Source organism: Manis javanica, chromosome 7, assembly GCF_040802235.1.
Source record: "Manis javanica isolate MJ-LG chromosome 7, MJ_LKY, whole genome shotgun sequence".
In the NCBI taxonomy this organism is placed as follows: domain Eukaryota; kingdom Metazoa; phylum Chordata; class Mammalia; order Pholidota; family Manidae; genus Manis; species Manis javanica.
This window is the reverse complement of record NC_133162.1, coordinates 137,068,701-138,222,133: the sequence shown is the minus strand read 5'-3', so window position 1 is coordinate 138,222,133 and position 1,153,433 is coordinate 137,068,701. Positions and strand designations below refer to the sequence as shown.

At 45.1% G+C, this 1,153,433-nt stretch overlaps 1 protein-coding gene and 5 long non-coding RNA genes across 11 annotated transcripts; 4 read left to right on the top strand and 2 right to left on the bottom strand.

The window, feature by feature from the left end:
* Positions 1-205,232: 205,232 nt before the first annotated feature.
* On the top strand, positions 205,233-802,807 carry CNTNAP5 (contactin associated protein family member 5). 4 transcript variants are annotated; one of them, XM_036995938.2, is made up of 24 exons: positions 205,233-205,527; positions 351,716-351,820; positions 369,645-369,838; positions 490,521-490,668; positions 498,094-498,297; positions 502,779-502,963; positions 520,663-520,806; positions 542,781-543,045; positions 554,269-554,418; positions 557,187-557,358; positions 584,418-584,524; positions 614,424-614,543; positions 632,926-633,126; positions 684,217-684,373; positions 696,059-696,186; positions 696,365-696,535; positions 704,935-705,153; positions 717,404-717,643; positions 724,998-725,219; positions 762,118-762,248; positions 766,322-766,409; positions 791,660-791,878; positions 793,496-793,567; positions 796,002-802,807. In XM_036995938.2, the coding sequence occupies exons 1-24, from the start codon at positions 205,446-205,448 to the stop codon at positions 796,193-796,195; spliced, it is 3,918 nt and encodes a 1,305-aa protein (XP_036851833.2). In that variant the 5' UTR covers positions 205,233-205,445; the 3' UTR covers positions 796,196-802,807. The 4 variants fall into 4 exon arrangements, with proteins under 4 accessions (XP_036851833.2, XP_073097753.1, XP_073097754.1 ...); XM_073241652.1 differs by lacking the exon at positions 520,663-520,806; XM_073241653.1 differs by lacking the exon at positions 632,926-633,126.
* On the bottom strand, positions 733,541-736,530 carry LOC140850517 (uncharacterized). Its single transcript, XR_012133465.1, has 3 exons — positions 736,490-736,530; positions 735,179-735,362; positions 733,541-733,854 (listed from the first exon to the last, which is right to left on the bottom strand). It is a non-coding gene; the product is annotated as an uncharacterized lncRNA (long non-coding RNA).
* Positions 802,535-808,707, bottom strand: LOC140850515 (uncharacterized). Of its 2 annotated transcripts, none has more exons than XR_012133461.1 (6): positions 808,572-808,707; positions 807,520-807,690; positions 805,377-805,549; positions 805,093-805,268; positions 804,133-804,297; positions 802,535-802,669 (listed from the first exon to the last, which is right to left on the bottom strand). It is a non-coding gene; the product is annotated as an uncharacterized lncRNA (long non-coding RNA). The 2 variants fall into 2 exon arrangements; XR_012133460.1 differs by having other exon boundaries at positions 805,143-805,268.
* A 145-nt stretch (positions 808,708-808,852) lies between these two features.
* LOC140850516 (uncharacterized) lies at positions 808,853-830,674 on the top strand. Of its 2 annotated transcripts, XR_012133464.1 has the most exons (4): positions 808,853-808,962; positions 809,511-809,608; positions 828,670-828,755; positions 829,080-830,674. It is a non-coding gene; the product is annotated as an uncharacterized lncRNA (long non-coding RNA). The 2 variants fall into 2 exon arrangements; XR_012133463.1 differs by lacking the exon at positions 809,511-809,608 and having other exon boundaries at positions 808,860-808,962.
* A 390-nt stretch (positions 830,675-831,064) lies between these two features.
* Positions 831,065-869,896, top strand: LOC140850637 (uncharacterized). Its single transcript, XR_012133588.1, has 5 exons — positions 831,065-831,188; positions 832,127-832,331; positions 837,333-837,433; positions 844,756-844,908; positions 866,824-869,896. It is a non-coding gene; the product is annotated as an uncharacterized lncRNA (long non-coding RNA).
* Positions 869,897-1,053,486: 183,590 nt separating this feature from the next.
* On the top strand, positions 1,053,487-1,054,535 carry LOC140850636 (uncharacterized). Its single transcript, XR_012133587.1, has 3 exons — positions 1,053,487-1,053,574; positions 1,053,935-1,054,125; positions 1,054,480-1,054,535. It is a non-coding gene; the product is annotated as an uncharacterized lncRNA (long non-coding RNA).
* The last annotated feature ends 98,898 nt before the right edge of the window (positions 1,054,536-1,153,433 follow it).

The window sequence follows — 1,153,433 nt, the reverse complement described above, 5'->3', positions numbered from 1 at the left end:
TGAGCATTGACCACCCTATACAACATTTTATTTTTGTTAACAACCATTTGATCAATAAATATGAGAGATGCCCTCTCAAAAAAAAATTAATTAATTAATTAATTAATTAATTTTAAAAAAGTGATCTCAAGTTTAATCCAATCTCTGTTAATACCCCAATACCCCAATAGCATTTTTTACAGAAATAGAAAAATTTAAATTCAGATGGAATATCAAGGGTCCCCAAGTAGTCAAAAAAATGCTGAAAAAGAAGAATGCTGGATTCTAACACTTTCTGAATTCAAAGCTTACCTCAAAGCTACAGTAATAAACACAAAGCAGTGCTGTCATAAAGGTATGCATAGAAACCAGTGGAATAGTATAGACCGCCAAGAAATAAACCTTTCATGTAGGGTCATTTTTCAACAATGGAGCCCAACCATTCAAAGAGGAAAGGATGGTCTTTTTAACAAACGGTGTTGGGAAACTGAAATTTTTTAAAAAAAAGAAGTCAGATGCTTATCTTGTACTATATGCAAAAATTAAATCAGAATTGAGTCAAAGAGCCTAAGACAAGAACTAAAGCTGTAATAGTCTTAAAAGCAAACATACGCAAAAGATTCACCAATTAGATTTGGCAGTGATTTCTTGGATATGACACCAGAAGCATAGGCAACAAAAATAAAATATGATAAGTTGAATTACATGAAAATTTAAAATTTTGTGCTTCAGAAAACACTGTCAACAAGAATTCCTATGACACAGAAACCAAAGACAAACAACCTAATTAAAAAACAGGCAAAGGACTGGAGTAGTGTTTCTCAAAAAAATATATACAAATAGCCAAAGAAAACACAAGAAGATGTTTAACATCACTGATTGTTATGGGAAAGAGATAAAAACCATACTGAAATACTACTTTATATCCATTAGGATCACTGTTACCAAAAAAGAAGAAAACAGAAAAAAAGCAAGTGTTGGTGAGGTTGTGTAAAAGTTGGAACCTTTGTGCACTGCTGCTAGGAACATAAAGTGGTGAAGCATCTATGGAAATACTATGGCCTTCCTCCAAATAATTAGAAATATAGAATTACCATATGATCCAGCAATTGCAATTCTGAGCATATACTGAAAGAAATGAAAGCAGGACTCGCATGGGTATCTGTGCACCCATGTTTATAACAGCAGGATTACTCACAACAGCCAGAAGTTGGAGGCAATTCAAAAATCCATCAGCAGATGAACAATTAAACAAAATATGGTGAATACACACAATGGAACATTATTCAGTCTTAAAAAGGAAAGAAACTGACAAATGCTATAACATGGATAAGGATGGAAGACATGTTGATGAAATATAATCACAAAAGGACAAACACTGTGTGATTCCACTTACATGACTGCCTAGAGTTGCCAAATTCAGAGACAAAGTAGAGTCATGGCTCCCAGGGGCCGAGTGAAGGTGAGAGTGGGGCTGTGTTTCATGGGTGATGAGTCTCAGCTTGAGAGGATGACACGTATTCAGGAGATGGACGGTGGGGGTGGCTGCATGACAATGTGAATGTCCTTAGTTACACCCTTAAAGATATTTACAGTGGCCAGCTTAATGTTATGTGTATTTTACTACAATTTTTTAAAAAGCCAGCAAGATCCCACTTCAATGGTTGTGAGCTGTCTGTGTTTTCTGCCTAGAGCACTCTTGCACCAATTTATCTACATGATTAATTCTCTTAGCTCTTCTGGCCTTGACTCAAATATAGTTTATCAATGAATCTAACCCTGAGCACCCATTTAAAATGACAGCACCCTACTCAGAAGTGCCCAAACTACCCGAACCCAAACTTTTTTTAAAATAATACTTATCACATTACACTGAACTAATTATTTATGTATTCCATCTGCTGTCTTTGTCTAGTTCTCCTCTCGAAGGTAGCCTTCATGAAACTGGGGATTCTTCCCTGTTTTCTTACACATGTATCTCCAGCATTTATGACAACACCTAGCCCATTGTAGATGCTTCATAAACCTTAATGCTGAGTGTTGAATTTGCTGCCTGGTTAACTACACATGTGACATCATGCTGGGCCGCTGGGCACTGAGACACGCCAACTCTAATTATGAGCTGCCATCAAAAGGTCTACTATGATCTCAGCTGATACTTTGGGGAGATAAGCAAACAATATCCATGGAAACTTGGAAATAGTAGAGAAAAAAACAGTATCGGACAGGAAGTTCAGTACAGGAACTTGTAGATGTGACCACGATAAAGCAAAATGCATTTCCAAGAGGAAATCTATCAGTGCAGAGAGATGGTCAAGGTGCACACAAAGGTCTCCCCGTCTCGGGGGTGTGTCTGAAGTGTCTGGTGTTGTGGAACCTCGTAGAAAACTGGTTTCCAGAAGTCAAAAAGGATGGACTCCCCAAGCCACAGTGCTTTAGAATATTGCCAGAAATACTCCCTCACATTCTGGTGAAGGGCAAGGTGGTCCACTTAGTCCATGATGACGCTACTGTAAGGTATTAATGTAGTTTAACTTTATAAATAGAAAAGATTGAGCCCAGAAATCCCCTTCAGCTTTCTTATGTTGAACTCTCATCGATCAGATTCAACATAAAACCCTCCAATAAACAAAAGAATGGCTGCTTCCATTTTTAACCATTTTTAATTTTCAAAGAGAGCACAACATTTAGTTCTTGAATTTAATTTTAAGGGGGCCAAGAATTAAAGAGGAAATTATGGGATTAATCACAACTTTCCTGGTGAATTAGTTTATATACTCTTCTGTACTGTGAATGCAAATGTTGTAACGAAACAGTTAAGAAAAGAAAAAATATATGTAAAAATATGCAAAGATATAAAAAAGACATAGAAAGCAGGTAACATAGTTCATGAGTTATATGTTTCAAATTATGAAATATTTTAATGAGCACCTTCTGAATGCAGTGAAGTAATTTTTTTAAAGCATTTCCCTTTGAAATTGCAATAAAATGCTGGTGATAACTTCAACAAAATATTTATGTCTGTTGTGGAATGCAATGCATCTGGGTATAACTTAATGGTTTACATATTAATTTTCTCATCTCACTCTGATGAGGAGAAAAATGCTTTAATATAAATGCAGTTAAGTTTGTCAATTTGTGTCTCCTCAGCATAGTTCCCCAAATTTATTATTGGTATCATCAAATTGTTCTTAGCCATTTCAAAGCATTAGGGAAAGGAAAATGTATCAAGTTGAAGAGGAAATAAAACTTTTCTCAACATAATTAATGTCCATTTTTATCTTTATTGTCTGATCAATTATTTTAAAAGATTGAAAGATAATGCAGTCAAATTTTGATTGATACACATAGCCAAGATCTTAGCACTTCAGGAGGTAAAATAAATTTCAATAAAAGCAATTATAATAAATTCTACCAGAAAGGGGAAAAGAACTAGTTCCACTGAGGTTTCTCCCTGGGCTTAAAAAGCTATGAAATTAAGGGCAGAGTGAAAAGTGTTAGAATCTACGGCTACAGGAGGCCCCTGATGTGAGTGATTTACTCTGTTTCAGGACAGATTTTCAAGGTGACTACTTCTCCTTGTGCCACCAAAAATCATTTTATGGGAGGGTTTCTGTTGATCGTTCTAAATGGCTGTATGGAAATGTGTCTCTTCTGCCTGAAGGCTCACCCTGGACTCCTGTGTGGAAACCATTGCCTTATATTAACTTAATGCTAATTCTACTACTTGTTTGTAGTTCTGCTCTAGAATCAGGACATTGCTGTCTCATCTGAGACCTGGGCCTTCCTAGATGCAGTCATTTTTTAAAATCCTGAGTTGTTTTAAACCATTAGATGTGTAGACACATATATATATACATACTCCAAGTAAATATCCCTCACAGTCAACCAAACCGGATTTGAGTAGTAAAAGGATTTCTGTTTTAAAACTTTTTAAACAACAACTACATACCATCAATTACAAAAAAATAATAAATAAATAGTTCCTGAATACTTTAGGCCCTTTTCTGGTCTCTGCAAATGGAAACGCCATCTCTGATATCAAGCTGCGATAACTAGGGGTGTCAGCAAAGTTTCCTATGGGGTCAGCCTTACATATTAAAGGGGCAATTGGAGTTAATTGGCAAAGGGCAGGGTTACAGGGCAGTGGGTATGATTTCCCAGCAAAGCCGTCAAGAGGAGAAATGGTACAGGAGAAAGTATACACAAGGAACTACTAGTTAAGTGGTTTTGAGTTGCTCACCAATAAAATGTGAGGCAGGAGATGTTCAGACAGGAAATGTAGGAAGGAACCAGAGAATCAGACCTACAGAGAAAGACTGAATCATATCCCGTGGGTGATGCAGACCATGAAAGGCGCTAACCAGGGAAGTTACATCATTGGACATAAAGAATTAATTGATTAGATGAAGCAAAACTATACCTAAGGACCAAAGCTTCCTAAAATGGCCAGTAGAAATATCAGGGACATGTTTTATACCTTCACTTTATAATTCTTTGGATTTTTTCCTTCATGTACCTTTTGTTCAGATCATATGAATAGATTTTATAGCTGTCAACCAAATCCGCTCAGAATCAGGAGAAGCTCTGTGCAGTAGGCAAGATCTCAGCTGTACCTTAAAATATGCATGGGATAAAAAGGAAGCCTGCCACGCAGTTCACCTGAGTACATTCCTTCAGCTACTCGTTTCAAACTCCCATGAATCCTTCCACCCACATACCTACCGTCTGTCCATTGCTGAGTTCACCTAGATGCCCAGCTCCTCCCATTGCCCTGCCTTCAGCACACTTCTCCTGCCATCACGTTGACAGGCACCGTCATTTTGAGGCATAAAGAGCATTGCGTGCTCATCCAGTACATTTCTTGCTCCAGACCTGGAACTGGCCATTTATCTGGAGGTCTTGGGAGAATGTATGTTATCTGGGTGCAAAGGATGCTCATTGCTACTGACTTCTCCCTCTGTTCAGGCCTTGTAAGTGGCAGAGCTAATCAATATCTAGTACTTTTAGAGACAAAAATACATTATAAGTCCTTCATGATATTTAAAAATGTAAATATACATGCAGCATGACTACATTTATATAAAACTCAAGAACTTGCAAAACTAAGGAGTTTCATTTGTGGGGCCTCTTCCGGCAGTAAGCCTTTAAAAGAAAACAAAGAGGGGTTTCCATTGCAGGCAGGATAGGGTCACCCCCAGAGGACAGGAGTCAAGACCCAGAAGGGGTTCCCAAGGCATCTGCGGGCACTGATGATGCTCCTTCCCATGCTGGAGGGGTTACATGGAGGTGTCTGTTCATGTATGTCACTTGCCATGTCACACATGCGTTCATACAATTTTCTGTATGTGTCTAAGTTCACAGTATGAAGTTGACTTGAGAGAGTTGCTGTGACCTGCTCTTCCCAACTTTCCTTAAGCACCTTAGATTTTACTCTCCCCAAAAATTTCTTTTCCGAGCTGCTTCCGCACGGTGTTTGAATATTCCACACTCTAAACATACAGAATCTGCAGCATGTTGGAAAGTTGGCACCAAGCACTCCAAATAAACAAATATGCATTGGCTTCTTAGATTAGCTGGGCTAGGACTTTTATTTTTGTTTTTTGTTTGTTTTCTGTCTGGCACCATTGGTCTACACATGGGCAATAAACAGTTCCATTTTCTTTCATTAACTGAATGATCAAAGTCTGCTTTCCTGGCTCTATGTGTTCGTGTGCAATTTATTTTAAACCAACAATATTTGCTGTGTATTTCACAGGTGCCCAGACTGCACCTCACACCTGAGCGGCACCACCCCATCCTTGAGGACATGACTATGTTGATGAAATATATTGGGAAGTTGCATTATTGACCCTTTTTGCTCTCAAAGCCTACAGCCAGCTAAAAGGCCAATGCTCTCTTCTTTTTATTCTCATTTGAAATGATATGGAATGAATCTGGTTGGATATATGCCTCATTTATAATAGGTACTTGGCACTGGAAAGTAAAGGTAATTATTTTTTATCCACATAAAAAACTCAGGGGAGGAGATCTCTTTTATGTGTTTGTTTCTTGTTTGTTTTGTTGTTGTTTAGAAATGACTGGTAAGCAGTGGAGTCAGGACTTGAACCCAGGACATGGGTCTGTTATTTAAACCCATTAATTCCAGGATTTCATTCTACCTTCCTCCGTCAGCCATGCCTGATGTACCAGCCCTGCTCATAGCACAAACACAACCCAGCCCTGTCTGCAAGCCTAGCTTTCCTGGGCATTTGCTGCCTCAGAACCTTGTGAGCACACAGCCCTGGGCAGGAGCCACGTGCAGAGGCAGGGAACGTCACTTATCTAGAAGAACGGGCGGCTCTGACAGGGGATTCTATCACCACAGAAGGCAGGAGAGATGCTCAGTTCAACAGTTCATGAGGCAGTACAGAGTAGCAGAAAGAATCTTCATTCAAAGGTTGGAAGGTAGGGCTCTGAGTCTCGGTGCTGTCTACGTGGGTCATAAGGGGGCCGATGAGCTCTGACGCTTCCATGGTCCTCGTGTCTGGAGTGTCTGCACGCCGGGTCTCGCCTAGCTTCCCAGGCTGTCCCGTCTTTCCTGTCTAACCAGTTCAGAATTTATCCTTTCTGTGCAGTGCACACGTGCACACACACACAAATACTGACAGAAACTTCTAAAACTGTAAAGCAAGAGAAAAAAAGATTGAAGAAACAGAAACATCATCAACCGAGGGCCAACTACAAAAGGTGTAATATGTACGTGATGGAAATACCAGAAGAAAAAGAATGGCAAACGGAAGTGATGGGAATCTGCTGTAGGTAGACCAACCTTGCATAAAATGTTAAAAATCAGTTCTTCAGAGAGAAAGAGATTAATATAGGTCAGAAACTTGGAACTACATAAAGAAATGGAGAGCATGGAGAGGGAATATGTCATTTTCTTAATCTGACATATAATAATTTGAAGCAATAATAGAAACAATGTATTTGTTTATATATGCTTAAGTGTATGTTTACTTACATGGCATACAACATACATACAGGTGTAGATATTTGTACATATTTACATAAGTGCAAAGTAAATGAATGGCAACAATGATAGAAGGGATGGAAAAGAAAAATGAGGGCTATTTTGTTATTACAAGGTGCCTGAACTGCCCATGTTGGTATCGTGTTACCTGGAAGTGCGTGACGAGGCAGAGCGCAGAGGACTTTTAGGACAGAGAAGTTATTCTGCACGATGGTGGGAGGTGTTGATATGGTGAGAGTGGGGAAGGCCGTGCCTGTGGGGGGGGGGTGCAGGGGGTAAGTGGGGACTCTGTAGTTTCTTCTCAAGTTAGCTCAGAACCTAAAACTGTCCTAAAGATGTCCTGCAGCTGCCACCAGACATTTGGCTGGGAGCTAATCTGATTTGAGCTGCTCTAATCACAGGGGCTGTAATCAGTGCTGACACTTTAAGTTTAGACTATTTAGTTAGTCTCTTTCACAGTAAGAACAGTGACAAATATCAGTCCCACCAGGGCCCCTGAGGAGGGTGCGCAAAGGGCAGGGCTGCAGCAGGAGGACCCCCTGAGCCCAGGCCCAGCAAGGAGGCCTTGCAGTCACATTTAACAATTTGTGAGGCAGGGTCGCACCCCCCACCCCCATTGTGGAGATGCTGTTAGGCTTCCTGGCCACAAACCAGACCCCAAAAAGCTATGGAGATCTTTGAATAAGGTCTGTGCCCTGCTTATTGCCGCAGCCATCCCTGCAGAGACCGCAGTGCTGAGGACAGGAAATAGCCTGGAAAACGTGAGCGCCTGGGAAGTTCTCCCGGGGACTGCGGCCCAGGGGAAAGCTGGCTCTGTGGGATGGACACTGCTACTGACAAGTGGGACGTGGAAAAGAGCGGTTGCTGAAAGGTCCAAGGGATGCACTTCAGGAGTTGGAAATGAAGGAGAATGACCAAGAAAATCGGGAAGCCTCTACATCTCTGACCACAGACAACTCAGAGAACTCACAGAGCTGGAAAGACCTCACTAAGGGTCTCACAGTCATTGGACAGGAGATGAGAACAGAGATGCACTGAGTTCCACCTGCATATTTGTATTCCTCAGAGCACGAATATTTCTACAGACACATTCAGACACCCCCAGCTTCTGCTAATCCCCACCAGATGTCTGTGGGCCGTCCCAGACCCCCATGGGAGGACCACCAGTCAGCTGACACACGACCACCTTCCGGGCAGACTGGGGCTCATGTGAGCATGACACTTGGGTAAACCCCAGAAGAAAGGGTCTGCAGGTGAGGGCAGGGAGCACACCTCTCCCCGCAGGGAGATCTGCAGGACACCAGGGGTAATTGCAAGTCCTCTGCTTTGATTGGCAAGGACTGAGACCCGTGGTCTCCAAAGAGGAAAACCAAAGGCTACTCCCAGTGGACAGGGCAAAGGAGAAACCGCCTCTCGTGATGTCAAGAAAGAGAAGAAATAGGAGGCGGTAGCATCAAGCTTTCCCCACCTCGGAGGTGGCTTCAGACAACCACCTGAAAAGCCAAGCAAATCCAGAGATCGTGGACGCAGGGAAGGGGGCAGGAGAGCTGCTGTCTGGGGAGAAAAAGGTTTCTAACAGCATGAAGACTCCAGACAGAAACTTAAAGTGTCTACTTTGGATAAAAAGTCAGTGGGACCCGCCTCTGCAGTTGAGGAAGCAGATACGGACGACGGATTCAAGCCACTCACAGGGTCTTTTGAGTCACGCCTCGGCAGGACCAGCCCTAGAAGAAAACTAGACAGTGAAAACGTTCGTCACTGCACTCAGAGAAAAAACACCCCCCAAAAAGATTATAAAACAACTAGTGAAAACATGGACTCCAATCAGAAATTGCCTGCAGGGAAGGACGACAAGTCAGGGAAGCTACGTCCAACGGGAGCCATTTCTGCCACGCTGGGCAGTCTCCCCTGGCACACGTGCAGTTGCTGACCTTTCCCGCCCCAGATTAGAGGTCGACTACCATCTACATTCTGCCCTCAACTGATGTCCCCCTTCCAGCTCAGGTAAAAGGCAACCTCTTAGCCCCAGGAAGCAGCAGCCAGACACACTGGACTCCGAGTGGATTCTAAGACACAGGGTGCTCTGGACCCAGGGGGCACTCATCTCCCCAAAGTACGTAATAGCTGAAAATGGAAATGAAGTTGAATTCAGCAGCTGCATAAAGAAAGCTATACTCCTGTGTATCTGAATTAGAGAAATAAGATTTATGCCAGTCACAAATAGCTGTGGGTGACCTTTCTGTGTCCTCCGTGACAGCCAGAGAGTCAACCTTTATGGGGCTCTCGTTTTTAATGAACATGGTATTGGCACCTCCAAAATGAAATGCCACATTTCCTTCAAACCTGGGAATCTATTCAGGAAGATGGCTTACATGCTAACGAAAAAACTTAACAAGTGTGATTCTTCAGTCATAACTTTTCAAAGATATTTTGGAAAAAGTACTTTTGGGTCCAAATTTACTTTTAATTAACAATTTTCTTTAACACCATTACTTTAAATGACATTTCCCACACATCACTTTGAGCTTCAGCAGCACATATAGGAAATGAGCAGTAAGTGTTCTTGAATTATTTTAAGGTCATATCCCATGTGTTTTCCATTTAAGGAATCCTAGATATTTTTTTGCTTAGTTATAAAGAACAGAGGTTCTAAAATTTCTAAAGCTTCAAAACATTTATTTAGACAAAAAGTCAAAGTAGTTTGATCAAACCCAGATAAGAATAAAAATGTTAAGAATATCCACACTTACGACTGATAGCCCACCTGAGTTTGGAAACAGTCTGAAAATAATACACATTATAATAAGCTTTGAAAAAAATAGGTTTGAAAAGTGGTTTTTGAAAGAAAAAATGAATATGTATTAATAAAAATGGTTAATATCAGGAAATGTGTTTGAGAATTGAAGTGTTGTGAGATTTAATAAATGGACTTTCCTCAGAATCAGTATTAGGAAAATGCAAATAACTCCCTACTTGCTAGTGGTGGCACACATGGTTTCCTCAAGCCTGATATTTGAATATATATTAAAATAAAAACTGGAGAAAACAGGATAGAAGAAAAGACATGAAAAAGTTATATATGGGGAGTATAGAAAAGTATGTGGCACATAACAGGTATTTTATGTTCTAGTTATTATTATTGTTACTGCTCCTAATACTATAAATAATTCTAAATCTTCAGATATAATAAAAATGTGGAATACCAACAGCTTAAAATTGGAAGTGCTAAAACTTACTTGGAGTGTTTATTTCCATGTGACATGACTATCCGAAGAATCTACAGAAATGTTACTGGGCAAGAATAGCGGGTTGCGGTATGCAAGGGGAGTGCACAGAATTCAATTACTTTGCTGTATACCAGCAATTAATTCCGGGATTTTGAATGGAATTTTTAAAAATTACTACTTACAATGGTACCAAACATTGGAGAACATTGCAAAATATGTACAGAATCTCCATGCTGAAAACTACAAGACACTGATAGGAGATCAAAGATTTAAAGAAACGGGAACATTTTGTTCTCAGAGAGAGAAAGAGTCTGTATGACTGACTCTTCCAAATTCCAGTAGAGGGATGGGCTAAAAAATGCCTGACCATTACTGCTCAGAACTACTCCTCAGGAACAGGTGTGAGAGCCTGTCAGGGCTGGGAGGAGTCCGCGGGGCCAGGGCGGGTGAGCGGGGCGGTGTGCCGTACAGAGCGGGGTCCTGGGGAGGACAGGGCGGCGGGTGCCCACCGTGTGAGCCTGGCAGAAGCACAGACTCGCTAATAAAGAGTCAATATAGGTCATCACCTGTCACACATCTACTGCAGTGATGAAAGATAATAACTGGGTTATATGGGAACTCTCTTCACATCTCCTAAAAATCTAAAGTACTCTAAAAAACCAAAAAGAGTTTACAACAACAACAACAAAATACTAGAAACTGGGCTAAGTCATTTTGTGTAAATGGCCAATTCATGCACAAATATAAAAGCAGGAAAGAAAAGAAGGAAACTGAGCATTGCGGACTCTCAGTACATGCGAGGCTGGGCGCCTGGTGTGTGCAGTGTGACTTATGTGCTTCATGTCTCATGATCACACAGAAGGAGAACATTGTTTCCAATTTTTAAATGAATAAACTAAGAGAAGGTCAGTGACCTGTCTAATATCAAAGCTGAAACAATGAATATCAAGAGTTCAAATCCAGGCTTGTTTATTTATTTAAATTTTTATTGTGATATATCTATATATCTATATAAATCACAATAAAATACATATTTTTGTCTTAGTCTATGAGATCCCACATGATAAGATGATGAACTCCTAAGGGAATTCCTGTGTGTTCCTATTTTGCTAAAAGTAATTATCAAGGAAGTATATGTGTGCACATATGTGTGTGTATACATGTGTGTGTGTGTGTGTGGGTGCATATGATGTCAGTGCATCCTGACTTGATCTATAGATTCAATGTGATCCCAATGAATGAGCTGCTGCTGAGGATGAGTGTCGAGAGTAACTGTCATTCTTTGCTGGTGAACGTGCAGGATGCATAGCCCCTTCAAATAAACTTTTGAAGTTTCTTACAAGGTGAACCATAGTCTTACCATATGAACCAGCAATCATGCTCCCGGGCACATACCCAAATTGTCTGAAAATGCCTGTCCATATAAAAACCTACACGCAAAATTTTATAACACTATTATTCATAATAGCCAAAACCTGGAAGCAATGAAGATGTCATTCAATAGTTGAATATGTAACCAAACGGTCATATCTACACAAGAGAATAATATTCAGCAATAAAAATGAATATCAATTAAGTCATACAAATACATGGATGACTTTTAAATGCATATTTTTAAATATCAATATATTTACATGAATATAACCTTCCAGTCCAACCTCATGAAACCAGTCTCCCACCATCTCTCATGCATTTACCTTAAATGTAATTTCTGACGAAGGACTTATTACTCCATTGAAAATTTTGTAATATGTTTTTTCCTGTGGATAAGATTTTTGTCTCTCTTATTTACTCCAGTACTACTTTGTTTTATGCTTTTATTTCTTTTAGGAACCCTTTGGTTCCCCTCTCACAGAGCCCCCACATAGTTTTAAGATCTTCTCTATGGTTGTCATGGGGTTATGCTTAATATCTTTAATTTATAACAGTCTAGTTCAATTTGGTATCAATTTTACTTCTGCAGCATACAAATCTCTGCTCCCATACCTCTCTGCCCTCCACTAAAAATACTGTTGTCACAAATTACAACTTTAAATATTGTGTGCCCAATACATATTTAAAATTATTTTTATGCATTTGACTTTTAAGTCCTGTAGGAAATAAAAAGTGTAGTTATGACCCAAAAATGCAATACTGGCTTTCATGTTTGACCATGTTTTTGCCTTTCCTGGAGACATTTATTCTTCCTATGACTCTGAATTACTATCTAGGATCACTCATTTTGATCTAAAGGACTTTTAATTTATAAGGCAAATGTAGGGGTAACTAATTCCCTTATCTTTTGTTCATATGTGAATATCTTAACTTCTCACTCATTTTTGAAGATAGTTTTTGCAGGATATAGACTTCTTGGTTGCTTGTTTTTCCCTGTAGTGCTTTACATATTTGATGCCACTCACATGTACCTTCCTTGGTCTCTGATGAGAAATCAGGTGTTCGTCCCATCAAGGATCCTTTGTGCCTGATGAGTTTCTTCTCTTTGCTGCTTTCAAAGATTTCTGCAAAATCCCCAAATATTGGAAACTAAATAATATATTTCTAAATTACCCATAGGACAAACAAAAATCTAAAGGGATGTTAGAATATGTTTTGAATAATTGAATCAAAATGAAAATTCATGATCTCAAAAATTGTGAGCCACGGTCGAAGCAATTCATAGGAGAACTTCACATCATTAAATGACAACATATAAAGGAAGAAAGTAGAATCAGTGTGCAGTTCATAGTGCTAAGTATACTGACGTTGTTACGGGACCAACCTCCAGAACTTTGTTATTGTACAAAATTGAAATGCTGTAAAACGACTCCTGGATCCCTGCTCCCCTCAGCCTCTGGCAACCACGATCAGCCTTTTGTCTCTATTGAGTTCGGCACCTCCAGACACCCCATATAAATGGAATTCTGTAGCATTTGTCTTTCTGCAGCTGACTTATTCACTGAGCATAATGTCCTCAAGTTTCATCCACACCATAGCATGTATCAGAATTCCCTTCTTTTTTATTACTGAATAATATTCCATTATATGTATATCCCACATTATTTTATCCATTCAGTGTTAGATGGACAATTGGGTTGCTTTGGTCTCTTGGGTATTGTGAATAGTGCTGCTATGAACATGGTCATGCAAATACCCCTTTGAGGTCCTGCTTCGTTTCTTCTGGCTCTGTGTATCATCAGAAGTGGAATTACTATGTCGTATTGTAGTCCCATTTTTAATTTTTTGAGTAATATCCACACTGTTTTCCAGAGCAGCTGCACCACTTACATCCCTCCAACAGAGAACGAGTGTTCCAATTTCTCCACATTCTCACCAACACTTGTTATTTTTTTTTTGAAAGTAGCCTCCCTAATGCTTCTTGAGTTTTTATTTTCTTAAGCATTGAGGAGTGGTTTTTGTTTGTTTTTGTATAACACAATCTTAAGTAAATATTCAGCCTAAAACAACTGTAGTCATTGATAGAAAATTATACTGGTGGAAAAACATCTCCCATTGCTGAAAATAATTTCTACAAAAATATTGAAACACATAATGTAAAATTTGAAAGGACATTCTCCTCTTTATATAAACATATTGGGAGTTCCATGCAGGACCATAATTTTATATCATCTACATATGACCAGGGAACTATGGAGAAACCTCTCTGATGCATTATTCATCCATTATGGATGGATTCTTGCTTTTCTTTGCTGATCCATAAACGCATGAGTCTTTAATTTAATCTGACATCACTCCCCAGAGGCAGGGCAGAGCCCTACCATTCCTGCTGTCACAGTTAAGGGGGGGGAGGTGGCATCCACAAGGGATGCATGAACACGAGATATATTTATGACTCAGACACAATTACCATGGTGTAGTCAAATTAATATTAAATTTATAAAAGCTATGTTCCCTAAATAAACTGTTTATTATTAAAGGCATCCCTGGGTTCTCTCAAGCCAGGAGTGCCGCTGTGGCAGGGCTGAGACATGCCAGGAAGAGAAAGCAGGCAAATTGTTCAGTGAGGTTTAAATTTTTATGCGTGTTTTATACATAAGTAAATTGGAACATGGAGATTAGATCACACTCCAGCTGTTTCCTTTAAAACTGTTCGGTCCCTGTCACGCTCCTTGGAGATAATAGTGTGCATTTTCTTCTCTCTGGGGTTACACACGGACAGAGCACGGAGGGCATCGCAGACATTGCCCAGGCCTCCTGCAGGCAATGGTCACCACAAATGCTTCCCTTTGCTGGTGCTGTCAAATGTCCTTTGGGTTTTCATGGAGACTTTATAAATGGGAGCATGACTGAGGGTGAACCAACCACCAAAGTCACCCATGCGGTGGCATGTGAGGTGACACTGGGTCACCAAACAAGCATTTTATTCTCCTCTGCTCTTAACTAGGCCATGGTAAATGTAGTCAAAAAGGTTTTTCTCCTGGAAAAATCTTTATTTTAGTTCATTAACACAGAGCCTGTCTCTTCCATGCACTTTCTGCAGATGAAATACATACTGAAAGAGATGGACATAAAAATGTATCAGTCTCACTACAGTAACTTTTTACATATTATTTCTGGAGACTGATTTATACAGGCTAAACAAACTAAATCATGTGCCAGGTGATCATTCATTGATGATTTGCTAAGGCACTTGTTTGGGCAATCCTGGAGATTAAAAATATTAAGCAAATGAATGGTTTCTGGGCGGAAGGAACATATGGTTAGAGTGAGAAGACATAAAACAGCCCACATCCTCCACACACGTGAGCATCCTGTGTGAAATGTGCCTCCTTGAATATACTGTCCTTTCGAGGACCCCTAAGAGCGTGCCTGGCTCGTCTTAGCTCCTGATTTCTTCTGCTTCCTGTACGTCAGCTCTGAACATGCACCCCGTTCTCACAGTGGGGGCCAGCCCAGAGAAGACGGATTGGTGCCTGACGCCGGGTGTGGGGGGGGTTCCATGTGATGCAAAACATGCAGACTATCTCAGCTGCAGAGAGCCAGAGAGATGCAGGAACTGGAAGAGCGCTGAACCGAGCTCCAGGGATGGATGGGATTCGGGGTGTTTTGACATGTTATCAAAACCCAGTGAAGTGACTGTTATAGGAATAATGTAGAACATTTGCATAATTTACGACTGCTCATTAGGAGACTAATGATCGCACCCCTTACGTGAGTGAGGCAGCCGCTTAAATCCGTTCCTTCAATTTCCCTGGCATGCGCAATAGTAGGCTGGCATCTGTAGGGCATTTTTCCTCTTGAAGTATTAATAGATATCTGTGTCCCATACTTACTAAGGCGCTTAGTTACAGCGCCTTTAATAAAGCTGCTCTATAAATAAAAGGTCACGCTTTTCTCTCTTTGCAAATGCTGCTCACCCCGCTCCCCACCCCCAGCACCCTACCTGGTGCTTCTCACTCTGTGATCTTAATTTGCGAGGGGTTCCCTCTTTGAGTATCAGGTAATATTTGGGATATATATCCTTAAGAAATTGACATTATTACTACACATACACTAAATTAGATATTTATCCAATACTTCTGTCCAAAGGTATATGGAATACTCTGAAAAATGTTAGTTTTTACCTTTCAAATTGGACTTGATAAGGAGTAAAATACCTTTGAATTATTCTTACCCTCATCCAGAAATCTTTACACAAAGTTGTTTAATTTGTGTGTGAACATTACATAGAAATAAAACATTTTCCATCATCTTTAAGTCTCTGTTACTTTAGTGGGAGAATCAAACTACTTAAGTCACTTAGAAAAAAACTACAAGTAGTAATAACACTAAACAAATAACTAATAAATGTTATAGGAAGTTCAGATTAAAGTAAGATTATTTTATATAAATATAAAATAAATTATGTTTATAAGTAATAAAAACATGTAAACCAATTATTTTACACAAACAGCTGGCTTATGTCACACTTAAATAATAAAGTAGTTAATTTTACCAAAATTAATTACTAGGAAGCTTTCCATAATCTGGTAAGCAGTGTGCAATGTGACGGCAATAAAATGATGGCCAGAGTCAGCTCTGACGTCAAACTGTTCAGTAGAGGTAACTGACCTACCAACAAGTAATATCAAACTTGGTAAAAAGTTAAAACTAAGACATGACTCAAACATGAGGTGATCAAAGGAGAGATTGATTAAGATTTGTCTGTGACAGTCGGGACGCAGAAATGTGTGCTATTGGCTGCATTGACTAGGACCATGTCGGGAAGGACCCCCAAGTAATAGGGTTGCATAAACTGCCCAAATAAGGCAAATTAGTTTGCTATTAGTGCTGTAACAATTACCACAACTTTAGTGGCTTCCAACAACAGTGATTTATTGTCTGGCCTCCCAGGAGAAGGACAACACCGGTGCTGGGCTAATGCCAGAGTGTGGTCAGGACTATATTCCTTTCTGGACGTTTTGGAAAACTTTGGATTTTCTTGCTGATTCCAGCTCCTGGAAGCCGCCTGGCCTCCTCGGCTCACAGTGACATCCATCCTCCATCTTCAAAGCCACCAAAGATTTCATTTTTTTCTGTCCTCAGCCAGGGGAAGTTCCCTACTTTCAAGGATTGGAGTGATTAAGTTGATTCACTCTGATCTCTTCATCTCAAGGTCCTAATTTTAATTACATTTGCCAAATCCCTTTTGCCATGTAAGGTAAAATATTCACAGATTCCTGGTCATCTTTGGAGAACCAGCATCGTGCTTACCAGAGAAAATTACATGCGTGCAGAAATTTTGTTTTCTTTCTTTTATTTTGTCAATCAATGTTTTCCTATTGATCATTATGTGAAAAGCTTTTTTTTAAAAAAAAATATCTATTTTAAAGGATAGACAAGTAGATAAACATACAAATGCAGGAAGAAACATAATCACGGATATAGCAATGGTACAAAAGTGTGTAGGTAATTTACATATGCAGATGACCCTGAACATGAGGGTCAGGGTCATTAACCCTACCATGCAGTTGAAAATCCATGTATACATTTTGACTCCCCAAAAACCTACTAATAGCTTACTGTTGACTGGAAGCCTAACTGATAACATGAACAGTTGATTAATGCATATTTTATATGTTCTATGTATTATATATGCATTCTTACAATAAAGAAGCTAGTGAAGCGAAAATGCAATTAAGAAAATCATAAGGAAGAGAAAATACTTTTACAGTAGTGTATAGTATTTATTGAACAGTATCCATGTATAAGTGGGTCCATGAGCTCAAGCCCATGCTGTTCAAGAGTCAAGTGCACATATAATCTTTACGCATATCTCCTTCCGCATTTCCTACAGTGTTTAAAACAGGGCCGTGCAAAAAAGAGATATTTGGCAAATATCTACTGATGAATAAAATGGCAGTTTCCTCTTGTTTTGCTGCTTATATTTTTTGAACTCCTAAAACTTTAGAAAGTGGCCACCGTGGGTGCCCAGGCCTATAATGAAGCGCCGGGACCGTCCTGTTTCACTGGTAGAATCAGACGGGCCCAAAGCCACCGCTGGTCCCATTACTTGTCCTTCCCTCCGGCCCGGGGCGCAGGTGGCTCCATCTGCTCTTCCTGGCTGCTCGCGGGGCTGCCCCCGAGCGAGGACGTTCTCCCGGCGCACCAAGGACCGCAACGGCCTGTGTCCCACCCCGACGCGGTGTGTGCATGTAGACACACGTGCTCACGTCCTCGCGTCTGTAACCGCTTGGACAGCCAGTGGTTTGGGCAGTGACCCTCCCAGGCAAGAGCCCGTGGAAAAGGGGGTGGCTCTGAGTGAGCAGCGTGCCCGAGGGCCACCGAGGGCACCAGACCCTTCGGAGGATAACTGGCAGAACAGGTGGCAGCGGGCGGGACAGAAGGCGTGATGGTCACTCAAGTCCCTCCCACTGCGGACTTACTCTCTGGAACTGTCCACAGGACGTAAAATGATCAGAGGAAGTCTGGGGACAAGTCACCAAGCTGCACTGGGTTCAGGGTCCTTCCAGTGTGCAGACCCTCGGGGCAGTCACAGCGCCAAGCCCCGTGAGCCCAACATCAGGCGAGACGTCAGGTGGGAATGTCCACGGAGGGCGGTGGCCCAGGCAGCGCTGGGACACAGAGGCGCGCAGCTCACCAGCATGTGGACGGGGCGTCAAGAGGGCGACAAGGAGACCCACACCCGGGGCTCTGAGAGGCCCCACGAACACGAAGGACGGGCTTCACAGGTGACTCATCAGATCCTATATATCTTCACCGTTTGTCTCCCTTTGTTGTTGTCTCAAGACCCCATTTATATACTCTCTAAGTTTTATTAAGGATCCTGAAGGGTGTTTATGGGAATTATAGCCATCGATATTATTATTATAAATTAAAAATTAAAAATTTAAATGCTTATTTAACTCATTTGAAAGTAACAGCTAACATATATATTATTAATATTTTCAGGAAAAACAGGTATGTTTTTTTTAAAGAAAGGAACCATGTATTAACGAGTGCATCATTGCCTTACATTTTTATATCTCTTTAATGTTTGGTGTAAAAGAAGAAGGTATACTGCATATATGCATTCCGTCAATGCAATATGTTCTTTTGTTTAAGTATCTGAAGGAAATGATAAATATGTAGTTGGCTAATTTGACTAGGCCTCAGGTCATTGTGGATTACCTTCTTTGATACTAATTAGAACTCAACAAATGTTACTTTCTTAAGATTAGTTACAATGTACTGTTTGAAAATACTTGGAAGAACTTTTGAACTGTTACACTGAAATTAATTGGTCTGTCCTGTATTTTGAATAAATCTTTTATCCATGCATAATTTTGTTACACTGTGATGTGGGCTATTTTATATCTTCTTCTCATAACCAGTAAATATGTTTTTTCTGCACAGAGACCATGCATTTGCTTAATATTTCTAATCTCTGGGATTGCTTAAACACTCCCTTAGGTATAGCGAATAATCAATGAATGATTACCTGTCACATAACTTAGTTCGTTTAGCCTATATAAATGAATCTACAGAAATAATCCTTAAAAAGTTGTAGTGAGACTCCTGGGGAAGATGCTGTGAAGCCTGTTGAAAGGGCCACAGAAGATTCAGGATATTCCATAAACCTAGCTGATGAAGCAGGGGCGGGTCTGAGAGGACAGACCCCAAACTGGAAGCAAGTTCTGTGGGTGAAATGCTATCAAACAGCATCGCAAGCTGCAGAGAAATCACTCATGCCAGGAAGTCAGCCAAGGCAGTGGATTTCACTGTTGTCTTATTTAGGAAATTACCGCAGCCACCCAGCCTTCCGTCAACAGCAGTCACACGGAGCAACACCCTCCACCAGCAAAAATATTACCACTCACTCAAAGCTCAGGTGATGGTGAGCATTTTCTAGCAATAGTCTTTTCATTTTTCAGTTAAGGTATGTACATTGTTTTTTAGACATAATGCCAATGCACACTTAAGAGACTATAGTTATAATGTACACAAGCTTAGCATGGGAAATGTTTCAAATGTCCCCAAGGGAAATGTTAATTTTGGGAAACCAAAAAACCCATTTGACTCTTGTTATTGCAATACCATATTTTGTGGTGGTCTGGAACTGAACCCGGGCACCTCCACCACGGGCCTGCCCCATGACCGCACGTACAGAAGCCTGTGTCGGCAGCTCACGGGTCCTCACTGCCTTCCTGCAGCCCATGTTCCTCTGACTTTTACCCCAGTGTTGCAGAATGGCTGGTGTTTAGTGGGAGCCCTTCCTGTGTGCCACATGCTGTTCCTCAACTAGCCACACGAGAAGGCTGAGCTTTCAGTGACATGCTTCCGTTAAGGTTGAAAACGTCCTTAAACTCCTTGAATGATGTCAGTCAGAGAACATGAATGCACTATTCTCTTTATTTTAGTCAAACCTTATTTTGACCCTGCATGATACACCTCAGCTGATGGTTTCCCATATCTCGCAGGCTTGTCCCCTGGGGCTGAGGCTGGAATGAAGAGATTTGCCAGAGCAATGAATCTGTCCGATCTGATGAAACATCCAGAATAGCTTCCCGCACGTGGATATTTTAAAAATTGGCCACACTCCTGAAGTCAGTGGCTTTCAAATACACACTTCCTTGGATTAGTGAAAAATATTGATTTCATGTCTCAGGATTGGTTAGAAAGGCATGTGGTTTATTTAGCATAGTTTCCCTCCAAACTGCTGAAAGAGCAGGTGGCCAGCGACCAGAACACGTAACTTAAATGCTAGCTAACATTTCACTGTTTTAACATATGCTCAGTGGTATCTCTGATTCTGAAAAGAAAGTGTGTGTAACTTTATTCTCCCTGCTTCGCAACTGTCCAGGTCAAGCTGATGTTGTGTCTTCCCAGCCTCAGCCCTTGTTTTGACGTGAAGAGCATCAGGAGAGGAGAATTAAACCAGAATGTACTGTGCGTCTACGCCAACCAAGCACTATGCTTCTGGCATTCAGGCCACGTGCCAATACTCACGAAAGCATTTGAAGATTTGCACGAACATTACCATTTCATGTCCCCTCCCCATCGATTACCCATTGCTAACTGGCAGTTGGGAGTAGTTCTGAGGACATTACTGATATGCTTTGACTTTTCTGAGTACAAGCACCGCTGGTTTCGTACCAGATGGAAGAAATGACCTTGATAACTGCAGGTGATTTTTCACATGGACTGAATATCTACCTTGGTATCGCTGCAGCAAAGCCCTGCAAGGAGAAAACCACTGCCATTATCATATAAGCCATACCCTCTCCAAGGGAACTAGTATCTTTGGAGAAGCCCTAAAGTAGCGTCAGAGAAAAGTGGTGAGTTAATGTCAGGTTGCTGAGGATAAACAAGGGAGCAAGCAGGTGAGGGTGCAGGCAGGGGGTCTCTCTGAGGCCACACTAGGGGGCCACACAGAAGGATTATGACAGGACAACTCGTGAATCCAGAATCTTAGTCAGCCAAGCTTCTCACAAAGGCAGGCAAGCTCAGGACGCTCGACTTGCACAATATCTCCATAATTGAGTCAATTTTCATTTGTGAAATATGAATAAATGTTCCAATATAACACCTTAAAGTAACAGAGAGGAATAAAATGGGTTTTTTTTCTCCAAACATTGTAGAGTCACTAAGTATCATTTTAGAGCACAGCAAATCACTTGTATATTAATCACTACTTCAGGATTTTTTAAAATTGCAATTATTAGAAAAATGGAATTTTGCATTTGTAAAAAGGTATCTTTTGACCTTTGCAAATCTTCATTCTTTAGTTAACTAATTGTATGCAAATGAAAAATCAGCGTGATATTTAAATGTAAATTTTACATCTTTTACCATTTTACAATGTCCTGTCATTTAGCTCTAGCTCTTTCCTCGGTTTTGTGCCAAGAGATCAAGAAGGTGGTTTATTTATGTTTCTATTTCTGCCCGTGTGCCTAAGATGTGAAAACAGTTTGGGACATCATTAAAAAGTCATTTTAACAAATGACCGAGAAAGCCTCCCCGCATCCACTGCCCTCCCTTCTCTCTCCGAAGGAGCCAGAGGCACCTGAGTTCACACCCCCATGGAGGCCGAGTGCTAACAGCCTAGTCTTTATCATGCCACCATGGCAGAAAAAACTGTGTAAGCCCCCCTCCTGCTGACAGCGTGAGCTCAGCCGGTTTCCATGAGAGTCAAGCAGCGCTGGGGGACGTCGGTTACTGGGCTGATGCCACATGGTGGGCACAGAGGGCCTCTGGGAGAAGAAAATAAGGACAATGCCCACTGAACAAGGGCTCTGTGCCCTCACACTGTGACGGCCTTTTCCTCTCCCATGTCATTAAATACTCACGACCCTGCAGAGTAAGCCGCACTGTACTCGTTTCCCAGTGACAAGTATTAGCGTCAAATTGGAAAAAAATATAGCCTGAGATCAAACAACTAGAGTTAGAGTTAAATCTAGGCTTTTTCTGAGTCCAAACTCCTTGAGGTTCTATGAGTTAGTTTGTTCTGTTGCATATTTGTCTCCACTTGCTCCATGTCCCCTCGTCTCTCCAAACACAGACACATGCAGCGGACCTGGAAGTTGGCTCGGCTGCCTCTTCTCCGACCTCAGGAATCACCGCTCTGGCTGTGGCGGAAGCTGAGGCTCTTACCAAGTACCAAGCCACCGAGGTGCCTCTTCACGACTCTGAGATTCGGCCGTCTGACATTGGAGGAGTAGAGGTGTCAGCCCTCTAACCGCCCCCTCTGTCAGTCATTCCTTGGAGGCATTTGCAGGACGGTGGCTGTATGTCCTGTTCTAATGATAATCCTGAGCTGAATGAACAAGAGGCGTTGTGTGTGAATCACTGGACCAGACTGGTGACCTGACTTCCAATGTCACACCCAAGCTAGAAGGTGGGCGCAGACACACAGGGACCTGTCTCTCAGCAGGATGCAGAGGGCTGTCGGCCGCACAGAGCCCCTCATCCACACGTCCCTCCCTGGTCGCCTCTAGCCCTGCAGAGCTATGAGCCTCCTCACCTGGCCCAGGCCTTCCCCCGGTGGGGGAACAGAGGCACGGAGTCGTGGAAAGACTGACCTGTTCCCTTCATCATTCCAAGATTCCACAAACCTGTCAATTAAGAGAAATAATACTCACCTTGGAGTGTTGTGACAATTACATAGAAAATACTTCTCTTAGAGCTCAGGGTGCATTCATGCAGTTCAGGCACTATATGGCCGTTAGGGAGCAGATTCCACTCCACTCTTACAACCTGGCCCCCCCCAGGGCTAGTAAACATCCATCGAATTCCTCAGATAATGAAGGACAGTCCCCAGGCACACGGACAGACGTCTAAGGGTTTCGGTGGTGCTTCCCACGTAGAAACCACTTTATATATACACACATATTTTTAAATAAACAGTCTACCAAAGTATCTAATTATTTACCTGTAATCTATCCATTAGACTATTTTCTGTCTCTTTATACATTTATCTGTGTGGAGAGAAAAAAGAGCAAACCTATTCTGTATGAGGTAGTTGTGAGTGACCATCAAGGAAAAAGCAAACGGGTTCATGAATACGAATAAGAACTGATATTAAAATCGATGTATACGAAAGGTTCAACAAATACTCAAGGGAAGAAAAAGAGAGACAGAACAAAATTTGTGATGCTTTTGAAACATGTTCCTTGTGCCCAGAAAAGGGAGAATTTCTGGGGAGGGACATCAGAATGCAGTTGGAATATGAACTTGGAAGATAAATAAGGGTGACTGAGGCTGTTAGTCGGGCACTAAAGGCAGCTGTGGGTATTTGTAGAACTTCTCTCCGTTTTCCTAGCACTGTAAGGTGGATATTATGCTGTCACTGCAAAGAGGAGGAATGTAAGGTGAAGGTCACACAGCTAGTATGAAACACCAGGTTTGGCTTTTTTTTATAATCCTTTAATCTTCATGAAAGACTGCCTCTTCAAAGAAGAAAGGAGTCCTGGGCTATTTCAGATGGAGGGAAGGATGGACCCAAGACATGGTCCACAGGACAGGGCCAAGAAGAAGACATTTTATTAAAGTAAAAAGAAAGTTAAAGGATGCTGGGTTTTTTAAATGCATATTTCAAAATAAAGGAAGAAAAGAAACAATACAATCCTTATAGACTGTAGCACAATTCAGCATTCTTTGAAGTATTTTGTACATAAGTTTTTGCTAAAACACAAATCTGATTGGCCTGGTATTTTTCCTGGTTCAACTGCATCTGTGACTCACCAGCATGTGGAAGCTGTGGCCCCCACTCCTAAACGGCATCACAAATGGGCCACGAAACACACAACACATGCACACCTGCCGTGTCTGGGCCTCTGTGGCCTCATCCATTCAGTTTTCCTGCGCTGTCCCTGGTTCTCCAGCAGACGGTAGGAAGCTTGGAGGGTCTTCCTCTTAGAGTCTCTGTCCGCACCTGTGTTCTCACACCCAAGGTTTGCCCATCCCCCTCTCTCTCAATATGTACAGAGACCTGAAAATGAATCCTCTTCTCTCTCTGCAAGTCCTGCTCAGTGCCCGTTCCTTCCGCAAAGTACCCTCTGGCCCCTGTAGCTCCAGGCACGCACCCCGAGTCACTCTGGAAGCTCTCCTCCTGGCTCTTTGGTGCCTGCTTTTGTCCCAGCACTTTTGCTGCAATGTTACAATAATCTATTTCTGTAGCTTTGCTCCATCTAAGCCGTGGATGTCTGGAAGGTAAAAACCATGTGTTTTACTCATCTCTGTGTTTCCAATACGTGTCAGCAGGCTGGTCAAGAAAAGCCTTTGAAGGAGTTAATAAAAAATTCATACCTTTCAGATTACTAGGATTTCAAAAGCCAGAGCATTTTCCAGTGCTTCTCTTTGAAAGGGACACCGCTGGGGGCTGGCAGCTTCGGACGCGGCTCCCGATGGCCCTCTGTTCTTCGTGCCCTGGGGCGTCCTCCTCTCTGCGGCCCAAGGAGCAAGGCCATGGCGACACGGCGTCCAACCGAGGTCAGAGCTGTCCGAGTCCCTCCGGCCTCCTGGCTCACCGGTGCTCACGGACTTGGCCACCCCAGGAGGGGCCCGTGTGGCCAGGTTCCGAGGGCGCCCTTCAGCTCCAGCCAGACAAACGGGCCTCCGCCCTTGAGCTCACGAACCCGGGCCTCCCGGCCGTCACCACCTGAGCAGGCCTGGACGCGGTCCTTGCCGAGCACCCGGGGATGGAAGCAGCCAGGAGGCCTCCGGGTCGCAGCCTGGGAGACCTTGGAATGGAGAGTCCCGGCGCGGCTGCACTGGGCCCCGACGCACAGGAACTGCAGCAGGAAACGCTGGCCTCAAACCCCCGCGTTGTGGGAAATTGTAGCCGTACAGGGATGACTAAGACATCGCAGCAGGGGCATAGGCTAGACTGAGCTTGCATCGCAGATGTGCACGCACAGCGCACACACACATAGAACACACGCACACGCGCACACACACACACGAACACACACCCCCCCTTAGCAGCCTCAACACTTTTCGTGGGTTGGCAGACCCAGTCCAGTCTAGGTACATCCTGCTGAAATAAGACGTCCTTCATTGTTAAAATGAGCTGAATACTCTCAGGAATTAGAATGGAGCATGGATTTAAAGTAACCCTCATTTCTCACCTGCATCAGAGACAGATGTTCATGAAATTATAATTCTCACTAGAGAGAGAACTCCTGAAAATCAGACAAATAACTATTTTTTTAAGGCGTCAGTTGGCATTTAACCAGGGACGCTGTGACCCTGTGCAGTAGCCGGTCTCGCGTCCAGACAGGGACCCTGTCAGGGTCGCCTGGTCTCAGCACCAGAAGCAAGGGGGCTTCTGAGGACAGAACGAGGCACAGCCCTGATGTCTTTTAATGACAGCAACGCAGGCCTGGTCCATTTATCCCAGAGGGATCTGCAGGTAGTTACTCTGACTGTCCCCACCCACGGGGCACAGGGTTGTCCTGTTTTCCTCTCAGAATGCCTGGGGAAAACATTCATTCTCTTCAATGAAGGATATTCGAGAATCACCAACTTGGCATTACTGAAAAGATATAAAAAGTAAGAAAAGAAACAATAGAAAATAGTCACGCAAGACAAAGGAAGGTCAAGTGTCAGGGAAACTTCCCAACACAATATGCTGCAAACACGTTTATTTTAGCAGCCCTGACTGTTACCTCTGGTTCAAGGTCCTGAGTCGAAGAGCTGAGAAAGGGACCTTGAAATCTTATAAAATATGGTTATTGAGCCAAATACTTCAACCCGCTGATTTCTTTCCAGGCCATGAAGCAGAGCCGGCGACAAGGTACCAGGTGAGCTGCCCCCGTCGCACAGCGATAGTAGGGCCACCACACAGGGATTCCTCGCCAAAGGACAAAGGAGATGAACTTGCCAAAGCCAGGCCAGTACCTTGGAGGCATCTATCAAAAAACAGCACATCTTCTTTGAATTTATCGGCTGCTTATCGGCACAGACCAAAGTGCATCCTTCGCTCGGCTCTCAGCAAATGTAAGAAGAGGCCGTCCCCCGACGCGAGCAGTAGCACCGGGGGCGTGGGAGCAAACACGGCGGGGAGAGACCATGACGGCAGTGCCGGAGTGCGTGTGCGTGTGTGTGCATGTGTGTGTGCACGCGTGTGTGTGCGTGTGTGCACGCGTGTGTGTGCATGTGTATGCACACGTGTGTGTGCATGCAAGCAGCGGGCTGCCGCTTTCCCTTCGGAGGGAACCACAAACACACGGCGGTGAGGCCAAAAGGGCTTCAGGAGCTCTGAGTGGAAGGAAAGGAGGGGATGCGAACCCTAGGGTCCCCGCAGGCTTACGGATAAACCTGGTGGGACCCCTGTTCCGCAAGCAGAGCAGAGAAGGCGTCCCTTACAGGCTGAGAGGCTTTTCATGGCCAGGAATTTTTTGGGCTTTTGAGGGGAGGGGACAGGGAGAAGGTGGGCCTGTGGCCCGCGGACGTGTCCTCTGGAGGATGCTTGTAGCCTAGGGAAGATGACACCGGGTCTCTCCGAGGTGGCGGCTGGGCTTATCCAAACGGCGGTATCCCGTCCGGGTTGTATCACTGGGCATCCCTCCCTAAAGGCCCTGCGGCGGCAGGAGGTGGGGAAGCGCCAGGCCCCAGGCTCACAGAGGCGGGTGCCATTCCCAGCACAGCCGTTCGGATGAAGTGAGCGCGGCCTGAGGGAGAGGCGGAGGCAGACAGCGTGTGCCCCCAGCTGGCCTGGCCACCCTTTGCTGCAAGGGGCTTCTGTTACCAGATCTCCTCACTTTCAAGGGAAGCTGGAAAGCTAGTTAATGTGAGTTTCCCTGATTTTTATGTTGGGAGTTAATTCAAATGTAAAATCCTTTTACAAACTAAAATTCTCAAGGAAAACAAAACCCATCTGTGGGCCAGGTTCAGCCAGGAAGGACTGGGTCAGTCATTCATCCCAGTGGCCACCCAACAGGCTCGGCTGGAAACAGGCTGCGGGACAAGCATGCACGCAGGAGCGCCAGGTGCAACGCTGAGAGCCCGTCAGGGACACGCATGTGGGAAATGAACGTGGGGGCAGGGCAGGAATAAACAACACCGAAGGGTGTGGCCAAGGCCAGGAAAGTGAGATTGGAGAGATGCCAAAGCAAACAGTTGGTGTGAAGGGGAAGAATGACAAAACAGAGAACTCAAGGGTAAGGAAGGTCACAAAATATGAAATTAACCTTTAAACAGGGCAGGGTGCCCTTATCCAGGCCTCCTGAGAAAGACTCTTGGACCGAGTAACTCACACACTCAGATCTGCTGTTTGGACAGAAGTCCTGTGAAATCACTTTAGAATCCCTTGTTTGTGAATGACAGTTTTTCCAAAAGGATGAATATTGTATGAGATGAAACAAACTTGTTAAAATGATTCTATCGTTTCTGCTTCATATGTGTATCACCTATTAGTGGAACAGTTAGTGAGGGAGAGCAAAGAGAAATATTTTTAGTTAAATATTTTTTCAATTAATTTTAATTTAATTCAAATAGTGATTTGAATCATGTACACTACAAAATGCTCGCAGGGATAAGACTCGTTATCATCTGTCCCCATACGAAGTTTTCACAGGATTACTGAGCACATCCCCTGTGCTGTGTCCTTCACCCATGACTTATTTATTTAATGACTGGAGGCTCGTACCTGTTTATCCCTCACCTCTTCCGCCCATCTCCCCACGCCCTTCCCCTCGGGCAACCACCAGTTTCCTTACTGCATTTACCAGTCTACTTCTGTGTTGTTTATTTGCTCATTTGTTTTCTTTCTAAAGAGAAAGATTTTAATCTCTCCCAAACATCTGCTACAAATGCCATTGAGATTTCGATAGGGATTGCATGGAATCCATAGCTGGCTTTGATAGTGCTGTCACTTTAGCAATAGTAAATCTTCCGATCCATGAACATGAACTGCTTCCCCAATTATTTATGTCTTCTTCAATTTCTATTAGCAAGATTTCTTTTTTTCTTTTTTTTTTTTTTTTTTGTAGTTTTCAGTGTGCAAGTCTTTCACCTGCTTGGCCAAGTTTGTTTCTGAGTATTTGATTTTCATTATTCTATTTTACAAGTATTGCTCTCTTACCCTCCGTTTTGGTTTGTTCATTTGTAGTGTGTAGAAATCCAGTGACTTTTTCTGTGTTGATTTTGTGTCTTGCAAGTTTGCTGAACACATTTAATAGTTCTAAGAGTTTTTCTCTTCTTTGTTCACTTTGATATGGAATCTTCAGGGTCTTCTGCGTGTAAGATCACTGCCTGCGAACAGGGTCACTGTTACTTCTTTCTCTCCCACTTGCCATACAGCTCTGGCCAGCCCTTCCAGTCCTAGAACAGAGGTCGGAGAAGCAGGGGACAGTGGCCATCAGCAGCCACCACTGAAGTCACAGCGCCAGGACGGGGGCAGGGCCCAGGCGAGTGAAAATGCCACAAAACTTCCTGTTTTGAAAAGGCTTTTACTTGATTGGGCATTTGCTTGGATGCTGTAAGCCTCAATTTTCCAGATATTGAACAAAGTGGGTTCACATGGCTTCTGCTTGTTCCTTTAATGTTTCTGCTGGGGAACAAGAGCGTGGAGTTTTTTAGTGTCCCATTTTGCTGACACCATTCCCCATTGCATCCATTTTTAAATCTATTATTTTTCAAAATGCTTGATTTTATTAGTGGATTATTAGTTTTTGATTGCCAGGGACCCTCCACATGTTGCATAACTTTATCAAGGAGGTATAGTTTCCATTTTATAAGTATTTTTAATTGGATTTGCCACTTTATATACTGAAAATTTTCTATTAAATTTGGATATGTCTTACAGGGTAAAAATATGAGTCATTCTTATTATGTTTTCTTTTATTGTCTTAAATTTTCATGAGAGAGTGGTTTTATTGTCTGAAATTTATGCTATGGAATTTATGATTAATAGCTGATGAGAACATCACAGAAATTTGTTATCCTTAGAGTCTTTATTTTTAGGCAACAGGCTCAGACTATAATATATAGATTTTCAAGTTTTCTTTCCTCCTAGAGAATATTACACTTACTCTTATCTCTGTTTCTATTTCCTCCATTCTTCTATGGAATAAGTACACAAATCTATTTTTAAGAGTGGGAGTGCATTTGCATGTTTATTGTTTTTTTTGTCTCCTTTCCCTGCAAGCAGATGTGTGACTGCAGCAGCCTCCCACCAGGGCTGGGAACTCACGCCGCTCGGAGGATTGTTCTGCGCCTGTCTGGCTGCCTACGAGACTCACCTGATGGGACTACCCTTCCTGACCTCCTGACCTGTTGTGTTAGGGAATGTTGAAACTTCAACCCCCAAACATTAATGCATTCAGATAATGCTTGCGTGATTCTACATGAACTCCTAATGAGCTCATTCCTACTGCTATTTGGATAAGCAAAGGACATTTTGAGGATCCTTAGAAATTTTAAATTATTTACAATTTCAAAATCTTTGTGAATACGATTTGGGAAAGAAGGAGGAAAGAAGCATCAGAATACTTTTACCCAGTCAGTGCTGCACAGATGCAGCGCCCACAGAGACGGAAGGCTCGGCGAGAGGGGACAGCAGAGGGGCTGGGGTGCTCCGGCGCTCTGGCGGCGGCCTCCGCGTGTTCCTGCAATTGTCTTATTTCAATGAACGTTTGCCCACTTACACTTTATTCATTCTCTGTGTCTATGAGAAGGTCTCTCACTGTCACCAATGTACCCTTCTACGTAATCTACTCCCCAAGACCTATATTTTAAACAACTTCAACAAAAATGGTCTCTTCTCTCACCTACTGGAGAGACTGTAACACTAGAAATTGAACTTGTGTTCCATAAATAATAATTTTTGAATTGAAATACAGATGGGTGTGAACAGATGGGCTACTAAGGCTTATGGTAGACTTCTTCAACAATGCTGTACTAGTAATTACATCCACGTGTTAAAATAATTTTCAGTTCACAACACATTTTAATATATATCATTTTCATCTGCATAATAGTCCTGTGGAATAGATGCTGCTAATGTTTCTGTTGTCATTCTCACTTACGACTAGGATCTGTGAATTCAGGGGTTTGATCAAGATTTAGAGGCAGACCTCAAACCATACCTTCTAACTCTGAAGCTGGATTTTCTTTCTTCAAAGCAGCATAAGTGCCTGACAGAAGACAGGAATGACACAGACAATCTGAGATGGGAAATAAATTGTGGCTACGATAATCAACGATTTCTATAAAAATTCCTGTTCTATGTCCCCGCCATCCTTTGATGGGTTTTGAGTAGCAAAGCTTTTTGCCACAAGCAAAAATAGGGGAGGGCAGTGAGCTGGATAAATTAAAGAAAAATTGAACTCTACTGTTCTGATTAAAATTTTCATAACCAGGATGTGTGTCATTTCTGATAATATATGGAAATGTACTTTGTAATGAGGTAAAAGACATGTAGGATAAAACTGATGCCTACGTGGAGGTGGCAGTAGATTTTGTGACCTAGCTTGGAAAGTGACAAATTTCTTCTAACAGCATATTCTCTGTAAATGACAAGAGTGCATAAACACACAGGAAAAACAGTGTTTAAAAAGCCAGAGTAAAATATTTGTCAGATACAGTTCACTGCAATCAATAAAATATTTATATGCAGAATGTATTTTACTATTTGACCCTTAAGTACATATTTGTAGTGTGTATTATTTTAAATGCTCTTATTTCCTTTATTACAATTTAGGACATGCTATGCTGTTCAAAATGGCAATGTTGTGTTCTCGAATTTTTCTCTTCATCATCACTTCAAAAAATAAAATATAGAGTTTCTGATATGATATCCCTCAGGCCTTCATTTATAAATTTTCCTTAAGGAAAGAAAAGAAAAAAAAAATGGAGTCAAATTTTCCAGAAGTGTGTACTTTTTTCACCCTAAAACCTAATTGAACAATACCGGCAATATGTGTATATGAGATAACTTCTGATCTCTTAAGATGCCGTTATTCACACACTTGTTTACTGTTTAAGTAGATTTGTTATTCTGATTTCCAACTCCTAAAACTTGCAGATCCCTCACAGTTATATCTAACACCTTTCCGTTTAGATGCTAGCACATGTTAAGAATATTTATTCATTCTGGATTAAATAAAAACCTGTTAAGATATGATAACTCATGTCAAACCTCCCACTTTCCATCTCCACAAGATCACAAACCTCAACCGACACGTTTAAAGGTTAATCATAGACATTCCTTCTACCTTCAAACAAAATTGAATGTTACAATACAAATGATTTGCATAAAAATAAGAATATTTCACACACATATTTTATCCTTTTTTCAAATGATTGTGTATCTATCTAATTCAACTCCACAATCCACTGTCTAGGAACTAAGGAATTATCTCAATTCCTATTGACATGTATGGAGACAGAGGCTCTACAGGGAAGGGAGCCAGGTTCATGGCAAAGCAGGTGGCATGACCCTGGTATCACGTGTGATCTATGACAATTAGCTCATGTATGACCTGCTAGATTGGAGAAAAAGAAGGAAGAGGAGGGAAATACTGATAGTGCCAAAGGCTGGAATGGATGAAATGGTGACAATTAGTTGGAACCCTCATAAGTTACTGATGAGAAAGTCAAGCATTATAACTACTGGAAAACAGATGCCCATTCACATAATGTGTGACCGGTAGCTGACGAGGACTTAGCAAACCCACTCGGTATTTACCAGGAGAAATGACCACTCACGTTCACACAAAAACTTGTTGAATGAATGCTCAGAGCAGCTCTAGTCATAATCATCCTGAGGTAGAAAAAAACCTAACAGGATTTCCATGGTTCAGAAGATAAACTATGCATCTAAGCAATGGGGCACTGCCAAGGGGTAGCGTAAGAACGAACGACTGATCATACAACTTAGTTGAATCTTAAAGACATGCTGAGTGATGTCAGTTTCAAAATGTTACATATTGTATGTTTTTAATGCTCTTATTTCCTTGATTACAATTTAGAACATGCTCTGCCAGTTCAAAATGGCAGCGTTGTGTCCTTGAATTTTTCTCTTCCGCATATTCACCTCAGAAAGACACCACCAGTGGGACAGAGACCAGACCAGTAGTCATCAGGTCACGAGTGGGGGGGCGGGGGACACTGAGGCATTTGGGGATGCCGTGGAGATTTTTGAGGTGATGAAAATAGGTTGTTTCTTGATTGTGTGGTTAGCTGTTAAGGTAGGTGTACTGACAGTTAAGATAGGTGTATTGACACTTATCAAAGTATACAAAATAATTCAGTTTTACCCTAAGATAATTTTAAAGCTAAAATTGTAAAATAAATACACTTTAAAAAGCTATGTAGAGGTCATATAGGTCAAGGCAAATTTAATTGACTTGCTAGTAGCCTTTACCAGAGTAAAATAACATCTATAATATACTAACAAAAAAATTTAAGATTTTTGTCACATTTGGATTTTTTAAAAATGGTAAAAGATTACCTGAACGGCACACTCACGGGAGCACTGTATTCAATCACAGCCAGTATTTCCCAATATCTTACATGACTCCAAAGGTGTCTTTTTCACTTAGATAGCTGTCAAAACAGGCGTTCCACATTCAAAATATCCCACATTTGGAGGAACTATGTCTTTCACCTTTTGAAAATCCATAGCTGACCAGTTTTAAGGGAATTTTATATTGTCATTGATGCCAGGGGACAAACTAGAAATGATATTCTTGAAGAAGCTGATTCAAAATAATAGTAGAAATGCCTTGAAAGATCAGGGACCGATTAAAGAGGAATTCTGTTCTCCCCTCTAGGATTCTGAAATTTGCAGCAGGTGCCCATAAATATTGAAGACAGATTCATGAATTCCTCAGGGGCTTCCCTTCACAGTCCTGTATTATTTCTGATTAACATGCTAATGAAGAGTGATCTAATTCAATAGTAATATGTTAACATTCAGAAAGCAAGCTGATAGTATTCTGGGGATAAATTCAGACTTCATTTACACCATTTCCTTTCTATCAGATTATTTTGGGTCAACAATTTCAGTAGAAGTTCTTTCATTTGTGGCTTTTAAATAATAGTTTTTAAATGCACAAATAATTGGAGTGAAGAAAACCTACACAATAATATTGGGGATTCAACAAGATAGGTGTTTAATGGATAGATTTACTAATGAATGCTAGAAAGGCGTTCTCCACCAAAGAGAAAACCTCTGTGGATTTAACAGTTTTATTAAAATGTAATTTATATGCCATGCAATTTACCTGTTTTAAGTGTACAATGGATCTTCGTATATTTAGGACCACTGCTGGGGACTAACTTTAGGACATTTTCAATACTGGTGTCACGCTGTTTTGCAGTTAAGGTCCAGTCCCCACTCCAACCCCCACCTGGAGGCAATAATCAATTTACTTTCTCTTCAGAGTTGCCTCTTTTGGACATTTCTCAGAAATGACTCATACAGTGTGTGGCCTTTCGCAAGTGCTTCTCTTGATCATCACAGCGTATTTGAAGCTCAGCCATGTTGCAGAATGTGTCAGTGCCCCACTCCTGCTTAGCGCTCAATAATATAACATTTGGGTGTCTCCACCTTTTGGCTGCATGGAATAGGGCTGCAGTGAACTCATATGCACATGAGTCCTCTGTGAACATTTGCTTTCATCCCAGTAGGTGGATACTTAGGAGTGGAATCGCTGGGTCATATTCTAACTCCACGTTTAACATTTTAGGAAAATATCAAAGTGCTTTTCAATGTACCATTGAAAACGGTAACATCTTACCTATCTATCAGCAAATTCAGAGAATAATATTGGTGTGCATCCTGTCAACACTTACTTTTTTCTTTTTCTTTTTTTTTTAAGTTTATAGCCATCCTAGTGGGTACAAGGTGGCATCTCATTGTGGGTTTGATTTGCATTTCTCTGATAACTAGTCATGTTGAATATCATTTCATGTACTTTTTGGCCATTCGTTTTTGAAGTCCTTTGTCCACTTTTAAATTGTTTCCATGTTTTCATATTATTAAGTTGTAAGCATTCTGTATGTGTTCTGGATATAAGTCCCTTGTCAGATACATGAGGTCCAATTATTTCCTCCCAGTCTGTGGACAGACTTTTTACTTTCTTGTGGTGTACTTTGGAGCACAAAAGTTTTGAATTTTTATGATCAGGAAACTTAAGATGTACACAAAAGTGCACATTTTCAGGTCAAGGGAATCTGGTAGTTACTGTAAGTTCATGTGAGATTGAGTTGCAGCCACAGGCCTCTTCCGTAGCGTGAGCTGTGTGCCAAGCATGGGAATGACCGGGGTTTAGCCCAGCTTGTGACACCTGTGATTGCATCAGCCCGTCCCACGGCGACTCCTGAGATCAGGGCAGGGAGGAGAACGGGTGTGGAAATGTTTGCAGCCCCTCCACCAGCCCAGGCTCGCCCTCCCCGGCACATGGCAAGAACTGGCTCTCTCGTCCTCTTGAGGTTTGCCCATGCCCTGTGAGCAGAAGTGACCGCAGCATTTCAACTGTTTGTAGGGGGTAACTGTCATTTCCTTTTCCTTTAGGCACCAAGCTGGTGATGTTCCAAAGAGGGACTGCCCCAGGGGACTGGGTTCCGGGAAGAAGGAGACGTGGAGCCGAGCCCAGCTCACTCTCTGGGGATGACACACGGGAAAATGACACACGGGGAACACACGGCCCCTGGTTATTTCAAGAAGCTGAGGTTCCGTAGTTGCAAGTTTCTGCAGCAGAACCACGCCTTCCTGACTTGGCAATTGCAAAATGTCGAAGCATGTATCTCCTACGGCCATGGATCACAGGTTGTCTTACTGTGAAATCGGCATTTCATCTCTATTTTTCCAAATAAGAAAACTGACATCCTATAGGTACAATAACTTGGGAGCTTCAGTAAATTTTCTTATGCCTCAGAATTGGGATCCAGACCCATTTCTGTCTGAATGCAAAGCTCACACTTACTCCACAAAACTCTGCTTCCCAGACTCATGAGAACTCGTGAAAAAAAGCAAGAATTATCAGAATTGCAAATTCAAGTGATATTACTAGATTTTGTTTTATCTATTTCTATCTCCTAAAATAGAACCTCTCTTACAAATTATGTAATTGACTTAGATCTAGAAGGAAAGAAAACGATCTCACAAACAATATACTGGCGTTATGATGCTCTATTCAGAAAACAAAGCAACCGAGTGAAACAGAAATTGTATCTTGCTAACTCTTAATGAGAAATATTAGTTTTAAACTCCAAAACACGAGGGCAAGAAGCTGAATATTCGTCACACTTCTGTCTCAAACACATTTTTTGAAAAAACAGATTCAGAAGTCAGAGGCTCCCCCAAGGAATCAGAGACATGGAGCTTCGTAGGTGGTAGGAAGCAAAGCAGAGAAGGAAATCCTGTGCACGGGGGGCCCCGGAGGCAAAACCTGAGACAAGTCGCAGGAGGTTGATTGCAGGGCCTCTGGCAGCCGTGCGGTCATGCCTGTGGTGGGAGGGAGGCAGGTGTATCGTCAGGGTGATTGTGTTACCTGGGCCATGACACTTTACTGCATCAAGAAACAATTGAAAGACTTGTGTTCCTTGTGTGTTTTTGCTTCTTCATTTTACATTAATTGGAAGGAGGAACTGTGTGGCTCAGATAATTATAAATTAAATGCTCATGCCGTGCGGGAGAAAAGGAAAGCACATGTATGCATACATGCGTGTGTGTGTGTGTGTGTATTAGACGTACTTCTGCATGCAGAGAGTGAGCATGTAAATCAGCAACTACTTTTTAAGGTTGAGGGGCAGGACAGATGTGGGAAGTTTGGTGGGAGCAGCATGGAGTGCGGAGGAACACGGGTCTGGGAATCCCACTTCCTCATTTCCAATACTTTGTTTTTTTTAAAAAAAAATTCACTGGCAAAGTATTTAACCTCCTTTGCAAGATCGTTGTGCAAATTCAGGATCCCTCTTGTAAGATGCCTAGAGTGAGGCCTGCAGGGCACCTGGGCCACAGAGGTTGTTCTTGGAGGTAAGAGGTCAGCCGAACTCCAAGCTTGATTTCCACCTGTAGAATAGTGGTAGAAATAGGCTGGTTGTAATGAGTACTTCGACTAATGCTTGTGAAGTCGCAGAGAGTTAATTTCTTGTTAGGAGAGCGTGCGCGCGCGCGCGCACACACACACACACACACACACACACACACACACACACACAAAGTGGTTTGTGTTTTTTCACATAGCTTGATAATTGAATTTATGCTTATCTCACTGATAGCCGCAAAGGTTTCTCATCCAATTTATGTAAAACAAATGTTTCTTTCCTAAAACAAGGAAAACTCATTTCCAAGGGTCATATTAAAATTAACATTAGAGGAAAATAAAGTTAGGACTTTTCTTGGTTTATTGTTAAATTCAAAACTACTGGCAAAAACAAAACAACACAAAAACTGTGTGCCTTCTTAGAAAAATCCTGGCACGGAGGTTTTTATTCGAATTCAGCCTTCACACTGTAGTCCCCTCACTGCACGCCGACCTCTGCCCTGAACCTTGATCCCGGGGGTGTGTCTCTCTGCCCGTTGGGTGTGAACTGCACGCTGGGCCCCTGGGGACAAGACCTCCTGTGCCACCGTCTGCGGTCGGGAGGCTCTCGCGTGTCTGGGGCGTGTTGGGCAACACCACCTCATCCCCCTGCAGATGGGGCACCAGCGTCGGTGCGGACCCAGCCCATGTGCCCTCAAGGAACACGACAGGGCGGCTGGCGTGACCTGTGTGGCACAGGCCGGCTTGGGGGTAACTCAGTTGCACTTCTGGGTGGGATTCCTACAGAAGGGAAAGAACAAGAAACTGGTAATCAGGGAACCCGACCTGAGCCCTGACTCTGTCTTGTATCAGATGCGGGAGTGAAGAGACGTGTGCAAGCCCCGTGCGCCCATCTGTAAGATGGGTACTGGTGTGCGGCTCTGCAGGCTGTTACACGATTAAACCGTGATGTTTTAAAGCGCCTTCTATGGAAACTGCCGCTCAGTGATTCCGATTTTACATCCCAGATGAAGGAACAAGGCCAGAGTCACGCTCACCATCCCCAGACGCAGGAGGGACACCAGACCTCGCTGACCAGGGTGCATCTGGCTCCAAAGCTCTCTTCTTGTGAAAGCCAATCTATTTTGTGCTGCAGATTCAATTTTTTATAGTCCGACCTAAAAAGCCCTTATTTTAAGGTGGTTACTTACATATTCCAATCATAATATTTAATTAACAGCATAAGCGCCAGAATCTGTGTCTGGGATTCCGCCTCATTGCCGCAGGGCGGCCTTGAACCCGCGGCCCAAAGCAGGGCAGTTCTCACAGTGAAAGGCGGCGGCACCAACGGCGAGAAGCCAGGAAGCAGGACACGTGTGAGATGGAACCGTCCCCAGAAGGGCACATCGCTACCCTGCTCGCAGAATAAAGACCCGAGGGAGGCGCCTGCCTCTGGTGGTTTACCCTGGCTTAAAGCGATGTGCATGGAAGATGTGAGAAAGAGAGACCACATGGGGGTCATTAATTAGCAGCTAAGATGATTATTCTGGGACTTGTGAAATTTCCTAACTAAAATATTTGAAAACATGGACGATTATTACAGAACAATGTGTCAGTTTCTCCGGAACACACGGGCAAGCTGCCTCTTCCCAATGCGCACGCGAGTCCTGCGATGTCACAAGCTCGTCGGGTGAATTGTCTGACGTCAGTGTCGGGAGCCTGTGTCTGGGGCTTTGATAGGTCAGCAGAAAACTCACCTTTGTCTCTGATTATCTTCCCTTTTCCAAATCTTACAATGTGCTTATAAAATAACCCAATCTCTCATTATTTTTCTTTCATTAAAAGAAAAGCAGATCCATGCCTCTCATTGTTTGGCTTTTACAGGGCAGATGTGCCACCGGGATCCACATCACGGGCACACCAATTTGGTGTGAGAGTGAGTTTTCTGGCCCTTTCAGGGATAGTATGTGGCTATTACTGACTTTGCAAAGGCTCCACACACAAAATTTTAAGTCCAATAATCAATTCAGATTTAAATCTTTGAGATTTAAAAGCTCCAAGCCTGTGCATAGTAAATTCAGGATTAATCAGGGTGAACTAAAATTCTATTAATAAGTTTAATTAACTACTACACTCACATCCACCATTGTGTGTCTTCTATCTTTTCATAGAGATTAAGTGCATGTAGATTTCTGCCTGTGTTTCCAATGAGGACCGGCCCAAAGTCTATCATTCACTGTTACCTGAGGCCTTGAGTCTTGAGGACACTTATGTGTTTGTGGAATGTGTGAAGAATGAATAAAAGAGTGAGTGAAATACACAGAGATGCACTCGGAATGGCTCAACTGCAATCCCGTTCCCCCCCCTGTACTCACCGCCTGAAGGGGGCCCTTCTCTGTGTCAGGCCTGACGGTGTACTCACTGTCTGAAAAACCCACTAAACACAGGTTTTTATTCTCTTGAATGAGTTTTACCCTGACTGTAACTATTCCCTGGCTTCTCCAGCATGATCTTCTACAGTTGGTACTGGTAACTAAGCAAAAGTACATACATACATACATGTGTGTGTGTGTAATCTGCATTCTAGATGTATTTAACTGTTCATTGTTCAAGGGAAGGAGAAAAAAAGGACAAAGCATTTTATGACAGTAGCTCTGTGTGTGTTATTTCATGTAATCCTCACAAAATATTGTATACTCTTATAATCCTATTTCTATATTAAATATTAATATAAACTATGTGTAATAAAATAGTATTAAAATATTTTAACTGTCTTTATATTACACATGAGAAAACAGGGACTCAGAAATGGCAAGTGATTTGCCTAACAAGGTTACATATGTAGTTACATTCATCTCATTGGAAGTTTATGCTTCTTTCACAACACCACTATTTTTTAGGAAAAGCTAGTTGTGGATTCAAAGTGCTGGAAACTTTGAAAAGCAGATGTTACACTGAAACAGCTGAAGAGCAGTATAGATTCACTGATCTGGGCCACCTGATTCCTTACCTTGTCCCTGACAGCACAAAACTGGGAAGGTCTAAGCAAGACCACACGAAACAATGAACAAAAACAGACACCCACCTCTGATTCTGGAAAGCAGTCTTTTTGGTTCTGTTTCACACACATGCTTTGACAAGGTGTTTGTAGCTTCAACAGCTGCAGTAATTCTAAACTTTCACAAGTTTTGTTCCTTGGAAGAGTCCATTCCTTTTTGCCTTTATTGCCGTGATATTATTTGCTAGATCACCTTTTAATTAGGATATTTTGGTTAAAAATCTCTATTCTGTACAATTCTTTTAAAACAGAGTCGTTGCAAGAAAGAAAGAAGAGAAAGAAAAGAAACGAAGAGAGAGAGAGGGAGGGAAGGAGGAAAAGAGAATGTTTTTCCTGACATTCTGTGGTTTTTTTCCAGAGCTCAAAAGTATTTCTTTTTAGCATCTCATGAAAGATCTATATTCTTTATTTGTAAAGTGTCTAAGAACATTTGCTTATATAGAGGGTGACTTAAAGTATTAGATATTAAATATTTGCCTGGTTTAGAGAAACATGGATCTTTTACGATAAGTAGATATGCCAACAGCAAAAAACATATTGAATAATAAAATGTTCATGGGGCCTAGTATTTTTTTGTAACTCTAAATTTATTTATAGATTTTGGCTTTCTAATAGTAGTCGGTGTATCTCTGTTTTATGGCATGCAGAGGCACCCGGAGGGAGAATTCATTCTAATCATATTTAGCATCTCAGACATAACCACCCAAACAATTCAGCCAGCCCCTCGCATTGTGAGCACTGGCAGACAGGGGATTACATTGCTGAGCTACTTTACCTTGAAAACAATTCTCACTGGTTGAAATGTTGATTTCTTTCCTATAAACTGCATTTCTTTCAGTGTAGAGTAAATTTTAAGAATCTACTAACTTTGAGACAAAGTTTAAATACCTTTCTGTACTTTTCACATTATTGAGTAACCTATACAATTTGTCCGAAGAAAGAACCAGAGATCTTACAATATAATTTCAGGTAAATCCAGAAAATAATACTGCAAGTAAAAATAAAAAAAAATAATAAGGGAGTAGAGAAGAAAATTACACATGTATACATATATATACATATGTACTATGAATGTATATACTGTGGATATATAATAAATATAATGAAAATTATATATAATGTGAATAAATATACACACTTATATTTGCATATATTTGGATATATGTGTTTGTGTGTGTATACATACATTCTTACATATTTTCCACATCAAAAAAGAAACCAGGGGACTACATTGCTCTGTATTAAAAAGCAGATAAGCTGATGAGGAGTCTACAAATGGAAACCCTCACCATCTTCTCTATTTCAACATCATTTTTTATTTTGTTTTCCAAACACCTGTATTGCAATCTTATGTAGAATACCCAAAATTCATCATCTATTTTTTTTTTGCCTTTCTGCTCATAGATACTGTTCCCTTACCTTCCTGCTTGTCCTGAAACTTCCCACCACCTATTTATAAATAACTAATGTTCCTCTACGATTTATTACCTCCTATGGTAATAAACACTTGCATGTGTAAACAGTTCATGACAAATGTGGAATTGAAGACCACAAACACACACAAAAATAGGGCAAACTTTATTTTTAGTGGTGTTAGGACATTGGATATAATGTAAAAACTAATGAACTTGAGTCCTACCTCACACAGTTCCCTGAAATCAATTTTACATGCACTGTAGATCTAAATAAAAAGGCCAAACAATAAAATTTTCTTGAACATGACTCATAAAGAAAAAGGAAGATAGTATATTTATTAACTTATGTATGTGTTTCTACTACCCCAGGTAAGGCTGAGGCTATGACCTTTTTATACGCTATTGTTATCACACTGCCAGTAAAGTTTCTTGAAGCGTGGAAACTATTATGAACCAACCCTGGAGAAGGAAATTACAGGAGAGAACTGTCTCATATAATTAGAAACTGAGGCCATAAGTAGGGTAAAGGTAAATCATGAAAACCTACCAAAGAGGAAGACAGTGAAATAAATAGCCCACCTTCACTCCGCACCCGGATTCTTGCTGGCTTTGCCTACGGGTAATTAAACCTAGCGAGAAGCGGGATGGCATGGACGCTTCGGCTGCAGACCGTGGACATCAGCTCTCCAGGGTACAGAGCAGCGCGACCGAGGGTGGAGGCTGGGCCTGGCACAAGATGAAAATGCAAAGTTGCAAGAATAGTCAAAACATTCACCAAGAATATCTAAGTGAAAATAGTTGTCCTATCACATATAAAGCTACAGTAATAAGACAGAATGACATTGGTATAAGTTGGCAATTAGGCAGTTGAACAGAATGAAGAGATTAAAAACAGATCCATGAATATGTAGACAAATTAAAATGAAGGTGGCTTTTCAGAGCAGAAAAAGAGCATAATCTTTTCAACAAATGGTGTTGGGATCATTGAATATAATATGGTGGAAATGGAAAGTTTATCATTACCTCACACTGTTCCCTCATGTTGAGTTGGGTATTAGATTCACCTTATAAAGGCAAAACAAGAAAAGTTTTGAAAATAAGATACCAAAAACATGAATCATAAAACAGAAACCATATAATTTTTTATATCAAATTTTTTTACATCAAACTTCTGTTTATCCAAAAATACCATTTAGTGAAGTTCAATGCATAGTGTGAAAGGCCAGAAAGGCTGAAAAAATATTCATACTCATGTAAAGAACATCTATATATCAATATTTTTTCTTTTTTATTCAAGTGAATTGCATTAAATGTATTTGCTGTCTAAAAACAGACTCACATTCTTAAGAAGACCTCAAATACTTAATATTAAACCAATTTTAGTAATGTTTAAAATTGTTGACTAAAAAACAATTTAGTGATGTCAGCAAGATGGTGGAGTGGGAACTCTAAGAGCCGGTCCCACCACAAAGGCAGAGAATAAATCAGCAAAAGCTGTCAGAATTAACTTTATCAGAACCCTGCAAACTCATAAACAAATCTTACCAAACAAGCAAATGTCTACTCAAGAAAAACTGAAACTTGGTAAGAGATCTCTGTGGCTTTCTGATTAGCCCCAGTCCGTGGCCAGCTCCGCGTGCCGGCAGAGACCCTGCAGACAGCGGCCTGCATCGCCAGCACAGGTTTCAGGAGTAGATGTCACAGAAGGCACTCTAGCCTCAGGACTCTGGCCGGTCGTCCTGACGTGTGCAGTGGCTCATGGAAGGATCCGTCACAGAGCTCGCACCGATTGCACCGAACTCACAGATGACCCAGAGAAGAGGCAGCTTCCCGTGTGGTTTCTGACAGAACCACTTGAAATCAGATATGTTGGTAGCTGCTATTTGGGCAGAAGACAACTGTTGGCACATGCGGTAAACAAACTGAAATATTGGGAAGAAAAACTGGATGATAAGATAGCTTAGGAAGTAAGGAATCTGAAAAGCTCAGCCACACCTACAGCAACCTGAAAGGATACGTGCATGTCCAGGGCTGCGAATGTGTCTGACGGTCCCTCACCTCTGGCTGACCCTCTGACTCTGCACATGCAGGCAGTGAAGGCTGATTTGAAATCGTAGAGCCTGGAGGAGTGTGGCAGGCACATCTCAGTGCAAACACCTGAGCTCCAAAGACTGGGGGGTTATTCTCCCTCCCTCCCTCCCTCCCTTCCTTCCTTCCTTCCTTTACTGACCTAAGATTTTAAGGACATCTCTATCAATTTCACTGGCTCACCACTTACCAATGTTACAGAGACTTCACTGGTCACACATGACAAAGATTATGGACTTTACTGAACTGGTTCACAGTCAACAACTACAACTAAAACAAGTAGCAACGATAAACCTTGAAGAGTTACAAGAATCTTATTTCCAGAGCTGTATGTTATAATATTTAAAGTGTACAGTTTTCAACAGCATATTGAGGGACATGCAAAGGAACAAGGGATTATGGCCCATAAAATGGGGAAAAATAGAAACTAACAGAAACCATCCTATAGTGAACTCTGACTTTAGACCTAACTAGACAAAGGTTTTAAGCTGTTTAAAATTTGCTCAAAGAACTCGAGAAAACGAAGTACAAATAACTAAAGGAAACTATGAAAATGATGTCTCACCAAATAAAGAAAAACAAAGGGAAATAGAAATCATAAAAAAGAACCAAACAGTAATTCTGCTGTTGAAAAGTATAACTGAAATGAAAAACGATCACCGGAATGGTTCAACATCCGATTTGGGCAAGCAGAAGAATCAATGAGTTTAAAGAGATATCACTTGAGGGTAAGAAAGAAAAAAAAATGGAGAAAGAACAACAGAACCTAAAAGATCAATAGGACACCATCAAGCATACAAAATTCACATAAATTGGAGTCTCAGAAGAAAAAAAGCAGAAGGATTTTTGAAAAAAAGTATAGCAAAAAGCTTATCACATGAAAAACATGAATCTAAATATCCAAGAAACTCAGTGAATCCTGTAAGAGTAACTTAAAGAGACACACATTGCAATACTCTGTAAAATCTTAAAAACACTGGAGAAAGAGAAAATTCAACAATAACAGCAGAGACTTCAATACTGTATTTCCAATAATGTATAGAACAATTAGACAAAAAATAAGAAAAAGAACACTTGAACAACACTATAAATCAATTTGACTATAGATCAATAGACTACAGAAAACTTCAACCTATAAAAAATGAAGAAAACACTATCATTTACAATAACAGCAAAATAAAAAACAATTAGGATTGAACTTAACTAAGGAAGTGAAAGATTTGTACAGTGCAAATGTCAAAACATTATCGAAATAAGTCAAGGATGACCTAAATAAGTGGAAAGACACTTCATGAGAAGTCCAGGGGTCAGAACGCGTTAGATATTGTCATGATGACAAAACCACTCAAATTGATCTACAGATTCAGTAAAGTTCTTATAAAATGATAATGGACATTTCATAGAAATGGACAAGTTCTTCCTAAAATTCAAATGAAATTTAGTGGTGAATATTAGAAAAAAATCTTTAAAAAGAAAAGCAGAGTTGGAGGACTCACACTTCTCAATTTCAAAACTTTCCAGAAAGCAACGGCGATCACAAAGGAGTGTGCTGGCCTGAGGACAGATACGGGAACACAGGGCACGGAAGTGACTGTCCGTAGACAAGCCCACACACCTATGCGCAACTGATCTCAACAAGTGTGCCAAGTTCATCCAATGGGGAATAAACAGCCTTTTCAACGAATCTGCTGGTATAACTGCGTGATTCGCATGAAAAGAACCAACACCACCATCTTTTTCCAAAATGAACTTGGACCATTGCCTTATACTATATACAACAATTAACTCAAAACATACTAATGTCCTAAATATAAGTTCTAAAACTATAAAATCCGAGAAGAAAACATGTGGTGATTGTACAACATTGTAAATGTACTAAAAGCCACAAATTTGTGCAATTTTAAATAGCTAAAATTTTGGGATAAAATATTGTATGAACAGTACCTCAATAAAAAGTCATCTTTTCTACATAATACCCTTATTTATTTGTTATATGTGTTTCTTACTTTGCATAATATTTTTGTATATGCAATTATAAATAAGATTTGCTTTTCACTATTCCTATAGAATTTTGGTATTAAGATTATGCTAGTCTCATTGTATGAGCTGATGAATGGTCTTTCATTTTTCTACTCTCTGATCTCTGATTGGAATTATTTTTTCCTTGAATATTACATGGAATTGGCCATGGCAGTCATTTGATCAAGGAGGTTGTTTGTCTAGAAATTTCTGACTATGGAATAAGGATATTTAATGGTTATGAGAAAGTTAATTTATCATAATTTTTTTGTCTAATTTGATAGCTTTCATTGTTATGATTAGATCTATTTTATCTGTATTTTCAAATCAAGTTATAAATACTTATAATACATTCTTTTTGATATTCAAGCATCTTTGTCTATGTCTTTTTTTAAATTTCTGGCATTGCTTATTTCTGCTTTATTTCTTCTTTATTGAACAATCTTGCAATCAATGTCCCTTTTAAATATTTTTACTCTTGGCTTTGTTGATTCACTCCATTGTAGTATATTTGCTTTCTATATCATTAATTTATGTTTTTAAATTTATTAATCTCTTTGGTATAGTTTGTATTTATATCACAATTCTTTTTATAACTTCTAGAAATGGATATTTAGTTCATTAATTTCCTTATTTCTTTTACCAATAAATACATTTGAGGCTATTTTCTTTAATTATTTTTAGCTGTAACCCATAAGTTTCATTCATAATATTTTTCTTATTATTCACTTGAAAATACTTCCAAAACATGCTTGATGCATCATTTATTTTAAATTATGTTCTAAAATTTCCATATATATGAATCTTACTTGTTATCTTTTAGGTTTTTTATTTCTGTGTTAATCATATTGTGACCAAACAACATGTCCTTTATGATTTAAATTAGTTGAAATTTACTAAGACTTGCTTTATGACCCAATATAATAATCAATTTTTATAAATGTTTAGTATATGCTTGAAAATAATGTGTTTTCTACACATTTTTGAACTAACAGGGCCAGTGAGAAAGCATTTAGGCCCAGCAGCAGCAAAGTGCAAATATGCAGAGTTCTCTGTTACCCACCAAACTCTGGGGCCAGTTCACAGGGATTGAGTCAGATTCCAGGAAAGGAAATGCATAGTTTGTGGAGCTTTTAAGTGTTGCAGCTGATGAAGAATCAAGGCAGGGGGTCCAAAGTAACAGACCTTCAGCGTAAGACAGCTAACTTTGTCCACCAATTGTGTGCCACCATGTGAGCGTGCACATTCATGATCTCTCACAGGGTCAGCAGGGTGGAGGTAAAGTCATGCTTCTGTATTGCTTTGATGTGTCGAACCACTGGCTCAAAACTCTACCGGGACTGATCGCTTTAGCATTTCAGCTCTAAGTGATTTGCTTGGAGTCTGGGAAGATTAAGTACATCTCCGGAAGGCCAGCCTAAAGGGCTCAGGTTTGAAGAGTCTCACCCACACGGATGCACGTACAGTGGGTCAAATTCAAACTTGTCTTCTATGTTGATTTCCATGTACTGCAAGCTGATATTTTGTCCGCGTGTTCTGTGTGTTGCCCAAGGGAGTTTAACGAACTCCATTATGATAAAAGATTTGTCTGTTTCTCCTTTCAGTTTTGTTAAGTATTAGATTAAAATTTCCTCACTACGTTATTAAGTACACACATACTGATATTATTTTTTATTGCTTTATCCACTCAATATTCATTAAGATTTCATCATAAGTTTAGTTCTTTCCCAAACCATTATTTATTTTTCTATCATGTGGGCTGCATTTAGGATTGTATCATATTCCTTCTGCCTAAAGGGTCTTCTTGAGCATTTCCTTCAGTGAAGGCCTGCTGTTCTCAGACTCTCTAGGTATCTTGGTTTGAAATTGTCTTCAATTCATCACTTCCCCTAAGGACGATTTCCCCTGGAAATCCTATGTTGGCCATTCTCGGTAAGACAGTACAGGACTTTTTCTACCATTTTCTAGCTCCTGTCCAGCTGAAATTCCATGATTACCTTGAAATGCATGTGTCTTTTTATCTCCAGCTCCTTTAAGGTTTTCTCTCTCCTTACTGCTGTATCTTTCTTATTGTTCTATTTTTGTTTCCTAGATGTTCCTCATCTGCTTTTCCTCAAATTTTTCATGGTTGGAGCATGCCATTATAACTGAAGCTCTAGACTGATTTCCTCTGTTACTTCTAGAAACTTCCACCCATTGCACCTTCAGGTATTGCTCCTCCTATTCTTTCTCTGCTTCGGTCATTGTCACTTTCTCTTCCATATTCCTTCTTCCTCCCAATGTTTTATTTTCTCTCCTGCATTCTGGAGGAATTAGTCCTGTAACTCATCCTCGAAACTCTCTCAAGCATTATTCATTCTGCTCTGTAACCCATCTATTGAGTTTTTAATATTCGCTCTTGTATTCTTCAGAAGATCAATTGGAATTTTTTGTTTTTTGAGTCTACCTGGTCACTTTTATAGTTTCCAGGGCCTTGAGGACATTTTCAAACTAGATTTCTATTTTTTTCTTCTCTTCTTTAAACACAGTAGGCATAGCTGGCATACAACTTGTGTCTCCGCAACATCCCTTCTACCGTCTGTATGGGAGCAGCGACTGGTTGTCATTCTCTCTCATAGGACCTTTCCTTTGTCTGCTTAGAATTTCCCCCCATGTGTGTCCTTATCACTGAAGGATCTTTTGTGTGGGCCAAGGCCTAGGATGAAAGTCCTTTCCTCTAAAAATTATCTATAATCTTTAAAATACCTGAGGATCCTGAAACTAGATTCAATATCTGAGTTTTCGTCTCACCAGCACCTGGTGGAACGCCCACATGGAATATTTTTTTTTGTGTGTGAGGGCATCTCGCATATTTATTGATCAAATGGTTGTTAACAACAATAAAATTCTGTATAGGGGACTCAATGCACAATCATTAATCAACCCCAAGCCTAATTCTCAACAGTGTCCAATCTTCTGAAGCATAACAAACAAATTCTTACATAGTGAACAAGTTCTTACATAGTGAATAAGTTCTTACATGGTGAACAGTGCAAGGGCAGTCATATCACAGAAACTTTCAGTTTTGGTCACGCATTATGAACTATAAACAATCAGGTCAAATATGATTATTCGTTTGATTTTTATACTTGATTTAAATGTGAATCCCACATTTCTCCCTTTATTATTATTATTATTATTATTTTTTTTTTTTAATAAAATGTTGAAGTGGTAGGTAGATGCAAGATAAAGGTAGAAAACATAATTTAGTGCTGTAAGAGGGCAAATGTAGATGATCAGGTCTGTGCCTATAGACTAAGTATTAATCACATGGAATATTTTTAAATAAATTCGTGGCTGAGTTTGTTCTTTGGCTTTGGATTGTTTTGTTGTTTCTGGAGCACATGGGGTCAGGCTGGTCATGAGCCCAGGGTCTCTGCCTCCCTTCTGCTCAGCCCCGGCCTCAGTGTTCACACTTCCCAGTCCTCGCGGGGCGGCGCCGGGAGGCTTCCTCCTTCTCCTCCGCGCCCGGGTACCACCGTCTGCGGTGCCCTCAGCCCACGTGGGAGGGTCTCCCCCGCCTACCTTCCTCGGGGCGGCCCGAGGTCTTTGACTTCTGGTTTTGTAAGTTTTCTGACAATCAGAAACAAATTCAGTTTGTGAAAAATGCCCTCAAAGCAGCAGTTACCCAGGATTCTTTCTCACTCCGGATTCCACCCTATTTGTCTCCGGGCAAATCACCTAAACTATCTTTTAATCCTTTGGTGCTTTGAGTATAAATTTAAAAAATATATCATTTAGAAAAGTTTAGCTGCTTTTTGCCTGAAGGGTCGGTGCACATAGCCTGGCCTGCGTCACTTCAAGGAGATCATCCACACGGCTCATCGTGTTCACGGATCGATACCACGACGGCAATTTCACATCAGAACCGCTGTGTCTTGCTTCTTCGTTCTCGTAAAGGGATGTAGTGCATTATTTGGATTATCATAGCGTATTTAATAGGTGGAGTGGCCATGGCCAAAAACCCCAGCTATTTGAAAAAGGTGCACAAAAAGAAATTCAAAGTAATTTATTTTAAGCAAACAGGAAATTAAAACCACAAACACAGAATATGTAGAACCTAAATTAAAGCATTACATATTAAGAGTCATGGAAACATCTTTCCTTAAGCAGTGAGCCAGCCCCCCAAAAACACTGTTAGTTAAGAAAAAGGGGGGGCAGGATTTCCACTTTTGGGAAGATAGGATAGATGTACTTTTCTCTATTCCTACCCTTAAGTAACATAATCCCTTGGCTTTATAAATACATATTTAAAAAATAGGTGGAGGGAGGGCCAATTATCTAGGGATCCTGGGAGCTAAGTGACAGTATAAGGTGAGTTCCCTGGTTCTTTCCTCAGCCCGATGTACGGCAGGCAGGGCTCTGGAGACGACGGGACCCAGAGACACAGAGGAAAAACAAATCCCCCCAAAGTCTGCTCTTTGCGGCCAAAGGACCAGGAGAAATGGAAGGACGGCAGGACAGAGAGCCTTCAGGCCATGACCACTCCACCCTGAGCGCTCACACTCACTCACTCACACTCATTCACACTCACTCACACTCACTCACACTCACTCACACTCACACTCACTCACTCACACTCACACTCACACTCACTCACACACTCACTCTCACTCACACTCACACTCATTCACACTCACTCACACTCACTCACACTCACACTCACTCACACTCACACTCACACTCACTCACACTCATTCACACTCCACACACACACACACACACACACACACACACACACACACACACAGTGTGGCCTCCACTCCCACCCACACTGCCGGACACAGGCAGGGAGCCCAGCCTCCCCTGGTCCCCTGCCGGCCTCCTGCTGCGTGTCGGGAGCCCCGTGGGGAGTCTGACACTGATGCTGATGAGAAGCACCCCCACATCCCCGTGAGGCCAGCCCAGCGCAGGCCTCAGGGACACCCAAGCCTCCATGGCCACTCAGTGAGACCGACCCGCCGTGCTGCCAGGAGAGGCCGGGGGAGCCCCGTGCGTCCACATCCAGCCGCAGCAGCGAGACGGCCACGCTCCCCCACCAGGGGTGTGAGAGGGCCTGGCGGGAAGTGAGGACTTGTGCCCCTGCCTGGTCTCAAGGCTGCCCACAAACAAAGTCAGTGAGAGTCGGGGGCGCAGCAGCAGGACACGGAGCCCCCGCCCCCCTGAGCAGGACAGGAGCCCGCGGGAGCCGGACTCCTGCTCTGATGAGTGACGATAAGGGGCCCACCTCCTGCTGCCAGCAGGGCTGACGGGGGAGCCCGGGTTTCCACCCTCCCATGGGAATGCCACGGTGACGTTCCAAACTCGCCAGGACGCTGTTGGAGGACACCTGCTGACACATGTGATTTGTAAAGGTGCAGCCTCAAACAATAATTCCAGAACTGTCCAGCTTCCAATAAACTACCACATCATGCAGAGAACCAGGAAGATCTTACTCTGAAGAAAAAAGAGAATCTGAAATTCCGTCACGGATGCATAGACATGAGGATTATCTGACAATATGTTAAACCAGCCACTGTGAAGTGTTACAGTGAGACATTCCAATCATGCAGGAAACAAATGAAAAACTAGGAAGTGTCAGCAAGTAAATAGAATGTTTTGGGAAATAAATAGAACATATAAAGAAAACCACACGGACAATTGATCATCAAAAAGTAAAATGAGCAAAATATAGTTAAATAGATAAGCTCCACAGCAAGTTGGAGAAGGAAAACGAAAGAGTCAGTGAAGTTGAGGATAATACTATAGAAAAGTACCAATCCAAAATAAAAAAGGGACTGAAAAACAAAATAAACGAAGCCTCAGGGACTGTGAGCCTACAAGCAAAGAGCTCCCACCTCAGTCCTCAGAGTGCCAGAAGCGGAGGATCAAGAAGGGACGCTGCACGAGAACTTGAAGACATAATGTCTGAAAACTTCCCAAATTTGGCAAGAGATATAAACCTACAAATACAAGATGCTGAGAAAACTCTAAACATGATAAGCTCAAATAAATATACACTAAGACACTTCATAGTCAAATTTTTGAAAACTAAAGGTGAAAATAAAAATTTGAAAGTAGTCACATAAACAACACATTACCCACAGGAAAAGCAATTTCAGTGACAGCAGCTTTTTACCAGAAACCATGGAGGCGAGGCTGAAGTGGCATATTTTTTAATTGATGAAAGAAGAGAGCTGTCAACCCTAAATTCTGTATTCAGTGAAAATATTCCAAGGAATGTAGAAAAAATCAAGATACCTTCAAAATGAAGGAAAGCTAAGAGAATTTGTCACCTAAGTCACCCTAAAATAATGGCAAGAAGAAATTATCTAAACAGAAAGGCAACGACAGAATGAAAAATCAGAAAGAAAAAAGAGCATGGGCAAAACCGTAGGTAAATACAGTAGACTTTTCTTCTCCTATTGAGTATTATAAATCATATTTGATGATTTAAGCAAGAATTATAGCACTCTCTAATATGGTTGTCAAAAGTGTAAAGGAAATAAGACAATTGTATTATGACAAGGGGAGGGCAGATGGTCAAGTGTCAAGATTTATTATAAATCCATTCTAGGTTGAAAAATGACCCCTTCCCCACAAATATATCCATGTCCTAATTCTTGGAAATCTGTCAATTTTAGCTTAATTGGAAAAAGGTTCTTTTCAGATGTGATTAAAGGAAGGATCTTGAGAAGAGGAGATTATTCTGGATCATCTAATGGCTGGTAAATACCCCACATGTATCCTTACAAGGCTCAGGCAAAGGCAGAAATAATGTAATTCTGTAGCAGTGTATGGAAACAGTGTTTCGGGGTGAAGCTACAAGCCAAGGCATGCTGGTGGCCACCAGAAGGTAGGGGAGGCAAGGAGCAGATTCTCCCCTAGAACTTCTGAAGGGAGAGTAACTTGCCTAACCTTGAGTTCAACCCAGAGATACGGACTTCGAGCCCAGAGCTGTGAGAGAATAAACTTCCGTTACTTTAAGCCATGAAGTGTGTAGTGATTTGTTACAGCAGCTGCAGAAAAGTGATTCAAAAGCTGTAGTGATCAAGATCGTGGTCTTGGCAGAGGACAGACACACAGATCAACGCAACAGAAGAAAACGACTCAAAAAGAGACTCACACAAATACACCCAACAAGTTGTTGACAAAAGCGCCAAAGCAAAATGTGATATAATGAGACATAAGAAATACATATTTGATCGTTCAGATGACCAAATATGTATTTCCCAGGTCCATTCGGTCTGTACCCACAGTTCCTGAAAACACTGCAGAGTCTGAAAGATGAAATAGGTGTTTTGTCATGTTGATGAGAGACTTCTGGACCCCATCCAAGGATGGGGGGCTGGAGGAGGATCAGCCGATGACCGGCGATTCAGTCCATCACGACCATGAAACGAAGCCTTCACAAAACCTGCGGTACTTGACACATTTTAAGGATTATTCTGGATCATGTGCAGAGAGAAAAATAGAAGCTCAGGTCATCATGCTCTCAATTCAAGTCACAGAGAATGAGAATTCCAAGGAAACCTTAAATTGTCTTTTTTTGTTTTTGTTGCCACAGAGATGATATTTCTGAAAATCAAAACCAAAATTTAATTAATTCTATGTGGGTTATAGAATTACATTGTTCTCTGACTTTGCATCCTTCCCAGTCTTTCATGGAGAAGTAAAGTATGCTTACAATTTGGAAAAGTCACTTACAGTACGATTCAGATAAAACAAAGAATCTGGGCACACAAGTCACTCTGAGCTTCCACTGCACATAGGAGTGACTTTCCTGCCAAGTCTGAAAATATTAATTGTTCTTTTCTTTTCTATAAGACCCTATAGTCAGTTTATCTGGGGCAGCTGGGTTATAGAGTTCTCAGTTATCACCAAGATCGCCCTCAACCCCCCGGAGTTGCTGCTGGGCCCTCACCTGTGGTCAGGCATCAGCACGCTACAGGGGTCAAGCACGAAGTCTGATCCACTAGAGGTAATTTACAAATAGCCAATGTCCTGCCAGGCTGTATTAATTTAACAGAAACCTGAGGAATATGTGCATTCATATCCAGAGGATGTTAGACCAGGGACAGAATACAACACTGGATCAGGGGCGTTTTTCTCATCATTTGTTGTGGATATGGGCACCCTTACTGGAATCTGGAAAAGGCTCCTCCATTTTATTTTGTTAGTTGATTGAACTTGAGCTTATCAATGACTATTAATTACTTAGGTTGAGATGTCAGAACTTGTTTTTGCAAACAGAGGGGAAGATATCCCACAGCTTTTGTAGAGGATTTATCACAGGCTTTCCTCACCCCCCAGGACAGCCCAGCACTGCTTTTCTGTGAGGTGCTGAGAAATCTGTGAGGGAGACAGGGACGCTATGTGGCCGGCATGAGGACGGCCAAGGCCTACGTTAACCTTCCTAATTTCAGTGGGAATGGTAGGATCCCAGAGTAGCAGAGGCCAAATAACAGTGTTTAATTATTAAACAAGAGGCATGTTGTTAAACAGTCAGCAGGGACTAAATGTTTTTGGAACTTCAGGGTCTTGATCAGTAGCTCACTCATGACAGTGCGCTCAGGAATGACACAGATGGATGTGTCCTTCTGTGACAGTGAAACGCCTATCTGATGGCCTGAAACATGAGCTGATCTTCACGATGGAGAGTCACACCTTCTCAGACTCTTCTCAAATTTAAGCCAATCTGCAGATGGGAGCGTTTTGATGGATGGAAAGGTGGAGTTCCCTTGAACAAAAAGTCTGCATTTCTGTCACTGTGAATCATCATCCACCAAGCTTTGGTCTAAGAACACGTGACCAATCACTTGAGTAATATTTAGATTTTTCAGAGTTGCTAGGTGCTGGTCCTATGTCGCTAATCCCTGGGTCCCAAGTCCTGGCCACTGTGCAGGTAAAAATGGGGCTTATGGTGTGGTTTTGATCCAAACTTAAATAAGAGCATGGCTCGTAGGCTGGTGGGCTCACCTACCCTCCTGTGATTATTTCCCCACTTAGTGTACGTGTACTCAGAAAGGCCATTCGGAGAAGATGGCAGAATGCTCCCGTTTAATCACAAGATTTTCACACTGGGCTCATGTTCTCTTTGATAATCTATTTCCCTTAGGAGCAATATAAGCTTCTGATCTATTTGCATCCAATCTGTTCAAAGTCCCAGGAACCTCATTAAAAGTTTACCACTCAGACCTGAACAAAGTTCCCAGAGCCCCTGGCTTTATGGAGCTTAATTAACTTAATAGGTGCTATCAGAGGGTCATCTAAAAGAAGCAGGCTTTAATGAGAAAGCAGTATCCTTAATATAATCTGCCTTCCCAGTTATAATAGGCAAATATTTTACCAAATAATTTGCCTGTTTATTATAACAGGCCTGTAACCTTGACATACGTAATGCTTTTCTCCCTGAGGAGAGGGTCTGAGAAGCACTGACTTTGGGACGCAACGCTTCCATTACCTCGGGCTCCTGGCTATGCTGTCACTGCCTGGGTCAAGAGAAGAAAACATGTAGTTTCCCAAAGCCAGAGAAAGCTGTGGCCTGCAGGAACTTCGGACTGAAGAGGGGTGTGCAGGGCAGAAAGAAGTGTGCTCCGCCGCAGCCGTGTGTGTGAGAGTCACGAAGAGGAATCCCCTCCCTCTTCCAGCTTCTCTCTGCTTTCTGCCCCATGGCTCGACACCGTGCCACCAGCAGAGGGAAATCCCTGCAGAGCCCAGCCTGGTCAGCACCCAGCAGACACACGTATGAGTTTATAGGTAACGTTTGCAAAACCTAGTCACGTGGCAGCACTCTGATAGGAAGGTGCCAGGAAAATGTCATTCCTGGGTGGACGTCCAGCTCTCAGTAAACACCATGTCATGGGCCTGAGAAATGGAATTTTGGTGGAAGAAACCATTTCTGCTACAGCTCAAGTTATCCACATATTCATTGACTTGTTTGGGAATTGAGAGGGCTCCGAGGTGTGGAGGTCTTTGTTTCCCTTCAGTCTCCTGCAATATGGTGGAGCAGACGTGGGTCAGCTTTTCTGACATGAAAGAGCATCAGAACCCCCTGGTATGGATGCCTGCCTGTGGTGTGAGCCAGTCATGTTGGTGAGAAGGTGAGTGAGGAAAATTCAGACTCGCCTGCCTTTCTGGCTTGAGGAGAGCATGTGTTATCCACATGCAGTAACTGTTTCTGCAGACTGAGTTGTGAATGGAGACAAAGTGGGGTTCTCACTGACAGTGGAGCACACTGGATGGAGTTGGGGGCATTAGGGAGATGGGTTTGTGTGTGTCCCGTTATGTGAACTGGACGTGCTGGAAAGAACATTTACCTTTGTCTTTTGTCGAACCATAAACATCCTGGCAAACACCTGCTCCTGTGACACAGTGGACTTCTTGGTAAATTGCCATAGCAACCCATTATCTTTGGCTAGATGTGGGTTACGGTACCTTTGGGCAACTGTAACTTTTTCAAAACAAACTCATCTAAGTTCCCTGGCGTTCACCATTTTTGCCTTTAAAACTTAGGGTTCTCTCCCGTCTTTGGAGCATTCATTTCCATTTTCTCCCAAATCTCCCAAATGTCTTGATTCCTAGATTGCAATCATTAAGACCCTAAAAAAAATATTTATTTTTTTTCAAAACAAGAATTATGATAGTGTCCTTTTAATGGAACAATCACCAGTGCCACAGCACATCTTTAATGTCCACATGCTTGAGCTGATGTGGGCTTCGTGATACACTTTGTGCCCAGTATCAATCTGAACACCTGGTGTCAGAATTTTCTATCATGTGACAGTGCAGTCCTATATCTCAGAGAGCCCCCATCTGCCGCCTTATTTGGGGAATCATTCATATCTGTCCTCTCATGTGCTCACTGGTATTTTTATTCCTCTCTGAGAAGTAACCAGGAAAATCAAACTTGTACTTCTGACACTGGGTGTTACTTAACTTGTTCCCTTACATGTAAGAACTTTCTGACATTTATGTAGATGCCAACGCTTCCTTTATAAAACCCTATGTAAGAACAGAACTCGCTGTGTCCTGAAAACACATAGGATACATGGCAACCACACTGAGCTTTGTAAGCACTTATTTGCCAAGTACTTGGCAGAAATGATGAATCCAAGTATTAAAATAACCTTGAAACAGTACTAATTCAGGTATTACGGATGCTGCCTTCACACAGATGCCAACGCCCAGTGGCCACAGGATAGCATAGGAACTGCCAGCATCTTTCTCCACCCCTGGGTCAGCTCCCGTGCCTGTTGTTTCACTCATTAGGAATATCTCTTGTAACCTTAGCAATTTCAGTGAGGGAATATCACCTTCTTTGGGTAGTACTGTCACCCCAGTAAAACAAAACAACACACAAAAAAAGTCTTAAAATTGTGTCAGTGGCTGGGTGGGCCGCCTGTGGGTTTCTCCAGGCTTGCTCCTGCAGCTACCTAAGGGGAAGTCTGGAAAGATGACCTCACTTGATACCCGAAAGTCAGCATGGCTGTTGACCGGGAAGTCTTCGATTCTCCTTCGTGGGGCAGGAGAGTCTGTGGCCTTTCATCCTCAACAGGCTAGACTGGCTTCTGTTTGTGGGCCTCCTAGCACAGCTTTCCAAAAAACTGAGAACAGAAGATGCTTGCAAGGCCACCTAAGTCCAAGAAGTTGTGTGATATCACTTCTGCTTTGGTTCAGTAAATCAAAATGAGACACAAGCAGCCCACACCCAAGGAATGGGGAGCTCGCTCCACCTCTGGAGTGGGGGGGAGGCAGTGTGAGAACTGTCGTTCAGACCTCATTGGAAGGAATCCTGGCCGTATTTGAAATCTACCTCAAACCCTCTCTGGTAACAATTATTCTTATTCCTCCTTCATTATAAACTCACTCACCCACTGGCAAGTCCCAAAGAGTTAGACTCAGTCACAGCATCAGGCTCACAATCCAGTGATCTCCTGGTCGGAATCTGGGTCCTGTCCAGAAGATGCTTCCCAGGTGTGGCTCCTCTTGACCCAGAGACTTATAACTTAGAAAATCAAGTCACCTACCCCCGTCCCCCTCCCCAGCACACAGCTGTGGGAAGGGTGCAAGATAATCAGTAGACACTAGGATTAAAAAAGGGGAGGAGCATAAGAACATAGTAAACACCGGTTTGTAGCAATTCTGAAATCCCGCCAGGAGCGTGTTGCCACTTCCCCTGTGGGAGCAGGGTGTGGTCCTTTATAAATAGCTGATTTTTTGCTCTCTTTGAGTGCTTTTCTAATGCAGTTTTCAGAATAGCTCTTGGCTCTTTCTTCTTGCATCTTGGCTATACCTTTAAGACAGACTTTTTTTTTTGAACGTGAAAAAATAGCCTAAGTTAATCATTGCATTGTTCTCTCAGCCCACTATCTGACTATATAAATTTGGTAAGAAGAGGTCTCTTTTTATAGTGAACTATCTCTGTTTCTTTTAATCTAAATTCACACTGTTTTCACTAATGCATCTCTGCTTTGAAGCGAGTAGGTTTCCTAGGAATCTGATTATAGTTTCCTCATGCCTAAGTAGATACATCCATAACTGTGTTGGAAGGAATCATCTGTCAATCATGCATGATGTTGCTATGGGGTGAAACGGTGTTTCCATTATTCTATTATTATAAGCATTCCTTAATTTTAATTTTTTTTAACTGTAAAGTCATACTAGGAATTTCTTAAATCTTTCAGTGGTCTTAACAACAGCTTTTTGCTTTTTAAAATTTGCCTCAGGGACTAATTCTTTGAGAATCTCTCCTGGGCTGACTGGAGATGAAAAAGTTTTATTTCCAATTGAAACATAGGCTAGATCTTCTTGATTTCTTTTCTACATTCTGCTTGAAAACTAAACATTTCCATCATAAGTTTGTTTCTGTTTGACATGCCTTATAATAGACATCCAAGAAAGCCAACTGCCACATTCAGTCATCTGCCTGGAAACCTCTTTAGCTAGCTTCACATGTTCATTAAATACATGTCGATCTTGCAGTTTCTACCAATTTTCTTCCAGCCTTCCACTGCAGGAGATAATTTGCCAATTATTCTGCTGCTATTACACCCCAGTTGCCCTTTTTTCAGCCTCAGGTAAGTTTCTTACCATCCTCTAGCCTCTCTCACCTCCTGGTCCCAACATAAACCCTTAACATTTTAGGTTTGTTAAGACAGCACCCATCTCCAGATACCAAGTACTGGGACAGTGTTTAAAAATGCCTCAAAACTCCATGGCATAAAACTACAGCTGCCATCTACCTCTTCACAATTTCCCATTCAGACTCAGGCTTGGCTGGGGGTTTGACCCACCCATTAGGCCCACTCACACATTTCATTTCGAGGAGCGGCTGGAGCATCGTGGTGGCACTGCTCACGTCCCACTCCCTCTGCCGGGAAGACCGGCACGGTCAGCACCGGGCTGCTCCTGTCTCTGCTCTGCGTCCGTCCACCCTGCAGGGCCTCCCTCCGCACGTGGCCCCCCATCCTCAGTGAGACCCCCTTCGGTGGAATCTCAGAGCAAGAGACAGAAGCAGGAGCTGCCGCCCCTCTTCGTGCTGAGGCTTGGAGTCCTCATAATGACATGGTTACTTTCTACTGTCCTGGAACGTCAGGGGTCAGCCCCTCTTCACTGTGACGGGGCGGCACTAGGCGGTGAATTCAGCAAGATGTGAGCCACTGATGGCAGTTTTATAACAATCCATCACATCGCCCCAGAGCAAGGGACGTTGTATGGCTCTTTAGGAAATACACAGCTTTAAATAGCTTTCTGGAGATTATTAGGAAATAAATAGCTTTACATCTTTCCAGAGATGACATAAATAGCGATGATGTCATTATAACCAATTTCCATGTACTTGGTTAAGAATGTTAACAAGTGATCAAGTGTTTGTGGAGAAGCACAGCGCAGCAGTTACAGTGACAGGCTTTAGGGACAGAAGACCAGGGTCCACACCCTGGGTTGGCTGCTTATCTGCTACACGATTATGGGTATTGCTCTTTGAGTCTGATATTTTTATCTGCACATTGGCTGGGGGAGCTAATATGGAAACCTGTCTCATAGATTAAGTGAACATGCTTGTAAAGTAGTTTCTGGCACATGGTAACCTTTGGTAGTTGTATGTGTGCAGTTGTATGAATGAAACTGGAGGTAGACTGGAAAGAGTGAAAACACAGTTATAACTGAATATTTAAGTATTTAGATAAAGGCATTTTCAACTTCTGGGTAAGCCCAGAAATAGGACATGCAAACAGGACTGAGACGACGAGAAATACCAGTAACCGGCGGAGAAGTGGTACCACGGAATCATGGAGAAAGCCAGGCCTGTGGAAAGATACGACGGGAGATGCTGAAGGGAGGCCGGGTCCAGCTGCAGGGCAGGACGTGAGGCGAAGCCGAGGGCCCACGGGGTCCTGTGCTCCGGATGAGGTGCTGGCCCCCATCTGGATTTATGGACGTATTTTATGTGGTTGTTCCACGCACAGATTTGTTTCCGAGAGCGCTGTCAGCGGAGCGGCGGCAGTTTTAAAAGACGTTCAGAGACAGAATCACTATAACCTGGGCCTGGTTGCATGGTGGTGTTTGCAAGAGGGAAGAAGGAGTTGACGTTTTAATGTGTAAGAAAATATTTTTATATACATACTATTTCTTAGTAACACGGCTGCTGCATAAAATGAGGTGTGTGTGCATCATGAATACGAGAGAGTTTTCCGAGTGGCAATACAGGCCTACAACCGTCTATACAAAACTCTGAAATCCGTACAGCTCAGAAAACAACTTTTTGTTTATTTGTTTATTTGTTTGGTTTACAGATGGACACCCTACTTGGACTCATTTGTGAGAAAACTGACTGGAACTGAATGAAGTATTTATTAAGTCTTCCCACTTAGGCAATATTTGTATTTTTTGTGATTTGGTTTTTAAAACAGGGTGGATATATTATGAAATGTATCATTTATACACTGTATTACCATTCTACAACACTGTATAACTATATACAACTGTGTATATATGAATTCTGAAATACTCTGGTCCCAGAAGTTTCAGATAAAAGATTATGTCTCTGTGGTATATAATTATAGGAATTTAATAGCATTATTATCCAAGTCAGAGCAAGGAAAGCAGTCAAAATATCTAATTAAATGCATTTCAAATGAAGAAAAGGAATTATTTCTATACACCTTATATCATGTAGAGCCAGATACTGTTAACTTCCAGTCTGGCTGACGACACCCAGTTCTGCCTAACCTTGTTACACTCAATCACGACTCTGATGAAGCAGTTTGAATACACAAGTTTGTTGTGACTGTCGTGTCTTGTTAAAAGGAGATAAAAGCAGCGAGCTGGGGGAGACCACCACACACGGTCAGGAGGCTGTGCAAGCCGACGCTCCAGCCGTCTGCTGACTGACCGGCCCTCCGGGGGCTCACAAGCTCTGGACCACAGGGATTTGGAAAGAGCCCTGTGGATTTTCATATAATTTAAAACATTAAACGTCATTAATACAGGAAAGCATTAGCCACGATTATAAGCAGAAGGTCTCAGGAGAATGGACCAGAGCTGCCTTTAACTTATTTTATATTTTCCATGGCCTCCAGGACAGTATGATTTGCAGCTTGGCGTCAGCAAACCTCTGTGTGGTGCGTTAATCCTGAGGCCTTCCTTCTCCTAGGTCTTCTATTGATGGTTAAAGTCACATGTCAGTCGACTATGAATGACATATGCTGCTCACTGTCTTCATCCCTCAGTCAGCCCCGTCCCTGTGCACCCACTGTTGTCCAGTTTTCCTTGGTCCACGAGGAACATGAGGCCCATGGGTCCCTCTTGTGAGGCGCTGGAACTCCCCCACCATCACCACCACCACAGCATAGACCGAGTCCCACCGCATCTGTGATTTCATCCAGGTACATGAAGTCTCTCTTTGGTTGTCTGGAAGAAGCTGTTCATATCTTTCACAGAGATCATTCAAACCCAAAAATCTCCTCATGCGACTTTGTCATACGAATGACTTCTCTATGTATAACATTTTTGAGACATATCACTTTCCTCTCAAAATTTATAGATGGAATCATTGCTTTCCTGGAAATGATGCTGTAGAGAAGTTTAATATCACTGTGCTATTTTCCTGTCTCTGTTTTTTGTGACTGATGTTTAGAGAACCCATGAGAGTTACTCTCAGAGTCCATGGTTTGTACCAGGATATGTGTTGTAGCATCGGGGGATGTGTGCAGTGCAACAATACTCCCAAAAGATGTATTTGAAAAAAGTTGCCATGGCCCAATAATTTGGTAACATTATGTGTCACCATTCCTGATGGACCAGAGTGGCCACAGGTGTGATGAGGCTCTGAGAAGCCCCGAAGTCAAGCCACTCCCAGTGCTCTCCAGGCTCATTCACATATTCAAATACTTATTTTTCTATCACTCTACCCACCTCCACGGCCAAACCATTCTTCCAGGAGATGTTTTATAAGTATTGATACCTTTTAAGTATTTTTTATGGCATCTTTTTCAATATATAAATTCCCATATTATGTTTCATTAGAAAAGCTTTGTTACATTGTGTCATCCATTACTGCTTCTATTTTGTTTTTTGTCTCTTCAGAAACATGATATCCATTTCCTTTCCTGTGCTTCTGACATCATTTCCTCTTTGTATGTTGCTGTAAATTTCTGAAGACGTCAATCCATCAATACCACGAATTAGTCAAATGTTTTGATTTTAGACAACAAACTTTTACACAGTTCTGCAGAAAAGACATTTGTAGAAAGCATATTCAGATACTCACAATGGGAACCGCTGCCAGTGGACGCTCCTGGTGTCCTCTGGGGCTCTGTTCTCCAGGCCTCTCACCACCAGGATGCTAGATGCTGGATCTGGCAGAAATCTCTCCAAAACTCCCTGACTTTTCTGTGGAACAGCATCTCCCCCGTATCTCTGAGCTGTGTGTGCTCCCTAGTGGGCCAGCTTCAGCCATCTGACCCTAGTACATGTCAGAGAGACAAAGGGTTCGTCTGGACCCTTCCTCAAGAGGAAGACGGCTTTGCCTCCCCCTTTTTGAGATATCCCCAAATGTAAAGGGCGCTTTCTGGCTCCACAACCAAATGCACACACTCAAATACCCATTGTATCACTAATTGGCTTTTTTGAATTATCCTTTTTCCTCGTGTTTAATGTATATTGTTTATAATTATGTTGGTGCATATTGGCTTTTACAGCATTCTTTTTTATATTATCTAGCTTCTTTGTTTTAAATTTCTGCTTGCCTTTCAATTAACTTTTCACCTCACACTGTTATCTTCTCTCTCATGTTATAGAATCCATGCTCCATAAATTTGACTAAGATAACAGCACAGGCTGTTTAAAGTTTACTTCTCTTCCCTACAGTGAATCTGTTGAAAAATATGTGCTTCTGCCTTTTATTGTTGTGTTTTGTTTCTTTGACATAATAGAAGATTTCCTTGGGTTGAATATTATTGTTTCTCATCTTAGTTTATACTTTGAAATGATATAATTGTAGATTTAGTGTCAGTTCCTAAAACAAAGTAAGAATCATCATCTTTGATACCTCGTATTTACCGTTTGGATGTGTCTTCTTGGATCTGTGGCTGGAGAGCTGAGCCAGCGTCCCAGGACGCGTGAGAAGGGCCAGGGTCACAGAGAACTGTGCAGGGGGAGCTCACGGACCCTGCCAGACGCCAAATCTCGTGAGGCTTATGTGCTTCTTTCTACTGTCACCTCAGTGTCGGGGACTAACCTGCCGCCTTCATGAAGAAGCTCCTGTCATTTCTCCACCCGCCCTGCCATCACATTTGTTTGGCAGCTTCCACCCTCTGCTCAGCAAGGAGGAGCCCTGTTGTGCCTACCCAGCCGCACGGCGGCCACTCTGCGGCACAGCCTTACTGGGTCCTGGATTTCCTGGGTCATCCCGCCATGTTTTCCCAGTCCTGCTCCTGATACTTCCCCCGACACGCAAGGGACGAGTACATTTCACTTCCTCTTTATCAAGAACCATAGCTGATACTTTCCTTTCAGGTGTAGCCCATTCTTGGAACTCCAAGGTACAATCCCCCTCAAATCTGATTGGCTTTGGTCCACACCCCACTGTCTGATCACCAGGGCAGCTCATTTCTGCTGTGGGGAAAATGCCCCCCTTGCTGTCACCACCCACCACTCCCGTGGCTACTTCATGCACTGGACCCAAGCAGCAGCCTCTCCAGATATCTCAGCTGCCTCTGCCCTCTCCAGACTGGACAGAACCCAGGAAACCCAGAATTTCTTTCAGTTACTTTCTGCCTTTGTAGAGAGGGAATTCCTGTCCTACCCTTCCTCAAAGGCAGTGGCGCCTGAGCATCCCCCTCCCTAGATGCCAGGGGTGAGCAGGACTTTGCTGGCACTGCAGAGACAGAAGGAAAGGGAGCCATCGGCTCCCAGCCAAGCTCTCCCCAAGTCTGGGTCTCCATGAACTTCTCTGTGTTTTCTTTGGATCTCATGACACTCTATTTCCTGACTTGTAAATTAATTGCAACTTTCAGACCTTTGCTTCTTGACTTTACCTGTTTTATACACTTAAGAGAAATGTATTTGTTGATTTCTACTCCAATTTTATACCAAAGCAAATAATTACTTTCTCATTGTTGGACTTAATTATGATTCAAAGTACTTCATTGAGTTGACTTAGCTCAATCTTAAAGCTGTTGTGATATTTTTCACTCTTTATTTTGATTGCACTGATACTTGTATAAAAACCTTCCCCCTGTGTTTTGCTCTTCAGACTTTCTGTACATCCTTCTAGATTTTTGATGAAAGTGTAAACTGTATGAAACTGACAAAGTGCAGATTATGTCAGAGCCTTTGTCCTGTCACTACATCTCCACTCATCATGGTTGCTGCCTTTCCTCACCGTATTTCTAAGGTTAATTTGTGAAGTGATAGGTTTTGGTTTTTAATAACTCAGGTTAAAGTGTGATAGGATTTTCCAAAAATCTTCCTAATCTAAATAAAGAATTTTCTCATAAAGGAAAAATTTTGATGTATCTATTGTTTTCTTTTGTTAGTGTGTATAAAATTCAATGTGATCTTCTCACTTTGATCATGTTTTCTTAAAAGATAGCTCTATAATACACTCATTTCCTTCTGCTGGAATGTTATTTGAAGTAACGTGGTACAAAAATGAGTTCATACATTGAACCTGTTGCAATATGCTGTCTAGACTTTGGTTGGTTTTAATTGAACAAAACCTGCTAGAGATTGGTTAGTTTTAATAGAACAAAATCTTCCCTGAACAAAAATTTCTTCACCTAGAAATAAACATTTTTTCCCAAGAACACGATAATGATGATGAGAAGTAAGTTCAGTAGTTGCTTTTCATGGCAAAATGGGGTAAATTCCAATGATTCCATATTTTAGGCTGATCACTCTGCACATACTTATATAATCAGAGATCAGTTTTTGACATTTTAGAAAATGTACAAGATGTTCTTATTCTAATAACCTTTTGTCCTTGAGACCCAAGGCACCATTTTTATTTGGGCAGAAAGCTTCTCCCATTTTAAGTAGATGCATTCTAAAGAAATGAGCCTTTGAAAAAACTTAGTTCATTCTAGGTCACACTGGGAAGAAGGTAAAGAAATACGAGGACTGGAGAAGGCAGGTTAAGAATGGCATCATTTTTGCATAAGGAAAAATAAGCTTATACATTTGCTCATGTGGTTGATTATTCCTGCTCATTTTAAGTTGTCCGGGTAAATTATTATGAGGTTTGTTATGAACCACAGGAAAACTTCATTAAACTTTGGGAGTATTCATTTTGGAAAATTATTTTTCATTGTATTTTCAGTGGAAGAGAGCCTGGAAATAGGCATGGCCACCAGAGGCAGGGGCCTAACATCAGACACCTCTGGTGCGACTTAAGGGCAGTCTGTGCTTGTCCTGCTCTCTGCGATGTCCTGAATGAAGATTGTGTTGTCTCACTGTACACAAAAGTGAGGCCTATCTCACCTTCTCATTCTTATAGAAAATTGAACATTTTAACCTATTTTGGAAAATGCGTGAGCTCTTCTAGGTTACTAGATCCGTTTTCAGGTAGATGATAAATACAATTCTATGTTCTTGACCCTATACACGAAAGGGACCTAGCATGTCAGTAACAAAAACTCAAGTATCTAAATAAAATGCTTAAAATGTAAAATGTGGAAAACAATTATGAAATGCAGACCATCCGTCAAACTGTGGCTAAACTACTGACCACCAAATAATCAAACCTGAAAACATCTTTGGGGTCAACCTTAGTCATTAAGTGAAACATATTACTGGAAACACAGCTATGGGTTTGAAGTGAGAAAGGGAGAGGATGCCACTCATCTACGAGAGTGGGCTTCCCTTACAGAGGGGGCAGGGGTGTGGAGGGAATAACGCAGGGCAAGAAAATGATTTTGAAGAGAGCAGAGTCCTAGCTCCAGACAGAAGGAGTCTACAACCTAGGTCAACACGTCCCCAGAAAAGGATGATTTGATTATGCTGTGTTCATGCACATAAATATATATTTACTCGGATCAACAAATATGTATTTAAGTTTTATAAAAAAATCTTGCAAATGTCAACAATATTTTTGGTGATAGCACAAAATTAGAAATAAGCTAAATATCTAGTAACAATAAATGACAGCATAGACACACAATGAACTATTAGGCTGTTGATTCAAGTGACCGCTCACACAGGATAATAACAACATGTGGAAGTAGTTATGATGTATGATTATAAAAGTAAAGTGATTGTCATTGGATGTCAAACTATTACTATCTTTCCTGTTTTTTTGAGGGCATTTATCCAATTATTTAAAAAATATTTAGTAAGGTGTATAAGAGCAATAAGAACAACATAACATATTAAGTGTACATCACTAAGTGAAAGAAGTGAGTCTGAAAGGTTGCCCACTGCATGATTCCCAGCATAGGATGTTCTGGAAAAGGCTCAGCTATGGAGACTGTCAGAGGTCAGTAGGTGTCAGGGACTCGGGGCTGGTGGGAAAGGAAGGGCGAGGAGTCGGAGCACAGAGAAGTTTGAGGGCAGAGAAAGCCCTGTACGATACCATGATAAACCCATGCCACAGTGGGTTTGCCCAAACCCGCAGATTGTGCAACACCAAGAGGGAGCTGTGATGTGGTCGCTTTGGGTGATTCCGATGTGCCAGTGCGTAGGTTCGTCAGGCGTATCAGGTGAACCTCTCTGGTGGGCAACATTGATAACGTGAGACTCTGAGCATGTGAGAAGGCAGAGCATAGTGGGAGATCATTGCACCCCGCTCCCCATTTTACTGTGAACCTAAAACTTCTCTAAAAGAAGTGAAGTTTTAATTTAAAAACACAGCAAACGTTAATAAGGGTTTCATTAAAGCACGTTAAAGAAATAACTACAGGTGCTGTTCAAATAAGCCCCAAGCCCTAAGGTTTTAATATGGTAGAACTTTGTAGCAATTTCAGACTTTATTGCAATAAATAACATCATTTATAAGACTGGTAGCACTCAACTCCATCATGTACTTAGAGCCCAACATATTACAAATACTTTATATACTCTACCTCCAGTTTCAGAAATGCATGCAGATGGATATACATCATTACATGTTCTTTGCAAATGTGGAGGCTAAGGGTTGGAAAAATTAAGTAACTTCCCTGAAATCACACTGTAACTAAGTTGCAAAGCCTGGAATTAAATCTGATCTGTGTGACTTCAGGGCCACTTCCCTCTCCCCCTGGCAGCCCTGGTTCACTGTCCACCCATCCGTGAGCCATGGTCACCACGGTAACCACGGTCACCACAGTAACCACAAGGGGATGCAAAGCCACATTGCTCAAGGTTTCATCCGTGAGGCTTTAGAAGGAAGACCATCCGTCTTCACTTGGGCCAGTGCTGGGAACTGTTTTCACAGAAGTTTAAGACCCTGCTGTGGGTAGGCCTCCATCTGATTAGCCATCACCATCCTTGATTTACAACGGCCATTAGTTGGAGCTGGGCACTTTCACGGGCTCCCATGTTCCAGGGAAGTGATTGTCCATGGCCATATATAATTATAGTCCAGTTGGTTCAAGCAGGGACCAGCCAATTGCTCAGATATTTGTTTTATTATCAGCCTTGATTTGAGCTTTAATTAAATAATAATTTATTCAGGACCTCCTTCAAAGAAGCTTGCTGCGATTAATACCCACACATCACTTCAAGCGCCTATACATCCGCGGAAGCTCAATAAATGGTGCTGACTAACTTCATGCCTGGCAGGAAGAGAAATATAGTTGAGGCAGACGAGGCAGAGACTAAGCTGGGGTGGGCGGCGTGAGATGGGGCCAACTTATCCCCCTCTGGTTGATGCTGGGCATCAGATGAGAGACGGAAGTTCAAAGCCTGTGACTTCAGAAGCAGCTGCATATCCTCAACTGTTGTGCCCACTGGCTTATGCCTCTGGTCATTTGAAAGATCAGCCATGACATTCTCACGAACACACTGGCCCTGGCGGGGCAGTCTCCCCCAGGGGTCAGTCGTGCAGGGACCCTGGGCTGAAGCCCCCACAGCCGCTCCCAGTAGCATTTCTTCCCCTGAACCCTGGGCTGCATGCAGGAAAGGGCAAGTGTGTGCTGCTGTCACGAGGAACACGGGCTGTTCGTTTCTAGGGAGAAGATGCATCTGCACGGACGGCGAGCACTAGCTCAGTGCACACCATCTGCATCCCACAGATAAGAATATAAACACCCAGTTATAAATAAAACGTAAATAAAACAAATGAGGTGGTCAGATCGCAAGCACACCGTGCATACGAAGGCACAAAGCATTAGCCATTATAATTGAGAAGTCTAAACGGCCATGAATATTTAAGAAGGGACTAACCTATATCACTGGGTCAGATAGACAAAGAGCCTGTGATTTATCACCAGCATTATTCTTAGGTAAATATAAAACACATAGGGTTGTATTAAAACTCTTGGGAATGGGTCATGTGCACTTTTGAATCCTTCACTTCCTGGGGACGCTGGGGTGTTTCTGCCCCTCACTCTCCATTCCCAAGCCTGTGGATTCCTCTGCCTGGGGACACATGTCTCACATGCCTCCTACTCAGGTGAGCTCCCAGCCTTCTGTAGTCACAGAGCTCTGTGAACCTGAGCGGCTAAGCAAGGACAGGGGTGGCCGGGAGCACCATCGGGTTCCTTTCTTGGGTGAGGCTAGAGATCCCTGGAAAATCAGGGACTCCAGGGCCTCAGCTGTGTCCTGGGTTGTCTGTTTCCACAACCTTCTCTGTGAGGATTGCCAACCATATTCCGTTCAGGATCTGCCTGGTTTCAAGTTTATCCCAAAGCCTCTGCCTGGCCAACAGTCCTGGTCACCTGCGGTCACAGCTCGCTGGCACTCGCGTCCCGCCAGGTGTCTGTGTCTGGCCTGCATAGATAGTCGCATCTCATGGCCCAGCTGCATACAGGGCCTCCTCGGGACTTACATCGGCACCTCGTAAGAGACAGAAAGGTCACCCATGCTAGTCACTTGGCACAGCTTCATGATCATGTGCTCTCTTCTGGACTGAACATATTCATAGATAGGTGTGTGCAGTAGTTTTTCCAGAAAAGGATCCAGGTCCTGCTCACTTACCAGCTTTTACAAGGCTCACCAGGAAGCATAAACATGACACACCCTGCCCCTTGCTCTGCCGTTTACACAGGAGCTGGGATGAGCACCAGGAGATGGCACTGCAGTTGGGGGATCTCTGTACATTCTCCTTTACCAGTGTTCCCCGATCTGGTAAAGGACAACTGTTTTTTACCCGTTGTACCAACTCACAAGCCTGGAGCCCCTTGGGTTCCTTTCCTTCTTTCGCCCTGTACATCAAAACTGCAGCAAGTCCTGCCAGCTTTACGGGCACACCGTGTCTGTCTGAGGGCTCTGCCCTGTCTCCTTGGCTACCAGCCTGATCAGAGCCTGTCATCCTTCCCTGGACTGTTGGCAATAACATTTGAATTTACCCCTGTGCCCAGCACAGCGCCCTATACTCTTTTCTCGAATGTCACCTAGCACTGTTCTCTTAACTACGACTTACCATGTGGTCCATTTGCTTAAGACCCTTTGAGAACTTACGCAGACACGAGGGCCGTGGGATGGTCTAACAGACCCTGACAGAGCCGCCCTGCCCTCCTCTCTGATGGCACTCAGGGCACTCACTCCTCCACGCCGTCCTGCTCACACTGGCCTCCTGTCCCAGGCACGGTCTCACCCCCGGGCCTTTTTGAATTTTATTTTCTCTATCTGGAGCTTTTCTGCAAGGGAGGTCGACACACTCACCATGCTGTGCAGCCCTCACTGCTGTTCCCAGTACGACCACCTCCAGGGGACGCCCTGCACTGGTTAAGCAGTGCCATCCCACCCCCTCCCCCAGGACCGCATAACATCCACTCTGCTTCCTGTCTGTGAACTTACCTCTTCTAGGAATGCCATATACCTATCCATCCTTTTCTGTCTAGCTTTTTTCACTTAGCAAATGTTTCCTAGTTCATATATGTTATTGCATGTATCAGAATCATACTCCTTTCTAAGGCTGAATACTGTCCACTTTGTGGATAGACACATTTTGTCTGTACATTCATCTGTCGATGGACGTTTGGTTGTATCCGACCTTTGTCTTCGGTGAACAGCAGCAGACGGGCATCTCACCACATGCCCGCTTCAAGTCCCTCTGGGTAAAGGCCTACGAGTGGAGCTGTGAGTCATGTAGTCATTTGACGTTTAACTTTTTGAGGAGCATCTAACCTGCAACTGAACAGAGGTGCCAATTTCTTAACATGTGCACTAGCACTTCGATTAGTTTGTGTTTTGTTGACAACAGTCGTCCTGATGGTTATCACAGGGTACCGTGTTGTGACTTTCATTTGGATTTCCCTAATGATCGGTGAAGTCAAGCTTTCTTTGGAGAAATGCCTGTTTAATTTCTTTGCCCATTTTTAATTTGGGTTCTTTGTTTTTTGTTGCTGAGTTTTAGGAGTTTTTGTAAAGTGTGGATAATAACCTTTATCATATATTGTCCCGTTCTGCGGATGTCTTTTCCCAATATCACCACGTCTCGGATGCACCAGAGTCTTACGTGTTGGTGAGCGCTTGTCTTCTGCTGTGGCTGTTGCTTGTGCTTTTGGTGTCACACCAAGTCCAGTTCCAGGAACACTTTCCTCTAAGTTTGTGCAAAAGTCTTTTATACTTTTAGCTCTTCAGCTTGATCTGGGTTAGGGTGTACTGCGTTTCATTTTCATTTGTTTCCAGGTGTATTCCAATTTTTGCTGTGATTTCCTCTTTGACCAATTGGTTGTTTAAGGTGTGCTGTTTAATTTCCACACACTTGTGAATCATGCAGTTTCCTTCTGTTACGGAGTCGTACTTTCATTCCATTGTGATCACAAAAGATACCTTGTAATTTTTAAGTATTTAAAAAATTTTTGAGACTTGTTTTCTGGCTAACATACCATCTGTCTGGAGAATGTTTAATGTACACTTGAAAAAAAATGTATTCTGTTGTTGGATGGAATGTTCTAGATGCATCTGCTAGGGTTACTTTGCTCATAGCTTGTTCAGTTCCCTGTTTTCTTATTGGTTGTCTGCCTGGATGTCTTGTCCATTATTCAAATTGCTGTATTAAAATTTCTGCTATTGCTGTAGAACTGCCTATTTTTATCTTCTGCCAGTTTTGGCTTCATAGGTTTTGGGGCTTCAATGTCTAATGCATATAGGCTCAAAATTGCTGTATCTCCTTGGTGAATCGACCCTTTTTTCAAAACATGATGCTTTTTTTGTCTCTTAAAAATATATGATGTAAGGTTTACTTTGTCTGATTTTAAAATAACCATCACAACTGTTTTTTATGGTTACTGTGGGCATGGAATATCTTTTTATCTTTTTTCACTTTTAGTTCATTTGACCTAGTCTAATCTATTTTTACCTATGTAGATCTAAAGAAGTTGCTTGCGCGCAGCATGTATTTAGATTATGAGTGTTTATCTTTTCTACCAATCTTTGCATTTTCATTGCAAAAATTACATTTCATTTTCAAGTAGTTACTGATATGGAATAGCTTGTTATTTTGCTGTTTGTTTTGTGTGCCTTTTATAGTTTCTACCCTTCATCTGCTCCATCATGATTCCTCACATCGAGTTTTTTTTAATATTGACACACTTCGATTCTGTTCTCATTTCATTCTAAGGATATTCTATAGATTTATTTCTTTTCTGGCTACTAAGGGGATTATATATAATGTTCTAATCTACTTGGATTTTTTTGTTTTTTTTATTGGAATATAGTTGATATACAAAGTATATTGGTATCAGGTGTACAACAGTGATTCAAACAATTATGTGCATTTATGATTCAAACAATTATGTACATTACTAAATGCTCATCACAGTAATTGTAGTTACCCTCTGTCACTATACCAAGATATTATACTATTATTGGCTATGTTCCCTATGATGTACTTCATTCTTCGAATTTATTGTGTAATTTTAAGTTTTTACTTTTTTACACCTTCCTCCTATTTCACCTGTCTCCCCAATCCCCCCCATGTGGCAACCACCACACCAGTTTGTTCTCTGTTTATGAGTCTGTTCCTGTTGCGTTTGATTGTTCTATTTTTTTCTTAGATGGCACATGTAAATTAAATCAAATGGTATTTGTCTTTCTCTGTCTGACTTATTTCATTTCACATACCCTCTAGGTCCATCCATGTTGTCACAAATGGCAAGATTTTATTCTTTTTTAGGGCTGAGTAATATTGTGCCTGTACACCATATCTGTTTTATTCATTCTTCTATCAATGGACACTTAGGTCGCTTCCTTATCTGACTATTTTAAATAATGCTGCAATCAACAGAGAGGTAATACATCATTTTGAATTAGGGATTTTGTTTTCTTGGGCTAAATTCCCAGAAGTAGGATTGCTGGGCCATACGGTATTTCTGTCTTTAGTGTTTTTAGGCACCTCCATGCTGCTTCCCACAGCGGCTGCACCAGCTCACGTCCCACAACAGCACAGGAGGGGTGCCATTTCTCTCCACATCCTCGCCAGCACTTGTTATTTCTTGTCTTGTTGATATTAGCCACATAACAATCTATTTTGAATTGATGCCAACTTTATTGCATACGAAAACTACTATTAATTCAACTATACCCTCCAAGTCTTTGCGCTGTTGGAATCACAAATTACATTTTTTATATGTGAGAGCCCAGTAACAGATATATAATTTTTTGCCTGTTTGTGTTTAAAATTCTATTGTAAATAAAAAGTGGAGTTATAAAATTGCAATAATATTCACATTTTTAATTTGCTCATGTATTTATTTTTACCATAGATCTTAATTTCTTCCTATAGGTTTGACTAATTGTCTAGCATCTTCTCATTTTAAGCTAAAGGACTCCCTTTAGCATTTTGATGGGGAAGGTTAGTGGCAATTAAATCACTCAACTTATGTTTACCTGGAATCATCTTAATTTCTCCTTCAGTTTTGAAGGGCAGTTTTGCTCTATATAGAATTCTCCGTGACAGCTTTTTTTTCTTTTAGCACTTCCAATATTTCATCCCATTTCCTTCTTGCTTCCAAAGTTTTTGGTGAGAATTGACTGGAAAAAAATATTGACAATCCCACTTATGTGAGTCACTTTTCTCTTGGTGTTTTTAAGATTCTCTTTGTGTTTGACAGTTGGGTTGTAGCATGTCTTGGTGTGGGTATCTATGAGTTTGTTCTACTTTTAGTTTGTTGAGTGTGTTGAATTTATAGAATTGCATCTTTTATAAAATTTCGGAAGTTTTCAGCATTATTTTTTTGCGTATTCCTCTGCCACTTTCTCTCTCTTCTTCTCCCGGGAGTCCCAGAGTGGGTATGTTGGTTGGCTTTGTAAGGTTCCTCTAGTCCCTTAGACTCGCTTCCCTTCTCATCATTCTTTTTTTCTTTCTGTTCCTCAGCTTTTGTGGTCCCAGTTGCCGTCCTGCCTTCACACTCGCCGGTCTGGTCTCTTTTCCTCGCCAGTCCCTTCTCCTCCCGGCTCCGGCCTCTCTGCAACTCCTCTCACACACCTTCTGTCACAGTCATTGTATTTTTCAGCTCCAGAATTACCTTGTGGCTCCTTTTTTAAATTTCTCTTCATTGACATCACCATTTTGTCGATACAGCCGTCTGTCTTTGCCTGTGTCTTCCTTTAGTTCTTTGATGATCTCTGCAAAAGCCACTTTGAAGTCTGTGTTGAGTAAGTCCAATATCTCAGTTTCTTCAGGCACATTTTCTGTGGATTTATTCTGCTCCCTTGAATGAACCAAACTTCATTGTTTCTTTGGCTGCATAATGATTTTACATTGAAAAGTGGACCTTTGAATCTTACACTGTGGTAACTCTATAAATCAGATTCTGTTCCCAAGGGTTTACTGTTAGTTGATTGTTGTAAGGATGAGTCTCAGGTAAAAGCTGAAGGTCCTCACAGGGTTTTTCTGAAGCTGTATCTTTTCCTTGTCATTTTCAGCGCCTCTCTGAAACCCCTACATACATGACTGTCATGTTTGAATGTCCACTAAAGCAGGTCTGGCTCCTTGAAATCTCCTGGAAGCCACGTGGTTGGTGTGGGTTGGCGCAGTGGCAGCCAGCCTCTGTCCCTGCACCTTCATGATCAGAGGCAGGAATCTGCAGTCCGAACATGGAACTCCAATATTTAGAGGGCAACATCCCTATTGCTCACACTGGCTCCAGCAAGCCATAAAGAGACATGAGGTCCGTCCCCACAGCTCCTGCCAAAAGGCTGTGGAAAAAGCGCTGGAGAACTGCTACCCGCTGGAGATGGAAATTCACCAATATCAATCACAATTCCCCATGGAAGATTTTCTCTCAGAGGCTGCAAGTGTTCAAATAAACTCCTGAGTTTCAAAAGTGTCACTTCGGAAAATCTCAGGTGGTACATTGATATTTTCTCATTGTTTCTGTGTGAGATGAAAACTTGGAGATTTCTGGTCTGCCATTCTGCTCTTTGCTCACTCCTGAGGCCATTCAGATCTCTGCTGTAACCCCATCTCGCCAGGTACATCTCCGAGAGTCCCCCTGCAGTGCCACGTGCCCTCCTTGACAGGCACACTCGGGCCGACTCTCCCTGGGCCCTTAGGGAGATTCACTGAATAAATTTCGGGGTTTACATGTGACACATACCCTTGCCTTTTTAAAATATTTATTTTTTAACTGCATCTGCTCAGATGAAATAAGTGATTTCCTCTTCTCTTCCCCCATTTGTTAGGCAGCATATTTCACTCTTTCTTTGTCAACTGGCTCACCTATACATTGATAGGTAAGCTCAATTTGAGGGTATTGGAGGCAGAGTTTAAGCTGCTTTTTAAAATATTGCTTGTGGGAGTTATCAGCTGTTTGCTAATAAGTGAGTTAAGTTGTCATTGTAAATCTTATTTGGCTTCACAAAACTTATTCTGAAACACACTAAATTTATACTAAACCATTAGAAACCCAAGGAAAAGATAAGGAAGATATTAAGATAGAAATACAATATTGTTTGGCAGTACTAGTCAAAATAATTACAGAAAAGGGAAATGAGGTTTGAATGTTGTAAGGGGAGGCTATCAGAATGAATAGCCATCTATACATATTCAGGACAATAAACTTTAAGCTACTTGACCTAATGACTACTTACTAAATTACATGGAAATAAATCTTATGAAAATCCAAAGCTCTCTACTGAAGAAATCAATAATTTTTAACTTCAAAAATTACAATTTATTGTAAATTTAAAATTAGCAAATGTTAACAAATGTTGCAAATTGCCTATGAATAAAATTGAAAAAGAAAATGTAAGAAACTACTAAATATTATAAAGACAAAAATGGAAAAATAATCATGTTTGTATATGAAAACACTCAACATTAGAATATGTTAAATATCCCCAAATAATCCATGTTTATGCAATTCACATTAAAATCATTGTGTTCATTTATGAAAATTGCATGATTATTTATGAAAGAAAATCCAAGTTTTCTTAGTAGAAGAAAAATAAAGAGACTTGCTCTTCCAAATATTACCACACAGTATAAAGTTACATAAATTAGAATTGTGGGATATGGCTCAAATATTGATGCATGTATCATTAAAACAGTTTAAATCATCTAAAATATGTAGAATTAGTTACATGGTAATGGTGACATTACTAATCAATGGAAAACAGATGTATTTAGAAAAATAATTTTAATTCCTACTTATACTGAGAATAAAGGATGGATGTATTAAAAATATAATACAAAAAACAGAATCATAATAGCATTGAGAAAAAATTTAGTAAATTCTGTTGAGCTTCTGAATGACGAAGGCTTAGAAAACAGGATGAAAACTCAGAAGATGCACAGAGAAGATGATGATATTTGACTATAGAAAAACTATAAAATCTGAAAAGCAAAAAGTGCCATAAGTAAAATAAAAAGACAAGCCACAGACTAGAAGAAAATTATTCAGCTAACAGATATTACACTTAGTACCTAAATTCATAGCAGAGTTCTGCAAATAAAAAGAGAAGACAGACAACCCAAAAGATAAACCAAAAAGGATAAAAACTGACAATTCACAAAAGAAGACACACATGGACCCAAAGATGTGAAGAGGCCCAACTTTACTAGCAACTGAAGCAAAGCAAACTGAAATAATAAAGTCTATTCAGATCAGTAGAATTTTTCAGAGTTTGGGAGTACTGAGGCCTGTCGTGGGAATGTGGAGATAGGGTGGCTATTTTCATAAATTATAGATGCAGAATAAAAATTAGTTCAGCCACTACGGATTTTAAATATGCATAGCCTCTAACTTGGAAATTGCATTTTTCAGAATTCACATTAGGGAAATACATATGCAGGGAACATGAGTATATGTGTATGTCGAATCACTGTTTGTTAAGAGTGAAATTGGAAATAATTTGAGTGAGAATTAACTGAGCATAGTAAATTAAATTATAGCTATTGTTAGGCGTGATGCAAACTCATTAAAAAGAAGGCATTAAGTCTGTATATGTTAACACAGAACGTGAGGTAAGCTTTATGCTAAAGGAAAAGCAGAAGGGTGGGGTAGTGCCGTACAAACACCTCCATCCCACACCCGCCTGGAACAAAAACACTTGGGAAGATGCAGTGCTTTTACAATGAAAAAGCTCAATGACTGTAACTATATTACCCGATGACAGGCATGTACTGAGTATTAGGAAAGGACAGAAAGAATTTTAAGCCAGCAGGGAGGAAGGTCCCAGAAAAGCTGGTTTTGAGCTAAAGAGCAGAGGGAAACCTTTGTGGACGGTCTGTGTTCAGCAGTCTTAGGTCACTTTTCTATTACTGTGGTTACAAAATATACCCGGCGCAGTGTACCCTAAGCTCCTGCTCGCCTGTATCCTCACATTTTACCAGAAATTTCTGTGTGACAATCAGAATTTGTCTCTGGCAGTGTATATGTGTGTGTTCATGAATTTAAGAATTAAAGACTTAGGAAGATGCATCGCTTATCCACTGGGTGTTGTCTTAAGTCACTGATTGGGCAGAACCTGAAAGTATTCCCTCTTACCCCGTGCCTCTCCCCCTTACTATTGCCTGCGGCCTAGTGACACTTATTTGCAACCTGAATTGTGGCTACAAAACAACAAAGGAATGATGTTGTCCCTAGATACGTAGCAATCAAAAAGGCAGCTTTTTATCATTTTGCAGAAACTGAAATTTTTCAGCCACTATTAGGTGTGTACTTTTTCTCCTCGAAGGCCTTTTACTATGTGGTTGTAAGATTGACTACCAGTAACTCTCCCCAGGTGAATTTATTGCATTTAGTAGTTTTATTTTGTTGCCAGAAATGTTGTCATTGTGAAGAACGGTGAGAGATAATCAAATAGAAGCAGCCTGACCCTGTCACTCCTGGGAATGTTTCTCATGGGCCTTAAATTTGGATCCTGGCTCCATTTGGGTCTGCCCAGTGTTGATGGAACGATGAAATGCAGACCTTACTGGCCAAAGAAAACACGACCTGAGCCATCAGTAGGTGTGTGGCAGGTGGCCATATAGGAATTTAAACTCAGTAAATCTAAAAGTGCATGTAAACAGCGAGGCAGGCATCCGCAGGACACCATTGCCTCAGACAGCATCTGTTCATCTTACCCACCCTCCGAAGTCAGGTTCAGAGCCCCGCTGCTCTCGAGATAGTGAATACACAAGATTTTTCATTTATATCAAATAGATCTGGCACTGAAGGGCTATTTGTCTCTTAAACTCAGTTTCTAACCAAAACTGCTGCTCTGTGGTTGGAAAAGTAATTGGTTATAGTGACTCTTTGCAGCTAAATATTTCTCAGAGTGCTAGCCTATCACAGCAGTGTGGTGTCTGGAAAGATCAAGAATTTGTCTTCTTCCCCTTGGGGATGGGGACCCTCAGCACACAGCACACAGCACGGCTCAGGCTTCGAGGCCCGAGCTGGGACGCCCCCGGGGCGCGCGGTCTCACAGTCCAGGCCATTTTTGGAACCACACGAGGTGCCGCGATAAAGTGCCATCCAGACACAAGTGGTAAATGGGGAGGAAGTAGGTTTTATACGAAAGGAAGGATTGAGAGCAACTCAGAGGAAAAAACAAAACCAAATCGAATACATCCACCATCAGATGCCATTAAATTAATGGATAGAATAAAAAGCTCAGGCACCATTCTGCGATCCACAATTCACCCCAGAGGCTGGACTGAGGGCCTACCTTGGTGGGTACGAGAGATTCCAAAGAAGACACAAAACGGTAAGAGCGAGACACAGGCCACCCAGCACAAAAGACAGCGATTTTCTGCCAAATCCAGGTCATCAGGCCTTTCCAAAAGATTCAACCTAGTTTTTGTCATATTAAAAACTAAAAAGAAAGCAGAGAGAGAGAGGGAGAAATACAAAAGGAAAGAAGGACCTCTGCTTCTTATTGCACCTCTTTGAAATTAGTTTGTGGAATGTTAATTTAAATCATGTAAAACACAAGCCCTCTGGAAGCAAGCGCATTCAGCAGAAGGAGGTGCACCAGGCGAGCAGGAGCAGGAGACCCCCGGGTCCCATCGGCCTCCACGTGTAAGGCTTACGGGGTGTGGATTAATTGGGGGCATTATTAAGTGGAAGTCAGCTCAGAGAGCCGCTACTGTAAATGACCAATAACAATACGCTAGCTTCTGGAACTGTTTTGGAAATGAATTTAGCCGGGAAGAATTCTCCCAAGTGATATAAAACAACAGATCTAGAAGCCTCTCTGTATGCCAACCGTGGAGAAGCCCTGAGTCCAGAGAGGATGATTTTCTCCTTCAGATAAGACTCCTGAGGGGGCACCATCTCCACCAGCTGTCAGGTAGTTCTGGCATCGTCGGCGCACAGCTAGGGCTGCTGGCTCTGAGAACGGCAGGCTGCCGACGATCTCTCTGAGACTCAGCTAAGCTGCCCGTGAGTCCGTCCAAGCTTAAGGCAAAGTAGCTTAGTCAGATGCAAGATAAGTTGTCCAAAATTATTTGAATCATGGTCATTCTTGGTGGTAGGAAACAGTTTCGATAGAAATTAGTGAAGAGTTTCTGAAAAAGCAGGTGAAAACCAGCATTTTTCAGAAGGTGATTATCATAGCTAAATACAAATGCATCTGTGTCCACACCCATATGTGTGCACATGTGGGTGGGTGGACACCATGTCTTGATAAAATCCCACTGTGTAACATTCCACAAAAGCTAAGCAGTAATTAGGGAAATACACATTTTACAAAAATATCTGTTAAATATTTGCTGAAATAAAATGCTCCATATGTATACTTGCCGTTTAATCGGAACATAGCTTTCTAGGACATTAGTTTAAATAATTTGGGATTAATGCCCACCATTAATCTTGCCTAGCCAACCACAGAGAACATCATTGAAGGACAATAAAGCTGACAAGGACACAGCTCTATACAAGCATTGGCCTGGGACCCTTCCAATTTCGCTTCTAATATTTTTTCTCCTCTGATCAGTCCCCTTGCCAGGTTTGAATGGATCATTCAACTATCAATCACTGAATTCCTACTATGTGTCAAATCCTCTATTGAGTACTTGAACAACACATGTGCTTTTTAAATTTTAAAGTATTTTTGAGACACACCTCATTTTCTAGATGAGAGAGAAAACAACTTCACTGGAAACACGACAAACATGGCTGGAACCGACATTTACTGACTCCAGAATCCACGGTTTCCAGACTGGTCGTCCAGGGACTTGGGATTTCATTCATTATTTATTTTCCCTACTGTAGATGCATATGAGTAACTTAGCTTAGTGCCAGTGTTCTGGGAAAGAAAAGCCTGAGTCTGTCTATCTTTCTTGATCTAAAACGCCCCATCCCTGCAGAACTAGGTGGTGATGTACAGAAGATACCTGCAATTTAAAAAAAACGACAGCACTGTGCACGTTCTGAGATTTCCTTAAATTCTCCACTTTTGGTGACCTTACTGTATGTAGGAATGTGGCTTTGAAAGGCCACATCACACTGCTTGCTTGGAACAGAAGTTGCTGAGGGCCGTGCACTGGAAGGAACACCTCAGTGGCAATTTCACTGAATTGCTGGAGGCTGAGTGTGGGTTCATCTGAGAGTGAGAAACCCCTGGGGGATCCGTCTTAGGGGTTTCTACATTTTACATGTTCCCCTAGACGTCCCACCGTGTCTCATAGTGAACAGCTAAAGATACCATCCTCACTGGGGGAGCGGGGCAGGGAAGCCATCCCAAAACACACACACACACAACCTTCACCCCCAAAACACATGCTCTTCACTTGGAAAAGACACTGTCAGAGCCTTAGGACTCAGGTGAAGACCACTCCCCATAACCACCAGCCCTTGTAGTCTTCCTGTCTTACCTAGAAGAGTCAGGGGGGATGCTATCAGCAGGGGTTTGAGATTTAAGAGCCTAGACTGGAGCTGCTGCAGCAGGTAAGGGAGTACAGGGCTGGGGAGAAATACTTTAACTCGGGGAAAAACGTGCAGCTTGTATGGCCCTGAGACACAAGCCCACTGAAAGACTAGGATTTAGTTCTAGCTGGACAGAGGCCTTCTCCTCCTCCAAACAACAGCCCCTAGAACCCCAGTAAAACAACCATGGTGCAAACTGCCAAGGGAAAGTGCTTAGGGAGACCAGTAAAGAGGGGAGATGCAATGAAGGGCGTTATAGGGAGTGAAGCCGAGGGCCCCTGTGAGCGTGGCAACAGCCCAGCCTAGCTTCTCGCCCATCAGCACATTGTCACCCTAAGGGCCTCAGCTCACTTCTCTTGAGATCACATGTCTGGCTTTTAACAAGAAATTGCAAGTCCTAGAGAAAGACAAGACAAATGCAGTGCAAAAAGAAGCCTGAGCATGGCAGCCGCATCATCAGACAGGATCCCAGGTGACTGACCAGTGTGCTGAGGGCTGTGCCGGTGAGAAACAGAGACAGGTGGGCGATGGACGCAGAGAGGTGGGGGCTCTAAGGGAGGGACAGAAAGAAGCTTGGGAATCAGAGCATTGCCATAGAGATAAAGATGCCCTTGAGGGGGTTAGCAGGCCAAGGAAGGTCTCAGCAAACTTAGAGATGGGCCAGCAGAAACTTCCCAAACTCAAATGGAAACAAATAAGCAGAAAGAGAACAGAATAAAACAAGACAACATCTAAGACCTCCGACAACCTCAAAAAGTGCGATAAGTGCTTAATTGGATACCAGAAAGGTAGGGAAGAGGAAAAATAGAATAAATACTTAAAGTGATATTAGAGGAAAATTTTCCAAAATTAATGACAAACACCAAACCACTGGATCCAGAAATCTCTGAGAAAAAGACACAGAAAATCCTGAAAGAAGCTGGTGGGGGACAGCAAGCACCTTACCTCCAGGAACATTGGTAAGGATTGCAGCAGGCTTTTCACCAAAAATACGGAAACTAGAAGAAAGGGAAGCAGGGGGCGGGGGGGCATGGAATGTGGAGATAGTGAAGAAAAGCAACAATGTAACAACCTAGTATATTCTACATCCAGCAAAATAATGGAGGAGAAATGCATCCCCACTGTCTCTCTTCCTCTCACACATACACACACTCCCAAGGAAGTAATTCGTCAGCACGAGACCTTCCTTTCAAAATGGTAATAGGTTTTTTTCAGTCAGAGATGTTATACGGATCAGAAATTTGAATCTATATAAAGAAGAGCATCAAAGAAGAAATAAAGGGAAAAGAAATCTTTTACTTTTCATATTTTTTAATTGATGCCAAAAAATTAGAAATAATAATAATGAAAATAAACCAAATGATTACAGCTATCATTGACATGGGACTCCTTTCCCAGGGCCGCCGCCACACAACCCCACAGACTGACTGGCTGACCAGAGGCCTGAGATCAGGGTGTCAAGGTGAGTCCCTCTGAGGCCTCCCTGGCTGGCCCCCCACGTCCTCAGGAGCCCCCCGCTGTGGGTGTGCATGCCCGATATCTCTCTGTGCCCCCAAGTTACCTATTTCCATTTCTTATGAAGGACACCAGTGGGATTGGATGATGGCCCATTCTAACCACCTCATTTTAAGTCACTTACCCGTTTTACAGAACTCTCTCCAAATAGACTCACCTTCTGAGCAGTACCGAGGGTGAAGCATGGAACATATGAATTTGGGGAAATATAAGTCAGTCCATGGCAGATGTGTAGGGTAAATGAAATCGATAACAGGAATAAAAGGGGTAGGTGGGAGCAACTGAGAATACTCCATTATAAGATACTTCCACTGCATGTGAAATGATTTAGTGTTGTTTGAAGACATGTTAGAGCAACAGGTAAATGTGAGCAGGTGGGGGAGGGGAGGGGGTGGGCCACCCAGTCTCCCCCAGGGCTGCCCTGGGCCCCTCAGACCCTCCCCTTTTGTGGTTCAGTGCAAACTAATAAGCAAAAGACACGGGTCCCCGGGACGGTCCCAGTTTGGGGCCTGCATGCTTAAGAGAAAGCTTACCGCTAATGACCTTGAGGCCATTGTAATGTCACTGTCATAGTGTCCACACTGGGGGTCGGCCCCAGCCTGGGTGCACCAAGAGGTCAAAGGGCAGGAACCGAGGTGGACCCTAGGGGCGAGGTAAGGATGACAAGGTCGGGGGGAGCCAGACCAACCCACGTGAAGACGCACTGCGACCCCAGGGCAGCTGCCCGCCCTTGGGGTCACCCGATGCTCCGTGTCTGTGGTGGTTTCCTCCCGCTTTGCTCAACTAAAAACCCTCTGCGGCTTCGACTCCACTGCGCCTCCCGACTCTTCCCCTGGAGACGGGCACCGAGCGCGTTCCGTCCCACTTTGTGGGTTTCCATGTGAGAAGGACACGCAGAAGGTGGGAGGGAGTGGGGGAGGGAGAGGCCGTCCTGCCGTTCGGTGAGCCGGGGAGGAGTCGCAGCAGGGCGGCCAGGTGCAGCAGGTCCGAGGCATGACGGCCCAGAACGGGCAGGCCCCGCGGGGCAGAGCCGGGCCCGCATCCGGGCGGATCCGGGGGGTCGGTGTCCGCAGGGCTCGGGTTTGGTGGCTGTGGGTCACGGACCCGGCTCCGGGGGGAAGGGAGCAGCAGGAGAGCCAAGCACCCAGCCTGAGAGCCAAGCACCCAGCCTGACAGCCAAGCACCCAGCCTGAGAGCCAAGCACCCAGCCTGACAGCCAAGCACCCAGCCTGAGAGCCAAGCACCCAGCCTGACAGCCAAGCACCCAGCCTCAGAGCCAAGCACCCAGCCTGATAGCCAAGCACCCAGCCTCAGAGCCAAGCACCCAGCCTGAGAGCCAAGCAACCAGCCTCAGAGTCAAGCACCCAGCCTAACAGCCAAGCATCCAGCCTGAGAGCCAAGCACCCAACCTGACAGCCAAGCACCCAGCCTCAGAGCCAAGCACCCAGCCTGACAGCCAAGCACCCAGCCTGATGAAGTTCACAGTCTATCTGAACGAGGACGTGAGAGCTGACCAGGCGCCCTCCCGAGCGGTCCGGACGCGCCTTGCCGAGGGGGCAGCACTGACCGACGTCCTGCACAAAGGGAGTGGGTGTGGGTGAGCCGCGCGGGGGTCCGAGGGCAAGTGACCACTGCGGTGCCGCTGCTACCAGCTCTACAGGCAAAGGGCACGTGGTCCGGTCCATTCAAGGAACGGCACACATTCTAGTGCATCTAAAATAGAGAGAAAGTGGGAGAAGGTGAGATCTCTGGGCGGGCAGATCATGCGGCACACTGCGGGCCCTGGTGAGGTTTTTGGTGTAAGTCTGGGAGGAGTGGATAACTGTGCCTGAGCTCTACAGGATGTAGCAGGAGGTCGGCGGGGAGAGCGGAGGCTGGGGGGTCAGGTAGAGCCTGCCCAGCAAAGGCCAAGCAGCTGGTAGTTACTCTGAATGTACACGGAAACCTCTGCATGGTATGATTTAGTCTCAGAAATGTCATACGGAAGGCATATGGGAGCAAGTGGGTCAGCCAGCAAGATACATGTATGTTCTATCTCTACAGACATATAGGTGTATAATCATATCGGTATCTATACATATATATACATATATGTAAATAGAGTTTTGGCCTCCAAAATCTCTGAGCATTCCAAAACTCTCTCTTATCAAGACAATAATGGTGGTGTTGCTACATAATTTAGCTTCAAAGCAAATATCTAGCTGCACCATCTGACTAGATGTCCACCCACTAAACTCCCCTTGGACAGAAGTCCATGGGCTGGCATTGTCCTCCTGTGATTCTGAGAAATGCCACTGGCTTCAAACACAGAGCAGTGTGGATATTCCATTGTCAGCCGGGCATAGATGTGGGGGACCTGCTGAGGGGCGCCAAAGAAATGAGGCTTCTGTCATGAGAACATCTGGGAAGAGATGCCATCTTGATTTGGATTAGTCTTACTTCTATATATTTGGATATTTGGGGTGGGCGGGCAATGCGGGGGAGGAGAGCAGGGCACCAGTCTTTCTGGCTCCCGTAGCATCTATAGTTCTTCCACTGGTCCGACGGGACGTGGAGGTACAGACTTGAGTGATGACACAAAGTGGACAAGACCCGTGTTTGAAATAAAGTGTCTTGAAGAGCAGAAGGCAAAGGAGCACATTCCTCAGCATGCCAGGCGGAAGGAAGAGGGAACGCCTGCTGGACCAGAAAGAGGGGTCCACCCAAGGCGGTGGGCTCAGCCGATGTCCCTGCCAGTGTCAGGATTGCTCAGGAGAATACTAAAAGCGTGTCTGAAGAAAACATTTAAAATCACGTTCCCATTCGTTCGAGACCTGCCGAATAAAACAGAGTTATTTGTCTTTATCTCCTACTGCTGAGGCGTCTCCGAGCTTCGGATCTGCTCACTGTCTGACCAGCAGGCTGGCTGAGGCATCTCCGGAGAACGTGGCCGTTGTCCTGTTCTCCCCCATCACTTCCCCTGATGGTCGTTTGTTTTTTGTGTGTAAGAACATCTAAGCTGCTGCTCCCTCAGCAAACCTCGTTTATTATATGGCTTTGTAATGAAAATGATATGGCTTAAGTGAGTTTTCATTCCCTAAAATATATAAAGAAGGGATCAATGGACCTGGAGTGTTTTTCCTGCCCTTAGAAGGGCCAGCCACCAATAAAAGAAAAAAGAAAGAAAAGAAAACTGGTCAAGAGCCACTGATTCACACCTGCCGCATGTGAGGCTGTAAGTCTGGGTCGTTCCCAAAACTGAGGAAGCTTTTTCCCAACTGTACCGCCTGAAACAGCCTCACTGGTTTCTTCTGTCCCATCTATGTTTTTACCCCCCTTTTTTTCTTCAAAGCATGTGTCAGTGCCTGAAATTTGCTTATTTGGTTTTTAAACTATTTTATTTACTCATTTATCAGCTGTTATTTCCCTTAAGAAGGTAAACTCTGTAAGGACAGGGATGTCTGCTCTTGTTGACCACTAACTTCCCAGTGTCTGAGACAGGGGGTGAGACGGAGCAGAAAACAATGAGGGACTGACGAGCTAGTCAGAGAGCTGGTAGATGAGAACAGTGACAGATGGATGACAGACAGACAGGGAGACAGGTACATAGATACATAGATACATAGATACATAGATACATAGATACATAGAGAGATAGAGAGATAGGTGATAGATGGATGACAGACAAATAGGGAGATATAGACAGATGATGATGATAGATAGATAGATAGATGATAGATGGTAGATAGGTGATAGATAGCTAGATAGATAGATAGACAGATAGATAGATAGATAGATAGATAGATAGATAGATAGATAGATAGATAGACAGATAGATGATAGTTAGATAGGTGATAAATAGACAGATAGATAGATAGATAGGGAGATTGAGATAGATGATGGATAAATGTTAGATAGACAAATAGATAGTTGATAGATATAGATACATAGATGATTGACATCAGGAAGGAGGAAAGAAAGGAAAAAAGAAGAAAGAAGGAAAAGTGAGAGAAAGACAAGGAGGGAAATTAGAAGGAAGGAAGGATAGAAGGAAGTGAAGGAGAGACTGAAGGGAGACAGGGACAGACATCGAAGGAGAGAAGGAAGGACAGCCGCAATCTGAGTGCCTTTTCTCCTGCACACCTGCCGCTTTCTAACTTGGTGTTTAGCGCAGGACTTTTCGTATCGAGGCCAATGACCTGAAGACAGTATGAAAGCAAGTCCTCAGGGCGGTGCCCATCCGGCTCTCCTGCATCCTGTATTCATTACGTGCCAGGCCTCCAGGGCCGCCAGCCCTGTGATGTCTCTGCCCTCCACCCCACTGTCACCTTCCCCAGCCCTGTTTGCACGGGGCCAGCCCTAGAGAAACAGGCTTCTAACGAGCATCCCTTCTTTGTCGAATTCCTGTCAGACCGATCTTCCTAAGCACAGGCCAATTTATGCCCACTCAAAACAATTAAAAGTCTTCAATTACATATAGAACAAGTTTGAATATTCTTATCCTCACTTTCAAATGGATTGTCACATAAAACTGCCCACCAGTTTTCTGCTTGTTTTCTTACCAAAACCATGTGGGGTTTGAATACAGACCAAAATAGTCCTACTCTGAGGCCATGTGGTTTGGGGAAAGTTAATTAGGTTGCCTCAACTTTCATATAGTAGAAATTTGAATAAGAGTGCCTGTTACAGAGGTGTTCCAATAATTATATGCCATGAGGTGCCTGCCTCTGTGGGTTCAGATGCCAGCCTTCCCTTGTTTATTTTGGCCAGTCGTTGAGCATCTCTGTGCCTTAAGTTTTCAAATGCAAAATGAAGATACTACCTATTTCACAGTAGTCCTATTAGAATTAAATGAGTTAAAAGGTTTTCAGACTCCTAGCGCACACAAAAATGTTCATGTATGCATTTCATAATACCCTTATGCTCTTAGCCCAATTCCCCCTTTTGAAAGAGAGTTTCTTCTGGACTCTTCCTTCACTGGCAATTTTTTTTAAACTGAGGACCTCCTTGAAACTCGGCCAGGAAATCCTTCGCTCTTCAAGGCTCCTCCCTGAAACCTCCTCTGGTCCCTTATTAACGTCCTGACCTACTTACCACTCCTAATTCCTCTATTCTTTAGAACTTCAGCAACGTATCGCTTTCTCACAGTATTGCTCTTCATTCACTGACCTATTTAAAAATTGTTGCTAATTAATTGAGACCTACTTTTTGCAGGTACTATACTTTACTATATAGGTAAATAATTTTTTAAAAATGTAGTTACAGTGGGATATCAGCAAGGTGGTACATTCAGAAGCGCCAGGCACTCAACCCCCAGAGGAAACATAAAAACAAACAAATAACAACAAAAATGCTGAAGACTGCCTCAGATAACTTCACAGTGACTCTGAAATCGGTCACACTTTACAGCCATACAGATGCTCCTTGGTAGGGCACTTTGTGACACTGCTTTTCTCTTAAACCACAAGCTGTCTGTGACGTGACATGATACAGAGCAAACCGCACAGTCTCTGGTTCCCTCCCTTGCAAAGGTGCCACTGTTGCTATGACCCCCTTCACGGTACATGTAGAAATAAAGATCACAGAGCTGGAAGGTGAATCTGCAGCTGCCAGGCCCCTGAGGAAGGAGGAGTGGGTTCTCATGCTCTGTGGCAGCAGAGCTGCAGCTGGCAAAGCTGAAGAAGCTCTGGAGACGGATGGTGCTGACGTTGCTCAACGCTGTGAGTGTTCTTAATGCCCCCGAACAGTACATTTAAAAACTGCAAACGGGGTACACGTAACATCATAACCCAAATGTGTGACTACCGTAAAAGAGTTTACTTTCTATTGGGAGGTGCCACCCACACGCCTTGGTCAGGGACCCGGTGATGGAAGGCAATGGGATAGTAAGGGTCACGTTATACATGAGCAGTGGGTTCCTCGCCTACGAGCCCTCACACTGAAGCCAGCAAACACAGGAGCAGTCAAACAAAATAAGTCAGTGGGCTTGATTTAACTCACAAGTCTTAAATCTAAGCCCCCTAGTTCATGCTTACATTTTTAAAAAAGGCAGAAAGGAAAAGAGGTGTGAAAAATGTGTTTGTGATTAGTAACAGAAGAAAAACCATGACAAGAAAAATGGAATGCATTCAGAGGAGGGAAGGGGGCCCCCTGCAGGCTGGGCACCACCACCGGGTCCTGCTGGGCAGCCCTTCTGGCACTGAGCCCCACACAACGCACAGCAGTCTTCAGCTGGGGGACTGGCGACAGGCACTGGGTCGTCATACCAGGTCCCATCTGTGCAGTCACTTCTTGGCATCCATGCCCGATTCAGTTCCTTGACAGATCATCCTGCTTCTCAACAGCTAAACACCTAAGCTCTAAACTGACAATTCCCCAAATCATTCTGAAATCCTTTAATGTGAACAGCTCAACATAAACCCTGTTCTCTCTTGCAGCATTCTGGACTCACATGGGCAGCTCTGTGGGGTTAATAATATAACATAAAGACACATTTTTTCCCCGTGTTTAGAGTTTAAAGGGTCATTGTGTAAAAGCAGAAAAATTAAACTCATAGGGGTAAAGCTCAGGCATGAACGGAGTCGTACCATTGTTCATTCAGTCCTACCATCCTTTAAGCAAAGATTTTAGACATACATTCTGCCTATTTCTTTGTCTGTTAATAAAGGAAATTACAGAACTCCCTCTACAGTTGAAACTTCACAATAATGACCTGTGAAATGTGCCGATCAGGCCACTGTGGGAGGGGCCTTAGCAGTCCTGCCTCCCATCTGCTTCTGGAAAAAGTCAAGGCCACCGAGAGGGCTGCTCGCAGTGATCTCCACGAGGTATACACAACAGTTTTCTGTTTCTTGCTCTTATTTATTTTCAGTTTAGAAATAACTTTTAGAGAAGCAGGATGCCCCCTATCCTTCCCACCCCATTTTCCCCACCAGAATTAATATAAATGCATGTTTTATTAGCTCTACACCTGTCTGGGCTCTTTTGTGTAAACTGTCGCTGTAGAAAAAGTCCTTCTTCCTCACCTCTGTGCTCCCCCGCTTCCCCCCTTCCATCTCACGTGCCGAAACTGGGACATAAGCGGATGGCGGTTTGAGCCTGTCCACACTGCTGCGTTTGCCCCGAGACCTTCGGCAGGTTTTACAGTATCATTTGTCATCTTTCCTGCACTCTCGAGATCTAATTTGCTGATTCAGAGAAATACAGGTCTTTCCAATATGATCATATTTTAAGAAGAGAAAAGGTATAGGAAATACAATCACTGAGTGTTTATGATTAAAGGCAGCATAGATTTGAAGGGGCTGAAAAGCCTTAACAAAGAAACTCTTTCCCAAAAGAGTCAACACGGCTTGAGTATTAGTTCTGGAGTCAGACTCTTTGGGATCAACTCCCCGAGTCAACATTTCCAGTCGGGAAGTCGTTTGCTTTCTCTCTCCCTTATTTTCCTCATCTATAAACGAGGCTCATAATAATAGTAATTAGACCCAATGAATCGTTACAAGAGGCAAATGAGTAATTGACATAAAATACTTAAAAGGTGTTTGATGGAAAAGCACTAAGAAAATGTCTAAGAGCAGTAATTATACTTACTTTGGAATCAGGCAGACATGCTTCAAATCCCAAGTCCACCTCCTACCTTCCTCTTGGTTGAAGCCCACAAAGCCTTCGTCTCCTCACCTGTGAAACACAGACACAAGTTCACGTAAGGAGCCATGAGACAACACCCGTGAGCATCTTATTCCCATGGTGGGTGTCCACACTGAGGAGCTTTTGATAAACATGATGGTCATGCGTTTAAAATGACAGGTTGATACAGTCATTTTTGAATAAATGTTCATTTTCTCTCTCTAATATTCTAACCTGCAACTCTGCAAATATCTTCAGACTGTGTAAAAGATGTTTTAGAAAACAAAAGAAGGAAAAACAAATCACTTGACCCAGAACAGCTAAAATCTTGAACTTCCAGATCAGCCCATGGTGCTAATTAATAATAATACAGTCCCCATTACCTGATCATCATCTAAGTTCTTCACACACCCACTTGGTGCTCCCTGGGGCACTTAAACTCCGTATTCCATAATAATTGTCAGTCCTGTTGTCCTGAGGGATAAACTAAGGCTCAAACAATGAACCAACCTACGCGCAGACAGTATAGCTACATGCATGGCAGAAACTGGCTTTGAAATACAAGTGTCCAAACTCTTTATTGGAGTCCTGCTTCAGAACAAAAGTAAATGGCCTCTGACATTGATTTAAGGTTTTATAAATTCAGTGTTTGTTTCCAGGCCCCACAGCCTCTTTCTATGAATTGTTCCCTATGTTAAAAATAAAAATAGAGACCAATTCCCTCCTGAAATACAAGCAGAATATCTAGGAAGCAGATGAGCCAGTTTAATGAAATGGCGACAGAGAAAAGATCACATAAGCACCCGGGCTGGTGATAGTGTCTGGAACAGCCAGCTTCCTTTAACCCAAAGACTGGCTGGAGATTATAAAATGATGGCCAGCTTGAAGAAAATCACACCTGTTGAACAGTTAAAAGAAACCCTTTGTCAGCTCCTGTGACGGTCTGAAATGTCTGAGGGACTGGAGGAAATAGCAGTGTGTATGTAGCATCCTTGTCTTTCAATACTGAGATCTAATGATGGAGTGAGTCATGCACAAATTGCCGACAACCCTCCGTCATACGCTAAGAAGGGCTAGGCTGTGAAATTTTTAAAGTCACAAAGGATACCTGGAAACATCTGTAATCTTTTATTAAAAGTAAATTCAAAGAAAATTGAAAAACAACAGCAAAAACCAGCTTTGAGGAACGGAGTGTAGCCTGCATTTAAATAAGCTTCACAATGGTCCTTTGAATAGAAGTGCCAGAAGAGATCAAGTGCTGGGTGTTCACACCTGGTTAAATCAAAAGGAATTTAATTCCTTTTATCACAACTGCCCTTTACATTTGATCACTTGGCCAGTTGTACCCAATGCCAATATAATTCACTTCAACCACCATTCAGTGCCTGGTGAATGCCACCCTTCCTGGCAGTGGGGATTCTGCAGCACCCAAGGGAGGAGACAGCCTATCGGATGTAGACAGCCTGGTCTGGCAGTCTCCAGTCAGAGCTGAGGTGACCTACAATTTCATATTGTATTAATAATATTCTTTTTCTTCTAGTGCTACGGTTTTGAGACACTTGGCAGGGTGACAGGCAACTAAAGAACTTAATTCGTCTGATAAGCATTTCAATTCATTATAGAATTTATGGAACATATTGTTAAGGTTAGAGTGAAACAGGGTAAATCTGATGTCAAATCAATGTAGTCAACAGAACATCATTCCTACTACTGTCCCATTCCCTGTAATATGTTCCTAATTTGTACATGTTCCCAGCAATGTTATGTTTCCACTTTCATCCAGGTTACAGCTTATTATTTTTTCTGCTGGACCCACAACTGTGTGTCAGTGCAAGGTCATATGCCCCATGGCCCTTTCCAATCAGCCCTGCTTTGGGACTGTTTTTCTTGATTGTCACCAAACTCTACTATGTATCGGGGTATCTGGAAAGACTATATTGCAGCAATGCAAACAACTTTGAGTTTAATATTAGACATTTCTACAGTTGAAAATTCAATCTTGGAGGTGTTATGAGATGGCAGCAGAGGAAGATGCTGAACTCATCTCCTTCCACAGACACAAAAATTATACAGCTACTTATGAAACAAACAAAAACCTCTGAGAACTAGCTGAGTACCTGTTTCACAACAAAAGAAAGAAGGACCTAAGATAACTAGGAGAGGTGGAGAGAGAGACGCCTGCCAGAATCCCAATCCTGGTGTGTCAACCCATGATCAGGTGGAATCTCAAGAGCAAAACAAGATGCAGCATGTAAGGGGGGCCTCTCCCTCGGGGACAAGGGGTGCACCCCACACCAGGCACCCTGACCCTCGGAAAACCAATGGGGATTATATTCAGGGAAAATATATGAAAGAAAAGTCTCATTGGTAAAGACAAATATATAGTAAAGACAGCAGATCAATCACCTATAAAGTACTTTGAAGATTAAAAGGCAAAAGTAGTAAAACCAACTATAACTCAAATAATTAGGTGAGAGATACACAAAATAAAAAGATGTAAAGTAGGATGTCAAAAACAAAACATTGGGCCAGGCGGAGCCAAGATGGCGGCGTGAGTAGAGCAGTGGAAATCTCCTCCCAAAAACACATAGAGCTATGAAAATATAACAAAGAAAAATCTTCCTAAAATAGAGACCACAGGACACAGGACAACATCCAGACCACATCCACACCTGCAAGAACCCAGCGCCTTGTGAAGGGGGTAAGATACAAGCCCCAGCCCGGCCGGACCCGAGCGCCCCTCCCCCCGGCTCCCGGCGGGTGGAGAGAAACCGGAGCAGTTTTTTTTTTTTTTTTTGGCGAGCGCTTTTTGGAAGCCTTAGAGGGACGGGCCCCCGTTGCTGGGGAGGCACGGTGGCGGGACCGGTGAGGAGGTGCCTGGGAACGGCGCCGGAGGACAAAGAATATCCCTCGTTTCTCCCTGCGGGACCGGCGGGCGGGTGCCTGAGACCGGTGCCTGAGGACGGAGGAGGTCGCGCGTTTTTCCCCTTTTTTTTTTTTTTTTTCTCTTTTTGGCGAGCGCTTTTTGGAAGCCTTGAAGGGACGGGGACCCCAGTGCTAGGGAGGCACGGTGGCGGGACTGGTGAGCGGGTGGCTGGGACCAGCGCCCGAGGACAAAGAATATCCCCCGTTTTTCCCTGCGGGACCGGTGGGCGGGTGCCTGAGACCGGCACTTGAGGACAGAGGAAATCGCGCGTTTTTCCCCTTTTTTTTTTCTCTTTTCTGCGAGTGCTTTTTGGAAGCCTAAAAGGGACAGGGACCCCGGTGCTAGGGAGGCAGGGCGGCGGGACTGGTGAGCGGGTGCCTGGGACCGGCACCTGAGGACAAAGAATATCCCGCATTTTTCCCTGTGAGACCGGTGGGTGGGTGCCTGAGACCAGCACCTGAGGACGGAAGAAATCGCGCGTTTTTCCCCTTTTTTTTCTCTCTTTTTGCCGAGTGCTTTTTGGAAGCCTTGAAGGGACAGGGACCCCGGTGCTAGGGAGGCAGGGCGGCGGGACTGGTGAGCGGGTGCGTGGGACCAGTGCCTGAGGACAAAGAATATTGAGCGTTCCTTCCCTGCGGGACCGGTGGGTGGGTGCTTTTTGGAAGCCTTGAAAGGACAGGGACCCTGGTGCTACGGAGACAGGGCAGCGGGACCAGTGAACGGGTGCCTGGGACTGGCACCTGAGGACAAAAAAAAAAAAAAATCGCTTGTTTTTTCCTTTTTTTTCCTTTTTTTTTTCTCTTTATTTCTGTTCCCTCTCTCATTGTTGCTGCTGTTGTTTTGGTTTGGAGAGTGCTTTTTGGAAATCTTAAAGGGACAGGACAGGTCACTTAGACCAGAAGCAGGGAATCTGGGGATCTCTGGGCACTCTAACCCCCTGGGCAGCAGGAAGCACAGAGGCCCCTTACGGAGATAAATAGTCTCCTGGCTGCTCCCCCTCCAACGGGGCTCCACCATTTTGGAGGAACAGCCCCAGCCAGGCCAAGCCCACAGCAACAGCGGAGATAAACCCCAAAGCAACTGGGCAGGAAGCAGAAGCCCTGTCTGTGCACAGCTGCCCAGCACAAGCCACTAGAGGTTGCTATTCTCCCAGGAAAAGGCTACAAACCAACAAGAAGGGAAGCTCTTCCAGCGGTCACTTGTACCAGCTCTGCAAACTATCTCTATCACCATGAAAAGGCAAAACTACAGGCAGACAAAGATCACAGAGACAACACCTGAGAAGGAGACAGACCTAACTAGTCTTCCTGAAAAAGAATTCAAAATAAAAATCATGAACATGCTGACAGAGATGCAGAAAAAAATGCAAGAGCAATGGGATGAGATGCAGAGAAAAATGCAAGAGCAGTGGGATGAAGTCCGGAAGGAGATCACAGATGTCAGGAAAGAGATCACAGAAGTGAAACAATCCCTGGAAGGATTTATAAGCAGAATGGATAAGATGCAAGAGGCCATTGAAGGAATAGAAGCCAGAGAACAGGAACGTATAGAAGCTGACATAGAGAGAGATAAAAGGATCTCCAGGAATGAAACAACACTAAGAGAAATATGTGACCAATACAAAAGGAAAAACATTCGTATTATAGGGATACCAGAAGAGGAAGAAAGAGGAAAAGGGATAGAAAGTGTCTTTGAAGAAATAATTGCTGAAAACTTCCCCAAACTGGGGGAGGAAATAATCGAACAGACCATGGAATTATACAGAACCCCCAACAGAAAGGATCCAAGGAGGACAACACCAAGACACATAATAATTAAAATGGCAAGGATCAAGGACAAGGAAAGAGTTTTAAAGGCAGCTAGAGAGAAAAAGGTCACCTATAAAGGAAAACCAATCAGGCTAACATCAGACTTCTCAACAGAAACCCTACAGGCCAGAAGAGAATGGCATGATATACTTAATGCAATGAAACAGAAGGGCCTTGAACCAAGGATACTGTATCCAGCACGACTATCATTTAAATATGATGGTGGGATCAAACAATTCCCAGACAAGCAAAAGCTGAGGAAATTTGCTTCCCACAAACCACCTCTACAGGGCATCCTACAGGGACTGCTCTAGATGGGAGCACCCCTAAAAAGAGCACAGAACAAAACACACAACATATGAAGAATGGAGGAGGAGGAATAAGAAGGGAGAGAAGAAAAGACTCTCCAGACAGTGTATATAACAGCTCAATAAGCGAGCTAAGTTAGGCAGTAAGATACTAAAGAAGCTAACCTTGAACCTTTGGTAACCACGAATTTAAAGCCTGCAATGGCAATAAGTACATATCTTTCAATAGTCACCCTAAATGTAAATGGACTTAATGCACCAATCAAAAGACATAGAGTAATAGAATGGATAAAAAAGCAAGACCCATCTATATGCTGCTTACAAGAAACTCACCTTAAACCCAAAGATAAGCATAGACTAAAAGTCAAGGGATGGAAAAACATATTTCAGGCAAACAACAGTGAGAAGAAAGCAGGGGTTGCAGTACTAATATCAGACAAAATAGACTTCAAAACAAAGAAAGTAACAAGAGATAAAGAAGGCCACTACATAATGATAAAGGGCTTAGTCCAACAAGAGGATATAACCATTCTAAATATATATGCACCCAATACAGGAGCACCAGCATATGTGAAGCAAATACTAACAGAACTAAAGAGGGAAATAGACTGCAATGCATTCATTGTAGGAGACTTCAACACACCACTCACCCCAAAGGATAGATCCACCGGGCAGAAAATAAGTAAAGACACACAGGCACTGAACAACACACTAGAACAGATGGACCTAATAGACATCTATAGAACTTTACATCCAAAAGCAACAGGATATACATTCTTCTCAAGTGCACATGGAACATTCTCCAGAATAGACCACATACTAGCTCACAAAAAGAGCCTCAGTAAATTCCACAATATTGAAATTCTACCAACCAATTTTTCAGACCACAAAGGTATGAAAGTAGAAATAAATTCTACAAAGAAAACAAAAAGGCTCACAAACACATGGAGGCTTAACAACATGCTACTAAATAATCAATGGATCAATGAACAAATCAAAATAGAGATCAAGGAATATATAGAAACAAATGACAACAACAACACTAAGCCCCAACTTCTGTGGGATGCAGCGAAAGCAGTCTTAAGAGGAAAGTATATAGCAATCCAGGCACACTTGAAGAAGGAAGAACAATCTCAAATGAAGAGTCTAACATCACAACTATTAAAACTGGAAAAAGAAGAACAAATGAGGCCTAAAGTCAGCAGAAGGAGGGACATTATAAAGATCAGAGAAGAAATAAACAAAATTGAGAAGAATAAAACAATAGCAAAAATCAACGAAACCAAGAGCTGGTTCTTTGAGAAAATAAACAAAATAGATAAGCCTCTAGCCCAACTTATTAAGAGAAAAAGAGAGTCAACACAAATCAACATAATCAGAAATGAGAATGGAAAAATCACGACAGACTCCACAGAAATACAAAGAATTATTAAAGACTACTATGAAAACCTATATGCCAACAAGCTGGAAAACCTAGAAGAAATGGACAACTTCCTAGAAAAATACAACCTCCCAAGACTGACCAAGGAAGAAACACAAAAGTTAAACAAACCAATTACAAGCAAAGAAATTGAAACAGTAATCAAAAAACTACCCAAGAACAAAACCCCGGGGCCGGACGGATTTACCTCGGAATTTTATCAGACACACAGAGAAGACATAATACCCATTCTCCTTAAAGTGTTCCACAAAATAGAAGAAGAGGGAATACTCCCAAACTCATTCTATGAAGCCAACATCACCCTAATACCAAAACCAGGAAAAGACCCCACCAAAAAAGAAAATTACAGACCAATATCCCTGATGAATGTAGATGCAAAAATACTCAATAAAATATTAGCAAACAGAATTCAACAGTACATCAAAAGGATCATACACCATGACCAAGTGGGGTTCATCCCAGGGATGCAAGGATGGTACAACATTCGAAAATCCATCAACATCATCCACCACATCAACAAAAAGAAAGACAAAAACCACATGATCATCTCCATAGATGCTGAAAAAGCATTTGACAAAATTCAACATTCATTCATGATAAAAACTCTCAGCAAAATGGGAATAGAGGGCAAGTACCTCAACATAATAAAGGCCATATATGATAAACCCACAGCCAGCATTATACTGAACAGCGAGAAGCTGAAAGCATTTCCACTGAGATTGGGAACCAGACAGGGATGCCCACTCTCCCCACTGTTATTTAACATAGTACTGGAGGTCCTAGCCACGGCAATCAGACAAAACAAAGAAATACAAGGAATCCAGATTGGTAAAGAAGAAGTTAAACTGTCACTATTTGCAGATGATATGATACTGTACATAAAAAACCCTAAAGACTCCACTCCAAAACTACTAGAACTGATATCAGAATACAGCAAAGTTGCAGGATACAAAATCAACACACAGAAATCTGTAGCTTTCCTATACACTAACAACGAATCAATAGAAAGAGAAATCAGGAAAACAATTCCATTCACCATTGCATCAAAAAGAATAAAATACCTAGGAATAAACCTAACCAAGGAAGTGAAAGACTTATACTCTGAAAACTACAAGTCACTCTTAAGAGAAATTAAAGGGGACACTAATAAATGGAAACTCATCCCATGCTCATGGCTAGGAAGAATTAATATCGTCAAAATGGCCATCCTGCCGAAAGCAATATACAAATTTGATGCAATCCCTCTCAAATTACCAGCAACATTCTTCAATGAATTGGAACAAATAATTCAAAAATTCATATGGAAACACCAAAGACCCCGAATAGCCAAAGCAATCCTAAAAAAGAAGAATAAAGTAGGGGGGATCTCACTCCCCAACTTCAAGCTCTACTACAAAGCCATAGTAATCAAGACAATTTGGTACTGGCACAAGAACAGAGCCACAGACCAGTGGAACAGATTAGAGACCCCAGAAATTAACCCAAACATATATGGTCAATTAATATTTGATAAAGGAGCCATGGACATACAATGGCAAAATGACAGTCTCTTCAACAGATGGTGCTGGCAAAACTGGACAGCTACATGTAGGAGAATGAAACTGGACCATTGTCTAACCCCATATACAAAGGTAAACTCAAAATGGATCAAAGACCTGAATGTAAGTCACGAAACCATTAAACTCTTGGAAAAAAACATAGGCAAAAACCTCTTAGATATAAACATGAGTGATCTCTTCTTGAACATATCTCCCCGGGCAAGGAAAACAACAGCAAAAATGAGCAAGTGGGACTACATTAAGCTGAAAAGCTTCTGTACAGCGAAAGACACCATCAATAGAACAAAAAGGAACCCTACAGTATGGGAGAATATATTTGAAAATGACAGATCTGATAAAGGCTTGACGTCCAGAATATATAAAGAGCTCACACGCCTCAACAAACAAAAAAAAAATAACCCAATTAAAAAATGGGCAGAGGAACTGAACAGACAGTTCTCCAAAAAAGAAATACAGATGGCCAAGAGACACATGAAAAGATGCTCCACATCGCTAATTATCAGAGAAATGCAAATTAAAACTACAATGAGGTATCACCTCACACCAGTAAGGATAGCTGCCATCCAAAAGACAAACAACAACAAATGTTGGCGAGGCTGTGGAGAAAGGGGAACCCTCCTACACTGCTGGTGGGAATGTAAATTAGTTCAACCATTGTGGAAAGCAGTATGGAGGTGCATCAAAATGCTCAAAACAGACCTACCATTTGACCCAGGAATTCCACTCCTAGGAATTTACCCTAAGAACGCAGCAATCAAGTTTGAGAAAGACAGATGCACTCCTATGTTTATCGCAGCACTATTTACAATAGCCAAGAATTGGAAGCAACCTAAATGTCCATCTGTAGATGAATGGATAAAGAAGATGTGGTACATATACACAATGGAATACTACTCAGCCATAAGAAGTGGAAAAATCCAACCATTTGCAGCAACATGGATGGAGCTGGAGAGTATTATGCTCAGTGAAATAAGCCAAGCGGAGAAAGAGAAATACCAAATGATTTCACTCATCTGAGGAGTATAGGAACAAAGGAAAAACTGAAGGAACAAAACAGCAGCAGAATTACAGAACCCAAAAATGGACTAACAGGTACCAAAGGGAAAGGAACTGGGGAGGATGGGTGGGCAGGGAGGGATAAGGGGGGGGAAGAAGAAGGGGGGTATTAAGATTAGCATGGATGGGGGGGAGGGAGAAAGGGGAGGGTGGGCTGCACAACACAGAGAGGACAAGTAGTGACTCTACCACATTTTGCTAAGCTGATGGACAGTAACCGTAATGTGGTTGTTAGGGGGGACCTGATATAGGGGAGAGCATAGTAAACATAGTATTCTTCAGGTAAGTGTAGATTAAAAATTTAAAAAAAAAAAAAAGAAAGAAAGAAAGAAAAGGGGGATTACTCCTTAACAGGATAAAACTATTGGTAAATCAAAGATCAACGCATGCTTTAAATATCCTTAATGTTGATCACTTAAAGGGTGTCAGATGATCAGCTATGGAGGTACTCTTTTCTGATAATATTCCTTTCTCTTAATTAAAAAAAAAAAAAAAAAGCAGTTACTGTGTGCTGACCTCCAATGAGTTCTGCACAGTGGTATAGAGGGCATGTCAAAGTGTGGGCAAAGGGTCTGTTTGTTTCTACGCAGAAGATCAAGGCCTAGCTTGGATACCCAGAAAATGAACTAAGATACGATATGAGGAGGAGCTTCCGGCATCAGCACTCTCTGGAGGACTCGTGCCGGGGGATGATCATCAAAAAGCCTCCACAGGGATCCGGACGATGCTGCGGTTGTGGCTGCATCCAGCCCACCGTCTCCTGGACTTGCCATAAGAAGGAGGAGGGAGATGTCTAGGCTGGCATGTGCATACAGTGAGACAACGAATTTGACCGGATCTGTACTGTTGGAACTCAACCAGGAGTTGGGAGGGGTGCAAGTTGTAGCACCCCAAAATCTCATGACTATAGACTATCTATGGTTAAAAGAACATATGGGATGTGAACAGATCCCAGAAATGGGCTGCTTTAATTTGTCTGATGGTTCAAGTACAGTTGGACAATATCCATCATATCATAGATAAATTTTCACAAATGCCTAGGGTGCCTAAATGGTTTTCTTGGCTTCACTGGAGATGGCTGGTAATTATAGATTTGCTTTGTTTATGTCACCGTATTCCTATTATGTTAATATGTGTGTGCAAATTAGTTAGTAGTTTAAAACCTATACATACTTAAGGTACTATACAAGAAGATATGTCAAAGAAATAATCAATCCTCCCAAGTTTCCTTCATATGCTACATCTATAGCTTTTCTTCTTCCTTCCTAATTACAAACCTTAAATAGAATTCGTGCCTCATATCAAATTTACCGAGTATCATAATTCCTCCAGGTGGTAAAGATACCTCGAGACAAGTGCTGGGCATAGAAGCCACAGGGCATAAATCTGCAAAGAAGTAAAAAGCTAACCTTTGCAAACAATATGGCTTCTCTCTCACTTACCAACTTTACATTTCCCTGTATGGCCCCGGAAGATGACTGGTTAGCCAGAGACGGGTAAGATTCCTCAAGGGAGGAACAACCTAAGACAGGCACAGTTGCAGGGGAGCCATCAGGTGAGAATTTGGGGATCAACAGAGGTGAGGCTCAGAACCTCACCCCCCCTGCTTTGAGAGAAATCTTCTGCATCCGTGGATGTCTTGCTGCCCTTGTCTAGCCTGGATTAATACTTAGTCCATAGGCACACACCTGATCATCTGATCATCTATATTTGCCTTCTTACAGCACTAAACTATGTTTTCTACCTTTATCTTGCATCTACCTACCACTTCAGCATTTTATTAAAAATAAAAATAATAATAATAATAGGAGAAATGTGGGATCAACATATAAATCAAGTACAAAAATCAAATGAATATTCATATTTGACCTGATGGTTTATAGGTCATATTGCATGATCAAAACCGAAAGTTTCTGTGATGACTGCCCTTGTACTGTTCACCATGTAAGAATTTATTCACTCTGTAAGAATTTGTTCACCATGTAAGAACTTGTTCGTTATGCTTCAGAAGATTGGAGACTGACGAGAATTAGGCTTGAGATGGATTAATGATTGTACATTGAGCATTGACCCCCCTATACTGAATTTTATTGTTGTTAACAACCATTTGATCAATAAATATGAGAGATGCCCTCTCAAAAAAAAAAAAAAAAAAGAAAAAAACATTGGCAGGGGAAGTAAAAATATAATGCTTTTAGAATGTGGACAACTTGAGTATCAAGTTAAAATTGAACTGCTATATACAGTTTATTATATACGAACCTCATGGTACTGACATGGTACAAACAAAAAACCTATAATAGACACACACACAAAAGAGAAAGAGATTTAAACATAACACTAGAGAAAGCCATCAAACCAGAAAAGAACAAGAGGAGAAAGGAATAGGGAAGAACTACAACACAAACAGAACTCAATTAAAAAATGGCAAAAAATATTTACCTATCAATAATTAATTTAATGCACTAAACCCTCCAATCAAAAGACATAGGGTGGTTGAATGAATTAAAAAGCAAGATGCATTCACATGCTGCCTATGAGAGATTCATTTCAGATCTAAAGACACACACACACTGACAGTGAGGGGGTGGGTGAAGATGTTCCATGCAAAGGAAACTGTACCCATTTTTTAATTGGATTCTTTGTCTTTTTGGTGTTGAGTTGTATGAGTTCTTTATATATTTTGGATATTACCTCATGTTGGATATGTCATTGCAAATATATTCTCCTATCAGTAGGTTGTGTTTTCACTTGATTGATGGTTTTCTTTGATGCGAAGAAACTTTTTAATTTGATATAATTCTATTTGTTTATTTTCATTTTGTTTCCCTTTATTGGGGAGACATATCTAGAAAAAAATTACTGATGTTGGTGTTTAAGAATTAACTGTCTATGTTTTCTTCTATCCAGGAATAAACTTAACCAAGGAGTTAAAAGACATGTACTCTGAAAATTGTATTTCATTGATGGAAGAAACTGAACACAAATAAATAGAAGGATACATTATGCTCGTGGTCAGAAGAACTGACATTGTTAAAATGTTCATACTATCCAATGTCCATAAAGTGTTCATACTTAATGGATGCAATCCCTGTCAAAATGCCAATGGCATTTCTCACAGATTCAGAATTAAAAAGAAAAATCCTAAAATTTGTATGGAACCCCAAAAGACATCAAATGGCCAAAGCAATCTTGAGAAAGATAAGCAAAGCTGGGGGTATCATGCTCCCTGAGCTCAAAGTACACTGCAAAGATACAGTAATAAGAATAATATGGTACTGGCACAAAAACAGACACAGAGACCAGTGCAAATGAATAGAGAGCCCAGAAACAGATCCCCACATATGTTATCAGTTAATCTGTAACAAAGGAGGCATATGCAATGGGGAAGATGCAGTCTCTTCAATAAAAAATGTTGGGAAAATTGGACAGCTGCATGCAAATGAATGAAACTGGACCACTATCTTATACAATATGCAAAAATTAGCTCAAAATGGATTAAGGATTTGAATGTAAGACCTGAAACCATGAAATTTTGGGAAGAAAATATAGGTGGTAATCTCTTTAACATCAGTCTAAGTCATGTTTTTTTTAGACTGAAGTCCACAAGAAAGAGCAACAAAAGCAAAAATAAACAAGTGGGACTGTGTCAAACTAAAAAGCTTTTTAAAAGCAAAGAAAACTACAACAAATTGAAAAAGCAACTTACTGAATGATGGAATATACTTTCAAATAATATATCTAAGGGGCTAATATATAAAAATATAAAAAGAACTCATATAACTCAATAGCATAAAAACAAACTTTCTGACTTAAAAATTGGCAGAAGATCTGAATAGACATTTTGCCAAAGAGGACAAAGACGGATGACAGACACATGTAAAGGTGCTCAGCGTCACCAATCATCAGGGAAATGCACACCAAGCCGCGACGAGCTATCACCTCACACCTGCCAGAGCGGCTGATCCAAAACACAACATAAAGTGAACAGTGTTGGTGAGAATGTGGAGGAAAGGGGGCCCTTGTGCACCGTTGGTGGGAAGGCAAATTAGAGCAGCTGCTGCAGAAAACAGTATGGAGGTTCCTCAGAATTTTAAAATAAAACTACCGTACAATCCAGCAATTCCACTTCAGGGTATTTTTCCAAAGAAGAAAACACTAACTTAGAAAATATATGAGCCCCTCTGCTTATTGCAGAATTATTTTCAATAGCCAAGATATGGAGACAACCTGGGTATTCACCACTAGTTGAATGGATAAAAAGATGTGTTATATATACACCACACACACACACACATCTGTATACAAACACCTATATATGAATTAGACGAAATATTGCCATTTGTGACAACATCCATCTTAGGGGATATTAGGCTGAGTGAAATAAGTCAAACAGAAAAAGGCAAATACCATATGATTTCACTGACATGTGGAATCTTAAAGTCAAAACATATAAATAAACAAAACAAAACAAACCCAGACTCATAGATACAGAGAACAGACTTGGTTGCCAGAGGAAAGAGGGGTTGGGGGACAGGCAAAATGCGTGAAAGAGGTCAAGATGTACGAACTCCAAGTTATGAAGTGAGTCTTGGGGATGTAATGTCCAGCAGGGGGGTGTAGACAGTAACAGTGTGTTCACTTTGCAGGTGGTAGAAGGAACTAGACTTATCGTGGTGATCATTCTGTGATGATATAAATATTGAATCACCACGCTGAACACTTGAAGTGAATATAATATTGTGTGCACACTACACTTCAGTGAGAAATAATCACTCATACTTCCCAGATTCAGACTATACATCCTCTTCTTTACTTCCACATTTTAATCTTCTCTCTTAAAGCCCATGTCTCAGTATCTGTTCATTTCTAATGCACATGATTTATTCTTCTATTCATCTTGTTTGTTCTTTTGTCTAGACCAGGAATAATTTAGTCTCCTGGAGTTGCACCCCCTCCCAAGCACCATTTAATGATATTTCTAAAAGAAAGAAAAATTCTGTGTACTAATTTCAAAATGATATATGGTTTTATTCTTCTACAGTATGTGAATAAACAGATAATTTAACAATAAATGTCACATGTATACCTCGTCTACCAGATGGACTCTACATTCTTCCTGATTGAGATTCATATTTTAAACTCCTTGGAATCCTCTCTTTCAGTTAATACAGCTCTCTGAACACACTGCTCATGGAAGGCAGAGGAAGTTCTGCATGCTAAGAGAGCATATGGTGCCCTTTGTCACGACAGCAGGATGTAGGAGGAAGAACGCCAGGGGAAAGGACTGCGCAGCGAGGCTCTATTGACTGCTTGCTCTGTGAATTCGGGGTAATTCACTTATCTGTTCTTAGCTTCAGTGTCTTCATTTGCCAAATTGATTTCATATGTCACAGAAATGTGAGAATTAAATAAGGTAAGAAATCAAAGCACAATTGTTTCTTTCTTCTCTTCCTGGTACATAGTTTTCTGGAAAAAAAAAACGCTGCCCTCGTGTAGCCCGTGGTCAGTAAATACTTGAACAAAAATGAGCCAACTTTCCTGGTGGCCTCTCTTCATCACTGTACTATAACAGGCACTTCACGAACATGACTTCATTTAATGTTTGAAGGGTTTTGTGGCATTGTTTTATTGTTAAGGAAAATTTGAGACTCTAAGTGATTTGTCTACACTTGCCACTGAAATTACCTGTGACCTCTGGCCTCTGAAGCATATGCTCTTATTACTAAAACACATTCCAGATCTATAAAACCAGAATTTCTTATTTCGAGCCCTAAGACCTTGAATTCTTAACAAGGATATATGATGGCCCTAATATACCCTAAAATTGTAGAATCACTATTTCAAAGCATAACTGGCTAGTTGCAAAGGAATAAGGGGTGGAGTAGGCAGGTCCCCCATGGTCACCCCTGCCCTCCATCACTGTCGTGGTCCTGACCGTTATTTTATTTGTATTTCAAATACTTGGTTGTGGTCGTGTCTATAGAACATATCTTCATATTGCTCATTACCTCACCACTAAAGAGTTGTGTCAATATAGGTAAGTCACAATCATTCTCTGAATAAGAAAAATTATATATTCTAGATTTATTAAGATAATTATATGCAAAGTCCCCAAACACCTCTATGTATAGGTTGGTAAAAATAATTGACTTAACAAATGATATATTCATTTTGGAGGAAAAACACTTAAGCGTACAAGTCATGTCTGGTTTTGATATCCTTCCATAATAAACAGTATTGGAGGAAAATAATATTCTGACTAATTTCAATCCAAGAATAAGAATATATTTTCATTTTAAAAAATATTAGAATTAAGGATTAACTTATAGAGAAACAAGTTCTTTTTTTTGATGATGAGAAACAGAAGGTAATTATTACTTAAAATAGAGGAAATATATTTAGTGTTTTTATTCAAACTGCTTTGTTAATCGCTGCCTGTCTAGCACCCACTTTGCTGACTCACTGTTCGAACTAGAAAACCACAGACCTATCGTGGCTTTAGATTTCTCTCAGCAAACAATCCAGATAGTTTTGATAAAGTTAAGAACTTAATGAATGTCCTATTATTACGGCCACTGATGGCAGCCCAGTATTGGGGGACTGAGTGCAGTTTGTACCCGGAACCTATTCTTTTAGGGTCAGTTCAAGCCTGATAAATGATCTAAGTCCTTCCCTGCACCTACAGTTCCCACTGAGCTGGACCTTCGTTTATGTACTGAAGCGGACTTGCCTGATCTGTGTTTTCAGGGACACTAGTTCCAGATAATGCCCTGAAGTCAAAATAATATAGGAAATATGTTTTCTCCCAGAGCACACCTCACACTTTAGTCTGAGACACCCTGCAGTTCAACCCGATGTCACCGAACTCATTATATCATGGAACCATTTTTCACCCAACACCGCTGTGAAGCCGAGTATCATGAAACCCCTATGGAAAACACTGGTGCTCTGAGCGCAGTTTGTGCGCAGCTCTGACCGTCAGTGTCAGCAGTGTTGCCTGAGGACACACAGCTGCCATATTGCTTCACAATTCCAGGCATGTCCTGATATTTGTTCCCGAGATTATCTTCACCTGCGTGTACTCACTGAGCCCGCTGGGTTCCAGCCACGTCGGTGGTCGGCCCTTGGGATGCAGGGCATCTCTGAGCACCTCCCTGCACTGGGGGCTGAGCAGACATTAACAACCAAAGATCGGCCGTGGCACAGCTCCAGGGTCACCTTCTCCCTCTGTCCCCGGGATTGGGACGTGGCCCTGTGGGGAGGCGAGCGACGGAGGCCGAGCGTGGGCCTTGCTGGAGCTCAGTACCCGCTTTCAGAAGTCTCTCTGGAAAATAAGCAGAAAAGAGCTCAAGCCCAGCGGTGGGCAGCGTGGGCTCCGGAGCATGGATATGGGCATGCAGATTCAGCCCCCCAGAGGGTGGGAAGGGAGCCCTGTGGTCCCCACCCTCCACCCCCAGCATTAGAGAAATGAGATGGCCAGTCAAGGAAATTAGTAACTGAAAACAGATAAGTAATTTTGTTAAAATACAGCCATGTCCATGGGCTTAAGAACCATTCACTGAAGCAGGAGAAGATGTTCCGCCTGGGTATGACCTGCCACTTTCTGAGGACAGGACTCCAAGCAGGGGGCCGAAGGGGCCCAGAAGTCCCCAGGTCTCTTTCCCCAAGGCAGTCCTTCTGATACTGATTTGCTAGGCGTGTCTGTGGCTCCGAGATCCATGTCTGTCTGGAAGAAAAAGAAAGTCAATCTGAGCCCAGAGCTTTTAGACTCTAAGCCTGACGTGGGGGTGGTGAAGGTTGTGGAGGAGTCAGGAATAAAAGCAGATGTTGTGGCCCCAGGACAGCTGCTTGGGGCTGGTCTCTGCTCTCTCTGCCTGAACTTTCTAGGAATACAGACACAGACATACACACACACAGACACATACACACACATGCTTATGCACACAAACACACAGACATATGAACACACACACATGCTTACACACACAGAGACACGGACACACACAGTCGAACACACATATCCCAAGACAAGCCTTGGAGTGGCCTGCCCCAAGCTTCCCTACAAGCAGTGTCCCACATTCGTGACCTAGTCGTGTGAAGAATCAATAGATTTTTGGCAAATTGTGTGCCTTCCACCAGAACAGGGGACCAGGCACCTCTCGATTTTCTTTTCTTCAGGACATGTTTCTCTATCACCCAAAAGTGACCAGTAGAGAACTCTGCTAGGTTGGCGAAATAATGGGATTTGACCCTGATGCATTTCTATGATTTACTTGTCTGGCTGCTATATCCCCAGTTCAGCTTGAGGGTGTACCTAGCTACCCCCAGCTCCCTAAATCCATCTGCTTTGCTGGTCTACTCAGGCATCTTATTTTTACTGATGTGTCTGTTTTAAAAATTCTCTTCTCTTTTTCCTCTGTCTCAAATGTTCATTTCTTTGGTAAGGTGCTCTAAAGAAATACGGCTGATTAAACTAGTTTGTGTTAAGATGTGAATGACTCATAACTCATTTGATGCACCAATGGCTATTGCATCTTAATGAACACCATTCTGGCAATGATAATGAAAGTAAAGAACTTCATATGAAAATACCTGCGTAGAATTTTCTAAGTGTATTAATGAACTCTATTATTTTAAAAAAGTGTTCATCTTTACTGCAGGTCTTTACAGCTGATATGAAATTTGAAGTAACTTTAAAGGAAAAAGAGTGAGCGTAGGAAGGAAAAGAGAGAGAGGAATTTGAGTTCAGGGTGATCTATGTACTTGCTTCAATTCTGTTTTATTGGCACTCTCATGGCTGGGTTTACCAAGAAAAACTTCTGCAAGAAGCAAAAATTAACAGTTCCAACAGAGCAGTGGGACTCTAAGAAGTACCGCTGATGGGGAAGCCACACAGGAGGGATGAGCTGTGAGTCTCTGTCCTTGTCAAGCCAATACTGCATCCTCATGACAGAAACACTAATCGACTTGAGAACATCCGATTAATTTCCAATTTTTTCCTTAAGTAACCAAATTAGTCACCCATATGATACTAAATCTCTTGTTCATTATCCATACAATGTTTTGCTCTATTTTGGGATAGAAGTTGCTGAAATTACACAGAAAGTGACACATCAAGCTCTAACTAGTTTTCCTGTAAATGGGTGTCTTCGCAGGGCAGGTACTTTCCCTTTCTTAAATGCAGCTGGTCTCACGCACATCATAATTCCTGCAGCAAATTCAATTTTGGTACTGAAAACAGTAACATTCCTGAAAATTTTATTGTTTCAGATCATCCAGTATAATTATCTATCTTGCTGAAGGTTCAGTTGCTCTGCTAAAAAAGGGGCCAACTGAACTGTTGATCCTCTCAGCATAAGCGTGAGTGCGCGCGTGGTGCTGGATATGTGACGGAAGGTCGGGGTTGGGGCGGGTGCGAGTCAGGCCCGTGCATCCTCATCGCTGGAGCTGAATCAGGATGTAAGTCTTTGGGCTGTTGCTGAGCAGACCAGAGATGAAGGGAAGGAAGCACAGCGGATAGCAGAGCAGGAAACCAGGTTCTTGTAGTGCAGGCTTGGGATGGATGAGGGGAGTTTGTAAGTCAACCTGTGCTGTGAGCAGAGAGCGGGACGCAGACCCTGTCAGGGCAGGGATGCGGTGAAGGGAGGGCACCTGCTCTGCACCCTCGTGCCCTGGGGAGCCGTCCTGGAAGGAGGAGAGGCCAGGTATGCATGCGTGGCAGGTGGCAGGACTGAATTGCTGCCGAGTCTATGCTTCACGTTCGCTTGTGAGTGATACAAGCTGAAGAATGATACGCATGCGCACTGCATACCTCTGACGAGTTTCTTCAGGTAGTTGTAAGGAGAATTTCATACAGTTCGTGTTGTCCCAGGTCCCGCCACACCTGCTGTAGACTGGGATGCTCACACCGGCCGTGTTCAGCTCTCTCTGGCTCAGTATGAGACGTGCTGCTCTTGGCTTGGTTTTAATGTTTCATGCCCCTACCAGATACGTCTTCCTTCAGTTATTTCAGGGCACCATTTAAGCTCCAGCCACATAGCTGTTTCTGCCTTTCAGGGAAGGCTCCGACTTCCTAGGTACTAGGGATTTACCCTGGGGCGATGGTGACACCATTTCCTTTACCTCCAAGAGCTTGGAAAGCACCTGCATCCATCCCCAAATGTGGCCTCCAGTGGCCCGAAGCCTCTAGTTTCTAAACAAATTGCAGACGCTCAGATTCCCAGCACCGTCAGAGCTGCCAAATCCAGGCACAGACTAGAGGGTGGACCGCTTTCTGGGCACCCAGGTGGAACAAAGGTTGCCAGCCGCTGCCCACTGATGACGTTAGGCTCTCACTTGGCAGCCCCTGTGCCAGGGTCGTCGCCGTGAACAGCTCACAGAGAACCTCAGGCTGTCAGGTTGTGCGAGAATATGTGCCCACAACTGGGCACCGCAGGACTGCACCAGCTGCGGCTGGCCCGCCATGCTTCGTGCCCTCTGGTCATCTCCAGGCGACCTCTCACGGTGCTTCTGCCAAGGGTGGCGACCCTCCCCGCCGAGACCCTCTCAGCCCCAGCGCCTCCCTGAGGCTGCCCGGGCCTTCCTGCGTCACCTCCTACTGGGACCCTTCGTCTTCCCCACCTCACCCTTCCTCCAGTCATTGCTTCCTTTCCCACCCTCTGCTCTCCTCCACTGTGTTCTAACAGAGAGAGATTTTAAACTTTATTGAAAAACCTTACAAACCTTTATTTTTTCCCTTTATTTTGTTTTATGTTTTAATATGGAATTATTAATTTTTTTGCTCCCTTCCACTTTAGTTTAAATTTAGTAAGCACCTACTCTGTGCTTATTAATCCAGGGATTTATGATCTAATGCACATTTGCTCTGAGAGGAAAATGCTCCTTGTCCCTGCAGTGAGGCTTAGGGACACAGATCTGGTGTGATTTCCCCCGGGAAGTGTTCCCTGAACTCTCTAGGCTGGAACTGGGATCTCCCTCCCTGTGTGGCGGGCGGTGGGGGGGTGGGGGGGTGGCAATCTCAGCCGGCCTCTCCCCCTGGAGCCACGCCTGCATCCGGCTGGCTCTCCGTGGCCTCTTGGAGGCCACTGTCTCTGCTCGGTCTACGCATCTCATGGCATCAGGCCCAAAGGAAGTTCTCAACAAATATTTGTCAGATCACTAAACGCACACATAGACAAAAAACATGCATTTTTGATCCGCCTCTGTGCTTGTTCATGAACAATCATACCCTGCCTTGGCCTTAAATGCCATGTCCTCCTGCCATCTTTTTCCTTCCAGCTTACACATGTTTAATCTTCCCCTGTGAAAAAATACTTCCTTGGCCTTCCTGAAAACTCGAAATGTTCTTCCTTTCTTGGGGGAATAATTTGTATTTGTTGTCTCCAATTGATGACCTCTAAGTCACCATTCTACTCCTGTGGTTCCTCAAACACCAGTGGCCCCCCCCAGGAACCTGCTGTACATGCAAACTCCTGGCCTCCATCTCTGAAACACTGGATCAGAAGCCCGAGGCGGCGCCCGCCCGGGGGTGTTCAGTAGGTCCCCGCTCTGGTCCCAGTGCTGCTCACGTCCGAGAGCCACCGCTCTTGAACTGTCTGCCCGTGAGATGAGACTTGGTTGCCACATTAAAGCCACTTCCTAGTTGTCCTCCTCACAGGTATTTAGAAAATATTCCTGGAGCTCCTTAGGAAGGAACATGCTGCAATGATTATGATACACAGATAAAAGAGTGCTCAGAAAAAAATGTATATCATTAATTGAAATTATTAAAAGAAAGACTGATTTTTACTTTTCTCCAGAAGTATTTAGAGTGACTTTGAGTTTCTAAAGAGTTGAAGAAAGTTTAATCATTGTGATCAGAAACAAGGTATGTACAGTATTGATTCTACGTCATTTTTTATATTTTCTCTGTGACCTTGAACATAATCATTGTTCCTTTTGTGCTTGAAAAATGTGTCTCTGTAATTGTTGGCCTCTGTGCTGTGCAAGCTCGATGGCAGAGTTGTTCAAATCTTCTGTAGCCTCACTAGTGTGTTGTCATTTGGAAATTAATATTACTGAAAATAATATTAATTTTGCATTTGTTCCTTTCTATTTCAAATTCTTTCAGTCTTTGCTTTGTATGTTTTGATATTATATTATTCTGTATATGCAAGTTTAGAATGTTTATGTTATTTGGCACATGTGTTTTCATTATGTAGTCCCCCCCTTTATCTGTCATACATCTTGCCTTGCTATGTTGTTGATGTGGCTATACTGTGATCTTGGTTATTACTGGCCTGCTATACATTTGTTCATCGTTATTTGTGTGTGTGCTTTGAAAGAAATTTTAGCAACATGAATTCAGTAAACAAGTTTTTTAACATCAAAAAAATTGCATACTAAGTTTAAAAAAAGGCAGTTTCTTTTTGGTGAAGGTGATAGAGGAAAATGAGCGTTATTATTTCGGGAAAAATAAAAGTGAAAAAACGTAAAGGAAGAAACGTGCTAAAAATGGAAATGCTGAAATAGAAGAGGCTTGAGATGATGAAAGTAAACGCAGAGGAAACGGCACAGAGATCAATGGTAACAGGGCTCCATGGTAACAGGGCGCTGGCAGAGGGCAGGGAAGGGCCCGGACTCAGCATCCCAGCATCTGCCCTTCAACACAGTGAACGGGGAAAATACCCGGCGGGGCGTCGGGGTCTGAGCTGCTCCTCTGGAGGAGGGGGTGGAGGCGGCCCTGAGGGCGGCCGTCCTGGGAGAGCAAGAACGATGGAGACGACCTTAATGAAATGCTGACCTTGCCAAATAGTGAAAAAAAGGTTCAAGTCATTCAGCCGTAGAAGTCAGGTCACTTACAGGGAAAACACAAAGATGTTGGTCAGAAGAAAGTGAGGTGGCAAAGAAGAGAGATCATGGTGGGCAAATAATGCTCCCAAGCTTCTACCAATGATAAAGGACATGAAAGATACAACCAAGGTCTAAGGACTTGGAAGCACAGGCTATATGCATTCCACCTTCCTAAAACAAACTTACAAAATCCAACCCACCCACATGGTTGTGCTGAAAAATGCTGTCTGAACCCCAAAAGATGTGGAGCCTTCTCTCCAAGTACCCGTGCCATTTTAAGTGACCCCAAAAGTTGTATTTAGCCAAGGTTCCTTTTTATATGGAAACAGCCTATAGACAATCCCCACAACACGGGAGCCCAGAACACCCTGGATATGACCTGTTCTTGTAAGAGCCGAATCATGCTGGCCCGGGAAACCTGCGCACCAGCGAGAGAGACTGAGGGGGGGAAGGCCTGTGCGGGCAACCCCACGGTGAGTTCTTCCTTCTCTGAGGCACTGAAATAAGATTAGAAGCATCTGGCAGTCATACTTTGGAAAAGAATGTACATGGGCTGAATTCTAACAGAGGAACTTTTTTAATAAAAAATTGCAGATATCAGAGGGTCGGGAAAGATGAGAAATCTCATGGTGGCAAATTCTCCAAGTTGTGAAGTAAGGAGAAACTTGCTATATGTAAAAGTGAAATGCATAGTTAACATAAAAGCGTTGTGAATGCAAAATAGTAATGTTTTTCATAATAATTTTCTTGAATTGAAGGGATATTTTAGAAAGCTGTAGTTCTTGTTTTGATTAATATTTATGTTATGTTTATCAATTTTTGGAATTTCACCTTTATTTTCTTCTATTATTTTTAAGTTAGAATAAATGTGATTTATTTGAAGTAATATAATTTTATTGTCTTATAAAATTTTTTCTAAATATCTAGTAAGCTATTTATATGTATTTATAAGTTTCTTTCAGTATATACCCAAAAAAGGTTTTGGAGTGTCATTAGTGATTTATATTAGATAATGAGGATTTTTTTTCCTCTCTTTTTTCGTACTTTTCAATACTGTTGAGTTCTTTTGTTGTTAATAAGAAGCAGAAGTCACTTTAATAAAATTAGTCTCTTAATTAAGAAAATAATACATGTATTAAATGATAAAATTTGAAAACACAAGCAAAAGAGTGGAGGCCTATTGTAGTCGGCCCAGCCGGTCCCTGATGGATGGATGCCCTGAGCAGTCTCAGCTCCCACCCACCATCCTCAGCGCGGAGCTAAGGTGACCCTCCAGGTGAAAGCAGGGCTGGCGGCCCACCTCATCTCTCCTGATACTGAAACGTGTCAATCTGCAGTAAGGTGGTAAAAGCACAATGTATTTATTCATGTGCATGCATAGCTGCATTGCTCTCTCCCACAAAGTGGGGACTTCCCTGCCGTAAGACAGTCGGGAGTGGAGCTCACCGTGGCAGAGAGGAAAGAAGGATGACGTAGTTTCTGGTGCAGCGACGCTGAAGTAGTGCTAGGGAAGTAAGGGTGTCGTGCAGGCAGTGGAAATGCAGGACTGTGTGGGAGTTCCGGGCTGGCCCTGTAAATTGAAGACTGTGAGAGCAATGGACTCTCCAAAGGTGTCCAAGGGGTGTGGGGTCCACAGGGGTGGGAGGAGCCCCCAAAGGTTTCCAGGATGGGCCGGTATCACAGGTGCTATTTCCTGTCAGGAGCTTCTGCCCACTGCCCTGCGAGGGCTGCACCATAGGTGTGTGCTTGCAAAGGTCTGACCAAGGCTGTGATCCACAGTCTTTTGTGCAACACGGATGATGAGGGAGAAATCAAATGCACTGTGTAGTTACCACCTATTAGTAAACAACAGTGGGAAACAGTTGTATTTTTACAGAAATTTTAACATTAGAGCATTCATTTCTGTTTTGTAAGGTATATGTACAATGGTTAAATATTTCAAGTTTTGTGGATCTGTGTCAGGACAGTCAAAAGAAAAAGAATGGATTTCTTTCCAGTAAATACGCATATGGGAGTTTGAGGCATTCCTGGGTGTTGACCGTAAGTTTGTGTTTCCTGCAACATCAGAATGATGGAATGAGAATCTGCAGTGCGAGTTTCCCAGATGATGCGCTTATGGATGGGAATGCCACTAAAAACAAGGAATAGAATAAAGCACTGGTGTTGTTCGCACATCTTCTTTTATCAGTCCAACTTGACAGTTTGCTAAACTTATGGGGTTTGGTAATTTGGACCTCAAAATAAATGCAGCAAATGGCAATACCATCGGTGGAGCAAACATGGACTTTGCGGGGTGTATGGGGTTTCAATTCCTCACCTAAAGGCTGCATGTCGAGCCGCAAACTCACCTTTTGTGTTACAGTTTCCTGTACAGTAGAACGGGGGTCGTGCCCACCCGCAGTGTGAGGACGGCGTGGCACAATGCAAGCAAAGAGCCCAGACACGTGGGCTGGGTGAGCAGCAGCTCCGGTGCAAACCCACAGAAGACGACACTTGCAAAGTTTGCCTCCATAAGGGGTGCATAGTTTGACATTCCAAAATCCTTACAAATTTCAATATTTTTTAAATTAGCATCCTCATTTCATTAGCAAATGAACTGTTCCTGGCATATGCTGCTCTTTCTCAGGGAGGAACACTTGCTCCAGCTTACTTGGCTGGCATTCTCTGCCACGTCCCACCTGTGCTCTCACGTTCTGTCCCTGGAGCACCAAGCACTCAAAAGCACACTCATTTATTTTTTATTTTTTTGCATGAAACTGACACAAATATGATGGCAGAGTTGTTGATGACATACAATGGCCATCAATATGGTTCGCTGATGTAACCCAAAGAAGTCACGAGGGCAGGATCAGACCCCACTAGGCACATCTCCCTCTCATGCCCGAAGCCCTCACAGAGTGGTGATAGAGAACACGGCCCGGGTGGGACCATGTCCCCTGCTTGCAGTTTTCCCCCAGTTTAACTCAGTTGACACCCGGGCACGGATGCGTCCATCCCATGATATTTTAAAAAATTTATACACAGCTGTGCGTGAGGCACTGGTTACATGATTTATATGCATTAGCCTATTCAATCCTCAAAATATTGAAGGGTTGGTGTAAGTGTGTCTACTTATAATGAGAAAATGGAGGCTCAAAATGTTTATGTAATTTGTTAGATGTTGCAAGGCTGGAGGCCAGCAGAGCTGGACCTTAAGGTCAGGCCTTCCTCCCTCGCAGACCCCGAGGTTCCATGGCACGAAGAGCAGGACGATTACAGTTCCTACGTTGCGGTTTCTTTTCCCACATCTCTTCCCCATCAAACGCCCTTCACCGACTCCCCGCTGCTTACTGAGGAAAGGTCACATACTGAGGTCGCTAATGACCGTGACTCGCACTCTGGCTCAGCTCACCTGCCTGCCTCTGAGCCTGCCTGTCTCCTGCCCCTGCTCCAGAGGGAAGCCCTTGTGTCAGATGCGTCCCAGCCAGGATGACTCAGATGGTCTCCCGAGGAAAAGGGAAGTGCGGCGGAGAGGACACGGGGAGGCTGACAAGAAGACGACCTTAGAACACCCATCCTCCTTTGCCTCAGGTGCCCGCCAATGTGCTTTACATCTGCAGCAGGTGGAATACCTTCTTGATAAGGAACATGATAGAGTACAGAAAGCAAGATCTTTAGGCCTTCTTAGTTTTGATTCATTTCAAATTTTGGCAAATTGCACAGGGTAGAAGCCTGCCCACTCTGGCAGTGTGGGTGGGGGCATAAAATATTCCCTTCTGCTGTGTTTAAATGGCACGGCAATGCCACCACTCAGAAACACAAGCTCTTCTCTCCTTTCTCAAGCATGACCCACCCTGCTCAGTGTTAGATGCTGCGCTGAGCGACTGTGAGAGGAGGGGACACTGACCATCTGAAAGGCGGACTGGCCATGCAGATGTGGGCTCACTTCCCGTCACCCACTGGTGGGGCCCTATTTCCAGCAATGGGCTTCAATCTTATGATTTCATGAACTGACTTTGTCAGATCAACTTGTGCTTGGATCCAACTGTGTTTCCGTGACCCAAATTTGCTAGGTTCTGCTTTGTAAATGGCACATGAGGGACCCTTATGACTGGGGCTGTTCCTTTCCTATGACTGAAATATCTGTCTCCGTATTAAGGCCCTTCGCTTTTGAGGTCAGGGACCCTGGAAATCGAGTTCACAAGCAAAATGCTGGACAAACTTCATGTATTGGTCACTGAATTTCAGGTAGGCTTTGGTGGGAAGCCCGCCCCACTACAGGATATGCCACCACAGGGATCGGAAGCACCAGGTCAGAGCTGTCCCCCCTTTACTCTTAGACATCATGACCTGTGTAACGGTTACGCTACTTGAGAAATGTTTTATCATTTGCTTGTCATTAACATTCTTCCAAAACTTGGTTTTGAGAGCCAGATCTTGAGGGTTTGGGCCTTTCTTTCCAGATAACTTCTGCAGCTGACTGGCTCGACCCCTGTGATAGACATGTGGACGCACAAGGTGTGGGCCAACGTGGTGCCATGCCATGCAGCCGAGACTGCCCCCAGCCTCCCCCAGGGGGCACCCAGGTAGTTCTGCCTCAGTCTCTTCCCTTTCTCCCGTCTCCGAGGTAGCTCCCTCTCCCTCAAATTGACTTTAGACCTTTTGCAGTGGAGAACAGAGTGAAAATGCAGAAAGAAGCAGGTCTGTGAGGGGCACCAGAGCTGGGCTGGGAGCTCTACATGGACTTGGAGGAAAGCAGCCCAGGTGAAAGTGTATCACCTGTGCAAGCTGCTTCCTTGGCGTTTAGTATGGTTCAGATTGATGCTCAGAGGAAAGTAGTTGGAGTTTTAAAAGCTGACAAAAGAGGGTCTGGGGTGGTCATGAAAGTATGCATCTTTTCTACGAAGAAATATATTAGAACACATAACTTTGAAGTTGCATTTTATTGCATAGAATGCAGCAAAACTGGAGATTAATCCTCTGTTACCTTTTACCCAAAATGGCATTACCACTGCACTCCCCCACTACAGCCTACTTTTTCAGTATGTTTAATATATATTTTGGTTTTTATGTATCGTTGCAAAATGTATACCTTGCTTGCAAACATTTTAATGCATATAAATAGTATATCGATATATAGAACACTTTTTCTTAGATGGTTTTATTAATCACTTGGATTTTAAGGTGCATCCTCATTCCCACGTGTATGCCTAATGTAATGCTTTCGCCACTCCGTGCTGATGAAATGCTGCACCAGTCTCCCCGCTGGCCACACAGGTTGTCCCTAGTTGTCAGCCTCTGTACATAATACTGAGATTAATATTTTTGTATAGATTCCTTTATGGACCTGTGTGAAAATGTATCTGAGGTATGTATGTGTATATATACATACATCATATATATACACAGGGATATATTTGGGATACATACCCAGGAATGGAATTGCTAAGTCAAAATACGTGCATATATTTAACATGACCAGCGGCACTTCCAGCTCGCAGGCCCTGCAGCCGTGCAGGAGGGTTTCTGGATCTCCCACCGCTGGAAACACCGCTTTACCCATATTTCTAGCTTTGTCAGATTAACAGGTGGAACTTAGTGTTTCAGTAGGTATTTTAATTCTAGGTGCTGTACTTTAACTGTCTTATTATTTTTTAACTTAATTATGCTGGCTTTAGCTTTATATGTACTACAAACCTATACTTCCCATTTAGAGTAAAACAAAGACTGTACCAGTCAAGGGGAGAATAGAAGTCTGCACTTAGCTCGCTTTGATCTGGAAGATGAAAAGAAGGTAAAACTCAAAGAACTCACGCAGGCTGGGCAGCCCCCTGATGACTCTCGACCTGTAATGACCAACATACCATTTTTGTGTAAATGTTTCATAATTCCCCTTTATTATTTGAAATGGAATTAACAGATAATATAACTTATCAGCACAGTATTATTTTTTTAAATGTATTTCTCTAAGACTAATATAAAGGAGAAATGAAAGGAATGTATAGTGAAACGATATGCATTTCAATGTTCAAGTGACCTGGAGGGTCTGGTGAAGAAGACGTAAAGCATGAATGCTTGTGTCTGTCATAGAATCGTGACGGGAGCCGCCTGCAGAGGATGTGTTTTATCATCAGTTCAAACATTACCGCATTGTTGCTCATGAAGCGCTTTTCCAAGACAGTGAACAATTCTGGGCAGCATTAGTAACAAAAAAAGTAAAAATCTTGCCTCAATTTATAAGTTAGATGCACTCCTGGAAAATTTAGTGATATTAAAACCATGAAAAAAAACCAAGTTTTTAAAATGTGAAATGGAGTTAGATTCCAGGCTCAAAAATTTTAAACAAGTTTGTCCCCCTGTGTTAATGTCTATTAAGATATTTGAAAGTGATGCAGAAGGCAGGGCAATTCATTTGGGGGCCCTGACTGGCTCTAATGTCTGCCTCTGCCCAGGAGACACCAGGAACACCCTAGAAGAACCCTAATATTTCCTGGATGTGCAAAACTGCTGTCTGGCTGCACGACTCTCGAAACCAAATTAAACATGCTATCGCCGTTGTAAGTGTAGCAGAACCTCCTTAACCTAGTAAGCCTCTAACCAGTTACTGGTCAAGCTGAGCAAATACCAGTGTCTAAGTGCTCAGTTTAATTAAATCACACACATGAAAGAATGATGGGCATACAGGAGAAACACTAAATCTGGTGAGTTTGGGGTCACTATCTCTCTCATTATTTGTGGTAGAAGTAGCCACCAAGCATAGAGAATTCAGGTTTTTAATCTAGTCAGGCTTGGGTTCTAATCCTGATTCTCTTGCTGGGACATAAGCTCAATCAAGTCACTGTCCTCCCTGACTGGCTGACCCAGCTTAGAAGTCAGGGCTGCTGATAGTTGCCACAGAGAATTTGCCTGTTTAGTATAAACCAAACAATGTGGGCACCGCAAACACAAGATAGACCATCTGTGAAGTCAGTGTCCTCCAACAGAACCTCTACAACCTCCCGTCATAGACCAGAGAACTGTGTTTGCATGGCTTCATCTCAATTCATGCACAGTAAGTTCTGTGCATTGATCAACTTCTAACTACAGACCAACAGAATCATCCAAAGTAAAATCTGCTGCAGAATCTTAAGCTTGTGCAGAAACACACAAGAGACAAAGAGTGGTGAGAGGAAATATTTAGCCTGATGAAACTTTCTGGTCTTTGCTCCCTGATTCTCTGCAGCATTTCTTCACCTGCAGAAGGCAGAGCCCCTGGAATTTCACCCTGGATGCTTAACACTCCTGACTCACCTCACGAAAAGGATCCTTGGAGTTGTTCTTCAGCCTCTGAAATGTCCAATGTGTGTGTGTGTGTGTGTGTGTGTGTGTGTGTGTGTAGGGGGGTGGATATGTTTAAAGTGCATCTCTCTATTCATTAGGATGAGCTTTAGATTCTTAATGTACTCAGGTCTATGACTCCCTAATGTAGATTCTGTCATGGTGCGCTATCTTAGAATTGATTTTTTAAATAAATCACTCTATCGGTCATATATCATTTATCATGGAGAGTTGGTCCTAAAGTTAATTTTCCAAATTCATTCTGAGAGACCACTTTTGCACAGAAATGACATTTTAATATTTACTGGGGATGCCCTTTATCAATTAGTTCCTTTTGGAGAAGCAGGAGCCGCTCTGGGAGGCACGTGGGCTCTTTAAATGAACCTGCCGCCCAGCGGGGCTGGTGAGATGCAGTATCAGGGAGAGAGTGCCTTGCGCTCAGTTTCCCCTCTGGGAACGAAGGACAACAGCGAGTTTTGTAAAGCGTTTGTGTGGGGGTGAAGATGCCCAGATGGCACGTGCAGCAGGTGAGCGAGGCATTATAAATGGAGCACACTGGCTTTTATCTCTTTTAAGTGCGGTCTGGCCTTGGCCTTTTGCATCTCTCCAGCAGGCACGAGGGGACAGAGGAGGGCACGAGGTCACAGAAGAGGGCACGGGGCACAAACATGGGCAAGGGAGGCGGGCACGGAGAGAGGAAAGGACAGGGGGCTCAAAAGCTTCCTCCCAAAGTAAGAAACCGGAGGCCCAATGCCAGCGGACACAGTTTGGAATAGATTTGATGCGCATTTATCTTGCTATTGCTTTTCAACAGTTGAAAGTGTTTGGGGGCAGATGCAGCTGTCTGCATCGAGACCGTCTGTTTGTTTGCACAGAGATCTGCATTCAGAGCCTGCCCAGTAGCAAGAGTTCAGGTGATCCTCCGCCTTCACCTGGAGCAGAAAACAAGGCATCTCACGCCACCAGGGCTGCCACAGCATGTGACTGATTGTGGCTGAGAGCTCTGAGGAGAGGTCACACATCACTCACCATGCAGAGACATGGTATTAAGAGCCTGGAAGCAGGATAAAGATGCCAAGCTGCCAAAAAAATGGACTGCAGCAGGGTCAGATGGGTCGCGGGGTGAAGAATAAAAAGGGAATGGGGTTTTAGACTGGAAAAGGGGAATGTCAAATATTTAGAGGAATCCAGGTGGGCACACCTTGGACAAGGAAGTTTCCACGGATCTATTCAAATAATAAGCACCATAAGCATCAGTCACACAAGGAAAGAAGAGAGAGAATCACACCCGGACTCCCTGTGGACGGCTCCAACCTCTGCTAGACTCTCTGTGTTCACCAGCAGGTGGTTCTCAGACTCCGGTCCCTGGACAGGCCACATCAGCAGGGCTTGGGGCCCTGGGGGAAGCACCCTCTCTCCTAATCTTTCTGGGGATCCAGTCCGCACACAGACTCAGAACCCCTGGAGGGGGCCTGGAAATCCTGAGCTTCAGCAGCCCCCCTGGAGTTCTGATGGGTCGCTGGACTTGAGAACCGCAGTCTGAAGGTGTGCGATCCCCTCAAGCACATCTCTGCAAGCTGGATATTGTTTAGGTTGACTTTTAAGATAAGGAAGCAACCCAGTGAATTAGGGAACTTGGGAAATGTAAACAGCAAGGGTCTCCTCAACCAAAAGCCCTCTGACTTCAGAACCTGCTTGTCTGATTTTTCTACTTTCCCAATAGTAAGGAACTATTGTAACAGTAGCCAACTGGTATGAGGTAAAGGGAGGACAGGCCTTGTATATATGATCGGCCAAGGCGTGGGTCTGGGGATAGGCAGCAGGAAAGCACAGGGTTAGAAAGGTCAGGGCTGCAAGGATTTTAGATCCTGAAGACAGGTTCAGCTGGAATTGGTTACCGATAGCAAACAGCTCGATACTGAGCCCAAGGCGGGACCAGGTCACCCACAGCAAACAGCTGCACATTGAACCAAAAGCCCTTCTCTGGCTGGAGATACGGCTTTTAAGTGTGCCCTGGGCCACAGAGTCACTTAGAAACTTCTTATAAATGCAAATTCTGGTCCCAAGAATCAGAAACTCTAGTGGGGCCAGCAACCTTTCTTTCTGCAAACTCCCCAGGTGACTGAGATGCGCACTACAGCTAAACCACTGGCTAAAAGCAAAACTGGCCTGAGTGAGGTCATGATGGGAAGTTAGTAAGTAGCTGGCCTTAGCGTGGGCTGCAAGGCTGCGTGTACCTCAGAGCTGCAGTAAAGAACAAGAACACAGAACAGCAAGAGAGGCCCGGGGAAGATGGTCGGAAGCAGATGAGTGTTTTATTCTAGATATTTCTGCTTGATCAGTGCAATCTGTGCCCAGGGGTGATTCATTCGCTGCTAGTGAAGCAGGTAACAGTCAGTGGAATTTTACTCCACATAAAATATCATACACTTATTATTTCGTGCATTTAACAGAGCTTGAAATTACCAAGGCAGCAAACACAGAGGCTGGTGCCCCCCCAGCGCAGGGGGCGTGTCTCCCGCGGACGGAGTAGCCTATGTGCTTCCTCCGGGGTGAGACTCCCAGGCGAGCTGTGAGGTTCCTGGAGCCGCGACCACGTCCGCTCTCAGGGCTTATCGCCAAGGGGCGCAGTGATCGTGCTTCGCCAGATGGGTCCATTTTGCTGGTTCATGAGGTAGTTTCAGGAAAGTGTCCATGTGCCTGGCCCATCCTGCAGTGAAATGAGGTTAGAGCCCCACCTGGGAAACTTTTCTGCCTTGCACCCAGGCCACTCCCCCCACAGGCCCTGGGCACACTCTTCTGCCAGGGGAGGAGACGTGAAATGTAAGGCCAGGGATGTGGCATCAGACACAGGTCGTCAGCCCACTTGGGAACCAGACGCCCTGCAAAGCTTCTGGAGCCCATGAGTCTTTCTTTCTCATATGCAGGCTGGGAGCCCTAATGCAGCCTCTACCTGCGGAGTCAAGCCAGGTCAGCATGAAGAGCTCCCCATGAGCACCTGCTCCACATGGTACACACTCACTCATGGCATCCCCTCTGCTTTACCCTACAGCTTCTCCAACGTTACCACTGTACCAGCTTTAAGACTGGAGAGGAATAAATGACGCCACAACACTGCAGAGCCCAGTGTGGCCCTCAGATAGCACTGTTGGTATGAATGCATGTATTTGTTAGTTTTTATGTGAGTTCTAAATGTAACTCTGGACTTCATTACATTTGCTTCTTCTTCTTGAGATGTTTATTTTCAATCACTTAATTCAAGTAAATAAGGAATCAGAGCTGTGCTACCTTTGTGCCATGGGTTCCATAATCACACAGTTCAAGCTAAATGCCAGCTGGGAGCTAAGCGGGTCTTCCCTGCCAGGATCGGCTCACTGCTTCATTTACATTATCCCGTCCAGCGGTCACCGTGGTCTCATGCAGGAAGTCCTGTTATTATTTCCACTTGCTAGTTAAAAGCCACTGCTAAGAGGTTAAGTAAACTTCTCAAGATTGTAGACATGACAGAGGTTAGAATTTGAACACAGGGTGTCTGCCTGCAGCCTCAAGCTCTACTTTATGTCTCAGTGGAGTTTTCTGCTCTTTTGGTTTCTTTCCCCTCCCACATATGAGTTTTTCTCACTTGACTTCTAAGGAGTTTTTTTTTTTTTTTTTTTTTTTTTTTATTTATTTATTTATTTATTTTTTTTTTTGAGAGGGCATCTCTCATATTTATTGATCAAATGGTTGTTAACAACAATAAAATTCAGTATAGGGGGGTCAATGCTCAATGTACAATCATTAATCCATCTCAAGCCTAATTCTCGTCAGTCTCCAATCTTCTGAAGCATAACGAACAAGTTCTTACATGGTGAACGAATTCTTACAGAGTGAATAAATTCTTACATGGTGAACAGTACAAGGGCAGTCATCACAGAAACTTTCGGTTTTGATCATGCAATATGACCTATAAACCATCAGGTCAAATATGAATATTCATTTGATTTTTGTACTTGATTTATATGTTGATCCCACATTTCTCCTATTATTATTATTATTTTTATTTTTAATAAAATGCTGAAGTGGTAGGTAGATGCAAGATAAAGGTAGAAAACATAGTTTAGTGCTGTAAGAAGGCAAATGTAGATGATCAGATGATCAGGTGTGTGCCTATGGACTAAGTATTAATCCAGGCTAGACAAGGGCAGCAAAACATCCACGGATGCAGAAGATTTCTCTCAAAGCAGGGGGGGTGAGGTTCTGAGCCTCACCTCTGTTGATCCCCAAATTCTCACCTGATGGCCCCCCTGCGACTGTGCCTGTCTTAGGTTGTTCCTCCCTTGAGGAATCTTACCCGTCTCTGGCTAACCAGTCATCTTCCGGGGCCATACAGGGAAATGTAAAGTTGGTAAGTGAGAGAGAAGCCATATTGTTTGCAAAGGTTAGCTTTTTACTTCTTTGCAGATTTATGCCCTGTGGCTTCTATGCCCAGCACTTGTCTCGAGGTATCTTTACCACCTGGAGGAATTATGATACTCGGTAAATTCGATATGAGGCACGAATTCTATTTAAAGTTTGTAATTAGGAAGGAAGAAGAAAAGCTATAGATGTAGCATATGAAGGAAACTTGGGAGGATTGATTATTTCTTTGACATATCTTCTTGTATAGTACCTTAAGTATGTATAGGTTTTAAACTACTAACTAATTTGCACACACATATTGACATAATAGGAATACGGTGACATAAACAAAGCAAATCTATAATTACCAACCATCTCCAGTGAAGCCAAGAAAACCATTTAGGCACCCTAGGCATTTGTGAAAATTTATCTATGATATGATGGATATTTTCCAACTGTACTTGAACCATCAGACAAATTAAAGCAGCCCATTTCTGGGATCTGTTCACATCCCATATGTTCTTTTAACCATAGATAGTCTATAGTCATGAGATTTTGGGGTGCTACAACTTGCACCCCTCCCAACTCCTGGTTGAGTTCCAACAGTACAGATCCAGTCAAATTCGTTGTCTCACTGCATGCACATGCCAGCCTAGACATCTCCCTCCTCCTTCTCATGGCAAGTCCAGGAGATGGTGGGCTGGATGCAGCCACAACCGCAGCATCGTCCGGATCCCTGTGGAGGCTTTTTGATGATCATCCCCCGGCACGAGTCCTCCAGAGAGTGCTGATGCCGGAAGCTCCTCCTCATATCGTATCTTAGTTCATTTTCTGGTTATCCAAGCTAGGCCTTGATCTTCTGCGTAGAAACAAACAGACCCTTTGCCCACACTTTGACATGCCCTCTATACCACTGTGCAGAACTCATTGGAGGTCAGCACACAGTAACTGCTTTTTTTTTTTTTTTTAATTAAGAGAAAGGAATATTATCAGAAAAGAGTACCTCCATAGCTGATCATCTGACACCCTTTAAGTGATCAACATTAAGGATATTTAAAGCATGCGTTGATCTTTGATTTACCAATAGTTTTATCCTGTTAAGGAGTAATCCCCCTTTTCTTTCTTTCTTTCTTTTTTTTTTTTTTTTAAATTTTTAATCTACACTTACCTGAAGAATACTATGTTTACTATGCTCTCCCCTATATCAGGTCCCCCCTAACAACCACATTACGGTTACTGTCCATCAGCTTAGCAAAATGTTGTAGAGTCACTACTTGTCCTCTCTGTGTTGTGCAGCCCACCCTCCCCTTTCTCCCTCCCCCCCATGCATGCTAATCTTAATACCCCCCTTCTTCTTCCCCCCCCTTATCCCTCCCTGCCCACCCATCCTCCCCAGTTCCTTTCCCTTTGGTACCTGTTAGTCCATTTTTGGGTTCTGTAATTCTGCTGCTGTTTTGTTCCTTCAGTTTTTCCTTTGTTCCTATACTCCTCAGATGAGTGAAATCATTTGGTATTTCTCTTTCTCCGCTTGGCTTATTTCACTGAGCATAATACTCTCCAGCTCCATCCATGTTGCTGCAAATGGTTGGATTTTTCCACTTCTTATGGCTGAGTAGTATTCCATTGTGTATATGTACCACATCTTCTTTATCCATTCATCTACAGATGGACATTTAGGTTGCTTCCAATTCTTGGCTATTGTAAATAGTGCTGCGATAAACATAGGAGTGCATCTGTCTTTCTCAAACTTGATTGCTGCGTTCTTAGGGTAAATTCCTAGGAGTGGAATTCCTGGGTCAAATGGTAGGTCTGTTTTGAGCATTTTGATGCACCTCCATACTGCTTTCCACAATGGTTGAACTAATTTACATTCCCACCAGCAGTGTAGGAGGGTTCCCCTTTCTCCACAGCCTCGCCAACATTTGTTGTTGTTTGTCTTTTGGATGGCAGCTATCCTTACTGGTGTGAGGTGATACCTCATTGTAGTTTTAATTTGCATTTCTCTGATAATTAGCGATGTGGAGCATCTTTTCATGTGTCTCTTGGCCATCTGTATTTCTTTTTTGGAGAACTGTCTGTTCAGTTCCTCTGCCCATTTTTTAATTGGGTTATTTGTTTTTTGTTTGTTGAGGCGTGTGAGCTCTTTATATATTCTGGACGTCAAGCCTTTATCAGATCTGTCATTTTCAAATATATTCTCCCATACTGTAGGGTTCCTTTTTGTTCTATTGATGGTGTCTTTCGCTGTACAGAAGCTTTTCAGCTTAATGTAGTCCCACTTGCTCATTTTTGCTGTTGTTTTCCTTGCCCGGGGAGATATGTTCAAGAAGAGATCACTCATGTTTATGTCTAAGAGGTTTTTGCCTATGTTTTTTTCCAAGAGTTTAATGGTTTCGTGACTTACATTCAGGTCTTTGATCCATTTTGAGTTTACCTTTGTATATGGGGTTAGACAATGGTCCAGTTTCATTCTCCTACATGTAGCTGTCCAGTTTTGCCAGCACCATCTGTTGAAGAGACTGTCATTTTGCCATTGTATGTCCATGGCTCCTTTATCAAATATTAATTGACCATATATGTTTGGGTTAATTTCTGGGGTCTCTAATCTGTTCCACTGGTCTGTGGCTCTGTTCTTGTGCCAGTACCAAATTGTCTTGATTACTATGGCTTTGTAGTAGAGCTTGAAGTTGGGGAGTGAGATCCCCCCTACTTTATTCTTCTTTTTCAGGATTGCTTTGGCTATTCGGGGTCTTTGGTGTTTCCATATGAATTTTTGAATTATTTGTTCCAATTCATTGAAGAATGTTGCTGGTAATTTGAGAGGGATTGCATCAAATTTGTATATTGCTTTCGGCAGGATGGCCATTTTGACGATATTAATTCTTCCTAGCCATGAGCATGGGATGAGTTTCCATTTATTAGTGTCCCCTTTAATTTCTCTTAAGAGTGACTTGTAGTTTTCAGAGTATAAGTCTTTCACTTCCTTGGTTAGGTTTATTCCTAGGTATTTTATTCTTTTTGATGCAATGGTGAATGGAATTGTTTTCCTGATTTCTCTTTCTATTGATTCGTTGTTAGTGTATAGGAAAGCTACAGATTTCTGTGTGTTGATTTTGTATCCTGCAACTTTGCTGTATTCTGATATCAGTTCTAGTAGTTTTGGAGTGGAGTCTTTAGGGTTTTTTATGTACAGTATCATATCATCTGCAAATAGTGACAGTTTAACTTCTTCTTTACCAATCTGGATTCCTTGTATTTCTTTGTTTTGTCTGATTGCCGTGGCTAGGACCTCCAGTACTATGTTAAATAACAGTGGGGAGAGTGGGCATCCCTGTCTGGTTCCCGATCTCAGTGGAAATGCTTTCAGCTTCTCGCTGTTCAGTATAATGCTGGCTGTGGGTTTATCATATATGGCCTTTATTATGTTGAGGTACTTGCCCTCTATTCCCATTTTGCTGAGAGTTTTTATCATGAATGGATGTTGAATTTTGTCAAATGCTTTTTCAGCATCTATGGAGATGATCATGTGGTTTTTGTCTTTCTTTTTGTTGATGTGGTGGATCATGTTGATGGATTTTCGAATGTTGTACCATCCTTGCATCCCTGGGATGAACCCCACTTGGTCATGGTGTATGATCCTTTTGATATACTGTTGAATTCTGTTTGCTAATATTTTATTGAGTATTTTTGCATCTACGTTCATCAGGGATATTGGTCTGTAATTTTCTTTTTTGGTGGGGTCTTTGCCTGGTTTTGGTATTAGGGTGATGTTGGCTTCATAGAATGAGTTTGGGAGTATTCCCTCTTCTTCTATTTTGTGGAACACTTTAAGGAGAATGGGTATTATGTCTTCTCTGTGTGTCTGATAAAATTCCGAGGTAAATCCGTCCGGCCCCGGGGTTTTGTTCTTGGGTAGTTTTTTGATTACTGTTTCAATTTCTTTGCTTGTAATTGGTTTGTTTAACTTTTGTGTTTCTTCCTTGGTCAGTCTTGGGAGGTTGTATTTTTCTAGGAAGTTGTCCATTTCTTCTAGGTTTTCCAGCTTGTTGGCATATAGGTTTTCATAGTAGTCTTTAATAATTCTTTGTATTTCTGTGGAGTCTGTCGTGATTTTTCCATTCTCATTTCTGATTATGTTGATTTGTGTTGACTCTCTTTTTCTCTTAATAAGTTGGGCTAGAGGCTTATCTATTTTGTTTATTTTCTCAAAGAACCAGCTCTTGGTTTCGTTGATTTTTGCTATTGTTTTATTCTTCTCAATTTTGTTTATTTCTTCTCTGATCTTTATTATGTCCCTCCTTCTGCTGACTTTAGGCCTCATTTGTTCTTCTTTTTCCAGTTTTAATAATTGTGATGTTAGACTATTCATTTGGGATTGTTCTTCCTTCTTCAAGTGTGCCTGGATTGCTATATACTTTCCTCTTAAGACTGCTTTCGCTGCATCCCACAGAAGTTGGGGCTTAGTGTTGTTGTTGTCATTTGTTTCTATATATTCCTTGATCTCTATTTTGATTTGTTCATTGATCCATTGATTATTTAGTAGCATGTTGTTAAGCCTCCATGTGTTTGTGAGCCTTTTTGTTTTCTTTGTAGAATTTATTTCTACTTTCATACCTTTGTGGTCTGAAAAATTGGTTGGTAGAATTTCAATATTGTGGAATTTACTGAGGCTCTTTTTGTGAGCTAGTATGTGGTCTATTCTAGAGAATGTTCCATGTGCACTTGAGAAGAATGTATATCCTGTTGCTTTTGGATGTAAAGTTCTATAGATGTCTATTAGGTCCATCTGTTCTAGTGTGTTGTTCAGTGCCTGTGTGTCTTTACTTATTTTCTGCCCGGTGGATCTATCCTTTGGGGTGAGTGGTGTGTTGAAGTCTCCTACAATGAATGCATTGCAGTCTATTTCCCTCTTTAGTTCTGTTAGTATTTGCTTCACATATGCTGGTGCTCCTGTATTGGGTGCATATATATTTAGAATGGTTATATCCTCTTGTTGGACTAAGCCCTTTATCATTATGTAGTGGCCTTCTTTATCTCTTGTTACTTTCTTTGTTTTGAAGTCTATTTTGTCTGATATTAGTACTGCAACCCCTGCTTTCTTCTCACTGTTGTTTGCCTGAAATATGTTTTTCCATCCCTTGACTTTTAGTCTATGCTTATCTTTGGGTTTAAGGTGAGTTTCTTGTAAGCAGCATATAGATGGGTCTTGCTTTTTTATCCATTCTATTACTCTATGTCTTTTGATTGGTGCATTAAGTCCATTTACATTTAGGGTGACTATTGAAAGATATGTACTTATTGCCATTGCAGGCTTTAGATTCGTGGTTACCAAAGGTTCAAGGTTAGCTTCTTTAGTATCTTACTGCCTAACTTAGCTCGCTTATTGAGCTGTTATATACACTGTCTGGAGAGTCTTTTCTTCTCTCCCTTCTTATTCCTCCTCCTCCCTTCTTCATATGTTGTGTGTTTTGTTCTGTGCTCTTTTTAGGGGTGCTCCCATCTAGAGCAGTCCCTGTAGGATGCCCTGTAGAGGTGGTTTGTGGGAAGCAAATTCCCTCAGCTTTTGCTTGTCTGGGAATTGTTTGATCCCACCATCATATTTAAATGATAGTCGTGCTGGATACAGTATCCTTGGTTCAAGGCCCTTCTGTTTCATTGCATTAAGTATATCATGCCATTCTCTTCTGGCCTGTAGGGTTTCTGTTGAGAAGTCTGATGTTAGCCTGATTGGTTTTCCTTTATAGGTGACCTTTTTCTCTCTAGCTGCCTTTAAAACTCTTTCCTTGTCCTTGATCCTTGCCATTTTAATTATTATGTGTCTTGGTGTTGTCCTCCTTGGATCCTTTCTGTTGGGGGTTCTGTATAATTCCATGGTCTGTTCGATTATTTCCTCCCCCAGTTTGGGGAAGTTTTCAGCAATTATTTCTTCAAAGACCCTTTCTATCCCTTTTCCTCTTTCTTCCTCTTCTGGTATCCCTATAATACGAATGTTTTTCCTTTTGTATTGGTCACATATTTCTCTTAGTGTTGTTTCATTCCTGGAGATCCTTTTATCTCTCTCTATGTCAGCTTCTATACGTTCCTGTTCTCTGGCTTCTATTCCTTCAATGGCCTCTTGCATCTTATCCATTCTGCTTATAAATCCTTCCAGGGATTGTTTCACTTCTGTGATCTCTTTCCTGACATCTGTGATCTCCTTCCGGACTTCATCCCACTGCTCTTGCATTTTTCTCTGCATCTCATCCCACTGCTCTTGCATTTTTCTCTGCATCTCATCCCATTGCTCTTGCATTTTTTTCTGCATCTCTGTCAGCATGTTCATGATTTTTATTTTGAATTCTTTTTCAGGAGGACTAGTTAGGTCTGTCTCCTTCTCAGGTGTTGTCTCTGTGATCTTTGTCTGCCTGTAGTTTTGCCTTTTCATGGTGATAGAGATAGTCTGCAGAGCTGGTACAAGTGACCGCTGGAAGAGCTTCCCTTCTTGTTGGTTTGTAGCCTTTTCCTGGGAGAATAGCGACCTCTAGTGGCTTGTGCTGGGCAGCTGTGCGCAGACAGGGCTTCTGCTTCCTGCCCAGTTGCTTTGGGGTTTATCTCCGCTGTTGCTGTGGGCTTGGCCTGGCTGGGGCTGTTCCTCCAAAATGGTGGAGCCCCGTTAGAGGGGGAGCAGCCAGGAGACTATTTATCTCCGTAAGGGGCCTCTGTGCTCCCTGCTGCCCAGGGGGTTAGAGTGCCCAGAGATCCCCAGATTCCCTGCTTCTGGTCTAAGTGACCTGTCCTGCCCCTTTAAGATTTCCAAAAAGCACTCTCCAAACCAAAACAACAACAGCAACAATGAGAGAGGGAACAGAAAGGAAAAAAAAAAGAAAAAACACGCGATTTTTTTTTTTTTTTTTTTTTTTTTTTCCTCAGGTGCCGGTCCCAGGCACCCGCGCACTGGTCCTGCTGCCCTGTCTCCCTAGCACCAGGGTCCCTGTCCTTTCAAGGCTTCCAAAAAGCACCCACCCACCGGTCCCGCAGGGAAGGAACGCTCAATATTCTTTGTCCTCAGGCACTGGTCCCACGCACCCGCTCACCAGTCCTGCCGCCCTGCCTCCCTAGCACCGGGGTCCCTGTCCCTTCAAGGCTTCCAAAAAGCACTTGGTAAAAAGAGAGAAAAAAAAGGGGAAAAACGCGCGATTTCTTCCGTCCTCAGGTGCTGGTCTCAGGCACCCACCCACCGGTCCCACAGGGAAAAATGCGGGATATTCTTTGTCCTCAGGTGCCGGTCCCAGGCACCCGCTCACCAGTCCCGCCGCCCTGCCTCCCTAGCACCGGGGTCCCTGTCCCTTTTAGGCTTCCAAAAAGCACTCGCAGAAAAGAGAAAAAAAAAAGGGGAAAAACGCGCGATTTCCTCTGTCCTCAAGTGCCGGTCTCAGGCACCCGCCCACCGGTCCCGCAGGGAAAAACGGGGGATATTCTTTGTCCTCAGGCGCCGGTCCCAGCCACCCGCTCACCAGTCCCGCCACCGTGCCTCCCTAGCACTGGGGTCCCCGTCCCTTCAAGGCTTCCAAAAAGCGCTTGCCATAAAGAGAAAAAAAAAAGGGGAAAAACGCGCGACCTCCTCCGTCCTCAGGCACCGGTCTCAGGCACCCGCCCCCAGGTCTCGCAGGGAGAAACGCGGGATATTCTTTGTCCTCCGGCGCTGTTCCCAGGCACCTCCTCACCGGTCCCGCCACCCTGCCTCCCCAGCAACGGGGGCCCGTCCCTCTAAGGCTTCCAAAAAGCGCTCGCCAAAAAAAAAAACTGCTCCGGTTTCTCTCCACCCGCCGGGAGCCGGGGGGAGGGGCGCTCGGGTCCCGCCGGGCTGGGGCTTGTATCTTACCCCCTTCACAAGGCGCTGGGTTCTTGCAGGTGTGGATGTGGTCTGGATGTTGTCCTGTGTCCTGTGGTCTCTATTTTAGGAAGATTTTTCTTTGTTATATTTTCATAGCTCTATGTGTTTTTGGGAGGAGATTTCCACTGCTCTACTCACGCCGCCATCTTGGCTCCCCCCCTAAGTAGTTTTTCAAGTCTCTGTTTCATTTATTTCTGTGCCATCTTGCTATTCCCTTTCTTCTGCTATCATTGAGCTTAGTTTGTTTATTTTTTGTAGTTCTTTGAGGTTTAAAGTTGGGTCACTTATTTGAGATCTTTCTTATCTCTTAATAGAGGTGTTTATATAAACAAACTTCTCTCTGAGAATTGCTTTGTTGCATTTTTCATATGAATTCTGATATGTTATGATATGTTATGTTTCCATTTTCATTTGTCTTAAGATTTTATTTAATTTCAAAGACCACATTGTTTAGCTTCCACATATTTGTGCATTTTCTGATTTTTGCAAAGTTAAAGAAAATTGACAAACTCTTAGCTACACTAAGAAAAAAAGGACTCAAATAAATAAAATTATAAGTGAATAATAGACATTACAACTGATATCACAGAAATACAAAAGGTGATAAGAGATTACTGTGAGCAATTTCACACCACAAATTGTATAATCTAGAGAAAAGATACTTTCCTGGAAACACACAACCTACCAAGATGAAACCATAAAGAAATAGAGAATCTGAAACACCAATAACAAGTGAGATTATCAAACAAAGAAGAGCCAAGGACCTGATAGCTTTCCTGGTGAATTCTAAGAAACATTTTGAAAGAATGAACACCAATCCTTCTCAAATTACTACCAAAAAATGGGCAGGGAATACTTCCAAACTCATTTTTTGAGCCCAGAATTACCCTCATAACAAACACAGATAAGGACATAGCCCGAGGACTACGTGTCAATATCTCTGGTGAATATAAGTGCAGAAGTCCTCAAAAAAAGTCCTTGCGAGCTGAACTGAACCCATTACTGTGATCATACACTATGAACCAGGGGATTTATCCCTGGGATGCAAAGATGATACAACACGCACAAATAAATGTGATATGCTACGTTAACAGAATGAGGGATGAAAACTACATGATCATCTCAATAGATGCAGAAAAAAAATGTTTTGATAAAATTCAATACCCTTTCATGATAAAAACTCTCAAACTAGTAGGTACAGGAACAATGCACCTCAACATGATAAAGGCCATATATGACAACTATAACTAACATTGTAGACAGAAGTGAAAAGCTCAGAGACTTTCCTGTAAGATCAGGAACAAGCCAAGGGTGCTCAGCAACACTGCTTCTATTCAGTATAGTCCTGGAAGTCCCAGCCAGAGCAATTAGGCAATAAAAATAAATAAAGGGCATCCAAACTGGAAAGGAAGTAAAACTGTTATTGCTTGTAGATGACATAATCTTATATATAGAAAACCCTAAAGACTCTACCAAGAACTCTTAGCACTAATGAACAATTCTGGTAGTTGCAGAGTACAAAATCAACATGCAAAAGTCAGTTGCATTTCTGTATACCAACAAGAAAGTATCCAAATAAGAAATGTGGGAAATATTCCCATTTATAACAACATCAAAAATAATAAAACTAGGAATAAATTTAACCAAGGAGGTGAAAAATCTGTGCACCAAAACTATCAAACATTGATGGAAGAAACTGAAGATACAAATACATGGAGAGACACCTGCGTTCATGTAATGGAATAGTTAATACTATCAGAATGTCTACTACCGAGCAGTATTTACAAACTCAGAGCAATCCACATCAAAATTCTAATGGTATTTTTTACAAAAATAGAGAAATTAAACAAATTAATGTGAAACTATAAAAGATGTGGAATAACCAAAGCAAATTCAAACAAAAAGAACAAAATTTGAGGCATCAGGCTACCTGATTTCAAAATATACCACAAAGCCATAGTAATCAAAACAGCACAATACTGTTGTGGAAGAACATAGGCCAACAGACAGAAGGGAGAACCCAGAAACTATTTTCATACTTTTATAGTCGACTAATCTTTGGTAAACATGCCAAGAACACCCAATGGGGGAATAACAGCCTCTTCAATAAACGGTGCTGGGAAAACTGGACAGCCACAAAGAGCAGAATGAAATTGACCCTTATCTCACACCCTATACACAAATCAACTCAAAATGGATTAAAGACTTAAAATGTAAAGACCTGAAATTTAAAATTATTAGAAGAAAACATGGGGGAAAAGCTTCATGACATTGGTCTGGGCAATGATTTTATGGTTATTACCTCAAAAGCATGGACAAAGAAAGCAAAAATAGACAAATGATGGCATTAAACTAAAATGCTTCTGCACAGCCAAGAAAACAATAAACAGTGTGAAGAGACAACCTGTGGAATGTGGGAAATATTTGCAAACTGTGCATCTGATAAGAAGTTAATACCCAAAATATATAAGGGACTCAGGCAACTCAACAGTCATAAAACAATCCAAATGAGCAAAGAACCAGAAAAGGTATTTCTCAAAGAAGACGTGCAAATGGCCAACAGGCATGTGAAAAAGTCTTCAACATCATTAAGTCTCAGGGAAATGCAAGTTGAAACCACAATAAGATATCGCCTCATATACAGCATGATGGCTATAGTTTAATAACGCTACTTCGTGTACTAAGAATTTGCAAAGAGAGTAGATCTTATATGTTCTCACCACACACAAAAATCACTGTGAAGTGGCAGATATATTAATTAGCTTGATTGTGGTAATCATTTCATAATGTATACATATATCAAAATATCACGTTTTACACAGTAAATATAATTTTTGTCAGTTATATGTAAATAAAGCTAATAGAAAATAAACAGTTTTTCAAAACCTTTCCCTATTCTCCATTGCACCATCCCAGCTCTGGTCTGGAATATTTTTACTATGCAATGAATTACAAGTAAGCATGCCATTGTTATAAAGTCATTATTTCTATAATTGAAGAAGGTAGAATTTGCCCTTGAATTAATAACAAATAACTTGATAAGTAATAAATTGTACAATCCAGCACCAAGATAAACACTTGATGCATACAAAAATCTCCAATATATGTTTGTTGAATTTAATAAAAGCTTGTAAGGAAAGAAAGTTAGTAAACTGATGTAGTCATCTTAGCAGAATCTACTGATAGAATTTTTGTGGTAACTTACTATAATCCAAATATATTTTTTAAGATAAGACCCTAAAGTGCCTTAAATTCTTCTACTTTAATTTAAGTGCCCATTTACTTCATTCGTTCATTCATTCAACAAACATTTGTCTTGTGCTGACACTGACAGAGACCATGCCAGGTCCAGAAAATATAAAGAAAAATCAAACATCATCATTGCCTTTCAGGTACCATAACTTGGTCAGATTGCCAATATGTTCACTTGATGCTTGTATTGTTTGAAATTAATGAAACTGCTTATCTTTACAATTGCTCCACACAAAGTTTCTACCAATTCAGATTGGCCAATGACCAGGTCAGTTAAATAGGCAGGATTCGATGTAGTGTTGCCAGATGCAGCAAATAAAAACAAACATACAATTAAATTTGAATTTACATAAATGATGACTTTTTTTTAGTGTAAGTATGCTGCATGGGATACTTGGGATCTACTTACTTATGAAATATTATTTTACATTTATCTGGAATTCAAAAGTATCTGTGCATCCTGTATTTTATTGGTGACCCTAGTCTGGGGGCTCTTAGAAGTCCGTCCCTCTCGTAGCTTGCATGGAGCTTTAACAGTGAGAAGGCACAGCCTCTGGGGCCCCCTGCCCACGGGGTTCACACCACAGAGCCTCAGCACCTTAAATAAAACTAATGAGGATTCGAGACCCTTGCATGACAGGCATTTTTCTCAAGAGAAATTATATACCGCATCAGATGTACTTTCCACTCAGAGCAATGGTTTCCTCATTTAAGTCTGCCTGTTGGGGTATATTTCCAGGGAAATGATAGTTTAACATCATATTTCACTCGAGGATTTCAAAGCACTTAAGAAATAATTGCATTATTACTGCCTTTGTGACCCCCATGAAGTAGGCAGGGGCATGTATTACTTATCATCACATTACAGGTGGGGAAACTGAGATAAAGGGTGAGCTATTTGGTGCAGGTCACAGAGTGAATCACCAGTGAAGTTGGTGAGCTGCACGGGTGTGTGCACAGGGGCGTGGGGGGCTTCACGAGGCATGAACCCGGAGGCGGCTGTGCCACAGAGGGGACATGATCGCCATACGCTGGAGTTGTCCTTGCCGTCTTTTCCCGCCCTGCTCATCTCTCCTGCCCACTCCTTGGGCAGCGCCATGTGGGCAGGACAGCTGACTTAGGGACGAAGCACCACTGCAGGTCATGGCGTGATCTGTGCTCTGGTCCTGACTCTACTCAGATGGGGCATAAATTAGAACCAGACGAAGTCACCCCAGCCCTGGGCTTGCCCTGCACTAGGTGTGCGACCTGAGCGAGCCACGCAGTCCCCACCCCAGGCTCCTGACCTCTGTGATGATATTTCTGTCAGTCTCACCATGTGGGACCACAAATGCTATTCCTAAAAGACTCAGCCAATGTCAGAAAGCATTTTGACGCAACAAGTTACTGTCTGATATTCTGTGTAATTTATTCTTTTCTCTGGTTCTCGGTTTCATCAGCAGGACAAACGATGGGATTAGGATGAGATGACCTCAGGGTGTTCTCGGGCTGTAAGGAGACATGATTTTACGGACTGAGAGCTCGGAGGCAATCACTGGAGCCCTAACGCAGTGCCAGGCCCATAGGCGTCTGAAGCAGCCTGCAGTTCATTCTGTGTTTGCTCGGTGTTGTGCTGCTGATGCGCTCGCAGGGCGCGGGTGACGCTCTCACACGCAAGCGCCTCGGAGAGCTGAACAGGACGTTTCTCCTCTGTCTCAGAAGCCCTCTAGTTACGGTGTTTACCTTCCATCCGTGGCGGTCAGAAGCAGGGCATCTCTGCCTACCGCCAATTTCTCTGCACGCTGGGTAACAGGCACAGCCCCGGACTTGGGAGTGAGACATGTATCCGACCTTGGGCAAGACAGTGAAATTCTCTGGCTTCTCTCAGTCACTTTACATATGGAATACATGCAGTAAAGTTAAAATGATAAGTTTATATAGGAACAAAATGACACAGTAAAAAGTGTCCTCTTAGGTGACTTTCCAGCTTATTTTCCAACAGGTTAAGAATGCAAAGTCTCATCATGTGCCCCCTTCTCACAGACACGTCTTTTCAGGGCACTCCACAATAAAACAAATAGAGAAGCATATTTTTAAAAAATTCATTCATTCATTCATTCATTCATTCACTCATTCACTCATTTATAAGAATGCTTTCCCTTTCATTTAAAAACAATAGCAAATTGTTACAAAAGAGGACGTGATTCTCTATTCTTAACAATTCAGCATTTGAAAACATACTTATAAGATAAAGTGTCCTTTACCTTCAGATACTGAAGAATCATCAGTCCACTAATCTTCCTCCCCAAATTAGAAATATCTGCTCAACATATAGCAATATGCCAAGTGGAAAAAGACAAAATGTATAAAACTGTACAAAACTGGCAGCAAGTTTGCACACACACTCACATGCTCACACACTCATACACACACACCTGACACACTCCCCATTAAGAAGAAACATTCTTCTGAGTAATGGCTTCCTGGTGCCCGAGGAACGCCTCACCATCCGCATCCCGTGTCTATGACCCGACTGGGCCTTTGGTCATCGTCATGTTATCCCCCCACCGCCTGCTCACGTGGAGCTCTGGCCTCTGGGGAGGAAGCCCTGCAGTCCACAGGGGCCACAGACGGTGTCCTTGTGCAGCACGTGGTCCCCGGCCCACGCTGCTTCCCGTCCCCACCCCGCACTCTGCCCTGCCAGCTCCCTGGCTCCGACGCCCAGGTCCGCCCACCAGTGCAGCGCCATCTGACCCCCTCCCCGCCTCACCCCTTCTGCTGCCCTCCTTCCCCACGCGTGGCCCGTCACCTGCCAGCACTGCTGTCTGTTCAGGGCCCTGCTCAGCCTTCCGTGGCCCCTCCAGGCTGGCCTGATGCAGCTTCGCCTATGGCCTGTGGCCCGTGGCCTGTGGCCTGTGGCGCTTCCATCGGTCAGAGCACCTGTCCTCACACTCACTGCCTCTGAGCTCAAGACCACCATGGCTGTCAGGGACCGATTTTTAATTTCTGAACTCCCACTGCCTGGAAGGTGAAAGACAAATATACGGGAAATGAGTGAAAAATGGGTAAATGAAAGAGCATATTCACAGATGTCTCCCACAGAGACCTCTGCTGCCGATCTTCAGGACGAGCGGGGCTTGTGAAGAGGACCCGCATGAAGGCCGTGGCCCAAGAAGAAAAGCCAACAAAAGGGTCCTGTTTAAATGAATCAAAAGCCTCCTGGGAGTCTGACTGTGAGATGCACAGAGAAATCAAGTATTTAGTGTTGGAAGCAGAAGCCAGAAAAAAAGGAATGTGGAGAAAAAGCAAATGTGTGTCACGGCTTATGAGAAATCATCTGTGGTGCGGATATGATAGATTGTTGCAAAAAATTAGGTGCATATAAAGCACTCAGGATGGTGCCTGCTCCAGAGACCAGGCCGAGGATGCTGATAACTGCAATCATTATATTTTCTACTTAGAGTGACGGAGAATGCAGTGTCCCCCGAGCACGACCTGACTTTGTGTCTGAGCTTCAGGGTGCTCTGTGACCCCCCTCCTGTGTCCTTCATTAGTGACTTCCTGGTCTAGTCATTAAGGAAACCGATTTGCCACGTGCATATTGGGGCCCGTGATATTCCGAGCACCCTTACGGCATCTATTTCAGCCTCAGGGGAGTAAGCTTCCGGTGACTGCACTTTTTAACCTCTCTAGTCTCAGGATATGAGAGCAAGTAGGGAACATTCATCACAATTAACACATTTTTTTTCATCACATATACAGACATTTTAGCTTACATAAGGCTCAGGTTCCTTATGAGATTCTCTGTCACTAAGGCTTCTGACACCCCCGGGTTCCTCTCTAAGAGGGAATCCAAACTTTCCCCTGCGGAGACTCAGGATCAAACTGGGTCAGAGGTGTGTGGCCTTTCTTGAATATTAATTCACAAAACTTGTATTTGTAAGTGTCTATACTTTCCCATTCCCAGGCATTTCCTAGGCAGAAGGGGTGAAAAGATAAGTAAGAAAGAATCCCAGGCTTTCAGAGATTCAGTTACAAACATCGGTCATGGCAAAACAATTTGGAAATGACCCCCGCACAGCGAAGCCCGAGCTGTGAGAGAAGGGGCAGGGCTCCCGAGGCAGGGCACATCCCCAGGGGCCAGAAGGAATTTTGAAAAAGAGCATTAATGAGAGTAAGAGAGAAGCTACAGGGAAAAGAATAGTGCTCTGAAAACAGGAGACAGGAATCAGCAAAAGGCACCCAGCGGGTCACACGTGCCTATTTCCAACATGTCTAACAGAGTGCGTGGCATGATGAGCTACATCCATCCACACACTTCATACGACTCCATCTACAAGAGGTGAACGTCAGAAGAGCACGTTGTGGTGCATGGAGCCCAGATTCATTCCTCGACGAAGCACGTGGCCTTTTGTGACTTGACTCTGCCACCCTCTCTAGCTTCCTAGTTGCTCTTCCCTGTTGCTAGTCTCTGATTTAGTGTTGGGATATTTTTTCCATTAAGGGCCAGGTAGAAAATCTATAAAAACCTACTGTGTTTTTCCTAACATCTTTTAAAAATACACTCTGTTTCTCATTTCAAATTACAGGTCAGCTGTAAATAACAGCCTTGCAAGAACCCCGTGAGACAGGAAGGGATCCAGGCCTGCGGCCTGCAGGCGGGAAAGCTTCTGTGCAGCGTTTTCACCAGGAACACCGCTTCCTTTGGTGATACGGTATCTTGGACCCCGACGTGGTTCCAAATGAATAATGGAAATTGGTTTCTAGAAGTCAGCTTTATCTGTGGCAGTCGTGATTAATAGCCTCATGGACAGCCTTGCTTATCAAAAGAGAGAAAACTTGTGAGGACAATTTTGTATCTGAGTGAGATGAATCCAAATTTTGCAAATAGGATTAAAGTCAACAGAAGTAGATGCCATTGAGTTTTGAGCTGTTCTTTATTGTGCCCTACATGAGAAAGAGTGTGGGCACTGGAGTCTGAACATCTTGGGTTAGAAACCAGGTTCCAAAATAGGCCTTTTTTTGTGGTCTCTGTCCAAGCACCTAACTAACAGCTCTGAGCCTTCACTTCACCTCCTTGAAGTGAGCTGGGGACTTGGACAAACACCCCTCACTTGGCACGCACAGCGTCCAGAACGTGGTGACGGTACACAGCATTCTATCATGTATTTAGTAGAATTATTTCTGTAATGATGTCTGTGGGGGAGTGTAGGTTTGCATGTGTGTGTTAGAACACCCCTAAACCCAACCCCATCCAAAAAGCTCTCATGCTTCCAAATTAGTTCTTGATTGGTGTCTAATTACCTCCGTCTCCCTGCAGCAGATTTTTTCCTTCATTTTTTACCTTGCTTAACTTCCAAGCACTACCCATTATTTAAAAAATTCTCCTCCCTTGGCCTCTTGAACACCACAATTTTTTGTGTCATTCGTACCTCTCTGATGCCTTCTTTCTCTTCTTTTTTCCTTCAATAAAAGGACATTAAATGTTGGACCTTTTAGGTCTCAGTCCTAAGGTCTTATTTTCTTTTACTTTATGTTCTGACCCTATGATAAATTATTTGTGCTCCTAATTTCAAATATCACATAGTTTCAGGTGACTCAAAACATATGTCTGTAATCAGAATTCCCCTTTGTGCTCCCAAGCTAACTAACCCAGGTGATCACATGACACCTCTGCTTAGATGCCTAATCCGGCAGTTTATCCCTCAAATCAGTACTTTTCCTGTGTCCCCCATATCCAGTCTTTTCTGTGATACAATATTCCTGACACCTGATCTCTCGTCCATCATGCCCCATCCACCATCAATTGTTGAGCAGCTTTCCTCCTGGAATATTTCTTTACACCAGGGTTTCTCGACCTTGACACCATTGGCCCTTAGGGCCGGATAGTCCTCATTCAGGAGGAAGGCGCTGTCCTGTGACTGCAGGATGCCTAGCCTCCCCCTGGGCTCTGCTCACCAGACGCCAGCTGCCTGGCACCCTCCTCCCAAATTCTGACAGCCAAAAATTATTCCAGACATGGCCATATATCCTGGAGTGGGTGATAGAGAAAAATCACCCCAGTTGGAAACCATAGTCCATCCTTTCTGTCCATCTCACTTCGATCACATAGACCAAGCTGGCATCTCCTTCCTTCAGATGGGGAATAGCCTCTCCTACCGATCATCTGCCTCTCTCAGCGTCTCTCTCCCTCCTACACTGTGGGGACAGTGTTTGCTGGGGGCCAACAGTGTGAGTGCTGGGGGCAGACAGCTGGGGGCAGACAGCTGGGGTCTGCTTTGCCCCAGAGATGCTGTGTGACCTTGGGCGAGGAGCTGGCTCCTTTCCAGTGTCCACCCTCCTGCAGGAGGGAGGCAATGCCAACCTCACAGGGCTGTTGGGAGCACCAGGGGGGCATGGGCACTGTGCTCAGAACTGGACCTGACACAGGATAAGCTCCACAGATATTTGCTGTGGTCATTGGACATTGGAATGCCTTTTGGAAAGAGAAATACGATAATGCCCACTTTTTGCCAAAAAATGTGCTTTAATCGATGTCATGACTCTTGAAATAAGGAGAAGAGGTTACTAGCATCGCCCGCAGGATCGCCCTCATTGTCGCTGCCCGTCTCCCCAGTCTCTGATTGCAGAAGGCTCCCCCTGAGACCCTGCGGCAGAAACTTTGCTTTTGCTCAGTCCTTGGCTGATGGTGAGATGCGTCTCAAGGATGCTTCCACCCAGATGTCTTAGCACCTGTTGTTTTCTGGACTTACTTTCTTCCCTAACCCTCTACTCGTTGGCTGCAAAACGTCCTCTCTTCTCAGGACTCTGTCCCATCACCACTTTTCCAGAGAAACCTCCCCTGATCTCTATGACTAGACCTGTTGTCTTCATTTCACCAGTCTATAGCCCCTATACTTGTTTTTAGCATTTCATTCATACATTCTGTGTGGCCCTTTCTCCCTCAGGCTCTGCGGCCCCGCAAAGCAGAAGTGTCACAGCTTTGTTGTCCGGTTTGCACACTACCCGACCCACACCTTGCATAATTCCGGACTTACAATAGGGCATTCTCTAAATATTTCTTGTTGAATGGAGGTATACTGATCATTTTATAGTGTGCTAAATGACTTTGTAAATATGAAATGAACGTGCGTTGCTTTGCAATAAGATAGATGCCTTAGCTGAGTTCCCTGAAGGAACAAAGACAGACAACAGGGCTTATGTGCAGGGTGCTTATCCAAGGATATGTTACCCCGCTGATCGGCACTGGGGTGACTGTGGCAGGATCCCACTGGGGAACAAGGAAGAGGCGTCTGTAGAGAATGAAGCTCAGAATCACCTGCCCAATTAAAGGAAAAGGGTGGACCGTTTATCCACCAGTTCTGGCTCTTCGTGTTTGAGTGTCCACTGCATGGGTACCAACCTCTTTATTCTCCGCTTCTCACAGGCAGCAGACGCTGAGGGATGCCTGCAGTTTTGCCACATAGCAAAATCAAAGAACCCGCAGACAGGAAGCGAAAGACCTTAAGAGCACATACTCATGTCTCACCACTGTCATTTGTGTTTCCAGGACTTCTAGTGAGGTGAGTCATATTCTCATAGGTTATTGGCTATTTTCTTGTTCATATAATGTGCCCACTTTTCCCACTAAGTCACTGGTCTTGTTTATTCATGACTTTAAGGGATCTTTCACAGGGCAATAAGTAATATGTCTCTCATCTTGTTTTAATACAATCATGTCTGTGCTTTATACTCTTTGGTACCTCATCTTGTTCCCTGATTCCAAAGGAACAAAATAATTAGAATTGTTCTAGTAACTTTATACAAGACTAGGTCTTGCATAAGGTTTTTCCCAGTCTATCCTTTTCCAAGATTGTTTTAGTTACTCTAGTGACTTTCCATACGTATTTTAGAATGAACTTTTTTTGTCTACAAAAGAAAAACATCTTTTTGGGATTTTAGTATGAATTGTATTACAGATAATGCTGGGGAGAATTGTCATCTTCACTATGTGGAGTCTTTCAGTCCATGAACCTTGATTTGTCTTCTTTTATTTCTTTCATCAGCATTTCATAATGTTCAGCACACAAATTCTATACACGTTCTGTTAAGCATATACCTAACTATTCAATTTCCTTTGTAATAATTGTGTTCTTATTTTTGATTTCCACAGTTTATTTTTTGTGTATAGAAATGTGACTGGTTTTTTTTTTTTTTTTTTTTGTTTCAAATTTGCCTTTTTTTTTTTTTTTTTTTTTTTTTAGAGGGCATCTCTCATATTTATTGATCAAATGGTTGTTAACAACAATAAAATTCAGTATAGGGGGGTCAACGCTCAATGTACAATCATTAATCCATCTCAAGCCTAATTCTCGTCAGTCTCCAATCTTCTGAAGCATAACGAACAAGTTCTTACATGGTGAACGAATTCTTACATAGTGAATAAATTCTTACATGGTGAACAGTACAAGGGCAGTCATCACAGAAACTTTCGGTTTTGATCATGCAATATGACCTATAAACAATCAGGTCAAATATGAATATTCGTTTGATTTTTGTACTTGATCTATATGTTGATCCCCCATTTCTCCTACTATTATTATTATTATTATTTTTAATAAAATGCTGAAGTGGTAGGTAGATGCAAGATAAAGGTAGAAAACATAGTTTAGTGCTGTAAGAAGGCAAATGTAGATGATCAGATGATCAGGTGTGTGCCTATGGACTAAGTATTAATCCAGGCTAGACAAGGGCATCAAGACATCCACGGATGCAGAAGATTTCTCTCAAAGCAGGGGGGGTGAGGTTCTGAGCCTCACCTCTGTTGATCCCCAAATTCTCACCTGATGGCCCCCCTGCGACTGTGCCTGTCTTAGGTTGTTCCTCCCTTGAGGAATCTTACCCGAATGTGACTGGTTTTTATGTGTACTTAGATGCTGTGACCGAACCACCTCATGCATTAATTTTAAGAGTTTATGTTTGTTTCATAGATTCTTTTGGATTCTCCTTGTGGACACTTATGTCATCTGTAAATAGAGGCCATTTGACCTCTTTCTTTCTGAAGCATATGCTTTTATTTTTTACCTTAATGCAGTGCCAAGAAACGCCAGAACCATCTCGAGTAAAAGCGATGAAAGCTGACCTCCTGCCTTTGTTCCCAGTCCCAGAGGAAAATTATATTCAGTCTTTTGCAATTAAGTAGGATATTAAGAATTTTTGCAGAAACTCTTCAGAAAGTTGAGGTAATTCCTCTCTGTTCCTAATTTGTAGAGAGTTTTTAATGATAAGTAGGTTTTGGACTTTGTCAAATGCTTTTTCTGCATGAATTGATATGATCATATGAGTTTTCATCTTTGACTTGAAAATTAGTTTACTAGGCTTTTGTCTGTCATAAAAATGACTTTTTATCACCTTAATTTATTTTTTATTTTTTATTTATTTTATTTTATAATATATTTTTTAAAATTTTATTTTGGTATCATTAATCTACAATTACATGAAGGACATTATGTTTACTAGGCTCCCCCCTTCTCCAAGTCCCCCCACATCCCCACATCACTGTCCATCAACATAGTAAGATGCTGTAAAATCACTACTTGTCTTCTCTGTGTTGCACAGCCCTCCCCGTGCCCCCCACACTATACATGTTAATTGTAATGCCCCCTTTCTTTTTTTCCTGCCCTTATCCATCCCTTCCCACCCATCCTCCCCAGTCCCTTTCCCTTTGGTAACTATTAGTCCATTCTTGGGTTCTCTGCTTTTGCTACTGTTTTGGTCCTTCAGTATTTTCTTTGTTCTTATGCTCCACAGATGAGTGAAATCATTTGGTACTTGTCTTTCTCCGCCTGGCTTATTTCACTGAGCATAATACCCTCTAGCTCCATCCATGTTGTTGCAAATGGTAGGACTTGTTTTCTTCTTATGGCTGAATAATATTCCATTGTGTATATGTACCACCCCTTCTTTATCCAATCATCTACTGATGGACACTTAGGTTGCTTCCATTTCTTGGCTATTGTAAATAGTGCAGCGATAAACACAGGGGTGCATCTGTCTTTTTCAAACTGGGCTGCTGCATTCTTGGGGTAAATTCCTAGAAGTGGAATTCCTGGGTCAAATGGTAAGTCTATTTTGAGCATTTTGAGGAACCTCCATACTGCTTTCCACAATGGTTGAACTAATTCACATTCCCACCAGCAGTGCAGGAGGGTTCCCCTTTCTCCACAGCCTCGCCAACATTTGTTGTTTGTCTTTTGGATGGTGGCCATCCTGACTGGTGTGAGGTGATATCTCATTGTGGTTTTAATTTGCATTTCTCTGATGACAAGCGATGTATCACCTTAATTTTTGAAAGATATTCTCATGGGCTGCAAAAGTATTCATTGACTGATTTTTTCCTCAAGTAAAAATTCCATCCCTTTGCGTTTGGCTTCCACTGTTTCTAATTAGTAGTCAGACATCTTTATTTGTATTCTCCTGAATGTAATGTGTCCAGCTGGTTTTTAGATTTTACTTATATCTTTGAGTTTTGGAATTCATCTCCAATGTGCCTCAGAGCAGCTTTAATTCTCTATGTCTTATTTAGAGTTTGTTGTGGCTCTTGGATCTATGGATTTACTTCCTTCATAAAAAACATTGTCTACCTTTATCCCTTTCACATCTCCTACTGAGACTCCAATTACATGTGTGTTAGACAATTTAACATTCTCCCCCAAGTCTTAGATGACCTCCAGTTTTCTGTTAGTTATGTCTTTGCATGCCAGTTATCTGATCCTTCTTTTTGCAACCAGTCCACTGCGAAGTCTGTCAAATAACTGCTTCTTTTTGCAGTTTCCCCTATGTTCCTGAAATTCCCCATTGATGATATATATCACTTCCTTTGCATTTCTACTTAGTTCCCCTACATATTTGCCGTGGTTATTTTTAAATTCTTTGTCAGGCTATTACCTGCTTACCCCCAAGGCTTTGCTGTTCTGCTGCCCAGTAACAAAGGCCCACGGAAAAGAAAATGCTGATGGATTTGGACTCACTCCGTGATCGGGGAGCCTGGGGGCTGATTCCTCATGCCGGGCCTCCCATGATCTGTAGGTTTGACTTGAGTTGTGCCTTTTTCCTGCGTCCTCTCTTATGATTGCTCCTTCTAGCTCTGGACTCAGCGGCAAAAGCATGCCCGCATCTCCAGACTCCTAGCAACGGCCATTCCTCTCAGGAACTGAGCTCATGTACGTTTCTCCGTGTCTTTTGCTTTCTGATTAGGTCTCTTTCTGTTATTATAAGTGCACCAGTCTTTTGAAACTTCCTTCAAAGTAATTAGAAGAAAGGTCAAGAAGTTCTTTTTAAACAAAAGGCTTATCACTGTTCTCCTCGAAGTCTCCTATTGGTTTATCTCCCCTAAGCCAAAGCCAAAATAGAACAGCCTGGAAGAGCTGACCTGGTAACCTGGAGCCGTTTGCCCCGGTCTCCCCCCCACTCACTCATTCTGCCCCTGGCGTTAGGCACCTTCCCACCTGTGCACCTGCTGTCACTCCACTGAGAGCTGTTCCTTCCCAAGTTCAGCACAGATCACTTCTTAGCCTCCCCTTGATGTCACAAACAGGCAAAACAAACAAACAACACCAACAATAAAAAAGCAAGAGCCATTCCAATCACGCTACTTAAAACCGTGCGTCTCCTCCTCAGTATAAACTTGCTCCCCTCCTTCCCTGCCTTCATTTTCTCCATCGCATGTGTCACCTCCACAGCTGAGGTGGTGCATGTGCGTGTGCGTGTGTGTAATTTACTAGTCTGCCATCTTGCCCCCAATAGAAAGTAAGCTACACACGTGCAGGGATTGTTGCCAATTTTCTCCACTGTTTGATCTGCAACACGTGCAATCATGTTCCATGTTTGATAAACACTGTGAAATGAGTAATTAAGTAACACAAAGCTTGAAAACATGACAGTCTCTTCCATGTCCACCCTTCTCATGATAATCTGTGTAATGGTTAGTCATTTATGGCCACTGCAGGCCTGAGTCTTAGATAAGGTGTTGTGATCAAAGAAATGCCTTTGTCGACCTCACAAATCTTTTAGTAATACCACTGTTACTGAATCCATATACCTGATTTATATGTACAGCCAAATGCTGCCTTAGAGATTCTAAAAGTACTAAGGAGATTAATGAGGTAGAGTATGGGGTATTTTATTTTCTCTTAAGAAAATGTGCCATGTGTATGTCTGTGCAACCTCACATAGCAAATACTGTAACCACGTAAGCAAGCCCCATGTGGTCAGAGGCATACCGTTGATTCATGGGGAGAATGTAAACAGACATTTTTAAAAATCTGAGTAGGTAAACAGGAAAATAATCTTTCATAGTTTTTCCCCCACTTCACATTAAATCTATGGGACAACACGAACTTTTTGGGTTCAGTAGTAGAAACACCTGCCTCCACGTGTTGCTGGCTTCAATTCAATCGGCTCTGCCTCAGCTACCCGGCCTCCCAGGCCCTCCGTGTGAGACAGGGGAGAGCTGCCCTTGATTCCAGAACTCCGTGGCTGCAGGGGGTGCTCAGAGGCAGGCTGACAGGAAGTCCCGGCTCATGACCCAAGGTCCACGCGCTACCCGAGGAGCTTCCTCAAGCCTCGGCTGCCTTATCTGAAAGTGAGATTGCTGATGTCATATGACTAATTCAAGGACTAGACGTAGCAGGTGTAAAGCTTGTGCACATAACAGGGGCTCCACTGAAGGCAGAAAATGTGCTGAGTGCCCCCTAGGAAGACATGTGCTCGGACTTTGTCTCAGAGTGGTCTGTGGAGGCTGAATGTGCAAAGACTGGCTGCAAAACTTCAACTTTTGACGGACCTCTGAGCCATGGGGGCATGCCAGAGAGACTATCAAGGGCAGAAGAACAAGTACCTCATGTGTATTTGTTAAACAATTAAAATATGAGCTAACAACATGGGCAGAGATAATACACTTTCACTGAGCATCTACCAGAACCCTGGACATGGTGCCCTTTGATGATACCTTGGGAAGGGCGACTTGAGGTCATTCTCAAATCAGGACCCAAGGGCGATGCCGGGAAATTTCCTCCTACGGGAAGATGCAGCATACTGATTAGCTTTGTGGCACCGGGTGATGCCTTCACTAACTTCAGACTTCCCTTGGCACGGTTTCTGACATAGCCTTGATGAACATACCGCTTTTTTGTGTGTTTCTTTTTTCCCAACATTGGTCGAACTAAGGAGCTTTAACTTGCATACTTTTGGTGTTATGGTAAAATATTTCCCATTAAGTAAACCAGCTCCAGGCATTTATCAAAAAGAAGTTTCCAGAAAAGATGCCAAATTAAAGCTTTACTCTTTGACATGTTTTAAGATTTCCAGTTGAAATTTTACAGGAGTAAACTTGAGCTCAAAGATAAGTAGGCTTATTTTCTAATGTGAAACAAGTGGGGTGTAGAACCCTTTATCTACACATATGCCCCAGTTCCTTCCAAAGATTTTTAGGCAACTTACCAAAAATACAGATAATTAAGATAAAATAAACTTTAAAAATCGAGGAAAAATCAAGATAAAGTATTAAGATGAGATGACAGTTAAAGTAAGCACATAGAAGGGCATGTGGCAGGGATGTGGATAATTCTTAAAGATGGGCTATTGGTTTAGCTCAGAACTGCTTAGAATCTAATGCCACAGGAGAAAAAATTAGAGGTCACAAGTGTCATAGTATGCAAAGGAAGCGCTGTCTGGTGTTGACAAGCACAAAGGTGTCTTTGGTGATGGTGGGTGAAATAAACACAGTGCAAGCACGGTCCTGCCTCACACTCGCGTGGCTGGGGCTCCCGCGTGCGCTCTTCTAGTGTCATAAACATGTCTGGCAGCTTGGATGCGTCCTCACTACTAATACCCTAGAGATGAGGTTTTCAGAACGGCTGTTTCTAATAATGTCAGTCAAAGAAGGCAAGTCTACTTCTGGTCATCATGGTTTTTCAGGGTTTCATGTCTTCAGCATGAGCCCCCTGACCTTGTGTTAGTTGCCCAAATAAATGCACTCAGCATAGACACTGCCAGAAAAATGCTTCTGATTTGGAGGAAAATAAATGATTGGATTTTAAACATCATTATCTGCATTTAAGGGCATTCTTAGGTGACTGTGCTGCTTGGTATGCTCTTTATTACCCTTGCTCAGTGGGGATAATAAATGCACTTTCTCCACTCCCCGTTTTAGGAGGTAATCAATCCGTAGGAGAAGGGATATTCCACCTGCTGGCCTTGGGCCTGACCTTCACTGCTGCCATCACAGGAGGCCGACCTGTGTGGCAAGGACAATGGTGTCTGTTTGGTATATGTAGTGATAACTAACACTGAATGACTTTATCCATTTAAGAAATATTCACTGGATGGTTATGATCCCAGTTACCAGCCCAGCTACCAAACTCGAAACGGGAAAAGCACAGTAATTATCTAGTGAAAATGAACATGAAACCTGAGAAGTAGCTTTTAAATGTTATTTATGCTGTCATTGTTCATGGACAATGCTTACATTTTAACCAGAAAAGGAATATAGAAGATACTAGGTCTGAGTATGAGTAAGAATTATGGTGCTCACTAGAGTAATGTAGCCTCATCTTCCCAACTCTGCTTATCTGCTCACTGATGTTTGGAAGACTACAAAGCAGAGTCTTGGCTGCTACCGTTTGCTTGAAATGTAGGAATCTGTGTCAGGAACACCTCAGAGATTTCATTTCTTGGTAAGATATATCTGAATAGTGCATGTATATTCGTAAAAAATTCGTGTGGCACTGTGCTAGGTGATCTGATGTATACAAAAATCTACCAAACATAATCCCTATCCTAATTTGACAGAACAGAAAGAACCCCTTAAAATGCTAATAATAAAGAATCATCAAATCATTCATTGATCAGAGCACTGTGTGGAACACAAGAGGCACACATTCTGGGAAGACTGTAATTGCGATGTGACTTCCTCTATGGAAGGAGACTTTAAAAAAAAGGCCGTCCCACCCTCTGGGCAGATGCAGCTTTGTGCCAGTGCACACAGCCCGGGGAGCCAGCAGGTGCCGGATGCCAGCCCCACTCAGCCTTATGGCTGGGCAGCTTCGGGCCGGCCCCAAACAGGCGAGTATGCGTGATCCTGAGTCAGTACCACCAGAATGAATGCTGAAGTAGTGAAACATTAATTACAAAATTAGTTAAGCACTATTGTCCTTAAGAGATTCAAAGAAGAAAGGCTCCCTTAGGCTATTTTCTCCCGCTGGAAAGCACTAGGAAAGTTGAAGAAAGAGTCATTGCATTTTGAAGAATAGTCAGGGTTTGCATAGGCAGAAAAAGTCATAGAGGCACCTTCACGGGGGCACCTGAAACAGACTGAAGAAAAGTGCAGAATGGGGGGGACAGTTCGTGGGAACAGCTGGGGAAAGCGTCTGGCTGGAACTGATGTCCTGAGATGGAGAATTAGGACAGAAGAGTGGAAATGTAGGTTGGTTCTGGCTGATTGAGGGCTTTGAATATTAGAATAAGGAATTCAAACTCTGTCCTTTAGGCAACAGCAAATTGTTGAAGCATTTTAAGAAAATGATTGATATAGTTAAAAGGAATCATTTTAGAAGCCACTAGTATAATGCACAGGAATTCTATTTCCATTTAAAAGGAATCCAAGTACTACCTGGCTGTTACAGAGTCAGGCAAAATTGCAGATAAGGTAAATAAAATCACCTCTAATTCAACTACAGAGCAGTAATGGTTACTAATGCTTTTGTATAATTAAATCTAGATTCATTATATGCATATAAGTGACTTTGCACTTCCACAATATATGTGTCTATTACGGAACCTTGTCACACTTGCATAGTATTTTTAAATATTTTGTCATTTAACATGATATTGATTTAGAATTAATATGGAGAAGTAGGCTTAAGCTTTAACACATACCTTCTGTTCCAACTCCATAGAAATTATATACTCAAAAATGCATGTGTTCGTGCTCAATTTAAACATAAATAATATAAACATAAACTGTTATTTGGGCCCAAGAGAGGCGTGCAAGGCAGAAAGCGAGTCACAGACTCAGGCCAACGTCTCTCAGGACTGATAAAAGAAAGAAGGTAAATTAACTCCCCCAAAATAGTGTGTTTAAACAATTGAAAATAATCATGGGTATAACTGATATTTAAAAATCAAAAGAAGAAATTATAAAAAACTTCAGATCAATACATAAGTAAAAAGATGAAAGGGACAGTTTCTATCAATATGTAAGCTAACTTCACACACAAAAAAAGATAAAATCTGGATATATTTTAAAAAATCAAAGACATTAGGTCAGCAAATATAAGTTAACACAAAATGTTATCAGTTCAAGATGTTATATAAGTAAGTATTAGAAAACCTTCAAGGAAGAAATGTCCTACATTATATAATTCTTTTTTCAGAGAACCAAAGTATGAATATTCATTTAATAAAATAAGGGAAATAGCTAATAAACTTTATAAAGTTAGAATAAGGTTGAAACCAAATAGAATAAGAAATCAAATTACAAACTTCCTGAAAAAATAATATTAGTAATAATGAATTATAATAACAGCAAATAGAGAACATTTCATCTACATTAATTTATTTCATTTTTAAAAATCCACTAAGAATTAGAGGCCATTATTTTACATTTTATAAAGGAGAGACCTGAGTCACAAGATTATATACTTCTGTTCATAGTTCAATCTATGTGTGACAGAATCAGGTAGTTTAGTCAAAAGTATCTGTTCTCTTACTCATTCCATTATAATTAACCTCCACATTGAATAAAATATTGTGAATCAAACACAGTAGTATATTTTAAAAAAATATTCTGTGACCATATAGGATCTATTCCAAGTGTATGATGTTTGTCAAGAAAAGATAATCTCTTCATGTAACACATATTATTAATAAATTAGAGGAAAATTTAACTGTATCAACACATGGAGATAAGCCACGTTAAAACCCAAAGCTAACACCATGCTTAATGGTGAAAGACTAAAAGTTTTCTCACTAAAGTAAAAAACAACACCAAGGTGGCCACTCTGGCCTCTCCTATTAATATTTTACTGAAGTGCCTGGTTAATGCAGTCATTCAACAAAAGGAAAAAAATATATATTGAAATTGGAAAGGAAGAAATAAAACTATCTCTATTTTCATATTTCATGATCTTATGTATAGAAAATTCTCAGAAACATGCAGAAATATATATGAAGATTTAGAGCTAATAAATAATTAGCTCAATATACAAAAATCAATTTTAATTCCATACACTAGCATTGAATAATCTGAAAATGAAATTAAGAAAACAATTTAATTTATAATGGAAAAAAATACATAGAAATAAACTTAAAAGAAGTCCATGACTGTACAATGAAAGTACAATGAAAACTACAAAACATCATTGAAAGAAATAAAGGAAAGATTAAGTAAATGGAAAGATATACCATATTCATGGAATAGAAGATTTAATAATGTTAAAATGGCAATTCTGTCCAAACTAATCTACAGATACAATGCAATTTCTATCAAAATCAGCTGGACTTTTCTTTTAGAAATTGACAAGCTAGTCCTAAATTTATACAGAAATGCAAGGAATCTACAATAGCCAAAAATATAATGAAGAAGAACAAAATTGGAAGACTCATACCTCCTGAACTCAAAATGTTGATCATAGTGCTACAAAAATAAATTCTGCCTGCTATTGGAATAAGAATAGACAAATATGTTAATGAGATAGAACTGAGTGCTCTGAAATAAAACCGTTCATAAATGGGAAATTTATTTCTGACAAGATTGCCGAAACAGTTCAATAGAAGCAAGAAGAGCTTTTTCAGCAACTTGTGCTGGACAACCGGTGTCCTCATGCCAAAGAATGAAGGTGGACTGCTGTCAAAATCCACACCACATACAAAAATTAACTCAAAAAGTATAAAAACCTGTAAGAGCTAAAACTATAAAACTCTTGGCTTAAAATAAGTGTAAATATTTGTGACTTTGAATTAGATAATGATTTATTAGCTATGACTCCTAAAGTCCAAGCATACAAAGAAAAAAATAGATAAATCAGATTTCTATTTGCTACTATGGAGCAGAAATAATATATTGCTATAAAGGACATTATTGAGACAACTGGAAAAACTTGAATAAAACCTGTACTTCAGATAATAGTATTTGATCAACACTAAATTTGTTTTGCAATAATGTGGAGAGTGGCTTTCAAGTACCTAATGGGAAGGAGGTTCAGTCCTTGCTGCTTGTCTTTGACTATTCAGAGGGAAAAATTAACTAAATGTGGCAAAATGTCAGCAATCACTGAATCTAGGTGAAATGAGTGAAGGAATTTGTATTATTTTCTTGTCATTTTTATGTAAGTTTAAGATGGTTTAAAAATTAAAATGCCTACTGTAAAGTCAATAAACAAAACAAACAGACAGAAATAAAGAAAGAAAAGAAATCCCAGTCTATCCGGCAACCTATTGACATGGTCCTTTCTAAAGAGGAGACATTAAATTCAAGAGGTCTTTGAGATTGCTGGAAGCTTCTCAGCCTGCCAATGACAGTCAGTTTATAATACATCATACTAGCTATTGGGAAAAAATTCCCACTGTCCTGTAAGGGAAAAGAAAAGCAACACATTGACATTTATACGATGGAGTTACAAAATTAATTTTACTCTCAATATTTGAATTTATTTATTTACATTAATGAAATTTATAAAAGAGGGATGATGACTTTGTGATTCTGATGAACTTCAATCAAAATGCAAGATGAATTATGATAAATATAAAATATTATGATTAAATATTAATACAAAGATTATGTTTACATTTCCTGACCTTGTTTCATTTTACCTATTATTAGTGGTGTCTCTACATTACCAGACATTAATATTTTATTTTCAAATCTCAGGTTTTGTTTTTACTTTCCTACCTCTATGATTTATTGGATGATTGTTGACATCACTTTACATTCGAATTGTTCACTGCTAAATTATAGTAGCTGTCCTGATGGTGAACTTGTATTAAGGCCAAGAAAGAAAAAGGTACAATGATTAAAATAATTCATTTTCATGCATCCTCAGACAAAAATAAGACCTGATCATCATTTCTCGCCATTGGTTACACCAGTGTCTCTTCCTGCTGAGCAGTGTATCAACACTAAGATGTGGGCGACTGGCATTGGTCAGCCTGCCTGGCACTTGTAAGTCCAGACCTACACTTTCTGGGTATCTGGTGCCTCAGCGCGAGGCCTCTGTGACCTCACCTGTCACAGCTTCAACCTGCGCCGTGCACCCCGCCTTCCTTAAACCCCACCTCCCCCATTTCTGTGCCTGTCCTTCTTGCTCCTGCATTTGTTTCTCACTGAAGGCCTTAGGGCACCGTAACTGCCAACCCTCTGTGTTGCAATAGGCCGGACAGTGAGGTAAGCATTGCATCATCGATCCTCACAAATAGCATCTTGTTTTACTCTCACCAAAAAATGGTGAAGCAGGTGGGTTTCCCGTTCTTTGAGGAGGAGTAGCCACATTGCTCACAGATGTCCCCACACACAGCTGAAAGGTCTGAACGTAAACAACACGCAGAGGGAGTCCCTGTCCCCGAAGGGCGGGACAGGGAGGCTCCGCACGTGGACCCAGGCACTTGAGGAAGGACAGGGCGGCAGGGCCCTGGGCGTCTTTATTCCCTGTCAGGGTCGCACAGAAGCTGCCAATCCTGAGCCACCAACGCACAAACCAGGGAAGCTGCAAGAATGTCTGTTACCCACAGACAGACTCACCTGAGACACAGCAACGTGAGGGAACCACAGAAGGAAAACCAGAAGAAACAATCAAAGGCAAATGATAACAGGCCGAATTAAGCCCTAATATGTCAATAATTACCTTTAAATACACACACACACCCTCCAAAGACATAGGTTGGTAGAGGATTTTTAAAAAATACAAAAATACACTCTCTATAAAAGACTAACTTCAAATAGAGATGTTAGATCAAAAGTAAAAGAATGGCGAATGATATACCACAAAAACTTGGATTTAAAAGAAGCAGAAATGCTGTATTTTAATTCCAGATACAGCAGACTTTAGAACAAGGAAAATTATTACAAAGAGAGACATTACATAATGATAACATTCTCAACTCACCAGGAAGACATAAAAATCGTAAATACTCACCAAAATCGCTCCCAAGCCTCAAAGTACATTCAGTGAAAATTGAAAGATCTGAAAAGTCTAGACAAATTGACAATTATATTTGGACTTTAGTTTCTCAGTCTCAACAACTGATAAACTACGAGATAGGAAATTAGGAATGTATAGAAGAAGCAAGCAATATAATAAAACAATACTATCTGAGACACGTATACACATCATTCCACCCAAAAACAACAGGATACTCTTTTTTTTAAGGTCTTATGGAACAGTAACCAAGATAAAACATATCCCAGGCCATAAAATGGACCTTAACAATTTAAATTAATAGAAATTATACAGAATATGATATCTGGCTTACATGGAACCAAACTGGAAATGAATATGAAACCCAGCAGAAAAACCTCTAAACATGAAAATTGGGCAATGCATTTCTAAATAACCCATTTATCAAAGAGGAAGTCAGTCTCAAAGCAATGCAAAATACATAGCATTGAATGTCAAATGAAAATACAATTTATCAAAATATGTTGGATTAGCTAGAAAGCAGTAAGAGAAAATTTTATAACAATAAAAAAATCACACTAGGAGATAAAACATTCTCAAATCAATAATCTAAGTTCCTACTGCAAGAAAGTAGAAAAAGAATAGAAAAACTAACCTACAGCAGTCAGAAACAAAGTAATAAAGGTAAGAACAGAAATCAGTGAAAATTGTTCAGAAGAAATTCACTAAAAATAAACCTTTAGAAAAACTGAGAAAAGAAAACATAAATCACCAATATCAAGAATGAATTAGGGGATATCACTACAGATCTTTCAGTCACTAAAAGGAGAATAACAGAATATTATGAACAACATGCTCATAAATTCAACAACTGAGAGAAATGAACCAATTCTACAAAAACCTCAAACAACCAAAATATGACTGATACCCTGAATGGTCCTAGACACATTTGAGGAATTGATCTGTAATTTAAAGTTACCAAAAAAGAAATCTTTAGGCCCAGATTCTTTCTCTAGAGAATTTTACCAAACATTTAAATAAGAATGAATGCCTGCACATTTTACACAATCTCTTCCAGGAAATAGAAGAGGAGGAAACCCATTTTATGAAGGTGGTATTAGTTTGATAACAAAACCAGACTAAGACAGTACAGAAAGCAAAGGAGAACTAAACAGCCTGCAGATGGTATCTCACAAGTGCAAATCAAAGGAGGAGAGGCTTTTCGATCAATGGTGCTGGAGTAGTTGGACACGCAAATGCAAATTTTTTCAAAGAATCTCAACCAAAACGTATACTATATTGCACATAAATTAGCTCAACATGGAGCCTGAATTTAAAAGTGACTCATAAAGGTAAAAAACTCTTTTTAGAAAACTAGAAAGGTATCTTAGGATGCAAAGTCTAGGCAAAGACCTCTTAGACTCAACACCAACAGCATGATCTATTACAGTGAATATTGATCAATCATACTTCATCGAATTAAAACCATCCATTCTGTGGATGACCCTATTGACAGAAAAAGAGACAAGCTAGAGCGTGGAACAAACTATTTGAAAATCACACGTCTAACAAAGGGATTGTGCCTAAAGCACATAAAAAATTTTCAAGACTCACAATATTGAAACAAACAATCCACTTAGAAATTGGAACACGGGAATAGACATTTCACCAAAGAAGTCACACAGACATAAAATAAGCACATGAATACATTCAACATCATTATCACTCATGGAAATGTAAGTGAAAATCACAGCGAATTCTCACTACATGCTTATTAGCATGGCTGAAATTAAAATTGTCAGAGTGACAAATTGGTGGGGATGAAGGGAACGAGGATTTGTTCATTCACTGTTGGTGGGATTATGCAAGGGGACAGCCTTTCTGGAAAACAGTTTGTCTCTTATAAAATGAGTCATGCATACGCCAATTGCACACTCAGGGATTTATCCCCAAGAAATAAAAACTTATGTCACAAAAGCCTGTGCAAAACTATTCATAGATTTATTCAGAACTGCCAAACACTGGAAAAACTACTGGCATTCTTTAATGGGCTCAACCCACGGGCTGCAGCCCTGGGAGTGTCAGGGGTGGACTGTCGGTGCACAAGGCAATGTGGACGCATTTCCATGTAGGCACTCTGAGTGGATGCCAGTCCCAAAAGGTTATCTACCACATGATTCATGTCTAGGACACTCTTGAAATGATAAAAGAGTAGGAATGGAGAACAGGTCAGCGGTCGCACATCTGCCACCAGACCCTGGCTGAAGCACGGGCTCGTCCTGCATCTGGACCTGAGCCTTCAGCCTGGAACTGTATTGTCTGCTCTCCTAGGCCTCCAGCTTGCCGATAAGTCCTGCAGGTCTGGGGACTTATCAGCCTTTATGATTCTGAGTCAAATTCTTATAAGAAATCTATACCACACATACACACATGCTCACGTTCCATGGGCTCTGTTTGTCTAAGGGACTCTGACTACTTCAGTAGCTATCATATTCCCTCCAACCTGGAAGACCCATGTTCGCACCCCGAGTCTTTGTGGTCACCCCGTCTCACCTAAGCACGCCTGGGAACTCCAGTTCTGTATGGCTCCCATGCATTGGCTGACAGGAAGTTTCTGCTGCTCTGAGGCGTCTGGGCTCCTCAGGCCCACTGTCCTCTTGGCCTGGGCATCGTTTGGGCTAAAAAGCAGAACTGCCCCCACTGTCGGGCAATATCTTTGCTGCCTCCTGGATTGTCCCACTTGCTGGCTGGAATGATCGTTACTGGAAATGGGTGGTTGCAGTGGAATTCCCCCCAGTCAGAGCCTCGTTTGAATGAAGTCCCCTGAGAGGAGAGAGACAGTGAGCAGGTTCATGCTGCATCATCAGCGCCTAGAACAGAGTCCAGCAGGCGTTTAGAGGTTATTGACTAGATAGATGATAGATAGGTAGATTAGATGATAGATAGATAGATAGATAGATAGACAGATAGATACATGATAAATAGACAGGTAATGGATACATACATACATACACATCTTGGACAAGTGAATAAATGTTTTTGCTTTTATAAGAAAACTCATTTCTGGAATGAGCTCATGAGTCGAATCAAACCTTGTCTAGAAGTAGATCTACTTCTAGTTCGGGAAGTATACTAGCTATGAAAATAGGGCAATTCTGGTGGCATGGGCACAGCCACCTTGGTACTTGATGGACACTCTCCTTCCTTAGAGATTGTTCAGGCTGACCTTTCCAGAAGTGAGCTGCCAGTATCAGCAGGCCTACGAGGAATGAGTCAGAGGCAGGGGTAGGGCCTGTGCTGGCTTCACACCCCAAAACCAAGCCCCCTGTGGGGACACACGTGTGACAGTGGGGACAGCACACACGGCCTCCCATGGTGGCTTTGGGTCATATTCCCAAGGGAGCCCCTCAATCGCCATGAGCATGTTCACATCACGCTTATGACCTTCCCCGACAAGGAGACCCACGGGCTTGCCTGCCCCAAGTTGCCACTAACTCTTTGTCGTCCAAGCCCTGGGGCAGAACAGCCCAGCTCTCGGGGCTGAAGGAACTGCTCGCTTTGATACCCATCTAAGAGACCCAGTCAGCAATACCGTTCAGGAATCTCCTGAGGCAGACAGGCAGCCTGTCATTGATGCTTTGCTTTCCCTTAGTGATCAGAACAGCCATCATTCAAGAATTCCTTGCAACAGGGTGAGCAAATCAATATTATTGTTGCTACAGTGTCACTCCATTATTAATAATCACGTGCTGGGCACTGGGTGTGGCCAAGCATGAAGTCAATAAGCTGTTGTGACAGGGACACAAAATGAGGGTGGGCTGAGGAGATCGTCATTTGCCTAGGAAGGGTGACTGCACGGTGGGGTCCTGAATATAGATTAGGGGCACAGGTCAGGATGCGGAACGGGGAGCTGTCAGGCTGTGGGAAGTGCTGGCCATTCTCGCGGGGAGGAAGTGTGGGGAGACGCTGCGTCTTCATTCCTCCTTCTGTCGAGAACGGTCAACTCCTGCAATGGCCTCCTACTCAGTTTCTGCTCTTTAAATCTCATTGTCTCAGCCTGTAAACCTAGTGTGACCTCTGCCCTCCCTGATACGGTGGCTTCCTTTAAAAAAATGTAATTAGCAAATTAGTTCAGACTCACTATTGCAGGAAGTATTCACACAGGCACATGTCAGGCAGGTGTAACACATATTTGCATTTAGTGATCTTCGCCTGGGGTTCTACTTTTAAAGAACCCTTGAAAGTCTCTTCCCAGTGCTCTGAATTGATGCTTTCCTATGTTGTCTACACCTAGCTTCTGACGTTGGTGTTGGCATTTCTCTGCATGCTTGACAGTTTTACTCCGTACACAAGTTTTCATAGTCAGTGTCATATTGTTTGGTGCATTTTGAAACTTACAGTAGTCAGAACTTTCAGTACATGTCCATTTGTCTCTTCCTTTATTTTTATAGGTGTTTACATTTTCATTTTTCTAAAATGCTAGCCCTTTTCATGTAAATCCCTGGAGAAATGTTCTTGATTGTCTCCTTTCTCTCAACATAAAAATAAGTCTCTCTAACATGACGTAAAATGCAAGGACAGAAATTACATAATTTATATCTACATCCTTGGTGCAGGCCTCAGAAAGTGTCAAAAGACATTGTGTACATGGATAAATGGTCTTCTGTATCCAGTTTACATGGTGAAGTCAAAGAGCACATGAAGCAAGGGAAATTGAACTGCTTCGAAAGGCACAGAGTTCAGTGTAGACAGGGGGTCACTCTCGTATCATCAGTGGCCAAATCAATGATATTGCCTGTTAGTATTGCAGCCAAGCCATCCATGGTGCTACAGAAGTGCCTCCAGGATGAGTGGCACGTCCACGATGATGGTACATAGCCGAACTGCGGCGTCTCATTCACTCTCTGCCCTTGAGGGGATCCCTGGTACAGTCAGCACTGTTTTCTTGTAGTTTAAGTTAATAAAAGTGCTAGACATCATGTAATACTTTCTAGGTACAAATATATAGAACGAAGGTCCAATATTGCTTCTCACTCTGACCGGTTACAATCCTGTGATATTCCCGTAATACTCTCATTCACTACAAAAAACAGAGAAAGAGGAAAAGCTCTTAGAGTCACAAGCTACAAACCTACCTCTGGTTATGGGCTCGTGAGAGAGCCCACACTTGCTCCATCTAATTTTATAGCTGAACCATGCTTTGAGTGCTGGCAGCTTGGAAACAATCCCCTTGCAGACAACCCCTCTCCTTCGGCAGACACACCTTATTTTCCCAAAGCTTACTTTTCATTTCGTACGGTTTCATTTCCTTTGTTAATGATGACGGCTTTGAAGTGTGTGTTTCCTGGCCACTGCAGCCCTTTTTCAGAGACCAGGCTGCACTTTGAATCGCTGCTTCTTTGCCCATTGGCACCTCTCCTCCAGCTCAGCCATGAAAAGGCGCTGTGCCGGCGGTTGAGCTCTTGTCTCTCAGGGTTAAACCTGCGCTTTTATCCTCTGCTGTGTGATGAGGCAGCTGAGACCCCAAACCGCACGTCCACTCTGCTCAGGGAGATCGCAGGGGAGCCGGCCAGGCTGGCGCACAGGAGGACGTGCCCCTTCCGTCTGCCTCCCCCTCCTGTGGGGGTCACACCGGCCCTGCTTCTTCACCTGGGAGGCTGCAGTTCACGCTGGGAATGGTAGTTTAACTCAGTGTTCAGGTTTTCCAACATTTGTCCGTCTAGTGTCAAAGACGTCCCCCCTCAGAGGATTCAGCCCCCCGGGAAGCTCCAGACACCAGTCCAGCCTTGCCCATTCCTTAGAAATCTGAGTTTCAGCCCCACAGAGCTCCACTCGGTTTAAGTTCAAATAATTCCAGCGTCACTCACTTTGTTTAGCCAGTCCTGGAGGTGCAACAACTTATTGATTCTTTATACCTAGTTAATTCTTTATGTTCATTTTTTTTCTCTGCTGAAATATCCAATATTCTGTCTCCTGCCTAGACCCTACTTCACAGAGAAACTGGTAACAGGAGTTGTTTCCAGTGACAGATCCACAACAATGAAGTTCAGGTTTAATGCAGACCTAGGTAAACTATTTCTGTAAAAAGCCAGATAGTAAATTTTTTTAGCCTCATCAGTCATAAAGCCAGTGTCACAATGACTCAATTCTTTCATTATCTCATGGAAAAGGTACAACACAATATGGAAACTTCTCCACAGACTGTCATTGGGAAAACTTTGCTTAAAGGAAAAAGGTACAGGGTGGATTCTGGACACAGTGGTCCTGGACCTGGGGGTTCTGAGTATGGAGAAGTTACACAGGGTCCCTTACCTCAAGCTCTTCTCACAGACCCTTAGGGTCAGATACCTTAAAGCTCTTCTCTGTCTCTGCATCACCATGAATCTATGAATCATTCATGTGCCTTAATTATGTATCCATGAGCAAAATTTGGCACAAAGAATAGCTGTGGTAATTGACTTGCAGAATGACAGCATGAGGTGCTCCATGGACCTGCTCCCCAGGAAAACTGGAGAAAAGCATTGAACATCTCTGGAAACGGTCCTAAGGGCACACGGAAAGTGAAAAGCATATCTTTTCAAGCAAACCTACTAAAATTCAGTAAGAAGAGCAAGAGTTCTGTGGTATTTGAGCCAAGACTATAAGGGCAAATTTGAGAAACTCGTAAATCGGTGGAAACTGAAAAACACACTCCTAAGTAGCCATGTAATTTGAAGCCTCCCGCCCAACGTACGCATTTATAATGAACATTTACTCTGGACCTCCGTGAGGCAGGCAGGCAAGAGAAAAAAGAAGCCCCCTTCTAGGCCAGTTTACTCACTGCATGGAAGTGGTTCTCAGTCAGCCCCTCCTCAGGCTAAACGGCCACACGTGCGAGCGTCTGCTGCTAACGAAGAGAGGTACTCCGGGCAGACCTCATTCAGGTGATTTCACACTCACTAGGATGGCCACAGAGTCATGAGATAACCTTCAAACTGGCAAGGATGTGGGGGAATCAAAACCCTCGCCCACGGCTGGTGGAGATGTGAAATGATGTAGCCTTTTGTAAGTCCTTGTCATCTCCCCAAATAATTAAACATAGAGTTACCCTATGACCGAGTGACTCCACTCCCAGAGAACTCTACTCCCAAAAGAAATGTCTGCACAACAACTTTTAGACAAACAGTTATAGCATCATGATGAATAATATCCAAAAGATGGAAACAATCAAAATGTCTGCTAATTAATGAATGGATTCTTAAAGTGTGGTGTATCCACATGAAGGAATATTATTCAGTCAGAAAAAGGAGTGGAGTGTTGATGGGCGTCATGGCATCGATGGACCTTGAAAACATCGTGCTGAGTGGAAGAAGTCAGTCACAAAAGACCATTAATGTGTGATTCCATTTATAGGAAAAGCCCAGAATAGGAAAATCCTCAAAGAAAGTACATTAGTGGTTATTTAGGACTAGGGTTTGGTGAGGTGAGGGAGGCGAACAGCTGAAGGGTAGGGCTTCATTCTGAGGTGATGAAAAGCTTCTAAAATTGACTCTGGTGATAGCCGAACATCTCTGTGAAAAAAATAAAAATCAATGAATTGCATACTTTTAATGTGTGAATTTTATGACATGTGAATTACATCTTGATAAAGCTGTGAAAATGTAGCTGTGATGGGAATCTGGGCAGAGGCCTAGGCAGATGGAGTAACTGTAAATCCCTGCACGTCAGCTGGTGCTTGTGGCTGGTGCAGTGTGCACGCAGATGGCGTCTGCAGCTCAGGAGAGCCCAGGGGAGAAGGCTGAGGGTGTCTAGAGGTGCCATTTCTATCTGCTTCGTGGTATTTGATATTCTTGGGGAATGACACAGGCAGAGGTTGGGGATGGGCAAACGGTCTTCTTAACCTTAGAAGAGCTGATGGCAAGGGCTTCTCAAACTCTGCTGTGGAAATGAGGAACCCGTGGCCCATCCGCGTGGGTCCCACTGAGACGCAGGATCAGGGCCTCTTCCCAGGGGCCTGAACTCGAGGCTCTCGGAACTGGCAGAGGGCAAGCTGGCTGCTGCCCTTTGGCTTTTCTTTGTATTCAGAAAACCTCCCGCCGCCTCTTCCTGGAGTTACCTCCTGTCAGGTTTTAATAGGCTGCAGTATTTGTGTGGGCTTGTGAATTGAGTCTTATTTCTCCCCAAGAGTTAAATAAACAGACTGTCCACTTGGCTTCCTCCCTGTTTGTGTCTCCACTGCACCAGACATTTCCATTAGCTTTGACTCACAAGACATCACCTGCTTTGCTCCAGGCTTACATCTTCCTCTGATCAGTAATGTTGGGCAGCAGCTCTTCACGGAACCGTAGCTGGTGCATCAGATATGCTCTGAGATGCATTAACCAGAGCAGCCTGTGAGGGGGGCCAACGGGGACAGGGACTTAGCCTTAATGGTCGGCTCTGCCTCATGGCAGGGTTTGCTGAGTATCCAAGGAGCAGAACTGAGGTGGTATCAAGAACCTGACACAAAATGTGGGACCGCTGCTTATCTGTGCGGCAGGCATGGCCAGAGAAGGCAGGATGCTCAGGGCCATGTCCCACCTCTGTCCCTGCATCACTGCCTGTGGTGTCCCTGGGTGTGAGTACAGAACAACTTCCAGGCTAAACTGTCTGCTGTGTTAATTTTTTTTCTCAATGTTGCTTTATCTGTAACTGCAGGAATCTGTACATGAGACATTTTACTTTGTGTTATTCCTGAGCATTAATTTCTTTTCCTGTTGTGGAGTCTTGGATCACATAGCTACAGGCATTCTGAAAAATCAATCCATCAATGAATAAAAATGCTGACGTGTTTTTTTTTTTTTCACCAAAATTGCTTTTATAATTAAAGGATGTGTGTTTGTCTCAAGTGTTTGCAAACTAAGGAAATAGCCTGTGGGGTAAATGGGGACATGGATTGCTTTTTCTTTACCAAATAAATGAGTATAAATGAGAAATTGATAAAGTGATTCATTAAGATTCAACTCTAAAAGTCCAAATTTCCTTGGTCTATGAATCCAAATGCTCACAGCCTATTTTCTCAGCTCAAATTCAGGCAGGGTGATTAAATTACCTCCTCTAAGCTCTGGCCCTCCAGGTCTTATGATCGTGGCTGGACAGGCAGGGCTATTGAGTGGCAAAGAGTGCCCACTCTGCAATCTGACACACTTTCAGTGAAGTCCTGGCTACACTATGCTATTTATTTGTCAAGGGAACTTGAGAAGTTACCTAACTTTTCTGGATCTCAGCACCTTAGCCTGTCATGCAGGAAGGATGAATAGAATCCTGGGTATAAGGCGACTATGTGAATGAAACAGAGAACAAACGTAAACCACTTAGCACAAGCCCCAGCACATGTAAAGTGTTCATTAAACATTGGCTGCCATCATTATCGTTCCCTGGAAAATGTCATAAAGGGTCCTCTACTTAGCGCATAAGCTGTCATCATATGACTATTGTGAGAAGTGGGGCCAGAAGAGGCCAGGTCACCTGGTCGCCCTTACTTTGGTTTTAAATACAAATTTTGATTCTGAAATATATTAATTTCTCATTAAATTGCTGAATACACAAATGCAGAAGGAAATATATAAATAAAATTTTTAAAGATTTAACCACACAATTTGAAGATTGTCACTGTTGCCGTTTTGCTATGTAACTCCTATAAGCCTTTCTCTATGTGTTTTGTTTCGGCTTAATTTAAGCCGTAATTATTTTAGAGTGGTTTCGGATTGAGAACAGCATTGAGAGGATGGTACGGAGGCTTCCCAAAGAGCCCGCTCCCCCACACAGGCCTCTTCCATTACCAACATTCCCCACCAGAACGGCACTGTCGTTGTGATCGGCGAGCCTGCACTGACGCACCGTCATCACCCAACATCCAGGGTTTACATTAAGGGTCATTCTTGGCGCTTTGCACCCCATGGGTCTGGAAAAACGTATAGTGGTGCATAGCCATTATCCAAAATCATAGAGTAAATACACTCTGTGCTGTTAGTCACCCTTCCCACCCACTTCCAACCCCCAGCAGCCACTGATCCTTTTACAATTTTGATAGTTTTATTTTTACAGAACATCATACAGTTGGAATCATACAGTATGTAGCCTTTTCAAATTAGCTTCTTTTACCTAATAATAGGCATTTTAGGTTCCTCCATGTCTTTTCACAGCTTGACAGCTCATTTGCTTTTAGCCCTGAACGAACAGCATTCCATTGTCTGGGTGAAGCACCTGTTCACCTACCACAGGGTATCTTGGCTGCTTCCCAGTTTGGGCAATTATAAATAAAGTTACTATAAACATCATTTGCAGGTTTTTGTGTGGACATAAGTTTTCAGCTCTGTTGGGCAAGTAACAAGAAGTGTGATTGATAGATTGTGCCATAAGGGGATGTTTAATTTTGCAACAAACCGCAAAAGTGTCTTCCAAAGCGGCGGTGCCGTTTTGCATCCCCACGGCCACGAACGACAGTTTCTGGTGCCCCGCACTGCTGTGGTGTTTGCCCTTGTCCGGGTTTTGGATTTCAGCCATTCTAAGTAGGTGTGGAGTGGTATTTCACCTTTGCTCTGATTTGCGTTTTCCTGATGACATATGACGTGGATATTTTAAAGTTTTGTTCTATGTTCTATGTTATTTTTTTATCCTGCATTTTCCACTTGGTTTCTCAGGATTTTTGCAAACTCTTCCCTAACGTTGTCTTTGAGAACAGCTTGTGATTAGAATGGTGGGAGGCCACCGACCATTGTGACAACACTGTGATCAGGCTGCTGGCTTGAGAACCAGGCAAGCCTGAGGCCACACCCTGGCTCTGAAACTTCCAGGGAACAAAGATGTGTTACTGTTCATTTCTCTTACCAGTCTCCTCAGGTTAAAATTGAGCAGTATGTGATTCTAAGTTTTCAGGATTCATGGGAAAGTCCGATGAAAGTGTGCATTTCAAGCTTGTGGCACAATGTCTGATTCATAGCATGTTTCCAATAAATAGCAGTCATTAAAATTATTACAGTAATTTAAAGATCTGAGCCCTGCCTCCACATCCATCACCTCCTCCTCTCTTCCTGAGGCTTCTGCATTCTTGGATTAGCAAAGACCAGACACATAAGTGGTTTTATTCTCGGGGCCAGTGTGACACACAGAAATGGTAAGATAGAGTCTAGAACCTGGGCCTCCAGTCTTCTATTTCTTAGCTTTTTCCACTAAACTCATTCTGTGTACCCCTTGCAGAAGGACAGTCATTTTTCCCCCCTTCTTGTATGATTCATAACAGCCAAAGTAATTCATTTTGGGGAGAATGTATTCACACATGCACACAAATATCTCACACCCACATCGAAGAGTGAATAATGTGAACACTTGCCAGCTCCATTCAGAGTAAAAACACCATAATGTTGAGATTTTAGGGAGAATTCAGTACTAATGCTGAGCTGCCCTTCCTGGTCTTGGTCATGAGAATGCAAGTCCCTGGCTTTGTTTTGTTAGAGGCCCAGTAACAGCAGAGAACAAAACCGAAGGCAAGTCAGTGAGGAAGAGAGGGTTTCACGCTGAGAGAGAGAAGACGGCGGGAAGAGCCAGGCCTCAGAGTCTGGCCACTGGATGGGTTTTTACATTCCTAGGTCAACAACTGTTCCGCTTAGTGAAAGAACAAGTCAATTCATCTAGATTTATGACAGAAATGGTTTGTTCTTGTTTGCTAAGCAGGCAGATTGGCAGCGTGTAGTTAGAAGAGTCCCCTAAGGTGCTGGTAAGTCCCAAGGACCAGAGATGCAGAGTCATGGGGAGGAATCCCCTGCAAAGAAACCAGGTCCTGGAACACAGACCCTACCCTGCGGGCACTGGCCAATGCTGGACATTTATCTAACTTCTCAGTGATGAAGGCTCTGCATAGGCCACGTCTGATGAGCTGGTTATTTCTTCTGGAAGAGAAGCCAACCTGGAAAACTAAAGCTCATAATTTCAAGTTCAGTCGAGCTAAGCTGTTAATCCTGTTTAAAGTGGAATTCTTATCAGAATGGCCATGAGACCCGTGCTGCTCCAACAGCTTCAACACTCAGCCTGGAGACGGGGTGGGGCAGAGACGGGCTGGACTGTGGTGTGGAGAAGACGGCTGGTGCCCTCCCGCTGAATGGGCATTCGTTCTGTTGACCAATAAATGAGAAACACGATCACCCCCTCCCAAAGGCTGCGAAAGTTAAACAGCATGCAATATATAGGCATTCCTGATGTGCAGTGTATTTTTACAAATACTGAAGTGCGAAGTAAATTCCTTTCAGGAAATAAAGCAAAAAATGTTTTTTTGAAATTTCTGTAAGATAATTGTTTTTATACCATGGAGGCAAATTGATTTGATTTAAAACTATATTAGTAATAATAGTAATGAAATTTTTGAAGACATACTAGGTGCTTGGCACTGCCTTGAGGGTTTTACATGTATTAACACAGTTACTGTTCACAACAATCCCAAGAGGCAGATATTTTCCTCAACGTCACTTTTCATATGAGAAAGTCACCAATGTAAATTGGTGGAAAACAATATGGAGGTTCCTCAAAAAACTAAAAATAGGAAAACCATATGACCCAGCAATTCCACTCCTGGGAATTTACCCAAAGAAAACAAAATCACTGATATGAAAAGATATATGCACCCTATGTTCACTGCAGCATTGTTTACAATCTAGCCAAGATCTGGAAGCGACCTGAGTGTCCGTCGACGGGTGAGCGGGTAAAGGAGCGGCCTGCACACGAATGGGATCGTACTCAGCCATAGAAGGAATGGAATCTTGCCATTTGCAACGACATGGATGGACCTAGAGGCTGTGATGCTAAGCAAAATAAGTCAGATGAAGACAAACACCATATGATTTCACTTATATTTGGACTCTAAACAAAAACAAAAGCTAAAAATCTAAACGAAATGACCCATAAATACTGACAACACACTTGATTACCATGGGGGGTGGAAATGGGTGAAAGAGATGAAGTGGAGAAAGAGGTACAAATTTCAAATCAAAAAATAAATTAGCCATAGGAATGGAAGTACAACACAGAGAATACAGTCAATTTCTTTTACTATTTTAGTGTGGTTTCGGGAGCTACAGTTACTGTGATGAGCATTTAGTAATGTATGTAATTCCTGACTCACTAGCTGTACCTCTGAAACCAATGTAATACTGCGTGTCAGCTATGGCCCCATAAAAACTAAGGCCTCCCAGAAGTGACCAGTACTCACATTCACTGGCCAAATCAAGCCACATGGCTATCCCGACTTCAAAGCAGTGGCAAATGCAAATTAACCGTGCCTGTGGAGGAGGGTAACTAGGCTTCCGTCACACAGCACACAGACCGGGTGGCTTAAACAGCAGACAGCTATTCCTCACTGCTCGGACACCTGAAGTCAAAGATCAAGGGGTCACGTGTTTGGCTTCTCCTGGGGCTCCTCTGTGTGGCCAGCTGCCTCCCTGCTACGTCCTCACATGGCCTTTTCTCTGGCAAACATCCCTGTGGGCTTTCCCACTTCTGGGAAGGACACCTGTCCTCTCAGACGAGGGTCCCACCCTCATGGCCTCACTGACCCTTACGCACCTCCTCAGAGGCCCTGCTCCAAATGCGGTTAAGCAAGTGCATCTTAGAGGCGACACGATCGCATTTACACCCTGTCACCTGTCACTCCACAAGACACAGGCATGTCCTACACGCCTGCCGGAAGCACATGGGAAAATGAAGAGTCTGTACATTATGGCCCATCAGAAAATGACACCATCTTGTTTTCATTGGATGTTTGGTTTGGGTTTTGTTTTCTGCACTGAGAACAGAGCTCATGAAAAACAAACACTTACAACCAAATCTGAGACATCTAGACATTGGGTTCTTGGAAATTTCTCAGCCGCTCTTACCAGTGTGAGTTCTTGCTGGTCATCTCGGCGTGCCTGGCCCTGACTGCCGCCATGTCCCCTGCTCCCTTTTCTTCTCCCCCCTCCCAGTCTAGCTGTCGGTCTCCTACCTGCCTCTGTCCCTTGGTAAGCCCTGTATCTGAAGAGGAAAAACGGGGCTTCATCTTGACGTCAGCGTCTCCATCCAGGCCATATGCTGATGAATCTCCATCTTCCATTCACTACACAGTTTCTCATTTTCCTAAACACAGAACCAAATTCTTGGGAAAAAGAATTGGCTGCTGCCCTAGCAGAGAAGAGTATAGTCAGTTTTGATTTTATATAGACTTTAAATAGATAAATTAGTGATTGAAGATAAAACAACTGAGGCTTAGGGCACTGTTTTATAAAAAATTTAGAAAGTCAGAAATGGAGGAATGTATCATGTTGTGTAGAAGTAAAACAGAAGTTTAGTTCTTAAAGCATGTGGTGAACTCTGATATATTCTATTATGTTGCACAAGTTGCTATGAACATTAAATTGATTTCACAACCAATTTGCGACCTGCAGTTTGGAAAGCACTGGCTTAAGGAGGTTGAATTAACTAACCAAAATCCAAGAGCAACTTGGTGCTGGAAACAGAATTCTAACACTAACTTTCCAAACCGAAAGCTTCCACAGGCACTATTAAAGCTGTGAGAAGTTTACGTTTCTCCTGGGAACAAACATATTCATGAGTCTGCAGGAGCTCTCGGAGGAAGCCGTTCACAGGGAAGGAGAGGGCGGGCTTCAGCCTTCCCCCAGAATGGCCCCTGCCCGCCTGTGCCGAGACTGGAAATGCAGGCTCTGGTAGGCAGCCAGATTTGAGGATGTTATCACAGCTGCTGCCTAAAGCATTCTTATGCACCTCAACACTGTCATTAGAACTGAGATCCATGCACAGTGGTGTGATGGCAGCTCATTAGGGCCGTGCAAATTTTACAAAGAGGGGAAGAGCCGTGGGGCACGCCTGGCACAGCACGTTGATGCCAGGGCACACATGTGGAGTAGGCCTTTTCTTTCTATCAGAACTGCACCAATCTCGCACTAAGTACACACAGGAAACTGCCACACAGCCCATGAAATATAAAGAAATTTTATCTCCATTATCCAAAAGCCAAATGTGAAGTAGGTGAGACAATTCAGCGCTGCGAGAGAAAGCAGGCAGAGGCGCAGTGGGCAGAGCGTCCGGGAGGAGAGCAGCGAACGGAAGGCGGAGGGGGCTCCTGGTCGCATCCATGCCATCAGGCCGGGGGTGGCTTCCCGGGCGCTTCCCTCCCTGGCTGAGGAGGTGCCCACCCATGGAGGTAAACAGGCAGGAGGGCACCGCCTCCCCCGACTCCCACAGCCGTGTCACCGGCGCTGGAGGACCGCCTGCCCCACCTCCCATCCTGGGTTAGACCCTGACGTGGGGTGAGATGGTGCTGAGGCCCCGGGGGGCTCCAGGAGGCACGGACACTATGGCAAGAATGGGGTAACAGATGGCATAGGTGGGGGGCATGAAGAAAAACATAGATATATAAATATTTAATACATATTTATCATGCATGATTTAATATACATTAATGTGTGTTGTAGATAATATAGAATGACACAATTTAGTATATTATAATAAAAATGTTATATCATATTTCACATATATATATTTGTAATATTTCCAAGGTCAAGAATAGACTTTTCTGTTTTCTCCTTCCTCTTCAGCAGGTCATCCCACACGACCCCTACAGCGACGTTTGGATTTATTCCACCATATTATCCCAAAGCAACCATCACACCGTGAGTGGGAAGGGACCCCAGCTGCTGAGAGAAGATGACTTCTGACCCTTGTGGATGGACGCTTGTGTAAAACGGAGCAGCAGGGACGATGCGTTCATTTCAATTTCTAAGAAGCATCCACACATTCGCCTCCCCTCCTGGGCTGGTCTCACCTTGGACGGGACATGCAAGGTCACTGGCCCCACCACTGCCGGAGGCCTGCAGCGGCCCGAGGTTTAGAGACGAGAAGGGAAGGGCTGCAGAAGGGAGGGTCCGGAGCGGACTGCAGGGAAGAACAGGGACCGGCCACGGGTACCCGGACGAGAGAGGCCGTTCTGAGGGGAGCGAGCAGCTGACCGAGCCCGTGCAGAGATGGGTCAGTTCTCAGAGAACCGCAGGCGGTCTGGCGCGGGCAGGAGCTCCAAGTCCCCCCTCTTTCCCATCTGTCTCTCCGCACTTCTGCTCGCTGGTCCTGCTTCTATCTGTGGGGACCAAGTGTCAGGGACCTTAGCACCCCTACTGGCTGAGAGAGGGGAACAGAGAGGGCGGGAGGGCGGGAGGGCGGCAGGCATCGCAAATCGAATTCCCTCTAACAAGCAGAGGCCATTGCTTCAGATCTCCCACAACATGCGCTGTTCTCCAGCCCGGAGCCCCCAGCCAGCCTCTCCTTGGTCTGACCCCACGGTGATGGGGCTCATGGAATGCGTGCTTCTCGGGTCCCTGAGATGCCGTGGCTGCTAATCAGGAAAGGGTGAATGGTGGGAGGATCAGGGCCGACCGGGGCCCACACGCCTCGCGGAATGTTCTAGCCCTTCTGACAAGGGGCAGGATTGCTAATATTTGAAGTGTTCTTTGTATTCCTTAGGGTTAAACAGACACAATTTCCTTAAACGTGCCCCACATTTCAGGTTCATTCACTATCCTGGCAACAAAATCTGGGGAGAGAGAGAAACCTAAATATTTCATTGAAGGAAATGAGAGGCGAAAATTCCTCAGGCTCTTCCCAGTTGCTATTACAATCAAGTTCAGAAGGTCCCAAGTGACCCCAGAAGCCTCACTGGAAGAGCCCCTGCCCCCAGGCCCAGGCTTCCTCTGTGCCCAGAACGACCAGCTGCGCTGACCTCCCCGTCCCTCACCTGCCTGGGCCTTCGCACGAGTCTTTCTCAGCTTGCAGCGCCCCTTCATCTGCCCTGGCCCTGACGTCCCCACCCAGCTCGTCCTTGAGGTCCTGGAGTCATCAGCAGAGTCATCAGCAGAGGGCCTCTCTCCAGTGTCGCTCAAGTCCTCCAGCGCCGTCCTGTCCTTCCTGGGGTCCTGTCACGGAGTGGTCGGTGGGCCTGGGACTGTGTGATGGCCGTGCTGTCTTCCTTCCTCACCGGAGCGACAGGTGTGACAACAGGGAGTGGGTCTGTTCTGTCTTTCTGGGCATATGCGATGTTTCCACATATTAGGTGTTGTTTAATGAATATTCGTGTGTTAGCCTGTGAATTATTCTGCTGATATTAATAACAGGAAGAACTCGCCGAGTACCTACTATGCGATGTTTAGAAACTCCTAGGAAAGGAGAGCTTGGGTGACTTGTCCAAGTGGACGTGCCTGGGAAGCGGCAGAGCTGGGGGTTGAGTCTTGACCCGCGGCCGAGCCCCCCTCGGACCCTTGGCGAGTCACTGCAGGGAGTCCCAGGCGGACAGACGCTGTCAGAGACCCAGAGCTCTGTCCTTCCGCCCAGCCGGGGGTGCATCCGCCCCCCACTCTGCTCCAATGCGCTTCGATCTCCCAGAGCTTTTGCCGAGAGGGGAAGGGGGTTTGCATCCGAAGCTGGAAGCCTCTGTCCTGGACATCTTGGTGGGGATTCCCTGTGCAAGCAGCGGAGTCCACAGCCGCCTAGAGCCAGAGCCTTACGTCGGTGATGGAGCCCGTGAGAAAGGCCGGCTCTGTGCCAGTCTGCGGGCAGGGAGGGCAGCGGGGGCGAGGCCTGCAATGTCTGGGCTGAGAGTGCAGAACCCTAAGCGTCTCATGAGGGGGAGGGGAGGGGTGGGAGGGGGCGGGGGCGGGGGGGGGGAGGAACAATTCCTTTAATGTTAGTGACATTAGCCAAGAATGCTATGCTGCCACCCTCTATTCATTTTAACACAGAAAGATTTCTGAAATATTCAGATTATTGCGTTATTTCTTTTTAATTTGACAGTTTGAAGCCTATCTAACTTCTGTTTTAATAGGCTTTGATTGTTGTGTTAAAGGGGAACAAGGTTAGAAGAACTGAGTCTGGTGCGGATGCTCATGTGGCGGCCCAGGCGGCAGCTGCTGGTGGCCCGGGGTGGAGGGAAGCCGTGGGCATGGAGCCCGGGCGTGGGATCTGGGTTCACCGTGAAGACCGCGTCGCAGGGTGTGTGAGGGTGGGTGTGGCGCTAAGGACAGGGATGCTGGCCGAGCGGAGAGGAGCCCCGCTCACAGCTGTCCCCAGCTTCTCTCCTTGGGGGCTCCCGGGCCTGAGCCTTTGCTAGCCAAGGAGCCAGATCTACGAGGCACAGAGATCACAGAACATCACAAACAGGCCTGTAGGGATGACTTGCGCCCTTTGGCTTTAGAGATATGGCAGCTGAGGCCCAGAGAGGCCCACCCGCTCCGGGGTCCCTCCTGCCCCTTCCTCCCCATCTGCACAGGTGTGGGCTCAAGCCGGGAGGACCGACACACAGTGGGCCTGGGCAGCAGGTGGCATCCCCACCTGCACCCGCTCCTGTCCCAGCACCAGACCAGGATGTCCCCTCAGCCTGCTCCCAGTGACTGTCTTCCGTCGGGAGTAATGACCAACCTCACCAGTCTCCTAAAACCATGGCTTTGGCCTGACTTTTCAACTTGAATAAAATCACGTGGTATATATTTTCATTCAACATTATTTCGTAAGATTCATGTGTGAAGTATGATTGTAGTTTACTTGTTCTCATTGTAACAGGTCTCCCCATAAATACCAAATGTATTAATCTGGTCTGCTGTGAACAGACGCTAGCACTGCTTCCCTCCCTCCCCCCTACCCCCTCTCTCCCCCCACCCCTCTCTCTCTCTCTCTCTCTCTCTGTCTCTCTCTCTCTCTCTGCTATTCTGCCCACTGCTGCTGTAAACAGCTTTGCATATGTTTGGTGAACTATTTCATCCTCACCTGGAGTTTTAGGACATTACCAATTACAGCTTCATCTCTCTCTTTTGGTAGCACATGGCTTCTGAAATCCATTATTATTTGATGATTTGGCTTTAGCATATGATTCCCCAGAAAAATTATCAGCTACATTTCATGAAAACAAAAGTTTGTGTCCTTCTCAAAGATGTGACTTCTGCCAACGCTGTTCTTACAGATGCTGTGAAAGGTGGCAGATTGTTGTTCTTACAGAAGGGTGATTGGCCGCTGAAGAGCAACAAGAAAGATCTGAGTCTCATAACGAGTGATTTAGCTGCTCAGGCTTGGCTACAAATTAAAGACCATGAAAGAGTGGATACTATTATTCTGAAGGGAGATGCTGTTAGAAATAACAGGGATAATGTGATGATAAAAAACAACATAATAATAAAAATAATGCAAGCTATAATTTATTGAAGTAACTAGCATAACATACTGGTTAAAAGAATGGGATCTGGACCCAAACTGCTTGGTTAGAATCTCAACTTTGTCACTTTCTAGCTACCTGAGTGCATCTGCCTCAGTTCTGTCACCTGTCAAGTAGGAAGAACGATAGCACCTGTTTCAGAAGGTGTTGCGTGAATGTGGTGGTGTGTGTCAAGGGCCGGAAGCTATGATTGAATTACAGTAAATATTCAGGTATTAAGAGTTAATATTGTCATCATTTTGAGCATGTATACACATTATTTCTAATTTTTACAACCTCTCAAGATAGCAATAACCATTTCTAAACCTACATGAAGTGCTTTCTTCTGATGTCATATTTAATTTTCTAGTCTTCTGTGCTTTATGTGGTTTCTTAAGTGTGTATATTGCATTATATGTCATGAACTCGGCTTTTCTGAGTATCTCTCTTTCCTGGGCACTTGCCACCTGTCTTGTCTCAGTGAATCAAGGGCAGACCCAGGTGGGATATTCTCTGGCCCATTTTACAGATCTGGTTGTGAAGGCACATGCATGTCACACAACTTACCCAAGGTTCTGCAGCTTAGTAAGCAGCCAAATTGGTGTCCTCTTTTCTGCAAGCCCTGAGGCTTAATGGAAAAATTAAGTTTTCAGTGGGTTTGGCTATGCTGAGTTCTAACACTCAATGGGACACCAGGGTCCTCGATCACCATGTCTGGATTGCATCAATGATAAGGCTTTCCCAAACTGTCCGACCAAAGTTTGGTATCTCACCTTAGTGATCTGGAAATCCCATAACTTGTAGAGGAAAAAGAAAAACCGAAACAAAACAAAAGGGATGCATGTAATGACATGAGTATTTCTGTCTTTTCTTAAAGGAGCTTTAGCTATATTGAAGCTTATTTCATTTGTAACTTCAAAATATCTAATAATAAATGAAGAGGCTCCAGTGCCAGCAAAGGCCGAGTAAATGAGATGCCAGTGTGTCTCCACTAGATGCAACCAAAAACCTCATCAGAATGCACTGAGAAATGCTCTGAGGACTCCGGAAGCAGGTGACAGCAGAAAGATTGGGATTGCAAATGAGATTGTTGAGCTACTACTGGACTGGCAGCAAGTTTCCTTTTTCCTTTGGTATTTCCTAGCCTGGAATCAAAGACAGCATGAGGCTTTGAGTGTGCACAGACTGCGGGCAGAAAGAACTGTAAAAAAAGTCTGTTTTTGGTACAAGCAAAGGGACGGAAGGCCCTTGTGGGGCTGAGAAAGTAGGAGAAAGCCACTCATTTGCTGTCGTCACTTCTGTTCTCTCCTAACCTGGACCCCGTTTCACAGGTGCACAGATGCATCAGTGACTGGGAAGACACCTGCAATTCCTAGGACAGAACGCCTGGGGTCTCCAGAGTGTGAGGGGATCCCTATGACTTTCTTTTCCCTCTTACCTTCTTGTTTCTTAGTCCTGCAGACAGATAGAGTCATGACAGGAAGTTCATGACGGAATGGAGAGAGTAAGTCCTGGTTGTGATGTCAGAGGCTCAGAATGAGGACCCCCTGATCGTGAAAGTTTCAGGCAACCATAGAAGGGAGAGGTCCAAGAAAACAATCTTACAAAGCTGTATATTAACTTCTGAGCTCATGGAAAACCTGCACAAACATCAGTGTACACAACGTACCAAACACTTTGAGAATTGAAGCATTGACAATTACTTAGGTCCTTGCCTGGCCGCCAAGTGGAGCACATGGCAAAGGTCTGGACAGAAGTGCAGGGGTTCTGAAAGAAGACTTGAGGCTGGACCTGGAGTCACTGGGGGGTGTAGGACTTTGGCAGCCGAATATGGCATGTCAATTATCTGTTAAAGCACGGAGATCAACAATGTCCATAGGACGAGACTCACAATGTGATATCCAAACTTGCAGTTATAACCCATAACTTCTCATATTATGGAGCAGGAAATCTTGACAGTTTGCAAAGAGAATATGTCAATTGATCTCAACTGTGAGATGGCATAGATGTTGGAATTATCAGATAAAGCTTTGGAAGTAGCTACTATTAACATGATCCAATAAGCAAGGTTGAATACTTAAAAACCACTGAAAAGATGAAGGTCTCAGAGGAGTAGTTAGAAAATATAAAAAGAAAGATAATGGAAAATATACAAATGAAAAACATAAAATAATAGCAATTTTTTTAAAATCACCAGATGGACTCAATAGCAAATGAAGATAACAGAGTAAAGAACCATAAATTTGAAGATACATCAATAGGAATTATCAAATATGAAAAGCAAAAGGGGAAAAGAATAAAATAATAAACAGAGCCTCAGGGACCTGTGAGATAAAACCAAAGATCTGACATCAATGTCCTTAACCTCCTAGAGGCAGGGTAGAAAAAGCAGGGGGCTTTGGTGGCTGATGCGAAAATGCTAAGAGCACAGACACTGCTATTTCTGGGAGATGGAGATTGTCTTTTATCTCTGACCAATATTTTTGGGGGTGTTATCAACATCTATGGAATTTTAGGAGGCTACCTGTTAGCTTGTAAGAAGAATAAAGTCTCAGATACCCATGGATCTTGATGTGAAGTGGCTACATCAGTGTTAAACAAAGTATGCTTCAGAACAAAAAAAATTATGGGTAAACAGCATAGTACATAATCACAAAGGTGCGATTCACCAAGAAGACATTCCAGTTCTAAATGGCTAGGCTCCAAATAACAGAGTCACAAAACACATAAACAAAAACTGATAAAACTTACAGGGAAAATAGGCAGATAATGCAAATATAGTAGGAGACATCAATATTCTTCTATAATTAATAGAACAGTAGATAAAATATTAGAAAGGATATATAAGAACTGAAAAACACTATCAATCAGATGGAACTTAATTGACATTCATAGAATACTCCATAAAACAATGGCAACACCAATTATTTTCAAGTGTACATGGAACCTTCATAAAGGTAAACTGTATCCTAGGCTATAAGTTATCCTTAATACAATCAGAAGACTTAAAATCATATTTCCAGTAGATTGTCTGATTATAATAAGTAAAATTTTTTAAAAACTACGCTAGAAATTAGTAACAAAATGAAAATATGGATATTCTCCAAACATTTGGAAATGGAACAACACACTTCTGAATAATCCATCAGCCTAAAGGGCAGAGTTGGGGAAGGATGTGCCTAGAACCACACAGTCAAAAACATAAGTTTTGGTGTATAGAAATTTTAAAATGTACATTGAGAAGCTTAAAGAATGCAAATGTAAATTATCATAAACAAAGAGGCAAAAATACCTGCATTGTTGACAAATTTAGTTTTTGCTAGTAGCTGTACCGTCTTGTGTGAGATTTTGCATCTCTGGAGCCCAGTATAAAGATACCAACGTCTGGGAGGTGGCCTCAGGGGCACTTCTCTGAGGGCTGGGGTGCAGCATCAGCTGATAGAAGGGCCTGAGGCCTTAGGGAAATTGAAAAGCACAATGCTAATCATAAAAATGTTGGTCCACTGAAGCTCTTATGAAAGCTCCCAGAATTCGCACTGCAAAGACCTTGTTTATGTATAGAATAAATAGACCAGAGACTGGAGAAAAGGGAACCCACTGCTTCCTAGCTTATGATCCTGAACTGTTACACAAAACCCCCAAACCTTAGTAACTCTTTCATGGAGTTGTGCAGAAGAGGACATTATCTAAGTAAAGTGCTTAGAACAGTGCCTGGAACATAGGAAGAACTCAACACCCGTTAGCTGTTATGGTGAGATGAATGATGGCCCCTCAAATACGACCACATTCTTACCTGTGGTTCCTAGGGATATGCTACCTTGCAGGGCAAAAGGGACTCTGCACATGTGGTTAAGATAAGGACCCTGAGATTGTCCTACATGACCAGACTGGCCCAACAGAGGGGCTACGGTCCCTCCAGATAAATACAGTCAGGTGCAAGGGGTTGGGGAGTTTGAAGGTGCTATGCTTGGCTTGAGGATAAAGCCCTCAGGTGGCCTTTCTCTGCAGGAAATGGCAAGGAAATGGAATTGCCCACCACCTCCAGAAGGCACACAGCCCAGCTGACACCTTGACCTGAGACCGTTGAGACCCATTTCAGCCTTATGAATGGCAGACTGTGAAATAATAAAAACTTGTGCTTGTTTTAAGCCCCTGTTTGTGGAAATTTGTTGCAGCATCACCAGGAGATTCATACAATCATTTAAAGCAAATAAGGCTCTTTCTAGTTATATTTCACTTTATGAAATTGCTCCTTTACCCCTTTCCAAATACTTTCAAATTCTCTATTATTTTTGTTATAGAAAACAGATGTTTAGAGATCATCACAGGTGCATTCTATGTGGTGGACGGAAACTCATATGTGGAGCTGGTCAAATCCAGATTCAAACCCCGACTCCAATGTGCCCCAGCCCCGCGATGGAGACACATGGCCTGTGTGCCTGTTTCCCCATAACCAGAACAGGGGTGACACGCTTGCCTGCCCATAGGGGTGTTGTGGAAAGTAAGCAAAATACCGTCATGAATCATTTGGCAGAACCTGGCTCTTAGTGAGTGGTCGTTAACGGGAATTATCGACATTAGTGGTTATCCAACCTCCTCTCTTCCTAGATGAGAAAACAGAAGCCCAGAGAGGCAGGGGGCTGACCAAGTCACACAGCCGATGCCTCGCACATGCAGGACTGGGTCTCACATCTTTTCGTTTGACGACCCCTGCAACCTGGTGGGGCTGACTCGGGGCGTGTCTTCTTCCTGCTCTCTCCTTTAGGACATGCTGAAGATAAGCAGCGAGGAGGCGGCTATGCCTGTTCTCAACATCTTCTCGTGAAAGTCATGGGAAGTCTCATGGATACTCACACTTCCCCCTTTCAATCTCCTTTACTAAGTGACAAAGCATTCCTTTCAAATCCCCTTTCAAATCTCAGAGACCAGCTCCGAGAAAAGCTGCTTCCTTCACACTCGTGAGAATAAAGCCGCTCTCTTTCATTCCCTTCAACTGTCTTCCTCAATGAAATGAGTCCCGTGGCAAATGACAGGCTCATAACCCCCCGGAATGGAGTGGCGCTGCCCTAGACCTTTCTCAGGAAAGAGGCAATAATAGCGTGACAGCTCCGGCCGAGTGCACTCGGATTCTCTGCTGTTTGCCACCTGGTGGATATTTGCTTTCACTGCAAATCATGTCAAATCCCTGCTCTGAGAGGCGTCTGACTGATAACCTCAGCTCCCTGGCCGTGCTTCCTGCCAGGGAGCAGAGATCTACTGACAGGAGGGCGGCGATAAGTGTACCGCGTTATCCTCACTCTGGAAGAAAAAAGATCTCTGTTCCCAGCAGTTACACGTGTCACGGGTTGTCAGACAGGCCCAGAGACCCCCCGGCACCGCTGTGTTGAAACCTGCCTTTCTCAGGGCTTCAGTGGAAATGCTACCGCTCGTCATTTCTTTCAAAAACTGCTTCACATCCTCCAGTGGTTCCACCGCCTTCAGGGTGTTTGTATTTATTTCCTCAGACAGACGCAAACAAGCCCCCTGACCTCTGCCCTGCCCTCATCTTTGACCACCTGTCATACCCCAGCACACGCACCCTCCACCCTAGCCGCGGACACAACCCGGACTCACCTGCTCTGGACTGAGGCTTACAATCCCCCCAAATGCATATGCTGAAGCTCAGGCCCTGGTAGGGGGGCCCTGGGAGGTACGCAGGGCGCTGGTGACGGACTTGCACCCTGGGAACAGCTGTAGGGGTCCCTCTGTGCTCAGCCTTGCGGGGTCCAGCAGCTTGCCCACCTGCAAACCAGGACAGAGGCCTCCGGAACCTAACTGCCGGCTCCGATACGGGCCTTCCCGGTGCCCAGAGTGGTGAGAAGGAGATTTCCCTCACTTCAGGCCGGGGGCAGCAGCCCCAGATGCCTGAGACGGTGCCTGCACGTGCCACGCTCTCCCCCTTCCTTCCTTGGCACGACCCGCTTCCTTTTCACGGGGGGACCTTCCCATCTGTCTTCAATGTCATCCTCTGTTTAGCTCAGTATGTCCTTCACACGTAATCACTAGACTGAAAAAAAAAGTGGGGCGGGGAAAAACTTTCCATTTGCTTTTTCAGACTAAGTTTTCAAAATTCAATGTGCATTTTATACTTACAACCTTTTTTGACTCAATTAAAATGTAGTTTCTTAGTCATCTGAGCCACATTTCAAATGCTCCATAGCTGCCCGTGGCAGAAGGCTCCCACATGGGACAGCAGCTCTGTAGGACCCTGGGCAGGGTCCCTGGCACAGTGGGACAAGGATGGTGTTTTGTTGTCCTAAAGCGATTGGCAGTTATCGGTCTCAGGGTCACCAGAATGATCACATCAGTTGAACATTTACTGGGCATTTTGGCGGACGGATAGGCCCCCCCCCGTCTGTGCTGAGCGGCCTGTTGCCCGGCAGCTTTCCCCACCCGAGGCCCCGTCCGGGCTTCCCGTCTCTGTGTCTCCAGAGCCCCGGCCATTCCCGGCACAGTCGTGCTGATTCCCGTAAGTGAATGGGTATGAGTCCCTCTTAATAGGTCTACATAGGTAACGGCTGGAAAAGTGTCCAACTGAATGTGATTTGAGTTCGAATCACTGGGGAGAAAATAATTCTGCCTTGCCCTATCTGAAACTCTACCTCAGTCCATTTATCCACATTTATTGTAAATACACTTTTGGAACTTTATTTTCTAATATACTTTTCAAGACATGTGTTGTTTCTCCAGGTGCTTATGGATGGGAACAAACAGCTGGAGGTCAGGTGCTTTGGGATTAGAACATGGAGAGGAGGGACCCAGATATCTTGGAAAGGACAGGACACGCAAAGACAAGCAGCAGTAGGAAAGCAGGGAAAAATAAGTGTTTCTAACATCACGGCTTTGCCCGTCAATAGATCTTCCTCCTGCTCAAGAATGCGGAAAGTCTGTTTTGTCAAAATACAGACATTGAGTCCATTAGATCTGAATTCAAATCCAACTTAGTGTATTTCTCAAATCTGTGACTGAGGGAAAGTTATTTATTCTGTCTGAGTATCAATTTGCATAACAGAAGGTCGACACAATGTGTATCTCGTAGAGGTACCCATGACATACTGCACGTGTGGCGCATGCCTTACGTGACACTGAAGTCACAGCAGGAGCTCATCGAATGATACAGTATAAACCCTTCTGTCTATGCTCAAGGCTGTCCATGGTGTGTCGGCATCTGTCCAGTATTTTGTCCAACTTCCTGCCGACAGTAGAGTCCAGCAACCATTCTTACATGAGCTCCATGCATTGGCCGCTGTAACTTTCCACACATGCCACGTCCAGGTCAACAGCATTGTGCAGATCTGTCCCAAGCTTCCCAACTAACATGGGACTGGATGGATTTTAGCAAAAGCATGTACTTTGGGGTGTTCATTGAATTTTGGGGTGAAGAAACAGGACATTTCCTTATCGACTGGATTTGGGGAACCATTTACTCTGCCGGCTAAAATGTCTGCCTAAATACATTCACAAGAAGGTAGGCGTGTTTCACACTGACTGGGTCTTCTCTATACTAGGCTCAGAGTTGCTCCATCATCTTCAACAATTCAAGGAGGGAAGCTGGTTAAAATTTATGCTATGTTTCTGATAATAACTTTCAACGTCACCCAATTCAAGCTCTGAATGCACTTGGTAGGTGCAACCTCAGCACGGGGTCTATCTGCTGCCTGAAAGACGCAGACTGCACTCTGTGGAACTCGGACATCAACTTGCAGGAAGAAAATGTCTCAGAGCTTGAATTACAGCTGCCGGATGTAAGGCCGAAACATGGGGACCCTGCAGGCCAGGCTTTTTTATTAAGAAATCTGCTGGTGGGGTTTGGCTTGGCCTGAGCTTGAGCTCAGGGCTCATAATATCCTGTTCCACCTCAAAATCAAATACAAGTCAATCAAAACTTATTTCGGGCCTGTGCTGTGCGCAACTGCTAGGCAGGCACAAGGGGATGCAGTTAAGTGTAATAACGTGTCTGCCAGGCCGCCTCCGTCTCCACTGCACAGCTGGGAAGACGGCTCCACGCGCGGCGTCTCTCTAGCCCCATGCGGGGCACTTGCCTCCTCGGGGTTGTGCACCCCAGCCGTCATCTTGGGGACACCGCCATGTGAAATGAGGCTCTTTATTTCCCACCTAAATCAATAGTCCACTAGCAACACCGGTTTCCTAACTTGCATAGGATTTTGGCTACTACTGTCATTAGAAAAATACATTTTCAGGATTTACTGAAAGAATTTTCTAGCTTCTGATTTAATATTTCAGTGCCTTTAAGGACATCTTACAAATAGAAAATTAAACAGATGAGGAAATAATCAACTGGGTTACACAATCTCTCTCAAAGTGTCCTGAGTTCACACAAAGAGATACCTACTCCCCAAACTTGAGCACATACATGTAAACACAACACACACACACACACTCACACATTCAGAGAAATGTATGTAGAAACCCTACATGTAAGACAGTGTGGCAATACCAGATTCATCTCTAGAAAGCGTCCTGTGTCTCCTAAGTGAGCTGTTTTTATGCCAGTGCTTTCTTGGTATTCTATCCTTGGTCTGTCAAAAACATCCCATTTAATATATTATTTGTTTTAGTGTAAATCTACAGAAACTCTCGGTTTTTGAGAACATGGTTGTGTGTTATTCAGCTGAAGTTTCCCTCAGCACCTCATCCAGTATTTGGCATATAGGTTGTGCTCAAGAAATATAAGTAAAAACATAAATTTAAAAAACTAAGGTTGAATAGATATTAGAGACATTAATCGCTCACAAAATTTTGAACATGAGAGAATAGCTGTGGAGTAATGTTAGAAAGGTTTCCAGAAGCCCATGACAATAGTTTAGCTATTTGATATTGGTGAGGGATTATATTTATCCATTTTCAGTTTCAATGGCATCCGAGCTCTGTTTTTAAGTCCTAATTCATCCATTCACTCAAACTCATATGGTCTGTTCCATAGCCCATCTCACAGTGAATCCTGGGGTTACATACAGTAAATCTTTAAGGAATGTGCAATGTAACAATTCTATCTGCTAGACAAAGACCTGCTAATATAAGTGAATTCCTATAAAAGGCAAAGAATAAAAGGTGTTCTCTTCAGTTGGTAGGTGAACACATAAGGCTCAGGGATTTTAAGTAAGAAGTCATGTATCTGAAGGTCAATCTGGCATTCACACCCAAGAATGTCCCACCCACCAGGAAGCTCTTTGTTTTTTCTCTGCACCATAGTCTTCAGAAACAGGGAGTCTTAGGCAGGTGCAGGGCGGGGGCTGTGTGTGGGAACATGCCCTTCCCGTGAGGAGGTGCATGAGTGCAAGCCCCGGCATGGGCTCAGGTGCCATGCACCAGGAATCTACTTATTGACCACTGTGGGCAGCTCCCCATCTGAGCAGCCAATTTAGGCGCCAAGGCAGTTAAAAATAGGCTCTCTAGACATTTTCCTTTGCTCTTGCTCCAGGAGCTGACCACATTACCTTGCCTCACCCCCAATTAGTTTTTGATTCAAAAGCACTTTGGCCATCAGCCTATTTCTAGAACTCGGGAATCAAACTTCAGACCTGGCCAGAGCCAATTCCAGAAGCAGCAGCCTAGGGGAAGTGATGAGGCGTGGAGGGCCTGCAGGAGGGAGAGGGGCCATCTGAGGCATCCTGCTCAGCCGTCTGCATTAGTATGGAGGCCGCCTGCCTTCCCGGGGGGGCCTGCTCTGGCCTGCCTGTGGAGAGGCGCTCTCTGGGGATGGGGTGCCCCTCCTCCCCGCCGGGGGAGGCCTCTGCAGAGGCATCTCTGGACCTGAAGGGCAGCGTCTCCCAGCAGGACCCTGCAGAGCTCCAACCCCCACTCACACGGAAGAGCCCGGCCTCCTGGCCCTCTCCTCTTCCGAATTCCTCATTAATGAGGGCATTTAATCTGTCAGCCTAGTTCTGTTCTGTTTTCCATTAAAACACTCCCTTTATTAGAGGCACAAGCAATTGATTTAATTAAAAGGTTAACACCAGAGCAATCTAATCTTTACTCCCCACCCTTCCCCTCTGATTTATCTGAGGTTGTAGCATATATTAGAACTCAGAAGGCGAGGAAAAGGGGAAAAGCATCAGGCTGGCTTTATAACAAGATAAATCAAAGGACAGCTGGGGAGGGCTGAGCGCAGTGAAAACATGCTGCATTTTGAATTGAGATGTTCAGATTTTTAACTCAGCAAGACCCTCATCACTAGATTATTTGGGGCAAGTCCTTTCCATTTTCTAGGGCATTTCTTCTGTTCTTGTCAATGACTGGGGTTTCCCAGATTTGCCTAATTACACGAGATTCTTGTCAAAAATACAGGCTTCCAGGACCCACTCCAGGTGAACCAAACCTGCATCTTCAAAGATGAAGAGGTCACCAGGTGTTGCTTATGGCTGGACAAATTCAGAACTCTGAGCAAGTTGGCTGTGCAGTCCTGTCCAGCTCTGACCCAATACCCACATCTGGATTCTAAGGCTTCATTATCTTTGGGTTATAAATAGAAATAAAGTTATGGGATCAGGATTTTCCCAAAACCCCTTTGAAGGCGCTGAGAGAGTGAGGATGCTCACCCAGGTCAGAGCAGCCCTAGGAGGATTCAGAAGCCAGAAAAGCCTATTTTCTCTCTTGTTCAAATTGTCCTTTGGACAGAGAAGAGCAGGGACTCTGTCTCCGATTCTCTCCCCTTTCCTGGGATATGGCTGGCCCGGCGCCGGACCCTGTCTCGTGCAGACAGACTGCTCGTCACGTCTGCTCAAAGCACGGGTGCCCTGTTCTCCCAGGCACCTCTCCTGTTCTGTTCCCTACATGACTATTCTCAACTCTGTCTCACTGGACAGTGCCTGAGAGCCAATCAATAGGAATGTGTTAATAACCGATTTGAACATAAATGTATTTCCTCAGGCAAAGTATTTGCATTTTAACTACAGATACCACGTAAACTTGAAAGAACTACTCTCTTTTGGAATTTTGAACAACATGCACAGTCTAGTACAGAGATGTTTGGGGATGCTAGGTTGCTTCTGACCCACTAAATCATATCAGACCAAGGGGAAGAAAGTGCATCAATGGGCTTTATTTTTCAACACTTCGATGTGTATAGAAGATTTACCTAACTGGCTAAAAATCTCTCTGCTTCAATCACAGGAAAAGGAAATTTGAAAATTTAATCAAAAATCCATTTAGCCCTTTCTGATGTTACCAATCAAGTCATTCATTTCCCCAGTTAGGAGCACCCTTGCATCTCAGCTTTTACCGACAATGAGGCCTGATTTCCCCCAGTGCAAATCTAAGAGTAAATTAGAACCTTACAAAATACTTGCATCCTTGAAAGGTTTGGGAAGGAAATATGATTGTAAGTGTCAAAACCACAGGAAACCACGTTTGAAAATAATGCAGCACACCTCTTTTCTATAAAGCTAAGTGGACACACTTGATTTTTAAAATAATGTTTGCAACATTAAAACCAAATGCCTGAGGATTTCTCTGAGTGCAGAACAAACAAAAACTGGAGGATAATGTTACTGGAAGAAAAACACTGAAAGGGAAATATTTCCATCAGTAATTCAGCTTACTCAGTGCAAATAAACCTGAATGGGAAGGCCAAGCGGTTTTGGGGTAGGGTCTCTGGTTCTGTGAAGAGACGCAGGAAGGCCAGCGCCCAGGGTCCCCACGCGGACTTCCAGGCCGGTGGTGGTGGTCCTGCCCCTTTCAGTTCTGAGTCTTTGGGCAAGTGGATTAATCCCCTGTGCCTTAGTTTCTCCAAGTAAAAGTACTGAAATTTTACCTACTGAAGAGGTTTCTGTGAAAAGCACTTGAGATCGTGAATACAAGCTTAGAATGGTGCCCTGGCATCCAGTTTTCACGTAATGTTAGTGGTAAGTGTCGTAATTGTTACCCGAAAGGGTTCTTACCCAGAAGGCTTGTTAACTGCAGACAATCTGCAACTACAAGTTCTTACTTCTCACCACTGTGGTCCAGATCATAGCCAACTTCCTTATAAGTTGCTGAATAGTAAAGGCGACCTCAGCCCCCCTTTCCACCCTAAGCATCAGACCCGCCAGAGGCTTGTCCCGAGCCACCTGCTCCAGGCTTCTCCTTGCCTCAGCCTCCATCCAAGCTGGCAGGACACTTCCTGAGCCTCCTGCACCATCGCCCTGCAAGGTGAGGGGAGGCACCCCACAGTGGGCAAGGAGTCCCTGGCTCCTCACCCACCACACCTGCTCTCAGTGAGATGGACAGATACTTTCATCTGTGGTACAAGTGTGACTTTCCCTCTCCATGTGTACATTTTAATTAATTCCCTATTGCTTCTAATGTGAGCAAACTACTGTGTCCCTTGATAAGTCAATAACTATTTATTGAGAGCCAGCTTTATGGCGAGCACCACCCTGGGGGCTGGAGACACACTGAGGAGAAAGATAAATGGGGTTCTTGCTCATGTAGCCCTTATGGTCTTGATATATATATATTACAATTGATTAAACAATTAAAATTATAAATACCATGGAAGGAAAGTAGTAGGAAAGGAGGCTGGGAAAGGATGTATAAATGGGACACATGGAACATGAGTGGCAGTTAAATTAATAGAAAGGAAAGGCACTCCATTCAGAAGAGAGGACCCCTGAGAAGGAGGGTGAACAAGCAGAAGCACGGTGGGTGGGGGAGCACGGGGTGGGCAGACAGATCGCGAACAGCAGCAGGGCCAGCTGCCTTATAGACTGGGGACTGGGTTCAAGGTTTGAATATTTTATGAAAGCAATGGAAAATCATTGAAAAGTTTTTACTGGAGTAATTAAAAGTTCAGAATTATTTTTAAGAGGTCACTTTGGTGCAATGTAAAGAAGTGTCTGGCAAGACGACAAATAGATGCAAGTGAGTTTCCAGGAGGCTACTTAAGCAGAACATGTAAAATATCACGGTGGGTCAGGCTAAGCAGTATAGGAGATGAAAAAGTAGTCTCTGAAAATATACAGGGATTAGAACTGATGAGATGTGTGTGAGGAAGTGACAGGGAAGGTGGCGTTCCCTGCAGTGGACAGCCTCAGAGCGGATCGCTGGGGCACGCGGAGCTGCAGGGCTCGCTGGGGCATCTCAGAGGAGGTGCCGGGAAGGCAGCCGGCTGCATGGACCTGGAGCTCAGGGCCGTCGTCTTGGCTTAGCATATAATTTTCAGCATTGAAACCATGGGAGTTAAGAGTTCATGTAGGGAAAGATCATACAGTGAAAAAATAAAACAAGCTAAGACTGAACCTTGAGGAATCCCAAACTCGAAGACTCAACAGAAGAAAGTATACTCTATACACATGCTGTCAGTGAGGCAGAAGACAGTGGATAAGCTATAGAAGCTGAGAAGGATGAATGCTTCGAAGTGAGGAGATGGTACCGTGGGAGGTGCTCCCGAGAGGCCACGTGTGCCGAGCGACGGCCTCGCCGAATGGTTCTCCCAAGTGGGATCACTGGTGACCACGCCCAGAGCCACTGTGGTGGCTGACGCCACGGGCCGGGGACTGGGAGGTGGAGAGACCTAGATGGTAAAGGCAGGGGGTTTTTTGCATTCTCTGAAGAAGAGAACAAGTGTGACAGTTCGATGGAGAATCGAGGTCAAGATAATGCATGTGTAAGACTGACCGTTTATAAGATGAAGGAGAAGTTCTAGAATAAAGGGAAAGGAAAGAGGTTAATTTGTATCTCAGAAACCCTGGGGAAGTTTAATGAACTGGAGAAGTGGATGCATTAGCTTTAAACTGGGGAGAGAGATATCCTCACCATCCCCAGGTTCCCCACTCTCAGTTCCACTACCGTAGTTGAGGGAGCGTGCAGCACATGGCTGTGTATCCTCCTCCTTGGCCTCTGACATGTGATAACCTGTCTAGAACCAGCAAAGAGACAGTGCATGTCTGAGACCCCAGAGTCTGACCCTGGTGCTCTGGCTGGGTGTGTTCTGTGTTGTTTCACTTCATGGAGAATCGAGTGTGTTCTCTTCTGGAAAAGAGCAGCAAGGGAAAGAGTTTCTGAAAGCAACACCCCCTATTTCCCAATCCTTGTGCCAAGAATTCTCTGTAACATTCAGAATGGGCTAGGTTTATGTTACAAAAACAGACAACCCCCAAAGTTTATTTCTTGCTTTTGGCATGTGTCTACTTCAGGTTGTCAGTGAGAAAGAAGTCCCAGGAATGACCTGCTGTTTTAGAGCTACACCATCTTAAGCCACAGCCCCTTCATCTATGGGGCAGGGGAGAGATAAGGCTGAAACGGTTGTATGTCGGCTGTGCGTGCTTCCATCCAGAAGGGAAACCTGCTATTCCCCCCCACAGCGGAGGTGGTCACAGCACGGTGTTTCCCTGCCTAACGAGAGGTCAGCTGGGGCAGATGGGGACCCCGGAAACCCTGCTGAGCAACACTGCGGGCCCCACACTCCTCTCCCTTGGCTACTGAACATTTCTTTCTCTTTTTCCCACACAGGTAACATGTTCTGTTCCTCAGCGAGTGGGACAACCCACCGTGTCATCCATCCAGGATATCAAGTTCAAAGTCTGAGATCCGGGGATGATGTTCTGCAGGGTTTGTTTTGTTTTTTACTGGTTCCAAAGATAACTTAATTTAGACTGCAGACCTAAGAATCAAAAAGACAAATCCCATCCACCAACCAAGCTCAAATCATAATGTGGACCAGAGACAGGATGGCCCCAGTCAGCACTCATCCCATTCAGAAAAGGAGCAAATGAGACAGGCCGCAGACCGGGACCCGTGGGCACCTGAGCCCTCACTGGGCGAACACTGGGAAGGCTTCCTGCTCTGGGCCAGAGAGCATTTGTGGACAAAACCTGATACTGTGTCCAGAACTCTGGGCCCCTAGTTCAACCCTCTGGAGTGTTCTTGCTCTTCCATTATCCTTCTTGGACACATCTGAAGTTGGTATAGAAACCTTTCTCGGGAGCTATGTAGCTCTGAGAGAAAATTGAAAGTCCTAAAAGTCTCCAAAAGTCTATGATTTAGCTCAGGTTCTTTGCAATGCAATTCTCTCAATAAATGAGTAGGTTTCTTGTCTATCTAATATCAACCAGTTTAAAGTCAGGGTCAATACTTGCTTTCTTTTCTTCCTCCCCCATTTCCACCTGAAGAGGATATCCTGAGACTAAAGATGGTCCATTGAGAAGCTGAAGCTCTGACCATCCTGGCCAGCCAGCTAATCAATGGGAAGAGTGTGCTGTGGGACACTCCCCCTCAGCATTGTCCTGCAGGACCTTTCTCACTTGAGGAGTCTGACAGCAGCTGTGAATGCCATACCTGTCTGATACTTGCTGAAAAGTTGAGTCCAAATTATTTCTTTCAAAGATATCTCAATTTAATTTCCTGGTCTTTACTATCTCAAAGACATCTGCTCTTCCAGATACTTCTGGAATCCTCTATTCTCTTTCCTTCCTGCTGTTACCTGACCAAAGTTTTCCTGAGCTTTTGTCTTCCTTGTAACACCTTTCCAGATGCGCTCTGTAAATGAGTTCCCTCTGGTGTTTACTAGCTCATAGAACAATCATTAAAAAGGCCTCTTAACTTTTCTCCTAGCAAAAATCCCTACTATTGTAATGCAGCTTCTATTTCCCTCCAGGCACAATTCTGATCCCAATTACTTTTTTAAAAAAGTATCTTCATATATAACAGGAAGATGATTTGCGTCTGGGTACCCACTCTATGCCAGACACATTTTCATGAGTTATCCCATGTAATTCTTGCAGCAAAAAAATCCATAATCACCCCATGCCATGAACACTTGGTGAAGGTAAGCAACTTTTTTCCCCATCAGGTGGTTTTAATTGGCAGAGCTAACCTCTTGGCTGTGGACGGCCTTGATTGCACACCGTTACATCTCATTCCCTCCCACTCTAACCCATGAAGGAGTTCAAATGATGGATGCAATCTGTAAACTAAGCAATTACACCAGCCTGAGACCTGTGAATGGCTCAGATTTTGCACGCCACAGATAACGTCTGCAGAATTAAAATGTCTGAGTCCCAGGCACCTTGATGTCCTTAAGAAGTCACTGCAATTTAACACATCTTCTAGATATATTTAGAATGTCAAATTGCAGCTTTTTTTTTTCCACTAACATTTTTTTCATTTTCTCCTTAATAGAAATCTGGCAAGGATAAGTGTGGGTGAAATGAGGGGAACCTCTTTTGAGTGCAAAAATGACAAGGACACCTCGTCTCCAGCTTGGGGACCACTTTATCAAAAGACTTAATTTAAGGACCTGGTAGAAAGAGCACTTGGATTTTTTTTTTTTAATACAGCAATTTTGTCTCACTCCTTTTCTCATTTCTTAATTCACACTGTGATACTTTCAGATTTTTTTTTTAACAGGCAGTGCTGTTGTTTGGAAGTTCAGTTCACACTCTCTCTTTTCCAGTTCTTTTACACTTCCAGAAAAACATTGCTTAGAACTGTCATTATATGCCTTAGTTCTTACTGGGCTCCATCTTGTCTTCTGAATTTTAACTCCTTACTAGCTAACTTTCTTAAGAAGGAATAGTCTTAAATAAAAATAAAAATCTATCCATTAAACTGTGCTTACAGTGTCTTAAATATAGGAGGCACGTGTGATGTTTATAAATAGAACAAATGAAATGATATGAGCTCATTATTTTAGTGATCATACCATTCAACCATTCAGTGTTTTTTTTTTCTGCAACTAGTGACACTTGGTCTTTTCAGATTTTTAAAAAATTATTTTCCAGTTTAAAAATAATACATAATTATAGACAATGGGGAAAATTCAGAAAACTAGAAAATCCCATCACCAGAAGATAAATATTTTCTTATTTTTCTCAAGTTCATATATTACATACAGCTAGCTGTTCACATATACTGTGCATATAAAGTATCTTGATTTTCTTAACAATACAAAGGCATTTCTAATATCTTTGTAAGTATTATAAATAAATACTGTGTTCCAATCTATCAGGCCTAAATTTATTTAATCAATCTGCTGTGGTGAAGCATTTCTCTGCCTTTTATATTCTTTGGGGACAAATACAACTCTGCCATGGACATCTTTCTAGTGCTATTTTCTTGCGGGGTCAAAGTTCAGTGAAGTTTTCAAGGCTCCAAATACACCTTATGAGGTTGTTTTCCAAAATGATCGTACAATTTTTGAATTTCAACAGCAAATGACTGGTGATCATCTCCCTCCAAAAATGACAGGATTGATTAGAGCAAAGAACATCTCTCACTGATAATGAGTTTATATTAAGCATCGCTTTATGTATTTAGCGCTTCATTAACGCTGGTATTTTTAAGTGTTTACAGGTACAATATTTCATTCAGGAAGCCTTGCAAAAAAGATGGGATAGCTATTACTAAATTCTTTTACAGGTGGAGCATTTGAGGCCAATGACTGTCAAATAAATTGTGCAAGGTCATCAGCGGAGGAGCTGAGACTCTAGGTCACATCCTGCTCCCCTCAGCCGGTCTTGTTCTTCTGTGCTTGTCCCACTTAGGCTTGTCTAAACGGTGGACTCCTCTGTACACTCGTGCAGACAGATTGGTGCCCCTACGGCACCGACACAGGCCCAGGTCCCTGTTAAGCTGCATGTCTTCTGGAAAACCCCCACTGTGATGGGTCCTGCTAAATCCTTTCAGAATATGACTAGAGCCACATTGAGGTAAGTATTGCTAAAAGCTGAGATAACCCTTTAAATGAAGGTGTCATCCCTTCATTTTATAGAAGAAGAAAACTGAGGCAGGGATATGGGACAGATTCACGGTCCCCAGTAAAGTGGTTCATGCACATCACAGCTGTTAAGACAGGGAGTGTGTGAAGGCAGAATCGCTCAGGCCCTCAGGTGTGCCTGCCTGGCTCTCAGCGGAAAGCCAGTCCTATCGGTTGTCTCGGTTTTCCTCCCTCCCCTCTGTCTCCCTTGGCCACGCACTGTTAGGGTGAGATTCTTCATCAGAAACGCATAATGAAATCTCATTCCAGCTCTCACTTCTCACAAGAGTTTATCTAATTTTCAGATTGATTTTATGTCATTAATAATGTTAATTAGAATGCTAACACTTTAATTAATTTAGTCATCAGTGGTTTTCTTCTGTTCTCCAATGTCCATTGCTACATTTTGAAATTATCTGCTTAAACCATCAGTGGATGTAACAACACTAAAGAAAATGTTCTAAAAGGCAAGTCCCGCAGCGTTTTCATTCTATCGTATCTGTTTAAATGTTTGCATATTCCATTATATGATTTGTCCATATCTAGATAGAATACACAGATGTTCATTAAATTTTGAATACACATCGCATGCTAATTTCCCCTTAGTATGCTATGCAATTTTTAGGTGCACATTTTTTAAGTATGATTTGTTGAGCAAGATTTCATTGTACATACATACAAAGTTTATTTGCCAACCTATCATGCTGAATAGGCGGACTATATGTTTTCACTCTTAAAAAGAAAGCTGCAGCGAGCATCCTTGTGTGTTTTCATGATTCCATGTTTGGGAAAACTTTCTTATAAAAACTTCTACACTAGAGAATCTTCCAGTGGTCCTGCCATAGGAATGACATTACATGGTAACAAAAAATAAGCATTTGGCAGTCCTAAAGCATGTGTTACAATCACCTTCCCAGAGGATGAGTTATTTCCACAGATTCTCAGAGAGATGGCTGGAGGTGGGGACCAGGTTAATCCACTTTATTGTATTTTAAAGTTGTGAGCTTCCTAGCATCAGAGTAATGTCAATTGAGCTCTGACCAACACCCAAACCCAGAAGTGGTTTGGGGGAATCAGGACAGTGTGCGTTTGTTCTCCTCAGGAGGTTCTTAAGGAGGGCAGGTGAGCCAATATTCCGTCTCCTTTTTCCAGGTGTAGATGCCAAAGTGGGAAAGGATTAGAGTAGACCAGAGCTATCAGTCTATGCCCAGCCTCACAGATGTCCCTGGTTCTCTCCCGTCCCCACTCACCCTAGACTTTCTCCAAGCTGGTTGTGACTCAGAGGAGAAAGCTGTTTCCAACAGTGTGTTTCCCTAACCTCTCATGTTCTGAGCAAAATGGGAGGAGAGGATGCCTGATAAGCATGTGACTGTCTTCTGAAACCATAGACACCCTCTTTAAAACGATGCTAGGAGCCGGAGCCGACCTCAGATCTTGCCAGTTTGTTCAGGGCTGTGCACACGCCGCTGTTCGCTGCCCACCATTCCCTGCAGTCGGTGGTGAAGGAGACCTCCTGTGGATAGTGTCCCACTCACAAGACCCTTTAACATTTCTCTATCCAGTCTCTTTACAATTCAATGAATGTGTTAAGTCTCACAGGGCTTTAGGGACAGGAAGTGTTTTATGAGTTCTTATATTAAAGATCATGTGCTGAGTCACTTATGGTCAAAAGAATGTTTTATGTAGATGTAAACAAAGTGAAAAGATCTGTACATTATTCTTTCATTAGAGTTTAAAATCTCATCAAAATAGTGACTTGGTTGTTGGCAGAATTGTTCTCATCTTTGGCCAGTATTTCTACCTCTGATGCTTTAGGACTTTAAGAAGTTGGGGGAAACATGGTTGGGATTAGCTTGTTTTCTGGGTAACTTGCTCATTAGGTCAGCAGCTCTTTTCTTTTCTCAGCTAAAACATCCATAAGCATGTTTGAAAGGGAAGAAACCAAAAATTTAATTGCACATAATTAGATGTTAGGGTATTTTTCTTCCATTTCTGTAAAAAAGGCCACTGGAATTGGATAGGGATTGACTTGAATTTGTAGATTGCTTTGAGTAGTGCCTGAAAAGGGGTTAATTTCCAAAATATATAGGGAATTCCTACACTCCATAGCAAAAAAATCTAATAGCCCAGCTTTTAAAACAAGCTAAAGACCTGCTAGACATTTCTCTAAGGAAGACATACAAATGGCCAACGTGTACACGAAAAACTGCTCAGTGTCACTAATCATGAGGGAAGAGAAAATCTAAACAACAATGAGACGTCGTATCACACCTGTAGGGGGGCTGTTTTCATAAAGAACCCCAAAGACAGTGAGTGTTGATGAGGACATAAACTGGGACCCTTGTGCAGTGTTTGTGGAAATGTCAAGTGGTGAAGCCTCTATGGAAATCAGTATGGAGATTCCTCAAAAAACTAAACATAGAACTACCCTATGATCTAGCAACCCCACTTCTGGGTATTTATCCCAAAGGATTTAAATTGAAATCTTGAAGAAATACTAGCACTCCCATGTTCATTGAGGTACTATTCACAATAGCCAAGATGTGGAAATAATGTAAATGTCCATGTATGGATGAATGGATAAAGAAAATGAGATATATTCATACAAGGGGATATTATTCAGCCTGAAAAAAAGCAAGAACCTTGCAAGATGTGACAATATGGATGAACCTCACAGGACACCCTTAGAGGACATTATAAGTAAAATGAGCCAGTCACACAAGGACAGTGCTACATGACTGAACTTCTATGAGGCACTCAAAATGAACTCCAAGAATGAGACAGTGGATGACAGGGCTGGGAGGGGGGGTAGGTGGGGAGTTGTTGCTCGGTTGTCACTGGTTGTCACACAAAAGACGAATAATTTCTGGAGATCTGCTGTCCAACACTGTGCCTGTGTTTAACACTAGGCTGTATTTTGCTGTGACTACAGATCTTCAAAGTGTTGTTAAAACAGCAGACCTCATGTTGAATGTTCTTACCACAATAATGTAAAAGAAAATTTTATAATTTAAAAGTACTGTCATATCTTATACTCCTGCATTCTAATAGTAATATTTATACTCTTTTCTAAACTTAAACATGAAAATGGTACTTTGGCTGACATTTTGTCGTCTGCGGACAGTCTCCTTTCTGACTGACCTGAAATGCGGACTGTACTGACCCATTCGCTGTTCTTCTTGACGGGACTGTATGCAGTCCAGGAGGGTGACGGTCATTCTAGGGCACTGCAGCAGTTCAAGTGTCCCCAGCACGTGGCACACAGACTCCCTCCTTGGAGCCTCTGCCTCCTCCTGGAAGTCCCTCTTACTTCCATAACAGATGATGAACCTCTCCACTCTGGGTTAAAAAATCTAGTCCTGCTGAGATCCGAGACGGCCGAGTCCATTTGTTTCTGCTCCCGTGTCCTTACTTCATCCATCTTCACATGTTCAGTGGATTCGGTGTCTTCCTTACCGTCTACATGTGAAAACATTATGAAGACAGGGAGAATATAGCTGGTGTAACTGTCATGGGGCCTGGCACCTGGTAGGTGTTCAAAACGTTTGCTTAATCATAAGCTCCAAACTGTCTGACTCCTCTTATCCACAGACTAAACCCCACGGAAAAGGCTGTAGAATTGAAAGAGTCCAGAAAGGAAATGTGTGTGATGCTCTATCGGTCTCTCCACGATGTGCTGTTGTTCAGAATTAACCCACATGGGCAGAGAAGGCTGTAATTTCATGCCATGATTATAAGTCTTGAACACAGTAGCCACATAACCTGCATTACTTAGCTAATCTAAGTAGGGGAATGTGATCTTTTGTGAATTAAACGAAAGTTACTAAAGTCTTTAATTTTCTTCTCAGTTACAACACATTATTATGTAATGTTATTATCTTCGCTTGTTTCCCTCTAACACATCTGGTCTGATTTTGCTTTATTTTCTCTTTAAGAGCAGAACAAATGTCATATGGAGTTATGCAAATTGTTCAAAGACAGTGAGCTGAAATAATTAAAATTTCCCATATGAAAAGCTTGATCAAGATTAAAGTGTTTACACACTTTATTCATGTTCAGTTCTTCCCAAAAATCTAATTGAATTTTCCTCATTCTTATAAATCTAAAATCTCATACTGGTAATTCATAGGCTCAGGCTGAATCTAGTTCTCTTCTTCATCCCATGAAAAATTGCTAGAAAATCGAGATGTGGATTTTGAAATCCACTAATCAGGTTTTCTGATAAATAAGGAAAAACATGGAAATAGTTTTATATAGAATTTCAAGAATTTGGCAAGAACATTCCTAAGGAATGACTGGAAGTTTCTCCTTTCTCAGTACTGCTATGGAAAATTGCTTTTCTTATAAAAGTGGGCATGTCTCTTCCCTAAACTAGGAAATAGCATCTCACCAAATCAGGAGACTTGTGCACTGGGAGGTATGGGTAGAGTCCGTGAATTCTGAACATTGGAATTTCCTAGAGAAGCATTTGTCTAGTAAATTAAGCACCAAACTTTCAAATTTCAGCACCTACAAATCTGGTCTTCCCCAGTTTCTAATGTTTTTGACCATAATCACTGAGCTACAATTCTTTGCTTTTACTCAAAAGGCTTCTTTAGATAAATTGCATTCTATCTGCCTTTTTCCTGTTATAAATTTTTTAGACAGGCTTTATTATGCCAATTCCTTTTGGCTGTAGTGGAAGCAAATTCTCTTTGGGGGTGAGGTATCATCATTCAGATTCTGAAACTGCTATTAATGCTTCAGAAATTAAGTCATTGCCCACAGAAAACAAATCACCAAACAAATGTCAAATACCTAGAAAATCTGCATCGGCCACATTCTGCAGCCTCATTTCCCCAGGGAAACAGGATTATCTCTGATAATGACACTAGCTGTGATCTTACTGCCCTGTGAAGATTTGCTGTGGCAAACACAGCATATAGTCAGAAACAGGACTCACTGGAAGTTGAAGTGTCAGCTTTAATGACACCCAATTATGAATATCAATAACCATTTAATGGGTGTTCAAGCACTAAGCACTGCATTTCATTTGCTTCACCTCTGATCCTCACAACCATCTTGCTATTTGGGACCGTCCCATTTTGCAGATAAAATAATTTAAGTCATTTACCCTCTGTGCCATATTCCTGAAGTGAGATGACAATGTAATATGTGCCCAATAGCCTGAACGCCGAATCTCAAATCCATAAACTGATAATTATCTGAGTGAGGTGTCAGGGACACCTGCCAGTGAAGGGAAGCGTGCCTGCCATCTCGTGACTGCGATGCGTCGAGCAGGAATGAGCCGACGATGCATGCAGCTGTGACAGGGACGCACTTGTCAGTCCCCTCAAAAAAGTAAGAAGTCCCTGTCATGCCTTTTGCTTTCTCCTAAAATAAGTATCAAACATAAAAGTTGTTCTACAATCTAACTCTCAGCTAAATCACCTTCCCACTGGGGGCCACTACGTCGGCATCCCCTTGGCTACAGTTCCTTCATTCCGGCCGTTCTGTGCCCCCCACCCATGCTCCGGGAACAGCCCATCCTCCCCCCCATCTCTCTTGGCTCACCACGGAGGTACTTGCCCCGGGAACACATCCCAGCCCCAAGAGGAGCTCAAGTCCTCTTCCAGGAGTGCGTCTCCAGTGCCTCGGATTTGTTTTTCCTGACATGGAACACAGTTGTAAACAGTTGTAGGATGGGGACAAAGCAAGCTTTTTCAACTTAGGGTGGGGTTATGTCCCCGTAAACCGCAAGTTGAAAGTGTCATGAATATATTTCATATCCCTAACCCACCTTATCAGAGCTCAGCCTAGCCCACCTTACACGTGCTCAGAACACTTACATCAGCCTACAGTCGGGCAAAATCACACAAAGCCAATTTTATAATAAAGTGTTGACTTTCTCATGCAATTTATTGAATCCTGTGCTGAAAGTGAAAAGCAGAACTGCCACATGGGTGCCGGATGGAGGACGATGTACTAGGTGTCTGTCCTGGTGACCACGTGGCTGACTGGGAGCGGCGCTCACTGCCCTGCCCAGCCTTAGAAGAAAGGGTGATAACACATATAACTGGCCCAGAAAAAGATCAAAATTAAAAAATTCCAAAATACGGTTACTACTAAATATGTATCACTTTGCTACCATCATAAGGTAAAGAAACCAAATCAAACTTGGTGAGTTGGGACGTGTGGGCATCATATCTGAGTGTTCAAGGGCCCCGCGGGCTGCTCTTCTCCGCCTGCCCGCTTCTGGACCTTGGTTTACATTGATCCAGGCATCAGGTGAGTCAGAGAACTCAGGAACTGCGGGGTGGTCTGGCCAAAGAGAGGGATCCGTGAGAGGGGGGGATTAAATCAGTAAGCTGGTCAAATGTGAAAGAAATGCCAAAAGTAAAAGGTATACAGGAGTCTTTTACGCTACATTTGCAATTTTTTTCTGTAAGTTTGAGTGTTTACCGCAACAAATATTAAAATGTGAGGATCATGAAAAGTGCAGTCAATAAACAGGAGTTGGTTGGAAGGCAATCAGAATTGTTCAACAACATTCAAAGATCGAACAAATCAGAACTATTCAATGATATTTTATGTTTTCAGGGGTAGTGAAACGTGTAATAATGCGAAGACCCAAACTCAGCTCATCTAGCGTCCTTGATGTTAACCGTTCTGATTAGCAGCAGTGAATCTACATATCCAGTCTGTGCCTTCCAAGACTGGAGAGATTATTTAGGAAATTAACGTATCCCATGGATTCTAGCATATCGAAGGTCTTAATAAAAACACTGAGAGGGTGAATGGGCCGTGCTGTGTCCTGTTACTGCTCCTGTGCCTCTAGTCTGCGTCCGTGCAGCAGGTAGCAGGGGGTCAGTGAGGGGCTATCCAGTAGATAGTCTAGGCTTTGCAGTTCCCACAGCTCCTGTGGGAACTTCTCAGCTCCACAGCTCTGATGCACGGGCAGCCATAGACACCATGTATGCAAATTAGCATGGCTGCATCAAAAAATAGCAAGGAGAACTGTATGGACACTGACATTTGAATTTCATGTAATTTGCATGTATCACCATATATCAGTCTTTGATTCTTTTCAGCAATTAAAGAAGGTAGAAAACATTCATAGCTGTGTACTCCTCACACACAACAGCAGACTTGATTCAACCTATTGGCCATGGTTTTCCAACCTCTTGTCTGTATTATTATTGTTTGCTCTTTTATATCAATCGTCTTTCTTAAAGTTGTAAGATGATCCAGAGCAGGTGTAGCATCTAGTTACTCATTAGCTGACTCATCGCAGGTCCCGAATAGAGATCTCGCGTGAACGGCACCAGAACACATCCCACCTAATGAGCTCACATAACTAGCTCTTACTGTGAACTTTTCTATTTTAAAATTTTTGAATATAAATTTTCTTGTCATATTTACATATTATTTTGACTTCATAATGTTTCTTTTATGCTGAAACAAAGGGAAAAGTGTATTTATCATAGAGAAAACTTCCCTGACATTCAAAGGCATTTCATCTTCAGCACTATCTCACCATCTTCTTTAAAATCACAGATTAGTCCTAACTGAGCTGGTACCTATTGGCAGTGACCCGCACAGGGCTAGCACAGAGAAGGTACTTACTAGATAGTGACTGAAGTGACTTATAAAGACAATGGAAATGAAGATGGAGCTGTAAAGAAAAAGTATAGAGTCAAAATGTCTCTATCATGCTATAAAAAAAACCTGAAAATATTTTTATCTAAATCGTACAGCTTCAAAGTATTAAAAACACTAAGTTTTCCACTGGAATAGGTTGGTGGCACATTTAATTTTTAATAAAAATGGAAACAAAATAATGGATTTGATTCATATGTTGGATTATGAACTTTCGTTATTCTGGTCTAGCATGATTTCTTACTAGACACAATGTCAGGGATGTAAGGAAGAATTCAAAGTAAGTTATCAACAGATTTGTTTTTCTGTTTTGTCACCTTCTTTCACTTCTTCCCTCCACTTTCCCCCAAATGAACAATAACTCAGCCCCCGAGCAAGGCTCCCACACTGCTGCTTCGGGTCCGTTCCATTTCTCCCCTTCCTGCTAGTCACACACCCCCTGCTGGCTCTAGGCTAACACTCGTTCCATCTTATTAAAAATGCAAATAAAAAGCAAATCATAGATTTTTGTCCCTGTGTTTTCTGTGCCGATTTAAGGCAGAAGGGTAAAAGGACATAAATGCTAAGGGTTAGGTACGTAATGAAATAATCCTTTGAAATCAACTCTTCCTCCTTACAAGTAGTTTATCTCTTGAAAAACACACATTTGGCAAATGTTAGTATTTTGTGTAAGAGTTTTCACGGTAGTGGTTGTCACACACCTTCCGTCTCAAGGTCAGCCTTACTGACTCCGAGGTCAGCGGTGCACCCGGAGCTGCTGGCACCCAGAGACCCCTGGCACTGGTCATGAGTTCTCTTTCAGAAGCCCACTAATAGCAGGGTGACCTCAGAGGCCACTCTTCCCCGAGAGACAGAGCGGGATCACAGTGACCCCGCAGAGGTTCTTCCTCCCAGTGGGAATCCCATCGGGGTCGGTCACGTTTGAGCTCAAACGAGCAGGTAAACTTGCCCACGAGTTAGTGGGTTTATCTCACACCTGGGCCTGTGGGTGCCCAGCAGCGGCGCCACGAACCGCGAGTCCAGCGTCAGAGCCTCTGCTCTTCCATGGAACACCGTGGGCTTTGAGCCCCGTCACTCACATTCCACGAGTCTCAGCGTCCTTGGCTGCCAAATGCAGCTAACAATCCTTCCCTCGGAATTGCGCTATGAATTCTGAAAGAGAAAACCAAGTCAAATTGCTACTGCAGTTGATATTTAAAACATGTTCCATTTTCCTCCAGAGAGCCTGCCCAGCCATGGCTTAAACAACACGGACAGCCATTGCCCTGGAGTAGAAGTGACTTGGTATCATAAGCCCCACGAAGTGTGTCTCTTTGCTTTTCGCCATCCCCTTTGTCCCCCAGTCGGCTATGGCAAAGGTGAACTTCATGCCCCCGTGGGACGCTGCCCCGGCTGTGGGGAAATCTGTGGGGGCAACAGGACCTTACCCACACTCTTCTCCCTTTTCCCAGAGAAGAAAGTCTCTCTTGTGCCTGAGTCTATACTGGTGGGAGCTGGGCCACACGGCCAGCACCAGGAGCCATCCTCGCAGGAAGTGGACCATGGAGACAGGCCAGCCACGCTGTGACTCCTCGGTTTCACAGTCAGGAAGAAGCTGGAGACGCTGTGGATCGAGAGACCAAGAATGGTGGCCAGTGTCTTGGGTATCACAGGATTGGTTGTTTCCCACACACACTCACCACCTGTGTCATGCATGCTCTGTCCGCACCTGCAGGCGGTGGGGAGTGTAAGAACCTTGACCCCAGGAGCAGGTCATCTCATCAATGGACCTATTTAACCAAAAGTAAATGGTGGGAATCCCGGCACATGAGTGTTGGTCAATAAATTAATGTTGGTTGGTTGAATTACTGTGGTACTTTTCAGTAATGAATTGTGCATATTTCCCATAGAATCGGTAATCTCTTTAGGTATTTGCATGTATTTTTACTCCAGGGATGAATTGGCAAGTGAAATATATGAGAATTCCAGGGGATAGGGGCCAAATAAATTTTCTTCTTTGGGCCAGGATGTAGTATTTATAACTATGTCTGTATAACAAAAATATTTTTACATGTATAATTCTATTCACTAGGTAAAAATACCTAAGCCAGGAATTATCACAATTCATAAATTTACAGGTGTGGAAACTGAATCTCAAAGACACCAAATTCTATACCCAAGGTCTGATACCTAGTAAGCTCAGAAATCCTTTCATTAAACCTCTCCAAACAGGCTTCTTCTGACACATGGCGTATATCACAAATGACTTCTCAGGGGTTGTAGGCAGTACTTCCTTCAGAGAGCCAGAAATAAGTGGAGAAGAATGATCCTTTTTTGACATGTTTCTGGATGTAGCATGGCTGGATTTATGCTAATATAATTATATGGATACTCTGTGGGTGGACTTGCAAAAAATACAGCCACATATTTGAGAAATATGAGGCTAGAAGAATGAACTATCAAGATGTTATCCTAAATTGTATTCCCATGGATTTTCCATCTAATTAACATCTAGATTTCCAAGGTAAATAAGGGTAAATACTCCCAAATGGACCTTTTCATATGTAACATTATTCATTCATCAAACATTTCTTGAAAGCTTCCATGTATGCTGAAGACTCAGAGATGCACACTAACTGATAAATTCCTCTTGAGAATCTACTCAGAGTTAGGAAAATGTATGTGAACAGAAACGTTACACAGTTAACAATGAAGACTGCCAGACAGCAGTGCTGGCTGATTGGACTTGAATGGCAAGTGAAAAGCAGCCGAATGAAAAGCAGCTGTGTACAAGGAAGGACGAGGAGCAGGTGTAAATAGCACGGCAGAGTAGCAGCTAAGAAACACACATTTCACACAGAGGTACTCCAAGGTTGCCCTGTTGGCGGGAGGGGGATGATAGAAGATAACATGTTTGGTTGCCAAGGATCACTATTGTGGTGGACAAGTTCGATGCTGAGGCATAACGAGGGGGGGGGGAGGTAGTGGGAGAGGTGCAAGGGAGTTTTTCTGGACGTTTAGCTGAAGTCCATGTGCCTAAATAAAAACGCCCACTCTGTTGCAGGAGTAGAATTCTGCCTTCATTATTTATCCTAAGATTTGGCTTTCCTGTGAAGGCGAGTACACCTGACCAAACCTGACTTGAATAACAAGCTTCATGGCCCAGGGTGACTCAGATCCCTTCACCCCCAGAGACAACTTCGAGTTTTCCTTCCCAGAGGAAGCAATCTTTGCCCACTTAAAAACTCCTGTCGCACTTATTATCTAAGCCATTTGGCACTTGGTCACATGCCAACTTGTTATCTTAACTTTTTAATGTGTTTCCATCATATTTTCCCAAATCATTTTTAGTTCCATGAGGGCATGATTTCCCCGCCCCCCCATCTCCTACACCTACAGGTGTAGCATATCTGGCCATAAACTGGAAGGAGGGGAAGCAAAAAGAAAATAAAAACATTTTAAACAAGAAATATAAAAAAAAGAAAACAAACTTTCTGATACGTCAATATTTTTAAGAACTGTTTTGAAGATATGATAGAAGTTTACATCCTTCAGTCATTACGACAAATTATGATATGTGAAATCGAAATGAGCCGAAAGAACTGAGACACAAAACAGAGCAGCCTCCGCGGGCCCCGTAGACTTTGCTCCGATACGTCCCGAGGGCCCGTGTGTCTCAGTGACCGACTGGCTTTCTAAAGGCAAAGGTAACAGAAAGGAAGGTGTTCATTTCCAGGGGGCCACTCTCTCTGCAGATACTGTCAAAATCTGTCTCCCCTTCGGCTCCCACGCCTCTGCACGCCTCCCAGGACGATCGCTAAAACCAACGGGATGCTTGTTGACTACTGGAGGGTTGAGACTCCAGCTGATGAATGATTTTCTCCCTCGGGCTCATCAAAGGGAAGGACTTGGGAGACTTCAGGGGAGATGAAAGACACCTGAAACTCAGCACTGTGCGCCTCATTCCTTTTTTAAGATCTCAGACACAACGCTGTCTAGAGCAGATGTTCAGATCCATCATGTCAACATGTAGACATTCGAGGATTTCAATCACTCCTTTCCCCTCCGCACTGTCCGTGCATCGTTTCTAAGCCTCTTCAAAGCAAGTGCTCTGGGGATATGAGTTACTTTCACTATCAAGTGAGATGGTGGGGCGGGCGGAGGGGGGGGGGTGACTCAGCCTCTCCTTCAGCATTCCAAAGGTGGATTTATCAAACTGAAAGGTTTACTGAAGGATCTCAATAGGTAAATATCAGTCTGGCTAAAAACCATTTTAATAGTGATTAATATTCTACAGCTAATAAAAACTTGAGGGCAAACATGCCCCAGAAGATGGCATTGTTTACACTGTTCTCTAAGAGGAACAGCTGTTTACCCCTCGCTACATTCAGAGCAGCCATATTCTTACTGAAATGTTAGCAAATCTTAGACAAATGTCTGCTCTTTAAGGCTCAAAGTTGCTGAGAACAGGTGTGTTGGAGAGAGAATAAAAAGCTACAACTGTAAATAGGACTTTAAATTAGGTGCAATTTATATACCATACCCTAGGTCTGCATACAGGACATCTAAATGCAGAGTCCCAATGTTTACTAATAACTTGAAGATCATTCACAGTTCGGGGGCTTCATGTAACACATTTCCCTGATTGCCTTTCAAGATATATTCCAAGCACATCTTACTGACACGGATACATTCATTTTAAGTCATTCTGCCAGAAAATGAAGCCAACATCTTCCATAATTTTTGAAATACTCTATGTAAATATCTCTGGAGCAGTGTAGGTGGAATGAAGCAGTGGAGCTGCGACCTCCGTGAACAAGGCCTGTGTTCTCAGGGAGCCGTTTTCCTGTTTGTAGCAAAAGCCATCTAGGACTGTTGGGAAGGATGAGGGGCGAGGCAGCAGGATTTTACAGCGGGATTGGCTATAAATACCTCCTAGAGCTGAAGATAAGCATTTCCTACCATCAATAATTCTCCTCCTAAGTACATATTTGAGAAAAACTAGGACAGGTACATGATTGTACAGTTTATACTGAGGAAAAATAAACCTGGAAATAATCTATAGATCCATAAAGGGAAGAATTAATGAATACATTGTGGCATATTCATAAGGTGAAATATAATGCAGCAGCTAAAAGGAGAGTCAGGACTAAAGTATTCAAATGCATAAATTCAAAACATTGAATGCTGAATAAATCGAAAGTGTAACCCCTTATATATTGGTTAAAGACAATCTAAGCAATTCTATATATTGTTTGGGGATGTATATATGTGTGGCAAAAGTATAAAAATATATATATGGATGAAAAGTGTTTACTTGTAAGTATGGTGACAGATGAACAGGTAAGCATGCAAAAGGGACTTCAACTATATTTCTTTCTTTGAAGAATGTCTAAGTGTTAAAGAATACACAATGCTGGATAATGGTTTCTATTTTTTCCAAAAGCTCTAGGATGACTTGAACTGGCCACACTGGTGCTTTTTAAAGTTGGGCTCCTTGAAGCCCACAGCAGGCAGACGCCCCTCATGTGCCCGTCAGCACAGCAGCTTTGGTATTTTGTGATTCTCCACCTCCTGGGCGTGGCCTTTCTCTTCCATGCATTGGGTTGCACGACCATCTGGTAACTAACGATGATTTTTCAGTTAGAAGCTTAGAAACAAGAGGGCCATTTATTTACAAGTGAGAGGACCCTCAGAATCCTTTCCTTTCCAGTAAAATAATGGTGTCACTGGTCCACTTGCCATTCAACAGTTGGGATCCCAAAGACGTGAGCCCAGGGCAACCGACCCCCGAGGGGAACCTCAGGATTCACGCGGAAGCTTTCTGAGCGGCAGCTCGGCCTGAGGACCAGGGCGCGTCAGGACCTGTAGTGCAAAGTGGGTCTGCCTGTTGGCCGCCTCGGGGAAGCAGGGAGGGAAAGGGGGGCACAGCTCCCTCCGAGGTGGCTCTACCCCCACTGTAAGCTTCCCCGGAGAGAGACCAGCAGGCCCTTCGTTTCGTTAGGTTAAGGTTTGGCATCTTTCTGACGGCTTTCCAATAAAAACAGAGGAAACTGATTTACTGCAAAGCAGGGGAGCCCCCAGATGTGAACGAGTAGCCAAGGACAGAAGCGGGGTTTCCAGCAGAGCGCCCCCCCGAGGAAACCCGACTTACTCTTCCCTCCCTTTGCAACTGAATTCTTCCTGCGGAGCCCTCAGATTTCCAATTCTAGAAGCACCGGCACCTGCCCGGCCTCTCATTCCCACCAGGCCCAGTTTGTGGGTCTCTCGCTCCGGCGCCGGGGACCCTCCTGGGCTCCGCAGCTGGAGCGCGGAACGCCTGACCGGCCCTGCCGGCAGCCGCGAGCCCGCAGCCGGGAGGGAGGCGCGGGCGTGGGGCCGGGCCTGTGCGCACGGGGAGCAGGGGAGCGGGCAGAACGGGGCCGCTCAGTCGGAAGCCCCCGTCCCACACTGGGGGGCAGGCGCGGGCGGCGCGATGCCCTCATTCAGGAATTCGTGCCCCGTGTCTTCTCCCCCAGCGCGCTGCAAGGCGCCCCCCCGCGAATTCCTTCAGCCAGCGCGTGGTCGCCCGACTCCGGTTAGCAGCCCCCCGGCGGCGCTCTCGGCACCTCCGCGGTGCCTGTCGGTATCTCCTCCGGTCCCCCAAAGGAGGGTGACGGGGGGGGGAACGGAGGGGGCCTCCCGGCCCCAGGTGCCCGGCGCGGCGCTGCGCTGGAGGTAGACGCCCGCCAGCAGGACCCGCCCAGGCCGCTAACCGAGGAGGCCGGGGGAGGCGGGCACGGGGAGGTGAGTGCGGGGTGGAGGGAGCGCGGGGGGGAAGGGGGCACGGGGAGGGGGAGGGGAGCGCGCGGGGGGCGTGGCCGCGAGGCCAGGCGGGCGCGGGGAGAAGCGTGCGGGCGGCGGGCGTGGGGAGGCCCGGCCGGGGGAGGAGCGCGGGGCGGGCCTGGCCGGGGGCGGTGCCGCGCGCCCGCCGCCTATAAGGAGCCGCCCGCCGCCCGGAGTCGCGTCCAGCTCCGGCGTCCGACGCGGAGGGAGGCTCCCGCCGAGCCCGGCGCCCGCGGCCGCAGCAGCCGGGTCGGCTTCGCACCTGGGGAGGCGCGCGGGGACGGCGGGCGCGGCTGCGGGGACTGAGGCTCCGGGCGGGACCGGCCGCGGCGCGGGATGGAGTGAGGCGGCGGCGGGCGCCTGCGGAGTCGGCCTTCCGCCGGGGGGACCGCGTCCTCGGGGGCCATGGGTCCCGGGGCGCGGCCGGCCAGCGTCCTCGCCCTGCTGCTCTCCGGCCTGTGGCACCTGGCGCTCGCCGCGACGAGCTGTGAGTACCGGGGACGGGGACGGGGTCCGCGCTGGGCACCGCGGGGCAGCCCGTGCGCGTCCCAGAAGTTAGCGGGGCCCTGCCGAGCCGGCGCGCCGGGTGTCCGCCCGCCCGCGGCCCCGGAGCTCGGCCGGGTGTTTGCCCCGCTGGCCCCGCCGGCTCCGGAGCGCCCGACCGGGTGTTTGTCCGGGGGCCGAGCGCGCAGGGAGGGTCCGGCCTCCGCGGCGGGGGCCGCGCTGGTCCGGACGCGGCTGCCGGCTTGTGCGGCGCGCCGGAGCCTGGGGCGCGCGGCCTTCCCGCTCCCGCGGCGGACGGCTCCCGTGGGGGTGTCTCGTAGCCGGTGGGTGTCGGTTCATAGGGTTGCGAGTTTCTGGCCCGAGCGCCGTGGCCCAGGGTGGCCCAGCCACGAGATCCACGGCTGCCCGTGTTTCGGGAGGACGCTCCGATGCGCACCCCCACCCCCCAAATCCGCCTGCCGAGACGCACGGGGGATGTGCCTCTGCCCGGGCGTCCAAGCCCTGGGCTCGGCACGGGCAGGGCATTTAATTTAGAGGCAGGAAGGAAGGGGTCCGCCACCTGCCCTGGGTTTTGAAGAGTCCGGTTCGTCAAACTTGAATCCATCGCAGGAGCCACCCGAGCTTCAGGCTCAGCTGCTCGGCTGCCTCTCTAGGCAGGGAAATGGAAGTTTTTTCCAGCCCTGGAAACTCCCAGATGAGAAAGGATGCCATTAAGCCATCTGTGTTGTTTCCAGAGATGGTTTGTCCGGGTTCCCCAAGCCCCCGGGGTCGCCGCCCTGCCGTGTCGTGTGTGCCTTTGCCCCATCCTGCACCTGCCGGGTCCGAGGGGACCCCGAGGGAGGGAGGCGCGAGCAGGGCGAAGTCACTCAGGCAGACGGTATTTCCTGAACACGGTGCGTGGCCAGTGTTGCCGGGATGGGAGTTTGGGGATCCGGACTTACAGCTGGCGGCACGGCCTTGCCAGGATCCCCGTGTTCTGAAGGAGGCGGGGAGGGCAGCCTCTCTGAGGCCGCAGCCGAGGACCCCGGTGTGGAGGTCTTTCAGAGGCGAGGTACGGACAGCTTTGAACCCACTGTTCCTCTCCCCCCTCCCGCTCCCCTCCTCCTCTTTCGGAAGTGAAATCGCTCCCACGGTGCTTTAGAAAAACACCTCGGTGGTTTGGGTTGAGGGAAGTTAGGCTCGGGCTGCGCTCGGCTGTTCCCGGCCGCTAGAGGTCAGTGTTGCCCAGTGATGCGCGGGTAGCTGGGGCCGAGCCCTCCTTGTCATTTAGCACATTTACCTCTGAAAGAAGTGAATATTTTTGAAGACCCACCGGGGTGAAAGAGGGAATAAGGATGAAATAGAGTAGGATTTGGGCTTCCTTATGTAGCGCCTTTTCTTAAGAGCAAGGAAAAAATATAAATTGTAGAATGGCATTTTCTGTAAATTACTTGAATTATGGTTGATATGTTATAATGTTCCTCATAAAATGTAAATGGCATGGATTTAAGGCTCACGCTTACCATTACTGATGCAGCAAAAAAGCTAATTCTGAACACTGAAAATAAAACTTTGTGATAATGAGGTTTACTATTTCATCAGGGACAGTTGAATGTCCCTGTTTCCAGTCACCGTTTCAATGGTAGGGGCACTGCTTGCTGAATAATTTGGGGTCAATGGTCTTAAAGAATAACGGGGAATGTTTTTATTATGCTGAATAAAATGTGTTAATTCATTGAACAATAGACTAGCTGCAGAGATTACTTCTGTACTAGGTGCATCTTGCTGGGCTTCAGACCTGTGAGAAGAGCCTCTAAGGAAAAAAAACCATTAATGTTGCACAATTCCCCCAGCTTTCCATTTTCTGCACACTTTATTCATTAAATGTAGGGCTGTGGTTTATCATTTATCTACCATACATTAGCATTTATATGCATGTGTAGAGAAAGAGAAACCTCCTTTCCCGTAACAAAGTTGCTTAAGTTTCTGGATTATCTGGAGAGTTTCCTTTTGCGATTGTTCTTGCTGTGTTTTGAAATAAGATTTCATGTCATTTGAGACTGTGGCCTTGAACATGGATTATTTACCAGCGATGCTCCGTGGTATTCAGTATGTATATATATATATATATATATATCACATGTATACCTATGAACGTGGTCAAGGAAAAACAATTATTTCCATTTTTCTAATACTTGGTTGCTGTTGTGTGTATGGTGTGTGTGTGTATGTAAATTTTCTCATGATCTGATCAACATGGGAACGAGAAAAAATGAATGCTTATCCAATTACAGGTTTTAAAATTTGTAATTAAAATTGAAGTCAGGTTAGAAGGCCAGCTACATACAGCATAGATATTATGAATCTGTGCAGAGAACGTGATTAGCCACCAGTAATAAAAACTCTGCAAATCCCCACATTCCAGATTTTCAGGATATTAAACAGCTACACTTACTTTGGGTTTATGCTGAGGGGGTTAGTTAATTTCAAATGTAGATATGATAGGCCAGTGTTAAATGAAAAACCCGTTTTACATGTAATATCAACTCCTTTGACACGAGGAGAACACGTGACTTGATAGTTGGTTAAAGTGAAGCCAGGAGTTTGCAGTGCTCGGGACACTGGCCTAGATAGGCTACAGCTGGAGAGTCAGATGCCTGTCAAGCTGTGCAGCCTTCAGGGCCGCAGGTGGGGGGCTCACGCCGCCGGCGGTGAGGTCTGTGTCTGCTCCCAAACAGATCAGCCCCCACCCCCACCCCATAGGTTACCAAAGGGCATCTTTAAGTACTAGCTGTGGTGGAAGACTATTATAGTTGCAGAACTTGCATTCAGAAGAAAGAGGGATGCCTGGGATACTAATGGGTCACAATGCATTATTTTTAACAATAATCAGGTGTTACTTGATCATGAAGAGCCTTTATTTTGACAAGTCACTTTGAATGGTCTCCAAGCTTCTTATCTGATTTTTGCTTCATGTTAGGTTCTAACAGCAGCCTTGGGGGAGAAATCAAAGACTCCTTTTTCTGGTCCCTCATTAGAGGCAGAACTTCCCCTAAAATATACGAGCATGCCAATCATATTCATAAAAATGGTCACATAATGAGATGCAATATACCTTGCCGTACCTAAGCTTGTGCACAAACCAGTCAATAGGCAGCATTATAAATACAGATGGGCTGGCTTCCCAGCCGGGCCGTATTCGTGGGACACTGCATTACAGCTGCGGGGGGTGTTCGCACAGCTGGGTGGGTTTCTCAGGGACAGTCCCAATGACCTCCCTTCCCTTACTCTTCATATAGACGCCGTGTACAAGCCAGATTCGTTATGTCCACACCTGGAAAATGTAAATGAAAACTGAGATGAACAATTTCCAACACAGGGTACAGAATTGAGAAAATTGGGTTTCATAAGCGTGACCTCACCCCCATTCTAAACTGAAGTTTTCTTGTTTTGCTGATCCTCTTCCCAAACCCTTTTCCTCCTTAGTGGTACTCTGTTTTCTTTCACCACATTGCTCTATTACTTCAGTGCCCGTTTGTTACAAAACAAAGTAATGTGACGTCGTTTGAGGTGGTCTTAGATAAACCTTCAGTTGGTGGTTGGTTAGCTTATATGCCAGAAATCAGCTGAAGCATGGCCATGTGTCTTTGCCGGTGGGAGGGAAGGGAGAGGGCCGCATTACTTGACAGGCCAGAATGCAAGAGTCATTCATGCAACAGGGTTTTACATTTGGGGCCAATGATGACCTTTTTAATTCAAAAGGAAAGCTGTCCTCATTCATCAAAACTGATGCGTCTGGCCGGGGCTCTTGGGAAGGTTGTTGATGCACTGTGACGATCTCGGTGTCTGAAATGAAGGAGTCGGATCAAACAACTGTTAAGTCCTACCAGTCCTAATGCATGTTTGCCTTTTGCTGCACATGTTGCCTGCGGGTCCCTCTATTCGGATACTTTCGAGGGAGGATGGCTCAAAATTGTTAAGCAATTCTATTTAGAATAACAGTGTAACGGGGCTTTAATTCCTCCTAAGTGTTCCGCACTTTGTCTGCCTTACTTCACATGCTATGTTTGCACACTCTGGTGAGGCCGCACAGCCAGGGAGACATTACTAAGACCAGTTTACACATGAGCAAATTTAAGGTTAATAGAAGTTAATAATTTCCCCAGGATCATAAAGCTAAGCAATGAGAAAATCAGGATCTGGACCTGGTCTACGTGTCTCCCGAAGTCAGTCTTTGCAGTGCATAAAAATTAGTTCTCCTGAAATCAGGTCGGGCCTATGTGTGAGCATCTGTGGAAAGCTGCCTGGGGATCCCCATCGTTAGCCTCTCTATAGCAAAGGCTGTGGATATAGCAGCTTCTGCCAGAGCCACCTCCTGGGCCATACCTTAAAAAACCACTGAACATTTGAAATCTAGATTGGGTGCAAGATGCAAGTTATCACAATGGTCAGAGTTGAGAGGCCTCATGTCTGGATGATTACCAGGTGCTTTAAATGTTCTCTTTCACATGTGTGTTAGAAAACTTGGTAAGGGTAGGATATAGGCTTGATGAGGACTGTGATCCTCCACCCCACCCCACCCCCCGACCCCTCTGTTGGCATGATGTCTCGGAAGTCTGTAGATGTCAGATCAAATGTACATTAAATGGCAGGTTGGAGCTCCTTTCCCCAGCACAGGCCTAACCCTCTAGATCCTAACTCCATCACACCTCCCACGTTCTCTGACTTCTGACTTGGGGAGCTCCACATTCCACGAACAAGCTGTGCTGACTCACATCTCCCTGCATGGATCTGCGTGCACTGTGTGCCTGGTCTAGAGGACCCACTATCAGTTTTATTTTCCTGACTGTGTCCTCCCCCACTCTCCCCCCCCACTATTCCCCACCCCTCTACCACGTCTAGATTCAATATCTAAAACCCTGGGCTCATGTTGGATGAGAAAGTAAATCAGTGGGTTCCAGCTAAGAATTTTTATTTCTAAATTAAAATCCTTTTATGCTAGAGTTTTATTTTATTTATTGGTTTTATATTTATTTTTTTAAGCTAACAAGTATTAGTATTGTTTTGGAAAAGCCAGGAAGATGCTTCCTTGGGGGGGCTGGTCACCTGATTGAATTTGGCAGTGCAGGGTGGGCCCCTGTGGGTACTCAGGCCTGCACATTTTCATGACTTCATTGGTGACATTGTATTCATGTGTCAAATGCCATTTGTTCTTGAGGGAGAAAGCCTCTTCATCTTTCTGACCTCAGTACCAAGTTGGAGCTAATTTTATGAAACTGCTTTTGCAATTTTAATGAGTGCTTCCTATACAGTCATATCTATACAAATACATCGTTATGGAATCCTTCAGAGCTTGGTTCAGTACCAAAAGGGGAGGTGTGCATGCTGTTTGATGGGGTTTTAGTAGTAAGTTACTAGAAAGGTCTTATTTTATGGCACCTAACAGCATTGCCTTGGTAACTTCACCCTGACTCTCCGATGTTATCTTTTTGACCTGTGATTAGGACAAGACTTAAGTATAAATAGTCTCTGTATGTTACTCATTTGAAAAACTTTTTGAAGAAATGAGTCGCAACTGAAGGTTCTCTTTCCCAACCTCAAGTTTTTCTGTGAAGCTGGGGAAGTAAAGATGAATACAAAGATACAGTGCATGACTTCATGAAGCTTTGAACATGGACAGCCAGAAAAATAAATCTTTAGTCTTGTCAAAGTAATAAAGGCTGTAATGAAGCTAAGCACAAGGTGTAACATAAGGCCTAAGAGGAGCATCTCGAACTGGCTGGGGCTGCTGAGACCGGAGCAGTCGGACTCCCACTGGAGACATGCAGGGAGGGTGCACGGTGGGAATGGGTTGGCGCTGCCCACTTAGACGATGCTAGTAGGTAAGCATGCGAGCCTTCTGTTCTTAATGCTAATGCAGTAGAGCGTCATTGAAGGGTTTTATATGTATAATTAGAAAATATGTAATCAGGTGTTTGTTTAAAAAAAACTCACTGATGGACAGACTAGAGTGGGTCAAGATTAGTAGTAGGGAAGCCAGTGAAGAGATGTTTACAGAAGCTCAGGTGATGATTAATAAGGGCCTTAAGAAGGAAGTTTCAGAGTCTGCAAAGGTTTCATACAATCAGAAAATGAGGGTCAAGTCAATTCAAAACAAATATAGGAACCTGTGAATGCAAAGAAGGTACCGATTTGTGGTTAAAATGTATTCTATAGCTGCTCCCATTGTTTCTGACAAATGAGTGCCATAGATGCTGGGAAAGGCACTCGGTGCTCAGAAATGAGGCTCTTCCCTGGGAATGCCAGACAACTGAGCTCCCGGTGGAGCGTATTTCATGTCGGTGTGACAGCACAGAGCACATGCTGCCTGTACCCATCATCCCAACGATCTCCTAGTCTGTAAATCATGCTGGATTTTGTCAGCAGAGTAAGGACTAGTGATTATGGAAGGTGTAATTAAACCTCAGCACCCCGTTCTCAGCCCCTCTGGTGGGGGTGAACCCGGGGTCCCCCTGCTGTCGTGGTCCTCAGTGGGAAGGGGAACCCCGGGAGGCTGGGTGCACATTGACCCGCCCTCATCGGCAGCTGATAGCTGGTATATCCCACGCCCCTACGTGCCTAACTGCTGTTGTGCGTGTTGCTGGGGGTTGATAAATGCCATCTGTTCACTGGTGAGTGTCAGAGGATGGCAGGAATGTTGAAGACAGGAAAGCAGGGAAGGAAATGCCAGAGCACCGCTCATGGTGTGGGTTATTTTTAACCAACTACCTTTGGAAGTGGAACTGCTCCTGTGGAGACAGTCCAAGGCAGACAGTCTGCAGGCACGTGCCTGAGAGACGCCTGTAGGTGTCGGTCCACCTGTTGCTGGAGGTGTTTGCGGGGCTCTCCCCGACCCTCTGACCTGTGGCTGGGTGTGTCAGGTCTGGCCATTGGCTTTTCCCAGAGCTCATGACTGTGAAGATGTGAGAGGTGGGAGAGACAAGCCGGCTGGACTCCAGGGCTGCACGGACCTGTTGTCCCAGTGTGAAGCCCCCCACGTGGCCTGTCCCCAGGGCAGGCCCGACAGGGCTCCGCCATCCCAGGGCACTCGGCAAAGCCCACTGGACGCCAGCACCCCCACCCACAGCTCTTCAGCTCTCTCAGTCGCCGACTCTGCCAATATGGGGAAAATGTATCAATTCCAACACAGCCTCACTGGGGGGAGCAAAGGGCAGAATGTCGGTCTGTCCTGAATGTTGCTGGGCTGAGAGACACCGGCCTTTTCCGGAGGAAGAAGCGTTTATGGAGGAGGCAGAGCCTGCTCGGGGGAGGGGAACAGGATGTTCTGAGCTGGGCAAGGGCAGAGAACAGGGGTGTTCAGGGTGTCCAGGATGAGGGCCGTCTGCATCCTGGTTTGCCAGGCTGGCCCTCCTGACCTTAGAGGGCAGAGGGCACGAGGCCGAGGATGGTGGGAAGGCTGCGTGTCACATGGTTCCAGGTGGATCAATCCTCCCTCCCTCAGCAATTGTTTCCTATGGATGCCAACTGGGACCTTATTGGGTCAGTGTAAGAGTAACACGAGTTACCCTGTAGAAAACACGTGGATGTGGGGGTCCAGTGATTACATCTGTTACTGTAATTATATGAACCTCCACCTGGATCCTTAACATCAGTTGCAATACAAATTATGATGACCACTCTCTCCATTCGGAGGCGAAGATGGCTCAGAGAAGGCTCACGCTCCCCTGTGGGTGCAGAGAGCTGAGAGATACAGCCCAGGCGAATAGAAGCTTGTTCCCGCTTTGACTCTGATGTCTAAGGGACTGTGGGCAGAGCTGGTCTCCACCTGGATTCCTCCCAGGATTCCTGGGCCCCGGCAGGGTCTGACTGCTGCTTCCGGGCCTTGGCCGGGGAGCTGCTGGGAAGCGCACACAGGGAGCCTCATAACAGTGGAAAGGGGCTCCGTCTGGAATAGTGGGCATGTCCCCTCCAAAAGCCAGGCAGGCCTTGGCATTGTGGAGGGAGCGTTCTTGGACATGCCTGGAGGACATCAGTGAGCCTGGACGGGGGTGTGTACAAGGTGCCCGTGTGGGCGGGGTCCTCAGGAGGGCTGGGTGGGAGGTTGGGAGAACTCCTTCCTCCTGGGCGCCCCCAGGCTGGCCGTCAGGGTGTGGGACGCTCTGTGCTCCACTCTTCTTGTCCATGTCGGGCCGGCAGTCAGATGTTGGGCAGTGATTGATGAGTCACAGATGCAGTTCCACCGCCTGGTGCATCAGACATTTGTTCAAAGACATTTACGGCGTGTGCACTGTGCGTCCACGTGTCTGTCCAGTCGTGGAGCCCGCTGTTCCTTGAAAATCAGCGATGAGCTGAGGGAACAGGAGAGCCGTGCATGGGACGCTGGGAGCAGCGACAGGGCTGCCGGCCTCTCTCCACAGGAAGCCTGGCCCTGGGGCCCTCGTCCATTTTCACCCCGCTGGTCGGGCCCCTCTTTTCCACCTGCCCCGTCCTGTCCTCAGCGCTTGTTCTCGCTGTTCCGAGTCCCCCGCCTTTTCTGCCCCGCCCTCCCTCCCCCTGCTCTCACTCTCTCCCTCTGCTGTCTCCCCCTGTCTCCTTTCCATCTCCCCTGTGCCCCCTCTGTCACTCTGCCTGTTTCAATCAACATTTACTTAATGACTTGTTTTCCTGTTTATGGCCAAAGCTGAAACTTTGCAAACTTTCCCTTTGAAGCTCTGCTCTCGGGGAACCAGAGTCCCTGAGAGCCCAGGGGAGTCCTGATTCAGCTTCTAGTGGCCGCCGAAGCGTGTAATTTCTTGAATTTTGTCTTAAACTCACAGGCGCGTTTGCATTCTGCTCCATATTATGTCTTCGTTTATATAACGATAGCAAACATTTTCCCCAAATCTCCAATTAAAAGTTGATGAGCAAAGTTGATTCACTTAAGCCATGGCAGGAGGTCACCTGCACCCAGGGGACAGGCGCTTGTGCCCTACAGCGCCCTGTAGGGTCTGTGCATGGAGAACAGCCTCCCCGTCTGTCCGTCTGTCCAATGGCCCTGGAACAACAGGGGTGTCGTCTCCTGCCAGCTGGGATTGGCTGTGGCTGCCCCTGATGACCATCAGTGATGGCGGGTGCCAGGGCTGCTCAGTTTGAGGGGGGAAGGGAGCCCGCAGCCCCCCACTCCCGATGAGCAGAAACAAGCCTGGGAGGGCCTGTGGGTGGGAAGCCGCCCAGCACCCAGCGTGCCCACCTGGCAGCTCACTGCCGCCTGCGTGAGGTTTTCCGCGGAGGGAGTGAGCTCCTCCCAGGATGGGATTGAGGTCAGCCAGGGCCGATTCCCTCTGATTGGAGACAGGCTGAGCTCACCAGGATATTAAAAGGGAGATTAATGCCTCACATTCTACGACAATCAGAAACCTCTTGACACAGTCAGAAGAAATGAAACCACCAGCCGGGAAGCTGGAACATTAGGGATCAGAGATAGTCAGGTCCCGTGTTTTTCCTAGGTGGGGCTTCCCGACCCACGCCCGGGTCTGGGGTGGCACCGCGGGGTCCCCGCCTGCCCTACCGCAGGCCCCAAGGGACAGCTGTTCCCTCCCCGTTCTGCAGTGAGGGCGAGCCGATCCACCCAGGATCAAAGGGCCCATAGGTGGTCACACTGGGATTAAAATTCACATTTGACTCTTTGACTCCAAAGTCTTTTCTTTCGTCCTTTGACTTGCTGTTTGCTCAAAACCAAAGCTAAGACTGAGCTTAAACTAGAGACGCTCAGAGCCCTCTCTGACCCAGACCCAGAAACCCTCCTCAGTCTAGACCTGCAGACCCCACTCTGGGCGCCGGTCACCCTATTCTGACCTAGTAGGCAGTCCTTCCCGCATCCCTGGCTCCTGGTGGCAGACAGACCCTGCAGGCCTAGCCACGTGTGCACATCGGTGGGATGGCTCCGTGAAGCACGTGCCGCCTGCTGTCCGGCCAGCTCTGCACCTTGGGGCCCCTGCTCAGTGTCCCCTGTTGTTGTGTCTGCTTGTTTCATGCCCTTCAGAAACTGCCCCACTTAGTACAGTGTTCTCATCATGACATCATACTGCGTCACCCCTAGACTTTGTTAGATGGATGTCCTTTATTTTTTTTAAGGTTTACACTGATAAGAAAAACCCTATTTGTGGTATTTAGATGGTAAGTTCAAAGAGACTGAGGATTGATGGCGTTTAGATCTGCTCTCTGTCTTTAGACTACAGAGTCTATACCACGCCCAGCTGGTAGCCTCCCTGTGCCCAGTGGGGGTAGGCTGGAGGGCGGGCATAGGGGGCACACACCCACCACCCTCAGCCTTCACTGCAGACCGGTGCATTGAGCTCCTGTCCTGCCAGCTCGGGGCCTCTGGTAGAGGCAGACCGGCTGCCTGCAGACTCCCTGGCATCGCAAGCCACTGCAGCCGGGCCGTGGAAGTCAGCCACAGTCCCCAACTGCCTGGTCCTTGTCCTTCAGCTTCGTCATGAGGTGGGCCATTCTGTCTCCTGTGTTGTCAGCCGAGCTCCTGTCCCTGGAGGACAGCTGGCTTCCCTTAGGGGATGGGGTGCTGACGCCGCCCACTCAGGGCTGCCTCTCCCGGGCCCTGCCCACAGCACAGAGGGGTCCCGGGAGGTGCACAGGGAGGCAGCCAAGTGCTGGGTTGGCTCCCGAAGAGCTGGTGTTTCCAGGAACACAGCCATAGGCATTAAAACTCATTTGAGCAGAGTTTTGGCTTCCAAAATGGAACCTTGCAAAGACTTTGTAGATAAGACGAATCACAAACCCCTGCCTCTGGGACCATGGGGAGACGAGGGTCAGAATCCCACCCCTCGGCCTGCACGCGACTGTCTGATCTGTGCGGAGGGACCATGCGAAGACTTCTGCCATATCCGTAACTGCAGGAATCTCCACGGTGGACCCTCACCAGTGCTTGGTTTGATGCATCAGCCAGGCCATCCCCGTGCCCTCCACCTGGGTCTGTGTCAGCCAAGACCTGCCGCTGGGTTTATTGACTATCACCTCTGACCCAGTGGTGCCTACTTTAACACTTTGAAAACTGTTTTTTGTTTCTCTTTTATGTGAATCTCATTGTGCTGAATGATTCTATAAGAGAGTGGCTTGTCAACGTCTCTTCATTTCAATCTCCTTAGTTAAGACAACAGCTATTCTTACTCTAAAGGAAAAGGATCCACTTCTACCCTGGCTGGTCCCTTGGGGCCTCCTGAGACACGGGGATTTCATGTCAGCCACACAGTGCATGACATAATCGGTGCTTGATCAGCCGAGTTCACACTGACGGGTCAGGTGCAGCCAAGGTGCAGGCAGAAAGCCTGGCCCAGGGACGCAGCAGGGACCTGGAATGCCTGCCACGGGACTCAGGCCTCTAGCTGCTGGCCTCTGAGAGATCCATGGACCTTTGGCCCCGTCAGTGAGGCGCTGTGAGTGCCCCCCGCTGGTGCTAGGCGCTGTGCCCAGATGTGGAGGTGTGCACATGAAACAGGACCTGCACATCTGGGTGCAGCCTTGGTTTCTGAGTCTGGTGGGGCTGCTCATTGTCATTGCAAGCTTGCTTGTTTGCTTATAGCGCCATCCGTCGGGACACTGGCCGCCCTAGTGGATTCAGATGCACCTGCCTGTGTTCTTAAATGAATTTATTATAACCAATAAGTTTATCCACACACATGTATGTACACACATGCACACATGTATACATTCTACTTTTGAGTTACTAGTTTACTTTCATGGCTTAATATACCAGGTAGAATTTTACACATGTATATACTCTATGCAAATGGCTTCTTCCTGTGAATGTCAAGATTTATTATCCCCCAAGGTCAGTATTGACTTGGGTGTCAACTTTGTGAATATTTACCTCTCCAGATAATGAATTGAGATGGGCATTTGGATGGAAATTAATATCTGTTTATTTTCTGAAATCGAATGTGTTTTGCCAGGATGATGGATAAACACCAGTGGGAGGGGCATGCGTCCCTCTGGGGCCCGTGTGTTGGGGTGGCCATCAGCAAGCACGCTTCATGTTCTCAGTGACTGTGGTCGTTTGTTTATGGCTCTTTTACCTGATGGACAAAATGACGGCTTGGAATCTGTTCAGCTTGACATTTCAGGGACCTAAGCAGGAGGTAATGGCCATGGAGCAGGTGGACAGGGTTACGTGGGGTCAAACTTAGGAGACTGTACAGTGAATGCCTGGCCTGGAATTTAGTCGGGCCAACATACTGTTACCTGAGAAGCACAAGTTCCTTCTACAATGATCCAGTTAAACGAGGAATATAGGGAGACACATAAAAATTACAAAGTGGACTCTTTGGCTTTGAGGTATTGATTTTTGTCTTGAAGTGATCTCTATGGCCTGCTGTGTGTTTTGGGGACGTGGTGTGGTGTCTGCGCGAGCCTGTGTGTGCCTGTGTGTATGTAGTAGTAATAGAGCACACTTCCTCATTAACAGAAGTTAACACCTCATTTTGGTCATCTTTTAATATATCTAGCCAGGTTGAACTCCTTTCTAAAATTGTGAATCTATTGTAGAAATATTTCCTGTTCTATTTGTTGCTGTTTGATCATTTTTGAATACTAAGTTTAGACACACACACACACGGACTCTCTCTAAATCTGTATATATATATATATAGAGAGAGAGGGAGAATGCTGCACCTTAAAAAGAACTGGTAAGACTGAAGAGATGTTTAAGTGACGGTGCAGTTGTGATGGGTGCTGTGTGCCGGGATGTGCGCATGTAACGTGGATATGCTTTTCCATATCAGTATTCACACACCCCACGTTCTTGGTTTTGTCCTTTGTAAACAAGGATTGCTTTAGCTGTCATGTCAGCAGATCTTTTCCAGCCGTTAGTGGTCTGATGGAAGAGCCGGTCTTGGGAACGAATGTCATAATTAAGCAGACTGTGGCTTAGTACTCAGGGGAATAAACCATTGTGAGACGTCATTAGCGAAGTTAATCCAAGAAACATCTGAGTGGCTGAAACAAAATCAATTCAAGGGGAGGATGTATAGCTCTACTGATGTTCTCACCCCTTGTGGAAACGTTGGGGTGAAGATTTCTACGTCTTCTACGTGAACATCTGTTTTTGGGAAATTCCATTTGGCTCAGAGGGTTCCGGTAGCTAAGTGTTCTCTGTGTCCCTCAGGGAAAGGGTGTCTGGGGATGTGGGAATACCTCACGTGATGGCCAGTGTCTTGTTGACACAGCGGCTGAGTCTCGGCCCAGGTCAGAAACCAAGGACAAGGTGCCGCCTCTGTGCAGGAGAGCTCGGTCCCCAGAAGCCATGGTTCTGGGAGGATTCCAGGCCCTCGAGTAACACATGCCTGCACACAGCACACACGTGTGCTCTGTCAGTGAATTTGGTTGGTGCCTCTCTTTTAGGAGGTACTGACCCTGGAGGAGCTCTGCCAGTAGTTCTCAGCTGCCAGCGATTTTGCCCTGGAGGAAGTTGGCAATCACTGGAGACATTTTCAGTTGTCACAACTGGGGGCTTGCTCCTAGCATGTAGTGGGTGGGGGCCAGAATGTTAGCCAGCAACCAGAAATGCACAGGGACGCACCCAACGGGTGAGTATCTGGCCCAAAATGTCAAGATTGCCGAAGCTTGAGAAACTGTTTAGATCTGTCAGTCATTTGTGGATAATCATGTGTTACTTGGAAATACAAAACAAGCACCAAAACACCAAAAGGGCCTTTCTTCCAACATCCAGTCCTGTGGAAATATCCTTAGAATGAAGAAACCAAGTCTGGTCCTGATTTTGCCACATTTCCCCCAATAAAGGTATTGATGTCTGCGCTGACTGTCTACTATTGTGAGTAATCAGTGAGAGAGAGAGAGAGGGTCCCGGGGAAGCAGAGCCTTTTGATGAGGTCGCAGATGGTGTGATTTTTACTATTTGGGGGAGTAACGGCCTGGCTATAGTGTCCTCATGACTTTAGATAGACAAGGGACAACGGGTGCCGCAGGCACAGTCTGACTAGGGCCAAGGAGACATGTCTCGGACTGGGATCGGCCAAGGTGTGTTTCACACCATTGTTCAGTTCTTCTAGGCACCTTGTGTTCAGTGTTCCATCTGGGACATCATCCGGCAGGCCCCCTTGGGCAGACGCCACGTGCTGTCAGGCAGTATGTAAAGTCTTTTGTAGTAAAGCATTTCCTAACTTTTTGTCCCCTTTTTATAAGCCCCCCTCTGCTGTGCATGTATGTTTGAGAAGTTCTGAGTATTTGAGAAGCTACGGGTGCCACAGAGGCCTGTGACTGCTTGCCGGCGTTCAGGAAAGGCCAGGGACCAGTACATTTCATGCCTCATTAGGAGCTCTGAGATGGAGAAAAGGACCCTGGCTTTAACTGCTTATCTGCTCCAACACAATCTTCCATTTTTAAATCCAGTTAATGCAGCAATGCAGTCTTTATTTTGTCTTTTAGGTGGAAATGGAATGGCAGGCCTTACTGGGTTTCTGCTTTTTGCAAAAGGCAGGCTACTACGAAAGTCAGAGGCTGAAGGATTGGCAAAAGGTTTGAAATCTGGCGGTCCAACCATAACCGACCGGCATAACCCATGTGGTCCTCCGCTTTCCCCACAAGCATCCCCGACAGCTGGCTGCTCTAGCCTGCTTCTTACAAGTGGAGACATGTGACTTCATAGGACATGTCACTTTCCTCCAGAACAATTGTAGTGGGAGGTCATCCTTGTGCCCAGGTCTGTGTCCAGGTCCCACCACCCACCGCCCTTAGCTCTGCCCCCTCCATCCTCATCATGACTTCGCTACAGGTACCTAATCCTACTGCAGACAGCAACCCCATTTCTTGGGGCTTTTATGTCTTCTTTTTCTTTAATTATCCTACTACGTGTTCTTCCCTGTGCTTGCCACCATGGTGTTCCCTGATATTATACGTATTCTGCTTCGTCAAAGCTGTGTTTAGAATAGAATGTTCAGAACACGAGGCGATCACTCCTCCGGGCATGTCTTTCCTGGTCTGAGGGGCCACGGCTGGTGGCCATAGGAAGCCAGGGCTGTAGGGGGGATTCAAGAAGGTTTTACAACATCATCAACCTTCACGTGTAAAGTGAGTCCAGCTGCAAAGCGCTGACGCTGCCTTGTCTGAAGGCCACTGTTGTCTCTTTTGCATGCACTGTTTGCACATAACTGTGCTCCACTGATACCAGCCGTTCTCCTCTGCCCACGACAGCTCACAGAATTCTGCGTTGCAGTTTCTCCTAACTGGACTGGGCTGGGCCCTTGCGTCTCACCGCTGTCTACACAGACCCACCCATGGTCCAGTTCTAGTGGGCTCTTCTCTGGGCTTGATCACTTCTGCTTTCCTCTGAACCCACAAAGCCTGTGTAATGAATGTATCTATTATATCTTTAAACTCTTAATTACATGTGACATTCATTAGCCTCTATTTTTCCTTTCATTCAGGATTTGCTGGGTTGCAATTCAGTGTGAGGAGTTATATTTTACATAGTCTCTGTTCCTAGTAGCTGCCTGCTGTGTGCCAACCTCCTCCTTAATATGCACCCATCAACCTGCCCATCCCTGGGTGGGTCTATGTTTGTCAGGAAACATAGCTTTAGAGAGGCTAAGAAATCCCCCCAAGCCCATCCAACCATTAGCTCTTGACCTGAAACCCAGTGCTGGGCTCTGATTCCAAGCACTGTGTTCTTCCCACCGAGGAGAGGATTCTAGATGCTGGTGGAGGTGAGCTGACAGGTTCTCAGGACATCATTCTGGTTGCTTGGAGGGAACCAGGTACTTCACACATGTTTTTGGGGTACAGTTCCAAGCTAGGGACTGATTTTAGCATTTGATAAGGAAACACATTGAACTTCTGAGTATGAAGTGTGGTCACCTTCATCCTGGGAAATGGGGGGTCCCAGCATCTGGGGCCCCATTCTCAGGGCTGATCTCGGAGGGGATGGTGTATCTTGGCCCCTAGGGAGCAGTTCCCTCTGTGTTTTTGCTCTTATGTTTTCCACAAAGCCCCAGTGTTATTCATGGCTCCTCAGCTGTCCTTTGGGTGTTCTGACACATCACAGCCGCTGGGGACACAGATTCAGGTGGCCATAGACAGGGAAGTGACTGGCGGTCACCAACAGGGATGGCGAAACAGGTGAGGGGGATGAAGAGGAGCAAAATCTCAATCATAATATAAATTAGTCACGGGGAAGAGAGTACAGCATAGAGTATGTGGTCAGTACTTCTGTAACATCTTTCTGTGCTGACAGTAGCTGCACTAGTTGGGGCGAGGATTTAATAGCGTAGCTAACTGTTGAATCACTATGTTATATACTTGGAACCAGTATAATATTGTATGTCAACTGTACTTCAATAAAAAAAAAACTACTTCAATAAAAAAAAATCCTGAAAGTGAATGAAAATTTTGAAAAGTAAAATCTGCTACACATCTGTAGTGCTTGAATTTTTACAAAAACATGTTTATTTTGCTGTTGGGTTAGGGGAGGAGTATTTTAAATAAAGTAAGCTACCAAAAAAAACTAATTAATGAAAGACAAGGACAGAATAGGGGCTTGGGGAATCTCAATCAGCAGCGGCCATATATGCAACCCCAGCTGGGGTCAGTGTGGACGGCACTGTCATCAAGGAGAATAGAGATTTAAATAGAAATGTTCAGAGCTTGTCCTTTGTCCTCCTAACACTTACCGGGGCCTCAGATTCACAAAAGAAGAAAAGATAAGAAGAGCTTAATATCTAAAATTTGCAAGTCTCTGAATAACCACCTGGAAATGGCACCCCCCACTGAGAACCCCTGAACCTGAATCACTCCCCATTCTTCAGGAGAGAGGTGGCAGAGGAGGTGTCTCTTTGTTCCTTCACATGTCAGGGGCCTGCAGCAATTAACGGATCACACCCCTGCCAGTCCAGGTCCAGGTGAGGGGCAGGACAATCGCGTCTTAGGGGGCTTTGCAGACAGATGGAAAGGATTTCTCAGAGGCAGAGGCCCCACCACAGTGCCTTGTCACCCTGAGCCTCTGCGCCCTTTGTAGATAGAGGGAGCCGGGACAGGAAGGGGGGCTGGCTGGAGTTGGGTGCCTCTGGCCCTGGGCTCACACCTGCTGTTAACTTAATACTGCAGTGAATGGCCTTCAAGTCTGACGGGAGATTTCTCTGGTGCTCAAGTCTCAAAAATCCCTAAGACTGGGCTGGGAGGGCAGCTGCGTCCAACACCCCTCCTCACCGTCTGCTGTGGTCTGAGAATCCAGGGTGACAGTGTGACAATGCTGATAAATATGCGCAGGCACAATGACGGGGAAGACCTGACGCTGTGGACGCTCACTAGAGCAGGGGCAGTTCCGTCACCACATTGGTCGGCACCCTGACTGCCCACAGCTGTCCTGTTCCCCCAGCGGAGGTGGACCTGTTTCAGATGCCGCCATGCGTGCCCAGGCAGGCAGGCAGCCGCGAGCCATCGGGTGAGAAAGCCGGGCTCCGTCCTCAGAGCGTGCTGTCTCCACACGCCAGCCCGTCCCCGCGTGCGCTGGGTGTGTTTATTCAGGGCCTGTTGTGGGCAGTCGGCATGTACTAGTGGCAAAGAGCCATCCTTGCCTTAGGACCCTGAAAGGGGAGGAAAAATAATTTCCCTGTACCCTTCTCGGTTCCTGGCTTAGACTCCCCTGAAATAAAAGACTAATGGGAGAAACACAACAATTAACATGTCTACTTATGTATACGGGGGAGACCCAGGAAAACTTAGCACCTCCTCGAAGACCTAAGCCTTCACCACAAATACTTTCTTCAGCTAAAGACAGAAGGCAGGGGCTGCGGTGAGGAGGCCGGTCCTGGAGGCCAGCAGGAGGGGCGCAGTGAACAGGAGAAGGTTGCCGTGGGGGTGAGTGTGCCCCTCTGTGCGGGTCACAGTCCCCAGGGTCAGTCACCCTCCTCTTCCCGACAGGTGGGAGGCGCCCTCACAAGTGGAGATTTCCCTTGTACCTGTGAATGCCGCCTTCGGGAGGTGGGGGGCGGCCACTCCCGTCAGTTTTCTGAGCTGCTCCTGTGTCTGCAGTTCATAAATTAACTAGCTCAAGATTACCCTTATGCCAAAGATTTTGAGGTGGCTAATTCCCCCCTTCAACACGGAGAGGCCGGGCTGTGGAGCCATTTCTGGTGCTCTCAGGGATTGTCACTGTTCCCTCCAGGGCCCAGGACTTCTGCACTCCGTCAGCTGTGCTCCAGCCTGCGCCTGAGCCCTCGTTCCTCTGGCACACTGGGCAGTTCCTCTGGCACACAGGGCAGTTCCTCTGGCACGAATGTGCTCTTGGGTCTGATTACTGGTTTCTCTCGGGCATGTTTTTAATCCTCCCCAGTAGACCATTCCTTGAAGCTAGAGCCACTTACTCATCATAGTATCTAGTGGTGGTAATTTGTTCCCCTTAAACTGGCGACATGATGGTATGAAGGCATATTTGAGTCAGAACTGGGGTGTGCTCCTACCCCTGCCCCAGAAATGCAGCCTCCCACAGCCTGTTCTCCAGGAAAATGAGAATTCTTTTTTTTTTTAACCCTTTTATTTATTGAGCACATTCCTGCCAGATACAAACTCATACATAATTTAATAGTTGTCTTTTTCTCCATATCTAGTAAGTGCTTAATAATGTTTTATTGTTTTTTCCTGAGATATTAAGTGAGAGTTAGAGTCATAATACTGTTTAGGGGCTTGTTAGCTAGGTTGGAGGAGAGGGGTCCGTGGGCATCTGGGGATAACTGTATAATTCCTCAAATAATTTGCAAAATTACCTGTGTGTCCTATTGCATTCACCATACTTTCAAATGAAAGTTAAAAAATGGCAAGGTTAATAAGCTTTATCAGTTTTGTTTATAAAGAAATAAAGTTTCTTTCTAGGCCCCGTTCTATTTCCCTTTAACCCGATTCGCTTAGACACAAGTGTTGGCAGAGAGAAGCCCCAGCCGGGAGGCGACGGGGTGCAGAGCCATGGTTGTCAAGGACCCCCGACAGTCTGAGCCGGTCAGAATGGCCCAGTGAGCCTACAGCTAAGACTGAACACAGTGTTCTTAGAGCACGTCACTAAGGCAGATGTTTATGTGTATTTATTGTGTTAACCTTAAAATCAGAATGGTCATCTAACCAGCTAAAAGGAGGTTTATTTGGGAGCAGCATAGACTTGCAACCTGGGATGTGCAAGGGACAGCGGATCTTATCCCGGGAACAAAGAAGGGGGACACTCTTCCAGGGACGAGCCTGAGCAGGGGGCTGTTTCTGGGCAGAAAGTCCACTGGGGGAAACAGGGGTCCCACGTGTCGTGGCTGCTCGCGGGCTGGGCTCTGGGGCAGGCGGCCACTGAGTGGGGAAGGAGCTAAAACTGGGTGAGCTGCAAAGCATCTTCTGCCACGGGACTGGGGTTCACAGAGGGGTGGGGCAACCTTCTCCTGTTCACTGCGCCCCTCCTGCTGGCCTCCAGGACCGGCCTCCTCGCCGCAGCCCCTGCCTTCTGTCTTTAGCTGAAGAAAGTATTTGTGGTGAAGGCTTAGGTCTTCGAGGAGGTACTAAGTTTTCCTGGGTCTCCCCCATGTATACGGAAGTAGACATGTTAATAAATTGTTGTGTTTCTCCCATTAGTCTTTTATTTCAGGGGAGTCTAAGCCAGGAACTGAGAAGGGTACAGGGAAATAATTTTTCCTCCCCTTTCAGGGTCCTAAGGCAAGGATGGCCGTGCCTGTGAGGCTGCGCATCATTACTTGTCACCCTTGTGAAGGGTGTTTTGCAAGGTGTTGGGTTACATCAAATAAAAGCATGGTTGTTTTTCTGTAATAGGGCTTCTCCAGGTCTTGATATGCTGACATGCCAGGGAGAATCTCTAAACAGAGGCAGGCCAGCTCTGCGCCCGCGTGCTCAGCCATGTGCCCCGTTTACTGGACTGCTGCTCTGCAGGGGCCGCTGGGGGACATGGTGTGAGGGCTCCCCGATCACCACTGTCCCCGCGATCACCTTTCCCTGGTGCCCCCACAGGCCTCTGGGCTCTGTCTTCTTGCTCCCTTTGAATGACCCGCAGTGACACAGATGGGCACATGATGGAACACTCATGACACTCAGGGGACCCTCATCCTTTGCTCTTTGGGGACAAGGCCCAGGGGTCAAGAAGGTCAGATGTTCATTCACATGTTCGCCCTCAAGCTGGTATCCTTGGGAAGAACAGCTCTGGTGTTTAGTCTCAACCTGAGCAGTAAGACAGAACTTCGGGGTGTCACTTCACTTTTCAGCATACAGACCTATAGTTTTTGAGGCAGAATAAAACTTTCCAGCCTGCTGTACTTTAAATTATAAAAAATACCAGCTGAGGGAAGAAGTACATCTGTTCAAATGCAGGCTCTGTCTCTCTCAGCCTGGGACCTGCCTGAACTTCAGTTTCCTCCTCTGTAAGATGCCAGGACTGACATCTGTGCCTGTGGTTAAGGAGAACGCTCAAGGGCATGGCTTTTAGGTTGTGGCTGAAGTATATTGACAGCCAGCTGCTGCACCCTCATGAGGTATTCTGGCCTCCAGTCTGTGGGCTTGACCAGCCGCCTGCACTGCCTTGTGTGGTAGACACTCCTAACATCCCAACAGCACCCTCCCCACACGTGTGGCGCCCCATCTGCCCCTGACCAGGGTGTTGCTCTTCCCCGAAGGGGCTTCAGATGCTCTGCTGAGGATGTGGGGCCATTTCAGGCTGCAGGTTCCCTGGATTTCAGGGCACAGCCTTGCTCTGGGATGGAGGCCACGTCTGGCTGAATTGCGGTTTCTCTGAAATACCCACCTCCCAGGTCGTCCGCTATGGGGCAGGGGCAGGTGCTGAAATCCCACCGTGGGAGGGACCCACTCAGATGCAGCCCTCTTACAGGTGTGTGCTTTCTGAATGATGGGCATGGGGAGAGTGCCAGGACCATCTTGGGCAGGTGGCAGGTCTCCTGGACTGTAGCATGTCAGACGCCCGCAGCTGAAACCTGAGAGCAAATGCACGCACCTGTGTGTCAGTCCAGCAGCCCAGGTCATCTGTGTGCCATCGGGGTAGATAAAATACATGTGACAAAATGCTTCCTGGTGATGCGGTGGCCTAGATGCATGTCCACAGGGCCACGAGGCCTTAGCAATTACAAAACCTTACTATCTCTGGCTTCTTCCAAACACACACACACAAACACCATTCTCATAGGTAAAAACAAAATGTGCCAAAAGACATGGAGAGGTGGTCTGAAGTTGAACTGTTTCTGGATAAAGATACGGTGTAAAGACCCTCCCTTTGGAAGCCCCAGCCTGCTTCTGAGAGGCCTTTGCCTGCCCTTCCAGAGGCGTGTGACCTCCATGGAAGCATGGGCCTTCATCTGCAGGGGTGACAGTAGCGAGGCAGGTGAGGGGCCTTTCTTACTTCCTGTGTGATCCAGGCTGTGTAAGGTAACATCTGCAGCCAGTTACCCAGAATCTGTTGGAAATCTTCCGCCTCTCCTGCCATGCTGTGGGCTAGGGACCCTTAAAGTGGCACGTCACGTGGCCCTGGTCTTGATGCATGCTCTGTCCCTTGAAGAAGCTAAGCCTGGTTTCAGCAATAAGTTTACATGCTTTGTGCCGGGAGCAAAGCGGTATTGGAAAGGGGTTGATTCGGGGATGACACAGGTTTGAGGTGGAGTTCCACCCTGTGTGATCTGCATACACAGCCCCAGCTCTGGCTTTCCTGTCTGCAAAATGACTGTAATAATGTCCATCTCACAGAGCTGTGGGGAAGGTTGGGTGAGACACCCAGTCCACCAGCCTGATGTAGGGCCGTGACTGCCGTGCGGGGCTGTTTGTTTTGTTTCCATGTGGCATTCATTTTGCCACGCAGAGTAGAACAGGGTGCCTCACGTGGTCTGCGAGGAAGGACCAGCCCCACCCCCGCACCGTCACACACCCCTCTCCCTGGCCCCATCCATCACAGGCTAATGCTTTTATGAGACACAGCCGAAAGCACTTGGAGAAAAGCAGAATGAAGAAAATACCAGAGATACAGAAAACACCAGCTGCAGTTCTGCAGTGATTCCCTGCAGATAAAACTGCAGCCGCGTCGCTGTGGTTTCTAAGTGTTCACTCCCAAGTCCTGCCCCACGCTGCCCTGGCTGGTGACTGGGGCCCCCCGGGCCGTGCCTGGGCCGTGGGGGAGTGGCCCGCACCCAGAGACAGCATGTGGCCATGAGAGTTCGTGCGATCAAGGGTAGAAATCACCTTTCCTCTGTGGGAAGCCTTTACTTCTTGACAGTATCTACGGAGAGACCAACCTTCCTTTGCAGGTGATAATAAAAACACGTGGCCCAAGGAAGTGATCACGTGCATGTGGTGTTAAGGTCCCTAGGAGTCAGCGAGGCCCAGCATGAGGGAGGCAGGAACGAAAGGCAGATTGGACCCCCACCTTCCTCCCCTTCCAACAAGGTCCTGGGGTTCATAGTAAAGAGGAAGCGCAAATTCACCCATTTTGCACTATAGAACTTCAAGTGTTTATTGTAGATTTCCACTCCAAAGCTTTCATTCAGTACTGATAATCCTTTGTTTTCTTGAGGGGATCACTGGGCTGTGGTGAGCTCCCACCTCCTGCCCTCTCTGGGGTGCCCTACATGTTAATTCCATTGTGTCTACATCGTGCACACCTGCCTGGTCACTTCCACGCAGTGCCGCTCCAAGACTGACTGCCTGGTGCTGGCCAATGTCCGAGCTCAGCTCCTCTTCCCAGCTCTGCAGTTCATGTCCTGATTGCTCTGAACTCCTGCCAGCTCCTGCCTGCACCTCACCTTGCATCCTTCGTGCCCCTTGTTCACGTGTTTCCCTCCCAGCCCAGCGCCTGCCCTCCTTGCCTGGCTGACTTCTGGTTGTCCTTCCAGAAAGTCCTCCCCGCGTCCGCCTTCCCCGCGTGGGTTAGCAGGCCCTGCTTTGGTGCGCCATGCTTTCCTCTGCTGACCTGCACTGTCTGGACCGCTGCACCGACCTGTGCTATTCTGAAACCATCTGCTTGTCTCATTTCTTATTTATTAGCAAATGCACAATAAATGTTTGAGAGGTGACCATAACTGAGGTGGCTGTCACAGCCTCGTGGAGAGGCGCTGGAGGACAGACCTGCATACCCATAAGCAAAAATATAACAATTATCGCACAAATTTGGCCGAGGCAAAGCTGAACCAAAGATCATCAGATTCACCCATCAGTTAAACAAGAGCTATATAATCATGCAGTCTCTGTATGCAGCCCTTCTGTGTCTCTGCCCTGGTTCTCCTTTGATATAAACTAAATACAAGGCCAATCCATCGAGCACCACCAGCCACCAGGACAAAAGTCTCCACTTTGGGGAGGTGGAGAGCCTGAGAGTCTCAAGGGCTGGTCTAGAGCCATGGACTGAGCCCCTGGTTTTGACTGAATCGTGGTCTTGACTCTTACGAGTTCAACAAGGTGTCGACCTTTCTGAATCTGTTTCCCCAACTGATAATAAAACATGGTAATGACTCATGCCATAGGATTATTGTGAGGGTTAAAAGGCACGATTTACATAAATACCTGGTGCAGTGTCAGGCAAAGTAGATGGTAGCTCTTACGATTAGAAGAAGCTATTTATATTCTGTGTAAAAGCTCGCTGTGTGTCACTCTGCTCTGTAATTTCTCACAGACTAATGTTGCCTTACCTGCAAGTTAAATCTGGGGCATAAATTCTAAGCCCACCACATGAACATACCTTTACTCATTTTAAAACTTCCATAGAAATTGTAACAAACATCTAATCTATGGATTTCCCACTTTCCCCTTTCATGATGTGGGCAGATCTGAGATTTTCCAAACTGTGGGACCCCCCGGAACGATCGGCTAGAGGGAGGTGACTTCACACGGGCCTCAGAAGAGAGTGTCCATTAGATAGGGACCCACTCGCTGGTCACAGACACACGACTCGCTGGCTTGGAGGAGGCCCTGGAGGCCAGGGGGAGGGCCAGCAGGACTCCCTGTGAGCACAAGGAGGCCTGGCCCTGAGCTGCCGGAGAAGCGGTGCATTTGGCTTTTTGTCGTGGTGTGGGTCTGTGTAAGCTCTGTGCCCGGGCGAGGAGGGGCGGGCATTTGGGCATTTCCCGCTGCCTTTGGCAGGGGAAGTTGCTTTGGGTCTTGGCAGGTATCATGGGGAAGAATATCAACTGGTGTCAGAAACATGAAGAACCCACTGTAGCTGATGCGCTCGGGCTCGGTGCCCAGACCCCGTGCTCCTGCCCCAGTGAAAGAGAACCCAGACCATGCTTGGGGGGAGCAAGACCTGAAGGGACCTGCCCACCTAGAGCAGCACCTGTCACCCCTCCACCTGCAGAGCCTGGTGGGAGGCTGCTGGCTACCGGACTTGGGGAAAGGGAGGGGCAGAAAGCGCGAGGGGGCAAGGATGTAGGATGGACGTGGGGCGCCGTGGGATTGCATTGCTGCTCAAGCCCAGATTCCCTGAAGCAGGTCCTGCCCGGGTGTTTTGGCCCCTTGCAGCCCCAGGGCCATGCAGGCAGCAGATGCACAGCCTTGTACCCAGCCTTTGTCTGCCCCTGATGACACAAATGCTTGATTTGTCCACTTTTCTCCCTGCCACTCCCTCACAACTTCTCCCTTTGTTTCCAAAAGTCATTCCTGCCATCAGGCCAGGCAGCTCTTCCTGTGTGGGCAGAAGGGCTGTCGTTAGGAAATGAACATCCACGTGGTCCCCTGGTTGTGTACCTAGTTTGTGGACTGGAGCTCTCTGCTTCCCACCTGTGTGGCCTTGGCCAACATGGGCATAATCGCTGCCACATGGAGATGGGAAACGGTGTATGGCAAGTGCCTTTCCTGCTCAGGGAGGGAGCCGACCAGCCTTTGACCCTTTCCCCTGCCATCTGAGATGCGGCTGAGTATGAGCATCTGTGACCCCGAGGAAGGTCGCTCAGTGAGCCAGTGGTGGCTTTCTGCTCTGAAAACACTTGACAAAGGATGAAGTCCACCTTCCTCAGCTAGAGGGGAGAACTTTCCAGAAACTAAGCCTCATCTGCTTCCACCTCTGACGTCTTCCAGGTGTCCCTCTCCTCCTCCAGGCAGCCCTCGGGAATGCTCTGCCTTGCTTTCTGTTGCTCGTTCCTCCTGGACCATCTTCTCTCCTCCACCCACACTCTGCTCAGCTCCTGCAGCTCGTCTCCCACCTCACGTCTTTCAAGGACCCTCCCCGGGATGTTCTAATGCCGCTGGGCCCAGCCAGTGGCGCGTGACCCTCCTGGGGTCATGGGCTGTCTCAAGTGGACATTGGGCTTCTCTAAGTTTCTGGCGGTTCCCTGGCCCTGGGGATTGAGGCATCTCGGTCCTTTGTCCCCAGCCTCCACCGGACCGTGTAAAGTGGCCGTTTCCACAGGTCCCGGTGACCCACCCCCGCTAGGGCTACTCCAGCTTCGTCTTACGGTGTTCAAGCCCCTGCTCTTACCCTCATATCTACTATTTCTGCAAATGTCTCCCATGTCAGTGAGAAAATAGGAAAACAGAGGCCACCTGCCCAAGGACCGCCCTGAGCCTTCCTCTCGCCGGCGGCAGCCGCCTCCTCTGCCCCTCGCGTGTCTGTGGCCCTGGCTGTGGGGTCATCCCTGTGGCTGTGGAAAGCCCCGCACGCCTGTGTCCTCTGCACTCAGTCTTGTTCCCTCTCTGAGCTCTTTAACTTGAATCATGCTTTTTTTCTTTCTCCATTTCACGCCACCTCCTCTCGTGTCAACTTCCCTGTTTTCAGCTGTGGGGTGTGTCAGGCCGGTATGCCTCCAGCCCGGCTCTGGGTGCTCGCCTTTCCTGGGCAAGAGCCGCTGGAACCCTCGTTCTCTCCAGCTCCTGGGGGGCAGCATGTGAGGGAGGAAGGGGTGTCCGGGCTGGGGGGCAGTGGGTCTCCTTCGTGTCTCAGCGTCTTCTGTGGAGCACAAGCACCTGCCGCGTGGTCGTGACAGTGCAAATGACAGCGGCAGGAGGGTCACGGGCCACTGGCCCTTGGAGCCCTTGGGCACCTGGCGTCCCAGTAGGAGTTCCACGCGCGGGCCAGTCTCTGTCTTAGAATCCATCACGCCTCACCTCGGGGCAAGTCTCCGGGCTTCCTCCTGTCTTCTTGCTGCCCCTGCCTTTTCCAGCGTCTGTCTGCTCCCCAGTGCTGAGCTCTCCGGACGCCGCGGCTGCCTTTGTGTCCTTGTCTTTCTGCTCCTGACTCACCCACGTTCTGGCCGTGGCTGGCCCTGACGGCTGTGAGAACTCAGTCCCCGTGTCCAGTGCCGGGCTCCTGACGTGCTGTGTGACCGACACTGGTTTGGAGGGGGCCCATGTTGGCCGCTCGGAGCTCTCCTGCCCGATTGAGCCCCCGTAGTGCCCCGTCTCCCCACACTGCCCAGCTGTACCAGTTCCTGGGACTCTCCCTTGATCCTTTCCTCATCCTGCTGTGTCTGGGGAATCCGCAAGCTCAGCTTTAATTCATGCATGTGTCCTCTGTTACCTGGGTCACCCCAATAACACAGCGAACAGTCCCTCTGCCTCCTGCGTGCTTTATACTTTGGGTTGTTGAGTACCCAGCCTAATCAATCTATTTACCAGAGTAACTTTACAGGGACAGACACGGCCATCTCTCCCAGTTAAACCTTTCAGCAGGGCCTGCTCACCAGCGTCTGTTAGGATTGTGACCCTGGAGTAGCCAGAGCACGGGAGGAAAAATAGCCCAGAGAGTGTGTCAAAGGCTGATTCCGAGATGTCAGCTCAACCTCTGAATCTCATCTCCTGGCTGGGTGATGTGTATGCACACTCAGATTTGAGAACGATTGACTCCAGAATAAAGACCAAATTCCGTAGATTGTGGAATAATCCTTGCAAAATGTGTCTTCTGACTGCCTCTCCAACCTCACAGTCGGCCGTCCTGCCATGTGACTCACAGGCCCCCCTTCCTGGTCTGACCCTTCCTACCGCTGTGTCTGCGCCTGGCTCACCCCCTGCTCACTCTTCTGAGACGAGTTCACACCAGTCCCGTCTCCCTTAGGGAGGCTTCCCAGACCCGCTTCTTCCACCACTCGTTCATCTGAGGTAACTGTCCCATGTTTCTGTAAGTCCAGGGGCACCCTTAACTCATAATTCTCCTCCGTGTGCTATCTGAGAGTCAGCTATTTTTTGTGTGTATCTCACTGTAATTGTTTATTTTCCTGTAAGCTTTCTGGCACTTAGAAAAGATGTATCGGTGTTAAAATATTATGTCAATTGGAGAATATTAGCTCTTTAAATCACCATGTCTGCCAGCTATCTCCTGCCAGTCCTACGGGCTCAAGCCTGCCATTCGGCGGCCTTTTGAAATGCAAGTAGCGGCCTCCTATGGGCCTCATCCTGTCCTCTGTCCGGTCCTGCTACTTCTAAGCGAGTGGTTTTGCAGTCTGCTCCGTGCTGTTGCAGTCTGCCAGGGGTATTCAATTGCCTCATGCCTATTCCCCCAGTATCGTATAAGGCAAGTTATGGCCCCACCTATTCTGGTGGTGGAATTACTTCTTACTCTGCAGGGTTTTTTTTAAAGTTATGTAAGTCACATTGTTATCAATAGTAGTATTGCCAACAATGCTATTGAAATATTAGCTGCTATTGTATTTATTGCTCCTTATTTATGTTGTAAGTTATGGAAATAAAGTGCATTTTCAATAACACTGGAGCATTTTTTATTTCTTCTTTGCTCCTACCTTAAGCAGTAAAAGTGGCTCTTAGCAGTGTTATTAAAATTTTCAAAAACTAATGAACTCATTGGATTTGTTTGTATTTTAAAGCCATACCTGTAAAATGGATTCACTGCTTACTGAGGGTGTGTGCCCATCGCCTTTGTGTGAGCAGTGGGGGACACACTGAATGCCTCGCATCACGTGAACGTCCCCAGGAAACGGCTTTTGCTTTCTCTCTGCAGAGGAAGCCCTGTGCGCTCGCGTCATGCCGAGCGGGTCGGTCCCGCTGTGTGGGCATCAGTGCCGTCCTCAGGGCACCTGGGATGAGTGGCGGTAGGGAGGGGAACTCTGGGATGAGGTGGTGGACATAGAAATAACCTGGGATGCCTGCTTTGATACCTGGCATGTATTAGGCGCTCAGTTAATATGCTCATATAGAGAATAATACAGTTCTCTATCAATGCAGGAAATAGATTTGTTTCCCATAGAGCCGTTAAGGAGTTGAGAGACCCCTGTTCTCACATCTCTGCATTTCTGTCAGCCTTGATTATCTTCCGTCTGGCGTCACCGTAAAGTTATTCAGAATGCGTGTGACGTTGGGCTCCCAACAGGACAGCGAGGACCTGAAGGATGAGGCCATGGAGGCCAGCACGTCACTATGCTCAGGGAGAGAAAGATTCGGTGGCTGACATGCAGGCAGGGCATGTGTGAGGCAAGCAACATGCTGCCTGGAAAAGTAATTCTCGCGAACATGGCTTCCCTAAAATAAGGGAGTTATAAATGCAATGCTTCGCCTCTTTCTAGTGGCCAGGGAGTTGTGAGGTTTTTCTGAGGTTGAGTGATGGACATCTAAGACACAACATGTTGGAGCTGAATAAGCCTTGTACGTTATTGCACGTGGTGGCCCCTTTCCCTTTTGAACTTGGGCACAAAGTGGCGTTGAGGGCTGAGAGATGCCATACCCACGTGCTGTGCCAGAATCCCCCCACCATGCAGACGTCTGTCACATTGATGGGGCTGAGCTTTTGTCATGTGGAAAGCATGAGTGAGTTTATGCGGCTGAGAAGGCCTGCACTGATGCCATTAATTTGGGGGGCAGCTGGAGGTGGCTGTTTACCAGACAAAAATAGTTGGGGGACCCAGGAAATTGTTCAGATGCTCATGGGCGTCTCCTCCTGTAGGACACAGGGAAGCCGAGGCTTACATCTGAGAGGCAGAGTTGCAGAGAAGTCCTGTCGGGAGCTGAAACCTCCGGTGGTCCCAAATGTGGGGACTACAGTTGAGGCCACTCCTGTGTGCAGGCCTACCCCGGGGCCCTACATGGGGGTGGAGAGCCTGCCGGGGTGGGTGAAGCGGGCAGTTGGCATGGGGCAGAATCCCTCTCTGCCAGTTCCTGGCTGTGTGAGCTGCTGCGAGTCTGCAGTTTGAAGATCTGCGTCTGTGAAACAGGAATGCGAAGCCGTTCTGGAGGTGCCGTCAGGACAGAGACCAGGTTCTCCCACATGTTGTCGCTGAAAAGAAAAGTCTTCACCCTACTGACTCCTATTTCTCAGTTCTTAATTTAATACACACTGAGAAGTTCTTTACAGAGTTATGTCCCCCATAATCTTACAAAGTCCCAGAAGTTTTCACCAGGATCGTTTTGTTCTTATAGTTAAAATAAGGAAACTCCTGTTACATGAACACTCCCCACAGAGGAGGGATGGCCTCAGGTGTCATCACGGACATTACAGTCAGATAAGCATTTTGGGGCACCTTATACATGCCACCTGCTGTGTTTCTGTAAAAGGGCCTCCAGACACCCAGTGAGCTCCTCAGAGGCCGGACCTCAGAAGGCGAGTCTGGTGATGGGGACATAGAGGCACATGGAGGCCCCAGACCCCAGAGCCACTCACCCTCGAGGCAGTGGGCACTGTGATACTGGTCTCGGCCTCACCCAGAGCTCCCAGGGTGTGTCAGAGTCAACTCTCTACTCCAAATCCTAAGTTCATCAAGAAAACACATTTCCTCTGTGCCTTGGTATTGCCAGTGCCCGGAAGAGGACCTGACATTAAGTTCTCAGTAAATATTTGTTTAATTTGGTCAGAGTGAGACTGAACCCAGCAGAGACCCCAGGACCTTTACCCCAGGAAATGTAAACCACTGCTGAGCACAGCAGTCCTAAGAGGTCACAGCTACAGCTTCCCAAGCAGAAATGGTGGACTTTTTCTGGTCCCTTCATAGTCTGGCTTTCTCTCATATTATTGTCACAGGGCTTCCTAATGCCTGGGGCTTAAGGTCCAAATTTTGTTCCTTGAGACTCAAGACCTTTAAATCTTCCATCCCCCACCCCGCTTGGGCAGCTCTACCTGCAGACTTTGCTCTCCTCACCCTCGTGTTCCCAGGGTGCCCAGAACGGCCTTCTGCCCCCACCCTGCCCCACCTGAGCCAGCTCCTCCCCTCTGGCCGTAGCGCAGCTCAGTCCCTGCGGGGAGCAGCCGCCTGGCCCCGCTGCTCCTGACTGAGCCGGCCTCAGGCCCCCTCGCATCTCCGCAGCTGCTGTGGAGCCCCACAGACCCTTCAGAGCCCCACAGTGTACCCCAGCTGCTGCTTATAAAATTCAGGTTTCAGACCTCTTACCTCCCGGGTCATTCTCTCCTCGGTGTTTACTGTATACACAGCTTTTTCATCTCAATCAGATAGCAATTTTTTTCCTAAATATAAGCAATTATTACATTGTCCAGGAGTGAATATGGCACTATAGTAATTCCTGACTGGTCACAGTTAATGAGCACAATGACCATTAGCACAGACTTGGGAGCTTGGATCAGTACAAATTCATTTTCTTTCAGTTCTGCTGTTCAGGAGCCCGAAATGGGCCTCTCAGGGCTAAAACCAGGTGTCTGGAGGCCTGGGGTCTGTTAGGAGGCAGCAGCAGAGACTCTGCCTCCTCTGGAGGCCGACCGCTGTCCTTTGCTCCTGGCTGTTTGCCCCAGTGTCCAGGCCAGCAACACCAGGCCGGTCATCTGACTCCTGCTGTCCCTCGGTTCTCTCTCCTCCTGTGTAAAAGGCTCAGCACAGCGCTTAGTAAATGAGTACTTAATAAATATAGCTTTATTATCAAGGTGATTTTATTTCATTGGTCAGCTTCAGCATTACAAGCAGATGTGCAGGATGCCCCCTCCTGCAATCTGCAGCGTGCATGGTGCTCACTGAGTGTGAATTGGGACAGAGGTCAGCTGGAGCTGGAGCATGCACAGTCGTCACTGAGGTCCACTGGGTGGTTTTCATGATCTAGGGACTGTTTGGAGCACCACATATTTGTTAACTGTTCCAATCCCCTCTATAATCTATGATGTAGGAAATGTTGGTATTGTCAGTGAGCAGGTGAGAAAGCGTGGCACAGGGAGGCTAAGTAATTGACCCCAAGTTTCACACCTGATTTCCACGCAGTGCAGGTTGTCTCTTAAATACAACTGGATGGACGCGTGTGCTCATAAATGAAAGAGTGAGTGGGTGCAGGCATAAATGAAGGCACGGAAGGAGCTGTGTGCCAGGGGGCAGCCCCCGAAGTAACTTGGTGTCTTCCCGGGATGAGTGATGATTAGGACCAGGCCCGGACGCTGCCAGGCACATATGCATAACAAGCTAAACAGGCATGTCTTACAAAATAAAAAGTCCGAGCTGCAGATTCAGAAATAGTCTTCAGATAAAATGGGACTTTCCAGTCAAACCCCTCAAGTGACGCTGGGAGTCCATGAGGCTCTCAGAGCCGTGATTTCTCACCTGACTCCGTTTCATCTACATCCTCAAGTTAGGCTCAGAAGTGTTTGCTTCACGCGTCTGTCTCTGTGTCTGATCCACGAGTGAACTGTGTGGCGCTCTCCTGTGATTCCCTGGAACTGTCTTCTGTGTGAGTCCCTGTTAAACCGTCACCTTGCTGAAATCTGGGACTCTGTTTTATTCATTATTTTTCACTTGTGGTCTTATCAGGAGCTCCAGCACATAGTAGATGCCCAGTAAATGCTTTCTGGGTACAATTAGAAGACATCTCACGGTGTATCATATGACCAAGGGCAGGGTGGCCACAAGTTTAGAGTTAGAGGTGGAGAAACCTCAGGTTGTCTCTGTGGGGAAATTCTATTGCTTAATTAGGGCCTAGTCAAGTAGGAAACAAAAATGTGGAGGCCCTTTTCTTCTCAGAGATTTTGGTTTTGCTTTTTTTAAGAAAGACACCAAACCGAAGATTCTTCTGGCATTTTTCCATGGGGAGCCTGCATTCATTTATATCTCTGCCTTGTCAGAAAGGTCTCTGGGGGGATGTGTCACATTTATCCACTTGCGAATTCATCTAATTAATGACCAAAAGTACTCTAATCTTAGTGATAGAAGATGTAGGTTGTTACTGGGGATTTTTTCTTACTGTGCTTTCTTTTTCTAAGTGCTAATGATTTTCTCTTGGTGACTGTCTCATTGTAGCAAAATGATCGAGGGAAACATGGGGTCAGTACGATTGTCTTTTAAATTCCACATACTACCCACAGAAATGATAGAGCCAAATTATGCTCAGAAGTGCAAATTTATGAACTGGGAGAAATCACAACACATAGTCATTTAACGCTGACTTGAAGTTTGAAGATCAGGCTATGTTGTTTGGCTCCATGACGTTCAGTCTCATCACCTTAGCCTCCTTGGTGCTCACTCATCTCCCAGGGTGACTTCCTGCTTCCATAAAATAGGACTATTTATTTAGATAACTTCTGAGATTCTTTACAACTTTGGTATCCCGTGTGTCTAAGCCGACTTAAGTGTTCCCAGAGGCACTTACTGGAAGTCCGTGAAGCGCGAGAAGCAGTCAGGGAGAATCATGAAAGCACTTAGATTCTGTGTGACATAGAGCGCTCGACACATTTCTTACCTTCAGAAAACCCGTTTTAAGCCCTTTTGTATGCCAGGCACTGCAATTAAATGCCTGGAAAACAAGGAAAAGGCAAAATCCTCCCCGAGAGCTTAGGAGGGCAAGCAGTGACTTACCCAAGTAATTGCTAATTTCAATTTAAGCCATTTAAGTATATAATATTCATATAGTGTAAGGACCTCATAGGATTATAAAGAAGTAGGCTTTCAGAGTTGTACCCTATTTATGCTATAGACAGGATGGCTGCCCTTCAGAAAGATGAACTAAAAATTGCCAAAGTCATCAATTTATAACCTGTATACCATTGACCGGCAGTTGGTCTGATGGTCCCTTATAGCTCTAACGAGTATAGGAAGGGTAGACTTTAGTCAATAAGCCATTAGCCCAGATGGAGCTTGGAAGGAATCTGTTAGAGGGCTGGGCGGTCAGTCGTCTGACCGACACAGAATGCAGAGCTCGGGGGCCCCAGGATTGAAGCAGTGAGTGACTCTGGCAGTTCTTTGCCTCATGGGTTGGTTGTGGGCAGAGGTGGGAGATGTGCCGAGGGGTGAGTCGGAGGACAGTGTGCTAGTTTGGCCACCCCCAAACCATCAAGCTGAGAGATGAGGGCCTTTGCTGGTATGAAGGAGATTAGGTTAGAGAGCAAGGTCAAGATGCAGATTCTGCTCCAGGAAGGAGACTGAGTGGACCCAAAGAGGTTGGGCTAGGAAGGTGTGGGGGAGCCTTCATTTTCAGACTCAGTAATGGACGTGGAGCCGGAGCAAGGCTCAGGTGATGGACAGGGAGCCTGAGTAAGGCTGGCAAAGCAGTGGGTACTTCCAGGCATGGGACGTCCCACTTGGATGGGTGGTTTCAGGCAAGCATAGTATTTCTACACAAAGTGCTAGAGATTTGCTCAGGGGTGGGTAGACCTATGCCCCTTTAGACCAAAGAGACACAAAGCAACGTCTGCCATGTCTTCTGGGAAGGAGAAGCCAGATGCCTCCTCCTGTTGGAGATAAGAGCCTGTGCAGCCCCACTGCTGCAGAAAACTCCTGTGAACACCTGCAGAACCAGACTGAGCAGAAGCTGATGTTTATACAAGGAACCACCCAACAGTTGAACCAGTCAGCCTTGGGACTGTTGCCCCTTCCGACGTCAGGCACCTTGTGTGGGTGCATCTGAGTTGGGGGTATACCTGCTTAGGGCTGGAAGAAGATGGCTAATGCTGTGATGGGCCCCTACTTGATATTAACGGTCAAGAATGAAGTTGTAGGATCACTGTAACGTGTTTCCCAGGATGCAGGCAGGGATGCACAGGCCTCGCCGTCCCTCACAAACCCCACAGCCCTGGTGCCTTTCTGAGCCTGCCAGTGACGCCGCCCCCGAGCTAGCTGCCATCTGTACAGACCAGGGTCTTGCCCGGCCAGGCTTCCTGCAGTCTCCGACCTCCGTTCGCTTTGCTCCTCTATCTTGTTCTTTACTGTGTGATCTGATGCTGTTCATTTGGCTTCAGGAACATTTTCAGTGGTCCTTGATACAATCAAACTGATAAAATCAAAGCTATCAAAACAGCCTATGCAGTTGTCGATACTCAGGCCCCTGTGCACCCCTCCTTCTCCTCTCCGTGCCCAGATGCTGCGTTCCAGCCATTCTGATTCTCCTCCTAGTGGAGTAGAGCTGATATGCAACATCATACTCGTTTCAGGTGGACAACGTAGGGATTTAACAACACGCGCACTGTGAAATGCTCACTGTAAGGTGTGGGGGGCCTTGGTGGATGTAGCCTGGACATGGGCAGAAGGTCCTGTGGTAGTCTGGAGAGAAAGGTTTTCCTTAGAAAATGCACGGCAAGAGCCCGTGGCGAGTGGGAGGAGCGGGGATGAGGGCGTCGGGTGTGCCATTTGTTAACTCGGGCCATCTGGACTCCAAACATAAAATATTAGAAGATGTAGGGAAAAATAAAGAAAATGCCAAACAGAACCCAGAATTCTCCCCTTGAGAGGGCAGCTGTTCTTCGAGTCGTGGTACATAGCCCTCGTCTTCTATTTCCTTAGGACGATGCCCCCTTCTTCCTGCAGGCGAGAAGCTCACAGGCAGGCTCAGGGTCGTCCGCGGGAGCCACAGCCGGTTATTTTTGTTCACCAGTATTGTGTGGACACATTTTCTGTATCTGTAAACATATTTTTATGAGGTTATCACAGTTACTGTACACAGGCACCATGATTTTATTTGTACACATCCTTCATTATACCCTTCAGATGAACTCCTAGAAAAAAATGGTTGAGTTAAATTCTACAAAATTATTCTAAGCAGCAACTGGTTATGGACTGGCCTGGGTTTGAATTTCAGTCCTCCCACTTGCTAGCAGTATGACATTGGTTGTTAATTTCAAATTATTTTTGGCCCAAACACATGGCTTTCCCCCAGAAGATTGTGAGAATGTTCACCTAGGAGTACTTAATAATTTTTGATCATCTCTTATATGCCAGACATCCCACTAATGACAGAATATACTCTGTCACTCAATCCTCAAAACCACTATTAAATCCATTTTGTTTTAGTTCATGTTACTCTGATGGCAGAGACTGAGACAAGGGGTGAGTTTATTTATAATGTAGTTTATTTGTGAGGTGATCCCAGGGAATAGGACTGAAGGACTGGGGAGAGTGAAACGGAGAAGGGGGTGTCGGTGAAAAGGGCCTGGTGGCTCTGCAGGCCACTGGAACTCAGCTCTGTGGGGTCTCTGGGAAGAAGAGAGAATAGCTTCCCATTTGCTCCAAGGACAGGAAGTCGGGGATCTTCTCACTGTTGAGGGCCGTCTCCTCGAGCCTTCATTCCTCCAAACAGGTGAGGCGCCCAGAGACCCCAGAAACGACTCGAGGCTGGGCCTGGAAACGGGATTCCCGTGCTAAGAATCTGAGCTGATGAGCCTGGACCAACCAGCAGGGTAAAGGTGTGAGATTTTCAGCAGCAAGAACACCCGCTACGTTTTCCACTACAACAAACGACTTGTTATCTCAGAGGCGCTGGTTAATTGCCTGAGGTCCCTGGACAGTGACTGGCAGCAGGCTCCGGTGTGTGGGACTCCTGCCCTGGCACACGTGTTCTTACCCTTGCACCACATCGCCTCCAGGAGGGACAAGCACTTGATGCTTGTGTGGAAGCCCTGGTGCTCTGCTCGCTGGCTTCGGACCTACCAGAGGGGTGCCTTCCTGGCCCCCAGCCAGCCTCGGAGTCCTCTGCACCCGCCGTGCTCGCACACTTCTGCAGCCTCTCTTGCTGATGCACCCCCTGCTCCCCTTAGTGAAGATTGCACATGTGAACGTCTTGTTTCAGACAGTGGATTGCAGTATATTGGTGGTTGCAAAATCAGTTTATGGCTCTTGATTAGAATTTTAAAAATGAAGTAGATGAGAAAGATACTGAACATGCACAGCTTCTGTAATCTCAGAAGTGCTTGTTTCTCGTGTGTATGTGTGTTGAGCATCTATGAGGTGCCTATTTTATGTAATTGGTCTTGGATAAGAAACTTTAAAAGTCACCTACTTAAGTGTTCAGTAATGTTCAAAATGCCTGGGGACAAATTCCCAATTCCACGGCCTATTAGCCAGACCTTAGTCCTCCTGTCCACAAATATTCCTGCCCCCAAGGGCTGTTGAAAAGAAGAAATAGATTACTGTGTATCAACTGTTGAGAACCGTATCTGGCACATGAACATTTAATAACTGTTAATCACTATTCTTGCAAATGTTTAATCAACCCATGAAGTATAAAGCTTATATGTAATTTTTGTTCACTAGGAGATGAAAATCACCAACATTTTCAAGTGCTCAGAAAGACTTATCTTGGGACGGAGTTAAAATAAAAATGTCCCGCAATTTTCTTTGTGTTCTCACCCAACTGCTCCTCATTAGCAAATATAGCCCTATATATGCAGCATATATTCATTTAAAATGAAGGTTTAGGAAAATTAATGTAAACATTTTACATTAGTAAGGTAAACTCCATTCAAAATATGCATTTGTCCAATGTCTTGGAGGGTATATGATTTACTTAATATGGTCTGGACCATAAATAGTCCTGCCTTCCAACCAAATGACCCTTAAATGGCCATAAACCCAAACAGAATTTTTGTACTTTTAGCTCAGAGAGAACACTGGAATGTGGGCTTTGTGACTCTGGCAGTGCCCTTGAAACGGGCTGACTGTGTGTGTGTCCTGCCTCTGTGATCTTGAGTAGCTGTTCCTGAATAAAGTGCAAGCCCGACCTATCTGGGGGGATGTTGGAAGCTGCTTTCCAATCCTGATGGACCAGTTGCATAGGAGACCCTGGGAAGTGCCCCCAGATCCATTCTGTGAAATGGAAAGTGACAGTGGGTCCAGAGCTAAGCAGTTCTAGATTGAATGTGCTGACTGCTCCTTCTTTCTTGGAAATAATGTCATTACAGTTATTTTCAGTACCTCTGCAACAATTACATGACAGTTGATTTCCACCGCTTCTCCAGAACCAAGCTCAGAAACAGCCAGAGACTCTTAAGCATGTCAGGAAGGCTTCTAAAAGCTCACTTTCCCAGAATGTCCACTGTGAGAAGAACCCTTCTCCAGCACCTTTGATGCATTTTGTTGGATCGGACTGAAGACTTTTAGAGAGAAGCAGGCATTCGTCTCCTGAACACCCCCGTTGCATTCCTGTACGGGCTTCAGAGTCAGTGTGGTGCTCCTCCAGTGTTCTTCAAAAGCTAGCTGTCTTTTAAAAATTAAGCATATTTTTAATAGACAATGTGCTTATCTACTCTAAGTGAAAACTTTGTCTAACTAGATGTACTATTTTTATTTTTCTAATGAGAGTGTAACATTTAACACAAAATGTGTTCTATGCTACCTAAGATCGTCCGTGTGAACCATGCTTCAGGAAACACTCTTTATGAGTAACAGGAAATCAGCACCATTTTGTCTCACTTACCAGCCTTTCTAGTCCATGTACCTGCGGGTATTTGTCTTCTCCAGCCTCTATTTCCATAACTTAACTACTCCTTGTGTGAAATGATTTCCTGACTGCTCTCCAACCTAGAAACTTTATATTAGATGCTCTCTGCTTTGTCAAAGTAGCTTTTAAAATGTGGAAGCTTCTCTAAGGTGTTAATTTATGATGTGTCTCTGGGAAGTGTAAGCATTCCACTACAGCTTTTTATCTTGATCCACAAACCTAAGGGACTCTTTCTAGAAAGTATAAACGAATCAGCGATAGAATGGGGAATTTCTTACAATGAGTTAAAGGTCTCTGCAGTTCTTTGATAGGGGACTGGGGACTGAGAATTTGTCTTTATGTGAGGACACTGGGCAAAATTTCAAACACACTTTTTTTCAAGGAGAACTAGCAGAAGACAAATGTACCAGTCACCCCCATTTTAATTAAACTTTTTATTTTGAGAGATCATAGATTCACAAACAGTTGTAAGAAATAGCACAGAGATCCTATAAACCTTTTGCAGGTTCCCCTAATGGTAGCATCTTGCTAAATGACACTAAACATCACAACCAGAATTATGACATTAATACAGTCAAAATACAGAAAATTTTTCTCACCAGAAGGATTCCTCTAATAATGTCCTTTTATAGTCAGATTCCTCCCAAGCTCAATTACTCCTTGATCCCAGGCAACCACTGAGATGTTCTCCATTCCCATAACTTTTGCTGTATCAAGAACGTTGTATAAGTGGGATCTATGCATACAACATGGCAGGGCTGGCCTTTGTCAGTCACTGTGATTCTCTGGAGATTCATCCAGGTTGTTCCATGTATGAATAATTCCTTCCTTTTATTGCTGAGGAGACTTCCATGGTAGATACATACCTGACAGCTGCACCCTGACAATCTCTTAATTGGTACATTTAAGCCATTCCTATTTTATTTTAACATTGACATATTAGGGCTCAACATTTAGTATTTTGTTTTCTGTGTGTAAGCTCTGTTTTTCACTTGCTTCCCTTTGTCTTGTTTTCCTGTGGTTACTTGAACACTTTCTAGAATTCCATTTTGATTTATCTCCAGTACTTGGAGTGCATTTCTTTGTATGCCTGTTAGTGCATCTTCTGGGTATCACATCATCTCTAAGTAATTTATCTTATTTCACTGCTGGTCTCTTTCCGGTTGCAGGGAAGTAGGAAAGCCTACTTCCTCTTAAGCCCCTTTGTCCTCCCACAGTTATAACACTGTTGTCCTGAATATTCCCTCTGCAAACATCTAGAGCCGCATCAGCCATGTCCTGCTTTTTGTCTCGACTCTCCGAGATGATTCAGAAAACTCAGCAGAAGGGAAGCTGATTGAATTGACTCGCATTTTTGCTGGCCGAGTTCTCGTCTGCATGATGTTCTCTGTGACTCTCTCCATTCTTTTCTTTGTGTTTAGACACATAATCTAGCCATTCTTTCAGGGCAGGTCTGCTGGTGACAAATACTGGTTTTCTTTTATTTCTTCCCTCTCTGTTCTTGAATGATATTTTGCTGGGTAAAGGATTGTGGTTGACAGTACTTTTCTTAAGCATGTGAAAAATACTGTGCTACTTGTTTCTGGCCTCTGGTTTCTGTTGAGAAAAACACTATCACTCAAATTGTGTGTGTGTGTGTTTTCCCTTAATGGCTAAGGTGCCATTTTTCTCTGGATGCTCTCAATAACTTCCCCTTTGCCCTTAGCTTTCAGACATTTAGTTATGATGTGTCCGGGCGTGATTCTCTGGCTCTGTCCTACCTGTGGTGTACCAGCTTCTGGAATCTGTACATTTACGGCTCATTGAATGTGTGAATTTTTCATCCATTATTTTTTTGAGTCCTTTTTCAGCCCAACCACGTCCTCCCCTTCTGAGACTCCGATTACACAAATGTTATATATTTTTTAATAGACTTTAGACCCTCAAGCTCTGTTCATTTTTTTTCAGTTTTTTCTCATCTGTTTTTTGGATTGGGTAATTTTTACTGTCCTATCTTTCAGTTTTCTGATCCTGTCTTCTCTCTCTTCCTTTTTGCTTTTCAAAGCTATCCACATAGATTTTTATTCCAGTTATTGTATTTTTATATTTGCAATCTCTTCTTCTATGTCTTCTACTTACTTTTTGATCCATGTTTCTTTGCTGAGGCTCCCTCGTTTTTCATTTGTTTTAAGAGTTTTGTGATCATTGAAGGACTTTTATCAGAGCTGTTTTTACATTTTTGTCAGATGATTCTGATATATCTCATCTGGACATTGGCATTTATTAATTTTTTAAAATTTATTTTGTGTCATTCAACTTAAGATCTTGGTATGGCAAGTGGTTTTCAATTCAAACTTGGATGTTTTCATGCTATGTTATGAGACTCTGGGTCTTATTTAACTATTCTGTTTGGACTGGCTTTCTGCAACTGTTCTGCCAGTCAGAGGGAAGAGAACCACCTCATGAGGATGTGGGAACCAAGATTCCCTGCCCAGCTTCCTGTGGCCCCTGCCTTGAGGACCCCTGTGGCTGCTGGGCAGGGGTGAGGATCACTCCCTGTGTGCCTTGGGTGGGGGGCTCAGTGCTGCCAGGGGCTCCCTGCTTGGTCGTTTCTGATACCACCCCAGCTCCTCATTATAGTCTCATGAAGGTGGGAGAATAGGTTCTGCCCCAGCCATTGCATAGGTAGAAATGGGGCCACAATTTTTTCTGCAGTGTTTGGCATGAATAAAGCAGTTGTCTATAACTTTTCTGACTTGCTAAGTTGCTCTTTTCCTGGTCTTTTGCCGAGAGAGAACAGGCTTCCCATAGGGGTATCGTTGTGTCTGTCCCCAGGGACATGTCCAGGTCGCCGGCTTCTTTAGCTCTGAGATACATGAGGCAAAGAGAAAGCTCTGGTCCTGAGCCCCCCAGCCTGTCTACCTTTCTGTCCAACCTGCAGAGTCTTCCCAGGCTGTTTTCAGTTATCATGTCCTGGGTTTTCAGTTCTGCTTAGTGGGAGATGTGAAAACGTATGTCTGCCCCCTCACCTGGGAAGCTTAAGACCCCCAGACTATTTTCAAGTACAAGGGGAGAAAGCAAGCCCCTTGCTGGGTCACCCAGCCCCAGGCGTTTCACCGGCGGCTTCTCATTCCACCTTTCCCCTCTCTCCTCATGTTTTCCCAGTTCCACATGTGAAGTGTTCAGGTTCCAGAAAGCTAAAGAATCTTGCTCTGGGTCGCACAGATGGAACGTGAAATAGCTGGAATTCGGGGCCCTCATGCGGCTGACGCAACAGCCCGTCCCTTGTCCACTGCGTTTGGTGCCCTCCTTCAATGCTCTCTTAATATTTTCAGAGCAGCAAAGTTTTGCAAAGCAGTTGAACACAAATTGTTCTCAGATGTTGACACAACTGTATGAAGTCAGTTATAGGAGGACGTATTTATAAAAATTATGAAATTTGAGAATAAAAAACGCAAAAGGTCATCTGATTTGCAGTTTGGGTTCATTGTTTAGGCTCAAAATGTAAGTCTCCTAGTCCAGATCTCCCCGCTTTACGGCACAGCTTCTGCTCCGGTGAAGGGCGGCGCATTAATACGTTTATTACTGAGTCGAATACAGCCTAGCTGAGCACAGTCTAAGGAGACAGCAGTGTTTGCGAGGGCCTGGGTTCCTTGCGTGGCCTGGGCCCTCCATTATCACAGCCTTGCTAGTCTTCTTGGTCATTCGTCAAACCTCAGCCTCCAGCCACAGAGCCTTCTCAGAGCTGGCCTGGCACGTACGCCTTAGGAAGGTGACCTCATACCGCTGTGGCTTCTCTGTGAGCCTGTCCTCCTGACGGTGGAGTTGATGACAGAGAGACCTACATCTTTCATCTTTACAATCCGGGCACCTGTATGTCCATTACAATATAGGGCTGCAGGGAACACCATCGAGATGGACAAGGAAAGTGGAATCCGCCAGATCATATTTTATTTGCAAAAAGGTACTTGCTGATCAAGTAGAGCTTCATTTAGTGTCATTCAACTTAAGATCTCCGATTTAGTGAAGGATGGACTTTCTACTTGAAAAAGAACTGGAGCTTGTTATGAAATTACAAAAATCATCAGTCCAATCATGCTCTAAATCTTATTGGGTCTTTCTAAAAGAAAAACCAAACCAAAACAAAAAAACAGCCAATTACTTTTTGTGAGTGTATTTGTTTTCTTCCAATAAAAATATGAGTAAGAAAACCTCCTCAGGGGACTGTATTGATTATCTTACCTTGGGAAGGTAAAGCCAGATTTCCTCCATTATCTAGGAGGCCCTACGTAATCAATATTGAATATTTATTGATTGGTTCCTTTGTGTTCAACAGACTCCTAATGATTGAGGTGACTGAGGAAGAAATACAACGTGTGGCCCTTTCTCTTACATGATTCACACTGTGATTGAAAGAATGAGAAAACTATTAGACAGTGGAAATCAGCACTGGTGTGTCGGGCAAATATATAAACACGATGGCAGCTCACAAAGGGAAAAAAGGCTAAAATGCATTAACTGCCTACTCTGTATTAGCTGTCATCCACGATGCTCATATGTAACCCCTCAGAAAAACCCTTCCAAGTTGATGTTATCAGGGTCCTTTTATACATAGGAGAAATCTGAGGTTTTTGGAGGCTGAATTCCATAATGCTGAACATTATATGAAAGAACTAGGATTAAATTAAGTTTGAGCTAAAATGTGCCCTCTGTAAAATGCATCAGCCCATTGAGCTGAATAACCGGTAAGAGTTTAATGAATAGTATGTGTTTTAGGAATTAGGAGCAAGTGGACAAGTGGAGATTAAGGCCGTATGGGGTTTGGAAGCATGGAGAAAGGATGTGGGGCCTCTCTGGGGGCACCAAGAGGCTCCCGGCAGGGAAGGGAGGGCCAGGCCTGTGAGCACACAGATGCGGTCAGGGGTGAAGGGCCCACACTGCAGGGCGAGGTGGTGAACAGAGTTGGACCTGATGCGAGAGGAGTTACGAGACCATGAGGGACTTTGCATGGAAGAGCCGTGTAGTGCCCTGTGACTCGGAGGCCCCCTGCAGCTGGGCGGGAGCCTCAGCATAAAAGCAGTTTCTGTTAAGCAGAGCCATGGGGCGGGGGAGTGTGTCCAGGCCTGGGTGCCATGAGGCTAGTGCAGTGCAGCTCAAATCATGCCATTGAGGGGGCACTGGATGCCCTGTGGTGGAGAAGCCTGCACCTCCCAGGAGTCTGTGATCTGGGCATGTTATGCTACCACTCTGAACCTCAGTCTTTATCAGTTCTTCATCATTAAAGTGGGAATGTAAGACCCATTCCAGGGTGCTAGAAAAATAAAATAAAATATGTAAAGCACCTGGCCCCTAACATGCTCTTCACAACTGCATGACCCACTCCTCACCCCTCTGCTCTGTGCCCCAGCCTGTCCCGCCTTCCCTCGTCATCAGCCACACGGCTTTGTGTGCCAGGCCGTGCCCACCAGCTCCCCAGGAGGAAGGGGGAGGGTAAACCTGGGCGGAGGAGGGGCCTTCCGCAGCACAGTCCTGCCACTGGCAGAGGCCACCCACCAGCCTGTCAGTCCACTTACCAAAGCTCCTTGTACACCAGCGATTGGGTTCTCACCGGCTCTGCCCTGATGCGTGTCACTGCCCACTTTGGCTGAGGGTCTCCGACATTTTAAGACACTTATTGAAGAGCTGAATTGGGAAAAGTCTTTCCTTCAGAGGATATTCAGTGAGCACCCTTGGGGTTCTGGGAAGAAAGCAGCCATCAAGCAGGAACAACGGCCTCTTCCCATCATGGAGGCCCCATGCCCTGAGGTCCCCGGGGACCCGTGTGTGCAGGCACCCACCCTCCCGCCTAGTGACAAGGTGGGAATGTGACCCTCACTCACCACTTCACCAGTCTGCTCGCCCCTCTTTGTAGGCGAGACCCCTCTGTTCCCATTAAACACCTGCTCGTCCAGCAGCCTGCTATTGTCCTCCAGGGACAGGTGCCTGCAGCTTGGTGCCCCCTCACAGCATGGAAGGCAGCATCTCTGGCTGAGCGAATCCTTGTCAGCAAGGGGGGCCAGGACGAGGGAAACAGTGCCTCAGCTCAGCTCAAGTCTGGCTTATCCAGTGGCTGGATTTCACAAAGGCTTCTTCATTTTATTCATCTCTTTTATTTCATAATTATTGTCACATAAGAGGCTAAGATTTTCTACTGCCGGACCACTGCCTGGGGAACCAGGCAAGCCTGTGTTGGAACCTGGCTATGTGTCTCTGGCAAGTTCTGTGACCTTTCTGACCCTCGTGGCCTTATGGGCAGAATGGGAAGCAGGGGCAGCTACCTGAGGGCTTGTGGAGAGAAGCAGTAAGAGTATGGATGCCTCCAGGCAGGGCTGGCATTGACCAGTGTTCAGTAAATGGCACCTGTTATGATTGTCTCCTTAGACTCCGACTTGCCTTTTGAAGAAGTGATGATTATTTAAGCCTCAGCAGCTCAGGGCTGCTTTGGCCTCAGATGGACCGTGGTGGTTCCCTGTAGATGCCTGAGTGTGAATGGTTAGACACTAGGTGTTTCAGGTGAGTGTCGGAGATGACGGGCCTTTTCTTTTGGGGTGGATGTGTGCCCACCTCCCCACTAAATGTTGAAGGACAGTCGTCATTGTGCATGCAGAGCCCAGCAGGCCACGGCTGACATTCACCGTGCAAATAGCCAGTGTGAGCTTCTTGTGTCCACACTCGGGTGTAAGGCGGGAAAACGATCATGGGATTGGGTGACAATGATAAGCGCATGGCATTTGCACATCAGCCTAATGGGGGTGGACATAGACGCTTATTGCAACTGAACAGTGTTGTCAGCATGACGTGTGCCACCTGCCGCTGTGTGAGAACCACTCACCAGTGGGGGTGCCTCTGGGTTATGGGAAAAGCAAGTCACGAGGCACATTGCCTTTGATGGAGAAGTTTGCTCCTTCAGGCACCTTGGGCTCATAGCTAAAGGGTGGCAAATGCGGCTTGAAGTGGATACTCGTTGAATAATGAGTTTGAAGCACAGACTAGAGTCTGGGAAGGAAGGGAAGCCTGAAGGACCAGGAGGGCTTCAGCACAGCAAGCCAGAGAGCCCTGGGGAGGCATTGAGGGAGCGATCTGATGGTGGACACTCATGTCCCTCTGCGGCGAGTGGCAGGAGCGGCCCTGGGGGGAGCGGCACTGACAGCCCAGAGACCAGGGACCTCGAGTCAGGCCTGCATGAGTTTAACGGCTGCTACACTGTTTCCCCGCCTGCCTCACAGCTCCTCCAGGGGATACGCCTCTACCTTTATCAGTAGACCTGGTGTCCAGCTCAGTGCCTGGCACACAGTGGCAAATTATGCCCACATTAGACCATATTTAATATTATTGTCAGGAGGTGAGACACCACATGGGGGATGACAGCAAAGTCTCGTTTCTGTTGTTTTTAGTTGCAGGAAGCCCTCGCGAATGTCTGGGGTGCAAGGCCACATTCAAGCTGAAAGTCAGAAGAGACAGGGCTGTGTGTGTTTCCTCTGGTAGAGAAAGGGAAGCTACAATTTTACCATCATCAACCCTAGAAGATGAGAAAAAAATTTATATATACTCATTTGCTCCTTTATTCTCTCTAAAACTTGTTGCATAGATTCAAACTCATGAAATTGTACACATTAAGTATGTGCAGTTTTTGTGTGTCAATCACACCTTGATAATGCTGTTTAAAAAATAAAGGAAATCAGAAAGCTCTGGTTTGTATAGAAAAACCCATTAATTGCTTTGAAAAATGGAAGTAAAATTTTCTCCTTCACCCAAAGAGATTTATAAACATGGAGGAGAAAGGAGAGGTTTGTGTAAATAGGACAGTACGTGGCGTGGAAAGGGCCCTAAGTTGAATGCAGGGAGCGACAGGTGTCTCCACTGAGCAGTATTAGCAGATGTGGAAATTGGGGGAGGCGTGTGTGGACCGGCTTTCAGCAGGGGGACCGACATCCACATGCAGAAATTGGAAAGATGGGTGTGTGTGTGAGACTCCGTGCACGGGCCACAGAGTGAGAGGCGCGTACATGTGAGGAAGCAGGTGGGTGTCTCTGGACAGGTGGGGTGGAGGGTCCGTGGGACACTGACATCCGGCCAGATGAAGAGGTGGCCTGGGCTGCAGGTGGCCTTGGACTACATGGGGTGCATGCGGCCGGAGGACCTGGAATGCCAAGGTTGTGCTGTGCACAGTGGCTGATGTGGAGAATTCTGTGCACACGTCTGCAGGTGTACAAGGGACGGCTCTGGGGGAGTGGTGGGAGGCTGGCTGGCCACGTGCCTCTTTGCGGGCTCTCAGCTGTGATGACTCTGCATCAGCCTCCCCACCCGGCAGGAGGACTGCACTCTCCTGGCTGGGTTCCGGGAACTGGCGTCCAGGTGGCCCTGGGAGTAGCCGGTTGCCCATTACCTTCTCATTACACATAGTTGTTTATCATACTGGTGGCTTCATTTTGGTGGGAGCAGGGTTACTGTTGGCCTTAGTCTTATTTATTTTTAGGAAATTAATGCAATCACATAATGCACAGATAGAAACATACATGAAGATATGCTGATAGAGCCTCCTGACATACGTGTCTCCTAGGAAACCAGGTCCACTCCCTGGGCAGAATCGGTCTCCTGTCCTCTGGGTGTTTGTCAGGCATTCGTCATGTACACAAGCACATGGAGGCATTTCCTCCCTTGCAGTGCACATGTGCTGACGCACGGACTGTTCTGCACCTTGTTCTCCCACCCGCATCCCTCAGTGACCCCTCAAACCAGCTCACAGAGATTTTCATTCTTTTGAGATGCACCACATACGCTGCTGGGTGGATCATAACTCCTTAACTCATCATCTTCCACAACTGGGCATTTAGATGGTGGCTTATCACTGCCCTGATAGGCAGCGTCGCAGTGAAAAACCGTGCCTGCTCAACTGTTTGAGAATGTTTAAGTATGCATGTTGAGAAAGTCTAGACTGGAATTTCTGAGCCAAGACATAAAACACATTGTTTTTAGAGATAGTGTCAAACTCTCCCTGGAGAATTTGTACCAATGTGTGTTCCACTCAGCATTTGGAAGTGGCTTTTTCCAAACTCTTCTCATGAAAATTGTTTAATTTTTCTGAGCTATTTAAGTCTAATTAATGAAAAATGGTACTGGTTAATTAGCATTTTCTATCAGCTTTGCTTTATCTGGATCCTTTAAAATTGAATTTGTTTTGTGTACATCATTGTCAGTTTCTGGATATTCTATTTTTTTGGTGTTATTTTTCTTTCAGGAGTCTTTACATGCTGTAGCTGTCTTCCCTTGTTATTTAATTTCTCAGTGGAAGAGTCAATTGATTTTCTGGCTTTCAACTAATTCTAGGTGCCCCATTGTGATCAGGTAATACTGTCTGCATCATTTCTGTGTTTGAGAGCACGCTAATACTTGTCTAGGTCCTTTATTTAGAATGCTTTAGAGGCCATCTGATGCATGTTCACTCATGGTTACCAGGCTGCAGATCTAGGCCATCTACTTTCTAATTACATTGCTTAAGCAACCGACACACTGCCTTTATCCACTTGATCTTCATGGGCCAGAAGAGATTTACACTATATCATTTGTTTCTGTGCATTTGCCCACACAACCTCTTTTTTTTTATTTTATGCATCTTACCATTACAGGAATTAGGCCTACACAGGGTGGGTGGGGTGGGAGGTGAGGCTTGGAAGGGGGAGCGTCGGAAGGTTGGGCCGTGTTCCCAGTGGTCCCGAGCCCCCTGTGCGGTGCACATGGGGACCTGGAGACCCTCCCGGGAGCCAGTGCAGCACCTGGGCCACTGACGGGGGCTGTGCTGCGGGAGGTCCTGGAGCCTGGGATCGGGAGCTCGCGTGTGTCCAGCACCTCGAGTCCAGGCTCTGGTCGTGGGCTGGGGCCCCTGAGGGTGAGGAGGAAGGGCCGGATGTGGGCAGGAGGAGCCCACGGAGCCACGGCATCTGTCTTCATGTCTGACCGTGCCCACCTTCCAGGGAAGTCTGGGCCACCCAGGTCTGCCTCAGGACCCTTTTGCCCCTCGGAGCACAGAGCAAGGGGAGGCTGAAGACAGACTTGCCGGCCTCGCAGCAGCTGCAGGGCAGCCGCTTGCCTCTGCTCGCAGTGTCGCTGCCGACACTGTACGCAGTTGTTCCCGGCACGTCTGTCTGACACCCTGTGCAGCTGGCTTGACTCTTGCCCATCAGTCTTGGAATATATTTTTTTTGTAATAAGTGAGTCCAGCTACATAGATTTTTGAGTGGCAGAGATGTTTTTTCTTAGTTCTCCAAATATTTTGTTATAATTTTGTTTTTCGTGGCTTTATGAAAGTGATTCTCCAAGAAATCTGTATTTTCTTGGTTTTGTTCTAGTGGTGCGTGTCTGGTATTTTGAACAACCTGGAAGGCTGAGATCTTTACCCTGCTAGCTAACGTTAGACCTGTGGCTTCACATAATGCCTTTAACCCTGTTTCCATTATGGAGAGAGCGCCGATCATGACCTCCGGTCACCTCAGTGATCATGCTGGATTTCCTCTAACCTGCACTTACTGTCACCGCCTGGTCTTAATTTACTGTGTTCTCGCTCGGCTTGCTTTCCTGACACTAAATACTTCTTGCCTTAAATGTTAATGTCAATGGCTGTCAATAGAGGGTGGGAGGTAACTCCTTCCCACCTGCTTTCCCCTTGGCTACTCCCCCCTCCTGTGGCCTCCCCCTTTGACATCATCTCTGTAAGGTAGGGATGGCCGGAAAGTCTGCATTTCTTATACTGTCCTTTCTGCACTTTTGTGCCATTTCTCAGAAAGGAAGGGAAAATACCTACTTGACTCTGTCATATGCACATTTGAAATAACATGGATGATTTCAATATGCTCAGAATACATGATCCCCAGTTTAATCCCTTAGAGGATGTTAAAATGGCTAAGTTGTCACATAGCATGATGCATTTACTCCCGTGGCAACATAATAGTAATTTCTTTAATATGTTTATAAACCAAAACATAATCAGCTGTTTTCTCCAAGTTGAGATCATAAAGGGCATGCACGCACCTCACAGATGTAGTCACTCACTGAGCCTGTGTCTTCTTCCCATACTCACGTCTAACAGATCTGTTACCAAGCCACCATCACATTCAAAGTACAAAATCAGAATTTCTAGGAGAAGTATTAGGTAATAGCTTATATCCTGGCAGCAGCAAGGAGACCCCAGAACACAGAGTGATATAAGGTCATCAGGGTCAAAACCTTCACGTGGGCCCCATGCTCAGGGGGTCTCTGCTTAGACACCCTTGAAATTTCTAGTTACTTTTGAGTGTGTACTTTGTACTCACCATGGACTCTAATGGGACAGAACACATGCAGGCTGCTTACAGCCCCAGCTCTCACATGGGCTTGAGGCCTCCAGTTTCCCCATCTGCTGCTGCCCAGGCTCCCCGTCCAGGCACCCACTGAGGACAGTGCCCCCCAGCACTCATGGCAGCAACCTGGACAAGCACGGGAGCCCTGGGGTGAATGCCCTCCACGGCATCTTGGGTTGGGATATGATAGAGCTGTGCTGGCTGCAGGCACGTGACACCAGGGAGGTGACTCGGAGACCCGCCTCTTGCCCACTCTGTGCAGACACCAAGCATGTCCTGGAACAGGTGTTGTGACCCTTAGGGGTGGCCCATACTCTACAGGCGTGGTGCAGGCCCCTGTAAGAGGAGGCTGACTTCCTACAGGTGCCTGGGCCTGGGGCATCTGTCGGGCAGCTGACAGGCGGTAAACTGACAGCTGTGAGCCAGTTGGTCCACTGGCCAAGTCATAGGGCGGGCGTGTGAGCCTCTGAGAGTCCATGCTCCCACAGGTGTTCCCTTCTCTGTCACAGCGGGACACGGGGCAAAATCACTGCCAGGCCAGACGCACTGGGAAGCCAGGGAAGTAGGTGGGTGTTCAGGTTCGCGCTTCTCACGGAACTTTGTTCTGTTAGATTTTTAAGTAGGGGCCCAGGTGTTCCCTTGACAATGGCTTCATGCAGTTCACCCCCGTGAGCACTTTCAAGTGCAAGACAGATGGCCCTCCCAGTGGCCTGGCACTGAGGGTATGACCTTAGACTTAGAGCAGTGTGCACGTACCGCGGCGGGCCTACACCCTGTGTGCCGGGCCCGTGCAGGGCCGGGATCCATCTGCGTGATCTGCGTGGTGTCTGTGGCCTCCACAGGGCAGTCAGTGCCTCCTGCTCCGGGTTCTGACTGCTGTCAGCTGCACCCTGATGCAGAGCACAGTGGGTACAGAGGCGTGGCTGCCTCCCTCACCCTGAGTGCAGGGCTCCTCTGAGGGTGGGGAGAACAGGAAGAGCTGAGTCAAGTGCCAGGAAGAGATTCCATGTTTCCCTGTGGACCTTTGCAGTCGCTGCATTGAGCACGTGTGTGTTGCACTGTGTTGCCAAACAGCAAAGAAGTTCGTCATGTTTCAGGGGCTGAGAATCAGAAGGGCAGCTAAGCGCATGTGCACATTAAAGGAAACAATGGACAAGTGGTCGTAACGGTCACGATGCTGCCATGCGAACAACGCCATCAAGAGGCCACCAGAAGGGCCGTGCTGGAGGCCTGCAGGCGGGCACACTGTCGGTGTTTTACGAATGCGGCTTTGTTTCTTCCTTCCACCCATCCTGAGGGACGGCTGCAGGCACCCTCATTCTGCAGACGTGAGCCTGGGGCTCCCGAAGCTCTGGCGGCCCCAGGTCACTCCATGGGCAGCATTCCCAGGCAGGTCGAGGTGACCCAGCATTCTACTTCCAGGGGGTGCATCCCAGGGACAGCCGTTTCTGCTCATTCAGTACATCTCCATTCACAGAGCTTCCACTCCATTGCCTTACGGGGCCTTCACGAAGCCCCGGACAGGGAGCTCACTGCCAGAAAGGGGAGCTGAGGATGCGGGGGCACCAGAGCCCACGCCCATCACCCATTCGCGTGTGGGGCCTCTCTGATCAACCAAGATCTTCACTTGTCTGCTGATGAATGGACTGAAAAATAACTTTCTGAGCACAGTGCGATCTGTCCAGGGTGGTGCTGTATGAATAATTCAGCATAAATACCACCAAACTAAACCCGTGACCAGATGCCTGTCATTATCTGGCTGGCAGACAATCAGAAAAGGAAATGAAATGGGGGCGAAATTCCGCACACATGTGGGAAAAGCCACAGAAAGAGAAGGGCGAGCTCCTGGAGAGGGGGGCTGTCCAGAGTTTGGGTGAGCTGGGCCCAGGACACCCGGAGAACCGCTGGGATGGGTGGTAAAGGCTGCTGAGTGGCCGTGGTTCCTGGTGACCCAGCCGTCCCCCCGATGGCCGCGGTGGGTGTGCTGCACATTCAGCCGTTGCCACCAGCTCAGACACTGCAGGGGGCTCAGCACTGCTGTTTGGGGTCAGCACGAGTCTGTCCCAGCATGTTTGAGAATTGGTGGAACGTAAGTTGTCAGTGTCTCCTTGCAGCTCAGACCATGGTGCCCTCACCTCTGGCCCCATGACCGATGCAGTGACTGGAAACCTTCCTCTCAGACACACTGGAGGGTGGCGGGGACACCCCCGAGGGGCGGTACCATGCCGGGTGCCAAGGGGCCGGCGACACAGGGCGCCACTGGGTCTCCATGGCGCACGGCCTTCTACCCCGGCCCCCCTCGCCCCGGGATAGCAGCTCTCACCTCCAGCTTCACAGTCTCTCCAGACCCGGAGCCCTGAGTGACCAGGCTGCCTATTCAGGCTCTCACTGCCACATGCCCGGGGCTGCCCGGCTCCCTCCCACAGCCATCCTGTCCCCAGGGACATCCCCAGTTTGCCCCGGCGCCTACAGTGCTGTGTCCCTCATGGGACACGAGTCTGCTGGGGGTGTCACTGGAATCTTGTGCTACTGGGGTTCCAGCTAGAGTGTCCGAGGTGTCTTCCCAAGGAAATTGCGGACTTTCTGAAGGCTCACAGAGGGCATTTCTTTCCCACTCAGGCTTTTGTACCCAAACCAGGCTTGTCCCATTGTCAAGGTAAGCGAACAAATTTAGGCTGTCCCTGGCTGGCTTCTTTAATATTTACAAGGGTCACCTGCCATCCACTCATTTTGATTTGCCGTTCCTGGATGCGATTTTCTGTGGTTTCGAAGACCTGGGTCCTGCTCCCTGCCGAGCGTCCCCAGGAGTTGACAGTTTGGGCGTGGGTGTTCAGCTTGGGCCCAGGGCTCCGTCTCAGACGAGGGCCACTGTTCCCTTCTGACCACAAGCCTGATGATGTTATCTAAGACGTGTTCCGACCACCTGCCTTGCTCAGAGGACCTGTGCCAGCTGTCACTCCACCTTAGAGAGGCGGATTTGGACTAGATACAGTAGTCCAGTTAGATACCATCCTCTTCCACAAAACGAAAAGGCTTGGTATGATGAGGTATTACATGGCCATCACCCTGTGGGCACCATTCCTGTCAAGACAAAAACATTGCCACACCCGTAAGCCCCTGACGGGGCCCCCAGGCCCTCCACCTCTCTCCCTGTAGACAACAGCCGCCTCCCTCTCTATCTCGGTGATCGTTTTCATGCTTTCCATTGCAGGTTCACCTCTTCAGCAAGCAGTCCCAAACACCATGTATTTTTAGCACTATATGTACAATTGTGCTTGGCTCTTTTTTTTTTTTTTTTTACTTTATTTCCTTTGAGATTCTTTCAACTAACTTATTGTTTGTGACTAGTTCATTAGTTTCCAGTTGCACTTAGGAAAACACAAATTAAACAAGACTCCATACAGAACTGACAGCATGTGTAACATTTTAAAATACTGACAGTATCACGACCAATCCTGTCACTCTGGTGTCAGCGGGCAGCTGATGCACTGTTGTTGGGAATGTAAATATATATACAGACACTTTGGGAGCCAGTTTGTTATCTGCTAAAGTTTAAGATGTACACATGTCCTCTGACCCAGCAGTTCTAACTCATATGTGCAGAAAGGTAAGTACAATTTATGCTCAGAGGCACGTACAGGAATGATCATAGCAGCATTATTCATAGTATCCAAAAGCTAGAGACACGACAGTTGAATATGAACAGTAAAAAGATAAATTATTACATTCTTACAATGAATTATAATGTGTGAGAGACCTTTGAGTTTTACTTTTTTGTTGGCATTTTTCTGTACATGTGTTAAATTTCTCGCTCAAAGAAAAAGGTTGAGAAGACCTTTATGTAACAAATTTAAATAGAAGAATATGGTACACCCCCCTGCTGGGAGAATTAGCTTTTTGTTAGGTTGGTTCAAATCCTCAGCCTGTTTTTCTCTGGATTCCAGACCTTTTTTTTTTATTTGTAGAAATTCTTCTCACGCTCTAGACTGGAGCCTTGGTTTATCATGTGCACCAAATACCCCCTCCTGTCCTGTTTGTTCACTCTCCTAATTAAGTTCAAGCTGAAGTGCTTAATTTTAATGCTTTAATTTGGCAACGTTCGTCTTTATAGCATCTTGCATCTTGTTTAAGAAATCGTAAAATATTCTATTATCTAGAGGCATTATTGTTTTATCTTTCACTTCCTATCTATAATCCTCCTGGAATTTATTTCTGTAGATGATGTGAATGAAGTAAGGTCACAGTTTATTTCTTCCGGTCATCCTGGTGCCACTTGAAAGGTCGTCATGTCCCCACTGCTGTTCAGCGTCATCTTGTGAATGAAGTGTCTGTCTCTGTCTGTCTCTCTCATATTTGGGTCTATTCCAGATTTCCGATTCTGTACCATTGACCTACTTGCCTAACCTTTAACCAAAATCACATGGTCCTAATTTCTGTAGTTACAATAATTCTTGATGAGAGAAAGAGTTCCCCTTTATTTAAGAGTACGATTAGCTCTTGCTGCCTTTTGTTTTAAATTTCCATATAGATCTTAGAATGAGCTTGTCAAGCTTCAAGAGAACCGTTCTGGGACGCTGGTCAGGACCACGCTGACTCAGACCAGCCTGGGAGCCATGGCACCGTGTGGCGCTGAGTCGTCATCAGTGGACCTGGTCTCTCCCTCTCTCCATTTGTTTAAGTCTTACTGTGTATTTCTCTCAACAGTATTTCAGTTTTCCGCATAGAAGACTGTATTTCTTCTGTTAAATTCATTCTTATCTATTTTAAATTTTGAGACTGTTAGAAATTTTACCTAATTTTCAAATATAAAGTCTTAAATCTTTGCCAGTATGTAAAAGTGAATTAGTAAATTTATATTACAACGGTGATCCTGAGTCTAGCAGGCCTGCTAACAACTTCATTAATCCTAGTAGTTTATCTATGGATTCCTTCAGATTTCCTGTGTATGTAATCAGAGCATCCGTGATTGATGGCAGCTGCATTTGCCCCTTTCTGGCCCTAATGTTCAAATCCTCTTCTGCCTTCCCACATGGCACTGGCAGGCCCTTTAGTGTGGCCTTCAGGGGAATTGAGGGTAATGGGCATCCATTCCTGACCTCAGATAATATCTTTCAAAACTTCATCAGTAGATATGGCATCTGTTTAGATATGTTTGTAGATACCTTTTATTAGATAAGTTCCCTTCTTATATGTAGTGATCACTCTTTTGCTCTGTATCAACTGATTTTTCTACATCTATTTTTATTTTGCTCATATAATTATACTGATTAATATTCAAATATTAAACCAACCTTGCATTTTAAAATCCAAATTGTTCATTTTATGAATACATATTTTATTTTTATAATTTATATCACATATATATGTAAATGGCATGTATATGTAGGAATAGCATATATATAGCATATGTATATAATGAAATAACATGTCAGTAGTATATGATTATCATGGTATTATCATGTCATGACATAAAATCAAAGATTCTGTGTATTTGATATATTGCTAGATTCAGTTTTTAATATCTTTTAATGCTATATCGAAGCATGTCAAATATACAGAGAGATGTGAAAATCATAGGTGTACAACTCAGTGGGTGATCAGAGCACAGACACTCCTTGCAGCTCAGGGTGCTCACGCTTACGCCATGGGCACGTTAAGACTTAAGTAATTTTCAAAAATCACCACACTTACAAATTTTAAAGCCAGAAGGTTAGGAGTAAAGATCATTGTCATAAAGATAATCTTTCTGACATTCCAACCAGTTAAGAGTGAGCAGGCCCTTAGCCTTTGCATGGAATTGAAAAGGGCAGTGACATTTCGGAAACAAAATGCGCTAATCCTGGCCGACCCATGGGCGACACTTCCGGAAGGAAAAGCCGAAAGGCTGACGCAGGCAAGCCTGGGACGATCGTGGCACTGCTATGATTTACTAACTAAGTCACCCACTTGGACACTTTATTTACCTCTCTGAAGCTCAGATTCCTCATCCATCAAAGAAATACAATGCCACCTTCCTTGCAAGTCTTCAGCGACCACCCTGTGTGGTCTGTAAGGCCCAGTGCTGGGTGCAGATGGATGCGGCTGGTCACTCCCTCCCTCTGTGTTGCCCTCCATTGACAGAACCCTAAACAAGACCAAACGGGAAAGGATTTAGAGGGCCAGGGTGTCATTAGGTTTAAACACCAGGGCATTCAGTTCAGTGTGGGATGGAAGGGCACCGGGTTCAAACTGGCCCACGCAGGGTGGCAGGTGGGGGCTCATGGGGGTGAGTCCTGCCCCTCAGGTCACCGAGCGGGAGCAGAGGACCTGCCCCTTTCCAAGGGGACAGTGGATGAGGGTCTCCTCTGCTCAACTGTCGACACGAAGGCATAAGGAGGGGACGGTGCCTGGGGCAGCGCTGTGGCTGGGCGTCAGCTCGTGCTGTCGTGTCCGTGTGCTCATCGGCCTGGCTCAGTGCCCACGTGGGGCACCAGCGCCTGGGGCCGTCTCCTGCTGATGCAGTCTTGGAGAGGGCAGGCTCCTTTGCTACACATGCTTGAATGTGCAGCCCAGAACTACATGTCTTGGGTTGTTTCTGTGAAGAATTTTGTATGTATTAGTGACCTCCAAATTACCTACAAAAGGATGCCCTTCATGGCCAGTGCCCTCCGCGACTTCCTTCCTGCGTAGCCTTCATAGTCTCGTACTTCAGGGAGGCCTAGTTTCACTGCCAGCCCTGGCCCTTCACTCCAGAATGGGTGACTGCCATTGAATGGGGCCGAGGTGGAATAAGACAAGCCAGGACTTTTAAGAAAATAAAACGTAGTTACAGTTTTACATGCAAGTCTGTGGCGTGTTTTGCAGTGTTCATTTTATTGCCCTTTAAACTTGAAGAGCCCTTGAATTACCTCCCCACTAGCTTTCCCCCAAAGAGCGCTGCCAATGAATAGTGTCCACGTAATTTTCAAAGTGCTATTTCAGCTCAAATTTTCCTTATTTCCATTTGATTTTCTGGTTTGGGTTTCAGAGGAGGCGCAGCAAATCAACAATTTCAGTCTTCCTCGGGCAGAAATCTGAGATTTGCTCTGGCAGCCTTATCTAAACCTTCCTCTCTGCTCGGGACTTCCTCTTTGCACTTTCCCACTTGATGTTTTCCTATCGATATTTAATGCACTGCATATGTTATTTAATTGACTTGTCTCTTACTGGTCTTGCTCCCAGAATATTAACTCCCTGGAGGCAGAGAATCAACTGGGTGTGTTCCCAGCACCTGGGAGATTGCATGTACTCAGTGAAGCTTTGTCGAAATCATTACCTCAGTTTATAAAATAATGAATTGAATTCTAGATTATCCAGGCCAGTCTGGGATAAGGGATTAGGGTGGAGGGTGAGGGAAAGGAATATCGAAACACTCAGAACCTAAGCACACTAATGCGGTGGACACCTGACACGACCCTTCTGCTCATCACGCCACCTTCGCATCCAGACGGGGCGCGTTCTGCAGCAGTAACCTTGCTCTCTAATAGCTGTTCCTCCACAAGCCCTTCCTGTTCTGCTTTCAAGCACAAAACTGAGTCCCTCACAGCTGCGCTTCTCGAATGCAAATTCCAAGGCCCCACACACGGCAGGTGAATCGGAAACTGGAGCGGGGTGTGACAGCGTGGGTTGTGACAAGTTCTCCAAGGGATTTTGAGGTATAGCCAAGTTTGGGCCGAGTTTGGGAACCACCGGTCTATGTCCTCTTTAAAAAAAAGAGACCATGGTTTTATCTTAAAATCACTCTTTTTCAGTTGGGAAGAAAATGAAGATCGTGATGAGGCAACAATTCAAAACCTCTCTCCCTCTCTGTATAAATACACACACATATGTGGGTGTGTAAACTGCGCATATGTGAAGCGCATGTGCATACACATGTGTACACACGCACTTTGAAGCCAGTGCGTATCCTTCAATGTTTTGGTCGCCAAGGAGCCTTGAAAGCCGTAGTATCTGCCTCAGGTTGTCTTTTGGCGTAAGCTCCACGTCTGGCATTCAGCTTAGAACACGTGTCTCTCTGAGGCTTGTCCCTTCAGGGGAACCTCTGTCCCTGGGTTGACTGAGGGATAGTGAAGGGGATGCAGAGATAAGAGACGTGTTTCCAGTGAGGAAGTGACGTGACAGGAAGCCGTTCGCTGCTTAAACCAGCATGATGACCCGCTCTGCCCGTGGGAAGTCCGCTTTACAGGGAACGTGGAAGAGTGTTTGGGGAGGAATAAAGCTAGAGGGAGGTCAGGAAAAATGGCCGTGAGGGCAGCTCATGACTCATGGTGACCAGGCATGTGCCACTCAGGGAGACTGTGAGGTGGGGAGAGCCGCCATCTGTGGGGAGCCTGCAGTGGGCTGGGGTTTTGCACACGGGGCACACTTGTTCTTCATCACACCCAACATCCTGAAATTGCATCCCTGATTTAGAAAAGGGAATTGAACTTCGGAGAGAGGCCGTGTTATTTGTCCAGGACTGTGTGTCAGGTGTGTGGGGGGTCATTTGTTAACAGTTACTGGGTGCTTAGTGCTGGGTGCTCTAAGGCAGAGGGTTCTCATACTTGGAGCCCCCTGGGGATCCCGAACACTCATGGCTGGGGTCCACCCCAGGGTTTCTGATTCAATCCTCCTGCAGAGGGCGTGGTGCTGGGGTACAGAAAGGCTCCGCGGTCACAGGCTAGGGAATCTGCTCTGGAGCAGAGCACCAGCCTTAGTGGGTGTCAGCGTCTGGGGAAAGTGACCCATGCAGGGATTGTGGTTCAGGGCAAGAAGTGCCGTCTGATAACGTGGTGTGGGTGCACCGCAGGAGCTCTGAAGGGTGCTCCTCGGCCGAGCTGCTGGCCACTCCCAGAACCCACGCAGAGCCGCAAAGAACAGAGGCAAATGAGGGAGAGGACATTTGAGGAGCAGCAGAGAATGGGACAGAGGTGAGCTGCAAAGACCTGGGCTGCATCCTTGGAGTGTGAGGGGGACAGGCGAGGGAGAGGAGGAGTTTCCGCACCTGCACAAGTGTCCTTGGGCGTGAGACATGAGCTGCTTAGCAGACGGACAGACAAGGAGTGAGAGAGGGTGGGTAGGGAGAAATGGAGTCGTCAGCCTGGGAATCATCTGGACTGCCGGGCTAATTTTGCAGAGGCGGGTATTGAGGTGCAGAAGGGTTGCTCAGTCTGCCCCAAACCAGTAACCAGAGTGTGTCAGGGGTGGGTCTGGTCTGCAGTAGAGGCGTGGAAACTCCCAGACGCCTTCATCCATTGACGTGCATTGGCAGAAGTCACGTTAACAGAAGCAAAATGAGCCTTGCATGTTTGAAAGTGTCAGAATACTGGGCTGACATGAGAGCAGAGCAGACACCAAATGAATGGAGATGAATGTCCCCCCATTCATCTTGTTACATGACCTTGAATAGTGCCTGAGCATGCAGTCACCCACATTCAGTCTTGTTCCTAACTTTGCACATCCTCTAAGCCAGGTGTATGTGGGTAGGAGGTTATGTGTCAGATCTGCTTGCTGTTAAGTGAGTCCATTCTGGAGTGAGAAATGCATGGGAATCTGTCACAGTGCCACCGTGGATCTGGGCCGTTCAGGCCATCCACTGTGTCCTAGTCTTGGTCACCCCCATTGCACCAGCATCATTTCTTTACCTGGGCAGTATGGCCACTTTCAGTGTTGATGCTCCTGTCACCCCCCACCACACACACACACACACGTGTGCACACCCGTCGGGGGCCTTTGCTTTGGACTAAGGGTTAAAACCTTCCTTGAGCTCCTGTGATGGTATCGTCTCAGTCCGCGTGAGGCACAGGCTGACCATCTAAATCACGTTTCATCCATGCAAACCGCTGATGGAGAAGCATAACACTTCCTGCCCAGCTGGCCCTCTAGCACATGTTTTTACACTTCCTTCCCTGCTTTCCATATTATTTCCTTTCCTGAAATATCTCAGAGCCTTTCTCTATGCTCTGATTTTGGCTCCACAGAGCCGACACTGTTATTATTTATGTCTGGCTTCCAAGATGTTTATCATCCAGGAGAGATGCAAAACTGAAGGAAAGTGCATGCCTCTGTGGTCACTGCTGCGTTCGCTTGCGAAGATGGGCAGCTGGGAATTTGGGCATATTTTGAATTGTGGGATGAACCATGGGAGACGAGCTGAGAAAGTCCTTGCTGCCGCCCCCCACGCCTCCGAGTTGCCCAGCGCGCCCACTGTCCCAGCCCCGCCAGGACCTGGAGCCTTCCTACCATGCAAGCCATTGATCTTTCCCTTCTGTGAACATCAGCTGGGTTTATAGTGTGTACCAAACAATTTAGCACTTAGCGCTAATTAAATGAGGTTAAATAAAATCACTTCCACAGAAGTGCCTGCTCTGAACTGTAGGAGACAGATGCACGGCACCATTACCACCATTAATTAGATTAATTGGCTTTTGTATGCTCACTTTTTTCTCCTCAACTCTTTTGTAAGCTTTCTACTGGAGGTTCCATATCAGCTGCTTCCCGATGGGCAGGGAGGAGATGCTAAACAGCTTGGATTTATTAAAGGTGGAGTTGCTCCAGCCTGACACACAGTCCTGGCATGTCTTCTGCCGCCATTTTCTCCTTGAGATTTCTCACCCATCCCTGCAAAAGGAACACTTGCAGAATGCCATCCAGCTATATTTAGACAGCCAAGAGAGAAATAACTGTAACGTGATTGATAACCTTAAGTTCAGGGAAATGATATTACTAATTAAATCGTGAAACATTAGGCAGACTGTCAAGCAGGGATATATTTAAAGTCGTAACAGCTCATGCTTGTTTTTAAAGTATTTGCATATTGAATGATTCTGGTAAAATTGTTCCTATTTATCAGACCAGGTATAAAGTGCTCACTCGCCTCCACAGGACCTGCAAACCAAACAGCCATTCAAGATGAATCCAGGTCCGAGAGCGCAGCGTCTCCCCATCTCCTGTTCTCTCTCCCTCTGTGCTCCTTAGAGGGCACCTGAGCCTCACCTGGTTTTGGAAGTACTGTATTTAAAACTTTACAACCTCCAGAAGCTAAAGTGTGTGGCGAGGTAACAGTGGAAGGAAAAGACAAAGTAATGGCTACGGTCCACTGAACCCCTGTTTCGTGTCCGATTCATCTGTGGATTCCTAACCTTGCTGGTCCCGTTTCACAGATGAGGAAACCAAAACTCAGAGATGTGGAACAGGACCAGCCTTCCCCTGAAGGGCCCAGCTAACAAGGCGCGGACCCTCTTCTCAGCCGAGGGCCCAGGCCCACCGAGGCCGGGGTCCTGCCCTTCAAGGGCCAGTCCCCTTCTTCTAGGCCGCCTTTCCCCTGTGCTTTCTACCTTTGTATCTATCAAAAGCCTCAAGTCAGCTGATAAGGCTAAGAAAACACTCGCACGTTAAGTAGAAGGAGGTGTGGTTCTTTGGAGTGCGCACGTTCACAAGCTAAACACTGTCACAGGAAAGTCTCTAAAGCCAGAGAAGAGCCCAGAGAACCCAGTGGGCTTCGGGGGTCCCACAGATCTTTTGTTCCCCTGGCAGGTCAGACAGAGAGCTGTGAGGCCAGGAGCAGGCCACTCCTCAGCTCTAGGTGCCGCCTCTGCAGGGGACCTTGATGCCCACTTGGACTTGTCGAAGATTAAATGGAGGCAATTGTAAGATATCTACAAGAAGACAGAGGGAAGGGGAGGAGGGGGCAGCGGGACCTCCCAGTATTCCCAGAACTGCATTCATGCGGTGTTTGCTTCATCTCTGAAGATGGTCTCACACACTGCATGGTGCACACATTCTGGCAAACATAAGAGGCACCTCCTGCTCCAGCCCAAGGCATTAGACTGATGTAATGAAATTGTGGTTTAAGATGAAAGGCCTAAAAACCATGTCAAATAGGACAAAGAAGCCTTAATTGAAGCTCCAGAATGATTGCTTTAAAATCTCCTTATCTTGGTTTGTTATTTCCCTATCTGATTGCACAGGGAAGGATGCCCCCAGCTGACCTATCTTACATTCCAAAAGGCTTTCTGCCCCTGCTGCAAATGAGGGGACCGATGCTGACCCCCATCCCCAGTGGACTGTGGGATCGTGGTCAGTTATACGCACTGGGGTCACAGGGTCTCTGGTCTTAGGTCTCAGTCCAGGGCCTCGTCTCCAATCCGTGCAGATTGTCAACTTGCCAAATTCAAGGTGACAAGCTACTGTTATAATTAGAATTTAAAAACCTTTCTCTGATTTCTGTATTTCCATGACAAGGATCTGCTACTTAAAATTATAAATTGCGAATATATTGCCTGGGTCTATATCCGATCATCTTTCATTTCCTCCCTAAGCTCCGAGAAATTGCTTTTGTTTTCGGCGCTGACCTCGGGTGGCCTCAGACGGCAGCTTTGGTGCGCGCAGACACGCGAGGGAAGAGGAACCGAGCACACACGGTGCTGTCCTTCGGCAGCCAGGGTGGCCCCCGCTCAGCAGCGCCATGCCGCCAGCTCCCCACGCCCACCGGACACCAGCCGCGCCCCACAGCCCTGCCCTCGGGCCTCCCACTCAGCCACCTGTCCCCTCCTTCCATCCAAGCTGATGCTTTCAGTGAGATGACTGCCCTTTGGCCTGTCTAGGGAGTGACCACATAGCTTTGGGGAGTGAAAGGGATGCAATTAATTAATTATTATTCCCGGAAAAGAAGCAAAATGAGGCCTACGTGAGCCTAGCAGGTCATCTGGTCCCTACCTCTGCAAGCCCCCCCATCCGTACTCTCTAAGCAATTCCAGCAATAATATGAGCCCCAGATTCTTTTTTTGATATTTAATCCTTGTCATTTTGAGTGGTCCTATTTCTGTGTACTTTGAATCTGTGCTTCCAGCCCCAGCACAGAGATGCCTGTGCTTCTGCCCCGAGTGGTGCGCTCTGGGGTGGGTGGGGTCGGCAGACTCCGTACCACCCCGGAATGTACATCCCTTATGGTTTATGTGGCTGGCTGTTGCCCTTTCGTAAATGGGAAAGAAGAAAGAGGATGTTGTTATAACTGTAGCAATCTCCAGAAGTATACATATTCTAAGGATAATATTCCCATAAACGTTAGAAGCTACAGCTGCTTTTGAAGTTCGATTTCTTGAGAAAACCCAAAATGTAGGATACCATTTCGGTTCAGATGAGTGGGGTGTTTCGGTGAAAGGGGTGTCCGCCCAAGAGCGTCAGGTGGCGAGGCCACAGTCCTGGCCCCGGCAGGAGAGCTGTGTGGTCTTAAGCACGTTGCCTCCAGTCGATGAGGCCCTGCTTCCCTGATCTGTGTGTTGGGTTAAAAAAGCAGATTTGTCTGTGACTCACACTGTGACAGCACGTTTGGTCCCATGACCTCGTTAGAATCCCATCACGTGGGGGGCTCTGCTGTCCGTCCTGCAGAGGAGAGCTGGGAGTGCTTCCTGCATGGGCAGCTGGGTCCTCAGCAGTGTCCTGCTGTTAGGGGCCAGCACCTGCACCGGCAGTGGATGTGGCGATGAACAGGCCCACTCAGTGGGCAAGTTCCCACCTGTCAGAGCAAGGAGCCCATCTAAGGGTCACTGACTCGGTGACCAGGAAACGGGTGGTGGTGTTGCTGGGCCGATTCTGCGAGGTCGTGCTGGGCAGGGGACTGTGAGGCGGAAGGTCGGGCATTGATCTGGGCATCTCCTGGCTGGGGCTCCATGCAGACCCAGGGCATGTGTGGCTTGCTGGTGCCTCTGTAGGACAGTGGTGTGTTTCTCCACTGAGGAGAGCAGGCGGTTCCTATGCGGGAGCCAATGAAAGGTGTGTGTGTGCAGCCCTGTGTTCACGTGCATATGTGCAGATGTGTGCATTCGTATGTGTGTGGGTATGTACACCCCATAGGTATGTTATAAGCATTCCCTTGCCTGCTTTTTCCTCCCATGACGTAAGTTCTGGAAGGAAATAGACCCCTCCTCTTAGGAACCTCTCTGATTAGCAAGGACAGAACAGTGTCTGGCTTCCGTGCTAGCGCTGCACCTCCCACGTAAGCACGCTGAGGCTGCGTGTACGGAAGGAAGGTCACAGGTCTGGCTGTGTCTGGGTTGGGCCATCACAGAGGCATAAGCAGAATTGTTCTTAAATATCTGTTTAGCCTACTGGATGTGGCACGTTGTGTTCAGAAGAAAGAAGGACGCAGAGATGGTCTGTGTTACCTTGGCGGGATGCAGGAGAATATCTAAATGTGCTGTACAGGCAGTGCCGTTAGTGTAAACGGAGCCGGTTTTCAGATCACACCGGAGCGGGAACGATGATGCACAGCGCAGGGCACTTGGCTCTCCTGTGGCTGCTGCGGGGAAGATGCTGCCAGAGGGCTGAGGCCCAAGAGAAGACACCACCCGGCGGGTGAAGCTAAGGGACGCAGAGCAGCGGGGGTCTGACGGAAGGACCTGGGAACTGTCCATGATCGACCCTCAGACCCGGGAAGTATCAGTGGTAGACCATCAGGACTGAAGGAGGAGGCGGGCAGCCTAACTGGAGGAGCCCACAGACTGAACCTCAAGTGTGCCTTCTGTCAGACTGCTTCGCAGTCACCCCGCGCCTTGGTGGGAGGGCCTGGAGGGCTGAGCAGAGCCCGCTGTTTCTCTGCAGCTTGCTGACTGGAGAAGCCCCCACGTCTCAGGCAGTGTCCACAGCAGGAGCCGGCATGGCCATTCCCAGGACATCCTTCTGCTGGCTTCGGGACACTCGGAGTCCTTGGCTTGTTTTAACATAGTCACATGTGTGAGCAGATTTTCCTGCGCAGATAAGCACCCCCCACCCCCCGCCACTGCCTTCACTGTGGCTTTTGTTTGTCTAGTTGTTTTACATAATATACTTCCCAGCAGGTCACCTGACTTTACCATTAGAATAATTCTGAGAGGTAAATACAATCAACCGTTTAGTCCTATTTTATAGAGGATGAACTTGGTTAATTATTGCTCAAATACTCAACCTGTGTGAACATCAGGTCATTGTGATTGTGATAAGGTGGTCATAATGGGACGGTGACAGTGGCAGCAGTAACTAATGTCTGATAAGCATTCATTATGTGCTAGGCACGCAGCCCAACCTCATCTCAGGTTCTCACCTGTAAATTGGAGATACGGTGACTGGCTGGCCAGTCCTGGGGTCAGTGAGGAGTGGGGGGCACTGACACGTGGCCAGGACTCTGGTGTGTTAACACTGTTTGGTGGAAGTGCCTGTGTGCCAGCTGCCCACCGTGTCCACAGATGCCCGTGTGCAGCTCAGGGACCGGCCAGCCTGGTGCCCCGTCCTGTTGTTTTGCAGGCAGCCCTACTCTCAGGTCTCTGCTTCATTCCTTAAAAACAATGCCCGTAACAAGTGGTGACAGCAGTACACGTCCCCCGTTGCCCAGGCCTGGAGCGTCCAGAGCGCTCAGTCCCCAGACTCCCCTTGGAGAGGCTGGACGCACACTGTCATCTCCTTTCTCAGGGGAGTAGCCGGGATTCAGCTCAACCCAGCAGCGGAGTGACTCAGCCGCGAGGCCGTCTCTCTCCTGTCCAGCTGTCCACCTCCGGGCGTGGGTCTCTCCGCCTCCTGAGCTCGGGACTTCCTCAAAGGTGCCCTAGTGCTGGGAGAGGGTGCCCTCCGCAGGGACCTCGTGGAAGCCTGGTCCTCGCCCTCCCCACCATGGCTCGCTGTGTCTTTCTGGTGCCCGGCACCCACTGTCAGTGGAGCCCCGATGCCGCCTGCCCCCAAGGCCTTCCTCTGCCCCACCCCGTTGCCGGGGGTCCTGCAGAGCTGGGACCATCCCTGGCCGGCTGTGGGTCCTGTTCCAGCACCCCACAGGCTCACCCTTCCCTTCCAAATGGATAAATTGGGAAAGAATCACAAGAATAAAGAAATAAAACCCATTGCCTGGTTGGAGGGCAGAGCTCCCGTCGTCCCTGGAGGGCAGCTGTGCTCTGAGGGGCAGAGCGGCCTCGTTGCTGCCTGTCTGCAGCATCACCAGGTCTCATGCTGCCGCCTCCTCCTGCCCCGACAAATTCTCTGCTGCACTTGGGCCCCGATTGCAGCTCCCCTCACTTGTCAAGGCTGGAGCCGAGGTGTCTGGGAAGCGCCACCTCGTGACAGCTCCTTAGGGTTCATCTCGCGGGGCCTTAGTCACCTGGTCCTCACCCTCATGTTCCTCCTGGAGTGAAAAGAAGGACATGACAGGGACAGGAAGCGTCTCCCCTGGAGGAAAGAGGGCTGGGGCGATTGAATGGTTCCCAGGCTTATTAGCCCTGGAAAAGAGAAAAGCATGGGTAAGCCTTGGTTGGCATTTGTGTTAATGCACCTGGGCTCCAGACAGAAACCAAGGGGTCTATTAGTAAGAATTCATTTAGAACAACACAGCGGTGCTTTTACAGGACGATCTCTGCTTCAGAGATGCTCTCAGTGAAGTGCCCCCCTGCCCCCACCCCCGCAAGGGCCTGGCATAGCGCTGTTTCTACCTCAAAAATCCATACTGTCTACTTCTAGTTAATAAAACTCAATGGCACGTGCTCCTGCGACCCGGAAATCATGCGGGTGATGGAAAGGAAAGCCGCAGACACAAATAACTGGCTGCGGTCAGCTGGCCTAAGCCCTGCTCCTCAGCCGCTGCCCCTCAGTGCCCCCCCGGGCCTGGCCCCACCCCCAAACACCGTTACCCTGGAAGAAGGGTCTGCTTGCAGCGACACCTGTGAGTTTGTGATCTCACACACGAGGCCTCAGATTATGACTCCTCCCGGTGGTGCGAGCTGGGGTTTTACGCCAGCATTTCAGATTCCTCGTTTGTGTAATGGGGATCAAGGTGTCTGCTGTGCAGATTATCAGGAGAAGGAAATTACAGGACCGGGACCCCCCCAAAACCCCATGAACCCCACTCACTTGCCTCTGAAGCAGTGAGGTCCACAGCAGAAAGGTAGGAGAGACAAGAGGGCAGAGCCTGAAAACCCAGAACTTGTATAATTGTTTTCTGCACAAGCAAATGCACAGCCGAGTTTTTAGCCTCTCCTGAAGGCTTATCATTGCAGGTTCTGGGAATTCACATCTGCTGGAGAGCAGGGAATTCTCCAGGCAGCTCCAGGTGAATGCGGACGTGAGCGCCGGGGGCTGGGGACTCGGCTTCCCCCCAAGGCTCAGCCACAGGGAAGCTGAGGAACCTCTGGGCCTCAGCGTTCCCACCTGTCCACAGAGGATGCCTGTGTGGTGCCCCACTTCCTGTGTCTGTTACACCTGGACGACTGGACTAGTTGAGGGGCTTGAAGAGAGAAGACAAACTGGGCAACTCAAATGCCCACAAGAACTTGGGTCTATCAGAGCGATGTCTGACTCCCGCTGAGGCCTCAAATGCTGTTTCCCCTTGTGGAGACCACGTGTGTCTCACTGTGGGGCTGCTTCTGCTCCCCTGCCCTGCCGGGCACCAATGCAAGCGCCCGGATCCACGTCGCCTCTTCCCCGGACCAGAGATTCAGTGCAAGGACCTAGGTTTGGCTTGGTCACTTTTTGTTTATTTTTAGGCTGTTTACAGAGGCCAGGTGTCTTGCCAGTGGGTTTCAGCCCCGGGCAAGTTCAGTGTGGATTCAGTGAGACTGAGGAATGACAATGGAACATTCTTGGGGTGAAAGGGTTTATTACTTGGCTTGTTCTCCCGGCGATAGGTTGAGCACTAGAATTATGTCTGCAGGTGGGTAATCCTCCTTTGTCCCTGCCTCTGGGCCCGTCCACCCCTGCAGCCGTCTCAGTCTCTGTCCTTGGCGCTGCCACCACTCCAGTCTCTGCCCTCCTGCAGCCTTGCTCCTCTGCCCTGTGTCACCCAGAACCCCAGGCGGACCTCTTTATATAGAGTGAATAGCAATGTATTGCCCACGTGTGTAGTGAGCAAGCTGACCAGGGCCAGGTGAGAATCCTGGCCCAGGAACCTTCACTTTATCCACACCGTGACTCCTGTGTACGTTTCATCACCCATGCTCTTTGCCGCTGAGCTGTGTGGATGCCCGTTTCACCCTCTGACGCTGGGAAGCCTGGTGATGGCCTGGACCCTTGCTGTGCAGGTAGCCCTCTGAGCTGCCTAAGCTGTGGCAGCAGGGGACCCCACATCTGTAGGAACTTCCAGCCTCAGATGAGCAGTGTTGAGATGGTGCCCTCTGTGCAATCTAGGGTGTGTGTCTTCACACCTGAAGACTGGGACGCCCATGGTCACTTACACGCAGCCGGCCAGTGTTTCTAAGGGAATAGCATTGTTTTGCCATCCTCCGGGCTCCCAAGATGGAGCCATGGCTGTCACAGAGCGTGCCAGAGCTGCGGCCGAATCAGAGAGGCTCAGAAAATGACCCCAAGGCTTATTTTGAGCTTTCCTGTCACTGCAGCCATAGAGGGACTAGAATGGGGAGAGGGAGTAGCAATCAAAGAAAAGTGAGCCGGCCAGTACCGCCCATAGGATGAAGACGTGTGTGTGTGTGCACAGCACATGAAGGCCAGTGTGCATGGAACTGGCTGGCAGGGAGCAGTGGACCCCTTTGCACACGTTGCTTAGATTGTCCTGTCCTGTCGGAAGTGTCCCTTCGTCAGGAGAGCTCTGGCTGTTGTACACAGTGTGCTCCCCTTGGAACCTGCTGGATGCCCCCTTGCCATTGTGTGTGCAGTTTGACCTTTTGGGGGTGCCTGTTCCAACTTTTTTAGGGCCTTAGGTATGATGTCCTCCTAGCAGGGTGGCCCTGGAAATGCAGGCTGAGGCGTCCTCCCCAGGCCTCCCGGCCATCACTACTGCCTTGCACCTGACTCGTGTCGTGTTGTGTTCTGTGTACACAGCTGTCTTTCCCGGCCCTGAGTTCCTCCAGGAATCCATTGCCGCCCTTGCTGTCCGTTCACTCCCCTGCCCAGTAGTGGCTGTGACTCAGTGCTGGGATTCCTTGGTACTGTTTGAATGTGGGGCCAAAGGGATGAATATGGGGGTAAGTCAAGCTGCATGTGACGCTGACATGTCGTTACTTTTCCTTTGTATTTTCAAATGCTCACACATTTATTTTAACCAGATTTTACTTGTATATAAATGAAAAAGGAAAGGGAAGACAGAAAAAGCTCGATCGAGCTGGACGCACACAAAGCAGGTGCACAGAAGGCCCCAGAGAACCTCCAGTCGTGGTGTGGTGGCCTAACAAACGGAGCCCTTTCGCTGATCATGTAGCTTTAATATCTTAGAACCAAAGCCCATGAGTGAAGTCCAGTTCCAGAGAAATTTTCCATCCCTCAGGCTCACACCTTCCATGCACACAGGCATTGCTCTTAAGTCAGCTAGTGGAGAATGGAGGGTGGGGTCAGAGCTGGTGTCTGACTTTTGGGGGCTTGTGTTCTCGCGAGGGCAGTGTGTGTGCGAGTAACTCCCATTGGCTGGTGGGGACAGTGTGGGGGCGGCACAGTGGGGCGAGCTTGCACTTACTTGCCTTGGAGAGATGGCAGGTCGCGGTGAACAGTGGGTTCTAGCCTGGGGACTAATGTTGCTGTGGAAATAAATAGCATGTGGAGGGGGATCCTGCCCCACAAGCTGGAAGGTGAGCTGAGGGGATGCCCCGCCTGGCCGCCTGTACCCCATTTTATCTGCAGAGTTTATCTGGGTAGTTTGATTTTGCTGGATTCCACAGAAAACTTCTGCAGTGAACAGAGATTTTGTCTTGCCAGTAGTTTCAGCCTTGGGCAAGTTCGCTATGGATTCACTGTGACCAAAGTAGAACATTATTGGGGTGAAAGGTTTATACCCAACTTTATTTCCACAGTGGCAGGTCAGTTACTAAAATCCCGTTCACTCAGAGCGAGTCTGCAGGCAGCAAGCCGGTGTCTGCCTCTGGGCCCCTCTATACACAGCCGTCCTCCAGGCCTCTCTGCACAGTTGTCCCGCACAGCTGTCCTCTGGGCCTCTGTCCTCGGTGCTGCCACCGCTCCAGCCTCTGCTCTGCTCTCCTGCAGCCTTGCAGCCCTGCCACCGTGTTGCCCAGAGCACTGGGCGGAGCTCTTTATACAGAGTCAGTAGCAATGCATTGCCCACAGGTGTGTAGTGAGCTAGCCGACTAGGGCCAGGTGAGAATCCTGGCCACAGGAACCTTCATTTTTATCCACAGATTTTCTCTCTGAAAAATGAAGAATTCAAATGTGATAAATCAAAGAAAAAGCTAGAAGTTGTTCATTACAGATGAGGAAGATTAGGGTAAAACCCTGGGCAGTGGAGGTGCCCCCCCTCCCGCCCCTGACCCTGTGTCAGCCCAGGGTGGTCGTGATCCATGGTGGGGAAACCACGGCCTGACGACACCTCATCCCCTCGTCCCACCCCTGCCTCTGCCTGCATCCTGTCCTGTACACACAGGCAAGCAGCCTGCACACGCCTGGCCGGCTGGTCACACGGGGCCGCCTTCCACCCGTGGCTTCACCCAGGGCCCCCGTTGTTCCCCCGCCTCCTGCCCACAGGCCCCGCAGCCCTCAAGGGGACAGGCTGGAATGAGGCCTAAGTCAGACGCTGTGGGATGACTGCTCAGGGAGGAGCTCAGGGGCCTCTTCATAAAGACCTTCCTCTTCTTCACCTGCGGATTTCTCCAGGATTCGTGCTCTATTCCTCAGCTGCCAGATGCTGATGCTGCCAGGGTGCCGGCCTTGCCATCGTGTCTGGAGCCAGTGGGGAAGCTGTACTCTGCTCTCAAAACCCAATTGAAGAATTAGTCCCTGCGGTTGAAGAAAACCTATTTAACCTGATTATTGACAGAGAATAAGTGGATCTATTTCTCCTCTGTGGTCTCTTTGATAGGGCGTGGAAGCACCCACGTGATCTGTGCTCCTGGCTGCCTCCCTCCAGCCTCCCTCTCTCCCCATCTCTGCCTCCGTCTTTCTCCTGTGTGCATACACACATGCACGTGCATGTGCGTGCACAGAGCTGCGTGTCAGCCCTCAGCATCACAGGCACTCTAGCAGCTCTGCTCTGTGCACCCACTGCTTCTCTCTGCAGCACATTTTCCGTGACTGACTAGCCCTTTAGCACTTGCTGCATATGGTGTCCTGAGACCAGAATGGGCTTCCTTCCACTTACTCTACAGCTGCTCAGATTTCCTTTCATCCTGGAAATGAACCTCTCATGGTGATTATCCACTTACTTGCTGTATTTTGTTTTCTTTTCCCATAAGACTCTGAGCCACTTAGGCAAAGGCCATGATTTTTATCTTTAGTCAAGAAGTCCTAGTGTATTTTAATATAATAACTATATAGAATATTTAATGCAAAAGGTCCCTATTTGCAGATACTGCACCACCCGTGTGTACGCATACACACAGCTCCAAGAGCTGCAAACATCATCCAAATGCCATTTGCTCACCTTTATGCCATTGAGTAAAGAGTGATGCCCGTTTGAAAGATACCAAAGATAAGGGCTGCAGTGCCCGTGCATCTCCTAAGGTCGGCAGCAGGGGGCTGGTCTGCACGTGACACTGACCTGCTTTGGGCAGCCTCTCACCACCCTCCACCTCCTCAGAGGAAAGAGACGGAACCTCCGAGTTAACACTTGCGACACGTGCACACTTGTGCATTTTGGAGTCTTCCATTTGCTCATGTTCACTGTCCTCCCGAGAGTGGCAGAGGGGACTCTGGTCTGTAATTATCTGCACCCTTTGGCTTCTCGTCAGTATCTTGCTGAATAGAGACAAGTCTTTTTTTGAGAGTTCTGGGCCCAATCATGGCTATTAATTATAGGGGGAACTTGATGTTTAAAGTATACTTAATAGGATTTTGAGCTTTGAATTTCATGGGAAGAATTGTAATGGATACGTGTCAATTGAGACTGTAAACAGTAGCCAGCTGGTGCACAGGCCATTGCTGGTTGTGGAATTAGTGACACCTTGCAGTTCTAGGCAGTTCTCACTGCAAAGGCCTTTCATGAGCAATACTTAACCTTCAGACCAGCCCATTCGAAGCAGGTGGGGCAGAGGCCACCATGCCCATTAATAAAGGGGCAGGGAAGTTGAGGTGCAGAGAGTAATGGGCCGATGCTGGGAGGCTGGTGCCAGCTCTTCTGAGATCTGACCAGGTGTCTTTTACCCTGGAAACTGCCATTTCATTTCGGTTCCCAGGTACTAAATGCCCAGATTTCTGACATGCCAAAATCACTCCAATTACAAAGTTTTGTTCCAGAATGGGACACAGGAACGCTAGACATTTTCAAGTCAAATTCAGTTTACTTCCTTTGCATTGCTGAGGACTTGCACATCCTTGCCCTGCCCCTGGGGCTCTCCTCCCAGACGTTTGCTCAGTGCAGACATGGATGCTCAGCACAGAACCCGGGAAGTAGAGATCTGAAGATGAACTCTAACGTTAGGATACTTAAATAATTTATATTGTATCCACATACTAGGCTCTTATAAGCTTTTAAATTCCATATGTGCAAAGGGTATTTTACAGGATGGGGAATGCTTGCAACTTAACCTTAAGTAAATAATAAATACGAATAAAAAAGGAGAAGCCTTTCTGTTCCTTCCTGGCAGCTCCACCGCCTTGGGGCACCTGATCTTTCTCTCTACCCTCTCTCTCCTCATTCTTGGATCAACAAGCAGCCTGTGGGCACATTGGCAACCTGAAAAAAGAAAAGAAAAAAGAATAACAGGATAGATCAAACTGTTTGGCATCATGTATCATAGACTGATGGATGATCTTATTTTTTTCTTTGTTAGTTGTAAGATTCAAAATGGACTTGAATAATAAGAAAAAACATTTTCATTTCTATTTGTAAAAAACAAGAAAAAAACGAATGAATTCTCACCCAGTGTGACGTGTGGCTCTCCTCTCATGGCTTGACACTCTCCTAAGGGCTGGGATACCCCCACCCCTGTCCGGGGAGGTCACATTTGGGAGAGTGGAAGACTGGGTATAAGATAGGTAATCAACACTCAACACCAAGCATCACATAAATGACACAGCATTCCTTTAAGAGACATGCTGTCTTGCTCTGTGTCAGTTGCTACTCTTAAATGAGATGAAAAGGGGGGAAAACGGTACCAGATACAGAGCCTGGAGGGGGAGGGAGAGTCGTGATTTTAAGATGATGGGAGTGGGGCCCGCGGCCTGGAGGGGCGTCTGAGCAGAGCCACGGAGGAGACCGCGGCCTTCACCAAAACACAGCCCCTTATGCAAATCCTTGCGGTCAGGTTTGTTTCCGGAATTTTTCAAAATTTAGAGGAGAATTCCATGCATGTACCACTTCTTAGCACCCCGGCGAGGTCTGAGCGAGGACTTCTCATTGAACACATTAATATTTCTGCAGGGAAACATGGATATTCACACAAAGTGGAATAAATAAAGAGCATATGAGCCCACGTTAGTGCAGGTTGGGTTTCCCACCAAGTGAGTCTTGGGAGAAAAAGCTGTTTACTTTCAGCTGTTTTTGGATTTCAGAATCGCAGATGGGATTGTAAAACGGTAAAAAGGTACCCACCTGGCTGCTGACACCCTCTGACAGCAGAGCGGCCCTCGAGTAGGCTTCCGACATTTCAGATGACAGTGCAGGGGGTGGGCTGCATGCAGCCTGTGTGGGTGAGCTCCCTACCAATAGAGGACTGGAGTCCAGGTTTTCCATGGGAGGGAACCCCTGCTCTGCAAAGAGGCCTGGCCTGGCATACCCCTGAGGTCTCCTCCACTTTAAGATGGTGGCAGTCCATAAAGATACACATGTTGCATCATCACCTGGTGGCCGTCTTAATGAGTGACTATTCCAATGGGAGGGACTATAGCACAGATACACTGAGAGGTGTTGGGTCAGACTACCTGTTTGCATTTGTGGCCGTAACTGGCAGGTGTGACGGGGTTGACGAGTAGGACCTGAAGGAATGTGTGAATCAGTGCAGGCGCCGTGCTGTGCCCCGCTTACCCCCGTTGCCCATGTCCTGCCCTGCTCCAGGGTCCCCCAGATAAGCTGTCTCATATTTCCAAGGGTTATAAGCTACTATTCTCATTTAGTGGCATACATGTCCCAAAAGCTAGTTCAGAAAGTATTCACCATAGAAATGCCAGACTTCCATGAAGGCAGGGACTTGTGTTTCATATGTATTTATGTACACATATAATTGTGTGTGTGTGTTTACTAATAAATGGATATTAGTTTTTCTTAAACATTGAATTCCTATATAGTTGAGGTCAAATATGCCTTTTTAAGTTTTTGTATTCCAGGTTAATCATACATATTATGTGTTTCCTTATTCCCTTTTAAGGCTGTAAGCATTTTGTTGAATTTTCTTGAATTCCAGCTGGACCCCCCAAAGCCCCTCCACTCAGTCTGCTCGGGTCTCCCTCCCCACTCCACCACTCCCCTGGTCACTACATTATTTGGGGTTCTTATGTATTCCACTTAATCTTGATAAATGAAGAAAGAACATGGCCTGTTTAGACATTTAGTCTTGATACTTGTCCTTACAAAGAACTGAACGCAGCAAAGAGATGAACTGGAAACTCACCATGTGATCCTAGTGCCTGTCCCAGAGGAAATGAGCCCAGAAAATGATGGACTCGATTCCTATGGCAGTGAAAATGGAGGTTCATGTCCCAAACAAGCTGGTGTTATGGTTGCATTATTTGGGTTCAGAGCTCTCTACAACAGGGCAAATAGCATGATTTTCTGCATTCCTTCTCCTTGGCTAAAACATTTTCTTCAAACAGAAGGAAATAGAAACAAAGAAACCGAACCCATTTTAAGGGCCGTTGTGAGTTCCGGGAGCAGGTACGGCATGAGCGGTGAGGGTCCATGGGAGAGGGTGGTGTCCAGGCTGCCGGCCCTCCTTCCCCTCCTGTGCCCTGACTGTAAAATAAAATCCTAGAGCTTTTACGGAGCCAGCAAACACCTGGCAGCAGACAACTGGCCAGGCCACCTGGGCCTCTCCACTGCTGCCTGGACTCCCAGACCAGTTGCCCTGGTGACTTAGGGTCCTGGCTCCTGGCCTTCGGGCAGGTTCTGCCAGTGCTCAGTACCTTCAGTCCCAGCAGGTGGAAGGCTAAGCTCCGTCCCTCAGGATTCCTGTGTATTGCTTTAGGAAATCTTGGGAAGAACAGAGTGCAGAAGAAAATCCTTGATTCTGTCTACCTAAAAAAAAATATGATGGAAGCAAAGGATGGAAGCGCCAGTTAGAATATCTTCTGTTTTTCCATACAAGGGCTTATTTCAATAAAATTTATTTCTGAGGAAAAAAGAACAAAATTAGAAAGCATATGCCTGCTGTTCTATCAAAACTTTACAAGTTTTTGGCCTTTATTATATTTAAGTCAGTGTGTTAAACTGAGATTTGAAATGCAGTGACACGTAATTCCACACATGCCAGAATGTACTTCAGCTTCCGGTTATTAATCTTACGCCTTCAGTAGCTCGTGTACTCAATGGAGACATAGTCACAGTTCTGCAGGGCACTCATTCCCTGGCCCGAGGTATAGATCGTGGGGTCAGGTGATCAGGAGACCCTGGGTAAGGGGCAGCTATGACCCGGGGCCCCTTCCCTGCTCTGTGCAGCCCTCCGTCCCTTTGATACGTCCAGACCTATTCAGTCACTTCTTGAAACCCATGTGACACACCCACATGCACTACTGAGCCCTGTGCTGGGAATACACGTGTGGTGACAGAAACTGGGCTGCAGGGGGTGTCCCGGCGCAGCGCCCAGGGTGGTCTGAGGAGGGGAGCTCCTCACAGTGACCGTCCCCCCACCTGCTCTCCCTGCAGTGACCATCCCCCACCCGGCCTCCCTCCCACACCTCCTTTCAGGACTCGGTCAGCACGGCTCACCTTAACAGGAGGACCTGGAAGTGTGCTGAGCCTGGTCTGGAACTCCACTCAGGGGCCGTGTGATCTCAGACTTTGAGTCCCATGTGCTTCCTCACTTGGACCCCCTAATGGGCCACTCGTTAAGTCTGGTTTCAATACCTTAAAAGTGTTCTCCTCTGTTGTCCTTGTCATACGAAATTCAACAAAACACCCTCACCTGCTGGCCTTGGGCCCTGAAGTGGATTGGTAAGAGGAACTTAAAGTATTTAAATACGTGTACATGCATTTCGAGAGGGCTGTGTCCTCGCCCTCTGAAGGAGCCTGTGCAGAAGACAGTGCACCTTCACCATCTCGGTCTGAGCGATGGAGGTCCATCTCCTTCTGGGGGCAAGGATGCCAGCCCCAGGGACCAGCAGCAGCCACTCTTGGTTTCACCTGAGTGTGTGCACGTGTGTTTGCACTGATGCATGTGTTCCCTCAGTCATCTAACAACGATGAATCACCTGCTGAACAGCAGACCTGTACTGTTACTAAGGTCATGACACCTCCTGTGGGGAGGGGTGAGAGGATGCGCAGGGCTGGGGGTAAAGGTACCGGGCACAGTGGTTCCATGCAGTGATTCATTAAGCCAAATGTGACTGAAGCTGTCAGGGGGATCAAATGCTTCTTACAGATGACGCAGCGCCCAGGGGGAGCGTGGCCGCTTGGCGAACGGGCTCAGCTCGCGTGTGCCAGCGCGCATTCAGATGGCTGTGAAAGGGCCCGGACTGTGCCAGCCCTGCTTCTAATGTGGGTCCCCCCAGGATGCGACTGGCCGCAAATGTCGCTGGCTCGGCCACTCCTTCCTGGGTCCGCGCTACATGCCGGCACCGTGCTGTGTGTGTTATGGCTGTTTCCCCGAGGAATCCCCTACGAAGTGTGTGTGCAGTTTCTGTTATGTGGATTTTGCAGGTGAAAACCTCAGACTCTGGTGGGTGGACAAGCGGCCCAGGGCCTCAGCAAACAGGTGGCCGAGGTGATCACAGGCCTGCCCCTCACCAACACCTTTGTTCCCGACCATTCCCTGTGTGCATGATAATCACATGCATTGTGTGAACTTAAACACTGATACATCAGTCAGAGCTGATACGAGTCGATGAGGATGGAGGGAGGTGTTTTGGAGGGATGGGGACAGCAGACAGGAGACGGGCAGCTGGAGAGAATCCAGAAGGTAGGGAGGAAACCGTCTGCACTCCTCACAAGGGACAGAGTGGGTCAGAGTGCTGGACAGGAGTGTGATGGATTTGAGGGACCTTGGTGAGAACAGACAAGGGAATCTGAACTTCAGTTCTGAAGAAGATAGGTGGCAATCCTGTCCTCTTTGAGCACAAACCCCTCTGCTTGGAAATCATATTTCTCCTCTAGTTTCCTATTCAGAGAAGGTTGTGACTCAAAGACAAGCAAACAAATGTCACCCACATTCATCAACTTGGTTTGCTGTGGAAACCATTGATGGGGCTTTGTGTGGAATCCTGGAGTCCAGGTCACTTAGGCCATCCCTGGGGTTAATTCTGCTCAGAATATTCCAGAAGTGTTTAGCCAACCTCAAGCTACCCTTAGGCTAAGGCTGGAAGTTGAGCTCAGGATTTTTGACAGATTTATAAAAACTTAACCTTTCATAAAATAATGGCACAATGTAGATAATTCATGTCACTCATTGATTTTCTGAAGAGGGGAGCAAGGATACTGACACTGATCCCAAAATAGAACAACCATAGAGATAAAATGTGTGGAGGCTATGGACAGTAAATGATGCTTAATAAATACTTAAAATGCTGGTCCCTGGGGAGCACTTAGGGTGCTGGCTGGGAGTGCGACCCGGGCAGGAGTCTGTGCAGATCCCAGCTTGGCTTCCTGACACCTGAGTGCAGTGGGGCAGATACACAAACTCTGACCTTCCAACCCATCTGAATGTTTGGGGTACGGTCCCCTCATTACAAGCTTTGCTGTCTTGCTGCTTTCCTCATTTCGGTGTGGACCCTAAGTGTGAATGAGCCAGTTACACTATCGGCTGCATTTGGATTTCCCGGGACCAGACTGAGATGACTGTTCAACAGCAGGAAGTTTGTCTTGAGATAAAGGGAACAGCGGGAGGAGCTGGAGCGTGAGATGCGGTACCCGGGACAGGTGTCGTCAGCTAATGGGGGTGGCCAAGGTGGGACTGGCGTCTAATTCCACTGGAGAAGCTCTGGGCCAGCGTAGAGCATGCGCACCAGGTGTGGGTCTTACAGAGCCAGTGAGAGCCACCCATCCTGGGGGAGGGACACTTCCAGGGAGCAGGGGCACTCCTGTCCTGCTGTGTGATGGGCAGAGGGGCTTCCCAGGCAGCAGAACGCCCTGCTGCTGCCGTAGCAAGTTTGGTGTGTTGGTGTTAGAGGTGAGCGGATGTGGAGTTGGCGCCGCGGGCTCCTGCCCTGCGCTCCGTCGCTCGCAGCCGAGGATCCGGCTCCCGGAATCTGCTCCGTAAATATCTGTCAAAAAGAAGCCCTGCAGGATGAGAGCATCTTCTAGCCCTGTGTCTCCTTCCGCGTTTGCCCATGAGAATCGGGTGGGGAGCCTTCAGACACCCTGATGTCCACTTGAGGATCCAGTGCAGACCAGTTGCATCGGAATCTCTGGGGTGGGGCCCGAGGAGGATCAGAACTTCTGAAACACAGGACTGAGAACCACTGCGCTTGGTCAACTACTGTGTGGCTTCCTCCGTTAGAGTCCTGGACAGATGGCCGTGCGAGCCTCCTTCTGGGACCCTCCATGGAGAGGGACCTTGGTATTCTCAGAAGCAAACCGTTTGCTTTCTTGACAGCACTAGTTGTTCCAGTTTTTTGTCCTTATATTGAGCCAAGCGTCTCTGTACCTTCCATCAGTCCTCCTAGCTCTGTTCTTTGGAACAATACAGAGTGAGTGTATTCCATTTTCTGCATGAGTGCCCTTTAGATATTCAAAGGCGGAGATGGCACCCCAAGTTGACCTTCCTTCTTACACTCTGAACAGTCTCACTGTTTCAACAACTGCCGTTCAACCTCCACTAATCATATTTGAGTTTGCCAAGTACTGCTTTTATGCTGTGGAATTCTCAGCTGAACCCACGGGCAGCATGCGCGCAGGGGTGTCTGAGGAGGACCATGTTTTAAATGATGTGTGTGTGAGCAGATCCTTGTGAGTGATTGGCCCCCCTAAAGCATATCCACTGTAATTGGCTTATTAGGAAAAACAGGACTTTTACTCATTCTTTTCCATCTCCCAGAATGTGTCTCTTCTGATCATGTTAATTCTTCTCTCTTGCTTACATTGTTCGAATATGTCCATTCTCAGACTGCTTTTCAAGACAATGCAGAAGTTTCACCCTGCATACCACGGGGTGGGCGGGGCCCATCGAGGCTTATTACCGGTCTGTTTCACAAGCACAGCACCACACGACTCGACTCAGGGGCTCAAAACCAAACAATAAAAGGGATACACTCGCTTTTGAGAGAAGAGGGAGCACGTAGCTGCAGCCCCACAGGGAGGCTGTCTGTGGTGCTGAGCCGGGCCCGCCACAGACCCCGGGACGGAGCAGCGGCCTCCCACCAGGGCAGCGGGCCCATCGCTGATGAGAGAGCAGCACGCCTGGCCGCCCAGCCCGGCACAGGGCCTCGTGTGTAGCCGGCTCTGTACATGCCTCTGGAAGAAGGTCGGGAGAAGGTAGATTTGTACCAGTTAATGTAACGAGCTCGGAAAAAGCAGATGAGCAGAACTGGCAGGTGGCTGTGATCGAACATCTTGATCTAGAAATGGGACGAAGACTTTAAGACTCATGCTCAAGTCTGAGGAAACCTTAAGGGGATAGTTGTTGAGTAAATTGGTGAGGTTGGGGGCAGGCTGACAGGAGGGACAGCAAAGGTGGCTTGAGGCCTGGAGGAGAGACTGAATCAGAGAGGCACTGTGACCCCAGGCCCACCACGGGGCGTCCCAGTAACCTTCTCAACATTGCTTTGCAAGCAAGCCTCGGTTTATGTATTTCTGAAAAGAAGGCAAATCGTGATCCTCATCAGGCCCAATGACTGCTGTGGGAGCGGCTCTGACTGATGTGCGCGTCAGGCCTGGAGCGTGGACCCCGTGGACAAGGGCGTGTGCCCAGAGCGTGGAGCCAGGAGGTCCGGGTCACAGCAGTGTGACCCAGGGATGTCCCGCACTATCTCTGTGCCTCTGCTACCTCTTCTGTGAGATGGAATAAGAGCAGACGCCTTGTGGGGTCATTGTAAGAACGGAGAGAGGGATACATGTACGCCAAGCCGCGGGAACAGGGCCTAGTGCAGGACCACGCAGGAGAGTTACCTGTTTAGGAATCTGTCCCCGGCTATTTTCCTTTAGTTCCAAAACCTTTGATGCTCCGTGTCCTCAAGGGCGGAGCAGACGGCGGCATTAGAGCCAGCCACGGCCCTGGCCCTGGTCTCGGGGCTCCCCAGGCCCTGCAGCAGCCTGCGCATCTGGTTGCGGGCCTGCCTCCCTCCGAGCCGTCCTCTTCCGCAGAGCAGAGCCTGGATGGTATTCAGGTCGTGCTTCTGAATGAGTGAATGAAGAGCTGTGTGTGAAGGTCCATCCACACCTGTACTTGTGTCCCTGGGGCTGGGCTGCCCACTGCTCTGTGGAGGCCGCTGGGTCCAGCACCATGAGTCAGAGCGAGGGGCCAATTCCAGCTTTTCCATTTCTTAGTTTTCCGTCTTTGTGGTCCTGTTGCTGAAGTCTCCCGACTTCCATTTATCTCATTACACTGCAGGTAGAATTCTTACCTATGACAATTCCTTTTAGAAGGTTTTATGGTTTTTAGTAAGTTATCTTACTTCCCTGAGCCATCATGTGTTTCGTAAATGGAATCCGTAGGAGGTGCTCTCAGCAAACTGTGCAAAAGTCCCTTCCTATCCCTCTGCCTGCCTGACCCCTGGTTGTGTTCAGGCATCTGCCCTCCACAGCTGAGTGCTGTGGGGAGACAGCCCGAACCCCAACCCCAGGCTCCAAGGTCTAGGATGATTGTGGAGGTCTCCTAGCTCAACCTCGTGGTGCCTGTGGCAGGGGAAGGTGACAAAATTCCAGCAGAGTGAGATTTCTTTTCCCTAAAAAGGGGTCCTTGGAAAGAACTCATTTTCTTTCATTACTTTGCTCTAAGTACGTTAGTTTTGGCAGCTTTGAAAATGAAGATGATGATGCCCTGAGGATGGCTGATGGGAGGTGAGCAAGGAGTAGGGGTTCCCAATGCCATTGCTGAGCCTCCGAGTTAATCCTGGGGCAGCTCTCCCTTTTCCTGTTGCGTGAAATGGCGAATTTCCCTGTTGGCCTAAGCCAATCAATTTGGCCTTTTCTGTTACTCGGCCACACACCCCATGGAGAGCATCACCTGTGCCATGGGGTAGATAAGGCATCCCTCTGCCAGTGTACCAGACTTGGCACTCACGTGTGATGCCACGTACATTAGCATGGTAAGCCAAGGCTGACGCCTTTGACAGCTGTAGGTTTTCAGCTCTAAAAGGATGTCTCAGTTATTTCTGGCCTGGTTCATAGTTACATGCCTGTTCTAGACAGAGGTTTCTTGCTTTTTAGCTACCAGGAAGCCACATGAATTTCATCTCCACAGGGCATCCTAAGCAGGGTAGGCACCTGGTATTTCTGTTGGCAGGTGAACCCGAGGTGCCTTGGCAGGTGTGGGGCACGTGTCCTGGAGGTATTCTTGAGGCCAGCAGATGGCTCGTATGTTGAGAAATGAATCCGCGGGCCACCTTGAGGACTGCACAGTCCCAGCAGGGCTCCACTGGGTGAGGCTCCTGCATGGTCAGGGAAGACCTGGGGGAGGAAGCGTGTGTGGACCCTTGTGTTTCCTGGGTTCCCCACCTGCTCTCTGTGGTCATGTGCCCTGACAGGAGCAGTTCCCTGTAACGTGGACACTGCCTCTGTGACAGCATGGATCTCTTGGGATATAAAAGTCAGCTTGAGGATAAAACACGAAACAGTGTTAGCTGGCTGTTCTTTTTTTTATGACTTTTTTTTTTTTTGAGAGGGCATCTCTCATATTTATTGATCAAATGGTTGTTAACAACAATAAAATTCTGTATAGGGAGTCAATGCTCAATGCACAATCATTAATCCACCCCAAGCCTAGTTCTCGTCAGTCTCCAATCTTCTGAAGCATAACGAGTAAGTTCTTACATGGAGAACAAATTCTTACATAGTGAATAAGTTCTTACATGGTGAACAGAACAAGGGCAGTCCTCACAGAAACTTTGTTTTGATCACACATCATGAACTATAAACAATCAGGTCAAATATGAATATCCGTTTGATTTTTATACTTGATTTATATGTGGATCCCACATTTCTCCCTTTATTATTATTATTATTATTTTTAATTAAATGCTGAGGTGGTAGGTAGATGCAAGATAAAGGTAGAAAACATAGTTTAGTGTTGTAAGAGAGCAATTGTAGATGATCAGGTGTGTGCCTGTAGACTATGTGTTAATCCAAGCTAGACAAGGGCAGCAAAACATCCACGGATGCAGAAGATTTCTCTCAAAATGGGGGGGGGGTGAGGTTGTAAGCCTCACCTCTGTTGATCCCCAATTTCTCACCTGATGGCCCCCCTGCGACTGTGCCTGTCTTAGGTTGTTCCTCCCTTGAGGAATCTTACCCGTCTCTGGCTAACCAGTCATCTTCCGGGGCCATACAGGGAAATGTAAAGTTGGTAAGTGAGAGAGAAGACATATTGTTTGCAAAGGTTAGCTTTTTACTTCTTTGCAGATTTATGCCCTGTGGCTTCTATGCCCAGCATTTGTCTTGAGGTATCTTTACCACTTGGAGGAATTATGATACTCGGTAAATTTGATATGAGGCACGAATTCTATTTAAGGGTTGTAATAAGGAAGGAAGAAGAAAAGCTAAGAAGAAAAGCTATAGAGGTAGCAGATGGAAGAAAACATGGGAGGACTGATTATTTCTTTGACATATCTTCTTGTAGAGTACCTTAAGCATGTATAGGTTTTAAGCTACGAATTAAATTGTGCACACAGATTAACATAATAGGAATACGGTGACATAACCAAAGCAGATCTATAATTACCAGCCATCTCCAGTGAAACCAAGAAAACCATTTAGGCAGCCTAGGCATTTGTGAAAATTTATCTGTGATATGATGGATATTGTCCAACTGTACTTGAACAGTCTGAGAGAAATCAGACAAATTAAAACAACCCATTCCTGGGAACTGTTCACATCTCATATGTTCTTTTAACAATAGAGAGTCTGTAGTTGTAAGATTTTGGAGCACTACAACTTGCACTTCTCCTAATTCTTGGTTGAGTTCCAACAGTATAGATCCAGTCAAATTTGTTGTTTTACTGTATGCACAGGCCAGCTTAGATATCTCCTTCTTCATTCCAATGGTGGGATGAATGCAGCTACAGCTGTAGCAGTGCCTGGATCTTTGTAGAGGTTTTTTGGTGATCATATTCTGGTATGAGTCTCTCAGAGAGTATTGATGTTGGAAGTTCTTCTTCATATTGTATCTTAGTTCGTTTTCTGTGTAGCCAAATTAGGCTTTGATCCTCTGTATAAACACAAACAGACCCTTTGCCCACACTTTGATATGCCCTTTATACCATTGTGTAGAACTCATTGCAGGTCACCACACAGGAACTGCTTTTTTTTTTTTTAAGAGAAAGGAATATTATCAGAAAAACGTACCTCCATAGCCGATCATCTGACACCCTTAAGTGGTCAAAATTAAGGATATTTAAAGCATGCATTAATCGTTGATTTACAGTTAGTTTTATCCTATCAGGGAGTAATCCACCTTTTCTTTCCTTTTTTTTTATCATTAATCTACACTTACATGAAGAATATTATGTTTACTAGGCTCTCCCCTATATCAGGTCCCCCCTATAAACTCCATTACAGTCACTGTCTATCAGCATAGTAAGATGTTATAGAATCACTACTTGTCTTCTCTGTGTTGTACAGCCCTCCCCTTTCTCCCATCTCCCCCATGCATGCTAATCTTAATACCCCTCTTCTTCTTTTCCCCCCCTTATCCCTCCCTACCCACCCATCCTCTCCAGTCCCTTTCCCTTTAGTAACTGTTAATCCATTCTTGGGTTCTGTGATTCTGCTGCTGTTTTGTTCCTTCAGTTTTTCCTTTGTTCTTATACTCCAAAGATGAGTGAAATCATTTGGTATTTCTCTTTCTCCACCTGGCTTATTTCACTGAGCATAATCCCCTCCAGCTCCATCCATGTTGCTGCAAATGGTTGGGTTTTTCCACTTCTTATGGCTGAGTAGTATTCCATTGTGTATATGTACCACATCTTCTTTATCCATTCATCTACCGATGGACATTTAGGTTGCTTCCAATTCTTGGCTATTGTAAATAGTGCTGCGATAAACATAGGGGTGCATCTGTCTTTCTCAAACTTGATTGCTGCGTTCTTAGGGTAAATTCCTAGGAGTGGAATTCCTGGGTCAAATGGTAAGTCTGTTTTGAGCATTTTAATGAACCTCCATACTGCTTTCCACAATGGTTGAACTAATTTACATTCCCACCAGCAGTGTAGGAGGGTTCCCCTTTCTCCACAGCCTCGCCAAAATTTTTTTTGTCTTTTGGATGGCAGCCATCCTTATTGGTGTGAGGTGATACCTCATTGTAGTTTTAATTTGCATTTCTCTGATAATTAGCGATGTGGAGCATCTTTTCATGTGTCTTTTGGCCATCTGAATTTCTTTTTTTGAGAACTGTCTGTTCAGTTCCTCTGCCCATTTTTTAAGTGGATTGTTTTTTGTTTGTTCAGGCGGGTGAGCTCTTTATATATTTTGGACATCAAGCCTTTATCGGATCTGTCATTTTCAAATATATTTTCCCATACTGTAGGGTTCCTTTTTGTTCTATTGATGGTGTCTTTTGCTGTACAGAAGCTTTTCAGCTTGATATAGTCCCACTTGTTCATTTTTGCTTTTTTTTCCCTTGCCCGGGGAGACATATTCAAGAAGAGGTCACTCATGTTTATGTCTAAGAGGTTTTTGCCTATGTTTTTGTCCAAGAGCTTAATGGTTTCATGACTTACATTCAGGTCTTTGATCCATTTTGAGTTTACTTTTGTATATGGGGTTAGACAATGGTCCAGTTTCATTCTCCTACATGTAGCTGTCCAGTTTTGCCAGCACCATCTGTTGAAGAGACTGTCATTTTGCCATTGTATGTCCATGGCTCTTTTATCAAATATTAATTGACCATATATGTCTGGGTTAATGTCTGGAGTCTCTATTCTGTTCCACTGGTCTGTGGCTCTGTTCTTGTGCCAGTAACAAATTGTCTTGATTACTATGGCTTTATAGTAGAGCTTGAAGTTGGGGAGTTAGATCCCCCTACTTTATTCTTCTTTTTCAGGATTGCTTTGGCTATTCGGGGTCTTTGGCATTTCCATATGAATTTTTGAATTATTTGTTCCAGTTCATTGAGGAATGTTGCTGGTAGTTTGATAGGGATTGCATCAAATCTGTATATTACTTTGGGCAGGATGGCCATTTTGATGATATTAATTCTTCCTAGCCACGAGCATGGGATGAGTTCCCATTTGTTAGTATCCCCTTTAATTTCTCTCAAGTAGTTTTCAGAGTATAAGTCTTTCACTTCTTTGGTTACGTTTATTCCTAGGTATTTTATTCTTTTTGAGACAATTGTGAATGAAGTTGTTTTCCTGAGTTGTCTTTCTGTTGGTTCATTGTTAGTGTATAGGAAAGCCACATATTTCTGTGTGTTAATTTTGTATCCTGCATCTTTTCTGTATTCCGATATCAGTTCTAGTAGTTTTGGGGTGGAGTCTTTAGGTTTTTTTATGTACAATATCATGTCATCTTCAAATAGTGACAGTTTAACTTCTTCTTTACCAATCTGGATTCCTTGTATTTCTTTGTTTTGTCTGATTGCCGTGGCTAGGACCTCCAGTACTATGTTAAATAACAGTGGGGAGAGTGGGCATCCCTGTCTGGTTCCCGATCTTAGAGGAAATGCTTTCAGCTTCTCGCTGTTCAGTATAATGTTGGCTGTAGGTTTATCATAAATGGCCTTTATTATGTTGAGGTAATTGCCCTCTATTCCGATTTTTTTGAGAGTTTTTATCATGAATGGATGTTGAATTTTGTCAAATGCTTTTTCAGCATCTATGGAGAGGATTGTGTGGTTTTTGTCTTTCTTTTTGTTGATGTGGTGGATGATGTTGATGGATTTTCGAATGTTGTACCATCCTTGCATCCCTGGGATGAATCCCACTTGGTCATGGTTTACGATCCTTTTGATGTATTTTTGAATTCAGTTTGCTAATATTTTGTTGAGTATTTTTGCATCTACGTTCATCAGGGATATTGTTCTGTAATTTTCTTTTTTGGTGGGGTCTTTGCCTGGTTTTGGTATTAAGGTGATGTTGGCTTTATAGAATGAGTTTGGGAGTATTCCCTCCTCTTCTATTTTTTGGAAAACTTTAAGGACAGTGGGTATTATGTCTTCCCTGTAGGTCTGATAAAATTCCGAGGTGAATCCATCTGGCCTGGGGGTTTTGTTCTTGGGTAGTTTTTTGATTACCGCTTCAATTTTGTTACTGGTAATTAGTCTGTTGATTTTCTGTTTCTTTCTGGGTCAGTCTTGGAAGTTTGTATTTTTCTAGGAAGTTGTCCATTTCTCCTAGATTTCCCAGCTTCTTAGCATATAGGTTTTCATAGTACTCTCTAATAATTCTTTGTATTTTTGTGGGGTCCGTCATGTTTTTTCCTTTCTCTTTTCTGATTCTGTTGATGTGTGTTGACTCTCTTTTCCTCTTAATATGTCTGGCTAGGCTTATCTATTTTGTTTATTTTCTCGAAAAACCAGCTCTTGGTTTCATTGATTTTTGCTATTGTTTTATTCTTCTCAATTTTATTTATTTCTTCTCTGATCTTTATTATGTCTCTCCTTCTGCTGACCTTAGGCCTCATTTGTTCTTCTTTTTCCAATTTCGATAATTGTGACATTAGACCATTCATTTGGGATTGTTCTTCCTTCTTCAAGTGTGTCTGGATCACTATATACTTTCCTCTTAAGACTGCTTTTGCTGTATCCCACAGTAGTTGGGGCTTTGTGTTGTTGTTGTCACTTGTTTCCATATATTGCTGGATCTCCATTTTGATTTTGTCATTGATCCATTGATTATTTAGGAGCGTGTTGTTAAGCCTCCATGTGTTGTGAGCCTTTTTGCTTTCTTTGTACAGTTTATTTCTAGCTTTATGCCTTTGTGGTCTGAAAAGTTGGTAGGATTTCAATCTTTTGGAATTTACTGAGGCTCTTTGGTGGCCTAGTATGTGGTCTATTCTGGAGAATGTTCCATGTGCACTTAAGAAGAATGTGTATCCTGTTGCTTTTGGATGTAGAGTTCTGTAGATATCTGTTAGGTCCATCTGTTCTAGTGTGTTGTTCAGTGCCTGTGTGTCCTTACTTATTTTCTGTCTGGTGGATCTGTCCTTTGGGGTGAGTGGTGTGTTGAAGTCTCCTAAAATGAATGCATTACATTCTATTTCCTCCTTTACTTCTGTTAGCATTTATTTCAGATATGTAGGTGCTCCTGTATTGATGCATATATATTTAGAATGGTTTTATCCTCTTGTTGGACTAAGCCTTTTATCATTATGTAATGTCCTTCTTTATCTTTTGTTACTTTCTTTATTTTGAAGTCTGTTTTGTCTGATACTAGAATTGCAACACCTGCTTTTTTCACTCTGTTATTTCCATGAAATATCTTTTTCCATCCCTTGACTTTAAGTCTGTGCATGTCTTTGGGTTTGAGGTGAGTCTCTTGTAAGCAGCATATGGATGGACCTTGCTTTTTTATCCATTCTATTACTCTGTGTCTTTTGATTGGTGCATTCAGTCCATTTACATTTAGGGTGATTATTGAGAGATATGTACTTAATGCCATTGCAGGCTTTAAGTTTGTGGTTACCAAAGGTTCAAGGTTAGCTTCTTTACTATCTTACTGTCTAACTTAGCTCGCTTATTGAGCTGTTATATACACTGTCTGGAGATTCTTTTCTTCTCTCCCTTCTTATTCCTTCTCCTCCCTTCTTCATATGTTGGGTGTTTTGTTCTGTGCTCTTTTTAGGGGTGCTCCCATCTACAGCAGTCTCTGTAAGATGCCCTGTAGAGGTGGTTTGTGGGAGGCAAATTCCCTCAACTTTTGCTTGTCTGGGAATTGTTTAATCCCTCCTTCATATTTAAATGATAATCATGCTGGATACAGTATCCTTGGTTCAAGGCCCTTCTGTTTCATTGCATTGAATGTATCATGCCATTCTCTTCTTGCCTGTAGGGTTTCTGCTGAGAAGTCTGATGATAGCCTGATGGGTTTTCCTTTGTAGGTGACCTTTTTTTTTCTCTCTGGCTGCCTTTAATACTTTGTCCTTGTCTTTGCTCTTTGCCATTTTAATTATTATGTGTCTTGGTGTTGCCCTCCTTGGATCCCTTGTCATGGGAGTTCTGTGTACCTCTGTGGTCTAAGAGGCCATTTCCTCCCCTAGTTTGGGGAAGTTTTCAGCAATTATTTCTTCAAAGACACTTTCTATCCCTTTTTCTCTCTCTTCTTCTTCTGGTACCCCTATAATGCGGATATTGTTCCATTTCGATTGGTCCACAGTTCTCTTAGAATTCTTTCATTCCTGGAGATCCTTTTATCTCTCTCTGCATCAGCTTCTCTGCATTCCTGTTCTCTGTTTTCTAGTCCATTAATGGTCTCTTGCATGTCGTCCATTCTGTTTTGAAGTCCTTCAGAGCTTGTTTTATTTCTCTATTCTCCTTCCTTAGTTCTTGCATATTTCTCTGCAAGTCCATCAGCATGGTTATGACTTTTGTTTTGAATTCTTTTTCAGGAAGACTGGCTAAATCTATCTCCCCGGGTTCCTTCTCAGGGGAAGATGTGGCAGATGCCGAAGCTGCTGGGTTAGTTTTGTCTGGATCATATTTTTTTGCCTTTTCATGTTGACATGTGCTATTGACTGTCAACTGGGGGGGGCCAAACTTTCCACTTGCTACTGGCCTCTCTCTACTGGGACAACTGCGACCCCTAGTGGCCTGTGTTGGGTAATTGCGTGTAGACTGGGTCTTTGTGTCTTGCCCGTCCGGTATGGAGGAAGCTCCCTTACTGAGGGCGTGATCTGCCTCAGGCTGGTTCTCTGCTATGGCGGGGCCCCGGTCGGGTAATGGACAGGGGGCTGTTCGGCTGTTTACCTCCGTGAGGGGTCTCAGAGCTGTTGCCCAGGGGGTTAGTATGCCCGGTTTTCCCTGTAATTTCCGTCTACTGGACTGTGACCTGTGTTGTTTCCATCCAGCTGTTGCGTCCCTTTCCCTTTAAGACTTTCAAAAAGCACCCGCTTTTCTTTGTCACAGAGGCATCAGCTTCAGGACCCGCTCACCGGTCCTGCTGCCTTGTTTCTCTAGTATCCAGGACCCCACGCATGCACTGTGTCTGTTCTCTGGTCCAGATGGCTGGGGCTGGGTGTTCAGCAGTCCTGGGCTCCCTCTCCCTCCCTGCTGATGCCTCTCCTCCCGCCAGGAGCTGGGGTGAGGGGCACTCAGGTCCCACCAGGCCGGGGCTTGTTTCTTACCCCTTTCAGCAGGCGCTGGGCTCTCGCAGGTGTGGATGTAGTCTGGCTGTTGTCCTGTGTCTTCTGGTCTCTCTTTTAGGATTAGTTGTATTTGTTGTATTTTCAAAAATATATGTTTTTGGAAGGAGATTCCCACTGTCCTACTCACACCGCCATGTTGGCTCCACCTAGCTGGCTGTTTTTTTTAATGAGATAGAAAAGAAAAGATCTGGGTGGTAACTCATATCATGATTGGAGTATAGGAACTGATCTTAATCAGGGCTCCACAAACTTTCTCTAAAGGGCCTGATAGTAAACATTTCAGGCGTTGCTGGCCGTAGGGTCTCTGTTGCAACCATCCAACTAGTGTGTGAGCCAGAAAGCCACAGGCAATGTGTGAATGAGCGCCTGTGAGATGGGCTCCAGGAAAAGTGTCCTTACAAAAATCGGCAGCAGGCCTGGTTTGGCTGGGGTTTCGGTTTGCTGACCCTGTGCTGAGTCGGAAGCTGTTTGGACCTCTGTCCCGCATTGTCCCTCACCAGCCCTGAGACCAGTGAGGTCACTTAGCCGCTCTGGGTCCTGGTTTCCTCCTCTAGAAAATGAATGCTCGGGATAAGGTGACCTCTGGTCTCCATCTGAACTGACACCTGACATCCTGTGATTTCAGTGTGACATGTAAAGGTATGCTAGCAACTCAGCAAAGAGGAGGAGGCCTGGTCTCTGAGAACAACACTGCGTGTCTGAGCTCCCTACTGGACACCAGCCCGCAACAACTCTGTTGTACTGAGACTCACGCTCCAGGGGCCTGGGGCCAATGAGAAGGCCCTTCTCAGGGGGTCCAGGGGCCTGGGGCCAAGGAGAGGGCCCTTCTCTGGGGGTCCAGGGGACCTCAAGCAAAGTAAAAGACCTCATCCAGGCTCCCAAGTGCTTGCAGGCTACCAAGGACCTGAAGGCTGTTTGTCTGTCCTGGGAATCAGTATGCTTGGCAGAGGGTAAGAGGGTCTCCTGCTCAGTTAGAGCTCCCCGAACACTAAGCAGTGATCCCTGTGTCTACAGATACTGTTTATCCTGCTAAGCAGCTTGGGAGGGACTTACCAGGGTTCCTGTGTGTGGACACCGAGACTGATAAAAGCAGTTAAGACGCTGTCTCAAGGTCACACGTGAAGTTAATGACAGAGCTTGGACTCCACATCTACTCATTCCCAGAGCCCTTCCATGTTTACCACGTCAGATGCTCCTGAGCTAAGGAGGAAAGGTGGTCCTTCCCCTGGGAGTGGGAATGCCTGGAGCTGCCGCAGGTGGGGAGCAGGGGTGCTGGCGGCCAGTGGAGGGACTGTCTGGGCCCCTCTCTTCCACAACGTGCTTCTCTGTGGTGATGGCACACGTTTCAGTCATGTTCTCCCAGGCTTTCTGGGTTAGACTCTTCCGTTGGGGGGTAGTGTTGAGAGCAGTTGAGCACAGCATGTAAGCAAACTGTCGAAACTGAGCACACAGCCCAGAGAACACCGGCGTCATCAAAACTTAGAGGGCTTAATGTGACACACGCCTGACGGTGTGCGGGATGCTGTTTGGAGGCGCGGTGATTTGGCACGGACCCTGAGCTGCCGCCATGAAGGGCTGTGCTCAGGACTCTGCCTCTGCGCGGCCAGGGCCTGCGATAAAGGACACAAGCCTCACTCCTGGTCCTCTGGGATGTGTAAACTACCATCATTGTTGACAGCTTTGTAACTGGAAAAACCAAGGCTTTGGGAATTTGTGGCTAAAAGCTGTCATCATTTATTTAATTCTATTTGTTTGCCTGTATTGCTTGTTTTTACTATTCCCTGCAAATTCACCAAGGCTTTGGCGATCCTTTGCAGCGATGCTGGGCATGTGATAGGAAATGTACCTATACAACGATAAACCCATCGGCAGGGTCGGAGGAGCATCAGTGAGAAGAGGGCGTTTAGACAGTAAAATACGCTGACTGTGGACTGTGTCGCTGGCACGCTGGCAAGATAACGTCTGTGAATTTCGTGCCTACTACATCCACTTATTTTTAATTATCTTAACTCTGTAAAGTAGATGCTCTAATTCCTATTTTGCACATAGATCGGAGAGACAAAAACTTATTTACTGAGTTCATTCAGCTAGTAAATTAATAGACTGAGATTAATATCAGTCTGCATGATTTCAGACTCAGAGCCCAGTAGGCTGGGTAGGTGAGCGCGTGAGGGGAGGAGGCCACAGGGCTGGGCTTCGGAGACGATTGACTTTGAACCCCAGCACCAGGAGCAGTGAGTGGCGGAGGCAGCGGAAGTCAGCAGCCTTCGTAGCCCATGCAGACGCCCGGGAATGGAGCCCTCGGTAGACCACCGGCCCCCAGCAAGCCCTCAGCATTATTGGAAAGGTTTATGTCTATAAACGCAAAATGGCGATTAAGTGTGCGATGCCAATGTGCTGACATCATCACATGTTCATCTTAGTTTGGACCATTTCTGTACTTTAAAAAGCCTTCCATACTGGGAAGAAAAAAGAAAATAAATCTGGCCAGTAGATCTAGGTGTCCTTGCACATGCAGGAGAAACACATGTGTAGAAACTACCCTGGGTCAAAACAGCTGAACATCTAGGGCCGTGACCCCCACAGGTCACAGTGTGGAGCACTTGAAACAGACCCGGGTGATTACAGTTCGGAGATCTTCTCAAAATTCATCTGTGGATTCAACAGATGGGTGTGGGTGACTGCGAAATGTCTCACAGTGAGATGGTATTTGAAACACATCCTTAATTACATCTTAAGATTTCAGGAGTTAAGAAAACAAGGTGAACAAAGGTAAACGATAAATAAGTAGAAAGCAGCAGATGGACGTGGCATGTGCAGGCCCTGTGCTGGCAAAGCTCGCTTCTCTGGAGTCAAGCTGTCATGCTGGGCCTTGGCCTGAATGTCCTTGGGCAGGTCAAGGTCATCTGCTCTTCTGTGTGTGCATTTTCCATTCTTGTGTAAAAATCCCACAAGGTAATGATCAAATAATAGGCACCTAAAGTTCACGGCACAGGTCCTGGCACATAGTAAGAGCTCATTAAATGTAGGGCATTTTAATTCTAATTATTGGATGAAGTGAAGGATATATTTACGTGGGTGGTAGGAGACAGAAGTCATGAAGGGTAAATTTGTAGATAAAATTTAATTGCTCTTGATGTCCCTCCTAATGAAGGGAATATTTCTGAACAACAAATAATGCTTCAGCCGGCATTAGGACTCGTGAGCTCACATTGCATGTTTAACGTGTGCTGGGTGTGGTTCATTGGTGTCACTTCATTTAACCTTTCTAACAAAGCTCTGAGGCAGGTCCTCTTATCATCTGCATTTTACAGATGGTAAATCAGGACCCGGACAGGTTACGTGACTCACCAGAAGCTGCCCCGGCCAATGTGGTAACTTTTTCCCACACAGCCCAGGAGATAAGTGTGACTCTCGGGTAGTTTTACTCAGGTCATCCCCACGGGGCAGGTAAAACCCTCATCATGGATTTGGGAATGCTGGCACTGCTGTTAATCGAAGAAACCTAATTCTCTGTCTTTGTTAAAAACACTCTACCCGTCATCCGTTGTTTGAATTGAAGAGAGAAAATTCGAAATCAAACTTAGGGTAAGATAATGATTCTGTTTTGGCCAGGATTTCATCTCAAATTAAGAAGAGAAAAAAAAAAACCCACTAGTTCCCATTTTGAAAACTAAGCTAAGAATCATTTAGTTCCCGTGTGGCAATGTGGATTAGTAACTCTGCCAATCACAGGAACAGCATATGCATTGTGGCGTATGGTCCCTGGCACACTCCCCAGCTGCCGTGGCCGCTGGTCCTCCCTGCGCCACCCCTCATTCCTGACTGCTACTAACCAGGTCAAAATCTTAGACAGGCAGGGCACTCTGAAACCAAAGTTTTTCTAGGGTAAATGTTACCTTTCAAAGTAGAAAATAGAAAGGAGGGGGCGGGTTGGCCGGGACAGGCAACCTCCAGTCTGTTACTCAGCTGGCATGTCCTTGAACTACGCCTATGACTGTTATGAACTTAGAATTATGGGATCTCAGCTCTGTGAACAGGCGGGGGCTTGCTTAGGACCATCCATCCCCCCATTTCATGGGTGGGGAAACCGAAGTGTATCTACGGGAGAAGAGGAGCTAATGGCAGAACCAGATCAGAACGAATGCAGCCGGGCCCCACACCTGCTCCTCCATCCTTCCCCCAGAAGGAAACCCCCTTATCCACCTACCCAAGGGTTTCATTTCCTGCACATGTGGACAGGGTGTTAGCAGGCCTGAGGAGTCGGGGTGCAGGGGCCTGAAGCTGATGTCTGTGAGGATATGTGGCCAGGAGGCCTATCATTCTACATGAATGTAAACAAACCAGCTACCCGTCTTTCTCCCTGGAAGGTCAGTAAGGTGACACTGACTTTGCTCGAAGCTCCTGCTTTGAGAACAGTATGGCTTCATCCTTCCACCTGCACTGCAGAAAAGCTGTCGCCCCTGTGACAGCTCAGGTCACCCACCTGTCCCTGCTCTCACCCTGATGCCTCCCTGTCCCTCATTCATCTCCTTTTACCTGCTGAAGGTAAGGAGAAAAAACTAGCATTTCTTCTTCTCCACAAAGAACAAATCTCTTTCATTTAACTTCAAGCTATACTTCCTGTGCCTGCGTATTTTAAAGAATTAAAACCTCTCGCAACAACATTCACAGGTTAATCTTTCTTTTTCTCTGCTCCAAGGTCCAAGACTCTATTCTTCACTTCACTTACTCAGCTGGAGTCTAACCAGACATTCCTTTTCTTACATCTGTGTTTATTCATCGTATTTGTTTTCAGTGGATTTCAAAACACGACTGCTCTCCTTGTGTTTTGGCTCTGAAAACATTAAAGTTCATGCCAAATTTTAGTGAGTGAACCTGGTCTTGACATCATCCAGTCATTCGTGCAAAGAGATTTACTCAGTTCAAACTTACTTAGACATTGTCCTAAATCAGGCATAGCTCTGAACATGGCAGCCATCTGCCCACTCAGGATGAACATTCCAGGGAGGGATGCAGGTGATGTGTGGTTCAGAGACGGTCGTGTACTTCAGATAGTGGTAAGAGATAAGAAGAGAAATAAACCATTAGTTCAGGGACTGTATTTTAGATGACGCCTTAAAGGAAGCAGTATTTGAGCATATACCCAAATGCAGGAAGGAAGCACAGGTTGGAAGAAGAGAACTCAGTGGGAGGGGCAGAGTCCACGAGCCCAAACCACCCTTGGTGAACTGGGGGAACTGCAGGGACTCCAGCGCGGCTGGAAGGGCAGAAGGGGCGTGTGGATGAGGACGGATCACAGATTATATTCTAAGGGGTGAGAAGCTCCTGGGGGCTTTTGAGCAGGTGGTTAAGTGCCACACTTTATTCTTAAGTCACCTGGGTAACCCTGTGGAGGGGAGACCTTGGAAGGGGAAGACGGAGGCTGCAGGTTGTCAGAGCTACAGGGCGGGTGGGGGAAGGGTGGGGTGTGAGTTCACGCCCGGTGAGGGGTGCAGGTGGAGGGGACCGCAGGCCATCAGGCAGAGCACGGGGAGCCCAAGTCCCGGAGTCCGAGTGAGCCTGACGCGTGGGTCACATCCTGTGCGTGCACTGACCTCACATCTGCACATGCATGGACAAGCAGCTGGGCCTCAGCCGTGGAGTGTGGACCCTGCGCCCACTCTGCAGGGGTGTTGTGAGCCATCAGGAGGCCATATAAGCATGTCGGGCACCCACTGTTGATGGGAAACCATTTCTTCTCAGCCGGGGACCAGGATTGGAATCTCAGTTGAACTAGGCCCTTGCACGGTGTGTGTTTTAGGTGAACCTTCTGAGGTGGCTTCCCACCTCTGCAAAGTGTGTGTGACAGTGTCTGTCTGACATGGTGGTTCTGAGAATTCAAACCAGAGAAGCAGTGGACAACATTCAGTGGCTGAATTTGGGTCTCTTCCCTTAATCTCTCCTTGCCAGTTTCTCCTATGAAACAGAAAATACATCTGGTTTTCACCAGCATGTCTGGCACGCACTGCGGCTGGTGTTGAGGATGTGAGGTGACAGGACCCTCATCAGCCTGGCGCCTGCTTCCCCCACCCATCCACACGGAGCAAGTTCATGTGTGGCCATCTGGTCCAAGTGGCTTCAGCGTCACCACCTTCCTGCCCACAGACAAGTGTCTTTCCCCGTCCATGCCATTACACCCACTGGTGTCTCCCATGAATTCAGTCTCATGCATTTTAGGAGAAATTCTGTTTCAGGATGCTAGAAACAGGAGAGAGGCAAGAAGCAGAATAAAATTTACAAGGATTTACAATATCTACCCTGTAAATATATACAGTTCAGAGCAGAAATCCCCAACTGATGGCCCCTGAATGGCTCATACATAAAAATGCTTAGTATTTCCCGTATTTAAAATCAGAAATACATCATTGAAAGGTCCTAGGTTATTAATTTTCCTTATGAAAGCAAGAATATTTTGCACCAGTCATAGCACCGCCCCTCTTCACGGCACATGAGCCTGCATGTGGTCACAGCCCCAGGGCTCTGCTGGCTGTCACTCCCAGTCCTCTCACTGGTCCGTACTGCCTCCCAGGTACATGGAGGATTATGGGGGTAACACCTTGGTTGATACAGGAAAGAAAGTGGTCTACACATGAGACCCTCCACATATGCAGGAATCAAAAGCCATTTTGCTGGTGGAAACATGAACACTAGTGACCCCAGCAGCCGGCTGTCCAGGGGGTGATTAGCTTCTTTGCTCCACCTGTGGCTGAACATCTGCAAGACTGTAAACAGGGCATGGACTATGTTACCTGGACTGCTGTTTTGTTTAAAATCGATGTGCCAAAGATGGCAGCATGAGAGGAGAGACACGGCCTTCCTCCTAAAACTGGATACAGTTAGAAAATTTAATTGGTGCAACATCCTGCGAGAGCAACAGGAAAGAGGACATGTCAGACTGCACACACCTGGAGAACAGAGCAGACCTCAGCGAACAGGGTAACATACCGGAGCTGTGGCTCCGCAGGACCGGAGCCCCTCGCCAACCCCAGCTCACTGGCAGGAGGAAGACAAACAGAGCAGGGAGGGGATGGAGGCCTGGGACTGCTGAATACCTGGCTCCGGAGATCTGCTCTCGGAGCACAGACCTGCATTTCACGTTGCTTTCATGAGACTCGCATGACTACTGGGTTGGAAAGCTAATACAGGCAGAGTTCCTGGGGAGACCGGGATTCCGGCTGCTTGTGGAAAGCAGGGATCCATATCCAGCTGCCCTGGGACAAAAACTTACACCTGTGTGCCCAGCCCACTGGCTCAGGCAGTGGAGACAGGCACAGCAGCCAGGAGGTGGGGAACAGCTCTTTCCTCCCCCCAGTACCGCTCCCCTGCGACCCGACATTGCTTCAGGGGCTCAGCAGCTCCAGAATAGAGCTTCTGGACACTAGAGGGCGCCATATACAACATGAAACACCAAAGGAACCTTGTCCAGAGTAAAATTGTTAATACAACTCCCAAGAAAGATTTAAATGATATGGACCTTGTGACTCCTCCTGAAAGGGAGTTCAAAATAAAAATCAACATCCTAATAGAGGTACAGAAAGACATCCAAGAACTCAGGAATGGATTCAGGTCAGAGATCCAATCATTAAAGAACACGACGGAGGGTATTAAAAGCAGGTTGGATACGGTGGAGGAGACAATAAATGAAATAGAAACTATAGAAGAGGAATACAAAGAAGCTGAGGCACAGAGAGAAAAAAGGATCTCTATAAATGAAAGAATATTGAGAGAACTGTGTGACCAATCCAAGCGGAACAATATTCTCATTATAGGGATACCAGAAGAAGAAGAAGAGAGAGAAAGGGATAGAAAGTGTCTTTGAGGAGGTAGTTGCTGAAAAATTCCCCAACCTGGGGAAGGATATAGTCTGTCAGGCCATGGAGATCCACAGATCTCCCAACACAAGGGACCCAAGGAAAACAACACCAAGACACATAGTAATTAAAATGGGAAAGATCAAGGATAAGGACAGACTGTTAAAAGCAGCCAGAGGCAGAAATAAGATCACATACAAAGGAAAGCCCATCAGACTAACATCAGACTTCTCAGCAGAAACCTTACAGGCCAGAGGGAGTGGCATGATGTATTAAATGCCATGAAACAGAAGGGCCTGGAACCAAGATTACTTTATCCAGCAAGATTATCATTTAAATTTGAAGGAGGGATTAAACAATTTCCAGATAAGCAAAAGCTGAGAGAGTTTACCTCCCACAAACCATCTCTGCAGTCTATTTTGGAGGGACTGCTATAGATGGAAGTGTTCCTAGGGTTGAATGGCTGTCACCAGAGGCAGTAAAATCATGGTAGGGAGGGTGGAGCAGCTGATTGTGAGGCAAATGCAAAATTAAATTGACTATCCCCAAAGCCAATCAAGGGATAGACAAAAAGTACAGAATTTGATACCTAATATATAAAGAATGAAGGAGGAAGAAAAAGGAGGAGAAATAGAAAAGAACCTTCAGATTGTGTTTGTAACACATACTAAGTGAGTTAAGTTAGACTCTTAGATAGTAAGGAAAGTAACCTGGAACCTTTGGTAACCACGAATCTAAAGACTGAAATGGCAATAAGTACATACCTATCGATAATCACCCTAAAAGTAAATGAACTGAATCCACCAATCAAAAGACATAGAGTCACTGAATGAATAAAGAAACAACACTCATCTACATGCTGCCTACAAGAGACTCACTTTAAACCCAAAGACATACACAGACTAAAAGTCAAGGATGGAAAAAGATATTTCATACAAACAGTAGGGAGAAAAAAGCAGGTGTTGCAGTACTAGTATCAGACAAAATAGACTTCAAAACAAAGAAAGTAACAAGAGATAAAGAAGGGCATTACATAATGATAAAGGGCTCAGTCCAACAAGAGGATATGACCATTATAAATATATATGCACCCAACACAGGAGCACCAGCATATGTGAAACAAATACTAACAGAATTAAAGGAGGAAATAGAATGCAATGCATTCATTCTGGGAGACTTCAACACACCACTCACTCCAAAGGACAGATCTACCAGGCAGAAAATAAGTAAGGACACAGAGGCACTGAACAACACACTAGAACAGATGGACCTAATAGACATCTATAGAACTCTACATCCAAAAGCAACAGGATACACATTCTTCTCAAGTGTACATGGAACATTCTTCAGAATAGACCATGTACTAGGCCACAAAAAGAGCCTCAGTAAATTCCAAAAGATTGAAATCCTACCAACCAACTTTTCAGACCACAAAGGTATAAAACTAGAAATAAATTGTACCAAGAAAGCAAAAAGGCTCAAACACATGGAGGCTTAACAACACGCTTCTAAATAGTCAATGGATCAGCGACCAAATTAAAATGAAGATCCAGCAATATATGGAAACAAACGACAACAACAACACAAAGCCCCGACTTCTGTGGGACGCAGCAAAAGCAGTCTTAAGAGGAAAGTATATAGCAATTCAGGCATATTTAAAGAAGGAGGAACAATTCTAAATGAATAGTCTAATGTCACAATTATCAAAATTAAAAAAAGAACAAATGAGGCCTGAAGTCAGCAGAAGGAGGGACATAATAAAGATCAGAGAAGCAATAAACAAAATTGAGAAGAATAAAACAATAGAAAAAATCAATGAAACCAAGAGCTGGTTCTTTGAGAAAATAAACAAAATAGATAAGCCTCTAACCAGACTTATTAAGAGAAAAAGAGAATCAACGCACATCAACAGAATCAGAAATGAGAAAGGAAACATCATGATGAACCCAACAGAAATACAAAGGATTATTAGAGACTACGATGAAAACCTATATGGTAAGAAGCTGGAAAACCTAGAAGAAATGGACAACTTCCTAGAAAAATACAACCTTCCAAAACTGACCATGGAAGAAACACAAAATCTAAACAAACCAATTCCCAGCAAAGAAATTGAAGCAGTAATCAAAAAACTACGCAAGAACAAAACTCCTGGGCCAGATGGTTTACCTCGGAATTTTATCAGACATACAGAGAAGACATAATACCCATTCTCCTCAAACTTTTCCAAAAAATAGAAGAGGAGGGAATACTCCCAAACTCATTCTATGAAGCCAACATCACCCTAATACCAAAACCAGGCAAAGACCCCACCAAAAAAGAAAATTACAGACCAATATCCCTGATGAATGTAGATGCAGAAATACTCAGTGAAATAGTAGCAAACCAAATTCAAAAATATATCAAAAGGATCATACAGCATGACCAAGTGGGATTCATCCCAGGGATGCAAGGATGGTACAACATTCGAAAATCCATCAACATCATCCACCACATCAACAAAAAGAAAGACAAAAACCACACGATCCTCTCCATAGATGCTGAAAAAGCATTCGATAAAATTCAACATCCATTCATGATGAAAACTCTCAGCAAAATGGGTGTAGAGGGCAAGTACCTCAACATAATAAAGGCCATATATGATAAACCCACAGCCAACATTATACTGAACAGCGAGAAGCTGAAAGCTTTTCCTCTGATATTGGGAACAAGACCGGGATGCCCACTCTCCCCACTGTTATTTAACATAGTACTAGAGGTCCTAGCCATGGCAGTTAGACAAAACAAAGAAATACAAGGAATCCAGATTGGTAAAGAAGAAGTTAAACTGTCACTATTTGCAGATGAGATGATATTGTACATAAAAAACCCTAAAGACTCCACTCCAATACAGCTAGAACTGATACCGGAATACAGCAAAGTTGCAGGATACAAAATTAACACACAGAAATATGTGGCTTTCCTATATGCTAACAATGAGCCAATAGAGAAATCAGGAAAACAATTCCATTCACACTTGCATCAAAAATAATAAAATACCTAGGAATAAACCTAACCAAAGAAGTGAAAGACCTATACCCTGAAAACTATAAGATACTCTTAAGAGAAATTAAAGAGGACACTAACAAATGGAAACTCATCCCATGTTCTTGGCTAGGAAGAATTAATATTGTCAAAATGGCCATCCTGCCCAAAGCAATATACAGATTTGATGCAATCCCTATCAAATTACCAACAACATTCTTCAACAAACTGGAACAAATAGTTCAAAAATTCATATGGAAACACCAAAGACCCCGAATAGCCAAAGCAATCCTGAGAAAGAAGAATAAAGTGGTGGGGATCTCACTCTCCAACTTCAAGCTCTACTACAAAGCCACAGTAATCAAGACAATTTGGAACTGGCACAAGAACAGAGCCACAGACCAGTAGAACAGATTAGAGACTCCAGATATTAACCCAAACATATATGTTCAATTAATATTCGATAAAGGAGCCATGGACATACAATGGGGAAATGACAGTCTCTTCAACAGATGGTGCTGGCAAAACTGGACAGCTACATGTAAGAGAATGAAACTGGATCACTGTCTAACCCAATACACAAAAGTAAAATCAAGATGGATCAAAGACCTGAATGTAAGTCATGAAACCATAAAACTCTTAGAAAAAAACATAGGCAAAAATCTCTTGGACATAAACATGAGTGAGTTCTTCATGAATATATCTCCCCAGGGAAGGAAAACAAAAGCAAAAATGAACAAGTGGGACTATATCAAGCTGAAAAGCTTCTGTACAGCAAAGGACACCATCAATAGAACAAAGAGGTGTCCTACAGTATGGGAGAATATATTCGTAAATGACAGATCCGATAAAGGCTTGACATCCAAAATATATAAAGAGCTCACACACCTCAACAAACAAAAAGCAAATAATCCAGTTAAAAAATGGGCAGAGGAGCTGAACAGACAGTTCTCTAAAGAAGAAATTCAGATGGCCAACAGGCACATGAGAAGATGCTCCACATCGCTTGTCATCAGAGAAATGCAAATTAAAACCACAATGAGATATCACCTCACACCAGTAAGGATGGCCACCATCCAAAAGACAAACAACAACAAATGTTGGCGAGGTTGTGGAGAAAGGGGAACCCTCCTACACTGCTGGTGGGAATGTAAATTAGTTCAAACATTGTGGAAAGCAGTATGAAGGTTCCTCAAAATGCTCAAAGTAGACTTACCATTTGACCCAGGAATTCCACTTCTAGGAATTTACCCTAAGGATGCAGCACTCCAGTTTGAAAAAGACATATGCACCCCTATGTTTATCGCAGCACTATTTACAATAGCCAAGAAATGGAAGCAACCTAAGTGTCCACCAGTAGATGACTGGATAAAGAAGATGTGGTACATATACACAATGGAATATTATTCAGCCATAAGAAGAAAACAAATCCTACCATTTGCAACAACATGGATGGAGCTAGAGGGTATTATGCTCAGTGAAATAAGCCAGGCGGAGAAAGACAAGTACCAAATGATTTCACTCATCTGTGGAGTATAGGAACAAAGGAAAACTGAAGGAACAAAATAGCAGCAGACTCACAGAACCCAAGAATGGACCAAAAGTTACCAAAGGAAAGAGACTGGGGAGAATGGGTGGGCAGGGAGGGATAAGGGTGAGTAAGAAGGAAGGGGGCATTATGATTAGCATGTATAATGTGGGGTGGGGAACGGGGAGGGCTGTGCAACACAGCAGACAAGTAGTGATTCTACAACATTTTACTATGCTGATGGACAGTGACTGTAATGGGGTTTGTGGGGGGCACTGGGGGTAGGGGAGAGCCTAGTGAACATAATGTTCTTCATGTAATTGTAGATTAATGATAACAAAATAAAAAAAAGTTAATTAAAAAAATCGATGTGCCATAATCCTGATTAGAGCATCATGTGGGAGATTATGTGAAAATAGTTACATGCAGTTTCCGTTAGAGCCAGTAAGAACCGAAATCAACCCAAATCACATGTAACAATCTAATGCTTGGAATGAGGAACTCTTCCTTCCGAAGCTCAGGACTTAGGTGCAGGAAGCCCAAGGATGGGCAGGTGGAGTAGCCGTCCGCACACTTGACCGGGCCTCCCACGCAGATGGGCTTAGACCACCTCTCTGTTCCTTTGCTCTCCTCTGGGCCGCCACTGGGAGTCCACGCGTGGTGGTGCCTCTGCTGTTGTGCCCCTACCCCAAGATAATTAGCAGAGGCTCCAGAAAAAAGAAATCTACCATTTCCAGTCCCTGAGGCTTCTTCCCCCACAGTGCTGGTCACCAGGAGAAGGCGATGGGACACCAGGATTTTACCATGAGAAGGTTCACATCGACGAAGACCACGGCTATGGGCAACAGGAGGGGCGTGCAGAACCCAAGGGGTGCCACACTCCAGCCGCAGCCCTGCCCCCTGTCCTCTGACACAGCCCCTCCTCTCCTCTCCGGGCTCCCCGGGTCCATTCCTGCCCCTGCGCTCACTCTCTCACCAGTGTCCTTCCAGTGTGGAGGCCACAGACTCCTGGCCCGGGTCCAGAATTCCGTTTATAAGTCCTGGGCTCCGTTGGGTGGATGTCAAGGGGCTTTTCAAGCTCACTTCGTCCTCTGTATTTATGAAGATAAAAAGTCTTCGCTCTTTCCTTTACATTATTTTTTTATCCCATTATGTCCTCTTATCTCCTCCAAGTTAACACATTCTGTCTTGTAGACTGTCCCTTTCTCTCTCTTTCAAAATGAAAGGTGTCTCATCTATACTAAGAGCATCCCCTTAGCTTCTCCTACCCAAAGACTACCTTTAACCAAAGTTCCACAGTTGATGGAAACCATAGCAATTCAGATAAAAATGTTGCTTCTCCTCTTGAAAAAAGTCTGTCCCGTGGGCCCAGTTGGTATCCTCCCAGGTGGACTGCAGGGTGGCGGCCGCCCCTTGCCCTTCAGGCCCCTGTGCCCACGGCCATTTCAGCTCTGCTCATGGTTTGGCACTGTGAGCCTGAAAACAAGTTTCAGAACAGTTCTCACTTTTCTGAACCCTGTGTACACGTTTTTGGAAAAATAAAATAACTTCTTTTTAAGCATGAACACCAAGGTAGCAGGTCATTTCACTGCCATGTAGCATCCCTAAGCCCCGAACGCTGTGGTGGGGTTCATCTCCTCCCCGCTCCGGTCAGGCATGTCGTGGAGAGCCGGTTCAGGGCCTGGAGGGCAGCCGAGCTGCTGCGGGCCGGGTGGCTGTGGTGCCGGAGGGTCTCAGCGGTGCAAAGCGGTCCGGCCTTGCCTTCTGTGTGCTGACCGCTGACCCCGAGCATCGTCAGGGGAAAGGAGACCCCAGGTGCTGTGGGGCCAGTGCGGGAGTCATGGCCGGAGGGAGGGAGGGAGGAGTCAGGGCCGGGGGCACACAGGAGGCCAAGGCCGGAAGACAGGGAGTGGCTGCCCATGGGGACAGAGCAGCCTGTGCTGCGGCCTCCCGGGGCTGTGGTCTTGGGTGACAGTGCCCTGCTGTAAAGGAGGACAGTGGCCTCCAATGGCCGTGAGCGATCAGCTGCAGCACCTACGTGGGTTACAGCGGGACAGCCCTGTGCCTCCCCGGTCGTCTCCTCGAAGGACAGAGTTCAACCAAGAGAAAGACTTAGGACTCTTTTAAACAGCAGTTTATTAAGCAGAGCGTAAGTATACTCTGGGGACAGGAGAGTGGTGTCCGGAAACCAGAAGCAGCTGCTTTTAGGGCTCATCCAGCTTTCATTTCTCCTAGGATGGCAGGAAGTCCTGCCCTGCGTCTCACATCATTTGGGTGGCAGGACGACTGACAACTCTTGGCTGTATAACCTTTTCTCAGTAAGCAGGCACCTTACTCGTAAAGACCTGAGTGAGACCACAGGGGGCCGAACCACAGTGCCCATCAGAGTTAGATGTTACTGGAATGAGGTGGGGTTACTTGTGGACAAGGTCTTAGGGCCCTGCACAGGCGCTGTGATGAGGGAAGCCCCTGTGGTCCTGGGCCTCCTGAGAAGCCAGGTGGCCCTGCCTTTGGGCCTGGGAGCTGAGGGCGCTGGGTGGCCGGGGAGCAGTCCTCCTGGGGACGAGCTGGCCCTTCTGTTCGTGTCTGACCACCTGCCTGCTCTAACATGTAGACAGGACCCATACAGATAGAGCCCATCTCTGCGTGAGCCCATCTCTGCCTTAGTCAGCATGAGGCCATGCCTTCACCGGCCCCTGAGAAGCCTTCTCCCTGAATTATTAATCACAGCGGGGAGCAGAGAGCTGGGGGGCTGTGCTTGCAGTTCTCAGTAAACGTGGGTGGGACTCTGACCATTTCCTAACAACTGGCGTGGAAGGGGGAGCAGGCCAAGGCCAGTGTCCTTGTGCCCTGGATCCTTGGCACACAGGAGGGAGAGTGCTGTGGCTAAGTCACGGTTCCCGACGTTCAGGATTTCTTTGGCTGGCTTCTGTTTGTCTGGTAGCTGTCATTATAAACACAAGCCTCGTGTCCCCAGCACCCAAGTGGATCAGATTCTTGGGCAGAATGTCCTTTTCCTTAAACTCTCAGATAAATATTGAGAGAGAAACTGTAGTCAGTCTGCCTTGATGTGGATGGGTGGAAAGGGCAAGTTATGAAACGCTCTCTTGAATTTTTTTCAATTGTCTGCAAGAATACCTCGTGGGGGAGAAGGTTCGACCTGCAGAGGGAGAGGTGAGGAAGGCGGGGGCAGCCGGGGTCATTGTGCAGCACCTGTATCATGGACCAACTGTGTAGGTCAGTAGCTGTCTCACACCCTCTGTAGGAAAAGACGGGGTATAAGTAAATACAAACCGTTACCATGCAGTGCCGCTTACTCCCCTCCAGAAACCAAACTGAGCCTTTGCACATTAATAAAGCCTGTGAATTGGGGATGCAGACATTCGTTGTGAATCTTCGAGGAGCACTGAACACAATGTAGGGACTGAATTTTGGGAAAATCATAACTGGTAGTGCAAGGGGTCATTTCCATCCAGACCCACTGGAAGTGGCCATTTCCAAGACCAGGAACTCTGGCCCACTAGGGTGACGCCTCACCAGTACACCCAGTGTCCAGTCCTGAATCCTCTTTTGTTTCTGGTTTATGTTTGAAGGAGCAGAACACAAGGGCAGTGTCTTTGGAGCCCTCGGCCGGCTCTGCTCCGTGCAGCTGTGAGCTGCTGTGGCGGGAGCCACATCCCTGAGCTGAGGTCCACACCTGCCATGTCCCAGGCACATGTGACTTTTTTCATGCGGGTAAAGAAAAAGTTCAAGATCCTGATGAGGAGCAACTGATGTAAAATCTGTCCTCAGTCAGGGCCACACAGACGTGGGGGCTGGTTTATATTTTTGTTTTGGAGGGAGAAGAGACTGGGACAAGTCTGGGCGCTGGGCCTGGGGACTGGGACACGGGATGCAGAGAAGCCGGAGGCAGATGGGGGGAGTTTAAGACTTTGTACGGCTTGCATTTTTTCCTCAAAGGGTTTTGGGCTGACTTCTGGTTCAGTAACCGATTGAGCCTTTACTTTTCTCCCTGTGAGTCACCTTGGCAGAAGCCAGATGTGCCATCTCATTCACTGGGCATGATCTAGACCAGGGTTAGCTCGCCAGAAATCCTGCCAGTGTTGCTGTTGTGTGCAGACGCTGCTCCAGTGAATGGTGCCCTGGGACTGTGGCAGGTGGGTGCTGTCCAGCCTTGCAGTGTGGCCTCTGCCACTCCAGGCTGAGGCGGCTGCCTGGTGCCCTCCTCTGGGTGCACTCTGGGGCACCCCCATGGGCGAGCACCCTTGGTGGGAGCATGGTGGCGATGGAGCAGGAATCAGATGGGACAGTCAGGGGCTGCCGTGGCCCTGGGGACCTGTCAGCCCCTCCCACCGCGTGTGGGCGCCTGTGCCCCAGGCCCGGGGAAAGGGTAACTGGGGGTCCAGGCAGACAGCGGAATGCTGGGAAGAATCCAGGAGCAGGAGAAAGTCAGGAAGTGCCTGCTGAGCCTGATAACCAGAGGAGCACAGAGGTGGACAGTGTGGATAGACAGCGCCCTTGACCCCAGGGCCTGCCCCTTCTGGCTGAGCGACCTTGAGCTGGTTGCCTGGACCTCCCTGGACGCCAGTCTCACCACCGTTTCTGAGGATACCCAATAGGCTCTTGCGGCCGGGTTCTGGCCCATCAGCTGTCTGAGAAGCACTCCCTGCCTTCCCGCCTGCTCTGCCCCCGTGCAGGTTGATTTTCTATTTCTAAGTTGCTGAGAACTGTAGTAACAACCCACTCACCTGCCGCTCAGACAAAGTCAAAGTCTGTCCGAAATAGGATAGAGTTTCAGCAGGATATGAAGTGTGATCTACAACGTGCCGTCGGCTCCTCCACCTTCTGCCAGGACCCCCCATCGGCCCACTGGCCCGAGCTGCCGCCTCTCCTTGAGCGAGGGTGGAAGAAGGAGCCAGCGCTTTGCGCTTTGTTTCTGTCATTTCTCAAGCACCCCAACTGTGCTGTCCTGGTCATCCGGCTGCAGCGTTCTTGAATGGTTCATGGTCACTGGGGGGCGAGGAAACCAGGTCCCTGCACCCTCAGCAACAGCCTGTCAGAGCCGTTCTCTGGACGTGTAGAGACAAGTGACTCATGACAGCAGCTCCTGGTTGGACACCAGAGTCGTCAGAAGGCAGAGGACTGACCGCCTGGCCTGCTGGGTTGGGAGGAGGCCCCCCAGAGCGGGTGGGATCGCTGTGCCAACTGGAGAGGCCCTCGAGGCCTGGGATGCAGGCCACTTTGCTTCTAGCTCAGACCTATTTTTGGGTTTGGAAATTTGCTCTTTCCCAGGTGTCAAGGGCTGTTGTCCAGAGCGAACAAAACAGCGTCTCCAGGGGGCTGGACACCCATCAGGGCAAGCCCCACTGCGCTGGGCATCAGGAGGACGGTGTCACGTCAGCCAGCATGGCCATGACCCACGGCCGCCCCCAGCGAGCTGCAGCCCCTGCAGACCAGCTTGTCAGTGCAGCGGCCCTGCTCCTTTGTCCTCGCGTGCCAGGGCCTGGTCACGGCCTCGGCCTCTGCACCAGGTGCCCACTGGGGGCTCGCTCACGATGGACAGTCCTGTGTACTTCTGTCAGGATTTCATTAAACACAGTTTACATGTTTTTTAAGTTGTTGGATTTTCTATATGTCACGTGCTCCTGTTTTTAAAAAATTATCTAGCAGGAGGCTACACTTTCCCTCTCAAAACAGCAGTGAAAATGGTAGGAATTCTTTAAAATAGTGGGAAATAGATACACATTAAGATGAGCATTATCATTATTTCTTATTAATTTGGGAGAAATTGTTAACAACTAGAATGTTTATATATTTTTTCTGATTATAAAAGTAGCACATGCTCAGTTTAGAAAGTTTATAAATTACAAAACATTTGAAAATAGGAAACAGTAGTCATTGAATTGCTGAGTAATAATAACTTTTAGCTTTTTGATATCATGGCCTTTATTTGCTGTGTTTTCAGCAAAAACAGTCCCTGTCTCTAAGTACACATTCATGTCTTTATAGCATTAGTTGCTGGCATTTAAATGCGTCACACAAATGGGAACTACATGTACATGTATGTGCATAAATGCTTACATACTTAAGATTTATTGCCCTGATTTTATATACTTATATTGTGATCTGCCCCTTGTCATTAAATGGTCCCCCAAACTATGATTTTAAAATGGTTTTAATGTATAATTCTGAGAACTCACACCCTTGAGCCCCGAAGGCTGAACGTGCCATGTCCTTCCTCTTCCCTTTGCAGCATCTGTCGTTTTCCTGATGCCCCGCCCCTTCCCTGATGTCCCGCCCTCTTCCCTGGTGCCCCGCCCCACTTCCCTGATGCCCTGCCCCCTTCCATGGTGCCCCACCCCACTTCTTTGGTGCCCTGCCCCCTTCCCTGATGCCTCACCCTCTTTCCCCTGATGCCCCACGCCCCTTTCCCGATGCCCCGCCCCTTTCCCGATGCCCCGCCCCCTTCCCTGATGCCACGCCCCTTCCCCTGAAGCCCAGCCCTCCCCACCGCCAAGCCGCCCGTGTCGGCTCCTGGAGACGTCAGTCCCCTAAATCCCAGCAGACGGTCATCGAGTGAGAGACGGAGCTCCTTGCTCACACCTCATTTTTGGGAGGCATGAATTAATTTGTGTGGTTGAATTAAGGGGAAGGAAATACCATGGACTGAGCTTAATGATGAAATAACTCAGAGCAGAAAGCTTAGAGCTCTGAGCAGCCTCCGTCTTAGGGGTTTTGTGGCCTGTAAGCCAGCAGTGCTCGTGCTTGTGGCGGCAGATGCTCGTCGGCTTTCTGCGAGAGGGGCCGCCGGGCCCGTCAGAGCCGATGAGAGCCCAGGCTCTGGGCCGGGCGGCCCCATGCTCACCCGCCTTCCGCCTGAGCGTGCATCTCTGCGTGCTGTTCCTTTTCCATGTCATTTTCCTCTAGGTATTCACGTGTGTGCATGCACGTGGGCCACAAACACACACGTCCCTTAGCACCACAGCAGGAACGTGCCTGGGTGAGAGCTGTGACGTCTCTCCATCTCTCCAGAGGGGTAGAAGCCCCCCTGCTGCCTCGGCTGGTGGGTCTTTTCCTGATGATGGACATGTTCCCTCTCACCCCGTCTTCAGCATCTGCTCGCATCGCCGCTGGGGTATTGTGAACACAGCACATTTCCTTCCAGCTGGACCCGTTCTGCGTGTGAAAATGATCCCCTTCACCCTGCCCAGGCCTTTGCTAGGCTGCAGAGTCAACCCCGTAACTTCTCAGTGCCTAACTTCTTTACCTTTTTTTGTGTGTGTGTATGTTTCGGAGGCGGTAGTCCTTCTCCATTTGGGTCTGACATGTTTTGTGGTGGTGGTGGTGGTGGTTGTGGAGGTTCTTAGACTCTTGGTCGTTTGCTTATTATCATCGGATTGATACACTGTACAAAGAGATGTCAGAGACAGTAGCTGAGTAAGGAGAGAGCAGGTATAAAAATGCTCTCAGGACTTCAGAGGTCCCCCCAGAACACTCCCCTGCTGCCCCACGCCCGCACCCTCTCTGCTCTCCCCGGCCCTGGCTCGCTCAGGCGTGCGCCCTGCCCCCTGCAGCTTTAATCAGACATCCATACTTGCACACCGCAAGAACGATTTTACTTAGGGGAATGTGTGCACATTTTTATTTCTTTCTCTTCTCTTTTTAATCACAAAACAATGACGTTCAAGTGTTTCTTAGAGTGATTACATTATTGTCAGATAGTGAGAACCCAGAGCGATCAGCATTCAGGATGAGGCTGCTTCCTTTAATTACATGAAATGTCAGTCTGCACATCACGTGGAAGGGAAGGGGGGTTCTTCCAACTCACCCAAAAGCAAATGCACTCCAGCTTCCAACTATTAAAATCCAAATTCTGTGGCTTTAGCAGAATTAATAGGATTTTGAGTCATTCCTGATAGGTTTGGCTTCTAGATTTCAGTGGTTGGCCCCATTCCTACGCTGGCGCTGCCCGTCTGTTCAGTTCTGCTCCCGGAGGGCAAGGCCATTTCGGGAAACACATTTTACATTCCCATCAAACCCAGGGAGGGCGGCTCTGAAAAATAAACCTGTGGTGCTTTTTTTTTCTAACATTTGATTTGGATGATTCTGTAGTAAATGAAAGAGATGAAAAGACATGATTTGAGAAACATTCAGACTGTAAATAAGGGGAAGAAAGTGTTCGGTTTCTGGTCTCTTATCCACAATTAATTTCATGGAAGAGTATTTTCATAGTTTACAAACAATGCATGAAGACGTGTGATGGTCTTTGAATGGACTTCAGAGAGCCTGCGGAGCTGAGATGATTTCCATCACAGAAAATCAATTTCCTGTAAATGGCGAAGAAGCCAAGATTTTAGGCCAACGGCAGATAGGGTCCTCGAGAGTCTATTTTCTGCTTGTTTTCTGGAAGGGCTCACTGGAAGCACGTACTGTCATTTAATTTCTTTTTTTTCTTTCATCATCATCAGTGAAATGAAAGTTTATTTTTTATGCATATTTTTAGACCCAGTTTTCTTCCACAAAGTATTCGGTACAGGTAAATGCATTTTGGGTGTCCCATGTTTGCAGTCTTGGCATAAATGCTAGTAAGAGATGAAGACAAGATAAATGTCCAGTAAGAACTCCCAATTACCTGTTTATAAGGCCTAACTCTATATTAATTGAAAATGGAATAGAAGGTTCAGAAATATTTAGATAAGGTTAAAATTGCATATAAATTCAAGATGGGTTTTATTATCCCTCATTATAGCTAATTATAATAATTGATAACAATCATTTAAGGAATTATATTATTCAGTTACTTTGTTACAAGGAGACGTGCAGTTAGAAAATGTTTTCATTTCCTCATCTCTGGGTCTTAGGAAATGAAGATGGCCGGTGGGAAGCCAAGCTCCCTGTGTAAGTAGCAGGAAACGCTCTGCTTGCCAGCCGGCTTCCTCTCCGGGCTCACTCCCAGGGGCCTCAGCCACTTCCGTGTGCCACCCTCTCCCGTCAGTTCTGCTAAGCCTGGAAAAGCCAGCTGCCTCCCCCGGAGGAAAGCTGGGTCAGAGACACCAATTCTCTTCTGTGAGAGACAGTGCAGGGACTTTGAGATAAGCCAGAGATGTCCACCTAGCAAAGCCTGCTTCTTTAGACCAATACACTAACAGAAACAAAAAAACAGGTCTTCTATAAAAAAAAAAAGTGACTATATATTTAATTTCATTTAAATGTTAGTTTTATATTTACCTTATCTTTTAAATGTATTACTAGGTCACTTACAAAACTTTTAATGTCTCTTTGAATTATCCTAGTAGTGAGTACAGTCCCTGGCTTTACAAGTTCATGAATAATTGTAGAATGAATAAAGGTACAGGGTATAAGAATTTCTTTGTCCCTAAGAGTAATTTCATTATGTTTCTGAGTCACAATTATATTCTGTAGGAATTCTTTCCATCATTACATAAGCTGTGGCAACTTAGGATTCTTTTTAATATATTGAGCATCAGAAAGGTATTCCAGGAAATGAAGTATGTACATGCAAATAAACTTATTTCCAGGTTTCCTTTTTCTCTTCACTCCTGTTCTTTGTGTCTAGCTAGAACCTATGAGTCTCCCAATATATATTCATTCTAGAAGCAGTGCAGCTCTTTGACGTAGCAAACAGGTCAGTGGGGAAGAGCGCCCAGCGAATCACCTGGAAACGGTCCTACGGGAAGTAGAGGCATCCTGGTCCCCACCCTCCTCCCAGCTTCACTGCGCGTGTACATGAGCTCTGCTGCTGCTTTATCTAATGAAAGTCATGTGTCTCCTCTCTGCATCACAACTTGGCGGTGAGGAGCACACCCAAGATTATCAATACACTCTTAAGATGTAGAAAATGCTGCATATTTATAAGATGGTATTTTTGTACAATGGTGGGGAAAGTGTTGGCTGTATGCTCGACCTACACTTAACCAACAGTCTAGGATTCTCTCTACCAGTTCAGTGTTGATTTAATCAGTAGCTATTATTGACTCTAAGATATTTTGTAACTCAAAGTTGGCTGTGGGACAGAAGGGCATGCCATGATTCCAAAACGTGTTAGGAAGAAAGTCATTCAATATCTAAGTACAGTTTTGACTTGACTCATACAAGTTTAATTTTCTATAATTTAGGGAAAGTAGGCATAAGATGAAGACTTTCTAAATATGGCTCCTACCTAAAATATTCAGAGTATACTTTTTTAGTCATTACATAATGTAAATCTTCTAGAGAAAAATAGATATGTGTTTGTTCCTTATGTGCAACACGGCATTTCTTATTTGCGGTTACTGTTTATCAGCACTGGAGATCGCCTTTACATTCTCTTGAAAGGAAATATAGGAACGTACTTATCCTAAACACATTTATTCCTCATTAAATGTAATAGGAGATGCAATATAGACAGCATCTCATTTAATTGTCAGAATATTAATAACATTGGGGATATTGATTGCCCCAATTACCCACAAAGTAACCGAGATTTAGGAAGGTGAGGTAATTTGCTGAAGCTCACATGGCTGACAGGAACCTCAGATTTGACCCCGGCTTTCTTTGCCTGTAGAACCTGTGCATCTTTGCTGCTTTTATCTCAGGAAAGTGCAAAGCCTGGATCAGTCAAGTCAAGCATGTGGACCTTGGTACAAGTGAAAGTCTGGGGCCTGCTTCATCACTGGCGAATCTGGAAATTAGTCTCAGGCTCATCTTTGCTTTTCCATAACCATGTGTTTTTGCTCAAGTATTTGCCAGTTACTTAAAAGTGTATCCACAAAACTTCTCTAGTGTTTCTACCAGCCCCAAGCCTGTGCCAAGCTGCACAAACCTCACATTCTTGCCTTCAAGTCCTCCTTGCCTCTAGCTACATCCTCTCTGCCCCCGTCTTCTCCGTCTTTACTGGCGAGAAGGCCGCCGTGGCTTTTCTGCCCTCTCTCCTCTCTTCCAGTCTGAGCCACGCCAGCCACATTATTTCTCGCTTATACTTCCTGATCTCCTAGGCTTAAGTTTTCTCTTCCTTACTACAGAAACTCTGCACGTTGGATGCAGTGTTTGTTATTTGTTCTCATGAGCAGCAGGTAAATCCCTCAATGTGGAAGATCTTCCACATTTTGCGTATTCAGTTTTTGTGATTTGTACTAGGCCTCCGGTGTTTGGCTTAGGAATCGCTGCTACCAGGACGTCTGTAGGACTCATCAGCATGGCCAGATTCTTCTCTACGGCCATTCATTTCTGCTGGACATAGTGACTGGCATTTAGTAAATACCCATCGATGACGCAGTAAGTGAGCATTTTAATGAATGAATGAAATAAGTGTCTCTAAATGAGTGGTTGCTTTAGAATTCTCTCTGATCCAGTTTATAATGTCATCTTCTATAAGACACGTCCTCTGCTAATTATTTTATTGTAACCTTGAAACCCTTGAAAGGTTTTCCTTCTTAATTATTTCCAATAAACAGTGAAAATGTCTATTTTCCTTAGAAATATGCTCGTCTTATGAAAGCTTAAAAATGAAACATACATTTAGTGTGTTATGATCCAGTGGAATCAGCTGATACTGAATTTATGTCACTGTGCGTCTGCTGGGTTGAATAGCTTCCTTTCAGAAACCATTATCCATCGCATTAACAAATCTAATCAAGCAGCAAATCGCAGTCAATCCTTTCTCACTTGGCAAATGTATAAAACACAGTTAATGTATTTCATTGCAACCCCCACATGGTTGCTTTCTAATTTTTTTAATGAAGGTTATAATGAAGTTGACTTCATGTATTCATACATTCATTCAAGACACATTTTTTTAGTGTAACATGCAAGGATTGCTTCTCAAAGCCTGAGGGTGAACAGGTGAATGATAACACCCACCCCCTCAGATGTGCACTGTTGAGGTAGGGAGACAGATCATCGATAATTATAACAGATAGTGTTATTAGGTCTAAGATAGACAGATACATAGGGTTGTGAGAATGGGCAGAAGGGAAAACCACACAGATTGGACGCTGGAGGGTTGCAGAGGAAGCCGTGCACTTGCTAAAAGGCTAAGGAGGTGGACCAAGCCTGTCGGCACGCGAGCCGCATGTGGGAGGCAGCAGCGGGTGCCAAGACAAGCAGAGGAGAGTGACAGAGATGTGTTTGGGACCGAAGATGTGTGGGCTGGATTGTAGGAGCATTGGATTTGCATATCTGAGAGAAGGGAAGGAGTAATATATGCAGGAATGACTTCAGAGAAGATCATATATGCCTCTCCAACTTCTTTATGGGAGGGGGTAGCAGAGTTAAATGGAGTGACAGTGTGATCAAATTAGCCCTTGGCAGCCAGCAGTGCTGCATGTAGGGTGTTTAGGCAAAATACGGTTAAATTTCAAATCAGTAATGAACAGTTTAATATGTGCACCTTCTGTGTATTTTGTGGGACATACACTAAAAATTATTTATCACTGAGCTGAAATTCAGTTGGGTATCCCACAACCTCACTCTGGTGGACAGTGGAGAATGAACTGGCAAAACAAGCCAAGTTGGAAAGGCCAATTTGGGGATAAGTTATTCAGATCTAGACTCACTTTCTGTGGCCCAGTGTCAACGGGGAAGCATTGTGCCCATTTCAGAAGGTGGACCCCTCGTGATGGCTACTGAAAGGCAGAGAGGTACAACTTGAAGAGAAGGCTGTCTTCAGATCTGTGCATCTCATTTGCAAGCCAGTGGATATTTTGGAATGAACCAATGATTTTTACTGACAAGGTTTACATATGTTAAACTGGGGAGATGTTAGCATGTGTGCATGTCTGCTCTGAAGACTTGGGGGAGACAGACGCTGTGGGAAAGAGACCTAGGGAGAAGAGACCCAGTATGGTGGTCTGGCTCTCAGAGAGACATTCCCAAACGGGCGCCACAGTGGTGATTACATTATGCCTTGAGCTTTTCAGAGTCCTCTCGTGCCCACTGTCTCACACCTATAGCCGGGCAGGTACTGGTGACCCAATGGACAGACAAGGAACTCTGTGCACACACGAGTGTTCTGCCTTAGCCCCCAATCTAACTGCTCTTTGTGCTTCGCACCCCAGTTATAACATCGCCATTCCATCAGAATTTTCACTTGTCACAGTCTACCCATGCCACTTGCAATGCCAGTGTTATTCAGTCCCACACAAGGCTGCTGACTGCGACCTTATTCGATTTTGTCTTACACATTCATGTCACAAACACTAGGCTCCAAGCTGCCAAAGGCAAGGGCAAACTCTCGCATTCATCTGGAAACTTCCACAGTGTCTTAGTGAGTGTAGGACATATAAAAGCCTCTTAATAATGTTTGCTTATCAGACCAGCATCTGCAGAGACAGAAGTAGGCAGAAGTTTCCTGGCATGCAGCCTTCTGCTCTTCTGGGCCAACCTCATACCCCTTTTTGCTCATCCCGCATGGAACAAGGCAGAACACACAGAAACTAGGCGAATACTCCTCATGTGATACTTTGTTCCTCCTCTGAAATCAGTGTAGGGCTGGACCTAGACCTCACCTAAGGGACGGTGTCTGCATGAGTGGCCCCAGGATACGGTGAACAGTGCGGCAGGGGAGGGCTCTCCATCTGACTCACATTCACCTGCTGCGGCCTCACCCCAGTCCCTGCCCGCCTGCCGTCGCTGCTGGAGGTTTGGCTCCGGTCCTCCATCCAGCCAGTGCCTGGGTTCCAGAAGTGTGGGGGAGGGGCAGGGGGTGCGTGCAGGGGCCCTTCTGCATGCCAAAGGGGCTGCCCCCCTGATCAGTGCCCCTGGCTCTGACGAAGGGCAGTTGCTTCACATTTGTGAATACTTTCAAGTATTTATTTTTGTCATAAGAGCATATGTGTCTATACCTATAAATAAAATATGTACCAAATTAATTTACTGTGTATTTACTGTGTATTGTACAAAACAGCCATTCTCATTCTAAAGAGTAAATCAGACCCTGAAAGATTTGTTTAAACTTACCTTGCTGGGTCCCAGGGCTTCTCATTGAGTCTGGGTGAGAGCTGAGATTTGTCAGTTTAACAAGCTCCTAGGTACCGCTCATCGCACTGATCCAGAGCCACACTTTGAGATCTGTTGATGGAGAATAGTTAGTCTCATATTTGTGCACATGTCATGCACACCTTGGTTTTCATTTGCATGCATGTCTTCTGTAGTCATGTATCATGGTTAGGGATATAGTGTACATGTATTTATCTGTATGTTTAAATACACATAGATAAATACAGTAACATGCGTCTTCATGAAAGTTGGTTACATATAAATTTGCTGTGTATAAATGAATACAGAAAGTTGTAATTCCAAGTATACTTTTATGTGCACACACACACAAACATGTACACATCTGGGAATAGTCATGAGTATGTAGGTAATGCTTAAACTGTGTGTGTACATGGGCATATTATCAACATGCCTATTCCTTTTACAAAAAAGCCCTTAATAAGTCAAATACCAAACCGCATTTTGTTAAGCTCAGTGTGAGACACAATGGTTACGTGTCCCAACACGAGGGTGCAGATATCGTCAAGCTGGTCTGGTTCAACTTCATTAGTGGACGATCTTTCCCATTTCTCTGGAGTCTCTCACATTTGCCATATTTCATGTACAGGAGGTGTCAAGTTAACCAAGCTTCGTGTGCTTTCTGAACCACCAGGGTCCCACTGCAGCATCCAGTCGCAGTCATTTCATTGCTTTTGCCTTCCTCTCAAAAGACAGGGCAGCCCTCCTGGCACTGAACTGGTGAAATTACTGAACATGCAGCACAGATTCAATGTCCTTGTACTCCTGGGTCGCGTCCCCTCTGCCTGCTGGAGGTGCAGGTTTTTAGCAAAGGCAAACACTGCCCTTGAAGGAGGAGCTGAGAACCGTGAGTTTGGGGCTGGCGTTTGGGAGGGCAGAGGGTGAAGCAGAGGTAAGAGCACCCAGGTTCCCAGATGTCATGGGGTGCGGTGGAGTAACAGCTCCTCTCCTCCCCGCCCCCACAGCCAGGCTCTGGAGAGGAGAAGCTCCCGGGAGAAGGCAGAGACGGGGAGGAGGGGTCAGTAGGGGTTGTTGGCCACTGTGGCTCTCAGATGTGATGGGGCTCACCTGCACTGATAGCTCACCTGCACCGACGGGCTCACCTGTGCTGTGACGCGTACTACAATGAATGTCGCTCTTCCCGTGGAGCTACACGGGCTGTGGCGTGGTGTCTTTCGGAGTGTGCTCAGGGACTGTCAGCCAAAGTGGAAGGGCAGGAGTTAAATGACATCTATATCTTTTCAAAGCTTAGATCCACAAGTGTAGACGAGCTTTCCCAAACTGACCTGCAAGAGGGGACTTGGTGGTCATCCCAAATCCCTGGGAACTCAGGGACGTGCCCACATCCCTGTGAGGCAAGAGCAGCAGGCCGGGCCTAGTGGGACTGTGTGTCCTGGGGACATAAGGTAAAAGTGGGGTGTCAGGGATGAGGGGAGGCATACACGGTGAGCTGTCCACGTTCTCAGAGATAATACGGAGCAGAGCGGCTGCCACCCAGCCAGCGCCCTGTAGGTGGGAGACCTGAGGGCCCTGCGCCCCTAAGTCCATGGCTGCGATGGGGGCATTTGGCCCATGGTAAGTTCCCAGCAGTCATCGAGTTAGTTGTCTGATAACTTGGTCTGCTTAAAGTTCCCTTTGTCCCTTCCAGAAATTCTTTTAATAAGGAATGAGACCTTACCTCAAAAGATGAGATAAGGTTAAATGCAAATAATGCAGACAGAAAACATTGAGTCAGCACCTGGAATATAAATAATCAATGGTGCATCTTCTCAGGTGGTGCCTTATTAGAGTGGTGGGGGAGGTCACGGGGAGGCAGATGGTGAAAGAAGCCAGGGGTGTCAGTAACCGTGCCCTGATCTCACTAGTTCGCTGGCGTCTGATCTGAGAGGCGTGCCTTGCGTCCGGGGACACTGTGTGCAGCTGCCTGCCTGGCCCCCGGGCTTTCCAAGTGTTTGCCCTTGGGTCCTTTTCTCTTGAGCAGAAAGGACGCCTGTCATTGGCTCATGTATATAACAGGAGATCCCAAAGGTAGGGAAGGCAGTGGTCAGGGGACTTGCGAGTCGGCTAACTCAGTGTTCCCATGACCCTTGGACATCGAATCCCCTAACAAAATCCACAATGATCTGGGAACAAATGAAAGTAAATGTCTATTTACAGAAGAAAAAGTTAGAAGTAAAGGGAGAGAGAATCATTTCAACACAAGTCGGAATTAGAGAGTGATGTCTGTCCCGGTCTCATGAAGAGTGAGGTCGGTCACGGCCAAGGGATCTCACATGCGGCGTCCGGCCCAGGTGCCGGAACTCCAGGCCGCGTGGGGTGGGGTTTCAGCATCTCGAAGATTCGGCCTTCGATGTTTCCTCCATCAAGCGGTCAAGCTGAAATTATCCTGAATGTTCAGGAAATGCATACTTCAGTCATGTGCATTCTCTAGATAATTAGGAATTACCATTTTTTATTTTAATTCCTGCTGTTCGTACAGAAACCATTTATTGAGCACATGTGTCAGGTACTCTGGTAGATGTTGGAGGTTCCAGCAGAGGGATGCAGAACAACTTGGCAAATCACGCAATATTCTGTGAACGGCGCTGCCGACAGCTTCATGAAGTCTTCTGGGCCCTGCTGTCCACGAGGCTGCAGGAGCTGTCGCTGACCCTTGGGAGGGTGCAGGCTGTGTGGCCCGGGTGCCCCGCACATCTGCCCTGCTGCTGCCTCGTCCCTCCAGCTGGAAGGGCATGAGTGGCCCTGAGCCACACTTGCGGCAGCCTCGGGGTTGGGGTATCAGGGTTACCATCAAAGTCACTGAGAGTTTTATAGGAGATGATACGGGTGAGAGGGTGCATGTAACTGGTGATGAGCAGAGCCCGGGGTGAGCATCGTTAACATACTTCTGTCAACATGATTAACTTCGCTTAACCATGGAGAAAAAGCCCTTTTGTGTAGACAGACAGCTTTTGTCTTTTGTCTTTTTTTTTTTGTCTTGTTTTGTCTTTGTTTTTATTTAAAAGAATGGCCAGAGGTCCACATCTTAAGAGTTAGCTGTACATTTGTCATTAGACTGCTAATAAATTCCCAAACACCTTGTAGCAACCCAGGATGGCTGTTCTAGGAATATAAGTGATAGTGAATTCATCTAAGAGCCACCAGGAACAGAGGGGGCGCCCAGACCTACTCCCAGGAAAGTTGGTGCTGTGGCCTGGACCAGATACCACTCCCATCCCTGGCTTTCCGTCTGCCTCCCATGCCAGCTTTGAACATACCGTTTAACCTCGCTGAGATATTTGCATCTGGGAAATTGGAAAAATGACCAACTTTCCTATTTGTGGGACTTAGAATTCAGGCCTCTCTCTGGAGAGAGGAAAGAAAATACAAAACATTTGAATTAAAAATAACCACCCTCCTATGTTTGCTGGACCCCTTTCTTATGTGCCCCAAGGGTTAGTTTTCTCTCTCTCTGTTCAATAATGTGTCCATTATTAAAGGAATTGACTGCTGTGGGGTCTGAGCAGGGATATGACATGAGCCAGCATTATGCTCACCATCGGCAGCCGTGATCTCTGTGAGCAAACCTCAGGGCTGGTTAGGGAGGCCTGTATTCTAACTGTTTCCTGAGTTAGACACACAGGCTGGTAACCAAAAAGCAAAGCTCTGCTGTGGGGAGAGGGGGCGGGTGTCGTTCTCAATAACCCACTTTCCCATATGTGAGCTGAGGACTCAGTTGGCAGATCTTACCACTCCAGCCCCACCAGACACTTACTGCTCAAATGCCTCATCCTTAAAATCAGGTACAACCCAGCCTTGTGATAACTACTCCCTCGTTAATTAGAAATGTATGTAGCAAGTGAGAAAAAGCTCAAGTCAAGGTACTTGTGCTCCTAGAAAAGAGACGTGAAAGTGGAAATTCCTCACACAATATGCACTTCTCTGAGGCAGCCTCGCCCTCATTAAAACAGGAATAAGGGCATAATAACAGATATCCATTCCACTAATGAGCTCATACGCTGTCCAATGATTAACATAATTATCACATATTGGGGTGTGTGTGTGTAACTCTTGGGGGAAAATCTGTCTCCCAACACAGGGCAAATTACCTTTGAAACAGAAATTAGTCAAAGGGAGAAATAAAGTGGGAGAAACCTGTTTCTTGCCTATAAGCAGTCATGCACCTCTTTTCACCCGTGTCTCTCATGACCTGGCTGAGAAAAAAGGGGGTGGGTCCACACACACCCGCCTCCCGGTCCAGATATGCCCTCCCCACCCCTTGTGATCACCTACTGATACGGAGGTGGCCTGCTTCTCTCCACCCCTTGAAAACACCTGCTGATAAGGAGCTGCGCTGAGGCCAGGCGAGCGATGCTGGAAATACTGCAATTCACCCACACTGTGTATGTGTATGTATGTGATGTATGTGTGTGTATATACGTGAATTCCGTGTCTGCGAGGACTTTGTTCTGAGTATTTTCTTCGACTTCCCTCACTTAAGGAAACTTGTGAACCTGTGTTATTTCTCCTGGCCCTGATTTTTCAAGTCTTCTCAGGCTCTGGGGTGACACCATTTGAGGCAAAGGTAGGTGCCTTTTCAGTTGTTGGGTGGTAATGGGACAAGGTCTGTGACATGATTTAGTGGAACCCAAAACACTGAACACATCCTCGTACTTGTGATTTTGCTTCATTTTTGCTGGTGTCTATGAAGAAATAGTGTGATCCAGAGGAAAGACCAGAATGCACCTGGGTTTTCGGACCAACAGCCTGAAAAAGAGGCGGAATGACCACGGCGGTGCCCCCCGGCCCCCCGCCCTGCTCAGGCCAGCGGGTGCGCGGCTCGGCCCTGCTGGGGCCTGTGGAGACCCGGGAGGCTGGGCGCTTGATGCTCCTCCTGGCCGCGCGGTGCGGGCCGAGCCCGGCCTGTGGGTTTGGGGCTCCCACGTGCCCGCAGACGCCTCTTTCTCTTCAGAAGCCCTACTTGTACATTTTTTTCAACTAAATAGATTTTTATAAAAATGCTTCTAGCCTTTGAAATTCTTAAAAATCTTCAAACTTATTAGTATCCACCAGTTTATTAAGAACAGTTAGAACGTTTACATTCCATGTCAGTAATTTCACACCCAGATTTCCCCTGCCGTTGATGCCCACTCCCTTCCCTCCCCTCTTGGCCTGTCGGTGAGGACATGGTGAGCTTGAGCCTCCCCCGCCGCCATTCGTACCCCTACAAAGCCCCCTGACTCTGGCCATTAGGTGGTTGTTGCCATTGAACTCACACTGAACTCACCTCTTAAGTTTAGTCCCTTGTCCAGCTTTAAAGCAAGAGGCTACAGGTTCATAGTACAAACACTGTCTTACCGGGAGGAATCCCGTGGGAGGGAGGACACGTGGCTGATGTCACAGGCTCAAGGGCAGAGCTACAGTCAGACTGGGGTCTCTTCTTTCCACCCTCAGTGCTGTTACAGGGTCTGTAGTCTTCTTGTTTCTTTCAGGTACATTACTAATAATGTATTCATTATTTTCCTTTTCTTAAAAAAAGACAGAGTCCTCCATAACACAAAGTTGTGTGTGTACTTTTTATGGAAATCTTATTTTTTGGCAAATGTTGATGTTGATTGAAATATATGTCTTGGGAGAAATCTGGCTGAACAAGTTAGTGATGGGCAAGTATAATTAGGAACATGACTGCTAATTGTATTCAAATGAAGAACAGATGCTCCTTCAAGTGCCTGGATGTCATTAAGCCTCTGGAGGGGGACATTGTTGAGAAGCTAGAGTTTCTCCTGGCCTCGCTGAAATCTGTGTAATTTTGAGGCTGTGATCATACTCGTAGCCACTGCTCGAAGCAGTTGTTTTGCCTGGATTACTTGTTCAAACTAGAAGTAGGAATGAATATAGGTTACATGGCTGATTTAAAGGGGATTAACCAGATTTACAAGGGTGAAAAAGAAAAATTTGCATTTTTAAAATTTATTTCATGTTATGACTCACATCTCTGAATTTTTTTCCTGAAGCAAAATAAACAAGGAAGTATTAATTAGTACTTATAAGTCAATTACATTAGTTCACATATTTTATTGAGAATAAACTCTTTTGATGTATCCAGATTCATAATGTAAGGTCACATTTACTGTTAAATCAATATATTTTTATAGAGTCAAAACTAGACAAATAACTTGTTCTGTTTCTTAATGCTCTAATATATCTGAATATCTCCAGATAATAATTTAACCTGTAAGTAAAATTATCCAGTCACACCCGGCATTTGAACCATGGCTGAGGTTAAATGTCAGACTTTATTTCTAGGCATGAATGCACGTATCTTTCTGGCTTTACTGTGTTGATAGGAATAGGTGTTACTCTGGTGTGTGGTTGAAATTAATTGTTTTGCAATGAGTAAAAGGAATGTGACATTTTATGTCCAGACAGTGAAACCTCACAATTGGAGTCAAACGCTCACATTCATATGAAGAATAGTAATGAACAAGGAAACAGAGAGGAAAAAACACTTGCCAGCGTTCAGTTTCCTCGCGTGTCTGCTATTTGAAGGGATTAGTTTAAGTCACTTCAGGTGATGTCACCTGGAGGAGAGGTTGGGGTTGTCTGGGACTGCAAGGGACAGGACATCCCGGGGAACACAGCTGTGCTCCTGGAAGAGAGGTGGAAGGTAAACTAGACGCACCGCCAGCAGGGTGCAGATGGACAGGGTGCGGTGCTCAGTGGATGACCAGGCACAGTGCCCTGACGCCTGAGATGTCCTGAGGACAAGGGGGAGGGGAAGAGCCTCCACCTGCAGGGATTCACAGGCGGGTGAGGATGCAGACAGGTGACTTCCAGTAGGATGGCCCAGTAGGTCAGGTGGCACAGGCAGTCGCAGTGTATCGGGATTGCAGAGGGGTCTCCTCTGCCACCACACCACCGGGTCTGAGCCCTGTGTAGGGTGAGGGGCTGAGGGAGTGAGGCCCCTTCCTGTGGGCGGGTGGGCATAGTGCTGGCAGGGCTCTCTGTCCACTGCCGCCTCTTACCTGGCAGCGATGCCCTTCTGCCTGCCCTGCCTGCTCCCCTGGGGAGAGAGGTCCTAATTAAGGGTCTTGGAAGACAACACCTGCTTGGCATATTGCAGAGACATGCAGGTGGGGAGGATGGCAGCGCCATCCCAGAAGGAAGGACACACACAGCATTCTGAAGCCAAGGGGGCGTGGGGGCCTGGCCCACTCGGTTAATGACGGCTGCTCAGAGGTGACTGGTGAGAAGAGGGGAGAACGCGGGGAGCTCAGGTCAGAGAGGCGGCCAGGCCACAGCTGGCACACTGCAGATGCAGAGCTTCTCTAAGCTGGGGGGAGCCGTTTTAACCTGAGTTCCATGGAGAAAAACTGAGAGTGAACTGCTGACATGTCACAGAGGTGGACGCAAAGCCACCTTCTTTGGGATGCTTTAAGAGACCCCCGTCTCCGGGTGCCTTCAGTTTGGGGACATCCTGGGTTGGGTAGATGGCCTGTGAGGGTCTTTCCCTGCCAGGAAAAACAGTGGGGGTGTGCAGGGGGAGGGCCCTGGTGGCCCCGCATCCGCCCCGTCCCCCTTCCCTGTTGTGGGCCTGGAGCCTCCCCTTCCCAGGGGATCCTTCCTCTCTGGCACCTGCTGCTGCCCCAGAAGCAGGCACAGGAGGTGCGAGGGCTGGGGCGCCAGGGTGGTTCACTGCACACCCTCCCCGCCCTGCTGCCCCCTGTCCTCTTCCACCCCCCAGCTCCTCGCCTGTCCCTGCATGGCAGCGACACCAACCTCTGGCCCTGGGGCTGACCCCGGCTGCTCCACCGTGCTCTGTGGGCCCCCCACTGCAAGGTCAGTCCATCAGAGTGCGGTCACCCAGCACCCTGCCTGTGTCAGATTGATGCTGATGACTCCTGGGCATCATATGTCTGACACGTCAAAACCAAAGTCCACAGTGCTCATCTCCACTGTGGCAGTTCCCTCCGACCCGTGGCCAGACTGAAGGCCTCGGAGCCCCACCCCCTGGCTGCCGGTTCTCCCACGTGCCACGTACCATCTGTTGGAAGGTCGCTTTGGCTCTACCTTCAAAATACGATCTCGCCTCTTTTCACTAGGCCCTGGCTGCCATCAGGCCCGCATCACCACTGTGCCTGGGTATGGGCCTTCCCCCTGGCAGCCACACTGGCCCCGACAGCCTGTGCCCACATAGCGATCCACAGACGTGTGAACATGCAGGTCATGTCGCTCTGAACCTCCAGCCACCGGCGCCCCTTCACCCAGAGTGGAAGCCTGGCCCCTGCAGCGGCCAGCAAGGCCCTCGAGGTCTGCCCCTGGCCCCACGGCCTCCTGCTCCCTCTGTGCAGCCCCCATCCTCATCCTCTCTATTTTCTCTGTTTCAGAGCATTTATCATTTCCAAGTATTAATGGTGCATTAGCTCTCCCAGGCTGCCATAAGAAATCACTGAACACCAGGCAGCTTAAAACACAGGAATGCACTGCCTAGCAGCCCCGGAGGCCCAGAGCTCTCCTCCCGGTGTACGCGCGCCCCGCTCCGTCCGAAGGCCCTGGGACGTCCTTGTGTGTCTGGCTTCCCCTGGGTCTTCCTGGCTGTGGGAGCAGCGCTCCAAGCTCAGGCCTGGTCGCCACAGGGCCGCCCCTCTCTCCCCGTGACTCTGTCCTGTGCGTCACACGGCGTCTTCCCTGCGTGCCCGTGTCTGTGTCTGTGGCCTAAATCTACCTATTTTGTAAGGACACACGTCACCTTGGCCTAAGGCTCACCCTCCCCAATCACCTTAAGACCCCATTCCCAGGAAGGCCGTGTTCCCATGGGGTCAGGCCTCCAACACGTCTCTGCTTTTCCACGGTGGGTGGAGGGCGATTCAAGCTATGACCCATGGGTGGCTTACCCGCCGTGTCTAGGCCAATTGTCTGCCTCCGCTGGCCCCGGGAGGCCTTTGTTCTTACCCGCCGACAGGTCCCCTTATCTAAGGCTGTGCGGCCACAAAGCGGGCTTTCAGGACATACCTGTTGGCGGAAGGAAAGGCCTGAGGGACGGGCTGTTCTCAGGTGAATGTGAGTGGAACTGCCTCGCGTGGAAAATGAGGCTGGCTTGCAACCTTAGTTTTGAAAAGCAAACAATTTGCTGAGATTTAAAAGCACCAAACCAGTAGCCTTTCACTTGGTCCGCATTTTACTTTAACGATTTATATTTCCCAGTCTACATTCTCTTCGTGAAATCTGAAACACTTATTTTTAAACCCATCCTTGTTAAGTCTTCTGAATTTCAGATGGGGGTTTGAGTCGCCAGCAGATGTGACCCTGGGAAGGAAGGTGGGGGCGGAGAGGGGAGGGACAGACCTCGTTCCTGAGCGGGCCCAGCAGGGTGCTGCGTGGGGCTGCCCCGTGGCTGCCCTTCTTCTCCCAGTCCTGAGTGGCCTCTCCAGCCTTAGCCCCACGTCCCTGGGGCTTGGTGCTGGTTTGCTGCACTGGCCCTGCTGCTCAACTTCCCTGGCCTGGGGGGCATCCCCACCCCTTCTTGGCCTGCAGTGCGTGGCCCGTCGCTACATCTCTTCATTTCAAATGGCCTCCCACCCGATTTGCTCTCCTCTGGCTCCTGAGCCTCTTCCCAGAACTTGGTGCCTGAGCACGTGCACACGGCAGCGGGGACACAGGTGTCATGTATATTCATGTTATATATATAATGTAGTATAATGTATATAAATAGTACCAGAATAACGTAGTTATATATGGTTATACATAATATAGCATGATATTATACAATAATAGTGACAGCTCCATTGAGTCACCATTAATTCTCCAATAAAGGATTTCTCTCAGCATTGGACATGATGGGCTAAGTTAACAGATGGATGACAGGGCGGGAGAAGTTATTGGAAGTGTCCCAGGGATCTGGTCAGGGATCGTTGTACAGTAGAGAAGGGGTCCTACTCGCCGCTGGGGCGACAAAGGGCAGACACACTGCTAGAAGCCAAATACAGGTCATGGCCACTTTCAGAGGGAAGTCAAAGCTTGAGACGCTTTTTGAAAGCAGGTCATGCACATGGATGCAGCAGTGAGACGTCACTGAGCATCTGTTAGTCCTGCAGGTGGCAGGCGGCTCAGGTCTCACTGCCGGTACCCCTCCCCACGGGGCGGACTGTGACGTGTGGTCAGCGGCCCCAGGGTGGCATCACAGCCTTGTTCTCTGAGGGGCCTGCAGGCAGGTATCTCCGGCTCAGCGAGCCCCAGGGCTTCTCCTGCCATGGCTTGGCACGGCTGCTGCCACAAGGAGGCGGCCCCTCAGATGCGACCAGCAAGTGGGTGTGGCTGGGACCCATCCAGTAAGGCGGCCTTTACAAAAGCAGGCAGGGGCTGTGGTTTGCCCATTTCTATATGATGTAATTCTGTTTACAATTTTTTTTCAAATATGCACAGTAGATATTTTTGCAAGACTAAATGTGATAAACATATGTATTCATCACACGTGAATTGCCTGTGCGAAGTGGAGAAAGGGGGGGCATGGGGACCAGGAACCTAGAAGTAGGGAAGTTCGCTACCTCACGATTCTGCACCTATGTCGGATTTCTTCTTTCCCAAACGAGGTCAACAAGCTACAGTTTTTGGAATAAGGAGCTTGAATTTGCTCAAGGATTTGTGCAAGGATGAAGGTATCATGAAGCGCAGCCAGGCTGCCGGCTGTGAGGGAGCCTGAAACGAGGGCCTTCAGCTGCATGATGCGGGAGGGGGTCAGGGCACTGTATGCGACGTCATTTCTAGGCTCTTCTTTTGAAAAATAAATGGCACCAGATAAAAATAGCACTTTTTCTTGTTCAGGAAATAATAATTTGAAAATGCCCAAGGGGAGAAGAAAATTGTTAAGCCACAGGTACAGAGGCTTAAGGTGTTCAAGACACTACTACCTCTGACCATAAGGGGTGCGGCTGTTCCCCCTGGCAGGCCACCTGGGTAGGGGCGGAGGGAGATGCCCGGAGGGAGACGCCACTAAGAACGTGGAAAGCCCGGGTCCGAGTCGACCTGGGGTTCCTGTCTTAGATCTTCTTCTTTGTAGCTGAGTCATGGAGTGTTTGTTCATTTTCTCATATTGTGATTGAAGAATTGATTTGAGGGTGAGGAGCTCAGTTTGGAAAATAGGATGGCCACCCAGGGAGGACTCAGGGGCCCTCTTGTCATGAAGATGTGGTAACGGTTGGTCTGCATGGCAGCCCCTCACTTCTGTTGTTCTCTGTATTTCCATGCAAAGGTGACGCACTCACCAGCCACACCTACAAGCAAGATGACTGTCCCTCTAAGGGAGCTCATCTGATGGAAGTTCTGTCAGTGTATTTATCTCTGAAACATCTTAAAAAAGGATTAGTTAAAAGGTTAACATTAGCAGAGTAAGTAATGAATGAATCATGAAAATCATAAAATGGCCAGGAAACGCCCCATCCAGGGCCCTACGTGATCGTCGGTCTCACAGGTCCTGTAACAAGCTGCAGACCGCCATCTGCACTTGTCCTTCCAATGTCCCAGGCCATGGGGACAAAGTTGGTTTTTCTTACCGATTCAGACAGTCTACTTCCCGGTGACAGTTGGTGGCATGACAGGCAGGCAGGGGTCACCCGCCTTTCCACAGTCCCCCTGGGGAAGTGGTGGGTGGCCGGGGCTCTGCCATTCATGTGCAGTCTCAAGTTCCTGAATCGATTTTAAATAGCTTACATGCTTTCATTCGCACATTGAACATCACTCTCAGCCTGTAAAATTCCTTCTTATTGAGAGTTTATAAAACTAATATTTGTAAATCACGTGAAAGTTATGAATAATAGCAATGAATACACATGTATTCCCTCACATCTCAATTTCAGGGAAATGCCAGGGCCAGTGTGTGAGAAGCTGCCCCTGGGCCCACCTCAGCCGTTTTCTCTTCCTTCTATTTGCGGGTGCCCGTAGCCTGTGAAGTTCATGCTTATTGTTCCCCGGCTTTCTGTTAGGCAGGTTTTACCACCACAGTTCTACATTTAGTTTTTCTGAGATTTTTAACCTCATATATATAGATTAATTCACTGTAGCTTCTAGGACTTGACTTTTTCTCTCGGGTGTTATGGGGTTTTTTTTGAGTTGTATAGATGTTTTCTTCCTGGAGCTTTAGTTTATGTTCAGTGAAAAAACCCTCTTCGTTTGCAATAACACGCACCCGTCTGTGTATCCGGCCCAGCTGATATCTGTGTCAGGGGTATTTTTTGGCCCTGCCATCAGGAATAATTTTGTACAATCCCAGTGCATTTAGCGGGTGCAATGGGATTTGGTGGTCATAAATCATACAATATCTTTAACTTTATTAACAATATTAAATCATTGTCCGGGATGTTTGTACCGATCCCCAAGCAATTTGTAGGCAATCCAGTTGCTATTTATCCTCATCAAGACTTTTTATTGTCAGAAATGTTGTTTGGTCTTAAAATGGAGGGTGTGAAATGCTATTTCATTTCCATTTTAATTTTCATTTCACCAAATACTAATTAGATTTTTTGTTGTTGTTAAATTTATTAGCCCTTTGAGTCTCTTTTTTTAAAGTTGCTTTTCAGGTATTTTAAACATTTTTCTACTGGACCATCTGCCTTTTAAAAATGTATTTGTAGGCATTGGTTTATATACGCTAAATTCTAATATTTTGTTCATTACATGGTTGCCAAAATTATTTCCCAAACCATGGCTTGTATTTTTACTCTCTTTTATGTGTCTCTTTTAATGAGTAGAAGTTCTTAATTTTTGGTAGAAGAATTAATCCTTCATTTCTTTGCTTGAATTTTCTGTGTTTTGTTTAATAAATAGTTTTCTACCTCAATCTCATAAAGATATTCTCTAATATATTGCTTTGTAATGTTTTTTAAAGTTTTTCCTTTTACATTTAAAAACTTTAATCTGCCTGGAATGTATTTTTCATGTATGGAGTAAGTGGAGTTTTGTCCAAGTTCATGCATCTCCACATGGATATTTTTTTCAGCACTATTAATAGTAGAGTCTTTATTCCTTCCCTACCAACCTGTGGCATCAATTCTGTAATAAATCAAGTTTCTTTATATTTCTGGGCCTGTGCTAAGTTGAGTGACTGATTGATTGTTGATTCATCTGTTCCCTTTTGTATTAGTAATATTCCATCTCCTGCCAATGCTCAGGCTACATTAATTACTACAAATTTTTAATAATTCTTTACATGTACCGAGGCATTTCCTCTCATTATTTTCTTTGTCTTCTTCAGGAATATCTTGATTATTCTTGGGCCTTTTAGTTTATACTCTTCTTAATAAACCTTAGTATCAGCTTGTCCGAGTTGCAAAAAAAAGGAAGGACGAGACGGGCGACAGAGGAAGACATCCAGGTGCGGGGCTGAACATAGGCTCCAGGAAACTCACACATCTCTTCAGGGAGAATTACATTTGCCAATTTTACAATATTGAGCCTTCCTGTCCAGAGATAGTGAATTTTTTCCATTTGTTGAAGTCTTTTAAAATGTTTTTCAAACAAGTTTTATAATTTTGTCACATATTTTACTAGATTTATTCCAAGATTCTTGAGACTACTATCAACTTTGTTTTTTTTTTGAATCACATTTTCAATTATTTGCAGCTGGTATGTATAAACATAATTGAATTCTATACATTGATTTTGTGTCTAGTGACTTGAAGAATGCTCTTATTAATTCTAATAATTTCCAAGATTGTTTAGGATTTCCTAAGTGTGTGATGGCATCTATCAGCAGCAGTCGACGGGAGCGGTGTTCCCTCCTTTCTGAGGACCAGGACTTGTGTTTCTCTTGAGGGCCCGTCATGCTGGCCGAGCTGTGTGGACTGACTTGCCTGTGACAGGCAAATGTGCCTTTCTGACGACCCTGTGGGAATGCCTCCCGCAGTTCCCCACCGAGGATCGAGGATTGCGTCTGCTCTGGGTTTAGCACAGGCACTTTCTGTTCCACTCCCTTCAAAGGTTTTCTCAAGAATACATGTTGACATGTTTTTATTGGCTAATCAGTTCTGATATTTTGTATCTATTCAACTGATCATTTTGTTTGTCTCTTTGTATATCTTAGCTTGGCAAATACTACTCAGCTGTTTTCTCAGTGAGACAGTCTTGTCCTGCTGTCCATCACTGAATTCCCTCTAGGACTTTCTCTCCTGATGTATTGCGGTGCTCACTTTAGGATTCACCTGACATGTGCTGATTTTCTCCGGCACATAGGGGGTCTGTTCAGGCTTCTTGCCTCCGCGGTGCTGAGAGGGGCCCTGAACTGTCTTCACTGCCCCTGCTGCGTTTCAGTCGTTTCTTTCAGTCTCAGGGAATCAGTTGTAGGTCCCTCCCTCATGTGTGGTCTGGATGGGTTGATGGAAGGCTGAAATGATTGTTCCTTGAAAGTTTGGTGGAATTCCTGTTCACACTGGCACACACCACAGACGAGTGAATCTTTCTAATTGAGGAACCACTGGTTAAAATGTTCTCAAAATATTTCCTTTTTATCTGGGCTTTCAATTTTATTGGCATAAAGTTGCTCAGAATATCCTCTTAATAACTTGAGGATCCCTTCTGCGTCTTAAATTACTCCCTGTTTTCAATCCCAGCTTTGTTCAGAGCTCCGGCCTTTCTGTACTCTGGTGTGGTTTTTACCCCTCTACCGGGGTCCTGAGCCTCCTTTGCAGAGGCACAAATTGCCCCCACCCTGGTGCTGGTAGTCGGGCTGACACCTAAATGCTGATGGATACCAGGATGCCCCTGCAGCTGGCCGCCCCCCTTGCCCTGGAGCAGGGCCACCCCAGGTCCCATTGCCTCTGAGACCCTCCGGCCCTCGTGAGCCGGCCGCGCAGTATCAATACTTTTCTTAGCATCTGTTTCATCCACAGGAGTCAGAAATGAAATCTGTTTTGTCTTCTCCCTTTCCTTGGCTGCCCCCCATCAAAAGTGGGAGAAGGCAAACAGGGCTTGCAAATAACCCCAGTCCAGCTACTGTCCGTTCTCTGTGATTTACTGAAATGGCTCGTCCCAGGCGCGGGCCCTGAGGGCCTGCTTCCTTCCCAGCCTGGGCCGCCTGCTCTCTCCAGGCGCAGGCAGAGATGTCTTGTCTGGAAGCCTTGTGGGGCCAGTGCCCAGCCTGCCCTGCCCGTCCTGGCCTGTGGCCTCTGAGCTGCCCCTTCCCTCATCCGGCGGGCTCAGAGCAGTAGCTCTGAATTCCAGGCTTGGAATGGCCCGTTTCCTGCTCCCCTCTTGGGCATCCTCGTCCTCGTCCTCACCAGGGAAGTAAGCCCCCCGAAGGCCACCTTTCCTGTCCCCATTCTCCCTTAGGACGACCTGTCATTCCCAGCGCCTTGCAGGACTCTGTGGAGGCCTCCTCCCAAGCCTCCTGAGGGTTCCAGCCTCCTTTCCCACCAAACACCCATCAGCTTGGGTCCCCCGTCAGGGTCCAGTACTCCAGACACGCCGGACATCTTGAGTCCCCGTGAATACCCATGACCACCTTCACTTCCTCTGATGTCCACGTTGCTCTTGCTCAGCTTTAGACTTAATCAAGACACATTTAACGAGCACCTACAGGGTGCCCAACTCTGTGTTAAGCACTTGAGACACACAGACAGAGAAGAGATGGGCCTCTGGGGAGGTTTAGCACATGGGCGTCCACAGGCATCGTGCACACTGGGTGGCGGTGTGTGAGGACATGGAGGGGCGAGCAGCCCACTGGGGGGCTCCCACCTCAGACGAGGCCAAGGTGAACCCTGAGGTGGAGAGGACACGAATCCGAAGGAGGGGACGGCGAGCAGGGTGGTCAGCTAGCACCGCTGTCGTGCTTGCAGTGGGAGACTCGGGTCAGAAGCAGAACAAACCAGAAATCAGAGGATCTTGGGTTTATGGAAAGCTTAGCAAGGAAAGAGATGCCTTAACTATATAATATTGCAAATATTAGTTTCCAGAATATATGATACACTCCTAAAAATCAGCAAGAAAAGGTCAAGCAACACAATTAAAAAAAAAACTTGGCAAAAATAAAAAAGGCATAAACAGTCACTTCACTCAGGAGGAAATTTAAATGACCAAGAAAACTGAAAAGACACCCCCCAACTAGGAGTCTGGGAGCCCTTACCTGACATAGAAGGCATCTGCTGTGTCAAATATTGAGAAATATGGAAAAGAAATTAAAGTCACATATTGCTGGGACAGGTGTAAGTCGATACAGCTACTTTGAAAAATAATGTGACAATTTCTGGTACAAATGGGCATATGCAAATATTAGAACCCAGAAACCTTACTTCTAAATATGTTCACATGTATACACAGGGATGTTTATTGAAATATTATTGGTAATATCAAAAAAGAAACAATCTGCATTCAATAGAAAAGTGGATAGCAGAATATTCAAATGATCAAAAACTAAAGCTTTGAAAGAATGGGTTAGATGTAGATGTATATGTGGGCAGAACTAAAACTCAGTTTTGACTGGAAAAAAATGATTTAACACTGACTCTCAGTATTACAGCGACAAGCTTCATTTTGCTGTGTCAATACCACGAGACTCTGGAATTCAGAGTTCGGAGGAAACTTACATTTGGAAAACTAGTGTTTCTTTTTCTTTTATTCTCCCCTCCACAATCCCCCTCTTCTCCTTTCTGTCCCTCCTCCTTTCATGATTTCCTTCCTTCTGTCTTTTGGTGGCAGAGTGGGGGCCGGCGAGCGATTCGTAGCAGGGGGGTGATCAGCAGAGAGCTAGGCATAGACATTTCAGAAAGACGGTTCTTGCCCACAGCCAACGTTTCAAAACGAGTCAAAAAACTCACCTGTGTTAGCAGTTTTTATCTTCTTTTAAAAGCCTGCTTATGAACATAAAATTGTTTAGCATCAGTTGCTGTACCTGGCAGATAAGAAATAGCCTTCTCAGGTTTATGAGAATTAAAAGAAAAGAAGGAAGGTCAAATTGGGATAAAATTCCAGTGATATTTGCCCAATTTTAGGTGATAGCACTTAGTTTGGTCAATTTTTAGGTTTCCTCCTGTTCCAATGAATACTGTAGGCTCACCTATTTCTGGAAACATCTCCCAGCCCAGCCCACCTCCAGCGGGGCCACAATGGGTCTCCCATTAGCCAAGGAGGGAAGGGCCCAGGCACGCCGCTTCTGCGGGCTGGCTGCCTGGGGAGGCGAGGTCTCAGCCTTCTGCAGGACACCAGAGGTCAGGACGGTGTTGGGAGCTGGTATAATCATCTTTAAAGAAGACTAGATGGGGGTGACAGATCAATTCTTCAAAATCTACAGTCTGCCAAAGCCCTCTCTTATAAGGATGTGCCCCACTTACAAACCTAGCCAGGAAAGGTGCAAACAAGATTTAAAGTGTAACAGTTTATGGTGATTATGGAAATTACATTAATGAAGCAGCTCATCAGGAGGTATTTGACCAACACTGCCTTTTGGAAAAGAAAAAGAATGAGCAATTACTAAATCCTTACAATAAATGGAGTCCTTTGTATGTCACCATAAATCCTTTGTATGTCACCACATTTAACTTTCCTCAAAACAATCTTACGAAAAAAAAAGGATAATTGTCCCATTTTATGTCAAAGAAAGCAGAGTGCAGAGGTTGGCTAGATGACCGTGGGGTGTGTGTTGGAAGCCTGCGCCTTTCCCAGCACCCTGGCCGCCCGGTGGGGCTTGCTGTTCTGAAGCATGGCGGGCACGTGGGCCTCCTCCCGGGCATCGCAAGCCAGTGGGACAGACAGTAGGTCACAGAGCTTTTGGCCGGTGCCTCGGCCAAGGCAGGGAACAGGAATGCAGCGGGGATGTTCAGGAATGGCTGCAGAAGAAGGCTGTATTTGCAATGGATCTGGGAGATTAAGGTTTGTTCTCAGAGTCTCCGATTAGGCTTTTACAGAGGCGATACTTCAAGACACACCCCACACCCCACAGCTTGCTGCTTCTCAGCTGTCAGAATTGGTAACAAATTAGAGACTGTTTGGTACCCTCATCGTTAATATCATTTTGCTTTTCTGTGTTCTTTACCCCCAAAAGTATTTGCATAATTGAGTTCTGATCCATTGATGAAGAGAAACTTCTTGAATCATGTTTTAAAGATGGGTGCTATGTAAAGCAGTCTGATGCTAATTCAAATATTCATATAATTATGGGTATGCCTTACATTCCTGGAGAAAGCTGATATGAAAAATGCTGATATAATCATTTAATTATATTTACTAATACACAATATACTTCTATAAACATAAAACTGGTTTTAAAATCCAGGTAGAAGAATGTATTCTCTCATTTAGTTTTGTTCCCTGTAGTTCCAGACTGAGGCTTCCCCCAGTTTCCTATCTCAATACAACCATTTCCATGGTGATTCAGCATTGCTGTTAGAGGTGCGCTGACAGTGGATGGTGGGGTGTCACCACGGCCTCACCAAGGTGACTCAGTGGCCATTCCAAGACTTTCAGAGGAAGGCCTTGGTTTTTAAATGCTGATTGCACGTCGGTGTCTCTGCAGTAATGTAGAGCGAGTGCTGTCCTACGGGTTTGTGAGCAGGGCCAGCCAGTCAGGTGTAGGCCAGCCATGCGAGGGACCGAGGGACGGGGCAGGGCCAGCATTGGAAGTCAATCTGAGTGTCCGTGGCCAGTTGTCTAGGATGACCCTTGAGGCCAAAGTGTGAAAGGACAGGGTTGAGGGAGTCCAGGAAGGCTGGGAGGTGAGGCTTTCTGTTTCCAAGTCCAGGAAGACACCTCAGATGGCAGAAAGGTGAACCAGTTAATTAGGTAGCCCTGGAGGGAGAGGCAGTGAGTCAGAGACCACCCTCCTTCCCCCTCATCCCGTGACGTGGTGGCTTTGTAGACCCCAGAGATTCCACCCTGTGTGTGTTCAGGATACTTCAGATTCGGAGAAAAATCTCTGAAAGGGGCCTGGCTGACGTCTCCCTTGGAAGCTGTGAGAGTGGAACTTCAGCTCCTCCTTGGTGATGTAGGTAAAGATCGGTTTATAGCTCCTAGATATGTACTAGTTAGAATGTATGTAGAAACCACTTGCTAAATATTGCAAGAGTGATCGGGGGACTGAGAGCAAATGAACACGATGGCTGAAGCATCCCGGGCCCGTTCTGCAGGATGGTCAGAGGCCCGTAGACGCTAACAGGCACTGGACAGACTGCGTGCCCAGCTCTGTGACCCTGGGCAGGTCTCTTAAATGCCCTGACTCTATTTCCTTACAAGACCAGGACAGAAATGCCAAACTTATAATTGGTATTAGGAGGGAACAATGAGTTCATGTATGAAAGTCACCCGTCACTGTGGCCCACTGTCTGGGCTCAGTAAGTGGTGTGTGCAGCTGTAATGAGGGCATTTATAACAAGCAGAATGGTGCACATATGGCCTCCACTGCAGCACACGTGGGGTTGGGAAGGGGTTCCAGCGTCCACACAGTGCCACGCTGATGGTCTTTCCTTCTCTGCCGCTGCCATCCCCTTTCCTACTGCCCTGGAGCTGGGGCAGCTTGCCAGGCCCTCTCTCTGTGCTACCTTAAGAGCCAGATTCCAGAGGTCTGAGTGGGGCCAGTGGGGTGGCTAATGTAAAACAGTAAAATGAGAGGAAGCCAGAAAAAGATCCCCAGTGTCCTAGAGTTTTGTGGACCTCAGTGTGGCTCATGGACCAGCCGCACAGGAGATCTGGGGCTTGATCCTCAGTCACATCGTCCATTTTAGCAACATACCCTTGTAATTCCTGCTCTCAAGAAGGTTTGAGAGCCACTGGTCCAGGGAGCACCCCAGGAGACCAAGAGCAGGTGCCTGGTCCGTGAGGAGCAGCGGAAGCTGTGGGGGTGCTGGAGAGGGTGAGGCATCCCCAGGAGGTGCCCACGTGTGTCCACTTCTCTTGGCATCACGGGCACAGAAGGAAAGAAAAGTTCTGTCCAGTGCAAACATCAATACATGTCACGAATGAACAAACTATGAAGTCATTTCGACTTCTCAGTCTTCGTACGGAGTCAGGACAAGTCTGTTTGGCAAATATAATTCTCAGGACCACGTGGAATGCATTCATGTTTTCCTAGTACACTGAGCTTACTTCCCAATTAAAACTCCACTCAAGCAAACCAGAAGCCTTCCAAACACATTATACTGACTCTAAGGAACGAGGCGCCGTGAGCCAGTCCATCAAAATGCAAAATGAAAACTTCTGTCTGGAACTTTCAGAACAATGCTGTGCATTAAAGGTTTTATTTTCTTCTATCATTTATCTTCCAAGGCTCGACTCATAACCACTTGAGACAGAGCTAGAGCTGACAGGGAAATGAGAATCCTCTGCCTTCTTGCCCTGAGGAAATGCCAGCAGGGGATTGTGAAGCGGTGCAGTCATCAAAGCTAAACTTAACCTTGTTCAGGAGAACTCTTAACTTTCAAACCATCTCCTTACCAGGCCCATTCAACTTGCAAAGTACAGTGTTGTGGGGGCCGGTGGGGGGGTGGATAATGGGAGAAGAAATAGCAGTGAATGCATTTCAGTGTGATGTTATTGAGACTTGAAAGGGTGACTTCTCCTGTTTTGCAGTGACATTAAAGCTGAATGTCTCCGTTCATGGGCACCTACCACTCCCTCCCTCTCCATTAATCTTTGCTCACAGTTTTGGGATACACTGCTTTCTGTCTTCAGCAAAGAAATGCAATTTTCCCAGGGTTCTAATTGCTTTCCAATGTGCGTTTTCTCATGGTATTTGATTGCTAAAGATTTCCTCCAAAATGAGAGATATTTATTGAACACAGTACAATGTATTTTCCTGCTATTTTTAATCTGTTCATGCATAATTTGAAGGGTTGGGTGTGAGAAAAACGGAAATTAAACTCATCTGACCGTGACAGATTGCAAACTCTGAATACAACTCACACTTTATTGATGCTTTTAAATTACAGCACCAAATACCTGGACATGTCCATATAATATTTATAGTGTTTTATGTCTTCATAGTGATAGCCAACATTTGCTTAAGAGTCACAGTTGCAATTCAGAATGAGCAAGAAGAACATTTTACAAGGAAAAGTAGAACATGCTGAAGCATTTTGCCTGGAACAAGCTTTTATTTTTAGCCTGTCCCCAAAAAATCATTATTAGAGGCCTAAAATGTCTCCAAAAATCATTACATTTGAGGGCCTGGAAGCTCCTTTCGTAGAGTCCTGCAGGATCTTATTCGCTGTCAGGTGGGCAAACTCTCTGGACTACAGGAACAATCGGTGGAGTGTTTTCCTATTGGATTGCACCCCTTTCTCTGTCTTCTGAAGAGCTGACTTCTCTAAAGTACATCTTAACACACAGCACAGCACACCTGATGCAGTAAACTAAATCCAGGATTTGTATGGAGTTTTGCTAAAGGTAGCATTTCCAAAATTGAAGTCTGATAAACTGAGGATCTCAGAATAATTAATATTTATTTGCATGCAGTAAACTAAGGTCTTCTCTCTGGTGTCTTACTGGAATTGGATAAATTTGGGATGAGTATTAGCATACAAAAGAATTCCAGAGACAAAGGGCCAGATTTGGGATTTCACCCTTAACTCTGCCTGGTTCCTTCCCATCAGTAAGAAAAGTCTTTTTAGGAGAGAATAAACACATAAGGCCGGGCCATCCACCACCAGTCAGAGGGACCTACAGTAACTGGGGACCACCGGGCCAGGTCACTGGCCACCCTGCCCAGTCCCATCCCTCAAATATGGTGAAGCCTCCAGGAGAGGCCTGGCGACAAAGCAGGGGTGTGGTCTCTGGGAGACAAAAGCAGTTTGCATGATTTTAGGAGTCAAATTTATGCCCTGTAGACATCAGAGGCCTGTTGGACAAGCCTAATGTTACCGTTAGGGTTACGTGAGCATTTTCTATGTGTCAAGCACTGTTCTTTCTGTCGTTGGGTCATAATAATCCTCATTTGTCTCAAACCCCTGTAGAAAGCAGACCTCATCTCTGCATTTCCTACAGGGGGACGCCTGCAGCCCAAGGAAAGGAATGATTTCCCCAAATTTGTAAGATTGGCCAGTAGAATGACCAGGGACAGCTGGTGATGTGTGTCCATCTGACCCCACTTACACCTGCTGCCGCTTGCACACGTGTTGGACTTCCATGGTCAGGCTCAGTGCCAAATGTCCAGGCTTAGCCTCAGCGCAGAGTCTCGGCTCCCCTGTGGACAGCATGCGGGGTAGGGGGCCAGACAAGGGCTTTGGGGCAATGGCGTCCTCGTCTTCCCAGACTGTGGCGGTGCTGACCATTCTCCATCCATCAGACGGTCACCATTACTACCATCTACCTTCTTGAGCTTTATTTCTCAAAGATGAAGTGCAGAGGTGTTGGGAAAACACACCCATGTCAGAATGGCAGTGGCGACCTCACCAGAGTTCTGGAGAACTGTGTCGATTTTGATCACTCCCCTGGGTGACCTGGGCAGATGTGTCTCTTTACTGTTGCTCAGATGTTTCTCACTTCAGAATGCTGCCCAGTTCCTGCCAGAGTTTTCATCCCAATTTCAGACTGCCTTCTAGTTATCTTAAAATCCGACTTAGCAGATGATCCATCCTCGAGCAACTGAGTCGTGATCCTCACTGAGCCACATGACCACGGCAGAAAGGGAGACGTGGTCCCAAGAGCTCGAGGTCTGATGTGGCCCGACAGCCACAGAGGCCTCTGTGTGCCTATCCCCTGGTGCCACGGAGGACAAGGTGCAGCAGACCCCGACAGGAGGTGGTGGGTCTCCGCCTGGGCAACCACAGCATGCCTCCGGGGCCCTGCATCCCAGGCAGTGGGCAGGGGTTGCTGGTGGGCCAGAGGGAGGTGACATGGGGCCATTCAGGACAGAGTGAGACACAGGGGTGCAGAGGGGGACAGCCCAGCAAGCCGCCAGCGGACCGGGGATCTGAGCCCAGACCAAGAGGCGGTCGTCTGAGCCGGGAGTCTGACAGGCGGGGGCTGGAGTTCTCTGCCACGGACGTGGGGAGCCGCCTGCCTCAGGCCAGTGTGGAGCATCCCTCCTCCGGAGCAGGGTGCGCGCTGCTCGCTCCCATTGGGTAGTTAAGAAGGCAGCACTTTGTAACATTTTATGACTCACGTGTGATCAATATGTGAAAGTACATATATATAGGGGTTATGCATAATAAGGTCAACTGTATATGAGGGTTCACTATGATTTGGAGATCATTTTAATGTGTGGCTTGATTTAAATTTCTCAGCTTTGGGAAGTGATCTCTGAATGCCCCGGGTCCCTGGGATAAGAGAATCCGGAATCACTGACACCAGGAATCTTGAGGTCACCTGTCGTTCTTTCTTCTGGTCGGGTCAGCAGGCTGTGATGGTTCCGGGACGCATAGCTCGGCCTCCTCTTCTCCTTTCTGTTCCACTTGCTGCTGTTTTAGGCCTGTACTGTCTCTTTTACATTTCTGTGTGGCCTGCCACCAGTGGTCTACCCGCTTGGCTCTTACCTCCCCCACCCTTACTCCAGACATGCACACATGTGCATGCGTGCACACACACACACACACACACGTGCTCCGTTCTCCACATTGAAATCAGAACAAACTCCCTAATCACAAATTGATGTGATTCTCTCTCCCAAAGCAGCGTTTCTTACTTTTTTAAGATTATGATCTAAAAATGCAAACATGCAGGCCCCATTTTAATGTCTAAATTTTTTAAATAAAGCATATCTAGGACTAGAATGCAATCCCAGCATTTCCTGCGGGCTCATCCGTGTAGTGTCGTGTGAGAGCTGTGCTTGCTGTGGGCTGGAGGCTCACTGGTCGGGACCAGATGGCATGGTGCCTGGCCTATCACGCTGGAGGACTGTCCACTGAACACGGGAAACATGGGGGATCAAACCTACAAAGTAAACTGCTTTTGGTCTCGGATAGTAAGTGATGCACACAGAGTGGCTGCTGGCTCAGTTATCCTGTCACCCTGGAAGAGCTGATAAAGTGTTCAAGCCATCTGGATGGGCAGAGTTGAAAATGTAGTAGAGCCTGTAAAAAATGTCCTTTCCAATGGCTAGAACTGGAGATGACAAGGTTGAATCTTAGGAGAAAGATGATGGAAAATGAAGGGAACTGACATGCACCCAGTTATGTGACAATCACTGAGTCAAATATTTTACACGAATTGTGTCTTTATTCTCAAGACAAGTTTGTATGTAGTTATTACCCCCGTTATACACAGGGAAGACTGGGATGAGATTGCATTCCGAAGGACCTAGAATTAGCTGCCAAGTCAGGACCTTAATTTTGACTGGGCAGGAGTCCAGTGTCTGGGCTCTTTCCAGATGTGCTGTGGTCTCTACGGGTCCAGAAAGGAGCTCCGCACTGCGCCCCACATGCTGCCCATCTGCTCATGAATGGCTGGTGCTGACCTCACTGTGCTGTCGGCCAGCTGGCTAGTCCCTAATTCAAGCCTGTCTTTTCCATCAGGCATGTTTCCCCAGTTCCAGTCAGCAGCCTGAGGACCCGCAGGTGGTAGTCTTCCCTTTGAGAACTCTGTGCCTGGGCCCATGAAAGATGAAGAGCATTTTAGGAATGTCTGTGGATTGAAGCTGCACTTTGAGATCATGGGTTCCTGAGTAACTAGAATTTTCAGTGTCGTTTAGAACCACTGCATGTAGGAACGTGATTAGTTATTGGGAGTTTATCTCCATGGTCTTTTAAAAAAAGAGGATAGGTATCTACTGAGAAGGGCACAGCTCTGGGAGGGATGTGCACTGTGTGGACAGGGGACTTCTCAGGATTCTTCTTTCCTTCACTGAATGGTCTGTGCTGAATCATTGGAGCAATGCACTCTTTAAGTAAAAAGTCTTTTAAGAGCTTGCATCTTATTTTTCCCATTTTCTCAGTCTTTGTCATCCCTTGTATCCCATTCATTCATTTACCTTTGCTTAAAAACCCCATCAAGCCTGCACCTGACTTGACACATTTATGATGTGTGTGTGTGTGTGCGTGTGCGCATGTGTGCATGCATGTTGGTAGGTGGGGATGGGAAGGCGGGACAGGAATGTGTAGAATGTAAGTTGGATTTAGGAAATTTTTAAATAGGTAAAATTGTATTTCTTCCAATATTTGCTTTTTTCTTTATCAGTCTCCTCTAAGACCCTCTGAGGTAATTGAGCCACTGCCCTCAGCTGCTCCTATTCCAGAGATGTCTGATCCTTACCCAGGAACCATACCTTTCCTCCCATCAAACAGTCGGTCTGGTAGCTGGTGCTCTTGCCCTGTGGGAGCCCATTCGCGTTCTGAAGGTCGGGCTTCTGGTTACCTGGGCGCAGACCCTGTGGGGGTGCTGCTCGTGGAGGACGTGGTCCTTGGTCTCTGGTGGAAGCATGGCTGGCCTCTTACTGCAGAGGCTGCCTGTGGGAGCTCACCCTCTGGCTCTGCCAGCCTGCATGCCCGCCAGTGCCTCCCTGACTTCTGTCAGCTGGACCCTGCCATGTGAGGGGCCCCTCCATGTTCCTGGGTCCTCACGATGCGCCTCCAGAGGCCAAACTGGAGGCTGCTGCTCTGGGCACCTCTGGGTGCAGGAACCGTGTTGTGAGCAGGATTTTAGGAGAGATGCTTTAATCAGCACAGAGCCCAGTGGTCGACTGAGAAGACTCGCAGAGCTCATGAGCTGACACTGGAAAGGCCTGGGATGCATCCAGCGGTGGGCCAGGGGGAGAGAGATGAAGGGAGGGTGGTCCTGGCGATCTCCCCGAGCAGCGGTAGTGCAGTGGCAGCGCTGTGTGCCTCTCGCCTTTCCCTCGCCGTGTGTTCACCCAACACAGACATGATCCCGGATACCAAGGGCTGGGGCAGAAGGCATCCTTCTCAGCGTGAGCTTCATGCCCCGCCATGATTAGTGTGTTGTGGGCCTCACATAGGAAGGGCTCCAAAGATATTTGTTCAGTTAGATTAAGTCATCAATAAATTACATTTAACATTGAAATAGAAGAATACAATAAACCAGTCAATTTGAACCTAATATTTGTAACCTGAAAATGAAAAATAAAAGGTTGTTAATGGCAGTGGGGGAAAAGGGCTGATGAGACAGGAAAGCCACTGGGAGAAGCATATCTTGAAGCCACTGAGTTTGGGCTGTGGACCATCCATGTAGAGATGTTCTCGAGAGTCCGAGGAGAGAGTGAAACGCACGCAGACGAATGGGAGACGGGCCCTTCAGTGTACGAGGGATTCCTGCTGTTGTCTGGGGCCGGAAGCAGATTCCCAGAAGATGATGTAAAATCACACTGACCTTGGCTGAAAGCCCAGTGTGGACACTGGCTTGAGTGGGATGTGGACAGAGGCCCGCCACACCCTCATCCAGGCGGCGTGGATGCTGCCCTGGCTCTGGCCTCACCAAGATGCCCAGCCCACCGCCCGGCCAGAGGGGCCCGTGGAGTCTGGGCCGCTGCTCCTCCCTCGTGCCCACGCTTACCGGGTTTGATCGGAGGCCGTCCGGGCAGGTTGCTTACCCATGGAGGTCGGTACTGCAGGTCCCTCCTTCCTAAGTTTTGGAAAGAATTGCTTTAAGAGCTTGGAGAAAATCACAGAGCCGTCTTGCCAGTCCCTCGACAGGCCCAGCCCCTCTTCCCAAGGCCGGGGCAGCCCACTGTGTGCCCGGGGCCCTGGTTACTGCTGCTATGCAGCGAGCTGTGCATCTGTCACCACCACGATCGGGAGTTTCTTATGATCGCTTTACTGTCTTTAAAGCCTGGCCAGAACTCTGACACCTAGAATGTGCTCAATTGAAGTCTGCTGATTGAACAAAGGGACAGTCCCCCTGCTGTTTACAGCTGAGGCATCTGAGCTGCAGAAAGGTGAAGGGGAGCATGCCCCCCACGAAGGTAAAACGGGACTCGGGATTCCTGGACCCCGAGTCCCAGGTCACCTGCTGCTGTGATGTTCCCGAACATAAGGACTTTGTGAAAAAGGCGTGAATCACCTTTCAGCCTGAAAGCAGGTGCTGGGCTTCATGGGCTCAGGCTCTGCCCTCCCACCACGAAGAGCACAGCTGTGTGCATTCAGCAGGTGACAGTCACATGCCGCCTCACGCAGGAGACGGATGTCAGGGTGGAGAAGGCTCGGCCTTCTTTCCGTGGCTCTATTTGGAGAGCTGCGTTTCTCCGTCTGCTCATCAGGAAGAAATTTATCTTCTAGGATTTCATGGTGGAAAATGGGAACAGGGTCAGATTCAAGAGTACCATTAGATTATTTATTTGTATGGTTTGCTAAGTGAAATTATAGGTAACAAGGGGAAAAAATAAATGAAGCTAAAAGCTCGAGTTGCCACTCCTAAGCTCCGTCATAGGCACTGCACAAAACGCAGACTTTATGTCCTTTGAACAAAGTAGGCCATTAAGTGTGCGATGCTAAGAGGGATTTTATCTCATCTATAAATACAAGTGAATCTTTTAAGCTCCAAATCCCCATATACAGACAATTTACTGTGGTAATCAAGACGATGCTTACAATTTAACTTCAGGACCATCTGTAACTCTATTGGTATTTTAATAATAATGAATGAAAATATATGTCAGCAACAAAAATGTTACTTAAAGTAGAATTATCTTAAGGAGTCAACGATAAATTCTAAGAAGCTGTGTAAATATCATATTTACTCAAAACCCTCTTTTGTGCCTTTACCCTTTAAGGAATGGGACAGAAGACCTTTAGGATAACTGTACACATATATTGAGGAGCAAATCTCATCTTCAGATTGGAAACACCAATAAAATGTTTGAGTGCAGGGGCCATATGGATATTAGTAGGGGGATAAGTTTCTTTTCTTTTTCTCTTCTTACTGTATCTTTCCTTTATGTTATTTTATTTATTTTTATGGTGGGTAGGAGAAAATGTAGAAAGAATAAATAAGGAAGACAAGAAAAACATAGATGAAATTCAAATTCTTTTGAAAATTACAGGCTACTCTTCAATGTCTCTGTTATCCAGGCTATGGAACTGTGACCTTCATTCTTCAGGAAAAAATAGTTCTCAGTTAAAACATTATGAAAATACAACTAATTGGTATGAGACTCCTGTGTGGGCAGCTGGTAGCCCTGCCCCGGTGACCACCCTCTGGGAGTGGGGGAGCCTGAGGTTTGGTCGCCCCGAGCAGTCCTGTCGTGCCCCTGCACCCTAGGGTCTTCGTCTGTAAAGTGAGTGGCTTGAGGTGTATGATTTCAGAAGGTCCTTTGGGTTTTGAGGTCCTGAGTTTGTGAATGTGGGGTACAGTCATTTGCAAACCAGCCTGAGGTTAACGGTTACTGAGAGGAAAGGCCAGGGGTGCTGGGCCCCCCACCCCAGGTGTGGACTCCGGCCTGCCTGCAGTGGGTGGGGGCGGAGCCCTTTACGTGAGGAGGAGAGTAAAGCTGGAAGTCATTTGTTGGAGAAACAGGGAAAATAGTAAGTCTTATGTGAATAAAGGTTTGCATTTGTGAAATAGTCTTTCAGTCCCACCTGATTTTTGTAGCATGACTGGGACTTTGGAGAGCACACCTCTCACGCATCCTCCCGTGCTGGTGTGTCCTGAGACGTGGTCGCTGCTGGGCTGTGCCCATTGGGAACCTAACTTTCATCTCTCATTATGTTTCCAAAGCGTGGCATGTGCCCTCTTCCTTCATGTAAATACAAGCAGTGGACCTGGCTGGGGGATCGGCCTGTGGCAGACACACTGTCAGGAGGCCCAGCAGGGCCTGGAGTCTGACAACGACTCGGGCTGACTGGTTCAAAGCCCGCAGACGTCGGCTGCTCCCTGCCCGGCTTCCGTCCACCTGGGGCCACCCTGGGTCATGTTGACTTGACTCCCCTGGCCCAATGTCTCCATCCTGTCCTCTCCACTTGTCACTGGGTCACCATGGACCCTTAGGGCACATCAGCCACCAGGGACACTGATTCTCAGGCAGGTATTGTGGCACAGAAATGAGATCCCAGAAATGGAACTGTCGGAGCGTTTGCCCTCGATGGCACAGGTCCAGACACGACATGTGCTGCCTTATTCTGTGCTGCAGCCTTTAAAGGGGGCCTTCTCCCCGTTACTCTCACTCCATCCACAGAATGAGTCTGTGGCGGTCGTGGCAGAGACGGCTCTTGATTGTGGCTGTGGGGATACCACTCAGCGCGTCTCCGTGTGTCACACAGAGCCCCCAGGGCAGGAGGTGAACCAGGCCAGACCTCCTCTCCAGCCTTCCTCCCACCAAGGCTGTCCCAAAGCAGGAATTTAAAAAAAACACAAAAAATGCAGCCATCATCTGTGGCAGATCATCTCTCCTGTGCTTTAACAGTAGGGCACATATCTAAAAATAATACACGTTCCTGGATTCAGGAAGGTCATACGGACACATTATTTTGGGGAGCGATCTGTTGGAGGCCTGGTCTCTCGGCAGTTGAGGTGGCAGAGAGAAGGCAGAGGAGGCTGCCCGCTGGCCGGAGGAGGTGCTCCTTCCTCTCTGACTGATGTCTCCCTTCCTTACCACGTTAGGGACAGGCGACCAGGACTTTAGACGCACCCGCAAGGGCCCTGTGGCAAAGTGCAGGCCTCCCTGCCCGAAGGCGTCCCGACCCGCACACTGTTTTCAGTGGGTTCACTGACTTCTGTCTGGAAACACCGGCCCCACAAACTCATGGACACGAGGCACATTTCGGAAGAGGAAGTGGGCTGTGGGGAAGTGGCAGCTGGTGTCAGTGGCACACGTTTAGGAGGTGCATAAACACTGCACTGAATATGCCACCTCAGCTCCCAAAGCCCTCAGCTGGCTTGTGAGGTCGGAGCGCTGTGCATCCTGGGTGAGGGCATCTGGCGGGGCACCGTCTGTACCACGGATGTGGGCGTGTGGGGCTGACGTGACTGTGCGGTGGTGTTTCCCTGCGGCTCGATTCCAGTTCATTTTTCCTAATTCACCTATTCCCTGAAGATGACGGGAATAGACAAACAAGATCTGCATTGCCTTCACCTTGTCTCATGATAAGTGAACAATGTAACAGTTGCATTTCCAGACAAGTGCACGGAGTTGTGTGTGCCCAGCCTCACCTGCTGGCGGAGGCGGGGAGGGTAAAGTGGCCCTGTGCTGCCACCTCTCCAGGAGGACTCATTGGTGCCCAGGTGCCCCTGCTGTGATGGGACGTTTTCTTCCTCCTGAGGACCTGGCTCAGCTTTATGTTTTGTCAAATACCTCAAAATATTTTTCAAAACATTTGTGTTTGGGAAAACCTCAAAATGCACCTTGCCAGTTGATTTCTTTTAACACATTTAACAAACAAAATTCAATCCTTATGTTCCTCATTAGTTTTCCTGCAATTACATGAAATATTGCTCTCTAAGAATTTACTGGATAAACAAGCAGCCTCGTATTCCAATGTACATTTTCTTTTAAAAAAAAAATCAAAACGAATCTTTTTCAAAGCCTTTAGGACGTGGAGTTTACCTTCAAACAGAATTACATTTCCATTTTGTTTTGAATGATGTATGTCTAGATTTCATGAAGTCATTTTGCAACATTCTGTAAGATCAATTATGTACAAAATGGGAAAATAGAAAACCAGTGCCAGCGCTGTTCTGTGGACTGACTGACTGTCTCCTTCCTTCCCTCCCTTATACTCCCTCTCAGCAACCTTTTTTGAAAGCCTATTATGAGCCACATTCTTTGCTAAGGTCCCCCAAAGAATGTGCCGCTTAGTGGAGGATGCTCGCATGTGAGTGACCGGTTGCAGAACGTGTAGGCGACCCGTGTGCTCTGTGAGGAGCAGGTCCACACGTGGGATCAGATGGGCAGGTATCAGTGTCCGACTGGAGGCATATATCAAGACCCACCCCTGCCCAGGACCCCACCCTGTTCCACATTGGCCCAGCATCAGAGAGGCCTCAGAGGCATGCCCGCAGTCAGGGGAGGCTGGAAGGGCAGCTATGAAGGTTGTGCAGGATCAGGCATCAGGTTCAAGACTGCACAAGACGGGGGACTTGTCTCTTACTTCATGGAATATAAATGAATTATTATGATTAGTAACTCATCCTCTGAAGCTTTTCACATGACTGGATGAGAGACATTCTAAGCCATTCTGTCCCTGCAGACACAGCTTTTACAGGAGTCCACAGGGCTGGAAAGCGGGGAGTCATTAAGCAACCTCCCCTTTAATGGTCTCCATACAGCCTGATGTGGGCTTCACTTTGGTTAAAGGACTGGGTGGACAGCGGCCTTTGTGTCAGACAAATCTTGGTGAGAATTCTGGCCACACTATTTTCTGGTGCCGTGACCTTGGACAGACCACTCAGTTCTAGACTTCAGATTCCGCTGCCCCAGACAAGCCTGTGAACCCCTGGCAGGGCGGTCACGGGCAGGAGATGAGGGTGCACAGGTGCGGGAGGGGTCCTGGCAGGGCAGAGGGCACTTGGTAAATGCAGGGGGTCAAGGCCGGGAGTCCACTCTCTGCGAATGTCTCCTGCTGACAGAATTCCCTCTCTCTCTCTCTCCTGTCCTCCAGACAACTGTGATGACCCGCTGGCGTCTGTGCTGTCTCCGGAGGCTTTCTCCAGTTCCTCGGACCTCACCGGGACTCACAGCCCAGCTCAGCTCAACCGGCGAGTTGGTGAGTAGGGGCCTGAGCTGCTGAAGGCCGTGCAGATGGGCACGCAGTGGGGAGGCGGACCAGGGCAGCAGGGCCGCCCGCCAGGCTTGTGCCCAAGAGCGGTGCTCAGAGGAAGGCTGGGGAGGGGTGGCGGCTGACAGGGAAGGAGTTGCGTTTCCCCGCAGGTAACAGGTGTTCAAAGCATGCGGGCTCTTGTTCTACACGCACTATTCTTCTTTGAGTATTGTAAGAGGCTCTGTGAAAATAAGTTTTTTGAAAAGTGTGCTTTATTTTTATATTTCATATAGCTAACAAATAGCTACCAAGATATTATACTTATAAAAAGCATTATGGACTTTTTTTTTTTTCCTTCAGTGATTTCAATGTTTGCAATGAAATAAATGTTGCTAAGTTTAAAATTAAATTTATTAGTTATAGTATTATAAATGTATAATACTCTTAAAATAGATACAACACTATTAAGTAAAAGTAACAACTATATACAAATGATGAATAATCCTACCAGCTAAATGTTCGTTTGTATCACACTTCTAATGTGATAGAAATACGACCAGACACCCTTAACTAATCTCTTATATGATGTTGGATATCTAGATATATCTTTAATCATATTTGGGTCTTGGCTTTTATAATAGTTACATAGACGTTTAAAAATTTTTTAAATCAAAAGACTAAATATCTGATATTTGTATATTTATATACATACAGTGAGCATTATAAACTTTTTCAAATTGAGAAAATGGCATGCAACCTCAAGAGGTATATTGATCTGTTAAGAGTTCATGTGAATCGCTCTTCACTGTATTTTCCCACTGATATATTCGGCCAGTTCATATGGTTAAGTTTCCTAATGTTGACCCATCTTCGCATTCTGGAGAAAGTTCTAAATGGTGGTTGTGTTATTGATCTTGTTTTTAGAAGTGCAGAATGATTTGTTAATGTTTTAATTTATATTTTGAATTTCCATTAGTAGTAAGATCTGTAATATTTTTTTGTATACTTCTTCATTTTGTGGTACACTTCACAGGTATTTTGTTATAACGGGGCCAGTAATTTAAAAGTTAGCAAGTCCTATAGCGTAGCTGGGAAAAGAGTTTAAGGATGCGATTCTGAAGGGAAAGGATGGCCAGTGAGAGACCAACAAGAAAATATTAATGCAATTTTGTGCTCACATCGCCTTTTGCTGAATATTTTATGCCAGTGTTTTAAAGTATTTCACCTATCCTATGGTAGTTAGTTTTCACAAAGATACCTTAAGCTGAGCATTATTACCTTGTACCTTCAGAGAGGGCTCCTGAGCCTCAGGAAGTTAGAGTCACCCAGTCGGGAAGAGGAATGTATGGGTTCAAAGCTGAATCGTCCAAATCCAATTTCGCTGCTGACCACCGTATTAGCAAGCTGATGCACTATCTCAGGGTGAAGAGGGGTGTGTTAAAAAGAAAGGACTTGGAAACTGATCGGCAGAGGTCAGATGCTGCATAAGACATTTGCTCACAGACTCTGGGAGTGTCTGCAAGCCTCCTTCCTGCCCCCCACCTCAGTTCTGCATCTGGAACGGGGACAGTGACGCTTGCCTGGAAGCCCGGGAGCAGGCTGAGACCAGGTGTGCACAGTCAGAAGATCTAACCTCAGGGTGGAGAATCAGCCTGCAGCAGGGAGGTCTGCCGATCATTGCAGGAAGGAAGAGGGTCTGCCTCGCCCCCACCCAGCTGTGTGAGCAGAACGTCACTGTACCCTAGCCTCTCCTGGGCAGTTGCTGCTGTCCCGGGCCAGCCGCTGTGCAGGGAAAGATTTGACAGCAGAGATATCTGCTCCCTGGGGAAGCTGGGTGCCTGAGCCCAAGGCTAGAGTGAGTGTGTGCAGAGAGGAGGCTGACCTCTCTTCTCCCAGCCAGACTCTCAGTCTGGGCAGCCATTCAGGAGATGCAGCCTGGAGCTGGGGGCAGTGGCTGCAAAATGGTCCTCCAGCACAGCTCCCAGGACAGAGAGCCTCCCCTCTTCTCACCAGCCCAGCCTTCACCCTCGGGGGGAAATTAAGCACAGGCTCAAGGGCCTATTAGTTCAGCGGCTCTCTCGTAAGCGCTGTGCATTCGAATCGGCTGGAGGACTTTACAGGTAACAGTGCCTGAGCCCATCTCCCAGATACTCTGAATTAATTGTCTGGAGTGTGACCTGGCTATTGAAAAAATGTCTGGAATATAATCACAGATATTGATAAATAAATACAAGTGTCCCAGGTGATTCTAACATGCAACAAGAATTGCCAACTCTTAGATTGGGTGAATTTCTGAAGAACAAGTACTTTAATTAATATTCACTGAGTGCCTACTGTGTCCAGGCGCTGTGCTAAAACCCTGGCACATAGCTGGTAAAAATAGGCATATACCCTATTCATATAGAATTTACATGGACTATGCAAATTGCTATATAATTAATTAATAGCTAACATTTGCGGTTAGTGACAACATTGATACTTCAATATATAGAATAGAAACAAGGTGCATATGTATATACATACACAGGATATATACAAAGTCAAATATATAGACACAGGTGGATATTTACAGATTTCGATATATGATACATAACACACATGCTTGTTTATATGGATGTGATAGTAATATGCATGTGCATATATAATAGATACAAACATTATTTTGTTAATACCATTAAGAACATATTTCATCATGTGAGTTTTCTAACTATGATATTTAGAAAGGTGAGAAAACTAATTTCTCATTAGCATTGGAAATAGGATAAGTAATTATTTTTCTCCTTAAAACAGACTTACATGCTATCTGTCCATTGAAACACCTAGAAGTGATTATAACTGTCTAATGAATACTCCTTTGCTACACACCTGCCTTAAAGAACTTCCCTTTTATTTAAAAGAGGAAAGACATCAAATATACCCAAAGAAACAACCCATTTTATGGGGCTGGAATTCTCAGGACTTTCAGATGTATGTGGAGATTTCAGATAGCAAGTTGATTTTAATTTGAATTCTCCATATAATGTTGTAAACAGCAAGTTTCCCAGACAGCTGCAGAGAAACTGCACAAAAGGCAGTCACTCAGCACTGCCAGCCACGGTCTGAAGGGCGGGCCTGGGGCCTCGGGGTTCCTGTCTTCAGCATAAACGAGTAGCCATAACGACAGTATCTGTGGCTCCTACCACGGGATGTCACTGTTCTAAGCTTCCAGACACACTGACTCGATCCCAGAACTATCCTCCCTGTAGTGTATTATTATCTCCATTTCATAAATAAATCACCTCCATTTCATGGGTAAAAATGCTATGGCACAGAGAGGAAAAAAGGTTAGAATAAGATTTCTAGGTGGATACAAAACTGGATCAAATCTGATAGAATAATGAAACCTGGGAGTTTCATCTTCTCTAAGGGACAAACATTTATAAGTTAGCATGTAACTTCACAGTACGAAGGTCTAATCAGCCAGTGAAGAGCAAAGTCAACAAAAGGGGCCTTTTCCTGCAGCATTAAATAATCACTGACGGACCTTTAAAAATTGCCTGAGGGTGGTACTGAGAGGACTGACCACACTGTATTTGATTTCTAAGTTTAGGATAGTTTTTTTCTTACCGTAGCTCATTCATTCATTCATTCCCTTTCCACAGCATGTCATGAATGCCTTCCACCCCACCCCACCCCACTGGGCCTCTGTACTCTGGGGTCCACCCAAGATAGAGTCCAAAGCACAAACTCTTGACTTCCACTGATGGTAAAACTCTTCACTCCTCCCGCACTAAGTCTCCTTCATTGAATTGAGCGCCTGCAATGGCATCTTCAGCTCATCACCGCCAGACTATTCCACAAAGTGGGCTCCCCTGAGCGTGCCCGGGGGCATTTAGAACCGCTGCCCTCAGATGTGGAGTGGGAATCATATGCACCCCTGGTGCACACTGACCACAGCAGGGAAGGCCCTCCGCCACCTCCTCTGTGCACTCAGAACCCAAGCGCACACGTGCGGCCTGTTCCTGGGGATGAAGGGCGCACAGCTCATGAGATGGTCGTGGGAGCGGCAGGGGTCAATCCCAGTGGAATGGAAGGATGTAGGAAGGGGCGCTCAGGCCACGGGAGAGGAAGTCCAGCAAGTTCTTTGGGCGGCGAGCTATCCCGAGAGAGACACAGCCGTGGAAGAGCCCTGGGCCTCAGGCGCTGTGCCTACCCCAGGAGGGGGATGCGAGTGTCTCAGCTGAGGGGGGGCTTCGCCAAAGGGGACCTGCTCTGTCATTTCCACACACTCCTCGGCCCCATCCCACAGGAGGAAGCAGCCAGGAGGAGAGCTAATTGCTTTGAAAACCGATGAAAACATTAAACGGGGTGGGAGCTCCATTAACGTAGGTTGCCGGGTCAGTCTCTGTAATTGTGGCTTTAGAGGGATTTGACTTTGTCAGACGTGGTATGTTTTGTGGCAAGAAAGCTTTTGATCTGGGCATTAAAGTCGGCCGGGTGCCACGAGCACTTACTGCCGGCAGGACGTGTGGGAGCTGGGGCGCAGCTTGAAGCTGCCGAGCTCTGGGTCAGACCTGCTGGCAAGTCAGGGGAAGGTTTAAAGTCACTTTATGTGATTAACAGGCAAATAGGAGCGACGTCTTTGGCCCCGTGAGAGGCGAGGTTGGTATTTTTCTTTCCCATTCTTTTTTCCCCCAAATACAGTCTTGCAAACAATTAAACTTACCGTTTGTTCCTGGAAATTTTAATCCTTCCTCCTCACCCAGTATATTTTTGAGATGCTTGCCGGGGTACGTTGAGATTGTGTTTCTAGCATGACAATTTTGTTGCCATGGAGAAAGTGATTTTTTATGTCAAGGCATTTTCAGCTTCCTGGGCTCTTGGGGGAAGGAAGCGGCTGGAGGCCCTCGGCTCCCTTCGGCATGGGGTCCACACGCCCCTTTCATGGCGGCTGTGCTGGCAGCAGAACCTACGGAGCCGTGCAGGGCCAGGGTGTGGGTTTTCAGCTCGGTGTCGCTGGCCCCCCGTGGGCTGTGGCGTGGGAGCCACTCAGGGAGCAGGGTTCTTGCGGTAGGCATGCAGTCAGCTGTCTGGGGACTTGTTCGGATCCCTCGGTGACCATCCTAGGATGGAGTTCAGCCCTCTAGTGCCCGCTTGTGGACTTAGTGCCTGTCTCCCATCTGGACTGGCTGAGCAAGACCTGTGATGATGCAACCAAATCTACGTTAAAAAGACAAAGATGCCCAGGGACTGTGTCTGGGTCTCCGGTCTCCCCTTGAAGGGCTTTTTCCTTCTCTCTGGCAACTTTCCTTCCTTCTGTCCTGGCCTCCCTGCCCTGGCTCTGGCAGGCATGCAGTCAGGTGCCAGCCTTTGCAGGCTTGCAGTCCCCCTCTACTCCCAGCGTGCACTCCAGGTGGACACTCAGGCAGACCGCGGAGCTCGTTAGAGTGCGGAATCCCGGCCCCTGCCCCAAAACTTCTGGGTCACAGCCTGTAAGAAGTGCTACATCCACACGTGCAAATTGAGATGCATTGTCCTAGAGCGTTCCCGACACTGTTCTAGGGCCCTCCCGACACTGTTCTAGAGCATTCTGATAGTATTCTAGAGCGTTCCCGAAACTGTTCTAGAGCGTTCCGACCCTGCTCCAGAGCGTTCCCGTCAGTGTTCCAGAGTGTTTGCGACTTGCTCCTTCAGTCCTTATGCCTGGGCTTTTTTCACTCTGCCTTTTAGGGACGGGGGAGGCAGAGAAAAATCAAGGTTGGCTAAGTTATTAGGAATACGGAATAGTGCTAGAAACTGGAAACTACAAACTTATGTTCTATTTGGAAAGACATGTCTGTACTGTAAGATACTTGATATTATTCACATCTTTAAAAATGAGGAAATAGAGAGATAGAGTCCCCCAACCTAAGGATGCACGGCTAATTATTAGGTCTTAAATCTAATCTTGTCCACCCCACATTAACCACTCTTTGTATTCATGTTGCCCTGAGAGCGTAATCTGAGTAAAGACGTTGGCATAATTGTCAGCCTTTCAGATAACATTGGCATTTCAGCTACGGTTGTTAGTGTTAACCACAAAGACTGGATTTCCAGGCATCAAGGGGGAGAAAGATGTGGACACCTGTTCTCCCTCCGTGCCCCTAAAATCTCACTGTGGCCTAATGTGCCTACGGGCAGAACTAACTTGACCTCGATATCTGAGCAATGCCCTAGGCCTCCTCTCTTACCAAGACTGTTACCGATCAGTGAGAGATGCAGGACAGAAATCTGCTATTTAATAGGAGCCTCGGGACCCTTTCTCAAACATAGACAAATTTGATGTGATGACTCTCTCTGTTCAGCCAGGATGATGGCAAAACAAAATGACGTTAGGAGGGGCAGAGGGAATCACATGAACAGTTTTGCTCACTACTGCTGTAATGCCTCACAGATCCTAAACATCAGCCTTTGACACAATGACAGTGGTAGATAAATCCAGATGAGCCTCTTTTTCCTTTTTCTTCTGAAAGGTGGTCACTTCCTTTGGAAAGCCAAGCGGAGATTACCTCTCAGTAGCCCTCTTCACAATGCTACTCAGTGAGTCACTGACCTGAAATTGCTAAGACTGCTTTGCAATGACACAAGAACTTCTTCAGACCATCAGGTCGATGCATTAACATAAAACATTGTAACTGCACAGTATCATTCTGGAATAAAGGGCAGGATAATTAGTGGCAGGCCTTTGTCTAGTGGTGGGCAGTTTACTGTCACCCGGAGGGGGGCCTAAGCTGTACTTGAAAAGCATGTTGTATGATGGACACTCCCGCTTTGGGTAACCTGAGGTGGTTAGGACAGACTCAGTCTGTCTGCAGGTCTTTCCCCTAAGACATGGTGGAAATGTCATTTAAAAATATGAGCTAAGGTTTATGGAATCTGCCATAGCAAGTGCAACTGGAAACATGTAAGCATCTTTAAGGGATAAGTAAACAGGAGTTGATATAAATGTGCAGTTTATCTTTCTCCAGGATCCTGGTTTGATGCACCTGTCCTCTGGTGGTCTCCTCCCTTGGGCCCTTTGAGTGCCTCAAACTCCACTTATCTTACTTATCATTGTCTATGCAATCAGTTGCTGATGTCTGGACTTTATTTTCTAATGTACATGTTGGATAATCCATTTTTATTTTTAAAAAGCCTTATTATTTCTTTGATGACTCTTGTGCAAAAATATCTAGAGCAATCAGATCTTACCCTGGGATATATTTGTTAGGGCAATTTTGTGTCCAAGTACCAGAAAACTTACTAGCTTGAAATTCAGTAGCTTGAAAAAATGTTAAGTTATGGAGATGAGGTACATGGAGAACGAGAAATGCCTGTCGTTGTATTTCTTGAACAGACGGGTAGTACCAGGGTGTCCACCCTGAAATAGGGTCTTAAGCTCAGTGTTTGTTTTGTGAGATTTTTCTGTATCTGTGCTCTATTTTACACTTTGCAAAGAGGATTACAAATCAAATGTATTACTCTACGTAAAAGGAAGTCGTCAGTGAGGACAGGCTGCAGGACTGGCAGATTTAGTACAGCAACGCCATCCTCACGCTGGCACTATTCTTGAGCTAGTAAGCCTGTGGCTTCTCAATGCCAGTGTTCTGGAAGCAGAGACCACGGTCCCCCAGGGCTTGTTTGGAAGCATCCAAGTGTGATTCCTCAGAGCTGCAGCACGTGGTGAGCATCGCCTAGGAACGTGTTAGAAAATGTATGTGTTCTACTTCTGGACTTATTCCAGACCTCCTGACCCAGAAACTGGGCATAGGACCCTGTCTTTCCAAGCCTCCCAGTGGTTCTGATGCACTGAGGTTCGAGGACCACTGCTTGGACCAGCAAAGCCCTTGGGGGATCAGGCCCATCGACCCCCGGCCCCATCACAGGCGGACTTTCTGTCGTGGCCAGTCAGCCATGGTTTGTTCCTGCGTCCAATCCTGACCCCAGTCAAGGGCAGTGGAACGACCTTGACTGGCTTTAGGCTAATGATGTGGAGTAAGAGAATTGCTGATTATGACCCTTCTCTCGCCTCCCTCTCTTTTGAGCTGATCTGCTGCCATTTTGTGGGTTACACTGCACATCGTCTGGTCAAAGGAGTGACTTCCTAATGGTGGTTTGAAATGAGAGGTCACAAATGCAGGTGGCAGAGTTCTTTTTCTGCACCCAAAATGTCATTTTTGGAGGTAATAACAATTAAACACACTTGTACTGAGCACGTTTTTGTCCATAATCATGAAACCTGTGGTTAGATATACATTATCTTGATCTTTGGTCCTTGATAAAGTCGACCTTAACTATTTTTTTTAATAGGAGTAGAGTTATTACTTGTCCCAAGCCACAGAGTAGAAACTGACCCTTTCAACTCAAACATCAGGCTTAGACTGAGCACTGCCTTCCCACAAAGCTGCCTGCATTCACTGCGGTGAGGAGCGGACTGCTCCTGAGAGAGAGGGCCAGGCTGCAGCGCCAAGCACATGGAACCCGTGCTTTTAAATGGCTTTCACTTCCCCTTCCCCGTTTTCCTTTAAGATCTTTGGAGAGTCATTTTTCCTCCATATGCCTAAAAACAGGAAGAGCATCTTATCTTGCTGGTCAGTCCTCGGCACTGCTTTTCTCCTGGACGGAGCTCCCTAATCACATACCATTAAACGAGGAGTAAATAATCCACTAAGATTTCCTAGTCCAGGGCTGCTGGTGGGTCGGGTTCAATGGCATTGATTATCAAACTAAAGCAGAGCTCAGCTTGCACCATTTTAGAAGATAAATTCTAGAGCAGTCTATTCGATAGAAATTTCTGCAAGGATGGGATATTCTAGAACTGTGCTGTCTAACAAGGCACGAGCTACACATGGCTGTTGAAATGTGGCTAATGGTACTGAGGAATTCAATTTTTAAGACAAATGAAATAGCTACATGTGACTACTGTATTCAACAGTACAGTTCGAGAGTCTTTTCAAGTTGTTTATACATGACCTTCTCACCTTAGTTTCTACAAATGTCTGAATGTTTATGAATTTATGAATCAGTCCCTGGCGTGCAAGAAGCATAAATGTGAGATACCCTCCTTGGGACCAAACTCCAAACTTTCCGAGCCCCAGATGCTCTCCTGTTGATCTCCCTCACTTCTTACGTCACTTCTGAGCTGCGAATTGTGCGGCCGGATCCCTGAGGACTTAATGGCTCCGTTCTTCACAAGGGAAGAGACCTGCAGGAATCACAGGGCAGCAACGAGCGTCAGACCCTCCAGGACACTAGTAGCTGACACACAGGTGTGCGGCCAAGCGCCTGCACTGCCCAGGGCATGCTGGTGCTTTATCTCCTGGACGTCACGTCAGCGTAAGGACTGCGTCTGAGAAGCTGAGCTGAGAAGGGTCTCCCTGCCCATGTTATCTGTGGAGGTGGGATCTCGAGGTGGATCGTCAGGGGGGCAGTGGGAAGGCCAGCAGGGACTGGGGGCTCAGCGGTGGTCCAGCCTCCTTCAGGTGCCAAGGGGAGTGCCTGGCCCAGGACTGCACCACGAGTATCAGCCATGCCCTGAGACCGTGGCTCAGCCTTGTAAGCCTTGTGTGAGTCCCTGCTGAGTGGGAGCTGCCCAGGCTGGGAGCCCTGTTTGGCCACAGGCAGCTCTCTGCAGAAGGACAGATGGTCCTGGTTGTCAGCCAGCACCTGCCACTGGGAGTGAAACCATCTGCTGATGAGATCATGGGGGACCCTTGAGGACATCCCCGCCGGAACCACCCACAGCCCCAGCAGCTGCACTGTCCCTCTGCCAGGGGCTCTCTCCTGCGCATTGACACCGCCCTGCCCTCCAGTGGCCTTCAGTCGGTGAGGACAGAGTTGGGGTACAAACACCCCGGGTTCCTCTTGCTCCAGGCAGATTTCATCCTCTCGGGGGGACTAAGCTCCTGCAGGAGCAGCTGACTCACCGACGTGTCCTGGGTCATCTCTCCTTTCCTCCCTGTCTCCTCCCCACCGCCATCACCTGGCTTCCTGGGGTTAGTTCCCAAGGGAACCACTTAGAGTCCAATCCACATCTCGTGATTGACCCAGGAACCCAAACTGGGTCCCACACAGAGAGCCAGGCCCCGACGCATTCCTCCGGGGGCCGCCTGCATCCTGGTACCTGGTCTGAGCAGGTCTCAGCTCCTTCATGCCAGCCTCTTCCTAGGGCCTCTCTGCTCTTTCAGTGGGGCCACCCATGTCTCCCTACAGGCTTCCATCTTTTTGGAAACCCCCAGGGTGTTCGGATAAGGTCCCACATCCTTTGCCCCCGGGAGGCTTCTGAGTCCCTAAATAAACATGTGCGTGGATGTGCAGGACACTGGCAGCCGGCCCAGGCCTTATCACCCTGCCCCGTAGTAGCAGGGTGATGCACAGAGGTCCAGCCATCAGCCCAGGAGCACCCAGACACCAGTCCTGTGGCAGGTGGGTGGGTGATGACAGCGCTCTGAGTGGAGGTGCAGGACCCTGTGTGTGACGGTACCCTCACTGTATGATGTTAAATATTTAGGGGACAGTCTGTCTGCCCTCCTCATTGCCATCACTAGGTAGCTTGTCCCTAAAAACTCTCGAATCTTCGCTTACAGCGGCACTGAATGTTTAATAATTTCAATGCAGCTAGTAATTTAAGTTAACCCCCCAGGCATTTCTGAGAGCCTGGCTATAGCTTTTTAGGGCCTTGTGTAAATTTCAGGGGAATGCATGCCTAGGAAATACTTCTTTTAGGGTTTCTTTTGGGGTTTTCCAAAATGGCCAGGGTGTGTGCTGAGAAGAGATTGGATGTGCAGATGCTAAATGCGTGTGAGGCTTCTTAGCTCCTATTGGTCTTGCATGAAGTGGGCCGTCCTTTTCTGAATGGAAGCTGTGACATACCGCTCAGCAGACCCCTGCATAGAATCTGTGTTTTGTGCCCATTTCCTGTGTGTGAGATCCATCAATCTTCCTTTCCCTTTCTGGGCTAGAAGTGGAAATAACTGTAGAAACAGAGGAATTTCTGCATTTTCTACCAGGCACTGTGTTGCAGCTCAGATCCCAGCATGTGGAGTTAGAAAAAACCTTCCCGGTTGGGGGCTTGGCAGGGGGCCGAGCTGGAGTCGGGGGACCTGGGTCTCTTGTCTTTAAACCTTGCGTGGAGTTTTCCCAAAGAGTCATTTCCTGCTTGCTTAGGACCCCGGTCCGTGTGGTCCAGGCAGGCGTGGGGACTCACCAACTGGGCCGGAGAGCCGTCCCTCAGCATGACCTGGCTGAGTGAGTTGGCCCTGGAGGCCGCTTCATTCTCTAGTCAATGGAAAGTAAAACTCCCGTTGCTAACTTACGTGGCAGGAAAGATACGGAAGAAAACGCGCAGTGTGAGTTAGGGTTCCTGTGAGAATTGCTAATATGAAGAAGAGGAAGGAACAGGAGCAGAGCACCCTGTCCCGGTGAGGACACCCTGTCCCGGGGTGAGGACACCCTGTCCCGGTGAGGACACCCTGTCCCGGGGTGAGGGCACCCTGCCTGGGGTGAGGACACCCTGTCCCGGGGTGAGGACACCCTGTCCCGGGGTGAGGGCACCCTGCCTGGGGTGAGGACACCCTGTCCCGGTGAGGACACCCTGCCTGGGGTGAGGACACCCTGTCCCGGGGTGAGGGCACCCTGCCTGGGGTGAGGACACCCTGTCCCGGTGAGGACACCCTGCCTGGGGTGAGGACACCCTGTCCCGGGGTGAGGGCACCCTGCCTGGGGTGAGGACACCCTGTCCCGGTGAGGACACCCTGCCTGGGGTGAGGACACCCTGTCCCGGGGTGAGGGCACCCTGCCTGGGGTGAGGACACCCTGTCCCGGTGAGGGCACCCTGCCTGGGGTGAGGACACCCTGTCCTGGTGAGGATACCCTGTCTGGGGTGAGGGCACCCTGTCTGGAGTGAGGGCACCCTGTCCCGGTGAGGACACCCTGCCTGGGGTGAGGACACCCTGCCTGGAGTGAGGACACCCTGTCCCGGTGAGGGCACCCTGTCCTGGTGAGGGCACCCTGTCTGGGGTGAGGACACCCTGTCCCGGTGAGGGCACCCTGCCTGGGGTGAGGACACCCTGTCCCGGTGAGGACACCCTGCCTGGGGTGAGGACACCCTGTCCCGGTGAGGGCACCCTGCCTGGGGTGAGGACACCCTGTCCCGGTGAGGGCACCCTGTCTGGGGTGAGGACACCCTGTCCCGATGTGGGTACCCTGTTGCAGTGAGGACACCCTGCCTGGGGTGAGGACACCCTGTCCCGGTGAGGGTACCCTGTTGCAGTGAGGACATCCTGTCTGGGGTGAGGACACCCTGTCCCCGTGAGGACACCCTGCCTGGGGTGAGGACACCCTGTCCCGGTGAGGACACCCTGCCTGGGGTGAGGACACCCTGTCCTGGTGAGGACACCCTTTCCCGGTGAGGGCACCCTGTCCCGGTGAGGACACCCTTTCCCGGTGAGGGCACCCTGTCCCGGTGAGGACACCCTGCCTGGGGTGAGGGCACCCTGTCCTGGTGAGGACACCCTGTCCTGGTGAGGGCACCCTGTCCTGGTGAGGACACCCAGTCCCGGTGAGGGCACCCTGCCTGGGGTGAGGACACCCTGTCCCGGTGAGGGCACCCTGTCCCGGTGAGGGCACCCTGCCTGGGGTGAGGACACCCTGTCCTGGTGAGGATACCCTGTCTGGGGTGAGGGCACCCTGTCCCGGTGAGGGCACCCTGTCTGGGGTGAGGACACCCTGCCTGGAGTGAGGACACCCTGTCCCGGTGAGGGCACCCTGTCCCGGTGAGGGCACCCAGTCCCGGTGAGGACATCCTGTCTGGGGTGAGGGCACCCTGTCCCGGTGAGCACACCCTGTCTGGGGTGAGGACACCCTATCCGTGTGAGGGCACCCTGTCTGGGGTGAGGACACCCTATCCGGGTGAGGGCACCCTGTCTGGGTGAGGGCACCCTGTCCCAGTGAGGGCAACCTGTCTGGGGTGAGGGCAACCTGTCCCAGTGAGGACACCTTATCCGGGTGAGGGCACCCAGTCCCGGTGAGGACATCCTGTCTGGGGTGAGGGCACCCTGTCCCGGTGAGGGCACCCTGTCTGGGGTGAGGGCACCCTGTCCCAGTGAGGGCACCCTGTCTGGGGTGAGGACACCCTATCCGGGTGAGGGCACCCTGTCCCGGTGAGGGCAACCTGTCTGGGGTGAGGGCAACCTGTCCCAGTGAGGACACCTTATCCGGGTGAGGGCACCCTATCCCGGTGAGGACACCCTGCCTGGGGTGAGGACACCCTGTCCCGGTGAGGGCACCCTGTCTGGGTGAGGACACCCTGTCCCGATGAGGGTACCCTGTTGCAGTGAGGACATCCTGTCTGGGGTGAGGACACCCTGTCCCCGTGAGGACACCCTGCCTGGGGTGAGGACACCCTGTCCCGGTGAGGGCACCCTGTCCCAGTGAGTGCACCCTGTCTGGGGTAAGGGGCAGTGTGGCCCAACGGCCAAGACCTCGGGCTCTGAGCCCGGCTTCTGGTTGGAGTCCCCTGCTCCCGCTTACTGGCTGTGTGCTCCTGGGAAGGCTGCCCAGCTACGGGGGCCTCGGTCTCCTTCCCCACCTGTAAAATGGGGAAAAGAGCCGCTCCTGCCATGCAGAGCTGCCGGGGAGTGACCGAGGTGATGTCTGCCGAGCACGCAGGGCAGAGCCGAGCCCTGGGCAGCGCGAGCAGCGGTCAGCTGGGGCTGTGCGTGACCAAGTGCGCGAGGGCGTGTGGGGTCGGTGATGACATGGAGCTATGTGGGAAGTGCTACGTGGTGGGGGCTTGTCTGAACTCACACATTTTCAGGGTTCCTTGACACCTGTAAGTCTGATTTCAGGTACTTTATGTGCTCCTCCGTGTTTGGGTGGGCAGACTGCGACCCAGTTGGAGAAAGGGTGCGAGGATGTCCATTTTTGGATCCAAAGGCAATTTTGTGTTGTTATTTTGGTTTGTGTACAGTTTTTAATAATCAAAAATAGCGTGTTGTATTTAAGCTACTTTGGACCATTAAATAGATCAGTTAAATATTAGAGCTGCAACTTGAGAAGCAGTGCTCCCCAGACCACTCGGCATGTCATGAGCCCCTTTCTAAATACGCAGATTTCCAGGTCAGGCCCTGAACGCGTCACTTAGGAGCAGGCCTGGGAGTATGTGACTGACGTCCTTGCAAGTTCCCAGGTGCCTCCAGGGACGGAGCCCACGGGAGAAGCTCTCGTGATCCAGCCTCAGCAGAGCGGCGTTTGGGACCAGGTTTCCTTGTATTTAGTCCAGACACAACGTTTTCTCCCAATGTGTCAGACAACGCGGTTAGAGCATCAGAGGCTTGGGGTGCGCTGGGGGCAAACTAAGTCTCTGAGTCATTCAAGATCCCCTGTTTAAAAACTATTGGAGAAGTCTGGGTGCGGTAAAAATCTAAGGTGAAGTTATTTTTCCTTTCAGATTAAAAATGTCCTGTACATTTTTTGTTTAATGAAGTCCCTTTATGTTTAAGCTTCAGGGTTTACAGGAATTGAAGTTAATAATCATTGATACTGAGCTACGATTGCAGCCACCACCGCTTAGGGAATACCTGCAACTTGCAAAGCTCAGGCGTCCGTGTGTACATTATGCTCCAATTTAGAAATAATTCAGAAATGGAAAGCCAGTGTGGGCACGGGAGTCTTTAGAGCAGTGCAAATAGTGTCTTCGGGTTACTGTCATCTTTGTGAAAACACACGTGTTGTTCGGAGGAAGGAGAAACCGTTCACCGTAGCAGCATGGCGGTGCCGGGTCTCGCTGAGGCTGTGGTGCCGGGAGCGCCTTCTACACCGGGGTGTGTGTGGGGTCCTCGGCGGTGAGTGCCTGGGCCGCGGCCCTTCCTCTTCAGATCTCCAGCTGGAGTGCCTGGGTTTGGGAAATTTTAACTTGATTGGTGAATGAGTGCTAACAAGTCCATTTTGGTTCATTTCAGGGAGATTAACAAACAGGTTTTATTGAAGGCAGAAGGGAGATGTGCTGTTTTTTAAATAAATCTGAAAAATTATTTTTAGACTTAGCCCTCCCCCCACCTTTTAAAAAACATTCTGTTTTGCTTCTGTTTGGTTTGACTTGGGGTCAGCCTCATGATTTTATTCTTTGCAAGGTCGTGGGGAGAATTTCCTGTTATTATATTTTCTTCTTTCCATACATGAATTGATGAGAATTAGGAGAAATGGAAGAAAAACTCTAAAGCTAAACTAGGAAATCTTGTTGTAAACCACTGGGGACAAAAGAGAGATAATTAAGGTCTGAGGACTTTGATTTCAAAAATAGAGATTGCCACACAAGAAGAGCCGTGCATTCTATATTGTTCCATTGGCTGTCAGATTGCTACCTATACTCTATGTGATGGATCACATAAATGTGAGTTGTGAGAGTCTCATTTTATCAAAGAAAGACACGTAGATAATAGAAAATATGTTTCATGCAAAAACACTGAAATTGCCAATACTTTCATCACTGAGAAGAAACAGCCACACACATTTGTTTTCGATCACCTTTCATATTGTTGAGATCATGCAGTTTATACAACATTGCTTTTCTTAAGAAGAAAGAGGCCTGAAATGGGCAGCAGGAGAAATTGAGTGGAAATAAAGAGTAGGCTCGGAGTAATTTTAGATCTCTTGGAAATGTAAGATCTCCTCCTTAAGCCTTCCTGTCAGTCTTGAGAAGTCGGGAGAGGATAGGATGGATCAGGCACGTGGTCTCGGTGAGGAAGACAAGCTCAACTGATAAAAATGTGCTTCTGGGCCTGGCGTCTCAGGATTTCTGCTCAGACGCCTCCTCCCAGTGCCTTTGGTCCGTACCGGTTTCTCTGGGTCTCTAGAAACACTTGTTTCTGTTACACAGCAGTCTCAGTAGCTATGCTTGTATCCCGAGTGCCGGGTGCCCAGACTTGCTGGGTCAGGTTCCCCAGCCGGTGTGGGCCTCACACTGTGGACATCGCCCGGTTCTGCGATGGGCTAAGCTGCGGGGTCGAAGGGCTCCAGCGCACCGGGGCCTCGGCACAGCAGGTGTTTGGCTCACCTTCGTTCAACAGCTCGGAATCGGAGCCCTGGTGGGCAGAGGCTTCCCTCCGTGTGACGGTGCAGGGACCCAGGTCTTTCCAGGCTGTGTGTCTGATGTCACGGAGGCCTCGCGGCCGAGTGCATCCATCAGCAGAGGGGAGAGCAAGTGGGGAAGAGACCCGGTGGTCTCCCCACTCATTCCCACTGGGGGAGCTTGTCCAGGGGGCCATACTGATGGTCTGGACTGCTGACATGTGCCCCCTGCGGTCCTGTTGCTCCAAAGGACAGGACTGGGCCTCTGTGATGGCAGTGCCTTCCACTGTGTTCATGTCTCACAAACACTTCATGACGTACGTTCGCGTTAGGGCTGAGCCTATCCCATCCCTTCCTTTCCCTGCACTGAATCTTCTCAGGGGAGTGAAAACATGTTATTAAACAAAAGCCTAATAGCACAGGTATTTAGTGGGAGAAAACACACAACCTGTAGGCTGTGCCTTTCGGCCACAGCGGGGCCACCTCATGTTCTCTGTCTCCTTTGTCCACACGCCCGTCTGTGTGATGGGAGGTGTCCTTGCAGTGGGCCCCCAGGCCTAGGAGAGTTCTCAGCTGCCACGGGGAGTCTAGCTGAGCCCAGGGAGCGAGGAAGCAGACGGCACATCCCTGCAGATGACTGTCAATGACGTGGGTTGAAGTAAACAGGAATTTATTGATTAGCTCCTCTAAATTCAAAATTCAGTTAACTCCCCGCCTGATGCCCTGAGCAAAGTGCTTCACAAAGGAGGTGCTTTCTCCCCATCTGCCCCCATGGCAGACGTCCCATAGTAGTTTCCACTCGGGATTCAGATTTGTGAGCGCTTGGGTGAGCAAAAATGAAAATATTGACCTCTGAAATAAAACAGGAAACGTAGGCCCAAACTCTCCAAGTAAGTGACAGCTGACATTGGTCTGAGAAGTTCCAGTGGGTCAGTAGTAACGAAATCCTGGGGTCCACTTGTTCCCTGGTGGCAAATCAGCGGAGCCACACGGACACCCAGGAACGCAGTGCACGCTCACTCATGCGACTCTCTGAGGTTCTGCGTGTGCTGCTCCCTTGGGCCTGGTGGGTCTCCCCAGCTTCTCCACCAATCCCGTGTGCCTGGGCACGGCCACACGGCTTCAGATTGAGCCGCTGTCCAAGGCCTTTCTGATCCCCTCCCAGGCATTCTGTTCTCGGGGTGCCTCTGGCACCTTGTGTCACCTCTCCTGCATCTCCTTACACGTTTGTGTGTGTGTCTCCGGTGCCTACACGCCCTGTGCACAGTTAGCATCTGGTGAACGAACGGATGCCAGCATCTTGAAGCAGAGCCAGTGATTAGCCGTCTTTGTGTCTGCAGCAGAACACCTGGCCCATGGCAGGTCCACAGCATGTATTTGGAGAGAGAGAAGTTGCAGAGGAAAGAGGGAAGGAAGGAGCTACCAGGGTCAGGCAGAGATGTAAGGCATGCTGAAGTTCAGGCTGTAAGAGAGTAAAACAGAAATGAAACAAATACCACTAGGAATCCAGAAAAGGGAAGCTGTAATACCGAGGAAAGAAAATGAGAATCATGAAGGAAACAGCATTTTAGGTGAATTTTAAACCATGAAAGGGAGTTAGATGGGGATGGAGTAGGGAGACAGAAGGTGTGCCCAGAAGAGTACCAGGGGGTTGGGAACACAGGCAGGGTGTATTTTGGGGTACAGAAATGGTTTCACTTCTCCTGAGAGTGGGAAGCTGTGGCCATGCAGGATGACACAACAGCTCTCTCTGATCCACTTCCAGGAGCCGGTGGTTGGTCCCCAGCAGATTCCAGCGCTCAGCAGTGGCTCCAGTTGGACCTGGGAAGCAGAGTGGAGATCACAGCGGTGGCCACGCAGGGCAGATCTGGGAGCTCTGACTGGGTGACGAGTTACAGCCTGATGTTCAGTGACACCGGACGCAACTGGAAGCAGCACAAGCAAGAAGACGGCATCTGGGTAGGACCCGTCGCTCCGTGAATAAAGCGAGATGGGGTGGTGGCGACCAGCGGAGTGTGTCATTTCCTAGAGCCAGACTGTGGCTACCTGAATAATGTGGAGTGTCCGTTCAGAAATAATTAGACCATGTATGAGTCCTCTCTGCAGCATGGCTCCAATTCCTGGGGAAATTAGAGTATCTGTTGCAAAAATGGTTAGTGTTTTCTTCCTTTTCTGGCAATTTGGGTAATTTGCCAAGGAGGCCTCATTTCCTACATTCACAAAAACAGAAATACACTCCCAGAGTCTGACCGTTAGTGGGAACCTACTGACGGACTGAGTAGGCGGTTGTTTGCTTGCATGTTTGAGTCTTACGTACCGGGCACTTTATACCTTGCCGTGATCCACGTCGCCCAGTTATGTTCCTTGTCCAAGGCCGTCCGGGTCATGCCCTGTGGCACGCACATCTGTGGTCCGATCTGATTTTAAAGCCTCTGCTATGTAGCCCCTATTCAAGTTTTGAAAACAGTTAAAAGGGTTAAACATACAAAACGTACAAATTTTAGAATTAATCTGTCATTATAAACAATCTTCAGCTTGGAAGTGAAGGATAACTCGTCGCAAGCTGTGAAAAAACACTTTTCTCCCTAACTCCTTGGCTTGAGCTGATGGTGTAAGTGAAAGATTGTCCCAAACTGTGAGGTGGAGAGGGAGGTGGAGGCAGAGACCAAGAGGCACGGGACGAGGCCTCAGAAACTCATGCACTAAATTGAATGAGTTGTTAGTTTATGTTGCTTTTACTTTAGGGAAAAAAAATATCACCTAATGTTTATATTTTTAAAGTGTACATAAAATGTGATGATTTGCAATTGGTAGCATAAGCAATCCTTGTTCGAATGTCCCTAGTTCTCCACCTCAAACCGAGGCCCAATCTGGCTCTGATGTGCTGCAGTTCGCATATGCATTCCCCTGCGGCAGACCCGCCTTGCTGGGGGGGGAGATTTCTGTTTTATATTCATCGCTGTTTCTTGTTGGATAATTACCCGTTTCTCATTGAAAACTATAGTGAAGTGAGGATTAAGATTCGTTATGGCAAATTGACTCATAAGAATGTTATTATTGTCATCTTTATTCTGTGTTGCTGGAAATATTAACTTGTTGAGAACATGGATTTTTCCATTAAAAAAAAAATAGCCTTTTGGGGACTAATCTGTTTTTTTTTTCAGTTCTGAAGCCACCCGCCACCCCATAAATCTTGACAGGTTTTTGTTTTTAGTTTGAAATGAGAAATAAGCATACCTTATGTCTTGAGGAACAATTTTAAGGTTTTATGTTGAGTTTAGACACCTGTGTGTGGGATCGTTTATTTTCTTTGGCATTTTCAGTCAGAACTGGTTGTTTTTTTTTTTTCAGACTGAATTGGAGCTGTAAGTTATATTGTCTATTTTTTAAGTGAGGTGTAATTGACATAGGATACATTAGTTTCAGGTTACAACACAGTAACACAACATGTGCGTACCGGGCAGAATGTTGACACGGTCAGTCTGGTTCCGTCTGCCCCCATGTAAGTCGGTGCGTTATTGGGTATATTGCCCATGCCGTGTATTACATCCCCATGACTTAGCTATTTCTAACCGCAAGTTTGCACTTCTCGATCCTTTTCACTCACCTCCCCTCCCCCCTGCCCCTCAGCAAGCACGGATCTGTTTTCTCTGTGTCCATGATTCTGTTTCATTTTGTTTGTGTGCTGGTTGTTTAGAGTCGACATATAAGTGAATAATGTGGTACTTGCCTTTCTGCGGTGGCTTATTTCACTCATCATAACACCCTCTAGGTCCCTCCATGTTGTCACAAAGGGCAAGATTGCATTGTTTTTATGGTCGAGTAATGATCCATTGTGTGTAATTACTACAGTGGCTTTACCCACTCATCCATTGATGGACACTTAGGTTGTTTCCATATTTTGGCTACTGACAATAATGCTGCCATGAGCATAGGGGTGCATATGTCTTTTCCAGTTAGTGATTTCATTTTCTTCAGATAGATGCCCAGTATTGGAATTGCTGGACCATATACTAGTTCCATTTTTAATTTTTTGAGGAAATGTCACACTGTTTTCCAAAGTGGCTGCACCAATTTTCATTCCCATCAACAATGCATGAGGGTCCCCTTTCTCCACATCCTCCTCCTCAACATTATTTCTTGTATCTTTTATAATAGCCATTCTGACTGATGTGAGGTGATATTTCACTGTGGTTTAGATTTGCATTTCCCTAATGATCAGTGATGTGGAGCATCTTTTCATCTGTTTGTCTTCTTTGGAAAAATGTCAGGTCACATACTCTGACCAATTTTTCATGAAATTACATGTGTTGTTTTGTTATTGAGTTGTACGTGTTCCTTGTATATTTTGGATGTTTAACACTCATTAGATATATGATTTACAAATATCATCTCCAATTTAACAGGTTAAATCCTTAAGACCAGATCAGGAGTTTAACCACTGATGCATCTTCTAGGAGTTTTATGATTTTTGGTCTTGCATTGAGGCCTTTAATTCACTTTGAGCTAATTTATGTGTATGCTGTGAGACACTGGTCCCGTTTTGTTGTTTTACACGTAGCTGTCCCATTTTTCCAATACCGTTTTTTAAAGAGATTGTCTATTTCCTGATGTTCTTGACTCCTTTGTCAAAAATTAGTTGACCTTACATACATAGGTTTATTTCAGGGCTCTATTCTGCTCCATTAATTTATGGGTCTATGTTCATACTAATGCCGTACTGTTCTGATCGCTACAGCTTTGCAGTATCATCTGAAGTCTGGGAGCATGCCGTACTTCTGGCTTCCTTTCTCTTTCTCAGGGTTGTTTTGGTTAGGCCTTTTGAGGCTCCATATAAATTTTAGAATCATTTGTTCTAGTTCTGTGAAAATGCCTTTAGAATTTTGATAAGTATGTGTTGAACCTGCCGATTGCTTTGGCTAGGATGGATGTTTTAACAATATTAATGCCTCCAATCCATGAACATGGAATACCTTTCCATTTATTTTTTATTCTTCAATTTCTGTCACAAAGTCGTAGTTTTCAGTGTACAACTCTTTTACGTCCATGGTTAAATTTATTCATAGGTATTTTATTCTGTTTAATGTAATTGTAAGTGGGATTGTTTTCTTGATTTCTCTTTCTGACAGTTATTAGTATATAGAAACAACAGATTTTTTGTATGTCAATTTTGTATCCTGCAACTTCACCAAAGTCATCTATTAGTTCCAACAGTTTTTTGGTCTAGTTTTTAGGATTTTCTATGTATGGTATCCTGTCATCTGTAAATAGTGACTATTACATTTCTTCCAATTTGCATGACTTTCATTTCTTTTACTTGCCTAACTGCTGTAAGTACAAGTACATTCCTTCTATATGCAATTTGTTGAGTCTTTATCACAAATGAATGTTGAATTTTGTCAAATCTGTTTTCTACATCTATTGAGATGGCCATATGGTTTTATTCCTCCTTTTGTGAAAACAGTATATCACATTGATTGATTTGCCCATGTTGAACCATCCTTGGAATCCTGGAATAAATCGCTTTTAATCATGGTGTGTGATCCTTCTACGGTGTTCTTGAATTTGGCTTGCTAATATTTGTTGAGGATTATTGCATCTATATTCATCAGGGGTATTGGCCTGCAATTTTCTTTTTCTGTGAGGTTCTTGTCTGGATTTGGTATCAGGGTAATGTTGGCCTCATAAAATGACTTTGGAAAGCTTTCCCTCCCCTTCAAATTTTTTAGAAGAGTTTGAAAATTATAGGTATTAAATCTTCTTTGAATGTTTGGTAGAATTCTCCAGTGAAGCCATCTGGTCCTGAAATTTAATTTGTTGGGAGATATTTGATTATAGAATAATTTCTTTAGTAGTAATTGCATTATTCAGATTTTCTATTTCTTCATGATTCGGTGTTTGATGATAGCCAGTTTTAGGAATTTACCCAGTTCTTCTAGGTTGGGCATTTTGTTGGCATAAAAGTACTCATAGTAGTCTCTTATGATCCTTTATATTTCTGTGTATTGGATGTGACTTCATTTCTGATTTTATGTATTTTAGTGGTTTCTCTTTTTCTAGGTGAATTTAGCTAAAGGTTTGTCAATTTTGTCTGTCTTTTCAAAGAAGCATCTCTTAACTTTTGTTTTGATCTTTTCTATTGTCTTTTTTGTTTCTATTTCATTTATATCTCCTCTGATCTTTATGATTGATTTCCTTCTACTACCTTTGGGCTTTGTTTATTCTACTTCTAGTTCCTTTAAGTGTAAATGTACCTTGTTCATTTGAGATTTCTCTCGTTTCTTGAGGTAAGCTTGTTTTAGGAGCTCTCCTTTTAGAACCACTTTGAGTGCACCCATGTCACATTTCTGTTTTTATTTGTTACTGAGCATTTTCTGATTTATCCTTTGATTTCTTCTATGACTCAGGAGTTTTTCAGTAATATGTTGTATAATATCTAAGTATTTATAGTTTTTCCAGTTTTCTTCTGATAATTTATTTTCAGTTTCATACCACTGTGGTCAGAAAAATATTCTTGATATGATTTCAGTCTTTTTAAATGTATTTAGATTTGTTTTCTGGCCTAATATGTGATCTGTTCTGGAGAATGTTCCATGGGAACTTGAGAAGCATGTGTATTCTGCTGTTTTGGGATGAAAAGTTCTGTATATATCTGTTAAATCCATGTGGTGTGAGGTCAGTTTTATGTCTGGATGATCTATCCATTGATGAAGGTGGAGTGATGAAGTCCCCTTCTATCCTTGTGTAGCTGTTGATTCCCCACATTGTGTTTGCTAATATTTGTTGCATGTATTTTGGTGCTCTTATATTGACTGGGTCCACATATATTTATAAATGTTATATCTTCTTTTTGGATTGGCATTTTAACATTATGTAGTGCCTTTCTGTGTCTTTTTTTATTTTTGTTTTAAAGTCTTCCTTGCCTATGACTATAGATAGCTACACCATCTTTAGTTTTGTTTCCAGTTGCATGGAACATCTTTTTCCATCTCTTTGCTTTTCGTCTGTGTTTACCCTTACTTCTGAAGTGAATCTGTTGTAGGTGATACATACATGTGTCTTGTCTTTCAGCTACTCAGCCAGTCTATGTCATGGGATTGGAAAGTTAGTCCATTTACACTTAAAGTAATTATGTACTCACTGCTGGCACGTTCATTGCTTTCTGGGTGTTTCTGTTCTTTCTGTTCGTTTCTTCTTTTCTTTCTCTTTTCCCTTATGGTTTTTTTTATTTTTTTAGTGTTAGGTTTACATTCTTTCCTCATTTTCTTTTGTGTATTCTCCATAAGTTATTCCTCTGAGTTTATCATGTTCACATGTGCCATTCTATGTATATCACAGTCTTATTTCAGTTGATAGCAAATTAAATTTGAATACATTTACGCTCTACATTTTTACTCCCTTCCCACATGGATTTTATGTTCTGATGTCACATTTTGCATCTTTCTAATTTAATTTTTCCTGAACTAATCATTGTAGTTTTAGTTTACTTCTTTTGTCTTTTAACCTTTGTGAGTGATGAATCTACTACCTTTACTATGTATTTACCATTTCCAGCTATATTTTTACTTTCATATGTTTTATTGTGATTAATCAGTGCCATTTATTTTCAGCTTAAAGAAATCCCTACTAAGGCTAGTTTAGTAGTAATAAACTCCTTAGCTCTTGCTTCTCTAGAAAACGATCTCTCCCTTACTTCTCAGTATTAGCCTAGATACTAATTACAAGGTAGAGTATTCTTGGAATATTTTTTCCTTTCTGCACTTTGAATATGCCATAATATTCCCTTCTGACCTACAAAGTTTCTGCTGACAAATGTGCTGGTAGCCTTAAGGGGCTTCCTTTCTACATAACAATTTGCTTTTCTCTTGCTGTTTTTAAGATTCCCTCTTTATTTTTAATTTGTAATGTGTCTTGGTATGTATCTCTTTGGATTCATCTTTTTTGGAACTCTCTGGGCTTCCTGCAACTGGACGTCTCTTTCCTTCTACACGTTAGGAAAGTTTTCAAACATTCCTTCTTCAGCTAAGTTTTCTGACCCTTCCTCTCTCTTTTTCCTCCTTTTGGGAATCCTGTCATGCATATTATTCCAGTTGATATTGTGCATAGGTCTTTTAGGTCATCTGTATTTTTTTATTGTTTTTTTCTCTTTGATGCTGTCTGGGTGAGTCCGCTGCTCTGTCCCCCAGCCTGCTGGTCCATTCTAGCTCACTCAGCGCGCTCTTGATTCCCTCTGCTGTATTTTTCATTCGCTATTGTATTCTTCAGCTCTATGACTTCTGTTTGGTACTTTCTTATGTTTCATTTCTCTTTGTTGAGGTTCTCACTGTTTCTCTGTCCTTTCCTGAGTTCAGTGTCCATCTTCATGACTATTACTTTGATTCCTTATCAGGTTGATTACTTATCTCCATATCGTTTAGGTCTTTTTCTGGTATTTTGTCTGGCTTTCATTTGTAACGCATTTCTCTCTCCTTTGCTTGGCTCTGTGCTTGTGTCTACATGTTGGGTGAAACGGCCGCTCTTGGTGGAGTGACCTTGAGAAGGTGATGATCTTTCTCCTTCAGGCTCGCCTGACTCTCCGTTGTCTCCCAAGCCTTAGTGGTTGTTGAACTGTAGGATTTATCCGTGATATGCCCCATTGCTGAGGGTGTGCCAAGCCCTGTCAGCATTCCAAGGGAGGAATCTCATTTAGCACCAGCTTCAGGAAGATCATAAACCAGACCCTCAGGTAGCAACTTTTAAAATATGAAAATATACACATTCCTGTGGGGCTACGATCACAATCCCTGCTGGCCTCCCGGACCTGGGGATGACCCATGAGTGACAGTTGCAAAAAGTGGGGCTCCAGACAGGTGTATAACCTCCTTTCAGGAGGTCTTGCTGGATTCTATTATAGAGGCCAAGGGGGTACATGAGTATAGTGTTTCCTCATGCAGATACCCTGGAAGCACCTCCACAGTCTCTGGATTTGTAGAAAACCTTGAGCCTGTACCTCAGTCTGAAGCTGCAGGCTAGTAAGCGGGAAGGAGGACTGGGGTTGGACCATTTGCAGTTGTCTGCCCCAGCCAGGGAGTGTGCAAGTTCTGTAACAGCCTGTGCCCACTGGCATCATCAAGACAGTGGGGTGGGCATGATGTCCAGGCTCTCTCACCTCCCCCCCAGCTAAGCTGCCAGAGGGCATCATGTCCAGGCCCTCCCACCTGTGCTAGCAGAGGAAGTCAGAGCGCAAACAGCATCTGCTTGCACTTCCCTCTCTGCCGAGTGTCAGCTTTTCCAGCCCCTCTGCCAGATGCTTTCAAATTAGCAAATGTTTCTCCTTCACATACAGTTTAGGTGCTTTTCAATCTGTAGTTTTTTGGCAGAGTCTCATGGTGAGTGAGACTGCACATGGGCCCTTTAAAAGGGGAATCTCAGTTCCCTACAGCATTTTGAGTCCCTTGAACTTCAGCCCCATGGGTTTTCTAAGCCAGGTGCTTTGGGGACTCACCTCTCTGGTGCAGCTCCCAGGGGCCAAGTGGCCGATGTGGGCACCATCCTTTGCTCCTCCAGGAGAGATGCCTGTCTGGTGAGATCCCTCTCCATGGTGTGTCTCAGCACCAGGGGGCAGTTTTTAGTGAGATGTGTCTCTGCCTCTCTTACTGGTCCCGATGTGGTCCTTTTATCCTTTGTCATGGAGAAGCATTTCATCTGGTTTGCAGATCTTTTTCAGGGGGAAATGATCCATATGTAGCTGTAGAGGGGTGCACTCATGGGAGGAGGTGAGTTCAGGATCTTCCCATTTCACTGTCTTGCAGAAGTTCCCTGTCTGAAAATTTTTAATACCCCAAGTTTCCTTTTCTTTAGAACCAAATAACCTTCTTTCAGCCTATCTTCTGAATTAGATTACATTTCAACGACTGGGTTTCTGAGCAGCTGGCATAAGGCCTCTTTCGTTTTCTTGTCCTTGTGGGTTTACCTGTGTTTCCAGATAAATCCACTCTTGAAGGCAGGGTCCATGCAACCTCCATGCCTATTATTGCTGGGCCCTAGCAGGAACTATTTGGGGATGATTATTAAAAGAACTGCAGAATTACAAGGGCCGCCAGAATTGGAGGGAGAAGACTCTTCCCTCAAAGCAGACTTGATGTTTTGGGAGGTAAAAGATGCCAGGTGGGCATAGGACAGTAGTCAAAATGAAGTCATGGCCATTCAGAATTCATGCAAAGGGTTGTAGTGACTGTGGCTGCTTCCCAGGGGGTCTGGATCCCAGGCTGCCTGATGCAATGGGGCGGCCGCTCTGTATCTGGCACTCAGTAGGAATAGGCACTCTGCAAACATTGGTATTTGGTGCCAGAGATGTTGTTTAGTACCTTCTGAATATCTGAATGAGCTGTTTCCATCTTAAGGAAAAGGGAATGAGGTTCAGGAAGGCCAAGGAACTGTGCCCATGTCACACAGGTAGTGGAGAGGTGGGCTGAGGTGCAAACGCAGCTCTGTCAGTCCAGAGCCCAAGCTCCTGAGTCGCTGGATGGTGCCTTAGTGAGTGGACGATGGCATGAGAGTCAAATCCCAGTGTCCTCGGAGAAAGGGCTAGTGCGGTCTTGGCTGGGATTCAGGACATGTTCTGGTCCCAAGGGGGAGGTAGCCTGCAAGCTGAACCCAAGTGGAAATCCAAGTCTCATCTGGGTAAAACAGAATGGTGAGCTCCATAGGAAAGCATGGATGGAGTGCCCAGAATGGGTCCCTAATACACTGTGTCCTTGTCAACTAATTGCAGACTCTTCCTACTGGTAGCTCTGAAATTAGTGGCAGGCTCAGAATTGCTTCAGACACAGGTGAGAACTAGCTTTCTGTTCTAAGTGTTGTGTGATCCTATAACATAGACCGTCAGAACTAGAGAGGCTGAAACGGTGCATGTAAAGCCACAGTCTGTCTCCTCTGGAGTTTGCACATGAACCCAGCGGCTGCTCACGCAACAGGGACGTACAAAGGCCCCCCTCCTCTCTCCAGGTGCTTTAGGGGAGCTGGAGGTGTTGACTCCTTTCCCTCACTGACCCAGAGAGCTTCCCTACTGCCAGGAGGGCTCTCACTGAGAGTCCAGCACCTACACACGGCGGGTTCACTAGCCTATCACCTCCCTCTGAGTATACTGCATTTCACTAGTAGTCAATTCACAGTTTTCTCTTCTAAAAGTCATATTGCCTCTTTGCTAATACCTCAGTCACGTAGTCCCTTTACTATAGATTCCCTTGGCCTGTACGGCATGATGGCCTGTGATCTCCTGCAGCTCTGGACACTGTTGCCACGTGAAGGGCTCACCTTCTACGTTGCCGGCACTCGTAGCACCCAGAGGTTAATTGAAACAATGGATTATGCATTTAGGTCATCAGTTCTCCGATTTCGTCCTTGAGTGACTTGCAAACTCTCTGGGAGATGCTCTCTGACCTTCATGATTTATACACATTTATTCTGCCAATTTGGCCTAGAAAACCCTGAGAATTGATCACTGTTTGATATAGTAGTTTAAGCCTACCAGTTTTAGAAAACAGTTTGAGAGTGAGAATCTCATTACTGCCAACATATATCTTTTAAGCTCTCATTGTATATAGAGCATTGTGCTAGGTGTTGGGCATAAAATGCGGCTTTAAGATGTGGCTAATCCCTTCCATAAACGTGCAGAACCATTAGGCAGACAGATGAATGACACTCCTGCACAGCACGTGTGTAGCACAGCACCAAGGGGAGGTGATGCGTGCAGCTGTTGAGAAGGTGCTTAGAGTGTATGAGTGGGAGGGTCATAGACGAATCGGAAGGGCAGGGGGCATGTTTATGTTACTTTGGCTTCTCAATAACTACAGAATGCTAGATGCCTGATAAAAACTCAGTGAATACAGGAAGGAAGGGAGAGGAAACGCTGGGAAGGGAGGGTCATTCCCTGTAGGAGAAATGCTGTATATAAGCAATGTCTTAAAGGAAGATGTGTAAGATGTACCTGAGACACACAGAATTAATAAATTGAGATACAGGATTTTCCTGGTCAGTTATACAACATAAACATCAAGACTGGAGCTGGCTAGGGATTTTAGAGCACGGCCACTCCCATGTCTTCTTTAGCTACAGACCAAAGCAGGTGAGTCATGTGTAAATCACTTTGTTTTGACACTTCCTTGTTAAATAACAAACTACATAAAAGAAAATGCTATCAAATATTTTTTCAGATTTTTAATACTTCTCTCCTTTGCACTCACTCACACACATAAACATCTAAGATTTTAATGTATTCGTTTCATAGCTGGCCATTATTAAGAACTCAGTTATGTACTTGGCATGTCCAGAATCTTGCCCCTGACTTAATGGAGACCATCCGTGCAAACGCAGTTCATCACCCTGGACCACGCCAACAGGACCGAGGGGCGAAGGCAGATGTGGAGGCCTTCGGCTGGGGTCACAGACTGCACCACTGTTGCTTGTGTGACCTTGAAAATGTCCCCTGATCTCACTGTCGTGATCTTTCTCCCCATCCATGGCAGGCATGTGTCTAGAACAATCCAGGTCCTCCACATTCATTCCTCCCCACTTCTCTGCTCCGACTCCCTGGTTTGTGGGCTGCCCTGTGGGCTGGAATGGGAAACACCTGGGGACAAAGCCTGGGATTCACTGTGGATCCAACTGAGAGCAGAGAAGTAAAGGCCCTCAAAACTTAGGATTTCCCTTGTCTGATCTTTGTGGTTCTGTCTGATGCACTTCCACTGACCTTACATCCCCTTATTTCTGGAGGACGCTCCGCAGAAAATGAGAGGCAACACTCGCCTGTCAGCACTGCGTTGTCAACAGCTGTCCGTACCCCACGAGGGGCAGGTTCCCTCCAGGGCTCTGGCTCTGCAGTTGGCCTCCGACAGTGCCACTTTCATGCCCATCTGCTTTCCTTCTGAATGTTAGAGTTTGCTGAGACGTTTCAGAGCACTTCCCAACATGGGGTCTAGCCTCGTGAGGAGTAAATACTTCTGCACATTTACACGTGTGGTATTGAAACACATCACACGGATCGGGAGTCGACATGGGCTTCTCGGGATTAATATTCATGTGGACACCGTCTAGGAGAAGCAGATGCTTGCCGTCTCCGACGACTGGTGCATTTGTAATGGGAGAGGATCCAGCCGCTGATATCAAAGTGAGGAGGGCGTGAGTTAAAGTTAATCCTTCTGAATCCACAACCTTTAAAGTGATATTATTGTTAGCATACTTAGTAGTTCACAGGAAACCTGACTTATAATTGTATTTCCAATATGTAGAAATCAGGTTTTGGAAAAGCCTACCTTAGATTAGGTGAAGCTGGAGCTAATATTTTAAATTTAACATGTAGCAGAACATCAGATTTTTTATGTAAATATACTAGAATATGTTAATTATGTTAATTAGGTTGAATGACAGAATAAATCTTATTAACTACCCTTTATCCATTCAGTCTTTACTATGACTTAAAAAATTTTTTTCTTTCTAAGGAATTTTCTCAGACTTTGAAGTCTGGCAGCCCGGGATTCTGTGATGCTGAGAAATGACTAGGAGGCTCAGGTTCCTCCTCTGGAAAGTGGTGTAATGAGCCTACTTAGCTCATGTGGTCTGTAAAGGAGTCTCAAAAACGGTGTGCATCCAAGCACCCCGCAGGCTTGAGCCCCAGAGCGCTGAGCCCCGTCAGCAGTGCCCTGGTCCAGCGGGTCTGGGGTGGGGCTGATGATCTGCATTTATAGCTGAGTCCCAGGTGTTCTGACACTGCTGGTCAGGAACTTCACTCTGAGAGCCAGGTGTAGACTACAAATGGGGCTAATGCACGTGAGCTTTACACAGGGATAAATAACAGGGGTAGAACTGCCCCTGCTACTAAAGGCAGGTGCACCACTATACCTGCTGGAGGTACCCAGGGGACACTAGCTCTGTTTACTTTCTTTTGAGCTTTGCATACCAAATGGAAAGCAAGCATAATAAGTCAGCTATTTTTTTATTTTCAATAAGATAAATACTCAGTGGAGAAGGTCAGGTCTCCTTGTGGTTATAGGTACAGAGAGTTACCCACCCAGGCTCATTAAAGACAATTAGCTGAGAGTCTGGGTAGCAGACCAAGGAGCTGGAGGAGGAGCCTGGGGGGGTTCCTGGCACCTCCAGCAGAGGGCTTGGGGCCAGCATGTGCAGCCCCTGGTGGCCACTTGGCGCCAGGAGATGGAAAGATTCCAGGCCTGGCACGCACCTCAGGAGGTTGAGTCTCTCAAGTGTTTTTAAAAAAGTCCAAAGGAAAACATGCTTTATTACGTTTATTATCGTGAAGCTAGCAGCTGATACTAAGGAGAAGAGCGCAATGTAGAGGCCGTAAGTTTTTGTTCCTGCCGAGTATGGTTTCCAGTTCTGTTTGCCTCCATGTCCATAACGAGAGAAGCAGGAGCAGAGTGGGATGGGAGCCCGCCTGCCGCTGTGTCTCACACCTCTCCCAGCCGACGTCCTGCCCCCGGGGCCCAGCCGTAGCTCCTGTGTTGTCAGGGCCCGGTGCCGACCGTGCCCGAAGCTGGTCTAGACTCTGACCTTTAAAGGAATTCTCCAGTTTAGTTACTCAAGGGTTATTTGGTGATTAATCCACAAGTACGTCCACAGGAAAGGAGAGTACCTTTCTTGTTTTGTTTGTGGGTGCTGGAAGTAGAGGGACAGAGTCATTAAAATCAGGCCGGAGGTCTTTTGACCCGAACATCATAGGCTCGTTGCTGTGCGGACAGAGAGGTGCACTTGCAAACAAGTCTGTACCAGAGAATGATGGGCCCTAACAGCCTGTCTTATCGGATTGTGACTTAGGATATCCAGCATCTGTTAGGCACATTCTACATGCAATAAATGAAGGCGACTTCAGTGGCAGAGCGCAGAAATCCCTAGTCAGAGGTGAGACAGTTGAACGGGAGGGTCCACAGGCGCCAGTGCGCACAGGTGGGCGGGAGGGTGGGGGCTGACCTTTCTGATTTGCTGGCAGGATAAGTGCTGTGTATTTTTTCCCAGTAGCTGTTCTGATCTTGTAGTGATTCAGGCAGTTTGGTTTAAACTGTCCCCTTTTATGTGACGCGGCAGGAGTGGGAGGCCAGGTTCCGCTAATGGAAGAAGGCAAAGAAGCCAGGCCAGTGCACAGGGCGAGGTGGCTGTGTTCTGAATGCCTGCACTGGCTGTGGTGGCCTCCGTGAGTGTGCCGGAGTCTGGAGGGGCGAGGGAGGGATCACGGGCAGGGGAGGGCTCGGCGAGGCACTGAACTTACCCTGGGGGGCCGTCCTGCCCGCAGCCTTCCCGCCTGGCCGTCTCTGGGAGGGGTGGAGTGGTGCTGGAGACCCTGTGTCTATGGGGCGGCCAGACGGACATCGTATGTCAAGAATGTATGTGGGCGCCCAGCAGGGGACTGAGCCTGGATGGACGGCCCACCCTAAGCCACCTGAATACTGTGAGGAAAAGCCTGGTGCTTGCCCACAGAGCTGCATCAGGAGGCCTGTCCCCCACCTCATTGCACCCACTGGCAGCCTCAGCACCTCTCACTCCTGTGAGCCCCGTGGCTCCTTTGCTGATGGAATCCTGCTCCGCTGATGACAGCTCCTCTGGACACCCTCGGCTCCGTCTGCGGTGTGAGCCGGGCTTCTCCTTTTGGTGTGGGTCTGCCATGCGATGGACAGCTTCTGAAGCAATTAAGTGACAGCTCCCCAAATGGTTATGCCAATTTTGTGTACTGGAAATCCAGATTATCATCTAAGAAAATGCAAAATCTTCCTTCTTATAACATTGTAGAGAGGTTTTAAAAGTAACTGCAGAGTCACAAAGCTTCTTGAGATATTGAAGTTTGCAAAACGCAAAAAGCACCTTGTAAAACGTTTTTCCTGGGAACTTGAAACTGAGTAGATGACTTTATTGAAATGCACAGATGTGAATGAAACTCCCCTTTTTGAATGCAATCTATTATTTAACCTACAGTTGACACTACATCTACCTATCTATATATGTATATGTACATACATTGATGTTATATACATCATCTTATATTTATAAAATGTGGAACCTGAGATCTACCTTGTTTTACTGGCCTTTATTACACTTAGCAGATATTGAGGGTTTGTGGCAACCCTGCTTTGAGTAAATCTGTTGGTACCATCATTTTTCCATGGCATTTGATCACATTATGTCTCTGTGTCACATTTTGGTAATTTTTTGCAGTATTTCATATTCTTCAATATTGTGTTTGTTATGGAGTCTGTAGTCAGCAATCTCTGATGTTGCTACTGTAATTGTTGAGGGTACCGTGAACTGTACCTGTGTAAGACTGTGACCTTAGTCCATAAAAGTGTGTTCTGACTGCTCCGCTGACCAGCTCTTTCCACCTCTCTTCCTCTCCTCGGGCCTCCCTAGCCCCTGAGATGCAATAATATTGAAATTAGGCCAATTAATACCCTGCAATAGCCTCTAAGTGTTCAATTGAAAAGAGGGCCACGTCTCTCACTCTATCAAAAGACAGAAATGATTAAGCTCAGAGAGGAAGGCTTGTCCAAAGCTGAGAGAGGCTGAAAGCTAGAACTCTTACCGAACATTCCGCCAAGTTGTGAACATAAAAGCAAAGGCCCTTGAAGGGAATGAAAGTGCCACTCTAGTGGACACACTAATGATAAGAAAGTGGAACAGCCTCACTGCTGATGCAGAGAAAGTTACAGTGGACTGGATAGATGATCAAACCAGCCACGACAGTCCCTTTAGCCAGAGTCCCATCCAGAGCAAGGCCCTGACTCTCTTCAGTTCCGTGAAGGCTGAGAGAGGAGAGAAAGCTGCAGCAGAGAAGCCTGAAACTGGCAGGGGTTGGCCCATGAGGCTTAAGGAAGGAAACTCTCCATAGTATAAAAGTGCAGGGGAAGCAGCTGGTGCTGATGGAGAAGCTACAGCGAGTTACCCAGAAAGTCCAGCTGAGGTTCTTCCCGATGGTGCTGTGCCCGACAACAGATGCTCACTGCGGGGGAAACAGCCCTGCTTGGAAAGATCACTGAGACTTCCATAGCTGGAGAGGGGAAGTCAGTCCTGGCTTCAAAGCCTCAAAGAACAGGCTGACTCTCTTGTTCGTGGCTCAGGCGGCTGGTGACTTTGCACCGAGGCCAGTGCTTGCTGACCATTCTCAAATCCCAGGGCCCTTCAAAATGCTGCATCTCCTCTGCCTGCACTCTGTGAATAAACACCAAAGCCTGAGGACGGCACGCCTGTTTGCACATGGTTTACTGAGTAGTTTAAGCCCACTGTTGAGACCTGCTCAGAAAAGAAGATCCCTTTCAGGTTATTTCTGCTTATTGATAATGTACCAGATCACCCAAGAGCTCTTGGTGGAGATGGACAATGAGATTATTAATCTGTAGTTATTATTAATACTTATACTACTAACTAATAAAATTATTTATTATTATTTGTTTCCATTCCTGCTAACACAACATTCTGTAGCCCATGGACCAAGTAGTAATTCAGACCTCCAAGTCCTAGTCCTCAGGAAATACATGTGTAAGGCTATAGCTGCCCCAGAGAGTCTTCTGATGAATCTGCGTAAACTGAAACCATTCTGGAAAGGACCTACCATCCCAGGTGCCATTAGGAACATCCGTGATTCGTAGGAAGTGGTCAAAATACCAGGCTGACACACGAGTTTGGGAGAAGCTGATTCCAGCCTCCTGAATTACTCTGAGGGTCCGAGACCTCAGAGGAGGACATCCCTGCAGGTGTGGTGGGAACAGTACAAGAACTGGAATTACGCGTGGGGCCTGAGGATGGGACTGGGCTGCTGCATCTCGTCACAACTTGAATGGATGAGTTGCTGCTCCGTAGGGAAGAGCAGAGAAAGTGGTCTCTTGAGGTAGAACCTGCTCCTGGTGAGGATGCTGTGAAGACTGTTGAAATGACAGCAAAAGATTTGACTGTTGTGTAAACTTAGTTGTTGAAGCAGCGGCAGGTCTGAGATGACTGACTTTGATTTTGAAAGAAGTTCTCTGGGTAAAATATCAAACAGTGTCACAAGCTACAGGGAAATCATTCCTGAAAGGAAGAGGCCATCGAGGCAGCGGATTGCACTGTTGTCTTATTTAGGAAATTGCTGCAGCCACTCAGCTTTCCGTCAGCAGCTGGCACATGGACCAAGACCGTCCACCAGCAAAAAGCCTAGGACTGGCTCAAAGCTCAACTGATGTTCAGTGTCTTTTAGCAATAAAGTATTTTTAATTAAGGTGTGTACATGGTCTTTTTAGACATGATGCTATTGTACGCTTAATAGACCGCAGTACAGTGCACACATGACTTTGATATGCACGGAGAAACCCACAACTTCATTTGACTCTCTTCACTGCAACATTCCCCTGTTGTGGGGCCTGCCCTGGACCCTTGATATATCTGCAGTGTGCCTATGTATACGTGCTTTTGTCTTTATATCTTAGCATGATTCATCTTGATTTTTTCGTCAATTATATAGTCTGATCTTTCCAAAAGTTTCTGTTTCTGGCGGTTATTAGGATGTTTAGAAGATGTTTGCTCCATTTAGTTTGTATTAAAATCTTGATATTGGAATCATATGTCACAACACCTAATGGTAATGTGTAGTGATAGACAGAAGAAGTATATAAATGTAATGGTAATATATAAATGACACCAAGTCATCGTAAACATTTTTGCTAGTTTCCGCATTCTTACTGAGGCATAGAAAACAGGGAAGCACCACACGTCAGCGACGAAGTGGCCACGCTGGGTTCTGACATCTGTCGCCTTTGACTGAGAGGCGCTGTTAGGTGGGATTTCAGATTGTGTTTTAACCTGAATATACCTTTCAAACATTTTAGAAACACTGGGGTGTTGACAACGTATTTTATGTCTGTCACGGGCAGTGTTTGTGTTTTTCTGAACCCTACAAAGGAGAGATTATCTCCACTTAGACGTGAGACACGAGCTCATCGAGTCAGTCATGATATGAGGAGCAGGGTGGAGACTTGAGGGGCTCTTGTCCTTCCCGGGGCTCATGTCCTTCCCGGGGCACCCCAGATCCATGGTCAGCAAGATCATGTCTTACTGGCCAATACAGATGTGCCAACTCCCTTACATTAGCGAACAGCCATCACAGTTCTTTGAAATGAATGCAGTTCTTTGCTTTCTCTGGTCAGGATGTGACCCCTGGGGAAGGAACGACACGTTACGGATTTTTTGAGTGTGTTGGGCTGATAGTTGAATGACTTGCGTAGTGTCCTTTCTTAAACATGAAAAGATGGCAAAAGGAATAAATTAACACATTCTTGGCAATGATTGGACACCACCTGTTAGAGTTCACACCGACTGGAGACTGCAGGGAGCGATCCCCTTGATAACGGGAGGGGCTCCAAGTTAATTGCTTTCTGGTCAGGGCCTCCATGGATATAGGTAAGAGGATTATGGGGGGAGGAGAGTTTTCGATTCAAACTGGATCACATTATGTTGTTTTCCTTGAACCTCTTTGAATTTAACAGCGCTTAATAAAATACTCCTTTACAGATGAATTTCAAATATGAACTTGGGGTTCAGGCAAATCTGAGTCTAAATCCCTGCTACTTGTGGTCCCAACCTGAGCAGCACTTTCTCTCTCTGAGACTCAAAGTTCACACCTGTAACAGTACATAAAGCCTACATAGAGCGATGCAGGAATTCCCTGAGGTGTCTATCTGTGGAGACCCCCATGTCCCTGACATTAAAGAAGTGGTCAAATCAGCCATCTTTGAATCCTTGCTTGAAGAAAATTCAAATGCTGACCAAGACTTTGTCAGAAAGCGACCGGCAGCCTCCTTCCTTGGTGTATGAACTCGGGAGCCCAGGGGTGAGCTGAAGCCGGCCGCACCAGAGGGCGGAGAGGGGCTGAGGGGAGAGGAGGGCAGTGGCAGGGGTCCTAAGCACGGGACCTTACATGGGAGGCTGGTCTTGGGCAGCCGTGAGATGAGCAGATCTCCGCATCTGCCGCCACATCGCAAGTTTGCCTAGAGCCTTGCCTGGCCTCGGTCCCATAGACTGTCCGATGGTCTCGGCACCTCATCCCCGATGCGAGGCGGTGTCCCTGGGGCCCTGGGCAGCCTCTGAGGACAGCAGAGGGAGAAGAGCCTTGCGTGCCTCGCCTGCACTCACTGTCCCCGGCTGTCACGGCCTTGGGGCGCCGTCCCCCAGCACTTCCCCTGAACGTGTGATGATAAGTACCATCAAGGTAGCCCCGCCCGTGCTCCAGTCTATTTTCCAGGCCAGTGGCATTCATGGGTCCCAGAGGCCCCGACATGCTGGGCACGTGTGGGTAGGACGGCGGGGCCCCTGTGGCTCTGAGCAGCTGAGCGTTTCCAGGTGGAGCTGATGCCGCTCAGAATGACGCCCGGGATGGATGAGGCGTCTGCCAGTCTTCTGGGCAGAAACAGCTCACTAAGTAACAGGACAGAAAATGCGCAGATCTGGACACACGGCAAGCTGCCTGGAGGGCCAGGAATTTAACACCGAGCAGATTTTGAGCTATTGACATTTTGTTTAAATCAGTTCCCGGGAAAATCGTTTGAGCATAGCTTCAAAATAAAAACTGGGCTTGGCGGAGGATGGCCTCATGTCAGACATCTTGCTGGAGGCCCTGACTCTCAGCAACCATTTATCAGCATCTGCTCTTGCAAGGCTGGGTAAGAGCCGCGCATTACTGGGTCACTTCCAGATGGGCTAGCCAGCCCGTCAGAACGTGGCAGCCGACACTGACTTTCACATGTCCAGGATCTCAGACTTGTTTTGCTATTTGTTACTGTTGATGGTTTCTTTAACCTCCTGACACTAAATCCAGATACTGTCTGAAAAGATTTCCATGGGAGCAAACAGGCTACTGTCTGAGGACTCAACTAGCTGCAGGTGTGGGACAGAGACATAGGAGCTAAGAGCCAGAGGAACAATCCGGACCCGGAAGAGAAGAGAGTGCGGCTCAGGGAAGCTCTGAAGGGTGTTAGGGCCCCGAATGCAGAATCATCCGTATCTGGGGAGACTTAAAGAGACTTTTAGGAGAGGTACCGAGTAGAATTAATGGAGGCTTGGAGTCAAGGAACCTGTGTCCCAGTCCTGACCCTGTCCCCAAATGATGTGTGTGTCTTCAGGGCCACTTGGCCTCTCTGAGCCTCTGCGGATGCATCTTTATCAGACACATGTACTGTGCGGACCCAGGCACAGTGTAGGTATTCTGTAAATGCTGGCTTACAAATAAGTAAATGCTTGTCATTTTCAACATGTATTAGCTCAATGTGTATGGTGACAATGAGTATGGTGAAAGATTGAGTTTTGGAAAGAAAAAATACATATAATGTCTTTTACCTGCCCAGAAAATAACAGAAACCACTTAACCCGAGAATGACAGGTTAAGCCAAACAGATGCCTCTACCCATCTGTTTAGCTGAAACAGAACCTGTGCTGGAGACGTAGGACATAATGCTGGACAGCCATATTGGCTGGTGCGTCTGCTGGATTGGTTCAGGTGAATTCCTTGTGTAACCCGCTGTTCCAGTGAAGTTTTAGTTGAATCACTTATCACTCTCAGAAATGTTTCAGTTTGGATGACAAGTTATATGGTCAGTGTCCTTCTATGGCCTTTTAATTCAGAATTATAATTATAATAAGTTAATTATAATTAACTCAGAAGAGAAGCGGGCTAAGGAAAGGTTGTAGCTGTGAGTGTGTGTGGCCAGAAGACAGGTGCTGATGTGAACTGGTGTGGGCTGATCCTTGCCCTGATGTTAATTCAGGAGATGGACAGTGGTATTTTAAGGTTTAAGCACGATGAAAGAGCTACCAATGGGTAACACTTTGGTGATAAGCCTCTGGCGGTTTCAAAGCTCAAGGTCTGCAAGGCTCTATGACGTCAGTGTGATGACAATGCAGCGAGCATAGAAGCCCGCATTTCGGGCGAGTCCCTGCAGGAGGCTTGTGAAGATAATCAAGGAGGGCCCTTACCCACCTTGATTCATTTTTGTTAACAAAATTCTGCCAGGAGGGAGATGCCCAACAGAATGTGGGTCAGCAGGTAAGGGACGAAGGTGCTTGGTTTTAAGTCTTAGAGGAACCCAGTCACTCTCCTATTCCGTGGAAGTTTATGCAGTTCAACCATCTTCCTTGGCCACTTTTTAGCTTGTATGCAGCCTATCGTGAGTTGAATAGTGCCCACTCCCAACATTCATGTCCACCTGAAACCTCAGAACATGGAAATAAGGACTTGTGGGTGTAAGTAGGTAAGGATCTGAAGGTGAGACCATCCTGAAATTGGGGGGCTCTCCCTGCCACGGTGGGTGTCCTTATAAAGAGGGAGGGAAGGCAAGCCACGGGGAAAGTCATTTAAGGCAGGGGCAGAGGCTGGAGTGACGCCATGATGATTTTCATTTGTGGTCATGCGTGTGTCAGCGCTACATGTGCGGTTTGCAGCTGGTGGGGCCACACATGTCACCCTGAGCTCCTGTCCTGGAGCGTGGGTGCTGCACCCAGCAGCCTGTGGTCCCCAGACCCTTGGACCCGCCCCACCCCAGCACCAAGCACAAAGCCACGGCTGGTCCGGCACAGCCGACGAGCTCTACACTGCAGTGCTCCCATCCTGGGCCTCTGCCCACAGGGATGCCGCTGCCCAGCCTCCTTTCATCCCCTCGTCCCCTCAACAGGGGCACCCACTTCTAGAAATTCTCTCTCTGTTAAGTTCCAGTCCAAACATAATCCCAGGGCCCCAGGGATTCACTCACTTCAAGTGATCTTCTGTGCACCCATGGCCCATTCCCACCTTGCTGGGCCTGCTCTCAGGACTTGTCGGGGCTCCCCTCCGTATTTTATTATAATCCCTCCAAATGTTGCTCTTTGTGAGCCAGTCTTGTCCAGAGACTGGACAGTGTGACTTTGGAAGACAGAGCTGGGTCTGGAGTGTATCTCTGTCTCTCCACTTCGCCCTGCATGGAGGGAACGTTCAGTGGTGGAACGTTGGCTGTCTGTCCTGCCTGCCTCGCCCCACAGTGATGAAGCTCAAGGCTCTCTAGCATTACTTCCCCGTCACTATAGATTTGACTTGAGAACCATGCAGTTGGTGCTTTCCTGGGGATTATCTTCGGCCCATGGCACATTGAAGCCGTCCTGATAGAGCCCACGTGTTGGCAGGAACAGCTGTACTTCAGCCCTGTTCCAAGGGCCTTGCATGAGGAAAACGCCAGCACAGTGCAGGTCACAGGGTGGCCCTGCTGGGTGGCTACAGATCTGGGGAGCGGCGATGAATGAGCTCACGTGTAGAGGCACCAGAGTTGTCGGGAAAGACGAGGGTGCAGAGCCTCATTAGTTTGTTTCCAGCAACGCTTTGCAAGGATTCGCCACAGAGCGATGCTCCCAGAGTATGCTTTTGCAAATACACAAGTGTGACAAGCATTTCAAAACAGTGATTGTTGGATTAATGACAATCCAACAATTGTCATTAATTGTTATTTGGGAAAAAGAGCTCATTATGTCTAATTTGGATGATAGAAAATATGTTGCATTAATGGGCTACAAGGTGGCAGTTGGGCAGAGTGGCTGGGCAAATGCACGATGACGTAACAGGGCTCCTCTGTGTGTCTCCGATACACGGCACCTTCTCTTGGGCGTCGTTACTGGAAAAATATGAACCAGCCCTGCGTTTGGAAGAACAGTCTGAGTCGGGCTGTGGGCTGCGCTCAGGGAGGAATTGGCCCTGTGGTTGATACACAGTGTCCAGGAGACGTGAGCTTGTGGCTCTGCTGTGACAGTCACTGCTTAGCCTGAGAATGACAGTAACAGTCCACGACAGTGGAGGCTCAGGCATTTCCTGCATTTGCTGGCCCTGCCCCACACGCACACCTGCCTCTCTCCCTCTGGAGCTCTGGGTCTGCACCCCTGTGGTGTGGGAGCCCCTCCTGGGAGGTCCCACCGCCTGCCCGGTGTTCACCCCAGAAGCAGGGTGCTCTGTACCTGGGAGCTGCAGCAAGGCACTGCTTCTGCTCTGACCCTGCCTCCTTTCTCGGCTGTCAAAAGCAGGGGCCATTCCACACCTGTCCTCATCCCCCTGAATAAGAGAAAATTGCTGTATGTGCAGTTGGAGGGGTGCAGGTTTGATCTGAGCAAATGGAAAGGGTCAGAGGAGCCCAGGACGATGGGTCAGGGCAAGGCTCACATCCAGGGATTAGTGGGGCTGCTTCCCATTTACTGAGAAGCCACCCACTCCAGGAGTAGATGACTTCTGGAAAAGCATGTGAAAGGAAAGAATCCAATCAATCAATGAGAGACTCGAGGAGGAGAAGACATAGCCTAACAGCTGCAAGATAAATCCCACGTCAGGTTACTTCAGGTGAGGTGGGGCACCTAGCAGGTTTCCCTGAAGTGCCACCTTTGCTAACATGGCTCTTGCACATGAATTAAAGCCAGTCTGCTCATTAAAGGAATTAAGATAGAAATTCACAATTTATCCCCTGGTCCCCTTTTACTTCTACCAGACCAGCTAGACAGTCTGCAAGTCAGCAAGCAGACTAGGGGGTAGTGGGTGGCATGAGACTCACCCCAAAGCCTTTGGAGTAGCAGAAGCAAACGCGGGGCTCCATCTGTCCGGGGCGGGCCTGGGATGCCCACGCCAGGCGGGGTGCGGGACAGTGGGTCAGGGAGCAGCAGCGAGCTGTGTGATGTGATGGCCTCCTTTGGGAAGGCCCGCTGGGATCGAAGCCCTTGATCTTGGCATACAGAGTGTGGACCATATGTATCTGTCTCATTCGCCACGAATGGGTCCCCATGGCAACACCCAGGGACCATCCCCTTTCTCAGCTACTGCAGATACTTAACTGGCTTCGTGACCAACCAGCCTTGCTGACCCTGACCAGCTTATCAGAGGCCACAGGTGGTTTGCATGCTCACTGCCCTCCACTGACCCTCTCTGTATGTGGGAAGTGTTCCCACAGACCTCCTGAGGGGGGCTGAGCTACACCAAAGACCTTGGGGTGCACGTCGCCAAGCCCTGGCCTTGAATCTCAGCTCCACCACCACCTCCCTGCGCCCTTAGACCAGTTATTCACACTTCCTTCCTGCCCAGTTTCCTTTTCTGTGATGCATGTAACTGTGTCTCCCATGTCAGGTTACTAGAAGACCAGGGTAACATACGTAAGGGATCTGCCACACTGTAGGTGATTCAGAGCTGGGTGACACTCACCACTTTTGCTGCATGCCGAGCCATGTTGCTGTCACAGAAGAGAATGTTTCCAATGCCTAGATGCCGAATGGTGGACACCAGCCTGCCCTTGGGAGCCACCCATGTATGCACACCGTGGACGTTGATAGGAGACTTCAGAGTAGGTGAACAAAACAGGCTCATTTAAGCCATGTAAATCTTTGAGCCTGTTCTTGAGTAACTGCCTGCGTTGGGCTCTTTCTGCAGAACAGCATGGAAATCCTTTGACGCTTCCAGTAAACTAAATGATGCTCAGATGTTCCCAAGTGCACATGCGCACACATGGCGATCACGTGGCCAGTGATCAACATCGGGGTGAGAGTCCAAGGTGCCTCCTCCCTGAGGTGGCCTGAGCGTGGACGGCCAGGGTCTGGCCTGTAAAGGGTCCTTGGGGAAACACTAGTCTCGGGCTCGTGGGGGGTAGGGTGGCATGAACCCAATCTGGGTCAAGGTCAGAGGGTCCTAGATGAGCCCCAGCTCTCTCTGGTGGCTTCCTGACCATCCCAAAGGCCGGGGACGGGTCACACAGCTGGCGAGCAAAAGGCAGTGAGGTCATTCGTGCTGTTCTGTCCGTCTCCTCGCTGTCCTCCAGTCCCTCTGGAGTATTCGTGCGTGTGTGTGCTTGTGTCCCAAGGGCAGCCTTTCCTTATCCGAGTTGTTTTTGTACCAAAGGCCACACAGAGTGTTGGTAACAGGGCCTCGTGGAGATCCTGGGGTCATGGCTCCGCCCATGAGCGGTGCTGCTGGGGGTCCAGCACGCCTTCTCCCTCCCAATGCCTAGGCTGGGAACCTGTGAGCTCCTGGCTTCGGGGTGCACGTTTTAAGGTGCAGACTGTGATAACCCTTCCAGCCCCCCCTCAGTCTGCCGCCATCCACGCGAAGGCCCGCTGTGCACTGTGTCCTCTGCGGCCCTGACGTGAGGGCGGCACCTCCCCACCGCAGCCTGTTTGTGTGTTTGCACCTTCCGCAGCACCGGCTCACTTTGCGCACCCAGTGGGTCCTCACGGGCACCGGGGCCTGTCTGCAGGCTCCAGTGATGTGGTGGCAGCTTGCTGGCTCCCTGATGTGCCCAGTACCCCCCTTACGTTCTTGGGGAGCAAACTCACATTAACACCCACTGCTTCCATCCTAACCTGTCAGTGCCCTTCCCAGCTGCCACTCTGAGAACCCAGGGTATCCCACCTGGGAAGAAGGCTTTGAGCCTGTGCCTCCTGGAAGCACGGGGGGTACCGAGGGCAGCGAGCCCAAGAGAGCTTGTGGGAGTCAGGGAGCAGAGGGGCCTCTGGCAGCCGCGCAGATGCAGCAGATGAAACAAATTCATGGGTAAAACACACTGACGTGGAACTGGAGCTGGCACGGGGCATGCGTCCAGGCTGCTTATCTAGGTGGCAGAGGGCGGTCTGGGAGCCTGGGACCTGTCTTCTGCCCCAGCAGCTCTGGCTGGTGACACAAAATTAATGGGCCTTCACATTCCCATTTACAGCCTGAGAGTGGTGGAAAGATCAGTCAGGATTCGGGCCAGTGCAGAGTCAAAGCATCCAAGCAGGTGATGCCACAGCCACAAGGGGACAAAGGCCACAAGGTCCGCTGTGCCCATCGGTGACCTTCCCTCGGTTCCTGTCGCGCTGCCTCTGCCTCTGGGCCCCCAGGCTGGGCTCCAGCCCTCAGTGGCTGGCGGCTTGGGGCATGGTACTTAATCTCTCGCAGCCCTAGTTTCCTCTTCTACCAAAAGAGAATCCCTGACTCCAGAAGGTCGATGTTCCTGCCGAGTCCACCTGCTGGGATCGGACGCGGGAACAGCACAGCCAGTGACTGACACGGCACTTCAGTCTCCAGGACTGGATGGATGGCAGGCGGGTGTTCTTACTCCGAGGCGGGCCGACATTGCTCGTGTGCAAACCCGTTAGGATTTTCCAGCTACGTGACTACATATGACCATTTTTAAAAACTGAGTTGACGTGTTATTAAACTGAGTGAAATCAACCGCTTGGCACTTATGGATAGGATATCAGTTTCTCTGCAGGCTTCATAAACCGATCTGGCTCCGTTTGGGTCTGGGAGAAAGTTGGATTTCACCTTCCAAGAAAAAGTTGGGCAGCCCTAAGAATGATTTATGAATAGGTCTCTGATGCATAAAATCTCATTTTCTTCAGTGCATTTGTCAAAAGATTTTGCGAAGTGTGTCCTGTGAGGGGCCCGGGTAGTGAGAGCCCCTCGGCCTCCCAGGCAGGAGGCATGTTTCTGCTGAACCTTCTGACAAGGCTTAGGTCGACCAGGTTTGATGGATGGGTTGCTGCTCCTCTAACTCCAGCTCTGTGAACTTGGTATCGGGTTTCACTTTCCTGCATATTAATGTCCAGGTCTCTATGTGCAGATGAAGCGAAGCCATAAAGCTCGGTCCCCTTGTCCAATTAGGATTCATCTGACAAGCGACACTTTGTCTTTTGTGTGGAACCCAGGAGCGGAGAAAAGACAGCATCTTGCTTGTCTTTCCCAAAACACACCCCCATAGAATAGAAATTACATATACTTTCTGCTGGCTTAAGCATAATACAGATTTATTAGATGGGGAAGATAGATGAGAGATTTTTTATTTTACATGCTGCAAAGGCTTTAAAATTATGTACTGTCCTCATTACCATTAGGAAGCATGAGTGATCTGATCTCTCCAGTTTTTTATGGAGAAACTCTATTTTAAGATTCCTGTTTTTAAACATAGCCGGTTCCTGCATGGAATCTGCATGGCAGGGGAGAGAGGTGTCTGAGGGGTGTCCCCCAGCTTTCACAAAAGTGGACTTGGAAAGTTGAGAAAATGCTCTCCAACAGGCTGTGAAAACTGAGTACTAAACAACGTGGATCCTGCTTAGAAGAATGTTTGGAAAGGGCTGGCGACGGAATTTATATGAACTGGATTTATATGAATTTATATTACTTAAAGTAAATAATTCAAATCCTGACCTTTGGGGTCATGGTGATTGATTTCCATTCCAAATGTAGCTCTTCTTAAAGGTGAGAAATCCAGTAAATATTCCCCCATGTCCAATAACCCCCTGAGCTGTTGGCAGAATTAATAAAGCTGTCAGGATTTCTTTGGAATATTGCACATCTTTCTGTATGTTGCTTAATTGTGAAGTGTAAATATGCATATGGCACAGCAGGAAGACAAAATGTATTAGTCTTTAGGGCTTCAGTTCCTGTTTCCATGCTCATTTGTCAATTTTGATTAAATTAGGGGAGAGCATTTTGATACAAATATATATGAAATTTATGTTGTTTTCCAGAGGAATGACTTGCATTGTTTATACAGCCTAAGCATCTAGGGAGATATACATATTTTTTCTAACATGCAGCTTTGGAGAATATGAAATGTTCTGTATATAGGATTATGTTCACAGCTTGGGAGAATTTGGGGAAAATGCTCCTGGCAAGCAAACTGTTTCTAAGAAGAAAAAGTAGGAAACTCAGGAGCAGAGGGAAAACAGAATGCAACTTATTTTCTCTCACTTTAAAATACGCGTCTTCTGCCTCTGACCGGCGGCCCGCGTGGGGCCTCTCTTAGGAAGGTTCCGGGTGCCCAGCGGGAGCGAGTGGGTGTACGACGGAGTGAGGCAGCTTCTGGTTATGTCAAGGTCAAGCTCCGTTTGTCAAAGTAGCCCTTTCAGTGCAAATGAATCTCACTGAGGAGGAGACTGGCCTGCCCCTCGCTGGGGAGCCTAGGGGCCCTTGGCCCACCAAGTGTCCCCCACTCCAGGGAAATGACTCTGACATGATAGATATTGACAAAGACATAGTATAGAAATAAGTCTATTTTGTGACTATAAGTGTTTTGGCTTTGAAACAGTCAAGAGAGAGGCCCACCTTTTAAAAAGAGTAGCAATAAATTTGTTAGTGGTTATAACTGAACTTTATTAAAATCCAAGTATTTAAGCATTTTGTTTTGTTTCTTCTGAGTGTGAGTTTGGAGTAGAAGATTAGCATATTTCATGTACCAACCAGTTGGTATTTGCTCTGTGTTGTTACAAATATTAAATTAACTTCAAGCAAAAGCTAGGTATTATTGTCCCATTTGATAGATGAAAGAAAGGGTTGTGCTTCAAAGAGGTCAATCAATTTGCTCCAAGTCGTACAGTGAGGTGGTACTGTCCCTGACAGTGGTGGGGCATGGGGCCAAATTATAAATGGGCATCATATTGTGCCATACGCCTACACTTGTACAAACTATAAATCGCATCAACAAATGGTTAAATAACTTGGGTTCTTCCCCCTCTGTTAACAACTACATGTGCGTGACCCCATGGACGTGTAGTTTCGAATCAGAACATGCGATACACACGCACCGCGCTGCCCCGTCCCGGCCCCGGCTCCTTCCAGCGCCTCACGAGGGGCAGAGCCCACATTTGCGAGCTCCTCACATTCCTCTGGTGCTCAGCTGGCCCTGCCCGTGGCCTGGTCCTGGGGTCCCACTGGTCTGGCAGCCTGGTCTACCTTCCCTGAGGAGGATGGCCCTGGGGGGGACCAGGGAGTGAGGCTACGGCTACTGATCAGGGAATTCAGGGTCCAGAGACCTGAGAGAATCAGGGTCTAGACTGCGGGGGGAAACATGTGGGGGCCCCTGGCTCCTCCTGAGGTCACCCCTGCCGGGACCCAGGCAGTCCTCATCCACAGGGACAAGCTCAGGAGACAGAGGGCAGGAGCAGTGTCCCTTTGAAGCAGGGAGCCCAGGGCAGGGACCCCTCCCACCTGGTCTGAGGGAGATGCTGTAGCCTGGAAGTCAAGACGGAAATGAATTAACTCACACTCAGATTGTGTGACTCCAAAGCTGGTATTTTATCTATTCTACCTTAATGAATCCCTAGTGCTTTAAATGAAAACATAAAAATCTGGCTATCTGACAACTTCAGGAATCCTTTCAGGTGAACAAAATAAAAGATTTCAAGAGTCAGCCTTAGTACATAGTGCTCAGGTCCCTGTGCGCCCTTGAGAGGCATCCACGGGCCCCAAATCAGGGGCTCCGGTAGGCTGAGCTAAGTGTCTTTCTATGGGGGTCTCTTGAATTCGACCCCAGGAGCACCCCAGGACCACTTATCTGCCAGGAGTGCCCAGGGTAAGACACTCAGGGCTCTGCAGAGTTGCCGGCTGCACTGCCAGCGAGCAATGGGGGCTTTGGGAGGCTCGAGGCGGCGATCGCTGGGAAGGGAAGCCAGATAAGCACCAGAGGGAGGGACTCTTCTCACCCGAAGTCTGAACACAGAGGGTGGTAAGAGAGGAAGGCCTCTGCAGATTGACCCAAGAGCAAATGCAAGCTGAACAAAAGGGTGCCCTGGATGTAAGAGGATAAGGCAGTTGCCCAATTCCTAACTGGCTGCATGAAATCCACCCACCTGTCACTCCGGTCCAACAATGCGCTGGAGCCAAAAATAATTACAGCAAAAAATGCCTCAAGGTCTCCACTATTAAAATAGGTCAGAACATCCCATCAGATTTAGAGAAAATAAGGCAGAACCTGATCAATTGGAAAGCTGAAGGGGTATTGGGTCAGATCGATCGCCTGCTTACTCCAGCCCTGTCATGACCCGCAAGCTGTGCTGGAGTGGAGGACGCACAAGGGTGTTTCCATGAAAGATTTTATAAGTACAAGAAAGATGTCTTTAAATAACTTTTTAGGGATCATATGTTAGATGGTTAGGGCAGCGTGGTGATCCCGCACACTGACCCCGAGTGGCGGACCGGACACACCTGCCTGTTGTAAGAGTAGGGGTGGGGAAGGGACAGAGGTTGAGCTCTGGGTTCGGGGACTGGCCGAGGCGCATAGGTGGGGCTCCAGGCTTGCCCTGTATCTGCCAAGACACGGCCCAGTGCACGTGCATCCACATGGAATATCTGAGTTGCACATTTTGATGGTGGGCGTGAGGCCTGCGGAGTCTGTGATCCGGCAATAATTGCATGTATAAATTAAATGACTTTGTGTCTTTTTAGACCAAGGAAAAATATAGCAACTTCAAACTTTCCTACCAAAAATGGACGTCACGTACTGATGTTCCAATAGGTATGTCAGTGGCCGTGTCCCGACTTCAGACCGTTTTCGTCTGCTCTGATTTCCTCATTAGGAGGGGCACACTTGCCACACTGTACACCCAGTTTTCGGTTCCAAAATTATGGTCCTCAGCCCATGAAATAAAGCTGCTTGTCCACCAAGCCTGGGAATGCGCGAGGGGCCGTTCTGTGGGTCACAGCTGGCGCTCAGTCTGGGAGCCGCAGGCAGGGCCTGGGTGGTGCCACATGGACAGGCTGGTGAGTGTGGGCCTTGTGGAGGGCAAGGAGGAACTTACGCTGACGTGGCCAGAGAAAACCCACAGAGGACGTGGCTCTGATCTGCACACACTTGGAGGGGCACCGGGTTTACCACGAGAGGGAGGGCACAGGTTCCCCAGGAGGGAATGACTCGAGACTCCATAGCGGACAGAGTCAGACGGTGCGAAGGGAGCGGGAGCGACACCCTGAGGCGCCCGTTCAGGCCCCATGGCAGGAGCTGGGGCAGCTCCTGGTCCAGAAGCCCTGGGCTGGGGTGTGGCGGGGTGGCAGGCGGAGGGAGGCGTTCGGGGCAAAGGTGTGACTCAGGCACCCCGCAAGCCCCGCAGGACCGATGAGAAGGGAGGAGGTGGAGTCCAGGGGAGCTGAGCAGGGTCTCCAATCTCTGATTTCTCCATGTTCTTCTGAAAGTTTGACATCAAAAAGATACAGCTTTAGTTTTCACCTTTTCAAATTGACTCTGTGTACTTAAAACAATAATTTTCTGCTTGAGAATTCCATCTTGGTTTAGTTTTTAGGCTTACGTTGTGTGTACCTGCAACATAGACTTATTTTTTCTGGCCCTCCACATTTAGAGCTTGGCTATAGATAGCTGTCATCAAAAATTAAGCAGAGAAGCTTATTGCTAAGATATTTTTAGTTTTCCCAGTCCTTCATCTGGACTTCCAGTTTTCATTTATTTTCTTTCATTCAGACAAGATGGATTATGTTGGCTTGTGAAGTGGACACTTTCTCTAGCAACAAACTTTAAATACATTATGAAGTGGATTGAAGTGGTCTCTACTAGGAACTAGCTGTAGTGTATATATACCAGGCATTTTTGCACAGAATGTGCCTACAGAGAGAGAATTTGAAGTCTGAAAACTTTCCAGAAACCATGTGCTCTGTCCCCCACCTCCTTGGAAATGGACAAAAAAGAAAAAGAGACAGCATGTTCAACTGTAAAGTTTTAGAGTAAAATAATATAACTCTAGCTGTATCCTTACACAGAAGAGGAAAAGGAGTTGGTGAATTAATACATTTTAACACAGCCTCCTTGCCATTTATTATCTGCGTGTTGATGAGCAAATTGCTGAAGTTCCCCAAGCCTATTGCCCCATCTGAAAATTAGACAATCGCATCTCTCTTTCAAGACTGCTGGAATGATTAAGTGGCATAGTGTATGTAAAACACCAATCATGAAGTAAGTGTTCAATTATATCCATACAGTTTATTTTATTCATATTATTTTTATATAAAAGAATTTGGAACATGACGGCAAAGATTCTTATGTTTTATTTAGAGAAGTAAAGTGAGCAATGCATGGATCTGCTAAAGACGAGCTCTAAGTATCTGATGATTGAAAACAAGACCTCACATGTTGTTTCCTTGTTATCCTTTGCTCTTGACCTTGTTCTCCAAAGGAAAGGATAAAACATAAAAAGACTGGTAATAGACTCGATTCTGATACTTACTCGCTGTGTTTCCTGAAGAAAGTCACTTGCATTTTCCATCTGAGAGATCTGTGGGCGTGGAATGCAGTGCAGTGTACCCGGAATAAAGCCTCCCGCACAGAAAGTGCCCTGGGAGCGTCTGCTGCCCGTGCTCAGCGCCTCCCCTCTAATGTGAAGATGCCACCAGGCTTCCCTACTTCCCAAGGTTATTTTGGGTTCAGAAGATATAGTGGGTGATAGAGCAGAGGACCATGGGTGACTGTACTATGTGAATTAAAATTAAAAACAGTTGCAGAGATACTTAGTGTCCTGATATGGAGCAACGGGTGAGCGGTGGTGCCCTGATAGCTTGAGAAGAATGACTGACTTGAGGTTCCCCCGAGCCTATCATACCCTGCGCTTCCTCGTTTTCATCTGTCAGTGTCTGGGCTGGAGGCATACAGAGCTTTTCTCAGCCCTGAACACCAAAGCTGCGGCCAGAACAACCCAAGAGCATTTCCCGCACATGGAACAGGTTGTGGCTCAATGTTGGATGCCACGTTTTCCTGGGCCCCAGAAGGAGCAGACGACTGGCCCTGAGCCGAGCCCTGCCTGCAGGGTAGGAGCCCTGGGCCCCTCCTGTGATCAGAGCTGAGGGCTGTGGTGCCTCCAGATGACCCCAGAGGGAAGGAAGTGGGGGCGCCACATACACGATCTCCTTCACCATGAAAATCTGTGCCCTTTGCAATTTACTTCTTAACTTCACATTAACTCTGAAACATCATTTATGCCCACATTTTGGGTGTTGATACTGAAGCTCGAAAGGGTAGGTTTTCCAAGTAAAAGTTGCAGAAGAGCCGTGTGGGTGCGAGGATCCACCAGACCCCGAAGCGCATAGGCAGCTGCCCCAAGGACATGGAAAGCAAGACACATATGCTGGTTTATATTTCCATTTTCATTTAGGAAATGAAAAAGAAAAGTTGACATTATTTTTAGTAATATGTTTTGTTTAACCCAATATAACTAAAATACTATTATTTCAATATATAATGATGCAAAATTATTCATCAGGTATTTTGCTTTTTTTTTGTATTATGTCTTAAATTCATTGTGTATGTTATACCAAAAACACATGTTCTTTACCCACTTTTTAGGGGTATGGGTGGCATACAGAAGGCAGTATGTATTTAATGCATACAATTTGATGAGTTTGGGGATAAGTAAACATCTGTAAAATGATTACTGCAGTCTGTGCCATAAACACGTCCACCCCCTGCAAGTTTCCTCACTGCTTCTTTACTTATTATTTTGAGGTGGGGGATAAGAACACTTGCTATAAAAGCCACTCCCTGAGCACACTGTACATGAGCCGCCCAGTATTGTTAGCTAACGGCCCATTGCTGTGCACACACCATCTCTTCGACTCACTTATCTTGCGTAACCGACCCTGTCCCTGTGCCTAGGGCCTGCCCAGCCCCTGGCCACCACATCTGGCCTCTGGTTCTGTGAGTCTGTCTGTCTCAGAGGCCTCCTGTGAGAATCACCCTGGGGGTGTATCCTTCTGCATCCAGCCCTCCCCAGGTGATGTCGTGCAGGTCTGTCCATGTTGTCTCAGGGACAGACTCTCCTGTCCCGAGGCCCAGTCATGCCCCCGTGGCCTGCGCTGCAGCCTCCCTGGCCCCCTCCCACTGACGCTTCCTCGCGTGGTTGTTGTGAACAGTGCCGCAGTGAACATGGGCGGGAAAATCTCTGAGACCCTAATTTGAATTCCTTTGGATTTTCACCCAGAAATGGGGTTTTGGGATCATATGGTAGCTCTATTTTTAATTTTCTGAGGCGCCTCCGTGTTGTTGTCCACAGTGGCCACCCCCGTTTGCAGTCCCACCAGCAGTGCCGCGGTTCAGTTTCCCCCATGTCCTTGTCCTTGTCACTCGCCGGCATGTGGTGTGTGTTTCCTGTGCCACACGTCTTCCTCCTTTTCCAAAGTTTGTCCTCAAAGCACAGGATATCTGCCAGATTTATCCATGTTTGGTGAAACACTGAGTCAGCTCAGTGAATCAGAATTAATCACACTGGCTATTTGCCCTCCTTGGAGCGACCGGCCGACCTGAATGCCTGGCCCCAGTAACAGTTCCTGGAGGGGGTCAGAGAATCAGCCCAGGCCGGGCCTTCCACGGAAGGACAGGAAGCCGGCACCTCGGGGCCAGGAGACGCTCCCAGGCTGTCCTCTGGGACTTCCCACCTCCCTCTCAGCATCCCGCCCCTCTTTTCCAACCCCACATTGGTCCAAGGCCAGTATTCAAGGGAGACAATATGATTCCTTTTCTTTTGCTGTCAGCTGATTTGTATTAGATGCTGCTGATGGAAAATAAAGATTCCTTTGAGGGAGGTTGTGTGTTAATTTGTTTTGCCCTCTTACACCAGCCGAGACACCCCACAGCCTGTGTGCAGACAGGTCTAGGAGCATGTGTGTCTTTTCCTCTGTGTATTCTCCCAGATTCCTGCTAAAGTGGACAAATTATTCTGGGCTATCTGTCCATCGGAACCTGGGTAAAGCTATATGTGCACATCAAAAAGAGGAAATTTTATAAGAGGCCATTCAAAGGGCGTAGCAAGTATATTTTGTGTTTTTGATAATACCCGCCTCACTGGTGTGAGATGGCCTCTCGCGTGGTTTCGCTTTGCATTTCCCCAGTGAAGAGGGAAGTCGAGCCCCCTTTCATATACCTGTTTTCGTCTCCCTTGGAAAAATGTACATTTAGTTCCTCTGCCCAATTTTTTAATTGGTTTATTTAGTTTTTGCTATTGAGTTGTAGGAGTTCCCTATATTTTTTAGATATTAATTTGTTATCAGATATATGGTTGGCAAGTGTTTTCTCTCATTCTATAGGTTGTCTTTTCATTTTGTTGATGAAAATCCTTTGTTGTGCAAAAGCTTATTAGTTTGATGTCATCCCACTTGTCTGTTTTTCTCTTTCCTTGCTGTGCGTTTGATGTCATATCCAAGGAATCATTGCCAAGACTAATATCAAGGAGCTTTTCCCCTGTGTGTTCTTGTAGGACATGTATGGGTTTAGGTCTTACATTTAAACCTATGATCCATACTGAGTCAAAGTAATCGATGGATTCACTGCAATTCCTATCAAAATCCCAAAGCCATTTTCTATGAAACTAGAAAAATAATTCTAAAATTTATATGGAATCATAAAACACCCCCATTAGCCAAAGCAGCTTTGACTAAGAAGAACAAAGCAGGATACAGCACACTTGCTGATTTCAAAACATATTTCTAAACTGTAGTAATCAAAACAGTATGGTACTGGTGCAGAAACAACCATGTAGACCAATGGAACAGAACAGAGAGCCCAGAAATAAACTCACATGTGTAGGGTCAACTGACTTGAGGTCAACTTCAATGAGGGTGCCAAGAATACACAATGGGAAAAAGATTGTCTTTCAATAAAGGGTGTTGGGGAAATGATACCCACGTGCAAAAGAATAAAATAAGACTCTTACCTTACTCCACTCTTCAGTATCATCTCAACTGGGACCAGCCATGTATGTCAGTGGTTCCACTGTCACTGCAGAGCCACATAGGGGACTGCTGGGTGGACACTTAAGCCACACTGCTACTTTGCTAGCCATCTCCCCTCTTGAAACACATTCTGCGTAGGGCAGCCAAGTTATGCCACACTTTGATTCCTGATGCCTTGGAAGATGAAAGGGGCCAAAAGTGAAAGAAGAAATATCTTCATTGCCCGTGTCTTCCTCCAACAGAGTGTCTAAATATCACAGCAGGCTGTGTGTCTGGTACTGCCATTATCTTACACGCTTCGTCCCATCAGTCAGAAAGGCAGGCCTGCCTGTGAGCCACAGACCCTACAGTGCACCCTTTGGCCTGCGCTCCTGCCTCAAATTCAGGGCACAAGGAGCTCCAGCATCAGCCCAGATCCTACCTCGTTAGCTCCAGGGCTCTGCCATGTCCTGGCTGTCAATGCCTTAGATTGACATATTTCTGTCCAGTTGAATTTCTAGCCTATTGTTTTATCCTAATTGCTGGTCACTTTGGAACCCACTATCCTTCCCCTTGGGGCTGCCTTGACCCTTGGCCCACCGCTTCCCTCATCTTCTGAGAGAAATATCTCTTCACTGTGATTTCTGACACAGCCTCAGACACTTGCTCGACCCGCCAGACCCTTCTCCAGTCTTGCCTGCCAGCTCTCGTGTCTCCGTCGTCTGCTCCCTGGGCTGCAGCCCTCTGTGCCCCACGTCCCCTGTCATTAGATGACTTTTCCAGTGGTCAGGCCGGAACCCCTGCTCTGCCCCTGGACGGCAGGCCTTCTCATTAGGATTCCTCCTGTGGCCCTTAGCTGCCTTGCCAGACCTGCTGCCAGGGGGAAGAACATCTGCCAAGTGGGACAGTTTCTTATTCCTCTCCTTTCCACTGTGATGCGGTTTCTCAGAAATAATCCTAGCCTCCTTGTTTGGCAGGCTTCACCCTAAACACCCTGTTCTCCTAGGAAGTATTTGAGCAGCCACAAAAACCAGTTATAGGGGAACAAATTCTGGAGCAAGAGATCCCATGAATCTGGGTTGGCTCTGTGTGACGGATGCAGCTCTGAGGCTGGCAAGTCCCAGGAAGCAGCGAACAAAGGGAAGGAAATGGGGACCACATGCCTCAGGGCGTGCTTCTGATGCGAAATGGATTGAAAGCAAGGACCTGAACGGGAAAGATTTCTCCCCAATTTTAACCTAAAGAAAGGTTTGACTGATCAAATTAAAAACTTAATCAAGAAAAAAAAGTGGGTCAACCTATCTCCCAGCTGCCATTTATGAAAACATGACTCTCAATTTATTTAAACTGTGCTTACATCTAGTTGGTATCAAAATGCAGACCCATCAGAATGTGCACATGTTCGAACGATGGGCCGATGCAAGACTGGGGGATTTCTGTCCAAACTTCCGGTATCCCAAGTTCAGTCTCAGTGAAAACTGATGACCCATTTAGGGAATGTAGTGATTTTAATCAGATTTGTTGATGACTTTAGTTAAATGAGATATGCTCTTCCACCCTCCTCCCAGGTCACCCATAAGAAGGGCTTTAGTTCTGTTCTCTGGGCTGGTAAGGAACAGTCTTCCCCGGGGACTGTCACATGTGAAAAGAACACAGGCAAATGAATGACGCGTCGGGGTGAAGCACTGGGACCATGCGCACAGTGAAACCAGGCCACCTGGGCAAGGGTGGAACCTACTACAGATGCCAGTCCAGAGGCTGTTAATTGGCAGGACTGGGGTAGATGAGGCATGGCCCCCATGCCAAGAGGAAGAAGCCGTAGAAACGTGGGATGCGGGAGACACCAGGCAGCCCTACCGCCTCCCACCGGCCGTGGTGCAGGCATATCGCAGGGACGCTGGAGTTTAGGCCTGAAGGGCCCCAGTGGCCTTGAGATTCTGCCACAGAACCGCCCTCTCCAGCCGCGTGTAAGATGTGAGTGGTGCCTCCCGAAAGGGCCAGGGACAGACTCCTTTCTGTCATGTGCGCAAAGGAGGCTCCTGTTCATGGGCGTGCGCTTGTCCCGGGCTCGCTTCCCCAGGAATAGCCAGCAATGCACTTTGCCGGTGAGCAGGGTTGGCCCAGTGCATTTTCCTGGCCTCATCTCACTGGGGAAGGGCAGGGAAACTAGACCTTCTGTGGCCTCGGGCACGGGAGCACATAGTGGGTGCACTTGTCATGAGTAATGTGCAGCCAAAGAAGAGAAACCACAGGAGTCCCAGAAACCTGAGGGCCATGTCTTGAATTTGCCGTATTTTCAAAATGGATACAATGTATAGAAGCTATGGAGGAACCTACAGTCTGTATCCTTGTTCCTGTCCCTGCAAACCCAGTGGTGATTGGGAAAATTAGTCTTTCATGTTCAGCTTCCAAAAGGTACCGTACACCTCTCTGTTGTGTTAAAATAAGTATCTAGTCAATCGTTTTTTTCTTTATCATTATGATTGTTATGATTATTTTTATCAACAGTGACCTTAGCACATCAGTTAGGAATACGCTTATCTGTTTTAATGGGGAGGGGGTGTAGGAAGGGCGTGTGTTCCTGTCTGCCATTATTTGCCTTTTGCAATCAGAACTCCCATGGCAGGTGATTCAGGACTGGTAAACAAACATCCAATAACTAGTAAATTCAGGAGCTACATTTGGAGCCCAGGTTTGAGGTCAGAGCCCATGAATTTGCAATTATTACCATGATGATACACAGAAAGGCCAGCCTCAAGAAGCGGGTCATCCCATCACGGACTATGTCACCTCCCTGCCAAGGGTCCTTGTGCCCTCAGTGATGTCCGTGCTGTGCAAAGCTGGCAGGGCCAGTTCGCACTCCAGGGAATGTGTGCAGAACCTTCACTCGATATGTTTAAACAAAAGGAAGCTGATGAAATTCTAGGGCTGAGATGGCGTATTTCACAAGTGTGGATGAAGCCAATACTTAAGTTTGGTGGGATAATAAGATCATCAGATTTGCCCAAAATAAAGATTATCAGGCCTAGTAGACCCAATGCTGTATTTAAGGGAAGACATTGAAAACAATGAGTTCATAATAAGATACAAGCAGATTCTGCTGATTTAATTAGTTCCTACCAAAGGAATCACAAATTATTTTCAAAAGAAAAAAATACTGCAAAAAGATGGTAATTAAATAAAAATGTAAGGCATTTACTCCTGCAGAGAAGTAATCCAAACAGACTTTGGAAAACATTTGCCTTTGCTAATTACTCATTATGGTCAACTTTATATGGAAATGGACAACTCTTCATTCCCCAGATGGCCAGTCATGTGTTCACTTGATGTGTCCACAATCAAAACAAAGCCCTGGAGAGGCAACATTTTCTGCAAATTAGAAGATATTTTCAACAAACATGCATCAAGCAGATGACACAGTACCTTTCCTGGGTGATAAAAGTTTTGTAACTAAATTTATGGTGATGGAGAATGGCTTCATCAGACGCAGTGATGCTGTTCTGTGCCATAATTTTTGACTGGAGAACCGTACTGTTGACAAATAGCTCAAACTAAATGAGAGAGGTATGTACCTATATGGCATTACAGTTGGCTTCCATCCCTGGATTTTACCAATATTTTGTTTTGTTTTTATTCAGGTATAGTTGAAAGACAATATTATGTTGATTTTTAAGTATATTAACAGGGTGATTCAACAGTTACACACATTATTAAATTCTCACCCCAACTGGTGTAATTACTTCTATCAACAGAGAAAGATGTTATAGAATCACTGACTACATTTCCAGGCTGCACTTTCATCTCCATGACTAATCTATGCTATGACTGAGATTTTGTGCCTTTTTCTTGCCCTCCCCCTCCCCAGCCACTGCAACCTCTTCCCCGTGGTGACCGTTAGTCACTTCTCCATGTCTATGTGTCTATTTATGTTTTGAATGAGTATTTCTTTCTTCCCTCTTTTCAATCCTCTTTTCTCCTCACTTCTCCCCTTTCGATCATGTCCTCTATGAGGAAGCATGTGCTGGTTCCATAATTTCCATGGGTCTTGTTTATGCCTCAGGTTATGATATGTGTAAGTTTGTTTCTATTCATCTCTTCACTTTTATATTCAATAATGAATAAGCACTGGCTGGGTGTTAATATGTTGGCATTGTTCTCTCTGCAGAACAAAAGAGACAGGATCCGGAAGTGCTTGTATTTGCTGCACCGAAGCCCTGATAGAGCTGAACCTACCTGGTATATGCTTGACCATATAGTTTCCCAGGGAAGTCCTGGTTTATGCCTACGGTCCGACCATAACTATTCATAATGACTTTTTTGTCTTCAAGTGCTCCAGTTTGTAGGATAAATTATGTTTATCCTGGTTAAAACTATAGTTGATGTGACTTCTTAAGTCAGCCACCGTTTAGCATGTCTTCCGTTCTACACCTCCAATAGGTTAGAATGCTCAGGTCTCAGGATCTGGTGAGCTAGTGGCATGGTTCTCATGTGGAAAGAAGAATGAAGCTGAGGTGTCACGCTCCCCGGTTGCAAACCATTACAAAGCTGTAGTAATCAAAACAGTGTGGTACTGGCATAAAAACAGACACTTAGATCAATGGAGCAGAACAGAGAGTGCAGAAATAAACCCACACACATATGGTGAATCGACATATAGCAGAGGAGCCGAGAATATGCAGTGGGAAAAGGATGTTTCTTCAATAAATGGTGTTGGGAAAACCGGACAGCCACATGCAAAGAATGAAACTTGACCACCATCTTACACCATACCCGAAATTAACTCAAAATGGATTAAAGGCTTGAATGGAAGACCTGAAACCATGAAACCCCTAGAAGAAAACACAGGCAGTGAGCTCTCTGACATTGTTTTCGGCAATAATTTTATGATACTGTTACCAAAAGCAAAACTAAGTGAGTGAGTGAAACTACATCAAACAAAGAAGCTTTTGCACAGCAAAGAAAACCAACTAAATGAAAAGGCAACCCGCTGAATGGGAGAAAATGTGTTTGCAAGTTATATCTGATAAGGGGCTAATATCCAACATATATAAAGAACCCATACAACTCAATAGCCAAAGAAAAAAAAATCAGAATAAAAATACATGAAAAGACGCTCAGCATCACTCATCAGGGAAATGCGAATCAAAAGCCATATATCATCTCACATCTGTTAGAAAGGCTAGTGCCAAAATACAAGAAATAACAAATGTTACTGGGGGTGTGGAGAGAACGGAACCCTCATGCACTGTTGGTTGGAATGTAAATTGTTGCAGCTGCTATGGAAAACAGTATGGAGGCTCCTCAAAAAATTAAAAATTAGAATTGCCATGTTATCCAGCACTTCCTCTTAGTATCTGAAGAAAACAGACTCAAAAGTCATATGCATCCCTATGTCCACTGCAGCATTATTTACAGTAGCCAAGATACAGAAATAACCTAAGTGTCCATCAGTTGATGAATGGATGAAGAAATTGTGGAATACATGCAAAGGAATATTATTCAGCCATAAAAAGGAAGGGCGCTTTGACATTTGTCAAAACAGGGGTGGACATCCAGGGCATTGTGCTAAGTGACATAAGCCAGGCAGAGAAGGACAAATACTGCCTGATCTCACTTATATGTGGAATCTAAAAACAAACAAACAAAAAATAGGCTGGTAGATATGGCGAACAGGTTGGTAGTTGCCAGCCAGAGGTGAGGGGTGTAGGGTGGGACCAATTTCAGATCACATGATTTGACAAGCTAGTGACATTGTTCACATATGGAATTGAATCCAACACCTTCCACTAGCCAGTAGTCACCCGGGATGTTCTGTGCAGCATTAGCTTGTATAATAGCAGTAATGATCATAACATTTACTCGTGGTGTGCTGTGTTCTAGGCTGTGCTAAGGGCCCTTGGCTACCATCTAACCCTCAGCAATGATCCTATAGGCTGGGCACATTTATTTCCATCTTCCTATTGGGGACACCGAGTTCCTAATCAGTAGGATACCTTCTAGCATTCTCCTTCACTTAATACCCAAGTGCATGGTTCAAATATCTATCTAGAATTTCCCTGCAGGAAATGCGGAGTTCCCCGCCTGTGTCAGAGACTTCTCCTGTAGCTTTCAAGACCTAATTGCTATCCTTCCTCTTCTACTCTCTCTTCAAGATGTTTGCTTCTAGCTTCACTGAGAGATAATTGAGATACATTGTGTAAGTTTAAGGTGTTCAACCTGTTGACTCGATACACACATATGATAAACTGATTGTCACCATAGCATTGGCTAACAGCCACATCACGTCACATCACTGCCGCTTGTCTGTGCTGAGATCTTGTATGACTGTACTCTTCCCAGCCTTCAGTAGCTCTCTGAATGCCCGGCATCTTCTCTGTGGTCACGGCTGCAGGCTCCCCAGGAAACCGCCTGGACAAGGCCGTTGATTGCCCTGAAACTTGGGTGACAAGGTGACGATCAGAGCATCAAAAGGAGACAACAGCCCTGTGTTCATCAGCCCTTCCCGGGCTCTGGGTGTCCCACGGGCCTCTCCCTTCATAACCCTGGGGCCCTGGAACCCTCACACCTCCAAATCAAGTCCTGTCTCTTATCCTGTCCTTGCGCATGGCCCTGGGTCCAGGAAACAAACAAACATCTGATTTTACCTAGAGCTGTTGAACAATTCTAAGAACAACAAGTAAAAAGCCCTCCTGCAGAACAACCATCCGACCTGAACGGGGAAAGTATCCTTTTCCTGTCACTGTGCCCTGCCGCCGGGATCTTCCCGTAACCAGCGTATCCACCGAGCCGTCTTCCTAGACAGAAGAGAGGCTGTGTTTCTTCTGCTGCCACTCTAGAACAAGGAAGTGCTGAAGTCAGCTTTTAATCTGGCAATTTTTCTAATGTTAGAAATGAACTATATTTGATTAATTACTACAAATCTATTTACTGAGCACATATAATGCTCCAGTGATGTGGGAGACACGAGGGGGCCATGAAGCAGGGTAATAGATGGGTGTCCAACGGCTTCCCGGTCGGTTCAAGCGCAGATTCTCCCAGAACACAGGCAAAGGAGAGTGAAGGTAACAGTAGATTTTCTCCTTTATGTCCTTTTGTTGCCAGTTTGACAAAACTAATTTGGAGATTAAAAGGGTATCATCTATGGAAAGAAATGTGCTCTCTAAACTTAAAGTAATTGAGTGAAACCAATTCAGTAGTTATTCATTTCCCAAACTCCCGACCCTTGAGTAAATGATGGCACCCAGAGATTTTGCAAAGAGATTTTTCAAAAAAACTTTAAACTTCTATTTTGTGCAATACGTTACTGAGCATGGCCAGAGTAGAAAACAGACTGATGAAAGGTACTCAGCGCAGAAAGATTAAGGTGAAAAATTTCTTCTCAATGAGAGATACTGTTTTGTTTCCATGCATGGAGGTATTTAAAAGACTTCCATCTCTCTGAAGCTCAAGCCTTCCTGTAGGTCAGCCCCGAGGAAAAGCCAGCTGATGGGGAAGTTGGAAATGTGGATTCCCCGGGGGCCAATTAGAGACGAAGAGGGGACACCAGCTGCCCTGTGCTTTCTTCTGGGCTGTTTTACAGACCAGCTGCAGGGCTGTTTCTGACCAAGGATGAGGCTGGGTGGGGCCTTTTAAGCAGGAAGGCAGAGAATGTCTTCTCCGGCTCTGCTTCCCCAGGCCCTGGGCCGACCAGTCATAGCTGCTAGCCGGGCCCTTCCCTCAGGCCGGCATCCCACCTGTGTGACTGTGGGCAGGTCCCCCCTAGGCCCCACTCAGCGGCCAAGCCCTCGTCCTATCCACTCTTCTGGGTGAATCAGCCTTCCACCCGGTTAGCAGAGCAGAGATTCCAGGCAGTGGGATTTTCAGACTTCCGAGACAGAGCAGTTTTAAAGCTGGAGCAGACCACGTAAGCAGAGAGTCCCATCAGCACAGGAATCAGTATGGGCAGAATGTACTGTTGGTGGCAAAACAGAGGGCTTTGAAGTTAGCTCAACACACTTGGGTTTGAATTCTAGCTTTCTGTACACTAGCTGAGTAATTTGGGTCTGATGTTTTGCCACTGTGAGCCTCAGTACACTTACTTCTAAAACGGAAGTGAGAGTAGGTCCTGAGGTTCCTGGCCCTGCGGCTGAAATGGAAGTGACCGCCGCTGGGAGTCATTCTCCTCCTGCCCCGGGCTTGGCTGTGGTGGTCAGTGTGCATCCTGCACGCAGGGGCCTGCACAGCAGCCTCCCTGGGCGGCCGTCCAGGGCACCCAGTGCCTCTCCTCACGGTACTGCACTCACAATGTTCTCTTCGTTCCTGTGTGTGGTTCGAGTAGGTCTCCTGCCAGGCTGTAGCTCCTTCAGGGCACCGTGTCCTTGTTCTTTGTTTTTGCATTGGCAGGATCATCCTCAGGGCACAGCCCATGGTTGGCACACAAATATCCATCAGGTGAAATTTTAAACCCTTACAAAATAATGTCTTCCAAGTTCACAGGTGAGAAAGCGTGAGTCTTTGCAAGAACAATATTCCTAAAGTCACAGAAGTGATACAAGGAGGACCTGAGATTCAGATGAAAAGTGATTTGCAAGAGTCAGTACAGTTTCTATTAAGATAGTATCTCATTACAGTCATTTTTCTTACAGATGAATAATCAGAAGCTTTGGGGCTGTTACGTAACCTTCCCAGGCGGATACTTGCAGAGCTGGGGCTCAAACCCAGGCCTTGTTCCGTGTGCGTAGCTCCTCCCCTCTGACCTGCTCAGCACGCGGTCCATTCTCAAGATGCCACTGGGGTCTTAACTGTACACTCTGCCGGCTGCCCGGGATTTGCTGGGCATGGGCTGGCTCAGTACCCCCACCAGTGACCTGCAGGGGTCTGTCCTTCCAGACTCCTGCACTGGCGCAGGTTGGGGAGGCAGGCTCAGCCATCACCTGCTTGCTTGTTCTAGCTATTTCTGGACAACATTATCTCTGAAGATTTGGACAGGCACGCAGGCCTCTTGTTACATGAGAGTGTGCCTCGGAGTCTGCTGTGGCGTGTGGGAGTGTGGCCTGTCTGCAGGTAGAGTCAGGTCGCAGGATTCAGCAGCTTGAGAGCAGAGGGGAGAACACCTGCCCACAGGATGGGCAGAGCCACGGAAAAGTGGTGGCCCTCTGTGGTGGTCCTGAGGAGGGCAGGGCCCCAGCTGGGGTGGTCCTGGGGAGCTCCTGTGGCCCAGGTGTAGGCCCAGGGCACTTGGAAGCCAGGCAGTGCCGCGGGCCCAGGGACACGGTCAGACGCAGCCTCTTCAGTCTGCCACGTGAAGTAAATTCAAGAGACGTCAGGAAACCAGCTCTGTCTTGGCAACATTAATTGTTGCTAGAAAGCCTTGCTTAGTCCACAGAGCACGGGAGGGTTTTTCCTGCAGGCTAGCCCTGTAAGTGTAACCTCTAGTCAAGTCTTGGATGCACTAGTATAGCCAAATTGGTATAAATATTGAAATACTGCCTCACCAATTGGTAAAATCCCCAAGCTATGCAAATAGCCCCCATAACCTTGTGTCCATCCTCTCTGCTCCCCAGGAAGCCCCAGGCTTCTCAGACCCAGCATATGAAACATACATCTGGGGGCCTCCATGACCCTGTGGAGATTGGCTCACATGCTATGACCCCAAAGCCCTGGTGGGCAAGGCCTCATTAAATATTTTAAATACTACTCTGCTTTTGAAATTGTTTTGGTCTATCTGGTTCTTCTGCAACCAGAACAGTCCTACATGAAGCCAAGAACAGTACTAAACTCCCCCGTTCGCCCTAACCCCTACCACAGAGCTGGGGACATCCCACATTCTCCGGAAATTAGAGGACAGAGCAGCTTTTCAGTGCAGGTTGCTATTTTAAAACAGAGGAGTGGTTGAGCTGTGCCTCTGCATCCATGGTGTGGGTGGGTTTTCTGCCCACAGGGACCGTGACTGGGTGTAGTCTGTGGGATCCTGGGTAGCGTTCCCTCCGCGCGTCACTCTTGTCTGAACCGTCGGGCATCCTGGAGCCGGCACCACTTTGCGCGTTCCCCCAGGAAAGAGGCTGTGCTGGCAGCTCCTGGGAGCCTGCCTCTGGCATTCTTGGGACTATCTGGGACACAAGATGCGCCCTCCTTTCCTACAGTTACTCCTAGGTGAAAATAACTCTATGTTACATAACAAATGCGTTCAGTGGGAGGAGGAGAGAGTGTTTGGAGTGGTGCAAAACTGCTGGCCAACATTATGTGCTGGTTTGGACTCTGAGTCCTCTATGTTCATCCATGGAGCCCTGGCTGGAGAGGACTTGGTAAGATCTCTTCAAAGACTCACACTTAGAGCATCTTTGTGGGTAAAATTGCAGTATTTCCAGAATCTCTCACACCTGGCCTTAGTTCATCTCCATATCAATAGGTGCTCTCAAGGGGTGGAGAGAGGGGGTCCAGCTCCTTCTCAATAGGTAACCACAAGGGGGAGCAAAGGCCTGGCTGGAGAGGTTGGGTGGGACCCCAGTTTTTACAACCCATATCTTGAGACACAGACGAGCAGGAATGGGCGACTACTTGTAGGCAATAAAAGGGTTTCTCCCACTTTATTTCTCCCTTTAACTGATTTCAGTTTCAAAAGGATTTTGCCCAGGGCTGGGAAAATATTTCCCCCCTGGAGTTACGATTATTAAATGCTGGGAGTTTGCTCATCCAGATACCTTTTCATCTAGAATAATAAAATATGTTGCTATTAATAATATTTAGTTGATGCTTTTTGTTTATTGACCCCTCACCGCCACCACATGTCAGGTGCTTTAAATGCATTTCCCTTTATTTTGTTCACTGTGCAAACTCAGTAGTCCCAAGCCTTGCTTTACCTATGAGAACACCAACAGCCAGAAAGGTTAAACATGCACCCGCGGCCATTTAGCTACTAATTGGCGGTTCTGGGATTCATTCTGCGTCTGCCTGGCTCCAGCTTGCAAACACCTGTCCCCGTGGAGCCATGCCTCCCAGTCCCCACTGACTCGTGCCGTCACAGGGACGCCTGCCTTCCCCAGTCTAGCACCAACTGGACCTCAGTGGCAGGGTGCCACAGTTACAGTCTGGCGCTCTGGGTCTCAAGTTTTGGGGACCTTAGAATTCCTTGGGGTGCTGCAAACATGACTGACCCCCAGCTGCCCCATAGTCATGGGTCCGCAGTGGGCCTCCGAACCTAGGTTCTTAAAGTTTTCTGTAGATTTGAGTGTGCGGTGAGCTGGGAACGCCATTCAAGTGGAGGGCCCCCAGATGTAGTGTGCATAGGAGCCCCCCGGGGGACTTGTTAAGAAAGAGCTGATTCTCTATAACTGGGGCTGAGGCTGAGTTGTCACATTTCCAAAAAGCCTCTGCAGTGGCATCTCCACTGGTCTGCACAGCAGTGTGCTGCCGGCCAGGCCCCGAGCGTCCCGGCCCTGTGCCCGGCTGACGGGCCCCTCTGCTCCAGCGCGCCCTTGTCCTGGGGGAGGCTCCCCTGCCAGGGCTGGGCTCTGTGCTCTCCGCTGCTCCCTGTCAGCAGCCTCAGCGGGTGGGTGAAACCCTGGTTTCACCGAGTGGTGGAGAGGATGGTATGTAATGAGGCCGGACCACAACTCCAGTGCCCGAGTTCTTGCCCACATCAGTGCCTCTCCACTCCTGCCCACCTTCTGCAGACTGGCCCTCACACAGATGTGTGTGGTCAGCCCCAAGGAATGGGGCTTCACCCCTCTGCACAGGGCATGCCCCAGGAAAGCAGCCTGTGTCTGATGCCTACTCACAGAGAGGTCAGCAGCATTGTGGTGATAGGAAGGATTAGCTCTAACCGGCTGCTGCGGCTCTGGGCGCTGTGCTGAACCCTAGAAGCGTGTGGTCCCATTGGCCCCACAGTGGAGGTGAGGAAGGTGGGCTCATGGTGCGATCCGACACACAAAAGCAGCCTGTAGTGCGAGGCTTTAGGCTAGGGTGCTGCCTGCTTAAGAGCATAGATCGGTGTGACGGATGGTCTGCAGCCTTCCAGGGTCAGGAAAATTCAAAGCACTTTCTTCTGAGGCCCTTTGTTCCTTGATTCTCCGTATTTTTCTCTGTTTGTAAGGATGATGATGGCTTCACTGTTAATATGATTTTAGAGTCAGAAGGTGCCCGTATTTACAGAAACAAAACAAAACTGATCAGCTTTGTAAAATTGGGAGTATTTTAGCTGCATGTAAGATGGACAGGATGTCTACAGATTTGAGCACCACGATACGGGCCCTGGTCCCCCTGAGGTGCCGGTCTTAGACCCTTTGTTTGTCATCAGTTTACAAGGAACTGCTTCTCGGTGGGAGTCTAGGAGTTTGTCCACTGGGCACTGGGTTTGATGCCCATGTACCTGGCTAGTGGGCTCTGACTGTGGGGTCTGCTTTATTTCCGTATGTCAGTAAAACACTAGTGTGGACATAGAGGTTTTGTTTTTAAACAACACATTCAAGAGGAACCTGTCAACATTTTGCTTTCATGTTCAAAAGTATATGTCTTTTTTATTTTTTGTAATTTACAATGAATTTTGAATGCTAAAATGGGAAAAAATCATGATTCCGGGAAGTGCTAAGAATTGTATAATGTAGTCTGGAAGCCCAGTGGCTGAGCAGGAAGAACTGGAGAACACACCTGTTTGGGGAGGTCCCGTTAGCTTCCCCGGTCAGTTCATCGGCTGCACTCTTACCCTGAATCGGCCAATAATTAGCACGTTTTATTGACACGTCTGCCTACTGGGACTGGAGAACTGGACCAGCAGACCTAGGCCTGCCCATGGAGAGATTCCACCCTTCCTGCATTATAAGTGGAACATTTTCTTTTCTTGTTTTAAAATTAAATGTTTGTTGCTATCCCTAGAGAGTCTTGCTTATTTTAATGGAAGGCCTGTGAATTCTGATAAATACCTTGCTTTTGAGTTAGCGTTTTTCAAGGTGCTTTGGGCAACAGTAAAACCGAATGGATCTTTGCTGTTTTCATTGAGGCACCTCCCCAAACCTCCCTCACCCAAGTGGTTCTCCAACCCTCCTCCAATTTTACCTCCTTATTGGAATTTGTCACTCTCTGAAATTAGTTATTTCTACTTTTACACATCCTGCTCATTTTTCCTGTACTGGATGTTAAGCTCTGTGGCCACAGCAGTTTGTCTAGTTTGGTGGTAAGTCATCAAAACAGGAAAGGGACCTAGGAAATAGGAGGCACTCAGCAAATATTCCTGGGATGGATGGGTGTGTGGGTGGGTGGGTGGGTGGGAGGGCGGATGGATGGATGGAAGGGTGGGTGAATGGATGGAAGGGTGGATGGATGGATGGGTGGGTGGGTGGGTGGGTGGATGGATGGAAGGGTGGGTGGGTGGGTGGATGAATGGATGGATGTATAGAAGGGTGGATGAATGGATGGATGGATGGATGGGTGGACAGACAGGTGGATGGGTGGGTAGGTGGATGGACGGGTGGATGGATGGATGGATGGAAGGGTGGGTGAATGGATGGATGGGTGGGTGGATGGGTGGATGGATGGATGGATGGATGGATGGATGGGTGGGTGGGTGGGCGGATGGATGGGTGGATGGACGGATGGACAGACAGGTGGATGGGTGGGTAGGTGGATGGATGGATGGATGGATGGATGGGTGGGTGGGTGGGTGGATGGATGGATGGATGGAAGGGTGGGTGGGTGGGCGGATGGATGGATGGATGGATGGGTGGACAGACAGGTGGATGGGTGGGTAGGTGGATGGATGGATGGATGGATGGATGGGTGGGTGGGTGGATGGATGGATGGATGGATGGATGGATGGATGGATGGATGGATAGATGGATGGATGGATGGGTGGATGGATGGGTGGGTGGATGGGTGGATGGATGGATGGATGGAAGGGTGGGTGGATGGATGGGTGGAAGGATGGATGGATGGATGGGTGGAAGGGTGGATGGAAGGGTGGGTGGAAGGGTGGGTGGATGGATGGATGGATGGATGGATGTGTGGATGTCCACCATGGATTCAGTAGAAGAGAACTCTGCCCTGGGTGAGAGGTTGAACTTTGATCCTACTATTCAACCATAAGACTGGAGGATGGTACCACCTAGCTTCCTGGTGAAGCTAACCACCACTTTGGGTTGGCATGTGATGGGCATGGTTTTATGGCTGGTCACCCAGGCACACAGGAGTCCCACCAGAGCAATACTCTGTGCTGATATCTGTCTACTCTGCTCCTCTGCATTTCAGCCTTGAAATATTTCTGGTGTAAAATACATATTTTTTCTTTTTGCATCTTCTGAAGATCATTTCACAGACACCTTCCATTTTTCCCAGGGACCCAAAATTCCTATTCTCTGGATTGCTTTGATAAAGACTAATGAGTTTGGCAACTAGACTCTTGCTAACAAACTACAGGATGGATGTCTGGCGAGTGTCCAGGTGTCTTAAGCAGAGTGATAATAAGGTAGAAATTGGCTTCACCTGGCTTAAACGTATGGCCATTACGGAGTGTGATGCGAGGGAGAGCATGAAACAGCATGAGCCTGTGTATACCTGCAACATTAAAACAAGGGCCTAATGCCTAAAGCATGAACAACCTGGTTTGGTTTTTAGAAGAAATAAAACGAAACAAAACCCATGCATTTTTCAAGCCATTATATTATGAAAGTCCACTCCGCAGCTGGACAGTGGACCACGTGGGCCAGGTGCTCCATGTGTGTGCTTCCCTGTAAACTTTACCATCAGCTTGCAAGGTGGATACACCACCACCATTTCCCAGAGGCAGACTCGAGGGCTGGAGAGAAAGGAGAGCTCACTGGGGACTGAATCTGGATTCTGAGCCTGGTGGGCACACGGGGCCCTGCTCTTCGCTGCTGCTGTGCTGCCTCCTGTGGGCTAGGTGAGGGCGCACAGTGCCCGCGGGTCAGAGATACAAGGTGTGTGTTCTGCATCCTTGTACTCCATGTGGTGCCTTTGGGAAGCTCTGTGTGTGTATATGTGTGTAAACACACACACACGTATATATATATATATAACAGGTAATTATATGTAAAGGTCATTAGGATTAGGACTCCTTTATTTTCTAATTTTATCCATCATCCTACATTCCTACAAAGAATCTAAGTTACCTTTTGCATTGGTAAAGCTACGCGTTGGGCCATGCGGAGGGCGTCTGTAAGTCTCTGGGGCCTGTGCTAACCTGCCGTCTTACATCCATGTGCCCTGGAGCTGCTGTGGCAGGTGGAGTATTAGCCTCTGGGTCTGGTCCGCCTCAGCATTGCATACCTGAAGATCACCTGCTCCTCAAGCTAAGCCCGCCCTATCTTCCACTCCTGTGGCCCTTCCGGCAGCCCTGGGCTAACAGGAAGCCTTACTCAAGAATCAGTGAGCTATTTGTTTTTCCCAGTCCGTTGATTTTGGAAATCACTATATAACTTACTACTATAATTATTTTTCACCTTTATCTGCAAAAACAAAGGGCAATGAATTCAATCCAGTCTTGGTTCAAGGCTGTTACAAAGATCCATTGTCTGTACCTACGCCCAATGTGGATCTTTGAAACTGGACCCAGCAATGCAGCATAGAAAAGTGATCTTCAGCTGCCAGGCCAGCCGGGGCTGTTGGGAACTTGGTCTGAGGACTCCATCCAGTGTCCACTCACAGGTGTCCTCTCTACCTGATGTCCTCCCTGACTGGTGCTGGCACTGAAGCAGGTCACTTGGTTTCTCTGCATCCCTGTTTCTGGTGAAGTGAGGAGGGACGTCATGTCAGCAGTTTGCTCAGCAGGCCACTTGGGGCTATTGTGGGTGTGGTGGTGTGAGAGGGCCCGTGGGTGCAGGTTGCAGGGCCCCGGACAGCAAAGTCATCGGCGTGAGCCCACTTCCCTCTCCGCTGCCTCCCCTGCTGGTGCCGGGAAGCCCGGACGTCTCTCAGCCTCGTTTTCCCTTTTCACGAAGAGCCATGATGTGCATCGCTCCCAGTGGCTGTGGGCAGGAAATGAGATACTGTGTGTAAAGAACCTGGCGCAGCGGTGCTCACAGAGTGAGTTCCCATGGACAGCAGAGGCGACTACCTGAAGGTATAGATGCGAACCATTTGAATGTGGATTCTTGTGTTTATGTTCTGTTATTTATGTTTGTTTTTGTTGTTTATTAGGATAAAAACTACACACATATGCATATGTGTATGTATGTATTTATTATTGAAAAGTTGGCAAATAGGAAATGGGGCTGGGACCCACAATTCTGTTACTGCTATTGACTGTTATTTACAGTTGTTAACATTTTGAACTTTCCCTTTTTCTTTTTTATTAATTTTGTTGTTTCATAGGTATGGTCATACATAATCATACAAGTTTTATTATACCTTCTTCATCAGTAATAAAACAGAGGTACTTAATCTTGCTGTTACAAATACTAGTGATTTTTAATCAATATCTTCATTTTGAAAGTAACTATGCATATATAGTTTTTATTTATAAACCTCAGGTACTAAATCAAGAAAATTATAATCATTTGTAATACCATAGGCCAGAGATAGCCAATACTAACATTTTCATATTTTTTCTTCTGTTCCTTTTACATGTAAACATATACTATTTAATCTAAGGTACTGGTGATTGTAAGGCCCACCATTATTTCTTAAGAAAGAAAAAAAATATTACTAAATCAACATTAACATAATACTTCCTTAACACTTAGAACTTTTATTTTATTTTGAGTGTCTGAAATGGCCCTCTTAAATTACATAATCAGGTTTTTTTTTTATCATAATACCATTTCTGTGCACACATAAAAATAAAATGGATGCAAAGTAGCACAGTGTTTTAAAAAGCTCTTCCACATTGAGTCTCTCTGTCCTGGATTACCTGGGACATGCCCGTGTCTGCACGACTGGGGCTGTGACCCCCTCTGTGGGTCTTCAGCCCTGAATCTCAGGATAATATGCCAACACTATTTTAAATAGCAATTGAACCAACCCTTGTAGAACTGACACATACAGCTCGCAGCGAGACAGGTTAAGTGCTCGAGCCCGGGTTTTCACATGTCCAGAGCCAGCCCGAGCCGGCCCAGCATGAGCCGCCCCAGGGGAGATGCACCCTGATCTCAGGCTACAGGGTGAGGAACGCAGCTTACAACTGCTGAAAATGAGGGTTTTACATAATCTGTCTCTTAGGGTGCTTTAGTTTTATCTTTTTAAGATTTCTCATTCAATATTAAATTGGGAACATTTCCCAGTATCTTTAAAACTCTTCAGTCATTTCTTTCAAAGTATTTAACAAATGTAGAGGCAGAAAAATACCTTAGCTTTTGAGCCTCTCAGAAAATTGCCATTCTTGGAAACAAAACTTGCCACCAAGAATATATTGAAAATTATTTCTGCAAAAGCAAGGGAGGAACTGAACAAATTAAATGAAGCTGTTCCAAAGTGCACAATATTTACTTTTAAAAATCTATAATTGCATGTTGGAATATGTTGACTTCTGAGAAGAGTGTTTTGAAGGAGCTCCTTTATTCTTAATTAGATAAGTTCATATCCTGTATCAGGTGGGACTAAAACTGAGGAAGCCTATGATTTCACATAAATCTAAATCTGATGACCCACGCGAGAGAAGCGTCAAGGCAATTTATTTGACAAGTGTTGTTGCATAAAAACATCTACCAGAGGAAGATCCTGGGAACGGGTGCAAAAGCAGTGCATATACAAAATATTTGGGCTGGAGTGTATAAACATTTCTATACAAAAAGATATTAGGACTGAGACTGTCGTTCATTTAGTAAGTTTTCTCTAAATGTATCAGAAATCTCAGCACCTACAGAAAATTTCAGTTACAAATACTATGGTTTACTGAAGAATCAATTGGATATGTCAATGCTTTCCAAAATATAAACTGTAAATATGAAGAAAACTGTAAGAAATTTTATTTTCAAAAATAATCTATGATCATAATGAAAAAATGAACTTTCCAGAAAAATGTTTGATGTGGCATTGGGTGGATGGGGCAGAGGCACTGACTGAAGGATATCCAAATAACATGGATAATAATTTGGCTTATTTTGCTTTTCATACTCAACTCATCCATACCAAGCTTTTAAAAACTTACTTAAATGCACCAGTTAATTGTTATTTTTCATTCTTAGAAATAATTTTATTAGCAAACATAGTTTCTTAAGTTTAAAAACCTCACCAATAATTATATTTGTATTATCTCTTACGTTATTTAGTAAAGACATTTTAATTTCTTTTTAAAGAATGATATTAAGTGATAAAGTTTATAAGTATTAGTGATATTTTTTTAAATGTTTGAAATCTTCCTTACACCAGAAAATCATCCCTCGTGTGGTATCTAACCCTCCCCCTACTAGAGTGCTCCGGACATTGCAATTTCCCCTCTTCTCATCGTTACACGTATTCTCTCTATCTGCAAATCCTATCCCTTTGTTAGGAAAGAGTCCAAGTAGTGGGATTTCTGAATCTTAGGAACATTTTAAACTCAGTTGCATCAAAGCCTTTTGAAAGATTCTGTATGTTCTCTGAATGTCAGGAAATAATAGTAATAAAAATCCAATGTGCAATTTGAAGGAAAAGAAATTATTTCAAACAAGTTTTAAATAACTTATAGAATGTCAATAATGCTTCGTAGACAGATAATGCTAAGAAATTAATGTCAATGGTGCTTGCAATATATTTTTTTTAATTTATGTATTTTTTCCATCATCTATAATTTTTTATGTGAGGGAGTTGGGCATTTGGCGTTTTCCAGGCATTATGCATAAAACTCTAGATATCAAGGTAAATAAGACAAGAGACCTTGTCCTTAAGTGAGTCTCCTGGTAGTGGACGAAGTGCAGATAATTACCACAAACACATGCAATCGTTATAACTGAGTGCAGAGGGTGGTGGAAGCATGGAGTTGGTGACAGTCATGCCCCAGACAGATTTCATGAGAAACCTAACAAAGGAGCTGAGTCTGGAAGCTGAGTAGTTCCACAACAGGATTCACGCAGAGGAAGGACTGGGACAGAGTCCTCAGCTCAGGAAGAGCAGGCGGATCTGCGGGACGGGGAGGGGGCTGTGCAGCCCGGGGCGGGCAGGGGAGTGCCTGGCTTTAGGCCCGGATGTGGCCCCCACCCCGTCTCCCTCCAGCTGCTCTCGTCATATTGACACACTTGCTTCGCGGAGCCAGCCCCTCGTGCTGCTATTCCAGTCAGTGTATCCATTCAGGATGTATTCATCGATACCTGTTTTCTGTATGCTCGCCACACTGCTCGTACTCAGAAACAGTGTTGGACACAACAGATAAGCACGATGGCAATAAACAGGAACGGTCATATGACCATTTAAATATTGAGAAGTGTAATGGGAAGACGGTGAAACTTAAAAGAATGTTTGGGCTGAATGTAGTGGAAATATTCTAGATTCAGAGGCAAGGAAATGCTCCTGAGGAAACAATACATGGATTATAGCACAACACTAAGAAGGGGTTAGCCATCTAGTGCCAGAGGCGACCAGGCCAGGGAATGGCAATGAGAACGTGGCAAATGCAAATGCCCTGGGGGCGGCCCCCACCTAGCATGTTGTAGAAAGACTGACGTTTGGGAGCCACGTAAGAACGGGAGGGGTACAAGAAGATGATGGGGAGGTGGAGGATAATGTCTCCAGAGATTATAGATCTTGGTGAGGGGTTTGAATTTTATGCCAAGTGCCATGGGCAGCTACTGGAGTGTTCCAGAGAGAAGTAATGTGTTCTTAAAAACCTGTGTATATTCCTGTAACAACAAAGAAAAGACTTCACTCGTACTGTTTCTTCAAAGTAGAAGGGAGATTTCGTTGTGAGTATGTTTCAGAATAATGCATCCCTTGATTATATAGAATATTTGAAGATACAACTTCACATAAAACTAGAGAATAGAGCTTGAACAAGTTTCTCAAATCCATTGTTTTTTCTTTCGAGCAGCGTGCAGACGATTCTGGATTGCTTTGCATCAAGAAGGATCCTGTTCTCTCCCCAGCTCAGTCACTGACTTAGGAGGTCGGCACACTTCAGAGGCACCAGCACAGGTCGGCCGGCAAGGCCTCGGCCTCCGCTTTGTGTATCCAATGTAAATGGAGCATTTCTGGCAGTTTTTCCTCAAGTACATTATTATTTCAGAAATGTAGTAATTTTCCCGCCGAGTGTCCTTACGTCACTGGTTGTTATTCCCATTTTGGCTGATTTTTGCCTCAGCCTCTTTCACAGCGGTCATCGTCTTAGAAAACACGAGTGGTTGCAGGTTCCTGCAGGCCAGTAAAGGGCAGCCAGGGTCTGTGCATGACCCTGTCCTCGGAACTGTTATGAGTGTATGTTCATAAAAGAAAGTCTTAAAAGACAAACATACCATTTACATCACACCTTTCCCTTCTCCCATATTTTAGTCTATTTTCTTTCTGTCTTCTCTGTTTTATACAGTTTTGTTTGTATCATGCAGGCTGTTTGCTTGATTATAATGCTAGAGCACATTCCTTTCATGCATTTGTCAAAGTAATTAATGCTAGCTGCCTGCAACAGAAAAACACCCTTGAAATCTCAGTGGTTTAATGCCACGAAGATTTATTTCTCAAGCTGCCTCAGAAGTGATTGGGTGGCCGTCCACCATCTCGTGTGATGTATTCAGAGCAAGCACCCCACAGCTGCTATGACAGGGAGACGACATGCAGGGTGTGTGCACACTGGTTCTTGATTGCCTGGCATGGCACAGAACACATCACCCAGAGCCCATGGGCCAGATCTGGTTCCCTGGTTCCATGATTAAGTACAATGGGGGGGGCACGGATGTTTGACGGGCACTGTGTGTCACCACCTGCCCTTCACTTGCCAGATGCCTGCCACCGTCCCACACAGGTGCTCCCACTGGCTCCTGGCCTCCCACCCTCTGGACTTGTCATGCCTTCCTCAAGGAAGGCCTCCCAAGCCTCCTCCAGTCACCACACCGACTTCCACGTCTGGGCTCTGGCAGAGCCGCCTACAGTCTGCTTGCAGCTTCTCTTGGTGCAAAGATCTTGAACTGAAGAAAGACAGAAAATCAGACGAACCGGTGACGTCTTTCCCCACCATCAACCCCTGCTCCCTCCCTGCACACACAATCCCCACGTGCACATCCAGTGGGCACGGGAGGAGCAGAAACAGTATCCACAGACACGGATTCCAAGAGGTGCCAGGTGACGCCCAGCTTGTGGCCCTTCTGCAGGCCTGTGTAGGCTGTGCCGCAATGCCCCCCCTGCCTTGTGGGAGGCTCGACTTGCTCCTGAGGCAGCCCCTTTAGGGGTCCTCCTCTGGCCCCTTAGACTGCCCTCTCCCAGGGGCTTCCTATCCTGGGATCACCCCTGGCCTTGGCAAAACCGAGCCTTAGGGTCCATGCCTACTCGGGGGCTCTCTGTCTTTCTCATCTCAAGTCATGTTCACAGGAAGTTGAGGCCGGGATGAATGATTTTAAGGGTTAAATACTAAAAGGCTCTTTTCTCCCAATTCACGATATGTTTATTATTTATATATTTGTGTTTGCCTCTAAAACTAAAGGACGCAGGTCAGTGTGCTCCCACTCGGTTCTGTGTGCTCCCACTCAGTTCTGTGTGCCGGCAGCCCCACTCCAGGTCTCTCCACGATGTTTGTCTCCTGTCTCAGGAGTCCTCCTCCCCAGCGCAGTGCCACAGACCCGGCTGTAAAAGTACGTGGAAGTGGTGCATCCTTAAGGTGGTCTTTGCCTTGAGTTGCTTTATCTAACGGACAGATCCTACTGGAGCCGTGTTGTTCAGAGTCCTTGCAAACCCTAGCGTTCCCTTTGTGTGTCTAGAAGCACTCAGGTTTTTCCAATCAGGAGGACCTCCGATTTCTGGAATCTCCCAAGTCCTTTTCCTTCTGCGTGTAACGTGGCGGACTCTTCCCTGAGCCCCTTTCTTTTCCTAACCCTTAACAAGCACAGCTGGCGCACACTTCGCATATTTTGTCCCGAGCCTCTTCTTGTGAGGCGTTAGTCTCTCGAGTGTATTCCCTCGAAATTAACGATTTCAGTAAATATGTCACCATTGCCAAGCCTATCTCTCTAACTCTCCCACCTCTGGTGTCAGACTCTGCACCACCTATAAAAGAGCTGCTAAGCCAGGCCACCAGCGTATCGTTTTTACATCTTTCTTTCTTTTTTCTATTTCTTTTCACAGAAGCTCTTTGCTTCAAGGTACTATTTCTCTACTCGCCTAAGTAACTAATGCTCGCTGCTCCGTGTGAAATGCCACAGTGTGACTCTCATGCTGGAGTCGGGCGCGGGCGGTGAGGCTCCCTCCGTCCTGCAGTCCTGCTGTCCGAGGCGACTTCCACTGTGTCCTTACACTGGAAATAGTGTGATGGACCTGATCCGAATTCAAGGATGGCTGGGAAGCTCAGGGGAACCTGTGTCATACTTGGTGGAGTATCTGTGCCACATATTTGCAAACCGCTTTCATGCCCATGATTTAATATTCATTTTGACTTTCCCTTCGAGCTGACTCAGGAAAATCCTGATTCATTCCAGCGCAGTGGATGAGAAAAGCCCTGTGGGCATGTACCTGACTGGTGGCACTAGTGTGCACGAGCCTTCATAGAGGTTCCTCTGTTCTAGGATTGGAGCATTCAGGAATCTGATTTTTATTCTCCAAACAGTCCCCTGGGCCCAAACACTCCTGCAGTCATGAAGGCACACAGCCACAAGAAGGGCAGGTGATCCCAGGAAGCCCCGACAGGTGCTACGGGACCCGCAAGCAGAGTCGCCTTGCCTAGCCTGGGCCCTGGGCGGGGCCTCCTCGAGCAAGGGGGGCTGAGGGTGATGTGCCCGGGTAGCAGAATGAGCCATGTGGAGACAGGAGCAGTGAGAGTGGTCCAGGCACAGAGCGGAGATCTGGAGGAAGGGCAGCATCTGTGGCTTCATGAGCGAAGCAGGCAGGCTGCAGGCTGAGTGCACAGGAGGCGGTGGAGGGAAGGGGACTGGCCGACAGCAGAAATAGAAGTGCTGGTGGGCTGCATGGAGGACAGAGGCTTAGGCAAACTCTGCCAGGAGCCGGTCTGTCCCTCCGCTGTCCCTCGAAGCATGGAGGGCCAGTGGCAGCTCTCAGGACCTAGATTCCCCAGTTGCTCTACAGAGGAAACTGGACGGCCAGAGGGTTCGACTGTCCATCAGGGTTAGCCCTGAACCACAGTGGGAGGCCCTTCCCCTGCAGATCCAACTGCAGCCTTAGAACCTGGACACCGTATTCCGGATGCGTCTCTGCTCCATAGACACATGCGTTTTCAAGTGCCTTTGCACGGGGCGTGAAAGTGCCAAGTGAAACATCTTGCGTCTTTTTAACAAAATGAGCTCCCAGATGAAGCCTGGGTATCTGTGGGCCCCTGGCTGCTTCTCGGGCATGTGACTCGGCATTCTGTGATTAGGCATTGCTGGTTTCCCAAGGACATGGGTCTGTGGTGGCCCCAGCGCCAGCCCTGCTGCCGTGCTGACAGACTGTGCAACCCCAGGACGGTGTCCAGGCCTTCGTGCTCTTTGCAGCGGCCATGGGCAGTCTCTGGTATCTGGACAGCTGCCCCTGCTGGGTGAGGTGTGGGGTGGTCACCTGCTAAACTCCCACACCTTCTGCTTTGTGTGAACTGACGTCATACTGTTCGCTGTGCCCTCCTCCATCACTCACGATGTGGCCATCATCCTCTCCCTTCCCGACCCGGCCAGATGACAGGACATCGGTAATGAAGGATGTAGGCATGTTGTGGAGTATTGGTCCTCTTGTGTACACTGTCCTCTGAGATCATTCTGCTCAGCCTGGCTTGCTGCCCTTGCTACTGCTTGACACGCGCCACCTGTTACTTGGTGACAGGAAGCGTGGCTGCCCCCTCACTGCCCACTCCCTGCGGGTGTCTGGAACTTGCTCCCTGGGGATGCTGCCGGCGCACCCTTTCCATCCCTCCTGGCCCCTGGAAGCTGTTCTCCTGACTCGTTGCTCTTGCCGTTTGGTCTCTGATCTCTCTTTGGACTAATTTATGGGTCCGTCTGAAGGACTCCAGGGTATCCCTAAGTGGGCAACTCCTTAAGGGAAAACTTCACTGAAGCAGAGTCCTTGTTCTAAGGGGGGAAAATAGCAATAAAATCATGGTTTCTCCAGCCCTTTGCTCTGTTTTGTATTTAAGTGGCCATTTTCTCCATCTGTCAGTTCCGCCCCTTCCCTCTACCAAATCAGTTTTAGTCCTGAGTGAGCTAAGCCTGGCGTGGGGAACACTTCGTTTAGAAAGTAGTTAACTCAAAATCAAGTTCCGTTTTGCCCTTTGTGAAGGGCGCCTCGTCTCCAGCTCTCTGGCCAGGATTAGGTCCTCCAGTGTTCGGGGCTTCTGCCCAAGGAACTGAATACTTTCTTGCTCTTTTTTTATTTCTTTTGCATTCTGACTTTATGTATTTGATCTTTGCCTGCATAAAGGTACAAGTATCCACCTACTTGTTCTCCTTTCAGCAAATCCGTCTTCTTATATCTGACTGCAGTTGAATCATCATCCCCGTGAATCATGTTTTCCACCAGCGTCTGCCCGTTGAAGTGCCCTCGGTCCCTCCATGGGCACTGGAGCGGTGTGTTTCATTCTGTCTAGTGCCTACCTCATTGTTACCAGGATGCGGGGGAGGGGGAAGCAGAATCCTAACGTTCCTTCCCTGCGTTGACTCTAACGGGGCAGGGTCTGTAAGGATGCTCAGCCAGATGGTCTGGACAACATGCGTGTGAATCTATATATGTAATCATGGCACACATTTCCTAAACGGTGATTTTCAAAACTAGGTGGTTCCACCTTGCAAACTCTTACACAGATGTTTAGAGCAGACAGATGGGGCAGCTGTCCACCCAGGATGTAGCAGCAGAAATGCCTGCCCCTTCCTCTGAGGCTAAAGGCAGCTGTTGATGTAGGTCACAACCATCAAGAACAGGTGTTCAACTTACAAACAAACAATTGCCAAAAATATTACCTGTGCCTGTTCTTATTTAAACATCAACACATTAACGTGATTGGAGTTGTTCGCAGCATGAAGCATACGGGCTCTCTGAAAGAATAGAAAATGGTTTCAAGGGCATCTTTGGGCTCAGCTGTTCCGATGTGGCAGGCACTGCCCGACTTACCTAATCATCATCGGTGCATCACCGTCTTCATGAGTTCTGTTTGTGCTGAGAACTCTGCTAAGTGCTGGGAATAAATGGTCAACAAGACAGGAAAAAGCCTAGATTTATAAATTACATGTTCTAGCATCAGGCATCATTAAGAAAATAATTAAGCAAATAACTAGAAACTTAAATAATTTCAATTGCTATGCTAAGAAGGAGAAGTATTTTGTGCAGAGAGAATTTGTAGCTTCAGAGCTTAACCTCATCTAAAGACCAGAAAGGGCTTCTCCTGAGTGGTGGCATTTAGGTGAAGATCTGACATACAGGGAGGAGAAACCCTGGGAGAAAAGTAGAGGAATAGACCCAGACAGGGGACAGACTGTGTGAAAACCCTGAGTCGTCGGAGCTCGTCGGAACTGCACCAGGGAGAGGATCCGGGCGGGAGGGGGATGGGTCCCTTGGGGTCCTGTTGGCAACGGCAGATCCTGAGACGAGGGGCGGCTGTCAGAGGATCTGCGGTGGGGCTTGTACCCCTGGACGCCCCCACTGCCCCCCATGAAAATAACATTCTTGCTACAGTGTGGATGATAATTTGGAGGGAGGCGAGAGCAATCATGAGAAAACAAGGGAAGACACTATTATCAGTCAAAAAGTGACAGTGGCGTCTCCACTCCACACCTGTCTAGAAGGATGTTCAAAGACTCCGTCATTTGCTTTCTGTACTCCCCAAAGTCTCCGTGGGGCCGGGTGTTTCTGTGAGTCTGCCCCAGTCACGGTCACTCAGTCAGCCTCCCTTTTAGGGCCATGCCGCCGTGAGGGGCATGGGGCTTCAGGGAAGGTGTGTGCGGCCGGGCCCCGGGAGCACTTGGGGAGGGGCAGGCACCACTGAGCTAGGGAACTGGCAGGGGCTGCCGGGGGTCTCGGCAGGGGGGGCGCTGGAAGAGGAACAGTGAGCCAGGGGTCTCTGCTGGGCACTGTTTTCTGTATGTGGTTAATATGCAACATAGGAGAATTAAAGACAACACTCCTAAATATTGTTTTTTAAAATTATATCGTCTTTGGAGATTAAATAAAAGAACACCATGTTTTTATCTGTGTTCCTTACTGCTTTCCACATTAATCCCTATCTGCCCTTGCTGAGGTTCCCAAATCTTATTTTAATTAGACCTCATTTTTCCTACCTAAACTCATTTCCCTCTCCTTTCCAGCCTCTTCTCTTTCCTGTGTTTAGCTCTGTCACCTTAATACCTTTAATTAAGGCAGAAGACCGCATTTGATGGAACGTCAGCTGAAAGGCCGTAATAGAAGAGGGCCCGTAGGATTGCCTGGCTGGCTCTCAGGCCCAGACCGGCTCCGGCCAGCTCTGGCTGCAGAAATGAGATGATGTCCTGGAGGTGCGGTCCCTCCCCTCCGGCTGCTCTCAGTCTCTCCCAGCCCCGCAGTTCAGTCACTGTCTGTGGTGACGACTGCTTCGCGCCCAGGTGGGCCTGTCCGTGGAGGCAAGCTAGCCACCCGCAGGCCCCGGACGGCAGCCTCTCCGTGTCAGGCACGAGGAAGGCTATGGCTTTTTTCTCCCACTAGTTCCACCAAAGTCCAGAACTGAGTCCATATGGTCACGTCCTGGCCAGATAATTCATGACGCTAGCCAGGAATAGGCCTGGGGCGGCGGCCAGGTCTCCGCACACCTGCACCCTGAAACAGGAGCATGGGCAGCGACTGCCCCGTGTGGACTGAGGGGCTCACCGTGCACATGGAGGGGCTCCTCCAGCAGTGCGGGTGGCAGTGCACAAGGGAGGACCCATCAGGACAGCGTCTGCTGCGCACCCCCAGACCACAGCCGCTCCCTCGGAGCCCCCATCTCCCTGCCTGGCTCCTCCATGCTCTTCGCCCCCAGCAGATGCAGGGAGAGGAGGCTCTGCTCATGGCAAGGACTCCGGCCAGCTGGTGTTGCGTCTCGGACCTGGACTCTGTAGCCTTAAGGGCTTCAGCTCTAACCCCGGCCGTTATTTCCCCAGTGTCTGTGTCCTGAATACAGCACGGGGTGTTCTGGTCGCCTCTGGGGAGAGTGGGCACTGAGCTTTGGGGTCGTTCTGGGAAGAATAACCAGGGAGTTAGAAGGCAGGCGGGCAAAGGACCTGCACCGTCGGGCTGATGTGACAACATCGAAGGGGGCTGGCTGGGTGTCTGCTGAAGGCCAGCGAGGACTCCGTGGTGTTTCCTGCGGAAGGAGAGGCACTGGGGTGGAGGCAAGGGAGGCCCTGGCCGCCAGACCTCATGGTTCCTGATGGGTGCTGCTTCATTTCCCCTTCAGCCTTCCGGAGCTGCAGCAGAATCTTCTGTAAAACCTTGCTGGGAGCTGGTTAGCAATGCAGGATCTCAGCCCCATCCCAGGCCTACTGAGTCAGAGCCCTATAGAACAGGCTGCCCGGGGGGTTGTAAGAGCCTTGCTGGTCCATAAACGTTGCTCAGAAAGTTTTAGGCTCAGGGACGCTCAAGGTACAGGGAGAGATTCAGCATTTTAACTTGACCGCAGTGTTCCCGGGGTGTAAGTATTTGGCCTGCTGTCCCCACAGCGAGGTGAGTTTCAAGGGAGAAATGCTGCACCTCCAGGAATGTCCTTTCCCTACAGGAAAACTCCACCGCTGATATCAGAAGGCGCTGTGTCCAAAGTCCAATTTTCTTACGTGTAAATAAGTGTTGGTTGAGCCTTCACAAGCTGAGTGCCAGTTTGGGCCACTTGGAGGCGGTTCTGACTGTGCTCCAGACCCTTTCCCCAGCCTCTGCCCTGATTTCTACCCTGATTCTTTATTACCTGCTCACCTGAGGGAGTGAATTTATTCATTTTCTGTTTCCCGGGGTGCGTAGCCAACCCCACCGTTGCTAACTCGATCAAAAACCTGAGATACTAAGAATTGTATTGACTGTTTTATGTAACAACCTGAATTAACAGAAGGCTCAACCCAAATTCATGGAAAATTGAAGCATAGGAGATCTAAGCCAGAAACTGTTTAAACAGGCTTAAAAGGTTACTTCAGTAAAATAACAGGATCAGTTTGAGTGTTGAAATAAGAAGTTAAACTGAATTGGGAAGAGATCACCTGCCTCTTGACCTATAGATTTATCTCCTAAATGAAGGATCAGCTGTTTTACTGTTTGGGGACTTAAAAATGAACTAATATGTAAATATATAAGTCTTAATTTGCAGACTTCCATCATCTTGCACGGAAAAATCATTTTGTAGATTTGTAGAATTTGAACGTAGAGACTATGAAATAGGGAAAAAGCGTGTGTCTGTGGATGAGGCTGACTTGAACCCCAGGCGCTTGGGCAGGTTGCTTCAGCTCTCAGAGTCGAGCTCCTTGTCTATAAAATGGAAAAAATAATACAGTCTACAAAGAGCTGTCATATAGACTGAATGAGGTCATTTATCTATGGAGCCCACTGCATCATGCAGATATTCCGGGGAGGGGAGCCAGGAATACGGGAGGGGAAGCTCATAGAAACGTAATGGCGGGGCTGAGATGCTGAGTGGTGCCGGGGGACTTCACACTCCCCTTAAAAAAAAAAGGAAGTCCCCCTGCCTTCCTGTAGGAGGCTCACACACTGCTTTGGTGCAGAGTGGATGCAGAAGGGCCACAGGGAGCCCTGGGGTTTGCTGATGGCCTAAGGCTCCCAGCCCATCCAAGGCCAAGGCAGGACTGGACCCCAGCTCCAGATGGTGACGGAGCCGTGCCTCCCCCCAGCTTCCGCTGCTCACGGGGTGCCTGTTAGGGCCGCGTCCCACGGCCCCTGCCCCTTGCCAAGCAGGTTTCCCACTGAGAAATACGAGATGGGATAGAAAGGCGCTCTGCTGAGAATGCACAGAATGCTGACTCCACAGAATTAAAGACAACACTCCTAAACATTGTTTTTTTAAATTATATCATCTTTGGAGATTAAAATAAAAGAACACCGTGTTTTTATCTGTGTTCCTTATTCTTTCCACATTAATCCCTATCTGCCCTTGCTGAGGTTCCCAAATCTTGTTTTAATCAGACCTCATTTTTCCTGGCCAAACTCATTTCCCTCTCCTTTCCAGCCTCTTCTCTTTCTTGTGTTTAGCTCTGTCTCCTTAATATCTTTAATTAAGGTATTAATTTTCTAATGGACAGCTTCACCCCAAGGACATGGAACAGTGGCCCTTGAGTACGTAGAAGGCCCCCCCACATCTGTTGGACAATCACCAATTACTTGCTGCTGTGTTACAAGGGAAGGTGGGCTGCCTGCACCCAGCCTGCTCTAGGGAGTTTTCATCTGCAGGGGGCTGGAATCTCCTCCTTCATGAGCACTGCATGCAGACAGATGAGGAATTCTCAGTTTATACAGAAGAACCTTCCGGGGTGCTTGTGGAAACTGGAGATTTCCAGTGCCCCCATCCTTCTGTCGGTGGGCCGGAGGGTTCCAGGACTGCCCTCTTCCCAATGCAGGCGTGCATGGGCTACGGACTGACATCTCAGTGAGGTTGTAGGTGAAGGGCGTGTTTACCTGTGTGTGTGTGTGTGTGTGTGTGTGTGTGTGTGTGTGTGTGTGTGTGCATGCATGCACGCGCCACGTGCCCAGGTGTGTGTGATGGTGTGCTGCTGTTTGGGTGGGTGGGGAAGGGGGGGAAGTCTCCAGGGATAAAGAGAACACCAAGCTGTGAGCAGCTCCCACCCCAGTGGCCCAGCAAGCTCTCTCCCCTGTTAATGAGGAGCCTTCTCACATCCCTTCAGAAGGAAAGGAGGAGATGGGCGGGAATGGTAGCCTCCCAGGATAACCTAATTCCTTCCTTCCTCCACTGCCCCCTTTCCGTACCCACCACCTCACTTAACGAGCCCTTGGAGAAAGTGAGAAAAGAAAACAGGCCTCATCAATTTCGCTAATGACTCTTTCAGAAAGCCTTTTTTTTGGCCAACTTTTTATTTTTAGATCTTTTCCAACCAAGATCCTATTAGAAGGTTGTCAAAGGCCCCGTGGGATTTATGGAAACTTTCATTAAGAAAAATAGGCAGTGATTTCAAGGACAGTGTCAAGTATCCTAAGAAGAGCTGTTTTTAGAGCCATGGGCAGGCAAAGGGCATCCGGCGGGCAGCTGCCCAAACTCGCTGGGGCCCTGGGCCACTGGGAGTGCAGTCGTCATGGGTCCTCGGGCGGGGGTCTCCGAGGACAAAGCCACTTTCTTGACAGTTCCATTGTAGTTTTTAAACCTTTTGGATTAAAATGAGACAGTTTGTCTGCTGATAAAAGTCAGTGTCTGTGCCTAGCAGTTAAAAGTACACCCAGCAAGCCCTGAGCTCCTTCACTTTGATAATCTTTGGGGGCTTCAAGAGCTCTTGTTTTACTTGCATCTCTTCATGTGAGCTTCTCTCCCGAAGACCGTATCTAACAAACTGCCCTGTCCTTGGCTGCCTGTGCCGGTCAGCTTGGGCGGCCAAGGGAAAGTGCTGTGGACCAGGCACCAGCAGCCCACGTTTCTACTCCCAGCTCTGGGGGCTGGAGGCTGGGCTCTGGGCGCCCACCGGCCTGTTCCCGTGGGAGCCTGCCCCCGGTGCGTGCTGGGGAGAGGGAGAGAGATCTTTTTTATAAGGCCATCAATCCTATGAGATTAGGAACCCACCCTTTTGACCCCATCTGACTTTAATTACCTCCTAAAACCTCTGCCTCTAACTAGAGTCACATTGAGGGGTTAGAGCTTTAACATACGAGCTTTCTGGGCCATAACTCATAACCCAATCTTCAATATCTCCACTTTCTAATGTCCCCACAGTAGGAAGTAAGCCGTTCGCACAGGGCACCTGATGGTTGACATGGATATTCAGTCAATGTAACTTCTGTTGGTGTTCTATTATATGTCTGGCTCTATTTTAAGACCTGGGACTCCCCTAATTAATAAAACATGATCTCCAGCCTTTGGAAATCTAACCAGATGAGACAGACACCTAAAAAAATAGGAGCCATAGGACATTGCTGCTGTGGTCATAGAGGTAGGTTCAGAGCACCGTGGGCACAAAGGGAGCCCTCCCTCACGGCTGTAAATGAAGATTCCAGGGCATCCTGGACTATCGGGAGAAAGGGCCGTGGAGAGGATACAGAAGGCAAGAGGCAGCCTGGTGCAGGGAGGCCACAAATCATCTTCAGACAATCTGGAGGTGCAAGAAGCTGGATTGGAAGTGGGGACATGGGGCGCCAGCCCTTCAGACAGGGACTGCTTTACAGAGACCCTCTGTCTCGCTGAAGAGCAAATCCTTTGTCCTTGAAGGCAGTAAGTGTGTTTTAACAATAAAGGCCCCTGCTTGAGTAAGAACTGGGTTGGAGACATGTAGAATCGGGCAAGAGGGTTTTTCAGTTGAGAAGGAATTTAACGTTATAATCGCTAGTGATCTGTCCTTTCATCAAGGAACCATTGAATGAATAGGGCACAGGGCTCCGCATCACAGGAATTACAGTGTACCCATTTGTATCATTGTATCAAGAAACCATTTATCATTGTTTCTCAATTAACCTTGTGCCATCATCAATATTTAAGAGTCACTCAGACTTGCATATTCCATTCATACTGAAAATAGGTTAGGCGGTAACTACATTCAATTATTATGTGATTATTCACCAGTCAGGGGTGGTTGGAAAAATGATTTTAGATTACTTTGAGGAATCAGATCATTAAATGTATTTGCAGCAGAAGAGAGAAAATTTCAAGATTCTCACTTGCCATGAGAGAACCTTGTTCAAGATGTAATCCCTAATTTTAATATCATTTAAATTCATTGAATAGAGAATTCCCAGCCCAGACACTGGCTTGGTGCATTAAGAAAGCCCATCCAGGAAAGATATGAGCAGCTGCAACAGAAAAATCAAGCTCCCAGGGTTTTATTTCTGTTCACAGAATTGCCTAGAAACCCAAAATTTAGTTTCTCTTCTCCATACCCCTTTCTCCATTTTAATATATTTATTTTTGTCTCTTAACTTCAAAATGTGAAAAAACACCAGGTTTGGTTGTATTTTTCCAGCCCTTCAACCCTTGGCACTTGTCAACATTTTGGGATTTTGCTGGTGTCCAGACCATCCGGTTCAAGTCCATGTGACGAGGGGGCTTCTGCAGGCAGGCAAGCCCCACGAACGTGACGCGCGACCTGGCGAAGCACTGAGCAGGCATGGGGGGCCGGCGGTGGCGTTTGGGGTGAGGCGGCAGGATCTTAGATCCAGGTCATTCCTGTTGTCCAATCTGGGATGTTCTGTCGTGGACTCAAAATTGTACTTGAAGATGATTTTGGTAGTTCCCTTCATTGTGTCGGTCTTCACTGAAAGAGCTAAATCACAAACTTGAATTACTAATCTTAATTACAAAATACCTGCTAAATCGTGTTCTTTACCCTTCAAAGTAGTGTTGATTCGTTGCTCCACTGGATCTTTCCAGAAGCGCTCTGGAAGGGTGACTTGTAGGAAAAGCCAAGATGTTGTGTATTTTCCAAGTACCAGATTCACAAAGAACAATGTGAGGCAGATGCCTTGCTTCTAGAAGCTTCAGACATGAGGCCTGCGGCTGGCAGCGGGCGGCCCCCTGCTGCTCCCTGTGAGGGCCTTGGATGCCACGTTCTGCCTGCGTCCTCGCACTGACCGCCCCGTTCCACAGCCCGCAGTTCCCCTGTCTTAGAGGTGAAGGCAGCATGGCTCAGACTGGACAGGGCCTTGCCGGGGCCCGTTAGAGCAGCCGCTTCTCCTTGACCTGCTCTGACTCATCTGAATCTCCGAAGCGGGCCCTGAGGGGCCTGGAGTTTGTCTTTGGAAGCAGGTGAGGCACGAGGTCATGATTTTAGCTGAGGGCACACGCTGACGCACTGCTCGACTGAATGACTGTCAGGTGGGTGATACACTTAGTGACCTGCACTTTGTCCTACTCAGTTCCTTCCAGTCTGAGCTCAGAAGTCCCATTTTGACTTTTTTAAAATTAATATTATTCATAGATTTGCTTTTTGATACACAAATATAGTGTATACTCATTTTAAAAGTATAATGTACATAGGAGAAAATTAAAATCTCTCATCATCTCACTGTAATTTTGATATTTCAAACCTACCCAGGTAAGTAGTTACCCAACCATTCATCCACCCACCCACTCACCTACCCACCTTTCCATCCACCCATCCATCCATCCACCCACCCACCCATCCATCCATCCATCCATCTATCCACCCACCCACCCTCTCATGCGTATCTTGCTTTGTGAATGTATTAAGACAGTTTATGTTATGAAAATACCTCCTTCAAAATATTAAAATGCATATCAAATTTTTTTTTCATTTCTGTGTCACTTTTCCCTTTGGAAATTCAAGGAAATTAAAAGGAAGTGTATCAGAGTACATGTATGTGCATGGGTGTGAATGGCACACACAACAGGTGTCCGCCCTTGCATGGGGCACCTTGGGGTCCAGCCCCGCGTGTGCTCTCCTCGGCCAGGGAGAGGACAGCCCGGTCGTGTGAGTGCTCTGTGCACCAGGCGTGGGCTCAGAGGCTGTCGGGCCCTGGGCTTTGCAGATCTCAGGGGTGCGAGAAGGTTCCTCAGGGTTTGCGGCGGGCCTTGGGGCTCCACCTCCTTTGCCAGGGCATTTTGTTTTATAAATAGTGCTGATTCATAAGATGCTTTATTTAAGAGAGAGAGTGTGTGTGTGTGTGTGTGTGTGTGTGTGTGTGTGTGTGGTTTCCACTGCTTAAAAATGTCTTTGAAACCTGTTGATGCTGCCCCGCTTCTTACTGACAGTAGGAAGCGCCCGCAGCAGCGAGCCTGCCAGGAGTCTGTTCGGACGCTGCTTAACCGCCCGGGGTCTCTGGCTCAGCGCACAAGCACAGACGTCCTCTCTCCATGGTGGGGGTCTCTGTTCAGAGCATCCGCCACCTCATGCCAGTAACTATGCAGGTTCCCTCCAGGCCAAATGCACTAACGGCCTGCAAACTATTTTCCTGGGAGCTTCTGAGGAAGATGTTGCCTTGTTCTTGAGAAAAACAAAAGCAAAAGCACAGAAAAGACAGGCCCTCTTCCCACCTGCTGCTGTGGGGCTGGAGAAACCGCTGTGATGCCCAAGGCCAGCCTGAGGGTGGGCCAGGTACGCAGCAGGGGGGTGCTCAGAGAACCCAGGGACGTGCACACAGACCAGCTCCTGTCCTCCCCCAAGTCCAGTTATTTTGTTTTATTACCATGCAGAGTTTGGCCAGCGGGAACGGTGTGCTCGGCAGCTCCTGTGCTGGTGGGCGGTGCCCTCCTCGGCGCCAGCACACTAACCCTGCCGGACAAGCTGAGTTACCTGCCGGGGGTGGCCGAGGACTCCCGTGTGGCTCCACATGAAATCACCCAGATTTCATTCCTTGGGAGTTGCCGATGCAGTCCTCCCATATCTCGGTGACACATCAGAGAATGGGTGATAAACATCCACGCAGCCCCTCAGCCCCAGGCCCGCTGCAGGGCGCACCCTAGAGCTGTAATGCATCCTGTGAGATGCACAGAATGGAAGGCGGTGGTCTCGGGTCTGGGAGAGCTGCACTGGGTTAGTGACAGCTACCCTTCAGGGTGCCGCACCAAGGTCCACAGCAAATGGCTCTAATTCATGTTCAAAAAAGCTTGTGAGGAAGGTATACGGACTCAGTTTTGTGTCTGTAACTCTTAGGAGCAGATGCGTTTTCGAATCCCAAAGGTTCTGTGTTTGCAGGGCTGCATGGACGATGCACCATGTGTGATGGACTGTCGTCCCCTCTGAGATCTGGACTGTGCACCGTAGTCAAACACATTCATATTTCTGCCCAAGAACATAGGACAATTTACACTAAATGGCTTCAGTTAAAGCCCCATTTCATTACAGGGCAGAAAACTGGTCAGATTCTACAACCACAAGAGTTAATAATAGTAGTAATATTAATAATATTTTTCAAACCTTCTGGAAGTCAGAATTGCCAACTGTGTTGTACTTACTCCTTTTACCAATGAAAAACGAAAGCACAGAAGAGTAGAACATGTTTCCTCACCTCACCAGTGTTTAGGCAGAAGGTGGAATCCAGGCTGCTGGTCTCCGGAGCCCACTCTTGGCTGCCCTGGCACCTGCCTCCACAGAGGCTCCCTGCAGTGGAGGTCATGGTCCACACAGTCTTTTTAAGATTATTGGAACATCAAAGCTGTGTTTAGGAAAACTCAGCAATTAATCTTCGGAGCAGATGAGTAAACAAATACGTTGTCCTACTTTCCCTGCTTCCATGGTTTCTGGACATGTGTTTGGTCTAATGGAAGTTAGACACTTTTTACAATCTGAGAGAGAGAATACAACACAGATGTCCATTTGGTGACTGTGAAGTCACTGTACACACACACACATGCACATATGCATCTTTATGTTAATAGGATGTGTGTGTGTGTGTTACCTATTGGGGAACCTGTGTACAGACGTGGAACTGGCCGTATGGTACAGACAGATCAACACAGGCAGCGTAATATTTGTGATGGGTTCTAGAGTGGAATGTGTGCGAGGCTTCCCAGGAGAACTGCAGCGGGCCGCGTCCCCAGTGAGTGCCTCCAGGGACACAGCATGGCCACAGGGCTAGGATGACAGGCCAGGGCTTCCTGGGAGCTGCAGGCCATGCAAGCAGCAGGCACACGTGTGGCCCTCAGGCTGCTGACTCCATAGCTGTAGCGCGGGCGGCGGCAGCGAGAAGCCAACTGCCCAAATCATAAAGGCCCCCTTAGCTATGAAGAAGAACCAGTATTTTTGTGTTAAAATTATTATCCAAACCTTAAACAGCATTAAACTGGAGATGACTATTAAAATATGCTTTCAGTTCAAAGAGAATGTATATTTATGTGAACCATTTTTATGAAGTCCTGTGCTTTAAAGTATGACTTACATAAGCAGTAATTCTTTAAAGTATGGATGGATCTGTCTTACATTCCAGGTACAGAGCATAGACTTGTGATCAGGAAATAATGAGATAATTATATTACTTTATGCTCCACAGTCAGGCTTTATCGTTTTTAAAGAATGTCTAAAATTCTATTAAGTTTAATTGTTGCAGCTATTAATACACCAAGGAAAGAGTTTGGAAAACAGCTCTTACAGTTTTACTTCAATGATTCAGATCGTGTCTGAGAATAGAAAACGGATCTTCATAAAATCCTGGGGCAGAATATTTTTATAATGTTTCAGCTTATTCCAGTATAAACAGCTGGCCACACAGACACTCTGTCCCCTAAGCAGAGACCAAGGAGTGTCCCTCACCTGCTTCCTTCACCCCCTTCCGAGGCATTTCTCATGTTTCCTCTAGGTAAGTCTCCCTGACTTCTCTCAACCTGCTGCCACCACTAAGTTCCAGAATCCACGTGGCCCCGCTGTGCACGAGACTCAGTCCCCTGGGCGGTGTCCCGACCTCCCTCACCCAATTGCTCATACCCGCCCCGCCCTGCCCAGGCCAGGCCAGCTGTTTCACTGCATGTCAGCCCCGCTCCGGGGCTCTGTGCCTTTTGGAAGCTGAGGGCACTGCGTTTGCTCTTCTGTCCCCTGGACTCGGCACCCTCCCCACTCGGTAAGTGATCAGCTAACACCTGCGGAGTGAGTGGCAAACATCATGAATGCTTTCCCAGTAATTCCTTACTTTCTGTAAGTGGTCCTTATATCAATGAACACGCTCAGTGATTCGTAGGCCAAGCAGATGGCAGTTCTTTGCTCTTGGGATTTCCAGGGCGTTGACGTGGTTACTTGGCAAAAATGTGTACAAACAACTGATCTGCAAACTGATGCCAAGAAGATGAAGAGGTCACCCAGCAAGATAGCAGCATGACCTACTCGTTGGGTTAGGCTTGCTTGTAGCTGACTCCTGTCTTCATGGTGGGAAGGATGCGTTTGGAGCATTGTGTGTGTGTGTGTGTGTGTGTGTGTGTGTGTTGGCGTAGACTCCTTTACAAATACTCATTTTCCTGTTTTCACTTTGCCCACACCCTCCCCGCATCCCTGGCCTTCATTCTCTGGGTCGGAGTCGCTCATCCAGTGCTGCTGACCTGGCGGCCGGATGGCTCCCTGCTGGGGCCGCGGTGTCACTGGGCCTAATAACTACTCAGACAGTCTTGTGACCATACATTTAATGGCAGGCGTAGGGTGTTTAGTCATTCCTCGTTTTATGATCAAGATTCCTTTATACCCACATCTCGGTTTCCTCCAAACCAATAGATGAGGCACCACCTTGTTCTTCTGTAATGTCCACGCCGCCTCCCAGGGCACAGCTGGCACATTTTAGCCTCACTTTCCTCTGAACACTGGCTGTTTGCACGCGGGTCCACATGCAGAGTGCTGGATGAGCACCTGTGTGTGACAGCCACACCTGCTGCCCCCTCTCTTGCTGTGTTCTGCCCTCCCCGGTCGGAGCTGTTCACAGTTAGTGTGCGGGCGTTTAATGGGATGGATGCCGATAGCTTGATTTCCTGAGAGACTGAGCCGTGTGCGTCTCCCCCAGGGTGAGAGCCAGGACCGCCCTCCCTCCTGCCTGCACGCCGGCCTCTGCGGTCGACGAGGCTCCAGTGCTCCCGGTCCAATAGGACCAGTGTCACCCAGTGTCCCTGTAACTGGTGCTTCCCTGACCAGGGGTGATGCTGAAGAGCCGGCTGAGTGGGGAATCTGGCGTATGTGTCGTCAGACACCCGCAGGCCGCAAGGCCCACCACAGGCCACCTTGACTTCCGGAGTGCTGCCCGGGACACGTGCAGTGACACGGCATGCAGGCCTCTCATCTGATAAGCTTCCCCGGGGCCAGAAACTCAGCCAACAGCTTGGATATTTTTTCCAGTATTTTGGAGAAAAAAATGACCTCCTGATTGAATAGCATTTGGGTGTCTCCACATGTTATATTTGAGGGTCTCCATGTTATGTTTGGGGCATGTGTCCTGCAAACAGAAATTGGAGATGTAGGCGCTGGTGGGCTCCGTGTCCTGATGCCGTGGCAGGTCTCTCAGTGGGCAGGAATGTGCCGCGATGGGAAACATGGTCAGCCGGGAGCGTGGCCAGCTTCAGCCACAGGGACCGTGGGCCGCTCTGTGCCATGAGGGGTCTTGCGCCACTCTGCCTGGGGACAGGGGCTGACACGCTGAGGCTCCGGGCAACTCTCCCAGCAGCTGCGGCCACACAGCCCCACCAAGGCTGGGCAGGAGCAGGTGGCCGCGCAGCAGAGGAGCAGGTCAGCGCCGCGGCTAAAAGAGAGGGAGGGGTCAGGGCTTCTCTTCACCCTGTACTTCTGTCCTCTAATAAAAGGAAGGCATAGTAATTCCACCTTGAATTCTTTTGAAAACATTTTTTCTGTTGTAGAAGAACACATACTCTTTAGAAGATGCTTGAAAAGTAAGTTTTAGTGCACATCTCACAGTGGTGGACTAAAGATGGTGTTTTTCAAACAAGTCGGGTTGGAAATCAGTAGAAATGACACCCAAATTGTAGTATTGGGTTGATCATCAATTCCAGGCTTCAGTATGAGTTTTTATGTATTCTGGATCTCTTCAAACACAAAAAAAATGGGAAGTCGGAGCAAGTTCTATGACAGCCTCCTGAGTCTAAGGCTCTCAATTAAATCTAAAATTCTTATATCACTTTTGTAAGCTGTTTTCCTGTTGATTTATGTTTCAAAACAAATCTGTAAAGACAAATGGTCCTTATTGGATGGACGAGACATGCAGGTTTTGCTAGGGCAGCCACGAGGCGTAGCAGCTGTGACTGGGAGCGTCCACGGGTGGGGTCAGCTGGTGACGGCAGAGAGCTTGATGCCTTTGTCACTCAGGAGGACCTCAGGACGTCCAGTGTGGCCAAACCCGTGTGGGACCAGTCGGTGATGGGGCGGAATGAAGGATGAGAGGATGCAAACGGGTGCTTGACAGTCTCCTTAAGACAAAGTTAATAATAATAATGAAGAATTGGGACAAGTATGTGGGTGAGATGGTGTTTAGTAGGACTGCCTTGACCTTTGGGGTGAGCAGCTAACATATTGTCTCGTAGCTGCAGCATTTTGTTAGTGTCTTTGCAATCACCTCTCTGTGCATTTGGAGTTTTCCACACAATCTGAGTCCGTGGAATGGGTGCGCAGACGACGAAAGTGTCACCAGCTCCTGGACCAGGGAAATTGTGCTGAGAGAGCTCCGTCCCAGGGCTGCAGGTTGCAGCCCAGCCAGGCTGCCCACCATGAAAACATGAGCCCTGTGTAAGGTGGACAGGTGTGGGCGACAGGGACATACAGGGCTACGTGTCTGCAGAACACTCCGTGTGGAGAGCGGTCAGCAAGAGAGCCAGACAAGGTGAAGTTCAGGCATGGCAGGGCCGGCGAGCATGTGTGTTGGCAGATTCCGTGGGGGGCTATCTGACGAAGTCACCCACAGAGAGCCTGGTCATGGAGCCTGAAGTTCCTGTGTGCTGTGACTCGGCCTGTCTAAAATGCACCTCCTCTGCAAGTCATGCTGTCATTGTGAGATTTTCAGGATGGCACTAAAATTGCTGTCCCGCCAAGAATTCGTGGTGCGTGCTCGTGGGGCCCTGCGCGCGTGCTGGCTGTACGCACACGCTGGGATGCAGTGTTTCCACGTGTGTGGCCCCGACTATGAGCATTAAGCCTTCGGCAGAGGAGAAGAGACCATGACTGGACAAGAGTAACACCATTTTGAAGGGAAGTTTATTAACGCAATTTAAAGCGTCGGCACTGGCGGCAGATTCCTTGGTTTGAAATTCCTGCTCTGAAATCTTTTGTTAGCTGTGTGATGGAACAGATTTCTTAATTTTTGTCTGCTTCACTTTCCTCACCCATAAAAATGAGTATTATAATAACAGCTCTCATAAGATTGCTGTAAGAATTAAGTGAGCATCGCATGTTAAAAAAACAACAAAACACTTAGCACAGAGCCTAAGTTTGTGCTCAAAACTGCTGAAAGCTTTCATTTAAAACATACACCAGCCAAGTTACTCGGAGAACGAAATGGTACCTTTTTAAGTTATGCATAATTTCAGGTCCTACAATGTATATATCGTATTTTGAAGGACAAACACTGTTCTCATTTTTCTTGTATCATATATAAGATGAATGGGGTCTAAGATTTTCTCTCTTCAGATTACAAAGTCCAAGAGGAAGAAGCAGGTTTTAAATGGCAGGTTTTCTGTCGTCCTCTGATCTCCAAGCCCGTAGCTTGGTTCCCGTCCGCCTTCTCCAAGGGAGCCTGCGAGCTAGAAGCTCACCTGACTCACAGCCTGGATCTTACTTGAAATAGCTTACCTCTTGCTCAGAATTCTGGGAGCCCGTTCAGTTCTTCGGTTGCCCCAGAGCTCCATCCAAAATGCCACATTTTTCCCCCCAAATCAGTGCCTTCTGCTTCCTCCCTCTCCAGGGGTTTCTTCTTCTTTCTGTCACGCCTTAAAATGCTTGAAGCACTGTCCTTTTGCAAGACGCTCCTCAAAGAGCATCAGTGGGTCAGGCAACCACTGTCTCCCTGCAGAGGGTAAAGAGAAGAAGGAAGGAAGTGATGTCACTCAGATGGCCACATTTTTGCCGGGCAGTTCTAGGAGCCTGGCTAAGCCAAGTCCTGTAAGGGAGCGCCAGAGAGATGCTTGGACAGTGCAAGGGAAGACATGTCCATGCAGATGAGGTGAGAGTCAGGATTTCTGTAGGAAAGGTGCACGCTGAGCCTGGCATGTGCTATGGGCATGGTGGGTGGGCAGGCCCTCCCGTGGGTGGACATCACGAGCAAGGCCCATAAAGGCGTGAATGGTCATAGGCGTCCTATTCATGGAGGACCCCATAACCCTGCCTGCCTGGGACTCTGGGCTTGTGGACGGATTGGTGGAGATGGGGCTGGAGGGCAAGCGGGGAGACTGTCCCCTTGCTCAATCTTTACCTTTGTTCATGACCTTCCCGTCTTGCCATGATCTTGAGAGTTCTGTTTAATGTCCATTTTACACAAAGGAAATCTTTGATTTTTGAAACTCATGCTGAAGATTGCTCAGTGAGAGTGGGTGGCACTTGCCGGCCCCCTGGCCCCCTGCCCTGAATGGTCAGGAGTGTTCTTGCACCTTGTCAGTAAGGAGTCACAGAAGGCCTTTGACGATTCGAGCAGGACTGGAAAGCAGTTGCCGTAGATGAAGACAAATCCTGTGGGGGCGCTTGTTGACCAGGTGGAAGACGATGCAGAGAAGAGGCAGGGGACCAGTGCCAGAGGAGCATCATGTGCAGAGAAGACAACCTTAGTACCCTCAGGAAAGGCCGGCAGGGGATTCCTGTGGCAGCACTGGGGAGCTACGAAGGCCTTTGGATCTTAGGCGAGGAAGCCCTTGGACTTTACGCCGTGGAAGGTTTTGTTACGGCCGGTGGAGTTTGAACGCACTGACCCCTATAACTGTTTCACTGTGTCAGAATGTGCCTTCTAGTCTCCTCCACCACGGGCTCATCAGGTGGGATTTGAAGAAACAATTTCTTCTTGCACATATTTTCCTCTATCGCTGTGACCCAAATAAAAACTCGATGGAAACCAGGACAACATCATAGCAGGCTCATTATCAGCTGTGTGGAGGTGGGGCCTGCTGTCACTGGTGTGGGGGCGGACAGATGGGGAGAATCTGACTTTCCCAAAGAGGAATTATACAGTGAGATTGAACAGGGGTTTAGAACTGAACAGAAATGTGAAGAAGTACTCATGAAAATGTCGGCATTGCAAAGTAAAATAAGTCAGTTTCTGTCAACAACGCAGATATGACTGCCTTCACGCGGCCTTCACATGTGCTCGGTAGCCATTATTCTCCCAAGTGTTTTCAGGTCCACCGTCTCACTTACCACAACCAATTGGCACGGAGCAGAGAGAGGCGAGGACCAAGGGTGGGAATGGCTTTGCCAAGACGCAGCGGACTCTCTGCTTCAGCGGGGCCTCCTTCCCTTGCTGTTTCCAGTAAAGTTATCTTCTCCTATTCTGGCCTTTTTACCTCCCACTCACATTTACCCAAGTTCCAGTGGGCTTGAAGTACTTACCTGAACTGAGAAATAACAAGAAAGTACCCAATTGTTTGACTTGCAGTTTTCTGAAAATTACTGCCTAAGAGAAGTTCCAAATATGTAAATGTAAGCTTTGGTTTTACATCCAGTTTCCACACCAGTGAGTTGAGATCAATTCCAAAGTGCACAGCAGATATTTTGCTATCATGATAATGTGTTAAAGTTTGTGAATGATTTACTTTTTAAAACAAACCGAGATACATTCAAGGTCACCCCAACAGCAGCCCTGGAATGAATACCTGAATCACAGTGTGTTCTTGGGGGGTGTGGGGGGAAGCGTGACGTCACTGTGAGCAAAGCAGGGGATGAAGGCCGGTGCTGAGTAGGTCACAGCCACCGGCAGGACTGTGAGCTGGGCGTGTCATGGTTTACTTGGTTTCTTTCCCATGGCAGCAGTAGGTGAGTTTTAAGTGAAAGGAAAGAAGCTGGGGGATGAAAGTAAAATTGTGCATCTGTGTCATGTATTGGTTCACACACCATGAACACAGCCTGTGACTTCTAAATGAAATTGAAGGGCGAGGCAGGTGACTGTGTAGAGAGGCTGTTGTATTCATGTTGTTCAAATGTGTGAATTCTATGGATTGCGATTTAGAAACCCCTACAGGTGATTTTTCTTCAGTCCATGCTTTCCCAGTTAACATTGGATAAAGTAGAAAGCTAGGGAAAAATATCAAGACTTGTTTTTCATAACTGAAATTATATTTGTTTACTAAACCCATTTCGAAGTTATTTTATTACTGGTTTCATTACTGAGATGCTTGTACACAGCATTATTAAAATCCTGTACTGTGAGGTGATGCGTCTGTGCTGTTTTAAGCCACTGAGTTGGTGGTGGCTTGTCAGGTGGCCGGGAAATGAATAGACATGCATGCTTGGGTGTTTCCTTGGCTTTTTCCTAACAGATTCTCCAGCTCTTTGGGGGGGCCCCTGGCAGAAGACAGGCTGTGGCCTCCTGAAATGTGTCCTGTTTCTCTTCCCTCCGCCTCCTCTTACTGGAGGTCACAAAGGAGTCCAGCAGAGCCGGGAGGGCGGAGGCCCCTGGTCACAGCTGAGGAGGCCGACCCCCTGGGCAGGAGGCCTCCTGGACAGAAGGAGGTTGGGGAGGCACAGAATTGTGCAGAAGAAACCGGAACTGCCCAGTGGGGGGTCCTTTGCATTGATTTCCCTGAATTAATTATGCGTGTGGTTTTGAGGGGAGCAGAGAAGGCCAGGAGGCTGGGCCCTGGCTGCCAGCAGCCCTCCACTGTGGTGTCATGCAACTCTCTACTGCTCAGGCACTCTCCGGGGCCTCAGGGTTTCCTACTTCGACAGATATTTCTACTTTATATTCCATTTAACCAGGACTCGTCATCAGCTGCTTATTTAAAATTAACATTGTAGAAGATGCCTGTCGCTGCATCACCTTAAGTAGCTTAAAAGGCGAATAGTGAGTATGTGTGTGTTCATGCGGACACCCAGACAGACCCAAGCCACTCACACACACCCTGGCCATCTCCCCTAAAATGTTTACCTACACTAGTTCACATGCAATTTCCACGCAATTCCTTGCAAAAGGAAAAACAGAATAAAACAGAAGTGCATAATTATAGCTTCCAGAATTGATAATCTATTCATTTTCCAAATGTGCTCATTGTCTAGCAGATGCTTCTTTGATTCACTTTCTCCCCCAAGAGCTTGAGACTGTATTTAAGAAGAAATAAGTGTGTGTGTGTGTGTGTGTGTGCACACGTGTGAATACCTGGGAAGTGCTTTTATTTGAAATGGCAAGTATCTCCCCCATTTTCATAAAACTCTATCTACATTTCAGTTTTTTAGGAACTGGCCAGCTGTTTCCCCAGGGGCTCTACCATTATGTTCCTACCAGCAGTGCCTGATTACAGCCCTCTACATCCTTGCAAACACTTTTTATGTCTGTTTTTTTGTGTTTACATTTTAGTCATCCTCGTGGGTGTGAAGAGGTACCTTACTGTGGTTTTGATTGGCATTTTCTAATGACTAAGCATGCTGAGCATCTTCTCATAGGCTTATTGGCTATTTGTATATCTTCTTTGAAGAAATATCTACTCAAATCCTTTGCCCGTTTTTTAAATTAGGTTGTTCATCATTTTATTGTTGACATACTATTTCTTTATATATTCTTCATAGCAGACCCGTATCAGTTATATGATTTACAAGTATTTTCTCCCATTTTGTTGGTTGTCTTTTTACTTTATTATCGGTGCTTTATAATCCATAAATGTGTCTTTCTTTCTTTTTCCATTTTAATAAAGTCCAATTTCTCCTCTTTTTCTTTCTTTTCTCTCCTATTCTTTTGGTGTCATGTGTGAGAAATAGTTGCCTAATCTAGGTCTTGAAGTTTCACTCCACACTTTCTTCTGAGAATTTTATGGTGTTTAGCTCCTTCCTTTAGGCCTTTTGATCTATTTGGAATAAATTTTTGTAGATGTTATGCTAGAGATCCAAATGCATTCTTTTGCATGTAAATGTCCATTGTCCCAGCGCCATTTGTTGCAAAGACTATTCTTTCTCTATTGAATTGTCTTGACTTCTTTGTCAAAATCAGTATAAGGATTTATTACAGGACTCTTAAAATGTCATTCCATTTATCTGTGTTTCTATGTCTATTCCAAGACCACACTGTCATGTTTGCAAAACTTCGTAGTAGTTTTGAAATTGAGAGGTGTGAGTTTTCCCACTTTTTCATTATTGTTTTGACTATTTGGGGTTCTGTGTCTCTTGAATTTTCATATAAATTTTACGATCTGCTTATGAATTTCTAAAAAAAACCATTTTGATAGTGACAGTATTGAATCTGTTTATCTACTCAGGTAGTATTGCCATCCTAACAAAATTAAGTCTTTCAGCTGATAAAAACAGTATGTCTTTCCACTTGTTTAGGTTTTTAATTTCTTCCAACATTGTTTTGTAGTTTTCAGTATACAAATCTTGCATTTTTTTGTAATTATTTGTACTTTTTTATTATATTGTAAATAATTTTCTTAATTTCATTTTCAGATTATTGCTAATATATGAAAACAAAATTGAATTTTTATATATTGCTCTTGGGTACTATGGCCTTGCTGACATCAGCTATGGGCTTCATGTGTCTGATCTCTAGGGTTTTCTATACATAAAGTCGTGTCATCTGCAAATGGGGATTCTACATCTCTTTCCGGTCTGGAAACATTGCATTTTATTTTCTTGCATGATTGCTCTGGCTACAACACACAGTATAATCTTGAACAGACGTGATGAATGTGCTATCCTTGTATTGTTCCTAAACTTAGAAGAAAGCTTTCAGTCTTTCACTATTAAATATGATGTTAATCATGGATTTTCTTGTAGATACTCTTTAAAAATTTAAGGAAATAAGAGAAAATTTTAAGGGTTTTTCTAATATTAAATCTTTATTTTTCTAACTATTAAAAGTGCAGGCATGTTATATTAAATTTAGAAAATGTGGACATTGTAGAAAGACAAAACTTTCAAATCAGCCATAAACATATGACCTAAATAAATCCTTCACTAATATTAGGCCTAGCTCATATCAGTGGGAAATATTAGGCTTCAAAGTTTATTCCCTAGTTTTCACTTTTGTAGATAATGTGATTAATTCCTTTGCATAACCTACTTTTTCCCCTATTATTATGGATTGTTTCCTGAATGATTTCTAGAAATGGTGTAAAATATCAAAGGGCATAAACATTGTATGTATTTCACTCTCTTAACTATCTCATCTCTATCTATTTATCCTTTCTATCATCTATCATCTACCCATTGCTCTATCATCTGTTATCTATGTGTTTGTCTCTGTCTCTCTGGATATATAATTCTCTCTAAATATCTATACATGTAAGTAAATATAAAAATTAAATTTTATTTTCAGGAGTTCTTGTTTTGATCTATACTCCTCCCAGAAGTGTATTTTCATCCTTAGGTGTTTTACAAACATTTGGTATTGTCTTTTTTTTTTTTTTTTAGTTTATTTACTTTCAATTTTTATATTGAAATACATACAATAAAATGCACAAATCTTAGTGCAGCTTGATCTGTTTTGTCACGTGTTTACACTCGTGTAATTGTTGTCCCGAATAAAATATCAAACATTCTCAATGACTTTTCCTGTCCACCTGTTTCACCCCTCCCCCTCTGTCTCCCGCATGGTAACCACCAGCCTGTTCTCTGTGTTCAGGAGTTTCAGTTTTGTTTGTTTGCTCATTTGCTTTTTTTTTAAAATCCCACATGTAAGTGAAGTCATATGATGTTTGTTTTTCTCTGATTTATTTAACTTAGCATGTTGTCCTCTAAGTCCATGCATGTTGCTGCAAATGGCAGGATTTCATTCTTTTTAAGACTGAATAATATCCTATTGTATATATGCACCACATCTTTTTTATCCATTCACCTATCCAGGGACATTTAGGCTATTTCCACATTTTTGCTCCTGTAAATGATGCTATGATACTTTTTTGTAGTATTTAGAGATTTAACAAGTAGAGACTGTACAGAATTGTTACTTTGATTTGACATTTCTAGCTTAAAAATTACTTTAAATTACGTATGTTTCCATTTGTGTGAGCCATTTGGGTTTCTTCCCCTGTTAATTGCTGTCCACATCTTATTTACCTATCAGTTCGTTAGTGCCCCCTTTCAAATTGACTGGTTCTTGCATACCGTAAAAACTAGTCCTTTTTCTATCATACTTGTAAAAAGACTGATTCCTTTTAACACATCAGAAATCATATTTCCAATTAAGTAGCACTTCCTTCAAAATAGTCGCAATGGGAGGCTGCACTTATTTCAGTAATGTTTCCATTTATCATAACACTGTGAGATATGGTGATCCTGGGATGATCATAAGAACCCTAACGCAAAGCCAGGATCAATGCGGCCTCCGTTCATCGTTGTGAACCTGAGAAAGCGGCCGGCTCGCTCACTCACCGAGTCCCCAGACTTGATTGTGAGACGACTTGCGGCTGTTCCTAAACTCAAATCCACCTGGAAAGGATGAACATTTGTTCCTATCAATAGTATCAAGAGGATGAGATCTTAGTTCTAAAATAAATTTGTAAGGAACAAAAAGCAAGCATAGCATTATCAGCAAAGTACAATCTCCTCCCAACTATGAATAGCGATGCTAGAACATCCTGTTATACTTTCTGATATGTTTAAATACATACGCAGTTACATGTAATTTATAGAAATACAAATGATTTGTTCTTTTTTTAATCTTTGATTTCTTCATGGCCAGTTCTTACATCTTCAAAAAATAAAAAATTGTGTTTTACATTTCTTCAACCAATTTACACAAAGCTGTCGAATTTCTTCACAACTCTTAAGAAATAAACTTTAATAAATCTTAAGTTTGTGAGGAGACATGGTTCAATAACATTTTAAAAGAAGAAAAATATGATGGTATGAATTTTTTTGCTAGCTTAACTTAAAGTTTCTGAATCAAAATAACAGGACTTTATTGGGTATATTTAGATGTAAGATTCTATATATCCCTACCCAGATACAGATGATTAAAAGTGAATTCCTGGGCCCCAGAACACAGGTGCCCACGTCTCTGTGCCTCCTAAGCAGGGCCCCCTTATGGCTCTCTATCAGAGCTTTACCTGATATTTTAAAAATCCAGACAAACCAGGCTTTGTGTGTCTCCCAAAAGAGGGTCCTGACCTGAACATCACTAGAAATGTTTCCCTTGAAACCTTCCATTTTCCCAGACTTGGCTTGACACCGGCTCACGCTCTTCTGTGCTGTCCCCAGACCTCACCGTGTGTGTAGCCACAGACAGCAGTTTCCTAGTCATATTGCTCCAAAGAGAACATGTATTTATCATCAAACCAAGAAATGCATGCTTCCAGGGGCTGGAGAAAGGATTTGCAGAAATGTCACAGAAACGATTTTTCCTGAAACCCAAGGTGGTCCTCATCTCTGGGAATTAAAAGGGATTCACAGTTATCTGTTTGCCAAATGTCTATTATAGTACTTAAAGTTTAACTTCTGTAATTGCATTGCTGAAGTGAAAACGATAAATAGCTCCAAGAGCAAATGTTTACATGGAGGAGTGAGAGGTGAACCCTGGGGTACAGCAAGGGCAGCGGCAGAGCCTGGGGAGGGCACAGCCTCAGGCCTGGGCGGGTTACCATCCCAGGAGAAACCCTGTGGTCTCCTGGGCTCAGCTGCCTTTGACGTGCAGACAGGGGCTCACAGGACAGCTGCCCGCCAGAAACCCTTTCCTCACTGCACCAGTTCCATCTCACGTACACATTGCAGAAGGTCTGTGTACCTGTGGCACAGGAGGCATTATACTCGTCACCAGGTTGAGAAGGGATTTTTCAGGGAGAAAGGAGGAAATGAGTGGTGTCTCTTAGGTGTCCCCCACTCCCTCACCCAGGGAGCCTCAAGCACCCAGCGGGTCTCTGCATGGATTTCACGTCTGAATCACAGGAGCTGCGGTGCGCAGCCCGCCATAAGTTAAGCAGCTTACCCAGGACACAGGCTTGGGCCACAGCAGAAAGCCCATCTGGAGGAAGAGCTGGGGGCCTGCAGCCACCGTCGGGCATCTGCCACTCACCGCCTGTGAGATCCCAGATGCCGCTCAGCCCCTCTGAGCCCCTCCAGGCTTGGTAAGGCCAGGAGAGCGGCCAGACGGGCCTCAGCATCCAAGGGTAGCAACGGTTTTGCTGCTGTTGAGGTCAGCACCTGCAGTGGACACGTGGGGATGGTCTGCAAGTGCCGCTCAGGGTGGAGGCCTAGGCTCCGGACCTGGGTGTGGGCAAAGCCGCTCTGCTTCTGGGACAGGACAAAAGCTTAGCTGCTCCAGCGTGTGAGGAGGGCCAGCAGGGCAAACGCACGGGGAAAGCCAAGAGCCGGCCCTCCTTCCAATCCCACGAATCTTCGGTGGTGCTGTTAGGCTTGTAGCAAGCAGGGTCCAGGAAGCCGCGGCTGCAGTGGAGCAGGAGCATAAGGACACGGGGAATAAACTGGGGTGAAGAGACACCAAGGGGACATGAGAGGAACGTGGAGCAAACCGGACAGAAGGAAGTCTGACCCGCCAGGCAGAATGCATCGCCCCCTTCCCTGGAGTCAGTAAAGAACGTGAGTAGCCCTGCATGTATTTCAGAGAAAGGTGAAGGTGAAAAATAAACCAAAAACTTGAACTACGAGTCCCGAGCCTGAGGGGTCTGGGGAGAGGGTGGTTTTGGCTCTCAGGTCACGGATTTCAACAGGCCAAAAGCTCCGTGGGCATAGTGCTAGGAAGCTCACCGTGCTCCATGCGGGCAGGGGGCGAGAGGCCGTGCCAGCCAAGTGCTCGCCTGTCTCAGGGCGATGTTTCGGGGGGTTAAAGACCTGGGCTGGGTCATCGTAAGGCCGCTCTTGCAAGAAGTGGGAGCAGGCCGGGCCTGTGCCGTTTGCACCCAGTGGGCCTGAGTGGTGGGTGCAGAGAACCGGGGGCCTGAGCTAGTGGGTGGCGAGCAGCGTCCTGCTCAGAAGGCATCACAGTTGGTCAGACTTTGTCTCAGTAAACAAGTCTCCCCCAGGCAGGGGGGGGGGTTGCTCACTTTTGCATATTCTCAGTATTATTTCAAATGGGCAGAAAATTAAGTTGGTTTGAGTTCTCGATAGATAATATAATTTTTAAAAAATTTCTGGATATTTTTTCCCTTTATTCTAATTTTTAAAAAATAACATGTGAGAAGATTTTGCCACGTGTAGAGCAGTTGCCATTAACTTGCACAAACGCAGGCCTGCCCTTGATCACAGTAAGGCGGACCCCCGTTCAGGAGGGGGCACTGCTGCTGTGACCCCGAGACACTCCTGTCCTGTGTATGAGTTCCATCCTTTTTGAGGAGAGTTCTCCTTAAATAGGACCTGTGTTCTCTACACTCATAATCTTTTTCCTCATTGCTTTTTTCTTTTCCATATAATTTGTTGTTCTAAAAGAAGTGTGTGATACTTTCAAAAATTAAATATAGACATTTAAATATATGTGTACAAAAAAAGTATCAGAGGATAAATGCTCTAAAGCCTTTCAAAGTCTGTTTTTGTGGAAAATGGGCCAAGTGGTTGAAATTTTAAAATCCGTTCTCACTTTCACATCCCACTGAGGCAGAGGTGTACCTTCTGGCCCAGGTGGAAGCCACAGTTTACTTTTAAAAAGTTCACAGTAGAGGACACATGCAGGTGCTTGGTCTCTCCTTTCCTGGTCTTGGCTGTCGGTGGCTGGCATGTGGGGACCGTGCTGGCGGGCAGAACCCGCTGGTCCCAGTGACAGCAGGTCCCTGGGGTGGCACATTTATCCCCTGGACCGCATTCCCACGTTGGGCCTTTGTGTTGCAGGGGCCGTCTCCGTGGAAGCCCCAGGGACGTTGTGGGCCAGTCCTACGGTCCGTCTCACGTTCTGCTGTGTGCGCTGTGCGGGCCCCTGCTCAGGTAGTGACCTGTCCTGTGCCCCTCAGGAGTGGGTGAGCTCCAGGTCACAGCGGCCGAGCGCCTGCCTCAGTTCATGGGGTTTACAGCCGGGGTCCGTCTTCGTCTTTCCATCTTAAGAGAGCTAAACATAGAAGCTTGGCGATTTGCATTCAGTAGATGTGATAAAAAGTCACGGCCGTTGTGGAGGAAGGAAGACATTTCCGTGGCTGGAGAGATGTGTGCTTCCCTCAGCCTTTGGCATATCCGTGTCAGCGAGGACAGGGGGTGGCAGGACAGCAGATCTGTGGGCGAGCTGCAGTGATGTGGACTTTATGATTCTGTGCGTGGCGAGCAGCGCTTGTCCTTGAAACACAAAGGCCCATCTCTCTAAGCCTCAGCCGTGTGGATAAACGGGCAGAGACCAAGGGACAGCCAGGATTCGGGCTCGCTGTGAAAACTGTGTTTAGTAAAAACCATTGTAAAAGTACAGTAAAATTATAACAATTCTTTAGGAGATATCTTGTTTCCATTAAAATACATACATATGCAGTGATCTTTGCAACTCTCTTTAGAAATAGCCTCTGATAGGTGTTGACCCAGAGAATTTCAAGCCCTGAAATATTCATGAGAAATGGCTTAGAAATTCCTGGAAGAAATAGGAATGATGTGTGTTCCAGGTTCTGTTCTTCCCGGACTCTTACCTGTTCCGTGTCTTATCACAAGTCCAACAGGTAGTTTGGTGTGTTTCTTCCTCGCTCACTGACACCGGTGGCTGAGGCTCCCTTCCACTGGCTCCGTCATCACCTGCCTCGGTGCCCTGGGGCGTCTGCTTCTGCTTCTCTGCCACGACTGCAGTGCAGGAAGCTAGAAAAAGGAGTCAGCCTGCCAGCCACGCTGCCCACACTGCTGAGCAATGCCTTCGCCTGGCTCTGCGTTTTCACCGTCTCGGCTTCCAGGCCCCGTCTTTGATCTGACCCCCTCTAGAGTGCCCTCTGCACCTCCCCAGATGCCCCGTAGGCCTCAGTTTTCAAAGATGCTGTCGGGTCAATAGCACTGCCCTATTTTCAAAGTACAGGCTTTGAGGCTTAAAGGAAATTCCTGAATTAGTGTCAGGTCACCCCCATGGTCAGTGGCTGAGCCGGGATGTGATTTTCCATCAGTCTGTCTCCAAAGTTCATATTCTTTAAATCTTTCATTATAGTCAACGACAGGCTGGGCATGGTGCTCTTTAAAATCTGTTCCCTCCTTCCATGGCCAGCGGGAGGCCCAGAGTTGAGGGGTGGCTCGGGTGCAGACAGCGTGGTGCTGAAACCTCTATGCCTGAAGAGAAGAGAAGATTCTTGGTGGTGCAACTGACTAAAATTCATGTACTGTATTCAAGGCGTCGCCTCCATCACCGAAAGGCTGCAGAATCTCCTCTCATTGCATCAACAATAAGGGAGTGGCACATCTCTGCTGTTTGTTTCTCACCATGATTAATTCTGAATCTACAGAACATGGGCACTGGGCACCTGTGTGATAGTGTGATGTAACCGTGTAGCATGATCCTTTCCATACTGGGCACATGCTTGCAATAGAGACCAGCACAGAGATTTTTCTGGGATTGAGGGAACAAGATACAGTGTCATATCTAAGGGCAATGACCACACACTCATTAGGTGTCCTCTTTACCAGATACGATGCATGCAGGCTTGCATCTCTGGAGCCCTCACTTGCTGCTTTGGCTGGTGTTAATCTCTCTACTCTTAGAACCTAGTCGGCACCTGGCATGTGATGGTTTCTGGATATACATACTTGATGCTGAATGGTGACAGTGAATCAGCAAGCAAATGCACGTCGAGGGGACAGGAGCTCTGAATTAGGCAGGTATGCTGGGCCCTGGCCTTGTGGCCTGGGAAAGGGCTCTGGCACAAAGGTCAGTGGGAATGACTACTGGGGGCTCCAGAAGTCAGCAGCAGTCAAAGAGCAGGCAGACAGGGAGGCTGAGGCCACGATGCAGTCATAACCGAGACCTCAGACGACCTCACGGGAAGCTCTGGAGCTGGGAGGGCCTTTCAGAGTCGTCCACTTTGAGGAGAGGGGGCTGACCCTTGTTCCAGTCTCCCACAGACATGGGCCCATCTTAGGCTGCAGGTTCTGGGAGCAGGCATGGCCTTAGCCAAGGAGGTTCTATTCTGCCGAGAGGGATCTGAAGGCTAGCAGGTGCCCCCCCACCCCCACTGAGAAGATGGCAGCCTCAGGCCTGGGGGGATCCGGGCCGTGTAGCCTGGCACCATCAGCATGGACTTTGTACCTAAGCCGATGTCCTGTTACAGTTGGAGGGAAGAAAATAGTAATTAGAAAAGAATGACCCCAGGATGACTATTAGTTTAAGTTTGAGTCCGTTACTTCTGGCACAAGGACATGCCTGTTGGAGCTGGTGAACATAGAGAGGGACAAGCAGAAAGCTCTGTGCTGGGCTCCGAGCTAGACACCACAGTGTGAGCCTGTGCACACGGCTGGCCCCTCAGGATCCCGCCTCACACCTGGAAGCTCTGTGTGGGCACCAATTGATTTCTGAGGGCCTCAGGTTTTACACTGCACTCCATCTGAAACACAGAAAGGGCTTGGCTCCCTGATGTGAGGGAAAATTATAAAATTCACAAAACCTCCTAAAATGCTAGCTTTTTTATTATGGTCATTTAATGACCTTCATTCAAACAGCAATTACTTAGAGAAAGAAATCAATTCTTGGAAGGGGACAAGCAGGTGATTTCTGAATGCACTTGCTACTCAGCACCATGAATCTGAGCAGATACTCAGTCCCCATCAAATATGTAGCTTACACATGGTGTGAAGGCAGGAAGTGTCCAGGCTTCAAGCCACAAGCTTCTCCATGTGTGTTTATAATTCAGTTACATGGAACAGTATTGATTTTTTTCATAGAACAGTGCTGTCAACACCAGCCAAATTCCTTGGCTAGCCAATGAATTAAACTTTTAAACTTGTATTGAAACAAACAGTTGCAATAATAAATAATATGTTTGAATTGTGCAATGCTGGTACTAATACAGAAGAAACACACAGAAATAGAGCTTTAAAAAACTGGCTTCAAATCTTGATCATAGTAAGAGATATGCAAAATAAAGCCATGCTGTAAAGCAATTCTGTTTGTCTCACATTCACATCAAAATGTTTTATGACACACTGTTGGTGAGGATATGAGGAAAGCCATCTTCTCAGACATGCTGGTCAGAGAAAATTGGCACAACCTGTGAAGAAATCAATTTGGCAACACCATGAAGGATACAGATGTGCACACCCTGACCCAGAAATTTCATTTCTAGAAATTTATCTTAGAAATATACTTCAAGTGGGCAAACTAAAGGATTGGACAAATTTAGAGCCTTTTCTAGAGTAACCCAAGATTTGAAATGAACCGTCAATAAAAGAAGGAGATATAATTGAATACAGAGAGACATTAAGGAAAAAATGAGGAACAAGTTATATATTGAGATGGAAAGATATCCAAAATGCGTTATTCATTGAAAAAAGCAAGATATGATACAGTGTCTATAGGGCACAATCATTTGTGTGGCACAGGCCGTCACCGGAAAGATACAGAAGAAACCAGACATGGTCAGTTCTGAGGAGAGAAGCCGAGCGACGTGGGGATGTGGTGCTGGGATGCAAGTCTTTACTGAAAACACTTTCAATTTTTAGTTATGCAAAATCATCTATTTAAACCAAACAATAACAAAAAATTGAATAGCCTGCCAGCTGGTAGTTTGAAGAAAAGCTGATCTAATTAGAAAAGGGAAAAGAGAGAGAAAGAGAAGAGATGGGTTGAAGAAAGCTGGGGGCCCCTGCCTGGCGAGCCCTAGGGCTCCCTCAGGACTCAGGTTTGCCCAGAGCTCTGGGGCTGTGGGGACATGAGCTGATTCTCACAGAAGGGGCAGAACATCTGGGTCCATCCCGCAGATGTTGATGAGGTAGAGACTCAAAACTGCAGTGTTTTTAGAAGACTTGTCATATTTGCATTGAAAAAAGATGTGGGAGGCCACTGAGCCTGAAAGAAAGAAAACTCAGGTAGGAGCCAGGGGACTCGAGGTCCGGTTGCAGCCAGTCAGTCATGTGGTTTTAGTTGTACCAGTTAATCTCATGGCTCTTAACCTTGCCACAGTGTGGATTGATGGGGGAGCTTTAAAAATATATACTCAGGTCAGGGGCCTCACCACAGACCAGTTACAGGAGAATCTCCAAAGAAGAGACATAGGCATTGATATTTTACAGAAGCTTCCCAGGGGATTCCAAATGGGGACCAGGGTTAAAATACTTATTTTAATTTTCACTTTTTTGCTTCAGTTTTACGACTTGTCAGATTGTGATTTATGAGCATCAGATGAGACAGTAAGTTGGCAATAACACATTTTTACCCCATAAATTGTCCTAAGGGTAAAGAGAAGCTTTTAAAGAGTTTCCTGCTTGTATTCAGCAATAGAAAATGTTCCACAAATGGTACGGATGCACATATCATGTATATGTTTTAAAAACCTCCATGGGACAAAAGGAGCTCCTGATGGCACCTGATTATACTCTGTGCATCAAAATACAGTAAAGGCCATTTCCTTGGGCTTAGAAAGAGCTCCAGTCAGGATCAGAGCAAGGGGCTCGGGTTCACTCCTTCACACTGTGCGGCCGTGGACAGGGTTCAGTCCAGCCTCTGGGCCTCCCAGTGCAGAGAGGCCAGAACAGTACTGATCTTGCAAGGTTGTTGGAAAGAAATCTTCCAAATTTTTAAATAACCAGCAGTCACTAAAACTAATGGAAGTCAGTGTATAACAAGTATGCATATGGTCCTTAAAAAGCTACAGTAAATAAATACCCTCAGAACAAAAACAAATATAAAGAATTGAGGGGAAAAAAAGGGATTCAAACACTTATTAAGTGACAAAACACTCCATAAAGCAAAAGAAACTCCCAATTAAAGCTACATATGCTTGGCATGCTTTGTAGGGGCCAAATTTAGACCCTCTGTGCAAGATTTCATGCTCTCTGCAAACTTCGGTCAGTGCACCGTCACAGAGAATGGGTTGTAATGGTGGATGGCGGGTTGTGTGACACCCGGAGAAAGAGGCACTTGTGTGACCAGGGTGTTCCCGGTCCCGGCCCCTAGCAGCTTGCCCTTACGGCAGCCCAAACCCGGACTGCCCATGTTTCTCCGAGTCCCCAGGGAGGACAAAAAGAGCTGACAGAAAAACAAAACAAAACACAACACCTGGACAACTACTTTTTAAATTCGTTTTTAAGTTTCTCAAGTTTTATGGAGAAATAATTAATGTCCGTCCCTGTATAAGGTTAAGGCTCACGGCATGATGGTTGAGGTACGTTTGTTGTGAAATGGCCAGCTAACACGAGTTCAGCTAGCATCCGTCTTCTCATAGACATGCAATAAAAAGAAAAGAAAGAAAAAAATAAATAAAAGAATTTCTTCTTATAGAAATTTATATTGTCATTCTAAAATATTATCCTTATAATAGCAGCACTTAGGATTTATTCCCTTAACCCCTTTCCTGTGTTCCGCCGGCAGTGTCAGCTGTAGCCCTCCTGTTGCGCATCCCAGCCTGGTACTTATTTCTCTCATAACTGGGCGTCCGTGCCCTCTGACCACCTTCCCCCAGCTCTCTCCCCAGCCCTCCACCTGTGGTGACCACCAGTCTGATCTCTTTTCCCATGACTTTAGTTTTTATTTTAGACCTCACATATAAGGGAGATCACACAGTTTTTGTCTTTCTCTGTTTGACTTAATGTCACTTAGCATAATGCCCTTGAGGTCCATCCATGTGGTTGCGAATGGCAGGATTTCTTTTTTTTTATGGCTGAATAATATCTATCTATCTATCTATCTATCTATCTATCTATCTATCTATCTATCTATCTATATATATATATATACATATATATATATATACCATAATTTTTTTATGCATTCATCTATCAATGGACCCTTAAGTTGTTTCTACATCTTGGCTATTGGAAATAATGCTGCTATAAACATGGGGGCACAGGTATCGCTTCAAGTTAGTGTTTCTGTTTCCTTTGGATGTATTCCAGAGGTGGAGTTTCTGGAAAATATTGCAGTTCTGTTTTTAATTGTTTGAGGAACCCTCATATTGTTTCCCATAACGGCTACCCCGATGTACATTCTGACGAAGGGCACCGGGGGCTCCCTCTGCTACACATCCTCCCCAGTGTCTGTTGTCTCTGTCTCTTTGATGGTGGTGATTCCAGCAGGTGTCAGGTGACATCTCTGTGTGGCGTTGGCCTCTGTTTCCCTGGTGACTAGCGATGCTGGTGACTTTTCCGTACTCCTGTTTGCCTTCTGTGCCTCTTCTCTGGAGGAATATCTACTCGGTGGACAACTCCTGAGGCCATAAAGTCCCTGGAAAGCCTGAGCTCCTGGTGAGAGAGGACATTTGATATCCTCCTTCCTACCTCACATCGAGGGGGTAGGAATCAGGGCAATATAGTCTGATGGGAAGCGCCAGCGGCTGGCTGTGGATTTGATGTCTGACATCACCATTTGACTTTTCAGAACCATGTTCAGAGTCTTGAGTAGAGATTGAGTGTGCCTCATGGGGAACGGGAACAATGCCTTTGCTGTGACACCTGAAATCTTCTCAGAAGCGTCTTAGTCTCCTGAAGTGTGAATGAGTGATAACATCTCAATTAAAAATACCTCTGGTCTATAATAGAGAAGTTCTCCCAGAGTTTTCACTTTGGAAACACGACTACCATGAGATCAAAGACATGTAACAGGAAATTCCATGGTGGAGTAAATTTGGACAAATCTGAGTTAAATATGTCTGTTTTTCGTCACAGAGCTTCATAAATTTTGGGACTTAAAGAACTGAAATAGTCTTTGAGAACTAGTGCAGTAGTTGGTGAGAATAAAGCTGAGTGACAGTTAATGTGGGGAATACATAGAAGGATAAAGGGAGTCACACGTCTTACCATAAGTCACTACACCTAATTCTCAACCTATGCATGAGAAGGAACAGACGGACTGTGTCCATACTATCCCAGTGTCAGGGACGGTCCAGAAGTACCGGGACACTGCGGTACTGGGGAGGGCCTATGTCCTAAGTTTTCAAAGGATGATTTATATTTTACTGTTGGAAGGATATAACCTTTGCCTACTTAAGAGACCTAGGCAACAAGTTGCTTGGTACCTGTTACCAGCCAACTTCTGACAATGAAGTGAAACAACCTCAGATGACACTGGGAACGGACAGTGATGAGGGCAGCTTCAGAGGAGGCTCTGGTGGTATCGTACAACTGTCAGTCAGACAACCCTTCCGCTCTCCTACTTATGGACTAATGTGGGAATTATTAAATTCTCTTTGTTTGAACTAATTTGACTCCAAGTTTGTATATTTGAAGATAAAATCGTCCTAACTGGTACATCCACCAAGAATTAATATTATGATACTCAATGCAGGATGGGAGATTAACTGTGTCCAAAAGAATGAGCAATTTTAAAAAAAGAAAGATGGGATCAAATACGCATGTGAGGAAAATATGCTATCTCCTGGAATTCCTTAGGCCTGAGGGTTTAAGCACACTGGAGTGACTGCACACATACAGAGGAGGGCAGCAGTGCAGAGTCCGTCCTTGAGGGCATTTACTACTGTTTGAAGTGGACGCAAGGGTCTGGCATCCAGAGAGGGTATCAGATGGTCACACAGGGAAGGCCCCACTGGGTTGGAGGACCATCACTGTTCTTGACATTTGCTTGGAGGCTCAGTATAGAGAGGAGCATTTGATAATTTTTTTAATTTGCTTTAAACAACTTTAAACCCTTGGGATTCATTAGAAGGACAAAGAGAAGCATCAATCTTATCCACAAAGTGTTGCTTTACAAATTAGGAACAGCAGAGGCCCTGTGAAAGCCTTGACTCTCCTCCATTTGAAGGCTTCTAGAACACGCAGCCAGTGGTGACCACTGTCAGGATTCGCAGAGAGGAGAATCACGAGAGAATATCCCAGGAGGGTTGGGAGACAGTCCAGAAGGAAGCTGTGATAGAAAGACCAGCAGTGACCTGACAAATGAATTCACCAGGAGGAACCAGCATATTTGAGATGGTTGCAGGAGTTCGTTGATAAACTCAGAATACAGCGAGACATCTATGAATTCTGTAAAGGAAGAAATGCTCTTAAGGATAAATAAAAAAAGCATGGAGCACGATTAAAGAAAACATTACTTAGAAGCCCGAGTCCAGGAATAATTGAGGTAAAATGGTGAATTTGGTAAAATGCCATGAGCACTGCGGTGGGGAGCCCTTTTGGTGAGGGTACTGGGACCTGCAGTTGTGCCCTGGGGGTGCCTGGCTGGGCTGCACACCAGGATGGTACCCTCTGCACCGTTTCTGCAGTTGGATTTAAGGTCAAAATTCTCTCAGAACAAAAAGTCGAGGGAAAGAATAGGTGCACCCAGATTAGCATGTTCTAGTACATTTGTGTAGAAGAAATGTATAAATAGTAACTCTGCTGTATTCAAAACTGTTGACGGGTGCTGCGAGTCCTTTGGGGGGGTCTCCCTCTGGAGAGTGTTCTCAGGAAGGAACCTCACACAGGTCCCCTTGCAGAACCCCTGCAAGGTCACGCAGACACGGCCTGATGCTCTATGTTGTGATCAGACTGTGATAAATATCAAGCTTCTAAGCATTTCATAAAATATGAAGCTGAGAAGGAGGAGGAATATGGCAGACAGTAAAACCTGGGCGAGAAAGACTGATTTGAAGACGATCAAGGGGAACACTTTGCTCTTAGTGTCACAATCGCCATCCACACCAGTGTGGAAATGAAGCATGCTGCCTATGGAAGCCACAGGAATCGGAATGAGTGTTTGACAGCTGTCACTCATTTAACAAAATTGAGCTCTCTATTGGAAATCCATGAGGAATAGTGTGAAGTGTCCATGTTATTCCCAAAGCAGAGGCAGGAACAATAGTGAAAGTTCCTGGGAAGCAACTGCCAGCTCAGGATAAGAACAGCCTTGGTGACTGTGTCCAGGTAAATGTGTCCCAGGTGGACGGACATGCTCAGGAGGAGGAGCTGGTCCCCAAGATTCCTGTGCCAGGATAACAGCTTTCCCTGATGCCCGTGAGCCTGTCTCAGCTGCAGCTCCAGGATTCACCCCGTGGGTGCGTCACACGGAGCTGAGGTGCAGCAGTGCTGCGGCCACGCAGCTTGGCGTGTGGGTGGTGGCTTATGGTTGCATGAATCCCTTCCGTGCGCCTGCCATTCCACGTTGGCTTCCAATTCCTCCTGTGATTAAGAAGATATTAACTTTGATGTGAGCCTTTCACAAAAGGCCCAGATACCCCAGCCTTTTTTCCTTTAAGCTTAAGGAAGTAATGAGAAATGAATGAGATCCCCCCATGTGTCAGGCTCCTGCCTCCGGAGAAGTGCTGGGGAAGGCACTATTGATCTGTTTTCTTCAAATTATTTCCTGTATTTAAATGGAAATATTGATAGCTGTAAACAGGTTTCTCCAGAGGTTTTGGGGAGATGAGGCTGCGTCTTATGCTCGAATCAGAGTAAGATATAGATTGCATTAGCATTCAGGGAGGAAATGTGAGTGATTAAAATAAAAGTTCTCAGGGAGAAAGAAGCTGAGAAAAATCTTTGCTTCGTAGCCTTGAAGCAGCCTTGAAGCAGCCTCAAAGGCCATTACCACCAGCTTTTAATGATCATAGGTCGTCAAAACTCAGGCTCATCTAGTAGGTAACCAAGGAGGTGGCCTTTTACATTACAAACACCTTCTTCCACTTTCAAAACCATTATTTGCTTTAGTAGAAAGAAAATTTATTCTTCAAAGAGGGGCTTTACCCACGTATTTACAGGTTAGCCTACAGGTCACCCTTTACTTGAGAGCATAGTTTGTAGAAATTGAAGGACCACAGAGAAAAATCCTATTAAGGATCCACCAATAATTTCTGCAAACAAAAATAAGGACAATGCATTTTAAGAATAATAATGCAAATCACTGGAAAGGAGGGAAATTGATTTTGAAAAAGTTTATGGTTAAAAAAATGTAGTACCTACACACTGAACCTTTTTCCCCCCAGGAAATGTAGGAGTTTCTGAGTTGCCTCTGTGGATGACGCTGAAAGGAAAACTTTCATATCCCCTTGTGCGCAGGTCTTGATGGTTCTGGGCTGAGTCAGTGGACAGCCTGCGGGTCCAGCACTTTGCTGTTAGTAATTCTAGGAGCGGGAGCTAATTTCTGGGAAGGTCGCTTCAGGACTTTTACTTCTTTTGTGCCCATTTTGGCACCGTCACATACCAGATGTCACAAGACTTCGTACATGTGGACCGACGCCTATCTAGAACCTTTATTAGAAGGTCTGAGAGGACTGAACTGGTCTAGGTATGTATCTATCAAAAAACCTTTTAGTTCTCTAAATTAAAGCCTTCCTGATGGCAGGAAGACTGAGGTGGACCAAATTCATATTATGGAATCAACCGTGTATGATATATTTACACAATTACATGTATATATAATAGAGGTGGACATTTTTAGTAAGTTTGCTTGTGTTGTTCCAGGTATGTCTCTAAATGTATAAATACAATCATACCCATATATGTCAAAGAATACATATTTCAATTTGTTCCTGTTACCACAGGACATATGCATTCATGTATCTGTTATTGCTGGATTTTATGTGGAGGTATTTTTTACCTCAGTTATTGTCATTTATGGACATTTGTTAATCTCCATTTACACCTTGATGGAGGGAAACAATATTCCATTTCAGAAAGCCTGGGAACAAGCTCACGTTGCATATGAATTCCCTTGCATAGGAGGCTTCCTCTAATGCCCTAGGAAAAATTGCCACTGCTAATTTTTTTTATTATCTCTGTGACACTGGCAGTGCACTGGTGCTGGATTGCCTGAAAATCCTACACTCAAGACAGTGCCCTGGGTCTGCACCAGGAATCTGCTCCTGTAGGTTGTAAACATAGCTTCCCGATGGCTCTATCCTGAAATGGATCCGTGGCTGGACAGAAATGTAGATGGCATGACACGCTACGGTGACACGCCCTGTGGAATAACGCAGTGATGCTCGGGGCCTGCAGATGTCAAGGGCACGACAGGTTAAATGCACTGTTCTCACACTTCGGTTGTGGAAATTCCTGCCCTTAAGACTACCCATAAATAAGAATTGGAATTAGGGCCAGGATTAACATATCTGTTCGTCCTGTGTTTTCCTGTTTTTCTTAACATTGTTTTTCTGTCATTCTGAATTCATTTGTATATCTAGACTTATCTTATTTATTGATTTAGTATTGGAATTAGGGAAAGTTTTATATACATTTCACTATTTGAAGATACTATTCTAGATATCATATATCATAATACCTATAGTTTTGTGAGACTAACCACATGGCAGGAACTGCATTTTGATAGCATCTCCTTTATTCTTAAAATGATCTTGTAAAATAAGAAGACTTGTAAGGAAAATTCAGAGCTGGTACATGGCTGAGCTAAGGTTCAAAGTCAGGTCTCTCTCCCTGCCAATGCTCACTTTTTCACTCTATTGACCAGTTTGTACTGGATTTGTCCCTAGGGGTTCTGGGGAACATAGTATTTCTATGCTGCGGTAGAGAGGGAGGCAGATAAATGCTGCGATTCTCTGGAATCGCAGGCGGATAGACTTCAGTCCGTTTCCATCTTCATCAGATAAGCATGCCCCTCACAGGTCTCGCCAGACCTATCTCGTATGTTCACACTGAGTTACACACTTCATCCTGTTCACTGTTTTCCCTTGCGTAGGTTCATATGATGTCTTCAGAAATTTCTAATAAAGACTGTAATGAATAAATCTTGTTTCCTCCCCTGCTGCAGTTTCTGAGCTGGCAGCCTGTCAGTGAGCCACAATCTTTGGGAACCTACTGCATGTGAGGCTCTGTCGTAGACTTGAGGAATAGAGCCACAGAAAAGCAGAGACTGGCCTTTATGAAATCCACATTCCACTGCAAAAAGAAAAACACCAAAACAAGTGATTTTAGATAATTATATGCAAAGTGCAAAAAGTGAGAACCAATCCACATGACAGAAAATGAATTAGAAGCTGGAGGGAGGCCTCTTCCCTGGGGAGGTGGGTGCTGGGATCCCCAGGAGCTGGTTCAACACAGGTAGTGCTGGGGCAGGAGGGTGGATTTGGGGGAGTGAGTTACCCCCCACCCCACCTCCCTGCCGAAGGATGGCATTGTGCAGAGGATGGTGTGGGAGCCGGGCGGGTGTGTGCAGAGGTGAAGAGCCTGGTGCAGCTGGCTGCTGGAGACAAGCGCACATGGCAGGGGGAAGGCCAGGGAGCCTGGTGGCCACACATCTTGTACAGATCTTGTAGAACCTGTAAAATGTTTGGGGTTTGAACTTCATCCAAGTTGGAATAGGCCGCCACGTGGTGCCCCGCCGGTGGGGGAGGCGCTGTTTGTTCCCCTGTTAGAACTGTCACAGACTGTGAGGAGAGGGCTGGCAGGCAGAACAGGCACAGGGCATGTCACCCCAGCCATGTTACCCTGGGCATGTCACCATAGCATGTAATGCCATCTACGTGCTATGTAAGTAAGTAAGTGAGACCAGTCAGGAGGTCATCCCAGAGACTCAAACAAATGGTTGTGGCGTGGACAAGAATGTGACAGTGAGGAAACAGAAAAGGGGTCAGATTTGGTGGAGCCAGTGGGACAGGCTAATGGGCATCTCTGGGGTTTGAGGGGAGATGGGACCAGGATGCGCCTTGAGACTGTGCATCTCGGGGGGGCCCAAAAGGTGGTGTCATCACTGAGATGAGCACACGCTGAGCAGGAGATGATTTCCCGGAAAAGCGGGTGGGGACAGAAGGGTTTGCTTCAGGTGTAGAAAGTTTGTCCACCTACCAGACAGCTGGGGAGACGTGGGGCAGGACCTGTGGGTAGGTTTGCTGGGGGCTTAGATACGCACAGGTCCCTGAGCACGTGGGTGGGTGGTTACCGCCATGGGCTTGCGGGGGCTCATCTAGAGGAAGCTGGGCTGGTGGTGAGCGACCACAGGGCGCTGGGACTCCGACAGGTAGAAGCAGGGACGGGGGGACCAGGCAGCAGACAGGGGAAGAGGGAAGGTCAAAGATTACGGCCGTGGAGGGAGGTGGAGGGGCAGAGAATCAGGCGGGCAGCAAGGGCCACGATCTGGGTCAGGGTCTCGGCTTTATCTCTGGGTCACTTCCTGTGTGAGATGACGGCTCTTTGCATCCCAAGTGAAGGATCCACAGGAAGGAGAATGGATGATAAGAGGTGCAGCCAGAAGCACGGCCAGGAGGGCCAGAGAGCTGCAGGGGTGGCCGGTTGCCCTGTGCCCTCGGGGGATGTGGTTGGCTGCCGGGAGGACAGCAGCCTGTGTGACAGCAGCCTGTGTGCGTGGGGTCAGGAGGGGGTGGCCAGAGGGGGGAGATGAGCGCATTTTGGTCTTTCTGTTGTGTTCTAAACATACAGAGCCGTCAGCTAAGTGCAGGAGACAGGAGGGGGTACAGGAGATCTGGAAAGAGAGGGGATGGCGTGAAGGATTCTCCTTGAAGAGGAGGGACTGGGTCACCTAGGGAAGCATCACTGGGTGCTTTTAAAAACCTGAATGAAAGATTGGACTTGCAGTTTATTTCCCTCTCCATGTTCACAATCCTGTCAAACGTGCTTATATTTTTAACCTACTTTTCTCATCAATACAATTAAAATGATTATTGTCAAGCACCTTTACATAAAAGCCCTGTGATGTCAGGTACCTCCTGACACCCTCTGATTTAATCTGCAGAGAGATTATTTGCAGTGACCTTTCAAATATATATGCATACTTGAAATATTATGTATATATGTATGTACTTTGAAAGAGCATTGCAAGCTGGAAAAAACTAAGCACTTAAAATACTTTGCTACCATTTTTCTCACCCACAAATCCTAGTTCAAACTGTTTAGTGCTTGATTGATTCTCAGGATTCCTTCTGGTTTAATTCCTATATCTGAAGGTTGGAAATTGAGCCTGTGTTTCTTTTACAGCAAAACAAGATATTTAAAACAGGAAAGACTGTCATTTATTTTTTTTTCTTTTTGAAGTGTTCTTAGCATTCCTCAGAATCTGACATTTTCTGGAAATAAAATTAGGTGCATATTTGAAATGCCAAGTTTTCCAATATGCTCCCGCAGACCAGCTGTGACGTGGGCTCCTTTGCTTGGCCACCTTCACGTGAGCTCCTGTGCCAGGAATCCCAGTGGCCCTGTGCACGTCCATGTCACTCCCTTCAAGGAGTTTAAAGCACTTGGCAAGCACTCTCTCTGGAGGAGTAATGGTGGTTCCTTGGGTTCACATCGCCCCGACCTTCCCCGGGCTCTGCTCTCTGGCTTCGGGTCCCCTGATTTACTCTTGTGGCTGTCCTGAAGCAACTATTAGTGTTGGGTTTGTGAAGGGAGACCAAGGGCTTGACATTGACAGGCACAGCTGTGCATCTGCCTTCAGTGCCCTTCCACCTGACGGCCCCCCAGCAGCCTCCGTGATGCCTCCCCTGATTACACGGGGCAAGTGCATCTGCTCCCCAACTGCGTGCACCACCATGCTCACAGCCCTACCCGTCCTGCCGTGGGAGCAGATGACGGGTGGGAACCTGGGAGGAATGCGTGTCAGAACAACACTTGAGCTTCTAGTAAACCCCACCGTTCGCTAGCAGTTACTTAAAATCTCTGAGCCTCCGTGTCCTTATTTGTAAAAATTGCAGGGCCATTATGAAGGTCAAGACTAACTTATTCAAAGCTCTTCCCTAACACACTTCCTTCCATGACTAGACTCAGTAGATAACAGCTCATGAGCTGTATCAGCATACATTTTACTATTTCTCAATTGTTTCATGTAAATATGCTTTTCCCTCCCTGATAATAAGTCCTGCAGCATATGACTGATGGGGCATTTTAAGAACTGCATTCTTAGGTTTCCCTTAGTTCACTTAAGTCTTGTTTTCACATTTTCTAATCAATGCAGCCAAGCTACACATTTCCCTGTAAATCTGCTTTAGCTTTTCTATGTGTTGCTGGGCTCTAAATGTACAGCACGTTCTCTCCTGATCACCCCTTTAGTCTGTGATTTATTATTAGTGAGTTACTAAGTTTTAGATGTATAATTTAAAAAATTTATTCTTTTATGGTCAGAGAATATATGCCTTGTATGTGGCTAATTCTTTGGAACTTACTGAGGTCTCTTTTGTGACATCATGTAGGGTAGATTTTTATAAATATTCTGTGTGCAGCAAAGATGGGTATTGCCAGCTATCCCGAGCTGATGTGGTGGCATTGCATACAATCTTACCTATGCATAAAACTCAGCCCGCCTCTCTTCTCTTTCTTGCACAGAGACATATTTATTTGCTGCTGCAGTGGGGAATTTGAAGGTTTGCTTGAGCTGTGTTTTACAGAGGTTGGATTCAATGCCCAGTGTAGGAGAGAGGCTGGAAAAAGGAGGTAGGCTTTGGGTGCCAAGGCAGGAAGAAGAGGTATTGGGTGACTATTATGTGCAACAACTTTCTTTAAGTTGCGTCTTTAGAAAGATACATTTTTTTTTTTAAAGATGAGGGAACAGAGACTTAGAAAAGGTAAGTACATTTCTATTCAACTTCATCTGAGTTCAAAACCTATATCCTTCCTCTGATTAAACAGCACAGTAAATAGACATGATAATAAGCTGCAGATTTGTTTGGGTTGTTTTAACAGCCGAGAAGGGAACAGGAGCAGATGCTCTCAGTGCAGAAGTGCCCCGTCCCTGTTCCTGCCCCCCTGCCCGGCCTGCCTTTCCCATCCGTGGCTCCACTGCTGACAGGTGAGATGGCAGACGGGTTAAAGAACCTGGAAGCAGGCAGGGATGCCACATGGACCCCAGCATGGGGCCTGTGCACTGGCTGGAGTATTTCTGCAGCAGCAGCCGGCTCTTAGCAAGTGAGGAGAGGTCACTTTACAAATGGCAGGTACTCAGCCTTTGGGCAAGAAGGCCATCCCCTACCATACCTCATTGTTTCATATAAAAAACTTTCATTTGAGCTTGAATTAAAGACACACCTTAGCGTTGTAGATGTGTAGGGGAAGTTCAGCTTGAAAAGCGGGATAACAAGGCGGAGGATGGCTGTTTTAGCAGAGGTGTTAATGGGGGAGGCGTGGGTTTCACTGTCACCAGTGGTCTGTAAACAGGGAGCAAGTCTCCATCATACCTGGTGGCAACCACCGTGTCACTCCACCTGAGATACCTGGAGAGAGAAGTGTGTTTGTCACACCTGTACCCGTGGCCATACAAGGGTGCCTCTCACACGGTCCGTGCAAATTAATGTCAACTGATCATCACATGTAATATATATTATTTATATAAATATGAAGATGTAATATAACTCATGCTACTATAAATCAGTGCTGAGTGAATCAGGTGCTGTTGACGACCCCTCACCCTGCTCTGGGGAGAGGGTCTGGTCTCTCCTTGTAGCTCCATTGTCAGCGCTCTGCGTGGCGCTTGCTCCACGAATAGGCACTCGAGGGCTTTTTGGATACATGATCTGCTTTTGGATAAATGCTTAAGTCCCAAGGAAGTGGCAGACTCAGGGTGTGAGCCCAGGCTGCCTGAGCATCTCAAGTGCCACATTAAACAAATCTGTGCTTCCTTCTTGGGCAAGAACAGTCCTTGGCCCTCAGAGACCAGAAAAGCAGTCCTTTCCTGGGAAGTGGGGCATTCCTGGGATGTCCTAGCCCCGGGTGAGGGAGGTGTCCTCCCGCCCCCACCTCCTCCTAAGCCTGCTTGGGACAGTGCATCCTTTCTCCCTGTCCCTTCCCTCTGGCTGTGGGCCCCTAGGGAGTCACGTCATCACCTGGACCTCCAGTGACCAGCACGGGCACAGTGTTTGTTGAATGCATGAGTGAGTAAGTGAACCTCTTGGCGTGAATGCAGTGGACACGTGCCAGGCATGTGATGAGCGACCTTGATTGGAAGCCAGGGTAGGACTGCTCCCTGTTGGGGGTCTCGGCAGTCACCCTGCCTGTGGGCGCCCTGTGCCGGAGCCCCTCTCTGGCTGCATACCCCCAGCAGGCTCCTCAGGGCCGCACAGTCCTGATAGATTCCCCGGGGCTGCTCCCGTCCGGTAGTCCACACTACACAGAAGGTGCGCCGGTTCTCAGCAGCTCTGCGGTGGCCATTCCACCCCCGTTCTCCCCGCCCCTCTGTGCTGTGTGTTCAGGTCAGCATGCCCCAGGGCCCTCTCTGGGCCCTCGTGGGGCCATTTACCCATGACCTCCCAGCCTGCACCTTTTCTGACCATGCCCGGTAGACATTCCCCTGAAAAGCACCAGCTCTGCACACACACTCCAGATGAGGCCTGAGTCGCAGAGCCACCCCTACAGCAGACAGATGTCCCTCCTCTGGGGACAGGCAGTGGCTGTTTTAGCTGCCATGTCCCACTGCTAATTTACTCAAAATCCATTACTTCCAAAGTAGGGCTTTTTGTTTTGTTTTTAAATCTCTGTGTTTGTGCTCTGGGGCCAGGAGAATGGAGGCCAGTTGAGTTTAGTCCACAGCCTGATCTCAGCCAGCATTTCCTGGAAAGCAAGGCCGGGTCCCCAGCTGTTGAGGAACGCGGTTACGGGGAGGGGTGAGGGCAGTGGGTGGGGAGAGGGACAGCCACCACCAGGACCTAGCGTCCAGGTCTTCTCCAGGCCTCAGGAAGCCACGGCCATGCTGACGGGGCACCGGGGGACTCGGGAGACGGCCGGTGCCTCCACCCATCATCAGTCAGCCCCTCGCCTGGCAACTCCGCATTTCCAGCTGGTCCTTGGTGGGCGAGAAGAGATCCTAAGAGACCATGTCTCTAGGGCCGGAGTCCAGAGGGGTGGTGTGGGCTCGAGCTACGGGGCTGTCAGGCCATGGCTGGGAGGCTGGGGCTGGGGGGCAGCTCTGCAGGGGCTCCTGCTCTATAGTGACAGCAGGTCTGCAGCCGCGGAGCAGCGCCGAGCACCCTGGGCCTCAGCATCCCCACGGGGCCCTGCAGGGACTCTGACCACAGCTCATCACACCTCCGGTGGGCTCCGTCCCTCCCCTTCCCACGTTAAGCAGAAGCTTGGAGATCCAGTGCCAGCCGACACACCCGTTTCCCTGGAAGGACTCGCTGAGCCTGCCTTCTAGGCCGGCCGCCAGGGTTGTACAGTCTCAGGCATATGCAGCCTCCCGTTCCAGCCTCCTCCAGTCACCAGTCTGTTTGTGAGCATTAGATCCGTGTCCTTCCCGGGCCTGACCCCAAGCTGCTAGCACAGGGCTGACGTCGTGCTTCGCCTTCACCCCTCACCTCAGGGTGGGCTCGGGGTTCATGCAGTCAAGAGTCAAGTGACTGAACCATGTCTCTGGGGCCTGGCAGACTATGGAACCCCTGTGTCCCCCACACACCGCTTTCCAAAACCGTGATTCAGTAGAGCTGGACTGAACATGGGTAAGCTAAAGATACAGGTGGACAAGAGACAAGAACAATCACATCTTCTGTGATGCAATGTTAAGGGCAGATAAATGCAAACAGGAAGTTTGGAAATCTAATAAAGTGCTTTGCTTAAAAAATCATTGTTACAATTTGGCAAAAAAGATTGTCTGCTGGAAATAGTAATATAATTTACTGTCCCCCTTTCCAAATTCACACAAAAATGAAATCCTGCAAGGTTTCTTTCTTCTTTTTTTTTTTTTTATGTTGATTGTTTACCCAGCAATAAGAAAACAGCATTTAGTGCTGTCTTTACTCTTTTGGCACTTTTCCCCTGGTTCCCGACATGGTTGGTAGCCCTCACGGTGTGTCCTCTGTCTTCCAAAACATGGCTGTGCCTCTTTGTTTTTTTGCAACAGGCTTGGTTTTAATTTTGACAGGCAGAAGGCACACATAAACTTAACAAATTGATTAGTCACTCACATAACGGAGATTCTGGGATCAGGTGGTTTGGGACGAAAGCCGAGGGGCTCGCTAACTTTAGGGTAGAGCAGAGACTCAAAGGGCGGCCAAGAAGGTTCTGCACCCCCTTGTTTAAAAAATAATCCAAACAACAACAAATACACGGGTCGGGCACAGATGTGGAGGCAGCCCCAGGGCCTCTTCCAGCCAGGAAACCAGTAGCTGTCGGTGCCCCTCGGTGTGGTGACCGAACAGCAGAAGGGAGACCGTTTGGATCACCGTCTCCAGCGAGAAACCGCATGCTCGTCCCGCCCCTGGGCTCCATGTAGTCCAGCCGCTGACCACGTGTCTGCCTTTCCCCTAAAATCTTGAGTGTGTGCGTGTGTGTGGTTTCAGCCTCTCGTCTGCGCCTCGGAGCCGCATCTCACCACGCCCCAGTGAGTGGCTCTGGCCGCCTGCATTGGTTATGTCTGTGCCCACGATGCAGCAAAGTGCCCCTGGCCGCACAGGGTTCTCTGCTGCCCAGCCGGCAGCCCACCAGCCGCTCCGTTTCCTTGGCCCCAGCCAAGGGGAGCGAACCGAAGGATGCGGACTCAGGAGCGAGCGGGCGCCACCTGCAGGATTCGACCGGAACACCTGGGAAATGTGTCATCTGGCCGCTGTGACGACCTGGCCACCCCGCGGGCTGCATTCGCTCCATTTGTAGCAACGCTGCTTAGTGGCGTATTAATTGTGTTCCCTATGATTGAACTCAAGAAGAAATTATTTGGCCAAACCCATGTGAAGGCACTGACTGCCATCACGGGCAATGCATTAAATAGCAGTTTTTCGTGGGATGCACCGAAGATGTGCCAGAAACGTAGCCTGGTTGATGCTTCTGCGGAAGGTCAGGGAGGCGCGTGCGCCCCCAGAGAGGCGGAGGGCGTGCGTGGACGCAGCTCGGTAGCAGTGTTTCCGCGTGGGAGGTCAGGGGTATATGGACTGGACACGTGCCCAGAGAACTGTGCACACTAACGTTCCTCCTGTTTCATCTTGCAGCGGGACCCGCGTGGGTTTAAGTCTTGGTCTGTGAATTGCCAGGGGTGTGCGTGACCGATTTCCTGCAGTTCTGTGGGTCTGTGTCTTCCAATAGAGGTGGGTAAAAAGAGCCTATCTCACAGAGGCTATTTAAGGAACCAACTAAATAACACATTTATAGAGTCTGAAAAAAACCCATTACATAATAGATGCAAAATATTTGCTAAGAAGAATGCAGAAAGAGTAGGATATTTTAGATACTTAAGGCATTTTGCATGTTAGGCTATTAACATATTTAGGTATGTTAACAAGAGTAGAACATAAAGCAAATTTAAACCGGAAGGAGACACCATTTGATTATAAAATGGAGGGAATTGATAAAGTCATCTTGCTGTGTTCAAGTCATCGACCTGCCTATGTCTCTTTGTACGTGGTTAACTCAGGTGATAAAATAGAAGAGAGCAGCCCTGGCACGCACAGCCCTCGGTACCCGCCACGTGCCCCCGGCAGCCCCCTGATGGCCCGCCTCAGTGCTGTGCTCTGTAAGCTCTGGGCCTTTGGTTTCACCCTTGTGGCGAATCCCCAGCAGCCCGAGGGACAGTCCTGCTAATCCAGAGCCCTTGCTGTCCTCACCGAGAGGCAAGGGAGGCCAGGCACCCGGGTGACAGCCTCAGAGGGCCAGGAGCAGGAACTCCACGCTGCTCCGGGAGCAGGGGCTGCGGGGCTGAGGCTGCATGAACGGCACAAAGTGACTTCTCTCACCTCTGCTTTGGGCTTGAAAATTTAAATTGAGGCGTAAAAATATTTATCATGGGAACCTTTTAAAGGGCCAGTTAGCATTTACTATATACCAAGATTGCTTACTGTGAAGAAATGTTAGCAGGAATGAAGAACTATAAAAATGACAAGGAAGAGGTCAAATAATCTAAACAGGATAAAATGGTACATACTCAACAATTACCCCAATGATGGAAAGAAATGGCTTTGACTGCCTTTAAAAGGAACCCAGTTAAAAGCCTGTAATCCTTTAAGCCACTTGTCTTTGCAAGTCGCTAGGAATAAGTTAGTTAAATGAAATCTCTAAATAGCTCAGGAAGTAAGTTCACAACACAAAAACCTCTTTAGTGGAGACAGAGCTGTAACGCGTTTCTGACAGTCACGTTGGAAATCAGGACTGAGATCCCGTCATGAGCAAGGGAAGCGCCAGTGAGATTCATTCACGCCGCCCCGCCGTCTCTGTCAGGCGCCCCAGCTCCGCTCTGAGTCATTGGCTCGGATAGGTTTCTTAAGGCAACTGTTTGAAAAGCTCCGGCTTTTGATTTATGTTGTGCTGTTCTTGGCCAAAAGAAAGAAGAAAAGAGAGAAAGGAAGGAAGGAAGGAAGGAGGGAGGGAGGGACAAACACGAAAACAAAAACCCCTGCGTGGGTCAGTTCTGTTCAGCACTATCAGGTGGAAAGAAACACATTTGATCTGTCCTGTTCAGGGCCCTTCCTCAGCGTATTCTGGGTGTACAGACGATTGAGAGGGGTCTAGACTGGCCTGAGAACAGTCCTAAAAGTTACTTGATTTTCAGTTTTCTTTGTAACTAATTTCCAAAAATTCAGTTATTTTACTTGGTTAATTTTTTTTCCTAATCATTTACTCCAGACATAGGAATGGCAGAACTGAGGTGGGCATGGTGTCTGTCAGACTGACCCACACCTTCTCCTGCTGTGTATTGTGACGTGTGGACGGGGGTGCAGCTTCCCCAAGGTCCCCACCTCCACACACCATGCTTCCTCAGCCCCTGAATGGCGTTCGTCGTCCCCATCGGCCGGGACTGTGCCCGGCTCTGTCTCTGAGATACTGGGTACAGCTGGCGTGCTCTGCAGACCCATCCTTCTCCCCCTCATCTCAGCCGGGCCTTTTGCTCTGTCAGGATTTACTTCTCCCGGATGAAGACACTACTTCCTCTGATAACCCTCGGAATGCCAGCTTACTTAACTGTAGGGTTTGGAGATAAGACAAAGGCTGAAGATAAACAAGTAAATATAAGAATAAAGGAAAGAAATTGACCACATAGTAAAACACCGAGCTGCTTATCCACTGTAAAGGTGCTGGACTCCTGTGCAGTCGACCCCTCCCGGCAGGCGGGCCTGTGGGGCATCCCCTCCTTCACCCCGGCTCATTGCTCTGCTGCAGAGATCCATGTAATGACTGAACGAGGTGCCTTCACCAGACCTCCTGTGCTGCCAAACCCCGGGTGCCTGCTTCTCCCAGCCTGGGGGTGAGGAGTTAGGCAGCCTGCCCACTCCAGGCTTCGGCTGAGTGGCTATGCACTGTTTCCCCATTTTCACTCCACCTGAGTGGGGTCGTGGTTTTACTATGTCAAGACAAAGGGGCCCACCGAAGTGTGGTGTTTTATTTTCTGCAAAACAATTGTGTGATTTCTCTATACTTAGGAATAAAAAACTGCAGTCAGCTTTAAATTAGCAGTTTGTCCTGGTGTGTAGCCACTGAGGTTTTAAATGTTCAGAGTAAATTAGAAGCCCCTCTGTGTGACATACTGGTCATACTTTATATATTCCTAATACTTAATTGTTACAGCCATCATGCTTTTCTCTAACCAGTAATAACAAAAAAAAGAATAGAAACCTGGAAGCAGAAGAAACAGAAATGGCACATCACGGGGTGAGCCTCCCACACAGTCCCCGGCACAGTGGCTTGGCCCCCGGATAGTCTGAGCGCATCCTGACCACACGTTAGCATGAAGGGGGTGGACCTGAGCACGTGTCCATGCTTGCCGCATGCATCGATCGCTGAGCGTCTCCCAGGGGCCACGTCTAGCTCCCTTATAACAGCCCTCGGAACTAAAATGGGATTGTTATCCCATTTTACTGGGGGGGAAACAAAGGCACCGAGAGGGAACGTGACTTACTGAGGCCTTCCAGTGGGCCGCAGCTGTTTGCCTGGCTCCCACCATCCCTCTTGATCACACTGCTCTGCTGAGACTCGTGCCTTCTGCCTGCACGCCAGGGGATTCTGGTGAGGCTCAGGTTTAGGCTCAGTGTCCATGAGTGTGCCAAGACTTCTGCCGTGGCAGTTTGGTGTTTATTTTTTAAAAACATTCAGCAATTACCTACTAAAATGCTTTGGACGTGCCCTGTGAGAAACACTGGAGTGAAAGAGTCTTCCACAAATTCAATGCACTCGAGCAATGTAGAGTCTTGTAGGAAAGTAAACGTGCACTGACAAAGCAAGGGGATGAGCCCAGGTGGGCACAGGGAGAGCTGGGTGCGGGCTCTCTGAGGCTCAGCTTTCAGCATGTTTAGTACATGGCACTGGGCAGGCATGGAGGTCACCAGGTGGAGAATATATGTGAAAATACATATATATAAAGGTGTGTATAAATGTATAAAATCCTGCTCTGAACAAGTTGATTTTTCATAGTGCGGATCAGGTATGCACACACATCACTGTAATGCAAAATAAAAAGGATTATCAGCCATGACAGAGTCAGAAGTCACATACAGTGGCAGGGACAAGAGATTCTGGCTCCTGAGAAGGAACAGTGTGGAGCAGAGGGCACGTCTGGGCAGACGGGCATGCCTGGGCTCCCGTCCCAGCTCCACTGGGAGCAACTCACTTGGACCTCTAGGCCTGTTTCCAAGTGCCCAATGACGTAGGCGGTGACAAGCGCTGATGTGGGAGCAGGTGCCTGAGTCAGCACCATGCCCAGTTCCCCTCTCTCTCTTGCCTGGAGAATCAGGGTTTGTTTAATAAAGGAATCAACATTTGATGTGTGCTTGAAGCATAATTATGATTTAACTAAACGTGGAACTGACGGCGATGGTAATTAATGTTTATGCATGAGGGGTTAACAGGTTGGCCATGTCCAGATCCTCCTGTTTCACACAAGAACTATTCTAAGCAACGTCCAAGCAGCGTGTATGGGTGTTTACACTGCTTGTAATAGTTGGCCTGAAGTATGAAGCACATACATGTTAATGAAACTTTCCTGTATCTGCATATATAGACACACCCAGAGATACACACACAGACACACACAGACACACGCTCATGAGCTCAGGGCACACAAATACACATTCTCTCCTCTCAACAGTGCCCTGAGGAATTCACTCCTATCCCTGTTTTAAAGTCAGGCAATCATTTTGAAAGAAAAGTAAAATATTACTTGTGATCTCACATCCAGTAAGTGGCAGAACAAGAGCATGAACCTGGGCGGATGTTCCGGAGTCCATCCCCTAACTCTGTGCTGAAACGCCGTGGAAGCCCAGCACACAGGCCCTGCACCTCAACCTCGTGGAATGCCTGGGAACACAGGCTAGGGAGGCGGGGAGCTCAGTTTGGCTTAACAGTGTGTGCAGGGTTGGGAGCAGAAGACTTATAAAGCAGTGGAGAGGGACTTGATGTCAAGCTCAGGAACTCGGAGGTCCATTTGTCTGGGTTCCAGCTCTGCCAACAACAGTCAGGCCGTGTGTAGAGTTATCAAGCCGGACAGTTTGAAAGTCACTTTTTAAATGTGGAAACGAAACAAAGTGTAAACAGGGCCTGAGTGTGCCTCCGTGCCTGGAGATGCAGACACATCTGGGTCAGTCCTCTGCATCAGGTTCGGCACATGCCGCCCTCGCTGGTGCCCATCCCCGGAGCAGGCGGAGGATGACTGGGGTCGGCAGCAGGAGCCTCATTCTCGGGGGTCTCCTTGGGTCAGAGAGGCTTCAGCATGTACCTCCTTTCATGCTCATCATGTCCATTTAGTAGATGAGGGTTCTGGAAGATGACACGGTGCCCTTTGCTGTACAGGAAATAATGGTGGGTGGGGATTGGCAAGTCACCTGCCTCCCAAGCCTAGCGGCTCCCGTTGCATCCTGCAGTGGTAGAGTACCTCAGGGGCATCAGGGCAGTAAGTGGGACGCAGAATGAAAATGCCATGCACTTCCCCCTGTGTGTGTGCAGCCTGTGTGCGCTGGTCACTGCCTGCATCAGGTCCTTGTGGTGGCTGCTGGGTGAGGAGAGGCCCTCAGGGCTGTGTGAGTCCAGGCCGTTTGCTGGTGTGTCCCTGTGACAGGAGGGCTGGTAGTGGTGAGCAAGCAGGTGTCATCAGCTTAAACCGAGAGGCTGGGAGAGCACAACACAGAAGATGCTCAATGTACTTCGCCAGTGCGTGTGAGGGCACCGCCAGCAGTTTGACAGCAGAAGGGCGGCACCATGAGGAGCCAAGCGGGAGATGGTTTGGGAAGCAGCCTGGCAGGACACACTGAGAAGGCTGCCCTTGATCTTCGGGGTACTGGACTCTTGTCCAGCTGATGCAGAGGGAGCCGCAGTGGAGGCTGAGCAGTAATCCAGGGGTGGAGAGCAGAGCGGGAGCCCTGTGCCAGTTGCCTGCTTGGGCTTCCATTTACTCCGGGCAGACCTCGGAGCTTGCTGACGATATCCAGGTGTTTTCTTCCAACTTATTAGTCAAACTGGAAGCAGAAATGAATTATTTTAGCATGTACATTTTCCCTTCCTTTCTTCCTTGTTTCTTTATGTTTCACAAGTTCCTATGTAAAATGTGAAATTTCAAAATTCAAACTACAGTGAAATGTCGCCTCATGCCTGCTAGAATGGCTATATCATGACAAAGACAAGCGGTAACCGTGTGGGCGAGCATCTCAGAAAAGGGGCCATTGTGTCCTATTGGTATGGAGGTAAATTGGCACAGCCTTTGTGGAAAACAGTATGGAAGCTCCTCAGGTAATACGTAGGGAACCACCGTGTGATCCAGCAATGCCAGTGCTGGGGGTTTATCTGAAGGACATGGAACACTGCTTGGAAAGGGACCCACACCCCACATGCCTAGCAGCATTATTTAAGTGGCCAACATGTGCAAACAGCGTGAGTGTCCGTCGGTGGGTTAATGGACAGGGAAGCTGTGCTGTGTGCACAGTGGAATATTTTTCCTCCATAAAAACGAGGGGATTTCATTTGTAGCCAAATGGATGGAACAAGGATGCTTTATGCAAAGTGAAATAAGTCAGACACAGAAAGACAAACACTGTGTGGCCTCACGTATATGCAGGACCTAAAAACACAAACAGAAACCCGAAATGCCAAGCTCGCAGGAAAAGAGATCAGACTTGTGGTTACCGGAGGTGAGGGGTGGGAGGGGAATTGGGGGGAGGTGGTCAGAATGCACCAACTTCCCATTATAAGTAAGTCCAGGGATCGGGCGCACAGCGGGGCGCCCCAGAAGCTCTGCTCTGAGACTGCAGGAAAGCTGCTGGGGCAGTAAATCCTGAGTTCTCATCACTAGGATCATTTTTTTTCTTTCTTTTTATGAGATGGTGGATCTTAACTAAACTTCTGGTAATTATTTCACAGTACATGCAAATCGAAGCATCATTTTGTATACCTTAAACTTATGCAATGATATAAATTAACTATTTCTCAATAAATCTGGAAAAAGTGTAAATGTTGATTTGCCCTGGGAAGGGTCATCACTTGAGCTACTAACGATTTAACAGAAAAAAGTTGAAAGTCAGCCAAGTGCAGAAATGGAACAGAGGTGAGGGGGCAGAAGCAGGTCGTGACCATCTCGTCCATTGTTAGGTTTTGGCGAAGGCTGACACCGAGCCTAGAGCTTCTCTGCAGCGCATTAGATTGAGATCCAAATCTCAGGAAAACGAATGGAGAGAAAGGCACCTGATGTCGGCTTTCGTGTTTCCTGTTGTCAGTGAGCATCTGCTCTCTCCTCAAGGGCTCCCATTCAGGGAATGTAAATTATCTTAGGAAAACATCAGTTACATGGCAGGTGAGCTGGGGCTTATCTGCTGGTGCAGACGTCGACTTAGAAGTGAACCTATACAGGCTGGTGGCAGTAATGGCGAGAGCACCCTGGAAGCTTCTAGTTGCCCTTTGGTCCTCTGGCCAGTTAACGGTGGAGGACAGTAGGCACCAGACGCACAGTCTGTGGGTCACTTGTGAGGTCACAGGGGGCCAAGTGTGGACACCGTGTGGCCCCCACTAGCTCCTCGTGGTGCTGCTCCCCCAGATGGGGTCTGATGGGCTGGGTGACTCGGGGCTCCTCAGCCATGTGCGTGCATACTGTGATCTGTCTTTGCCTTCCTGAAGTGCTCTAGTCCAGGAGTTTGGACAGTGAAAGGAAACCATCATAGAAGAGGGGGCACTAATGCAAAATACCGTTTCAATTTCCCCTTCAGTTGGTTGCATCTCACTGAGAAAACGTCTTAACCCTCGCATCTCTGGTTCCCACCGAAGGCTGTGCACGTGGAGTTCTCTCAGGATGACTTTACAGCTGCATTTCTGTGCAGCCCAGTCCCTTCCCGACGCCGTGGGAAAAACAGCAGGGTTCTATCGGGAGCACAGATCGGGAGCCAGTGCTGCCATTGCCCCTTTCAGGAAGGCACGTGGGGTCTTGCCTGTGACCTTAGGAGGGGCCCCTGCTCTCTGGGGCTTGCGGTGCCAGGGAAGGAGAGAGGTGAGGCAGAGGAGTTCTGGAAGGAAGAAAGTCAGCGGGGAGGCGAGGAAGAGCTGGGAGGGCAGAGTCGGCCCGGCGACCTGCGGAAGCCCCTGCAGTGCCCGTGAAGGGGCCCGTCTCCTTCCTTGCTGGGCCTCGGCCTCGCAGCAGCGCCTGAACTGCAGGCCCCCAACTAGCTGGCCAGGCGCTCCTGTGGATGCCTGGGCTCCATGCCACCTTCAGGGGGAATTCAGCAAGCATGCTTTCTGTTTCTTCAGAGATCTGAGGGAGGGCAGGGCGCTGCTCCTCTTTGCTTGAGTGGAGTGTGAGAAGGCTGGTGCTAAGGGGATGTTTCAGGCTGTTCGGTTGTGCACCTGTGGTCAAGATGCCCCCTCCTTGGTGTGGCAGCTCCCGGCACGGAGATGGAGGAGTAAACGCATGACACCATGGTCAGCAGTCGTTTTATTTCCCTTCCACTTAACACGGCAGCAGCCACACAGAATTCAGAGCCTCTGAATGAGCACGCAGTGGCCGTGGGGTACGGATCATGCGCACACAGTCATTTCTAGACAAATAGCATCAAATATATGCACACAGTCGTTGTTAAACAAATAGCCTCTTCCCTTGTGTCCTCAAGAATAATTAGTGGTCTGGGTCATGCAAGCCAGTGGGCAGGAAGCTGTAAATTTCTACTTAGTTATGAGTTGATACACGTTATTTCTACACAATTAGTTGGTCATATTTTATATTCTGGTTAATGTTGACCTAGTCCCGATAATTGTCATAAGGAAGCCAATATCCTAATTGTGTACAGAAAGTCCCTGCTGGTCCAGGAAGGGTGCTGAGCAACTCAGTTCAGGAACTTCCTTCAAGGCCATGGTGATCTGTGACTCCACACGGGCAGAGGCCGATGGGCATTCGAGAGTCTTTCAACTCCTGCTTTAAAAGAGCTTCACCAGCTCCCTTTCCTGGAGCTGAGCTCTGGCCGCCCCGTGACCTCTTGGGGTGCTAGAGTCGCTGACGGCAGGGTGTCAGCCACACAGATCATGGAGGAGCACGTGCATCGTTAAACCAGGAGAGCCGGGAGGGGCTGGGGCAGGGTTGGCCCCTTCCCATGGGGGGCGTGGGGGCGGGCATCAGATGCCACGCCTGGTGGTGGGTACCTCCGAGAACCAGCTGCTTCTGCCGCAGGCTGCCTGCTGGTCGCTGAGGGCCCTGGATTCAGGGGGAGGGTCGTTTGAATGAAGACAGTACCTGTAATGTTTGTAGGTTACTCGGGGGCTGCTGCTGGCAGGTGTCCCCCATCCCTTCCCTGGGGATAAGCAGGAGTGTGCAGTGTGTCAGGCAGGGGTCTTAGGGCTGTGGGCTGTGCTTGGAGGTGCCTGTCTGATGAGATTTTTATTGCAAATAACAATTATGTGGGCGCACTGGTAATAAAGTGGCCAGTCTTAGGATTTTACTTAGGATTCCATTTTCTGAACTGGATGGACAGTAAGCAAGTTTCACGAGGATGACTGACAGTTCAGGTCAGGACAGGGGGGCGTGGGCAATGTGAGAGCTTGGCACTGACTGCACAGGGGCATTGGCGTGATAAAGGCTGTGTCAGGGCTGGGATGGGGGGAGGAGGTGCTGCGCCCACAGGGGCATTGCTGCGGCCAGAAACAGCCAGAAACACATCTCTTCAGCGATGCAGTTGTGCAGCCTGGAAAGAGAAACGGTGCCAGTTTCCAGGAGAAGGGAGGGTGGGGACAGGAGCTCACTCAGGAGCAAGTGGGGTCAGAAGTTTTTCTTTATTGTTGCCTTGAATCCTCGAGTTGTTCATGCCTGGAAGCCATTCCCAGGCAACGGAGGCAGGGTGGGGAGACGCATGGGTCAGGTCTCTTCACCAACTATTTGGATCAAACTGGGGCGGTTATCCTGTCACAGCTGTCCAGCTCCGGGTGGCCTTCTGGCCTAACTAAGTGTTCCTCTTACACTGATGGGCCACACGTGCATCTGTGATGATGTGATAACGTGACACACATTGCCCTGCAAACAAGAGAAGAAGAGACCAGTATTTCGTTTCTTCTTTTTACCCCTAAAGTCAGTCATTTTTGGAATTCCCATCAACCCCCAGTCCTGTCAGTACCAATGCCTGCTTCTCTCGTTTTCCGCATGTACAGGTCTGACATCCAATCTGAAGGTACCCACCCTGCAGTTTGAGACATGGAAGCCTGAGGGGGCTTATCAGCTTTAGTTTTAACTCTGTTGTTCACATGCTAACTACTCTCAGCCTTGTGGAATGTGTCTGTGTTCATGAGCAAAACTGTATGTCCCATCAGCTTTCCCCTAGCTTTCGTTTGCATGTTTTTTGGGGGGAAAGCCCTTTGAAAGTTGTTCAGAAAATTGAGGAATAATTGACCAGTGTCAAGCGTGGGCTTGAGGGTGTTGGTGAGTCACCGACTCTGCATGTATCCTCACACAAAGCCATTTGTACACAGGAATTAGCTCCTGGGATCCCTCTCTCTGCATGCGTGTTGTGCATAGTCGTGAGATTTCACAATGCAAAATGCCATAGGACTTAATGTAAGGGTCACAACTGCCCTGAGATTTTATTTCCCCTGGTTTCCTGATGAGAAAACCAAGATTTAGCAAAGTTAGGTTCCTTTACAAATCCCTTGACTCAGTGGCTCAGGAACTCGCTGTGAGGCCTGCTGAAATCCTGTTGGCAATTCACTGTTCTGAAACAGCAGCACAGATTTGGTTTGGGTTCCTGGATGCCATTTCTACATGGCTTTAAGAAACCCCGTGTTCTATGCACTGTATAAAATAAGACAGGATCTGCATCCCCAGGGAGTGAGGGTGCGAGCACCTTGCTGGGAGGACAGGGAGTCAGGAGGGTGACTCACCTCCTTCCCCCCTCACTCTGCTGGGTCTTACACAGACCTGCTGGTGGCATGCCGGGTGCAGAGCCCAGGCCTGAAATAGAAGGCTGCTGGGAATTCCTGCTCCTCCTATCAGGGGCACTGAGGCGGAATGCGGCTGCTGCACCTGGTACGTGTTGCCCAGATGGCAGGTAAGCAAGTGAACAACGCCTTCCTGTGGCACCTGGACGCTTGCAGTTGGGCTGCCAGTCCAAGGCATCGGCATGGGCTGGCGCGGTGTGGCAGGCTCCTTGAATTCACGTGAGGTGCCCCGGTGGCGGTTCCCCCAGCCCTTTCTCCTGTCCGCTCGTGCCGGCGGCGGCCTCCTGAGCCTTGCAGGCTGGGCCTGTCCCTTGCTGCTTGAGGGGACCAAGAAGGAAACAGTCTTCTGAGCGGTGCTTACAGCGTGGCGCCGACTTAGGCTGTGGGGTCCTCAGAGGCTCCTGGGACGGTGAGGAGCAGGGTAGTGAGTGGCTGCACATTGCAGGGGGAAGGGCCAGCGCACACAGGTCACCCGTATGGGGGTGCTTTCCTGATGGTAACTGGAGGGCACTGGAATATGCAGAGGGCCAGCAAGGGTCGGGCTAGAGGACGCCCTCCGAAACAGCTTTTCTTGTGCCACAGCAATTCTTCTATTTCAAAAACCTGACATACAGGGGTGGTAATGGGGATGAAAGGGTCACTGAACTTCAATCAGAATCTCTATAATCCAGTCCCAGTTTGATCGCTTCTCAATTTATGATTTATGACCCACATTAAACTCTCCAAAATTGTTGTCTCATCTTTAAAATGAAGATAATACAGGTTTTTGACTTCACGAGGATGTCATGAGCCAAGGAATTCATGTGTGCTCTTCACAGTCATTCTCTGGCCCCCAGCGACAAGGAAGTCACTGACCTGCAGCCTGTCACCCGGGCCTAGTCCTGCGCCTCTCAGAACTCCACGACAGGACCGTCCCGTGCGCACCGTAACGGCTGCCGCCTTTTGCCAACAGGCATCGTGTCGTGTGTGTCACTGACGTTTCTTATTGCCATACAGTAGTATTCAAATCTACTAATATTCTGAGTTCAGTTTACTGTTTTCTATCTTTTTGGGGTGGAAACTTAGATTTTTAATTTTATGACTTTCTTACTATCAGGAGAAAAAAGCACTTAAAACCATGTGTTTTGTCCTCTGGACTGCTTCGGCTGAGGTCCACAAAATTTGATACAGTGTTTTGGTCACCATTCAATTCAAACTACGGTCCAAGTTCCTTAAGGGTTTCTTCTTTGACCTATAGGTTATTTAGAAGCGTGTTGATTAATTTCCAAGCATTTCAGCATCTTCCAAATAAGTTATCTATTCCTAATTTTATCTAATTGTGCTCAGAAAAGAAACTGTGGTCTCACTGTAACTTTATCTTAGGATATATGGTCCATCTTAGAGAACATTCAGCCTGTGCTTGGGAACAACGTACAATCAGATGGTAACCGCACCTGGGACGGTGAGCATTTAGTGATGTATGTAACAGGAACCACTCAGCTGTTCACCTGAAACCAGTATAATGCTGTAAATAAGCCTTATTTCAATAAAAAAATACTACAGTGTATATTCTGCAGTTGTTCAGTGAAGTATTCTGCATACATCGGTCAGGCCAATTTCTCTGTTCGGGGCTGTGTGAACCTTCTATGTCCTTACTGATATTTCTCACTCATTTGAACAATTACTGAGGGGAGATTTTAAAAACCAACTCTGTTGTTGAATTGCTTCTTTTTTCCCTTTTTGTTTCTGTCAGGTGTTTCTTGCTGTACGTAGGATCTCTGTTGAACTGCATCCACGTTTAGGTTTTCATCTGTTTAATTTTGGAAAGTCTCCTATCTTGTAATGCAGCCTGCTTTGTCTAATACTAACAGACTAACTCCAGGTTTACCATGCCTACTATTTGCATGTATTATTCCCCATCTTCTGCTTTCACCGTGCCAATGCCCTTCCTGAAAGAGAGTATCATGTAAAAAGCATATAGATGTGCCTTGCTTTTTCATCCAGCCCAACAATTTCTGCCTTTTAATTACAGTCTTTGCTCACTTTCCCCTCAATGTAATTATCAGTTGGGTACGTTTAAGCCTATTATATTGACATTTTTTTCTCCTCTCTTAGTCCTTTATTTCTCATTTCCTCTCTTGTGTTCACCAGGATTTGGCTGTTTGCAGTCACTGTGATTTAGTATTCCACTCTTTCTCTCTAATAGTTTTGTGGCTCTCCCTCTTTAGTTTATATGTTTGCATCCTTAACTGATCACCATTTACCTCAAGTTGTTGTTTTATCACTTTATAAGTAATGCATCCCAATAGTGTAAGTCCATGGATCCTGTATTCCATCCTCTGGTTTTGACATTTGTTTACTTCCATGTGTGTTATAAATATCACAATACATCATTATTTTTCCTTTATACTGTGAACTGACTTTTGAAATGTTGAAGAAAAAAAGAAAAATAGTCAAATAGTCCATTCTGTTCACCCACACATTTACCACTTTAAGTGGTCTTCATTCCTTCCTGAACACGGGTGTTTCTGTTTTGCATCAATTCCTTGAGATTGTAGAACTCACTTAGCAAGTCTCAGCCGTGCATGTCTGTAGGTAATGCATTATCTCAGCTTTTATTTACATGGAACTGTTTTTCCTTAGATTTGAAAGCTATTGCTGGGTATAGGATGCTAGGTTGACAGTTTCTTACAGCATTGGCTGGACTCTGATTTCTCATGTGAAGTCAGCTGTCATTCTTACTGTTGTTCAGTTGTGACCTTTAGTGATTGAGCTGCTCTGGGTGGGTGGTAGCTTCAGTGCCTCTCACAAGGCCGTGGAATTCAAGCACCAGGGGGCTAAGGAGATTCGCCCTTGCTGTTCAGCCCAGCCTGCAACTTCCTGCATTGTTGTGATGATTGTCTTAGATATTGTCATAAGATGAACTGCACTTGGTGCGAGTTTGATCGAAGCCTCCTTTAGACTCAGTCTGCCTCTAGGTTTGAGTGTTTCCTGGGGGACTTTAGGCTGCTTGCTGCAGGGGGGCCCTGAGGCCATGCATTACATACTTTGAGATCTCAAACCTTTTGAGACCTGGGTCTGCTTGGACATGAGCCAGTGAGACCAGGAAACTGCAGATGACATCATTTGGGGATAGGAGGACTCTGAGGTGGTGTGACTGCCACACAGGGTGATGTAGGGACATGAAGCTCTTGCCCAGTGTGGGATAGTCAGGCTAAATGCTGCTGTGTCAAGAACCCAGGCTTCCCTCAGCAGAGCACATAATGCCGGAGTGAAAAGATCCTATAAAGAATCCCAAGCTCACAAAATAAACTTTTATCTGAATTATACAACATAATTTTCATATTAGTTGAAGACATAGTCAGTCTACATATTATGTAGAACTCAGAAGAGGGCATCCATTATCTTCATGTGAATAGGGTCCTATTGAAAATTTGGGTTAGATACATGATGCTCAGACCTGAGGAGGGGGTTGCAGCACACGGGTCAGAGGGTATCAGATTACGAACCGAAGCCCCCCTCCCCCCCGTTAGGCTGTAAAAAAAGACATGAAGCGCCTTCACTCCACCCAAACAAAGAGAAACCACTAGACCCTCCCCTGATGTATACAGTATATATGAACACACGCACTGAAGAAGTGGACAGAGGTAAGCTGATTTAAGAACTAAAGTCCACAGAGAAGAGTCTTTCCTGGGTGCCTGAGGACGTTTTCTGTCTGTCCAGTTGCTGAAGTTGGGAGCAGGGTGGCTGAAAGTATCACCCTGCCAAGTGGTGTCATCCTTTCCTGGGGGAAGGGGAAATGGTCAGACCTCTGAGGGGCCTGCAGGAGGAGTGTTGGAGCTGAACTCCAGGAGTGCCTCCCCTCTCAGGCCTGCTTGTTCAGGAGAGATTTGTGGCAGGCGCAGCTGTACCACGGGAAGTGAGCTTCCTCCTCTTTGAGAAACACCGTGTGAGGGAGAAGAGTGGCCGTGATGAGCTGCCCGAGTTGGAGCTGTTAGCCAGTGGAGGCGGTGTGCACAGAAGACATGCCAGATCGTTCAAGGTCCTGGACACACACAGGTGTTATGAGGATACAGTTGAGGTTGAAGTTTGATCTTTCGAGTATGGATTCCATTAAACAGCTAAAATCCTTTATTTTTTTGTTCACTTTGGCTGACTGAGAAATCAGTGGATCTTCTTTTAGTTGGATGAGGTTCACAGGGTATTTGCAAGCATGCTTTATCTCAGTTCTTGAATCAGAAAAGAAGGTCGCAGAAGACTCGTAATGAGGCAGGCAAACCAGTGTGCTAGCTGGTGTCCTGCCTGAGAGAGGAGGTCTGACTGGAGTGGTAAGAAAGCTCTGGAGGTGGGTGGTCGGGATGGGTTCACGTCGATGGGAATGTACTTAATGCCAGTGAACGATACTTTAAAATAAGGGTAACATTGCAAATTTTCTATTGCATTTATTTTATCCCAGTGGGGAGGAATAATGGTTAGTATGACACTTTGAATTCTATCTGCAGAAAAATTTCTACTCCAGAAGTCATTCATCCAAATGAAACTAAGAGGCATAACTTTAGTGTCAAAGAGCCAGCAGGCTGTGTGTTCCTTCACTTTAACTTCACAAGGAAATGTGGAAATGAATCACATAAACATCAGAGCCTCCTGGTCTCCCTCCTGTAACACCAGGAGAGCTGAAGAGTGTGGGGCAGAGAGAAACAGCGCTTCGGAACAGGGCAGCCTCGGCACTGAGCCTCAGACCAATTACTATCCAAGTCGATGATCTGAAAGTCTTTTCCCCCTTTCTTTCTCCTTGATTCAGCTTTTTATCTGCAAAATGGTAATAATGATGAAAACTGCTTAGCATAGTGGAGGACCTTAATTAATGGCGGCGATCACTTGAGTAGAGCTGTTCCTTCTAAGTGGGTAGCCGGTTACCTCCCCTGCCACTGTGATGGGGACCCTGGGAATATCGGAACCACTGTGTTATTTGCTTGTGAAACTTTGGGATGTCACGTCTCATGACTTGTCAGGAGTGGTTTATTCATATAATTTGGGGAAGGATATTTTTTAAAGAATAATGCACGGTATTTCTGAAAAAATATAACACACACACAGAATTTTCACGAGAGCCAGATTTCATTTGAACTGTCTGAGACATGGAGTATTTTCTCTGAAAAACTGTGGATTTCCAAGGTTGCTCTTGGAGCCGTGGCTTGTGAAGGAGAGACACAGCACCCCTTGTCTCACCGGGCCCCCTTTCTCCCCACAGACCTTCGCAGGGAACACGAATGCAGACGGCGTGGTGCTTCACAGGCTCCTGCACTCGGAGAGAGCCCGCTTCATCCGCTTTGTGCCCCTGGAATGGAACCCAAGTGGGAAGATTGGCATGCGGGTCGAGGTGTACGGATGCCCCTACAGTAAGTACCCACATACCTTGCCCTGGTGTGGGTCTGTGAGCGGCAATCCACACGGTCTCTGTGTATCTATCATCAACATGGCAATCTCAATCGTTTTAAAATTATTTCTAGTCTTTTAATAGCTTATGCAAATTTGAAAATGCAGAATTTCAACCTGGAAGTAGAAAAACCCTTCTTCTATTTAGGGATGAAGGTGCTTGGAGGTGCCAAGATAGGTGAGAAGATGTTAACAACAAAAAATTCAAAATTATGGGCTCTTGAAGTCTGTCTTCACAGTAGATGAGTAACTTACACTCAGTTCTTTCCCAGAAGTGGGGTGGGGCATTATACAGTTCTCCCCTTCCTCAGAGCCATAAAGGGAAAATGTTCTCCCCCCTCCCTGCTCCAGACGAGGAAGGACAAAAGCAGCATAGCCCGAGGACTAACAGCTCGGGTCCGCGGGCCATCTGAGAGTTGCTTGCCCTGAATCTAAAGCCGAGCTCCCCCTGGCACACCAAAGAGTCTATAAATAGGAGAACTGGTCATCAGTCCAGAGTAAGGGCAAAATAATGCAGGAAAGGTTCCCATCCCTATAATTCTACCCTGCAGGTTTTATATTTAAATCTGAAATGGTATCATAATGAGTTGTTTTCCTACCTTAGCAGTGACGTCTCCTGCTTATATGTTTATATGTTAAAACTCAATGACCCCTAATGAATGGCTCATTGATCACTATCACTTAATGTTCATTAGTTCAAAAGTTTCTGGTTTTGGTTACAGTACTGCCTGTTGGGTGCATGCTTATGCAGTGTTCCCTAGGGTGACCGACCAACTGAACACCCGCCTCAGAACCATCTGGAGTGGTCCGTGAAAACGCCCTTGCCTGCCCCGGCCCATACATCCTGCGTTGTGACTTTCTGGGGAGGGGGACCCACAAAGCTGTGTGTTAACAAGTTCCCTGGGAAACTATGGAGGTAGAATGTGCACTGAAAATGAATTCCTGCACAGAGGGCATTTGCTTGTGAAATGATTACCTTTCTCTGGAGCAAGGACTGTGAGAAAGAGTGTGTTTGGGAAAGTTCCTTCAACACAGCGCTAAGCTAAGGAGGGCCTGCCGTCTGCTCCACCCGGAGCCGCTGCCCGGGTCAGCCTCCCACCCCAGGGCCCTGGCCCTTCAGGGCTCCCTCCTGTGACTGCTTCCCTTGATAACAGCTGTCGCCACTAGGAGGTTTATGTTTAAGTAAAGGAAGCTTTCATGCTGAAATAAAAGGCTACTTATATGATTACTGCAGCCATCTACTGAGGGCCCTGAGACTCTAACATGCCCTCACTGTTTCTCTCTGCCCGGTCTGCTGACGGTGTTTTACAGGCACGTTGTTCTGAGTTCAGTGCCAGGCTGCAAGGTTGGCAGAGGCCTCCGAGCAGCATGGAGACCTTTTGCTGGAGGTGGACCCCTTTGGGAAGCTGATGGCAGCAAGGAACCTCTCTTAGACAAGTGCCCACAGTAACATTTTCCTACAAGCAAATCTTTGTATAGTACAAGGAGGTTCCCAGACCTGCTACCCCCCGATTCTTGGCTGTGCTAAGAGCTCCTGATTTGGGGGCTGCCCAGTCCCCCACGGGGTCCCCTCCAGGCCTCCCCAGGTGAGTGAGGGCATGCTCTGCACAGGGAAAGGCCTGCAGGACGAGGCTGTGTGCGATGGCATGTTTCTGAACTCGGGGACCTCCTCTGAGGTCGCTGGAGCTGACAGTCCCAGCCCCCAGCTCTAGATGCCATGTGTGTGATTCCCTCTGGGAAAAAGGGACACACTTGCCACTTCTCTTAAAGCCAGAGCCTCGGCGTGGCCGTGGACTTCAAGTCCTGCCTTTCAGCAGCCTCCTGGCCCTTGCTGCCCTGGGCCAACCCCACGACCGAGAGACGTGGCTACAGGAGCATCAGACGAAACAGCAGTAGAGGCTTGATGGCCCCCCAGCCCCTCCCTCTCTGGTCCCCCCCTCCCCCTTCACACACTGGCTTCTCCCAAAACTTGCCCTTAGGGACCGTCAGCACCTGTTCACCTTCAGGCTGCAGCTGAGCCTGTTGGACCTCTAGAAGGTGCTGTCAGGTTGGTGCCTCTTGGCCAGGCCGTTCAGTTCTCCACCAAGGGCCATCCCGGGTGCCCAGCTGTGGTCAGCACCTGCAGTCATTTGGCCCTAAGTAAGCAGCCGGGGTGAGTGATCGGCCAGGTGAAAGGCCTGAGGTCCGGACTGAGGGTTCCCGGGGGGGGGGGGGGGGGGGGGGGGGGGGGGGGGGGGGGGGGGGGAAGGGGGTCAGCCTGTGCACAGCAGCCCCAGCTCTGCCTGAGCAGGTCCACCCTGCGCCCCCTGACACCTGCCCTGCACGTGGGCGCAGACCTGCCCTGGCGGGCCCCCACAGCCATGCAAGTCCTCGCAATGAAGCACCCCCTCCCTCCCTCCCTCCCTGTACTTGTCCACACGCCTTGCTGGGTTTATGGAGCTCTGTGGACTCAGGTGCCTCCCTCAGGCTGACCACCCGGCATCTCCCCTCCCAGCCTGGCCACAAATTAAGTGCCAAACAAGAGAATCCAGACTAAGTGGCTACAATAACACATAATTAGAAAACCCAGCGTGTCATGCAATAGTCTTGTTCGGAGCTGCAACAATGCAAACGCCTGGGCCTTGGCTGCGGTCCTGCCGAGTCTGCCCCGCCAGGTGATGTGGGGGATGCGGGGTGAGTCGCCAAGCCGGCGCCTGCAGGGAGTGTCTGCCGCATGCAGCTGGGGAAGGTTGTAACACTAGAAGCATTTTGGTAGCCCTCTGTTTTTCCTTCTGTGAAACCACCTGCACAGTTTGCGTGTGACTACACGTTGCAAAGGGTGTTTGCCTGCGTCTCTAGGTTGCACAGTGTGGCTCTCACCAGGGGTTGGCAGTGCAGGAGGAGACTCCCCTTCTCCCCAGGCTGTTCCCTGACCTCAAGGGCGCCTGTCCCCTGGGCCCTGGGAGGGAAGCCCTCCCGGTGTGGGTGGGCAGTGCAGCTATGGGGGAGCAGGTGGTGCAGGGAAGTCAGGACACAGTCAGGAGCTTCACCCTGGGCACAGGCACCTCCTTGGGTCACTCTTTGATTCACAGGTGTCCTGGACAGCAGGAGCTTCCAGGCCCGGTGCTGCCCTGAGTTAAGGGGGCCGTTGGAGCATTTTGGCCCCTGTCCTGCTGCACCGCTGGGCTGACCCAAACCAGGAACTGGCTGAGGAGCAAAGGCCACGTGGGAGGCAGGCTTGGGGCGGGCAATGGGAGGCTGAGCCAAGGAGGAGACTGTGAGGGGCAGTGCCAAGCCTCTGGGGTTGACTGGCCATCTGAGTGTGGAGTAGCCCCTGGACAGCCTGGCAGCCTGGTGTGGGTGGGACCTGGCTCTGCCATGTGCTAGCTGCTGCGTCGCCACCTCCCGTCCCGTGTGTCCTTGTTTGTGAAGAGGAACAACAAGGGAGTGCGCCTCACAGGGCAGGAGGGTGAGTGCCCACAGGAAGTCCCCCAGCATCCCAGGCAGAGGCATGCTGTGCCCGTGGTCTTTGCCCCAGCCCCCACCTGGCCTGGTGGGCATCGGGCGCCCACGCACATGTGCTGATGGAACCGCTGCTCAGAGCCGGCCAGGGTCCTGGAGGAGGAGGTGGGAGGTGGACAGAACAGAGCACGCGGGGCCCGGCGGTGGACTCTCAGTGCCAAGGGAGATCCGGGAGGGCTTTGGCAACAGTGGCGCTTCTTGTGTTTGGTGAAGAGGAGAGAACGGGTCAGAGGAGTGGAGGCCGTGATGAGGTCACTGTGAGACTGGCGGGTGGGGAATGAGGCGGCCTGACTGCACGTCTGCTCAGCGGGATGGGAGGAGGCTGAGCCCCAAACCCAGATTTCTGTCCCCCCGCGCTCCCCTGGCATCTTTACTCTGGGCTTCAGCTCACCAGTCAGTCACTCCTTCTGATTAGCGTCGGGACGAGGGAGCAGAACGCTGTCGAGCGCCTGCCCATTTCCAGGTGTGGTCGTGTTCTCACGGTGACTTGTAGGACGGTTTCCCTCAGCCCTGCTGTACAGTCAGGAATGCTGAGTTCAGAGAGGTCAGGACAGTTGCCTCAAGTCCTCCAGCTAGGCAGCAGCAGAGCAGATGAGAGCCCCAAGCCTGTCAGACGTCCAAGGTGTGTTGTGTCTGGTTCACTGACTGCCCAGGGGGCAGGCAACGTGGAAAGGTGTCGTCTTAGAGGTAACTTAGCCATCAGCACTACTAGGCTCCATTCCATCACTGGGTTAGCTAGACTTTGTGGGAATGGAATGGAGATCGCAAGGCCATGTAGGTTGGGAGGGGACAGAGGGCAGGGCCTGCAGGAGACGCGGCCCAGGCCCTGCAGACGGAGGCCCGCGGCCCCAGCCGGGTCTTCGGGCAGTAACAAGTCCCCTGCGTACTCACAGAAGCGTGTGCTGCCCTCCCACAGACAGGCGAAGCGTTCTGGCTTTGTGTTGCCCTATTTAGCTCATACCATGCCATCATCTTAGCACTGCTGTCCACGAACTGTACGTGCCATGGGCTGTGTTCCCTCAGCACAAATGATCCTAAGGACCCAGGTCCTGACCCAGAGTCCGGCACCGGGGCAGAGGGGTGATCAGAAGACAGCACACGTAATGCATGTGCCCTGTACACGGGAGATCCAGCTAGAGCCGGGGAAGCTGCAATATGGCAGAACAGGGAATGGGGAGGCGGGGGGCAGTGGTGTCTCCTGCAGGAACCCCTTGAGCCAGGAGGGCCCTCGCATCATTTTGGGTGAGAAGGTGGTGTGTCAGCCGCTCGAGTGGACACGAGAACACGAGGCCCTCTGGTTCCCCAAATCCCGCTCCCCATTACTGGTTTAGCACACATGTGGTGGCATGAGGGCCTCGCCTTGTCTGATTATCAGATCATCACTGTATCTGCATTAGCACATGTGGTCTGCACGCTGCTCCCTGAAGGTCGTCCACCGTGCCATTCCCAGACGAGGACCTTGAGTCTTGGGGAGGTGAGTGGCCCGAGGTGACCCCGCTAACAGGCTATCATAGTTTAAAGTCCATGGCCTTGTCTACACGATGACCCTCAGTATTCCAAGACTGATGATAGCCGGTGGCCACAGCCTGCACCTGGGATGGGTGGAGTCCAGTTGAGGGGACAGATGTAGGGACAGGGATGGGGTGGTGTGGGGAGGGTCCGAGAAGGCTGGGGTTTGGAAAATCTGTCTCTATGAGGACTGTTTCTTTTGGGGTCTAGGGAGTCATCAGCAACCTTTTGGTTAGAATCACTTTATTCCACCAGAACAAATAGTGAAATTGCAATTGAAAACTAATTACAGTAAAAGTATGATTTCATTTTTATTTTCATTTCAGAATTTCTGCTTTACAAAGGATATTTCTAAATCCTTGGACAAAACAAAACAAAAAACTTAATTTATCGTTGTGTATGCTCAAGCTGAGGATTTTAATTGCTTGGTGAATAATGAAAAATTGAGCTTTCCTGTGCGCTTGATTTTAAATAAGACTAATCCCATCTCTCCATATACCCATTCACCACCATCCCACCCACAACAATGGGGTATAATGAATCTGCTTCAAGTTATATTAAATAGTCTTAATGTGTTCCATTATAAAAGTAATAAAAGTTCTTTGTAAAAGTTTGTATAATTAAAAACAGGAAAAATAATGTGAAAATAACCTAAAATAACACCTCCTACCTAAAGTCCCTGTTAACTTATTTTTAAAGACTCAATTTTTTAAAGCGTTTTCAGGTTCAGAGCAAAATTAGGAGGAAGATGCAGAGATTTCCCATGTCCCTGCTGTCCCCACACATGCATAGCCCCCTCCCCACATTGTCAGTACCCCTCACCAGGTAGGACATTCACTGCGATTGATGGCTGAGTATTGACACATGACAGTCACCTCAAGCTCATAATTTACATCATGTTTCACTATTGGCGATGCATTTTCAGTGGGTGTAGACAAATATGAGTGATGTGGGCCCCACGTTACAGTGTCAGAGCGTTTCGCTGCCCTAGATCCTCTGTACTCTGCCTGTCCATCCTGTCCTCCTTGCCAATCCCCAGAAAACACTGTTTTTTTTTGCTGCGCCCGTAATTTTGTCTTTTCTGGAATGTCAGACAGTTGGAATCACACAGTGGTCTTCCCAGATGGCGTTTTCTCACTTAGTCCTATGCATTTAAGTTTCTCGTTAGCTCATTTCTTTTTAGTGTTGAATAACGTATCATTGTGTGATGTACCATGGTTTATCCATCCACCTACTGAAGGGCATCCTTGTTGCTTAGAAGATTTGACAACTATGAATAAAGCTGCTATCAACATCCATGTGACGATTTCCATGTAGTCATAAGCTTTCAACTCCTTTGGGTAAATGTCATGGAGTGAGGTTGCTGAATAAGTATGAGTGTGTTCGGTTTTGTTAAAAAAAACAAAGCAAAATGTTTTCCACAGTCGCAGCAGCATTTTGCACCCCCACCGGCAGCGAACGAGGGCTCCCTTCGCCCACATCCTCGCCGGCATCCGGTGCACCAATGTTTCAGGCTCAGCCCAGCTTAACAGGTGTGCAGCAGCACCTCTGCCGTTTCCGTTTGCACTTCCTTGATCACATGTGATGTGGGTTGTCTTCTCATACTTATTTTCCAACTGTATATATTCTTGGATGAGGCAAGAATCCCTATTAACTTTTTGGCACCAAGTTTCCAGTCATGTTTATGCACATCTACCATATACGTATCTAAATCGTGAAAATGACCTTCTCTTTTCTCTTGGACAATAATGAGTGAACATTTTTGTGTATAGAAACTAAATATATATCACCAGCAGGAGATAAGGCAGAGATGGCAATAAGTTCGCCTTCTCTGTCCAAACAGCACATCTTCCTTCACTCTGTGTCCTTCCCCCTGAGCCCTGGGGGAGACCTCGGAATCCTTCTCCGTAGGGCTCTAGGAAGACAGTGTTATTCAGCCAGAGTTGGAATAATAAACTGTAGTTTTCGTCTCTGACCTTGATCCTGAGATGAGGGGGTCAAATGGCTCCAAGTCTCAGAAGCAAATTAATAAGGAAGGCGAATCACGTGAGATCATCACATCCAGGCATGTGACGCAGGTGCTCGCGGAGTTCCCACCCTGTCCCTGCAGGCAGAACATGCCATGCCGCTAGCGAGAGCTTTTACTTCAGGGCCGATGAGGGGTTGGTTCACTGAGACTCGGTGCGTGGTGGCTGCGTGTAAAGGAACGATCCCCTGGCCTAGTCAGGTTGGGTCTCATCTACATGCCTCCCTTTGCGATGAGACCTTCCGGGTGTCAAGAAGCCTCCTCTGGACTGGACGGCGAGGACAGGGGGCGGGGGCTGTCACGAGTGTGTCCGCTTCCTCCTCTCCCTCCCTCCCTCTCTCTCTCTGCCCAGAATCGGACATTGCTGACTTCGATGGCCGAAGCTCCCTTCTGTACCGGTTCAGCCAGAAGCTCATGAGCACCCTCAAGGACGTGATCTCTCTGAGGTTCAAGAGCATGCAGGGAGATGGGGTCCTGTTCCATGGGGAAGGCCAGCGCGGAGACCACATCAGCCTGGAGCTCCAACAGGGGAGGCTCGCCCTGCACCTCAGCCTGGGTAGGTCCAGGCCTCTTCCCCGGGCGGGCTGCGGGGAGCACCCCTGGCAGAAGGCCGCAGTGCCTAACCCTCCCAGTGTATCAGGTGGGAGGCACTGGAGCCCAACCTCAGGGACACATTTCCTTTACCCAGGTTAGAAAAGAAAGATACTATATTTTGAAAAGGTTAAACCACAGATAGCATTCTTTGAAACAAAGTAATATCGGTAGGAAGGGAGAGCTACGAGCTAATGCTATTATTTACTTGTTTATTTATCTGCCTACTCATCTACCCAATCACTATTAAAATCTACTTATATTTAACCAGGTTTGCTATTATTTCAAAATTATAAAACACATATCAGCCTTAGAAAACCTAAAGAAGTAAGCAAAAACAATTATAAAGAAGGAAAGGAAAAAAAAATCACTTGAAATTTTACAAACCAATCATCCCCCATTAAAATTTTGTTATATTTTTCAAGTTTCTTCTTAATCATTTACATGAAAATTATATATATCATGTAAATGCATGTTCTTTCCCAGTTGCCACACCATATCCAAAGTGAAAAGAGTTCATATTACCCATTTTTCTCTTTAATAATGAGTCAAGAAAGATTTATTTATCATTAAATAAATGAAGGAAGGAGAGAGAGAAAGGAAGGAGGAAGGAGGGAAGGAGGGAGAATCTGAAAATTCACATATTTGAGTGAGTCAGTGCTTCAAAGAGGGGGCTGGGCTGGCGGGGGAGGACGCTCCGCCTTCCGGGCCCCGTGTGCTCCACCAGGGTTCCCTTCCTGACTGTTCCTCAGGGGACATTCTTTAACCTGTGACTCTGCAATTCACATACTCAGGGGAAGGGTCAGGAAGGCTTCAGTGCCACGGCCAGCTGCTGAGGGCGGCCCTTGGAGACGGAGGGCACGGTTCTTTTCCAGCAACGGTCTCTGCTGACTCTGACGTCACCTAGCTGCCCCCACCATGGCCGACATGGTCAGGTCCATTCTGTGGTGAAATCTAACTGGATGGCTGCCCTTTGACCACTTTCTTACTGTAAAGTGATGGTTTTTCTAGAACTGCTAATGGGGAAGAGATTTCATCTCTTAATCCATACAGACATCATAAAAAATCCTTCTTCCTACTTTGTACACACCTCGTTGAGATCCCGTGGCAGTTTGCCCTCTGTGGAATTCCAAAGGCAGGAACCCATGCATGCCGGTGGGAGAATCAAAGAGCAGAGGTATTACGTGACTGGGGAATGGTTGTAAGAACTGAACAAGACACACCGGTCACCCATCCTTTCGAGAGTGCAGTGCATTCGAAGTGGCCAGTGCCTGTCCCACCTCCAGTCAAGTGCTGCAGGAATAGTGTGATAGCCCTTCAGCACCACGAACACGCACAGGGCAGCGTCCTTGGGGGCCAAGCGCAGCATCCTTGGGGTGCCCAGCACAGCGCTCAGAGGCCAGATGTTGATTGTGTAACCAACTCTTTGGGATGTGTTGAGGTCTTAGGGAAGGCTTTGCACATTCTCCAAAGAGTCAAAGAGTCGAGTGGACATTTACTTTAGCTGTTTTGAAATTCTGATGTTTGAGTAAGCCAAGCCACATGTATTTGTAAAATATGTATCATATTTCTAAACTTGTACTAAATTCTGTGGAAGATTTTTTAAAATTTGCCATCTTTAGAGAGTCTGCACTTACACAGTGTGTTAGGAAAATATGTATTTCATTTAAATCATGTGAAAAGCCTACAAACTGTATTCACACCCATTTTACAGATGAAGAAACTGGCATCAGTGATGCTCTGTGAGTCGCTCAAGGTCACAGGGTTGTGTGACTGTAGACCTGGGACTAGAGCGCCCTCCAGTCCTACCCCAGGGTCCTGACGTTTATAATTAAAATGATACGAATCCCCACAAAACAATTACATGTTAAGTTTCAGGAAGCTGATATTCCTGTGTTGAATTGCGGGAATGGAGAGATCAGCATGGGGAAGAGGGGCCCAGAAAGTCTTCATGGGTTAACCTCGAGTTATCTGGATTTTATAGTAAAAAGAAGAGGAAGACAGGCTCTTCAGACAACATGGGATCACGTGCGCCACTTTTCTCATAAATCTTGCCACTTACGCAGTGAGAATTTGTTGAACCAGTACATTAATTCCGACACCAAGCGAGGCATTGGTGGTGATGAGTTAGATGCACTGGTCCCTCTTTCAAAGAGCTCCCAGCTGGTAATACAATTATTTCTATTTACTTTTCTATTTTATAATATTAATCAAAATATATAATAATGTGTCACCAAAACCACACACATTAAGGCAGCAAAGCCATAGAAGGTGGTACGAATTAGGGACCAGACTTTGTCAAGGACCCCTAAACCTGGACAATATTTTGTTGAATAAAATGTATAGATTTCCCAACAACTAAAGACATATATTTCATTGCTATAGTGATGCACAGGGATTTCCTCCAGTTTGAGGTGAAGCACACCAGAATCACATGGCTTCTTGTTACTTGCTTGTTATCTTCAGAAGGTCTCTTGGGTGTTTAGGAGAACATTCAGTAGCCCTCGTATTGCCAAAGGAGGTTCTTCATGGTATAGGAGAGGCCGTGGAGGCCAGCCATGCCTTCTCATTCTGCATCCCGCCCTCTCACAAAGGTGTTTCATTTTCGTTTTTCCTTTCTGCAGCTCTCTGCTTTCTGATCCATTAAATTCTTCTGAGACCCTGCATTCCTACAGTTTCCATAGCTTACACATGTGTACGGGGTCTACACATGGTCAGCACAAGAAGTGGATGTGAGTGGGGGCGTGATTTTGTTATGGTGCAGTGGTGAGAATATCAGCTTCGCAGTCCAGTAGAGCTGGGTCGTAACCGACCCTGTGTGTCCTTGGGTGCGTCCCAGGGCTTACCCGAGAGGGGACTTTCTGCAGCGCTGTGCTCGGGAGTAATTCAAAGGACATACGTAAGGTGCTCACCTCATGTACTTACTGTTTCTTTTTCATAGTCTTAGTTCAATCTATATTTATATTTTCTATCCTGCTTTTATATATTTCAAATCAATAAGGCATAAATTATTGAAATCCTCTTTATTAAATGTTACTTTTTCATTTTATCAAAAATTGGCTATCATTACTGAGCAGACTTGAAATGCATGTAAGCACTTCTTAAATATCATTTAGTTGCGTATATAGTATTCTGTGTAATGATCCCACCCAAGTTTATTCAAGTATTTTTCTCTCTTTCAAAATGATGGAAATAAGATATTTCGATGTTTTCAAAAAACATTTGTCAGGAGATATTGAGGAACTTAAAAAAAGTCTTAATTTTTACCTAGTAACCTAACTTCTGGAAATCTGTCCTAAGAAAACAAACTAAAATATGGTGTTTTTTTTTTCAAAATGTCTGATAAGTGGAGTGCCCCTTCAGCTCTGTCTCCTGCATTTCCCTGTCACCTGCCATCACCGTAACCCGTAGACAGTGGTGCCTTCTCGGGAAGGACAGGAGGAAGGGAGGGGTGCAGGGAGGGAGAGAGAGGAGAGAAGAAGGAAGAGGATCCGTTCATTCATTATCATAATTTGACAAATTGTGACATCTCAGAACTGGGGAATGAGTGAGCAGTGCAGACGTCAGGGAAATCCGTCTGCTGTGAGCTCACCGTTCCAATTTTGCAGCCATGACACTGATGCTCCCACCCCACTGAAGCCACGGGTGTGACGCAGGGACAGGAGGTGTGACCTGGGGCCATGGCGGAGGCGCAGCACATGGCCCACAGGGAGAGGCAGCTCGTCCCCCTCGGTGCCCACCGAGGAGCAGGCTGGGGCAGCCGTCCTTGTCAGACGTATTTTAGGAGAGGAGGGACATTTATCTCTCAGTGACTAAGGGTACCAAATAGTAAAAATTTGAAAAATTGCAAGTTTATATATAAATCTTAATTAGTTTCATTTAAATGTTCATTTTGCCGAATCTGAGGCATTCTTCAGGGAAAAAAAAAAAAAAGCTGTGATCTTTTGGACAAAAGGGCATCTGCAGGAACTTCCCTGTAACTGAAGGGCAGGCAGGAGGGAAAAGCATTAGGAAATGCACGTCTCCTCCTGAATCACTCACGTGTCCAGGGGTGACGTCCTCACGCTCAGGTTGGGCACAGAGAACCCACCTCACAGTGAAGAGGGCCAGGAAAACCTGGATTTGAACCCTGATTGCACCTCTGGGGCATGCTTCCCCTCGCTAAGACTCGGTGTCCTATTCCTTTTATTATTGTTCAAGTCCTGCAAGCATCTCATTGCCCGGCCAGAGGGGGCATGTCTACCAGCTGGCCTAGGATGTGGTCCTAGAATCTGTGGGCAGAACTTGGAATGTCTTTCCAAGCCCAGCATGGCCTTGCTCTGCAGAGAGATAGATGCTGGTCCTCTACCTCCAGGATGCACGGAGCAGGCCTGCTGTGCGGGACATTCCCGTGCTGCGGGCTGCCCTTGGGCACAGACACCATCCCGTCTTCTCTGCCCTTCACAGATGACAGCAAAGCTCGCCTCGGCAGCAGCCCGCCCTCGGCCACCCTGGGCAGCGTCCTGGACGACCAGCACTGGCACTCGGTCCTCATCGAGCGGGCGGGCAAGCAGGTGAACTTCACGGTGGACAAGCACACGCTGCACCTGCGGACCAAGGGCGAGGCAGACACCTTGGACATCGACTACGAGGTGAGCTGACTCCCCACAGGTCTGCAGGCCCTGCTCAGCTCTAGGAAGATGAATAAACAAAAGAGCAGTTGGACAGGATGTGGGGCCTCATTATTGTGACCCTGAGCGTATCTTGCCGTCTGTCCAGGTGCAGGCAGCCGACCGGAGACGTCTGGGGTGTCTGAGCAGGGGGCTTGGGGAGAATGCAGTGAGTCCTGGTGGCGGCCCCTGAGCCTCAACTCACTGTGTGCATCGTGAAACCAGCAGGTCCTTGGGCGCCGGCCAGGTGTCTTCTGCGTGTGGTCTCCCTGTACCCTGTCTAGTCACTTGGCTACACTCGGTCATTCTTTTTTTTTTTAAATCATCTTCAGTTAGCTGGGATAATGAAAAATATAGAACTTATGCTCATATAATGCTTTATGTCAGTTATACCATGATAAATAAGACATTATAAACATGATCCAAAGGAATCTAACATCTGCATACATATATATATATAAAAGCTGTTTTCAGCCTTCATTCCCCACACGTCTGACAAACCATATGAGCAGTTGCTATCCTGCGGAAGAGGCTGGGGATGCCCCTTGTCTACGACATAGGAAGCTTGCCTGGAGTTCCTCAGGCTGGCAGCCGAGAGTTACCCACTCCTGCCAGCACTTCGGTTCAAGGAGCATGTACTGTGCCCCCACTGCATACCAGGCTCTGTTCTAGGCAAACAAACAGAGAGGACGGAGGCAGAGCCCTGAGCTGCAGGAGCTCACCGTCTGATGGCAGAGGCAGGCTGGAAGAAGCTGCTCCTGTGCGCGGAGGCGGGAGGTCCCCGGGGAGGGCCACCGGCGGTGCAGGGGTGCTGGGAAGAGGCCCTCGGGCCACCCAGACACAGGGCGGCGGCCGTCAGCAGTGCCCCGCAGCACAAAGAAAAGTAGTGCTGAGCCCGATGGGGAAGGCGCGGAAGGCAGGCAGGCCCTGGAGCGCCGCAGGGCGCCCGCTGTCATAGCCCTGCGTGTGCGGCTCACTCAGGGCCGATGGTGGTGTGTGGGGGCCAGCTGGTGGGTTTTCAGGGACTTTGTGGACTGGCTGGTATGCTCCACCATTATTGAAAATAAAATTACAGAACTGTACAGTTCAGGGAAGTATTCTTAAAAGTGATGCATTCATTGATTCCTGTTATTTTACTACAATAGCTGCAACCCATGTACCTGTCATGCCTCCGTCATGTATCACCCAATGCCCGCCTGTCTCCTACACACACTGTGGAGGGTTTCCACCTCTGCCATGTCTGTGTGGTAGGGACTCCACACCGAGCAGCTGCAGGGTGCATCACGCCAGCTCCATGCAGGGGTCTCTCTGCGACATCTGAAGCCCACCACGATGGGAACATCGATGCCACGACTGTGGGCAAATACTGTGTCTTAGGGTTTGATTTGTTTTGTTGATTGCTGACCAGGCATGGGCAAACTACAGCCTGTGGGCCAAGTCTGGCTTGGAACCTATTTTCCTCCAGCTTGGTTGTCAAAAATATTTTTACATGTGTGCAGGATTGATAAAAATACAAAATGAAAAATGAATATCTGACAGAATCTGTAGGTGATAGCAGGTAAAAGACCTCAGTAAAAACCAGCCAACACTTTCTACAAGAATCCGGTAGTCATGGAATTTACAAGACTATTTACATGTTACTAGTATTTGTAAATGGTATCTAGACTCTGTAGATCAGTAAAGTAATTTTATTTGTACACATGTGTGTACATGGGTCACATCCTGAACAGCCAGGCTGTGAACTGTGAGAACGTACTGTTTGAGGCAGGGATGGTGAGAGAGAAAACATCAATTCAGGGCAACCCAGGTGGTGCTGGGCCATGTGAGCCACACTGAGGAACTTACACGTCGGGGACGAGGAGCCACTAATGGACGTTTTGCAGGAGAGCAGCCCAGCCAGGTTATGTTTTTGCTTGGTACTTATCAATGTGTGTTTCAGAAGCCAGCCCCATTAGCCTGCCTGAGATTCTTTAAAAATGAAAATATTCAGGTCCCACCTAGACTTACTGAATCAGAAACTCAGGGACAAGGGTCCAGACGTCTGCCCTTAGAAATCTAGCAGGTGACCGAGCGCAGTCTAACGTCTGCACACAGCACTTTAGACCCACTAGCGAGTCACTGGGACCCATGGGCAGGTGACAGGCAGGTGTGCTGGGCAGCTGGCAGGAGGCTCTGTTGGGGACAGAGCCAATCACCAGTGGGACACACAGTAGGACAGTGGAAGGAGATGAAAAATTTAAAAATTAGGATCCGACTCATTTTCCCCATCAGTGTCATGAGCTGTAATGAAGGTCTCTTTTGATCCTGACTTGTTTAGCATCCTGTTGCTAAGATATAACACCCATTAACTTCAAAAGAGAATTTGTCACTCCTTGACTCAGAAAAATAGCAGGTAGGATTTTTTGAGTTGCTGATAACTGGAAATCTATGAATATCGATCACTATTCCTTCTCAATGTTTAAGAGACTGAAATTTAAGCAAAGAATATGCACAACATTGGAATTACCTTAAAGCTAAGATCTGTCATTTAGGAACTTGAGGATGTCAGAAAACCCAAACTCGCCTTTAAGGTTCACCATTTTTCCAAATACCTTTCTGGTCTAAGAGAGGGTCTAAACTCACCCAGTTGCCTGATTTGGAGTTTATTTCCAAGCCTGTGCCTTCCTGTCTGGGTTCCTGTGTGTAGAGAATCGCTTGGGATCTCAGCTGAGTGGCATTAGTGTGAACGTCATTTAGGAAACGGAAAGCCAGTGATGTCACTCAACTTACGGAACTGGAACAACTTCCTTCAGGAAATGCCTGCATTTCACTGTGCCTCGTGCCGAGTGTTTTCTAGGAACGAAGCACCTCAAAGTGTGCCAACGCATCAAACTCAGCTTCCAAGAATCCCAGCCCCTCCCACAGCGTGCAGCCAGCTTGCTCCAGGGACCATAGACGAGGACAGACAGTGCCATGAAGATGCTGGTGATGCTGGGAAACTAGAGTGGTCATGCCAGGAGACATCTCCAGCCCTGGAGCCCTTCAGCCATTGAAGATTGACCTTAATGGCTGTGTGGAGATGGAGCGCTGGGACAGGCAGGGGTCCTGTGTTCTAATCACCACTTAACCACAAGCAGAGGTGTAAACCTGGAGAATGAAAACTCTGGTACCCAGAAGCAGTGTCATCATCCTACTGGAAGAAATGGGGCTAAATAACATATCTAGGTTTAAAGTTTATTTTATAACAACGTTGTGCATCAATCAGAACCTAGGTCATTGATCTGACTTCAGCCATGGACCAGGTCTACACGTGAGCACCCTGGATGCCTACTAGAGGGGTGACAGAGCGCCAGCCCCTGCATCCCAGGACTGCCCCTCCAGAGCTGGGCACTGCCAAGTCTCGAGGCAGGGCTCACTGAGCTGTGGAAATCTACGCTCCTCTTCACATGTTAGCATTGTATGTAATATGTGGCAAGAAAATACGGTAACTTTCATCCCACCATCGTATCCCACCTTAAGGATTTCAACCAGGCACCGTAAAGCCCTCTAGGAGGCATCTAGGGGGAAACTGGACACACTGAGGCATGGCTGTCGCCTGCTCGTCCTCCCACCTAGAAGGTAACTCAGACCAGGGCTCATAGACTCTCTGGCCAAACAAATAAAAAGGAGAAGGAATGTGGATCCTGTGCTTCTCATGGGGATGCCCTCCCAGTTCACTTCACCCAGCCTGTGCGATTTTCTCCAAATGCCTGTGGAAAAGATGCTAACAATTCACTCACTCTGGCCTGGACAGGAAGGCTTTAGAAAGGGGTACCTTTAGGATCTTAGTGGGGTCCCATTTCCGTGGGATCCTTGTAATCTGAGAAGTCTTCCCTTGTCAAGTGCACTCAGGAATCTTGACCTACATAGACATCTGATGAGCACCAAAATCATTAAAAACATACTGTAAAAATACATGATTTACAAGTTTTTGTGTCATAATAATGAAAAGGCATTCTACAAAAAATATATTTACTAATGATTCTTAAAGAAAACTACATTAAAGTAAATCTAAGCATTTAAAAATACATGTCTATGCATATATCTCCAAACATAAGTTTTATCAAAGTTATAAAGAATATCTGAGACAGTATTTTTATAATTGAAGACTGGGAATTCCTTCTAAGTCTGACAAAAATTTCAGAAACCTGGAGATAAAATATATGAAAAATGTCCATATTATATTTGAAAAAAAATCCACATGACCTTCTACAAAATAATACATATATAATGATACTGCCTTGCCCCAAATAATGTGGAATAGTACCTCAAAATATAATTAACAAATAAAAAACTCCTACAAATAATTTTAAAAGGTAACTCAGTGGAGAAATTGGTAAAGAACACAAATTGTTCTCAACCACATGAAAAGATATTCAACCTCACACATAAATGAAAGAATGCAAATTCATGCCACAATCATATTTTTGCTGTACATTACAAAGACCAGGGACTCTCTAATGTTGGCGTGGACATGAAGAGACCAGAAGTATTTCGTACACTGTTGGTCGGGCTGTAACTAACACGGCACAAGGACAGCATGTTCAAAGTCGGAACCGAGTTCTTCATCACAATTCTGTTCTTAGCAATTTATCCTACAATTATAAGCTAATGCCTGCAATGGGGTATATGTTAGGAACAGTAAAGATTGGAAATTTCCCCAAAAATCCATCGAGGAGGTGCTCATTAAAAAGGGTGCTAAGCCCCAGAGGGCATCAGCACGGCCAGGTGCTCTGCAGGCCCTGCCCTGTCCACACAGTCCAGCTGCTGAAGCCTGAAGCCTGCCTGAGTCCTGACAGGATGCCAGGTGATCTTTCCAAAAACAAGAGGATGGAGGCTTGCTGGCAGGGGCCCTCAGCCATCCCCCATCACCTCCCTGCCCCACGGAGGCTGTCCTCCCAAGTCCTCTCCTCGGCTGTGTGTGCTGCCCTTTCGGCGTGGGGCTGCCGCCTGGAGCTGACCCGCAGCCACCAGGATCCCGCAGCCCCCGTGTCATCTGTCTGTCATCCTCCTGGCTGCGGGGCAGGGGCCCGGGCTGCGGCAGCATTCAGCTGTTCCTTTTGCCAGCAGGTGAGTCAGGCCACGGCCTTGGGCCCGCCTTGTTCTGTGTGGGCGCCTGACAAATCCTGTGGAAGCACATGCACTCCTTGAAAATGCGGCAGCCCCGCCTGCTCCGGTGCAGGACCGCCAACATGGGTCACTACCTGGAAGGAAGGACCAGTGGGCAATGAAGTGATAACAGGCTCTGAGTCTAAAACGAGAAGAATGTTCGGAACGGAGCGCATGCGGACGCACAGAAACCTCTGGAAGGACACTAAAGAGATCGGCAGGGCTGATAAGAAAAGCAGGATCGATGAAGGAGGAGGCCTGATGTTTTACTGCGCGTTAAACTTTTCGGATTTTGTTCCACATGCACAAGACTATTTTAAGAAGAAACTGAGGCAGTAGAAGTAATACATGACTTCAGAGATGTTTATTATATTGCTTCTGAAGTTGGATCCTCTGATTTATTTTTATTCAGTTATTTTCAACAACACATGTTATAATAAGTTATTCCATTCACGTATTTTTGATTGTCTGACTCATCATCCCCTCCCCCAGCCGTGGAATTTAAGGTCATCAGAAGGGTGATTTTCTTGTTTTACTAAGATTTATTGCTGTAGAATTGTGTCTGGTACATAATACAAACTCAATAAATATTTGTTAAGAAATGAAGGAAGTTTCTGTGAATCATAAAAGATAACTCATGCCCTACTCTCCTTCCAGCAAGTTCAGTAGGTCCCCAGGCCCATAAGGGGCCACTCCTTTCTGCCACCCTCACATTGTCTAATGGACGCTCCTCTTAGAGCTCAGCCAAGATTAATAGACTGGCCAGACCCAGCACAACTATTTATTTGGTGATAAAAATAACTACAGATCCTGGAGAAATTCTTGTCTAGATCGTGTGGCGGTGTGATTGTTATCGATCCTTTTTTTTTTTTGGAAACTCAGCTATGAGGCGTACGTGGAGGAAAGTAAATGGAAGAACATAAAATAAGGAAAAGGAAAATGAGTAGATGCAAAGTGGAAATGAGGTGGACAATGTGGAAGGAGAAAGAAGAGCCCCTCTTCTGTGTGGCACTTCAGATTCTGTTTTCCCCCTAAAGCAGGCAGCCCTCTGAGGGCAAAGCCTGTGTCCTGCATCGCAGACCTGAGACACAGGCGAGGGGGCCTCACAGATCCCCGACCCAGTCCCCAGGAGCCCCCGAGGGGCAGCAGCAGGGTCTGAGCCCAGCCCCAGGCAGCCACCCCCCGAGATCCTTCTGGCCTTGAGACACGGGCCAGGAGCAGCACCCTCAGTGCCCAAAGGGCGTCTGAACAGCCCCTGGCGAACAGCCCTCCAGGGGTGAGGACTTCGGTGTCTCAGGCGCTGCTTTTGCCCCTGAGAAGAGTCAGCCGCGCTGACTGTGCACCGCCTCTTCTTCCCTTCCCCGCAGGGGGGAGGGAGCTCAGCAAACAGGGTGTGGGCCGTTTTCCCAGGAACCGGGGGGCGCTGGGAGGGCCTTCCAATTTTAGAAATGGGGAAGTGTCAAGCACCCCAGGACAGGGTGTTCGGGACAGCCTGGGGCTGATTCCCTGAGAGGGTCGACCTGTGGTGTCTGAAATACAAAAGGCAGGAGGGGAGTCGGTGGAAGTGGGGAAGAGACGGGGCCTCACACCCAGGCCTTGAGGCTCCAGCAGCTCTGCCTCTCAGCTCCAAGGAGTCGGCCAAGCTGCCAAACCTCTGGTGGCACCATTTTCTTCAGCTTTAAACTGGAACAAATAATAATAGACAGCTCAAAAGTTAGGGGAAAATAGTGACAATAAGCTCTAAGCGTAGTGTCCAATGTATAAGGCTCATAAGCAAATGCCACTGTTGTTTTTACTAAACCTTGTCTGAGAGGGCCGAGGCCAAAGCCGGCGGAAGCAGCAGGGGCCACAGGCCGGTGGGGTCCGAAGCCGGGCCTGCAGGCAGCAGGTGGGGGCAGACAGGCCGGGGGCGGGAGGCCTGTGCATGTACAGGGCCCTTCGTTTCAGCAAGGAGGCTGTGGCGATCGGGGTTTCTGCATTCTGCGCGGGTCTGCGTCTGGCAGGTCTCCTGACCCCCCTGTTCCTACCAAAACAGAAATAGGACAGTTGTCCTGCAGGCATCAGGGACACTGGGAATTTGTGAAACAATAGATTACGGAGGTAATAAAGAAGAGGTAATTTTTGGTGGAAATGTCACCAATCACCTCCTCTCAATATAAGCAAGGACAGAATATATGTAAGGACCCCAAAGTAAGGACAGAAATAAGACATCATATGCACTATATGCTTTGTAAAGTAATAAAGATCAGAAGGTCCAAAGACATTACACACTGAGTCACGGACCACGCCAAGCAGAAGAGAAGCCGTGCAGTGGGGACCCTGGGGCGGTACCAGCTGCCACCATCACCTCTGGCCTCTATGGTGGTTTCCTTTTTTTAGGTATTTAAACTCAGGCTCATATTTAAACATCAAGAGACTTCACAAGAACACGGGTTTCTGGTCTCATTTGAAATGACATAAATTCATCAATCTTTGGCCATGTGCTGAAGGTCAGTGATGGACGCCAAGCCAGGCCAAGTTCAGTTTTTTTTTGGTTTTTTTTTTACTTTTAGTAACATTTATTTGTACATTCAGTATCAAGTATATAAGTGCAAATATCCAGAGTCCATAGTTAAGTCCATTAGGAACTACAGAGAAGTAATAGCTGTTTGGAGCCTGTCTCATACACCTTCCATCACACAGTGGACTCTCAGAGCACAAGTGAGACACAGATTCACACATGAGAAACTTGAGAAGCATCTGAAAGCTGAGTCTGACAGCGAGAGGAATCTTCAGAGCAGGAAAGCTCCCAAAGGTAAACGGGGCCAGAGAGAAAGCCGGTGAGGGGGAATGAGCTCCTTGCCGTGGAAGCAGCATCAAAGATTGCAGAAAAGACAGGCCAACACGGGACAGAAGAGGGAGATGAGATCGAAGGAAGCGAGGAAGGCACTTTCTGCGGCCTCATACATGGAACATCAAAGCAGGCTGTGTCCCGGGATTTGTCCCTCTGGAATCCACCTCGATGTGCACAAAGCCATGAGGCCACCAATGGACTGTGTGCCCGAGACACCGAGGCCGTGAGCAAGACCTCCCAGTCTGACACCTGGTCTGGTGACCACTCAGATCGATGAAAAGCACACTTTGCGTCTTGCCAAGAAACAGGAAAAAGAAGCAGGTGAATCGACAGAAAGTAGGACAGTAAGGCAAGAGCGGTTTTAAAAAGTAAATTGCTAGTGTTCTTCTTTGATGCAATTCAACAAGTATGTGTTGGGTCTGTTTATGTTTGAATCATATCTCTGGCATTCAATATTCAAAAATGAATAAGATGGTATCTGTGTCCTGGGGAAAATGATTTAAAGGAGAAATATTGCAAAGATTCAACTGGTATTTATTCATCATCTGCTCTGTATCAGACATCATTTTAAGTGCTTGGAGTATGTCAATGACAAAACAAAGAAGGCTACCCTTATGATGCATTTAGGCAGGACAGACAAATTGTGAGCAATAAGTATAACAAGATGACAAATGCTATAGGTAAATGAATGAAAATCTATCTAGGTAATGGGATTGGAAGTTCAAATATGGGGGAAACAAGCAGCAATGTTAGCTATGTTCACAGAGTAGGCATCCCTTGAGATGGTGTCATTTGAGCAAAGAGTTAAAAAGAAAAATGAAAGCAAAAGCAACTGGCTTTGTCTTGCTGCATTTGGAGGTAGCGGCTCTGGGCAGTGGCCTCCCCACACTGTGGCCGCCATACATGGTACCCCTGGGTTGGCTCCAGACACTGAAATAAGCGACTATCACAGTAAAGTGGGTCAAACTGATGTTTTTATTTCTCAGTACATATCACTTATGTTTACACTAAATTGTAGTCCATTAAATGCGTAATAGTATAATGTCTAAAAAGAGATGTACATACCTCAATTAAATAATATTTTTTTGCTAAAAATCACCATCATCTGAGCTTTCAGTTAGTCATATTCACTGACCCCAGACACCATAACAAATATAATCATAATGAAAAAGTTTGCAATATTATGAGAATGTCAAAAATGTGGTACAGAGACATGAAGTGAGTGGCTGCTGTTGGAAAATGACACTGATAGATTCACTCAATGCAGGATTGCCACAACCTTCAGTGTGTAAAACATGTGACATGTGTGGAGCACAGTAATATGGGTCAGCACTGTCTCGGGAGCCTGTGATCCAACGGCAGCAAGCTCTCCAGCCCTGTGGCCCCTGCACTGAAGACCTTTGGGCACCTCATCCAGGTGATGCATCGTCTCTATTCAGTATCACCAACATCGGCCCTGTGATGAAATACGCCAGTCGGAAAAGGAAGGCAAAACCAATCATCAACACCGTAGACAGTGAAATCAGTGCATGAAGACATTCAGGGAGCACAGCCGGGTTGGGCTTAGAAGCAAAGAGCACGCCCTGAAGACTCGCTAAGGCTGACGGGCAGGACACGGCACCTGGAAACACAGCCGTGATAGAGTGACACACGCGGTGAGGCTGAGAAAGAATAGCTCGTGCAATGCAGCAATTGAAGTAACTGAACAAAAAGAAACCATGATTTTAGGATAAAAGTTAGGGAAATCAACTGAAAAAAGTAACCAGTGCATTTTAGAATGATAACTAAGAACGCGCAACATGACGTAGGAGATATTCCACCTATGTGCACAATACATGATGTAAGATTTTACACTCAACTGTGTCATTACTAGTTTTCCTAAATCTGGAAAAAAAAATACTGAAAAGACACAGCGATCACAAAATTCTAGCAAAACGCTCTGTCTTCCCCTCTCAATACAGATATGAAACCCCCAATGGGCCATCTCGAAGGAGCACAGATGGGCTTAGTTCCAACCTTCCCCAAACCTGCAGATCAGAAGGAAGCTTTTCCAGAAACTTTAGGAACCATTTGTCTGTTTATTAATTCAGAATAGAAAAGTTACTCATGTGAGTTGATACTGATATAAAATGCAATATCGCAGCCTTCAAACTGCAAAAAAAAAATTTTGGGAAGGTTATAACCAGTATAGATTTTGTTCAGAGATTGTTTAAAAGAATGCCACAAAATACCATTTGGAAGAACCTCTGAACTGAGGAGTGGCTGCCAGTGAGACCCCCACCAGCCAAAGCGACAGGCAGTGCGAGCCGGGGGTCGCCCAAAATGCCCCAGGTCCGGGACGTCCCTTCATTGACACATTAACCCGGTCAAGCTAAGGTATTTACGGGATAGGGTACCACCACTACCCCGTCTGGTATAGGAGGGGAGTGAATCGCGCACAAGTTAGGCACTTTGCCCAAAGTCCCACAGAAGAAATGAGCAAGATCTGGGTTTGAATCCAGCTGGAGGTCCTGAGACAGGGCTTTTAACCTGCCTGAAAAAGGTGGGTGCTGGACATGGACAGAGCTCATAAACCGATGCCGTCTCACGACGAATCACCACATCCTATAATCACTTTACAAAAGGGTTTCCAGGTGGGCAGATTGATTAATAATAACAGTTTAACTGAAATTTGGAACAAGTTGGGGATGAAAAAAACAAAACAAAGGAACAGTCCTGTGCTCCATAGAAGGTAGTCCGAAGCCGCTGTACCTCTGCGGCTGTAGAAGGTAATCGGAGTCGTCAGCTTCCAAATCGACTTTAAACATAGAAACAGTGCACTCTGCACAGCCAAGGGCGTAAAAAAGACAGTGATAGGAACCTAAGATACAAAACAGAATAAAGCATTACTGACCATATCTATAATGTAGCAATGAGCTTCCAGATTGTCCACATTCTCTCAGGTGGTATTGAATTATATCTCCTTAATAAACAAATATCAGACATACATAGTATATAAAACACAAGCTTATTGCAGAAACAAACCAAAATTTAAATTCTTATATGTAAAAAAAAAAACAACATCTGAATTGGGGACAAAGATACACCAATTAAATTTATATAAAAAGAAAGCAAGACTAGAAAAAATAGTACCACTTGAAGTTAAAAATTAAGTTCAAAAGGTAAAGACCATTATAAAATAATAATAAAAATAATGATCACATGGTTCCTAATTAAAAACACCTATTCTAAACAGATGTGTATGTCAAATAAAAAATATCAAATACAAGATTAGCAACCACCCATTTCTACTAGTGAGATACAGGTAATCATGCTCTGCCGTGAGCTGCCTGGGTGGCAGTTCCAAGATGCCGAAGCCCAGGAGCCAGGCCACAGGAAACGGCTAATGGTTTTCCAGTGGTGCCAACAGGTGTCTGCACTACAGAAGGAGCCAAGCTGGGAACTTGGGAGGGAGTCCATCAGACCCAAGCGGGACTGAGCAGGAAACAGCTTGAGAACAATCCATATTCAATTTCTGCAAATCAGCTATAATAATCTGCCCCCCAACCCCAGGTCATGCAGAGCTGCAGTGACCCTGGTATGAATGGCCTGATGGACAGAAATACAGGGTAGAGAAAGGCTGTCATTCTGTATTCTCAGAACTTCAATGAATCAGATAAGAAGATGAAAGCAAATGACCTGAGGGATATAATTATCAATGTGTAATTAATAGGCATATACCAAGGAGAGCCTGCAAGTCTTTGTGAAACATTTAGAAAAATCAATACTTTATAAGTAGGAAAGAAAAACATCAGTATATGGAACCAATTTTACTTTTGCATCTAACTTTTCTGGTAATGAACTGTCTATAACTCAGTAGTACAACTATAACTCAAATTCTTAACTACTAGAAAGATTTAAACATATGAAACAGGTCAGAGATTGACACTTAGCCTCAAATGTGCGGAAACACGGTTTTGCTTCTCACCAGCTGAATCTGATGTGCTTCTCAGTCCCTGCTTCCCCTGAAGGTAGAAAACGCCAGCCTTGGAGATGGAGATGAATGGGCCTAGTTCCTGCCTGTTTAAGACGCAGTGTGTCGCGTTGGGCTGTATGGACATTTCCTCTCCCCTTCCTCCTTTCCTTGTCTCTGGGCAGATCGCCGGCCGGGGCTTGCATGCTGTCCCGCGTCGGGGACGACTGGCATAAGCGGTCAGTGTCCGCAGCCGCTGGCTGGGACATGCTGTGCCTCAGGCTGTGCGCTCGAGTCACTTGGACTCCCTCGGACCTCCAGACCCAGCTACAGGCTCTTTACACGTTTACTGAAAGCGTCAGTCCACGCACGCCCTCGACCTTCTCTCTTAGGCTGGGGTCCTTCTGCAGCCTGCCTCTCACGGCTAGGGTGACCAGGTTACTACGGAGCAGCCCGTAGACGCTCCTATACTGCCCTTTCCCGTAGCCATAAATGATCTGTCTCCCTTTCTCCTGAGTTTTGCCCTGGGGCCACGCTGAGCTTGGGACACTTCTAACAGATGTGCAGCCACCACTGCTGTGGGAGCCAGGGGGGAAGTAACTGTTCTCCAAAGTCTGTCTGACACCCTCTCTCGTGTACACCCAGACCTCATCAGGTTTCAGTCACCCAGAGAAAATCAGGGTGCACGCCCCACACTACCACCTGACTCCACTCTCACCCTCCTCAAAGTCCTCCAGACACCCTCCACCCAGACCGGAAAGAGCTCCAGCTGTTCTCACAGTGACGGGAGGTACAGTTTGGGATACATACGCTTCTCCATATTATGTGGCTTCTAAAAAAGCTCTGTACCGTAAGGCTTCCAAACACTAATTTTTACTATTTAAAGTGTTTTTGTCTTTCTTTTTTTCAAATACTACCCTGTGACTTTTTTTTCCCTGAATCGTAACTAAGCAAAGTAGAACATTAAAACACTTCTTTACAAATTGAAGGTGGCTGATATAAAAGTAATAAAATTATCATTAGGTATTTAAGATTATAAAAATGAATCAGAACATATGTCCATACAAAAACTGACACATGGATGTTTATAACAGTTTTATTCTCAGTTTTCAAAATGTGGAAGCAACGAAGATGTCTTTCAGTAGGTGATGGACAGATAATCAGTGGTACATCCAGATAATGGAATATTATTCAGCACTGAAAATAAATGTAATATTATTCAGCACTATCAGGCCATGAAAGGACATAGCAAAATCTTAAATCCAATCTGAAAAGGCTACATACTGTGTGATTCTGGCATTGTGACCTTTTGCGAAAGGAAGATGCTGGTGACAGTAAAGACATTAGTGGCTGCCAGTGGGGTGTGGGAGTTGGGGAGCCTGGGGGTGCAGGGAGATGAAGAACTGGCAGAGCACAGAGGATTTTTTAGCACAATGGAACTATTCCATATGATACTATAGGAGTGGGCATATGGCGTAAAGCATTTGTTCAGACCCATAGAATGTACAGCACAAAGGGTGAGCTGTAAACTGTGGACCTGGCATGATTATAGTGTGTCAGTGTGGGTCCATCACTTGTCATAATTGTCCTTCCCACGTTATGGGTGTTGATAATGGAGGAAACCATAGTGTGAGAGCAGAGGGTGTATGGAAAACCTTTGTAAGTTCCTCTCAATTTTACTATGAACCTAAAACTACTCTTAAAAAAATTAAGCCTTTAACAAATAATAAGTAAAAGAAACAAATACTCAATTGTATTTTTGATCACAAATTTATTAAAATGATTTACAAAAGAGAAATTGATCTTTTTTAAAGTAAATGACTCATATTGAATGTATTTGAATACTGCAATAAACCAATTAGAAAGATTTTTTCAGTTATCAAAGAAATACTTTTATAATATGTGTGGAATTAACAATTAATTTGTGTTTTTAAGTTTTCCACAGTATTTAACAGGATTTATGAGCCATTCTTAATCAAATATAAAAGTTCCATAGAGTTTTATTAAAACTTATTCTCAGAGACATATCTAGACTTGATCTAAACACTCAACAAAAGAAAAAAAAACTAGTTTAAATTCATTTACTGGTTTAAATCCAAGCACATATATTTCAGGGCAAATGGAACACAGATGTGGTTCAATCAAGGAGAAAGTATGATTAATTTATGACCTATTAACATAACTCAGGCTATCAGTAGATTAACATAAAAATACCTTATCTTCTGTCATACAGAATGTTTTTGAAAAACAATGGATAAAGCTGAGCATTCATTTCTCATTTCAAACAAATAAGCAAATAAATGCTTTATGTACAAAATAGGACTAGAAAGATATCTCTTTAATGTGACGTGAAATCAAATCTCTGTTACACGTACTTGGGAAATATATAAAAATTACTGTCCTGTTGTCTTTTTGTGTTAAGCTCTATGCCATGATTACTTAGTATTGCTTTAGGAGTTTGGTCTGATTTCAGGATGTTTTGTCCAAGACAATTAAACAAGTAAAAAATGTGAAATACATCAATATGAAGAAGGGTAAAGTATTTCAACTATGTTATATGATTATTTCCTTCAAAAGTTCAATGAAATTAGCTAAAAAGTATATTGTATAACAGAAGTATCTGGCTAGAGAAAACATAGGAAGGATATATAAATTACATGATAAAATTTCTAATTAATGAAAACAATTCATTTATAATGGAATGTTTTGAAATGCAGTTTACATATAACATTATATAAGTTCAGGAATAAGACAATGAGTTGCAATACCTATATATTGTGAAATGATCCCCACAGTGAGTATAGTCAGCACCCATCAGCACACGTAGTTACAAATCCTTTTTACTTGTGATGGGGATTTTTAAGATCTACTCTCTTAGCAATTTTCAGATAAAATACAGAATTAACTCTAGTCACCGTACTGTACATTACCCCCCAGGACTGACTTATTTTGTAACTGGAAATGTGTACCTTTTGACCCTCTTTCCCCATTTCGCCCACTCCCCTCAGCCCCTGCCTCTGTCAACCACAGATCTGTTCTCTGTGTCTATGGTTCATATTTTTTTAGATTCCATACAATGGAAATGCTTTAAAGCATGATGTTCACAGGAATTAATTTAATGATGACTATGTGGATTAGGGAAATAAATAATAACCTTAGATGAAGGGCCTTAGCAAAAATAATTTGAAAATAGACCCTGGGCTCTGGCTTAGGAAGATGAAGTGTTTCAAAAGTATTCATTTTTTCCAAGTATATGTGTTAATGGAAATAAATTCTGAATCAAAATCCCCACACGGCTATGTTAAGTAAAATTATTCTGAAATTACACTTTAAAGTGAGATAGGCAAAAATATAAAATAATTCTCTTAACAGAGTAAGAGGTGGCAAATGAGAGTGGGCAGCAGGATCGGTGATCCTCACTGCATGTCACATGCATGCCGCAGTGCCTGAGGAAACAAACGCCTTTCTTACACACTGTAGAATGTGGGGAAGAAGGGCATGTAGAGAAATAAGCTAGTGAGAGCAGCTCTTCCTCCGATGTGAAGAGATTCGGATGGAGGAACACCTCTTCTTGGAAGCACCCCCAAACACTGATATGCCGAGTGCGTGCTGAAGAGAACATTCCGCAGCAGTGAGGAAAAACTGGGTCACTCATAAAACTCTGCTGTGATAAACATGATTAGAGAAACTACCTGTTTCTCTTGTGTAATACGAAGAATATTCATAACAAATTAGGTTTGTATTTTATTTTGTTGTTAATCATTTTTCTTTCTGTGGCCCTTGCTTTTTTTTTTATTAAGGTATTGATATACACTCTTAAGAAGGTTTCACAAGAAAAACAATGTGGTTATTACATTCACTCTTATTATCAAGTCCCCCACATACCCCATTGCAGTCACTGTCCATCAGTGTAGAAAGATGCCAGGGTCCCTATTTGTCTTCTCTGAGCTACACTGTCTTCCCCATGACCCCACACATACCATGTGCACCAATTATGATACCCCACAATCCCCTTCTCCCTCCCTCCCCACCTACCCTCCCCCACCCCTCCCCTTTGGTAACCACTAGTTCCTTCTTGGAGTCTTTGAGTCTGCTGTTGTTTTGTTCCTTCAATTTTGCTTTGTTCTTATGCTCCACATATGAGTGAAATCATTTGGTACTTGTCTTTCTCTGCCTGGCTTAGTTCAGTGAGCATAATACCCTCCAGCTCCATCCATGTTGTTGCAAATGGTAGGATTTGTTTTCTTCTTTTTATGGCTGATAATATTCCATTGTGTATATGTACCATATCTTCTTTAACCATTCATCTACTGATGGACACTTAGGTTGCGTCTATACCTTGGCTATTGTAAATAGTGCTGCAATAAACATAGGGATGCATATGACTTTTTGAATCTGAGAAGGGGTTTTCTTTGGGTAAATTCCTAGGAGTGGAATTCCTGGGTCAAATGGTATATCTATTTTTAGTTTTATGAGGAACCTCCATATTGCTTTCCACAATGGTTGAACTAATTTACATTCCCACCAGCAGTGCAGGAGGGTTCCCCTTTCTCTGCATCCTCGCCAGCATTTGTTGTTCCTAGTCTTTTCTATGCTGGCCATCCTAACTGGTGTGAGGTGATACCTCATTGTGGTTTTAACTTGCATTTCCCTGATAATTAGTGATGTGGAGCATCTTTTCATGTGTCTGTTGGCCATCTGAATTTCTTCTTTGGAGAAGTTCTGTTCATATCCTCTGCCCATTTTTTAATAGAGTTATTTGCTTTTAGAGTGTTGAGGCATGTGAGTTCTTTATATATTTTAGATGTCAACTCCTTATTGGATATGTCATTTACAAATATATTCTTCCATACTGTAGCATGCCTTTTTGTTCTACTGATGGTGTCCTTTGCTGTACAGAAGCTTTTTAGCATGATGTAGTCCCATTTGTTCATTTTTTATTTTGTTTCCCTTGCTTGAGGAGATGCATTCAGGATAGGTTTGTATTTTAAATACTGTTTCCATTACAAAGGTAATGTATAGTAATCTTTACTGGAAAGAAAAGTGAAGAACACTAGCTCCCATGTCCTTCTCAGGAGCAGCCACCGTTAGTGCAGCACATGGCCTCCAAGTCTGTAGTATATGTGCAATATTTTGTTGACACCAATTATAATTCTTGCACATTTCAGTCCACATTAAACTCATTTCCCATCACATCATACATGTTTAATAAGCTCCGTATTTACAACCAAATATGATCCATCATATTAATTCTTGATCATTTCCTTTTAAAAATTATATGCAGTAGTTGGATTACTTCCTATCTTTCATCTTCACAGAACATTTGGGAACAATGGTATATATAAGGCTTTTTTTGGGATAATGTTGGCCTTTAGCCAAGTCTCTCTGTAGCAGAATATTGTTTTTGCCTTTTGGCTTTGGTTTGGTCACACTCTCTCAGATGTTTGCATAAGGGATCTACAGAAAGACGTTGATTTTCTTTTATTTTTCCCTCCTCCTGTAAATTATTGTTGTATTTAGTATTAAAATAGGGTCAGAAAGGAAGTGAAAAGATTTTGTAAAGTAAGCTCTTAAAAAGAGAGCAATTATAGTTATTTTTATGTGGGCTAATCAGTATCCCTCTAAGTGTGTAATCAACTGGCATCTCCAATTATTCAAGCCACTTGACTCGCGCGAACCGTTGAGTCGACTGGGATCGATTTGCTTGGCTTCCTTTTCTGTTCCTTGAGGGCATAACTAAGAGCTGATCTTTCTTTCTCCCTCCTAAAGCTTAGTTTTGGAGGAATTCCAGTACCAGGCAAGCCTGGGACCTTTTTGAAGAAAAACTTCCATGGATGTATTGAGAACCTTTACTACAACGGAGCGAACATCATCGACCTGGCTAAGCGGCGGAAGCACCAGATCCACACCGTGGTGAGTCGCCCTCCGCGCCAGATCCGTGGTGTCCGACGCTTTGGAGTGAGCCTTGCTTTCCCATCCCGCCCCCTGTACCTCTTCAGAATGCGTTTATATCACGCTCTTCGAGGTCCCATCAGCCTCCTCGTGGAACTGGAGCATGAGAGCAAAGGCACGGAGTCAGTGTGACTTGCATTATTGGGAAAAGGAAGTGCATTAGAGTCGCTTAGAGAATTACATTTTCTGGGACGTGGGCTGGGTGCCAGCTCTGGGTAAGGTTACAGTCTAACTGAGCTAACATCAGTCTCTTCATTATTTCTGGTAAATGAAAGAATACAACTGCAGAATTTGTTAAATTCTCTATCGTGGGAATTATATATTTGTCTACTTATTGCTGACATTAAAAATAGGGCATTTTGAACGAGACAGGTTAAACTTTTGGTGTTCCTGAGGTTCCCTTTACAGCATTGATCATGCTGACAAGTACGTCATTTTCTAATGAACTGATATTTGTCTTCTCCAGGAGACCACAAGGGCCCGGACTGTCCCTTTCTTTTTCACTCTTGAATTCGTCATACCGAGCAGGGCGCCTTGTGCATAGGAGGTGCTGATAGCTGTGTTGATGTTTCCAAGTGAAGTTGTGGATTTGTTTATTTCTCCTCCTAGCTTTGTCAGCTTTGCTTCATGTATTTTACAGCCCTGCTTTGGCTACAATCACAGGATTGCAGTCAGCCTGGTGGACTGGCCCTTCTATCATTCATTATATAATGTTCTTCTTTGTCTGTGATAATTTTATTTGTTCTGAAGGCTACTTTACCTGATATTAATATAATCACTCCTGCTTTCTTTTGATTAATGTTTGCTTGATAGATCTGTTTCTCCATTATGTTACTTTTATGCTGCCAACATCATTATACTAAAAGTGAGATTCTTGTAGACAGTAGTGTACTCATGTTTCCTGATGCACTCTGTCAGTCCTGTGTTTTTAATTAGTATATTTAAACCATTTACATTTAGTGTATCTATTGATATATTAGACCTCAAAATGCCTGTTTTCTTTTTCTGCTTCTTCTGTTTTTCATTTCTGACTTTTCTCTACCTACTTGTGTGTTTCGTGCATGAATTTGTAGAATTCTGTTTTGAATTGTCTATTGTTTGAATGTATCTCTGTGTATAGCTTTTGTTAGCAGTTTCTTCATATTTTCTTTTCTCAAATGTGTAAGTGGTTCAGGAAGGATTTTTATTATAATGGCTGCTTAAAAATAACTTTTCAGACACTTCTGACATCTCAGTCATCTCACTGTTGGCATCTATCAGTTGTCTGTTTCATTAAATTTGTGATCTTTCATGACAAAGAATTAGATGCACATAGTTATCTTAGTTTATTAGTATTTTATTCAATTTGAGTGAAATGTGCAAAATCTTACCTCTCCTGTGTTCTTTTACCTTTCCCTGTTTGTTATATAGTTGCATTTATATAAGGATATTATATATCCTTATAAAGGAGAGGATATTATATATCCTCTCATATTTAGAATCATATCTGTGTTATTTTTGTTTCAATTGTCAAACGTAATCCAGAAAACTCAAGAGAAGGAGTTTATTTCCTATTTTCCTTGCTGTTGTTTTTTCTTCCTTCTTGATTTTCCCAGATTCCTTCTTTTATCATCTCATTTCTGTTTAAGGAACTTCCATCAACCATTTTTTAAGGTGTATGCTTGTGACAATTTTTCTTAGTTTTCCTTCATCTTATAACATCTTATCATTTCTCATTCTTGAAGAATCGGTTCAAGATTCTGGGTGGACTCAGCAATTGAAAAATGTTGGGCCTTCTCTTCTGGCTTCAGTGGTTTCTGGTGGCAACCCACTATTATTTGAGTTTTTCCCCCATAGATAAGATGTCATTTCTCTCAGTGCTTTTATACCTCTGTCTTTGGTTCTCAGAAGTTTGAGTATGATGTGCTGTGTGGATTCCTTTGGGTTTCATTTGTTTTCTTGAATCTGTGGTCTTATATCTTTCACCAAACTTGAGAACCATTCTGCCATTTCCTTGAATAATTTTTAACCCTTCCCCCTCCACCATCTCCCTCCTGAATTCCACAAGTATGAATGTAGGTCTGTCGTTATAATCCCTTGGGTCCTCATCTTCTATTTATTTCTCTCTGAGTGTCTGTTTCCTTCCCCATACTGGGCACCTGTTGTGTGAATATTGTTTTGTTTGGAACTGTCACGTAGCTGTCTTAGCATCGTCTCATTTTTAGAAGTTCTTTTTCTCTGAGACCTCAGCTGGGTTCTTTCCCTCTTCTCTCTTGCCCATCTTGCTGACCCTCTCCTCTGCGTCCGTCATCTCCTCTTCATTCCCTCCATTGAATTTTCCATTTCAGTTACTGTATTCTTCAGCTCTGAGTGGCTCTTTTTCATATTTCCTCCCTTTGTTGACATTCTCACTGAGATCAGTTCTTTCCCCCAGGCTGTTACTTTGAAATCGATAAGACTGGTGATGTTCATTTCTTTTGTCCCTCCTTCTGGTTTCTCATCCCTTTGTTGGGAGCGTACTCCGCCGCCTCCTCGTTTGGTCTGGCTTTCCGTGGTTCTTCCTGTGTATCAGGTGCATCTGCACTGCCTGCTGGCCTAGACAGTGGTGGCCTTACGAAGCAGGCGTCCTGCAGTGCCCAGAAGCTCAGGACTCTTTGCTCCCCTGTGCCTGGTTCTCTGCAGCTGAGCCCCAGTTGCTGTGGGTGGGCTGTGGGCGGGCCCCCTGTCCGTCTGTCTGTGACCACTGACTGACTGTCCTCAGAGGCCGACAGCTCTCCTCCGCATGCCCTTTGTGAGCTGGGAGGTGCTCTGCTGGGATCATTGTGGGCAGGGCTGCCTGCAGGTCAGCAGGGGTTGCCCCCTGGGCCGGGGAGGTCAGCAGATGAGTGTGCGGGGGCCCTGCCGCAGGGCTGGGCCACCAGTGAGGGAGCTGGAGAGCATGGAGCTGGCTCCTCAAGCACCCCACCAGCAGGCCTGAGGGATGGCCAGGAGAGCTAGAAACCCCCCTCTGTGTGCCAGGCAGCAGAACCTGACACTGCTGGGCCAGGCGGGTGGGCGGTGGTGCCCAGGGAGGCCGAGGGGCTGAGCTGCCAGCAGGGAGATGGGGCATTTGGGGCCGGCTCCCAAGAGCACCCGGGCAGTTGAGCTGAGGGAGGGCCTGGGTAGCGTTGCTCACCTGCTCTTTCTCCTCCTTCGAGAGCTCTGTCCAACTCCTGCGCCTCTGGCATCCCTCCCGCTGCTGGTAAATGTTTTAAACCACTGCCACTGTGTTCGGTCTCAGTGGGATCAGTGGAGCATGCCTGTCCTCTGTGAGCAGCTGAAGTCTCGGCCCCCCTGGGTGCCCCAACTCCCCCTGGTGTCCAGCCCTGATAATGACCAAAACCTGATGCAGTGGGGACTCACGTTCCCAGAGCAGATCTCCAGGGACGGGTGTGCAGAGCTCCCGGGCCTCCGTGACCTCCCCGCGGTGTTCTGCGTCTTCCCTCCTGTGAGGGCTGGGCCGGGAGAGGCCTGCGCCCTGCTCAATGGTGGCTGTGCTGCTTCGCTCCTTTCTGTGTGGTGGCTTCTCTCCTCCAGCAGGTGTAGGTGGTCTGGTCTGCAGTCTTCAGGTCACTTTCAGGGTCAGCTCTATTTCCTTGATGTTTGTGTGGGAGATGGTTTCCACCTTGCCTTCCTACTCCACCATCTTTTCCACCCAAAGTCCAAACTATAGAATTTAAATGACCTCTATGTTTATTTTCCCCTTGATAAGTATACCCTAAAATTAATATTTTATTTCATTTGGGTTTTTGGGTGCCATATATTAACACATTTTTAAGTAGTGGCCATTGAATTACAGGGTATGAGGCAGAATTGTTTGAGGTACATCATACTTGGGATAAAGATTGTCAGTGTTTTAAAGGATTTGTCTCAAATTCTGATGCCTTAATTTTGAAGAGTAAGGATGGTGCTCACAAGGGATCCGTGTCCTGACCCTGGTTCTAGGTGGCCAGTGCATTCCTTACACACCCCTGCTCGTGCACAGGCTCCTGGCAACTCTCTCACAAGCGTGTGCATAGGTTGTCCATCTCCCGATTGACCTGGGCAGAGGCTTCCTGGTGGCATTTTGGGTCAGGAGACCTGAGCCACGTAAAGCATGCCCATGCCCCTCGCTTCCAAGCATTATTCCCAATAAATATTGCTTCACCTACCAGATCCATTAAGTTCAGTGTGCCTGCTGGCAGTGGCATTGTATGTTACTAGGAGTTAAGCTGAGACTGATGCCACGCACATCAACAACCTGAAACGCAGGATGCTACCTGCCGTGGTGCTGGAAGCTGGCAGCGCAAGTCAGAACCCAGGGAGCTGTGGGAACATCCCTGACTCCCACTCTTCATGAACTGGGGCTCAGCAATATGATAGCCTGAGCCTCAGATATAAATAACCAGGATCCCTATGGCAACATTTGTAAAAATAAATCTCCATCTAGATCATGTGTTAGAAAATATCTGTAATGATGAGGTGTATTAACAAAGTCACTGAATATGCACAGAAAAACTGGAGAAATAAGGGAGAACAAATACAAAAAACATGAATTCTGAATATTTGCAGTCTTCAACACCTCCTTTCCTGAGAGAATCATTGACCAAAACTATAGTGTTTTGTTGATTCCGAACTCCTGTGGCTCTTACCAAGGTGCCTAGACTTTTCATGCACGCTTTATTCCTCAGTGTAATTGGCAGTATTGTTATGATGAAGCACAAAGATCTCTGTAGCACTAATGTGCTAGGAAAATAATCCCAGGAAAACTGTTTTACTTTGCAAATAGACAACCTTTAGTTTTAACCTTCACAGTTTAAAGAAAAAAAATACATTCATTCTTCTTCTAAATTGCTTGCATCCCCTTGCTTAAGTGAAAATTCAGATTGCTGCACACACACACACACAGACACGTACCTCCTCAAGGGATTACACGTGAGGAGAAATGGTTTGCACTGTTAGTTACAGGTACAAATTCTTTTATTCCCTGACCCAGGCTTAAAGTTGTCACCAGAGACACGGTGTCAGCTACAAAATCAGTTGTGCCCCCAGCTCGCTGAGGCCCAACTGTGCTTCGGGCAGGCTTCAGACAGAAGCGGCCCCTCTGTCTGCTCCAGTGTCCCCAAACTCTCATATTTGGGACTTGGCAAGTTCAGGGTTTAGTGGGAGTTCCGAGGAATCCACAACTCCAACACTGCATGGATGGGATACGCATGGGTTACAATGCACACGCGAGGCTGAGGGAGCAGCAGCCATGACCTGAATCCTCCCTGGCGGGCAGCACAGGGCATCCCCATGGCAATGCCATCCCTTCTGGGAGGACTACTCACCCCCCAGGAGACTTCATAGCTGTTCCATGGGGATAATTCAGCTTAGTTTTGTAGCTCTATTTGACTACAGGATGGTCCTCCACCTCCTGAAATGCAGTAAAACTCACAGCCTAAGGTAAGCGTAACAAACAGCTCAGCTCCTTCCTGAGATCCCCCATCCCTGTGCCACAGCACGCACCCCAAACAATCAGAAGGCAAATGGCCCACCAAAGTGTGTGCACAGTACCTGTAATGTGGAGGATAGCATACATAATATAAGGAATATATTGCCCTGCCAGCTTCCTAAAACATGATTAATTTCAAACCATGCATGTCACAAGAAAGGATGCTTCCTTTGGGCTCACCTTAGAGCTCCATTCCTGCTTCCAGAGAAGGAGAGGAACGTGACTGGACGCTCGCTGAGGTCTCACCCGCATCCTCATAGGTCTTACGGTGATTTTCCTCTCATGTTAAAGAAGAGCAGGCTAGAAATGCTCATGTTACTTTGTCTCCAGTAGAAGAGTAGGAAAAAGCAAATGGCTAATAGCACGACTATGGTTATAGAATTGGCTTTGAGGCTAATTGACCATGTCCAGTCGCTTTGTGCCTTTGTATCCAAAAATTGAAGTCAAAGAGCTGGTGGGGCTAGCGAAAGCTGAGCACATGCAATGATACTCCTGCCCCGAGGCTGAAATGGCTAAATGACTACGAAATGTGTTCGCACCCAGCCTCAGTCTCCTCCACTCAGCTCCTGGTCCCACCAGCAGTAACAGTGGCCGGCAGACCGCTTAGGTGCCCAATGCTGAGTCCAGGCTCACCCAGCTGTGGAGCCATGGGCTAACCTCAGTGTCCTCATGTGTCAAAATGGGACATCGTACCTATCTCGAAGTGTTACTGTGAAAAATAAACATGTATTTAGCGCAATGCAGGGTCCACAGTTAAGTACACAAAAGTTGGAGCTAGTACTAAGTAAAATTTCTTCCAATTCATTCAACTGAGGTTGTCATGTAAACTGGCATTTATTTGCCATCTCAGGCAGATAGTGAATGACCCACATGGAGTTTTTGTGTTCTGTATTCCTAACAAATCATGTAAGTTAAATGGAGATAGTTCCTGTTATATTTCCTGAATCTGAAGTTTAGTTTTCTCACAAAATGAATAAATCATGAAGTAGGTTTTGAGTAAATACATTAAAAACTTATTGATCATATTCATTTGAAGAAATTTAATGACCAGTTGTAATCCATAACTAATGAGGTGAGAGACTCCTTTAAAATAAGACATTTTGAAAAGATGTTGCCCAGCATGCTTAGGTGTGAGAGCGGGGCTACCAAGTAACAGCTGTGGGCTTCTGGAAGTTCATCATCTCTTGTTTGCTTCTCTGTTGCCATGAAAACCATCAGAGTGTGGTTGTTCCTTGGAGTCTGTAGCCAAGAAAACTCACTCAGAGATAAATGTTGGTGTTCATATGAGATCATGCCACATTCACATATGCACACACACAGACACACACACACACACGGGGAGGGGGGCAGCGGCCCTCTCCTACCTTTCTGGGACCCAGAAGCTCAGAGAAAACTCCGTGGTGTCTAGAGAAGCCTATAATCCCTCCAGCTTGCCCCAGGATCACGTCTCATCTCTGTAAGTGTGCTCTCTGCTAAATGATGCTTTCCACTGATGGAAGGAATCACTCGAAAAAGCAACTAACATCATGTCCTCTCTCTCCACATTCCTGCTGTCCTCTGCTGTCATTGCCCAGTCTGACGTTCACATCACCTGTCTCCATGTCCCATGTTTCACATACCCTGGAAAAATGATTTCCGAACTGTTGTGTCCAGAGAAGTCGCTTCCTTTCTTTCTTTGGGAAAATCTAAATGAAGGAGTTTCAAGGTCGTATGAGGAATAACGTGACTTAAAATTAAAAAAAACACCACCAGTGGAATGCTCATCCTCTCTGAAAATTGTTTCCCCTAAATCAGCATGAAGACTTTCTTTTCTAAGTTGACCAATTTCATTAGCTCATCTGATGAAATCATTACGTGACATTATTAAAGAAAACTTACTTAGAATGTTTAAAAATATATGCTTCTATATATTCTGGATGAACAGAACAGAGTACCAAACCAGACAGAGAGGAAAACACTGTTTTCATTTATATGTATTTATTTTTCATATTTTAAATGTATACTGTATATAGCATAAACCATATTTTGCTGATTTTATGTTTTTTATGACAATATTTTTCTTAAAATAGCTTCTCTCTTTAAATTTTTATTGACAAAATTAATCTCTTTATGTATAAACATCATTAAACATTAGATCAATTCACCATCATTCATTTAAAATGCTACCCTGCTTGAATTGGAGTCGTTTGAATTTTTACTGCCAAAAATATTGAGATTACAAGTCTCATGCAAAGTCTTTCTCTGACTTTCAGAATAGATAACCAAAAATGAGGATTGTTGAGTCAATGATTATAGATTTTTGACCCGGTGGTTCAAGTCGGCACCAGTGTCCTGCCTGCACAGTGACCCTGCCCTTCCCCCAGGCTCGGCTCACCCTGGCTGGTCACGTGATGGCCGGGCACCTCCTCCGGGTTTAAGGAGGTGGCTGAGTCCTGCATGGGGTTCGGGTGCTCCCCGAAATTCAGCCCCCTCGGGCCAGCGGCCCTTGCATTCTTACGTGGCAGATGGAAACGTCGGATCTTGGATCCTTCGTGATCAGCTCTCCGAAATACCCAGGCGCATTCCCCACGCTCTCTCACGTGCGCCGCTGCTCCCACCGCGTGGGCTCAGGTTCCCGGAATTCACGGCAGGCGCCGGCGCCCTACGCCTTTTCTGTCCGCGTGTGTCCCGCGCCAGCCGAGCTGCCTTCCTCCTTCGTGCTTTCCTGGCCAAGCCCCGAACTAGCCCCCTCCTCCCGGCCCCCAGGGGCTGACGTCCTGAGTGCGGGCGGTGCCCAGACGGTAGCCGATGCCAGGGTGGAGCGGGCTCCCCAGACCCCACGCTGGGCCGCCCTCGGGCCGTGACTTGCTGCCTTGCAGGAGGCATCGTTCCAGTTCGGGGGGCCTGGAGCCCGGCAGGCTGGCCTACGTTCCAAGGGAGCCTCGTTGGACCTTTATCAGTATCTGCAGAAAATAATCGGCTCCTTTCAAGAAGCCGCTGGGCCCCGCTGGCAGCACCACCCTGGGGCTCAGTGACCCTCTGCTGTGTAGGTACATGGGGTCCCACCTTCCGCCCCGAGGCTGTGCTTTCTTTGCTGTGACAAGGTCTTTAACCCTTCTGGGTGTCAGTGACAGCTGATGACACCTCCCCGTGTAGGTACAGTGACTCCTGGGCCACCAGCGGCATGGAGTCACTAATAGCTAATAACACTGTCATATTAGTGTCATTGCCCCACTGTGCTCATCATTTTTGTTCTGTGTTCCCCATCGATCTTGTGGTTCTGCGACAGTGTCTGTCCTGTTCTTTAAGTGGCCCTCCACAAGCACAGTGCCCCATATCTCAGATCGGGGATTATTACTGTTTTAGGGAGCACATGCCCCTTTAAATATAATGAATGCCATGAACACATTTTACTTTATGTGACTTTTGGGGGCACATAGATGCCCCTGAAGTCCACCCATGGACAGCAGGTCAAGGGCGCCAGATGATTGGATGAGCAGAATAGTAAATAAACCGCTGTATTATCAGTTCCTAATCATCTTGTGTAAATGGTCGACGCTGAATCGGAAGGGTCCTGATAAGTGGGACTTGACACTGAATCCTTCCATGCAGGACAGCTGGGCTGGCTCCTTAGAAACTCTGACCTTTTGTCACAAGATTACAGGACAGCAGTTTCTACCAGGGCCCAGGGTGTTTGAAAAGGAAAGACTTAATATGAAAAACAGTTGGCTAGTAAAAGGTGTTAGCTATGAAAATGAGTGAAAGAAGACTGTCAGGCATCTAGAAATAGCAAGTGTGAAAAATAAGGTACCTCCTCTTGGCTGAAGGAGCAGTGGAGGCACAGAGGCTAGGGCGCTGCTCTGCCCACATCCCAGCTGCTACATCACCTCTCCAGAGAGAGCGCAGTACCTGGAGGGACGCACAGCCTGCAGATGGGGGAACCAACCTTTCTGGACAGCAGGTCTGAGCTGCCCGTGCAGCCTGCCACCGGTGGGAAGCTGAGAGCTGACGCGCAGCTGGAGCTCAGCTGTGCAGAGCGGCTGTGCTCCCAGGTCGACTAGGAGGACGAAGAGGAGGACCCAGAGAACGTCCTCCAAAGGCCATCGCCCTGCAGTGGCCCTCTGGTGCCCTTTCCTGACAGAGTCCACATTTGGGCAGATGACGGAAGAAGCATTTACAAGGTGCCACTTTCAGTTCTGACACTAAGCAGGACACGGAAGGGTGGCTCTGGAGCCGCCCCTGGAAATGGATGCCTGGCACAGTCTCTGGCCTCTTCCTTCCTCCTAAATCCACGTTAAAACTCGCAGGCTCTGGACATCGGAGGGGCAGTCGGGCAGACAGAGGGAGGCACAGGGTGTCATGGTTTCACACCACCTGAGAGCAGCTTTGGATGCTGACAGCCTCGCGCACAACTGCAGGAAGCACAAAGCGGCGTGTGCAGACCCAGGCTCTTATCAATAGCGAAGGACGAATCAACCTCGTCGCTGCTCACTTGCTCAATAGGAAATAGTTCTACTTTGTAGCCCTTGCAATTGGTTACATTAACAAGGAATTTTCTTACTCACAAAGTTTGAGTCATGCTGTAGGTGGGATGGTGTCAGAGCCTCCAGTTTGCCTTCTAGGTGAGGAAGCGCTGCAGTCCTCACAGACCTTCTCCTGTTTCCCCCAAAGCTTTCCGCATGCAACTTACTCTCTGCTGCAGTTCTTTTCTGTCCTTGGTGTTTCTTTCTGCATTTGCTCTAATACCTAGTTTTGGCTCATTCCTCTGTTCAGAGGGCAGCCCTGGGGGGGTCATCCCTTCTCCCTGGGGAGGTCGGCCACCCCTTACTTCCCTCCCGGAAGCTGTAACAGGCTCCATGACCTTCCTGCTCCAGCCGAAGAGCAAAACCTCTGAAAGACATTCATACTCATCCCTGCCTAGTCCGTCAATACAAGCCAGCAGCTGAATAAACATCTTCTATTTTAAAAATAATAATGAGAGCTTAAAAATGGAAAATAAAAGTTTGATTAGGCCTTTATGAAATTAACTCTGAGTTCAAGAACAAGGACATGTTAGCCTCCATAAGCCACGCAAATGTGTCTGACAGATGCCTCATGTCTGCACAGGCGAGGGGGTGAGGGCATGCCCTGACCCGCACTGCTCACCTCCGTCGTCGGCGACACATGTGGGGGAGCTCGTCCGTACAACGTGTTGTCGTGACCATGCAGGAACCACAGCGGGACTTGGGGTCTGAGGAGGGGAGTCCCTGCCAGCTTCTGAAGACAAAGGGAAGGTCAGGCAGCCCCAGGAGATGCCCCTTGGCCAGGCTGTGGTGAATGTTCTTCATTCCACATGTCTTGGTAAAGAGAACGATAGAAAGCCCATTCTGTATTCTGCTAATCAACTGGAAAGCATGTAAATTGTCTCAGACTTTTCAGTGTGATGCCTGGAAAAACCATACCTAGAGATCCTCACATGCAATTTTGAGATCCTTCACACCGTCTAACTCTGCCTCCTGGAGATGGAGAATTGGAAGATGGAATTTGTGATGCCTCCCCTGCCCCCAACTAAAGACCTCTGTTTCCCTGACTCAGCAGACCTGGCTGGGCCTGGTTAGAAAGCGTCCCATGTGAGGCAGGCGATGTGGCCTCTCCACCCAACTGGATCACTAGGTAGCTGGTCAACTTCGCAGTTAACTTATTTTTCTGGTGCTGTGATTTAGAAACATTCTCCAGATTCTCTCTCAAATGCTTGTCAACTCCATGGTTTCATTAATGAGAATCGTTTGAAGTCCCTCTCTCCCTGAAAGTCACAAGGGCCCCCATAGCAGGACTCCGCAGCCTGCACGGCTTGGCTTAAACCACGGAAGCTTGTTGCCCCCACGTCTGTGGCTCCATGGAACTCTGTGGTCCGGGTGCTGCCGGGTCTGCTCCCTCCCGAGGCCTTTGTCCTTGGCTTGCCGATGGCGCCCCTCCAGCAGTTGGCCCTCTGTGCCTCACTGACCTTCTGCCCAGGGGGAAGGAGAAAGGCTGGGTCTTCAGGCTGCAGGCCTGGTGCAGGCTGTCTGCTTCCCATGTCAGTCTGCATGGGCCACCTGTCCTGCCAGGGCTGCACCAGGTGCCCCTGCCCGAGTGCTGTCCTAGGGCCCAGGGAGGCTCCTGCCAGAGCCTGTGATCGGGGTGACGGGGAGAGGTGGGTGTGCTGCTGCCAGAGGCCCAGGCTGAGGACAGGTGGGCCGGAGGTGCCCGCCACAGATGCAGACAAGTGAGTGAGTAGCTCCCAAGACCCTGGCCCACTGAGGCCCATGCAGGGCTCTCGGGAGTAGACCTGCCCCCAGAAGCCATGCAGAGGCAGTCTTGTCCTGGAATCGCAGCCGACTTGCTCGGTATGAGAAGTCAAGCCCTGCCTCCTGGGTCACTGTTTAACCTTGGGCACCTGGGCCTTAGGACTGGCCTCTCTGGATCGCATTATATTTCTGTTAGACAGCTTATCACCCCAAAAATAAGTATTCCAGTTTCAGCCTCAATTTTTAAAAAGTATCTTTATTAGGAAAACTTGACAGTGTTCATTTAGAGAGAATAGCAGTGATCAGAATTAGATATGTTTCTCCTCATTTCATAAATCATTACTGATGAATTTGGGAGGCTGACGTTTATAATATTCTCCTTATTGAGCCGTAAACGTGCTTCATTTTCCAGGCCAGCTGGAGGCACTTGCCCTTCACACACGCTTGCTACTTTTCCGGTCTCCACCCAAGAACCACAAACCTGTTTACATTTTTAGACCTAAGAACATGTGTCCCTCAGGGAAGTGAATTTAGTCTCAAGAAGCATCATATTCATGCATGTAAAGTGGGAAGGTGCTTTGTTTGTGGGCCAATTGGACAAGAAAGTCAATTCCTAAGAAGTAAACGTGTACACACACACACACACACACACACACACACACCACACACACACACACAATTCCTAAGAAGTAAACGTGTACACACACACACACACAGACACACACAGACACCACACACACAGACACACACACACAGACAGACACCACACACACACACACACACACACACACACCACACACACACACACACACACAGACACCACACACACACAGACACACACACACATACCACACACACACACACAGACACACACAGACACCACACACACAGACACACACACACAGACACACAGAGACACAGACACCACACACACAGACACACAGAGACACAGACACCACACACACACAGACACCACACACACACACACACCACACACACACCACACACACACACACACCACACACCACACACACACCACACACACACACACCACACACACACACACACACACACACAATTCCTAAGAAGTAAACGTGTACACACACACACACACATGCACACACCTTGCAGCCTTACTACCCTAAAGACTCGTCACCTCTGCTTACTCATGGGGAATAGGCGTGACTGACGACTGCAGGACAGGCAGTTCTGAAATTATCAGGGCCAGAAACCATTTGAAAAACAGCAAGTCGTTGCGTTTCGATCCCAGCTGCCCCAATCTCCACTTGGATGAACTGCTAGTCCTTCTTTCTCTCAATAATGCCCGTGGTGGAAATGACTGATCCTCAATATTGTCGTGCAAACTTTCAAATAAAATAATACTTGGAAAACTAGTTAACTGAAACTGCTATGATAAAAATTTTACTTCTTCATTATAAATAAATTGGAAACAGAAAAATTTAATTGTCTTAATAAAAATCACTGTAATTCCACAACCCAGAAAGAGCAGCTATTTAACAAATTAGCCTCCATTCTATACATATTTATATAGGTGCATTTTATCTGATTCCTATGTACGAATTTGTATTCTCATTCCTTTTAATACCGTATTATAAGCAATTTTTATGCTTATCATGAACCTTGTTACTGGTAGTGGCAAAATAGCATGTCATGGATACACCACAATTTACTTAAGCATTCTTTTAATTTTATACTCAGGTTTGCATTATTATAAATAATGGTACTTACTGTATGAATTTTGGTCCAATTTCAGATTGTTTCCTGAAAATAGATTTCTAGTACTGAAAGTAGTGTCAGAAAGGATTATTAATATTCTTAAGCTGCTTCATTCATATTTCCAAATAGCTTTGCATAATATTTGGGAACAGAAATTACGGTGTTCGGGTAGTTTGGGCATCATCTTCTGCCTTTAAGCCAAGAGGCTACCAGCTTAATGACGGGTGCGATTCCCATTCCCCCTCCCCCCAGTCTGAAGGACCTCCTCTGGGTTTTGGGTCCAGGTGAAAGGCACCACTCTTTGCAAGAGCCATGACATAGGTGGGAGGTGTACCTCTTTGCAGTACAGAGAATAAGCCATAGATGGAGCCAGAAACAGAGGCACAGAGGACGGCGCCAAACTCAGTGCCCGGCTGCGCCGCGGAAGTTGGGAGCCAGCAGGCCTGGGAGGGCAAACGTGGGATACATCAAGAGGGGGTCTCTGGGCCAAGGGCAGCATGTGGCTCTCAGATGGTTCCTGTTTTCTGGTGTCTACAGCTTGTGGAAGGCCGGAAGGGAGGGCCATGGTGGGGGTTGGGGGGCACCTGCCAGCCTGCCCATGCTCTTTCCCTTTTGTGGGGCATTCCCTCCACTATTGAAGATGCTTCTCTCCTGGGTGCCTCTCAATTGGAACCCGAGGAACATGCTCTCTGTCCTTGATGACCTCCTTTGGCAGAAACAAAACATTGCCTGCATAGACTAATGGCAAGCATCCCATTGCCCTTCATCCCCCAGATGCATCACACCTGCCCCCAGGGTGTCCTTTTCTTTCTCTTCCCTGTGCTGTGCAAGCTCAGGTGGGCAGGGCCTGGGCCTGCCTGTCTCCTGGGCTGTGTGCTTGACATGAGGATAGAGCACGGCCCATACAAATGCTTAAAAAGTATATGTTGAATAAACAAAATAATGAAGGTGTCTGTCTCCCCCAAACATGAAAAAGAGCCTTGACCTGGGTCGTGACCCCCGGATGTGGTAATCAGGGCGATGGCTTCAGCTCACAGGGCAGCCTTCCCCCTACACGCTGAGAGCATGCCAGGCAGGCCTGGTAGTTTTCAGACACATCAGATTAGAAATGGTTGTACTCATTTGGAAAATCAAGAACTGGCTTTGAACCTTTCCCCACAAATTAGATTGAGTCAGGATCACTTTCCTTGCTTACATACGCTCGACGGCCTCGCTGGGCGCTTCCTGACTGAAACTCGCCATGCATGGCTGGCTCCGTTCTCACTCACCAAAGCGTTGTGATGTCTGGGTGACGATTAAAAGCAAAACAAACACCCACAATGAAAATGCTTTGTAAATAACAGCTCAGCAGTCATACAACCCTTGGGAACGGCACATTTAGGAAACCCCAGAACCAGTGTAGGTAAGCAGAACTTCAGGCTGCCCTGCTGTGTCCCCTGAGGTCTTACAAATTGCTTCTCTGCTGTGGGAAGACGCACAAACCTGAGTTATCACCTCAACTGGGGACCCAAGGAGGACACAGCTGGGCTTGGTGGTGACAAGGCCAGAGGAGGCCCCGGGGGCACCGCCTGCCACCCCCACCCGGCTCACTCTTGCAGTCCGTGCCCTAGGCTCTGCCTCTGTCCCAGGCCGGAGCCAGGCTCCTCCGCCTTTAGTCAGCGTCGAGTCCCAGCCAACCCTGTCTGTGAACTCGGATCCTTTTGCAACACACAGAGAGGTTCACCCTTTGAATCCCTCCTCTCACCTTCTGGGCTCGCCCCTCTGGGGAACACGAACTGCGACTGCACGTGGTGTACCAGGAGGCTGCAGGCTGCCGGGAGTGCAGGCCCTGGGCAGTCCACCCCATGCCATGGGGCCAGTCAGGCCACCTGCCTGGGTCCAAGGCCATGGCACCCAGCCATGGCACATCCCGTTGGCCAGCAGGTCCTCAGGCCAGGGGCTGCCAGGCATCTTCTCCCTGTCCTGCTCTTCACGAGGGACCCAAGCCCAGACCAGGGGCTCATTGCTGAGCCGGTGAGCAGAGCCGGGTGGGTGGGGAGTCCTAGGAGAAGAGAGTCCGGGAGTGGGGGCACCCGGCCTCCTGGGAATGAGCTAGAAGCCACTGACTTGCGTGTCCATCACTTCCCTTATTTCAGATCATCATTTAAGGCAGAGCAGTTTACTAGTACTTTCTGCAGAATAGCCAAATGGCTCAAATGAGCATCCCAGGCAGTAGGTGACAGGAATAAACCTGGGCGAGAGGTGTCTTCAGTGACCCGGGAGGAGGGCGCTGGCCGAAGCAAGGTAAAGGGAAAGGGGGCCCCCGGCGTCACCGGCTCATGTGTGAGGGGGAGTGCGCACAAGTGAGGGACGCCATGAGCAGCCTTCGGCGATGTTCCCATGGCCACAGCCCCGGTCCTCGCAGCAGGCAGAGGTACGCAAGTGAGTCTTGACAGCGCGTGGACTCCTTAGCGGAGACACGGCACAGACAACCTAAGCAGAGATTCAGGTGCGCTCAGCATCGCCTTCAAAAGTGTCAGGCTTGCTGTGGACACCCGTGGCCTCCACCCAAACTAGCAGAGGATGCTGTTGAGTCATAAAGCTGTGAAGTAGGCCCAGATCATACCATTTGTTAGTGTCCTTCTTAGATATGCCAGGTCCTGGTTCTGACATAGCAAATCATGGCCCTTGCTGCCAGGAGCTGCCTGGTGGCCAACATACCCAGGTGCCAGCCAGAAAGCAGTGATGGATCCGTGCTTAGGAATGTCTGACACCAACACAGAGGCCGTTAGCTCACTGTTTGAAACACTGCAGTCACTTCCCTCTACCAGTCACACTTACACCATGACAGGGCCAGGGTTCCCTCTACTCCATCCATCATCAGAACTCCAGCTTCCGTCTTTACGAAAGACACGCCCTGTTTATGACATGTCATCTGATCCATTCTGTTGTCCATTGACAAAGACACACATGGTGCTGTGTCCTTGCTGTCAGGCTCTCCTCACTTGGAAGTCACCAGGGACCATGGTCATTGCCCCCTTCCTGTAGGGTCTCCTTTTGGGTGAGGCCCACTGCTGTGCAAGAAAGCTTTTAGTTAGATGGGTTTTATTGGATTTCAGTCAGCATTTGACAAACTTCTGATTTGGTGACAGAATGAGCTGGGTACATTGAGAAGGAGGCCATGTTCTCTTTCATTGTGTCTGATTGTCATGGTACAGTCCTCGACCTACACCCAGCTGAGCAGCTGACATGTAATTTCTCCTGTTTTATCATCTCCAGAAAAGTTTTAATCATGTGACAACCTAAGCAGAGATTCACAAATCTAAGGACAAACAGCAGGTGACCCCAAGCATCCAGAGCTGGTGGGATGCGGGGGCCTTGAGGATGGGGTGGTCTGGGAAGGCCTCAGGCTCAGGCCCAGAGGAGAAGGGTCCACCCAGCCTTGGAGGGAGTGGAGGGTGGGTGGAGGAGTCGCTCCTGGCGGGGGTGGAGGGAGAAGGCAGGAAGCGCTGAGGGGGCAGGTCGCCATGGTACCTGCAGGCCAATGGACGTGCGAGCTCAAGCACTCCGGCGCGTGGATGCCAGCCAAGGCAGGAGGCAGGCCACCAGCAATCGAGGGCCAGCTCTGCCCTTCCCTGCGTGAGGCCTCTGTGCAGGTGGAGGACAGTGGGGCTGCGGGGGCTGCGTTCGCCCTCCCGGCCCTTTGCCCTGCACAGCGCCTCTTGTCGACTTTACCTGCAGCGTACCTGTTAGCTGTCTCTCTCTCCCTTTGCCATCCACAGCCTTCGGCCGCTCTTGCCCGCATGGCCCTATTGCTGCCTGGCACCTGGCCCTCTGCTCCCCTTTTCCACACAATGCCCGCTGTGCTCCCGGGCACAGGGCCTGGGGATGCATCGGGGAGCACAGTATGACTTACAGCCTCGCCTGTGCATCAGTGCCCTGTCATCCATTTCCTTCCCGCTGTTCCCACAGGATCAGTTCCCGTGCCTCTGCAAGGTCTCAAAGCTCCCACCATACTGTCCCTTCCTGCCCGTCCCACCTCGCCTCACCTGCCCTCACGCTGGCCTTGGGACAGCAGTCAGAAACCTCCTGGGTCCTGGAATGCATGGCACCCCTTCCTGCGGGGATACACTGCGCAGATACACTGCTCCTCCCTCTCAGTGAGCTGCCCCTGCCCTCTGTGAAGTCTCTTTGCAGTGTCACCTCCCTCCACAGCAGGCGAGGCCTCCCTCGTGAACGACCTCATGAACGGCTCCTTCAGAGCCGTTGATGAAGTGGGGTCCTTGCTGCCCTCTGAAGGGAAGGCCTCCCTGGGGAGGGTGAGTCAGGGAGAAGGGTGCTTCCCTCACTGGTGCAAACCTGGTTCTTTAGTTTCAAGATCCTGAGCGTCCTTAGGAGGCCATGAAGCCTCACCAGTCAGAACAAGGACAGTGTCAGCTTTTGTTTATGGTACAAAACAAAGTGTTTTTGCATAGATGTGGTGAGTCTCTCCAAGAGATCTTTGAATACATCTTGAGGGTTTCAAAGTTCTGAGTTCCATCCATAGAAATCAAACTCTTGCTTGAGAAGGTGGGAAGGGCATTTCTGTGTTTTGAGGACTGCAAAGAAAAGGCCATTGTGGATCCCAGAGAAGGAAAGTGGACATTGTTTGGGGGCCTCCAAGAAGCAAATGGCCTCCCTAACCTGGGGCCAGCCCATCCGGACACCTCGCCTTTGGAGAATGGTGGACCTGTGTGAACACGGAAGCCCCGGGTCTGGAGAGCCGCCAGCTCGGGACTGCAGGGAGGCCCTAATGAGGGCTGATGACCACTTCTGGCAGGTCTTGCCTTAGGGAGGGATGGTCAGCATCCAAGCAGGACATGGGGCCTTGTTAGGAAAGACACATCAGATGCTGACGACTTGGCGTCTTCGTGGGCAGCCTCCCTGGATAGCGAAGGCCCCCAGGTTATGGATGACATGGAGGGGAAGAAGGGATCGAGGGCATGGACTCTGGTTTCCTTTCCATCCCTCTGCAGACCAGGGCTGGCTGACTGTCCTCGGAGACCTGACCACGTCCACACTGCGCCCCAGGCCGTGGCCACCTTGTACCAGTCACAGTGCAAATGCACGGCTCACGGCTGCACAGCGCAAAGGGGCAGGACCGTATTCTGTGCATGACTCTTGACCCCTGTGCTTAGCATATTGCCTGACAGTGCTTGAGAAATTAATGAATGAATGCTGAAACCCCTACTCAGGTAAAGGCACACTGGGATGGAGAGTCTGAGGACCCCATCCCCCCTTGGGGGATGGGGTGAAAGATGCATGAATAGATTAATGAGATGCATTGGGTAGAAGAGTCTGTGACTTTGTGCCACTCTGTTTTGACACTATTCTAAGGAAATGGTCTTGCATGCCATTTCCAGGTCCTAGGTGGGGACTCCCTGAAATGCTGTATCTAGAAGGGTTCTGACAACACAAATGGCATTATTGAAAAAGATGAAATATTCCATGCTGATTCAAAAAGTGGCACTTTTTCATTTGCCGACTGCACCTTTGTTCTCCCTGCATCATGGGTGGAGACCGGTGCCAAGGCTGCTCCGCATGCAGCATTTATGCAGCCACGGGCCCGGGGCAGGAGCGCAGGCAGACGGGACAGTAGGGAGAGCCGGGTCTGGCTTGGGGTGGACCGCATTCCCACCACTGCCCTCCCGTCTCTCCCCCTGCCCTTGGGAGAGTAGAGCAGGCCCGGCTCAGAAGACAAAGCCTAGGACAGCTCAGGACAGGGAGACAGGGGCATGGGGGGAGCGTGGAAGCAGGGATGCTGTCCAGAGACAGTTCCGACCCTGGGGCATTCCAGAGCATTCCTGCTCGCTGAGCACAGTGCCGCTCCCACACACGGCCTTTCCTCTGCTTGTGAGGATGCCCAAGGCATTTATGTGAATTTCTCTCCACGAGAATCGAGCAGGGACCCTCGCATGTCCCTCAAGGAATTCCGAGTTCCCTTGCCTATTTCACAAGTACTGGGGACCTGCTGGGCATGCAGATGGATGGAGCGATTCTACGGTTGGAGGTCCCGGACCTCCTGTCAGATGGTGCGAACTGAACAAAATAAGGGGAGAGCTCCATTCCTCGAGAGCCCTGCTGGCCTGAGGCCCACCTGCAGTGCTTCCATCGGGGGATGCGCAGAAAATGTCTTGGGTGGAGCTGAACATTGGGTTTTAAATCAACAGCGGGCAGGACAGTCTGGCGACCTCTTCCGCTCCGACTCCAGCCCTGCTCATGCCTCCCGACCACACTCCCTTCATCTTGGCCTGGTGCTCTGGCCCTAGATTCCCTCGGCAGGAAGGGCGCCAGGCGCTCCTGCTACCTCCCCTCTTGGCTGTGGGAGCATTTGTGATGCCCCTTCTCCCCAAAGATGGCCCCACCTCAGCCAGTCTTCCATCAGTGGGGACATGTCATTCTTGAGAGGAAATCCACCAGAAATGAAAAATGCAAATTAAAACCACAACGGGATATCACAAGCAAGTTGGTAGGTATTTTTAAATCTGTCTGCAGTGCAGAGGAGGAAGGTATCAGAAACGGGGGCTAAAAGCAAAGTCCTCCATGTCAGACGAATGTGGGTGTGTGCCCCATCACCTCCGCTAAGGAGGCATGTGGCTGCTGTCTGCCTGGCACCTTCTCCAAGCCTGGCTTGTACGTCCTTTCAGTGGAGGCACTCTGTGCACAGAATGCACTAAGGTCTTAGCCCCACCAGGTGCAGTGAAGGGGCATCCACTGCGGGAGATTTCTTGATGGATATCAAGGGCCTTTACCTCTGTCACATTGATTAACTTGTGGGGATCTGGCCTGCAGAGAAGAAAATGCTAAACAACTGCAGAAAGTGATTGATGCAAGAAGATGTCCATGGCAGCATGGTCATTGAGTGAGCCATCAGAAATGTACTATTAATAGATGTTTGGAGCTGTTCTTTGTGTTCAGAAATGCAGGACTATCACAAACAAGTATGGCTCGGGCATCGGGATGTTTTTCTGGATTATGGGGTTTGGGGAGCTGAAGGATTAATGTGCTCTAGGACTGGGAGCTGTACTAGGTTTCCAACCCTGCTCCCTGGCCGTCTGGGTGGAAAGGTGAGTTCAGGCAGCCAGTCAACCTGCGTGTTCCCCTTTTGGAAATCCCTGATGTTTTTGCATAAGTGGCACTGGCTCTGGCAGTGTCTCTAACGGCTGAGCCTGGCATCAGGCAAAGGCTGTCAGTAGCTTTGAGAGATCAGACTTAAGAGGGAACAAGGTGGGACTTACATGAGATCATTGCGTTACATTCACTGGAATGAGCCGGCTGCTTTGCTGTGGCAATTAGCTTGGAGTCTCAAAGAGACAAATGGTGCGGTTGGAAAATAGGATGTGGTGGGCATGGGTCTGTGAGAAAGACTCCAGATGGTTGTCACATGTAACACCCATTTGCCCCTGGTAGGCATCCCAGCCTCCGCCTTACTCATCCAGCAGAGCAGCCCCATCACCTGGCTCAGGCGGGCACACGGGTACATGTCTTCATCCTCCTGCGACGGGCTGATGTAGAAGCTTGCCCCGCCCCTCCTCACATGAACTTGGACCAGTTCTCCCTCACTCGTGCAAATGTTTGTCTCCCACTTCTTCTGGTTCCAGTCTGTGTGCACCTGACGTTCCCCACCTCTGCTCCTCTCACCATCCCCAATACAACACTGGAAATACTCTTCATACATTAAAACTCCAGCTGGAGTCACTTCTCTGCTTCTGAGTTTGAATGATAGCACAAGCACGCACATAAGGTCTTTTAAACTCCGCCTCTGCTCATCTCTCTGGCCTCAGGTCCCTCATGGTCCCTGGCCCTCCAGGCTCCACCTGATGTGCAGGAATGACAAGTTCCCTGTCATTCCCGGGGTTGCCATTTTGCTGGTATCTCTCCCCTTTGCCCACGCTGTGCACACTCACTGCTCTCCCCCCCCTTTCCTTCCAGGCAAGCGTCACCTCCCTTGTGAAACCTCCACTAGTTTAGTTTGTTTTCCCTCCAGTCTCCCCTGGGAGCTGGCGCTGGCCTCTATTCTAGGACCTTCCATGTTGTGACACAGTTTTGTCTTGTGTCTCTCTTTAAAAGTTTCCCCTAACACTTGTCACATGATTGGCCTGCAGTGCATATTTGTTCAAGGGATGGACGTCCTTATTCTCTGTCTGGCTCTAGAAAATGCTGACACTTCCACCCCTCCACGCCCCCAACCCCAGCCCCTGCCACGGCACACCCAGGTCTTTGATGGCCCTCTTTGCAGATATACCTTGATCCTTCAAACAGGAATGGTGGACAGTCTTGTGGGCACATCTGAACAAAGCTGACATATTTTTTCCTGTAAGATCTTGCGGCTGAATGTAGAATGATCCTGAAATTAAGGTCTGTTCCAGGTGGTTGTTTATATCAGCTGTCAAATTGCAGAATAAAAGATGGCTTTTATATGTTTGATTTTTATTGTTTTCCAGGGCAATGTCACTTTTTCCTGCTCCGAGCCACAAATTGTTCCCATCACATTCGTCAGCTCCAGCAGGAGCTACTTGCTGCTGACCGGCACTCCCCACATCGACGGGCTCTCAGTGAGTTTCCAGTTTCGCACGTGGAACAAGGATGGTCTGCTTCTGTCCACAGCGCTGTCCGGAGGCTCGGGGACCCTGCTGCTGAGCCTGGAGGGCGGGACCCTGGCACTGGTGATTCGGAAAGCGGCAGAGCGCGTGGCTGAAACCCTCACAGGTATCTCTGCTGATGGCCCCCGGGCTGGTTTCTGGGGCAGCCGAGTCAGCAAGTGCTTGAGATTCTGACCTGAACATACAGAGCCTAAGTCACTGGGGGTGCAATGACCCAGTATTCACAGATTTACTCTAAGTCTGAAGCGGCAACGTGTTTTGACCTATTAGGAACAACACTGAATTCAGAGTTAGCTATTTATATTTCAGCAAGTGTCTTAATTTTCTTGACCCTCCACAGCCTCATCTGAGAAATAGAGTAAGAATTCCCATCTCATTCCCTTTATTTAGCATATTATAGACCATTTACAGAGCGCTTTGCCAGGCCTTTACAGGCATGACGTATATTACACAGAATCCGCACCCTGCCCATTCAAGGGTAAGTTCTGCTTTATGGATGAGGAAATGGGGAGCCATGGAGGCTAAATAACTCTAGGAGCACATGGTGATACATGACAGAACTGCCGTTTCATCCTGCATTTGTCTGACTGCAAAGTCTGTAGTTTCCCTGAACACCACACTATCCTGGGACTTTCTGTTTCATGTAAAAATTAATGAAATGTTAAGAATTTTAAAACATGCATTTTTAGGATATTAAGTAACTGCTCTTACATATGGCATCCAGGTATGGCAAAGCTCTAAATGTCCTCAAATAGCTGAAATGTGGAAAGCACTTCTTTTATGCCAGTGTGGGAGAGACCGTGACATGCAGCAATGGGAAGGTGGGACGGGCCCGCGCAGGAGCCGCCCTTCCCGGTATGCTGAGCACAGAACACCAGCGCCTTCTCCTTCCTTGTCCATCCGTGGTCTTTCTGATGACCTCTGTCCTCCCAGAAACAGTGTGTGCACTTAGTTAACAGGTAGTTGCTGAGCCTAGACCACATCTGGACATTGGATTAGGGTCCGAGGCCTGCTGCCTGCTCCCCGAGTCCTTTGGGAAGCCCATCCTGGTTTATACTGCATTGCATTTGTCTTTACTTAATATCTTTCCTACCCCACTGAACTGTGAGCTTAATCATCCAGATAAATTAGAGACAACTGAGTTATATAGTAAAGGACGTGACTTAATAGTCAAGATCAGTTCAGACTAGAGAAAACTTTAAATGCCAGTAAATGAACAGAAAGGCCCATTGAACCCCTGGTAGGAGCAGAAGGCCTGGGTCTGGGAGTCAGACGGACAGGCTCAGAAGGCACCCCTTCTTACTGTTCTGTGGCCCTGCGAAGACTGCTGCGCTCTGTCTCATGTGTCACTGAGAGTGTATTCACTATCTGTAGCTGTGTAACGAATGATACAGAACTTGGTGGTTGACAACAGCATTCATTATACCTTGGCATGTAGGAGTCAGGAATCCAGGGGCCCCTGGGCTGGGCGATCCTGGCAGCAGTTAAGTTCTTGGCTGGGGCTTCAGTCATCCCAGGGTTCAACATGGGGTAAACCTGCCTCCACGCCAACTCCTACGGCTGTAGGCAGCCCTCAGAAGATCCGTCAGGCCAGTAGTGCAGCTCCCATATAGGAAGGGCCCTCATGGCACCTTGTTCTGAAGCATCGGGTGCCGCCCACTCTAGATGGACTGTCAGGCCTTAGAATGTGTCTGTGCCGGCGAAGCTGGACTGCTGGGCCTGATGTCTTCTTTCTCTAGCTGAATATGTGAGAAAATTCTATTGACATAACCTTTGATCAACAGTCATAATGGATGCCATCTGTGGTTGTTCATACTGCCTTCAAATTAAGTCATCTAGAGCTATGGTCAAGGCCTCACCACTTATCTTCAGGATTTATCTCAATTGGTATTTTCTTAAGAAACATTTCTAAAGCCTGAAGCCTGTCACCTAGGTGTCCAGGCTGCTAGTGACTTTCTGTAGCATTTGCTCTAAGGATTTGTAGGTATGTGGACTGGTTTGCTAGGACAACTGTAACTAAGCACCCTGACCAGGTGACCTACACATTTATTTCCTCACAATTCATTAGCCTAATTTATTTTCTTGTAAGGACACCTGTCTCTTTGGATGTAACATATAAGCCCACTCAAAAGGCCTCATTTTGCCTTAATTATCTCTTTTAAGGTCCAGTCTCCAAATGCAGACAGGTAATAATAGGTACTGGGAGTCAGGACTTTGACATACACATCTGGGGGGAGCACAGTTCATCCCATCACAATGTGTATTGATCATACTGCTCAGGGGGTCACCAGATGCTCATCTCGCCACAGAATGGAAGGACCCACGTGGACAAGAACACGTCTGCCTGGTTCACCATGTTTTACCCAAGGCCTTGACTATAATGGGTTCTCAGTATCTATTTGCAGAACCTAGGAGTCACTACCGGAATGAACGAACCAGTAGGGTTGACTTCCAAAACACTCCTGAAGCACACAATTTTAGCAGCGAAAGAAGAGTTCATAGTGATTTTTAACAAACATTCATGCGACAGTTACATGCCACAGAAGGTGTCAAAGCCAGAGTGAGTTACACTTGGGGGAGGTACCAATGAGATGGAGGCCAGCAGAGCTCCCAGGATGGCTGGGAGAGATGGCTGGGAGGGCGCACCATGCAGGGGAGACGTGTTACCCTGATTAATACTCTTGGCCTCATGGCTGCGGGCCTCAGCCCTGCAAGTAACAGAGCCGCTCCCCAAGGAGTGCCCTTTCTATACAAGCCACCTGAATGCAGCCACCATCCGCACAAGTAAGCACGATGACCTTGTGAACTTCATCCTTTGCCTCCATTAAGCTGTCATTAACGCCTCTGTACTTTAGCTGTGATGCCGCTGATGAGAAAATCCCACTAGTGAGGGCGAATGCACACACAGCCACAGGGCCAGGGCTGTCAGAAAAAGCTCCCTGGCTGAGCCAGACTTCCAAAGACCGGAACAGAATTAGGCCTTCCATTTTTTGGGAACCTGAGAAACGCAAGCCTTGGGGCGCCCTGCGGGACCCTGTAAGTGCTCGGTAGCTGCATAGGTCCGCACGGTGGTGGCTGAGCTGCCGCAGCCTCTCCAGGTCTGAGCAGTGATGACGGAGACAGTTCACTTCCTCGCTTGCTCTTCCTTCTTCGCACCCAGCCCGGGGGCTGCGGAAACCAGGTTGTTGCTGTTACAGTAGAATGGTCTAGATGTCCACCTGCTGTCACTTCTTTGCTCTTTCATGTTTTCTGCTTTGATGATGCTCTTATTTCATTCATGTCGCCTCCTGTACTTCAGAGAGCTTCTGCTGGGTCTGCTCTGCAGGGGCTGTACTCCCACTGAGGGTGGAAGCCCAGCCCTCCAGGACCTGCAGGCACTGTGGGAGGGGACGGTACTGAGGCACTTCTAGTGCAACAGGACACATGCCCAGGATCCTGGAGGGCATCGAGGAGGGGCCCCAGGGTGGGCGAGAAAGGGAAGGCTTCCTAGGGGCTGGGGCAGTGCAGCTTGGGCTAAAGAATGAATAGAATTTGGCTACAGAGGGAAGGAAAGGATGCTGCAATCAGAGGGGAGGGACAGGAGGATGCCTAGAGGGATGAGACTCCACAGAGGGCTTGTGACGGCTCTTGGGTCCCAGAGGGCAGGGGATGGCAGACAAACGGTGGAGCAGCCTTTGGTCACACACTTCAGAGTGCAGGCTGTGTCCTGAGGGTGGTAAACATCTGTTTCTGTGGTGAAGCTTAATTTTTATCATGTAGCTGTTTGGGCTGAGATTCAAGTCCATAGGAGGACACGGCACCTTCGCCATCGGGCGCAGTGCACCACGCTTCCTGTCTGGCTCCAGTGGGCAGCACCCTGACTGCTCTCTAACCCCGCACAGGCACGGCGTTCTTGGGATCGAGGCCACCTTGCTGCAGGAGCCAGGCTTCAGCGAGTAGAAAAGGGGTGGCATGTGGTTTATGGCCGGGAAGCAGAGAGGGCCCTGTGCTCAGCCTGATGTGGGATCAGCCACTGGCTGCCCGGCCAGCCGAGGAGCGCGTGCCGAGGGCACGGAGTCGCCCTGTGGCTGCTGACGGGCTTCCAAGACACGGACTCCACCTCCCAGGAATTTGTGGTCTCTTCAGGAGACGAGGCTTACAGAGATGACTTGTTAATTCACAGTGTAAGGCAATAAATAACAGGAACGTAATGAGCAGATCAAACAGCAGATGTTGCAGGAATGCTCAGGGAGACGTTGCCATACTGGTCTGGCCGGGAAAGCCTGCTCCTTCCACTGTCCGGCTTCCTCACTTATCCATTCAGTCCGCAGTTTTTATACGTTCTGCGCTGGGCTTGGTGACAATGATAGAAAATCAGAAATATATGCTTCCTGTCCCTACAGTTTAGGAGAGGGTGCTCCATGATGAAAACTGGGCCCTGGAGGGTAGGGCGATGATTCTGGCGGGAGGATTAGGCTGCAGGCTGGTTGTGCGTGCACCAGGTAGGTGTGTGTATTCACCTGGAGCATAATGGATGCGTTAGCCTTGCTAGAGCAGGGAGCTGGTATAGGGATAGTGGGAGACAGGATTGAGGGGACCCAGGGAGACTTGACTGCAGAAGGCAGAGATTGTCAGGCCAAGTGGAGAAGGCTTCCCTGAGCCCCATGACCCACCGGAGGGATGTTTGCCAGGAGGTGGGTAGTGACTTTGCTCTTTTGGTAGAGACTAGTGTCCTGGGCCGGGAGAAGGCAGGAGGCCGGGAAAGAGGGGGCCATCAGAAACCTTCCCAGCCAGAGGGATATGGGGCAGAATAAGTTAGGGAGGGAACTTGAGTATATATGTGAATTAAACATGTGTGCAGGGGAGAATTAATGGAATTTGATAATGGATGGACAAACAGGACCCAAGAAAAACAGAACCCAGGATCTAAATCATGGCATAATGGTACTAGTAATTGTAACATGCTCTTTTATGGTGTGATTGACATTTTAAGATGGAATTTTTCAATTATTTATATGTTCCCACTTTGTTATCACAAAAATGGAAACTACCTTTGAACTATTAAGTAAAGGTGAGTATGACAGGATATGGGAAAGAAGCTGACATGGGTGTTCTGGGGGAAGATAAGGCCTAGAAACTTCCAAGTCAAGCCAGGCAGTTCTGTCTCCATGAGGAAGAAGGTTTAAAGAGACCAACAAATGTGTCTACAGTTTGAGAAACTGTAATTGGCAAGGCCTTGAGCAAGGGGTGACAGGCAAATAAAGGCGCCCAGCGAATCTTTGACCAGTCGTCTCCGGGGTTGGAAACAGTCTTCGGGGCTCGGCCCTCACCCGCGCGCGGCTGTGGTCGCTGAGGCTCAGAGGCCCCAGGGCAGCCCCTTGGCGCAAGGGTTCTGCTTCCGAAGCATCGAGAGAGCATTGAAACCAGATGAAATCTGAAATGCAGTGTTCTGTTCCGTATTGTCAGGGAACAAGAGAGACACAGAGGTGGGAGGAGGGGGAGAGAGCACGCAGCCTCTGCACCCTCAAAATTATGCCTGTGGCCCAGTGGTTTCTCAGCTGAGAGAGATTCCCCCAGCCACCCCAGACTCGCATCCCACCCCGGGACTTTTGGTCTTTCCTGGGGACACTCCAGGGCAGTGGGCACTCTCACTGGCATCCAGTGAGCCAGGGAGTGCCAAACAGGCTCCACGGGAGGCTCACAGGACACCCCACCCCCAAAGAGAGCTCGCTGGCCCCAAACAGCCAGTGCTGGTGTTGAGAAACTGCTTTAAGGAAAAACTTAAATCCTGTGAAAAAAGGCTGGGTCTTCAGAATATGACCCAATCACTCAGAGCCTCAGTTCCATCAGAGGTGAACCAGAAGCTGTTGAGAAGGTCTCATTACATAAAGTATAAAAGAGACATCTTCGATGTTCTGTAATATTGCTTGTCTAGAAAGATAAGGTCAGAGTACGTACAGTCAGCCAGAATTCCAGGGTCGGACCTAAGCAGACGTCCTGAAAACGCAAAGTGGGGTCGCACTTTAGTCTTCTTAGAAGCCTAGAAGACCCACTAAAGGACAGAAACAGAGTTTAAACTCAGTATGTGGAACAGAGGTTGCCCAGTGAGAATGAAAATGGGCTCAGCCCCTTTGTAAAACACTGGCATTTCCTCAAAAGGTGAAGTCGGGGTTTCCTATGACTCTGTAACCCCACTCCTAGTACTGTGCTTGAGAGAACCGAGCCATGGGTCCAGACAGAAACATGCGCACCACGTCCATGCAGCGTCCTCTGTAACCCCCCAGGGCAGAAACAGCCCAATGGCCACCAGCTGGTGGACAGACACACAGGATGGGGTGTGTCCGTGTGGGGGTCCCATCCAGGGACGCAGACATACGGACATAGCTGCAGCAGCCAATCAGTCTTGGAAATGTTATGCTAAGCAAAAGACTTCAGTCCCATAGGAATGTGACGTATGATTTCAACCTATGGACGGTCCAGGATGGGGCAGATCTATAGGGACAGAAAGTAGGTCAGGGCTGGAGGGGGGACGATGACCACAAGATGCAGCATTTCTCTTGGGGGTTATGAGATGCTTTAAATTTAATGGTGGTGACAGTTGCCTAAAAGTGAATATATTAAAAAGCATCACACTGTAATTCTAAATAAATGAATTGTACAGTAAGTTAATTTTATCTTACTAAAGCTGTGCCAAAAATAATAATAAATAAAAGCAGAGTTGAACGCACCAGCAGGAGAAGGCTTTGCAGAGGTGCCTGGGCATCACAGTGACTCCTGGAGGCTGGAGGGCTGGCTTTGGGGGCAGGGCGAGAAGCAGCCCAGTCTGGGTGCAGGACCCTCTTGGTGAGCCCGGCTGTACCTGAGTGGCCGTAGGATCCTGGGCAGCCTCTCTGACTTTCTGTTTTAGCACCTGTGACATGAAGACAATAAAACTTGACCTTCAGGACCATGGTGAGAATTAGAACGTACACAGTGCCTGGCACAATGTAGCTGTTCAATACTGGTAGCATGCTTTATTAGCTATTTTTATAATTGGACTGTATTTCAAAAGTTCATTTGCAAGGATGAAACTTTTTTTTTTTGGAGTGGAGAATGCCGTTTAAGTCTTGGTTTGGTCTGATTCCTGAGCAAGCACAGAGCAAACTATGTTCTCTGCGAGGGACCCTTTACGCGAATGCCTTAGGCTGGTTCGGGGACCCCGGGGTGGCCGCTCTAACAGCAAGGGCCAGACAGGACTGAAAACCACCTGCCCTTCATCTCAGCCTAAACAGTTGGTCTTAAAAAATACTTTAAAAAGTTGTACATTTTCTTCTTAGAAACTTTCACAATTCCAGCTCTGTGTAAGAAAAGAAACAAAAATAACCTATATTTCTGTCATTTTAACATCGCCCAACTTTTTTCTTATGATTTTCTTATGATCTTACCTTATGATTTTCAATGACCGCATTCTTGTTCATATTATTACATACACCCTAGTTGATTCAGCCAGCATTATTATTGGAAATACTGGGAATTGTGAATTTTGCTATTATAAATAATGGTGTCATAAACTCTCTTGACCATAAATTTTGTCGGCAGCTCTGTTACTTTAGGATTAAGTCTTTAGAACAAAATGCACGGGCATGACGTGCTAAGGGTTTTCTTTGGTGCATATTGGTGTATTACCTCCAGAGAGAATGTCCGTATGTGTGCTCACCAGCGAGGTACAAACTCGACCGCCTCCTCGTCCTTTCACTCTGAAGCGATCGCTGAGTATTCTTTGCCAGTCTGGGGGTGGCAAATATGACTTGACATCACTTTAGAGTTCAGAAACTTAATGTTTGTCATCACACAACGATCTCTCCAGCACCCGAATCCTACATCTGAAGGCTGGACTCCTGACCGGACGAGTGCTTCACGCCCTGAAGTGGCTCTGACCAGCCTGCCCCCTCCCTGGAGGCCTTTCCCTCTCAGGGCAGCTCTGGACTCAGCTGTTGCATTCTCCCCAGTGGAGACCTCCATTCTTCCAGAGCCACTGATCACAGGGAGGTCTGGGGACGAGGGCCGCCTGTTGAAGCTGATGCTCCCTAATTCGTGAATTAACAGCATGGAGCCTGTACCTTTAAAAGAGTGTTGCTCAGAAGTGACCCGGGTGCCCACTTGTCCTCCACGTGTGCATTCAGATACCGCTACACCCTGTGCACCACGACCACGCACACATGACGTGCCCAGGTGGAGAGCTGACTTCAGAGGGAATACGCCCCGTGCTGGCCTTGGGATCTGCTTCCAGGTTCACCCCGTAGCCCGTCTGGGTTTCCTACCTTCTTTCCTTCCTCTTCTGGAACCTGTAACAGAGACGGCCTCTGCCCAGCAGCACACGTGGATCCCCAGGGACCTTTGAGCTCCCAGGCCTGGGCCACCGGGAAGTCGGCCTCACCAACGTGGCAAGGCCAGGACCCATCTCATCATCGCCCCCAGTGGCCATCATGTGGCCCGCACTGAGAACCGCTGGCCCCGTAACTCTCCACTGGAAGCCTAAGGTCTCACCCTTGTTCTCCATGGGACCAGGCCGTGGAGGTCAAAGGGGTCAAACCAGGAAAAGCACAGAGCAGAAAGGAAATGAGAAAAGGAAGGAGAAGGAAAGAGCACCAGACCCTCAGGAAGTGGGCCAGTGACAGGGGGTGGGGGGCCAGGGCCTCAGATCTGGAACACAGGCCCATGTGGGTGCTGTGCACGGTCACAGGCAGACCTGTGTGAGTGACCAGACCTGGTCCTTAAAGCAGGCGGGCGCCCCAGAGCCTCGGTTCTGTGCTGCTCCTGGTCCCTGAGGCTTAGCAGGGCGGGGCCCCTCGGGGTGTCTGCGCCCTGTGTGTTCACGTGTTCATCTGGTTCTTACCCCTCCCAGCCAACAGCCCACAGTCCTCTGCAAACGCAGTTTCCTTTACTATGCAAATATAAGCAAATTGCCATGCAAATGAAAGTAAGTGAAGGTGAAGAGCTGCAGTCGGAGCTGCCCACCGAGTGCCCAGTGCCCGAGACAGGAGTCAAATGTCAACAGGAAACACCTGAAGGAGCCCGTCCCTCGTTAGCAGAGCCCCTGCGGTGAAGCCAGACCCCGGCACTGGGGGAAAGCAGGCTGCCAGACTGGGCAGCCCCTGGGTTCTCCCCTCCACCCAGGCAGATGTTCAGGGCTGCAGTGAAGACCAGCTGCCCGGGGAGCTGGCTGAGCTCCAGGCCGGGCCTCTCCACCTGGGCCCTTGCGAGCAGCTGGGACCCAGCCGGTGCTCCGCAGCTCCCGTCGGCCTCTCCAGCCACCCAAGGGCTGGGCACCAGCTGTGCAGTCACTGTGCTGAGCGGCTCTGCAGCCCTCTGCTCGGACTTCCAGTGCTGGCTCCCCAGCTGCTTGTGCTGAGACCGCACCAGTAGGCGCTCCCACGTCTCATCTCGTTTCCCTCCAGAAATGGCTCTGATGCATCCCCAACTGCCCGCCTGCACTGAGGCTGCTTTGGTTGAGACTCTCTGCATTCTGTTTCCTGGGGTGACTGCAAGTGGCAGGCCACCAGTTCAGCTTCCAGCCTCATCCCCCCGCCTCTCACCGTCTGCTGCCAGAGTCTTAGACCTGCAGCTCCAGCCAGGCCATTCCCATGCTAAAGACCCTCGCGGACACCCATTTCTAACATGGTCATGCTCATTCTAGGCTGCCCATCAGAATCATCCAAGGAGCTTTTAAAAACTGCAGATTCATATGGTCCCATGTCCACAGCCCCTGGGGGGACCGGCTCAAGTAGCGAGCTCTCCAGCGTCATGTAGCAAAGGACAGTGTTGAATCCCCTTCCTTAGCTGTCAAGTGAGGCCCCCGGGGTGACCAAATCCTCTCCCCACCCTCTGTCTTGTTGTTCTCTCCTGCTTCTTGTCACAGACCTTTGCTTCCTCACACAGGCTCTCTGTCTCCTGCAACTCCTGCTCTGCGAGCACAGAATGCCTGCTTGTCATTCAAAACTCCCCTAGGCCGTCATCCCCTCTTCTGTGAAGATGCTCTGGGCCCTCCCTTGGAGTCAGTCAGGCCTTCTGTCTTCACCGCCCCATGTCACGGCTCCGCCCCAAGCTGTCTGTGCTATTTGCTTGCATCTCTGTCTACCCCACTAGCCCGACTCTAAGGGCAGAATTCGAATCCTCTTTGCATTCATCTCCTCCACTTAAGCATGGACTGTGGAGACCAGGAGATGTTACCAAAGTACTTCCAAATGCCAGGGACCCTGTTGTAAGGCTGTTCTGTCCATTTGCCTTAGCTCACATCGTTATCTACTTACAACGTGATGACGTGTCAGAAACCGTCCTGATGTGCTGCTGTGATCCCTGGTGTCAATTCTCACGATAGCCTCTAATTGCCATCACTGTCCCTTTCTGCAGGGGAGGAACTGAGACAATGACAGACGGAAGGTGACTCAACGGACAGCAGGGCCCGGTCCATGTTTTTGAGTGGCTATGCGTGTGGGCTGCGTGCTCTTGTCACAGACAGGTCATTGGGACCGAACCGGCCTGTATGGCCGTGGGTCTGTCAGCGGGTGCTTTGCACTGGCAGTCTTGGTGGGAAAGCCCATGCAGGAAACAGCTGAAGCTGTGTAGGCCGTGAGGTCGTCTGGTAGTGTAGGGTGCCCCGAAGCCCCAAGAATAAAGTTGTGATGACACCCTTGTGCCTCTAAGAGTCCTAACAGCTTTCATATCCGATCTCATCCGATCCCTGAACAAGGCAGACGTAGGGGTGGTGATGCCACGAAGAGTAAAACCCAGAGCTGAGAAAATAGGCGACCCAGTCGGGGCCACTTCATCGGTTAAGGAAGATTTGGATTGAGCCGGTCTGCCAGCTCTCCAACAGGAGATTGCCTGTGTCTGGCGCCATTGGAACCTAGCTTTCTTCATCTACTTTTGCCTTTAAAATAGGTGTTCTACTTTACTAACAAATAAATATAACCCATTTGTAGAAAAATGTGAGGAACTGCCAGAGATAGAACCAGTGGGACGATTTTGAGGGTCTCTTTCAGCCTTTTACTCTGCTTTTCTAGATCAATGGGTTGATTCCCAGGGTCTGAACCTCTAGTGGGAGTATACGTCCAAATTCATGTTTTGCCCTTGTGTTTTCAAATGAAACATCTCATCATTTGTTCAGCCACTTTTAAAAAAGAAAATAATTCAGTGGTTTGAAGCGGAAGAAAATGACTTTTGTGAAGCAGTTGGGGGTTTGGGTTAAGCACAGCGGGAAGTGGGGACACTGTGAGCAAGCACTGGGCCCCCCCAGGAGTGGACGGACCCTGGGCCGCTCTCTCAGAACTGCCCCACCGCAGTCACCCACACCTGGCCCCCTGTCTTGCAGGCAGCAGCCTGAACGATGGCTTGTGGCATTCGGTGAGCGTCACCGCCAGGAGGAGCCGCATCACACTCACTCTGGATAATGATGCCACATCTCCGGCTCAGGACACCACCCGGGTGCAGATTTATTCTGGAAACAGCTACTACTTTGGAGGTAAATTCTGCAGCTTTTGAGGCTGAAGATAAAGGAGGGAGGGGGAATGCAGTGGACAGTTACTTCACTATGGTTATCCTTTGTCAATTAGACCATCCGCCACCACACACACATGCACACCCACAAACGCACACACATGCACACCCACCTCCAGGCCCAAAATAATGAGAAGCAAACTCTCACAGCTGTGCAGAAATAAATGATCTAGGTCAGTGCCGAGGGAGAAATAGCTGTAAGAGCTGGTGTTACATAACATGTCCAAGGAGATTTTTGTAGCCATGCCAAGCTCTGTGATTATAGTTGAGAGGAAAAACTAGGCTGAAAACTTGAGAATCTGTACCAACAGTCAGCAGTCCCTGCAAGAGGGAAGTCCATATGGGATGGCACAGCCAGCATGCTCAGCCATCTCGGCCACTCGGCTGTCTTAGTCCTCTGTCCCTTCTTCCTGCACGCCCCTGGGGGCCATGCCCGTGGAGTGGCGCAGCTAAAACTGGGGGCGTCTAGCAGGTCTGTGAACAGGTAGCTCCTCATGGAGCAGCCAGTATAGACCCTGCCCTCTCCAACGCCAGGCCAATCCTGGAATATTTCCAGTGACCACCTCACAGGGGCAAACTGGTAAGGATAAAAGAGCCGGAGCTTCGGCGTTTTCTGCATTTTTACAAGGGCATGCATGTTTTCACTTGCATTTTTCAAAGTATTTCTTCCATCAAAAATATTTGTATCTAATTTCTTAAATGTTTGTAGTACAGAAACAATCTCTAAAGAGTAGTTACTCTCAATAGCCCTCTGACCTTGAGCACCACACTTAAGAGTCCCTGAACTTTCTTAACTAGGACATGAGAAAATAAACAAGATTTAAGAGACTTCAGTGAAGTCACAGACTAAATATAGAGCTTTGCACCCCCAGCATGACAGAGTGGACAACTTCAGCATTTGTAATGGGCCCAGGCTGGTCCTGTTCTTCAGTTGTTCATTTTTGGTCCATTAGGAACCCAAAGAGAAGTATTATGAAGTTATAAGGTGCAGTTTCTTAAACAGAATTTACAAATCAGTTCTCTTATACCAATGGCATGTGGTTAAGATTTGAAACACAAAAGAGGCTTTCCCCAGATGCGGTGCACACACCGAGGTGCGCTGGGAGGGGAGCCGTGCGGAGCAGCGTCTTGGGTTGATTTTAGGGCCTCAGCAAGGGCCTTTGCGCGTCACTCCCAACCTCCCCTCATGTACAGGGTGACAAGTTCCTTTAAGAAGGGAGCACAGCCAGTCTCTTGCAGTGTTTTATAGGTCTTACCTCATTTGATCCATGCAGTGACTTTGTGAAGTAGGTAGTTGTATCCCCATTTCACTGATAGGAAGCTGGTGTTGCTGAGATGAAATAATTTGTCAAAGTAGTAGGACCGGGACTCATCTCGAGTCTGTGTTCTCCATGACCCCCTAGTGACGAGAAAGGGGCACTAGCAACTGTGGCATAAAGGCTGCAGGAGAAGCCCCGGAGACACGCCCCATGGGCTGCATGACTTTGCATCATGATGCAGTGTTTCAGCAACAGAGAGAAGAGCGATCTTGTACTTACTTCTGGGGAAAACGATGTTGAATTATTATGGTACCGAAGCATCTGAAATGCCTCAAAGGCAAAATGGCTCCCTCCCCCATTGAAAAAGTGTTCTTGGAGGTGGGTCTGAAGGGCCTCTGGGCCTGCCAGGTGAAGATGTATCTGGGATCTGAATGGTGCTTAAATAAACGCCCCACACGTAGTCTGTGTACTTAAGGAAGGTGAAAAATGAGTTCGAGTAATAATAGTCAACTTTCATAAATCCTCTCTACAGCTTCAATTAGAAGTTGTAGCATCTCTCTTCATTTTATGGTGTGCCTGTGAGCAGCTAGCCAGCTGCCGGGCTGTGCCCAGCGGTGACTATCTATTAGAGATGGCTGAAATAATTCCCAATTATTTATGGGTTAGGGCCATGTTTTCAAGCTTGCATTCCCATATGCTCAGAACCCATTAAAACCACTGGGATGGAGCTTATGAAGAGCACAGCGCTCGTGGGCCTACATGGCTCCATGTCCGTCTTGAGGAGAAGTAGATATGCCCTGGTTGCAGGCTACGCTGAGTCAGTGTGGTGCAGGTTTTTCAAGAACACCCTTTATAAAGGCATGGCACCACCTTGCACACGTGCCATCACGGCCGTATCGCTGTGTACATGTAAACCCGCAGCTCCTCAAGCGTCTTGGTTTGCTTTCTGCATCACTTCAAAATTCCAATGACCTTCACGTGTGTACCGTTCTCAGGAAATAAGTCTGTTAATGCTAACAATTAACCAGCCAGTGCTTCACCACCATCCTTGCCCAAAGCATAAATTCCTTTAAAGTGTAATTCAGAACTGAACTGTGCATTTAGAAATGTGTGTCAGACAGAGCTCAGGCTCCCAAGCACTGACGATGTGTAGCTTTGTGATGAGGAAGGATGCCACGCCGAAGATCGGCAAACAGCTTGCCCGGAGGAAACAAGAAGTGAGACGGGGACACACGTTGTGGCGCGGGGATTCCCGTGAGCACATTCCGGTGTTTGTCCCGCACAGCGAGAGAGTGTGCCCCACTTCATACCAACTGTGCCCCCTCTGAGGAGGCTGGGATTTACAACAAAAGCGGATGTGCCTCTGTGAGTGATAAAGCACCACGACCGACCGTAAAGTCTTCCCTCAATAGGTCTCCAAAGCAATGACTGACCGTTTCAGCATTCTTCTTCATTTTTTTTCTCTGTCCCACAGGGTGCCCCGACAATCTCACCGATTCCCAATGTTTAAATCCCATTAAGGCTTTCCAAGGCTGCATGAGGCTCATCTTTATTGATAACCAGCCCAAGGACCTCATTTCAGTTCAGCAAGGTTCCCTGGGGAATTTTAGTGATTTACACATTGATCTGTGTAGCATCAAAGACAGGTAATTATTGTCTCTTCTTCTCTGTTCTCCCACCCCCTTCCCATTCTCACTGTTCTAAATATGAGTTTCCTTAAGCAAAATTCTAATCTTCTGATATTAGCCACATTAGACATAATTGAGTCGCCTAATGGAAAATATTTCTGAAAGGATTTCAGGCCCAAAGAAAAATGGTTTAAATTAGTCGAGTCTCTCTTCATGTTGACTTGTTGTAAATGGGATATGCAAATTAAATCAAAATACAAATTTGTGACAGGATTAAAATTTTATGCATAAACAACATTTGATTACTTTGAAGTTAAGAGTGAAGAAAAACGGAGGGAGCAATGCCTTCTCCCCTAAACTATTTCATTCTTTGCTGCAGAGAGCGGTGCTTCTAATAGACAGATGAGCAGCAGGCCATCTGCAAATCCAATAACAAGGTTCTGGCAGAGCCCCCCAGTCCACAGAGGCTCCCGGGGCAGCTGGCCTTCGCTGTCACTGCCCCTAAACCACTGCTTCTTTGTCCCAGAAGACATGAGAGCCTGGCAGAGAGAAGCAGCCATTTCTTATGCAACCCACACCTGTAACAAGAGCTCAGTTTCTCTCTTCACCGCTCCTGGCTCTTCTTATATTTGAAGTGTCTAGATTTAAAGACATACTGCAGAAAATTAAAGAGGATTGATGCTGGATTTTCAGCCAAGTCGATCATGTTCCCATTTCTTCTCAAGCACTGACCTGACCTGTTTCATTCTTACAGTTCTACTCACCCCAGTTAAAATATCACTTAAAAGGTGAACAGTATATGCTAAGTGCTTCCAGTTCTACTCACCCCAGTTAAAATATCATTAAAGGGTGAACAGTATATACTAAGTGTTTGCCTGTATGCATCTCTGTTCATGTGTCTTCAGGAAATAAATTAGCTGTTACAGTAAAGTGCAATAAATGACCCAAGGTATGCATTCTTATTTGTGGGTCACATGGCAACATCAGCTTAGTGTAACCTCATAAGAATGAGGTCAAGAAGGCTCCAGGAAGGGGTGTCAACTAATCTTGAAGGACAGGCTGATCTGACTGAGGAATGGAGGTGTTTGTGTAGGATGAGTTGGCAGGATGAATTTGGGGACAGCAAGAAGTTGGAGGGATCATGGCTTATCAGAATTTTATCAATTCAAGGCTCCTGTTCTTCATTTAAAACCTCTAATATTGGGATGCATTTTATAATCGATGGTATGTGACAGTTTGATTGGCAACATCTATTTTTCTTAGTTGCATTTATTATAATGGCATGTCTTAATAATGTCTTCGATTCAATAAAATGTAGGTTGATGCGATGGTAAGCCATTTCTATGGAGCATGTGATGGGATCGTGGTAGAGATGTGGCCCAGGACCAATTACCAGTACCCAGTATAAGAACTGTGTGCCTCTGGCGTGTGTCTCCATGTGCTAGGTGAGACTGAGGGGGAGGCAGGCAGATTTGCTTAGCAGATAGGGAATAGCAAGAAGGTGCTCCTGCCAGAGACAGAAGGCCGCCCCAGTCTGGAGAGCAGTGCTGAGAACCAGCAGGTGCCTCCACTGCATGGCACACAGATCCATGCAGAGAAGTCCGCTCATGTTCAGAATGACTCATATGTTCCGGTGAGACCTAATGTGCATGTTTCTCTGTTAATAACACTGCGCTCGGGGCCAGCACAGCACACAGGCTTCCTGGCTTTTCTGCTTCATTTCTTTCTATTTGACCAGCTGGAAAAGCAGTAATAAAATGTGTGCTTTATTAGCATGTGCTAGTTTAGAGACGGCAGAATAAAAGATACTGCTTGGAGTGGTTGTCATCCCTATCATCTTTATCAATGATGGGGGAAGCATCTGCCTTCTAAAGCCGGCACAGCCTTTTGCAAAGTGTAGATCGATAGGGGGAACATTTATCAATAGGGCTCTCTTATGATGCTTTAATTTCTAATCAAGGAAGCCTTCATTATTTTCGATTACATGAAAGTCCTTGCCATCCACACTGCATCATTACTTTTGTGTAATTGTAGTCTGTATAATTGTATTACATACAATTGTGTTGTGGTTAATTGTATAATAAGGGATTGTGTTTAGTTTAGAGGGTATATGGTACGTTTTTCTTGATTTGCCAGACAGCATCTCTTACAGAAGGGAATACTCTGGTAGAAGGTTTGCTTGATTAATTTTTTCTTGAACTCATATTTAACCTTTGTTGGAGAGGGACAGGGGTTAGAAAATTAGGTGGTTTCTGACTTTTATGTTTTATTTCTAGTATGTTAATCAATGTAAACTTGATTTAAGGGCAAGTGCAAAGTCTTTGCTGCTTGAAGGTGGGGGCGGGAGGTGGTGGGAGAGGTGGGGACTCAGGAAGAGTCTGGGCTGTGGTCTGGGAAGTCCACAGAGAGCAGACAGCCTTTGACCTGGCTCACGATCTGGTCTTCCTTCCCAGACCCCTTCTCGGCCTCTTTCTCTAGGCCCCCAGGTCCCCTCTGGGCCTCTGCAGAGTGGCTCCCCACCCCTTCTCAGCTCTACTAGCCCCTCCTTGTGGCCCTCCTTGGGCACCTACACACTTTGGGGCTCTAAGTGCTAGTTATGGGAGCAGCAGATATGGGAAAGTCAGGTGGCAGCAGGTGTGGGAGAGCCTGGAGGCTGCAGATACGGGAGAGCCGGTGGCTTTCCCAGAAGAGGAGCAGCCCTCCCAGAGCCTTTGGAGGCTCCTTGGCAGGGTGCTTTAGGCAGTGGCCCTTGAGATGGAGCCAGGGTGCTGCCAGCTGGAACAAGTTCACAGACACCCTTGAGATTGAGCCTAGGGAACAGGCTGACAATTTGCATCTCAATGATGGGACAACTACCACATCTTCTGGCCTTGAAGAAGGAGGCAGTGGATGCCTGGCCCGACTCTAGAACAGTGCATGCCTGAAAGTCCAAGGGCAGGTTGGGACTCAGGGTAGAGTATCCTTGCAGGAATCACAGTTGGAATCAGAATGGAGTATTCCTGACAGACCCTTGCACTTCCAAAAGCCTCCCTAAACCTCCAAAATAGGACGTGCAGCCACCGTCCCTCTTCAGCAGGCTGCATCTCCAACCTCGTGTTTTCCAAACCCCAGCCTCCATTTTTCTTGAGTCACACTTGCCTCTTGCAAGCCATTGGCCTTGAAATAGGCAGATCATAGTGTTATGAATGAATCAACAGAGAGCAGTCACCCTGGGTAAATGTTCCATTGCCCGAGCAGCTGGTTGCCACCCCTCGGCCATTCAGCCTTATGGATAGGCTCCGAGTGAATGAGCAAGGTGCTCCACACTATGCGTGAGCAGGTGAGACGTGGTAAGAGCGTGGAAGTCATGGGACAACAAGGGCATTAGGATCCCCATTTTTAAAGAGGGGACCTGAGAGTTAGAGATGTCTGTCCACTTTTCAGTGGTCACAGGATTGGAGATGCCATGTATAACTGAGAACTGCCAGAGTGCATTGCCCCATCTCCCGGAAGGCACTGACCTGGGAGTGGGCATTCCTCTGTGTCTGTGGCTCTAAGTATGGAACCCTGTCTTCTCACTATATAAATGTGCTTCAGGGGGGGCAATAAACTACATTCTTTGTAAATATTGGGTCCTCATGAGATTCCACTTAAAGAGGGGACACCACTAAAAGTGGTGTTCAAAGCACAGCAGGTCTGACTGAAGTAAGGCTGCCCCATCCTGGTGGCCCAGGTCAAGGACTTACGTGGAAGGATCCAACCAGTCAACCCCAGGAGCCAGGAGCAATCCTGCAGGTTTCAAAGTCTAGGGCAGAAAAAACAAATCACCAGGTTCTGTCTGGGAATTTGGATATAGACAAAGTACAAGGTGTGAAGGCAAACTTGGAGGGGCAAATAGGGACACCGATGAGGCAGCTGTCTGGGGCAGGGGGCAAGTCGGAGTCACACCTGGGAAGCCACTGATCCCGGGGCAGGTACCAGACATTTGAGTGGTGGTAGTGCCTGTTTAATTCCCAGTCCACTACTTACCCGGAGACATGATGCATATTATTTAGACATTTTATCTAAGTTTTCTTTTGCAAAATGCGGATCATGAAACCTTCCTTTGCACTGAGAGTTGAGAGAGTGTGAGAAAGCAGGGGCTTGGCTGCAGGTCTAGTAAGCAGAGATGCTCAGTGGATATTGGCTGTGTTGATTCCTAGGAGCCAGAGGTTTGCTGACTCTGGTTTCCATGGGCATAGGAGAAGCCTAGACCTCCCTCTGAAGTTACCCCAACCCCACCATGGCCAAGTGATTTCATGAGTTTCTGGAGTGGATCCCATACGTACACCTCTCATGTGCCCTCAAGTCAGTTTGTTCAAGACTCACTAATACATGAGGAAAGTGCCCATCAGTCTGGGTGACCAGGTGTGGTCTTCGGATCCTCCTGAAACATTGTTTCTCAGGGCCTAGATCACATGGCACGCTTAGGTGACAACATTTAAGGTGGACCTTATTTCCAGGTTCATTCCTGTGCAGTCCCTGAATTTATGAACCTGGGAGTGGGAACCTCAAACTTTGCAGGCAAATCCCCACATGTTGCATCAGAACAAAAAGGAAGGTTTACTAAAACCCAAGTTGGTTGGCCCCACCCTTAGAGCATCTGGTTTCATGTGGGGGGCCAGAGAATTGCATCTCTAACAAATTCCAGGGTGCTGCTGTGCTAATCCTGAGAGTCCTGGAGCCTGTGGCCTTGTGTGGGTTCTGTAACGAAGTGGTGATGTAGGGTGACTGTTGTATCTGGGCCTCATGCAGCTGTCCTGATCAGAGTGACATTGGGCCTTTGAAAACTTCCAGCAGCTCCTTCTCAATGTCCGTTATCAAAGGGGTGTTGAAATCAGCCCAGGAGACACTGTTGGGGTGCCAGTGAGTTCCTTCTCCCTCCAGCCTTCCCTAGAGACTCTCAGAAACTCTCCTGATTCCCACCACAGACCACATCTTTGTGGATGTAAAAGGAAACATCTCCATCTGTGCCTAAGTGAAGGGGGGCACATTTTGGCTGGAAGGGGGTCAGGATCTTAGAGCGGCTGCCGCTGCCGATGGATGTGACTTGTCTTTGTGTGATTTAGACGGCTGACTGGCTAAGTCCCTGGAAAGTCAGAGCTTGATTTTCCTTCTAGACAAGCCTTACATGCTATGAGCGGTGGCAGTGCCATTATAACGGGAGTGACTGTACCCACCAAAATCAGTGCTACCAACCTTCATAAAATTGCCAGAATGATTCCATCTGGTCTTCTGGTACCTGGCAGAGGGTTTCTGTGGTCATGTGGCCCATTTTCTGGTGCCTTCCTTGTGGAGAGGTGATGTTGGGGAATTCCTTGGAGACTGCCCAATTCTGGTTTGCATGCAAGGAAATGGATGTTGAATAAAAGTGCAGCAAGGCCAGTGCGCAAGCAGGGTTCTGCCTCTGGGAGCTTTGCTATTCCATCCTAGGGAGGCTTTTTTGCCCTAACCCTTTCTCAAATTAAACCATGTGCTTGTTCTAGTGACTGAATCACACACGCAACACTGCTTTAAGTTTCCTGCGACCAAATAAGCTATGAAATGTAGCTTGTCACTCCATGACCGCTTCCCTTTCCCTAACACACACTCTTTTAAGAAAAGCATCTGCTAAACTCTCTGGTCAAGATCTGCACCATGTGGGTTCAGAGTTTGGAGTGTTGTAAATGCTGAGAGTGGGGAATTATGCTGGATAATGTCCCATAAACAAACTCATGCTAAAAACCCACCCTGTGTGTGGGAGTCAGTTAAAAACAGTAGGTTACATAAAAAGATTGTTTCAGAGTAATGCATATGTTTTAGATCTTCTGTAAAACAGAAAGCCTTTGCATCGACTGCCAGAAAAGCCACTGGAAGGGCAGTGCCCACACAGTCGGAGTTTGTGACTCGCAAGTGAGAAATGCTGCAATATGGTGCTCTGCTTTAACGCGCCAAGGCAGGAGTGTGTCTGCTGCTTGTATTTATTATTTTTCAGTCTATTTCATGGAGGCAAAGGGAAGGTTATATTTTATGTAACAGTTACTGAGCAAACATCCTCTAAATGTTATTTCATGTGATTCTCTCTGTGGTCCTGCAAGGCCTGCAGAGCAGTTCTCAGCGTGGTTCCCAGACCAGCAGTCCTGGCACCACCTGGCACCTTGTTAGAAATGCATATTCTCAGGTCTCAGCTCCCACCATCTGGGTCAGAAACAGGGGGAGCAGGCACCCTGACGAATTGCAGTGCCCCCTCAGATTTGACGATCCCTGGCTTGCTCGTATCATCACTTGGGAGAAGTGACCACCGATGCTCAGAGGTTCGGGAAGCCACCACAGCCCCAGCCTCAGTGTGTGGTGGGTCAGGGTCCCCAGCCAGGGCCGCTGATTTCTCAATCCGTGGAGATGCGGAGGCCCTTGGCCTACAGGCCAGAGACAGAGGAGAGACAGGTGTATCCAGAGCAGGGGGAGGGAGTGTCACTGAGGACATGAATTTCAGAACCTGAAAAGCGGGCTGTTTAGGGCAGTCCAGCAAGGGTGTTTCTGGTGAGGAGAGAGAGTGAGGCGTATGTCTGAGCATGGCGAGCTGGTGAGCTGCCGGATGTGGAAGGCTGCATTGGCTGCAGTAGGTGACAGAGAACTTAAAGTCAAGGCCATGGGAGTTTGCAGCTCGGAAACACAATATGAGTGACAGGCCATATGAAGAGCTGATCCTTAAATAATACTCATGTGCCAGAGCATCTCATAAGTGTGCATGCATGTGTGTGAGTGTGTGAGTGTGTCTACATGTGGATCCTCACCATGACCCTGTGGGGTAGGTAATAGTAACTCCATTTCACAGCACAAATGCTCTGCCCAGGCAGGGTCACACAGCCAGGATGAAGCAGAGCCTGGCTGCAAACCCAGGAGTCTGGTTGAAGAGATCAGGCCTGTCCCCGCCCGCTGCTGCTTCTGGCATCGCAGTTAGGAGGCATCAGCATTGCAAAGTAGAAAATGACGTCTTTTCATCTTGTGTTCAAAGCATGAAGCAGGTTGTGTTAATGCGGGAAGAGAAGGGCTCATGAGCCACACAGATAGGCCACCAAGCCTGGGGGTGTCTTTGCACGTGGCTCATTCCCATGAGCTTGGGAGAGAGTCAGAGAGTATAAAGCTCCCACAGGAGATTCCCCCGCATCCCCCTCCTCAGGCTGACAAGGGAATAGGGCCCCCCACAACTAACTTGGAAGAACTGTCTTGAAGAATCTGACTGTGAGCTGCTCTGCTAGGAGCCTTCTGTCTGGAACCCCACAGAAGAAGCCCTGGCTTCCCGGTCTGCTTCTCAACTGAGCACATCCCCCCACCTGTGGGTGCCTCTCAGAACGCCAGTGGGGGGCTTGTTGGGGGTTTGAGAGGATACGAAAATGGATCAGATGTGAACAGGGTCCCTGGTGGTGTGTCTGTGTTCTACGCCAACCTCATCTCTCTCCTCACGTGTTTTCTCAAGAAAAGTGGGTCATTTCCTTGAAGAAATGGGTCTTCCCTACCTGGGCAGGAGGAAGGGCACCGAGTGCCCTCGATTCACGGAAACCACAGAGTGTGGGCGAGCAGAGGGCAGCACTGCATGCAGTCCCATCAGAGACAGCAAGACTCTGCTCTCCAGCTGGTGGCCTGACATACTGAATGCAGACAACTGCCCCACAGGGCGCTGGGCGGCTCATCATGACACCCTCGTGGTGGGGGAGCCGCCCCAGCACTGCTGCTGGGCTGACGGGGGGGTTCCCACAGCAGCGGGACCATGTCGTCAAGATCAGTAGGTGCTGTGTTCCCTCACCTGAGAAACACCAGCCAGGAAGTCTGGATGCTTCGGACAACAAAGAAGCCACAGATAACTCTCAGTCTTGATCAAAACGTGAAGAAAAGGTTCTTTCAGATTCTAAAGTCACTTCTGCCCCACAGTGCCTGTGTTTAAGTCTGTGGAAACATTTCTAATTCAAGAATAGAAAGGTTCTTCCTCCTTGCCCACTTCACACAGTCATCACCTCAGTGAGCCTTCTCCACCCAGATCAGGCCCTTCTGTTTTCCACATTCTGCAAAAGCGAAGCCCTTCCCTCGGCCAGGGTCACACCCCAGTGATGTCCACGTCCTGGGCAGCAGAGCAAAGCCCCGCAGCCGTCTGTGCCGTGTTTCTGCAGCCCCAAGGCATCGTGCTGGCTCGCTGCAAGCTCACTTACAGTCCCAGTATGTCTTTAGTTGGGGAAAAGGTGGGTCTGAACTGCCGTAAGTTGCCCTCATCTGTGTCCACAGTGAAGCCCGTATTTCAAATTAGCTCTATATTATTTTTATCATGAATTCACATACGTCCCAGGAAGTTCATAGACTAGAACCGGCCCTCCCGTGGACTTCTGAGTGCCAAGGGACCTCCGTGCCACTTCACACGCGTGGTCAGCACAATGCGACTCTTCCCTGCTCAGCAGATGAAAAACCAACTTTACCCTGAGTCGGGTAATTTGCCTCCAAACAACCAAATTCAGGATGTGGAGGTGGTCTCCTTTGAGCCTGATTTGGACATGACCAGCCATGCAAGCTCGTCTTGCCTCAGCATCTGCAGGCCGCAGCGGGGCCCAGCTCCATCCCATCACCACGGGGTGTAGACAGGAGCTGGGCTATGAGGCCGCTCCTTCTAGGAATCGTGGCCAAGACTGACCGACAGCAGGAAGATGGAAGTTCTTCAGTTTAAAAGTAAGAGAGACAGAAATGGATGGGCTGAGTGTGTCTCAGCAAAGCAGGTCTTAAGAGACCTGCACACAGCAGCAAAGGATGACACTTTTCTGAATAATTTACCCACATACATGACCTATTTTAGTTTTTGGACAAGTGATGAATGTTTTTACTTGGTTCAAGTTACAGATTTGCAATCTTCCCTCAAGTGTAGCTTCATCTTACAAAGTTCCCTTCTACGTGGTTCACTAGGCCGGCCATAGAGCCATTCTCCCTAACACTGGGGTGCCCCGGGGGCCTCAGGAGACACCTCAACACCTGGGCCATGCAGGGGAACAGACGGTCCCAAGCAGACAGTCACATGAGAGGACTTCATGCACCAGACGTCACAGTGTAAACTCGGGTGCTGCCCAGGGCATCCAGAGCATCCCTCGCTTTATTACGGCGAAGTATCGCCTTCGCCTTCCTGCCCGTCCGCCCGCCAGGCAGGAAAACGATGCCTCACTGTAAAGATTAGGCTGGGTGATCCCTGACTTAAATATAAAGTGATCCAAGATGTGGCTCTGAAGCAGCTCAAGGTTTATGGACTAACCAAATAATGCTATCAAGAATTATAGAACCTCACGGTCTGATAGGAGATCGCGTGTTCCAGCATTTGTGTGCACACACATGTGAACACACAGTACACACAGCATGACTCTGTGAGTCCTGACACACCTCCCAGTTCTATTTGCTGAAGACACTGCCTGCGCTCTGCTGATTGTCCTCTGTGGCCTCAGCATGTCTTTTCTGAGGTCCTATCATGTGCCAGGCGCATTTCTTCGCCCCAGGGAGCCAGGAGTGAGCGAGGCCAAGCAGCTGCTCCCCCTCTGGCCTCCCGTGCCCTGGGCGGGGTCTGTGCTCTGCTGTGCAGGGCCACCTGCCCACCATTTGGCCCACCCTACCGGGCGCATCCCTACTGGGTGCAGGTGCTGCGTAGGAGCTGAGGATATAGGTGAGGCCCAGACATAGCAGGTCATCCCTGACTTCTGAAAGCTCCATGGAGAGAGACAGATCTGGCCAAGTAACTGTGGAGATGGACACATATGTTTCCAAATACGATGAGTGGCATAAAGCATATCAAGTGCTGGAAGAGAGCCTGAGAGGAAGGCGGGCTTCCCAGGGGCAGGACCGCGCTTCCGGAAGGGGCTCAGTGATGTCACTGCCTCGGACTCCGCAAATGACCCCTTCTGAGGCACAGCCCGTCGCCGTCTGTGAGCTCTCAGAGGTCTGCTCTTCCCAGTGCCTCCCACAAAAGCTCTGGCTGGCAGCTGTGATCACAGCATCCTGCCTGTGTGGGCTGTGAGCTGTGGGCACAGAGAGTGCAGAGTTCTGCTTTCTTCAGTGGGAAGAGACTGTCTAAGGGGCTGTTTAGCTGAAAACATATTCCCCACATGTTCCCAAACCATGACTGTGCTGGGAATTCCTCTGTCTGCATTAAAGCATCCCCTGGCTGTCCCCCTGACCCCAACCCTGCCATGACCTTGTGGCTCCCATGCATAAAGGGTTTACCTTCTAGGAACTCCCCTCTGTTATCATATAAGCTAGACCTACACTTAGCAAAATAGAAAAATATAGACCGAGTCTGCACATCCAGAGTAAACACCAGTGTACAGGTGGGAGTGATATTTCAGCCGACAGTTTAGTAAAGCCTGGGATCCATAAGTGACAGGAGGAATATGCATTTTAAAGGTCATCCCAGTTGCCAAGCTCACCCCTGTTAAGTTGCAGCTCCTGAGTTTATATGAGACCCCAGGGCTGGGGGAAATGAGGACATGCAGTTGGCAGCGGCTTGAGCAAATAGCAAGGAGAGTAATACAAATTACTATTGTTTCCGGGGATATTAAATAATTCTTCAACATCTGAGACATCTGAAAGGAGCCGAGCATCTGTAAGGAGCTGGGCAAACCCTTGCAGCTCTAAAAGCCAATGATTCCATGATATACTTTCTTCAAATCTACATCTTCACAGGCACACAGGGACCCGTAAGAGTCTAGAGGACAAGCTCTGACTGCATTAAATTTTCCATTTGCACCCACTTTGTTCTCCACATCACAGTGAATTTGTAACACAACTTTTCTTGATAGAATTACCGTAAACATAGAACCACTTTTTAGATAGGGAAATAAAATAGTGGAGAACTATTCTTTTAGTGGCAATTTGCTTCAGATCTTTCTCCCATTTCCCAAAATATGTATTTTATTACAACTCTAGCTGTGCTGAAATCCAGCTTCTGTGCATGCAAGTCACATGCTCTCCAGCACATGATGGAGGGAGGCAGTAAACACAAGGACCCAAATGCCCCCGCTTACGGTTCAGGGGTTCCCATGGCCTCCCCCCTCCCTTCCTGTGCACACTTACCTTCTCCTATGTTAATTCCCATTCCATCCGTACACATTTACTGAGCATCTGCTGTCCCAGAATATATGTATGTGCATATATAGGTGTGTGTATCCAGAATGCATGCATATACATTATACTCTGCAAGAAGCACAAGAGCAAGGGAGCAAGACAAGAAAGCAGACGTTTCACATAGGGAAGCTCATGGCATGAGCCGCATGAAGTTACATGCAAGCTACATTGTGACAGGAAAGCGAGAGGGATGGCAGGACTGGCAGCGACGCGCCCCAGTGGCCCACAGCCTGACCCAGAGCAGCCCGTCTCCTTCCGCCACCAGACACTGGCTGCCCTTTTACTTGTCTGGAATTCCCTTCCTTTCTGTGTTTTCTTCCCCTAAATTCTACGTGTCTTTCAAAGACTAGTTCAGGTCTTTCTCCATGAGGTCTCTCTGAGTGCCCTGAAGTTTCACAGTGACCTTTTCTTATTCGGATGTCTCTAGCAAGCTCCTTTTCCTTTTTCATTCAGCTCTCGATCATGATGGTTACCTGCTTTGTACCTGTATTTTGCCTTCCCAGAGAAAGTTCTGGAAGCCTACCGATGCCTTGTGTGGAGAGCACAGGTGTTGCAATTATTTCTTGGATGATTTGAACCTTAACAGCATTTGCTCTTAATAGCTGGGGGCCCTTGTAAAGCTTCTGAGCCTCCACGTGGCCTTGGAGTTGGGTACAGAGCTGCTCAAGATATGGAGGGAACTTGACGATCTCTCATGTCTTTGCATATTTCATCCTCTGGAGACTGCTGTCCAAGGTTTGGGGATTAAAGCCCTCCCCCCCTTTCTCATCCTGAAAACTTCCCAGTGCGCTTCACACCAGTATCACCCTATTCGATAGCAGAGTGCCTAATACAAGCAGCTGGTGCCCGCTGTCATCGCCAAACGGGGTGAGGCGCTCCTTCTGTGAGCCCCAGTGAGAAGAGTGTTTTTGTTTAGCAAGGCCATCGTAAAATTAGACGAGCAAACCGTAGCGATGTATTTGAGAGACGTGGTCTATAAATATTGCAGTGGTAGGAAGCATCATGTGGGCGCATCACCCTTATCACCGTCTGGGGCTTTCAGGGAAACAGGGTGCGGCTCTGCCAGAGAGGGTGACGCCGCGGAGAAGGCTGCTCCAGAGGAGCATGCAGAATGTCTCTGGTGGTTGTCAGCGGATGTCACCCGTCTCCTGGCGCCAGGATGGGGGAGTGCGCCCTCCGGAGAGAGAGCTCTGAGCAGCTTCCTGGAGGCGGAGCTGCGGACCGTGGTGAGACAGGACATGGGATAAAAACACGGCTGCTGCGGGTGGTGTGTCTGTGACCCTGCAACCGTTCATCTCAAAGTGGAGCTGCTGGACAAGGTTTCCCACTAGCCAGAGAGCCGCACGAAACAGACATGCCCCAGACTCCATCACTGCCTTTACTTTCTCTCTCTCTCTCTTTCCTGGAAGTGTCTGGCGGAGACTTAAGCCACACCATTATTATTCACTGGGCTGGGCCAAATTCTCTAGTATCTCCTAACATACAGACCTACTTCCAACTTTTGCCAAAGGCCATCTAAAATGGCTTTGTTAAGAAAAGGTATATAGATGTATGATTTTCTTCCTATGAGGATTTCCCCTTACTTGTTTCGACACTGTAACAAGAGTCACCCAGATTTAGCAGCATTCCGTGATGGGCCAGGGGCCATGCTAGGACTTTTCCTCTGCTAATTATCATGTTCAAAGCTGTAGAGACCTACATTAAGATGTTTAAAGTAAACTGTTCTCATTCTACAAAGCAGGCAGCCGAGGCTTGTGGGTGTTAAATGATTTTTCCAAGATTATATGGCTAGGAAGTATTTTCATTAGAAGTTAATGGGCCCCCCAAACAATTTGGAAATAAAAGAAATAAGGTTGCCCTTTGAAAGTTAAGATAAACATCTAATAGCTCTTAATGGAATACTGAAGATAATGCATAGCATCTATGCCAGGCTGGATTCTGTCCACCTTAATGTTTATTCCTAGAGGAGGAATGTGTCAGATAAAAGTAGGTCGGTAGGAAACTAGGTCATAAATAAGGAAAACCGAAGAGATAAAGCTAATTGTAGTGAGGAGACAAATTGAGACCTCGTGAACCTCAGACACTTAAAAAAGAAGCTCGCGTCTCAGTGTGGCATCAGGTGAGAAGAGAGAAATGGCGCCGAATCCATAGCACGGCAATCGCGGCCTCCCGGCCTCAGCGCAGGACCCCCGGGGCCGGGGTCCGCACCTCCCATTCTGCTCCTCTTTCCCCAGAAGAGGCAGGCTCGTCGCTCTCAGCCTTCATTTCTCTCAGGAGCCTGGCAGACAAGGGGTTTAACTATGGTTAGTTCAAAATGCCAAAAACTTCAAATACTTAATGAGAGAACTTTCTTACTTCTAGTATAAAGAATACTTTATTTCACATAAAAAGATGCTCTGTCTGTTGACCAGTTCAAAGCTGCCTTCAAAATAAGGCCATACTCTGAGCAAATATGCCCTTGTAATCTAGTTATAAACCATCAGTGAGGATTTAGGTTTCTTTTTTCTTTTCAATAAAAAAATTCCTCACTTTTTTCCCACCCCAAATATCATAGTCTATGCTAGAGTTGTTGCTAGATCTCTAAAAACTGTCTACAAATTCAAGCAACTCGGAGTGACCTGGCAGCCTGGCAGGCCAGCAAATTCTGTGTGCGTCCACTCACTAGTGTGGGTTCCAATCCCTCTGACCGTCCGAAGCAGGGGCATTAGACCCAGGAGTCCTGGAACTACCCTTGTTCTGTTTTCAAGCTTAACAGACAGGCTCCTAATAGTCTTCAGCCCCAAGAAGCTTACCTCAAGGAAGAGGGTGTGCTGGTCACTTGGGGAGCCTGGAAATAGTGGGGGGATATACATTGCAGCTCTCAGTGTAAATTGATGAGCTGGACTTCTCGTGGACACCATTCATTCGTGAGGTTTGCCTGCATGGCTCAGGGTCCTGAGGACCAATGTCCAGGGAATCTGGCGAGGTCGGCTTTCCATGTCTGTCAGGAGGAGAGCACAGCCCTGGGGTGGGAAGCTGTGCGAGGTAAGGGCTCCCCGGTGGGGTCTCTGTGGCCAGGTGGTTGGCCCTGCCTGAGCCGCTGTACTGCTGCCCCTGGCCTTGAAGAAAGACGTGCCCCACAGCAGACGTTTCAGGGAGCCCAGCAGGATTTTCAGTGCTTCTCATGACTACGGGTAATCTTAAGGTTTGACCCCAAACTATTTAGATATTAGCTTCAAATCGTAGGATGCTTGAAAGTCACTAGAAATCTTTAAAATGCAGATTTCTGGGCCCTCGATTCTGATGAATTCCATTTGTGTTGGAAAATTAGAATCTGAATTTTATCAAATACCCTAGGATGTCATGGGCTGGTCTTCCAGAAATACTATGTCAGCAGGTTAAACACAGAAATTTCCTTATTCAGCTCAACCTCATACAGTCTCATCTGAATTTTCCCTGCGCGGTGGGGAGCTAGGTTCCTGCCTCGGCCTGACGATAATGTTTTTCTGTGGAAAATGGTTGCTTTGTTCAAACAAGTTTGAGATAAACTGGAGTCTGTGAAGCTAAATGGGTTTCTTTACTGCAGTTTTTCACTGTGTGTGCATGTGGGTGTGCATGTGCGCGTGTGTATGTGTGTGTGCATGTGCATGTGCATGTGTGTGTGTGGCCCCACATGTATAAACTGTGCGAGAGGAGAATTAATTAGAAGTCCACAGTTTCACACATGTATTTGACAGTGAAACCCTTTTTCCACAGACGGCTCATCCTTATGAGACACTACAGGCAATGCCGCCCTGGGTGTAATAAATCAGATAAATACCAGGGGGGCGGTCAGCTGTGTAGACAAAGTGGCTTCAAAAGCCGGCACCAGGGAGAACGAGAAGACCATGAGCCAGCATTCTCTTTACCTCCTTTCTCAACAAACGTTTACCTGCCCAGGTAACTCTTGGGCCTCGTTTTCCTTTCTGACTCCGAGGCCAGGGCTCCTCTTCCGGTCTGAGCCTTTGGGTTCACACCCTGCATTTGCACTGCTGACCTTGGCTAAGCTGTGTAAGTTGTGCCCCTCACTTTCCAAGACAGCCGTGACTGTCTACAGGGTTGTCCGGCTGATTAGCTGCAGTGATTATTGTGCCAGCCCAGCAGTAATCTCGCACAAGGTAACATTCAGCAAATGGGGGAGGGGTTAACATTATTTCACACGGATAAGTATTTTGGGGAAATTCAGGAAGAGAGGATTCACAATGCATGATTTATTTCCTAAGCCCCTAGAGATGACAGAGACTGCGGTTTTTGTACCCACCACGGTGCTCCCAGCAGTGGCTTCAGACAGTGCTCCGCGAGGATCCGCGGAAGAGGCGAGGCTCAGGGTGGCACCTCGGTGGTTGTCTGGTGATACCTGCCCTAGGAGGAGGAGGAAGTGAAAACAGGATGGTTCCCCCTTTTTTCACAGCTCTGCAGGGAAAAATCAGAAGCAAAATGAGAGGGACCTTGGCCATCTAAGAGCTGACTGTCCCCGTGTCGTCCAGTGCCACTGAACAGAAGCGCAGTCGATGTGTCCTTAAGGACTGGACTTTATGTCTGGGTGGTTAATTCTGGTAGGAGACGGATCTGTGCAGACCTGGAACAAGTGTTCATTTTGGGGTGGAACCCGGGCTGAGTCTCGTGGGACCAGGAGGACTTTCATACAAAGGGGAAGACAATGAGTACAGGGGGTTGGTAAGCTGGGAGCCAGGGAAAGCCTTCAGAAGCCACCTGTCATTCATCTGGGACGTGTTGACCTGCCCTTATCTGGGTGGCTCCATCTCCTAACTCCCCTACCACACATTTCTGTGGACTTCTGTAGGCTATGTGGCTCCTGGCACTGCACCAGGGTGGACTCACCAATCAAACTGGGCCAGACTGGCCCCTTCCAGGATGTCCCAAACTTGAGAAGGTTCTTTCCCAGCAGAGGAAGCCTTCGGCTGCAGATGTGAGCAGTTGGCAGCCGTGCCCCCTGCCACATAGAGGGCGATTGACCAGAGGGAGGGCGAGTGAATCTGCCTGCAGCACTGAGGCCGGGGCAGCAGCCCCTGCGTGTGGTCAGGGGCCCCGGTGCAGCTCCTTCCGAGGCCTGGCTGCATCCCTGCCCCTCTGCCAGTTAGAGTTCAGCTTCCATTGGCACGTGAGCCACTGACTCCTTGACCTAAGATGGTCACTTTGAACATGTACCGCTACATTTCTTATTAATATGACATATTTTTTTACACTTTTAAGTCAGGTAATTCAGGATCTGCACAAGTTGAGAGGGAAAGATATAATTACGGAAGGATTTAGTATGTTCTTTCTTGTGTGTGGTCTCCATAGTTTCCAGTAGCTTTTTATCTCCCAGGTGATACAGAGCCTCGTCCCAGAACAGACACCAGGTCGGGGGCCAGTGCTGACTGGCTGTAGCTGGAATCCTTGTCCACAGCCTGCGCTGTCCACAGCGCTGTGACGAGGCAACGTGGGCCACAAGCTTGGGCCCTGCCTCTGCGGCTTCACCCCTCCAGCCCCGGATGCAGATCTTAACCTCGACAGGGTGGTAGCTGCTCAGGTCCCTCCAGGCATGCAGGTTGGCTTCCCCAGCGAGCAGGACACCCATCAAAGTGAACAGAGATGGGAGTGACCTTTCTCAGCGGCTCCTGGGGTTCGCAGCAGAGAATAGAAGTGCCAGCTCTGCGTGGTGGGGCTGGGTAGCAAGCTGAACCTGGCAATGTAGACTGAGCCTCTCCATGAACGCGGGAGAACGTACCTGCTACAAAACAGAAGAAAAGGAAAAACACAGTCTGTGTCTGTGTGACAAACCCCCACAGGTAGAGATGAAAATGACCACACGCAGTCACGCTCCACGAGACCTTAACTAATTCCTCACGTGAGTCAGAGATTGTTTCTTTCTTGATTTTACTAAAGGGGAAATTAAAGCTTGGAAAGGCATAAATAATTACAAATGTCATGGAGGCTAGAAAATGACAGAGCTAAGATTTGAGCCTGGGCCTCTCTCATCTGAAGTCGGTTATCCGAGTACCTGGTTCCTGCGGGGCAGCCGGCACCACACCTCAGCCAGACGCAGGGGACAGGCCTGGACCTGCCCCCACCTTGTCATTGCAGAGGCTCCGTGCGGGCGGGAGCCCCTGTGCAGGCCCTGTGTCTCGGGTTCCCAAACACCAGCCCACGTTTGATTTTTTTGCATGGCCTTTAAAGGGAAAATAAAAGGGCCTGAGGGCACACCCAAATGGACCAGTGTCCTGGGTGACCCGGGCCTGCCGGGCTGTGTCTGCTCACTCTGTTTGTGGTTCTAGAAGCCACGGCAGGACCGTCGCGGCCAGGGCCCACCTGAACGGTGCTGGTCCCCACTGGGAGCTGAGACCTTGGCGCAGTCTGGTAATAAGACCTGCAGGGTGATCGATGAACCCAATCATAGGCTGGGTCCTTCCCGGCATGTATTGTATGAGTGGTTTTCTCTTTTTCTTCTTTTTTTATTTTCTCAATGAAATCCTTTTATTACACCAAGTAAGATCATAGCACTACCCACAGTGCAGTCTACACTTTAACCCAAATCTGAGAAGCAACCAAACCAGATAGAACTGTTCCCATTCCTGATGGGAGCCGAATCATGTCCTAGAATCGGACAGTGAGAACATTCTAGTAATCCTGAGAGCGCTGCCTTTTGTGTTTCCTAATTGGCCTCAACGTAACAATCGTGATACCATCTACAGGATGCTAAACAAAGTCCATTCTACTGTGAAGCGCACGACCCTTTCACCTAACTGATAAGAAGGAGACCCCGACCCGCTTTCTCTCCCGTAACATTCTGAGCCCCTACGGAGGTTGTGTGGTGCGTTTCAATTGCAATGAGCCACTTTCCAGGCCGTTGAGACAAATGGATACGTTATAGAAATCTGATTCTATCTTATTTTGGCAAAATGGCTCACATCAAGCTAATTGGTAGTTCTTACCCTTTGATTTTTAAAAACATCTATCATTTTATTGTTTGGAGAAAAGTGGGTACATGTCTTTGCTTCAAACATAGCCAGGTAGCAATTATTTACTATTACTTTCATGGTCTCAGGTTGCTTCTCATAAATGGTGTTGGAATGGGCAACGCCAATAAATTCTTCTGAATCAGAATATCCTCTGCTTTGAAGAAATGCTTTGAAAGAGCGCTGAGCATCTCTTGGTCGTGAACTTTGGGTTTGTAGAGTGGAGGGAGGACCGTGTTTTGGCTGTCCACTGGCCACCCGAGGCAGGTGTAAGGAGCACGCATGCTCGGTGGGGATCTGGCACCGGATCACCTCTGCGGGCTGCAAACTCTTTGCAGTCTTACCGCTTTGTCCATTATCTGGGGATCATCTCAGCAACAATGGACAGTTGATTCCCTGCTGTGAGCTAGCCCCTGAAAATTTAGGAAACTGGCTCCTGACCCTTTTCCTTTTATTCATTTAATTCCTTAATGTCTGCATCTGCTGTAATTACAACAGATTTCAATTATAACGAAGATTCAACTGCAGGGGTAAAATGGGATTATGGTAATTGTTGGAATGGAGAGGCATAGAAATAGGTTTCAAAAGCTTTCAGAAAAGCTATCTGACCAAAATAAGATCAATGCAGTTGGCTGCTAATTAAAGCAAACAGACAAAGAAATGCTACCTGGCTGATTTTTAATGTATGAGCTTCCTTAAAAGGCTTACATCAGTCAGCTTGCATTTTGAGGACTATTGAAGTGTTTTGTTCTTTTGTCTCTAAGGAAAGCATATAGAAATTGAAACTGACCTTCAACCACATGAAGGGATGAGAATCTTAAAAAGGGAAGCAGCTCCGTGGAGCGTAAATACATTCAGACTCATTTGTAGATAGAAAACCGTTTATCTGGACATTTGGGAATTTCAAAGGCCTGTCAATAAATGTGCTATTCATTTCAAGCCTTATGGGAAATGGAGGGAAGGGAAATTTAGTACTGAGGAAAAAAAATATTTCTATAGGTGTTCATATCAATGCACTGAGTATTTTTTGAGGCTGATTTATTTTTCAACAGATGACTTCCTCTAGATGCATTCCAGGTGGGGAGCTCTTGGTGTGCATGTGTCTGAACAATTACCATAGAAGGGTAGACACCCAGGTGCACGCAGTAAACCACTGTGCTTGTGACAAAGGGCCGTTTTCTTTTAATTTTTATAAGTGACTTTGAAAATCTGCATGGATCAGTCGAGGGCTGTAATGATGGCAATCACGAGGAGTGATCAGCCTATTACCAGCTAGTCTTCATTCCGAAGGAACAGACGTCACCCACTGAATTTTATTTCCGGAGGTTAAGGAGGGAGGTGTTGGTGAGGGCAGCCGGTTAGACCTGGGTCTGAACACCCACCATTCTCCAGGTCCGGTGACCTGGCAGCCGACTGAGCCTCTGTAGCTTCATGCACGAAACAAGCCTCATTCACCCCAATATGTTCTCTTGTCCAGGGGCATGGTACTTTCATCCCCATAGTTAACTGCTACTAACAGATGGCCAATTTAGTCTATTTCCTTCCAGACCATATTCTGTCTCCATAACAGCAAGAACAGTAAGAGAGGAAACTACATATTACTCTTCAGTGCGCTTTTTGTACTTAATTGTATATCACACCGGGAGAACCTTCTCATATCCTAACACGCAGATGCTCCTTCTCATTTTGATTGCCCCATGGCTTTCCCTAGGATGGACGTACCTCATTTATGTAATCGTTCCCAAACTAGTGGAATACGTTTCCATTTTTTTAACTGTTGATAATAATTTTGCATGTATCTTTGTGCATATGAGAAAGTGTTTCTGGGGCATTATTGCAAGAAGTGGAATTGCTAGGTCAAAGCGGACACATTATTTAAGTTTTAGAAATGCCATTATGCCAACAGCAGTAGCCCTCACGGATTGCAGGATCAGCTAGGCACATACCAGGGAAACACTGCGAAGGCCTTGGAGGGACAACATATAAAACAAGAAGACAGGGAGCAAAAGAGAAGAGAATGGCTGCCCACTGTTAAGAAATAATGCAAATAAAAGGAGGCAACTCTTTCCCCTAATACTTGTAAATTAAGGAAAATAAATAAAATTCAAAGTTGGCTAGTTCTGAAGAAACAATTTACCCATTTAGAGACATTTAAGGCATTTTGCAGGAAAATTTGGCTAACAGGTTAAAACTAAAATCTGCTATTCTCACCAAAAAGTACCCACTAAGGTGACAAAGAGACACACAGAAGCACTTCGGGTTCAAGAAATGAAAGTGGCCCCCAGAGTGAGGCCAGGGGCACTGTGCAGAGCCTGATGCAGGGGTGAGGTGCTCCCCAAGGACTGGGCGGCCAAGGCGGGGTTTGAGGTCTGAATTATAAGCCAACAGAGGGACTGAAGAAAGTGTGGTGGTGCTTGCAGAAGAGGATCTCGGGATGCAGGCAAGATGGTTGCAAGATTTGTTTATTTTTGTTTTCAAAGAGTGATACTGAATTTTTTGAAATTAAAGATTCAGTTTATAAAATCATATTTGGAAGGCCTTTAAATAATGCTTAATCCCATCTATGAATTTACTTATTTAAATGCCTTCAACTATTTTAAACTATATTTATAATGTTTTATTTACTTTCCAAGTAAATTTTACTTCAATTTTAGTTCAATTTACTGCTTTAAAATACAGAATGCCACAATTATTTGTAACACTTAAACATCCAGAAAATGAACATTTAACTTAGGTGAACTTAATTTATCTTAGCTTTTCTACTAAGCACAACTTATAATATCTAAATCAGTTATCTTACACTTTTTAAGTTGGAGTTTACAAGCCCCATTCTTGAACAGGCCAAATTGCCTTAAGAATTAGGAATACCAGAATATATTAAAATATTTTCAAAGTTTTATTGAAATCTTGCTGCAACAGAAAATACCCATTTTAAGAGAAGTCAGTGACCTACTCTTACAGGGACCTTTTTAGGAAGAAAGAAGAATTAGACAATCCTTGTCAGACTGAATTTTTTTTTAAAGTCAATTAATGATAACTAAACTCCCTGAGTTAATGTAAGACTGTTTAAGGCTTCTTTCAGAGATGACCACTGACATTGGTCCAATCCTATGAAAATCCATTATAAATATGCTTCAGCATATTTTCAGAGTCAAGAAAGCTAGTTTCTTAATCACTATGTTGTATACCCGAAACCAACATAATATTATAGATGAACTATATTTCAATGAAAAGTAAAAGAATACTGCTTTCCTCCCAGAAAGATGTAAATCACATCATACATATATGTTATTCTCTAGTGTGGGTTTATTTATTCCCAGTTCACCCATTTGTTACTGTCATTAATTCTTCTTTTCCCACCAAAAATATCTTTGAGGACTCTGCCCTGACAGCTCCAAGTCTGAAACCAGGGGGGCCAGTGTACAGACCCCTCCCCAGCCTTCCCTAATGTAAGCCCTAATGCCCACTTAGGGTTCACATTCCAGAGGCGGAGCATCCGGTGTTGGGTGGAGGAGGGCCGACAGTGCTTGCCAATGCAGGTGCCCAGGACGAGTACATGACGCAGTCTGTGCTCTTCACATCACACTCAGACAGGCTGCTCACCCTCATGTCATCTTACTTTCTTCATCTACACAATGGGGGAAATAATACTGCCGATGCAACATCTCAGACTGACTGAGCATGTGTCACAGCTTCGTTCCATGCTTGTGGGAAAGGGAAGCGTCCTTAGGAAAGCTAAGTCTTGGTCGCCCCTGGGTGGAGATATTCTGTAGGAGTCTGACCAGGAAAACAGCGGAGGATTAAACCTTGTTAGCACAGCCGCAAGGCTGGTAAAGGTCATTTCAGTTTTGACTATCTGGTCAAAGGTAACAAGAATCAAAGGCAAATTGAATTTGTCAAACAGACTTCTCAGCTCATTAAAATCTGTCAAAAGCTGTACACAGACTTATCAGGGATGCTGAATATTTCCTTGAAGGAGTTCTAAGTTGCATCATTCAAAAGCATTCTGTTTCTCCTGAGTCTGGAGCTAATTGTCTCTCTAAGTGTTTAAGGGGCAGAGCTGGTAAGGCCCAACAATAAGAACCCCTTAAGAAGGTGCCGTTCGAGCAGAGACAGGAGGAGCCGATGAAGAGAGGGTCGTGTGGACATCTGGGGAAAAGCATTCTGAGCAGAGGGAACCTCAGAGCAAAGTCTCTGACCAAGGAGCGTTCCTGGTGTGCTTCAGGGACCACGAGGTGGGTGGTGTGGCTGGGGCAGAGGGAGAAGACAGAGGGGAGGGAGGGGTGAGGTCAGAGATTGACTGGGGTGCAGGTCAGCAGGAGGTGGCAGTTCATTTTAAGGAGATTGCTTTTAGCCTGAAGAAACAGAAAGCCAGAGGGTTTCACTATGATCTGCCTTATGTGTCAAGAGGACCCCTTTTGCTCGTGAGCTGGGAATCGACCAAAGGGATCAAGGGTAGATGGAACCTGGGAGACCAGTTAGCTGATACTTGCAGTGTTAAGTCAGAGAAGCCGGCAGCTCCGACGAGGTAGCCGTACCGGTCATGAGAAGTGGTCAGGGGCTGGACAGATCCAATGGCAGAGCGCCTCACATGCAGAGGTGGGCTGTGGGGGGCCAGGGGAGCCTCCGTCGCAGGGTCTGGACAGCAGGGCACACACAGCGGCTGTCATCTGGGAGTGAGGGGTGTGGGTGGAGAGGTGGGGCGGGGCGAGGTACGAGAGCAGCAGTTCAGGTTTGGACGTGCAAAGCTTGAACTGTCGGTTAGACATCGAGTGGAGCTGGGCAGCAGGCAGCTGGGTCATGAGTGTGCAATTAGGGGAGAAGAGGGAGCTGGAGCAGAAGCCTGGGGTCGCCGGCATGAAAGGTCATGAGATTTGCTATGGCTGTTGCTCAGCAGTCTGGTTTTTGTTTGGGAAAGCCAGAAATTCCTATGTCCTCTAAGAAAACTGTTATAAGCAAATGGACAGACTGCATCTTCCAAAACTACCTTGACCCCCTGCTCTCCTAACCCCTTTCCTGGTTCCCACCCACGGCAGCTGAATGCTGGGGCTTGACCTCAGCTGCAGCTGACCCAGGGAAGTCAGCACTCCCGTGCTTCTCAGGGGGAGCCCCAGGGGTCCCATGTTCTTCCCGGCGCCAGTGGACAGAACGTGTGTGGTGCAGAAAACGTGCCATGATGCTCGAAACTGGGCTCGGGCTTCAATCCTGAGAAACGTCTGCCTCTAGTCTTCCGAGTGGCTCCATCCCCAACGTCCTGGGAACTCCTGACCCTTCTCTGGGGCAGCTTCCTGGCTGCCTCTCCTCCGGGGCATCAGCCCTTAAAGGGAAACGTCCTCACACGTTCTTGTGCACAGCCCAGCGTACCACAGGCCGAGAGGCTAGAGCCGTGCCCCTGTGCAGGCTGGATGCAGACCAGTGGGGGCCGGGCCACTCTGCATGCCTGCCCCCCGTCATCTCACACCTGGGCTGTCCACAGCCCCACCTGCACATGACCTTCCTCTTCGGGAAGGAGTTTTGGTTTGGTAGAAAATTACAAATCCTCATACCAATCTCACCTTTGACGTTCCTCCAACGCTGCATTTTCCTCCGCCCGTCCCTCATCTCCCTCCGGCCCACGCACGCTCTGACCCATGCAGAGGCGGATGCTCCGGCTGTCTGTCCCTCCCGAAGTCTTTGTGGACGCACGTCCCTGCGCATCAGCCTTACCTGGGCTCCTGAAGGGTATGAGGAAGGTCTTCTTTGTTGGACATCACACACCAAAGAAGGTGTATCCGTCTAGGTCCGGTTCCATATGAAATATTAGGATTTTAGAAGACAGACAGGTGTTTGGAGTGATTGTGTCCCACCAATTTGAATTAAAGGGCTCACACTTAAGACTGGCTTTCCACACCCTCAGGGGGCCCCCTGCTCTTCCTTCTGGCTTCATGTCTTAAATGCTCAGTTTATGCCAAGATGAGTCAAAAGGAAAACACCAGTTAAAATGAACTGATGAAAGGATGTGTGGACATCACGCTCCTGCAGCCACCCCTTCTAAGTAAGAAAATCGAGGTGCGACTTTTCAGTGTCCGTTTTCCAGATGCGTGTGTCTGACCTCAGTATGTGCGGGATCAACATGAGCCCGGCCAGGAGGCAGCCCTCTAAGCATCTGCTCACAGTTCCCCTCAGTCCAGGAATAGTAGGCTTTTCCTTAACAAGTGCTATCTTCCCCTCTCAAAAATACATCATTTTTTTTGTGAGGAACCATGAACAACTGGCACTACAATACTGTATTAACACTACAATATAAGGTCCATGGGAGGCTTATTAAGATGTGCTCGAAGTGCCCCATTATTTTATAATTTTCCCCAAGATCCCTCCCCCTACATGCCCAACTGAATGTGACAATCTTGAGTTTTGAAAATATTTTAAAATGTAGATTATACAGAAAAATGTGTTTCCATTTACTTTTGCATTTATAGAAAGCTATTTTACAAAATATTAAGAATCTGTTAGCTGAGCGTAACGGGATCCCAGCTGGAGTTAGCCTGCACGAGTGGAGGTTTCCCTAGGAGTTTGGGGAGAGAGCACAGAACCTAACATAGACGGACACGGCCAGCCCCGCAAAGGTCCGTGTATAGCCTAGGCGTGGGGACAGCAGGGCGCAGCCGCAGGAACGTGCCAGGACCCCCAGCCCCCCATGCTGCTGTGTGCTGTGCCCCAGGCCTTCGTTCCCTTTCCTGCAGACAAGCTTTCTTCTCATGGCTGAAAACGGCCACGGAGAACCTGTGAGTTTTCTATTTGACAGCTTCAGCCACAAAAAAGGGGCTGAACTGAACTTTCTTGGTTCCAAAACCAAAAAAACTTTAGGATAAGTACCTACTGACCTGGTTTTGCTCAGCTTTCGAGTTCTGAAGCAATCGACTTCTTGCTGGGGGAGTGGGGGAGGGCAACAGTAATAATACCATTTATGCAGATCATGAAGTGTTGGGGGTAAGGGGGGCTGGGTGGGGTTACAGTGAATTCATACAAGCACTGGACAGTTGCAGGGGGGAAAAGTGGGGAGAAAAGTGAACTGCAGGAGAAGCAGGGAGATGCTGGGATGTGAAAAGGAAAAGAAAAAGCCGTGGGGCAGGTGGGTGTGCACAGGCGAGCTCCCCCGCCCTCCACCTGAGCACCCCATGGGCCCTGGGCTTGCTGGGATGCTGTAGATGAGTGCCTGATGCTTCAGGTTTATGCACAAGGTCAGTGGGATCAGGGACTTAGTGGGGTTCATTGGAGTGACAAGCCTGTGTCTCCCTTTCCTCCAAGAGCAGGAGCTGGGAGTCAAGGAAAAGAGTAAAATTTGGAGTAGGGAAGGGACCGCTTTTTGTGGCTGATTGATTGTTTTTTGTGACCACGTTCCACAGGAAAAGTACCTGGGCCCCTTGTTTACCTCTGTTCTTTATTCTTTTTTGGGTACCCTGTAGGCAGCCAAACATAAGCCCTGTCAGCACGATTGTACGTTTGCTGTGCTGAGCAGAAAATTTCTACCGATACGTCGGAACATATGCAGGAATATTAGTTTCCGGGCTCTGAAACGATTGTGGCTGGAGGGCTGCTTACCGACATAGGACAGTGAGGCTAAACCATCTTATTTCTGCTGGCCTCACATTCTCAACAGCCCCGCGATGAACACTTGTGTGGTATTACATCACTTGTGTTCCTTCAGTGCTTACACCCTCTTCCCTTTTAAATTCATGACATATTTTTTCCTGTAAAGATAGTTTTCAAGAATTCCAGTATTCATTGCTTTTACTCTTAAGTATATTCGTCAGGAATGTCCAGCACGTGCCAGGTTATCTCTCAGTAGACATAGTGCCTGCAGTGTGGAGATTTTAAATTGTGGATGTACGAGGTGCACAGATTTACCCAAAGCCACCGTGTACTAAATGGCTGAGAGGGGAATCTGAAGTCAGGTATGTGTGACCCTAAAGTCCAAGATCTCTGTCCAAAAGAAATGGACATTGCATTCATTCCCATTAACCCAAGTGATGCTTAACATTAGTCCTTTCTATCATTTCTGCAATAAGAAGTGTGTGTTTGACTTTGTGGCCACGCCTCTTATCTTGAGTTTTCCCTTAATCCAGTCCCAGTCTGTTGTAATCCTTCCTGCTGGCCATTTGTAGGAGGTATGTGATGGCTCATTAATTTTATGTTCTTCATCTTTCCTAAGAAATGTTCTAATGTTGGACACTTACACTGATTCATCATGGCACATTATGAACAATAATTAGCATACATAGTTTTCATGTTGTGAAATGTCTCCATGAGGCACAGCCATGTAAGTGTGGTCGCTGGGCAGCACTGTGTGTCTGCTTCAGTGAAATTGTACTGTGTGTGGTGAAAATATTTTTCAAAATACTCATACTGTTTCATCATAAGCAGTAAAGGCCTTGTGGTAAGGCTGGTGTTGGCAGTTTTAGAAATGACAGAATCTTCTTGCATGCTAAATAATCAGTTACCATCACTTGAAATTTCATGTGTAGTTTAAAATAGATTCCTGGCTCTCACCCAAAAGAGAAGCACAAGGTCAGTGACCCCAATTATCTGCCCCTTTCTCTGTTCCTTTAAAAATGTAAAACCCTTCCAAACTGTAAAATTACTATTTTGTACATCCTGTTCTGTGGTAAATGAAAAACCTTGCAGATTATGACCACATCAAATTAACTTGAATTCAATGAGAATTTGCCCTGATGTTGGAATGATTAACTTAACTGCCTACATCATCTCAGCCTTTCAGTGCCAAGAAGTGCCAAGTAGACCCAGATCTTAGGGTAAAACCATCATATTATGTTAGTGTCCATGGAGTCCAGCGTGGGTGTAGGAGCAGAGCAGACCCAGGGGCACAGCCCCCGCTCACACTTGGATGTGAGGCGATTTGTTTTCTGGGGTGCATTTCCACAGGTTGGCTGATTTTGTAGCTCTCGCCTTCTCGCCCACTAGGTGTCTGCCGAACTCCTGCGAACACGGAGGCCGCTGCTCCCAGTCGTGGACCACCTTCCTTTGCGACTGCAGCGGCACGGGCTACACGGGGGCCACCTGCCACAACTGTGAGTAGGTCGTGGTCCACCCACAGGGTGCGGGGCAGGGCCAGGGGCACCAGTGTGAGCTGGGGACGTGCCCCGGGGGCAAGTGCCGCTTGTTCATCCCACATCAGTGTGAGCTGGGGACGTGTCCAGGGATGGTGCCGCTTGTGCATCCTGGGAAGGGTACTAGAGGCCAAGCGTTGGCAGGCATGAAGGGTGCATGGAAACAAGCCATGACCTCATGGAGGCTGTGGACCCCCAGGAAGACAAACAGGAAGTGGTGTAAGTGGAGGTACAGACAACCTGTGCTCTGGGCACCCATAGGGGGCTGCCAAGTCAGCCACAGTGTCTCGGTGTGCGAGCTGGGTGTTATGAGCACCCTAGTGTCTTGGGGCCTGTGGCTGCCGTTGTGTCATGACCGAGTTACGTTGGCAAGGGGCCCTCATCCACCTGCCCGCGCTTGCAGAGGCTCCGTCATTTGCAGTATTGCTGTGGCAGAAAGCAGGAAGCACAGGGAGGCATTTGGTAGATTTTGAAATCTCCACCTGGAGTGGCAAAGGTTACCTCTTAAAACCACATGGGCTCTCCAAGACCCTCAGCACGGGGGAGCGTGCTCTGAACCCGCGGAGGGGGCGTATGTGCAGTGAGCGCCGTGGCCACGTGTCGGTGTTGGAGATGCCTCCAGGGGGAGGCCTGATCTGAGCTTGGGGCAGGAACGCGACAGGAGAGAAAAAGAACACGCAGAAGCTGAGAAGCTGAGTGTGCGGGGAGTCGCTGGACCTGGGGCGCCCTGACCAGCAGACGTGCGGTGGGAGGGGCAGTGGTGCTGGAGCAGTCAGGGAAGGGGTGAAGCTGAGTGGGTCTCGTGGGCCCCAAGGCCGTGATGCCATAGTGTCGCTGGGGTCACCCAACAAAAACACATGACAGCCTGGAGAAGGTTTGCCATTTAGAGAATTTTAAGTCACACTATGTGAAATGAACTTTAACTTAGAAAGACATAATCTGAAAGCTCTGGCTATAGTTGTAGGAGATTCCACAGAACCTGTGAAATCTGAAATTGACTTAGAAGGTGGAGAAATAGGAGGACCTTCCCAGAGAATGGGGGAGCCGGGCCCAGGTGGGCGCTGCTCGGAGAGGTGTGGGGTCCCCCCCAGGGCAGGTCTCTCCGGCTCCCCTGGACCCCTGCGTGTGGGGTGGCCCTTGGCAAGGGCGGTGGCCGATGCCAGCTGGGCTGGGACCAGGCCCTGACCCAGGATGGCGATGCCAGAGCTCCCTTCTCCGAGGGCCTGGGAGCCCCTGCGCGGCCCCCCTGCTGCTCTGGGGTGTCGCAGCCCTGATGGAGGCCACACAGGGAGAGAGTCAGGGAGCCCCTCGGTCATCCTGGGGGCGTGTTTGTGTTAGCCACCTGTGTAATAAAAAGAAATGCTGATTGGTGATGAAATACCCGCTTTAAAATTTCTATTTTGAAATTTGGAAGTGAAGGCAGCACTGATCTGAAAGAGATTTGGTTTGAACTTTCCCTGCTTCTTGTACTTGAGTAAGTACAGGTATCTGTAAGTACTGAGTCTGGCGCCAGAAATGCCGCCCCCAGATACCCAGGGCTAGCACACACCTGCACGGAAGCCCTGCAGGGCGTATACGGGGCTGTCCGGATCGTGATGTCAGGGCTCCTAAGATGCTCAGCGGCCCCTGGGATGAGCACGAGTCCAGCAGTGAGACAAGAGGACCCTGAAGAAGAGCTAAGCCCGAGCTGCCTGGATACCGGCCCGCTCACAGGGTGGCGTCCTGTGATTCTTAAAGCTGGCTCTTCACTTTCTCCCAAAAACAACAGTATTTTGAGTAGTTCACCCCAATGGACGCTCTTCTCGGTTGCTTTTCTCCATGCATCAGGCTAAAAATAGACTTCCAGCCTTAAAAACCTGTGAGTTGAAAACTGATAGAGGAAAGGTGCTGATTTTTAAGGAACACGTCAAGGCTGATGAGCAGGAGACTCTACACACCAAGTCTCAAAAATATACATTGTTTTTTAACACCTTCTCATTCCCCTTTCTGTGACATTGCTCAGTACCTCTGCTTGGGCACCAACACTGTCAGCCTCCTCTGCCCTCCTGGGGACCCAGGACAAAGCAGAGGTGGGCGCCTGTGCAGTGTGAGAATCCGTCCCCCTCCAAACAGCCCCTCTCTCCGTCCTGACTGAGTGAGGAGCCTCGCGTTGAGTCTGATTGTAAACTGAGTGACTCAAGCCGAGGGTCAACGCCTTTGAAACACCTGTGCCCCAGCCACGGGCATCCGAGATGAGAGCTGCCGAATCAGAACGTGCCACAGGCGGTGCCCTCAGGGCAGAGCAAGTTCCCAGTCCTGCTCTTGTGGAAAGGGCGGCGTCCGTGGTTTTCTTGAGCAGTCACCTACCGTCGGGACAGTAAATCCAAGGTCTTCAGATTTATAAGACATGTTTAATAATACTAAAAACTGATCATTTCTTGAGTATTAATCTTTTGTGTTTTCAAGCTCCTTTTCTTTTTTTTTTTCATTATTGGTGCTTTCTAGTAAGTGTGAAATAACGGCTGGCATAGGACAGATGGGATTAACTACTGTCATCCTGTGTGAACGAGAGCGGGGACAGTGAGGGGAGAGTGCGGAGGGCTCTCAGAAACGGCAAAATGGGAAGCTCTGGTCTTCAGACACAGCAGGCGTGCTTAAAGGAGATATGGCGCCATTCCATTTCAGTTTTCTTTCCTTCTTACCTGATGACACGAGAACTTGAGTGCACATGTTATATTATTTTTCAAATGCGCTTTGTCAAAACCCCCTGTTTGAGGAGGAGGTGGGAGGGGATGCTGACCCCTGCCTGGTCTGTGGCGTCTGCCCTGAGGACGGGAGGGTGTGAGCCTATCGCTTACCCACCAAAGGCCATTGAACGCATCATGTCATGTCTGTAAGTTGTTGGCCATAGGAATTTTCTCCTCTAAGCTGGATTCTATTAACCAGGAGAACAACTGAAGGTAAAACAATGTTTGCGTTCCAGACCAAGACCTGGCAGCCAGGGCCGGAGCCTTCAGACCACCAGAGGTGGTTCTTGTGGTCCCTGGCTTTAGGCAATGTGAGGGTGTGGAAGGTTGTGTAATCTGAAGTCAAACTTGTAAGTACTCAGGGCATATCTTGGTATTGGTATATGGTCAGTCCAAGTTAAGATTTAAAGGCAGACGTTTAGACTATGGGAGCTTAATGCATAGATCAGGCTGCAATGCAATGATAAAGTGAGGTGGGTGTCGGCTCCGTCTTATGGATGAGCGCCTTGCAGCCCAGAAAGGTCGCTTACCTACCTCAAGGTCATGCAGCCGGGAAATGATGAAGCTGTGACTTGAACAGAGGAATCTGCCTACAGATTCCAGACACTTAATCCTGGCATCTGATTTCCTTTCACAAACAAGTGAGACATTTGCAAACCTCTGTTTATGGACTCGGGTGGGAACTGGTGGCGTCCGTCAGGTGGCCTGAGACACACTGGGGCATTGTAAACGGCAGTTCTAGAAGCCTGAGAGATGAGCATGCTTTGAATTCTAGAATAATAATGAAATCCTCACGGAAGGTGGCAGGATGAATAGCACTTGAAAGACAGCTAAAATTAAAATAAATGTAAGCAGGGGTAAGCAAGGCTACTGAAAACAGAGATTGGCAAGCGTCAGGACTCAGCGACACCAGCCTCTGTGCTGTGCTGTGGGGTGATCCATGGGTTTGCCGGGCTCAAGAAAGGAAAAACAAGTCTATTCTTTCCTTCCTGAAGCTCACAAGGTATTCCTATAAAGCTCTTTTCCCTGGGGGAAATCTGAGCTCACATCCCATCACAACCAAAGCTATTGCAATATCTATAAATCTTCTTTAATAATTACATAATAAATAGGCTCTTCAATTGGTTTTTTTTTTTTTTTTTTTTTTTTTTGCTTTAAAGCATTTCAATCTTTTTTTTCCTTTTTGGGGGGGAAGGGGCCCACTGTTGTTTTCAAGTGTTTATTATTGTAACTAGTACAGTGAGCATTTTCATGCTTAAATAATTTTTAACCTACTGTTTTATTGTTTTCTCGAACTAACCTTAGAGATGGCATTGAGTCAAAGATTATGAATAATTTTAAGGCTCTTGATTCATACTTACAATTTGTTTTCCCAAAGTTTTGGTATAGTTTATACTCTGATCACTATTTTCTGAGATCTTGTTTTAGTTTCTCTGCCAGAATCATGTAGTATGATTTTGAAAAACTGTTTGACATGTTTTTCATTAAAGTATCATTGATATACTTTAATAATCTTATGAAGGTTTCACGTGAACAACATTGTGGTTTCAACAGTCACCCATATTATCAAGTCCCCTTCCCCCCCAGTGCAATCACTGTCCACCAGCGTAGTAAGATGCTAGAGTCATTACTTGTGTTTGACCTGTATTTTTACTAAAACTTTTCTTACTGAAGTGGAATTTACTATTGACCCTCATGGAGAGTTCCAGATGAAGAAAAGGTTTTCTTTACATGACTTTTGCAATAGGAATAAGACTGTGTCTCCAGAATCTTCCTTTCTCACTCAACAAGTACCTTTTGAAAGCCCACCTTGTGTCAGGAACTGCATTTTATGATGGTTTCACAGTGAATGGGCACAGTGAGGGATACAGGTGCTCACTCACCGTAGTCTGAATGTCTATTGAGTAAGGCTGTCCTTGATCTCTTTGATATCCAGGTCTGATGACACCCTCACAGTGTCACCACTTCCCAGCCTTTGCTGATGCTTTTTGCAGCGTGGTCTCTCTGACATCCTAAGTATGCCTTTGAGCTCACTTTTCAGCAAGAGGCTGTCAGCTCTCTTCTCTCCCAAGCCTGATATAATGCTTCTCCCATGGGCGGTCAGTAGCCAGGTATTGACTGGGAGCCTATCAAGTTGTCTGGCTGTCACACTCCCCAGCTGTCATCACTGCTGTCTAAACAGTGGGTGCGATGGTCCTCTGCCTGCGTGGCCTTTCATGGGCAGAATGTTAAGTTGGACAGGGCGGGGGATTCTGGTAGTGAGAGGTTTATTTGAAAGCATTGCTCCTATGTCACAATCCAGGTTAACTCATATTCTAGTGCCTTTCTCTGGGTTTCCTATCAGGATCTAAAGAAAATCCAGTCATGAGTTGTTGAATCTGTACCCTTCTTCATTTTATGGCAATAATCACATATCTTGTGTCATCATTATTTGTTTTTACGTTAATTCCCTGCTGAAACTATAGATTCCCTTAGAGGGGGAAGTGAGATTATTTGTATTTATACCAACCACATCCAAAGACTTGGTGACATGAGGGCATGCCGTGTAACTGGCGAGACAGACACTCAAGCTGAAAAGATAATTCCAGGTGTCATTAGCTGGGGACTCCATAAGGACAGGAAGGTGTCGAATCTTCTCTGTCTCCAGCCCTTTGTCTAATCCCGGACATGTCATAGATACCTGCTGTATACACGAATACATAAAGGACACATGTGCACACATCAGTGCCACCTCACTGAGGAGGGGACACTCACTTTCTGGGGGAGGTGAGAACGTTTTTACAATGCATGACCTTTGAGCAGAGACTGGCTGGGTGAGACCAGGAGCGTCGAGCAGGAAGAATGAGCAATGCTGGCAAATGCAGAGGAAAATGACGGGCTGCCCAGCGGGGACTGTGAGCCGACTAGCGTAGGTCGGGGTGACGGAGGGAATGGAGAGGCGGGACACGCAGGCAGGGAGAAGATGGGTGACGGCTGGAGAAGCACACCTCTCCCTGGAGCATCTCGGGATGAGCCACACTTGGTTTTATTTTAGTGCTGAGAGTTGACTTAGTAACATTTATTTTGTTGCTGTTTGCTTTTTGTTATTTTTTATTTGGAAATACAACCCTATTGGTACGGTAAAGTATTTAGTAAAGTTGGAAGATGTAGGTGCAAAGAGAGGTACTGGGTTCTACTTGCAGTTGTGCAGAGAGCCAGTGATGAGAGCAAAGCTTGGAGGAAGGTGCCTGCTTTGAAAGGCGTGTCTCAGATCGGATCGAACAGAATCAACAGACTGAATGCAGCAGGGAGAAAGATGGCTTTTAGCTTTTTACTTGGGAGCCATCATAAATGAAGAATGCAGTGACTGAGTCCACAGATCTGACTGGGTCTGACAGCCTCGTGTCTACCCCAGGCCCTACCGCCTACAAGACACATCTTTTTGTGGCCAAAATGCTCACAGCTGCAGAGCTGGTGGAAGTGGGATTCGAACTCAGTTCTAGATGCTTGAAAGCGCTTCCTCTACACGTTACAATACCTCTAAGCTGCAGAAAGAACACTCGTAAATATTTTATAGAACATGGCAGGATTTAAAAACAAAACTGACACATAGACTTCTTATCAGAGAGGAGGAAGGATGAAGGTGGTATATTCACTTCGGATTGATTTTTTTTCCTTTTGAACACATCTCAGTGATTTGAGAGTTTCCCACAGTCATTTCCTCCACGTTAATTTGTTCTATTTGCTCCTCCTTTCTCCCCACCCCTCTTCCCCTCGTTAATGGAGGCTACAGTAAAGCCAGCTTCAAATACTTCTGTTGAATTGACAATGTGCAAGAAATGTAATCACAAGTGTTGGCTCTATTCCAAACCCTTCAAAGCAACAAAAGATCCCAAAAATAAAAGAAGATAATTAGCTGGAGATAATTTAATTGTTGACATTGCCTTCTTTTGGTGCACCACTGATATTTACTTTGAATCCTGAGCAGGAACAATGAGCATTTGTTTTGAATGTATTTCTATCCATGGAAGGCCAGTCACCCTGGAGATGTAAGGCTCTGGCACCAAGAGACAGCAGTAACCTGGCCTGGATACACATGCACGGCACTGTGTATATGAGGACACATGTCCCAGGCAGATCTAGGTTATATTTACAGCTTTCTCCTAACTTTTTGCAGCCTCGGGTTTTTGATCGCTAAAATAAAATCACTTAAACAGTAATTATGTGGATTTGAGGTAAGGGATGAAAAACGTTTAGCAAAATATCCAAATTTTGGCATTTCTGTGTTAAATGGTCTCTGTTATGCATTTAAAATTATGTGTATACAAGTTATGGTGTATTTTTCATGTAAGACGCATGCAATAATTTAGCTTCCTTTGCTACCAAGTCACATGGCCGTCAGAACACTTCTTACAATGCAGATCATCGACTTGATATGAGGCTCTGACATACACGTGCTCTCATTTGTGGGAAGACCCAGCGGTGCGGTGTCACTTAGAGAAACCCAGCCGGGGGCTTACAGGCCCGAGTCCGGTCCACCTCCACAGCAAGTGACCTTAGGCAAATCACAAACTTCTCAGAACTCGTCTTCCTCAGGGGCACGATGTGGACTGTACACAGGTTATACATGATCACTGAGATTATTTTGATTTGCTCCAGTGCTATGACTCAAAATGAGCATGCTGACTCCCTGCAGTGTATTGTAACATCCCACACAAAGTGCCTGTCATCACACTGTCCCGTTGCTATTTCCCATCCTAGCCATTTTCTGATGTTCTAGCTCGGAATAATAATTTGCATAGATCACGCAGCCCAGTTCTTGACTATGGTTCAGAAAACACTAAGCACCCTCTCACACTGTTACATCAGATAACCTTTAAAAGCAAAACAAGTGAAAACATGAGGGGTGAAGGGGGTATGCGCTTAAAGCTCTTGCATCTTGTCCTTGAAGCCCCGGGTGCCCTGGCACCACAGAGCTTTGCACTTGGAATGGATCAGCTCGAAGAATGGCAGGAATGACGACACAATAGAAGAGCAAGAGTGTGATTGCCCTATACAGTTTATCAATTTTGTTTTAAATAACAGAGAAGAAACTTGACTGTTTAAATCGTCATGAAACAAAGGAATTCGCAGCATGTTCACTTTGAATCGTGCACAAAGACTCTGCCTGCGTAAATCAGAGACATAATTCAGAAAATATTTCTTCATCTATTAAAATTCTGTGGCACAATAACACTGTGACCTATGGCAAGTTATTTCACCAATTTGTGCCTCCCTGGCACCATAAAGGAAGGGAAAATAATAGAATCTGTCCCTTATTGCTACGGGGATAAATCCATGAGTCAGTGGGCATGAAATGCCTTTGACAAGCATGATTCTAACCCTTCCCTTTAGATTCCTTCTCATTTTTTATGCCATTTCGTTCCCGCTGCAACCTCGGTGAGGGACACGGCCAGTGTGCAGAGGAAGGACCCGAGGCCCAGAGCCGTGCGGGCCGAGAGCCCGGGGACGTTCAGTTTCAAGACCTGGGTACGGCTGAAATCTGGGTTTTCTTGTTGTCTCTGGCCTGATCAGTGTCAGTGTCCTGCAAAGGGTCCTTCGTCTGGATGGCGCTCTGGGCAAGTCAGGCGGCTGTCCGTGGAATTCTCGGGTTATCTTAAAGCTTAGTTCTTGTTGCCTGTTTTCTAAAAGAAACTCCAGGCGTGTCCTGCTCAGCTACAGAGTTTTCAGCAGCTCCCGTCACCTGCACCATGCAGGCCTGCTTCTCAGCTCGGTGTCACATGGACCCGGCGTCCGTCACAGCAGTGTCTGCTGTGGCCCCACATGCCTGTTACAGCTCCACCGACTTGTCATTCCTTGAGCACACCCAGTGCCTGTTACCGCCCCATTCTTCTGGCCATGAGTGTCCCTCTGCAGCCCTGCCCCAACCCTCTGCTCAGGCAGCCCCCTCGCACACATGGGGCTGTGGTGACTGGTCTTCCCATCTTTCTTTGGCATCAGTTTGACTTTGCACACGTGTGTCCCCACTGCCCTCCCAGCTCTGGGCACCACGCATGCAAAGCAGGAGCTGGGGGAGCAGAGCTCCAGTTTGCAACTCACGACACTCCTTGAAGTGTGCTTGTCTTCCCCGAGAGGAGGTTGAGACCACAGGCCGCGGGGCCCCCACAGCACACTGAGGCCTTCTCTCCCCTCATCTGAGAAGAAACTTCTCGTTTCTGATTTGACTAAAGAACTGAGACTTGTGCATTGAACTCGAGCTTCTTTCTTAACGAGCTGCACCCCGGGGCCCCCAGGAGCCCTTACACTGGCCCATAAATCATCTCTCAGTTGGCATAGCTGTGCCCCATTTTAAGAATAAGATACTTGTGCAAGTAGGGCTTTCCAATAAGCAAATGTCTGTGGAGACATGAAAAGGAAATAAACCTGTCCCCCGTCACAGCAGGACGTGCCCCGGGGTTATTAGTCTGTTAACAGAGCAGCTGTTGCAGTCAGGCTTTGGCAGCGCAGACCCCCTGCCGGCGGCGGGCGGGGTGGCGATGGCCTCTGGAGTGCACCCTGGCTTGGTCCCCCGAGCCGCTGCCAGGACTGAGAGGGTGTGAGCAGGTCCATCTGCTGGCAAATGGTTCTGTCGCTGCCTGCTGTCCAGTGGGTGCCCACAGGCAGTATGATTCACATTGCGCGGAGCTCACAGGCCAGCAGAGGAAGGACCTGTGCTCCTTCGCTCCTTCCTAAAGGGAGTCTTCAGTCCAGTGACACCACGAGGGGATTCTCAACGTAAGAAGAAAATGACTGTTGTTTGATTGTTTTGCTTTTACGGAGGTGGAGCATGGAAAGAGAGCCGTTTCTGGGAATTGGACCGCGCAGGTCTCAGCGCCAGGCTCCAGCAGTCAGGGACCGTGGGGCCCGGCGATGACTGCTTAGTGCCTCTGGGCCTTGGTTTTCCATCCCTACATACAGGAAGGACACTGTGTGTCTTAGGGTTTCTGATGATGAAATGACATTTCACTCAGAGCCTCAGGTGTAGTGTTGATACAGGAGGTGTTATTTATTACTCTGTTTCATCAACACCTCTACACATTTACCTCTGCCAGCCTCCGTGGATAACTCAGATTAGTAACAGAGGCTGGTTTGTGTTTGGAAGAGGCATTTTAGTACAAATATGTCGTTTGCGTTCTTCCACAAGCTGATGCGCGAGAAGTGGACTGATTAATACCTCCTGTTATTATTGTACCTCTTTGGTGGTGGCGAGAGATTTGTTTCTCTGAGAAGCTGAAATCTCCCTCCTTCTGGCTTTTCTCTACCTAGTCTTTGTTGTGTCCTCAGTGAGCCGACCATGGGCAGCCTGCCTGCCACGGAAGCCCTCCTTACAGAGTTTTGAGAAACCCCCCAAAAACAGGAGTCCTGCATGCTGGCACCGCAGCTGCCTAGAACAAAGTACAATGCTGGTGGGCTTCAGGGTTCTTGCAATGACTGGATTCAGAAAGTACTTCGCTAATAATAATCAGGGTGAGAAATTGCTTTTACTTGCATTAATTAATATATAGTTGGTTTATCATCATCATGTTATAATAATTACAACTTATCCTCAAGTCAGTGAACATGGATTATTCCACACTTTACTTTGGGTGCTGTTATGTTAGGATTTAATTCAGATGTTAATTTTCACTCAGCACCAATTCTTGTAAACCTCTCTTTTCCGATCACTTTTCCACACATCCTTATGTTTATGTCAGGCATGTATAAATAAGCATCTACTCTGCGTCCAACAGCAAACAGTATGGGTGATAGCCAAGCAATTCAAGATTTTATTCCTGTTTGTGAGGACTTTAAAATTAATAAGAATGTCAGGGGGTAGAATCTGTGTCATACACTAAGAAAATAATGCAGGACCATACATGGTCAAAAAATAAATTGCATATAGGTAGAGATGAAAATACAGGCACCGAGCATGTAGGATGAGAAGGGCAGCACGGGTGGGAAATGCCAAGGGACTCTGGATTCGTGCTGGACCACGTAGGTGAATGATCTGACAGCACGGGAGTGGTGGAGGGTCAGGAAGGCAGGGAAACATCAACTTGGTTGGAGTCGGGCGCTAGGAGGCCGACTTGTATAGACGGGTTCTTACCGAGGGAGAGGGGTAATAATGATAAACCAAGTTGGCGTCAGGCAGGCAGAGTCCAGGCGGAGAACAACCAAGAGAAGGCATATACAGTGAGAGATTCTTGCCAAGCATTGGCGTATGTGACTGCGGGAGCTGGCCGGGCGGCAGGCAGGCACGAAGGACAGGGCAGGCCGACATGGAGGGCACGAACTGCGGCGCCGCCCACAGGGACAGCTTCTCCTTCTGGGAAGCCTCAGCTCTGCTCGTGCGGCCTTCCAGCTGATTGAAGCAGGCCGACCAGACTGTCACTAAGGGCCAACTGATTATGGACTTCACTCACATCTACAAAGTACTTTCGCGACAGTACCCAGATTAGGGTTCGACTGCATAACTGGGGGCTCTAGTGTCACCACGCTGACTCACGACATCTACGATTACAGTCTTCCCGGCCCCAAGGTTCATCTCCTTCAGCCACATTTAGTGATACGTCTGCCCAATGCATCAAAGTCCTGCTTGACGCCACACAGATCCCCTGGGCTCCCTAATCTGGTCCAGGTCTGGGCAGCGCCTTGATGATGGCGGTCCCAACGCTGTCCCAATGGCCTGGTGCAGCTAAGATGCTGAGCACGAGGTGCCCTGTGCCATCAGAACCCAGCTCTGTTTCTTTCCTGTCCTTGCCTTACATTTTGTTTAACTGCCTTTGGCTGTAATCTTGGTCTAGATTCAGAGATTTCTTTCTCATTCTTAGTTAACAGACAGTCTTATGACTCCTTTATATGACAAAACATTCACCCAATGCAAGAATCATAAGGTCCAGAGTAAGAGAGGCCCCAGTGCTTCCATCCTCACCAAAGGTGGGACTTCAGAAGGCTAGTGTCAAGCGAAGACAGTGGCAGGTGCCTGGGGTGACTCCCCTCCCTCAGCACGATGCCCTGGACGTTTGCCCGGGTTGTCTCTCTCTTTGCTCCAGAGTGCTTGCCACATGTAACATTACCTCTGGGGGTGAGGGGAGCCCCTTCCTCTGGCCGCTTACTACTAATGCAGTTCCCAACAGGCACCCTTGCTGGCCCTGCCAGGCTCACCTGGTGTTATCAGAGGTAGTTTCTTTCCATTCAGCTGGGTGGGTGTGTCAGGGGAGGATGATGCCACCTGGGCCGCCTTCTGAGCTGAATCAGGGGACATGGGCTATCGTCTTGGACCAGGAGGCCGTGGAGAAGCATTGCTTCTGTGTGAGGCCATCAGGGCCGGGGCCCTAAACCATGCCTCCTCAGTGTTCCCACATTTCAGAGTCCTCCCTGGCCACTTCTCATGCCATTTTCTAAGGTGACAGTTGTGATTGACAGGAAAGATCAGGGAGAGACGAGTCTAAGCCACCTGTGTGAATGAGGAGGAGCTCCATCGATTTCAAGAGTGATTTTGAATATGTACAAACAATGCTTGAACTTTTTATTTAAGTTTTGAATAGGTAATATGTTCACAGGGATTACAAATCAATCCATATAGAGATACTCCATGAAACCCTGGTTTCCATCCACGTCTTCTCTCTGCCTAGGCCTGTCCTGAGGCTGGCACTGGCAGGATGTGTCTTCTACCCAAATTCCCTTGCAGGAATACAAGCAAATATGAATGCACGTTATGCAGCACTCTGCTTTTCTCAGGTAGCTCATCATTTCACATCTGCACAGTGTCATCATTCTTTTTCAATTGCCCGGACTCACTGTAGAGTTGAGCCATAACTCATTTCTTAAGGCCCAAAGTGACAGGTTTGTTAGGATTTTTTTCTAATCCCACACAAATAAAACCACAATGAATAAACTTGAACATAGGCCATTTCACACACTTGCAAGTGTATCTGCAGGTTAAATTCCCAGAAGAGGGGTTGCTGGCCCCAAGGATTTGTGTGATTTCTCTGCATAGTGCTGAGTTGACTTCCACCGCAAGGCCCAGCTTCATGCCCACTAGCCCTGAGGGTGCCAGCTTCCCCACAGGTACTGACACAGGGTTGTCAGAGGCCTGGGTTTTTGCCATCGGGACCATGATTTCCTGAGGAGGTAGAAGTGACACCTTCTCAGGCCTGGTGGGGTTTACAAATGAGAGGTGTGCCCTCCTCACAACCTTCAGTGTGCCTGGTAGTTTCAATCACTTAATCACTAATGATGCTATAAAGGGCACAGTACATACCTGTACCTCTATCAGGATCTGTGGATCCATAACTGTCTACATCTATTATCTGTGTCTGCCTATACCTCTATCTATATGCTGTATATATAGGTATGTTTGCATATATACACATATGCATATGTACCTACATCCATACACACACATATATATGCTCCTTCATATTATATATGCAGTTTATATGTTCTATATACATACTTATAACTATACATGTATTTATATAGTTTTTGCATTTAAGAAGTTTATAGGGCAAAAGTATGACATGAACGGATTTATAAAGCAGCACGATTCCATGTGAAATAAGGGGAATATGTAAGATTCAGAAATCAGAATATGAGTGTTCCAAGGTGGGGCATCTTACAGCGCCAGGGTAATGAGTCCCCAGGGGCCGCAGGAGCTCGTGCAGGTGGGGAGGGCGCAGGGAAGGGGCGTCGTGTGTGCAGAACACGTCTGGCTCCGCAGGACTCACTGAGGATCCTGGAGTGGCTGTGGGGAGGAGGGGGCAGCACCCGAGCTGCTCTGGGGGCCAGTGAGGGGGCCGGACAGACCCCGCAGGGCGGCAGTGGGTCACCAGACTGAACGTCACTTCCAGTTTGGGGCAGGAATAACCTCTTTCACACTTTCCAGTTCTTCCACACTCTTCTCCGAACATGGGTCTTTTTATTTCTCTATTAGCAGCAATCACTCCAGGTTTCCTAATTGTAAGTTAAAATCATGTTAAGGTGGGAATAAAAGTAAAAGAGGGGAAAAAAAAGAAGGTTGAAATAATGTCTTTGTGAGTCTTCTCTGGCCGCCTCATTCTTCCTACTTAAAAAACTCCCATCTTCTAATTAGAAGATACAGAATAAAAGTGCACAGACTCCCTTATGTGATTCCTCTAGAAATCAAAACTCTTTCATTTTCAATTTTCTAGCTTGGCAACATAAAACAGTCTCATTAAGGACGCCGTGGAATATCAGCAAAGGTCAGGCAGAGCGCAGGTGGCCATGACTGAGAAGAAGCGCTTGAGGTCCGTCCAGAAAGTGGGTGACTGCAGGCTTCGTTTTGCGGGGCTGAGACAGGATGGGAAGGGGACGCTCACCGGTGGTGATCAGTCCGGAGACATTGCCTCAGACCGGAAGGCCCAGCAGGCTCCAGGGGGAACACATGCCCCGAAATGTAAGGAAGGGAGGTGTGAGTGGCCTCAGCGCCCACGGGAAGGCGCCCTGACACACGTGCCCATAAAGGGGCTCCGAGGAGAAAGACCATCTCCGAGGTGGCAGAGACCCTTGCCCCCAAAGGTGACCGTCCAACTCTGGAAACCTGTTTCCAGAAGCCCAAGCACCTTCTGCAGCCAGGCCCTCTTTACAGGCACAGGGGCAGGGGCCTAGAGTAGGTTTCTAAGTTACTGATTAAAGCAGATGGTGAAATCTCTTGGCCTTACATCTTCCCAAATGAGTCTTGAAAGACTGATACGCCGGATCTGGGAAGACTGTCGGTTGGGTCGCTGTGTAAATCTGGTGCCGTTTTCCAGTGTCACAGACGCTTCCTGCCCCAGGTCAGCTTGTTCTCGGGTCTGACGCCTGAGTGGCTGACTGGTCTGCAGGCTTGCGGGCTCGTGGCTCGGGAGTCAGGTGCAAGCAGCCCCGCGGGCTCGCTGGGACATTCTCCTGGGGCGCCTGCCTCCTCTGGAAACCAGCATTTGACTCTAGCTGTGGGAAGCTTTCCCCAACGAGCCATCCATCATAGCAGCTTCATAAGGGGCTTTCTGTCCAGGGGTGCAACCAGGACAAAAGGACAAAGGAAGACACACCCAGCCTGGGGTGCACCTTAAGCCGGGACATGTGTGCCTTGATGAGACAGGAAACAGATTCAGGGCATGGGAGCTCAGGAGCCACAGCAGCCTTGCTGGGAAGTTGTTGAGACCACTTAAAACCAAACGATGTTTCTCCCCGGCCCCTCTTCTCCTGGGTCCCCAAGGGATGCCCTGCCCCACATCTGCCCCTCACTGTCAGACCAGGAATGGCATCTTCTTTCTCTAGACACATGCAGAATTCCCACTTGGGGTTATGCGCCTGCTCAGAGGTTGTTCACACAGAGGGCCACGGCCCGTGTGGGTGGAAGCTCAAGGCACTGATTCCTGCTGGGCCACTGCCCCCGCTGCCCAGGGAAGGTCGGGCCTCCTTCCAGGACTGCCTCAGACCGCACTCGGGGACCAGGAGGAACTCTCCCAGGGCATTTGCATTCCACTGAGAGCTGCTCTCCACTTCCTGCCTTCCCTTGCCTTCCCTCTGGCCAAGGTCAACACTGATCAGGCCTCCTCCCACCCACTGATCTGCAGACCAAGCCCGCCAGGTAAGGAGTATTATATTCCACAGAAGAGGAAGTCGCAGTGCAGCGACAAGCGGGCAGCCTCTCTGTCTGTGCCTGGCCCTAGAGAACTCTCCGCTTTGCGGTTTCCTACAAGCCTGCTGTGCTCAGCACTCTACCTAAGAGGGGGGTCAAAGGCAGGAGGTCGTGGACGCCACGCAAAGGCCAAGTCTAATCCCGCCAAGGGCCGGCTTACGGCTCTGCTCGGTGACTCTGGAAATACCGACTGCTGAGCCGAGCCCTGTCCGTGCTGACTTGGGCCAGAGGGAAGGGTCAGGAGCCCCAAAACACGCATAATTGTTCGGCTCCCATTCAGGAATTTTGTTCCTAAATCATTTTTAGAATCAATAAATAATTCGCTAAAAGAACAGTTCTTTAAAAAGTGTACACATGTTTCCAAGTTACAAAAATCATATTTTTATTAATTTCTTGACATGATTTTATAGTATCTTTATTTCATTGTATCTTTTAGCTACCTTCTCTTATTGCCTACATACATATACATATATATATAAAACAGAGAATAAAATAATTCACTTTTTCCCTTTAATGTAGTTGTTCAGAAAAGTAGTTTTCTCATCTTTGCATTTTGTTATTGGTAAAGCCACATACCCTTTCAAAATATCTATCACTTATTCACTTTAATGTAAAATATGTGACAACAGAATTGAAAATTTTTAAATATCCCATTTTCTTATCTGATTACCTAATAAACAAAATTTGATATAATGGATGCTAAATAGTAACATTTTTAAGGCATGTCTACTACTAAGTATCTCTACTTTTAGGAATATCTTCAGATATTTAAAGGCAAGCATTTAAACTTGTTTCCCCCATCACCAAGTATTTTAATAGTAAAATACACACAATTTAAAATTTACCATCTTGGCCATTTTTAAGTGGTATTAAACGCATTCACGGCATGCCACAGTCCCCACCATCCCTCTCCAGAACTCTTTCATCTTGCAAAACTGAAATTAAACACGTTGAATAATTACTCCCATCCGCCGCCCCTTTTATGCCATGTAAACTTTTGTGAATGGGGTTGAAATTGGGGAACTCCTTGGCATGTTTCACGAGTGAGATCTGAGGGTCTGAGTTCCCCGCAGACCAGCTTCTCCCCCTGTGCCCTTCAGCCCGACCTCTCCAGGACGCACACCTTCGGGTGCCAGGTGATGCAGACGGCTTTCCTGTGGAGACGTGACCTCCGTCCCCCATCATTTGGTTACGGTGATCCATGACTTTGTTCAGGGGCAGCACGGGTGTCCACAGGGCTGCTCCTAAGTCAGTGGCTGGCGATACCTGCAGTGCCAGTGGCTGCAACCCATGTGGTGCCCTGCTGCCTGCCAAATGAATATGTTTGCACAGTGTGCCTGCCCCTTAACTGGGTCTGAGAGGCTTCTGGGGCTTCTCCAATGCCACCTGACACCAGAAGTGTGACAGTAGGAAGGGCCAGGGAAAGACAATGGTGCTCAACCTTTGCAGTTAAACATTTTATTTTAACTGATTGCAGTGAAATATCTCACTTTTGCCAAATTTGTGGCTTTGCAATGTTTTCAGTTTGGTTCGGCTGGACTATATTCCCCAGAATTTTCTTCCCTATAGATTTATCCGTAAGGCAGACCGCACAGAAATCCTCACAGGCTGACAGGCGGGCAGGAAGCAGCGGCTTCTGCAGGCCGCTCACTGCTGCCGTTGGGGAGGGACCACACCTGCTCCGTCTGCCTCTGCGGCTGCTTCTGTACCTCCGCCCTGGGCCGGGTGTGTGTTTAGCTCCATGGTGATGGGCGGCTGCTGCAGGCTACTCATGATGAAAGGCAGACGCAAGCAAGCAATCCCTGCCTTTCGGCCTGGGCTGGGCTCTGCGCACCCTTAGGACTCCCCCACCTCGCATGCATCATCCCTTCCCCACTGGAGACTTCAGGCTCCAGCCTCCGACCCAGACAACAGCCTCACAGACGGCTGTTTCGTCAGCTGCCATGAGCCCCGTAACTGGTCCCTCCAACAGATCCATAAGTATCTTCCAGTGGCCTTCTTCTCTAATTGAACCCCGATGGACGCACAGTGTGTACACAAATGCATAACCACCAAAACAAGATGCTAAGACACCACTTCCAGCTTTGCAAGGGGGCCCTGAAGCACCGGCTCCTTTAGCTTCACAGTGAATTCACCTCTGGCCCAGAGTGGCTCGGCGGCCGCTTCGGTGTCTGTGTCATTTCGTCCGAGCAGTGTTCTGTGACTGATGACGATAAGGGTGTGTAAGCATACTGGAGAATTCCTACACGAATTTATTTGAATTTAATCTGGCTAGAAATGGGCTTCCCGTGTTACCAGGACAGATATGAGATATCCTGAGTAACAAAATTAAATATCCTCTCAGTAGGAGTAGCTCCGGGCATTTTTGTCCAGCTCTTTGTGTCAAATAACACGTGGACTGCACCTACAAAAAGACATAAATTTTTCATCTTAAAGTGTCTTTCTCACTGCTTAAAAAAATAGTCATTCATCAGTTCATACAGCAAGATGTGCAAATGCAAACTATTAATTTATTTTACCAGTGTGGCCTTTACACAAAGGATTCTGGACTTGTTAACAATAATGATGAAATATAGACAGATAAATATTGTGTAAGTATTTCCAAGGATGCCTGCAAGGAACTTTCACTAGGATTGCTGTTATTACTCTGTCTATTTGAGACCAGTTTTAGAAACTTACAACCACAGTGTAATTATTTTATGAGTTGTGTCTGTCTGCAGCATTTAGAGGAGAGAGCAAGGAATTTAGAGTCGGGAGGCGGTGTCGGATTCCAGGCCCACCTCCCACCGGCCTGGACGGCTTTGAGCAGGGAGCCTGCATGGAAGGAACTCTGGCGTCGTCCTTAAGTAGGAATACTTGTTACCAGGCTGGGCACTCAGAGATCCCCAGGAATGGGGCTGAAGGCCAAGGAGCAAGGGAAAGGTGGGCCAGCTAGACAGTGGGCAGCCCCCAAGCCCCGGAGGCTTAGGAGACGAAGGCTCCCTGAGGGCCCTCCCCGCTCTGCCCGTGACTGGTCAGGGCAGCCACCTATGGCCCCTTTCTGCTTCTACTTTGCAGTCCACCCCCTTCCAGGTGTTTGGGAGCCTCGTTCAGCTGGAAGAGGGGAGAACGTGAGAACCGCTCACAGAAGCTTCTGAAGGTCCCTCTTGGAAGTGGCACAGATGCCCCAGCCCCGCTTCTGCTGGAGCACCGCTCAGCTGCCCCCAGTCACCCACGTGTGCCAGGCCATCCTGCCTCCGTTCTTATGGTGTGCCCTCAGCTCCGCCAGGGAGGCTCGCTGGGTTGCTTGTCCACCTGGGACATGTGTACCCCCCTTTTCAGGCTGAGCTCAAGCACTGTCACACTAACGCCTTTGGTGGGCCTGGCTATTCTTTTTGTCAGACTTACACTAGATTTTGTACATTTCCTCATCACAAACTATGTCATAATACGTCATAAATGGTGACATGTCCATCCCTTCCTGACTCTGTTGGAGGACAGAAGTTGCTCTTCCATCTCATTGTCCCCAACAGTCAGTGTGGTTATTACACAGCTCTCAGCAATTGCAGAGCAGAAGGGGCATGTGGTCCACACCAGCAGTGGTGCCAGATGATGCGCACTGACCAGAGATGCTCCCCCTGCCCTTACACGTGGATGTTGGCTGCCGTGGGATGCACCCTGCCAGTAGTGGTGGGTGCACGTGGGGGAGACAGACGTTCCTGTGCAGCAGGGGGAAGGGCAGGAACAGGCGCTGACAAGTTCTGAGCACGCACGTGTTTGCTTGGAAATTCATTTCCAACCTGAAGTTTGATAAGATGGAAACTTAGAGCAGTAATAAGGCTAGTTTATGCAACTCATAAGCAGCAAAGCTAGGATTTTGCCTCAACACTCCTTGCTTAAAAGCTTCTCTTTTTCATCAGGCCCTGTGAGCTCTCTCCTCTGGGGTAAATTGCCATTGGTTGTGAAGTCAAGGTGTACTCCCGTGAAACACCAGATAAACATGAAGTGTAACTTGACCTACTCTCCTCCACCTGACTTAAAATTTGAGAGCAGGGCAGACCTCTCCATCCTTGTATCGCTACCACTCACTGTCCACCTAGCAGGTGGCTGGGGTGCAGTGTACATCTGAGGAAGCCCCTGAAGGGCCATGTGAATGCGCTCAGTCCTCTTTGTGTGTTTGTTTTAGAAGACTTACAAATGGTAACAATTGCATAGCTTTGGTTTATTGAATCCCTACTGTGGGCGAAGCACTATGACAGCCAGTTTCTATTGTTTACCTCATCCAAACCTCATAAAAATCTTTCAAGGAAAATAAAACTGAGGAGATTAAGCATCTTGTGAAGTCTTCGTACATCAGTAGCGGTGTTTGAGTTCAGAGCCATCAGCTTCCAGAGCCTTTCTAGAAAAACCAAGTGCTAAAATGAAAAAAAGAAAAAAATCAAGTCAGAGTAGGATCTCTAATGAGTGAGTTTATAATGGCTCCTGATTTACACAGAAACCTGGGGAGTATTACTCACCAAAGAAGTACAATATCATGAGGGGAGATAACAGAAGGGGGAGGAGAATACATAGAGGCTTGGAGCTCTGGGCAAAAGTTGAAATTGTTTCTACTATAGGTGAGTCAATACTTACTGGGAACTTGAGTTTTCAGCAAATGGCACAGAATAAAAAAACAAAAACAACAAAAAACTTGTGTTGTCTATCACTGTTTAATAAGTGTGGTTTTTAAGTTTCTTTTCGGAACAAGGCTTCTTAAGCTTTAACTTGCAAAAGAATCACTTGAAGATCTTGTTAAAATGCAGTTCTTACAACCCAAAACCCAGGGATACTGATTCAGGATGGCATCCATGAACTTGCACGGCTACTACGCTCAGAGCGGCGCTGGGCGCTGCTGGGTGCGGAGCAGCTCAGACCCTTGTTCCAGAAGCCATGCGCCCTCGGAGGGTCACGCAGCGCGGGCCTCGAGGTGCCACTGCTGTGCGTCCATGCGCACGAAGAGCTAGACGTGTGGCTCACAGGAGGGTTTCCATCGAGCAGGCTTACGTGGATCTATTTGAAATATAACACATTATTAGGGATAATTACTGTGTGTTTTACAGATGAGTGGATCGCAGATGGTCAGGATGGTGTCATATGTGACAGGCATGTGGGATACATATACTTCATATTTAGCAACTGTTGATTCTATTTATCTTTATTTTCATGAAATATGCTGTGTTTCTAAGGACATGGCAAATTGATGTGGTCCTGGGTGGGTGTGAAGTGGAAGGCAGACACACTCTTTTGCTGGGAACCCACCAGAGGTCATCTAGCGGGTACATTGCTTTGTTCAGACACTGTGGGTCACGTGTAACCAAAACCAGGGCTCTGGTGCCGGGTGTCCTAGGAACCTAGGACCCTGCTGAGACCTAACCCCCTGCCTCCTGACCTCTTTTTCCAGGTTCATTGGCGTGTATTTTTACATCATAAATTCACCTACTTAAAGGGTACAGGTGGTGGTTTTGGTATATCGGCGTAACTATGCAGCCATCATCAATACCTAGTTACAGAACGTTTCAGCTCCCCCAAGGGAAACCCCTGCCCTGAGCAGTCATTCCCGGTCCTGCAGGCCTGCCTCCCAACCCCTCCCTGGGGCCCCTGGCATCCACTAACACTCATGCTGACTCGTCTTCTTTGGACATTTCCTAGAAGTGCATTGTGCAGTATATGATCTGCTGTGACTGGCTTCTTTCCCTTAGCCCAGTGTTTTCAAGGTTCACAGCCCCTCTGCATTGCAACGCGCATCCCACTTCACTCCTCAACCTTGCCTGATTTGACTGTATGCCACACCTCGCCTGTTTCCCCAGTCAGGCCGTTGGGCATGAGGGTTGTTGCCATGTTTTGTCTGGTACAGTAATGCTCCATGAACATCCTGCACAGGGTTTTGGGGATGTATGTTTCCATTACTTCAGAGTGTAAACCTAGGATTGGAATTTTGGATCATGTTTCCCTTTGAAAAATTTTTTATTTTGAAAGAATTCACAGTACACTGCAAAAAAATGAAAAGATGTACCAGGAAGCCCTGGGTACCCTTCACCCAGTTTCCCCCACCAGTAACATCTTGCATACATGTAGTGCAATATCAAACCCAGGACAGTGGCATTGAGAAAATACACCAAGATTATTCTGATTGCTGTATTCTGACAGGGACCCATGTGGTGTGTGTGTGTGTGTGTGATTCTGTGCGGTTTTGCAGCATGTATAGATTTGTGTGATCACCACCATAATCAGTATGTTCCCCTCACAAGTCCTCAGCTGCGCCCACCCTGCCATCCCCCACCCAGCCTCCAGCCGCACTGATCTGTTTCTACCTCCAAATTCCTTTAAAGTAATGAAAATGTTACTGAATCTGCTTCTGTTTTCAACCTGTGCCAGCTGCATGCAGAATGGACATCAAAAGATCTGTTTTCTAATTGAATCCCCTGACACATTTTTGAACTAATTTCAGCAATCCCATCATTTTTAACATATTATTTTGTTTCTTTTCTTCACTGAAACCAGGTCAAAGTCCCACAAACCTACTGCATAAGGGGTTTGATAAACTTAAATAAATGGCTGTTAAATGCAAAATGCTTCACAGGCGTTGATTTAATTACCATGATTAATTTGATCTTATTTATGTCTGTAGGCTATGTATGTAGATCTGTAACTAAATATGTCATCATGTGGTAAATATTAGGGGACACAGGGAATAAGGAAGGGAATAGAACTAAAACCTTTTTAAAGGCTTAGACATATGTAATTGTCTTGTAAGTAAGTTTCCTGTCAGGTTCTATAGTAAAACAGTGGGAATATAAACAGTGGGGCAGAAAATCTAGAGCTCTGACCTTGGTGCTTGAAAAGGTGAGGCCCAAATAAAACTATTTTGCTGTCTGAACACTGTCATTATCTTTAATGAGAACGGGCATTACAAGGACGTTTCAAATTGTACCTTAGGCAGTAAATTAGCTGCCAGAACTAGATTCAGACTATTGTCCTTAAATGTGAAAACAGTGGTCCATCTGCCCTGTCCGGCTGCATTGCACGTGTGTTCATATGAATATAAAAACCTGTTCTAAAGGGTCTTAGTTTGTCCGTCACCATGCTGGTCATTGATGAGCACATGTCTTTATGTGCAGCCATAATATTAGGCCTTAACACGCAGCCCCCTGTTTATGAGTTGCTGTTCGATGGAGACAGAGCTTGTCGTGGATAGAGCTTCTTCTGTTTTCCCGTCACCTTCCCATCAGGAACGGTGATGGCTCTGCCATAGACAACCTCCAGTGGCAATTTAGAACTTGTGTAAGACACATGAATCTTTTTAAAAGTGGAGATGATCACATAATTTTTCTCCTCAGCTTTATTATTACTATGATATATGGTATATATATATGCTATATATATATGCTAATAAATTTCCTAATATTGAACCTCTCTTACCTAATTTTTGAATTAAGCCCCTAACTTGGTCGTTGTGTCCTTTTGAAATATGCTGTTGGGTTCTATTTGCCCAATTTTATGTGCATATTTATTGATATTCGTCGATGAGTCTGTAGTTCTGTTTTCATGAGATATTTGGTAGATTTGGGGGGGTCACTGTTATCTGTACCCCATAAAACACATGTGGAATATTTCTTTTTCTGTGCTTTCGAAAAGTAGCATTTGGATTATCTACTCTTTATGAGACTCCCTAGAGAAACCATATAATCCTGCTCTTTTTTAGGAGGCAGTTTAAGGACCTTTTTCTTTAATCGAAATTGGTCTTTTAAATCCTTTGGTCTGTATTGGGGTTCATGTTTGAAAGTTTGAGACCCTGGATTATGTGAGATCCAGAGCCACGCCTTTCTTGCTTAGTTTTCTGAGAGCCTAGGCTGGAGTTACTGAAGAATTACTCGGTTCTCAGTAAATGTGTGCGGAGAGCTTGGTATGCAGTGTATCAGGTGAGCAGTGTAGGGAGAACAATTAGACAAACAAGTGGCTGAAAGAGTTGGTAGACTGAACAAAGGTATTCACATGTACTTCTTGCTACAACTCCACACAGATGACAGTAAATCGTACTCCTGTTTTTAAATGGCTCTCGGTCAGCAGCTGGTCAGAGAAGCCCCTTGACTCCTACCACAGCCAGACCTTCACAGCTGGTAATGGGGTGGGCAGAAGAGATCTAAACATGCACATGGACAGGAATTAGGGACACCGAAGGAGGAGGTGGCCCGTCTGGAGTAGCCACAGGCTGGGTGGCCGCATGCTGACAGTGTAAGCCGGAAGGCAAAGGACAAGTGTGATCTACAGGAGCACCCCGTGCCCGGTGCCAACCTTACAGGCTCACAATGAGTGTGAGAGCTGTTCGCCTCCACTGCCCAGATCCTGTGGAGAATATTCCCTCAATCACAGAATCTAACAAGACCAAGAGAAAATACCTCAAGCCACTACATGTCTTGAAGGATTTCTCACAAAATGTGTAGGGCAGACAGTTTGCTTAGAGCAGTCTGTGTTTTAGAGACCACTGCTAAATATGAGAGGGCTGCAGAGGATGCCCTGACATCCCGGGAAAGGGTCCAACGTTAAAGGTAAGGAAGAGACCAAAACAAGCACAAAATAAATAAACCAACTACACACACAAACACACACACACACATGCACATTAACACACACAACAAACCACACCAGGAGACACTATTATAACTAATATTCTTGGAAAACTAGAGATATATGGTATCAATGAATGAAGAGTTGCATGGTATTAAAAAAAGAATATTCAGAAGGGAAAAAATGTATTATAGAGAATTTAGAAATGCTATGACTGAGATAGTCAAGAACTAGAAATAACCCAAAATCCTTCAAGGTTTTGGCTGACAGTTAGTGGTTAAACGGACTGTGGTGTATCTGTACCGCGGAATACTATGCCCCAATTAAGTGAGTGAACTGTTGACACATGAAACATGGGCTTCAAGGGGACTAGCTGAGTGAGAAAGCTGGTTTCCAGGGGGAGTGGCAGTCTGGTGGTCAGGGGAGACCAGGAGACGGCCGAGCAGCATATGGGGACTCGTGTCCATACTGCAGGCAGTCAGAAGGCTACAGAAGGTCATTTTTCAAAGAGGTTGAAACCCACAGAATACCTGAAATGCCTAAGTAGTAAAACAAATATTTATTATTAGAGACATTTTTTAATGTCTAAACATTAAAAGACAACATAAACATAGATGAAAAGACAGAATAGTACAATTTCCCCCCATGTACCCATCTGTAAAGTTCAGGCTTACCAATATCTGCTGTTTGTTCCTACTCTCTCCCTTAAAGTTTTTTTTTGATGGATCATTTTCCCTAAAAATGTCTCAGTATATGCTTCTAACAAAGAAGAGCTCTTCAGCTTTTGAAACGAAACCACATTACCATGATCATACCCAATGAAATTTAAAATCCTTTATTGATATAATCTGATATTAAATCTGATTTTACTTTTTATGGTTGTCTTAGTTTCTTGTTGTTTATTTTGTTTTTATTTCTCTGTGTTGCTTTATCTGAATCAGGATCCGATCCACACATAGTGTTTGATATGCCTCCTGAATCCCTGTCCCTTTTTGGCATTTATTTGTTGAAGAAACTGAGTGAGATGTTCCCGTGTTATGGACTTAATTGTGTCCTTAGAGTGTCGGGAAGCATGTTTCTTGGCCTTGTATGGTAATTTAGTGTGTAAATCTCAGGGCTTAATTAGATTCCGCTTCAAATGCCAGGCAAGTGGTAGGCAGTGCTGTTTTTCTTAACACATCACATTATAGGAACCTGAACAGTCACTTTGGGGGTTGCTGAGATTGATCCATGAGTTTGGATATTTTTAACTTAATCTGTGCACTACAAAGTCCCCCATCCAGTTATATTTTTCATGGAATATTAGGTCACCATCAAATATAGTCCATACTAAAAAGACAGAATATGAGCTAATTCTTGCCAATTTTCAGAGTATGATTCCATTTCCTAGCAACCTGCAGAGGTGACCAGTGGCCTTAAACAGGTAGATGATAGAAGATGCACAGATACATACATATACATACACATACATTTAGACAGTGAACTAGTATATTGTATATATTTACATATATAAATGTATCACACTGACCAGTTGTTTTGATACCCAGATTGTTCTATCATATTGGCTCATGTGTCATTTTGACATAACTCCAATTTTTGATACCTTTCTTATTTTCAGGCAAAACAAAGCATTCTAATTGCATCCGTAGGCTCCAAACATAGACTCAGCAAAACCTTTCTTTTTAGTGGACAACCGTGGAGACCCCTGTCCATGCACTGGGGTGCGCCTAGCATCTCAGAAGTCCAATCATGGAAATATGTCATTAAAATATTAAGTAATGAGTTCATACTGATAAGACCAACTCAAATTAAGATGGAATAACTTTCTATAATTTTTTTACACTTTACAGTCTATCTGTTGTGGTAAAAACTTTGGTTTCTGTTGCCAATAACATAATTAGTTATTAGCTTTTTCTTGTAATATATGTATAGCAACTTAAGAAATCACTAATAACATTTAAAAATAAGTCTATTTAATGTATTTTTTAATTATGTTTTCTCTTTTTCTGATAGGTATATCCTATTGTTTCCTACAAGTCAAATTACTGTTTTAATTTCAAATATGTCTAAACTTATGAATTCATAACAAAATTAAAAATATTCTCATTGGCCACATTTAGAAGAATCTAGGGAACATCTTCAGTGTTTTGAAATCAATGCATGAAAGAGAAAGCTTTTCCCATACAATCTTGTAGTTTAGGGAACACAAATAATTGATGAGAGATGTTTATTTTTATTAAGTATTCCTGCTAATAAATGGAAAAGGGGTTATAGAATTAGATCAAACATTTACTGGCTGGTGTGTCTTTAAACAAAGTCCTTACGTTTTATGAGCTTATTTACAGTATCTATATATATCCAGGCTTTGCCCTCAGAGACTCCCCAGTCGATGGACCAAAGTTTAAGGAGAAAGCACATTGGGAATGGTAGGCTACCTGAGTTAGTGAGCAGCCCCAAATCGCAGTGTCTTAGCAACACAAAACCTCTTAGAGGCTCACCTTACCCTCATCGTTACCCTGCGCCATGAAGCCAACAGTCTGCTTCTGTCCTACAGCCCACTTCCTGTTAGGTCCTCGGCGGGCTCTGCTTGGGGCCTGGCTGGCTCAGTTCCGGGCTTCAGCCAGACGCCTGACAGGCGCTTGCTTCCATGGTGCCTTGGACAAGGAAGTCATTCAAGGCGAGGGGATGAGACCCCACAGCGGGGGAACCTAAGCATGCCAGCAGGGTCTGCAAGCGCCAGGACCTGCAGCTGCCTGGAGGAATGGGCAGCCCCCGCAAGACCCCCTGGGCTGGACAGGGCCACCCAGCTAGGCCTGAACTGCTGACCTGCACAGTCAGGGAACGACTGTCATTTTAAGTCACTCGTGAAGGATTTTGTCGCCCGTCAAGGGTAACCGAGATTAGCCAAGTATCGATAATTTGGTGTTTCTTGCTGTAGTAACATCGGGTCCATTTTATTACTCTCTATCCTCTGCACATATCTGAAATTCTCTATTTTAAGAAGTTAAAAAGAAAATACTGAATTTTAATATCACTGAAAGAATTCCTAGTTAAATTAATTTGGTTTAATTTCCTTTCAATGTTTAGGAATTGCTCTTCTTCTATTAGATATAATGTTGTGTTTAATAATTTAAAACATCTGTATTGTTTCAAAGTTAAAAATACAAATACCCAGACCAGCTGACATCCTGATCCCCTCCCCCATTCTTTCTCTCTCTCCCAACAGGTATCATTTATATGAGATTTTACCTGAATATTTGGGAAGATATTTTAGAGAAGTGTTAATGAATTCAGAGTTAACTTGGTGATATACGCATAGAAAATTAGACAAATGAGGGAACAGGGTGATTATTAATTGCAAGAAATCTGTTTATTTCGGAAAGAAAAGTAATCACATTATAAAGTTTGGTATCGGCGAATAGCACGTGTGCTGTCCTATCACTGTAAACATAATCATGATCTGACTGAAATTACAATCCAATTGGACGTGTGGCGGGCGGGAAGTTCTCCGAGTGGGGGAATGGTGGAAACCTACATCCTCCCCTTCCGCATTGGTGAGGGATGGACAAGCTGAAACAGCAACACTCAAGATGAGGATATGCCCGCCAGATATAGTAGGTACCCCAAAGTGAACTAAGAATTAAATTAAAAAGCATCACCCTCGCACAGAAGGGAGGTAGGGCCTATAGGTTTTTCATAACAAGCCTTGCGATTCATTACAAAAACTTACAAAAAAAGAAACAAGTAGAGAAAAAACTGACAGAGGCGATGTGGCATGAACAAGGTAATAATAACAGCAGTGGTGATAACAGTTACTGCTTACCAAGGACGTGCTCTGCAGCAAGCACTGTGCCTAATACGGTACACAGGTATGTTCTGAATCCTCACTATTGCCTGAGATAAGCTTTTTTAATACCTATGGCCACATGAGAAAATGAGTGCTTCGAGAATTTGTCAGCCAGCTATTTCTGCACAATGAATTATAGCATCTGGAAATGATGGGCACTATCCCATCGTAGTTTCTCTGTGTCTGGAGCAGCCTAGCTGGGTGGTTCTGGCTCCGTCTCTCCTGAGCTTCAGTAAGGATGTCAGCCAGGGCCGGGGTCCTGTGAGTTTAACTGTGGAGACTTCTTTAGGGCTCACTCAGTGGCCAGCCTCCAAGCTCCAAGCCTGCACACGGGCCTCTCTGCAGGGCTGCTGGGACACAGCAGTGGGCTTGTCCTGGAGTGAGGAGTCCAGGAGCACTACCTCCCCCCCAGGTGGAAGCCTCAGCCTTGCAGTGACCTAGTCTTGGAAGTGACATCCCTCACTTTGGTCCTGTTCTCTTAGGAGCAGGTCCACGCTTGCAGCCCACACTCTAGAGAGGGCGTGAACCTGTGATCAGGGTGTGAATGCCGGGGAGCGTGGATCCGAGGAGCAGCCTCAGAGGTTGCTGAGCGTGGGGGAAGTACTGCCGCCAAGCCCCCACAGGGCTCCGAGGAGCGCTGTGATGCACAGCCACCCTGTCTGATTCCAGGGTGACCCCCACAAGCTGCCTGGGTGATCTTCCCCTGTGAGGTCAGCAGCGACTCCTTTCCATGGATCACCCTGGGCGCGTGTGAGGCGTCAGGCAGTGGAGTGGGCAGGGCACACGGAGCCGACTTCCATATGCGTAGCACATACCCAAGTCGGGGCAGAATGAGCTGAAAGCCGTGCTCAGTCCCTGGGTACAGACTGACTCCGCTCCAGAAAGTGTGTACGGCTGCAGGAGAGGATTGCATGGCTCCGAGGATAACCTTGAATTCTCTCTAATTTATAAAAAGTCAAACCCTCTGGAGCTCTAGGCCTGGTAGTGAGTTATTTGAGGTGCCCCTCACGCTTGATCATGACAAACTACAGCTTCGTCCCCCCTGGATGGGGCATTCGTCATGGGCATGCTGGCCAAGGTGAGGATCTGGTGCCACGTCTGCAAACCTGTTGGGAGCCACGGAAGCATTTTAAGCGGGGGAGGGTGACATAACTGGATGTGTACCTGCTGTTCCGAGTGGCACCCTTTTGTCTCAAGATCAGACCATGTTCTGCATTCTCACGCGTGAGACAGCTGATGCCTCCTTTATACCCGGCCCAGCTCATTCAAGCTGGTGTCAGGAGGCTTATGTATTTCTCATACCTGCAGATCAGCCAGAGAGCACTATCTCAGGGCACCTGGGTCTGCCTACGAGCCCATAAAGACTTTGTGGCTAAAGCCAGGCCGTGAGCTTTGCAAGGGACAGACCGATGGCCTCATTCACGGTCTGACATCTGGTCACCCCTGCACTGCTGACACATGCTAGGAGCTCGGAAGATGCTTGTTAAGTCAGAGTGGACTGTACTTGATGGGGCGCCTACCGTATGTTAGCTGCTGTGCTCTGGGTGTATAGAGATAAGATACAGTCATTTACTTTAGTTAATAAAAAGTCGTGGCCATATATTCGTGCACTTTTTCATCCCCATAACCAAACAGTGCTGAACCCTTGCTGTGAGGATGGCACTGTGCTGGAACGTAGCATCGGACAGCACATGTTCCCTGCTCTTACAGTTCTGTGACCACTGGGGAGACAGGACCATGTGGAATGACCCCAAGTCAGCATACGTGTGGACACCACGGACACGTGTCCGTGTAGGGAAGGGCCAAGAGGAGGCAAGGGGGCTCTTTTTGGAGGCTGTAGCCTCTGAGCCATTTAGAAGAATCTTGTGAGGATGGGCAGGGGGCATGACTGTGTCAAGTACTGGGACACTGGTCTGTTGTGGTTTGGGGGCAAAGTTACGGCCCTAGGGGAAGGGAGAGAAATCAGCCTTGGAAGTAAATACAAGCAGGAGTCTCTGGTCCCTCCGCAGCTACATGCAGAGCCAAGGAAAGCTTCCTGTCTCCTGTTCTGTGTCTCTCCAGCCCTCTACGAGCAGTCCTGCGAGGTGTACAGGCACCAAGGGCACACGGCTGGCTTCTTCCACATCGACTCGGACGGCAGCGGGCCGCTGGGACCTCTCCAGGTGTACTGCGATGTCACAGGTAAGGGGCTGGATTCCTGCTCTTGCCTAACCTGGCCGTGGACAGTGCCCGGCAAGGCAGGGCCTCCTCAAGGGGACACGTGTCACTAGAAGTTTAAAGGGAGGGGAAAACAGTATTTAACAATCAAATTAGGAGCCAGGTTATTTTCATGACAGTAGAGAACTTGCTAATGGCCTTGATGACGTCCCTCCAAACCAAGAATTAACTACCAAACAGTTTCTGTAGAACTCGGCCACAGATATGCTGTCTCTTAAAACTTAAAAACAGAGAAAAGGGGAACAAGCAGATGAACAAGAAAATGAAGCTCCATGTCAATGGGAATCCCTGACAGGAAGTGGGGAGATGATTCATGGCCCCAAGAACAGAGTGACCCCAGATTCTCTCTGGGCTTCTGCTCATCAGTGAAGTGAGAATAGCAGTCCCTACCTCCTAGAATTGAACGTTAGACACAAACACGTATTGGAGGAGCTATAACCAGTTACCCAGTAGATGCCTCACAGAAAAGTTAGCTATTTCCATCTTCCCATCAATCTCATAAATGTCTTTCCATGTCTCTCTCAAGCAGAGAAGGGCATCGGAAGAGCCCATTGTAATGGGGTTTAGCAACAGCGTATGATCACTGATTTGTTCTGAAAGCTAGCTCCTCCAAGCACAAACCTGTGTCATAGTCATTCAAAACTACAGCAATGCCAGCCCTCCCTCCACTGTGAAGGTCACTAATTGCCACGCACACACATTTTTGTTGTTAGTCTGTGTCAAGCACTGGCCTTCTGAAACACCAGCAGAATCATAAAATGAAGCAGAAAAGTAGAGGCCTGTCAAGGCTCATGGAGTCCCCAAGGCCACCACAGCCACAGAGCCCTCTCCAGGGCCACACAGAGCCCTGGGCAGAAACGAGGCACATGAGGCGGGAGGAGCACCAGGCAGTGTCCCTGCAGGAATGCAAGCAGGTCATTGCTGAAGGGATGATCACGGGCACTGAGCGACTCGCCCATCTGAATAAAAAGGGCCTCGCTTGTCCGCAGTAAATGCTAGATGCCGTTTCATTGCCTTTCCAGAATATGTCTCTCCACAATGCACATGTGCTGCTGCCTCTCAGCAGCCCTTCGGCATCATTGGAAACTGCTTCCTTTTCGTGGGTGGGGTCACCTGTAATGTGCATCAACCAGCTCAAGAACTGGGCTTCTCAGTGGATCTCAGTTATTTTAAAAATATAGCCATGGCTCTCCAGTGATGTTTGCTAAAGCTATAGGTTCCCCAGAATCCTAATGCAGTCAATGCACTTTTACTGAGGTCTCCCCATGGCGCTGATGCAAATCGCCCCTGTCCACATTTTACCAATAAACGGAGGAAGCGACGTGGCTCCAGCTTCAGGCGGAGGAGATGAGTGCCTGCTGAGGAGGAACCACGTGTAATCGCTCAGCTCCTACCAGCTCTGGGGCCTCAGCTGAGAATTTGCAAATATCTTCTCTTTGAATCCTCACAACAAAAATCTGAGGTGGGCATGTTCATCTCTATGGTATGTAGGCAGGAGCTCACTGCCGCTCGGGGCAGCAGTCCTGGGACTGACGGTCAGGGCTCCGAGCAAACAAGACCGTCAGGCACTTCAGACTTTGTGTTGCTCAGGTTTTGTTTTTATTTTTGCTCTAAGAGAAACTGATACTGATTATTGAAAACTTATGGAAAAAAAGAAAAGTGTAAAGATCCTGTTGAAGGCACCTTTAAACCACAGTCCAGAGATGACCGTTGTCACTCGTTTAGGTTAGATTTGCCTTGGCACTTTTTGCAATGAATGCATATGTGTTTTTCCTATGAATGAGTGTTTTTTAAATACATATTTTAAAATCTTGAATTGAATAGATAAGCATAGAACTTGTCCTTATATCATTGTCCTTATACCTTTGAAATTGAAATATATGGTAATTACAGGTGATTCCCATTGACCCAGAACTCTGCCTCCTGCAGGATAGACTCCTGTCAGGATTGATACTTTGTCAGGAATGGCTAATGATGAATCTTCACCTGTACGTAAAGGCTGCTGTCTTGCTGATGTGGTCCTGGAGGAATTGAAAGGGTTGAAAGGCTTTGTTATGTGTGATAGGGCATTCCTTTGAAATATGTTATTTTGGTTACAGGCAGTTGTAAAATATGTAGATTTTTGGTTTTTCTAAAATACGTATGAACATAAAAGCAAACCTTTGTGTAGCCTGAATTATATAATTATCATATTTAATTGAAAAACATGTCTAATACATACATATAATGATAATCAAATACATAGTTTTCTAAAAGCTCTCCAGTATGGGTCACTTTTGACACCAATTAAAAAGCGTCCAAGTGGCTCAGGGACGAGAGGGAGGAAACAGACAAGGATGTGTTGTCTGGGGAGGGCGTGAGGCTCGTTTTGCACCATGCTTGACCCCAGTTTCTGGAAACGCAAAGCCGCTCTTCTCCCAGTGGCACCCCTAGGGTACTGGCCCAAGGAGAGCGGGCAGCGTAGGACCGGGAGGCGGGGTTCTCCTCCTGTACCTTGTATCACCTTGAATGTGAGGGCAGAGGGCTCCTGGCCAGGCTGCACACCCGATGTCAGAAAAGGACCTGAGGCCAGGGAGCCTCCCAGCCATCCGTTTACAGTCCCTTGGGAGGTCCAGTTGAACAGAAAAGGGGGAAGTTTCTCCCACAAAGTCATAGACACTTGCAAACAGATGCCATGTGGGCAGGACAGGGTGTAGCTGTGGAAACAGTCCATTTGAATCCCCACTGTGTCTCTCTTCCCAGCATGTCCTGGGGGAACATCAGCTCCCCATTCTCATGGGCGAGGCAGCACCTTACCCCTCCGGGCAGATCTGCATCTGCATCTCACCTGCCACAGGGTGATCCTGGGGAGAGCAGGTCCCCCACAATGAGCAGCAACTGTCCCTTCAGTGAAAGGCACCGTGGCCTCTGCAGGGTGCAAGGTGACCAGTAGGTAGGAGCGGCCAGCCAGCAACTGGGCTCCTGACAAGAGGAACCCGACCTAGGCCTCCGCAGACGGAGCGCCCCACCCCCGGCTGTGTGCTGAGCCACTTCATGCCGACACAGGGTGGCAAAAGGGAGGCTCCGGCTTCCTCGGGCACCTGAGTGGATTATGGATGAGGAAGACGGAGAGAAAGCTTTTGCAGAACACCCATTTAACATCTCTATAAATGACTGACTGTTCACTTCAGCTCAGCGTGAATCTGCGCATTTCAGGCACTGGGCAGACTGCTGAGGGCACTGTCTGGGTTAGCGTCTTCGGGCTGCAGTAACAAACCCTGCAAGCTGAGTGGCGTATAAATCCCCAGAAGCACCAGTCTCATGGTTCTTGAGGCTGGCAGTCCAATACCAAGGTGCCCACGAGGCCACACTCACTCCAAAACCCAAAGGGGGGGGATCCCTCCTGGCCTCGCCTGGCATCTAGTTTTCTGGGGCCTGTCTGGCCCGTGGGCATCCCCAGACTTGTGGCAGCATTTCCAGCTCTGTCCCCCAGAGGTCATCACGCTGCCTCCATGAGACATAGTCTCATGTGACCTTCTCTCCTGTCTGTGTGTCCGTCTCCCTCTTCTCATAAGGACACTGTCGCGTTGAATTAGGACCTGCCTCAGTGCAGTATGACCTCAGCCTAACTTGGTTACATTTGCAAAGAAGCCATTTCCAATTTTAAGGTCACATTCACAGGGACCGAGGTCAGGACAGCAACATGTCTTTGTGGGGACACAGTGCAACCCGTGACCCTATTATTTCAGTCTCCTTCACAGTTCATCACATAGCAGACATGGCAGCAATTAAAATAGAACATAGGGACAATGACAGGGTGTGCACAGCATGTTGGGACCCCCTGAGGGGACACCTATCCCACTCCTGTGGAGTGGAAGGGCCACCAGGGGGACAGGCGACGTCTCTGAACCTGGATGGGGAGTGGGAGGTGGCCTCCTTCCGGCCAGAAGAAGGGGCAGAGGAAGGCACTCCCAGGGGAGCAGATGGATGTTGGGGTCGAAGTCCCAGGGTCCCACGAGCCTGCTTATTCGTGGTCACAAACTCAGCAAATGAGTGGCTGGTTTAGCACACGAGGCAACTCACGAAACCGATGGACTCACCCTCACCCTCAAGAGCAGAAGAGAAAAGGATCGAGCGGCTTGACCAGGGGCAGCAAGAGCTGCCGAAGGCCCAGGGCCTGAACTCCCCAGGGAGGAGACCTGCCGCCTCCCCTCCGTCCAGGAAGGGAGGGCGTGGTTTGATCACAGACAGCTGTGGAGCATGCAGACGGCTTCTGCGTCTCCGCATGAGAGACGAGCAGCTCCTTGGGCCCTAGCAAGATGTCGTATCAGCCTTGTCGCCTGTAGACGTCAGCACTGTCCCCTGCCTTGAGGACACCGGGTCTGTGAGATCAGCTCCAGTTAGGGACTGTTTGCAAAGGTCTGGACATACAAAAGGAACTCACAGGAGGTGGACCCTTCTCCTGAGCTGGCCCCACCACCGTCAGGCCCACAGATAAGGGGAAAGAGGGGCTGGCCTTAGAGACCTGTGACCCCCCATGTGGGGACAGCCAGTTAGGAGCGTGGCAATGGCCGCAGCCTGCCTTGCCCCTTCCAGGCCCTGCCTGCGCCTCCGCTCAGCAAACCCAGCTGGAACTCCGAAGGCAGGAGCACCTGTGAGTGCTGTGCTTGAGGCAGGCACCCTGGCCTCTGAGAAGCTGCAGAAGGGGAAGTGCATCTCTGGGGCAACTGGAAAATAGCCACGTTAGTCTGTTTAAAGATGTGTCCAAAGAAGTTAGGGAAAATGACTGGACTCTATCCAGCTTCCGGATGGTGGGAGGTGGGAGCTGTGGGGGCAGTGCACAGAGCGTGAGCACATGTGCAGCAGGGCCTTATTCCACAGGTTCTAGCCAGAGGAACAAAGGGCCCCCTCTGCAGGTTCCCTGCTATGAGGCTAGGCCTGTGGCAGGAGAAGAGCTCTGCTGGGTCTCCAGCCTGCTGGCCTGCCCTGCAGATTTGGGGTTCACCACGCCTCCACAGTCGTGTGAGATCGTTCCTGAAATCAGCCTCTCTCTCATATGTATACATTCATTTCATCCCTTGGTGCTGTTTCTCTGGACAACACTGCCCGGTAAATTTGGGATCCCTGCAGTTCGGGTCCCCACTCTGGGCGCTCATTTTATTTTCAGTTTCCACCATGACACTCATCATGGCATTTCCTGGGTGTCCCAGTGGGGCTATGAGTTCCTTGATGGAAAATGGGGGACAGGTTGTGATGAGCCCTAGACTTCTCTTACACACACCCCAGTACATTCACATAACTGGGGCACTAAGAAATCACAGCCCAATCACAGACTAATGCCTTCCTTTCTCCTTTTGTCTTCCCACTCCCCGTAATATATCTTAGACTAAGGCCCCGTCCCATGAAATCAGTAAGTTGAAACTGTGCGTGCTGCGCCCACGTCTAAGCTTACCTGGGCTTGAGCATCCCTGCCTCGCACAACCTCCCGCTGCTCCTCGTGGTCTCCAGCCTTCTGCCTGCCCAGCCTTCCCCAGATGTCTCTTTCCATCCAACACAGGGATGACTAGTGGGCACAGGACATGCTCCGGAGCCAGCTCCGAGTGCTGGCACATGCTGGCTGTGTGACCCTGGACAGCTACTTGGCACTTCTGGATCTGCATTCCCTTATCAGTAAAAAGGAGGTGATGAGAGTGGCTGCCTTTCAGGATTAATGTGAGAATCAGCATGTGGGCAAAGCTCCAGCTCAGAAAAGCAGGTGCCATGAAGTAGGGTGAGCACGTGTCACGCTCTTCACCCCCACCCTGGTGCAGATGGTCTGTACGCAGTTCATCCCAGCCAGAAAAGGTGACTGTCACCTCTCACCAGCCATAATGTCACACTCCTTCTGCTCTAGGAACTCTAGGAGACTGAAGGAAGATTTCTGAGCAGAAACCTCCAGTATTAATAAAGCAGAATTAGAAGGGTGAGGCCTCTGACTAGATTGTCCTTAGAACCTGACATTTAGCTCATTCTATTCCATTTACATGCTGCCATTTTTAATGTTAACAGGACACCTTGTCAATCCTTTCAAATGATGCTTCCCAGCCACGCAGGTTTTCTCTGTAGGTACAATTGCATATTGATATGCAAAATTGTTTGTCTAGGACCACTAACAAAAACGCATTTATTTCCATCTTGATGATACAAAGCCAATTTCATGCATGTAGGTCTGTTCGGTGATCATCGGGCATTGCAGAGAGTTTACAAGAAATGTTTCTAAACCAAAACTTGTTTTTCATTCCCAAGCAGCTCATAATCCATTTGCAAACCACTTTGCAAGCCTCCTTGTCTTATCACTCTCGCTATTATTATGCTGTTTCTCACTTCTTTGGCAGCAGGCTCTGTTTTCATTCAAACTCATCAAAGCATGCATAATCGCGTAGGTGGGGAAGCTGCGATGAAGCCTCTCTAACGTTCTTGCACATAACTGTGCAGTATGACTGCAGGAGGTGATTATCGTCCCAACTATTGACAGAAAGAAGGTCTGTGTCCGTTCCAGTAAGTCAGATAGTGGTGGACATTGTTTCCCAAAGTTAGAGCAAAAGCAGTGAGTTCATGATTCGTGGATGGGCTGCCCGAGGGTCTGGCAGTGTGGGGACACAAGTTACCCAGGACAGCATGGAGCCACCTTATGGCAGATTTACTTCTTCCCCAACTTCATAGTATGTTGTTCATTTTTCACAGCAGTTTTGTGCACCAGTCGGTGTCACGTGCTTCTGAGATAGTGCTCTTTCCTCCTCCTCCTAGTGGCAGCTCCCTGCAGATTTCTACCACACACACTTCACCTCCAGCACACGCATGCACACCCACACACGGAAGGGAAGTGTTAACGCCCATTGCCAGAGGCTTCCACAAGACCAGGGGGGCTCTGGCTCTCAAGTCTGCCTTTTGTCACAAGCCAGAAAGCCGTCACTGCGGAGGGATAGTTGCTCCAAAATTGTCACTTAATTACAGACTGCATAAAATTGTGCTGAGTATCTGCAGGATAACAGGCTGGTTCAAGACGCTTCACTGGGAAGTAGCCGGAGTCATTTTTATTTTACACATATGCTAATGAGGCTAGTAAGTTGTCCTAAGAGGATTCCAGTGAAGCCATCAGAGCTGAAGCTTCGTTCTGGTATGTGCAGACGTAAGCTGGGGCGGAGGCTTACCCAAGGGTCCTGATGCCTGGACGCCGCCCTCCTCTCTGACTGGAACCATGTGCACTGGCTGTCTGCCCAGCCAGGTATGGACAAGGCACTGAGAACACAGACATGACCGAGACGTGACACGATAAGGTGATCATCATGTGGTCCCCAAGTCCGCAGAGTCTGTCGCCCCACATCCTTGTGCTGAAAAGATGCCCAAGTTTTGACCTTCCCACTGGGATCCATGATTCACACGCCAGCCATGGGGGATCTTTTAGCATGGAGCTGGCTGAGCCGCCCCGCCCCGCACCCTCCACACCCCTTACTTGGCTTATGATGTTTAAAGGGCGTGGTTGTGAGGATATATGAGTTCATATGCATGAATTAAAAGTCTCAGAACAATGCCTATTACTTCTTACATCCTTTGATTATTATGATCAATATCGATTATGAGTCTGTCAGGCTGGGAGCAAGGCCCTACATCTTTGCATCAGTTTCTCTCTCTTAAACGGAGGCGGAGGGTAATAGCTTTATAGGATTGGGAGTTAATTTAGAGAGTTAACATGTACATATGCTGGGGGTCCGACACAGAGCACAAGGAAAACTTGGGTCCCTCCTGCCCTTCCGCCCCCGCCCCGGAAGCCTGTCTGCTGTGTGTATGGGCAGAGGGCTCCCCTTGCCCTGGGGAGGGCCCTGGCCACCTCCGGCGGGGGCCCAGGTATCATTTCCTGGTCAGGACTCACTCATGGGTGACGCGTATTGTGACTCACTAGCCGTTTAATCAGCTGGAATAATACTTACATCGTTGCTTCTATTTCAGAGGGACTATTTGCCTTCTGTAAACGCAGTGTTTCCCAGATAACTGTTTGATGCTGAAGGATGGTAATTCAGCAGCTCAGAAGCGGGAAGCTTGTTTTCAGTTTCTGTCTGTTTAATACCTGATGCTGTCAGCTGAGGTGTGGTGACCACCCGGGGCTTCCAGAAGGCTGCTGTTCCCTCTGCTTGTGTGGAAGGCCTGGGCTGTAAAGTGGTCTCTCTGGGCTAGTGGCAGACGGCATAATCTCCTGCTAAATTGGGCCATTAAACAGAACCACCAAGTCATAAAGCTGTAGCATTACCCTGAAATTAAAGCATTGTCACCTTTGAATTGCCAGGAATTTTAACAGGCACTTACAGAAATTCCTGTCACACACCATTTAGCACAGCCAGTGGACTCCAGTCTTGGGGACGGGAGCAGAAGGCTCAGAACTGAGGTGGGGGTGGGTAGGGGTGGGGGGTGATCCCAATGTGATTCTCACTCGCGTACCTGCTTATTCATCTATTCATTGCCTCTTTACCAACTCAGTCACTGATTCCTTGAATTCCTTTACGAGTCTCTCATTTTTACTCATTCATATTTCTCTCACTTGTTTATTTTCTCACAAAGTTTTTCATGAGCTCAGTTACTATTTTGTCATTAGTTCATCCATTGTGCTGGGCAGCTCTCAGTCTCGCATCGGTCATTCAGAAAGTAAGCCATTCAGATGAGCTCAGGAGGACTGACTGAGGCAGGGACCAGGGTTATGGAAGGAATGTCTGTCCTCTCCTCAAGAAGCTCACAGTCCAGGGAGGGCGATGGGCACCGTAAGTGGATATTCTGCACAGGGTGTGGGAGGTGGCCTGGAAGTGGTACAGAGGGCTGCGCTGCACTTGGGCCATGAGGCACAAGGGGCCTGGGGATGGTGACCTGAGAAGGCTCCCTGAAGAGCTGCCCTCTGGGCTGAATTTGCATCGGGGGCAGCTGACGCATAATCGAGCATCTGCTAGCGTGAGGCACCGAGTTAGGCACTTTCTGTTCATCACTCAGTTCTCCTGGCAACGATGTCGAGAACGCACCACTCCATTTTACAGGGGATGGCACCTGTCATGGTTTTCTGAGCATTAGATGAGAATTACATAAAGTAAAAGTTCTTACATTTTAGTTCTCCAAAGAAAAGCTGGGATGAATGTTTAGAATGCCATTTCCTAGACTTTTCCCGCAATGATTTAGTAGGTGTGACTTGTAAGTCAGGACAGTGATCAGAAGTAGCATTTCAATAAGGACCTGACAACACTGGACTTTGGAAAAGTATCTCTGCAATGTGGTGAGCACAGGGCTGAGCACCGAAGGAGTCCCCTTCCCTCTCGATCTCACCTCCAAGAGGGCCCGCCCGGTGACCCAGGTATGCTCTTCCTGGCGTGCGAGCACAGGGTCCTCCTGACACCCTCCGCACGGACCTCTCAAAGCACATCTCCGTCGCAGATACCTGGCACCCCATCCCTTTTGGCTGCATGGGGACCAAGGCCCAGTCCGGTGTTCACTGAGGCTGCCGGTGCTTGGGGGGTACAAGCTACCATGAACCTCTGTGTTCAAGCCACTGACCTCGGGGCCCAGGGCCTCACTGACTTTCAGCACCTTGTAGGCCAGGCTGTTTAATGCATAAACTTTCTTGTAGACACTTGACAGCCACAGACTACTGCAAGGTAACTTCTGTGGGGCTCAAGTCCTCATCCATATAATGGGCATGATTGGTCGCTCGCCCCTCAGTGGGTGGATGCGCAGATTGAGCAAAATTAAACGAGCCATGTGCCTAGTCCCCTCAAGTGATGCCCGGCATTCTCCAAGAGCTCTCTCTCCTCCCCTTTCCCGCTCTCCCCTCTCCTTCCCTCCATCCTCTCTCTTCCTTCTCAGAGAAAATGCTTTCCTTTCCCTGAACTATTTGAATGTAAGTAGCGGACCTACTGGTAATTTAAACCTAAGGACTTCCGCTCGCCTCTCCTAAGAACAAAGATATTGCCCTATATAACCGCCAACACTAAAGCCACACATAATAAACTGATTCCGTGAATATTACCCAATATTTAGTGCATCTTGCCTCTGCAGTGTCTGTCTTTCTATTTTTATTCAGGATTCCAGCAGTTGGACCTGATCGTCATGTCCTTTCAGTTCTTTTGCCCAGAAGGCCCCCCAACCCTGACCCATCTTGGTGCTTGCTTTTCATGACATTACCTTTTTTGAAGAATACAAGCCATCTGTGAAGTAAAACATTGCACATTTTGGATTGTTTCTGATGATTTCTTCATCGCTAGAATACTTTGGCAGGGAAACCCTGTGATGTCCATCCCTCCGATGCATCCGTCCGGAGGTCGTGGAGTCAGGCTGTGGCACGCTGGGGACACTCAGCGCCGCCGCTTGGCAGGCCTCCACATGCTGAAGGGGATCTGTGCACCGTGCGTGATCTGGGGGTTCCATGCAGACGCAGTGTGAATATCCTGTTCCCCCGCGTTTCCTCCCAACCCACTGGATCCTGACCTATAGCTCTTACAGGGGAGTTTATCCACCGTTGTTTTTCTAGTTCTGTGATTCCTACATTTGTAGCTTCACTCAGCATTTTTCTCTACAAAGAAGTTTAAAATTTTTCATCCTGCCTTCCTTTACATCATTGCAGGCTCATAGATCATTTCATTTTAAAATGGTGTTACTATTAGCATTATATTTTTTAATGTTCAGCCGGTCCCAAATATGGTTAGTCAGGGTCCATGTAAGTCTGTTCCTACGTCTTTCTTACCCTCCTCTCTTAATCTTAATCTTGGAGTATTTCTTGCTTTCTAGCCCAAGATGCTCCCAGATTGTTACCTTGAACTTCTTTGCCCACACCTGGACTCAGCTATTTTCTCAAAGAAGCCTACTTCCTTTTTGTAGCAAATGATACTTGGAAATTAAGGTATAGGTTAGGTTTGCTATTGCTTCTAGATGCTTCTACGGGACAGAGCTGCAAAGTGTATGCGTGTTGTGGGGTGTGACCACGAGCTCCTGCGGTTCTCTCTCCCACAGTCCCAGCACCGTGCGATTCCCCTTCACCCTCTCTCCCACACCCAGTCCTCTTCTCCCCCAGTGGGAACTTGACCCAACACCGCCAATATATTTGCTCATTATTTCTGCCCTGCCATACACACACACACAATAACATCAGAATCACATTGAATTAGTATGTTCTTTTTGGTGGTTATTTTATTATTTAATATATAGGCTTTCTTTTTATTCTGCTTAATATTCAATTTTAGGGTTTGTCTCTTTTCATCATTTTAATTTTATGTTTTGACTATGTAAAATATTTGTTACAAAAGTTAAATATGTATGTAATTTTGATATAATTTATATACCTTTATATAATATATATATCACTTTTATATGAATTACATATATCTTTTATATAATTTACATACGTCCATACATATAAGGTGGGTGGGCAGACACACCTGGCTCCCACCCAAGCTGCCGCAGCCTGTTTCTACCCAGCTCCTCTGGATGGCAGTGCCACTGACATCGTGTTATGCCCGGAGCAGGGGTGGCAGCTGAGAGATGACGATAATCACCCTCCTCTTCAGGTCTCTTTCATCAAATACCTCCAGACCCAGAATATAAGACCCAGGAAAACAGAGTCAGTGGACACCCTTATGTGCCCAGAAGGCCGGTCTTGGTGCGCAACCTTGAAAAGGGGGTGTGGCTGCTGACCCGGGAGGCCCCTGCCTAGGACTAAGGCCCTGGTCAGGCAGCTCAGCAGCCCCCAGGCTCCTGAGCTCAGCCTTGGCTGACCTCAGCTCTTCTCAGTGAAGAGACGGGGACTGTTAGCTTGCACTGGGGACCCAGGCACTGGTGTATGTTAGAGCTCAGCTCATGTGATTCACACAAGACAGTGGGAGGTAGATGGAGGTCACTTAACACTTGAATCTTGAGGAAACAGAGCATCAGACAGGTTGAAGAGCGTGCCCAGCATCCCTCAGCCAGTAAGTGGCAAATGTAGGAATTGCATTTGGTTCCCAGTGAGCGCCCTGCATTTTCCCTAAAAGGTGCCAAAATTTTACCCATCACAGCAACACTGTGCAAGACCCTGTGGAAACCTGCAAGAGCAGAAAAAGCCCACAGCCCTCAGTGATATCCACGGCCCCACCCCCACCTGCCCACGCAGCCCTGCAACCCCCCGTGTCTCGGCTCCCCTGTGTCCCCTGCCCCTGCATCTCTGTGCCCCCCGCTGTGGTGTCCACAATCCTGCTGGTGCACTTACTGCGGGGCCACACCAGGGCCGGACAGCTGTAACCCTGGCTCCCCGCAAAAAGCTCACGGTACCCCTGAGGGTGGGCGGAAGGGGCGCTGACTCTCAAGTTCCCATAGCCTCGTCTGATAAACTGGCCACACCTGAGCCTCCAGGATAGCTTCCCCAGTGTGCCGGGCAGTAGGTAACCTTGGGGGCCAGCCGGGTACCCTGAGCCCCACTGTGGGCCCAGCGATGTCCGGAACCCGCCCGTGCCCTTACACGGCGCTCCTGGCATGGCTGCACCGGGGACCCACCTGGCATCCAGATGGAACGCCCGGGGCCGTGTCCCTGCCACGGTCGGTTCCAGTCGGTGGCCGTGCTGGGGCTGCAGCCGGGCCTGCCCATCCCAGAGCACCTCCCATCCAGCGTCACATTCCACCTCCTTCAGCACAGAAGCCCTTTCTAAACCCATGTTTACTCAACCATCATCGCCTGTGATTTACAGGAGGAGATAAAGTACAAACATATGAAAAATTAAATAACTATCAATGCAAAATGGCAAGAGGTGTCACTAGGCTGTACATGTGTAGATAACAAATGAGTGATAGAGACAGTGTGTTGAGGGTTATTTAAGCTGCCTTTACTCTCGGCATAGAAAACTCACTTTGTCAACAGAGATAACTCCCCCAGAAATGACCCCGGGGACCTTAACATGGACTTGCTTTATTACAATAGGAGCATAAGTGAATTGGCACACTTTTCAAAGGACTATAAACAGCTCCCCACAGTGATTCAAGTCCAATTAAGCTGGTTATTGACGGTCTGTACACTTCCTTTCCTTCCCAGCATTGTGATCGAGAAATTACAGATTTTTTTCTGTCTCTGCAGAGACAGATGTGTGTGCAGAACAAGCTCCTAGTGATCAGAGGGGTCTCTCGTCTCGCTCTCCTTTTCTACTTCCCTTTTGTTTGCTCTCCTACGTGGCGATCTCCATGGTAACAGATGGCACAGCTTTAGCATCTGTAATTACTACTATTAATAATAATAATGATCATCACAATAATAATACCAATCAGATAGAATAAGAGAGAAAATATGAAAGAAAATTAAATTGTGGCTGTGTCTGTAAACAGTTTATAGTTTCTGAAATGTGAGCCCGAGGGATCAGTACATCACCTAAACACCCCGGAAAGGGGCTCATGTGGGGCCTCCTGGGGGACAAGCGGGAAGGATTTCACAACTGAGATGATGCTATAGAATGTTCCAGAATCTGCCATCTTTCTGACTATACAGAACTTGGTGCACCTTTTTTTTTTTTTGTGGCTCATTTGGTTGATTGTGTGTGGTTTGATCTTCTCACTTGAATCTTCTTTTTAATTTGGACCATCGCATAACACCTGCATGCACAACAAGCTGCTTTGCAAACTCCAGAACAAAGACCCGGATGGGAAACAAAAGGTGGTGATGAGCTAGTCTTGTCACCAGGCAGGATTCCCCGAATGCCCAGTGCTCAAGGCCCTGCTGGTCCCAGGCTGAGTCTCCTGTCAGTCTTTCTATTCTCAAGGGAAACCACAGTGTCCGCTTGGGGGTCTTCTCCAGCATCCCTGCCAGTCCTGCCCCAGCAGACCCCCCGGCAGCCCCGTGCTTTCTGGTCAGCAGGAGACAGACACAACTGTTGAGTACATTTTCCCCCCAGACGATGGTGCAGTTGGAGAACTCAGTGCGTCACTGTCCTGCATGTGGACCCTGTGGGTGGGTGCAGCCCTAACTGGGCATGTGTGTGGACACAGGATGGAAACTGCACCTCCCATCCTGGGAGATGGCATAGCTTTATGGGGAGGCATTCACAGCGCGATTCGAGAAACGCTTTGCCCACTTACATAACAACCCATTGTTATGTCCTTGAAATGGGGCCTTGAAGCTTTACCACACATGCTGTTTGACGGCTCAGGACCTATAAGTCCTTCGTGCATAAAGGTGGCATAGAAGCTGGTGTAGATCCATGTCATGAGGTCATTCACTCTCATGCCAGCGCACTGAGCCAAGTGCTGCTTTTAGAGAGCAAATATTTTGTTTACTGTTAATTTTTAGTTGAGATATAATTATAAATAACATTATGTAAGTTTAAGGTATACACTGTGCAGTATAAATGCCACAGTCGAGTGAGTCGACGCCCCCATCATGTCACATGATCACCATCTCTTTTTTGTAGTCAGGATAATGCAGATCTGGTTTCTTAGCAACTTTGAAGTTTATAATATACTATTGTTGCTATAATCACGATGCCATGCATTAGATTTCCAGCACGTTTATCATTTATCTGCTAATTGCAAGTTAAGCGACATCTCTCCATAGTTCCAGTAATTAAAATTGTGCAGCCCTGACATAGAAAATAGACACATAGACCAGTGGAACCGAATAGAGAGCCCACGAGTTAACCCTCACATGGACACACACAGTGCATCAATATTCGACACGGGGCCAAGAACACTTCCTGGGGAAGGAGACGCTCTTCCGCAAATGGTGTTGGGAAAACCAGACGGCCACTCGCAGAGGAATGAAATGAAGCCCCTGTCTACACCACTCACAGAAATGAACTCGACGTGGATTAGAGATGTAAATGTAAGACCTGGTACCATAAAAATCCTAGAAGGAAACAAAGGGAAGGATCTCCTTGACACTGGTTGGCAGTGATTTTCTGGATATGATACAAAAGCACAAAGAGCAAAAGCAAAGACCGGCCGGTGGGACAACAGGGAACTGAGACGCTCTGGCAGGTGGGATGCAGCATCGACAAAGTGAAAAGGCAGCTACAGAAGGAGAGGAAACATCTGCCAGCCATGTAAAGATAGAAAGCAAATGTGACGCATACGTCACAGTCCCCGTGAGCTCAGGCAGTTCCCTGACCCCTCAGGCGGCCCTGTCAGAGGCAGAGATTTTGTGTTGGTCACTCAACACATACGTTCCTCTGAGTGAGTTGGAAAGATGGGAGGGTTTCTCCTTATGGGAAATGCCAGTACGGACCTTCCAAACCATGGCCCAGCTACCCACGTACTGAACTGCCCGTCTGAACACTGAGCTTCCTGGCTCTGGTTTTAGATGAAGGACACATGGGTCCCGGAATGAGCCTCCTCCTCCGCCGTCACCGCCTAGAGGACAGTGGGTCTCAGCTGTTGGAATCAGAGCCCACCTTCACACAGACGTTCTCGAGCTAAGACCGCCTGCCCCCACGCTAGCAGGCATCAGGAGCTCGGGCACCCAGGCCAGCTTCCCTGACTGGCACTGACCCCTGGCTGTGATGTGTCAGAGTTCAGTCTGTACTGCTACCAACCATGCTGAGGGGACAGGAGAGAAAGCAAGAAAAGTAACATCCGATTACCTCCTTGCCTTCAGGCCTTATTCTGCTTTATTCTGCTGTCTTCTAGGGGGAAAGTATTCCGAGGTCAAGGGCATTTGAAATGAAGGCCAGCCAAGATGGTTCCAGGCAGTCACTCGTCTTCCTGCCCCTCACTCTGTTTGCAGCAAGAGCTGCTGAGGCCTGAGTGACATGCGAGGAAACCTCTGGAGGTCTCGGTTGTCGCTTTGTGTCTTCTGCATGTCACACATGTCAAAAAGTGCCAGCAATTGAGTTATTAGAACCTCGCTTCACCGTCAGAGTCCCGAAGACAGGATTGGCGATGTTCATGGCTGTGAGTTGGGAGACTGTCTCACACAGCTTCCTGTCCATCTTGCCAAAGATGGAACATGATTCAGGCAAAGTGAACCACTAATTCTGTGAAAGAGGAGATCAGTTAATGACTGTATAAGCAACCAGAGGGATGGATATGTGCATGTGAAGAGCTGGGTGCATCTTTAGGGCAGTAATTCACAGGACTTAGTGATGCTGTGGGGACCACTTTTGTTATCAGACAGATTGGACACATGGAGACGGGGGACAGGGTCACTTTCTCTTCTGAACCTTCATGTGTCTGTCTTTTCATGTCTATGTCTGTGTGTGTCTGTGCCTCTATCTCCCTCCCTACGTGTCTGTCTACCTTTCTATCATCTGCCTACCTGTCATCTATCTATATATCATCCATCTGTCATCTATCATCTGCCCGTCGTCTGTCTGTCCATCCAGATGTCTGCCATGGTGGGTGCTCATGGGTACTGGAGATGATGTATACAGTGTCTTCATATGACACAGTAAGAGCATCTTATCTTTTATTATAGATTAGCCAGGTCTCCCTTTTCCTCTCCTAAGGACCAGGGCTGTTTCACAACAGTCAGCCTCTATTTCACCCTCCACAGTATCGCCTTACTGAGCCACGGCTTTTCCTGGGATATTTCAGTAGCATCTGTCTATATTGGCACCAGCATTTTTTTAGGAGTTTCAGGTTAATTGTGCAGCATTATTATTTTTATAAATCATGCCCTATTTTTTCTTTCAAAGTAAAAAACCCAACAACCTTCATTCCGATTTGTTTTTTAGACTTGATAGAATACGGAATCCTGCCTCAGGCCCTGGTGACAAGCCAGTTACCAGTGGTCTGGTTTCAGGAAACAGTCTTGAGAAGAATTAGAACGATTGAGTAGAATTTTATACTACTGCACGTATGTTAGAGCTGGAACACACTTAGCAGATAACTGGGGCCAAGCTCTCTTTCGCTTCCTCCCCCTTCTGACATTGAGGCTGAAGTGGGGGGCGGGGCAGCCACTCATCCCCAGTGATGCGCAGAGTCGGTGAGGAGACAGCGCCAAAGCCGGGGGTCCTGCTTGCCTTGTTTTCTTTTTTCAGCTGAATCATCCGACAGGCATGACCCTGGTTCTTAGTAGCGCTGAGAATAGTGCGGCTGTGGTTTAGTGTAACGACGGAGGGCACGTGCAGGATGCCAGCCCATCGCCGCTGTCCAGCAGAGGCACCTCAGGCCCGTCCTTCAGCTCCTGGGCCTGGGCTTCTCGTTTGTAAACCAAGGACGGAGCAAGAACACCACGTGGTGTCCGCGCTGGGGTGTGTTTCAGCCTGAGAACAGTAATGACGTTGTTATGTGGGCAAGATGCTCAGAAGACAAAAGCTTTTCAAGTCTTCCTATTTCCTCTGTTGCTTGTGAGCATGTTCAGAATTAAATTCTATCTCCAATTGCAGGAAATGTTCTAGTCCAGGGTGTTAGCACGGATGTCTGCTCCACCCTGAGAGGGTCCCGTGACCGCTGTGCTGGGTCGCTGCTCCGTGCTAACCCTGCCGGAGTTGCTCTATTGCTGTTTTGTTTTGTTCTTAACCTGATGGTACAACTGAGTCCCAGAAAGGTGCAGTGACATGTCCGGCTTGCTGCGTGCAGAAATACATTTCAAGTACAGATCTCTGAGGCTCTAAAAATCCAGATTCCTCTCCTCTTCTGTCCTTACCTATTGTAAGTAAAACATGTTCTCCTGCTCTGATTTAAAGGTCCTCATCTCTGCGTGTTCTTTTAGTCTAAACCTCTTAGACTATTTCTGGCAAATAGAGACAACACAGAGAATAAGGATTTTTTTAAAAAACATTCTATTTAAAGGCCCTGCATGTACCGTGTAGGTCACACAATCTCATTTATATTGATGACATGTATTTTACAGATACTTTGTGTGCACAGGTCTTGTTTTCAACAATGTGCTTGTAGCCGTCACATAGTTATCTGCACTAGTGTTTTCATTCTGAGGCAGGGGTGCCCGTCGCTAGGATGGGCTCTTTAGTCTGACATCCTGGGCCCCAATCCTTGCTTGATTGTTTGCTGGCTGTGTGATCTTGGGGAGGCTGCCTGGTCGTCCTCTTTGACTCCCCCCATTTCTCACATGGCAGTGCTAGCACCCTTCTGTCCTAGGTGAAGTCCGTTTCAGGTAGACCAGGGCCCTTCAGTACTTAGCAAAAGGCCTGTGGCATGGGGGCTTCACAGAGTTAGCTCTTGAAATACCAGCCCTTGTGTGAACTCTGCCGGAGCCCTATGAGGAGCCCCAGGTCTCCGGTCAAGCCCCGTGCCTGACGGGAGTACTCAAGCGGCAGCTGTGGCACACTGAGTCACCGTCACACTGTGGGCATGACCCCCTTCCGTTCAGCTTTCTGGAGGTATGCAAGCGTGGCTGTCTTCCGACCTCCCTTCTAATGTCCCCCTCCTTGGTTGTGTGTCTGGGCAGAGGACAAGATCTGGACATCAGTGCAGCACAATAGCACCGAGCTGACCCATGTGGGGGGCGCCCACCCCGGGAAGCCCTATGCCGTGGCCTTGGACTACGGGGGCAGCGCAGAGCAGCTGGCAGCCGTGATCGAGGGCTCGGAGCACTGTGAGCAGGAGGTGGCCTACCACTGCAGGAGCGCCCGGATGCACGACAAGCCCGGTAAGCCTCGGCCCTCCGCACCTCTGCAGGGCCACGCAGGGTGGCCGCAGGGCACCAGGTGGGCACACAGGAGGCAGTGTTTGCTGACAAGGGGCTGCGGTCACAGCTGTTCACCACTGTACGGTGGGGAGAAACCCGGCCGGGAGGGGCCTACTGCTGTGCTAGCCCTGCCTCCCATGTCCAGCTGTGCCCCGGAGGGAGCTCTGGGGCCTCTCAGGGTCTCTCCTCGTCATCAGAAAGGGAAGGATGGCCACACCCATCCTTTAGCCGCTGTGAAAGTAAAGCTTCTTGGGAGTAACAGCACTTGAAGAGAGCATTTGGGCAAGACACGAAAAGCGTGGAGGGGGGAGGCGGCCTTTCTGGCAGAGGGATGGCGTATGGGAAAGCGCCCAGGAGCCGCAGATCCACCAGAGAGCTCCGGGCTGTGTGCAGGGAAAGCAGGAAGGGAACTGCCCTAGGCAGGGGGGGCGGGAGCCGCGGGCAGGGAGACGGCCTGGGTCTGCCATGCTGTTGCTACCTAAGACGAGCAGGCCTTACTGGAGATGGCTCTTTTTTAAAGTAGTTTATTTTTAGAAAAAAGTTGGATTAACCATATTTGTTCCCTACAGTTACGTTTCAGAGGGAATGGTTGATTTAGTGATAAATATGCTTGTAAAAAAAAATTCTAGGGCTGCTTACCGGCACCCCAAAGGGTTTTGGCAAAATGTCAAGAGGGCTTTTTTTCGAAGTTTACATGTTCCTTGGGAGGCAGTCATTGTTGTGAATATGAGTTCATCCTCTGTTTCATGGCAGAAAAATAAAAAATGCTGAGAACCACGGAGCTGTGTGAATCCAGGAGGGTGTCAGAATCTTGAACCCCAAGAAACTTACCTTTCAGCGCTTGAAGTTAGGGACTTTGAAAGGCTTGAGAGAATTAGACAATGAAATGTCAAGGGAGAAGTGATAGAAACCTGAGTGTGACTCACCTCGCGGGCCCAGAATCTTTAGCAAAGACATTGTTCCACATAAAGCGTTTTTCCAGATTAACTGTCACTTATGCCTGTCAGAACAAAGAAAGCTTTCTGAGTTTTTTTTTAACTATTTGCAATGAAAATCTTTTTCAAAGGGATCACACGCTTCCTTGCCTTCCTAAGCAGAGAATTCTGCACATCACGTCTAAGCTTTCTCGTGGCTCAGGAGGGTCGCTGCTCGCTCCCTGGGCTCAGGAGCACCTCTGGGGCTGACTAGACCCAAGGCAGCTCCCGGTGCCCTTTGCCCCGCATCCACAGGCACTGCCACCCTGCGAGATGCCGTGCTGCTGTCTGTCCGTCCGTCTCCTGGCCACCAAGCCTGCACCTCTCTCAGCACCATTCTCAGGGCTCATGTTGGGGAAACCAGCCCACCTTTCCATTGCTTCATGTTTTCTAAGGATTGGGCCTGGTGGGGTTTCAGGAAGACCAGGACCGTGTTCACTCCGACCGTGGGATGTCCTTTAGGACACACATTCTGTGATCAATCGGGCTGCACCGTTACCTTCCTCACATTCGTGCATTTCTAACTCAACTGTCCTGAGTTCCCTGAGTTTATCTGAGGGGAGGGCATGGGCTGGGGAGCAGGCTGTCCTGGGAAGGACGTCTTGTCTCTGCTTCTCACTAGTTGGGAAGCCTCGTGTAGGGTGTTAAATTTGCACAGCTGCCATTGTACCACCTGAACAGTTTCCGCCGGAGTCCTGGACTGAGACCCTGGTGGGAGGGCCGAGGAGGCGTGCAATCCACGCCTCTTGTGCCGTGCCTGGCATGTATCACGTTCCACAGATGCCGGCGCCCTGTTTCTTTCCTTTGTCACGGCCTCCATCCCAGCAGGGAAGGTCCAACATTTGCACTGTAATGGGAAACAAGCGCGGAGGAGCGTTTTGTTTCTATTTTAATGGCATAAAGAGAATAATTATAATAATTATGATGCGTGCATGCAGATCATCTCACCACGCAGTGAGAACCGATGTTGCATTAAATGTGTGCGCTTCCCAATGTGTACCACTTCTGGCCAGCCACCCCCTCAGCACATGCAGGAAACAGCGAGGACATGGGACACACCACTCCCTGTGCTAGGGCTGGTGCTCATCCATCCTGTTCTCCCCACGGGCTACGAACCAAATGAGGCAGATGAAGGAAGGAAGTGTGTGTGCACGCAGTCCCTCCATGCCTCTGCTGAGCCGGCCTGCAGGACAGCATAGTCCTGGCGGGTCCTCCTTGCCCCTCAGCCCCCACCTGCAGACCGGGCACTCCTAGTGGCTGCAGTAGGCCTGCAGACAGCAAGCCCCTGCCCTGTGGCCCCAGCCTTACTCCCCTCGGTGCAGGGACAGAACCCAGTCAGGCCTGCTCACCTCTTAGAAGCAGGGGTGGGGACAATAATCAGTGATATAAATATAAAATAATAAATAAGCAAGGTGGAGACAGTCATGGGTGCCTGCGTCAGAGAGCCCCACCTAGGATCCTCCTGTGGTTGGGCTGCTGCAACAAAACGCCACAGACCGGTCAGCTTATAAGGAGCCGAACCTTACGTCTCACAGTTCTGGAGGCTGGGGCCCACCCTCAGCATGCCAGCCTGGCTTGGGGGGGAGGAGCCCCTTCCGGCTCACAGGCAGCTCACTGTCATTGTGCCCTCATGAGGGGGTGAGGAGTGAGCTCTCTGGGGTCCCCTTCATAAGGGGGCTCATCCATGCAGGGGCTCCACCCTCCAGACATCGTCACCTCCCCAGAGCCTTACCTCCAAGCATTGTCACACTGGGGGTTAGAGTTTTGACATAGGAATTTGGGGGTACACATACATTCAGGCCATAGCAGGCACATACTGGCATGGATGGTTCCCTAATCTCTCTAGTGGTCCAGCCATTTGCTTCCCCATGAGGAAGGCCAGAGACACAAGGGTGAGGGGAGAGGCTGTCCTCTCCTCATCCACCTGCCGGCTGCAGGAGTTGGGCAGTGTCCCCCTTATGTGCTGAAACCAGGCCCCCCACCGTGATCCTGTTTTACTGCTGTACTTGTGACACACACACAGTGTAGAATATCTTCCCATTTCAATAAAGTCTACAGTACAGACTTTGTGCTATAATGTTTATTAACAGTGGAGGCTTCCTCTACATGGATTCACCGCCATGGATACATGAAATTCACTCATCTATTTTTGTCATTTGGATTGTCCTTATTTTTTTTACCATTGCAAATGCTCCAAGAACATCTTTGCACGTAGGTATTTGTGGTGCAGTTAACTGTGCAGCTCACGGCCCCCAGAAGGGGGACCAGATGAAAGGGGTGTAGGAAGGTGATCGCGGGGAAGCCGGTGCCCAGGTCCCTGTGGGGGGTGGGATCGGGAGCCCCACCTGCCCCCAGATTCTCCCCGGCCCCTGGACAGCCCTCCTTGGACTTACTCATTGGGGCCCAAATGTCTGCTGGATAATCTGTTGGCACTTAGTGCTCCGTGTAGGGACTGTTCATTTGGGAACGTCCTTCCCAATAAGGCTGTGACCTCCTAAGGTGGAGGTAAGAGGCCAAAGCCCAGAAACTGAGGCGCCATTCCTTTGAGCTCCAGAGGCCACACCAGCTGGAGTTTGCCTGGTTCTGAACAGAAGGCGTTTGCCCAGCAAGTCAGCCACGCAGGCACATTTGCCGTGAGGGCCATATCAGTGCCCAGGAGAACTAAAGGCCCAGGGCCCTGATGCCGTCGGTCCCCATTTCCCTGCAAGAATGGGGAAAGTCATTCCCATCCAGCCCCCCACGCAGGTATGGAGTGGTTTCTACATGGGCCAGCTGTTTACCTACTTCTGCCCCAAGGACTTTGAAAGTGGTAAAATCCTATTTCCTTTAAGTATTGTAAAATTCTGATTTTCCTATTTTCCGTTAATTAGTGCTATTCTGCTGAGCATAGAGCTAACTGGCTATATATATAATAAGTGTATATATATATACTATAGTATGGATGAATATACACACAACACACACTCTAGGATATATGCCATATAATATATTATGCAGTAGTTTATATGCTCATCATATACTCTTTGTATAAATGCACGTGGATGTATAAATTTTCACATTCCATTTTTAATAGTAGACTTCAGATGTGGCGTATTTGTGTGTATGTATAAAGCAGGGCAGTGCAAGGCGGTGCTGGCACAGTGCCCCTCACCCTCATGCTCTGAACGCCAGCCTCCTCAGCCTCAGGAGGAGAGCTGGCTGTGACAAGACAATGGACCGCCGTGCACCAAGGGCATTCCATGTGTGGGATCCCGCTGTCCCACACGGCTTCTGCTGCTCCACGTTTTATGTTGGGGGGATTTGTTCTGACCCTTCAGGACTTTGAGAGGTTGTCCAGGGCATGGCGGGTGAACTCCAGCAAAGAGCTGAAGGGAAATTATTACACTGGCTGTTCAGATTTACGTTTTATGACAACCAGAGGTGTTTTCTGAAAAAGATGTGGGAAACATTTAAAATAACCGGGTGGCTACAGATTGGAGAAATCCTTTGATATTATGAAGGACTTTAAACATCCTGGCAACTGGAGATTAATCAGTGACGGAAGAGAGGAGAAAGCTGGCCTGGTGGGGTCTGTGCTGCAGGCAATTCAAACGCATGTCTGCGGGTCTGCTAAGAACGTTCTAGGGCTGGCTGATGGGGGCCGGAAAGGCAGTCCTACCTTTGCTGGACGAAGCCTGAAGGACACAGGCTCTGTGCTCCTGCAGGGCTCCCCAAGCAGAGGTGTGCTCTGGGTGCCGGAGCTGGATGTCCTTGGGGACCCAGGCCTCTGGAGTCTTGGTGGTGCCAGGATTGTCACAGCTTCACTATGCGGGTATCTTTGTCACTGAGCAGCAGGGTGATCACATCCCAAAGCCTGCTCATCACCCCTGCTCCCCTGCCCCTGCTCATCACCCCTGCTCCATGGTGCTCTTTTGGTCGAGACAGTATGATGCCTCCCCCAGTCACTCACCCGTGCCTATGGGTCTTCCATGGATGGGTTCTTCCCTGCCTCAGAGCCATAGTATCATTTCTCATCCTCCATCATGCCTGAATACACAGTTTACCTAAAGGTTAAGAATTATGAGTCTAATTAAGAGGACGGAGCTATTCCACTCCATTAACATTAACAGTGCGCGGAAAGCACTCCCCGTGGCTTCATTTTTTAAGCAGCAGCCGTTTCCAAGTCTATTCTCTCTCTCCTATTTTTTCTTCCTGTACCACTTAATGAAAAGCTAATGGAAGCAATGGCACCTACGTGGATGAAAGAGAAAAGGCCTAATTGTTCCAGCCTGTGTCTCTCATTTCCCACTGCTGAGGGCAGCGTCCCTTAGGCAGGATCGAAGGCAGTCCTTGGACAGGAGGCCAAGGACCTGAGCTGTCAAGGAGGCTCTGCTGCGGTTGCACATGACGGGACTCATTCATCAAACCCTAAGATGTGACCTCTTCTTTCATCCTGGAATTGAAAGGTCATTTTGGTAGACAGTGGATTTATAAAGGTTAGAAGTAAGTGACTGATGACGGGGAGGGCGCCGGAGTTCCCTGGCCGTGTGACACTGCCCACATGAGGCCCAGTGGCCCTGCTTCAGCTGGTACCCAACATCAGGACCTCTGAGCCAATGGAGAAGGCGTGTGTGGGTCGTGTTCACCTGGAAAATGCCCTGGCCTGGGAGCCCCCACAGCGAGCAGGCCTCCACTGTGCCGGGGCCTCCCTGTGGGCTGCGAGGGATGCCCCTGAAGGAGGCCCAGGGTCTGAGGAAGGCCCAGAGGCACGTATTCAGCATGGCATGTGTTCCAAAGGCATCAAGAGGAAAGAACAATGTGAGCATATGTTGAATCATTACTAGGCAGAAAGAAATTGCCCAGCAAATGGGAACATGTAGAATGAGGCCTTCAGAAATACTTCTTTACCGAGCCTTAGCAAGTTCCATGTTATAGTCCCTCCATGGGGCCTTTATTCCTTTCTTTATTTCTCCTTATTTGTTGTCCCTGTAGATTATTTATTAACTAATTAATCATTATTTTAACATCCCATATTATATTCCCCCCCCATGGGCCCATCGGATACTGTATGCTGGAGCTTAGGGATTCCCAAGGCGTGGGGCTCAAGAAGTTTTTATGTGGCATATGGGTGGACTTACAAAAAATAGAAGGCATATTTTTATTTTAGTATTTAAATTTAAATTAATTGTTAATGAAAAGGTAATAATTAATTTGTTTTCATATTTTAATATGTGTTGGAAAAAATATAATCAGTGCTTCAAACACATGATTCCAAATCTCTTGTTACTAAGAATCGTTGAGAAAAGAAATTGGTAGATTTGAGGTCAGTTTAATTCATTTTAAAAAGATGTGACGTAGCAGTACAGGAAAGCATGGTGGGAAACTCAGAGCTGGTCGTGCGGTGCCAGAAGGTGGGGGTCCCGGGCGCCCGGCCTGCCCAGCTCTGTGGGCCTCGGGCCTCGGGCCTCGGGCCTCGGCCCCAGCTCGCCCACCCAACCTCCCCAGGGCCTCCCTTGGGCTGCACCACTGGTAAGCTTTTCCATCTTTCCCTCCCAGGCCGCCTCCCCTGGGAAGCCCGCCCTGACTTAGGCAGGCAGTGAGTGCCCACTTGGTAGCCTGTCTCCTGGCTCCTGCTTCTGCTCTGTTAAGCACCCGCTTCCGTGGTGACCAGTTGTGCACTAGAGCTGGTAGGCAAGGGTGTCGTTCTTGCATTCTCAGCACCTGGACCGCGTTTGGTAGCAAAGTCATGAGTGCTGCACATGCCATTTCTCCAGCACTTCTCTTAGGAAAGCCACCAACAAGCCCCACCACCGGCAAACCCCGTGGTGATACCAGGAGACCATCTCTGGATGCAGCAGGGTTTGCACAGGGGTGCTTCCTCTTTGCGGGGCATGAGGACCCTCCTCTCTCCAGGGAGCACCTCCTGCCCACAGTACTTCCACCATCTTCTTCGCTGGGTCCTCCTTCTCGCCACACCATGAAAACGGGGTGTCATCCTGGGGCCCCATCCCTGGCCCTTGTTCGTCTATGCACCTACCTCTCTGCAATTCAGTCACATGCTGGAGACTCTCAAATTTAGCTCTTCAGCCAGGATTTTTCTGAACAAACGATTGACATGCCCACCTGCCTACTGACCTTATGATGTCCAAAAACAACTTCCCAACCTCCCTCCTCCAGCATTCTTTCCCAGCTTTGTAAATAGCAACTCACCCCATCAGATGCTCAGCCCAAGATCCCTTGGAGTCACCCTCAATTCTTCTTTTTCCAGTGCCTTCTCATTATGCTCTTAATTGTGCTGGCTAAGATCAAATCTATCCAGAATGTAACCCGCAGGCGCACCATCTCTCGTTCGGGTTAGCATGATTGCCTTCTGAAGGGGCTTTCTTTCTTCTTTCCATCACACCCTTCAGTTTGTTCCCAGCATAGGAGCCTGGTGCCTTCCTTCCTGACCACAGGCATCTAGCGTCTCCCCCCCACAACCAGAGAGGCTAGGGCTTCTCGGCTCCGGATCCTCTGGACCACCCGGTCTCTCCGCATCTCGCCCATGCTTGCTGTCTTCTCTTTGAGTATGGCCATCCTAGCAGGTGTGAGGTGATAGTTCATGACGGTTTTGATTTGAGTTCTTTAATAATGAGTGATGCCTACCATCTTCTCACGTGCCCGCTGATCATTTGTATGTCTTCTCTGGAGAACTGTATGGGATCCTCTGCCCATTCTTTAATTGGCTTGTTTGTCTATTTGTTGTTTATATAGTGTTCCTTACATACCCTGGGTCCTAGACTCCTGTCAGACATCTGATTGCCAATATTTTCACTCATTTTCTAGGTTGTATTTTCAGTATCGATAGTGCCCTTCAATGTAAGTTTTTAATGAAGTCCAGGTGACCTGTTTGCTTTTGGTATCAAGTCTAAAAGCCACCTTAGAGCATTTGTACTTGTTTATCTGCCGCTTGCAAAGCTCTTTTCCAATTTGCCACGTGCCTTTTTCTCTTTACCTCTTTAAGAACTTCGCATAAATTTAACCTTAGCTGGCCTTAGCCATTCGCCCTGTTTAAAATTGCAACCCTTCCTGGCCCGAGCACTCCCTGCCTCTCTCTCCTGTTTGGGTTTCCTTCATCAGTTATTTTCATGTGATACAACTTACGTCCGTGTGCATGCTTCCAGACGTGAGCTAGAGTCAGCAGGGGCTGGTTGAGCTACAGCGCTCATCACATTCCCCAAGCTAGGGGCAGCACACCTGCCTGACAGGGAGATCGCCTGTCACCGGGAGCCTGTGTGCGAGCCATTCCATGTCCCCTCCCGTATCCATCCTTGCCTGCAAGGGCTACTTCCTCATTCGAGTAATTATCTGCATAATCATCAGAATCAAACAATATTTAGAAAGGCACCACTCCTCGCGGTGCCAAGCTAAGTCTAGCTACAGAAGCATACATCTAGGATTTTCCAGGACAATCTTGACTTCAAAATAAGTTTATTAGACAACGTAACCCAATTTTTGCCCCAATAATCATGGGCATCAGAGATAGCAATTCTGCATCCCTGCCGATGGGCTGAGCTTGCGACCTTGCGTCGGGACCACAGTCTCCTCATCTGAAGGGGGAGGAAAGGATTGTGAGGATTAAGGAGAATCATTCCTGAGAGGCCACTCACCCTGCGAAGCGTGTGCCGGCAAGCTGGGCAGAGGATGTTTAGTAGCTATGTTTAGTTAGTAAGGGGTAGTGAGCTTTTTAGGAATAATTGCTGCACTGTCTTAGCTGGAGACCTGGAGTGCCCAGTCCTCAAACCCTCCATCATCCTTAAAGAGTTCGGCAATGTGCTCAGACTTTTTAGTGGATTTAATTCAGTGACTGCAGCTGAGCCGATAATCCCAACGATGATTAAAATGAGAGTTAGTGAATTAAGAATCCACAATTCCTGAAAGGGTAGCAGTAACACAATGTCATAAATAATGTCAAGGTATGTGTGAGCTACTTTTTTTTTTGCCTCTCAGCCTGATTTTCTAAACATTTTAGCTATCTTTTGTTTCCTTGCAGCCTCAAGTATAGGGGTGCATGTTTACATCCCCAGGAGGCTATCTGCTGCGACCTGCTTGTATGCAAAATAAAGTATCTACCAGGATAATAAAAACAGCATCCGTCTGTTGAATACTAGTCTGTGCTGGGACACCAGGCTAATTTCCTTGAGTATTAGATGGTTTAATCATCCAACGGACCATTTCTCCGATTTTAGAGAGAAGAGCCTGAGGTCTCAAGAGAACAAGGAATTGCTACAATCACAGGAATGTGCTGCAACAGGAAATGTGGAGATTTCAACTCAGATTTGTTTTTCAGTATTTTAAAGCCCTAAAATATGTTCACATTGGAGAGGTGCTGACTTTTTTTTTACCACTTTATTAAAATACATTTAACATGCCATAAAATTTGCCCGAAGTCTAGATTTTGTGGTGTTCTGTATATCCACAGAGTTGCACATATCACCACAGTCTAATTTTAGAACACTTTTAACATCTCCACAATTATACCCCCTACATATTTACAGTTATCCCTGCTCCCCACCTGCCTGGTCTGCCGCAACACCCCACCTCCAGGCAAATATGTGTACTTCCTGTACATATGTTTTCTGATTCTAGACACTCCACATAAATGTAGTCATATAATATGTAGTCTTTAGTAACTGATATTTTTTGCTTAGCATAATGTTCTTAAAGTTCATCCTTTTCTATTGCCAATTTATATTAATTGTTAATTAATATATGCATATACCACATTGTTTATCCATTCATCAGTTCATGAACATTTAAAATTGTTCCCACATTTTTGGCTATTTTGAATAATGCTTTTATAAACTTTAGTGTCCATTTTTGTGAGGAGATCGTTTTCCTTTCTCTTCAACATGTACCTGGAATGGAATAAATGTGTCATATGGAAGCTCTGCTCTTAGAACTCTGTGGGACGGCCAAACTATTTCCCAAGTTTTCTCTGCCATTTTCCATTCGCATCAGCCATGTGTGAGGGTTCCGATTTCAACACATCCTTGTCACCTTTTATTACTGTCCTTCTCAGATTAGCTGTATGAGTGGGTGTGAAGTGGCGTTTCATGGCCCCTCTGACTGTCATTTTCCTAAGAAGCACTAATATTCTTGGCCACCTTTTCATGTGCTTACTGGGAACGTCTGTCTTTTTCAGAGAAATATCTCTTTAAATCATTTATCCATTTTTAAGTTGGATTATTTGTCCGTTTTGTATTGACTTTAAGAGTTTTTTATATATTCTGGATAATAGTGTCTTATCAGATATATAATTTGAAAGTATTCTCTCCCATTCTGTGGGTTGTCTTTTCACATCTCGAGTGTGTCCTTTGAGGCTGTTATTTTTTTAATGACGATTATTTTGTATATTGATTTTGTATCCTGCCACATTCCTGACCTTGTTAACCAATTCCATAACTTTTTATTGAGTTCCTTAGGATTTTCTATACTTGTGATTATGCCATCTGCTGACAGTCAGAGTTTTTATTTTTCCTGTCTAAAATGGGTGACTTTATTTCTTCTCCCTGCCTATTTCCCTGGCTGGAACCTCCAGTGTGATATTGACAAGAAGTAGAATAAGTGGACGTCCTTGACTTGTTTCTGACCTTAGAAGGGAAGTGTTCAGTCTTTCTGCCTCACATATAATGGTAGCTGAAGGTGTTTTATAGGTATTCATTCTGAAAGTGTCCTAATCCTAGCGTTTTGTTTGTTTTTAATCATTGAAAGGTATTGAGTTTTAGAATCTACTTTATATGAGTTTATTGAGGTCTTTTTTGAAATGATCATTTTATGCCATATTTTATTAATACCATGTATTATTACATTTACTGATTTTCGTGTATTACACCAACCTACTTGCCATATGTAATCCTTTTTATATGTTGTTGAATTTGGTTTCTTAATCCTTTGTTGAATATTTTTGCATCAATATTTATCAGCATATTGGCCTACAGAGTAATTAGATTTTCCAATTAGAAAAGAAAAATAAAAACTCCCACTCTTTCCAGACAGCATGATCTTGAATTTAGGAAGGCCTAAGGAAGCCAGTCGTCTTTCCTTCCTTCACTTTATTTTCTTGTGGTACCTTTGCTTCCTGTCAGCATCAGCGTAAGGCTGGCCTTGTAGAATAGACTGGGAAATGCCCCTTCACCTATTTGGAAAATTTTGGGAAAGATTGCTAATTCTTTAAACATTTGGTAGAATTCATCAGTAGAGCCCTCTGGACCTGAGGTGTGGTTGGGGGAGGGGAAGGAAACTGCTTTTTGATTAGTAATTCAATTTCTTATAAATCTCAAATTTCATACTTTTTTTCAAGTCAATTTCAGTAGCTTGTTTATCTCTAGGAATTTTTCCATTTCATCTAGGATATCTAATCTGTTTCTCTACAATTGTTTATTACCGTTATTATCTGTATATTTCTGTAAGGTCTGTATTGATACATCTTCTATTACAAATTGTAGTCATTTTAGTCTTTTTCTGTGCTCAATATAGCTAAATTTTTGCCAAATTTGTTCATCTCTACAAAGAATATCTTGATTTCTTGCATTTTTTTCTATCATTTTGCTGTTACCTGTTTGGCAAATGTAGCTCTAGTCCCGTTTTCATTCTATTTCTACTTGATTTTTGTTTGGTTCATTCTTTTTCTAGTATCTTAAGGTGGAGATAAGATTATTCATTTGCGATTTTTCTTTCTCTCTCTCTCTCTCTTTTAATATAGACATTTATAGCTGTAGGTTCCCCTGAGCGCTCCAGCTGCCTCCCGTAAGTTTTGTTGCTTTTTTTGCTTTTGTTTTTGTTTGTATTAAAGTTTTTCTTATTTCCTTCGTGAGTTCTTTCTTGACTTACTGGTTATTTAGGAGTGCGTGCAATGTCTCTTTGTGATTTTCCCAAGTATTATTATTGATTTTTAATTGAAATTAAACATATTTGGATCACATTCTTTGTATGATACCACTAACTTTCGATGTATAGAGTCTTGTTTATTTCTTAACATATGATCTATCCTGGGGACTAGCCCTCTGTGATTGAGAGATTTTGTGCCCTGACATGACTGTTGAGTGTTCACGTGGGGTCTTTTAGGTCTGGCGATGTGTATTTCTGCTTTCTTGTTGATCTTCCACCTAATTCTATCTGTTATTAACCCTGGGATATTGAATTATCCGACCATTATCATTAAGTTGTGTATCTCTTCAGCTTTTTCTGTTTTTGCATAGTTCATGATTTTGGCACTCTGTTATTAGTTGTATATAGGTTCATAACAATTCTGTCTTTCTGATGATTTGATACTCTTATTGTTATAAAATGTCCTTTTTTGTCTTTAATTTGTCTTTAAATTTGATCAATTTCCTAAAATTTGTTTTCTCCAATTTTAGTGTAGCTATTTCTCTTTTAATTTTGCTTACATGGTCTATCTTTTCTCACCCCATTATTTTCAACATATCTGTGTCTGAATATGATATGTAACTATTACATGTAACTATTACTGACAGCATTTACATAAATCATGTTTTTTATCTGCATTCTCACTCTTTTGTGTTTATCTCTGCCTATTTAATCTATTTATGTATAATGTGATTACTTATGATAGGATATATATCTGCCATTTTTCTATTTGTTTCTAAATATTTTATGACTTTTCTCCCCATTCTTGATTCTTATCTTCTTTTTTTTTAATGGGATTTTCTACTTTATCTTCTAAAATTCCTTTGCTATTTCACTTATTGTATTTTTATGTCGTTTTCTTACTGGTTATCCAATGAATCACAGTATTCATGTTAACTTAAAACACTCTACGTTAATACTAACTTAATTTCAATATTACGCAAAAACTTTTCTGCAGTATACTTGCACTCCCTGTATACTTCCCTGTACTGTTGTGACACTAATGAAATCTTTACACGTTATAAACCCATCCTTAATGTTTTACATTTATTGCTTTATTTGGTTACCTTAATTCTTTACATATGGATTCCTTTATTTCTTTGAAAATATTTATAAAAGCTGATTTAGAGCCTTGTCTAATTAGTCCAATATTTGGAATTCCTCAAGGACAGTCCTTATTTCCTGCCTTTTTTATAAGTATATAGGCCATAATTTCCTATTTATATCATGTGCTTTCTTAAAAATTGTATATTTTAGACACTATAATGTAGCAACCCTGACATCCAGATATCCCCTGCCAGGTTGTGTTTTGTTGTTATTTTGTTGTTTTATCATTGTCACTGATGGGTGTACTAATTTCCTGGACTAATTTTGCCAAATCTCTTTTGGTGTGTGGTCATGAGATATCTGCTCAGTTAGCATTGTTTATAGCAAATGCTATGACAGCTTCCTGTAAAGGCCCCAAGCTAATGAGTCTTCCAGGCTCTGCTGAGGGGCTCTGAATGTGGGATGGTCTTTCTTCAGTGTAGGCAGTTTATAGCTCTTCCTTAACCTTTACATCCTACTTTTGCAAATCCTAAAAGTCAGCCAGATGTGATAAATTTGGGCCTTTTCTTGGGTCATTTCTGAGCAGGGCACAGCTCTTTTAATGTGCATAGCCTTCTAGACTCCCAGAAGTTTGTTGACCCTTTCCTCAGCCCTCTGTAAACATCTCATTCCCCAGTTTTTCTCAGGACCCACCTTTAGTCACCCTCTTGGGAGTTCTACCCGTCACCACTGCTTCTGGCAGCTGTAATAGTGAACAACTGTGAGTGATTGTTTTCAACAAGCACACTGGGACACAATGGTTCACACAGAGTGAACGCTGAGTCAGGTCATGTGGAGACAGAACCTGAGGATGGGTCACTTCAGGGAGCTTTCAGAAACATCAGATAGTGGCAATTCTCTAGGGTGGGGCTTTTGAGGATCAGCAAAGTCATGCCACCCCCTTGAATGGCTGTTGGTTACTGCAGTTGTGACACTGTTAGCTTTCAATGCCACCCCAGTGCTGGGGAGTAGGGGATGGAAATAGGGCAAGCTAAAAACACTGTCAAACTTGCTCTTTACCAAAATTCAACTATATTTCTCAAATGAATGCTTCTCATAGTATTGTAAGCCTTTGGTTAGTTTCCAGAATTTGAGGAAGTTGATTTTTAAAGATGTTCTCATGGCTCTTAGAAGTCCGTGCTGCACTGTTCTGAAAGTGTTTCCCACCACGTGTTGCTAGCAGGAGATCCGATGCTCAGCCTTGTAAGCTGTCAATCTCTGTGATGGGGACCGAATGGTCCAGCAAGCACTCCCAACGTGAGGGTAGGGAAGTGAAAATCACAGCAAAACTAACCCTCTGCTAAGCAAAGGAGAGGCTGGGAAGGGAATGTGCTGGAGTTTGTCAGGCATCTTCCTCTGAGTGCACTTGGGCTGATACTGCGTCTCTTGGCCCTTCCCTGCTCGCACTCACCTCTACTCCAGCTCTGACCACCCTTAACTTCATTAACTGTACCTTAACTGTTGCTTTTCTCTTCCTTTGCACCCTCACAGATGAAGACCATGTCTGTCTGTCTTTTTGTATCCCCTTGGCTAAGATCAGTGCTTGGTATACAGTAGGCATTCGGTAAATGTTTCATGAAATAAAGTAACCTGCATACACCTTTCATTTCAGAATCACAAACCTATGACAGGCAGGGCATATTAAAATGTCTGCTGAAAACCCATTTCAAGCAAGAAAGCAAAGAAGGGTGAATTGCCTGCAATACCGCATCCTCCTGATTAGAGGGATGGGCGACCAGAGGCAAAAGTCACCCAACAGGCAGGCGCTGGCCAGGCATTCAGGGCGCAGCACCTTCTGGTTAAGTGGCACCTCTGTGAGGTACCAGGAAGGCAAACCTGGTAAGGGACAGGTCTCCCCAGGGCCCCGAGCTGAGCCAAGAACTGGCCCTCCCTGTGGAGTCCACACTGGGAAAAGCAGAGGCTAAGGCTCAGGAATCTTACCTTTCTCAACAGAAACAACTTGCCGCACTACCTCAGTGTCCCGTGGCTATTGAAAGCCATCACTGCCACCATTACCCCTCATTCCTTCTGATTCTAAAGCACTTCATGGTTTACAAAACAATAATCTGTTCATTGCTTCTCTTGAGTTCAAAGCACGCTTCATGATTTTACTAATTCCTTGGAGTTCATAGCTGTTCACATTCTCAAGTTTTCTATATTGGTCCAAATCTGCAGCTGGTCCTGCCTGTCTCCATCCTCTCTTTAGTCCATGGATACAATAGTTCCTGTAATCTTCAACTTTGAAATTTTGAAGGAATGTAAATTTGATCTGATCCTCAGATAGGCATCCAGAAAAAAATATATATATATATCATCTCTAGTCAGATTCCCTCCAGGATTTTTGTCAGATTTCTCATTTGTATGAGGGTCAGCCTAGCTCCTTTGTCCTTCAAGATCTGCTGGCACGTTATGTCCTCTGGGAAGCTTTTTGGACAACCTAGGCTGGCTGAGGTTCTTCTCCCCCAGCTTCTACAGCATCGGTAGTTTTCTCTACAGGAACACTGATGTCACCCTCTGCCATCATTGCCCCTAACACTGCTGTCCCCTTAGCCTCACTGCTCTGAGTCAGCAGCAAGGGTTGGAGCCCAGGAGCGCTAGGTGACCTACTCCTCCCAGCAGTCCTCCTGAGCCCCATGGAAGCCCGACACAGTGGGCTCCTGGGGTGGACATTTTAGAGAATAAGTTGTAACGTTAGCAGGTTCCCTTGCCCTGCAGGGTCTGCTCTTGCTCGCCTTTTGTTGTCTGTCTTGTTTGTCTTGGTGCTGCTTCTATAAGTTCAGGGCCCTTCCTGTATGACCTCTGTACGTAGTGTGCTCCCTGCAGTGTGAGCCCCTGAGCTCTCTGATGTGTGTGTATTTGTATTTAAAGTTCTTATTTGTATTTTTAAATACAGTTCCCTGGGGTCTAAAGCTGATGCATCTGGCTGGGTCAGGATAGTGAGCGGTCAGTCAGTGACCCCTCAGAGGATGTCTTTAAACACCTTGCTTTAGAGCTCCTGCTGTCACCGAGGGCAGCTGTGTGAAAAGGCACACCTGTGGGCTTCAGGTGTGTTACAGGCCCCGAGGCCCTCACTTCCTGCTCCTGCAGGGTCTCAGGGTCAGCCTGAGGGAAGTGGGCGGTGTCTTCTCCCCCCTAGGTCTTTTCTGGGACGTGCATACAAGAGCAGCCTTTGAGTTCCCAAGGGACACGTGCTAGCTTTTCAGTCTCTGCGGTCTGGTTCTCCAAGATTCCCTATTAAATTCCATACTATGCTCTCAGCCCAACTGAAATGATGTCGTTGCGCAGCTGAGATGTTGCCATCATTTTGCTGTTGTTTCAGTGGACGTCTTAGAGTCGACCCCTGGCCTCTCCACCCAGCTAGCTCAGAGCTCAGTACTCACCCCACAGCGAAAGCAGAGATTTCCTGGGAAGTGCAAATCTGGGCAAAATATTGACTGTTGCCCTATGCTGCTGCTCTTAATGGAGCCCCAAGTCTCCCCACCGTCTGCATGGTGCAAGGTCCAGGCTGCTGAGCCACTGAGCTGGGGAGGGAGAGAAAACAGGAACATCACCCACCCGCTGTCTTCCTGAGGTTCAGTAGCTTCAGTTGGATTATAATTTCCAGTTGGTTCTGTGGCTTGCGTGAATGACTAGAGTTCCGAAACGGTCGGTTTTCGTAGTGTTGCCTGCATTTTTTTCTAGAGGAAGAAAGAGTTCGCCAAGGTCCTCACTGCCATTTCAGAAGAGATGTTGATTTGGGAAGCTTGAACTTCCGTGAGAGGGTAGGGCTGGTTTTGGAATGAATTGTACCTTGTTATCAGCTACAGGAAAGGATGTTGGCTAATTAGCAGTATAAAAATGGATGCAAGCCATTTAAGCATTTGATGAGACAAACTGCCTCAATCACTCCGTAAATATTTACCTCCAGGCAAACAACTACAGTGATCACCATAAACGGCTTCATCTATTTAAAATGATTTCACAGGTTTTTATTGTGGCAGTTGGTGGTAGTGGTAGAGTGGGAAGTGACTGAGTATGTATCTGGGGTATTCTTTCCAGCTGGACAACACTGTATTGGGGGTAAGTCAAGTATTTTAAGGAACTGAAAGCAATGATCTGGGTGTTTCTTCCAGTTAGTCTGGACTTGTACAGTCTCTGTAAACACAGGGTGGCTGAGGTGTGAATATCAGCTATTGGGGGACCAGTGTGCCCCCCTCTTCCCCAAGCACTGTGCAGGTGGGCACTTCAGACCGCTCGGTTAGCCCGCTGCGGGTCCGTAAAACAACGAAGTCTGTGGAGCATCTTCCACCATTTCACTTATGTTTTCCTGTTCCATTAATCACCAGAAGGAAGGGGGGCATTTGTGGGACTGCTCATCTTAAGCTCTGCTTCCCACTGAATTCTGGGCATGCTAGGCTATATATGTATTGCTTTTTTTCCCTACCATTTTTGTGATAGAAAAAGAAAAACAAAATGGTCCTGTAGTTAGTCCTCCAAAATATTAGTCAGTTAATATGGACTGACTGACAGATCACCTTACTCTGTGGAGGGAGTCATTCATCCTTTTATGTATGTGATACCACTGGGGAGGGAGCCGGTTTGAAATGCCACCTTGGGCAATTCATCTTCTCTCTCTGCACAAAGCCCGAGGCTCTTTCCAGCCATATCGTACTGAAGAATGTCATGTTTCCAAAGGATAAGGTTTATCTTCCGTGAAACAGACCATTTGCAAAATTAATAGGTAAATTAGCAAAGTGTAACAGCCCATTAGACCCTCTGTAAGAGTTTAGAATCTGGGCTGGGAAAGTAAGCAAAAGCTAAGTGTGTCAACACAAGCTCTGTGAGATGGCAGGAACTGCCTGTGTGTGGTGGGAGTTGTGGCCACTCAACTCAGATGCAGCCTACAAGCTGTTGTTAACACGTGGCCACCTCAGCACTTCACGCCCACCCAGCAGGGCACACACGTGGCTGCAGACTGAAGCTCCCAATCTGTGCTACAGGTGACACTGCCCAGAGAACAGAGCCTGTTTCCACCAGCCATTCTCCATTTATGCAGAGTAGCTATTGAATACGTGTGGAGCTGAAATTTTAATACCCCTTTTTCTATGTACCAAGGCCTGGGCGTGGTCACTTTGTTCACGTGGAGAACTAACCTCCTTATGTAGAGACTGAAAACGGCAGCCTTCCTACCAGAAGGACCCTGGCTGGAAGCTTGGACCTGGCAGCCACATAGACTGGCTGCTGTTCAACCTCAGGAGGTTTTCTTTCTCTTTTTTATGCTTTCATCATGGGTAAAGAGAGGGTAATATCACCTTGTGGACTTAGTTTTAGTTATCGTGATTAAATGAATCTGCACCAATTATAGTCACAGACAGCTCTTCCTGAACCCTGAGTATATGCCCGGCAGTGTGCTAAGGCATTTGCATGCATTACGACGTTTAATTCTCACAACAAGCCTGTAAGGTGGAAACTGTTATCATGTACATCTTCCATTTGGGGAAACTGAGGTTTGTGAGGTCAAACCACTTGCCCACGGTCACTAGGCAGGTGAGAGGTGAAGACGGGCCTCAGGTCTACGCCGTCTGGCCCCAGGGCCAGGACCACATTGACAAGGTCTCACCAGGCATTTTGCATTTGTTTGTGGCAGGTTCCGTCCTATGTTCCTATTACCACTTCCATCTCTCCTATCTGCCACTGGGATTAAAACTCTATTTGAGTATCTTTCTAGCTAACCTCTGAGGTACACGATCTTCAAATTGGTTAATAAAGCCTCTTGATCTTCAAAATGTAAATTACTCAAGCGCCGAGGTGCACCTGGATGAAAATCCCCTCGGATGCTTCTTTTAATTCCAACTGCCAAAGTGTAAGAGGTTCATTTCCCTTTTGCCTCTCCTATAAATTAAAGAAGACACATTATTTCTATTTTCCTGTCTCTAGTCTCATCTGCTTCACTATTTTGGAGGCTGTGTAGAATAAATATTGTAAAATGGCTCATTTCTGCTTACACTTTATTTCTTAGTACACACATAGATCATTTCAATCACCTATAGAAATATTTGTGTCAAAGGCTAAGGTAGCTGATAAAAATTTTCTCCTTGTAGGTTATGAGTCTGAGTAGCCCAGCATCTCAGCATTGAAAGAAAAATACTTACATTTGGTGTTTTTGATGATTTGAGGTAGTGAAAATATTTTTACTGCCAGCAAAAGCAGTTATATAGTGCTCAATCCTGAGTCACTGAAATCTGGATTTTCAGTAGAGCAAATTGCTCTGCTTACAACTGAGGTTTTTTCAAAGAAGTGCAATTTATTATCTAGGCAGTCTCCATCGGCAAGTTTGTCCATCTGGTCAATGCCTTTAAAGAGCCCAGTGGCTCTCATCACCTAGAATAAATGTTGCGTGTGTGTGTGTGTGTGTGTGTGTGTGTAGACTGAGTGTTCTTGTGAGAAGGAGAATTGTATAAAACAAATACTGAACAGCTAAGTAATATATGGTCCAGAAGTCTCATTTCTGTCTCCTCTAAGTTCTCATGTTTGTTACTGTTTCCTTATACTGGTTTATACTTTTTATTCGATCATCAGCTTTGCATGGACTTAAGTCATCTCCATGATTACATTATGAAGATTCAACGATTATTTTTTGAGCAATATGATGGAACGGGGCACTGGGTCTGGGATTTAAACCTTCGTCTGTCTCCCTCCAAGTCAGACTGCCCTGCAGAGAAATGGGCTCACGTTCTCCTGCTGTGGAACAGACAGTGGTGTCTGGGATGGGTGGCTATGGAGGGTGGGTGGATTCAATGCATTCTGTTAGTTTCTTAAAGGCTTAATGTGTCTATGACATTTAGTTCAGTGCTGGTAGTCTGGGAGAGGTACACAGATACTAGATACTTAGGACCCAATTCCTTTGCTTAAAAAGACTAACATATATTCTGGTGGAATGGGGTGGAGAAGAAAGCATGAACCCGGGAACAATTTGAAGGATAATGTGACACTTGTGGGAATAGCAGAAGGCTGCAGCAAAGTAGTCCTGTGGAAATTTAAGAAACCGTGCACTGAAAGGGCAGGACACCTTGGAGACGACTGTGAATTGGTGGGCATAGTGAATGTTCTCCAAAGAGGGCCCACCTGCAGAGGGAGAGGACTTGGACTAATGAGGGGAGAGACACAGAGACAGAGAGAAAATGAGTGACAGAGAGAGAGAAAGAGTGATACCCAGCTTTCCCGGCACTCCAGATAAGCTCAACCTTCCCCAAATGCCAGGATGACAGTCCCAGGGCAAAGCCAGCCACCTCTTCCCACACTTCAGCCACAGGGGTGATATCACCCTGGACATGCCATCTCCCGCTGCTGTCTCATCACAGACAGAGAAACTCCCAGGGAGTGAGGAAAACAATCGTCCAGCTGAGACCTAGGCAACCCACAGAACTGTGAAAAATACTGAAGTATTTCTTTAGAGACACGCAATCTGAGGGGCAGAATGAATAAGTGATACAGCTGAGCTCTGAAGCTCGGATCATTTGTATGCACAGGTAAGAATCACAGACACCATAAGTTATGATAAATAACTCGATACTTACTGAGCTCTTTTTCATTCTCTGTTGAATTATTTAAGATTCTAAATACATTCTGTAAGTCAGCACTGTCCAATAGAACTCTTCGCGATGGTGGAATGTTCTAGAGCTCTACTCTTCAACGTGGTGGACCCTTGCCACAGGTGACAATAGAGCCCTTGTACTGTAGAAATTGTGCATGAGGAATTGAATGTTCAACCAATTTAAATTCAAGTATAAGTACCTACATGGGACGGCTGTACTGGGCAGTACAGCTCGGAAGCGTTGGAGGCGGAGCGTGTGAGTGACGGACAATGCCTTCCCTGGCTTCTGCGACCCAGAGGTCCAGGTGATGGGATAGAAATGAACTGACTTGGTGGCTGTGTTCCTTCTAGGCTTGGCAGGTGGCCAGCTGGGTCAGGAGGGCTGGGGGACAAGCAGAGGGGAGTGACTCGTTGGTACCAGAAGACTCTGTAGTGGTGCATCTCAGACTGTGCACATAGAGCAGGGGGGCTCACTAACAAGGCCCTGCCCTTGCTATGTGACAGGCCCACAAACCATGCGGTAAGACCACCCTGGCTGGTCTGGGCACAGGGGCAATCCATGGACTTAGTTCATCATTTAATGGTCATTCAATTTACCAAGATGTCTGTGGGTGGTGTTCAAAGCTAGACTTTCTTAAACAGTTATGAAGCCTTTCATTAGATATGTTTAACATTCTTCAGAACCCTTTAAATATTATCTTTTATAAAATAACTGAAATGAACATTCCCTGGGCTCATGACTTTCCTTTTCAAGCAGAATTACATTTTTCTTAAGTTCCTCCCTTGAGTGCTTAGAGAATATTGATGTGAGACGTGGTTGATAATCAGAGGAAGCAATTTCTATATTCAGAAAGGATGGTATTTCCTGTACATGAAACTACAGAGAAACCTGTAAGTGGCAGACAGGAAGATCTGATTGAATTTAAAAAGTCTGTCATGAAAACCTGCAGTTTTTCTTTAGAGTTTATATTCTCTTCCGCAAATGTATTCCTGATTTTAGTGAATAAGAGAATCATGCATAGTTCCTAGTAGCCACATACATGCAATTAAAGTAGGAAATATGATATTCCCTTAGTAAATTAATTTTGCCTGTTTTCTACTGATTTAGACATTTACTTATCAAAATATTTATTCAAAAATTGAGGAAATTGATCAAGCTCATTTTACTGGCACCAATTCTGAATTAATGGGACCCACATATGTGAAACTGCTTTTTTTATGAAAAATGCTCTGGGTTCCCAGATCACAGGCTCTGCAGACCTTAGTTTTGTATGTATTGGAGGAACCGCCTCTACCTGTAAGATACTCATGCCGGGACCCCTGTATGCATCTCAACGCCGGACCTCATTCTGTAAGGACGCTGTTTTGGCTGCCAACAAAAGCGAAAATTCTCCAATTGGTCTTTATTTTGCTAAAATGCAATTATGATCTAGCCTTTTGGAAGTGAGATTTTTGGAGTTAGTGGTTTACTTCTTTTTTTGAGCAAGCAGAGTCCTGAGAGCACTGTGCAGGGTGGTGTCTGGAATGGTCGATGCAACCATGTGACGTGGTCTGGTTTCTGTTTCAGAATCCTCAGCAGAGGGCAGCTGAGGGGAGGGGCTGAGGGGGGTTCAGGAGCCCAGGTCTGCGGTCTGAGTCAGAGACGTGGCCTGAGCCATTGGCCAGCGGAGACAGAGGGGGCAGATTTCAGGGAAACAGTCAGCAGCTTTGATGACGACGTAAAGAGAACGCAGAGAAGTGAGGCCTATAGGGCGGTCTGCGGCTCCAGGACGACCTCTGTGTTTTGGCTTTTGGAAGAAGTAATGATAATGCAGTTAATTCAGAAGGGAGGAGGACTCCCTGATGTGATGGGAAATACACGGAGCTCCTTTGGGAACGTGCAGTCACCGAGCAAGTATTTCATCTAGGGGGGAATTTAAAAAGCAAAGGTGTGCAGTGGAGAATTAGATGGGCTTGTTCAGCAAAAATGTATTGCCAAACTGATGAAAAGTCATTACCTTAAATAATGGTGCACATCAGAGAGTTAATTATTACAGGGTGTGAACCCGTTTAAAATGTATTATGAATAATTCACAGGTAAATGTTAGCTGTGAAAATGTTAAAAAATAAAAAGTGGGGCAAACACTGAATTCAGTGGCATTTTGATAATAGGAAGCTAATTATATGTGGATAATACCCATACTTAGGATATAAGGATGGCTCATCAGGTCTTCCTGAATGAGCACACCCAACCCTGCCCCTAGGGGCCCTGCTCCTGGGAGCGGTGACATCGCCGCCCCCGCTGTCAGCATGTCGGCTTTGCAGCCCACAGCGCCCAGCCAACACCACTCACTGGGCATCCTCTCGCTACCCAGCTTTGTGTGAACTCCCGGATATAGCAGAGAGTAACACAAGAGTGTGGCCCCTCAAAGCTCTCCACCTACCCAAGGAGATAAATGGGCAAACAGACAATTTCAAACAAAATAATCCTTGTGGTGCTGGAGGCAGTCTTACAGGTCTGGCCCTGGGAATAGACCCTAGAGGAAGATTAGACCTCAGTCTCGGATAATGAGTGGGAATTCGCCGAGGTAAATGAGCAGAGGGGACACCTGTCTGGGGAGTGAAGCTGGGCCCTCAGCCAAGGCTCCGCAATACAAAAGAGCATTGTGCACATCTGAATGTGTGTGTGCGTGTGTGTGTGCATCCGTATGTGTGCTTGGGTGTGTGTGCATATGCAGGTATGTTTATGTGCACAGGCATGTGTGTGTATTCCTATGTGCGTGTGTGTGTGTGTGTGTGTGTGTATGACTACCAGGAAAGTACTGGCACCAGAGGCAGCTGAATATCTCTAGAGAATAGGTCAAAACATTTCAGTCTCAATTTGTGATCTCTATGGCATTTGTATTCTTAGTTCAGCTGTTTTGCTATAGGAGAGAGAGTGCTTAGGAGAGACATCTGTATGAAGTAAATTCGCATTATTATTACTTCTTTTCTCTTCCATTTTGCCTGCTTGTGTCCCTTTAGGACAACAATCTTCCCTTGTTGGGGAGAGAAGGCAGCCGGTGAGAGGCCGAGGGGGCTTCTGGCCTCTGCTCTCGCCCACCCTCCCTTCACTGCTGGGAAAATGCCCTGTGCGTCCCTGATGTAACTAGAGAGGAAACAAGAGATGCATGTAAAGCCTTGTAGTCAGCACAGATGTGAATACTTGCTTGGAGTTCATACACACCGTGGTCTGTATCTCTATCTGTGGACTAGTGTCAGCTCACGGCCCAGGACCGAGTGTGAAGTGACATAGTTCTTGAAGGCCAGGCTCACTGTGGATGCGCCCGGGATGAGCCTCTCCCCGGCCCTCTTCCCATGAGACAGCCCACTCTGTGCCCTTCGTCTCCCCCTGCCTGCGCTGTTCCTCAGGTACTGCTCCTCCTCTGAGTGGGTCCCTTGAGCGGCGTGCATGCCCCTCACTCAGCAGCACGGACAGGCCACAGGCACTGAGATGTGTTTTCTCCCAGTGGGCATCGACTCCTGCCTGCAGTACGGTGGCACCTCCCAACAGAGGCCCCGTCCCTCCCATTTACCCATTTGCTCTACACGGTCTCTCAGAATCCTCATGATGCTGGAGTCCTGTGTCACTTCACCTCTGCCTGCAGGGTGAACCCAGGGGCTGGGCGCAGGTTGCTCCTGGCGTCTGTGATGGCCCGCTGCTTTCCACCCCCTTCCCCACCGCTTGTCTGTGGCTCCCTGAGCAGCCTCCTCACATGCCCACACTGGGCCTTCTGTCTGGAGTGCCCAGCTCTGCTCCTTCACAGCTATGTCCTTCGTCATTAGGACTTTGTTCTAACAGAGCCTCTTCCGCAAAACCGTCCTTAACATCCCCAGGCGTAACCCCTCAGTGTGTCCCGCGGTCCTCTGTGTATCTGCTCCCTGGCATCCTGGCACAGACTGACAGCTCTGTCATGGAGGGATGAACCCCCCTGCCATACCCTCAGTGGCCCCACTTCTCTTCATTCAGGCCGGGAACTTCCTGAGCTGGGGTCTCTGCGCACACCAGTATCTTACGACAGATCATGCGATGAAGCGTGACGTGCTGGGGTGGCTTGTGTATAAGGCATGCATTCTGGGAGCTTGGACAAGAGCCTTGTGACTTGTGTCCCTCCTTATAACATCACACAGAAAATCCCCTGTGCACCCCCTCTTTGTGCTTCTCCCGTCCCCAGACCCCGGCAGCCGCTGGTCTCTTTGGTCTCCATACGTTTGTCGTCTCCAGAATGTCACATGTTGGAACCACGCAGCCTTTTCAAACTGGCTGCTTTCCCTTAATAACATGCATGTAAGGTTCCTACATGTCTGAGTCATGGCCTGACAGCTCATTTCTTTTTGTCACCAAATTAACATTCCATGGTCTGCATGAACCAGTTGACTTACCCACTCGTCTGCTGAAGGGCATCTTGGTTCTTTCCGACTGTTGGCAGTTACAGATGCCCGCATGGTTTATGGGCTCTAGTGTTTAGGACAGTTTTAGATTTTCAGAAAGATTGGGAAGATAGGAACAGAGAGTCCACATACCCTGTCCCCGTTTCCCCTGTTTTGAGCGTCTTGCATTAGGATGCGGCATTTGTTTTCCTTAATGAGCCCATATGGGTACATTAGGCACCAAAGTCCGTGTGTGTTCAGATTTCCTCAGTGTCTGCCTCACGTCTCTCTGGGCCTCAGCGTCCCACCCGGGACACCCCCCGGCAGGTCCTTGTCGTGTCCCCTTCAGCTCCTCGCCGCCTGGTTTTGATGACCTTGATGGTTTGGAGGGGTCTTGCTCAGGGGGCTTGAATCCAATGTTATCTCTCCATTTATTGAATACTGACTTTTTTTAAATGGCAACTTCCACAAGGCTTATCTTATCTTAAGTGAGCAAAGTTAATGAACAATTTGATGGATAGATTGGAAAGTCTCCCTTAATTAAAAAAGAAAGAAAAATGAAAAGAAAAGAAGTGCCTGCCATTCCAGAAGCTGCCACGAGGCAGGCGCACCCCCCCTGCCCCCGCAGGGGCCCCTGTGGAGCCACGCTCGGGGGCAGGTGCCTTCCCAGCAGATGGCACATCAGCCTCACCAGGTCAGCATCCCAGCACCACCGGTTTTTTCCCGTCTCCCTCCTGTATGCCAGGTACTAGTCTACGCTCTCCAGTTAGTACACCAGCATTGTTTGAAGGGTCCAATCTTTTATGTTCTTGCCAGCATTTGTCTTTTTTATTACAATCATCCTGGTGGCTGTGAACTGCCATCTCATTGTTTGGATTAACATTTTCCTAATGACCAGCGATATTTAGTATCTTTTCATGGCAAAAGATTTGCCAGTTTTTAATTGGGTTATTTTTCTCTGTATTGTTGAGTTATAAGAATTCTTTATATATTCTGGATACTAGACCCTTGTAGATTTATGATTCGAAAATATTTTCTCCCGTTCTATGTATGGGTTTTCTTTTCGTGTTCTTGTATGATTAATTCAAGGGGAGCTTCTGATCCTAATTTTTCCAACAATGTATTGTAAACTTGTCAAATACGTAAAAAATTTAAAAATCATATACCAAACAACTCATATTACATCCTCGATTCTGCAGTGGATCTGTGTTCCTTTTACTCTATCACAGTCTGTAATCTCTGGAGTCACTTACACTTTTCCGGCCTTTCTGGACCTTCCTGACGTGGCCCTTCTCCTCCTCCCTAGACTTTAACACTCTTCTCAATACCCACCAAGACCTTTTTCATTCAAGATTAGGGGAAAAGGAACAACAATAATAACAGAACCTTATTGTCCTGCTCAAAATGAGGATATTAACTTTCAAAATCTGAACATAAGGGGTCCAATTAGGTGTAATAAGAATGATGTTTGGCACAAGCATGTCTGTCCTTCAAAGCAGATGGGGCTCAGAACCACGATGCCCGTCTGGGGGCCTGTTTGCAGGGACTTTTCAGGTGAAAAAAGACTTAACCCCGCCCTCCACTGGGTGTGTCTTCCGACAGCTAAGACAGCTGCTGAGGGACGTGGACTTGTGTCTGGGGTCTGTATGTGCGGGAAGCTGTCTCCTCCAGAGCCTCACTTTGCGTCCCTGGATTTAACGGTGTCAGTTCATGGATGCTGAGTTTACCTGCTTAATTTGCTCTAAAGAGAAACTTCAGCAGAATTTCAGAAGGGACTGGGGAATTCAATGTCAAGTAGCGTCTGCCCTGTATCAGTTTCCCACAGCACTGGGAAAAGAGAATTGAAATGGAGTTTTGCATGATGTAAAGGCAGCCATTAAGGAGGGGCACCTGAATATGAGATGACTGGCAATGTAATGGACACAGCGTTAGAGCTGGGGCACAGCTAAGGGATGGGTTTGCCCCTTTCCGCATTCTCTCTTCCTGATTTTGTCATCTACCTCAGAGACTGTCACAAAGCACTCTTTTAAGGCCAATCTGAATTTTGGAACATTACCATCCAATGTGTTTATTTCTACATATGAACATAAACAGATGTTTAAGTTATAATGTTAAATGTGCCAGATGCTCAATGTAAGAATAAGTATCCATGCATTTTATTTAAAAGTAAAGCAAAGCTTCTAAACCTCTTTCTCTCAAATATCTATATAAGTAACACTTTCCTTCCTTTCTTCCTTTCTCTTTTCTTTTGAAAAGAAAAATCAAGTTTTCTTGGAAAAATATTTTTTTTATTTCTGGATGTATCATAGAAGATCAGTGCCCAGGGGCATCAGGCAAGTCAGTGAATACCATTCTCTTTACATTCACAGGAAAAAGTCGAGTTAAAAAATTTGACCCAGATTTAGGTTTGAGTTTTTTAAGTTCCTCCCACACCTGGGAAAGGTTGATCCCATCTCTGCAGGCAGATGTTCATAAATTTTGATAGCTGTCACCATTTGAATAGCCTTGCCTATCAATATGTTCTTTTTTTCTGGTTGTAGTATAAGAACAAGAATTACCCTTATTAAACTGCTTTAGTTATATTCCTTATTGAGATAAAGATACGGCGATTTCAGCCTCTACCCTGAGAAATGCACTGGAGATAATTTGATTCCCAGGGACAGGACTGGTGATTCCAGCCCAGCAGTTTCAAGTGCAGGCACTTCCCCGCCAGGCCTTCTGAAGGGCTTCTCCAGCCAGAGAAGCAGAGGATACACACTGAGAGATCATCAATGCCCAAGTGAAGGGTTCTTAATCTTTTTCCTGAATTCCTCAAAGTGTTAAACAAAACAAGATTGTTTGGACATGAAGTGTGAAACTAGTTATATCATTATTCCATAGATGTGCCAGAAGGTATATTTTCTTAAGCCTGTCCACTGGAAAGATACATGGAATATTACACAGTCCTTACATGTAATTATATAGAATGTGTGCATGTGTGTTTGTATTTTTACTTTATGGGGAATTAATTTTAAAGGATCATTAATTGATAGGGCAGAGTAACTCTTGTATGTCTAATGATTTTACATTCATACCATTTTAAATGTTTATGTATAAACAGAAAAAAATAATCAGGAAAACACCATAATGTTCACAGGTGTCTTCTGATTACTGTATTCTTTTCAGTGACCTACATCATGGCTGCCTCCCTCCGCATACCCACCCCAGCTCCTCCGGCACCCTCCCCACTCCCCCTTCCCCCCCAGTTCAACTGGTGTGTCTTTTCTTCCAGCTCCCCACTTAACCCTCTTTGTTCCAGCTCGTTCCACTGCCTGAAACCCCATCCTCACATGCAGCTGTCTCATGCATTCCGTCCCCTCTTCCGAGTTTGACTCAAATACCACTTTGCTACAGAGTGAATACTTAAGTGCCCCAATTCATGTGGAGCCTGTGTCCCTAGTGGGATGGTATCCGGAGGCGGGGTCGTTAGAGGTAATCAGATCACTAGGGTGGGGCTCTCGTGAATCGGATCAGTGCCTTTAGAGACACTCAAGAGATGACCTGTTTTTGCAGTGCAGGGACACACCAGACACAGGCTCTGCCAGCTTCTTGACCTTGGACTTCCAAGCCTCCGGAAGTGAGAATAAAGGAGATACAGACATTCGTTGTTTAAGCTCCCCCACCCACCATGGCGCTCCATGCGGTGGCCTGCACGGGCTGAAGCACACTTTGTCTGGGAGATCCTTCTATGTACCAGCACTGTGCTGCCTTCTCTCCAAATAATCTGTCCTATTTAGTGTTTTCAACTTCTGTTTCTTTTTCTTCAGTGCTTTCTGCTTGATTGTATACAACGTCATGTTATGTAGTACATAATACGTGTGATGATACATTACACACATGTACACACTATGTGCTCTACAGAGTGGTGTGTGCACGTGTGTGTGTGGCAATTCCCATTTCCAGAACGCACTAAGGCAGGTTGTGTTTGCTCCATTTGAATCTAGTGTGGCCCCTGGGGCAGCCTTGGGCAGGCGGGAGGCCTTTTGTCCAGGACTCTTGAGTGCATGGTGCTGGCGTTCTGGGTGACTTGTCAGAAGAATAGAGCAATACAACTGGATAACAGTTCTTGGAGAATGCTGGAGGCTGTAGTAAAATGAGTAGTGTAAATATCAGGGCGGACTTTCACAATGTTCGGCTTCATAATTAATAACACAGCTCTGAGTAAAACATGCTTTGCTACCCTGTCCCCTGTCAGTTCCTTCTCAGCCTGGAAATGCTGTGGACTCTCCATACGGCCTTCCCTCCAGGCCACTGGTTTCCCAGGCATGGGGAAAATCTAAGACCTCACTCACCCTGCCCAGGTCGGCTTCCTCCTGCCTGCACAGGTGCCAGGCCCAGGGGACCCTGCACAGACTGTAGGTTTGGCCTGGAAACTTGAGAGTTGTGAAGTGCTGGCTCTGATTCTAGGCTCCTGCGCCCCATCATGTGAGATTTCCTCCGGGAGCTGCCCCCTTTCCAGATGAAAGAAACCACGTGACTGGGGTTTTCATGTGATTTGAGTCGATGCCCGTCAGTCAGAAAGAAGGAAGAAGTGGAGTGTAAACTACCCTGTGGTTTGGCCCTTCAGTTCCTCTCAGCCACAGCTAAAGCCCAGGGCGGATGACTAACTTCTGGGTAATTTTATTTTAGGAGAATTCACACCAGTATGGAAATATGATAAGTATTTTCTCCCAAAACATAGTTTGCTAGTCCACTGCTTATTTTTCATGAATTCTCTGGCCCTTAAAGTATCCTGGAGGGAGGAAGGAACCTACAGCCGCCCAGTGACCCTCAAGAGGGATTACAGCAGCGTCTGCCCAGGGCTGGCCCACCGGTGACCTGGTGGTGGGCTGAGGGCAGAGGCTGGTGGAAGGGCTTCGAACCACCCAAGAAGCTCCTTCAAAATTGGAAACTTAAGTTTTATTTTTGATATGGACGAATGGCATTTTCTCAGGTGAATGGAGATAAAAGTACCCGGAGAACGAATGGCTCTTTGTTGAGCCGCGTCACACATCACATCACATCACCTAAACAAGTCCAAGGTGCGGAGAATGTCAACGCAGTGGGAGGACAATGTCTCCCACTCCCTCCACGTACCCGGCTCTGTGATCTCCCGCTGTTCACGGAGGCTGGTGATGCAGCCAGAATACTCACACTCAGACAGTGGCCCGGAGCAGCGGGCGGCCGTGGGGATGGGGAGGCCATGGAGGGGCGGGCGCTGGTGCCCAGGGTCCGCTCGGTGGTGGCCCGGCCCACAGCCCTGAGGATTCCTGACCCTGGTCTCACTTTTCATTTCCATCCAGTGAGCATCTCCCCCTTCATCTTTCTGGATTTTTAAAAATCCAGTTATAAAAGAGAAGGTTCTCTCATAAGCCTCAACGATTGTAAATTTCCTTTCTGTGCAGGCAAGATTACACATGTTATTATTCCAATTTTGGTATCTTTAAGTGTAAGTGAGGATGAGTGACTTTTCGTGCGCTTGCCAATGCTGGGAGGAGACATTCAAAATAAAGATCATATCAATGATGTAAAATGAACCTACTCAGTGGAGTTGAGAGGGATTAATATGCCCAGTGACCTGTTGGACCCGTACGGTATTTCAGTTGTCATTATTTTTAAATCATCCAAGTATGTACAGCTACGCTTATAATGTTTTTTTTTGAGTTTGCGGTTACTGAGCCGGAAAACCAGCCGGACTTTTTCTTTCCCAGTTATTGCTGCATAATCTAGGCTTCCACTCAGTCGTCCCTAAAGGAACTGTGTATGGAGGCGACAGCTGGAAAGAGACCCCAGGGTGCAAAGCCAAGGCGCCCAGGCACCGGCAGAGGCAGGCCGCCCTCCCCGCCCCTGCAGCTGAGGACACAGGGCTGCGTGCCGGCCAGCTTGGCTCTGAGCAGGGAGGGAGGACGCCAGGCAGAAACGTCCTGGGCTCCCTCCCTCTCTGCTTCCTGCCCGCGCGTCCCCCGGCCAGTAGACGGGGGGACCTGGCCGGTGGGGGCGCCCAGAAGGGCAGACAGGAGAGAACGCGTCCTGCAGACCGGAGGCCCCGGGAGAGGGGCGTGACCTGCCAGGCTCTTCGTGTCTGTACTGGAACTGCGGCTGCAGAAGCTTCCTGGGGTCCCCGGCGGGAGGATGCGGCCGCCAGTTTCCTGGTTCCCGGCCTGTCATTTCCCGGGGGCAGCGCGTCCCCGCACCGTCGCTTAGCGGTCCTGAGCGATCGGCGTGAAAGCCGGGACTGCCGGGTAGTTGACAAGCGGGGTGAGTCAGCATCACCCCTGTGCAGCGCCCCTTTAATGTGGTCGTACCTGACTGCGGAGAAGCTTCGGAAATGTGTTCTTTCTGTTCTGCCGCCTGGGCAGAGCCCAGCTCCGGGCATCCTCCTCCTGACACTGAACTGCAGCCATGACCTGCTCGCTGTGTCCTATGGGGGGGGCGGGGGTTGGGGGGCAGCATACAGCATCATTTTCATTTGGTATTTTTCCACCCAGGAAGAGTAGCATGTTTTCCAGGGAAATCCGTGCTTTGATCATTCACACTGAGATGTAAGCAGAGAGAACAGTTTAAGGAAAGACTTCCAGCTCCACAAGGGTGTGTGTGTGTGTGTGTTCGCTTTAACAGTGATTACAGATAAAAGTGTCTGCAGAGGCCAAACAGCTAACACACTTGGAAACATTATTCTACAAAATATAATGTCTATTGCACAAGACTCATTTTGTTTGAGCAATAAATATTTAGGAAAAGTTCTGTCTTTTTCAAAGATGTCAAATTCCAATTTCTATAAAGTTAAAAACATGACTTGCATACACTTATAGAAAGGGGACGTGTTGAAGATTCATATTAATTGTTAATGCAGGAGACCAGGGTGATAAAGTTAATTCAAAAACCACTTGAGGAGCACAAATTTACATAGTCAGGAAAATATGTGAAAATAAATTTGCTAGAGACGAAACTGGCTAATGTCTCATAGGGCAGTAAAACCAGACCTTTGGAGTAGGAAATTATTTTTATCTCTACTGCACAAGAATATGCAAGTTAACATGTATTGTGGCACTAATCAATAATAGAAAGGCAAAGAAAGATAAATCCCTTAAAGAAATCATTAATCCCCTAGGTAATTAAGTAATCATTCAGAGAACTAAGTGAAGTGTTGGGTAGGCCTGTCACTCAGTGTTTCAATGGGACCTTGAAAGGTTATCAGCCATCCTTTCTCTTATTTCCAAGTTTCAAGTAAGTTTTCTTAACAAAAGAATATGTTGTCTTCTTATGCCACACAACCAACCTAGTTTGCTTTGGTTTTGCAATTTGTTAGACGTAAAAGTAGAATATATAGTTACTTACCTTTGAATTCTTCTATAAAATAACAAAAAAAGACGAGCAGATGCAGGTCCTTTATTTGCATCCACAGTGAGTGAATGGGTGGTAGGTGCTGCTTGACGCTCGGTGCACGAGTTGACGCATGTGCTGGAGGCGGTGGAAGCAGAATCAGCAGCCCAGCCCCCCCCGCCCTCAGTGGACAGCCTGGTGGGTGGGCATGGGGCCCGGTCTGCCAGCATCTGATTTTCTAGGCAGGCCCAGCAACCCTGACTTGTTATGTTAAATCTCCTCTTTACAAATGTCGGCAAATTTATTTGGAAAGTTAAACACAGTGTGGGTCAACAATGGTAGGACCCCTGCTCAGGTAGCCCCCATGGTGCAACCTCCTCCTTATGTTCAACAGAACAAGCTCTAGGGGGGGAATTTGAGTTTATTAGGTGCCTGTACATGACCCATGATACCAAATCCGTGGATTTGCCCTACAAGAATGTGGGTGTTTCAGCCTGGAATGCTGAAGTATGCTCAGTTCAACAAGAGAATTTAAGGTCCAGCGTCCATCCACCCATCCACCCAGCAGCAGATGTCTGCTGTGTGTAGATGGAACACCAAGTGCCCTGCTGAATATGGAGATGGATATGGTCCCTTCTCTCTTTGAACCTCTGCAGCCAGACGTCCCCGTCTCCAGGTTTTGAGCCCCACTGCCCCCTCCATCCACTGCGGAACAGCTGCTCCCTTTAGGGCTGTCCTGAGACTCTTCTTTGCAGGGAGATCTGGGACCGTGGCATCGTGAGCTCACGCAGGCCCTCCTTGGTCCTTCTCCAGCCTCGGTTTTCTGTGCCAAGAGCCTGTTCAGATTTTCTTGAAAATCTTCCTTCTGGTGTCAGCAAAGTGCGTGCACCCTGCTGCTTCTCTTCCTCCTGCTACCGCACACTTGTCACCTAGAGGTCACCCTTCTGTCCCTTCCCAAGTCCTGTGGGCTTGTCATCCCTTCATGTTGCAATTTCCATTTCTCTATAAGATTTATCACCGAGGAAGCGATGGATCCTGCTTCCCTTTGCCCTGCCCCCGAACATCCAAATGGCGTCCCTTCTAGTCTATAGCCATAGTATTCTCAAAACCACCTCCTTTCTCCTATTTTATGTGCTTTATTCAGGCTCTTCTTACCTTGTATTAATTGTAGCAGTCAACATGCTGTAGCCACAAGTAACAGAAAACTCAGTGCAAAATGGTTTACACAACAAAGAGATGTATCATCTCATTTACAAAAATTTTACATTTGCACAGTTGTAGGATTGATTGAATTCATCTCATCACAGACAAGTTTCTTTCAGTTTTCTGATGTCTTGCACAAGCCCCACCCTCACAGTCCCCAGGTATGTGTGCGAGGTCCAACACCTCAACAGGAAATGTCACAACAGCTCCTCCATTTGCAGAAGACAACTGTCTTCTGCATTTTCAGCCCCTTAATGGCCAGAATTGTGTAATGTGTCCCTGTCCAAACCATTACTGAAAAAGATCGAGTCGCACCTATCAGTTCCGGCCACTTGCAATTTCCTTTTCTTCTGGGACATACCTCCTTTGAGGCCACGTAGGGTCGGTCCACAAGCCAAAGAACAGCCATGGGAGGATGATGGCAGCTGAAGTGGGGCACTCGGAGGCTGTTCTGAGCTTCTGCTGCCGTTTCCCTTTGAATCCTCACAACAACCATATTCGGCAGATGGTGTTATCATTCTTCAGAAGTGAAAACAAGCTTCAGGGTTTGAGCAAGTTTCCATAGCTACCGGGGTTTGTACCCAAGCTCCCTGATCCGGAGCCTTGCTCCTTACCCACTTACATTCTATGAGAAACAGGTTTTGTGAGCACAGGAGAAAGGCCTGTGGGAGGGACCCTGCAGTCGGCCTCAAGGGCAGCCGATGATGTCTCGTGTTCCAGTCTTGTTCCTGGTCTCACCTCCTCTCAAACCGGCTTCTGTTCTGCTACCAGAGGGCCCCTTCTAAAACACAGATCCGGTCTGCTGCTTCTCCAGTAAACTGATCTTCCGACCCCTCATATTGCCTTAGGAGAAGTCAGGGCACGTGGACTGTCACTGTCTGACTCTCTGTCCCTCCACCTTAGTTCAGAAAAGCACCCCTCCTTGTGTCTGTGCTGGAATGTTAAGGAGTTAGCTGCAGTTTCCAGGCCACACCATGATCTCTCACCTCCCCTCGATTTGGCATATATTATTTCTCTCCCTCTTGTTGGCTGAGAAGTCCTTGGACTTTCCAAGATTAATATGTCAGGTTCTCCAGGTTTTCTTCCCTTGCATCGTGTCCAGCCTGAACTTGCCAAGTCCACTGTGGCTTCCACAGTCTCCCGTGTGTTATGACGTAGTTCAGTTGTGTCCTGAATCGTCCATCTCTCCCAGGGCAGTGGAAGCTACTGAGGGGTAGTCACCCTGCCTTATTCATCCCATATCCACAGAGCATCTTGGTATGGGGTAAGCATCTAATGCATTTCCACTAAATAAACATGCAGAGCTACCCTCTAGGAACTCAGAATTAATAAGACAAGGCAGAAATTTGAATTAGGTATTTATATAGTTGGGGAATGGTAGAGTAAGCCATTTGTTCAAAAACAGAACCCCATTGCAGCAGAATACAATCGCTTAATTTATCCTGTAATCACGTCCATTTCTTCAATGAGCTGCGGCACAGAGTTGGTAAAATGTCAGGACTCCACGTGGAGTGGGAGAAGAGATGGACAGATGTGTTCACCATTTTATTTGATGAGCCACAATCGGGCACAGACCATGGGTAGACACTGGAGACACAATAGTTACAAAACAAAACAACTACTAATCATGCCCACTGTCCTGTGATACACTCTGTCTCAGGGCCAGAGAAACAAGCAGGTGTGAGCCATTCGTGGTCACCACTAACACAGGGTGGGGCTGGCATTTCTAGGTGTGACCGCAGGGCCTGTTGTTGACCCCTCTGGGGCCAGAGGGCGAGGGCCATGTGACATGTTCGTCCTTGGCACTGGGCATCTCCTTCAACTCTTCATTTCAGGCTAACCCCGCCACGGGCAACACGGATTGGTTTCAAGTGGAACACAGCAATCTTTAGGAAAATACAGTCTAAAGAAAGCTCAAACTGCCAGAGAGAAAGCCCGAACTTCAGCTCTGAGTGTTGTGAGCTCTACGTGAGGCCAAGTTTCAGACACGGTGTTATTTCCAAGACAAGGATAATATCTTCAAGCTGGTATTCAGGGCTATTACTGGGTATTTATAAAGAGCTTCTATTTCTCCAAAGTAAGCCCAGAAGTTATCCATTTAGGGAATTTTTAATACACTACTGCTTGTGAGTTTAAGAAATACACATAAATAATAATATGTGCCATGTGTGCATTATATTTATGCAGTATACTATGTATTGTATAATAATTAAATACATGGTTATATTTATATGGGCCCACCCAAATATTAAATATTTAGATACATTTTACTAGAACCATATATAGATAGTTTTTAATTCTTTAAATACAACTAGTGATCCAGAATCTAGAAACAATCTGGAAAAACCTCTGATATGTGACAATATGCAAAGGCATATTCTTGATTTGTAGAAAATACTCCATTGACCTTGTAGGCATAATCCAGCTCATTCAGTTTGTGAACTTTGAAGAAAAATTATGAAATACAATTTCAGAGATGAAGAAAGATAGGACCCCTAGATGCAAAATAAAACAAGGCAATAGGAAACTAATAAGAGGCAAAAATATTCAGCTTCTTGCTCCAGAAATACAGAGTGGGTTCCATATTTGGTCAAACACACAGGACGCTGAGCTTATTGGGTGCTTCACGGAGAGGAGAGCTGTCTGAGCTCCGAGCCCTCGGTCTCACCTGCTATGCTTTCAGGCACTGGGCCAGCCGCGGAGGACAGAGACCAGAGGGAGACACTAGAAATGCCCTCGACATTTAGATCCTCTTGGAAAACACATCTGACTGCTGAAGTAAAGAGTCAAAACAGCAATGTCTTGAGCATGAGATGCATCTGTGTCTCTCACAATGATCCCAGGGTGTTTCAGTTCGGGCATCTTTCTCAATGCTGGGCCGTCCCCAAGAAGCCACACTTCTCTGCATGAACCTGGGTCCCTCACCACCGTGTCCGCACAGAGGCTGCAGGGCGGAGTAAGCAAGGGGTGGCCCCGCCCTTTAAAGGATGCACCCCATTTCTATGCACATTCTGACAGCTAGAGCTCAGTCACAGGGCTTTGTATAACTGTACAGAAGCATTAGACAGACAATATCTGGGTGACTGTTCTCTCCTAAAAATGCCGTTTTTATAGGAAAGGAAGAATATATATGGGGGAACAGTTAGCCAGTCTCTGTCTGATAGGGGAAGATGGACATGCGCATAAGTAAGCAGATTCAAAAAATGACTTCCAAGTCCTCTTCTCAAAATACAGATTTTATGAGCTTAATTCTATCCAAGGTGATCTCTCATTTAAATATACAAGAACCTATCAGGAATACAAGTTTGTGACTCATCTAAAACCAATCCTATGCGAAGTATGTTTACAAAAGTCCTGTGATCAGTCCCAGGCTCAGGAATGCTTTGATTTAACTCCTGTGATTTCTTAGCTTTTTAAAGATTGCACTGGGAAAAAAAAACTGTACTCTTCCATTTATTCTCTTCTTTTTTCTCTTCCCAATGGGCAGTTCTTCATTTTTAAATCACCCTCCCATTACTGCTAAGCCCCTTTCATGACCACCACAAGGAAAATGATAAAAATAATGTGGAAAATAAAAGTAGCTCTAAATATTTAAACAAACCCCAGTCCATACATTTCTTGCTCATAGTAATGACCCTGAATCTTTTGGGCCACATTCTACTTAAGAAAGCTTGACACAGTTTAAAAGTTGCTATAAAAATATTACTATAATGATTTCTTGAAATTGCATGATAAAATATCTACCTCTATCATTTGGAAAATTTACTTATGGAATACCTGAAAACTCTAGGCTATTTTCTTATCAATGTGTGTTAGTTCTTATAGTTCTTAATTATATTAGACTATAAACCACTTAAGAGAAGTGATAACTGTCATATTCACTCTATTCCTTCCATACTTAAACAGCAGTTGAGTACCTGCTGTGTAAAGACCCATGTTAGATCTCAGGGATGCCTAGGGCAAGAGAAAATACAAACATATACACATTTTTTTTAGAATAAGCAACTATAAGATGAAGAGTAAATAGGTATTGATGAGCTGATAGATTTTTCTGGGATGGTACCTAGTTAGGATGAGATGAAGTGAAATTAGGCTGTTGGTCTCTGCAATTTCCAGCAACGTGTGGATAAATGTTCCTCTCCTGGGAAATCATTCCCTGTAAAATAGGGCCACTCTGGCAAAGCTTCTGCGGTATGCAGTAGGCGCTCCTTTGTCTCATCTCACCCTGTTACTCATAACCAGCCCCTGCCTAAATGCCCTGGTGTTTATCTCTTCTACAGTTCGACATCTCTCGACGACCATCCCCCACACTTTATTTTCACTTGGCCAAGCTCCTGCTATATAATTATTTTAATCAAAGAGCACCATCTCCTTTAACCAGGATAGCGAGCGATGCCATCTCCAGAGGAGGGTGGAAAATTAAAATGGTTGGAATCCAATTTGATTTGCTGTAGGACAGTGGTTCACAGGGACCGGGGGGGGAGGCTGTGAGCTGAGCTTGCCATCGTAGAGCTCAGAGGCCACACACTGCCCGACTGGCATCACTCTACCCTAGGAGAGGGTTTCATTTCAGAAAGGAATTATGGAATTTGAATCATTCAGACATTTAGGGGAATCTGAGTAGTGTGGAATGTCAATGTTAGTGTGTACATAGTGGGACTGGAGGCACTCAGTGGACATAGAACAGCACATCTAAGTCGTCTCCAGAAATATTGCCTCCAAAGATGATAACAGAGGTGATTGTGAACAAAAGCATTTACTTGACGGTGTCTCCCAAACTGTGGTATGGAATCATTTGGGGAGCTTGCTAAAATGCTGATTTCTAGACCGTATCCCCAGATTCCAATTCAGTCATTGTGACATAAGGCCCTGGAATCTGCAGTTCACATCACCGGACGACACCTATGCATAATGATGCTGTAGCCCGCACGGAGACGCAACCTCTGCAGAATATTGGGGAATCTGGTACAACAACATAGGCCGTGCTGGTTTAAGTGGACTGTGAAACTTAAGGGAGCATGAGGACAGGGTTTCCACAGGTCACCCTTACCTTCAACACGGGTGGCCACTTTGTTCCTCTTGACACTCATGTTTGTTTGGCCAATGGACACAAATGCAAATATGTTAACACAAGGTTTGACAGAGTAAATAAGGCTGGACCCTCTCGTGGTAGAAGTTAGCTCATCCCTGTAGCATGGGTGCCCGAGGTCCCAAATCACTTGCCGAGTCCTGGAAACAGCGCTGCAGTTTGCATCTCTGCTTAACCACATGGCATGATGATGCCACTAATCACGTGGTGTTATTACAGTCACTCCACAACATTTTTTCATACTTTGTACCAAACAAGTTAGAAGATGAGCAGATGTAAAGCAGACAGCTGTTTAGTTTCACCTCAATGTGCACACTTCCAACCCTGCCTCATTCTGACCAGATGAGATGTGGAATATAAAAACTTCAAAAATTAGACAAATTTAAAGATACAGAGATAAAATACTGTTTATTAAGCTTCCCCTCTGTGTCTAAGGAAACTATCCTATCTGGGTTTTGGTATTGGGAAAAGATGACTTTTTCTACTTTCACTCCATAAGCTCACCATTCCACCTAGAAAAAAAGAATAAAAATCAATCCAGCAAACTCCCCGTTTTTCAGTAGAACTTACTGTCAGTGAATTTCCCTGACCCTTGTTCTCCCTGTTTCTTTTTCTGTGGCATTTTCCAGCCAGCTGTGTCACCGTGTGTCAGAGTATAAACCATGCAAGGGAAAAAAGGAAAGAGCCCAAACTGTCCATTTATTGGAAAACAAACAAAAAACCAGTACTGCATTTAATATGCTGCTGCTTCTACTGAGAAACAGTATTGGTGATTATTTGTGCTGAAAATAGCCTTCTTGTGTGTGATGGATTTTCATACTGTTTCCTTTGGCACCAAACATACACATTTGCTAGACCCTGGGGACATTAACGGAGTGACATGAGGTCAGCGGCTTAAAGGAAGAACAGGGACTTACTAAAGGTCAAGCCGGTGGCTTCATGGAGCACAGGGTGCTGACTGTCCCTCAGCAAGAGACCAGAGGACCTGTCATGGGTACGAGGACTGGTAGATTCTGGCCTGGCCAGATTCTTCTCTTCTTAGCTTGGGTAAATTACTAAACCTCCCTGAACCTCAGTCTCGCCAGCTATAAAGTAATGAAACTCCCTTATAGGATATGAAGAGGGTTAAAAAGAAGGATGTATCGAAACACCTCCTACAATTGTTAGCAAATGATACACGTCCAAGCGGGGTTTAAGTCCTCGTTGTCTCCTGTGATGTGCACACACCATAGGGGATGCAAAGATTTTTAACACTATGCTTGACAGAAAGGAATGTTCAACACATGAATTAATCAAAATCTCTGTCTCTGAGCGCGTATGACCTACAAGGAAATGTAACACACGCCTAAGGAGCGGCCTGGCCAGGCAGTGAGCCTAGCGTGGGCCTGGAAGTAGACGGGATACCTTTGTTCTGCTTCCTGGCTCATCAAAAGGGATTTTCAAATTGTATGTCCTTTTTATTTCCTTTCCAAATTGCAATTTTACAATAGAAATTTGGGGAAATTCTTGCATATAGTGATTTTCTGTGTCTGCATAGTGTTTTATCATGTGATTATACCAGTTCATTTAATCATCCCTCTAGTGAAGGAACTTCAATTACATCTCATTTTTTACTCTGAATAATACCATGATGGATATTTCTATCAAGAAATTGTTGTAAAGATCCTTAGAAGCAGATTTGTAAGACTTTTAAAACTATTGCCAATGAAAGTTTGTTTCATTTGGCATTTCTATCAAGTGTTTAGGAGAATACATGGCTGAGATTTAGGGGTTGGTCTTCGAAGCGAAGGTCCAGTGGTCAGGATTCTTGTGCAGGGGGCTGCTGGTGGTTTTCTTTGCCTGAAACAGATGATTTGGGGGATGGGGGGAAGTGCTGGGGAAAGAAGACAGAGTGGATTCTCAGTCCAGGGAGACTCAGGGATTGCAAAAGCAGCCACGGGGAGGACGTGGGAGGGAGGCTTTCAAAACGGAAAGCCGGTTCTGAATTACCTGCGGTAATTCTGTCCTTCTGCCATCCCAAGACGTCTGGGTTGTGCTGACACCAGGCCGTCCCTAGGACTGAGCTTCTGTCCCCTTCAGCTGTGAGGAGGGCGTTGGGCTGCTTGGATGTCTTATGTTGACTAATATATTGTTTTCAGAGTGTGTATCTAAAGCATTTTGGCTGCTAAATACTGTCACTAAAGCTGTTGACAAACCTAGTGGTTTCCTCCTTTGCATATTTCCTGAAAACATGTGTCCCCGTTTCCCCGGCAGAAGCTGGAGTCACATCTGCGTGTCGCTCCCAGTTCCCGTTCAGCTCTCCTGAATTTAAAGGCTGCAACTGACGAACCAGAAATGACTCAGCAGCCGGTGGTGATTCAGGAAGCAACTATTCTTTTTCAATCCACAATTTTTAAATGACATACAAAATGAATATTTAAAATGTATTTTAAATTTTCAGGTGACTCTACTACTCTTAGAGCTATTTTTAGTAGAAACCATAGGACATGGAGAGAGAATCGGTAGAGCCAATAATTTCATTCCCCCTGGACAAAGCTTGCTACATCCTTAAAAATACAGAATACAACAAAATTCAGAAATTAAAATGTCAACTTTAAGTCAATTTGCTATAGAAGATGCATTTGTGGGGATTTCCCCCCCCACAAAATGATGAATTGTATCAATTTTTGTGCCTACACCCCTTTGGCTATGAAAATAAGATACTTAATTTCTTTGAAGGCTAATGATTAATCTACATTTTACCAGATCATATTGAGAATGGAATTACTGAACCCTTACATATTTTTCTTTCTTGATATACTCTTAAGTTGGCAAAATGTTTTCTTTACTACCAACCTAAATAGTGACATGGCACATCCTGTGGGACATTTGCCTGCTCCTGTCCCCATCCTTTCCCGGCACTGACCTGCCGACCAGGGCGTGCAGACGGCCCGTCCAGATCCGGTCAGGCGGAGGGAAGAGCATGCGCCCCACACCCTCCTGCGCCCCCGCCGGCTCCCTGCCCCGCTGGGGTCCGCACCTCAGTACCCAGAACTGCCAGGCGCATTTCCACTTAGCTCGCCTGTAAGATTCTAGCGAAGGGTGCTGGGAACACACAGGCAGAGTGAACAAAAGCAAAAACACAGAGGACATCACAGTTACTGGCTCTTAAACACAGACTGGCTGACCACATTCGTCTCCCCTCTTTGCTGTCCGTGATACCGCTGTGCCCATTAGTAATTAAGGGCCATTGGTATTTTCCTTCAGTGTATCAGGGGCTTTAAAATCCAAAAAACTCAAAACCTGGGGGGATTTCTCAGTGGCCCTGATTTTGTTTTCAGGGGCTGCTGTAGCAAAGTATCACAGATGGGGTGGCCTAAAATCAGAAATTACCCTCTCACAGTTCTCAAGACCACAAGGCCAAGATGAAGGCGGGGGCAGGGTGGGGTTCCCGCAGAGGGCTCCCCTCTTGGCTTGAAGATGCACCCCTCAGGGTCCTCACGTGGCCTTTGCTCTCTGCATGCACATCCCTGGGGTGTCTCAGTGGGAGGGCCCTTATGAAGGCACCATTCCCATTGGTCTAGGCACCCCCAAACAGCCTCATTTTAACTGAATCGCCTCTTTGGAGACCTTATCTCCAAATATGAAGATCCCCTGAGGAGCTCAGAGTTGTCACTTCAACATATGAATTTGGGGAAGGGGACACAGAGCAGCCCGTAACACGTACAGAGAGTCAGAAATAATTACACGTATCGTCAGTCAGTTAATGTTTTCTGAGATCCTGTCTTGCTCAGCTCGTTTGGACAGTGATGTGTGGGGATGTGTAGGGTGGTGACTGAGCTGGAGAGTCCAGCCCTCCCCCAATGCCAGCCCAGCTAGAACGCACAGGTGGATGGTGGCTCTGCTGTCTCCTCTGAGTTATAAACATTGGGGCCTAATTCACAGGCACATTGCATATCACAGGCCCTTGTCAGAGGACATATCCTCACCCTGTCCTCGCGCCAAGCGCTTACCCACAGCCCAGCTCTGCAAAGTGGTGCTGGGGGAGGGGGCTCACGGGAAGGCCGTGCAGCCAGCTGCCCTGTGGTGTCATTCTCTAGAACTACCCGTGAAGGCTACTTCTCCTCTGTGGCCCATTGTCTTATCAACATGAGCCCCGCAGCTTTTCCCAAGGGTCTCCCAGAAATACCTCCATGTAAAATCCTCCAAGAAATTCCTCCATGTGAAGTTCAAAGTCTTTCCTGTATGGTGGGAATGCTATCGAGGACATTTTCCAGTAGATTTCTTGTGTGTCTTTCAGAGGATCTAATATGGGAACTCACGTTCCAGGTTCAGTGTTCAAAAACATTTTTATCTCCCTTGAGGACTGTTGAGAATCCTTTCTTGTGAGAGAAAAAAAGTATAAAATCATGGCGTCTTGTTTTTCTCTTTTACTGCCAAAATCTAATTTGAAAAGTAATTATTTCCATAATTTTGTTTTCTGTTCTTATTAGGACAGTCCTAACCTATACTTTATCATGAATATTGACCATGTTCTTTTTGAAAGCCATCTGAAATCAAAGAAATGAACAGATACAAATAATCTTTCTCCTTCTTTCCAGGAACTTGAAGTATGTTTAGAATCTAGAAATTTATTACATACACATTTTTTCCCACCAAAGTGCTATATACCTGGCCAATCTCTATGCTGACCTGATGGAAGGAAGCTCCACGGAAGGAGCAGAGTTCTAGCAAAATGCGAGGCATGGAAATCTTGGGTTAGAAACTCTGAGATGACTCTAAGTCCTTCTGAATCTTCTGGGAAACTGGTCTTTTCTGGAACCCTGGTAGCTAGACAAGAAGAGTTGAATGTTTTTTATAATTTGCATGTTAAACTAAGCTAAATGATATTTATAATCCAATTTATAAAATAAGCTATTTTCCATTACCCTGTGTCAGATTCCAAATAGAAGGGTGTCCTTAGGCTCCTGGACGGACCCCTCACGTCTTTGGCATACGGCAGGGGAGCCCTGCAGCCCTCCAGGTAGTAGTCAGCAGGGAGAGCCCACTCCGGGAACCAGGGGACAGGGCACTGCTGAGACATCGCCTGCGAGTCACCTAGTGACTGCTGTCCTCTTTCACTGCAGTCACAAGCCCACCTTGAGTTAAAACGAGGGGAGTGTCAGAGAATTTTCAGGCCCTCTTTTGAAGTCACCACATGTATCCCCATTTCTTATTTGAGAACCCTGATCTTCAAATATTTTAATAAAATGCTTGTGTTAAATGTCTAATTTAAGCTGAACAGTCGCTATTGTTCATAAGAAAAACATTAGAATTCTGATTGTTACCTATTATAGACATTACTCTTTATCCTTGTGCAACATTAAAAATATAAATCCTGAGATAAAAATGAGCATTAATGTAGATGGAATGAGTCATGGGCAGCTTGATGTGACACATACTTGGAACCAACTTTCTGTTTTCATTTTTAATATCCCTGAAATTGGAATGAGTGTTACAATCAGTGGTGTGTTTTAGTGGAGCTGAGGGCAGTTTTCTTTCCTGGTGGTACATAAAATAGTGGCATATTTTCTGATCTATGGCAGCTAACATTTGGTGAAATACAATAGTTGTTATTCACAAATTCAGAACAACCAGAGACCCTTAGGGAACGATCAGACCTCTATTTTGAGAGATTTTCCATATAATAGAAGCGAGTCCTAAATCTTAGATCTTGTTTGACTTGCAGTGTCCTAGAAACAGGTTAACTCTCACAAGTTTTTAATTTTAATTTTTTGCTTTGGTTATGTACTCATTTCTCTAATTTGATTCTAAGCTTCTAAGAGCAGTGAGCCATGCATTAGCTGTGCCTGTCACTTAAAAGACCCTTTAATTGACTTGTTCCTAGTGACTGAGACCCTACAAGCCAGCCTCTATTCATGGTGTGTCCTGGCTGGAGACGAGAAGTAGGTCTGCCAGCCTGAGGCCGAGTCCTAGATGGAGGTATCAGGTTATCTTCCAATCGCTCAGCTTTTCCTTGTCACAGCAACAAAGTGACTTCTCGGAGGACAGAGCGCTGCATCCCGTTATCTGATAAAACATACCTGGCTGTGAGCAACAGAGCTAAAGATTTCCTGGTAATGATCCTGTCTCCGATCTTAGGTAAAATACTCCATCTTTTGAGGAATTGTATCGGAGTTATCATTAAGGGCACTGCTCTCCTTACAAGCGGAATAGTACTCTGAGTTGTGCACTAGACATCGTGTGAGCATGTACGTATATATTTACAAATATATGTATTTATTCAATTCTTATTTGAAGAGTTATTGAGTATCTAGAATGTGCACCAGACATCTCTGTGTATGCAGATGTATACATCTACAAATACATATATTCAATTGTTACTTAAAGGATGACCAGGTAATCCTTTATTTAAATAATTAGCATATCTTTAAGTGATCCTTTACTGAGCAATCTAATCTAAGCCTGGCTCATAATGATGGGTAACCACCCCTGAATTTAGGGAGGTTGCTGCCAACCTCTTGTGACCGGTTTCTTGCTCTCCTCCATTCAGGGTGTGGAAACATAGCAACCAGTACATCGTGAGCCCTGAGTAAACGCTAGCCAATGTTTTTGTTTTATCATTTACAAAAATTTCCTTGGATTGACACACATAGTTAATCAGTTTTTCAAACTGGTCATTTTGTCTAGTTTTTAAAAATATACAGTCTTCTTTTAAATAGCATATTTCCCTCAGAAACCAAAATTACCACTTTCATGTATTTTTCAGATTGTAGAGTATCTTTCAGAATAATTAAATGACCTTTGTGGGCTATCGTGGAACAGAAAATCCTTGGAGGCAGGAAATTCATAGCCTTGTTTTATTTTTTGTTATATAACCTGCAAATAACCAAAAAACAGGAGAGTGGTTAATAAATGTTATTCAGATTTGAGGATGTGAAATAGGAGATGCAGCCATGAAACCCTCTTTTTATTGCTGTCATTATGCTGATGGTCCTCTGGCCGCTTCTCTCTGGTCTGCGTAATTGCAAAGTTCTTCATATTTTATTCATCAGAAGGGCTGCTCTGTGCCCAGCCCGTCTTCTGCTGCTGCCTTGCACGGTTCCAGCACCTCCTAACGGGCGTGATCTGTGGGCTCCATCACCTTTCTGCCTGTGCCTGGTTTGGCCTCTAATGAATGTGAGGCTCACAGACGCAAGTCACTTCCCAGGGGCAGAAGTAGATGGACGGGAGTTCCGTTTCTTCGCTAGAACTGTGCAAAGCACACTCGCTCTGCGTGCTTCACGCTCTTTCCCTGCATTCGCTCACCTGTAAAAATATGAAGGACAATTTGATTCATGGGCTCTTTTTTTCCTTTCCTTTCTTTTTTTGTTTTCCAACTGTAACCAGTTAATGTCTATTAACCATCAGTGAACATTGTTGATAGAATTATGGTCATTTCTTCTTGTATCTAAAATTGTGTTTATGCTCTTATGAAAAAGAAATTAAGAGTTAGTGTTGGGGACAGATCTAAACAAAGGGGTGCAGGAGAGAAGAAGGGACAGGAGAAGTAAAATCAGTGTTGGGAAGAGAGGCATGGACATTAGGGAAAGGGAGGGAGGGAGATGGACAGAAAGACCGAGAACAGAGAGAAGGGCAAGAAGACGGGACACTCCGGCACCAAAGGGCCTTATTTCTGACCTTCTGCAGTTTGTGCTTGAATTTGTCATTAGCTGATAGAATGAGGAAATACTGAGCACCTCACGTAAACATTCTCCCCTTCTGTTACATGTTTTCAGCACTAAAATTCCCCAAAATATGTGACCATCAGGAGGAATTTACAATATGGTTGAAAGACTTGTGCTGTAAATAAACCCTTGTGAGGTTGTTGTCCTAATAAATGGGAGCCATGACTCGGGGCGGGGGGATCTGTTATCATGAATGATCACAATGGCATTTTGATTAGCAATGCAACATTTACTCCTTTCTCACTTTATTTAACACACAATTTATTGACTGATTGAATGCCTTTTTAATAAAAGTTCAGCAGCTATTGGGGAATATGCATGTATGAATACTTTGTGTGTATGTGTTTGTATACATACACATAGAATAACAATAATTCCTTCAGGCTTTGTGAAGTATTGGGAAATACTGCTGGATCAGACATGCCCACCAAACAATTCAGCAAAGGATGTTGAGCTGAGGTATCTTGACTTTCTGGGCATTTGTGTATAAGTACAGATGAGGAAGCGTCAAGGAAGGGCAGAGGAAAACACACAGTGCTAGGCCCCCTGAAGGGCTGTGCGTGGGACCAGTCCTGGCCCTGAGGGCTCAGGGGGTGGGCGAGCGGTGGGCAGTGAGCGGACAGGTGGAGAACTGGAACGGATGGAGGGGCAGCTTCACTGTCTTCCCATCAGCAAGTGAAAAGGGGACGTGGGGGCCATGACACAGGAAGCGGGAAGTGCGACTTTTTTTTGAGTCAGAGTAGAAAAATGTTCAGAGAACTTGAACTGGACCTTCCTAATCTTTCTGAGGCATGGCAGAGTTTTCTGGAGAAATGAATGGCAGTGGGATGAGAATGGACACCTGTTGGGGAGACCTGTCTAGGGAGCCTTCTAGGGCACCACGTGAAGGCCAGTGCCCTCAAAGGCACGCCCGCTGGATTTACCTTGGACCAGGCAGAAGGGACGAAATTGGTATAAACTCAGTGACCTTTTCCTCAGTTACAACTTAAACTTAATTTTTCCTACGTATTTTACTCTTCTCCTCCTATCATTGTGTCTTTGTTTAGCTGGAACTGATATAACCTATTGCATGTGTTTTGATAATGGGATTAAAACTAAAACTGTATAGATCATTTGTATTTAGCAATATGTAGTGTCATTAAGTCAGAATTCTTCAAAAACAGAAGGTGTAGTTTCAACATTTTGAGTAAGATTCACACCTTATAACCAATGAGTCCAAAATTTTAGTGTGTGACATTCTGACATCATTTGGTAAGGATGGTAAGGTGAGAATCCTCAGCTCCACTAACTGTCTGGGGGAAGGCTCTGTGAACCCGTGTTCTTACAAGCACGCCAGATCATTCCTATTAATGTCAGAAACGACACTTCCAGAAATACTGATCTAAGATCTCTAGAGGGGAATTGCAGTTGGTTTCTTTTTATATGATTAGACCTCCCTTAGGTGGCTGCTGAGCAGTTATAGGAGTTCAGGCAAATTAGCCTTCTTTGAAACAATGGTAAATATTAAAACATTTATTTTTGAAGGCAATTTTGTTTGTCTGACTGATGGTTAGAAAAATCCATACATATACCAGTATAGTAGGGGAGACACTACAGTTTAGAATATCCTCAAGAAGGTTGGCGAAATACTTAAAAGAGGCTGTCAGTTATTCTAACTTGTTTTAAAGATAATGATTCACTTTTTTTTCCTCTTCTATTACTTTACAACGTAAAGTATTCATTTTTGAATGAATTCATTTTCAATTCATTTTTGAATGTGTAAACGCATTCATATTTGTTTTGCATTTTTATATTCTAACCAGACAAGCATCTTGTCCACTGGAGATGTTTTGTGTCATTTTATTATATAAGAAATGAACTGGTGTATGAACACCTGCATGTGTCATGACATGTTCCAAGCCACATTTATGGTAAGCACACTTACCCAGAGGTTTGCCGTGTCATCCTCTGGGCCCATCACTAAAATACAAAACATACTTGGTATCTTTAGTGATGGCATAAAGTGCCGAAGATGAATATGCCTATATAAAGACTGAAGGCCTCATAATTGTATGTATTCCTATAACAAGTATTTTTTTTAATGTCATCTGTGGGAATGCTGTACTGATTTTTTTGCTTGGCATTTAGTCATTTGCTTATTTATGCATGAAATGTGTATTAGGTTCCTAACACAAACCAGGCACTTTTGAAAAAGACTCTCTCCCCAGAGACAATAAATCCCATTGCTCCAGAGGCCGGAATGCTCAGCCAGGTGGTGGGTTGTCTTCCTGATGACGTCATCTCTCCTGAATTCAGGCAAACCCATCACCTTTTTGGTCCTCGGTTTCCTCAGTTGTCAGCCAGGACTCCCCAGGGAAGGAAGCACACGCAGGACCCCGAGAGGCCCGCCCGCAGCGACTCTCCTGCGTGCACCCCCGCCCGTGGGCGTCTGCGACCCTGCTCCCCTCCCTTCCCCCTTGCTCACTGCCCGTTAGAACCACGTGCATCCCTGATGCTAACTGGCCGACACGCGGGGACAGACCCAAGGCCCAGTGGTTCCGGACACTGCCGGGTCCAAAACAAGGCAAAGGCTTCGGCTGCCGGCGGGACTCCTAGGGGCTTAGGACCGCGAGTTAGAATTGGTGGAACTCCGAAAGGCAGAGTTTGGCCCGGAAGGGTGCACAAATGGGTTGTTCAGAACTCGTACCATTAAAAATGACACTATTAGTAAGATCACAGCCCAGTTCAGCTCGTACCCAGAAGGAATCCGCGATGGCCTCTGGCTTTACTGTTCAGTCTGGACTCTAGGTTGGGTGGGGGAGTTGGGCAGTGCTGGGGGCATGGGGGGAGGTGGAGAGATTTCTTTCCATTTTTTGGACCCAAAACCAACAGTGGCAAACATTAAAATCCACAATATTTTGCCCTTGTGTTGCCTGGACACACACACTGGGAAAGTCCAGCTAAGCCCACCCCAGGCTGGAGAGTGCCTGTTGCTCTGCAGAAACCCACCCACCCTCAAGGCCCCTTGAGGGGAGCTTTTCTGGGCCAGGATTTAGAAAGAAAGCAATTCATTTGAACAAGTGTGCAGTGACTCATAGCTGTTAGAAACTAGGGAAAATGGATTAATACCATTTAGAATAATTCTTTAAAAAAGAAGACACTGGTTATCAGAAAAATCTGACTGGAATTCTAGCTTAGAAACTAATAAAGAGGCTTGAAACATGTTTGGCAGAGTGAACAGTAGTTTGGTGGGGTGGGTGTGCCCCTGGCCCAGCCCCCCTAAGATTCTTGCTTTTTGCAGTATCTGCCCCATGTCTTACTCATGACCTGCATATCTGGAAGCACCGTACTGTCATTTCCCACCCTCCCTGCCTCAGTGACTCTGATAAGGACAGTAGCAGTGAGAACAATTCAGAGAAGGTTGTTGCTATTTGTGTTCACATGAATAATTTGTAAATTATATGTTTGTAAATCAGGAGTTGCATGCAAAATTAAATCTTGGCTAGGCAAAATTCCAACCTGATGGCATAGTGAGACAGCTCTTATTATTCTCCTTATAAAAACTGGCTTCTAATAAATATTTATTTCATTTTTCAAATAAACACATATTAAATGCCTGTTGTGTGCTAAACAGGGACAGGACAGCAATTTCCAAAGGGAAACTGGGACTAAGTCTATTCAGCCTGATGAGAGAGAGCATCTCCATGTCTGCCCACTCCTGTTGTGTTGGGGATATTATCATCCCCTGTCTAATAATCTTCATCTACTGAAATATTCCCAACCATATAAGAAATCTACAACAGAATTGACTACACTTTGCAGAGAAAGAATTTGACAAGGTCAAACCGTGAAGAGTCAGGAGCTACGTGACCAGAAGTCGGAGGCTGGACACCAGATCTGTGTGGTCAGATACTGTGTTCAAGAGGATTTCTTTGGCCCTTAATTTTTCCTCCAAATATTTAAATTTTAGATGTGTGTCATAATTAATCATTTCAGAAGATATGGTAGCCCTGGGGCTAGTCCTTGTCATGGTAGAAATAAATGGGAGGCAGGTCAGGCTGCGCTCCTCTCTGAACCAACTCCTCCCCCGTGCCTTAGGGTCCGGCCGTCCTCCTAGGCTACCAGGAGCTGGGGCTGCAGTCGGACTAACACTGGCCCTCATACTGTTGCATTTTCATTGGTAGTTTTAAAGGGAAACTAACTTTTGTATGCACATATTAACTTGTTTTGGTCCAAAATCTGTCCCAATTTACCCAACTGTAATTTGTGTAGTTTGGTAAGCATTTAAGTCTGTGAGCCTGCCTCTGAACATGGTGACTGATCAATATCCTACTATATGTAAATATGTACATATACAAATATGTACACCTGCATATATAGATATATATATATGCACGGAGAGACAGACAAAAAGAAAGGACAGTCAAGAAGAAAGGAAATAGGGAAGGAAGGGAGGAAGGGAGGGTGGCAGGATATATCTTTATCTATACCTAATCTATATCTACGTGTATATCTATAGCTAATCTATATGCACACCTATATGTATATCTATGTATATGCACATCTATAGTCTATATAATCTATATCTACATGTATATCTCTTGCTAATCTATATCCATATGTATATCTATAGCTATATGTATGTGCACATCTACGTATCTATCTATATATGTATATGCACATCTGTGATCTATATCCATCTATATCTAATCTATATCCATATCTATCTGAGCATTATTCACAGCCTTTGCTTCTCGGCTTCTGCGCACCCTCTGCTGTTCCCAGTGTGCCCCGCTCTGACCTGTGCAACACCCTGTCTTGCAGACGGAGTGCCGTTCAGCTGGTGGGTCGGGCAGTCTGGTGAGAGGCACCCTTCCTGGACAGGCGCCCCCCCTGGAGCTCAGCAGTGTGGATGCGGCCTGGACCAGAGTTGCCTGGACGTGGGACACTTGTGCAGCTGTGGCTCTGACAAGGATGGATGGTAATGGGGGGTCAGGATCTTCCTGCAGGCATACAGGACACACATTAATGGGTGCATACTTTTCCCTCCAGGGAAAAGGCAGGGGGAAATTCAATGTGAACAAGGGCTCCCTAATGACTGATTGTTTGTAACTGAAAATTGCCAGTTCCAGTGCTTTAAGGCCATTACTGAGGTTTGTCGCAGCACATGCCACATCATCAAGTCCCTATATTCTCAGCATTCTGTTAAAAAAGACTGAAATATAATATGGAGCTTTGCAATTTAGAAAGCATTTCTGAAATGTGTGGGATACAGGTTTTGGGAGAGAGGGGGGAGGTAGGGACATGCATTTACACAGACTGTCTTCATTCTCCCGTTTCTCAAGAAGGCTTCGTCACCAGCTCCCCTATTACTTCCAACAAAAATACAGAAAAGGAAATTTGTATTTACCGAGGATGTATTTAATCCTCATGACAAGCGATAATTCCTTAAAGTTTTTGCATTTTTGCATCTTAAGTTTGAGGAATGTGTATCACAGAGATGTTAAATAATTTTCCCAAGGTGCCACACATCTATTAAGCAGCCAGTCCAGCATTTGAGCTTCAGTATAGCTGGATAGGTGGACGGGAGCCCGTCTTACTCCACCACACCAAGTTACTTGTGTAAGATACAGTTGTGTCTGTAGGTCCTGTGCCCCTAACGTCTACTTTTCCCTTGTCCTCAGCTGACCTACTTCCATCTCACTGTATTGATTATGAAAATATGCACAGAACATTTCTGCCTCCACTTCTGTTTTAACTAAGCTGAAGGCATTCTTGGGTTGGCTTTGTAATCATTCCCGCATCATCAAATTCTGCTCCGTTGTGATTAAGAATTCCTATCTCCTACTGCACTCAACCCAGTTGAAATTTATTTTAAGTAATTTTCCTTCACTGTTTGGATTGATAACAGCAGATACTCTCCCAAATGAAATTTAAGGTTGAGTTAAAACCTCAGGTCAGCGGGTAACCATCTGGCTCCATCAGGTTCTATCAGAATGCACAGGGCCAGTTACCACAAAGCAGGGTGCCTCGCCCCCAAAACTCACAGTGGTGAGAGCAGGCAAAGGGGACTGGTGGCGGAGGGACCTCGGTCTGAGCATCACAGATACCTGGACATCACATAGAACTCGTGCTTCACATGGAGCCTGTATCTTCCTCAGAACACTGTATCCCTCAAGACCTACTCCTTGTGAAGTAGGGGCTCAGTCTTACTTAGCTGCATGGATGAATTTAGAACTTTGAGGAGAAGGGGTGATCACACACAACAGCTTCACAATCTGCGAGATGTGTGTGGAAGGTAAATGGTTTTGTGCCCTGGAAACTATTCAGAATCCTCTGTAACCAGTGGCTGAGAGTCACTCTTTCTTTTTCCTTATTTTAGATTCTTTAATTCCTCTTCACTGTGCATAGCATTGACCTTCATGGATTCATAGGCTTGTATAGAAGCACCTTGATGTAGTTGTGCAGGAGCAGAGGGACTGAGGAGGGAAGGAGAATGTACAGCCTGAGTGGACAGGGGAGGTTTCTCCCGATTACCTGCCACGCTCGTTCCCTTTTTGACCGAATTATTGATGCTTGCTCACTGTTTGCCTTCTCCTTCCCATAGTAACCATGGCCTCAGTGTCTCCCCTTCCCAGCGAACAAGGGGGCAGGGCTAGGACTACAGCCGCACATGAGGGGCGTGGGGGGGGCATCGCACCCGTTAGAGGTGGAGAATCAGACCATCATGTCCGAACTTCTACACGCTCCACTCCAGGACCCTCCCTCCGTCTTCTCCTCCTCTCCTATTCCGGCGTCTCCCTCCTCTGACCTGCCCAGTGGCCCGCTGACCTTTGAACCCCCATATGCTGACATGGCTTCATCAGCTGGGCTGCGCTCAGGAGCTCCCCAAACTGCCCTTTCCCTCGGCCAGTGCCATCACCCCTCCGTCAGCACAGGGACTCCGCGCCTCACAGCCCTGCTCCCCTGGAGCCAGGAAAAGCCCGTGAGCTGCGGCTCCCTGGGGCAGGCCGCCTCTTAGGGCACCTTTGCAGCACCTGCCTTTAGTTTTAGATACAAAGTTTTGTTCAACCAACCTACCAAGGTTCAAAATAAATGATCTGAGCCTCCCTTTGTAAGGATACCGACCTCACCCAGGGCAAAATGCAGGTGCGATCGGGCTGTTCCTTCTGCCATGCTCATGAGGGAACGGGGGCTGAGATTCTGGTTTGATTCTTATGGATTTCAACATTGTCTCAGGACCTGACATAGACGGTCATGAATGACTCTGGGAAAAAGTGTCACAGAAGCCACTGTAGGTGCTGTTCCTCCGGCCTTTGCTCATTGATCCTGGGCCTGTGAGGGCCCGCTCTGTGCCAGTCAGGGGGTCTGCTGCACAGGGTCTAGGGCACAAATCCTGCCCTTGAGGAACACACAGAGTGGACAGGAAGCTCATCGGCGTGATTAATCTGGCAATTGAAATAAGCGCAGATGTGCCCAGACCTGGGGTGGATATGAGCTGGTGTAGTTAGATTTCATGGAAAGTGGTAGGTCGGCTTGGAAGGACCAGAAGATGTAGCTGATGGCTGAGCAGTGCTGGTAGGGGGGCCGCCACGTGCTGGGACAGGGACAGGTGGCATATCACAGAAACCACTCCTTCCCCTAAACACACGTGTGTTGGTGTGGTTCTTGCAGTGTTCGTGTGGGGAACTGCAGGGATGAGGCAGGGACTGGGGTACAGTCAGAACAGGACCATGAGGCTCCTCGGACATGAAAGGACCGGTCAGCTCTGTCTGTGGCGAGGACCGGGGACACAGAACATAGTCTCAGACGTGAGACTGGCAGAGCCTTGTGGAAATGCATTCGGTGTATCTGTTCAACTCTGTGATTTTCAGCTGAAGGGAGAAGTTCAAAGGCTGCCACAGGTGGAATATAGTTGCTCACGCTCCTCGGTGTTCTTCCACCTGTGTTCTCGGCTCATGTGCAGTCAAGCTGGCTTCCCACGTATTCCCAGCGTTTCAGGCAATTAACGCTGGTGTTCTGGACTCCTAAGAAACCGCAAATACGCATTTACCTTGTAAAATTCCCTCAAGTTTCTGCTCTTGGTAAAGTCAATCATAAAATGGGTTTGGACCAGCATAGCATCTAGCAGACAGCAGTTTAATATATAATTAAATACATTTAATAATATATGTATATTATATATATATATTATACCTCCTAGATCATATTGTCACTTAAACATTCCCTGCCATTTACTGAAGTGTTCTTAGTCTTTCTTATACTGTATCTCATGTTTTCAGACCAACAATCCTCGAGGTTGGTCTTATTATTTCCTTTCCCCAGAAGAGGAGACTGAGGCTCTTAGAGGGTAAGTGGCTTGAAGTGACACGACTTCAGTGGCAGACGCAGATCGTAGCAGAGCGCAAGGTGGCTCCTGCTGGGGGCATCAGAGGGGCTGCTCAGGCGGGGGTGCGATCAGGGCACCCTGGGAGGCGACCGAATCCCTGCTCTCAGGGGCTCCCAACCCACACCCCGGCCACACGCACCTCCTGGTGCCATGTCAGGCTGCTAGAGACGGCCGGCTCTGCCTCCTGGTCACTGGTAAGGGTTTATTCTGTTCTGGCGAACCTGCACCTAAGGGCATTGCTACCATACATCAGAGGAACCCAAGAGACTGAGGAAAAGGAGCCACAAGTGTGGTCAGAGTCCCGCGGCTCAGCGGGTGGAGGTGGGTGGAGGGATTAAAGTAGGCTGTGCACACCAAAGACCCTTCCGAGGGTGCCAAGAAGCCTCAGCCCGACATACGGCCCAGGTGTGCTGCAGGCTGACTTCTTCTGGGGTGTCCATCCCAGCCAAAAAATAAACAGGAAGAAAAAGAAAAAGGAATGAGAAACTTGTAATGAATAACAGTTGTGCAGTTAGCGATTGTTGGCAAAGGAACTTGTCTTAAAGGAATGATTCAACCTAAGGGAGCCCCTCAGCTGGCTGTTTCTGCCATCCTGCCCCAGACCCACAGACTCCTGAGAGTCAGATAGAAAGCCAGTGGCAGCTCCAGCCTGGAGACAGCACAGGGCAGTGCGGGGCTGTGTGGCAGGTGGAAAACCAGCCATCCAGACATAGGGATGCAAGTGGGATGCAGGGACGGCGGAGGCGGCAGTTTGGAGGAGGCAGGGGTTGGTCCAAAGGTGCTTCTTGGTGGTGACCCATTGAAGGAGTTTTCTTACCCACGTACCTGGGTAGAAAATAAAGCAAAGTTCTCTTACTTATCAGCAGAACTTCTTTTATTTATTCATAAGGAATGTAGACATTTGTACTTGATTTTTTGTAACTCTGTTCTTTGCCTCCCACCATTAATACTCTCCTGTGTACAGAGATACGGCACAAAATAGGAAGAGAAACTGGTACAGGTTTCAATTCTGGTCATTTGATCAACCAAAAAGGAAACCTATCATTCTTTTTCTTTAGGAATAGTATCTTTTTAGGGGATTTCTTTTTATTATTATATGGGATCCTGGAGCTTCAAACCACTCTTTTCCTCTTGATTGGACGTCTGTGCCACAGAGAAACCATGTAATAGCACTGAATCCATGAATGAACAATGGGCGAATGACTTCTGTGGGACCTGTTTCTGCCTGTCCATCTTTCGGTGGGTCAGGTCTTGATCATTCTAGGATTAGCTGTGTGCACTTGGTTGTTAGCTGTCACCCATCTTTCATGATCTTTGCCCTAAGTTTAAGTGGTGTTTCTGTTGTAGACTGACTGCTCCCAGCCATCTGTGAGGAGTGAGAAATGCTGACTCTGCTCCAAGAGTTACCTTTTCTCTTTGGTAAATACATGTCTGATCTAGTCCCAGGCCCTTGGCCTACACAAGGCCCTCCACCTCTTTCCCCTGAGATGTGAGGCAATCGCCTTTAGGAGGAGGATGGTGGATACACCCAAGGGCTTAGGGATTTGCTCTGTCTAAACATAGGCTGTTCTTTGACCTTGCAGATCTCCTTTCCTCGAAGCCTCCCCTTCTGAGATTCCCAGATGTGGTGCAGAGAGAATGCCTCTTGTTGGTAGTGTCTCAGGATGGGGCTGGGGGCTGGGATCCCAAGAGAAAGGCAAGGACCACTTCAGGGCACCAAGGCTCTATTTCTTATCGCAAATAATACAGAGCGGCCTGCACTGGTTGAACTGTATTATTCATGAATCTGTTGATGAGCTATTTCATGCTTATTGAGTTCTGGAAGTGCCTTTGCTCCAAGCCAGAAATTATGAAGGATTTACTGGGCTTTGACTCCTCCAGCCCCCGAATCCCCACAGGCACCAGTAGTACAAGCAAAATGCGCACCTTGTGTTGGAGAGAAGGATGCTTGGCACATGGTGGGTCCTTGGGCATTATCTGCTGAGCGACTGAATGGCAGCATGAGCAGAGGGGACATTCCTGCCTGCCCATGCTCTCTGCCCGGCCACGGCCATTTATGCCCAACACTCGCCAGCTGTAGTCTGCTCTTTTCTTCACAGACTCTTCACTTAAAGTGTATATCCTGGGGCATCTTGCTCCTGACTTGCACACCAACGACCCCATAGCTGGGTTCCACATTGTCTTCAGGTACAATGTTTTGAGGTGCATCCAGCTGGAGAGAACAGAAAGCATCGCCACTCAAGAAAAGAAGGAACAATACAAAAATGGGCAAAAGAACCTATGGCCAGAGGTTGAGAATTCACGTCCAGCACCTCACATCTTTATCATACAGAATTTCAGATGCAGTGAAACAGCTGACAGTTTGCCAAGGGTGCCAGTAAGGAGTGTTTTTTGTTTGTTTTCTTATTCCGTGATGCTACCATTCTAGCATAGATTGGGACAATGCCTGCAATTAGCAGTTTGTTCCAGAAAACAAAATATGACTATGAAATACTCCTCTTATGCTTACAGGAAACAATTGAAGATTAGACTGAGCCTCCCATCAGTTAGCTGTCAAGCTGTACAAATACACTATCTCTAAATTGTCTGTGGAATCACATTACATGGGTATTTGCAGAACTGTATCAGAAATAGATCAACTCAAAGTCAATATCAAGATCAAGAGTTTGCATTTAGATAGTGTATTTTATACAACGTTTTGATTTGGACTTTTAATGAACCGTGAGATAATACAATTCCACTTAAAAATGCCATGCCTTTGGCTTCTGTTTTAATCTGCCCCACTTATCTCCAAGTGCCCAGCATTGCTCACCTAGCAGTAACGTTTGCTCAGATCCAAATCAGATGAACCTCTGACCTCTTTTGTCCACTCTGGAAGTTTCCTTCAGTTTTCAGCCTGGCCAACTAAATTTTGGTGTCTATATTGAATGATGTATAAGGGTAATACTTTTCCTGATTTTTTTAATTTTAGGGTTTTTTAATTACAAAATGAGTATATTCTATTATATCCTTATTGTAAAAAGTTCAAATATTTCAGAAGTATTTAAACAAAAAAGTAGAAATTCTTCCTTCACCAGTACTTGGAATTCCCTTCCTTCTAGCCCATATGTGACACCTTAACTTGAGGTAGTTGGCATGTAGGCTGTTTCCACATACAAATATCTTCATATGCATATTCCATATTTGCTGATATGTAGGTTTGTTCACTTTTTACTAAATGCAGTATCATATTAAACATATAATTCTGCAACTTGCCTTTTCCACGTAAATGGTGTCTTGGAGAGCTTTTACTTGGCATCATCAAATAAGCATGAAAATGAGTCCATCCTGCCCACGGTAGTGTCTGCAGAGCGTCCCCTCGCATGGTCATGACTTATCCTGCCAGTCCTGTATGGCATTCTACTTGTGGGTGATTTTCACGATTAGAGAAAATATTACAATGAACACTTGAGTCTTGCTTTATATTTTATTCAACTTTGAAAATTGTTATTTGTATTGTATACCTTCCTGGTATAGAACTGTAAAATCATCCATCTTTCTGTTTTGATAGTAGGGGCCACATTGCTGAAGGGACTTGGACATGACATGGCTCCCAGGGGAACCAGTTCCGGACTGGCTCTCCTGACTCTGTGCTGTGTAAGGGTCCCCTCCTTAGGGGGGGCCTTGCTGAAGGGACATGCAGGGCACACTAGAGTCGGAACTCGGCCACCAGGGACACCGCAGTGACGGCCTCTTCTCCTTTTGGTCCGAACTTGCCGGGGCTCTCGGCCAGATGAGGACAGCGCCGACAGGCCCCTGGGAATGCTGCTCCTCCTCGGCCATTCCCACCGTGCCTCATGCTCCCCAGGGCCGTCAGCACTCTGGCTAAGGGGACACGCAAGCCCCTGTGTCTCCGCGCTGTTTCAAAGTGTACAGACTTGGTCATTAAGACAAAAGAGATGGAGGAAGAGGAGGAGAAGAAGTGGTTCTGTCTCTTTGACAAGTCGATCTTGTAGGATTTTAGTGAAAATAGCATATGCATGTGTAACCAAACACAACTCTGGCTACTTCTGAGGCAGCACCCACATTTTCTGGATGTGAAATGCAGTTTACCCCTAAGTAATATTTAGTTCTGTAATGGGATGATCAAATCCTGGACTTGTCACTTATGAAGCATTCAGCCTCTCTGAGTTCAAGTTTCTATTTCACTACAAAAAGGATATCCGTCTCTGGGGAGTACGGGCTGAGTTAGCAGTAACTTGTGCAGCTCGCAGATGTGTCATGCATTTAGATCCCAGAATTTGTTAGTCATCATTTTTATTATTTTCTCTATTTTTATAGCATCCTAAATAAACTGCAAGAGGCAACATTGCCTTACAAAAGGTAATTTAAGAAAAGTACACACATACATATATGTATATATAACCAAATAAATAAGATAATTAGCACACCAGAGCAATCTATCATTCAGCCATCAAACTCTAGATGAACTAAGAAAAGAACTATGACAGCACCTCTCCCCCAAATGGGGCCCCCCTCTGAGAGCTTCCCAGTAAAATCTACCATGTAATGGGTGGGCCTGCCCACAATAGAAGTGAACCGAGTGACTGTTGGTAAATGTGTAAGGGAAGAGTTTGTGGGTGCCCAGAACTCCCATCAAGGTGACCCACATGCAGCCACAGGGAAGGCAGGGTGGAAAATGATTGCAAATTAGTAAACTGAAACCTAATCGATTGAGTTGCATCTTGCGTAGAGAGAGCGTGTGAAAGGAATGGGGATGGTCAGCCCGGACCCCAGAGGGCAGATCAAGGACCGGGCCCTGCTGTCCCAGCACCACCTGGGGCAGGTGCAGACTGCATGTGGGGACAGCAGCGTGCACACAGAGGGAGCAGCTCCCTGCAGGAGTGGGGCCCCGAGAACAGGAGCACGCGGTTCCCGCAAGGGCTTTGCGCTCAGACACAGGTGCAAGTCCTGGGGCTGCTCTCCTTGCCGCAGATGCGCCCTGGGAAGTTTTGTCACCTCTCTGAACCTCATTTCCTCTCCTGTGCAAGGCAGGCAATGACTGTGACACCAGCCTAGGCTGTTCTGAGGATTGCCTGAGCGTGTATAGAACTGCCTTTATGCTCACATGGCTGCGGAAGGCAAGGGGCGCCCCCAGGCTCCGCTCCAGGAGTGTGGGGGCGGGGCTCGCTCAACCCCAAAGCCAAGGGCAGTTCTCAGAAGCTCCAAACTGGAGCACTGCCTCTAACCTGCCGATCATTTCCTTTAGAAAGAACTCCTCTCTGTGAAAGGCAGTTGTGGTTTTAAACAGTCCTGTGCCCTCTGCCCTCAGGAAGACCCGGGCATGTCCCCAAGGAAGGCGAAGTCTGTGAAGTGTTCGCCCTCGAGGAGGCGCATTCAAACAAAGGGAAGTGGAACAAGTTAACGTGCGGAGAGTCCAACCTACAGCCTATGACTCCAGCCTGTCAGGAGGCGCCCCGTAACATGGCACATTTTCTTACAGCCTAACCCCACCGCCACCACCCTCCCTCCAAACGACTGAGCCACCAGTGCCCTGAAGAGTCGGAGTCCTGCCTGTCACTCACAGACTGAGTTAAATACAGTCTTATTCTTAACGTGACCTTAAGAACGAACGTGCATATGCAAAGTCCCCCTGATGCCTCGGCCACCTGTGGGCTGCACGGCCTTCACCTGCATTATGCTGGCTTGTGGGGTGTGGTTCCCACCACACTTTTCTGAAAAAAAATTCTAATCTATTGCCAAGATTTAAAAGTGGAGAATTTTGCATTAATATTCCATCTGGCCCACTGGTCTCACATTCGTAAACAGCACAATTATCTGTTGCTAAAGGATATCACTTGCTCCTTCAGACAGAATACCTCCGTGCCAGCACTCTCCCCTGTCTCCTCTTTCAGTCGCCCTCTTTCCCCGGGCACTGAAGCTGTGTGTCAGGTTCCATTTATCACCTAACACAGAGCTGGCTTTACTCATTTTTTTTAGTTGCCTGGCCCTGTATGCATTTCAGTCTGTATCTGTTTCTATTGTATTAAATAACTTTGAAGAGCAGATTTTTTTCTTTTCTTTTTTTCAGATAAAAAATACTTTTGGTAATGTCCCTTGCATTATCAAACTAAATATGAAGGCTTTTTTTCTCATTACTTGGAGAAGTTATTTGTTCCTAGAGTGCTGTTTGTATATTCCAATTTTAAACAAGGGCATCAAATTGATAGACAAGATGCCAGAGTGTGTAAGGGAAGCAGGACTCAGCACTGATGGACACACTCAGAATCCACTAGTTTCACCTTGGAAGTGAAAAATGGAGAGAAGTAAAATCCTATAGCAATACAGAATTTCTTGAAGAGAGAATATTGGTTTGGTCTTTATTCTACTTCAGCAACTCAGAATTTGCTTTGAAATCTCTGTTTGAGAAGATATTGGAAAGTGAAGACTCAAATTTTGTTCTGTGTCTATGTGACACTCATAGATGTACTTTAAAATAGAAACAAAAGTCTTATTTCAGATTCTTTAAATGACTAAAAAGTCTTAATTCAAGCACTCAAATTATAGATGATAGTACATTTATTTACATTTTTGGTTAATAGACCTATAGGGGTATATCTGCAGGTGAATATTTGATCTATTTATAACCAAGATGATTGCTAAGTTTTTTTCCCCAAATCTCATGAGCTGGATGCCAAATCTTAACATTTAAATTCCCACCATGCTCCTTGTAGTATGTCATCTGTAATACAGAGCCATAGTTGGGTACCTAGAAAGATGGGACAACTTGCCTGACGCCGCACAGCGGGTCCAGGGCACAGATGAGAACTAAGAGGAACGGTACCACTACCATTTCCGAACAGTTACCGCAGTTCAGACACCAGGCTAAGTGGCTGTGTCCTCTCATTTAATCCTCTCTAACTCTGTCCTATAGATAATATCTCCACTCTCAAACAGGGGACACTGGGGAATCTCAGAAATAAAATAATTTGCCCAAGCTAGGAGCTGGGGACCAACAATCCAGAAAAATCTCTGTGTTTCTATAATTGTCCTTAAAACACTTCATCACACTACTTGGTTCTTGCCATTAATAATTTGGGACAGTATTTTCCTTACCTCTAAATGCAGGTTTGTAAACAATCTGTAAATGATAATGAAATATAGTGTCGATTTTGAATGTTTTTGAGCATTTTATTGACATCTTGGTGACTGTAGAGAGTCAATAACAATCTGCTCTTTTTTGCTCTTGTCATAAAATCATTACCTCGTGCACTGTGCCTTGTGCAGGGGGCATAGAGCTGGTCTCCCAGGTCCCCTGTACAGTCGGGGTGCCCTGTCCTGTGCCTGACTGAGGCTCTGGGGGCGGGAGGACACCTCACCTAGTTCAGCTAAGCTCAGATGAACGTGTGTTCCTGGAACTCATGTTAATTGAGGCATAGGAGAGATACCGAGTATGTGACCTGGAATCTCTGAGCCTCGGTTTCCTCATTTTTGAATGGAAGCAAAGGCACCCACTGCATAGGGGTATTGTGTGGGAAAAAATATATACTTATCCTCGGTGTATTTCTGTCTCAAAATAGTTATTCCTTCAACCCCAGTTTCTTACCTACCTTCTGTTCCTCAATTAAACAGTGTACCATGACACCCAAAACACAAGTTAGAGGGAAAGAGCAATAGCTTGACCTTGTTCATTTTTAACTTTCTTACCAAAGGGTGGCTCACCAGTTCCTTATTTGCATAACTAACACAAACAGAACTTGAGCTCTTAACTACCAAGATCTCTAGAACAGAACAAAAGGAGAGGCTACCAACCCTTAACCCTAAAGACGTGCTCTTTCCTAGAGTTAAAAAGTGGTAAGAAACACCCTAGGCTGCTGAAAGCCTGTTGGCAGGGGCCGGAAACAAGCCCTTGGAGGGATTCCGAGTGGGATTCATGAAGCTGCTTTCAAGGCAGTTATAGAGATCGCTGGTCTCTGTGGAAAGGCAGGCGGTGGACACTGGCCGCCAGCCCTGCCCGGGCCGCTGGGGCACTCCTAGCTTCCCCGGGAAGCCCAAGCTCTGAATGTCCACATCTACGGACAGACTTGGGAATGCTGCAGATTCTCCGTGACTTTGGAAGCCGTCCGTGGGTCTTCTGACAGGCATCCCAGCCTTCCACACACCCTCCTGAGATGAGAGGCCCTCTGTCACTGCCTATCTGACGCAATACACCTCAATCGCTTTTGAAAAGATGAGTCTTGGTAAGGAGTCCTTACATTACTCACCTGTTCTCTTTTTTCTGAACTTTATGTTTTGCAGGACAAATGATACTGGCTGGCTTTCCTTCAGAGACCACTTGCCCGTCACTCAGATAGTTATCACTGGTACCAACAGATCAAATTCAGAAGCTGCTTGGAGAATCGGTCCCTTGCGTTGCTATGGTGACCGTGAGTACTAAAGTGAAAGAAGCTTTTTGTCTGCACTGCATAAGCACAAGCTGTTTTTATCCCCTCATCCCTTTTCCCTGCAGAGTCCTCTAGTCTTGAAATCTACCCGCATGCCCAGTGTCTTGCTGCACCCCATTGTGCCACAGTAAACCGTGCTGAATGACGTTTTCATTCGCAGGACACTTCTGGAACGCAGTATCGTTTTCTACAGAAGCCTCTTACCTCCACTTCCCTACCTTCCATGCGGAAATGAGTGTTGATATTTCCTTCTTTTTTAAAACCACGGCTTTATCTGGAGTTTTCCTAGAAAACCTCGGCATTAAAGACTTCATCCGACTTGAAATAAGCTGTAAGTGCCCTCATTTATGAATTTTATGTAACTGGCCAACATTGCACATAATTTCTCTCTGCCATCAACAACTAGTGCCTATTTGGGCTGGCAAATGAATCTCCCTGGACATCTGTGGAATTAGAATGGCAATTTTTGGCTCCGCTAATGCTTTCTGTGTTATTATTTCCCATCAGTATGTAGTTAGCCATTCTGTTTTCAAACTAGCGTATTGCCAAATTCCTGCAGACACTTATTTCAGCCTCCTTTATCTGAGCCGTCAGTATTTTCTATCTGTGACTTTGAGCGTCCACGTCACAGAACTTTTCCATTAAATTTCCATGCATTCTATTCTGTGATGCATTCAATTCATATTTTGGGTCGACTTCTTTATGGAATTTGCTTTGAAAGTCATTTCCTGACTTATTTCTCACTACCAGGGCCATGTAACTACCCAGTTAGAATCCCCATTGTTTGTCCCCAACTTAACCTGAGCAGTGTTGTCTCTAATGAATTTGATGCCAGAATGTGAATCACTTTTAACATCCTATCTCTCTATGCAAGTTATACTAAGGAATAATCATCAAGTTAAATGAAAAATAATAGAAATACACGTGGTGAAACATTCTATTATTGAACTTTTATATGAAATCATGCCAATAAAAAAATGTTAGTACAGAAAAGCAAAGACAGTATAATAAAATACTTTTTAATTACATTAACTGATTTTTTTACAGATGGAGAAACATTACCTATATATTGATTTGTTCAAGTAGCAGTTACAGCATTTTAATTTCTGTTCCTTAGTCTTCACTTCTGCAATTTGTGAATGATTTTATCAAAATTGACTTTCCTCTCATGTTCATGTTCCAAAGAGAGTATAATCAGGTTTGTCAATCTGTTCTTACTAGGATATTATTATTAAGTTTAAATCAGTTTGTTAATTTTAAATTTAAAATAACTTTTCACTTTATGCACCAGGTATATAAATTTTAGGAAAGATTTTAAACATAAGGATGATTTTGGTACAGATTCATAGAAATTCCATTTTACATAAATTATAGAAATTGTAACACTGTCCATGAATATTTTTCAGTATTAATCTGGCTACTTTCAAATGTCCCTGCAATAAAAAACAAACAAACAAAACCCAAATATTTTCAATGGAAAATTCATCATAAATTATTATTCTTTTAGCTAAAACTTCATAGAGTTCCTAAGGTTTAGGAGTACTTGAGCTCTCTTTGGGAGCAATTTGCATCCACAACCCCTGTGGTACTATATATCCATCCATTTCAACAGTAGATTAAACAATGATAGCACAGTAAATTGTAACAGTGAAAAATCAGACTTGAGCTTTTACTCTTCAAAACAAACATGAGCCTGCGTATTCTGGTGTATATGGAGTTCTCTGTATTAACTCCCTCTTCAATAGAATATATATTAAGTGACAAGCAATAAAATGTACTATTTGTAGCTTATAAATACATTATTAAAATTAGTACCAACATCAACATTTGTTAGAATTAGACCAACAAAGATTTTTGTGATGGAGGAATGTTTTATTACTGACATTGTTTAGAATTACTGGTACATGGTCATAATAACAAACAGATCTACTCTGTGTTGCCTTGTTTCCAATTCTCTGTATACACTGTACCCCTTATTTCTTACACACAGGGTGGATGCCCCCATCATCTTGCCCTCATTATATCCATGACCATAAAGCTTCCTGCTCACCATTAGGGATTTAATTTATCTGTGTCTGAATGTTTACTATGGTTTGACTAAGGCGATTGGCCATATTACAATAATGATGTGACTGCGTGAAATACGCTTGAAGCATAAGTAATGTCTTAGCAGGAGAAACTCAGAAATTTGAGAGCTCCGTAAAAAGACCGAAGTGCTGGCTGGGGGACATGGCTGAGGCGTTTGTACCAGTCTCTTGCTCATCACCAAGGGGCTAAGTGTCTCTTTTGCTGCTACAGCACAATACATACAAGGAAGGAGATCCCTTTAACTGGGAGTTTTAAACTTCTTTTACTCCAACCACTTAGAGAATTAATGGGAGGAAGTTCTTGTGGCTTTCGTGTGGATTAAGAGCCCTCATACCTAACTTGGCAGGGCTCTGAAAATGTGGTGCTGAGTACCAACCATTTCCTAACACGGATATAATAAACTCAATGTAAATTTAATAAAAATCAAGCCCCAAGGCCTTTTGATTCATTACAGCAGCCGCAAATGTCATGGCATATTATCACAAGGTAATGAGGGATGATTTAGTATTAATTACATTTCAATGTCCAATTTGTTTGTACTTTCTGGTACAACATTTTGTCCTTCGGTTGTAAAAAAAATGTTTGAAATGCAGGTGGTATTGAATGTGAGGAAAATTTAAAGTCTATTGATAAAATTGATTGATATACACTTTTTCACCAGATCAGAAAACATATGCTTTCAAAATAGGAAGATTTTATGTAAAAAATGTTAAATATAAAGGCTCATATTTTCTAAAGTATTTTATTTTGTTATTATTATTTAAAAGAAAAAAAAAACTTAGAGAGGAGTTCACATTTCATATTAACTGCTACACTTTTCGTATTCCTTTCCTGCAGATGGAATTTTTACCCTGAAGGGTTCATAGTGAGATACCTGTACAAATTAGCTACTTAGAAAGGAAATAGCCTTTAAACAAATGTAGCTCAGGCTAGATTTTACTCCCATCCCCAAGAAGTGTTCCTCTATAATCTTCCAAAATTGATATATCCAAATTGTTGGACAGGGAAAAGGAATTTTCACGAAATTTTCAAACTAGTTTCTTCTGGGTCATTTCCAACTAAGACATTTCAATTTTCTAGCCTTGAGATGAGCCCACGTTCTATGAAAAGCAAGATGTTTCACTATGTCCTCAAGTCATAGCAGATGTGTTTCAAATGAGAGTGAGAAATAAAATAGTCATTCTGACAATTATTTCACAATGGCTGTGACATAGAAGTAGATATTTAGGAGTGGACGACAGGGGACGGAAGGAAATGGCTGTTGAGAGTTAGGATGGCCTTGGAAAGAGTCTATTACTTACAACCCACTGTCGATTCAAATTTCTGTCCCTCTAATTCTAATTATTAGCGAATTCTTCATCCCTTCAGTGCTTATTTGTGCAGAATGGACAGTCAGATGTATTTGGCTGCAATTAAAAGAAAACTTTCAGATTGAGACTGAAGGATGGGAATTCACTCATTATATGGCATGTGACTAAATACAAAATTGGTGCAACACTTCATTTCTGGTTGGATTCAGCAGTTTAATGTTTCTAATTTATTTCTCTCCTTGCTCTGACTCCTGAATATCTACTTCAATCTAACACTAGCTCTCCCTCAAAACAGAGCTGTGTTTTGGCTGGTAAAAAATAATCAGCTCTTTGGCAGCTATCCCAGCAATCGACCAATGCCTCTGGCCATGAAAGTAAAGATTATGGTTTTTATCTGCTAGGGTCCACGCTTACGCCTGGTGAGGAGAGGGGAAGCTTTCCTTAAAGCCTATAGGAGGGGAAAATAATCTTCCATCCAAATTTTTGGCTGAGATACTGTAATAAAATACAGATTAACAAGAATAAAAGAAACAGAAGTTTATTAAGACATAGAACTCATGTATACATGGGAGATACCCAGGTAAAAGTGAATAACTCAAAGAGATGGCATAGAACTCCAGCTTAGATAGCATCTTCAACAAAGAATAATACATTTATGGAGAAGTAATACGAAAAAGGAAAGCAGTTTGGGTTTCCAAAGTCAGAGATAAAGGCTAGTTACCAAGATTCTGTATGTAGATTCCTCTGTGCCATCTCCAGGCCGATACGGTCGAGGTGTCTCCAGGTGATTAACTTCTGCCTTCTTCACAGACAGCGGGAGAAGGACGTCTCTGGAAGTGTATGTCCTGCTGTTAGACAAATAAGGGGAGTGGAGGGGAGGGAAGGGGGCTTTCCTTGTCTCTGCATCTTCTCAATTGCCTTCAGTCAAAATTATCCTCATGCTAAAGTGACATATATTGGGGTAGCATATTCTACTAGCCATATATATATATGTATATATATATGTATAATGAATGTATATGAGATAGAGATTAAGAACAGAATTCTCATTTTCAGTGGTAATCAAGAGTATTACTGAATGTGATGTTAATGTGCAGTATAATCCTCAGATCCTCATAGAATAGTAGACATAATACTAATAATAACATTTATACTAAATTATTGAGTGTTTACTCTGAGTAGACACTGTACTAAATGCTTTACATTCATAATTTCATTTCATTTTCAAACGATCCTATCTACAATCATCAAGGTTTTATACTCTGGGTTTCATTGTCAACTCATAGTCCAATATGCAGATGACAGCATGAGCCCAGGGAGGAAAAGTAATACACCCAGAGTCACACAGCTGGTAAGACTGAGGATGCAGAACTCAAACTGCTTCTCTGTTCCTTAGAGTAACCCCCACCTGCTTTGCAAAACTACCTTAAGAACCAAGAAAGTTAGAACTTAAAATAGAATTATTTCCCTCCATGTTTCAAGGTATAGAACATTCAGGAAGTCCTTGAGATTTTTAAGCAGAAGTATGTGTGCTTTTCCTCTGGAGATGGGAACCACAGCTGACACCAGACCCTTGAAGAGTCCGTGTATCCAAAAAAGCTTAATGATATTTCACTTAGTTCTTACTTCTTATTTGACTGACAAATACATGGGGAGTCAGAGAGGTTAAGTGACTGCACTAAGGCCTTGCAACTTTCTTATTCCATAAATGGTCTTGAGGTGTCTCACATGCTAGATATGGGGTAGGAGTTAGGGACAGAGATGGAGTCAAATTTCAAGGAAGGAAGAACATTATTTGGAGCCTGTCCTTAGAAGGCTTCTTCACATCTTCCAGAAATATGTGGAAGATGCTATGCTGTGGTCATGGCAGTTTCCTCTACCTAAACACCCCTTCTTTGTCAGTCTTCTCAAAAGTGCACCATGAGCTCATTTTCTCCTCCATCTCTGCATTCTCGGTGCCTGTCACAGGGCCTGGCTCATCAAAAGTCCACCGAAAGGCTAAGGTGCCCTCAGCTGTGTCTTGAGTCCTGAAGGAGTAAAGAGTGAGAGAAGATATTTTCCAGACAGTTGGGGGAAGGAAAGGCCAGAGGGTAGATGTACAAGAGCTGATTCTGCCACAGGGTTTGGCTTCCCCATCCAGGGCCCTTGGGTTGCGTCCATCCCTCTAGCAAATGGGAGCTGGCTTATATTTGTCCCACCCACCAAGTCACTAGTCAAACTGGACATAATATCCATTTACTTAACGTTTTTTTTTGGTCAGTTGTTTCGAATCACCTGAAATTATATATTCTAGGTGTAACTGCCCAGAGAGATTACGTACATTTGGGGGATGAAGGTTCTGTTATAAAAAAAGTAGATTAAATGGTGAGCTCCAGAGACACAGCACCTGGGCTGGAGCAACTTAGCAGCTGTCTGACTCACTTCCTCTGTGAAATAGTACCTGTCTCAGAAGATTGTAGTAAGACTTAAGTGACTTGAATCATGAAACATTCTTAGCAGAGTGCTAGCTTGTTTTAAGCGCTCAGTAAACATTGGTTCATTGTTGCATTTCACTGATTCTTCCCCAGTCTTAGGAAGAATGGGTTGAGCAAAGTAGGTCTTTAATAGTGACTTGAATAAAGTTAAATAGTAATAATTTTAAAATATTTTCCAAGGAACCTGTATCTTGGTATAAAACTAAAAATAATTCTAAAGAAAATTGCAAAATTGCATTTAATATGTGCGGCGTAACATTTCAATGAGTGAACCTTTGATCTGATGAGTGCTTCCTGTGTACGAGGCCTGGTGCCAGGTTCTGGGTGTCCAGTAGATGAGGTGTCGTCTAGAGTTACAGACTAGCTGGGCAGACAGACCATAAACAGATCATTGTGCAACAGGGGGATAATGTTTGAGTGCAGACAGGAGACCTAGCATGGAGGTGAGGGTGGCAGGGGGCCGTGGGCACAGTGGGGCAGAAAGCCCTCCACAAAGACGTGCTGTCTGCAGAGAACGTGATATCTACAAGACCAGCCTTGCAGAGAGGCTTTTGGCAAAACCTTTAGCTTCCCTCCCCTCCATTTCTCACCCACCTTTGCCTGTGTTCAAAAGAGAGAAGTAGATTTAGGTTCCAGTCATCCTCACGAAAGTGTTTATTTGATCTCAAGATGTGCAGGGCTGCAAGACGGCATCAGTGACCCGGATAAGAAACAGGAAGTGGCTCAAAGAGCCAACCTAAGTCTTATTTAATCTTTTAATTGCTGAGCTCGATTCATTCTTTGAATTCTGTTTCCGTTAGTGAGTGGGTTTATGATCCAAGGCCAATGTACCTGGGCTGGTGAACCTGCCACCACAGCGACAGTAACACCCACTGCCACTCGTGCGCCGGGCACAGTTCCAAGAACTTCCTCAGGATTAATTCATAAACAACCTGACAAATAGGCACTGTTTTATTTCCATTTCACAAATGAGAAAACTGAGTGGTGGCAAGATAGAAAACTTGCCTTAGGTCATGGTGACCCCAGAGTCTGTGCTTTCACACCCCATTTTTATTTAGGGCCTCTGCCTGATCGTCTCTCCTGTGTCAGGCCTCATGTTTGCTGGAATGTAAGACAATTCAAGCTCTCAGTTACTTGAAATTTCACATCTGAACATCTGAGGGCCTCCTTATACTGAGGATGGCTTTGTGTTGGGGTTTATTTAGGCTGAGTTGGGAGGGGGTGTCCAGGGTGCTGTTTGCCCTCTGGTGTCACTGATAATTCAGACCTGGCAGGTGACAGCTTTGTCAGGGAGATGCATCCTGACTGGGGGCTGAGGGGCGGGGCCGCCACAAGAGCTGAGAGGGAGGGGACGGCCCAGCGTGTGGAGGTCCACGTCCTGAAAGGGGGCTGCCATCTCCTCAGACCCAGTTTCAAGTTCACCTCTTACGTCCTTCAGGTTTGGAAGACTCTTAGCTAATAATGGTAAATACAGGAAGATATACTAAATAGAGGAAAATGGTGAAAAATTCTACTTTTCAAGTTGTATTCTACTTACTATGTGGAACAGGAGCAAATTGTGGATACATCTCTCAATTTTCGTTTTCTCACCCACAAAATGAGAATAAACATGAGGCCTTTCTCCCAGGGTCATTCTGAGGAGTAAAATGAGAGAATCCATGTCAGGGCTCAGTACAGTGATCGGCAGAGTTCCCAGTGCCTACGTGCTGCCACGTGTCTCGGTCTTAACGGCCACATCACCACCACCACCTTCACACCACCACATTCAACATCACCAACACCACCACCACTATCACCACCACCACCTTCACCAAAACCTTCACCATCAACACCACCTTCACCACCATCATCACCACCACCACCTTCACCACCACCACCTTCACTACCACTTACACCACCACTGTCTTCACTACCACCACCACCTTCACCACTACCTACACTACCACCATCTTCACCACCACCACCACCTACACCACCACCACCTTCATCACCACCTTCATTTCAACACCACCACCACCTTCACTACAACCTACGCCACCACTGTCTTCACCACCTTCACCTTCACCACCACCACCACCTTCACCACCACCACCACCTTTATCACCACCTTCATTTCAACACCACCACCACCTTCAACAATACCACCTACACCACTACCACCTTCACCATCACCACCACCACTACCATTATCCCCACTACCACCATCATCTCCACCGTAGGTATTCTTGCCCCTGACTGGCTGACCCTGGGTTATAGGATATGCAGATCCTTTAACAGCAGAAAGACTCATAGCAGTAGCCCAGCATCAGGGTGGGGTGGGGCCTGTGTGAGGCCCAGGCACTGCCCTTGCACTTACATCTCCTCACAAAGCACTTCAACCTGCTGCGTCTCCTTAAGTAAAATAGAATACCAAGGGCACTGGAGCAGCATGAAGGCAGTGTCACATGTGTTAGCGGAACATCACAGAAGAGAACACTGGGCTTGCACAGCATGAGTCTTCTCCCCGCAGGAGCTGAGCTGCCCAGCTAACCCAGTATCTACGTACTTCGAGGAGGGCACATTTGAAGCTAGAATAACCCCCAAGACCCAGAACCTTGGCCCGATGCATGTTGACCAGATGGTCATCAGTGACCCTGGTTCCCACCCTAGTTCCTGCATTCTACAATGGTACCAGCTGGGCCAAGGAAAGAGCCTGGGGCTTGGCATTCGGGAGTTCTCACTGCTGATGGTGATTTCAGCCGCAGGCCTCTGAGCGCAGTGGCTGACTCACAGTGGCGCGCACCCGTCGTCAGGACACGCTTGTGCCCTAAATGCACTGACAACGCCTTCATCTCTACCATCTCCCTTCCTGGTTTCAGCTCCTTCTGAGATCATGTTTGCCATCGATGTGGGGACTGGCCCCGTAGAGCTCGTAGCCCAGTCTCCTGCTCTTCTGAATGACAACCAGTGGCACTACGTCCGGGCCGAGAGGAACCTCAAGGAGACCTCACTGCAGGTGGACAGCCTCCCGAGGGTCTCCAGGGAGACTTCAGATGAAGGCCATTTCCAGTTGCAGCTGAACAGCCAGTTGTTTGTAGGTAGGGGACGTCTGAAGGCATCCTTTGTGCTAAAACCCCCGAGACCACTGGGGGACAGGCTCAAAGAAAATTGGTTCTATTTTAGGTCTGGGAAATGATTCAAATGTGTCATAAAGCATTTATGATTATAAATTTAAGTTTATAATTTCTTCCTGAATTCATTAGCAATAACAATACAAGATTATAAGCCACTCTTTAGCAAATTCTGAGGCGGTCTCAGACCCTTCCTGTATCTTTTTTCCTTGTACATATTAACTTTAGATGTCCAGAGACCCCTATTATTTGTCATTCTTATAAATCAAAATCTACTCTTAGAAAATGGGTACACCAGCTATTCATACCTTAGCAGGTATCAGCTCTAAGTCGCGGGGCCTCCCTCCTGACCCCTGCCCCTGACAATGGAATGAAACACAGCAGGTCAAAGGCATTCAGCCGTAAGTGAAATGGTGGGGAAACGGCCTATTACTTCTTAAACCAGGGGCCTCTGTGATACTCTCTGAAATCAGCACGTAGGTGGTGCCTCCACTGCACCGAAAGCAGCCCAGGTCCCTGAGCAGACAGCGCTCCCCTGCTCATTCCCTCCGTGAGACTCAGAATCAGGCTGTAGACGAGCCGGTTATCAGAAGTGGCTGCCGCTGTTGGTAGTGGGCCTGGGACGTCTCGGCCATCACCACTGAGCTATTTGTCGGTTCATTCATTCATTCATTCATCCATTCCACCTCTTGTCACTGAGCACCTGAACACAGGGTGGGCCCCTTGTTGGACAGGGGACATTGAAAGATGAATTGTGCAGTGACACTACTTTTCAAAGAACTCACAGTTTTGTGAGTGTGTGTGTGTCCATGTGTGTGTCTGTGCGTGAGACAGACAGACAGACAGAGAGGGAAAGAGAGAATTTAGCCACATTAGTCCACGTGAGAAAGGTCAGCCTCATAGCTATAATTCAGAAAGGTTTTTTTTAAAGTAAGCAGGGCAGGGCTTGAAAAGGGTTAAAGTACAAAACAGATCTGTGAATATTAGGACTGTTGTAATATCAGAGCCAAGAGAGCGGCTCTTATTAAAACTTGAAGTTCTGATGCTTGAACAGTGATAAAATAAGTTCCAAGATTTGCCAGTTGACCCAGATTTAATTTCCTTTCCTTATTTGTTTTCACAACACTCACACTCCATAGCTTTACTGGATTAGTGACGGGCCATCAGCAGTCAGTGGGTGCTTCCTACTTGTGTCCTTTAAATTTGGGATTGTGCAACTTCTGACTCAGAAAAGTACCCCCTGGAACCATGCCAGCTAAAGGGAAGAAGTCACAGAATATGTCATATTCTCTCTTTTCAACAGAAATCATATTTCTGTCTTCATCTGTTTTTCTACATGTCTAGCAGAAGCTAAGATATAAATGATCAAAAGCATTTTTATGATTACAAGGCATTTACTTAATTAACAGCTTACACAAGTGACATGATTTACTCTTAAAATATTTTTTTAATTTCTATTGCCGTTTTAATTCTATTTAAACATCATCAAGATTTAATGTCTTTTTTGATGGAATCAATTCAAGTAGTTTGCAATTTTCATAAATCATAATCATGCCAAAGTTTATCTTCAGGCAGCATTTATGAATCTTTCTAGCTGAAAGGTGTGTGTATAAAAATGGAATCTTTTTTATCCTTTCATGCAAATTTCATGTAGCTAGGGCTGAATATGTGGTAAACTTTGTGCAATGAAGAGGGAAAAGAGACAGCTGTATTTCAGGGCAGGTTTCTATCTCCAGACATTTCGGGACACTGATCACAAATGCACTGGGCCGTGAGAGCACGTCAGGGGGCCTGGGGCGGGGCTCACAGGGGCTGCAGGCAAGGTTGACTGTGGCAAGCACACCAGTTTCTACTGTAGCTCCCGCCGTAGGTTCCATCTCAGCTGTTCCTTGCTTGATTGACTTTGTCTTTATGTATGTGAAGAAGAAAAAAAATTGCTATTGCAGGTAATTTTTGCCTGTTGGTTTAAATTTTGTTGTTCAGTGTTCAAAGATATGCCCATTTAGAAATGTCATGCAGCCAAAAAGCTGAACTCCCAATATTTCCACTTTGCATAATCTAATGCCCCCTCCCCCAAATAAAAAACAAAACACACATACACACAAAAAAAAAAACTCAAGAAACTCTGTTTGGCTATAGCAGCTCAAGTGAAAATTTGCATTCCCTGTCATTCAGAAATGTAGAGACACTGGGTATTAATATTTGGTGGTCAGAAAAAGATATCATTGGTATGGACTTCTTTCCTGGGATAGACTGAATGTGGCAGCTGTTACATATTAATTTGCATATGTCCATCTGGACACCTTTAGCCACTGAAAGATCTGTCAATCAAAGCAGTGTCACTCAGCCTGTGATCACTGGCCTGGCTTCTGGGCCCTTGAGTACTTCCTGGGTGTCAGGAATGAGTGGGATTTTATAGGAGAGAATGTGCCTCTCAGCACTGCGCCTGTCACTGGGATGTGACAAGTTGAAGTGTTTATACATGAGTCAGTGCATGCTGGATTCCCAGAATCACCCCTGCACCTTCAGGCCTCCATCCCCAGGCGGGTAAGGGACATGTGCAGCCGTCCATCTCACTGGCCACTTTTCCTTAACAGAGTAGGAGAAACTTCATAACACAGAGCTTCTGAAATGCATGCTGCAAGCTTCATGTTGTCTCCTGTCTGAAATGCTTGGTTTGGCCCCAGCACTTTGCTGTTTGCTACGAATGTGCCAGTCCATAGGAGAATGAGCAAGAGAGATCCAAGAACCAGCACCCATTGCCAGAAGTGAAATGAAGGGATCTGGGTGTGTGTGACCAGGTTAACTGCCAAGAAGCCACGGGACCTTGCTAGGAAAACTGCTAACCTAAGTGACCTCCTGGTCTTATGTGCAGAGTAGTAACTGATCGTGCCTGACTTGAGGATCTCCTGTCTCCAGGTGTATATTAGGAATGACAATCACCCTGAACTACATGCCCATGTGAATGTAACAGCAAGGAAAATGTCTCATTCTCCCCAAATCTGACATCACATCTTTACAAATGTGCTGCAATTACAGAGGGTACATTTTGTAAAGAGGTGGGACCGTGAGTCTCGTTTTCGTGCTACTGTACTTCCTTTTCTCTTCTTTTGTCTTTTGATTTCTGAAGTCCCATAATAGTTAAATAAGACTAATTGCCCTGATTTGTTTGAGAAATTGGAGAGACCTCTCAGTGCTAGAAGGCGAGTTCCATGGGGCTTTGATTTGTGCCCCATACCAAGTACCCAGAGGAGCATCCGGTAGTCACTCAATAGCTGCTCTGCAACGAAGAAAACAGTGCAGGCCACCTGGTTCCTCGTGGATTGCTCTTCCACAGCACCAATGCTCCACAAAATCCCACTGTTACAGCTTAGAAGTGTTTTGAAAGAACATTAGTTCTGTTTGATTTTGAGAGAAGTAAATGATTAAATCATCCCTTTTGCAAAATGGTATCTCTTCTTGAGCAGGTTGAGAATTGAATATATTTACCCCGTCTCAATAGTCCATTTAGTGTTTTCTGCCTCCTAATATTCCAGAAACTTTCTTTTCAAGTCTTTATGGGCTGCCTCTTCTGTTTTAGCTGAAGCTCAGTGCGCCATATACCCGGTCCGCATTGGATTGATAATGAGCAACTGAAGGAAAATGCAGTTTTCTTGTTGTTATTTATTTATTGCTTGCCTTGGCAAAACCTACCATGAATCATACCGTCTTTTTTTAAAGGAAGATGCCATATGGCACCGAATTGTCCTGCAGCCCAGGGACATGGACCACACAGATCCTCAGCGTTAGAGGCAGCCATTCCGGCTCCTCTGGCACTGCCAGTCACCCGAATTTATAACTCAGGAAAGAAATAGAAAATTAGAACAGAACTGTTTATGTACAGCTGGAGTGACAATTATAAAAAGAAATTCAAGCCAGATCTTTTTGGAAAATGAAACAGTGCTCTGTGGGTGCTCAAGGACCCAGTCTGAGGGGTGGGAAGTTGAACCTTTTCCAAGAGCAGGAGGCCCTTGCGCCCATGTGGCCAGGACAAGCGGGATCAACTCCAGGCTGGAAAGCAGAGCGCCCAAGGGGCAGGGCGATGCCCGGAGCTTACCTGAAGCCCGCCGCACCTGCCTCCATTTCCCCAGGGATTCAGGGCAGAGTCACCAGGGGGATTCAGGGAGGAGGTGAGAAAGCTCTGGAGCAGGGGGACGGGGGAGAAGGCATGCGATGAAAATTCTCGGCCGAGGGTGACTGGCAGGTTGGCACTCTGCTCTCGTTTTGTCACCACGTCCCTCTGATCCAGGGGACAGGGATTTGGCTGCAGAGCCTCTTGAGGAGGGATGAGGGGTTGGAGAAGAGGAGAGAAGCGCTACGTTAGTTCAGCTCCCTGCTTCTGAGTCCACATCTCAGGCTAAAGGGTCAGGGGCTGCCTTGGTGTATGGAGGCTTGGGAACCTGTGACAGACGGTGGGATTGCTGCCCAGGGTCCCTCTCCAGACAGACTTGTCGCCCTGCCGCTGGGAGTCTGTGGGAGGCTCTCTGCTCCCCTGGATGGAGCAGAGCCTCACAGCCAAACCCTCCCCAGGGGCCGCATGCAGTGCCAGCAGAACCCAGGGCATGTGGGCCAGCATTTGGGCCCAGCTCGGGTAGTGGTCCTGGTTCCCATGCTTCCATGGGCTGCACAGCCCGAGGTCTAGCCTGCACCCAGCTCACCCTCCTCTCTCGCCCTCTTCCCCCCGTCCCATCTCAGGGTGCATTCCCAAGGCTCCCCTCCAAACCTCCTGCCCCTTTAACTCCATCCTGTAACCTGCTTTCTGGGGAACACAACCTGAGGCCAAATCAAGTGGGCTGTTTCACAACGTACACTCATGCAGACACACACACACACACACACACAAACACACACATTTTAAAATCAAAGTAACTTTCTTAAATGAAATTTCTTCTTCCTCCCTCCCGAGGAAAGGCCGTAGAAGAATGCGTCCTCTTCCCCCGCCTTCTCCTCCAGGACCCTCTGCAAAGTCAGTGGGTTGCTTGGAGTTGGGTCTGCCCTGTTCGGCTCAGCCCCTTCCGGGGGTCCTCCCCCACTAACTGGGATGGGAGCCCCAGCCTGGCAGACCATGTTCCTTGAGGATACAGCCTTTTGCTCATTCAGATGAGCTGTGTGGTTCCGCTGGGGTGTTGTTCCCCAGCCCAGCCCTCCGCCCTTGAGAGGAGACCCATCGTGCTGGATGGTAACCCCCTGATCATGCCTCTCGGGTCCACTGGTTTCCTAGTGGGCACACACAGCCTCAAATATCTTTAATCCAGACGCCCGTTGTAGGTTCTCTTGTGTATTTAGTGTTCAATAAATGTCCAGTCAGTTAATGAAAGTGATCAGATGCAGGGCTCCAAGCGCTGACCCTTCCTTATCAGATAATTCATAGTCCAAGTCATGCCCGTTACCTTTTCTGGGCCTCGGATGTTCCGTCTGCCCTTGGGCTTCATACTCAGGGCCTCCCAAATCAGCTGAAAGTTGACTATGGCCGAGGACGTTTCTCCTCCCAGGTGGAATTTCCTGAGGGGTTATTAGAGTGGAGTTGCAAGCAAAAGGTCCTTTCAAATGGGAGATTGTGTTTCTAGCTTGGTGGGGTAACGAGGCACTCCCTCCCCTAGAAATCTGTGATATTTGACATTCACAAACACAGTCACCTGCTGCAATAGCTCTCGGGGGAGGCATCCCGCCCCACCCTGGACGCTGTCCCTTTGCACAAGTCAGAGGAGCAGCCCCCACGGTGGCGCGTTGGATGCGGGAGGTGCTGCGGCCGCAGCCCCAGAGGCAGAGAGGTTCCCCCACCACAGTTCCAGGCGGCGCACAGCACCCCGGGCTTGCTTCCGAGCTGTCACTCAGCCCCCCGGCCCCGACTCAGGGCAGCGGGCTTCCTTTACGCGGGATGGCATGGCGGAGGGGGCCTGGCAGTGACAGCCTTGCCCAGGCAGGGGAGGGGACCCCACGGCCGCCAGCGCCAGGGCGCGCACGGATACTGGCCGCCCCCGTCCCCGCAGCGCAGTGCCCCCTGTGCGCCCAGTGCCCTCCCCGCCTGGCCCTTCCTCGGCCTGCGGCTGGGACGGAGCCGTGGCAAAGGCCAAACGGCCTCGCAGCCTTCCTGACCGAAGGGCTGTGCTCGGGTAGGACGCCCCCTTCTTTAGGGTAAGGGTCTCCCTGGAGGCTGGGAGCAGGCCCCTCACAGCCCAACCTGCACCATTTTGCTGGACTGGCAACTGCATGCGGGCTGGTGCGGCTCAGGGGGAGGCCGCTGCCCGCTGGCCAAATGGGTGCAGGCCCGGAAGGGCTCACCACGCAGGCCTGGGTAGGAAGCAGCTCGCGCGCTTCCAGGAGTCGGTGCGGACAAGGACCGAGGACCCCATGCGTGCAAGCGTCCGTTCCTTCTCACCGCACCCGGTGGGCTGGAGTCCCCGGCCCCCGAGCTCCCCTCCCCTCCAGAGCCGCTGCACCATGTGTTCCCTCTGCATCCATCATTTTTTGTGCCTTGTGTGCTCGCTCTCATTCTTCACCTCCTTCCTTTTCCCCAATGACACCTCGCTTCCTTCCCCTTCATCCTGAAGGCCCCTCAAGCTCTGTGGGCACCTGGCGTTCCCAGCAGGAAAATGTAGAGGGTAATGTGTCCGGCCTGCTTCAGCTTCATGTTTACGGAGGACTAAATACGTCTATTTTTACCGTTATTATTGTTGTCCCTGTAATGGTGCATATGGAATCAAGAGCTTTCCATCACAGTTTTATACTTTCTAATAATAAGAAACTATTTTAACTGATACGGACAGTCTATATTCAAATATAATCTTCAAAAAGGCAAAATCATGGGTCTCAGGCAAACAGAAAATGAACATGTGTTAAAAATTTTATGTAACTCATTCATTAATGAGGGCGTCTTGTAAGATGTTATGACCAGTCCAGAGAGCATCTGAAAAACTAGGTATATAGAGGCAATTTAACAACAATGAAAATGTAAGGATTCAGTTGTCAGGTTAAACATAAAACTGCTGTTCAACAGGCCATCTTTAGAATTATAAATTATTTTCATCTTAAATGGAAAAATTATCCTTTTATTTTCCTGCTTTGTTTCCAAGTTGTAGGTAATTTTTCTGACAAGAGTTGCTTCTCACATTTGACTATGTGTCCCTAGTCACACTGCAGCCATCAGTTGCATGAAAGCTCAGAATAAGAAAAGCTGCCAAGTGGCTGTGGCATAAATGCATCCCGACGTCGTGAGGGCACTAATAGACTGGACTGTGAGATCTGGCCAGCCCTGGCCCGCCACTGATGTTTCCTTTTAGTGAATTGTAGGCTCTTCTTACAGTTCAGGGTCTCCTGCGTTCATCCGTAAAATCACTCTGGGTCATGTCGACTGTTAGGGAAAATTCTTTAAAGCTTATAATTAGAGGCTTTTACTTTTATCTGATTGTTTCTTTGAATGAGTCTGTGGGTTAGCTGCTGGGGCAATACCTTTGCTCAGCAGGGCCACCCTGAGGAAAACTAATCAGAGTGTCTGTCAGGATCCCAGCACCCAGGAGATGCTGGCACCCCTGCCCACTGGGCAGCGAGCTGGCAAGGCAGCCAGCCCAGAAGGTGGCAGGTCTTCTCCTGATGCCAGAAAGGACCTGAGGGTCAGCTGTATTTCCCACCCAATTGCTCTTGCAGGCGCCACAGTCCCTCCTCCTTAACAGGAGTTTGTCTTTTGCCCTTTAAGACTGTTTGGTCATCACGCAGTTTCGTCCCATCCTCGGGACCTTCGGCGGGAGGGAGCGCCCAGGAAGCACCGTGCTTGGACAGTGGCTTCTGCGCAGGAAGCTCCTGGCTCACACTGACTATCGCTGTCATCACTTCGCCTCTTAAACATCCCAGGAGTGTCATCTGTGTTGTCGGACATTGTGTGTTTGTTGATTCATGAGTAAGAATCACTCTGTATGGCGACACTCATCAGATGCGTACTTTGTCCTTAAGCAAATCACATTTTGAACCAAAGTTTCCACTAGAATTTCCTTCTGGTTAAAGACTCTGCCGGTCGGAGAGGCCAGGCAGAAACAGAAGGTAACGGGTGGTGAGGGTGTCTGTCTTTATCCCTCGTATACATGCCAAGCCTGCTGCCACTTCAGAATTGGAAATCTAGGTGGTAAATATGCCTGTACCTCAGCTGGCTGAAGACTTCAGACAAAGTAGTTCATGTAGAAAACAGTTACTGACTGTTAAATGAGGAGCAATAGGCAAGCAACAGAAAGAAAGAAAAAAAGAGGAAGGGAAGGGGAGGGAAGAAAGGAAGTCACACTGCTCATTGTTGTGCAACAGTGGCCCGAGGTGGCCCATTCGGTGTTTTCCAGGGAAAGGGCCCTACACATAAGTCTGGCTTGCGCGTGGCCAGGAAGGCAGGCAGGCCCACAGGAGAGAAATACGGGCTTTGCACTTGCACTCAAGAAGGGCCCAAAGAACTGAGATGTTCTCTGGAAGCAATGAGCGTGTGTCGAGCTGACGCGTGGAGGTTTTCTGAGATGAACGCTGAATGATGATAGTGACGTTTCTAAGAGTTGATTCGTACTCAGTCCAAGGAAACGTCGTCATCATAAACACACCGGGTGCCCAGGGCCGGCCGAAGAGCTTCATGCAGAACTGCTTCTGGCTGGGCGAGCCGGCTGGTGGTGTGAGTTGTCAGGAAGAGTGATGGGGAGCTCAGAGGATAAGCGCACACGTGCACGTTGCCTGGCGGGAGAAACCATCTGAGGCCAGAGGAGGGAGGCGGAACATCCCTGCCGACGGCGCTGTGTCGTCAGATCGTTTGTTGTAGGGTTTTTAGGGCTCCGAAGGTGTGCACGCTTGGAAGGCCGAGAGATCCCAGCCCGACTCCTCGCTGTGTCTGATCCTCAGCTTTGGAGAAGCGATCTTTCTGGCTCTGCGTCCTCATTGTGCAGCATGAGTGACATGAACGACACCTTTCCCGCTGAGAATTCAATGCAGAATCAGCAAGTTTCGGCATACCGATATATTTTTTTTAAATTAGAGGTACAGTTATGATTTTCAAGCAGCTTGCAGATTAAGTAGAAGCCTCAAAAAACATGACTTCCAGTTGCTCTAAGAATAATGTTTCCTACATTTTTGTTGTTGCTTTTCCAGCCTTATGGTGAACTCTAGACAAGATGCAGACAAGGAAGGAGAAAAGCCATTCTATTAGAGCAGCAGTTGCAAAGTCATCACAGGAAGGCCATGTCCACTGGTTAAGTGGTCCTGGTGGGGGTGTGGCCAAGCACAGCGCACACCTGTCACCCCAGCTGACCCTGGTGCAGCTGAGGCTGAGCTCTGCCAGGCAGGACAGCAGCATGAGCAGTGGGGAGCTGGGGGAAGACAACACGTCACCTAAGTGGGGCACAGGAAGAGCCCAAAGCCAAGGCTGACCCGGGGCTTGGTGGGGCCAGTAGTTCAGGGTGCCCGGGGCACTGAGGTCAGAGCAGAGAGTGTGGGAGGAGGCCAGATCTGTCATGCTCCATCAGCTCTGCTGAGAGAGCTGAGCTCACTGCTCCAGACAAGGGCTCCAGGACATTAAACAGGAAGGACAGAATCAAATGTTCACATTCCGCTGGTTTTCTGATTGCAAAGTGGCGCATGAGGAGAAGTCAGGGTAGAGGATGGTTTACAGGGTTGCTGAGGGCTCCAAGGAGGCCTGAGGGGGTTGCACTTGGACCTCCCCTCTGGGTGTGGAAGGAAGCAGAGATACCCCAGAAAGCATGTGCCCAGGCTGGGCAGGCCGGGGAGAGGGGCTGTGAGCCAGGGGGAGGGAAGGCCATGGCTGCCCTGCTCTGCAGAATTCAAGTTTCCAACAGAGTCATGCCTCCAACTGCAAGTAGCAGGTAGCGTCAGGAAGTGGAGACCAGGTGTGAGTGTGGGCGCCAGGGGCACCTTTTCAGAATTATTCTAGCCTCAGTCACGTGCTACCTCTCCGTAAAGATAAAGGAGCTGGGCCTCTAATTTCTCCTTTGTAAATAAAAAAAAAAACAGCCTGGTGAAAACTGAAATATAATTCATTGTGCAATTTAGTTCATAGTTCATTGTGTCGCGGTGTTTTGTCAGCGTCTGGGATTGAAAGGATCCCCTAGTTTTGGGTCATTCTCACCATACTTTATATGTCTCAGAGCTCAAGGGGTACATCGCTGCCAGAGAAAACGCCCCAGCCACCTTCTGCTCCTTTTCTAAATGTGTTGAGTGTCACCTGTGAGAAAATGTGCAGCGGAGTTTGCATTTTCCACATCTGCTGGAAGAAAAATGCCACTAACAAGATATATGAAGAGTTATTCAAATCTACCACAGGGAAAGACTGAAAAATAAGGGAAAAAATATTTTTAAAAACATTTGACTCCATAAATCCTCCCCTCTTTATTCTACACAGTCTCTGGAAAAGAAATAATGAACCTTACTTTATGATCTGCTTGTATTTGTAATTGATTTATCTTGTGGTTAAAAGGAGATTTACTCACCAAAACTGAGACAGACAAGAGAATATAATTTGGGTTTGACCTCATGGCCTGCTTGGGTATCACTCATCAGAACAGAAAATTCAGTGGTGTTTTAGCATTATTTTAGAATAAGGGACTCAATCGACTCTTTAGGAATGTCCTTTCTCAGTTTTTTGGTGCAGACAGTAACTGTTATACATACATGCACAGGTCCAATGACCTGGTATGATTCAGGGAAGACAGAACACCTCCTGACCCCCTAATATCCACCCTATGCCCTCACCATCCCTGTTTCCAGTTATTTCCTTGTCCACGTTGCTAGGTTGACCGATGCCAGAAATCTTTTGGTCGCCTATTTATTTCTTTAACTTAGACTTAGTTTCCTGTTTAGCATGGAGACTCCTGGTCTCATATAAATCCTTCGGAATTCTCACCTGTGCCCACCTTGCTAGGACTGTATTTTTATCTGGTAGTTTTCTAGACCAGGATTTAATGAAGTTTCAGGCTGATGAGCTAGAAATGGCTGAGGCTAAGAAGGGCCTGAGGAAGGAGATGACAGATGACAAGAGGTCCTGCTCCAGACGTCTTCCAGCACATCTCCTCTCCAGGGGCGCCCTTTGCAGCCTTCAGGACCACAGTGTGTCCCTCAGTTCTTCAGGAATGTGGACCTGAGCCCACACCGTTGGATTTGGAATAGAACTTAAAGGCAGGCTGGACCTGTCTTCTCTGGATCACCCAGCACTCCCAGAACCCAGTAAATAGCTGCAGATGGGATTTGGCTTAATTTCTTGGCTGTCGTTTCTCAGGACACATCATTTTACCAGAGGGCTGACCTGCTGGGGTCCTGGCTTTCTAACAGTTATGGCTTCGAGCCTCCTCTGTTCTTGAATAATTTGCTATGGGCTTTGTGAATCTCTCTGGAAACTTCAAGGTGTGCCCTGGGCAGAAAGTTGGGTTACAGTCCTATTCTGTGTTCCAGAAAGAGAACTTTCCCTTCTAAATAAACATTTGGAGCAATTAATCTGCACAGCTACACTGACAACCTCTGGTCCCAGCCGTTGGGAGGGCTCAGGAGAAGGGACGTGTAGAGCGGTGGTTGAGCACGCACTGTAGTCACAGTCTAAGTGAATCTGTAGCATAAACACACTAAATAGACTCATTCTTATTTTACATCTCGAGTAGCTGAGGCTTGGTGATGTGGTGGCCAATGTGGCTAGTCAGCCAGTGACACGGAGCTTGACTCCCTGCTCTCTGGCCGTGAGGTCCGCCCTCTGCACAGCACACCGCCCTGTGCTCCATGAGCTTTGCAGAACTTGTCGCAGTTTCCTAACTTGGTGCCCCGAATAGCTTGCTTCTGACTTTGCCATGAGGGACAATCTGCATGCGTGTTCCACTACCAAGGAGCCTGTGACAGACTGTGCAAGAGCATATTTTATCTCATTTGCAAGGAACATGGCCATCTGAAGTTTCATTCTTAACCATGTGAAGTTCAGGATTCTGCATGAGCTATATAGTCTTTTACTATTTTTCCAGTAGCAGGATGAAGAGGGGGTTTCCTAGCCTAGAAAGACATACTCTTTCGAGGCTCCTTGAATTCCTAGTTCTTACTGGGAACTTTAATAGAGAAGTTCAATACAGCATGACAACAGGACACTAATTAACTGTTACCAACGTCAACGTTGAACTAAAGGCATCGAACCCTGTGAGACCTGACGTGTATTCCTTGCACTTTTCAGGGGGAACATCATCGAGACAGAAAGGCTTCCTAGGATGCATACGCTCCCTGCACTTGAATGGGCAGAGACTGGACCTGGAGGAGAGGGCAAAGGTCACACCCGGCGTGCGGCCAGGATGCCCAGGCCACTGCAGCAGTTACGGCCACACCTGCCACAACGGGGGCAAGTGCGTGGAGAAGCTCAGTGGGTACTTCTGCGACTGCACCAACTCGCCCTATGAAGGGCCCTTCTGCAAAACAGGTACGGTAGGCGCTGTGGTTTCCGCACGTGCTGTAGTGTGGAGCCTGCAAGCCACAGTCAGGCTGTGCCCTTAGTCCCATGATGCATCACCTCCCTCAGTCTCCTGGGTGAGACGGGCAGAGCTCCTGACCAGGATGACAGACACTCATCACAGTTGTCGGGCATGGCACTGCCGCTGAGCTGGATGGAGGGTAACAGGACACCATCCTAGTGCCAGGAGCCAGCTGCCCACTGGGAGAGTGGACTCATTTCTGTCAGCCAGGCAGTGAGGGTTGATCTTTTATTTCCAGTTCCATGACTCAGTCCACAAGAGCAATCACAGAGTCAAGACTACAGCCCTGGAGGGGCCTGAGAGACACGTAAGCCACCTTAAATCCTTTTTGCTAGGGAGTATGTAGTTAAGTTAGTAACACGTATCATGCATCTAGTAAAATCTGTTCTGCAGGTGACACAGGTGGGGTTGGAAGATTTAAAAGCCCTGCCGAGCGATTCACTCCAGGTCATCAGGGACTGGAATGGAATGGAACAAAGAACCAAAATTCCTGCCCCAGTGTCTTTCCACACCCCTCCTGACCGTATGACTTTGTTGCCTTGACCAAAGCTGACCCTGAGGGTATCTGCCTTGGGCCAGGCATGATGGTCATGGTGTGAATTCTCTAGATAATTTCAGAATGACTCTGTAAACTATAAAATCTCATCATTCAATATAAATACTTAGTGTTTCTCAAATAGAAGGGCAAAGATGAGGTCCACTATCAACCTTTGCAGAACTTTCAAGTTTACTTTGTTGATGTAAAAAAAAAAAAATGTTTGTTGACCAAAAAATGTAAACGGTATTTCAAAAGCAGCACTTAAACTATCAAAATGTTTTCATCACTTTGGAACGCCATTTACATACAAACAATGGCGGCAGTTATACAGAACTCCTCTCAGTCCACTAAAACACATTTCCCAACACCTCTCCTAGATGCTTTGTTTAGTCCACCTTACTGTTGGAACTTTAAAGCACTGGGGAAAAAAGAGCCCCCAAAAAAGTGTTCACCTTGAAGGGCACGTAATCGAAGCTCTTCGTTCATTCATGCTGGTTTCTCCCCCAGTTAGACTGAATCACTTGCTGCTTATTGCAGGAAGCATTGTGCTGCTTGGAAGGAAGCCGCACAAATTCTAGGGCCAGTTGTGTGTTAGTCCCCATGTAGGAGCTCAAAGTCGCCCCACCCCAGCAGGCTCTTAAGATGAGCTAAGACCAGCAAAGCACGACTTGATTTTCACACGGGGAGGTCTGAATAACTTGCCCTGAAAACATTAAATGCCGCCCTTAGTCTGGTCCCACAACCCAGGAGGGGCAAATGCAGAAATAAACCCAACCGGGCCCGTCGCTGAAGGACGCCAGCATTGTTTTGCAGGATCTATACCCAGCTCTTCTGTTTGGGAAAAAAAGAACAGTGGACCTCTGCATTTCTCCAGGGACATGATTCAAACATGTCATAGATCATGTTGTAAGTTTAGCCTAATTTTTCACTGGCCCCTTTCTCTGCACCAACCCCTATGAATCATCTTCTGTCCCTGCCGCCGTGTCCTCTGATTGCTGTGTTGAAGTACCCTCTGTGCCCTCTCCATACTTTTCATTTTGATCTATATGTGACACAGACAAATATGTGCTTAGCCTTTTCAGCTTGCTTCATGATTCACAGTTTCCAAACTTCTCCCTCTGCCTCCGACCCCTAGGACACCGTTCTCTTTGTATTCAGCAGCTACAGAGTTTATAAGATGAACCTGTTAACCAGGTCTTCTGGCCATGCCAGCTGCCGCTGGGAAACGTAGTTTGGGAGCACAGTGGGAGACCTTAGCCACAGGCTGGCCCCGGACAGGCACGCTCTCTGGGGGGGCAGTCTTCCCTGTTAACTTGCGGTGGCACGGGCGCTTGAGGGTGTGCAGGTACCGGAAACATCTGGAGTAGAATTAGGGACATTCGCCCATTACCAGTGCCTGGGCCAGAACCACGGCCCAGCGAGGTGATCCACATTCTTTTGATTACGGTACAAAGGAATAATGATCACCAAATTCGCTACTAATTATTGACTGCATCAAATAACCCCTAACCCCAGTGAAATAGGGAAAATATTAATATCTGCATTTAACATGTGAAAACACTGACATTCACAGAGGCTTAGGGACTTGCTGATAAATGTCAGGCCTGGGGATCCATCCAGCAACTGTCTGGTTCCTTTTTCCCCTTAGGACCCTAATTTAAGTCTGTATAGGAATATAGTGATAGGATTCAAATAGGTATTTTTTGTTGTTTTGTGTGTTTCCTCTTTGTTTTATTATTGAAATGTAATTTACATACCATAAAATCCACCCTTTTAAAATGTATAGGTCAGTGGTTTTTACCATATAAATATAGATGCACAACCATCACCACTAATTTCAGAATATTTTCCTCATACCCAGAAGAAATCTCATGCCCATCGACAGCGGCTCCCCGTTCGCCCCTCTCCCCCAGTCCCTGGAAACCCCAATCTACCTCCTCTCGCTGTGGGTTTACCTCTCAGGACATTTCATATACATCAAGTCATAGAATATGTGGTCTTTTGTGTCTGGTTTCTTTCACTTTGCATAATGTTTTCAAGGTAGCATTTTTCATAATTTATTCCTTTGTATTTCCAAAGAATATTCCATTGTGTGGATGCAATGTATTTTGTTTGTTCATTCATCTGTTGATGGACACTGGAATCCATCCTCTGGTTTTTATGAATAATGCCAACACTCTTGTGCGTGTTTGTGTGAGGACCTGTGTCTTCTGTTCCCCTGGGTGTACCCCTGGGAGCAGGACTGCCGGGTCGAGCGGTACCCGTGTGTTTACTTTTGGAGGAAACTAGCAAATTGCTTTCCAAGTGGCTGCTCCGTTTTAGACCCTCGCCAGCATAGCAGGAGGATTCCAGCTCCCCCACACGGCCGCCGGCACTTGTTCTCTGCCTGCCCGACCCATCTTCCCATGGGTGTGCGCTCCGGGCTTCCACTTCCCTGACGACTAAGGGCCTTGCACGTCTTCTCATGTACCTGCTGGCAGTTCATATGCCTTCTTTGGTGAAATACCTATCTCAATATTTGCCCATTCTTTTGGTTGAGTTATTTTTTTTCTTTTTGTTGTCCCATTGTAGGAATTCTTTGCATATTCTGAATTTAATTCCCATATTTGATATATGCTTTGTAAATATTTTCTGTCCTTTTCACTTTCTTGTAGTATCTTTTGAAACACTAAAGTGTTCACTTTTGGTGATGTCTAATTTCCTGTTGATTCCTTTCTGTCCTGCTTTTGGTGTTATGTCTAAGGAATCCTTGCCTAGCCAAAGGTCATGAATATTTATTGCCTATGTTCTCTTCTAAGAGTTTTGTAGTTTTGTCTCTTACATTTAGTTTTAAGCCACTTTGAGGTAATTGCTGTGTATGGTATGAGGTAGGGGACCAGCTTCATTCTTGTGCAGGTAGATATCCAGCTACCCCGACACCGTTTGTCATTAGCCAATCTCCACCCTCAGCACTATACAAAGAATCTGGGTATGACTGTCATGGTGTTAGCATTTAAATTACTTTCTAATTAAAATGTTAGATAATAAATTTGGAATTGTATTTGGAAATTCAATTGGAAGTCTAGAAAAGTAAAAACCGATCCAATTACTCAATGACAAGCATTAAAAAGAAAATCTGATTTCCTTCTTCCTGTTTTCTTTCCATTTAGTAGAGTTGAGGTAATTCTGTTGGCTACGTCTCATAACCTGAATTGTCTTTATTTCAATGCATAGACATTCCTATTTAACTCACCAGTTGTAATGATTGCAATATATTCCATCTGGTGGAGTTGCCTACCGTTTAACCCATTCTATCCCCAGAACACTGAAGCTTGGTGGGGTGGTGGGACTCGGCCTGAGTTCAGATCCTGGCTCACCCATAGCCTCCAGCATGTGACACTGATTATGTAACTAAGCCTCATGATTCCTTCATTTTTCTCTTCTATAAAATTTGAACAATTCAGGAGTATTTCACAAAAGGATTATGGGGGGCATCCAGTGAGCACTTCACAAAGACCTTGAGAGAATGTCTGCCAAGGTTATGATTGCTCTAATTATTGCTTTGGAATTTTAGATTGGCCCAAATTTTGCATGCAAGTAATGTGGTGATAGATACATGCACTGTTTATTTCCTTAGCAATGAAATATCTGTGAAAAAGATACATTGTATATTTAAGTACTCTTTGCCAATTGCCAAATCCTGTCAAAAACTCTAATATTTCCTTCCTGCCAACTTATATACATATATGTATATGCATGTATGTATGTATTTCACTTTTTACTACAGAAAAATTCAATCATGTGCTGTGGGAGACAGAAGGACCTCAGAAGCCCCTGGATCTACTGTTTAGCTTCAAAAATTATCAGCTTATGGCGCTCATGTTACATTGATAGTAACCCTCTCCTCTCCTTTATTACTTTGAAGTAAATTTGAAATATCACAACATTTTACCTACAAATATTTCAATATATATTGGTAAAAGATAGAGTCTCTAAAAACACATACTACAGGAATAACACTCTAAGAAGAATTTAATAACAATTCTTAAACTATTATAAAATGTCCACTCAGCATTCAAATTTCCAATTGTTCCATTTAGTTTTGATGGATGTTTTTCTGAATTAATAACATCCTATCTGATTCTAGGCAGCCAGTATCCTCATCACCCAGACCTGCCTAAACCCTTACTGTAATTCTAAATCTAATTCTACTGTTGTTATTAAGACCAGCTTTGTTTACTGCGTCCCTCCTACATCCCACGATTTGACGTAACTTCTTCCCGTCCTCCTACCCACCACAAGACCGACTTCATTTCTGCCTTCCCGGGAATGGCTTGTGGCTCGGTGGCACATGCGATGAGGCTGGAGGCCGAGACATGCACCCCTGCAACGTCACCATGTTTCTTAGCGACGCCTCCTCCTTCCTGCTGGCGGGAGGCCCAGCCAAGCCCTCCCCCAGGTGTTCTCTGACTCCTTGGGCCCCTGGAGCCATGGCTGCCCAGTGGCTCACACATCACACCCTGGGGTTCTTCCACTGGGTTGTTAGCATTATTTTTAATGTGTGTCCTGTCTCCTCAGACTATACCCAGCCAGCCCCTCCACCGGGCAGGCCCTCAGGGGACGCCGCTGGTACTGGTCCCAGCCCTGCGGTAGCTTCATGGTCCTGCAAGATAACCTCCATGCTAAGGTTTTTCTCCCACTTAGCCCAGTGGTTCTGGATGTTCTGAAAAAATCAGTCAGGGACCTTAAATATGATCGGTGAGCTTAACCTCTTAAATTATGAAATGTAAGAAATTGAGAGAATAAAAGAATGCAGGTGTTTTGCAGAATTGAGCTTCTTGAAATTTACAACATCCAAGCATTAAAAATAATTAGAACTGGGACTAAGGACGGAGGGAAGACAGGGATTCTGTAGGACATTTCTAGTTTAAAAATTCCTTTCATTTTAATTTCCTGTCCAAAGTCTAAAGAAGAAAATATAATATATATGCCCATATCTAATGTGCTATTCATAATAGAATGCTCTGAACTATAGTTACATTTGAACACACACCAACCTCAAATAAAAGCCATTATTCTGTTAACTGGGAGATAGTGTGGCTCAAAATGCAGATCAGAAGGCGGCAAGGAGATTCACATGTAGAAAGTGCTTGAATCAAACCGATGATCACCAGGAATCCTCGGTCAGGAGTCTCTGCATGTCTCTGTAATCAGGAGCTCTGATGTTGGAACCTGAATGATAAATGCAGAACACTTTCTCTAAATGTTAGTAGAAAGCAGTTGCTATTCCCAAACTGCTGAGCAAGATGCATGAATATGCAGTGTTAAGTTTTTTGGCATTAGTACAGGCTGTTACAGAATTTTCACAAAAGTAGAACCAATTCGCAATGGAGTTAGGGGGCTAAAGCCACATTTGGTTATGTCCTGGGGGCCACCAACTCAATAGAGGATTTCCTAGGGAATGAGGAACATTCCATGTATCATTCGGGACAAAGAGGAATTGTGGCAGAGCAGCCTCATGATTACTGCCCGGTCTTTATGTCGGAGGTTCTCAGTGTGTTGCTGGCAGAAGCTTCCCCCTACCCTGACACTGTACAGAGATAAAGCTGAAAGTGAACTTAAGGGCAGCCTTGATTGAAAGAGAGCAGCTTCGCATTTGGACAGATGTGCGTCATTAAACAGATATATTTTGTGAAGAAAACTGGGATGGGTTCAGGGCAAATTCTCCTCCAATCTGGAAAGTGCATGACTTCAAACTTGAGACTATCCCTCGTAAGCACTGCGTGCACATCTTCTCATCTGTCCACATGGAAGCACTACCGAGGCGAGTGTCTTCTCTCCATCTGTCAGATGAGGAAACGGTCCTCACAGGCCCTGTCACTTGCCTGGGACCACACAGACAGGGAGAGATCGAGTGAGGCTTCCGATCTAGTGCCTCTGATTTAGTGGCATGGAATTAAAATGATGACAGCTGGAGTGAAGACATTACCCAGGTGGGCTGGGGAATGCGCATGCTCCTGAAGATTGAACGGCATCAGCTTGCGGGTTCCACCTGTCTTACTGGGGGCGACAGAACCCTATCTGTTGTTGCCCTAACAGCATTATTACTCTCCATAGGAAAGCCAATTTGCCCAAGTCTTGCCTTTTTTTTTTTTTCTTGGAAAACAGTATCAATTCCTAGACCTCTAAAAACTTGAATACCAAAATGTTTCCTAATGTTTCCACAGATTCTCTCTCTTCTGTTTCCATGAGCCCCTCACCCTTTGCCTAACACCACAGGGAAGTGCTGCTGGCCCCAAGGGTCCTGTCCTCAGGAGTTTAGGGACCACTCACAGTCCTAACGCACCAGGCAAACACAGAGCTGTTCGGAATGCAGTTTGGAAAGTAAAAGGCTGTAGTAAAATTCTCTATACTATCCTGGAGGCAGGGACATTTTCTCTTTGTATCTCAAGAAATCAGCCTGTCCCATGGTGGTTATTCTGCAAATGTATATTAAACTGGATGTGAACTTCTAGATACAAATCTGAGCTCTTTTACCAGCTGTGCAAGGTACTTAACCTCTGCAAGCCCCATGCTTTGTCATTTGTAAATAATAATAACATCTTCTGCTTCAAAATGATCATGGGAGGCATGTGATTCCTGCAGTTTCATAGTGGGGGAAGCCTGTAATTCAGGTGCAAACTCTCATACAGGGCTCCATGGGTCGCCAGCAATACACAGTTTCAGCTCTCTCGAATGACCCACTGAAGGTTTCAGGGTGCACTTCCCCCTCTTGTGTTTTGCAGAGGTTTCTGCTGCATTTGAGGCTGGCACTTCAGTTACTTACATGTTTCAAGAACCGTACCCAGTGACCAAGAATGCAAGCCTCCCGTCCTCAGCGATGTATGCAGATGCAGCTCTACCCAAGGAAAACATTGCAGTCAGCTTCGTGACAGCCCAGGCGCCCAGCCTCCTGCTTTACATCAATTCTTCTCAGGATGCCCTGGCCACCCTGCTCTGCGACAATGGTGAGTGCCGCCAGCAAGAAGCCCGGGCATTTCAGGTGGGCTGGGGGACAGTGTGAGCGCCCTGGAGCCCCGCGTGACTGCCACCTAGATTGGGTCCCACTGGGCAGCTTCTCTCATACCTCCAGCCAAACCCTAGGTCGTACTTACTGTTGGGAGTTGGGATCAGTGTTCAGAGCCAGTGTCAAGTCATGGCCAGTCTCAGACACACGGACTTGAGCTTGCCTCACTGTGTAACAGTAACTCTGCTGTTTATTTGGTGCTGGAATCCACAAGTGTAAGGGAGACAATCGCCAGCCACCTGGATTTCAGAAGGACACTCGTCCCACGTATCGTGTCACCTTGCTGCAGTCTCCTTCCCAAGGGCTGTTGAACCAACCCTCCTAAACCCAGGCTTCTTTAGCAGAAGGTGACTGCCTGGGTCTTAGGTGTATATGTGAGTTGTAACCTTGCAGAATATGGGGCTTGCTTCTGCAAGTCAGATTGTGAAAGGACTGTGCAAAAATGGACCATGGGGAGGTTAAGAGTGATACAGGGCGTCCAGGACACAGAGAATGGGAAAGGGCTCCTCATTAGACAGCTGTTGGGAGGAGCTGGGGCTTCTTCCCTCACTGCTTAATTCCACCCTGCAATGGTAGGCTGTTGGTACAGTCACGGCCATGAGCTCTGAAATGGAAACCCAGGGGATGGAACAACGTCTGACAGGCAGAGAGGGCACAGAGGGGCACGGGTTGGTCCCAAGACCCTTGCCTGTGATCAAGGATATGTGATTTCCTGATAGGATGGGGTGGGTCTGGGCTTTGGAGGCATCCACCGCAGGCTGGACTGTGGGGGTGCCCGGGAGAAAGGGGCCCGGACGCCCATGCACACTGTGCCGCCCCTGGGCCTCAAGCAGACTTCGCCACTGCCCCTGCCCTACCTGTCCTCAAGGTTGTTCTTCCTGGCTTCATCTTGCTTTCTGACTGCTTACAGCACTGAAATTAAGGAATGATGGGAAGGCCTAAATTAAGCATCAAAAGTAGTGGGCCTGGGAGTGGAGTCACAGGGAATCATCAAAGTACAATAATAATAGTGCAGTAACAATAGTGACGTCCCGCTGGGCAGAGAGAGAGCCTGGGATGATGACTGGTCACTCCCAGACGCTCTGGTGGTGAAGAGCCTGCAAGAGAGAAAGGCTGCATTATGGGTCATCAGACCTCGTATTTATCAGCAGATATTTGTATGATCGGCACCGTTATAGTGCTGTGTCAGTCCCTGAGCTCTGCCCTGGCACTGCCTCTGTGAGGCTGGTAAGGCCGCCTGAGGGCTCTGAGGCACTAATGAACTCACCGACATGGGCCAGTGGCCAGTTCATGACCCGGCTGGGGCCAGACACTCAGCCCAGCAATCTTCCCCTGCAGTGGTGCGGTCCGACTGATCAGGTGGACCATGGAGGTGAGAGCGATTCCCGACAGCCCCTTGTGGGCACGGCCCCTGCCAGGCTGTGTGGGCAGATGCGGTCAGCGCATGGGAGTGGCTTCGTCAGACTGTGTGTATGTTAATTACTCCGTATGCTGTTATTATGTATAATTATATTAATATATCTATATATATTAATGTATCTCTCTAGATAGATATATTACTCTGTGCTGGGCACTGTTCTAATTAATGTACACAGCACTTAATCCTCACAGCAGCCCGGTGTCATCGGTGATATTAATATATACTCAGTATCTTATAGTTGTAGGAATTAAGACCTTAAATATGGAAGTTAAATAACTTGCTTAAAATCCCACAGCGAGTAAGGCAAAGAGTTGGAATTCAGTCCTCCCCGCAGAGGCTGGTGGCTTATTCTGTATTCTTGCCTAACTAAGAGTGGTCCTGACTTCTGCCCTCCCCCCAGTTTTTATGCACTGCCCACTTGGTGACCCCGCAGGCACCTGCACCTGAAACTCCAGCCCAGTGCAGAAGATTCTTGTGCCTTGTTTGTTCATCTTTGTGAAGCTTGGATCTCAAGGCAGGTGCAAAAGGGCAGGCCTTGCAGCTGCTCTAACTCTTGGGAACCTGGTGTCCAAGCCATGGTGAGCAAGGAGGGACCCTCCCTCCCCCCAGTGGCCCCAGGGGATCAGCACCTTGCCCCTGGCTCTGGGGATCTCTCATCGCAGCAGGCAAGGCTGGTGACCCAGGGTCTGGGGCCCTGGGCATTGCCTGCCACCTCCTGAGACCACAGGGACACAACAAAGAGGTCTGCTATTGAGTCACTCTCTCGTTGACTCGCTGTGCGTTTACTGAACCCACCTCACAGTATCCGGAACTGTGGGGACAACAAAGAAAAGTAGGATGCAGTTCTGTCTAAACATGCAAAGAAAAAGACTCAGAAAATGCCCTGTCCATTTTTGAAAGACAGTCTAGACACATTAGGACATCAGGTTGCCCAGATTTCTCAAGCAGTCTAACCAGCCGTTAGACTTTGCCTAACTTTAAGGATGAGTCTCCTAGGAACTCAGGGGTCATAACAATAGAGGAAAGTAGCTTGAGTGACAGTCCTTGCACTGGAGGTCGTCAAGTAGTAATTAAATGATGATTTTCAGAGAAGCTGTAACTAAGAATTCTAGAAGTGGACAGTGGAGAAAAATAAGGTCCGAGTTTCTTCCCAGGCTATGGACTTCATGATTCTCTAGCCCTTTCCTGGCAGTGTCCTCTGCTCGGGCTCCGGTTGCACACATGGAGATGCTTCCCTGGGGATTTAGGAACTGGTGTCTCCTTAGGTTGTGGACCAGCAAGTTCAGAGCGTAAGGCCACTGGCCCGCCTGCCGGTGAGTAGCACGGGGACACTGCATCACAGGAGGTAGGAGTATTGTTAGTGTGACTTGGATACATTTACTGCTGAAATGAAACATATGCCACTGAAAATGCTAATGGGAGTTAAGAAGACTTACAGACTGAGAACAAAATTCGGCAAACAAAGATGGTAAAGGTTTGACTGAGGAGAGTTTCTCCGGAAGGATTTTATAAGATTGGTTCACCTCCCTGAAATGGAGTTAGGAATCTTCTGTTCATACAGGTTTCTTAACTTTTCTTTGATTTACAACATCTTTGGGGATCTGGAAATGTGATGAGAGGGTCACTTTTCAAAAGAATCCTTCTGGTTATCCCCAGGAGAAGGAAAATGCCCCAGCCAGCCACGTCACACGGCTTGGCTCCAGGCTCCGCACTCCGGGTACTGACGCCTTGGGGAGGACCCGGCTGGGTGAACGCTATGAACACTGAACAGAACTCTTGGCTTGCACATGGGTCTGATAGGGGCGTCCAGGCCAGGGGAGAAGAGCAATGTGATTCCAAGTCATGCCTCCAAGTCTCTCCCTGGCACGGCTTTGATTTGCCAGGTCTGCTGTTCTTTGCCCTTCATTATTTTTCATGAAATTTCTCCAATTGGAGACTTATTCAGGTTAAGCTGTTCCTGTCTTTTCAATGTTTTCAAAGGAAAAATGGTCCCTTTTCCTAAAGGAAGAAAAGGGATTTAATTTCTGGGATGGAAGATGAGAGGCAGGAAGGCATTTGGGGCCAGAGAGTCCTTGGGTGAGAGAAGGGCTGCGTTTCCATGGCCTGGGGTGGTGTCTCAGAAGGGGGCCGGAGGGGCAGGGGCGTCTGGGGGAGCTGCTGAGAGCCCCCCAAAGAAACACCTGGCTTGCACGGCATTGTTGGCGGGCGGCTCTGCCTTCTCCACAGTACAGTGAGCTCTCAACCATCTTGCCCTTTGACACGTACTCAGAGCATCCATCCTGTGTCAGGACCACTTCCCGTCTGAGAGACAGAGATAGACAGGATCCTGCCCTGCCTGCAAAGATGTAGGCTGGGGACAGACGCAAGATCATAAGTAGATCCACAGCAGGTCATAGACACTAGGATAGGGTCTGTTCTGGGTGGAGAGAGGCACAGAAACAAATAGTGACCAGTTCCTTCTAGAAGGGAGGGTGTGGAAGGCCTCATGGAGCTGGTGACCCTGGAGTCAGGCCCCTAAAGATGTCCATGTTCTCCAGGCAGACATTTTTTTTTTAAATAAAATGTGTCTTTGATGGGTCCTCATTTTCTCCATTTTATTCCCATTGCATATGAAATACATATTTTCCTCAGTGAATTTCCTTCTCTATTCTTTCATCATCTGCCTTTCTTGTCTCCTTGATGGTAGACGTAGAGTCAAATTTAGACACGTACTGACTCTGCGGCCATCAGTCTATGCCGGAGTCATTTGGGCCCGGAGTCGGCACAGGGTCTGCAGGTCACTTTCCACAGCGGCTGCTCAGCTGCCCTCCAGCACCACACAGTTTGTCCCATTTCCTTTAATCGGTCTTTTATTAAACACACGCATTCATAAGATGCACTGCAATTGCACACACCTTGGAGGGGGTATGGGTGAGCTCAGACACCACATTCCCAGCTGCCTGACTCCAGGAAACCAGAAGAGGAGCGTCTTCAGGGGGCAGACCTCGTGCTAGCCAGGCTGGGGGGCCCTCAGACACGGGCCACCTCCACTGCTTCCTCACAGATGACCCTCACACTTTAACTCTGTCCCCTGACATACCCTCTCTAACCCCACTATATGCTGGGGTTCCTCAGAGAAGCAGGAACCCCGCTAAACAGCCAGAGAGAAGCCAGGGAAATGCCCCATGTCCCCTGCCTTACGCACCCTGACCCCTTCAGTCTCCAGTCTTGTGTCAGGCAACATTTTGGTGCTTTGGAATGACTGACCTCTGTGGGAGACCCCAGGCCCTGCTGGGTGCCGCCCTCCGTCCCACAGTCATGTTGTGGTGACCCACTGTGGCCTCAAGGGGCAGCCAGGAGAACTCCCTCCTGCCTCCTCCCTCTGGGGAAGGACAGTGAGATGGGCAGGAACAAATGGCATCTCTGGTGTCACACAGTCAGTCCACTGCAGGGCTGAGGTGGGGGAGGGCTGGGAGGAAAGGGGGAGGCGTGATGAGTGACACGGGGTCGGGGCCACCTCTCCAGTTTCTCTTTGTCGTCCATTCCTTGTTTCATGGTGTGCCCGCGGGTCCAGGATCGCTGTGGGCTGGGCTGTGCCCCCTCACATCCCGCTGTCAAAGGCCTGACTGAGTGAGGCTGTGTTTAGACCAGGAAGGTAATCCAAGCTAAGTGAGGTCACGGTGGGGGAGCCCTGATCTGACGGAGTCCTTGCTAAAGGGGACTCTGAGTGTGCTCTGTCCCCCCGGGGACGCGGCTGGCCGGCCCCCTGATCTCACCGGCGTCCAGAGCACTGGGAACATCTGCTGTTTGGGCTGCCCAATCCACAGTAATTTGTTCTAGCGGCTCAGTCAGCTGACACAAAGATCCAATGAGATAATGCAAGGAGACTGTAACATACTAAACAGTGCGTGTTGTTATTGACAATAACATGAATTATCTGCATGCTTGGGTTATCAGAACACAGATGTGAAAATGAGGATTCAGGTTAATGGGATTAAAATGAATACAAAGGGTGTGACAACTGCCCATTGCTATGGGCAGAGTCCCTACGGGTTGGACACGACCTCAGGAAGGAGGAAGATGAGGCGCAGGCGGCCGCGCTGCATATGCCAAAGCCTGAAAACAAGACTGTAAGAGCGCTGTTCTCAAACCTGCTTTACAGCAGGCCTTCGGGGAGCTAGAGTGATGTCCCTGAAAGGCAGACACACAGGAATATGAAACGAGCTGATGAGCCGACTCTGCAGGACTAATGCCGAGCTCTGCTCCCTGCCCGGCCCAGCCAGAGCGGGGCCGACGCCGCTGCATCCTGCACACTCAGGCTGCGGAGCTGGCGTGTGCTGCCACCAGGGACCAAGGATGGGTGCCAAGGACACCAGAATGGGGGACTGGCAGCTCCTGAGTTGGCTAAGCCCCTGGGCAAGGAGCAGTCATCAAAGGCTGGTGTGGAAATGAGACCAGAAGGTAACAGAACACAATGAACTCTACCAACAGCTATTTCATACCTGCTGAGTCGTCTGCCGGGGCTGCCATAACAAACTACCACAGCCTCAGGGGTTTGGTCTGCAGAAACGTATTTTCTCGTGGATATGGAGGCTGGAGGTTGGTGGTCAGTGTGGGGCAGGGCTGGTGGCAGCAGAGGTGCCCGCCTTTGGTTGCCGCTGGCCCCTTCCTGCCGCGCGCTCACGCGGCCCCTCCGCACTGCCTATGCGGACAGGGAAAGCACTTTCTCCTCTTGTGCTCTCTGCAAAGGCCGTGCATCCTATTGGCTCCGAGCTTCACCCTTCATGCTTATTTAACCATAACCACTTCCTTAGAGGCTCTGTGTCCACATGGAGCCACAGTGGGGGCTCAGGCATCAACATAAGGCTTTGAGGGAGACAGAAACATCCTCGCCATGGTGCCTGCCATGTGGCAGGTGCTGGGCTACACGCTCACAACTGGAGAATGAAAGTCAGGTAGGAGCTTCTTACGGCTGTATTCCCTATGCAATTCCCCTCTGAAATGTCAGCATGTGGCAGAGTTCCCAGAGCACAGTGGGCCCTCGTGCTCTTCGGCTATAGGAGGAGGTCTGCACCCAGAGAGTGTGGGATCAGCCCACGCTGTCCGTGGGAAGACTCCCTAGAATTAGTGGGGTCTGCTGGGAGAAACCACAGCCCCTCTCAGCACATCACAAAGGGCTTCCCAGTGAAGGGGGACAGGCAGGTAAGTTCCCCTGCTGAGTGTGAATGGTCTTAACTCATCTTCCCGAGGACCATCATATTATCACCGTTAAGGCGCGTGTGGAAGGCAGTGCGCTTTGGAAAGAGGGACTCTGTGGAGCTGGCATTCTTCAGTTTTATTTTCTGAGGGCCTTTGAGGTCGGTCTTACTTCATACTTCTCCAGTTTAAACAACTCTTCAGAAATTTTCCAAGAATTGAGCAGCTGCTTGTGTTCTCAAAGGGGCTGCTTGCGTGCAGCGGTAGCATGACAATCAGTTACCACCCACTTGTGTGTCTGTAAACACGGGAGAGGCGTGCACGGGCGTGTGTTTCTCCCTCTGTAAATCTGGCATAATCACGATGGTTGAGGGCCTCACAGGAGTGCCGAGGATTAATGAGAACCTATTTGAAGGAAAGATGTGGGTAAATACAAAAAAAAGAAAACGTTATTACAAAACAGAGCAGAGCGCCCGCTGGGTACCGAGCTGCCTTGATTTCTTTTTTTAAGCCAGGGGTGGAGAAAATGGGGTCTGAATATAGCTTTTGGCCTAGAACTCTAATTAGAGGCTTAAGGATTAAGAAAGTAGTTGAAGTCTTTGTGAAGAAAGCTTTTCTCAGAGAAAAGACATGGTTTTATTCCTCTTAGACCACTTGATCTTATAAATACTCAGAGCCTGAGATGTGGCGCCGAGTCAGCAGAGCCCCGGGCTCAGGGTCTGTTCTGCTCTCCGTGTAGTTAATCACCTTTCATGCAACAAGGAGGCCCTTGTTATTGTGGGTTCTCCTCGTTCACAGTTACTGAAGGTGTGTTTCCACTTTAATAAGTAGTCTGACCTCTCAGTGCTTAGACATGAGGGCTGAAAATTGAACCCCCTCAATTTTAAAGCTGCAGTAGGGCGAGGGCGAAGGGCTTCCAGCCTTACTCCAACCTGAGTCCCATTCAGATTCCTGCCCCCACCCGCAGGAGACCCTCCTCGGTCTCCCAGTGGGCTGGTGGGGGCTGACTCCTGGAGGCGCTTCCCACGTGCCCAGGTGCAGGTGAGCGCTTGGGCATTCGCTCATCCAGTGCTCGCAGGCACGGTGGCTGTGGGGATAGAATGGGCAGGTCAGGAGACAGGCTGGCCGGCAAGTCCACGAGCACAGCAAGGAACCGTGTGGCCACGGTCAACACCCACGACTCACTCTGTCGCTTGCAGGCTGTCTGGCTTCCATGTCCAGCCTCTCGTGTCATTCATACTACCTGGTGAGCGCCTGTCATTTCCCTCCATTCGCTTCCATGGAGGGTGTGTGCTCTGTCGTGGCCTGTAATCCCCAGCAGTACCTTTCTGCAGAGCTGCCTAACGGTGGGCTGTGTGAAATGATGGGGTGCTGAGGAGTGCCAGAGCCCCACCGGGCACCAGAAGGCATTGCCAAGGAGAGGGGCTGCCAGCTATCTCCTTCTATTTGGCCAGTTGTATGTTGGTGCCCAGAAAAGCCCACAAACGGCCGAGGGGGAAAACCCTGTTGATGCCAGTGTCTGCAGTGCCAGTCGCAGGGTACAGTGAGATCCCCCAGCTCAGAGGCCGGCCAGTGTCAACTGAAATTTCAGAGTGAAATAAATAGCACTTGGGGAAGAGCTACTTTCTCAAACAAGTAATTTTAATATTATTAATAGAGCTCAAAGAATGTTTCAGGGGTTCAGAAAAATCCCATGTAGTAAATGCATGTTCTTATTTAAACACGGAGGATGGATGCACAAGGCTGTTGTCACTGTTCTTAAACTCCTCACAATGACATAAAGAAACCAGGGAAAGGAGAGTAGAAACTGAAAGAGACAAAGAGGGGAGCACCAAGCATGGTTCAGGTAAAAGTATCCACACGTTTGAAGTCTGGCCACAGGCGAGGAGCAGAGCTGGCCCCGATCAGGGCTTTGCGTGGCGTGCCACGGGGAAGGCGTCCTGGCAGGGGCTCAGCCTGGACGCTCCGTGCACCGTGGAATCTGGATGGAGCGGGAGTCAGAGGCACAGGTGGTGAATTCTTACAGGAAGCTGTTTGCTGTGTCTTCTGCACACAGACCCACCCTCCCCTCTCCAGGCAGATAAGCCAGTTCCTTTCCCCCGCAGCCCAGAAGACCAGAGCATGGAGAGATGGAGCCAGCTTCCGAGGCTGAGGGCAGGTGGAGCTATGAAGCTGTGGACAGGAAAGGGGTGACATCTGCCCACCCACTGGCCTGTGGTGTCCCAGCCTGTTTCCCTGCCTTCCTTCAAGAGCTCGTACACGGAGCCTTGCCATTCCTCATGCCGGAGACAAGAGGGTTTTCCCAGAGAAGAACTGAATAGCCCCACAAAAAAATATACCTGGTAACTAGGATTTTAGAGGTGCCCCACTGAAAAAAATTGTTTTACCCCTATGATCAGCAGTACATCCCTTCTGTCGACAAACCCAGCCTACACATGGGATCTCAGTCCAGTCTGTAGGGTCTCAGTGGTGTGAACAGGGAACCAGGCCCATCAGATAATCCCAAAAACCTCCAGAATGAAAGGTAAGGATCGAAGCAAATGAGCAAATCAAGTGGATAGAACCCAGATAATGTAGGAGGCAGAAGACGCATTGCAACTATAAACTTCAGAGAGGGAGGAGAATATATCAATGCATGGAACAAGGGCATGGTTCTTCACTAAACTACCAAACAGTAGTAAAGAACTCTTGGAAATGCAGTAGAGGAAATCATTGAAAATCTACAAGGTTGGAAGACAAAATGTGAGAAATCTAGAAAGTCGAACAAAAATACAAAAAACTGGACAAAGAAGAGAAAATCAGAGGGTTGAAACATGATAAACAACATGGAGCAGGATTTACAGAAGAAGAAAACAGATGGGAGAGGATATGATCAAATATATAATAGAAAATTCTACATAGAATAAAGGAAACATAACATAAGAGTATGTCCCTACCCGGCGCAGTGAGCAGAAAAAGACGCATTCAGCAACAAAGGCGAAATCCTGACTCTGCTACCGATGGGGCCAGGACGTGGGCTAGCATAGAACTAATCAGAAGCGCTGGAAGTTTGAAGATCATGGGAGCATCTTGACAATTCCAAGGGAAAGTGGTTCTCAAATTCGAGTTCTGTGCTTAGCCAAACTGTTGGTCATGTGTGATGGAGGAACAAAACCAGTGTCCTACCTGAGGGGCAGAGGTATCTCAGGTCATCATTTATGGTCCTAAACACCTGTATTAGGATGCTGCTTGATGTGCGTGCATTTTGACTTAATGGTGTATTTAAAATTACCCTCAGAGTTAGCACCTTAAAAGAACATTCTCACCTACACAATTCTGTGAGAGTTCAGTATTCTGGGGTGGGTTTGCGTGCATGATTTCAGGCTCTTGGAGAAGGTCACACTCTCAGCCTGGGTTGCAGTCACCTGAGGGAACTCGATCACCTGCTTCAAGCTCCATGCAGCTGTTGACAGGAACTTCCAGCCTTTTATCCTTTGACGTCCAACAGGGCTGCACAGACAGCATGTCACTTGGCTTTCCCCAGAGATGGGGTGAGAAAGGCGGGGACAGAGGGAGAGAGATACACAAAATAGAGAGTGCCCAAGACAGAAATCAGAATCTTTTAGAACCTGAACTCAGCAGGGATACCTGGTGCAATGTTGGGTGGGAGGAAATTAAACACTGTTACGCATAGAAGGCAGGGGGCTTCCTAAAGCCCCCCTGCCACGGTGTGTATCACCCAAAAACACGTATAAAAAGGAAAGACAGAGTACCCAGGACACTGTTTCCCACTGCAGATCAGGCTAGATGACCTCAGGATAACGGCGATGCAGAAGTCCCCAGGAGCGGCCAGTCTAGGCCGGTGGTCCTCAGCCGGGCGTGGTCCCCCACCCCACCGCAGGGGACAGTTGGCAACCTCTGGAGACATTTTTTATGATCAAGATGAAAGTGCTACTTTTAAGTAGTGGATAGAAGCTAGGGATGCTGCTAAACATCCCAGGGACCCCTGGCCGCTCCCCCCCCACACAGAATAACCTGGCCCAGAATGTCAGTAGCGTTGAGGTTGAGAAATCCTGGCCTGGGAGGAGGCAGCACACTGACAAGGGGTAGATGCCTGAAAAGAGGGGCGTTTACAAGGACATGGCAATATGGTCTTTGGAAACCATCCTCACCAGGACTGCCCTGCACTCATGTCGGAGGCACAGGGTGGGTGGCCATGTGTGACGGGGTCCCAGGAAGGTAATCCTTCACCTGTCATTGTGGGGAGGCAAAGCAGAATACCTACACTTGATAAATTAGGAAACAGCAACATATTTAATAAAGCTGAAGGGAAATGACAGAAAGACTAATAGGACTAGATGTAATGCACGTGAGGAGGAGGGTCCTGGGGGGGAGGCTCATGGTGGGAGGGTTGCTTTCTCCTGTTAAGTTTTTCTATAGTATTTGACTTTCAAAATGTATTGTTTTTAAAAACAATAATCAAGCACATGAAATAAGTCCACTGTTTGAATACGCAGTAGAAAATGTATGATTCTGTTAGTAGGAAACTCACTCCTCCCCCACCAGTGAGCCCACGCAAGCAGGTGAAGGATGTTCGCTGAGGCGCTTTAGGGGATCGTGCCAAGTCGCACACCTACCCAGTGGCCACGTCCTCGGGCAATGCATCGCGTGCCTCCCTGAATGAATGGAGAAATAAGTGGAGGAAACAGTTTAGTTGGGAATATTCAATATAACAAATAGATATTCTACTTCCTCAGCACTTTGGTGCGCTTTATTCAAACAGCCCGTGTGGAGCCTGCCAGGACATGGCACCGTGGCAGGTCTGCCCGGCCTGGGCCCCGTGGCCTGTCACACTGCTGGCTGCTGCCACTCAGCCCTCCATCAGGCACCATGTCCTCAGCCTGCTGGCTTTCTCGGGGCACTTCTGGCACCCACCCTGGGGTGCATCACCCATTCCCATGACTGCACTTGGTGACTAGGTAGACCTGTGTCGCCTTGAGGAACCTGTCCTGTGTGAGGGGACAGCTGCACTTCACTCCACATCTCAGACTGGCCTCAAGCTTCACACACACACACACACACACAAACTTACACTCACATACATACACACATACACATGCTCTCACACACTCACATACACACAAGTCACACACACACATACATTCACACACACTCATACAGTCACACACACGCTCTCATGTGCACACACACACACACACACACTCTCACACACACACACACACACGCACACCAGAGCCAGATCCTCCCTTGCTTGGGTCCTCCTCACCCAGGGCAGGACTCTGCACCCACCCTGATGCCCACATCAGAAGCATGTGTCACTGCGTCTCCCTGACCCTCTGGGGTCCATCTGTCCCCTGATTTCATCAGGCCTCCTTCCCCTGCGTCGCATCAGCTTCCTCCATCTCTCCTGTCTGTCCAAATGTTTATGCACCCAGGGTGGTTGTCTTTGTCCTGGAATCTGAGTCTCAGCAGATTAGTGCAACGGCACCCAATATTTTCCTGACCTCCCAGCCTGTGTCCCTTAACTCATTCCCCCTTCTGACCAGGGCCATCTTTATAGAATTCAAATGCATTCAAATACATTCTTTAATACATTCCTGTACTTGAATTTTCCGATAGCTCCCATGGCTCTTGGGCTAATTTCCAAATTCTCTTCAGTCCTAGTTGCTTGCTTCCTTGTGAAGCTTCAGTGCTTATTCGCACACCCCACTGTCCCTCATCCATGCCGAGTCATGTTCAGACCATTGAACACATCACTCATCCCTGGCGCTCTGTGCGTTTTGTTACCCTGGCTTGAAACATTCTTTCCCTTCCTACCATCACTTCTTCTTCACTGACAGAATCTGACTTCTTCAAGTCTAAGTTTAATATCATTTCTGGGACGCGTTCCCGGGCCCCTCCCAGCGGGCGCCTGCGGCAGCCTATGCAGAAGTGGTCCCAGTCTGTGCCGGCCTGGTGGGCGCGCAGCTGTGATGCTGATTCGGAGACTCAGCGCTGGTCTAGCGCCATCTGGGGGCCCGGTGTCTACGCATGATAAATACTCCACCGTTATAGACAACGTTTTCTAGTGAAATTGCTTAGAAGCTCTTGACTGCAACAGGGCACTTTTTTTTTAAGCAAAAGAACCTTTTTAGAAGCATATTCTAGTGGTTCATCTTTAAAAGAGTTAGTTCACTGTCACATCTTTGTGTTGCACTAAAGCACAGCTAAGAATCAGAAGAAATTAAAGTGGATAACAACAGCGTGGAAGCTAACATGAGAAACTTTAAGAAGTAGCATATAATAAAAATGGATTGCTCTTATCCTCTTATCTCTAATTTTGTTAGGCATTTTTCCCTCTCAAAGTATTTTAAGAGTCTGAGGAAAACTATCTTCAAAGAGAGGCAATCTGAAACCGATAAATCACTGCATTTAAAAAAGGGAGGGAAAAAAATGTTAGCGAGTCATCAGCTCCGTAAGGGAAACCTGCTGGGTGTCAGCTGTTTGCATTGCCGTCCTGAGGCGGGGCCTCTAAAAAGACAAATGAGAGTAAAGATGAGTCCCGGACGGTTCAGATGAAAGCCCGGCAATGGGAACCAGAGAGACAGCGCAGGCAAATCCCCCTGCAAGGTCCTGCGCTCCAGCTCCCTGCAGAGATCGCCGAGTAAGCCTGGGCGTCCTGTACCATAGGCCCCGACGTTTGTCAGACTGTTTTATAAATTGGCAATGAAGGGCCAAAATCCATGCAAGGTGGGGGATAAATTAGCACCCGCCAAAGGTACTGAAGAAAAATGCACTAGTTTCATAGTGGAAATATTTTTTGATAAAGTAATAATCCCCCATAATCTCTCTCCAGCTCTAAATAACAGCCGGTCTTCGTGCCGGCAGTTTAATTTTCTTGGCTGCCCTTGTCTTACAAATATATTTAGTGGCGTCTGGAATACCATTTTGTGCTCAAAGCTAAAGCCTCTGTCATGCTGACGCTGGGCAAAGGCAATAAATCAAGGACAGAGTGAAAAGGAATAGAAATGGGCTCCCGGGAACTCACCTCCCTGGAGGCAGCAAGCTTTCTCCCAGTGCGGGCGGGCGGGCGGGTGGCCTCAGCCTGTTTGCCTGGGAGGTGCCTGCGCGGGGATGGCACTGACTCGGGTCTGCACTGCACCCTGCTCGGCACAGCTCCAAGGTGTGTCCATTGGGAAACATGTGATGCAAATGGCATCGTGAAGATATACAACCCCAGTTTTCTTTTCTTTTTTTCCTTTTCTCCTCTAAGATGGTTCTTCCCAGGAAAGTGTCCTGAAATGTCCAAACTCAGCTTATCCCCCTTGCTTCCCATTCGTGTCTGACCAGTCAACAGATGACTTTTTAAAGGTTTATACATTTAAAATGATTAAAACTTGCCTAACAAACTTCATCATTTCCATTTGCCCAAGTGGTTGTTGCTGAGAATGGATCACGGAGGCAGTGGGATGGGGAGTGTGCAGGGAGTTTATTCAGCCTTCAGCAAAATGAGGAAAACAAATGCCTGTTCCTGGGAAGCCAGAGAGCTGGTCCCTGCGCTGGTGGCCCTCTGCCGAGGGACTCCTTCCCCCCGACTCCGTGGGCTGAAGGAGCGCACGCTCTCACCGCATGGTTCCCGGGGTCCGGGAGTCCAGGCACTCGCTCTGCGTCTGCACCTTCTACTCAAGGGGTCCAGAGGGCTGTGGTCTCCTCAGGGCCCCACTGGGGAAGGATCAGCTTCTGAGCTGCCTCGGCTTGGTGGCTGAACTCAGTGCCTCCTGGTTTTAGAACTGAGATCTGGGTTCTTGCTGGCAGTCCACCAGGTACTGTTGTCAGCCCCTGACAGAGGCCCACCATTCCTGGCCACATGGAACCCTCCACAGGCCGCACAGCTTACTCCTTCAGACAAGCAGGGGAGCACCCGCACGTGTCTGCTGGATCAATCCAGACCTGCAGTTATGAGAGCGGCAGCCCATCACCTTTGCCACGTTCTGTTTGTTAGAAGCAAGTCGCAGGTGCCCCTGCCCTCCAGGATGAGGGCTGTGTATACATGGGTGTGAACATCCCAGCCTAGAGGTCCCTGCTGCGTCATGAGAAATTTGGCCCTTGTACACATCTACTCAGTGCACAAGAATGAGTGGTTCACATACACATAAAACAAACAGAAACATCCCACAGACTTAAAGAGACCAGACATAAAAAGTGTATTCTCCATAATTCCAATTTTTATAAATTTCAAAAACATGCAAAATGGAGCAATGCTATTAGAAATCATAGCAGTGATTACCCTAAATAGGGGGTCACTAGATATGGGGAAGTGACATTACAGAGACCTGAGGGAGCCCCTGATATACCATCTCCTGAGCTAGGTACATTCCATTTGTGAAGATGTGTGGAGCATGATGCCATATGAAACGCATGCTAAGTGTCTACACACACAGCACAGTTATATGTTATACTTCAAAACAAGCTAAAACAGAACCAAACAGAAGTCCTGGGTGACCTTGGTCTACTCACTCAATGTCTCTGGGCCTCAGTGTTCTGATCCTGACTGTGAGGTTGGCCTTGATGATTTTTAAGGCCTTCTGAGTACAGTGTAGTTACAGTTGTATGAAAGATTGAGGGGCTATAAACTCACTGGATGATTGTGAAATGCACAGAATTCCTATTGTCTCAAATACGGTTCTTTTATTGCAGGAAAACACCATTCAGTGTACACATACTTCCACTTACAAAGTATTGGCCTTGGAATGAAAGCTAATCCCAACGAAGTTGTGTTTTCTTAAAGTCTCTCTTTTAGCTCAGGAAATACCTGTGGCCCTTCGATTTGGCAGTTTCCTCAGACCTGGCATAGTTAGCTATAGTGGGTGTGGGGAGCATGGCTAGGGTGGGGCGTGGACCGCGGGAGGTCCCTCTTGTGAGGGCAGGCATAATGGGGGTGCCTTGTAGGGAACTTGAAAGAATAATGCAGCTGTGTGGAAACCGGTCTGTTTTCACTGTCACCCTGCCCCTGCCATGCCAGGGGATGCCACTGATCCCACACGCCCCTTGCCTCCAGGGACCACCCCTCCCCACCCCCAGCTGGGCGGACCACTGCCAGGAATCAATGCTAAGGCTGCGCTGCAGGAATAGCTGAGGCATGACTCTCTGTGATGACAACTGGGACCAAGCAGCTGAGCAGATGCTATGCACCAGTCAGAACTGATCCACTCCAAAGCCCCTTTGCAAAGTGGGGGCTGGATTTTCAAACAGGGCAGGACACTTACTGTGTGCCAGCCCCATTTGTTGCTGGGCTTCCTCCTCCAAACCCCACTGACCAGCCATGACCTCTGAGCTGTTAGGTGCCTGGCTTCCCAAGGTGCATAAATTAAAATTAACGTGAACTCACGTAGTGCATTTTCACTTTGGCCATTCCCTGACAATTCCCCGTCTGTAGCTGCAGAAGAGATTTGGAGTCAAACACTGCGGACCACTTGCACCCACCCTGCCCGGCTCATCCATGCTCCCTGCACCTCCCATCTGCTCAGCCGCCATGCCCACCTTACAGTCCTTCCTCCTGGCCTCTTCTCTGTGGCAGCCTGTCCTCTACACAGTACCCAGAGAGGCCTCCCCCACACCAGGAGGCTGTGCACGTCACTCCCACTCAGCAGAGCGGTGGTTCTCTGGTCACGCCAAATGGTGGTTTTCTGGTCACGCGGAAGGGACTCAGGCTCCTATGAGAGCCTCTGAGACCCCTGATTTGTATTTTTCCTGTGAAGTCCTTCACCTGCCGTTTCTGCATTGTCCTACTTAACTCTTCTCCCCGTCCTTTGAGAGCAGCGTTATGAGCAATTCAAGTGATCTGTTAAGCAAGCAATTATGTTATTGTGTATTTACAGACACAAATAATCTCAACAAGGAACATGACTTATTTGCATGAATTGTTCATGAATGTTCATGTAACATTATGTGATTAGCTGCCCCTTTCCAGCAGATGGGGCGCTAAAGGAACCAGCTCTCTTCAGTGCCACACGGGTCTCCGGAGGCCTCTGGCTGCCTGCTTAGGAGCTGCTGTGCTGGGTGTGGGCACCCCTTTCTAAAGCGGATCCATCACCAAATGCTTAGTGTCCCAGACCCACCAGCAGCCCCTGCAGCTCCCATCACCACTGCACCCACTGCACTTTCACCACACTAACATGTCCTGTCGATGAAATGCAGGAATTGCCGAATAAGAGTCACAAGGGTCTGGACTGTAGCTCTGACTTCACTGCAAACTAGTCCTGCTTCTTTTTGCAAGTCAGTGAACCTCTCCATGTCCACAAGCGTCCTCGCTCGCATTGCTCTTTGCTGACCCATCAGAGAAGAGAAGCAAGTGGATAGAAATGGGGGCTTAGGGAGGAATCCCAGCTCTGCCACTTATTGGGTGACCTTGGGTAAATCCCTGGACACGTCTGAAGCTGGACCCTCATTGTCCAGCAGAGCCACAGAGGACGTTTGTGGAGACAGCGGTGATGAGTGCAGCTTGCCCCATGCCCAGCACAGTGGCTCCCGCATGAGGAGGGCCCAGTGACACGGTGACCAGCTGCCGTCATTACCACCGAGGAGGCTGCTGACTGCGCCGGGCTGGCAACGGGCCGCAGGGCCAGTGTGCCTGCACACAGGCGACAATGATGCCCTTTCCCAGACCATCTGTGGGTTGTCATTCCTTTTCCTCCATCTTTGTGGGTCACTTTCAGTTTTCTTGCTAAAATGCCAGGAACAGTGTTCTGCTTATCCCTGCTGTGTTCCCAAATGGGAGGCAGCCTGCTTGCTGGCAGTTGCTGCTGCTGGACTGAAAGGAAAAGCACAAGGCTGTGATGGCAAGTCTGCCAGGCCGTGCCGTCCATCATGGGCAGCAGAAAGGCCTCATGCATCACCAGCGTATGCAGCAGGGAGCCCGAGGCAGGGCACTCGCGAGTACTGGGGCCTGAGAGGATGGGTGCGTGTCCGTGACTTGAAACAGAGTCCAGGCATGGCGACTCTCCTGGCAGCCCCATCGATTAGTGGCTGTCCTGGGAACACCTGGGAGATGCTTGGCCCTGGCTTGAGAGAGGATGTGATGAGCGGTGCCCACCTGGGATGGAGTGTGGCGGGCACAGATGTGCCAGCCCTCATCCCTGCAGGAACCGCCCACCTGCAGGCTGTCATGCAGGCAGTGGAGCTGGTGCTCCCTTATTGATGTACCCGCTTTCCGGGAGTTCCTGTATTCCTGGACTTCACACACTTTTACAAGACCTCAGAGATGAAAAAAAAGGTGAACTTCAATTCATGGTGTAATGCTCCTGAGCCACCCACTCCTTTTCTTCTTAGAAATAATAGGCTTCTACTCATGCAGACATTATAGTCACTCATGTATTCTTAACCATTGTAAAAACGGGAGAGTGGCCAGCAAAGAAGGAAATGACAAAAGCTGAATCTTATTAGATAAATGAAGATAGTAATTATTTAAACCACTGATATTTAGAGCTCTTCATAAATGCCATGTTCTGCTAATAAGGTCTAAGTAGTACCCACTTTCACACAGAGCATAGGATATGTATCTCTTCTCCTTAACCAGAGTTAGGGTAGTAAATGTATACTCTTAAAATCATTGGAAAACAGTAATTTATTTGCCCCCAATAGGAGTTACTTCCTATATTTTTCTCACCTCCAACAAATACTTGCCTTTGTCTGCAGGCAGGTATGTCAGCATTGGACATGCTTCCATGTCATTGTTGATGTGAAATCCATTTAAGCCGACTCTTCTCAGGAAGGGCCCCAGAGGTAAAAAGGCGAAGCTGTGAGAAGCCACCACAGCTGTTTGATGCAGACACTAGAAGAGCCGCCTGCCCTGTGGCAGAGCAGACAGAGTAAGGACATCGGAGGACCTGAGGCGGAGGGTTCCGGGGCAAAGCAAATCTGTCATGAAGGCTCTTCCTTGCTCTAATGCCAGCCTCTTCCAAGCAGGACAGCCTGAGAGATGGAAACGCTTGGGGGAGTTAGGTTCCAGGGTGGCTGCTGGGCAGAGGTCTCCTGTTGTTCTGGAACCTGGGGTGGAGGAGGAGAGGGGCTGTGTTTTCTTCAGAGGACCTGCTGTGCTACCTGTGCTGGGGGTTTCTGGAGTGGGGCCCGGATGGCGATCCGTGGGTGATGGGTGGGAGATTTCTTGGTGGGCAGGTTGCCTAGCTTTCATTAGAACCTCTAAAGTATCTTTAAATGTAGAAAAGTAAGAAGGCTCATGAATCTTTCTAAATCACATTGGCTTATTTAATAAAAGACAGTGAATTAAGGGATTTAAATCTCTATTTTGGGTGTACTTGTCTTTTAGTATACTTTGCTATTTTTACATAACCAAAATACTTGCATAATTATGTTAATTTAGCCAACATGTTATTTGCAAATGATATTTTAAAAAATCTGAATCATTGGGTTTTGGGACATTTTACCCAGAGGTTATGACTGTATTAAATATTAACTGAAAGAGGTTCCTTCATTCAGAAAACTCGATGACCATTTTCCTACCCTGTTCAGAACATTTCCAGAGTATTTGATAGTGTTTCATCTCATTTCCTGAGTTAATAGTCAAGCTAAATATCTTAAGTTAGTTGGCTGGCTATTCCTCAGGGTCATTTCGGGCCCCTTAGGTGTTCAGATTTGTTGATGGAGGAGGCTTAGACTTGGGAGCTGGGGAGGCTGAGGAAACCAAGAAAGGTGTGTGGTGGGAGGTGATAAGAGAAGTTGGGGGGTTTAGCTGGTAAGCAGAGCTCCAGGTCAGAACCCCAGCCACTCCCCAGACCCTGGCCCTTCCTTCATGAACGCAGCCAGGTCTCCTTCTTCTCTTCTCCCCTGTTTTGCTCCAGGGTTAAATTAACCCCATAGGTTCTCAAAGCGTGTGCTCTGCACCAGCCCATGTCAGTGTCACTTGGGAATTTGTTAGAAATTCAAATTCGGATGCCCCCCGGGGCATACTGGAGACTTTGGGGTGGCGCCCTGCCTAGTAATCCCCTCTAACAGGCCTCCTGGTGATTCGGATGTGGGCTGATATATTTTGCAGCCCCTTGTGATAGGACTCACCTGGGCAGGTGGTTGAATGCATACCTTCCCAGGTCTCTTCCTGAAGACTTGGAGTAAGTGGGCCTGGAATAAGGCTCTGGAAATGTTCCTGTTAATGAGAATCTAAGGGTTTTTTTAATCAGCAAGAAGCTGTGACACCATCAGACATGGTTCCCTGCCATGTCCACAGCTCTGAGTCCGGGCAGGTCCAGGGCGACTGACGTCCCTGGTCCAGTCATCTTGGAGCAGGCCCATGGGGCACCTCAGCATCTCTCCCAGACCTGGCCCGTTGGCCCAGGACAGGTCACCCACAGTGGCCAGGCTGCCCCTCATGTTTCTGGGATAGGCCGAAGCCCCTGGGTGGCAGCACCTCAGTCCTGGGTCTCCCGCAGATGGAGTGGTATCTGAAGATGAAGGGAGGAAGCCCACTTACATCCAGATTTGATTTGCAAATAAAACCGCCACTATTTCAGTATCTGTTTTGTTCAATACACTTTTGCTCTTTATGGCGATCCTCCCCTGCGTGTAATGCCTCCCTTTGCAAGTGGTCGGGACGGTGAACGCTGATGTGCCTTGTGCGCCGTCACCCAGCATCCTGCAGGCGGCCAAATGGTGTGGCCCATCTCCTGCCTTCCCTGCTGTCGCCCGTCCCAGGTGAAGGGTCTCCCTGCACAGGTGGCCTCTTGCTGGGTGAGCCACGCCCTGTGTGTCGGAACAGATGTGAAGTAGAGCAAAATAGTTTTCAACCCTTAAGGATGACGATGCTCTCCCCATCTCGTTTAAAGAAATACTGTGATGAGAAAGGAGGAACACACAGGGCACCTAAAACCGTGCCTGCCACAGTGCAGGTGGCACAGATACAGGCCCCTGTTGGGCTCTTCTCAGCTGGATTTCTGTAGCTGGGGCTGAGGGGGGCTTCTCTGTACCGCGTGAGTGTTTGCTTAACAGATGTTCACCAAAGACAACACCCACTATGTGCCTCGCCCAGAGACTCAGAGATAAAGGAGGACAGGAAAGGAGCCGGCCTGGGCTGCACTCCCCACGCCGTGGGCGCCTCCTGCCTGCAGCCCTGCCGGGTCAGCACTCAGAGCATTGTCCCACACCTCAGGTCATAGGCTGACACAGCGCTGGGGGACGCACATTGCTGACAAGGGGAAGAGTCCAAGGCTGGCACCAGATACCCTGCCCTAGAACCTGTGTTCTCCACCACGAGGGCCCTGAACCCGCTTTGAGGGGCTCTCGGTTGGGAACCTCAAGTCTAACGTTTTATACAAAGGCTACCCCTCCACGCACACACATCGCAAATGACACTTCCCTTAAAAACAAGTCCTTAGACAATTGACTGTGTTGTTTCATCTCACCAGCTGTGCTGTCCCGGAAGAGTGAGGTCTCCATGCACACAGCTAATTGTGGCACAGGCTTCCTGGCCAGCTGTCCATGCAGAGATGCACACAGTTCATGTTCAGACATCCAAGCCATCAGCCCAGGTGCCTCTGCGGGTGGCCTCAAGGTCTTCTTGCCCAGTGGCACGGGAGGCAGGGCTGGCACAGCATGATGTGTAAGTGACAGGGCAGCAGGCTCCCCAAAGTCACGTCGAGGAGGGGAGAGGGGAGAACAAAAACCCTGGACTGAAGTGCCCGGGGCAGAAGGGGCTGCTGGCAGCCAGCACTGCCCTCGTGCCCTCCTCTGCACGACCGGCCCTGACGTCCTTCGGGTGACTCGCGGTGCACCTCTGAGGGGCGATCACGAGGGTCGGGACAGGAGGCCCAGGGGAAGTGGTGGACAGCACCTCATGCGCAGTGAGCGGGGGCTTCACACCCACCCACTGCTCATCAATACAAATACAACCAGGCTACACACGTGGTTTTAGAATCATCTTCATTTGCATTGTGGAAACTTTCCATATCATCATATACCCAGAGGTACATTGTATCAGCTGGTCATTTGGTCACATTTTCCTGTTAGATATTTAGGTTGATCTTCAATGTGCCTCTGCTTTCTTTCCAATGGTATGATGCGTTCCCTCCTGCCGAGTCTCTGGGCTTCAGTTACTGCTCTGGGTGATTCTTGGATGGGGAATTGCTGCCTCCGCATGTGTGAGCACATTCTCAGTCCTGGACGTGCAGGGCCTCGTCGCCCGGGCTGCTGCCGAGCTTGTCCAGGGTCCTGCTGAGCTCCCAGACTGCAGGACTTTGCCTGGGGGCGAGCGTCCTCTGGGGCAGCGACATCAGACCCGCTCCAGAAACTGCCATGTGGTGCAAATGAGGCCTGAGCCATAGAACTGGACCCTGACATGGCGTGAGTTCCACCCTGTGCCCTGGCTCAGTAGTGGGTGTCTGGCCTCTGAACAATTCTAATTTGTTGAATGTTATGTGCTGTGCAAATCTGGAACATGCTTTTTTTTTTATTTTCAAAATCTAACAAAACATCTGTGAAGTAGATATTCGTATTTTTATTTTGCTCCATGGGACAGAGAGGTAACCTGTCAAAGTTCACACCAAGAATGGCTGCCTAACTCTGCATCCTGGCTGGCCTGGCCCAGATGCACAGAGCCGCACACGCTGCTCTGAGCCAGGGGGTGCGGCTGCCACGGCGGGCACACTGCCCCTTCTGCTCTCCGGTTGGAAGAGTGGCACCTTCTCGCCCCCTCTGGCCTAGACTGAAAGCCTGTCACAGGGAGAAAGGCTGCAGGCACCACGGCCGTAGCGCAGTGATGCTACGGCCTTTCGCTTCCTTCTCCCGTGAGCTGGAGAAAGATACAGGCACTGGGCGAGTGGAGAGGACATCAGAGAGACATCGTGAAAAATATAGCATTTTCCAAGGGATGATTGTAGGGATAAAATGGCTAGAAGCAGATTTAAGAAAGTTACTCATCTTGGCACACATGCCTGATTCCGAAGTCAACGCCAGGCCAACCACGTGCTTGGGAAGCGCAGAGCCGTGCAAATGAGGTGTGTGTTTGGAGTGCCGGTCAGAGTCAGGCAACTAAATCAGAATGTGAATTAAAGATGAAGGTGGCCTCTCGGATGGAATCGTCCCGGCCTCAGACGGTGCGCCACCTTTGCTCACGACTCTTGAGGAGAGGAGTGGGTTCTCGGCCAGCCCTGGGGACTCCTGCTGCCCCCTCCTTGCCCTGGGGAGCGTGGGCTGTGGTCAGGCTGAGCGCTGGCTGAAACCTGCTGGCTCTGTGGTTGCTGCCATCCAGGCTCGTGGGATGAATTCTCCCCACATCCACGGGGAATATGCCTCGGCTTGCTAGGAAACTGTTTAACCGTCTTCCATGAGTGTCAGTGTGTAAGTACGCTCTTGCTGGGAGAGGCCATCTCCCCTCCTGCAGATTCAATAATTATGCACGTGCTTCCTGTTTGCATTCCAGCGTTCCCTGGGGAGTGCAAAGCACTTTGCAAATATGAATTGCAGACAGTAAATAATGCCCTCAATTTCTGAGACACCTGTCGCTGAGGACTTCAGTTCATGCCTCCCTCAGCGCTCTGCCGGAAGCGAAGCCATCGCCGCCCAGGGATGAGAATAACCACCTCCCGTCTGCTCCTGGAAGAAAGGGCTGCCGACTGTGAACACACCCAGTTTTACCAACGCTGAATTACATGAACAAATGACTGTAACTGGGTTCTAAAAACAGACGGATGGCATTGAATGGTTTGGGAGGTAAATCCACATCTTTATATTAACTGTGGGCCATCAGAAGTTTTCACTCATCAACAATGAATACAAGGAGAAAGTGTATAAAGCATGGGTTACATTTTTACCATCCTGAGCTGATTATTGGCCTTGAAGCACCTTAGTGACTAAACCTCACCTTTGGCTAATGTAACTCGTTTCTTGTCCTACTGAAGAGAGGTTCGTTATGTAGACACATCATCTAGATGAAACATGCGGACAGGAGGAGAGACCTGTTCCACAGTGTGCTCTGTTTTTAGTCCCTCACTTAAGGGAAAGCAGTGGAAGAATTATTTGGACCCTTTTTTGGTTTAACAGAGAATTCAACTGCAATTAAATTAGCATCTCACAAATGTGATGTCTCACGCACAGTTTTGTTTACGAAACAGTAAGTGAATAAGAACCTCTGCTTACTTTCTATCCTAACCTGCTTCTCCCAGGAAACGTCTATTGCAGCGTCTCCCTTCCTGTAGGCAGGAGTTCAATGAGGATCATGTCTTTCAGAATTCTTCTAGGCTGCTGCCCACCTAGCAGACTGTGCACATCCCGCTGACGTTGACTGGTCATGAGACAGGCCCTCTCTAGGCGCTGTCTCACCATTCACCAGCACACTTGGCTCTTTGCCATTCCCTGGTGCATAAACAGAGCTCCAAAATATGGTGCTGCATTAACAGAGCTCTTACCAGAATCATCTCAACAACAACAAAGATGAGGACACACGCCGTCAAGCCCAAGTTAATAGTGATAATGACAGTGAAGCTCATGATGCACTTTTTTAATCCTGATTCTTCATGGAATTCCTACAAATGCAGCTTCAGAGAGACTACGTAACGGTCAGAGCAATCACCACAATACCAGGTGACATTTGTGACTGTCACGCGCCAGACCCTCCTCAAGTGTTCAGTTAGCACAGTGCCTCACAACATGAGGAAGGATAGCAATGGTGACCCCATTCTGCACACGGGGAGGTGGGGCTCTGTAGCCACTCACTCTCCCCAGGCCCACCCTGGTGACATGTAGAGAGGCCTTGGGGTCTGACTCAGGCAGACTGCAGAGTCATTAAGGACTGCTCTGACCTGCCACTCAGGTGTATGTTGGAAGCCCACAGGCTCAGGGTTTGAACTGGGCCACATGTCATAGACTCTGCACCACTTCTGTCAAAAGGGGTGAAGCGCATCTCAGGAAAGAACGTGGGTTCTGTTCCCATCTATCACACCTGGTCTTGGAGCTGGACGCTGAGAAGAACTAACTGGAAAGTAACATCCCTAACTTAATATATTGCTACGTCTGACTGCACGTGGCTGCCCACCGACAGGGCTCGTAGTCCCCACCGCCTCCTGCCCATGGACGCTTAGTTCTCCTTACCCAGCCTCCACTTCCCTCCAAAATTCCAACCCCCACATATCTTGCTGTTTGTTTACCATCTTGAACTGGCATCCCACATAAATTTTCATAGTTAAAACCTTTTTTCCTGCATTCTAAAATTTCTTTTTTCTTTCTATGTTGCCTGCCTTTTTAAAAGCTATTGACTAATTAATTAATTCCTTCCTTTATCCATTAGATGATATTTATTAACTACCACATGCCAGATGCCTTTGTTACATACCTGGGGACCTGAGCTTCCTGTCAGCGAGATTTCCACTTAACCTCTTTTGTCTGAACCAGCAGGTATTGTCTGCCACAACAGGCTGTATGAGGAGTTCTGAAGGTCCTTAGTACATGTTGGGGAAACACAAATGCAATTACCTTCTATTTTTCTTTCAAGAAAAGACCATTGTCTCTTTTTCAACTTTTCTGTAGTTGAACAAATATATTTGACATAGTGAACAAGGAACATTAGTTTTCTTGCTCTGCACAGGTTTTCTGCAGCCCATTATTCTTCCATTTGGCAGGTCAGTAGGCTGCACACAGAACATACAGGGGAGAGCTGCAAGGACACCAGCCTCTTCTGGCTCGAGTCTGGGGCGCTGGGGGTGGCCTGTGGGGATGTGGGAGCTGACAGGTTGAGAGGGATGAAAGAAGGTAGGCTCGTGGTTGGACTCATTGGGTGGACAGGTAGGGGGTCCTTCACGGAGAGGTGACACTGTCGGGCTTGGTGAGGGGAGGTGGCTGTGCTGATGACGCGGGACAAGGGGACCATGTTAGTGGAAAGGATGGTCAGGCCTGGAGAATTTGGGGGCCCCCCTTGAATCAGGTGGCCCCTTTCCGCCATCACCTGCCCCCTGGAGCCTGGGACGTGTCCTCTGAGTCAAGATATTTGCTCCGGTTGTTGATGGTTCACTCCACCCTCACGGGGAGGCGCCCAGGAGAGCAGCCGCCTCGCTGGGTGCACAAGGGGCTGGTAGGCGCTGGATAAGCGCTCGCTGCTGGAGGGCGCCCCTCACACCACTGCGCGCCGCACTGCCGGCTTCGAATCCAGCCTCTCTCATTTGTAGAAGGATGGGAACTCTCCCGCTTTTTCTCCAAGGACTGTTACTAACATTTGCTTCATTTTTCCTATCTCAGCAGAGAGCAAGGCCTCCTGCCATTTCTCTTCCATGCATATGTAAGGCCTGCATCTTCTCTGAGCAGTTACGTAGAGTGGTCAGGCCAGCCCCTTGTGCATGGGAGTGCACACACGTGCAGGTGTGCAAGTGGGGAGTGCGGTGTGTCAGCGTGTTGCCGGGGGAGGTGCTCCTTACTGTCATTCCCAGTGTGCTGTGCCCTGTGCTCAGGACCGAGGAGGATGGGAAGCAGTGCGCTGCGCTGCTTCATCTCTTCTCTGTCCATCTCTGATCAGCAGGTGGACCCCCAGGTTCTTATCTACCTGACGTCTGTGGTGGTGTGCAACGAGTGTAGTATAGGCATTGGGTTCAACCCTCTTGTTATGACTGAGACTTTAGGCAGATTTTTGGCTTCCCTGAGCTTCATTTTTTTCTCATTTATTACAGGAAATAACTACTCCACCTTGTTGTCATGTCACAGCCTCTGGCCCAGGGAAGTGTCTGGTTCCTCTGAGGGGTAGGGGAAAGAGTCTTAGCGTCTTGGGGCCTACCTAGGCCACCACCAGTGCCACCTCACTCCGTCATCAGGGGAATGTCATCCATAAATACAAAGGAACTTCCACTGGGTTGGTCAAGCTAGGCGTCCAGCAAACCTCCCTCCCATCCTCTCCTCCGGGTACATCTTTCAGACACAAACCATGTCCATTTCCAAGGCCCACTCTGGAGTGACAAAGAGCACAGGATGCAGGAGGGACCACATCCTGGCCATCAGGGCAGACCTCTTTCTGATGGGCTGTGTGCCATTGAAGGGGATCCCGTGGCCGTGGCTTGATGACTTCGCATTGTGAACAGTGCCCGAACTTGTTCTTGAGCTACTCACACTATTTGTTAATGATATTAGAAACGGTTCAGGAAATTATCTCTAATTGACCATCATTTATATTTTCATTTGTGCCAGTGCCTGAAGCCGGCACTAACTACTCTGTAATCCCGGTACTTGGCAGGCTGCGGGGGGGGGGGGGGGACTTTAGGGAAACACAAAGGCTCAGGCTCTGCCTTTCGCATCTTTCACCCTGTGCTCAACAGATATTTCTTTTTAAATCTATGGCTTCACCTCTCCTATTCGGTGATTCGGTGGCACACACAGCAGTAGATGCTGAGAACTTTCAGATGGGATTATTAAACGTGGGGTGGCTCAGTGCCTCGTATGCGGATGTGGGTCTAACCACCTGCCTGATCTCATCTGTGGATCAGAAAGGGACAGAGAAGAGAAAAGGTGTCAGAGCTGTAATCCAAGCAGGACTCTGGAAGTTATCTTTGTAAATAGCGTTTGGGAAAAAAAAATGAGAGGAAAATCATGGCCCCACAGGCAGCAGCTTCCTTAGGGCACACGCTTTGGTTTCCTTACCCACACTTGTATGAAATATTGCCCTCTGTTTATTTTCCAGGCACCTAGTACCTTCCACCCAACCACAGACACGCACTCCATCCTCTTGGGCAAAGCCTCCCTGCCTCTGACACACCATCTCCTCTAAAAAAACCTCTTCTTCCTCTTGTCTGTGTGGCTAATTTTACGTGTTCTTCACGACTCTTGTTCAGGGTTTATCGCCTCTGCAAAGCCTTCCCTGGACCTGATGACCCAGTTTCCTTACCCGTGTGCGTCCTCTTCTGTGTTTCTCAGTATTGGGATGGTCTTACTGCTCTGGGCCACTCGGCTGGGCTGAGTGTGTTTCTCTTCTCCACAGCGGCGTCCACAGTCCCGTTCCCGGCACATCTTGGGTGGGCCGCCCGCCAGCCGCATGTGGATCGTATTGTCGGAGGAGCCGCTCTGGCTGAGCCCTGCCTGGGCACCTCAGGGCGGTGGGGAAGTGGGCTGGGCTCCTGATCAGAGAAGCACTGGCTCTCAGCGGCACTCGGCCAACCAGGGACACGCTGCGAACTGAAGCCCAGGATTTCTGTGCCTTTGCGCTGCTTTATCCTCTCAGTATCTGTGGTCATCAAAGCTCAAAAAAAATGTTCAAACACATACAACTAACATTAGCTCTAAATATTTGGAAGTTGTGTCATGATCAAAAAGATCTATATTTAAAAGCAGGTGGATCATAAAAAGTAAGTATAAAATTTACAAAGCCCACTTTTCAAAGACTAATTACTACCTTGAGTTCTAGTGACTATTGCTACAAACCCCGTAAATCATATGCACACAAGAGACAAGAGTTTTTAAATGTGAGTGAACTCTAGTGGGGTCTCAGAAGAAAGGGAAATCGGTCTTTAGTAGCTCAGGGTAACATCTCAGTACATGAAACCCCAGCCGGGCTCCCCGCAGCTTTTGTGGACAGCCTTATAGACGTGCTACAAAGCCCAAAACAGAAGACCAGCCTGGGGCCACGGGCATCTGTTTGGTTGCATTCATACATATCAACTGAAAATCTTTAAAAATTTAAAGTTCCTAATTCCCTAAGTCAAGGTATTTTTCTCTTGTTGCAAAAAAGGCTGCCATTCCTATGGCAGATCGTAAGGAAGCAATGCACTCTGGGAATCTGCGCAGAGTACCGTGGAATGGGGGCCCTTAATCTCCATTTATCCCCAGTAATGGGACTCTTTCTCTATGCAAATGACTTTTGAGTTAAAGGTAAGACAGGTCGTAGAATATTTTGTGCAAACAGAAACAGAAGCACTGGAATAGAAGGTCATTGTTGCCTATTAAAGTAGTCAGAGAGGCTGCATGAAGTCGCCCAGAACCCAGCACCAAACAGGCAGGAGGATTTGCAACGCTTATTACTACCTCTGAGAGTTTTCAAGATTGTTTTGGAATAAGAAATGAATTGAGCCCTAGAGAACCACCGCAGCTGAGCGAATCTGGGGATGCTCAGCGCACCACAGTTACTGATGCAGGAGAAATTCTCAAACCGCTCAGGATATTTTCTTTAGGACAGTGGATTCTTTTTGGTTCTGATCTGTCCTCATCTTGCCCAAGATTGAAATTCAGAAGGACAACTTTAATGTTTAACTTTATCATGAAAATTGGCTGTATCTTCCACGGAGTTTGCAGTTATTTTAAGTGTAAGCTGTCTCTTTGTGTCCCAGAGAGCTTAAAATATGTAGTATTATTTTAAAATTTGGTGCTATCTCATTAAATTTAGCATTCAGTTGTTCAGGCAGTGACTTGAGGGCACACTGTGGGCAAATGAATTTAGCCTCAGAATCATCCCAAATTGGAGCTTAGTGTTTTCTCTGTGAAGTCTGACTACATGGAATTATCATGCAGACATACGCCTTCACCCAAGGGCTTTGATTAAATGCCTTATCTTTATGTGGTTGGTGCTAAGGAGGGAGATGCTATTCTTTAGGGAAATGCAGGTCACAGATATGGGGGAAGATCTGTGGGAAAAGACAGACATGTAGCCAGACTTGTCCAACAGATTTGACAAACTTTAATTTGTTCATATGTAAAATTAGCATCAAATAGCAATGTGTCTGTCATAAATTTTTGAGGTCTAAAGATGAAATATGAGAAAAACACTTAAGATAGTCCCTAGAACAAAATGGGCAACTGATATTTTAATGATACTGATTATAACAATAACAGTGTTAACATTTATAACTGTAACAATGATAATTATTAAAATTATCATCACCAAACCTTAAATAATTGCTTGTATTATATATGTCTAAGCATGGGTAAGATAAGAGAAATATTTTTCATATATCACTGAAACTACCTATTTACCCATTGATTCTGTAGAAAAATTAGAAATACTTATTGATCCCATCCTATATACTACACATCTTTCTTGATGCTGGGAGTTCCCAGGAGAAGATAAAGGTAAAAGTTTGTTTTCATGGAGCTTACAATTAAATGGGGGATGAAAATCACTGAACACATTTAAAAACATAAAAATTAAAAAATGACCATGTTGGTGATAAGTACTATAAAAACTAGTTATTTGGAAGACCAGACCTTTCCAACAATGTCTGACTAAAATATACGTAAAGAAGTGTTTTTGTACAGTGGCACACCATGGGTTTGTATGACTAAAACAGTATATTCCCCAAGTATGGTAGAGCATATTCATGTTTTCCTTTCCAGTCTCTTGCATTTTATTAAATCTCTGCCCTTATGAAGCTTACCTTCTTGTGAAGGGTGATGGACAATAAATAATAAGCATAATAATAAGGAAAATTTTACAAGATTATGAGTTCCTTTGGGAAAAAGAGCAGGGTGAAGGCTTAGGAGTGTGTATGAATGCCGTGGGGATCTTGCAGTTTTTAACATGATCATCAGAGAACTCTTTTAAAAAGTAAGATTTGAGCAAAGAATTGAAGGAGTTGGAAGGGGGATACATTCCAGGCAAAGAAAACAGGAAATGCAAAATCCTGCAAAAGATATGTACTAATTGTTTGAGAACTGGTGAGGGAAGCCTTGTGGCTGAAGCCCAAGACAAGGGGGAAATGTAGTAGATGATGAGGTGACAGGTAATGAGAGCCTTAGGACCCTAAATTCACAACAAAGATAGTGCCATCTGCTCTGGGTAGGATGGGGAGCCCCTGATGGGTTTTGAGCAGAGAAGTGAGTGATCAGATTACTTTAAGAGGATTTCTCTAGATGCCCCGGTGAGAATAGCCTATAAAGGACTAAGGGTAAAAGAAAATTGGTTAGGAATCTATTGAAATAATCTGTAAGAGAAATGTGGGTGTTTGGATGATGGCTGTAATAGTGGAAATGGTGGGAAGTGAAAGAAATGTTTGGACTCAAGATGTATATTGAAGGGGGGGGTGGTTCAAAGTATGTCCTTCTTATTGTACATAGGGTATGAGAAAAAGAGCTGTCAGGGACGATTCCAGGATTTTTTTTACTGAGCACTTGCTGGTATAGGATTTCCAACACTTGAGATGGGAAAAGTTATGAAAGGAACAGGTTTATAAGAGATCACGAGTTCAGTCTTGGACATATCAACTTTGAGGTTATCAGGGCAGCCAAGTAGAGGTGTTGGGAAGGACATTGTACAGAGGAGTCCGAAATGGAGGTAAGAGAAACCTGGAGATACAAATTTGGGAACTGCTCCGCATTTAGATAGTATACTGGGTTCAAAATGTGCATCCACTCAGAACCTCAGAATATGATCTATTTGTAAATAAGGCCATAACAGATATAAGTAGTTAAGATGAAGTCATGTTAAACCCAGTGAATGGAGTACTTGTAAGAAGAGGGAGATAATGATACAGAGAGTTGGAGGCACACACACACACAGAGAAGGCAGGAGGCCATGTGATCTTGTGGGGCAAAGATTGGGGCGATGAAGCTACAGGCCACAGGACACCGAGGATGGGCAGGAGCTCCCGGACCCTGAAGAGACCAGGGAAGGTTCCCCTAGAGTCACGAATGGGCATGTGGACTGGCTCACACCTTGGTTCCAGACCCCGAGCCTCCAGCCCGCGTCACAGAAGCCCCAGGAGACCCCTGTAGGTGGGGGGCCACAGCGCCAATGAGCCCGTCAGGGCAGCAGGTGTGGACAGGGAATCCCCAGGCTGAGCCCCGGGCTCCAGCATTAGGAGGAGGAGGAGAAGTGGGGGTGGCCCCAGCAGAGAGGGAGAAGGGGCAGACAGCGAAGCAGGGAAACTAGGAGAGAGAGGTTCTGGAAGATAAGCAAAACCTTTCATAAAGAGCAGAGAGTGACCTGTGGAATAGTGACACGTGGGTGCTCACTGAGTAGAAAACCAGATGTAGCAGGATGACCTTGGGGACAGACACTTGGTGGGGACCCGGGGCTGAGATCTTACTGGCAGGCATTTAGGAGAAAATGGGAAAGAGGGCCCTGGAAGGAAACACAGGTGATACCTTGGGGGGTAAGCGTGGGGCCAGCAGGAGCAGATACGGCCGTCGCGAGGGCTAAGGAAGCCGAGGCGCTTCCCTTCTTCATGCCTTTAAACAGAAAAAGTATCAATGAGAATAATGCAGATGAGGGATGAAGCGACCCATTGTGAGGAAGGGGGTATTGTCTGAGGGTGTCTGCCAAGAGGCAGGAAGGGTGGGAAGGATGCAAGACTGACGTCAGGTGGGAGCAGGGCACCCCATTTGAGTTAGTGGAAAGGAAGGAGGAACATCTGGGCTCAGAACTTAACGGGCCAGTAAATACGGTGGCAGACATTTGTAGCTCTTTTCTGATTGCCTTAGTTTTCTTAGGGAGGCAGAAGGCAAGGTCATTAGCAGAGAGTGGGGAGGAAGGCGCAGTTGGAGCCTGGGCAGAGAAGAGGAGACAGTAAGTGGGTGTCTGCCCCAGTGGGTGGATGGGTGGAGGAAATGCACTGAGGCGGAGCAGGCAGGACAAAGGCCCGCCTAAAGGGGGTGGTGATGAACTCGGAGCGGCTTGCTAGCAGTGTGCACAGCTTGCGTCTTCTGCCAGTGAACCTGTGCAGAAGGCAGGAAGTGTTGGCTGGATCTGAGCGCTCAGGGTTCTGCCAAGCAACTCACTTCACTCAGTGAAGGGAGAACGGGTCACGGGAAGTAAGGCTATACAGGAGAGTCCACAGGCCCAGGGTGGGCAGCCTGAGCTGTCAGATGGGGAGGACCAAGGGCATGCGGGGGTTGAGGGACGCTGCTTGGCGAGATTGATTCTTACCCTAAGGACTGTGGGAGTCTGGGCACTAGGAGAAGAGGACCAGAGAGGTTGGAGGGTGCAGTCAGAAAAGGTGGTGCTTGTAACTGGAATTACAGAGGAGCTACATTGATTTGCAATAACAAATACTGCCTTCCGACACCAACTCCCCGACACACCAACAAGCCATTGTTTCCTGGAGGAACCGAGGCAGGTGTGCACGCATGGGAGGCATCAGTGTGTGGATCACATCTGATGCATTCAGCAGAGAGGCTTCTGGCACATTCCAGGGGAGAGGGAAGCTGCGGCAGGGTTCGCGGGCAGCAGTGAACTCGGCTTATTGGGGTAACACAGCGGCTGGAGCCCAGTAAGTGAGGCAAATGTGGAGTGAAAGGAGGTCGAGGAGGTGCAGGGGAAGACGGCACCAGACCTTACCAGCCACGGAAGAGAATTTGGGTTTTATTCCTAGTGCACCAGGAAGCTGTTAAATCATATCACTCTGTGGCATCGGATTGTAAAGGCTTATTCTGACTGCTGGGGAGAGAATGGATGGGTGCGGGGCAGAGGACAGGACCTGGAGGCCAGGTCAGATGTGCTGTCCTGTCCCCAGGGGACGGTGGTGATTGTCTGGCTGAACTGGGAAGATAGGCAGCAAGGCAGGACTTTGGAGCCCAGGGGCTGGTGACTTGGATATGCACCTGTGTGCAGGGTTCCTGGTGCAGGAAATGGACAAAACCGGGACAATGCCTGGAGTTTGACCTGAGCATCCAGTGGAGCTGGGTGAGCAGCTAGTTGGTGGGGACGGTTGGTTAGTGGCAACTGAAGGGTGTGTGGGGGGCGGCCTGTGTGGGGACGGATGTGGACGGGTACTGTGTGGGCCAGGGTTCCACGGGAAGAAGAGATCCTTTTTCAACATAAGATGATTAACAAGCAGCTGCCAAACCCTGTCACCTGGAATGCGGGCTGGTGAGCCGGCGCCTTCCCTACCTTCCCTCGCCTGTGGGCGATGGGAGCCCTCCACGGCTCCCCGTTGCTCTGACATGTACACTGGGTCCCCAGAGTCATTTTCTTAAAATACCACTGTGTGCGGCAAAGCCCAGTCATGCATGTCTTTAAAAATCCTTATGAGATCCCTTTTGTTTTTACCTGTGGAGTTTTTTACCTCTCTGAACTTCTATTTCCTCCTCTGAGGATTTAATGGAAGACATTTTATTCCCAGGTTAAATCCCTGCACAGGTCAGGCTTATGGTAGTAGGCCAGTATGACATCAATCCACCCCCTTCAACTAGATCATAAACTCTTTGAAGACAGAACTTCAGGATTGGAACTGGGTTTTTTTTGTATCTGACACACCATAGGCATTGAGTAATTATTAGCTCATAATTTTGGTGAGGTGGTGATAACATTCTCCTTGGGTGTTATATTCCACAAATGTCCCTGGAGCCTGAAGATAGCAGCCCTGGGCTGTTCTTTGCAGACACAGGATGAATAAGCCGCTGTTCCTCCCAGGGGAGCCGAAATTCAAGAAAGACAAAGATAATGATAAATAGACCTGGTCACCAGAAGTGAGCATGGTGACTATACAGTAAGAGGAAAGATCATGTCAGCCTAAGAGGCAGGTGAGGACGCTGATCCCAGCTGGGTCTGGATGAATGAGGAGAGGCATACCAGGCAGGTACGGAGGCAGGGGGTTGCTTCCTGCTCAGGAAGGAAAACACACAGAGGCAAGGAGGAGCATTATTTGGGGGTACTCTGAGTATTCAGATATTATTAACATATGAAGAATATGTCTGTGAAAAGGCGAGACAAGGGCTTTCTGGGTCAGGCTGAGAAGCTGGGATGCATGATGGAGAGTCACGGACCCGGGGAGTGTGCGAGGGCCAGGGTCATGTGGGCTGCGTGGAAGGTGGGGGCACGAGAAATGAGACAAAACAAAACGATGTTCTTGAGCCATCTCGGTGCAAGAAGTCACCGAACTGGATATTATTGGAACATTTCAGTTCTGAGTGTCTAGTCCATCCTGCCCTCATTCTCATGAGCAGGGGACTGCCAGGCAGGAGGAGAACAGTAAAATGTCTTGCTAAATGACATCTGGTGATCGTCTATCAAGTGTAGAGCAGCCTGAGCACAGGACCAACAGACGCACCCGTGGAGACGGCCTTGCGGCGACAGAGAAGGGCTTGCGTGGTGCCAGGACGCAGCCCCCAGCAGCTGAGAGGAGGCCAGGAGGGCTCCTAGCCTCGAGCCTCTGAGAGAACATTTTGGGTTTCTAGCCTTCAGAACTATTGTCCAGAACAACACATTTCTGTTAAGGAAGTAGGAAGGAAAGAAAAGAGAGAGAGAGAGATGGAGGGAGGTGGGCAGGGAAGGCAGGGAAGGAGGATGCAAGTGCTGCATCTCCACAGGAGAGCTTGGCTCCTCCCAAGCCCGAAGAAGATGCCTTCCCTGGGCAGTCACATCTACACCGGCATCCAGAGAGAGTCTAGGGCTGATCGCTGAAAGCCACATGCAGGGGCAAACTTGTCAGATGCCATCTCCAGGCACCTGGAGTGTGGGGTCCCCAGGGTCAGGACGGCAGGAGGACACTGCTGCATGGGCTGAGGGTCACCGTCCAGGAGATGTGACCGAACCCTGGAGGCTGAGCTGTCACTTTGCGGGGCAAGGGTTCCCACTGTGCTCCTGGAAGTCCGAGGGTTCTGCTGGCCAGTGTGAGGCTGTGGGGAGAAGGTGGGGAGGGGGGCAGAGCCCAGAGAGAGCCTCCCTCCCCTACATCACTTCAAGCAGCTCCACGTTTTCCTCTTCTCTAGAATAGCCTTTGCTGAAGGTGTCATTTGGACAGAGCAGTCTAATTGAAAACCACTGCACCAGGCATATAAGGCAAACCAAAATGGAAAAGAGATGATCCCTGAACACTAACAAGAGGCAGAGGTTCAAGGCAGTGGGTGGAAACCCAGACCTGAATGCATCCCCTGGGGCATCCCTGACATGAGCCCGGCAGTGAGAACCTAAGGGTGGATAAGGCATTTCCAGATCCTCAAGTAGTTCACGGATGTGTGAGACAGTCAGCAAGCAGGCGGCACAACCCCTTCGCGTTGGGATAGAGGTGGGTCCAGGGCAGCGGAAGGAGGGGGCACCTTAGAGAAGCCACGGAGGGCTGCCTAGGGCGGGTGACCAAGTTCTGGAGGGGGAAGTCTAGGCGCACTGAGGAAGGCTGGAGGAGAACTTTCTGGGCTGAGATGATCTCCTGGGGTCCCTGTGGCCCACAGGGAAGCCGTCCTCCCTGGAGTGAGCTGGACTGCTTCTGTGGAGGCGGGATCTGTACTTCCACGGCTCTGGAAGAAGTGGTTGAGGTCTTTTAGGCATAAAGTGGGATGTTGAGGAAGCTTCTGGAAACTTTCACAGACAGGGTCCCTGTTGAGATTACATATAAGAGGGATGGTCATGAGGCTGGTGTCAGTAAAGGTGTGTAAAGTAGAAATGATTTCTAAAATGGACAAATACATACAGAATATGTACACAGAATATGCACGTGTGTCAGAATCACCCCAACAGTGAGCAGACAGCAAGGCTGTCAGCCCCTCAAGGAAGGGGTGATCACCACCGTGTGTGGGGCCCGGTTTCCACATGCTGACTCGGTTGCTGGCTTGAACCAAATGTTACATGGAGGATAGGAGAGGGTGCCACGCTGAACCCCCCAGGGCACGGGATGGGCCTTTCCCGCCCATGGCCAGCGGGGCTCCTGGCCACATCCACACTTCTGCAGCGCCGCCCTGCCCAGCCCCTCTCAGCACCAGCCCTGCTAGGCTGGAGAGCTGGTCGGAAGTGTTAAGTGACAAAATAAACATTTGGGAATCTATAATGGTCACACCCAAAGGAAGAATGAGTCAGGACAACCAGGGTCTGCTGTAGGAAGTTTCTTCTGATTCCGGACTGTTGAATAATGGCCTTACAGCCCACTCACAGTCTGACTGTTTTCTCCTCCCAAACTGTGTTCTCCTGTTTTGCCTTAGATTACATTATGATCTTATTTCACTTCCATATTCTGAAATTCCACAAAGGCAATTAGGAAGAAAGGCAGATATGGGAAGCAGTAGGGAACAAAGTGAGATTGGTAAAGTTTTCAGAATCCAATTACAAAATCGACTTGTGGTGGTTTTATTTTCCAGGCTGGTATCGTGGTTCTGCTAACACACATACACATGCATACATGCATGTATGTACGCACATATACATGTGCATGCACACACACACACTTATTTCACAACTATTCAGGGTTTTCTGCAGAGAACCAGATGCTTCAATAACAGCGTATCTGTTAAACTTTTACATGATGGAAGGTTCGAGACAGAGTTGGGTTCCTAGAACACAGTGATAATCAAATCAAAAGACAACCTTTTCATATTTTTGCATTTTATGGTTCCTATTTTTAATTCTAATTTCTGATATTTTTGTTTCAAGGAAGCTTACAAGTCCGTTATCAGCTAAACAAGGAAGAAACCCAGGTGCTCACCATCAACACCGAGAACTTTGCCAACAGAAGGATGCACCACTTGAAGATTATCCGAGAGGGAAGAGAGCTTCGCATTCAGGTACCTACTTCCCTTCTTCTCCGTTGGCCAAATGTGCCCTGGGTGCACAACAAAACGTTCTTGGGCTTCTACCCGAAGCCAAGTGTGGTGCTGAGATCAGGGGATAGACATGAACTGAACTTGGCTGCAGCCTTTGGGTGCTAGACAAGGTGAACTGAAGGGTGCTCCCCTCTACCCTCTGGCATCACCATCTCCTGGGACCTTCTGAGAAACGAAGATTCCCACATCTGACCTACTGACTCAGCAGTCCTTTTTGTGGGCAGTTAGCAGGGAGACACACAGCTGGGGAGGAAATCATGAGAGGCTGGCCAGGGCTCGGGGGGAAGTGTGCCCAGGTAGTGCAGGGCACAGGTGGAGGGGACGCTGATCTCACCAGGGCATCCGTGCTTGATTCTCAGACGCAGCTGGGAGTCACCCGAGTGTGGAAGGGGAGGAGGAGCTGGCTCAGTGGGGAAGAGAGGCAAGTGGGCGGGTGGCGGGTCCGTGTGAGCGTCAGCCCAGCCGTGGAGGAGCATGGCAGGTGCCCCGTGGGACTCCAGTGGTCCTGGAGCAAACGGCAGGCAGCAGGCACGGGCACATCTTGGTAGGGAACTGGCAGAGGTCGGCTCATCCTCATACAGCAAGACCCCGATCGAGTCGGCCCTTACGGGGCGGGCGCTCAGTGAATATTTATGAACTGAACGAATGGCTTCCACGGGCTTAGTGTACCCTGTGGGGAAGGTAAACCAGCTCTGTGGCGAGTGAACGGAAACCTTTGGCTTTTGGGCAGGGCAGAAGCGTGGGCAGATCTTCATTTTTCAGGGGTTCTCTGTGATCACTGCCCGGAGATGCGCACCTGGGGGGTGAGATGTCAGACAGGGGCCACTCGGGAAGAGCTGAGGAAGCTCGCGGGCGCCGTGGGGCAGCCGTGGAGGGGGCCTAGAAATGGTTCAGAAGTAACCTCAGTAGCTGTGGGTGACCTTTTGGATGTGGGCTATGGGCAAGTGAAGGTTCATTTCTAGTTTTTTTATTAATTGGGTGGAATTCAGAAATAATTCTCAACTATGTGGGACAAATAACAATTTCTGAGTGATTATAATTTAATGGCCTTACCTCTAAAATTTACTCTTGAAATAAGAGGAAAATCTTTGGAGCAAGTGTGGGCTGGGCTGGAGTGGAGGGTGGAAGGGATGGGAGGACGGCTTCCCGTGTGCGCAGGTTCTGCTAATGGCCCACTGGACGCACTCAGGTGAGCATCTGCACGTGGCCCTCCTTTCTCTCCCACCGTGTTCCTTCCTTCCCCATCTAAAGGGTTCCCAGAAGTCAGTCCATAACACTGGTGAGCATGTATTGCCTGAAAACAGGCCGTTTCCAGAGCACCGCAGCATGCAGGCACACTTTTTTATTTATTAACTTTAAATCAGTTTATGGGGACAGCCACATAGCACGGCTGCTTCCCTGACACGCCCATCCCCTCGCCCTATCTAGAGCTTTCCTCCTTCCCCACCCCCAGCTTGGGACAAGTCATTCAGTCCAAACAGGAAAGGGTTGGCTACAGCTCCATCCACAGCCCCCCACAGACCCCGGGAGCAGGGTCTCAGGACCAGGGAGAGACAGAGGTGGGCAGTGACCACTGCACTCAGCCAGTGGGGGCTCTGGGACCTGAGAACAGATCCCTCCCACCCACGGCTTGCATTACTTTCTCTGCTTCTCTTTCCTTTCTGGCTCTAGGAAGGAGACCCTTGGGGACTGACCTGTAGCCAGGGGCAAAGACTCCGGGTGGTGATTTGAGAATTGAATCTTGGTTTGTGCTTTTTAAGGCCCAGGTGTCTCCAGAAATGTCCAGGCGGTGGGGGGTGAACTTCAGTGTCCTGTGTCAAATGCATCGATGACATTAAACCGATTAAGCCAGTTTACCAAAATGCCAGCATAACAACAAACTATAAAGAAGGAGGTTCTGCGCATTTTTGAAATTAAGCTAATTATGTCCTTGGAGATGGCTTTGGGTGTGAATCTCGGCTCTCCTACTTACACTGTGCCAAGTCACTCACATTTCTGAGCTTCAGTGTACTTGGTAAATACCAAATGCAGCTGAGCCCAGACAGTTCTTGCAAAGATCATAGGAAGGAACACAGCTGAAGAACACGCGTGAAGCCTGGCATCTAGGGCTCTCTCAAAACAGCTGTGTTCTGTTTTCTTCTTTTCCATCTCATTTAATGACTTGACAAGACGAGTGGGAATCGTAGATTCTGAGGTCAGCAAAGTATCTCTAGGCCAGATTAGGAACCTCACACATCCGGAAGGTTTAAAGGACTATGATGCTTCACCCGGAACACCTCACTCACTGTAACTGAAAACAAAAACAATACTAAACCACAAAACTAACTTAAGGAAGTCTAGTAACCAAATGAATCTCTCACTGAATACTTGATTGACTGTGTAGCCCATATCGTAAATACAGAAGTCCTAAAAATAAATATTTATGCTACCCCCATGTTCTTTCTGTTTTGCTCTATGCCTTTGCTAAGATGTCCACATTGGCAAGCCAGCCCCTGAACCAGTAGTGGTGCCCCTCTGTCAGGCCAGAGCCCATGCCCCAGCCACCCATAGCCCTCTAAGAGCATGTCTCCTCTGAGGCTTAAACAGACTGTGCACGGGGACCCTATGTTACACCTGCAGGTGTGGGACCCTCCAGGGCAGCAGGCACCCTGGGGTGCGACAGCCCATGCCTTCACAGCCACAGATAGGAAGGGACTCTGTGCAAGACGTGCACCCATTCACTCGGCACACCCACAAGAGGAGTTACTTTGCCAGTTTCTATAGTAGGCCCCATGGAAAGCATATATTCGTAAGATGTCCATGTTCTCAAAAAGACAATAGTTTTGTGGCAGGGGGAGAGAAAAGCAGGTGATCATTTTGAGGCATTTTAAATGCAACTTTAGAGGTAGGAAAAGAGGCACTAGGAGAGCAGTGAAGAGGGCCAGCTGACCTGCCCGAGCCGTTGGGGGCATCCCGGAGGGGGGGGCGTCCTGGAGGGGGTGGGCTCCAGGGCCGTGGAACAGGGCCTGGCATGTGGTAGACACTCAAACAACTGTTGAAGGAGTTTTGTAGACATTCAAATAAAAGCATAAGTGATTTATTTATTCATAAATAGTCATAAAGTGTATGATTACACTCCACCAGTCACGGCCAGGGACTTGTCCCCCAGTGGAAGCCCCTCCAAGCTGGAGTTTCCAGAGGAGGGTCTGTCTGTGGAGGTGCAGAGGGAGGCGTGGAGAACGGGTGTCTTCCAGGTGCAACTGTGTGATAACGAGGATCCTTTCCAAGGACAGCCTCACATAAATAGGCAGAGTAAGCCTGGAAGAAACTGGTTTGACTGGATTGAAGAATGTGGGCACAGAAGGAGGAGTGGGCCTTGGACTGAAGAGGAGGGTCCAAGAGAGGGCACGGGCACTAGCAGTGGGCGGGAGAAGGGTGCTCCCCGGAGGAAGGGCCTGGAAAGGAAGCCTGGGGAGCCCTGGGGGTGGCTTTTACTCCCGCTGAGAGGCAGGGTGCCAGCCGCTTGGGTGGGTGGCAGCTGTTAGGTAGCCTGTCCCACTGGGGCTCAGACAGAAATACTCACTTGGGAATGGCCTCCCGGGGCCACGCCTGAGTGATACCCAGTCAGGGTGGGCATTGCTGTGGCAGAGGGGCCAGTGATGGCTCTGCAGACGCCTGGGAGGAGGGGAAGATGGGAGCCGGCGTCTGCTTCCCGTTTAATGCTCATCCTCGGGGGCACTTCCAGACAAGGCTTCATCTGTTTTCTTATTCCCAGCAAAGAGTTTGGTGAGATGTCAGTGGGGAGATAAACACCGTCGAAAGTGGTGCAGAATTTCCTAGGGAGAAGACTTATGTGAAACCTTTATTTCACCAAGAGGAAAGAAAAGGGTTTTTAATGTGCATTGTGGGAAAATTCGCAAGACGTCTCCCATCTCCCTGGAGAGAGGACCACAGAGAGGGACCCACTTGCATGCACGTTGCAGCTGTTTCCAGGTGGGGGGCTTTGGGGGCTCCGCAGGCTCCGCTGACACGCCGTGTTTTCTGTTTTCCTGCAGGTGGACCAGCAACTCCGACTCAGTTACAACTTCTCCCCGGAAGTCGACTTCAGGGCTGTCAGGTCGCTCACCTTGGGCAGAGTCACAGGTGTGTCCCTCTAGTCCGTTCCTTTCCCGTGGGCAATGTTAGAATAAAAGACATTTCTGGAGCCACTTGCTCCCATCTCACCCAAGGTCTAGAACCAAGAGTTCTGGTGCAGGAGACACTGGGACACACGCCTGGCAGGGTCTAGAACCAGCATTTACGTCTACATTACAGAAGCTTGAGTCAGGTACATTAACCAAGAAATGAAGAAAATAAGTTTTAACATATTTTCTAATTAATTTCAAAGGCTTCCTTAATTTTTTTTTTCTTAAATTTACTTAATTTTTACTTAAAGACATCAGGATTTGAAAAACCCAATTATTGGATTGCTCAAATCCTTAATGCCTTCATTCATTCATCAACAATTGAAAAAGGATCAACTGTGGATTTTCCCCTCCTCTAATGGTGATTTTCTTTTTTTCTAACTGCAAGTTCAATGAATTTTCATTTTATATATGATGAAGGTATTTATCAGGTGCAGGCTAGGTTGAAATGCTTGTATCTTCTCGATGAATTGAAAGATTTTTTTATACCAAAGTGATATTCTAACTTTTTAATATCTGTACTCTAATCTACTTTGCCTGGTATTAACACAGCTAATTTAGTGTTGCCTTAGTTATTATTTAACAGGTCTTCCTTTTCCCATATTTTTCCTTTCAATTTTTCTTTCTCTTTAAGCCTTATGTAGGATCTTGTGAAAAGCATGATGCTGAATCTTGCACAGATTATCCGATCCGGCCATCTCTGTTTTATGAAGTGGCGACTGTGAACCCCCTTACATTGTTGGGTTACTTGGACAGCTGGGTCGGTTTCTGCATCCTTATTTACTATTCAGCGTTTTCTGTGATTCTGTCTTGTCCTTCCCTGAGCTCTCAATCCCAGTACACTCAGGAAACAGCAACTGGAGGCACTTTAAGCAGGAATGAATTTCACATGGGGAAGTGGGCTGCTCACAGAAGTGTGCCAACACTTGTGGTGTGAATTGTTAGTGTTTCCGATGACTCCCCAGGCGTCAGTGCCAATGATTCGGGAGCCCCCACCGTCAAGGTTCATACTGATGTTAGGCTGGGGTCAGAGGGCCCAGGGCCCCAGGACTGCACGGTGACTCGGAAGCAGGGGAATCTGAAACACGGGTAGAGGGTACTTCCTGTCACCAGGGCCGTGCCTGCCAGTAGAAGGTGTCAGGCTCACTAGAGCCTTTCACATTTGGGAACAGTTTCTAATTCCCAGAGCCCAGTGTGCGCCCAGAAACCTAACTGCAGTCAGGTTGGGACGTCTAGTTTAGTGGCATTAGCCAACCAACGGCCACCACCTTCTAGATGGGCTTTTATGTTTCTTATTCCATCCTGCCTGCCACTGATAAACACTCTGTGTAGATGCTGCTATTTTCAGTTGACCGACAGTCACTAATTCACATGTGCCTCATTCCTATATCTTCTACCAGGTGTGATGTCCTTCTAGAGATAAGTCCTTTTGCGTTTCTTCTGTGTAAGGGGCCCTTTATCTGAAATAGGTCTTTATTTCCTCTTTATTCTTGGGAGATAATTTTGCTAGATGTACAAGCCAATGTGAAGGAGATCTTTGCTCAGAACCTGAAAGAATCCTTCAGGTGGGTGATGGAGCCACTCACCTGGCTCATAAGGGCCTACGGTGCACACCTCTGCCCGGGCCTGCGTTCAGCGACGCAGTGGTCATGTGAAATCGGCCAAGCTCAGAGCTTGCACGGAAGCCAGAAGTTCTAGGGCTGCCCTGCTGCTGGCGAGCCATGCAAACCCTCCTGGGCCCGGCTGCTTGCCACCCTCTGTCTGCTGCTGTTGAGCTGGTCATCGGTCTGTCCAGCCTTCGAATGTGTTCTGACCACCCCCACCCCTCCAGCCACCAGATGCTTTTATGGTTATCTCTTTGATTTCAGTGTTTCACAGTTTTATTTGGTTTGTGTCTGCTTGTCAATTTCTTTTTAAATATTTTATTGGATATGTTTCTCCTGTGTCTATTTATTAGTTCCTGTGTATCTGTATATCGAGTGTATATGTTTCCATTAGTTCTCAAAAATTCCCAGCATATCAAAGAATGATTCTTACTCTCCATTCAACCCTGATAGCTCTGTACTATCTGAATCTTAAATTTTCTACCTCCACCCTCGTGCCTCTTACTCTCTTTATAATATGTTTTATTCTTTCTCTCACTGTGTGCAACCTGGGAAATTTATTGGGTTTCTTTTTTATTTCTGAAAGAAATGTTTTGTACTTTTTCAAACATACTTGTTAAGATAGTCTGTTGTTCCCTTTTATATGCTCTTGTTTCTGTTTTTTATGCCTTTAAGATTCCATCAGTGGTCACTAGACCTTTTGTCCCTATCAATCCCAGCACCTGAAGTTGGCAGGGATCTAGCCCTGTTGTCTGTCCTGCAGCTGTTCCCTAGGGTGCTTTGTCCTCCTGTGCGTGCGCATGTGCAGATGAGCTCATATTTGGTTGAGTTTAATTCTTAGAAACATTGATGACCCTGAACTGGGGAGCTTTCCTCCAGGCAAGATTTCTGTCTGCTTCTGCCAGGTGTCAGGAGGTGCTGTGGAGTTAATGTCATTTCAGTTTCTCCCTTTGGCTTTTTCCTGAGCAGAAAGTGAGTATAAATTTGAGCTCCAGGCCTAAGGGGGAGCAAGCCTGTCCTTGAAGTCTCAGCAGCAATGTTGTTATTACTAATATCATAATAGGTCATTTTATTATTATTTTTGCTACTTTTTTCAATGCAGCACCGCATCTGAGGTGGACGGGTTTGATGCTGATCCCCTTTGCTGTCAGGCGATGCTCTTTCTGGTCCACTTTGACCAAGGCGTAATGTGAGAGTCTCATGTTCACTGTGTTCACGAGGCAGGGACTTGAGGCTGGGGTCCCCACTCTGCAGGGTGATCCTGACAGTGGCTTCTGTCCCACGGCCTTGGTTTTATCATCTCTTCCCTCAGAAGGCACCCCCACCATAAAACATTTAGGATTCTTATTTCCTGAAACTCAACAAGATGCTAAAAATATGTTTGTTGGTGTTTGGAGTATCTAGTCTATTATATGTCCTACACTACTCAAGCATGTCTTGACTGTTTAACCTGCACTTCAACCAAATCAAAAGATTCTAGGGAGGAAACATAATAGGGGCTGAAGAGCCACAAAGGCCAGGGGTGGTTGGTTGCTTTGTTTGTTTGTTTATTAATAGTGCCCACGTTGTACAATGGAAGCTCTAGAAGCATCCTCTTGTTTAAACAATTTCCCTCCATTACTCCTGTCGCTATAAGACATTCCTGTGGCCTTTCCATCTTTGGAATTAAACCCAATAAACACAAGATTGAAACAATGACAGTGTAAGGAAAGGTGCTCGGATCCCGAGTGACACCCTGTGTCTGTTTTGCCTTCTCTGTGCATCCCTTCCATTCGGTGACAGGCTCCTCTGTGTGCCTCTGAGTCTCCCTCTAAGGTGGCCCTGGCTCGGGAACATGGACATGCAGAGAGGCTTAGCAAATCTAAAACCTTGAAACTTCTAACGGAAACTGCCTATTTTGTTTTTCTTTTTAACTTATTTTTTCTGGTTCTAGTTTCTGCTAATTTACTTACCAGAATATATCATTAAGTTCTATTTAAAACACAAAACTGCTTTTGGTGTAACTAAGAATTAAGGAGGAGTAATACCAATTATTACTATTTTCTTCCTGAGAGGGACCTTCTTGCCGTACTGCATATTTAGGAGTCCATAGTTACTTTCTGAAATATGGAGACACGTTAAACTTTAAGTTGAAAGGAATTGGTATTGCTTTGAAGCTGAAGCTACCAGATTTTGAACAGACATTAAAATGAGATTTGCACTCAGAGAATGTTTCCCAGATTATTTGCGTATGCAGCCAGCATTTATTAATTCCCTGCCTGCTTGCCAGGTTGATAGGCCAAAGCTCATACCTGGCAGAGATGTTATTCTTCTGCTCTGAAGGCTGTTTGCCCACGTAGCTGCAGAATTCACAGGGCCTGAGAAACAATAAAGAATTGGAAGAATTCCTCCTCAACCTGCATAAGCCCAGCTAATCTGGAAGTTGCAGAGCTTTCTGTGAGTGCTTGCATATGCTCTTGGCCTATTAAAAGGGAGTGAGTCCTGATTGCATCTATAGAACAGGTTCTTAGGTCTCCCAAATCCCTCGGTTTTGAATCTCAAGGCTACTGTGCCTTCAGCAACACAGAGCATTGCAGAATGAATACCCTGATTGTTTCCATGCTAAATCATTTCTCAAGCATCTTGTAGAAGATAAGTGATGGCTGCCATGTCTAGAAAGCTCAGCAGAATTTATGCATATAAGTGAGAGGTGGGTAGTTCCAAGTACTCATTTGGAAGACTGTACTCCGATTTCCTCTTGCTTGATTTTGGACACAAGTGGGCCTTCCTTATGATTCAAATGTGGTGCTGTTGTTAATAAACTGAGAAGCAGCATTACAGAGAGAAAGATGCTCAGCTTCTTAAAGGCAAGCTGACTCACGTTTGGCTCTCCTGGAATCACTGTTGGGTGCTGATGGTGAAGCCATCTAACCTGTCTGTAGCTCCTCATTGCTAAAATTAGGACAACAGCTATTCATTTAATCCACAGAGCTGTGTAAGGATTCCAGGAGACACCATATGCACACTAGTTGGTATTCAGCAAACAATTAATATTAGCTTAGATTTCTGAAGATTGTGGGGGCACCAGGAACTGTTTCTGTTGTTGTTTTACCATTGTTTTTATAACTCTGGGAAGGTGCCTGTGAAGGTGACTGTCAAAGAGGTCCTCCACTGCGTGCTGCGACCAGCCCTGAATGACAGGGAGTCCTGGAGATGACAGTGTGACCCCTGTCACTTAGAGCCCTGCCACGGGCACAGGGATCTCAAGCCAGCTTGAACAGTGACAACAGACACTGGAGTAGTTGGTAAAATCGGAGGGTCAGGTGCAGGCTTTGCTTCAGGCACAGCTGGGCTCAGGAGCTCGAGTCCGACCGAGACTCAGGCTTTGCCAGCCCGCCCGTTTCTCCTCCCCTTTCGCCTCTGCTCATGTCTTTGTCAGGCTTCATTCTCAGGCAGGGGTTCTGCAGTAATAAAAGCAGAATCTGCAACTCCACACTTAAATACGACCATTTCAGCAGCTCTGGTCAAAAGAAGGCCTCGTCTCTAAAATTTCTCGAAAAGTCCTGGATTGAGTCTCAAAGGACCATTTTGCGTCAAGTGACAATCCCAGATGATGACAAAGTCCAAGTCATTGGACTACACCAAATGGCCACGCCTGAATGTGGATGGAGGTGTGGCTCTGGGGGTAGGGGTGGGGGTATGGGAGGGCGGTGAAGGTTGTCATCGCAGCATCAACCACACGAGCTGAGAACAGGGAAATGCTGTTTCCCAAGGAGCCAGTGTGTTTTCACAGAGAGGGGGATGGATGGTGAGGATGAGAAGTCAGTGGTAACTCAGGGCTACCGCGGCGCGCTCTCCGTGGCACCTGCTGCCTCTGTCAAGCAGAGAGAGAGAAGGGGGTGTAGCGGTGGGGACAGGCTGGGGATGGTGTGCAGCTGTGGCACTGCAGGGCTCTGGTGACCATCACCATCCAAGTGTGTTGTGACAGTTAAAATATAATAGTGGGGAGGTGCTCCTTTAAGAAATACAGGTGATCATCTTTGGAACAAGTTTACAGCTTCCCAACAGGCTTCTTTAAAGAATCATTCATTTTGAATGCACAGGTTTCTTAAATCACGTTTCACTTTGTTAACATCCCTAGCCCTTCGGTGAATAAAAAGATCTCTAAACCACAGCCCCTTCATGATTCAGATTCTAATTATTATTTCATATTATATCCAAAATTTCTTAATGATACTGTTTCTCTGAGTATTAAAATATTTCAGATTAATTAAACGAATCTGACCTCGTGCAATGAACAATACGTTTTCCGCATCCTGAAGTGTCAGGCAGCAGCGATCCTTCCACTCCTACACGCCCAGGTCGGTGGTTCCCTCTGCTTGGAAGGTTACCCACACTGCACTGCAGCTTGGTTATGTGGGATTTGTTACTGTTTCTTTTAAAAATAATGGACTGTATTTCTCCCCATGGGGAATTTCAATAGGTGGTTTAGTGTTTCTCCTCCTGCAAAAGACAGGTGTGTTATCTTCTGGTTTAAAATGCAACTTTATTTTCTATATTCTAAATGAATCACTTCAGAACTGAGCCAGACCTACTCCATGCTTTTCTTCTCTGTAAAAGTACCCTTTGAAGGGCATGCCTGTGAGTCGCTCATTCAAAATAGTCACTTCCTGCTCTGTCTAAACTAGTGGTTAATAAATGAATGAAGCAAAACTTATCTTTGATAAGTTATTTCCAAACAGACTTTCCTCAGGGGAAGGTGCTGTTACTAATCCACTTCAAAGAGGGGCGACCTTCCAGGCAAGGGCCGGGTTCTTCATGGCATCTGCCAGAAGCCACGTGGCATGACTGCTATTAGTAAAAAGTTCACATTAGTTTCCATGATATAAAAATTACTGAGTATTATTATGAACCAGGCCATGTACTGAGTCATATGGATACACAAGACAAATGAACAAAGTGCCCCTGCTTTGAAGGCCTTGCTTGCTTAAAGCTCTTCATCTTTCAAAGGAAGGTTATCAGGGTGAAGTCAGAAGGATTAAAGGTTTTCAAGGTTTTGGGTATCTCCTTTAGGCTATGTTTCCCTCACTGATCATACTAATATCAACAATAGTATAATACTTACAGCATATTAATAGTGTAACAATTACAGGTAGTATTAATTAATAATGTCCTGCTCTGTGGTAGGTCTAAGCTCTTGTGTTAACACACTTTTCTTTCACAACAACCCAGGAAGTTAAGTACTATTGTTAGTCCTATTTTATAGATGGGGAAACTGAGTCACAGAGGGTAAGTGACCCTAACACCAGCCAGGGGCAGGCCTGGCATTTAAAGTCAGACACTGGGTCTGGATTCCACAATCCCAATCAGGCCTCATGTATTTTGTTTTTTAAGGAATAACATGAAATTTTCCAGACAATGTACATTTTTTTTTCTGTTGAGAACTCCTGAATTAAAGCCTTGTCTCCTTAGTCACAGTGGGCTTAGCAGTAGAGTGTAGGGCTGGGCTTTAATCTGGGGCGGGAATATCATGTTTATCACGCATCAGGCTTTGGACTCAGAACTGGGTTGACAGCACGTCTCTAGCCGTGACTGATCTGGACACACTACCCTGATGCTGGGTGACCAGCCAGGTCTTAGTTTCTGATGATGTCATCTTAAAGGAGTTAAACCAGGCCAGACCCACTTGGCATTATTTAAATGATGTTCTCAGGAGTAAAGTGGGCTCTGATGGATTGTAACCACATGATACTTAGTGAACCAACTAAGCAGAAAAGCATGGGATGCAGTATGACTTTCACAGCTGTCAGGCGCCCCCTCCATCCCTTGCCCATTCTCAGCTTGGGGCCATCATGGGGTTCCAGAGAGAGGCCCTGAGTCTCAGGTGTGGTTTTGATTCTTGCTGCCTTAGCAGCAGGCATACATTGCGATCGATAATGCAGCTTGAAAGAGAGAATGTATAATATTTAAATATTAACACAGTAGGAGCTGAAAGGCCATCCTACTACATGTTAGTGGACTCAGTGTCATACAGTTAGCTGTAGCTACATCATGGATGAGGACAACCTGCTCCCTGCACACTGTTTTTTCTTTTCTTGCAATGGTGCCTGGCAGTGAGGCAGAAAATGAATGCGTTTGAAATCAAAGTTCAGAGCTCAACTCCTATAATGGTCACTTACAAGATATGTCACCACAGAAGTCGCCGCTCTGAGTCCTGGTTTCCTCATCTGCAAAGGAGTGGTAAGCCTTGCGTTACTGATTTGTTCTGAAGATAAGAGGTCATGTGTGTAAAGCACCTGGCAGATAGCAGCATTTGGACACAGCAGCTGTTGTTAATAAAATCACACCGCCACCCTGCCTATTGATTTTCCTTGGCTGATATCCCTTTTCCTGCCATTGGCACTGCCGTTGATCTGAATACCTTTGCCCGGGGACTCTGGCGCAGGGCTGTAAATGTCAGTGCAGACAAAGTAACGCAGGAAAGAGGGGCCAAGGGAAGAGTACTGAGCTCTGCCAAGGCCTTTTAGTCACCCTGGCCCTGCCTGGCAGGAGTGGAAGCCCCTGATTGGACGGCAGCTGACAGGAACAGTGGACTGAGCACAGATTGTGATTCTAGAAGCTTCCCCAGGGAAGGGAGAGGAAGCCAAAGCCCCAAGAGGGTCACGTGACCACAGGTGACTCAGTCAGCTGGGGGTTAATTTTGGAGGATGCCATTAATGCAAATAAATTGAGTATTAAAATGGGTCAAAGTGCATGAAGTTCATTTTCACTTAGGAGCGATTATGAAATACCCAATTCTAGGAGAGATTCGATCTGAATCCGTGGATTTTTCCATTTCACTTCCACAAGGTATTGCCAGTGATCATGTCAGGACTTGATGCCTGCGGCTTATAGTCCTTCTCCTTGGCCAAGAGCATGGCGCCTGCTTTACCTCGGGGAGGATGAATAAGTAAATCATTTTACCTAGAACTTTTCTGGTTTCAGTTCATCTCTTAAAACGAACTGCTGCCTGTTCCAATCTACCAAAAATGTGCATGGGCGCTTTATCCTCCCATTAATTTCTTGACCTTTTCTAAAATGTTTCTGTAAAATATAAGCTTCATAGGCCACGTCTCTCTTAAAAGACAATACTATGTAAATGCTTGGAATTAGGGAAAAAACTTCCTAGCTTTATTCATGGATAATTCACTGAATGTGTAACTTTTGAGCACCTATTGTGTTCAAGGCGAGATGTTAAGTGAAACAGAGACAATTTTAGAGTGGCAAAGCATAGAGAGCCTTGTTCCCAAAGTGATAAAGCATGTATCCATGGAGATAAGGCACTTATTTCATAATTACAGCGTGAGTAATTTTGTTAAGTGTCACACAGATCAGGTGGCTTAGGATTCCTATTTGGGAGAGACCCTTTCCAGCCGAGATGATTCCCGGGCATCGTGGAAGCACCCCGGGCGCGAAGCACAGGCGGTCTCGGTGGGTGGAGTCCCTTCTGTGAAGGAGGAGCGGTGTGGAGCAGATGGCAGAGAAGGAGGCCAGGAGAGGAGCAGGAAAGGGCCGCCTGCAGGTGGTCTCCTCCACGCAAGGGGGTGCGAGGAGGACGGGGAGGCCAGCGGGGGCTGTTCTGCAGGCCGCCAGGGCTCGGGAGGGCGCGCAGACGTCGTCGCCGGATGGGAAAAGCCGGTGAAGGGCGCTCGCGGTCAGAGCTGCTGTGTGACCCTCTGGTGGGTAACAGGCAGGAGGGTCGACAGAGACCGTGTGGGGGCCATGCCAATACCTCCCCTGCAGGCAGGGGAGGATGAGCCTGGCCCGTGGGGACATGGCGGCCAGCGGAGAAGGTGATGCAGGAGGAATGGGGAGGCCCGCGTGCCTCACTGCGGGTGGGTAGCGGTGCGAGGGGGCTGCGAGGGAGGGCAGGGGCGTGGGGGGAGGCCGCCGCGTCGGCCTGCACTGCGGAGGGAGATGGCAGCCCTGGCCGGCCTGAGCCCGTGCCTGCGAACGTGCGGTGCCCCCTGCCATGACTGCAGTCCCCACTGCTCCTTGAGGCCGGCGCCCAGGCCGGCCGGGCCGCTTCTGGATTCAGAGCCCCCGTCCTCGGGGGCAGGCCCAGCTGGAGTGGGCCCGGAGCTGATGTCCCCGCCAGTCCGCGGCCGCCTGGGACCCAGTTACCCACAGCTCCGCGCTTGCGTTTCTCACCAGGGCGTGAAGCTGTTTCCCTGGGAAAGATCGCGGGCTTCGAAGGCGGGGCTTTCGTGGGCTGTTGCTTTTTGCTCCCCTGGCAGCACAGGCCTCCGTGCTCCGCCCGCATCTGCATTCGCAGTGTGGCCTTTTGATGGGTGTATCGCAGGACGGAGCCCCTGTTTTCAGTTCGGGAGGGAGGCGCCTGTGCTCCTATTCCTGACCCTGCAATGCACACCAGGGGGGGAGGGGCGGGGGGGGCAGCCATTGTGCTCTGCCTGAAACAGGAGCGTCCAGGGCCGTGGGATGATCAGTGCCGAACTGGGAGCAGTCAGTCGCCGTGAGCCTCGTGTAGCTCAGGGATGTTGAACAGACTAAGGGGCCTAGACTCGGTGTAGCCATCAGAGGTGCCACTGGTCGCACGGTGTGCACAGCCACGGGAAGGTGCTGTCGGCCGACCCTGGTGAGACGGACACGCCTGGGTGGACCAGTGGGGCCAGCCAGCTGGCACCTCCTGAGCCCAGTGGGTGCAGCCGGCACGGCCGGTGTGAGGTGATGACTGCAGACGGGAGGTGAGGTTGTGTCCACGCTTAAAATCCAGTGGGCTGAGGGGACACAAACAGTGCACAGGCAGTGGCTGGAGAACGACTGATTTCTGACTCACGGAAAGTGGATTCTGGGTGTTAAGAGGCCAGAGAAAGGAGAAACCAGAAGTAAAACCACGCGTAGCCGTGTTCCCTGCTGACCCTGGGCCCCCGGCTCACTCACGGGCTGCGGGTCCCGGGACTGGTCAGCGTCCGTGGTCATGCAGACCCACTCCTCGTAGTGAATCTTGTGTGCATATGTACTGTGTGTGTGCGTGTATATTACATATGTATTAAATGTGTATATTATATGTGCATATCATATATGTATGTGTGTGTATGTGCATTATATATGTACATAAAATCTGTTGCTTCTGTTTCTCCGGAGAACCATGACTAATTGTGGGGGTTCCAGTTCCAGTACTGCACTTAGTCGTCTGGCTGTCAATCAGAAAACTTGCTCCCGTGTATGTAAATGAGATATGAAACCCATCCTTCCTCAGGCTCTGGGGCTCTGCTTCTGAAGCCTCTAGAATCTGACGAGTCACATCTCAGTTACTAGCAGCGGCAGTTAGCACTTCAGCATGCCGGCGACACTGAGAAGCACCGAATGCAAACTCTCAGTTGCCGTCCTTCAGCTCACAGGCAGCTACCTTCAGGTGTCATGAGCAGTGTAGGAACCCCTTCCGTTCAGGGCTTCTGTAGGCAGCGAGGGCTGGGCTCAGCGTACTGCGTGTCTTGATTAGTGGTCCCACCCCCGAAAATAGTGTCTCCAAATCCGTCCCTCATTCTGAAGAGAACTGCTTATTGATCGTCACCAGCGAAGAGTTCTGTGCAGCAGGACTCTCCAGGCTAAGTGGTGGTAGTGGTGGGAGGTTAGGGAGCATCCGTGAGCTCTGGCGCCGCCACACTGAGCCTGGGGTCTGCCTCAGCTGCTGGTTACCTGAGACCCTGGCAGGTTCCTCATTTAACTGAGCCTCACTTTTCTTATCTGTGGAATAGAAGTAAACATTACTACCTATCAAGATTGTTTTAATATTCAATAAGAGTGTGTGTGTCATGTAAGAGTTTGTATGTATTACACATTTGCACACTTACTGCTCAGCGCACAGTGACAGCCTAGTATGCAGGCACCATATGAAGGCACGAAGCCACACTACAGATGGGGACTCTGAACATGGAATGGTAGAAAGGGTTCCTGTGAAATCCGGGCCAGAAGGAGCCCAGCAGCGGGGACACTCTCTGCCTCCGGGCACGCCCCCACACACCTTCACTGTCACATGTGGGGAGGTGTCACACATGGAAAGGTGTGGCTCAAGGATGGGGGACGGGGTATGCAGGCTGCCCAGGTCCTCAGACTCAGGGTGGTCGATTCCACCTTGTCTATAAAATAATGGGACACCAGGGATAGTTTGAAACAGGAAGCAGACAGAAGTCTTTAAAAATAGCATTTTCTTTGTCCTCTCTATCCGGAGAGCTCTCTCCTGGGCTGTGGCATGTGTTTTATCAGTGTGGAGAATGTTGAGGGTCATGGATGCCAGCGCTCCTATAGGATGCAGCTGGTGTCTATGGATTAAATTAAAATGCACTGATCTGATCTGATGCTGCTGTTGCCAATAGCTGCCAGGTCCAAATACAGCAGGCGCTCTGCTTTTCTAGAAGCATTATGTCATAGAAGTTCTCCTGCTCAGCAGACTATTTTTGATTTTATTAAATGATTTGAGTGATTTAAATGGATAGTATTGTTTCCACTGTTGTCTTTAGTGTTTCTAGGAAGACAGGAATAAGTATCTTAAAGAGAGTTATGTACTGCTATTTTTATAGAATGGCTGAGTTTTAGTTACCTGGGGTTATCTGTTGACCCCAGCTATTTCTCCAACTTTATTCTGTGATATCTCTGAATTCCACATAAGCAGGACTTGGTGGGTATTAGAGATAATATCCACAGAGTTCAGGGCACTCACTTTTTTCTTTGCCTATTTTTATCCTAATTTGAGAGTTCGAGAAACTAAGGTTAGTGACTTGTTAAGGTTGCTCTGGAAGATATTACTGGGGAGCTCCATCCTTTTTGCTTGCTTTTACCACTTCAGTGCCAGGTTTTGCAATGCACAGAAACTGAAAACATTATCCTGGGGCTTCCTCGGGCCACTGAAGCCTGCTTCACCTGTTTTCATGGTAAAGCACAGGTGTCCATGATTTACTGCTTCTGGACACAATCTCAGTCCGTGATAACCTTTGGCCCTCCTTCAGTGTTGGCAAAACATCTGCTGGTGGCAAAGACTGAAGCTCTTTTCCGTTGGTTGAGATAAAGCTGATGTGTGTGTGTGTGTGTGTGTGTGTGTGTGTGTGTGTGTGTGTGTGTGTGTGTGTGTGTGTGCGTGTGTACATGTGCCTACCTCCCCATTGGCTCCTAGAGTTTCTCCAGTTGGATCATGTTTTGGGTGCCCTCAGTGTTGGTTGGTATGACAAAGCATAATTTACCAGTTCCCTCCCCATCCTTACTGCTTACTTTCCTATACCACCCAACCCGTGCTGCCTTCACTTCCTACCTAAAGTACTTGCACTCTGATTCCTGCCTTAGAGGCTGCTTTGGGGGGAATTCAAACGATTACGCTCATCCATCCGTTCATTAATTGGCTGAAGTGGAATGCAAAGCCAGATTTGCCTGCCTCCAGAGATCATAGCTATTTCCCTAAGCATACAGCCTTCATAACAGGCATATAAAACTTAAACCCCATTTCACAGAGCTTAAAGTCTTAGCGAGACAAGAAATCAGCACATGAGGAGTGAGCATCATGAAATGGGTGAATCGAAGTAAAACAGTAGCTTAAAGGCTAATAAGAAAACTTAGTGCTGGGGTGGTGAGACCTGCTCTGGATGGGGAGCCCCTTCCACAGGCAGGTGCAGGGCATGCAGGGGACGATCCACAGGCGGGACATCGCTGGGTGTTCACCATGTGTGTTTACCATAAGCCAAGAGCTTTACCTTCATTATTACATTCAATCTCACAACAAATGTGTGAGAGAGAATCTTACATGTTCCCTGCCATGTATAAAACTCCTCTGTCACTTAGTAGTTGAACCCAGCATATCTCATGATTTTACGTGTGTGGAATGTGGGTGGAGCTTGCCTGGTGAGTTCCTGAGCTCCTGTGGAGCTGACAAGAGCCTGCTGCTATGTTTGGCTGTGTCTGGGCCAGCCTGGGGCAACTGAGACAGGCTTGCTGATGCCTCAGAGGGACACCCGGAGGCCGAGCTGAGCTGGGCCCCTCCCTCTCTATATTTGGTCTCAAGGTCTCTCCACATGGTCTCTCTGTCCCCGACATTAGAGCATCTCACATAGTAGCTTGGGTTTCACACCCCCAGGCTTCTAGAAGGTTCCAGCCTTCTAGAAGGCTAGTCCTAAAACAGGCAGTGTCATTTGCAATGTGTTCTGTTGATCAAGTAGTCAGCAGTCCACCTACATTCAAGGGGAGGGTGAACAGATGCTGCCTCTCGATGGAAGGTGTGACTAAGACTGTGCCCTCCTCAGTGTGCCACCCGCAGGCACCGCATCCATTCCCTATCTAGAGATGAAGTTGCAAAGCTGTTAAATTGAAGAAAAATATAGAAAAGGAGGTTTGTCAGAAGGGGGTTCAGCCAGAGTCTGTTGATAGCCTGTCTAATAGTCAGCCTGGCTTTTCCTCTCCTTAGTGAGACGCGGTAGCGCTTCTGTTTGTGTTTGTCTTTGAGGACTGCCCCCAGGACATGCCCAGCCTTCCTGAATTGGGAATGACCATGCGTCATTCTCTTGGACAGCGGGTTCCAAGCAGAAGTCTCCAGGGTTCCCCACAAGGCCTGACTCAGGAAAGACGTACTGCCTGCCCTCGGCTCTCTACTTCCTTCTGTCTGGGCCACCCGGGCAGTAGCAGAGCTCCTGAAGCTATCTTCTGAGAAGAAGACAAAGGCTATATCGTATATAACTCTGGAAAAAGGGGGAGGATAACTCTAGAAAATATTCTGGGTCTTTGATGATACGAACTATCGTACCAATTAGAGTAGCTCTCAACGTACTTCTTGTTAAAATGTTATTACTTTATTTAAGCTACTGCTATTTCTTTTTCTTTATTTTCTGACACTTACAATCAAATGCAAATCATAAGTAACAGGGATAATTTGTGACTTTTGTACTTTCTGAATCAGATGGAGAAAGAGGGGAGGGGATACTATTCTTTTCTCCAAATCCAAATCTCTGTAGAACAGTTACTTAAGTTGTGGAGACCTGATGGCTGATTGCTGGCGCCATCCCTCAGGGCTCCTCACCTACAGAAAAGTGGGTGGGTGAAAGTGTTTGCTCACATCCAGATCACTGAGCCGGTTTGATCTCCATTATGCTGGGGTCACTGTGACTTCGGCAGGCTGTGGAGGAGGGAAGGTGGCAGGTGGGAGGCTGCCTGTAGGAGGAGGCTTCTGGGCTGGTGCCATATCCTGCCCTGTTTAGAGCATGCCAGCTCTAAAAACCAAGCAGACTCAGCCTTTGTGCAGGCAACATAGCCAATGCTTTGTGCACAGTTTTTCCTTAATTAGTATTTACTGCATTAAATGTGTGGTGTGATCTGAAGCATATGCTGTGAAACACACTAGCTCCTAAATACTTTTTGTAATGAAATTTCATAAATATGCCATTTCTTTTCGTGGAGGCTTTGAAGATTCATTTTAAAATATAAATATGCTATCTTGTGGAAGATTGCAGGAACCAATTATCAAACATTATTGCCTCATGAGGTTGCCAGTCAATTAACTCTCCTTTCGTCATGAAGGGAGAGATTTTTGCCCCTCTGGGCTGAGCCACAGTCTGCTGAGGAAGGTTACTGAGCTCATGGAAAATATTTACCACGTTCTGAGAAAAAACTGCAGAATAGAGTTTAAAGATCCAATCACTGAACACATTTATTCCCTAAAATGTATTGAGCCTCTACCTTTGTCACACATGGGCTCTTCGTCTGGATTCCAGCCCCACCACTCACCGAGATACCGTGGGAAGGTTAGTTCACTTCACTAAACCTTAATTTTGTTAACTGTAGCATGGAAATGAACACAGTTCCTATTTTACAGGGTGGTTGTGGTGCCATCAGCACAACAGCTGCTCGTGTGCCTTGTGCAGCACAAAACCTGGTACCTAACAAGAGCCCTGGAGCCCTAGTGTCACGGGAGGCAGCCAGGCCCCCCGGGACAGAGCCCACACAGGCTGGCTTCAATCCAGCCCACCACATACTGGCTGCTGCTTTGGACAAATTGATTCTTTGTTTGCTAACCTTTAAAATGGGCACAATGCAGAAGAGGCTTAATTGTCCTAAGACACAACAGCATCTGGTGCATTTAAGCAAGCCCTTCATGGCGGGTATTATGCAGGCAGCCCGTGCCTCACACAGCACCTGGGAACAGTAGGTGGCCGCACGAGCCAGGACTGAGGAAGATCTTAATAATTCAGGAGAAAAATTACTGTAGTTCTAAAACCTTTAGTTTTTCTTTTTTTATTGTTTTTTTTTTGTTTCTTTTTGTTTGTTTTTATTTTTGCCAAAGCACTGAACACTTTTGGAGAAGTGGAAAAATAGCACAGCTAATATTTATACACTGCGATCGGAAAGATGAGAAATGCTGAGAATCAGAGTGTCTTGTCTGTAAAGAGCCGATAAAGGCCTTGTCTTCCCGCGCCTGATGACACACGGGCAGGAGCACGCTTCCTGCCCTCTGCCGAGCCCTGTGTGGGCCAGCCCCTCGCACTGTGTCCCCCCTGCTTCCAGTGTCGTGAAGTGGAAACTTCTCTGAGGAGCAGATGTCTGCTGGTGTCACGGCCTCTGGGACGCTGTCATCCTCTTTGTCATAAGTGAACTTTCTTCATTCATATCAATGTGTGTCACCCTCATGGGTTGTAATTATCAACCTCACTGAAATGAAAATGTACACCAAAAAATTAACATTATCATAATGCCACTAAAACAATATCTGGGCATATTTTAAACGTAGACACATAGAACCACTTTAGCATTCATAAAGTGGGTTCCCATGCACATAGTTTCCCAAGCACGGATGTGTGTTAGTTTCCCAGAGAGCTTAGCTGTCCGGCCCGATAGCTTAAAGTTTTACGGGCTGCCCTGAGGGCTGGGTTGTTACTCCCTGGCCCATGGATTCAGAGGGAGTGTACTATACATAAGAACAACGTAATGGAAGAGCTGGACGTGCCAGCTGCACTGCCCCTGAATCCTATGGATTTCTTTTCTTCATCTGCAGAACAAGATGCTCACCAGTCTGATGTTCATATGTCTTAAAGCTGATGAGCGCTGTCTGTCATTGTGACGCTTCACCACTGAATCCAATAGCTGTTCAGCAGTTAGGATCCCCTCGTACTACCAGGAAGCAGTGCTCCCAGGGTCATCCTGAGGGGCGTGGGACCTTGTCTAGCAGCACAAGTCACAAGACACAGAGGAGCATAGAATAGAGCATAACAGGAGTGCATGCAAAGGCAGCATGAAATACAATCACCACCAGCCAGCCATTCACCTGTGGCTGGTCTCCACTCTGTCCCCAGAGGACAGCTCTACTTTTCTGTATTTAGAGCAGCAAAATTTAGGTCATTCAACCTAGACATCATGATCTTATACAAGGTCAATATGCAACTCATTAAAAATAGCTTCCTTTTCAACTGAAGGCGTGGGCGTGGGGAGAGGGGGTCATGTGCACACACATCCGGTTTGATCCGTTTTGATTTATGTGTATATGCACGACCATAAACTCTTGCCTGGCTTCCAGCGGTCGCCTTGCACATGCAGCTGACAGTGGTGGCTGCCTGCGCGATGCTTGACTTCTCCCCCCTTCCGAACAAAATTCTAATTTTATTCAAATATTCCTGTTCTTCCATATAGTCATGTGCTCCTGGGAAGGCTTCCGCCATTGCAGTCCCGGCAGACTCCCCCTAGTTGGTCTGAGCCAGTGGTTCTTACAGTTTGGTCCAGGGAGTCTTTGGGAGGGGGGCCCTTTTAGGGAATCTGCAAATTCAAAGCTGTCTTTGTGCTCATAACAGGCATTACTTACCACGGCCACGCTCTCCTGCACAGGTCGCACAGAGCTTTCTGGAGGCTCCAAAATGTGTGACGATATCACCACTCAGGCAGCTAATGGGATGTGTGCTGTGGGCTCATGTTTTATAATTTCCTCAGTTTTAATTTCTAATACAGTAGATATTGATAGATACAAAACAGATACAGATGTCTAGATTCTCTTCAGGATTGTTAAGAGGAAAATGTGTCTTGAGACCAAAGACGGGTCTGGAGAGCCACTGGTCCAAGCACATGACTACGGTCCGTTTCCCTGGCCAGTGACTGAGGTCTGTACACATAGATGACCCAGGGTGGTCATCTGGAGGAAGTCTGAGGAAGGATCTCCTTTCTTAAAAAGAAACACAGGATGAGGCAGCCACCCTTTTTCTTTTTGTTTCCGGATATTGTTGTGTCTGGATGTGCTGTACAGCCTGGAGCCGCTGACCAGCCGGAATGTGGCAGCCATAGGCAGGAGCCCTGGCCTTCCATGCCCAGAGCTCTCCTTGCCTCTGAACACCTTGTTATTTGGTGATTAATCCCACTATCATTTTAATCTCTGCAAATTGTATTTCACGTTCACTGCAGTAGAAAACATCCTAATGAAATCTGCATCGTGCCTGTGACCAGCACGCAGGACCCTGAGCCGCGGGGGGTGCTCAGGCTCGCCGTTCACCTCCCTCCATGCTTCTAAGGCCGCAGCTTCTAGGTCCTCATTGCTACTGAATATATTTGTGTGGGTTAGTTTGGACCTGTTAAAAGACTCTGTGTCGGGACAAGCAGGATCCTTTGGGAGAATGAACAATAAGCAATGTAGGTTTAAACCAACACATGTGAGCTGTATGGCTCTGACCCCCACCAAAGGAATCGTCATCATCTTAGAAGGAGTATCCCAGTCTGAAGTCAGAAGAGTGACTTTCTATGGAAAATATGCAGAATTGGCATTGGGAGTATGAGATCTAGAATTTGTAAGTTTGCAAACATGGCCAAGGTTTTACTCATGTCCCTGACTTCTATCTCGAGAGGTGTCTCTACGTAATATATATAACTAAGGAACCCAATTCAAAAGTGCAAAATATTCTTCAGCTAGCAAGTTGTTTAGCTGAAATAATGAATTCTGAAAGGGTGGGTCCTTTATTTTATGAACTGACTTGGTTATATTCCAGGCTTCTTGAATTGTGTCATTGCTATCTATTTGCCTGTCATCTTCTCTATTTACGTATAGATGCTCATATTACTATCTATCTACCATTCATCTTCTCTGGGTACATATATATGTTCATATTTTTACTTATGGAAGATCCATTATGTGTGGTGCTGTCCAATGCAAACTCATGCAGCCATGCAGACATGTTTATTTAGGGGCTTCTGTGCCCAGCATCCAAGTTAAGAAGTAGGTAGTAGTCGTAAGCAGGTGGCACACCTCCTCCGTGGAGCCTGTGGTCTGGAGTGGTGCATGCAGGTAGCAGAGATCACACATGGACAGGCTGGGAGGAAGTGGCTAGAAAGGAAAGAAAGTAGCTTCCGAGTTAGAGGCTGAGAGTGAGGGAGGGTGGATATGCCCGAAGCTAAGGAGCCCAGAGGAGCACCCCTGACCTGAGGGGTCTCAGCTGAGGCCTGCAAGGGAAGGAGGCTGTCAGGCAGCATCCTGGGCGTCCTTGGCAGTGGCAGGAGCACAGAGGGGTCCTTGTGCACAGAACAGACACTGATGTGTAGAAACTAAACTTACAAACAGTTCATTTAGCTTTAGGTGCAGAATACTAAGAATAGTAAAGAGAACATTCCATGGGCCCTCTTGGCCTCCCTGGGCAGATATGAATGCTCGTGGGCAGTTTTGTCAAATGGAGTTCCAGAAAACATGTTGTGAGTGGGAACATCAAAGTGGAAAAGAATGTGTGCTCCTAAAGGCTCAGAATGAAGATGTGTGAAATATATGTAAATGCCCTGATTATCTGCATGAATATTGATATCAGGAAACATGTATTCTTTCATTAATTTCCTTGATTGTTGACTTAAACACTGTCAGTGTGTCGGGCACTGCATCCCAGTTGAAGAGGTTGGAAATCTGGAAAGGACATGGGTCCTGAAAGTAAGAAGCTTCCAGTTGAATCAAGGGAGTTGGTTAGGGACTTGGAAGTATTATCACAAAACAAAAGAAATATAATAGACACAGTAAAACATCTCGGGAGCATGAAAAAGTGGGTCCTTGCCTCTGCCTGATTCCTGCCTATCTTTTCATCATCATATTTGCCTTATTTTAAGGCAGAGTTGACTTGTCTTTTCAGTGTTTTAAATGTGGTGGACATTGTCCCTCGGCATGACTTTTATCTCACACCTTGGTAAATATTTCTCATGAGCTCACTAACCCTCAGCAGACTGCACTCAGCCCAGAGGGCCAAATATCTCTCCCTCCTGATGGAAGGAGAATTAATTGACTGGCAACCTCATGAGGCAGTAATGTTTGATGATTGGTTACTGCAATCTTCCACAAGATAGCATATTTATATTTTAAAATTTGTTTCTGGAATACTCAGCCCACCCTCTCATGCATGATTATTGTCTAATCATCACTTAAGCATTCATTTAAATATATTTATTGTGAGCTCTCTTTCCTAAATCAACAACTCTCAGTGTGTGGTTCATGAACTATCCATATCACAATTGGCTAAGAATATGCTTTAAAAATACAAGCTCTTGGTCACCTCCCGTCAGGCCCATTGAATGAGTAGAGATCCAGAAATACGCATTCATTTCTGTGCATTGCCCTGGAAATCTTGTGCACTCTCAGTTGGATCACCACTGTCCTAGGTGCTGCCAGGGGTCTCTTCTGTGCTCCCACAGCCACAGTGACCTCTCTGTACTGTAAGACTTTATCACCTAAAAACATTACTGGGCTGTTGAATCAATCCCCCAAAAGAGGCTGAAAACTGAGAGATGGAGAAGTCTGCTTGCTAGAGACTGAAAGTGCCCACTGTCACACAGCATGGCTGTCACAGGTGGCCAACAACTGAAGTCAGGCCTCCAAAGAAGAGCAGATGCAGGCCAAGGGGTGTAAGCAGAGCTTGTGCCCGTGCAGGGCAGGCCGGGCAGGTCAGGCTGTGTGCACCTGGGAGGGTGTCAGTCAGCTAGAGGAGGCTGCACCAAGCCGCAGGGGTGGCGTTCCTTCTGTCTCAGCAGCAATCAGCACCTGCAGGAAGGTGCTAAGCTTGGCAGAGAGAAGAACAGGGGGATCGTGGCAAAGGCTCCTAGGGTCTGGGCCTGGACTGGCCAGGGCTGGTTAGGTTTCTTCAAGCAATTCAGGGATCTTATGTCGTTAGCTCCCCTTTCTCATTTCACAAAGATGACTATTTACATAGGACCGATAAGTGGGCACACCACGAAAAGCATCAAAGTACCAACTGCATGCTGACTGGTTTAAAAATACAATGGATATTCTCCTTTCAGGATTAAAGGCTTTACCCCAAACCTCTGAGTCGGATTCTTCTGGTAGTTAAATGTTCAGCGTGCTTGTGTCTTACTGCAGAGCCGCCACGGGCTCTCGAGGGAAACCCCTTTACGTGTATACGCCGCCCATACATTCCATTAACGCCGCCTTCCTTTATTCATAGTTTATGTTGGTACAAGGCTTTACTCTTATAAACCTGGTTTGGATGGATTTACATGGCCTGTATTTTGACAATTCAGGTTTCAAAAGTCATAAATGGCTTCTGACATTCTGAAAAAAAACTGCCTTTATCAAATTAACCTCTATCACTCAGTGTCAAATAATGGTGACTGTGTGAAGTGTTGCACATTTGGGGAGTAAATTTGGTTTTGTGCTGTTTTCCATGCATCACGAAATCCCCTTGGTTTAGTAAAGGGTCATAGCTTTGCTTTGAAGATATGAGTGCTTGCAAATTAATGTAAAAGTCAAGTTTTAAGGTGTTTGAAGAAGTTAGTCCATGTTAACTAGGCAACTGAGGCATTCACAATTTCAGGACTATGTTATTCATTTCAAAGTGTGAAGGGGAAATTCAGTGCAAAACTTCGCAGCAAATACATCAGCGTTCACATCTCCGTCCTCCGGAGGTTTGCTTCCAGACCACCACATAAAGCAAGTATCACGATAAAGCAAGTCTACCGAAGTTTTTGGTTTTCCAGTGCATATCAAAGTTAAGTTTACACTGTAATGTAGCCTATTGAATATGCAACAGCAGTATGTCTAAAAAAGATACACACCAGAATTAAAAAATGCTCTATTGCTAAAAAATACTCATCATGATCTGAGCTTTCAGTGAGTCATAATCTCTTTGCTGGGGAGGACCACGTTGGCGGCTGCTGACTGATGAAGGTCGTGGCAGCCGCAGGCTGGGGCCGCTGGGGCAGCTGGGGCGGCTGGGGCGGCTGGGGCAGTTTCCTAAGATAAGAACAATGAGCTGCACCGAATCTATTGACCCTGCCTTTCACAGATGACACCTCTGTAGCACGTGGTGCTGTTTGATAGCATTTTACACACAGTAGAGAGTCTTTCTACTTGAAGCCAGTCTTCACAAACCCTGCCACTGCTTCATAAACTAAGTTTATGGAATATTATGGTTTTCCAAGGTGTGGTACACATTACGAGGAGAGACCTTATATTTCTCCTTGATGGGATGGGCCATGCTAGCAGAAAATACTGGCGAGAGTGAGAAGGTGTGGCCCTTCCCAGGGGTGGGCCCTTTGGTTGCATGTCATTCTCCTGCGTCTAAGTAGCCACAGTTTGTCTCCCAAATTCGTTCTGTAGCCCAGCGTATACACTGATCCCCTCACCTAGTTCCTTGTGACTCCAGTGCCGTTGTCGCCTAAAAACTGAATAACAGGAACCAGGAATTGCGTTCTGCCGGCAATCCATACAAAGTTCTGTGAGTCCTGAGAAATGAATGGGACCAAACTGACTCGGGCTTTCCTTCATCTTTGCGCCTGTTTCTTCTTTGCTGATTCATGCAGACCCCTTACTCTGCTGGATATGGGGGAGTTTCCTAAGAAGGCAGTATTGGCCTTTCAGGTCATAAAGTCTTTGGTTTGAATCTCAAATCTGCCATATGTTCAATCTCCTGTGCATCTTTTGACTTTACTGAGTGTCAGTTTCTTCTTCTGTAAACTTTGGATGATGCAAATCCACCCAGAAGAGTTTTTGAGAGGAATAAAAATAATTCTTTAAAACAAGTACTGCCTAACAGGTACCCAACAGGTGGTGGTTATTGAGTATTTGTAGATTTTCATATATTTAGACATAACAAGGTAATAAAAAGGAAAAATAACCTGCAACCATCCTAACATTATTTTTGCCTCTCCGTATATACAAGACTGAGAAATGGTTCTCAGACTGAGAGTATTTTCCCTTATTAGGAGTTTTGTTCTCTTCAGTTCTTCTCAGAAACATCTCAAGTTTCCATCCTTATTATAGATCTAGAATAAATACATTTCCCTAGGGGATAAGGGATAAGACCTTATTCAAAACATTTCTTTCTTTAAGGAGAGAATGTCATTTGTTGGCCTTTCCCCTGACTTATCCTCACATCTTTCTTGTATGCATGGCAGTCACTGCAGTGATGCCCTTCAATGACCTTGGCCCAGCAGAGGCTTCTTAACTCTGTTCTGGGAATGAGATCTGCCGCTTTTGACTTAGACCCTTAAGGCATGTCTTCAGAGCTGCAATGACATGTCACTTCCCACTGCTTTGAAATCCCACCCGCCTCTCCCTCTAAATACTTCTGACCTCCAATTCTAAGCCTTGATGACTACCCACCAGTAGCTGTTCTGTATTCTGAATCACACCTGGCACATTGAGTTCGGGTGCCACTGGGCAGATAGCCCCCAGTTTTAATTAAAGTGTTTTGGTATGGAAAGCTGCTGCATAATGAAGTCTGAGCAGCCCTGACGAGACAAAGTCTTTCTAAGCTCATAATAAGAAATAAACCTGCGTGCTCCTCTCGTGAGTGAGTAACAGATGCAGACCACCGCTGGAGGAGGCTCACCGGAATACCTGGAAGACTGCTGAGCCCCTCACTTCAATGTTCTTTTACACTTGAAGCAGGTGACTTCATATCTGCTGGATTTTCATCACCATCACCTAGCCAGTCCCCAGGGAATCTCAGACATGGAGTGGGAGGAAGAATAATGACCCACAAAGATATCCAAGTCCTAAGTGCTCAGGATCTGTGAACATGTTAGATCACATGTCACAGAGGAAGTGAGGTTGAAAAATCAATTAATAATGCTAATCAGCAGGCCTTAAAATCGAGAGTTTCTCCTGGAGCATCTGGGTGAGCCCACTGTAATCCCGGGAGTCATTAAAAGTAAAAAGTAAGGACAAAAGAATGGAATTCAAAGTAAATGTGACTGTGGAAGAAAGGCACCAGGGAATGCAACATTGCTGGCTTTGGAAAGAGGAAGGGGCTGTAAGCCAAGGAGACTTGGTGGCTTAGAGAAACTAGAGAAGGTGAAGAAATGAATCCCCAGATTCCCTAGAACGTCTACAGGACATTCAGCCATGCTCACGTCTTGATTTTTGCCCAGTGAGATCTGTGTCAGTCTTCTACAGGACCATAAGACAATAAATTCTGTGCTGTTTAATTTTAGTTGTTTAAGTTGTTTAGTTGTTTAAGTTTGTAGTAATTTGCTACAATGGCCACATAAAACTAACACATTGTTTCCTTCTTTCCCTGTAAGAATAGAGGGATGACAAAGTACTTTGGTTTACAGAGGTATTGAGGAGGGAGAGTATAATAAGGGAAAAACTAGAAAAGGCATTATTAAGGGTGCTAATTGTTCATTTTTCTTCGTATTCTTATTGCATCTATTCCTAAGTGCAGCTAACACAATACTTGCTTGGAGAGACATGGAAGCACTCTTTGATCATTTGTGAATCAAAATAAATTATAATCTACACTCATAGAGAAGACATTCCCTGCTTTCTCCCAGAAAATAAACAGACTAATGTAATAAAATATCTATTTGAACAATCTAGGCATATTGAAATATTAAACCGTAAGAAAAAAATAACAGTGCATTGTGTATTTCAGTTCTGTGTAATTGCATCGGAACAAATTGTTCAGATAATCTGTGTCAAAAGAAAGAAATGAGCTTCTGAGTCATCTTACTACAAATCTTAGAGAAAATCAGACATTTGATCTTACTGTGAATCTTAAATGATTGTCTCCTCATCTTTTATAAAGACTCAATGATAATTTGGGAGGTCAAGTGCTGTGACGGAAAAGTCTGTGCTCACCAGTCAGTACCATGGACAAAACTAAGCAGGTGAAAATAGGCAGTCTGATTATACAGGCCACTTAGAAGTGCTGAACTTCTGGGAGGGTCCCCTGACTTCTAATCTCTCTGGCTGCCTCTTTTCTTTTCCTTTTTTATTCTTGCTACATTTTTGAGTGAAAATGTTGTCATGAGCACTGTAGTGTGCTTGAGCTAATCATCAATGTCCAGATAAAGGGTGATAGAGATAATGATGTACATTCTATAAAACATCTGGAGGGCAGAGCTGATTTATTAAGTGTTTGTTATAGTTTGTAAAACACATGAATGAAAATATAGAAGTTTGAAACATTATCACCAAGCAGAGATGGCCAAGGCAGTTTTCACTGATACATGGTTGATGTATTGATATTTACAGTGGGGGTGGAGTTTCGAAAAAGGAGATGAAGAGAGGTAGGGGATGGTTTCCCTTACTCAGAGAATAACAAGGTAATTTCTGTAGTTTTAGATATTTTTTAAGGAGCATATGGAGCATAGTTTGAAAAAAGCCTGCTTCTGTTTCATGTTGGAGAGCCCCTTGGGTGGGATGCTGACGTCGCTAAAGCAAACAGCCTGGGTTTCGTCGGGTGCCTGTCGTCAGTGCAGTACAACCACGTAGCCCCGCTGAAGGCCGCCTTGCGCCACGCCTCCACCGCCCCTGTGACCGTTCAGGGCACCTTGACAGAATCCAGCTGCAGCCCCACCGAGGACTTGAACATGGACACAGTGACCACGGTGCCCTCCTCCTCAGGTACTCGGGGTGGCCATGTGCCTTCCCACTGGCACTGCTGCTGGCCTTTGGGACACACATAGGCTGAGGCTCATAGTACTCAGTCTCACATGTACAGTTACGGGTGGCTAAGAACTATACTGGCTTCTCAGGGGTGATTTTATATGCATTTAAAGTCTGATGAATGGTTAAAGCTAAATGCATATTCACATGGGTTACATATTACAAATATGTAATGTATACATTATATACATGTATGTATATGTGTGTGTATTACACACACACACATACACACACACACACACACACATATATATATATATATATATATATATATATATATATATATATATGTCTCCAGCCTGCCTCCCTGGAGGCAGTGAATATATATATATATTCACTACTGTTTAAGGCTACTGCTCTGAGGATTGAAGACTTTAGGGTCAGGGAGGCAGGCTGGTTGTTGAAATTAATATAATCCATGTGATTAAAATCAGCTTTTCTTAAAAATAGCACTATTGTTAAACACAGCACTATAATCTATATCTTTTCTCATTGTACCACTGTCTAAAATACCTTTTCTGTCTCTTCTTAGTCATTGTCATCCGGCATGTCTTGAAATGTGCCTGGTGTTTGTTTTACTCTGGTGCAGTAACCAACTGCCAATTAGCCGTTAATTATGAGCAAAGAAGGGGGCTGAGTTTCTCTGCTGCCTGCTTGTCCTCAATCCTGGGCAGCAGAATGTGTGTTTCAGAACCTGAAAATGACAGCTGGCTAACTTGGACTCAAATTCTGCATCTGCCATGAATAAATTATACAGAACTTTGGACAAGTTTTTTAATGGCTTCTATCTAATTTTCTTATCTGTAAAACGGGAAAATGATGCCATGTTGCAATCATTCCCTGAGGACTAAATGATACAGTGATAATAATGACAGCCAGTATAGGTCCTGAAAATTGTTTGTGTGCTACATGCATGCGCATATCTATCTTTACCCCCTTTTGATACAATGGCAGATCTATTTTTTTTTTAAAAAAGCATCTAGCCCAATGTACCCAGCCCAACCATTAGAGCAGGGATTCAAACCCGGATCTGCATGCCTTCAAACACAAGGCTCTTTTTCCTGTACCATATATGCTAAGGTACATACAGTGAAATCCTTCTCTGATTAGTGAGGGTTTTGGGGGTGTTGGCCTCCCAACGCTTTTGTCATTCCCTGTGAGTGGACTTAGAATCCTCTTGCAACCAGCTAAAGAAACCTCTGAGGCAGAAAGGACCGGAGGCAGGGGGCCACTGGCATGCCAGAAACAGCAGCAAAGCAGAGAGGGGCTTCCCGGGCAGGCGGGTGGGAGGCTGTGGGCCACGGCAGCCATGGGTGGGCCCCGCAGTCCTCTGTTTCAACCCCTTACCTTAGGGCTGACGTAGAAGTCACAGGGGGTGTGGTCCTGCAGGGTGTAAGCAGTGCCCTTCCCATGCCTTCTTTGTGTATGTTTGTTTGTGTTCCTTCCAAAATGCGGACACACAAATGTTTGGGAGCACCTGTTCTGACCCTCAGATAAATCACCTGGGCGCCGTGTTGTGGAGCTCCTTCCAGGTGTCTGAGTGAGGGGCGACGTGTCATGTCTTTCTCCTTTCAGATCCCTTCGGAAAGACAGACGAGCGGGAACCCCTCACCCACGCAGTTGGCAGTGACTCAGCGGTGATCGGAGGTAAACCATTACTTGTTGCTGAAAGCAGGAGAGTCACAAATGCTTCTGTACCTTAGAGAAGCTCCTCCGAATCCCTCCGTAATCACAGCCAGCTGGCATCCAGAGCACCCATGATGGGCAAGACTGTGAGCCTCTCCATGAATGGTCCCTGTGCCCTGTGGCAAAGGCCACCTGCCCCCAGCACCAGGAGCTCCATGGATGCATCCTGCCCCTGCCCCCGCCCCCAGGCAGTTGGGTGCCGGGTCAGCAGCTGGGGGATTTGCGGGGGCAGGCAGTGTGCACCCTGCGTGCTTCCTCCAGTCATCAGTTATCCTGAACGCCAGCCCGGCGCACCAGTAGAGCACACGGGGAGAACCTCCTTTGGGCAGACAGCTGGGCAAGGCTGCCAGCCTGGTGGTCCCTCCAGTCGATCTGGGTGGGATGGCACGAGTGGGCTGAAGCCCTCAGGACGGCGGTTCGCATGCAGGAGCACATGCGGTCCCAGACGCAGACCTTGGCTGCTGTGCTGTGAGCCCCATGCCCCGTCCCACCTCCCTCGCTTCCCCGGTTCCTCACTGCCTGTCGGCCTCTCCCCTCTTTATCCTGCCTCAGTGGGGCTGCCGCCTGCAGTAGCTGGACCTTGACTTCTCCATCTGGGCTTTGCAATACTAAATGGTCCCCGAGCCTTGTTTAATGCAAGGTGCCTGTGAGAGATGAAACCCATTTCATTCGAGAACCAGAGGCCACACGGCTGTGCCATCCCTGCCTCCTGGCAGCTGTGTGTACTGACTCTCACCTTGTGGCACCCTCCCCATTTGACGTGTATTTGTGAGCCCCGACAGTGGGTCAGGTGCGCAGCTGGGTGGGGAAGGGCCGGGGAAGCAAAGCCCAGCCAGACAGTGGTAGAGGTGACCCAGCACAGCACGGCTGTGGGCTGGCAGCCCACCTTTCCTTAGGAAGCTCTCCTGTGTCTCACCTGAATTTCCACCCCAGGACAGAGTCCTGCTTCATCTTTACTTGGCATCGAGAAATGTAGGAAAGAATTTGATGTGTATGTCTCTTCCTACAATTTATCATTAGACAAGTGGAGAAAAGACTTTTGGGCCTGCTGAATTTCCCCGCTCATTTATGTGCATCTGCAAGTCTCTGTGAGAGCAGGAAATCCATTCCAGCTCCTTGGGAGAACCACCGAGGCTTGCACAGTGTCCAGCTCAGAGCAGTGCTCACACCGAGGGTGCAGAAACGGATTCTGGGCCCCCTCCCGGAAGCTGCAGCCCAGTGGTAGCCCCCACTCCCTACCACCCAGTTATTCGTATGTTCGTTAGCACAGGGGGTTTTCCTTTGCCTTAATCTCAAATGGTTGGGCGAAAGCACCCCATAATCATTTAGGAAAATTTTTATAAAAGTAAGCAGCTGTAATCATGGCCCCAGCTCTGATACAAATCTGTGGAAGATATGCATTCAATATGTTTACCTCTCAAATGTCCATATTGCTGTAAGTCATAATACAGGGTGTTCAAAATGACTTATAAAATAAACATTTTTCTCACTATCCATTCTACTTAGAAAGAAATGCAAGAGAGCAAAAAATACACTTTATTAAGATACACTTACCTTTGAATATTAGAACTAGTTTTCAGATATTTTAATGTGAAAACCTACATTCATGCAAAGATGTGTTCTCCCTGTGAAAGGTCAGCAGTCTCACGTTTCCACCATCCCTTTGCCGGCTTTGCTCTTCATACCCCAGGAGGCTTCCTGGCAAAAGTCGGGACGAGACCTCAGGGTCAGTGAGGTCAGCTTGCCGGTGGGTCCCGTAAAGTCACGTGCAACCAAGGTCGGGGGCTGGCAGGACGGGGCAGCAGCTTGCTGTGTCCAGGGACTCGCGTTCTGGAGGGCGGAGGCATGCCGCCCGTGAGGCAGCCTGTGTCCCGCGCAGCGCAGAGGAGGTGGCCATCCCTGGGTGCTTGGGTGCCCATTTCATTATTAACGAGCATGCTTAGCAAGGTAGGCATATACCGGAAACAAATTCACGTAAGGAGAGCGTGTATTGGGATGGGACATATTTAATATTATTTTCTAGGATGCTGAAGGAGTTCTAAATTACTTTGTTGCAAGGGGACAAAGAAATACGCTGATCTCACACGATTCTGACACATTTGTTTCAGCAGGTCTTGAAGAAATTTACTAAGGTAGCCTTTGCTAGTCTAACTATTCATGTGATGGCGTCCATCGCCCATTAAATAAAACCGTCTTGACCGAACTGGCTTCCTTGCTCGCTAGTCGGAAGGAGGTGGTTTGCTGGGAACCGAGGCCGAACGCATTCCAGCCGGTCTTCCCAGGCTCGCGGCCGTTTGCTGCGTTCTGTGCTCTGCTCCCCTGGGGGTCCTCCCGCGCGGACTGCCAGCCCACGGGCACGCGCGGGGTGACCCCTCCTCTGCTTCCTCGCCCACAGGGGTCATAGCGGTGGTGATCTTTCTCATCTTCTCCGTCATCGGCGTCATGACCCGGTTCCTTTACCAACATAAGCAGTCGCATCGAACCGGCCAGATGGAGAAGGAATACGCAGAAAACGTGGGCAGCTCCTTTCGAAATGACATCGACTTGCAAAACACAGTGAGCGAGTGTAAGCGGGAGTATTTCATCTGAAAAAACAATATTTTAGCAGGGTACCTAATACTCCCTTTCTGGCTGTTCAGTGTTCCCTCCTTCTCCCCTTGCTCCTGTCTTTTAATTTTGGTCACTCTCTCTGTGGCATTTGTTTGCCATTTACTTCCTTAACGCACCTGCGCCCACATGCATCCATCCCCTGGCGCAGCCCAGCCCGGCCAGGTCTGTTGCAGCCGCCGCCCTCCTTGTCAGTGACCTGTCATGGTGGCAGCGACTGCCCGAGAGGCCGGCCAAGGCCCATGCTTCCCGTTGCTCGGGCACCGGTCATTCCCGCAGCCAGGCGGTCCTGCGAGGTTGCTCTGCAGCTGAGCGCTGTCACGGTCACCCCTGGCACCCCCATGTGGCCTCCGGTAGGAGACCGCAGGGTGCGCCAAGGTGCTGGAGGCCTGGTTTGCCCCACCGCCTTGATGAAGGACCGAGAGGGGTTCTTGCGTGTCGGCTCCCTCCCCCTGGAAGGCCCGCTGCCCAAGTCCAGCACTGCTTCCCCCTGACTCTCATCGCCTGAGTATTTTCAAATCTAGGATTTCTGATAGTGAATGGGCTGTTATCTTGGTCCTTTACCGCCACTCTCTTTAGGGGCTGACACTTCAGAACAGCACACAATAGCAAAAACCTAGGGGAAGCATGGAAAATAGTAGCTTGAAATTAGGAGGTAAAAAGAAAGCTGCTAGGTAGATGTGCTATAACTTCCAAACTATCTCTTCCAATTTTGTAAGAAATGTTAGGTAGGTTATTCCTGGGATCATCATAGTAAGGTATATAAATCTACTTATCTATCTACATATATGTAAGTTGCTGCAGCATATGGCACTTTTTTAAAAAGTCTGAAATAGTATCTGATTCCATGAAAGAGCTTAAACCATCTCAACTCAGCTTAAAAACAAAACAAAAACAAAACACAAAGAGCCGAACTGCGTGAAAGAAGAGAAACACCAGACAGAATTCTTCCCTTCCATCCACAACTAAAGGTCTGGGGAAGAAAGGGGGAGATGTCACATCTCACACAGACACAACGGCCCACCTAGGTCCCTCAGGCCACTTCCCGAGAGGTTTAGGACGCGCTGACACAGAAGACATCACGATGGGCCCCAGAGAAAAACCCCTACTTAAGTCAGAGGAGCCCTTGGGTTCTGTAACGCATCACGTTTTCAAATCTGCCACATCCGCATGCACAAAGCCCAGCTTCCCACACCTTTTGGTAGGAGTGAACTCCCGGAGGAAATGACGACACATATCAGGGTCTCTGCCCCTTTCGATAGCAAAGCGCTGAGAAACAAGAGTCATCCCTTCAAGAAGGTGCCTGGAGCTCACCCACGAGGTAGTGGGAAGGGTGATGATTCTGCGTGGCTCAGCCGCAGGCCATCCTGGAGAAGAAACGGGGGAACACAATACGAATGTTCCCATTTGCCGGAATGCCGATATAATGTAGGCAGGCGCAGGACACACTTGCCGATTCCCTTTACAGGCTGTGTGCCATTCCTGGCCACTGGTGGGTACTTAGCACCCTTCTGCATGACGGCTCTCAGCGAGGAACCATCCGCTTCACCCCATTTCAGGCTTTTCTTTCAGTGGCAGAGCACCTGGGGTGCGCATTCCATCTGTGATCCTATTTCTCAGCTCTAAGATGTTCTGAGTGCACATTGTCTCCTTATAGTTTCCCATGGATTCTTTATCCCTTCATCATTCCCATTCAGTCCTTTTGCTAGCAAATATATTTTAAAGAGATTCTCATAAGTACGCCTTTTCCCCCCATCCAGCTTTAATAAGATGAATGATCCATTAAGAAGAGGAAAGATCTTGAAATACTGTGTTCTCCTGCCCTGTCCTTCCTTATTTCCAGTTTTCACTTTTGAATGTTCTATTTCTGCAAAAAAGGCTTTATAAGTCATCCTTTTGCTTGGCTACATGGTCCTCTGTCCCCTGAACTAAAAGCCAGCATGAAATGTAGTGGTTTTCGCCCGAAGCATCGCTGACGAGGGAAGGGAATGGCAAAGGGCGGTGCATCAGGCTGGAGCTCTCGTGACTCGAGCCTCTGAGAAGCAAGGACTCCGTGTTGCTGACAGAGCCCTGACAGGAGAGATGGGAGACTAGCAAAGGCCAGCTCAGAGCCCTTGGCTCGTATGTGCTCATAGGTAGTTCTGTAAGGTGAAGAATGTGGGGAGCCCCTCCCTGCCTTGTAGCCCCTGTTCAGTGCACCATGGACGCCCCCAGCATCCCTCCTGCACACGGACACTAACTGTGTGTACCCACCACCACCAAGACCTAAAGGCGGATGCCGAGACGCGGCAGCTGCAGACACTCTTACACGTAGAGTCTCAGGGTTCAACCAGAATTATTTTTACAGGGTTGGATATGTCGTAACCCCAGAGAACACTCTGTCACGAGATGTATACGAAAAGCAAGCAAACTGCTCCCTCCAAAGAAAAATCAGATTTTCAGTTCAAAATAAGTGCTAACTCTGCCTGTCTTTCCTTAGTGGTACCAAAATCCATACAGTTTTGTGCAACTGTTCAATTGTGTGAGTGTTTCAATCCTTGGGAAATTGTAATCTAAGACAAATCATCTTTGAAAGCTTCCTAAGCCCCCCTTAGCCACATTCCTGCTCCAGCAATCAGGTTTCCCGGCTGCAGGGACCCTCTAGCGTGACCCTCAGGCTCTCATACCTGCCCTTTACAAAACCATCTCACAGGATGTGGCCTGTTTACAGTAAAACTAAAAATACCTTTGCAATTTCACATTCTAAGGGGTCTGTTTCATACACTTTTCACAAAACAAATCTATTTATGCAAACAACAGTGCATTTGCTCACCCTAAAATATGTTCCCACTCAGTCCCTCATTTATTGTATGTATAGGTTGGATTGCCGTGGTTTCTATGAGAATTCGTCTAGAGAATTAGACATTTGTCACTTTTCTAGGTACATTTTTATGAATAGCTTGGCCTCTTCTATTCATGCTCAACTACATATGGGAGATTTATTTTGAGGGTCCTAGGGCTGCTGTTTAAAAGCAGTCTCTGTTCTGCGCAGTAGTAACAGACGGTACTAACCTGACTTCCACCCTTGGTCAGACCCGTGCCCGCCACTGGGTAACAGGGGCTGGGGCAGACAGGAGAGGCTGATTGTTCTCCTCTTTCTCCATTCCATCATGGAGTATTTTTTGAAGACCCAGTACTCCAAGGGTATAGTAGACATTGGGTGTGCTGCCCCTGGGAGTCCCAATCTCAGAAGGGTTAATAGGGGTGATAAGTAGGGTAATGGGACATAAAGTGCTATAGGATGTGGAGCAAAGGTTCTGCACAATTATCTTTGTAAAGCCCTTGCTAGAGACTTAAAGAAACAGAAAATTCCAGAAATTATTTACATTTTTTTTCTTGTTTATTGCTTCCACCTTCAATAAACTGCTTTGTTTCTCCTCCTCGAAGTAAATACCTGTCTATGCAGATATATTTCTTTAGAGGGAGGTGGACCGACTCTTTAGGGACAGCAGGAATATATGGCCCCCATGTCTAACGTCCATCGTGGGAGTAGAATTCTCTCCTCTTTTGTTTCAGTTTGGTCGGGGGATTCTGAAAGTCCTTCTTCCCATCAGTCAGCCCTCAGTGATGACTTGGGGACCCTCTTTGGGGCAGGAAACAAGGGTGAGAAATCTCCCCTCTGCCCCCTCCCGCTCTCCCCTCGGTTCTCTTATCTCCATCTATTCATGGCCTGGTACCTGCTGGTGGTCTTCCAAATACTCCTTAAGGAATCTTTGTTGTACCCCAGCCCCATAACACCCTTCTTTGCCCTGAGGAGCCATTTGACTCTGTTAGGAAGATCTCTGAGAGCTAGCTGTAGTATATCTTTCAGCAAATGACTGACTAAAAGCTGCTGTCCATCTAAGTGAGGTCTCACATCTGTGCCCTGGGTGAGCGTAGTCACACATCTCTGCAGGAAGCTCATTCAGTTAGAGGAACCTCACTGGGAAGCTGCAAGCAGAGCGTCTTTGTGATATTCAGGGAGACAGGAATCAGGCACCTGCATCCTTTCTTATAAAAAGGCTTTACAGTTTGACCACCAACCCCTGGCTTCCTTGGAATTCTCCAATAGCTACAATCCATCAAGACCACATTGTGACACCAGCCAGCCTAAGGGAATGTGAGTCGCAGTGGACGGCTCTGCTGCTCGTTGTTCCTCGACCCAAAGGCCTGGACGTGCTGTGTCTTTCATCACCCTTCAGGTCACAGGTCGACCAAATAAGTAAAAGGCTGCCTTGTTCCTGTGGATGCAAATGGGGGCCACGGAAGAAGGTGCAGGGAAACTTCCGGAATGCTTGCAGGGTGGCTGAGCGCTCTGCCGCATCTCTCACATAGCTTGAAAATGTGTTCTTTAAAAGACACGTCGTGTGGTCATCACTTCCACGGTGTCTGTGCGTCTTTCCCTCCCATCATCCTCTCACCCACACCCTTACTTGTTAAGTCATTGCATTTGCAGATTTTAATTGTCCCTGGTTTTTATCTCTGCTTTCAAAATTTCCGAATAGTTGAACCTTCTAGAGAGGAAAAAAGTGTAAACAGACATACAGAAACACTTTGTAAAACAGGGCTGTTCTTCAAGGTTTCTTCAGGATATTCTCCATTCACGCCGTTTAGTAGGGGGAGAGACATTACAGTCATTTGAAAGCTTCATATAAGGTCTTAATATTTAACACCGGCCATGTTTGAGTGATTTTTCTCTTATTTTGCACTAAGGTACTCCGAGGAAGAACAGAAAAGCACATTTTTTAGTGATATATTGTAATTTATAAGCTAGTTGTCTGTCTTTTGTAATGTTTATAGTCTACAAAATGGCTAAGCAAACATGAGCAAAGGTTAAGGCAAATGCTGGTTTCGGTGTTTTGACCACAATTGGGGGAACGTGTCAGGGAGGAGAAGGGAACTGTGGCAACAACTGGTGTCCGACCCAGGTGAAGAGGGTCGGTGCTTCCACCACGGGGCGGTGGAAGCAGTCACCTGGTGGCTCCTGACTCAGGAGTCTCTGCAGTGCGTCTGGATCATCCGACACATCAGGGAAAGAGGCAATATCATGGGCTTTGCACGAGCAATTCTTCTCCCACCTTTGCATAACATTTTTGACCCTTTCCAGCCTTCTTTAGTAGCATTAGCCACATCTTATGTTTTCAAGACTGTTGTTTCACTGGGATTTTCCCAGGATGCTTCAGGGCTATCACTACAATGATCTAACCTGCACTGAGCACAAGATTTAACTTTAAGGAAGAGAACCTGTCAGGAAACTCTTTAGGTCCATGGTCCTGGATTGGAACCCCATGGGTTGAAGCCCTGAGGTCCTGAGACCTGTCCAGTGATATTTCTCCCCCCTTCATTGGCCCTGCCATCCCCAGAGGTGCCAAGTGATTTTCCTACCCCTGACAATGAAAACTCCCAGGGCTCACCAAGTAACTCTAGTAGGGATTAATCCTTAATCCTGCCTGGGGACACAGGGAAACGTTTATAAATCGGCAGGACAAAATTACGACAACAGTCCTAGGCCACCACCACAGGTACAGCTACTGTGTTAGTGATTCAGCCCTGGTCTTTCTGCTCTCATTAGCATATTCTTCCATGTTTAGATGCCAGCCGTAGCCTCACAGGATGTGGAAAGGGTACGGGTGTGCACCAGGATCACCGTACTACTGCACAGGCTCTTCAGAAGGCCCATAAGTAGGAACTCAAGGGATAATTCTAATGGGCATCTGCCCAGTCACAGCTTTGCATCATGTCAACCCCATCCCAAAGGCTTTACTCAAAATATTAACACAGTTTCTTCTCTTGGAATGGCAGTGCCAACCTCTATAACCGTGTCCTGCCTTAAATAGCCATGCAAAAAATAGCAGACCTCGCTTAAAGCAGTACAGTTATATTGTGAGAGGGACTTTATATTTAGTGAGGTCCAACACCAAGAACTTTCTCCTCTGAAGCTGGTGGTTGACAGGCCTCCTGATATCCTGACCTAAGGCCATCACTTCCAGCATACAGGTCACCTCTGCTATTACAGCACGAAAGGGGGCCATATGTGGAAAAAGAGGCATGGCAGTGCCCCAATAAAACTTTATTTACACAACAGGCAACAGGTCGAGTTTGCTGATCCCTATGATAGAGCATCCCTCCGACAGCATGCATTTCAGGTGGGAAGTCAGTCGCTCTAGCAGGTGGGAGACCTCCTTTTGGAGGAATGAGGAGGAGTGGAGAGATTATTTTTAACAGGTAAACAGTGAAATGCACAATAACCTCCCTTACGAAACATATCTGTCAGGCCCTTCATCATGGCAAAAGCACAAAGCAGGCCCCTCTCTTTGCGGATCTGCCCGAGCCCAGCTACTCCTCTGACCTTCTCATTTTTGTTCTCAAAGCAGAATCCCAGTTGACGTTGCCTCGTTCCAAGCCAGGTTTGTAGACCACGTGACATGTCTTAATACACTGTATGGGGAAAAAAATAAGTTAGCCTTAGATTTCTTTGTTTTCTATGATTACTGTTGTACAGAAGAAAGACTTAAACTGTAAATAATGTATATTTAATAAAGAGAGAATTTTGTATGATTTTGTGTGGAAGACAAATGTGTCTTGCTGTGTTTTCTTGGGTTAATGAAGAGTCAGTTAATCACTCAGCTCCTATTTGCATTCCTTCGACAATTTATGCCTAAACCACATGGCCCTGGGTCTCTGGAGAAACACAACCTCGCCCTCCCTGGGTTTATTGATTTCTTGGGGCTAACAGTGCTGTCTGGGGGCTCAGTATACTCACCTGCATCCTGGCTCAGATGTGAAAGGCAAGCTCACCGACACGGGCCTCCACTGCATGCAGGGTTCTGGGGTCCTCTGGTTCCCACTGCCCCCCCCCCCCGGAAGCCCCGGGCCTCCCCTAAGCCTCCATCATGCCCACTAGCAGCGGCCACAGCTCTTATCTGACTTTGCCTCCCCCTTATCTCAAGAGAGTCTTACCCCAAGTGGACTTTGTGTTTGAGATACTAAGTTGTCATGAACTAGAACTCTCCTCACAAGGGTATTTCTTAAGGTTTCTGTGTATGGGTGAGCATACAGAAATAACAAACTGACATGGATTTTAAACAGGAATGTGACACCATCAGATTTCCCTTTTAAAAAAATCATCTATCTTCTCAGAGAAAAATGGACCATAGAGAAACAAGAGGGAGGAGGCGAACAAAGGCCCCGTTTCAGGAGCCTGGGGAGGGGAGGGTGGCCTGGGCTAGGGCTGTTGAGGCAGAGACTGTCACACCAGGTGGGTCCAGATGGATCCGGGAGGGCTCACTGATGGACTGGGAGGGGAGACGGGGATCAGGAAAGTGCGCATTTTTGGCTTAAGAAATTGAATGGGTGGAAGCAAGTAGTTTTGTTTTGGAGAAAGGTGTCTGTGATGTGGGAGGGGAGGAGGAGGGTGAATTCCGTGTGGATTCGGTTAAGTTTGAGATCCCAGCTAGGCTGTGCGTGCAGATGTGAGCAGGTGTCTGGGTTCAGGAACGCAGTCTGGTACATGTGTGATTATATCTTATATGTACATGAAGAAACAGGCTCACAGGCAGACTGGTTGAGACCACCCAGAACATGAGGGTAACTGGAGCAGATCTCAGAGGAGGGGGAGCCAGACACCGTGGAGAGAAGAGGACAAGGGGCCCAGGGCAGTACACTGGGTTACATCGTGTTCCAGAAAGCATTACGTGGTATTTGAGGTTAAAAGATTTCATTCTGAACCAACACTGTCCTTCCTGGCCCGGTATAGAGACAACTAGGTCTCTAGTTTGACCCTAGGGTGCCTAATTTGTAATAAGAGTACGAATACACTTACTGAATAGTTAATAAAATAAGAAATGTGAAAATATTTTTTTAACTATACAGAGCAACACAAATATTAGTTATTATTGTACCTGCCCGCCTGGTGGGGGGAGAACATCCAACTGTCACAGCAGGGCCAGATAGTAAGTACTTGAGGCTGCCTCCATTGCGACTGCGTAACTTGGCTTTTTTAGTGCAAAAGCAGCCACAACATTGCACAAACAAGTGAGTTTGGCTGTGTTCCAAGAGGACTTTACCTATGAGAAATAAGATTTAAATTTCATGTACCTTTCACCTATCATAAAGTATCAGTACTCTACTTCTAATTATTTTTCAGGCACTTAAAAATGCAAAAAATCTCACTTAGTTTGCACATTGTACAAAACCAGGCAGCTGACCAGATCTGCATCGCGGGCCGGACGTAGTTGCTTGCCCTTTAGACAATTACTCTTTGAAAGTGAAGTCTGGCCTCTTTTAGTGTAAAGAGTGGAAAATAAAATATATGATCATCTTCTGGAAATGAATGCCATTAGAATGTATATGGAACGCAGAAAATCAAACTGAAAATGCCGAGAGCTCTCTCAGGGGTGTGAAGCTCAAAAGAGACCCGGACGCTCTTGAGTTAGTTGAACGCAGGAGGATAAAAAGCGAGGGGCCCCTTGGACCACAGCTGTGGCAGGTGTGGGCTCATGGGAATCAAACACCGAAGAGGCTATGAATGTGAAAATGCCTGTTACCCGTGCACCTCACTCAAGTGTGGCTTGAGAGAAAGGTACTCGGTTCTTCGTTGTGATCTTGCTTGTTCAGTTTGGAAGACCCAGAGGAAGCCAGAAAGTCGCAGAAGCCATCGGCTAGGACTGGATCATACATTTAAGTGTATGAGCAAGTTAATTAGGTTGAATCACTTCAAAGAAAATGAAAATTATTGTGCAGAAAAGGGGTTTTGTGTGCTCAGCATAATGATGTCTGTGTAGGAAGATTAATAGAACAATTCAAGGCTCCTAAACCTGGCTGTCGTGCATGGGTGATGGGCATGATAAGATGCTCCTTACCTGAGCCCTTAGTGAGGAATTATAGGACCTCGGGTGGCTGGGACACTCACGTTGGTGACCTTGCCTGAAGATCCTGAAATTAGGGCTTGTTCACGGTGGATTTGCTGGGATAGGGCATCAAATCTGTATCTCAGGCCTCCATTTGGGTGTTGAGATAGGCAATACAAACTAAATAGCTAAGCAGAAAGCATAAATTCTACTTAAAGATTAAATTAGGAGGATTAGAACAAGACAATGCTAAATATTAAGCAGAAGTAAAAAAAAAAAAAAAGATGAAAATTTACATGTGGCAATGGGCCAAAAGCTTTGTGCTCCCCTAGGAAAGAAGAGCTCCTAGGCGGACGCCAGAGAAGTCCCGAGGGCTGGTGTGGTTTCCTTTCTTCACACTTTCAACAAAGCTGGATGTGAATTTTGAGCTGAGTAACTGTCACTTTGGTTGCAAGGTCAGATCTAAATGCTGAAAGATAAAGAAGAACCAGGGACAGCATTCTATTTAAACGAGAATACCTGAATGCCGCGTCCTTCAGGCTTGCAGTGGGTTTGGCCGTGATCCCTGGCATTGACCCCAGGTACCTGTGCCCTCCAAAAAGTTACAGGCCACTCGGAACCAAAAAAAAAAAAAGGAAGATCCTAGCAAACCATCAAATAATCCATCTGGGGTAACCTAAAATGGGATACTATCATATTAGAACATAAGATTCTAAAAAGCGACTCATGCCAGAACAATTCAATTTCTGTCAACAGGAAGATTCAAGAAAGAAAGAACCAGAAGGAACCAGTGACCACGTGATCGATCTTTCAGGAAGGTTGTCATCAGCTCTATCTCAGGACATTCTTCTCAATAAGTGACGACAGTGCAGAGTTCAGTACAATATTTCGATACAGAAACAAGGGACTTTAAGAGTGACTACTTGTAACTCAATCTCAACTGGAGCCATAATTAATTTAATAATAATTTAATAATTTAACAATTATAACTCAATAATAATGAGTCTTAGAATATATTACATTTTATGATTTATGATAACTCCTTATAATAAATAGAGTAAGATTATCAAATATTTAGATAAACCTCACTAGGCATAAATATAAAAAATAAAGATGACATTGGACACTGGCCAAAGTATACTACTGAAAAAAAAGAAAAGGCAACGAAATTTGATGAACATGAGGGACTATAACAAAGTCACTTATGTTCAGAAAGGGGAAGCATTTGTATAGGGGAAAATAAACTCAGGTCAAAGACCACACTTTCAGTGTCAATTAAGGACTCACTCCTCCACTGTATGTATCTGCAATCCCATCACGTCTGCCCCTCAGATATTCTCCACTCACGACATACGGATGCCTCTGTTGTTAGCACTTTCCTTGCCAATGATCTGTTCCCATGCTAGCCTGTCAGTCTGTGAGCTTCTTGAGGGCTGTTCCCCTCCTTATATTCTCCAGAAAGCAGATGGCTTTAGGATGTCTCCATTAAAATTTTTGAATGAATCAATGGTCAAATGTCAGACTAAAATACCTGATAACTTTAGTGTGAAATGTATTGCAGAGCAAGGCCTGTCATGAATGTTCAGAAAGCTATATAAGGTATTTGAAAATGTTTTTGGGATTCAATGAAGACAAAAATGAAGTAGAGCATAAATCCCTGAAAACCTTAAAGGAAATTGAATCATTTACTCATCCCAGAAAACTTAGCTATCATGTCTAGTTTCTTGTCATTGAACGTTTATTGAATTTCCTTACGTTGTGTTTCATAAACATCCTTTAAATATTAACCTCACTTTAAGGAATGTATTTAAAACATTCTAGTTGATTATTTCTAACTGTGAGACAGATAAGACTTACAGGCAATTTATTAAAATACAATTCCAGTAGGAGCAGGATAGGCCTTTACAGAAACACCAGTTACCATTTACTTTCATGTATAGGGTAACTGCTCCTGGGCATCATTCTCATGATGGAAATAAAAATAAGCAGTAATATTGAAAACACATAATACACAGTACATGCAGGTCTTCCACAGTCTCAGAGGTACAGGGTGACCGATGCTGGCCCTGCCTTAAGATTAGGCTGAGTTAAGGCCGTGGGTGGTTAATGCAGCGCCACTGGCCCTGTGGTCTGCCAGGGAGTTCCAGTAGCTGGGCATACATAGAACATTTATAAAAATAGTTATAGGGCTACGCAGGTAAATAATGTATGAGGAGTAAAGTGTGTTATCCAAGTCTGGCACCTCAGTGTATGCGGACGAGATGTAAGACTGCAGTAAAGAAACACAGTGATTGTTTATCCCACATACACCAGTGTTTTTGGGGGGCAGGGAACATTTTCTCTCAACCGCACTAGGTGATGCCTGTGATGAAGGTGCTCAGTTTACTGGCCTGGCCACCAAATCCCGGTGGGCTCCTCATCCGCCCCTGACACACCGACCTGGATGAGGACATCTCAGGCCTCAGCGGAGCCACTTCTGCTCGTGTGAGTGGAGGGCACTCGCCAGATGTGCCTCGGCCTTCCTGGCTCCAGAGCTGGGCCCCAGCCACAGACTCAGCAGCGGTGCCCTGCGTCTTCCGCGCTCATTTCTCACCATGAGTCACATCAGCCCTGGGGACACATAAGAATATTGATGGAGGGTGACAGTGAGGACTGACAAAATAAGCTACCTCTCTGAAAGAAAATAGTGTTTGTGAAAACATTAAGGACTTTCAAATCATGTCCTGAATGGGAGAAGGACTTGAAGATAGGGGAGTCTGAGGGGGTGAACCAGACAACCGGGGAGCAGTTATGCGGGATGCACGGCTGAGGCCCACCAGGCCCGGGAGGGCAGCACCGTGAACGCAATGGCAGACACGGGAACAGACCGTGTTAGGGAAGCTCCCACGGCTGCCGTGACCTCATCCCCCAGGTGGAGTGCACTGCCTCCCTGCCCCGTTCACCACATCACTGTGGGGGGGGGGGCTCCCCAGAATCTGCTGTCTGGGGCTCAGTCCACCCTTCCTCCACCCACAACTCCAATTGCCTGGAGAGTGAAGGAAACCTCATCTCCCCCAATATTTTGGGATGAATACTGTCTTTTCCCCCTTCCCCATCAACAGCAGGGCCAGCATCTTCCCTACAAAATGCCAAGTGACACTTCCAGATTTGCACAGAATGAATATGAGACATTCTCATCCCCGTTTCCCAGACACAGAAAATGAAGATACGGAAGATGAAGGCAGGAGGTCGCACCGTTCAAGGTGGAATGGAGCCGAGGGGAGTCCGAGGGGTGAGCGGGAAGCAGGAGCGCCCTCCAGAGAGCGCGGGGTCCAGACGCGGCGCCTAGGCTTCCTCCAGCCCTGCCTGCCCTCTCCACCACGCCTGGGCACGAGGGACGGCCCAGTCGTGAGCCATGCGCGAGCCCTGGCCGCACCCGGCGCCTCTCGGCTCCTGTCTCCTCCTGCCCCACAGACGGACCCTAAACACGGCACTGTCTCAGCCTTCCTCACCCTTTGGTCAGGCAGAAGATCCCGCTGAGTCTATTCAGATGAACGAAATGCCCTCCATCCCGGCAACCTCCCCCTGAGGGTTGGCAGAGGGCGGATGGGCGAATGGACGTGAGGAGCGGTATTCAGATGAAAATCAAGAAGGGCTTAGGAAACGTGGTTTCCAGCTTCAGAAGTGTGGATGTGGAAGTGCGAGTCCGAGGCGGGCCGGACTGCCGTTTCAGGACCCCCTTTTCTGAATGGCTCTGGGGAACCCGAGTGAGCCACCGCGTGTCCCCGTCCCCGAGGCTGGTTTCTGAAGCGGTTGGAGCTGCCGCCGCCTGGCCCATCAGGACGGCCGTCCGCACAGAACAACGTCGGGACTGTCGGCGTCTACACGGTCCAACAACAGCCGGTGCGAGAGAGACTTGTGCAGGCCCACCGCGAGGCGGACCTCGGGGAGAGCAGACGGGGGGTGCTGGGCGGGCTTCTAAGGGGCTGAGCGGCGCAGGCCCGTCCTCGGCCAGTCGGAGGCTTGGTGTCCTGCCCTCAAAATGATGGCAATAGACAAAACGTGACCCGGGGTTCCTTCCCACTCAGCTTATGATTTCATGATTCTATTCTGAGAAAAATAAGCCCTTTGAGATTTCAGAAATATTTTCAGATTTGGGGAAGAATCACAGGATAAGATGTAATCACCTCCCTATAAGAAAACATGACAAAAAACCTTAGTGTCTATCGTGGTCAAATTTGGAAGTGAAAGTAGTGCTGGGTGGGCGTTTCCGTCAGCCGGTGGCAGTGACTGGGGACAGCCGAGCCCCAAGCCAAGCCCCAAATGCACACCATGCATGTCCTCTGATTCCCACAATACCGCTACACGGTGAGCCCTGGGGTTCCCAGTTTGCTGATGAGGAAATTTGGTGTCCAGAGATCACATAACTGCCCCAGTTACTGCTCTGGCAGGTCGGGCGAGGTCGGGTGCTGGGTGATCTGATTCCGAATGCCTTGTTCTTCAGTGTAATCGATGCCAGTGTATTCACCCCCTTGTGCCATCTCGAAAGGTGAGTCTTAAGAGTAGAAAGGACAACATCCGGACATGTAAGTTTCAGGAATCTTGAACCCAAACCCCAGGGTCTCTGCCACTGTGTCCTTCAATTCCTAGTCCACAGTGGGTACCCACAGCTGACTTTTAATTGAATCATTAACTTTGAAAATTATTCAATCAACTTAAACCCCACATTCATTTTAAAAGGCAAACTCGTTTGATAAGGCTTGTAACTAACAGAAAATTCTCTGCCTCACCCAGTCCCTGATTTTTACTCCCCCAAAGAAAAGACTTTAATCTATTTCAGTTCTTTGCTGTGGTTACACTCTCTCTTTGTCTAAATAACATGTTTATGTTGCTGACTTCTGACTTTTCAATTTTAGATAGCACTGTGATTTTCCTACTGCTGGAAACGAGGACTTAGGTCTCTCACACCCACTGCCACCTGAACCAAGGGCATTAACGTGCGGCTGGTTACACCAGTATCAGTGCGGGTGTGATGGTGACTCATGGATATCAGGCAACCTAGGCCGTTTGCAGTGCAGTAATTGCACTTATTCTCTTGTAAATCTGCACTTGCTTCGGCTGTGGCTGGCTTGGTTGCCTCCATGCCCATCAAGTTTGTCATTAAACTACCTGCGGGGTGGGTCTCCTTTTGATATGCTCACACACGTCGGGTGTGCGGTTTCATTTCCTCCTTGCCCCTTGGAGCCTTTGACCTGCCTGCTCTGCTCAGGCTGTCTGCTCTCCAGCCCTGCTGCTGAGCTGCTCTCCCAGGGCTTCCCTGCACCGTCACCCAGGAAACAATGCACTGTGCTTTATTTCGCATTATACTCCATTTGCCTGCATCCCGTGACTTCCGGCTTTCTAGTTCTCTGCCTCATTTTGGAAGAGTGTATTCTGCAGAAAACATGAGGTAATGAAAACTTTTAAACCTTTCTTATATGTAAAGTCCTAACTTTTTTCCACACTTGATTACTACCTGGATGAGGTACAGAATTCTTAGCTTGAAAATATTTCCCCTTCGAATTTTAAAGTCATTGCTCTACTGGAATTTCCACTTCTGATACAGGGACAGGGGAGTCTCCCTACTTACCGGCTCCTCATTCATCGGGATGACTGCCTTTGACACTTCCTGAGGCTTTTCAGGATTTCCGCTTCTCTGCTGGTCTAGGACTCCATGATGGCACCACCTGGCATGGTGTTTTCCCACTCACGGCACTGTGCCCACAGCGAGGACACTAGGCTGTAGTTTGAAAGGCTCAAGCATTCTTTGAAAAATTCCTCCTTTTTGAGTTCCCTTTGTGGAGCAAAATGATTTTGGACATCTAGACCTGATTCTCTTTATTTTCTGCCTAATCCTTCATCACTTTACTCTTCTTTCAGAGAATTGTCCTTCCTGCCTTCAGACCATGGGTCATGCAATATCTTCTAAATGGATTTTCTATTCCAGATGTGCATCCCTTGTGAATCCTTATAAGGCATTAAGGATTAGAGGGCATTTCGCCTTCTTCATGAAACCTTTCCTGCCACTACCCCAGAAATGTTGTTCAGTCCCACATCTGAGCCCTGTTGCCCTCCATAAATGCCTCTCTAGTGACACCTGCTTAACTTGCTCCTTTTTTGTGAAGTATTTCAACTATAAAGACAAGTACTGAAAAAAACAAATTCCCATGTATCAACCGACTAGGTTAAAAAAATGGTACCATTTTGCCATTTGGGGTCATTTTTCAATTATTATTGACATTTAATAATAATATTACTATGAAGGACATAAAATATAATATATTCCATTGAAGGCCATATTTTTCTCATTTCCGTTCCCACCCATCCATTGGGAAAGGTAACTAATATTCTGAAGTTGATTCATATTCTTCTGAATGACCTTCTATACACTTACTAGATATGTGTGTGGCCATCAAAATATATCACCTGTATGTGCATATTAATTTATATAAATATAAATATTAGACAAATTATGGTATTTAAATACTTTTTTTAATTTTAAAATTTCTTTTTCAAATTAAAATAAACAGTATCAGTCTTCACATCCTTCTACTCTTTGTTTATTTCCATTCAGCACTGTGTTCAAGGTTTATTCATGTGGATCAGACTTATTACAGGAAGCTGCTATATAAAATGTTCTATTGCATGTGCCACAACTTACCTATCTGTCTAGAGAAGGAAATCTCCAAAATCCTTCTCCTTACATGTTCAGAACACAACAGTGCCTGCATCTCCACATTTTTGTCAACACTTATAATATGTGGTCTTTTAAACACCTGTGACTTGGTAGGTGTGAAACTAAATCCTAATGTCTTGCTTTGCTTTCCTTCCCTAATTACTGGCAAAGTTAATTTATTGCATCAAGAGTCTGCTATGTGACATTCTGGGATACCTCAGTGAGCAGATAGAGAAAGATGTTTGCTTGTAGGAGCGGATGTCTGGCAAGGGATACAGGACACAAATGTTAAGCTGTATCAATAATGCATGAGTAAATTAGTGAGTATGTAAGACCTCAGAAGTACATCACACACCTATTACAGTCACAAAATGTGAAACATACTAATTCAATATTAGGTGGAAAAAGAATCAGATATACGGCTTGCTATTTCTACCCAGGACGATTGGGAAATAGATCTCTCTGCCTGATCAGCTGCTTCTCTCTGCACAAGCACCCATATAGGTTTGAAAAATGTTATATCATAACTTTGGCTGGTCTCCATACTCTGGGATTATAACCTTAGACTAAGCAGAAGATCACCGCTCTTCCTCATGGCTGCACGATTGTCCCTGCTCGGTGTGGCTGCTGTGCAAACCGCTGTAAAACCATAGCTTAGACATTGGCAATCTGTTCTGCTCACCAGCTGGGAGTGGACCGGGTGCAGTCGGCTTCTCATGCCACTCGGTCTGATGGACACTGAGGCTGGAACCACCGCGGAGGTGCCTGTTTTGTACGCCTTGCTTCTGGGCTGGAGAGGCTCAAACGGCGAGAGGCCATGAGGGCGCAACTCCCTGGGCGTCTGCGTCTCTAGGAGGGCTTCCTGCTCGGCCTTCCCACATGGGCATCTCAAGGGACTAGGACATCTGACATGTTGACTCAGGGATCCCAAGAGAAATGAGCATAAGCTGCACATCCTTTTAAAAATTAACTGTGGAAGTCACAACACCTCCTTTTTCCCTCTTCCTGTTCATCGAGGCTGTCCCAAGGCCTATCAGGTTCATGGAGGGGGAGTGTAGACTCTGTCTTTTGATGTCAAGAGTGTCAGATAGTTTGCAATTTTATTTAAGCCACTACAAAAGCATGCCATGATCACACATCAGAACAAACCACAGGTCCTACTTAAGCTACTCTTTTGGAAATACCCACAAAATCTGTCTCAGAAGATCTACCAGACACATGTACAATGACAGCAGATAATTTTGTTGAAAATCCTTTTCTAAGAGTGTGCTTAACAAAGAGAACCTGTCCACCCTAAAATAATCTCTTATGAAGAGCAATTTTTTTTCCTGCTGAATCATTTTCCTGTCAGAGTTTTATCTCAGTAGGATAAGAAAAAGAAAAAGACAGAGCCCGTTGTTTCATAGACTGTGCAGTTGCAAGGCTAGACTTCTACGGACACGGGCCCTTGAAAAATGTATCTGGGACAACACAATTTCAGAAAAGACAAGAAATCGATCAAAAAACTGATAAATATTTTACTAAAAAGATACCTCTCTACCAGCATATACTATTTTCTGCTTGAAAGTCTCCACTGTGTAAATCTCCCACAGCACATAATGGGAACTGGGGATATTAGATCAAAATCACTGAATGTCCTAGATCATCCAGGCATTGTGGTAGATGCTAAGGATACAAAAAAACTTTGGTACAGATTCTCTGTCCTCAAAATTTTACAATTTTGTGAAGTGACAGTATATGCTTAAACATAGCTCATGATAATAGTTAAATAATGATGATTGCAGGCGGAACTTCTGCAACAGTCGATGCGTGCAAGGCACGGTCCGAACACACTGTTCCTGTTCTCGCTTCATCCGCGCTGCGCTGCGTTTATGATGTGTGCATTTTCTACTCATGCCTCAGCTGAGAACAATTAAGGGTGGGCGATGATGTCACGAACTAAATCGACACAATTCTTTTAGCCTCTCTGCTCAACTAAGGACAACATTCACCGGCATGTGTGTGTTATATGTTACGGGCGGCACTCAGTGATTGGCAAGCACCCTACATCTCATCTCAACTCAGAGACCCGAGGCTTGAACTTTGCCTTTGGGATAGTCAGAAAGTCCTTAAAGGAGGCAGTTTGAGCTGCTGACTCCTTTAAGACACTAGGTGAGATTCAGATGAATGGTGAAGGGGTAAGGAACTGGCTTTAGCAAAAAGGAACGGTTTTTAAGTGTTCATGACAAGATGGAGAGAAACGTTAAGGAAGTGATTTTGTATGTTAGCATATTATCTGGCTGAAAGAGAAAAAACGTAACAAAAACACTTTGTTAAGTATTTATGAAGAATGCTTCAGAAAAAAATTTTCATTATATATGTCATTCACATAAGAATTTGTAGATTCTTTAAGAATTCTTTCTGGATTTTTGAAATGATTGTGTATTGAATGAAAATCGATAGTTTCTGCGAAATAAAGACCTTGACGGACAAGTAGGGGAAACATCCAAGCCTCAGCAACTCGTGTCTCTCAGAACCATGTCTGTGCCCACGGAGAACAGGAGTGCTGCGCTTCCTCCCTTCGATCAGGACCTGGGAGGACATTCACTGGGGCGTGTGGGCAGCCAACTTGGGGCCTCAAGGGAGGGGCCTCAGTGGAGAAGAGCAGGGGAGAGGCGAGGGGAGAGATGAATCAGTCACACTCATCTCAGATTGCCTACATTAAAGCCAGTCTCATCACTGAGCTTTTCATTATGTGAGTCTTTTGCTAAGGTAACTTGGGTTGACTTTTCCCTGTTTATTTGCAACAAAGATTCCTAAGTGATACACATTCCTAAGATGTGGTATCAGATAACACATCCAATCAAACTCTACACACAAACAAATTAGCCAATAAAATCCATTCTTTCATTCATCACTTATTGACCAAGTAATTACTTTTACTTCCACCTTGTTAGTATATCTGTCATCTAGCTGAAATGCAGAGATGAAAAGTGTAAGGTGCTTTAATGGGTCCATAGTCTAGTAAGAAGTTCTGTTTGACAGGCAAGTAGGGGAAGCATACAGCAATCTGTATCTCCCAGAACCGTGGCTGTGCACAGAGAGCGGGTCATGCGCTTCCTCCACTTGATCAGGACCTGGAAGGATAGTCCCTGGGGCCCGTGAATGGCTTTAATACAGTGGATACAGGTTACAATGTAAAGAAAAATAATGCTAAGACAAATGTTACTTAGACCTAGTGCATCTAGTCCTGTTTTGCCAAATTACTGGAAGGCCTCAGATGGGAAAAGTTGCTCAAAATGAGACAAAGCATGTCCATTATGTAATCCTTACTCCTTGCTTTGCAATATTTGCATCATGGAGCATTAATTCCTAGAAGACTTACAGTCGTGTTTTTGTTTCCAAGCTCTCTTCAGAACAGTAGTGTTTGAACTAAATTCAATGAAGCATGCTTGAAAATCCTTGGTAGTAATAAACCACCAAAACTCCAGGCATCAGGTTCATGGTATTGATTTGCCCACAGGAGCACAATTGTTGCTGAAAACTTTCATAAGACAGGAACTGGGCCAGCCTCCCCAGGGTCACCAGCCTGTGCTCCATGGTCTTGGACCAGGATTTCATCTTTGACATTTAAATGGAATTTCCTCAGAAACCATAATTTTTGCTGCATCTCTTGAAGGCAAGGGAAAGAGAAACGTGCCTGCTTTGGGCCTGGTTATCTCTGCATTAAGGGGTCTTGAGAGCAAGGCGGGCCTGTGCGGCCATAGCCAGCATTCAGGTCCAGGCAACGAGGGGACTGTAACACACACGTCTGTTTTCTGCCGCAACTTCTTGAACACTCAAAGCTTCGAAGCACAAGCAGAGAACAAATGCCTAAGGTGCCTGAAACACATACAGTCTCTTGGATTCTTTGATTTGCTTTTTGTTCTCATTTTGGCTTTTTCCAATAAGTTATCATGAAAATTCTCAATAAAACAAAACTGAATGAATTTTACCATGCAGATCCTCCATATTCTACATGGACGTTTTATAATATTTGCTGAATCTCACATCTGTCTTTCTATCCACCCCATCTCCATGTATTAATCCTCCTTTTGAAGTATTTTAAAGTGAATTAAAGAGATGTGTGTGCTGAATACCATGTACTCCTTAACTTGAATTCTGTTATGTGTGTGGTGTCTCCCCGCTTTGAGGTCACATTTAGAAATCACGTATTTCATTTCTTTTTCCAAAGTTTTGACAAATACATATACTTTGTAACCAAACCCCTATTAAGATAGTAAACTTTACCACCATCTCAGAATGTCTCCTCATGATTTCTCCCAGTCATTCGCCAGGCAATCACAACGTGGAATTTCTTTTTTATAACCATCGATTATACTTGCGTATTTCAGGAATTTATATGCAGGGAACCATACAGTGTGGAGGCTCTCAGGTAAGACTTTGTTTCCTCAGCACAAAATTTTTGAGATTCACCCATATGTAGTACACAGTTCTTTCCTTTCTAATGCTGACTAATATTCTTTTATCTGAATATACCAGTTTATTTATCTATTCCTGTACACCCGGCCAATTCCATTGTTTGGCTCTCATGACAAAACTTGTGTGAATATTTTACTTAAATGCTTTGTGGGTATGTATTTTCATTTCTTTTAGGCAAACATGGGGTATTAGAATTGCTTGAAATTGTGTGTTTAGTGTCATTTGATATTCATACCAACACTAAGAACGTTACTGTCCCATAACACTGCTAACATTTGTCATTATCCATCTCTACTTTTGGCCATGTTAGTGGGGGATAGTCGTACCTCCTGCTGGTTTTCATAGTTTTTTCTCTGTTGTCTAATGATTTTGTGCAATTTTTCATGTGTTTATTGGCTATTTTTATATCTTCTTTTGTGAGGTATCTGTTAAAACTCTGTTCATTTTTTGATTGGATTGATTATTTTTTTATTAAAATGTAGTTCTTTACAAGCCCTTTGCCAAATACAGGTTTTTCCCTTTTTAAGAAGTATATTCTCACTGTTTATGGCTTATTCATTCATTTTCTTAATGATGTGTTTAATGAGTGAAAGTTTCTATGTTAACGTAAGTCTATTTTTCTCACTTCTTTCTATGATGCTGCATACTTCATGTTAAGTTAAAATAGCGCATTTTTTACCAATTGAAGGCTTGTGCTGATCAAATCTATCAGCACCGTTTTTCCGACAGTATCTGCTCACCTCATGTCTCTGTGTCGCGTTTTGGTAATTCTCACAATATTTCAAACATTTTCACTATTATTATATTTGTCATTTGTCATGGTGATCTGTGCTCATTGATCTTTGATGTTACTATTGTAATTGTATGGGCGCCACGAGCCACGGCCGTAAGACAGCAAACTTGATCAATAAGCACTATTTGTATTCAGACCATTCCATTGACGAGCATTCCCATCTGTCTCCTTCCCCTTGGGACCCCTACTCACTAAGGCGCAGCAGTACTGACACCTGCCCATCAATAGCCCTCCAATGGCCCCTGAGTGCTCGAGTGGAAGGAGGAGCCACTCCCTCACTTTAAATCCAAAGCTGGAAATGACCCAGCTCAGCGGGGAGGGCAGGCCGAAGCCCAGACAGGCTGAAATCTAAGCCTCTTGCACCTGTCGGCCAAGTTGTGAAGCAAAGGAAACCATCTTGAAGGAAATTAAAAGCGCTTCTCCAGAACACATGAACGATGAGAATGTGAAACCACCTTATTGCTGATGTGGAGAAAATACGGGTGATCTGATAGAAGATCAAACCAGCCACAACATCCCTTCAAGCTGACACCTCATCCGGAGAAAGGCCCCCACTCTCTTCAATTCCGTGAGGGCTGAGAGGTGAGGAGTCAGAATGAAAGCTGGAGGCTGGCAGAGGTTCACGAGGTTTAAGGAGAGAAGTTCCTCCATAACAGAAGGTGCTGGCGGAGAAGCTGCAGCGAGTTACCCAGAAGACGCAGCTGAGGTCACTGATGAAGGTGCCGCACCAAACAACACTTCCCACATAAAAGGAACAGCCTTACGTTGGAATATGATGCCAGCTAGGAGTTACATAGCTGGAGAGGTCAAGTCAGTGCCTGATTTCAAAGCCTCAAAGAGCCGCTGACTCTCTTGTTTGTGGCTCAGGCGGCTGGCGGCTGTACGTTGAGGCCAGTGCTCGCTGACCATTCTGACATCCCTGGGCCCTTGAACATGCCTCATCTCCTCTGCCTGTGCTCTGCGAATAAACACTGAAGCCTGAGGACAGCACAACTGTTTACCACATGGTTTACTGAATATCTTAAACCCACTGTTAAGACCTACTGCTCAGAAAAAAATATTCCTTTCAAAATATCCCTGCTCCCTGACCATTCACCTGGTCACCAATGAGCTCGCGTGGAGATGCACAACAAAATTCACGTTGTTTTCATGCCTGGAACACATCCTTTCTGCAGCCATGGATCAAGAAGTAATTCTGACTGTCTTTCAGAAATACATTTCATAAGGCTGTAGCTGCATTACCGATTTCTCTGATGGATCTGGACAAAGTAAACTGAAAACCTTCTGGAAAGGACTCAGCATCCCAGATGCCTCTAAGAACATTTGTGATTCATGGGAAGAGGTCAAAATACCAACATAAACAGGAGTTTGGGAGAAGCAGATTCCAGCCTCCCGGATGACTCTGAGGGTTCGAGACCTCAGTGGAGGACATCCCTGCAGGTGTGGTGGAAACAGTCCGAGAACAAGAACTAGAGGCGGGGCCTGAGGGTGGGGCTGAGCTGCTGCACCTCAGGATCGGACTTGAAGAGATGGGGAGCTGCTCCTCAGGGATGAGCAGAGAAGCTGTCATGGGACAAACTTCATTTTTGTCTTATTTTGAGAAATGGCTGTGCCCCAGCCTTCAGCAGCCACCACCCTGCCCAGGGAGCAGCTGTGGACATGGAGGCAGACCCTCCCCCAGCAGAAAGATCATGACTTGCCCAACACTCAGATGATGGTGAACATTTTTGAGCGATAAAGTATTTTTTAATTATGGTGTGTACATTTTTTAGACATAATGCTGTTGTACACTTAATTGACCATAACATAGCATAAAGCTGACTCTAATATGCACTGGGAAACAAAAAATTCGTTTCACTGGCTTTACCGCCATCTTCACGTCATGGTGGTGGTCTAGGCCTGAACCCGCTCTTCTCCAGGGGAGCCTGCAGCGGTCGTGTTCTGCGCAGTCCTGAAAAATGACCCTCCTCCCTGGGGAGGTAACATCAGGCGGGACAAGGGGTGGAAGCGGCGGGAGTAAGTATCTGCCTTCTGTGGTTTTGATAAGCCATTTACTCCTTTTCCTTCTCTCTTTTTTTAGTTGAATTCGTATCCCAGGCACCTTGCAGAAATGCCGGGGTGAACTAGACGGAGGTGTTCTGTCCTCCGGGAGCTGCGCAGCAGGTGGGGGTCGGCAGGGGCTGCGTGAGTGGCAGGGATGGGATTCGTATAGAAGGGCAGGAAGGCCCCCGGAAGAGTTGATGTTCCCATGAAGACTGTGCTGCCGGATGGAAGGGCACATTCCGGGGTCCTCACTGGGCCACGAAGGCAGCTGTGCTTCCTATGCGTCATCCACACATGCTTCACACGGCTTTATAGAACCCTCGCTCCCCTTAGACGTGCATAATAGCATCATCCTCATCAGGAAGAAAGAGGTGGGGGAGGAGGTGCGGGAGGGAGGGAAGGAGGGGCAGAAAGTGAATTTATGGCGAAATAAGTTAAATCTTGGTATTTCTGAGTCAAGGCCTGAGCTCTTAGTCCCCACATTTCAAGGAAAGGACAAGTCTGGTGAGCGTACACGTACCCATCCTTGCTCGTGTTGTGCGCTGGCTGATTTTATCGGCCCGCTCGCCTGTGACACGAGGCCCAGATACTCGGTCACACGTTACACTGCCTGCTGCCGTGGAAGCACTTCTGGATGAAATTGACATTTAAAATTGGTAGGCCTGAATAAAGCTGACTATTCTCCATCATGTGGGCAAACCTCCGTCCACCAGGCCAGAACAGAGCGAACGGTGACGTCCCCCCAGCAGGATGGAGTCCTGTGACAGACGGGCTCTGCCTGGAGCCACAGCTCGGCTGCTGCCTGGGCCTCCAGCCTGCAGGCCTACCTTGCGGAGTTAGCTTGGCTATTCTGGGTGACACTGCCTGTTGCAATGTGTGTGCCTGTGTGTGCACGTGTGTGTGTGTGTGTCCTGAGGGCCTCTCGCCTGTATGAGAAAACCTGAGCATTTCCATATTCAGAGGCCTGTCTGAGGGTAGATTAAATTTTCCCGAGGGACCTGTTCAGGTTCTATTAGACAGTAGTTCAAGAGCGTTTTTGTCAGTGATAATAAGCCCACAAAGAGGCAGGGAAACAGAGTCACGGACTGTGAGGGCTGGAGAGCGGTAGCAGCAGGGGGCCGTTCACGGAGCTGGCCTGCGAATCGTGTGTGGACGTCTGTGTGGGCGGCTGTGCGGGGCGTGGACTGAACAGAAGCATCATTTTTATCACAGTATCTCCACCACACTCAGGGATCGGTGCAAAATGTACCCCTTGGGATGGGCGTAATGCGGCGGTTAGGTGAGTAAGATAGAGGACGGCTGGGGAGACGCTGCTGAGAAGCAGTTAGATCCTGACTCTCTCTCTCACTTCTCTTCCCAGACTAGTGTCCTCCCTGACTCCAGCCTAAACTCCAAGTTGTTCTTCGAGGAATGTAAAAGGGGAGGCCAGGATGTTTAAGGGCAGGGAAAGAAAGCTGAAACCGCAGTGCTCCTGTGGAGAGAAGCCCGCACTCTAACTCAGCACGGTTGCTGGTGCTCGTCGCCAGGCCTTCACCCTTTTCTCTGGAGGGTGGAAGTGGTGCCTCTGGGGGCTCTTGGCAACCCAGCCAAACGGACCCACCCAGTGGCCATCAGGGAGGCGCACAGCACGGAAGCTCTGAGCTCACAACGATGTTTTAGTTGGGAGATGCTTACATAAGAATAGACAGCCTCTAGCATGAGAGATAAAGACTAGAATCAACATAAAGAAACAGATTTGCACAGCCTTCTCAAGAAGAACAAGGCTTCAAATAAATAACTATCAATAAATATCCTTAGAGAAAAAAGAAAAGACTTTTTAATTATGAGGCAGGAAAAGAACATTGAAAGGACAGAAGAACACTTAGAAATTATTTGCTGAAGTTTGGAAGACATAATTCGACGCCTGGTGAGTGCTGGAATTTTCCAGAATGTAAGGCAGAATAAAAATGAAATGGGTAACAGGGAAATGAAGATGAAAAGTAGAGTAACAACCCAGAAATGATGATGTATGCGTACGACGTATTTCACAATGATTGGGAAAGTGTCATCCACAGAAGTATTGAAACCCTTGAGTATGTGGGCCGTGCGCCGGCAGTGGAATAGCTCAGCGTGCGGCTGCCCGTGTGGATGGGCACAGAGCCTTGTGGGGAGCATCAGCGGACACACCTGGACGCTGAGAAGGAAGAGCCAAGCTTGGAAAGGGAAAAAGGAAACACCAAGTCACTTTTTTTAAAAGAAATCAGGAGTCAGTCAGAATATCTTGAGACTTCCCCACCCTGCAAAAAGGAACAGGATTTGAAAACTTGAAGGAGAAATTAATTTTTATCTATAATTCTATTCTAAGCGAAATTAGTAATGGAATGACAGGTATAATAAACACTTTTTAAAAGCTATAACATCTCCAAACATGTGCCCACGGTGCTCCATTTTTATGAAGAAGTTGTGGAAGTATGCGCCGCACCATAAAGGGACAGAGAAGAGAAGACCAAGGGCCTGGTGGCCAGGACATGCAGAGGAAGCCACTCCTGGGGGCTGGAGGAAGCCCAGGTGACAGCTTTGTACCATAATCAGAGGTCTTCCATCCATTTTTAAACTGGCCAGAGTTCAAGGGAAGATTTCTCCAAGACGACATTCTCCAAGAAGATGACATGGACAAATGACTCATACATCAGTGCCCTAAGATGTTTTGGCGTAAGAGATTAATAATAAGTCTATAGAAAAAAAAAGTAACAGAGCAAAACAAAACAATGGAGCATGATTATTATTCATTCCAGAAAAAGTTAGGTGCATAAAAGAATCTTACTGCACGGCTTACCTGCGAACAGCCTGTAACTTATAAAAGTGGCATAGACACCACTAACCCGAATTACAATCTAACTTGTGGAAAGGTGAGGGGAGAGAAGAAAAGGTAGGCCAGGTGAAGTGGTGTGGGCGGGGCCAGGAGAATCACAGGCAGGTGCTCTTGCACGGGGGACATGAACCGCTGATCCTAAGGAGTGCAACTCACATCAACAAGAAGAGATGTTCTTCGGAGCTGCTGAGGTAAACAGGACAGAGTCAGGAAGAGGTCACAGGCTTGACTTAGGTGGGAGAAGGGGACAGGAGGACAGCGGATTGTCACTTTTTGGCAGGAAATCAGACAACATCGAATCTTTACACACCAAAATATTGCTAACAATTAACATTTAAAACAAATAAAAATTAACCTGGTGCTCATCTGCTTCTCCAAGCAGTCTCTCCAAATGCGAAGTTCTTACTCCTTCCAGACGGCCTGGGAGCTCCCGTGCGCCCAGGGCTGCCTGGCAGCTGTTTGCCTTAGTGCGCCGGAGGCACGCTGAGTCCTGACGCTTGGCCCAGCCTGGATTTGCCGTATATGGGAGTTCTTTCCTTCACTTGCCTTTTCTCCCCACCATATGTTTCCTACCTATCTGCAAATCTCATAAAAACACTGCTTACCTTTTCCCACACGGTAGCTGCAGCCCTTGCAGGGCCTCAGAAGAAGGAGCTCACCACTGAATCCTGAACATGAGCAGAAACATAAACGAACAAGGCCAAAGAAATTCCGTATTAGACCTGGCAGAACACCCAGCTAGCTTCGGTCTCTTGAGAGGTCACAGGCACGATTTAATGATCCCACCTGAGATGCTGAAGGAGAAACATTCTGCTCTGAAAAAGACACTTTCAAGGGGATGGAAAGACATTATGTTTGATGTCAGTGTTTTCAAATGACACATCTCATAAAGAATTATATACAAAGAACTTTTAAAACTCAACAATAAGAAAAGGAACAACCACATTTTAAAAAATGGGTAAAAGAACTGAACAGATACATCACAAAACAAGATAGATGACAAATTTATGCTTAACAAATGTCATTATGGAATTGCAAATTAAAGCAACAATGAGATATCACTACACACCTATTGGAATGGCAAAAATTCCAGACACTGACAAGACCAAATGCTGGTGAGGATGTGTGGGAGGGGGAGCTCGCACTCACTTCTGGTGGAATGCAAAAGGCTGCTGCCACTTTTAAAGACATTTTGAAGGCTTTTTCACAAACCTAAATAGAGCCTTGGCAAACTATATGGCAATCACATTCCTTAGTATCTACTCAAAGAGTTGAAAACTATGTCCTCTTAAACACCTGCACATGGATATTTACAATAGCTTTATTCAAGCAAAACTTAGAAGCAACCAAGACAATCTTTACTAGGGTAATGGATAAGGAGTTGGAGGTACATTCATACAATGAATACTCTAGTTAGCTTAATAAGTGGGGTCACACAGTATTTGTCCTTTTGTGTCTGGGTCATTTCACTTAGTGTAATGGCTTCAAAGTGCACTCATGTTGCAGCATATGTTAAACTGTCTTCCGTTTTGAACCTTCGTGTAGTATTGGTGGGAATACAAATTGGTGCAGCCACTGTGGAAAAGAATATGGAAATTCCTTAATAGATTAAAAATAGAAATATGATCCAACAGTTCCCTTTGTGCTTGCTTTTCCAAAGAAGTCAAAAACACAAATTTGAAATGTTATCTGTACCCCCATGTTCATTGCAACATTACTTATAATAGTCAAACAATGTAAACAACCTGAATGTCCACTGATGGATAAATGGATGGAACCATGAATATTATTCAGTCATAAAAATGGATGGACCACAAGATTAAGGTACAAAAGCCAGTTGTATTTCTATATACTGCCACTGAGCACATGGGCACTGAAAGTAAAAACTCAGTAGTTCCATGTAAATCTTATACATCGTGTACAGGATCACATGCTGAAAAGTATGTGACACTGAAATACACCAAGAATAAAAGACATACCATGCCCATGGATTGGAAGAGTAATCCTATTAAAGACATTGATTCTCCCCAAATTAATATGCAGGTTTAACACACTTTCTATCAAAATCATAATGATATATTTTTGTAGATATGAACAATATTGGTCTAAAATGTATATGCAAAGAGAAAGGAACTAAAAGAATTGAAACAATTTTGAATAAAAGACAAGAAAAGAAGAATACAGTGGGCGGGAACGGTCTACTGCATTTCCAAACTGGTCCTACAGCCGTAGTCATGACTTCGGCAAAAAGGATAGATCTGTAGCCCAGTGGAGCAGAATAAAGAGCCCAGGGTCACTCACAAACATGCCCCAACTATTTTTTGACAAAGGTACAAAAGCAATGAAAAGAAATAAATATATTTTAAACAAATGGTTCAGGAGCCATGAGACATCCATAGGCAAAACAAGAAAATCTCGACTTAAATCTCACATCTTATAAAGAATTTATTAAAAATAAATTACGGGATTAGATGTAAAAAGTAAACCTGCAAAACTTTTAAAGAAATAGGAGGAAACCTTCAGAATTCAAGGCTAGGCAAAGAGTTCTTGATGATATCAGAAGCACAAATCATAAAAGGGAAAATTTGATAAATCGACTTAACAAAAATTTTTTAAATTTGCTCTGTGGCAAACCTTGTAAAAGGAACAAAAATATAAATTAACTAGTGGGAGACCACATTTGCAAACCACATATCTGAGAAAGGACAAGGGTTTAGACTATCCAAAGAATTGTCAAAGTTCAAGAGTAAAATAACATGTCCAATTAGAAAATGGGCAAAAGATGTGGATGATGTACCAGGGGCAAATAAGCACATGGTAAGTTGTACATCATTGGCCACGATGGGTTGCAAATTAAAACCACAGTGAGCGATCACCGCACACCTATCAAAATGCTGTGTGTGAGCAGCAAGGACAGCAGTGTGCCACAGTGTGGGCGGGAATGGCTCTCCTGGACATTGGGGGAGGGGGGTGACACACAACACAGCCACTGTGGAAAACAGACTGGAAGTTTCTTAACAACAAGGCAAAACCAAGAAATTAAATAAAAAACAACTGAGCAGGTGGCTACCATATGACCCAGCCGTTGTACTCCTGGGCTCTGATCCCAGAGAAATAAAGGTATTCACACAAAAACCTGTACACCAATGTTTATAGCAGCTTTATTTGAAATGTCCCAAAGCTGAGGAAAACCAGATGTCCTTCAGTGAATGAACCGCTAAACTGACGGTGGTGTAGCCACGTTGCAGGGCACCAGGCAGCAATAAAAAGGACAAAAGCTGCAGGCAGTGATTTGGGAGAATCTCCGGAGAGCTGTGCTGAGTGGGAAAGGCCAGCCCAGAAAACCGCGCACCGTGTGAGGCACTCATTCAACAGTCCTTAAGCACCCCGGCTGCAGAGTGGGGGGCAGGTTAGCCGGCAAGCCCAAGGGAGCAGAGTGGGGGGGGAAAGAGGAGCTGTGCCCCGCAGGGCGGCACGAGGCAGCCTCACGGCAATGCCGCCCTTCTGCGTGGTGGCCCATCACCTGCCACCCCTGGGTGTGAGTGTCCTATGGTTGTGACCCTACCACTGGGGGGCGCTGGGTCTTTATCTCATCATGTCTTGCAACTGTATGTGGACCTGCAGTTACCTAAAACAAAGCTTCATTAAAAATAAAAGAGAACCATATCTATGACTGTTTGATGATAAAACAGGTCATAAAGAGAAAATAAATGTATCAAAATGAAGATCTCAAAACTCTAGAAGTTATAATAGAGGCAGTAATGGCGAGCATTAAATCCATTTAACTTTATGAGTCATTATGTTTTAGATGCTTCTTTGGTAGACAACAAATTTAATGACAAAATCAAGCAAAATACTATGTTTTACCTGGTGAATTTCAACCACTTAAAAGACAAATATAATCTATCATTTATTGTGAATGTTGATAAATTGTAGTTGTTCCTCATATAACTGTTTAATTTATTATACTGTTAGTTTATTTTAAAAAATTCTTTCCATCTTTCTATTTAACTTATCCTGTTTTTATTATTATTATTATTATTATTACTTTTTTCTCTCTCCTCTCCCCTATCTTGGAAGCCTTTCCTTTATTTGCACTATTTTCATGATTTTCCTTAAAATGCATGCACAAAAAGCTTAGCGCTAACGTGACCCTCCTTACCAACAACAGAGGAAACATGTAAGGTTTTATTTGTGTACCGCGTGCTAGAATTTTAGTTCTGCCTTATTTTAAAATCCAAAATCAGTCATTATTTCTGTTCTTCAGTAGATGCCTAGTTTCTCACGTAGGTTTATTTATTCGCTGTCCACAGTGGCATCTCGTATTGCCCTCTTGTTCTGTCCCGTTTTCTCCTGAACTTGTTTCCATGAGCCCCTGCGAACTGTAAAGTCCTTCTGGCTAAAGATGCCTTAAATTCAAGCTCGCTGTGAGTGACAGGTTGCAGGGCAGAGAATTCTCGGTTGACAGTTTTCCCCATGAGCACACTGAGAATGATATGATTCCATTTTTTTTTTGCAGTCTTATACTCAATATTTGGTGTTCTACTATTTCCCAAAGAATTTCTGAGTTGGGATTTAATTTTGTTCATCTCGCTCAGGACCCGGCACGCTCCTTCAGTCCAAGGGTTCACGCCTTTTGCGCGCCCTCAGCCGCTGTCTCCTTTATGTCGCATTCTTCTGGTTCTTCACACTCTCAGCTCACTTTCATAGCCCCTCTGGGTATTTGATCGATCCTGTTATTTTGTTACCCTTATTTCCTTATTGCTCATTCATTCATTTACTTCTTTCACCTCTGCCTCTGTACTGCATTTCAGAGAGTTTCCAGTTGTAAAACTTACTGGTAATTTTTTAATTGAAATGGTTACATTTTAGTACATTTAAAAGCTGCCCTATTTTATTTTTATACTATCCTTCTCTTCCATTTTGACTTTGATCTCTGTTCCTTTGATCTTTTATTCCTCTAATAATTTACAGGCATTTGCAGCATCTCCCAGATTGATCATCCCAGGCTCTTGGGACTATTAATCCTTCTGACTTCTGTTTGTCTTTCTCTCAGGTCTCTCAGGTCTTGGCAGGCCTTCTGTGAGGGCCCAAAAAACCTGAGGACTAGTTTCTCTGAAATATCCCTTCACCTCGGTGTGCGTGGGTGTCCCCAGCAAGCTAGGGCCCTGTTCCCAGGCCGGTTTCGTGGCAGAGTCTTTGTCTGGAGATTTGTGATCCATGGGGGGGCATGTCAGCTCTGCTCTGCAGCTGAAGGCGCCCTGGGCTTAGTCTCACTGTCTCCCAGGAGATGCTAACTGGACTTGACATTTCCTCAGGCCTTTGCATGAGGTGTTTTTAGTCCCTGTCAGCAAACAGGCAGAGGTCCCAGAGTTTCCTGTTAGAGCCTTAGAGGCAACCTCCTCTCCACACAGACCGTGTCTCTTGCCCAAATATGATGATGTCCTCATGGGACGTCCCTGCCACTAAAGCAGCGGCAGAGGGTGATAGGAACCCACAGCACCGCACGACCTCACAGCTGTGAGCTCCCACTCTGTGGCTGGGGGGGACCTACTGTGCACTTGGGCAGCCCTGACTCTGTCCAGGGATATCAATCCATAACATGTGAGAGACTTCTGAATAATGTGTTCTCACTTGTCAGCCAGATGTTTTGTCTCGTCATTAACATAAATGTTACAGAGAATGTCCATTGCAACATTTTTAATGACCTTTTTTGGCTGGTGGACACTTAATTATTCCTAATCATCTTGGAAATTTCCTGCTTAGCATTTTGTAAAAATTGTAGGCACCCAACATCCAGCAGCAGGCTCTATCCCACCTCCCTGCAAGTTTTTTGTTGTTGTTCTGTTTGTGTTTTCACTCTAAGCTCAGTTATGACTCATTAGCAGTTATCTATTTTTTTAAATAAAAGAAAAATAGTCAACTTTAGAAATCTCCTATTTTGATTTCTACTTGTTTTTCCCATGCTTTTAAAGTGATACCTGTATTTTTCAGTTTTCTAAACTAATCTGTTTACATAATGTGGAGATAAATAGAGTAAATGTTAACATCAGTGTCATGGCATCAAAACTGAGGTTTATGTCAACAACTCTGGAATAGGTAGTTGTATGCAGGAGATTGGGCATTTACCATTAGATAAGGCATTGACTTGTTTCAGCTTGTTGATTAAAATTATTATTACATATATGTTGCAACAAAGAATTGAAATATGATAATTACCTCCTAGTCATCAATAGCTAGAGCCAGGGGAAAGCTGGAGCTATGTTCCAGAGACATTAAAATCTGGGGCTGTTTTCTCATCTTTCACAGGATAAAAAGAACAACCACATTATAGTTCTTCTGATGAATAGCATTAATCTGCATAGAACATTACACCGCAAACTTGCAAGCCGTGTTATGATGCTTCATGCTCGATTCTTAGAAGGAGATCCGGGCTCTAGAATCTCATGTGGCATGTGAGGAGGGTGCAGCCAGAGAAGACAGGGCCTCCTCAGATGGCACCTTGTCCAGCAGAGAAGGTGGGGCTGATGGAGACGTGGCCCTGGATGTGACAAGGGTGCTGTGCAAACAGGAATAACAGTGATTTCAGTAGCATCGCGGGGGGAAAAAACAATGCCCAACAGGTAGATCATCGTGTCTGGTAAATCTGATTTCCAGATAACAGGTTAGACTTAGATCAGAAATAGGAGAAAAATTTCAAACACAAGGCACTGGTTTAAACTTTCGTGTTTGTGTGTTCTGTTTCAGAGATACTACGATTCACCGAGAATTAAAACAAGGCAAAACTAGCAACGAGGTGGACGACATCATGATTCGCTTAATCCTTCCACACGGTCTGTAACAATACTTCTTTACACACAGAGAAATGGAGGCCCCCGGGTTAGACAGCCTGCCCCAGACCACAGAGGGAGGTGTGAAGACAAACTGTCACCACACTTCTGTAGCACAATGACCTGTATCGGTCTAAGGACATTGCACAGTAAGGAAATTCTTTTGTCTGAATGGGTTTTAAAAAAAATAAATACCTAGAGATCACACAAGGAGTAGAAAACCTATTACAGAATGGCATGGGGACAGTTCCCAAAGTGTGATGGAAATACAGCTTATTAGAGCAGAATTGTGTGAACAAGACTGATTTCTTGGTTTATCCACTGCAGGGAGAACATGTACTCTGATGGTCAGAGGGGCCATGAAGTCCGCACACCCATCTCTATGAATATTGCAGAACCCAGCACCTTAAAAAGATAACAAGGTTTTATTAGGAGTATCTGACTCGCTTTATAATTTTGGAATAAACTGTGCACAGATGTCATCAATCAGCTGTAAGGGGCATAGTTCTGATACAAACCAATTACCCCTGTGTTTGGGTCTTTCTTAGACCCTCTTCTCATATTCGTTGCTTTTTGCTTTAGTTTCACAGTGGTGGCCAGTGAACAGGTTCACTGTGGTGCATCAGCCTCTCCCTGTGACCGGCCACTCACTTGGTTTTTGTGGTAACGTCTACACAGAGTTTTTTCTGCCATACGATTCCCCGTAACTTGGATGCAGCCCAGTGTGAGTGCTCCTTTCGTTAAAGTGTTTTCTGGCTGGTTGGAACAAAAGAGGGAATCTTGACCCTCTTCCCTGGGCAAGCGCTTTGTACTCAGGTCCACTGTGGAAGCACATCTTTATGGGGAGGTGTGCAGAGACCACTGCATTTCCTGTCCCTGAAGTGTGCTTATCTTCACAAGCAGCCTCATGCTTTTGACTGGAACTGCGAGTGACACTCCTGCTTCAAGCTAAGAACCACATGCAAGTAAAACAACCACTCCCTCGCATTTTACTATGGCTTCAGGCAAAGCTATTAAATGATTAAATGGGGCTCAGCAAACATTCAGGAACCGTGTGCAAAGGCATTACCCTGAGTTAATCCGGAACGAAAGAGGACAGGGCTCCAGGGTTGACTTACTGAGCTGACACAGAGCAGTGATACCGCTTCATGTAAGCAGGGGTCATATCACTGTGTGTGTGTGTGTGTGGGTGTGGGTGTGAGTCACACTCATAGGGAGAAAGATTTGATAATGACTCTCAACCAATAAGCAGAGGATTATTGAGGGGCAGAATTGTATTCTCCATTATGAAGCCAAGATTTTTATGGGAAGTAGTGTTTAAGTCTCTGTATTTCAATTCTGTCTCTCTAATCTCACTGAATCAAACTTATAATTGCTCGGGAACTGGGGAGAAGTAAGCCTCAAAAACCTACCAATGTATCCCCATCCATGGAGTAATTTAAGAAGGGCTTTTGTATTACCCAAACTGTAAAATATTGCGGTTTACATTTTATTTATGGAATTATAAGCGTGCTAGAAATTTTCTTTGCATAAAACAGATGTGTTTGAGGAAAATATATAGTTCCCGTGTATCTATTTATAGATATGTGGTTTCTCTTAGAAGCTGAACATTTTTCCACTTTTTTTCTTTTCTCTCTGCTTATAGGCCGTATTTCCTTTTATAACAAAATAGAAACATGCTGTACAGGTTACTGACTCAATTTAGACACTCGCCTTCCCAACTTGAATCATCTGGTTACTAATAACTAGGGTTTTCAGACTTTACTTTTCATCTTCTCATAGACCAGTGTCTCAGAGTTTCAACTTCTCTCACATTTGAGGACTGAAACTCTATGTGCCTACTTTTAATCGTATATATGTGCAGTCATTCATACATGTGACGTGACACAGACCCTAATGCATGTATAAAAATAAATGAAAATGCCCTCATTTCTTTTATTAGTGCTCCATGATTTTATTGTCAAATATGTGAACCTTGTATGGGTTTTTGTTAGAGATTTCAAAGTCTTCCAGTTCTTTAAGGACAGGTGAGTTCCGAGTGTATAAATCACGTATGGTGATCACCCTGGCTTGCGGCTTCGTGCCGCAGGCCTGGGAGACACCCTTGGTCACCCCACGGGTCAGAACTGGGAATGCGGGCAAGAAGGGGGAGCGGGTGAGGTCAGCACACCGACTTTCCCTTCGGAATTCACGGGTTGCGCGATCCGCTTCCTGTTGGGAAGTGCGCTCAGCAGCCTCCCTCCTCCCTCCGCCCTCGAGGCAGGGTTTCCCTCTTACCTGCAGTGGCTTGTCCCCAGACTGGCCGTGCTAGACCACCGGCTGGTCCCTGAAGGAGAAGCGCCTGTGGGTGGCAGGGGGACAGAGACCCGCCCCTCCCGGGACTCACCCCCCTCCTAGTCGTCTGACTTCCACTGGACTCGAGCTCAGAACCCGTTGGTAAGGTCAGGCCGCCCGCGCTCTGCGCCCGCCTCCCTCCTTCCTTGCTTGCCTTCAATTTCCCCTTTCCTTTCTCTTCCTTTCTTCTCTTCTCCTCCCAAAATACGCACCACGAGCTTTGTCTGTAACAAACGAGACACGTCCCCTCCTCCTAGACTCTCTGTCTCCCCTCCAAGCCCCCAAGATAAATGTGTTCAGCCAGTCGCTTCAGCTCCAGAAGACAAGGAGAAAAGTCGAGCCCATTTCCTCCCTGGTCTCAGACTGCGGGAGCCCCCCACCCCTCCGGGGGAGAAGGGTGCCACTCTCAGGTGCCCTGTGCCAAGGAGAGGTGTGTCATACAGAGGCGGAGCGGGGTGCACCCTTCAGGCTCGTCTGCCCTGTGGAGGAATGGAGTGGCAGTGCTTCTGTTTCCCACCCTTTACCCTAAGGACTCTTCGTTTCAGTCCATGGGAATCTTTAGAAACGTCAGTTTTCTGTAGACCTGAATCACCCAAAAGCTGGCATTCTGTGCAGACAGACCCTAAATAATGAACGGCGGGGGATCCCGGCCCAACCCCATCTGCACGCCTGCCCTCCCGCAGAGCGCTCCGCTTCCCACGCCCATTCTTCTGAGGCAGAACATAAAAGGCTTCATTTCTTTTCAGTGCCTGGTTGTGGAAACTGTCTTAGTTTTAAGGGGTGACCCGCAGGCTGTGGCAGCTACACAGAAGTTGATCCCAGGGAGCTGGATGAGACTCGCTTTCTGGGAGGGCGTAAGGCGAGCTCTGTGTGGCTGCAGAATCCCAGGACCCCAGAGGGAGGGTAGGAATGCCATCAGCCCTGATTCCAGGTGCCTGGCTCTGTCCCTGCTGAACGAGATTGGACACGAACGAGCCAGTCTCCTCGTAGCTTCTGGGTGGAATGCGGTGCTTATTTGCTGTCTCCGTCCCTCCCTGCAGGAACTGCTCTCAGATGAATCGTGTGTCTCTCCTCGCACCATTTCAGAGTCTTGCTGTCAGCTCCACTCTTCTACATCCAAAGAATATTCACAGGCTGAAAAGCCTGGGGTAGGATGGAAGGAGAAAGTTCCAGAATTATATGGGGAATCTGAGCAGGATTTTTGAGACAGGCTGACTCCTAGATGACAACAGACTCGGCTGCAAGGTGAGCCACCCCTGGTCTGGCCACTGTCACACAGGAACCCGAGCCGCAGGCTAAGGAATACTTCTGCGTGGGCAGATGGAGAGCCCATTGCTTGTGAAATTCCACAGCCACGGCCATTTGTCTGCTCCTTTTTCTCTGCCAGCACCCCCCACCCTCCACAGGAGCTTTTTAAAATCCCACTGCCCCACAATTACATCAGAGTCTCTGAGGATGAAATTAGGCACAAATCGAGGCATGTGAGAAATGCTGTTAAGGAATGTCAGGCATTGGGCTTACAAGGGCTACTGTGGGGGACATGGGGAATGTGCTGGAGGCCAACCCCTAGTACTTCAACAAATGCTTATCCCATTTAGGGTAAAGCCGACAGCCCTGCATCCACAGGGGCTTGTTAAAATTTCCACATTTAGAATCCTGCCCTCTTCCTTGTAGACCATAAGCCGGACTCCACGGGGTCCTTGAGAAAAGAGGACAGGGGTCATTCCATCAGTGTGTTATTAGTGTGTCAATGTCCTTGCTAGTCTCCCGTGCTAGTGCTGGTTCAGTATGAAATCGTACTGTACAGAGAGAGCCGGTTTTCTGCTGACTTTGGTCCAAGGGATGATGAGGCTAAGTGCTCCAGGGCTGCCTTATCCAGAGAGCAGCTCGGAAGGTCCACATGACTGGCTGCCCAGTAACCTCTTTCCATTGAGCCATCAGGATAGATTTTGCACATTTTGCCCAGGGCAGGCATATCAGTTATTGCCCCCCTGCTCACATAACTTGAGAAGAATGTGTATCCTGCTGCTTTTGGCTGAAGAGTTCTGTAGATGTCTGCTAGGTCCCTCTGTTCTAATGTGTTGTTCAATGTCTCTGTCTCCTTACTTATTTTTTGTCTGATTGATCTGTCCTTTGGAGTGGAGTGTTGAAGTCTCCTGGAATGAATGCATTGCATTCTATTTCCCCTCTTAATTCTGTTAGTATTTGTTTCACATATGTAGTACTCCTGTGTTGGATGAATACATATTAATAATAGTTATATCCTCTTGTTGGATTGACCCCTTTATCATTATGTAATGTCCAACTTTGTCTCTTGTGACTTTCTTTTTTTATAGTCTATTTTGTCTGATACAAGTACTGCAACACCTGCTTTTTTCTCCCTATTAGTTGCATGAAATATCTTTTTCCATCCCTTCACTTTTAGTCTGTGTATCTCTTTGGGTTTGAGGTGAGTCTCTCGTAGGCAACATATAGATGGGTCATGTTGCTTTTTTATCCATTCAGTGACTCTATAATGTCTTTTGATTGGTACCTTCAGATCATTTATATTTAGGATGACTATCAATAGGTATGTACTTATTGCCATTGCAGGCTTTAGATTCATGGTTACCAAAAGTTCAAGGGTAACTTCCTTACTGTCTAAGAGTCTAACTTAACTCCCTTAGTATGCTGTTACAAACACAATCTAAGGGTTCTTTTTTATCCCCCTTCTTTCTTCCTCCTCCATTGTTTATATATTAGGGATCATATCCTGGATTCTTTGTCTCTCCCTTTTCATTACCTCTGGTGACAGCTATTTTACCTTAGGAACACTTCCATCTATAGCAGTCCCTCCAAAATACAGTGTAGAGGTGATTTGTAGGAGCTAAATTCTCCCAGATTTTGCTTATCTGGAAATTGTTTAATACCTTCTTCAAATTTAAATGATAATCTTGCTGGATACAGTATTCTTGATTCTAGGCCCTTCTGCTTCATGGCATTAAATACATCATGCCACTCCCTTCTGGCCTGTAAGGTTTCTGCTTAGAGGTCTGATGTTAGCCTGATGGGCTTTCCTTTGTATGTGATCTTATTTCTCTCTCTGGCTGCTTTTAATAGTCTGTATTTATCCTTAATCTTTGACATTTTAATTATTATGTGTCTTGGTGTTGTCCTCCTTGGTGCCCTTGTGTTAGGAAATCTGTGTACCTCCGTGGCCTGAGAGACTATCTCCTTCCCCAGATTGGGGATGTTTTCAGCAATTAGTTTCTCAAAGACACTTTCTATCCCTTTTCTCTCTTCTGGTACCCCAATAATGCAAATATTGTTCCATTTGGATACTGAGTTTCTCAGTAGTCTTTCATTCCTAGAGATCCTTTGTTCTCTCTGTGCCTCAGCTTATTTGTATTCCTCTTTTCTAGTTTCTATTTCATTATCGTCTCGTCAACTGTATCTAATCTGCTTTTAATACCTTCCATTGTGCTCTTCAACGATTGGATCTCCATCCTAAATTCATCACTGAGTTCTTGAATGTTTTTCTTTACATCCATGAGCATGTTTATGATTTTTATTTTGAAATCTCTTTTAGGAAGATTTATTAATTCATTCTCAGTCCTTACTCTGGTGTTGAGATTTTGCTTTGAACCAGGTTCCTTTGATGTTTCATATTTGTATGTATCGCTCCCTAGTGCCCAGAAGATCTACTCTCTTGAGCTGCTCAGTCCCTGGAGCAATGTTGTGGTTCACAGGGGAGCGGTACTGGTGCCTGGGGGGAGGAAAGAGCTGTTTCCTGCTTCCCGGCTGCTATGCCCATCTCCACTGCCAGAACCAGTGGGCTGAACACACAGATGTAAGCTTTGTGTTTGTAGCTGCCGTAGGTGGGGCTTCCCTCTGGCTGATCTGATGCCAGGGCAGGGGCTGCCAGTTTGCAAGCCAGATGCTGGCTAGCCGGGAGGGAGACACCACAGGCTACGTAGCCAGCCAGGGGGATGGAGCACCTGAAGATCATTTAAGTTCCCAACCTGCTGGGCAGAGTGCCACCTGACAATTTTGTCTACCTGTCCTTTCTTCTGAGCAGTAAGCTCTGTGCAATCCTTGCCCCTTTAGCAGCCCTCTTGCTGTTAGGAAGTCTCTCAGACTGCCCGCCCAGTTCAGCCGGATACGAATTTCTGTTTTCCACAAGCAGCTAAAATCTCCGTCTCTCCAGGTATTCTGCCTGTCTTAGCTTTCCAACCCCACTACTCACCAGAGAACCATGCAATGTAGGTTCATGCTCCTCCAGCAGACCTCCAGGGCTGGGTGTTCAGCAGTCCCAGGCCTCCACTCCCTCCCTGCTCTGTTTGTCTTCCTCCTGTTGGTGAGCTGGGGTCGGGGAAGGGCTTGGGTCCCGCTGGGTCACAGCTTTGGAATTTCACCCTGTTCGGTGAGGTCTGCTCTTTTCTCCAGGTGTATGTGGTCTGGTGCAGCCTTCTTTCCTGTTGCTCTTTCAGGATTAGTTGTGTTAATTATATTTTCGTATTATATGTGGTTTTGGGGAGGAAGTCTCTCTCTCATCTCTCATGCCACCATCTTTAATCCAATTCCCCTCACAATAACTTTATTCTCTCACAATCCTGGAGTGGAAAAGTCCATAATGTTGGCAGAGCCACGCTCCCTCTGCAGGCTTTGGGAGAAAATCCCTCCTTCCCTCTTCTATCTCTTGGCAAATGCTGGAATCCTTGGCATTCTTTATCTCGTAGACACATAACCCCAGATCCATGTCTCCTTCTTCGTACGATGGTCTCCTCTAAGTTCCTGTATGTGTCTGTTTTCCTTCTTAAGAAGTCTTTGTATTAGGATCCACACTGATCCAATGTGACCTCTTTTTAATTTAATTACATCTGCAGAGACTCTGTTTCCAAATAAGGTTACATTCTGAGGTTCTCATGGAAGTATATTTTGGGGAGACACTATTCAACCCAATATAATGACATAGTTTATGAAATGTTCCTCCCTGGAATGTGGACATCATTCTATTTCAAGCAAGCTGCACATGGGGTGCCTGTGTTGCAGAATTAAGTGAATCCAAGACACACTCATTCACACCACAATAGTCAGCTGAAGAGAAAAGCATTTGAGGATGAAGGAAAAAAAAAACTGGTTAATTACCCCTTGTAGCCAAGAGTATAATATGGAACTACTAGAGCCTGGATGTTAAAGACCACACACAAAATAAAGATAAACTATGGAGGATCTTCTCAGAGGTTATGAAAAGGTGAAACTGTGGTCCAAAGCATTTAGGAAACTGCAGTAAACTTTATCTGACAGATTGAATTTAATCAGATGGTGGTGCATTTGATGGTGGTGTATAGAGAGCACCCTGTCCTCTCTGTACACCAGTGTTCATATACTATCCTGACTGCAGAGAGCAAGGGGTAAACTTCTGCCTCAGTGTTTAAACAAGCTGCTCTTCCTGTCACGGGCTTTATGGCACATGCGTTCCAGGCAGCCTCTGGCCATTTCTGTGTGACCCCCTTGCCATTTGCCCATCTACCTGAACATGAAGACAGATGACCGTAAGGAAACCTAAGCAGGACCAAATTTCCTTTCTGGACCAGTCCCTTAGTCTGATGCCTGTACCGTTACCTATGTAGGGATTTGGATCAGAATTCAATGATGATATATTCTCTTGTTACAATGATCTTTTTCTATATACCCAGTATTTCCAAAGCCTGTCAGTGTCTTGTCAACGTCTGGGACCTTGTTAAGCTTGCACTGACTTGGTGATTGACAGACAGGGAGATGAAGACTCTCTGGGGTCACTGAGCATTAGGAACTTATCAAGTCATTGATTGGCCCCAAATCCTTACTCTGAGGGGGCCAAATGCAACACCAACCATACGCACACATGCACAGAGGGACTGGCTCCAGCTCCTTTCTACTGGACCATGTGGCCTGAAGCAAATCAGCTCACATCTTGACTTCAATTGCTTTTTTATAACAGTTGAATCAAGAGACTACAATGAAACATGATAAAATACAATAACTTATCACTAAAGACTGGCCATAACTATATATTATTGAAGGTTTATTGTAGGAGAGCCTTGTGCTAGGCATATTTACCCAAAATATTTCATCGAATCTTCAGGTGTTTTTATCAACAATTTTAGGACAAGAAAACTGGGATTAATGTAAATTGAGTAGCTTGTCTAAAGTGAACAAGGCAGTAAATAGCTCATCCAGGTCACTGAGCTACAGAAGCTGACCCCTGAATCCATTTTCCTTTAGTTCGCAATGCTGCCTGCACAGAACCCGGTGTAGATGGTCTCTTGAGGTCCTTTCTCATCATGGAACCTATTATATTCCATTATAAGCTCTGGAACATCAAGGTGAGTTGATCTTTGGCGCATGCCTGGGGACAGTTCGCAATGGGCACAGTGTATTTTTATTACCTCTGTTTCCTTGGAGAAAACAGTTGCAGAGATGCAGCATGTCCTCATAGGTTTTGGCTCCCTGTAACATTAAGGTTTATTTTCTACTGTTTTTACCTGAATTCCCTCTACCTCATTCCCCAAGTATGAAAACAGAAGCTCTCAGCTGTTGGGTGATGGTCTAGAAAAATCAGGGGAATAGTAGATTTTGTGTAATGTCTTACAGAGTAAAGAAAATAATATCCACCAAGTGCCAACTCATCAGGGGTTGTGTGAGAATCATTTCCTGGGTAGCCTCCCCTAATTCGCAGCCCCACAGGCACCAGCCGGCTTCATGTCCTGCACCCTCTGATGCAGCGCCCACCTGCACGCCTATAGACAGTGCCCTCATCTGAGTGCCAGGAGCAGAGCTGCAGAGAACACTGCGTCCCTGCTTTCACGGATCTGATACCTGGCAGGAAGTGACTGGCAGTAAACGAGGGAACTAATGTGCAACAGCAGAGGGCTGTGTGGCACCAGGTGTCACGACGAATATAACTGCAGGGTGTGTGAGAGAGCGAGGAGCTTGGCGTTTGCAATTTAGATTGGGCAATTTCAAAGGAGCCCCATGTGCTAGAAAGAAGCTGACTTACTGCGACCTGCAGTACAGTGTTCCAGGTAGAGGAAGAGCCAAGTCAGAGGACCTGATGCAGGAGCTGGCTGGCATGTTCCCAAACATGGAGAGCCTTCCTCTGCTGTCCATTTGACACTAAGGGGAGCTGCTGTAGTTCAGACCAGGAGGGAAGCTAGTGTCTTGGACCAGCAGAAGGACGCACATTCTGCCTGGGAGCCAGAGCACGTTCATCACTCCTGGAGGAGTTCATCACCCTCTGCGGGGCAAGGGTCGGTCCTGCACGCCCAGACCAGTGCAGGCCCTCTCTCCCCGGGGCGTCTCCACAGCCCGCAAAGCAATTTGCTGTGTTTTTAAATTATAGAAGTGGCCTTTCATTTAATAGATTCTAAACAAAAGTCATGAAATTTCACAAGGAATTGCCACAGCGACCTACAGAAAGTTCCAAAGGGAAGAAGAAATAAACACAAGGACTGAAGGAAAAGAACAAGGCATTTCAGTGGCTGTTAAGCTGACTTTTCTTCATTTCCCAGAAGGTCACATTCAAAACTGTCTGCATTTGGATGGCTTAGGGTGGTGGAATGTTTATTACAGGAAACTGGTCAGCTTTTCTGGGGCTCTTGCGGCCAAGTCGGCACAGTGGGTGACAGCAAGTGCTGAGAGAAGTCAGGTGGTGCTTGTCCCCTGGCAGGCCATGGGTCTGGTGATAACACAAACAGAAAGCACAGAGGGTGCCCCTGGGACAGATGACATGGCCTCTCCCTCCCTCTCCCTCAGTCTCTCCCGCCCCCGCCTTTGCAGAAGGATAGTGGCTAGAACATATCTGATGGAGTTCAGAGCAACAGAACTCAGAGCATTTCAGGCAGTATTTACTGCTGGGGACCTATACTCCTCAGATCGGAAAGAGCCAGTGGGTTGGGGGAGAGTCAGGGGGTGCTGTTGGCAGTGGGCTGGTTCTCTGCTTGGGCTTGCTTCCCGTTGAGGATGCTCTGGTTTCCCCTGTAATGCCAGAGACGCCCTCCCAGACAGCCGCTCAGGACAGTGCCAAGCATGCCCTGCACTTCCGGGAGGCCCGAGCACGCCCACCCTGATCCTGCGGCCTGTCGGGGTCTGGCCAGTGTGCAGGTACCAGGGAGCAAAATTAGCATCTCAGCTTGTTCCCACCAAGGAAGGGCTCCTGCATGACAGAGCTGAGTGCCGCCCAGGAGGTGGGAGGTGGAGGAGAGAATCAAGCACAGTTGCTCAATGCCTGTGCTCATCGTCTTTTCGCCCTGAAAAATTTTGTAGTTTCGGTATTTTGAGTGCACACAATCCATCAATTAACTGTCTCCCAGTTCGCCTCCTACATCATCCCTGGTTCACAGGTGCCATCAGTCCGCTCCCCCTGGCTCAGGTCGGGGCTGGGATGCAGAGGACCAGGACTGCCTGTTGTCCTAGGGCTCCCATCCCCATCAGTGAACGGGGCAGGCCCTGGTGGGTGCAGGCATGTGTCTGCTCCCGCCTGATGGTCCCTGAGCTGCCCAGGCAGGTGGAGTGCAGTGGTCCAAGCAGCTGGGCCCACAGACGTGTCTGAGCTGGGACAGTCATTCTGCCGCACGGTAGGAGGGATGATGGGAGGGAGGCAAACGAAAAGGTTCTGCTACTGCGGAGCCCCCCGGGAACGTGAGCAAGGGTGCAGGACTGGAAGTGAGGAAGGCGTGCGATGCCTGGAGCTGCCAAGGAGACAGACCTCCTGGTGTGACTGTGAGCAGATGCTCCAGCAGCAATCCATGCCAGGTGGCATCCCGACAGTAAACCAGAGCCCACGGGGCCAGGCTGCTCAGCGGGCTCGGGGATTCCGCTGTGCAGCCGCTGCTGAGCCTGTGGTGAGCCTGGTGGTGGTGGAGCCCCACACAGGGACCTGCGTGGCAGCCAGCTGGCCTGTTCCCACCTTCTCGCCCCAAGACACAGGGACATGGCCAGATGTCCCCCTCTCCTGGAAGCAGCTCTTCCCGCTCTCACTGGGGAGTTCCTTTTCTCTTCAAACCTGGGTTCTTCCTCCTGTTCTCAAAGAAGCAAGCACACCAGCTCTTCTCGGGCACACGGACGCAGGCGGTGAGCCTGGCAAGCCAACAGATGTCCCTACGGGACGAGGCTCTGGCATCCACGAGCCTCCCTGGGCACCATCCAGGAGGCGTTCTGGGCAGGATTCTGCTGAATCCTCGCAACCATTCTATGAAAAAGAAAACTGTTAATTCCTTTTAACAGGTGGGCAAACAGAAGCTTAAATAGTTAATGACTTGGCATAGATAGTTTGGCATTTCTGTGATGAGACTCGGGCGAGTCCGGCCCCTGTGTCGGAAGCCCAACCGTAACTGTATCAGGACGTGGCTGCAGGGGGGCCGCTGCAGGATGCAGAACGGCCATCGCTGCTCGCTGTCATCCTTCTGATGCTGGGGCTCATGCCGCAGCCCAACACGAACGCCTGGAGGCCCCGTGGTCCCTCTCTGCCCTGGTCACTCATCCCAGGACCATGTCCCTGGGGCCGAAAGCTTGGATCCCAGCAGACCAGGATGAGCATAAGGTCTACACTGTGTGACCTGGAGTGAGTTACTGTATCTCTCTGAGCTTCCCTGCTCCCCTACACAATGAGATTATTTTTTTAAGTTTTAATGAGGACTAAAGGTGAAAGCATATGAAATGTCTGTTAACATGCAGATGCGTCCCATATTCCTCACAGATGGTGGTGGGTGGCCTGTGTTTCTGAGACACTGTCCGCCCAGGAGCTCTGCCCACTTGCCTGCTTCTCAGGGGCCTTGGGTCTGGACCGGAAGCTCACACGCGCCTCAGTTCTGGCCGGAGAAGGGATGAGTCCCCACAGCCCTGCCCCAGTCCATGCGGGGGCTGTTTCTCACGGCTGCCTCTGGGGCCTTGCTGCTTCTTGTTGGGGTCACCCTGGACACTTCCTCACTTGTTAAACTGAGGTACCAAGTATGGAGCATTGTTTGTCAAAGGGATCCACCCTGAATGAACATCCCAGGGAATCACACCCCGGGTCCAGAGCAGAGCTTCGATGCAGGACCCCTGGCACCTTCCCGACACATCAGAGGCCTGCCTGCTGCAGAGGGGAGGGGCCCGCAGGCTCCAGAACGGATGGCGACTTCTCCCCCTGCAGGTGTCCTGGGCCTGGACAGGCACAAGGTGGCAGGCGCACTTGAGCTGCCTTCGTGTATGCAGTGTTTAGTGGGAATTAACAGTATTGTTCTTAGTTAAAATAAATGTGGGAACACACCTCACACACACCCTACGCAGACACACAGCACATCATGAATATCTAAGAACAAGAGGCTCCAAGTGTACTTGGTGTTTGGGGGTCGTTTATGATGAAGACCCTGTGCCCAACCCCGGTTTACACTCAGTTGCCTTGGACTTCAGGCATGTTTGGATGGCAGCCTGGAAGGCTTGGGACACGTGTGTAGACAGGGAGGCCCAGAGGGCAGAGAAAGGCGGTGGGTCCTCTTAGTTCAGACTCCTGACTCTGCCAGCCAGGGACCTACAAGATTTGCATAAGCTGCCCTGGGCTTCAGCTGCCCTGCCTGCGGAAAGGAGGCTGGGCTGATGGTCGGGGTGTCCTGCCTACCTGCCCCCCATCCGTGTTCACACCTCCTCTGCCTGGCTCAGGGCTCTGGAAGGCTGGCCTTGTGGAGAGCGGCTGGGGGAGGTCTCGGCAGGGCAGCTCAGGAAGAAGAGGGACATCACAGCATGTCACCACCCGCTCCTGCCTGCCCCAGGCGTCCTGCAGGGCTGTACTTCCCTATGGCCTGAGCTCTGCCTGGGCGCCCCTTCTGAGCTGTCAGCCCTGCTGGTTCCAGGGACAGCCTTCTTTCTGCCCCCTCTCGCAGGGCTAAGGGCTCCCCTGCCGCCTGTCCCACGGCTTGGTTGCTTCCCCCTTGGGCATGCCCAGCGTCGGCACACGGCCCTTTGCAAAGCTCATCTGGGTCTCAGGCCTACGGACCACGGACCACACTGCGCTGTCCCGCCCTGACGATCTAGTTCCAACAGGTCAGAGTGCCGGGTCATCGCGGTTACCGATACACCTGCAAGGCCAGCTGCGTTTGGTAAGCGCCGATCGGGGAGTGACCGTTACCGTCTTATTGATTCCCGGTGAGAGAGAGGCTCCGGGACCTGTGCTGGACTGTCCTCACCCTTCCTGGAGATTCGTCCCCCCAGGAGATTCACAGCCCATGCAGGGGAACTGGGGTGTCGCGCCGGCATTTCTCCGGGTTTCCCTTGCTCCGGCTTCTGCACCGTGGGGCGTGGGGGCCATCGTTGCAGAACCGGGCCCATCCCCTTCCTGACCTCTAGGCCGCCCGCACCCCCGGTTACTGAGACAGTAGTTGACAGGGGTCCGACTGGGCCCGAACAAAGGTCAGAAGAGGGGGCGCAGCCTGACAGAGGCCTCAGGGGGGCCCGGGACAAAGAGGAGGGATGCACACCCAGAGGGGTGAGCAGAGAAAACTGCCGCACAAGCAGGGCCTCCCGTGGCTGTTGGTGCCGGATGCTAATTAGGCTTCTGCGATCTTTTCTCTTGCTGGTTAAAGATGTATATATTTCATGAATTTCATGCTTTAATTAATGATTTTATGTTCTATATATTACCTTGGCTTATAAATTCAAATGGGTTCTTGGAGCTTCTTCAAGTAGGAAATGCGCTCCATAAATGTAAGATTGTTGTTAATCTTGATTATTAATATTTAATTTTGAAATGAATAATTAACCTCATTCTAATTCCGCCTTTTTATGGTGTTTCTGGAACTTGCTTTCTTTCCTCTCGCTCTTCTGGGGCTGTCATTCCCTTTGAAATGTCAAAATTTATGTCATCGATGCATTTAGCTTGTGTCTTAGCAAGTCAGAGACACGGATGAGCAAAAGTGGCATTATTGAGTGGACGTCAGGCAGAACAGTGGAGGGTGGAAAACCTGGCTTGTGGGTGGGCAGGAGCCAAGAGGGGCCACGAGCCAGACCACCTCCCGGGCTCTGGCACCATGAGAGTGAGGGACGCCTCTGTCCTCGTTGCTGAACCAGGCCACCACCAAGAGCGTTGCCTCAACTCAGGCTCCATCCCCACCCCTGGCCCCACAGCTTGATAGGCTGCCCCCACCCTGGACCCCTGCGGTCTCCACTGCAGCTGCTGGCCTCCGTCCCCAGCTCCTAGTCCCAGGCAGAGGCACACCCACTGTCTCATTGAGCCTGGGCGCTGCCCATGCTCGGGCGCAAGGGGGACTGAAGAACAGCTTCTGGATCCCCAGCAGGCTTGTATTGCAAAATAGACGCATCCGAATAGGAGTTTCTGCCATTGGGACCCAGAGCACAGGGCCCAGCCCATCTCCTTGCTTGCTGTTTTCCCCAGAGAGCAGCCCAGCCCGGCTGCCCACACTGCAGGGCCCTCTCAATGAGCACCATGCTCCCTTCTGGTTGCAAAGAACCAATTCCTTTTCTCTGTTAGGGAATTTTTTCCTTTCTCCTCTTCTACTTTGGCAACACTGGATATGTAATAATTTCCCAAAAGTTCCCTTGCTTTGCCTTTGGCTAAGAATCTGGGCTTTAGAGCCAGATTGCCTGGCTTATGATTTGCCGGTGCCCTGACCAGCCACATGAGCCTCACCTTCGCCTCCTGAGACGGCAGACAATAGCCATCAGCATCTCATGCGGGGGTGTGAGAACTCGGTGTGTTAGTACAAATGAAAGCGAGGGGCCCCTTGTTCAACAGTTATTCAGAGGTGGTGACACAGAGCATTAGCCTAAGCCTGTGCCCTTCAGAGTGTGTCCTATGTGACCTCACAGGTGACACGCCCCCAAGGGGGTGTGTCTTTGGGACATAGTTAGTTGCTTGTCTGGAAAAGTGCAAAAATTAAGAGGAAGCATTTGTACACTTTACGGCTCTGTGACCTTGCCCTTACATCTGAGTGTGTGGCCGGAGGGTGGCCGGTGGAGCAGGGAGAGACTGGTTTGGACACTCTTGGAATGACGTGTCGAGGAGCATGTGGTATTGGCTTTGCACTAGTACGCCCCGTACGATCATCCCCTAAGTGAGATGGATGAAACTAAGGGAAGAATGGTTCTTTGGGACAGGGGTCTGAGTAGCACCCAGCTAATACACACAGTAAGCGGAGACAGCATGTGACATATGACAGCGTGTGTCAGCTATCGTTACCTGTGATCGCCAACATGCATTTTTTTGTTTGTGCTGTGGGTGTGTGGGTGTGAGCTGTGCTTTTCCAGAAATTGTTATTCCAACCTTTAGCTCACACATGCTCCCCGATTCTTGGCGCCTCCACCTCCCACTGGACGCCCCCCACCTGCTCACTCTCTTCCCAGTCAGCGACCCCCATCTGTGTTCCTCACCCCTGTGAGTGTCTGCAGGGCTAGAACCTCACACCTTACTCCCCTCCTTTTCCTGGTGTGTCCTCCTTCGCAAATACTTCCCTCTGTTTCTGGGAGGTCCTTGAGGTTGAAGACAGTGTTTTCTGTTTATTTTGAGCCTAAACAAAGCAGCCTCACTGAGATCTCTTCCCGCCAAGAAGTAACACGGACGGATTTCTGTTTGTCAGAGTGAAGGGGCTGAGCCACAGCTTTGCCCCGTGCACCTCTTTCTTTGGCTGATTTTGGTCTATCTTCTCACTGTCCACAGCTGTGCTGAAGGGCAGAGTGGCTTTCAGGAAGGTCTGTGAGTCCTTCAACAGAATAATCAAGCCTGAACTCCTCAAACCACCAACTGATGAGCCTGTGGGACCCGGAGCCCCCCCGAGGCAGCCCCCACTTCTGACAGAAACTGCTCTTCCAGGTAACTTGGAGATAAGCAATCATCTGAACTTTACCCACCATGGGGGGTGTAGGGAAAATGGGAGTTACCATGGCCACGACACTCACCTGATCCTAATCTACTTGCCCGTTGTGCACAGCGGTGATGTAACACTTACCCACTGTGCACGCGCTGCTTGCACGCCCGTCGGCAATAAGCTGTTACTGCCTGTGTTGCTATGAAGAAAGCTCAGCCCTGAGCTAGGAAGAGCGCAGAGGCTGGAGGGACTGGAGACAGATCCTGGGCTGGAGTGAGATGGGGGCAGACAGGATTCTAGTGCTCAACCTACCTCCATGAGAATAAGGCTTGGTAGAAGCTCCTTTTTACCCCCAAATTCCATTGTCATTTTTTGGTCTCACTGAATCCAGTGAACTTGCTGGGAGCTGAAACCCTCTTTGACCCAGAGCTACTGGGGCTTATAATTAGCCTGGATGGTCTACCAGAGTGCTTCACGTAGGAATACACACTTCTACCAAAGGGAAATGTATGGGAAAAATTTATTTACCCTTAACAAAGTATTTTGTCTCCACTTTCTTTTATGTTTTTGTTTTCTGTTCTAGGACTCTATTCTAAATATATAGAGTAACAAATATTTATTTTTAAAATGGTTTTCAAAGATTTGTTTATAACAGAGGATATCGTGAAATAATTTAAATTGCCAACAATGGAGGTATTATCAAATAAATTATGGTATAAATTTCAAACAGAATAATAGGCAGCCATTTAATACTGTATAGTGGGAATTTTTACATACATGTCAAATAGAAAAAGCAGGGTGCCAAGTTTTATTGACAATATGTTCTTAACTCTGATTTTTATTTTACTGCAGTTTCTAAACTGTTACTAGAATGTCTCTTGTTGCAATAAAATCAAGTAAACTTTATTATAGTAGGGTGGGAGATTTGGCAATAAGTCATACTGAGTTTTGGGAAACAGGGATATAATCTAAAATTATTTGAAAAGCATTTGCAGTACTGTATGAAGATTTTTACTCTATTATAAATGTATGTGTGGAATATCTCATTATATTCATATTTATGTTTCTTTCAATAAAAATTAAATTCCTTACCTTCAGGAAAATAATTACAGTTGAAAATACCACAACTTGTATTTTCCAATCATTTATTATGAGGGCAAGTTTTCTACTCTCCAGCTTTCAAAAAATCCATGAGATTAGCCAGCACAAAAATTCTATTACATTCGGTGCATGTGTCGCAGGACATTTTTAAAACTAGAAATATAAAAAGCCCTCGCCCAGTGTTTCATTCGGATGAGAGCATTTCTCTGGGAGGATTCCCCATGCCCCTCCCGCGGCAGTGTGTGCCCTTTGCCCTGTGGGGAGGGGCCCTGGGGGTTCCGGGGGTACCCACCCCTTCTGCGGGCACGGCTGCCTTTGAATTCTACATTTTAAAGGTGACACACAGAAGAGTGAGCATCGTCTTTCCTTCAGTTTCTGGCTTTTTATGTTTTTTTCCTGAAAGTAGAGAACAGAGCTTGTCAGCTGGTTTGTGATAGCTGTAGGAAGATTTTGCATCAGGAAAAGGAGAAAAAATAACCAATCTAACAGCTTTCCTTAGACGTGAAAGGGCCGGACTTCCCGTGCCCAGTGGGACAGAGTGTGGCCGAGATGACCTCTGAGTCTCGTTCTGAATCTGGAATCACACGGAGGACGCGCCAGAGTTGTAGAAAGATGCCTGGGGGTGTGGGCGTCACGCCTTCATCATCACATCTGCATCTTTGCCCCACTGCTTTTACTTCCCCAAAGAGCCCCTCCTCCTGCCATGCTGAAGCTTGCCCTGCGGTGCTCAGTCCCCCAGGATGCCAGCCTGCGCTCCCCCGTACACCCTGCCTGGCACCTGACTCCCCTGGGACAGCTGCTCGGCTCCACACGCTCACCACTGGGGCTCTCTGGAGCGGCACTCGGCTGGGCAGCCTGGTGCCCTCACCCACAGCACCTTGGCATGCCCTTTCAAATGCCTCCCCCACCTGCAACTCAGTCAGATAATTGACTTTTGTAATTTGATTTTTCACTACAGCATAAATTTTACTCCTTCAAAGAAGGTGATGCCGGCTGGTTTTAAATGAGTGAGGCATTGCGATGCCAAGTGTTCTTCCTGGAGGGCCGCACGGGCGAACGGGGGGAGTAGCGATTCCTTTGTCTGTGAGCAAGGTAGAAGAGAGTGGGCCAGAGGGAGTCACGTAGGATGGGCACTCCCAGGCACCTTCTGAGGGCAAAAGACGTGGGACTCAGATGACAAAGACAAGGTGGGGAATGCAGTTCCTGAGGAATGAGACAGGTGCACAGCGGAATTCCCGGGAACTTACAAGCAAGTGAAGGAGGTGGTGCGGAGTCCAGGAGGTGACAGGGCTGGGTGTATCCAGCCCTGCCTCTTATTTTCCCTGTAATGTTGAGCAAGGCTGGGCACTGGAGCTGTGGGTTGGTGGGGACAAATGGCAGGGTGGGGGGAGGGGGAGGAGATGAGTCTGCAGGCAGCAGGTAGTGTTAGATTATGAAGAGCTCTGTGAGTTAACATAAGTGTAAGTCCATTAATGACCAAAAATCACTTTGTCAGAGACACCTGGACCATATGACACAGAAAGGGACTGGGCAGCAAAAGGCCTAATGCAACAACTGAGGGGCTGGAGTACGACAACGACTGGGAGCCACATACAGCACCTGCTAAGGAAAATCCATTAGATTAGTTGTTTAGGACAAGTACTACTCTTGATTTCTGGTTTAGCGACTGGAAGCACTGATCATAACATCAGGGAAGGACGAGAGCTGATGGAAGAAAATAAAACGTTCTCCTGAGGTCATTTGGACTCAGAGAGGGCATCATACGGGGGACATGCCCTGCAGATGGTCACATTTGCATCTGGCTGGAACTTGGATGCAAGTAGCAACTGGAAGTCACCTCTTGTGCAAGAATGGAGAATGTGAGATGCGTGTGAAGCGGGAGGTCACCGCTGATGCTGGTGGAGGTGACGGATATCTGTCTGCACCGTACAGTGCGCCTTTCTTTCCGTGTGCATTCCTTTCATTCCACCACCAGAGGAGTGATGAGCGATCATGTCACTGCCTGCATTTGCCCAAGGCTAACAGCAAGCCCTGAAGGGCACGTGATCACGGTGAAACCACAGCAGAAAGTAACAGGTTTGCTTCCCGTCTGCTCTCCCAAGCCTCAGCTGCCGCCCGTCAGTGAGCCAGGCAGTGCTGTGAATTATGGCTCCATCTTCTACTCACATTTGAGTTCCTCTGCCTCTGTTAAGAAGTTAATTTTATAGACCCTATGTTAGGAATATTTGGTTCCCCACATTCTGCAAACACCATTACCACCTCTTGGTCCCTAAGCAGAGCCCATATGGCCATTTTTCACCTCCCTTCTTGAGCAAGCAGTAGAAGGCTCTAGGGCTTTGTCCCTCAAAAATAAAATCCATTCACCCCAAAGCATTCTAGTTTAAACTGTGAAAATATTCTAATTACAGCCTTGCTTGGCTTCTTTACCCAGAAGAGCCGACAAAGTCTTTCCTCAAGAGGAAAAGTTGAGATCAAGGCAAAGAGGTGAGGGTAGGATTGTGGAAGTTCAGTGGTGGTGAGTAGCCACATTCCCATCTGTGGACACCAGGTGCCGTGGAGGTTCTGATTGGCAGCCTCAGTCAGATGTCTGCCCACTGAGCAATCAACTGTGCCCAGGGCGGGGCAGAATTATATTGAACCGTATATCTGCCAGGTGCTCCATCAGTGTGACCAGAAATGGGAGAGAGAGGACCTATTCTTGGGAATTCAGTATGTGGGCATGCATGTTTAATATGACCTACTGCTCTCCTTCACAAAGGCACCCTTTTACACCAATATTATAGTGGTGTCTATATCAAGAAGGGAAGGAAGTTAGCATTGTAAAGCTAAATTGCATGCTCATTATTTTCCAAAGACTGTTGTATTTTATTAAATCTCAGGAAACTATTCAAGAAATACTTGTAGGGCACCTAATGTGTCCTAGGAATTGCACGCTGCACCTCATGTCTTCTGAGTCCCTCAGGAGCCCATGGTGCTGAAAATGTCAACAAAAGCCAACACTCCCCTAAGGCTGACAGGAATAAAGAGAAGGGAATGGGCAGGCCAGAGAGAGCCACCAGGACCTTTGTCTACAGTGCATTGTTTCATAGGCCTCACATGTTTTCTAAGTAGGCTACTTTCTGGAGGATGGGAGAGAAATGTTGAGCCTATAGAGATCCAGAGTAAAAGGAAAGACAACCCAGGATAGAAGGAGAAAGCAACAGGCTTGCCCACTACGCTTTGAGAAGCAAATACCTAGATGACCAGGAATTTCCAAGACAGAAAATTGGTCCTTGGAGTGATGGAGTGGAGGAGATACATCATAGGCAAAATCATGACACCTTTTCCCCAGAATTCCACACCACACCTGGTCATTCGGGTTAGAACCTCATCTTCCTTTCTCCTGGGGTGCATTGCTTTGCAGGGAGCTTAGCTGTTAAACTGTGAGACACTCTGCTTCCGGGGCTATACGGGCTATGATACGAATTTCGTTAGCCTCTTCAGAGAAGTAACCCTGCTATGCATTGTTTCTATGGGGAAATGTGTCCAGGGTCCCACATGTACAGCCTGTCCTACACTGGGGGACCCCTTGGAAGTCCATACATGTCCGGTGATCATGGGGTAGTTCCCAGTCCTCATGGCAGAGATTCCCTCTCATTTAGTTTAGATCTTGTCAGTGCTCCAAAAACATCTCTTCATGTGTGGGTGCTCAAAGGACAAAAAAGAGTAAAATTGAGGCTATCAGATAAATTCCAGGGAAAGAAAAGGAGCCCCCAGCCCACAAGCAGTTGATGTTGGAGGTGTGCTGTGAGGATACAGGGGCACTGCTTGCAGCCCTTCACTGTTGCCCAATCCACAAAGACTCGTTAAGTTCTGGGCTGCAGATGATACATTTTTTTCCCAGTTCGTATTATATTAGTCTTTCCCATTTCTAAACTACTGCAGTATTTACTGTCTGGGCTCAGAATCAGTCACATACCATATGGTGAATTGCAAGAACCTGTGTATAAGTGTCTCTTTGATTGGCTGTAACCTTCTGGAAGGCCGAGCCCGACCTTGGACTTTGCTCTTCACCCGTGGAGCCCAGCTCTGTGTCTGGCACACATGCCCAGGCATTGAGTTCAACAGGAATGAACATACTTGCCAGAAGCCACCTTGATTACCAGACTATTTCATCGGATTTTCCAGTCATTTCAAAGGTGTTTTCCAAATTCCACAGCTTCTACTGAAATCGCATACCTGATACAATCAGCCAGTTGGTGAAAACCGCTACTACTGTGAATCAGCCGACAGATTGGAGGCTCTTGTGGTTGGAAAGGCACAAGTAAATTTGTTCCACATTAGAAAAGACTCCACCTTGCCTTCTGTTTTTTTTTTTAATGACCAAAAACTGTAGCACTGCAAGGGAGAATGAAAGAGGGAAACATTCTGGGGAAAGGAGGGATTCTGGAAAAAGCGTAAGGGAAGAAATGGTCCAGATGGACTTAGCACGCTAGACGGGGTCTGCTTGTCTTTTTATGCCTTAAGAGCAAAATGGAGTGGGGACAAAGCTTAGGTGCTGGCATGGCTTGGGGTTCCTGGTAGGCGGAGTGGTTGCTGTGGAAACAGACAGTAATGAGGAGCAGAGTTAGCAGCCTTTGCATCCCTCCTTTCAAGCGGAGCGAGCCTCTTCCGACGGCAAAAATCAGGGCAGCAAGAAAGAGAAGACCTTTGTCAGCTTTGGCCCAGCCTCCGTCACAGCAAGTGGTATGTTTGGTGATCACACACACGCATTTCCATCTGTGACAGTCGGACGCCTAAGATGTCTGCTCTGCTCCGGATGCAACTACCTCTTTGCTCTAAAATACGAGACCCCACATACAGCGCGCGTGCACAGTGCAGACTCAGTCACACACACTGAACACGACTAGGCACACATGTGTATGAGGAGGAAAGCGGCTCCTCACCTGAGGCCAGTTATTCTCAAGCAGTGGGAGGACACAGCCCTCCCTAAGGGAGACCCACGTTCCAGAGGAGACAGGGCCCCGGAGCGGTGCCAAATGGCAGAGTCAGTATTTTTCTGTGATTTCATATGCAGATAATAAACACGTATCATTTCATAATAAAACCTGCAGAACCTAAGTCCCTCAGAATGGGTGCGATTTGAGAAACAAGAGATAAGGATACTTGAGAAGCACTAGACCGACCAGGTCCTGCATGCAGAGCGCATCTCGGATTCCTCCTCTCCCTACTCCCACCCTCCTCTCCTTCACAGGACCTAACAGGCTCGTGGGCCCTGCACCCTGGGCTCTGTCCGGTGACTTAGGATCAGCTGGGCTCCTCGGGCTTCGTGCTTATGATCTAGGCAACTGGGGACACAAAGATCAACGAATACAAAGCCTCTGGCCTCAAGATGCTCACACACTCTAGCAGAAAAGAGTCCGAGTTGAAAGGTAGTTAATCAGAGTTTGCGGATGGTATGTGGACACTCAACCCACACTTGTGTTAAACAGAAAAATAAAAAGCTGATAAAGTACGTCTACAAACCCTCCTCAGGACAGCTACCTCAGCAAACCAATCAGTGGAGATCACCTGTCCTCAGAGACTGTCTCACAACAGGGTGGAGATCAAGTTTGTATGCTTTCTTTGCCCACCTTTCACCAGAAACAAACACTTTGTCCCCAATCCATACATTAACTTCTGTGGAATTTATTGCTGGAAATTAGGCAAAATAATTTATGGGTGAAATGTTTCCAAGTGTTTAATTGGAAATAACTTCCCTTCTGCCTCCATTACATAGAATATAGGGGGATTATTCAGAGCCCTTTCAAGGAAAAAAAATTCTAAATCAAATTATTTGTAATGCAGTGAATTTTTTTTCAGTGAGTTTTTCCACATGAATAAATATCTCAGTTGAGATGCAGAAAACCAGTTTGGTCCCTATTTATCTCTGCTTTGCAACTGGGTACAGACTTCCCAGCATGAGGGAGAGAAGGGCGGTGTGTGGTGGGAGCCACCCCCTGGGATGAGGGGGCCTCAACCTGCGCCTCATCACCTGTCCTCAGCAGTGGTCAGTGGTCCCCAGAAGCATGAGCTCAAAAACAGTAGTGTCTCATCAGGTATGATTTCCAGGAATGAGTCATTTTCCTTTGCTCCTTTAAGGATGTCAGCTCACTAGTCAAACAGGGCGGTGGGGCATCACGGGGGTGTCCAGGCTCGGACGCTCGGCCCTCCTGACCCACAGGGCTGCGTGCACGTTCCCTGGCTCCTGAAACGCCCTCTCCTCCTCCGTGAAATGGCAACCATGACTTCCCCCCGTACAGGTGGCAATGAGGGATTGAACGATGCAAGGCCAGGGCTGAGACCAGCACCCAGCAAAGGAACAGTGGGTTTGTGCCAATTGCTGGAAATTAGAGATAACAATAATACTTGAAAAGATTGTGGCAATTAAGTCAATATGCACAAAGCTCAGAGCAGAATGTAGCCTATCACAAGCATTAGGTAAATGTTTTTTGAAAATATAACACAAATGTTAGACTATTGCATTTACTATATTTCTTGAGTGCCTAGTATGAGCCATACACTGTACACTAGTTATCTTCTCTGTCATTTTATTTTCATAATGACCTTAGGAAATGTTAGCGTTCATTTTAGAGACGGGAAGACTGAGGCTGAAGCTCGGCCGAGTACCGCCGGGTCAGTGGCTGAGGCAGGATTTCCTGCGCTGACTGACGTCCAAGGTTGTGACTTAGTGGAACACCAGCCACTAAGTTCTGGAGTAATTCCAGAACATGTTGTTTCCAGTAGAAAAGAATGAAACTCTTAGCCAGTGCTGGGAAAACATGCCTTTAAATTAAACAAGTTTAATCAAGCACTTCTTCATCTAAAGCTGACACGGCCAATGGAAGTGACAGGGAAATGCACGGGGACTGGGGCCCCCCAAGGTCACCATCCGCAGTGGCTCGCCTCATTCTGACCTCGAAGGTGGTAGGCTTGAGGGTTCTACCAGAGCGATTCCCCTTTAGGGACCCGGGGACTGCCTGTCTGTCGCTAAATGACCTTTATTTGTGCTGAAACACTTGTATGTTGGTTTTCATGGGGTTCCATTTGTAAACAGGACCTTGAGGCTAAGCCATGATGGTCGCATTTGATGAATGATGAATAATAAGTGGAGGAGGGAAACATGGAGAGGAAAAAATTTGTGAATTCATGAAGCTCCAATTACATGAAATGAAACAAGTCTCTCTTGATTTAAGTAAACACTTTGTCCAGAATTTAAGTTATCAAATTGTCAGAGTCATAATAAAAAAGATAAATGCTACCATATATTGATTTCCTGTGCTGAGCAGGGTCCTGTACCTGTCATCTCCCACATTTATCTCACGTATCCCTCATGACAATCACAGGGGACAGACAATTCTTTCATTTTGCAGATGTCAAACTAGAAAATTAGAGAGATTAAGTGACCACAAAAAGCCACATAGCAAGTAATAATAACCATGCCTACTATTTTTTGAGATCTTAGCACGCATCAGGTACTGTTTAATGTGAGTTTTAGATATTACTCACCACTAACTTATTAAATAGATATTTATGCCATGCCTGCTGTGTGCCAGGCAGTCTTGTACGCCATGGGGACGCAGCAGGGTGCAGACGAAGATGCCCTCAGAGAGCTCATGTTCCAGATGAGCGGGGGCAGGGGGTAATACACCCTACAGCACTGTATCTGAAATATACCCGCTATGGAGGGTCGTCAGGGGATGGGGGCGGCTGGGGGGTGGTTTGAAATGGGTTGGAGGGGATCTCTGGAGAGGAAGGGGACCAGAATGCACTTCTTCTTCCTAGTACTTCATGCCCAGATGAAGCGTGACGGGGTTGCACTTACATAGACCTGACACCCATCACTGCACCAGGATGAAGTAAGGACCAGGGTGGAGGGCAGAGGGGAGGCCGACAGGGGTCTTTTCCAGACACTCCAGGGCTCACCCAGAACAGGGCTGCTCTGCTGCTCCCACCATGCACTCCATCCACATGGGCTGCCAGTTTCCTAAAGTCGCAAATCACAGGGCATGATAGCTCGTGGCTCAGAAGGCGTTTCCAGGGGCCAGTGGGGTCTCACCTCACTCCCATCCTCCCCTCTCAGGACCCTTCTGCACGCACACAGCCCAGCCCCACACCCCCATGGGGGTCTGCCCACTGCACCCCTGTTCTGGTGATTTCTCCCTGTAGTTCTCTGTCCCTCATGTCATTGGGTCATTCAGTCACCTTTCTTGTATTTGTCTGCGTCACGTTCCCAGCGATGCCTGTGGGGACGTCCTGAGAACAAGTCCTTGCCAGGAGATGCGCGTCCTTCTGAAGGTCCCCTCCTCCAGCCCTTTATCACCTGCAGGCCGATCAACAGGGTCGGGCCCAGCAGGGTGCAAATAGGGACATACAGTTCGGTATCCAGAAGGAAGTGACCCTAATCAGAGACAAGCAGCACCTGCAGGACCCCTGGGGAGGTGGGTGGGGTGGGTCCTGACGAGCAGGAGCGGGTAGGGAACTGGGCTGTAATTTTGGATGGGCAAGAATGGATTGACACAGGGCAGTGCCCTGGGCCTGAAGGTCAGCGTCCTGGCAAGGCCAGCTGGCAGCAGCCTGCCTGTGCTGCAGGGGTGGCTCCTTGAAGGGCTGATGTAATGAAGGTCAGCAGCAGATGCCACAGAGACGGCGAGACTGCAGGGCCCAGTGCTGAGGGAAAAGACAGAAGGCTTAGGGAAGGGGGAATGTGGGCATGGATGTGTCACAGAAAGCTGGAGAAACCACCACGTGGCTATGTTTTCAAGGCAGGCCGACAGGGCACCACTTTAACTACGATAAGGGAGTGTGACCCAGAGAGGAGCCCTGAGCATCTTCACAGCACGGGTGCCGGCTCTCTGGGTGGTGCTGAGGGCAGGGACCCCGCTGGACCTGGCCTCCCTGGCCATAGGCATACGACAGGCAGGTGGTACTGATGGGGCTTCTACAACAGCAGAGACAGGTGGTGGCATCTGACAGTCCAGGGGGATGTAGTCACTGAGGTACACGGGCAGGACCCAGTGATAGTGGGAATGCCGTGTCCCTGGAGATCGGTGGTGGCGGAGGATGGACCACGGTGTTCAATGAGGTCGAAACCCCACAGACAGAGAGAGAGAGAAATCTGCCGAGCAAAACGCATACGGCGGGGCTCCTGGAAAACTGCAGCCCTTGATGGCAGACAGGCCCAGAGCTCATCCAGGGATGTAGAGACCAGAGGAAGGGTTCTGTAATGCCGCCAGAAGTATTTATGCTAAATATCCCTCAGACCTTACTGATCAGTAAGAAACCTGTGGTAATATATCTGACTCAACCTGAGAAAAAAACTGCCCAGACTCTTCAAAAATTGTTAGCTGTGAACTCTGATCTAGGCCTGATTGCCGAGCGCTGAAAGGCCCTCGGTGAGGCCCCTCCACTGACAAACGTAGCTTTGGGCCAAGCCACCTCCCAGTAGCTTCAGTCTCTCTGCAGACCCTTCCTGTTACCATTTCCCTCGTCTCCAAGTGTGTAGTTGGGATAAATACAGTTAGTAGCTGGCAGAACCTCATTTCGGTTCCTTGGCATATTGACTGAAAGCAATGATGATAGTTAAGGATCAAGTTAAGTCCCTGAAATGGCCCTTTGTGACACGCTCCCCCCTCAGTGACAGTGGTCAATCAGAAGGAGTAATGCAGAAGGAAAAATGCAGCCAGCATTAAAGACTTAAAGCCCCACGGGCTGCTGCTTGCCGTGCTGCCGTCCAGGACCACACTCGGTTGGCTTGAGTGGCGCCTGCACACAAAGATCCCTCTTGGACAGCAGGGGTCTGCTGTGAACTTAGCCAAAGGAGAGCCGCAGTGGTAGCTGCAGCATTTCTGCTCACACAGAGGAACACAGCCCCTGGGACTGGGTGTGTGTCTGTGTGCTTTAGGGTGTGTCTGGTGAACAGATTCTCCTCAAAACACACCAGTAAGGAGGAACCCAAGGAGCCTCCCCCGCTAGCTTTATTGAGATGTGATTGACGTGCAACATCGTGTTAGTTTAAGGTGTTCAGTGGGATGATTTGATACATGTTTCAAGAAGGTTTACCACAATCATCACAATTTATGTTTATTTTTGTTTCTATGCTTGAGCTTTTGGTGTCATATGCATAAAATCATTGCCAAGACCAATGACAAGGAGCATTTTCCCTGTTTCCTTCTATGATCTTTATTGTTTCATGTTTTATATTTAGGTCCTTAATCCATTTCAATTTAATTCTTTAAGTGGTGCTAAATAGGGGCTATCCAGAGTCTTTTATGGCTTTGTTATGAATTTTCAAGTTGTTTTCTCAATTTTTCTGTGAAAAATGCCATTGGAATTTAAGTAAGGATTGCATTAAATCTATAGATACCTTTGAATACTATCAACATGTTAATAATAACTTTTCTAATCCATGACTAGAGGATATCTTTCCATCTGTTCCTGTCTTCTACAGCTTCTTAGTCAGTGTCCTGTAGTTTTTAGTGTACAGATCTTTCGCTTTCTTGGTTAAGTATATTCCTATGTATTTTATTATTTTTGATGCCACTGTAAATGTGATTGTTCCTTTGTTCCCTTTCCAGATAGTTCATGTTATTGAACAGAAGTGCAACTGATTTTGAATTTTGATATTGTATCTGGCAACTTTATTAAATTTGTTTATTAGCTCTAACAGGTTTTGGGGGTAGTCTTTAGGATTTTTTATACGTAAATACATGTCATGAACAGAGACAATTTTACTTCATCCTTGTAGATTGGAAAGATTTTATATATTTTTCTTGCATTATTGCTCTGCTTAGGAATTCCCGTACTGTGTCAGATAGGACGGTGAGAGTGAGCACACATGCATTGTTCCTGAACTTAAAGGGAACCTTTGCCATTGAATATGATGTTAGCTGTCGGTTTGTCTTGGACTTTATTAGGATGAAGTATGTTCCTTCTGTACTCAATTTATGGGAAGTCATTATCATGAAAGGATGTAAAATTTTATATTTTTTGGATCTATTGAGATAATCACATGATTTTGTCTTCATTCTCTTAACATGGTACATCACATTTATTGATTTGCATATGTTGAACCATATCCTTATATTCCAGGGATAAAGTCCACTCAGTCGCTGTGTATAATCCTTTTAATGTAGTATTGAATTCTGTTTGCTAGCATTTTGTTGAGTATTTTTGCATCTGAGTTTGTTAAGGATATTGGCCTATGGTTTTCTTTTCTGTCATATCCTTATTTGGCTTTGGAATCAGGATAGTGTTGACCTCGTAAAATGACTTTGTGAGGGTTCCCTACTCTACAAGTTTTTAAAAGATTTTGAGAGGGTTTGTCACTAATTCATCTTTAAATGTTAACACAATTTATCCATGAAGATATTTGGTCCTGAGCTTTTCTGTTTGAGAGGTTTTTGATTTTGCTGGTTCAGTCTTCTGACTTATTATTGGTTTGGTTGCATTCCTGCTTATTCATGATTCAGACATGGTAGGTTGTCTAGGAATATAACCATTTTCCCTAGATTTTTTAATTTGTTGGCATATAATGGCTCATAGCAGTCTCTTATTATCCTTTGCATTTGTGTGGTATCAGTTGTAATATCTCTGCCTCCATTTATAATTTCATTTATTTGAATCCTCTGTTTCCTTGGTTAAACAAAATACAGATCTGGAAGGAGTAACACACAGTACAATAACAGTAACTTCAATGCCCCATTTGCAACAGTAATAGGCCCTCCAGACAGAAAATCAGTAAGGACATGTTGGACTTGAACTACAACTTCATACCAAATGGACCTGACACATAATAATATTCCCTCCCATAGCGGCAGAAAACACATTCTTCTCAACTGCGCAGGAACCTTCTCCAGGACAGATCATGGTTAGGTCATGACGCAAGTCTTAGGAAATTTTAAAAGATTGAAATTCTACCAAGTGTTTTTTATGCACAGTGATATGAAACTATTTCAAAATCAGAAACAGGAGAAAACTCAAAAAGTCACAAATAATGTGGAAAATAAACAACACACACCTGAACAATCAATGGGTTAAAGATGAAATCAAAAGAGTGACCAAAAAATAACTTAACAAACAAAAATGGAAACACAACATGTCAAAACTTTACAGGACGCAGCAAAAACAGTGGTAAGAGAAGTTCATGGTGGAAAATGCTTACATTAAAAAAAGTTCTCAAATAACCGAACTTTACACCTCAAAGAACTAGGAAAAGAACAAAGTCCAAAATGAGTAGAGGAAGAAGAAATAAAGATCAAAACATGAATAAATGAAATGGGCTATATAAAAATGATAGAAAAGGTCAACAAAATTAGGAGTTGGCTCTTTGAAGAGATAAACCAACTTGACAGCAGCAGCTTTAGTTTGTGCAGGAAGAACTTCTGTGCTGACTGCCCCTCGACGTGTTCAGTTCTACTTCTCCACAGTGTGGCCCCAAGGGTCTTGGTGGAGCTGCAGACTGTCCTTGGTGGAGCCCCAGCATGTCTTCCTAGGGCACTAAAGTGGTGGCCTCGGTAGCAAGTGATTGTTTTTTAGTATTCTGGCTGCTTATGTACTTACGTTGACGGAAAGTCAAAGAGATGCTGAGATCACATTAATCAGGTTGGTTCAGACGCAGATGAAGAAATCAAAAGCAAATTATCATGTGGCATAATTTAGGAAATAAGTTGAAGAATGGCCCTAACACCTGCCAACGAGACCGACAGCAGGAAGTGCGAACAGGCGCCCTGCGTGCTGAGGTCCTCCGGAAAAAGCCAGGCTGTGGGCTGCTGAGCTTGGCCTGCACAGCTGCCCCCTCAGGGGGAAGAGGCTGTGCTCCACCAGCCAAAGTGTGAAGGGAGCATGTCTGGAGGCATCAAACATCAACCTTACTTGCCAAGTTCTTCTCTTCTTTCATGACATCCAGATGAATTACGACGCTCAGGGATGAACAGTTCCCAGCATTCACACTGCTATTCTCTCTTCCTCTGGCCATGAAAGTCTTTAAAAATCAGCCACAACACCCTTTTCAAGAGTTTGGATGTAGCTTCAGAATAGCCACATTAACTGTAGGGAGATAAAACCATTTATCACTTTGGAGAATCATCACAGTGTTGTGGTTAAGAACATAACAGATACTCTGGCAGTGTCTCTGGTTTATATTGAAGCACTGACAGGAAAAATAAAATATCTAGGCTAGCTGTGTTTTTTTTTATAGATGCTATAAAAAATAAGATGAAAAAAGATTTGAGAAAATAAAATCTCTTAGAGGCTATCTATCAATCACAAGTTCTGGGTTGGTAAGTAGATGCTATTGGAATTTTAGAAAATAGATGAGGAGGATTTTAATAGAAAAATCTGCACCAGAAATTATGCTAAATGCCTTCATATATCAATTTCCAAACAGCTCTGTGAGTTAAGAATCACTATGTATAATCAAAGATTAAGAAAAGTGAAATAGAGTTTAAATAATTTGCCTAAGGTGCACACTCATATAAGGGAAGACCATGAATTCAGCCATAATGCAAGATACTTAATGTATAAGGAAGAAATTAACAGGAAGATGGGGAAGTTTTTAAAAAGGGTTTTATCCATCATTTCTTTAATTGTATTCTCAATTCAGTTTTCTTTTGCACTGGGAATACAATTTATGCATAAACAACTATTAATCCCATCCAGCCGTGGGGATTTGAATCTTCCCTCCAGGAAGTAAGTCTAGGTGGAGAACAGACAGGTATGAAAATTACTGTAACACAGAAATTAATGTAGTTTTAACCATGTCATAACATCAGGTGCTTCAGAAAGCAGGAGCTGTTGAGGGGTTATGCTAGGACGTAGTGAGGTCAGGGAAGCCGGCGGTAATGGGATGGTGGAGGAAACCAACTGGAAAAGGCATTGGCTACGTGTGGGGGGAATACGGTGTCCTGGAAGGACCTTGTGAGTTGTGATGCAACCCTTCATTTACTAGCTGTGTAACTACTGGCAAATTGTGAAAGGTTTTGAGCCTGTTTTCTAACTAAAATAGATACAATAATACTAAGAGAAATAACTAATTTTTAAGAGGTTTTTATCTTCGGGGAATGTTATTAAAGGTTTTTAATGTATTATCTGATAAAATCTTCTCTGTCCTTTTACAGTTAAGGCAACAGACCCAGAAAGTTTAGGCAGGTTTCCTGGATCACAGAAATAGTGAGCAGTAGTCAGGTTCGATCCCACAACCATCTGGCCTTCAACGTCATGTTTTTCCCTCCGTACTGCTCTCTGCTTCTAAATGCAAACATTTGTTTGGCTTTCCCACAATACAGTACGTGGAAAACGACCAGGCAAACGAGTTCAACTTAGTTGGCTGCCAAATTCGCATTGTTCCCTCCTCCTCCAGCCCAAGCTCAGGAAACGGCACAGAATATACCACGGTGAGAATTAATGTCTGTTTCACACAGCAGCAAACACGGGAAAAGGACTCTTTTTGGAAAAGGAATCTGTATGTTCTTCGTGGGCAGGAAATGTATATAATTTATTTCTGTGTCCCCATGCCTAGCACAGTGCCTTGGCAAATGAGAAAGAAAATAGCAGGGGAAGAAATAAATAACCACAGCCCCACATTCCATCCCAGGCAGGGAAGAGCATTTTCAGTTTTGCTTCAAAACCTCTTTCCTGATGACAAAAGGTCTTTCAATTGTGGAAGTTCAGGTACATTCTGAATATCTTCAGGGAACTGGACCCTAACTCATGATGATTTCCTAGGCCTCAGCATAAGAAGTGCTGATTCTCCTTTTAGCTCGAAGACCGAATAAACTAAAATGATCCATACTTGACTAAATCATCACTTTATTGCGAGCTGATTAACTGAGAAGCTTAAGCACATGTACTGGAGGGTGAGCTGAGTTAATTTCACAAGAAATTTGCAGTCTTAAGTCACACCTCCTCAGTGATATTTTTAAATCTCTGAAAACTGTTGAAAATTTACCTTATATAGACACTTTCAATTTCAGACAGCTAAAAATTTTTGTCCTATATCATAATCAACCAATACAATCCAAAATGCCTGTCTCATCATGGCTTCTATGAAAACTTTGGCTTTTCTCCTTCATCTGGAATTTGGATTAGAGCCCTTTCCTCCAGACCAATGATACCTGAAAAAGCAGGGGTTTCTTGAAAGCATAACATAATATGAAGGGCTTTGGCCCTGGACGTTAGAGACCTGAGTCCCAACTATGGGTTTGTGAACACTGAGATAAGGTCCTTCGAGACATCAGCCTTTCAAACCCTCCTAAAAATCTGTGGGGAAGGAAGTGCTGTGCACGGACCCAGGTCTTTCAGAAGTCAGGAGTGTGTGCCGAAGGAAGAACACAGCACCTTCCTGGTGATCTTATACTTTATATCCATCCTGGCGAAGGACAGGAAGAGGTCATGGCAGGTCTCAGACACCCTGGTGTTGATGGAGTCGTGTCAGATGCCACACGCAAGCTGTGTGACTTCGGCTTTCATGTCCCAGTGGGGAATCATCTGGGCTCAGACATACACTCGGAATTCTGAAGTCTACTCACCGCTCCTGTCATTTTACCAGCTTCTCTGCATGCAGGCCGAGAGACTTCTCAAACACCAGCAGCCACTGAAATTACACTTAGTCTCTAAATCTTTCCAACTAAATTACTCCAGTCTTAAATACAACATTTGCAATTGCATTTTTTTCTCCTTGGATATGCTGAAGGAGTTTTATACGCTAGAAGGTGCAGGTCCCGACGTGTGATTCAGGTGAGCCAAGCCCGTGATCGTCGCTGGTCATCCTCATTCCCTTCCCTCCCCTTTCCTCCCCTCATACCTCCTCTCCTTCCCCATTTGCACCTCTTCCACATCTTCCTTTCTCTTCCCTTTACTTCTATTTACAAAATCAACCGTGAGGATCATGATACCTATCCTATGTGACCCAAGGGTGAGGATCAAATTAAATATTGCACATAGAATCTGGAATGGGGGGCGGACTTAGCCAACTCAGGCTGCTGTAAGCGGATTCTGTAGACTTGGTGGCCGAAGCAATGGCAAATGATTCTTCTTGATTCTGGATGCTGGGGAGACCAAGGCCAAGGTGCCAGCTGACTTGGCTCCTGGTGAGAGCCCTCTCCCTGGCCTCTCTCATGGCCAGGAGGTAGAGGGTGACCTCTCCTGCGTCTCCTCTTCTAAGGACACCAGTCCCATCATGAGGCTCCACTCCCCAGACCTACTTAATTCTCAAAGTCCCCACCTCCAAATAGTATGACATGGGGAGTTAGGGATTCAACACAGGACTTCTGGGGGGACACAAACATTCAGTTTGCAACGGGAAGTGAGAATCTTCCATAAAAGCAACAAAAACAGTGACAAAAAAGAAAATGTCAAAATCAATGGATTCAGAACCTTGAAATTACTCAGGGGCTGGCAACAGTATGAGGAGTATTTGTTCAAGAAGAACTGCTGAACCTTAGTAAGAACAGGAGGCTCCGTGACTTTCCACTTGACAGTCGTGCCTCCTTCTCCCCGGCTCCGTGGCAGCCTTACCACCGCTGTGGGAGAAAGCCCACTTTAGGAGACTGGATTTAGTTCTGTTCTGCTCATTTATGAAGCACTTTCTATGTGCACCTCCCTTCTGGGGCACAGCAAGGGGGCCGAAGCTTTTAGTAGTTGTAATCACAGACCTAACACTCTAGATTTTTCCTAAGATAAAACTTCACCTTTGCAGTGTGGCAGAATCTATTGCCTGCTCAAATTGGTTATTTCCTTTTGATGACTGTGGCTGGCACAAGAATTTAATTCAGTCCTTCTTCAGAAAATTCTGGCCCATACGATGGGAAATAGGCTTTGATGGAAACTCAGTTGCTCATCCCCCATAACTCACGGAGCCACTCAATCTGCCAGTGTCAAATTCTCTTGACCCTCTCTTCATGGGACCCCTGAATGTCAGCCTCTCTCACTCACCCCTGACTCTCCATCTTTTTGCCTTTGCACCTGGGAAACTCTTCCGGAGTTGTACCCCGTCCCACATCCCCATCTCCCCCTATTATAGTCATACAGGTAAGTTCAGCAATGACCCCTAGTGTCACCTTTCACCTAAGGCTGACCTTGTCTTTCACCCCAGCCATGTTTACATAGGGGTCGCTACCTCCTGCTTTAAACCCATAAGGAACCTAGTCAAAATCACTTCATTTACTTAATGTGTGCATTTTGCCTCAATCCACAGAGCAAACGCAGGTGTACATATTCCACTAGGAGAGGCAGACTGTTTCCCAGTAGCCCTCTTATTCCAGTGTGCCCTGTACTTTCTCACACATCACCGATGAGGACCAAGTATGTCCAAACGGCCTGCAGCATCACAGTGTGGCCTTCTCCGCACTCTGCCCGGCTGGCCACAGCTCTTGGTCTGTCGGGCTTTCCTGCGGTTACCATCACTCCCATCACTGGTCACACGCCCTGCACACCGTCTGTGTTGCTGGGAGGAGCGTTCTTCTAACTGGGTCGGGTCACACTCCACAGAGGCAGAAACTTCCTCCAAGCAGGACTTCACTCTCAAGCATGATACCCCATTTATGAGGATCCCAGTTCAAGTGGACCTGGCGGAGAGACTGTCATGGTTCAAAGTGCAAATCCAAGAGGGATGAAGTGAGACAGGGATCTGTTGTGGTGTTTTCTGACTTCCCACCTCCGCTGCCTTAGTCCAGACCGCTTCACCAAAGGGCACCGCTAAAGCCATGTAACTGCTCTCCCTACCGCTGATCTAATCCACTCTGATCTGTCTTCCTAATTATGGCAAAATAGATACTACTTAAAATATTTCCTCTGGTCCTCTTTTGTTTCAGGATAAAGAAATGATGAGTTTTCTCATCCATTCCATGTAGTTGGAAATCACACTGTATTATTCCTACACTTTTAAACTTATAGGGATTTGGTTTATGGTCTAGGACACTTGAGTAAGTTCCATCTGCAGTTGGGAAGTAGGCATTTTCTGTTTGGGTGGAATGCCTTACAGATGTCTATTGGGATCTGGGAATTCATAGTCTTGCAGAAATCTTCTATTTTCTAGCTGATCTTCTGTCTAGCTTTTCTAACCATTATTGAAAGTGGTGTATCAAATGTTCCAATTACTATGGTTAAATGACCATTTCTCCTTTCATTTTCATTAGCTTTGCTTTGTGCATTTTGGTGCCCTGTTTTAAGTACATGTATATTTATGTTTACTACATCTTCCTGGCAGATTGGCCTTTGTATCACTATAAGAGGTGTTTTTTATATCATTTCAAACAAAATCTGTTTTAAATTATACATATTTTTGTTATAACTTCTATTGTGTCTGATATGAGCATAGCTGCTCCAGGTCTTCTACTGTTGCTGTTTGTACGACAAATGCTTTTCTGTCCTGTTATCCTCAGTCTATGTGCTTTGAACCGAAGTGTATCTCCTATAGACACCATATAGTTGGATCACTTTATTTTTTTCACTATCTGGCAATCTCTACATTTTGGTTAGATTATTTAACCCATTCACATTTAGTGTTATTGATATAGTTGAATGTATGTGTTCCATTTATATTTTTATTTTCTACATGTCTCATAGTTTTGCCTTTTTTCTACCTCCCATGAGGTACTGAATTACTTACCTTTGAATTATTTTATACCGTTATTTGGAGGAAAGATTATTTGTTATCTGTAATAAAGAAGTGGAAGTACTTCTTAGTTGCAATCAAATGATTCTTTAAATCTTGGGATATTATAAATTATGTTGACCTGGGATTTAAGACCTGAGTCCTTATCTTGGTTCTGTGATCTAATATAAACATGTTCTTTCCTTTGGACTCTGTAACCATTTTTAAATGAAGGAATTCAACTAAATGGTGCCCTGAAAGCTTTCTGCTCTATTGATTGTGACTTCGGGCTTAGAAGAATACATTCTGGAGCCTATTTGCCTGACAACACATACAAAATTATTTAAAGTAAAAAGCCTGGCTCACGTCTCTTAAGAGAACAGAGATTGGCCTATATTGATGTAACTGCGTTCCTTCTAGGCAGACATAGTTATCTATACAGGAAAGAGGAGTTTTTTTCATGGTTTTCAATGCCTTGAATATTTTCTTCAAACCCAACATCTCACCAGCCTTTTGCCTAAGTTAACCTTAATGCCTTTGAAAGTATTCCGATATCCACACTTTCTCCTTTTCTTCATATGCCTCCTCTGCAGATGGCCTGAATCGATCCGATCTGACTGCGATGATAAGAACGGGTCATCGCTTACTCTCCAGTGTTCACTATCTCAATTTTTATTGTCATTCCTGATTTCTTTTTATTTCCCTGTTTTTGCATTTGTATAAAGACTTTGCAGAAGATAACGGTCAATTTATGCATTTGTTTTTGCTTAACCCACTGAGGCCGAGCGATGTTTCCTTTGGCTGTGAGGGTGAGGAGACTGGCCCATGGCAAAGTCGGAGGTGGCACTGGTCTTCATCTCTCTCCCTCGTTTCTGATGGTGACCGTGATGAGGACAGCAGCAAACAGCAATCACAGGCACCATTCATTGAGTTCTAATGTGTGCAAAGCCTTGTCTCCGGGCATCATGCCATCAGCCCGTTCCCCACCTGAGCAGGTAGCAGGCTGTTTCACCCCCTGACTGTCCCCAATCTGGACCTTCACACATTCCAGGGAAAAGCCAGATTCCCAGCCTTGCTGTCCTGTGGACCTCCTCTGCTCAGAGCCTCCCAGTCCCTCCTCCTTCAAGCAAACTCCGCCCCCCCCCAGCCCTTCAGTGCCTGATCTCAGCTGCCTCTCACCCAAAGGATCTGGCATACTAGTGGGAAGTTTGATAAAAGATACTTAAAGTCACTATAGGGGAGTTTTTATTCAAGGAAGATTGAATAAGTCTAAAAACAAAAGCAATATCCCATTACGGGGACTTTCCCCCAGGGCATAACATAGCTAACAGGCAGCCGACCATCCATCCGCCCTGCTCCAGTGTGGGCTTTTCCAGAGGCAACACAGAATCTGAAGTGTAAGGTGTCCATAGGGATCAAAGCAATAATGGAAAAGCTGAATTGTAATGCCAGCCCCTCAAAGCCTGAGACACGCTGGCACAGAGCTCTGGTGACTTTGGGCTGATGGAGTCATCTTATTTAGGTCAAAGGGCTGGACCTTGAGATCTCTGCCCTGCTCACGTGGGCCACCCCAGGAAGGGGTGCTTGCTCCCTGATGGTGGTTCCTCCACAGCTGGGCAGAAACCCCTCCTGGCAAGGGGGTTAGGCGGTGCATCTGCACACTGACCACATCTCGTACACATCTGTTACTGACAATTTCCTTGGATAGATGACAGGAAAAAGAAATCTGAGTACTTTAAGATCCAATCTATCTTCAGGAGAGTGATACATTTAAAAGTTTACAATTCTCTAAAACGTTGACATTTTACATCTCTGAGTGTTTGCAATGCTTGTCTGTCTTTCTGGAATTTCTGAAATCTGTACCCCCTCCAGCCACCCCTTCAAACCAAATACAGAATGAAGGTGCCTGCTGGATACCTGCTTGACGCTGAGATGGCGGCTGACTTGCTCCCCTATGGAACTCTAAGGCTTCAGCTTTCTCCTGGCTCGGCTGTCCTGGGACAACTCACAGCCTGGCTACCGATGCTGTCACTAGGCTGTGAGCCCCTCAAGGCTGAGACCATGCCTGAAATGTTGGCATCCATCTGTGTCTACAGGATTGAATAGATGGCAATTATGCAGCACAAATCTGAAGTTATTAAAGAAAAAGTCTGTGATTCTTAGTTTTGCAATTCTCAGTGATATCTTCACATATTCTAATTTTCTACAGACATGTGGCCCTGGCTTCTCCTCCTGTGTCCCTGCCCTTCATGGATTCCTCCAAAGCACAGCAGCTGGTGGCTTCTGGGGCTGCCAGGTTGTGAGGGACGGCACTCAGCCTGAGGACAGTCACACCAGGAACCCAGGGTGCCGACTGCATTCCAAACTGTCCTGATAGACGAGCTGTTGGCATGCAACAAGCCATGTGGAGCAACACATGCTGTTTCTCCTCCAGCAAGGCTTTGTACTGTTGCCAGTAAAATTAACTGCAGTGAGGGTGGGGTGGGGTGCAGGAGGTGTTGGCTCAGGCGGAGAAAACATTCCTGGCAGCCGTCTGACAGAAAACGGTCATCGCACCTTGTGTCTGGAAGACTCTCTTGAACTATTGGAGCTACCTGGCACCTCGCCTTCCTGAGTCCCTGTAGCATGGTGAGCATTGTGCAAAGGCACATGGTGCAGCACGCATTTGGCGGAGGGAGGAACAGGAAGCCTGCAGGGCTCAGTGTTTATCCAAGTCACTGTCCTCCGATGACTCTGCCTACCCTTAGCACAGGCAGGTGATCGGCCCTCCATGCAGTGTGAAGAGCGTTACTTATGCACCAAAAGCAGCACTGTTCCTACTTCTCAAGACCCAGCCACCAAAGCACTGGTGGGAGCATTGGAGGGCCAGTGCCTCTAAAATCCCACCGAAAGGACCATGTCTTTGTCTGTTTAATCACGATCACGGCCTATACCCGTCTCACAATCCTAAGGCTGTCTTCAAACATCAGCCATATCAGAGCTCTCCTGCATAGCTGCAAAGCTAAGTCAATGAAAACATTTACAGGAGAAAAACAGAAGTGCATTATTCATCTGAGGCATTTAGCCTGATTTCCAGGAGGCACGCAGCTTGAGAACTGCTAGATCTAAGGTACATGGACCAAGATTTATTCTTCAGCTTGGCGCAAACAGTACTTGAAAATTTCTATTTGTTCTCCTGTTTGGAGTGTATATATGTGTTTTCAGAGTGAATCTTGGGTGAATTTGCTCAACTATCAGAATCTTAACCTATTCCCAGGCTTATGTCGGTATGAGCAGCGACAGATGACAAAGCAAAGAAGGGAAACAAGTAACAAGGTGCTCTCGAACGAGCTTCCTTTCCTCTCATCAGTGTATCACCACGATTTTTCTCACAAGTATGATGCTGAGAGCTGGCTAAGGCAAAAGCACCTTCTTAGACTGAAGAAATCGTGACCTTATTTCTTGAAATTGTGTACAGAGGAGGAAATTCCTTAAGAGGAATCTCCCCCCACGTTCATCTCCGGCAGTCTGACTCTGTGATGAGCCTGCTCGGCGGCTGTCAGCTCCGTGAGAGATGCCCCGCCTGCTAGGACGAGGCACGTGGGCTCCCACGTCAGCAGAGCCATGCCTGCAGCGCGTCCAATCTGCCCCATTTTCCCGTGATTCTGACAGAAACGGCTCTTTCCCTCACTGCACTCTTGCCTTGGTACAGGCTTATGTTTGCTTTAGGTAAGCCCTGTATCAAAAAGGGCCTAAACACTTTGAAAAATGAAAACAAAACAGAATACCTGGGGACTTAATGAAAATGAAAAGCTCTTCCTAAAGTCAAGTCGACCCACCTATGAAGCCTAGTATTCAGAATTGATACAGGGATCAACTGAGCCAGTGGTTAAACTCATTAGGTCTGATGTTGGTGATGGAGAACACAATAACAGCTATCATGTATTAAGCAACTACTGTGGGTTTAGATTTGTACTAGGAGTTTTACATGTAATGTCAATCACCCCATCACCAGTACTACTTATCAAGAGCATCCTGTGCATAGGGTCCTGACTAGGATGCCACTCACCTACTCCATCCATCTGCAAACAGTCCTTAGTTAGTCCATGTCATGCTCTGTATCAGTTACATACACTGTATTCTATCCGATGTTCTGTGCCTGAGACAAAGATAAAAGTAATAATAACTATAATACAAGATACTATTTGTTAAATATTACCTATGTATGAGGAACTATGCTAAGTTCTTCATATGTATGGATGATGATAATATTGGCCACTATGTGATAAGCACCTTTTATTCAAACTAGTACAGTAAATGTGCAAATTTTTGCAGGCAAGGAAACTGAGATTCTGGAACATTAAAGGTATTACCCAAGGTCACATGGCTAGTAAGTTCAGGGGCTTTTAGTAGAATCTGGGCTCGGCTGCCTCTGAAGCATGATCTCATTGCATTCTCATACAGTGTGTAGGTATTTGTGTACGTGTGTGAGTGAGTGTACGTGCTCGTGATCACAGGTCATTGTGCGCCTTTACATCTGAAATACGGCTCTTGACAAAGGATTCATAACTCACAGCTGACCTTTTTCAAGACAGCCTTTTAAGAACTAACTAAAATTGTACATTATTTAGAGCAAAATGAGTTCTTACAAACTAAATCTGATGTGTTCAAAGAATGATTAAGGAAAAGGATTTGATTTGTTAAAAAATATATTTTAAAGAGTCCCCTAATTCAAGAAAAGGATATTGCTGTAACCTAGTTCATTAATGGGAAATATAAACCAGAATTCAGATGCCAAGAACATAGTATAGTAATCATATCTATTTGCAGGTCACAAAAACGTTCCAACAGTGACATAAGAAAACAAACTGAGTTTCTCTAAAGCATGACAGGTGAACCAGGGCCACTGTTATCTGAGGTCAGAATTAAAACAAGAGACACACACACCCCTTCCTCCCCTCTGGAGCACTAATCACTGCCCTCTGCCTTATGGGCCCAAAGCCTTTATTATTCATGGTTAACATGCCTGCGGTAATTGGGGTGGTGGAATTTCAGCCCAGCAGTGCATATTATCACATTCCCAGCACTTCGAAGCTGTGATAAAAGGACTTAGTGAGAGGAGAGAATAAACTTAACCAGCACCTTGCTTTGCGCACAGCCGGCAGGGCGTCTAGTTAAAAGTTACTGTCTGTTAACCATAGATAGTCTATAGTCATGAGATTTTGGAGCGCTACAACTTGCACCCCTCCCAACTCCTGGTTGAGTTCCAACAGTACAGATCCGGTCAAATTCGTTGTCTCACTGTATGCACATGCCAGCCTAGACATCTCCCTCCTCATTCCTATGGCAAGTCCAGGAGACGGTGGGCTGGATGCAGCCACAACCACAGCATCGTCCGGATCCCTGTGGAGGCTTTTTGATGATCATCCCCCGGCACAAGTCCTCCAGAGAGTTCATATGCTACATCTATAGCTTTTCTTCTTCCTTCCTAATTACAACCCTTAAATAGAATTCGTGCCTCATATCGAATTTACCGAGCATCATAATTCCTCCAGGTGGTAAAGATACCTCGAGACAAGTGCCGGGCATAGAAGCCACAGGGCATAAATCTGCAAAGAAGTAAAAAGCTAACCTTTTCAAACAATATTGCTTCTCTCTCACTTACCAACTTTACATCTCCCTGTATGGCCCCGGAAGAGGACTGGTTAGCCAGAGACGGGTGAGATTCCTCAAGGGAGGAACAACCTAAGACAGGCACAGTCGCAGGGGGGCCATCAGGTGAGAATTTGGGGATCAACAGAGGTGAGGCTCAGAACCTCACTCCCCCTGCTTGGAGAGAAATCTTCTGCATCCGTGGATGTCTTGCTGCCCTTGTCTAGCCTGGATTAACACTTAGTCCATAGGCACACACCTGATCATCTGATCATCTACATTTGCCTTCTTACAGCACTAAACTATGTTTTCTACCTTTATCTTGCATCTACCTACCACTTCAGCATTTTATTAAAAATAAAAATAATAATAATAATAGGAGAAATGTGGGATCAACATATAAATCAAGTACAAAAATCAAACGAATATTCATATTTGACCTGATTGTTTATAGGTCATATTGCATGATCAAAACCGAAAGTTTCTGTGATGACTGCCCTTGCACTGTTCACCATGTAAGAATTTATTCACTATGTAAGAATTCGTTCACCATGTAAGAACTTGTTCGTTATGCTTCAGAAGATTGGAGACTGACGAGAATTAGGCTTGAGATGGATTAATGATTGTACATTGAGTGTTGACCCCCCTATACTGAATTTTATTGTTGTTAACAACCATTTGATCAATAAATATGAGAGATGCCCTCTCAAAAAAAAAAAAAAAAAGTTACTGTCTGTCCTGACTCAGAACACCCCGCCCCCCCCCACCCACCCACCCTGAGGCCATCGTCCGCTGGTCACGAAGCCCAGCGCCCCTGCTCTGCGCCCCCATCGCGCACGTACTTCTGCTTCTGGGCTCCTTGCCCGACGCGTGGCTCGTGGCGCCTGATTCTCGCCAATGCTTGACTCTTATTATTGCTATTTTGGTAATATCTAAAAAATCTTTCTTTTGCTTTGGGTCAGCTCTCTTCTGTCCGCTTTGGACTGCCTCTCCCGACGGGATCCAGTCACTTCTAGAAGGTAAACACTCCAGACACCGAAGAGCTCCTTTTCCCCATTGCCGCAGAGAAGCATCTTTCCCGAGCTGACCTCCCTGGGACATCCACACTCGCGCCCTGATCCTAGCGCTGTCTACTTCTTTCACTGTCCCCCACACTTCCTGGCCATTCAGCTCTCAGAGAGGAGAGAGATTTGGGAAATACTATCCTGGAGTAAAGCCCGCAAGGCGGTGAGGTGGAGGGAGTGGCTGTGGTTCCCCTCAGATCGCAATCTCTACAGCAAGGCGCCCGGGCCAGGACCGCCGTGACCAGTAGTCAGAATTATAACAAAGCAACAGTATAAGAGACCAGCTGAAGCAGCGACCACACGCTTCTGCTTTGTGGCCTACAATCCCCAGGCGTCATCAGGCCAGGGTGTGAATTAAGTAAGTAGAGTCATTCCAGAGTCATCTAAAGACTTACAATCTTTCGTAAGTCATACCTCAGCTAAAGGGAGGCAGAGGGGGCCGCAGCGCACGGGTAGAGAGCCTGCTCAATTACATCCTCAGTTTAGTACATGATTTTACTTAATTCTCATTCTAAACCTTTAAAATTAATGTTAGAATTATCTTGACTTTATAAAGGAGAAAACTGAGTGTTAGATAAATTCTGTAATCATTTAAGTTTGGATAACAAGTAGGTGGTAAGCACAGGTTCGTGTTCAGGTGGATATACCTTCAAGGATGGCATATCTATCTTATCACACATTTCTTAGAAATCATTTTAGGAAAAATGTGTAAGTTAGCAAAGTATTTTCTGTTACAGTTGTACATTCTCTTAGCCCCCATCCTTCTCTGTACAAAATGACCCTTTAGCTTATGTTCTTTATTCACTCATCAATAATCTAATAATAAGTATCTACACCTTCATGTGATTGATTTTAAAGCATAGAATGCCCTCCACCAAGAGATTAGAGATGAGAAATTACAGGTTTTCTTCACTATCATTAATGCACCAATAATGATCTTTCAATGAGAAAAACAGATTTGAGAGGAGAAGGGACAAAAATTACCCTATGTAGGGAGCCAACCATCATGAGTGAACAGAGCTTCTAGAAAAGCTGGTCTTGGCTTTGACATGAGGATAAACTCTGTCCAACACCACATAGTGATGGTGCCATGGTGCTTCATGCTAACTGCTTCACAATTTATAGAGTAGAGACGATTTAAATACTGGATAAAACTCTTTAAAACAACCAATATAAACTGGAGATGAACCAATCGAGAGAGACCAGGAAAGTGGTGGGCATGCAATTCAGAAAATACCAAGAAAAGGGTTTGAAAAAAAAAAATAAGAAGACAGTATTTAGCAGGTGACAAAGACATGTACTGACATGATTGCTGTCTTCAAATATTTAGTGGCCTTTATTAAGGAGGAATTGTTGTGCTTCTATCTACTTTGTAGCCACAGAAAGAACTGAGATCTGCAAGTGGAAATTATTAGGAGCTACATTTGGACTTACTGGAAGAAAGGACTTTCAAATAATTAAAGTTGTCCTGAAATGGAATGAACTGTCTGGAGAGGCAGTGAATTCCCCAGCACTGGAAATGTGTAATAAGAGGATGCATGACCACTTATACGGAATTTATGCATCTTGTTACGGGGTTAATATAAATGACCTGATCTCACTTTCCATTCTGGGAGCCTGCGATTCGATACGGGGCTGCGTCTGCTCCGAGAACCGTTTAATGCGATTACTATAGCCTGAGCCAAAACAATTTGGTGGATCTATGACCAACTCAGCAGGCTATTGAATTCTTAGTATTTTCTTAATTGTTATATGCCTTCTTTAAGTCTATTACAGTTGGAGTCAATAAATTGGCTCTCTTATATTGATCGGTGGGCATAGCCCCAGCTCAGTTTCTTTTTCACAGAGAGATAGAAGAAGAGAGAAATCAGCCATCATGGTACTGAGGCAAAAGCCAATCATTATTCTGAAGGAGGTTTTCTGCACGTGGTCCCGACTACCTTCTTTCTCATCCACTATTCGCTATTTGTTAAATCATGAAAATGTTGTATAGGCCAAAGAGTTGAAAGATACTGAGGATCCCCTAGAAGGGAATGGTGTGATGGGTTATAGCATTGTAAGGTTTTGAGTTCATGGGAAGTGACCACACACATGTACAATAAAACTCAGTTTATTTAGTCAACAATTCAGAACTAAATATTGTGAGGTTCCACATAAAAGCAAAGATGGAGCGTATTTCAGGAGGCATTTAACTTGCCCCTCATGTCCACAGACCTGGTAGGGTCCTGAAGAAAAACTGAAAAAGGAGTGGAGTTTTTGCTAAGCCACTGTCCTTTTTACTTTAGAAAGTATACTAACAATCTATATTTCCCTTGAAGTAAACATTTACAGTGAACATTAATACATTAACTTGACATTACAACTATAATGAATTAACAAAGGAGAAGAAAGTGTAGCTCCAACATATAAAACCACGTACATGATTTACTCTGGATCATTCAAGTTTTAATTATTTTAACTTGATGTTTTCAATTTCCCTGAATTGAAGTATCTTATTTGTTTTTATGTGCATTCTGTTATTTTTAATTTATTTATTTTAGTTTAAATATTGCTTTGTCATCTCCTGGGTGTATTATAGATTTCCAACTGGTTTTGGGCCTCATCATTATATTGCACTGACATGCAACTTTTCCCAATCTTCTATTACCTGCTCATTTAATTTATCTGTTGTTTATTCTCTATTCCATATCATTAATAACAATGACAAATTAAATCAGCCGATTCTCTTCCCCATAGCATCGTGTAGGAAAAATCTCTGGCTGAATAAGCTCCTATTTATCATCTGACTTTAGATCTAGCCTTTTGGCCATTCTTCCATCCATCAGACAGTTCTTCAAATATAAGCCACCCTAAATTCATGGTTTCCAATTATCTAATAGAGTTCTGATATTTTGAATCTTTTTTGTATTGCCAATGTTAATCATAAGAAATAAGGAATGAGGCAGTTTAAATTTGATCTGCAGCAATCTGCATATTCTTAATCACAAGTGTATTATGTTCTTGAAGCAAATACATTTATTTGATTTTATACATTTCAAATAATGGGTCTAATGGTTGATATTAAATATTATAGATGATTAGGGTGAGGACCAGATGTTATTTCCAAAACTAGACAGCAGTTACCCCAATAGACTTCCTATGCCATCTTTTTATTGCTTTTTAATTCAGAGATAGTCCAGATGTAAATAACAGTGGCTTGAGGAATGAATGCATTACTTGCAGCCTTTAAAAATACTTAGTCACCTTGTCAAGCTTTCTAAGGAAAATCTATCTGCAATTTATCAATACATTTGCTCAGAGTCTTAATTATTCATAAACTGCCAAATACTTACAGGAAGCAAATATATCTTGTAAAAGATAGTCTTTTTTAAGATATCTTCCTGCAAAATTATTATATATTTTCTATTCCTTAATAAATAAAAATGATAGATGTCCATGAAAGATTTTTCTTTTTTCAACATTCTTTGGAAAATCTTTCTATAATTCACTGATTTGGCAATTTATATTTTAAATATATTTTTTCCAATCTCAGATAAAATTGTAATTGACTTGGGGGATGGTTTAGATTATGTTTTCAAAATTAAGACCATATGACTCATGATACAGAATTTTATAACAGTTCAAGATGCCTAGAAAATGCAAAGAAAATGTTAATAAATGCAGCATCATTTGTTCATAATGTAAGCTCTAATCTGAATGTTAAAGAGGAATTTGTTTGAATCTTATGAAATAGTGAAATAAGTGATCCTGAGAGTTAAAAGATGACCAGAAGTAATTATAAATCATTCATTTTTAAAATATATTGTTCTGTGTAAAACTGGCCAGAAGATAAGATCAGGCCCTCTGTGAATTTTTCAGTGATTCTATGATTAAGTAGTTTACTCATATCAATACGTGAAGACTTTGCTTATTCTCATAGAATATTAGAAGGATGTGGCTATACACAACATGCTTCAAGAAAAAAATATCTTATTTTCTACAAAGAAATAAGAAATAATGTAATTCAGTCTAAGATTATCCGTAACTGACATATTATTTGGAGCCCTGCAATGGGAAGTGGATTATTGTGGATGGCCACAGTGTCCACATACTTTAAAAAAATAATGATGGTATGTTTGGTTAGTTTCTTAAGCTCCTATGCTTGAAATTCTTTTCAATATTATGTAACATTTAGCTGTGCTGTAATAACAATACTTGTATCCTAAACACAACCAGTTGGAAAGGTCAAAGCTGAAAGAGTGTCATGTATACCAGGAAAAAACTACGGTAACTACAATTTACCAAGGCACATGTTTAAATCAGCAAATGTTATTTTATGGCACATTCAGGAGAATCTACTTGGAAAATACACTTTTCTTGTTACTGAAAAATGAGGTCAGATAAGTTAGTGAGGTTTACTCTTTAGGTACCGTGACACCAAAGGCTGAGGTGTGCAGACCATTGTACTGTGAAATAGGGAGCCTTGGCTGGCTTTTGATGAGAGATACCCAGAGTTTATGAGTTTGTGAAAAATGAGTTTAGAATAGTCAGTCAGCTTGGAAGAATTTGGGTGTGAGTGATGTGTGACCATCTGAGGGGGTGACTCATGGCCACAGAGTTGCTCCTGGAATGTGTTCTTATATTTGCTGTCTGGCGAGAGTGATGACCCCCTGAGATGCTGTGAAGTGCACATCAAGGCTGACCCTCCCACCGTCATGATTTCATCAGTTACGTGACGGCCAAGACACCATATGAAAAAAGGAAAGGGTAAAGGGATGTTAGAACCAAAAAATGTATCAAAATGGGTTGAAGGAAGGCAGCAGTTCAAAGATTATTTTAAACTTACATGTAAGTCAAATAATGTGAGTACTGTTACCAGGAGTGGAGAAACTCAAAGGAAGAATTAGTTTAGTTTTTGACCGAAGTCCAATTTCACTTATTATATAAATTATGATGATGAAGAGGCATACAATGATATGAAATAATTGCAATGGAGAATGTTAACAGCCAACATTAATTGTTTATATTACAGGAAATGTTTTAAGGTAATTATTTTCATCAGTTTATTTAACACTACCCCATTTAATAGGTGGCAAACCTACCATAAAGAGTTAAAATCATCCCATCGACATCGCTTGTCAATGGTAAATCAGGGATTCAAACCCAGAGGGTCAAACTCATGAACCTGTTCATTTTCTCATGGAATCACAGATACAGGATGAGTATTTTACCAGTGAAATACACCTAGAGAGGGTTAACGGCCAGGGTTCAGGCAAGGCAGGCAAGATGCCTGTGGTCCGAATTTAAGGAGACATTTGTATGAACCAGACAGCAGGAGTCATCTTAAACTTTGATCCTTAGAAACCTGCCCCAAAGAGTTGTGTTACTGAGACAAAAGCTTAGAGACGTTGAGCGTGGACTTGTGCTCTGTAGGAGGGCAGTGTGAGGCCGACAGGAGAGACCTAAAGGGACAATCTCGGGATCAACGCAGGGCAGCGGGCACATGCAGGTCAGAAGAGACCTGGCATCTCTAGAGTATTGGGGTAAAAGCCGAGGGCATTCAAGTTCCAGCACTCAATAGGAGACAATTTCCAGGAGTGGTTTTAAGGAGTGTGTTCCAGTTACCAAGTCTGTGTAACAAATTACTGCAAACTTAGTGATGAATAATTTTATGATTTACAGAATCCACAGAGGTCAGGAGTTCAGACAAGGCCCAGTCAGGGAAGACTGCTGCACAATGCTTGTGGCTTCTGCTGGGAAGAAGCCAAGTCTGCAGGGACTTAGCTGCTAAACGCTGGTATCACCTGGATGCTGTTCACTCATGCCTGGTGGCCAAACTTCTCTGTCTGCCAGCTGGTATTTCAGCCGGGCCTGGAGTCTGGAAGTCCACACAGCCTTGCTCCATGGCCTGACCTTTTCACTGCATGGTGGCTGAGCTCACAGGGCAGAGGCCCCAACGGAGAAAGCCAAGGAAGAGGTATGTCCTCCTTGTGACCTGGCTTAGGAAGCCCCATTGTATGGGCTCCAGCATTCTCTCTTGGCAAGAGTGGTTACAGGCCTGCCCAGAGGAAGGGGAAGTAGATAGACAGACTCTTGATGGGGAGCAACATTGTTCTCAAAGAGCATGGAGAACTAGAAATGGTGCTGTGGCTGTATTTGGAAAGTGTAATTTCTCATAAAGAATGGATGACACATGTTTAAAAGAATGGCCAGGGTGGGTGGTTTGGCATTGGATTTGGACTGATTTATGTCAGGATTATGGTGGGTAGAGGCCTGGCTCATGCAAAGAAAATTATTTAAAAAGTGCTAGACACTGAGCCCTCATTTGAGAATTCTGGCATCTAGAGGAAGAAAGAAACAGAATAGCAGTTGCCACGAAGCACAAGATCAATGAGTGTTTCTCCAGTGTGACTAGGAAGACCTCAAGTACTTAGTGAAAAGAAGTATTTTCCATACAAATAATTAGATAGAAGGAAGAGGTAACAAAGATCTTAGAGGAAGAAAGCGACGTTTTCTTGTTCATCTGCAATGCAGGGTTCGGGGTTTCACTCGTGATCTCATTCAATCAGTACAACAGGGTAGATTCATAATCTTAAAATAATTTGGCCGTAAGGCTTGTGATACAATGTGTGTGCATTTTGTGCCTATAAAAATACTGCTCCAGATCATAGCTCCCATTTGTTTTTCCAGATTTGACTAGTCAGAGAGTAAATTGAAAGTAAATAGCAGACAGATACACTCTTTTCATGAATATTTAGAACCAGTGAGAAGGTGAGTAAGCTTTATTCATGAGAGTGAACTCGGAGTGAGACGCAGACACGTGCAGAAATTGCCTTCAGTACTGGAGGCGTCGTGCCGGGAGGTCAGGACCTCAGACAGGCTGTCTTCCCCTGCGGTTCCTGCGAGCTGAGGTGCAGACAGGTAAGGGGTTCGGCTCAGAATCCATCCAGGTGCTGCTGATGCACCATCAAATCCATGGCTTTTCAACTCCAGAGCCCTTTTCATGCTGCCTTCATCAAGGCATGTGGTGACTTTTCATTGTGGCAGCTGCTCAAAAAGAATTTTAAAAATAACCTTTTACATTTGCTAAGTTGTTGCTGATGTTTTGAGTCTTAAAGCACAGAGAGGCATTTGTAAGTGCTGGGAGACAGTCGTCTGTGGGTCTCTCACGTGCCTCCACCTCTTTGAGGCAGCAGCACCAACAGCTTTTCTGGTTGACTCTTTTCAAGGATGTTTCAAGGATGTTTGTAGAGTGAACAGCCTAGAAAAGTAGAGACAGTGTCTCCTACCACAGAGGACAGATTTGTTCACTATGCAGGATAATAGCAATAAGTGATAGACACCAAGCCCTCATTTGAGAATTCAGTGCCCCTCCTGGGTAAGAGTCGGATTCCTGAAGCTCGGTGTTCCTCAGCCAAGACACAAACTCATGCACGGGCAGCATCCATCTGGGACAACAGGGAAGCCAGCAGGAGCTCCAGGCGCAGGCTGCCTCCTGTGAAAGGAGTTAATGTCCTTTGTTTCTGACCCCAGAGTCTTGTATCTTCTCTCAGGACACAAAACGGTAGCAGGGAAATTGTCAGCTTGGAAGTAGAAAAAAATCCTTGATCCTTCACAGTTTTTGACAATAGGACTAATGGATGATTTTCATTTGTGAAGAAAGATTTCATTGTTTTTCTTCCTTTCATTTAAAATTCATTTAAAAATTAGGCATTTAATTTTTTTAAAGAGAAACATGGAGGGTATTGAGAGTAAGCAAATTGCCCAGATAAGGCTGGGAAAAGGGTCCAAAAGATGAGAAAGAATAAACATGAAGGAGGTAGAAATAACAGTCACAGGTGAGCCTAAGAAAATATATCACAATTACATCAAACTTCTGTACATATGGTAGTCTTGCAAATCATGCTCAAAGTTCACATCAGATGAAGAAAGAGTGCCTTTAGGGAAGAACATGACCCAACTGACAAACATACAAGTTTTTCAGAGATTTTCTTTTTTCTTTTGTTCTTGTGTTTAGAAAATGAATGCCCAGTAACTCTACTCTGAAACCAATGACCAAATGCAGCAGCAGTAAGTGTGCCGCTGGGAGAAGATGTAGATACATACGAACCCTGCTCACCGACACATCGATTCCAAATGCATTTGGACAAGAGAGCTGCTAAAGTGCCTTCAGCCATGTCAGCACAGAGGCTGGGAAGGAACATTTATCTGCACAGCATCCCCAGGTTGGAGTAAAATGAATCCTGCAGGGACAGGAAGAAGGCTTTATGATTTTGTTACCTGTAATTATATTTCTATTAGAGAAAATCCACTGGACATATGACCTCATGAAACAGGGACTTACCTGAAGAAGGGAAGCCTGTCTGTGGAGCATGTCTGTGGTCCATTCAGTAGAGTAACGTAGAGGACACAGGCCATGGAGCAAGGCTGTGTGGGCTTCCAGACTCCAGGCCTGGCTGAAATACCAGGTGGCAGACAGAGAAGTTTGGCCACCAGGCATGAGTGAACAGCATCCAGGTGATACCAGTGTTTAGCAGCTAAGTCCCTTACATAGAGTCAGCCGCTGAGTCCGTGTGTGTGCAGGTCAGGCACACGACCGGTCAGGAAACCACCTAGTTAAGACACTAAAGAGAGGAACAGCAACAGCTACCATCTATGGTTCAGGCGCTCATCCTGTCACAGGGCCAGAAAAATGTCCCTCCATCTCTTCTTATTCAAAGTGCTGCCCACGGACGAGCTGACTGCTGGAAATGTTAGAAATGCAGAGACTCGGGCTCCGCTCAGACCCATTGAATCGGTCTGTGTTTTGACAAGATCCTCAGATGATTTATATGCACAATAGATGTGGAGACTCAATGGGAAAAACAGCAGAACGTGATTCCGTGTTCCTCTGCCTCCCGTCAGTGGCCCCTGCAAGGCGAGATCCTTCACAACTGCAGATCTCATCACAGATCTCCCTTAACACACAACATTGTAGATAAAGCCCCACCTACGTGGTGATCTATGGGAGACCATCTGAGATTCAGCTCCCACCTTCTCTAACCTCACACCCTCTCTACCTGTTGAATCCTTCCAATGAATGAGCAACATCATCTTCTCAGCTCCCTAGCCCAAACACACACGTGGGTACACGCACACGTGCTCCACCATCCCAGCGTGCCCGGTCACTTACAGCCCCAGAAACGTACCCTGTCTTGTGTGCTCGTCTGCCCTCATGTCTGGCCTTTCCTCTTTCTTTCCCTGATGGACCGCAGCTCAACTTTTAAAATGCATCTCTTCCATCCACCCTGCTTTCAGAGACCCTCCCAACCAGCCAGCTCCCAGCTCTCCCGGAATTTCCTGCTGGCCACTCACAGCCAGCCTGCTTTTCTGCACAGGCCACTCCATGTAGCTCATTTTACCCCATTCTAACTTCAAATGATTCTTTAGCCAACCTGCTTTCAGTTCCTTCTGCTGCATTCATAAACAAAGACCAGCAGCTCCTCGAGAGGAAGCCGCCTGGCCTCCCTGCGCGGCACCCCCACTCGGTCCTGCCGGTGCGGGCTTGTCTGTCTAGCCGGTCTCACCTTCCTGCCGTCCCGAGCCCAAGTCAAACTCAGTCTGACCGCATCACACTGATCCGTTTGTTCCCCACAGTTGAGAGCCCACCTTTCCCTTTTCTGGGGAGCTAGGTGTTAACTTGTTTTTAAACATGCAATGAGAATTTCACCTTTTCTAAAGCAAGTGTTTCTTAAATACATTAGCCTTATAAAAATGCTAACATTTAGGAAATGGGGCTGTTGGAATATTGAGCATACAGAAAAGCCCTCTGATGTGATCATGTGCTTACAGATTTTTCCATACCTTTCTGTGTATATTCTGTGTATGTACATATTTGCACGAACACACACATTTTTTTTTTCTCTTCCTGATTTTAAGGTTGACAGTACTTGGAGGAAATTATATATCCCTGGATTATACCTGCCTGCATCCTTGGAACTGAACTTCCATATTTTCTCTAGAGTCCATCTTGCTATTTTTTTAACTCCTTTGTCTGTCCTTGGACCTTTCATTGCTTCTTTCCCGGGCTTTAGAATCACCGGATTTTTCCTGTAACCGCCAACTTCCGAATTCCTCCTCCACGCTGGTCTTGCTACTTTCCTGCCCCAAAGCTCCTGGTCCAGAATTTAGCACCAACTTCTTGGCAAGAAGCACAAAGCCCAGGGTGGTGTGGCTCATGTCCGAGGTCTCAGCCCCTCTTCGTGTATGTCACCACCATCTCAGCCACACCGGCTGCATCCACAAACTCACTCAAACACTTTTTTCCCAGCTTCTTTTCCCCCTAAGATCATGTGTTTGTTCATTTGATTTTTAAATCTGATCAGCTATCTTCTTCTTATCCTGCAGCTGAGCTCCTGTTGCTCCTTGAGGTTCAGCTAAATCTTCTCTTGGAAATACTGTCCTGGCCTCCCAGGCTGTTGGGTGGCCTTTCTCTGTTCTCTGATGTCACAGTGACCTCTGGGTTTTCTGACACTTGTCATTCTGAAGAAGTCATGGATTTCTCGGCTGTGAGTTCTTGCCGGCTCAGAGCATGTGTTTCATGCTTAATGTAGAAAATAGAACAAAATGTTTGCTGAATGAATGAAAGAATAAATGAATTATATTCCTTTCTTACATTCTTAGCTGGTCCCCCTCTCAGGTAAGGCATTCAGCCTGGGAAACTTTGCTGCCCTAGTGTGAATGAGAGGCTAAAGAATATTTATAGTTATATCTTCTGGTATCAGTCAGTTCAGCTGATTAAGTTTCCAAGCAGAATTCAGCTGTCTCATACGTGCATGAGTCAGTTTCTCTATGTACTATTTTTTCTCAATCTCTCTCTCATTCTGCATCTGTCTACATTCCGTTGCCATTCTACAATAACAGTACTGCCCTGACTTTCTCACTGGACTCAAACTATGTGTTTGCATTTTGCTCCATTTGTCTACTTTCTGAGCACTGTGTTTGAACTCCTCTCATCATATCATTTCTCTTTGAATCAGGGAATCCTAAACGTAAAGGAAATAACTCAGCAATAATTGAATCCTACCCTTTGACATGAGGATGGCATTGAAAACAGAAAATGGAAATATGCCCCAGAATCCCCCCTGATTCTTTTACCCTCCGCAGTGACTGTTTGCCATCTATTGGTGCCTGGCTATCTGAAACCCTTCTGTTTCAGAAATCCTGGATTAAAAGCTCAGAGTTTGCCTTGCACTCTCAAACTGAAAATGCTCCATCCTCTTACAGTCCTCCCGGCCGCTAGGAAGGCCACAGGTCTGCACCTGATGCGCCCACCCTGGGCTTTCAGCCGTGACTGGTGATTCACTGGAGTTGGGCTCCCTCGTCTCCTGAGGGGGCGGCCACGTCGACGTTCCCACAGCCACAGCAGCAGGGACCCCCCAGGGGTGTCTGCTGACGATGGGAGTGTGCCCGGCACCCTGGGTAACAGCCCTGGTTTCCACGCTGATTTTGTGTCTTGATGTTGCTCGTGGTCCTTGTCAATGGAGCCATTAATGCCTGATTCTACAGCCTCCCTTAACTTTTTGTAATAATGTTGTTTTCCACATTTCGTTTCTTCATTTATTTATTTCTGTGGTGTTGAGACTTTTGTTTTTCCTAAAGGTTTGGGGATCTCTGGGTATGATTTTGTGATATGGATGAACAGCAACGACAATCGACATCAGAAGCTGCCACGAGGCTCCTCTGCTCCTGGACAGGTCTGTTTGCCCAGTCGGTCCTGTGCATGAAGGAGGTGGGGGCTGACTGTAAGTTTGTGTGGAGGGATGGGCTATTTGGAATAAAAGATTTCACTGTAGGTACTTAAAAATGGAGAGGTGTCAACCTACCTACCCCACAATTCCAAAGACTAAGTCATTATGTTAAATACGAATCAGGAAGTTCTGGGCTTTGTGCTTCTTGCCAAGAAGTTGGTGCTAAATTCTGGGCCAGGAGCTTTGGGGCAGGAAAGTAGCAAGTTGGGTGCTGACCCTCCTCAGGCAGACGGGAAGTACCCTGGGCGAGGGCCTCTCACTGCGGGTCAGGGTGAATCTGTGGAGCCTGGGACTGTGCGCGAGGTGCACTGGGATGCCACTGACCAATCGTCATCTGATCCCTGGCTCTCCCTGCCCTGGTTGCCTGCAGCCAGCGAGGCCCACCTGTCCTCCCCGCGGGAAGGGCGCCTATTGCCCTCAAGCCCCTTCCACTTCTGTGGGCTGAGTTCCCACCACTGTGTTAAGGTCTCTTCCCATCCTGCCTGCCCGAGTGTCACCCAAATGCCCGCCGCCCCCCACCTCCCTATTCTGTTGCTTGTGTGTCATCCTTTCTTTATTTTCTCTGTTTTACTAAACTGTGGGCAGAGCCATAAGTAAATGTGCAAATCAGTTTGCCTCTGAGCAAAAAGTTCAGAGAAGATGTTGATATTACATATCCCTAGATTTTGCACAATCATGGTAAGTGTAATTGCTGAATTACCTGCTGTTGCAGCGCTGGGGGTGGTGGGCTCTTTGGGTCTGTGGGTCGGCATTCAGGATCCTCTGCCTTAGAGAGGAGCTGGGTCAAGCTTTTGTTCAAAAGCCTGTCCCTTTCTCTAACACTTGTGAATAGGAATGCAACCTTCGCTTATACACATTTCTGATTGATTCACCAGTAAATGCTCAATCAACATGCATTAGAGGAAGGTAAAAAAAAGGAGAAAGGAAAGAAAGAGTAGCAGTTCTTTGATTACATAATAAATAAGTTGAGTGCCAGTTGGGTGTCGAGCACTGTATAAGTACTGGGGCTAGCATGGATTTCATTTCTTGTAGGTGAATCTTTCTGATTTCTTTTGCCTTATTAATAAAAAGAATAACATGGGGTTCCAGTCCAAGATGGTGACAGAGGAGCTCCTCCTGTGGACACACTAAATGTACAGCTGGACACAGAGCAATTCCCTCTAAAAGAAGCCCAGGAACTAGATGAGTGACTCCTATACATCAGACAAAGGGGAAAATACACTGAAATGGGCAGGAATGAGTGAGAAACACTCCTTCATACACCCCACCCCAGCACAGAGACATAAAATGGAAGGGAACCCGCAATTCCTAGCTTTACCCTGGGGTGAGAGGGTCTGGACTCAGTACTTCATGCCCAGTCTTTTAAGACGTCCGACTGAGGGGTGGGCCCACAAAACACCCAGCTGAAAGCCAATAGCTCTTTCATCCCCGAGCTTCACAAGATGATAGCAAACAGAAAAAAACAGTTGTTAGCAAGCTGGTGCGGACTCCCACGGTCTCTACAGTGCTCAGCACAGAGGGAATGGACAGAAAAACCCAGCTCCCAGTCTTTCCCTGAGAGAGGCCTGTGCATGTTTTAGAAGCTCCTGCCCAAGTGCCGGCTTCTGATTAAGCAAACGTCTGGGGACCGGCAGCAGTCCTGCTGGGGGCAAGAGCGCCACCACTGTCTCCACACTCTCCCTCTGGCTCCAGGCTGCAGTGCCTCCTTGGGAGGAGCTTATGCACATGTCTGGCATCTGGATTTTATGGCTGCTGCCCATGGGACATAGCCCTTGATTACCTGTTAGACAGTAGGGCTTGTGGTCACAGGTCTCACAGGAATGTAGAAAACAGAGAACAATTCGTAACTGGCTCTCCCCACAGGGCCCTGTGAGAAGGGAGCAGCCAGAAACTCCTGGCTCCCAGGCCAGCCCTGAAGGTGTCTGTTTGCATACTCTGAATGCTGTTGCCTAGGGTTCCAGCTTCCTATCAGCCTGTATCTGGTGCTGACCGGATATCCTCCCCTTTGGGACACCTTCAAGTTCTAGGAGTCACTAAGAACTAACAAAGGCTACTTGCACAATCACAAAGACATGGGAGACAGCCGGGAACTCAGGCCAAGCTGAATGGTGAGCCTCATCCTGACAGGGCACCACTCCAGAAAGTCCAGAGAGGCGGCTGATTTATCTAATGTGCAGAAACCAACATAAAGGGTCAAAGAAAAGGAAGGAACTGATGATTATGCTCCAAACAAAGAAAGAAACATAAAACTCCAGAAATAATCCTTACTGACATAGAGATGGACAAGTGATCCACCTGGTAAATAGTACAAATTAATGGTCATAATGATACATACTGAGTTCCGGAGGTCAATGAGTGAATAAAGTGAGAATTTCAACAAAGAGAGAAAATGTAAGAAAGACAAACAGAAATCATAGAGCTGAAGAATGAAATAACGGAGCTGAAAAAATTCAATACAGAGTTTCAACAGCAGATTAAGTCCAGCAGAAACAAGAATCAGCAAAGTCCCAGACGGGCCAGTGGAACTCCTTCACTCCGAGGAGAACATGAGGAAATGAGTGAAGATTTATCCTGAGCCTTGTGGGACCATCAAGGGGACCAATATAGGCATTATAAGGGTCCCAGAATGAGAAAAGGAAACAGAAAGGGACGGAATGTTTATTCAAATAAACAATGGCTGAAAACTTCCGTAACATGAGAAAAGACACCGACAGTCAGATCCAGAAGCCCAAGGAGTTTCCCAACAAGATGAATCCACAGAGATCCACCAGGGCACAGTACAGTTAAGTTGTCAGAAGGTAAGACAAAGCAAAAACCTGAAGTAAATATTCTAAAGATAAGAAAAAAGGAATAAAGGAATTATTAAACAGTCAGAAATCAAATACCACATCCAGGCCCATGTGGTTTCACTGGTGAATTATTTCAAACATTTAAAGGAGAATTAATACCAATTCTCTCAACCTTTTCTAAGAAATACAAGTGGAGGGAACATTCCCAAACTTCTTTTCCGAGGCCATCATTACCCTGATAACAAAACCAACCAAGAGCACCGCCTGAAAAGAAAATTATAGACCAATATCCCTGATGAACATAGATGAAAAATACTCAAGAAAATGTTAACAGACTGAATTCAAAAATACAGAGGATCATACACCATGATCAAGAGGAATTTATTCCAAGGATGAAAGGGTGGTTCAACAGCCACAAGTCATCAGCGTCATACACAGCGTCATATTAATTAAATGACTAAAAATGGGCAAAGAAAAAGAAGTAGAATTTTTCCAAAGTAGACTTAGAAATGGCAACTGGTACATGAACAGGTTCTCACATCACAAACCATTCGGACAATGCAGATTAAAAAAACAAACAGACCAAGCTTAGATATCACCTCATACCTGTGAGGATGGCATTATCAGAAAGATAACAGATAAAAAAATGCTGTCATGGCTGTGGAGCCAAGGGACCTCTTGTGACCTGTTGGTGGGAATGTAAATTGGTGCAGGCATTTGAAAAAGCAATCTGTAATTCTTCAGGAAATTCAGTATGGACCTACCATAGGATCCAGCAGTCTCACCTCGGGGTATATATCCAGAGGACATGTAAACAGGTTGTTGAAGAGATAGGCACTCCCAGGTTCACAGTAGCCAAGATATGGGAACAAACTGAGTGTCCATCAAAGGATGAATGAATAAAGAAGATGTACATATACACAACAGAATATTATTCACCCTTGAGAAAGAAGGAAATCTTGCTTTTTGTGACATGAATGCACCTTGAAGTCACTATGCTAAGTGAAATGAACTACACAGAGAGAGACAGATGCTGCAGGGGCTCATTTATTCATAGAATAAAGAGAAAGTCAAACTCATAGAACCAGAGAGTAGAAAAATGGTTCAGTCAGGGGGGAGGTGAGAAATAAAGGGAGGTTGGTAAAAGCATATAAACTTTCAGCTATAAGATGAATAAGTCTGGGGTCCAATATAAAACACAGTGATGTAAGTTGATGACACTGCATCATATAATTGAAATTTACTAACAGGGTAGGACTTAAATGTTCTCAGATACACAAAAAAATATAAAATATGTGAGGTGATAAATTTTTAATTAACTAGATGGGGGGATTCTTTCACAACATATATATCAAACCACCTAATGTACACTTTAAATATCTTGCAATTTAATTTGTCAATTGTATGTCAATAAAGCTGAAATTTAAAAATTAATAAAGTATGTAAGATGACACTATATTATTTGTGATTACTTTCAGCTCCTCCTCTCATAATGTATGTAATTAGTTTTCCTAAATTGGAAACTTTTTACAACTTATGATACTCATACTAGTTAATTCAAAGAGTAATTGTCTCTGCAAGATGAACTGTAATAATCTCACCTTGAATATCAAAATCCAACAGGAAGCTAAATGTTGGCATCAAAAGACCCAAAGACATTCAGTGTCACTGCGGCAAACATCAAATGCAACCCCAGGAACGTATTTGATCATGAGTCATAAAGATCTGTTCTGAGCCATGAATTATATTTAGAGGGAGACAGTAAACACAATTTGCTTTCAAGTTTTATATCTCCAGCACACTCATTTTCTCAGGTGCTAATATGAAGAGATGTAAACAGCCCAGGAACTACTTTTCAAAACACAAGCTATAAAATTAACGATCTCTGCCAAAGATTTTCACACTTCTCATCACGATAAACAAATTGGACATAAAACAGCCTGACTGGATGTGCTCGGGTGGCAGAGGGGTGTGTGGAGGGGGTATTGGGTGCTGCTAGGATATAACCTTTATTTAGGAAGGGGAGGGAGAGGAGAGGAAAATAAACCGTGCTTTAAATTATATTGGTCCCAAAATGACAGGTGTTCATTAGCGTGCCTGGACTGGTGTACATACCCAGACAACCAAACTCACGGCTTCACTGCAAGGTGGACGTGTGAAGGGTTAGTTTGGAAAACATACTGTTGGTGAGATAGAGAGCCGAATAAGGGACGTGAGGCTGTGGCCTGTCAGCCTGGAGCTGGTTGCTCGCTGTGGTGGGGCCTGCAAGGGCAAAGCCACTGAAAATGTGTTTCTCTGCTTTGCAACATACCAACTGTGCAGAATGATAGAACGTAGCAGGACTGCATAGATTCTACTAGAAGCAAAAGTCAGGGACCAGCATCCTTTATAAGTAGAGAGATGTTAAAGAAATATAAAAATTGAATTTATTTTTCCTACCTGCAAAAAATAAAATGTTAAACAAAACTTAAATTTCCTAACATTTATTATACTAGGAAGGGATGTACACAAAGATAGTGTGTATACATAGGTACTTTTTTTTAATACACACATAGTCATAGATAAGAATTTCATCTTCCCACAGGATTCAGTTCAGTCTGTGTTGATTTTTACACAGATGTCTATCATTTATTGTAGGAAAACCATCTATAAAACAGATTAGGCCCATCTAAACTGTGGGACTGCATGTGGGTAATTATATGTGCAAGTGAATTTTCCTGTGGCAATAAATACGGTGGAAACTTTTTAAATGAATGAATAAACAAATAACAGAAAATTCCCCCAGTAACAAACTACACCTGAATGAATATTAATTTTGATAGGCAATCTAAAAGCTTATTAGTATACCTGAGGGAAAACATCTATCCTCTTTAGTGCTTGCCATGCACCAGACGTGGGTCCAAGCATCTTTATATACACTGACTTCTCAGAAATAAGTATTATCATCACCCTTGTTTTGTAAGCGGTACAAATGTGGGAGAGACACGTTACTCAACCTTTCCAAAGTCCGTCAGTTGCCAAGAAGTAAAGCCAACGTTTGAACCAAAACAGTCTGGTTCCCCGGTCCTGAGCACGGGGAAGGGTGTGCTCTGCTGTACGCTCCGTGTGCCATGATCACACAGATGCGTGCACAGCGAAGTGGGGCCCACATGCGAGGACACCCCCACCGCTCAGCCTCCATGTCCCCCGTCTTTGACTACCTACCACGTGACTGCCACGGAGGAGCCACATAGAAAGGGACGCATGCATAAACCAACTCCTCTCCTTAACAGATTCCATCTTGCAAAGCCTTGAAGTATAAGGTGGATAAAATCAAAGAAACACAGGCAGATTTGAATCCGTATCCATAAAATTCTTAATTCTTCCATCTTCCGTTAGGAAAAATAGCGTATCACTTGTGAGCTGTCTATTGCACACCAGCCCTGAGTGACGCAGGCACAGCTTGGACCAGGGCTGGGGTGTGGGCACCCCCGGGCCGCTCATGCCAGGCTGTGCACAGGTGGGACTCCCGGGTGGGCTGCGGTGGGAGGGGGAGGGGAGGACCGGCTTGTCTCTCTGGCCGCGGCCTTGGGACTCCCGTCCCTCCCCCTGGACTGGGAGCCCCGGGGACGGAAGGACGCGGAAGGGCTCATCTCAGCGCTGCGTGTGTCACACACTCTCCCCGACCCTCTCTGCTCTGAAGTTCCGGGCGGCTGGGGCGCGGTGGCCGCAGCTCCAGGAAGGGTTGACCTCGGGCGGGCGCACCGACGGGAGGCCCTGGGAGGGGGCAGAGAGCGCGGCGCTCCCTCCCTCCTGCGGCGCCACCGCCATCGCCACAGGCCCAGTGGGGGCCCAGCCCCTGCCCGGCCACCCGAAGCCTTGGGCTCGCTGTCCTTGCCTCTCCCACGGGCTCTAGAGGCGCTAATGGCGGCTGTCGGGCCCCGAACCCCTCACTACCCCCTGCAGAGCTTCTCAGATCTCCCCTCCCCTCGCGGGCTGTTTCCCGGCCTGCTCTTGGCAGTGCCCTTGGAGTAGGGGCAGCCTGCTTGCTGCGCACCCCGGATGCTGAATGCTGATTCTTGGCTTCTCGGCTGCCCCAGCTCCCTGAAGGTGCAGCTTCGCAGGCGGCTGCCAACGGCCCCCCACCTGGAAGCCCCCCTCAATAGGCAGACCCTTTCTGCTGAGGTTACCTGTCAGAGGAGATCCCCTTTTTGGAATGGCCCAATTACTGTCCAAATGGGAGTTCTTTTCAAAATTACCAGGAAAGCTTCCATCTGTGGGATCCTAAACCCCCCACTGTAAACCTCTGTGCCCCCAATAGTTAGAAATACCACGTGCTCCCCATAAGTCTACTTCAGACACTTGAGCCATCCTCTCAAAAACAAACTTCTTCAGGCATCAGTACGGCATTACCTTCACTCCAAAAGTCCAAGGGGGAAGGGGAAGCTCTGTGGGGATTTTCCTGAAAGTCTCCACAGGTGCATCAGGGTGATGAAAAATCACCCCTCCTGCCCCTCAACAGGGCTTGTGGGAGGTGCAGAGCCATTGCATAGAAACAACTCCGAAAGAAACTAACGCTTGTATCTGCCCGTCTTCTATAAAAAGCAAAGTCAAAGACAAATGAAAAATTGGGAAACATCTTCAAAGTAAATAGCACAGATGAGTATTAGCAGCTTTAATAAATAAACAGCCATATACATTACTGTACCTCTGTGGTCTAGCACTTTGCTTTGGAATGTGGGAATGTTTGGGAACTCTTATTTTGTTCTTAATTTATTAGTTGTAATCAAAACAATAGACTAAGAGTCCTAGTCTAGTATCCATCCTGCATGTTGTTAAATTGACATCTTAGGTAAATCATAGATGGACATCTTATGAAACTGATACCATTCAGATAGGTACACAGTGAACGTTATGTATCCTTCCATGACCCCTGAGCAGCCCCACCTCCCCGTCCCACCAAGGCAGCCCTTGCGACCGGAGTCAGGGGGCCTTCCAGGGATAGTCTGTGGCGAGAATGTGAGACAGCTTTGTGTGTTTTTAAAACCAGTGCAGCATAATTGTTCTATCCCTTGTTTTATTTTTAGTTTGTATTATATACCTGTATATAGTACATAGATTTTGCATTATTTTCCGTAACAGCATGGCATTTAGTTACATATATTTACCATGCAATCCTTAGTATTCTGTTGATGGACATTGTTTTCATCTTTTGCAAATAAACACAGAACCACACTAACATGTAAACTTTTCCCTTTGCACGTATCTAGACGACACATTCACAAAAACTGAAATTCTGTACCAAAGTTTATGTTCATTTTAAATGTTGATAAGGGTTGTTAAGTTACCCCAATGGGCAGCTACCATTTTATACGTCAGGAGAGTAAGAGAATTTCTGTTTCTTTATCAAACCATGAAGTGTACTGTAGACTTGTTTGAAATATACTAGTCTAAGTGAAACTGAAGACCATTATAATTTTAATTTGAACATTCCTTGTTTGGAGTGAAATTTTGCATCCTTGAAGCTACCTAAAGCCATTTATATTTCATTGTCTAAACTATTTGTTCATATCTTGCGATTTTACTGGGGTTCATTCACATGTTCTAATAACTCATATGACTGTTTATTTATTAAATATATTATCTTTTTATCTGTACTGTGCAGTACAAAGTGTTTCCTTACCTTTTAATTTGTCTTTTGACTTCGTGTTTTTTTAACATGCAGAATCCTTCTTAAAGTTCAAATTGATAAAATTTCAATTGTTTTTCATTTCTATCATTTTGAAAAGACTTTTCATGTTAAGATAATAAAAAAACTCAAATTACCTAAAATATTTTATGATTTTACTTTTCACATTTAAATATTTGTTTCAGCTGATAATTTTTCTGTGAAAATATATTTTGTGAATGTCTACTCAGTGTCTCAACATCATTTATTTAAGCAACTAACATTTCACTGTCATTTTCATACACTAAACTTTTAAATTCATATATGTATATTTCTGGCTTTCCATTTTGTTCCTCAAACATTGTATTTATTTCTATATTAGCATCCTATTTTTAATTACTGCAACTATATGATTGGCTTTGGTATCAGCTAAAGATAGTTTCTGCTCACAACTTTCCTATTCAGAATTTTGCTGACTATTAATGAACTGAGCTTCTCTTTAGTTCTATTAATGAAAAATCTAGTTATTTAAAAATCTTGTTGATTTAATTGGAATGTATTACATTTATGGATGAGCTTAGGGAAAACTGGAGACTTGAATATATTATTTTCTTATGTAAGGAAAGGGCACACCTTCAATTTTTTTGTTTTCCCTTTTTTATTTTTCAAATTTGAATTATAAGGTTTTATTCACATAATGCTAGTATACTTTTTATGTTTTTTCCTATTTAAAAATAGTATGAAATGCTTTAAACAAAATGGTATATTGGAAAACACATTGAACGGCCAGGTACCCATGCCACTCAGTTCAGGTAATTATCCCATATCCATAAGTTGGGCTTCATATCAACTCTTTTGGGTCTTCTTTCATTTATAATATTTTTGGAACTTATCTCTGTTATAGCCTACATCTGTAGCTGGTTCATTTTTACTGCTGAATAGCATTCCGTCATATGAATGTACCACTGCATCTATGCACTTACCAGCTGACCAGTGTCCTAGTGTTTTCTAGTTTTTGACTATGAATAACACTGCTGGCAAACATGTACATGAGCCTTTGTACAGACAAACATATTCCCCAGAGTAAATTCCCAAAAGTGGAATTGATGGGTAATATGGAAAATGTATGTTTAGCCTTTTGTAAAATTGTGAAATGTCTTCCAATGTAGTCATACCATTTTAGGGTCCTCCCAGCTGTGGACAAGATCTCAGTCTCTCCACACCCTGACCCTGACCAGCACTCTCTGTATGTTCTGTCTTCTTTACTAGACCCATTACAGATGATACATAGCAGTGACTCATTACAGCTTTAATTAACATTTCTCTAATTAATATTGATTTGGAACATCATTTCATATGCTCATTAGCCATCTGTGGTACCTACGTCGGCAAAATGTCTGTTAAACTCTTTTGTTCTTTGTCTAATTAGGTTGTTTTCATGTTACTGAATCGTAAGGTTTTATATACTCTGCACGCAAATCATGCACGTGATTCGAAAATATTTCCCCATCTAAGTAGATAGTTTAGTTTTTCATTTTTCTACTGTTCTTTTGAAACACAAATTTTTTCTTATGATGCAGTCTGATGAAATTTTTCCCTCTTATAAATCATGCTTCTAGTGTTTTATCTAAGAAATCTTGGTCAAACCCAAGGTTAGAACATTATCCCTTTTATTGTCTTCTGAAGATTTATATTTATATTTTCCCTGGTCTATGATTCCTGCTCAACCAACATGGTTACATAAAGACCTAAGTGGATGTTTTTGCACGTATGTATGTGTAATCGTCCCAAAACTATTTGTTAAAAATACTGTCCTTTTACCATTGCATTGTCTTAGCACTTATGTCACAAATCAATTAACTATAAATGCATGAATTTAACTCTTGATTTTAATTTTGTCTCATTGATCCGACTAGTCTTATACCAAGATCACATTATTTTGAATACAATTATTTTTTAAATTATTTAAAAACATCTAATTTACTTTCTCAGATAGTTTTGGCTCTTTTAAGTGACTTGCATTACCTTATACATTTTAGGATCATTTTATCAGTTTTAGCAAAAGGCTTGTTAAAATTTTGACATATAGCTCCATTGAATTTGCGAATTGTTTTTGCAGAGAATTGCTGATTTGAAATTTTTTAGTTTTCCCAACCCGTGAATGCAAAATATTTTTCATTTACATAGACATCGTTTTACATTTCTTTCAGGTTGTTGTTAAATTTATTCTCAAGTATTTTATTTTTCTTTATTGAGGGGGCATTTTTTTCAGCCTGAAGAACTTTGTTTATTATTTCTTATAAGGCAAGTCTGTAGCAATAAATTCTATAAGTCTTTCTATTTTCTTGAGAATGTCTTTACTTCACCTTAATTTTTGAGGAATGATTTTGCTGTATATAGATTTCTTGGTTGGCAACCCCCACCTCACCCAGCACTCAGCATATGTCTTTCCACTGCTGTGTGCCCTCCATTGTTACAAATGAGAAGTCAGCTGTTAATTGTATTGGTGCTTTCTTGGATATGAGGGATTTTTCTCTAGCTTTTTCAGGATTTTCTCTGTCATTGATTTTTCAGTTTGACTCGATAGCTCTATTTGTGAATCTCTTTGTATTTATTCTACATAAGATTCATTGATCTTCATTTGGATGAGCAAAAAAACCCATGAAATACACAGACACTTATGTTATATCTGCTGCCAGTATCCCAAAACCTGTGGCAGACCAATCTGTTAGCCTGTGAGAAGTCTAAAATCTCAGAAGCTTCCTTATTAATCATTGTATCTGCATTGCCCTCATGTATATTTTCCTGACCTGGTTTACTCTGTGCTGAGAGATGGGCTAATGTTTCCTACTTGGGCTAATAATTCTTAATTTGAATCACTTTTTACTTCTTTCATTTTAGTTAATGGATTTAGATGTTATATTATCTGAAGGGTACTCATTACCATTAAATATTAACTATTGATTGAACACTTGTTCATTCTTCAAAAGTCTTTTTGCCCTAATCCAATTCAGTGTTATATTAATACAATATTTTTGCATATAATGACTATGCTTCGATCCTTCCCTTTATTTTAAACATTACTGTAACAAAAAAAGAAAAACTTTTCACAGTTTTTCTTATATATAAGATACAACATTGTTTCATTTTGTGAACCAATCTGCCATTCTTTTAAATAAAGAGTCAACAAATTATGGCCCTTAGGTCATATCTGTTGCATATGTTAATTTATTATGTATTTTCTATGGCTTTTTTTATACGAAGTTGACAGACCTGAACAGTTGCACCTATTGGGCTTTTATGTTTTGTTTCTTATTTTTCAGGATATGCTGTATATTTCTTTTACATGTTTCTCCCATGTTTTTTCCTCATAATTAAAATTATTTTAAGCTCTCCTAACCACTACTGCTTCAACCGTAGCTTTCTGTAATGCATCTAGTCTTCTTCCGCCTTAGATGTAACCCTTGGCTTCCTAATCAGACAATCTATATACTTTATAGTTTTCTGTATCTCCACATCCTTTCTTCTCAGAATCACCAAGAATTTTAGTTGATTATTTTATTTTTTTGATCTTTATATTTTATTTAATCTTTGGATTTTGTCCTATATATTTTGTTTTGATGCCCCTGATATTGAACTTGAGGAAGTCATTGTAGTTTATAATAATTTCAGTATTTCTTTTTCCCTCTTCTGCTGCCTATATTGATCCTTTTATTTCTGCATCCACGTAGGTAGTAATTTCTGTGTTCTGTTTTATAACTATAAATCACACACAATTTTTTTATGTAGTCATAAATTTAAGTCAATTTATTGCTCCCTGAGAGATATTGTTAATCAGTCACCCTGTGTTTCTGTTAATTAAATTGTGCTCTGTAGTATTTTTTTTAAGGGAAGGGTTCATGCCAAATATACTGTCTGAGCTCTCATATATTCATATATATCATTTGACTTGTGGCAGTTTGATTGGTTATAAAATTCTTATACCACTCTGTTCCCCAGAACTTTTAAGGCATTGTACAAATGACCCCTACATTTTAATATCACTGTGTAAGACTTGCCTCAGATTTTTTTTAATCTTACATATAGCTTGATATTGTGTTTTGCCTTTAATTCCCTGGCACTAGTTTGCTAAGACTGCCATAATAAAACATCACAGACCACGTGGCTTAAATAATAGATATTTCTTTAGTACAGCTCTAGAGGCTGAAAGTCTGAGTCAACCTTGGTGCTGGAGGGTTGATGTCTTCTTAGGCCTCCCTCCTTCCCTGTGGGTGGCCACTCTCTCGCCGCCTGTCCAGGTGATGCCCCCTCTGTGAACGTACATCCTTTAAAGACTTATCTTCAAATACAGTCACATTCAGAGTTGCTGGGGGTTAAGGCTTTAACACCCTACAAAAGTTAGTGATTTTAAAGATCCACTGATTATTCAAGGATCTATTATGTTAATGATCATTTTTCTACCCTTATTTTTCTTTGGTAAACTGATATTTCCTTCAACCCTTAGATTTAAGTCTTCTTTTAATTTTGGAAAATTATTTTTAATTATATCTTGAAATTTTTTTCAGATTTGAAGTTTTATTTCAAAGATCAGTAAGAATGCCAGTGTGATATCTCTTTGATCTTTCCCAATGGATATTTCTTTCAAATTTCTTTTGGTGCACTGTTTCCCCTTAATTTTTCCCACATTCTGTTCTGTATATCCTTAACTGCTTGCATCAGTGTCTGCTTTTTCTTTGTGTTACTTCTTAAACTGGATTTGTTTCTTTCATGGTTTTCTTTTTTAAACTGAAGTGTTAGGTTCTGAATCCTCTCTCGCTATTATTTCCCAAATGGTGAATACCTCTGATAGTATCTCATTGTTTATCAAGTTTCCTCTGAATTTGTGTGTGGTCATCACTCTAACCTGCCTGGTGGTGATTTTTTTTCTCTTTTCTGGTGAGTGTTCTTTCTGTCATTCATCACACTGCCCCTGACCTTCTGTTTCCTCTTAGTATTACTGGCAGAATCTTTGTACGTTATGTTGTTGATTATTTTAGTAAATAAATTAAATTTACTTTTCTAGTATCAATTATTTATGTAGCAGGTTTATAGGAATAAATTAGGGAAGCCAGAAGGAATTCTCTCTGAATAGTCTTGAAGCTGCATAAGACATACAGTTGTCTTGCCTCCGCTGAGTGGCCTCTAACGTTTCCCTAATTAATGATCAGCTGATGGTCACACAAAATGAAAATGCCTCTTTCATAGCCTGTTTCACGGACTGCTTCCTACCAAAATGGCTCACCTGTGTGTTTCCTCGCTCGGGTCTGACTCTGCTTCCTGGTCATGTGAAACAGGGTCGAAGAAAAATTGTACCATTGGAACAAACATCCACCGTCATTGTTCTAAGAGAATTAACGTGGCTGCTCAAGGCTGCTTCCTGCCCCAGGAGCTGCTCAGCCTCCAGCTGTGAGCTCACCAGCTTCAGGTGCTGTGGGGTGAGGTCTTTCAGTTCTTTATGTCCTTTTCTGTGCATTTCGAAGCTCCTCCTTGAACATTATGAGGACATGATGTGTAATCCATTGGTTCACTCAAGTTTCAACTCGAGTTTGTTTCAATCTAATTTGGGGAGGGGATTCTTTTCATGAGAAGAATGTGGCAGAAATGCCTTTACACACTTTCTTAAACATGAAATGATCATTAATGTGTAACATTTGATGCATTTACTGTGTTCTAGACATTATTTCAAGTGTCATCTCTATTAACTCATGTAAGTGAAAGTGCCAGCATATCAGATTTTGTTTATGTTCATGTTTATGCATTTTTTATGGTGAGGAGTGTTATTTTATCTGACTTACAAAAGGGTGCATGAGTCCAAAAAGATTTAAAAACAGTGATTACAAGTCTTGTGGTCAGTAGATTAAAAGGTCTTGACTGTAACCGTGCTAGATTCATGGCCTCTGAAGCCCGTGGGACCACAAATATATTGAAATCTATCTGCAAACCCAGACGTGCACCTAACAAGTGCAGACTGTTTGAATATCTCACATGTCATTGCTATTGTTTCCTTGTTTCAAATTTATGCAGATGCATCTGTGGTAAACACATACAAACTTATATTGCCTTATGCCAGTGCATGTTCTCCCAGTCAATGATATAATACTTAATATTTACTAAGCACTTAAAATGAGTCAACTTCTAAATGTGCTTCTTTGTTGTTGTTTCATTTAGGTTTTTAAAACAACCCTATGAAGTAGGTAGGTCCTGTTGTGATCACCTTGTTTCAGAGATTATGAAATCAAGGTATAGGAGGTTAAGTAGCTTGTCCAAGGACATGAAGCTCCTGAATGGTGGGGTGAAACCCGGTCCCAGGCTGTCAATTTCTAGAGACTTACTCTTGACTACTGCAATAAAATGACTTTCATTATACTCTGAAAGAAATCATTTCATATTTGAGAACTATGAAGTTGTGTTTATTTATTTAAAATACTGAAGCAGGTTCCTCTTTACATGAAAATAACGAGAATGTTTGAAACTGAGTTTGAACTTGCTGGTCAGTGCATCGCCCCTGGGGGTTTATTCGCTCTACAGGGCAGTGAGCTGCTGTTTGGGGAATAGCCTGATGGCTTGTAGCAAAGAGACAGCGGCCAGCATCTTTGCTAAAATGCAGCAAGACGGACAATAAAATTTTAAGAAAGTGTTTTGAAAAGATCCTAAAACAGAAGAATAAATGTGTTATCTTTTAGATTTCACTTAGTGGAAGATGGGGGCACGTGAGGGTGACAGCCCGTGGGGGGCTCTGAGGACATGTGACATTTATCTGGAACCCAGCTGCAGGTTGGCCCTGACTTTCTCTCTCTTTGCCATCTCTCTCCCAACCTCTATCATCTCCGTGGCTTGTCACTGGCTCAGCCATCCTTTTGGCCCTGCCGGGGGACCAATGGCCTTTTTCAGCTTTCTAGGCCATTCTTCAACCACACCACGTGTCCCGCTTTCTGGATGTATACTTGTTTTGGAGTGTTCGCTAGGAAACTGCCTCAACACACCAGCTTGCACAAGCAGAGCCTTGCATCTCTGCTCTGCCTCCCTCCCAGTTATGGTACCTGGAACACGGAATCAGAAAGGTGTGGATGGATTTTCTATTAAGCATGCCGAGAAGAAATGAACAATGAAATAGTATGCAAACAGAAGATTTCAGTCTCATTTGGAGACTCCATCGTTATTTTTAAAAATTCCTAGACTCACCAAACTTTTTTCTTTTCTGTTGTAATTGGCCTGAGTTCTATCTGTCTAGACACCATACTCCAAAAACTATTAATACCATAGTACAATGAAAAAAAATGACATACTGAGATTAGAAAGGACAAGAAAACTATAATTATGTTTAAGTTTAATTTGAAAAGAGAAGTTTAGGTGTCACTATAATACTTTTGACATTATCTGATTCTATTTGTACTCTGTCATATTTTTAAGAAGTTTGAGATATTTATTTCATTTATTTCTATGGAGTTCCTAGGTGATAGATACTGTTCCAGGGAAATAATGTCTCTCAATCTTCATAACAGCTATGCAAGGTAGCCATTATTATCTCCACTTTAGAAATTAGAAATAAGGTTTCAAAAAGTAATTGGAGAATGTCTTTAGTTAAACTAGTAGGTAAAACATCATGTTTATACCCAAATCTGCTCCCAAATCTCATGAGAACTACATTAAAAGGAAGGAAGGATGAAAAGGAACGGAAAATGCCCATTCCTTGGAGCTAGTAGGTACTCAGGATGCTAGGGAGAAGGCGGGGCTAAGAACTTTGTAATTTCTTGTAACTGAAGACGTTTATTTCCTCTCCAGTCCTGCTTAGTCAGGCAGCTGCTTCACAGGAGAGAGAGGGAAGATGGATTGTCTATAGGGGACACAACAGAGCGGTTCTAGTCTTGGGGACGCCAGGCATTGGTACAGATGGAGACGCTAAAGAGGAAGTTGAAATGAAAATACTAATAGATGGAAAGGCAGGCTGAAAACTCCCAGGAGGAGCTTCCTTGGGGGACACACATGCACACAGACTTATTAAAAAAGTCAGGGAATCAGCAAGATCTCACACCCTCCGCAGCCCCAGGGGCTGAAAGACAAAGAAGCTGAATTTAAAGCTGAGGACCTCCCTCCCAGTCCGGCTTTCCTACCCGGCCAGCTCACCGGTTTGCTCGGTGGGCAATATGAACGTGGGAAAGTCTATAAAATTTACTTTCCGTGTGATTTTTCTCAGGGAGATCCCAGAAGATTTCCTCTACCTACCAACACATGGGAGAAGAACAGAAGAGGAAGAAAAAGAATAGAGGGCAAGGCTATAGGCCCCGAGGTAAGACAGGGAAATGTCCAAGTTCATGGGGAAAAGAGGTCCAGCGAGCCACCTATGGTGATGCAGCTCCTGACGTGTGGTCAGTCCAAACTGAGATGTGCTTCAAGTCATGGGTCAGCAAAATTCTTCTATAAAGGACCAGGTAGTAAGCATGTAGCCTCTGTGGGCAGCAACAGCCTGCACATAGTGACACAAAGCAGCAGCTGTTGTCAATAAATATCAACGGTGGAGGCCTTGTTCCAATAAAACTGCACTTACAAAAATCGGGTGGCAAGCAGGATTCAGCCAACAGGGGCACTCACCCCTTTTTAAGTATATAAAATACACTGTGGAGCTCAAAATAAATTACAAACAAATGGAATATATGATATCTCAAATTTACATACTGATTATATGCTGAAATGATACTTTTTGAATATGTTGGGTTACATAGGTACATTATAAAACTGTGTTTCCTTATACATCTGTGTCATGTTTCCGCTGTATCTCTGGCCACGGGAACATTACACTTGCCGCTGCAGGGCCCGTGCTGGTCCTGCTGGACAGTGCTGCCCGGCGCTGGCATTGCCTCGCCGGTGCTGCAGGAGACCAGAGTCCCGTGAAGCATTCATTCGAAAACTCAAAAGTAGTAGAACATCAAATGTGACTGGATGAACTGACACAGTTACATGAACGAGAGATGGTATAGGATCGAACGATAAGAGAGAATAGAAAGTTACAACAGTAAATCTCAACTACAGAAAGCAAAAACATGTACAGGAGAAGACAAGCGACGATAGCAGCTGTCATATGACCATAAACCTGCGATTGCTGAGCTCCCTGTGATTCGGCTGCGCTGGCAAACGGAGGGGACGGCGGCAGGCGGGGGTGTGTGCCGGGCGGGGGCAGACGCCACGTACTAGGTGAATCTAAATCCTCATATTTCATGGGGGAATGCCATTCAAAAATACGTTTTTAATGAAAAGTAAGAACAATAAATATCACCAAGGTGTTTATATAAATACCAAGAGTCAGCTAAAAAATGAAAATGAGTATTTTGCTTGGGGAAATGGAATCTGGGTGTGGGAGGTGGGGGTCTGCTGGATTCTATAGCAATTTAAATAGCACTGATTCTTTATATGCATGTGCACAGCTGATAAAAATAAAGTAACTTACGTAAATGAGTGCATAGGAATAGACTTTTCAATCTGGAAAGAGGACAGGGGAGGGAGGGAGGGAAACAGGTTACAGAATTTGCCTGCATCACGCGGGTAGTGACCCACCGGCCCAAGCCTGATGTGAGTGGACCTGTCTGACATCACTCCAAGCTGCTGCCGGCGTGAGACGTGCACGCAGATCCAACGCCGGCTTGTTACACGGCAGCACCAGACGTTGAGTGGCCTCGCCCCCACGCCTCCCACTTGCCGAACATCCTGCATCTCCCAGATCCTTGGCATCTGCTGGGGTGGGCATAGCGTTCCGATAGACACTGGGGTCTGCGCGGAGGTGAGCTGCGACTGGGGACATCAGGCACGTCACCCGCCTAGTGCTCTGTGTCATGTCAAGGGCACCAAACTAAGTCAGTTACTTGATGGTGTGAAATGATGCAAAGCTGTATTGTATGTGTAGCCATAGTTCTTCTCTTACTGTTTTAAAGTTAAGGTCACATACTTGGTTATTCAAGATGGGTTCCTCGAGGACAGGAGTACCTCCTCCGCATGTCTTACTGTAGGTACTGGTGAATTTCCTGTCTGCTCGCATTTCCTCCAAGTTGACCACACAGCGTTCAGAAGCGGTTATCTTCATTGGGATGTCAAAATCAAAGTAAAAAGAAAAGTTGAAGTAACGAAAGCCTTTTGTTTTAGGGCCAATAAATAGGTTCTTTCTGTTATTTTGCTTTTCTGAGATACACTGAGTAAACATGGCCCACAAAGCTTTGACATCTCAACCTCCATGGTTAACAATCTTTGGCTGAGAAAAAAAAAAACAACCTCTTGCAAAATTATGGCAAAAGCCAAAAGAGAAATAGCCAGGGTACAAGGTTCACAGAAAACTTGCCACCCATTTCTCCATACATGGGCTATAAATACAAGGGTGTTACCGATTCCTGTGAACATGTTTCTGTTCATGATTTTGACATTTAGAATGCATGGTTTATTTCCTTTCCCTCTTGCAGATATATGTTTTTTTAATTCTTGAAAAATAGAAAGTTGTATGATATTTGAGGTTTTTTTTGGCATAAATAGATGCAGTAGCCAGTTGTGTCAACCTTTGTTAGTTCTTTTAGAAGCACAGCGCAAAGACATGAACAGAAAGTTGTTCCTTTATGACTGTACAGACACAGGGACGTGCCCAAATACTCCCTGGCATTTGTGACATTCAGAGCACACCTTGCAGTTCTTCATGGTTTTTTCTTCCCTTTACTCATTGCCCCTGTAAACATAGATCTCTCTTACCTCCAGAAATTGTTTACCTGCTCCTTATCCCCTCTCAGAATAACATCCAGTTTCTTGATTTCTCTTATTCTAGTGAAGTGTTGACAGTACTTAGCTTCTGCTTCTGCGTGATCACCCGCCACCCCGCCTCACATCCGTCCTGTTTCTGCCCCCCCCCCCACTGCCCCGCCCCACTCCTTAAGGAAGGACCTGTATCTTTGGTTCACACATCTTTCTGCTCTCCTGCCAGGGCTTGTGATCCTCACTTGCCAGAATACTGAAGCTGATTTTTGCCCTCCTTGGAAGTTCTTTTCCTTTTCACTATTGCCATAGAGTCTTTACCATCCCGGTACTCCCTGGACCTGCCCCTGCTCTCTCCCTCCTCGGTGCCAGAGCACCTTCTTCTCCAGCTCCTTGAAACACGCCTGAGACATCTGTTCTCCCAGCTAGACAGGCGGTTCCTTTCTCATGAGGATGTTTAAAAATAATCTTATTCCTCTTTCTCTTCATGAGGCTTTCATATGGCCACCATGCCTCGCAGCAATGCCCCCTCTCCTGTACTGCCGGGAATGTGAGCCCTCGCTGGAAGATCTGGTCCACTGGGGAAAACCACGAGCCTCCAAAGCCCAGTGCTGCCCCCAGAAAGTATCCTACACGTCTAGACAGAACCCACCTGGGGCACTTAAAGTGCTAGGCAGCTCTCACTGGGGGTGTTCAATAGAATCAAAGCGCACTCTGCTCAGTTCTTGGATGGAGGGAGCCCTGAATCTGCTTTAACATTTCTTCTTTCTATGAAGTCTAATGGCCCATTTCAGCTCCTTTTTTTTTCCTTACCAAAGTCTTCAAGGTGGAGACCTGTGCCAACTCACGTGGCTCTAAGGAGACTTCATTTAGGGCTCAGGAGTACTTAGATTTTTAGAGATTGGCACACAGAGAGGCAGCCTCTTTTCCCACCTAACAGTTATGGTGTCTGTGACTTAGGGTTCAGGATGCCAGAAATTGCAACAGGGCATCTAATGGACCATCAGACTTAATGGCTAACAATCATGATCCTGAATGAATCAGGAAAGTGTTTTATAATATAAGCTTTTATTCATTATTCTATCAGGACTTTTTTGTTTTTTTAATTCTCAAAGGAAAAAAAAGTAGGAAAACAAATGGTAGGGTGGAAGAATGGCACAGACCAAGCAGCTTTAGACATGTTAAGATTGTATTTCTCATTTGATTATCCCTATTATCCCTTAGCATATCATAGACTTGTGGTGCCCAGGGTCTGAACAAAACATGACAAAACAGAAGCAACAATGTTTAAAGTACTGGAGGGTCCCGGCTCTGGAGAGCAGACTGAACAGGTAAGATCACCTCCCTGCACAGGTAAGAGCCTGTCCAAGTGGGAAACATGCTCTTCTGGGTCTTAGGAAGAGAGACCAAAAGACAAAGGGAGATTGGAGAAGCAAATCTGAAATGGGACAGTAACAGAAAAGTAGCGCAGAGTGAAGGTCCAGCTGTGGTTGGAGAACTTTATGGCCAAACAGTTGGGGGTTATGACTTCTGAAAAAAGATGATCCCCAAAAGGAATCCTGAGCCTATGTGGCATTGAAAACATCTAATCAGTTAAGATGGGCCGATTGCAAGAATGTGGAACAGTGGGACTGACAAGTCTGCATACCGGAAACAGAGGAGGAGATCTTTAAGACATACAGATGTTCATAACTTGCATCCGATCAGCTGAAGCAGGTTCTCTGCAGGGGGTGACTAGGCAGATGCATTTTTCAAAGACTTTTTACTGACAATTGTAGTGTGAGTCAGAACGAGAGTTACTGCCACGTGAAGCTCATGGAACGAGATGGAAGTGTGGCTTAAAAAACCAAGTGGAATAAAGTACCTGGAATGACACGAGAAGGTAGGAGAAAATGAGATGTTTGCATGTGAGCTTAGTTAGTGGAGCAGCCCAAGGTCACAGAACTTGAAAAGTGAAGCAAACGGCAGACTGGTGTGTAGGATGGTGAACACACCACTTTCATGACAAAGAGAGAGAGTGGCTCGTACAAGATGACCTGTAGAATGAAGTACGTATAAAAAATCCAACATTTTTTAAAAGCTGTGGGACATAAGAGAACAAGTATTAACTATTTTAATATGGTTCCTGAGAGTGGTGACAGCCAGGAGTTCCAGAGGGCTTTGATAAAGATGAGGAGGTGTTCATGCATCAGGGAAATGGATTTTTGAGGGTGTGTAGAAAAGACTTTGCTGCTATACCTGGTTGTGTAGTTGGTGTGAGGCACCGAAGTTTGCATGCGTCAGTCACCCCAGGACCAACATACGCATGCTCGGAACACTGTTAACGGTCAGCCAGCATTCTCTGTTCCACTGTGTAACTGTGGACAAATCCCTTAACCTCTCTGTGCCTCAGTGATCTCATTTGCAAGATGGAGATAGTTTTAATCATGCCCAACTCACAGGGTTTTGCTAGAGTCTGCAACACAGCCAGAAATAAATATGTTACTATTAGTATTAAAGATACATTACATAGTGGTATCAGCTGCCATGTTTAGGGCACCAAGTATAGGGCTTTGGGCTGAGAATGTTGATGTGCTGTTTATATGGTCCAGAGTGTCTTTATAAGGCAGATTTCCTGACTGACTTCCATAATTGAAGAATCAGGTGCTAAGACCACACAGCCAGTCAGTGATCATGCTGGGAAAGGGCCTCGGGGCCTCCGACTCTAGCCCCCGATCCAGCATTCTGGGTTGTTCTGCAGCCAGTGCTGTCACAGTTAACGAGAAGCCAAGGGAGTGTGTGTGTGTGTGTGTGTGTGTGTGTGTGTGTGTGTGTGTGTGTGTGCACGTGTACAGGAAACAGAGTCTGTACACCTCCATGAATATTATAAAATTGCTACCCAGTGTTCTACATCCAAAGAATGATGTGCATGTCCAGCTGAACCTCTGCCAAACATTCTTATATTATAATTGTAATGAGCAAATGCATTTATCACTTCAGATTGTGTAGAATGATGGAAATACCTCTAAAACAAAATTCACCTAAGCTTAAAAAATATAACCAGAAATATATATATATATATATATATATATATATATAAAACTACTGAGGAAAATAATTAAGTCAACTACAGTTAGTGTTCCTACAAAGGAAAATCTGAAGGGCATCTGCGTTAATATTCCAAATATTCTAATTTAAACAAAAAGATCAACTCTAACAAGCTTTGGACACAAAACACTGCTGTAAGAATGTAAGAGCACTTTGAGCTTCTAGATCACCCAAAGGGAATGACTGATCCGCTTGAGGGCACTTTGTACAAGGACAAGGGAAGGACAGAAATGCTGGCCTCTCCGTCTCTTTCTTGCTCTGTCTCTCTCTCTCACACACATGAACGCAGCATTCTGGATTTCAGAAACATCTGGCATCTACATATGGACCATGCTATTTCCTTTCTGCTATGGCTGATCTCTTTTCCCTACAAGCCTGTCCTAAGCCCTGCTCCTCTGAAGAGTCCACGCCTGACCCCTGTCATGTGTTAGGTGACCAGCTAACTGGTTGTAGAGGCCAAGAAGTTGACCTCAGCCTGGAAGCTCCCAGGCAGGGGTGCAGCTGTAACTCCGCCCTACTAACCCAGTGTGTCATATAAATGTGATCATTTTCTAAAGAGGGCTTCATATGAGAAACTTGGTGGGCACTGGTATTTCCCGCACAGATCACTGGAAGCAGCTGCTCCCCCACTCCCTTTGGTAGAGTCTCACGATGCTAACTGGGCACCACGTGCCATAATCTGACCATTAGAATTCAAAAGTTGTGTGACCTTCCACCAGTGTGACAGCTCATCAGAATGGAATTGCAGTTAACCAGCTTGGGATCACAGATGCAGACGGCAGGTGTCATCCATTAAAATGTCACATTGGTTACCTTCCCCCTCACAACAATCCCGACCTTCAATCCCATTCACTGATTTGTTATCATTGCCATCATTGTTGTTTGGCCATTTTCTGTTTGTCTTTAATAAGCATACTTATGTTTATAATTTATTCAAATTTGAAAAAAATTAGCATTCTACGTTTGTTGGGTACAAAATCATATATTTGTGGTGTTAACTACTATTAAATGTTTTACTTGTTATTTTATTGTCTATTTTTTAATGTTCATGACTAAATGTCACACCCTGATTATACGTTTTTTAAGATGTGTACTTTCGTTTTTATCAATTTGTATGTTTTTAGCTTGATGAGTAGAGGAAATGTTTGTATATAGGTATAGAAATATACATGTCTGCTTTATACCCCCAGTTAATTGAACAATTTATAATCGGGAAATAATCCTTTTGGTCCTGTGAGTGCCTCCATCTTTAATTTTAGTATTGACACATCTTCTTTTTTACTGTTAATTTCATAGTTCCCAAATTTGTGTTTTTATTTTGGTGCCTTAAATTTTTAGTTTGTTTTTAAAATAGGGGATGTGACTGTGATGAATTTTTTGATTTCTTGAATGCATGAACTTTTTGTGTAATTAGTTTGCATTTTACTTTAATGCTATTATTTCTGGGTATGATACTCTAAATCACACAGTAATTTCCATACAGATTTGAAAGTTTTGCTCAATTGTCTTATTATAATAGATAACATATTTTTTTCCTTTAGAGTTTCCACTATACACAAATATTCAAAATTTCACTGCAGTACATCTAGATATTGGTCTTTGTGTATTAATGTTGTTCTGTACCACCAGGTGAAAAACTTTTGTAATCTGATGACTAAAGTATGTTTTTCAATTTAAAGAAATGGTTAGGTTAATGTTTCTGATTCTATCCTTATCTCTTGAATTTTCTTTCCCAAATGACCTCTTTGCCCTTTGCTGCCATGTTTCAGGATAATCTAAAGATTAACCATTTTACTCATCTTTCTGTAGAGGAATACAGGGAACAGGGCTGAGCCACCCAGTTTTCGTAGAAACTACGTGAGGCTAACATTCCTGGACCCTGCCCTAAGTTAGATAACTAGAAGTAAATGACCCCCCTGGGGTCAAAACTCGTGCTAAGTCACATAGGAATGCTTGTGCAAAGGTCAGGCACCTGGTGTATCCCTGTTCCAATTTTATTGGCCAAAGTATAGAATGTGTTTCAAATTCATTGGTTGGGGTAATGTGCAGGCTCTGGTGCAATGACTGTAGAAATCCCATATAAACCATACCTAAAGTTGCTTGGGGGTCGGCAGCTCGGACTCGGCCTGCGTGTCAGGGGAGGTGCTGTCGACCCCAGCTTGCTGGCTGAATAAAGACTTTGCTTGGATTTTCATCTCCGTGTCCGTGTGTCTTGTTCTCTGGGAAACCCCAGAGTCCTGGACCCTAACATTTCTTTTACTCATCTGTTTTGTGTGTGTGCAGTCATGCTTCAGATTCAAAATGTCCTACTGAGTCTCTTCACAGCTGTGTGTGCATGGCACTGTATTCTATTTAAACTCTGAGGAGAGGCATTACCCTTATTTTTAAATATTTTTATTTGGCTTACTGACTCATTTTTCTCACATACTTGTTCTTCCACTAATTTTCCTTTTCTCTTGGCTTTAATTCTCTCCCATGTTGGCTGTTTTGGCTATGATTGTTGTCTCTTGGGTTCTAGATTTCCTTTTACCTTCACTGTAGCGACAAGCTTTGTTTAAACATGACTGCCTCTGGTGGTGGTAAGGAGTCGGGCCTAAGAGCTGTCACCAAAAATGGGGAGTCCCAGGGGCTTGTCCCCTCAGGGCACAGTCCCTGCCTGCCGGTCACTAGGATCACATGGAGATGTGCCTCTGGCTCTGGGGAGAGGAGCCACCTTCTACCTGCCCCAATCTCCATTCTGACTATTGGCCCCGGGGTCTTTTCTGTGTTTACATCTACTACCTATGACCTCAACCTCCGCAGGAACAATGACCTCTGCCAAAAGTATTTTTCTGTTTCACTTCCAAAGCTTTTTAAGAATGGGAAATACTTCATTCTTCTGGTGTGCTAATGGCATCGCTCACTGTCTTCCAGAACATTATGTATCGTGTTTTCACGTGTTCAAGGAATTTTTCTTTACAAGAAACAATTATAGAGTTAGGCCTTCAGTTTACATCTCGATTCCATTATAAATGTTTCTTGAAGTCCTTTGTGTGCTGTTTTTTACTTTACCCCCAAAACAATGGCTTCAAATATCAGGTCTTTTATATCTGCATTAATTCCACAAATTACTTCACTTTTGAATCTTCCACTTCCGCACTTATAAAATGGGTATAATAACACAGACTTCACGGGGGGGCGGGCGAATTTCGAGTCATCATGCCATGTGAAACACCTGCCGATGTTGGTCTAATTGCAGCTCTCAACAGATGTCAGTCCCGACTGACTTTTCCCTACTTTATATGTATGAACGACCCACTACAGAGCGGTTTGTAATTCTTTTAAGAGAGAGGGATCGTTATTCTGTGTTATAAATCCGTTGCACTTAGTGTAAGACATCTCCTTAAAAAGAGCTAGCTGAATAAGTGCATTATGCGGAGTGTTGCAGAGAGGGGCCGCGAGCGCGCAGCTCCCAGCACTCAGGAGGCGCAGGCCCGGATGAGCTTAGCTGCTTCTTGACAGGCTCTTGACAGGTTCTTGTGCAAACGCCTACTGCTGCCTTTTCCATTTTGCCCTCTTGTCATGATCTCTTTTCTTTAAGTAAAAAAAGATATAATCAGGCTTCTAACTTCTATACCCTTTCATTTCTGGGAAGTGATAAAAGTACATAGGAAAGTCGAGGAATTTTCAGGAGAAAAAGGCAGATCACAGGGAAGATGGCAAGTTGATTTTCATCGTCTGCCCTCAGGAAAGGCTGTCCCAGAAACAGAGTTCCTAATAGAAATCTCACAGGTTGAATGTCAGAGAGCAAATTTAACCGTAGCTATTTCTAGAACTCTCTGTAGTAGTTAAAATGTTGGCTTTAAACAGCAGGCAACCTGTTCCAAACTACTTTCTGTAATGGTGAATTAATCAGTGCACATAATAGGAAGCATAAAGTTAACACAGGCTTCGGGATCCACTGAAAAATCTAGAATTTCTACCTCCTTTTCTGCAACCTACACCGTTGGCTGTATAGCACAAAGCATGTTCTTTCATTGCTCATGATTATTCAGAATGATGCAAATTACTTCAGTGATGTCCTGATGGAACTAAAGCCTGAATTCATTTAATCTTTCTTTACTGCAAGAAAAATTCTCAGATCTTCCAGCAACCTTGTCTTGCATGTCGTCTGTTAGCATGTGGTCACTCGCTTATTCCTGAACCAGCTGCAATCGTAGAGTTCCCTGAAGACTCTGGCTCCCTTCTGAGCTGCTTCCCAAATGGCACCAAGCTACATCATGACGCTGTCCACTGCACCATGACGATGTCTTACTTTTAACTCTGTGGCAAATGTCCCTACCTGTAATTTGAACGCCCTCATTTCTCTTCCTTCTGAGATGTACAACATAAATGTACATGAATAGTTAACCAAACTTCAGAATGTAGCAGGAGAATTTTGGATACTTGATAATCCTGAAATACTTAAAAGCCCATGAGATCACAGATGCCAGTATTTTTATTTAAAATTTAAAATCTGTGCAAATGCAAAAAACTCTTTTTATTATATATTACCGTAACAAATGTTAACTATAGATCATGTCATTAGGATCAAGTAGTCTAATTTTAAGCAACAAATTAATAACAATCAAATTCTACTCTCCCATGGAGGGTAAAAATTAAACCTCATTAATACCATATTGTTGCTCAATGCCTGCGTATTTTGGGAGCAGGGAACTTAAATTCCATAGCAGTAATGTAAGCACAGAAGTATATTTTGGTTTATTTGAGGTGGAGAAATGTTAAGATCTTTAGGGATTTGATGCTTATATAATGGTAAATCTAACATATCCCTTAATCTCTTGGGATTCTGAAAAATACAATAAAGTATAACAAGAGGTTCTTGGATGCTATAATCCCCAGTGTTTCTTAATCTTTTATTACTTCTTTCCAGAAGTAAAACTGCTTGATATTTTATGTGCTAGTTGTCAGTCAAAAAGTGGGAGAAGCAATTTGTTCTGTGACCACAGTTTTCTATGGTCCAAAAAAAGTCACTGAGTTTTAGTTTTTCAGCATTCTTATTGTTGTAATGATGAAGATGATTTACATGATTTTTGCACAACAGCGCTCAACATGAAAGCCCTCAATGATGTTTTTCCAATTTATTAAAAATATAACAAAAAAGAACAGTGTAAACATACATTTTGAGAAGTGTGACCAAGAATAAATAGAAAGAACACCGAATTTAATAAGTATGAGAGAGTTTAATAATTATAAATATAGAGTATGTTACACTAGTATTTAAACATTCTTAGCAAAATTTTAAAATTTATATCAATGGATGATTTCTAAGGATACGTATATTTGTATATCACAAAGGTTAATCTGGAAAAGGCAGACATATAATTGTTCCAATAAGTATAAAATACCCTAAGCTGACACTCTATCCATATAAATGAGATACACTTTTTATGGTTTTATAAGTGATGACTGTCAATATTAGAGTACTAAATAATTCTCGTACAATATAAACTCTTCCAATTTTGAGAAGTCCTCCCACTCATTTTAACTTTATATACAAATCAGACACAAATACCATGTGTCTATGTGTATAGGTACATAAGTTCACTCACGAACATTATTCTGATAATCTTGTTAAATCCTGTTAAAAATCTTATCAATCAATATTGGATGGGAAATGCTAATATAACAAAGTAAAATAAATTGGACATGTAATATTAGGAAAGCAGGTGAAATTATCCTCACAGTATATCATCACAAACCACATAAATAATCAGTTGACCGTATTATTAGTATATAGCATTATACGATATTTTACTGTAGATAACAATCAGCCTAGGAAAAGCTACCGTTTTCAATATGTTACCAGAATGCAGTAGAAAATGTAACTGGAAAGCAATTTTATTTTAAAACAATCAAATTCTAGAAAATACCTACTGGGTGACTATAATCTATATGAAATGAAAATAAGCATAGAATCAAACACTGTCAATCAGAGATCACAGAACCACCAGCCCATTGGTCTGAAGACGTGTTTGAATGTTAGGGTGTTAAGAAAAAGACTGAATTTGTGTAACAGAAACGCACATAGTTACACAGTCCAGTCTCCACATCTACTGCTTCCTATTTCTTTACTCCGGTTCAGCGTCTGCTTTTTTTATGTCACTTCTCTCGTCGTTGAAGGCATTGGCATTTCCATTCCTGATAGCAATCTTTTCGAGATGCCCTAACTGATGGCAATGTTATGTCATGTGTTCTTTGCAGAAAAGACTCTGTATTCTTAAAATAACAATTCACCTTTGAATTAATCTTCAAATTAAATGGAATATAATCACAAATACAAAATTCCTAAATAGAATACATGCAATCCCAGTCAATAACCAAATTTGGTTTTTCATGCCCCTTTACAACCTGATCCTGAACATCTCCTGGAAGAGAAAAATATTCATGTGTAGTTATGACGGTTTTGAAGATGGCTGATGCAGAATTTGGCATTCATATAATAAATATACCATCTTAAAGCTCTTGGGGAAATGATGTCCTTTTCAATAAAATTTGGGATCATTGACTATATGTGCTTGATAAAACATACAACTTCTCTATTCATAAAAACAAAGGTATGAGGAATATTTAAATGTAAAAAGCCACCTCAACCCCTAACACCAAAAACTAAAAACCAGTATTTGAAGAAAATTTAGAATTTATTTGTAAGCTTGGGAATAGATAATATGTTTAACACAACATAAAAGGAAAAGCCAGGGTTGGCTAACATTACTACATTTAAATTTAAACATTGTATTGAAATACAATGGATAGGTTGGAAAATCTTATTCCCCACATATATAAATGACAAATAATCAGTATCCAGAATATATGGGAGATTCTTCCACAAACAAATCATTGAAAAAATACTATGAAACCTTCACATATAACAATAAGGTAAAATGTTCACATACATATAATATCAATTGAAATAGTAAATTACATGAATGTATAGTATTACTTCTATATGTATTTGAATATGTATTTGATAATTGGGCTAATATAAAACATTGTCATATATATTTGAGGAATAATTTTGTGATTTTAATTTTCTTGATATTTTTTGTTTTTGAAGTATTCTTAAATTTCAGTGTGGTAACTTTTATGTAAAAATGTGTTATAAAAAACAAGAAGAGAGAGAAAAACTCTAGCATGAAAAAGTTGGACATGAATTCTGATTTTGTCCCTTCCTAGCTGTGTCAGACTTTCGGGTCCTGAGTGTCCTGATCTCGGCCGCGGAGAAAGTACCGTCTGCCTCGTCCGATTCACATGAGATGTGACACCGGTCATTTCAAAGCCCCATTTCCTTCTCCTCCCAAGTCAGGTGCCCGATCTCAGCCAGCGTATGGGCTCCGATCGGGCTCTGTAGCCTCACTCAGCACCAGTCCCCGCAGCCTCTCTCGTTTTCCAGGGAGAGTGAACGTGAGTGTTCACAAGCCCATCTAAGGTCAGGGGCCTGTTAACCTTTTTAAGTCTCTTTCAGCTCCTTTCCACATGACAGAAAACAAACGCGAAAAAGCACAGTCAGCTTTTCGACGCCGGGTGCTCTGCCCCCCGGGACAGAAGTTCGGGAGGGGTTTGCTGTCAGTGGTAATGGTGGATGTTTTGCTGCGTGTTTAGAAATTTCCACTAAAATTAGGTCATCTTTTTTTTCTGATGAGAAAAGAAACAAAGCCTCCATACTTATCATTATTAACAGATACTTAGCAACATAAAGAAGAAATTAAAATTTAATTTTTTTACTCACAGAGATGACATTATTTGAGAAGTTTATAGGGATTCTTTCCGGAAATTATTTTTCTATGAATATGTTCATATAAATACACACATACACATATATGTATCCATATGTACCCATGTATGTGTGTATGTAAGCATGTATATATATACATAAACTCTTTTTTTTCTCCTTGATTTTTCTTCTCACCAGGGGAATGTTACATTTCTCTGAACATTGATATGGATATTATGTACTTGGTAGCTTTTAAGTAATAAAGTTTGGATCTACGAAACTATGAACTTATTGCAACTCTGTGCAAATTAGTACATGAAGTCGATGAGGAAATGGTTTACATTTAGTGAGAAATTACTATCTTCTGAGTAATGAAATGGTCACATGCATTAACTTTCCCAGCTTGCACATCTCTAGGAAGTACCTGTCTTTTTTATCTGTGTGATACAGGTTAGGAATAAGACACTTCGGGAGGCGAAGCAATTTGCCTGAGGTCAGGTAGCCAGCAAGTGGTGCGCTGGGATATAAAGACAGGCATTCTGGCCCACAGCCTGTGCTCCCAGCACAGTGCTCGCTGTTACTCGCTGATACATGACAATACAAAAGCATTTTCAAAGGGAATCAATAAACAAATGTACAATTCCACTCCTATTGTTTATTAATAAAGTGTTACTATGTCAAGAAAACACTTTTTATAAAGATGTATGTCTAGAATCACGTCATTGTTTTTTTTCTTTTTTATTATTTTACATTTAAAATTATGAACATTAGAGTTATTTCAGGTTCATATTAAAATTGAAGAGAAGGCACAGAGATTCAGATCCTCTTTAAAATCGTTATTAGAGAAAAATGGGAACAAATTACATATCTAAAAAGCTAACAGATAAATTCTATCTTTAAAATACATAATAATTAAAATTAAATTTATGTTTAATGGAGGTTTTATTTATATGACTAATTATACTTGGTGGGCTGGTGTTTTCTTCGTAAATTTACATTGTCCCGTGTCTTCCGTGTATTAAAGTCATAAAATTGTTATGCTGGATGCCAGTCGCTGGAGGAGATTCTGTGATTCTAGAGATGAACAGGTGGCTTAAAGGATTCAGAATAAGAAAAGGGTCAGGGAAATCCAGAAATGAGTACACAGTGTCCATGGCTGAGGGGAAGGGCTAGACATGCTGCAAACAGCTTATTGAAATCAACGTTTGTGGTTATCAATTTTTAGTGTGTTGACTCAAGTGAGTTTTGAACAGTCCAAAGTGGTCTTTGCAATGGGACAGCACTGTTTTTGACCCATCTCTGCCATATCGGTCGGTATGATGCAAAGGTGTAGCAAGACCCCGTCTGTCTGCATGGCCAGGTAACAGCCTGCCCTGCTGGGTACCAGGGAGAAATGACAACGGCTCTGGGAGAAAGAGCTCCAAACTGGGCTGTATGGGAAAGGGTGGTGTTTTGTATTCTAGACTCTGTGTGAAGAGAGTGTGTTTTGGCACACAGTGGCTCTATGAAACCTAAAACCTGATCCAATTGGTGTTTGGACGGCAGAAGCTGGACAGCTGATGTCAATGGGGGAGTGTTTTTCATTTTAGTAACTAAATTAATTTTGTCCTGACCTTTTGCACCTGTGTACACATACACAGGTGGGCAGGAAATGAAATACAGAGAGAAAAAACAAAGCTTAAGAGTAAATAAATCGATTAAAAGCCATTTAAAGTTCGGTGAGATATTTCCTTTGACTCAAGTTGCTCCCTGGAGGCATCACGTTATTTATTTATTTATTTACTTGATTTGAGCAGTACCGTATAGCCGGTGCCCTATAAAGCTTGTGGTGTGCAAGATTATAGATTTGTCTCATCAGAGCCTCTGCAAGCAGAATGCCCACCCCAGCTCTCAGCCTCCACCAGCGACTTCCTTTCCCCCACCCCACTTTTAACTTGCTCTGCCCCAGACCCCAGCCACTGTGACCTTTCTGCTTCTGGAACAAGAAAGGCTTCTCCTTTTGGAATCCTTGCTCTTTCTGATCCCCCTGCCTGAGACAGCTCTTCCCCGTTTCCCGCTCACTCCTTCTCATTACCGAAGTCCTCAGCTCAAACGCCCCTCTGCAGCGAGGGACCCTAATTCCCTGTGCAGGAGCTACCTGCCTTCCCCTCTGTCTTCCTGCCCCCGTTTCCTATCCCATCATCTTTACTGTTAGCAATTATCAATATATAAAATGATCCTATCTTTTGACCATATCTATTTATTTTTTACTAAGGCCTCACTTCTTCCCACTGCACTCAACAGTCCTGGCAAGGTCTAGTCTCTCCAGGCCCTGAATGTCCGTCTGGTGCCTCGCAAACACCCAAGTCCGTCTGGTCCTGGGAGGAGAACCATCCAGGCCCTCTGAGGCGACTCCCCTTTGCTGTTCCCCCTCGCACAGATGAGGAACCTCTACCTCTTGAACACCCTACCCCTGTGTGTGCCTCAGTCGTGTCTACGCAGGTGACTTCCGATTCTCTGATTCCCCTCTTCCTCCTGAGAATCAGACTCGGCACCCACACCCTGTGGCCCACCCCGTCTTCATCGTAAGGTCACACGCACTCAGCCTCCGCGGTCCCTTTGCACGTGCAGAGCAGCCGCAGGGCTCCCAGGCCTTCCTTGCCCTGCTGGCTTCCTCGTGAGTTACTGTTTCCTTCTGGACATGCAGGTCTCCTAGCGCATTGCCTGCCAGGAGCCCCTTCTTTCATTCCAGCCCTCACACGACAACTGGAGTCTCTTTACCACAATAAAAATGTGACTGCAGTGATTATTTGCAAAAGAGGCAATCCGTGGTCCCTTTGGGCAGAGATAATAAGAGCCGAGCGCTTCTGTGCACGTGAAGTCGCCCTAAGAGCTCCTCAGCGAGAATGTCCGGGTCCGGCCGTGCCCGCCTCCCCTGCGCAGGGCCCGAGCGCATCTCCCACAGCCCCCCTGCCAGCCAGGCCCGTCCCGTCCCCTGCCCATGCTGAACCCTCTTGCTCCATTTGACGACACCGTTCCCTGCGTGGGGCCAACCCAGTTCAAATACAACAAACCCCGAGAAGCTTCCCTGATTTCTCGTTTAGACTTAGAACTCCCTCCATTTTTATCACTTAAGGTGCTCTTTGGAAATTAAATGTCTTCTTGCGCCAATCAGAGGTAACTCATTAAAAGAAAAACAGACCTAAAGGAAGATCCCTCTCTCTGGAATGGGGAGTCCCCAGGCCGGGGCACCCTAATTTACTTTGAACACCCAGAAAATTTTATTTACTTCTCGGTGGCTTTTGTCATATTGTTCTGTATAAATTCCTGTCTGGAAGATTTAATCTTATTTTGAGCATATAACAGTATTTCTCATTTTGTTTTTCTCTTGTTATTTAAATATATGTATGTACATGTAATCACTACAGTTTCAGTCACTGAAATATATACAGGATCAAATGATAGGTACATTGAACAGGAAAAAATATGAAACAACAATAGAAATAAACATTAATTCATAGCTTCTAAGTAGCATGTCGTACATTATCATTAATTTTACTCACACAGCCTTTTATTTTTGAATTCCTGGACACTCCCACGGCCTATTTCTTTCCCCCTTAGCCTGACCTGGCCCGTGGATGTTTTAACTAACGGAGGCTCCAGAGGTGATGCTCGGATATTTCTGGGCTTGGCCATAAAAAACCTACAACTTCTATACTGATGTCTTTGAATCTTGAACCACCAAAAAGAAGCCACCAGTAAGAAAGCCGATCGCCGCGCTCGGGAGAAACTGGAGGTGGAACGAGGTCCCGCTGGGCATCTAGAAGCACCGCGACGACGGGTGAGAGGGGAGCCCTGTCTTCACCCTCCAGCCTGGCGGGCGGCCTGCAGGCGGCCGCTGACATGTGGGGTCCACTCCACCTGCGCGCTTCCTCCCCGCACCCCCATCCCTACTCACGTGTCCGCCCACAGAACACTGATGCGTTGTTTGTTAAGTCACTTATTTTTTAGAGAGTTTGTTTCGGTCAATTGTACAGAACAATTCTCGTTTTATAGAAAATGAAGTGGGTGCCAGCTTCTCAGAGCTCAGCCAGCCAGTAGTCGGGAGGCTGGAAGCTTCCTCTCCTGCCTGCAAACTGCACGCATTCTCCACTCCTGCTGTGTCTGCAGTTAAGTGTCTGTTTCAATTTGCCTAAATTACTGGGCAAGGAGTGGAACTAGAGGGGCATTCTAGTGAAAGGATCTGGGAATAATCATGAACAAAAATATATATACTTTTTAGTGTAAGTATGGTCCAGTATGTGCCATACAGTATTTGGTACTTACTTATACCAAAAAGAAAAAAAGGTTATTTATCTGATTCAAATTGTAAGGATGTCCTACATTTTATCTAGCAAATATAAAGGAAATACTTAGCATGACTTTGGAAAGAATCCTTGAGCTCTGAAACTCAATTATCTAATCCATAAATGAGAACAATATCATTTTCTACATGATGGTAAAAATGAGGAGAAATCAGGAGATAAAGTGAAATAGTCCTTATGTCTATCATAACTTAGAAGTTCAGGAGATGTTAGTGTGATTTAAGCAGTTTTATTCTGATTCTGTATCTTACCCTATATTCTGTAACTAGAGCCTTAAAAATCTGCTTTATCCTTTTTTTTAATTTCAAGATAATTCTGTTCATAAATAATTATGTTTAGTAAGAGCTTACTTAAAAACATGTACTGTGTTTGGTAAAATTATATTGAATAATATAAACATGTTCATATGTTCACTCAATTTCATATAATGATATTTAATACTATTTAATTTGAACCTTTTGAACTAGTTCTTAGCATTATCAACATTCTGACATGAGAAAACAGAGGCTCATTAAACCCAAGCTACTTGATATGATCCTACAGGTAGTAAACACGCTTTGAGGAATAAGTGAAACAAAAAGACGGTCTTTTGAAATCTGTGCAGTGCCCAGAAAGGTAACAAATGCCCATCTTCACACTATTACCTCCTTTTCTCCTAAAGAACTCCTTTTGAGTGTTCAACTTTTAAACTTCTGTTACCAAAAAAGTATTTTCCAACTGTAAAGAACTCCTTTTGAGTGTTCAACTTTTAAACTTCTGTTACCAAAAAAGTATTTTCCAACTGTATTCTATTCTCTGAGACATAATAGGTGAAAAGTCACACACACACACACTGATAAAGTCACCTCAAAGAATTTGTCCCCTATAGATAAGACAGGATGAAACATTTAGTGCTATTTTTTCAGTAAGAAAAGTAATCCCTTGAACCAAATATACTTCCCAGCCATATAGACTTTTGGACAATAAAATTATTTTTAGGGCATAAGTCAGGACCTTCTTTGCTGACCCAGAATGAAACCCAGGACATCTCACTTCATCTTGGGCTTTTGAAGATTCATCTAGAAACGTTTAATGAGCAACAAGCAAGAGATATGTATTGTATAATTCAACAACTTATAAAATCAGAGCTACAGACTTGGCAGGAACAGGACACTCGGTCTAGCTTGGACCCCAAATTAATAGACAATAAAATTAAAGCCCATAGAAGGTTGAATGAAACAGGTTGTATAGCTTGTTAGTGTCAGAACAAAGAGCGTAACACATGTTTACTGATGACGGCTTCCTGGCGAGCAGTGTAGGTCTGGTTTCTCAGACACTTTGTTAAGAAGCTAATAATCCACTCAAAGCACGCAGGCAGTAAATGAGCTCAGTAGCATTTAATTGTAAGTGCAACGGGATAGTTTCACATATTACTTATATATGGGTACCTGTAACATGCTTAGCTCCATAGCACCTTTAGGAGTCCCTGAATCACAAACCCAGTTCTCAGAACTTGGCATCTCCACTTTAATGCACCACAGGTATTTCAATATAAGTATGCTCAAAGTTTGACTGGTAATCTCACTCTTATATTTAGGTTTTCTGCTACAGATTACATTAGTGAATTTCCTTTGCCTCCTTTCCCAGGACTCTTGGGAAAAAAAAACATAATAAATTGGGTTTACACAGGATAACATTTACAACCTGCTGTGTAGGTATTTTTCCCTCCAGTTTGAAGCCTCAGCTTACCTAGTAACTAACTATTGTTAGAGGGAATATCTCTGTGCTCCTGTTGGCATATTCATATATTTTTGCTGTTTTCAGTGAGTGCTCAGGCTTCCCAGCCTGATCTTCACAATAAACCATTAGGAGCTGGTTCATGGCCCCAGAGAAGAGGAGAAAAGTGGAGAAGAAAGGTCTACGAACATCAAAGGGAGGTCGGGGGTCTCTGCCCAATCAGATGCTGGCAGCCCTCCTGCCTTCTGTGGACTTGCTGAGCTGCATTTGGTCAGTTTAGTATTTCTTCCAGTGTCTTCTTCCCAGGCAGTATAAGGAGAAACAGACTTCTCGCTGGAAACAAAACAAAGCAAAAGAAATCCCCCTGATATGACACTACCCTGAGGGGCCGATGTGTTTTTGGGCTACAGGTGAACACCTGCACCCTCATTTGCCCAGAGGGTGATGAAAGAGTCTGCGGATGTTCTCTCTCTAACCAATTAATTGTGTTGATTAATAACTCTGGAGGGATTAGGTTTGGGATTCAGATGCTCCTTCTGGTAGACCGTCCAAACAAAATATGTATCACTTGTTGAGTTCCTAAAGTCTACTTGATCCGTCACCTGGGTTTGTACCATTTAATTCACCCTGAGGGGAAGATACTGTCGTCCACTGAGATGAGGAGGCGGAGATGGAGTCGGTGACCAGAGATCACGTAGCCAGGAAACCGCAGTTAGGAATCTACTCCCAGTCGGTCATCTTAAGACAGTTATTGACGAAGGCCTCACGAACAAGTGGGAAGGTCATGTTCCAAGGTTAAGGATACGCAGGTACCAACTTGGGTGATTTCAGTGACCAGATTTGGTAGCAGAGTAACCGCGGACACCGAGGAGGTGGCGAGGGGAAAAGCGGGCCACGGCTGAACTCGGAGTGCAGCAGGCCGGTGACCTGGGGGCAGCCTAGAGGCCATTATGCGAGAGGGAGAATATAGCTGGGGCCTTCGTGGAGAAAGAAGCCCGTCTTACTTCTTTAGCATTTCTAGGGGCCAGTGGCGTCTGATCTTAAAACCATCCCACTGCCCGGGCTGAGACATCAGGAACTCACCAGGAACTGCCTGCTGTAAATCATGTCTTATTTGCATTAGGACATACGGAGACATCTGTCACCAAAGCTACTTCTTCCCGCCGTGTATGAGCTAACATGAGGGACTTGAGCTTAGGAAGATATGATCTGACAATCGGGAAATACACTCCATGTTCCCTGCAAACTTTGACCCACCATAGGTATTCCCACTACGATACCTGTCGTGAGTTGACATCCATTCTAAGCTAAAACACCTAGATTTGAATATGCTCACTAACTCAGAAGGTAGTCTTTTCTGTCATGAGATGGTTGAATGCCAACAGCGTTTCCTTATTTTGTCATGTCCATCCATTACCTTTTCGCATCGTGTCAAGTGTTTCCTTCTGGTGATAGAGAGCTGCAGCTTTTAAATTGTTTGGACTTCAAAACTGTTTTCAAAAATACATAACTGCTTTAAAAAAAGATCTCCTGGGCCTTAGCTTGATAAATACCAAACAAAGGGGACTCAGGCAAGTCCAGGAACATGCATGTCAAAAACTCACAGATGATTCTGGGCTCAGCTGGTTTGAGGAGTGGGTGCCGGTCCCCTTGCCCTGCCCGCACCTGCTCTGACAAACAGCTCCCTCCTAATTTCATCGTCTCACGGCGCTGAACCAGGAGAGTTTGTTCGGCTGCTGGGGGGTGATGACAATTATCAGCTGGAAATTGGTTTACTGCCACAAATAAAGGAAGGGGGTATAGTTATTGCTTCCATATCCTATGCCTAAGGTCAGAGGAAATATATAGTGATTCAGTAAACATGGGACCACTAAGTACTCACATCCATTAAAAACAGAAGTTTGAATAAGCCTAGTAGGAAAGAAGCCCATTCAGTTGATGTACTGATTGGGGACATGAACAATACAGAATGAAATGTGGAAAAACAAGCGATCATTGCAAACCACATCCTCACGGACCATCACAGATACATGTATTTTTTTTTATGTATCAGCAACTGATTTTTCCTGTCCATTTTGACAAATATTGTCTATATGGAGCATTAACGGTACTTACACATGTAATTTAGTTCATGAGTATTCAGACTACGAGGAGTCTTGGACCTACTAAGAGTAGAGAACTGGTTAACCACCGCTTGTTTTGGCTTATAATGCTAAGTAATGCACTGGAATTAAATTAGCTTCCAAGGAAAAGAAGAAAAAGAGATGGGCAAAAGGAATGTTAAAACAAAGAAAATAGCTGAGAAATTTAAAGACCGGATTAAAGACATTAATTAACAGATTCAGAAAGCCCAGAAAATCTCAAGGATATTTTTTAAAAAACCCCACGGTTAACCATATAATTGTGAGAGTAAAAAATCACAGACAAGAGAAAGAATTTTCAATTACAAAAATGCCAGAGACTAAAGACAGACTCACACTGACTTCCCAACAGCAGTGATGGGAATCGTGGGACAATGAGATGATGCCAGTAACATGGAAGGAGAGGCATCTTCCAGAATTAGAACTGTACCACAAATGAAAGAAAAAAATCTCTCAAAAGTGAGAGAATAAAGTCCTCACCAAGCAATAGAAACTGTGAGCGTTTGCCACCAACAGAATAACACAGAATCGAATTCTAAAGGTTAGTCTTCAGGCAAAACATAATGAATCCAGAAGGAAAGTCAGAGCTTCAAGAGGAAATGAAGATCAAACAAATATGTGGTTATATTGAAATGAACTTGGGCTGTGCAAAGCAATAACAACATGATATTGGCTTTACAAATGCACTGAGATGGGATTGAAATACACTACCACCCCAAGTCATGAGGGGTAGACTCACCTAGGGGGTTTGAAGTCTCTGCTTTCAGCGGGGAGGGCAGACAAACCGTTACCCAACTTACGTGTGCGTTTTGAAATCTCTAAGCTACCTACTAAACTGATTGAAAAGTAAATTACATTCCTGTCAAGAAAGAGAGGAAAGCAAAAAACAAACACAAAATAACAAGACAAATCGGGAAGTGTCAAGAAAGAAGTGAGAGAGCCAAAGAATAAGGACAAAGGAAACTGCAAGCTTGTAATTAATTAAATAGAGTAAAAATGGATAAACTTCCCTGCTGGAAAAATGAATCTTGGCAGACTGGATGAAAATCAAACCATAATATGCTATTGATAGGAGACTAGTGTACAATATAATTATACAAAAAGTAATGCCGTGACCATTAGACAAAAACATGGAAGTGCAGCTATACTGACACCAGACAGAGCAGGCTTTCTGAGGAAATGACAAACGCTCCACAGTGAGCAGTGTGCTCACACGTGTGGTTGTATGGACATTCAGATAAAAGATAAGTTTGCCATAAATGAATTGACTCAAGTGGTAAATTTGGAGAATGAAGACCAGTACAATTGCAAAACACACCGATTTCAGAGGTGGAGGCAGTGTTTCTGGTTAGAGGCGATTACACAGTGTCTGGCGCCTGAGTATTGGAGCCCCTTTCCCACCCTCCCACATGACTTCAGAAGCATCGTAGACACGGACACATAGTCTCTCCCGTAATAATCCACAATGTGTGAGGCTACGAATCCATTCCTCGGAGAGCTGCTTCATGTATGCACAAACCACAGAAAGAGACTTTCACAGACAGTCTGTTCACACCCTTAATAATTTAAATATGAACGAGTTTATAAAAAGTCACTTGGAAAAGCTCTGAAGAAACGGGACCCCACATGAAGCACGTGTGCTGTAGGCAAGGCGGGAAGAAGGGTGGGAAGGCTGTGGGGCCGGACGAGCCGGCAGAGCGGAGCCCACTGCGCCCCTGCAGAGCCACGTGGGAAGAAGCAGAGGCCCTACTGTGCACAGCCTGTGGGGCGGTGGAGTGGGGGGTCCCAGGTCAGCCATGGTGAAGCGCTGCGGAGTCAACAGACACGTTATGGAGGTGCTGGTTCTGGTTGGTATTAGATTATAGGAGGTGGTATTGAAGGTTAATATTACGTAGGTAAGGAAATTATCACTGGTTGAGCGCTTACTCTCTAAGTCACCGTGTGTGGTGGGTTACATGCATTATTTAATTAAACCTTCAAAATGACACTGGCTGTTCATATTTTACAGGCAGGGAGCCCAAATCTCAGAGAGATCTTCCGACATGTCCAATATCACAGTTTTATAGCTAGCACAGCTGGGATTTCAAACCAGGTCTCTGTATCACGGCCTGGACTCGTACCTCTTCCAGAAAACTTGACCCCACCTGGCAAGAAAGAAGGGCTATTTGGTGGGGATGGACAGTTTCTCTGGGTAACCATGGCTACTGCTTTGCTGTGGGTTGTTAGTTAAAATTCACGTCTACAGTTTCTCATTTGTGATAATGGGGTCACTGGCCTCAGCCCTTTCTACACACAGCTATTAAGAAGGCTTATCAGATACTTTTATAAAATCCTTTTAGTCCCTTGGAGAAGGTTTTATATAAATCTCAAGCATTATTATTCAAGCAATATTGCAGCTCAATGTAGATTAATTTTGAAGACTCTCTTGCACAACAGTTTACTGCCTGAACAGACAAACAAAAGCAGTATGTTTGCTTATCTTTTATTCTTATCTCAACTCCTACCTTAATCATGTAAGCCTCCAGGAAAGGAAAACGTAGCCCCACTCCTGCATATTAAATTCATTTGCATGCTTGACTTCTAGCACCTGCTTGGAAAGCACTTCTTAAAAATTAAATAGCTAAATTACTTGGGGTTGGTTAAGATCAGCAACTTCAATCTAAGGTGAAAAAATGGTTAATCAGAAAAATGTCTTCTGCCATCTTTTCCCATTTTATTCCCCTGTAAAAATCCTGCCCATCTCTAAGTTTTGTTCAGAGCCTTTTGTGTCTACCCCAAGCACCTCTGAGTTTTGTCTCTTCTGAACTCAAGCACAGTGGTGAGTTCCTTCAGATACTCCACTGAGTAATTTCTGCACAATGATAAAGAATTGAACAAAAGGACAATGGGAAGAACACTTTTTGTTTATTTCCTTCTGTGCAGGGACGTGGGGTGTGACCATTTGTCTGTATAACTTGCTGGCTCCCAAAGCCTATAAGGGATGATTATTTTCTGTTAGTAGATTTATCCAATTAATATGCATAATCTTCTATGCAAAAAAAAAAGCAAGAAAGTACAAGGTTAAAATGGCAGTAATTGATCATTGACACTGGCAGGCAGTAGGAATATCCTGTGGAAGTTCCTGGTGGAAGCACAGAGAACAGAATTCCCTGCTATTCGCGAGGCAGCGGTCCAGAGGCGGGTTTCCCCATCCTACCGAGTTCTGGGGGAGAGGCTGAGTTCTTTAGCAGGCTCTCCTTGTCATTGTGGAGTTGTGTTACTCAAGGCAGGGAGAGAGGATATATTTTCTTAAACAATTTATTTTTTTACACTTTAATTTATGACTTTCAAATATTTAGACACAGGGTATGTGGACTTTCATTTCTGCAATTGCCGTGTGTCCCACAGTTGTTAGAGCTGAGCCCATAGTTTCAGAGCAGGCAGTGCATAAAGGAGAAAAATCAAATTACCAGCACCTGAATAGCTCTGGCAAGGACTCAGAGATACCGTTGCCTTTACATATACCTCCGATAGCGGGGTGAGGGATTTCTATCCTTTATTTTGGAAAGGAATATTCCAATATCTATTAAAATAAAAACACACATAGCCTTTGACCAAGTGGTCTCAGTTTTGTGCATCAGAGGGTTTAGAAGTGAGAGCATAGGTAAGTTTTATGTTCAGGAATGTTCAATCCATCATTATTTATGCTAACCAAAACCCTGGAAACAACCTGGAAACATATTTTTAGAAGGATACATTTGGTGAATTCGTATCATAAAATAGTGAGCAGTTATGCCAAAGCATATACGACATTTTTCTTAATTTACATGGTGAGCTTTGAGTGAGAAAGCAAAGCAATGGAGAAATACACAAATATGTATTCCTCCTCACGTATGCTAATATTTTCATATGTTTCCTCACAGAGGAAGGTGTACAGACTGGGTTGTTGATATTATTTATCTCAGAGTTGGCAAGAGGGAATGGCGATTCTATACAGTTAGAAATCTAAACTGGTGCTTTTCTGGACTTTTGGAGAGTATTTTATGATGACATTTTTAGAACAATGACTAACTAAATACATCTTGTCCTCTACTTCTGGGAATTTAAAGTAAATAAACTTTTAAGAAGGCTTATGTACATGAAATTTGCTTGCTACAAGATAATATACAATAAGAGAAAGAAAAACATAAAAGATTGGGAGGAGTATTAACAAATTCTCAGCCGTGGGAGAAGGATTAAGGACATCACAGTGGGGTCATCGCCCAGTGGTACCATGAAACCATTAAGTATGCTCACACAAGACCATAAAGCGATATGGAAAAATACTCGAGTTAGAATGCTAAGGCCTCAAATCAAGCAGAATATAGAATTATGTTTATATGATTAAAATAAAGATCAACTTGTAAACAGTGCTTAGTGATTAGAAGAGTATGTAGAAAGCAAAAACATTGCTTCTCTTTCATTCTGACTTTGAATAAACATCTTAGAGTAACAATCTAATTAAACACTCAGCAGGCTGATTTGATTGCCTACCTTGTAACATACATTTTGTTAAAAATGCAGTGGTGAAAATGGCCCAGATGGGCTCTAGCCTTGTAGGGCTTATAGAGAGAAAGCCTGGCGTCAAATAGCTGCATATGTAAGTATAAATTTTAAAAAAGGCTTAAATGCTGTTGAAGAAAAGGACTGGACCTATAAAAGGAAGCCGTAGATCAGGGGAACCTCCCAAAGCTGGTGTCAGAACCTCAGGTACCAGCTGCCTTGCCCAGGTGGGGGCCGGGTTGGTGGTGGGGCACTCAGGGGTGGCACTGATGCAGTGAACGTACTCCAGGCCGTTTCTGCAAAACACTGGAGAGGCAGACAGACAGAGAAAGAGACAGACAGAGGGAGAGAGAGGCAGAGAATATGTTAGTAATACTGCAGCTCAGTCATCCAGCAGGTCTTCAGTACACCGCCTTTTTTCTGTTTAACAGAATAAGGGGTATTATAATATATACCTCATTTGGGGGAGCTTTTCTCCAGTTTGCCGTGGTCACTCAGGAGGAAAGTCAGGGAAATCTGGGGAAATTCCCTGGTTGTAGTCATGTTTAGACCCTGTTTTGCTCTCTGACCTTGATTATCACTTCTGTATGACATCATATATATGTGACCATGGGGACAGAGAGGGAAATTTCGCTGAGTTTAGAAGTGCTCACAGGAGCGCCCACAGGCACAGGACGTATATTCTGGAAAAGAAAACCCCAGCTGTCCCTGCCTGGCTTCTCTCTGAGGAGGCAACCACCTCCCCCCACCAGGGATCAGACCCCCAGTGGGAAAACCAGGGCCAGACGTACATCGGACCAGCCACGGCTCCCGCCTGGAGGTGACTCTGCCAGGCCTGGTGCCCAGACGCCCGGAGGGTAAGAAATGCCGGGGCCGCAGCGTCCAGGTCATCATCTCACCGCAGCAAGGACCGCGGGCTGCACCCGAGAGGTGGCGGCTGGGGTGCGAGCTGCCGCGGGACGCAGGGAGGACTGAGTCACTCACCTCGTCTCACTGTGTCCGTGGGGACAGCCACTCAGAGGCTTCGGTAAGCGTCTCAGAGCAGGGCTCCCCCGCGGCCATTTGGAAGTGTCAAAATTCTGGAACAATGGGGGAGTTTATAATAAGAGTCTTTTTTTTAAAGAAAATATTCTCCTGCAAAAAAGTAGTAAAGTAAAGGATACCTAGTCATGGAAGATCAGCAGCCCTGCGGGGCCTCCCCTTCAAGGCAAATCTCAAAGCCTCTAAGCGCATCGACATCCTTGTATGGAAGGTGGAGGGGGCGCCGCCTCAGGGTCGCAGCATCACGCTCAGGGCCCCGGGTGTCCCCCCTCGGCCTGCTTGCGGGTGCCTCTGCCCCCCGCATGCCCGGAACCAACCTCATCCAGTGAGGCATAGAAGCTGGTGGGTACACCGCCCTCCTTGCTGTCTACAGGACATAGAAGGCGCAGGATGCGCAGGTCCTGGGCGGGTCCGCATGGACTCCGGCTCTGATTGCCCCAGTGGCAAACCTCTGGCTTTTCTCTCCTCCCTGCCCTCCTTCCCCAACCCCTCGTAACACTTACTGGGGTCATTTCTGAAAGGAACTACTTGCACCTAAATCCTCACTCAGAGTCGTTTTGGGGAGTCGTCCAGTTTTGAGTTGTGACTCAAACTAGGGCCTTTTTGGAAATAGATGCTACATGATCCCCGTCGAGCACGACTTGCTGCTCTGTCTGCCGAGCCCCGGGTCTGTGCGGCCGTCCTCACCACCGCGGTGCCCTGGAGCTCAGGGAGAACTCAGCAACAGGAAAAGAAAGGAAACAGTCGTCTGAATGTCCTATCCTGCTCGGCCTACGGTGCTGCCGTGTGTGGATGTCACGTTTGCCAGCTCCACCTCGCCTTGCTGTGCACGCGACCCCAGGAGGGAGCTGTGCCCTGGCGGTGTCGCCTCTCGTACCCTTGAATGGAAAGAGTTGTGCCTTCCCTGTGTCTCCGCCCTTCTCTCTTGGGGGGACTGTGGAAACGCTGGGGAGTCGCTCTGGGCCTGCAGGTACGAGCAACGCAGTCAGAACATGGACGCTGACACGGGGAACCGCCCCGTCTTTACGTCTCTGCAGTTTTGTGTCTCAGTCACAACAGCTCAACCTATAACCCAGCTAATATTCACCAAAAGCTCAGATGGCAAACATTTAGGATGTCCAAGCGAACATACACGTTGAATAGATGGGATGAACGCACACGAACGAACAAAATTACGGCAGTAGGCATCTAGACTGATTTCGCTCATAAAGTATGAAACATTTTGTCCCCCTACAGAACCTTGAGGTTTAACAGTTTCAAACTAAATTGTGATTGAAGCCCCCATTTTCATTGAGTTTTCCTTCATGTCTATATTGCAAATTGTATATTTGCAAAATCAAAATATTTAGGCTGTACACCCCATTTCTGAAAGTATTCAGTACCTTCCAACTAAAAAAAAATCTAGATTCTATGTAAAAGATAAATTTTGATGTATTAGAAGTACGGGAAATCATGATTGATCCTCAGAGCAAACAGAACTTAAGAAATTATGAAAACCCAAAATAAAACAACATACAGTGGTCTAATATGGAAGACACAAAGGGATGCCAAGCCCCCGTGCTTACGTGAGCAGCGCTACCTGGGAAGGAAACACTGGGCCAGAGACAAACAGATTAAGCCTAGAGCCTGGGGTCCCGGGAAGGAGACCACAGTGGTCTCAGGTCTGTTGCATTTACTGATTTCCAAGCACTCAACAGTGTCTGGAATCATCATTTCTGCCACTCAGAATTTCTACAGGTTAATACAGCAAATATGGGCTCAAAAATGAAAGCACCAGATGCAAAAGAAAAAAAAACACCATGACACGAGTCAGCAGCAAAAACTAAAGTTAGCGTCTTAGAATCCAGAAGTGTTCAGATACGGAATTATTTGACACATTTTTGAAACTGTTTTATGAAATTAGTAACATATGCTTCAAATAGCAATGCTGATTTCAAAAGGAAACACAATTTTACAAAAGAATAAATATACATAATCCAAATATGAGTTAAGTAGTAATTTAGACATGGCTTAATAAAATGTAAAACAAAAAGTACTGAAAAAACTCACAACTTTTAATTTTGGTAGTTTATATGTTTGTCTACATGGAAAACTTAAAATTATTTCCTGATAAATTACTGAAACTTCAATAAGGTGAATGCATATAAAATCAACATAATAATGGTGTGTATTTTTATTCAATAACTAAAATTAGGGAAAGATGATTTATAAGATATTATTTGCAATTGCAGCAAAACCATAAAGTAAGAAAGAATAAATTTAATAAGGTATGTGAAAAGAAGCAGAGATAATCATATTATTTTATTGAACAACATTAACAAAAGCCTAGATAACTAAGAAAGAATCCTGTGTTCTTGGATAAAATCATTCATATTATAAATATGTCAACTCCCTTCAATTTTATCCATAAATTTTTGTGATTATAATCAACATTCCAATTCTTATTTTTGTGAGAATCTGACAAGCTGATTCTAAGATTTGTGTAACAGAGCAAAGTCTATGGATAAGGTGTTTGAGGTCACCTACCACATTCTAGGTCATGTTATGGTGTACTTGTTAACATGCTTGATACAGGCACAGAGATCCATAAATGTATCAGGAAGAAAACAGACTCAGACCCACAAATAATATGAAAATATAAAATTATGGAAATGGCTAAGAATGTCACTAAGAAGAATGACTGCTCCATACATGGTCTAGTTTTCACATGGAAAAATTAATTGGATGATAGATGATAACCTTATACGACACACACGCTGAAAACTTTGTTGATGCTGCTCTAGATCTTAATGTGTGGAGACTCATCAGTTCTTTCTGTTTTTATACCTCCTAACTTAGATACGCACTATATACAGCCTTCATTTATATTACATATAAGCTACACTGAAAACCCATTTTAGTGAGATGCTACCGTATCCAGTGGGAGTGGCATGCATGCCCAGGTCTCACCCGGCCTCTCCGTGGACAGTGGGGTAGCTGGGAAGGAAGTGTGGGAAATCCCCTTCATTATTTGTAAAAGGAAGATAGTGACACATTCTGACTGGGAGGACATGTGTGTGTCCTGTGGCATCATCACTGCAAGGGGTGCTGGTTGTTACACCCACAATGTGTTCGGCCAGCTGGCCTCTTGGGGTGCACTGTCTTCCCAGGGTCTGCATGGTGAGGGGCCGCTCAGAAGTGACAGCAAAAGCATCAGAGAAAATGCATGAAAGTGGGGTTTATTTCCTTTTTTTTTTCTTTTTTAAAAGACATGGGTAGTTTTGATGTTTTCCAAAGTTAATCATTAATATCTGGACTTATAATCCTTGAACTGTCAGAATATACATATGTATATACACACACACATAAATATATATACTAAATAAAGAGGGATTAGTCAGGCCATCTCAGTAATCTCATTTCCTGAGAAAGTGCCTAGCATGTTTTTTTTCTTAGTGTAATAAATATCCGTCAAGTATCTACTATCCACCAAGCAACATACTAGGCATTTAGTAGGTACTTAAACATGTTATTGAATAAATACATCCTCAAGAATACCACAGAGCCAATATTTGTCATTGAAACTTCTCAATTTTTAGTTCAGCTAGGGAGGTTTTGTCAATTCTTATATGAATACAGAACTTTTATAATACAAAGCAATAGGGAATTTGATCTAAAATATATTTTACAATGTACAGCTTTTATAGTAAGTTTTTCTATTATTGCAAAATCTAGTCACTTAACAAATGAATTAAAACTACAAGCAGGAAAAAAATCATATTCCAATACCTATAAAAGCAACCAGTGTTAACTATTTCAAGTATGTTTCTAGTCTTCTTAGGCGCACATTGTTATTTCATGGTTATCAGCATAACATATAAGCATTATTTTATCCTTCAGTTTCAAATGCCCATGACTTTTTGGGAAGCACATTTTCTGTTGAATGAAAGAGAACGCTTCAGACATAGTAAAAATGTACCTGGGTTTTAAAAATTGGTGCAGAAAGACATAGTGTACTTTTTATATACCTAATAAGTTCTCAACATTCATAATCAGGTAGAGTCGTCCATCTATTTTTCCTACTTTAGTTTCACGCTTCTTTTATATTAGGGGAATGAGCTGATAAGCTCTTGAGGTTCCTGGCAGCCTGCAGATTCGGCACTGGCCAGGGGTGCTAGTGTTTGTCACACACATCGGTAAACAGACCTCCTGCTCAACGCCCAGGACCCCTTCAGGAAATCCGAGGTGGCTGTCAATTTTTAGAGGGTGTCTACCCTTGGGTTTCAGGGCGGCTGATCTTTTAGCGAAGAATCCATTATGCTAAGCATGAACTGATTAACATTGATGAAGACGGACCGTGAGAAGAAATGCTGACCAGCAGTTTATTGTTTTCTGGTGTAAGAATAACAGCACGACAAAAGCAGGGAAGATGCAATGAGACCTGATCTGAAAACGGACGGCTTATAAATGAAGAGACAAGTGCGGAGGAGCAGCCTGTGCTGTGAGGACAGGCCAGGTTCTCCTTTGATGGCTCCCCTTACATTCTACCAAGAAAAATCAATCGCTCTGGGCTCTGTTCCCTTCCCCCAAATACCCTCTCTGTCTCTGTTGTTAAAGTCAAAGAGCTGAATATAAAAAGAAGGGGAAAAAGCCACAATTCACATAATACACCGAATTAATTTCATTTTGAGGGTGAACTGAATTGGAAAAAAATCTCATTTTCTTAAGAAAACTTTGTATCTCATAAAGCCTTTGTGTGCTTTGGAGGAACCTGCCTTTGCCTGCAGGAGATGCCTGCGCCTTGTCGTGGGGGAAACGGGAGAGAAAGGAAAACAAAGGAAGACAAAAACAGCCTTTCTACAAACAAAGCTGGATGGCCTGGACACTTTGATTCCACCTCCCCCTTGTTCGTTGGTGGATGAATGTTTCCCCCCAAGAAAATCTTCATCTTTTCTTGTGCATCTGCCTGTGCGAATTATAAGCTGCTTTTAATTATACCAGGCGAACACTCCCCACCTGATGATATTGGGGTGAAAATAAAAAGTGCATTAAGCAGCTTCTGTGGGATTTTATATGCACTGTAATGACCTTTCAATATGAATTCCTAGTGAGGAAAGAAGGATTTATATTTTTCATATTTTATAGGATGTTGTTCTTTGTTATAAGATGTCACTTGCAATCTCTAATGACATTTGACTAGAGGTGTAAAAATGTCATATTTTACCATTGGTAGATCCAGTCTGTTCCCTCTTGTCATGGGACAGGGGGCTTTTTCATGCATATGTGTGACAGCTCAAGATTTCTTCCAGTTGGGTTTTCTTTCCTTCAGTTATTAAATATTCAGGATGTTCATTATGCGCCAGAGCCTGAATAATATAAGATTAGTGGGAAACTTTTGTGGGAGCTTTTATTATCATTATTAATATTAATAATGTATGCTGGATTATTTCTGTACTTTGCAAACTCAAATGTCAATAGAATAAGCAAATCTACCCCGCCCTCCAGTAGGTAAGGACAGAAAGCTTCAGAGTGAAAACAAGAAAATATTTTATCTTAGTTTTTAAACAATACAAGAGAGAATGAGACCCTACCTTTACAATTTCTCCTCTGAAGAGAACAATTTGACATGTGGAAAAAAATAAAGTGTAAGTAATGAAAAAAAACTTTCCCAAAGTAAAACAGGTTGGAAGTGGAAGAGAACAGACTAAAACCTGAGACTTTCTTTTTTTTCCAGCTTTATTGAGATATACATCCCAAAACCTTATTCTGAAGACGAGGTAATTCCCACTGCTTCACACTGTCTTGACTGAGCCGCATGAATAGTATTGCTGGGCCAGCTGCTCATTTCCAATTGAATTCTGGAATTCCAGTGGCCATTCTGATTACTGATGGTAACCAGAAAACTTATTGCCTTTCATCTTTCCATTAACTCCACCACATTTGATAATCTCCATTTGGCTGATTAGTGGACAGAGCCTATTAGTTACACAACACAGTTGGTCACAACACTAGTGAAGCAGTGTCTCTGTGCTGTTCCCCAGACACCATCCTTTCCACCGCACTACACTGGGCATCATGAGATCCAGCCCTTCTCACTCAGGATCCAAGCCAGGGCTCTATCCTGTAACTGGAAGTAGCAGCCACTTCCCTTGCACAGAACAGCAGTGATACCCTCCTTATGTGGCCTACTCTGCAGCTTGTCGATGTTCTCATGTATAATCTTTACTGCAGCATCTTCCACATGCATGTATGAACAAAGGAATGGGGGACCTAACCTCTTCCTTGTCAAACTCCTTTGTGAGCGACGGGCTTACTGTGCAGTGCACAGTGACGGTAACCAGTGCCTCCCAGCAGGGCACAGCGGAGCTTTCTCCATCTGTACCCTTGTCTCTGCCCTCTCCTCTCTATCCCCTTTTCCACATGACCATGCAGCCACAGTGCACTACTTTCTGGGCCACAAAGACATGGATTCAGTCATGTTGTGCCTTCACTCATCTTGTTTCAATTTCTAGGAACATTTTTCTTGTGACTCTTCGTGAATAATTTGTCCCCTTTTCCCATCCACACTTAAGTTCACAGATTAGGTTTCAGCTCCTTCAGAAAGGTAGTTCTGACGCCTCCCAAATATGTTTTGTGACCTTCCTGAGAGCTCTTACCACTTTGTTTTAAAACTAGCTACCTATTCATTCCATAAGTACTAGAGAATGGAGCCTTCAATTGTCATTTTATCCCAAACATCTAGTAGATTCTCTAGTGTCTACCAAAATGAAGTAAGAAGTTTCTAGAATAAATACAAATTAAAGCACTTGCCCAGGTATAACTAATAACAAAGGTATTAAAACTCACGAAAACTTTGATTTTAAATCTCTGTGTTTTGCACAGTGTAGTGTGGTGAGACGGTGTCTACGAAACAGCACCGACACTGATTCATTAGCGTCGTGACCCAACTATGTTGTGTAATTAATAGGATCTGTCCCTTAATCAGCCAAATGGACATTATAAAATGTGACGGAGTTAATGATAAGATGAAATGAAATAATGCTTGAAGTTTCCTGGCACAGGGAATGTGCCACACACATTAACTATTGCAGATCCATTTCTTCCCGTCTATCTCATGCTTACGGTGCTGTCCTCCGGCCAGAGCTCCCACATCCCCTTCTGAATCTCCAAACCGTGCATTTCACTTTCTTCTGGATACCCTAAAAGAGCTCCCAGCTGTTCAGGTTAGTGTAAACTAGAGGCTAGGGGCCTCTCTTTCACACTCGGTGTAAGTATGCTTATATATTCCTTAAAAATGTTAATATAGTTATGAGTGGGGCACCGCCCTGACTCCAAGGGGAATGTACTGTGATAAATGACACTGGACTATACGCACAATGGTGAGAAGAATTTTGAAAAGACATCATGAACTTAATACCTTTTTATATTAGGTTGCTATGAGGATTAAATTGAGTTAATATATGAAAAGTAATTAAAACTAAGATTAACACATTATGAGTGAATAAATTTGTTTTTATTATCATATCCAAAACTGAGCTAATTCTGTGCCTTCCCAAACCAACTGTTTCTCATGTGCTCCCTAACTCAGATTTTGGAAGTGCCGTCTTCTCGGCTTCTTAGGCCACACATCCGTAAGTCATCATCAATGTTCCCTCCCCCAAAAACCCAGCCCTGTGATCCATACCCTCAGGCCAAATCTACATGATAAATAAGCTTTCACGCAATCTTGTTATATGATTATTTCCCATGGCTGTCCTTTGACTCCCATCTCTAAGTTTTGATCACATTGCAGTTGTATTTTTTTCAATACTTATTTTACATTAAAAATTTAATGGACGCATATGTTAAAAAATTAAAGATAGACAGAAAAGTGAGAACATGTATTTCTCCCATCCTAGATGGGAAAGGCCCCCCTTTCCAGAACCCATGAAGCCTTTCCTGGAATACCGTTCTATAGGTTGCCACACATAAATGCACATACACAGTATATCTGTTTACTTTTTACACAGGGACAGGCTTATTTCTTTTTCACACTTAAAATAATGCCTTTTTTTCCTACTAGTACATGTAAGCTCTTCATTCTTTCTATATCTGTGGAGTACTCCCTTGACTTGAATCCCATGTTTACTTAGTACACCCCTACTTCTGGGCAATTAGAATGTTTAATTCTTTTGCTTTTGAAAGCAAATACTTTACTGAATATCCATTCATAAAATAATTATGCACAAAGGAAAAGAGAGTTATAAGGTAATTCTGTAAAAGTAGAAAGTTAGTATCGAAAGATACATACAGTTAAAGTTTTGATAAATTCTTAAACTGTCTAGTGTAATAATTTATTCTGCTCACTATATAAAATACCTATTTTCCAAAACAGATCCAAATTTTTTACTTAAAAATATTTATTTTTGTATGTCAAATGGGTAAATGATATTACATCATTTTGCTGTTAAAATTATTTTACATTTTTGTTATTATGCTTATGGTTGTGCATCCAGGCTTAGACTTATATAACATTTTAAACATTGTTTCTTATTAATGTAATGAAGTTCTTTATATCTTCAATGAATTGTTCATTTTTGTCATGTGTACATTAATTTTTCTCTAATTGATAAGTTGTTCTCAGCTTTGTGTAATTTTTTCACGTGGAAATTATACATTTCATGTTGTTAAACTTACTTATCTTCCCCTTTTCGCTCTCTATATTTTGCATTTTAGAAAGTTCTTATATTCCTATATATTAACAATGAACTAGCAGAAAGAGAAATCAAGAAAACAATTCCTTTAGAATTGCATCAAGAAGAATAAAATACCTAGGTATAAACCAACCAAGGAGGTGAAAACCTGAACTCTGAAAACTGTAAGGCACTGATGAAAGAAACTGAAAAAGACAGAACTAAGTAGAAATCTACCCCATGCTCATGGACAGGAAGAGTTAATATTGTCCAAATGGCCAACCTTCCCAAAGCAGTTTACAGATTCAATGCAATCCCTATCAAAACACCCAATAGCAGTTTTTAGTGAACTAGAGCAAGTAATCCTAAACTTTGTATGGAACCACAAAAGACCTAAATAACCAAAGCAACCTTGAGAAAGAAGAAGAACAAAACTGGAGGTATCATATTCCCTGATTCAAGCTACACTACAAAGCTACAACAATCCAAACAGTGTTGGCCCAAGAATAGACACATAGATCAATGCAACAGAAAAAGAGCCCAGAAATAAACCAACATATATATGGTTAATCAATCAATGAATATGCAATGGGGAAAAGACAGTCTCTTCAATAAATGGTGTTGGGAAGACTGGATAGACACATGCATGAGAATGAAACTAGATCACTCCTAAATACCATATGCAAAAGTAAATTTGAAATGAATTAAAGACCTAAATGTTAGACTTGAAATCATAAAACTTGGAAGAAAATATAAGCAAAAATATCTTGAACATAAGAATGAGCAATTTCTTTCTGGATATATCTCTCTGGGAAAGGGAAACAAAATGAAAATAAACAAATGGTACTACATCAAACTAAAAAGCTTCTGCACAGCAAAGGACACCACCAACAAAAAAAGGCATCCTACAGTATGAAAGAATATATTTGCAAATGATTTATCTAATAAGATACTATCCAAAACATATAAAGAACTCATACAACTCAATATCAAAAACAAAAAAATCCAATTAAAAAAATAGGCAGAGGACCTGAATAGGTATTTTCCCAAAGAAGACATAAAGATGGCCAAAAGGCACATGACAGGATGCTCCACATCACTAATCATCAGGGAAATGCAAATCAAAGCACAATGAGGTGTCCTCTTACGCCAGTCAGAAAGGCCACCATCCAAAAGACAAGTAATGACAAGTGTTGGCCGGGACATGGAAAAGGGAAAACCCTATTGCGCTATTGGTGAGAATGTAAACTGGTGCAGCCACTGTGGAAAGCAATATAGAGGTTTCTCAAAATACTTAAAACAGAAATGCCATATGACAAAACAATTGTACTTTGGGGAATTTACCTGAAGAAAACAATTGCTAATTCAAAAAGATATATGCACCCTATGTTTATTGCAGCATTATTTAGGATAGCAAAGATATGGAGGCAACCCAAATGCCCATCAACAGATGGATGGATAAAGATGTGGTACTTATATACAATGGAATATTATGCAGCCATAGAAAGAAGGGAATCTTGCCATTTTCGACAGTATGGATGTACCTAGAGGGCATTATGCTAAGTGAATTATGCCAGACAGAGAAAGACAAATACCATATGATTTCACATATATGTGGAATCTAAAAAAAGAAAACAAATAATCAAGAAATAGACACACAAATATAGACAAGAGACTGTTGGTTATCACAGGGAGGGGGATGGAGGACAGGTGGAATAGGTGAGGGGATAAAGAGGTATAAACTGCAAATTGTAAAGTAAGTTAGTCATAGGAATAGAAGTACAACATATAGAATATAACCAATAATATTGTAATATTTTGGTATGGTAATGGGGAACTACACTTACCATGGCAAGCATCTAATCTAGTAATATATATATAATTATCGAGTCACTATAATCAATAGAACAAGTATTATGATATAAATCTTTAAATGCAATGTTTTTTAATTTGTTGAATCTAAACCCATGGCAAATCATATGTACATATTGTGCTCAGTACCTACTCATCTTTTTAAATATTCAACTTCTTTCCTTCATTATCTGATCCTTTGCAAATGCCACAAATCCTTCTCGAATGCCTCTTCAGATTTCTTTCCAATATGGCATTGCTGGAGTAAGTCTTGCTCTGCTTCAAATAAGTTTATTTCTTATCATAAAACAATTATCATACGGTGAGATATTGCCATTGGGATGTGGAGCAAGCATGCATAATTTAGCTTTAATTTAAGTACAACATTAATTATTTTTAAGATGATTCTTCAAGGTGGATCCTCTCACTTCTGAAGTTGAAATAATGTAAATATTCTGCAACCTCCATGGCTTTTCCTCTCTATTTTGTTTGTTTTGATATAGTTTCAATCTCTATGCTCTTCCCTAATTGATTAGCAGCTCCCAGTTAATGTATTGTAATTAGTATTACTAGCAACTACACCGATGCAATATATACTTCCTCTGATAATTATTACCCAGTAAACATTTTAAGTTGAAAGACTTATAATCTCTTGGAATATCATTATATCATCTTCACTTTTTAAAAAAGTGAAACAGGTGTATTGGAAGCTAGGAAGAAGAAGTAATGAAATATTCTAACACATTCTTTTCACAAATGGAACATCCTCCAGAATAGGCCATATGTTAGGCCACACAAGTGTTCTAAATAAATTTAAGAAGATTGAAATTGAATCAAGTATCTTTTTTAAAAAAATGTTATAAAAACTGTTTGGAAACAATGTTAAGAAATCAGTTACAGTAAGAAAGTTTGAAAATTTACAAATATGTGAAGATTGAAAAAACATGCTACTGACCGCCCAATGGTTCAAAGAAGAAAACAAAAAGAAATTTAAAAAAAAAACTGGAGACAAATGAAAAGGTAATGAAACATATGAAAACTTATGAGATACAGTAAAAGAAGTTCTAAGGGAAAAACTCACAGCAATAAATGCCACAACCTGTCTCTACAGCACAAGGAACTTGAATAAGAACAAATAAAGCTCAGAGTTAGTGAAAGGAAAGAAATAATAAAGATCACAATGAAAATAAAGGAAATAAGATAATTGAACAGGTTGATTGAACTGAAAGTTGGTTTTTTGAAAATATAAATAAATTAGAAAAACCTTTACATAGACTCACTAACAGAGAGAAATGACTCAAGTAAATAAAGTTATAAATGACAGAGGAGTCATTACAATTGGTATCACAGAAATGCAAAGGACCAAAGAGACTACTATAAACAATTACATAATGACAAGTTTGACAACCTAGAAAAAATGGATAAATTTCTAGAAATATACAATATCCCAAGACTGAATCATTAATGAATAGAAAATAGAAAATAGAAAATCTAGGAAATGACCCAAAGACAAATAACATAAATTCACTTATATGTGGAATCTAAAAAGAAAATGTAAAAACTGAATTCACAGATATAGAAAACAGACTGGTGGTTGCTATAAATGGATGGGGGAAGGTGAAATGGGTGAAAGTGGTCAAAAGGAGCACACTTCCATTTATAAATGAGCTCTGGACATACATAGCATGTTGACCATAGTTAATACTGTATCATATATTTGAAAGTTGCTAAAAGAGTAGATTGTAAAACTTGTCATCACAAGAAGAAAAAATCTGTACTATCTATGGTGATGGATGTTAACTAGACTTTTTGTGGTGATCATTTCACAATATATGCAGATATTGAAAATTACACCTGAATGAACATCATATATACATCAACTGAGTCTCATTTTTTTAAAGTGATCCATGAAAAACATATCTAAGAGTCATTGAATTCTGGACTAAAAGGTTCTAAATTTATGGAGTTTTTGCTCAGGTAGCATAGTCAAAAGAGCAAGAAAAACCTAGCGGCAGTGTGGAGGACGAGCGAAGACCCAGAGAGAAGAAAACGGTCCCATTATACAAAGATAAAGAGAATAGTGTTTTGCAAGAGCCAAATCAGTATAAAAGCATGCCTTTGTGTATTTTTTTTTTGCACATTAAGAACAAAAGTTTCCACAGAACAAAACCCTAACTCACCTTGAATAAAGTTCCCATTGTATATATAGTCACTTTATTCACATAATAATGATAAGGCTCCTTTTTCTATGAAGAAACTTGAAAAAAAACCCAGAATTTTATCCTTTTTTGAATTATAAATTACTTAGGAAATGGTGACTGAAAGAAAAGGATTCTTCACCTACTTAACTCTGCATTTTTCACAACCCCAAATGTTGGGAAGGAGGGCAGATTGAGGAAAAAGACAAGAAGAAAATGTGGTTAAGTTGATATTTTTATGAGTCCTAAATACAGACTGCTGAACTTTATTTTCTAAACTATTTATTCCTCCTCCCCCTCCTATGCAGTCTATGTTTGTAAAATATTTTGCTGGATTCAGTCATACATTTAAATGAAGACTTAACAGTGAATCTGGAATCGAAGAACCTTTGAGCCCTGGCTCTCTTACTGCTAACTCTGTGACCTGGCCCAATTCATTTAGAACTTTTCTTAAACGAGACTTTAAAAATAAAAGTTAACATCCATACTATAAGCACAATACAGTGTTATTATATGTGTCAAATTAAATAAAATTAATCATAATTCAATTCAATACCATGAAGTGCAAAAAACAAACATTAATGATACCCTAGTAGCAAAAAGGAATATGAATTGGAGTAAAAATTGGCATTCATTACACCACAGCCACAAAGTCTCACACCCTGTGATCCAGGTAAACAAGGCCGATCTAACCAACTGACTTTCAGGATTAGCTCATCATTTTATTATGACTATGGAATTTTTAGAATTGCCTTTAAGTCTGGATGCTAATTTACACTTACAAAACTCACACTAAGAATACTCACAAGAGAGTGAACCTCGAATGTACATGTCAAAATATTAATTTATTTTGGGTAAAGTAACAATAGAGTCAGAATCTTGTGTCAATCTTACCTGAGTCCAATTATCAAAAAACAAACATAAATGCAGGATAAAAACATCAAGCACTGACTTACTTTGGATTACGTGACAACAATTAAATTCCAAGATTAATGGAGTAAAAATGAAATCAATCCTATTGATACATATAGATGAAAATTCTCCCATACGCCCGTGAGCAGCAAGGAAAAAAAAGTATGCAGGACAATTCTCTTTTGGCTTCCCCATGTGATTAGGGTGTTGCTGGGGAATCTAAGCTGGAAATGATACAGGCAGTAAGATAAGAAGAAACCCCATTCATCACTCTGACAGGTGTCTTACTTTGTGTGTGTGTGTGCTTCAGTGATGGAGTAGGCTGCCTCTCTCTTTTCAGCCCTAAAACCAACGCTTCAATTGAACTGAAGTTCTTGTTTTCTGTAATCGAGTTTCAGGGAAGTGCATTGCTATTCATGTATTCCTGCACAGGTAAGGTTTCCCATTCAGCAGTGCAATTTTATTGTCTCCAAAAGTAAGTGGCATAACACCCCAGTGGGCTAGTTACCAGAACCTTTCATTGTTAGAATCTAGCACCTATTTATTAGCATACAAAATATGTTAATATATTCATTCATGTGAATGCATACACATGCACATTTGAACAACATTGAACATTTGATACTCCAGGGCAATGTTGCCCACTGAACTTTCTGCTACAATGAAAATATTCTATAACTATAACTATATACATCTATCTATATCTAATATGGTAGCCACTAGCCATATGTGGTTATAAGACTTGAAACATAGCTAGTGTAACTAGAGAAGGGCAATTTAAGTTCATCTAATTAAATTAATTAAAATATAAATAGCCACATGTGGCCAGTGACTACCATATATAGCTCAGTGTGCATTTCTAGAGAAATCACTAATTGGCCTGACCTCAGATTAAACTTTCTCTTCCTATAGAGGCGGATATGTCTTCTCTTATCCTTATAAATAATTAATGTTTTAATGTAAAAGCTGAAGGATACATTGCATAATTTATCAGTGGGTATACTCATGTTTAGGAAGGAACATATCTAATTGAGGGTTATATTTGAGATGCTGATTTTTGTTCTGTTTCATTTCTGATTCTCAAGTTTTCAATGAAGAAAGAGTCAAATTAAAAAAAGTAAAAAAGAACAGAAGGTATTTGACTCCTTATAGAGAACTCATAAAACTTCACTCCTTCCTAAATGAAGCCCTGAATATTTAGAGTTTTAGAAAAGATGTCTTCATCCCATTAGGTGACATGCAGAAACTATAACTGGTCTGGGGTTTCCGGTCAATGTCTAATTCACATCCCAGTCCACATTCTGAGGTTTGTCATGTCCTTGTATTTTCTTTTGACTTCAAACCTTTGAAAGGCTGACTAAACTGCTGAATTCTCACTGGTCGTATCATTTCATTTACTTAGGCTGCCAACGAACCTAATCAGTGTTAACAGGATCAGTCATAACCTCAAGGTTTGTCATTCATATGCATTTTTAATCTGAATATCTTCAAAATAGAGGGAAGAATTTCAAATATAACTCAAAATGAAGTTTTCCAGTTTTCTTTTATCTATTGACATTATAACTTAGTTGAACTATTTATATGTATATATATATATATATGTATAACTTTATTAAAAGTAAAACCCAATATAGTAATTTATTGTTATAAAAGCTGCCAATTTCACACACAGTAGTTATTAACATATTTCATAGAGTGTAGTAAGTTGAACAGTGACCCCCCTGAAATTCACATCAATCAGGACCCTCAAAATGTGATTTTATTTGGAAATCCAGTCTTCGCAGATATAATTACGATAAGGATCAAGATAAGATCATGCTGATTTAGAGTGAGTGCTGAAGTTGATGGGTGTCCTTATGAGAAACAGTAAAGTACACACAGTCATACACGGAAGAAAGGGATGTGACTGTGGAGACAGGCTGGAGTGACGTGTCCACAAGCCAAGGACAGCCAAAGACTGTTGGCCACAGAAACTGCTGGAGATGCACCGGGCGAGCTCTCCTCTGGAGCTCCGCAGGAGTCACCCTGTTGTTGCTGGGTCTGGGACTTCAGGCTCCAAACGGGAGAAAGCTGACCTCTGTTGTTTTAGGCCACAGAGGTGATGGTAATTTGGTGTGGCATCTGTTTGGGTTAATTTTATGTGTCAGCTTGACTGGGCTAAATGATGCCTGGTGAATAAAGGATGTCTCTGGAAGAGACGAGCATTTGAATCAGTGCGCCGAGTGAGACCCCTCCTGCCTACATGGGCAGGCGTCGTACAATCCTTTGGAAATCTGGAAATAGTGAAAAGGCAGAAAGCAAATTTGCTCTCGGCTTGAGCTGAGACATGTGTCTTCTGCCCTCCAGCATCGGCACTCCTGGTTCTCAAGCTTGTAAACTCAGGCCTGGACTTACAGCACAGCCCCCTACCCCTCCCTGATTCCCAGGCCTTCAGACTCAGACCCAACTGCACCACCTGCGTCCTTGGCTCTCCAGGTTGCAGATGGCGGATTGGGGGACTTCTCAGCCTCTAGAACCGTGTGAGGCTGTATATGTGTGCGTGTCTTTTATTGGTTCTATTGGATGTTTATCAGAGGAACCCTAATGAATAGATTTTGGAATATGGAAGTGGGGTGCTGTTGTAATAAATAATTAGGGTGGACTCTAAATCCACTAAGAAATGTCTTTACCAATGAAGAAGGGGCTACAGAGAAACCTAGAGAATAACACAATGTGAGGATGGAGGAAGAAATGTGAATCCACGTGCCAAGGAATGACAAGGATTGTCAGCAACCACCAGAGGTGGGATAGACGGACGGGGAGGATTTCACACACGGAGAATCTGGAAGGAACTACCCTGAAGACACTGGCCTCCAGTTTTGAACTGCTGGCCTCCAGAACTGTGAAATAACAAATGTCTGCTATTTTAAGCCACCACATTTTTGATAATTTATTGTGGCAGCCTTAGGAAACAAATGCATGTTTAAAAATAGGAAACTATTTTTGGAATAATGTAAATATTACAAAACAGTGTATTATTTAATTCACATCACTATACGAATTATACACTTAAGAAAAAACATTTAAAATTTCACAAGGCAAAAATATGGAAAATTATATTACCTGTATTTCTTGTAGAGTTGAACTGTGTGTTAGCTAATACTTACTGAATTCAAGAAAAATAAGTTAAAAATATGTCCAGTTGGTAGTCAGTTGCTTCCATTTAGGCCTAGAGGTTTTCATGAAAGTAATCCAATGTGAAAATTCATCATGTATATTACAGATATATTGGTATCTACATAAAATAAGGAAAAGAAAGCTGCCAACTTTGACACTTCAAAATTTCATGAGAGCAAAAAATTTTGGTTGAATAATACTCCTGATTAAACATATTAAATTAATACAATATAAAGATGGTAAAGAAAATAAAATATATTAGAGAATAATATCATTTCCACACAATATCATCTCCATGAAATTTAGGTGAAATGACATAGTTTATGATGGCAGGAACCACTGACTATGGAGATGCCAAGAAAGTGGTGTCCCTGGGCACACATGGAAATGTTACAATGGGACTACAAAACCTATACTAATAAAATGCCATAGCAATTGCTGCTAACTTTTATATTATTTTAAGCCTGTTTATTAATTTCATGAAATTCATACTTAGCCCCAACCTTGGATTTAGTCAAATATTCATTGAAAGTCATTGATGTTTGAGTAAAATATGTATTTCTTACAACTCTATTATATGTGATATGTGAAATTTCAAGAGAACTTGACTTTAACTCTTTAAACAGTTGATTTAAGTATTTCTTTTAAGAAGTATACAATGTTTTAACATCTTAAACCTAGCAATTGATATAGATTTTTCTCTAATATTATGCATTTTCTGGTTACCCTTAACAAAGAATGCTCAATATTAAATAAGGAAGCATATTAAATGATATTATTTAATTTTCACTTGATGGTCATCTAAATTTTAATTGATTTTATATTATAAAGTTTAATATTTCTACTGTGTGGGAGGTAGTAAGTGGAATACCAGAGTAAATGAATACCGATGACTAGCTGGGAATTTACTTTTAAAAATAAAGAAACAATTACATATATTACAAAATGCTCACTGCAATAAAAGTAATTACCATCTGTTGCCATACAAAGTTATTACAATATTATTGATTATATTCCCTATGCTTCAATAATCACTATATTATACATCTGAAACTACTATATTTATATTTTTCAACTATACTTAAAATATAATAATAAAATAAAACAGATGCACTTTTTTATCGACAGAATTACACTACTAAGAAAAGACAAAATATTAAAAAGTGAATAAATGAACAAACCTTTTGGTGTTAGTTGGGTATGATTTGATTCTCTACACTTGATGTAAAGATAAGGACTCAGAATCTGGTATTACAAATGCATATACATATATCTTTTTGTATATTGTATATTATATATATATACATCTGTGAATAATACCTTGGTCTACAATATCTTCATCCATATTTACACTGATTCTAAATGTTTCTTCAAGAACATTGGTGGGAATTTCTTGCTGAACATTTATAAAACTAAAAAACCCATTTAGTGGTGATGTTCCCACCAACAAAACAAACAAACAAAAACATGCCAACAAAAAAATAATAATGTATTTTATAGTGAAATGTTTCTACAGCTAGAGCCAGATAACTAGTGGCAATTTTTAAACTACTAGTATCCCTTTTAGAAAAACTTCAAAGGCTCAACTCCTCATTGTAACCAACTCCTCATTGTAACCAGTTTCATAACATAAGGAAAAAATAAAAGCAGGGGTAGACATTTGTACAGGATGACAGTAATACATATTTATTAACATTTAGAGAAAGTGCATAGTCCATTCCATGGCCAAAAGTATGGTAAGTCCTTTTGTAGCCCAAACACGTTGGACGTGAAGAAATAAAGCAGTCTTGCCTGTGGCATTGCTTCAAGAGGACTGGTTCAGTTTTTCAGTCTCAGATTATCTGGGTTTTGCTCAATGGGGAAGTCACTTTCAATTTAACCTACAAGAAGGCAAAGACTTCCTTTCAAAGCATTTCTTTAAAAACTCCAATAATTGCTGCTGCAGGCAGAGAATTTTGACTTGTGAAAAAGAGAGATATAAGGTTTTCACATTATTGGGGAAGAGAGTGCAAAGGTTAGAGTCACAGATAGCATTTGACAACATGGCAAAGGGGAGCCAAAACTTCGTAGAAATCATTTTAGAGAGTTTTGGGTTCCACATCTGTATCTTGAGTAAGCTAACAAATTTAGCATAACACAAAAGGGATCAGTGGTTAAAACTGCATATATAAAAGGGAAAGGGACTGGGAAGAATGGGAGGGTAGGGAGGGATAAGGGTGGGGAAGAAGAAAGGGGGTATTATGATCAGCATGCATAATGTGGGGGGGGGTATGGGGAGCGCTGTGCAACACAGAGAAGACAAGTAGTGATTCTACAGCATTTTACTACACTGATGGACAGTGACTGTAATGGGGTTTGTGGGGGGGACTTGGTGAAGGGGAGAGCCTAGTAAACATAATGTTGTTCTTCATGTAATTGTAGATTAATGATACCAAACAAACAAAAAAATCAAGAAGACAAAGTGAATGGGGGTTTCCAGGGGCTACAGGGACAGGAAAAATGGGGGGTTATTGTGTAATGGGTATACACCTTCATGTTTACAAGATGAAAAGTTGTGGGGATGGTGGTGGTGATGGCTGTGCAACTATGTGAATATATTTAATACCACTTAACTTAAAAAATGGATTAAGAACATAAATTTTGTGTATTTTATTGTGACTAAAAAACTGATATATAAATATATATGAAATGTATGTGCCTATGATGCATAAACTATATAAGCTCCAGCTGTACTTTTATATTGTGTATATTATGAAACATACACAATATACTAGAAATGTTTTAAATATGCAAAAATAAATATAAACAGAAAAAAAACTGCATATATAGAAGCTATCTGCGCCTTCAAACACATAAATAATAATTAACTTGTCAATCTTTGATCATAGGAATGATCTTTTCTTTAAGTTATTGACTGAGGTTGCAAATTTCATTTATTTTTCATAAACTGAATTCAAGATGAGACTTTTGCTATTTTCACTTTTGTCTTCTTTAAAGTAAGATCATAAAGTGAAAGCAAAAAATGCAGACTTGTCCTTATAAATTTGTGTTTTTTGTGTACTCATCTTAATTATTTCCAAAACATATTTCTTATGGATTATGGAATAGAAATCATTTTTCACTCATGACAACTGGTTTACATGATAATTTAATTATGCTATTGAATTAACACATAAAATTGAAATAAATAGGGGGACAAATAAAGTGATTCTTGAAAAACACACAACATGAATAGTGAAAGCCTACGTTTAAGAGCAGTAAACACTCAGCCTAGAGCGCATGCAGTGTACTTTCCAGAATCATGGCTACAAACAGTTCTTTCGCCAATGGGTAAATTCGACATCATTTAAAAGCACTTAAGTGACACTGAATATTGGAAATAAAGGATATAAAGGCTGATCACTGCATAGATCACTGTCAGGGACTATTGCCTAGGTGTCTGTAGCGACAGAGAACGACTTGCTCCCTAGTTTCTCAAATAAAAGGGAATTTTTTTCTTGCTTAGCTTTTCTTAAAAAATATGGTAGGACATCTCGCATTATGAATTCTCAAAGAACGCATTGCTTCCCTCTTCCCGAAGTATGAGTTGGATACTGGCTTAAAATGTGACCATTTAAGAAGAGTAACATAATTGATGTTCCCTGACTTAATGCTGATTTGACTTAGAAGTTTTTGACTCTGAGATGGTGTCAAAGTGGCACACGTTCAGTAGAAACCATACTTGACTTTGAATTTGGGTATCTTCCCACCAACAATGGGCAGTCTGATACTCTCTATCAGGCTGCAAAGACAGGGAGCTATGGCTCCCAGTCAGCCACGCGATCAGAAGAGTGAACAACCGACGCACGGTGACCGCTCTGCACCCAGAAACCCTTCCCTGCTCCCTGTCAGTGCACCAGTCAATGATCTGCATGAGACAGTCTTGCTTTGTTATAAAACAAGCTTTGTGTTAGATGATTTTGCCCATCTGTAGGCCCATGTAAATGTTCTAAGCACATTTTGGAAGGCTAGGCTAAGTGGGTTAGGTGTATTCAATGTATTTTTCGACTTATGTGTTTTCAATTTACAATGGATTTATTGGTACATAAACCTATCCTAAGTTGAGGAAGACCTGTACCATGATAGGGAATTTGAAAGAAAATGCAATGAAATGTGTCTTCTTCTCAATAGCGTAAATGTACCCACTCTAACCAAATTAATTCATAAACTTAATGAATTCCTAATGAACACCTAAGAGAATATTTTACTTCTAGAATTGACAGGTTGACCCTGAAATTCATATGAGAGTACTACAGCTGCATGTGACTAAAGGGAACTTAAAGAGCTTGAAGGATGCCTTAGCAGACTTCACAATTCACAAAGTTCTCTGAATTAAGACAGCATGGTATTATGATTGGGCTGGATGAATAGTGCAGTAGAATAGGGTGAACCAGAAAAAAACTCTCATTAGGAATCCTTAAATATTAAGGAAATGGCAAAACTAAGTAGTGTACACATGATGCAATAAATTATGGTGAAGCAAGAGATAATTTATGAGGAAGAAGCAATTTTTAAAAAAATTCCAAAAGTCCTATTCTAATTCTGCTCCTGCCCCAGTCCACACACACACACACGCACACACACACACATGCGCGCACACACACACACACACACACACGCACACACACAGACACACACACGTGCGCACGCACACACACACAGACACGCACGCACACACACACACACACGCACACACACAGACACACACACACAGACACACACACGTACACACACACACACGCACACACACAGACACACACACATGCACACACAGACACACACACACGCACACACACACAGACACACACACATGCACACACAGACACACACACACGTGCGCGCGCACACACACAGACACACACACGCACACACACAGACACACACACGCACACACACAGACACACACACATGCACACACAGACACACACACACGTGCGCACGCACACACACACAGACACGCACACACACACGCACACACACACACAGACACACACACATGCACACGGACACACACACACATGCACACACACACAGACACACACACATGCACACACACACAGACACACACACATGCACACAGACACACACACGCACACACACACAGACACACACAGACACACAGACACACACACACAGACACACACACAGACACACACACATGCACACACACGCACAGACACACACACATGCACACACACGCACAGACACACACACAGACACACACACACACAGACACACACACGCACACACACACACAGACACACACACACAGACACACACACACAGACACACACGCACACATGCACACACACACAGACACACACACACACGCACACACATACACACACAGACACATTCCATGGGAATAAAAAGCCTAAGTGAAGAAAACAAGTATTTTAAAAATTAAAAGAAAACACAGGTGTAGGAAATATTTCTCTAAGAAGGAAATATTTCTCTAGAACAAAAAGCCTGATGTTTGACTACATTAAAATTTAAAACATTGAATCAATAAAAGTCACTATAAAAAATTTTAAATGACAAGCCACAACCTGAGAGGATATTTGCAATGCACATTTCTCATAGAGGTTCAGTATCCAAAATATATGTAGAACCCATAAAAATCAGGAAAGACAAGCAATCTAATAGAAACATTGGCAGTGACTTTCAACAGACGGTTCAGACAAGAGGAAACCAAATAGCCAATAAACATTTGAAAAGATACACAGCCTCAGTAGTAATAGGATAAATACATGATAAAACCGTAAGGAGATACTGTTGCATGGCCATTACGCTGCAGGTTCAAGAAGGCTGACGCGCCATCAGTGAGCAGGAAGCCCAGCGCCACCATGAGGATGTAGATTTACGCAACCACTTTGCAGAGCAGTTTTGCGATGTGAAGTAAAATCGAAGATGCACTTCCCCTTTGCCCCGGCAATTTCTTCTTCAGGTGTGAGCCTGCACACTTTCTTGTTCACGTGCTCAGGGGAGTATATAAGGAATGCTCCCCGCAGCTTGGGGGTCACAGACAAAGGCTGAGAACACTTCAGTGCTCGTCCAGAAGAGAATGAATAAGTACGTTACGGCAGGTTTTTAGGTATGGAAAACTGCAGAGCAATTATCACTAACGAAAGCGAGCACGGGATATTAACGTGGATAATCATTCAAAATATAATTCCAAAAAGTGAAAGCAAGTTAATTGATGATAGAAGATGATGTCATTCACTGAAAATGTAAAACCTTCCAAACAATATATTGTTTGGAAAATACAAACTTAGCAACATAATTATTTAAGATGCACACAGGAATAATAATTGCCCAATTCTATATATGGCTGCAGCCATTCCTCAGACATATCGCAGGTCAGGTTCCAGACCACTGCAATTAAGCAAATCAAATGAAGTTTTTGGTTTCCCAGAGTATAAAAAAGTTAGATTTGTACTATACTATAGTCTATTAAGTTTGTATTAATCTTATGTCTAAAAACTAATGTACATATGGTAATTAAAATACTTAATTGTTGAAAAATGCTTACCATCATCTGAGCCTTCAGAAAGTCACAATCTTGCTGGGGGCGGGTCCTGCTTCCATGTTGATGGCTTCTGACTGATCAGGTGGTGGCTGCTGACGACTGGAGCGGCTGGGGCTATTTCTCAAAATAAGAACAATGACGTTTCTCACGTTGACGGGCTCTTCTTTTCATAAAGGAATTCTCTGCAGCATGTGATGCTGTTTGATAGCATTTCAACTGCAGTAGATATTCTTTCTACTTGGAGTCAATCCTCTCAAACAAACCCTGCCGATATTTACCAACCAAGTGTGCCATATTCTGTCTTTTGCTGTTATTTCAACATCTTCACAGAATCTTCACAGGCACAGATTTCATCACAAGAAACCGCTTTCTTTGCTCATCTGTAAGAAGCAAGTCTTCATACATTGAACTTTTGTCATGAGATTGAGGCTCAGCCAAATCTTCAGACTCCCTTTCTAATTCTGATTCTCTTGATGTTTCCATGCGTCTGCAGTGACGTCCTCTGAGCCCCCCAGAGTCATCCACAAGGGTTAGAATCCACTTCTTCCAAACTTCTGTCAATATTGACATTCTGACCTCTTCCCATGAATCACGAATGTTTTTAATGACATCTAGAATGGTGAATCCTTTCCAGGATGCTTTCAATTTACTTTGCCCAGATTATCAGAGGAATCACTTGCTATGGCAGCTATGGCCTTATGAAACCTATTTCTTAAACTATAAGACTTGAAAGCCAAAATTACTACTTGATACATGGGCTGTAGAATGGATGGTGTTAAGAGGCATGAAAACAACATGAATCTCTTTGCACATCTTCATCAGAGCTCTTGAGTGACCAGGTACACTGTCAATGAGCAGAAATATTAATTGACTTAATTTCAATATTGCTGTGTTTCAGTGAATAGGGAGGCCTAAGGAGAGGAGAGAAACCAGGGAACTGTTGGCCAGTGGAGAAGTCAGAATACATACAACAGTTTTGGATAAATTTGCCATCGTCTTTGGGCATGACTCATGTTCCCCTCCCCCCATTACAATAGTAAAATCAAAGATCACCAATCACAGATCACCATAGTAAACACAATAATAATGGAAAAGTTTAAAGTTTGAGAGATTTGCTGAAAAATGACACAGAGACTCAAAATGAGCAAATGCTTTTGGAGAAATGAAGCTGATAGGCTTGCGTGAAGTAGGGTTGTCACAATCCTTCAATTTGTAAAATGCACAGTATTTATGAAGCATGGCAAAGCAAAGCTTGGTTAAGCAAGATATGCCTGTACTTTGAAGATATTGGAAGGTGGGCTTCAGGAGATGTACGTGAGTGGCTTCAGTCAACTGGTTAGTTTTGTTTTTTTCTTTAAACAGCAAGTTTAAATTTTAAAAGGGAAACAAACGAGTTAATCTACCCCCTATCTTCACAGTCAGATCTCCTAAGCCAGTTGAAATCGTCTGAATAATCGGTGGAGCACCCCTGCTAGTTTATGTATACATACATATGCGAAGTAGGACATTGAAGGGGGAGCAGGACCAGTACACTGAGCACCTGCTATGCTCCACGTCAGCTCACCTGTCTTTCTCCAGCTATTGCATCCTAGGCATAACCAACTTCACACAGAGGAGAACCCTAACCCCTTTCTTAGGCAATCAGGTGCTTCCTGCCCTTTGCCTTTTGTATGGATGCCTTTGCATGAGAAATACAGTTAGTGCACTTGGGTTAAAATCCCATAGTGAAAATTCTGACCAGCTGGGCACTGAAGCATGCTGCATGATTTATCATCTATTCCCAGTAGCCTGCAGTAGCAATGAATTCCATTATGCATCCTTGTGTGAATTCTCCCCCTCTTTCCTTTTATCCTTCTGTTTCTCAAATCGGCTCCCTGGAGCACAGGCCAGCACAATATTTCCTCAAAACCCTATGTTTCAGGCTCTCTATTCTGGAGAAGTGAGTCTCAGATAGAAAAATGATAAAATATTCACGCAGATAAATATCATGAAATTTCATTGCAAAACAGCCAGTGCAGAATCTATGAAAGAAATAGCTCCTAAAATCAGGTCTTCAGATCTCATCCCTTCAACCAGATCAGGGTATATATATGAGATATACTCAGAGAGTGGAGAAGATTTATGAAGAAATTTCTTTGTAGAAAGCTGCTGTCTTGCCCTCCCAAGAAGAGCATGTTTGGGGCTGTTTCTACATTCTAACATTAGCCTGGGAGCTTGGAACTTAGACAAGTCTCATTGGAGAACCTTGGGGTGCTTCTCTGCAGTTTGTGACATTAGGTCTGGCCTCATCTTCCCCACAGAAATCAAGAAGGGGAGACCCTCCCTGAGTGTGCTCACATTACTGATAAGAACTCACAGTTAGAGCTGGTGTCACCCCAGGGATTTCTCTTGGGCTAAAGATGCAGGAGTCCTTCCGGGTCCAGGGCTGTGCCTTGAGGGACAGGAGCACAGAGGTCTGCAAGCCAACGGCATGGAGTCCTCTTGGGCCCTGTCAAGATATGACTACCTAGAGGGGCAGAAGAAGGCAGCAGTGCAAAGCTTCAAGTTATTAACAGAGGAAGAGAACAAATCCAACCTCCGGAGAGAGAAATACCTGCCCCAGGGCAGGGGAGCGTCAGAGTGTGAAACCTCTCAGAAAACCCATTGTAGGAAAGCCATGTAAAAGTTCTCCCGTGTCCAAAGAGCATGAGGCTGGGTACCAGGGCACCGGTTCCAGGGAGGCTTTCTTATTTCTTCCCTAAACTCTCCGCTCATAGCCAACCCAGAGGAACAGTGCGGCAGATGCTGAGACTCGAATGAGAGTGGCCGTCAGGTTTTCTGTCATTTATAAATACAGAGTTCTGGGTCCTGGACAGTTTAGGCTCTGCGATGAGTTTGCACTTCAACTTACGAAAGAGTGAAATCATTTACCTGAGAAGAGGAAAAAAGTAAAAGTCATGGAGCCTGAAGTAACTCTATCCAAGGGCATTTTGAGAGATTACTATCACACAGCAGATTATGAAAGGGAAGTGGGAAAATTAAAACTGTCGGTTGCATAGCATGTATACACGCATAAAATGAGAATGCATTGAGAAAACTGGCTCCTAGGCACCTTAATTTAAAAATCTTTATCTGTATCTATATCCAGATCCATATTCATATATCCATCTCTATCTGTATGATGATTTTCCCAGGATTAACACAGTTAAGTTTATCACATTTATAAATTTCTGTATAATTATTACATAACAAATATATTAACTCATAATCAATGTAGAAACTGTTTCAAGCAGAATAAATTAAAAATAAAGCCACCCCTGACTCTCTATAATCCTGTTTCCAACTTTAGAGGAACTGTATTACTTTTGGTATGTATCCTTCTGGTAAAGAAAAATAGAGCTTCACTTCATTTTTTTAAACCAGAATGTTATATTTCATTTATTGGTAGAAACTTTCATTATTTTCAAATAAAAGATATCTTGGGGAACATTATAAGCTAGTAACTACATAATTATAGAAACGCCTCATTGTTTCAAGATGTAATATTTTGTTTCATAGTACAAATGTTCCATGGTTGATTTACACAATTCATTTTAAAATGAAGTTTTAACCGTTAACTGGGGTGCAGCACCTATCAAACTTCTGGTCAGTGTACAAAAGTATTTATTGGTTTGATTGATGCTTTTGGTCAAGGACAGTTTTAATATCAAATTCCTTTCCAGCTTTCAATTTTAGTAATATTGCAGTCTCACAAAACTCACAAAACATTCTTCGACTTGTACCCCAGATTCAAACCCCCACACAGAAATCTTGAGAGCTTTCTTTTCCTTGTAATCAAAGACTTAATATAAGGTGGCTTTAGTGAGGGCTCATGTTCCTAAGAATTCATTACAACAAGAAAATATAATGACAGGTAATGAAAATCAAAAGATGATCAGATTAGGTGAGCAAGGAATTATTGGAGGAAGAGAATTGATTTTCATTTAATTAAACTAAACAATTAGGTTACTCATACATAATTTATTGTGTGTTCTTATTGATGGATTATTGACCAAATGGATTGTATTATTTTCCTGTTTTTCCATCTACAAGTACATTTCTTATGCCCTTTCTCTTGCTAAACTACCACCTGGGGAAATTGAGGCTCATGGAAGTTAAAGTGCCACCATACTCCAGTGAATTCAGGGGAAAAAGTCTATCCTTGAGAATCGAAACTTAAAAAGTTTAGAACTCTGAAAAACTCCGATAGTTGTCAATTCTAAACTTTTTGCTTTATTACAGTAATAAGGAGGCTGAGACCCAGAGATGTGGATCATGCAGAAAACTCGAGTCCCACTGTAGACACACATGCACACCTGGCACGTGCACAGTACACGTCCGCCGGGTCCGCCCCTCCGAGCTGTGTCCCTGCGGCTGAACCCCAGCGGTACTAACTTTCTCAGATGCTCAGGCTGCAAGGAGAGGAACGAGGGCCCATTCCTCCAGCCTGGACGCAGGTTTAAGACCCCTATTCTCCTTCGGTCTTCAAAGACTCTCCGTTTCATGAAATGTAGACCATGAAATTTTACCACTCTCAGCTCTCCGCTTGTTATTTATTAGCTTTGAGGTCACTATTCCGCTTCCATTAGTAAGAGAAGTAGAGGCCCCAGTTTCCTTCCCCACTGACACACTCGCCTTGGCAATGCCCGCACCCTTCCGGTCAGTCCTTCTAACCCAGGGCATTTCTCACCTTCATCCCTACGCCAGGCTGTCCACTAGCCCTTAGGCCATGCAGTGGGTCTAGCTGTCTTCGAGCCTCCTTACGCATTGGGAGCTGTAAACATTCATTCATCACTTTTCAGATGTTCATGACTAACTCACTTCTCATTGAAACTCTGGATATTTCGGTCATAGTGCAGTCTTTATAGTTACCCTATGTTCACTTTACTAATCAGCCTTAACCTCGTGATTGACCCAACTTCTGACTTCCCTTATCAGAATTATTAACACCTTGTGACTTGGCCTTTGCTACTTGGCTTAAAACACATAACCCCTACTCACTGCTAAATATCACCTCTCTTGTGCTATTTGGGATCATTGGACAATTTTGAATAAAATACCATGAGTATTTACTGTCCCATGATCAACACAAGTAGGCATACAACACTGCCCAGCAATCTTTCTACATGTCCGAAGTTAGTTCTCTCTTCATTTATGATGTGAACCATTGTCAGTCAATACCCCTTGATTGTATTTAATATCCATATATGCTAATTTTTCATGTACTCACAGCAGGCAGTGAGTACACACTTTATACTTTGTGAGTTTGGTTCAACTTGGCAGTTTATGTTATAATAAGAAAATACTCTTAAGAAAAGGAAATATACTGTTGTAGCTGAGATAGACCTTAGAGATAATCGAATCCAACATTCCCAGAGTAATGAAAATAATGTTCTTAGCACTAATGTGTCATGCCTAAAATTTCACAGCTTTGTATACTCAGAGGCAAGATATAACTCAGTTATCTTTATGCCTATGAGCCAATAATCTCTACCACATACTGAGCTACCATATTATGCTCTATATGAGCATTTTCTCTTAGCTGTTTAGGGAATGCTAACAGTTATAACTAACATAACTTCTAAAACCTAATGACTAAGTACAATCAACACTGTATCTCCTTCAAAAGAAAATTCCAGTGCAGGTAGTCCTGCCATGACCATTCATCTGGCAAATGAGAAAGAGAATGGAGAGAATCCCAAGCCTGGAGATGATACATTTTCATCTCTTTGCCATGTCCACTCACAGTTGGTGAGAACTCACTTAGTTCCACCTGAATGTGTGGAGTTGGCATGCACGGCCCTTGATGAGACAGCTGTTTCCCAGCAGTCAGTCACTGGATGGGGGACATGAACCTCTTTTAGTCTGTTCTCTGCCAAACTCTCATTTAATCTTCTCTCCAATCCTATGTGGTAAAACTCTTATTATCCATATCTTTAAAAGAAAGGAACGCTGGGCTTTAGAGGTCATTTGTCCAACATTATTCATTGTGTGGTGGAAGAAAGCATCAAACCAGAGACTATACGAATTCAAACGCCATGTCTTTATTGCTGCACCACCACCTCTTCAAAGATACGCCACTTAGAATCCTCTTGATTGGCACTAACACAACTTTCCCATGTGACTGGCTACTTGGCACAGACTAGTGTCATTGTAGCTTCACAGGTTTCTATCTCTTCAAAGACAGACTCCGTAAAAGTCTAGTCCTTCAACTTGAAAATCTAACCTCTTATTTACCCTTCCTAATTGTTTCAACCTATGGGAAACTCAGAAAGATAAAACCACATGATTAAACTGATTCTCTTCGGCTTTGGAATACATTTGTGATTTTATTTGTAAATTTCTTCTTCTGTGTATCCTGTAAGTCATTATTAAAATGAGCTTGTTTTGAGAAAGTCCCAAGCTGTCACTCCAGTTCAACAAACACAGATTTTTCCTACCGTGTGCCAAGATGGTGCTTGATGCCAAGAACAGAAAGATAAAATACATAAAATACACAATCCTCACCCTAAATTGGCACATGCTAAAGACAAAGAGAGACTTAGCAACAAAAGTTTTAGTGTATTTTCGTATGGGAGTGACAGAAATCAGTTCAAGTCACTATGTGATCTGAGAGCCAGCCTGGTGAAGGGGGATGATATCTGAGCTGAGTCACAATAAGGTTGCCAGGCAAAGAGAAACTGGGTGGCCACATTGCCACAGGCAGACAGAGACCATGCTTACTGTTTTAAGCATCAAAATCTCTTTAATCTTCTCTTCTCATAAAGAAACAGACCACTATTTGGCAGTAGATAGAATTTAAGATATTAAGACTTTCGTTCTCCTACTTTTAAACTGACAGTAGGGACACAAATTCTGCTCTGTCAGATAATGCAGTTTCCTCATTAGTAAAATGGAGATGATGATATATAATAAGAATTTTGTGATGATCAAATATGTAGAATAAAAACTAACTGTGTGTCAATTTTGGCCAAGTTCGAGCAATTGAGATTGGATTTCCTCTTCCAGCTGAAACAACTAAAATGGAATATACAAAATATTATATATATATATATATATATATATATACACACACACACATACATATATATGTACACACACACACACACATATATGTAAAATAACTTATATGCATAATATACAGGTGTTAGGATAATCAGACAAGTGTATTAAAAGTAATATAACTGATCTCTACATTTTCAAATGATCAAGTAAATACAGAATGATATATAAACAAATTAAACTCATATAATAAAATCTACAAGGTTAGAGTTGAAGCATAAACTAGATGGTCTTGATGGCAGATTAGTCACTACAAAAGAAAGCTTAGTGAACGTGAAGACATCAATAGAAACTATCCAAGAAAAAAAAGAAAGAGGAAAATAATTTTAACAAATGAATAGAGCATTGGTGGGACAAATCACACAGGCCAGTTTAGTTACCAATGGAGTCCCAGAGGAGTCTAGGGGGGATGGGAGGCAGTAGAATGAAATTAAATCTGAATAAAACAATTTAAAGATCTGCTGAAAACTATAAACCCACATATCTAAAAGGCTCACTGAAACCTAAGCCCAAGGTAAATGAGAAAAGAAGAGCTAGTTCTTTACATTCCTGAAAGAAAATTAAAAAACAATACAAACAAAAACCTGTTAGTTTTGAATTTTACGTCTAGTGAACATATTTTCAAAACACAAGTTGAAATACAGATGTTTTATTAGTCAGAGCTAAAGGAATTCATCACCAGCAGACCCCTATTGTAAGAAAAGTCAAATCAAGCACTTGAGACAGAAGGGAAGTACCATCAGGCGGAGGGTGTGGCCAAACGTTGTATTCGATTTGAGGGAAGAGGTGAGCCCCTGTCCGCCCGCAGGTGAAGCGGGTTCGGCGCTGGCCCTGAGGGTTGTCGCCCTTAAGGCTGTAGACTGGTGATTATCAAGAGAGGTTTCAGCAGATACTCGGTTCCTCAAGACGTAGGAAGGAGAGGCGGCCCAGCCTTAGGTGAGACCATGGCTGCAGGTCTGTGCACGTTTCCAGGTCCCCATCTCACCCAGCATTCACGGAATGCCCCCCGAGGGCCTGAAGGGGCTGGGAACTAAGCAGGCAAACCCGGAGCCAAGGTCGGGAAGCCCTGTGACGGTCTCAGAGTGTGACATTTTCTCCCCATAATGACCGCGATGACTGAGTAGCGATCTGGAATAACCGCAGGAGGGCTTCATTATCATTTCTAGGCCAGTTTCCATCAGCGACCTTAAGATACAGGAAAAACCTCTCTAAGTCACAATCTGAGGCGACTTCCGTGTTCTTCTGATTAAATCAGAACACATGTAACCTCTGATCCCTGATTTTTGACAATTCTATAGGAGAGAGGGGATGTGAAGCCTTCTGATAATACCACTCATACATTTTTAAGTGAAATGTTATTGAATTATTTGTAGAGGTGCATGAAATTGTAATAAATAATACAAGCTCCTCATCATAGTAGCATTTTGCAAAGCTGTAGCAGTCACAATCACAATATCGTCATTAGTACAATCCACCAATTTTATTCAGATATCCTCTGTTCAGCTTATTCTCACTTGGTATACTCATTTCTTAAGTGTACTTATTCCTACAAAATTTTATCACATGTGTTAGTTCTTGTAGAACTATTTGTAGTTCTATTTATATCTTAGAACTTATATTTTTCATTTTATTTGTTTACTTTTTCTTCCCTTGGCTCTTATACCTGCATTTCTCTTGATTGCCTTCCTGTATATCACTTGAACTTGTTTTTAAAGATTACATTTTGATTTATTTATAGTGTTCTTGGAGTATCTCTTTGTATAGTGTTCTAGTGGCTGCACTGATATTAGGATATAAATATAAGATTTAAAACAATCCAAAGGTTTCAAAATTTTACCACTTTGAGTGACATTTCAGAAACTTCATTTCCATTTATTTATCTACTTTCCTCATTATTGCATATTATTCATTTATTAGATGGTGTCATAATATTTGTTTCAATCACATAATATAATTTGTGAAACAGGGAAAGAGCACTCTATTGTGTGTGTCTTTAGTTCTTCCCTTTTTATTGTCTTATCTTCCCTCCTGATGCTCCAAGATCATTTCTTTGCACCATTGTTCTCTATGATTTTGAGAGAAAATCTGTTGAAATTCACACTTGTGTTCACCCGCATGCATAAAATCCGTTGCTTCTCTCTAGCTGCCGTCACAATTCTTTCTTTGTCTTTAGTTTTCATTAGTTTCATTACGATACAGCATGATTGATTTATTTCAGTGTATCCTATTTGGGGTTGGCTAGAATTCTTAAACATGTAGATTTGCATGTTTTTCTTATTTTGGAAGGTTGTCAGCCATTACTTCATTAGATCTCTTTATGAAGATCTCACTCCTTTTATTTTTTCTGAGGACTCAAAAAAACCAATTTGAATTTTTCTTATTTTTCCCACAGGCTCTTGGTGTTCCATTCATTTTGTTTTTCAGTCTGTTTTCTCTTTTTTTTAGATTTGGGTTTTTATTCATTTGTCTTCATATTCACTAAACATTATTTTATTCAACTTGAGCAGATTTCTGTATGCTTTTATATTTTTCATTTCTATAGTTTTCATTTGTTTATTTTAATAAATAACTTCTATTTATTTGCTGAGGTTCTACTTTTTACAAAAGGATTTATCATTTATCCTTGGAGCATTTATATGATGACTGCTTTACAATTATTGGCACATAATTCTGTCATCCAATTCATCTCATGAAATATTCATGTATTTTCTCACTGAAGCACTTTATTGTACTTCATTCATTCATAGTCTGCATGATAATTTTCAATTTTCTTTTTGTACCTGAGGTCAGGGCTTTGAATTTTTCCATTTTTAAAAATAAACTGCATTTTTTAAAGCTGTGTTAGGTTCACAGCAAAATTGAGCAGAAGGTACAGAGGCTACCCTTACACACCTGCCTTCACACTTGCAGAGACCTTTCCATTTCAACATTCCAAACTGGTGATTTATTTGTTACCTTGGATGAAGCTACACTGACACATTGTCATCACCCCAAGTCCACAATGTTGGTGGCGTGCAGTCCATGGGGTTGCACAAAATTACAATGAAATTTATTTGTCATTATATTATCAAATAGAATTGTTTCACTCCCCTAAAATGTCTCAGTCCTCTGCGTTTTCATCTCTCTTTCTCCTCATTTCTGGAAGCCACTAACCTTTCTCCATACTTACATTTTAAAGAGTGCCGTACAGTATGAAGCTTTTTAAACTGGCTTCTTTCACTTATTAATATGTTTCTGAGCTTCTCCATGTCTCTTCATGGCTTGAGGGTTCATTTATTTGTAACACTGACAGTATTCCATTGTCTGGATGTGCCGTGGTTTATATACCCATTTATCTACTAAAGGAAAATTTGGTTCTTTCCAAGTCGTGGCAATTATGAGCAAAGCTGTGACAGACAGTCTGCTGGCAGGCTCTTGTGTGGATATGTTTTCTACACTTTGGGGTAAATACCAAGGAGTACCATTGCTGAATCATATGTAAGAGTATATTTAGTTTAGTAAGAAATTGCCAAATTGTCCTCCAAAGTGGCGGTACCATTCTGAATTCCCACCAGCAGTGACTGAGAGTTCCTGTTACTCCACATCCTCATCAGCATTTGGAACCATCAGCACTCCGGATTTGTTCCTAAAATCCCTTGTATCCTTTTAACATTCCTGGGGTCTGTAGTGATGTTCCCTCCTTCCTTTGTTCCTTGTTCCTTTTCTTTTTTTATTGGGGTATAATTGACATACCGCATTACACTGGTTTCAGGTGTATGACATAGTGATTCCATATTTCTAAGTACTGTGAAAAGATCACCAATAAGTCAAGTTAGCTGAATTTATGATATTACAGTTTGTGTCCTCTCCCTCCTTGTGTTAGATAGCCTGGCTATTGGCTTATCAATTTATTGATCTTATTAAATAATTGGCTTTTTGGTTTTATTTTCTCTATGATTTCCTATTTTATTTTCAAATATGACAGTTCTTATTTTTATTATTTTTTCTCATTTTTGTTTTCTATCATTTTATTCTTTTTTTCTGCTTACTTTGAATTTTATGAAGTTGAATATATACATACCCTACATCCTAGCAGTAACATTCCAAATTATATGCCTAAGACTTCCAATCTTTACCAAGGAGTCTGTGCAAGAATGCTCATAACAGCAAACACTGGATACAACCCACATGTCCATGATTAGGAGAACAAACCTCTTGTGGTATGTTGACAGAAAAGGTTACATCACACCAGTTACACTGAGTAAACTACAGTGACATATAATAATATATGGATGAGTCTTATTAAAATAATTTTGAATGAAAAGTAGTACCAGAAAACTATTTACAATATAATAACTTCCCGAAAGTGCAGTGGGAAAACAAGCGACACTAAGCGATGTATTTTTCATGGTCTGGTGACCGAGGACCCAAAGGCAAGTCCTTTCCTCTCCCAGAATGCGCTGTGGGGCTGGGTGCCCCGAGGAAAGGCCCACACTTGAAATGGAGAGATCTGTCTATACATATGTCTATGGATACGTACATATCTATCTACATCTATCTATCATCTATCTAATGTATCTATTTATCTACACAATCCTTATATACATAATTCCCATCCCCTGGTCTTTATACTCCAATTTAGTGAAGTTGGAGCCCATCTGGCTTGAGTAATAATATTAAAACATTCTTTGCCACATGGCTATGCCTATCAAAGGAACTGTGTTGTTCAAAAGCTTTTCTTTTATCTTAGTTTTCTTCCCTGTTTTATATCTAGAAATAGTTGTTTTTTCCAACCAGTGATGGCCCCACATTTATTGACTTTTTCTATTCTTTTTCATTTCTGCCCTTGACACAGCCAGTTGCTTAAAGCTTATCTCTTACTTCTAATATCCCACTAAAGCAGCCAGTTAAAACCACAGAGCCAACTAAAGCTGTTTTCCAGACCCTTCTGCTACAGCCACAGCCTCAGCAGACAGCTGACCGCCTTCTCAGATACTGCAGACCGCAGCTCTGCTTTCTGCAAGTCATGACATGAGACTCCAGCTTTCCAGCCTCACATTTGGCTCTTTTTGATACCTACTTCTGAGTTACATAGTTCAAGCTATTTTTATGGTGGGACCCTACTTAAGTAGGTAAGATAATGCTAGATGCTACATAAAAACACTAGATATCTGTAGCTTAGCAAAATAGTAGTTTACTTCTTACCGAAGTAAATTCCAAAATGAATGTCCCTAATAGGCATGTGGCTCTGCCCCAAGTTATGGTTCAGGGCCATCCTCCAAAAACTTGTGACTCTACCGTATTCCACATGTGGCTTCCATGTTCACAGCAGAAGGGGAAAGATTAGCGAGGGTTGCATGCGGTGGGTTTTTTTGGTCCAGCTATGGACATGGCATGATCAATTCTGCTCATATCCAGTTGCAGAGAAACCATTACATAGCCACAACGAGCTGAACAGGAGGCCAGAAGCAGTTGTGCATCCAGGTCACACGGGAAATATGATGAGCAAACAGCAAGACATTGATACGCATGTTCATTGTTCTTTATTTTTGTTATTTTTAAATTTTATTTTATTTGATTATTCTCCCCCATTAGATAATGAGCTCCTTGGAACAAATCTTTATCCTTTTCATCTTTGTATCCTAAGTATCACTCTTCTGGGGCATAAAAAGTATTAAATGAATGCTTCATCAGTAATCTTGATTCTTTGTCAACATGATAGCGGTAATGATAGAAACCAAATCGCAGCAATCACTTCAAAATGCGAGTTTATGAAAACCTCCTACAGCCTTAAACTGTTGTCATGGATATATTCTGTATGATCTTTCTGACCCACACAATAGGAAAATTAAATGAGAAACACCCATAAATGGATGGCTTTTCACTTTCTTAAACTTTTTAAATTATAAGAAGCACAAACCCAGAGAAGCCTACAGAAATCATGTAATTTAGTGAATGAACAGAAGGCAAATGCCCTGTAACTGTCACCTAGATCAAGAAGTAGCGATTCGACAGCTACTTCCTCAGCCCCCCCATATCCACCCAGTCGGCTCCTCCCACAGAATAAACACTATCTGATTATTTCTACAAAAATGCCTTTTTGTGTTTCTTTAGTTCTAGTAACTGACTGCATGCCCCTTTACACAATACATTAATCTCGCCCATTTTTACTTAAGGTGCATGTGTGTGTGTTTAATCCATGACTTCATTTCTCATCTTTCTATTTTCAGTGTAACTTACTTACTGAAGAACCCAGGCCATTTGGCCTGTAGAGTCTCTCACAGCCTGGAGGATGCTGGATGCATATTCATGGTGAGGCTCAGCTATTTCTCTGTCCTTTCTATTCCCTGCACAGCTCTAGTCTGATGCTTTTGCTGTTTCAAGTTCAATCCCATTGACAAAACTGAAGGACGTGTATGTCTTCTTACCAGGAATTCTGCACTATCCTCTCTTTGTAAACTTAGCACTGAACACTTCTCAGTGCCTAGATCCGTGAATTCATTAAGGATTACAAACTGGGCGTATTTTCATTCTATCATTGCTTCCCACTTATTACTAAAAATGCTTTTATAAGGAAACACTTTCCCTGTTTATTCATTCTATAGTGCAGTTCATTAAAAATAATAATAATAAATCAGATATATGTTTGACAAGTTTTCAAGATGGCAGATTGGATCTCCAGCAGTCTCTGAAAGTAATTATTTTTCAGTTATTATTATGAACTCATGGATTTTAAATGTGTTTAAAGAGCTTCCATTTATTCCAAACACTGTCTTATTTGAAAGTCAAATTGTCCCATCATTGGACAGCAGGAGCTAATAAAAGTGGCTTTGGGGACTTTGGCATGCCTGGTGTGACACAAGATATTCCCAGCTCCTCTTGAATATAATTTTCTCTGGACATTCATCTTGGCTGAACAAATTCTGCTTTCTTTCAGTGGAACTGGTACTTTTTGGCACTAGGAATGCTTATTTCTATTGGGTGAGTTATTTTACGTGTTCCTCTTCCACGATCACAGCTATGACACACACACACACACACACACGCACACACACACACGCACACACACACTTTAACATAAGATATCTCAAACTGATACCACCTGTCCAAGTATGGAGCCAACAGTATTTTTACTTCACTTCTGTATTATATGTATATTTTCTTTTTTGTACTAAGAGTCCTCATTCTCAAGAATGTGGAGGATGATAATCACTCATTTGTTGTATCCAGTAATATGAGTATAGTAGCCTTAGAAAAATATTATTAATACTGTCGCCACATATATTTACAGAATATAGGTATTTTTGAATATGCTTTTCCTACCCCCACTCTATTGTTATCCACACCGTGGTATCATACAGACATATGGTCCTGGCACCTCATTCTTTCTTATAATCTCACTTAGTCTTAGTTCTGTAGGTAATTACGTAACTAATGCTCACCAGTCCTTTTTCAATGTTTCTCTAGTTTGGGGAGGGTTCATGTATTAAACATGTATACATTTTTAAATGGTTAAATTTTAACAGTTAAACAAAAAAGTGTGCCTTTCTTTGGTAGAGATGCCAAAGGATTTGGATCTTTTCTGTAGATGAGATTCATGTCTGCTGGGCTCTTCTTGGCTCTGTTTTTCTGGTTCGGTATTATCAGAAATGTGGTATCCTCTTCTAATGTACAAACACGAATGCATATTTTTTAACTTCATGTTTTTTGCAGGGGTTTGTAAAATCTGAGTATTTGTACCCCTTGGGTTGCTTTTCTCCCTGATGGAAGCCTGCCCATCTGTCGGCCCTTGGTGCCTGTTTGCAATAGTCGTCACACTTTCTGTGAGACAGAAATCCTGTTTATCACTTTCATCATTTGTGTTTTACTTTTAGCTTTTGTTACTTTTCACCTATTTATCTTGAAGTATAATCTGCTGCGTTTGTTCCTGCTAGTGTTCTATTCAATTTTGTCTTTATATCAGAACCAACTTTGGCTTTATTTTCAATCATTTTTCCTGAGCTGTGTAGCTGCGAATTTCCGACTTTGGCTTTGCTGTTCCTTTATGTCGCACCTCGTTCTTCCCGCCTCTCAGCTGACTTTGAAGAGCGCAGCACAGCTTTGAACCGTCCTGTCGGCGTGTCCTTCCTCGCGGCAGGAGCCTCACTGCCCCCGAGGTCCTTTCTCATAATGTAAATTAGAGGATTTCATCTCGGTTCATCTTGTTCTTCATTCTTTATAGGAAATCAGTTTCCCTGAACTGTTATAATAGAGCTTGGTTTAGTAGCTTGTATCAATTCATAGAGATTTTTCTTCTGTTATTTTCATGAAAAATACGGTAGTTTGTTTTCTGAGGTTTTCTGGCTCTTTCCCCTCTACCTTTATCTGAGCCCCCTCCCTTTGCGCTGTCTCCTGCACACACCTCCCCACTGTTACCCCATTCCGGGCCGTGTCTCCTCAGCCAGGACCCGGGCGCAGGGAGCCCGCGCTGATGGTCACCAGGGTCTGTGGGCTGCCTCCCTGCCCTTTCAGGGGCTCCCCCGCACCCCGCACCCTCCTCCCCGCTGGAGCGCCCCTGCCTTCCTGCCCCAGCTGCGACCCTCAGACTGCTGGCCATGCATCCAAGGAGACCTGCGGGCTCTGTCGGATCCCGTCTCAGCTCCTTCCTGTGCCCGCTTCCCTCCGCAGAGATGCGAACACAGCTCACGCAGCCGCTGGGGGAACCGGGAGTTCATTACTGCTTGCAAAGGTTTCATGTTTGTGGGAAAATGTCCTCTTAATTGTGTGGTAAATGGTGTCCATGGATATCGGTTTAGGTATCTACTTGTTATGTTTATTTTTACTGAGGATTTAGAGAAATCCAAACCCTATGCCCCGCCGCCTCTTTTCCAGAATGTGTGTGTGTGGCTGTGTGTGTGTGTGTGTGTATATGTATACATATTTCACACTGAACATATGTTTCTGCATCTTCCAATATTTCTTTTAATATTGTGTTTCAGTATTATATGTATAGTTACTTATTTTATATATTATACATATGTATATACTGCAGCTAAAATGAATGAATAAATTATATATATATATACTTTATCATATATAATGTAGATTGCATTTTATGTCATACCTATATAATTTGCTTATTCCTCTAGCTGCAGTATAATATTTTGTTGTATGACTAATACATGTTCACCTACCCCTTTCGTCTTTTGGAAACTGACAACACGGACCTTACATCCTTTTCCCTCGTACTACATCCCAGCGCATTATTTCACCAGAAATTCCACATTTTTAAAGGGAAATTTGCCTGGTGTTTTGGAAAAAAGCGATAAAAATTCCAGACTTCTCCAGTGAGCCACGTGTGCCTTTCAGAGATCCGAGGAGGCAGTTTTCGTACCCCCTGTCTGTGTCACACAGCCAGTTGCGTTGAGGCACATGCTGGCCGAGCCAGAACGCGTCCCTGCCGCCCATGTGGACGGCCCATGTGGACGGCGAGGAAAACGAGATCCACCCGCTGGGATTCACCGAACGTCACCTGGCTGGCTTTGTAATTAAGGAACTAAAACGGAAAGTTCCTTTAGCAAAGGTCACATCGATCTTCCATTAGTGAGCAGGAGAATATTTGACAAGTCACGGACCTTGATCATCAATCTTTTCACCACTGTATCTGGGGTTAGCATGATCGTAGTTTCCTTCTAGGTTCCTTGTTTTTCTAACAATTGATATTCGTGCACCATCTGAGCTACAGGCTGATGATCCATAAAATGGGGATGATCGTATCGACTTAATCCCGACATGTAGAGATTGGAGGTTTCATCCGGAAGTCCTGGGTGCATAGCCAACCCGTCTGATGGCACTGCCCTCCCCGGGCAGCACGAGCCCTCTCGCACACCAGCTGTAAGTCACAGGCTAATAGCCCGGCTATTGTCCGGATTGGAACCAAACTGCCTTCTGTTAATCATCCTGGCTTTGCTAGCATGAAGAATCTTATTCTGTAACTCCACTGTAGCATTATGTGTTCATAGAAATCTAGAATCTGGAAGTTTTTCACTTCCTGTTCTCAACAGCTGGGCAAGAAAACTAATGATAGAATCCTACATGAGTAAATGATGGAATCATAAACTCTTTCCATTCTAGTTAAGTGTCTGCTTCATAATGTGACAAAATCATGTTGAATTGAAGAAAATGTTAGGATATTAGAAGATCAGTGGCTTTATGGCAGCCTGATGGAAAAACAAACAAAATCGTTTAGATAAGATGATATAATGGGCCTTAAATGCCCTCAGTGCCGTGCGACGAGGACCGATGTCTTGCAGAGGGCTCAGCGGGGCGCTGCCTGGGGAGGACGGACGCGGTCAGGGTGGCGGTTGCTGCGAGAGAAATTAGGCATTGGTGACAAATAGAAGTCTTTTTCACCATGTCTGCTCATGACTGTTAGATGGGCTCCAGCAGACTGACATGGGGTTGGGACAATTTTATACTCTGATTTGGCAGAATTGAGTAGTTGGAAAGTTTTAAGTTCTGGATTCCAAGCTACTTATATTTTGCTTTGAATGTTTTCATCACTACCTTTTCAACATTTTTCTGTTAGTATGTGTGCTTGTGTTTGTATATATATATATATATATATATATATATATATACATTTATCTTTTCAGTTTTTTCCTATATTGTTATGCAATTTCCTTTTTTTATTGATTGTTATGTGACTCCTTTTTTTATTCCGTGTTATGGAATGCCTCCTTCCTCCACTAATCTGTGAGTATGGAAAGGCATTTGGTGGTTCGCAGACCTGTAACTCCAGGAGAAGAATAGAGGCTCATGGGAGGCTAGTGGCTCCATTTCGCTCTGGTTCCTTTAGATTTATTGTCTTTTCTGTGAGTTTCTCCTCAGGGGGGCTTTGTTTATTCACTTATATTCGTCCTGAGTACCTACTTCGGTTGGTGATGCTTCTAGGTACTAAGGATACATCGGTGAACAAAATAGCAAAAGTCATTATTTTCATGGAATTTATATTTTAGTGAGAGACCCAGAAAATACACATCATCGAATAAATACATGTGTAATATTAGGTGGTCAGAAAAAAGCAAAGTGGAACAGCAACCTCAGGCTTCCTAGCTGAATTGTACACTGTCTAAAAGAAGAGGAAAATATTTCTTTTCTATAGAAGAATGAGATACTGCTTGTAGATCATTGCCTGCACACAGATGATTGATTGGAACTGAGTTTCAAATCCGCCTGCTTTGGCAGGAGAATGACGTGAGTCAACGGACACAGGCTTGCATCTCCTGAACCAATCAGTATGGTAAGGAGTATGGTCTTAGCTTGATAGACCTAAAATGATTAGAGCTCATGAACAGCAGGTGAATCCCAGGGCTCTGGGAAAACGGGGAAGCTCTATGAAGAATATCTGTGAGAAAACCACTTTGTTCACCTAAATATGTTTTCAGGACTCTAAAGTTAATACATAATAGAAGAGTTTAATTCTTTTTAACTGTTGAATAGTATTCCATTTGGAATTGTGACAATTCATTTTACCTTTCTCTTCTTTGTAAATGTTTAGATTGTTTCCATTATTGTGCTGTTATAAACAATGTTATGAAATATATCCTCTTATATATGATATAATATATCAGCAAACATAATATAGGAGAGTCTTTTCAAGTACATAAATGGCTAGATTCACTGACACTGTATGTGCATTTTAAATGTTAGCTTATTGTGTTAAATTGCTTGACAAAATTGTTCGGCAGATTTAAACATCTGTCACTAATGTGTTCCCTTCACCTACAAAAATACTGGTAATATTGTTAAATAAATCTTAGCTGTAAGAATAGAAGAATGCTTTAACATTGTTTTAATATGTATTTTCTGTGTTGCTAGTGAGAATAAGTATCTTTTCATGTGTTATTAACTATTTCCTGTGTAAATTGCTTGTTCATATTATTTGTCTAGTTTTTGTTCAATCTTTGCTTTCATATTTTTGGACATTTTATATACTCCAGATATTAAAACCTTATCTAGAGAACAAACTGTAAACATTTTATCATTCTTTTATTTTATCTTTATTTTTCACTGTTAAAGCATTTTCTTTCTGGCTACTCACAAAGTCTCACAAATTAATCTTGATAAATTTATGCACTTTTCTTCAATATCCTTCTCTATGCTGATATTAAAACACATGATCCTGTATTTTCCTTAAATATTTAAAGGGTTTATTTTTATACATTCAGTCTATATGGATTCAATATGTGTGTGTGTGTGTGTGTGTGTGTGTATGAAATAGTATGGGAGAATACATAAGCACCTGATTTATTTCACAAATAACCAGCTGTTTAAATATATTTTATTGACTAGTTAGCCTTTTCCCACTGATTTGAAGTGTCACACCTAATGCACATTGAATTGTCCTACACGCATAGATTTCTTTCTATTTTTAAATATGTTTGCTCAGTTTTGCACTAATCCCACCCTGACCTGTGTCTTTGTCATATGCATTTGCACAGTTGTTTGCAAGATGTTTCTCTCCTGCTTGTGCATTTTCTCTTCCACAAGCATTTTCCAAAAAAACCTTCCTTGCATGCACTGTTTGGCTGGAGTTTTGACGGGGGTCTCAGGGATTTGGAGAGAATTGATGATACATTTTTGAGTCTTCTTATCCAGGAATATGTTACATTTCTATGTTTATCAAGATTTTATCAGGCTTTTCATTACAATTCTATAACTTTTTTTCAAGTTAAAATACTAGAATACTCAGGTTAGCATGGTGTGTGGGCAATTTATGAGACATTATGTTTATTCCATTAAATGGGTATGTCCTTCTTTGATTGATTAAATACAGGTAATCCTTTCAACCTCCCTGGATAATACCAGGAAAGAAAGGACTGTGACATAATGAAGCTCTTAGTATAAATTAAACAATGTGTCAGAAGCTGAGGAAGAGAGAGGCTCAGCCTCTGGGCTCAGGAGCTATTGATGTCGTCAGGGAGGCGCACATGCAACACCAGACACATCACAATGGCAGGTTGCCACAAGGCGATGCACTTAAATCACCAAACCTTGGCTAGAACCATAACTAGAAAGGTTTCTTGGGGTAGGAGATGCCTGAGTTTTGAGGGACATGCACAAAAGAGGATTTTAAAAATGAATTAAATGAGATTGAGAGGTCATGTAGGTAGTCTGAATCATGTAATTCATACAAGGCAGGTCCATGCTGCATACCCAGGACTATGCAGCTTTGGAGGCACCCTCATATTTTTGCTACATTTTTAATCACTTTGGTTTGCAATTTAAGTGACTTAAATAGCCAATAGAGCAAATGCTGTTTTATTTCTTTTAATGCCCTCTCTTTGTCAGGTCAGTGAAAATGAAGATCTATACCCTTAAATATTTGGAAGCATTTAAGGATGTTGGCACCTTTAAGTATTGCTAGATCCTAAAGCCAGTGAGATATTGCTTCCTCCTGGGTTTAGGAACAAAATTAATTTAATCTGGCAGTCAGACATTTGCAGAAACAGAATGAAAATTCCACTTGCCATCAGACCCAACTCCTACTTAATTAAGGAAAAATCAGGAACAGAATTAGACATTATAACAATACTGACAATTAGGATTTTTAAGGGGGAAAAAAACCCCAAATTCCCAACATTGACCAGGGATAAAACACTGTCAAAGAGTATTAATTAACAATACTTAGAAAAGGTGTGTCTTTTTTTCATGTTTAATACCGTAAGGGTCGATGAAAACTGCAAGTCAGCCATGTGATCCCCCATCCACATGTAAACAGCTGAGGCTGTCCCCGGGACTTGGTTCTGAGCTTAATCAAAGGAGACTGGTCCATTCAGATGTGAGCCCTGTTCCTTGGCAGGAATATTGATTATAGCACATGGAGCAAAATCAAAAGAATACTGTGTATATTTCTTCTTACTGACTCCTTCCAATGTTTGTGTCCTGAGGCATTTTAAACCAACGCATCTTCATTCACCTTGCCTTTGTCCTGGCCAAAAGAATTCTCCTGCTATACAGAAGAAAATAAATATCCATTTAAAAAGAAATTGGCTCATTCACAGCAGAACATTTGGAAAACTAGCTATAGTCGATACACCTAGGATTGTTTTTCCTGAAACTATGGTTCTCTTTGTTACTCAAAGTCTTCCAATAGGTTGAGAGTATGCATCTAATACTGGCTAAATACTTGAAGATCTGTTTTACATGAAATATTAAAAGCACATGGGAGAAGATGAAAAAATTAATAGGTTAAATTTTTTCCTGCTGGTTATTTCTTGCATATTCATGATTGCTTATTAGGGACTTATTTTTTTTCTTTGACTTTTACAAGTATAATGAAATTGTTAGGATATGGGGAATCAAAGCAATTGTTCAGACCCCATAATTATAACTCTCAACAATTTGCTAGATGCAGTCTAGGTTTATAAAAATGAATTGGAAAAAGGTTCTAATCCAGAGTAAAGAGATCAGAATGTAACATAATAGCATTAAGACACTGAAACTTCTGAAATAGGAGTAACATTTTTTTTTATGGGATCTTGTCTTGAAAGGAATCCTACTGAAAAAATTCCGAGGACTTTGAAACTCAATATTAGAAGTCAATTCCAAAAAATTAAATGAAATACAGAAAAATAGATTTGAGAGCTGCAGTAAATGAAAACAATTCCTGGTTCTAAGCAAATAATCAGTATTTCCAAAATTTCACTGTAAGATATATAAATTCTATTTTGCTGTGTTCACTTGATTTTAGGAGATTCATTGTAAGGATCCCAGTGTTCCCACAGCAAACCATGATCACTAATACCATTTGGGGTATTATTTGGACTTGCCTTGGTAAGAAGCAGCCCAACTCCCAAGTTCTGGCTTCTTCTCACTCTGTCACTGTGGCTTTGACTTTGGGGTCCCGTGGAACATCAGGTGCCGTCTGCCCTCGGTACCCTGCTGTGCACAGCACACTTTCTCCCCCATCCTGCAGGGGTCGAATCTCAGTTTCTACTTCTATGTAGCTGTCTCTTTGAGGTGCCTCTCACAATTACTCAAAATGAACTTTATTAATACCATATGGCTTGGACTTCAACATTTCTAAACATCCCTAAATGCTCTCCAATGTGGAGAAATTCAGATGAGTTATTTTAAAAGAGGTGGTAACAGAGAGACAAAAATGTGAATTTATTTAAGTATATTGTCTTTTATAATACACTCTGTATACTTTGTACCTATGCTTTGTAATATCAATGTTATGCTGTTTTGTAATATACTGTAGGTAGAATCTGTGCTACTCTATTCACACCTTCATCTGGGGCCAAACTAAAGAACGTGTCCAAGACTGAGCGAGTAGATCTGACCAAATGGGCAGGTGGATTCCAGTCCCTCAAGTAAGCAGACTAGATAAACAGGGGTCCTGCGTTAAGTTTAACCTATGTATACATAGTGTACTTTTATTCTTAATATACCAATCCATGCTTTTTAAAAATGTGAAATAAGTTTTTACAAAATCATGGTGACTCAATGAGGTATGCAGTTGAAGAACTTGGTTAAGGTGTATTAAATGTTATGTACTCTCAGGTTATACACACCAAACCCAGCACATTTCAGTTGCTCTTCTATCTACACAGTTTCAGACTCATCAAAAATTACGTAATTTCTCCTATTTATACAATTTCAGTTCTTTTAGGTTTACTAATTACCACTTCTCACAGACATAAAATTAACTTCTAATAGGAATTCAAAAGTAAAATCTGTGCCCCTAATATTTCGATCAGATTCATAAAATAGTCGATTTTATGACAAATCACTAACCTCATTTGTGATTTGGGAAGGTATCACGCTATTGCCTGCTAGCAAAGTTAAAGATTTGGTTTCTTTCCTATCATTCTGTCATTATTAAGTTTGTTCAAAATCTTCTGAATCTACAAAGTTATACTTCCCTCTTCCCAAAAGTTCTCTCTTCTACATCATCTTGCACAGAAAATAATCTTCAGAATACCGAGCATCATCTAAGAGCAAAAAGGTAACTTGGTTCACATGGACATTGACCATATATATACATTTTGCAGGTCTAAAGAAAAATTCTAAATATTGAGAGTTTGGGAAAATATCTGAGTCATACAAACTTGCAACAATAATATTAGGAAATATCAATGTTAAACTATTAGGAAACTACTAAGAAAGTTGAAATTTTGGTCTAAAAAAGTTATCTAAACTTTTAAAATCAGCAAAAATCCCTACTACTTTCCTGTGATTCCTTAAGCAAGTGTTTTCATATGCTATTCTGTATCACTGGTGATTATAAGTGAATAGTTATACTCAATGTATTAGGGTTTATGGCAATAGTGATTATAATTGGATAGTTATTTATATTCAATTTCTTGGTGTCAAATGGTGCATAAATACATTTCCTGAACAACATGGAAATAAATGAGTGAAGGCTGTTTATTCAAAGAATGGCTGCCTCAATTTGTTCTGCTAAATAAAAAGTGTATTAAGCCAATTAATTGACCAATTGATTAATATGCTTTCCATTGTTCAATATTTATTTTGGTATCACGGTACACATGAGCTTATGGTTTTCACTTAGATGTTCTGAACAATAAAAACAATAATAGTAACAGCAACCCACTGTAAAAGTGAGGTGAGCTTGGGAAACAGTCGGAGGGAGGTGACGTAGGCCGTGCTGGTTTCCCTCTGAGACCAGAGGATCCAGCGGAAGGGGCAGGTCGGGAAGGTCCCGCCGCAGCCGGGTGCCCACCTCCTTGAGGAGGAGCCTGGCTGGAGCGGTGACTGACAGGTGAGAGGCGGCGGGCTGTGCAGGCCCAGCGGCACCCAGGCAGGACGGCAGAAGGAGGGGGAAGAAGGAAGATTCCGAGTAGGGAAACAACACGAATGATTTATATTTTAACAAACCACATTTGGGTGTTATGTTGGAATCAGACGGACCAAAGGCACACGTGGGGCTGAGGCGCCAGTACTCAGATGTTCAAAGCGCAGCAGGTGGGGATGGTGGTGTTTCAGACCACAGAGCACGCTGCGCGAGCGAGAGAAGCCATCGCGGTCGATACGTATTTTCGATGTACATTTGAGAAAATTTACTGGTGGTTTAGAACTGGAGCGTAAGAGAAATCGGAGTCCATATTGGCTTCAAGTCTTCTGTCTGGAGCATGAAGACTGAACTACAATGAAATGACCTGCTAAAGGCTGTAGGAAGGGCTTATCTTAGTTTGGGACAGACATATGTTATGTAGATACATTGAGTGAGGATTTAGACATAGGGTCTCGAGGTCAAGGGGCAACTTGGATTGGAGACAAACATGTGGAAACTATGCACATAAACATTTCATTTACAATCATAACATCATCCAGAGCTGAGTGCAGTTAGAAGAGGGAACAATACAAGGATTAAGTCTTGAGACTCCAATTCCAACATTTAATGATCAAAGACAGGAAGACACGGAACAAGGGTAGCCAGGTATTGGGAGGGGGTGGAAGGGGACCAGCACATTACCATATCCTGGAGATCTGGTAAGGAAGGTGTTTTGGTCAGGGAGAGAATGACAAATAAACACTGAATTTGCTATGTGGAAATCATGGGCATCTTGACAAGGGCAGTTTTCATGAAGTCTTATAGATGGTGGCCTGACCGGGGTTTTTGGGGGTGTTCACTAGAGAATGCAGGATTAAAATTGGAGGCAGTGCCATGGGCATGTCCTCAAAGAAACTTCTGGAAAGGAAGGAGAAAAATAGAGTGGCCACTGAAAAGAGTGAGATAAAGAGGAGGTCATCTTTAAAAGACTGGAGCAATAAAAACATCTTCCTATGCTTATCAACATTGCTATTATTTTGATACATGTAAATAAAATGACTCTAATTTCCTTGCTGCCCATTTAACAATCCCAGTGATTAGTTGCAACAGTGATAAATTATGTCTGACCTCTTGTTCCATCTTCTCATTTATATCAAATCATTTACTCTTCATCAGGCCTCTTGAATTTCAGGTTCCCAAGATATGTGCTGCTGAAATTTTAATTAACAACTAAATTTTAGCATACTAAAAATAAAAAGGTTTTTTATGACAAATAGGTGTTAAACATTAATATGAATCTGCCCCTTGGATATGAGTACAAAGCTTGCCCTTTCTCAAGTGTTACAATCAAATATTCTTCTTCTAAAATAAAAATGGAGAGGTTACTTTTAAATACGAGTGTACGTATATTCATATAAAACTGGGCATGACTGGGCATAATGGAAGAAATTAATGAAAGGAAAATTTAAGATGGGAATCAGGAGAAAAAAGATTTTAATGAGAACTAGTGAGTGGTTCAGTGACCTCCCGTGAAAGTCAGGAGATGCTGTATTTCATGTTATTCTGCAAACTGTTCCTGACGAGCACTTTCTGGAGGGGCCGCTGAGCAGCTGGCTCAGGGTGGAATTCAGGCTCTTCTTTTGAAAAGCCCATTGTTTTGCAACTTAGAACAAGAGGATAAAAGGGTTTTGTGTGTGTGCCTGCAGTCCCTAAGGAAAAAAAAAGGTATTCTCTTCAATTGGCTTTGCTGTCTGCTTTGTAGCATAGGTTGAACCATATGAAGTCATCAGTGGTGAAAGTCAAAAGCGATTGATTGACTGTTCACACGTCTTTTCATTTAACCTCATACTTTGGTCTCCTTAAACATGCTCACCTACTCGATCTCCAAGAAGTCTGCGGGCTGGTGCAGAGGAGCTGTGCCCAGGCCGAGAGGTCCTCTCCTTGCCGCGGCCTCTCGGCCCCTCGCCCTGGTGTCCTGGCGTCCACCACTCTCATCGCCTCTCCCAGTAGGATTGTCCTTACAGGCACTGTGAGCTCCTTGTCTGGCGCCCGAACCGACTCCCCCTCACTAAGTCTTCCTGCCTTTGTGGTGAGGGAGGTCGAGGGGTTGCCAGCATGCTTCAGAGGCCAAATGCTCTGTGTCAGCGAAAAAAAAATGCAGTTTATGGGAAGTTGTTTCAAATTTCATGATGTCAGATTCAAAATCCGAGGGCCCTAACTCCAAAATACCTCTGGCTTCCCCCACTGACACCATCACTACTGTGTGGCCACTGTTTATTAATTTATGCCATGCTTCTCCATCATTTTCCTATATCCAAACACAGCCTGTTTTAGAAAGTTCAAGTCCCAAATGTTTATCTGGTTCATTCTATTCTTCACTGGGGGGTCTGCTTATTCTAGAAAATAAAAATAGAATGAACCTGAGTTAAAGGCGGTGCTTCTCTCTGAGGACTTTACAAAACCCCTTTCTGTCTCATTCTTTTCTTTCTTTCTTCTCTCCATGTAAACGATATGCTGAATTTTGGGGGAATTAAGACATTCAATTCCTTTTTCTTCCCCCTTTAAATCTGTGTTTGGTAATATATTAGCATACATTTTTGAAACTGTTCCAACAGGTTTCAATCCTAATTTTTTGTCACACTTTTGACCAGAGATAACACCAAGGTGGAGCCTTCTGTGGCTCTCGGTGGGGGGTGGGGGGCCGTTCCCTGTCAGTCACTCATTGGGAGCACCAAGTGCCTGTGTGACTGGGCAGGCCTCTTTCACTGGGTGAATTGCAGTGGAAGATAAAACCCAGTTGCCGGCCTGCAGAAACCTGTCTTCCTTGTGGAAAATATGTGAAAACCAAATGGATGTCATATGAGAAGACTCTCCTTGGAAATTGTTTCTATCCATGGATCTCAGTATCATAGAATTCCTCATAAAAATTCCATTTAGACCTGGTTAGTGTTGGGGAACTTTGTGAGGACCTTTTAAAAGTCATTAAATAACCAATAGAAAGGTTACTCTGAGCTAGTTGGGTGTTTTTTATGAACAAACGCAATATTCTAATGTCAGCCCCAACTATTTTCACCTAAGCCCAGTTGTGTAAGAAATTTATGGGGCCAATGAACTGCTCATAAAGATCTTGTTTCTCCCGACCTTTGCTCTGGGGGAGGAAGAGACAAACCGATTGGCATAGTCCCAAGGCCTTGGGGTTCTACGGATCTGCATGGATCCCAGTCCCCCCGCCTTACCCTTATTTCTCTCTGCTGGTCTCCACAGGCAGTGATTGGTCAGAGGAGGGTCCTCTGCCCATGGCCTTGTGTTCAAGGTGAACCTGTGATCCTAGGCAAGCCATTTCCCTTCTCTGGGGTTCAGATGCCTTGTCTGTAGTCTGAGTGCATTGATAACAACAGGGATTAAATTATGTGCCACAGTCCCAGGGCCTCCCAGGGCCTTCCAACAAGAACTGGCTTCTAGCCTGGGAGTCCTGTCTGTTGCTGAATTGCACAGCTATGAGATGAAGCCAGCTTTGGATTCTTCTTTCTTGAGACTTACCAAAGAATGAGTATGTCTAGGTTGTAATGGGCTGTCTGTTTCTGTTTTTTTTTTTTCTACGTTTTTAAGTAACTACAGATTCAGAGGAAGCTGAAAAAACACTTGGAGTCCAGCTTGCCCTTCGCCCAGCTTCCCAGTGGTAACATCTCACATAACTATAGTTCAATATGGAACCTGGAAACTGATATTGGGCAATACTGTCCTGCAGTAGACTGTAGATTTTAATTTTCACCATAACCTATATGAACCCAATCCTGTGTGTGTGCATGTGAGTGTGTTTACTTCCATGCAGGTTTTCCCACATATACATTTGTGTAGCCACCACTACCATCAAGATGCAGAACCACTCCATCCTCCAGAGGGAACCTTCATGCTGCCCCTTTATATCTGCACTGTCCCTGGCGCCTGGCAACCATGGACACATTCTCCAAGTCTAGAGTCGCATGAGGGGAGTGTATGCAAACAGACTCTTTATACATCCCGTATTTATCTCTCTTCTTTGTCTTTTCCTTTGCTTTTCACTCTTGCTGTAATCCTGTACCCCTTTCAGCATCAAAGGTCACTTTCCAGTAGAGTCTAATGCCTGTGAGAAAAAGCTAATGTTCTCATTTTACTTAAAAAGTACTAAATCACTTTTAGGCAGTGGGAAGCCGCTGATCAGTGTAATGTCCCTGGAGGTGACGTCACTCAGTCTCATTTTGAAGACAAGTTGTCTTTCTATTGTGAGAAGACCCCTGTCTTAATTGCCCCTGGATTAATTTTCTATTGTTGTGCAGCAAATTGCCACAAACATGTGGGCCTAAAGCAGCAAGGTCCAGGCACGGTATGGCTCAGTCGGGTTCTGTGTTAGGTTCTCACAGGCTGAGGTCAAGATGCAGGCTGTTCCTGCGTCTTACCTGCTCCCAGGCTGACTCACGAGAACTCGGCTCCCTGTGGCTGCAGGACTGAGATCCCATTGCTTTCCTGACCTGGTGCTGTTCTGATTTTGCAAGCCCAGCCCACGCCCCTGGGGCTTGTGGCCCCAGCTGCTTTCAGAGCCATCAGTGATGAGTCCTTCTTGCTTTTTGGGTTTCTCTTATTTGTTCTTTTGTGCCACTTATAAAGGACTCATCTGATTAGATCAGGCTCACTGGATTTTTTTTTGCCAAAATAATACAAGCAGGGGAGTAACTCGAGGGGGCAGGCGTGATGGCAGCCAGGATGCTACCTGTCATATTTCCATTGCCTGTGTTTTGTGGGTGGGTTTGTGTGTGTGTGTGTGTCTGTGTGCACCTAGATTACAGGAAGATCATTTAGCTAAAGGAGTTTTAAATTTTAAACCATGAATCATTAGCCCTAACTTTCCACCTTACACATAACAAAAAAAAGTCTAACAGAAGGATATGTGTGTGCATGTGTGTGTTTTGATGGACTCTTGTATTCTTTCCATATCATAACAATGGAGTATTTTATTTTATTTTTCAATTTATATTTTATGCATACTGCCACTTGTGACTAGCCTATGTGAGATATAGTTTAGGGAGAAATATGCACATCTACCGATAACGGTTCCAACGGTAGAATCCTTTCTTGCTTTGTAAAATAGTATTAATCGTACTTTCCACAGTGTTTTTTTGGTAGGAATGATAGCATGCGTAAAATTGGATTGACAGGCTTTTGAGACTTTAAAAGAAGGTCTGCTTTAAAAACATGTTGAGATTAAGCAGTTTCGACTATTTTTGTTTGAAGAGTGAAATGCCCAATCATGGCTTCCTCTTTTCCAAATACCAGTGAACAAGGAAGCTGGTACCTCTTGCCCCACAGTAGGGGAGCCCCAGTATTGAGCGGGAATGAAAGATGAGTTGGACGTAGCAATTCCTTAACTGGAGGGTCCACTGCAAAGCCCAACTGGCCTTCAGTGAAACCAGATGCTCACAGAGGCCGCAGGGAGCAGCGTGTGGGCAGGCGGTACAGAGTGACAGTGACTGACCAGGACCAGGTAAGCTTTCTAAGAAAAAAGAGTTTGAGACTATATGATATTGCTCCTGATGGTTGCATTTTTGGACCAGCACTTCACAAGAAAATAGAGTTCATACTAGTTCCCTCCACAACCAGGAGCAACACTGGAAAACTGCTCTCTGTGGGTAAAAGCCAAAATTACATTTTCTGGAGTTAAATAGAAACATTTTTCTGTGTGATCAAATTTTAATGAAACAATTCAGAGGAAAACCATCATCTTACTCCAACAATTGTTTTCACTGAAAATATAATAAATCCCGGCCTTCAGGCCCAACCACAGCTTCTCGGCCTGGCTCTCTGCTACCTGCTGACTCAGATCGATGGAGACCAGCTTCCAGAGGCTGGCCACGAATTCAAGGTCAATTTAATGGTCACTGGGCACTGATTAAAGTGCAAATCTTATGTTCTTTCAATCAGTATAATAATATACATTTTGGAACTTGGCCAGAAAGTTTTATTTAAGCTCCATTTTTGGTCTTCCGTAATTTTCAAAGGATAGTTTCTCTTTATTATTTCCACCATGATTTAACTCTCCAAGTCCCTGGAATCTAGGTAGAACCACAGAGCCAGAGGACAGAATTCCTAGGAGTGTGTCAGATGGCTAAAAGTCAGAGGCATGGTGCTTACCTTCTGAATCCATTTTTTCCTTGATTCGGAGAATACCCCCTGAACCAGCAAACAGGATTCCTCATTTAGGAATGATTTAATTAGATTTGTGTTTTTCTGTTCACTTGTGTTTGTTCTTTTTATCAAAAGTACTAATTATAAATATTTTTAACATCCTTTTTCTGTCTTTCATATATTTTTTTTCTCTAATACTAATTTTATATATTTCATATTTTTCATCTCCACTAGGCCTCTCCATATACTATGCACTGGACCTATTCTGGTGTCACTTTTTTCGTTGCAATATTAAACTCCAGGCTGTCTGCCCTGCACTCTGACCATCAGTATCCTCGTTTTCCATCCGATGGCTTGTCTGCCATCCTCCCTGAGACTGAGGGTCTAGGTCACAGTGAAATGTGGTATCTTCTGGTTCCATGCCTCGTGAGCCCTTCCACTGTATTTAGAGAGGGCTCCCTTTCTTTTCTGACTTATAAACCTACTCAAATACTGCCTATCATAAACAGTCAGTGACTTGACTTGGGAAGGGTAGGATTTACTTGTTGAGTACTGTGTAGCGTGGAGTTGTAGCCAAGTGTTTGGCTTAACTTTTTAAAATGTCATTAACTTCCTTGTTTGTCAGAATATTTCAAGACAGAGAAAGAAAATAAAAATGTCTCATTTTGCCCATTTTTGAGTAGGAATCACAAAAGTATTTTCTTAAAAGATTTACATTTTTCCTGGGCTGGTCAAATGAACTGAAGTCCCTGGTGCGCTTGGACCTTGGTTAGCTTTCACTTTATTATAGTCTGGTTACCAGTCACCCTAAAAGTTCACTGACTTTCCAAAACAAGTTCATTTATTTCTCATATCACATCTCCACCATAGTGACCTCATTTTGAAAGTGAGGCTAATGAAACCAGCCCCTGCGGAACTTCTACTACAGGAGCACAAGATACCGTAGAAGGGTCCTTAACAATTTCTCTCGCAAGAGGATTGAGTCTCTTCTGATCCTGATTCACGGACCCAAAGAAGGCACATGCCTAAGACTGACGGGAACGGTGTAGTGAACAATGGTGATGCACCTTTCACAAGAAGCAAAGGGTACTTGGGACTTGCCATGAAACGTAAGGCTGCCGTCTCCTGGATCACAAGTATCCACCTTCCACAAGGGAATTTTACTCACTCACCTTCCCAAGTGAAAATATCCAACAGCCTCATCCAAGCGCAGAGTCAGGCTCCAAGCTCAGCCGGTGTGGTCCTGGGCAGGTATGGTCCTGGTTTTAGGTCCTCACCCATCCAGCACAGCGTGGGGAATAGAGGGAACCCATTACACTTGCCACACTTGTTACCAAGATAAAGGAAGTGAGCCACATGGAAATCACTGTATTCATGAAATCTTGATGTGGAGATGGTGAGAGGTCACATGTTTCTTGATTAAGTCTCAGTTCTTCCCTCCAATCCACTGTAGGTCACAGCTCTTGGCCCTGTGCTCTGAGGACATCCCTTCTGTCTTTGCTGGCCCACCTGAGCGGACATGGACAAATAGGTCGATCAGCATTCTGAGACTGCTGCTTCTCCTAAGAAAATTGGTGACTCTGCAATCAGTGTCCTATATTGTCACGTGTCTTCCAGTTCAGACGTGCTGCTCCTTGAGTAAATCAGGACCCAACAATTAGTTGCTCTTTGCCTCCTTTATTCTATGATAATTACTTCCCAGACATGCCTCTCACTCCAGATTTAGTCGCAATGGTCATGATCATAATAATGCACATGATTTGTTCTTTACATAAGGCTGCACTTTCTACCTTAAAGGTGGATATCCCTACTTTTATCTTTTACCAAATCGTAAGTGAAAATCAGCTGCCTCCCAAGTCTACAAGTCTGCAGTCTGTGTTCACTGTCATTTTGCCTTGACTATGTGCCAGCTTTTGCCCGAGCTTTTCTGTTTCTTGAAAAATATTATGAAAAGCAGCCTAAATAGAATACAAGTTGTGTCAATAATTCCTCCAGCTCTTCTCCAAAAGCCACACATGTATCTAGTACATTGAATGGTTTCCACAATACTGTTAGTGATGCCCAGTATTTTGCCACTAAATAAAGTGAGTCTTCTGTTTTCCAGTCTCCAGTAACAGTTTCCTTGGCATGCATTTTCCAGCCTTGAAACAGGAGTTACATTTTTCTTTGATGTTTTTATCATGGAACCCAACCTAAGATACTAATTTCTGTATTGGGTTCACCAGTTACAAAACAAACAAAACAAAAACAAAATCTGAGTGGCATATAACAATATGTTTCTTTCTTTCTCACAGCACATGTCCATGAAGGTTTAACTGTCTGTTTTCTTCATTTGGGGGTGTAGTCTAATAGTACCACCCAAACCTGGGATACATTACTAGGGTAAGAGGGGCAATATGCAATATTGTATCTATGCAATGGAACTTCTATCTTCTGCTCAGAAGTGGTATATGTTACTTCTATTCACTTTACTGACCACAGACCTAAGGGCATCCCCCTGGGTGATTTAATCAAGGTGAGGAAATAGAATTCTTGGAGAATTTCAATAGTATATGTATCAAGGACATCAATGCAAAACAAAACAAGCATTATCTGTGATCAGAGCCCAGGTGAAGTCAGTGTGTCTGAGAAAACAAAGAAAGATACAAGTCTATAGATAGAGCAGAATTCCTTCAACAAGTTATACTCATTATGTCCCTTCTCCAAATATTCTCCCAACTTCAAACCAGAATACCAAATCCATTTTGGAATGTCATTGAAAGATTCCCTCATTGGAGAGACAGTGTAACAATGTAAACATTGCAACACTTTCTGAGATTTTTTTTTGATGGGGGGAGGGTGTTGAACTTGATATTTCACATAGTTCTTCTCTAAAATGTCAACAAATACCTTGTATCAGTCATGATCCCCAGTGTGGTGTTTCACTTGTTACAGAGTGAGTTCCTGCAGTGGAATTGTTGATTTTGATTTGTTTTTAATAGCCCAGGTATTCATGGGAGCTGGTACTACACATTGTCATGACTCGTGTTTTCCAACTGAAGCACATCTGGGGAACATTTGAAATAAGTTAATTTATGTACTTTTTCCTAGAGTTATATCAAAAATAAAAAATGATGAAAGACAAAAGATGGGGAAATCCATCAAATGAAGCTGAACAGCAAAATCCTCAAAACAAGGATGAAAATGGATGGCATAAATTGTTAAAACACAGAGAGGTTTATTTTATATTAATAAAAGTTAGAAAACACAAAGAAAATATAACTCATAAATCTTTGTGTGTCAAGCAACATGGTAAATAGATTTGTAAAGCAAAAATTGGTTGAAATGCAAAGAAAAATCAACAAGATTGTCACGCAGTGGAGTGTTTAATATACAACCTTTAGTTCATGACAAACCAAGTGGGCAAACTTTACACATGGTCTCAGAGTATTTGTATAACATAAATAATATTAAAGCATGGACATTTTAACATTTTATATCTCATCAACAAAAAGTCAGTTTTCAAGAATCTGAAGAACTTTTAGTACAAGCTGTCTCCCAAGCAACTGCTCATTAATTTTAGAGTCAGAATGACACAGGCCACATTTCATGACCATCTGCACCTTTCAGCTTGATCCAGAACCTCCCCTTCATCCAGATGCCTTGGCCTCAGGGTTCCCCAGCCCCCACCTGGATGACTGTATGCTCACCAGTACACCCGGTTTCTCGCCTTCTAAGGGTGTATTTCCGACACAGTATCCTGGCCAGGGATACCTTCCTGACACAGCGGTAAAAGCCAGTGGTACAGCGTGGCCTCATGTCCTTGCAGGAGCTGCCTCCACGTGCCTGGACCCTCCCCTGACTCCAGCCAGCTCTCCCCCACACTCCAGCGCCTGGGGCTGGCTGCACCTGGACACACCTGCCTCTTTGCTGCCCTTTGTTCCCTGGAACCCCTCCTGCTGTAGAGCCATCTGGGTGACTCCGTGGCTTCCTTTGCTGTTTCACTGAAACTCTGACCACTGCCACTCAAGCTGAGCCTCACCCACCCCTGGGCTCACTCAGCTACGTGGTTTCTTTTGTTCCGTGTGTGTCACTGTCTAATCTGTCCTTGTTATTATTATTGAGACTGCTTATTTATTATTCTATTGTCTGCCTCTTGCCATGAGAATGCACGCTCTTACCTACTTTGGAGGGAGTTACATAAAAATTGAATATTCAATAATATGCTACTTAGCAAAGAACAAGAGTGATGCATTATATATAACATAATATATGATATGTGACATACAATATAGAATACTATAAATAATATTTTATCATATCAATATGATATTAATTTATAATATATAATGTGTAAATTTCAGTATATATTTCTCAAAGCCTGGCTCAGAGGCAAATTTAGAGCCTTAAATGCTCTTGTTATTTTTTTCAAATGGACAAAAATTCAAAAATATTCACTCTACATTTAGGTAATAGAGAAAGATTAAATATCTTCAATACATCTGTATCAAACAAAAAGAAAATATTATTTAATCAGAAGAAAAGTAGAATTAATGAATATATCTTACAGTCAACTATTGTACATTTTACCTGCAAAGACCAAGCACAGCAAAATAATTCAGGGTGATTAAACAGTAAAGTGTAGCAAGGTGATTTAATAATTGATGGATAAAAGAAATTAAATCAAAAAGTCAAAAGAATGTTATAACAATTCTCACTCATAAAGATATAGATACTTTCAAAGATTTATTATGTGAGTAAATACGTGCAGACCCACGTCAGTGCGTCTTTGAATGCAGTTTGCATGTTTATTGCCACACATAGGAGGCACAGCATCGCGGAGCAGATTTATAGCAGTTAGTTGTGAATTATTTCTAAAAAGGAAGGGAGAAAGGGAGAAAGAAAATAAAGGTTTAGTTTCATAAATTTGGTCATACCATATTTTCAACCTTTTCCATGTCTTTTTATGTTATTGTAACACTTCATAAGCACTTCTGCCAGCTGCATGGTTTTATATTAAACACAAGAGCTATGGGTCAATGACATTTTTTAAATTATGAATAACGACAATCACATACTTTAGTACATATTTTATATACTAAATTACAACACCTTAGTATCTCTAGTGTTTCACCTGTGCTTAATACTATACAGAAGTCCTAGCCAAAAGTCTGAATTAAAATGTGGTGTTAGTGCAAAATACATACCAGATTTGGAAGAATGAATATGAAAAGGAAAATGTATAATATCTCATTTATTTGTTTGACGTTGAAAAAGTAACACTTTAGGTTTATGGGTTTAAATAAATACAACAATAAAATTAGCTGCATCTCACTCTTGTTACTTATTTTTTTAAATGTTGCTGCCAAAACATTTAAAAATTACATAGGTATTTCACAACGTTGACTCATAGTACATTTATTTGGGACTGCGCTGGGCTCAACAAAGTGTTATGTGGCCAGGGAAAAGGGAAGTGAATTATTAGGACTTGGATATTTAGGAAAGATTTGTCAGAAGACACAGCATTTCAGCAAGCTTTTTTTGATGGAGTTGGTACTGATTAGCACTTCACTTTGAGTGTATCCTTTAGAATATATACTAAAATAGTCTTTTTTAAACACATGCATTTATCAGCCATTTTGTTTTAATTTATATACTCATAACTCTAGAACAACTATACTTGTTACAATCATAAAGATTTCTTCCTGTTTATATAAAACCACATAGATAATATTTAAAAACATAAAGAATACACACGAGGCTAGTATTCATTCACTCTTTCATTTTCCTTTCCCTCTTAAGAATATTTCTCCTGATATCAAAGTCTGACTTGCCTCAAACTACCTTAGTCCCAAAAAATAACCTGTTATAGACCCTATAGACGCATCACAATTAACCCTGCATATGTCAAACATCTTTTAAAATTGTTCATCAGTTTAATTTTGTCACTTTGCATAATTTTATAAAACCATACATTTATGAATGTATATTGGTACAAATGTTGGGTTTTTAAAAATTTTTTATTGAGGTGACATTTGTATAACATAACATTAGTCACTTCAAGATGAGCAATTCAGTAAAATGACAGTGTTGTGCGACTACTACTTCATCTAATTCTGAAGTATTTTCACTAACCAATTAAGGAAACCTGTGCCAGTCAGGCAGCTGCTGCCCACACCCACTGTTCCCCAGGCCATGGCGACCATCAGTCTGCACGTACCTATTTCGGATATTTTATGTAAGTGGACCACACAATGTGTGACTTTTCTGTCTAGCTTCTTTCACTTAGCATGTTTTTGTGAGGTTCATTGTAGGGTGTCTCAGTGCTTTATTCTTTTTACGACGGGATAATGTTTCATTGTGCGTCCATGCAACATTTGGTGCATCCCCTCCTTCACCAAAAGGCATTTGGGCTGCTTCCGTCATTTGACTACTATGAATAATGCTGCTATGCGTATGCGTGCACCTGATTTTGGGGGCACATGTTAAGTTTTTCACCTGGTGTGAGGTGGGGATACAACTTTGCTCTTTTGCGCGTGGCTATCTGTTGCCCCATCATAACCTGCTGATGAGACTTTTCCTTCTCCCTCCAGCAAACAGTCACCACACCCTCGTTAAAAATCCACTGGCCTGCAATGTCCTTTAGCGTTTTGAGCATGTGTAAGGTTCTTAACTGAGAATATTTGTCTAGTGATGTCAAAGTCTATGCTTCCTTAGGGATGGTTTTTTTTTTTTTTCATCTGTGAACGGGCCTTACTTTCTTGTTTCTTTGCGTGTTTCATAGTTTTTGTTGAAAACAGAAAATTTTGAATATTGTATGTAGTTGTTCTGGAAATCCAATTCTTCCCCTCCCTCAGGGGTTGTTGTTTTGGTTTCTGTAGGCTGTTTGCTTAGTCATATTTCTAAACTATTTTTTATGAGTCTGTATTCATTCTGTATTTGGTCTGCCGTGTCTGTTCCTCTGTGAAAGAGATTTGTTTAAACATGAAGAGCCAGAAAACAAATGATAACAGAGAGAGAAAGAAATTACCAAGAAAACAGAAAGAAGAAAGGAAGGAAGAGAGAAAGAAAGAAATGGAGAAAGAAAGAAAACACAAGCAAAATCCCCTCCCAGTCCGGACAGATTTGTTCTCTGCCGGAACGTTCCTTCCACGCCTAGCCAGACTTCCCGTGAGTCCGCCGTAGCCTTTGCTTCCTGCTTGACCTGAGCCTGAAAATCAGTCACGGATGAAAGCTTAGGGTCTCAGGTGTTTTCTAAGCATGCACCCTACCCTGGGCACGCCTGTGTTCTCCTTGCTTGTTCTTGTTTTTTTTTCATTTTCCAGTAGTTGCGGGGGCTTTGGATGATGTAAATAAAATCTCTCGACTGTTCTCCCAGGCTGTGGCATTCTACTGCATACCTCACCCATCATCTTGTGCCCCAGGAATCTATGGGTGGCTTGTTTACCTTACAATGTTTTCTACCTGCTGCTTTCCTGCCCTGGGTGGGTTCTGAGTCATGTGAAAACTTCTGTGAAGGTCATGTGAGTTTTGTGAAACAGAGGTAAGCACCTTGCATCAGTCCTACAGGTAGTTGTCATATGGGTCAGAAGAGAAAAAAATTCAATAAAACAGAACTTAATTCTTTGTAAATAAAGTCAGCTTCATTACCTTCAGAACCAGTGACCAGACGCCCCTGTGGAAATGTGGTTTGCCTTCTTCCCTATACTCAGAGCTGGAGGGACACTGTGAACTTTTGTTTTCCAGGGTGGTGACAAAGTTCTATAAATTATTATTATTTTTTGGTGTGGGACAGATGCTTGGAAATGCCTGTTCCACCTGGTCCTCTGATTCCAGCGTGAATGTTTAAAAATCTCCCTTAACTCCCAGATTATGTTTCTTTTCTCCTCTTTCTTCCCACGCGATGTTCCCGTTTTGGAGGGTGTGCTTCTCTTACGTCATCCGTGGTGGGGAATCAGGACGTCTTCTCCCAGTAAGTCTTCCTCCCCTGGGCCCCTAAGGCTCTCAATGTTCCTCTTAAATATAAACTTACAATCTTTATTGTAATCACCTATTTTATGTTCCCTAATGTGGTAAGCAGAGGGTGAAAATTTGGATGGAACAAGCTGTGTGTAATTCACCCATGTGTTAATTAAATACACACCAACTGGAAACCTACTTTGCAGCAGGAATTGAGCTAAATACTAAGGCTTCAGCGTGGACAAGGGACACTCAGCTCTATTCTCATTAATGTGTTCTTGGTTCCACCAAGCCCCCCCAAAGGCCTGACATTTTGCATTAATTCAGTAATATATTAATAGGCAAACATACTATGTGTTTGCATATCTCTAATTACTATTTATTGAGCCATTAGGGGTCAGTCAATAAATAATGAGTATTATTATATCTCTTCATTTATCTCATTTATTACAAAAAATACCAATGAGAAAGATACTAGTATAGTTATGTGTTAGATGAAAAACAGGTTCAGATTAAATCACCGCTGAGTAGCAGAGACCAGGTCCAACCTAGATGTGTCTCTCCACTCAAACTCATTATTTGACATAAAACAACAGCAAAATTTATTGAAAATAGTAGCTGCTTGGTAACCCTGATGTTTTGGAATAGAGACTTGATTTACATCATGTTTATTATAATCACCTTTTTGGAAAAAAATTTACATGAAATCTTTTGAAGTAATGCATAACTTTTTTGTTCAATAATTGAACAAAGACAGTAAATGAAAGTCTCATTTGTATAAAACAGTCAAATCACATATTACTTTCCCCTGCAAATCTTTCACAAATTGTAGGGCTGCTTGACAAACTAAAGTTGGAAATGAATTTCCATGTTAGTGATTATAATTGCCAAGGAGGCCCAATGGATGTACCTTAAAATCCGTACTTTGCATATTTAAAATGGCATGTCTACGAGGATCTTCTTGATAAATTTCATTACAAATATCCCTCTGTCTTAAGTGTGTACTTAGGCTTCAGTGGTACACACGTGTGCCTTCCTTTTCTGGTTTTCAGGATTCCCTTCCCTCTTTAAGGCCCTTATCTCCCAAGCCCGTCTTCGTTCCTCCATTGGACACCGTCTGCACACACCTCATGACCCAGCCTCGGTGGCAGCAGGAGTAACAGACCCCCAGGGTTCCACATCAATCCCCAGAAAGAGACTTGCAGATGCAATTAGGTTACAGATCTGCACAGATCTTCATGTGGAAGAGATTATCATGGGTTACCCAGGTTGACCCCAAATAATCAGATGGGTAGCAGAAGGATCAGAGTCGGAAAAGGCAATGTGAGGGTGTGACTTGGGGATGGAGGAAGGGGCTACAACCCAGGGGATGTGAGTCTCTTTAAAAGCTGGGAAAAGCAAGGCAACAGATTCTCCCCTGTAGATTCTAGTAAGAATGTTTTGGTCAGTTATCAGGTGCTGCTTTACCTGTTTAAATGTATTTTTTTAATTAATAAACTGTTTTTTAAAAGCAGCCTTAGGTTTGCAGAATATTGAGCAGAGAGAACAAACAATTCCTGTATACCCTCTCTCCCAGCTTTTGTTAGCATCTTGCACTGGTCTGGTAATTCTGTCACAACTGATGCATCAATACTGGTCCTTTTTTATTACATAGAATCCATAGTTTATATTGTTTTACTCTGTACAGTTCTATGGTTTTGATGAATGCAGGAGGTCATGTAGCCACCATCATAGCATCATATAGTACAGTTCTATTGCCCAAAAAACCTAGTTATTTTTTTAAAATGCACTGCTATGCTAATATTTTATTTCTCTTCCTCCATTTTGCAACTCATTTTTTGCTTATTTGCAATAAATTCTCTTGCTCGGCCTGCAGAGCCCCTCTGCGGTGTCATGCTAGCCTGCCCCTCTCCGCTGTGGTCCCTCAAGCCTGCTTCTCCTAAAGGCAGACCTGCTCACTCGGCACCCCTGAGGCCTGTTCTTGAACAGTCCGAAAGCTCTCCCTCCAGGGCCGCCTGTCCTGACCGGTCTGTGCCCCGTCAGGCCTCTTAGGGATGGATTCCTGGAGCGGGTCTGTCTCTGCCCCATCTGCCCAACGGCTGGCCTCGGGTCGCCGTGCCCCCCTCGTGTTACAGCATCTGACACTGGTCCTTTTTTGATGTGTGTACGTCCTGAGCAGGTGGAGTCATCCCTGAAGGTGAGGTTTTCATCTCGACTTTTCGTGGAGGCTGGCGCAGAACAGTCAGTCCCTCAGAATGGTCGTAACTGAAGACCGTCTACTCCTTTCTTCCCGGGTTCTGCTTTCCGATGCTGAGTGCGAGGCCCCCCATCGCCCAGTCACTGAGGAAACAGCCCATGTGCGGATTGTTTTATAAGAAGAAGACAACAGACGTGGGCTAGCGGGAAGGAGGTTTCAGAGAAGAAACACAGGGGGGGGCTGGGGCAGACCACGGAGGGGCACCAATGGCACCCCTGGGACCGTGTGGGCGCTGTGGCCGGAGGAGCAACCAGGGTGCAGGGGGTGGGCCCCCTCTGCAGACCCCGCTTCTCTAGCACCCCTCCCCTGGGCCCTTGCACACCCCCGGCCTCCCGTGGCACCCCTCCTGCACGCTGGTTCACCTCCTGCCTGCAGGGTGCGGGCACCGGGTGGCTGCGGTTGTGATCACCCACGTCCCTCCTGGGGAAGATGCATCTTCTCGTCACAGTGAGATCTTCCTTCACGAAAATACTACCTATAGCCGTTATCTCAGATCCAGGCACAGACAGGGCCCTTAGCTGCCAGGGAACCCCCCCACTGGGTGTGGACAGGGGACCCCAGGACCCAGGGCAGCAGTCTCCACAGGCCTCCGCCCTTCCTCTCAGGCTGGTCCCTGGGGTTGGCAGGGGCGGGGACGTGGGGCGGAGGGCATAGAGAGGGCGTGACCAGTGCTGCGCATTCAGAGGGGCCACTGGGGGCCCTTACTAGGGGTTAGTTATTAGGGACTTTCTTTTCCACTCGGTAAAGTATTTTAAAAGTTAATGAAAGTTACTTCAAAAAGACAGCCTCTAATTTCCTTCCTGAGTTACAATCTTACAAAGGAAGAAATAGAAAAATTAGAAGAAAAATACACAGGAACAAAACCAAATAATAATCGGACTTCCAGTGCCAAAACTCATGAGTGGGTGTTTGCATGGGTGGGTGCCAGAGCCTGGGAAGGGCGGGGACGTGCCTCGAATCACACCTGCTGCTGTTGGCTTTTAAATCCAAACAGGAGAAATTTGAAGCTTCGTTATTCTACTTTTTGTTGCTATGATCACCTATCTTTTGGGTTAGTATTAACAGGTTTCTTCAATTTCTGTCTTCATCTGAGTGCAAAATAGGACCATTTCTGCACCGCTCTCCCCCCAAACTGCTGCCGTCTGCTGCTTCTGTAAAGGGGCTATTTTCAGTTTGGATTTACTAGAGCTCAGAACTTAACAGATGTTTTACACATATTCGACTACAGTTGTGCTGGAGCAAACCCAGTTCTGGAGCCATTTCTGTCGCACCATAAGCTGGAACCAACATCCAGTTACTCCCACCCCAGGCCCAAATGATCACAGGGGGCTCCTTTTCTTTTTCCCTTCAGATGTCAGTAGGATTGAACTGAATTTTTTCAGTAGATATGTGTGTGTGGAGAGTTTTTGACGAGGTAGAGCATCCCTGTGTTATTTAGCTTCTGTGGGTTTTATGCATAAGAACATCAGATTACATCTGAGGGTAAGAATTGTAAACAGATCATTGAAAACAAGCAGAAAGAGCCATTAGGGAGCCGGACACAAGGCATGAGAAGGTGCTGAGCAAGCGTGACGTGAGTGCTTCAATGTTCCCAAAGCTGGGTGACTAGGGGAAGAGTACAGAGTAGTCATAGAGGTGGAGGGGGCAGAGAGGGACCAGCAGAGGGGCAGTGAGTGCGGGATTCGGGAAAGCCCTTGGGCTTGATTAACAGCCACAGACTGAAGCTAATTAAGGAAAATGTGATGCTTCAGTATCAACCCTTGTCCCTGATGATAAATGGGTTTATTGATCTTCATCATTATTGCTTGTAAGGCAGATCTTGTCTGACTTTTTTACCCCAGTAGATGCAGGACAAATGCAGCGTAACAGACTTGGTAAGTAAATAATTGGGGTTCATATTCAGCCTCATCTTAAAAGACTTCTCTTTACTCTGTCATGTGTCACAGCATAGAAACACAGCAGCCAGATGGTCTGGAGCTTCCTGGCGGCTGTCCTTCGATCAGCATATTATTGTGCACAGATACTGGAACTGTTTAAGCACATCAATGAGACATCATTTCAGTTTGAATGTGGCGACTAGCCACATAATACTAAGAAAAACAAGAGCAAAGTCCAAGCACCAGCGACAGCAATACCCATCACTCACTGGACACGCACAATTTGCCAAGCAAAACACAATGGTAAAATTGACACTCATGCTTTATAGACAAGGCAACAGTCTCTGAGACCTTAACCAGCTCCGGAATCAGTAGTCCTGGTGCACACACTCACTCTGTTTACCACGGTAAAATGCTCTACAAATGTTTTTATTGGTGCCCACCACGCAGGCATTTTTATGATCCATAAGGCAGCTGCTTTTTTAAAATGCAAAATTAAAAAATAAACATGTTTATCTGCATATAAAATACCTCCACTGATTCTCAAAATGTTTATTTCTGTCTATAGGGTCATTTGAGATCTCGTTTGCTGCCTTCTCTCATTTTCTTTTGCAAATCTGCAAATCTCATTTTCTTAAGCAAATGTTGTTTGCTTAACAAATCAATCTCCTAAAAGACCAAAACTCTCTGGGAACACAGAAAATTGGGATGGCTTCGCCTGTGGTCTAGTGAGTCATCACGAAACTCTCCAGTCGCGTGTCTACGTAAACAGACAAGAATGGTCCATATCAAATGTTTCCACAGTAAAAAGATACCATACTCTCTTTAGGTGCTCACATCAAGACAATTCCAACTTTGAAACATAATCCAAGCTGGAAGCAAGTTCTGTCTCAGCAGAGAAAGCTTACTAAGAATAAAAGGAAGGAAGTGTGGCAGTAAGAGGAAACCATGGCGTGCCTTGGGCTAGGGAAGAAGTTGCCTGGCAGCTGGAGTCAGGGCCGTCGGAGGTCATTGTTGGAGTATTCCTTTGTCTTCCCGATGTATTTGTAATGCCTTGTGAGCGAGGCTCACAGTGCACGTGAGTTTTCAGCAGCCCACCCGGCCCAGGGAGCTCTACGTGTACCGGGGGAGTGGAGTCAGTGCACTCTGTCCCTGGGGCACATCAGGCTCGCTCCCCAGGAAGGGGAAGAACACCGAACTGCAGTTGTCAAAGCGTGTGTGCTTCTGTTTCAAGCCACTTAAACCTCGGCTAATTGTCATGCTTCTATTTGGGTTACTTAGAAGAACTCCTCAAACACGGCCTCCTGATTTTACGTTGGCTTCCAGTGTGCCCACGGCACACATTTACTTCTGTATCTCAGACTGGCCCATTTGCGGAGATTAGTCACTTTTTTTGTTTTTTTTTCTGCTACCTGTTGACTTCCAGGTCACTGGCTCTCTGGTTCTACCTGTCGATCGGCTGTTTCTGCCACACCCTTGGGTTACTCGCGCTTCAGGTGGACCATCAAAACTGTAACTTCAATAGTTTTACCTCATAAAAAAGGGCTTGTACATTTTCACGTTTGGTCCAAAATATATCCAGTATTGCATGATTTCCAGAAGGTTCTTGATTTATATTGAAAAATGGAACTATTCAAATTGAATTTTCATTTTTAGGAAAAACGTAAATTCAGTGTTGACAAGGTGTGTGTGTGTGTGTGTGTGTGTGTGTGTGTGTGTGTGTGCAGAGTTGAAAATAAACATGCAAAAGCTAAATCTTTGGTAGAGAAGCTGCAGGGGAAGGAGACTGCGTACTGTTTCCATCAAACACCTTCTTGGAAACCACAGACACTCTCCTTCCCAAGTCAGCACATCATCTTCTATTCAACACGTGCCTCTTCATTTCAATGCCTTTCCTGAGCAGAGTTGCTGAAGCCAGTTAGAAGTCAACTTGCCAAAACATAGAAAGCCTCTGGAAATATCAGCACAATGTTGGAAGATCTCCCGCCCACAGGCACGTTTGATTTAGGTAAGGCAAGTCCCTGTGGTGTGAAATTGTGCGGCCTCGGTCTCCAGGGCCCAGAGGCTGATGTGCCCGGCAGCACTGGCTTTCTGAGAAGACGTCCTTAAAGAGCTAATGTGGCATGTGGTATCTATAGGGATGAATTGATTAAGACTTATTTCCCCGAGGCAGGTGGAGGAGAATTACCCACTCTGGGCATTGAAATCATTGACCATAACAGTCACTGTATTTACTGTGCTCAGTCTGTGCCAGCCGCTAATTCAGGGGTTTCTGTGTATTGACTCACACACAATCACAGCATCTAAAAGGCAGGGACCATTGTTCTTAGTTTACAGTTAAGGAAATTGAGACCTAAAATCAAATAGCTGATACGCTGTTGTGTATTTACAGGAGCTTGACTCCTAACTTCTGTGCTGTGAGATCTCTTGAGTCGTTTGCCCAGATCTTAGAAACAGAGTGCCTCATACGGGTCCCCATGCCCACCTAATGCAGGGTATCAGAAATGAGACAATGTTAATAGTCATATCCCACGCCCTGGAAGGAAAACTGTGTTTTCCTCGTAACCGTGTGAAGTCCCATGAAGGATGCTGAGCATCCTCTCCTGTCCGCTTCGGTCCTTGCACCCGCCCCTCACAGTGCATAAACCATGATGTGCTTCTCACCAGGACACACAGTCCTGCACCCTGCCGGCTGCTCACTCTGAGGTCTTGGAAACTCATCTGCGTCTTTGCTTAGTACCCCAAAATGTGGCCACAGAAGTGGTGCTGTCTTTGCTCTAGGTCAGGACACTTACTAATTAGTGTCACAGCCTTAGGTAGCTTGTCTGTCCATGGGCAGGAATAACAGTGATGCCTCTCACGTGGCTTTGTGATCACTAAGGGACTGGTGACAGCAGATGTCAGTTATGGGCTGGGCACTGCTAGACTTTTTTTGTCACTCCACATAGCCACCATGGGGAAGTGTTCAGGAAGGCCACGTTCTGACAAGGGTCTGAGCCAGAAATGAATCCATTTCAGGGCTGCACAGGTTCCCTATGCTGCCCCACTGCTCTGCTTGACCCCAGCAGAAGAGAACGAACAGCACAGAGTGGAACACTGTATTATACACAACCTGCTGACACTCTTGGGCATCAGTCATATAAAGAGGACCAAAGCTTCATGTCTTAATACTTAATCCCTGCAGAGCTATTCTCTGACTTCCTTTGAGTTTGGAAGTATTGGTATAATGTCGGGATACAGTATTTATCCATCATTTCTAAGAAACCCATGTAGGAAATAGTTACCACCTCTCCTTCTGTCCACCTCTCAAAACTTCGTCAGCCTACTCCTTTCCTTTGGTATCAGGCACGTTCGTCTAAGGGCTATTCTGGGTGGGACCCCCTTTCTACATGACATTTTGCTCTCAACCCCGAGTCCGCATCTGTTCTCCGAAGGAGCTGAAGGGGACTGGGCATATGGAAGTGCCTGGATCCGTGCGAGGTGCCAGCTGTTCATATGAGGGCTGGTCCCATGGGCCGGCCCTGTTCCCCTTCGGCCCTGCTCAGCAGGACATGCCCCGGGGTGGGAAGTCCCTGCCAGTGTGAGCGAGGGGGCCACGCCGCTGTAAGGCATAGCTTTGGCCCCTCATAACCTCCTGTGCTCCCCAGAAGCTCTCCAAATTCTATTTAAAATGCTAGGTTTGCTTTGCAATGCCATTTCAAGGGAAACCGGGAAACAAGACTGCTTCTGTGCGTCAAGCTTGATGAGGCAAAGGTTAGTAGGTGTGACTATGGCTTCTCCTAACCTGAACTTCTCCAGGCCAGTGGTAGTTACTTAAACCCACTAATAAAATCAGCATGTTTAGGAATACATCACCAGAAGAGAGGATGGTCTCAACAGAACACAGCCTGGAGGATCCCGTGGAGGCAAAGGTCGGCTTTGACCGAGGCACCAGTCACTGAGGCAGAGGGCAGACACTCAGCTCCGGGGACACGTGCACTCCAAGGGCCCGAGGGGCCCAGGGGGGTTCATTCCATCTCTCCGCAGTGGGAGAAAAAGAGGCCCCTGGACCATTGACCATCTTTCGCTGGCATCCCCAGGAATGCCAAGCAGCTTTCACAGTGCCAGATGGCTTGGTGAGCTTAGCAGGATGGGTGGAGAGGCCGCACACCTTCGACACTTCTGGGGGAGGTTTCCGTCTTAAACCAGACTCTCGGGTAAACCCCGCTGCCAGGGTCTCGTTGTTAAATCTGATCTTTTCTAGATGTGTCGTGGTGTGTGGACCTCAAGCAAAGTACATGCATCTAAGAAGAGCCCTGGCAGACCTGGGGCAAGCCGGCCTCACCTCTTAGGCTGTGTGCCGTGTACGTGGCATGGTTTCTGAGCCACCAGGAAAACATGCTGCTCAAAACATATTCCACCACTGCCTGTCACAGCGACTGAAATTTTACCATTATAAGTTACAATTTGGCCCAATCAACTCTTGTCAAGATTACTGACAGGGTAAATATGATGTGCTTTGTTCGGGTCAGGCAGGAAGCTAGCTGGTAATAAGCATTCAGTGTGTGCTTCGTCTCAGTTCCGTAAAGTTCAGGGGTGATTACCATCTTGGTGAGGCACGGTCGGTTTCTTGTACAAGATGATTTATGGCTCTAAACAGGCCAGAATGACTGGTTGAACTGACCATCTCAGGTCCTAAAGGGAAGCTTGAAATAGGCTGAAATTATGATCTTAGCACAAGCACTTAATGATTATAGTTTAAGGATCAAGACATGGCGGTTATTAAAACACTTCGTCTCTTCCATGCTTTTGTGACCTGCACATAGCACCCTTTTTGGAAGGACTAACATTTATGAAAAGGCCGGTCCTGTACCAAGGACTCTGCTTGTCTCTCTGCTCATGCATGTTGTATAAATGTTGCCGAGACTTGGGCAGATTCTATCCCCATTTTGGAAATGGGGAGATCTGGGGCTTTAACAGGTCAGAGAGGGATCATGCAATGATACACCAAAGACAGTGACCTGATGAAGACACAAATTTCCTGGAGCTGACCTACATTTCTCCTACTGGGTTCTTTTTTCACTGAATTATCATAGTTGAGACAAGAATGAATCAGATCAAAATGTGTTAACTGGTATTTTTCCAAAGCAAGTCCTAGTTTGCATGGCGCCCTCCCGCTCCAATACTGTCTCTTATGCAAAGACAGGTGTTCGAGCAGAGGTGGAGGGACTAGGAAGCAGGGGATGGGAACAGACTGTTGAAGCGTCAATCTCCTCTTTTTATTTAAAACATATACATTTCACACAAAAATAGATTATATTGCATAGGCACACACCTGATCATCTGATCATCTACATTTGCCTTCTTACAGCACTAAACTATGTTTTCTACCTTTATCTTGCATCTACCTACCACTTCAGCATTTTATTAAAAATAAAAATAATAATAATAGTAGGAGAAATGGGGGATCAACATATAGATCAAGTACAAAAATCAAACGAATATTCATATTTGACCTGATTGTTTATAGGTCATATTGCATGATCAAAACTGAAAGTTTCTGTGATGACTGCCCCTGTACTGTTCACCATGTAAGAATTTATTCAATATGTAAGAATTCGTTCACCATGTAAGAACTTGTTCGTTATGCTTCAGAAGATTGAAAAATAGATTATATTGGGGTGGCATTCTATGATTTACGCAGCTGGCTCCATGCATTTTTGACCGTCAGATTGCAACATATGTATTTCCTCCTCTTGGAAAATTGGTGGATGCTGATAAGTTGTGTACCCCGACTCCTGCCACGTGCCTGCAGTTTATCTCGGGTTGCTGCAAATATGTTTACATGTAACAGAGAGAATGTTGGTATCAGAGACTCTGATCTGTAGTCATGAAAACATTGCACACTTAAATATTGAAGAAACAGGTCTACACCACATAACAGAACATAAACTAGGAAGACCCCAGAAGCAAATCTTAACTTTGTTTGGGGCACCAGTTACTGCCATCAACAGACAAAGGATGGTTGTAGTTTGATCAATCTAAATATTTGCCTTTATCCATCTTTCTGTCTGTCTGTCATCTATCTATCTTCTATCTATCCATCTATCACCTTCACCATCTATAATCTAACTGTTACCATCTATCTAGAAATTGCAAAATAACATTTGGTCTATGCTTCTTGTAGTTCATACTCTTCCCTTTTCTATATGACGATTCTCCATTGGTGACGTTTTTGATGAAAGTGCAAACATTTGAGGGAGCCTCAGAATGGACACCCTTTCTGGGAACAATTTCATATTTCATTGTTGCTGCCTATTATTCAGTGTCTTCCCTGTCCCAGGCCAGTCGACCTGCTCAGCTCCATCCACTGGGGGAGACTGATCTCCCCTGGAGCAAGTGGAACCTCTCTCCACCTATCCAGAATGTGTCCATCTTTTGTGGCTCACAGATCCTATTCCTTCAAGAAGATGAGTTCATTACATAGTGAACTCTCACTTTTCTGAATTGTATAGCTTTTCAGCTTCAACATGGGTGTGGAAATCCACCCCAGGAAAAGCTGTACGAATGCTGCTGCTCAAGCTGGAAGCAACGGTGGTGCCCTGGGTCATGCTAGGCTGGGAGTATGCCCCGCGCAGTGCGGAATTCAGTCTGAAAGCCTTTTGTAGACAACAGAACTGATTACAGGCAAGCAGGCTCTTCTCTCTAACACACTTTAACGATGGCTTGGATACTTTCATTTTTCAAGTGTCTGAATTTAATGTCTCAGATTTCAACCTGCTTTAGAAAGGGGCAAGTCATTTTTCTACAATAACACTCCACCCCCAGTGCATGAATCATAGTAAACTACTTGCCAAATAATTAAATCCACAGCATTAAACCTATTTCAAAGGTAGAGAACATGATGTAGTCATGCTTTTATTTAGTGTGCAGAAGACATTAAATAAATGTTTAATAAAATAGTGAGTCGAATTTAATTTATATCTATATACATATATATTAATACTTCACTTGTATTTAGGTTATTAATAGTGCAAAGATGTGTCAGTGTGTATGGGAGGCTCATGCAGATGGCTGTCCCACCTCGTACCACTAACACTGACTTTATAATCTGCATATGTCCCACGTGTTAGGTTTTGTTAGAAATACAATCATAAGTACAGAGAGATCTATAAATCTTGGAGGTTACATAACATGGAAATTTTCACCAAGAACTTCGATTCTCCTAATAGCATGTCTGAGTTCAGAGCAGCTATCATAAACAACCACTACAAACATCAGTCACTAAAACCAAAGCTGGGAGACCAGCTAGGCAAATAAAAATAAAGATACCATGAAATTTCCAGAGGAGAGATGCAGTATAAACTTAATACTGCTTATCCACTTACTCCAACATGCTGCCCTCCTCCCGTTGGCATCCTCAGCTAGGGAGGGTTAGACCAGCGGCTGGTGTCCATTATTAGTCCCACCCTTAGTCCCATCGTTTCTCTTCTTGGAGGTGGGAAATGGGAGTGAGACTGTCCCATGTGTCCTGTTAAGTCAGGCTGAGTGATAATAATAACAGTAATAATTCACCCATCAGTACTGACGATTGGCACCTCTAGAAACATTTGACATTTTTCTTTGGAATGTGAAATACCTGAGACAAAGCACACCGGGACTCAGGCCAGTTGCCTCCAAATACTTCCACGAATCCCTGGACTCCAGTTCCCTCGCCGACCCTCTTGCTGCCCCCACAGCCCTACCGAGGGAGGTCACTTGCTGTCAGGCCCCTTGCTGGCTGGGTTGTACTTTCCTGCCGTACAGCCTATATCCCGTTTCTCCTGTTTTCCTGGGGACCGCCCTCGCACCCTGACCCGCTCACCATGCCGTCCCCTCAGGCTGCCAGCCAAGCGACAGCAATGCCTGGCATCAGCGATGCTTGGAGCGGGCAGCCCGCGCACCCTCCCAGGATGGAGTCACGGCGGCAGAGCATGTTTGCACCCTGCAGACGAGAAGACCAAAGGGAGCCGAGAGGCTGAGAGATGGACCATCGCTCCTCATCCGGGTCCACCTGCAAATCTCCGCTGTCCTTAGGACTCTTTTGTTGAGAAACCTTTTGACCCTCAACAACAGCCGACACTGAAGCTCAGGTGAGAAGCTGCTGGAAGCAGGGGTCTCTGCAAGGGCCCCCTGGTAGGCGGGAGTATCCGCTGCCGCTCGGCTCGAGAATCTGAACTTTCCTCGTCCTTCAAGTTCACATAAACCTGCCTGGTCTCACCCGATTTGAGCATGCTCTCCTTACCCCTGCCTCTCTGTCTTTTTCATCACAGTGATTCTTGACTCGTCAGCGCGCCTCGGTCTCAGCGAAACACCGACGGCCTTGAGTGCGTCGTCGATGCCGTCGGCCTGTCCCCTGCCTTTGGCCCAGACTATGCCCTCCTACAGGCCGGTGCAGACCAGGGGCGGGCTCGGGGATCGCCATCTGTGCGTGTTTGCTGAATGTCTGTTGACCAGCTAAGTGAAAGGTGACCTCGTGAATCCTCCGCACCATTATAAATGACAACCGATTTTAAATGTTTATCTCCAGATCCTTTCTTGATCTGATTCTAATGAAGCTGATGCCAGAAACATTCTTTCAAAATAAAGCCACCTCCACATCAAAACGAAGCCTCCCCTCCCCCATTTGCCTCTATTTTCTAAGGTCCTTTAAATCCAAACCCCGTTTCTTACCACTGGAAGGGGGTGGGGTGGGGGTAAAGGAGCAGTGAATGATTTGATTAATGTAAAACTAATGATTAAACTCAGGAGTCACTTTTTGATGAACAGGTGGCAAACCAGTGTTTGAGAAGGAAATGAAAAATGGATTCATATGCAAATCTAGCATTGTGCATCATTAGCTCACTTAATGAAAGGTGGTATTGATTTAATTTGGTTAATAATTTTGGATAATTCTCGATTAAAATAGTACAGCTCAAGGGAAAAAGTGGTATTTTAAATAGACAAGTCATCAAGGCTGAAGGCTTCCCCTGACTGGAGAGTCGCTCCACCCAGCTGCTGGTGATTACAGCCTGTCAGTCATGGTAATAGTTCAAATTTTTACTAAGCATGAGTCCAAATATTTCTCTTCCTTCCCAATTGCCTACTCAGAAGACATTCATCAGGACGTCTCCACCTGAAAACCATGGAGTATTGGGAAGAGAAGGGAACTTGCCATTTATTTTGTCCAGAACTGCTCACCCGACGTACATCCGGTGCCTTCCTCAACATTACCCGCAGCCGACTCTATTCCCTGGCTCACCCCCACCCGGACATGAGGAATTCACTTCCTCGGGAGCCAGTATCCAAGGCTGGACAGATCCAAGCGATTCGAAATTGCTCATTCTGAACTCAATCCTGCCTTTCTTTTCAGCCATTCAGTTCTACCCCCTGGAGTCTAGAACAAATGCTTGTAATATATTTGTTAAAACCTAATAACTTTTAATGTATGGCTGTGGTTATCATGCGCCCCCATGAGACCTTTCAGTCTAGCTTCTAAAAGCAACATATACTGCATTACCTTTAAGAGGTCAAGTTCAGACATGATCTGAATATTCCAGATAGGTCTACTGAATGCATATTCCACGGCAATGTTACTTAAAAATATTCAATGTTACTTAAAAATATTCATGCAGACACATTTCCATTAAATAATAAAAAGATCACTTAATTTAAAAATATTATTCCTCTATTAATTTTTTATCTTTCCTATGTCCAAGAACACTGTGTGTTTCTTGCAGAAAACATAAATGACAGGTATCTTACAGAACCACATTTAAAAAATTTTTTAAATCCAATGACTCCCAAATGCCATTCCTAATCTACCTTCACAGAATTAGTATGTGACCATCAACACTGGGGCTCAAAAGTAGGAGAAAGATTCTGGTTTCCTCAAATTGGAAGGATCTCTCCAAAATCTGTTAAAAATAGGTCTATTCAATACTGTTTTGATTTAATTTCCTGATCAGTTAACACAATTACATCTTGAATGGATTTCTTTTGGATATATTGACCAAGGGCTTTGAAGAATCTACAGGGCTCTTTACCATCTTGGCCTGTGAAAATACAGAAAGATTCAGGAAAAGACTAGCTGAGAATTCCAACACAGCAAACTGATAGCTCTGTGACCTTGGACAGGAGGCTAGTCTCCACATTCCACTTTCCGCATGTAGGAAGTCGGCTGGTTTGTTAATATTTTGCAAGATTTGTGTGGATGAAAAGCAGAAAGAAAGCATGTGTACCACATAATACAGAAGCCGCATCAAGATGGATGGAAAAAACATTAGCTGTCGTTGTTTTTACAGAGCCTAAAGCTAAATTAGCAGGATGTTTTATGTTCGACCGTTTTGTTTTTGACTTAAGGAACAAGTATTTCAGAGGAATATTTCTTTATTATTCACTGTGAATTGTCACATATATGAAGACAGAACGACTGAGCAGGTAACGTAGAGGCACATGGACGAGGAGACATTTTGATGCAGCCGTTTGGGTGCGCCTGTTTACTACACAAACATTTTACAAACTACAGCAACATTTTAGAATTTTTAGTACCACCTGGTCTGGGCAACAGACATCCTGACCTCACATCTGACCCCCCCACCACCACATTATTTGGCCCGTTTCAACTTGGGTAGGGTAAAGTCCACATTGGGGTGATGCTCGGGGGCAGCCCTGGATTGGATGCCCTGAAAGGTGAGCAAATTTGCCTTCTGGAGGCACACGTGGACAGTGGGGGTCCCCTCCCACCCTTCCAGAGCAACTGAAACCACAGATCAAAAGGTTGCCAGGTGTCTCAGCCAGCTCCTTGTCTCCCTCACGTTCAGGATGATACTATAATTTTCAAAGTATTACAGATGTAGGCTAAAATATGCACTGCTTTCAGAGACTATTTGGGATTATGTTGGGGCAGTTGTGGATCATCTTTAGTGTGCTACTCTCACAGGAAGTCAGGGGGAGTCTTCCAGGAATGATCTGGATCAATAAAGGTAGATTTCTGAGTCCAGAAATTGTACTTGTAGCCTAAACTATGAACATTACTATGGTAGAGTGAAGGGTAGCAGAATATGCCATCCCAAACCATTTCACTTGGCCATAAGGATCACTGTGACCTGAAGGCACTCAAAAAACAGGAGGGGCAAATAAAGTGTTCTAATCTCCCCATTTCTCCTGGAATGGGAGATAAAACTTTTACGTGAGAGGTGCCCACCCTGTGCCAGAAGAAAAGAAACATTCTTCAACACAGAGTCAAAGCTGAGAAAATTCTACACAAACAGAAATTGTTAGAATATTTTTTTTCCTTTAGCATCTCCATATATTTTTGTTACTTTTCCACAATTCCCTCTCTTTGTTGAACCAAGTACAGAGGCACTTAGGTTTTACCACTTTTTGGAGTCTTCCTTATAAGGGTTCCAGTATCATGTTATCTTGTATTCAATAAATGCATGTGTTTTTCTCCTGTTAATCTGTTTTATGTCAACTTAATTTTGCAGGCCCAATCAAAAGTCCAAAGAGGGTACAGGTAAAGTTTTTGTCATCCTTACAATAATTTCAGACTCCCTCAGAGTTGAAATTAAGTTTCTGCTTCTGTCCTTTTACTGTCCTTGTTCTCTGGCTTAAGGGGCCTTGAATTTGGTTATTTTTTCATTTTCCGGATGCCAGGAGTAGTTCACTGTGTGTGTTAGATAGGCGACGCATTTTTAATGTTGGGAGATGAGAGGAGATGAATCAAAATGTGATGTAAATGGAAGTTACTGAGCATCTACTATGTATCAGTGACCACCCTAACTCCCTCCCATTTACTACCTCACTTAATATCCTCAACATTGTTCAAGATAATCATTATTTATCTTTTAAAAAATGGAGAAACCAAGGCCTTGAAGAAGTTGAGCAACTTACCAAATACATAAAGTTGATATGTAGAAAAACTGGAAAAAATATTCACATGTAATTAACTTTAAGTCCTTTTGCTTTTTGTAATTATTAGCTGCCTTCCTAGAAAAAAACAGTTTAAGGCAGAGAGATAAGAAATGCATTTATATTTTCATCAAAAGTAATGAAAATATCAATGACTCTTTTGCCTAAAATATGAATCTTCATTTACCTAAAAAAATTAACTTTATGGAACACATTATTTTCTAACACTGAGGGATAAATAAGGCATTGTCGTGACTGAAAATGATGAATGAATCACCAAATGTCACATGAACTTGTTTTGGAAATTGTGACTATTCCACATTTGATAAGGAATCCTATCAACTGCATTTTACATCTGGAAACAGTCATTTCAGCTGACTCTTGTTTAAAAAGGATGAATATAACATTGACAGCATTGAGAGAATGTCTGCATCTGTGTCTTTCTACACTGAATTCTGTATTTACTTAAATTCAATTCAGTCTAATTGGAATAAAGACTGTCCTACTACTGGCTGAAATACACATAGCAGTATACCTGGAAGATAAATACAGTGTTCCTCAAGATATGCTGTCATAACAAAACACACAGTACTTGGAAATAGATTCCCAAAATAAAAAGAAAGAAGAACAAAGTGAAAATTGAAAAGAAAGTGAAAGAAGTGGCAATATGGCCATCATAGCAGTCCTGACGGATCTGCAGTCTCTCTCTAGGTATCTATCTCTCCTGGAATCTTTCTCCAGTTTTTAAGACCTTAGAAATATACATACAAGATTTTTTTTTCACATATGACATGCACACTTAAAAAAATTCTAACATGTTTACTGTGAAAGTAACATTCACATAGTCTGCTCATGGTAATGGACATTGGTGTAAATGCATTGCTTATAATTTAGATGATAGATGATAGGTAGTACAACTATAAACATTTGAATTACCTGTTCCCCCAAATTCCTCTTCTGAGATTCTATGCAAAAGATGTACAGTTACTTTATTCTACATTATTTATGATTATAAAAATTTAACACATTCTAAATGTTCCATCTGTATTGTTCTTAAAGAAGATACATAACTGAGAAAGTCAAGTAGAATAAGCTTTGACTAAATGTTAATTATATATGTGTGTGCACACACACAGATTTAAGTAGGCTAAAATACATACAGAAAAAGATATAAAATAAAACCTGATAATAATATTATAGTTTTGGGTAATATTTTCTTATTCATTTACATTTTTAATATCTACATTTTTCTTAATAAAAATGTATTACTCTTATAGTCAAAACTTATTTGCCCCTGAATTCTATACTCTTCTGAGAAACTGTCATTCATTCATCCACACTTGTATGTGAGACCTGACCATGTGCTTGTAAATGTATCAGGGTCCAGGATGAACAGGGAACACAGAAAACTAGTAACTAGTTCCGCAGCATCTCGCTGTCTATTCATAATGTCTACAGAAAGAAGAGTATTACGGCCATCAGTTAAATCAAACAGTATTAGGTCAAACTTGTTTTTGTTTTGTCTGTTCATTGATAGATTGTTTTGTTAGTTTGTTGATAGACTTTTGTTCCCAGGAATTCAGATTTTGTGAAAGAATGAAACAGTAAAAATATATTGGCCTGGTTAACATAGAGTTATCAAGATGTTTTTCAGAATACAAAGAGATTAAAATAAATTATCTGCATGCACAAAGCCATCTATTATTAAATTCCTTTAATTGATATAAAATTTAACAGAATTGCTTTCTTTTGGTGAAATTTTTTAAGCTGGAGATTTATACTCACCATGAAACACAGAGAATAACTCAAATGACTTTTTCTGGATCTTCATTTTGATCATTACTATCAAAAAATCTTGTTTCACATGGAGATAATGACCTAGACGGAAACCATGGTCTTATTGCTGCTTCCTTAAGTTTGGTGCATTCGGAGCCAATTGTTTTGAGCCCACTTATGTCTAAGTCTGAACATTTTGGGACCCTGATTACTTAAGTCAATAGTTTGTTCCTAATAAGGTTCTAGTCACTTTCGAGCAGCGGCGTTCAACCCAGAAGCCACGTGGTTGACTGTCGTCACGATGCCACCTTTGTCCTCATTATCGTCACCATGTATCATTTGCCTCACCATCGTCACCAGCTTCAGAAGCAGCCAGGTCGCCAGGATCCAGCTACGGTCTTTGCCGTCACGACCACAGTCATCATCCATCATACTTATTGATTCCAATTTGTGGGTCATGACTTACGCAGAAGTGATGCACGTGAATTTTTCTCAATTAATGTTCACTCTAACAGTAAGAAATTTCTATTCCTAATCACCACCACTCACAGATGGGTAGCAGAGGCTTACAGAAATTATCTAGGATCACATAGCAAATAAATGTCAGAGGGTTCCAGTCGCCTGTCCCTGGATCCTGCTTCTGTGCTTGTGCTTTAGGGCGTTGGAAGAATATCTGGTTGAACACATTTTCTACCTCACCTTTCCCATATGTCTGTTGTGACATTAAAGGGAACGAGTTCCAAAGAACCATCAAATATAGATAAATGTGACACGTAAAGACATCTTAGCATATTCTCATTATTTGGAAATTCAGGGGTAAATTGCTGAAGTTTAGGTCATGAAGGAATTGCTGTTTAAATGTATGAAACAGCATTGTCCAAATGCTATGCTGGAACTTTTCTTTTTGAGCATGGATAAATTTCAGAAGCTATAGTTAATTATAATTCTCTTTTCTTCCACCTGAGATATAAAGCCTTCTCATTCCCAAGATTTTCACAGTGTGTAAGATTTACCAGGGATTCTGAAAGGTAAGAAGGAAAGTTTCTGGTACATTCTTTCTTCGGCAAGTCAGGAGTCCAAGAACAGATTTCTATAAATGCTACCAAAATTTACAGTATAGATCTTACATGAATGTACATACAGAAACTGAATTTTTTTAAATAGCTATGATAAAGTGAAGTGTTAGTACTGTAACAATTGAAACAATAAGTAGTATAATTAATTAATTAGCATTATCAATTTCACTTTAAGTTTCATTAGAAAATACAGATTATCTATGGAATTTCAGTTGAATATAATAAAATTACATATCATGGTGTTATTTTTATACATGAAAAATGTAAAAACATCTTTTGTTGTATCTTTAGTTTTATTTCTAAATACACTATAATGAAGCAGTTGCCCAACAAATGTAGTAGTTGTGTTCAAGAATGGGCTACTACTGGCAGGTACTATATTTATTAATGGGACCCAGAGGCTATGTGAGGTTAGTCAATAAGCATGGAGATGAAAGGTAAAGTGGAATTGTGCGTTAAAACTGATTAGCTCTGTGACTTTGGGCAAATACATCCCTTGCACATATGTTTTCTCAAATGTAAAGGAAGGAACAGAACCTGCTCCGCCATTGTCTGGCTTTATTATCAGGATCAAATAAGAGGCTATGTGACTTTGTAAGAATATCAGTTTCTCTTTCTTGTCTGTATTTTTGGATGCTGTCTGCAACTTTTTCCCTTTTTTATAAAAGTTTGTTTTTAAAATATTTGTTTTTTTTGTCATCCTGTACAGATGTTTTCTTATAGGGAAATAGCCACATATTCTTTAGGTGAGTATAACACAGTTTTAAAATTTATCTGATACATTACAACAGTGTTTCCATTACACATACGAACTGTTTGAGAATAGGGTTCATGCATGATGTGTGTCTGAAGGCTAGAATGCTCTCTCTGGCCCGTGGAAGGCATTTGGCAAAGTGTCACCCTACTAAATGGCTCCGTATTTTTAATCAGATTGTTTGCTAAGATGGAGATAGTTTTATGCACAACAGACTGAAAGAAGCTGTGAATTTACCTATTGAATTAAACCCATGAGTTTTAATGACATATCATTGTCATGGTTTGCATCCATTTTGTCATGTTCCTAATAAATTTCCTTCAAGATGAGATGAAACACTCTGAAAAGCTTAAGAACAGAAGAGCAAGATGTCCATATCACTAGAATCTTTTAGAATTCTTTGGCAAAACATAGTCATGCTTCACAATCTGAGGTCTAGTATCTTCATAATAACTTAAATTTGTGTAGGAGCACATTGTGCCTAAGAATCTTCACATAGCCTCTCATTTGATCCTTATAATAAAGCCAGACAATGGTGGAGTGGGTTCTATTCCTTTCTTTACATTTGAAAAAACATATGTGCAAGAGATTTATTTGCCCAAAGTCACAGAGCTAATCAGTTTTAATGCCCAATTCCACTCTACCTTTCATCTCCGTGCTTATTGACTAACCTCACATAGCCTCCAGGTCCCATTAATACATATATTACCTGCCAGTAATAGCCCATTCTTGAACACAATTACTACATTTGTTGGGCAACTGCTTCATTATAGACTGCATATGCACTGCCTTATTTAAATATCACAACTAGATAGAGTTGATACTATGATCTGTGAATTAACATGAGGAAATTATACGGCAATTGATGGGTTCACCCCTAACCTCTATCATTAGCAATCACTTACAGACAGAGAAGGTTGTAACTCTCTGTGCACAACAATCGGTACAGTATTATGTGTCCACTGAATAAAGATTACTATTTTATGCTGTGGAAATTACAGTGGTTAAACCATCACATAGAACTTGTTAACTACTTAATATTATTATTGACTATAGAGAGGCCACCTTTAAAAGATGACAATAAATCCCAGAGAACATAGGGATCTGAAGCGGTCCATGGTCATCAGGTTCTTGTATTTCCTGTTAACTAAACACGTTTCGTTTAAAATAAGGCAAATCACACAGTGGGTTTGCTCTTTCTCCTTGGATTCAGGTAATTTTACCTTGAGAAGTAGGGGCTGGTGCCATTCGTTTTGGTCCCTAAAGATCCCGGTGTTTCTGCTCTCAGTATTTGCTATGCTGGAGATGACACCTGGCCAATCATATAGGAAAGAAGATGAACTTTTTGAATACTGCTGTTGTTTATTTCAAGTAAGCAGGCGAGCCATTTTCTGAGACACAGACCTGTAGTTAACCTTACATGTGTATTTTCTTGTAAAGAGATAAAACAATTCCAGAGAATGGCCAGGAGGGAGCTTCCAGCAACGCTGATGCCTGAATCTTTCAGTTGAAAGGTTGTGGAAGGCTGTTACACATCTGTTAAGTCAAGCGTATTTTGTGAAATTTAAGAAAATGAAGAGCTTGCATCACTATGATATGGGAAACTATCCTCAATTTGCTTCTCCTCTTAACTTTCTTATCCTGTAGTTAATTTTCCTCTTGTAGCAGGATCGCAGGGCTGAGTTGCTGAACACGGCCTCTGACCTCCAATCCCCCAGAAATGCTTTCTGTTTCTGTTCAGAAGAGCAAAACACAGTCATATGCATCTCTTCAGGGGATAATATAGTAAAGTGGCTCCCAAACTTCAATATAGATAAAAATCACCTGGAAAGTATGATTACAGTGCAATTGGACCTTATCCTCCTATTCTGAATCAGGTATTCAGTACTGTATCCAGGGACCTTTCAGCTCAGACAACATTCACATCCTGTCAATGGGAAGAACTCTGAATCAATAGTCTAAAGCAGGGGCTCACAAACCATGCACGGTCAATGAGCCTAATCTAGCTTGATGTTTGTTTTCTTAAGTCAAGTTTCATTGGAACACAGCCAAGGTTTGTTTGTTGACATGTTTTCTATGGCTTCATTTATGCTGCAAGGCAGAGTCGAGTAGTTATGACCCAGACCGTATGCATTGCAGAGTCTTAAATATTTACTCCCTGGTACTTCATAGGAAAAGTTTGCTGACCCCCTGTTTAAAGTCTTGAAACATATTTGTATTATGTGTTCAGGCTCTTGTACTAAATATCATCAAATACTACTGACTATCAAAAATGAAATGTCACCATCTCAGATACTTGTGTCCATCTGAGCCTTCAAATTCTCCAGAGAAGCTTCCCCAGCCACAAGCCCTCATCCACTCCCGGCTGTGCCCGTGGAAGCAGCCTCCCTGTGTAGAATGTGCTGTGGTAACTGACCACATGAGGCCGTGTACAGAGGGTCTGCTGTCTCTCACAGGGAGGGGCATGCCTGGGAACTCTTTCTTTCTTTCCCAGAGTTCCCAGGCATGTAGGGGGCTGGCTCTGTGCCCCTCTCCTGGGGCAATCTTGATGCCCTGAGATAGTAAACCGTGGCCAGGACAGGTGTTTCACACTCCACCCATGAGCTGGGACACAAAATGGTATAAAACCAGTCATCTGGGACAGCTACCTATTGTTGATTACTGTAACGATTACTCCAATTTCTGAAAGGTTTTAATTATTTAATTAAACTAATTAAATTACATTAATTATTTAAATCCTGACCTCTAAACATAGGAAGTTGTAAGTTAAAGCTTCAAACCCCATCCTTTACACACTGCTTACCTTACAACCACCCTAAATGTCTCTATGAACCATGATCCCACATAGGGAACTTACTTATCTATCTATCCTTACAATGGTATGATCATCTTTCATCAGACAATTGGATCCTTACCACCCTTCAATATATATTTTTAATAAGCAAAATGGTAGACTAGGAATCTCCAATCTTTTGTTCTTCCACAGAAACATCAAAAGAGCACCTAGAAGATGTTCTGAACTCTGAGTTCTGTCAGTATTTTATGACAACCAATCAAATGCCCAATCAAGATTTTTTTCTTCAAAATGAAAGGAAAGTATTGTGGTGTTTTCCCTTTCTTTGCCTCGTCCCCTCCAGGGCATGGCGGCGGTCTTCATCTTGGGCAGATGCCAGCCCAGACCTAAGTCCCATCCCCCACAAAAGTCCCCAAAGTGGAGATAACAGAGATGACGTTATTTGAAAATTACTGTGCACAACTGTTCTGACCTGTCTGGAGGACACCTAAATGACTGATACAGGACATGTCTCTGTTCAGTGTAACTTAGAAGACTGGGAAGAAAAGTGGTGGTTGCTACTTTGAAAGCTACAGGGGAACTACAAAGCCAGAGAAGCTTGTGGCAAGAGATTTTTGGTGGAAAAATATAGTAGACCATAAAAAGACTGGAAGGAGAAGCTGGGGTGAAATTCTGCAGGAAATCAAAACATTCGAAAGCAGCTCTATATATGGGAGACATTGGAAAGGCCCTCACATACCTGGGGAAGTGCGCGCTCCCGGAGCCCTGAGAGGTGCCCGAGCCTTCACCTGGGCCAGTCCCTAGGCTCCTGGCGAGGGGAGCTAACAGACGGCTGCCTCGCACGCCGCTGGTTTTGCTGGGTGCACATCTGCAGACACTGGGAGGAGCGGCTGTTCTCTGTTGTGTAGTATATTGGGTGTTTTGTTTGTATGTTTTTTTGTTTCATCTCTTGTCATTAAAAAAAAATTGCTTCCAAAAGCTCGACTGAACACAAGCTAAAGGAACAGACTTAAGCAATTACACATGAGAGGGGGAGTCTTTTTCTAAATTGTTTGGAAAAGTCTGAAAAAGGACAGAGTTTTACAGCCTTCAGAAACAGAAGAAGAAGGAGTCACAAAGGAGCAAGAAAAAGACCCAACCCCTTCCCCCCAACCAAAAAAAGCAAAAAACAAATAAACCTGGGGGAAGAGGGAGAATCTGATTTCTAGAGTTTTCATGTTATAATGATCAAATACCCAATTCTCAACAATAAAAATCACAAAGCAATCAAAAAAGGGACCAAATTCTAATTCAAAGGAAAATATAAATGGGAAAAAAACCTACAACAAGAGGACCAAAAAATCACAGATACTGAGCTTACTCGTCAAATACTGTAAAACGAGTGTCTTAAATATGCTCAAAGAACTGCGGGAAATAGAGGAAAAATCAATGAGGAAATCGGGGAAAAAAAATCCTGAAAAAAATGAGAATGTTACCAGATAGACAGAAATTCCCAAAAAGATCCATACAGACATTCTGGAGTTGAAAAATATAACAGAACCAAACAAACTAACAAAAAATTCACTATGGTAATTTAGTAGCAGATTTCAACAAGCAGAAGAGAGAATCTGAAAACTTGAAGCTCACACAATTGAAATAGAGTTGGAGGACTCTATTTTCTTCATTTTTTTGTCAAAAAAATGAAGAAAAATACATTTGTGGGAAACCATCAAACTGACCAATATACATATTATGGGAGAAGAGAGAAGAGGTGAGAGATTACTTAAACAAGAGACAAAACCTACCAAAATTTGATGAAAAAATAAATTTATAAATCTAAGACATGCAATGAACTCTGAGAAGAAAATCCCCCAAAAGACCACACTGTAATCAAATGGCCAAAAAAAAAAAAGACATAGAAACACTTTTGAAAGCATAAGGTGAGCAACTTGTCACATACTCTCAATAAGAGTGTTAGCTGATTTCTCATCAGAAACCTTAATGTTAAGAAGGTAGTAATGTGATCTATTTTGAAGTACTTAGAGAAAAAAAAAGCAGGAAACAGTTCTATATCCAACAAAACTGCCCTTCAAAACTGAGGAAGAAATTAAAATATTCCAATACAAAAACCAAGCTGAGAGTGTTTATTGCGAACAGACCTGTCTTACAAGAAATAAAAAGGGAATCCTTTAGGTTGAAATAAAAGGATTCTAGAAAGTGACCCCAAGAAATATGAAGATGTAAAATTTCCAGTGAAGGTAAATACATGGACAAATACAAAAAATGTATTATAATTAAGGCTCATCACTCACCTTTTATTTTCTAAAGAATTTAAAAGACAAATTCATACAAATATTTATATATCTATGACATTAAGCACATACTGTACAAAGATATAATTTGTAGCACCAGTAACAATAAAAAGGGGAACAGAGCTGTATAGAAGTATGGCTTTTTTATGAAGCTGAACTTACACTGATATCATTTCAAATTAGATTGTTTTACTTTAGGATGTTATATGCAATTCCTGGGGGACCACAAAGAAAATATCTACAGAGTGCTCATGAAAGAAGGGGAGAAGGGAACATCCCAACAGGGCGCCAGCAAGACGGTGAGCTAGAAGCTCCTGATCTCAGAGGCGATGCTTTTAGTCTCACATCATTGACAAAATGATGTTTAGTGTGAACTTTTCATATATGGGCATTAAAATGTTGAGGTGGTTTTGATCTATTACTAATTTATTGAGTATTTTTTGTTTCCATTAAAGATTATTGAATTTTTTTCAAATTCTTTTGCTGCATCAACTGAGATAATCATATTTGGATTTTTATCCTTCATTCTGTTAATGTAATTTTACATTGATTGATTTTTCACATATTGAACCAACCTTGCAATAATACAGGCATAAATCACACTTGCTTATGGTGTATAATTCTTTTAATGTGATGTTGTAGTTTCTTTGCTAGATTTTTGTTGAGGATTTTGCACCAATATTCAGCAGGGATAACGGTCTACAGTTGTATATCCTTGTAACATCTTCCTCCAGCTTTTGGTGTCAGGCAAATGGTGACCTCACAGAATGAGTATTGAAGTTTTCCTCATCATCAAATTTTTGGGTAAATTTGAAGAGGATTGGTGTTTATTCTTTTGTCTTTCTTTTCTTCTGTTTTCACCTTCCTTTGTATTCAGATTATTTTTTGTGACATATTCTATATATATTAATTTGTGGTTACTGTGTCATTTACATGAAACATAAAGTTATAGCAATCTATTTTAATTGATTATAATTTAATTTCAATCACACAAAAGAATCCTGCTTCCTCCCCACTTTACACCATTTATATCACAAAGTATATAGTCTTTATATAGTGTGTTCCCCTTAACATAGATTTAAGATTATTGTGTATATTTTTGTCTTTTAATTTCTATGAATAATGAAGAAGGAATTTATAATACAGATTTTTATATTTGTCCATATATTTAACTTTACCAGAGAAATTTACATTTTCATATGATGTCTAGGTCCTGTCTATTTATTGTTTCAACTTCAAGAACTCCAGATATTGAATTTAACAAAAATCATAATGAATTCCCTCCTATTTTATCCATCTGGGAAATTCTTAAAGTATCCATCATTTTGAAAGGCAGTTTTGCTGGATATAGAATTATTGGTTTTCTGTTACTCTTTCATTTATTTTATTTTATTTATTTTTGTATCATTAATATACAATCACATGAGCAACATTGTGGTTACTAGATTCCTCCCATTATCAAGTCCCCACCACACACCCCATTACAGTCACTGTCCATCAGCATAGTAAGATGCTATAGAGTCACTACTTGACTTCTCTGTGCTATACTGCCTTCCCCATGTGTGCTAATCATAATGCCCCTTATTCCCCTTCTCCCTCTCTTCCCACCCAACCTCCCCAGTCCCTTTCCCTTTGGTAACTGTTAGTCCATTCTTGGGTTCTGTGATTCTGCTGCTGTTTTGTTCCTTCAGTTTTTGCTTTGTTCTTATGCTCCACAGATGAGTGAAATCATTGGTACTTGTCCTTCTCCGCCTGGCTTATTTCTCTGAGCATAATACCCTCTAGCTCCATCCATGTTCTAATCCCTCACTGGTGACTACGTGGCAGTGGTTGAAGTTACATATGCCCGAAGGGGTTCAGAAGCCAGCAGAAGTGGTTTAAGCAGCCCAAGAATACGTGACTAGGTGGATGTGGGAGGAAACCTTTGAGAACTCTGGGTAACCAGGCAGGACTCACCCTGTTTAAAAGACAGAACTGCTTCTCAGCTCCTGCCCATTGTTACCTTGCTGGCGAGTCAGCCCACATTCCAGAGACGCAGGTGCTTTCTTTTGCAGTATGTCAGAAATTTTAAATTTTATAATAAATATTCTAAAATTCCAAGCCAGAGGGTGAAGCAGCCTGGGTAGTACAGGGGGAGGGCAGAGTTCTCATGGGCATGGAGCAGGATAAAGAACAGCACAGATTGTATTGCTGTGGGGGTGGAGGGTGTTGGGGGGCAACAGGCGCAGGGAGAAAGCCCAGGCTGCTCTCCCCGCCCCTACAATGGTGGCGTGCACCTTCAGTCTCCTCGGTGCACACCTGTGCTTATTTCTTCGTCCTGCCACAATTCCAACACATGTGATTCCTTTCTTTTTTTTGTAAGGTATACACTTCATCTGGATCTAGGATGTCCCCTCTCGGGCTTTCCTCTGGCCCCTGGCTCTCCTTCCTGGTGTAGCACCCAGAGTCCCCGTCTACAGGCTCAGTTCCGTCTGTCATGTTTTTTCTCTACCGCTGAAGTCCCATAACCTGAAATATCATCTATCTGCTCACAGTCCCAGATACGCGCTTCCCTTCACCAATGGTATCCCAAAATGCTAGGTTCTGAATTACTGTCTACTCAGTAATTCTATTGGTCATTTCCAATGATAATCTCAAACTTAACATGTTCAAAACCAAAGTTTTAGGTTTTACTCTAAGATGCTTTTTAGGATTTCAGTAAATGGTACCACTATACACACACACACACACACACACACACACACACACACACACTTTTCAGTATTCTCTCCATAGCAGAAGCTAAGCTATGTGTAAGCAGGTAGCTTTATGAGCCACATCTCTCAGCAGCACCGCACAGTGAATCACTCGCCTCTCTTGTCTGTCTGCCCGGCTGCTTCTCTTCGATGGGCAGAATTCAGCATGGCCTCGCCTTCATTGAGGCGTGCCACCTCCCCTCAGAGATAAATCAATACTTATTTGCTCCTAAATATATTTCTATCATTTAGTGCCAAATCTCTTTGCATTTCTTCATGTTTCTATCCTTTCCAACATGGCATGCTGATACAGGGCCTGGCCTATATTTGTTAGTCCATAATTCCCTATCAAATGAGTAATTGCACAGATGCGTGGCTAAAACATCTGCTGATAACACGAGCAAACACAAAAGGCACAGACATAAAGTTAAACTCCTAGGACGGCTCTGATGGGTGGAGACAGCTCCCTGCAGAGGTCGGCACAGGATGGAGCCATCTTGGCAGGAACGAATCAAGGGCAGATTAGCGGAGGCTGTCATGGGCCTGCGGATGGAGCACAAACACACATGGGGCACATATTTCTTTCTTCCCCCCTCTGGAGTCTCATTCTGGAGAAGATCACTATTTGAGATGTGGTCCTTGTGATCCCCAGACTACAGGACCTGGTTCTGTGTTAATTATTCACCCCCTAAAATGCAGCCCCAGACATCCTCTGTGAGTGCGGTCTGTTCCCACCCAGGCGGCAAGTTTAACAAGCGGCACTAGCACAGCGTTAGTCGGGAAAGCATGGGCTTTGACGACTAGACTGGCTTGAGATGCCATTTCAGCTGCTTTCTCGTTGTAGAATTTGGAAAAGTTGACTAACATTTCTAGGCTCCAGTTCTCTTTTTATGAAAAGAGTGATAATGGTAATTACTAACAGGCTTAATGTGAGCATTAACTAAATACATGCATGTAAACAGCTTATTATGAAGAAAGCACTATACAATTTAACAAATCAAACCAGAATTTACTGCAGGATACAGGCCATGATCATGCGGTTGCTCACCCGGCTGGGCTTACCCCACAGGTGGAAACCCGTTGGCCCTCAGAGCCGGCAGTCTGCTCAGGAGATAGACCTAAGCCATCTATGCCAGTGGTGTTTTCCTGGCACCTATCAGGTACTAGGTACACAATCCAGGATGCTGGTGACATGAGCAGGGGCTTGGTCACTGCTGGCAGAGGTCCCAGGTGCTGTAAGCAGCACACAGACAGACACATAAGGATACCATGATCAATAAACTTTATTCTATAATTGTTGGCTGTGTCATATAAGATGAATACTATAATATTTTATGTGACATGTAAAATTAATAATATAATTTGTTTTATCAGTAATTTCTGTGTACCTGCATTGTGCCAGACACTACGCTAACAGCTAAGGATGAACAAGTCATCAGAACAATCAGAACATTTAAAGAAAGAAATCTGGAAGAGAATAAATATGTGGATAAAAAAATTACTTGCAGGTAAATTGGGGGTAGGGGGGAGAATAAAATTACTGAAACAAAAGCTAAGAAAGACATGGACTGTGAGATGATACTTAAAATTCATATATTCAGCCCAGTAGTCCCAACCTCCTTCTGCAAGGAGTTCCATAGCAAGAAGCCAGAAAAAAGGGAGAAAGAAAATATCGAACAAGTAATATGAGAACGTTTCCCAGAGCAGAAGAAACACATGAGGTTTCACATGGAGCCGTCCCAGCAAGTACCAAACAGGGTAACTGAAGACCCCTCCCCACACCACGATCCTGTGAATGTCCAGGGAAATCAGGCAGGAGAGGAGACTGAGAAGAGAGAGGAGGCAGAGAGACAGAGGTAGGGGAGGAAAGGAAAGGAAGGTATATTAAACCCCTCAGTTAATATGAATTCTTCTACTTAACATGAATTAACAATTGATGTTAAGTAGAAAAAATCTGGGTTCCCGTGAGGTGGGGTCATGGAGTTTCTGATTCCATGTTCCATGTTGTGGAAGCTGTATCTGAGTTTCTTGTTATGTCAGAAAATGAATGATACAGATTAACTAGAATTCATACTTGATAAATTTGATGATAATAAGGAAAGTTTGCAGAAATATACTTCTGAAAACAGAGTGGACCAATTTATACTTAAAATAATGTCACTCTCACTTAAATTTATGTGAAAGTATAGTTTGAATTTTACTAAGTACAAAGAAATTGCCTGTGACCTTAAGAGCATGTCGCCTATTCTATTATCATCACCAACTGTGCCACAACAGAAGAAATATGGCATTTATGTTTTGCAAAAATAAATTCTCAAAAAATTTTACATAGAATAGCATATTCTATTATTGCAGAAACGTCTCTAGAGGAGCCCATCTCAAAAGACATACATTATTATAATATATCTGCTAAAGTCTAACAATCTACTATGAAAGCTTGGAGGCAATTAGTAATTAAAGGCTAAAACATGAAAACGATTTCTTTTTTCTTGAAATGGGGAGTTGATGGTGGCAGAGTGAGTAAAAATAACATGGTTTATAAATTGAGAAAATCAAGGTAATTTGATTAATTTTTATATTTTGTTTTCCCCATAAAATAAAACATGTTTTTATTGCTTAAATTAAAGAATATAATAACATGTACCTGTAACTACTGAATGAGAATGAAATGAGATATGTATTTTGCATATAAATGGGTGTTAAAGAAGTGTTGTTATTATGTGGATGTTTTGTTTTGTAAATAAATGATAAACAATATTGAGGAATAACGTTAAATGATTAGACTATTTAATGGACTGCTTTTTTAAAGCCATACTTCCATCCATACCAACTTATGTTCCTGTTTTGAATTCTAGACAGTAGTTGGTTTAGAGAGAAAATACTAAAATTTCTCAACTGTATCAATAGAAAGGATTGGTTTCCAACTTTTCCAGCAAAATCTGATGTTGGAACTATTTGAGGCACTATTATTTCCATTAAGTAATGGAGTCATTTAAGGATAGAAATCATTTTTTTCAGCAAAGTTCGGATCCACTTCAAAACTAGAGTGCCAGTTCTCTTTGTCACAGTTTAATCCATAAGATGAAAAAGAATAAGGGAAAGGCTTTGCTTGTAAAGCAACATCGAAGAAAGTCCTGGATTCCCAACCCAGACCCATGTTCTCCTTCCCGGTTTACACCATCTCTGTTCCGTGCTGATGTATTTTCTGTTCGCCTCCACACTTCTTTAGGCTTCATCTTTTTACTGCCAAAACAAACTGTTGAATTCTGTTAGAAAACAGAGAAAATCAAGGCTGGCAAAAAAGTGAAAACAGGTTTTAAAGACTGAAGTTGATAAAAAAATTCTTGTTATTTTGAAGACATCTCAGTGACTGATTAGCCAACCAGTTAACTTGTTGAATAGAATGTTGCTAAGTTTTATTAATAGAGAAAATATATCAATTTCTTTTAAAAAGTTTGGACAAAGAGCGATTGTGGCAATATTAAAAGTTTTCTTAATTTCTACCAAGAATGCAATGGACAGTTGAAGGGCATTAATTGCATTTCAAGTAACATGAACATTATCTAGTACCCGTATTTCCTAAGAACTCTAAGCCATAGACTCCAGAAGAAGTTAAGGGTACTTCAAAACTTCACATAATAAATCCAGATTAATTCCAGGCAGGTCGGCTGATCAGCATGTTGTATAGAAGGTGCACCAGGAAATAAGAATGCAGTCAATGGATGTGACCCTGTGGACCTCACTGGTGGAGGAGAATGCTTTCACCTGACAAGGGGCAAGTATCGTTTGCAATGAACTGTCCAATTTTTCCATAGCTAATGTTTTAACAGTCCTTTTGGGCCAGCAAGCTAAGAGACTTAAAGTGATGATTATTATTAATAACAATGATAATAATAGCCTGCTTTGGTATTACATGCAAATAATTTTTGAGCTCCTTAAGTCTTACAACAAGCTATACCTCCAATTGCTACTGTATTAGGGGGAAAGTAAAGTGTCAATGGCCAGTGTGCAAGGGGCAAGATTGCAGGAAGGGTTCAGAATGTGTCCCTGGCCTTTGTGGCTCCTTTGCATCCTCAGCCCATAACTGGCAAGTTTCATCACATCTCAAACTTCGGTTTGCTCGCTTAGAAACCTACTGCAATGCCTACTTCAAAGTGTTCACATGAAGGTTAGTAGAATAAAGTACCAGGCGGAACACCTGATTCATAGTAAATGCTGAATAATTTTCATTCCCTGTTCTATTTCTCTGTCTTCTATTGAAAGGTGTGCCATTCTCCGTGGCTCTTTAGTAAGCGTGGTGCCCCGCCGGGCACTCACATGATCAGAATGTCATTACACAGTCTGGAGCCGCCATCCTTGCGTTCAGATCCTAGCTCGGCCGCATCACTAGCTGAGTGAGGCTGGACCAGTCCTGCAAGTGGAGATTCTTGTTCTAACTGGCCACAAAACAGAGGTAAATGAAATACGATGAAATAAAACTGCAGAATTAGCAGAATCTTAGCAACTATATCCAGCCTCATGCTGCAACCCTGCACTGTTACCACCTCTCCCATCTGCGACCAGGTCCATGTCCACAGGAACTAAGTTTAACCAGCTGGTGGGGTAATTGGTTTCCTTGCTGAATGTTAGCTACTTCCTCGTTTTTTGTTTTGTTTTGTTTCATTTTGTTTTTACAGATGATTTGTTATTTGTCTGCTAAAATGTAAAGGCTATGAGAAAAATCATTCACATGGTAAGGATTTCTGACGCCAATCCGCGATGCTGAAAGGGGTGGAGGGAGTATGTCCAGGAGCACAGACTGGTCGGTGACTGGGTGGTGTGGCTCCCTGGCCGTACTTCGCCGTCCTCTCCAGGGAACGTTATCCACCCTCTGCAAATCCATGTGCTATGATGTGACTGAAAGAGCGAGGCCTTGAGGGTCACGGCGGCCGTGCCCAACACCGTGCCTCACCCTGTGTGTCCTTGGTCGGGTCACCCTCCTAACGCGAGTCGCCCCATTTAGGGAGACTCAGTCCTGGGTGTGTGCGGGGCGGCGCGATGTCAGCAATATGGCAGCAGGGGAAGCACAAACCCTCCTTCATCCCTCACAGACACTGAGTCAGCGATAGACACACCATGTGTGTGAAAAATGCAGCAGCCAGTTAAAAGGTATGAACCACTGAGAATAAAATCGAGCTGGTCAGCAGGCTGCAGCTCCAGAGGCCCTGCCACAGAAGGCGGAGGCTGGTGTCCATCCGTTGCAGCCTCTCCCTCGGGGGGAAAGAGCTGGGAAACGGCGTGTCTTGTGTTCTGGTGTTACAGGGACGTCCCAGGGACTGACGTCCCAGATGAAAGACCTTGCATGATCTGCAGGTTGGAACTGCTGAGGAAAATACATGAAGAGCTGAGGGGAACTGCCGCTGCTTGGACGACCCAGCTCAGAGCAAACGCCAGAGGGACCCAGAGGCTATGGTTCCTGGAAAAGAGAAAGTGGAGAACCCCTCTCATCAGGTACCTACAGGCACAAGCCCAGAAAAGACACATCTACAAAAAGGATCTGAGAGGCCCTTGGAATCTCTAGCCGAGCTGACCGGTGAGAGTTATTCCTTGTACAAAGCTAGCTCAGAAGGAATGGTGGAGATGGCTGGTTTTTTCCAAGGCACTCATACCAACACAAAGTTACAAAGAACATGAAGAAACTGGAAAAAAAAATCGTCCAAGCAAAGAAATAAATTAATCTCCAGACACCCTAAAAAACAAGGAGGTATATGAATTACCTGATAAAGTATTCAAAACAGCAGTCAAAAGATGCTCAATAACCTCAGAAAAACAATGCACAAACAAAATGAGGATTTTACCAAAGAGCTGGAACATAAAAGTACCAGAGAGAAATTCTGGAGCCGAGGAGCCAGACAATCAAACTGACGTGTCCGCCCTGAGGATTTAACAGCAGACTGGATGAAGCAGAAAGAGTCAGTAAACTTCAATTCAGGTCATTTGAAACCACCAAGTTAGAGCAAAACGCGAAAGAGTGAAGAAATAATAAGGTATTTAAGGGCCACAATCATGAGCACCGATATGTGGTGATTTCCAAGGGAAGAGACAGAAGCAGGCAGAATGCTTTTTTAATGAAATAATGACTGAAAACTTCCAAATCTGGTGAAGAAAGTGGACATCCAGATTTAAGAATCCCAACTGATTTCAAATAAGATGGATTCAATGAAGTACTTACAAAGACACATTTTATTCAAATGGCCAAATGTCGGAAGCAAAGAAAAAGTTTTCAAAGCATCAACAGAAAAGTGACATGTCAAAAGTACAAAAGAATCCTCTTAACAACCAATATTTCTCAGCAGAAACCTTACATTCCAGAAGGAGCTGGACAATATAATCAAAAAGCTTGAAGAAACAAGAATACTGTTTCTAACAAAACTGTCCTTCTGCAATGCAGGAGAGAGAAGGACTTTGTCAGATAAACAAAAGTAGAGCCGAATCATCACCACAGACCTGCCTGATAAGAAATGCTATTTCTAATAAAAGGACTCGATTAAGCTATAAAAGGGATCCACGTTGAAGTGGAAGAAGGTGGAGCAGCAACATGAAGGCAATTGTAAGTATAAACTTTTTGTTAAACATAAATGTAGAGACAAATACAGCACACGCTAATTCTGCAGAGGTGGTGCGCAAATCACTTCTACTTCTGAGAGGCGTTAAAAACAAAAGCACGAAAAATAACAATAAAATATAATCAGAGATACACAATATGAAAAGGTGTAATATGTGACATCAATAACAAGATGGGTGTGAAGGGGAAAAGTAAAAGTGCAGTTTCTTTGTATGTTGTTCAAATTGAATCTTAAAATAGATTGTCATGATGTAATATGATTTATATAACACCCTAAATAACCACAAAGAAAAAACTCTAGAAATAGAGAAAAGAAAATGCAAAAGCACATGAAGCCTGCTGCTAAGGAAAAAATCAACAAAATGCGAAGGAAGACCACAGAGGAAAGAAGGGGAATGTGCTGCAAGGCAGGAGAAAACGATTAACAAAATGGCACTAGTAAGATTTTCCCTTCTAACCACTAAGAAGACAGCCCTGAATAACAGGACGCTTGGGACACAGTAGGTATTTGCAGGTTTGGGACCGTCTAGCCTCACCTTTTTCTCTCATGCCAAGGAAGGGGGCTGAAACTCACTCATTTTTACATTTCAAAGTCTGGCACAATGTCTCCCACCCAAAAAGTATTTTTTTGATGGAAATGAAACAGGAGGCTCTGCTTTGTTAAAAATCACTACTCTTACCTATGGAATGATTTTGGCCCTGATTATGGAAAGAAAGGGAAACGAAAATTCATTTCCTGTGCCAAACCCTCTGCCGGACGCTTTACAGACATTGTATCATTTCATCCTTAGAACAGGTGCCTGTGGTGGGCATCAAAGGGCTCTTCTGCTTATACACACTCAGAATCCATCTTAGAATTTTTCATTAATGTGTCACCTAAACCTTAGCTCCAACATCAGGAAAAGAATTTGCAGCAAGTGCCTTATGCACAGGGGTTGTTCCTCTCTTGAGTTTTGCCTTTCGTTGTCTCAAATGCATTCAATCCATTCTTCTTGATCATTTTCCTCTAAAGATTTCACAGACCGTCTCCCTTTCCTCCCGTCTCATTACCCATCAGCTGATCCAGACTCGCTCACCTCCTCCCCGCACACCCCTGAGATGGTCCGCCCCTCCTGACCTCCGTACAGAGAGGCCCATTCTCTCTACCTCATTTCCACACTTTTCCCCTAGTGTTTTATATAATACAGCCTCTGAATGGTCCTCTTCCTTTGGGAATAAGTACGCTTGTCTTTAGAAAACACCTCCTCTAGGTTAGATAGTGAACGGTTTGAGCAGGGATTTTGTTCAGTCGGGGAGATGCTCCCGAAGGATTGAAGGTCATATTTGGGATCTGGAAGCCAATAAACTGAAAGTACGCTTGACGTCACCTATTCAGCACCACAGCAGCTGAGCCATCCTGGAGGAGTCGCAAGACGTCTGTGGGCCTCACTCTCCCCCTTTATAAGCAGAGGCTAAGAGACCCCTGTTGAGAGTTTAGCCAAGTTACCCCAAGGCATTGCCACCTCCACATCCCTGTGGTTTGGCTGCTGGGGCCCGCAAAGGGCCTGCCCCAGATGACACCCCACAGAGATACCTACAGAGACACAGATGAGTAGCACAGGGCTTAGGGGTGCCCACCCCAGGCATGGACAAAAAGTTGCATGTTAACTTTTGACTCAATTAACAGCCTATTGTTGACCAGAAGCCTTACCAATAAAATTAAGTCAGTCAGCACACAGGTTGAAGGTCACGTGTGTCAGATGCTGTATTGTCACCGTCACCGGCTGAGTGTGTTCTGCTTGGCTCTGGTCTCTGACACAACAAGCCGTTGAAAGGCAGAGACACAGAGTGAAGCCGAGCGAGTTTTATCTGCAGACACTCCAAGGGAGGAGCAGGCCAGGGTCAGTGACCCCCCTGTGCCTCTTAGGCAGGACCCTTGTGGAGCTCAGCCAAGCCCCCTTTTTGGTTCAAATCAACCCATCTGACTTGAACCTGAACATCCTAATCACTCTGCTCAGGGACCCTAACACAGGCAGGCACCCCAGATCCTGCAGCTCCCCCTGTCTGCAGGGCCCGACCCTTCCAGACAAGCCGTGGGCTTCCCTGAGGGCCTGTGAGGAATGAACTCCCCTAACTCCTCTGGGGCCTCGGTGAACCAGTGCCCCTTATCTGACACCCTGGGGCCCTACTTAACAAACATTCAGTTAACCAAGTAGCAACCCTACCTAATACAATTTTTAATGCTCATTAAGATGATTTCCATATGACCTTGGCAGGGTGTCTGACACCTTAGAGAAATTAAACGGATACTAGCTGTTCAACAGTAATTCTGGTTAGTAGGCTAATGTGTCCCATAGGGTTTTCGAGTGGCTCAGCTTTGGGATACAATGAGTACTTGAAATAATGAATATGCATACAAATGACAGCCTTCAAAATAGAAAAACATGATCATGCGTACTTTGTTAAGGTACCTGAGTACCAGCCAGATCATTGTCTGACGGTCTAGAGAAGGGTCCCCATTTACCCACTCTTTTCCCTTTTTTTTCATTCTATGGAAATAAGCTAAAGTGGGTAAGAATTTAGAGGACAGGAAATTGTTTCCTGGAGCATTGTACCACTACTGGCTATTCAAGAGTGTTATTAACGAGTGCATGATTTACAAAGGAGTTTTTTAAATGATGAAATATTTCATATTTGTTTATTAAACTGAAGACCAAAACATTCTTGATTTTTTCCAGGTAAAAGAAGAAGTAATAGAAACAAAAATGATGAGGTTAAGCACCAAAGAATCCTGATGTGCATAGTGGAAATATATCACAGTAGGAGACAGGCACATAAATCATTAGGCTTGAATGCAGACTTCTATTAAGTCTCAAAAATATGATAATTACTATGCATTTAAAAAAATTATGCCATTCTCATTGTGTGATTATTTTTGTTCCTGTTCCATAACTATTATCTCTCTGCTCTTTAGCAAGTAAATCAAACCTTTGAGGTCTGACTTTGTAATCATCCTCTCTAAAACTTCATTAGATTCACTATTTTGTGCCTGTCCTGAAAATAGTACTTTTTAAAAGTGATGTCTCCTACCTCCTGAAGATCAAATGCAGAAAAACTCTCTGACCTTTGAAATTGTGGGTGTAATAGTTAGATCGAAGGACAGAAATCAAACAGGAGATGGATGAAATAAACTTTTTTTTTTTTATGACAAGTGTTGATCTTTTCTGTAGCCACAAATTCCCAGGAAAGTTTTTCTTCATTTCCAAGGTCATTAAAAAACTGAATAGCTACAAAGAGAGACTAACTCTATCTGCCATTCTGGGTGAGGACTTTCCATGAGTCTGGCATCTCAATTACCAGGTACCTGACATTGGGAAAGTCTCTCCTTTCTCTCCAGAATGTGTGACTATTCAGTTTGGTAATTTTTTTCAAAGGTGTTTCTGTTCTAGGATTACATTTGAGGAGGTGCCTTATGGAAACGGTCCCAGGCATCAGTTACATCCATTTGGATACTAGGTTCGTACTGGAGAAGAGGAAAATCCGGGGTGCAGTAGACAGATGGAGGCTGATCAATAAGTGTGAAGAGTTGGTCTGTGTCTCCCACTCCTCCTTCCAATCGTAGAGATTGATTTTATGGCTTGTGTGTGTTATTTTTTCAAAGCATTTATAATTCCCTTGCATGAGCAGAATCCTGTGAAGATGTTCTGGAGAGGTTCACAAGTATTTCATGAAGATGATAAATGACTCCTTACTATACCCAACTCCTGTCCTGGGAACAAGTCTTCTTGGGGGTGGGGGGGTGCAGGCCATGACTCAGGCCCATGGAGGGGACTGTGGAGACCTGGGTCCCAGTGTGTATTGTGGGGAGGGTGTGCTAAGTAGTACTGGGGTGGATGGACAAATGGTGATAGTAGGGAAAGGGGCATCATGTGAGCATTATAAGCTTGGGCACAGAGCCAAGTGGGCACTGGAAACCCAAGAAAGATAATATCCAAGGGTCACAGCTAAGCTTGTAGCTGTATGGCTGCTTGAGGGGATAAAGTGGTTGCATGAATACAAACTGTGATTTTATTGATATAAAGTTATTCTGTACTTACTTATGAAATATTTCTTTATGTCTGCAAAAATAATTGTCTGACAGGTTTTCTGGCTTTTCTGGAGGCTCCTGATTTAAAATTCAAATTTTCTAGTATATCTAGTCATTTTTGTCTTTATGAGATCAGAGCACAGAGGAAGTATTCCTGTGGGAAAATCACTAGATGTGGGGTCAAAAAGAATATGAGCTCTACCAGCCACTGGCTATTTGACACTGAGCAAGTTAATTCACTTCTGTTAACATATAAAAATGGATATTGCAATGTCTTCTATTCAGTAATACATATTAAAAGCTACTACTATGTTTACTAGTACAGAACTGGCATTCAAAATGCTATGTGAAACTTTTCATGACAGCAGCAAAGATTGCACAGGACACAGCATTATTTGGGGGGAAAAGACTGTCCTTTTGTAGCCAGTAGCAAGAAGATGCTGGCCAGAGAGAGGCTAGGCTGGCCAGGAGCAGGGGGAAGGTGTCTTACAAACAGCGCATTGTAACTTCCAAAGTCACCTGCACCCAGTCACATATTTCTTTCCTGGACCACGTCTGTCCCATAGAATGACCTTGAAGAACTGAGTCACGCCGATCCTTGGTTAACATGGGGCTCAAATCTTTGACATTATGGTGAAATCTGCTTCCTGTGTGCTAATCTAATGGTCTTACTGAAAAAAAATGGAATCCAATGTCTAGCTCTGCACTGACCTTGAGGATATGCATTAGGAGTTAAGCTATATATTGTTTTGGAAAGTTGGTAATAAATAAGGAGATAAGAGTAAGATAAGGTAGTTAGAGAGAAAGTAACGAATGAGCAATAAAGTAATTTCACTCTACAGTTCATTCCCCCGTATATCCTTCAAACACTAATTAACAAAAGCCATAGATTTACCTGGCCTGATGAAACACTTCAATTAAGGTTCAGCTATGATTATATATATATTTTTTTCTGCTAGATTCTGCATGCTGTACTTTTCATCCCCATAACAATGATTATATTGAATAATTTAAGACTCAGAAATTTGGTGACATGACATTGTCTTAATATTGAGGAAAAAGAAATAAAGGGCAACGAATTCTCTGTCTTGATGGATTTATTTATAATAAAGCCTAGGGAACCTCACAAGAGGTTCTCTCCATTAATAACGAACAAGCATATTTTTCTAAGGCATATTACTGGAATCATTCACTTTCTTTCAATGGCATTTGACATTTCAAGATATCTGAACCTAGAATGTTCACAGGAAATAGTGAAAGCGACCACTTGGGGCTCATGTAAAAATGCCTAGTATTCAGCCATCCTATCTCTGTTGTTGGGGCTCTTCCTTGAGCACTACTGAAGAAAGACAGAAAATTGTAAAGAAATAATAGTGGGAAAAAGTTGTGTGTGTGTGTGTGTGTGTGTGTGTGTGTGTGTGTGTGTTTTATATCATATATGCATAGAGACAAAGACAGAGAGGAGAAAATACCTAGCCTGGAGTTTGAAAAATAAAATATAAGTAGGTCTTTCTGGACTTCTCGAGGACAGGGGATGGGAGCAGGAAAGGAAATTCCAGCAAGTGTGTGGTGGATTAGAAGAGGCCACCGAGATCACAGTGGCAGTCGCAGCTCCTAAGGGAATGGTCCTTGTTCTTATGTCTCGGGAGCTTTACTGATACTTTGAAGGGTCTCTGCACGGCAGTCATAAATGGTCTGTCAGATGGTATCAAGTGCACCCACACGCCGTCACAGGATAGCATCATGAAAGCTGACCCAGATGAGCAAATACTTGAAAAACATTCATTAGCTCCAATAACTGGCACTATATATGCAATTTGATAGCATGTCATTGGAAAAGCTTCATGAAATGGGCGCTCAGAGAGCTAAGACCTCGTCACACAGTGAAAGCTGGTGAATGTACCGGCGACAGTTTTCTCGTGCATTCCGCATCCCATAGGGTCACTGTGTGAAGGGAGAGGAGAGAGAGAGAGGAAACGCCATGCCTGCTTGGGGAGGAACAGACCAAGCAGAGAATAACGCGAGCATCTCTGCAGCTCCAGGTGGAAATCAACGAAGCTGGTCCGTCTTCCTGCGCACGAGCCTCAGCACGCGGGGCCCTGAGCACGGTCAGTCACACAGGGGCGTTCACGTGCCACAGGGATGGGTGTCCAGGCGTTTATGTACTTGGATCATTTTATTTCAATATACGATTCTCATTTATTATGAAAGATAGCTCTGTGGATACTATTTTAGTTTTTACATCTCAAAATATTTATAGTATTATGGGCTCGGGTCTAGATACACCACACTATGTAAGTATCAACCCCGTCAGCTACTTAATTACTGAAAATTCACAAATGAAGGAAAAACAAGCAGATTTAAGGAAACCACTATGTGACTTGTAGGTGCCAATATGAGGAGGGCCTCAGGAAAGGCCGGTTTCCCCGCCGGCTCCTCCGGCGCCTCTCCCTTTCGCCTCCTTGATGTCAATACCTTTTCTGACAAGGATACTGTCAAATATTCTTAATATACCACAATCAAAGAATTAAAGTACTGTCAAATAAAATCTCCTTTGAAGCCTTGATCTAATCAACAGTCCATTTTATTCTTCAGAGAAGTTTTGTAAATGTTTGTAGATCGCATCTAGCAATGCTTTTTCACTCAGGAACCAGGGAGGGCTAATGGCTCCTTTGAACTAGAATTTATATTCACTCAGCCCTGGTACTGTGCCAAAGGATATTTAACTGACCTATGAGGGTCATAGATTAATTATTGATGTCAGACCACATCAGGCCCCAGAGGCATAGGAAATGCCTTTTCATAGACCTTAGTTATATTAATTAAAGACTAATATACACGGTAAATGTCTTGAGGGTTATACCATTTGAAATCTTGGCAGTGGAGTCTTTCTCAATACCTGGATACTGTGGAGTTTTGTGGCATTTCGCCAGCAATATCATATCCTCAGTTGCAAGCAGTAATAGATATCCCATGTGGAAGACTGAATGGGACCATTGTCATTCAAAATTTATGATTCCTTATCAAAAATATTCACCTACAAACTTTTTCACCCAACACCAGACCAAAGCATTTTAGAGTAAATTTCATAAGCCTTCCTGACGAACAACCCCTGCATTAGTAAAATAACTATTCAAGAAACCTGGGGAGGGAGTACAATTCCAAATTAATTTTATAAAGGAATATAATTTTATAAAAATGGTCTACAACATACAAAACTAAAATTAAAGGCCAATTGCGTTTTTTAAGTTGCAAAGATTTGCAAAACACATGCTGAGTAAAATCATAGTAGCCCAGACAAGATTAAACTTTCCACTAAAAAATTATCTCTCAGCACGGGACATAAACAACAGCTTGAATGTTCTGGAGAACAATCAAAAGTGGGTGGGTACAGAAGAGGATTCCTTCCTGAGAGCGGGGAACCACAGTGGCTGCCCTCTGACTCGCCTGCCTTTGACCCTGGCTGCGCTGTCCACCCTGACAGCGAGGACGGAAGCCTCCGGCTGCAGAGCTTAGAAACAGAAGAGCCAGTTGATCCCAAATAAGTTAAAGGAAGAAGATAACAAAGATAAGAGCAGAAATCAGTGGAATGAAAAACAAAACTGAAGATAAGTAAAAAATGGTTCATGAAGCAACGATCAATGAAATTGATAAATTCCTCTCAGGCTGCAAGAGAGACAAGGCGCAGCACGTTGCCCAGAGTGAGAGGGAAGGAGGGAGCAGCCGGTAGCTCCTGCGCATTAAAGGGCAGTAAGGGACTTTCATTAAAACCTCAGTAGCAGTAATGTTGACCATTTAGAAAAGTAGGTGAGGTTTAGGGGTGGCGAAAAGCAAGCTAGTAAATGCAAGGAAGTGGAAATGAACAAATGATAAAATAAGGGACAAATTGAGACACAAAACCATTCATAAGAATAAAAAACAACAAAATTTGGTTGTTTGAAAATGTTAAGGATAGTTACATCTCTATCAAGGCTGAGCAAGACACAAAACAGAGCAAAAAAGATACAAATAAACACCAAGTGCTAAAAAGGAAATATTTGGAAATACTGCGGAGCCCAAAAGAGTAATAATAAAAATATGAGTCACTATATAACAATATAGTTTTTTAAATCTATGAAATGACCAGCTCTCTGGAAGCTATAAAAGCCAAAATTGTAGGAAGAACAATTTTGAAAAGGAACATTTTCTATTGTAAACAAAGGTCTATGTGACAATCAGATTGAGAAAGTTAAAATATTTATTTAATTCAAGTTCATTAAAAGTGCTTGCAAGACTGAGAAAGTAAATTTATTTCAGAAGCTAAACTTCTGACTTGTATTTGTTTTCCTTTTAATATGTTGTTGTTGTTATTATATTTTTTAATAAACAGCGAAGAGGACAGGCAGGCAGCACATTAATAAATCTATAGAACTATCTTTGTGAGGTAAGTTACACTGAATTAAAAATAATATAATTTTGACGTCTCTCCAGCTGCTACATCACCCCTGTTATGACTTTTCATGATTTTATAAAGTATAAATTTTAAACAAAGCTTCAGATAATTAGTGGGTATAAACACTTTAGTCAAAAGCATTTTTCCTGCTGTTGAGTCTTCAGCTTTCTTTTTAAAAGAAAAACATGCAAAGAAATCCTCGGCTGCGGCAGGTGCGGCAGGAGGGGGAACCCGGCTGATGGGACCCCCAGACCCCCACCGATTCATCTGTAGCCGGGGCTCTTCACTGGGTGCAGATGCTTCCTCAGTGGTCCACCAGGGATTTATGGCCCAGAGACTGAAGAATAAGTCTTTTAGTTACATAACTAACATAACTAGTTACATAACATAGTTATGTAACATAGTTAGTTACATAAACTAAACTACTTAACTAAATTACTTTATTTAAAAGCATTAAAAACAGACAACACATAAGTTTTTATGTTATGAAAATTAGCCAGTAGAAGCCGCTTAAGCACAGGACTTCCCGAGACACCAAGCCGGTCGCCCTGACCTTTCTCCTCCCAGACGCGAGCACCGTGCAGAGCTTTGCTCCCGTCATCCTTGCGGTTCTGTCTCTGTGTCTGTCCCTTTGTCTCCGTCTCCGTCTATGCCTCTGCTTCTCTCTCTCCCCCCATTTATATATGCATTTTATATTTCTCTATGTACATATAGGCATCCTTTGCTTTCAATATAAAAGTGAAATCTATTTAAATTTTATGTGGATGAATCATGCTGTATTTTCATCTCTGAGTTTAAATATCTCAGTAAGAAATGTATTTATGCACTTTAAGAAGATATTCGGTGAGTTTGGTTCAGAGATACTTTACATTTTTGTTATTATGATAAATTGTACTATAAAAATTGCAGTTTCTGTTCTTGGTTCTCTATATAGATGAATCGGTATTTGTGCTGTGATGTTGAACCTAACACACTTGCTAAACTCTCGTATAATTTCTCACCGTTTATCTGCAGATACTTTTTTGGTTTTTATTATGAAAATAAAATCAGTTTTGAAAAAGGAAAGTTTTGCTTCATCTTTTCCAGTTCATATACTTTTTTCCCCGCCCCCTTTCACCCTCCCTCCCTCCCTTCTTTCCTCTGCAGTAATAGACCAACGTCTTACGGCTCCATCTTTGATATGACTCTGAAATTTAGCAGTAATGAACTTCCCTGGGCCTCCTTTACCCTTCTACAGAATGAAATAAGCATTTGCATTTCTACCTAGACTGGCTGTTGTAGTCCATGGGGAACAAATGTGAAAAAATATGTAAACACACACACTGTGAACACCAGAAAGTGCTCAGTAAAAGTAACTTATGATTTAAGTTTTAAAAATACACAGCACGTGAATTAACTGATCTATGATATTTGATGTCTACTAAATGTTTAAGTAATTGTGTGAGATAGTCATTTAGTTAAACTAATCTCCTTCTGGTTACTTTTCAAATTATGAACACATTAAAGATTAGTTTTTCATTAAATTTTAGCCCTCTTATAAGTAGTCAAACAATTTCCCTAGTGTTTTTAAAGATAATCTAGAGGTTTTATATTTTCCCCATATTTCATTTCTGTACTTTTGCAACACCTTAAATACTAGCAACTTTTATTAAGAAATGTCTGATTTTTGGAAAGAGCATTTGCAAGCATTTTGTTTTCTGACTGTTATAGTGCTGTCCTCAGTGCCTGGAACATGGTGGGTGTTCAGTCAACATTTCTTGAATGTTTAAATGGAAATCCCAGTTTCCTATTTAGGTGCTGTTTCCTTCAGGGCCAGATCTCAAGCCAAGTAAACTACTAACAGAAACTCACCACATAAGACTATCGACGCACAATAGGACAGCATCGATATAGAAAATCAGTCTCAATAAAGAGGAAAGGGACATCATGACATAGCTAATTGTGAGAAAACAAATCATTTCACTGAGTACAGTTCCCAAATGTTATTGTTGGCTTTACAACTAATGAAAACCTCTAGTTCAGGTGGCCTGGACTGCAGAAACTTCCCTTGGGGCAGGTTTCCCAAGAGACCCTGAGAACGCCCCCGGGCATTTGGGAATATTATCAGCCTCTTTGGGTGGCTATAACCCTGACTACAAGCGCTGATCACAGACAGTTCAGTTCTTAGGTGATTAGTCCCATGACCTGTTCCCCCGACTCACACCTCCCATTTGGCAAACATCCGATACGTCAATCAACAGTCTGGTTGCTGGAGACTCAGAAATGAAAGGAGTTTGTATCTTTAATGACATCAGACACACTATGGGAGAGACACACTATGCGCAGAACGCTATCACATGGATTCCAAATAAACGTAAAGGAAATCCACTTAGCCTGTTCGTGAAAAACACATTTTTGAGCATTTTTATGGATAATAAATAATACAGGTGTAGAAACACAAAATGCAAAGCAGTCCAAATGATCAAATAAAGAAAATTAAAATAAATGAGCAAATGTTTTTTTGAGAGAGAAAAAAGTTATTAATGTTACTCTATGTCAAGTACCATTCTAATTGCTGTTCATGGAGTGATTATTTAAGCCTAACAACCCAGTAAAGGAGGTACTATTGCAGGCCTCCTCATAGGGTGAACTAAGGCACAGAGTAGCTCAGTCCGTGTGGGTCCCACAGCTTGTAAGAGGAAGGGTCTGAATCTCCCCTTAGCGGTCTTGCTTAGAGGTGGGGGCGTGGTCCACATTCTCCACGCTATGCCCCTCTCCATGGCAAACCCGAAATGCATGCCCACTTCCTCCCAACACTTGCTGGTCCTTGTTTTTTTTTTGATACTAGTCATTCTGACAGGGGAGAGCTGATGTCTCATTGTGGTTTTGATATGAATTTCCCTGACGATAAATGTTGTTGAGAACCTTTCCTTGTGCCTGTTGGCCATTTGTATATGGTCTTTGGAAAAAACGTCTATTCAGGTACACTGCCCATTTTTTAATCAGAATTTTTTTTTCCTTTTGACGTTGTGAGTTCTTTATATATTCTAGGCATTAACACCATATCAAGCATATGATTTGCAAATATTTCTCCCATTCGGTAGTTACCTTTTCATTCTTCTCCTGGAGTCCTTTGCTGTGCAGCAGCTTGTATTTTGAAGTCATCCCACTCATTTCTGTTGTCTTTACTTTTGGTGTCATATCCAAAGTCTTTGCTACGACCCGAATCAAGAAACTCACTCCTGTGTTTTCTTCTGGTGTATAGTTTCAGTTCTTATGTTCAAGCCTTTAATACATCTTGAGTAGATTTCTGTGTGTGTGTTAGGGGTCCAGTTTCATTCATTTGCATGTAGCTGTTCACTGTTCCCAACACCGTTTATTGAAAACATTATCCTCTCCCTGTTGTATATCCTCGGCTCCTTCATCATAAATTAATTGGCCACATATGAGTGGGTTTATTTTGGGGCTTGCAATGCTGTTCCCCTGATGTAGTTCAGTTTTTATGCCAGTATCATACTGTTTGGATTGCTAAAGCTTTAAGCCTGACGCCTCCAATGTTCATCTGATTGTTAAGAGGCTTTTGTGGCTACACACACATTTTAAATTGTTTTATTTCAGTGAAAAATGTCATTGAAATTTTAGTAGGGATTGTATTGGATCTCTATATCACTTTGGGTAATACAGACATTTTAATATTATCAATTCTTCAAATTCATGAACATGGAATCTTTCCATTTATTTCTGTCTTCTTCAGTTTTTTATAATTTTCAATGCACATGACTTTCATCTCCTTGGTGAAATTTATTCCTAGGTAATTTATTAATTTTGATGCAAGTATAAATAAGTTTATGACTTATGTTTGTGATTTTGATCGGAAATTTTTTCAGTCTTTACATTAATGTGTCGACAGTTACGTCTTACACGATTGAATCTTCAGCTCCATTTATGCACACTTCTTAATTTAATCTCAATATTGTTTTACAGTTTCCTATTTTGAGAGCTTGGGTCATTTTTTGGTTTTGCTTGTTTTCTGTTATACTAATCTTTAAGTATTTGATAGTATACTTGACATTTGCATTCTTTTGTGTGTGTGTGTGTGCATGCTTATGTCATCTAAGAACAGTGACATTTTTCTTCTTTCCTGTCCTTCACTCTTCCTTTTTACTTCCTTAATGCATTGCCTAGGAATTCTAGTCTAATACTGAACAGAGCTTTAAAAATGAACCTCCTGTTTTCTCCCAAGGAAATAGGTAAGTTTCAGTGTTTCACCAATAATGTTTGCTGTAGATGAGATAAAAACTAGATACTTTTTCAGAATAGGAAAGTCTCTTTCTATTCCAAGTCTGCTTTTTTAAAGTGAATGGATATTGAATTGTATCAATACTTTCTCCACATACTAAGAGAGTATCAGATTTTCCCTCTATTGTGGTAGTACCGTGAATTATATTAATAGAATTTGAATTATAAATTTTTGTTTTTAACTTATCTTGATTTCACTTTATTATCCTTATTTATTTGTTGCCAAATTCATTGTATTAGGATTTCATTTTACTATGAACACATGTATTCCATAATTTGATTTTTGTTAAAATACCAGATTTTGATATCAAGGTTTTTGTTGGCATTATAAAGTGACCTGGTAATATTATAACTTCCTAAAATATTTAGTGAAAAATGCACTGGGAATGGTCTCTGGGCCTGGAAATGTGAGGAGATTTTAAATACATTTTTTTAAAAGAAGTAAAATTCCTCATGCTTTTGCTTCTCCATTCTAAAACTGTGCCATCAGATCCCCAGATTTTTCTGCGTGGTGTTGCTGAGAAACGCCATTTAAGTCCCATCTCACTCTTCCTTCCGATTACGTTTTGTCTGTGTATTATTACTGAGGGCGATTTGTTCTGATCTGACCATAATCGCGAACCCCTCACCACTGCACAGCCAGCTTATGACAACGGGGTGCACGGCAAACACCTGCACGTCTCTGGCTGGGGACACCCTCTGCAGGCGCCTTCGCCCTCCGACTGAGTGGTTGTGGGCACCCTGTCTGCTGGAGCCCCCCGGGGGGCGAAGAGCCTCCAAAGCCCAGGAAGGACCTACACAGACCTTCTGGTCTCGCGTTCCCACCTGGTCAGGGTCTCCTCAGCTCACATGGCAAATAAACTACTTTTGCTCAAATGTATTTCTCATGACCTTTTTCCAGAGAAAACCAACTTAAAGGAATTCTTGCAGCATTTTTCACATTCCATCAATCACAGGGCATTGTTATTAAGGACGTGCATATTTAGAACTCTGCCTATGGATAAACTGAAACATCTGATTTTAAACGATCAACTGCCCTATTGATAGTGAACTGTTTGCCTCAGAATCTCTTTGCTCCAGGGTGAATACAGCTTCACCAGCTATATTGACTTATACGGCAATCTATTATTATTTTTATATTTTCAATCTTTTAAATTTATGTTCAGATTTTTTTCTTAGCAACATATCATTATTTTTAAATCCAGTCTAAAAGCATTTCTTCTTAATTACAGCATTTATTTGATTTGTGCTAAAGATAATACTAATTCTGTTTTCTTCAGGTAAATTCCTAGAAGTGGAATTACTGGGTCATATGGTATTTTTATGTTAATTTTGAGGAAACCTTATACTGTTTTCTACAGTGGCTGCACCAATTTGCAGTCCTCAAACCAAACCTAAACAAAATGAACAAAACAGCAATAGACTCATAGACACGGAGAAGTGGTGGTTACCGCGGGGAAGGGGGTGGGGTCGAGGGGGGAGGAGGGGGAGGGGATAAGAAGCAGGAAATTTCCTAATCATAATACAAGGTGGTCCTGGGAGGGAAGTGCAGCTTGGAGAACACAGCCAATGACTGTACCATCGTCCTGTGTTGACAGACAGTAACTGCGCTAGAGGGGGTGAGGATTTAATGATAGGGGTCACTGCTGACCCTGTGCTGTACACATGAAACCAATACAAGGTTGAATATCAGTCATGCTTCAAAAAAAAATTTTAAAACAGAATGCTGATCCATTTGGTTTAAATCTTTGATTACATCCTAAGATTTCTACATGGTGGCTTCCTCTATGGTAATTTTTCCTTCTTTTGTTACTTTTTTGAATAGTTATTTTTAAACCATTTCTCTATAAATTTATAATACATGCACTCAGTTTTCTATTCTCTTAGTGATTATTCTAAGAATGCTAAGAATTAATTTTAAGAATTAATGCATAAAGCCTTGATAATGCCTTTTCAATATCCAAAATTACCTGGTACTTTTTTCCTCTTTTCAGATAATGTAAAAACCTTAAAACATGTAATTTTATTAAATTAGCTACAGAATTCTGGAATATACTTATATATTTGTTCTTCAGAGATACCAGAAAGCAAGATTATTATTGCTGTTGCTGTATTGCTGTTATTATTATGCCTATGTTCATTTAAATTCACCTACGTATTTATTATTTGCTTATCTTTCTTCCATAATGCAGTCACGACCTTTGATCTGGGATTATTAGTTTTTTCAGAAGATCATCCTCTAGCTTGTCTTTTACAGTGGATCTGCCTGTAGTAATACTCATTTTTTGATGTTTTAGATTGTATTCTCATGAAATACTTTTGCTGAATAGGATGTAGAACTCTGATCTGTCAAGTTTTATCATTGTTGTTTTATTTCTGACTGGGTCAAACATCGGTATTTGAGAAGTAATTTTCTGGTCTTTCTGTTAGTTCTTTGAAGATGATCTGTCTTATCTATACTGCCTTTAAGATTTTCTATTTGCTGTATTTTCTCCAGTTCCACACGAATGTTTTGGGTATGGATTTTTTAAATCTTTTTTCTGCTTAGTATTTATCGAGCTGATGGATTTTGTGGATTGATGCTTTTCATCTGTAATGGGAAATTTTTATCCCTTAAAACTTCAAATATCACTAACCTACTCTTTGTCTATTTTCTCTATGACTCCAATTTAACCTATATTAGGCTTTCTCTTTACTTATTTTTCCATCTTTTTTTAGATATATTTGACATATTACATTGTGTCAGTTTAGTGTATACAGCACACTGGTGTTATACATTATATATATGTGTGTGTGTGTGTGTCATACACACACACACACACATATATCTATAAAATAAAACAATTATAGTTGCCAAACCATTACCACAGTAAGTGTAGTTACCTTCAGTTACCTCACATAGTTGTATTTTTTTTGTGTGCGATGTGAACTTTTAAAATCTACTTTCTTAGCAACTTTTAACAATATTAACTTAGTCACCATGTCCCCTGAACTTATTTAACTTATAACTAGGAGTTTGTACCTCCGACCCATTCCGTCCATTCCCTCCACATTCCTGCCCTCCCCCCGCAGCCTGGCAACCACCATCTGTTCTTTGTTCCTGGGAGTCTGGCTGTTTATGGCCCGCATATGATGAGATCATACAGTATTTGTCTTTCTCTGTCTGACTTATATTGCACTTTGTTCCCATTTGTTTTTTTTAAATCTTCTTTTTTTTAATAGCTTTTTGTCTTTTCTTGATTTATTCTAGGTGCATTCATCTGATTTGTAATAGGTGACTGATTCTCTCTTGAACTGTGACTAAGCAGTTAATGAATTTGACTGTTAAGTTTCTTATTTTGTTTTTTTATATTTCTAGTTCTGCAACATTGATGTTTCCTTTTAAAATAGAATAGCAATCCTTATTTCCTGATAATATTACAATGGTTGTTGATTTCTAGGAATGCCTTCAAAATCCCCACCTCCTGGTGTGATGGTCCCTCGTTGTCCACAGAATCGTGAATATGACGGATTTCACTCTGTGATTAGGTTATGCTGTGCGCACGGCACGATGGACGGTAATGTGCAGAGATTCCATTACAGGCCTGAATCAGTCACATAAGCCCTTCATACCCGGGTCTAGAGGTAAGGAAGCGTGAGCCGGACGCACTGAGAAGGCAGTGTCCCCTCTGGCACTGAAGTCAGAGACCCCGAGGGGGCCTGCAGCAGCTGAGCGTGACATCTGGCTAACCGCGAACACAATTACCAAGACCTTAGCACAGCAACCGCAATGGCATAAGACCCGGCTGCAGTGTGAACCGCCTCGGACGGAGAGCGCAGCCTGCCTGTGCCTCGACCCGGCTCATGAGCCCGGGGGCCAAGAGCCCAGCTTGGCCGGGGGGTGGGGGGCTGACTTCTGACTTACACAAGTGTGGGAGAATTAATAAATGTTTGAAGCCACTCTGCTTGTGGTTTGTTTTTGGTTTTTTTTTGGCTACAAATAAAATTCAAGCACAGTTATTAAGCTTCACTTTGTCTCCCTCAGGAAGTCTGTTAGGTCACCGTATGTGTCGGATTATCCCAGTATTTCTGTTGTTGGACTCAAGCCAAATAGAAGCTTCAAAAGCAACTTGAAACAAAAGTCTTATTAGTTACAAATCAATAGCCACTCCAGTAGCCCCATTAAATATTATCAGCAATTATTTCAGAAGATAGTAGAGCGAACAAGGTAATTTCTGAGCTAAAATTATTTAAAATGTAGAATTTAATGCAAAGTTAAATGATCAACATGAAAGAAAACATGACAGAAAAAAACAAGAAGTGCAGTTAGTGTGTTCAAAAATAGAAAACCTATACAATTGTTTTTTCAGAGTAAAGTACTGAAAAAACAGAGGGAAAACCTGAAAAGAAGAAATTAAGTAACACTGAATAAAATTCTACCCCAGGGATACAGAAACTTGAATTCTCAGTATTCCAGTTATGCAAGATTCTTACATGACACCTGTAAAGTCTGAAAGAGATAGACCAAGAACTTCCGTAGAAAAGATTCTGAGTTAAAAAGGAGATTTGGTGACCAGATTATATAATTAGGAGGCTTTAAATATGAATATCTGGTGAAAACATCCACCTTGGGATACAGAGGTGCATTTTAGAGGCTAGAGTGGTGACTATTGAGGATCAACAACTCCCAAATATGTCCATGTTCTAATCTCTGGGACCTGGTTTATGCTACGATACATGACAAAGAGAACTAATGTTGTAGATGAAAAAAAATAAAAAGCTCTTGTGCTGCAAATGATAGTATTAAGAAAATGAGAAGACAATTCACAGACTAGGAAAATTAATTGCAAATCATTTACCTAAGAATGGACTTGTTTCCAGAAGATATAAATAATTCTTCCTAATCAATAATAGCAAAAAAATAGTCCAGTTAAAGAAAAAAAAACTAGGCAAAGGATTTGAAAAGACATTCTTCAAAAAAAGACATGCAAGTGGACAGTAAGGACATGAGGAGATGCTCAACATCTTCAGTCATTAAGAAATGCAAACCAAACCACAGTGATAAGCCAGTTCACAACCACTAAAATGGCTTTAATCAAAAAGACAGAAAATAACAAGGATTGGTAAGGAAGAGAAGTCAAACTCCTATAATAATGCTGATAGGAGTGTGAAATGTCCACTCACTTACCCAAGTTGCTTGACAGCTTCTCAAACTGTTGGCAACTCCTCAAGTGACACAGAGAGTTACTGTCTGACCTGGCATTTTTACTCCCAGGTATATACCCACGAGAAATGAAAACATACATTCCCATAAAAATTGTATGCAAATGTTCACAGAAGCATTATTCTTAGTAGACAAAGAATATAACAACCCAAATCTCATTTGAGGTCTGAATAAACAAAATGTAGTATGCACATATAGTGCATTATTATTTGGCAAAAAGAAGGGTGTGCTACAACCCAGAAGAACCCTGAAAACACTATCTAAATGAAAGAAGCCAGTCCCAACAGACTAAATATTGTACAATTCTATTTCTAAGAAGAGGCCAGAGTAAGAAATCACACAGTGATACAAAGATCAGGGCTTGCCCGGGAAGAGGGAGCAGGGCCGACGGACCCATTCCTAGTCGGCAGCACTCTTTTGAGTGGCATGTTCTTTAGTTAGATTTCATTCTAGTTGCACAAGTCTCTGAAAATACTAAAAATCTTTGAATCATTCACAGTACATGTGTAAAAATTACTGTATGTGACACCTGAATCTCTGGCAACAAAGGAAAATGAAACTTTATCAAAAGTAAGACCTTTTGTGCATGAAATGACACTACCAGGAAAACAAAGAAGGAACCTACAACCTAGGAGAAAATATTTACAAATCATAATATGCAAGTGCTTAATATCCTGGACATGTAAAAACTCCTGCAACTCAACCACAAACAACAACAACAACAAAAAACAATTTTAAAGACGCAAAGGACTTGAATAGACCTTTCTCTACGGAAGATACACAAATGGTCAGAAAGTATGTGAAAAGATGTTCAGCATCATTAGTCATTAGAGAATACACATAAAAACCACAATGAAATGCCATTTACACCCACTGGCACACCTATAAAAAATAAATCATTGTTGGCGATGTGGAGAAACGGAGCATGTGCACAGAGGGTGGAAATGTGAAATGGTAGGGGTGCTTTGGAAAACTGCCCGATCCTCAGAAGGTTATGCGTGGAACTACCACCTGACCCAGGGGCACCTGGCCTGGGTAAATATCTGAGAGAACTGAAAGCAGGGACTTACACACGTTGTTTCACACTACTGTTTATGGCAACGTTATTTATAATTGCCAAAGGCACAAACAAGCCAAATGGCTGTCAATGGATAAAGAGAATTTGGTATATAACGCAAACGAATATTGTTGCTCAGTCATAAAAAAGAATGGAACTTTGATATAAATTATGACATGGATAAACATTGAAAAATGTGCTCAGTGAAATAAGCCGGGCATACAAGGGCACATACTGTATGATCGCGTTCTACACAGGGCGCCTAGAGCACGCAGACTCACAGAGCAGGAAGCAGAATGGAAGCTGAGGGAGGGTGAGGGGAGGTATTTTTTAGTGTGCACGGAGTTTATCTCGGAGGTGGTGACAAAGTCTGGGGAACAGAAATGATGGTGGTTACACAACATTGTGAATGCATTCAATGGCATTGAATCACACATGTCTAAATGATAAATATACACATAAGATACATATAAAATTTATAGAATAATTTTTTGAAAAGACAACTGACAATTTGAAAGAAAATATTTTAACTGATATACAAGGCAATAATTATTATCACATTCTATAATCAATTCTATATGAGTAAGAAGTAAAAATATAAAAATGTAAAAAGTACATAAATACATTTAAACTAGAAGAAATATCAGTGGCCAATAAATATATGATACGATGTTTGATCTCTTTAGTAACTGAGGCATAGAATGAAAACAATGACCTGATTAAAGAATAATAAACAAAAGAATAAATCCAGCATTTTTAAGTGTAGGAGAAATAGTACATTTATAGGTAGTTCATTGCAGCATAGCCTGGAGTTGCACTTTTGAAGGCAATTGGCAGTAGTTCTAAAAAGAAACAATAAATAATAAAGAAGGAAAGCAAGAAATCAGACACTTTGACTCAGTTTTTCCACATAAGCATCCTATGAATGTGTGTCTACACAAGAAAATGTTTACATTAAAAGTGTTCCTTGTAGTATTCTTTACAATGACAAACTGAAAATTCCATTGGCGGGAAACACTGTGAAAGATTCTTTAACTGGCATAAAAGATAAATTTTATGGGGGCCTGTCTTGTACACCCTCCAAGTTATCTCTGCCTGTCACTGTCTTTGAAGAGTTCTGTTAATTATAGAAAACTGATAGTAATGTAAATGATTCATTTACATATAAATGCAAATGCATTGCATCCACTGGAGCTGTGAATACTGACCAATTTTTAATATATCTCTGAACTGGAACATTTGACCGTGTGTGTGTGTTTAAATGTTGAATTATGAACCAGTTCTAATATCTTAGTGGTCTCATTAATTCATGAGCTAAAGAAAGTCTTTAACAAGTTTTCACTTTATATTTATGTACATCATTATAGGACCTTTTAAAAATTATCCTTTAACATTATAATTAGGAAATTATTAATCTGAATTAATAAAATTTTGTTCTATATTTAGGAATACCACAGAAGTTAAAAAGAATGTGTCTGAGCCATGTATTCTGTTATGGAAAATTCTTTGAGAAATATCATTATTAAATAAGTCACCAAAATATGTACAATAACTTCTATCTTAAAATGTGCATATATGGAAGATATATAGATGAAAATATGTAGAAGAAATACACATCGATATGCAAATTGTTAACTAAGGTGATTACATGAATTGTCATTCAAACTGATATATTTCTATGAGTTTAAAATGTTACCATTATGTCAACAACCGCAGCAGATCAGCAGGTGTTACATTGGCAGGTATGGACACTCAATGTCTAGGAATTGTTACTCCAGGAAAGATAATGCAATTTATTTTTTAGTCATCTCAGTATTTTCAAAAAATATAAAGATGTAGTCATTTATTCTACATTTTTAGTTAAAATGAAATACAAAAACATTTTTAATTGGTTAAATATAAAAAATAATCTGAAACACAGGTTTGATTACATTGTGGGTTAATAGATCAATCTTTAGCAATGGGGATTGATTACATGAACTATGATACAAATGTAGGAGAAACTATTGTACACCTTTTAAAAATACTTATTTTCAATGGTACTTAATTATAGAGAAGATGTCCAGCATGTAATATAAAAGTTAAATATATATATATAAACATATAGGAACTAAGGTAGGTCAAAATTAAAGTGCATGTCCTGGAAGGAAGTAACTGATAACTGGGATGAAAATGGATCATTTTCACGTGCATTATACTTTTTTTATTTCCAACATTTTTCTGCAGTTCTCACTTACCTCTGTTCCATTCATTAAATAAAACAACATATTTTTTATTTGATACAGCTATTAACTGTCTTCTGTCTGAAAGTTTGTTTTGACCAACTAAAATAATCACCAATTTCCATAATCTAGACAAATTTATTAGAGCAAAGGAGAAGTAGGGACAGAAATGTAAATATACATTGCATTATCTGGGCCAAAGTCAAGGTTTTTACATATCTGAAAAGGAGTTTAAATATATGACAGGATGTTCAAAGATTTCTTGCAAGCGGATACTGAAAATTCTACGGTGAAAAGGAGCTGTCCGAAGGCGTCCACTGGGGACTCTCACTGCCCTAAAGGCGACTTTCAGTGGCTAATTCTCCCTTTGGAACATCCCACTAGATTCAGAGGCAGGTAGACTGCTCGGCTGGAACCCCAACGACGTCCCAGAAACGTCACTCAACGCCTGAACGACTTCACCAAAAAGGAGCTCATAGACTTGGGAAAAATGTTACTTTTTGAAAGCATATACAGAAAGAGCTACTTTTCTTTTTATTAAGGTATGATTAATATACACTCTTATGAAGGTTTCACATTAAAAAGCAATGTGGTTACTACATTCACCCATGTTACCGTGTCCCCCTCATACCCCAATGCAGTCACTGTCCATCAGTGCAGTGAGATGCCACAGAGTCACTATGTGCCTTCTCTGTGCTACACTGTCTTCCCCGTGATCCCCACACCATGTGTGCTAAACATAATGCCCCTCAGTCCCCTTCTCCCTCCCTCCCCACCCGCCCTCCCACACCCCTCCCCTTTGGTACAGAAAGAGCTACTTTTATCTCCTGGTAGATTTATTGTCTATCTATTATTTGAAGGTTAACTCACGCTCAAATAATTGAAAGACACGGGCTACCTCCCTTCCCGTTAGCCATCCTGAGCGCCTCCCGTCCGGGCAAACACCCTCCGTTCTGCGTGACATGCTGCGATCATCTGCAAAGCCCTCGGAAACACCTTCACCTTCCTTGTCCGGGACGACCCTCCTGTACCGGCCCTGGGAGGACACACCCCAGCTGCCACCACCTGACTTGCTTAGATGCTCGTGACTTACCTGGCGTCCAGCTCTTATGCTTTGCCTGGCATTCTGAAGGGCGATGACTTAAGTTCGCTTTTACATTCTCAGGGCAAAAACACCCCACAGACGTCTCAACTTCTGGGGCTGGACTGAATGGGCCCTTGAAATGGACGGCAAACCTGGGAAAGCAAACCACGAATGCAGTTTAATTCCTCAGTGAAAGTGATGTGCGTCTCCATCTGGAAATGCCTTCCTCCCGGTGAGAGCTTTTAATGATGAAGATCTTCTCTGAAGCCTCCAAATTATGAATATCCCCAGTGGACAAAGGTGGCCTTGAGCATAAAAGATTCTACCCAAATTCTGACAGCGGCTTCTTTTCCCAAGCCTGCCCCCAAAGAACGAGGCAGTTGCCTTTGACCCCATAGATTGCCTTGTCCTGACCACCGTGGCGATCTGCCCCATGCACCTGCTACATTCCGCCCCTCCCGCCGGGTATACCAATAACCAAAGTGAAAGTGGATGACTTAGCCTATCATTTCCATTCTGGTGTGTATTTTCAGCTTCGATATTTCTAGCAACAGGCTTCAAAGAAAATAATTAAAATTACTTTTGAGGTGAATGTGGTTCTAAAAAACAGGCTTAGGAAAAAAGAAATCTAATTTGTGGAATCAAAAGAAATCTGAGCGATGCCAGTTCAAGGTGTAAGTTTATATTCAAGGCTTTAACCAGTGTTCATATTCCAAGACTCTTCAGGGACTTAGCATTTGTGGTTTCACAGGGATCCTCATTTAGGAAGATGCCCAATAAGTGGCCAGTGTGAGTTCTCAGCATGTCCAGGAAAAACTGTATCTGGGGATGGCACTTTTTAATTGGGGCTTGTAATTTATCAATACAACCTAAACAAATTCTTTATTAATGCAGAAGGTGTCATGATTTTAATTTATTTCATATTGTTTACTGCTCAAGCCAAATACCTTACTAATCATCACATGTGTTTCCACGATTGAGGCATACATTAAGATACTTGACAGGCTACCCATTAATCCGCACGTTGTGGCCCACTGTGCACTTTGCTGATGGAATTTCACATTTTATAGGCCCGTCTTTGAATTTTGATGATTTGGTTCAATATTGTTAGCAGAGAGTTTGCGTTCTTGGGAATGTATTGCCCATTAAAAGAGACATGCTAGAGTGATCGGCATGTGCTTTGGTTCAACAATTTAGTTTATAACTGTATACACTCCAGCAATCACAAAGCCTTCTCTGCTAAAAGGGACTTTGCCTCCTGTGTGTTTATGTTGTAATAGAACTTTCTGTCGTCCATTTTTGGACCCCAAACTGATGTAAAACCTTCTTAATGACCTCATGAACAATATTTATAGATCTTTTAGAATATACTTTTTCTTTTTAAAAATATACTTCCTCAAATCTTAGCAAGCTATTCTAAAGAGAGCAGTCTTCAGAAACTGTAAATCATGAAAGAAGGAAAAATTCAGAATAAAATCTTCAGAACAGGCTCTAGAAGATTGTAGGTGCTAGATGTGCATCACCAATGACATTATTAGCTGTTTTCAGTATATTGCCAGGTATATTCAGGAACTACACAGCAATGAAAAAAAATGTTGTCTTTGACTTTTTGTTTTCCTGTTGTGATGCCTTATTAAAATTTTGAATTTTCCTTAATCATTTTAGTCTGGAATCAACATAGCCTTAATCTTGCCTATGAACCAACCATTCAGGGAAGAACTCCCACAGTGTGCATAAAAACATTTATTCAAAAGCTACACCTTGAGCTCCTATCTGTGGTTTAATCACTTGGTGGAATACGCTGTCCTCAAGGCGGTGGTTGGGAGACCCACAGGAGAAGTCGAGAGATGTAAACAATCTATCACAAGTCAGAGTATAAATTTTTCAGTCGATTTAATTTAGAGGAAAAAAACAACACAGAGCTTGAGGGAAATTAACATCAGCAAAGTGTTGTTAAATGTTATCAGCTGTAGTCTCTGAGTTCAGGGTAAACTGCTGTAATCCCAGCCTTGAAATCACAGTCATGTGATCCACAGATGGCGGTAAGTCTCTCCATGCCTCAGTTTCCTCATCTAAGCGTTGGATCACTAATGCTGAGCAGAGATTGTCATGAAGAGTAAAGGATGAGAGATACTGGGTATATAGTGCCCGTCAAATACTGGGCACCTAGAGTAACCGTGATAATTGCTATGGGATTTCATTAATGCTCATTAAGAGCACAGAGAAAATATATAGTACATCAGTATAGACGAATGAGGCTCCACTGAGGAGATGGTCCTGATTGGGGCCCATTATCTGTGCCAAAAACAAGGTTTTTGCATATCTGACAAGGAGTTTAACTATATGACAGGATGTTTACATATTGCTTATATGTTTACATATTTACATGTTACATATGTATATATATATAAACATAATATTTTAAGTATTCATATTACAAAATAGTGGACTTAGGCTAATAATGTGGGCTACACAAAAAGTAGGGGTCTAAGCAGTACTGAGTCAATTTTGTTGTTTATCAGTTATCATTTCTAAAACTGGACTCAACATGCTGTTGTATTATCAGGTTTCAGATGAATCACAAACCTTTAATTGTTAAGAACAATTAACGTACTGAACATTCAATGATTCACTTAAAAAGTGAGAAAGTTATGATCAAGATGTAGAACGTTGTCACACAATCTTTCCAATTTGCTCTTGAAATTATAGCAGTGGAAGTAAAAAATAATAAATCAATAACAGATACTTGAATGTAATTGACTCTTTACACAGAAAAATGGAGTACATGGAGGTGTGGGCATGGACCACTACATTTTATTATTAAAAATTCTATTTCATTTGAGCATCAAATGAATGAATCATTTTTATGAACAACTAAGTGTAGATATATCGTAGATAGATAGATGATAGATGATAGAGATAGATAGATATAGATAGATAAATAGATAGATATAGATAGATGATAGTAGATGATATAGATAGATAGGTAGATAGATGATAGATATAGATAGATATAGATAGATGATAGATAGAGATAGATAGATAGATAGATAGATATAGATAGATAATAGATAGATGATAGAGATAGATAGATAGATAGATAGATAGATAGATAGATAGATAGATAGATAGATAGATAGATAGATAGATAGATAAACAAGTTTTTCCCATTATAAAGTGACTCTCAGGAATGTATACTTCATAGATTCTTGAAGGAAAAGTTGGATGTAGCTAGTTATATGATGTAGTGTATGGAAATGGATGTGCATGCAATGGGTACATATAACCTCCATCACCTGCTACAAATGGAGTAGAGCTGGGGGGAACTGTGCCTCTGTGACTCCAGGCTTCTGTGCTCCGGCCCAGTCCCTGGGCACAGGCTTCCCCTCAGGCCACAGAGAACCTTCCTGCATGCATGGATTCTAGCACAATGGGCACAGGGTTCCCACCAGTACTGTACATGATAGGGAAGGAGCCCCCACCTAAGAGGAGCAGCCCGCTGGTGTAAACATGAGCGCGTGAATGCATGATGAGCTGATGAGTTTATTAACTCACTAGGGCTCCCCTGACATGCACATGACTTCATGGCCTCCCATGTGTTCCTGATGAGATGCAGCACCTCTGCTTGGCCCGTACGTCTCTATCCGCCATAGTCACGGTTTATGTCTCCACTCTGTCTTCCACAAAGCTTCAGACTCCAAGTTCCAGAATCAAATAAGTTTATGTTTTCATTCTAAGGGAAAAGTCTTTCTTATAAATTTTTTTGGGGGGCAGATTTCATTTTGTTCACACAAAGCAATTCAAAGACAGACATTCTGGAAACCCTGCCATAAAAGCTATGCTATTTTATTTATTATGATAAATGCCCCTCAAAACACTTTCTCACTGATGTAAAAAAGGGGCTAATTTTTTCCTCAAATAGTTTTAAACTTCTAACAACTGTTGAAATTTAATTGCACATAAAAGGACATTTTAAGTTCACCATTCGAGTACAGAATTGGTTATATTTTACAATGTTACAATAATATAATCAGTGAAATTTATTGGACAGTGACATATTGTCCAGCTTCAATTGATGTCTTTAATATTTTGCTAATCATATCACTTAATTTTCCTTTTAAGAATATCAGTTAAATTTCCATACGTGAGAAATTGGTAGAGAGTTTTAATATACATTAAGCCAGAAGCAAATGGAGATTCTTTCCAAAGCAGTGAGATCATCGGTACCAGCACCAATTATTTCTACCTGGCAATAAATCAAGTGGGGGATGAGCCTGTGAGGTCATAGGGAAAGTGAACACCTATTAGTTGAGGAAAAGAGACACTAGGCCCCAAACAAACATGCTGGAAAGCTTGAGCGCTAACACTCAGCTCTTAGCTGACTCTCAGCGAGATGAATTCAAAGGCGTTCTACCAGGGAGAAAAAGCCATGACTGCAGAGGGCGGTATTTTTAGATCCAAGGGAGCATTTCCAGGTCTGGAGCTGAGTGAGCGGAGATACGCAGAGTGAGAACCAATTGCCTGATCCTCATTGCCATGGCACTCTCTGCGCTGTTTCATCTTCAGCCTCAAGTGAAGGATGCTCAAAAGTTCTGCTGTTTGCAACTGAGACTTTTCTAGATACACTAACAAAAACAAAAAAGAAAAAGAAAACTTCTGCAAAGGAGTTAATTATTCTTCCACCTTCTCAGAATTCCCTGTCTACCTCTGTTAACCCAGTTATTTTCTTATGCTTTATAGCATAGTAGTTAAAATTCTGACCCAATCATATTTTCTGGCAATTCCTTCTCTATTAAGTGAAGATAGCAATCCTAACTTCATAGAGTTTGGGTGAGATCAACTTTGGTGCTATGTGTAAAGTGCTCAGCACAGCACACTGCTCATCATTACAGGCCTGCGAGTCTCTCCATCCTCTACTTCCAATGCAAACTGCATAGAAAATAGAACTTCGTATGCTGTCATCTTTCCTTTGCAAGAATATAAATAGCATTTCACTGATTGGAGAAATTTCAATCTGTAACAGAACCCAAATTTTGTAAGTGAAGAACTTGAGGCCCAAAGGCATAAACTAACTCATCTAAAATGACTTGACAATCTAATGAACAGAACTGAGCCCTGTGCATGTGATTTTTCTGGCATCTAATTAATTATTTTTAATTAATAAATCAACTTATTTAAAACATTACAAAATGCTATAGAAATCTTTTTTTTCCTTGCCATCTCAGCAATACTTTGTGCACATAAGGGAATTCAGGATCCTTGCCAAGAATTATCTATTACATTAGGAATACTCATGGGCCTTAGCACGCGGTGAAGCCATTCATCCTGCCTTCCACTGATTGACAAATTTAGATGTTTGTTTCTCCGATTCATACATAGGTCACTCAGATAATATCAGGAATAATGAGCAGTTGTGGATATTAAGCAGGAAGGTACAAAATCCCCTTGTTGTGACAGTGTTGCATGATTAAATATCAGTGTTTCTCTTGATAATTGTCAACTAATAGCCAAGGTCTTGTTTATATAATGATCTTTATCTGCCTTAACAAAATTATTTAAGCATTTTGGAATTTGTCTCTTCTTCTGCACCTAAAAAACACTTATCATAATTCCATCAGATGGTTGAAAAGAAATATGTTTAAAGAGTATGTTTCAAGCCCCTGCTCTGAGGCATAGAGCTCTGCACGTAGTCAACGATCATGTCCTTCCTCCCACGGAGCCACGGAGCCTCATCAGGCTGGGGAGACATCCTGTCTTTCCAGTGAGGTTGGAAGAGTTCAGGGCTGAGCTGCAAAGTAATTGCAACTTGAGGGCCCATTTCCTAAATGGCATGAGGCCAAAGTGAGTCCTTTTCTGGACGAGGTGTCTGCGGCATGTTTGCACACACTTGATATACGCCAGCTTCTCTAGGGCACCTGTCTGCCTGTTCTGTGCCGTATTCCTCAGGGTCCAGCATGACACAGGGGCCAGGAGAAAAGCACAGTAAATGTTTCTGCATGTGATACTTTCCTTATCCATTACTAGAAAAAAAAGGGAAACTATCACAATTAACTCAAGAATAACAGGTTAATTTTGTAAAGTCAGTAATAAAGTAATGATTTAAGTGGTAAATGAAGAATATATAGAAACAATAACACCACTAAGATCAAAGGAATAGAAAACCCCTTCATTCTAAGAGGTCTTTGTCAATTCTACAGAAAGGCTTTAGGGCTGGCGTTAAATGGCAGACAGACAGTGACTGGGCCCTGGCCAAAGCCATCGTCTTCCTTGCCCAGCTAAGAATTCCATTGGCCCAAACACAATGGCAAACACACGTCAATGTCTGTGTTATGAAATAACATGATCCATCACTGCACCTTAACGGCAAATGTGTCACAGATCTGCTCACGGATGCGTCATGCTGAAGTGGGACTGGATGTGGTCTGTTGAAAGCGTGGCTGGCAGGAGACTGAAGATGAAATGTTTGTGGTGATTATTCCCTGTGAAGAATCCGGAGGGGCTTGGAGGACGGGGCTTCCCTTCACGCATGGAAGTTAAAGTAGAAATATTCTTAGAAAATCTCAGCATTTCTTAAAAATCCCATGATTTACTTTTAAAGGAAGATCTTATTAATATATGAATTTTCTTTTCTCCACAATCCTTTTCCATTCTGTCAAATATTTAATAGGCAAATTTATTTTTACAATGTGCACATCAAAATCTTGGGGAAACAACTTAAATATCTTACAAAAATGTTTAAAGAGTATGTTTCAACAAAATGCTGACATGTCCCCTTGAAGCCATAGCATAAACCACTGGAAAAGGTTCAGAGGAAGAAAACACCGGGCCGTGAAGAGATGCCGAGTTGCGGTGAGGGAGGGGCTGCAGCTGCTCGTGATCACTGATCACAGCTGCATATGAGAAATAAATATGCCAGAATTGGTAATAACAAGAGAAAGATTTTTTAAACATACTTAGAGTGTATAAAATGTATTTCTTTCTTTGTACTCATTTTTTAGTATTTTCCAAATATTAAGTATTATATTAGAATTGAGAAATGATTGTTTTATTCCAAAACAGAAAACATTGTCCTGCATTTTTTAAAGAAAATCAACAACTTATTTTTTATAACTGACCCACCCCATTCCTGAGTTCGAATCTCCTACTTTTATATTTATGCAATATATTTTTTTTACCAGTTTTTTTTTAAGGTGTAGGTGTGTAATAATCACTGGATTTTACAAGTCACCAAATAGTTACTCTAAGGTGCTCTTAGACATATTTAGATGTGAGACAAAGTTTCACGTCTGAGATTAGAACTTCAATTTTTCATGCTAAACAACAATAGCTTCTACCAGATTCCCTCACAAAGACCAGTGCAGAGGCCTGAGAACCTGACTTACAAGCCGATTCTTTTCTGTCTCTCTTGTTTCTAGATTCATCTCGGTCTGTCTCTCATTAAGGCGAGCCCTCCAGAGAGACGGAGAGAAGTAGTAATGATGGTAATAGTGACGACGACCTGCCATGTTACCTGAGTGCCAGGCATTATCCCAAGGATTTCACATATTAGCACAGTTATTGCTGTTTGTTATTCTCCCAGTTTCAGGAGCAGGAAACTGAGGCACAGGTATGTAACTTGGAGTCGAGGATTCATCCACTCAGACTCAACACAAACTGGCTTGGGTTTCGCCTTTCGTTTTTTGAAATTAAAAAAGGAAAGTTCGCTTTCACGCGGCCTTGCCCACAGGGTGCTCTCAGGGCGTTGAGCCACGGGTTAGTCGTGGGTCCTCAAGAAGAGCAAAGCCAGCTGGTCCAGGTACTGCTCATAATTGGGATTTTTGTGCAAAGAAAAATAAATAAAAACACAAATCAAGGTCGCTCACTGGGACGGATATAGGGGATGCTGTTTGCTCGCGGCTTGTAACATGGCCTTTGAAGGGTACAGCCCTCCCCACAAGCAATAAAACAGAAACTTCTGCTCCCACGTGTGGAATCTTGCTTGCGCCTCACTTTGGCTTCCGAAAGAGCGTTTTGCATTAAATCCTCCCTAGTGTGGCCATGGTTCCGCAGAGACTTGCTGAAGAAACGCGTGGCTTGTTTATAAAGTGAGCTGCACCTTGTTCAGGCTCTTTGTCAGACTCCTGCCGGGAGAGTTCCGCAAAGAGAAGGAGAGAGAGTCGCTGCGAGGCCCGGGTTTGAAAGTGGCTTGTCCATCCGGGGTGTGGACTGTCACGCTGTTTCTCGGAGGGACATGTCGGAAAAACAGATGCTTCGTATGAAAAAAAAGAACTGCAGGGTATAAATGGAAGTGGGGATTTGGGCCCGGGTTTTGTGGCCAGCAGGGACGGCCTGAACCCCTGCAGCCCCATGGAAGGTGACCACCTGCCCAGTCCCCCGCTGTGCCCGTGCCGGGCCCTGGCACTGGGGCTCCTGGCTCTTTGGGGGCAGGCGCAGCCCCGCCCTCGCCGCACGTGGCCAGGTTTATTTTGTCGCAGCAGCGAATGACTCTCCTCTCGGCTCCTCCTCGGGCTGCCACCGTCCCACATTTCACTGACGCTCGTCACATCGAAGTCTTTGGAGATTTTCTCCTGGCAGGTGGCTGTGGTCACTGCTCAGGCTTCACCGTGGGGACCCACCTGCGGCCTCCGACAGTCTGCTCGTGGCTCCTCCTTAGAACAGCTTACCCGACTCCCCGGGCACGCGACCTGCGTCCACTTCTGCCTCACTGGCTGTGGCTTCCACGTCGCTTTGCGGCTCCAGTCCCTCGTTGCAGACCCTTAAGTGGTAGAATGTTTGGGGGACAGTTTGTTTGAATCCCAAGCTTTGCCCACTGAGACACGCCCTTCCCACAGTCCGAAACTCCAGGAAGGAACAAATACTGCGAAGTCAAGCTTCAAAGCATCTCTTTCTGACGTCACTTGGTTGGAGATTCTGGAACACAGGCCGTCTAGGGGAGAGCATGTCGCCCCATCCAGACCCACACACGGCAGCTCGGACACTGCAAACGAAGCCGTGGAACTGGACTGCGGTGAGCAGGGAGGTGGGCCGAGTCGCCTTGGAGGCGGACTAGTCCTGGGCTCCCAGCTGATGAGCAGAGGGCGTGGGCATCCCAGGGAGAGCTCTGCCGCCCGTAGGGGCTCTGAAGCAGCGGGAAATTTCTGGAGGAAGAGCCGAAGAGACAATGTGGGCACCGCCTGCCCAGCGGTTCCCAGAAACACTGGCCTTGGATCAGCGCTGCGTCCCTTCTCAGCCTTACAGCAACACAGGAGGACACGGCGCTGGCCTCCCCGAGGCCTTCAGGGGGAGAAGGCTCTAGGCCCTGCCCCGTGCTCAAGTTCACGGGTCCAGGCAGTCCTCACTACAGCTTACCCACTTCTTACACCTTTAGGTTTGTGTCTTATGTGATGATCCTTATGCATGAACAGCCCTCAACTGCTCTCCATTTTAAGATACTTATGGATCCAGTTTCTGTACCTGCAAAGGGCTATGCAGCTTCTCTGGGAGACAAGGTGCACTTGACCAGCCAGCATTTTCCTGGTGACATCTTCAGCTGTTGACAGTTCACTGAAGAGTTTTTGAGTTAGTATCAAGATATATTATCTGATTCTACTCCTATCATTGTGCATAATTATGTATTATGTATTATATATAGCTACATATAAAATTATGGTGCACAGTATACACACATATATGAATGTATTTATGTGCATATGAATGTATACGTTTATGTGTATATACATACATCTGTGTTTATGTTCATATATCACATTTATATATATATAGCTTTGATGTTTTTATTTATTATCTATTACTGCTTAGCACATCAAAAACTTAGCATCTTAAAGCAACACACCCCTATTATCTCATAGTCGTTTCTGGGCTCAGTTGTGTGGGCATAGTTTAACTGAATCCTCTCCACAATGCCTCCCACAGGCTACAGTCAAGGTATCAGATGGGGCTTTGATCTCAGCACCACACTCAACTGGAGAAAGATCTTCCAAGCTCGCCAATGTGGCTGTTGGCAAGATGTAAGTTCTTGCACGGTGTTGGACTGTTGACCTCAGTTGCTTGCTCGCGGTTGGCTGGAAGCTGCCCTTAGCTCCTTCCCCGGGGGCGCTCCCCAGCATGCCAGCCCACTTTATCAAAGCTGGCAAGACAGAGTCAGCTAGTGAGGCAGGTATCACAGCCTTCTGTAATCCAAACACAAAAGTGATACGTCTATTACTCTTTCCATATTCTGTTGCCCAGAAACAAGTCACTCAACATGAGGGGACTACTTGTGGCCGGGAACCCAGGACCAGGGCAACAGCGGGGGTGGGTCTGCAGGAGTGCCCCTGCGACAGGACGTCCTCTCACATCCATTATTTTGTTTGTATGTTTCTCACAATAATCCTCTGTATTGATTATCAGTGCTCCTATTTTAAAGACAAAGAGAATGAGGTCCTTAGACTAGTGATTTATTCCAAGGGCAACACCAATAAAACACAGAACTGGGGTTTGGCTCCAAAACCCAGCCAGCCCCCTGTCCTCTGCAGGTATGCCTCGTTTTCCGGGCTTGGTTGTGTGACTGCCCAAGAAATGTTACCTAATTATGAGCCTTAAGGAATACAGACAAGTCATATTTATCTACAACCCCACCTGTGCCATCCTTGGAGTTTTCTTCTTTTGGCCTCTAGCTGCTTTCAACTTTTCACACTGGGAAATTATGACTGGAAGAGAGAGACCTGGATGATTTGGGATGGTCATTTGCACAATCAGTGCAGATTACTAGAGAAAAGGCGCTAGGAACACTTGGGCCTGCCGTGTTTCAGCAAGCCTTTGACTGAAGGATTATGAGCCCCAGAGGATTATCATCTGGTCAGTAGAGGTAAATGGGCAGGCATTTGCTGCTAGTACTTGGATCTAGTTAGAGAAGTCAATTCAATTAGATTCAGCCAAATTTTGTTCAGATCAGCTTTGTGCCAGGCACTATGTTAGGGATGAAGGTTGAAAAATGAGTGGTAAACAACAACTCCTGCTCTTGGGATGCTCAATATTACAGGACATTTTAAAGGAAGGGGGATGTTCATTGGTTCCTGAATCCATCCTCTATGAACCTAACTTTTGAGACTAATATTAGTTTCCAGTAGAAACAGGAAGTCCAGAAAAAAAATCTTATCTGTCTGATTATGGACAGAATTCAGAAGGCTCTGCTCAGGTCCTTCCAACCTGCCATCTCCCTCTCACTTCATCTGAGGCATCATCTTATATTTCAACTTATCTTTTGTACTCAAGTACTTAATGAAAATAGTGAAGAGATTTTAACATTGGATTTGCTAACATCTCTCAAAGGAGATGGTAAAAACAAGGGTCAAAGGGAACCTCTATAGAAACTCAAAAATTGTGATCAAGTACACATGTACTTATATTACCTAAACCTCTCCTGATTATGAGAGTGGAGTGATTGATGTCAGATGTGTTTGGTGGAGGCCATTTCTCAACTGCAACCCTCCACTTAAAGAAAAATAAAAAGTAAAAGATGATTTGGAGTACTTTTTATAGAAATGCTTATATGTGTGTGTGTGTGTGTATATATATATATACACACACACACACACATTCATATATGCAATGTTTGTCATTTGAATTAGCAAAGATAAATATAAAGAAACAGAAAACATAAATATAATGAAATAAATGATTTAATAGTGATCCTTAATTCAAAGGCTTTTGAAGGTGAGTTGTAACTTTTTATTTAAAAAGCACTTCCACAAATTACAGATTTCTTCATAAAGATGTCCCTAATAGGACATAAAAAGTTAAATTAATAATATTCATCATCATTACATTGAGGTGACAGGATTAATTAGAAAATGTGTTTAATCACACACACACACAAATATTATCAACTTTCTTCCTGTTTCCTATGATGAATTTAAATATGCTCTTGATAAAGGACAGCAAAAAGGGAGAAGAAAATTATGCATGCCATTTTTTGAGAGTGTTACAAGAACGAGAATAATTTACTGCCCATTTATTAAGAAATCCTTCATATTTTCTTATTTTTTCTGTATGACAAATGTGGCTTTATGTTTTTAAAACAAAGGCATTGTTAGATTTATATAATTGAATAAGAAAATGAAATTCCATAGATGAAATTAAATGAAATATCATATTCACCTCTTGATATCCACTTGGTTCTAATTTCTACAGTACATAACTCAAAGTCAATTAGCTTGGGCTGGGCAGAGATAGAGTTTGGTGAGAAAAGTATATGAATATTGATATTTACTCTGAAGTCAACATAAAGCCATCATCTGTGGGGGACAATTTACTGATCATCTTGTGTGCTCTGGTAGCTTCTAAGCACAGGATAAAACCCACATAGTTCAATTATAAATGGGTTTGGTGGAGATGATGATGGAACAGTGACGGCAGTTTAACAAGTGTTATTGCTTACAGATAGCATGGCTGTTTAAAGAAACACTTTATCCTTCACAGCTATTTATAGAATTATACAACCATAGAAGGTCAGGGCAGGAGTAGGGGTTCTGATATAAGAGACTAGCACATCCATTTGATGAAGGACCTTGAGGATATAAGGAACTGCCCAAAGACATAAGATGGCTATTGTCAATGATGCTAATCATGCAGTCAGATATGTTCTTTCTATGATGATGTCTTTCCTTAGCTCATCTTTATGGGGCATCCCCTGTCTTATCTATTCAAAACTACACATGCAATGAATTAATCTTCATGAAAAATTAGAAATTGAAATTAAAAACACAATACCATTTATAATAGCATTCAAAACATGAAATATTTAGGTACAAATATAACAAACTAGGAAGAGTATTTATGAGGAAAACTTAATCTCCAATAAAAGATATTAAAGAACTAAGTAAATGAATTAATAGTCCATGCTGTTGGATAGGAAGGCTAGATATTACTAAAATGTCAGTTATTCACAACTAGACCTATAAATTCCACACAATCTCAATCAAAATTTCAGCAAGTTATCTTGCTCCAAGTAGCCGACACAATATTGAGAGAGAAGAGCAAAGTTGGAGAACTGGCTCTATGCACCTTCAAGACTTCTTATAAAGATGTCATATAAAGCAATGTGGCATTGACAAAAATTAAGTTTAAAAAGGCAAATAGCTAAACAGGACAAAATAGAGAGCCCAAAATAGATCCACAAAAATGTAGTCAATTATCATTACCAAAGAAACAAAAGTGATATAATGAAGAAAGGATATTTTCTCTTCAAAAAATGGTACTGGGAAAACTGGATATTACATGGGAAAAAAACAAAGAAATCTAGACATGGACTTTATACCCTTACAAAAACCATCTCAAGAAGGATCACACACCTACATGTAAAACATAAAACTATGAAACTATCAGAAGATAACATGAGAGAAAATCTAGACGACCTTGGTTTGGGTGATTACCGTTTAAATACAACACCAAAAGCACAATTCATGAAGGAAATAATAGACAAATTTGACTTCATTAAAATTAAGAACTTCTACTCCACAAAAGGCACTGTCAAGAAAATGAAAAGACAAGACAGACTGGGAGAAATATTTACAAAAGACATATCAGATAAAGAACTGTTTCGAAAACATAAGAAGATCATGAAATTTCAACAATAAGAAAATGAACAACCTACTAGCTGACCAAATTAAACAATACATTCAAAGGATTATACACGTTGATCAAATAAGGGAGTTATTATAGGGATGCAAGAATGGTCTAACATTTACAAATCAACCACTATAAAATACCATTTTAACAAAACGAAGGGTTAAAACCATATGATCACCTCAACAGATGTGGATAAGGCATTTGACAAAGTTCATGTATGATACAAATTCTCAACAAAGTGTAAAGAGGGAACATATCTCAATATACTAATTACCATATATGACAGGTAACATCATACTTAAGGGTGAAAAGCCAGAAGCTTTTCCTTTAAGATCAGGAAAAAGACAAGGACACCCTCTCTTGCCATTTTTATTAAACATGCAATTGGAAATTCTAAGTAATTAGACAAGAAAAAGACATAAAAGGCATCTCAGTTGGAGAGGAAGAAGTAAAACTGTCACTGCTTGCAAATGACATGATACTATATATAGAAAACCCTAGACTTTCACAGAAAACTGTTTGTACTAATAAATAAATTCAGCATATTTGCAGGATACAAAATCAACATACAGAAATTAAGTTTCTTTATAGTAATAATGAACTATCAGAGATAAAAATTAAGAAAATAGCCCCATTTGCAAAAAATAAAAAAATACCTTGCAATTAATTTAACCAAGGATATGAAAGATTTGTCCACTGAAAATTATAAGACTTTGTGAAAGAAATTCTGTGCTCATGAATTGGAGAACTGATACTATTAAAATAACTACACTACCCCCAAAAATCTACAAAGCCAATACAAAACTTATTAAAATTCAAATAGCATTTTTCACAGCAACAGAACAAATAACTCTGAAATGTGTATGCAAACACAAAAGACCCAAATAGCCAAAGCAATCTTGAGAAATAGGAACAAAGCTGGAGGCATCACATTGATTTTAAACTATATTACAAAGTTATAGCAATCAAAAACAATATAGTATTGGCATAAGAACAGATACATAAATCAGTGAAACAGAGTCGAACACTCAGAAATAAGGCCAAGCAGACATGGTCAGTTAATACAAGACAAAAAAGCCAAGAATATACAATGAGGAAAGCACTCAATAAACGGTGCCGGGAACACTGGACAGCCATGTGCAAAAGAGTGAAACTGGACTCATATCTAAAGCCATATAAAAAAACCAACTGAAAATGGATTAAAGATATAAGATCTGAAACCATAAAACTAAAAGAAAACAAGCAGAAATCTCCTTGACATTGGTCTTGGCAATGGCTTTTCGGAGTTTACATCAAAAGCAAAGGTTAACAAATGAAAAAAGCAAACAAGTTTGACTTTATCAAACTAAAATGCTTCTGCACAGTGAAGGAAAACATCAACAAAATGAAAACACAACCTACCACATGGGAGAAAACATTTGCAAATCACGTATCTGAAAAGGGGTTAATATCTAAAATATATAAATAAATCAGAAATCAATAGGAAAATAATCCAATTAAAAATGGGCAGAGGATAAGAACAGACATTTTTCCAAAGACTGGCAGATGGCCAGCAAGTACATGAAGAGGTGCTCAGCATCTCTAATCATCAGGAAATGCCAATCAAATGCACAATGATTTGTCACCTCATACCTGTTAGAATGGCTCTTATCAAAAAAACAGGAACTAAGTATAGGCAAGAATATGGAGAAAAGGAAGCCCTTGTGCACATGATGGAATATCACAAAATAGCCACAAAAAAGAGCAGGATCTTGCCATTTGTAACAACATACCTGGATCTTGAGGTCATTATGCTAAGTGAAATAAGTGAGGTAGAGAAAAACAAATACCATATGGCCTCACTTTTTCGTGAAATCAGAGACAAAAAAGAAAAACAAAAAACAACCAAGCTCATAGGTACAGAGACCAGATGAACGGATTGGTGGTGGGTGCAAGAGGTGAGGGGATGTGGCAAGGTCAGAATGGGTAAATGCAGTAAAAAATTACAAAATTTCAAGTTTTAAATAAGTCATGGGAATATGATGTAAAAAATACCATGATACTGTATTGCATATTTGAAAGTTGCTTAAAGAGTAGATCTTACATGTTCTCACCACAAGAAAAAAAATTGTAATATATGTGGTGAATGATGTTAAGTTGATGATAAGTTTGCAATATATATACATATAGATAGATAACCATTATGTTGTACACCTAAAACTGATACAGTGCTGTATGTCGATTATATCACAATTTTTAAAATGACAGGCTAACATCTCTAACTGGATTCAAACAGTCAAAAGTGAGCATACCTATACATGTCAATAAATATGGGTGTATTAATTTATTAAACATTTGATCAAAATTTGATATGAGCTAAATGTCTGGCAAGTAATATATTTCAGATCAATATTTTCATGGGCATCTGACACAGATCAACATCTGTCCATAGTAATGCTTTTGATTCATGGGACAATTCAACAGAAAAAAAAAATGGTTCACTTGTCGCTTTAGTTGTTTCTTCCGTAGCTTTCATCTGTATGCAGGGCATGGTGTCTGCAGAGTCTCAAGGTAACCGAAAAAAGGACAATTAATAACCCATTTATAAGTTCTTGAAAAACTTGTTATCTTTCACAAGTCAAGTTTCTTCATGCATATAATGACTCAAGACCATATTAAGTAAGCACATTTTGGCCCAGGTTTATATAGATCCCAGAAACTCATTTCCCCAATCTAATGAAGAGTGGAAAGTGTGGCGTTTAATGTCAGTCTTTTCAGTAATGGCAAACACATCTTGACATTTCAAGCTACATTTCAAAAGACATCTAATTTTTAGAGTCCAAGTTATTTAGCTTTTAAAATAAAAGGAAAATCTATCATGGTTTTAAAAGGACATTAGCAAGAAGAATATCAAGGATGCCTTATAAAAGAATGTCTTATAAGGTGATAAGAGATACCAATAGATAGAACAAAAGAAAATCTATGTGCAAATGTATGGTCATCAAGCAATTTTTATGTTGGTCTAAACCCATACAATTCACATCAAAAGTGAACTCAAACCTAAACAATGTATTTGGGTGATAATGATATGTCAATGTAGGTTCATCAGTTTTAATAAATGTCCCACTCTGGTGGGAATGTTGATAACAGGGGAGACTATACATGTGTGGGGACAGGGGTATATGGGAAATCCCTTTACCTTCTGCCCAATTTTGCTTTGAACCCAATACTGACTTCTACTCCACACTATTATGAATGATAAATTTCAGGCATATTAGAAAACTACATATGACATATAAGTATTTAACTTAAAGTGTTTTAAAAAACTAACTATCAATGTTATAGTCATAGTGAAGTATTCTTTAAGCAAGACAGAAAATGCACATATCTGAAAGAAAAGGATTCAAGACCTTGAATTCTTCATAATTAAAACATCTTTGATACAAACAACAGCATAAAACATCTAAAAATAAGCCACCGACTGGAAAAAGGTGTATATATTCAAAATATGTCATGTTTTACATAATAAAAACAATGCATGCAATAAATTAGTATTAAATATGTTTTAAAATCCTATAAATCAATAGGAAAAACATAGAATATCATAAATAATTTGTTCACTATGAGGAGTTTGAAATGACCATAACCAAGAAAAACGTTCTGCCTCTGCAGTATTCTGAGAAATGTAAGTAAAACACCATCATGAGATACCATTTGATCCTGTTCACAACGACAGAATTAAGTCTGATGGTAAACCGTGTTGGTAAAGTCAACAATGAAAACTCAGATACCCCACTGTGGGACTTTAAATGTGTTGATGACACATTGAACAATCATATTTCACAAAATCTAACACAGTTGAAGATAAACTAATCCTAAAACATATCAATTCCACTCCTAAGAGAAATTCTCATGTTTGTACAAAGGAGGCGGGCACAAGGAAGCCTAATTCCATTATTACCTTTAAAAACTACAATGTTCCATGGGGATATTATTTGGCTACCATATGTTTCTAGAAGAACAGCATGACAGCATGATACATAATTTTTAAAAATCCCTTACTGCAAATACTATAATCTCTAGCCTTAGTTCCTGTGCCATGATTCTCTTTTGTCATCTAGCCCTCAAATGGAAAACAAAATTCACATGTGATTCTGTCTGTAAGGCCTGCTTTCTGTTGCAGAAGCACCTAAGGTGCCTGAAGTTAGACTCACCTGCAGCCTTTGGTGGAAGCCACCGGTGTCCTCCGTCATAATTACGGCATCAGAGATTCCTGGCCGGAACCTCAACAAGCCCCTCGGGTGGCTTCTCCCACTGACCTGGGGGATTACCTTGTACCCTGTCCTTCTTGGACAGGTACCCAGCCTAGGTGGTGGATATTCTATGGAAGCCAGTCGGCTCATTTTCCGGGTCAGCGACGTACCCCCACTGACTCCAGACCTGCTCACAGAGCCTGGTGATGGTGGCAGCGTCAGGCCGGGTGCACCTGCCAGCACTAGAGAAGTGCCACCAGCTATTGGAACCCCATTCTCTGCTGCTGGCCGAACAGAAAGAGCTGCCCCAAAAGTCAGCAGAGACAGGAGAACGGGTGGAAAAGCGGGCTTGGCTAGCAGGTAGTGCTGGAAGGAAAGCGGAGGCCACTACCTTGCTTCTAATTTCCTGAAGGTGTCCTGCCCTCCTGCCTTCAGAGACAATTCAGCAGTTCCTTTTCTTACACACACCTCATGCCCCACTCCTTCCCCATATCAGCCCTGCCTTTACATTTTGCTTCCTAAAGACAGGACTGTCCATTATTTTGTAAATGGTAGTATCTGTATTATTTTTTTTTAAATATGTTAAATATGCCTGAGGCAGACGCATAATTAAGCTTAATTTACTGGGCAGGCTGTCAGTGATAAAACTACAAGAACACAACCTCCTTAATGCCATGGGGACAAGGACTCAGGAAGACAAACACAGAGAAAGTGCACCTCAGCGCTGAGCGTGACTTGAGGGGTCATGTCAGCAATGGCTAAAACACACACACACACACACACACACACACACACACAGGTGCACTTCAAGATTGGCTCACTAGTTAAGGGTCCTGTGAGACGAGAAGACTGTTACTGTCTGTAGGGAACAGATACTTTAAAAAATTCTTGGGGTTCTGTAGTAGAAATAGACTTTGCAGCCATAGAGAAATTTGTTCAAGTCCTGCGGGCTCCACTGTTTCCTGGTTCCGTGGTGCTGGGCAAGCCAGCTGCACGCCGCTTCTGTTTTTCCATGTGGGTGTGTACATCATAGAGCACTTATGAAAACTGGAGATAATGCACACAAACCACTTAGCACGATGTTATGAAGGCGTCTGGGAGTGGAAGCTGCAGTCATGACACGGAAATTACACCAGCCCCCAAATCACAAGAGTTGAGTATTTGTCCTTATGTTGTATATGTGTCCTTGGAATACGCCCCATCCCTGGATGCGTCTTCTCTTGGAAAAGGAGAAGAATAGCTTAGGTACATGCATACAAAAGCCAGTGTGACAAACAGCAGGGAAATCTGGCTTCAGAACAAACACCCAGGGGACTTGAAAACTACAGAATGCTGGCTGTGGGTGCTGATTTGGCTGCCAGCTTGTGTTTCCTGTGTTCAAGTAGCTCCTGACCCTGACGGATACCATTTGTTGTCTCCAAATAAGTCAATGCTGTGCTTTTGTCTCGACTAATTTGCCTGAATATTCTTGAGACAGTGTCACCCCCCATCAGAGGGAAGGGGGGCCTCTATCCCAAACCGAGAAAGAAGCACTGTAGATCCACTGCCACCTGGTGATTCCGTTGCATTCCAGGAATCAGCCTAGGAACTGGCATGTCAGTTGACTCTGGACCTGGATTGCGGGGTGGAGGCTGGGGGGTAAAAATGTTCAGGGAAATATTTTCACCTCAGTTAAAAAGGGAGTCCTGTGGGGAGGTTTAGCGCCACCTTTTCGTTTTCCTCAGCATTGGTAGTGGTGCGGGATGATGCCTGGTATGGTGCAGCCATGTTGTCAGCAAGAGGTGACGAGGCAAACGACCGAGGATGGCAGGACAATGAAATAGAGACGGTTGCTGCGTCAGACCCAGACCCTGCATTCGGACTTACTATCTGAGATGACTCACCCTCTTTATTTCTCAGTCTGAACCTACTATGCAATTCTGCTGCAGAATCCTAGACCTCCCCGTACAGAACCAGAGAGGACAGGTAGGTGGTTGCTTCCAAGTGTCCCTAGCTGGGAGGGCACAGGCACAGGCATGCGGCCTTGTCTCAGCCACTGACCAGATGAGCCACCTGATTTGGACCTGGGGAAGCTGTCACAGAGAAGCAGGGGGCGGGAGAAGCCCTGGGGTCTCCAGCCCAGGCAGCAGCTGTGTCCTCCCTTGGGGGCAGGAGGAGCTACAGCCTGGGTGTCAGGAGCAGGCCTCCCAGAACGGCTGCAGGCAGCCTTCCCTGCAGCCCAGGTTGCCTTTCTGCTAGGTCCCTGCATTCCTCCCCAGCTGCGTTCTTCAGCTCCCAGGAATCTCGGAGCTTCTCCTTTTCCTTTGAGCACATGCCTTCTTGCTGACGTCAGCCTCAGTTGGTTTCAGTCACCTGGAACTGAGAACCGTAGTTGATACGTAAGTGTTCTTGTGCCCAGTTCAGGAAGGGTTAGGGTGGAATTTAGGAACATGCATTTTGAAAAGACTCCCCCCAGAGGCCCAGATTATTAGCTAAATTTGGAGCTTACCAGGCAGATAACTCTTCAAGGCCTTTTCGGTATTAAAATTGTTTCCATTTCTGTTCCATGCTTCTTAGATACAGAGAATATAGGCATTTTCAAGCTCCCTAGAGCAGAACTAGACTTTGGTGAAATTCTCCAGTTCCCTAAATTTCCTTTAAAAGCCCTTTCACACCCCCTGTCTCCCATCGCGTCCTCAGCCGTCTTACACTGGGGGGTCCCTGCACCCTGCTTTTTCCCAGGGCTCGGAACCTCCCACTCTCCCACCCTGGCCAGAAGCCTCCCAGAGGACGGAAGGACCCGACGGCCACCATTCCCTCCTTGGCAGGAATACACGCCATTTCCTCTTCTCCCATAAAAATATTTACATTTTGCTTTCTGTCTAAATGTAGAAAAAAATACTTTATCTCTAGGAGAATGTGAACATCACAAACATAAAATGAATTTTTTTATAAATAAAAGTTTTATTCAAAAATCCAGGAAGACAAGATGTTTACTTACCCTACTTAATATACATGGAAAGTAAGATTTCCTAAGATGGGGTATGTAAATGACACAGCCTGAAACTTTTCTGAGATGTTTCCATAGCTGCTTATGAAGTAAAAAATTAGTTGCTTGTATTTGGAAACTAGATCAATGAATAAACACAACAAGGTCATGTATTTGACTGCAACAAAAAAGGGACCAAATTAGCTTTTACGGAATGTATCCAATGTGACACCGATAAAAATATGAGTTGCCAGGAGGCGCCCATGCTGCCCTTAATCGAAGGGCCTCATACCTGCAGGGATGCTGAAGCATCCCAGGATTACCCCCCACTCACTCAGACACTTGTTCTGTTTTGTTTTATACAGGAACTGTCAACTAGTGGATCCAGCTTCTGTGTAGATATTTTCATACACCATTTCTTCATATTCTTGTAGTAATCTTGTGAGGTGGGTGGTAGCTGGGACTTACCCAGATGAGAACCCCGAGGTTCAGAGAGTTTAATTGGTTTGTGAGGATACAATTGGAATGTACCAGGGCCGGCAATCAAACATGTGTTCCGAAACCAAGTGCTTTCTACTAATGCTCACAGTCACACTTCAAGAGCAAAAACGTCTAGAAGGCACCTCTGGAGGTGATGTGTTTCATGGAATAAAGGATTTATAGATACAGACTTCATATATGTAATGATCTACAGTCCTGCTGAGAAATTAACCTGTTTTTAAGGACCACAGCTGTGAGCGGACTTTGCCATGACGCCCTGTGCCTCCAGGCAGAGCCTGGGGAGACCCCCATGTGTCTGCACTGCTGCTTGCCTGGGACGAGTGTGGAGGTGGCTTTAGGAGAGAGCTGCATCTTGTCCATTTGCTTCCCAATGTATATCTCAGTTTATTTATAAATTTATATATATTTTACAAATATATATATTTCCCAATATATATATAATATATATTGACACAGAGACACTGCTCAGTATGTGTTGACGGAGTCTTGCAGCCAAAGGCAGATTTCCAAATAGGAAAATGCAAGCCGGGAGGGTGGTCTGCTGTGTCTTCCTGTCCTGTGCTTTCCCTGCACTGAAAGAATCTGGATCAGGACAAATCCTTCATCTGCAGAATTTCAACTGTGCTGGACTTCCTGTTCAGCCTGAGGAGATATGTAGAGTTTTGCAAATGGACACCACTTAAATAAAGTTGGAAATTAGGAGAGAAACTGATTCATTCCCTTTACCCAGAGTAGAAATCTGACAATCCTCAAAGAGTTGAGAGATGCTTGAAACCCAATAAACTGAAGTAAGAAATTAGGAAACGAATATGTCTGGAATCCTCTTGACTTGATGAACAATTACATTTCATTCTTGTTTTGAAATTGCAGAAGGGAGTGAGCCCACCTACTCTGTGCTTCCCTCTTTGGAGTATTTTCTAGGCAATAATTTAGTAGGAAAGTAATTGTACCTTACTGTTGGGGGATTTCTGCCTTGGTGGACTATCAACATGTTTCCTGGAACATTAACCACTGGACAATAAAGACCATTTATAGAGTGACTTCCCTTGAGGAGTTAGGGGAGGGACACAGGCTTTCCAGACAGGCAAGCCACTGCTCAAATCTCCTGCTCACGCAAGCTGGGTGGTCTTTTCAGGCAATATAACTTTTCTGCAACTTAATTTTTTATATCTGTAAAGCTACAATAATGACTGACCTTGCCAGTATATTACAAAGATCCAGTGGGGTTGTGCACATGTACAGTTGCTAGTATGGTGCCTAAGACCTATGCAAACCTGGGCAATATTGCTCCGTCACAGCCTTATCAAATGACATCAATTTGGTGGCGCTGCTTGGTGGTTAGATAGAGATGACTGGACAGAGGGACTCCAACTGGACTGTGTGGCTGTGGGAAGGTCGTCTGACCTCTTAGAACCTCAGGTTTCTCATCCGTTAATGACCAGAACTCTTGCAAATGTTCATGGTTGTAAAGGCAATAAAGTCGTTGTGTGAAGATGTGCTCCAAGCGAGCTCACAGGGATGGCGAAGACATTGCTGGGAACTCTGGAAGCTCACCTGAAGTGCACCCGATTTTTCTAAGAAAGCAAGTACGGTCGGAAGGAAAGGGTCCTGGCCAGGAAGCCCGCTGTCTTCCACAGTCATTGACGCTGCTCCTTACTGGTGCTTGTTGGGACTGTCTCGCCGCACAGGCCATGGTCTGTAAATGTGTTTATGGAGTATGTCTTACTCAGCCTTTCATAACTGGGAGTTGTGCCGCTTGAAAACTTGAGAACCTGAGCTCACCTCCCTTGTGCCACCTCTTTAATTATGTTGTATCAGATGTCCCCATCACATGAAGATAATGAGTTACGGAACTCTTCTTACTGGATAATTAAATGTCCATTTTATTAGCTTATTTCAAAGCCAAATAGAATTCAGAGTGGTGGCTGCCCTAAAATGTCTGAGCCGAATATTCCTCTCAGTGACCATCTGCATAAGCTTCCACCCTGTTTCCTTCAAGCCACATATAGGTTGCAACTGAGGGTCGACCATAATTGATGGTCCCAAATGCTTATCATTGAACTAATACCTTAGGTAAGAATGTTGTCAGTTTATAAATACAGCTGCAAAAAGCCTTGGTGTCTTAAATATAAACATAAAAACATCAGATTTTGGAGTTTTCAAACTTAAGAAACTTTTCATAAAGGCCCTGTTGTAGTTTCAACCAAGCACCCTACCTACAGTCTCCACTCCAGCGCAAACAGGCAGGGCAGCATGTGGTGCTTTTCTTTTCAGTTCTTTTGTTGTTGTCTGTTTGCTTAATCTCAGATCTGACCTCATCTCTGGCTGTGGAAGAGAAGCAAGAATGATAGCAGTTCAAGAGCAGGTTTCAGAGTCAGTCTGATATATTCTGAAATCTTGATCTGTCACCTGGAAATTGAAGCCTGTTTCTCATCTGTACAATCAGAATAGCAGTGATTATTAAAGAGGATTTCTGTGAGGATCAAGTGAGATAACATATTTATTTTTCCGGCTCAGTGTGAGAATATAATAACTGCCAAGCTGCTGGTATTATTGCTGTTATTATCATTATTATTACGATGTTTATCATTATGCAGCCGCTGATAGTGGAGCAAACGGAAGGGAGAGAGGCAGATAGCTCCTCAGGCCCTCCTGAGGGCCGTCCCACCTCCTGAAACAGGTGCCAGTCAAAGAGCACATTACCACAGACGTGTGAACCCTGTACATGTGAGGCTATTGGGTCTGTGACAGATGCACAGATGGACCATTTCCATCTAACTTGTGCAATGCACCTGTTAAATGTTCTCACTCTGTTCTCAAATCTTTGATTCTCATTGATATTATAAACATCAAATGACAGTAGACAAACAACCTAAAGGAACTTTGTAGAATAACTCCCCCCTCAAGTCCCTAGTACAATCACTCAAGAAAGGGCCACTGTCTCAGAATGCTGACTCCTTACCCATCAGGTGGCAGTGCCTTGGGGCGCCATGTCCCATCTGCCGTGCTGACACGGGTAAACTCTTGAGCAGCTTTTAGGAGGAGAAGGAAGGATAAATCCTCAATTAAAAAATGTTTGGGGACTTAGACTTGGCAGAACGCAATTACTCAAGTTGGAAAAAGGCCAAAATTTCAAGGTTAACCGTCATGCCTGCAAAAACTATATATGTCCTGGGACATTTTTAATGATCACTTTTTTTCAGAACAGCAACATACACTTGTGATCCCCACGTCCCTGAAGCGGGAATGCTGGATGGAGCGAGCAGCCGACCCTGTCTGCTGGGGTCTGAAGCAAAGCTGGCAGGTGGCTGAAATGCTGCAGGGACCAGCACCGGGACCTTCCCACAGACCCTGTACCAACAAGAAAGTGAAAGCTGCAACCTCTGAGACATGAGACATCTTCTGGAAACTTCCTCTCAGGTGTCTGGACAGCATTATTGGGTATTCCCGTCACTACAGGTTCACCCAGCAAGATGGTGCCGTGTCTCCTTTGTGCCTCCCCTGGGCTCAGCTGAGGAGGGGAGGGGGTTGAGGTAGAGTCAGTCTGTCAGGCTCTGCTGTGCATTCACGCAGATCCACAGTGACCTCCTTCTGCACCCTGTCACCTTGTCACGGAGGTCATATGACTAGACTTTGAAAGGCCACCTTGAGTTAGTTATTCATCATAAGCTATATGAGGACAGTTCCATCGGATAGAAGCAAAGGTCCTCAGGGATGCCAGGGGCCAGGCTGAGAGCTATAATTAATCAGGAAGGGGATTAGTAGGTACATTTCATCTGGCAAATTCTATCTTGGGAGGATTACACTTGGCAGCCATGACGTTAGAGTCTGTGCAGGGCAAAGGGTGGCTGCTGTGCGACTTCGGGTGGCTTCACATGGTAGTTGTAGAAGGGAGCACCACCAACTGTCAGCCAAAAAGAGTAAGAAAAAGAAATACTGTTTGCATTGATTATATCCATTGATTCATGTGAGGAATTCATAATATTTTCCCCCAATTGTTATAAAGGAGTGTGACAGCTGGTGCCAGGATGGGACCCCAGAGGACTGAACACCCACAGATTCTCAGAGGGGCCTCTGCTGAGACAAGGAAAGTCACGAAGTGACTGTGAAATAGGAACGTGCATGTGCACTATGCCAGCATCCAGGGGGGGTCAGAATGGCAGCTGACCCAGAGGGGCTGGAGCCGACGCACAGCCAAGAGCCTGGAGACATGACAGTGGGCACGTCGGCACCCAGAGGTCGTGACACAAACTGGTCCTGAGGGGACTTGTCTCTCAGAGACACATGGCTGCGGAGCTGTTCTTTTCAAGGATGAAAGGACTGGGAACTGTGGGCCCTTTAACTAGGCTTAAAGTAAGGGCACAAGGATGGAATAAGGTGACTGCACTCCGCCCAGTGTGGTATGGAGGTACTAGGAGTTACTTGCTATGGGTTTGCTGATGTTTATTTTTCATATACTGCATTGATTTTAAAATTTCCAATTCCATAAATAATAAAAATTCTGGTAAGTACTACAGAGTATGAACATCTTATTAGAAGCAAGTAAAAATGTACTAAAATTTTTCATACAGTTTCACAGAAAGTAGGAGATTAATTTAATCATATCTGACCCCAAATTATTTCAAAACCCTCATGTTTTCATCTCCTTTAATAAACATGTATTTTCATTAATAAACATGTATTACTTCCATGTTTTTAAAGTCATCATAACCATTATTGTCTAAAAGAAAATCTCAGTTATCATATGAACCAGACACCCAATTTTTAGATTCAACATTTTCTTCTATTTTAAATGGTTACAAATTTGGTTAGAAGAAAAATTTTAGAATCTATCTGTCTTCCATGTGTATTAACACAAATATATCCACATTATATTACCTAGTATATTATTCACTCTCTTCTCTGATTTCTGTACTATGCTTCAAACTAAGATTTGTATTATCCATTCAGTTGTATAGGCTGGTTTGACAATAAATCAACCTAAAGAGAAAAGATTTTGGATCTTTCCTCTCAGCTCCATGTTATGAATATAAAGGACAAGTTGTATTTAAAGTTTCAATTAGATAATAGTTCTTGACCAAGAGGTGGGAAAAACACGTAGATTGATGTCATACATAGTAATAAGTTAATTTTAAATAGAAAAATGCTGTGGCATAATGCTTACTATAAGGACAGAAAATAATGCATACAATGTAGTGTTAATCAAGTAAATATCTTATGGATAGAGAATATATGTAAAAAAATGAATAGCTATACCTAAGGACACGATAATGGTTGGTAGGATTTCTTTCTTCAATTTCTACAGGAACCTTTTTTATTTTTTACTATTATGGCAAACAGCAAAAGTACAATTTATAAAAATAACAACTTGTGAAAATATTGAGTTGGGCCATGAACCTTTGGACTTTGGACAAGACACATCTAAGAATAGTAGATCTCAGATTTCTTAGATTAAATGAAATTATTTATGATAAGGGCTTGACACATATGACCTCAATATATCCTTCTTTAGTCCCTAACATATTATAATTACATTCTCAAAAAATAGTAATAAAGCATTTCAAAACGCCCAAATGATAATTAGACCTATTCCTGGAATGCTCCTCAATTCTATGGAGCTACAAGAGAAAAAAGAAATTCCAGATAACATCTTTCTTCTCATAGCCCAGCACTTAGAAATCGTTCTGGGAAAAAAAAAAGCAAAAAAAAAAGGCAAAAATCTATTGGGGCCATGCTGACACAAATTTACATGCTAATGGACCCATTTGCAGTTGTCAATTTAGAATTCACATCTATTCAGACTAGATTCAGATGACTGAAAGAACCTCACTTAAGTGTGAAGGACTGTGAAACTAAGTGGCAGGTAGATGAAAAATGAGGACTAATCCAAAGATTTACAGATCAAATCCATTCTCTCAGTAATATGCTCATTACTAAAGGCTTGAGCATCCCCACTAAGTGCTCCTCAGAAGTGTGTGCTTCCCACCAAGACCCCAAACCCCCGGCTAATAAACAAATAGGAATTGCTTCTTATATTGACATTTCTGAGTATCAGGCTACTTACTTGATTGTCCTAACATTGAGCGACTGGAACATTAGCAAAATTACATTACCTACTCACTGAACACCTACTTTTGTGCCCAATGTTGCCAACAATTTAGAATACAGAAGCATAAGGCACAATTACTAGCATTAAAGCACTTTCAATCTATGTGCAATGACAAAATGATCACCCTGACAGATTACAGAGCCTGATGTTAGTTTCCATCAAGAAATTCCTGATGCTATCATTTGGGACCCTGGAAAGATCCCTGAAACTTTAAGTTAAGTGACCCATTTTCATCTAAACCAATTTTTTGAGCAGTTTCTTGCAACCAAATGACTGCTTGGTAACTCAAGGTGGCTGTCCCCACCCCAAGCTGTCAACTTAGTGTCTTAATTCAGTGGTCAGCCTCTACCAGGTACTGGAAAAAATGTCCTGAGCTGCCCTGAGAATATAAGCAAACATCAAAAGCATGATTCCAAACATAGGGGCAGCAGATGCTCAGACCCGGGAGCAACCACTCTGTGTTGCACAGTTTGCACGAAGGGAGGGAAGCAGTGTGCATGGAAGAGAGAACAGGTGGAGCTTTTGGGCTGAGAAAGTTTCCACAGACTTGAGGAGGTTTAAACTGTGAGCAGTTGAAAGATGAACAGAAATGACAGCCTGACAAAGAATGGAGGAAGCATCCCATCCCTGCAGTCTCTGGGAGTGGACCCAGCCCAGCAGCTGAGGGAGCCTGGGGCACCAGAGGGAGACGCATGGGGCAGACGAGGGCACAGCGTCAGCAGCTTTAACCACCACCACTAGAGAGGAATGCGGAGGGAGTGGGGGAACCCACAAGACTCGTGCAGGAGGCGTCTCCGAAGGCCTGGGTTCAACCAAACAAAATCAGGCCTGGGATTTCTCAGAACTGTGGATTTGTGACTAAATCCTTCTTACTGAAAGTGTTTTTTAGTTACGGGTCTTTGCAGGAATGGAAGCCCACTGAGGGTGCAGGTGTCTCCTCCTCAAACTTCTCTCCAAGAAGGTAAGGGTGCCTCGGTCGGTTACCAGTCCAGAGCAATAAGATGTCAAAAAAAAAATAAACAAATCACAGCCTGAATCTTACCTTTAACGCATTTATTAAATACACTGGGATGTGCCAATGCCTCTCTTTCTGCGATCTGTGATTAAGTAAGTAAATAGGGCCAGAATGACAAACGGCCACCCCTGAGCAGGGTCCATACTGACCGACACTGCCGGGCTCACCAGCATCAAGCACATGAGATGGACGAATTGGCCAATATAAATTTTCTGATATATACCAAGCTTCACCTATTCACCCTCTAGGGAAATACACTGAAGTCGTGGCAAGGGCCTGCTGCAGAAAACGAGAGATGATCAGACCGTTACTGACAAAAGTAAATAGGAATAAAGAGAAAAGGCAGAGGGTGAGGAGGTAAATGAAACAGGATGTGAAATCACCCTAAATCCTGCTAATATTGAACAGATGTCGTGAAACAAGCAGAGCCACAAGGGATTTCTCGACATTGTGCCACGAACAGGACCTATCACATGAACGTATTAGGAAAAAAATAAATAAAAATTGTGGGTTTTGTTGTTTTTGTTTCAAAATCACAACCAGTGGTCTAATATGGCAACAGGATAGTCTTATGTTTCTTTCTCTACCTGGGAACTTGACAAAAATAAACAAAAAACACATAGACATATTGATGAACATAGAAAATGAAACATAGCACCCATCCTATTTTCAATGGAAAGTTGCAAAGTTAAAAGTCCTGTAAACGCTAGACTTGGCAGAAGCCCCAAGGGGAGAGGGACAAGAAAAGCTAGGGGGTCCTGGGGTTGCAGATTTCAGCGCCCTTCGTTACAATCCCAAAGTTGGGGCTCACACAGCCACACAAGCTCTCGAGCTCGGAGCTGAAGTGCCTGGAGCCAGAGCAGAAACTGGCAGCCCAGAAATGGGGCGGAGGCCACGCTCAGCAGGTTGAGGGGACGCGCAGGGTGGAAACCCCCGTGGCCCTCCGACAGAAGGACCCCACAGTGGCGGGAGGTCTCCTGAAGGGCTCGGCCGTCTCGCTTGCAGGGCCCCGGCTGGACCGGCCAGGACAGGGCGGCACGGATGGGTGGCGGGGACCGGGGCCGTCCCACCGGGGAGCTGCTGGCGAGCGGCAGATGCTCCTCGGGCAGCGGAGAGAGACCTGGGGGCCGGGAACCTGTGGCGCCGCCACGTCCCCAGCTCTGCCCCGTAGGCAGAGAGCCCGCGACAGCGCACCGGCTGGGGGAGAGAACGCATTTGAAAGAATTTCCAAGTATTGGTACTAAGATATCATGGAAAAAATGTGAAGCATAGCTAAACCGACAAGACGAACGGCCATCGAGAAGAATGTCTGCGGTGGCGCACGCGATGAGCCGCGGTGCCACCGACGGCCCGAGGAGGGCAGGAAGGAAGAGGCCGTGGGGGAAGCGCCTGAAGGGGGGAGAAGGGGCGCGGGGAGGGCGCGGGAGGTCGGTGCAGCGAGGGGGACACAAAAGAAGGGCTTACAAGGAGGACCACTTGCAGACGCCATGCGAGACGGAGAATGTCAAATTGAAGAACACGAAAAATAAGGATTTTAAAATTTTAAAATAGACTCTCTCTCTATATATATATTTATATGAAAATAAGGTTTTTAAAAGTTTAAAATAGATAAAATATATATATTTTCTCTCTCTCCCTCATCTGTCCACCTACTGTGGTCACGTTCAGTTTGTTTTCTGTCGAGTTCCCAGGAATAGCTGGAAAAAGCAGAAAAAAACAAGCAATGAAAAATCCAATACAGGCATAACTGAAATTTCTAAAAAATACACATATCCCAATGGGAAAAATATAGAGAGTGAATAAAAGAAGGGAGTGTCAATATTAGAAAGGAAAAAAAAAAAACCTGCCCTGATTAGCAGATTAAGTGATTTAGATGTCAAATTGAAGAACACGAAAAATAAGCCCAAAGGATGTTTCATTTTTTTAATTAATCAGAATTTAGCAGGTCTGATGAATAAAAATCAAAGTGCAAAAATTAATCTTATTGGTATATACCAGCCCTCAGGTACTAGATAATAAAATATTTCATATATGTGTGTGTGTTTGTGTGTATTACCATAATGACATAAAAATGTCAAGTACCCAGTAACACAGTTCATTAAAAATAGCACTACTACTGAGAGGACCATGATAGACAGTGAATATCAAATACTAACTGTAACCTTGATAAGTAAGAGATATACACTGTTGCTGGCTTTCATAAGTCATTATTGAATAGAAGGCAATTTTCTTTACATGATTTATTGACTCAATGAAGTTCCAATAAAATGCAATAAGGATATTTTATTTACACAAGTGTGTGTATCTGTAGAGCAGATTCTACAATTTATATGGAAATGCAAAAATTCAAAATAAACATAACATTCTTAATGGGATAATTGCTCTATCAAATATTAACATCCAAAACAAAGCCATAGTAATTAAGAGATAATAATATTAGCAAGAGAATAAGTAAATTAACCAATGTACAGATGGAAAAGAGCCCTGAACAAGGAAATGTACATAAACAGTAAAATATGCAGAAGTGACAGTATATGGCAGTAGTAATGGAGAAACTAAGTATCTCTATTTTTTTTAATAAAATGAAATTTAATCCTTCTCCTTAAATCCTCAAAAGCCGATATCAGGTAAATTATAGACTTAACTATAAAAAAGACAATAATAAAGATTTTAACAAAACAATGAAGGAGAATATCTCTATCTTATGATTCCTGTGCTGCAGACAGTAACATATGAAAAGGTGTTCAGCCACACTAATAATTAGAGAAATGAAAATACAAGAAAATATCACTGCAGACAGACTGGAAAAATATTTTAAAAGAAAATAAAGTAAATTCTGATAATATTAATTATTGAAGAAGATATATGGCAATTGAAACTCCCATGCACTTCTAGTAGAAGGTTAAATTGATTAACCATTATAAATTATAGTTTGGCACTATATAGTATGATTGTACATACATACACTCTATAACCCAAAATTTCAATTGCTAAGTAATATGCTAAGGAAAGTTATGACCCTCCACACCAAGACATATGCACAAAAGTGTGGATAAGGGTGTAATGTCCAGAGCTTGAAACAACTCATCTAGATGTCCTCTAAAAACATAATGAATAAACTGTGATGTATACATACAAATAAAGTTGTAAAGGAAAGAAAAATATAAGTGAATCAAAGCTACCTGAAAAAATATGGATGGATCTTGCCAATATAATAAATAAATAAGACACAGAAAATCACATGAAGTATTTATATAAAGTTAACAAACATGTTAAACTAAGTTACATTGTTTAGAGGTGGGCAAATAAGTGGAAAATTCTAAGGAAGGAAAAGCAAGAAACTATTAAATGAATTATGTGAAACTGTATCTTTAGTAGTTATTTTATCAGGTCCTAAACAACAAAAGCTACATCTGCTAGGACCCCTTTTATTTCTTGTTTGGGAACCTTTTTAATACTCTGAATTTCCCCAGCCTGCTCATATGTCTGTAACCTTTCCCAGGTTAATAGTGAGTTAGTGTAATTATTTTAAGTTGACAAGTATAATCAATAAGCAAACTTTAATAATAATACTGGGGTTAACATTTAGTTATATCATAACATAATATTTTATAATAGTCTTATGTCATAACATTGTCCTTTAAATCCAAGTCAATAGGCATTTGCACATGTTAACAATTAAGAAATTGAGACATAAGCTTGTAATTTAGATCCAAAATGATTGCCACCAGAATTAAATACACACACACAGATATATATATATAAATATATACCTCACATACACACACAATCAAAATAATTTGTCTGTGGAGGTTGAATGGCTATCTGTTCTTTTTGTCAAAAGATGTTCTGATTCATTGACTTGATATTTTGGGTGGGATCAACTTTGATGAGTTTTTACAAGTTTAAAGAAAAATAAACAGAGGAAATAAGTTCTGGAGATACGCTCTACAGTTTAGCACATGTAACTAACAATATTATATTGTATACTTAAAATATGCTTGGACAGTAGATCTTATGGTGTGTGTTCTTACCACAAACACTCAATAATAGTAAAAGGCACCAGACGAAACATCAGGAGGCGATGGATGTTTACGACCTCGATGGTGGTGACGGTCTCATGGCTGGATACTTATTTCCAAACTCATTGACTTGTGTACATTAAATATGTATAACTTTTTACATGCCAATCATTATCAATAAAGTGTTAAGACATAAAGCACCAAACCAAAATAATTTGGAAGGCTTCAGACAAATGGAATATATGAGAATGACTTAAATTCAATTACTAAGTCTCAGAGTGACAAGTTAAAAGTGTCTGTCTGCTCTCATGGCAACCAGCCTTACTTCTCTCAAGAGTACTGATGCTCTATCAATCCCACATCCTTAGGAACATGTGTGCCTAGAAATGTGCTCTATCAACACTTAAAGATCATGATAGACATTCAAATACATCTGTTGATTTATGAGTCTCCTCAGTTTCTCTTGTATGTCCACTATGCCAAGAAGAGTTGAATTAGATGTCTGTATTATCTCCAGATTCTGTGGGCCACAGGCCAGTGGGCAGAGCTTGGCTAAGTGCCTCTGGCTCAGGGGGTCTCACGAGGCTGCCGTAAGGTGTTAGCTGAGGCTCTCATCATCCCAAAGCATGTTTCCGAGAAGGATCCTCTCCTTAAGTTGCTCACGTGGTTCTGCGATGGGTTTGATTCCTCACAGATAATTAGAGGGCAGCCTCATTTCCTCACTGGCTATTGATTAGAGGGCCCCTCAATCCATTGCCATGAAGGCCTCACTATGGGGCTGCTCATAACAGGACACCTGGCTTCCCTTTAGAGAACCAGCTGGAGAGTGAAAGAGGGCAAGCAAGATGGAAACCAGTCTTCTGTAAGTGAGACCCTGTCGCCTTCACTGTGTTCCGTTCTTCAGGTGACAGTCACTAGGAACAGCCCATGCTCAAGGGAAGGGATGGGCCAGGGCATGGATACCGGTGATTGGGAGTCACTGGCACTATCTTAGAGGCTGTCTCTAAAACACTATGGAGCCCCTAACAATCACCCCAAAGGAGAGCACCCTTGAACAGGAGACTGAGGATCTGACGTGTTCCAGCTTTGATACCGAGGCGTTATTGCTCTGACACCTCCCCCACCACTGAGAAGAAAAAACATTGGCATGGTTGAACACCCATTATGGGCCAGTTTCCCATGGGTTAATTCACTGGCTCCTCACAGCCTTCTAGAAAGCATTATTTCCCCCATATTACAGATAACAATACTGAGACTCTAAGAAATGCACTCAACAGCCCATAAGCAGGAATGAATAGGTGTGGGTGATTTTTCAGCTCCAAGATTTTTGCACTGTGCACAGTCCTCTTTCTTCCCCTCTTACCATAGACATGATCCCGAAATGAGGACAGCCAGAAGTACTATTTCTCTCTTCTGTTCCTCAAAGTTACACATCCAGATGTCTCCGCCTCTGAAAGTCAAAATGAGACGAATGAGAAGATGCCAGCACTTTGCTGTGGTATATGTTCTCAGATAAATATATTAGCACATCTCTCCCTCTACTTATTTCTATACAAATGTATTCTGTTTCTGGCCGCATCTATGCTGAGGTGAGTGAAGCCTTTCATGGGAGGCGCCTTTTATTGCCGCCATATGTCTTCACTCTGCCAGCTCTTCTTCCCCTCCAGGAATGAATATCTTACTCGCTTGGCCATCCGAGCAAATATTTTCTGCCTGGAACAATATTTATACATATATATATATTTTTTCAAATAGCACCAGAAGTGTGAATTTCATGTACGGTAGTATATTTTGGGGCATTATGTCGCTCCTCAAGGAGGAAGCGGTGTCTGGTGACAAATGAAGACAAGGATGAGCCTGAGAAAACTACTAATAACTCGGGGGTAAGAGTTGTCTTGACAGCGGATCCCAGATTAGTAAATGAAGGACATTCTTTGCCAACTGCGGCCTCTTTATAAAATCTGTGCATGTAAACTGATTAATTAATAGCAGGTTTGATGATGGATGTCTGTCTAATCATGACCTCGTGAGCAACCTTTCAGCATCTAGGAGCAAATCTGGTGGAAATGCCAGTTTGATCTTTGTAGGTCTAAAAAAGTCCTACGGTGCCTCCTGGTCTAAAGGTTACAAGCTGTGAGCACTTGCCAGTTTTCATAACATTTGTAAAGCTTACATTCCTCGACTACTTATTGGAAGGGTTTCGTGTTTTAACTGTAATGCATTTAGGCCACTAGCACAGTGTGTATATATAGTAAGTGTTTATCTTAAAATGTTATTATTATTGTTATTAATGTTGATCCTCATTTCCCATTTTATTTGTGTTACCTTCTTCACACTATTGCACAGCAGTTATTCTTCAGATATGCATTTCTCATTCAACAAATACTTATTAAGAACTTTCTAACTGACAAGCACTTAGCTAAGCACCACTGGTATTGAGCAATCCAGGCACCTGCCACCCATGAAGCTCCCAGGTGAGTAGAAGAGACAGACGTGCAAATCATCAGTTACAACAGCACATGGTACAGATACTGTGTCCCATTCTCATCAGCAGAAATTAACATACTGAATTTTTTAGCATAATTATTAACAATTTTATCTGTAAGAAATCAACCCTTTAGTAGTTATATTGATTTCTAGTTCAGAACAAGAAAGGTTGTAGGGAACAAAGAGAGGGGTTACATAACAATAAATAAATAAGTTCATTTTCCAAGAAGACATAAAACTCTAAACATTTATGCACTTCCCAAGAGTATCAAACACATGAGGCAGAAACAAAGGAGAAATAAATAAATCCACTATTATAACTGAAGACCTCAAGACATCTCTGTCAGCAATTGACAGATCAAATGAGCAGAAAAATCAGTAAAAAGGTCATGTAGATGACCTGAACAGCACTGGTTATCAATATAGAATATTCCAGCCAAACCCAGCAGAATACACATTCTTCTCAAGCTCACAAGGAACATTCATTAAGATAGACCATATTCTAGTCTAACACACACCTGAACATATGCAGAAGAATGGATATGATAGTAAGTGTGTTCTTAGACCACAGTGGAATTAAACTGGGAATCAGTAACAGAAAGATACCTGGAGAATCCCCAACTGTTTAGAATTAGACACACTTTAAATAATGCATTGGTTGAGGGAGAGTCTTAGGAGAAATTTAAACCATATTTTGAACTAGATTAAAATAAAACACAGCTTATCAAACTTTGTGATATGCATCTAAAGCAGTGCTCAGAGGGAGATATATAGCATCGACTGCACGTATTAGGAAACAAGGAAGATCTAAAAATCAAAATCCCAAGACTTCATTATAGAAAACTAAAGAATGAAGGGCAAATGAGACCTACAGCAAGCAAAATAAAAAAAAAAATTCGTGCAGACATCAGTGGAATTGAAAACAAGAGAACAGTAGAGAAAATCAGTGAAACATCAGTTTCTTTGAAAAGATCAATAAAATTGATAGATGGCTAACAAATCCTTCCAAGGAAAAAAGAGAAAATACAAAATTACTTTTATTTTGTCACCTGCTAGGGACAAATGGCATGTCGGGCATGTGAACTGTCTAGCTAGGTTGCACAGATACGATCTCTGCAGAAAGAACGAACACCCCCAGGGCTCTGCTAGCTGCTGTCACCTGCATGGCCGTGCAACCAGCACAGAGTCTGTACTGAGACCGGCTCATGTTCCCATTCCAAATGGCTATGTGGTGGTAAGTTTACTGTATAGGCCATTTCAGCTGAGGACTTATTCTCCCTGGAATCGACCCTTGTCATGGTGCAGGTTTGCTGTGCACACCTGTAGAATCTGGGTCGTTATCACTATTTGGCTGACAAAGTTCCTGGTTCACAGGTAAATCGGACACAACACAGCTTCTGGCTAGAGACCCACTTTAAGGTGCAGGAGCTGCAAGCGGGGCCCACACCCATGGGTGCCACGGTTGTATTGCTTAGTGGGTTGTCCAAAGACAGCCCCAGAGCATGTTGGGGTAGTCAGTGGGAGCCATAGCCAAGGCGGAAGCCAAGAGGCTACCCTCTGAAGAATGGGGACCCATCTTCCAGGATGCACTATGCCCACTGCTTCCGACTTCCATGGGTCACTGCGTCCCAGTGGGAAGGACACGTGCGTCCAAGAAGCAGGTGGCTGGGAGCACACTCACCATCACTCCCAGGGGCCCTGTGTGGGGCTTCTGCTTCCTGTCTCCACTGCCCTGCGCTCGGCCAAGTCACAGGTCCCGGTCCCAGCAGGAGTGAACTCATGACAAGGGACAGAACTGGACTCTTACAGACCATAAAGGGCCCTGACAGGGCCCTGTGACATCCTTTTGTCCAGGGAGCAGCAGGCAGGGAGTGGGGTCGCCATCACGACAGGAAGATGGGCCTGCCTGGCTGAGGGGGGTGCTGTCCTCACTCAGTGGGGGGCAGGAAGGGTATGTGGGGAGCCAGGCCATGCCCTTGAGGGCCTCTTACACATCCATGGCCCACCGGGAGAAGAACCGGAGAGGGAAATGGTACCAGGGACTCAGGCCGCCCCCACGTGAGGGTGTGTGGGTCACACCACTAGGCAAGCCTCTGACACCGTGAGAGGCGACGGGCGAAGGCAGGGGAAGCGGGGACCGTGCGGGGAGGGGCGTGAATGAGCTGCTCGGGAGGCCCACCGAGGTGCTGGGGGGTCTGCGCCCCAGACACGGTCGCCGGTGCGGACCCACAAGCACGGATAGCAGAAGTCAAGGAGCAGCTGTGCAGATCTCCCTCCAGAGCAAGAAGCCTCGCGGGCGCTGACCTGGGGGACACCCTCCTGGGCACCCCCGGAGCCAGCACCCGGCCCTTGCTGCCCTGATCAGGACTCCCCACAGCCCGACTTCCCGCCTTCCTTAGCCCCCTGCTCTCTTCCACAGACATGAGGCCTACATGGCGTTTTGAAAGCTTGCAATGCCGAATTACGACTCTTCCCACTGTATTTTTTTACCAATAAATCTCTTGCTCTCTAAACTCTGTGTCGGCATCTGCCTCCCAGGAGATACGAACTAGCACAGCCTTTAAAGTAAATATCAATAAAATACATAAACTATCACTAAAGAGATCAATAATGAGCAAGAACCCTCCATGCTTTATAAACGGCCTACATCTTTGTTGGAATTTTCTGGAAAACATATTTCTAATAAACAGGAAGGGAGAAATATTCAAATAACTAAGATAAAAAACTACCAAAGCCTCTGAAACGTCACATTATCAAGGCACAGTAAATCCTAAGGCCTGTGTTTCAGTGCTTAAAACTGGTCACAATGCCTGTTACAATTGTATTTTTGTTTGAGGAGAAATAAAGAAAAGCTATACATCAGAGATAGATGATAGGCAGATGGATAGCTAGACAGGAGATAGGTAGAGTTTCAAGTCAAAAATACACACATGTACATATGTGTATATACATATGACTTCAGAGGATGAGAGAGACACAGCACCTTGAGAATCATGCTCCATGGGTAGAAATTTATTTTTTAAAAAGAGGCACAGCAGTGGTGCCGCTGTCCCATTAAATCACCTCCGCGGGGAGCACCAAGGCGGCTTGGCCATAAACTCTCACCTTCCCACAGCAATAAAGGTGGCCCACCCATTTATCATGGAAACCGTTCTTGAACCTGCTCCTCCGGCATCCTTTCTACTTCTGTCCTCCTCACACCTGGGTCCTTGAAATAGCCTTCTATCGGCTCCCTGCCTCAAATATTTTTTCTTTCAAAACAAATTCCATATAACAGCGAGTGATTTATTGAAACACGAAGGTGACTGTGTCCTTCAACTGCCAGGAACCTATAAGACTTTAGTTCCTCCCGCCCAGTCCGTACACAGAGCTGCTGTTTCACCGTATTCCCCAGGGCAGGTCATGTTTTTATCCTCAGGCTGTTTCTTCTGTCTGGAAGCTACCCTCTGCTTTCCCTCCCCTCCAAATACCCCGTTCTCTTTTCCTGGCTAAATTTCATTAAATGATCAGTACTCAGCTGAGATACCGTCCTTTTAGAAGTCCATCTGCCCCCATCCTGCGTGACCTCTCAGGTCAAGGAGTTTACAGGCTGAAGTTGCTGGACCCCTGAGCCCAACGTGCAGTTCTCGGTCAGGGCACCACCATGCTGCACGCTGCCACTGTGTGACATGTCTCCGTCCCCTCTCTGACCTCCGTGAGGGCAGGCGCTAGGTCTTGCATATCAGTGTCTGGCATAGGGGGAGATTCACCACATGTTTATTGAGTTGAGTTATGACTTTCACTGAACCTCAGTAAGTTGCCAAACAGAAAATTCATCAACATCCACTCCTTATAAATATTCTAAAACATTAAGAGCCATTTTAGAGCAATCTTATGTCCTGGAAAGGTAGACTCTTTCTCCACTCCACAGAGCATTACTCCCTCCCACATGACCTCCGTCATAACTCATGCCTCAGCTGTCACAAAAATCAAAGTTACATTCTAATCCATATGTTCACATAACTACCTGTTTTATATGATGAGAGGAACAATTTCTTACTCATTCCTCCATATTCACAAATCAGCACCATATTTTACATTCACTAAACTCTTAATAATTTATTTGTTTAAATTGGTAAATTTCAGTCATTTTAACTCTCCTAATAGAAACCATTTCAATACATAAGAGATAGTATAATACAAGGGACACCACTAGTGTCAGATTTTAGGTTTTATTTCTGGCCTTTGGTAAATTGATTTACCTAGAATAATTGGTTTGGAATTACCTACCAAATAGAACTGTTAGAAAATGAAATGAGTATAAACTTAAAAATTGTCTTGAATGCCAAAAGTTCTATTGCAAAGTCAAATTTTGAGTGGCACCACACTAAATGTCGTCAGCATCAGCGCCCTCACTCGTGGCGTCATGTAATATTTAAACAGCTGTGCTGAGTTGAATGACCCTGGTTTCTGTGAACAGTCTTGAGAATCTCACAGATCATCGCACAGGAGCAGGGGAGACTGCCTGGGACTCAGTCATCCGGAAGGTATCTGTTATCTTCCTCCACCCCTTCGCTTTATCCTCTGTGTGCTCGGCCAATTTCCTTCCCAGTCCAGGCGTTTAACTTTTGTGACCTCGAAGCTTCCTTTGAATGGGAAATTTGGCGTGGGAAATTGACCTGAACCTAAACTGAAGGGTGGGGCCGGACAGCAAATTAATTGCACCCCAGTGTGCTTTGAAGGGGGGGAGTCAATTTTCCCACTGCCAGAATTAGGCATTAGGTCCTAGGGGGGCTGGGGCATTGTATCCAGACTCTGTTACGGTGTTTCTCTTTTCTCTCATCATATCAATTTGAAGCCAATCAAACCTTGAGGTTAAATTTATCATTTCCCATCTTAGAGTGCACACTCCTTGAATTTTTACTGTGATGTTGATATGCTTTTATACAGTTCACAGGTCCAGTACTGTAGACTTTCCTTCCCTCAGGAATTCACTCCATTACTGCTAATATTTCTATTCTGAAATAAAAATATAGAAGTACCAAAAAAAAAAAAAAGAAAACTCTCTTGGCATTTACAGTTTCCAAATACACAAGTCTATTAAGACTCTCATCATGTTTTTTATCTATCAACATAATTTATTCTATTCTCGATTTTCTCTTGGCTGCTGCTATATTTTCACTGTTTCCCTAGAATATATATTTTATTATAGCCATATTTCTTTGACCACTTTAAGTTCCTCTCACCTTAGAAATAAAATTTTTCATTGGGATGCCCATCAGATAAAATATTTCCCACCAGACATATATTTACTCAAGTTGCATTAGAAAAGTAAATTTGTGTCATATTGTGGACCATAAGAGATACACATAGCAGTAAATTCATGTCAAGAAACTTGCAGTTTTTGTGTTAAATGGAAAAATATATGGTAGAGTATCTCCCTCCTGTTAGTTAGTGGATTACTGAATAGGCTTTAAAGCAAGGAAAGTATTATTCTCTTAAGGGAAGATGCCCTATGCAAAAGCAAGATAGCCTTTGATTGGCACCTACTGGCCCACCCTTTTAGATGAAGATGACTTTGGGGGACAGATGAAAGCCAGCCATGGGGAGCAGGTGTTCATTCACCCTGACCCTTCCGGCTCCTTTGCTCTTATGCTTTCTCTTACAGTCTTAAAAAAAATACAAAGTATCAAACATTTTTTAAATCTACATGACTTCATAGTTGTATATTAAAATAGTCCATAATAATTGCTTTCATTACATCCTTATGTAACAGTATAACTCACTTGACTATGGTCTTCCTAGAGCCATATGAAATTTAACAGTAAGTTATGGCTGTAAGCTGTTGGTTGTTTGGAAATTGTTATCAATTAAACATAATTTTGTTTGAAGTCTCTAAGCTTTAGATGTCTTTTTTCTTCAAGACCTCTATGCTCTGGGGTGAACCATTTTTCTAATAATATTTTTATGTTTATAAACTCAAGTCTCTGAGCTTTCTGGTTGCCCGGACAGACCCAGGAGCATTCCCCCCCTTTTCTTGAGCACTGCCTTTGACTCCCTCAGTTGCTGTACAACCACTCTCAGATCTCTAGAGCTGAGGGAGCCCAGTAACATTTCCTGGGATGCAATGAATATGATCACATCCCAAATAATTTATAAAACTTAATAATCAGAGAAGTCGACTTATTATGTGATTTAGTCAAATAGTGGTCTGCTCAGGAAATCCAAATGTTCCTTTTTAGACTCAAGATTTATGGATTATGTTTTTAAAGGGAAACACATGATAAGGTTATGGTACCTCAGCTTCTGATAGTTTAACAATCTGATGAGTGTCCTTTATTTCAGCCATACCAGAAATCCCTGCTCAAGAAGGCCGTTCCCTCCCCAATGCCACCGCATGCGTCCTTCCTGTGGCTCGTCCTTCTGGCGGCTTTGGCCCAGCAGGTGGATTCACAGTCACCTCTTCTTTGGTCCGCGTGTCGACTTGTCCCTAAAGCCGTGGTGACTTCCCAGGGAGAATTCAGCCCTCTCTTCCTGGTTCACCCAGAGCGCTCGAACAGGCCTCACTTTTACCATCCGTCTCTCCACCGCGTTTGTTTGCTTTCTTTACCACACAGTGAGACGCTGTGGGTCAAAGCTGGGTTCTGCTCATCTCAAGGTTCACAGTGCTGAGCAAAATGCCTGGGTTCAATAGATGTCATTCACGAGTGACAAGATAAACAAATGACCAAATTTTGCTCTCTCACGTTTAAATATTAGAACATCCTGGAAAAAGATTAAGTATTCCGACTGAAGCCCTTCAGTTAGAATAACCTAAATAAAGAGACTCTTAATTCTCAAAGCTCTACTTGCACTCATGCAAAGCCTGCTATAGGTCAGAGCAGCCTGGACCACCCGCCTTCTCAGACCCAGGCAGATAAAACCCCCATCACCCTGGACTTCACCATCAGGAACCCGTGGTCCCTTGGAGGACAGGCAAAAATAGGGTAGAAAGGTACCATAGAGGCTATGAAGTGCTTGCATCCAGAAATGATACAGCACATGCCCCCCCATCAGCTGGAAGCAGTCACACGGCTACCCCAGACCACAGGGGCCAGAAAGGAAGGGGAAAGTGTGGTATGGCCTTGGCCCAGGGGCGGATAGTCCCTGTGTGTGAGCGCTGTCCGTCCCCATCACTGTGGACACGGCACAGGGGTGATTCTCTTAACCTGGGATATGAGACAAAGACAGAGATGAATATAAACAGCAAATATACTACTATAAATCCATCATGGGCTAAGAGAATCTCCCTGTGGGACATCAACTGTACTGAGCAAGATGAGAGACTGTTTTTGTAATATAAAATATAGGACATTGAGGCTTACGTGGAATGAGAAAAAGGAACAAATACAGCCGCTGCCGGTGGCGATGGTTACTGGGGTAACTCAGCTCAGAGAAGAGGTGAGTGATTAAGAAACTGAAACTACTTTTATGTTACTAATGCTGTTTCGTAGGAGTGGAGTCGTATCAGAAAGGACTGAGCACCGGCTCTGTAAAGGAGCTCGTCATTTCTGCAAGCGTCGCAGAATATCCTAACAAGGGAAGATAGAAAACCTATTTAGTGGTTCACCAATTTTTTTCTGCTTCAGATGGAATGCGGGATTGTGGAAAAAAGACATATTAAGTCTTCAAGGTTCTAGACATGGTTCTGTCAGAAAATGCCTGAATTATCTTTTATAAGTTATCCAAGCACTCTTGTGCCTGATTTATTAATCCATAAAATGCAGAAAAATTTGAAGATGTGAACTGTCAGAAGTTCCTCCTGCTCCAAAAGTCTGCAGTTGCTGTAAGTCACATATTCACTCACATACTCTGCCACTGAGATCCGATGCCATGATTTGGTTTCAAACATTTAACAAAATCACTTCCTGTAGCTGCCCCAGCCTCACCTCTGCCCTGGCTCCTGGGTTCACACCGCCGTTTCACGATACCTTCTCCCTGTAAAAGCAGATCTTCAGGTGTTGAGCAGGCTTGTTAAAATCATTAGTGCCCAGTTGAAACTTTCTCCTTGGCAATCAGGAGAAATGAAAGGACATTTAAATAAGAAGAAATTGAAAGTGTGCAGCTGTCCAAACACTGCTGGCATGAAATGCTACCTTACGTGCACAGTCCTGCAGAGCTACAGTCCATGAAGGCCAAAGGCTTCCCTTTGTCATGCTTTAATAATAAAAATATCCAAAATGATTCAAGGTAGACATTATTTAGCTCTGATTTTACATTAATTTTCAAAATACCAAATTGATTTATTCCACAGAAGCCCATCAGAAAACCACGCAATAGTAACAGGGCTTGTTCCTATCTTCCCATAGCCTATAGTCATTCAATTCGTGAAGACGAAATCCAACATCTTCATGTTGCTATAGAAACTTATAGAGGCTTTTCTGCTTTCTTCTTGTAATATGTATTTTTTTTTAACCCATGCATATTGGCTCCTGAAAAGAAGACAAAAATGCCAGAATTCAAGAAAACAGTTTAAAGCATGTTGTCATCTAAGGTCTCGCCTCATAGAGTCTTCATTGATGTAACTGCAACTTGAGACTTTCAAAGGCTAATCCGGAAGGACGAGACAGCCACTGGCACCCCTCAAGATACAATGGGACCTCTGACAACTGGTGGGTTGGAACTAAAAGGCCACATTGGGGCCCAGGGAAAGTGACATGTGCTCCTGAGGACATGAGTGACCCTCTAGCCTTCCTTCAGATTGTTCTGATCTTGTGTATCAGTCAATTTGAGCTGTTAGAACAAACACACCATAGACTGGGCCGCTTAAACAACAGATACTTATTTCTCACAGTTCTAAAGGCTGAGAAGCCCACGAGAAAGGCTAACGGTGCCGGCCAGTCAGCCCTGGTGAGGGCTTCGGGGTTTGTAGATGGACACCTTGCTACTTCGTGTCGCACGGCCTGCCTTTTCTTACCAGAGGACTGACCCTAAGACCTAATTACCTCTCCAAGGTCCCTTCTAATGCCATCACACTGAGGTGAGATCTCAACCGAGGATGCAAACACTCACTTTAGAGCATATGGTTGTCCGTAAAATGCTCTGTTCTCTCTCAAACGGGGCCAGAAACCCAAAGTACTGACCCAAGGGCTCTCTCAGAGGTTCTCACCTTTTTGTGTCCTATGCATTAAACACCGCTTCCACCTCTTCCTCTGTTCTGTTGTCCTGCTGTTCAGAACTGTGTCGAGACACAGCTCATAACTTAGAAGAGGCCAACCTTTTGCTCTTTACACATGAGGTAGAAAACAGTATCCTGCAGCAGAATGAGGAAGAGCTTTATAGACAGAAAAACCAGTGTCTGCAGTGTGACTGTCTGCAGATGAGTTGTATAATCTTAGATGCTAATTTTGCACACTTTGCAAAGTTGTGTCATGTTTCAGTCCCAGTGTGACCGTATCCAGCTTCGAGGTGAGTCGTGGCTGGCGCAGGCTGTCACATTTCCCTAGCAACACACGAACGATGAGCACACAACCCGTCCTGGACGGAAAAGGTAAGGTGAGTCCCCTGACAAGCTTCTGGGGAAGGACTTTCCTTCCCTCGTGCAGAGCTGCTAAGGAAACAGGGGAGGCAGGTATGGCCAGCAGCCTCCTTGAGGACACAAGACAGTCAGCCTAGAAACAAAGAGCCAGCGATGCTCTGGCAGCTGAGCAGGGAGGGGGAGGGGGAGGCCAGGCCCCTGCGGGCATTGCATCACCGCTGAGCCCATCTGGAGAAGGCCGACCTCAGGCCTGGGGCTGACTGCACAGACCGGACCGTAACTGACGGTGAGTTTGCTTTTCTTTGGCCCATGTGCCCATGTTTGTGCACCCACCCATCCCAGTTTTTACCCCAGTCTCTCAGATTATCATATGATCTTTATTATTATCTGGGTGCTTATGCCCAGATCTGGAGCCCATGGCCCTTAAGACTAACGGGGCAGCTCAGTCTTCCTCCAGCATTGTCTTCTGGGAGGGAATGGGGAATGGAGAGGGGTTCTGTGGCCATGAGAGCCCCGTGATCCCCGTCCCTCCCTCCCGAGGGGACCCAGGACCATTTCTATCTTCCTTCTCTGATGGGTCATCAGCCAAATTCAGCGGAGAGTTGGGCTGTATGTATATAATTAAGTCCCACATCAAAACTCATCCCAAACAAAGCCATCATATCCACAAGGCAATTTTTCAAAACCTCTAATATATCTTCATCTAATTATTAATATGTGTGGTATCAGTCAATTTTCTCACACAGATGGTGATGTAAGAGCAATATATTCATCTGGGCCAAGCAGATGGGCAAATGGGATTAAAGTTATGCAGATGGAAATTATGAGCTTTAGGAAAAATTTCTGACTTTTTTACTTTTTTTTCTTTTTAATGACAACATAGCCACTCATCAGTGGCAACATCCATCTTCTGATATAAGAACATTAAGGTAAAGAAACCTAGCTTCTGTCACTGAACAGATTCTCAATTTTAGAGTAGCAAAAATTAAAGTGTTCCATTATAATAATACTATTACAAGTTTAGGGGTGTAGAAACCTGTATCAGTTAGATATATACATATTTATTAAGTTTAGGGCTATAAATTCTGTGCAATTTGAAGTCTAGATAAATAAAATTAGATATATTGATATCTCTATGTTTAAGAGTATTGATATTTAAGACAGAAGCATAGCTACCTATATAAATTTAGGGGTGTAGATATCTATATAACTGAGATTGTGGATTGCTATGTAAGTTAGAGGTACAAATATCTATTTAAGCTATAGGTATAAATATATGTATAAGTTTAGGGAAATAGGTAACTGCATAAGTTAGGAGCATAGATATTTATGTTAGAATGTAGTTATCTACATAAGTTTAAAAATGGTGATATCTATATAAGCTTATAAGTGTAAATAGCTATTTAAACTAGATGTGTAAATATCTGTTTAAGCTAGTGTGTCGATGTCTGTGTAATTCCTGTTTTATTCCTACAATTCATGAATCACATCAGAGCCCTGACTGAAAAGATGTAACAGTTTTTATTTTTATTTTTATTAATCTAACTATTAGGAACCCTGACAAGCAAAACTGATTTTCTCACGGGCAATGTACTGATTATAATTTCTTAGAATCTAAGGAAGTTTGTCTTTCCAGTACAGACACAGTTTAGTGTTAGATATGGTCTGTTCCTGTGGACCTTGTAATCAGAGTGAGTTGGCTTCAAATCTTCCTGCATCGTATATGTAACTTGCTTTAGAAATCAGTGGAACAAAAATAATTGGATAATTTTAAGGCTGAAAGAGTATGACAGCTGAGAATTTCTAGCAGGTTCTGCCATGTGCGTGCCTTCCTCCCACAGACCCTTGGGGCTCTGAGCTCCTCCTGTCGAAGTCACGGAGGTATTTTGAAGATGGGGAGGCCCAAGGTGCCACCAGACACAGAACACAGAGAGCCCCCTGTGAGGGAAAGCTAACAAGTCTCTGCTGTTCTCAGAGGGCCCGAGGTGAGAACTGAAATCATTCTCATCATTAATTCAAACTCATTATATCCACTAGTGCCCCTAAGTTTCCGTTTCCTCATCCAGAGTGACGGTAAATGTCATATGATCTTACCGACTAAGACTGTCAGAGCTCTGCAAGGGTCTTCAGCAAACCAATACGCAGCACGAGGCAGCAGTCTTGAGCCCGACATTGGGTGGCTTGGGCTTGAGCAGGGAGGGCACAGATACAGTCTGTTCTCTGTGCCACCACTGTGAATGCCGCATCTCTGCATACACTGCCTTGTTCCATCTTTATAATAATGAGATGTGTTAGATGGTGCGCAGTACATGGCACCTGTTGTCATAGCACAATAATGAGACAAAGTGATCTTTGCCCATTTTGCAAATGAGAAACTGAGTCTCAAACACTGAATGACCAGTCCTTGTTTACACAATTATCAAGTAGAAAAAGCGGAGAGGTTAAGCCAGCCAGTCAGCCTCCAATTCCTAGGTTTTGTGTGTAATATTTCAAAACCTGCTTAACCATATGCTTGTCCTCAGGAAAAACTATTCAAATATTCTCTTGACTACATTTACCTATTTGGGGTCAACTTCCCCAGAGTCCTAACATAAGAATGGACTAGATCTAAGTAGTGTATTTTGCTCACCAATTAGGGAACATTTTTACCAAATAAAATTGATTTACATAGTCTTCTAATCTTGTGTAATATTATCAAGTTTTGAGCTCTTTTTTTCCAATCTTAATTTTGGCTCTTGTTCTTTCTCAATTAGATTTTTTTATGAAGTGTTTTTTTGTTGAATAAGTTTGACATGTAACTGGTGTCAATTTAAGGTGTACATGTTACTTTGATATGTCTATATATTGCAATATGATAAATATCACTTAGATTTTTTACTAGATCTTTTGCCCCCATGTTTTGCCCCTTCCCTCCTTGCAAGCCATGCTCTAAGTGGCTTTAAAAGTGAGGTCTTGGAGGCGGAGCCAAGATGGCGGCGTGAGTAGAGCAGTGGAAATCTCCTCCCAAAAACACATAGAGCTATGAAAATATAACAAAGAAAAATCTTCCTAAAATAGAGACCACAGGACACAGGACAACATCCAGACCACATCCACACCTGCAAGAACCCAGCGCCTTGTGAAGGGGGTAAGATACAAGCCCCAGCCCGGCGGGACCCGAGCGCCGCTCCCCCCGGCTCCCGGCGGGTGGAGAGAAACCGGAGCGGTTTTTTTTTTTTTTTTTTTGGCGAGCGCTTTTTGGAAGCCTTAGAGGGACGGGCCCCCGTTGCTGGGGAGGCAGGGTGGCGGGACCGGTGAGGAGGTGCCTGGGAACGGCGCCGGAGGACAAAGAATATCCCGCGTTTCTCCCTGCGAGACCTGGGGGCGGGTGCCTGAGACCGGTGCCTGAGGACGGAGGAGGTCGCGCGTTTTTCCCCTTTTTTTTTTTTTTTTCTCTTTTTGGCGAGCGCTTTTTGGAAGCCTTGAAGGGACGGGGACCCCAGTGCTAGGGAGGCACGGTGGCGGGACTGGTGAGTGGGTGGCTGGGACCGGCACCTGAGGACAAAGAATATCCCCCGTTTTTCCCTGCGGGACCGGTGGGCGGGTGCCTGAGACCGGCACTTGAGGACAGAGGAAATCGCGCGTTTTTCCCCTTTTTTTTTTCTCTTTTCTGCGAGTGCTTTTTGGAAGCCTTGAAGGGACAGGGACCCCGGTGCTAGGGAGGCAGGGCGGAGGGACTGGTGAGCGGGTGCGTGGGACCAGTGCCTGAGGACAAAGAATATTGAGCGTTCCTTCCCTGCGGGACCGGTGGGTGGGTGCTTTTTGGAAGCCTTGAAAGGACAGGGACCCTGGTGCTAGGGAGACAGGGCAGCAGGACCAGTGAGCGGGTGCCTGGGACTGGCACCTGAGGACAAAAAAAAAAAAAAAAATCGCTTGTTTTTTCCTTTTTTTTCCTTTTTTTTTCTCTTTCTTTCTGTTCCCTCTCTCATTGTTGCTGCTGTTGTTTTGGTTTGGAGAGTGCTTCTTGGAAATCTTAAAGGGGCAGGACAGGTCCCTTAGACCAGAAGCAGGGAATCTGGGGATCTCTGGGCACTCTAACCCCCTCGGCAGCAGGGAGCACAGAGGCCCCTTACGGAGATAAATAGTCTCCTGGCTGCACCCCCTCCAACGGGGCTCCACCATTTTGGAGGAACAGCCCCAGCCAGGCCAAGCCCACAGCAACAGCGGAGATAAACCCCAAAGCAACTGGGCAGGAAGCAGAAGCCCTGTCTGCGCACAGCTGCCCAGCACAAGCCACTAGAGGTCGCTATTCTCCCAGGAGAAGGCTACAAACCAACAAGAAGGGAAGCTCTTCCAGCGGTCACTTGTACCAGCTCTGCAAACTATCTCTATCACCATGAAAAGGCAAAACTACAGGCAGACAAAGATCACAGAGACAACACCTGAGAAGGAGACAGACCTAACTAGTCCTCCTGAAAAAGAATTCAAAATAAAAATCATGAACATGCTGACAGAGATGCAGAAAAAAATGCAAGAGCAATGGGATGAGATGCAGAGAAAAATGCAAGAGCAGTGGGATGAAGTCCGGAAGGAGATCACAGATGTCAGGAAAGAGATCACAGAAGTGAAACAATCCCTGGAAGGATTTATAAGCAGAATGGATAAGATGCAAGAGGCCATTGAAGGAATAGAAGCCAGAGAACAGGAACGTATAGAAGCTGACATAGAGAGAGATAAAAGGATCTCCAGGAATGAAACAACACTAAGAGAAATATGTGACCAATACAAAAGGAAAAACATTCGTATTATAGGGATACCAGAAGAGGAAGAAAGAGGAAAAGGGATAGAAAGTGTCTTTGAAGAAATAATTGCTGAAAACTTCCCCAAACTGGGGGAGGAAATAATCGAACAGACCATGGAATTATACAGAACCCCCAACAGAAAGGATCCAAGGAGGACAACACCAAGACACATAATAATTAAAATGGCAAGGATCAAGGACAAGGAAAGAGTTTTAAAGGCAGCTAGAGAGAAAAAGGTCACCTATAAAGGAAAACCAATCAGGCTAACATCAGACTTCTCAACAGAAACCCTACAGGCCAGAAGAGAATGGCATGATATACTTAATGCAATGAAACAGAAGGGCCTTGAACCAAGGATACTGTATCCAGCACGACTATCATTTAAATATGATGGTGGGATCAAACAATTCCCAGACAAGCAAAAGCTGAGGGAATTTGCTTCCCACAAACCACCTCTACAGGGCATCCTACAGGGACTGCTCTAGATGGGAGCACCCCTAAAAAGAGCACAGAACAAAACACACAACATATGAAGAATGGAGGAGGAGGAATAAGAAGGGAGAGAAGAAAAGAATCTCCAGACAGTGTATATAACAGCTCAATAAGCGAGCTAAGTTAGGCAGTAAGATACTAAAGAAGCTAACCTTGAACCTTTGGTAACCACGAATCTAAAGCCTGCAATGGCAATAAGTACATATCTTTCAATAGTCACCCTAAATGTAAATGGACTTAATGCACCAATCAAAAGACATAGAGTAATAGAATGGATAAAAAAGCAAGACCCATCTATATGCTGCTTACAAGAAACTCACCTTAAACCCAAAGATAAGCATAGACTAAAAGTCAAGGGATGGAAAAACATATTTCAGGCAAACAACAGTGAGAAGAAAGCAGGGGTTGCAGTACTAATATCAGACAAAATAGACTTCAAAACAAAGAAAGTAACAAGAGATAAAGAAGGCCACTACATAATGATAAAGGGCTCAGTCCAACAAGAGGATATAACCATTCTAAATATATATGCACCCAATACAGGAGCACCAGCATATGTGAAGCAAATACTAACAGAACTAAAGAGGGAAATAGACTGCAATGCATTCATTGTAGGAGACTTCAACACACCACTCACCCCAAAGGATAGATCCACCGGGCAGAAAATAAGTAAAGACACACAGGCACTGAACAACACACTAGAACAGATGGACCTAATAGACATCTATAGAACTCTACATCCAAAAGCAACAGGATATACATTCTTCTCAAGTGCACATGGAACATTCTCCAGAATAGACCACATACTAGCTCGCAAAAAGAGCCTCAGTAAATTCCACAATATTGAAATTCTACCAACCAATTTTTCAGACCACAAAGGTATGAAAGTAGAAATAAATTCTACAAAGAAAACAAAAAGGCTCACAAACACATGGAGGCTTAACAACATGCTACTAAATAATCAATGGATCAATGAACAAATCAAAATAGAGATCAAGGAATATATAGAAACAAATGACAACAACAACACTAAGCCCCAACTTCTGTGGGATGCAGCAAAAGCAGTCTTAAGAGGAAAGTATATAGCAATCCAGGCACACTTGAAGAAGGAAGAACAATCCCAAATGAATAGTCTAACATCACAACTATTAAAACTGGAAAAAGAAGAACAAATGAGGCCTAAAGTCAGCAGAAGGAGGGACATAATAAAGATCAGAGAAGAAATAAACAAAATTGAGAAGAATAAAACAATAGCAAAAATCAACGAAACCAAGAGCTGGTTCTTTGAGAAAATAAACAAAATAGATAAGCCTCTAGCCCAACTTATTAAGAGAAAAAGAGAGTCAACACAAATCAACACAATCAGAAATGAGAATGGAAAAATCACGACAGACTCCACAGAAATACAAAGAATTATTAAAGACTACTATGAAAACCTATATGCCAACAAGCTGGAAAACCTAGAAGAAATGGACAACTTCCTAGAAAAATACAACCTCCCAAGACTGACCAAGGAAGAAACACAAAAGTTAAACAAACCAATTACAAGCAAAGAAATTGAAACAGTAATCAAAAAACTACCCAAGAACAAAACCCCGGGGCCGGACGGATTTACCTCGGAATTTTATCAGACACACAGAGAAGACATAATACCCATTCTCCTTAAAGTGTTCCACAAAATAGAAGAAGAGGGAATACTCCCAAACTCATTCTATGAAGCCAACATCACCCTAATACCAAAACCAGGAAAAGACCCCACCAAAAAAGAAAATTACAGACCAATATCCCTGATGAATGTAGATGCAAAAATACTCAATAAAATATTAGCAAACAGAATTCAACAGTATATCAAAAGGATCACACACCATGACCAAGTGGGGTTCATCCCAGGGATGCAAGGATGGTACAACATTCGAAAATCCATCAACATCATCCACCACATCAACAAAAAGAAAGACAAAAACCACATGATCATCTCCATAGATGCTGAAAAAGCATTTGACAAAATTCAACATCCATTCATGATAAAAACTCTCAGCAAAATGGGAATAGAGGGCAAGTACCTCAACATAATAAAGGCCATATATGATAAACCCACAGCCAGCATTATACTGAACAGCGAGAAGCTGAAAGCATTTCCACTGAGATCGGGAACCAGACAGGGATGCCCACTCTCCCCACTGTTATTTAACATAGTACTGGAGGTCCTAGCCACGGCAATCAGACAAAACAAAGAAATACAAGGAATCCAGATTGGTAAAGAAGAAGTTAAACTGTCACTATTTGCAGATGATATGATACTGTACATAAAAAACCCTGAAGACTCCACTCCAAAACTACTAGAACTGATATTGGAATACAGCAAAGTTGCAGGATACAAAATCAACACACAGAAATCTGTAGCTTTCCTATACACTAACAACGAATCAATAGAAAGAGAAATCAGGAAAACAATTCCATTCACCATTGCATCAAAAAGAATAAAATACCTAGGAATAAACCTAACCAAGGAAGTGAAAGACTTATACTCTGAAAACTACAAGTCACTCTTAAGAGAAATTAAAGGGGACACTAATAAATGGAAACTCATCCCATGCTCATGGCTAGGAAGAATTAATATCGTCAAAATGGCCATCCTGCCGAAAGCAATATACACATTTGATGCAATCCCTCTCAAATTACCAGCAACATTCTTCAATGAACTGGAACAAATAATTCAAAAATTCATATGGAAACACCAAAGACCCCGAATAGCCAAAGCAATCCTGAAAAAGAAGAATAAAGTAGGGGGGATCTCACTCCCCAACTTCAAGCTCTACTACAAAGCCATAGTAATCAAGACAATTTGGTACTGGCACAAGAACAGAGCCACAGACCAGTGGAACAGATTAGAGACCCCAGAAATTAACCCAAACATATATGGTCAATTAATATTTGATAAAGGAGCCATGGACATACAATGGCAAAATGACAGTCTCTTCAACAGATGGTGCTGGCAAAACTGGACAGCTACATGTAGGAGAATGAAACTGGACCATTGTCTAACCCCATATACAAAGGTAAACTCAAAATGGATCAAAGACCTGAATGTAAGTCACGAAACCATTAAACTCTTGGAAAAAAACATAGGCAAAAACCTCTTAGACATAAACATGAGTGATCTCTTCTTGAACATATCTCCCCGGGCAAGGAAAACAACAGCAAAAATGAGCAAGTGGGACTACATTAAGCTGAAAAGCTTCTGTACAGCGAAAGACACCATCAATAGAACAAAAAGGAACCCTACAGTATGGGAGAATATATTTGAAAATGACAGATCTGATAAAGGCTTGACGTCCAGAATATATAAAGAGCTCACACGCCTCAACAAACAAAAAACAAATAACCCAATTAAAAAATGGGCAGAGGAACTGAACAGACAGTTCTCCAAAAAAGAAATACAGATGGCCAAGAGACACATGAAAAGATGCTCCACATCGCTAATTATCAGAGAAATGCAAATTAAAACTACAATGAGGTATCACCTCACACCAGTAAGGATAGCTGCCATCCAAAAGACAAACAACAACAAATGTTGGCGAGGCTGTGGAGAAAGGGGAACCCTCCTACACTGCTGGTGGGAATGTAAATTAGTTCAACCATTGTGGAAAGCAGTATGGAGGTGCATCAAAATGCTCAAAACGGACCTACCATTTGACCCAGGAATTCCACTCCTAGGAATTTACCCTAAGAACGCAGCAATCAAGTTTGAGAAAGACAGATGCACCCCTATGTTTATCGCAGCACTATTTACAATAGCCAAGAATTGGAAGCAACCTAAATGTCCATCTGTAGATGAATGGATAAAGAAGATGTGGTACATATACACAATGGAATACTACTCAGCCATAAGAAGTGGAAAAATCCAACCATTTGCAGCAACATGGATGGAGCTGGAGAGTATTATGCTCAGTGAAATAAGCCAAGCGGAGAAAGAGAAATACCAAATGATTTCACTCATCTGAGGAGTATAGGAACAAAGGAAAAACTGAAGGAACAAAACAGCAGCAGAATTACAGAACCCAAAAATGGACTAACAGGTACCAAAGGGAAAGGAACTGGGGAGGATGGGTGGGCAGGGAGGGATAAGGGGGGGGAAGAAGAAGGGGGGTATTAAGATTAGCATGCATGGGGGGGAGGGAGAAAGGGGAGGGTGGGCTGCACAACACAGAGAGGACAAGTAGTGACTCTACCACATTTTGCTAAGCTGATGGACAGTAACCATAATGTGGTTGTTAGGGGGGACCTGATATAGGGGAGAGCATAGTAAACATAGTATTCTTCAGGTAAGTGTAGATTAAAAATTTTAAAAAAAAAAGAAAGAAAGAAAGAAAAGGGGGATTACTCCTTAACAGGATAAAACTATTGGTAAATCAAAGATCAACGCATGCTTTAAATATCCTTAATGTTGATCACTTAAAGGGTGTCAGATGATCAGCTATGGAGGTACTCTTTTCTGATAATATTCCTTTCTATTTAAAAAAAAAAAAAAAAAGCAGTTACTGTGTGCTGACCTCCAATGAGTTCTGCACAGTGGTATAGAGGGCATGTCAAAGTGTGGGCAAAGGGTCTGTTTGTTTCTACGCAGAAGATCAAGGCCTAGCTTGGATACCCAGAAAATGAACTAAGATACGATATGAGGAGGAGCTTCCGGCATCAGCACTCTCTGGAGGACTCGTGCCGGGGGATGATCATCAAAAAGCCTCCACAGGGATCCGGACGATGCTGCGGTTGTGGCTGCATCCAGCCCACCGTCTCCTGGACTTGCCATAAGAAGGAGGAGGGAGATGTCTAGGCTGGCATGTGCATACAGTGAGACAACGAATTTGACTGGATCTGTACTGTTGGAACTCAACCAGGAGTTGGGAGGGGTGCAAGTTGTAGCACCCCAAAATCTCATGACTATAGACTATCTATGGTTAAAAGAACATATGGGATGTGAACAGATCCCAGAAATGGGCTGCTTTAATTTGTCTGATGGTTCAAGTACAGTTGGAAAATATCCATCATATCATAGATAAATTTTCACAAATGCCTAGGGTGCCTAAATGGTTTTCTTGGCTTCACTGGAGATGGCTGGTAATTATAGATTTGCTTTGTTTATGTCACCGTATTCCTATTATGTTAATATGTGTGTGCAAATTAGTTAGTAGTTTAAAACCTATACATACTTAAGGTACTATACAAGAAGATATGTCAAAGACATAATCAATCCTCCCAAGTTTCCTTCATATGCTACATCTATAGCTTTTCTTCTTCCTTCCTAATTACAACCCTTAAATAGAATTCGTGCCTCATATCGAATTTACCGAGTATCATAATTCCTCCAGGTGGTAAAGATACCTCGAGACAAGTGCTGGGCATAGAAGCCACAGGGCATAAATCTGCAAAGAAGTAAAAAGCTAACCTTTTCAAACAATATGGCTTCTCTCTCACTTACCAACTTTACATTTCCCTGTATGGCCCCGGAAGATGACTGGTTAGCCAGAGACGGGTAAGATTCCTCAAGGGAGGAACAACCTAAGACAGGCACAGTCGCAGGGGGGCCATCAGGTGAGAATTTGGGGATCAACAGAGGTGAGGCTCAGAACCTCACCCCCCCTGCTTTGAGAGAAATCTTCTGCATCCGTGGATGTCTTGCTGCCCTTGTCTAGCCTGGATTAATACTTAGTCCATAGGCACACACCTGATCATCTGATCATCTACATTTGCCTTCTTACAGCACTAAACTATGCTTTCTACCTTTATCTTGCATCTACCTACCACTTCAGCATTTTATTAAAAATAAAAATAATAATAATAATAGGAGAAATGTGGGATCAACATATAAATCAAGTACAAAAATCAAATGAATATTCATATTTGACGTGATGGTTTATAGGTCATATTGCATGATCAAAACCGAAAGTTTCTGTGATGAATGCCCTTGTACTGTTCACCATGTAAGAATTTATTCACTCTGTAAGAATTCGTTCACCATGTAAGAACTTGTTCGTTATGCTTCAGAAGATTGGAGACTGACGAGAATTAGGCTTGAGATGGATTAATGATTGTACATTGAGCATTGACCCCCCTATACTGAATTTTATTGTTGTTAACAACCATTTGATCAATAAATATGAGAGATGCCCTCTCAAAAAAAAAATAAAAAATAAAAAATAAAAATAAAAAAAAAAGTGAGGTCTTTGATAGGCAAATGCTAAATATCATTTCTGCAGGTAATTCTTGAACACTTTCTGGTTCTCTGCAAGATAAAATTGACATTATGGATGAGGCCTTTACAGAAGCTCCCTGATGGGCACCACGCGTGCCCAGACCACCCTGTGCTCTCTGCCAGTTGTGCTCAGTCACCACAAGCTCTCTGAGCTTCCTGGCAATTGCACTTCCCTTGCCCTACTGAATTTACATATTCTTCCCTTCCTTTTCCATGTGAGTAAGTCATGCATGCCTTCCCACAGCCGTCATGCTCATGGTGAAGCCTGCTGCCCTCCGAACTCTGCACCGAGTGTCTGAGCTCTGTGTCCTGGTGGACCTTTGCTTTGTTGTCTTGAGGGTTGACATTGAGTCAGTCGGCCCTGGAAAAGACACATTGATTGAAAAACTACCAAGAGAATGATACAGGGGCTGGAGAGAGACAGCCATTGCCTTGAGCCCTGCAAGGGCCTCACTTCTACAGCCTGGGTCTCTTTGGCCAAGTGAGGGCAGAGACCCCTCTCTAGGGTTTGCCAGGCTGCCCTCAGGTCCAGCAGCCGAATGAGACAAGGCCTCCATGGCCTTGCTGCAGGGCTCCAGCTGGGAGTCACTCTGCATGGCCAATCCCTGTCCCATGCTGTTAGTTATTTATCACCCCTGCCTCGATCAAGCACGTAGGTGTGATTGTACAGGGGCTCATTTGTTCACCACCCCTAAGGAGCTGGTACTCATTAATGATTAAATGAGTGAATGAAATTTATGTACAGCACAAGTACCAAGGTGCCAGCTCCCCTAAAAAGTCCTCCAGCAAAATGCAATCATGCAGAGGAGCTTATCCCAAAGCAGACACCTTAACCGTGGACATTCTGAGCTCCTCGTTAGTCAAAATCGAGAAGACGCCTTGTGTCAGTCCTCCAAGAAGTCCTCAGAGGGGTGAGAGTAGCAATTTGCAGACGAGTTCTGCTCTGCTTCCTCTGCGAACAGAGAGGGTCCCACACCAGGAACACAGGCTGAGGTGGTGGAAGCAGTGCCGCTGGGACCTGGGGGGGAAGTAGGTGAGGGCAGGTAAAGCACCGCAGAGCTTTCTAGCCATTCTCAAGCTGCCTGTTGCTCATCGCAGCCTTCACGTAGATGCTGCAAACCTTTGGCTAGTGTCCAGGGATCTGACAGAGTTGGTTCTGACGTTCTCTGCTTGCGTTCCTGTCCTTCTCCAGGGCACAAGGGCTTGGACCTGCCCCTCTGCCATTTTGCTGGCTTCCCTCCAGACCCCATAGTCACCACCTATGAAGCACATAGCACTCCGCTCCTCATCACCGTCACTGCCCTGGGTCAGCGTTTGTGGTAACTTCACACCATTAAGAAATAGAAAATCATTGGGAGACATCATTTCCTCTGCAGTGGTATCTATGCACAGTCCATTAAGGGAATATTTCATACAGTTTGTGGAGAAATCTGCTAGGAAGGGGAGATGCCAGCGTGAACCACAGCCAGCCACCTCAGTCACCACAGGGCACTGACCACCGTGAAGGAGTGTGGGTGGGACACACTTAGAAACCCTTCCATAGAAAAAAAATGGGAGGGGTTTCAAAGTATTATAAAATAAAGATACAACACAGAAATCCTTGAGAATAAGTAAACATAATTTGAATTGAATATTTACCCACACACAGAAATACAGTATTTGAATTATTCATAGTGTGACTACATCGCCAAAAGGGACCTATGAATATTTATTTGTTGCCGATTTCTGGAAACAAGTTGTAGGCACTCCCTGAAAAGAGCTCCAGGGTACTCATTTCTGTCTTGTTTTACTGTCCCTTCACAGATGTCCTGAAGAAGGTGCTGACTTGAAAGCTAGTATTTCCCAATTCTCGAGAGGCCAGGGTCGTTTCCCCCTTGCACACTGCTTCGTTACCACGATCGTGCGGAGGCCAACAGGAGACCCTCAAGGGGTGGATGAATAGAAAAATAAGGGCTCTGAAAGAGCTAGTTTGTAACCACATGTTGGCGACCTCCTGTCCGCTGGAGCGGCCGGCGACAATGCGCAAGGGCCCGGCCCTCCAAGTCCGCGCTGGTCGGCCGCTCTCGGGGGCGCCCCGGCACCAGGTGTCCACTGGACCCAGGAGGGGGAAGAGCTGGGGGACCCTCCCCTGCGGCAGGTGTGCAGGGCCTCGCCACGGGCAGGGCTCCAGAAAAGGACAGAGGGGGGCAGGCCGACTGGAAAGACGCCCGTCAGAGGCTCTTTGCTCTTGGCTGATGACACCTGGAGGTCAGACGTGGGAGCTGGGGACCTCCTGGCGTCCAGTACCCCGTCCTGAAGGGGGAATGTGGGACCAAAGAGGACAAGAAACCCTCCGTGTGCCTCAAAACCCAAGGAGCCCGTGGCGTGTGCCGTCTGCCTTCCGAAGGCTGTACGGGGAGACCCAGAGGTCACCGGGGGCGTGCACGCAGTGAGACTGGAAATGAAGGAGTGTATCTGATGCTCTAAAATTCTTGAAAATCAAAGGAAAATAAAATCATTCTCAGAGAGTCAAAATCTGAGAGGTTTTTCAAGCAGACTTTCCCTGCACAGAATGTTAATGAATTTCTTTTCTTTTTTTTTTTTTAGGCTGGAAGGAAATGATACCAGGAAGAAATCAAGATACTCAGGAAAATAAATGAAGAACCAGAGAAACTATGTATATTTTGGCAAATATATGGAAATGCCCTTTATAACTGTCTCTTCATATTTGCAAATGACCACTAAGTAAGTAAGGCAAAAATGGCAAAAGATATTTAAGGTGACACAAGTGACAGGATGGCAGGGACCCACAAAGCTGCCCATATGGGATTTTCCGCATTGCTCATGGGACAGCAGTTGAAGCTTGAACAACACAGGGGTGAGGTGTGCAGAGCCCACGGTGCAGCCTGAAGTCCGTCTCTGGACTCCCCCAAAACTTAACTACTGTCAGCTTATATTGATCAGAAACCTCAACTGTCAAGTTACATGTATTTTATGCTATTTGCACTACATACTGCATTCTTGTAGTAAACTAAGCTCGAGAAAAGGTTTTTCTTCAAGTTACCACAACTCTGAAAATTTCTGCAGTATATATACTGAAAAAAATCAGTATATAAGTGGGTCTGTGAAGTTCTAACCCATGTAGTTCAAGTGTCAACTGTATATTATTTAAAGACATATTTTCATACTCTCAGGTATTCCTAAAGCAACTGATAAAATAATAATGCAAAAAGATAAAGCAAAAGAAACTCAATATAAAATATTGACATAGAATCATAAAATGCATACTTAACGCAAAACACAGTAGAAATGGAGGAACAAAGAATTAGAAGAAAAGGGACAAATACAAAACAAATAAAAATATGAATATAAATGTAAATTCATCACACCAATGATTACATAACTGTAATTATCTTAACACTTAAAAGGCAGAAATTATCAGCTGTATTATACAGAATTAAAGGAGAAAACAAATCAAAACAAAAAGCATAAACCCCAACTGTGTACCCAGACAAGTTGAAAGAATAAAGATGGTAAAAGTTCCACCATGTAAACATTAAAAAAAAAAAAGGATGGAAAGTGTCTGTGAATAACAAACAAAAATTTAAGAAAATCTGATTATATTAAGATATAAAGAATATGATGTAATACATATTTTTCAATTATTCAAAAATATATATTAATACTAAGTACACTTGCAAATTAATAAGTAAAACATGATGAATGTTGAGTTAGAAAGAAAAACCACACTCGCAGTTGGAGATTTTGACAAATATTTCTCAATAATTAAAATCAAGGGACAAAACTCTGTAGAAGAGGTGATTTGAACAGTATCACCACACTTGACTGTGGGGATAATTACACAAGTCTGTGAGGCACAGTATTTCGAGTGCACATGCAGTGTGTTCACCAAGATGCACCAAGACCCTGGGCTGCCGGATAAGGGTCAGTGAACACCAAGAAATTGAAGCCATGCAGATTATACTCTCTGATCATAACAATATTACTGATCAGTAACAATAAGATATATTTAAATTTCTCCAATATTTGGAAATTAAACTTCTAAGTAATTCATATGTGAAAGAGTAATTTGTAAAAAATGACAAAAATTAAAGGACAATACAAATATAAACTGGCACAATTTGTAGGATGTAGTAAAATGGTACATAGGGAGATATTTATCACTTTAAGTATTATATTAGAAAGAAGACAGATATAAAATTAATTATCTAAGCTTCCAACTTAAAATGGTAGAAAACTGAAGTTCATGTTACTCTTCCCACTAAAGTGAATAGAGGGAAGGGAATAATAAAAGCAGAAGTAGAAATCAGTGTAATAAATGGCAAACAGACAAAAATCAACAAATGAAAATTTGATTCCTTGAAAAGACTAAAAAATTGGTATAACTCAATAACACTGACATAGGAAAAAAATTACATTAAATTACCAACATCAGAAATAAACAGAGCATTATTACAAATACTGTTTATTAAAATGACAGGAAAGATTTATGAACAAGTTCATGCCTATAAATAAGAAAGTTTATAGCATAAAGGAGAAATCCCTAAAACAAACAAAAAATAAACTGCCCCAACTGACACAGCAAAAATAGAACAAGCACAGAGCTCATGAACACTAAGGGGATTCCTTTGGTAATGAAACTTTTCTGAAAGAAAATTTGGTCCAATCGGCTTCACTGAAGAGCTCTCCCAAAGCATGAAGGTGAAGGTACTTCCGTCCTAGCAAACATTTCTGGGTTCCTGGCACTTTCCAGTTTGGTTATGGAGCAAGTGGTAGTATAACCTACATTTAAAAAATCTCTTTAACTCTTTTTGTTAAAATTGAAATATTACTGCCATACAGTATTACACTGGTTTCAAGTTATATCATAGTGATTCAACAATTATAGACATGAATGCTCACCACGGTTAAGTGTAGTTGCCATCCGTCACCATACAAAAGAGGTTTAGTGCCAACTTTATGAAGAGCCACCTGTGGGCATAGCCATACCAGTGACAATTAGTAGTAATTAATAATAGGACTGATTAAACAAATAATACATGTGAAAAAAACATGGCAATGCAATTTTTTCTGTCCTCTGACATTTATTTTAACATTTTTAATGTATATCTTAACTCTTCATTGAGTATTTAAATTTTGTATTCTGTATTATTATATATTCTTAAGCTACAAAAACGCTTGACGTTCTAAAGGCCCTCCGCACCTGTAGGACTGTATTGCTCCGCCAGCTGATTGTCGGTCAGCTCCTTTGCAACGGCAAATTCATCATATATCTTATTTTTGCTTAAAGTAGTCATCATTTCTAAACACTCTGAAAGACACTAGATATCACGTAAGAAGGAAACTAGATGTTATTTCCTGCAAGAAAGGGTGAACCTTTCTTTCTCAGGTTAACTCTTTTTAAAACAAAGAGATAATTCGACATTGTGAAATTGAAGTAGGGATCTGAATAAGTTACAGTTTTAGTAAAGAAATGTAGCCCTGTTTAATTCGGGCAACCTTTTCTTGAGACATATTTTTGAGTTCTGAAGCAGTCTTGTTTCCAAAAACTAGTTTTTCATTGTGTGTGTGTGTGTGTGTGTGTGTGTGTGTGTGTGTGTGTGTGTTACTGTTTTTGTCACAGCCAACACAGAGCGCTGAACCACCCAGGCACAGTGGGTTCACCCATTTTGGGGTCCTTGTGGCTTCTTCAAAGATTATCACAGCTTCAGATGAACAGTGTGGAAATTCCTGCTTCTACTGCAGTCTTTTTCTGCACTTACATCCTCAGTATATTTCCAAATTAGAGAAGGACATTGTTCACATGCAGAAAATAAACTCTCCTAATTGTTACTATCCATCTCTCGGTCTGCCTGCCCCTCACTGCCAATACATCTTACACATCCCCTTCCCTCACTGCCTCCCTCCTTCCCCCTCCCTCTCTCTCCGCTCATTTGCTGACCTCTGTGCCCTTAACCGCAGGCTTAGTCTATGCAGTTGAAACACTTTCCTAGTCAGAAGTGAGAAAGATGAAATCCTCTGTATTACTGACTTGGTTTTTTTTATTTTTATTTACTGACCTCTATATACTTACACCCATTTAGTCTTCTGAATGGGACTTAGACTCTACCCATCAGCAGTAGTTATCCTCGATCCTAGGTCTTGACTTAGGAGGAATCCTATGGACAGAGAAACACCTGGACAATACTGTGGCCTGGGACTGAGCTATGGGGGTGCGGGTCATTCGCACTGCTGATGCCCATTGGGTGTGGGGGGCCTGGCTGTGACGGACAGAGCTGCAGTGCCAGCTTCCTGCTGGTGGGTAAGGCAGCCGCTGGCCTGGCCACAAGGTCCTGTTGTGCGGCTGGACACGCACCCAGGGTCGCTTCTCCGGCCTTCTCAGAGACTCTTAACAAGTTGCCCTCGCTCACACTCCCTAGACTGCTTGTTTTTTACTGATACAATGACCGCATTTTAACTCACAGTATCTCTAGATCATGGCATTTGAGGTAACATGTTGCTTTCCTCTTCATATTATTTATTTTCTTTTTAAGGAGCAGATATCATTATCATATATTCAATTAAATCATGTGGAAATCAATAGTTTTTTTCCCAATCATCTCTCCTACTACCATATATATTACACTTGATGAATTACATATATATGTATGTGTGTGTATGTATATAAAAATGGGTATATATGTGTGTATATATATGTACATTGATACATGCATGTGTAGACATGCATACATACATGAATACCTTCATTTTTATAATGAATTTCTTGAGGCCAAGGGAATTTGACATTATCATCTACTTGTTTCTCCCACCCCTAAACATGCCTGACACATAAGGGTATGTAATGTATAACTAATTGAATAGAAATAAATGTGCAGTACCCTTAGGAGACCCCAAAGCCCTTGTTATGGAAATTGTGTTTTGCAATACCGTTATAAAAATCAGGAGACTGTAACTCAGTGAAAATTTGAAAAAAGCAGTGTGAGTTAGTATGATACCTGCAGATTTAAAATGATGGTAAAATAGATGGTTTCCAGGGTTAAACACAAAGAAATGAGTGAGGCAACATGAATTTCTACCCGCACATATGAAGACAAGTCCTTCTGTGTTCCAGGGGGCATAACTTTCCTCTTTTGCAATACCTGGTTTGTTTACTAAAAACTACACATTAAGCTTGCTGGGATATTAATTTGATTTCAGATTGACTGAAAGTTTCAAATGTCATGAGATCTCGGTGTTTCAGTGTTACTTTCAATGTGCTAGCACTCTCTGAGATGTCAACAAAGAACAATCTTGTTATGCACAGAATTAGCCATTTCGTGGGGGATGTATATGTATGGAATCTTTGTCTGGGTAACCAGTATGAACATCCCATCAGCACTCAACTCCTTCCTGGGAGGTGATGGCAGGAGAATGAACCAGTCACTGTTCCCACCACTTTTCTAACTCAGCAGCACCATTTCCTCATTTACCTTCAGAGACACACATGCCTGAGCACCTTAATATGCTAATCAGTTACCAAACCATTAATCTACAGAAGAGTCCCTTTCCTTTATTGCATATTTGCTAGATTTTACTATAGCTCTTATAAGACTCTGTAGCAATTGTCTATGCAGAAATTTAGAATGATGTCTTTTCTGGTTGAAATGTAATTCTGGGAAAAATAAGAATAAGAATATATTTTTTAAATCTACTTAGTTTCAGGATCAAGCATAACTCTTAAGGCATAATTATGAATCCAAAACAGATCAAAAGGAAAATCCTGACAATGAAACAGTTAGCCATGAGCCAAAAGAGTCCAAATAAACAATGAATGTATTTATTCAAATTAGTTTATTGGTATGACTACTATATGTTAGAGTGTGCATCAAGTTAGAATCCAATAACGAGGGTTACGCCATCTGCTAGATCTTCAAATCCTGTCAGACTACTATGACATATATGTGACTGATGACACTCATTTCAGAGCTTATTTAATTCCACTTCTATTAAAGACACAATGCATTTATCAATAGTCAACATTTTTAAAATAAACCATTTAATTGAAATATAACACACTTACAGGAAAATGCACATGTCATAAGTATAGAGATCTGTGGATTTCAAGGCAAACACACACAGGAAACCACCACCCAGAAGATGACCTCTTTCCCAAAGCCCTTCTCATATCCTGTCAAGTCGCTAGACAGACTATTTTCCCAGAGTTAAACACATCTTTACTTCTAACATTCTAGACTAATTCTGACTATTCAACTTTACAGAAACAAAATCCTCCAACATGTATTGTCCGGTTTCTGGTTGTCTTCACTCAAAAGTATGTTGCGATGATCATTTACATTAGCATAACAATGAATTTGGTTTCAAAATTGCATAACTCAAGTTACCAGGATGGCACAAATGATTCTTTCTACTGTTGATGGATATTTGGTCCATTGCTAATTTTTGGCTAAAATGAATACCAGTACCAAGAACATCCTTGCATGTGTCTTTCAGTGAACATATTTCTGTTGGTTACGTATCTAGAAGCAGAATTGCTTGAACATAAGCAATATATATGTTCAAACTTAGTAGATACTAAATGCTAATAAATTTCCAAACATGTTATACAAGTTCACAAGCCCTTCAGCAGCATATTATTCCAGTTGCTTCACATTCTTGCCAAAATTTGATTACTTCCTAATTGTTAATTTTAGATACTTTTGTGGTCATTTGTATCTCACTGTTGCTTTACCTTGCATTCCCTTGATTTCTAATGAGGTTTTATAACTTTTCATACATTTATTTTCTTTGCTGAAATAATTTGTAAAATGTATGTTTAAGTTTCTTGCTCATTTTTCTAGTAAGTAGCCTTATTAATCTCTTATTAAATGATAGTTCATTACAATTTCTAGACACAAATCCTTTGTCAGTTAAATGTATTACTTATGTTTTCTTTCTTTTTATGTCATTTTTATTTTTTTCACCCTTTATCTTTTGATTGACAGATATCCTAATCTCAATCCATTCCAAATTTGTTTATATTTTTGGATTCCTATTTAAGAAATATGTCCTTACCTTATAGAAGGGAATATATAAAATTTTAAGTTTCATTGTATTACCTTTCATATTTTCATATTCAAAGTTGTGCAACTACAATCTCATAATTGCAAAATAAAATCCCATGTCCATGAAGCAGTTTCTCCATTCTCCTAGTCCCCTGGAGGCCCCATCTGTGTTCTGTCTATATGGTTCACCTATTCCGCATATTCCATGGCAATGTGCCGTCCCTACCAACACTCTAATGGCCATTTGGCAAAGGCAGAAAAGCTGATCCTTAATTTCACATGGAGTTTCCAAGCCTTTCTGAATAGTCAAAACAACATGAACAATAAGAAAATGTAGGAATAAATACCCATGACCCTGGATTTGGTAATGGATTCTTAGATGTAATGCCAAAAAAAAAATTGGTAACAAAAGGAAAAATAGATTAAATGGACACCATCCGAATTTTAAAAGTCTCATTTATCAAATGACAGCATCGAGAAAGTGAATAACTAAGGAGCCCACGAATGGGAGAAAATGTTTTCAAATTATATATATAATTCTGGGTTTAATGTCCAGAATATATAAAGAACTCCTAAAATTCAATAAGACAAGCAATCCAATTAAATATGGTCAGAGTATTTGAACAGACATTTCTGCAAAGAAGATATACAAATGCCGGAAAGAACATGAAAGGCTTCTCCACGTCACGACTCATTAGGGAAATGAACCTGAGAACCGGTGAGGCGCCACTTCACAGAGTGAGGCTGTGGGATGGGGGCCCACACGCACTGCTGGGAGGAATCTAATGGGGCCAAGCTGCTGATGGAAAACAGTTTGGTGATCCCTCAAAAAGCTGAACATAGAATTACCATGTGGCTCATCAATTCCATGACTAGATACATGCCCAGTGCATGGAGAACAGACATTCAAAGAAATACAGGTACATGCATGTTCATAGATGCACTCTCTCAAATAGCCAAAGGTAGAAATAATCCACACCTTTCAGCTGACACATGGGTAAACAAATTGTGGTATAGACACATCATGGAATATTGTTCCACTATAAAAGGGAACACAGTACAGGACATGCTACAACGTGGATGAACCTCAGAACATTAAGCTCAGTAAAAGTAACGGGACTCAAAAGTTTACATATTCCACATTGTAATGCTCATCTGTCAATTCCATTTTGAAAGATGCTAAAGTTTAACTAATATTAATATCTTGGTTTACACAGAATTGATATCATTCTGTTGAGTGTCTCAATACATGAACATTGCATAGATCTTCACCTTGAGTATTTTAACTTAAGTCATATAATTTTGTGTAGAGATTTAAAACATCTATATTTAGATTTATTCTCAGTAATTAGCCTTTGATGTTATCACAAATGACACTTTCTTTTTCATTTTCTAGTTGATTATATATAAAAAGTGAAAAATTTTACATAAACCTTTGATCAGTGACTTTCTTACATTAACTTACTAGTTTCAAGATGTTATCTGTATATTATTTTTCCCTTGACATATGCCCCATCATGCATTGTGTGAAGTGTGAAAACTTCTGTTTAAGAGAAAAATATTAACAAAATACTTACAAATACCACTGACAACTAGTTTCTAAATATATTTGGTAGTGATCTTGATTAATAATGATGAAAAGAAGTCATTGCAAGCATCGGCACATTGCAAAAATAAGGAAAGTGTAATAAAAAGCTAGCAAAATGTCATTTACATCACATTCTGTGCCAGTAATTCGAATCCACGGCTGGCATCAAAGAGACACCACCACCCAACAACACTAAACTATGACAAAGACTTAAGGGGGAAGACTGTTGGAGGCCACCAAGTGCTAACAGAGAGCTGAACGTGGTTACATTTCTAATAGGAGGTCCTGCCACTGTGGGGTTTTAAATCTGATGAGTTTAGAAAAGCCTCTGTATGTTGTTTAAAGCAACTTAAAAATACCTCCATTTCTTTTTTTCTCTTGAATACCAAAAATAAGCATCCTATGATAGTCAACTAAATCTTTTGTTTCCCTTAGAACTATATTCATGCGCTGAGAAACAGATGGCTCCATGGTATAAATTAAGGGGAAAATGTGCTCCCCCCCTTGCCTTGTCACACTTCTCTGAGCGCATCACAATGGAGTGGCGTCGCTTAGAGTTCTAGAAGATTCCGAGGAGCCCTTGGGGATGCTTTAGGGAACTGCCCCTCTCGCCATGCTCACTGTTCTTCTTGACAAGTGAGAAACGGAAAGATGTTGAACCCAAATTTGTGGTATCATGACGATTTTGAGAAAAGGAGTGAGATGCGATCCTTTCTTTCAGAAAGCCGGCTACTGCTGACGAATTGAGATTCACACACTAGGAGTGGAAACATCGCTTCTACTGTGCATCATCCTGAAGGGCGTGGAACCCTCAGTGAGTCCTCCACCGCCTACCAGTACGTGTGGCCGTGGCCTCCGTGGCACCCCTGAGCCCCGTGTGTGGACCTGCCCACGTGCCACATCATGTATCTGCTTGCCTGTTTGTCTCCACTGGTGAGCATGAGCGGCGGCCAGGGGACAGAGGTGACTTCTGTATTGGCGCCCCAGCTTCTATCTGGACCCAGCGCCACAGCTGTGTGTTGACTTAAAGGGGACAGAACGCAGATCTCTTACAGTTCAGCGGACCAGCTTGAGATTGCGAGAAGGAAAGGAACATTCTGCTGATGTGGCCCCCCGGGACAGTAAAGCATTTGAGGGTAACGCTGGTCAGGACACCTCTGCTTGCCAAGATACATAGTTTATAAAATAAAAAGGGGAAACTTAGTTATGTCTTCAGAGGGATAAAGAGGATCTATATTTTATGACTAGCTATCTGGTAATTCAGATGTGAATGCATTTTTGAAAGGACTCTTTCACCAAAGAGCTGTCCCCTCAACTGCCTGCAGTATAAAGCCACCAACAGTTCCCACGGATGTGGACGCAGGCCCCCCTCTTTAGAAAGCAGCAACGCACACATGCATTCCCAGGCCTCTCTGTGAGGCAGTGCTTTGGGAGCAGCCGACACACAGTCAGACTCACTCCCAGGACCAGCTGCGTGGACTGCTGCCGCCCACGGGTAGGTACAGAGACGACCTCACGGGGTCCAGCAGTGACTTGTGGACACGCTCGCCTCTCAGGGGGGTGTGTTTCTGAGGGGCTGTACTCTGAGGCAGAACTCTCCCTGTTAATTCCAATCGAGTACCGACAATTCAGACTTGGGCACGAGCCCCAGTAGAAGGGAGAGACTCTCTCAGTCATGCTCAGAGCCCTCCGTCTGTGCTAGTGGCTCATCTCTGAGCTACAAGATGCGGCCCCTGGATGGGATGCTTCGACCGTCTAGCCCTCATCACATGACCACCTCTGGAACTCAGAAGTTGCAGAGACTAACTGCAGTTCTTGGAAAAAATAGAAATGTGATAGGACAATGGATATCTGATGCTGAGAAAATAAAATCGACCAAAATTCACCAATGCTTTCTACAGACTGTTGCCATCACTAAAGGGTCCTCACTCTTTACCAATATTTCAGCTTCTTAAAATAACACACTAACCACCGTTCTTCTTCAGTACCTCATGAAGCTTCTTTGCAGTCATATGAAATAGGACAATGTGGCAGATTTTTATATTGCGGTGCATTTGCACATGGCCTTCTCTCTGTAGAGAATATACCTGTTCTGTATTTCTGTTTCTAGAACTCATGTTTCCCATCTCCTCCTGTAGGGCTTCCTTGACTACTAAGGTTGTGCTAAGTGTGTCGCCATTGTATTTTTATAACCCTTAATAATAATCCTTAACAACCTATACATGTCTCAACTGTAGTGCCTAATATATAGCACCTAAAGTAAATTTTTTCTGTTTATTCTACCAGGCTATGAGTTCTTTGGCTATAAAAACTGAGCTTTTTTAAGGCATACCACAAATCCTGACACATATTGCAGGTGCAAAATATTTCTTTCTCATGCATAAATGGAGTATAATAATGATATTTCACTTAAAAGGGATCTTGAGAAAATTAATTCTATACAAGCTAATCTAACATAATTGCATTGATCCCAATCTTTTAAAGTATAATCCCCAATCCTTGTCATTACAGTGTGTCATTTTAACTCATTCTAAATATGTAGAATTTGAAGATTAGCAGATGCTATCTCTGTAACATCTTCCTGTGTTGACAGACAGTAACTGCGCTAGTGCAGGTGAGGATTTAATAATGGGTGTAACTGATGAGTCACTGTGTTGTATATTGAAACCAATAGGACTGTATATCAACCATACTTCAATAAAAAAAAGAAAAAAGGAAAGAGAAGATGCTAGGCATTACACAGGATCACCTCCTACTGTTCCAGGAGTGTTCTAGAATCTCCAGAATAGGTAACTTTACTTAGACCTCATGCAGGATTGTTAAGGCCTCATGACCCACGTTGTTCTCTTAGTGCATGAACAGTCCTGGGCTGAAAAGCGTGGGGGACTTGTCCTTCCACAGAGAGTGTTTTGCACTCCAGCTGCAGCACCATTAGTTGAATGACTCTGTGCAATGCACGCAACTCTTCCCTTACCTGTGAATAGGCATTAGAACGATTCCTATGAAACAGGCTGTTGGAGGGATTGCAAAAACGCCTGTGAAGAGTCATCACAGTATCTATCATACAGTGAATCCTCAGTAAATGTAGCAGTTCTTATGAATACGAGAATAGTCACCTTCTGAGGACACAACTTATAAAGGACAGAATTAATGTTCAAACACCAGACTTTCTAATTTTAAACCTGTGCCCTTAATTGGTAGGCTGCAATGTTTCTTACTTAAAATGCAGAAAGTATAAGGAGGGGTCATACCTGAAATTTTATACAGAAGCAAATTGAGTATCAGAGTATGTGATGTGTCGACCAATCAGATTAGTTAACATCTAGCATCCTTCGTAATCAAGTAAATTCCTTTCCAGGTAAAAGCTGATGGACAATTACTTGGAAAAAGAAGAAAAGAGGAAGTAGAATAGTTACTTAGGTGACCGGTCAGAAAAAGTACACAGGATTCTGAGGATTTAAACGTGAGGAAAAGGGAGAGCTCAGGGAGATGAAAAGTTGCCAAATAAAGATGAACTCCATAGTTGCGTCAGTGGCTGGCCCGAGAATGCTGGGTTTACATCCATACCAGGAGACATCCTGACGGCCTGGTTTGCGCAAGCATGACTGAGCAGGTAGCGGCCACCCACCTACCCCCTGAATGGGCACAACACTTTGGCGCCCTTTGCCCAAAGACTTGCATCTCTCAGGCTTACTTTCCTCCCTGACGAGAGTTAAGATCCGTTATGCGCGTGGCACTGAAAAGGGGTCTGTAAACTCCGGGCCCCGCCCGGGCCCCACCTTCCCCTGCAGCGCGTGGGCCGGCTAACCACGGCCTTTCCCAGGCACGGATGACACATCACAAGACGCGTACGAGGCCCTCCAGGTTATTGAAAATACAACCCCCGTTCCCTTGCCCCTGGCCTCCCGCAGGAGCAGAGCAGAGCAACCCGCCTCGGGGAAACATGAGCACGACCCAAGGAAAGGCTTAAAAAATAGTTTTATTTATTGTTATTAGAGTGAAGTTATTAGAGCTCATTTCATTTGCTACTGAAACATCATCCATTTCATATCCTCGTCACTTCCAGTTGCTGGGAGTACCCATTTATTCCCTGTGGATAAGAGCTGATGTTATTTAATACGGAGCACCTATTAATAAATCACATTAAGATACATAATTAATTATCTAACCCATTTGGGGGGTAATAAAATCATCTGCTTTTAAATGTCCTTTGGGAAAATATGAATATAACCCATCCAGGATTTTAAAGGCCCTCAGCATGAACAGCAGTCGTTTAAAAGTTCTGAGTTTTTCCCTCTATCTTACAAGTGGAAGGTTTTCTTAATCTTAATATTTTATGAATGTATGACTTAGGGCTTTAGCTGAGTTATCAATAAGGGGAAGCCTTGACTAAGTCGAGAAGCTGGAATGAGAACTTCCTGATTGTATCTCAAAGCTGTCACCTGTGAATCAAACGCTACTGAGTTTCTGTGACCCCTCCTCACGCCCAACAACATGCCCTGGACTGCACCACCCCCTCTTCTACTTCACCCTCTGAAGTTCACGGCGACCCTCCACCCACTGCTGTTGCACGCGGAAGCCGCCTCAGCAAGGTGAGACTTGCAGGGGGAATGAAGGGCTGACACGTACCGGAAGCTGACGGGCACTCTTCCCAGGTCATCAGCAGAACTAAGAAGAGTGAAAACTGGGAAAGGAATCAGGCACGAATGAGCTCTGAAACCTTGGGCCGGCGCAGCACCAACAGGGCTGGCATCTTGCCGCATGCCGCGCCGAGCATCAGGAACCCGCCGCAAACCTGGCCAGGCCAGGCGTGTCACCTTCATTCCTCAGGGGAGAGAAGTTGCACACATACTCCGTGACGTGACGTGGCTGCGCCAGCCTGGGGCTCACCTACCGCCCCTCTGGTGGTGCAAGAACTGAGGACAAATCTACCTTGACTTACGACAGGGCCACATCCTGATATACATCATAATAAATAGAAAATATTAATAATCTAAAGTGCTCTAATACCTGTAACTACCACACATCAGAGCTTAGCTTAGCCCACCTTAAACATGCTCAGAAGACTTACTCTAACCCACAGGTGGGCAAAATCATCTCACACAAAACCTGTTTTATAATCAAATGTTGATTATCTCACACAAGGTATTGAATACTTTCAGGAAAGTGAAAACAAGTGGCTGCGTCTCACTTGCTGACCCACACAGTCCTGTGGCTGACGGAGACCTGGGGCTCGCTGCCCCTGCCCAGCCTCCTGAGAGGGGACTGGGCTGCACGGCAAGCCTGGGAAAAGACCAAAATTCAAATTCCAGGTCTAGTTTCAATTGAATGGGTATCACTTTCCCACGACTGTAAAGCCAAAAAATCCTAGGCTGAACCCTCATAAGACAGACAGCATCTGCATAACATCTTGACTCTGAAGTCCAATATCTTCCCAACGTATCAAACTCTTACTTATTCATCTGTGTGGTTCTAAGAGCTGGAAAAAAGCACCCGACTCCCAGGGAAGGTACCCTCATTGTAGATTGAAGTAGCTACAGAAAAGAAGGGAATACTTGAGAAATGGGTCTCAGAAAACCATCAGAGCTTGATTGTGCTAAATAGATATTTGTAGCATATCATTTGACTCACTTTTGTTCCTTATGCTTACAGTTACCTCTCTAATGATTGTCAGGGGGACCACAATGAACATCTCCATCTGTGATGATCTGACTGAGTTAATGCCTGCTTAACTTCAGGGGTACAGAAAAATGTCACCCCTGTACAGCTCTGTTCTCTGCCCTCTGGCTGTTGTTACATCCTTAAACTATTTAAGCCCATTACGCAGTTGTATAATTACTCCCTTACACAGTTTTCTTTTAAATCTTACAAGGGAACAAAAAGAATCAGAAACAAAAATACACCCATATTGTCTTTTGTATGTTTATCCTGTGTTTACTTGTATGGCTCCCGCCCCCCCGCCCCCCACCCCCGGGCTCTGCATGTTCCACTGGGATTCAAGTCACCCTTAGTGCCCTTTCATTTCACTCTTGAGCATTTCTTGTCAGGCAGGTTCATGAGCGACAGACTCTCTCAGTTTTATCTAAGAAAGTCTTAAATCATCCCTCACTTTTGAAGAAAAGGTTGGGAGATGGACAATTCTTGGTTGACAATTTCTCTTCGAGCCCTCTGAGTCTGTTTTCCTTCTGCTAACTGGCTTCCATGGTTTCGCTGAGAAATTAGCCGTCAATCACACTGAGGATGACTTGTCTGCGGTTAAGACCCTTCTTTCTGGCTGCCTCCAAAAACCTCTTACTTTTTAGCTTTGGACAGTTCACTAATGATGTGTCTAGGTGTGGGTATCTTTGCACTTATACTCCTTGGCATGTTGAGCTTCTTGAATGTATAGATTAAAGATTCTTATCCGATTTGGGGATCTGGGGACCCTTGTTGTTGTTCTTTCTGTCCTGTCCATCCTTGCCCTCCTTGGGTTCCTATTCTGAGCAGCTTTGTGTGTCTCCCTTGAGCTCTCGGTTTCTTAATTCTTCTCAGACTGGTTAATGGCAGCTGATACATCTTCAAGGCCATATATGGCAGTTCTCTGAGGATGGGGGGATAGGGGAGCCCAACCTCATTCTGCCGCTCTGGCCCGCTGCTGATAGTTATAACCACAACAGCATTTTTTGGCTTGCAAGTTCACCCTGGGGCTGAAAAGAGGGAAATGGGAAGACAGCAGGTTCAAATCCCGTAAAACTTAGTCTTCTTAGTAGGATGCTACCATTTTTCTTGACCAAATGTTGCCAGCCTCTGACTGAAATCTGTAGCCGCCATGCCTCAGGCTGCCACGCTCACTGAAGTGCTTCCTCTCAGTGGGCTGTGTGCACATGTGCAGGAAGGCATTGTGCACCCATGGCCATCCCATTGGCCCACCCATCTGCAACAGGACAGCAGCGAATTCTGAGCAGTCAGGACCCAGGAATGAGAGCACATTGCAGGGCTTCGAGTGGGCTCAGGATTCAGGTGTTAGCCTCACCCGGGGGCCTCTGACGGCGACAACACCCCCTTATCAGGCAAAAGAACCTGGGGCCAAATGGGGACTAATGTCAGAACTTCTACTCCCCACTGGACAGGGGGAGTCTAAACCTCAGCCTGCGAATGTCCTGAGATGGACAAAGGTCAGACAAATTTCTGAATTCTGAAATACTGATTTTGACTGTTTTTGCAAGTTTTCTCCTTACTTTTGGGGAGAAGGGACTTTCTGGAGGTCTTTGCTCTGTTGTTTTCACTTACACTGGCCTAGAACTTAATGATGAAGAAGGGAGAAGAGAAAACCCACAAGGTGAAGGCATCAGCTTAGGTGTGAGCATAAAGGCAGGAATCAGCATGCGGTATGCTAATGAATGAAGCGATTAGTTGACAGAAGCAATGGGAAGTGGGGGATAATTAGGGTGAGCTGGCTGTAGCCAGTGATTGAGGGTCTTGAAAATCAACAAGGGGACTCTGTGATATCAAAGCAATAGCAACCTCTGATTGGTTTATAAGAATTCCAGTCAAGCAATCCTATCATGAAATCCCCAAATCTAATCTCTCATGAGTGAATTAAATCACTTCCAGAAAACAGGTTTTCTTGCTAAATTAAAAGTAAAATACTATCTGTTCCACTGTTGTTTCCTCAATCATTGTAAGCAAAGATGATTGAGAGTCACTTCATTCAGGATAGACAGATTGTATGACCACAACAATAAGAAACAAAGGTGGAATTTTAAAAATAAATTGGACATTTATTCATGCCATATGACCTTTATGGTTAAGGAGGTCCATCCACTCTGCTGTGTCATCTTGAAATTTTCCAGGTTCTGCCAACGAGAAGGGCATTCTTGGGAGTAGCCTGCACCAGAAATGAAGTGATGTGTGCAACGTTTGCTCAAAACCCTCCACCCAAACTGGTGACACGATGTCACTGTCACATAGGGATCCCAGAGTTGCAACCCTGCCATCTGTCAGGGAGGCAAAGCTAAAGAGATTCAGAAAACGTCCCCTGTGGTCACCACAAGGTCCTCACACCATGGACATTGCTGGGCACTGAACTTAGTGTGGCTGCTTACAACAGTTATGTTGGCTTAGTTGTGTTGACTTAAAACAGAGGCTTTAGGCCTGGAACAGATCTGACCCTTGCATTCCTATCATGCCTTTAGGACATGACCTCTGGGAGACTTACTGAAAGCTTCGACACTGAACTCCCTTGATTACCATTGTGAAGACTTGGTGCCTGTTAAACAAGTATGTATTTGCACCTGTTCACCAGTGTAGACCAGGATTTAAACTATAAATAGACAAAAATAAATTTTTTATATAGGAAATCTTATATTTCCCGGCTTTAAGAAAGATCCAGTGATTCCTGGAATAAATAGAATAAACAACCCAGCAAAAATGAAGAAAGTCGCAAAAGCCAAGGAATAGCAATTGACCTAAAGAAGCACATGTGACCCTAGCTCACAGGTGACACTCGATTCCTGTGTGCCAGCAGTAGCAGGAGACATGCTCCAAACATCAGACAGTTTAAAGTTGTCTCATTACTAATCTTACACCCATCTGTATTGTCCCAGCTACACCCCCAAGCATGCACGCATGTGCACGCATGCACACACACACACAAACACACACCAACACAAAGGCCAATTAAATTCTTCCCTTGGAACAACTGGCAAACAAACATAAAATTTCCTACTTTTCCCAAGCCACGTGATCTTGCTTGATGTATGTATCAGAATTTACAAAACCAGGAAGACCCAAGGATGTCACAGGGGAATCTCCCCAGGTGAAAGTGGCTCAAACTATTTAACACACTTTTACTGAAGCTCTATTTTGTGCACAACATTTAGTTGGCTTTGCGATGTTTACAAAGCTGGATAAGATAATCTTCCCCTCAAACTTAGATTCCCTTTATCTGTTAGTGAGGTTGATAGTGGCACCTACATTGCGGTCCCCTTCTTTGGGAACAGGACCCTCCGTCATACCTATGCACATTGTTACCCAAGCCATAGGTCTGAGTATATAGGGTGCCCAGGCAAGGCGCACGATCAGGGTGTGATGCATGAGGTACATAACCAGAAGCTAGATGGGATTTCCAGGAAGACTTTACAAAAAAGGGGGAGGGTGGTCCATACCCGTTTTCCCTTTCTCCTCATTTCTGTTACCAGCCTAACACATAGATAAGACAATGTGAATTCCTGCACCGACTCTGAACTGCAAGCTGACCTTGTAGATATAAACAGCACACAGGGTGTTTGGTGGGAAGAGGAAAGGCCTGGGTCTCTGATGACTCATTGGACCTATTACACTAGCCATGGACAGACTTCTAGACACACCAAAGAGCTCACACTGCCGTCCTTCAGGCCATCCGAGCCAGGAATCCAGAATCAGCACTGATCGTTTCCATCCTCGTCTGTATCGCCTGACCGATCAAGCTGCGTCTCCCTTCCCTATCGCCTGAATCTTCTATGACCTGTTCCCGTATCGTCACCTTAAATGGAGTCTGTATCATCACCCACTGGGCTGCATCAAGAGCTTCCTTTCTTAGCGCCCCTGATTCTGAGTGTTTCTACCTGATTGACATTTCTAAAACAAATCTTTCCACATTTGTGCCTGTAAAAATCATTCAAGTGACTTCTAATGCCTGTAGTATAATATCAATATTCCTGAGCACAAGACAGACAGACACCTGTCTTGAACTGGCCCTATCTACTCATTCATCCTCTGCCTACACGTCTGACCCCTTTTATTTATTTTCCACCAGCAAAATAAAAGCTCTCACAGTTTTCCAAGTGTGTCATTCCCTTTCACATGCTGGTAATTTTGCCATGAATGCCCTCCCCATACAGCTGACAGACTCCTTTCAAAATTAAATTAAAAGACCGCCTGTCCTGAATATCCCACGAGGTCCTCTATGCTGTCTGCTCCCTGGACTCGGGTGAATGTCTCCGTTGTCACACTTGAGAACTGTGATTATGTGCCTCCATCTCTAACTTGCCAGGTCTCTGACGCACACTTGTCTCTGTACCCTTACCACTTAGCACTCGCCTCATAGATGACAGGTGTTTGTTCACAGTGTGTGTAAATAAGGATATGCAATTCCTTGTCCACAGCTCATGAGCACCAATATACGCTGGTTTCTCTTAAGCATAGACACTTCAGACCCTTCTCTCACAGATAAGCAAGCCCACAGTGCCTAGACTAACTCCTTGGTTGATAACTATGGAGCCCTGATGTCTTTAGATGATAAAGCGTAGTGACCAGTTCTGGCCCCAGTTCCAGCCCTAAATCTGGTCCCAGGTCCGCTGACTCCCTGAACTCAGTTACCTGCGCTTCCTTTGACTCACCATTCCCTTGGGGCTTCTCCTTCCCTTCAGGACAGGGAACAGCTAGAGCAGATGTCCACACCATCCCTACACTGTTTCTTGGACAATAACATGTGATAAGATGGGCTGGTACTGTGTTTTCAACCTTCAACCAAAAGGGTTGATTATGTCCACAAAATATATTGCTTTTCTCTTTTAGATCATAAAGGAAATAAATGCAAACTAGGTAAAAAGTTAACTTCATCTCCCACAGAGAATTCCAGTACTTATTTTTTTTTAAATAATTATATAAACTAAGCAGAAAACCAATGAGTGGGGATAGAAACAGAAAAAGAAAAAAACCACAGCTTGGTGGCAGTCCTGAAGAACCCCTACCCAGCTTTCCAGCCATGGCAACATTAGCAGATGCTCAAATAGCTCTGGGGAATGAGAAGTGACCACTCAGAGGAGGTGGGGAAGTGAAGCCCAGACTCCGAACCTTAATTCTGTGGGCAAGTACCCGCTCTGAGCACCCCTAGTTCCATGACTGGGCGCAGACCACTCAGTGTGTTTCACTGGCTCATCTGTAATGCCGAGAAGCTCTGTATGAGGATGGAGTTCATGCACTTGGGGTTCTTAGCACGTCCTAGCCTCATGCTGTGCAGGTGCTCGGTAACAATAAGCGTTACCATGAAATCATCCATTGTACTGCTTTACCTTCTTCTAATAGAAGTATACTTTTCCATAGGACCATTTCCTAAAATAGAGGCACTTGTTTAGCCCACTCTGTGTACTTTCTAAACATTTATCATGAGTTAGCTTTTTCTCACTGTGCTTCTACTTTACGGGTAAAAAACAAAGTACAAACAATTCATTTTCTCAAGCCACATGGCCATACAAGGCAAAACTCAGATTTCAACATCAGACCATCTGGCCCACACTCTTCATCAAATATAACATCCCCTGGCGCTCTGCACCTTCTGGAAAACAAAGGAAGTCCATGCCATTCTCTCTGCTCATTCTTTCCTCCGCCCAGTCGTTGGGGCTTCCAGGACCTGCACACCCGGCCTGCTCCCCAGTGAACGTTCCCTGTATTTTAATCAGAGGGGGGCACAGTTAGGATTCATCCACCCTCCAAGTCCTGGAAAGTAAGGCCGAGACTTGATTATTTTTTTTGCTAAGATAAATTTATATTTTAATGCTAAGATAAATCTTACTTATCTACTCTTTGTTGATATCTATTATAGGCCAGACAAACAGTCCTATAGGCCAAAAACTTATAACTACTGAGAGAGCAAAAGGAAAAAAGAAGCGTAAATTTGCTATACAGTGTGGTAATTAATGCAGTAAGACTATTGGAAATGTACAATGGTCGCACACTAAGGTGTTTCAGAGACAGGGCAGACTTCCTGGAAGCAGCAACAGTTACACCCTGTACTGAAGGAGGACCACATGCCCAGCCAGGCTCTGGAGTGCACCTGGCTGCCCAGAGGAAATGGGACATGCTCACAGGGCCATGTCACCTCTACAACACCTTCTCACTGCTTTTTGGAAAAAAGAAATCTGATGTGAGAAAGTCTTCATTATTATATTAACTATTATTGCATAACAACTTACTCAAAGTTTAGCAGCTCTAAATAACACACATTCGTCTCACTGTTTCTCCGGCTCAGGAACATGGATGCCGATCATTCCTCTCGGGTGCTGTACGAGGTGTTGGCTGAGAATGGCACCCTCGGACAGCTGGGCTGGGGGGTACCAATTTCCAGGCTCACTCCCATGCTTGCAGCTGAACCTCAGGTTCATGGTATCTGCTGGCCAGACAAGTCACTCAGTTTATTTGCCAACAGAGCCACTGAGTAGGGGAGCCCAAAACAGGGCTGCTGGCTCCCCTCAGAGCCCAGGAGTGGAAGGGGCATCGAGGATGGACGTCAGTCTTGTACAATAATCCTGGTGGGACGTTCACCATTTCTTGTGCATTCTCGCTGAGCTGGTCTAAGGTCGTCAGATAAAACACACTGCCTCATTAAATTTGAATTGCAGATAAACATTTTGGTGTAAGGAAGCAGGCACACCACATTTTACTGTTTGTTGTTTTATTGTGCTTCTAGGATACTGTTTTTTTACAGATGGAATCAGCCATTTTTCCAATGGCATTTGCTTCCTTTGTGTCTTTCTGTTATATTTTGGTAATTCTCACAATATTTCAAAATTTTCATTATTTATTATATCTGAATTACTGCAATGTCATGAGAAAACCAGATAAGGAGCTGCTCCTTATGAATGAGCAAAGAAAGTAGTTTCTTGAGATGGAATCTGCTCCTGGGGACAATGCTGTGAGGATTGTTGAAATGACAACGAGGTATTTAGGATATTCCATAAACTCAGTTGATGGGGCAGCAGCAGGTTCTCTCAGACCTTCTGAGAGAAGCTCTACTGTGGGTAACATGCTGTTAAACAACACAGCCTGCTACAGAGGGATCACTCATGAAAGGAAGAACAATCCGTGCAGCAAACCATGATTTCATTGTTTCCTTATTAAGAAATCCCCACAGCCTCCCGAGCCTTCAGCAACCACTGCCTGGTAAGGCAGCAGCCACCAACATGGTGGCAAGACCCTCACCCAGGAAAAAGATTAGGACTTGCTAAATGCTCTGCTGATGGTGAGCGCTGTTAGCAATAAAGTATTTTTAAGTAAGATATGTACATTACTTTTTAGACACAATGCTACTGCATGTTTCATGGACTCCATTGTGGTGTAAACATAACTTCTTTGTATACTGAGAGACCAAAGGTTGATTTGACTGACTTTATTGCTGTGTCTGCTAGAATGTGGTGGTTTAGAACCAAACCTGAAATATCTCTGAGGTGTGCCTGTATTCTAAATATTACATGGAGCATGTTTATGCTAGAAAAAAATGCTGTTTATTTAAAATTTAAACTTACCTGGGCATCCTAAAGTTTTTATTGCAATGTCTGACAAAGCTAAGTTCATAACATCATGTCACCTCTGCCACATTCTATTCACTAGAAGCAAACAGCTTGGTTCAGCTCACACTCCAAAGCACAAGGGACTCTATGGGAATGAGACTATGAAGATGTGGGGATCACTGGGGGTCATAATAGAGGTGCCCTCAGCAGTGACTGAGGAAAGGTATTTAAATGTGTCCCTCTTGATTCCTTCTGGTCTTTGTAGAGGAATGCCAATGTATTCTCCCTAAATTTTCTCAGCATCCCCCAAAGAGGTCTATGTCCATCTGCTCTGGCTGCCACAACTAAGTGCCCTAGTCTGGGGTGGCAGGGTTGAGCAACAGACATTTATGTGTCTCACGGTTCTAGAAGTTTGAGGCCCAAGACCAAAATGGCAGCAGGGCAGGCTTCTGGCGAGTCTCCTCTCCTGGCTCACTGCGGCCCATGTGGCCTTCCTCTGAGCGGCACGGGAAGAGTGAGAGCGCTGTGGTGCGGCTTTCTCTTCTTGTAAGGCCACCAGCCCTACGGGGTTAGGGCCCCTCCCATGACCTGGCTGAGCCTTGGGCACCTCCCTGCATCTCTGAGCACAGTGACATTGGAGATAAGGGCTTCAGCATGAGAATCGGGGGCACACAGTTCCGTCCAGCCAACATCTCTCACAACTGAAGAACAGGTCAGTGAAGACCAGTCCTACGGTCACGGGCAGCCCATCCGCCTAGTTGGTAAAAGAAAGCTCTTCCCACCCCCATCCTGGGTCATGAGGCTCCGATAACAGGAATGGAGCCCTCGGCTCTCCTTCTGCCTGGAATCAAATGCAACTGAGAAATCATATAAACTATGTTTAAGCGACTTTGCAGTATAAAGCCTGTTAGTGGTGAGCTCTGTCTGCATGCTTCACAAAGGGTGCAACTGTGTTTAAAGTCTGGCAGCTTACTTAAACTTTATGGTGTGTAATTTAAGCAACATGATGACCCACAGCTAGTTCATGGTACTTAATTTAGGTAACTTGATAGCCTAAAAGTTAATGTTGAAAGTCAGGCATGAAGGAAACTCCCAACAATTTAGCGCTTAGGTGTAAACTAATAAAGCCGTCAAGCAGAATAGAGCAGATGGGTGATGGCATTTGAGTTGGGAGTGGAAACATCTGGGTTTACAGCTATGGGACTTTGACATCACACTGGCTTTCCTGGGGTTCAGGAATCTGTTCTGCTGTCTCCAAGCCCCTCACTGCTGAATCTGAAATGGGCTCCTCCTCTCTCCCTTTCCCCTTTTTAAATACACCAGATTAGCATCTTTTCAGGCAAAGCCTCCTATAGTAAGACTTTCTCTCTTCCAAAACTCCAAATGGTACTCTCGCAATGCACTTTGACTGCATGCCTGGTATTTCTTCCTGAGAGGAACACTCTGTCTCATTCCCTCTGGCAGTATGCAAAGAATTGGGAAAAAAATCAGAATCTAAATAAACACTTCTAGGAAAGAATGCTGAATAGTAAGAGTTGGAGGTCTGACTTACGGGACTTGAAGAGTGGAAATTCATGAGACTTTGCAGAATCATACAATTAAAAGGTGACAATTCTCCTTCAGGATGTAATTCAACATTTTTAGATGACACATAACCCATCATGATGTCAGATCTGTGTTACTCCAACCCATATTCCTCTTGCACATTATGTATCAGATTTAACTTTTTTGTCAGTATTCCGTTAGCATACATTCTTCCTTGAAACTAACTTTCCACTGCTTGTAATGCGCAAACTCCCCTTCAATTTGCAAAGTCCAAGTGCTGACCTGTCAACGTCTCCAGGAGGCATTTCTTGGTTGATGCCCCTCACCCCCTGGGTTAAATGAACCACACTTGCTCTCTTATGTTCACTTGCTTATCCCTCACTCTCAAGTAAAATAATGTGTAGCTGTTTGAAGACAGAAATAATTCTATTTATGGTTCCATTCCTGACATAAATCCTAATGGAATGAGTGGTACGTTATAGGTGCTCAACATTTCCTTAATGAAATCATGAATTAAGGATAAGGCTTTTTAAGTTTCCAATTCCCTACAGTTATAATCAAAGGTCATCACATTAGGTTCATTGGCCATGAAAGTACAGTAAATTACACCATACAATAGTATTGACATTTGTCAGTCCAGACAATTTACTTGTCTTCTAAAAGAATAAGGCCTTGTGTTTGGAGTAAAGAAGTTTAACATATTTATCTGGCTCTTAAAGCACTTGTAATACAGTTAGGGGAAGCCAATGCATGTTTAACTAGAATTATAATTAAAATATAACCGTAGACATTTATTGATTTCCTGATTTGTACTAAGCACTGTGCTAGGCATGAAATAAATTAAATGCAACACCATCATTGTCCTTGAGAATCTAATATTCCAGCCTGGGAGACAAACAGGAGGTGGATAACAAAAGTACTGCTCAGGAAGGACTCCATGGAAGTATAAACCGCAAACTAAAGGGGCCAAGCAAATGGAAGAAGGGTATGAATATTGCTTCCTTGGTTAAACACTGACTTACCTGGCTTCGGTCCAGATGGTCTGATCGGTCATTACATCCTTTGCCTTTCTATCCAGTCAGCTGCAGACTCGCTCATCTTCAGAGATGTTTTCCATACCTGGAAGAGCACCTTGAGGTTGCAGGGGAGGAACAATAATTTTTCCTCTACCCTTCAGAGTACTTGGCTAAGACCCCCATAATGACAGACATGAACAAAAGCAAAACAAACAAAGGTGTATTAGCATGTATACCTCATGTGTACCTGGCAGATGCCCAGGGGAAAACGAGTAACTCTCAGGGTGGCCTAGCACTCCAGCTTAGATGCCCTACTCAGCAGAAGACAAAAGAAAGATGGAGAGGCTACCAGGGAAGGCATGGCAAGCAAGAGTGAGGTTTGTCATGCAGACGTAGGTCCCCATCTTCTCCACTGATAAGAGTTCCTTATGATTTAGCCCTATTTCTATGATGGGTACAGAGTACGAGTCACCCTTACAAGCAGTGAGTTCCTTACATGTAAATTTACCTTACAAATGAGTGACTTCTACTCTGTTTTCAGAGCTTCTCCTGTGTCTGCTGTTTCTCACAGTAATAAGCTCAAAATAATTCTTAAGCCAAAGATGTGTATTTTAGGATGGTGTATTCTGCTTCAACTTTCTAAAAGCCAACAAAAAACCATGCAGACTGAAAATGGTCACTAGCCAAAGACAGAAACACACAAACACACAATCAAACCAAGTTAGGTGCTTGCTCGTGGCGATGCAGAATGGGCTGCGCTGCCAGGAACCTAGTGCCCTGCAGTTAGGGAGTGGAAAGGGCTTGTTACAGGGTCTGAGCTCCTGTCGGGAAGGGGCAGTTCCATGACTGCACTTTGTACTTGGGATCCAGCAGCCCGGAGGAATGGGTGGGACTAGGTCTGTCATTGGCAGCCGAGCTGAAAGAAGGGAGAGCTAGATGCCCTTATGCTTTGCACATTGTGTTTCTATTTCTGTGTGTGCTCAGATATGATCACAAAGTGGTCTCTTTTGTCCTGATCCACTAAGGTAATAGACTGATGTAATCCAGAGTTTGTCAACCTTGGCATGACTGACATTTTGGGCCAGTTGAATATTTGGGGGAGGGTGGCAATCCTGTGCATTATGGCATGTTTAGCAGCATCCCTGGGCTTGATGCATTAGATGTCAGTAACATCCTTTGCTCCCTGTTCAGACAATCAAAAATGTCTCCAGATATTGCAACTGTCCCCTGAGGACCATACGGCCCCTGACTGAGAGCCACTGATCTAGTCTGACATTCACGGTGGTGGAGAACACCACCTACCAGAGGGGAGATCAGGCTTCCTTACTTCATCAGAACTAAACAACACCAAAGCACAGCAGGTGTACAGCAAGCAACCCCGCCTCGGGAACAGAGTACACCTCCCACGCAAACCAGGGGGAGGCTGCGGACTAAGCACTCAGCGGCGGAGTAGCCGGCAGGTGACTGAGGCCAGCTGGGCGGCGAGCGCAACGCTCCCCAAAGCAGGGCGGCGGTTTTCTTGGGGGCATTTCTGACTTCTGTTGTGTCACAGTGCTATGAATTTTGAGTTCCGTTAACTTTGTAGCATTGTAGATACTGTTGTATTTGTACTTTGTTGCTTAGAGTGAAAGGAATTTGTTAAATAAACCTAGGATTAGAATGCAAAATGAAACAGGAATGACAACTAAGAGAACAGCAAAACAAATGGGAAAACAACACAAAGAAGAATGATGGTAGATACAGCATAGCATGTCAGCAGTTGCACTAAATCTTAAAAATAAGCACCCTAATTAAAAGATAATTATTGTAAGATTAAAACAAAAGACACAGCTATAGCTCCATCTTTAATATATTTCTGTCTTTAAATAGGTTGAAAAAAAATCTGGAAAACATTATAATAATTTGCAGACACTAAACTTAAAGCAGCAAATCCAGACAAAATATATCCTAAGACAAGGAGTGCTGCCAAAGATAAACAGGAACATTGCAATATGAATAAGGGCACCAGCAATATAACATGATCTTAACTATGTCTGTACCTAATCAGAGAGCCTCAAAATACATGTTACAAAAACAAAATAACAAAAACAAAACAGGCTACATAAAAATGGAAGACTTAAATCCACAAACATAACTGGAAATTTCAGGATTCATATTTCCCACTTCTTGATAGGTAGAGTACAAGAATAAAGAGAGAAAATATGAATGATACCAACATCCTCCTTTGCCTAACTGATACATACAGAACACTGCCCCCAATAGCTACTGAATAACATTGTTTTCAAGGGCACTGGGAACCTTCACTAATAGAGACCACATGTTGAGCTCTACGTTTTAGTACATGTCAAATTTACGAAAGAATACAGAGTGTGATTTTGACCACAGTGGAATAAAATTTGCAATAAATAATGATAACACATCCAGAAATATTTGAAATATCCAAAAATTGTTTACAAATTTGTTTACAAATTAAATATTTGCAAATATTTGAATGTTCAAAGAAGGTATCAGAAGAGAAATTAGAAAGTATTTTGAATGGAAGATAATGAAACTGTAAATTTACATGATTTGTAAAAAGAAGAAATAGCAGAGGTTAGAGAAATGTACAGCTCTCAATTACCAAGATACACAATTCATCTTAAAAAGTGAGGTGAGGAGGAGCCAGGATGGCGGCATGAGTAGAGCAGTGGAAATCTCCTCCCAAAACCACATATATCTATGAAAATATAACAAAGACAACTCTTCCTAAAATAGAGACCAGAGGACACAGGACAACATCCAGACCACATCCACACCTGCGAGAACCCAGCACCTAGCGAAGGGGGTAAGATACAAGCCCCGGCCCGGTGGGACCCAAGCGCCCCTCCCCCCAGCACCCGGCGGGTGGAGAGGAGTCAGCAGCGAGGGAGCCCAGGACTGCTGAACACCCAGCCCCAGGATTCCGGATCAGAGCACAGACACAGTGCATGCGTGGGACCCTGGATACTGGGAAAACAGGGCGGCAGGACCGGTGAGCGGGTGCCTGAGGCAGATGCCGGAGAACAAAGAAACGGGAGTAGCTTTTTTTTTTTTTTTGGCGAGTGCTTTTTGGAAGCCTTAAAGGGACAGGGACCCCAATACTAGGGAAACAGGGCAGCAAGACCGGTGAGCAGGTGCCTGAGATCGGCGCCTGAGGACAAAGAAAATCGTGCATTTTTCCTTTTTTTTTTTCTTTTCTTTCGTTGTTGCTGTTGTTGTTTTGGTTTGGAGAGTGCTTTTTCGAAGTCTTAAAGGGGCATGACAGGACACTTAGCCCAGAGGCAGGGAATCTGGGGATCTCTGGGCACTCTAACCCCCTGGGCAACAGGGAGCACAGAGGCCCCTTACAGAGATAAATAGCCTCCCGGCCGCACCCCCTCCAACGGGGCTCCACCACTTTGGAGGAGCAGCTCCAGCCAGGCCACGCCCACAGCAACAGCAGAGATAAACTCCATAGCAAATGGGCAGGTAGGAGAAGCCCTGTCTGCGCACAGCTGCTAAGCATAAGCCACTAGAGGTCGCTATTCTCCCAGGAGAGAAAGGCCACAAACCACTAAGAAGGGAAGCTCTTCCAGTGGTCACTCGTACCAGCTCTGCAAACTATCTCTAACACCATGAAAAGGCAAAACTACAGGCAGACAAAGATCACAGAGACAACACCTGAGAAGGAGACAGACCTAACCAGTCCTCCTGAAAAAGAATTCAAAATAAAAATCATGAACATGCTGACAGAGATGCAGAGAAAAATGCAAGAGCAATGGGATGAAATGCAGAGAAAAATGCAAGAGCAACGGGATGAAGTCCGGAGGGATATCACAGATGTCAGGAAGGAGATCACAGAAGTGAAACAATACCTGGAAGGATTTATAAGCAGAATGGATAAGATGCAAGAGGCCATTGAAGGAATAGAAGCCAGAGAACAGGAACGTATAGAAGCTGACATAGAGAGAGATAAAAGGATCTCCAGGAACGAAACAACACTAAGAGAACTATGTGACCAAACCAAAAGGAATAATATTCGTATTATAGGGATACCAGAAGAGGAAGAAAGAGGAAAACGGATAGAAAGTCTCTTTGAAGAAATAATTGCTGAAAACTTCCCCAAACTGAGGGAGGAAATAATCGAACAGACCATGGAAATACACAGAACCCCCAACAGAAAGGATACAAGGAGGACAACACCAAGACACATAGTAATTAAAATGGCAAGGATCAAGGACAAGGAAAGAGTTTTAAAGGCAGCTAGAGAGAAAAAGGTCACCTATAAAGGAAAACCCATCAGGCTAACATCAGACTTCTCGACAGAAACCCTACAGGCCAGAAGAGAATGGCATGATATACTTAATGCAATGAAACAGAAGGCCCTTGAACCAAGGATACTGTATCCAGCACAACTATCATTTAAATATGAAGGAGGGATTAAACAAATCCCAGACGAGCAAAAGCTGAAGGAATTTGCTTCCCACAAACCACCTCTACAGGGCATCCTACAGGGACTGCTCTAGATGGGAGCACTCCTAAAAAGAGCACAGAACAAAACACCCAACATATGAAGAATGGAGGAGGAAGAATAAGAAGGGAGAGAAGAAAAGAATCTCCAGACAGTGTATATAACAGCTCAATAAGCGAGCTAAGTTAGGCAGTAAGATACTAAAGAAGCTAACCTTGAACCTTTGGTAACCACGAATTTAAAGCCTGCAATGGCAATAAGTACATATCTCTCAATAGTCACCCTAAATGTAAATGGACTTAATGCACCAATCAAAAGACACAGAGTGATAGAATGGATTAAAAAGCAAGACCCATCTATATGCAGCTTACAAGAAACTCACCTCAAATCCAAAGACAGGCACAGACTAAAAGTCAAGGGATGGAAAAACATATTTCAGGCAAACAACAGCGAGAAGAAAGCAGGGGTTGCAGTACTAATATCAGACAAAATAGACTTCAAAACAAAGAAAGTAACAAGAGATAAAGAAGGATACTACATAATGATAAAGGGCTCAGTCCAACAAGAGGATACAACCATTCTAAATATATATGCACCCAACACAGGAGCACCAGCATATGTGAAACAAATACTAACAGAACTAAAGGGGGGAAATAGATTGCAATGCATTCATCTTAGGAGACTTCAACACACCACTCACCCTGAAGGATAGATCCACTGGGCAGAAAATAAATAAGGACACACAGGCACTGAACAACACACTAGAACAGATGGACCTAATAGACATCTACAGAACTCTACATCCAAAAGCAACAGGACATACATTCTTCTCAAGTGCACATGGAACATTGTCCAGAATAGACCACATACTAGCTCACAAAAACAGCCTCAGTAAATTCCAAAATATTGAAATTCTACCAACCAATTTTTCAGACCACAAAGGTATAAAACTAGAAATAAATTCTAAAAAGGCTCACAAACACATGGAGGCTTAACAACATTATTCTAAATAATCAATGGATCAACGAACAAATCAAAATAGAGATCAAGGAATATATAGAAACAAATGACAACAACAACACTAAGCCCCAACTTCTGTGGGATGCAGCGAAAGCAGTCTTAAGAGGAAAGTATATAGCGATCCAGGCACACTTGAAGAAGGAAGAACAATCCCAAATGAATAGTCTAACATCACAATTATCGAAACTGGAAAAAGAAGAACAAATGAGGCCTAAAGTCAGCAGAAGGAGGGACATAATAAAGATCAGAGAAGAAATAAACAAAATTGAGAAGAATAAAACAATAGCAAAAATCAATGAAACCAAGAGCTGGTTCTTTGAGAAAATAAACAAAATAGATAAGCCTCTAGCCCAACTTATTAAGAGAAAAAGAGAATCAACACAAATCAACAACATCAGAAATGAGAATGGAATAATCACGACAGAATCCACAGAAATACAAAGAATTATTAAAGACTACCATTAAAACCTATATGCCAAAAAGCTGGAAAAGCTAGAAGAAATGGACAACTTCCTAGAAAAATACAACCTCCCAAGACTGACCAAGGAAGAAACACAAAAGTTAAACAAACCAATTACAAACAAAGAAATTGAAACGGTAATCAAAAAACTACCCAAGAACAAAACCCCGGGGCCGGATGGGTTTACCTCGGAATTTTATCAGACCCACAGAGAAGACATAATACCCATTCTCCTTAAAGTTTTCCAAAAAATAGAAGAGGAGGGAATACTCCCAAACTCATTCTATGAAGCCAACATCACCCTAATACCAAAACCAGGCAAAGACCCACCAAAAAAGAAAATTACAGACCAATATCCCTGATGAATGTAGATGCAAAAATACTCAATAAAATATTAGCAAACAGAATTCAACAGTATATCAAAAGGATCACACCCCATGACCAAGTGGGATTCATCCCAGGGATGCAAGGATGGTACAACATTCGAAAATCCATCAACATCATCCACCACATCAACAAAAAGAAAGACAAAAACCACATGATCATCTCCATAGATGCTGAAAAAGCATTTGACAAAATTCAACATCCATTCATGATAAAAACTCTCAGCAAAATGGGAATAGAGGGAAAGTACCTCAACATAATAAAGGCCATATATGATAAACCCACAGCCAACATTATATTGAACAGCGAGAAGCTGAAATCATTTCCTCTGAGATCGGGAACAAGACAGGGATGCCCACTCTCCCCATTGTTATTTAACATAGTACTGGAGGTCCTAGCCACGGCAATCAGACAAAACAAAGAAATACAAGGAATCCAGATTGGTAAAGCAGAAGTTAAACTGTCACTATTTGCAGATGATATGATACTGTACATAAAAAACCCTAAAGACTCCACTCCAAAACTACTAGAACTGATATCGGAATACAGCAAAGTTGCAGGATACAAAATTAACACACAGAAATCTGTAGCTTTCCTACACACTAACAATGAACCAATAGAAAGAGAAATCAGGAAAACAGTTCCATTCACAATTGCATCAAAAAGAATAAAATACCTAGGAATAAACCTAACCAAAGAAGAGAAAGACCTATACCCTGAAAACTACAAGTCACTCTTAAGAGAAATTAAAGGGGACACTAATAAATGGAAACTCATCCCATGCTCATGGCTAGGAAGAATTAATATCATCAAAATGGCCATCCTGCCCAAAGCAATATACAGATTTGATGCAATCCCTATCAAATTACCAGCAACATTCTTCAATGAACTAGAACAAATAATAGAAAAATTCATATGGAAACACCAAAGACCCTGAATAGCCAAAGCAATCCTGAAAAAGAAGAATAAAGTAGGGGGGATCTCACTCCCCAACTTCAAGCTCTACTACAAAGCCATAGTAATCAAGACAATTTGGAACTGGCACAAGAACAGAGCCACAGACCAGTGGAACAGATTAGAGGCTCCAGAAATTAACCCAAACATATATGGTCAATTAATATTTGATAAAGGAGCCATGGACATACAATGGCAAAATGACAGTCTCTTCAACAGATGGTGCTGGCAAAACTGGATAGCTACATGTAGGAGAATGAAACTGGACCATTGTCTGACCCCATATACAAAGGTGAACTCAAAATGGATCAAAGACCTGAATGTAAGTCATGAAACCATTAAACTCTTGGAAAAAAACATAGGCAAAAACCTCTTAGACATAAACATGCGTGATCTCTTCTTGAACATATCTCCCCGGGCAAGGAAAACAACAGCAAAAATGAGCAAGTGGGACTATATTAAGCTGAAAAGTGTCTGTACAGTGAAAGACACCATCAATAGAACAAAAAGGAACCCTACAGTATGGGAGAATATATTTGAAAATGACAGATCCGATAAAGGTTTGAAATCCAGAATATATAAAGAGCTCACACACCTCAACAAACAAAAAACAAATAACCCAGTTAAAAAATGGGCAGAGGAACTGAACAGACAGTTCTCTAAAAAAGAAATACAGATGGCCAACAGACACATGAAAAGATGCTCCACATTGCTAATTATCAGAGAAATGCAAATTAAAACTACAATGAGGTATCACCTCACACCAGTAAGGATGGCTGCCATCCAAAAGACAAACAACGACAAATGTTGGCGAGGCTGTGGAGAAAGGGGAACCCTCCTACACTGCCGGTGGGAATGTAAATTAAATCAACCATTGTGGAAAGCAGTATGGAGGTTCATCAAAATGCTCAAAACAGACCTACCATTTGACCCAGGAATTTCACTCCTAGGAATTTACCCTAAGAATGCAGGAACCCAGTTTGAAAAAGACAGATGCACCCCTATGTTTATCGCAGCACTATTTACAATAGCCAAGAATTGGAAGCAACCTAACTGTCCATCGGTAGATGAATGGATGAAGAAGATGTGGTACATATACACAATGGAATACTACTCAGCCATAAGAAGTGGAAAAATCCAACCATTTGCAGCAACATGGATGGAGCTGGAGAGTATTATGTTCAGTGAAATGAGCCAAGCGGAGAAAGAGAAATACCAAATGATTTCACTCATCTGAGGAGTATAGGAACAAAGGAAAAACTGAAGGAACAAAACAGCAGCAGATTACAGAACCCAAAAATGGACTAACAGGTACCAAAGGGAAAGGAACTGGGGAGGATGGGTGGGCAGGGAGGGATAAGGTAGGGGAGAAGAAAGGGGGTATTAAGATTAGCATGCATGGGGGGGAGGGAGAAAGGGGAGGGTGGGCTGCACAACACAGAGAGGACAAGTAGTGATTCTACAACATTTTGCTATGCTGATGGACAGTGACTGTAATGTGGTTTTTAGGGGGGACTTGGTATAGGGGAGAGCATAGTAAACATAGTATTCTTCATATAAGTGTAGATTAAAGATTTAAAAAAAAAGAAAGAAAGAAAGAAAAGGGGGGATTACTCCTTGATAGGATAAAACTATTGGTAAATTAAAGATTAACACATGCTTTAAATATCCTTAATTTTGATCACTTAAAGGGTGTCAGATGATCGGCTATGGAGGTACTCTTTTCTGATAATATTCTTTTCTCTTAATAAAAAAAAAAAAAGCAGTTCCTGTGTGCTGACCTCCAATGAGTTCTGCACAGTGGTATAGAGGGCATGTCAAAGTGTGGGCAAAGGGTCTGTTTGTTTCTATGCAGAAGATCAAGGCCTAGCTTGGATACCCAGAAAATGAACTAAGACACGATATGAGGAGCTTCCGGCATCAGCACTCTCTGGAGGACTTGTGCCGGGGGATGATCATCAAAAAGCCTCCACAGGGATCCGGACAATGCTGCGGTTGTGGCTGCATCCAGCCCACCGTCTCCTGGACTTGCCATTGGAGTGAGGAGGGAGATGTCTAGGCTGGCATGTGCATACAGTGAGACAACGAATTCGACTGGATCTGTACTGTTGGAACTCAACCAGGAGTTGGGAGGGGTGCAAGTTGTAGCACTCCAAAATCTTACAACTATAGACTATCTACGGTTAAAAGAACATATGGGATGTGAACAGATCCCAGAAATTGGCTGCTTTAATTTGTCTGATTTTTCTCAGACTTTTCAAGTACAGTAGGACAATATCCATCATATCATAGACAAATTTTCACAAATGCCTAGGGTGCCTAACTGGTTTTCTTGGCTTCACTGGAGATGGCTGGTAATTATAGATTTGCTTAGTTTATGTCACCGTATTCCTATTATGTTAATATGTGTGTGCAAATTAGTTAGTAGTTTAAAACCTATACATACTTAAGGTACTATACAAGAAGATATGTCAAAGAAATAATCAATCCTCCCAAGTTTCCTTCATATGCTACATCTATAGCTTTTCTTCTTCCTTCCTAATTACAACCCTTAAATAGAATTCGTGCCTCATATCGAATTTACCGAGTGTCATAATTCCTCCAGGTGGTAAAGATACCTTGAGACAAGTGCTGGGCATAGAAGCCACAGGGCATAAATCTGCAAAGAAGTAAAAAGCTAAACTTTTCAAACCATATGGCTTCTCTCTCACTTACCAACTTTACATCTCCCTGTATGGCCCCGGAAGATGACTGGTTAGCCAGAGACGGGTAAGATTCCTCAAGGGAGGAACAACCTAAGACAGGCACAGTCGCAGGGGGGCCATCAGGTGAGAAATTGGGGAACAACAGTGGTGAAGCTTAGAACCTCACCCCACCCCCCCCGTTTTGAAAGAAAGCTTCTGCATCCGTGGATGGTTTATTGCCCTTGTCTAGCTCGGATTAGCACATAGTCTACAGGCACACACATGATCATCTACAATTGCCCTCTTACAACACTAAACTATGTTTTCTACCTTTATCTTGCATCTACCTACCACTTCAGCATTTTATTAAAAATAAAAAAAATAATAATAATAAAGGGAGAAATGTGGGATCCACATATAAATCAAGTATAAAAATCAAACAAATATTCATATTTGACCTGATTGTTTATAGGTCATAATGCATGATCAAAACCGAAAGTTTCTGTGATGACTGCCCTTGTACTGTTCACCATGTAAGAATTCGTTCACCATGTAAGAACTTGTTCGTTATGCTTCAGAAGATTGGAGACTGATGAGAATTAGGCTTGAGATGGATTAATGATTGTGCATTGAGCATTGACCCCCCTATACAGAATTTTATTGTTGTTAACAGCCATTTGATCAATAAATATAAGAGATGCCCTCTCAAAAAAAAAAAAAGTGAGGTGAATTTCTTTTTTTCTTTTCTACTTCCACTTGCAATCCCTTCTCTTTTTACTTTTGCTTCCTGAACTTCCTTCTTCTTTTGTTCAGAAGGCCGGAAAGCCATTGGACGGGGCCAGGCAAAGCAGGTGTCCAGGCCTGGGGGAAGCGGGAAGGAGCTGAGCATGATCGTCCAGGGCAGGGCAGCAGAGTTCAGGACGGGAAGGCGTGAGCACTGTGGTGTGGACGTGGCCTCTGGCCCAGGTGGTCAGTGCCCCAGTGGGCGCCTGTGGAATTCCAGGTGGGTTAAGGAGCTCATTGGCACAGGGCCGTGTCTGTGTAGGTCACAGCCCCCGGGATGGAAGGGTATCCAGTGGAGGAGAGCGGGCAGGGGCTGTGGCGAGGAGGTTGGTTACATACAAGGAGACTACAAATAAGTAGACATATTAGGGGCGATGGGATCCAGGCTTCTCAGCTTTGAGTGGTGAAATGAAAGACACAGAGAGTAAAAGAGAGAAAGAGAGAGAACAAACCTAGAGTGAATCCTGGACAGGTAATTGGAATTACAGATGCCTTTATGAACTCATGGTTTTCATATACACAGATAGATACAGGAACAATCAGTTGCAAATGTGTTCAAATGGGCACATAGGTGTGCATATGTGTAGAACTGCACATGTATGTTCCCTGTCTGCTGAGGTTCAACAGCAGATCAATACAGTGGGTATAACAAACACTTAGATCTGGGCTTCTAAATATGGTTCTCCAATTAAAAGCTCAAGGAACCCAATTAAAAATGGAAAAAAAATCAAATACTTGGACAGATATCTCTCTGAAGAAGATATACAGACACCAGATAAGCCCATGAAAAATGTTTGACACAACTAGTATTACTGAGAAGTGAATTAAAACCGCAAATGAGATACCACTACGCCACACACCTATTAGGATGGCTAAAGCTGGTGCTGGTGAGGATGTGGGAGAACCAGATCCCTCACAGACTTCTGGGGGGAATGTCAGATGTTACAAGCACTCAATGTTAAACATACATCTTCAGAGGGATCCAGGTGTTGCACTCCTAAGTATTTACCAGGAGAGATTAAGCACATAGCCATGCACAGAACCCTGCACAAACGATCCTCGCGGCTTCATGTGCTGTAACCAAAACTGGAAACAAACTGTATGCCCATCGGTCGCTGTGTCTGAGCAAACTGTGGTGCACATTTACAAGATACTGCCCAGCAGCCTGAAGGCAGGACCTACTGACACGTACAATACCAGGGAGGAATCCCAAAATAATTAGACTGAGTAACCGAAACAGGGTTAAAAATTAACATGCATAGTATGATTCCATTCATATAAAAATCTAGGAAGTACCACCTGATGTACAGGGACCGTTAGCAGATTGGTGGTTACCTGCCGGGGAGGCCAGCTTGGGCAGGGAGGCAGGGTATGGAAAGGTGAATAGGGGAACTTTTAGGGGTGGTATATTTTGGTGATCGTGTCACGAATTTACACATACATCAAAACGTATCAAATTGTTCATTTTAAATAGGTGCAGTTTATCATATGCCAATCATTCCCTAGTAAAGCTGTTAGAATTTTTTGAAAACTCAGTGGGACTTCTTGAAAACATTATGATAGAAAAGAAATTCTTTTTCAGTTCTTTATATATTTAATTCTTTAAATAAACATTCAATTTCTTAACTTTACATTATTAGCAAAAATTTGTGAAATAAAATAAAAACACATTTTAAAATACCATCAAAAACACAATGTACTTAAGGTATAGTTAATACAAGATTTGTAAGATTCTAGATGGAAAACAACAAAATATCTTGAGTCACTATGAAAGCTAAATAAATGGAGATATATACCTACTAAGATGCAATTCTTCCTAAATTCAGTGCAATCCCCATTAACATTCAGAGGAGTTTGCGGTGTTGTTTTGATAACAATTAAAAATGTAATTCTAGAATTCCATGAGAAAATACAATGGATATAGGAGAGTCAAAACAGTGAAGAAAAAGAAGAGAAAATTGAGGAGGGCCTGCATTACCTGCTTGTAAGACTCACTGCAAAGCTGTAACAGGGAGGACAGCGTGGTGTGATGTAAAGCTAGAAACGAAGGTAGGTGACACATGATAGTCCCCAAACAGACCCACACGTAAGGCCAGCTTATTTTCAACCAAAATGCCAAGATAAATCAATGGCAACTGCCTTTCTACATTTGATATTGAACATCTAAATACATGTACGGAAACCGTGAACCTTATCCTCTACTTTGCACCGTTCACAAAAGTTAATTTGAGAAGAATTTTAAACTTAAGTGTAAAAGCTAAGATGATAAACTTTCTAGTATAAAACATAGTAGAATATCTTGATGACTTTGAGGTAGGACTAACTTGTTAGAACCAATATATAATAATCTACTCATAAAAGCAAAGAAATAACACATTAAATTTACCAAAATTTTTAAAAAATCTGTTCATTGAGACACTGCAAAATATTTGCAATACATAAATCTGACAAAGGACAAATATTCAAAATATATAAAGACCTCTTACATGTCAGCAATATTAAAACAAAACCTCACTTAAAATGGTCAAAATATTGGAATAGATATTTCATAATATAAGGTGTAGGCACAGCAAGAGCATAAAAAGATCCCCAATGTCATTAGTACTCAGGGAAATTAAACTTGGAATCACAATCACAGTGCAGAAACTCCCTCATCTCTCCCTGCTTTAGTCATTTCTCCTCTGTATCCCTTTGGTGATCAGATTCACTTAATGTTGGGTTCTGAAGCATGCGGCTTCTTTGTTCAATAAACCACGTCCTTAACTAGGCATTCAAACTTCCAGAACATCATCCACCAATATTTCCAGGTGTACAGTGAACCTTTAAGTATGTAGGAGTTAGAAGGATTTCTTTTCTCTGCAAATCCTCAAAGGATCTCCACCGATACATAGCCAGATTAAGTAACTGTTGATCCCACAGACTTCTAAAATGTTCCCTTAGAATGCACCCCACAGAAAACCACCTGCACTGGATATAAATAAGCATCATTTAGAAGAAAAAAGTGGAGAAATGTCCTGTGATCAAGTAAATATAGTAATTTCTATAATTTTTAAATGCTTATGTACATTGTAAAGGAAGGATACACTGTTCCCCTAGCATTTACAACATTTATAAAATAAGGAAAATCATTTCATGACTTCATCCCTTTGGGATAGTGGAAAAGCGGTCATCAGCAAACCTTTCTGTTCTACTACCCCTTATTTTTTTTGTAAGTACTGTACCTGCTTATGTAGATAAAGTTTTTACCTAAAATGTTTTAACTACAGTTTAATTAGTTGCAAGGACATAACATCCACACTGTAAACATTAACATTAAGAAAAACTATTAAATCACTTTTTAAAATACATCCAATAGATTCTAAATACAATAATGCTTTGCTATCCATAGCCACCCATTTAAAATACACCTGAATATGCTCTTGATCTTTAATGGTTAGAAATTTCATATGTGTTTATCTCTTTGAGCACATATTTCTGTTCTATTTTCCACTCAGAGTTTTGGCCTAATGCAACGTGTCATGCCTAAAACAATTATTTTAATATATAACAAATGAGCTCACTCACCTCAGAAACCTGAAATGACTCCCCATCGCCCAATGAATAAAATCAAAATGTATTGGTTTGAAATGAATGAGTCTGGGATTGTCCATCAGTATTTCCACCTGTATTCCATGACACTGTTTTTAATTGTTTACTAGCGCAAGCAGAATTCTCACTGAATGTTTCCAGGTACCCCCCCTGTGGGACACCCTCCATTTTTCAGAACGCCTAGTCCCATTCTTTGACTGCCTTCACTTCCTGGCTGCCAAAGTTCTGTCTGCTTTCAAAGTTCCACTTTGAAATCAAGAAACTTCCTTAGTCTATTGTAAGACTTTATGGGGAGCAGTCTCATAACAACACATTCTTCTGCATATTTGATCACATATACACATGTCTTTCTGGTCCTACCTATTAAGATTCTTGAAGGCATAACACATACGCGAGTCACCTTCACACCCATCACAGTGTGATTACAGTTTCCTTCAATTAATGGGTATTAGTCAAGACGGGGGTAAATAATGTACCAATCTTGAGTTCTCAATTGATAAAGGACGTTTTATCAGTTAGGTGTTGCCACAATAAAGCTGCTTTAAAAAACGCCTGCAAATATCCAAGCCCCACACATGTACTTACGTTCTCCCACCCCCTCCGCGTGCTGGCTGGGGTTTCGCTGACCTAGGCTGGGTTCTGCAGAGCCCGGCTCCGGGCTCCATGTCAGGTTTTGATCTCACGTGTCCGAGACCCGGGCTGAAGGGCCAGTAACCGTGCATGGATTCCTCTAGCATTTATGATAGGACACCAAGGGCCAGCCCAGTCCCCCAGGCACATTCCAAGCCTCTGCTCGGGTCGGGTCCTGCTGATACCCTAATGGACAGAGGCAGTCACATGGCCTCTTAAAATAAGGGGGCTGGGGGATGACGTCACCATGGGCAAGACTAGGAAAGTTCAACGTTAAGACAGATTTAGGAATTCCGACCAAGAATGCAATCTGCGATGGCCAGAGAAATCCCTGTATGGGAAGACGTATGAGGAATATATGAAAACGAAGTAACTTTTCCTAGAAAATGATTTCACAGAACGGATGGCTTTAGAGGTGGCCTCTCAGGGGGAGCTGTTCTTGGGCACCACCCGCAGAGGAGCCCTTGGAAGCAGGGCGCTCTCCGCGGGCACAAGGGAAAGGCCGAGCCACAGGGGAGCCCTACCCGGGGTCTGATGTGCACCCCCGTTGTTCTCTGACAAGATAGTTGGCCTTAATTTTGCAGACAGTAGATTACCAACAGGAGTCATTTAACTTTACTCTATTAGATAACGGTTTTGTGAAAATTATCCCATTAAGCTATGTTCTTTACTTTAAAAATGTTCGGGATAAAGGCACGAGGGGGCGGCGGGGCCCCCCTTCTCTCCTGTCTTCCATCTTCCTTCCCTTCTTCCCTATCAGGTAGTTTCCCTGAAAAGACTACGATGTTCCTTCGAGAGATAAGTGAAGGTAGTCGAGTTATCAGTTATTTCCATTAAAAATGAGGCAAATAGGGACACATAGAAGGGAAAATAAATACCTGTAGAATCGGCTCAGCCTGTCACACGGCCTCTGGCCACGCCCTGGACAATCCATTTGCTTTCAGAACTGCTCCCAGCTGAGCTGGCAGAGGCCACAGCACCCATCTTCAGTTAGCCGGGCTCCCAGACCCCGCTCGCCGCGGTGGTCGTGCCGGGGCTCCGAACGCTGCGGCACCATGCCTCTGAAGATGAACAGCAGAGGCGGCTGGCTTCAGCTTGGTCCTCTAGGGCCACCTGGGTGCTGGCGGCAGCTGGCACACCGACCCGGAAAGGGAGCCGGGCAGGAATGTGGGAGACACAGACCAGGTGCGTGAGAGAGCAAGGCTCATCGTCCCTCCACCCTGCAGGTCTCACCTCCGGGGACAAGTTCAGGAAGTCCCTGATAAAGTAAAAGAGAAGGAGAAACATCACAGAGCTTCTCGGAAAAAGGAAAGTGCCCCTGGGCCCGGAATAATTCACACAGTAAAGAGACTTTGACACCTCAGCTGGTTCCATCAGAACAGAGAGGCTGTTCTTGGCAGTGAACGTGCGGGCTTTTCTCTGCCTCGTTGGCTCTGAAGGCATCCCTGTGGCATATACAGAACGGCAAGAATTCCTGTTTAGCAAAAAGGAAACAGAGTCACAGAGAGGGTAGGTAATCTGTAAATACTGAATAGTCTGAGCCTGATTGCTATAGGATGAAATCAAAGCCCTTAAGAAAGTTTTAGCTTCTCAAGTGTATGTGTAAGTGCTTTGAGTAAGTTGGCTTAATTTAACCTTATAAAACAAACATCTGTAATTATAGCAAATGTTGAAATTACTCTTTCAGGGAAATCCTCATTTGAAGTATTCCATCCTCTCATCATCCATGTCAGACAATATATTTTGATTTTAAGGCCAGAGGAACATAATTTTGTTAACATAAGTAGTCCATTTTTTAGATAGAATATCAAATCTTTATGTAATGCTGATCCCAGGAATTTAGGTCGGGCATGAGACGCCTCATCCAGGGGCAGAGCAAGTAGTCACATCCTCGTAGGGTTTCTAGGATCCCAGATAGGACTTCTGAACCACAAACATGTCAGCACCGCAGGGCAGCCATGGTCAGTGCAGATGCAGCAATATGTAGCCAGTTGATTAGAAAGGATTCAGACCATGCCCTAATGTATGTTCTTCACAATGCACAGTTTGTCAATGGTTCTAGGGACTGAGTAGCATTGCATCACCAGAGGAAAAGCAAAAAAAAAACAAAAAAACCCAACAGTGCTTTAAAAGAGCCAAAGATCAATGACCCTGGGGGCTTAAAGGTTCCCATTGGAATAAAATAGTTTGACATGAGAACGTGAGTCTGTCAGGTCCTGAAGGGCTGCACTGATTTTTGTGGGGACCACTGGGTGTACTTTGCCCTTATGCAGTAATGCCCAAATTAATGCAATGGAAATTACATTAATGCAACACAGTTTTTGTTTGTTCGCTGAATGGCAGTAGTTTAGAACATGGGCTGTAGCTTCAATCAGCCTGGGCTACCCTGCCTCATATCTTTAAGCACTTCACTTAACCTCTGAGGCTGTTTCCTTATCTCAAGACAGGGCCAACACTAGATGTGAAGTCACAGGATTTTGTTATGAAAATTGCCCCTGAAAAGTGTCTTCCTTGCCACCCTCTCCACAAAGAAAATCAATAAACATAAACTTTTTAATATTACATGACACTACTTATAAAAAAAGCAAAACATACTAAGGGAATCAGGTACTATTCCCTCTCCAATGGTAGAAGGATAAAGATTCATAAAAAATTCAATGGAAATAAGTAAAGAATATAACACAAGGAATATACTAGAAGAAATTCCACCAAGTTAGCACTTCGTACTGTGGATTATGCTCCGGCATCAGGTTACAAGCAGGGTAGAGTTTGTGTGAACCTGTCCTTGAACTTCTCTGGGAATTGGTTTATTTGTAAAAGGGAGTTTATATCCCTTTCCTTCAAATCTTATAGAATCATTGAACAATAATAAGTGGAATAAGTTGAATACCTTGTCATGAGAAAAAAAATCACAATTTGAAATTTTCTTATAAGAAAAGTAAGAAAACAGGAATGATCTTAATTTCCACTTAGAGGAAGTAGAATTCCAGATAGACCTTGAAGAAAGGAAAGCTTTCAGACAGCAGCACAGGAGCTGGCGAATCCGTGACCTGAAGACCAGCGGTTCTGCATGTGTGTGAACAGGGGGAGAAATCTTTGCCTCGTGGGGCTCCTGGTAATGTAGGATATTTTGGTGGGACATGCTAACCAGCACCTCCATATCTGCTTTTTTAATGATTTCAAGACCATTATACAAATGGAATGATTCAAGATGTACATTTTGAGATTCACTCTTTTTGTTCAGCTCAATTCCTTGTAGACTTATCCAAGTGGTTGAGAATATCAGTTATTTCTTCCTTCTGTGTATTATCCATGGTATTAGATATATTGCAGTTTGTTTAACCATTTACTCATTGAAGAACATCTGGGCTGTTTCAAGCTTTTTGCCATTATGAGTAAAGCTGCTATGAACATTTATGTACAGGTTTTTATATCAACATAAAACTTAAGTTTTTATTTCTCTGGGATGAACACCCAAGAGTATATTGCTATTGTGAATGTTAATTATATATTAGTTTAAAAAGAAACTGCCAGACTCTTTTCCTAAGAGGCTGTATGATTTTACATTCCCACCAGCAATGTCTGAATGATCCAGTTTTTACACATAATTGTCAGCATTTGGTGTTGTCATTATTTTTTATTTTAGCCAGTGTGATAGGTAAGTACTGATATCTCATGTCTATCATTGCATTTCTCTAATGACTAGTAATATTCAACATCTTTTCACATGCTTACTTGCCATAGTTATAACTCCTTCTCTGAAATGTCTCAGACATTTTCTAATAGAATCTATTTTTTTAATATTGAGTTTTGAGCTTTTTATGTATTGTAGAAATCAGTCCTTTAACAGATATGTAGCTTGCAAATGTATTCTCCTTGTCTGAAGCTTATCTTTTCATCTCCTTAACAAGGTCTTCCAGAGAGCAAAAAGCTTTAATTTTGATGACATCTAATTTAATGTCTTCTGCTTTTCCTGCCTAACCTAAGAAATATTTTCCTAGTCCTGGGATCTCACAGTTTTCTCCCATTTTTTTCTTGTTCTAGAAGTTTTATAGTTTCCTATTTTATATTTAAATCTGTCATCCAGTTTGGGTCAATTTTACACCAGGTGAGATATTTAAACTGAGGTCGGTTTGTTGAAAAGTCTGTACTTTCTTCAGTGAACTGCTTTTGCATCTGTGTCAAAAGTCACTTCTAAAATCCATGGTGGTGATTGCACACTATGGAACATACTGGACACTGCCAACTTGTACACTTTAAAGGGTGAATCTTACGTTATACAAATTATATTTCAATAAAACTGCAATGTAAAGTTCATATAAAAACCCATTGTATAAATTTGTGGAGATCTATTTCTGGGTTTTATTTTGCTCCATCAGTCTCTTGTCTTTACTTCTGCTAACACCACACTGCCTTGATTCCTACCAATTTAATAACCCTTAATTCCATGTGGAGTGCTTTCATCTGTTTGACTCTTCCTTTTCAAGATAAAGTTATTATAGGGCCTGTGTTTTGCTAAATTTTAGAATAAGATGTCAGTACCTCTAACATGCTTTGATGGAATTGTGATTTTCATTTTTTTGTGGCCAGAACACTTAACATGAAGTCTATGCTTTAAACAGAATTTAACTGTGCAATCCATTATCGTAGACTACAGGTACATTGTTATGCAGCAGATCTCAGAGCTTAACCATCTTGCTTAACTGAAACTTTATTCATGTCAGTTGGTAACTGCCCATTTTTACCTCTCCTCTGCCTCTAGCAACCACCATTCTTCTCTTTGATTCCACACTATGGGATGACTATTTTAAAATGTGACTATTTTAGATACTTCATATAACTGAAATCCTATACTTGTCTTTCTGTAACTGGCTTATTCACTTAGCATAGTTCCTCAAGTTTCATGTAGGTTGTATATTGTGGAAATGCCTTCATTTTGAAGGCTGAATAGTATTCCATTGTGCCACATTATCTTCATCCATTCATCTGTTGCTGGGCATTTAAGTTGTTTCCACATTTTAGCTATTGTATATACTGCTACAGTGAAGGAGGGAGTGGCAATAGCTCTTAGATAAAGTCCCAGAAGTGGAACTGCCGATAATTCAATTTCCTATTTTTTGAGGAGACCTCAATCCTGTTGTTCATCACAGCTTCACCGTTTTGAATGCCCACAAACAGTGTGTGAGTTCTCCAGTTTCCCCACATCCACACCACCACTCGTCCTTTGCTGTTCCTCTTGCTTGGACAATAGCCACCTTGGCAGGTCCAGGTGACATCACATTTTATTCTGACTTGCATTTCCATGATGATTAGTGACAGTGAGCACCACACATAACCTGTGAGCCATTTGTATGTCTTCCTTGGATAAATGTCTGTGCACATTCTTAGCCCCTTCTTTAATTGCATTACTTGATGTATATTTTGCTGTTGAGTTGTAGGAGTCATTTATATATTTTGGAGTTTAACCCATTTTCAGATTAATTGTTTGCAAATATTTTCTCCCATTTTGTAAGTTGCCTTTTCACTCTGTTGTGTTTTTTTTTCTTTATTGTGCAGAAGCTTTTTTGTTGATGATTGTCTCACTTATTTTGTTTATGTTGCCTGTGTTTTTTTGTGTCATATCCATGAAATCATTGCCAAAACCAATGTCATAAAACTTACCCTTATGTTTTCTTGTAAGAGTTTTATAGTTTCAGATCTTATATTAAATCTTTAATCTATTTGGAGTTGAATTTGTATACAGTGTAAGACAAAAGTCCAACTTCTTTCTTTTGCATGAGGGTATCTAGATTTACCAATACCATTTGTTGAAGGAGCTATCCTTTGCCGTGTGTAGTCTTTGCACCTTGCTGACGTTTAGTTTATTGCAGAAGTGTAGATCTGTTTCTGGGCTCTGTGTAGGCCATGGGCCTGTGTATCTATCTTTATACCAGTACCATACTTCTTTGATTATTGATTTTTTTATTCTTTCCTTCTGACTAAATGCTGTAGGGAGGATTTCCAACACTATGTTGAACAAAGGTGGTGAGGGCGAGCATCCTTGTTATTCCTGATCTTAAAAGAAAGCTGTCAGCTTTTCATCATTGAGTATGATGTTAACTGTGGGCTTTTCCTATATAACCTTTATTGTGCTGAGATAATTCCTCCCATATCTAATGTGTTGAACATTTTTACTATGAAATGAAAGAAGTGATATTACTATTGATGGTAAATAAATAAAAGATCATGAAAGACTATCATGAACCACTGCATACCAAAAAAAACTAGGTAACCTAGAAAAAATGAGTAAATTCTTAAAAACATATAACCTGCCAAGACTAAATTATGAAGAACTAGAAAATCTAAACAGAATTGTAACTACTATGGAAATTGAATCCATAACCAAAAATCTCCCAACAAAGAACAATCTAGTACCCGGTGGTTTTTCTGGTGAATTCTACCAAAAATTTAAAGCAAAATCTATAGCAATCTTTCTCAAACTCTTCCAAAGAACTAAAAAAGAGAAAAATTTCAAACTCATTTTATGAAACCAGTATTACATCAATTTAAAGCCAGGCAAATACACCATAAGAAAAAAAACTACAAACTAATATCCCTGATGAAAATGGATGCAAAAATCTCAACTAAACATTAGCAAACTGAATCCAGCAGTACATTAAATGGATCATACAGTGAGACCACATGGAATTTACCCCTGGGACTACTTTGGTTCAAAATATGAAAATAAATGATGATACACAATATTAACAGAATAAAGGATGAAACCACATGATCATCTCAATAGGTGCAGGAAACATGTTTGGCAAAATTCCACATACTTCTATGATAAAAAATACACTTGCTGAAATTCTGATACCAATATCTTTAACCCTACAGATCAATTTGGGGAAAACTGACATCTTTACTATGTTAATTTGCCCAGTCCAAAACATAGTGTATCTATTCATTTGTTTAGACCTTCTTTGATTCATTTATTCTGCATTGCGTGCATGGTTTTCAGTATATAGTTTCTGATACGCGTTTTTAAGTATATACCTACGTATTTCATTTTCTTTGACAGTTTTATGTGATATTGCATTTTTAATTTTGTTTTCCATTTTGCTTCTAGTAAATAGAAATTCAGTCGATTACTCCTCCCTGCTGGAGCTGTCAGGGTCACCTGGTGTCTTAACCTTGATCTAGAGTAGGGATGAGCCCGCTGCATCATATTTTATTGCTAAGTTGGATGTTATGAAACATTAGAACTGGGTCACCATCTTCTGTTGGGCAGGTCACAATATAACATTTCATAATAGTATCCTTCCAGTCCTGGATCCCAGATCAGTTTGCTGTCCTCCTCCATCTCCCAGAGTTCTCTCTTGGGTGTTTCCTGCAATATTCCCAGGATTTATTTTTGTGCTTAGCTGGGAAGAGCAGGAGGAGATGAGTTTATTCCATCTTGTCCAGACTAGAACTCACTCTGTGCTTTGTATAAAAAATTAAAATATATTGCCTACTATGTGTGATATCTACATGGAATATGGGGAATATCAATTAAAAGCAACTTGTTATGGAACTACAAAAGACCTTAAGTAGTCAAAGCAAACTTGAGAAGGAAGAATAAAGCCGGACGTAAGCTACCTGGTATCAACCCATACTACAAAGCTACAGGAATCAGAACAGTGTGGTGCTGGCATGAGAACAGACACATAGACCGATGGAACAGAACGGAAACCCCAGAAATAAGTCCGTGCCTATAGATTAATCTAGAGAAAGCAGGCAAGAATATATAATAGGGAAAAGACAGTCTATTTAAAAACTGGTGTTGAGAAAACTGGACAGCTCCCTGTGAGAGAATGAAACTGGACTACTACTATCTTACACTATCTGCAAAAATAAACTAAAAATGGATGAATGACTTGAGGGTAAGATGTGAAACCATAAATTCCTGGAAGAAAGCATAGGCAGTAAGGTCTTTGACAATATGTATTTTTTGCAACTTTCTTCAAGCAAGGACAAGAAAAAGCAAAATAAACAAATAGGATATGACATCAAAGGAAAATACTTTGCACAACAACAGAAACCTTCAGCAAAACAAAATAACAAGGCACTGAATGGGAGATTATATTTGCGAATCATACATCTGATCAGGGGTTAATATCCAAAATATAGAAAGAACTTACACAATAACAAAAAAATAATCAGGTAAAAAATGGACACCGGCCCTGAAAAGACACTTTTTTTCCAAATGAAAATGTACAGATGGCCAACAGACACATGACAAGATGCTCAACATCCCTAATAATCAGGGACACGCAAATCAAAACCATAATGAGATTCACACCTGTTAGAATGGCTATTATCAAAAAGACAGGTAACAAGCATTGGTGTGGAGACAAGGAGGCTTCCTACATGTTGGTGGGATGTAGTTTGGTGCAGCCACTTTGGAGAACAGTATAGAGGCCCCTCAAAAAATTAAAAATAGAATTACCATGATCTAGAGATTCCACTTCTAGATATTTATCCAAAGAAAAGGGAAACACTAATTTGAAGAGGTATATACACCCCTGTGTTCACTGAAGATTATTTACGGTAGCCAAGATATTGAAGCAACTTAAATTTCCATTGGTAGATGAATAGATAAAAAAAGATGTGGTGCATATATACAAAGGAATATTACTCAGCCATAAAAAATAATGATATCTTGCCATTTGTGACAACATGATGGACCTGGACATATTATGAAAAGTGGAATATGTCACTCAGTAAAAGACAAATAATTTCAGTTATATATGGGACCTAAAAAGCAAAACAAATGAACAAACTAGGCAAAGCAGAAACAGACTCATAAATACATAAACACAGAGAACAAGCTAGTGGTTCCCAGAGGGACGGAGGCAAGGGAGTCGGCAAAATAGGTGAAAGGGAGTAAGAGGTATAAATTTCCACCTATAAAATAAATAAGACACAGGAATGCAAAGTATAGCATAGAGAATATAATGAATAATATTGTAAAAGTTTGTATGGTGAGAGGTGGTAACTAGGGTTACTGTGGTGGTCAGTTTATAACATATACAATGTCACATCTCTATGTCGCACACTTGAAACTAATGTGAACTTGTATGTAAACCACCACAAAAAATCCGGAAGAGCACTGAGATGTCAATGTAGCCATTAGTAGTTACATGAATTACAATTTACTGAATGGTCATGAGTTTGGAGAAGAATGAGAACAAGTAGTTGGATGATTAACTTGTAGAGTTTTGAATAAACATTTAATTATTTTCTCAAAAACAACTGAAGAACAAGAAAGTAACTTTTTAGATGCCGAAATAATGGAACTCAAATTCTACTTCATCTTATATCAAATTATTTTCATACTCCTTTCATATCAGATATTGATACATTTGATATATATTTTACATCTCCCTCCACACATCATATAGGGCCTTATATTTCTGTCTTGTATTATTTAGTTCTCTATGATTATAAAGAAATGCCTTCATGAATATAAAAATCCACTGCTCCCCTGAGTAGTACTGTCCATACAAGTCTATTTTTCTCTGATGCTCTAATGCCACATTAAGAGAACTAGTTCTATGAGAATGATGTCCAGCCCCCATCACTATTGCCCAGCCAACCAGGTCCACTTCCACCCCCAAGGCCTGCAAGCTTAGATTCACAGTTATCTTCCCTCAAGAAAACTAGAAATAAAGCCATCAGATTAGAGAGCAGAGGTGCTGAGCAGGAAGAGCCCTTTCCCGCCGACACCCAGGCGGCACGTCCCTCCCCCTTCCTGCCGCTGTAGGCTCCGCCTCTTCATCAGGTGGTGCTGAGCCTTCCCCTCATTCTCCCTAGTTTTCGTGTTGCTAAGCTCCAGCATCTCTGGTGGATTTCCCCTTCGCTCCCTTGTCGCACTGGCCTGCCGCTGAATGGATGTGGTCAGGGGTTAACCAAAGGATACATTAGATGGAGTTTGTAGAATTTAAAAAGCTGCCTCAAGGCCACAACTGCCATCTCTGCTCACACTGAGCATAATTGAAACTCCTCTGCTATTTCCTCAAACCCAGTGTTTCATTTCCACCTTCAGAATGTGCATGGAAATCAGCATTCCCCGAGATGTTTAAGGAACACGACAACGAGCTTCATGAGTCTCCTGATGGATTCACAGGCATTTGCACTTGGAAACTAGGAGGTGTCTGGGGCCTTATGTTTGGGGAACTCAGCTTGCTTCCTTCTAATTTTTTTAAGTTACACTTAAAGCAAAATAATTTCCCTACCATTCCTAACTTTGTAATTTGCCAGTGTCATATTTATTAGTAGCAACTTCTTCAGAAATTACAATATAATTTGGTTCCCTCAATCCCTCCTTTGTGATACAAATGTTTATTCAGAAGTGTTCTGCTCTTTGTACCTGGCAGTGCTGGTAGAATTGCCTGTTTCTCCTTGTACTTAGGGTAGCTAGCTGGGCAACTGGACGACCCTCACACGTACAGAAACCCTGGGAGATTCAGTCCCAGGCTGCTTGTTAGACAGTGAGAATTTGAAATTCTGTCTTGAAAGCTATGCAGGATGTTGAAGTCTCTGCTGCTCATGCTGGGCCCTGGGCAACCCCCATCTTCACACAAACTCATTGTGTTTATTTTGCTTTCCTTCTGATCATGTGCAGCAAACAGGATTTTCTAAAGTTAAGTCTCTTACAATGTCTTATAAGTAAAGTTCTTCCCAGGAGACAATAGGGTAGCTTCTTTCAGTGACAAGAAACATCTGACATTCATGAAGGGTGTAGTGAAACTTAATATAAATTCATGGGACAATAATATCTTCCACATTGTAGGTAAAAAAGGATTAGAAACTTCACAAAAATTCTTCCAAATCCTGTATGTGCTAGATGATTGTCTTAGCATTACAAAAAAGTATTTCAAGGTTATTTAGTTTATCATCTTGATTTCAGACAGGAAAAGTGAGAATTACTCAAATGAATGTTTTTGGGGAAATTTCATGGGGAGCATGTATCAGAGTCCTCCCATCTGTCAGCTCACCTACAGTAAAGTTTTGTAATTCATCCCTTTAAAATCAGGGAGATTGAGAACTGTGTGTGCATGTGTGTGTGTGTGTGTGCGTGTGCAAGAGTGACTTTGAGTGATATAACCACGGAAATATAGAAAGATTCTTCACGACACTGTATTTTTCCACAAACAACTTATTCTAGAATTTTAATACTTGCAGGGCATTAGATCGTTTGGCTCAAACATTTCTTCTTATAAATGAGGAAAGGGACCAAAAGTGAATGAATGATGTTCCTGAACCCACATGATCTGCTTGAGGCTCCCTGGCTGTGGTCTGGTCTTCCTGCCTGGCCTTCACTCGTTCATCCTTACTGTAGGTCAGAATAATGCTTATAAAATACAATTAAAATTAAAGTTAAAAAAAAGCGCAAAAACCTTTTGGTGTCCATCTTTGCTTGCAAGGTCCAAACTCCAGCGTAGAACCTAAGTCTCCCGTGGGACATCCT

Bases quoted from the DNA above. Each gene is read 5' to 3' on its own strand.
- CNTNAP5 (XM_036995938.2), top strand. From the start codon at position 205,446: ATGGGTCCCGGGGCGCGGCCGGCCAGCGTCCTCGCCCTGCTGCTCTCC. The intron at 696,187-696,364 runs GTGAGTACTAAA...TTTCATTCGCAG, and splicing joins CTTGCGTTGCTATGGTGACC to GACACTTCTGGAACGCAGTA. The intron at 793,568-796,001 runs GTAAACCATTAC...CCTCGCCCACAG, and splicing joins TGACTCAGCGGTGATCGGAG to GGGTCATAGCGGTGGTGATC.